The sequence below is a fragment of the Podarcis raffonei genome, chromosome 12 (genome assembly GCF_027172205.1).
Source record: "Podarcis raffonei isolate rPodRaf1 chromosome 12, rPodRaf1.pri, whole genome shotgun sequence".
Taxonomy (NCBI): Eukaryota; Metazoa; Chordata; class Lepidosauria; order Squamata; family Lacertidae; genus Podarcis; species Podarcis raffonei.
This window is the reverse complement of record NC_070613.1, coordinates 59,028,536-60,164,475: the sequence shown is the minus strand read 5'-3', so window position 1 is coordinate 60,164,475 and position 1,135,940 is coordinate 59,028,536. Positions and strand designations below refer to the sequence as shown.

General features: G+C 43.2%; 4 protein-coding genes across 18 annotated transcripts; 2 read left to right on the top strand and 2 right to left on the bottom strand.

Annotated features, from left to right (window-relative positions):
• The first annotated feature begins 46,753 nt into the window (after positions 1-46,753).
• Positions 46,754-109,502, top strand: EZH2 (enhancer of zeste 2 polycomb repressive complex 2 subunit). 13 transcript variants are annotated; one of them, XM_053359798.1, is made up of 20 exons: positions 46,754-46,816; positions 60,106-60,260; positions 63,061-63,189; positions 63,456-63,572; positions 66,234-66,354; positions 72,937-73,098; positions 86,072-86,174; positions 87,101-87,264; positions 89,676-89,767; positions 92,467-92,707; positions 93,659-93,828; positions 94,457-94,551; positions 97,302-97,342; positions 100,800-100,925; positions 101,585-101,763; positions 106,550-106,645; positions 107,782-107,863; positions 108,507-108,587; positions 108,695-108,779; positions 109,180-109,502. In XM_053359798.1, exons 2-20 carry the CDS (start codon positions 60,114-60,116, stop codon positions 109,238-109,240), a joined length of 2,292 nt encoding a protein of 763 aa, XP_053215773.1. In that variant the 5' UTR covers positions 46,754-46,816; positions 60,106-60,113; the 3' UTR covers positions 109,241-109,502. The 13 variants fall into 13 exon arrangements, with proteins under 13 accessions (XP_053215773.1, XP_053215782.1, XP_053215774.1 ...); XM_053359807.1 differs by lacking the exon at positions 46,754-46,816 and adding an exon at positions 46,872-46,957; XM_053359799.1 differs by lacking the exon at positions 46,754-46,816 and adding an exon at positions 47,435-47,460.
• Positions 109,503-111,997: 2,495 nt separating this feature from the next.
• CUL1 (cullin 1) lies at positions 111,998-158,825 on the bottom strand. 3 transcript variants are annotated; one of them, XM_053359809.1, is made up of 23 exons: positions 158,716-158,818; positions 148,092-148,172; positions 145,588-145,881; positions 140,586-140,760; positions 138,655-138,822; positions 134,812-134,862; positions 133,276-133,366; positions 131,125-131,288; positions 129,804-129,966; positions 127,076-127,206; positions 126,066-126,173; positions 125,872-125,978; positions 124,538-124,586; positions 124,041-124,172; positions 122,831-122,948; positions 121,962-122,038; positions 120,573-120,704; positions 119,455-119,547; positions 118,793-118,840; positions 118,625-118,707; positions 116,478-116,583; positions 114,689-114,802; positions 111,998-112,516 (listed from the first exon to the last, which is right to left on the bottom strand). In XM_053359809.1, exons 3-23 carry the CDS (start codon positions 145,725-145,727, stop codon positions 112,436-112,438), a joined length of 2,331 nt encoding a protein of 776 aa, XP_053215784.1. In that variant the 5' UTR covers positions 145,728-145,881; positions 148,092-148,172; positions 158,716-158,818; the 3' UTR covers positions 111,998-112,435. The 3 variants fall into 3 exon arrangements, with proteins under 3 accessions (XP_053215784.1, XP_053215783.1, XP_053215785.1); XM_053359808.1 differs by lacking the exon at positions 148,092-148,172 and having other exon boundaries at positions 158,716-158,825; XM_053359810.1 differs by lacking the exons at positions 148,092-148,172; positions 158,716-158,818 and adding an exon at positions 157,751-158,074.
• A 4,239-nt stretch (positions 158,826-163,064) lies between these two features.
• Positions 163,065-1,134,988, bottom strand: CNTNAP2 (contactin associated protein 2). Its single transcript, XM_053359792.1, has 24 exons — positions 1,133,747-1,134,988; positions 763,629-763,748; positions 730,455-730,648; positions 645,608-645,755; positions 620,263-620,472; positions 617,848-618,032; positions 616,165-616,308; positions 612,453-612,717; positions 550,147-550,296; positions 496,976-497,114; positions 448,858-448,964; positions 429,526-429,645; positions 409,984-410,184; positions 307,454-307,610; positions 278,857-278,984; positions 228,190-228,360; positions 219,228-219,446; positions 217,181-217,417; positions 211,325-211,570; positions 210,262-210,395; positions 201,895-201,988; positions 176,984-177,214; positions 165,870-165,938; positions 163,065-164,911 (listed from the first exon to the last, which is right to left on the bottom strand). Exons 1-24 carry the CDS (start codon positions 1,133,841-1,133,843, stop codon positions 164,712-164,714), a joined length of 3,966 nt encoding a protein of 1,321 aa, XP_053215767.1. The 5' UTR covers positions 1,133,844-1,134,988; the 3' UTR covers positions 163,065-164,711.
• On the top strand, positions 499,708-505,271 carry CFAP141 (cilia and flagella associated protein 141). Its single transcript, XM_053359814.1, has 4 exons — positions 499,708-499,866; positions 502,203-502,243; positions 503,571-503,700; positions 505,032-505,271. The coding sequence occupies exons 1-4, from the start codon at positions 499,792-499,794 to the stop codon at positions 505,131-505,133; spliced, it is 348 nt and encodes a 115-aa protein (XP_053215789.1). The 5' UTR covers positions 499,708-499,791; the 3' UTR covers positions 505,134-505,271.
• Positions 1,134,989-1,135,940: the final 952 nt, after the last annotated feature.

Here is a 1,135,940-nt window from a genome sequence, read left to right as displayed (position 1 = left end):
ATAAAAAATGACCAGAATAAAGGCATACTAGCCATTTGAAATGGTGCTCTTGTGCTCTAGTCATGTGCTTATGTTTATGTGGTTTCCACATATTGCCTCTTTGTCCCTTACAATTTTGTTGAAACTTTGGAAAGGTTTATCCAGTGTGGGAGACGGGAAGCTGCCTATAACAAGGAACAGGATGTTGTACCAGCAGAGAGGAGGACTCCGTGCTCAACCTTTGCACATCAGAGAAAAGGTGGACTCTCCAAACAGGCAGATCAGTCACTAACAGGCTTTATGCTTTTTATTGCAAGGCTGAAATAATGTGCAGACATGGCCTAATAAAGTAAGCTTGCACTATTTGTAAGGCACCATGTGAAGCACTGGCCACTACAAGAAATAGGATAAACCTTGCTTGCTTGGGATTCTTGATATTTGGTAGACCAGGATGCAAAACTGCTGGGCCATGTTCAGATTTCTGGATTTAATACTGGATTACTCTTGACGATTGGGTTTTGCTGTAAAAAAACACCATTGCAAAGTACAAAAAAATGGTCCACGAGGCCTCTGTTCTGGGGGTTTTCACCTTTCCAAGGCCATTTGCCTTTTTATCTGCTACTTTACCACCTGTCTCTCAAGCCACTTGTTTGCCTCCTTCTGGCAACTCCTGCAGCCTAGCTGGTGCCCTGAAGTGTAGGTGGGTTCCCACATGGCAAGACAGTGATAACAGCAAGAACCTTTATTGAACTACATAACTGGGAAACAGGCAAAGCAACTGCTTATATACATTTCTGAAAGCCTGGGCCACTCCCACCTCCAATGTGATTGGCTGTCTTAACTTCCAACCTGCGAATCACAACTCAAGAGTTCGAGGGCCAATGGCAGAGGCCCTGTTATGTACTGAGTTGAATAGGATCCAAACTGCAGCAGTCTGATTGGTCCTAGAACAATAGGATCCAAAAGGCAGCAGTCTGATTGGTCCTAGAACAATGCAGCAGTATGATTGGTTGGCAGGAACCACCCAATCATGCTCCAGATAGAAGTGAATCCACAACCTGATTGGCTTACAGTAGAATTCCGGAATTAGCCAATCATGTGCAGCCCATTGTGTAAATAATGTATATAAAGCAGATACTTTGAGGGGACTTTCATTCATTCCTCCTCACCACTATGAGCTGAATAAAGAGCATGAAATCACTTTGCGACTCTTGAGTATATTTCAGGCCCAAATCCTGAAAAGTTCTGTGATTGAACATCCTGTATGGAATCAGAACACAGCAGCTCCGAATCCTTAGTCCAGACTCAAGCTCAGGAAAACGGATCACCCAATACATAACATGCCCAATGTATTGATCTGCTTCCCTTTGGACCCGGTCAGAGGATCAAGAGAGATCTTGTCCTCTGGGCAGCCCAGGACCTGCAGGCACACAGCCCGGAGTCACCCCCGAAGGCGCACTCCATTGTCTCCTGAGACAGACGGATGCGAAGAGCTCCGGGAAGAGGGAGGCTCAGAATGGCTCTCCTTCCGTCCACCCGAGACGTGAAGGCTACTCCAGCTCAGCACAACGAGGACAGCATTGCCATCTCCCCTGCTCGCTTCCTCCTCGGCACGTGTGGAGGTTCAGCACCCGTGTTGTGTTGGTGGTCCTCCCTGCCAGGAGAGAGCCCTGCTCCGAGCCGGCTTGCCTGGGGGGCTCCGGGACCAGCCCTGCTTTCAAGCGGGGGCGCCTCCCCCAGGAGGGAGACGGGCCTCCGAGCTGCCCCCCCTTCCTCCAGCATCAATATTCAACACCCCCGCCCGCCCGCCCCCCGCGCAGCATCGCGCCTGTCTCCGCGTGGATGGAAGGCAGCTTGAGCCCAGAAGTGCCCGGCGCAGGGCGGGCCGGAACCCCTCTCCCTGTTTCGCAGCTCTGCGGCTCCCCCCGGCCCCGCCCACCATCGGGCGGAAGTCGGCTTCGCCAGGAGGCCGCGTTGCCCGCAGCGCCCCCTGCCGCCTCCGTCCCGCCCCTGCTGCCGGGGCAGCGCTCCAGATCTGCCCTGCACTCTAGCGGACCCCTGCCTTGCATCCAGGAGAAGGAAAAGCTCCGCTGCCTTGTGGCTCGATTCATTGGCGAGAAAGGTTCACCCCCGGAGGTGACCTCCAGAGTCCCGCAAAACCTCTTCACTTTGAACTCCCCCCCCCCCACGTTCATCAATAGACTAACTTTATATTGTTTCATTGGTAACATAAAAGGAAAAATGACTATCTTTCATACTTATTCTAAGCCAACCACAAAGGGTTTAGCTATGTAATGTTGAATGTTACCTGTTTCCCCTTTGTTTCTGTTTTTATTAAAACCAGTTTATGATTCAAAAACTTACACATTGAACCATATGTTGTAGATATTATGGTAAATTTATTGTGCTATTTTTGTGACAAACAAATGACATAAGACATGGTCTATTTATTTTTATCATTTATTCCTATGATCCTTGTTTATAAAACTGGTTATTTAAAAAACCAAAAAAGGGATGGGGGAAAAGACCAGTCAAAGTTAATAGTGGGATGGAACTTAGGTCAGTGAAACTGTAATAATGTCTGGTATTCCACTACTTTCGGACCAGCCAGAAAAGGAATTTGCTCAGCTTTTATATATAGCTCTCAAGAGGAGGTTTTCTAACATTAGGATGATTAATTTTTAACAAGTGAGCCCAAAGAATAAGTAGAAAGTGGGATTCATGCTGTGTGTCGCAAACTAGAATGATTGACTGTTTTAGTTTGCATTTGTTCACAAAATCAGGAAATTAAAAAAGATTTGTAATGCACAAGCTTGCATGATGGGAAATGTAAGCAAATTACTGAACAGCAGTTTCTGTCCTTTTATTTCTGCAGATGATACCACAGAGTGCTGCTTGCAAAATTAAAGAAACAGAAAGTTATGGCACAAGGCATTTTGAGTGGACTTATTATCTTTTATTTTCTAATTTTAGTGCATGTGTGTGTGTATACACACACACACACACACACACACACACACAAGGAAGGTGGGTTCTCAACTGCTGCTGGTCATGTCAAAATGCAGCAGATGGCAGTACTGTACAAGGAAAACTCAAGCTGTGTAGCATGTTACATGGCTTGATATTCGCAGGGGTTAAAGAGTGATGATGCCCCAAGCACCTGTGGTGTTACCCCGTGTGTTGATCTTGCAACAGTGTGTAGTATTCTACAAGTATAAATACCAATTTTAACGTACCACGTGACTTTCACCTATTTGAAATGTCCCTTTAGATCTGTTCTACACCTTAGTCGCTTTCAAAGGGCCTGTCAATATGTACCAAGGATGATCAGCTTCACCTCATTAGGGCTTCTGTGGTTCTGGACATTTCCTAGTGGAGGATTTTGACTGGTGCCGTGCGATGGCAGTATGGAGATTTGAAAACTACCTTTCTGTGAAGATGCACACAGGGGCACAAAAGTCCTCGTATTCAAAGTGGCATTCTAAAGGCCAGTGTGTGACATAGGAAGAAATTGGATTTTATTTCTTTAAAGCAGCGTTCTGGAGTTTGGTCCTTGGGCAAGCATATGAACATAGAAGAGGACTCCTGAACTATGATTCTAAACCATTGACAGCGTTTTGAAATAAGCCCATGTAAAGGCGCATTTGCAGATTTATAAACCTCTTTGCAACAAAAAGTCACTGAAGCAGTGTTCGATAAAATAGAATACGGGAGGTTACAATTCAGTAAATGAGAGGCAATGAAATCAGTCCTACAATTCAGTGTCACTTGGGTAGGTTCTCTTTCTATTCGTTTATATATTTCCTTGGTAGTGAGGGGGGTGCATGGCTGGTTGTCTTTAGTTGGCGGAAGTGAGATTTGTTTGTATGGGGAGGTGATTGTTGGCTCAAGTGAGCCATCTTGCTTCGCATGCTGTCGGTGGGTTTTTGTCATTGACTTGTTGGGCTGTGTATGCAATACCAGGGTGGTGGCATCTTCTTCTATTTTTCCCCGTGTCAATTTTAGTCTGTTGGTTAGCTTTTCTAGTAACCAGGCAGGGGATTTAAGCTTTTCCTTAATAACCTCTTTCTCTCTACAACTCTCCTTTCACAGGTTTCTGGAGATTTTTTTGCAAAAGAAAACACTCCCTGCCACCATTTCTGCACTACAACGCTGCACTCAAGGCTGTTTGGCAGAGAAGTGGTTGCTGGTGTTTGTTGCATATGTTGGCATGCATGGACGTAGGCAGGGGGGGGCAGCTGCTGCCCCTAAATAAATAAAATTCAATAAAAATACACAGCAAACTGAGGTTCTGCCCCGCTAACAAAAGTACTCCCCCAACTAAAAATCTGGCTAAGCCCATGTTGGCATGTGATAGTGTAGTTTTAGCTTACAATGCAAGTATGCAAGTATGAGCCTTCCTCAAGTGATCACTGAACTCTTCCATTTGTGTAAAGTTGGAATGACCGCATGGATTCTTGATCAGATGTCCTTGAATATCTTGTGAAGACTACCGTATTTTTCGCTCTATAGGACGCACCGGACCATAGGACGCACCGGACCATAGGAGGGGGAGAACAGGGGGGAAAAAATTTCTTTCTTGTTCTCCTCTAAAACAAGGAGCATTGCCCCCTCTCGGGGGCAAGGTGCGTTCAAGAGCAGGTCGGGGAACAGCGCAAAGGCTGCGTGCAGCCTTGCCGCTGGCCCCGAGCTTGTGGGAAGCGCTGCTTTCCCCCACCGCCAGCCTCAAAGATCCCTGAAGCCTTTGGAGTGCAGCGGGACCCCGCACTGCGCTCCAAAGGCTTCGGGTTCCTTTCGCTGACCTAAAGCCTTTGGAGCGCAGTGCGAGTTCCCACTGCACTCCAAAGGCTTGAGGCTTCGGGGACAGCCTTTGTAGCCTCCGCAGGGCAGCGGGGTGCCTTCACCCCGCTGCCCTGCTGAGGCTTTGCGCAGCTAACCCCGAAGCCTTTGGAGCGCAGCGCAAGGTCCCGCTGCACTCCAAAAGCTTCAGGCGGCTATCCCTGAAGCCTGGAGAGCGAGAGGGGTCAGTGCGCACTGACCCCTCTCGCTCTCCAGGCTTCAGCAAAAGCAACGCGTAGCTTCCGGAGCATGGAGGGAGCGCTCCCTCTGCGCTTTGGAGGCTTCACATTGCTTTCGCTGAAGCCAAGGAGCCTGCATTCGGTCCATAGGACACACAAACATTTCCCCTTCATTTTTGGAGGGGGAAAAGTGCGTCCTATAGAGTGAAAAATACGGTAAATGCCGCCACCACTTTGCTGAAGCTCAGCAGGTCTGGGTCTTGACAGTGCCTGGATAAGAGACCACCTTGGAACCACATGGAAGAAAGGAAGGATATAACTGTAAGAAGAGAAGTCTGACGTGTCTGACTTGTGGACCCAGGCTGGTCCACATTCCGTATATCTGATACTTTTCTTGAATTAGATAGAATGCTATCACATGGGATTTGACACAAATTTTAAACCTATATATTAATTTGAAATACAATAATCCTAGACAATCTCCTACCTAACAACCTTTGAACCTTGGTTACAAGTGCAGTAACCAACTCCTTGAGTGGGAACCATTGGGTGGAAATGACTTGCTAAATAACTAAGGAGATAGTACAAGAATACTTGGCTAGTCTAGATGTATTCAAGTCTCGGACTTCCGGAGGCGGCGCAAAACCGTGATGGCGGACCTCTTCGAGCTCTGAAGAGGGGCACCGCAGAAAAGGGTTGCTCGCGACGGCGCAGCGGCAACCCATCAAGATAAACCACGGGCAGAGTGAGTCCGTGGCCGTGGGACCCGGCGGGCACCTGGAGCGACCCCGAAATCACAAAAGGAACCCCGTAAGGGGCTCCGGAGTGAAGGAGGGGGAGCGGTGCTGTGGGTTCATCGCTCTTTCTGCGGAGGCGAAGCCGCGCGGCTGTCACGGATGAGCGCCGACCTTTCTTCCAAGAAACATCGGGCTGAAACATCAAACCCGTGAGTAAGGACCTAAGACTTTACAAATTAAATCGGAAAATTTGGCTAAAAACGGGAGACGAGAAAGAGGAAGTCCGTCTCCCGACACTGCTTTCAAGATCAAAGCAGACGGTCTAAAGAGCGGAAAGCGCTGTGAACAGGGAAGCTTTGAAGCTTTAAATCGGGACCTTCGTGCACATTTGAATTTCACTTTTAAAGAATAAATACAGCATAAAATTGACCTGGAGCGGACACCCCAAGGGCAAGGGAAGACTCTAACCCCAAATTCCCGGGTGGCCGGGTAAAGTTCTTTAAACTGCGGAACTGTTGCAAGCTTCCAGATACTTTTGTAACTTTTGAGCTCATCTAGCTGAAGTGGATACAATTGCAGGCACCTTGCTGGAACTTTGTTATATGTTGAAAAGGGCTCTGCAGGACTTTTTTTTTTTTTTTTTAGCGTGCTGGAACTAATTTGCTTTTAAAATTGTTTTTAAAGTTGGAACAAAGAGACTTTAATTCTGGAAAGTTACCTTCTTCTTACTAAAACTTTGGTGGCACTCCCCCTAGAGGACATTGGGAATACAGAGGCCTGGGAAAGTTTTTTTTGTTTATCTTCTCTCAATAGACTGTTTTTAATTCTGGACTTGCCTTTCCCATGGGATTACAACATTTGACCTTGAACGTTGACTGATGAGTGGCACAGGAAAGACAAGAGCAGCCAAAGCTAAGGAAGCTAAGGAGAAAGAGAAAGCAAAAAAGCAAGCACAGCTTTTGCAAACAACTTTAACTCAGGGACGTAGATTATCAGTTCCAGCTGTGCTTGCGACACAAAAAGTAGAAACCGAAAAGCCTGAAAAATCTGAAGAGGAAGATATGGCAGCAGGAGGAGCTGAGGCAGTACTGAAACAAGTTTTGGAACAACTGTCAGCAATAAATCAAAAAATTGATAACCAATCAACAAAAATTGACCAAGCAACATCCTCGATTCAGAAATTGACAGATCAGGTTTCCCAACATACTCAAGCAATTGAAAAATTGCAAGGAGCAACAGAAGAGAATCGTAAACGGGCAGGGGAAGCCGTTCAAATTGCAACATCAGCTAAAAAAGAAGTCGAGGAAGTTAAAGCGGAAGTCAAGCCTCTTCATAAACAGATAGGGGACCAACAAACCTATCTCTCGTTGGTGGAATTGAAAAATCGCGAGACCAACCTTAGACTAAGGGCAGTCCCAGAAATTGAACAAGAAGATTTGAAAGGACTTTTGACAACAGAGTTTGCAAAGTTCTGGGACTTAAAAGAAGAAATTGATTTTAAAATTGTATCGGCTTTTCGGTTGGGAAGATTAGTAAGAAAAGATAGATCCAGAGACTGCTTAATAGCTTTGAGATCAAGGGAGGAGAGAGACAAAATACTAGGCCTACACTTCAAAAACTCAATTGTGATACAAGAGAAAAGGGTGGAAATTTATCGAGATATTCCTAAACAGTTATTGGACTTGAGAGCCACCTACTCAGATTTGGCCAAGTTACTGAGACTCAACACAATTCCTTATAGGTGGGAGTTCCCACAAGGGCTATCATTTACTTACAAACAGAAGAAGGTTAAAATAAGATCACCAGAGGACTTACAAAAGTTCCAGCACGACCACGGAGAAGATCTCCAAAAAGAAGCAGCAGCTAATTGGCCTATACCCAACCCAGGTGGAGCAATACCTGCACCTTCGGAACCAGAGGAGAAAGAAGATACACCGCTCTAGGTGTAGCAGAATAGTTCAGGATGTCTCTGCGGCTACTCAGTTGGAATATAAATGGCGGAAATTCCCCGGAGAAAAGAAGGAGGTTATTTCACATATTGAAGAAAGAACAATTGGACATTATTTGCTTACAAGAAACCCATGTGACCAGGCTCCACAGGAAGGTTTTGGTAAATAAAAGATTAGGCCAAGAATTTATTTCGTCTGACAAAGTAAAGAAAAGAGGAGTGGTGATCTATGCTAAGGAGAGCCTGATACCCAAATTTCTATTTAAGGATGAACAAGGAAGAATTTTGGCAATTGAAATTCAAACCCAAGGAGAAAAAATATTGATATTAGGAATTTATGCCCCAAATGACGGGAAATCAGAATTTTTCAAGAAGCTGCATGAGACGTTGCTGGACTATCTGGACTATGCTAACATCATAATGATGGGAGATATGAATGGAGTGGTGTCTACACATATGGATAAGTCTTACAACCAAAACTTAACATCTGATGGCAGACTGCCCAAAACTTTTTTCGAACTGACTGACAATCTGGATTTGATCGACATATGGAGGACAAAGAACCCCCTAGGTAAAGAAGGAACTTTTTTCTCTGAGGCCCACCTGTCTTGGTCAAGGATCGACCAAATCTGGACCTCCAGGGGGCTGGCACCCAAGACTAAAAAGGTGGAAATCTGCCCAAAAACATGCTCCGACCACAACGCCTTGAAAATAGAACTTAGATTAACTCAACCCGGTTCCTTCAGATGGAGAATGAATGACACTTTACTAAGAGATCAAGAGATTGTGAAAAAGGCCCAAAAAACATTAAAGGACTATTTTGAGATAAATCTGAATACTACAGTTGAAAAAAGAACGATCTGGGACGCAAGTAAAGCTGTTATGAGAGGGTTTCTGATACAACAGAATTCAATCAAGAAAAAACTCTGGAACGGAAAGAAGGACAAAATATTGGAGAAAATACACCAAGGAGAAAAAAAACTGAGAACCAAACCAAAGTCCAAGGAGGTGCTGAGAGAAATTAAATTCCACCAAGCAGAATACTCAAAATTGATCAATCAGGAGATTGAATGGAAAATAAAACAGATGAAGCAAAGATCTTTTGAATCAGCAAATAAATGTGGAAAGCTGCTAGCTTGGCAGCTGAAAAAAAGACAAAAGCTAAACACGATAACAAGTCTAGAGATTGATGGAAGGACCGTACAGAAACCAGAAGAAATTAGGAGGTGCTTCCACAGATACTTCAAAGAACTGTATGCACAGGGGCCCCAGAAAGAATCAGAGATAGATCAATTTTTAAAGATAAATGGATTATCAAAAATAACTCAAGATAAAAGATCAATCTTGAACTCTATAATAACCACACAGGAAATTGAAGGTGCCATTCAGAATATGCAACTAGGCAAATCTCCAGGCCCGGATGGACTTACCTCCAAATATTACAAAGTTCTGAAGGACTATTTGATACAACCTTTGTTGGAGGTATGTAACCAGATTATGGATGGGAAGAGGGCACCAGAAACGTGGAAAGAAGCCTTCATCACATTGATACCTAAGTCAGAATCTGAAAAGACTCAGCTTAAAAACTACCGTCCCATCTCACTCCTAAATGTGGATTACAAAATATTTGCAGACATTTTGGCAAATAGACTTAAAAAAGTCTTAAATGAAGTAATTCATAAAGACCAAGCTGGCTTTCTCCCTGGTAGACATTTATATGAGAACACTAGAAACATCATTGACATTTTAGAACTTTTGCAGACTAACAGGAACACAAGGGCGGTGTTAATCTTTATTGATGCGGAGAAAGCATTTGACAATATATCTTGGATGTTTATGAAGAAGAACTTGGAGGGGATGGGAGTGGGACGGGGGTTTGAGAATGGATTACATGCAATCTATTCAGAACAAAAAGCTAAATTAATAGTGAACAATTTGGTGACGGAGGAATTTAAAATTGAAAAAGGGACACGACAAGGGTGCCCTCTATCCCCTCTGTTATTTATTTCAGTCCTGGAGGTGCTATTGAATATGATCAGAGAGGACCGGTTGGTACAAGGGATAGAGGTCGGAGTGAAACAATATAAACTGAAAGCTTTTGCAGATGACCTAGTTTTGACACTGCAGGAGCCAGAATCCAGTACAAAAAGAGTTCTCGAACTTATATCTGAATTTGGTCGGGTGGCGGGATTTAGGTTGAATAAACAAAAAACTAAGGTTCTGACCAAAAATTTAACAATTACAGAAACAGAGGGGTTTCAGAGAGAAACAGAACTGAATGTGGTTAAAAAAGTGAAATACCTTGGGATCTATTTGTCCTCCAAGAATTTGAATTTATTTAAGGATAATTATGAGAAATGTTGGTTGGAAGTTAAAAAGGATTTAGAAATTTGGTCAAGATTGAAACTTTCCTTGTTGGGAAGAATTGCAGCTATAAAAATGAATGTGTTGCCGAAAATGTTATTTTTGTTTCAAACCTTACAGATCGTGGACAGAGTGGATTGCTTTGGAAAATGGCAGAAGGATATATCTAGATTTATCTGGCAGGGCAAAAAGCCCCGAATAAAGTTTAAAATATTAACAGATTCGAAAGAAAGAGGGGGGTTTGCCCTGCCGGACTTGAGGTTGTATTATGAAGCTGCAGCCTTCTGCTGGCTGAAAGATTGGTTTTTGTTGGAAAACACCGATGTCCTAGATCTGGAAGGTTTTAATAATGCTTTTGGATGGCACGCATACCTATGGTACGACAAGGTTAAAGCACATAAATTGTTTAAAAGCCACATTGTCAGAAAAGCAATTTTTGCAGTCTGGATGAAATATAAAGACTTACTAGAGAGTAAAACTCCGAGGTGGCTATCACCAGTGGAGGCCAAGGCCCGAAAAAGACCCAATATGGAGGCCTATTGGCCGAAATATTGGGAATTGACTGAAAAAATTGGAGACAATTGGAAGTTGCAGAGCCAGGACAAACTAAAAAATAAGGTGCGAGACTGGCTACATTATGCTCAAATTCAAGAGGTTTTCAAAATGGACAAAAAAGTTGGTTTCCAGGTGGAAAAGTCGAAACTAGAGACAGAATTGTTAGAACCAAAGACAAAGCTGTTATCTAGAATGTATAACTTGCTGCTTATGTGGAATTTACAGGATGAGACAGTTAAATCTGCTATGATTAAATGGGCACAGGATGTTGGACACAACATTATGTTTGAAGACTGGGAAAGGTTATGGAACACCGGAATGAAATTTACGGCCAGTACGGCCTTGAAGGAAAACATTATGAAAATGATATACCGGTGGTACATGACCCCAGTCAAGTTAGCTAAGATACATCACCTGTCTGACAATAAATGTTGGAAGTGTAAGGAAGCAGAGGGGACTTTCTTTCACCTCTGGTGGACATGCCCAAAGGTTAAGGCTTTCTGGGAAATGATTTACAATGAGTTGAAAAAGGTATTTAGGTATACCTTTCCCAAGAAACCAGAGGCCTTCCTGTTGGGCATGGTAGACCAGAAGGTGTTAAAGAAGGACAGAACTTTGTTTATGTATGCTAGTACAGCAGCAAGAATACTCATCGCAAAGAACTGGAAGACACAAGATTTACCCACGCTGGAGGAATGGCAGACGCAGTTGATGGACTACATGGAGATAGCTGAACTGACCGGCAGAATCCGAGATTTGGATGTAGAAACAATTGAGGTGGACTGGAAAAAGTTTAAAGACTATTTGCAAAAGTATTACAAACTGTATGAATCTTAAGACGGTGCATGATTTGAAAATGATACGCTTTAGCAATTATGATTAAGTAAATAGTAAACTAAGTGATAAAAGAGAAAAGGAGATAATACGAAATTGAACATGTTACGTTTATTTTAAAGGTATAAAAATTTTGACATAATACACTGAATATAGATACATAACATGTAAAAGTTACAATAAGGTATGACATAAGGTAACAAATTGCTGACATTGTTAATATAAAGAACGCAGAATCGGAAGGGGTGGGGAAGTCCAATTTGGGATTTTTGTTAAAAAAAAAAAAAATGGTTTCTTGTAAACTCCTTGTTTGTAATGTATAAAATTTGGAAAGAAACGTAATAAAAAATATTATAAAAAAAAATAGATGTATTCAAGTCTCCAGGGCCAGATGAACTGCATCCAAGAGTATTAAAAGAACTGGCAGATGTGATCTCAGAACCACTGGCAGTCATCTTTGAGAATTCCTGGAGAACAGGCGAAGTCCCAGCAGACTGGAGGAGGGCAAATTTCAAAAATTATTTTAAAAAATGGGAAAAGAGAGGACCCAAATAATTACCGCCCAGTCAGTCTGACATCAATACCAGGGAAGATTCTGGAGCAGATCATTAAGCAAACAGTCTGTGAGCACCTAGAAAGGAATGCTGTGATCACCAATAGTCAGCATGGATTTCTGAAAAATAAGTCATGTCAGACTAACCTCATCTCGTTTTTTGACAGAATTACAAGCCTGGTAGATGAAGGGAACGCAGTGGATGTAGCCTACCTTGATTTCAGCAAGGCATTTGACAAGGTGCCCCATGATATTCTTGTAAAGAAGCTGGTAAAAAGCGGTCTTGACTTTGCTACCACTCAGTGGATTTGTAACTGGCTGACTGACCGAACCCAAAGGGTGCTCATCAATGGTTCCTCTTCATCCTGGAGAAGAATGACTAGTGGGGTGCCACAGGGTTCTGTCTTGGGCCCAGTCTTATTCAACATCTTTATCAACGACTTGGATGATGGACTCAAGGGCATCCTGATCAAATTTGCAGATGACACCAAACTGGGAGGGGTGGCTAACACCCCAGAGGACAGGATCACACTTCAAAATGACCTTGACAGATTAGAGAACTGGGCCAAAACAAACAAGATGAATTTTAACAGGGAGAAATGTAAAGTATTGCACTTGGGCAAAAAAAATGAGAGGCACAAATACAAGATGGGTGACACCTGGCTTGAGAGCACTACATGTGAAAAGGATCTAGGAGTCTTGGTTGACCACAAACTTGACATGAGCCAACAGTGTGACGCGGCAGCTAAAAAAGCCAATGCAATTCTGGGCTGCATCAATAGGAGTATAGCATCTAGATCAAGGGAAGTAATAGTGCCACTGTATTCTTCTCTGGTCAGACCTCACCTGGAGTACTGTGTCCAGTTCTGGGCACCACAGTTCAAGAAGGACACTGACAAACTGGAACGTGTCCAGAGGAGGGCAACCAAAATGGTCAAAGGCCTGGAAACGATGCCTTATGAGGAACGGCTAAGGGAGCTGGGCATGTTTAGCCTGGAGAAGAGGAGGTTAAGGGGTGATATGATAGCCATCTTCAAATATATAAAAGGATGTCACATAGAGGAGGGAGAAAGGTTGTTTTCTGCTGCTCCAGAGAAGCGGACACGGAGCAATGGATCCAAACTACAAGAAAGAAGATTCCACCTAAACATTAGGAAGAACTTCCTGACAGTAAGAGCTGTTTGACAGTGGAATTTGCTGCCAAGGAGTGTGGTGGAGTCTCCTTCTTTTGAGGTCTTTAAGCAGAGGCTTGACAACCATATGTCAGGAGTGCTCTGATGGTGTTTCCTGCTTGGCAGGGGGTTGGACTCGATGGCCCTTGTGGTCTCTTCCAACTCTATGATTCTATGATTCTATTCTATGATTCTATGACTTCAGAAAAGTTGATTTTGCTAACAGTTTCCAAATTATGTCATTTTCAGGACATACTTATGGTATATAGATATTACTCATGTATTGTATTACTCACTTTCGTAGTTCAGATGTGTGGCATCTGTAAAAACTGGAAACTCCAGTTGCACCACAATGTGAAAGTAGTTATGTAGATGATACTCCCTTTCATCTACATTTAAATATGACTCCATGATGTGACTCAAGAGAAGCAATACAAAATAGCAGAACTGAAAGTGAAGGCCGTTGTGTATAAGACTGATTGAGGAAAACTGCTGCTACCTCCAAACATATCCCTTATCCTAGGTCTCTTAACAGTGTGCACAGATCCTTGATATAATCAGCATGCGTGCTTCAGGAAACGTGAGAATTGTACAATCAGGTCTCTGTGATAATCCAAGGATTAGTCAATGCACTTTGAATGATCTTCCTTTACATAGATCCATTTAGTTCCCAAAGCACTGAGGATGATTTTCAAAAGTAGAAGCTATTGGCAGATATTTTCCCCCACCCCTTGCAATTTGAAAATAAAACCAGCTCAGATAACAGGGGAGCTGCAAGGATTACTTAATGTGTGGAGTGCTTAAAATATTCTGAAGATGCATGTCTTTGCATGCTAAGTAGTGTTATTAATATAACTTCCAGCTCGTAGATTCTATGAGCAAATCGTACTTGCTTTACAGCTAGATTGCTGTTCTGTCTCTAGAAATTGGGCCATTACTATATAAGACAGCAACAGCTGTCAGGTGGCAATATTTCTGCCTTATCATCATTGACCTCATTTGTAGTTATATCACTGATTTGCTGATCAGTATGCCATTAAGAACTGAGCTCATAAAATGGTATAGCAGTAAATGTCCTTCAGTCCTCTGCATATGGCAAAATCTCATGAATGTATTTAGAACTTTTTCTTCTCAAAAGCTTTTTAGGATGTGGCCTGGTGCTGCTCAGTACTGTTCTACTGCGGCTGAAGAAGTGTTTACTGATGCTTTGTATTTTTACTAGGTTATGAGTTTTGCAGTCTTAAAATGTTATACGTTACCTTTTTAGGAAAGATGATGGAAATAAATGTATAGGCATAAAATAATATACAATGGTTCCTCGGTTAAAGAACTTAATTCGTTCTGGAGGTCTGTTCTTAACCTGAAACTGTTCTTAACCTGAAGCAACACTTTAGCTAATGGGTCCTCCTGCTGCCGCTGTGCGATTCATCCTGAAGCAAAGTTCTTAACCCGAGGTACTATTTCTGGGTTAGCGGAGTCTGTAACCTGAAGCGTATGTAACCCAAGGTACCACTGTACAGTCATATCTCTAGCTACATTCGGTTCAGGTTATGTCTTTTCAGGTTGTGTCCTGCGGCGACCTGGAAGTACCGGAAAGCGTTACTTCCGGGTTTCGCCGCTTGCGCAGACGCGCAAAATGACGTCATGCGCATGCATGGAAGTGGCAAATTGCGACCCGCGCAATTTCTTTCAGGTTGCAAACGGGGCTCTGGAACAGATCCCGTTCACAACCAGAGGTACCACTGTATATTATAGATTTGGGGGGAACACCCTAAACCTTAGAAATTAATAAATGGTAGGATTTTGATTAATTGGGATATAGATGAAAGTAGAAGTTACAGAACTGTGCCAAACAAGGAATTCCTGGGCTGGCTTACACACACCAGCCTGGCTGGCCTAGCAAAGAGCAAATCTGCTAACACAACAAAAGGGATTAATGGGCCATCTGAGATAAATCCTTTGGCCTAAGGAGACAGATGTTGCCAAGCTGATGGGTTGTTTGCTTGAAGTGACAGGAAAAGAGAGTTCTTTTTAGCAAGGTGCTCTGCAAAGGAGAAAGGGGGATGGGGAAATATCCATCTTGGGCAGGCTGGCTGACATTGATACCAGGAAAGATCCTTGAACGGATAATTAAATGGTTTGTCCATGTGCACTTAGAAAAGGGTGGTGTGGTTACTGTGACTACTAAGACTCAGCACGGGTTTCTCAAAAACCAGCCCTGCCAGAGGAATCTCATTGCTTGGTGAATCGGGGGGATGCTGTGGCTTTAGTGTATCTTGATTTCAATAAGGCTTTTGACAAAATCCCCCGTGATATTCTTGTATTCCAGAAGCTCCAATGAACAGCTCCACTTGGTGATGATGAGTCCTACCCTTTGGAGCAGGAGAAAACAAGCTGGTGCCATCTTCCATGGGACAGCCCTTGAGATATTTGAAGATGGCTATCTTATCTCCTCTCACTGTCCTCTTTTCCAGGCTAAACATACCCAGCTCCTTCAACTGTTCCTCATATGGGTTGGTTTCCAGACCCTTGATCATCTTCTTGCCCTCTTCTGTAGATGTTCCAGCTTGTCAATACCCTCCTCAGTTTTCTGTACATGGAAAGTTCCTGTACAATGAAGTTTTATCTCCAGTACCAGGTGTTCTTCTGTCATCTGTTGTGTTGTCTTCCTCCCCTTCATGATCTAGTTTAAAGCTCTCCTGATCAGGTTCATGAGACTCTTGGCAAACACTTTTCATTACATTTACCACAGAGCCTAGGGTTTGCTGATCAGAAGGCCGGTGGTTCGAATCCCTGTGACAGGTTGAGTTCCCAATGCTCAGTCCCTGCTCCTGCCAACCTAGCAGTTCGAAAGCACATCAAAGTACAAGTAGATAAATAGGTACCGCTCCAGCGGGAAGGTAAACGTGTGCTGCTCTGGTTTGCCAGAAGTGGCTTAGTCATGCTGGCCACATGACCCGGAAGCTGTACACCAGCTCCCTTGGCCAGTAAAGCAAGATGAGTGCTGCAACCCCAGAGTCGTCCGCAACTGGACCTAACAGTCAGGGGTCCCTTTACATTTACCTATATGCTATATTGTAATTTATGAACTAATCTGTAGCCATATGCACATAACAAAATATGTATTTTATCAAAGTAATTGTTGAACTGAAATACAATTAATTGGGGGGGGCACTCGGGCCCTAAGCTATAGTTTGTGTAGCTCATACGTAAATTCGGCACTGAGTCTATCCCTTTGTTTTGTATAACCTGCCACCCTAATGGTAGACAAAAGGAACCTAGTGGAAATCTCACTCATCACAGTCTAAGGGAGGAAGATGGAGACAGCTTGAGGCAAGTTTGATAGGAGCAGAGAACCCATCACTTAGCACTGATCCAAACTCCCGCTTGTCCCATGCCTAGAAAGCAATGTTTGGAGCAATTTTGCCTTTGCCTTGCCACTTCCCCCCAGAAAACCCCCTCTTCAGTTCTAAATTGGAAGAAACAGCAGCCCGTGGAAACCCTGATTGCTGTTTGCTCTCATTTAGTTTTTCCCAGGGTAAAGCAGCAGGGTAAACAGAAATGTGGATGTGACATTTGGAGAGCTAAGAGCTTTTAGCTGGAGTTAGCTGAGCCAGAAGCAGCCTTCAGTCTGGGGATTTTATAATGAACGGCAGCCTACTTTAGGAGCCAGTTTGTAAGCAAATAGATCTCAAAAAGCCACAAGTTTCCAGCGCTCTCTCATTACAAGTAAACAGACCCATAAAGAGGTCACCTCTGGAAGTTCCTATCATCACCCATTATGTAACAATATGTTTTGGAGAAGCAATTGTAGACTGCTTAAGGACACCGTGCCACACATTGCAGCAAAAGTTCCAGTCCCCTGTGGCAACTGAACTGCCCTGAAAGGAAAGGCTGATGGCACAGGGAAGGTGCAGCAGCTATGTGTATGACGTGGGATAAGTTGCAAGTCAGGAAGGTTACTAGCCATGAACTTCCAGCTCTGCCAGCAGCTGTGCCATCTTTGGAGCTCACCCAGATGTTTTGTTGGGGTAAAGGGTGCCCAGATGTTTTGTTGGGATAAAGGGTGCCCAGATGTTTTGTTGGGGTAAAGGGAGCTGTTTCCCCTGTACAGCATATCCCTAATAATGATTACCTATTCAGGTAGGTAGCCGTGTTGGTCTGACACAATCAAAATAAAATAATTTTTTTAAAAAAATTGTCCAGTAGCAACTTATAGACCAAGTTTGTTCTGGTATAAGCTTCCGTGTGCATGGACACTTCTTCAGATTCACTGAAACAGAAGTCACCAGACCCTTATATATAGTGGGAGGTAGTAGGAGATGGGTATGGTAAACCTCTTGATGACTGTTAACGACTGCAGGACTAATTGTAGGACTAACTGCAGACTCAACCTCTGCTTAAAAACCTGCAAGGAAGGAGTCCTCAACCTCCCAAAGGAGTCTTTTCCACTGCTGAACAGCTCTTACTGTCAGAAAGTTCTTCCTGAAGTTTAGTTGGAATCTCCTTTCTTGTAACTTGAAGCCACTGGTTTGAGTCCTACCCTTTGGAGCAGGAGCAAACAAGCTGGTGCCATCTTCCATGGGACAGCCCTTGAGATATTTGAAGATGGCTATCTTATCTCCTCTCACTGTCCTCTTTTCCAGGCTAAACATACCCAGCTCCTTCAACTGTTCCTCATATGGGTTGGTTTCCAGACCCTTGATCATTTCTTGCCCTCTTCTGTAGATGTTCCAGCTTGTCAATACCCTCCTCAGTTTTCTGTACATGGAAAGTTCCTGTACAATGAAGTTTTATCCCCAGTACCAGGTGTTCTTCTGTCATCTGTTGTGTTGTCTTCCTCCCCTTCATGATCTAGTTTAAAGCTCTCCTGATCAGGTTCATGAGACTCTTGGCAAACACATTTCATTACACTTATTCCACGGTTTCACTAGATATTCTTCTGGCAAGAGCCCTGGTACAATTTCTCCAATTGTACATTATAATCTGGCCTTGAGATGCCCACTGTCTCCCTTCTTATTTATCCTGGCTCTGGAACCCCTAGCAATCCGCATCCGAGCAGCCACAGACATCAAGGGAGTGGAAATAAAAGGCAGAACCTATAAATTAGGGCTCTTTGCAGATGACCTAATGGTCACAACACCAGACCCCATAAGCACAGCAACCTCCCTAATCAGAGAACTCAACACATTTGCAATGGTGTCGGGCCTACAGGTAAATTTTACAAAGTCAGAAGCTATGTGCTTCAATACCCCTCCTCACACCCAAAAAGAACTCATGAAGGTCACCAAAATAAAACTTTGCCACACCAAGTTCAGATACTTAGGGGTACAAATAACCAGAAACCTCAATAAATTGTACCTCCACAACTACAAGCCCCTGTGGCGACAAATTAACAAAGACCTAAAGAGATGGAATAACATGAATTTCACTCTCTCAGACAAAATAGCCATGATCAGTGGCATGCATATTTGTGGTACGACAAGGTGAAAGCACACAAAGCTTTTAAAAATCATATTGTCAGGAGAGCACTGTTTAATGTTTGGACTAGATATAAAGATTTACTGGAAAATAAAACTCCAAGGTGGTTGTCACCAATGGAGGCTAAGGCTCCGAGAAAACTTAACATGGAGGCTAAATGGCCAAAATATTGGGAAATCTTGGAACTAGAAGGGGACAGATTGAAATTGCAGAGTTTTGAGAAATTGAAAGATAAAGTGCGAGATTGGCTTCATTATTACCAAATAATGGAGGTTTATAATTTGGACAAGAAAGTTGGTTTCCAGGTGGAAAAATCTAAATTGGAAACAGAATTGCTAGAATCCAAAACTATGACCTTGTCAAAAATGTATAACTTGCTGCTGAAATGGAATACTCAGGATGAGACGGTTAAATCTGTAATGATTAAATGGGCACAAGACATTGGACATAATATTATGTTTGCTGACTGGGAACAGTTGTGGACCACCGGGATTAAATTCACGGCATGCAATGCCTTAAGAGAGAATATTATGAAAATGATATACAGGTGGTACATGACCCCAGTCAAGCTTGCAAAAATCTATCATTTACCCGATAATAAATGCTGGAAATGTAAAGAGACTGAAGGTACATTCTTTCACCTTTGGTGGACGTGCCCAAAGATTAAGGCTTTCTGGGAAATGATATATAATGAATTGAAAAAGGTATTTAAATATACCTTCTTGAAGAAACCAGAGGCCTTTCTCTTGGGCATGGTCGGCCAAGTGGTGCCAAAGAAGGACAGAACTTTTTTTATGTATGCTACAACAGCAGCAAGGATACTCATCGCAAAGTATTGGAAGATGCAAGATCTACCCACTCTGGAAGAATGGCAGATGAAAATGATCGACTGTATGGGACTGGCAGAATTGACGAGCAGAATCCGTGACCAGGGAGAAGAGTCGGCTGAAGAAGATTGGAAAAAATTTAAGGACTATTTACAGAAACATTGTAAAATTTAAGAAAGTTAGATGGTGTTGGATTGAAATTGAGAGGTTTCTAGCTGCAATAATATATAAGAACATAGATGGGGAAAAGAAAGGGTTTGAAAAATAAGGTAATGTTATAAGCTGTAATGCTTTAAATGAAGGATTTGCTGAACAAATAATCTTAACTGGGATACAAGAAGGAGAAGTATGAGGAGGTCTGAGAAATTTGTTATTTAAAAGTATGGTTTATGAATTTTATGCCTGTGTTTAATGTTTCTGTTTGTTTTGTTTGTTTGTTTGTTTAAAAAATTGGAAAATTTAATAAATATTCCTTAAAAAACAACAACAAAATAGCCATGATCAAAATGATCACACTCCCAAAACTAGCCTACCTATTCCAAACCCTCCCAACCTGGATCCCCCAACCGCAGTTGGCAGAGAAAACTACACTCTTTCATCTTCTCACATAAAAAACCAAGAATAAGCCCCAAATACCTGCACCTCCCCACCTCAGAAGGAGGATGGGGAATCCCCAACATAGAAGCATATTACAATGCCAACCAAATACGCCATATAATCCCATATATACTAGAAGATGAGACAAAACAATGGGTACACCTAGAGAGGGACACAATTGAAAACACCTGCACCACAACATACCCACTCCTCCCAAACAAACTAAAGAAAATTCCCACAACACTTAACAGGTACACACAGACCATGCTCAAAGCATGGAAAACACAAATAGGCAAACTATCCCCAACCCCATCCCCACTAATCCCCCTGGCGTACCACCCATTATTCCACCATGCAGCACAAAACCTCCAGATAAAAACCTGGCGAACCAAAGGCTTATATCGCCTAATAGACTTTTATAAAAATAACAAACCCTTGTCAACACAAGAAATACAAGACAAACTAGAAGACACCCAAATGACCTGGTTAACACAACACCAACTACATGCCCTCTTAAACAACCCAACAGTAAAATCAGCAGCAACTAGGCCCCTGACAACCTTCGAAAACCTCCTCCTAACAACAAAGGGAAACGGTAAAGGGACGGTATCTGCAATATACAAAATACTACTCCAAAACCCCGCAAATCCCCTAGACGCAATCAAAAAACAATGGGAGAATGACATAGGCTATGAGATTAACCCCACTCAATGGACCAGAATGTGGTCTAAACCCCCCTTTAAATCCATATCAACGAAAAGAAAAGAATTCACACTGAAACTCACCTACAGGTGGTACCTAACACCAAGGAAACTAGCGCTAATACACCCAGGAACCTCACCAAAATGCTGGAGAGGGTGCACCTCCACAGGCACATACCTCCATATGTGGTGGGAGTGTCCCAAAATTCAACCATTCTGGACAACAGCCATACAAGTAATATGTAAAATAACTAAGCAAGTAATAGACATCACCCCAGAATTGGCCCTACTAAACATCTTCCAAGACAACAAAGCCCATTTACACCACAAAGAACTCATAACCCACCTGCTCTCAGCAGCCAGAAACACCATAACCAGACACTGGAGAGACCTGTCAAGAGTAAGCATGGACCAATGGTACCAAATAGTATGGGAAACAGCCCTACTAGAAAAATTAACTAATAAACTGAAACTGACACGGGGACAAACAGAAGAAGACGCCCTCACCCCGGTATGGCTCCCCTTTATCACATACACAGCCCAACAGGACAATGACAATAATCCACCAACAGCATACAAATCAATATGGCTAACCTGATCCAAAACACACACCTACCTCACTCACACATGAAAACAAAGATCACCACAGCCAATCACAAGCAAACAATCACACCCTAGGCCAACCCCAACCTCTCTCACCACCAAAGGAACACAAGTGAACAACACAAGCAACGCTGACACCAAACTCTACATACATTAAACATAATAGAAACACCGCCAGCCGACCCCACCCCCATCCATCTTCCTTCTCTCCACCCCCTTTCTTTTTTCTTTCTTTTTTCTTCTCCCCCTAATGCCTCAACAAATGAAACGGATTTGTAAAAATGTTACATGGAAGAAGAAAAAAAATACGAGGCACTACACTTCTGTAAAACAAGAAAATCCTTAATAAAAAATATTAAAAAAAAAAAAATCTGGCCTTGTCAGGCACCCAGCAAAACCAGAAGATGTGAGTCACTAAACATTGCTGGTGGTATGTGTTCTATAGTTCATGTTGTCTAGGTCTTCATTTGTCAAGCATGATAACTAGAGGATTTCCACTTTTTATTTGTGTGTGTGTGTATGACCACATTTGTAATGAAGTAACTCCTAAAGGAGTTTTTAACATGGCTGCCACAAGAATGCTTCCAATTTGACAAAATTCCAAAAACACTAGCAAGTAGGAAATTGAATGCCTAGTTTGCCTTTTTTTTATTCTCACATCTCTATATTTTGTTGTATATGTGTACTATGAAGCCCAGTTGTGCCTTGTAGGAATTTTACCACGTGAAGTAGTTCACACAGTAATCCCACCAACTAAACTGTGCCATGACAAGGAAGCTCCTGCTTGACTAATCATAGCGCTGGCATTGTGGAACAGCCTGTTGAAAATATTTCTAAGTGGACTATAGTATAAGCTGTGGTGTTGTCACTGAACCAGTAACTGAATGTTAAAGTCACATTCTTTTACATGAATGATTATTTATTAATATCCAGCCAACCTTTGTTTGCTCATCTTTGGATGAAGTAGGTTCTGGCCTCAAAAGCTTTGTGCTACAAATACATTTATTAGAGCTCCTCCAGATGAACTATTCATTCTGATTTTCTTGCACAAAGCTTAAGTAGTGGTTAGACTATATCCACTCTTTTTTTAAGCATTCATTATGATTTGTTTATGGGACAGTTACATGACAATGACCGTTCATCCTGATTTGCGTGTGGAGTGTTTACTGGTCTTCCCATTAATAACTGATTCATCCCACATTTTCTATTGAATATCCCTATCACGATTATGCGGAATCGGCAAAGTTAACAGTCAAAATAAGAGGATCTATGATGATTGTTTTGTGGAAGAATGGAAGCCTTTTGTGGATTACTTAAAGAAATACTATAGTATGATGAACTCGTGAGCAGGATTTGAACTATGAGCAACAGAAGGAATTAGAGATTCTTGTATTGTTGTTATGGTATAAAGGGCAGAAGATAGGGTGCAGCAACAAAGGGGGAGAAATAAGAAACACCATAGAAGAAGGGGTGGGAAGTCAACAAAAACAAAAGAAAAATTCATGCTATATTGGAGTGCACATGTTGACTTTTTGAAAATTTTTATAAAATATAATAAAAACAAAAAATGAATTTCCCTATCAATTCCCAAATCTTTTTTTTAATCAGTTTTTTTAAAAGTGGTTTTGTTGTTCAGGAATGGGGAACCTGTGGCCCTCCAGATGTCAGTGGACTCCTATCAGCCTTGACCACTGGCCATGCTGGCTGGGGCTGATGGGAGCTGGGGTCCAACACCACCTGAAGAGCCACAGGTTCCTCATCCCTGTGCTAGGGCAACATAGTAGTACTTTAATTCATGTTAAAGGCACAAACAGAAAGATCCTATAAGTGCTTGAATCCCTCCCTCAAAATACTGACATTCTGGAGGCACCCATAGTCTTTAGGTACCACAGGACTTCTTGCAGCTTTTGGCAATAATAATAAAATAATAATAATAATAATAATAATAATAATAATAATAATAATAATAATAATAATGTAATAATATGGGAGGCTTTCAACAGAAAATTAAAAACAGAATAAAACTTCAAACATTAAAAACTTCCCCAAACAGGGCTGCCTTCAGATGTCTTCTAAACATGAGATAGTTGTTTATTTCCTTGACATCTGATGGGAGGGCATTCCACAGGATGGGCGCCACCACCAAGAAGGCCCTCTGCCTGGTTCCCTGTAACTTGGCTTCTCGCAGTGAGGAAACCGCCAGAAGGCCCTCGGAGCTGGACCTCAGTGTCCGGGCAGAACAATGGTGGTGGAGATGCTCCTTCAGGTATACTGAGCTGAGGCTCTTTAGGGCTTTAAACACTTGAGAATAACTGTGTGTGTTGTTCATTCTGCTTGTTTAAGATTGCCTAAAGTTTAAAAACCTTTTTCTAGGATTTACAGCAAAGTTGGCTAATCTTTGGCCCTCCAGATGTTGCTGGACCAATGCTCCCATTGCCCCTGACTACTGGACATGCTGTCTGGGGCTGATCATAGTTGGAGTACCATAACATCTTTGATATATCAAACTAGATATGATAGGAGCACAACCCAATGCAGCTTGTGATGAAGTTCTGTGAAGTGGAAGTTCCAGGAGAGCACAGCATCGACAAGGGGTGGGGTGGGGGGGCAAAGAATCCTGTCTCACCGTGTACCTCCCAAAAAACTATTGTTTCCCACCTGTTTTTCAAAGCTGTGGGGATTACCTGGTTTCTTTTTGCAGTTTGAGCTATCTGCTATGACTGTTAGTAGACTCTCTCTTTTGTAGTTTCAAAATTGTACTGTATAGATAAATGAATGAAGCAGGACCCCAAGTATTATAGTCAATTGTGTTCACTGTTGTCCTAAAGTAGGGCCAGTTCTGCATCTCTATTTGACATACTTTTACTGAGAATTGTCACTTTGATTTGAATGAGACTGAAGCATAAGTAAATAGGCTTAGAATTGTAAATTTGGTGATAATTTTACATATTTCAGGAGTACTGTAAATACTTTGTCACTGGTGGAGTGGCTCAGGTGTTGTGCTTGTACCATGGAGGTCAGAATTAAAATATCTGTTCAGTCATACAATGTACCTTGTTGAGTTAGTGTGATAACAACATGGAATAATAACAATGTATGTTGTTCTGAGTTTTAGAGAAAGGGCTGGATACAAATATGAGGGGTAATAATTTCTTCCGCATTCTCTGAAAAGGACGGGAGGACCACACAAGTGTATGGTATGTTGAATAAGCCACACAGTCATTCACTGATGCATAAAAATGATCACAGAAACACACAATAGCACAGTAGCTTATTTACATAATTAGCCCCTGATTAATTCACTCCATTGAATTCATCTGTACTTGCTGGGTTTGATTCTGAACTCTCAAGAGAAACTGGGAGTAATGCCAGACAAATCAACAGAGTTACAAATGTGCAAAGAGTCAGGAGTAAGCCCTTGTTTCCAAACACTGCGCTATGAAAAATAAATAACTGAAATATCATGGAGTTATTTTTTTCTAAATTAAGTGGGTTTTAAGTGGTGCTTAGGCACTGTCTGACACACACAGCACATGGTGAATTTTGCTTGTAGCATGAGATCTGTTTTGAGAGATCAGCAACTGCCTCTCCCAGTCTTCTGAGTGCACACCAGTGTGACTCAGAGTATAATTTGGTTGCATAATTAGTCGAGTAGGTTTGAACTATTCCTTTTCATTGTGGAACACATATCTGCTCCAGCAATACTTAAATTGTAATCTGATGCATGCTTACTTGGGACTGAATTCTACTGAGTGGGACTTAATTCAGAATAAACTTTCAAAAGGTTGTGTTACGCTATGTACAAAAACTGCATGACTTGAGCAGGAGAGCCACTTGGGGAGTGCACTCACCACTGCCTGTGCAAATGAACAAATCTTCCTCCAGGGTCAAGTTCAGGAAAATCTCGTTCTGCTAGGGCTGCTACTCTAGTGTGCACTACAGTATATATAGCTTTCACTATGGGAGGTTTTTGCTTCTTGTCTGTTGACACAACAGTCAAAGACAGGAGCGGCAGTTAGGAACAAGACTTGATTTTATGCTATGGACAGGCCTGGACTTTCTATTCTTCTCTATATTAATTCCCACTGGCTATGCTGAGTTGGAAAACTCAGCAGTGGCCAGAAGATTGGAGAAGATCAGTCTACATCCCAATCCCAAAGAAGGGCAGTGCCAAAGAATGCTCCAACTACCGCACAATTGCACTCATTTCACACGCTAGCAAGGTTATGCTTACAATTCTACAAGGAAGACTCAAACAGTATGTGGATCGAGAACTCCCAGAAGTGCAAGCTGGATTTAGAAGAGGCAGAGGAACCAGAGACCAAATTGCAAACATGCGCTGGATTATGGAGAAAGCTAGAGAGTTCCAGAAAGACATCTACTTCTGCTTCATTGACTATGCAAAAGCCTTTGACTGTGTCGACCACAGCAAACTATGGCAAGTTCTTAAAGAAATGGGAGTGCCTGATCACCTCATCTGTCTCCTGAGAAATCTCTATGTGGGACAAGAAGCTACAGTTAGAACTGGATATGGAACAACTGATTGGTTCAAAATTGGGAAAGGAGTACGACAAGGCTGTATTTTATCTCCCTGCTTATTTAATTTATATGCAGAATACATCATGCGAAAGGCTGGGCTGGATGAATCCCAAACTGGAATTAAGATTGCCGGAAGAAATATCCACAACCTCAGATATGCAGATGACACAACCTTGATGGCAGAAAGTGAGGAGGAATTAAAGAGCCTTTTAATGAGGGTGAAAGAGGAGAGCGCAAAATATGGTCTGAGGCTCAACATCAAAAAAACGAAGATCATGGCCACTGGTCCCATCACCTCCTGGCAAATAGAAGGGGAAGAAATGGAGGCAGTGAGAGATTTTACTTTCTTGGGCTCCATGATCACTGCAGATGGTGACAGCAGCCACGAAATTAAAAGACGCCTGCTTCTTGGGAGAAGGGCAATGACAGGCCTAGACAGCATCTTGAGAAGTAGAGACGTCACCTTGCCAACAAAGGTCCGTATAGTTAAAGCCATGGGTTTCCCAGTAGTGATGTATGGAAGTGAGAGCTGGACCATAAAGAAGGCTGATCGCCGAAGAATTGATGCTTTTGAATTATGGTGCTGGAGAAGACTCTTGAGAGTCCCATGGACTGCAAGAAGATCAAATGCATCCATTCTTAAGGAAATCAGCCCTGAGTGCTCACTGGAAGGACAGATCGTGAAGCTGAGGCTCCAGTACTTTGGCCACCTCATGAGAAGAGAAGACTCCCTGGAGAAGACACTGATGCTGGGAAAGATGGAGGGCACAAGGAGAAGGGGGCGACAGAGGACGAGATGGTTGGACAGTGTTCTCGAAGCTACAAACATGAGTCTGTCCAAACTGCGGGAGGCAGTGAAAGACAGAGGTGCCTGGCGTGCTCTGGTCCATGGGGTCACGAAGAGTCGGACACGACTAAACGACTAAACAACAACAACAATGCTGTTTTATGGCATCTGTGCCGAATTGGATGGAGGGGACATCTGTGATCTAGAAATAACTGGCATTGTTCTCGTGGTATTTGTTCATTATGAACAGATGTTGTTCAAAAAGTTGAAATCCTACAAGAATGATACAGATGACACTTCTTGGCTCTATTGTTTCCAAACTGGATTACTGGCATCCCCCCACTTCCATGCGATCAACTCCTGCTCAACCATGGATAAAATTCATAACCAGAAATGGCAGGAGCAGCTGGAGAGTCCTCATGGCTCGCAAGGAAACCCTCCGCAGAGCACGAAGAGGACGTCAGTGAGGGCGGAGGAAGCCCTGAAGGGACAACAGGGCTTTGTTTATGCTGCTCAGCCTCCCTGCCTAACAGCTGATCTGCGGGGCAGCACAGCAGCCGCTTTCCCATGTATCCTCCAGCTTCCTGCCAGCCCCAGCTTCAATTATAGTTGTGGATATTTTTTGATACAGTATTAGATTGAAGAGAGAGCAGCAGAGAGGGTGTTTAGATGGCGCCCCCCACTTTATGTGATTTCACTTATGTGTGTGGGGCCCCCAGAATATAACCCCTGCATAAGTTGTAGGGATGCCTGTACTGCAATGCAATGCAATGCACTGAATGTGGAGGATATAGATGGCCTGCAAATGTCAATTAGTGCAAAATGCAGCCCCCTGAATCCAAATAGGGACCAGAAGGTCTAAACATTTCACCTCACTTCTGTGCCAATTGCCCTAGCTACCAGTGTCTTTCTGAGCTAAATTCAAATTGGTTGTATTAACATTTAAGACTGTGTTTGGGGATTGGTTCCTTAAAGGACTGTCTGCACCTGCTCATAATCTAAGAACCATGTTGGAGGTCCTTCTGCTTGCGTGCCTACTTGTGAAATTGGTTTGGCTGGCAATCGCATGAGACAGGGCTTTCTTGGTGGTGATTCCGCAGTTGTGGACATCTGCTGAGTCTCTTTAGTTATGGCATTCAAGAAAGCCTTAAATACTTTTTAAAAAAACTATGTCCTTGCTTTAGGAGAGTTATATGTTCTAATTCAGTTTATCTCATGCATCTATTTGTCTGTATCTACTCAGTTCTTCATATTCTACTACAGTGGTTCCCAATTAGCTGCAGACCCCGTTTTTCATTTTTTTTTAATAGATATTTATTGAAGTTTTCAAAAAATAGAAAAACACACACACAAAAAACAGGAAAAAAACCAATTAAAAACACATAAAATTTATATTCCTTACTTTCAATACCATATTTCCCTGACTTCCCTACACCTCCCCTTCTTGTATTCCAGTTCCAATTTTTAGCTCAGCAAGTTCTTGTCCCCAAATTTTACCTTATTATATTTAATTCATTTTAGTTAACCAATTTTAACTTATAAACCTCAGTCTTTATACATCAGTACTTATTCTTAAAAATCTTTTTCTAAGGTCGACCCCAATTCCCTTCCACGAATTTCCCATTTTTATATTAGTAGCAAAACAGAATAAAAAGAAACAAAATATAATTGTACACCCTTTGGATTCCCAAAGCCCTACCCCCCCTTTCCCGGTTTCGAACCCCAACAAATGTCCATCAGTCTATCTGCTGTCAGCCTGGTGACCTCACGTCCGAGGCTCTTAATTCTCTCTCAATTCCTCTCTGCCGGTTTTTTTGATAGTCCTTTGTATTGGACACCAAATCTCGAAGAAGCTCTGTCCCAAAAAGGTCCATGTTTCTTCCAGCCAGACCTCCATATTTAAAAGTGGAGCCAAAATCTTGTTTCTTGCTTCTCTTTAGTCCAAATGTCCCAAAGGCTCCAGTTTCCACTTTAACCAAGTTTGTAATCCATAGGTCTTCAGATCTCCACATGAGGAGATCTCTCCATTCTCCATTCTTCAAATCAAACCAAATTTTCATCATCCTATTCTTATTTTCCTTTGTGTCCATCTTAACAGGCCTCTGGCTCTCCCTAATCATCTGTGACATTATAGCTCCTCCTTCCTTTTCCTTCAAATCATCATATATCTCTTTCCTCACATTCTCAAATTTCTCAGATTTCTTTTCTTGTTCAGCTGCAGAGATTTTTAGTTCAGCTGCAAAAACTTTTTGTTCAGCTGCAAAGACTTGAGTCAAGTCCCTTCCAGGCTCAGTAGTTTTATTGACTGTTTCATTCAATGTTATAACATTTGTGGCCAAAACATCACTTTGTTCTTGTAACTTTCCCAAGAGAAAAAAAGTCCTCTCCAGTTCAGCCAGTATTTTTCCACTTACAGCCATTCTTATAATGTCCCTGAACCCCCTCTAGAGGGGTTCTGGTTTCTTAGTATCTTCCAGTTCCAACCCAAAAGTCAAATTAGCCTTTTCTTCTTTATTTTTAACAGCTTATTACCAAATTGTAACAAATATAACCAGCAAAGACAACAGAAACAAAGTTCTCCTTTTTTCCCAACCTTGACAGCTAGTTCGACAGCTGTCAAAGTCTTCTATATCTCTTCAGCAGGCTCTCTCACCGATCGCTCCCGGGTCCTGGGGGAGGGGTGACAATTCCGCTCTCAATATTAGCTCTTATCCTCCAGCACAATCACTTATATTGCCAAAACGTGGAGTTAATTGCTTTTATCCACAAAAGAGAAAGGTGTTCTCTCAACCTGTTATCAAATCCTTGCTTTAAGATGTTTACAAGGCGGGTAGGCGGACTTCCTCTTTGCGCCTTACCCAGTCGTGTCTAATTCCCAAGAAAATTTTTCCTTTTTTAAGTCCAATTTCCGTATTACTCACGGGTTGTTACTTTTAGTCCAAATGTTCAGAGAAAGAAGTCAGCGCTCTCCGTCCATGGCATGCGGCTTCACTCAGCAGGGGAAGCAGTCGACTCTCAGCACCGCACCGCTCTCCGTCCCCCGTTCCGGAGCCTTTAAAAAGGCTCCTTCGCGGGTCGGGGGGGCGCAAATGGTGCCCGCCGAGTCACCAGGTCCACAGGCTTCAGCACCTGTGGTTTCTGAGGGTCCCCGCGTCGCCGCCGTGGCAGGACCCGACCCCTACTAAGCCGATTCCCTCCGGAGCTTGGAGGGAATCCGCCATTAGGCGATGGCGCTAACCCGGAAGTCCTGCAGACCCCGTTTTTCAAAAGCCAAGTCATGGACCCCTTACTTAACATTTTTGATATATCTATGGTAGTTTTTGTTATGTGACTGGTGCCACAGTCCCTCTGAGTGGGTTACGTGGACCCCCTGGGGTTCATGGACCACCAACTGGGAACCACTGATCTACCATATACAGTGGTACCTCGGGTTAAGTACTTAATTCGTTCCGGAGGTCCGTACTTAACCTGAAACTGTTCTTAACCTGAAGCACCGCTTTAGCTAATGGGGCCTCCTGCTGCTGCCGTGCCGCCAGAGTACGATTTCTGTACTCATCCTGAAGCACTATTTCTGGGTTAGCGGAGTCTGTAACCTGAAGCGTATGTAACCTGAAGCATATGTAACCCGAGGTACCACTGTAGTCTATTGTTTTTCTTTCTGTACATTGCTTTGTGAGAGTTCTGCTGTAAAAAGGGACAGAAAGATAACTAATGAGTTAATTTGTTAAATTGATGTGACTAGTAATACTGCTGCTGCCACCACAGCAGCCACAGCCTTTAAAAATATAAAGAATGGACAATAAATAATTGAAATGAATGTTATAGCACCATCTTTCCATATATTTATGATTGATTTTAGAAGCCATTAATCAGGAGTTTTGAAACAAGTGTTTCCCAAATGGTAGATTGGGCCTAAAAGTGCGTCATAGATATTTTGTGACTATTTCATCAATCCAATGGCAGTTGAAGTCAATCTAAAAGCCATGTGTCAGAGGGTGGTAGATCAAGCTATGTTAATCCTTAAAGAGCTGGACCAACGCAAACTCCACTGAATTAAAACCACTTTGTACAGGAAACATACAACTCAGTATCACATATTAGCAATTGTGTAGCAAGCAACTCCATGCAAGTAGGCAAGTTCATGCACAGAATAGTTTTCAAAAGTTATAACTACGTACTACATAGAGCCATGTAGAAGCGGTGCTGTATTCACATGATGGCCATAGAATCATAGAGTTCAAAGGCCATTGTGATGGGATGATGAGCTGCTTGTGCGTGAAATTCCTAGTCCCTCAGAGTTTGGCTAAGTCCACAAACCTCTGTCTGTGACGGAGCTCCTTAAGCATGGCTCCGTCAGTCGCTTGTAGAATCAGACAGTGGGCGTTTACGGAACTTCTTCCAGCATAAAAGTTCCTTAACGGAAACGCATCTTCTGGATCCTTGGCGTGACAGTTTCCTGCGAGGAGTGGGTGTCCCTATGGGAGGTCCTGAAACCTCCCCACTGTTTTCGCTGGAAGTGTCTCTGAGCCATCCCTCCGACTCACTTTCCCTTGGAGCTCCTCCTCTCCCCCTGCTGGTTCCCTCCTCAGCTGATAAGTCTCTCTCAGCCTCTGTGAGCCCTTTCACCTCCTGTTTCTCCGATGGCAGTTCCCTGACAGCCATGTTCAAACTGGCCTTAACAAAGATGGAGACATTGTATGTGACTTGAATGAACAGTCTCACTGCAAAACTACATGGTGTATGTATATTCTATTTTTCTTTTTTTTCAGATTCCCCACCATTGTGCAGCATGGCTACTGAGGCAGCAAGTCCAATGGAAAGACCAATGGGACTTTTTAACCCTTTCCCCTCATTCCATTTTTCCTCTTTTATTCTGTAAGGAAACAGACATGGGTACCAGAAGATGGAGAGATTGGCTTCTTAACTCTGTCCCAAACCCCTATCTTCTGCTCTAGGCTGCAGCGTTCATGGCTACACTGTAGAAAACAAAAAGAAATTTGAGGCTGCAACCAGTGCAGGTCATTGTACTGATCTCAGTGGGACTTACTTCTGAACAGACTTTCACAGGATTGTGGAAAAACATAATGGAGTACACATAATATCCTAAGCTCTGTCCTAAGTCTGCAATCCTATGTACAACTAACTAGAAAGTAAACCTCACTGAACTCAAAGGCACATATTTCTGAGTAAACATGGATGAGAATGTTAAGAGATATTACAAAAAGTAAATATTTAATTTTTAATGTCATCAATGGAGTAGTTTATTTATTACACTTTCAGGCCTGGTACACATGCAGATGCACCACAGATTTGCACTACATGGAGCTTATTTCCAAGTGAGAATGGGCAGCATTGACATTATAGCAGACATGATCTGTTCCGGGGTGCCGTTCGCACCCTGAAAAGTCTACAACTAGAGCAGCGCTTCTGCGCAAGCACAGAGAGCAACAGAGTGTTCTGCGCATGCACAAAGTGTGTAGAATGCTTCTGTGCGTGCAGGGCAAAACCCGGAAGTATACACTTCCGGGTTTGCCGTATTCGCAATCCGAAAAGCTACAATGTGAAGCAAACGCAACAAGAGGTATGACTGTATTCAATAAACTAGCATTTAAAGAGCATGTAAACTAGCATACAGAGTATTGTTTAAGATCAATGGTTCAGATAGCTTAATACTGTCAACACTTGCTTGAATTAGCTTTGCTGCCTTTAGCTGGAAATACTAGACACCAACCCCCCCTCTTGCTTTGCTCTTCAAGGGGGGGGTCTCTGTCAAAAGGAAGAGCCAGAATCAGGCTCAGATAGTTGATTTGTAGAGAAGTGGTGACTGTCTTTGCTTTGAATGAAAAACAACCACCACAACGAAATATACACTGAAAACAAGAAACTGTAAGCTTGTGCCAGTTATCGCATTTTTCGCTCCACAGGGTGCACTGGACCATAGGGCGCACCTAGTTTTTAGAGGGGGAAATCAAGAAAAAAAATCTTATTCCCCCCCAGCCCCAAAGAGCATGTTGATTGCCCTCTTAAAAGACAAAGTCCAGCAACTGGAGGAACGTGTAGCTACGCTCCAAAGAATTAGAGAGCTGGAGCTCTTCTTGGAAGCAACAGAGCACACCGTCTCCACCAAGGAGGAGACAGGGGACTCCCCTGAGAAGGAGGCTAGTTCACCAACACAGGAGCCAGATATATGGAGAAACGTGACTCAAAGAAGTAGGAGGCCCAGGGTTCGCTCTGATTGTTTAGAAATACACAATCGCTTTGAGGTCCTCTCCCCTAGAATGGAAGACGAAGAGCAGACTCCATTTGAGGATCTCTCCCTCATTACAGTCGATCAGGTATATGAAGACGAGCAGCAAAGTCAGTCCTCAGGGAATGTGCAGGCGACCTTGGAACGGACAACCCTGACCAAACCTAAGAGGAGGCGTGTAGCGGTGATAGGAGATTCCCTACTGAGGGGAACAGAAGCAGTGATCTGTGGGCCTGACAAGATGTCTCGGGAAGTGTGCTGTCTCCCCGGGGCTAAGATCCAAGATGTAACTGAATGACTACAAGGAATCAGAAAACCCACTGACAAATACCCCTTCCTCTTGGTTCATGTGGGAACCAATGACACTGCAAGCAATAGCTTCCAGAAGATCAAAAGAGACTACGAGGCTCTGGGCAGGAAATTGAAGCAATTAAATGCACAAATTGTCATCTCATCTGTCCTCCCAGTTGAACGACGTGGCCCGGGGAGAGAGCGAAAAATAGTGGAAGTGAACAGCTGGCTTCACAAATGGTGTAAACAGGAACGGTTTGGATTCTTAGATCACGGACTGCAGTTTCTTGAAGATGGACTTCTGGCAAGCGATGGGCTGCACCTCACAACGGTTGGGAGGAATGTTTTTGCCAAAAATCTCAGAAACCTCATCAGGAGGGCTTTAAACTGACTAATGTGGGGGAGGGAGACAGTGCTCCTGAAGGTAGGAGTCTATCAATTGATGAAGATGATCATCTAAATGTCATAGACCAAATGGAGCAAACAGCACGCAGACCTAGTGGTGGGAGGAAAAAATCCTTAAATAAGAGACACGGGGGAATGATTAATGGACTTCAATGTCTGTACACTAATGCACAAAGCATGGGAAATAAACAAGATGACCTTGAGCTCTTGGTACAGCAAACTAAATATGACATAATAGGCATCACTGAAACCTGGTGGGATAAGTCCCACGATTGGAATGTAATAATGGAGGGATACAATCTATTTCAGAGAAACAGACCAGACAAGAAAGGAGGAGGAGTGGCGTTATATGTCAGGGATGTGTATACCTGTGAAGAGATCCAAGATTTAGAACCTCAAAGCCAAAGTGAGAGCATTTGGGTCAAAATTAAGGGAGAGAAGAATAACAGTGACCTCATTGTGGGAGTTTACTATAGATCCCCAAGCCAAACGGAGGACATAGATGATGCCTTCCTGGAACAGATGGCCAAGCATGCAAAAGGAAGGGAGATAGTAGTAATGGGGGACTTCAATTACCCGGATATTTGTTGGATGTCAAACTCAGCCAAGAGCATAAGGTCAAACAGATTCCTCACTGGCCTTGCAGACAACTTCATTGTCCAGAAAGTGGGAGAAGCAACAAGAGGAACAGCCATTTTAGATCTGGTCCTAACCAATGTTGATGACCTGGTTAGTGGGGTAGAAGTGGAAGGATCATTAGGCGCGAGTGATCATGCTCTTCTGAAGTTTACTATACAGCGGAAAGGAGCAGCCAAGCATACTAGGACTCAATTTCTTGACTTTAAGAAAGCCGACTTCATAAAACTTAGGGAAGTGCTGGGTGAGATCCCATGGACAGTAATACTAAAAGGAAAGGGAGTTCACGATGGCTGGGAGTTTGTTAAGAGGGAGATAGTAAAAGCACAACTTCAGGCAATACCAATGAGGCGGAAACATGGAAGGTGCCTAAAGAAGCCAAGGTGGTTATCTAAAGAACTTTTAACTGAGTTAAGATTAAAAAAGGATGTGTACAAAAAATGCAAAAGGGGGGAACCACCAAAGAGGAATTCAAACAAATAGCCAGCACGTGTAGACACAAAGTCAGAAAAGCTAAAGCACAGAATGAACTCAGGCTTGCTAGAGAGGTTAAAAGCAACAAAAAAGGCCTTTATGGGTATGTCTTGGGCCCGGTCTTATTCAACATCTTTATCAACGACTTGGATGATGGACTCAAGGGCATCCTGATCAAATTTGCAGATGACACCAAACTGGGAGGGGTGGCTAACACCCCAGAGGACAGGATCACACTTCAAAACAACCTTGACAGATTGGAGAACTGGGCCAAAACAAACAAGATGAATTTTAACAGGGAGAAATGTAAAGTATTGCACTTGGGCAAAAAAAATGAGAGGCACAAATACAAGATGGGTGACACCTGGCTTGAGAGCAGTACATGTGAAAAGGATCTAGGAGTCTTGGTTGACCACAAACTTGACATGAGCCAACAGTGTGACGCGGCAGCTAAAAAAGCCAATGCAATTCTGGGCTGCATCAATAGGAGTATAGCATCTAGATCAAGGGAAGTAATAGTGCCACTGTATTCTGCTCTGGTCAGACCTCACCTGGAGTACTGTGTCCAGTTCTGGGCGCCACAGTTCAAGAAGGACACTGACAAACTGGAACGTGTCCAGAGGAGGGCAATCAAAATGGTCAAAGGCCTGGAAATGATGCCTTATGAGGAACGGCTAAGGGAGCTGGGCATGTTTAGCCTGGAGAAGAGGAGGTTAAGGGGTGATATGATAGCCATGTTCAAATATATAAAAGGATATCACATAGAGGAGGGAGAAAGGTTGTTTTCTGCTGCTCCAGAGAAGCGCACACGGAGCAATGGATCCAAACTGCAGGAAAGAAGATTCCACCTAAACATTAGGAAGAACTTCCTGACAGTAAGAGCTGTTCGACAGTGGAATTTGCTGCCAAGGAGTGTGGTGGAGTCTCCTTCTTTGGAGGTCTTTAAGCAGAGGCTTGACAACCATATGTCAGGAGTGCTCTGATGGTGTTTCCTGCTTGGCAGGGGGTTGGACTCGATGGCCCTTGTGGTCTCTTCCAACTCTATGATTCTATGATTCTACTTTTCCTCCTTTTTAAACGCAGGACAATGGAAACAATATATTTCTCTTATTTAGCCATCTGTCAACATACTTTCTGTTCACAGTCAATGAACTCTCCCAAGACGTCAATCTTACTGGCAGCCCGTTTCCAGGTTCAGAGCAGTGGTAATTTGATTTTTCACTCTCTCCTGCAGGCTCGCTAGGTCCAAAATTTCCCCCCTCTTCTCCTGCTTCCACGGGGGGTTTAGTAGTTTTAACCGATGGAGATTTAATCCTTTGCAAAAGACTTTCCAAGGCTTTAACTTGCAACGTCTTTGCTTCAATCTATTTACAAAAGAGGAAGGCGGACTTCCTGTTTTAAACCTTCCCGTTTCAATGCCAAATTAATAAATTTAAAGACCCAATTTTCCGTTCTACTCACGGGTAGTTGTTTAAAGTCAAATTGTCCACAGAAAAAGTCAGCGCTCTCCGGCAACAGCGATGCGGCTTCACTCCGTGAAAGAAGCAGTGAATTCGAAGCACCGCGCCGCTCACCCCACTTCACTCTGGATCCCCAAATCAGGGTTTCCCCGCGAGTAGGCGAGGCACAGAAGGTGCCAGCCGAATCCCAGGTTCACAAGCTTCTCCCGCCTGTGATTTCAGTGGGTCTCCGCCTTCGCCGTGGTGGCCAGACCCTGATTTCCACGGAGCAAATTCCTCCCGGAGGAACTCCGCCATTGCCTGGAGGCGCCAACCCAGAAGTCCTATCAAATCTCCTCTCAGTCCATGGGCATAGCGAGGATTTATTTTGGGGGGACAGGCTTTATGCTGGGGGGGGGAGTTATCTGTGATGCAATTGGTCAGTTAGTTAAATATTTTTATTTATTTATTTACTTGCTGGGGCGGGGCAGCTTCCATGTCTCAATCTCCTCTTTTCCAGGCTAAACATACCGAAGTCCCTCTACCGTTTCTCATAACTTTCCATTTCCAAGCCCTTTCCCCCCAAAAGTGACACCGAAGGTGGATCTTCCCCTGACTAATGGTAAGACTGGCTCTAAAGTCGATCACAAAACATTTATTTACATTACTAATCTATCCATAAGAACCCACCCTGGGAGGTCATATTAAAATCCTCTTACAAGATCAGCATATGATATCTATATCTATCTATGCTGTTAAAATAATCAGCTGCTTATCCTACCATTAAATGCTTGCTCATACAAACCTTGCATTCCTTCTAGAAGATCCTTGGACTTTGAGGGTGCTTCAACACTAACATTTAGTGTGGCATTGCCACTGTTTGATCATTCATTTTTATGGGGTAACCGTGTGAAATGAATGTATCAAATCCTCATCAAGTCATCTTTTCTCTTCTGAGACTGTTTTTAAAGAATGGAACAGTAGCAGTAGGCAGTGCTTTTTTTCTTTAAAAATGTTTAGGGGTACTCTCATTTCCCTACTCATATTGAAATACTGCCTCTCAATGAGGCCAAACTTAGATTCACAAAATGCATACCCCTGCGTCCCCCCCAGAAAAAAACACTGCCCATAGGTGTAGATATTTATTCACACATATACATTATTTACATACCTTCTTTATTACAGCCCAAAGACCCGCAAAATCAATTTTAAAAGCAAAGTACAGCAGAAATACAGAAAATACATTACTAGGCAGTCACTGTGATTTCTCCAAGACATGTTGATTTCTAATTCTTACTACCTTCGAGAGAAATTTTGCCACACCCAGGGTTATATCATTTTGCTTATCTTCAAATAAGTACTTGGCCACCCCAACACCAACCCAGACAACATCAAATCACACTCCCCATTCCCCACCTACCCCAACAACCCACACTCTCAGCACCCCCCCCTGCTCCAAGGACTCCACCCATAACAAAAAAGGGCCACACATACAAAAATAGACACATACACCAACCTCTCCATCTCCTTCATCACACAAAGGCAACAAGCAAAATAAGCAGGTAAAAGAAAAGGAAAACAAAGAAAGAAACCCATACCAAGTAAAATAATAACCCCAACCTCAATAAAACAATCCACAAACAGGCTAAAATCTGACATACAAGCAGCACAATGGTGGCTCCAGAGCGTGCCAACACCCATATTCCTACCCCAACATACCAATGATGTTGTTAATAACACTGACCACATTGCTTTTAAACTTATACCCAACACAGGAGTCACAAAGACGCTTAACACCATCTCACAGGGAAGACGGTCTGTTTTTAAACAGGGCCCTCCATGCCAGCTGAGACCCAGGATGAACCGGCTAGATGCCAGATGGTCCAAGATACCCCAAATAAACACCTATATGACTACATATAGGCTACTTCTGTAATCTACCCCATACTCTTTAACCCAAATCTAATCCTAATCCCCCTCCTCCCCCACCCACTACCTTAATAGGTTTGATAGACAGTGCAAGGTGAGAGACACAGGACAACCCAGGTGGGTTGGCAGGGAATCATCCTACAAAGTAGATAAGCAAGATGGCTAGCTGAAAAGCAATTATATTAAATGTGAGGGCATTGGGAAATCCTATCAAAAGAAAACATATCACCTTGGATGTAAACACCATGAAACCACACATTGCCTTCCTACAAAGAAGTACACAATCCACCCAAAGGAAGCAAACTCCTGAGCGATACCCACTTCAGTCAACAGTGGGTTCCACCTGGCTCAAGAAAGGCCGACAGAGTAGCCATAATACTCAGTAGAGAACTGAACTTTCAAGCCACGACAGTCCTAAAAGAAAAAAAGAGGCAGATTCATTTTTGCCATAGGCACACTAGTGGCAAAACTAAACTGACAATTGGCTCTGTATATGCCCCAAACTCAAAACAACTAGAGTTCATCCAGAAAACACTAAACAAGTTCCTCTCCTTCTCTGAAGGGAAAGCAATCCTGGGAGGTGAACTCAACCTAAATATGAGAGGCATCTCCCTGAAAGACACCCACCTTACAACCCCATGGGCAACCTTCCTCTGAAGGAAACCCCAAACAATTAGGGACTCTTACAAGTTGCTAAAAAACAGAGCTCTCTATGACATTTGGGGTGAAGAAAACCCAGGAGACACCAGCCACACATTCCAGTCCAGGCGGCATGGCACAGTATCCAGACTAGACAGCATTCTGCTAACATAAGGTCTGATCACCTTGGTGGAATCAACGAACATAGGTAACATTAAAATCACAGATCACGCCCCAGTAGAAGTTACCCTTAAAATAGGAGAAGGAACACAAACCACCCTATCATGGTCCTTCAGTACCATCCTAACCACAAATAAACAAATTAGAGAAAGTCTCACAAAAACTCTCCAAAACTACTTCAATGAAAATGATGTAGACAATATAACAACCCCCCTCCTTTGGGACACAATGAAAACAGTCACCAGAGGAGCTTGCATAAAAACTAACCTCCTCAAAAATTAGCAAAATAGAACAAGACATCATGGCCCTCTCATCACGCTACAAACGAACAGGAGCTAAAAAAACTCCTTAAACTTATAGAACAAAAAAGGAGGGAACTAGACTCCCTAGAAATCAACAAAACAATGATCAACATTCTATCCTCTAAACAATGCTTTTACTAGTATGGAGGGAAAAACTCCAGACAATTAGCAAACGGGTGTAGGGAAAAAATCACTCAAAACAATAATACATTGCATCACCAAAAAAGACAGCAACATAACATTCTCCCTCAAAGAAATAACCTCAGAATTTGCTGAATTTTACTTGAACCTATATACCGTATTTTTCGCTCTATAACACGCACCTGACCATAACACGCACATAGTTTTTAGAGGAGGAAAACAAGAAAAAAATATTCTAAATGAAACAGTGGGTGTATGATTTTTCTGGTTCATGCTGTGGCCACAGACATGTGATCTGACGGTGAGTTTGGGGTAGCCCAATGCAAAAATCCTGAGGATCCATGTGGATCCATGCTTTATAACCACGTTTTTGCGCCATTGCGGCCCCATGAAACAGTGGGTGTGTGTGTTTTTTGGTGCAGGCTGTAGCCATGGATATGCTATGTGATCTGATGGTGAATTTGGGGTGACCTAGTGCAAAAATTCTGAGGATCCATGTGGATCCATGCTTTGTAAGCACGTTTTAAGTGGGGAGGGAAGGAAAAGCACTCAAGGGACAAGGAGCACGCGTGGGGGGTGTGGAGAAGGATGCTGCTAATAATGCAGGAGAGGCTCCTCTCCGGCTTTGCTCCTTTAGAACAAGCAGGCTCTGCGTCTCTCCCTCCTCCCCGGCAAGGAAACCATGATAGTAACCACTCTGAGACAAATCAAGAAAAATTGCGACCAACACTCTCCCCCAACAAGCGCAGTGAGGTCAAAACACACACAAACGCAGAGAGAGAACTGGCCCTAAAGTCGCAGGGCGCTGGAAGTCGCAGGGCGCTGGAAGTCGCAGGGGCGCTGGGGGAGTGAACGGGAAGCAAGAGAAGGAGAAGGAGCCCTCTCACACACACAGACACACAGAGTGTCAATTCTAAAGTCGCAGGGGCGCAGGGAGAGTGAACGGGAAGCAAAAGAAGGAGAAGGAGCCCTCTCACACACACAGACACACAGAGTGTCAATTCTAAAGTCGCAGGGGCGCAGGGAGAGTGAACGGAAGCAAGAGAAGGAGCCCTCTCACACACACACACAGACACACAGAGTGTCAATTCTAAAGTCGGAGGGAGAGCGCAGGGAGAGTGAACGGGAAGCAGGAGGAGGAGAACGATTGCTCAAGCACACACACACACACAGCCCCTACAGTGGCTAATCCAAAATTGGACAGCAAAAAACTGCAGGCAGGGACAGAGAGCAGGGGTTGTTTTAAAGCAGCCAACTCCCGCTCTGCTTCTCTCCCTCCTCCCCGGCTCCGCTAGCTGACAGGAGCCGCTTACACCCGCTTTGCTGTTTCAAAGCGAGCCACGGACTGCTCACAACTGCAGCAGATTCCCCCGCCATCTGTAGGCATTCGCTCCATAACACGCACAAACATTTCCCCTTACTTTCTAGGAGGAAAAATCTGCGTGTTATGGAGTGAAATTTACGGTACCTCCCACAACCCGCCCAAGGAGAAAATAAGAAAATTCCTAGCAGGACTGACCATGCCAACCTTAACTGATGAGGAAGAGAAATTCCCTCAAAGCTTTTGATTGCTTAGAGTGGAAATACCTACTAGCAGTACTAACTAATATAAAATTTGGTCCCAACTTCTTACAAACCCTCAAACAAATATACCATAGCAATCCAAAGAGGCACAAAACAAGGATGCCCACTATCTTCCTTCCTTTTCACCCTGACTCTGGAACCCTTAGCAATCTGAATATGAGCAGCCACAGACACCAAGGGAGTGGAAATAAAAGGCAGAACCTATAAATTAGGGCTCTTGGGAGACGACCTAATGGTCACAACATCAGACCCCATAAACACAGCAACCTCCCTAATCAGAGAACTCAACACATTTGCAGTGGTGTCAGGCCTACAGGTAAATTTTGCAAAGTCTGAGGCTATGTGCTTCAACACCCACCCTCATACCCAAAAAGAATTCTCCAACATCACCAAGATAAAACTTTGCCGCACCAAGTTCAGATATCTAGGGGTACAAAAAACCAGAAACCTCAACAAATTATACCTCCACAACTACAACCCCTTGTGGTGACAAATCAACAAAGACCTGAGGAGATGGAACAACACCAACTTCACTCTCTCAGACAAGATATCCATGATCAAAATGATCATCCTCCCAAAATTAACCTACCTATTCCAACCCCCCCCCCCTAATCTGGATTATCCCAGCCCAACTTTGCAAATGGCAGAAAAAATTACATGTATTTATCTTCTCACACAAAAAACCAAGAATAAGCCCCAAATACCTGGACCGCCCCTCCTCAGAAGGAGGATGGGGAATCCCAAACATGGAAGCATATTACATCACATACACAGCCCAACAAAACAAGAACCTGCCAACAGCATGTGAATCAATCTGGCTAACTTGATCCAAAAAAAATATCCAAAAACACCCCCCCATTCACACATGAAAACAAATTTCTCTACAGCCAATCAAAGACAACTAACCACACCTTAAGCCACCCCCGAACCTCTCTCACCACCAAATAAATACAAGCGGATAATAAAGAGAACCCACACAAGTGACGCTGACACAAAACCCCACACATACACTACATAGAATAGAAGCATTGCCACCCACTCACCATTCCCCCTCCACCTCTTTCCCCCTTTGCTTCCTAATGTAACACTAATGTCTCAACAAATGAACCTGATCTGCAGAAAACGTAGCTTGAAAAAAGAAACGTTGCACACACTTTTGTAAACCAAGAAATCTTTAATAAAAATATATTATAAAAAAGGAGATAATTGGGATAAAAGATATAATAATAATATTATTTATACCCCGCCCATCTGGCTGGGCCTCCCCAGCCACTCTGGGCGGCTTCCATAGAAACCAAAAATACACTAAAATATCACACGTTAAAACTTCCCTGAACAGAGCTGCCTTAAGATGTTTTTTGAATGTCAGGTAGTTGTTTATCGCTTTGACATCTGCTGGAAGGGCGTTCCACAGGGCGGGCGCCACTACCGAGAAGGCCCTCTGCCTGATTCCCTGTAGCTTTGCTTCTCGCAATGAGGGAACCACCAGAAGGCCCTCGGCGCTGGACCTCAGCGTCCGGGCAGAACGATGGGGGTGGAGACGCTCCTTCAGGTATACTGGACCGAGGCCGTTTAGGGCTTTAAAGGTCAGCACCAACACTTTGAATTGTGCTCGGAAACGTACTGGGAGCCAATGTAGGTCTTTCAAGACCATTGTTATATGGTCTTGGCGGCCGCCCCCAGTCACCAGTCTAGCTGCCGCATTCTGGATTAGTTGTAGTTTCCGAGTCACCTTCAAAGGTAGCCCCACGTAGAGCGCATTGCAGTAGTCCAAGCGGGAGATAACCAGAGCATGCACCACTCTGGCGAGACAGTCCGCAGGCAGATAGGGTCTCAGCCTACGTACCAGATGGAGCTGGTAAACAGCTGCCCTGGACACAGATTTGACCTGTGCCTCCATGGACAGCTGTGAGTCCAAAATGACTCCCAGGCTGCACACCTGGTCCTTTAGGGGCAGTTACCCCATTCAGGACCAGGGAATCCTCCACACCTGCCCGCCTCCTGTCCCCCCAAAACAGTACTTCTGTCTTGTCAGGATTCAACCTCAATCTGTTAGCCGCCATCCATCCTCCAACCGCCTCCAGACACTCACACAGGACCTTCACCGCCTTCACTGGTTCTGATTTAAAAGAGAGGTAGAGCTGGGTATCATCCGCTTACTGATGAACACCCAGCCCGAACCCCCATGATCTCTCCCAGCGGCTGCATGTAGATGTTGAAAAGCATGGGGCAAGAGGATGGAACCCTGAGGCACCCACAAGTGAGATCCCAGGGGTCTGAACACTCATCCCCCACCACCACTTTCTGAACACGGCCCAGGAGGAAGGAGCAGAACCACTGTATGACAGTGCCCCCAGCTCCTCAAGATATCAGAGTTTCCAGGTAAATTTACCAATGAGGGCTTAATTAATTGGTTCCTAGCTTGTTTATAGGGATACGGGTGGCTCTGTGGTCAATCAGAAGGTCAGCGGTTCGAATCCCCGCAACGGGGTGAGCTCCTGTTGCTCGGTCCCAGCTCTGGCCAACCTAGCAGTTCGAAAGCACCTCAAAGTGCAAGTAGATAAATAGGTACCGCTCTGGCGGGAAGGTAAATGGTGTTTCTGTGATCTGCTCCGGTTTCGCCAGAGGTGGCTTAGTCATGCTGGCCACATGACCCAGAAAAACTGTCTGCGGACAAACGTTGGCTCCCTCAGCCAGTAAAGCAAGATCAGCGCCACAACCCCAAAGTCGTTCGCGACTGGACTTAACTGTCAGGGGTCCTTTACCTTTTTAGCTTGTTTATACAGTCCACAGTGTGGTAAAAAATGTTTCATGCAATCAACAGCCTGAGAACATAAACAGAGTCTATTCTGGTAAGGTATACCAGTCAGTCTGCCATTTACAACTTCAGATGGGAATACATTTAATCTAGCTTTGGTACTAACAAATTCGTAAGATATGAGGGTAAACAGAAAACACGCCGATAGTGAATTCTGGATGCAAATGGTCCTCAGGTTACATATGATCAAGAATGAAGATCGCTGTATGCAATATCTGCCATAGCCTCTGCCTCAAGGATTTAAGGGCTATCTATATCATAACCCAAATGCGATAAAAAAGACGGTGAGAGCACAGTTGAGGAGGCTTTCTGGGCCATACTTTTCGACCAAGGGCTGATAAACCCCTCATTGGATAAATGTCCCAGTAATCCCTTATCCAGGCCGAAACTGACATCTTTAATCAGTTCAGCTGTACCTTGGTTCTTGAATGTAATCCATTCTGGAAGTCTGTTTGACTTCCAAAACAATCGAAAACCAAGGTGCAGCTTCCAATTGGCTGCAGGAGCTTCCTGCACTCAAGTGGAAGCCGCATCGGATGTTTGGCTTCCGAAAAACATTCAAAAACTTACTTCTGGTTTTTCAGCGTTTGGGAGCTAAAATGTACGAGCACCAAGGCGTTCAAGAACCAAGGTATGACTGTACAGTGGTACCTTGGTTTTCGAACAGCTTAGTTCATAAACAACTTGGAACTCAAACACCGCAAACCCGGAAGTAGGCGTTCCAGTTTGCAAACTTTGCCTCAGAAGCTGAATGTCTGGTGCGGCTTCCGATTGGCTGCCGGACGCTCCTGCAGCCAATTGGAAGCCAAGCCTTGGTTTCTGAATATTTCGGAAGTTGAATGGACTTCTGGAACGTATTCTGTTTGAAAACCAAAGTACGACTGTATTTCAAAACAGCCCGCCACACTTGGATGGAAAGAAGTCATTCATCAGTTTCCAGAAACAGAACTGAATCAGGAACACAATTTGGGACCTGAAATAGGGACCGAAATAACTTTGCCTGGAACCTGTCTAGCTTTGGAAATGAACCACAGTACCAGACATTTGCAGCATTTAGGAGTTGGGAAACAGATTTTGCATTAAAAACTCTTATAGCTGATGGAACATACTGACCTCTATTGGGGGGGGGGGCAGAGCATATTCCAAGTTTGCTCATCTCCACCTTCTGACAGCTAATCTGCCAGTGGAAGCTCCAAGGCTTTGTGCGGTGAAGCAACACCCTAAGTACCGGAAACATTTAGTCTGCTCTAAATTATGGCTAATACCTATTTAGAAGGGGAATAACTTTCCATGAAGACAGGTGCTAGGAGCACCCTTAGAGGTGACTTCAGGGAGGCTTTGCATGTCATTTGCCTGAGTTCTGTGAAAAAAACCCACTTTCCACAACTGGAAGCAAGTGAGAAAACTAGGCATGTCGCCTGGTAATATGTTACTTCTGTCACTATGTATAAAATCATGCATATTGAAATATACTCAGAGTTGCAAAGTGATTTCATGCGCTTTATTCAGCTCATAGTGGTGAGGAGGAATGAATGAAAGTCCCCTCAAAGTATCTGCTTTATATACATTATTTACACAATGGGCTGCACATGATAGGCTAATTCCGGAATTCTACTGTAAGCCAATCAGGTTGTGGATTCACTTCTATCTGGAGCATGATTGGGTAGTTCTTGCCAACCAATCATACTGCTGCATTGCTCTAGGACCAATCAGACTGCTGCATTCTGAATCCTATTGTTCTAGGACCAATCAGACTGCTGCCTTTTGGATCCTATTGTTCTAGGACCAATCAGACTGCTGCAGTTTGGATCCTATTCAACTCAGTACATAACGCATACGTACAAATCTGTTGTCAAAGCAAATGTCAAAAGCATCCATATGTACCCCAAACACTTTCTCATAGCTGCTGTCTTGAATAATTCTAGGCACATCTCCTTGGCACCCTTACGCCAGAACCCTCTCCCTGGAGCCCCCCCAGCCCTTATCTCTGGCTTATCTCAGGAAGCTTCAACTATAGGCAGCTACTTCCACCGCCCTCGTTATGACACTCGCTTCTCCCCATGTTCCTGATGGCTACCCTCGAATCTTCCTTTCTTATTACTTTTATGATTACCAGTGCCCGTGGCCCATGACGGGGTCACTCAAAGCAGAGGGATTCCTGGGATCTGCTCGGTTCCCCCCCCCCCTGCCATAACTTCGCCGGCATCACCTGCTTGCTGAGGAAAGACTTCGCTGGCGGCGTTCCTTCGCCTTTGCCCCAATGTTGCGGCGCAACTTCGACAGGGTTTTTTGTGTCTACACATGGTTTGAATGGATGCAGGAATGGTAAAATGCACAAGCTCAAAAACTTGGGCTTACTTGTGAGGAAGAGAGAGCTGGTTGCCCCAAGTGCTGCCGTCCTATGCCCGCTTCTTTCCACGGGAGTAATGCCACTGAACTGGGGGGGGGGGGCAAGCTCCTCGGGGCAGAGACCCCGGCGGAAGCCCCCCTCAAGGCTCTCGGCCGCTGCCCGGCGCCGCCAGAGCGAGCCGACGGACCCCTCCCCCCCGCCTACTCTCTGGCGGAGCCGCCGGAGGAGCCGTTGACGGCTGCGCGCCTCCCGACGGAGGAGAGGGAGGGGGCGAGAGAGGGGCTCCCGAAAGACACGCGGGCGCGCAGCATGGCGGAGGGGGAGGGGCGGGGAACTCTCCCCTCCCCCCCCCGCCGCGCGCGAGAACAAAGAGCTTCTCCCGCCGCCCTTTCCCGCCCGCACGTGGGGGGCCGAGCAGGCCCTGGCCCCGCCTCCCGCGGCCGCCGGTTGGTGGGTTGTGCGGCGCGCGCGCGGGCGGGCCCGTCCAATCGGGGCGCCGGCAGGCCCTCGCCAAGGAGCGCGCTGCCCATTGGGCCGCCGCCGCCGCCGAGTTTGCCGCCCGCGCTCTTGTCCTGAGCGGGAGGAGGCGGAGGCGGAGGGAGAAGGCGCGCGGAGACGCGGGCGGAGAGAGAGGGCGCCCGAGGGAGAGAGCGAGGCCGGCGGCGGCGGCGGCAGAGGGCGCGAGGGTGAGCGGCGGGCGGGCGGGCGGCCGCCTGAGGGGGCGCGGGGGGGCGGGGCCTGCCCTCCGGGAGAGAGCGCCCCTCCCCCGGCAACTGCCACGGGCGGGGGGGGGGTCGGGGCGCCGCCTCTTCTTCGGGGAGCAGCAGGTAGGGAGGGGGCGCCGGGCGGGGGGGGGGGGTCCGGAGCCTCCTTCCCTCCCGGGGCGGGGGGGGGCCGGGGCGCTTCCTCCCAGCCCGGGACGCGGCGGCGCGGGGCTCGGGCGCCGAACTGTCCTTTGTTTGAATGGGCGCCGCCTCCGCGCGCCCGAGGAAGCTGCCGAGCGGGAAGCCCGGCTCCGGGCGAGGCGTCCCTGCCGCCGCCGCCGCCGCCGCCGCGCCCTTGCCTGCTTCATTGGGCGTCGGGGGGTGGGGTGAGGGAGGGGACCCTCCTCGCACCTGGCGGACCCCGGAACAAGGGGGGCTTCCATGCATTCGCCGTGCGCTGGCTGCTCCTCAGACATGCTGCTTTTCAGTCTCAAAATGCTAATCGCTATAACCGGGATTTACCTTTTCTGGGGGGAATCCAGTAAGTGCAAACCCCGCCTCTGATTCCCCTCAGTAGTGCCCCCGCACCAGAGCACCCCAGGACGCCTCAGCCTTTTGAATCGAAGGTGCTTTCCCACTTTACCAGAAGCATGATGGGTGATGCCGGTGGAAGAATTTTGAATAAGTTGTTGCCGCTACTGTTTCCAAAATTGAAAAGCCTTGCGTACCAAAGCAGAATTCCTGAACATGTGTACTTCAAAATAGACATGCATAGGATTGTGCTGCAAGTCTTTTGTGTGACTGGTATTGGTAGAAAAGATTAATATAATGCTTGCTTTAAAGTAATCCACAATTTTGTTAACCCGGAGGATGGATTTAAGCAGATCCAGTCCTGCGGATGGCAGTGATAGTTCTTAATTTTTGTGGCTGGTGTGAAGCCTGAAAATACAGTGTAGCCCATTGTGGGCTTTCACTAGAATTTCCATCAGTGGAAGTCCTGACATTCATCTGATGGCTGCAACTGTGTTTGAAGGTGTCACTTGATTAAAGTAACAATGGATGGATTTTATGTCTGCAAATGAATGAGCAACATGGAAAGGAAAACATTTGCTTTTTAGATAATGCCTGTATATGTTGCAGTAGGTACCATCTCAGAAGTATTTTAAATAATGAATAACCATGTGTAGAGGGGGGAGTGATTGTTTTTGTTTGTTACGATGTTAGTATTCTTGTGTTTTTATATTGTAAACCAACCTGTGATCCTCAGATGAAGGGTGATACAGAAAATTAATAAATAAAGCAAAAATTTCTTGCTGTAGGGTAAGGAAGAATTCCTATTCTAAGAAGCTAGCTGCCATCAGCGGTTTTTGTAAGCTTTATATGAAATAGAAATCAGACTGGAGTCCTAGGCATACATTATTTCAGAGCTTTCCAAACTGTGTGTCATGACACACTAGGCTGCAGTGTGTAGGTGTGTTGCGCGAATGCCCCACCCCCTGCTCCTCTCAGGGCTGGAAAGGTGTTAGTTTAACCTGTGGTTTGCTAGTAAAACTGAATTACTGTGTCAAGAAATGATGCATGTCCTAAAAGTGTGTCACCAACCTGAAAAGTTTGGAAAGCTCTGCATTACTTGCTAAGGAGTAGGCCTAATTGAACTCGGTTACTTCAGAGTTGACAGGTGTATTGTTGTATTATCAGTTTCTTTTAAAAAATGTGCTGCCAAGTTGATCAGGAATAATCAGAAGATTTTTGTTTGGTCAATCAATTAACAAACATTGCAAGCTTTATTAAACTGGTATCACTTGCTAGCCCACTTTAATATGTTCCCACAAAGGTTATTCTTGCGCAATATAAAAATAATTTTCTCTCTCTCCCCCGGTATGTTTAGTAGGTATAACAATTTGATGCTTTTAAAATGGGTAGGCTAATGAATTGAACAAAATGAGCATGATACTTAAAAGGAAATAGCATGTCCAACTGTCTTTCTTTGTGGTTTTTAAAGATACCACATTGTGAAGATAGACATTACTTTTCTTAGGCAGCAACACTAATTTTGAGAGAAGCCAGCTTAACTGTGTCCTAGTGCCACTGTTACTCATTGTGGAAAAGTCACAAGGAGGATGTTTAGTTTGATGCACGTTTATAGAGTATGCCTAATTGGCTGTGACTTTCTGTCATCTGATATATTTCCAGTATATACTGTTTACTGGCAACATACACGCATTTCACTTGTGCAAATTCAGCTTGACCAAATATGTAAAAAATCTGCCATTGCCCTCATCTTGGGAGAGCATTCAGAGGTGCAGGTAGAGTACATTTTTTGACAATATGCAATTTTGTTCAGGAAGCTATCCGCCAGCCTTGGGAGCCCGGCGCAACTTCCCGCCGGGCTCCCAAGGCTTGCGGACAGCAGCCTGCAGCCCGAAACCCAGGGAGCGCAGCGGAGCTACTTCCGGTGCTCCTCCAACCCGGAAGTGGGCAGCCACGCAGCACAGCACCGGTAAGAGTGAGCGGTGGCAGCGGGCGGTGGGGGTCACCATGGGCCGGATAAACGAGTCCCGCGGGCCTTAGTTTGGGGGCCCCTTGTAGGCTGCCATCTGTGGCTGATAGACTGCATTTGAATTTGGCAGTCACAAGTTCTGTGAATACATCAAAAGCCTAAGAGGCAACTGCATTCATTTCACATCACAGTTTCTCATTTAGGGGAAGTTTTTGACAATTATATATTGCTGAGTATTGCGGGGCATGGTAGCACATTCCTAATGTGCGCTTGACTAACATCTGTGTTCATAATCCATTAAATATTTTTAAACTTGCTGATGTAATAACAGAGCTTCCTTTTTCTAAATAATCAGCAAGCTATTATTGTAATAAACTGAAAACGTGTACATTGCAGTGCATTTTGGTATGCAAGGGGAGCGAGATCCATAGCACCCAGAAATTGCGTCCTGTTTTCTCTTCCATATTTTCAAATTCTTCTTGGTAGTAACTTCAAGATTAGGATCAGAATCCAGGTAGCAGTACCTGGCCCTCTTGAAGCAGAGCAATAGTTTAGTTAGTTGATGTGACAAAGTGGCAGAGTTCAAAGTTTGACTTGGTTGCTTTTGGATAAAGTGTTTCCGTTTGGAATTGGGGGAGAGGAAGGAATACGGACTTAATGGCCAGTGGGGTGTGGAGAGAACAAGACCCAGAAGCTATTAATTTATCACACAGTTTTTGTAAAAATAATATGATCCTGCTTATTCCAAGAGTATGTGTGTAGGTAGTTTTAAAAGTAGTTTTAAGAACTGTTAGTCATATTTTAAAATCCTACAAACCTTGTTTAAAATGAGCCTTTTAAGCGAGTTCCTTTAAAAAAAGAAGTCCCTAGTCTTCTAAATTTCCTTTTCTTTCTCTTTTAACCTCTCTTCTATTTCTTTTTTAGAAATCTCTTTATTCCTTTCTTTTCCCCACCCCAATGTTTTTATTGTATTTAGATCAAAGTCATAGTTTGGACAAAAAATGGGAAAATATATTTGATATTAAGTTCTGTATTTTTCTCTATAAAGCCTAATAAAAGTTATTTATTTTTTTAAAAAGGGGGTTTCTCTTGGAGCATACCTGTGTAGTATTTCAAAACAATTGAGTTCCATTATCAGGATCTAACTTGTGCCTAATAGGAGCAAAATAGAGCTTAAAAGGAAAGGGAGAGAAGTTGTTGGCTTGGCCCTGTTACTAGTTGTTAAGTCTGGCATTTAGATATTGCTGCTGTTAATCAATAGTCTGGACTGCATGGTGTTGCAGTGCGAGCCACATACAGCCTCTGGTGGTCCCATTTGTCAGTTGACTCAACATAGCATACATGTGGTGGCCATTAGGCAGGGTTTTTTATTTGTTCTTTTTTCTTAAGAAAAGCAATACAAATGGTTGAATATTTAAGGTGAGCCAGAATGGTTATCAAAATTAAGACAGCATGGCATGTTAGACAATAGTTGTTCTTGCAGTCATGAGATATGCAGATTTCAACCCAATAAGTATGCAAAGAAACAGTACTCCCAAGCACTGTTATTGAAAGGATAATCTCAAGGGCCAAGAGTCTAAGAGGGCATTGTGTTTCTTTGCATATTTATTGGGTTGAAATCTGCACATCTCATGACTGGAAGGCCAGCAAGTGAAATTGTACTAGAAAATGAATAGGAACTTAGCAGAAGGCAATAAAATAAGGTACCTAAGGATCTTGATTTGAGTTCTTCAGTTAACCTACACTGTTGGTTGTCATTTCCAAAAAGACCTATAATTGTAATTTTAATGAAACAGCATTTCATTTTATCTTTGTGTCTGTTTTGGACATTCCTCAATCTGTTCAAAGAAATGAATATGGAAAGTCAATTTTTATCATATTGTGAGGGGACTGTTTATCATATTGTGAGGCAACTCCCCATTTGCATGCTACCGAACACCCATGCGGTGCCAGGAACCCAGAAGTGTAAACCAGAAATGGGGAGCATCCTGGAGAGTCCTCCTGGCTCACAAGGAGACCCTTCCCAGAACCCAAAGAGGACATCCTCTTTGGGCTCTGGAGAGGGTCTGCTCATGAGCCGGAGGGACAGTGGATCTTGTTGAGCAGCTCAGCTGATGGACGGGGAAGAAGATTCCCCATGCATCCGTGGTGCAAGCCCCGCTGCCCCTCCAGGGTGCTCCCAATATACGTGATTTTGGTTACACGCGGGGAGGCCTGGAACGTAATCCTCACATATATTGGTACTTTCCTGTATGTTTCCTTCTCCTTATGAACAATGTTACTAGCTGCTTCCACCACTGTATGCCAATTCCATATATTAAAATAGCTACAGAAACTTGCTTATTTCAGATGCAACTATAATGTCTTCATTATTACAACCCAGGGCATAAACATGTCAGAGACCAGGCTGAGGAGTACTGCTCTGATGAGGAATGGTGAGAGCCTCTTCCTCCCCCTGCTCTTGACCAGGATCCTGAAGCTGCCCAGGAGCAGTGGAACAATATAGATTTAGAACAGTGGTTTTGCAGAGCCGCATAGTTCTGAAGACAAAAGTTGGGGCGAACGGGGGGGGGGGGTGGTGAACAGCAAGTTGAAGAAGAATTGGAAGAGAGAGCTAACATACTCTCGCTGGAAAATGTCCAGTCTATCAGTCCAAGGTCACGTAGAGCAGATAAGGTAGCTACAGAAAAAGCACAGAGGTTGCGAGATCAGGTTGCAAGGCACGGAAGTAACTAGGGGGGAAGTTGGTGGAAACCTTAATTGGGAACATCTTCATTCTGAGAATGGCTGCTTTGTTCTTTTGCTGTGATCATTAAATAATCTTTAAATTGTAAGTGACTCTTTTCACTTTGTCCTGCTTATCTACGGCCAAAGGTGGGGGAAGGAAGCTGTGTCCCTGAAGCCTGACAGGACATGAAGCAGATCTACTAATTACAGTCATTAATGTGTGTGGTTTATTTTAATTTGGAATCTAATTAGGAAAGAAGCTACATTCTATGTAACCCCATGCTATGAAAAGCCTTCACTTTTATCATCCCTTTCCAAAAAGAAGTAGCAGCTGCCTGCTGTATGTTTTCAGCTACTCACCTTCATAGAATCATGGAATTGCACAAATTGGAAGGGACCACCAGGGTCAGCTAGTCGAAGCCCCTGCAAGGCAGGAATCTTTTGCCCACGTGGGGCTCGAACCCACAACCCTGAGATTAAGAATCTCATGCTCTCCTGACTGAGCTATCCCAGTTCTCAATTGTAGGTAAAGAATTATCTTAATATTCTTATAAAAGCCTATTACGTTTAAAATAAATAATTGAGGGGTATCAATTGCTAACATGCAGATCATTTATTTTAAGAATGTTAAGGAAAGGCTCATGTACTATCAACTATTTATTTATTTATTACATTTATGTACCGCTGTTTTCTTCCAAAGACCTCAATGTGGTCCACATGATTCTCCTCCCCTTTTCATCCTCACAACAACTTGGTGAAGTAGGTTAGACTAGGAGATGGTGACTGGGCCAATGTCGCCCAGTGAGCTGAAGGGCTGAGTGGGGATTTGAACCCTAGTCTCCCATGTCCTAGTCCAACACACTAACCATTATGCCACACTGGCTCTTACGGTGTTATTCTTACTTAGTTGTAATGAATTTAGTTTTGAAAAGAAGGCAAAGGCTATGATCTCTTTGGAGATAGATGGGGTACATGTAAAATACAATGATAATGTGATCTCCAGTTCTATTTATTATTGCATCTCAGGCCATATATATCTTCCAGCATTCCATTGTTTGCTTATTGTATAGGATTTAACTTTACACAGACCTTTCTGTATGTGTACAAAAATAATTTTACAAATGTTAAAGGTAGCCCTGTTTTCCCATAAGAAAAAAAATCCAAAATTCATATTAGCACAGTAACTGTTTATTTGCTCAAAGCATGGGCAAGATAGAGACCTAAAGGAATATCGTGACAGTTCATCTCCTTCCCTGTTAGTTTTGAACATGCATATTGTCAAGAAAAAGCAGTTGCCTTTAAGATCCTTTTGAAAAGAACAAACATATTATATGCAGAACTTTCAAACACCTATCATACCAACTCCTTACATTAGAAAAAAATTCAAATTACTTCTGGTACCTTTTGTAGTCTACATCTAAAACTGAAAACTTTTACTCTGATGAGGTTTTATTGCTAAAGTTGGTATGTCTCTAAAAAGGCACCAACCTTCTCATTGCCGTTGCAGTTGTCACATAGATATATCATTTGCATCTCCTGCCTTGGCCACTGTCTCATCCTTCTTAATCTTTTATCTTTACTTAAACTTTTTTTTAAATGAGGTTGTATGTAAATGAGGTCACCAGGTTCAGATAACATTTTTAGCTGGGTTTTCTTCTTAAATCTTGCACACACCTATAATTATTATAGAAGTTGTTATACAATGATTCCTCTCCACTCATAAATTGGGGCTTGCAGTGTCTGGGCCGAGAAAGGGGTCTTTTTTGGGGGGGAATGGGGGCAGCTCAATGAAAATGTGAAAAGGGCAGATGCTAAGCATGAGGAGGGATCATTAGGAAGGCGGATGAATATAAATCTGCCAGCAGCACAGTGCCAAATCACAACATCACAATTGTTGGAACAGCTGAGAAGTGGGAAGGAGGCACATAGCATTTTTACTGCAGCCCGTACCTCCTGTATCTGCCACCAGTGCCGGGGCTGTGAGAGACGTATGTAGCAGCCACCCAGGGAGGACATCCTCTTCAACAGCAGGAAATTCAGCTCCAGAAGGAGATTTGGCATCCCATGTGCTGTAATGCTAAGAAAAGAAGAGGAATGGGGACTTCAATGCATTGTTGCTCTACTGTAGTAACTATTATACCGCCGTTATATAATTGTTATTTGAATATATACAGGCATTGCCCCCCACTTACACGGGGGTAATGGGCTGTGCCCCCGCATGCATCAGTGAAATTGCTTAAAGTGAGGAGCATCCTGCTTTAATAGGGTGTGAATGGAGGACCCCCTGGAAATCTCTGCTTGGTGTACGTAGTGTTGGGCCAGAGAATGAGAAACTTCCATTGGATTGTCTGCTGCAAATGTTGCAAGTAAGTGCTCTAACTTAGATAGGACAAGTGAAAAATAGGCAAAGCTCTTGGCTTCCTAGAACAGGGGTTTCCAAAGCGTGGTCCACAGACCACCAAAGGTGGCATGTGGCCCCAGCTCTGTGGAGCAGGATAGCTGTGCAGGTGAGCAATGGTGTGCTCCATTGTTCTTAGAACGAGCAGAATGTGACCAAGGTGGCGAGGTGCCTTTTGTCTTCCCAGAGGGACAAAGCTGCAATTGGTAGCAACATGGGGGATAGTCCCAACCGGGGAAAGAGGCTGACAAGGCACTTAAGGAGCAGAGTGTCAGTGCATGGGCAGAATGAATGCTGACTCCGACTGAAGACTCAAGCTGACATAGATTACACCAAACATTGAAGAATGTTTAACATCTCCATTGCTTTTAAATTGCCTTTAATTGTATTTGTACTTCTTTTTCTTACCATGCTGAATTCCATATCCTTTTTTTTTAAAAAAAGTTGAGCATTTAGTTCAGCAGATTACAAATGCTAAACAACAGGCAGAAAAACCATTAAGTGGTCTGCCAAGACACCAATTTTCAAGTGGTCTGGTTGAAAGAAAGGAGAACCACTGTACTAGAATGAAATGCTCCTGGTAGTAGTAATTAAAGGGACATGGAGTTGAGGACAGTGACATTTACATTGTGTACCTCGCTGCGTCAGTTTACTTACATTATTGATGCTTGCGTGGCTTCTGGCTAATATGTTCACCATGTTCTATATGCAATTCTAATGAAGTTTAAATTCTGCAGAAACGCCCTAAACAACTAGAGCTGCCGTTTAGTTCATTTTCTTCAAACCCCACCCCTCAACATAACCATGAGCTTTATGGTCCTCTTAATAATACTTCGCAAGTTGAGTGTGCTCTCATTTTGCCTGTTGAGATTTTATTTTTATTTTTACAATAATTTCACTCTATTAGACGCACCGGAGGATAGGATGCACCCAGTTTTTAGAGGGGGGATGCAAGAAAAAAAAGTATTCTTTAAAGGGAGCACTGAGCAGAGCCTGTATGCATCCCAAGCTCTGCTCAGCGCTCCCTTTCACTAGCCGTGTGGAGTGTGTGTGTGGCGCTTGCAGGCTTTCCCCCGGCTCTTGGGGGCTTTTCTGGGAGGTGGGAGAAGGGATAGAGCCATGCGCTCTCTCCCTTCCCCCACCTCCTGCAAAAGCCAGGGATAGCTGCACGAAGCCTCCGCAGGGGAGCGGGATGAAGGCTCTCCGTGCCCTGCGGCGGCTTCTCGCGAAGCTAGAACAGCTAGAGGGAGCGCTGCGCAGTGCTCCCTCTAGCTGTTCTGGCTTCTGGGGTAGCCCGCAAAGCCTCCGCAGGGGAGCGGGATGAAGGCTCCCCAACCCCCTGCAGTGGCTTCACGCAGCTAAGCTAGAAGCTAGAACAGCCAGAGGGATCGCAGCACAGCGATCCCGCTTGCTGTCCTGGCTTCTGGCTTAGCTGTGCGCAGCCTCTCCGGGCAAGGGGAGCCTTCATCCCCTGCTCGGGAGAGGCTGCGCGCGGCTAAGGCTCCCCCAGGAGCCGCGCTCCCTTTAAAGAGCCATGGAGTGTGTGTGTGGCTCTTGGGGGCTTTTCCCCGAGGAGGGAGAAGGGAGCAGAGCCTCCTGTCTGCAGTCACTCCATAAGATGCACACACATTTCCCCTTACTTTTTAGGAGGGAAAAAGTGTGTCTTATGGAGAGAAAAATACGGTATATACCACATTTAAGGTAGACCTCACAAGGCAGTTTACATAAGATTATTTCAATAATAAGCATCATTTTTTTAAAAACTTGCAATGGAATGGAAAAGGCAACTTGTTTGTTTTGAAAAAATATGTAACCGCCCCTTCTTATTTGGCTCAGGGTAAGATGGTTCTGCCCTATCCATTCTGAAGGAAATCAGCCCTGAGTGCTCACTGGAAGGACAGATCTTGAAGCTGAGGCTCCAAGACTTTGGCCACCTCATGAGAAGAGAAGACTCCCTGGAAAAGACCCTGATGTTGGGAAAGATGGAGGGTACAAGGAGAAGGGGACGACAGAGGACGAGATGGTTGGAAATTGTCCTCGGAGCTACCAGCATGAGTTTGACCAAACTGCGGGAAGCAGTGAAAGACAGGAGTGCCTGGCGTGCTCTGGTCCAGGGGTCACGAAGAGTCGGACACGACTAAACAACAAAAAGATGTTTATGCAGACTTCCCTGGGGTAACAGATGATGGGGCACTATGGGACCTGCATGGCGACAGTTCCTTAGACTTCTTTCTTTCTTTGAGCCAGCGAACTGGAAGGAGACACTGAAGGAAATCAGTGGTCCCTTAGACATTTGAGAACATAGCTGGTCCTTGTGCGTATCCTTGGTTTTCAGATACCCTGTTTATAAAATGATACCAATGCCATGGGATGACTTTTTAGGCTTAACATCTGGGTCTGGGAAAACTAAACAAATCACAGTTTGTATATAACAGCCCTGTCTGTCGTCTTGCTATTTTTTGTATGAGAAACAACAGTTTTGTGGAGGAGCAGAACAAAGAAAAGGAAACTTTTTTCCCCTTTGATGCAAGTGATGGGAATACCGTCTCCATTTCAAATCTTATCTGCTCTGCAGATTAGCTCTGCCTGTTTTTCAGTAGAGTATGTTTATATTTACTTTGAGAAGTTGTGAATGTTGTTGCAGCTTTGCAGTCTGTTCTGCAGTGTTAACTAATGTTCCGTAAAGGAACTTGTCCTTTTGTTTTTTACAGTGAAGTTATTTATTCTATAGAAGTAATACAGTACTAGAATTTCTGTGCTCTGAAAATTCATGCAGATGGTGTTTTCTTTCTTGAGCATGCAGTGAAGCTCCCTATGGCACAAAAATGTCTTTACTTGATGAAGAAGCTGCAGGACATGAAATGTATAGGAATTAAATTAGTCAAAAGGGACTGATACAGATAAGAGGATTGGAATCTGTGCTGGTAACAGCCCAGGCCAGGACTTGTAGCCTTTTGATTTGGTTTGCATGATGTCTGGGATAGTCATGGGCTGTGTTTTGTCTTGGTTCAGTGTGAGAATGTTCAAGCCATTTGTTGCTTTTTTAGAGAAGGTCTTTGTAACTGACTTAAGTATTGACTGCTGTATACCAAATACATGCAGATAACAGCTTTGTAATTGTCTAGTTCCTTTTTAAGTTATTGGGGCAGTCAAGAGTTTCTGAATGTAGCATAATTGACTTCCTTCATTTTGGTTTGATACACTTTCTCTTTCTTAAACTTACTCATTTGTATATTTCTGCTCTTTGGGTTTATGCGATAATCAGATTCAGAATTAATTGCTGTTTTGCAGAACAATGCCAATTATTGTGCCATCCAAACCCGAGATCCATTGGAGGGGGCTAGGATACAGCAGAACTGGTTCTGTCCCAGATACCAGGAAGGGGCCTTTGGGCCTCCGTGCCTCTCCAGAGGACGGGAGAAACTGGCATCCTCAGGAATAGGCCTTTTTTGTACCAGATTGTGGTGGCTAAACCCGAGGTGGTCCTGTGCATTCGTGATGGGGGCCTGGATAAGGAGTGCAGCAGGAAATGGTACACAAATGCTGTTGAGAAGAATAGCACCCTGGGCACCCCCCATTGGGGATTGCATGTTCGAGTGATGTAATAACACTGTGTGCTTGGGAGATCAAGTTTGTTCAGGCATGCCATTCCAGGAGGCACTGAACAAGAAGGCACTCACACCTATCATGTCTTATGAGCCAGTGCACGGCAGTGGTGTTGGCACCCTTACAGAAGGGACACACTAATGGAGTGGGGAACACAGGTGGTGGATACTGGGGTTACTTCAAGCATAGTGGTCATGTCTCTTCTCCTTCAGTCTTTTTGTCCAGTTCCTGTTAATCCCATGCTGACCCAGAATGACTATGACAGTCAGCAGAATGCTGGTGACCCATCTGCACCTGTGAGCATGGTGGTCCGGCAGAGGAAGTGGTGGAGGGTGTGGAAGCTGCCTGCCTGGTCTGCCCATCCATCCCTTTCCTCTTTTTCTTTAGAGCCCCAACAGTGAAAGTGAGTTTCGTGCATGTCTTCCTGTGTTCCAGGGGTAGCCCCTATGGGCTTCTTTGTTGGGCACAGGGATGGTTCCCTGGACCCGGATTAGTAATGCCCCTTCCTTTGGTCCCCTTGCAGGCATTCTTCCCATCGGCCCAGCAGCCTTTGTGAACATAGTGGCTGGGCTCCCTCCGGCTGCCTGCCTGCCTTCTCTGGCCACCCTCCCATAGCACACACCAATGCTGGTTCTCATACTGACACTGCTCTGGGTAACCACAGATGCCTCCAAAGCAGCTATGAGGCAGAACCTGAGTGGCCAGTGGTGACTGTGGTAGAGTTGCACAGAGACATTGCGGTGGGGCTCTCCTCGCTGCGGGGGGGGGGAGGGTTCTGTGGTAGGGGAAGGTGGTGGTGCCATGTCTGATGCTGCATAGCAACAAGGGTGCCAGAATGCCCCTCTGAACAGGCTGTGGAGCCAGGCAATAGTCCACATTTGCATAAGGCATTTTGTTTGCAGTAAAGGCTTGTTTTTGCATTGGCCCCTGTGAAGTGCCAGGTTTCCTTGGTCTGATGTGGGGATCATTGAGTGCTTGCGCTGCTGGCAGAGCCATGTGCATGAGTTCTGTGTGTGCTGATGGTTGGCCACGTGTGTTTTGAGTGAGGCAAGTGTTCCTTTTAGGTGGTGTGTTTGGATTGGCTGGCAATGGCAGCATTGCTGTGAATGTCATGGGCCTGTGTTTGGGGCTTCTGCTGAGCTCTTAAGTTTTTAGCTGGCTTCAGATTCTTTTTTCTCTGGCAGAGTGCATGATTTTTTTTTTTAGCAAAGTGGCCTGCTCAACTACAAGCTAAATACTAAATACTAAAGGCCCTTGTATGTGTAATTGATATATCGGAATATTTTAAATTTCCTATAATTTAAACTTAAAAAGCATTAAGGCTTATTCAGCTCTGCAACCTTGTAAATTTCTGTTGTGCCTTTCTTTCTAACACAAGCTTCCATGGCAGCTATCAACATTTCTTCATCATAGTAAAAGAATTATCTACACAACTTAAAAATGATTTCTAATTGGGAGGCCCAGGCTAAGTTATCTTAGCACTGAGATCATCTCATGTTTAAGAGTGAGGATTGATGTTCATTATAACTCTGCTAATAACAGGTTCCTTTTCTCCACTCCTTGTGAGAACTCTGCATTTGTGACTAATGAATTGCTGCAGTTATTTGTCATGACCAGAAACTGCAATCTCTTATCAACACGCAACCCACATTTGTAAGATTTGCAGTGGTGAATCTAAGGAACGGAGCAGAAAACAGCTGCCGCACACACTGAACCTCAACCTAAATGTCAAGGATTATATCTTGATACTTCTGTGGTTTGTGGAACCCATACTATTAGAATGGAGTGGCAGCAAAGCCTAGACTTATTTACTACTAAGTTAGGGTTAAGGATAGGACTCTGGAGTATACTATCATTTGAATTTTCCAGCTGAAAAAGTAGCACTGTAATGTTGGAAATGAGTGCTGCAGACAGGCTATAGCCCGTTTCAGATATAGGCTCCGTTGCATGCATAAACAGACCCTTGGTGTTAGAATAGATTTCAGCCACTTAGTAGGCCTGACTGTGTTTGATCATATATCTAGGTTCTGTTCCTTGCAGGGATAATCATGGGTCAGACCGGAAAGAAATCTGAGAAAGGACCAATTTGCTGGAGGAAGCGTGTAAAATCAGAATATATGCGACTTAGGCAACTCAAGAGATTCAGACGGGCAGATGAAGTAAAGGTAACTAAGACACCTAATCTCAATAATAAGGTATTAAGATGACTCTTTTTCAGTATGAATTTGTTTTTATACTGTAGTTTTGTAGTAAAATATTTTGCTTTTGACTTTCACCCTGTATTGGTTCTCATAAAAGGGCAACCATGAGAGCATTCAGCATTAAAATGAGGCTGTCCCTCGTTGAGTTTTAACAATTGCTCATGTTGTGATCTATTTAGTTCTGATGATACCCTGACTCTGGAATACCCTTCTAGGGAGCCTTAACCAGTGCTGACATTACAATTTTTTTAGAACACCAGGTTTAAAAAGTTATTCCCTTGGGCATTTTAAATTGTTGTTATGGCCTCTGTTCTGCCTTTGTATCTCTGTTTCGTTTTGTATTTTTATTGTCTCAATCAGGAATTACTGTGAAAATAATAAAGGGGGGGCACACACCAAATGTTATTCTTGCTCAGGGCACAATATTACCAACAATGTACAACAATAAAAATACATTATAATTCTAACGCAACAGAATATCCCTCAAACATTGATAACATTGACAATTTTATTATTATTATTATTATTATTATTATTATTATTATTATTATTATTATTGCATCCCCTTGGCTCCGTGCCCTGTGCAGGGGAGCTGCCTGCACAGCCCTAAATCCAGCACTGCCTGGAATCCATTTGAGCAAAGGGCAGTCTAGATATTTTTAAAATAAGTAAATAAATAGCTGTTTTCCATTCAGTATTGTTGTCCCTTTTAGAAAGATTCATATACTGCATTGGCATTAGAAAAAGTTATACTTATATATGCAAAGTGCATAATATCTTACCACCCTCAGTACAGAAATTGTATTTTTCCAACAGAGCAACTATACTCTAAAGAGCCCAATGGGATTTCTGACTTTGAACAGTGGACACCCATGTCATATTGCAAACTACTTTTGAAAGTGTTGTCAATTTCTGAAGGGATCTGCTAAGTGGCACACAGGGCTGCTGTTTGAAAAACACAACCCCCAAGGAAATCTTGGGCTCATTGGCCAGCCCCGAATTATAATTGCCATATAATGCAAGTGGAGTAAGCAGAATGAATGGTGTCCTGCAAAATTTAATTTAAAATATTGTATTTGTTGAACACAAATTTAAGTACCTTCTAAAGGTGATGCTTTATTAAAACAGCTTTCATCTTTTTGAACTGTTTATTCACTTTAATATTGTTTGGAAAGAACTGTACTCTGTAACTTTTCAGGACCTCTTTCCCATAGCATCAGTCAGCCCTCCTGTTGCCAGTTGCTCCTAGAAGTCTGGGAACATCGAGTGGCATCTGGTACAGTGTGAGGGCCTGCGGTCAGAAATCAAAGTTGTAGACAGTCCAATGCTCTAGGTGTGAACATGTGGTTCTTTAATCAATATCTTAAAACAATAACCCTGGTGGTAAGCTAATATTACCCATATATTGCAAGGGGTGTGGGCTGTGAGACATGGTTGCCCAAAGCTGTCTGGAGAGATTCCTAGTTCATAAGTCATGTTCTTAAGCTCTACATTACACTAGTTCGCACCTGGTTTTGCTGTCTATAGCATTTACATAATGAAGTATGGTATTGTATGTGCATAGCTCTTGATCCATCTTTATATGCTGCTTAGCAAGTCTTGTGATTGTCCATAGTAGAATGCCTAAATTAGTTTACCTCTTATTTTGTCAGATGCAATGAAAATATTCTAGTGGACTATTTTTGAGAAAAGGTGTGTCTGAAAATCAGTACGGGTCAAGAGTTCTTAAGCATCATTGTTTTGAGGACCTTGGGAACTTGCCCAGTGCAAATAGTGCAAACCTCATGGTTCTGCGCATCTTGTTTTAAGCTCCTGGAGTCCAGCATTTTCTCATTATTTGCTTTTGAAGAATATATTAGTTGTTTTCTTTCATTTTTTATATTGTCAGAGACCATATGAAAATATACTGTGGACCACAGTTTAAGCACTCTTAAGGTAGATGATATTTTCAAATGGTCTCTGACAATATAAAAAATGAAATAATGTTTTCTGAATTGCTCCTTCCTATAATAGTAAAAGGGACGCGGGTGGCGCTGTGGGTAAAACTTCAGCTCCTAGGACTTGCCGATCGCATGGTCGGCGGTTCAAATCCCTGCGGCAGGGTGCGCTCCCGTTGCTCGGTCCCAGCGCCTGCCAACCTAGCAGTTCGAAAGCACCCCCGGGTGCAAGTAGATAAATAGGGACCGCTTACTAGCGGGAAGGTAAACCGCGTTTCTGTGTGCGGCTCTGCCTCGCCAGGGTAGCTTCGTCACGCTGGCCACATGACCCAGAAGTGTCTGCGGACAGCGCTGGCTCCCGGCCTATAAAGTGAGATGAGTGCACAACCCTAGAGTCTGTCAAGACTGGCCCGTACGGGCAGGGGTACCTTTACCTTTACCTTGAAGGTAGATGATAAAATACCCTTGCCTCCTGAAATATCTGGACAATAATGAAACCTCTAGCAGTTTTGGTCAGATGCATATGGCATAGTCATCAGAAGCTGCTTTATTCTGAGTCTGATCATTGGCCGGGGTGTCAGGGCTGAACCGGGGGTCTTCTGTGTGCAAAGCATGTGCTCTGCCACTGAACTACAGTGAAGTCAAACTCCAGTGTTTCAGATGGGAGACTTTCCCAGTCCTGCTTGACAATGCAGGGGCTTGAATTTGAGACCTTCTGCACGCAAAGCAGATGTTCTGCTATGGAGCTATATCCCTTCCCTGTCTTTCACAGTCAGACAAGCATTGTTTTTAGATACCCAAATAACTTTACAAATGCTTGTGGGTTCTCGGTTCTTAAAACATTATTTTATTTCCAGAGCATGTTTAATTCTAATCGTCAGAAGATCCAGGAAAGAACAGAAATATTAAACCAAGAATGGAAACAACGCCGGATACAACCTGTGCACATCATGACTTCTGTGAGCTCATTGCGTGGGACCAGGGAGGTTGGTTAACATGATGTGTTTGCTTGAAATGTTGTTAGAAAGTACACATTACCTTTACTATGTATGGTGTGCACCATACCTAAGGAACAACCCTATCTGAGTAAAAGCAAACATTTATAAGCACTTTTCAATGTTAGCATTTCTTTTTGAATTAAAACTGTTCACTTTATCCCTTCGAAATGCACACCTTTGTTTGTCAAGTCAGGTTTTTGCTGCTGTTTAAAAACAACGTACTACTAGTAGTGTAATTGTATCTCTTCTTCCAGTGTTCAGTAACCAGTGACTTAGATTTTCCAAAGCAAGTAATTCCCCTCAAGACTCTGAATGCTGTTGCTTCAGTACCCATAATGTACTCTTGGTCTCCCCTTCAGCAAAACTTTATGGTAAGTGAAATACGGGACTAAACCAACTGAAATGGAAACCAGCAAAAGAGTCTGCTGAATAATAGTTGATGGCGTCTTTCTAGTATAGTGTGACTCTGCAGTGCTACTATGCCCAATAATAGTTTTAATGGTTCAGCAAACCTCATTGTGTGTCAAATTGATTCCTGATAAAATTAATTTTATTATTTGCAAATGCTGGATTTTGCAGAAAGCATCTGAATGCATCTTTTGAGTAAAGTCACAGTGTCATAATTCTTCTTCATGGATGAATAAATCTGGGCATTTTTGTATGAGGAAATTTTTACAGAACTTGCACCAAACATTTAAGAAATGTAGGAAGTGTTGGCTACTCACTGGTGCTTTATGGTCTTCAGAAGCTGATTCACAAAAGGACTCAATTTTGGACAGATAATTTGGCATCCAATAGACAACTCAGAGTAGCCAGAATAAAGAATTAAAATAGAAGAGTTGCATTGAACTGTGCTTCTCGGCTGATGGTATGGTTCGTAAGGTAAGTGGGAAGGGAAGCAATTTTCAGTGTCTTTCTCGCGGACTCTCCTTCGTTAGAGGTTTTAAAGCAAAGGTTGGATGGCCATCTGTCATGGATACTTTAGTTGAGATTCCTCCATTGCAGGGGGTTGAACTAGAAGACCCCCAGGGTCCCTTCCAGCTCTATAATAGCAGGTCACCTGAAGTTATTGTGATGTCAGGGGATTGGCAGATGACTCTTCCCACCAGTTAAAATTAGCCTGCAGAGGGTGAGAGAGGTAAGGATCTGGCCCACCAGCCTGATCCAATTCCATTTCCCCACACCTTAAGAGGCATTTAAAAAGAATCATTAAGCCTATTTTTATTTGCTTTCATTTTCTGTTCGAAAAATAACACCTCCAACAATAAATAAATAAATCATCCATTAAAATCAGTATTAAACTAAACAGAAAATTTGAAGGGCAGTATGAAATGTGTAAATAAATTGCTGGCATTACTATGTCAGTTGAGCAGCTTGCAATAGATAAAACTGATTTATAGAATTGCATTGACTGTAGCAGGTATATATTTTTGGTTTAGAAGAAATAGGTAGGCCAAATGCACCCTTTTCTCTACATATACATTGGTACCTCAGTTTAAGAACAGGCCTGTTTACGAACGATTCAGTTTACAAACTTTGCAAAACCGGAAGTAGTGTCCCAGTTTGCGAACTTTACCTCGGTCTAAGAACAGAATCCGAATGGTGGAAGGGCAGCGGTGGCAGGACGCCTCATCAGGGAAAGTGTTCCTCGGTTTAAGAACGCTTTCGGTTTAAGAATGAACTTCTGGAACGAATTAAGTTCGTAATCCGAGGTACCACTGTATAGAGAAAATTTATTTGAAAAAAGGTAGTAGCACAAAAAATAGTATAGCCACAAAATAAATATTTTATGCAACATTTTCAGCAAGGGCATTCCTTAATAGACTTCCGCCTTGTGGGATCTACTTTATTTCTTTTTGCCAGAACCTATATAGAGAAAAAAGAAATACATTTAGAATTAAATATTTCTGTGTCCAGGTATTTGTTTTGTGTACAGGAACTAAGCTGAGCTCCGTCATCTCAAGCAAAAATTCACTTCTGGTTACCCCTAGCTAGCAGCAGTATAATTTAGAGCAGGGAGACTTCAGTTGGGAGCCCTTGCTAATCTTTGCAGATTACCTACAGATCTATCAATAAATTCCAATCTACCTTCTGCCCACCCCTCTCTAAATAAATAGGTTTTTAAAAGTATTGTTTAACTATGATTTTATGTATTCATACACGCGTGCGCACACACACATGCACACACATTCAATTATAAAATACAATATGCCTTTTATGTCTTAATATGAGTACAGAGCTGTTTAATCTATGCAAATGATTAACTACAGAAGGTCACTCTTCCCTCATAAATGCGCAGGAACATACACAGAAATGCTGTTACATGAGCTTCTGCCTCACATGGTGACTGTATACTGCATATGACTACTGTAATGCGCATGACTATGGCATTTGGGAAAAATTTCCACTGAAATGTCTGCTAAAGAAATTGCTATGGCCCTTTGTGTATATTCTACAAGATCACTCCTGACTACACCCCTTGCAATGATCTGGATGTCCCTCCTGCACTTTTGTAGGGTCACAAAGTATGAACTGTGCAATAGTTTAGCTTACAAAACAGTTCATTACAGTGAATGCTCATTGCACAGCAATTTCTACCACAAGCCTAAAGGAAAACGAGTAAAGACCATTTAGACCATTGCCCAATCCAGAATCTAGCATTTGTGCTGGCCTCTTCGTTTCAATGGAAAAATCACATGCATGTGTACAAAGGAATGTGTAGTTGGCTTTGCTGATTCTGTTTTTAATGAAAGGGACATCGCTTTCAGATGAGAGGAGGAAGTAGAGATGAGGTACCATTCTTAGGAGGTACCTAATATATTAGTGGACCATATATAGAGGTACCATATGTTAGTGGACGGCTATGGAATTTTGATTAAGTATCCATGGAATTGTTGCTTTTGATGCGAGTTGTTGGTTGCTTTGCTTTTTGGCTTTTCCGTGCCAGGGATTGATGAGTGATCAAAATTTGTGCTTGCGGTGAGAGATTTCTCTCCCCCCCCCCTTTGTTATATTTTTTACCTTACGTCTAGGTAGAGGATGAGACAGTTTTACATAACATTCCTTATATGGGAGATGAAGTGCTTGACCAGGATGGAACTTTTATTGAAGAATTAATCAAAAACTATGACGGAAAGGTGCACGGAGACAGAGGTGAGTTCGGATGTGTATGTTTGTAAGTTGACTGCTACTGATCGCCAGTCTGGGTGGCCTGTGCTGTTCTGAGCTTAACTACCTAAAAAGCCAACCACGATGTAAAAAGCACAATTATTTTGCTTCACACAGAATGAGAAACGCATGATTTAGTACAATAATTATGCCTTTGGAAATAAACATCAATTCTCATATTTAAAAACAAGAATGAGCAGTAGTACGTATTTCCAAAAATGTAATTATTATTCTAAATCACATGTTTTCCATGAAGCAAAATAATTGTACTCACTGGCTTTCCAGATAGTTGGCTCCACCTGCAGAATACAGGAATATACCCTTTTTTTCTTCTCACATAAGGGTTTTGTGACTCTGCAGAGCTTATTCAAGGAGCTTGTAAAACCAGGCTAGAGTTTTGACCTGTGTCCTACCTTTTTATCCCTTCAAAGTATGTGGCTCCTCACTTTTTACCACAGCAGTCGCTTGTTCAGAAAGCCCTCTGGGCCTGGAACGTTCTGAGAAGAGACCTGTGTGGACCACCTGGGCTGTTCTGCACCCAGTTGACTGAGGGTGCTTTCCCATGGCCAGAGTTGATAATGTCACAGAGTCCACAGTCAACTTCTGCAGCATTTTATCCTTTGCCTCAGGAGGCAAAATGTAATAGAATCATAGAATCATAGAGTTGGAAGAGACCACAAGGGCCATCGAGTCCAACCCCCTGCCAAGCAGGAAACACCATCAGAGCACTCCTGACATATGGTTGTCAAGCCTTTGCTTAAAGACCTCCAAAGAAGGAGACTCCACCACACTCCTTGGCAGCAAATTCCACTGTCGAACAGCTCTTACTGTCAGGAAGTTCTTCCTAATGTTTACGTGGAATCTTCTTTCTTGTAGTTTGGATCCATTGCTCCGTGTGCGCTTCTCTGGAGCAGCAGAAAACAACCTTTCTCCCTCCTCTATGTGACATCCTTTTATATATTTGAAGATGGCTATCATATCACCCCTTAACCTCCTCTTCTCCAGGCTAAACATGCCCAGCTCCCTTAGCCGTTCCTCATAAGGCATCGTTTCCAGGCCTTTGACCATTTTGGTTGCCCTCCTCTGGACACGTTCCAGTTTGTCAGTGTCCTTCTTGAACTGTGGTGCCCAGAACTGGACACAGTACTCCAGGTGAGGTCTGACCAGAGCAGAATACAGTGGCACTATTACTTCCCTTGATCTAGATGCTATACTCCTATTGATGCAGCCCAGAATTGCATTGGCTTTTTTAGCTGCCGCGTCACATTGTTGGCTCATGTCTAGTTTGTGGTCAACCAAGACTCCTAGATCCTTTTCACATGTAGTGCGCTCAAGCCAGGTGTCACCCCTCTTGTATTTGTGCCTCTCATTTTTTTTGCCCAAGTGCAATACTTTACATTTCTCCCTGTTAAAATTCATCTTGTTTGTTTTGGCCCAGTTCTCTAATCTGTCAAGGTCGTTTTGAAGTGTGATCCTGTCCTCTGGGGTGTTAGCCACCCCTCCCAGTTTGGTGTCATCTGCAAATTTGATCAGGATGCCCTTGAGTCCATCATCCAAGTCGTTGATAAAGATGTTGAATAAGACCGGGCCCAAGACAGAACCCTGTGGCACCCCACTAGTCACTCTTCTCCAGGATGAAGAGGAACCATTGATGGGCACCCTTTGGGTTCGGTCAGTCAGCCAGTTACAAATCCACTGAGTGGTAGCATAGTCAAGACCGCATTTTACCAGCTTCTTTACAAGAATATCATGGGGCACCTTGTCAAATGCCTTGCTGAAATCAAGGTAGGCTACATCCACTGCGTTCCCTTCATCTACCAGGCTTGTAATTCTGTCAAAAAACGAGATCAGGTTAGTCTGACATGACTTATTTTTCAGAAATCCATGCTGACTATTGGTGATCACAGCATTCCTTTCTAGGTGCTCACAGACTGTTTGCTTAATGATCTGCTCCAGAATCTTCCCTGGTATTGATGTCAGACTGACTGGGCGGTAATTATTTGGGTCCCCTCTTTTCCCCTTTTTGAAAATAGGGACAACATTTGCCCTCCTCCAGTCTGCCGGGACTTCGCCTGTTCTCCAGGAATTCTCAAAGATGACTGCCAGTGGTTCTGAAATCACATCTGCCAGTTCTCTTAATACTCTTGGATGCAGTTCATCTGGCCCTGGAGACTTGAATACATCTAGACTAGCCAAGTATTCTTGTACTATCTCCTTAGTTATTCTGGGCTGTGTTTCCTCTGCTGAATCCTTTGCTCCAAATTCTTCAGGTCGGGCATTGTTTTCTTTATCGGAGAAGACTGAGGCAAAGAAGGCATTGAGGAGTTCAGCCCTTTCTGTGTCCCCTGTTTGCATTTCACCATCTTCTCCTCTGAGTGACCCCACTGTTTCTTTGTTCTTCCTTTTGCTACGAACATACCCATAAAAGCCTTTTTTTGTTGCTTTTAACCTCTCTAGCAAGCCTGAGTTCATTCTGTGCTTTAGCTTTTCTGACTTTGTGTCTACACGTGCTGGCTATTTGTTTGAATTCCTCTTTGGTGGTTTCCCCCCTTTTCCATTTTTTGTACACATCCTTTTTTAATCTTAACTCAGTTAAAAGTTCTTTAGATAGCCACCCTGGCTTCTTGAGGCACCTTCCATGTTTCCGTCTCATTGGTATTGCCTGAAGTTGTGCTTTTACTATCTCCCTCTTAACAAACTCCCAGCCATCATGAACTCCCTTTCCTTTTAGTATTACTGTCCATGGGATCTCACCCAGCACTTCCCTAAGTTTTATGAAGTCGGCTTTCTTAAAGTCGAGAAATTGAGTCCTAGTATGCTTGGCTGCTCCTTTCCGCTGTATAGTAAACTTCAGAAGAGCATGATCACTCGCGCCTAATGATCCTTCCACTTCTACCCCACTAACCAGGTCATCAACATTGGTTAGGACCAGATCTAAAGTGGCTGTTCCTCTTGTTGCTTCTCCCACTTTCTGGACAATGAAGTTGTCTGCAAGGCCAGTGAGGAATCTGTTTGACCTTATGCTCTTGGCTGAGTTTGACATCCAACAAATATCCGGGTAATTGAAGTCCCCCATTACTACTGTCTCCCTTCCTTTTGCATGCTTGGCCATCTGTTCCAGGAAGGCATCATCTATGTCCTCCGTTTGGCTTGGGGATCTATAGTAAACTCCCACAATGAGGTCACTGTTATTCTTCTCTCCCTTAATTTTGACCCAAATGCTCTCACTTTGGCTTTGAGGTTCTAAATCTTGGATCTCTTCACAGGTATACACATCCCTGACATATAACGCCACTCCTCCTCCTTTCTTGTCTGGTCTGTTTCTCTGAAATAGATTGTATCCCTCCATTATTACATTCCAATCGTGGGACTTATCCCACCAGGTTTCAGTGATTCCTATTATGTCATATTTAGTTTGCTGTACCAAGAGCTCAAGCTCATCTTGTTTATTTCCCATGCTTTGTGCATTAGTGTACAGACATTGAAGTCCATTAATCATTCCCCCGTGTCTCTTATTTAAGGATTTTTTCCTCCCACCACTAGGTCTGCGTGCTGTTTGCTCCATTTGGTCTATGACATTTGGATGATCATCTTCATCAGTTGATAGACTCCTACCTTCAGGAGCACTGTCTCCCTCCCCCACATTAGTCAGTTTAAAGCCCTCCTGATGAGGTTTCTGAGATTTTTTGCAAAAACATTCCTCCTAACCGTTGTGAGGTGCAGCCCATCGCTTGCCAGAAGTCCATCTTCAAGAAACTGCAGTCCGTGATCTAAGAATCCAAACCGTTCCTGTTTACACCATTTGCGAAGCCAGTTGTTCACTTCCACTATTTTCCCCTCTCTCCCTGGGCCACGTCGTTCAACTGGGAGGACAGATGAGATGACAATTTGTGCATTTAATTGCTTCAATTTCCTGCCCAGAGCCTCATAGTCTCTTTTGATCTTCTGGAGGCTATTGCTTGCAGTGTCATTGGTTCCCACATGAACCAAGAGGAAGGGGTATTTGTCAGTGGGTTTTCTGATTCCTTGTAGTCATTCAGTTACATCTTGGATCTTAGCCCCGGGGAGACAGCACACTTCCCGAGACATCTTGTCAGGCCCACAGATCACTGCTTCTGTTCCCCTCAGTAGGGAATCCCCTATCACCACTACACGCCTCCTCTTAGGTCTGGTCGGGGTTCTTCCGTGAGCTGTGTGTTCCAAGGTCACCTGGACATTCCCTGAGGACTGCCTTTGCTGCTCGTCTTCATATACCTGATCGACTGTAATGCGGGAGAGATCCTCAAATGGAGTCTGCTCTTCGTCTTCCATGCTAGGGAAGAGGACCTCAAAGCGATTGTGTATTTCTAAACAATCAGAGCGAACCCTGGGCCTCCTACTTCTTTGAGTCACGTTTCTCCATATATCTGGCTCCTGTGTTGGTGAACTAGCCTCCTTCTCAGGGGAGTCCCCTATCTCCTCCTTGGTGGAGACGGTGTGCTCTGTTGCTTCCAAGAAGAGCTCCAGCTCCCTAATTCTTTGGAGCGTAGCTACACGTTCCTCCAGTTGCTGGACTTTGTCTTTTAAGAGGGCAATCAACATGCAATTGCTGCAGGTAAAGCTGCCTGCAACCTTTGGCAAGATTGCAAACATTGCGCAGGAACCACAGGCGACTGCAGCTGTTCCCTCACCCTCCATCTTGAGAACGTGTCGTTGGGGGTTACTACAGCGGTCCTCCATTATAAAAAGCGTGAAGACAGGACAAATAAATCCCCCCCAAAAAACCTAGGTCTCCCCCAACAAACGTTTGAGACTAGCTCCCCTAAATCTAAAAGATGGATCAAACTGCAAGCTCTGATAAGCTCCTCCCACAGCTAATCACCTGCCTCAACAGAAACCCTGCCCCCTCTGACCTTTGCACAGAGAGAGCAGCTAATCAGCCACAAGAAACTCACACAAGAAAACCCTTTTTGTTCCTTCTTCAGCTGCTGCCCTACAAGCTCTTGTCTTTGGCCAACCTTGTCATTTGTCCATTTGCAGGGACAATGAGCAACTTTCTTGGTGTGAGTTTATTTTGCAGCTGTTTCTGTTCACAAGCAACATTTTAATTGTAATAGCATGTGCTCTGAGAGCAAGTGAGGTCTGACCGCTGTAACTTGGCTCTGTATTGGGGTGGAGTGCTTGTTGAGACCTGATGCTTTCCTCCTTCTAAAACTTGTCATTGTTCCTCCTCCCTTGTCCTACCCGTATTTCTTCCAAGCCTGGCATTGGACATAAAGAGGGCTTTAGATACCTTGGATCTGAGCCCTCCTTTTACTTGATGTGTTAGGGGGAGTTCGTGGCAGTTCATCTGCTATAAGATGGCAAGAAGAATGAACCTCTCTCTACACAACATTTTGCTTCTGGATTTAATTGAAGGTTCACCTCCACAATGAGCTTGGCAAAGTTCTCTGTTCTGGAGTAAGTCCAATCTTACTCCACTAGGGTGTCTTCCCCAAGAGTCCTGCTGATGGACTTCTGCTGTGCTAACTCTAGGTTTCAACCTTTATTCATCTGCCATTTCTGACTTTATCTGAAAACCTGGGCAGGTGACTTCTGTGAAAGGACCATGCTCATCTCTTTCATTTCATAACACGTGCCTTGCATCTGGTAAGTGAGCTTACTACTGCACCTGTATATGGGGATAGACAAAGACCACAAGAAGAATACATTGCTCCCTTGTCTATATAGTTGCACAACCCACCTGCCTCTCCCGCTGCATATGCTGCTGTGCCTGTTGCCCTTCTCTCCCTCTCCTGCAGGGCTGCTATGTCAGTCCAAAAATGGAGCTGAGTGGGAAATTGGGAAAAATACTTCTTAATGCATGCACATGAAAGAGTCAGGTGGAGTTCCTGTGAAAACTCTAGCCCAGTTTTGGAAGCTTCCTGTTTGAGTTCTGCACAAGCACAGAATCCATATACATGGCTAAACAGATGACTGCTTTAATATCTAGCGTTAGATGTGCAACCTGTTCTTTATAGCACAATCCTATTCATGTCTGCTCAAAAGTAAGTCCCATTGAGTTTGACTGGACTTATTCCCAGGTAAATGGACTAGGATTGCAAAAATAATGCTGCTCTGAATTATCTGTGATTAGGGATAGGAATGATAATGAAATATTAAATATATTTCTGACTTTGGCTTGGCTACTCTCTCATTTTCTGCAAGAGAATTATCCCAGGACTCAGCTATAAAGTTGCAAATATAACGTTTTAAGTGCATGATACAAATGTGACACTAGATGGCGATGGTGAGCTAATGGGAAATTCAATACATATATTACAATTTTTTAAAAAAAGGCATGTTCACGGTGTTTTTTATATATGTCTAGATTCAGCGCAAATAAAGTTCTGTGTTGTGTCCTGAAAGACTAAAAAAGCATAGTTGAAGAGAAATAGCTACAAGATCTTATTCATGTCCATTTTCCTGTGTTTCCAAAGTTAATTTACTTTTAATGTTTTTCTGCGTAGTGAGCTATGCTAGCTGAGGATATGCACAGCCTGTTTGCAAATGCATATCTCTTCCATTTATGTCTATACCTGATTTCAGAATGTGGGTTTATCAATGACGAGATATTTGTGGAGCTGGTCAATGCTCTTGGGCAGTATAGTGATGACGAAGACGATGAAGATGACGACGACGATGGTGGCGAAGACGACAATCTTGATGGGAGAAATGAAAAGCAAAAGAACCGAGAGGCCAGCAGAATAGGTAGGTTAATATGGTGCAAAGACATTTATTTAAATGCCTTTCCCCTTCTGCAGAGGTGGGACTGTATTAGAATGGTCCGCTCTCAGATGGTGATGGCTCCAAATAGTTTTCAGATGGCTCTGGGGGATTTTCCAGCTGATATATATGACTGGCTCTCCTGTTGAACCCCTGGGTAATTTGTGGAATACAGAGGACCCAGACCATGGACATAATTGCTTCTGAAGGCCTTCCTCCTGTTGGGCTTCCCTCAGGCTCTAGCCTGAGGGGGGGCCTGAGCTGAGGGCAACAAAGCAAGCCGTGAGAAGGGTTGAATGCGGGTGGAGGAAAACACCAGGTGTGACGACTAATTATTGAGCCTACTTGGTGGCAGTGAAGGCAATGAAGAAGAACCACTTAGTTGTTTTTATTGCTTTGTTCATATGATGCCTAGAGCGGCTTTTCTTGGTAGTACAGGGCCTCTTACAGTCTCACCTGAAGGGGAAAGGAACTGACGGTGGCCTGCTGTGACTTCTTTGTGAAGCATTTGGAGGACAGAAGCCACATCTGCTGGCATCTTGACTCCACTGTTCCATCAGATGAATTTCCAGAGGCATCTGGAACACTTTCTAGGCTTCTTGTGTTGGATAAGTTTCAGTTAGTATGGCTTGAAGACACAGACAAGGTTCGGTTGACTGCTTCTGATCTTGCCCCTCATGGCTGATTAAATCTAGCAAGGAGGGGACAGCTTGTTACAATCAAAGCCTCCATGGGGGAGTGGGTTGTCCGTGCCTGCCTATATAAAGCAGTGGTAAGAAACTTTAAACCACAGAGCCTAGGACTTGCCGATCAGAAGGTTGGCGGTTTGAATCCCCGCGACGGGGTGAGCTCCCGTTGCTCGGTCCCTGCTCCTGCCAACCTAGTAATTCGAAAGCACATCAAAGTGCAAGTAGCTAAATAGGTACCGCTCCGGCGGGAAGGGAAACGGCATTTCAGTGCTCTGCTCTGGTTTGCCAGAAGCGGCTTAGTCATGCTGGCCACATGACCCGGAAGCTGTACGCTGGCTCCCTCGGCCAATAAAGCGAGATGAGCGCCGCGACTCCAGAGTCGGCCACGACTGGACCTAATGGTCAGGGGTCCCTTTACCTTTAAGAAACTTTAAGAAAACTTCTATGGACCAGAAAATCTAAGCAATCAGTTGCTAGTGTCCCCTTCTTGGACAAGGTTCTTCAGTGTGTGGTCACAGGTCACATCCAGGCTCTCTTAGATGAGACTTTATGTTCTAGATCAATTTCAATTGGAGTTTCGACCCCGTTTTGGCACAGAAACTGCCTTGGTCACCCTGTATTATTATTTTTGTTGGGAGAAAGACAATGGGAGTGTATCCCTGTTAATTCTCCTTTATGTCTCAGCGGTTTTCAACACCATCAACCCTTGTATTCTTCTGCAGTGATATTCATTGTATTCTGGAATGGGCTGTACTTCTTTGCAGTGGTTCCAGAGGTTCCAATCCTACTTGGATGACTGTCTCCAGGGATGGTGCTTGGGAGGATGTTGCTTTCAGTGTGAAGTGCCACATTTTATTATCATAAAATATATGATAATATATTTTAGTATGTCAGTCTCTGGTAAATAGCACCTTGTACCATTGAATGGCACTGCAAAAACCAGTTACTGGCACTAAATATATAGAAAACTCAACTGTTTAAATCAAGGCCACCTCACATGCTGTTACACATAATTGTATAGACCTAGTTACTTTTAAGTGTATAAAGCATTAAAGCTACTTTCTGTAAAAAAAAAATCACACCGTAAGGCCAAGGGTATAGAATTGCTAAGAATAAGGTCATATCAAAATGGGGGGCGGGGAGGCTATTACATATGGTTGAAATACATACAAATTCAAATGTTCATCAAATTAAATGAATAACATTTTAAAAACTTTTTAAAAAATGTTTTCCGTAGCTCATATTTCAGAACTGCCTATGGTGAATGACACAATTCGTAGTAATGTAACTGGATAAAATATAAATTATTCATTACTTACACTGGCAATAGCACAGCTTGACTTATTATTTACTAGATTTTTAAAATGTGGGTTGTAAAAATGGTTCTTACATTAGAATTTACAGTTTGTGGAGAATATTCTCCGGATAATTTTCTAGCAGAGAATATTCTCATTCTTGAGAATATTCTCACCTCACATCACTAGGCCGGCCATATTGGGCCAATGACATGCTGGGACAGCTCCATGGTCATCATGGAAGTCATGAAGTCTTGAGCCACCCCAGAGCCAGTCGCTTTGGCATGGAACCTCAGAACCAGCAGTCTGGGGCTTCCGGTTCTGGCTGCCTTAATGGAGCCAGGTCCCACGACAACAGGAGATTGTTGGCATAGATGAATCAAGGATGATTGTGGTTAATTATCCTTGCAAACTCCCCCCACAGGGATGGGGAAAACAGGCTGCACCTGCATATCATCTCGGTACCTGGCTTTTGCTCTGGCATGGAATGCAGGAGGCAGGGAGGCAAAAGCACTTCGCCTGTTGGTAACCCACCTACGCCACCATTAAGAAGGTTCTGTTCATTAGAGATTATTTGAGACTAATGTACAGACGTACGCTGGAAAACATGGGATAAGATCACAAACTGCCAAATTGAAACAGCTACAAGGTCGTTAAGATTTGAATTGGAAATAAGACTTCATTTGATGCAAAAGACAGTATGTAGTATGGAAAATCCAAAGTTCATAGAGGATTTCTAAACCATATTGTTAGAAAATCAATTTATGCTGTTTGGGGAAAATATAAGAACTTATTAGAGAATAAAACCCCATGATAGATATCACCATTGGAAGCATCAGTTTAAAAAAATGGAAAAAGAATGGGCAATGTATAATGAGTTGACCATGGAGGGAAGTCAATTGAAAGTAAAAAAGTTTGAAGACATAAGGCATCTGTTAACTGATTGGCTCCAATATCACCAATTAAATTACATCTTTAGGTTGGATAAAGGGGTTGGTTTTGGTAAAGAATTTTCGAGATTACAGAAATAACTGTTGGGAAATAATGAAAAAGTTCTGTCGAAAATGTTTAAATTGTTGCTGGAATGGGAAAGAAAAGATGAGGAATTAAAATCTGTAATACACTGGGCAAAAGATGTGGGATATAATATACAACTTGCTTCATGGGAGAAGTTATGGAATGAGGATTTAAAATTTACAGCCTGCTGTACGTTAAAAGAGAATTATATGAAAATGATGTACAGATGGTAATTTGACTCCTACAAGATTATCGAAAATGTATAAGAATTCGACCAACAAATGTTGGAAGTGTAAAGCTAAAGATACATTCCATCATATGTGGTGGACTTGGAAAATAGCAAAGGCCTTCTGGGAAATGATTTATAATGAACTGAAAAAAATGTTTAAAATAATTTTTGTTCAAAAACCAGAGGCCTTTTTATTAGGTATAATAGGAGAAGAATTACCGAAGGATAAGGAAGTACTCTATGTATGCGACGACAGTGGTAAGAATGTTATTTGCCCAGGGATGGAAAGAAGAAAGAGCCCCATTGAAAGAAGAATGGATAATGAAGTTGATGGACTATGTGGAAATGGCAAGGCTGACCGGGAAGATCAGGCACCAATAGGACAGTAAATTCAACAAAGAATGGCATAAGTTGGCCCCTCTATTAGTCAACTTATTTACTTTAATTGACAAATTCAGGATATTACCAGATGTTTGGCTAAACATCATCACTCCTATATTTAAAAAAATGACCCGAAGCAGCCTAAGAATTACCGTCCAATAAATCCTTGGCAAAAAGTATGATTTTTCCTCAAAGTCATCAAATTGTCAAATGGAGACTAGATAATCACCCCACTGACCAGGTAAAATCTTTCAAATACCTAGGGATACCTACCAGTCAAATTCAAACTGAACAACACACAGACGCTGAATGATCATCCAAGCAAAATGCACCACATCTGCGATTCTTCATTTTTTCTTCCTCAGATGCAAGCAGATGGTCCCGCTACAATAAATATTTTTAATGCCAAGGTCCTTTCTCAGTTATTGTACAGCATTCCAATTTGGATACAAGCATTTAATAGAGAAGTTGAACAAATTCAAGCAACTTTTCTTTGTAAGATCCTTGGTGCCCCTAAATGTATAAGTTACTTAGCCTTATGTGTTGAAACCGGTCAACATCTGATGGAAACCAAAGCCTGGCTGAAAGTCCACTGTAGAACAACAGCTAACTCCTTCTTAACCTCTATGCTTGAGGACCGCATTTCATCTAGATGGTATAGAGCAATTCAAGATAAAATTCGTAGTTTGGGCATTGCTCTCGAGAGCCTTGAAGCATGTGATGCAAGTTACATATTCCAAATAATCGAGCAGCAACTCTATGACTACCAAAGACAGTGCTTGTTACTTCATACTCCGAGATGCTGTCCTCCGGAGGCCTTAGGTATTACAACATCCTATGGAACCTGTGCCAAATATCTACTACTCCCCTCCCATTGAAGAGCCTTTATGTTCACGAGATTAAATGCTTTCCCTTCTGCAGTGACCAAAGGCAGATTCTCACATACTCCATATCAAGCTCCATATCAAGTACCAAGGAGTACCTGATTCAATACACCACATCCTCTTAGTTTGCTCTCTACACAGCAGACCTCGCCAACTGATGCTGAGGAAAATGTTGGACTTCCAGCCTATAACTCCGAGAAGAAGTCAAATGAGGTTTCTCCTGGCAGATCGGGACAAAGATATCACTGCTTTAGTAGCCTCCTTTTTAGACACAATCTTAACCAAAAGGTTTCCCAGTGATCCATCCTTTTGGGGAACAGACAGGGTGAAGCAGAATATCTACGTGCACACGATCACAGTGTGACCTTATGACCCTTGACAACTTTTAATTATCCCAGTGACTTGAAATGTTTTATACTTTAATGCCAGTAAAGGTATTTGATTTGATTTGAATGGCATAACTTTATAGAATATATTAAAGAACACTGTAAACATTTAAAAACGTTAGCAGGATTGACATAGCACTTGTAATTTAAAGTGACAAAGGATAAAATTGAAATGTAATAATTTAGATAAATGTAATTAGATAGAGTTGGAAAAGGAAGATAAATTTTGGAAGCCAAGGGAGGGGTGGGGGAAGTCTGGGGGTTCAGGGAACCCCATAAAGATACTGATATGAATTATCGTTTAATGCATGGGTCAGCAAACTAAGGCCCACGGGCCGGATTAGGCCCATTTGCCCTCTGGATCTGGCCCGCAGACAGTCCTGGAATCGCTGCTTAGATTGGTGTGATCATTCTGGCTGTGCCATTTATTATTTTTTGCAATTTTTTTCGGGCACCATTTCCCCCCTCTCCTCACACACACCGCGGGGGCGCCTCCTCCTTCCTCCCTTCCTCCTCCTAGCTTCTCCCTGCCCTGTGGAGAAAGAGTGCTGGGCTTTGGTGCCAGCCAATCCGAAGCCTTGCCACCTGCCCACCAGCCTCTCCGTCCATGGCTGCGCTGTGGGCATCATGACGGGCACATCACGGAGTTTTGGCTGGAGCTTGGCGCATCTGCTGGCCCCACAACTGCTGCCCAGGAAAGCTGACCCGGAAAGGAGAGGCACCACCACCACCCATAGCTGTCAACTTACAGATTTGAAAATAAGGGACCAGCAGCCTTGAAAATAAGGGATCAGCAGCCAAAATAAGGGACCTGCAGCCTCACCTGTTCCAGGCACTCCAGTCTTCCTGTCCTCCTGCAGTCTGGTCAAACTCATGCTGGTAGCTTCGAGAACACTGTCCAACCAACTTTGTAACCAGAGGTTCAACTGAATAGAATCTGAATCACATGCACCACAAGGCCTACGCAGCCTCAACTTAAGATGGCTCCCCGGCCTGGCTTTGCACTGCAAAGTTTGCAGCAGCACATGCAACAAAATGGCGTCCAGCATTCAAAAACCCCCTCAGCTTGCATTAACTAGCCACACACACACAGCCTCCCCCCCCTCGCCATGAGATCGGCAGTCAATCGAAGGAGCCTCCAGAACAAATTCAAAAGGCCCCCCCCCACGAGATCTCCTTTCCTTTCCCCCCACCATGTGCCCCCACTCCAGACAGACCTTTTCGCTGGCAAAGGTGAGTGGGCCGTCGATGACGTATCCATCCGATTCCGATCTGAGCACTCAGCACAGGTATGTTCAACTTCTGAGCCCCTCTGAGCCAAAGGCAGAAAGCCCAGCCAGCAGCCAAACGAAGCCTCAAGGAAAACCACTGTCACCTCTCCGCTGGGAAGCGCTGAGCAAAGGTGAGTCCCCAGGCAACGCAGCCGATTTGATCAGCACAAGGCATGCAAGCTCCCAGTCGTTCTTAGACTTCTTATTGGGTGAGCAACACAGCCAAGCAACACAGTTGGAGCCTCCCTCCTCCCTGGCCGGCAGGGAGGGAGGGAGAGGAGCTGCTTCCTTTGAAATTTAAGGAACATCATTTAAGGGACATCCATCAATAAGGGACAGCAGCGGGACATGGCGCTGGAATAAGGGACTGTCCCTCCAAATGAGGAACACTTGGCAGCTATGCCACCACCGCAGGCAGAGCGGAGGAGAAGGTAGGAGAGCAGGGGGAGGGGCAGGGCCGGGGGAGAGAGAGAGCCCCCCCCCCGCTGCGTGTGTGCGCGCGCATGCACAGTCTGGCCCGCCACAAGCTCTGAGGGGTGGTAAACCAGCCCCCTCCTAAAAAAGTTTGCTGACCCCTGGTTTAATGTAAACAAGTGTGTCTGTGTTTAACAAATTATTGTTTTTTGAAACTTTGAAAATAAAAATTTTAAAAAAGAAAACAAACAACAGCAACAAATCCCCCCCCCCAAATTAAAAAGGTAAGACAGGGGAGGCAATTAAAAACAGTTAAAACAACGCATCATGTATTGGACCTTCGACACTTCTCAGCTTGACCTTTGGGCAAAACACCCTCTCCCATTTACAAGGTGGCTCTGAGACTAAAGGACCCCTGACAGTTAAGTCCAGTCGTGAACGACTCTGGGGTTGCGGCACTCATCTCACTTTACTGGCCGAGGGAGCCGGCGTTTGTCCGCAGACAGTTTTTCCGGGTCATGTGGCCAGCATAACTAAGCCTCTTCTGGCAAAACCAGGGCAGTTCACGGAAACGCCGTTTACCTTCCAGAGTGGTACCTATTTATCTACTTGCACTTTGACGTGCTTTCGAACTGCTAGGTGGGCAGGAGCATGGACTGAGCAACAGGAGCTCACACCGTCACGGGGATTCAAACCGCCGACCTTCCGATCGGCAAGCCCAAGAGGCTCAGTGGTTTAGACCACCTTCAATATTTACTGCGTTTTGAGATTCCTGCATTGCAGGGGGGTGGACTAGAGGCCCACCGGGGTCCCTTCCAACTACGTTTCCAAGCTTGGAGAGTTTTTCATAGAACACTACTATAGAATCCAGCTGCATAGTCCTCACTGTTGGTATCATTTCAACTACCTCATTAGGCAGTCACATGATGGCTGCAAACTTGACTCGCACACTTCTGCAGCAACTGCCTTTGCTACAGAAGGTCCTTTCTCTTCTACACACAGCTACTTAACCTGTCCATCCAAAGTTAAGTAGTGGAGATCCCATTGGGTACATAACTGAATTTTGCTTCTGATTTCAGTTCCTTGGAAGTGTTGAAGGCCCTCCTTGGTAGGTGCCTCCAGCTGATCACAGGGACCACTTTTCTGGATCAGGGTCTTGAGCCCTCAGTTTTCTCTCTCTTTTCCCCTTTCCTTTTCCACGGCTCCAGTGCCTCCTGCTTGGCTTTCATCCAAAATATTGCTGTAAGTCCAGCCCAGGGAGAGGCCACAAGCAACAATAACAATGCTGACCTCCTTTCCTGTTTTCTGAGGCTGCTCTCAAGACCCTTCTCAGGAATCAACCTTCACATTAGGATTCAAATAATCCTGTCTGGGTCAAGGGCAGCTCCCAGTGGCCCTGGTCTCATGCTGATGGTTGAGTGCACCTGATCTAGGTATAAAACTTGAACTTGCTGTAACCCCAGAGCATAGAGTGGGACACAAATTCTAATAAGTGTGCTCATCTGTGTCATGAGATGAGAGTTAATTAAGCAATCAGCTGTTATAGAAGAATAAAAACAGATTGCTTCTGATAGCTCAAATTCTCATTTTCTCTCTCTCCATCAATGCCATGGCAAAACAGTAGAATAGCTTGGAACTTTGCCTGAGTGTTGGCGTAGGGGAGTAAGTTGCCCATACTGCATGGCAACTGTGTCAAAGCAGTCATAAGTCAAGGAAATAAGAACAGGTAGGGCATTCTTTGACAATCAGAAAAACCAGATTGCTTGGCTGTGTGTATCTGGTCTTGCCCTGGTTCTGGAAGGCACACATTAAAGGCAAGCGGAGTGCAGATTACTATAGAAGGGGGAAAAATAATCATAGTGGGCATTTATGCTCCGAATAATAATAAATAATAATAATAAATAATCAGTTTTTCAAGGAGCTGGAAAAGAAGTTATGGAATTATATTGGGGAGAATATTGTTCTTATGGGAGATTGGAATGGAGTGGTCTCGGTCGAATGGGATAGAACTTTTAGAGGGAAACTTACCAATGAAGGTAAATTACCGCTCTCCTTTTTCCAGACGGTGGACAACTTTGACCTCTGTGACTCATGGAGAATTAAACACCCTAATGGGAAAGAGATTACACACTTCTCGGAAGCTAAAAAATCAGGGGGGAGGTTAGATGCTATTTGGATCTCTAAAGGGCTGACCCTCTTCTTAGAAAAAGCAGAAATTGTGGGAAGGACTATATCAGACCATAATCCAGTAACAATACATATGGAAATTAAAAAGCAAACAAAGGGAAGGTGGAGGATGAACGATGAGATATGGAGAGACGACCAGTGCGTGATGCAAGCAAAAATCAAGTTAGCTGAATTTTTCGAGATAAATGGGAAACAAAATACAGATATAAATGTAGTTTGGGATGCAAGTAAAGCGTACATGAGGGGTCTTGGAATACAACAAATGGCTAGACTGAAGAAGATAAAAGACAATAATATCCAAGAGCTAACTAAACAGATAAGAATTAATGAAAAAGAGCTGATCAAAAATCCAAAAAGTCATGAAATATTACAAAAAATAAAGATATTGCAATCCCATATCTCTAGTATATTAAATAAGGAAGTAGAAAATAAAATTAAATGGGCAAAACAAAGGTATTTTGAGTTCGCCAATAAGCCCGGTAAGTTGTTAGCATGGATGATAAAGGAAAAGCAAACAAAAAAAGTTATAAATAAAATTTTGGACCAAGGGGAGGAAATAACAGACCCAGTAAAAATAAAAATAAAATTCTTAAACTTTTATAAAGATTTGTATAAACAAGAACATTTAGAGGTTAATAAAATGGAAGAGTATTTACAACAAAATAAATTACCAAGAATTGAAAAAGAAGTTGAGGCCCTAAACTTCAATATAGAAATAGATGAAATAGCACAAGTAATAAAAAAATGAAGAGTGGCAAATCGCCAGGTCTTGACGGAATCACATTAATGTACTATAAGAATCTGGAAGAAGTATTCCTCCCTATATTACAAAGAATAATGAATAATATACTGGGAGGGAAAGATATACCACAATCATGGAAAGAAGCACTGATCACTCAAATCCCAAAACAGGGAGTGGAGTTGACAGACATGAAAAATTATAGACCAATCTCCCTGTTGAATACAGACTATAAAATCTATTCTGGGGTGATGGCTAATATATTAAAAAAGACCCTAAACAAAATAATCAGCAGAGACCAGACGGGCTTCTTACCGGATAGACATATAAAAGACAATACAAGAATAATAATTGATCTGTTGGAATATGTCGAAATGAAACCAAGTAAAAAGATGGCCATGTTATTGGTTGATGCAGAAAAAGCTTTTGATAGAGTATCATGGAATTTCCTATTGGAAACTTTCAAAGGCCTGGACATAGGGGAGAAAATAATTAATGGAATTAGGGCGATACATGATAACCAAAAAGCAAAATTGCTAATAAATAACGAGATCACTGAAGAGTTCAGCATCGAAAGGGGGACAAGACAGGGGTGCCCTCACTCCCCACTTCTTTTTATTGCCACCTTGGAACCACTTTTAATAGCAATAAGAAAGGATAAAAATATAAGAGGAATTAACCTAGGAACTCGATACTACAAAATTAAAGCCTTTGCCAATGATGTAATTGTAACCACTGAAAATCCAGTGGAAAGTATCCAAAAAACGCTTGGACAACTGGAAGAATTTGGGAAGGTCTCTGGGTTCAAACTGAATAAAGGAAAATCCAAATTATTAACGAAAAATTTACGTAAGTTGGAACAAGAGGAACTGGAAAATACAACGGGTTTAAAGGTAGCCAATAAGGTAAATTATTTGGGGGTTTGGATCACCAATAAGAATATAAACTTATATAAGGACAATTATGAGAAGAAGTGGAAGGAAATAAAAAAAGAATTACTTGGGGAAAATTGAATCTGTCCCTGTGGGGGAGAATATCCACAGTTAAAATGATGGTATTGCCAAAGATGATTTTTATGTTCCAAACAATACCTATAATTAGAGGCGTAAAGTGTTTTAAGGATTGGCAGAAATACCTTGCCAAGTTTATTTGGCAAGGGAAAAAACCACGCATAAAATTAAGCTACTAACAGAGTTGAAGGAAAAAGGAGGCTTCGCGGTCCCTGACCTTAAACTGTACTTTGAGGCAGCGTGCTGGACATGGATTAAGGACTGGATATTAATTAAAAACACGGAAGTCCTAGATCTGGAGGGATGGGATATTGTGTACGGATGGCATGGCTACATAGGCTATGACAAGGTTAAATCCCCACAAAGGATTTTTAAATCATATTGTGAGAAGGGCATTATATGAAGTATGGCAGAGGAGTAAAAAATCAGTAGTAACCAAAACACCATGGTGGCTGTCACCAATGGAATCTGTCGGTTCACAGGATGAATATGAACAGCGATTGGCTAACGTATAAGAATTTAGTAGAGGAAACAAGTAGTGATCCGAAAATAAAGGACCTAAGCGAATTGAAACAGAAGGGAATAACCTGGCTGGAGTATTACCAATTAAAAGCCGCCCTTGAAAAGGATAAAAGAACCAAAGGATTTGACAAAAAAATATCCTATCTGGAGAAGGATATTTTATATAATAATCAAAAGACACTTTCTAAAATGTACAAACTACTTTTGAATTGGCAAAGAAAGAAGATATCAAAGAAATTACAGTAAAATGGGAGAGGGATCTGGCACATACGATCAAACCCAATATTTGGAATGAATTATGGACTAAAAATATAAAATTCACGGCTTGTTTCCTTATAAGGGAAAATCTTATGAAAATGTACTATAGGTGGTACCTGACCCCTGTAAAACTTGCAAAAATAAATAAATCAAATAATAACAAGTGCTGGCGATGTAAGGAACAGATAGGAACATACTACCATATATGGTGGTCCTGTCTAGAGATACAAAGATTTTGGAATATGATTTATGAAGAGATAAAGAGATTGATAAAAACTACATTTAGCAAGAAACCGGAAGAATTTTTGCTAGGAATGGTTTCAGATAATATTCCCAAAAACAAGAATAGGCTGTCAGGGAACTGCCATCGGAAAAACAGGAGGTGAAAGGGCTCACAGAGGCTGAGAGAGACTTATCAGCTGAGGAGGGAACCAGCAGGGGGAGAGGAGGAGGAGTTCCAAGGGAAAGTGAGTCGGAGGGATGGCTCAGAGACACTTCCAGCGAAAACAGTGGGGAGGTTTCAGGACCTCCTATAGGGACACCCACTCCTCGCCGGAAACTGTCGCGCCGAGAGTCCAGAAGACGCGTTTCCGTTAAGGAACTTTTATGCTGGAAGAAGTTCCGTAAACGCCCACTGTTGGATTCTACCAGCGACTGACGGAGCCATGCTTAAGGAGCTCCGTCACAGACAGAGGTTTGTGGACTTAGCCAAACTCTGAGGGACTAGGAATTTCACGCACAAGCAGCTCATCATCCCATCACATAGGCTATTTATGTATGCAACGTCAGCAGCAAGGGTTATAGTGGCAAAACACTGGAAAGATAAAAATACACCCACTAAGGAGGAATGGGTAGTCAAATTGTGCGAGTACTTGGAGCTTGCAAAGCTGACAGATGCAATAAGAGATAAACCTTAAAAATTGGTAAGAAGAAAAAAAAATACGAGGCACTACACTTCTGTAAAACAAGAAAATCCTTAATAAAAAATATTTTAAAAAAGAAGAAAGAAGAATGGGAATGTTTAAATAATTATTTAGGGGACAAGGGCTCAGCAAGAAAGATCTGGCTATGTTTAGAATGATACCGCATAGAGAAATGCTCCCTGATACCAAGATGAGGGATTCCTTTGGAATGCGGATAGAGTTAATTGATAAGAATAATGATCTGTTGTGAGCTTGACGGAAGTGTACAATAGATGAGCTTTCCTGCTTTGGCTCATCTTCCTTTTTCCTTTTCTTTTTTTCTTTTTCTTTATTCTTTTATTTTATCTTTCCCATAATTGCTTATGTTCTGTGTCATGTACTTCAATTTTTTTGTAGTTTTTTTAGTTTTTTTTCATTACTATTGAGGAATTTTTCTTTGTAATTTTGGTTGTCTATATTTATATGTACCTGTTTACATGTACCTGTTGAAAGCAAAATAAAAGTATAAAAATAAAAATGAAGGCAAGCGGAATGAGGAAGCCAAGCACTCTGTCAGCCCCTGCCTTCAGTTTCTAAAGGAGGGGGGAAGCTAATGCCTTGAGCACCCCCAGCACTTCCATTTTCGTTGCCCTGGGGTGAATGAGATGTCAGTGTGGAATTCTGACGCAATTCAGTTTGCCTGCCCCTTTGAGAATCAATGTGGGAAGATTCTAAGCTTTAGAGAACATTGCTTGTGTTTTTGTTTCTATGTAGATAAAGAGAGTCATCCTCCTCGTAAATTTCCTTCTGACAAGATATTTGAAGCCATTTCCTCAATGTTTCCAGATAAGGGTACAGCTGAGGAACTGAAAGAAAAGTAAGATGTATTTTATTTATTTCATAAAATCCATACACCGTTTGAACATGGACATAGCCAAGGGGGACAGGGAGAGGCAGCTGCCCCCCCATGTTTAAATAGGAATTGTTGACCAAGTTTTGTACAAAGGTTTACTTTGGTATGGGATATGGAATCTAAGTACCGTATTTTTCGCTCTATAAGACGCACCAGACCATAAGACGCACCTAGTTTTTGGAGGAGGAAAACAAGAAAAAAATATTCTGAACCCCAGAAGCCAGAACAGCAAGAGGGATCGCTGCGCAGCGAAAGCAGCGATCCCTCTTGCTGTTCTGGCTCCTGGGATAGCTGCGCAGCCTGCATTCGCTCCATAAGACACACACACATTTCCCCTTACTTTTTAGGAGGGAAAAAATGAGTCTTATAGAGCAAAAAATACGGTAATTTTGAGATGACTGGGCAGGGAGTCACTTTAATGGAACCCTGTTTAGTTTTATTCTTTTTTAATTAAAACATCTCATGGGTGCAGCTGTAACCTCACAGAGGGTATTTCTCTAGATTTATTAAATTACCAGAATGAATTATTGCAAGCAGGTGTGATCCAGCAAAGTTAAGGAATTCAAAGGTCCATTGATATTGATAGGCTTTCTGAGCACCTTTATAATTCCCTTTCCCTGAAACAAATAGAATTTGGCTAGGGCAATGCCATCCTCCTAGCACTTAAAGAATGTCAGCGTTGGCTATTTGATTAGGCAACTTCTTCCCTTTTCTTTACAGCATCACAGATCAATGAAATAAGCAATGAAGTAAATGGTTTTAGCCAGACAAATGTCATTTATGTCAATGCCCATTATTTAGATTAACTGCATAAGCTGTACTTTTCCTGCAAGGACAATAAAGCTGGGCTTTTGGCATATAAAATAGGAACGTTTTTACTACTTCTGTAGATACAAAGAACTTACAGAGCAGCAGCTTCCAGGAGCTCTTCCTCCCGAGTGCACACCAAACATAGATGGACCAAATGCTAAATCTGTTCAGAGGGAGCAGAGTCTACACTCCTTTCATACTCTCTTCTGTAGACGATGTTTCAAATATGATTGCTTCTTACATCGTAAGTACTAAAATATTTCTGTCTGTCCCTTGTATTCAAGAACGTTGAGATATTTTGCTTTATCTGCCCCAAGCCTTGGACTGCCTATGTCCTTTTAAACATGTTTGTGGGAGGGGGTGTTGGTTTGTTTTTGTTTTTATTATGTATTTTTAATTCTCATCTTATTTTTTATGTTGTGAACTAGCCTGTGATCTTTGGATGAAGGGCAGTATACAAATTTAATAAATAAATTTTATGTAAGTAAGTCATGGCTACCCCAGCTGTTAAAATCAATAGAAAAGGCTGTATATTAATTGGAACCTTTAAGTGTGCATGATTTATGTCAGCTGCCTAATTGATCCACTTTTGTGAGATGATTAAAGTTTGATTTTATGCCCTTTCTCAGCCAGAAGTACACCCCTGCAACAGTATATAACAGGTTAAAGTACAATACAGTGGTACCTTGGGTTAAGAACTTAATTTGTTCTGGAGGTCTGTTCTTAACCTGAAACTGTTCTTAACCTGAAGCCCCACTTTAGCTAATGGGGCCTCCTGCTGCCGTCGCACCAAGAGCATGATTTCTGTTCTCATCCTGAAGCAAAGTTCTTAACCTGAAGCACTATTTCTGGGGTAGCGGAGTCTGTAACCTGAAGCGTATGTAACCCGAGGTACCACTTTATGTTAAATAAAAGAAACAAAAATCCCACAATCAGTTATGCCGCACAGTGTGATGTACAACCAGAGAAGAGAGAATGCACAAAATCTGGGAGCAAAATAAAAGACTGAAGTATTATAAAAAGCCTGATTGAAGAGGATGGTTTTCACTTTTTGTCAGAATGAGGAAAGAAAGGAGGCTGAGGGAAGGCATTCCTGAGGCCCGCAACTGGGTCTGGGATAAAAACCTCACCAATTTCATGCAGGATTGGATTCTTTCTTCACAACCAGGGAACCACACATCCCTCCAGACCACATCCAGCCTTTCACCCTAGAAAATGGTCTAGAGAAAAAATTAACACACTCCCCCCCCCCGCCCACTCAGAGAAGCAGACAAACAACTCCACAAATAAAAGCATGGCCAATTTTTAAAAAAATGTGTTAAAAGCTCTTAAGAGAGCACATCGTTTTTTTCTTGGCTATTGAATCAGTTTACTTAAATGTTCCTCTCAAATTTTATTTTATTTTGGTTTTCTTTATGTGACCATATTTTGTTCACTTGTTTGCCTATTTGTTTAAAACGTTTGTAAACTCTAAGGTTTAAAAAAATCTCCAAGCAGCATACAATATAAAAACAATAAACAATATAATTAAAATAAAAATACAACATAAAACCAGTAAAATAGTATAAAGGCATATACAGTCAATCCTAATTTTCCATTCCAGACCCCTGTGCATGTCAGCAGGGTGCACAGAATCCCTCTCTGCCACTTTTCATGAGATTTTATGACGTATGGGAGCTGCTTCCGGGTTTGGTGCTGTGCACGTGGCACATGTTTGCAGTCGCACATCATTTGGACATGGCTAAACTGGGAGTTGCCTGTAAAACAGGAATTATGGTGATTCTTTCAAATGAAAACAATGTTGGAACAAAAGCTGGAACAAAAAGCTACATCTTTATCAGATGCCTCAAGTGTCTCGTGTGGCAGAAGGAAGGACATTCTATGTTGCAGGGAGAGGAGTGGGAGACTCCCATTTTGGGGTCACCAACCTAGGACATTTTATGGAGCACAGAACCACAAGTAGAATTTGGATCTTCCATCAGGGGTATCCAATGGAAGGGGATACCTGCAGGGGCTGTTGGACTACCACTTCCATCATGCCTGATCTTTCCCTCTGGCTGAGCTGATGGGAGTTGCAGTCCAGTGGCATCTGGGGGAAACCACCTTGTCTTTGCTCAGTCCAAGTGTTACTACCATTCTGTACCATTCTGCTAGGTGGTCTTCCAGGTAATTTCACTTTTAATATAATTTCTCCTTACAAATATTAAGTTTGTTCTTCCTTGCATCTTTCAGCAAGCAAGTGCTCATGGCCAACACCAAGAATTAATTAAACAAACGTCACGCCACCCCCAGTTCAGCTGGAGGCCTCTCCGTCAATGATGTGGGGCGTAGCTTTTCACAGAGCAATGTGCTATGCAACACTTTCTAAAGCACCTAGGCTTCTGTATACCATGGTGCCAGTGATGCTCTGGATTGTAGCTTATTATGCAAAGGGTTTTCTTAAAATTCTAGTGTAGCCATTATTATCCCTGCAATGCAAAGTAGCCTGTAAAATCCTGGGTACCTATAATGTATTACATTGTTTTTATATTGTTTCATGCTGGTTGGAGACTCTTTGTTTAAATGAAGATTCATTATCAACTTTTTCAGTATTATGGTATTTGAAGGTATTTCTAAGAAAACGGCTTATTCTTCTTTTTAAACAATTTTCTGTAGCATTCCATGCAACTCCTAATACTTACAAACGGAAAAATACGGAAACAGCAATAGATAATAAACCTTGTGGGCCACACTGTTATCAACATCTGGTAAGACAAATGTTCCTTTGGCTTAAGAGTTAATTAGCTCTCTTTTTCACTCTTGGAATAGAAAGAAAGGTACAGCTGATGATAAAGTTTATTTTATTTAGCTGTTCCCAGGAAAAAAGTGCTGGAATCAAATAGGATTTATGATTTGCTGAATGCTAACATCTTTATGTGAAAATTCCTGAGGAACCTCCTACTGGCTTTGAACAGCATCTTTGACTTATCCTTGTGTCGATTGAGCTGTCATTTGGCTAGAGATGGGGCTGAATAAACTGGCACCGTTCTGATCATTACGTGTTGCTGTTGCTGCCAACTAATTTGTGAATTCTTCAACAAAAGCTCAAAACTCTGTATTTTTCAGATTCTATGGTTGGGATGCATAATTTTAAAAAAGGTTGACCTAATTTGGCTTACACCTCCCACTTTCACACTTTGGGGTTTTCTTGACCACAGGCTGTCTGCACATGGTCAGAGAGACCTTGGTCCTGCAAGACTAGTGAGCAAGTATGTGCTGATTCTGGGATATTTCTTCAGAGCTAGGGCGCACTTAGAGTTTTGTGCTGGCAGTGTTGGAATACCAAATTTTGTGATGAAGCTAATATTTATCGTTGCTTCTTTCCTGGTAGCAGTGTGTGTTTTTCTGAGCTAAACCATTTCTCACTCATAACTGATTCATATTACACTGAGGGTATTTGTAGGACTATAAAGGCAGTTTATAATTAAAAGAGAGAGTTTATACATAGGAGCTTGATTGGACGCATTAGATGCCTCTTACACCTACCTTAATATGCAGAACAAAAGCACTGGAGAAGTGGAGTGGCTTATGGGGATACAAATGGAGAAAGTCTTGGCCTCCATACTGCTTGGCTTTTTTATCTCTACTAGCAGCAGTCTTTAGTAATTTTGTGAAAACTGTCAAATGTTACCTACTTTCTACACTCAAACTCACAGAGCCCTTGGGAATAAGCACATTGCAGTGCTTCGTATGCAAGGCTAGGTGGCTTTTCAGTTCCTCTTTAATTCCAGCCATTTATTTGACCAGCAGTAATCATCTTCCTGCTTTGTTTAACTCTGAAGGCCATGATCCATTAATTCTTCTCACACCCAATAAAAATTGTCACAAATTGAGCTCTCTGGGTTATCCCTCCTACTTATTACCTTTCTATAGGTTGATCTATGTCTCATGACCCTACTTTGCTTAAAGCTTTTCACTTCCAGATTTTGTATGTGCCCAAAGCAACCAGTTGCACCCTCACTTTGTTCTTTAGAGAGAAGAGAAGAACGAATCAGCTGTCTTCCCTTTGTCCTTGTGCAGGCAGCATGTCAAGTGGCATAGTCCTGTGAAGAAATAGCTATGTCTGAAAAAGCAGCTTTCATGCTTTTCTTTCTAAAAAAAATCTGTCGTGATGAGATGAGTACAGTGGTACCTTGGGTTAAGAACTTAATTCGTTCTGGAGGTCCATTCTTAACCTGAAACTGTTCTTAACCTGAAGCACCACTTTAGCTAATGGGGCCTCCTGCTGCCACCATGCAATTTCTGTTCTCATCCTGAGGTAAAGTTCTTAACGCGAGGTACGATTTCTGGGTTAGCGGAGTCTGTAACCTGAAGCGTCTGTAACCCGAGGTACCACTGTATCTTCACTTTCAGTAACAAAGATATGACGCCAGATAATATCAGTTCTTTGGAAGGATTGTTCTCTCGTCAGAGTTTCACCACATTCATATCTTCCTTTCTATATGAAGGACTTTGCTTTTCATTATTCGATCAGATGGTGTACACTAGATGAAAAGAAATTACCTACAAGTGAAAGTGCCTGGAAAGTATCCCCATCTTTCCATGCTACATTGATAACAGGAATGTCCTCCCGTTGTCGCTTCAGCTGCTCAGTAGTTCAGACACTGAAAGCCTCCTAACACTGAGGCTTCTAAGACTTGAGAAGCGTGGACTCTACTGTATGACAAGAGTGGACTGCTTTTCAATAACTTCATCAGCTTAGGGAGTTAATGAGAATCACCCCATGTGTTGAATGAACAAATCATGCTAAGGGTTCCTGCAGCCACTTATATGAGTAGCATTTATACTGAACTGTTATTTATTTGTTTTGAACAAAAATATTGCTCAGAACATAACTAAAGAGAGAATGTAGGTGGACCACTAAAATGAAAGCTACATAAAACAAATATTTCTTAATAGTGCATCCCTCTTGTGTAGCACATATACCTTGTGAGCATGAGGTTGAGTGGCATCTGTCATGGGTGCTTTAGTTGATATTCCTGCATTGCAGGGGGTTGGACTAGAGGACCCTCGGGGTTCTTTCCATGTCTACAGTTCTAGGATTCTCTGAAAATTATCCTGAGTTGAAATTCAGCTAAGCAGTTGCATTTACAAGCACTCAACATTTGCTGTCTAAACAATAGAATAATAACGGAATATAACTTCAGCCAAGGAGCTGACTACCACTGTGCATCCAAGGAAGGTTGAACTTGGATTTTTCAAGAGCAATGTTACATTTTAAGGTCTGGCACAAAAGTAGGCATCTGTTTTCCAAAGGTGCAAAAGGCAGCAAGCAGGAAATCACCCTGAGCCCCCATTGCAGCTCTTTAGCTCTGGTCAGCCTATTTTCAGCTAGGATACATCAGCCATACTTTTTTCTCCTTTCCTTAAAAATCCATCTCGTGCCTGTGTTTCTATTCCTACGTAGGAAGGAGCCAAAGAATTTGCAGCTGCTTTGACTGCTGAGCGAATAAAAACACCGCCAAAACGCCCAGGAGGTCGTCGAAGGGGAAGGCTCCCAAATAACACCAGCAGGCCTAGCACTCCCACTATAAATGTGCTGGAATCTAAGGATACAGACAGTGACAGAGAAGCTGGGACTGAAACAGGAGGTGAAAATAATGACAAGGAAGAGGAAGAGAAGAAAGATGAGACTTCAAGCTCCTCTGGTGAGACAAATGTGGAGGGTTGCTGATTTTACTAAAAATAGTCATATTTTAAAATGCTTGTTTCTTCCAGTAATAACAACAACTACAATTTTATTATTTGTGCCCCCCCATCTGACTAGGTTGCCCCAGTCACTCCATATTCGGGGGGGGGGTGTGTTTGATGGACAGGAGGTTCCTTACAGATTTTTGTATTCAAGTATCTGCTTGTGAAACTTTAAAATTGATTTGCAGCACTTTTAATTCCTTGCATTATGTTGCTATAGATTCTGTGGAGAATGAGAGTTTGAAGGGCTGAGTTGAACTCCAGACAGTTCAAGTTTGTGTTTCAGGTTTCAGTGCTCCAGAGGATATGGTCTCCTTGTGTACAGGGCCCTGAGTGAACAGGGCACTCTTCCTGGGATGCTGAGGTTTAAAACCAAGAGGTCAAGTGTGGCAATAAGTCCATGCATGTCTCCTGCAGGGACTGTTGAAAAAGCTAGATTAGTCATTCCCCAACTGTGTATTGAGGCATGCAAGTGTGACTTGAGAGAACCTCTGGGGTACCATGAGAAATCAATTTAATTATACACTTAAAGGTTCCCCATAGGCTCCAGCCATGCCTCCTTCCAGTCTTGACTCTCTGAGAGCATGTTATCCTGCTTTCTCGCTGAATCAGGTGTGAATGAACAATATGAGGATTGTCTCCCCCACAAGGAAATTGCTGTGTTGCTGCTCTGGAGGTGCTGCTAGTTTAAAGTAAAAATATTGTGTCCCTCAGCTGACAGATGTTTTGGGAACCCTGAGCTAGGCTACCTTTTAGGAGCTCAGCTGGGGCCAAAGTCAAGTCAAATCATGTGCTTTTATATATGAAGCAGCAGCCTATTCCATATATGGTCTCTGTTTTTTTGTACATAGGTGTTATTTCAGGAGTCTTTTAAGAACTGCTTTAGTGTTTTGCTTTTGATATTGCAGAAGCAAATTCCAGGTGTCAAACGCCAATCAAGATGAAGCCAAATATTGAGCCTCCTGAGAATGTGGAGTGGAGTGGAGCTGAAGCTTCCATGTTTAGAGTTCTCATTGGTACCTACTATGACAATTTCTGTGCAATTGCGAGGTTAATTGGGACCAAAACTTGTAGGCAGGTAAGAGTGGAATGGTATCTAAAAGAGAATGTTTTCCAACTGAGTAGTGCCTTGATATTTAGCCTTTTTTGTAGAGTGCAAGCAAATGACACACTGTTTTAATAAAAACCTAGTTGTGCATCATTAAACACCTTCCAGGTTCTAAAGCCACTGTTCCCTCCCTGCCCACCTCTGCTCCCTAGGGCTGTGCAGTTGCTCCACTCAGTAGGTCTGCCCCTTTCTTTGCTGCCTCTGGGGTTGTGGTGAATTTCCTCCTGAGACCACTGCTCACTGCTGCTCTGCTTACCTCTCTCCCATCTGTCACCTTCTGTGGAGGCAGAGGCTGAGTTAGCGAATTCATTCAGTTCCTACAGCCACACCAAGCCCCTTCTGGTTTACACTGTTTACATCCAGTCATGCCAGATGTAGCACAGTGCGGTGATCAAGGTTACCCTGGTTACCTCCCAAAAGTAGAGAAATAACTTTTAACAACAGGATTAATTAACAGAATTAATTAATTCATTATGTTAATATGTTGCCTATGTAAATATGCAGTCTCGCCCAAGGTGGAAGAAGCACATATATGCTAATAGGAATTGGCTGACTTCTGCCATTGAGGATCTAGTCCACAGTATGTTTGTCTTTACAGGTTTATGAGTTCAGAGTAAAGGAATCTAGTATTATTGCTCCTGCCCCAGCTGAAGATGTTGATACTCCTCCAAGAAAGAAGAAGAGGAAACACAGGTAAACCAATGGACTGCCGGCTTCCTGGCAAACTGAGGGCTAAAAGGCTTTTTAAGGGGAAAGAACAGCACTGAAAAAGTAATGCCACAATCAAACAGGTGGGGGACTAAACAAATATTAACTTTCCAATGTAGAAAACACATTTTTAATTGTATTTGCATGTTTTATGGCCTGATCACAAAATTTTCTGTACGTGAATATAAGTGCTTTTGGTAGATCAGCCACAAACCTGCCCATAAAATGACCAATGCAGTGTTTGTTCAGGCATTGCAAGCAAATCCTGGTGGAATTTTTGTTCTGGAAATCCCACCTTGTGTTTGTGGTCTTGTACTAATAATGTTTTCTCTTTACCTTGGAGTAATAAGAGAGTAAGCCACCAGCTTTTTCTCAGCTCTCTGAATGACTCGGTCACTATCTTTCTCATTAACACTCCCTATCATCCACTTTGGAGAAGCAGAGAATTCAAATTAGTACTGTGATTGTGATGTTTAGGCAATCACTGCCAATATCAATTTGAATCTGACCAGGAAGTGGTCTGACTATGATAGTGAGGTCATCACAACCCGCCTCATTCCAGAGCACCCCTCCCCCCATCCTGTGGCAAACACCAGATCAAAGGCACTGCCTGTGCTACATGTTGGAGCCATGATTTACGAAAACAGCTCTCTGCCAGCCATAGAGTCCTGAAATAGCCCACTGAAGGCATCCTTGGTGTGGATGCTGCAGTCCCTCAGAGCAGGCTTGTAGCCACCCAGGCACATTATGGAGGGGCAGAGCAAGGACCTGACTGGCCAGGAAACTGATATTAGATGAAACATTCAGCTGAGGCTCTCCAATGCCACACCACAGCTATAAGAGTTCTGATAGATCCTCTTAGTAAATAGGAAGCAAGTGCCTACGCCACCAGCATCAGAGCGCACCAGAAATATTCTTAAAATGCAAAGCTCAATAAAAACTATAATTTGCAGTAAGCTATCAAACAGGCAGTAATGTAAAACTAATATGATTGCTGGGCATCAGGGATGGTGACCAAAATGCTAAACCAACCAGCATACATAGATATACACGTACACAGCTATGCCACTCACTCCAGCAACATCCAATTCACCCTTTCTTTCAAGGAGTTCCCCTACCCCATTAAGCCCCTCACACTTACTTAGGAGATAACGAATCCCAATCACTGGTTGTGCTATAAGACTTTCACCCTAGTAGGCCACCCTCAATAGGATAGGCCTCTCGTGCCTCCGCTTCAGATATCCTGTCTGATTTTGAGCATAAGCCAAATCAGAGAAAGGCTTGCGTGGGTGGAGAGAACTTTAGACACTATTGGTCCAGTAGATACTGTGTTGATATGACTTCTTTTCTTTATAACGAGTAGAAAAGAGTGCAAAACTCAGCAATGTACCAGAAAGCAGTTTGATATGTATCTTTCCATTTCAGTATTTAATTCATTGTCCAACCAAGTAAAGTGCCAAGTATGATGTAAATAAATTAAATCTGGCTTCATAGTTTAGGAAATATCATATATAAGATGCAATGTACCCCAGGCAATCCATCCATAAAGTTCCATGTCTGTGTTGATAAACTTAGGTTTTTGTCTCAATTTCCCAGCTGTAGAGTTAACAATGATTTATGATAGCATTGACTTTCAAAGACAAAGACTCATATACAGTGGTACCTCTGGTTGCACACGGGATCCGTTCCAGAGCTCTGGTCAGATCCCGAGGTGTGCGTATCCGGAGATGCCGCTTCTGCACATGCGTGCAGTTTAACGCTTCTACACACACACACAGCGAAACCCGGAAAAATACTCCCAGGTTTGCCGCGCATGTATCCCAAAGGATATGTAACCGGAGGTGAACATAAGTAGAGGTACCACTGTACTGAGCAACTATCCAAAGTGAAACGTACACTTAAATGTGTTTAAGCCCACTGAAATTGATGGACAAGCATACCTAACTGAATTGGATTGTGCTTGAAATGACTATGATTCAAATTGTAAGAATATTAAGACATGCACTGAAGTGAACATGAAATATTACACACACAGCATGCAGAATCATAGGACTTACTGCTTCCATTTTCAGTGATCATTCTATTCAAACATTTATTGTTATCTTAGTACATTTGTGTAGCCAAGGAGAGACTGTTTGCATAGAGAAAATATTGTGTGATCTAGCCCTGTATTGAATAGAAAGTTGACAGAATTCTGCACTCCCCAAAAGGTGTCCCTGTTCATTTGAAATATTCACTGATGGTTCTTAGGTAACAGTGTTTGTTTATTGAAGTTTTTTATTTACTAAGAAAAATACATATACAGTATTCAGATAGATTTCTTTAAAAATGGAACATATTGAAATCTCTTGTTATCTTTACTTTATTTAGGCTAGCAAAAATAAACTAGATGTGTAAATAGAAATACAAAGGGTCAAAAGCCTTCTCATGGTTGAGCTTTGAAATCTTAGCCTCTAACTTAACTGTAGTATGATTAAATACTGTAGAATAGTTTGACTAGTGAAAATATCTGTTCAGCCCAACTTCAGAGCAAATTTAGATTTCTGATAACATTTTAATAAATTTTATCTTTACAGGATATTTTATTACCAACATGTAGAAAATGATAATTTTTCTCTGTGTTTAGCTTGTTGTTTTACTTGTACAAGACAGGCTCTCAGAGACACTTTCTGAGATTCAACTGGACAGTTGCATTTTCCAGCTCAGTACCTCATGCTCCGTTTGTGTTTTTACAGATTGTGGGCTGCTCATTGCAGAAAGATACAGCTGAAAAAGGGTAAGCATCTTTACATTCTACTTTATGTCCAGAAATTCTCAGATGGTGTTTCTTTTAAATAACAATAATACTGAACAACCTGGGAAACCAGAGCATACAAATCCCTCTTCCAGGGAATCCTTGTAAACAAGCGTTCTCCCTTTCACACGTGGCAGTTTCCTGTCTCTCAGGGCTTCCCAGTTGATTTCAGGGAAGCAAACTGTATCCCTCCCAGTAAGGAATGTGTGCATAGGAACATGAGTCCTGGTGAGCAGGAAGATTTATAAGTCTATTGCAGGTGGGGTGCTGAATTGCAAAGAAGAGGTAGGCTTTAAAGATAGTTTGAGAGAGATGAAAAAGTATAAGATGCCGTCTTGTTAATTGTGACTTCTCTATATGTACATGTGTTCTATCTCTTTCTTTTTTTAAAAAATAATATTTATTACTTTTAAAGATTACAGAAAAGGAAAAGGAAAAGACAAAAGACAAAAGAGAAAAAACAAAGAAAGAAAAAAAAACAATACAATACAATATATAAACAATACAAAACACAACCTAAACATATTAAACTAAACTAAACAAAACCCTAACCCACCTTAACCCTAAACAAAACAAAACAATAACCATTTAAAAACATACATCACACCTTTTCCATACTCTATCTTTCATTCCCTTGTTTCCTCGACTTCCTCTCACCTCCCTTTTTGTATTCCACTTCTATTAATTGGGTCAGCAAATCCTTTCCATCTTTCTCTATTTTCTGTCATATTATAAATATCTTAACATATTTTTTTATCATTAGAACTAAAATACTTATATATGCTTAACTCCTTATAACATTTCTGCAAAGGCCATAAAATTTCTTTCCACCATTTTTCTATCATTCATTAATTTTACAGTATTTCTATATATAAACTTTAAATTCTCTAATCTTCTTCCACCATCTCCTCTCCCTGGTTTCGGATTCTGCCAGTCCTTTCCGTCAATTCCATATAGTCCATCAACCTGGAGATCTTATGTCCGAGGCTCTTAACTCTTTTCCAGGTCCCTTCTGCAGGTCTTCTTCATATTCTTTAATGCCAAAGAGCAGATCTCGGGAAGACTCCAACCTAACAATGCTTTTATTCCTTCCAGACAGGTCAGCCAAATTTCCATAGTTGAAACTGAGGTCTATAAGATGTTTCATGACATGTTTCAAAATTCCTCCAAATCCAAAGGCCCCCAGAACTCCAATCTCCTCCAGACCCAAGTCCATGTCCCAAAAGTCAGTTAATCCCTGCATAGAGGGATCTTTCCATCTTTCATTCTTCCGTCCAAGCCGGGATCCAATCCTCAAAATCTGGTTTTTTCTAGATTCAATCATAGAAGGCCTCAACTTATAATCCTCAATTTGCTTCTGTAAGACTAAGGATCCCGCTTGTATTACTTTAGGCTCAACAACCACAGCTTTCTCTTTCTCCTCCACAATTTGTCCTGCCAAAGTAGATTCTTGTACCAAGTCCTGAATTATTTCTGTGTTGGTGCTCACTTTTTGACTCCAATTACCGTATTTATCGCCCCATAGGACGCACCGGCCCATGGGACGCACCAAGTTTTTTTGGGGGGAAATGAAGAAAAAAATTTATTTCCCCCCCGGCGCTTGTGGGGCCGGCAGCAGGGAGACGCACTGTACCTCCCAGCTGTCCCCGGAGCTTGTGGGGCAGGCAGCGGGGAGAAGCGCTCTTCTCCCCACCGCCCGCCTGCAGACCAGGTCCAGGGACAGCGGGAAGACGCGCTGCGCCTCCCAGCTGTCCCCGGAGCTTGCAGGGCAGGCAGCGGGGAGAAGCACGCATCTCCCCGCTGTCAGCCTCCAAACCACATCGGGAGACAGCGGGATGGCGGCATTCCGCCTCCCCGCTGTCCCCACGACCTTGTGGGGCTGGCGCTGCGGCTCTCCTGAAGCCTGGAGAGCGAGAGGGGTCGGTGCACACCAAACCCTCTTGCTCTCCAGGCTTCAGCGAAAGCCTGCATTCGCCCCATAGGACGCACACACATTTCCCCTTCATTTTTGGAGGGGAAAAAGTGCATCCTATAGGGCGAAAAATACGGTAGTCACTTTTTGATCAAAATTGTCAATTTTAAAAGACATGTCATCCGTCTTCTTATGAAGCTGTTCCAGCGAGTAGCTTATCTTGCATAATACCGTCACAATGGCTTCTCCTGTCAACATTTTGAGTGGTCCAAGGTCAATCTCTGGTTCTCACAATTACTTACCTTGCAGCTGGTGATTCCCCAGTTGCACTCCTGTAACAGTTTCAAAAACTCCCTCTAGAGGGAAACAGTCTCCACTTGTATCAATCCTTTCAGACACAATTCAAGCCATAAAAATAGTTTCAATTTCCAGTTACTTTTCCTCCTTTTTAAACGCAGAAGAGGACAATGGAAACAGTATCTTTCTCTTATTTAACTAGCGGTCAAAAATGTTTTGTTCGCAGTCAATGAACTCTCCCAAAACTTCACTCTTTCTGGCAGCCCTTTCCAGGTTCGGAGCAGTGGTAATTTGGTTTTTCACTCTCTCCTGCAGGCTCGCTAAGTCCAAAATTTCCCCCCTCTTCTCCTGCTTCCAAGGGGGGTTTTGTAGTTTTAACCGATGAAAATTTAAACCTTTGCCAAAAACTTTCAAAGACTTTAGCTTATAACGTCTTTGCTTCAATCTATTTACAAAAGGGGAAGGCGGACTTCCTGTTTAAGACCTTCCCCGTTTCGGTGCCAAATTAAGGTATTTAAAGATCCAAATTTCCGTTCTACTCACGGGTAGTTGTTTAAAATCCAATTGTCCACAGGAAAAAGTCAGCGCTCTCCGGCAACAGCAATGCGGCTTCACTCCGTGAAAGAAGCAGTCAATTCGAAGCACCGCGCCACTCACCCCACGTCACTCCGGATCCCCGAAACCGGGTTTCCCCGCGAGTAGGGGAGGCGCAAAAGGTGCCAGCCGAATCCCAGGTTCACAAGCGTCTCCTGCTTGTGATTTCAATGGGTCTCAGCCTTCGCCGTGGCGGTCAGACCCTGCTTTTCACGGAGCAAGTTCCTCCCGATCAGAGGAGCTCCGCCATTGCCGGAGGCGCCAACCCGGAAGTCTCCATGTGTTCTATCTCTGTAGGCTTTTGATTCTAAAAATAAAATTATGGCTTTATCATCTAGATTTGCATTATCTGTTATGCTGCAAATACGCTGTGAAATAGACATGTTTGCAGTATTATGTTAATTTACAAGCATGGAAATGCTTTCTCTGTAATACATTCATAACGGTGTAACCTTAATACATTGTAAAGTAATGAGGCCAAGACAAGTAAACTCGGTTAAAGTCCTAGGTTCATTTTACAGTATGTTCATCTGTTCCAACTTGAAACTTTAAGTATTATAGCTACGGTTTTCAGAGGATCTTTTCTATCAAATGCCATTTTCTTAAATTTTTCTTAATGTTATTTTTTTTATTCAGATGGGTCATCCAATCATGTTTACAACTACCAGCCATGTGATCACCCACGTCAGCCTTGTGACAGCTCGTGTCCCTGTGTAATTGCTCAAAATTTCTGTGAGAAGTTCTGTCAGTGCAGTTCAGAATGTAAGTCATTTTGGAAATGGGTATATTGTATGAGAGTCAATGCTTCAATGAGTTGGTGGAATTTAAAAGCTCTGGAAAGTTTCATGTCTTGTAGGGATGGAAGTGTTCAGACCAAACTAGATGCAAACCAAATACGTTAGGGGTTTGCAGATGGTGAAAAGTTTAAAGGGCTCTGTCCCAGGAAGTTCTGAGACAGCCATTTTGCTATGACTATTTTCAAATTTGACTTTTGTCTACATCTTTTTTTTTTGGCATGTTAAAGAAAGTTATTGTTGCTATATGAGAAATGAAGACAGCTCCAGCTACGTACAGGCAACTCCCCATTTGCATGTGTTCAAGGCACGCACAACCACTGACATGTGCACTCTTTTCGGATCCGGAAGGGGCGGAAGGGGGCGGGCTGACACACACGGTGCCTCAGAACACAACCCCCTCGCCAATGGGGAGTTGCCTGTAGATGATTGCCTATTTGAAAATACAGTCTGCCACTTCAGAGATTTATCAGGTCTCATGTTGCATGAAATAAATTTACTAGTGTGAAAATAAATTTATTTTAATGTACTAAGCATATCAAATTGAAGCTTAAATGACATTTGTAACTTTTCAGATGAACAATGTTGGCCAAGCTGCTCATTCTTCCTGCTTTGTTCTTCTTAAAGGCCAAAACAGGTTTCCCGGATGCCGCTGCAAAGCTCAGTGCAACACGAAGCAGTGTCCTTGCTACTTGGCTGTGCGTGAGTGTGATCCAGACCTTTGCTTGACATGCGGAGCAGCAGATCACTGGGACAGCAAAAATGTGTCTTGCAAGAACTGCAGCATTCAGCGAGGATCCAAAAAGGTGCTTCCACTTTTTATGCTAATCCCCAACAGCTCAGGAAAACGCCTCCCACTATAAAAGCAAGTGCTTTCTTGGCCAACAGTTTGGAATATGGTTTCTACTTAAACCAAATTGTATAGCACCACGTAGATTCCTTTAGAACTTTCACATTGGCCGTTTCTAATTTTTGACCCCAAGGATGATTAACGCTTGTAATTTGTTTCATGGGATGCTGGAAACGGTGGATTGGGTATTTCCTCTCACATGACCTACGGCAGGAGCAGAGACTTGTGGGAGGCAGGCACTTCCTCCTCAGTTTTTTCTCCTGCCTGACTCAGTAGTATGGTTCGCCTGGCTCTCCTGCTTCTTCAGATAAGTTTTTCAATTTGGATCTCATTTTATTGTTGCTTTATTTTATCTAATCTTCCTTAGTTTTAGCAACTTAACACCTGTCTTTGAGTCTTGCACGCATACACACACACGCACGCACAAAATATTTTTTAGAATATATATCTTCCAAAAAATATTTTGTCCCTCCCTGCCACCATTTTTTCCCTTTAGCAACCTTAGTTCTTCTCGTTTTTATTTTATTTAGTTTACTTTCTTGCAGAGCATCCCTGTATACTGCTCTCCTACAGGGTCGCTGAATATGCTTGTTTTTTGCACACTGTGGCTGCGTTTTGCCGTGTGCCATTTTACAGATCAGATTTAAAGATAAGTTGGGGGGGGCGGAATCCTACCTGAGGTTTTTTGCAATTGCATCTCACTTTCAGTGGCCGCTGGCTCCATATCACCACCTCATTTCTTTGGTGATTTCTACAGCCTTTAGCCATTATTTTCTGTATCATTTAAGGCTTCATATTGACTGCTCTCCTAGTCCCTGGTACAGCAGAAGGAGTAGGGCTTATTGTTCCTCAGCAGTATATTCTCCTCCCGGTTCGCAGTTGTGGTGATGGAGTAAGCAGGCACTGATAGATTGCTTCTGAACCTCCTAGTTAAGGAGTCATTCATTCATTCATTCATTCATTATTATTCTTTACGCTTATTATTCTGTGACTTGCGGTCTATTTCCTCCTAGTCCACTTGTGACAGCATTGGAGAGATGTATATTTTTCCTTTTCTCATAGTCCACTTTTGTGGCATTGGAAGTGAACACTACTCAGTCTGCCCTGTGTGGCTGCGTGCAGAACAACTTCATTTGTTTCCATTTATTGATTTATTATGGAGCCTATACAAGGAGCCTCTGAACCTCTTCCCAAAAAGGCTAAACAAAAGCTTAAACACGTCCTACCCTCTAAGGGAAATAGGTGCAATGAAGCTTCTACTACTTCTGTTGCCCCAAGAAAAAATATTTCGACTGCAGTTTTATTGCAAGCTAATGAGCCTGGCCCTCCACAGACTCCAGTTCATAGGAATCAGTCTGTGTGTGTTGCTATTGATTCTGCTCTTCCACCCTATGTTACTGGAAGGGACATTATAGAAGATATATCTGATTCTGAACCAGAAATGTTAGGATTCATGGGTGACCAGGGTGCAAAAGGGTCTTTAACATCACTCTCAGACCAGGCCAACTTCCTCAACTCCCATCTTTCCATTCACTCCAATTGAGCAGTTGAAACGGGCACCGATTGCTTCATTATCAGAGGATTTACAGTTTAACATACAACCTAAAAAATCTACCTCTGTGGTTAAAAAGGTGACCTCCTCTCAACGTGTGGCTAAATCGGGGGGGGGGGGGCCTCTGTGCCCAATCCATTTCCCTCTATGGGGAAGGATTTATCTGATGCTGAGGATGTAGCACTTTCTTCCCAAATATCTTTTCTAGAGTCAGAAATTGAGGCAGAGTGGATTGATAGTTCTGTCTTTCCACTAGATTCTTCCAGGAAGCTAATGCTCCTATTTTAAAATGCAAAATGCATAATGCATGCACTGGAAATGGCCCCCAAGCTTACCACAATTCCCAGTCCTGCCTCTGAGAGTCCAGTTACTTTGCTCATTGATAACCGCACGAAATCTAACTATATGCTAGTTCCTTCAGTGCTAAAAACAGTAGTCAAATCAGAGTTGGATTCCCCTATGCAGTCCAAAAAGAATTTATCTCTAGCCTGTAAACTATATGATCTGGATCCTGACTTCATATCAGGATGATATGTCCTGTTTTACTTTTGTCTTCTTGGAATCTTGTTCCTAAAGAAAGAGACGCCCAATTGAAGGGTGTAACTGATAGGAAGTTGGAGTTTGCATGTTGCGCAGCATCTTCCTCTGCACACGCCGGCATTGTGTGGCTCAAGGACCTTTTGCACTCCCTTCCCCCAGGTGCCACTCATCAGTGCCAAGCCATTTCTAAACCTTTACAAGCACAAGCCTTTATGGCAGACGCAACTATGGACACACAATTTGCAACTAGAGCTATGGCCTCTCAAATAGTGGCACACTGCATGCTTTGGCTTAAGAACAGGCATGCTGATTCCGCGTCCAAAGTAAAGCTCTCTGCTGTGTCCTTTGCTTAGGAGCAAAGGTCACTTCAGTTTCCTTAGCTAGAGGGATTAGGGTGTGCATTTTCTTAGCTTATGATACTATGAAATTGCCCCACCCATCTCATATTTTGCGCAGTCCTCTGGGTCAGCCTCGACTTCTGCTGCCTTTATGGCTGATGCCACTTCAATAGAGAGTTGTAGGGCAGCCACTTGGTCTCCTCCTTCCACTTTCACTAGGCATTGTGAGTTAAACTAAATGTCTTCAGCTCAGGCAGCTTTTGGCCGTACAGTGTATACCAAGTTTGGTAATCAATGTGTCAGCCGTGTGGACCCACCCAGTTATTGGGAAGTGCTGTGGTATGTCCCAATCCACTGTTCCCAGCGTCCCATGAAATAAATAGAACAATTGGCTTACCTGAAGTGTAGATTTGTTAAATCGGGACGCTGGGGACAGTGGAACCATCCCTGTGATGGTCTGCAGTCACACTGGTTTTTTTTCCTATAAGAGGGGTACTCAGTTGCTGCTCTATTTATTGGTTTATGAGCCGGGAAGGGAGGGAGGCTGCTATTCTTTCAGGTGCTTTGGTGAACATTGCTGCTTGGCAAATCCAAAAAACTGAGGAAGTGCCTGCCTCCCACAAGTCTTTGCTCCTGCCTGAGGTCATGTGAGAGGAAATACCCAATCCACTGTCCTCAGTGTCCCCATTTCACAAATCTACACTTCAGGTAAACCAATCTTTCCTTTTAACTGCTTAATGATGGCAACAGCAAGTGGGGATTTGTACAGACACCACTACTTGTGATTGTAGGTTCATGCATGTGTGAACTGCTTCCATGCAAAAACCACCTGCACTCTAATAAGGATTGGTCCATAATACCGCCAAATATGGGTTAACTACCCCCCCCCCAATCCTAGGCCACCTTTGAAGAATTTGTTCATGATAGCTTAAGTAGCTTAGTTTGCATGTAATGCTAAGCCCCAAACCATGATGTTGCACACAGAGGCAAGGATGCGGGTTCCTTATCCAGCGATCTCCCAGACCTGCTGCTCCCTGGCTTCTTGGGGCTAAGCTATGGTTTAGTGTTGTTTGAACTTGGGCTCATGGTTTGTCTTGCTCTAGACATACCATGAGAAGCCAGCAAGGTTTGTTCTTACAACTTGAGGTTTCTGGGGAAGACAAATCGCAAGATTGGGTTCAGGTGTAATGCTAAGACAAGCCATAGTTTAGCCCCAGGTAGAATGGCCTGGGAGTGGGCTGCTGCTGCTGCTGCTGCAATCCTTGCTCCAGGAACCCACAAATGTGTTTGTTCACACTAAGCTGTGGTTTGTCTTATTGTTATGTGTGAACTGGGCCATCCTTGTAGCAGGCAGGAAACTGGGGGGAGGGGAGCATTCAAGAACTGGCTTTGTACTTGCTGTTGAATTCCTGCTCCCATCAGCCCCAGGGGTCAGGGCTGGTGGGAGCTGCAGCCCCACGTCAGGAGAGTCACAGATTCCCTGCTCTAGGGATTGCTACATTAATTTCAACAGAAATTAGCAGATTCAGAATTCTTGTGAACAGGTAGTTCACAAGAAGAAGAAGATTGCTACCTAATCTTTCATTTGTCACTTGCAAAGCCCTTCCTATATCCCAATACTGAACTTCCCTCTTGCTTGCTTTCCCACTTGTGGCAGTGCTAAAGAGATCTCTACAGCAGAGATGCACAGCTCAAAAAACTTCTAAGTTCCGTTCATTATTTAATGTCTGAAAAGTGGCCACACGCTTTTTAAATAATAATTTTATGTATTTAAATAAAACCAGGATTAGAGGTTATGGCAATATAATTCACATATTATTAATCTCCAGATACTGATTTTGGTGGGAAAATAAAATACATGACAGTAGAGCTGTGAACACACACAGCAGCAGAGGTGAACTAGTTATATAAAATAAATGCTATACACTGCTAGAAGAATGGTCTACGGCCTGCCTTACATGGGAGCATGCTCTGCAGGGATTAGCTCTTGGGATCGTTCTGTACCACCTGAGACAGTCATTGTGTGCACACCCAGGTTCCATTCCTGGCGGCGTGGCTTGCAGAGAAGACTCATTCTGGCAAGGAAGCTTTGGGGAGGAGATGCTCCTCTGGAACATGCCAGCCCTTCTGTGAGTCTCAGCCAGAGCGTGGCACTATTCACCCAAGTAGACTGCTGACAGGAACATTTGTCTGAGCAAAGCAAGTGTTACTTTACTCCAGCTGGTTTCCTTTTCTGTAACAGCTGCATAGGTATTTGGATAGAGTTACATCTTTTCTGCATGTTTAAGGGGCTTCCTTTTTCATTCTGCTAGCATTTGCTGCTAGCACCTTCTGATGTGGCAGGCTGGGGCATTTTCATTAAGGATCCAGTGCAGAAAAATGAATTCATCTCTGAATATTGTGGTGAGGTAAGAAACAAAATTTGAATAAAGTTAGCCTTTTCATCTACTACTTCATAATCCAGTCTTCAGGAAAGTCCTCTGTATTGCATGCCTCTTAGTTAATACAGTGGAGCTTCCGGATACGAACTTAATTTGTCGCGGGGATCCGTACTTAACCCCAAAAAATCCTTATCAGGAGGCGCCACTTCTGCACATGCGTGCACAGCAAAACCCAGAAGTATACATTTTCTGGGTTTGCTGCATTCATAACTCAAAACTATGTTACGAGAAGGTAACGTAACCCAAGGTACCACTGTAATTCTGCTGTATGTCAAGCTGCAGTTCCTCAGCCCTTTTTCAAATAAATCATGACTTTGAGAGACAGCAGGGACAGATGTGAAAAAGAGAGTAACTTGATTTTTATGCTGTTGGTGCAGATAGCCTAAAGCAGTAGCAGACTTGCAAATGCTGACGTAATGTGGTGGTGGAGGATGATAAATTACTATTTTTTAAAAAATCCCACCTTCCTATTTACATGATAAGAGGCCTTTCAGGGTGTACCAATAAGCAATAGAAATCTTCAATAAAAATGTATCAACTTCATTGTTTTAACATATCAGCATGAAGTACTGCATGCCAAGGTTTAAACTGAGTATTAGGATAGTCTTTCCCTATAATCTTATTAAAAGTCAGTTTTGGCATGCAACTGCTGGAAATATCTAAATATAGTGTTACCTTGTTTCCCGAACTCAATCCATTCTGGAAGTCCGTTCGATTTGTAAAACGTTCATAAACCAAGACGCAGCTTCCAATTGGTTGATTAGCCCTGGAAATAATGCTGACAGCTGAAATTGACATTTGGGTTCCAAAAAACGTTCGCAAACTTACTTCCGGGTTTGCGCCATTCGGGAGCCGATTTGTTTGGGAGCCAAGCCGTTTAGGAACCAAGGTACCACTGTATCTGAATTCACCTGCCTAGAAGGCACACAGGTTTGATCTGGCTTTGAGTCCTGTGAGACTTTCTGCAAAAGTTGCCAAAAGGCAGTTTCTCTACTCAACTGCTGAATCAGCAACCGTGTAAAGATAGCTGGTAATTTGGGGGATGAGAGACAGTTCTGTTTGTGCATGTTACCAAAACAATGTCAAATAAATCTTCCTTTCAGATAATTTCTCAGGATGAAGCAGACAGACGAGGCAAAGTATATGACAAATATATGTGCAGTTTTCTCTTCAATCTGAATAACGGTATGTGTGCTACTCTTAATCCCTCCAATATTTAGCCTCTCTTGGGATCTTGCATAGATCGTCACAACAAACCTTTTTAGGTGGTGTGATAAACAAGGCTGGTATATAAGGCAAGCAGAGCCGTGCTGTAGCCTGTGGGGGTGGGGGGCACAGGAGTGGTTGCTGCTGAAAACAGCTTCTCCATGTGAACCAGGAAGTGACCTCTCCAGACAATGGAACATCTTTTCTTACTTCTGCGGCTGCAATCTCCTGAGTGATGTGGATGCCGTTAGGCAGTTGAATGTGCAGGCGCACTCCGTCCGTTTCCCTCCCACCCTCTGAGTGGCCCTGGGCCCTGGCAACCCAGGCTACACCACTGAAGCAGAGAAAGCGTTTCATTAAAAAACATCCATTGTTTGAAATTAAAAACTTTTAAAAACGTGTGTAAGATAAGCTTCTTGTATAGCATTAGACACGTATGTAAGATTACAAGTAAACATTTTCATAGATAAACTGGCTGTGTTCAATGTTATTACAAGTTAAGCCAGAGACAATAGCATTTTAACTGTAGTGACAGTCTTCCAGATAGCAATTTCAGTGAATATTCCATAGTATCCACTTTTCAGTCTGTTGCAGACATTTTAACAACAGTCTTTTTATTTAGATTTTGTGGTTGATGCAACAAGGAAGGGTAACAAAATAAGATTTGCAAACCATTCAGTCAATCCCAACTGCTATGCAAAAGGTGAGTGTTTATACATTTTACGGGAGTATAGCTAAATGAGCAAGGAATCCGATTAGCACTCAATATATTTAAAAAGCCTTGCACCAACTTCACTTTTTGTTTTACAGTTATGATGGTTAATGGAGATCACCGAATAGGCATATTTGCTAAGAGAGCCATTCAGACTGGTGAAGAACTGTTTTTTGATTATAGGTATGTATAGCGTGTTCAATACCAACCACATTTCTCATTCAACAGCCCAAATTTATCAAGTGTTTCAGCGTTTAGGTCTTGGGAATGCAACCTGCTGATCATTTTACCAAGAAGGAAATGCTGAAAGTGTGGTAGCCAAAGAACTAGCAGATGACAGAAATGATTGACTACAGGAGTCATTTCTGTGCCACCCAGAAAATGTTTCTGCCCTGACACCCAACAGCACTTGCTCCAGCCTGGGATCTTCCACAACTGCCCTGCTAATCTGACTTGACTTGTGTAGAGGTTTTGAGTGGTAAACTCAATTTGCAGACAAATTGCTTTTCATCTTTATTTTTCCTTTTGTTTTGACACTTTAGAAACTCCTAAATTTAACAAATCATTTTGTACTTTGTTTCAGATACAGCCAGGCGGATGCCCTCAAGTATGTAGGCATTGAAAGAGAAATGGAGATCCCTTGATACCAACTACCTCTTCTGTAAAACAGCTGCCTTATCTTCAGGAGTTTCTAGTACTGTGGGCAATTTTTTTGAAGATTGAATTGATGCAATTTCAAATGCAGAATTTGCAAAGTACTGTACCTGTAATTTATAGTGACAAATTTTAAATCAACTTTTTATTGCCTTCTCACCAGCTGCAACCCTGTTTTGTACCATTGAATTTTTGCAATAATGCAGTATGGTACATTTTTAAACCTTGAATAAAGGATACTTGAACTTTGAATTTAAGTGGTCTACTTCCATCATTAATCCAGGTCCAAGGCTGGATGAAAGTGTGTTTGAGCTTTTGGCTGAGAAAAAGCTCATGTTAGGTACTCGCCATGACAGATCAAACTGAATGCAATGGATTCTCCTGTAGTAAAGCCTGTAACTATCGTTTGCAGCTACTGCTAGCAAACTGTCCCGCCTCCTAAAAAGGAAGAATGTTGAATCAAAAACATACTTGAGCTTACAGCCGGGGTGGATTCAACCTAAGATGACAACAAGAATCAGTATGCTTGGCAGAACTTGGAGGCATAGGTTCAAATCCATGAACCCCCATGAAACTTTCACCAGTAACCACCCTTCATTTGATTTTTTTAAGCAGAGGTTGGAAGGCCACCTGTCCTGGATGCTTTAGTTGAAGATTCCTGAATTGCAGTGGGTTGGACTAGATGACCCTCGGGGTCCCTTCCAACTTTGATTCTATCATCACTCTTACAGGTTTGCAATTTTCACCCCTTTTCCCATCTTCAGTCAACAGCACAATGAGCAGTGAGGGCCTCAAGTATAGATGTCCTTTTCTTGATCACACAGCTGACTTTGTCTCCCTAAACATCTGCTTGATTGTAGAGGGTCTAAAGTAAGAATAAATGTTTTCATAATTTTGTGACATTTGACATTTATCCACTGAACTTAAACTATCAAATGCATCTTTGTGAAGTCATCTCTGTAAAGCACCCAACAAATAAGAACTAATTTTAAATCTTCCCAGAATACCCAAAGATTTGTGTATTATCACAGAATCATCCAACCTCTCCTTAAAAACCTCCAATGAAGGCACTGGCTGTTGACATTCAAGAGCAGGCTGGTTAGACTTGGGCGACCTGAGCAGGCATCAGGATACATAATAGGAGCTTGAAGGGATAGCTGCAGAATCTGGGTAGACTCGCACAATTTGGCTGAGCTTGCCCCAAGAAATGCCTCCACCTTTGTAGCACTTCTGTAGTAGTAAACAAAACAGGAGGAAGGGAGGCATCAGGTTCATGACAGGCTCCCTGTTGTTACTGGAAGGATCAATGAAGTGCTGAAGCAGCTGCTGCTTTAGAAAAGGCAAATTTGCAGTGTGCTTTGGTGGCAGCAGGGACACGGGTGGTGCTGTGGGTTAAACCACAGAGCCTAGGACTTGCCAATCAGAAGGTTGGCGGTTCGAATGCCCATGACGGGGTGAGCTCCCGTTGCTCGGTCCCTGCTCCTGCCAACCTAGCAGTTTGAAAGCCTGTCAAAGTGCAAGTAGATAAATAGGTACCGCTCCGGCGGGAAGGTAAACGGTGTTTCCGTGCGCTGCTCTGGTTCGCCAGAAGCAGCTTAGTCATGCTGGCCACATGACCAGGAAGCTGTATGCCGGCTCCCTTGGCCAATAAAGCGAGATGAGCGCCGCAACCCCCGAGTCGGCCATGACTGGACCTAATGGTCAGGGGGTTCCCTTTACCTTTGGTGGCAGCAAGCCTTATTCCAAGCAGTGAGATTGGGTGTATCACAGCAACCGTGTTTGAGACAGCCACCATAGCAGGCCTCACAGATGATCAGGGTTGTTCTAGAGAATGAGGCAGCTGCCATTAAGCTGTTAAAAACAAGTGTGCCAAATGATGAAATGAAATCAGCTGCCCGTATAAAAAGCAGGAAATGGACGGGATATTCAGTGGCCCTACTTCCTTGAATTTGTGTGCATTTCCTGCCTTGTACGCTAGGTAGCCACAATAGCCCCTTTGATGGACCATCATCCACTAAGAATGTTCCAACCATTAAGTTCAATAACCTGAACAATCTTAATTGGCATAGATTTATTATTAAAAACTGAAATCATTTTAACTTAGGTCCAAATTTCTACCTGATTTCTATGCAGTGTTTATATGCAACTGACAAACTTTAAAATTTCTAAAAATTAGAATTGCTCAAAGCTGTCTCTGTATTTTAATGACCATGAACTGTGTTCATAGCATCTTGTCATGAGTCACTATGCTTGACGTTTGAATCAACTGCAATGCCATGTCACATGTCCCTGTATCTGTAAATAATCATGGCAAGTTTCCATATACAGTACCATCCTGGGGCTTTAAAGTCAGTGTGTGTAATATGGCCAGGCAGCTGTTTGTGTGCCCCACATATGCTAAATATCACATGCCCCCATACCTGATGATTATGATGATGTATTCATCCACCTGGGTATAACTGGTGATTCTATGAAAGTGCATGATTATTGGGAAAAGGTGGATTTGTAATACCAATATTAATTTCAGATGGAAGATGGATTTTCTGGCCAAGGAAATATTCCTTTAAACTCCCTCTCACTTTTCACATTGCAATAAAAGTTTTGGGCAAACTTGCAACCAGACTTTGACATCACTAGAAGCAATACAAAAAGCAAAACAGGACTACTTTATCTGGCTTTCATAATTATACCTTTTATTTACATTTAAGAAAGAACTCATGGAACTTAACAATAAAACCAAATGCAACTTGTACAGAAAGTTTTAAGTTTTTATTTATCACACATTAAAAAATGAAACACACTATACAAATGATTTTATAGCAGATTACACATGGGCCAAATTAGACTCTCTCAAACTGCTGCCAACATGTATGTATAAATGCTGCCTGGCAACAACTGTTGCTGTATAGCCAATGTATTGATTTAAATGCAAGTAGCATGCAACCTCCAAGGGAGGTTTCAGATTCCTTTCTGTTCTTAAATTAGGTTAAATGGCATTGGTGTCCATATTTACATACTTGAAATGTATCAATCCTGAGCAGGTCTGATGTAATTCCAAGACTGGCAGATGGAAGTCCTAGTCTTGGTTATAAAAATGGAGGTCCAGACGGCAGCAGGCCAACAAGTTCTGTTCTCATTTCTTCAATCACTTAACTACTTGCCACCCAGAAAGCTGCTGAGAACCGTTAAGCCAAGTAACTGTAGGTGTCCTTCTCGCCATCCACTCGCTCCAAGTATTCCTTCTCTATTAGAATGTCAATGCACTTCTGAAAACAGAAAGATGTGACATTGTTCATAGCCATTTTAGGAAAAAGGAAAAAGTACCGTATTTTTCTGTCTGTAAGATGCCACCTATTTTTGGGGAGTCCAATTTAAGAAAGTGGGGGGAGATCTATCCGTGTATTAGACGCCCCCAAATTTGGGACATTATTTTTTAGGGGAAAAGCCTAGTCTTATATACAGAAAATTACAGTATGTAAACTACAGCACTATGCTATAGTACAACTTCAGTATTGTAGTATTTTTTTAATGGGACTTAGGTAGCAATAGAGGGGGAACAGGCTAGAGGCAGTAGCACCAGCATCCCAAGTCTGAACCAAGTTAAATGTCCTCAGAGACGACATAAGCGCAGCAGGCACTGCATGGAGCCAGATTGTTCTGCTGGGTCTCATCTCAGCAGCACAGGAGTACAGTCAGCCCACAACTTAGACACATTTAGCTTGTGCGCAATCATTTTCACATGCTTGGCAAAATAGGTAAAGGTAAAGGTACCCCTGCCCGTTCGGGCCAGTCTTGCCAGACTCTAGGGTTGTGCGCTCATCTCACTCTATAGGCCGGGAGCCAGCGCTGTCTGCAGACACTTCCGGGTCACGTGGCCAGCGTGACAAGCTGCATCTGGCGAGCCAGCGCAGCACACGGAACACCGTTTACCTTCCCGCTGGTAAGCGGTCCCTATTTATCTACTTGCACCCGGAGGTGCTTTCGAACTGCTAGGTTGGCAGGCGCTGGGACCGAACGACGGGAGCGCACCCCGCCGCGGGGATTCGAACCGCCAACCATGCAATCGGCAAGTCCTAGGCGCTGAGGTTTAACCCACAGCGCCACCCGCGTCCCCTGCTTGGCAAAATAATAATAAATAAAAAAGAGGGTGGGCATCTGGGGGAAAAAGACTTTGGGCAATCCCACCTGCCATTGCTCCCAATGTATTTTGACTATACGCAATTCTGGCTTTAGGCGCAATCCCCTGTGTAAGTTGATGGCTTACTATATCCAAAAAAGAATTTACAGTCATGGGAAATAGAAAGCACACCCTTGAATTCTGTGGTTTTACATGTGAGGGTATAAGAACAACCATCTGCTCCTTAGCAGGTCTTAAATCTAGGTAAATACAACCTGGGATGAACAACACATGGCATATTACACTGTGCCATGGTTTATTTCCCCAATACTAGCAGTCATCTGCATTTGATAACAGTAATCTTCGTTACAGCTGATAAAAAGTGTTTGTAAGAATGCACAGAGCAACTTTAAAAAAACCACACACAACAACCATGGCTTTCTACAAGAACAATCTATGCAATTATAGTAGCTATGTAATTATATAATGATTGTGCACACACACACAAACGGGGGGAAGGGAGAGCGAGATTTTTTAGGGCAGGAAACCTTTCCCACTTGATTCCCTGCAAGGCATCAGAATGTGAATAGTGAAAGGAGTGAAGTCCTTTTTGAAATCCTGCAAAAGGCAGGCAACTTTTGCAAGAGCAAAGGAACAGCTGGTGCTGTTGTAACAAAAAATAGTCAAAGACAATATATTGGGAGGTAAGGAACGGTAGAGAGATCTCTACGTGGTGCTCCAGGAGTCACCTGATCCTAGGTCAGTTTGCCAAAATTGCAGTTTTTCCTTGCCACTGCCCCACGACCCCGAGCGCTGAAATGCAAGACAAAGCTGCCTTCTAGCAATCGTGGATCTACCTCCGTATTGTCTACACTGACTGGGCAGCTTGTGTCCAGAGAAGGAGCAAACTGGTAGTGTGGAGAGAGAGAGGTCACCCAGAACTTGTAGCCACACGTGACCAACCCACCAAAAATGCACTAACCAGCTTCTAGACAAGCACAGACTACAGATGCTGATTTTATTTCTTGGATTTGCTGCAGAAAATCTATATTTAAATGGGGTAGTATGAGCCGTGATTTGGATGAAGGTGATGTGAGATTAGACACTATGGAAACCTGTCGTGTGGAAGCACCCTTTAAAGTGTTGCTGAAAGTTTTACATTGAAATATAATGAAACAGGATCAGACAGTGTCATAATTCTACTTGAAGCTTGGTATATTTTATGCTAATCCCTATTTTTCTGTATGTGGAAAGGGCTGCAGATGCATACTTCAGGAGAAAGATTTGTTTTTCCAACTACAAGATGGCGCTTTAGACAAACCTTTATTACTGGAACTCGTGGCTTGAACCTTGATGACAGTTGTGTGAGAACTTCTCCCAGCAACTGCTGGTGTTTCAGGACTTTTCTCATCTTCATAATCCTTACAATGGCAGCCTAGCATGCAAGAGGGGGGAATCGTTTTAGTCATCCAAGATCAGCCACTGGTTACCAAAGACTTTTGACCAATCACAATTATTATGATGGAGACCGTGTTTTATAGCAAAACAAATCTATTTGGCTGTAGGAACATTTCAGCAGAAATAGCCAATCTTACAGATTTTCCCCCTTCTTACTTTATTTCATAAAATTTATATACTGCAGTTTAAATGTTGCTCACTTATGTGTTTGGAACACACAATTTTAAATTCCTAGATGGCAGAATATTTCCTTTATAGTATCAGATGTCGCAGCCAAATCGCCCTCACATCCTTGTCCTTTGTCCTTTGATGCTATGGCCTGTCAGCTACGCAAATAAAGTCTATTCATTCATATTCGTATCACCTGAATTAAGTACCGTATATACTCGAGTATAAGCCAACCCGAATATAAGCTGAGGCACCTAATTTTAGCACAAAAAACTGGGAAAACTTATTGACTCGAGTATAAGCCGGTTCACCACACCACAAACCTGGTGGTGGTGGCAAAGGCAGAGGAGGAAGGAACAGCCCAAAAGGGCTCCTTTCAGGCCACTCGTCCCTCTGCCGCTCGCAAGAGCAGGCATAGGAGCCGCGGTTGGGAGAGGCGCAGCGCAGCATAGTGCCTCTCCCAATCGTGGCTCCTATGCCTGCCCTTGCAAGAGGCGGGCGGCGGGACCAGCGGTGAGAAAGGGCTCCTTTCGGGCCGCTCGTCCCTCCGCCGCCACCAGCCGCCTCACTCGAATATAAGCCAAGGGCGGCTTTTTCATCATAAAAAATGTGCTGAAAAAGTCGACTTATACTTGAGTATATACGGTAAATTTAAAAGCCAGCTCTGAATTAGATATCCCACAAGATCAATGAGCAATTCCCTCAATCTAGTCAAGAGACTGACCTCCCCCCTGGCTGTTGCATGGAGGAACCTGCCCTTTGGGACGGAGAGCTGGAAGTTAATGTGGGAGTCACTAAAATACCTGGGCAAGTGCCGCCGCCATTCTACTGCCTCAAAAAACCTTTTTGTTTGTTTGTTTAGATAAGCTGAAGCAGACATGTACTTTTATATGTACATTTGCTTTAAAAACTGTTGGTATTCATTTTATTATGTCTACTGTTTCTAAAATGTTTTCATTGCCATTTTAACGAGCATTGTATACCATTTTATAAAAGGTATTTAAATCCTGCAGGACTGCATTCTGCCCCATGGACATCTGAACAGCAGCAGGCATGTTCTGCGTGCAAAAGGGCCCTGCTCAATCCGGGGCCTCAGGCAGCTGGCCTGGGAAAGATGGGAGGTTTTCAAGAGCCTGTCTGAACAGACCAGGGCGAGATGGAGCAATGGGTCCAACTCTGGCGTTTTCCTTTCTGCTTATAGCCATGAATCTGTACACTTCTGACACAAACCTCTGGCCAATGTGTTACAATCCTGGGAATGAAGCCCCTTTAGCTCTTGTGGGGCTCCTCCAAAAAGAGTCTTCTGTAATTTCACTTTGCTAATCACCAATATTAACCATTGCAGAGGTAAGTTCTGTTAAAAGCAAAATTATTTCATAATTCTGCCAGCCATGAGAACAAAGAGAATCCCACTAGATAAAGATCAGCAATATTCAGAACTTCTGCACATGGTCCAAGTTCCTGAGCTACCTATTCCAAGTCACCTGGATTAGTAGTTTTCGGTCTTCCTCTATATTCTTATGTGTAGCTTCCTGTTCTTGTTTCTGCTCAGTCTTCATTGGCACATTAATGTTCACTCGCAATTTTTTGCTGCCAGGAGAAAGGCAGATAAATAACTTTACAACGCACAGATAAAGAAAAACAACAACTATAGAACTGCCTGGAAATTTTACTAGATAAAAAATGTATGAGCCCTATTCCACTTACTGGCTTTGCCTTTTTACTTTTCACTTTGGTGCATTGAGGAATGTTCTCCTTTGGCCGAGGCCTGCAGGCATCCTGGGGGTGGCCACAGCCTCTCCTTTCCCCCCTCCCTCCCTCAGCCACTCATTCTCCCTCTCCACCTCCCAGGCCACTGCCTGCCTAGGTGCTCCTGGGTAAGAGAATGCCAGAAGGTCTTCTCGCAGGTGCTAAGGCAGCCCCATGCCAAAGCAGAAGGCAGACTCTCCCTCCAGCGTGTTCTGTGTCAGCCCTCTGCCCAGGGCAGCTGGAGCATCTTGTGGAAGGTACTCAAAGACATGGACTTTGGTAGACTGAGAAACTGGATGGATGGACACCATGGATGGGCCCCTAGGACGGACACAGCAGGACTTCTCCTGCATTCTCATGACGTAGAAGGCTGCAATAAGACTTTAAATGGCAGGGGAAATGTGCTGGGAATTGGGGACAGGAAGGGGCTGCAGGGGAGACAATGCAATTGACACTGCTCTTTCCTGAGCATTTCCCTTCCCCCTTCTGAGTCCTCAAGACGGCTTGTTTATTTTGCCCCCATTTTCATTTTAAAAAACTGATATAAAGACATTTCCAAGGAGATGCAATGGTTCCAATTGTATTCTTTAAATATTCCTATATATGCACTTTCTTACATTTATGCTTACTTGCAAGCCAACTTCTGTTGTTTAAACAACGCCAACTCAACCATTTAGAATCACAATATTAACATCCAAGTTATTTTCTAATATGACTAAACGAGGGCATTCCCAGTGAAGTTGTGGAACTCTCTCCCCAGAGATGTGTCTAGCACATTCGCTAAGCAATTTCCTGCAACTATACCTGAGGTGTATATGTTTAGGACCTCTTCTACTTTTGTCACTGAAATTTCTTTTAAACTGTTTTTCATGCTGTGCTTTGAATTGTTGTGGCCTGGCACATGTACCCAGGGCACCTTAGAGTGTATGGCAGGTAACAAATCAAATTATTAATGTATAATAATAATAATAATCAGGGACACGGGTGGCGCTGTGGGTTAAACCTCAGCGCCTAGGACTTTCCGGTCGTCAGGTCGGAGTTCGAATCCCCGCGGCGGGGTCCGCTCCCGTTCCTCAGTCCCAGCGCCTGCCAACCTAGCAGTTCGAAAGCACCCCCGGGTGCAAGTAGATAAATAGGGACCGCTTACTAGCGGAAAGGTAAACGGCGTTTCCGTGTGCTGCGCTGGCTTGCCAGATGCAGCTTGTCACGCTGACCCGGAAGTGTCTTCGGACAGCACTGGCCCCCGGCCTCTTAAGTGAGATGGGCGCACAACCCCAGAGTCGGACACGACTGGCCCATACGGGCAGGGGTACCTTTACCTAATAATAATAGCAGCAGCAGCAGCAGCAGCAATCACTATTCTTCCAACAAGTAGCATTTGCCAGAAGCACTAATCCACTTTATGGCAGATTCAAAAGGCTTTTTACCCCAATCATTAATTTTATTATTATTATTTATTAAATTTGTAAAAGTAAAGGACCCCTGACACTTAAGCCCAATCGTGGACTCTGGGGTTGCGACGCTGATCTTGCTTTACTGGCCAAGGGAGTAAACACTTGTCCGCAGACAGTTTTTCCGGGTCATGTGGCCAACATGACTAAGCCACTTCTGGTGAACCAGAGCAATGCACAGAAACGTCGTTTACCTTCCCACCAGAGTGGTACTTTACTTATTTATCTACTTGCACTTTGACGTGCTTTCCAACTGCTAGGTTGGCAGGAGCTGGGACAGAACAACGGGAGCTCACAAGGTCTTTCAAAATTCAGTCATTGTGAAACAGCATTTCAAATTCTAAAAATATACTGCAACAAATTACACAGTTCTAAGAAAGAAATCTTCTATGGTTATGCATAAATGGTTTATATTAGTTGATCTGCCTTACTTTTTGTAACCAAGATAAAGTTTTATTAAGGTATCTGGCTTCAACTCCACCTCGTCGACATTTGCATTTTCATCTTCCAACACCTACAAACAAAAGAAACAATGCAGGAAAAAGTTGTCGACAAATCATTTCTCTCACATCCTACCCCAGCAAATCAAGAAGACTTACCAGCAACTTTGACTTTAGCAAAATCTGTAGAACTTGTCCCAAAATATCCTAAAAGACAAAGGGAAGGGGAAAATATTAGTCCTTCATTCCATTTATAGTTAGGAGCACACATACTTATTTTGCAGCTGATGGGGAAGAAAGCAGAGTGCTTCTCTGCAAGCGCATAGGTGCATTAGTGTGTTAGGTTTCCCCTCTCTCAAATATTATACCCTAAAGAAAGACAAAATTAAGAAAAGCAAAATGCCATCCTGGGCTCTGCACTGTGAAGAAGGGCCAGATATGAAATGAACAATATAAAATTCCACAAAAGTGGAATGGTGCAGATTAAGTATTTTACTTCACTTCTGCTATATATGGGAAAGGTCAAAGAGTTTATTATCCAGAGCGTTCCAGCTCTACCTCCCTCAACCAAATCCAACAAGAACCCTTTTATGGCTTTGAAGGTTTCACCATACTAATGTCTTTCTAGCCTGCCATTAGTCATCAGAGCTAGGAAGCCTGCTTTCTTTTTAAAATGAAAGACGAAATTGTCAAGATCTAAATTTTGGAATAAAAAAAAGCCTCCAAGAGTGCAATAAAAGCGAGGATATTGTTGGGTTTCCAGAGGCCTACAGCAAAAACAAATGCTTGGGAAACCTACTGTGAACATAACCAACGCTTACCATTTTTATCTGAGTGCTGTCTGTCAGTTGTTGAACAGTGTAGGCATCTTCTGTGTTATATTGCAGCAAGATTGCCATTTGGAATGTAGATGCCTTCAAGGAAAAAATGGGACAAATGTTCTTTTTGAAATAAAATCCAAATTTAAGCAACTCAGAAATGATTTTACTGCTTCATACAAAAAGCAAAGCAAACTCTAGAACAAACCTGTTCTCCTAGACTCAGCTGTTCTGCTTTTTGTACAAATTCTTATTTTTAAAAACCCCTTCCTCCTAGGTACTGATCATTTTTAAAAATCTGGATTATGAATAAAAGCCTATTCATGAAATGTTCCAAAAGACTTTCTCCCCACCAAGAGCCTCAGGACACAAAGCAGACAAATGAACAGAAGAGCTCGTCTGCGTTTCAGTCCCTTTCTAAGGGCATCCAAACTTTTTTCAAAGAGGGACAGATTTGATGAAGTGAACATGCCAAAGTTGTTGAGCTTTTTTTTTAGGGTTTTGCCACAGGAAATAAACTGCCACAGGGGCTAGATTGGCTTTACAGAGCACCCTTCGCCAAGAACTCCTCTAAAATCGGTGCACGGGTGCGTGTGTATGCTCAGGACTTTGTTATCGAGAGCCGGCCAAGAGCCTTATAGGAGTGAGAACGATGCAGGGGAGGGAGAAGAAAGTAGAAAGTGGCTCTTTAAACCATTAACGGGCAGCATAAAAATGAATCTGGGGAGAGCTGCAGCTCCTGGGTCTCACTCCTTTGCACCAAACCAAACCTCACTCCAGCCTGAATACTTCCTTATTCTGGGAGATAAAGCAGCTTCCGCAAGCTGCTCTCCATACGCAAACGTAACTCTAAGAGCAGCAGTCAAGTACGGATTTCTAAATTTGTGGAATTGACTCTCACAAGAGCTAGTGGACTCTCCTCCTCCCTTGGAGGTTTTTAAGCAGAGTTTGCGTGGCCATCTGTCCTGGATGCTTTGGCTGAGATTCCTGCATTGCAGGGGGCTGGACTAGATGACCCTCGGGTCCCTTCCAACTCTACAATCCTATGATCCTACGAACTCTATACTCAGTTACTGATACTTGTAGAACCTTCGTATCAACAGCACAAGGGTGCACCTTACCTGTAAAGTGTATCTGTTTTTGAAGCAATTGGTAACCAGTTCCCCTTTGGAGAGCTGATACAACCAGGTCAGTTTTCTTCCACTATGGCGACTAGCATAAAAAGCAGTAAATCTCTGGTAACTGCGCTCCAGCTACATATTGCAAAGCAAAGCAAAAACACAGCCATGTAAATGTCACGTTTTCAGCCTTATTTTACCAACCTAGTTTTAAAATCAGATTAGACCTTTTATCAGCGTGTCTTCATTGAAAAACTAAAGGGCATTTGCAATATGCATGTAATAGAATTGAAACAATTTGCAGGAAGCTCCTGCACTATAACAGAAAAAGCCCTTATGATGTTCCCTGGGTTCCCAACAAGGGCTTATCGCCCGGAGGTCAGTAACTCAACTGCCCCGCTGAGTTCAGACTTCCCTCAAAATACCTGCTGCCATTAGCCACTGACTTAAGAGAGCAAGAGAATTCTCCCTTTATATTTTTACTCCATTACAGCTAACCCAGACAGTTGGAAAGAGAGTCCCCTTAGAATCCACCCAGACCAGAAGACAGACAGTTCCAAATAAATACACTAGTTTAATTAAGGGACCTAATTACATTCAGAATATGCCTTCTTTACACAGGGTTACTATAGTTCCAGATTCCTGATCTAACATAACTGCCCAGCTTATGTCACTGACCGTAATAAAAAGGGTATCTTAGGTTTCAGAATAGCATCCTATTTAAAATATAGTTTCATCCACCTCCCTTACAGCTACACTCTCCAGCCAGTTGCTCACTTTGACTCCTCCCGACATCCTCTGCCACTCCCCTCTACTGTGAATACTGTGGTGCAAGAACTGCCTGGCTCTTATTGAGGAAGGCAGTCCAAAAGCAAGAATACAGACAGAAGGCAAGAGTTCCCTTTCTTTTGACTGCAGAGATTCAAGTGCTGCCTAGTACAGAAAGCATGCTGAAACTGGACTGTTCTCGAAATGAAGTGGAGAGGTTGGAACAGCAATTCATTGTAAAATCTGACCATACGCCATCAGGGTTAAATGTGTTTCACCAGACCTCTCTGGGGTGTTGTGATTCCTGCACTGCAGGCAGTTGGACTAGATGACTCTGGAAGTCCCTTCTGACTCTATGATTCTTGGTCTGCTTTACATCTGTGACAGCCACCCACTAATACCCCACCATTTCAAGTGTTTAAGGAGCGATTTACAGATGGCTCTCATCCAGACTGAACACATTATAGTAAGTGCTCACTGAACTGTACACCTCATAGATGTGGGAGGCGGGGAAGCCACCTTTATAAATTGCAGAAAGCACCTTGGCTTCATTCATTCATTCGTCCCGCAGATTACAACTCTCATGTAAATGGAAATGCAAGCTTAAAACACTAATGCACCCACCTCTGAGGGGAGAGCAAATGCACAAGACATTTGGAAGGGCCACGATCCAGAGCTCAGAACCTGTATGCTAAAGTCCACTGGAAGAGAAAAAAGGAAAACACATATACACTCTTTCTTTCAGTATTTATATACTGAATATATAAAAACAGAGCTTTCTGTTCTTTCAAATAAAATGTATTGGGGAAGATTAAATAGGCTTATATTTAAAACTTAGGGTCTAAAAGATCACATTTTGAATTACAGTGGCTCTTGCCAAATTAGACCAAATATGAGCCAGTTGCACAAATTGTGGAGTTTGGAGTTTACAGGGTTAAAACTCCTTGGTGTCCTGTATCTGGGGAGTGGCCTGACACAGGGCCGTAAGTCACAGGCTTTGTCTGTGAGAGTTGCTTTCACTTTAGACTGAAAGAAGCAGCAGAGAGACTGTGTGTGCTTTTAGCACGGGAAAGATGCCGGAAAGCTCTGATGGAATGAGACTGATTTATGGCTTGTAAATATACACTTTTAGAGATAGCAACGAACTGTCTCTGGACTTGATTTATCCCTCTATCTCACACGGACGGCAGGACCGCTGCAACTCTGTTTTCCTGCCCAGGTCAGCCCCAAGCAGAGCTGCGCAGGGGAAGCGCTGACTGGACGACAGGATTTATTGCCAATGCACTTTTGAGTTAACCAAACCTACAAGACGACCGACACCACTAGCACGAGACACTTTGCTCGACTCAAACACATTTTACCAACACTTGCTTATTCTTGAGAGCAAGAATTGTCATTTCTTCATCAATTGTTCACTTTCATCACATAAAAAAAAAAAAGAAATTGGCTACTCAACCATTCAGGTTTTAAAACAAATAGTTAGATTAACTTACAATCCAATGGCTCCGAATTGGACAGGTGCTTTTTAAACTGTTCATTCAAGTCTTTGCTTACACCAATATCTTGGAACATCCTCTGAAGCTTTGAGGTGTACTCAAAGCCACAAGCTTGCTGTAATTAACCACAGAACAGTTTATGAGAGAGGAGAAAAGACCCACACATCTTACAGCAGGACCCAGTTTCCAAAATTATCCAATAGTAGAAACTACCAACAACAAAACACACCTATTTAAAAAGGCAGAAATTCCAGACATAAGGCAGCCCTAGCTGAGCAGAACTAGGACACAGCAAAGCCAACAGAAAGAGCAACCACACAGCAATAAATTTGTAACTTGTCATGGTTGAGGTCTACCTCAAGTTGCAGAAGACAGACACACAAGTGTTATGATCCCCCCTCTTGTTAATTTGACCCTACCAGTCACTGGGCTAGAATGGGTTCCTCGAAGGCAAACCTAATGGGAAAGTTGGATTGTTGCTTCACCTCACTCGCTATTGCTTTTCACAGGCATGTAGACAATTGAGAAAAGCCCAGACTGTCACTTTTGTGAGCTTACTTGGGATGTCGTAGCTCAGTGGCAGAGAACGGGCTTCACATGTAGAAGGTCTTAAAAAAACAACAACCCAAATGGCAGGGCTGGAAAATATCTCTGACTTGAGACTGCAGACACCAGTCAGCACTGACATATTGAATTTGATATTATACCTAAGAGCTTCATGGTTCTTATGCTGTTTAATTATCCTGAATAACCCCCAAACTAAGACCCCGGGCTGGCAGCCACTGAGCAGGCTCTTCCCAGCCACTGACAGCCAGCTTGTGTGCCACAGCCACACAAACGAATCACCAGGAGTCGCTGTGTGACAGGATTTGTAGAGGCTCTTTTGGCCTATAGATGCTTCAGCAACATTCACTAAGAAAGTTTGGTGAGCCGTTTGGAGGCTGATTACTATTCTACAGCCATCTATCTCTAGTAAAGGAAGTATGTAAGAATCCCAGTACATAGAAAAGAGAAAACCCAACCAGCATGCTTATGTATTTTTCTCGGGATTCTTTTACTGTGGGGGTGGGGAGCCTTATTTGTCTTCCACCAGCACAGCTGACAGTCAGGGTGATGGAGACTGTATTCTAGCACCTTCTGGAGGGGCTGCTTTGCGGTGTGATCCTGGAAAGGAAGGTGGTGAGGGAGAGGCCCAAAGACAACTCACCTTCAATTTGGAGATCATGCTTGCCTCAGCATCATCACTAGCACTGTTCTGGTGCACAAGCCGTTTTGCCAACATTTTGGCATAGAATTTTTGAAATACGTCTTTGTCTTCAATATACTTAAAGACAACCATCTGGAAAAAGCATGTATTCTTAGTATTATTTTCTAAATGCAAACAATTCAAAAGTATTCAAAGACCAAATCTGAACTTTCAGCTCACTAAAATATTATAACACTTTTAAAAACATTTAAGATTTCAAACATTTCAAATCTTTCAGAACATGTAGCACAATATAAATTTACATAAATGTAAGCATACACAAACCAATGTTCACTTTAATTATTTTTAAGGGTTGTAACAAATAGTTTAAAACATATGCACAGATGTTGGTAAGTTTTCTTCCACAATTCTCTCAATCTTCATTCAATTTTCATTCTAAAGCAGTCTGCAAAAAGAATTACTGGAATGCCGAATACAGCTCAGAGTAAGAACCTTACCACTTGATTGAGTGTGTCTTCAAGCTCGGCTTCCTCTGGATTCTTTGAGCTGTGGTAAAAAGGGCATCATTTTTGTTACGGTTCAACATGCTTACCATTTGCCATTCATAAAATCTCCTTTACTGTCCAGTACAACAAGCTCAGGATACGCACAGCTTAGTTGCAGCAGTAAAGCTCTCCAAAAGGCAGCAGTTTACAACAATTAAGCAGCATCTAACCCATGGGTAGGGATGCAGGTGGCGCTGTGGGTTAAACCACAGAGCCTAGGACTTGCCAATAAGAAAGTTGGTGGTTCGAATCCCCGCGACAGGTGAGCTCCTGTTGCTCGGTCCCTGCTCCTGCCAACCTAGCAGTTCGAAAGCACACCAAAGTGCAAGTAGATAAATAGGTACTGCTCTGGCGGGAAGGTAAACGGTGTTTCTGAGTGCTGCTCTGGTTCGCCAGAAGCGGCTTAGTCATGCTGGCCACATGACCATGCTGAGCTGTACGCCAGCTCCCTCAGCCAATAAAGCAAGATGAGCGCTGCAACCCCAGAGACGGCCACAACTGGACCTAATGGTCAGGGGTCCCTTTACCTTTACCTTAACCCATGGGTAAACTAAGGCCCGGGGCCCAGATCCGACCCAATCGCCTTCTAAATCTGGCCCACGGACAGGCTGGGAATCAGCATGTTTTTACATGAGTAGAATGTGTGCTTTTATTTAAAATGTATCTCTGGGTTATTTGTGGGGCATAGGAATTCATTCATCCCCCCCCCTATAGTCCGGCCCCCCACAAGGTCTGAGGGACAGTGGACTGGCCCCCTGCTGAAAAAGTTTGCTGACCCCTGATCTAACCGTTCCCAAGCATTGTACCAACAGGAATGTTAGTCTCCCCCAGACAGACTGGACACTGATCTCTCACTGAACTGCTGCTCCCTTACCTACCCTCTTTTACTGCTGTGAGTCATGAATGAATGAACCAGGAAATCCTGCAGATATTTTAGCGCAAGATTTTTCTTAATCCTGGAAGACTGCATCCTCATTAAAGAGTACACAGTTTCAGTCTCTCCCTGTGGAAAATCCTGAGTCAAAGAGGGGCCCCAGAAAGGTAATGTAGCTGAGCATTTCTGACAGAATTTTTCTGTGTGTAAGGGATTAAAGGAGGTTAACATGTAGGAATAACCAGACTGAAACCTACAAATAAGTTTTCCCAGCTACAGGTAAAGATTAGAAGTGTGCACAAGACTTCTTGATCAACAGTTAGAATGGAATTTCATTTCATGAATGGTGTGTGAACAACTCTAGTCTACTACTAACTTGCAGAAGTCACAGAGTTCCCCATGGAACACATACCTTTTCTTGAGCAGAGAGTCACAATACCGTGCCAACAGCTCTGGGGATTTACTGGATGACTGGGCCATTTTTGTTACTGCATTGTTATTTATAAATCGACCACAAGCCTGTGATACACACAAAGAAGTTAAACTTGCAGACATCCTCAAAATGAGTAATTATCAAGGACAACTACAAAGTTTAAGTCCATTTACCTTGTCTAGAGCAGCCACAAAGCCAGCATCATTGTTGAAAGCAGACATGACCAGTGCATTGTATTTCTTATGGACATCCAACACGGTCTGTACATACATTTTGGGATCCTAGAAATTAGAGAGGGAGATGACAAAATTGCCCTATTTCAGAATTCTCTCACAGCTACAGATTTTAAGGCAACATTTTCAGCACTTAAACAACCGATAAACAATAAAGACATTTCAAAAGCAGAACTTGACTGAGTGTTAAGTTTCAGAAAAACATATTACACTGAACACCTCATCATTTCTTCCGACAGAAAATCCTTTACTTCACCACAATGCAAGCTCACCTTGGAGAAAGCTTAACACCCCTGGACCCTATAATATCAAATATGATTGTAAAATGTGAATCAAATAATGAGTAGTCCTCCTGACTGCCAAAAACCTCACAAGAGAGTTGAGGCAGAATTCAGGAAGCTCCACGTCCGCAACTAAAGCAGTAATTGAAAATAAGATGCTTATAGCCACGAGAGACCAGGATATCTTCAACAAGTCACTTGTCTACTTAGGGCAAGTTCAATGGCCAAGCGGCTCAGGATCTCACATACAATGACCCCCTTTCTTATCAAGAAAAAATACCCAAGGTTAGATGAGGTGAGAGCACCAGTCTATTATCCGGCAGAGATGCATTCAAGCTTTTTAAAGCCATATTTTGAAGCCATCATTTCTCTTTAGCTCAGTTTGTATCACAGCATGAGGCTACAGCTTGAGAGGTCACGGGGCACCCACCACCCCCAGCCGTAACTCCCTGCTTGCGTATACTGTCACCGCCTATTACAGACCCAGTCCTGAATCAGCAATGTTTGAAGTCCCTGTAGATATTCCTGACCCTGCAGGAAAAGTCTAGCAATTCTTACACTGCAGTTGGTCTATCTCTTGCTCTTTCAACTCCTTATCAAACCTATGGTGAATCTGGGACAATGTGCCCAGATTCAAGATATCAAAGTTCCTTTGGAAGAAATACTTGCATTAAGAGCAGCTTCTCCACACTTTTCAATGGCAGAGAGACCCTGGCTGTGGATGTGTGTTTCCAAAAGTCTTTTGAGCTCCCCAAGGCCATCTTGGATTCGGGACACAAGGCTGTACATGCGCCCCAAGTCTGGAAAAGAGGAAACAGATCCTTTCAGTTGTACGAACGTCAGTTCTGCATCTGAGAACTGCTCAGGAAACAAGAAATACATTTGCAAACATATCAGAACCATCTGAACCATCGTAATTCCAGAGCAGGAAAACTTTAAAACCTTAACGCTTAAATTTAACTATTGTCAAGGTTATCCAAAATCATGAATAAGCAGGACAAAATATGCCATTGAGTTTTAACTTGATGATGAATGACACGAGTGGTGCTCCACAGAACAGCTTCACTGAGGTTAAGGGTTCCCCTCTCAATAGCGGAATCCTGATAAATTTAAGGCACCTATAACTGGGCAGGTAAGTGAAACAAATGTCTGCCAACCAAAAATCCTTCAGGAGATCTAGCGCTAGCAATCAAAAAACATTTTTAGGAAAAAGTTGATTTTGAGGGATATAAACTTTGTAGTTTTTAAAAATCAAACCACCACTGTTGCAAGGCAAATGACTAAATTCTATAAGCCCACATTAAATTTATTCATCCTTTTATGGGTAACTATTACATGTTTACACTTGCTTGATGTTCTACAAAAATAGGACAATACTTGGTTACTGAATAAGGCTCAGTACTGCTCCGCACAAACACAATGGACTCAGTTTTAAATTGCTCAAAACCAGTGAAGTTGTGGGGAAAGCTTTTAGAGGTAATACGCATTGGTTTCATAAAATTTATTTGCAGTATAATGAATGGATATAACACAAGTCAAACTAGGCGACTACAAAATATACAATACCATTCAAATCTAAAATCAAACATAACAAACTTTTCAGGTGACTATCCCTCAGAAACAAACTTTTTTGTGTGTTAGTTTTTAGTATGAAAAACATGTTAATGGTTTACAGTGCCTTAATTTTCATCTTGAAAATTTAAATTATTCTGTCATGTCTAAAAATGTTCAGAAATAGTCAAATAAAAATAAGCTTTTTTATTCTTTGCATGAAAATCTACACTACACTAAGTGAATCATAGAATCATAGAATCATAGAGTTGGAAGAGACCACACAAGGGCCATCGAGTCCAACCCCCTGCCAAGCAGGAAACACCATCAGAGCACTCCTGGCATATGGTTGTCAAGCCTCTGCTTAAAGACCTCCAAAGAAGGAGACTCCACCACACTCCTTGGCAGCAAATTCCACTGTCAAACAGCTCTTACTGTCAGGAAGTTCTTCCTAATGTTTAGGTGGAATCTTCTTTCCTGCAGTTTGGATCCATTGCTCCGTGTCCGCTTCTCTGGAGCAGCAGAAAACAACCTTTCTCCCTCCTCTATGTGACATCCTTTTATATATTTGAAGATGGCTATCATATCACCCCTTAACCTCCTCTTCTCCAGGCTAAACATGCCCAGCTCCCTTAGCCGTTCCTCATAAGGCATCGTTTCCAGGCCTTTGACCATTTTGGTTGCCCTCCTCTGGACACGTTCCAGTTTGTCAGTGTCCTTCTTGAACTGTGGTGCCCAGAACTGGACACAGTACTCCAGGTGAGGTCTGACCAGAGCAGAATACAGTGGCACTATTACTTCCCTTGATCTAGATGCTATACTCCTATTGATGCAGCCCAGAATTGCATTGGCTTTTTTAGCTGCCGCGTCACACTGTTGGCTCATGTCTAGTTTGTGGTCAACCAAGACTCGAATTTACTGAATTTTATCCTAAACACATATTTCAGTTCAACTAATTTTGGCTATGGGAAAAACCTGAAATATAAATAAATTAATGTAAAATGAACATGGCATCTGTTTTAAATTTGTTACTCTAAACTATATCCACTCACTGATTAATTTTATGGGAAAATGTGGTTTTGAACAACTGCAAAAAATTCTGCTGAAGAATTCTGCATCAGAAACTTTTCCACCCCACCATCACTGACATCTGGTGACATAGCAGGAGACCTAAAACCCATCCTATAGAAAGTGTCTTGACAATTCTTTCAGGCCAAGCTATAAATAACACTTTTAGGTAAACATTTTTATTACAATGGCTTTTAAACAGCCTGGAAAGTCCATTATGTCTAACGAATACTGAAGTTTTCAATCAGACCCATGAAACTAATGTCCTATACCACACACACAAAAATTCCCCTATTTGCATATTTTTATATGCCTGTTGTTTTTGTCCATGGAGTTTTCTTGGCAGGGATACTGGAGTGGCTTGCCGGTTCCTGCTCCGGGAAGTCGTGTCACGAAGAGTCGGACACGACTAAATAACAACAACAAAATTTGCATATTTTAACCCATTTTCCTATGCTTAGCATCTGGCAGTATTTATAACTAGGCCAAACTGAATTTGTCTACTAATGCAAGTGATGGTCACCTTAAAATCCTTGTCATTTAATTTTAAAAGCTATTAATCACAGAAATTGAAAGTAGATTTTTCATATGGCAAAAATACACTCCTATGTATTGTAATTCTTTGAAAAATTACAAATCAAGTATTTTTAAATTTGTTCTTCTCCCCCACACCCAATTTTATGTAAATTTTAAGTAGAGGAAGCCGCCCTGGGCAAAGGTCTATCACATTCTTCACATTACTCATAAATGTCTAGAAATCAAGCTTGAGAATGCTAACCTTCATTTTTGTCAGCATCCAACAGGTTCTGAAATTCTGTATGAAATATCTCCAAGTGTTTTTCAATCAGTACTTGTTCACATTTCCGAGCCAGCTCATCTTGCGTGCTCTCGTGGAGATACACCTGAACCCTCCTCTGCTCCTCCAGGAGGCGGGCTTCGGCCTGCAAATAAGCAAAGTCTGAAATGGTCCTAACGTCCAAGTCGCAAGAAGTTGCAAGTGGTTTTGCTGCTATTTCTATGATGAAATGTTATGAATTCATATTTGAAGAAGCATAGTAAGAACAAGTTTTCAAACCCTTTCCCAGTGGCACGTATATGGACCTACCTTAGACTCAGATCACTGATCTATCTAGCTCAATACTGTTGAAATGGAATCAGTTTTCACCAAATCTCAGGAATTATTATTGCTGTTATTGATTATATTTCTAAGCTGCCCTTCATCCCAAAAGAACCCCAAGGTGGCATATAAAAAGGAATAAATACAAACAGGTGGGTGTGGGTATGAAATAATGGCTGGGGAACCCGATAACCTAAGAATCCACAAAGCACAAACTGTGCCGTTGAGTTATGTGTCACCTCCATACACTTATTTGGATCATCAGGGGTTATGCAAGTACTGGCTTGGCTGACAGTCAGCCTCTACCGCAAACCACTTTCCTTTTCCTGAAGCCCTCTGACATGTGCAAAATGGGCAGCGCGAAGAGGCAGAGATTTATTGCATTTGCAGTGGGATATGGATAAGGTAAGAACAGCAGCGGTGGTTCCTGTTATTTCTTATCTTCTCCAAACTGTGGTTGAAGTGAGAACTCAAGAGAGGAGCCTGTGAGCTGCTCTTGTCAGAGTGCCAGAAAAACAGCAGAAGGATGCTCTTTTTTAAAGAAAGGTTTTAGTAGAAAGATGGCTAACAGAGCAATCCAACCCTCCTTTGTATCGACTTTTTTTGGGGGGGGGGCATAGGTTGGATCAGGCAGGCCTTCTGGCATCCACTGGCATCTTGCCACCTGCAGAGTGCTTGCCATTCCGCCTGACAACAGACAGGCAGAAAGCTCCCCATGGCTGAGCTGGACTCCAGACTGGAAAGCACCCCCAACTTAGAATATAAACATTCTATATTAACGTTAGACCAGCTGACAAATGAAGAGGAGGAATTTTATACAAACAAAACCTAAACTACAGGAATTATGAAAAGAAGATGAGGGATTCAGCTTGACTAGAACTAAGTAACCCCTCGAACCTCTACCATGCAAAAACAATCCTATTACTTCTAATTCCATAAGCAGTTTCAAGATCTTGGCAGCAAGTACTGCAAGTGCACTTACTTTTTTCATGTATTCTGTAACTGGATTCTGTTGCAAAAATTCAGTGCTCTCTCTTGTGTAGAACCTCTCTGTGTCAGCAAGAAACTGAGACTCAAAAGACTCCTTATACACTGTCAGTGTAGGGCCCTTAGCAAAAGTATCATCTTCATTCAGACCTAGCTCCACTAGAAACATAGGGACAAAGCAAATAAATAAATCATACAGTTATTCTGCTGAATAGGAAAGGTTCTATGTTTGTACCTATGCCTAATGAACTGCAAAATTATCAATCCATTCAGAAAGATTCCATCAACTTTATCTAAGAATGCTGAAAGTGGGATGAAGAACCTGCACATAAAATTACAAGATTGCACGCTTCTGCAGTTCAAGCCAGTCTCACAGCATAGCATATCGCCATGGCTATAAATTCTAATAATTTTGTTTTGTTTGCAGAGGTGTTTTTTAAAAGTTCAAAATGGTAAATATTTTCTCTTTTAAATTCAAGCTGTTAGAACTGCAGACAAAACTATTATTTCAGTAACTGCAGCCCAAGAACATGGATTGTGAACCTTTTCTGGCCACGAAGCCACATCTTCATCTTGCCAGCTCCTGACACAGTGATGTCAGGGGATGCTTCTCTTTCTAGCCCCCAACACTGGGACTTCAAAGCAAACCACAGGGCTTTCAAATGCCCCCTTGTGCTTCTGTTTAAACCCCCACAAGGGTTTGAAGAAGAAATGCACAGGGAGTGTCTGAAAACTCAGAGTAAGGTGAGCTCCTACCAAACCCCCCCCCCATACTTCTCCTTCAAACTGCAGAAGGCTGGAGTGCTACATTTGATCCACAGACTGAAGTTCCCTATCTGTGACTTGGAGCAAAATCCCAACCAAGATTAAAAAGATTTACTCATAGATAGGAGCGCCCTAGGACAGCAGCCTTAAAGGAAACATTTAGACAAAGTAGTTTTCATTTGTGGCAGCTGCATCACAACATGTTTTTCCCCAAAACAACATTGTTTATTAGGCAAAAGTGGCTTCGTGAAAAGGCTTTTCACTGCCACATACCTTCATAGTGCTCAAGTCTCTTGCTTCTACATCTGAAGCCAGCTCTGTCTTCCACATCATAGTTGAAGGTGTCCACAAGCCTTAGCGCAGAAGTGCATAACTTTTGCTCCAATTCCTTCTTTCAGCACAATCCTAGCCACATCTACTCAGATGTACTACTGAATTCAGTGCTTACTCCCCAGTTGGTGGGGTTAGGATTGCAGACTTTTTCTTCCTTCAGTCTTCAATTCTCTATTGCTCTATTCCTACCTCTCTTCCCTGCTGTTTTATACTCTTCGATCGATCGTTGTGTGATTTACAGTGGTACCTTGGTTTACAAATTTAACTCAATTTACAAATGGAACACACTCAACAGGAAGCAAAACATGTTCTGCTTCCAAGGCAAAGTTCATAAACCAAAACACCTACTTCCGGGTTTGCAGCGTTCTTAATCCAAGTTGTTCTTAAACTAAGGTGTTCTTAAACCAAGGTACCACTGTACTGTGTTTAGCAAGCAGCCATTACACACATAAAAATAAGAAGAATACAGCTAACAATAGTGGTTTACATTTCTACTCCCTGACTTTTACACAAAAAATCATTTCCCATCCCCCCTTTAAGTTTTATTACACGAATCTGTAAAGTCTTGGCAAGAAATCTGAATGTTCTAAAGGATATATACCTCTCTATATCAGACAACAAAAAACAGGTCTTTGTAAGAGATGTTCTTCCCTTCTGCCATCTTAACAATGGGTGGATGTAATTGTTTCTAAGGGCATTATAAAAAGGGCATTCAATATAAGCAACATATAAAGCTTTCACTCTCCCAACTATTTACACACAGAGAGTAGGCAGGTATATTGAACTTCATGACGAAGCAGGCATTAGACCCAGATTGTGTCATACAGTTTGTTGTTGCAACGAAGTCTTAAAACACGAGGCTATGCAACTTAACTGATTAGCTGAAGCAGCTGAAGCAGCTGATATTCTGCTAACTCTACAACACACCAGGCATGGGGTGGGAAAAGGACTGCAAATAAGGGAGATTTCAAATTCGTCCACAGGGTTGCAAATAGTTGGGAGTTGTACAGGTCTGGCATGGAGAAGTTAGCAATAAAAAATATTTTACCATAAGACTGCACAACTCCACTGATCAGTCTTGTATTGATTGTTTCACCATTTCTTTCCTTTTCAATCAGCTTCAGCACAGCATTTGTTACCTTAAAAAAGGAAATAAAGTGAAGACAAACTAGTTATTTAAACCAATTACACAAAGCACCAATGCAAACATTTGAAAGCTTAGGGTCACCCAAAAAATCCTTATAGTTCAAAATCAAAGGTGAATATTAATTATTTTCATCTTAATTGTTTTCCTCTGGAGCATTTTTAGCTCTCTTGAATCATGTGTAACTATCCAGTCTTCAGAAGCATTCTGCCTCCAGGTAGATGGCACGTGACTCAAGTGGCTGCTGGGGAAGGACATCACCAAACACTGGCCTCCCATCAGCCATGCTTACGGGGCTTACTGGGAGATGGGGAAGGTCCAGTGTGGTGCAAGCACAGCAGTGGGGTCAATCTGGTCTCCCACCTCTACACCAACCTCTACTCCCCTGAGAACAGTGGTGGGGCTTCGGGGAGACCAGTTCCATGGCAATGCCCCCTTCCCAGGTTGACCCATTTCAGCCCTTTCATTCTTACAGCTTCCTATAGGGATATAAGGACTGAAAAGTAAAATGATTAAAAATGCATTTCCAAAGTATGCTGTTATCAGGAGCTATCAAGATGCCTCTGATATAAAACATATTTGTTTTGTTTTTGAAACATTATAGTTAGAACTATGAACTTATATAACATTACAGTGGTACCTCTAGTTAAGTACTTAATTCATTCCAGAGGTCCGTACTTAACATGAAACTGTTCTTAACCTGAAGCACCACTTTAGCTAATGGGGCCTCCTGCTGCTGCCACGCCGCCGGAGCACGATTTCTGTTCTCATCCTGAAGCAAAGTTCTTAACCTGAAGCACTATTTCTGGGTTAGCGGAGTCTTTAACTTGAAGCGTACGTAACCCGAGGTACCACTGTACTGTATGCTATTAATAACACAGAATACTTATGTACAATCAAATGTGATTAACTACTGTTTAAGGCAGCTATTAACTATATGCATAATGATAAACTACTTTTCAGCAGACCAATTTTTTTTTTAATTAAAGATTTAAATGAGAGCTGCGCAGCGCTCCCTCTTGTTGTTCTGGCTTCTGGGATAGCCCGCGAAGCCTCCACAGGGGAGCGGGATGAAGGCTCCCCGCTGCCCTGCGGAGGCTTTGCGTCGCTAAGGCAGAAGCTAGAACAGCGAGAGGGAGTGCTGCACAGCACTCCCTTTCACTGTTCTGGCTTCTGGGATAGCCTCGCAGGCTGCATTCGCTCCATAAAACGCACATGTATTTCCCCTTACTTTTTAGGAGGGGAAAAGTGCATCTTACAGAGCGAAAAATACAGTATGTCTTTTATGGGCAGGATACTGACTTATTTGACAGGTTGCAACTTTTACTTAAAGAATATGGATACATATTTATACTATTAGTCCTATAAATAATTCATTAGTCCTATAAATAATTAAGGCAAACCTTATAAGAAAATACAGGAATCACTGCAAATACATACCTGCTTATTTAATGGCCTGAACAAACAGTCCCTCCAGGTGACAAGGGCAAGCTAGGATTTAACAGAAGAAAATAGAAGTTTGTGGTCTACAGCACAAACACACTGTGCTTTTCAGAACTTTCTTCTTTCAACAAACATTTTCTAATGAACATTGTCTTTCAAGGGATTCCCAAGCCCTGTAAAACTGCATGGAGGCTGCCTGCTAAGTTGACTTACTGAGCAACACCTCTGAATCATAGAATCATAGAGTTGGAAGAGACCACAAGGGCCATCGAGTCCAACCCCCTGCCAAGCAGGAAACACCATCAGAGCACTCCTGACATATGGTTGTCAAGCCTTTGCTTAAAGACCTCCAAAGAAGGAGACTCCACCACACTCCTTGGCAGCAAATTCCACTGTAGAACAGCTCTTACTGTCAGGAAGTTCTTCCTAATGTTTAGGTGGAATCTTGTTTCTTGTAGTTTGGATCCATTGCTCCGTGTCCGCTTCTCTGGAGCAGCAGAAAACAACCTTTCTCCCTCCTCTATGTGACATCCTTTTATATATTTGAACATGGCAATCATATCACCCCTTAACCTCCTCTTCTCCAGGCTAAACATGCCCAGCTCCCTTAGCCGTTCCTCATAAGGCATCGTTTCCAGGCCTTTGACCATTTTGGTTGCCCTCCTCTGGACACGTTCCAGTTTGTCAGTGTCCTTCTTGAACTGTGGTGCCCAGAACTGGACACAGTACTCCAGGTGAGGTCTGACCAGAGCAGAATACAGTGGCACTATTACTTCCCTTGATCTAGATGCTATACTCCTATTGATGCAGCCCAGAATTGCATTGGCTTTTTTAGCTGCCGCGTCACACTGTTGGCTCATGTCTAGTTTGTGGTCAACCAAGACTCCTAGATCCTTTTCACATGTAGTGCTCTCAAGCCAGGTGTCACCCATCTTGTATTTGTGCCTCTCATTTTTTTTTGCCCAAGTGCAATACTTTACATTTCTCCCTGTTAAAATTCATCCTGTTTGTTTTGGCCCAGTTCTCTAATCTGTCAAGTTTGTTTTGAAGTGTGATCCTGTCCTCTGGGGTGTTAGCCACCCCTCCCAGTTTGGTGTCATCTGCAAATTTGATCAGGATGCCCTTGAGTCCATCATCCAAGTCGTTGATAAAGATGTTGAATAAGACCAGGCCCAAGACAGAACCCTGTGGCACCCCACTAGTCACTCTTCTCCAGGATGAAGAGGAACCATTGATGAGCACCCTTTGGGTTCGGTCAGTCAGCCAGTTACAAATCCACTGAATGGTAGCATAGTCAAGACTGCATTTTACCAGCTTCTTTACAAGAATATCATGGGGCACCTTGTCAAATGCCTTGCTGAAATCAAGGTAGGCTACATCCACTGCGTTCCCTTCATCTACCAGGCTTGTAATTCTGTCAAAAAACGAGATCAGGTTAGTCTGACATGACTTATTTTTCAGAAATCCATGCTGACTATTGGTGATCACAGCATTCCTTTCTAGGTGCTCACAGACTGTTTGCTTAATGATCTGCTCCAGAATCTTCCCTGGTATTGATGTCAGACTGACTGGGCGGTAATTATTTGGGTCCTCTCTTTTCCCCTTTTTGAAAATAGGGACAACATTTGCCCTCCTCCAGTCTGCCGGGACTTCGCCTGTTCTCCAGGAATTCTCAAAGATGACTGCCAGTGGTTCTGAAATCACATCTGCCAGTTCTCTTAATACTCTTGGATGCAGTTCATCTGGCCCTGGAGACTTGAATACATCTAGACTAGCCAAGTATTCTTGTACTATCTCCTTAGTTATTCTGGGCTGTGTTCCCTCTGCTGAATCCTTTGCTCCAAATTCTTCAGGTCGGGCATTGTTTTCTTTATCGGAGAAGACTGAGGCAAAGAAGGCATTGAGGAGTTCAGCCCTTTCTGTGTCCCCTGTTTGCATTTCACCATCTTCTCCTCTGAGTGACCCCACTGTTTCTTTGTTCTTCCTTTTGCTACGAACATACCCATAAAAGCCTTTTTTGTTGCTTTTAACCTCTCTAGCAAGCCTGAGTTCATTCTGTGCTTTAGCTTTTCTGACTTTGTGTCTACACGTGCTGGCTATTTGTTTGAATTCCTCTTTGGTGGTTTCCCCCCTTTTCCATTTTTTGTACACATCCTTTTTTAATCTTAACTCAGTTAAAAGTTCTTTAGATAGCCACCCTGGCTTCTTGAGGCACCTTCCATGTTTCCGTCTCATTGGTATCGCCTGAAGTTGTGCTTTTACTATCTCCCTCTTAACAAACTCCCAGCCATCATGAACTCCCTTTCCTTTTAGTATTACTGTCCATGGGAGCTCACCCAGCACTTCCCTAAGTTTTATGAAGTCGGCTTTCTTAAAGTCAAGAAATTGAGTCCTAGTATGCTTGGCTGCTCCTTTCCGCTGTATAGTAAACTTCAGAAGAGCATGATCACTCGCGCCTAATGATCCTTCCACTTCTACCCCTCTAATCAGGTCATCAACATTGGTTAGGACCAGATCTAAAATGGCTGTTCCTCTTGTTGCTTCTCCCACTTTCTGGACAATGAAGTTGTCTGCAAGGCCAGTGAGGAATCTGTTTGACCTTATGCTCTTGGCTGAGTTTGACATCCAACAAATATCCGGGTAATTGAAGTCCCCCATTACTACTATCTCCCTTCCTTTTGCATGCTTGGCCATCTGTTCCAGGAAGGCATCATCTATGTCCTCCGTTTGGCTTGGGGATCTATAGTAAACTCCCACAATGAGGTCACTGTTATTCTTCTCTCCCTTAATTTTGACCCAAATGCTCTCACTTTGGCTTTGAGGTTCTAAATCTTGGATCTCTTCACAGGTATACACATCCCTGACATATAACGCCACTCCTCCTCCTTTCTTGTCTTGTCTGTTTCTCTGAAATAGATTGTATCCCTCCATTATTACATTCCAATCGTGGGACTTATCCCACCAGGTTTCAGTGATTCCTATTATGTCATATTTAGTTTGCTGTACCAAGAGCTCAAGCTCATCTTGTTTATTTCCCATGCTTTGCGCATTAGTGCCTTAGGGCAAGACTGGACAGACTGCAGGCTTGCTGGAATGTGGGGTTTCTTTGTTTTTAATTAGAACCCGATGTTCTATCACCTACAATCAGGTGCAAAATAGTGAACTGCAGGAGAAGGAAAAGGGAATGAGCATAAGTTTGTAGTACAATTCTATGTATGCTTACTAAAATGTCCAGGAAATTGTTTTCAGTGAATTACACTTTCACAGAAAAAACCAATTGTGGTCTTTCCCTTAAGCTTTCTGTTTCTCCAGCCTAATTTCGGAGGCACTTCATGCACAAAACTTATGCCATAATGCATTTATTATTCTCTGAGAGAGTACAAGACTCTTTTACTGTCACATATCAGTGAATGGCCAAGATTCAGAAAGTCTGCAAATTACCCAGAGATTCAACAGCAGGTCCCGATGATGTTCAAATGCAGCCACTGAGAGATCCAGAAGACAAGGAACATAACTGCCCCTCTCACGCCAGTAGTGCATGTTCTATTTTATAGCAGAAGTATGACCCTCCAGGAGTTGCTGAACTCCAGCCCTATCAGTCCAAGCCAGAATGGCCAATGATCAGGGATGAGTCCAAAAACTTGTGGATTGCCACAGGCTAATGGCTCATGTTTCATAGCGGTAGAGCATTCATAATAAAAAAAACTTGCTATGAACATTTTGTGATGCCGCAGTAGAAACAAAGCTACACAAAGCTCTTGTGTCTACCCATTTAAAAACAAACAAGACATCCCACAAATACTTTTCCACTGAAAGTTACCACCTTCTAGGAATACTTACTGAATAGATTTCATATATTCCCTTGCGGCCTTCATCGCACTCACGGCGAACCCAGTGTCGATTGAGGTAGGCACAAATCCCATTCAGCACTTTGCTTGAAAACCTATAATCCTCCCACTGTTGAGTGTAGAATTTCAACACACTTTCATCCATCAAGTCTTCACCATCCTGAAAGAGAAATTGGGGGGGGGGGGGTGTAATGCCAGACACAAGCAGGACGTCTGTGATATGCCCGAGGTCAAAGTACAGCGGGAGCCTTAGCAATCCTTGATTGCTTCTCACAGTGATTTGGATCCCAAGGAGACACGTTTTCTAAGGCATGAGACCATGTCCATCTTTGCTTCCTGCAAAGTCATAGGCTTATAGAATTTCTTCAGTTTTCATCATTTTGGAAAACTGGTTACAGCTCTCCATCATCTCAGAAAGCCAGAGATGTTTCTGCAACTGTTGCCATATTATTTATGTACTTAAGCCCCACTCCCTGCGTTAAGCATTTCTTTTAACCCCAGAGGCCTTACTCCAAATTGACACTGGGAATGCAACCACTGGGCAAAAAGGTAGCACCAATTTTATGAGAAACAACAGACATCTTAATACTTCTGTACCTGAGCAGGACAACCATAGTTCAATTTAAATCATCTTTAGGAAAGTGCCTCTTTAATTCTATTCCAACTGGAATGACAAAAGCTTGCTGGGAACAGGTCTGTGAAGAACAGACAAGCATTTGAAAAAATGTTTGGTGGGATCAACCTATTTAATCCTTTTGCTGAATACTATGTTTCAGAGCAGTCTATGAACTAATGAGAGGCGCCAAGCACTGTAATTCAGAATCTGAGATTCCAGAGACTGGCAGGCCCAGAGCAGGTGTTATGCCAAACCATGATTGTTATGGGCCCAAGCAGCAGCAGAACAAGGCACCTGCTTTTAAAACCAATTGAGAGTTTCTCATTACATCCAAATTGGGGGAACTCTGAATAAGCTAAGGAAGCAAAAGCCTTCTTCTGGTATGCCGCACAGAGGACCTTACGGTCTGCTAACAACACCACCTTGAAGATCCCGGGCCCCAGGGAAATTAGACTGGCCTCGACTAGAGCCAGGGCCTTTTCAGCCGTGGCCCCAGCCTGGTGGAACGCTCTCCCACAAGAGACCAGGGCCCTGTGGGATTTGACATCTTTCTGCAGGGCCTGCAAGACAGAGCTAGGATGCAGTTTGACTTACTTTCCTTTGTATAAAACAAGCCCAAAGGAGGCCCCCAACCTGTTCACAGGTCCTTTTATGATCAGTGGAAACAGTTGGTCCTAGCAAGTATTAACCACTCTCAATTCCAACCTGATAATTGCCACCTGCCCAGATTTTAACTTGTCTGAATTACTTTTAAGATGTATTTTAATTAATTGATGTCTGTTTTTATGCATATTGTGTTGTTTTTATGTTAGCTGTTCTGAGCCCAGCCTCGGCTGGGGAGGGCAGGATACAAATAACATATTATTATTATTATTATTATTATTATTATTAATAATAATAATAATAATATTGCAGTTTATCTTCCTCATGGTCACATCTAAGAGTGAAGTGTACAAGGTCTACACTTCCAGTTGCCAGTGTTTGAAGTGCTAAAGTATGGCTCAATATTACATCCAAAAGGGCCACGGTATGAGGCAGAAACCCAAAGAAAATGGTGTACCAGAACTGGTTACTTCCAGGTTTCGGCGCTTTGCGCATGTGCAGAAGCGCCGAATTGCGACCCACGCATGCGCACACGCGGCGCTGCAGGTTGCGAACGTGCTTCCCGCACGGATCACGTTCGCAAACCGAGTGTCCACTGTACATGTATTTTAAAAGTGACAGCAAAATGCTCCACAGAAGTTTAAAGGCAACTTGTGCACTACCTTAAATCCTTAGCTTTTGAGCTGATACAATTACTGTCTTACCTTAAGAAGATTTGTCAAGTAATTCTTCAGAAATTCTTTAAGCCGCTTGTACAGCTCCAAGCCAACAAACTGAGCTCCTCCAGGTGTTTGGCCTTTTTTAGACTTAGAAGTCGGCACACCAGCCCCTCGTGCTTGATTAGACTGATGGACACTAGTACAGTAGTTATAAACATGACTGGTAGAATAGTTAAGGAATATGCAGTGTAGACTACATGCTATAATCAATTAACAAATGAGTGTGAAATTAATACTTTTAAATATTCAAAATGGTTCACCTACGTTATCTTTTAAATCTTGAAAATAGTCATATATAAAGGTAAGTCAGGACTATCCCTATATTCCAGAAGAGCTGAAGTAGGTTCAGGGCAGAGGTGGATGTCCCGATTCATACAACGGCGTACTTTTAGAAGGTTTCAGTATGGCAGACTTAGATTGGTTGGGGCATGTTTTCTAACAGCAAGAGAGCTATGGAAATAGGATGTATGGAAAACCTGCCTTACCTTCTTTTTTGGAGAAGGAAATAAAATGAACATCCGTTGAGGATAATTACTTTTGCTTTTAACTACAGCAATGATAAGTTACCTTCCAGTTCCGAATCACAAAGACAGTTCTCTACATACTATGGATTTGAACACAGTCTCAGCTTTGTTGACCAACTTTAATTTATCTTAGAAGAAACAATAAATTTACATGTACTGAGAAGAGTCAGTGAATACGTTTACCTAAATAGAAGCCAACAGAACTAACAGAAAACCCAAGGAAAGTAAAACATGGGACAGCAAAACAACACTGCTGAAGGTGGGGGAAAGAACTAGCTGTAACAGCCAATGCCATTTTTACTCTCAATTAAGAGAACATTATGTGTCCTCTTTGGATATAGGGTCCTAGTCATACAATACATTTACAACATATTTAAAGCACATGGCTTTCCCCAAAGAATCTTGGAAACTGCAGTTTACATCTGCCAGAACTACAGCTCCCATCACCCTTAACAAACCACAGCTCCCAGGATTCTACTGAGGCAGGTTACATTTTGTGTGTGTGTGAAGAAAGTAAAATACAAACTCTCTATCAAGGTTATATCTTTACTCTTAATCCACATAAAGGTAGGTAAAGCCCTCCCAGCTCCCCCCGGGCGCTTCCCCCTCTTCCCACAGCCTCCCACCATGGGAGATCCTCTATACCCTGCCTCTCATGTAGGGCTTTTCATCATCCATCCTTCACGGAACATATAGAGTTAATGAAAAAGAAAAATAATTACAGTGGTGCCCCGCAAGACGAATGCCTCGCAAGACGGAAAACCCGCTAGACGAAAGGGTTTTCCGTTTTGGAGGTGCTTCGCAAAACGAATTTCCTATGGGCTTGCTTCGCAAGACGAAAATGTCTTGCGAGTTCCTGCGGGTTTTTTCCCCTCCCCCCCTTTTCCCAAGCCGCTAAGCCGCTTATCAGCTGATCCGCTAAGCCGCTTAACAGCTGATCCGCTAAGCCGCTTAACAGCTGATCGCTAAGCCGCTTATCAGCTGATCCGCTAAGCCGCTAATAGCGCTAATCCACTAAGCCGCTAATGGGCTTGCTTCGCAAGACGAAAAAACCGCAAGACGAAGAGACTCGCGGAACGGATTATTTTCGTCTTGCGAGGCACCACTGTATAAAGAAATCAGAAGCACTTCCGATTCTCCATCTGTCAGTTTTGAGTTTGAAGATGATTCAAAATTTTCAAAACGCGCACTCCAAAATAACATCTAGCTGTGTTTCCAGATAATATCCAGCTGTTTCTCACTCTGCTAGTCAGTGTTCTCCTAATTTCAGCCCCAGACACCTCAAGATCATTCATTCCTTTTTCCACCCAAAAAGTCCAGAGAGGCTCTTCTTGTTATTATTAAATATCAAAGATAATTCTTTTCTGATCCAATAGGAGGAATTTCCTTCCACAGGTTCCAACAAATCTAAACAATATAATAGTCCGTAATTATTTACTTCTTGAGTCATCATTAAATTGTACCCAATTCCATGTATTCCAGCCCCATTTCCTGTTGGCCATTCTTCTCCATCTTAGATAATAAAAGTCACACACACCCCATTTTTTTCATTCAAAGAGTTTGGAGGCTTTTTCTTCTTCACTTCAGCTTGTACACAAGGCCCCCCCCCCTCAGCTCTGTCTCTACAATCTCATTCTTTCTTAGTGTCTCCGATTCCATTCATCTCTTCCAGCATCCCAACAGCATTCTGTGTCTGCTTCACTCCTGGAGAGTTTCAACGCCTGCTGTTACCCACCTTGCATTTGTCTTCTCAAGTTCAGGCAGACCTAGGTCAAGATCTTTTCCCACAGGTCCTGTGCGTTCTTTAACCCGCTGTTTCTCTGATGGAAGTGCATTTACCATTCTGCACATCTCTCGAGTTCTATCAGCTGTTCATCTAACATATGAAACCAACAATTGATGAAGCATTCATCAGTATCTTTGCCATACTGGGTGCTGTTCATCTCCCCCTTGGCAGTCTCTGCTTCTAGAAATTTGGGCCTGTCTCTTCAAGCCAGCATCCCATTCCCCAGCTTCACTTTTGCAATCAATACCACCCCAACCAGAGAATCACAGGTAATATAAAGATTTTATATCAATTTCTCATCTGTTATCATCTTTTGTAGTCACCAGTAACTAAAATAAGCCTTTGAGCCTGCTCCTTAGCCTGCTGATTAGTACTTTTTCACCCTCCAGCAGTCTGTTTGCTTTCTGCGTACCAATCAAGTGGCAGATAGAAAATCCAAGTTGTGCTTAATTCCAGTCTTGAAATAATCAAAAGAATGTGGTTTTGCTGACCTGGTGCCCTGAATTATGCCATGTGTGGGCCCAATGAAAGTTCCTCACTCAAGATGGTCTTCCATCCCTGAAAACCTCTTGTCTCTGGTGTGATGAAGTTGATCCCTGACCTCCCTTATTTCAAAATGGAGTTTAGTAACCAAGATTTATACCATGATTACTTTTAAATCACTGCATTAACTATTTGTACCAATGGGAGCACCAGCAGTCGTCATAGTCCGCCATCATTCCTCCACGTAAGCCCAGAGCCAATGAATGTTCAAGAGATGTGACCTAATTCAGGGGAAGGTGTCGCTGGAACTCAAAAATAGACTTTGTTTCTTCCAAACCCTACCCACACCACTATGGCAAAGGGCTTAAATATAAATGGAAACAGATGATCAGAGAAAGTTTCAATATACTTTCCCCCAAATATTTAATTCGCTCTTATGGAAAGACGCTGTAATTCTGACAACAGACTGTAGTCATTTGGCATGGAGGACAGGTGAACAAGTCTAAAAGACCCTTTGATCACACTGAACTAGTTCTGTACTTCAAAATCATCGCTATACAACAATCCCACTCTACTCAACAATCATTCCTACTGTAACCAACATTAAGCTAATTTTTGCCATGCCTGCCATGTGAACAAAACCACGGATTGGAGAATTAATATGTAAATAACCTGATAAGTGGTTTTCAGTTAGCCAGCTACCCAGTAAGGAAAATACAAAAAGATTAAGCATGTAGGAAATCACCTAGAAGCTGCATAAAAAGTAGCAAGCAAATCAGCCAATCCATTATAACTTTACATGCACCATTCACACAAAAGCTGCTCAAGGCATTTTCTATCTAAATGCTAACATGCTTAAGATAGAAACTGGAAAATGATAGCTGGGAAGTTGCTCCAAGACTGTCAGCTTCTCCCTATCTTCTAGTGTAACCATGTAAATAGAATGTACAAAATTTACTTCCAAGTAATCTATCAGAATACTGCTCTTATAAAACTTTCTATATTAAATATCCAAATCAATTACTTGTGCAACTGATGTTTACAGTCTTCTGCCATCTGTTCTGCCTCAGCTAATGTCACAAGGACTGATTTAAAAACAAAACAATCCTAGTATCACAAGGATAGATTCAAAACAACAGAACATGTAATCTATCTGCAGTGTAGCAACGAAGTACACTGCAGCTAAGTCAGAGATTCCAAGGAGTGCTATAAATGTTGATTTGTGCCAAAAAGCAGCACATATTGGAACTCCAACTCTGGTAAAAGATACCAATTATCCTAAATTTAACACTGTCCAATTACAAGCTAGATAGAACATTAGTAATATGTACCTGATAATCCTCTAAGGACAAAGTCCTATGCACATTATTTAGTCAGTGGAACTTGCATCTGAGTAAATATGCATAAAATCAGGCTGTCAAATACGAATTAAGTTTCAACAGATTTTGCCTGCTTATAATAAAAATCCTCAATATCTGCACAAAGAAGTTCGGATTTCAAATATGAATATCCTTTAAGTATTTGACAACTTCTTTTTATCTTTAATCAGCTTTGTTACTATTTGGAATTCTAGTAATAATATTGCAACACAAATAGGGAATTTCAATTCAATATTAAATTTTATTTTAAGGGGTTTTTTTATATTTAGATTGTAAAACTCCGTGAAGCATGGAGCTTTTGCTCTCTGGTAAACACCATTCCTTCTTACATAAAAGTAAAAATGGAGGCGGCTGGTGTAAAATATTTGGATTGCTTACTCACAAAGTTGTCATCAGAGCATTGTCATCTCGCAACAACCATTCCTACCTACATGAACTCAGCATAACAAAGACAGAATAATTTAGGATGACATTTGTACCAAAGAGGATAACCCTGCTACTTTTGTCATTTAACAACTTTTTTTTACAGAATATCAAAAGTGAGCCGAAGACTCTGGTTTTGCCAAACAGCCTCCGAGTCTCTCATTTAAGTTCCTAGGGCAAAAAGTGAACCTAAACACAAACCAGAGGTTCAAGTGAAGTCAAACATGCTTTCTCTCTCTCCACCCAAATACTGAGATCCTGGGCATTCAAGGCCTGATTGGAAAAAACTAATTAAATTGTATCATCGTAAGTGAACAACTAAAGTTGCCCATGTAGAATTCTACATCAACAGTAAGATTAGTAGTTGATTGTTCAGAAATGTGTTAGGATACGTGTAGAGTTCCATATATCTGGACTTTGCCATACTTTGCCTTGTATAAACTTGCTGAATTCCAGCTCTAAGGTCATCCCATATCTGGTCAAGACCAATTTGTTTAAGTCCATGTGGGTTCTGACTCCGATTTGATGACATTTTGTATCTCCTGTGAAGTCTTTCAGTGCAGGAATGAGAAATCTGGTTATTCCTCCATCAGAGGCAGAAACAAACCAACATTCCAAGTTCTGCCACAGTCGCTCAGAAGAGATGCTCTTTGCATATGCAGGCTGATACTGACTCACAAGAAACCCTGCAGAGGAAGAGAAAAGATGTTTATTCAATTGTCCACTTAATTTCACCAGTAACTAATATAAAGCTGTAACATATTTGCTATAATACCAAATGGAAAGATGTCCTGGAACATTTGCAAGTATGTCTGGCTATTTTAAAATCGTGTCTCCCCAGTGGTGGTCAGATATTCTTTCCTCAATGTACTAATCACCATATTATCAGTTGAACACAAACCAGTGAAATCAGAATAGCTGGATTTAAACCGCATTAGCTCATCTGATTTGAAACAGTTTGTGAATTACAGCCTACAATTTGTACAACGATACACAGTTCCAAGGCATTTTAGTAGCAAGTCAGATGGACCACACCACGGGCATACTCTCAATTCACTCAATAATCAAACTGAAAGTAAATATGAATTTGGATAGCAGGGTAAGTGATAAGATTATGGTCTACACAAATATCCCAAGGTATAATCTATCTGTTCATGACTACTTTATAAAGACAAAACAAAAAGGAGAGAGACTCTCAAACTAGCATTACACACACCAATATTTATTCATGCAACTTAAGAGTACTCAAATGGGCAGCATTAAATAACAGTTACTGAGCAGCATGAAGCAAACCAGCATTCTGCTTACTAAATTTCTTTGCTTGGCTACCTAGGGATAATTTTTATTAGATGCAAGCAGCTAAGCAACTGACCATTTTAAAAGCCTGGTTTTATCTATTTCTTTAAAAAAAAAAAGCTGAAAGCAACTCCTGAATGAGAATCATTTAATACTTGGTTATCCTGACCCTCCTCTATTCAGTAGTTTATTACAACTCCAATAAAAAGCACTTAAAATACTAACTTGCCACCTACTCATTTATGATGGATCCAATTCTAGGGATAGAAGAGGGGCAGGGAGGAGAGGCCGGCAGCTTTGCTATCTTTAGCCTTCTGCACTGACTCCCACACTATTCTAGCGTCCCCCCAACCCTCCTCAGGGGCTACCAAACCCCGAGTGTCCTATTCCACAAGGAGAACTCCGGTTAAGAAACTCTGGATTCAACCCATTATGTAGATTCAGATGGTAATGCAGTAGCACCAAATTATGGAGGCGGCTGGACCCTTGGATGACAGACAGGGCTTCCATACACCCTGCCCTGGCTTGTGTCCCAGAGATGTCACTGTGCTGCTGCTAACACAGCAAACACAACATGGGAGGCAGCAGTTACGAGTTCACAGTCTCTGTGTGAGTGCTCCTGCACCATTTACTGGGAAGTGCTTTCCTTTACAGAAATAGCAGCATTAGAACTGAAAAGAATCACATGATGTGGGCATGAATGGACAGAATGAGACAATGCCCCTCACTGGCAGCTCCACCTATCACAGAAGTTGTGACTTTGCAAACTGAAAGAAAAAGGTTCTTCCCAGTAATTGGTTAGTGTCTACAGGACTAGGATCTGTGAGACCAGGGTTCAAATCCCCACTCAGCCATGAAGTTCACTGGATGCTACTGTCCTATTCATGCCTAAACTTAAGCCCCACTGTGCTCTGTGCACAACCTGGTTTGCTCTGGCTGGTTGCAACCCTCCAAATAACACAAATTGCAAAAAGAACTGATTAAATTATCTATGCAAAGCTGTTCGCAAATTTATAAAAACAGGTTTTGGCAAACTACCCACTCTAATTAAGAGAGGATTGGTTTTTAGTTTTCCTAGAATGAAACTGCAGTCACATTTCTCCTAGCCTACTTTTTCACTTGATTTTTTATTTTAAAAGAACTTGTCTTTTGTGCACAGCATTTATTCCATCTTCAGCTAAATCCCCCATCTTGTCTTCAATTGTGTTGTAATAGTGCTTCGGGCAGATGTCCGCAAGCCTTGCGAATAGCAGCCTGTTCTGGGGGCTGGGGAAGCTCGGCGGCTGGGGGGGGGGGATATATTTTTTTTATTTATTTCCCCCCCAAAAAACGAGGTGCGCTCTATGGGCCAGTGTGCCCTATAGGGCGAAAAATATGGTACTGTCGTGGCGACTGAAAGCTAGGTTTCATATGCCATTTGGCTCCTAGCTTTTATATCTCTGTTTCTAACACTTGCAACAATATAACACTAGAACTCCTGGGCATCCACAGACATTAGAACAATTGGCTAAATCCTATGAGACTAAAAAGCCAGTGGCTATCTTTTATAGATACTTGTTATCAGTGCTATTTTTATGAAAAAAGAGGTGCAGGAACTCACCATGAACAGCTCCCTCTTTCTCTTAGAATGGCACTTGCACCCACCATAGAAGTGCCAGAACTGAGTTCCGGCAAGTTCTCCCTGAAAAAAAGCCCTGCTTGGTATCAACAATTCAATTTGATATGCAGACTCGGAGAAACAAATGAAATAAAGAATTGGAGGCTTCTATATGGGTGAATGTTATAGTTTCAGTAGCAAAGTTGTCAATTGATTTTAAATTGTATCTTATACAACAGAAAAGATTTAGAATTTATTGGACTTCATAACATTTGTACAGAAAGGAACTAAGACAAGATGCTGTTAAGAGATGAAATAAGGATAATGCTTCTTTGAAACATGTGCAACATCTAATCCAGGCTTCCTGAAACTCAGCCCTCCAGATGTTTTGAAACTACAATTCCCATCATCCCTGACCACTGGTCCTCCTACCTAGGGATCATGGGAGTTGTAGGCCAAAAACATCTGAAGGGCCGAGTTTGAGGAAGCCTGATCTAATCCTTATGAAGTTTGCGGAGAAAGTACTATATTGTATAAATATAGTATACTATCACAGGATAATAATATTCCAAAGTATTTACCTACTATATGGAATTTGACAACTTGTCAATGTAAATGGATTCTCTGCACCCTCACTATGGCTAAAAGACTGATATTGATCCAAATCTATGGCCCTCATTAATCAATGGAGAGAAGATATATGACAACTCTTGAAACATACAAAGGAAGGGGAGAATACACTTGTGCTCGAATCCTATTTGCAAGTTTCCCTGCAAGCATCTATCTGGCTGGCTACTGTGAGACCAAGCAGCTGACCCATTCCTGCAGGCTCTTCTTATGGACTTAGTGCCTTTCCCACTCTACAGCGAAACACAACACCACCTGGCCAATGTAACTGGATTGGAGTATCATTATCCTGGACGCTAATTCCAGTCGAATTTTCTGACTACCACCACTTATATAGCCATGCACAAGATGGCAGCATCAGCAGACATAAAGGGATCCTATGGTTTGCATGAATACTAACTTTAAAAATTAAAAAAGCAACAACAGCCCAATGAGGACGGAGAACACTTAGTAGCCACAGAATGCTGCCTGTTGGGAGGGGAAGAAGAGCTGGGTGGAATAGAATGGCTGTGTCAGATTGATAACCCATAATCAACAGCATTGGTACACCTATAAGCAACAGCTTAAACTATGCTCATGATCAATGGTTTTCATTAGGGCTGCACAATATCTGTTTTTCAACATCGCTATATATTCCCAGCTAAACACAGTGATGTACTGATATATAACGATGTCCGAAATAAGGATAGAGCTATGCAGAGGCTAACAGTAGGGCTGGGAGATGTCTGGTTTTCAACTTCGTGATAGAAGCCAGCTAACAACGTGATATACTGATATATCATGTCTGAAATAAGGATGGAGCCAGGTAGAGGCATTGGCTGGCTTCAAATTTTTCCCCACACCATGAATACTGCATTCTCTCTCTCTCCTTCTCTCTCTCACACACTGATTCAGAATATATTTCCAGGTCAAAAATTATGAAACCAATATCATAATATACCAGTGTGAAAGCAATGATTCTTCAACATTAACTTCGTTTGACTGGTCATGTTGTTCAGAATCCTATGTCCCCACTGTGGAAGGATGTGTGAAGGTCCAGTGTGACTGTCTGGAGGCAGTTGGAGGATGGATGGCGGCTAACAGATTGAGGTTGAATTCTGACAAGACATGAGTACTCTTTGTGGGGGGACAGGGGGGACTCCCTGATCCTAAATGGGGTAACTGTGCCCCTGAAGGACCAGGTGCGCAGCCTGGGAGTCATTTTGGACTCACAGCTGTCCATGGAGGTGCAGGTCAATTCTCTGTCCAGGGCAGCTGTCTACCAGCTCCTTCTGGTATGCAGGCTGAGAATCTAGCTGCCCGTGGACTGTCTCGCCAGAGTGGTGCATGCTCTGTTAATCTCCCGCTTGGACTATTGCAATGCACTCTACATGGGGCTACCTTTGAAGGTGACCCGGAAACTACAACTAATCCAGAATGCGGCAGCTAGACTGGTGACTGGGAGTGGCTGCCGAGACCACATAACAATGGTCCTGAAAGACCTACATTTGGCTCCCAATAAGTTTCTGTTCACAATTGGAAGTGGTGGTGTTGACCTTTAAAGCCCTAAAAGGCCTCGGCCCAGTATACCTGAAGGAGCGTCTCCACCCCCATCATTCTGCCCAGATACTGAGGTCCAGCTCCGAGGGCCTTCCTTGGCGGTTCCCTCACTGTAAGATGTGAGCTTACAGGGAACCGCGCAGAGGGCCTTCTCGGCAGTGGTGCCTGCCCTGTGGATCGCCCTCCCATCAGATGTCAAGAAAATAAACAACGATCTGACTTTCAGAAAATATCTGAAGGCAGCCCTGTTTAGGGAAGTTTTTAATGTTTGATGTTTTACTGTATTTTTAATATTTTGTTGGAAGCTGCCCAGAGTGGCTGGGAAAACCCAACCAGATGGGCGGGGTATAAACAAAGAAACAAATTATTATTATTGACTCACTGTTAAACCCGTGTTTATGGAAGACAATCTTACTTGGCTACGAGTGATTGCCAAAGAAGAAAATGATAGACTTCAAACCGGTTTTGAACAATATGACACCCAGCCCTAGTTTTCATTTCTGGTAAGTTGCAACCTCCATATTGATCATTTAGCACTGGTTCCATCTGCTTTGCAACATTAGAGCGGTTTGAGCTTCTGCGCATGCGCGAGCAGCAAACCCGGAAGTAACCCGTTCCAGTACTTCTGGGTTTGCCACGGACGTTCGCTGGAATGGACGCTAGACAGGGGGGATGTTCGCAGAGGTATTACAGTATTTAGTAGCACCAGGAAGGTAACTGTGTTCAGTGCTCTAGGCCTAAGCCTGTGGACCTCCCTCCCAACAGAGGGAGGCACACTCCTTGTTTAACATCCGGTGGATGACAAAGACCTCCTTATTCCAGTAGGCATTTTAGGGTAGCAGTCAGGTTTCTGCTTGATTTTTGGTGTTTTCTTTGTCTTATCCTCCATATGTTTTATTTTAATGTACTCTACTTAGAAATGCTATCTTTTAAGCAGTATATAGATGCTTTAAATAAATAAGATGAGACCTATTGGGTTTCTCTGTAGTTAGAATCATAGAATCATAGAATTGTGGTGTTCGAAGGGATCCTGAGGGTCATCTAGTCCAATCCCTTGCAATACAAGAATAAGAGCATTTGTAGCCAGCCATCAGAACAAGGTGGAAATGTCTTATTTCTGCAAAATACAAAATCTTGTTGCCTTTGCTAGATATTTAAAAAACAAGAAACACAATGACATTAAGCATAACATAGGTAGAGACACCTTTCTGAGACAAAAGTAAGCCTCTTGGATCTTGTAAAAGCTGGTTTCCCTTAAAAGGCCTTGTAACTTTGGGGAGTTAGCCTAAACCAAAACAAATGTCACACACAGCTCAGGGTCCTTCTTGGTGGTCCTGGAGGTATCCATGCATGCTAGTTAATATCTTTTGTTACACAGCTTCTATTTTATGTAACAGAGAGCTTGCTATTCTAATTAAAGTGTTACAAAAATTTGTCTTCTTGACTGGGTAACCAGTCACTCTCTCTTACAACGTTAAAATTTCAGCCTGATGTGGAAATTCAGTGGTGTGGAAAAAGAACTGTTGATTTGAATTTTATAATTAATTCAGCCCATTAGGCATACTGTCACAAAGTGAAGTTCAAAATTCAAATTAGCAAGCCAACCAAGAGTAACAGAAGAGTGATTATCAGATTTTCAGTTAACAAATCAGTAAACCACCACCACCCTCTATTTTGTTTTTTAAAAGCTATAAATACAGAGTTAGAAACCCCCCATAGGTCACGTGTAGATAGATAGATAATTTTTGCTGTATTTCTTAGTATTTGTTTATAAGTTTTAGCAAAATATAAAGCAGAATTAATATTTCTACTATTAGTTCAACAGAACACAGAGCTCATATAGTTAGAATGGAAGCTGGAAGAACAGGCAAAAATTTTCTCAATATGAAAAATGATGTAAAAACAGTGCCCCAAATTGTTCACAGATCAGAATAACCAATAGGTTTCTGATTCTGAATACCACAAGTGTGCAATGACACTTCACCAAAGGCTAGATGAGAGATAAGACATTACCAATTAAATGCCACAGTTAAACACTTACTGGATACAGATATAGGAAGGAAGAGCTCTCCTGAATAAACCCTCTACTAAATTCCATGAACGTATACTAAACCTATCACAGAAACACATGTAAACTGCATTTCAGAGGAGTGATTATATAATACTATCATAACCAAGTTATACCTACATTCAATGCTGTTGTTTTAAAAATGTTAAGCTACATAGATATTACTCCTATTTAATTTATTTGTATTTCTTTCTACTTCTTTCGTCTTCTGGGATGCTTGAGACCAGCATTAAACATTAGAAAATTAACAAGGGAGATGAAATACAGTACACTCAAAACTGAAACACCTTTAACTTGTGCACATTCAGCTTTATGTGCTTGAAGGAATTAAAACAAAAATTAAAGAGGGGGCATCCAAGAAATAAAACCTTGGCATTCCACCCGCCATTGTACCTAATGTGTTTTGACTATATGCGATTTTGGCTTTAGGCACTATCCCTCGCACATGTACATTAGGAAGAATGAACATACACTTCAACCCTGGTTTAGAAAATACAGAATAAAATATCCTATGTGCTTGATGCCTATGTAAGGCGACTGTGGCTTAGACTGGAATGCAAGACTCCAGAACCAAACTCAATATACAGAAGACAATCAGAATTCAATTTTAGGGTACCCTTCTCTAGGCTTGACTGATATTTCTTTTAAGGGGCACCTGTTATGTGATCTCAGACTCTTGGTTATGGATTCAGAAAGTCATTTAAGACAACTGAGTGCTGTGTGTTTTTCTTTTTCCTGCCCCCAAAGCAGGTAGGGAACAACACTAGAAGCAGAGCAATACTTCTCTGATTTCAGAACTGCATGTGCAAGCTCACATGATACTGTGTAGAACTGTATGAATACCAAGGCCATGTATATTAAGCCTAACATGCAATCTAATGCCTTTTGAACACAGCAGGCTATGCAGTTAAGTTAGAGAAGTGGTCATATCTATATTGCTTCCTACTTTCTACAGAAAGGATCTCTCTATTATTTGTAAGATTTGATGCTTACTACATTTTTTCTCAGCGCAGCCTGCTTTTTTTTTTAAAGAGAACATATAATTTCACATTTTAAATGCACCAGAAAATTACAGAACATTATTAACTAACAGTGTTCATCCTGGAATAATATAAAGAGGACATTCTTAATTACATTAATGGGGGAGGGGGAGCTAATAGTGTCCTGATAATTGGGAGATTTGCTGCTCAATTGACACCCCACCAATACAGTGGTACCTCAGGTTAATAACTTAATTTGTTCTGGAGGTCCATTCTTAACCTGAAACTGTTCTTAACTTGAGGTACTTTAGCTAATGGGGCCTCCCGCTGCCGCTGCGCCGCCACCACACGATTTCTGTTCTCACCCTGAAGCAAAGTTCTTAACCCAGGGTACTATTTCTTGGTTAGCGGAGTCTGTAACCTGAAGCGTATGTAACCCGAGGTACCACTGTACACTGTTCTGTTCACCAACCAGATTAGATTCCAGTCTCACCTTTTCCCACATTTTCACACTTCATAAGGGTATATGGGCTACCCAGAACAAAGAGTATTTGCAAAGGAAGACAGAACACATTTTATGCAAAGGGGGTTCAATGAAGAGTCAGAATCTAAGTGTCTCTGACAATATGCACACTGGTTTGAATCATAGAATTGTAGTTGGGAGGGATCCCAAGGACCATCCAGTCAAACCTCCTGCAATGCAATAATCTCCACACATACTCCCTGTCCAATCTGAAGCTGAACACAGATTGCCCATTCTCAGTTTGCCTCCGTTATATGCATACAAGTCTACAATCCTGCACACACTTACTAGACAGTAAGTCCTCTGAGACATACTTCTCAGGAAACATGCATAATTTTGTGCTGTTAATTTTTGAATCAATTTTAGCATTGGGCTCACACTTGGGGTTCATCAGCTTGTACAAGAGGAGCAGCCTAAGATCACTTTACCATTCAAGTTGTTTGACATAAAGAGGGGGTTTTGAACAATGACATCGATGGGCGTGCATGTGACTTTTAACTTCAATGAACAGAATTACAAAACTTCCACTAGTATTAATAGAATGACTGATTTAGAAGGCAAATCCCCATTTGTGCATACTCTATTTGCACACAACCACACATATGTGCAGTGCTGGGATCCCAGAAACGGGGGGGGGGGGGCATGCATGCTGGAAAGTCCTCCTGGTTTGCAAGGAGACCCTCCCCAGAGCTTGAAGAGCTCTCTCCTCGTGAGCCACCAGGACTCTCCAGGGTGCTCCCCATTATACATGATTTCACGTACGCATGCAGGGGCCCGGAACAGAAGCCCCACGTAAATGCAGTCTCACTCCTTAGTAAACATGGTTAAGAATGCGCTTAGTCAGGTACCAGCCTATGTAAAAAATCACTTGACTGAAAAAATCCTACAGCAGTTTATCTGCAAACATTATGTGAAACCACAAGATATGTTATAGGTACATAATTTCAGGACTGATTTGGTATTTACAGGGGTTTATGATAGGTAACATTGCTATCTAAATTTGAGGGGCCCCCCCTTTGCACATGAGAGTTGGCCCAAATGGCCCTGCTACATCACCTCCATTTGCCCTGCAGCCAATTACTATAGAGCAGGGGCCGGCAAATTTTTTTAGCAGCAGCTGGTCCACTGTCCCTCAGACCTTGTGTTGGGCCAGAGAATAAGCACCGGGAGCTGGAAGAAGAGGCAAGGGGGGCAAGTAGTCCTCCTCCCCACCCCCCAGCCCCAGTGCTTACCTTCCCAGGGGCTGACGCTGCCGCCGCCGCCACCACCGCTGCTTCTGCTTCTCGTGGGTAGGCAGAGCGAGCTCATCCGCTCCACTCTCTGGCCCACAGGAGCACCAGGGCAGTGACAGCGGCAGCAGCGGAGGGAAGATGAGTGGCACGAAAGGGCTGGCTCCAGAAAGGGGGTTCTTAAAATGGCACTCAGCCCAGCTCCCTTCCTCCTCTAGGCAGGGTGGGGAGAATCCAGGAGGGAGGGAGGAGGTGCCACCGCAGTGGGGGGGGAATGCCACAGCGGGGGAAATGGCACAGCCCAAACGAACAGAATCCCCACGCCGATCCACGGACAGTCCGTGGGCCAGATCCTGAAGGCAATTGGGCCTGATCCGGCCCGCAGCCCTTAGTTTGCCGGCCCCTGGTATAGAGCAACCCCTTTTATTTAAGAAAAGCTCATTTTTTAAAAAGTACAGTCAAACCTTGGCTCCCAAACACTTCCGTTTTGGAACATTTCAGCTCCCAAATGCTGAAAACCCAGAAGTAAATGTTCTGGTTTTCGAACGTTTTTTGGAAGCCGAACGCAGCTTCTGCTTAAGGGCAGGAAGCTCCTGCAACCAATCGGAAGCCATGCCTCAGTTGTCGAACATTTCATAAGCCAAACTGGCTTCCAGAACGAATTACATTCAAGAACCGAGGTTTGTCTGTATTTACAATAACTGCAGGTGCTGTCTCAGAAGATGGAATATATTTTCTATTGACCATTTATACTGCACTACAGTCAAAGCTTGTGTCTTCTTCAGTGCAATTACTCTATTAAACACACATCCACGTAAATTTGATCAATCTATTACAGCTCATATAATTTATTAAGCAATATTTATTTAAATAGGTAATCAACCCAATTCAGATCCAAGAGAGGTTGAAGAGTTTGGATTTGATATCCCACTTTATCACTACCCGAAGGAGTCTCAAAGCAGCTAACATTCTCCTTTCCCTTCCTCCCCCACAACAAACACTCTGTGGGGTGAGTGGGGCTGAGAGACTTCAGAGAAGTGTGACTGGCCCAAGGTCACCCAGCAGCTGCAGGTGGAGGAGCGGGGAAGCGAACCCGGTTCCCCAGATTACGAGTCCACCGCTCTTAACCACTACACCACACTGGCTCTTGTAAACCAGTAACATATAGTTTTAAAGCTGAAACAGATGGAATATCCACCATGCTTCAGAAACAAAAATGGAAACTTTAAAAAAGTAAAATGAAATAAAGAAACCAAGAGGAGAAGATGCACAAGAACTGGTAAGATCAAAAGGTGTCATGGTAATAGAGCCAGTAGCCTATGCTGCACTGTTATACACAAGAAAGCATTAAAGTACTTCAATATTGGTGTCTTATTTCTTATTTGCACATAGTTTTGTAAAAGAGGAACTCATCTGAATACAGAAAACATGTGTAGCAGAGCAATGAAAAAAAAACCTTTCCAGCTACTGTTTTGTGTTCAACTGTTTTGTGTTTTTAAGTCTCCTTCTGAACACATATACCATGACTCAGCCCCACAGGCCCTAACCTATTTGACAGTGTATTCAGAGAGTATTATTACATCTCACATAAGGGTTCTCCCAATTATTACAATGTGAGCATTTGCAAAATTATGCTAACACTTGATCCACTGTAGAAAAAGGAGCAATTATTTAATTCACAAATAAAAAAGAATAGCTTATAAACAAGTCATCTAACATGCCTCAGAGCAAGTTTTGAGCAAAGCAATATAGGAATTGATTATAAAGTACCCCAAGAACAAGTGTCTGTAATAAAGAGGTATTTATGAAGAAAAATAGCACACATTTCATTATATATACATGTTTCCCCTGGTGGTTCTACTGAGATACTCTTCCATGAGAATATAATTTATTTACAGTCCACCAACCACAAAGCTACACTTCTACACCCAACTTAAGATGCTGATGAGTCATTTTATGTTGTACTTTTTTTAGGTAAATCACGTCTCTATCACAATACCATTTTGCCAATAAATTTCAAATGCAGTGAACAAGAAGAACATTTTGGAGGTGGCAGTTAATACTACCCCAGTTCATGCTTTTATGCAAGTGACATCCCTAATCAAGCTTGCAATTAGATTTCACTCAATTTGTCTGATCAGGAAATAGTTCCACAATCCCACTAACCTACTTAGCAGTATGCACTTCCTTGTTTTCTCCTGCTGAAGAACAGAATGTCAGGTCTTAGGTTTTTCCAAAATGCACTAGCATTCCCCCCCCCCGCCCCACTTAATACAGAAGTGCAAACTAGAGACTGAATGATACTCTTATCATCGCAAGTTACATGCAAATGTTTTACCACAGTAACAAACCATACTAAGTTTGGCTGTTTACAATTTAATTTAATCAGTGTCATTTACATAATTCCCTCACTTATCCATTTTGTCTTTGCACAACCCTGTGGTGTAGGTTAGGCTAGGTAAAAAAAACAAAACCCTCCCAAAGCCTCATACTTTTGTTTTCCCATACTACAGAAATCAATGTGCATATAACATGTATACTGGCTAATTTTGTTTCACTATTGAAATATGGCAAATTTCAGGGGTTTGTATGAAAGACTTTAAACGGGAACTCCACTAGGAGCTACGAAAGTGCGGTTTTATTTTTTTAAAAAACATACATAATCCAAAATCAGTACAGTATAGGTTTCTCCTCACCAGTCTCTCAGCCCGCACTCTTGATTAAGGTGTTTGGCAGATGAGCTTTCAAACATCAATATTCTCTCTCAAAATACAGCTACGTATTAGGACAGTTAGAGCAGGGATTCAATGGAATGAATTATTAGCAAATTTAAGAGGAATTGCGCGTCTGGCAGAGATGCGCTTGCTTCCTTAGGGAAACGAAATCTAAGCAGTCGTGTTTCCTTCCTGTCCACCACAAAGCGACTGCGAAGCGGAGGGAGCGCGCCTAAGGAACGTGCGGGCAGAAGGAGCGACGCGGCGGATTTCGAGGGGGAAAGGGATCTCTGGGCGAGGGAGCGAGGCGGAGCAGCCGCCCTAAACAGGGCGAAGGGGATCCCCAGGCGGGCGCAGGTGAGCCTCGGAGTCCCTGCGGAGAGCCATGGGGACCAACGGGGGGGGGGGTCCCCGAGGGGATCCCCAGGGAGGGCTTTCCGAGGGAGCCACGGCGAGGCGAGGGAGAGGCCAGGCCCGACGGCGCCCGAGGGAGGCCAAGGCAGCGCCGACCGAAGCCCTTCCGTTCTCCGCGAGGACACGGGACCAACGAGCGAGGGAAGCTCCGGGGGCGCCGCCGGGGGGCAGCAACGGAGCCCCGGGGAACTCGGGGCGGGCGGGCGGGAGGCTCCCGCGAGGCCTCCCTCGGAGGCGCTGCGAGGAGATGCCGGTTGGTGGCCGCCCTCGCGGCCCCCCTGCGCCGCCGGACTCCCGAGGAGGAGGAGGAGGAGCGCCCCGGCCAACCCCCGCCCTCCCCTCCGCGAAGCCCGCGCGCGCCGCGGCCTCCCTCGCCCTCCCTCCCTCTCGGGCTGCGCCACAGCCCCGGCCAGGCCCGCGCCCCCGCCGCCGCCTCCGGGCCTCTCCTCCCGGCCAGGCCCCGCGCCGCCTCCCGCGCCCGGCCGGACTCCCGCCTGGCCTGGGCCCCCCAGGCGACGGACCCGCCGACTCACCGGCCCCATGGCGCGCGCCTCGCAGAGTCCGTCAGGCAGGCAGGGCCCGGCGGCCTCGTCTCCACACAGGCCAAGGCAGCCCGCCTCTTCCGCTTCCGGGTCGGGCGCTGCCGAGGAGTCGCGTCACCGGAGCGTCATCTCTGCGTCATGGCCCCGCCGGGCGGCCTGCCGGCTCTGCTCCGCCTGCGCGCCCGAGGCCCGGAGGGAGGCCGGGAGGGGCCAAGGCGGGGCGGGCACCGGAGACCCCAGGCCTGGCCGGGCGCCCCTCCAGCAGGCGGCGCCGGGGGATGCTGGGAGTTGGAGTCCTCAGGGCGTTCCACAGGGCAGGCAACGCTACCGACATCAGCTGACTTACTTCCAGCCGGGAAGCCATTCCCATTGAGTTCAGCCTGACATGGTTAGCACTGTGTAGCTGGTCGCTTAGCAGTGGGGCAGCTGAAGGCGCCTGATGAAACAATGTCTTGCTGTAAAGAGCTTGTGCCACAATAAACTGGGTAGTTTTCACTGCACCAGAGCAGACTCTTTAAATAGTGACAGGCAGAAATATGAGCCTCTTTCTACTCAGAACATTACATCAGCTCCTCTGGGGTCCGGGAGCTTCCTTCGCGTGGCACATTCAGGATGCCTCCCCTCAGCCCCGCTTGATGTTTAAAGGCAGCATCAGGCCATCTGCTCCATGCCTGGGCCAGTCATCATGAGAGGCGCTCATCACAATCAACTCCTATGTTAGGCATTGATTTTCAGGCTAGAAAATGTTGCCTTCACACCACTTTCACTAAACCAACACTGCAATCCTATAGATACTTGTCTGAACTCAATGGGACTTACTTGTGAGTAGACTTGCAATTGCTGTTAGAATGTATGGATGACTTTGCCCATGAGCATTAATTTCAAAGGGATTTAACTGTTATTACTCCACTCCCTAGAGTGGCTGGGAAGGCCCAGCCAGATGGGCGGGGTATAATAAAATTAATTATTAATTATAATTATAATAATTATTATTATTATTATTATTTCTGAAGGATATGGAAAAAGTAACATTTAATATTGGAAGTGAAGTGAAAAGAGATCTGGCTGACAGCCCAGTTCTAGGTTATATTCAACTCATAAATGGGTCCCTCCGATTTTTTACCTCCATTTAAATGTGCATAGAATTCTGGCATACAAATCTAATCATTTCTAATTCTTCTTGCCCAGAAACAGCCACGTCCACCTTTAACATGCCTGATGAAGCTTCGTTAAATCTTTCGAGTCTATTAAAGGAGTATTTTATTGAGATTAATAATGACACGGCCTACACTATGTTATATCACTAATCAATATTTTCCCGAGGTTTCAAGTGACCTAATTTGGTGAATGCCACTGTTGCATGCAAGGTAATAGTGCTAAATGTCAGTGTTATATGTGGTTATACTGATAAATTATAGAAACTGTATATAATTATGAGTGACCAGGATATATATGCTGTTTTTCTTTTTTTTGCAGCTCATGAATGTTAATTTGTTATTCCTCCTCAGTTTAAGATAAAAAACAATGCAGAGTAGTGTGTGCAATTTAGCATTCAAAAGAAAGGTTGATTCTAATTGTGGCAGAGGAAATAATTAAAATAAAGAACCAAAAAAATTAAAAAAAACCTGTTGCATGCAAGCTAAGATTCCCCTTCTTCCCAGGTGCACACTCCAGGTGCCCAGCAGGGAAAGAGACAAATCTCTCCCCACCAACCACTGTCTTCCTTCCTTACTGCAACTATTTTTTTACACACACCTAAAAATTCAAGAACTGTGGCATCACAATTGTACCGTAGTCCTATCAGTGGTTACCAGGTTTCAGAAATCTATAAATGTAGAAGAAGAGGAGTTTGGATTTGATATCCCGCTTTATCACTACCCGAAGGAGTCTCAAAGCGGCTAACAATCTCCTTTCCCTTCCTCCCCCACAACAAACACTCTGTGAGGTGAGTGGGGCTGAGAGACTTCAGGGAAGGGTGACTGGCCCAAGGTCACCCAGCAGCTGCATGTGGAGGAGCGGAGACGCGAACCCGGTTCCCCAGATTACGAGTCCACCGCTGTTAACCACTACACCACTACACTCTCAGGTAACCACCCCTCCACCACTCCTCTAAGCTAGGTGTTGAGGATGTTTATAAGAGGATTGTCCCATTTTGTCTCACAGAAAACCTGCAATGTAGACTAGGGTGAGACACAGAAAGTAGCCCAAGTTTGCCCATTGAGCCCCACAGCCCAGAAGATATTTGCCTGTCAGTTTTTCTGGTCCCAAGTGTGACACTGTATTCACCAGACCACACAGAAGCCCCAAAGCCTCGGAGCAAGTTAACGCTCGGACCAGCTGGTAACACACAAGCTGCCAGTTGTGGACACTTTTGGCCCAGCCATGGAATCTGTGTGCAGGGGTTCTTTTTGTGTTTGCATGGGGGAGGCAGGGTGGAGGGAATGACAATGCAAGCAGCAAGCTTCTATGCACCTAGCTGATGCAGAGGGGTTGTGCAGAGGCTCCATCTGAACGTTCCCCATTGAAACCTGCAGCTCTGTAACTGGACATGTGGAGGTCTGCTACCCAACTCCTGAGTGCAAAATGAAGTAGAAAAAATCGTCGCCTGCATAGGCATCAGTTTGTTGCAATCTTTGGTTCTCAAATGCTGCCTCTACTCACACTGATGCCCATAAGGCATGTCCACCATGCTACTGTTGCCTAAAAGACTCAAGGCAAATAAAAAAAGAAACTGATATGGGCATCAATGTGAATCTGCCTTATCTAATTCACTCTTATCTAATTCATCCTCCATTCCGTCTGCCTTACAAAAAAAGAAACATTAAAATGTGGTTTTCACAAGGATCACAACTTCAAAAATTAATAAAACAGCAGCTTTTTGGATTAGAAAGGTATCTTTGTTGATTGAGAAAGCTGCCATAAAACAAGTTTACATCACTTACTTTCCTTCTTGCTGAAGAACTCTTTATAAAAATCCAAAGCCACAAAAAAGAGGAAAGTAATAAATCGGTTATAATAATTAAAAGCTCCCATCAGGATATGAAAATGGGAAAAGGAAACCAGGTGTATCTTTTCAGGTGAGTCATTAATCCACCAAATGATCGGCATGTTGTGGATTTGCTGTTGCTCATTTCTCTCTGTTTACAACCATTGACAACTCCTGGCCCCCAAACTGGTTAAATATGGCGGACTGTGCCATTTTCCTTAGTGGGAGGCAGACTGGTGGCAGGAGATGCAAATAGGTACAAAAGGACAGAAGGGGCTCAGCGTTAGTTACTGCTGTCACAAATGCACTAGTGGCTTCGTAAAACTGGGGGGCACAGTGATATTCCTCAGTGGGATCTCTGGGTAAATGGAAATGTGTGGGCCTTGTTCCTAGAAGAAATGTTGCAGAGCCCTCAAGCATCTTCTGGCTGCCCTCAGCTTTCCAATCCAGACCAGCAAAGTGATTCAGAAGACAGACAGATAGATGCAAAGACATGTATGGTACGATAAAAGATTTCTAAATGAAATTCTCTCCCATTTGCAAAGCTTTTGTAATAAATACAAACAATTTCACTCCCTTCTGTACACAAGAAAAATAAAGTGAGGATTCAGCTAAAAGAGAATAGTAGTCTTTAGTATGTTGAGCTACAGTTATTTTTGATTTCCCCATCATTCTTTCTCAGACGTAGTTGATATAGAAATGTTTCAAAGCTGTGCATACCAAAATTGTGAGCAGATGAATTACATGGAACCACAGCCGTCATAAGCAAAAAACTTTTCACAAGAAATAATTCATTTTTTAAAAATACATAATAAGCAAGAGGCCATACAATCATATATCTTCGTTAGGTTGTACTATACAACTTTCCGTAAGGCTTTGTCAGTGTAGAATCTCCTCAATCAGCATTGGGAATTCTTTTTAAAAAATCACCTGTCACTCAAGAGAATCATTGACTAATCCTGTCTACTGCAAAGGAGGGGCCCTTTCCCAAGGTCAGTCAAAGGTGGTTGTTATTGAAGGATGTGGTGATTGCACATTAAAGAAACTTAAACCAGATTCTTGCCTGTTTAACAGCCAAAGGAATCCAAGGATGCTTTTAAGCATATAAAGAGCTATAGTTACGCTGCAAAGAACTCCTCCACATAGAACTGCCATTTCCAATGTTCTTGGGGAAAGTTCTGTTGGTTAAACCAGTTTATAATTCACTAAGCAGAACTCCACTGGTGGAAACTGCATTGTAAGAAACCTCAAGCCACATGCCAGAGCTGAGACAGCACTTTCACTCAACCATAGCTTTCCATCACTTAAAGGTGTATGACTTGGCCCCAGCTAGAGGTGTAAATTTCAGCTGATCTATATGACCCATGTCCCTGAAGAACTGACTTTTGCCTTAGCTGCCTTCCAATTGGCTGAACAGAGATAATAAGAAAGACCTTTAAAGAAAAGGCATGCTCTAGGACTGTGCAATTCTGCAGCTCTTTCTGCACACAGGACTATTTGATCTCTTAATTTCTGCCTCTCATCTTGGGAGAAAACTGCTTCACAGATATCCTTCAGAACAGTGTTCCATTGGGAAATTGTAAAGGAGAAGAGAAGAATTCAGCAGTATGTTGTGTTTTACATGAAATCTCCAAGATCAGTACTTCTGCAGCAGCCTATATATAAGAAACAGAAGCAAAAAAGTCTAAAATCTGGTTCTAATTCCCTACTGCAATGCTTATGTCTACATACGTATAGCATCAATATGTCACAGGTGGAACAGATGTGGCACGAGGACTTCAGGTCAGCAGAGTCAAATGGAAAGGTCTTTCTTCAGATCTCAGCAAGAAATTAACTAAGGATTCCTGTGCCTTATGATACTCCTCTCTGACAACTACAAGGATGATAATATGAGGAGTTTTTAAACATTATTGTTACGTACTTTTACACAATCATCATTATGTGCCCTTAGCAGACAGAGATTTGAAGGTGCTGGCACAGATGGCAGGCAACTGAAACAGGCAAATGTGGTTTTCTCTCAGGTGCTTCCTATGCTCCAGGTTTCTTGCTCTCTGCAGGCAGATCTACACTACAAATGTGTACCAGCTTTAATCTTTTTCAACAATCATGTTCTCTCTACCCTCCCCCGAAGAATCCAGAAAACTGTACTTTAGTGAGGAAGCTAAAATTATCTGCTAGGGCTAAACTTAAACTTGTGGGAGCCATTGCAGCACGGTCCTGTCCTGCATCAGGCAGTAATACTGGAACCCACCCCTTAAGATGCCAGAATCAGCCCTCCCAGGAACTGGAGCCATTGGGGGAGGGAAGGAACTGCGATATTGATTCCTCAAGCATTTGATATGACTGAGCCATGGTGCAGCAGCTCCCATACAAGGTAGCATCAGATGGGACACTGAGAAATTCCTAGCCTTCCCCACAGTTCCCTGAATTCTCTGGGAGAGGAGGTGACTGTTAAACCATTTTAAATCTATAGTGTAGATTCACCAAAGTGGAAACGTTAAACCATGCATTAAAATAACAATCATTGACACTGTATGTGAGTACAACATCCTTTCTAGGAAATTATCTATGCAAGAATGCTAGAGAAGAACGGTCTCAGGCTTTAGGATTGCTTTGCTGTTCTCAGGAGAGAAGTATTTACATTCTAAAGGGCTTCTAAAAAAAAATATAGAAAAGTGGTCCCTGTTTCCACAGGTATTTCTGAACACCTCCAGCCACAGACAAAGAAGACAGGTGGTGACTGAAAAGTGTGAACCTCTTAAATTATACTCTTAGTTTAGATGGATACAAGAAGGGCAAATTCACAGTAAACCAATATTAAAAAGGCCTTTTCTGAAATGCTGTGGCAGTTCCAGTCCTAACGGTTGCTCCTCCGGTTGTGCTGATCTTTTTTAAAAACTAGATTTGTTCAAGAGTCTGCAAGAGAGCTCTTTTCTTCTTGCTGTAAAAGTCTTCCCTCCCCCTTTCCCCAAGCCATCGGCTTTTCTTTCTGCTTCCAGTTTCAGATCAGCCACTCCTTTTTGCTCTCGTCAATGGTCTCAGTAAAATTGGGGTCGTTGCTCATAATGGCTGCGTCAGCGCTCTCTGCAGATTCTGCCCCCTTGGCTTCGTTGGTGTGGTAAGTTCCCTTGTGGCGGAACATGTAGCGAATGAGGAAGACCAGGGTGCAGAGGATGGTGAAGATCACAACGGCAATGACACCTAACAGAGAGAGAAAGGCGGAAGGTTTCAGATTCAAAAACAAATGAGCAAACAGTTTAGTTTTCATATACTGTCTGATATGACACGGGTACAATATTGTCTCTGCAACCTCTCTCATGGTAACAGAGAAGGCCTCCCGTCTTATTGCTCCATTCTTCACGCATGTCCATTAACTGGCAAATAGTTCAGCGGGGCTTGTGTGGCTGACACTACAGAGCGCTGCACTTCACGCCACAGGGCCTAATTGGAAGAGCCGCTTCATGACACCCTTAATTCTAACTATAGTGTGGCATAGGCATCGGGGATGTATCCTGAATCAACCAGCTCAATTGCTGGCTGATTACTCCATCACAGTTGATCCTGGGTTAAGGATCCTAAAAGGATAGCTCACTTTTGCCATCTAGTGTCACATCTGTATGTTGCGCTTTTCAACACATTTAAAACATTTTATTTGCAGCTGTATAGCTGAGTCCCAATGCCTGTTTCTGCCAAACGTTTTGACAGTTGCTATGAGGAAGGCAAAACCCCCAGACAGGCCCAACTTGTCTGCGGGCAAATTCCTCCCTGGCCCCAAACGCAGCGGCAGATTGGTTCCGCAGCAAGGCCCACGTCCCTTCGGACAGAGCAACAACCTACAGGGCTGGTGGGTGGGATGCCCAGCACAGCCAGTTTACATGCTGAATGTAGCAGGATATGTCATCAGAATTCAAACTACCTATCATGTACTGCTTCATAATTAAATGTCTTTATTTCCACTTCTTATTATGCACTCTGTCCTAACAGTTCTGGGAAACTAAGCACAAATATAGTTGAAAATCCTTTTCTCTTTGCTAGCTTAGCCTTGGAAATTATATGTGTGTTTTAAATTAGGTATTTAAAAAGATACTTGCAAACATCGTATCTTATCAGCATATAAATCAGCATTCCCTTCGGAAAGGCAGGACATGGACTTGCTCACCTCCAATAATAGCTGAATTCCTGTTAACCCCACCTCCAATCACTTGACCATTGTAAGGAAGATCAGCACCTGGTGCACAAGAAAAAGCACGAGTTATTATTTACACCATGTCCTTTAGATATTTTGCCCCTCACTTTAAAATACCCGTGCTTTTCCTCTTCTTTTTAAGCCAATTTACAGGTGAAACTTGGAAAATTATAATATTGTGGAAAAGTTCATTTATTTCAGTAATTCAACTTAAAAGGTGAAACTAATATATGAGATAGACTCATGACATTCAAAGCAAGATATCACAATTATAACAAATAAAGGCTTGACATGTTTATGGTGTACAGCTGATGAAAACACCAAATTAACTATCTCAGAAAATTAGAATATGAAATGAAATCAGCAAAACAAGGACTGCAAATAGAGAAATATTGGACCTCTGAGAAGTAGAAGCATGCACATGTAGTCAGTACTTGGTTTGGGATCCTTTTGCATCAATTACTGCCTCAATGCGGCGTGGCATGGATGCTATCAGCCTGTGGCACTGCTGAGGTGTTATGGAAGACCAGGATGCTTCAATAGCAGCCTTCAGCTCTTCTGCATTGCTCGATCTCATGTCTCTCATCTTTCTCTTGGCAGTGCCCCATAGATTCTCTATGGGGTTCAGGTCAGGCGGGTTTGCTGGCCAATCAAGCACAGTAATCTCATGTCCATTGAACCAGGTTTTGGTACTTTTGGCAGTGTGGGCAGGTGACAAAGTCCTGCTGGAAAATGAAATCAGCATCCCCATAAAGCTTGTCTGCGGAAGGAAGCATGAAGTGCTCCAAAATCTCTTGGTAGATGGCTGCGTTGACCCTGGACTTAATGAAGCACAGTGGACCAACACCAGCTGATGACATGGCTCCCCAAATCAACACAGACTGTGGAAACTTCACACTGGACTTCAAGCATCTGGCATTGTGTGCCTCCCCATTCTTCCTCCAGACTCTGGGTCCTTGGTTTCCAAATGAGATACAAAAGCTCTCATCAGAAAAGAGATTTGGGGAGCCATGTCATGGCTGGAAGTTGGGGGAGATTGCTCATAGTTGTTGAGCTTTTTGGGGGGGCAGAGTTTGTGCCACGCTTAATTACGATTGATGCCTGCTGCTGCAGCGGAGGGACCTAGCGACGGGGGCGGTGGGTGGTGACATTCCTTGACCAATTGATTTAATGCCGCAATCGACAAGGATCATCTGCGATTGACCGCGATCACCCTGGGGATCTCACTGTCCATCGTGGTCGATCGGTGGAACATGTCTGATCTACATGATCTGGAGGTTTGGAGTATGTTGTCAGCAGTATGCTGATGACACTCAGCTCTATTTCTCCTTTGCATCTGCAGGTGAGGTAGTGGAAGTGCTGGACCGTTGTCTTGCCTCGATAATGGACTGGATGAGAGCCAACAAAGTGAAGCTCAATCCATATCAGACTGAGGCACTGTTAGTGGGTGGTTCCCTAGATCAGATGGGTGGGAGGTCGCCTGCTTGATGGGGTTACACTTCCTCTGAAGGAAAGTGGTTCGTAGCTTGGGGGTCCTCCTGGATCCTTTGCTGTCGCTTGAGGCTCAGGTGGCCTCAGTGGCCCAGAGTGCCTTCTATCAGCTTTAGCTGGTGGCCCAGCTATGTCCCTATCTGGACACAGATAGCCTAAGTACTGCTGTCTGTGCTCTGGTAACTTCAAGGCTAGATTACTGCAATGCATTATATGTAGGGCTGCCTCTGAAGATGGTTCAGAAACTTCAGCTGGTGGAGAATTCAGCAGCCAGGTTGCTCACCGGAGCGAGACGGTTTGAGCATCTTACACTGATCCTGGTCCAACTGCAGTGGCTACCAAACAGTTTCCGGGCCCAATTCAAAATGCTGGTTTTGACCTATAAAGCCTTAAATGGTTCAGGACCACAATACCTGATGGACTGTCTCTATCCATATGAACCTAACTGGACCTTGAAATCATCTACTGAGGCCCTTCTTCGTGTGCCTCCTCCTCGAGAGCTCCGGAGGGTGGCAACACGGGAACAGGCCTTCTCTGCAGTGGCTCCTCATCTGTGGAATGCTCTCCCCAGGGAAGTTCACCTGGCACCTTCATTATACACCTTTAGGCGCCAGGCAAAAATGTTCCCTTTTAACCAGGCCTTTGGTTGAACTTATTGACATCCAACACCCTTTTAGAATGTGGTTCTTTTTTTTGGGGGGGGGGTTATTGGGTTATTGCTTTTGGTTTGATTTCATATGTTGTGGTCATGTTGTGAACCGCCCTGAGACCTCTGGGTATAGGGCAGTGTATAAGTTGAATAAAAATATAAAATTAAAAAGGCTGAAAATTAAAGGTTTTATTGAGGAACACTGAGGAACTAACTAATGCTTGGTTAAGAGCCTTGTCTATGAACTAAGAAATCCCTGATTAAAATCTCAGCTCAACAAATAGCTCCCTGGGTGGGGTCTTAGGTCAGCCATTATATTAACGCCACCACTTCCCTAAATAATAAAATAATACCTAAATAATACTCCCAGGACTACTCAGGACAGAGTTCATTTATTCATTCATTCATTTACAAATGTATAATCTGCACTTCCATAAAAAAATACAGCAAGGCAGAATGCAACATATAAAAATAAATCAACAAAGATATCAATAAAAGCACAAATAAATTCTTATTGTGCTAAGGAAACAATGTTTTAAAGGCCTGTTTAAACAGGCATTTGTTACAAATGAGACTCTGGGCAAATGTTTCCCTATTATTGGATTAAAATGCAGCAGAGCTATCGGGAACCAGAAAAAAGTGACCTCAAGTACTATATCTGGCTTGGAGGCCTGACCTGGACGACATTCCATAGAAACATGTCTCACTGCACATTTTACAGTGGCACAAACAGGATTCACCTTATGGAAATAACAGCAGGATAAAAATGACCATGAGAGTCTGATCTAGTGTTCTGGAAATTAGAATCCTAACCAAAGGAATAGAGCAAAATCACAAAAATTGGAGATAAACTATAGCCGTTTCTTCAGAGCCATCTGTTCAAAGTGAAACTTTAAAACAGAGCACACCTTTTTGAGTCAACCTCCATCTTTCTGTCAGCACTTCCTCCTTGTTTCTTTTCTCTGACATTCCACAGATGTCAAAACTCTGCTTGACCAATCCCTAGCTTGATGCAGCTCACAAAACATGGCAATCTGCTAAGCTCCTCATCAAAACTTGTTCTGTTGCAGAAAACGTCAGTGTTTCTGGGATTATATTTGCAGCCTTGCTCCAGACAGGGGGTTGGGGGAAGAGGGAAACAAATGCTCCCTATTCTGCCTGTTCTTTGCTTGGTTATCAGACTTGCCTTCTAGACATGCATATTGCACACTGGCAGCCACCTTCTCAACTGTCAACAGCTTCCTGGCTAATTGCTTGGCTGTCCCTGCTCAGCCCAGCTCCTGGATCTCCCGAGCTCAGGATACTTGCAACAGGCAGGAAAAATATGAACCCAGTTCTCCTACTATGCCAAACTGGGTCTCCTTTTTATCTATGGCATGCCAATTTCCACAATTATTTTCCATACATGCTTCAACTCCTGTTCAGATTGCATTTTACCATGTCTTTATAGAGGAATCCTAGAAGGAGCTTTGCGGGGAGGATGGAGTGCTGGGTCCTCTGTCACATCTGAGGTCCTGCTGCCTCTGGAGGATATGCCCCTTTTCCATAGGCAGAGAGGGGCCTGTGTGCCATCCTAATCTCACTCCCCCGGCACCAACACCAGGTGTTATGATTGAACCCTCAGTTTCAGTAATTTTTGAAATTTGCAGGTCATGTAAGTCCCCATCTGGACACACACATCACTATGTAAACTCAAAATCCATACACACCAGCTGTGTTTTGCTCTCATGCACCCCACATGTCAGCAACTCCCAATGGTGGTGGCCTGACACCGTCTCCTCGGAGCCTGGCTCTCGCGACCACCAGAAGCACCAACCAGCCAAGAAGGTAGCGGACTCAGGGCAAACTGTTGGCCATGAACAAACCGTCACCCTCAGACAAAGCAAAGTGCAAACCGATTTAAGTCAGGATCTTGTAGTTCTGAAGTGAGTGCTCCAGGCAGTCTTGGGTCTTAAAGTCAGTATGACATCAAGTAACATATTTTTTAAAGTTTAGGTTCTGAACTGAGGTTATTTTATTTTTATTTTTGAGAGCTAAGTGCTTGTCAGTCCTCCCAGTGGCTGAACATTAACTGGCCAACCCTCTGGAAGACAGGAACAGATTTACTTCTTGCAGAGCAACTGGGTGGAATATTGGCTGTCTGTTTCCCTTTTCATCTCTGGAAGTGAATGGACCACAACTTTACTTTCCTGAAACGTGACAAATGAATGGGGGCAGGGGATATCAGTAAGGGGCCCTGGTCAGCCACAGCTTCTGCCCTGGAAGTCACAATGCAGTAGATGTTCGTGCATATTCAACAATGTCGTACATCAAAATTTCAAAGTGATATAGAGCACATTGTTCATATAGCACACCCCCTTTCCCCTTCTGATATTGTATTTCACAACCTTGCTGCTTGCCTAGCTTGACCACAGAGAAGGATGGCTGATATACTGGTTATGCTTGCTTAAGTTATTGCCTCCAATAGAGTTTTATGAGAGGAGCTTACAATTCACCTGTTAAGGAGAGAAGAGCAAGCCCTCTTCACAATTAATGCAGAATATGAAATATGGCAGTGCTCTCCAAGGAACTGTAAAGCTGAATACTCACCAAACTCGAACACAAAGATACACAGTCACCAGTAATGGGCCCAAAGGATTGCTTGCTTTGGTGGCAGGAAAATGCTTTTATGGGAAAGTTGTGCACATGAATCAGTTTCCAATGACAGGCCTTCTAGATGAGTGCTTCATGTAAGATATATGAAAGTGGGCATCAGCTTCCTTCTCTCACTGATCACAGCTGCAGTTTACACACATGGTCTCTTCATGAAGGAGTGAGCTGTGCAGAAAGGCAGTCCATGGAGGGCCATTGCACACACAGTGCAGGGCAAATCCAGGTTGCCCATCAAGTGTATGTCAGCAGGGACTAAGTTGCACCCAATGCTGTATACCTGATAGCTGTACTTCTAGGGTGCACATTTGGTGTGGGGAGCTGGATCACCTTCCATGGGCCATTTTTACAAATGGACAGGGAAGTCATATAATATAGGGTGATCACAGTCCCCTTGTTTCTTTCTAACTCCAGCTTTAATAATAAAAACAAACTTGGACTGCAAAGGAAGATTCTTTTGCAAGGCATGGTTGCAAAAGATAAATTTGTGCTGCTTTCAGCAGGGATTAGCTGCATTCAGAAGTTTCTCTTGCAATCTCTCCCAAGTGCAGTCAATCCCAGCAGGGCTTGCAGTCAAGGCTGAAAGCAAGTCCCGCTTGTGGTTCAGCTGCACTGCAGATTCTCAAATGGAACAAATCCTAGTGGGACTTGTACTTGGTGCCAGATTTAAAGCTGCCAAATACAAGCCTTTAGAATTTAATGTAGGTGGGACTGGGGAAAAGTGTGTCTACTCCCCCCCCTCCAAAAGCACAAATGGTAGCAAAGAGAAGAGGTCCTGCTGCTTATGTAGTATGTAGTACAGTGGTACCTAGTGTTACATACGCTTCAGGTTACATACGCTTCAGGTTACAGACTCCGCTAACCTAGCAATAGTACCTCGGGTTAAGAACTTTGCTTCAGGATGAGAACAGAAATCATGCTCCGGCGGCACAGCAGTAGCAGGAGGCCCCATTAGCTAAAGTGGTGCTTCAGGTTAAGAACAGTTTCAGGTTAAGAACGAACCTCCAGAACGAATTAAGTTCTTAACCCGAGGTACCACTGTACAGGCACCCCCAACCTGCGGCCCTCCAGATGTTTTGGCCTACAACTCCCATGATCCCTAGCTAACAGGACCAGTGGTCAGAGATGATGGGAATTGTAGTCCAAAACATCTGGAGGGCCACAGGTTGGGGATGCCTGATGTAGTATGAAACATTTCAAAAATATAACCATGCCAATGCCAATTCCAAGGCAAAAGCATCTCATTGTCCCCCAATTGTGAGCTATTTCTAGAAGAGAGTGACTTATGCCAACCCTGCAGTATATAGGATTTATTGATTGATTACGTTTATATCCTGCCCTTCCTGGTTCTAAGTGATTTACAACCCCATAACTATAAAACCCCTATTGCAGAAACTGAGAAAGTAGTTCACAACAATCCTGCAGTGTTATTCCTTGCTTTTACACCCACACTGCAGGTTGGGCTGACAGAGTCGCATGCAGCCACCATGCGGCATAGTTCAGCGCTGAACCCTTATTGCGAGTAGGAAGGCTATAGTGAGAGAGAAAGGGTAGTTTGCGGCAGCCCTGCAATGTAGTCTGTTGCTACTATCACAAGCCTCCTGTTGCCCACTCAGGCCTCCTTCCAGGCCAAATCAAGCATTTGATGCTGGAGGAAGTTTTATGCTCCACTGCCTTACGGTGCAGACAGGTTTAAGTAAATTAAATTTTGCACCAGGAGTAAAACCCAAAATAGGGCAGGGTCTTCTGTCTTTAATGCTTTGTTGCAAGGTCCCACTTATTAAGAATATTTAATTAAAATAACACAAACAGAAATGGAAATAAAGTATACAGCTGGATGCGGCCATTAACATTTGTATTCCAATGAGGAATCCACTTTCCCACAAGAATGAGTTCTGTTTCGTGTGTTTTTTGAGCAAGTGATGGGCACAGTAAGACTTGAACTGTAACAAAGCCATTTTGGGGGGCAAATAAAATCCCTGCCAGCAGACCCTCCAAGTGTCCCTATTTTCCAGGGATGTCCCTGATTTAGAGAAGCCATCCCGGTTTCTGATTTGATCTCAGAATGTCCTTCTTTTCCTTAGGATGTCCCTATTTTCATTGGAGAAACATTGGAGGGGACGGAGCTGAAGGCAGCTCTGTATAGCAGGGCTGTCTAGGCTGCGGATAGCAGCCTGCTACCCGGAGCGTCGGGCGCTCTGCTTTCAGGGCGCCTGGTGCTCCGGGAACACATCCGCAGCGTGGGGATAGCAGCCTGCCACCCGGCGGGCGGGGCGCCCTGAAGCAGAGCGCTCCGTGCGCCGGACAGACATCTGCAGCGTGGGGAGCCCTGCAGGAGTTCCCCGCAGGGCTCCCCACGCTGCGGATAGCAGCCTGCCGCCCGGCGGGCGGGGCACCCTGAAGCAGAGCGCCCCTCACGCCCGGCAGACATCGGCCAGCCCCATAAGCTCGGGGGGACAGCAGGGAGGCGCCGCGCCGCCATCCCGCTGTTCCTCGACCTGGTTCGGTTTCCCCGACCTGCTTTTGGGGGGGAAATAAAGGAAAATTTTTTTCCCTCTATTTCCCCCCCAAAAAACTAGGTGCGTCCTATGGGACGGAGCGTCCTATGGGACGAAAAATACGGTATGTGCCAGTGAATTTAGTGGCAGAATACTAACTCTCTCTACTAATCTCTCTTCAGGCACATATATTTATATATTGCTTGTATTTATTTTAAATATACCCAGATTTCCAGAGGCCAAATTAGCTCAATTTCAGAAGGCTTGAAACAGCGGTTAGAGAAAGTGGCTGTTCGCCCCCCCCCCCCAGTTATAGCGTGTGTGAGAGAGGGCAAGGGAGACTCAGAGAAGCACCAAGGAAACAGCTATTACCCTGCCTTCTCCACACAGGCAGAATTTCTAGGAACGATCCTTTCCATGGGAGAGCAGCGCCTGCCTTTGCTTCTCCTCATCTTCCTGCAGCTCCATGGCATTAAAATTCTACTCAGGGCTGCGCAGAGCAGCTTGAAATGCCCGGGTCTCTCAGGGAGAGCTGCTAGAATTTATGGCTTTGGCCGGCAGCTGAGCCTCAACTGTCTGCAGCTTCTGATGAAGTGTCTGGGTGGAGTATATATTGCCATTAAGTTGGTCAGGAGGAGAAAGGGTGTGTTGCGTCCAAGAACCAGGCAAGATTGAAGCTCTCTTTCCCTCTCCTTTCCATTAGGGAAGATTTATGGGAAATTCAAGCGCCATCATTAAGTCATTTGGGATCCAAAGAACAGAGCTGCTAAAGCTGAGCCAGATGAAAAGAAATTGGGGCCAACCACTCATTAAATAATTTTAAGTTGATTCAACTCTTGCTTTTAAAGCAATTAATTAAATGGAGCTATTGCAAACTTTTCAGCACACATGCGCTTTTGCTATACTGGATGGCATATGAAGGAGGAATGTAGAAAACTGCCTTATCCCAAAGGAGACCCCTGGGTCCATCCATGTGCTCTGCTGGCTGGCAGCAACACCCAGGAACGATTTCGGGAATTGGCCTGAAGGTTTTCTGTGTGCACAGCATGCACTATTGTGCATTATGCTCATTTTAGTAGGGCTTTAACTTTTATTGAAATTTTATTTTGAGTTTTATAAATTACATAAACTATCCAGAGAGCAAATAAAATACTAGTGAAATAAATAAATAAATAAATAAATAGGACCCATGGATGTGTTCCACCTTAATTCTCTGGTATCTAATTATTTCTACCCAGGGCAGCCAACATTCAGGACAGTTTAGCACAGAACATGGTTGTGGCTGGCATCTGTCTGTCTCTGGAGACAATGGAGGAAAGTGCCGTTGGGCCTATGAAATAACTGGGCCCAAACTGGATGTGCTGCTTGGTTTCTTGCAGCAGAAGACTCATGTGGAGGAAGGGGCAGGGCTGTCATCCATGAGGAAAACCACGAGGAGGAAAAGCTAAGAAGCCTCTTCGACCACATGTGTCTTTTGCAGCACATTATTATGGCTGCATTTTTTTTAAAAAACAACCCTAAGATGATGATCATGACAACGATGATCTATTCCCCCCCCAGCAAGTGCCTTTACCTTGTTTTGCGTCAGAACCGCCCCCCCCCTCACACACATGCAGTTCATAAGGAAATATATGCTCCCTCAGGTATGTACTAAATTAACTGTAATGCCAAGTATTGTGGGAAAGGACCACAGTTCAGTGGCCTACAGAATGTCACTGATTCAACTGCCAACATCTCCAGCGAAAATGATCAGGTGGAGGATGTCTGCCTGAGACGCCTGAGGCATACTGCCAGTCAGATTAGGCAATGCTAGGCTAGAAGCGGAGCTATTTATTTTTTATATTTATTTATTTCACTTATATGCTGCTTTATCAAAAGATCCTAGAATGGTGTGTAACATTAAAAACACATTATAGATAATCAATGGTAAAAACATAATAAAAAGCACACAGGCAGACAGCCTAATAATAAAATAAGTCTTCTCTTCCACTTCACCTGAACATGGTTGGATTTTTGCACTTGAGAAAACAACAAATGCAGCTACTCCTTTGGAAACTGAAACCTCTAATAGTCCGTATGTGCTGGTTGCTTAAACCAGGGCTGAAGAGGCTGCAGTGAGGTTGCTATCTATGTGGAAAGCAGAAGCAGTTAATTTTGCTCTCTACATATTTAGCAGTCTTTCTTTTTTTATTTCTTGGTGCAGTGTGTCTTTCACTCAAGTTTGTATACTGTATTCCTACACGAAAAAAGGCAGACAAATAAGTTAAGGATAGGATAAATTTGTTTTTTAAAAAAAGTATAGTTATTTTAAGAACAGCTATGGGAAATTTTGCATTGGTGTCTTTGAAATCTCTGTGTTTTCTACTCCATAAACAACAAAAACAATTGTGTGCTTGTATGCGATTCCCTGATGGTTTTGAATTTGATGACAATTAAAATCTACATGTAAAACCAATTATTATTTTAACTCATGATTCCTTTGCCTCCTCTACCTAAACACAGGACGCAGCTGGGGTTCTGAAGGGAAGACAGAGGCTGCTTGGCCCTTCCTACATCTTCGGAAAGGAAGAGGGACTGGCTGAGTCCTGCCGCTCCATTGCCGGCATGAATAGTCACCAGAGGCACGGGGAAAGGGGGGAAATTACAAAACAATATCATGCTTTGAGATAACCATTTGGCACTGCAGCAGAATATGAACACGGTCACAGAAGCCGTATTTATAAGGTCAAAATAGATGTTATCTCTGGAAATGTGAGGCTTCAGCCCTGAGATAACAGGGAATTTGGGGTGGGGATCCAGGGACGCCTTACCCATAGAGGCTAGTGGCTCAGGGCACCAGGGTGCCAAGTTCTGGAGGGTGCCAGGGAAGAGCCAGAGGCCGGATGCGGGGTCTCCTGGCACCAGCTCACCGCTCTCGCCTGCCGCACCGCGTCAAAGCAGTGTCGCACCTGGAGCCTCCGTCTGCCGTAGCCACTGTGGCACAAAGCGGCGAGCTGAGCTGGGAGGCACCGTGTCCAGCCGCTGCCCACTTCCTCCAGCCCCACCAGCAGCGCTCCCTAAAAATCTCTGGGAAATGGGGGGGGGGGCGGAGGGAGCTTTGCACCACAGCGCCGGATATGCTTAAGACGGCCCTGTGGGCATCTGAGCTTGCCTGGGGGCAACAACCTCCTCAAAGGGCTTCCTTAGCTGACCTTAAGAAGCCTCCAGGTTTATTCTGTGCCAATGGTGCTTCTCTGCCCTTGCAGCAGCTCTCTAAAGGAATGCTGGGGGGGGGGGGAGTCCCTCGTAATATTCAGATTGGCCCTAACTCTAGCAGTCGATCTGGCTGAACAGTTTCTGCCACTTTTCATCATTTCCAAGGATTGTTCTGGTAAAAAGTACTATGATTATCAGCACCAAGAAAGAAAAATCTATGCCAATTTTCTGAACTTGCATTCATCGCATTTACCAAAATTAGAAGCACCAGTAAAACAACAATGACATGCAAGACAATCCACAGGCTTCACACTGGAGGTTAGTGTCTTTAAGATAAATGCAGTAGTCATAAACTTATAGCAGCAATGAAAGAATAAACTATAATGGATACTCAATCCATCAGGTTAGAAGCAAGTGTGTGTGTGTGTGTGTGTGTGTGTGTGAGAGAGAGAGAGAGAGAGAGAGAGAGAGAGAGAGAGAGAGAGAGTGTTCACTATTATTCTAATCTCACCATCATAACAGATGGTGAGTTATATTCTAACCATACATTCTGGAAGCAGCTTCAGGGGTCGATTTCAGGATTTTCTCATCCGGTCTCGACTTACCTGAATCAGAATGCCACGGATCCGTTGCAGAAGACATTGGTTGGATGGTTTGTGGGTTCGCACCACAGTTGGATTCCACAAGTTCTCCTTCTGTGTGGATGCGAGAGGAGATGTTTGTGGCTCTCAAGGCAGCCTTGAGTGGGGCAATCTGGTTGAACTGGACTCTGGACAGGCAGCCAGAGAATCCCGGGGTATTGTATTTTCGGATCTCTTGGTCAATTTTTCCAAGTTCTGGAGGACAGAGGAAAGGAAAGGCTTTTCAACAGAGTTCACTGAAGAAGGAACCAGCAGCACGATCCTGCTCCGTGCTTCTAATCCCCACTTTCAGGAAGTTAGGCACATGGCAGACTTTGTAAGTAGTCTATCATACCCTCCAAATGCCCTGATTTCCCAGGGACAGTCTCACAATAACGAAAGCCATCGGGCTTCTATTTTCCACACCACTGCTGCCACCACTGAGCTCAGAGAGAAGGATGAGCCGGTGCTTGTCCTGAGCAACAGTGGCAGCAGCGAGGGAGCGTCCCATTGCCTCTCCATGGCTGCTGCCGGCCTCCTCCCTTGGGCAGCTCCTAGCAGCTGCTGGCCATCAGGTGAGAAGGACAGGCTGCCGAGGGGCAGGAGGAGGGCAGGGCTGCCCTGGTGGGGAGAAAGGCAGAGCAGAGCACAAAGAGTCTTTGTGCACTTGCCTCTAGTCTTACCCTTTTCTAACATTTATTTATTGATGTGTGCTTTTCTGTTTGTAAATCCACCAAAGAATAAAATAACATCAAGATAAAGGGGTTTTCTCAGGATGGTGAAGTGGGTGAGTGCTGTGGTGGAAGGACAAAAAGGGGGATCAGTTGGGGGGGGAGTGAGAAATGTCCCTATTTTCATCTGAGGAATGTTGGAGGGTATGCTATATACACCATATGAGCTGCTGCTTCTACCCATCACTTGCCTTGGGCTGAAGTTCTTAAACTGAACTTATGACGCCAGCATAGGTTCATGGGCTGAAAACCAATCTGTCCCTAAAAGCTCTTGTACCTGGCCCCCTCAGTCCTGGGGACTTTCGTTTTCTTGGAGTGCTGAAATAATCACAGGAATAGTCACCCATGCGGTGAACTCCCTTTTGCAACCTGCCTTTACACACGTGTTGAAACAGCTCTCATTCCTGCCAACCCTCCCACTTCAGCCAGGCGCTCTGCTTTTTTTAAAAGCAGCACTTACATTTATCCTGCACTAGACAAATCAACCTGTGTCCCAACCCAAACAGCAATTTACAGGGTTTTAAATTTTTTTTTTTAAAGAACTGCGAAGAAACACTGGGGATTGAGTGGGGAGGAAATGTGGTGTTATGGGCACAAGTCAACAGACTGGCCTTTCCCTGCTCTGCTGGAAACGTAATAGAACTGTAGTCCCCTCAACTCTCTCGAGCTGCAATAGGAATATAAACCTAGGTCAAGACAGACACCTTCAAACCACTTCCAGCACTTCTTCACCTATGTTTGTAGCAAAGGCATTCTCCGGGAATATGTGTGAGTGTGTGTGTGTGTGTGTATCTCTTCTTCTATTGAAAATTGAGAAACTATAAAGAAAGAATCATGGGCATAGCCAGGCTTTATTTGGGGGGGTGGGCAGAACCAAGTTATATGCGACGCAGTCATGTTGGTCTGCCATAGTCGAAACAAAATAAAAAAATTCCTTCCAGTAGCACCTTAGAGACCAACTAAGTCTGTTATTGGTATGAGCTCTCGTGTGCATTCAGGTATCTGAAGAAGTGTGCCTGCACACGAAAGCTCATACCAATAACAGACTTAGTTGGTCTCTAAGGTGCTACTGGAAGGAATTTTTTTATTTTGTTTCACAATTGGGCAGTTAGTTAAGTATTTTTATTTATTTACTTGGTTTAGGGGGAGAATTGCCCCCTCCTGGTTACGCCCATGGTAAGAATGGGGACTCTAATCTTTAAAGTAGGCTGTTGCTGTGTCTGCCTTTATTACAATGCTTTATCATCCATAGAACACTTAAAACCTGCAAATGACTTCCTAATCATTTACCGTATTTTTCGCTCTATAACACGCACCCGACCATAACACGCACGTAGTTTTTAGAGGAGGAAAATCTGTAGGCATGCTACCCGTAGGCATTTCCTCCATAACACGCACAGACATTTCCCCTTACTTTCTAGGAGGAAAAAAGTGAGTGTTATGGTGCAAAAAATACGTTACATGTTCCAAGCCTCAGAAGACTCAGTAAACAGCTATAATTTACAAGATGCAAAAGCAAAGGCTGATAGATTGTGCTGGTGACAGTTACAGAATTGGACAAACCAACTAGAATTCCACTTTTCCTCATTTTCCTCTTAAGACAAATGTGCTAATGGGATTTCTCATTAAAAATGGAATTGGGAAGGCAGGCATTCAAATAAAAACAATTTTGCACCTACCCCCCCCCCCCCATTTGCAATTAAAACTAGACAGATGCTCATTTAGAACTGAGCAATATATATACATTCAGCTTTCAGGAAGAAATCCTCCCATAAAGTTCAGGACTAAGAGAGCAAAAAGGGACATGAAGCCTGGATAGCAACTTGGTGCTGCTAACACCAAGGTTGCAGGTTGAATCCTCACAGCTGCCTATTCCTCTACTGCAGGGGGTTGGACGGGATGATTCGCAGGGTATTTTCCAACTCTACAATTCTATGTTTCTATGTCAGCTGCATCCACAAGGTTGAAATCCAATAGTTCATCCAACAGACTCCATTGGATATTTCTGCCAATTCATTCTGCCCCATTTGCAGCTGGAGCCATTTATGCCTTTGGGAAGCAGAAGAGGCCCAGCGACCTCACCCAAATCTTGCACCAATGGAGGTACCTAGTAGGTTTGGAGCTGAACCAAGACAAATGTTTAAAGCATGTCAAGGCAAAACGTTACCAGTTCAGACTGACACTAATGGCAAGAGTTTCTTCTGATAGACTAGAAGAAGAAAAATTATTGGGTTCAGAGCTGGATATGGAAAACCTATACAGTACAGAAAAGTGAAGGCTTTTAAAAGGAGAAATGCAGGAATTAAGGCTGCTGGCAGCATGTGAAGATTACTGAAATGATGCACAGAATGTGCTTCAGACACTCTAAACATAAATGCCAACTATTATTAGTAATACAACATAATGACAAGAGAGCTGGCAAAACCCAGCTGAAAGTGTCCATGAATGGCTGATTCACACTCAGCACTGAAATTGGGATGGCCAAGGCTAGGGAAAAAGTAAGGAAAAAGAACTCAGCACACACATTTAGCTTACTAAAGAATTCTATACAAATATATTGTTCCTGAAAATTAACAGCCCATATTTCTGCATATAGCTCTTGAGCATCACGCGTTTCAAAGACGTTTCTGTTCTTTTCCAGCACCAAGTTGTCTCTGTTAACACAGTTGGTAGTCTGGACCTGCACTCTAGCAGAACATGGATTAACATTTCAACATCAACATCAAATGTGACATTTTGGCTGTAACAGGGAATCCAGCTTCATGTTCTCCTTGACTGTGCAAAATAAATAAAATGGAACCTCACCATGGTCATTTTTGTGCTGAATTGGACAAGTTTAAATTGGAGGCACTGAAAAGTAACAATGCAGCATCCATGTTTGAGCTTCAGCTCCTCAGAACAAAAGTGGTTCATTCACTGGGACAGCAGAAACACCGGGTGCATCTAAACGATAAACTGGCTTCTACCACCTGAAACACCTTGCTTAGGAAGCGCTCATTTGTGTCCAGGAAATAATTGCCATGTATCTCTGGGACCAGTGATGTTGTTCCATAAGGAGCAGTTGTGCTACCACCTGTTCATGCAATTATGTGCTCACCAAACCCTGGACCCTGCTGGTCAGTCCCATCCCTAGCTAGCTCAATTTTTTTACAACATGCAAGGATTAAGAGGGCATGTGGCCTCCTAAACTGCTGCAAGCACCTTATCCACATCCTGAGGACTCAGAGGCTGAAACTGATCTTACGAAACCAGACTAGACGGGACACTAGGGTTGCCATATTAAAAAAAAATATCCGGACACCTGCAAAATTCCCCCCGATGCCATTTTTACACCCCAAAACAAGGACATGTCAGAAATTTTCCTGAGGTATGCAAGTCTACGGCACACTGCACACTTCCTCAGGACCTGTCACAACAATAGCATCAAAGTTGTTGCGGAGGTGCATGATTTTATCCTCTGTCACAGTAGACTTCTGGGAGCTGCAACATCCCATTCAGCAGGTAACATGTTAGGAAGCATCATACCATTTAGAATAGGTCTGCTGCCCAACTACTTGAAGATACAATGAAGGCAGCAAAGTAGACCTTCTTTGCTGTCTTCAGTGCATGATTATGTGCTCTAACATCTTTGCCACAAAAGCAATGCAATTTGTTTTGCAGACATTAATATTGTACAGCTTGATGAATAAGCAACTGGAATAAAAATTGTCCATACCCATAAATATGATTCAAAAGCTTTACTAACAGAACTTGCTCCAAAAACAAATACAAAAACAAATAATGATACATCCAAATAGTTCTACAGTCATACCTTGGTTATCTAACGCTTTGCGTCTCAAACATTTTGGCTCCCGAATGCCACAAACCTGGAAGTGAGTGTTCCGGTTTGTGAACATTTTTTGGAAGCCGAACGTCCAACGCGGCTTCTGATTGAGTGCAGGAAGCTCATGCAGCCAATTGGAAGCTGCACCTTGGTTTTCGAAAGCTGAATGGACTTCCAGAACAGATTCGTTCGAGAACCAAGGTATGACTATATAGTGTCATGTGCATGTTCAGCAAGGCTTATCTTCTTGCAAATTTGAAATTACTCTCTCTCCACACAGACTCTGTTTGCCTGGAGCTGTTCTCCTGTATCTTTATGAGACACCCTGTACAATTACACTATTAATGGTTTGTTGGTCTTTAGAAAAGTGGAAGATACTTGGCTAAATGCCTGCAAACATATTTTTCAGCTGATCTTAGTGATATTTGGCGTCAGCTTATGGTGAGAGAAATGATATAGCAGGGAATAATGCAGGTGAAATGCCCCCTGTTTGAGACTTAGAAGATTCTTGACATTTCAAATCAGTTTGAGTACTCCAACTGGAACTGCATTATGTGTGTTACCACATGAAAAATTACAAGAGCAGGAATCCTAAATATACAGCCTGCTTCATGGGTAAATAAAGCTCTGGAAATAATGATGGGGCAGGTTGGGGGGGGGGATTGTGGGGCTAAAATTTACCTGTTGCAGAAATGGTGCAGAATGATTTCAAAGCAATCCATTACAATGGCACATGGGGTTTACAGTGGCTTATTAAATGAAAAAAACGACAAAAACTCTATGATTTACAACTATAAGAAAATATTGCATTTACCACGTACAGTTTGCATTCCACCAGGACCATGCAAACCCCGTCTCTCCCTCTCTGAGTCTGACCCAACCTGGCCCCTTTCCCTCAAACTCCTCCCCCTGCCCAACCCCCCCCCCCCGCCCGTGCATAACAACTGTCACTCTGACTCACGGCTCTCCTCCACATGGACCCAGCCTCTGCCAGCACAACCTCCTGCTCAGGATCTTGCTCTCCGCGTCCAACCAGACCCACCTTCTGCCTATGCAGTTTGGACGAGGAGGAAGAGGAGCACAAATAGGTGAAGTCAAAACAGGACAGGATACACCTTTCTCCCCAAAAAGGGTGATCCCAGTTTTCTAGGGATGGGGGGCAACCCTTCATCCAGCACATATCATTGCAGTGCTGAGAGATCTGCACTGGGTGCCTGTTAAGCACAGAGCCAGTTATAAAGTTCAGCCACTGACAGACAAAGCTCTAAATGACTCCGGAGTCATGAAAAACCCTATTCACCTCCCTTGCCCAGGCAGGGCATTAAGATCAGCAAAGGAACCTGGTTTGTTTTGTGATGGCCTGATGTTTACCAGCATGTAGCAACACGGAGGCTGGATTTCAAACTGAAGGCAATATGTGATGCCTTTGAAGTAGGTGGTGCTTCGTCTGCATTGGGGTTCTCTTCTGCCAGCAATGCAAACATTCCCCCTCTTGGCCTCGTTGTTTAAATCACTTTAAAAAGTGCTGCTATTTTTCTAGAAAAAGATGTGCTGGAGCTCTCCAGGAACTCTGCCCTCATTCTCTCAGAATGGCAATGGCGCCCAATGGAGAGATGCTGGAGTTCCAGCTGAAAAAAGCCCTGGCTTTAAACTGTTTTAATTGCTATGGTTTTTAACTAGCTTCTTTTATTGCATATTTTAATTAGGATGTTTTAAATGCAACTGTTTTGCTGCATATTTCCACAATGTGTGGATTTCACAGTTACAAAATGCTTAGAAGCCATTTTGGCATGGAAGCGAAGTGTAAATTAAATAATAATAGTGATACAGAACAAAGATTTCCAATGAGAGGCAAGCACAACCATTTTAATTGAGTAATTTCATTTGGTTCCTTGAAAGAGTGAGAATGGAAATGGAACCCGCAAGATCCCAAACCATTAAGACTGCCAAATTGTTTGATGCCTGCCAAATTAAAATGAGGGAAAAACAAGATGCAGCAAAATGACTCAGCAGATAATAGGGACAGATAATAGCCCTATAACGTGATCGCTTGTTAAAGCAAAACCACACACACATTGCCTGTGTTGGCTCCAACGAGTCCCGTCTTCTGTCTTCAAAGATGGTCAACCAGCTGTCGCTAGAAAGCTTGCAAGCACACCAATGATGCCATCCGCACGCCTTGCTTGCCTGAGCACTCACAATCAGAGGTAAAGTGCCTCTGATGAGGGAGGCTCAGATTTGGCCTGTCATTGCTCACATCTATTGCCAGAGTTCTCTTCCATGGATTTGCTTAATCATTTTTGTACCATCCGAGCTACACTACATCTTGCAGCAATCATTCCATAACAGAATTAAACATTTTGCTTTCCATTTATAATACAAACCAATTGAAACGTCAAGTAAAAATGTCCTCAACTACTCAAAACAGACTTTGAGTCACTTTCAAAAGGCTTCTGACTTAGAATACTGTTTTCATCCCTTTGTACCTGGGTCTATTTTTGTTCTGCGTTTTTTCATAAACTGAGTTTGCAATGTTTTCTAAGCAAATGAACAACATCAAAAGCTAGGCTGTAATTTGTTAAACCTGGATCTAAAAACGCCCAGACTTTATCTCAGCTAGATATTCTCTTGGCAGCTCTGACTCCTTTCTTTCACATTTCTTAGTTGAGGAGCTTTTCCTATTTTCTCTTTATCTTTCATTGTATGTGCCATTAAATCCTCTTTAAGTCCTAACGGAATATCCAATAAAAATAGGATCACCTACCATTTTGCAATCCCAAAACTAGCAAGTGTTTGTCAAGTTCTTACGGACCCTTCACCGCCCCGTTTATCACACACACACACAATAACTAGGGGAAGGGGACAGGCTTGCAGGCGAGGAGCAGCACCCACGGGCTCCTTTTGTTTCTTGCCAACATGAGGGATCACCGACTGTGCTCCGAAAAAATTAAAAACTCAACGGGAGGTAATGCACCTTAAGGAAAGATCAGATACGCCGCCGATACAGCTGTTGCTTGTATGAATCAGCGTCATTTATTGACATAAAACAGAATTATTTGGCAGCTCGTGCAATAACAAATTTATCAGTCTAATGTCCCAGTCGGCTTCTTCTTCTTCTTTTTTTTTTTTTTTTTTGCTGACTGACTGAGGCAGCCTTTGGGAATGGAGATTCACTGGGAGAAGCTGTGAAAAAGGCAACTCCCGCCACAGCCCAAGGCCCGACCTTTCCGCCTGGCAAAACGAGCACCTGAGAAGCCAGAGGCCGGCAAGGCGGCCGGTCAGGCAGCAACGGCCCCCGCCCCCCCCCCGGCAGTTACCTGTTCCGGCCTCGCCTCGCCTCTCCGCCGCCGCCGCCTCCTCGGGCTCCTCCGCGTCTCCTTTTGTTGGCGGCGGGATGCCGGCTGCCTGTCGGGCTGCAGCCAATCGCCTCCCCCCGCCCCGGAGAAACGCAGGTGAGGAGCGCGTGCAAAACCCGGAGTCGAGTCCGCAACCAGTGGGGATACTATTTCTAACAGGCAAACAGAAAGACGTGGAGCGGATCTCTCTCTCTCTCGCCCAGCTCCCCGTCGGGGTCCCTTTTGGACAGGCACCCCCAAACTCGGCTCGCCAGATGTTTTGGGACTACAACTCCCATCATCCCTAGCTAACTGTGGTCAGGGATGATGGGAACTGCAGACAGTCCCCAAACATCTGGAGGGCTGCCTTTGGGGATGCCTACTTTTGGGCTCCATGATCACTGCAGATGGTGACAGCAGCCACGAAATTAAAAGACGCCTGCTTCTTGGGAGAAAAGCAATGACAAACCTAGACAGCATCTTAAAAAGCAGAGACATCACCTTGCCAACAAAGGTCCATATAGTTAAAGCCATGGTTTTCCCAGTAGTGATGTATGGAAGTGAGAGCTGGACCATAAAGAAGGCTGATCACCGAAGAATTGATGCTTTTGAATTATGGTGCTGGAGGAGACTCTTGAGAGTCCCATGGACTGCAAGAAGATCAAACCTCTCCATTCTGAAGGAAATCAGCCCTGTGTGCTCACTGGAAGGACAGATCGTGAAGCTGAGGTTCCAAGACTTTGGCCGCCTCGTGAGAAGAGAAGACTCCCTGGAAAATACCCTGATGTTGGGAAAGATGGAGGGCACAAGGAGAAGGGGATGACAGACGACGAGATGGTTGGACAGTGTTCTCGAAGAGACCAGCATGAGTCTGACCAAACTGTGGGAGGGAGTGGAAGACAGGAGTGCCTGGCGTGCTCTGGTCCATGGGGTCACGAAGAGGCCCGCCTAAACGACCAAACAACAACAACTTTTGGGTCTTTGATCCGGACCAGGAAGCCAAAGTGTGCTGCCTTCGCAGGAGGCGGCTGTGCAGCAACTCCAAGCGGCACACCTGAGTCTCCACCTCCCCCCAAAGAACATCAGGGATGGCTTTGTATACTTGGCAACACGGAGTCTCATGGCCCCAGCATAACAGCAGCCTGTGGGTCCAGCACTTGATATTGCTAAAAGCTCTTCTGTTTGCAGTTGTCATTTCTCCTAGAACAGTGTCCCCCAGTGTTTTGTGAAAAACACAAAAAAGGCCTGTGCCTCCTGTTGGCTAAGGATATACCAGCACAACATTGTTCTCGGGTGCCTTTCCAGCCTTTCCAAAGAAGCCTCGGCTGCGCTGCGCATCATGCGCTTCCTTAGGTGTTTGCAGTTTCATACTTGCGCCCGCGGGACAGGATTCACCCCCTCTCTCCGAGCCATAACATGGGGCGGAGGAGAGGGGACAAACCCAAGGAATGGCAGCTGTAGCCACTCTCATGACTTCTTCTTTTTACACTTTTGAAAAAAGTTAAAGCCAGGGCTATAACTTATGCAATATGTTTATTAGTTAGTTTTGTTAGCAAAACAAAATCACAGGTAACCCTGATCAATAAAACAAAGCAGCCAAAAGGCCATGCTGCATAAAAGAGAGTTATGCTGGAATTTGTTGATAGCCAACCTTCAGAGTATAGTAGACGCTCAGAGGATAGATAGTCCAGCTAAATGGGAGGTGAAATGGCCATCGCATTTCTCACATATGTCTCTTATTTACTGAAGTGGCAGCTGTGGTGGGCTCAGAACCATGGTTAATAAGGAAGGGGGGTTAACACTTCCCCATTTGCTTTGGCCTGACAACAGTTGCTCCCCAGAGGGATGCTGCTGCAGCAGGAGAAAAGCCCCATAAGCCCCGTGGGGCTGGAGGGGATTTTCATTAGGCCTGCAGCATAAAACATTCCTACATACAATGGTCCCAATCCTTACTGCTTTCCTATGGCTGCTGTTTAAAAAGGGAACAATGAAACACAATCATATTTCACATGTTGGCTATTACTTTGGCTCTTGTTAACATGAAGCAACAAAAATGAGGTGTTTCTCAACATGGAAATGTGGTTCACATGCTTGAAGGTTAGCTTTCATTGGTGTTTAATACAGTTCATTGGATAATAGTAAGAACATAATTATTTTTTTTCTGATAATGTGACTGATATTCTCAGTGTCTGAAAGTTGAAGAAGGAATCTGTTCTATACATGATATATATTACTGTATTATTTCAGATAATGTGGAATGTCTTCAGCTATCTCCTCTGCACAAATTCAAATTTTTGAATTTTTAAGTAAAATACATTTTGAAGTACTGAGGGCATATTGTTAAAATATGAAGAAGGCTAAATTTGGCCTCAGATCCAAAAGATTATTTTCCGCAGCCCATAGGATGCACACCAGAGTGCTGAGTTAATAGTGGCCAAAGAGAACTCTTCTTTTAACATAAAATTATCCCTGACACCTTGTTAGCAGTTTGCAGATGCTTTAAAAGCAACCAACCAACCACCATGAATTGAGCATTTTTGTTTACTAAGTATTTCATCTAGTAAAAATTAATTGAGAATGTTTGTGCATACTGAACCTTGGAAGATAATCCAGCATACAACTGAGTTTAAACCAGAAACTAAATGTACCAACATCCCTCTCAACCAGAAACATTTAGTATGACAGAGATCTTCTGCTTTTTTTAAAATGAAAAAAACCCAACACTTTGTGGTCCCATAAAACCTTGTATTTTAGCACTGCACACAATTGGAGCACACACAACTTAGTCTCTACAATTTTTTAACAGGAACGATTTGTCACTATTTTTAAAAACCATCTTCCAAATCTCCTCAAAGGCTAGTATAGGGGTTTATGAAGGAGAGGTTGCAAAAAATAGGGATGGAACTTTGAAGATAGGGACAATTGGATCCTATTTAATTGCAGTATGCAATGGAAACACATTTTCAATAGCTTGCTGACAATAATACAGACCTTTCAATATCACTAACTAATGCAAACCAGCAGGCAAATTTAGTGAAAATGTAACCTTAGGCTGTAAACTGGAGACTCTTTAAATTAACGAATTCTGCTCCATTAGTTTCTTATCTTCCTATTTAAGACCACACTCCTAAGCAACTTTACTCACAATAAAGTCCTGTTGAATGGGACCTGCTGTTAAACAATATTTATTTATTTCATAAAAATTATATGCTGTTTGATTCAAGAATTCTTGACGGATAACTCTTTAAAGGTGTTGACAACCTTTATATTTGTTCTGGTATACTTTTTATTAGTGCATTATTTTAATTATCTGTTTCTTTCTGATTTGTTAAAGGGGTTATTTACCTTCAGTCACACTGGGGCCTTGCATGTAAAAGTTTGCACAAAAATTGAAGTCGCTAATTCAAAATGTGAGCAATCATGATATAATCTTGAGATGCAGAAGCAAAACAATGACCTTGAATGAGTCCTGAAGGCATAGGATGCTATAGGCACCTGCCAGAGCAAAGCAGCATTGCTCAGGCCTGGCTCTTACTGGGAGATCCCCCTTGAATGAAAGTCAGGATACAGATATAATAAATTACCGTGTATAGACTCACGCAAACTAAATGAAATTTCAACAACCGAAAGGTAAGAGTATGACAATAACTGCTGCTCTCTCCCACACGCTGGGCCACCTGCTGAACCTGCTGCGCTGCAAATTACTAGATGTCAGTCACACATAATCAATCAATATCCTTATTTACCACCCCTAATGATCCATTAACTGGTCCCCACTTCTATTTCCTCAGCTACCTAATTACAAACAGATCTCAAAACAGAATTATTATTCCTTGATGTCATAAGATTTAGAATATGAACAAAAACAACAGCCCTTTTATCTAATACAAACTGCCAATTTTTGATATTTAGTTAAGGCTGCTATTAACAACAAAGCAACCAGCAACTTTTTGACTTTTAGAAGACACCTGAAGGCAGCCCTGTTCAGGGAAGTTTTTAATCGCTGATGTTTTACTGTGTTTTTAATATTTTGTTGGGAGCTGCCCAGAATGGCTGGGGCAACCCAGTCAGATGGGCGGTATACAAATAATAAAATCATGACCATCATCCTCATCTTCTAATAGATACATGGGGATACCTTATCGCAGAGTATAAATGTATCTTTGAGAATAAGCATTTTGCTTCGTTGTACTGTTAGTTTTATTTTGAAATGCCAACAGGGTTCCAAGAAGCACTCGAGGACCAAACTTCCAAAAATAATCATGGTCTACATACAAACTATTTGAAAATACTAAGCTGGTTGCTTGCAACTGCACACGCACTCTTTTTTCACTTGTCCAAAATATTTCTGTTGTAGCTCTTTATCAAGTTTATGTATTTCCTGAAATAAGAGTTTGCTGAATTACAAAATTAATTTAAAGGTAGAATTAACGGCTGCAGGAGACCTATAACCATTTCAGGGGCGGGGGAGAAAACACTTCGGTAGAGAAAGAATTGAAATTGCCCTGAGAAAGTCCACGATTTTCCTTCAGGAAATCAAAGTTTCACACATTGCTAAAAGTCAATTACACAGAGTAGATTCAGACAGGGTCGGCCTGCTGTTTTTAATGAGGGTTGCAGATGCAGCGGCATCATAGGATGCAACAAGTGTGGGGTTGTGTTCTAACTGACCTAGATACACACAAGCAGCACACAAGGAGAAGGACACACAGCTTCCTCTGAGCTCTAGGAGCTTGTGTAAGACACATGGAGAGCCCTGCTGGGTCAGGTCAAAGGCACATCTGAGGCAGCCTCCGCTTTCCACATTGGCCACCCAGAAGCCTCTGGCAAGTCAGACAGCAGGACCTGAGGACAAGAGCCTTCTCCTCCCTTGGGCTTCCCAGGAAGCAACTGGAATACGGAGATAGGATCCTCTGGCAGTAGATGTGGAACACAGCATCCTGCACAGAGGTGCATTCACTGGAACAAGGATCCTGGCAGTAAAATAGAAATATGGACAAGCCTTTTTCGGAGAAGTTTGCAAAAGTCTTTAAATGCAGATCTCCAAGTATCTGTGTGAATGGAAGAAAAGGCTGGAAAATAGCCCCCCCGATTTCTATACCACTTGGAGGGCTGCCTCAATGCTTTTATCAATGTTTTATCGGTAGCATAATTGGCATGCAGTGAACATAAAATGTGAATTTAATTTAGCAATAATTGGCTACTTCTGTTGATTTGGAGTTTCTGAGAGTCTCTTGGTAAGAAGAGAAATGCTACGTCTTGGCATGATAGATTTGCTTCCTGCCGCTCTGAGCCCTTTATTTCGCTTTGGTTGGATGCTTTACTGCTTTCTGAAGAAATGCATTAAGTGCGGAAGAGAACAAAGGAGTAATCAGAATGGAAATCCAGAGACGAAGCCATGTTCCTCTGCTGCAGCAAAAACAACATAATGGTTCAGATTTCTCAGGACACAATTTATTGTAGCATGAACTTTCATGGAACCTTCAAGGTAGTCGAAGCTGAAATGCTCACCACCCCAGTCCTTAAAAAAAACACCTCCCTTGACAACAAATACTTCCATGTTTATGAATATTTATTATCAAGTTTTTAGTTACTAATGTATGTAAACATGTAATGTATTGATTCCCAAATTGTGGAGAGGTGCTGGTGGAGAAGGAAATACAGTGGTACCTCAGGTACCTCAGACGCTTCAGGTTACAGACTCCGCTAACCCAGAAATAGTACCTCGGGTTAAGAACTTTGCTTCAGGATGAGAACAGAAATTGCATGGTGGAAGCAGGAGGCCCCATTAGCTAAAGTGGTGCTTCAGGTTAAGAACAGTTTCCGGTTAAGAACGGACCTCTGGAACGAATTAAGTTCTGAACCCGAGTGCCACTGTATTGGGTACCATCTGAGCTTTGTGTTTGCCAGAGCCATAATCTCATGGGTAGCCAGGGCCATCTTTAGCATATGCGCCACCAGGGTACAAAGAGCCACCCAATGCCCCATCTGAATAATACATCGGTTCTGAGCATGCCCTGAGTTGTTTCCTTGAAGGCCAGATCTTCTAAAAGCTTGTAGCATGTTCTGGTAACCAAAGAAGCAACAGGATGTGTCTTCTAGGTTGAGGATCTTTTGATATTTGAGCTAGTACTGTATTAGTTTTTTGACCTTGCTAGAGAGAAATAGCACGGATGCAGTGGGAGTTTCTTTCCATAATAAATATCTAGTTTTTACTTAATCTTTCTGCATTTATGACTTGATTTGGGAGGGGAAACGATGGGTGGCTTGTGTAGGTGTTGCAACAAAGTCTGTATTAACCATTTCCCTGCATTCATTCATTAAAAGACAGATGACCTTGGGGTCCCTTCCAACTCTGCAATTCTATGAAAAGCTGCTGCTGCTGCTGCTGGATGGAGCAAAGCAGGCTGATCCGAGCCACATGCAATTCCAAAGTATTTTGCAGGGCATTTCCAGAAAAGGCATGTGGGTCTGCTTCCAACAAGCTCCCCTCCTAGCTTAAAGTTCAGAATATTTTGCAGGATTTATTCCTTGCAAGCACAGAACAGCCATTGTGTGGCCCCTTTAAAAGTGCCAGTTCTGCAGACTGAAGCAATTGACTAGGTATATGTGGGGCAAGACAATTCCCAAGGTAGACTGGTCCCAATCTGTTAAGGGCTTTATACACTAACGGGAGCACTCTAAATCTGGCCAGGTGACAACTTGGCAGCCAGTGCAAATCTCTGAGCAGAGGTGTAATACGCCGACATGGTCTCACTTCTGCCAGCAACCATGCTGCAGGAATCTTCACTAACTGCAAAGAAAGCCCCATACAGAGGGCACAGCAGTGCCTGGACTACCTTGGTCAAGCTACCCTGGTCCAGGAATGGCCGCAGCTGTCCTACCAGCCGAAAGTGGCAAAAGATGCTTGAAGCCATCCTTGGGCCTCCTTGGGCCTCCAGGGACAATGCTGGATCCAGAAGCACCGCAGACTGTGAATCTGCTCCTTCGGCAGGAAAGCGGCCCCATCCAGGGCAACAATGGGCCATTTCTTCAACGTGGTGGGAACCAGGCACCCACAGCACCTTTGTCTGGCTGGGATCCAGGCTCGGCTTGTTTCCCCTCATCCAGCCTATCCCTGCATCCAGGCCCCGGTCCAGGCCTCCCCTGATTCAGCTGCTGTGGAAAATACACCTGTGTCATCAAGGCTCAAGATGGCACCTCACCCAAAGCTCTTGCTCTCAGCAGCTTCATATAGATATTAAATAGTACTGGGGATAAAATGGGGCCTTGTGGCAGCCTCCCCCTAGGTACTCCCTGGACATGGTCACATAAGGTAGGTTCCAAAGCCCTGTAGCCTCCTACTACCTTTGGTGAAAGGTTGCCAAGGCTGGTTTAGTCCCATGGGTCTAGAGAATCTGTGTCATTCCAGAATGCCTGCATTGGTCCCACCACAACCCTCTCTGGTATTTACAACCACCTGGTAGTTAGTTCAACTCTCATACTCCCTCCCCTATAGACAGATTTATCAAAGTAGTTTCTCCAGAGAGCTTCCTTTTTGAATAATGGGGAGAAAATCTGTTTGTTGATGGATGGCAATAAATACAATACAGCGGTACCTCAGGTTACATATGCTTCAGGTTACATACGCTTCAGGTTACAGACTCCGCTAACCCAGAAATATTACCTCGGGTTAAGAAATTTGCTTCAGGATGAGAACAGAAATCGCGCAGCGGCAGCAGGAGGCCCCATTAGCTAAAGTGGTGCTTCAGGTTAAGAACAGTTTCAGGTTAAGAACAGACCTCCAGAACGAATTAAGTTCTTAACCCGAGGTACCACTGTACAGATAAGGCCTATGCATTCACCTTAGCAGCTCAAAGGATCAGGGAGAATTTCATTGTACAACATGGGGTCTTTGTGGGCTGGGACCACCTGTGCTAAAGTATACTTCTATACTGTTTGTATTGTTGTGATGACCAACGGTTTCTAACAAATAAATCTGACTGACTGACCTAACCAAAGGGTCCAGGGCCAGTTTCTTTAGGAGTGGCTGTCCCACTGTCTCTTTCAAGGTGAGAGGGGCCAGTCCCTCGTGCAATGAATCATTAACAGTGGTGTGGACCCAAACAACAACCCCCTCTGCTAGATTTCGTGAACCAAGTGATGTGGCTCAAGAGGACATGCAGTTGGGCAAATAGCCACAAGTACCTTGTCCACATCAGGCTGCGTAAATTGACAATGATCCCATGACACACCCCAGATTTTGGCACTGGGTACTTCAGTTAGAACTGCAAAAACAGCAGAATCAAAGTCACTCTGAAGTACGAGACTTTATCCTCAAAATGTGCAGATGTTGATCACAGCGGGTCCTTGAAAGCTCCAAAGATCCCTCTCCCTGATGGGAATTGCTGTCTCTTTGACCGAGCATCAGAGGACGCACAGGTAAGTGGCTTGCACTTAGGGGCCATGTTGTGTGAAGGAACACAAATTGCACCCAGCGAGGGATTCACACTCACTCCTGGGTCTCTGGCTGAGTGAAATAGTAAGTGGGGTTGTTGGGGTTTTTTGCTGGTCACCCACCCTTTTTTTTTTTTACTGAGTGCATATAGTTGAATCCGTGTAAGTTAATTTGCATATTCTGTGGCTCCACCATACAAAAAAGCTTGAACCTGGTGCAGTAATCAATTGTTGGCAAGTTCAGATCCCACAGACGGTAGTATCCTGGCAGCAGTTTCCCCTACAAGCAGCCTAGCTACTCCATTCTGCATTAGCTGTAGCCTCTCCACCAAGCCCAAGGGTAGCTCTCCATATAGTGCATTGCAGTAGTACAACCCTGAGGTTGCTCCTACAGAGACAACTGTGGTCAAGCTACCCTGATCCACGAATGACTATAGTTGCCTTACCAGCCAAAGTGGGTAAATGGCACTCCGAGCGACTGAGAACCCCTGTGCCCCCCTCCAGCGACAGAGCTAGATCCAGGAGTACTCCCTGACTACACCTCTGCTCCTTCAGTGCAACTCCCTGCAGAGAACTGACTGGTCTTCCAGTCCAGAATCTGCTCACACCCAGAGCTTTTGTCTTTCCATGATTCACTTGGTTTATCAGACTGGTCCAGGACCTGTACAACCACTTTGAATAAAATGTTACAGAGATCAGCATATTGATGGCACCTCACTCCAGATATCCTAATGATCACTCTCTGTGGCTTCATACAGATGTTCAGTAGCACTGGAGACAATCTAGTGCCCTGCACTAGGGGGCTGAGAAACATTTGCCAAATGATATCCTCTGGAATCGTCCAGGGAGATACTATTGGAAGTCCTGCAGAACAGTGCCCCTGATCCCCATCTCCCACAGATGGTCCAGGGGATTGTTGGTATCCAAAGATGATGAGAGATCGAGTGGGAGCATCATGGTCACACTCCAGCGTCACTCTCCCAATGAAGGTCCTCCATCAGGGTGACCTAGGCTGTTTCAGTCCTGAATCCAGCTACAAATGCACACGGAGATACAGTTAAGTTAAACTGCTCACCTGCATAAGTGCATTGTTCCTTTAAAAATCAGGATATTCTTGCTGCATACTCTATGTAAATGAACACTTTTTCAAGTTTTGATCTTTACCCTTTAATTAGTTTGCACCGAACATGCATGTAAATTGTGGGAAGGTAAAATCTCTTCATTCCATATTGATCGTTCTGCTGCTGTGATCAGTGCCCTTGAATTTATTTTCAGGGAATTACAGGGTGAGTCCTTTAAAAGAGGCCCCGTGGATACAGATACACTCACCCTGTACAAGAGGAGGCCTTTCAGTGGGGAAGCAGAATGGAGCTAAAGAAAACCTTGAGCTTCTATTTATAATGCATCATGGAAACGTTGAAAAGCAGGACTGATCGTGACTGGCACCATACATGATAGTTCACGTGGAAAATCACAAACTAAACAACTCAGTGTGTAGGTTTACAAAAACTCATTTACAACAACGTACAGCGTTTCAACAACTTCTAATTCATTTAATCTTAAATAATGTATACAATGCCAAGATAATAATGACTTGAGCAACTCAGTATCTCAAAGTCAAGCAATCCAAATATTTCTGAAAAAGTCCATGAGGTAAACTATGTGTAGACTTGCGCTGCTGCAGTCTCAACAGAACTCCGACAATGAGATCTTTGGATTTCAGTCTCTGTTTCATGAATTAAATATTAATTCCTTGAATAAGTCCAGGGTCTGGCACGTGATGAGATATACATTGGGGGGGGGGAGGGGCAGGAAGAGAAAAACGACCTGGTTACAAGACCACAATTCTCTCACAATTCTCTCTCTCTTTTTTTATTAAGCGCTAATATTGAAATGGGGCAGAATCGTAAACCTACACACAGAGTTGTTTAGTTTGTGATTTCTCTCTCTGAATTCCTTGGGTGTGTCGTGGTTCAAGTGGAAAGGCAGTATACTGGAGGCATGCAAGGAAGCGGCAGTTTTGCACAGCCCATGCAATTTTTGTCTCAGGCCCTTATCAGCCACAGACTCTTTTGTCTTGCATCCTCCCACCATAATCTGTTCAGCAGAAGCAAAAAAAAACAAAACAAAACGGTGATGCCTACAAAGGCTTTTTCAAAAGAAGTAAGAACTCTTTGACCGTGAGCAGGAACTGAATGGGGAGGGAAGGCTCTTAGCTGAACCACGTCAGTAGTGACGTGATTTAGATAATGGTTTGAAAAATACTAAAAGTCTACCTTCAAAGAACTGGCTGAGGAGTTCAAATCAATATGCTCCTTCTAGTCTTTAGTCTCCTACGTAGAGTTTTCTGCCTACTTGGGTTCCACTTTCTTTAGCTGCCCTGTTTTGGGGGCAGAATCCTTAGACACTCTCTTCCTCCCTGTGCCCTCCCCACAAACAAAACATGCAGGGCCCCCTTGCCTCGAGTACAGCAAGGTTTTTTTTAGCCCCCTCTTTCATTTGTGCCTTCTTACTACAGCCCCATGTTTCTGTGGCTCTTTGCAACAGAAAAAGTGTTTACAAACTAATGAAGAAGAAAAAGCAAGGGTTGGGGTAAACCACATAAAGACAGCTCGGGAAGGCAGTGATTCTGAGAGCTTCTTAATGGACAAAAAGGAGAAAGACAAACATTCCCAGGACAATTGCAGACCCAGGCGAAAGAAAGGACATTTGTTGCACTTTGGCAAAGCAGCACAGGTAGAAAGGCATCACAAATTATGAGCTGTAGTTGAAGTGTCTGATTGTGTCATGTCCACCTGCCTGTTTTTCACTGCATGGCTCAGCTTCCTTCTCAAGGAAGGGCTTTGTTAAAGTTTCCTGCAACAATGCCTCCTCTGCCACTTCAAACAGTCCTCTTTTCTCTGCCACTGGAAAGGAAAATGAGACCTCTTTAACATGTTAAATGGTGCTCCCACAAGCAACTCTGCAGAAATGACAACAAAATGATAGTTTGGCCAACAAAACTGTCTGTGTTTAGTGCAGAGAGGAGGATTTCTAATATTCCAACAGACACTGGGAATACAGAAGATATCCTGCACAGCTTTCTATGCCTCTCAACAAAATGCCAGCCCTGTATTTCCCTTGGCAAAAAATGGCAGCATCATCAGAATTCATCAGAATTTAGAAGCAGAAAATCAGATCTGGCTTACAACATAATCAATATACAAATTTAAAATAGCTAGGACCAATTCTTTCCAGTGGCGATGGGCACACAAACAATACCATGGTAATACAACAATACAAGAAATACGCAGAGCAATCCACACTGTGCTGGACAAACCTCTGCCTAAATCTTAGCACAGCAGGAGTGAAAGGAGCTTCCCTGTAAGTGTGGATCCCATTCCTATGCATGTCTCCTGGGGCTCAGAGGGACTTACTCCAAAGTAGGTGCGCCTAGGATGCCAACCTGTATATTATTACAAAGTGATCAGTTCAGTTGTAGTCGGTTGTTACATTAATATTCTACCTTTCCTCCAAGAAACACAGAACCTGCCTTTCAACTTTTATTTTCACAATAACCCTCTGGGGTAGGTTAGTTCAAAGGATGGTGGGGTAGTCCAAGGTCGGGGGGGGGGGGCTTCATGGCCGAGTGGGGATTTCCCATGACCTAGGCTGATATTCTCACCACTATACTGTACTGCCCCACATATACTTATTTAGTTAAGAAAACGTCTCACAGAGGAGGCAGGCTGCTGTATCCACAGCACTGATGCATTCTGTGACCAATCACATCCTTTGCTGGGGGCCAATAATTCTGCTGCTATCTTGCATGCAGCCATGGTTTATGGCTTACTGCTCACGGGATGTCAGGAGCAGGGTAAGCCATGAGCATAATGCTATGACAAACCATAGCTTAGCTCACAGCAGTGTAGAAGCAGCAGGATCAGAGGATTGTCTCTCCTGGAACAAGCACATGTGCTCATTTGTGCCAAGCTGTGGTTTGGCTTAGAATTGCATGCAAACGAGGACGTTGTGTTTACAACAGTCCATTTCCAATGAAATGATTTAAAAGGTGTGTGTGTGTGTGTGTGTGTGTGTGTGTAGGAAAGAGTGAGTGAGAGAAATTAAATTTGCACATCCGAAGGAATAAGTGTCAATCACACAGATGTATTAAGGAATGTGGTAGCTTGATCTCTTGATCACAAAATCCTCAAACAATCCTTCTAGTTTCGTGGAACTTGATGGAACAGCTTGCTAATATAATCCTGGGACTGTGGAACTGGGGGAAAGGTCAACATACTGATCTGGGGGAAGTATATCTGAATTACTTCCTCTATGTCTCTCCATATAGATTGTTTTATGCTTCCTAGTTCCCCAAACAATAGGAGGCTTTAGAAGCAGACATTTACTGTTGGGGGACTATATTGCAAGCAGATTGTTTAGATCCAAATTTTCTGTGTATGTATTTGACAGGTCAGCATTCACACAGCTTTAGTTTTGTCAGTGACTGATATTCATTCCTCCACTTTTCGCCTCCCTCAGTGAGTGAGACTTGAAGGAATACAGCCACAAGTCTTTTGTGGTTTTTGTTGTCTCCCCCATTCAGTCATTCAAAGCCCCCACTGCCCTTTTCCTGTTCTGTGAATGCATTCAGGCATCTCTGCATCTTTAAAAAAACAAAATTTTGCCCAGGAAGTGGGCAAGAGAAATGCTACCAGTCTTAGTTATAACATTTCACAATGGACAAAATGAAGACTGCTGCTTTTGGGGGATAGGCTGGGTGGGCTATCCATTTCAATGTGGGTTTAAAAAACATTTAGAGTGATAGATAGATATGATAGAGAGATCTATCTGTATTTCAAACACTCTTAGGACACGGGGTCAGGTTCAGATGTGTGCCAAATGCAGGTGTCCTTGACCTGCTCTGGAAGAGGGTAGGACTCGAACCTGTGCAAGCTCGAAGCTGCAAGAAAGGAGATTCCAACTAAACATTTGGAAAAACTATCTGACAGTAAGAGCTGCTTGGCAGTGGAACAGACTCCCACGAGAGGAGGCGGACTCTCTTTCCTTGGAGGTTTTTAAGCAGAGGTTGGATGGCCATCTGTCAGGGATGCTTTAGCTGAGATTCCTGCATTGCAGGGGGTTGGACTAGATGACCCTTGGGGTCCCCTCCAACTCGACAATTCTATGATGCTTGCCATGCTTCTTTCCTTTCCTTTTCCTTTAAAAAAAAACAACAGTCATGGGTTGGGGCATAAATTGGTCCATACAGTTTTCCTTAATGAAAATCCTCTCAAAGCTATTTGCCTATCACTTTTTTTTTAAGAATAATTTTTTATTAACCGACCAATCACATCAAATCAAACCAAATTACATAAATTCCAAATTACACAGCCGAATTTTAAATTTTTGTTGGGGGTACCCATATTTCAAGTTCCGAAGGGGATCCAGTCAACTTCTTGCTTCTTACTGCTGTTTTAATGTCCACAAATCTAACCTTATGATGTTCACAGTACTATCCAGTCCTTTCTTATTGTTTTTCCACATCTCTTGTTGTTATTTTCATATATTTTTCCTTTCTCTTTGTGACCTCTGATAGTCTCCGCAAGCTGGTTAGAACATTTTGTAATCCTGCGTGGATATTATTTTTTTTTATCCAGTAGCCATATCCAGACGTTTTCCATGTAACATCACTTCCATACATCAAAACAGTCTTAGCGTCATTAATCTTCACCAATCTGCCTCCTTTCTCAAAACCTCTGAGGAGATTCACCAGGAATGCAGTCTGAAAGCAAGTCCGTTCTTCCTCCCGGCTATAAATCCTTTGGCAAGATGGTGACTCCGAATTAATTGCTGCGCCATTCCAAAAGCTCTTATTGCTTCTCGGTCTCCATAAAGCATACTTTTGGTTAAAGTTTATCTCCACACAGACCTTAATCATCCTGCTTGGGTCAGTTAAACCGACGATTCTAATGAGGAGGGGTTCTTGTAAATCACATAGAACGAAAGTAAAAAAGGTCCCCCCCCCATTCAGCCCCGTTGTCAACATACCCAGCCTTTGGTGTATCTTCATCGTAAAATATTCCTGTTTCTCCAACCCGTCGTCTTCTTTCGCAGAGGTCACTTAAATTAGCAGACTTCACTCCCCTTCTTCACTTGAAATATGTGCATTTGCTTCTTTTGTAATTAATTATTCCAAATTGCTGCAGCTAGTGCGCGATCAGAGACAGCGTCCAGGAGAGCCGAGGACCACACGGGGGCATTCTGCCTAGTGCCCTCACCCCCTTCTTTCGAATTAAGGGGTGATTTATGGGCACAGCAGGCAAGGGCAGTGTTCCCCATTTCCTTGGGGCAACAAGGGAGGCTGCCTACTCCCATAACAGCCTCTTAATTACCCCATGTGGGTTGGAGAGATGGTATTGTCGGCCATCTTCCAATGCGCCCCCTAGTGGCCCCCCGCTATTTGCCTATCACTGAACCTTCCTCCCCAAGCACCACAGCTGAAAATACCTCCAAGAGCCCCTTTCAGCTGCTCAAAAAAAAGATAATGTGGAAAAAAACAAGAGATACAGTCAACAACTTCCAACATCTCATCCACTTGGGTTTTCTCAGTGCTATTTTTCTAGAAAAAGAGGTGCTGGAACTCACCATGGACGCCTCCCTTCTTCCCTTAGAATGGCAATGGCGCCCACCTGAGAGGTGCCGGAACTGAGTTCCTGTGAGTTCAGGCTTTAGAAAGCCCTGGGATCTCTGTAAATATATTAAATTTGCTGGTGGCAGGGAAGGCCTATGGCAAGGATTGCTGTCTCCCTCTCCAGTTTCTCCAAAGGTTTCATTAAACCTCTGGAAGTGTCTTTCAAAATGGCAGCTTATGGAGACAGCTCAGTATCTTTGCAGCCACATAATCTTTCATGCACAATATAAAGCTAAGTCATAAATAAACTGAGTTGCTTTGTGTTTGTGTGCGTGGCTGGGTAGAGTGATTCATACAAACCTACTTAGAATACTGGATGAATGTAGCAAAAGTCTATGAACTATGAGGAATACTCTTGTCACAGCTGAGGGAGAACGGAAACAGGAGACAGGAGGTGGCAAGAAATGGTGCGGAGTGTTCCTTGCCAGCTGCATGCTAGAATGGCATTTCCCCCAGACTCCCACAGGCATGAAGACTGAGCACTGCTAAGCAACCAGAGATGCCCTTCAAGCCCAAAGAAAGGAAAGCCAGTCTTGTGGGTGCTATAAGGGATGACGGATTGGACTTGGGGAAATGCCCTTCTCTCTCTCTCTCTCTCTCTCTCTCTCTCTCTCTCTTACCAGGGGCATAGGACCCCCCCCAGTCCCCGCCATGCTACACCACTCTATATTACTGCTGGGTTCCCGTACAGTAGGGCCTGGGAGTGCATCCTTGGTTCTTGCACAGCTCCCACAAGGTGTAGAACAGGGTGGGGGGAACTGGATCTTATCTCTCCCACTCTGCACAGGCAAACCCACCTGCCATCCACCTGGCAGCATGATGAAGCTTGTGAACTGCCCTGAGATCTTGTGGGGGAGGGGGTTATGTAAATCAAACAAACAAACAAAAACAAGCAAGCCAACAAGCTGCCTGGCAGTGAGCAAGACACTTTGAAGATATGCTTTGAGGCACACCTTTAAAGAGACTTGCTGTAGCCCCCAATCAGTCTTGGGAGTCTCTGCAGAAAAGGAGACCCCCCTAAACAGAAAGGGGTTTGGATTCCAAGCACTTCCTCCAGCACTTTGCATCCAAGTTGCTTGGCTGTGCTGGTGCAACTAAGGCCAGCTGATTGTTGGCCACAGAGCCATCGCTGGCCATCAGCTGGTCAGCAGTGCTTGCAAGTCCACACTTCAAAGCACCTCTAGCAAATGCACACAGGCACCCGTAAAGTGTATCTTACAAGGCCCAGGACTATATTGTGAAGCGAGGGAGTTCCATTCATGGCAATTGCAGACTCTCAGCCTCCAGGTCTTGGCATGGTGTGATGACTTCATTGCACCGGTGACCCAACCACAATACATTTCCTATCTAAGTCAGAGGCTGTATGGTGCCATGTCTAGTTAGATACAGAACTGCAAAGGGCTCTTCCCTGCCAGTGTCCAAACCCTGATATTTACTGTGGATACAAGTCTGCTGTTACAGCTACTTGCTTGCAACTCTTTGACTGTGCCACTCCTGATCTCCGCCCATTAACTTTGTGCTGCGAACTGCCCTGTGATCTTTGGATGAAGGGCCGTATACAAATTTATTAAATTATAGTAATTAATAAATAAGCACATGAACAGCAGAATCCCTAAAACTCAGATGCTCCAATGCCAGCCTCCAGCCCTGGGCACCTGGATGTTTCACTCACCTGCCTTTTAGTTGTTTGACTGCATAACACTATAATCCCAACAGAGCAGTCGCTTCAAGTTAATGAAGGGTCTGCAATAAATTGATAGAACAAAGCAGCCACAATTTTTTTAAAATGCCATTTAATCATAATCTGGGCCTTATAACTTTATAGGCTTAACCCTCTGATTAAACCCTACAGCCATAAGCAAACCAAGAAACAAAAGCTCTTAAAAACAGATCCTTACCTATTACTTTTCCTAGGAAAAGTGACTTCAGTGAGTGGAACTGGAGGCTTGATGCTGCTGGCAGGGTGTAGGTGACGGCAGGGTAGAGGTCCAGCTGGAGAAAGACAAAAGCAAAGAAGCCAGGCTTTGAGAAGGCTGCCACCTAGCCGGGTCTTCCTGGAGGAGGTTACCCTCACTAAGCCGACACTTCTGCTTGGGGCTGCTGGCTTCACCCTGATAAGCAGGACATTCCAGCAGCAGCAGCAGTAGCCACCGTGAGAGCCAGGGTCAAGCCTCAGTGGGGAAGAGAAATAGCCAAAACATGGTGCTGCTATCAGTCTCCCATCCACTCCCGTTCACAGGCTCACGTCTTTTGGTTTGCTGAACTGTCTGCTTTAGAAATGAAGGACATTTATCCTTTTATGTTTATCTATCAGATTTCTGTTCAGGGTTGAACACTTTGTAAAGTGAGACAATTCATATTTCATGTAATAAAATCAAATAGCAAAGCACCAAACTCTGTTATTGTTGAAAAACCAGATTTAGATTTGGAGTTTCAATTCAAATTACACACCCAATTCTGACTTTTGTCTACAAACAAAACCAGAGCTCCAAACACATTTTGAGATCATTTGCTCATGTCAGAATCTGACATACTTGAATACATGAAATCTGCTGAATTCTGAATTATGATTGCTTTCATCATTAATTTCTTAATTAATTAACAGTACAACAATTAAGAATAATAGAGCAGAAGGAATACATCTATTAATAGCCAAGGTCTGGCACAGTGTTGTAACTCAAACCTAGTGCTATGAGTTTGGGGGCAGGAATGTTGGACCCCTCTAACCCCTGGGATCCAGCAAGGGTTAAAAGATGGGAGGGGTATAAATAATAAAGTTGTTGTTGTTGTTGTTGTTGTTGTTATAGCTTCCAGGTGAGGTGATGGGGGATTAAAGGGCTCAGTGACATTCGTCAAATGGGTGGTGCCCCCTCCCTCCACAGAAAAGCCAGCTGAGAGCAGCGATGGGGCAGTGAGGTGACTTAGAAGTAAAGAAGCAAGTTGGAGAGAGCCAGAGCAATGTTTGAGAGCAACGTTTAATTTCTGTTTGAATCCAAGGCTGCGGCTATGGAAGAAAAAAGACCCTGTGGGGGGTTAATGCTGTGAACCCCTCCATCAGTTTCAGGTGTAAATAAGGCATATATTACCTGGGCCTCATTTCCAAAAGGACACAAACTCTGAGCACGCCTGGGACCTCTGGAACCTAATGCCATGTGGATCTCGGCGTGGCAACCATCTCCTTCTTTTGGGAGAAAGCTACATATGGGCATTCAGAGAAAGAGTAAATTTCAACGCCCCCCTGTGTTGATGTGTGTTAGGAGGGCTTCCGCAATTCCTTACTAATTTTCCTGAGTGATGCTGACAGAAAAGGAGCTGCATTTTCACCCTCCCTTTCAAAGCTGACATAGAAAGCTACACCATCTTTTCTGCTCAGCATTGCAATGTTCAGGACAACCCTGGGCTAGACACTTGCCAGGTGAGGAGAAAAGACTGGTGCCCCCGTCTAAACAGAAAAGCCAGATGGATACAAACAGGGAAGTGGAAAGGGAATAAGCAAGCAGGCAAAGAGAGCAAGGGAGAAAGGAGTGGAGGAGAACTGAGCCCAGATTTCCTAAGAGGAACTAGAATATTAATGTCTCTGAGGCTGGTTTAAAGTGGCCAACCATCTGAGGTCATAACCAAAAGAAAAAGGTTGTGCTTCCTTTTCTTTCTTTAGAAAACATGAGGCTTAGGGAGCAAATGCGGACATCAGCCTGGTCACATGAAAGCAGGTAGCAACCCCCGTTCTCCCAGTTCAAGGGTGAAAAACCGGCAGCTGTGCCAGAGTGAAACCCGTGGTGTCCGATACCAAAACAAAAGAGGGAAACTGATGAGCACTGGGCATCTTGTGCGTCAGTCTTGTCAGAATTCCTGCAGCTGAGCAATATTATTGGGGGAAATAGCAATAGGTGTGAATATTTTCAGGCTGAATAAAAAGCAGGAGGAAATCAGAAGAATGACAACTTCAAAGTTGTTGAGTTTTATTACTATTCGTATACCATGGTGTAGGCAGCTGATAGTAAGAGATGCTGCTGGTCAGGGACGTGTTCTTATAAATGGGAAAATATCTACTAGATTTAAAAGAATTCGTACTTCATAGCACCAGCCAGCGGGAGATATAGATATATACAGTCACAGGAAGAAGAAAGTGCCCCGTCTTTGAATTATGTGGTTTTACATATGAAGACATAAGAACAATCATTTGTTCCTTAGCAGGTCTTAAAATTAGGTAACACGACCTCAGATGAACAACAACACACGACATATTACACTGTCTCATGATTTATTTAGCAGAAATAAAGCCAAAATGGAGAAATTGTGTGTGAAAAACTAAGTACACCCTTACTGCTTCCATAGGAATTAAGAGGCTAAGTAGCAGGCAGGGGCTGCTAATCAAATGCCCTTGCTTAATTGATCATCAGCAAGTGTGCCCACCTCTATAAGAGCCAAAGCTTTGGCAGTTTGCTGGTCTGGAGCATTCAGGTGTGTTTGAACACAATGCCAAAGAAGAAAGACAACACAAGGCTCTTAGAGAAGCAAGTGCTGCTGCCCATGAAACTGGGAAGGGTTCTAAGGCCATCTCCAACCAATTTTATGTCCATCATTCAGTGAGAAAGATTCACTGGGGAACATTTTTTTACTTTTTGAATGCTGTCTAGATTTCTACAACTGATTTAGGGTATTTTTGCACTGCTGAATCAGGAAATGGCATCCGTTTCTCTCCATCAGGTCAGGTTTACTGTAAACTGAATGGTGGGCATTGATAAAGGTAAGTACACGTAAATTGCATGTTGCTTCACCATTTTTCAAACTTCAGGGCTTGAACTTCCGTTTCTTGGAACTCCTGGAATGCTCAGCGGCAGGGAGGTCTCTTTTCAGAGTCTAACAGTAGTCAGCCATCATGACTGCGTCCCAGCGACCCTGATACCTGGTCTCCATCTCTTTCATGTCCTGATGGAATCTCTCCCCCTGCTCGTCACTCATTGAACCCAGGTTCTCCGGAAACCGGTCCATATGTGAAAATAGGTAGCACATCTTGACGCTCATGTTGCAGCCCAGGTTTCTGAAAGCAGTCAGCATGTTGTTGACAAGTTCTGTGTAGTTTCTGGCCTTATTGTTGCCAAAAAAGTTATTCACTACCAGAACAAATGCCTTCCACGCTTCCAGTTCCACTTCGTTCATCAAGTTTCCGAACTCTGGATCTCTGATGAGCTGACGGATCTGAGGACTGTCAAAGATGCCAGCTTTCAACTTCTCCATGGTCAATCCTGGAAAAGCCTGGCACAAGTAAGTGAAGCAGTCACCATCCTTGTCCAGAGCCTTGGTGAACTGCTTGATTAAGCCGAGCTTGATGTGCAGCGGTGGGAAGAGTATTCTGTCTCTGTCCACCAGAGGGTCGTTGATGACGTTCCTTTTTTTTGCAAGACACCAATTCCTCCCGCACAGTCGTTCTTCGTGTAATGCTGAGCACGGTCCCTACTATCCCACATGCACAGAAAACATGGGTACTTGGTGAAGCCAGACTGTTGTCCCAACAAAAAGTTCACCATCTTCAGGTCAACACAAATAAACCACTTATGCTGATCATAACCAATTTTCTCCAGCACATACTTCACCGCTTCATAGTTCTCCTTCAGTGTACTCAAGGGAGCCAGGGGTATAGAGGCAAACTGGTTGCCGTTGTGTAGCAGAACACATTTCAGTGATCGCTTGCTGCTGTCAATGAACAGTCTCCAATCTTTGGGTTCGTACTGTGGCACTCCAAGCTTGAGCAGAAGCTGTGCAATATCTGCACAGTACACCAAGTCCTTCTCTTCCGAGAAAAAACGGAGGTACTCTTGATGCCTGTTGCGGAAGAAGCTGATGTGAGCACTGTCAGAGAGGAGGTTTTTTTCCTTCACTCTGGATGCCAACAGTTCGGCAGAGTCCTTTGACAAGCTGAGGTCGCGAACTAGATCATTCAACTCCTTTTGGGAAAATGGATGTGGAGCATCATCTTCAAGAACCACTTCTTCTTCTTCATGTCCTTCAACACTGGAGGCATCTTCGTCACTAATGTCAGGAAGTTCTCCGAAGATAGGCACTGGAATTTCATCACAATGAGCTACAGGACGACGTGCTGATTGAAGATCAGGATACTTGAGGCTGCTCCGGTTCTTTCTGTTGATCCCAGCTGCACCAATTTATGGAAGATTTCAAGGTTTTATGACTTCAAACTGATCCCTTTTCAACATAATCACCCAGAACTATCAGACCCGAATACTTCTTGTCATGAAAATAATCATTTCCAATCAAAACAATTATTCAACATGGCATTTTACCCCCACCAATTTCTTCTAAAATGCTCCACACAAGCGTATATGTGAACAAAAACGTAAAAAAATACAGCCTGGAGAAGAGGAGGTTAAGGGGTGATATGATAGCCATGTTCAAATATATAAAAGGATGTCACATAGAAGAGGGAGAAAGGTTGTTTTCTGCTGCTCCAGAGAAGCAGACACGGAGCAATGGTTCCAAACTACAAGAAAGAAGATTCCACCTAAACATTAGGAAGAACTTCCTGACAGTAAGAGCTGTTCGACAGTGGAATTTGCTGCCAAGGAGTGTGGTGGAGTCTCCTTCTTTGGAGGTCTTTAAGCAGAGGCTTGACAACCATATGTCAGGAGTGCTCTGATGGTGTTTCCTGCTTGGCAGGGGGTTGGACTCGATGGCCCTTGTGGTCTCTTCCAACTCTATGATTCTATGATTCTATGACATGTGCCATAGCTCAAAAACTTGACCTGATTGAGCAAAACCAATGTGATTTTTGGATTCAGCGCATCAGATTCGTCCTAAATCAACTGAAAAAACGCAGACAACAAATTTGTTGTTGACCAGTGTTATTTAAAAGTGGAAAACATTTAAGACAGTTGTCAATCTTCTCAGGAGTGGACGTCTCAGCAAATTCACCCCGAGGTCAGACTGTGCAACATTCAGATAAATTGCAGGAAACCCAAGAGTTACATCTCAGGCTCCTCAGGCCTCAGTTAGCATATTAAATGTTAAGTTTCATGACAGTACAATTAGAAAAAGACAAAACAAGTATGGTTTGTTTGGAAGGGTTTCCAGGAGAAAGCCTCATCTCTCTGAAAAAGAACATGGCAGCACGGCTTTGGTTTGCAAAGTTGCATCTGAACAAAACACAAGACTTCTGGAGCAATGTTCTTTGGACAGATGAGACCAAAGTGGAGATGTTTGGCCATAATGCACAGCACCACATTTGGCAAAAACCAAACCTATGTCAACTGTCAAGCATGGTGGTGATGATTTGGGCTTGTTTTGCAGCCACAGGGCACCTGGGAACCTTGCAGTCATTGAGTCGACAAGAACTCCTCTGTACACCAAAGTATTCTAATGTGAGGCCATCTGCCCGAAAGCTGAGGCTTGGCCGAACCTGGGTCATGCCACAGGGCAAGGATCCCAAGCACATCAGCAAATTTACAACAGAAAAGAAGCAAGGGGTTGCAATGGCCCCGTCAAAGTCCAGACCTCAACCCAACGGAAATGCTGTACGGGACCTTAAGAGAGCTGTGCATAATGAACTGAAGCAATGCTGTAAAGAAGAATGGGCCAAAATTCCTCCACAATGATGTGAGAGATGCATAAAGTCCTACACAAAACTATTACTTCATGTTATTACTGCTAAAGGTGGTTCTACAAGCTATTGAATCATAAGGTGTACTTAGTTTTTCACACATGGCTTTTCCATGATGTTCAGTGATTGAATAGTTACAGAAAGTGTTACAGTTGTGTTCTAGTGGAGCTCTATATAAGCAGGCTGACTGAACCCTTCAGCTCAGTTCTGTTCTGGCCCGTGAATAAACAAGAGCTGTTTGAAGAATCGCTGTGTTGTCTGGTATGTTCACCCACAACTTAACACACATGGTGATTCTTTATCCTCAAATAGGTATTGCGGGTGTCCAGAAATCAATAATGGCTGACTAATTTCTGATAGCTAGCTACCAATAATAATTTAATATGTGGGAATAAGGAAAACAGGAGAAGAGCCTTTCAAAAAGTTATGATGTGCTGCCATCTAGTGGTTATCAGGGAGTGAGACATTAAGAGTTGAAATATCTTGTGGTAAAAAGACGCTCCAACATTTCTCCGATGAAAATAGGGACTACTACTACTACTTCTTCTTCTTCTTCTTCTTCTTCTTCTTCTTCTTCTTCTTCTTCTTCCCACCCCAATCACCTGACTGGCTTGCCCAGTCAGCTTCCAACATATATAAAAGCATAATAAAATATCCAGGGCTGCCTTCTAAAGGTTGTAAAGGTCAATGCCAAGGTACCCCTGACCATTAGGTCGAGTCGCAGATGACTCTGGGGTTGCGGCGCTCATCTCGCTTTATTGGCTGAGGATGCTGGCGTTTGTCCGCAGACAACTTCCGGGTCATGTGGCCAGCATGACTAAGCCGCTTCTGGTGAACCAGAGCAGAGCACGGAATCGCCGTTTACCTTCCCGCCGGAGCTGTACCTATTTATCTACTTGTACTTTGACGTGCTTTCGGACTGCTAGGTGGGCAGGATTGAAAGGTTGTAGAGTCACTTATCTCCTTGGCTCGGGGGTCGCATAACTGCAGCCCCTCCAAAATTTCACTGATGGAAATAGGGGCGACCTAAGGAAAAGCGGGATATTCTGGGATCAAATCAGAAACTGGGACAGCTTCTGTAAATCCTGGACTGTCCCTGGAAAACACTTGGAGTTTCTGCATTAATAACAATACTTGTATTGTACTTAAAACTTTCTAAGTGCTATACAGATATTAAAAGATAAGGCAAACCTTGTCCACAGGCTCACAATGTACCATCCTTCATCAAAAGGTGAAGGACAAAAGGAATATATTTTGAAGATGTGTAAGTTGCAAAAGAATATTTTGTTTTAGTAAAATCACAATTATTAGTAAGAAAAACAATCAGCCAATGAATATATATTCAAGTACAGTCTTTTTTTAAAAAAGAAAGAAAGCAGGATTGCTCCTTCTTCGCATCAGCCCCTATGAAGGCAGAGTGATCCTGCTGAGTTTGAGCGCCAGCTCAGTACTAAGCAGAATGGTTCCCTCTGATCAGGAAAGGGGGTGAGACTTCTTTGCACCAGGTTCAGGAGAAAAACTGGATGCACCAGGGATCTCTGCGGCACGCCTGGAACTCAGTGCTGAAAAGGGAGGAGGGAGAAGCCCCTTCTCTCAGAGTCCGATCTTGCTGGAAGGGGAGAGAAAAGGAGGGCTCCCAGGTGTTCAGAACTCAGAGGGGACCTCAGCAGCCCAGGGAGGCCAGACAAGCACAACCAACGGCCAGGTCTCTCTCCCTGCGCAGATCCTCTCCCTTCATGCCAAATACTGAAGACTAACATTCATGAGGCAGTTCTGGTCCTTGCTTGACAACAGAAAAGCTCAGGGACAATTAAAAATTAAATAAAACCAAGCAAATAAAACAGAACACTATACAGGAAGTGCAAAACAACAACTAAAGTCTTTTTTAAAAAAGGTTACAGTTATAGTCCCTTGTCCTAAACAAAAGTTCTGTTTCTAAGCAAAGTGTGTGCATGTGCACTCCTAGGTTTTTGCAAGGCTTTTCTGTCTTTAATATTCATTCATCATGATGTAATTATAAATGTAGTTCAACTCCTACAAAAGCCTTTGCCAACTATTTGATTGGAGTCAAATACTGCCTACTGCCCCCTTTTCAAGAAAAAAACCTACTCAGTGCCCCCCGTGGAAATCTCCCTTCTTTAAGCAAACAAACAGTCCGATCCGCCCTAAGGGAGGGGCCGGTGCCACAGCCCACCTGGCCTTTGCCAAAGAGGCAGGCAAGCTGCAAAAAGGGTTTCCTCAAGCCTGGGAAAACCCCTCACCTCCAGGGGAGGCGCTGTCACTGTCCCACAATGGCGCCCAACCGGATGGTAAGCATCAGATGAAACATGTACAGTTTTCAATAATGTTCTTCTCTTCTTTCTTTATGCTTCCCCCACCCCTTTATTTTTATTCAATGCCGCCCCCCAATTGCACCCTAGCCTAGACTGCTACCGCCCCCCAGGATCATTCCAACGCCCCAGGGGGCAGCATCGCCCACTTTGGGGAACACTGTTCTCTCCCTTTCTCTCTCTGACCAAAGGAGGCATGAGCATTCCCATCTGTGTTTGATGCCTGGCTGGCTTAGATTCCTCCGCCTTCTGCCTGCATTCCATTTGCAAATTCCACATTCTTACCATTAATGTTATCAATGACCCCATAACAGCACATTTACCTGGAGACTGATAAACCTTCCTTGCCGTGTTATGTTAACGCTGTGTGGTTGTCCATTTGACACGTTCCTGTGATCTACATTAATATTATACGGCTCTTTAGTGCTTCCAAGGTTGTATCGAATCTGCAAGTTTCCTACAGAAAATAACATTCAACTATTCAGTTATTGTTATCTGTTTTCTAGAACTTTTTCTATAAAAATTGCAACTTTTTAGTTTTTACATCCTGTCATTGTGATGTGGGGGTTATGTTCTGAGGCACAACACATGTCGGTGAAATCACGTATAATTGAAACCCACTGAAAAACCCTGCAAATACCTCGTTCCACCCTACCCCACCCCCATTCTGCCCTTTTAGTGACATTTCAGTGACCTCTTTATGATGTTTCTGGGTCCAGGGCAATGTGCGATTGTAATGATTTGAGGTCCGAAGGCCATTTCACACATTCCACAGAAGCAAGCTCAGGTTTGCCACAGCACTGTCCTCAGCCATGGTTTCCCGAGGGTTTGTTCCCGTGTGACATGCTTCAAAGCAGAACTTGCACACGGTACAAGGGGAGTTGTAGGTAAGACGATGGGGTCAACATCTCAACAACAAAGCAGCTACAACTCTCTGCTATCCCCAAACTGGCAAGGATTATGACTGCAATAGTACAGAACTCACAATCTGAGTCTTTAAAGCAAAGTGTGTTCTGGGAAGAAGAAAGGGGAGAAGAAAGACTGGGATCCATATTGGGCAGGCTGGCTGAAGGCTGGCTGGGTGAGATGCCTTGGACTCCATGGTTGCACAGCTGTGCAGGTCAAGCCCCTCTTGAGATGAACATGCTGCAAGGTCTGGACTCCCCCCATGCAGACTGACACACCCTGTTTCTTAAAGCTACGACAGTCTCCGTTTTGTCTCAATTCTCCAAAGGGACACTGTCACCCTGGGTGAGTGCCTGGAACTCCATGGGTTTTTGCTGCCGCTCAGCAGAGAGAGGAGCAAGCACCCAACTTTTGCAACAGTATAATAAACACATAAGGTGAGGAATTTTCACATAAGGAGAGCAAAGACAAAGCACTTACCGGAGGGATTCACCAGCACAGCCATGTAGTCCTGGGAGTAAGAACTGACATACAGGAGGATACAGGGGGCTTTGTTAGTGCTGAAGCTAAAGCTCAGCTCTTCTTTCTTCAGGCTCTGGTCTGACACAACGTTCTCTGTTTCCTTTGAGCTCAAGAGAGTTCTGCTACCTAAGTCCTTCACGTTATTCCCCACAGATGAAAAATTATACCGGAGCCACATTCCCTCTTCAAAAAAAGCGCCCACGTCTGGAGAAGGGGAAAGAGAAAAAGGAAGTTACAGTACTATGACATATTTGGATGGACACACACTATAATTATCGTAATCTTATCATCAGCTCACCTCTCAATTTACTAGAACAATGGGCCAGTCTGGACAGATGTGATGGATGGGCAGGCAAATGCCCAGTAAAGAAACTGCTGAGAATGGGGCAACACCTGGAAACGATTTTAATGAAGCAATTTCACAAGACTTTGTTAAATCTAACACTAGCAAGTATTGCACTTTGTTGCTTTCCCAAAAAATGAACTAATGTGTTTAGAAGTGTCCCTGGTGCAATCACATAAAGCAACAGTCCATCCTTTCTTTTCAGAGCTCTCTGTGATAGATTTATAGCTGTCATTCCACCATAAATCTCCTCCAAAATACTAACATGAAAAGCAATTCCATTTTACACCTTCCTTTTTTGTTAGATCCAATTTCATCCCTTTTGCTTGATAATGAAAATCTCAAACTTACATGCGGACACTACCAACTGTGAGCCACACTACTTTGGGTTTGACCCACTTTATGGTTCAACAGCATTTTGCCCACAAAATGGCGCTTCTAGGGACATGACTGGCATGCAGATGACTGCTTCCATCCACAAACATTTCAAGTGCTTTTTCAGAGGCCATGATAGAAGACTCCAGGGTTGTGTGATGAGGTCTTAGGCAACTGCTTGAAATGAGTAAGGGCATCAATAAAAAAGTTTGGGTTCATGTGTTGGAGTGAGGTATTCCCTGGGGCTATCAATCTGTGGTGGGTATTTCTGTAATCAAATGTCTACCTTTTAACCAGTTAATCAATTAATCATCAAAACCTTTAAAAGTGTGGGGGACTTGTAGGTTTCAAAAATCTCGGCCTGCAGCTGTCGCCCCTAAAGCTGCACAGCCCCCCAGGGTCATTCCGAATGTGTAGATTGGCTCTGAGTGTCATGATGACCCCGAAGTCCAGCCGCGATCCCGACACACACGCAGCGCACCCTCCTGACTTACCTGCGGGCTCTGCTTTACCAGGGCAGACCTCGTGGGCTGCCCTCAAGAGAGGGCATTCCTATCACTTGATGCACTTCCAAGTCTTTTCCTGGCTAATTTTAAAATACCCTTTGTCTCCTATTCAATTTAGTTCTTTATCCCATCTCATTATAAACCTCCAGTTCTTGTTGTTGGGCAGTGAAAGGAGATGCTGCTGATGCACTTCTTCCTGTTATATCCATGTGAATTAAGACACTTTTTTCAATGGTTTTGGGAGTTTTATAAATAGTGATGATGGTTTTGGATAGCAATGCTGGACATTAATTAAGCAGCCTATATCTTAGCACACGGTGCAAATATTCTTTCTTCCAGGACCATTACAAAATGTAGACTTTTCCAGCATTTGTAAGCAACTCTTAGGTTTCCATATATTTTCATTGCAATTTCGGGACGTACAAAAATGGCAAAATTATACTCCTATTCATCTAGAAGCGAGGCAAAGGAGTCTTGCAACAGGGTCCTATTTGGATTAGGATGAATTTTGATGATAGACACCTGGTCTTTTCTTTATCTGCTCCTAAGAGCCCCGCTGGATGTGACCGAAGGCCTATCTAGTCACAGTGGCCATGCAGGTTCCCGTGGGAAACCTGCAAGCGGGACCAGGAGCAGCAGCAGCAGCAACGACAACACTTTTCTGCTCAGGAGTTGCTAAGGATGGCTGCAGTCCTAACCCCACAAGACTTGCTTCTGAGTAAGACACAGCTAGGATTGTGCTGAAACACAATTTATAGCTCCCCTTTCTATCAATTCTTCAAGGCAGTTTACACTGCCAAGGCCATCATAACTGAGATGCCCAGAGCACAGTGGAGCCCAAAGAGTCAGCAAGAGCATGAAAGCTGTGAGGAGGGGAGCTCTGCAAAAGCTGCTGCAGTCAAACGCTTTCCCCTGCTCTTTTGCCCAGTGGCCAAATCCTCTCTCGTCTCTTATGTGAAGATGGAGAGGGATATCTTCCTCACCTCAGTTCCTATATAAAAACAAGCCCATTAATTTCAGGATATGTCCCCCAGCCCCTCTGCTTAGGCAGCAAGCTAATAAGAATGCCAAAATGAATACAAACTGGTTCAGCCCTCAGAAATGCCATTAAGTGCTGCTGGGCGGCTTCCACAAAGAAGGGAAACATACGTAAACTAAGGGCAAAATGAGGTCAGCAAAGCAATCTCTGGGACTGCAGACTCATTTCAGCCGCTCCTCATAACAATTTCTCAGATCAGTGAAAGAACAATTGCAGCTGATTACACCCCCCCACCCGAAAAAGCTCCTAATAGAAAGAAAAAGAAATGTCAAACTCCATTTTGACAGCTATGTCCTTGGCCAGCTGCTGCAAATCTCCGGCACCTGAAGTGTCACTCATAGGCGAGATCGGGGCCTCCAAAGACGGGAAGCGGTGCAATTTCACAGCAGCCATCAATCAGGAATTCCAAGCATGAATTTCATCAATAAAAATATTCCCATAGTGTGTGGCCCACGCTCACCCTGAGAAGTGCTTGCTAGTTATAAACCAATCTAGGCTGGTCCTCAGTGCCAGCAGCATTTATTTGCTTAGATTCTTTTGTATCATTCCTATTTACCGGTCCTGTAAATGCATTGAAATCGAAAGTCACTGTTGTGTAAGATAAAGAAGGATCTATTTTCACTACTGGAATATGTGCAGTTTCTTGTCTCCCAGCCAGACTGAACGAGGCTCTGTGCATGTAAAGCAATGTTCTTGCCTATGGCACCCACAAGGCACACGTCTTCCTCCTTGGAGCCTGCCAGAGGGCTGCATTTCAGACATCAGAGTTAGCGAACGCCTGTGACGTCCATAGGCCCAAACCATGGAGTAATCTCCTGGGTTTTCAGTGAGTTAATGAATGTGCCATTGGGCCAATACATGCTGGACTTCAGGTATTGACCCCTATGCAAATATGACACACAATGTGCTGGTGTCTGGATGGTCTGGAGGTGGGAAAGACTGGCTGGGCAGCCATATTCCTGCTCCTCCCCCGAGGATGACCACTTATGCACCCCTCAAAAATAGGAATGCTTTGCCAAAGGAGAGGACAACGACATGCACAACATTTGCACACCCTAATTAATATGTATAGATTCAAATTCAGAAACAATTGCTATCGTTTAAAGAAATCTCATGTAGCTCGCCATAGTGGCGAAGACTCTGACCAGGTGACCCGTGTCTGCTGCCCAAGTGGGGACTATTGCTGGACAATTTCAAGAGCCCTGCTCCCCCTTCTTGGACTTCCTTATTTTTAAACTGAACTGGACTGGACAGTGCTTAAAACAGAGGATGGTCTTCTCTAAATTTAGGACACATGACTGCCCTGTCTCAAGTCTGGTCTGAACGGGCCCCTAGTCTGCTTTGCAAATCAGATCTCAGCACTTTTGCTTTATATGTTCTAGTCCACTCAGAGTCATCTCTAAGATGTGCCACAGGGTCCCTTAGGAAGCAGGTGCTCCAACATTTCCCTGTGAGTGAGAAGAACTTTTGGGGGGTCTGCTCCTCTCTGTTTTCTTAAATTATCCACAAATTATTGCTCTCCCTTCTCTAGGGTTCTCACTTTCCCATAATCTCTGAAAGTGCCTCTCTACAGTTTGACCTCGCTAAAAGGCCCCACTTAGAATCATAGAATCATAGAATCATAGAGTTGGAAGAGACCACAAGTCCAACCCCCTGCCAAGCAGGAAACACCATCAGAGCACTCCTGACATATGGTTGTCAAGCCTCTGCTTAAAGACCTCCAAAGAAGGAGACTCCACCACACTCCTTGGCAGCAAATTCCACTGTCAAACAGCTCTTACTGTCAGGAAGTTCTTCCTAATGTTTAGGTGGAATCTTCTTTCTTGTAGTTTGGATCCATTGCTCCGTGTCCGCTTCTCTGGAGCAGCAGAAAACAACCTTTCTCCCTCCTCTATGTGACATCCTTTTATATATTTGAACATGGCTATCATATCACCCCTTAACCTCCTTTTCTCCAGGCTAAACATGCCCAGCTCCCTTAGCCGTTCCTCATAAGGCATCGTTTCCAGGCCTTTGACCATTTTGGTTGCCCTCCTCTGGACACGTTCCAGTTTGTCAGTGTCCTTCTTGAACTGTGGTGCCCAGAACTGGACACAGTACTCCAGGTGAGGTCTGACCAGAGCAGAATACAGTGGCACTATTACTTCCCTTGAGCTAGATGCTATACTCAATAGGATGCAGCCCAGAATTGCACTGGCTTTTTTAGCTGCCACGTCACACTGTTGGCTCAAACTAATTTTTAGATTGCAGCAATCAGTTTTGACAAATTGAATCTGACAAAGTCATTTTTGTCCAGCCTGCTGTACTTATTTTGGGCATCAAACCCTGCAATAAATTCAGATCTTTGGAAACACAATATCAGCATATTTCTCACTTTTACACAGAGTAGAAAAACTACACTATAAGGGAGTGTAGCAGCTGCTATTTTATCCCCCGTAGGGCTGGGAGAGGAAGAGAGAGGGCGGGAATTGCTCTGTACTATTTTGCGTCTAGTCATGGTTACCAATCTCTCAGTTTTATAAATAAACATATGTAATGTGGCAGAAAGACATAAATGGGGACATGCTAATAATGAGAAGTCACATTGCAGCCCAATGAGCGACTGCAATTGTTTAGACCTACAATATTATTCCTCATGCACATGCAGAAATAGTATTGGAGAGACTATGGAGGAGCACATGAAGACACAGCATTAGAAGATAAGGACCGAATTAGTATAATACACTTTACCCTTTATTAGGCTAATAATGCATGTGATCCTTCCTCCTCTGTTTCTTTCTTTTTTCTCTCATTTTCTTTTCTTTTTATTTGTCAGCTAGACTTCTGCTATGAGTTTCTGACTAGACTAGGCAGGGAGATGAGTAGGAAGTGGAGGGGAGCTTCCCTGCATTATTTTACTGAGAAAAAAGAAAATGTCGTAACAACTTGGTTGTTACTGCAATTATTTACCATCCCTTAGAGCAAGACACATCAATAGTCCAACAACTGAAGGTGCATTCTCACAGCGCCCTGAGAGCAGCATCCTGCCCGCCTCTGCCTCCCACCCCCCCCTCCGCCCTCTCTCCCGCCTCCTCTGCTGCTCACTTGATGCCCCCCACATCTCTCCGCAAGTTCTTGATTCTCCCTAGCACTGCTGGAAGGTATAGATGAATCCAGGGGCACCACTGGAGGGGGGGCTGAGCTCTCTGGGGGCCCTGCATCATTAATTGGCTCAATATTCAGGGGGCCAAGCGCAGACTCACAGCTTTCATGGCCGGCTGCTGGGTGCAAGATCGACAGGAGCTGCAGAAGGGAGAAGCCAGCTCTCGGGATGCTTAGCATGTGCGTGTGACATCGCACACACGCGGGACCCCCCCCATCTGCCCTGTAAGTTGGCGCATATGTATGAATCCAGACATCTGGAGAAACCTGCTCTACGCCCCTTCTGGCTTGTACACATTCAGCTGGCTCCAGTCTGTGATGGGAAGGTATTTTTTGTCTAACAAACTATGATCCACAATGTCCATGTGCTACACTCGGAAATGGTGCCATGATCCTATGTAAAATGTTACCTTTTTTGCAGTATGGGCCGTCGTATGCTGTCCCAGAGCAATCACACGAGTAGCCATGGTATTTTTCAACACATTTGCCACCATTCTTGCAGTACATCCCAAAGCTGGTGCAATGGCCTGAGCACCCAGGTTTCACACCAGGGGTGACTTTGGCTCTCTCTTCTAAATCCAGAGTCAAACCGTTCATTCTTAAAGAGCGAATGCAGCCCAGAAACCCCTTCTGTCCTCCTGCGGCACCTGGGCAAGAATGGAAAATGCTCAGTCGAAAGATGCTCCTTCTAGATGGCGAATAACCGCTTTCACATATTGCACAGGAGGGTCAAAAAGAGAAGAGCCAGGGATTGTTTCCACAGGTCCGTCCCCCCCCCCCGCTGGGCAGACCTCTGAGGAGAGAGGTGTGTGGAGGGACTGGCGACTCTACCAGAAGGCCTTGCCTGGAAACTGGGTTGGGGGAGTGGGGTTGGGGGTAAGGGAAACTAGGTCTGGCCCCCTTACATTCATTCCCAAGGAGCCCTTCTGTGAAACTGGTTGTAAGCATGGGAAGGCACACTGACTCCCAGCACTGACAGCTTCCTAAGCAAGTGGAAGCCCAGAATGAGTCACAACTATCTCCTGAACCAGTCAAGATTACCACCAATTGCTCTTTACTGCTAATCATTCTGAAGGTAGGAGACATGCAATTAAGATAAGCGCCATTCTTGTGCAAATGAATTTAGAGTCCAGCCCTAACAGAGACTTAGCCAAACCAATTTCAAGCTTCCTGTGATAGGAGTGGCACTGTTTTTTTACCCCCAGTTATATGGCTACTAGTAATCCAAATACAGTGGTACCTCAGGTTAAGTACTTAATTCGTTCCGGAGGTCCGTACTTAACCTGAAACTGTTCTTAACCTGAAGCACCACTTTAGCTAACGGGGCCTCCCACTGCTGCCACACCGCCGGAGCACGATTTCTGTTCTCATCCTGAAGCAAAGTTCTTAACCTGAAGCACTATTTCTGGGTTAGCGGAGTCTGTAACCTGAAGCGTATGGAACCTGAAGCTTATGTAACCTGAGGTACCATTGTAGTCCTGAGCTCAAGCTGCTACTGTCAATGGTTATTAAAGTGTTTTGGTAATATTAAACCTTCAAACCTTTATTGAACAAAATGGATAAAATGTAAAAAAAGAAACAATTTTCAGACAATAAAAGAAGATGCAAATACAAGATACAACTCTAATATGAGGAAACAGGGAGTTCGGTTTCCCCATTGACTTTCAAAATGTTCCAGCTTCACAGTTTTGCAGGCCAAGATAGACCTAGAGGCCCTAAGAGCCTTTCTTTTGTTAAGTGGGAACAAAGCATGCATCATCTTTGAACAGCTGGAAATTAGGCCAAGTAAATCAATTTGGCTCAATAAATCAATTAAAGATAAATTTAAAACACTCATTTACCAACATTACCAACTAATACCTTAACCAGCCCTTCCTTATTTTCCTGCTTCCTATAAGCAACTGCCACTGCACCCCCCCAGCCTCTTCGCCCATTCAGGGCACCCATTTACCAGGCGACCCCCTTCATTCTTGGCACCCCAGAGTTCTGGATGCAGCACCAGCGCAGACCGGAGGGTGTGTGTGTGTGTGTGTGTGCGCGCGCGTTGCCATTGCCCATAAAAATGCAATCTCTCTCATCAGGACTACAGTCCAATCTGGGACTGGATTTGAAGGTTCATTTCCAGAGTTGAAGCTGAGAGACAGAACTAAATGCTGCTGATGTTCAGCCCATCCCACCACTCCGTGAGCTGATGGAGGTGGTCTTGGAGATGATGATGCTGGAGAGCCCCTTCCCAGCATTCAGGCCAAGGCGTCTGACCTCTGTGGCAACCACTGGGCTGTCTCACAACATCAAGGCCCCAATGCATGTGGTGGAAAACACTGACATTCTGGTCTTTGGCTTTTTTTAAAAAAACAACGTAAGATGTTATTAAGACTTTTCATAGTAGATTACCAAAAAAAGCAAATTAATCTAAACAGTCCTTTGGTAGCTCAGCCGCCCAGAGCACCCACTTACCAATATAGAGCTGGCTGTAGAGCTCCAGGCGGGTGTGTCCTTCCGTGGGGGCCTTCCGGGTCTCTTTGGGGAGCTGGTCCACCTGCAGGCTGGCCTCCTTGACATTCCGCTCCGCAGTGACCCAATGCCACTGGTCATCATTGAGTGGACTAGGTGACCTCACATGGATCTCCACAGGGCCATTTCCAACATCAAACGAAAAGGAGACATCTGTTGCAGCTGATGAGAAAACGATAATGGTGTTTGGTTTGGGGTTGGGGGGGGGGCGGGGGGAAGAAAGAAATTCTGCTTTACATGAATGCTATTGAAACCAACATGGAAACTATACTTTACAATTAACTGTTATATTTAAGTTGCAATAGAGATTTAATTCTAAATTAGAATAAAGAAAACACTTTTTAAAGACCATGGAGTGGTCTTATAAATCAGAAGGGGGACCTTTGGTCCCTTCAGAGGGGGCTGAACTGCCTCAAGAATCCGCCCTAGCAAGCATGGCCAATGGCTAGCGATGATGGGAGAGCCAAAGGGTCATTCAAAGACAGAGAGAACAAAGTAATGAAGGAGGAAGATGTAACCTTGTGCGAGGAAGCAATGTGCAATGAAGATCTGTAAAACCAAAATAGGTTTAAAGGTGAAGATAGGGGTGGAAAAAACGCTATAAATAAATCAGAGATTAAAAAAACACTATAAACAAATCAGAGATTAAACAAAAGGGGGGGAAAGCTATGGAAAATCACTTAGAATTTATTTGCTCTCTGGTGCCATCTGGTGTTACGTGTTTATAACGCATACAAAACACTATTTCTTGACTAATGTAGCAGAGTCCTAGGTGTTTGCATAAATTAGCATCCAGCTAGGTATTGTTATCATTGCATATTTATTTTTTACCCTGGCTTTCCGTTTACAGATAAAATTGGAAGAGCTAAGAACACAGAGGTGGAATCATTAAAACCAATTAAACATTTATAGAATTAAAATTATATATAAATATAAAAGATTTAACAGTCATGCCAGATGAACCTCATTTCTTTTTTTGATGGACTTCCAAGTTTGGTGGATTGGGGGATGCTGTGGACATAGTGCATCTTGATTTCAATAAGGCTTTTGACAGAGTCCCCCGTTATATTCTTGCGAAGAAGCTGGTAAAATGTGGGGTGAACGAGGTAACTGCTAGGTGGATTTGTAGCTGCTTGACTGACCGAACCCAAAGAGTACTTGTTAATGGTTCCTCATGGAAAACGTGATAAGTGAGGTGCCACAGAGTTCTGTCCTGGGCCTGTTGCTGTTCAGCATGAAGGAATTGAGGGGATGCTGATCCAATTTGCAGATGACACCATACTGAGAGGGGTAGCTAATGCCACAGAATATGGATCCAGGATTGAAGATGACCTTAATGGATTGGAGAACTGGGCCCAAACCAACAAAATGAATTTCAGCAGGGAAAAATGTCAGGTTCTGCACTTAAGCAGGGAAACCAGATGCACAAATATAAGATGAGGGACACCTGTGAAAAGGATCTAGGGGGTCTTGGTGGACCACAAGCTTAACATGAGCCAACAATGTGATGCAGCAGCAAAAAAGGCTAATGCTCTTCTAGGCTGCATCAATCGAAGCATAGTGCCCAGATCCAGATCAAGGGAAGTCATAGTCCCACTCTATTCTGTCTTAGTCAGACCACACTTGGAATACTGTGTCCAGTTCTGGGCACCAGTTTTAGAAGGATGTTGACAAGCTGGAACGTATGCTGAGAAGGGCAACCAAGATTATCAAAAGTCACCTACCATCAATACATAGGAATTGTTCTGTGCATTGTACCTTCCACAGCCACCTTAGTGTATTCTGAGGTCTGCAACTGCTGTCCTGGCTCCTTGGCGTCCAAAGTGAGAGCATGGAATCAATTTTGCAGCTCCAGTGACACAGCATGTCTCCTGACAGTCCTGCTTGTGTGTGTGACATTCCTCCAGGGGGTGGTCTCCTGCAATGGGTGATATTCCTTCTCTCTAGAAGCTCCTCCCACATCTCTGTCCCAGGATAGACCACTCTGCTCTAGCAAAAACCCCCTCATTTCCCCCAGTGGCTTGAAACATGGATAGGCAGGCCTCATGCTGCTGTGCCTTCTCCTCCAGCAAGGCAACCAGCCCTGTTTCCAAGTTCCCAGAGGCTGCAATCAGCCACGCAAAGCTTGTTCTAACAAAAGAGTCACCTGCTCCCTATAACTAGCCCCGTCAGCAATCTGGCTGAAGCTCTTGGAGCCTGGGGGTGCCATACACCTGGGATTTCCCGGGCACAGGCAAGCTTTTAAAAAAGCTCAAGTTGAAGTTTCTGAGCACTTTTGAAAGGCAGCCCCAAGTAGAGTGGATCACAGTAATCCAAACTTTGGCAATAAATCCTGTCGTCCAGTCAGCGCTTCCCCTGCGCAGCTCTGCTTGGGGCTGACCTGGGCAGGAAAACAGAGTTGCAGCGGTCCTGCCGTCCGTGTGAGATAGAGGGATAAATCAAGTCCAGAGACAGTACGTTGCTATCTCTAAAAGTGTTTATTTACAAGCCATAAATCCATCAGAACTTTCCGGCATCTCTCCGTGCTAAAAGCACACGCAGTCTCTCTGCTGCTTCTTTCAGTCTAAAGTGAAACCAACTCTCACAGACAACTCAGACAAAGCCTGTGATGTACGGCCCTGCGTCAGGCCCCTCCCCAGATACAGGACACCAAGGAGTTTTAACCCTGTAAACTCCAAACTCCACACAAACCATGCATCTTTAATTAGTTATTCAGCAATTAAAGGTATGGGGAAGTGCACATCTAACTGGCAGGGTAGGCAGCAGACAGGAAGGGGGCTGATTTCTTCACTCTCTCACCTCAATTGCAAGGCTAGGAGCCTCAGAAAAGAGGCCCCCATTGGCACAGATGAGAACTTTTTTCTAAGGCTCCTCTAGCTATGCAATCTCTCTCTGAGTGAGCTGTGGAGGGGGGTGGTTGGTGAGTGAGTGAGCAGGGAGAGATGCCCCCTCTGTCCCCCCTGCATGAAATATTGTAAAAAGAAAAGAAAGGTTGGGAGCTTCCGATTTCTCCTTTTAGACTCAGCTTATATAGGCATGTTGTGGGAGAAAAGGCACCCCGATGGGCTGCTGCTGATGCCAAAAATGGGCAGTAGAGAAAATAACTGAAAACAGGAGAGCAGTGGGGATTTGGAAATCAAAAGAGACAAAAACCAACAACTAAAAATTAACGCCTTATTCTAAGTACTGATTTCAAGTTCATGTCGGATGCCCTTTCCTTCCCATGTTATTAACTGCTTCATTCCCTGTGAAGAGCTCCATAGCAGAGCAGCTGCAGCAGCCACATTGTGCGCACTGCAAAAGCCAGCTTGTCAAAATATGGCCTAAGAAGCCATGAGTACTGAGCATTCAATACTTTCGCAATGCAATCCCGTCCATGTCTCTTCAGAATAGAGCTTTCTCCCATTTATAGGTCTGCAGCCTCAGCAACCAGGTTGTGTTGGATTCCCACTGTTCAGTGGCCGCAAAGATCAAATAAAACTTGCTTTTCTATTTCACATAAAATATCCTGTCCAGTTCCACAGGTGGGGCTCACATTTAGTCAGGCCCTGTTCTACTCTCCTGTTGGCTCCAGAGAGTGAGCAATCATATTTTCTTCATATCTTTAATATCTAATGTATATGTTGGATTCTTACAAACAGGATATGAATATGCAGCAAGGGACTCAAGAATGATGCTCAAGAGAAAAGGCTGTCCACAGAAAAACATGTGTGCATTATTACAATATTCTAGAGGCTTTATCAAATGCTTTCCAGAGGCCTATCAAATCTGATCATATAAAACGTGAATCTCCATTGTGTGGGATATATTGCTTCTCGTGTTATTATTCTCCAAGGCAGAGAACTGTAAACTTATTTTTATAAATACCAGTGGTGTTATCAACTCTTTACTATTGATTTTTCTCTTAGACCAAACTCTTTATTGCCTCTGGAAAGTTTTATGAATGTTATTTGCTCTGAACTAACACAACCTCTGTTTAACCTTTCCATGAAACTATAAAAAGTAGATTTTTTTTGTGTGTGTGTGTATTCATACTGATATTCAAGAAAGTGTGTTTACACAAAGAAATATTTATTGCATCTACCAACTAAATGATCAGCTGCTGGATTAGGCAATAAAAAAATTGGAAAGTCAGTTGGGAAAGCTACGCAACTTAGATCTTACCTCGAAAGAGGCATTCCATTCACATTCATCTCTATAGGGAATGTTAGCCAGGGATGTATTCTCTGAGCTCTCATGAACCACAGTCTTCTCCAAGCAGGGAATGAGGGTGGTGTGGACTGGGGAGCACGTGGCCCTTGAGAACTCCAACTCCCATCAGCCCCAGCAAGCATGGTCACTGGTCAGGGATGAGAAGAGTTGCAGTCCAAGCACACCTAGAGGGCCACAGGTTTAGGTTCTCGAAATTGTACTTTGCCACTCAAGCAGATGCCTGGAAGGGCTACAAAATAAAACCAACACCATCTTAGCTGAAAGGGCTTCCCAGTTAAGGAGCATTGTTGGGGCATTACATAGATCTTTATTAAGATTTCCTGCCAGGGATCAGTTCGGGAGGCGGGCCCACAACTTGGTTCCTACTACCCAAGCAACTTATTTTCATAGATATATTTTCACAGAGGGCATCATCTGTAAAATAAATCCCCAAAACTGAAATTCCACCAAATTTTGCTCTACTATATTAACGTGTTCTGCCTGTCCACATACATGAACCTTATAATATATACACAAAATGAAAGAGCCTCATCAGGAAGGAAACTCTTTGTCTGAAACTGCAAGTTTATCCCTTTGACTTCTGCCAAGAAAACTTTTCTTAATCTCGGAGATGCCGCTCTAGAGCTCATCAGTGGGCACAACTTCTTCATCTTCAATGAGCAATCACACTTCCAAGCAGAAGTAATCCACTCACCATGTGAAGCAACATACTCATGACTCCTGGAGCTGGTTTGTATATGCATGCAGGTCACTTGATCTCTCTGTCAACAGAAGTCTTGGGCACCTTCCAATAGGACACCTCATTCTCAGACGCCTTCCCTATCAAAAATGGTGTGAAACAGGGCTGTGTTCTTGACCCAACCCTCTTTGGCACATTCTTCTCCCTGTTGCTCTCATATGCCTCCAGCTCGACTGAAGATGGTATGTACATCCATACAAGGAGCAACAGGGGTCTGTTCAACCTGACACGTCTCCATGCCAAGACTTCTCTGACAGATGTCATTTGCAGATGACACAGCCGTGACTGCACACTCCAAGGAAGCTCTACAGAGACTCATCAACCGTTTTAGCCAAGCCTGCAGGAGGTTTGTTTTTTTTTAAAAAAATATATATTTATTAAGATTTTCAAATTTAATACAATAAAAAAGAATCAAAAAGGAAAAAGCAAAAAAGATTAAAAACACATAAAGTTCACAATACCTATTTTTCAATAACATATTTCCCTGACCTCCTCATACCTCCCTTTCTTGTATTCCAGTTCAAATTGTTAATTCAGCAAATCCTTATCCATAATTTTTAACCTATTTCTATACTTAATTTAACATATTATTATTTTACTTTTTCTCTTTCATCCATTTCCTCAATTTATTTTTGCTAACCTTATTTTCATTTAATTTAGTTCATTTTAAAAAACCAATTTTACCTTATCCAAACTTAAACATCAATACTTATACATCAATAAACATTCTTAAAACATTCTTTCTAAAGTCGACCCAAATTCCCTTCCATGAATTTTCCAATTTTCATACACATTACAAAAACAAAATAAAAACAATACACATTATAATTATGTACCCTTTGGATTCCCAACCCCCCCCTTTCCCGGTTTCAGTCCCCAACAAATGTCCATCAGTCTTAATCTAGTATTAGCCTGGAGATCTCACATCCGAGGCTCTTAATTCTCTCTCAATTCCTCTCTGCTGGTTTTTTTGATAGTCCTTAAAATTAAACACCAAATCTCGGAGAAGCTCTGGCCCTTCAGGATCCATGTTTCTTCCAACCAGTCCTCCATACTTAAAAGTGGAGCCCAAATCTTGTTTCTTACTCCTTTCAAGTCCAAATGTCCCCGAGGCTCCAACCTCCACCTTAAGCAAATTTGTAATCCTTAGGTCTTCAGATCTCCACATAAGGAGATCTCTCCTTTTTTCAGTCTCCAATTCAGGCCAGATTTTCCACATCAAGTTCTTATTTTCCTTCATTACCATCATGTCAGACCTCAAGTCCTCCTTCATCATCTGCAGAATTACAGCTCCTCCTTCCTTTTCTTCAGGGACAACATATGTCTCCTTCTCCAAATTCTCAAAGTTGTCAAGTTTCTCTTTCTGTTTAGTTGAATAAACTTCCTGATTCAAATCCTTATCAGATTCAATGATATTGTTTACAGTTGAGTCCAGAGTTGTAACATTTATAGCCAAAACATAAATTTGGCCTTGTAACTTTCCCAAGAGAACAAAGACTCTGTCCAATTCAGCCTGAATTCTCCCTCCTCCAGCCATTCTTGTAATGTCCCAAAACCCCCTCTAGAGGGATTTTGGTTTCTTAATATTCATTCCAGTTCAAATCCAAAAATCCAGTTAGTTTGTATCAGTTCTTCCTTGTTTTCAACAAATTGTAACAAAATTGTAACAGATATAACCAGCAGAAGCAACAGAAATAAACTTCTCTTTTTCCGTCTTGATAGCTAATTTGACAGCTGTCAAACTCTTTAGTACCTCATCAACAGGCTCTCTTGCGGAACACTCCCGGGTCCGGGAGGGTGGCACTTCAGCTCCCAAAATTAGCTCTTTATCCTCCAGCAAGATTTCTTATACTGCCAAACCGTGAAATTAAAGTCTTTTACCAAAGAAGGAAAAAAGAGGTTCTCTCAACCTTAGTTAGCAGGTCCTTGCTTTAACTTGTTTACAAGACGGGGAGGCAGACTTCCTTTTTACACCTTCCCCGATCGTGCCTAATTCTTAAAAAAAATTTTCTTTACAGTTCCAATTTCCGTAGTACTCACGGGTTGTTACTTTTAGAATCCAATTGTTCACAAGAAGAAGTCAGCGCTCTCCGACCATGGCAATGCGGCTTCACTCCGCAGGAGAAGCAGTCGACTCTCAGCACTGCGCCGCTCACCCCGTCCCCCGTTCCGAAGCCTTTAAAAAGGCTCCTTCGCAGGTCGGGGGGGCACAAATGGTGCCCGCCGAGTCACCAGGTTCACAGGCTTCACCGCCTGTGATTTTTGAGGGTCCCCACGTCGCCGCAGCGGCAAGACCCAATCCTGCGGAGCCGATTCCCTCCGGAGCTCAGAGGGAATCCGCCATTAATTGATGGCGCTAACCCGGAAGTCCCAAGCCTGCAAGAGGTTTGGCCCCACCACAAGCCTGATGATGACCAACGTCTTGAGTCAGAACGTTGTGAGCCCTCCATGCATCAGCAACGGTGACCACACACTTGTGGTGGTTTGTCTCCCTGGGATCCACCATAACCAGCAACCTCTCTATCAGTGCTGAGCTGGACAAGCATTTTGACCAGGCAGCTACGGCAATGGCTTGCTTCTCCAAAAGGATCTGGAGAATGTGATGTCCAATACCAAGATGAAGGTCTACCAGCCTTGCATGTTGAGCATGCTGCTTTATGGAAGTGAGTCATGGGCAACTTCCTGCAGTCGGGAGCGTTGCCTCAATGCCTTCCACATCGTGATCTACTGGTAGATCCCTGGTAGGTGTTGGTAGATTGTGGTCGATCACTGTGTCCCTTTCCTTAGCGTTGGTAAAATAGAATGCGGCCCCTCGCCCCGCCCCCCATTGTTGCACAATCTGCAGAGCGGAAGACGGAGTTTACTCAGTGAGGCCGTTTGTTTCCCCAGCGATCTGTAGCGGCTAGATCACTGCCAATTATTACTTTTGTGAGTCGATCACAGTCTCTTGGGAGTTGGCTACCCCTGCCCTACACCATATTCAGAAAGCAAACGCTCCCCATTGCAGGTTTAGCAACATAGTGCTCTCCTAGAAATATGGGCAAAAGTAATGAAGGAAAGCTGCATTGAGGATTGAGTGCAATGGAGTTGTGTTGTGTTGTTATGTGACTATGTTCCCAGTTACTACAAGACCCTGAGATTGGTTGCTTGGACTAGCAGGGATTAATATGAGGATTATCATAGTCTCCAGATAGTTTACAGATATCACCCCCACCCCACTTTAGCAGGAGTTTGAGAGAAATACCAGTGGTGTTCTAGCCACTGACATTATGTTATGACAACAGTTACAGAGGCATGTAGGGGCAAGCAGGAAACTGACTAAAAATGGGGGGGGGGGCCCTAACTTAGGCTGCAACCCACCCAAACAAAGGAGGCCTCCCCAACCCACATCAGGCTTGCTTGCTAATTCTGAAATGTAGTTTGCCCTAAAACACTGGGGTGTCAAGCAGGAACTGAGATGTTGGACCCAGGTTCAACCTTCCACTGAGTCATACAGTTATTGGCCCAAGGGCACCTCTCATGGGTTGAACCTACCTCATAGGTTGTTGTGTGGATTAAAGAAGGAAAGGGAAACATATATCTCAAGCCCCTTGATGGGATATAAAAGTAATTTAAAAAGTGAAGGAATCCGTTAAGATTCATTAGCTGCACTCAAGTTTAGGCACATAACATTCCATGTTGGACTGTAGCCATTAAATTTAAGACAAAACTCATTTCGGAGCAGATGAGGGACACTCAGTCACTTTCTCTTCTGCAACATTGGGTTGAGTTCATTGCTAGCCCTGTTCAGAGGACCTTCACTGAAGTTTATGGAAGTGACTAACATCGGACCATTAATTTCAATGCATCTACTATGAAAAGAAGTAGGATTGACAGGCTAGTTTTACAGAAGATGCTAGATGCCCAATGCCTTACCTTTGCCTAACATCCCATTAATGCTGTGAAAATACTCACATTTCAGCTCAAGTTTGATGAAGTCTGTATTCCCCAGATTCTCAAGAAACACTCCATCAGCTGCTGATGTTTTGAAGTAGAAAGAAATGTCAGCACTAGTTTCCCCTTGGAAGGTGGAGAAGTGGAGATATGAAGATGGAGTAATGAATGAGGCTGCATTCCAATAATTCTCTGTAGAGACATAAGAAACAAGGAAACATGCATTGGTGTCCCAGCGCTCTTTTTGAGCTATGAGTTACTTCTAATCAGAAGAAATAAAAAATGGAGCTGAGAAGGGATGGGTTTTAAATTCCAGATAGACTACAGTACTCTTCATGTGCCTATGTTTTTTTTAGAAACCTACTTTTTAAAAAAAAAAATGGTTTTATTGATTTTCAAGATATAACAATTACAAAAAAATATAAAAATATACAAAAACAAAATCCCAGCTTACTCCCTTCTCCCGTCCAGGATTTATCGATCTAGTTGTTTGCCAAAGTCCAATCTGTGGTTTCAGTAGTTGCCATTCTTCAGGGTTATCAGTAAAGTATTTTATAAAAGGATGCCATATTTCAATAAAACCATCTACATCATTTGTTCCAGTCAATGTATGTAATCTCTTTGTTAATTTTTCTGATACAGCAACAGACCATACATTCTGCTTCCAACGAGAGACACACAGATGTTCCAGTCCTTTCCAATTATTTCTTTATAACAAAGATCAGATTGCCCTTCTTTAAAAATAGTTAACAATCCCAGGGGCTTTATGCAATTTAAGATTTTAAGTTTAAGCTACAAATCCACTGGATGGGTGGTTTTTTTTAACATATTGCTGAGAATGGGCACAAAACACAACTGAGGCCAAGGTCTTAATACAATTCAGAAAAAGTGATCAGTTATATCACACAGGATAGATGAACCATTCAAGAAGTGCCAAAAACTGCCATTTGATCTCAGACCGTGAGCCAAATGAGCTATCATATAACGTGGCACACTTTCCCCAAACTGGCTCTGATTTGAATTATGGTACGCAGAACAATCTAGGATGGATTTTCATATGGAAGATAAGGGGCTATTTTATCTTTCTGCCAAGCAACAAATGTCTACTGATTGCAAGCCCAGTTATAAACTTCCATGATTATGTATTTAGAGTAACTGAAACCCAAAAGTCAGGGAGTTGTTGGCTGTGCGAACAATGAAAGCAATTGAGATTCCGAGACAGATAAGAATACACATAATCTCATTTATGAAACGAGCTTCCTGCAGCAGCTTTGCAAAATCTGACACCTGCTAGTTGCTGTTGGAAATCAATTCAGCTTTTATTCCTGTAAGGGAATGGGATCTGATGGAAGCACTCAGACTTTAGGGTCTCTGATGTTTCTCATCCAATAAATACCATTCTCAACTCTTCCCAATGCTTGTTAGGCATATCTAAGGTGGTATTCTAAGTTTCACTCAGAGGAGACCCAATGGAATTAATGACCAGATCCATTAATAGCAACAGGTCTACTCTGAGTAAAACGACCACCAAAAAGTAACAGTGAAGGAAAAAAGACAATGGATTGCCTTGTTGAAGAAAATGATTGAGGGGCAGAAGACAATGGCTCACATGCACACCTGTTTTTGTGTATGAAAGCACGTATTTGAGATGTACAAAAATATTAGCATGCATTCCTGGTAATTAATTTATAATGCTTTTGTGAAAGATCCAAGGACAAAATACTCATCTGCGTGTCGTACCCATCCCCTCCAAGTGTCCCTATGTCCCAGGGAGAGTCCCAGAATTAAAAAAGCCATCCTGGTTTCTGATTTAATCCCGGGATGTTCCTCTTTCTGCCACCAGGGTCACTCCTGCCAAACTCCGGGAGGAGGAGGACTTGCCACTTGTCCTGGGCAGCGCCGGCTGCCGGGGAGCCTCTCTGTGGCCTCTCCATGGCTGCCACCACTGGCCTCCTCCCTTGGAGAAGAGCAGGCAAGGAGGAGGAGAGGCTGCCGCCGCTGCCCACCTTCGCATGAGGGGCAGGTGGAGGGCAGGGCCACCCTGGGCGGGAAGAAAGGGGGAGTGGAGCAGAGAGCAAGGAGTCTTGATTTCTTAAGAAAAATACTGTGCATCCACATCTAATCTCGCACATCTAATTTATTTATTGTGTGTGTGTGTGTGTGTGTAAATCTAAAAAAGAATAAAATAAAACTGAGATTAAGGGCTTTTCTCAGGACAGAGGAAGGCGTGTGTGCTGTGTCCCATTGGTATAGGGGTGGTGAAAATGTGGGTTCAAGGAGGGTCAGTTGGGGACGAGTGGAAAATGTCCCTATTTCCACCTGAGGAATTTTGGAGGGTATGACGTACCACCTGAAAATGGTAACAACAACAACAACAACAACAACAACAACAACAACAACAATTTATTTATACCCTGCCCATCTGGCTGGGTTTCACCAGCCACTCTGGGCAGCTTCCAATAAAATATTAAAAATACAATAAAACATCAAACATTAAAAAACTTCCCTAAACAGGGCTGCCTTCAGATGTCTTCTAAAAGTCAGATAGTTGTTTATTTCCTTGACATCTGATGGGAGGGTGTTCCACAGGGCAGGCACCACCACTGAGAAGGCCCTCTGCCTGGTTCCCTGTAACCTCACTTCTCATAGTGAGGGAACCGCCAAGGAAGGCCCTCGGAGCTGGACCTCAGTATCTGGGCAGAACGATGGGGGTGGAGACGCTGCTTCAGGTATACTGGACCAAGGCCTTTTAGGGCTTTCAAGGTCAGCACCAATACTTCCAATTGTGAACAGAAACGTACTGGGAGCCAATGTACAGGTGAAACTCAGAAAATTAGAATATTGTGGAAAAGTTCATTTATTTCAGTAATGCAACTTAAAAGGTGAAACTAATATATGAGATAGACTCATGATATGCAAAGCGAGATATGTCAAGTCTTTATTTGTTATAATTGTGATGTTTATGGCGTAGAGCTGATGAAAACCCCAAATTAACAATCTCAGAAAATTAGAATATTAAATAAAATCAGCAAAACAAGGACTGCAAATAGAGCAATATTGGACCTCTGAGAAGTAGAAGCATGCACATGTACTTGGTTTGGGCCCCTTTTGCATCAATTCCTGCCTCAATGCGGTGTGGCATGGATGCTATCAGCCTGTGGCACTGCTGAGGTGTTATGGAAGACCAGGAAGCTTCAATAGCAGCCTTCAGCTCTTCTACATTGCTCAGCCTCATGTCTCTCATCTTTCTCTTGGCAACGCCCCATAGATTCTCTATGGGGTTCAGGTCAGGCAAGTTTGCTGGCCAATCAAGCACAGTAATCCCATGGGCATTGAACCAGGTTTTGGTACTTTTGGCAGTGTGGGCAGGTGACAAAGTCCTGCTGGAAAATGAAATCAGCATCCCCATAAAGCTTGTCTGCGGAAGGAAGCATGAAGTGCTCCAAAATCTCTTGGTAGACGGCTGTGTTGACCCTGGACTTAATGAAGCACAGTGGACCAACACCAGCTGATGACATGGCTCCCCAAATCTCTTTTCTGATGAGAGCAGCTTTTGCATCTCACTTGGAAACCAAGGACCCAGAGTCTGGAGGAAGAATGGGGAAGCACACAATGCCAGATGCTTGAAGTCCAGTGTGAAGTTTCCACAGTCTGTGTTAATTTGGGGAGCCATGTCATCAGCTGGTGTTGGTCCACTGTGCTCTGAGGGACGAACATCCGTCAGGAAGCGGATCTGTTCGCTCTGAAATCTTCTGTGACCCAAAGAGTCAGCAGCAAAGCAGCAGGTGGAACACCTGAAGATTTAGGGGGAGCTTGCACACGCATTTGATCCTCTTTTGCAGGGCTTTTTTTCAGCCAGAACTCACTGGAACTCAGTTCCAGCACCTCTCACGTGGGTGCCATTATACAAAGGAGGCTTTCTTGGTGAGTTCCGGCACCTCTTTTTCTAGAAAAATAGCACTGCTCTTTAGTAACTCTTGCGTATTTATTTTCAGCATAGTGTAAACCACCTCAAGAACTTCAGTAACAGGAGGGTATAAGCACTGCAGATAAGAATAGTGCAACATAGCTGCTACCACTCTGAGGACAGTAGGACTGCTCAGATGGAGAGAAGATGTAGAAAAAGACCCCAGAGCCATCATTTGAATATTCAAAACAGGCAGCATCTCTCCTCCTGACCTCTAAACTTTTCCAGACTTAAATGTCCTTTCAACATTACAGCTTTCCTTGGCTCCCTTTCATATACAAAAGGCACCATATTGCTTGCTATTGCAATGCACTTTGCATGGATGGCTCTTCCTCTCTTGCTTTAAATGCTATCATTTTTTAAATGTACAAGTTGAAAGTGCAAGTGACAAATTAAAAAGAAAACATGGCTAGAACGGTTATGAATGAAAAGGACACTCCCCCTTGAGGAACAGTGTGCTAGACTGTTACAGAGCAACAGGATATTATTTTGTGAGTGAACTGGGCATCTCATTTTTTATCCTGAGACACTGCAGTCTTTTTCAAATAGGGGCATCATTTCCAAAACTACTAACACAACTTCACACAGTGAAATATACTCGGAGTCCTGTAGTGATTTCATGCTCTTTATTGCACAAAAGCAAAAGTAATTACAGCAATGACTCTCCCCATCCCCATCACTTACAAAGGAATCCCTTACAAAGGGCATAATTTATTCGTATTTATTAATTAAATTTATATACCACCCTTCATGTTATGTACTGAGTTGAATAGGATCCAAACTGCAGCAGTCTGATTGGTCCTAGAACAATAGGATTACAGTAGAATTCCGGAATTAGCCAATCATGTGCAGCCCATTGTGTAAATAATGTATATAAAGCAGATACTTTGAGGGGACTTTGAGGGGACTTTCATTCATTCCTCCTCACCACTATGAGCTGAATAAAGAGCATGAAATCACTTTGCGGCTCTGAGTAAATTTCACCATCCGGGTACTACGCAGGCTGTTTGCAACCCACGGGCTCCCTGACACTCTCGTCTCAGACAACGGGATTGCATTTACGTCAGGAGAATTCCAAACCTTCACAGCGCAGAACGCCACCCACCACATCCATTCGGTGCCATTCCATCCTGCCACCAATGGCCAAGCAGAACGCATGCTGCGGACCACCAAGGACACCCTTCGCCGCATGACGCAAGGGGATTGGGAGTACCGCCTTGCCACATTCCTTCTAGCACAGCACAGCACCCCCAGCTCAACGACTGGCCGGAGCCCCGCTGAACTACTAATGGGTCGGTGCCTTGCAATCAGATTGGACCAGCTTCACCCCGATAGAGCTCAGGATGAGGTAGTGGTGGGGGAAGGCAGGAACCCCCTGACCTTCGTGGCCCAGGACCCAGTGTACGCAAAGAATTTTGGGGCAGGCCCAGTATGGGTACCCGCCACAGTCACCAGGGTCACTGGCCCCGTGTCGTACGAGGTGCTAACAGATGGGGGGCAATGCTGGCGCCGCCACTGCGTCCAGATACGGCGACGATTCCAGGGAGAAAACCAGGAGGAGGAAAGGGCAGAGGAGTCCCAAGGGAACAGAGGGGCAGTGAGGCCCATAGAGCACGAGGGGCCAGCAGGAGAGGCAGAATCAGTAAATATAGAGAGGACCTGCGAGGCTGAAAGGACACCGGAACCAGAACCACGACTGAGCGAGCCGGTTGCGCCAGACCAAACAGCCCCATCACAGCCAGCATCCTTGGAACACGAGCCAGAACCTGAACCCCGGAGCAGGGAACACCCCAGGCTGCAACGCACACGTAGGCCGCCGGCGTACCTCAAGGACTATGAATGCGACCTCCCGGGCAGGACTGGAACTTAGAGGGGAGGGGTGTTATGTACTGAGTTGAATAGGATCCAAACTGCAGCAGTCTGATTGGTCCTAGAACAATAGGACCCAAAAGGCAGCAGTCTGATTGGTCCTAGAACAATAGGATTCAGAATGCAGCAGTCTGATTGGTCCTAGAACAATGCAGCAGAATGATTGGTTGGCAGGAACTACCTAATCATGCTCCAGATAGAAGTGAATCCACAACCTGATTGGCTTACAGTAGAATTCCGGAATTAGCCAATCATGTGCAGCCCATTGTGTAAATAATGTATATAAAGCAGATACTTTGAGGGGACTTTCATTCATTCCTCCTCACCACTATGAGCTGAATAAAGAGAATGAAATCACTTCGCGACTGAGTATATTTCACTTCATCCATGGGCGTAGCTAGTATTTATGTTGGGGGGGGGGATACAGGCTTCATGTTAGGGGAGGCAGAACCTCAGTTAGTTATTTTTATTGATTTACTTGATGGGAGGGGGCAACTGCCCCCCCCGCGCCTTTGCCCAAGCCTTCATCATAAGATCTCAGGGAGTTCACAGAATAAAATACAAGATAAAAACACCAGTAAATGATGGACCCCTGTTTTCCTTCACTCTCCAGCTGGCGCTTGCACAGTGCAATGCCCCTGGTCCAAGGAATGATGCATGCTTCCCCTCGGTCAACAGACATGACCCCCCACCCCGGTGGCCCTCTAGCTGGGGATCTTGATCCCAGGGTTGTGGGTTTCTCAGGGGTTCCTGCATGGCTTGGAGCGCATGCCCCCCGTGGTCCCTTCCAGCTCCACGATTCTATGATTCCAAGATGCTGAGCACCAGAATCCACTGGATTTATTTGCCTGTGTGGAACTGAAGAATTGGCAAAGCACTGCCATTCGCTCCTCTGATTTTCTAGGGAGATTAGTGCTTCTTCTTCTATCCCTTTCCTTTCCCGAAAGCCATCACAGTCTTTTGATGCCAACTATTTTCATACTATGTATTCTGCATTTTCTCCACAAGATGGGAACACATTCAACTGGAAGAAATATATTGAGTAGATGATTCTGCTTTTTGTAATTACTGAAGGGAATGGGCTTAAAAATTGCATTCTCACTGTTTTTCAAAAGAAACTAGAAACTATTAGCTGCCACATGCAACTGTTTCTGACGCCCCCCTCCCCCCCCAGCTGCAATTCCCTATTTGGCTCTCCATGAGTGTTTGTCATAAATAATCCATTCTTATTTAGCATAGGAATATATTAACTCTTATTAAATTTAAACTGAATGCATCTTTGGGAACCTTAATTTACAATATTGCCGAGTATAAATAGCGAGGGTTGCCACCAGTTCCACACCCATTACTCAGAGTTTTATAGCTGCACTGAAATGGACCAACTAAATGACTGTCTTGGGCAGCACATGATGCCATAAAGCTTAATGCTGATTTATTATTTAATAAAAGGTGTTGAAGATAATCAGGTTGTTTAATGTCAGGACTGGCTCAGTTCGCAAGATGGGATGCTCTGAATGGAACCCAGCCAATCAAGAAGCATTGTCTTCTAAACATTTTGCTTATTCCCCATTTCTGCCTTCAATAGGAAGTGTTGGGAAAGCCTTTTTTTTTGGGGGGGGGGGAGCCTATTTCAGAACAGGAAGGATTTTAAGGTGAGAGTATATGAGACTTATGGTGGAAGTATTTGTTACGAGTGGCACTGGGATACCTCAGAAAAGAGCATCCTTTGCCAATTTCTCCTTGTTTCCCTCCAGCGTTCAAAAGCACTTGCACACGCCTGAGGCCACTGCACTGTTGGCACTCCTGCTGGATGAGATGCACAGTATGAAGACCTCATGAGGCAGGCAGGGGTCCTGGTGCCTGGGCACTGCCATGTCACCATGCAAATGGGGACAAAGGGCTTTCTAGGCTGCATCGTGCCACAAATGGCATAATTGTGGTGGGGCCCAAATTTTGGAATTAGTTTAAGTTTAAAATGTTTTTTTTAAACAACAACAACATTTGAAAATAAATTGTTGCCCAAGCCCATTCTGAATCAGGCTGGGGGGAACTTACCCAATTCTAGTTGCAGGGAATGGGGAGGGACATCACCAGGGAGATGCAATTTTGGGTGGCATTCCTACACCATCCATAGCATGTGGTCTCACAATGAGGGTGAGAATAGGAAGTCATTCCCCTTTTCGTCTGGTCTGATACCATTTTCACTGGTGAACCAAGACAATCCTCATTTCCTTTTAAGCTGTCTACCTTGCATTCCGTATTAATATATTGCATGAATGGGATTAATACCTTTAAAAGCTTCAACAAGGCAGTGGTGTAGTGGGGGGTGCCCCGGGTGCAAAAATTTTAGGGGGCACACATTTTCAACACCTGGTGCTGCTTCAATACAGCTGAGCGTTTCTGTCACTGAGGTCCATTGAAAATGGCTTCTCCATGTGAACCAGGAAGTGACCTCTCTAGACAACAGAACAACTCTTCTTTTCTTATCTCTGTGACTGGGATCTCCTGGGTGATGCAGACACCGGTCACCTTTAGGCAGTTGAATGCGCATGCATACTCTGTCCATTTCCCACCCTCCCCTACACATTGCCCCAGGCACTGGCAACCCATGCTACACCACTGCAACCAGGTTATGCACTGGACATGATTTTATGTTCTGCTTTCAAAAAGCACAAGGCAGCCTTTAAATTCTGCAGACATTTTCAGACTGTGAGAGCTTGGGGGTAACACTTGGTGTGTTGCTGCTTTAGGATTACGGTGCTTTGATGCATTGTTTTGGACTCCTAAAAGATACAGTGGCTAATCTTCAGGATTTATAAATTCTCTTCTCCTGTTTAGATGAATGCGGGGGGCCTCCAGGAACAATTTCACTCCTCCCCCATGTGCTCATTTCCATGCATTGCATGAAACAAGCTACTACCAGCTGCCCTAGAAGCGCTTTGAGGACTTCCCATGCTTTATTTCTAAACAGTTAAGAAAAAGTGGAAACTACAGCAATTGCCAACTGGGGAAGCAGTTCATTGCTCAACAATGGTGAGATTATTAAGAGGGGAAACAAGAACAGAAGGAAGGGAGAAGAGAGATTTAAGTGAATTGCTTTCTAAAAATCACTTCCCCTCAGCAGACATAATTTTTAGAAATTAGGAATCTTCAAAAGTCTACCTATTTTCAGTTTCAAAATACTTCCAACAGAGGGCAGCAAGATATAAGATTTACACCAAACAAGCCTAGCCCTTTAACAGATATTTCCCAAATTTTGATCATGTTTTCGAATAAATGCATTTAGACAACTAGTTACATTTGACTGCCCACCAACACACACACACACACACACACACACACACACACACACACACGTTTTGTTTTTGTTTAAATTGGATTTCTGATGTGAAGGGACACACCCCTCCACAATTTCTCTCTCTCCCCACCCCAATTTCAATAATTTTCAATAATTCAATAATTTTCTCCAAGGTTTTTATTCTGAGATAGCAAAAAATAATGCCTTGATTTTGGTGGGCATTCATGAAAAAACAATTTAGGAATTAAGGGGAAAGAGAATCTAAATTTCCTAGGTTTTCCTCATTACTGGTCAGGGGTCCCTTTACCTTTACCTTTATTTGTGGGTAAATCCCAGGGGACCCAGAGATCCGCCCAGCTTCCCTCCCCCTTCTACATTTGATTTGCAAGCCTGCAGGCAGTTTCCCCTTTATGCCACATCTGGATCATGGAGGCACTTAGTAAATATGACAAGTGTAGAAGCCCAGTGAAATTCATGGTAGATTGTGAGCCAAATCCCTGCCCCCCACCCCACCCGGAGCTTCCCCTCCAAAGTAACAGGGAAGATGAAGAGTTGGTCCCTGAGTCAACAGCTTCTCCTCCACCGTCATTTGGGACGGCTCAGTCTCTCTTCTCCCACCTGCCTGGGGATGCTGAGGGGAATTTGCAGTTCCCAGGGCCCTTCCTTGGCTAAGGTCAGTAAGTGCACAACTCCCTGGGCTGCCAGGGATACTAGACTGATGAGAGACTCCTGCTCTTGCAGGAAAACCACCTTCCCGTATTGCCCCTCAACCCCAGCTTCTGCCACGGGTGGAAAATGCACAGAGAATGAGAAGAAACCCTTTACTGCTTTGCTCTCCCCCAGCACATCCACATATTGGGGACACTATTTACTACAGCTGTACATCATTTTTGTTGTTTTCGTCTGGAGAACAATTAATATGCAGGCATTTCCGCCTTAGGGAGACGCGCAGTAAAATACTCTCGCTTTTTTTGCAGACAAAAAAACTGACCATTTGTTTCTAAAAAGAAGAACACATAACTAGGATGTGTGTGTATATGTACAGAAGAGCTATGTTCAAACAAATGATACTAAGCTTTTATCTGAATGAAGATTTCCTCTGACAATATAAACAGCATGATCAGAGCTCAAGGGCTTTGTGCAGGTTATCAGAAGAAGCCTAAGATAAAAGGGGGCCCTCTTATCATCTGAACTCAGCCGGAGCTCTAACATTAGACACCAAGAGAAAACATAAAACAGCCAGTGCTTAATAACTAGTAATCGAAATGACATGTCTATATTGTATTTTCTAGCTGTTTTTTCAAACTTCTCTTTTTGCCTTTGAAACGGGAGTGTGTACATGCCATCAGAATTCACAGTGCTGCTCTCCAGATACTCAGGAACAGACACCTTGATCCTAAACACATTTATTTGGATGCAAGGGTCAGTTCCAAGATGAAGTTCCACCTGTCTTCAACATCCATGTGTGAAACAGCCATGAGAGATCTTGCACCACTGACACACCTTCAGAGGACTTGATGTTACATGAATCACAATGTTTTTCAGTGTAGGAAGTTCACACCTTGTGGGGCACTGTGTGAAGTGTATGCAGATAGGAAGCAGTTTGTGCAGAAAATGTTCTGAATGCCATTTCTCAATAAACACACATCCATTGCCATATCAGAAGGTGTTAGAGCAGGGGCACTGGTGGAGGAAGAGGAGTGGGGGGGGGAGCGCCCCACCCCCGGCAGCGCAACCCCCAGGGTGCCATCGCAGCTGCCCCCTTGCCTGCACAGGCGGCGCACCCCGCGCCCAGGATGCGCACCAGCCCCACTCCCGCCTGCTCTCCGCCCCCCCCCGTACCGGAGCATGAAGCTCCGCCACTGAGCAGGGGTCAGCAAACTTTTTCAGCAGGGGGGCGGTCCACCGTCCCTCAGACCTTGTGGGAGGCTGGACTATATTGGGGGGGGGGAATGAACGAATTCCTATGCCCCACAAATAACCCAGAGATGCATTTTAAATAAAAAGACACATTCCACTCATGTAAAAACACGCTGATTCCTGGACTGTCTGTGGGCTGGATTTAGAAGGCGATTGGGCCGCATCCGGCCCTCAGGCCTTAATCTGCCTACCCATGTGTTAGAGGCTTCCTTATCACCAGGGCTATTTTTCTAGAAAAATAGAACTCACCATGAACGCCTCCCTCGTTCTCTTAGATTGGCAATGGCACCCACCTGAGAGATGCTGGAATGGACTTCCGGTGAGTTCCGGCTGAAAGAAAGCCCTGCTTATCACACATACATGTGACAAAACTAGACATGGGTGCATTTGGACCATGGGCCAGATTTTCTATAAAGACATGATTATCTTCTGTGAAACTGTCCTAAAAGTTCTGGCATATTTCAACAGAACCTGTTTCCAAGTATGGGTCACATATGTCTTCATATTTGTGTGCACTGAGCTGTGGGCACCCAAGTAAAAATACAAGAGTCTCATGGGTAAACAGGCATGAAATTGCACTGTGAGGGCCCTGCTCCTTTTGTAAACAGGCCCTCTCTCCACCCGTCCCCGGCACAGAAAGCAAGCCTGGCAATGGAAGAGCTAAGGAGCTGCCCGCTGCCAAGCCTGGCACCAAGTGCTCCAAGCGCAGTGCGATGCCATCCTATTTCTTTTAAAGCTTTCCTTAAAAATGGATATAATTGAGGCTGGTCTGATTTGACATGAAATCACCCCACTTCCTCCCCCACCCAGCCCCACTGCTAGCAGTTTTCTAGGTGAAATGTGGTTCAGAGGGCATGGGGCAGGGAAGTGGCAGAACTCAGGTGCTCGAGAAGGAAGATAGACAGTCAACTGACAAACATTGTTAAGAATTATGAGGCAACCAGGTCATAAAAAGAATAGAGGCCGGCTGCAAACACGATGCATTAATCACATTATTCACAATAAACTGAAGAAGTATGGGTAAACCTTGAAAATATGTGGGTTATTTAGGGTCAGTCCCTCCCTTCCTAAAAGCATCTATAATATCTGACCCAATATTAAAATATCAAAACTGTTCCAGCTTCAAGATTTTACAGTTAGAAAGCAGTGATTTTTTTACATTTTGTTTCGCTCTGTTGTTAGCTGTACTTAAAGACCAAGTACTAAATAAGGTTGCTAATAAATAACTCCCAGAATTTGAGTGTGCTTTATTTCCAAAGCAAGTTATCTTTAAGACTGTAGTCCCAGAATGTCAGCTCTGTGAATATTAACAAAATCGCCATTTAAGCCCAAATGTGCTCAGGAGATGAGGGGATCAGCAGCCGTTGTGGGAAATTGTTTTAAAGAGCGAGAAGCAAGGCAGTTAACAGTATTTAAATACTGTACTGTTAGAATATAGTGTATGATGGTTACTGCCTTTTGGGGGAGAGCTGATGGTTTGTTGTGAGGTTTATCTCAGGGTATATTTGCCAACTAAAAATTTAATGATTTGCAGTAGAGAAAAGCAGTTATTTCTACAGCAGGTGCATAAGTTGACCTGACTGCATTCTTGTTGTGTCCCCAATAAGGCCAGTTTACATTTAGTCAGTTGTATCCTTTTGTTGTCTCATAAGACAAACTGTTTGGGAAGCAAGTGTAATTCTCTCACAGTGAAAGAAAATAAAAATATAGGTCAAATGTACATGACAAGAGCTTACCTAGAAATAAAACTCTTGTCTGTAGGGTGGAGTATCACTGGGTGTGGGAAATAAAGATCTATTGCCTTTGTGTTAGGCCAGTCGGTTTCTCTGCACCTCCTCCTGCTCTAGGGCACATGCAGACCTGCTCCTCAGGAGAATGCTGAAGTCTCAGGTGGTGATTTGCAGGTATGAAGGAAGACCTCACGTCATCTCGAACACAATGCTCTTCACCCTAGCCAGTTCCCTCAGCTGCAGGGGAAATGAGGTGTGTGGATGCACCTGTGAGGAAGCCCCCTGCCGCTGGGGCAGTCACCTGGCTGGAGAGATCTGGAGCCAACTGACTTTCATCTCTGGAGTCAGGGGAGGTGGGCTATGGGGAAAGTTGACTCATTTGCTGTATAATGATGGAGGCAGACTGAACAAGAAATTGTGGGGTGTTACTCATTTATTTTAGTCACCCATGTTTTGTTGTATTATTATTTATATTTTAAGCATTATTGTGTCCCTTTTTTATGCCCCATCCCTGTTTTATTATGTCCTATGGTCAAACTTTAAACAAATTAACCAATAAATTAACCCAGTTAAGATGGTACTTCAATTTCTGTTTTAGATGGCAAATTTTGGCCACAGTCCACAAGGCTGTTGTCTAGTGTTGTCCCACAGAAATTCATGGCATTCGTGTGGAATAAATTCCTGCAGAAGATGCCCTTGATTTGCCCTTGACTTGAACTCTATCCAAATAAATGTAAGATGGGGGCATATCACTTGTTATATCTTGCATCAATAATATAGTGGTGTTATCATAGTATTGCAGGCAAACTTTAAGATAAAAATAAAGCTTAATTTCAGGAGGTGTTCACGAAAAGGAATGGAAATCTTACATCATCAGACAAGCTGGGCTCAAATTAAGCCTCTTCGCTTTCCTCCTCCTCCTCCTCCCAGCTGGGCTGCCCTCATGTTTTTGCCATCTCACCCTTTTTATACAAATCAATACCAATAGAGGAGGAAGAATAAGACAGACTGTTCCAGATGTTACATATTGATTATTGAGGTGGAGAAGTAATATTAAGGAAAAAAGAAACACAGATGGGATAACGTTAAGAGAGGATGCTAAGCATACTGTTCCTACAGACTGAAGAACATTTGCAGCCCTCCTGTGGAGTCGCTTGCTTTTGGTCTCTGGTCAGACTGGCGTCACTGAAGAGAGGGCCACATCAGCCACGCAGAGCCCTTTGGGGGCGCAGGGGAAAGGCAGGCTGACAGACAGCCACGTGGCCATGGAGAGGCCACCATGGAGAGGCCATGCGATTCTCCCTTGCAGCTGATTTTGCTCAGGACGTGAGCCAGCTCCTCCTCCCTGAGCGCAGCAGCAATGGCCCTGGCTGGGGATAGAAGGTCATTGTGGGCTCAAATCAGAAGCTGGGACGGCTTTTGTAATTCCGGGGCTGTCCCTGGAAAATTGAAACACTTGGAGGGTATGCAGATATGGTGTTGTTATAAAGAAAATTATATATAAGCTTCTGTTATTTTTCCAACATGATAACTAACTTGAGGCCCATTTGTTTCTCATAACAAATTACAGATGTTCCAGTTGCCTTCATGTTTGTGGTAAATAGCAAACTTGGCTTTTGGAAGAGAGAGATATGATGAAAAAGATCTCGGCATCTGATCCTCGGCTTTACGCTGTTATGCTGAGCTGTGTTCCAGTATCTCTGAGTGACAGAATATACTGCCAAGCAAGCTTCCAGAAAGTAAAGCAACACACACAGATCCACATTGTTTGCTCTCTCTTTTTGGAACAGCAAACTAGACATGACACAATTCACAAAATTAGCATTGCACTGATTGTTTTAGGGGGGAAAGCAGGTGCCAGGTCCCCATTGGGCCTGGTGGAGGGATGCATGCAGACTTTAACCTTTTGCTCTCTACTGGGACCCAGTGTGGAATAGTGGCTAGAGTGCAGGATGAGGACCTGGGAGACCAGGGTTCAAATTTCGACTCAGCCATGAAATCCGTTGGGTGGATACCTGGAATACTGTGTCTAATTCTGGGCGCCACAATTTAAGAAAGATGTTGACAAGCTGGAAGGTATACAGAGGAGGGTAACTAAGGACTTAGCTATATAGGTTTTAAGTGTGTTTTAAGTGCATTAAAGTGCATTGTGACACTAGATGGCGATAATGAGCTTATGGCAAATTTATTTTTCAAAATGCTTTTAAAAAGCATTTTCACAGTGTTTATTATATGTGTTGAGATTCCACGTATGATGCCAAGGGTCTAGAAATCAAGCCTTTGGAGAATATTTGGAGGCTAAAAATGAAAAGAAAGCGGGAATGATGTTTATAGATGCTGAAAAAGCCTTTGATAATATTTCTTGGAAGTTCATGATAAAGCTGTTAGAACAAATCAGAAGCGGTTCTAAGTTTTTAAAATGAATAGCAGCAATCTATTCAGAACAAAAGGCCAAACTAATTATAAATCAGGTGATAACAGATGATTGTAAGATCCAAAAAGAACGAGACAAGGATCCCCATTATCACCATTATTGTTTATCCTGGTCTTGGAAGTACTTGCCAAAACCATAAGAGCAGATAAAGAGATTACAGGTGTAAAAACTGGGAAAAGTGAATTCAAGTTAAAAGCATATGCAGATGACCTAGTGATAACAGTGGAAGAACCTAAAACTTCACTCCCTAAAGTAATAGAAAAAATTCAGAAATTTGGGGAAGTGGCAGGATTTAAGCTAAATAGGAATAATACTAAATTATTAGTTAAAAACATGAAGGAAGAAGAAAGAACCGAGTTAGAACAAAACATTGAGATTGAAGTCCATAAAAAGGTTAAATATTTAGGAATTTGGTTAACATCAAGAAATATAAACCTATTTAAAAATAACTATGAAAAAATTTGGCTTGAGGTAAAAAGAAATTTAGAAATATGGAGTAGAATGAATCTCTCATTGTTAGGAAAAATATCGGCAATTAAAATGAATGTGTTGCCAAATATGCTATTTCTTTTTCAATCAATACCAGTCATCCTGAAAGATGAATGTTTTAAAAAATGGCAGAAAGAGATTTCAAAATTTATCGGGGGGGGGGGGCAAAAGGCCAAGGATAAAACATAAAATACTTACAGACGTAAAAGACAGAGGCAGGTTTGCCCTCCTAGACTTTAAACTGTATTATGAATCTGCTTGTTTGGTATGGATCAGGGACTGGATGAGATTGGATAAGCAAGAGGCACTAGAACTAGAAGGCCATGACAACAGATTCGGCTGGCACACATACTTATGGTACGGGAAAGGAAAGGTTCATAGAAGTTTTTACAACCATATAATCAGGAAATCACTAATGAGAGTATGGGAGAGATACAAAGACTTATTGGAACAGAAGCCCGTGGTGGCTTTCACCACATGAAGCATTACTGCTCAAACCACTTGGAAAGAAAGGAAAATGGCTCACATATGCTGATTTATTAAAGGAACATGATGGAAAATGGAAATTAAGAGATTATGATGAGATCAAAGACCACTTTCAGAGTTGGTTGCATTGTTGACAACTATATGAAACACATAAAGAAGACAGTAAGAAAGGATTTAGTTATACTAGATCTAGGTTTCAAACGGAAGTGATTGAAGGGAAAGTGAAACTACTGAAGGCCGCATACAGCATACTATTAGAATGGGAGATGAAAGATGAAGAGGTAAAATCAGTTATGATTAAATGGGCACAAGATGTAGGTCACAACATTATGATGGAAGATTGGGAAAAATTATGGAAAATTGATTTAAAATTTACAGATTGTTCCCTATTGAAGGAGAATTACATGAAGATGATGTACAGATGGTACACGACACCAGTGCAGTTAGGGGAAATGTACAAAACTAGTTCAAATATATGTTGGAAGTGTAAGGAAAAGGAGGGGACATTTTATCATATGTGGTGGGATTGTAAGGTAATTAAAATTTTTTGGGAAATGATATACAATGAATTGAAGAAAATGTTCTATTTAACATTTGTTAAAAAACCTGAAGCATTTTTGTTAGGGATTGTAGGGAAAGATCTGCCAAAAAAAGCTGAAAAACATCTTCATGTATGCGACAACGGCCGCGAGAGTTCTAATAGCACAAGGATGGAAGACTGAAGAAACCCCAACTAAAGAATCATGGCAAGAAAAATTGATGGACTATGCAGAACTGGCAAAACTGACCTATAAGCCATGGGACAAGGATAACTGTGACTTTAAGGATGAGTGGGAACCCTTTACAAAGCATTTGAAGATGCAACAAAGAGACTGGACTCCTTGGCTGGTTTTGAATAAACATTCACAATCTTTTTATTGATAATCAGCTAAATAGTTTGAGGATCTATACAACTGTGTAACATGCAGAAAACAGCAGTCTCAGAGAAATCAAAGACTGGAACTGAGGGAAGCCGGGGGGGTGGGGGTGGGGGGGTTTTGTGTGGGAGGGTGGGAGGAAAAATGGGGGGGGGGAAATAAGGATATGTTTCTGGATAATATGTTTTGTTTTAATTTTGAATTAATAATAATAATAATAATAATAGAAACCAAGCCTTATGAGGAACTGTTGAGGGAGTTGGGGATGTTTTGCCTGGAGAAGAGGAGACTGAGAGGAGATATGAGAGCCATCTTCAAATGTCTGAAGGGCTGTCACATGGAAGGTGGAGCAGGCTTATTTTCTGCTGATCTGAAAGGCAGGACTTGAACCAATGGCTTCAAGCTATGAGAAAGGAAAGTCCAACTAAACTTTCTGACAGTAAGAGCTGTTCGACATGGAATGGTCTCCCTCGAGAGGTTGTGGACTCTTCTTCCTTGGAGGTTTTTAAGCAGAGGCTGGATGGCAACAGTCATATATTATCTAGTTGAGATCTGTGCATTGCAGGTGGTTGGGCCAGATGACCCTTGAGGTCCCTTCCAACCCCACAATTCTATGATTCTAAGTTGGACTTTTTATGCCCTTTAAGAACAAAAGTGTTGAGATGTGCATGTGTATGTAAACACATGTGTGGTGGGTTGCCAAACTGAGTCTCTGACCCGGGTGAAAGAAAACCTGGTTTTGTCCCTGAAGGTGCGAGAAGGATTCTGTAAAGTTATATATTTGCAGCTGTATAAAATTGTAGGGGGGTTGCCAAACTGCAGATTTAAGGGACATGTCTCCAGTGTTATTCCATAGGAAATCCACCATACATTTACAAGGAGCAAATATGCAGATGAACCATCTGCCCTTCCCCAAAGTATTGGAAACTTTGAATCCCACTGAAATCTGCTTGCATATATCTGATGGCAAGACCAAGACCAAGGATAGTGTTTAAAATTATAGCCTTGAGCACTGTTTGTGGATCATGCCTAAGTGAGGAAAATAACATGTTTTATTACACCAGCATTTCTGCAGCTGAAAAACTCTGCTGGATGCAGTTAATACACCACATCTATTGACTTATACAGAATATCCATTAACACCTTAACATTCCCCCTCAAATCCTATTACAGAGGAGTAATGGTGGATCTAATGCTCAAAGCCCCTGCTTAAAGTAATAACTTCTAGGCCCTTTACCGCTTAGGTTCCCATGTTCACCTTGCAAAAGATTATAACATTATTATAAAAACAGTGTTTGGGAGGGAAAATGCAACTCCTTACGGCTGTTCACATCTACCAAACTCTTTCAAAATTGACACTGGGGCTGCATTCAGAGATACTAGTAAATGTTAGATCTGCACCATATTCTCATAGACAATTATTTGTCCACTCTGGGCTTCTGTTCACAATGCAAATTATAATGGTAAGAAAAGTGTTTAAGCTTTCCTTTTCAGCACTCTCAATACATTTGTGTTGAAATGAACATTTATTTTAAATTGTGAAAAAGCATAGCACTACTTCATGGCAATTTCTCAGAAACCTTCCAGCTGTTGTAGTTGGTAGAGTGCTGGTCTTGAACTGTGGTGACCAGTACAGTCTCCTTGGATGAGGAGAAAACATGGCTGGCTGGCTGTTCCCATAGGTCTGTGGGCACAGCCCTCTTCTTCGCTGTGCAATTACCCAGGAAGGGGCGCCATGTACTAATACTTCCAGGCGCCTTTTACTTAAAAGTGTTCAACAAGCATGGCAAGTGCTGCACTTTGTAGCTTCTGGAAACTGATAAGCATCGGAAGGACCAGGAACCACCTTTGACAACCTTATAAAGTAGTAGCTCTAAAATATTACTACTGTAGTTCCAAAATATTCCAGTGTATATCTGTAGAAAACACATGGCTTTTAAATAGATTTTTTTCTTTTAAAGATATGCACAGACTTGCTGGTCTTTTTCCTGCAAGGGTCACAGACCAGATCAAAACTCTCGTGTCCTTTCCTGCCAGAAAAGCCCAGGGATACAAGTTCTGAAGCTACAAGCAGAATCACCACCCCAGACAGAAGTTTGCTATCCTTGGCTTAAGTTAACACTTGCCCTCTTGAAACCCCCTGCCATGCTCTCAGTCATGGGAGCTAAAGAGACGTTTTTTATTTAAAAACAAAAAAACAAGTAGCTTTTCTATTCTAGAAGGAAGCTTCCATTCTTTAAATGAAAGCTGTGAAAACATAACTTTAAGTGACTGGTGCAGCTTTATTGCTTATACAAATATTTCACACAACAGGAAAGTCCCTAAGGTATGCTCTAATATATGGATTTGTTTAATGTTTGTTTTCTCTTTTTATTGAATTACATAGAGCATCTCTGCATTTATTAGGACATTTTCTGTGCCATCTGCACATAGAAGCCTCTTGGTATTTTTGTTTCTGATTCTGTTCATTTGGTTATGGCTTAGATTTTATAGTGTTATTTTCTCTTTTGTTAAAGTTTTGACTGATTATGCTTGCTATGCAATTTAAGAAATTTTAAGTTGTTTATTGGAGCCAATTGCTCTCATTGGTTTCCCCCCTAGCTCCAGCCTTGAATAAAATAGACCAGGGGTAGCCAACCTAGGGCCCAGGGGCTGGATGCGGCCCAATCGCCTTCTCAATCCGGCCCGCAGACTGTCTGGGAATCAGTGTGTTTTTACATGAGTAGAATGTGTCCTTTCATTTAAAATGCATCTCTGGGTTATTTATGGGGCCTGCCTGGTGTTGTTACATGAGTAGAATGTGTGCTTTTATTTAAAATGCACCTCTGGGTTATTTGTGGGGCACAGGAATTCATTCATCCCCACCCAATATAGTCCAGCCCCCCACATGGTCTGAGGGACGGTGGACCGGTCCACGGCTGAAAAAGGTTGCTGACCCTTGGAATAGACCCAATCATATGCTACAAAGCTTCTGCTAAATATATTTAGATTGATAGATTTGACTGTTTGCTCTTATGCATCTGCTTAGTTACTGCCCTGCATATTAAATTGTTATAGTAAACAATTCAAACGCCTGACGCCCAAAGTGTGACTACCCTGTCTAGCTTCAGTTCTATCCTGACTTAACCACATTCAGTAATGAGAGGAACCAGAAGCATCCATTTTATCAAGGAATTATGGATTGTAAACATGTTCAGAAACTGTGGCAAGATGCTTGAGTGGGTTTATGAGAATCGAATATAGTGGAGAGTCAGGATAATCTTTTCCTGTATGACAAAGCAGCTCCACAAAAGTTTATCTGTTGTGGTGCTTCCTAGTACCTTCTGCTGAGTCTGTGTAAACACGGAAAGAACAGCAAAGAAGCATCAATAGTTTAATCACAGGACTATGTGGGCATTTCTACTTGATTAAGTAAATGTGGGAATATTGGGCTCCCCCAGCCCCAAGCCCGTCCAGTATCACTGACTCCTGACAATCCACTTCTTTTAAAAAAGAAGACGAAAAGGTTCCAAGACTTTGGGAATACAGCCTAGAATTCAAACAAAGTTCTACTAAACTCATTGGGATTTATTTCCCAATAATTGTGCACAGGATTGCACCCATGAGTGAAAAAACAGAGTCAGTGTGCATTGGTGGGTGAAGCCGGGAGAGAGAGCCTTTGGCTCCCCAGATGTTGCCTCCTCTCGGCTTCACGCACCAAGGTCAGTCGCCAGAAATGCTGGGAGTTGTAGTGTCCAGACATTTTGAGGGCCGCATACTCCCGGGATAGAGTTTAGGACTTGAGCTGCAATCCTATAGCCATATACTTGGGAGTAGGCCCCATTTGAGCTCAACAGGGCTTCCTTCTGAGTAAACATGTATAGGAGTGTACATATACAGTGGTACCTCGGGTTAAGAACTTAATTTGTTCTGGAGGTCTGCTCTTAACCTGAAACTGTTCTTAACCTGAAGCATCACTTTAGCTAATGGGGCCTCCCTCTGCCGCTGCGCAATTTCTGTTCTCATCATGAAGCAAAGTTCTTAACCCGAGGTACTACTTCCGGGTTAGCGAAGTCTGTAACCTGAAGAGTCTGTAACCCGAGGTACCACTGTATAGGATTGCACCTGGGGATATCCAACTTCTAATTCCTCCTTGGCCATGAAGCTCAGCAAGTGTTCTGGAGTTAGTCACCATCTCTCAGGGCAGCTATATGCAGCCTGAAAGAAAAGGGAAACTGGTTTGTAGCACGTAGACTTTTGCATGCTGTAAGTCACTGACTGTGACAGGGGTTGCCAAAATGGTGTCTGTGGGCATCAGCCTGTCCATGAGTACATTTATGGTGTCCCTGAAAGGTCTCAGTAAATATCCCACAGGCCCCCCTTCCTTGTCCTAGAGGCAATGCATGTGCTCACAAGAAACCACCTGATTACACAGAGTTGTTTGTGTTCCTCTTCATAAAGTGGCACTACCTGAACGGAAAGTCGTCCTCGAAAGTCACTCAGAGCTGTTTCCCCCTTAGTTACTTTTCCTGACTCATTCATCGTACTGTATATTCTAACATACCAAGAAAGACACAACTAACTTTGCCATCCTTTTCACTTTTACCATCTTTGGTACATAATTAACACAACAACATGTTGTGAATCCTGCTGTGCACATGACTGTACTGTGCATATGCAAGGAAATGGGACGCTCCAGTGTCATTTTATTCAGAATTATGTCTTACCATCACAGTAGACAACCTTATGCTTCATATGATGGACAGCGTCTTAATTTGCTAAAGAGGACTTTGCCTCCTCTGTAAATTTTCATATGTGCATTGCAGAAAGAATTAAACATTCTTTCAGGCAGCAGATTTATTCCTTTAGGAAGAGTTAATTTGGTGAATTTCTACAGCCTTTGTAAATTTACCTCCTCAATGACTCTTTAAATGGTTGTGGTGAGCTCAGCAATGTAATTGTGTGGGCCCTTTCCAAATTCTAGCCGTGTTCATTAATGGCAGTTATAAATTTCCCTTAAGGAGACAGAGGAGATGCTTTAATAAAGAATTTCTAATTAGTCTTGAAGACATATACTCTGTGAAATGTGGCAGGCTTAGAGTTCTTTTTCCTTTTGTGTTGTTTTTGCACTGTTGGCTAAGTGCGCCAGTTCTAGTACCAATCTGTCTTGTTACAGACACAAACGGATTTAGAATCCTGCTGGGATATAGGCAAGCTTTAAAGCAAGTTACATTAAAAACCTAAATGCCTAATCTAGGCAAGCTTTAAAGCAAGTTACATTAAAAACCTAAATGCCTAATCTAGTGTAGTTTGATGCTTAAGTCTGGTGCAGTTAGTGCTGGCACATTTAATAGTTATGCTGTATTCAAGGCTGCATGCCTGTTGCAGTTCTGCAAGAGTGCAAAATATTATATTGGGCACAAAATTTGGCTCTAAGTAGGGATGACTTGCCTGAAAATCTCAATGTCAAGCTTATCTGTGTAGATTTTCTTTCTAATTCCCATCTAATTCCTTTTTTAACCAGTTCTGCTAAAACTACACACAATCCTCACATGTTGTGCGCATTATTATATATAAATAATATTGTCTGCATATACAATCCAGGTTTCTTTTATGTAACCAGAACACAAACATACACATATAACAATGGATAAAATGGTATAAAAATACTTATGGATCTACCAGTGTTTCTCAAACTTGGGTCCCCAGCTGTTGTTGGACTGCAACTCCCATCATTCCTAGCTAGCAGGTCTAGTCGTCAGAGGTGATGGGCACTGCAGTCCAACAGCAGCTGGGGACTCAAGTTTGAGAAACACTGACTAGGCACTCCATAATGCAACTTGAGAATCCAGTGACAAGACTGGATTCAGAAGTACCCCAAATCTCTGCATCTGCTTCCTCTGGGGGAACTGCAATCCCAAGCCTGAGAACCACTATCCAATGGCACTTCCATCTTACTGAGATTCAGATTTAGTAATGGGCCCACATCCAATCTCCAAGCAATGACCCCACACTTGTGTGATTTCAGCTGATCCAGATGACAGGGGGAAATAGAGCTGGGTGTCACCCGCGTATCGCAAGACTGTGCCGTAAAGGCCCTGGTAGTAGCTCTCAACAGCTTCATAAGAGTGTTAATCAGCATGAGCTACATTGTTTGCATCTGGTCAGGCAACCCTGTGGTGATGAAAGCTCTCACCATTAGGTAATGCCAACCCATGAGGGAAGGGGAGGCGACTGCCTCAGGTGGCAGGATCTATAGGGGCAGCAGTTCTTGATATAGATATTTCTCTCCCCTCCTTGTTCCTGATGTAGTTCTTCTCTCACCCCATCTTCCTGGAGGGCAGTGGGGCACCATTTTGGGGTCCATCTCAGGTACCAAAGTACCCTGAAGTGCCAGATCTGGTAATTCCACAGGATTAGAATCCAGTCACACATTTCATGTTTAGGCAGTGGCTGGGATGAACCAGGCATTAGCTGTGGAGCACAACATTTGATAATCTCATGTAATTTTGGTTCTACCATCATCTAAGGATACAGTGAGAGAAATGAGGGCATGAATTTGGGTTGCAGTAGCCTGCCTCCAGGGACGCGGGTGGCGCTGTGGGTAAAAGCCTCAGCGCCTAGGGCTTGCTGATCGAAAGGTTGGCAGTTCGAATCCCTGCGGCGGGGTGCGCTCCCGTTGCTCGGTCCCAGCGCCTGCCAACCTAGCAGTTCGAAAGCACCCCCGGGTGCAAGTAGATAAATAGGGACCGCTTACTGGCGGGAAGGTAAACGGCGTTTCCGTGTGCTGCGCTGGCTCGCCAGATGCAGCTTTGTCACGCTGGCCACGTGACCCGGAAGTGTCTCTGGACAGCGCTGGCCCCCGGCCTCTTGAGTGAGATGGGTGCACAACCCCAGAGTCTGGCAAGACTGGCCCGTACGGGCAGGGGTACCTTTACCTTTTAGCCTGCCTCCAGGTGAATGGAAGAAGCAAGACAGAAGATGAGCCCTCCCAGTGTGTGTTTGCGCAACGGTGGGTAGATATATCTGGAACATTTTTGAGTGGGAAAATGGCAGGAAGAGAAAAGACTGAGCAGCTCTTCCTCCTATACTAAATCTCCATGCCTGACTTCAAGCCCCTGCGTGCTCGCTTTTCGTTGATAAAAACAAGAGCTAGGTGGAAGAATTCCTGAGCTGCCCATCACATCTCATGGGGCCTTCACCCTAGAGCAAAGGTCACCATGGGCTTGCATCTCCTTTTCTAATTCTATTTCCCCCTGCTGATCACACCTGTGGACTGAGACAGCAGCCAAGAAAGGAGGCCCTCTGTGGAATGCATTTTTCACCTGGCAACATCTGTTCAGAAAGGATAAATGTTGTTAGCCCTGCATTTGCAGTGCTGCGCTCTGCATTGTGATGCGACATATTTTAGCTTGCATTGCTTGACCTCACTTTGTAAAAACACTTCCCCTCCCTTTTCTCTGCATGACCCACTAAGGTTATCACTTCTTGCATCTGTCAAAAGCTTAAAACTTTCACACACAATCAATGACAACTTGACATTTATTTTAGGATCAACGTACATTATAGTCTCCAATTCAGATTTTACATCTTGAATGCCATGGCCCACTCATATTTCTCACTTTCTGCCGACTGAAAGGTTACCGTGGTCTTCAGTGGAAGCATGATGAGACACATCTATGCTTCCCTTGGAGCCACACTGTTCTACTCAATTCAGAATAAATGGAATTCTAAGCTCTTGTCACTTTGTGTCTCCAGCAGAAAAAAAAAACCTTCACTACATTCCAGTCTCTTGTACAACAAGTAGCTTCAGATGCAAGTTTGCCCTCAAAACTGCTTAGCTAAAGTGGCCCATTAGGCAGGCATGTGCTTCCTAATAATTCCACTTTTGTCAGGCTGAGAGGGCAGGTGCCCAGGAGGCAGGGTGAGGGGTGGCAAACGGCATCCTGCCCTGAAGATGACACAGTGTGGGAGAGAGGCATGCTCTGGCCCAAGGGAAGGCTTGATCCAGCAGGGAAGTTTGCAGGACAAAAAGCCAAAAATGCTTGGACGTGGAACTTTAAAACGTGAAACTGTTGCTAACAATACACAAATGATAACAATGCTAAAATACACCATTCTTCCTCTGCCCAGTCCCTGACAGCAGCAACAGATGTTGGAGTTACAGTCTAATGTCAACGATGAACGAAAGATTTCCTCCAAAGCACTAAACAAAATGCAGGAATATTATTACTAGGGGGTACACAAAATATTCTCTAATATCAGTAGTCACCGCCTCCCCCAAGAAACCCTAACCTCATTAAAAATTTGCATTATTCTGAAGCTGTTCAATACTTTTTTATTTGCTTGCCATATTAAATGTGTGTCCCATCCCCTCTGGGCACCATTTCCCTCCCTCTTTAACCTCTCCTGGCACCATGCATTCACACTGCTGGTTAAACTTATTAGCTGCTGAGGCCTCCTGGTTTTTGATTCTGAGTGTCCACAAGCTCATCACCATCAGCCATAGCCGTGTGGCATCACAGACAATATGACATAGGTTGCCATGGCCAAGTGAGCCCAAGGACAGCCAGGGCACAAAAAAGGAGAATGGTGCCAAGATGAAGAGCATCAAAATACCTTGAGAGTGTTTGCAATGAATGCTGAAACACGAAAAAAGGGAAAGTGCTTCAAGACAGTTGCGATGCTTTGAGGAATGTGGTAAACCGTTTCAACTGAGCCAGTTAGTAGAAACTCCAAGAGTGAAAGAAAATAATGGCTTGGGTAAATATTTGACTTCATTAAATTTAATAGTGAAGGTCTCATGAATTTTGAATGTGTCAGTATTTCGTCTGAAGTGGATATGCTCTTTATAAAATACAGTAACTCATTGTGACTTTCACTGCTGCTTTGCCACTGCCCATACTTCAACAATGCTGACAAGTTTGCTCCTATTCCAAGTGCTCAGGTATGAGACTCATGTGATTTATCTCCACCGATGGAATTTCAGAGCACAGCCTGAGGAGTGGAGATGCAGTGGTCTCCTGTTTCCTGGATGACAAGGCAAATTTCACTTTCGTGGCAGCAGAGATGTACGCGAAGGCCAGAGAGAGAGAGAGATGGGCAGAGAGAATGAACCGCAAAAGCCCGTTAGTGTGTCTTTGGGAAGGTGCACCTAAATAAATAAACCATGAAATAATCATTTGGGTTGTTTGCCGGACTAAGCAGCGATAATATCTTGCAGGAAATGTACACACCTCCTTAAATTCACGTTGTGCTGGAACGGTTTCATCTTGAAACACTTGGGGGGGGTCACTACAGCAAAGTGCAGAGCAAGGCAGGCCCTTTCACAACTTCCGCTGGAGATCCAGGAAGCAAATGTGGACCTGGAGGCTCTGTCCCTACGGTAGACCTTCCAAGTATTAATGGGGCCTGTCGCTACTTGACCATGAGCGCTGCCCTGAGGACTTGATGCATGGTGACTGATGTTCCCACGCACCAGGGCCCACAGGCTTCTAGACATGGCTTTCACCAGAGTGGGCATTCTTACTATGAGCAGCCAGCATGGATTTAAGCTGTGCTAAGCCAGCCCAGTTCCTTCTTTACAGCCTGTTCTTCTGAGCTGAGCAGTTTGCGGGAATGAGAAGGAAGCCTTCGTGTGGGAAGAGGGTGCGACTCGTGTTCTTGTACACAGGCCGTGTACCATTACCTGCGCTGCTCTGAACCTGCGAGAGACAGAATAGGCAGAAGGAAGCAGGAAGGGAAATGGACAAGACAGGAGCCTAGGGAAGGAGGCAGGGAATTGCAGCCAATAGGCCCAGGGAAGCCATGAGGCATGGCAATGTTTAACTATTGATAAAGAATAGAAGGCATGGAAGAGATGAGAATGGGCCTGCTGAAGGCACAAGCGTTGGCAGGGCTGCAATGGCCCAGTCCCTTTGCTTGCTGTGACACACCAAGGCGTGGGCACTGAAATCTTGGCATGCTTCCTCCTGCTGGTGCTCCCTCTCTTGACTTTTCTCGCTTCCTTTTCTCAGATGATGCTGTAGAAAAAGTTATTTCTCTCCATTCTCTCCCTCCCCACATTCTACTGGAGTCAGCTGCCTAGAGTAGTCTGATGGTAAGAAATAAATACTAAAGAAAAAGTAAATCTTGTTCACCAGTTTACACAAAGCAAAGGTCTTGATGATGAACAATATGAAAACAATGTGCTTTGGCAGGGAAAATATTTATTATTCATTAAATTTGTATACCGCCATACACCCGTAGGTCTCAGAGCAGTTCACAACACAAAAAAAGGTAAAGGTAAAGGACCTCTGACAGTTAAGTCCAGTCATGAATGACTCTGGGGTTGCAGCGCTCATCTCACTTTACTGGCTGAGGGAGCCGATATTTGTCCACAGACAGTTTTCCTGGGTTATGTGGCCAGCATGACTAAGCCGCTTCTGGCAAAACCAGAGCAGCGCACGGAAACGCTGTTTACCTTCCTACCTATTTATCTACTTGCACTTTGACATGCTTTCACACTGCTAGGTTGGCAGGAGCAGGGACCGAACAATGGGAACTTACCCGTCGCGGGGATTTGAACCGCCGACCTTCTGATCAGCAAGCCCAGGAGGCTCAGTGGTTTAGACCACAGCGCCACCCGTGTCCCTCACAGCGCCACCCATGTACACACACACACAATAATAATAATAATAATATTTTTTTTTAAAAAAATCAAGAATCCCCCCCTCCTTAGCCATTTGGATGCTCCAGAGGTCAGCGAGGGTTTTGACAGAAGTGCCAGTCCTATCAGCTGGAAAATCCCCCAGAGCCATTTGGAAAACCGTTGTATCCATCAGCCTCCAAGGGCAGACCATCCTCAGAGGTCCCCCACCTCTGCGCAGGGGGAAAGGTTCTGAAAGCCTAAATCTCAGCAGGAAGTAATCTGAGCATGCCAAGAGGGTGAGATCAACACCCCCCACTTTCAGATCATCCTTTTCCTGCCAGTTGAGAAAACAAGGTCCAGAGTGTGGCCTGCCACATTTGTTGGCATGATAAAATATTACCATCATGTTTGCCTGCTACCCTTTCTCAGGTATGTTATGTGGCCTTATCTCATAACAACCTTGCCAGGCTGAGAGACAAGAACCAAAATTAATCAGTGAACTTCATGGCTGAGCAACTATTTGAACCGAGGTCTCCTGAGTCCAAGTCTAATACTCTCTCTGCTACCCACCACCCTAGCTCTGAAGATTTAATCAACATTCATTGTAAGCAAATTTGTTTCCATAAATGTTACAAATTTCTATTATGAGAGCAATTAAATGCTGTTATGAATTACTGGATTATATTTATAAATGTGGGATGGCTTCTTGTAGGTGTTTTAGTATGATAAAGTGCTTTAAAATAATCTTGTTAGTTATGAAGAATGTGGCTTTCTGTCATTCAGCTCCAAATTAACAAAGAAAAAATAGCTTTCACAGCAGGAAAATCAAGCCAGAAAGATTTTGTTGTTTTGTTTGGACCACACATTCCATGTTGGCTCATTAATTTAATTGATTAATCTCAAGGACAATAAGAGACTAAACATTCTATTTTATTCATATTAGCATTTGTTGTATTAAATAGAGTATGTTGATACACCCTCTATCTATCTATCATCTATCTATCATCTATCTATCTATCTATCTATCTATCTATCATCTATCTATCTATCTATCATCTATCTATCTATCATCTATCTATCTATCTATCATCTATCTATCTATCTATCTATCTATCTATCTATCTATCTATCTATCATCTATCTATCTATCTATCTATCTATCTATCATCTATCATCTATCTATCTATCATCTATCTATCTCTATCTATCTATATCTATCATCTATCTATCTATCTATCTATCTATCTATCTATCTATCTATCATCTATCTATCATCTATCTAATCTAATCTATCTATATCATCACGGAATCATAGAGTTGGAAGGGGCCCAAGAATCACCTAGTCCAACCTGCTGCAATGCAGCAATCTCAAGGCACGGTCCCCATCCCGCTTGAAACCACAGCAAACCCTCCTTAGCTTTGCAAATGTGCTAGCAGTTTTATCGCTGGAAAAAGTGCTGGGAGCCACTCTAGGCGTGCCACCCCCACTTGTCCATCTCCCTCACAGCTGGCACAGCCACTCACCACAGCAGCCCGAGGGCGCCCCTCAGATGCCTACCCACTTGCCCAGCCAGCACCTGCCCGGCCGCCACGCCTCTCCGCTGGCCCTTTCCCTGAGAAATTTGCCAGGTCATTCCCATTTGCCCCTTGGGGCCAGAGGTGGCTTGTTGTGGTTTCATTTCACAGTAAAGGGCTGTGGAGGGAACTCGCTCTGCTGCTGCTGCTGCTGCTGCTGCCTGGTGCCTTCCTCCTCCTGCGCCCGAGTGGGAGCACTGGAAAGGCCCGTTGCTGCTCCGCTTTGCTACCTGCCCCTGCCTCTTTCCTCCTCTCAGTCCCTAACTATGATAGAAATGGTACAAAACAACAACAACAACAACAAAACCTGGACATCTTGCCAAATTGTAAAAATCCGCCTAGACAGAAATTCAAACCCTAAGAAAGAGAACATGTCTGGGGAAAACCAGACATATGCCAACCCTACGTACATATAAAAACAAGAACAACTCAAAACATAGGGGGAAAAATCATTTAAAAAACCCATGAAACAATGATATAATTAAGATTACACACACACATCTATTTGTTGTTGTTGTTTAGTTGTTTAGTCGTGTCCGACTCTTCGTGACCCCCTGGACCAGAGCACGCCAGGCCCTCCTGTCTTCCACTGCCTCCCGCAGTTCGGTCAGACTCATGTTTGTAGCTTCGAGAACACTGTCCAGCCATCTCGTCCTCTGTCGTCCCCTTCTCCTTGCGAACATCATCGGCGCGGCTCCCTCACCGCCTCCTCCGCCGCAGGGTTGGAGGGGCCCGGCCAAGAATTACGAGGGAGGAGGAAGCGGCTCACTCTGGATCCACCAAGCGAGTCTGGGGGAAGCCCACCATCCTGAGGATCTCGGGGGGAACTGACCTTGAGAGAGACCTGCAGGCACAGAGTCTTCGTGAGCTGCCAGCGTCTTGGAGGAGGAATGGAAGCACCCGCCTGCAATGGGCCCACCACAAGGAGAAACAAAGAGTGCTTTCTTTGGCATTTGTCAGAAAAAGGGGGGAATTTCCCTAGGCCATAGAAGTTTTATATTGATTTACAATGAACGCTTCAGGTTTTGTGGAAGCGGCTATCATTTGTTATTATTTTTATCCTAAGCTCAGCCAAATATAATATACTTCAGTTGAAGAATGACAATGGGAGAGTGTGGTCCATCACTGCCAGTTTTTGACACTGGACTTGAAGTTGGACATGCCTGTATCTATTGGGAACCTTCCTTGTAAGAAAAGGCAATATGCTTATGTCACACCAAGTGCAGTAGAGAGAGACCAGCAGAACATATTTCAAGATGGGACACTTGCAGAGTCTATTCTACCACCTCTGAAAATGCATCAGAATTCAAGTGGAATGTGTGGCATCCATCTTTGTATAAGGAACCAACAAAACTGATCCTGCATTTCATTCAGTTCAAAAAAGTTTCAAATGAGATTGTTATGTACTGAGTTGAATAGGATCCAAACTGCAGCAGTCTGATTGGTCCTAGAACAATAGGATCCAAAAGGCAGCAGTCTGATTGGTCCTAGAACAATAGGATTCAGAATGCAGCAGTCTGATTGGTCCTAGAACAATGCAGCAGTATGATTAGTTGGCAGGAACTACCCAATCATGCTCCAGATAGAAGTGAATCCACAACCTGATTGGCTTACAGTAGAATTCCGGAATTAGCCAATCATGTGCAGCCCATTGTGTAAATAATGTATATAAAGCAGATACTTTGAGGGGACTTTCATTCATTCCTCCTCACCACTATGAGCTGAATAAAGAGCATGAAATCACTTTGCGACTCTGAGTATATTTCACTGGCGACGAAGGTGGGATCCTGCTGAGCTGACTGCCACACACAGCACCGCAGCACCGCCACCTGCCGCACCGCTGCCTCGCACCGTGTATCCAGGCTTCAGCTCCGGAACACAAGGAACTCAGAATGGCAACCGACAACAGCTTCTCGCCATTCAACCCAGCATCTGGAGACTGGGAAGCGTACGCCTCCCGTTTCACCTTCCTCCTAGAAGCCAAAGGGGTCACCGACGAAGAAGATGCCAAGAAGAGGGCGATATTCTTCAGCGTCTGCGGAGAGGAGACGTTTGAAATCGCCCGGGCTCTCCTTGCGCCTGAAGACGTCGCTACTGTTCCATACAAAACAATAATGGAACAGCTGAAGGGGCACTTTTCGCCGCAGCCCTCAGTGGTGGCTCGTCGAAATGCCTTCTACGCAAAGCGGCAAGCCCCTGGGGAAACCATAACTGGGTTTGTGACCTCTCTCCGCCAAGCCGCCCGGTTCTGCAACTTCTCAGAGCTGGAGAACATGCTTCGTGACCGCCTCGTCGGTGGCCTGAAGGATGAGAAGCTGCAACGACGCCTCTACGCTAAGAAGGACCTAACGTTCCAGGTCGCTCTGGAGGAGGCCCTGGCAACGGAAGCTGCCGAGAGGTCGATGCAAGAGGCACGGCCGAGCCAGCTGTCCCAACCGAGGGTCCACCACGAAGACCTCACCAACGACTCAGGATCCGACAGGAAGGAGGTGCACCGAGTACAGCAGCGCACTCAAGCAGCCCACATACCACAGCTGCCTCGACGAGAAGGAGGGAACTGCGCAAGCTGTGGAGAAAGTCACAAGAGGAGGACCTGCCGTTTCCGCAACGCAGAGTGCAGGCAGTGCAGAAAATCGGGACACATTGCCCGGGTGTGTCGGGCTCGGCCCACCCGACGCCAGGCATCAGATGACCAATCCAAGAGCCCCAGGTCCCGGGGCCCAACGCACCAGGCATACTCCAGAATCTAATGGACTCGCTACTTAAAGGGATTCCTGGTGTCACCCCCTTCTTCGATGATGCGTTGATTGCCGGGCCCACACCAGAGGAGTTTGAGGACCGCCTCCGCACCGTTCTGCACCGTTTCCAGACGGTGGGTCTCAAGGTGAAGCGGGAAAAATGTCTACTAGGAGTTCCTCAGGTGGACTTTCTGGGATTTATGGTCGACGCAGAAGGGGTCCACCCGACTGGGGACAAGGTACGGGCCATTTGTGATGCCCCAGCACCCAAGAACAAGACTGAACTTCAGGCCTTCTTGGGACTATTGAACTTTTACCATTCCTTCCTTCCCCACAAGGCAGCGATAGCGGAGCCCCTACACAGACTCCTGGACAAGCGGGCCCCTTGGGTGTGGGGCCAGCGCCAGGAGGCCGCATTCCAGGCAGTCAAGGACTTGCTTGTCTCTTTTTTTTTTTTAAATAATATTTATTAGCATTTTCAAAAAACAAACAAGAACAAAAAATAAACAGAACAAAAGAAAAATACAAAAATACATAACAAAATTAAACAACAAAAGAAAAATAGAAAAAACACATAAAGTTATCGTTCTTAACCTTATTTCTCAGACTTCCTCACACCTCCCCTTCTTGTATTCCAATTTAAGTTGTCAGTTCAGCAAGTCCTTAACTTATTTCTTTACCTTAACTTATACATTTATTCTAACATACCATTTTTTACTTTACTTCCTTTTTTCCATTTCCTCCATTTATTTTTAACAATCTTATTTTCAATTAATTTAAAAAAGAAGAAACCAATTTTACCTTATTTAAAACACACATCAATACTTATACCTCATTAACTATTCTTAGACCTTTTTCCTAAAGTCGACCAAAATTTCCCTTCCACGATTTACCCAATTTCCTTACCACTAATTAAAAGTAAAAAAAGAAAACAAATTATCCTTATGTGCCCTTTGGATTCCCAACCTCCACCCACCCTTTTCCCGGTTCCAATCCCCGACCAATGTCCATCAGTCTTTGTGTTATTTATTTAACCTGGAGACCTCACATCTGAGGCCCTTTTATCTCTCTCAGTTCCTTTCTGCCGGTCTCTTTGATGGTCCTTAATGTTAAACCCCAAGTCTCGAAGGGGCTCCGGACCAGCAGAGTCCTTGTTGCTTCCAGCCAGTCTTCCATACTTAAAAGCAAAGCCTATGGGGGGCTCCAACTTTTGTTTCAAATTTCTTACAGATCCAGATGTCCCCAAGGCTCCAGCTTTCACCTTCCGCAGATTTATAATCCTCAGGTCTTCAGATCTCCTCCAAGGGAGATCTCTCCATTTTCCAGGCTCCCATTCAGACCAGGCTTTCCACATCCAATTTTTATTATCTTTTTTTATCATCATGTCAGGCCTCATATTGTAACTCTCCTTTAGCTCCTGCACGTCTCCTGCTTCTCCTTCATTTTCTTCATAAACAACACCTTGCTCCATCATTTCTGCACTTTCAGTTTCATTTATTTGTTCAGTTGAGTAGACTTCCTGTTTCAAATCTTTATCCAGCTCAAAACTGTTGTTTACTGACCGGTGTAGTAGTGATATCTTTGTAGACATAACATTGTATTCATCTTTCAAATTTCCCAAGAGAACGAGCGCTCTGTCCAGTTCTGCTTGGAATTTACATACTCCAGTCATTTTTGTAGTGTAGTATCCCTATTACCCCTCTAGGGGGATTTTAGTTCCTTAATGTTCCTTTCAGCTCGAAACCAAAAGTCCAGTTATTTTGTATCAGCCCTCGTTGTTTTCAACAAAGTTATACCAGATGAACCAACAAAAACAGCAGAAACAATGTTCTCTTTTTCCAGCTGGCAACTAGCTGACTAGCAGCTCTCTTGACAGCTGTCAAAATCTTCCATGCAACAGACTTTCTCTTGGGGCGTTCCCGGGTCTCGGGGGGGGGGGTGAAATTCCAGTCCCCAAATTCTTTTTATCCTCCAGTAGATCCTTATAGTGTCAAAACCGTGAAATCAAGATCTTTTCACTAGAAAACAGGTTCTCTCGACCTTGGTTGCCCAGTCCTTTGCTTTAACTTGTTTACAAAGAGGGGGGGGTGACTTCCTTTTTAGCCCCTTCCCGCTCGTTCCAAATTCAAAATTAAATTTTTTTTTTAAAGTCCCAATCTCCGTATTACTCACGGGTTAGTATTTTAGAGTCCAGTCGATCTTGGAAGAAGTTGGCGCTCTCTGTCAATGGCTTGCGGCTTCACTCCGTAGGCGAGGGAGTACTCTCAGCACCACGCCTCACCCTGCCTCCGTTCCGAAGCCTTTAAAAAGGCTCCGTCGCGGATTGGGGGGGCGCAAATGGTGCCCGCCGAGTCTCTGTGTTCACAGGCATCCGCGCCTGTGATTTTAAGGGTCCCCGCTTCGCCGCAGCGGCCAGACCCAGACGCTACGGAGCCGATTCCCTCCGGAGCTCGGAGGGAATCCGCCATTAAACAATGGCGCCAACCCGGAAGTCCCAAGGATTTGCTTGTCTCAAACTCGGTCTTGGCACACTTCGACGAGAGGCTGCCGGTGGTGCTAGCATGCGACGCCTCGCCCTATGGAATTGGCGCTGTCCTGGGACACCAACTTCCGGATGGAAGAGAGGTACCAGTGGCATACTTTTCCCAGACACTCAACGCAACCGAGCAGAACTACTCGCAAATCGACAAGGAGGGTCTGGCAATCGTGAAGGGAGTAAAAAAATTCCATGATTTCTTGTACGGGCGGCCCTTCACCGTGGTGACTGACCACAAGCTGTTGCTTGGCTTGTTTGCCCCTGGAAAGCAGGCTCCCAAGTGCTGTCTCCTCGCGTCCTCAGGTGGTCAATTTTCCTTACCAGCTACCAGTATGCACTGATTCACCGTCCGGGGAAGGCGATGGGCCATGCGGACGCCCTCAGCAGGCTACCACTACTGGAAACAGGCCCCGACCCAGCACCTGCACAAGAGGTTATGAGCCTGGAACTGCTTCCCGACTGCCCCATTCAGGCACAAGAAGTTGCACACCATTCCAAGAAAGATAGGGTCATCTGCCGGGTCCTGGACTGGGTGTGGAGGGGATGGCCCAGCAGCAGCCCCGGGCCAGAATTCGCCGGCTACATAACCCGCAAACATGAACTGTCGGCCACAAGGGGTGCCTGTTATGGGGAAGCAGGGTCGTTGTTCCCCAGCCCCTCCGCAAGAGGGTCCTCACAGCCCTACACGAGACACACCCAGGGGTAGTAAGAATGAAGGCCCTTGCCAGGAGTTATGTGTGGTGGCCGGGGATCGACGGAGAGATAGAGGCCTGGGTCAAACACTGCCAGGCCTGCCAAGAATCCCGCCCCGATCCCCCAAGGGCCCCAGTCCAGTCCTGGGAGTCTGCCCGAGCACCATGGTCATGCCTGCATGTGGACTTCGCTGGCCCCTTTCAGGGGAAAACATTTTTTATAGTGGTGGACTCCTACACCAAATGGCTGGAAGTCGCACTGGTACCGTCCACTTCTACATCCACAGCCATCCGGGTACTACGCAGGCTGTTTGCAACCCACGGGCTCCCTGACACTCTCGTCTCAGACAACGGGACTGCATTTACGTCAGGAGAATTCCAAACCTTCACAGCACAGAACGCCATCTGCCACATCCGTTCGGCGCCATTCCACCCTGCCACCAATGGCCAAGCAGAATGCATGGTGCGGACCACCAAGGACACCCTTCGCCGCATGACGCAAGGGGATTGGGAGTACCGCCTTGCCACATTCCTTCTAGCACAGCACAGCACCCCCAGTTCAACGACTAGCCGGAGCCCCGCTGAACTACTAATGGGTTGCAAGCCTTGCAATCAGACTGGACCGCCTTCACCCTGATAGAGCTCAGGATGAGGTAGTGGTGGGGGAAGGCAGGAACCCCCGGACCTTCGTGGCCCAGGACCCAGTGTACGCAAAGAATTTTGGGGCAGGCCCAGTATGGGTACCCGCCACAGTCACCAGGGTCACTGGCCCCATGTCGTATGAGGTGCTAACGGATGGGGGGCAATGCTGGCGCCGCCACTGCGACCAGATACGGTGACGATTCCCGGGAGAAAACCTGGAGGAGGAAAGGGCAGAGGAGTCCCAAGGGAACAGAGGGGCAGTGAGGCCCATAGAGCACGAGGGGCCAGCAGGAGAGGCAGAATCAGTAAATACAGAGAGGACCTGCGAGGCCGAAAGGACACCGGAACCAGAACCACGACTGAGCGAGCCGGTTGCGCCAGACCAAACAGCCCCATCACAGCCAGCATCCTTGGAACACGAGCCAGAACCTGAACCCCGGACCAGGGAACACCCCAGGCCGCAACGCACACGTAGGCCGCCGGCGTACCTCGAGGACTATGAATGCGACCTCCCGGGCAGGACTGGAACTTAGAGGGGAGGGGTGTTATGTACTGAGTTGAATAGGATCCAAACTGCAGCAGTCTGATTGGTCCTAGAACAATAGGATTCAGAATGCAGCAGTCTGATTGGTCCTAGAACAATGCAGCAGTATGATTGGTTGGCAGGAACTACCCAATCATGCTCCAGATACAAGTGAATCCACAACCTGATTGGCTTACAGTAGAATTCCGGAATTAGCCAATCATGTGCAGCCCATTGTGTAAATAATGTATATAAAGCAGATACTTTGAGAGGACTTTCATTCATTCCTCCTCACCACTATGAGCTGAATAAGGAGCATGAAATCACTTTGCGACTCTGAGTATATTTCAGAGATCATGAGCAACTTTAAAAAAAACAGCTGAAGATAAAACACACTTGGGGAAATTTATACTGAAATACAACATTAAAAAATCAATACAGAAAAAAGTTGGAACTGTTATCAGCTGTGGTGCACCTAGATTTATTTCACAACTTTTCATGGACAGAGAAATGCAAAAGGTATTTGTAGTAGGATGGAATCTGTGAAAAAGAGCAGAGAAACTACAATCTATGTGCCAAGGGGTCTCAAGTTTCAATGAGGAATTCGTTGCTGAAGGCTGAGGCCAGAGCCCTTTTCTGGCCCAGAGGGGAGTGTGGATAGGCAAGCCTTGGTGTAGCCAGTTTTCATGCTATGTATTTTGAGTTTATATACTGTAAACCATCCTGTGATCTTTGGATGAACAGCGGTATATGAGTTTAAACAATAATAAGAATAATAGTAATAATAAATGGGATTTAACAGCCTAACTGCATGTGAGATTACAGCTTTTGCACATTTCCGTAGATTTTTGCTGTATTTCACAGAAGACTGGCAGTTGCAAGAATTCTGCATCCTTTGACAGACAGCATATGGGTGTGGGGGGGTCATGTCTGAGTGCTTTATCTAGAGAATAACATTACGAGAATAACATATTACATTAAGAGCTTTCTTATGCTGCTTCTAAAATAAATTACTTCCACAACTGAAAACAGACTATTCAGCTGCTCAGAAGGGTTACTACCAGCAAAGTAATTCTGGCAATGTACCTGACAATCTTAAGCAACTGGATACCAACTTTGACATTACTTGATTGAATTTCATGTAATGCAGCCACATTTAAATTATGGTAGCTAAACAAAGGCAAGAGTTCAAAGCACCTCTCTTGCTATGCCCTCCTTTTGTTTTCTGGAAGAATTTAGAAGGTTTGAGCAGAAAAGCTTTTGTGCAAAATACTTTCCAAAAAGCATTGGGGGGGATTAGACTTTGCAATAGACAAGGAGCTGCTGCCAGTTCTTGCCAATGTTGTGGCGCTGCAAGTAAGTTCTAATGCTAAGTAACTGAGTTGCGGCTACAATTAAAGAATTAGCTTTGTCCATACAGCTGACATAATAAGTTTATTCCATATTAGGGAAAGAAGTAACTTTTGTTTTGAGGGAGGAATATGCATAAGGCAGAACCTTGTTCTTGGAGAATTTAAATACATGAATCCAAGAATGGTGAGTGGTATGCAGAGCCAGTGCAAGACATTTTTGCACCTGAGATGAACTACAACGCAGTGCCTCCCCCCACCAGAGAAGAAGGGCTGAGTGAAGATCTACATCAGGAACAAGGGAAGGAATCAAATCACCCTTCTCTGGTGGTGTGAATCAAAGGCCATCTTGGGGGCGGGGAGAAAGGGGTCTGCTCTGACTCACGCTCCTGCAGCCAGCTGGAAGTCAATATATAGATAGATGACCGGGAGATAGAGATATCCCTCTGTTATATCTTAATTTTCAATCCACACACAGAGAAGCGATTCCTCCCAGCTCTCACCTGGGAGAGCTTGCCTCTTCCTCAGAGAAGGAGGGAGCCCACCTGAAGCTCTAGTTTAAGATCAATTAAGCAGTGTTTGAGCAGGTATTTTCACCTTCCTGGAAATTTATCTTTTCCCTGACACAATGACAAATGTCTTCTTCAGAGCATCTGAGGTTTTGCCCTTTGACTCCCCTCGTCCAAAGGGGAGTTAGGTAGTCAGATTTCTATCCTGACCATCTCTCATCACTGCCAGCAGACAACATCTTAGTTCGCCATTCCTCCAGCCAGAAGTCCTCACCAGTAGATGTTTCTCAGCAGGTAGACCGCGGCACTCTGCACATGTTCATGATACCCTTTCCTTCATAAACGTTATATAAGTCACAGTGTAGGAAAGGGAGTGGTTTTGTTTTTTATTGCAGACACCAGCTCAAAAAGTCACCAGCTGCCTCTCAGTGCTCAGTAAGATACAATCTTATCTGCATTGATGTGGAGAATTCTTTGCAGGGCTTGGAATCCACAGAGTACATTTGTTCTGCTGGGCCATAAAACACATGAAGGACATCAAAAGATACCATTGCAATATACAGTGTGTTCAGAAGGGTTCACAGCTGGCAGCAGAAACCAAATAACATTACTCCTGGAAAAACTGAGATATTCCTTCCGGTTCTCTGACAGGTGTTGCCAAGTGCTTCAGGGGACCTCAAAATTCAATCCTGCACCCCAGAGAGTGTGAGCTAATGCTGCACTAGATTCAAGGGATTTCAGTTCTGTTATTCAGCAAATTATAAAACAGCTGCAAGGAATGAAATTATGTTTGTTCACATGTGGTATGGAAATATCAAACTTTCTGCTTCCACATGCTTGTGCCTAAACACATTTAGGGACAAATGCTACCAAGATGATCACTCACTATCTAAATTACTACAAGGCAGAAAAGCGATGTCTGATGGAAATTGGGAACTTTGACATATTTCACACATTTCAGTTACATTTTTATTTTGGTGAGTAATCTTCTGTACACAGTTTCCAGAAGGATGTCTCTGTTAGTCTGTTTCTGCAGAAACAAGAATGTCATGATGCACCTTAAAGCTTCCCATCTCCCTCCGATTCAAAAGGCAGATTCAAAAGTCCCTTCATCAGGCCTGTATGGAGCAGTTGGACCCCTGCACTTTTACCTGCATGCTTTATGTGGGGCTCCCTCTGAGTATGGATGGTTCAGAAAGTGCAAGTGGCTGGATGCTGGAAGCACAGGCAGGAAGACGGAAAGCATAGCTCCAGTTTTGTGCCAGCTCCATTAGGTGTCTGTGAGCTTCTGGGCCCAACCTTTAAAGCACTAAATGGCTTAAGATCTGGATATTTGCAGGACCATCTTCACCCACATAACTCTGCTTGTACACCAAGACCTGCTTCAGGGCTCCTTCTGCCATGTCCACCAGTAATATGGGTTAGGTTGGTCTACACGAGAGAATGGCCTTCTCAGCAGTGGCCCCAAACTGTGGAAATCCCTGTGGATTTGGGCCTTGTCCCAACTGTACATATATTTAGGCAAGCACTGAAGATTTTTGTCTTCAATAGTGCCTTTAACTGGGGTTGTCAGAAGCTTGGGTGAAGCCAAGTAGCTTCTTGAAATATTCTATATGTTTCTTAAACGCCACTATATCTTGCTCTTGCTCTTGCTCTTGCTTGTAGGTTCTTTTGTGAGCGCACAGCCCTAAAAAGGAACTAAATACTCTAAATAAAATGCATCACATAGAGGGTACACTTTTAGCCAATCATGGCTGAATGTAAAACCAAAAAGTTGTTTGCTGAATTTTTATGTATCAACTTCCACACTGGATTCCACAACATCTTGGCTCTACAGAATTCAGTAGCCACTCACAGAAGCAAAGGGGCCACTTCCCCTGATTGTCTTCCAAAGCAACTACTCTATTACAAACTTAAAAATAGAAAGCAAAAAATAGGTGGTCAACAAAAGACTCTCTCAAGGCAAATCTTAAAAAATGCAGTATAAACACCAACAATTGGGAAACACTGGCCTGCGAGTGCTCCAGTTGGAGAACAGTCTTTACCAAAGGTGTCGTGAACTTTGAAGACACTTGAACTCAGGACGAAAGGGAGAAACGAGGTAAGAGGAAGGCACATTTGGCAAACCCTCACCATGATGAACTCCCACTCGGAAACCTCTGTCCTCACTGTGGAAGGACGTGTGGATCCAGAATTGGCCTCCACAGTCACTTACAGACTCACTGTTAAAACTGTATTCATGAAAAACAATCTTAACATAGGCAATGACTTAACATAGGTAACATGTCCCATAAACTTATGTGTGAGTGAGGGAGAAAGAGAGTCACAGCATGGGTTGGTAGTAGAGGAATAGCTGGTGTACTGGCAGTCACAGTAAGAAATATTGTTTTCATTTAAGCTATCCTTTTTAACTGATAAAAAGGATAGTTCAATCCTAGCCATGCATATCTGGAAAGAGGATGAACTCTTGGGGAGTTTGACATTATATAAACTGATAGTTTGCCACTCTGTTCAACTCTTATGCAACCTTTGGAGGAATTTATGTTTACTGTCTTGTACCCATGGTCACTTAATCCCCAAGCAATAACTCCAGGAACAGATGCTTGTTGTTTAGTTGTTTAGTCGTGTCCGACTCTTTGTGACCCCATGGACCAGAGCACGCCAGGCACTCCTGTCTTCCACTGCCTCCCACAGTTTGGTCAAATTCATGTTTGTAGCTTCGAGAACACTGTCCCACCATCTTGTTCTCTGTCGTCCCCTTCTCCTTGTGCCCTCCATCTTTCACAACATCAGGGTCTTTTCCAGGGAGTCTTCTCTTCTCATGAGGTGGCCAAAGCATTGGAGCCTCAGCTTCACAATCTGTCCTTCCAGTGAGCACTCAGGGCTGATTTCCTTCAGAATGGATAGGTTTGATCTTCTTGCAGTTCATGGGACTCTCAAGAGTCTCCTTCAGCACCATAATTCAAAAGCATCAATTCTTCGGCGATCAGCCTTCTTTATGGTCCAGCTCTCACTTCCATACATCACTACTGGGAAAACCATGGCTTTAACTATATGGACCTTTGTTGGCAAGGTGATGTCTCTGTTTTTTAAGATGCTGTCTAGGTTTGTCATTGCTTTTCTCCCAAGAAGCAGGCGTCTTTTAATTTCATGACTGCTGTCACCATCTGCAGTGATCATGGAGCCCAAGAAAGTAAAATCTCTCACTGCCTCCATTTCTTCCCCTTCTATTTGCCAGGAGGTGATAGGCCCAGTGGCCATGAACAGATGCTAGAGAGCTAGATTGTTCAAGCCACTAGGAAATATACAGATTTTCATTATTAGGTTGCCAGTTCAGTCTTATTCATCAATACCTAATCCATAATGCGGTAGAAATCTCTGTGCACCACAGCTGTTACGTACCCTGCATTGGCTGAGATCCAATGTATGCCAGTTGCTCTAATAAATTTGGGAAGCTTTTGCCTACCTCATAACAAATCAGAAAGAGCACTACGAGCATGAATAATTTCCTCTTTAAATGGACTGAAATTATTCTTAAAGTAATTAGTGGGTTTGACTTAAACACCTGCTAGAAATCTGTTTGATTCCTTTCATTCAACCAAGTTGGTTATGAAAACTGGAATTGAAAGTATTCTTCCTATTTCTGCCTGTAGTTTTCCCCATGATCTGCAGTTTGTTTTGTTTTGAGAAAGCAACAACAACAACTGGGGTGCTTTAGGGCAGGTTCAAGAGAGACCCAAAGACTATTCAGAGGATTCCCCTCCGTGCGTATTTCCAACGTATGGAGCAGAAGCAGCCCACAGATCAGAGAAGAAAGTTGCTGCAGGACACACTTTTTGAGTATCTGTGAGGACACTATCCCTTTTAATTTTGAACTGAATTGTGAATTCCTACTATTTGGTAGGAAAAGGTGAGTGATAGATTATTGGAATGTGTCTTTGGTGTTTCTTGCCTGCCCACTGAATGAAGGGCACAGGGGTGTGGTTGCACTTTAGCCTGCTGTGCCCACTTTGCCCTAGGCACACCACTAGATTTTGTTCCCAGGAGGTTCCCTGCAAGTAACTCTGGATTCTGTGGAAATGAGAAAACATAGACAGACACAATTAGCATGGATGATGCTGAATCAATCTTGGGCAGAAAAGAAGGGAGCAAGAAAATCTTCCCATAAGACAGTATGCTACTCCCATTTCATCGCTCAGTTCCTCCCAGCGGTTTCTACCTCCACTGGTACTAAAACGAATTTTACTGTATAGTAAAGAGTAGGAGGTGAATGGTAAGAAGATTGGCTTATGCACGGAAAATAAAGCCATTTTAATTAGACATTAGAGAACTGTGATAGAATTGGATTTATTTCGAAAGTTCTAGTAGGATGACCTGGTAGGTCACTCTTTTTCTCCTGAGACTCTAAGAAAAGCAGCTTGATACCGAAATGAACTGAGAGGTATTGTCCTTGCGGTGGAGGACAGGTCGAGACCACTGCACATGTCTTGTTCTGCTGTCCCCTTGTTTTTCTGTTCTGCAACAGATATTTGAGCCTGATGCTGAAGCAGAGGTTAAAGTGTTCAGACTCCTACAGGGTTTCCTTTTTAGCTGCAGGTAGGATAGTATGGAGAAAGTAGCAGAAGATCTGAGCAGCACCATGAAACTATGTCGTCATTAGACTTGAGTGGTACTTTTTAACCTCATTAGGCCTATATAGTTTTATCTCAAATGATCTCCTCCTGTGAATAGATGCCAATTTTATGTTTCGATTCATATAGTCCTGTCTTCTGGAAACCAAGCCTTATGAGGAATGGTTGAAGGAGCTGGATATGTTTAGCCTGGAAAAGAGCAGACTGAGAGGAGATATGAGAGCCATCTTCAAATATCTTAAGGTCTGTCACATGGAAGAGGGAACAAGCTTGTTTTCTCCTGCTTTGGAGGGTAAGACAATTTCATTTCCCAGAAGGTGGAAGCAGTAGCAAGGGAGTCATCTGTCTTGTACCTGGTCCTCACCAACAGGGAAAAACTGATTGATGAAATGGGAGGAAGTGAACATGTCCTTTTGGGTTTTATTACACAGGCAAGGGAAAGCTGAGTGTAGTTGGGTGTCCAAGATGAGTGGGAGTTTCTTAAAGGTGAAATATTGAAGACACAAAGGCAGACAATTCCAACAAGAAAGAAAACGTGGGAGGCATCTGGTTTGGCTGCATAAGGAGCTTATAGATGAGATGAGATATAAGAAAGGTGTGTATAGTGGTACCTCCGGTTACGAACTTAATTTGTTCTGGAGGTCCATTCTTAACCCGAAACCGTTCTTAACCTGAGGCGCGCTTTCGCTAATGGGGCCTCCTGCTTCCACCATGTGACTTCCGCTCGCATCCCGGGGCAAAGTTTGCTGCCAGGAGCATCTACTTCTGGGTTAGCGGAGCTCGTTACCCGAAGTGTTCATAAGGAGGATGGTAACCCGAGGTTCCACTGTATAAGAAATGGAAGAAAGGGGAAATAACAAAGGAGGAATATACATGAGTAGCAAAACAGTTGTGAGGAGAAGATGAGCTGGACCAAGCTCAGAATGAATTCAGTCTTGCAAGAGAGGTTCAAAATAATTTCAAAATGTTTCTTTGTCTATGCTTGAAGTAAGAGGAAGAACAGGCAACTAGCAGGTTCACTGAATGGAGAAGATGGAGAAATGCTGTTGGGTGACAGAGAGAAGGCAGAACTGCTTGACACCTACTCTGCCTCTGTCTTCATCAAAAGGAAAGTGATGCCCAGCCTAGTGATAACAGCATAAAGGATGCAAGGAGGGAGCTGCAGCCCAAGATAGGAAGAGAAGTAGTAAGGGAACATTTTGAAAAGGATACTTTTATTACTAAGACCCAGCATGGCTTTCTCAAAAACTAGTCATGTCAGGGACGCAGGTGGCGCTGTGGGTAAAACCTCAGCGCCTAGGACTTGCCGATCGCATGGTCAGCGGTTCGAATCCCCGCGGCGGGGTGCGCTCCCGTCGTTCGGTCCCAGCGCCTGCCAACCTAGCAGTTCGAAAGCACCTCCGGGTGCAAGTAGATAAATAGGGACCGCTTACCAGCGGGAAGGTAAACGGCGTTCCGTGTGCTGCGCTGGCTCGCCAGATGCAGCTTTGTCACACTGGCCACGTGACCCGGAAGTGTCTGCGGACAGCGCTGGCTCCCGGCCTATAGAGTGAGATGAGCGCACAACCCTAGAGTCTGGCAAGACTGGCCCGTACGGGCAGGGGTACCTTTACCTTTACCTTTTAGTCATGTCAGAGGGATCTTATATCTTTTTTTGGTGGATCGGGGGGATGCTGTGGATGTAGTGTATCTAGATTTAGTAAGGCTTTTGACAAAGTCCCCTATTATATTATTTTGGAGAAACTGGTGAAATGTGGGCTGGATGAGGTTACTGTATGCAAAGCATAATCCCTGGTTTGTATTGAGTTGTTTAAAGTGTGGTGGCTGTGTGATACAAAACTCAGAGAAAAGGAGACCAGTCTATATAATCACAGAACCTGTTTACATCAATGTGGAACGGGATGGGTTTTTTTACTCTAGTAAAGCAATAGAGGTAAATGCTAGGTTGGGGTATCAACCACACAGCATCTTGTGGTTGTACACTTGTACTTAGAAACATAAATAGTCTTGCTGCTATTCATTGTGCTTCAGATTTAAAATGAGGGAATTTTGCTTACTTCTGACACCAGTTACAGGAAATTACAGTTGCCAATTCATAGCCCTGTATTAACTTATTACTCCTCTAAAATCCTTTAATAGCCTCAAACAATGAAATAGAAAAGTATATAGAAGGAAAATTCAGAAAGACAAGAAATAAAATCTGAAATGACACAAGAGTCAAGCATAAAATACAATAAAAATCAATGAATAGCAGCTCATGGTATATTTCTCTAGAGAACATGAGATCAATGCAAGGACAGGGTTTTTATTAATTCCTGAATTCCCAACATTTCAAGACCATTTCCCCTCCTTTGATGGTTCTATATTTAATCCAGAATAGTGCTGGACTTTGTGAACCCCTGAGTGGTCACACTATTACAGTAAGCGCAACAGCTCTTTCCTATCTCAGCAATGAAACTTAATGGAAGTTTAAAAAACAGCAACACAGTGCAGTGAGCCAAGGCTGAGAGAGGAAAGAGATTCACTGGATGACTAAAACTCACAGAAACTAGGTGAAATGAAGAACATAAATTTGAGATGTGAAAAACCACCCGCTTCTTCAGTTCTTACTCTTCTAACACAAACAGGACTCAGGAAGGAGAAATCAAGTCTTAAAATAATGTTCCTTTTCTGTGCTCAAATGTTCAGACACCATCCTGTCCATCATCAAAACCAATGCCTTTTTCAGCCATAGCATGCAGGAACGCACTTCCATTCCCTCTCAGTTGAGCGCCATTGCAAGCCAGCACTCTCCCACCTGCATCTTGCCCAGTGCTTTTCTTTAAAAATGTTTAGAGGTACTCTCATTTTCCTACTCATATTGAAATACTGCCCTGCAATGAGGCCAAACTTAGATTCACAAAATGTTTAGGGGTATGCGTTCCCCCCAGAAAAAAGCACTGGTCTTGCCTTGACATACTTCTGAGATGCCCCAAATGAACATTTCAAGTGAAAACGGAAACTGGCCAGTGTTTGCAAGTCCACACTTTTTATAAGACCAATGAATTCACTTGGCTCCTAGTTGCTCCCAGTCATGACTGGTCAATCTACAGGGCAGGCCAATTCATGTTTCCTTTTCTTCAATCCCTCTCCCACGTAGCGGTGGTGGGCTTTAGGCTTTCCAGCCAGGCCTCTCCCATTGCACACATGCGCGTTTGCCCTTTCGAACTGCCCTAGTCATCTGCCAGAATCAGAGAGAACGAGGGGGGTGGGTGCACCTTGAGCTGACCTGCACCAGAACCAGGGGTGACCCCCAAACCAGCTAGGGAGACAGCTTGCCGTAGTTTTCAGCAGCTCTGCAACTGTTCAGGGCTGCCCCGAGTCGCCCAGCAGTAACAACTGTAACAACTTCATGGTGAGTTCCGGCACCTGTTTTTCTTTAAATAAATAAATAAAAAGCACTGATCAAAACCTTTCCCATCTGTCTTATTGTATGCGACTACAGAAAAAAGAAAAGTTTCACAAAAGAATTGCAGTGGGAACTGCAACAGGGATGGTGTTCTGTCTGACATGAAATTTGCAATAGTTATGTTCATGGCTTCCAGCATCTCCACAGACGATCACCCTAACACAGCCGTTTTCATGGTTTTGTTAACAAAGTAAATTCAAGAGAATGGTCACATTTTTATGTTGCAGCCTGGGTACATGGATTTGCAGTGGAAAGAGTCTCAAGGGGAAAGGCATGTTCTAAGCCCTCAGGAATGTGAGTTGGGGACTTAGGCTGGAGGATCATTCCTTCAAAAATAGAAGCAAGATCTTTGAAAGAAAAGGAAATAATCTAAAAAGAAAGTCAAAAGGAGTTGTATCGGTAATATTGATACATGCTTCTGAACCACTCTAGCAGCAATTTGAGGATAGTAAATCATGGCAGCATAGCCATGCCCAGCACATTTCATTAGAGAGGGCACCCAGAGTGGTGTTTTTTTTTAAGGTGAACATTTATTGAATACGTACACATACTCAGTCACAAATAAAATTCTTATTTTTTATTTTAAAAGATATTTTCTTAATAAACAAAGTAAACCAAAAATAAGGACATGAAAGAAATACTATTAAATCAGGTTGAAAGCAGCATAAGGTTGAACATTTTCATTGAACTTAATATCCCAAAACATTACAAAAAATACCAGTTTTTCCACAAACCTGTTTGGCTGGATTATATGTATTCTTTTCTAATAAATTAGCTTAATCATAGCTAATATGAACCAAATTTTCTCAATCCATTCAGCTATAGTAGGAGTTATGCTGCTCCCCAATTTTTAGCTATTATAATCTGAGCAGCAGTTATAAGGTTAAACACTATTTCTTATTATTTTCCAGAATAACTTTTTAGATAACCAAGTAGAAATATTTAGGGTTCCAATGGTATGTGATATCCTAACATATCTGAAATTTGTATTGGAAGAGTGGGTTCTTCCATGGCACTTATGAACTCCTCAGTTGTCAGAATAATTTGATTCTGCAATATCATATTTATGTTTTCTAGATCAGTATCTTGCTATTGTCTGAAATCTTTAACTACACTGCATATTGAATACATATTGCCTGCAGCAATAAATGGTCAACAACAGTTCCTGAAAAGCTTGAGCAGTTTTACTACAATCAGGTGGTATACAAATTTTGTTAAACAAAAAAATAAACTGAATGCCCTATTGCAATAAGTGAAAAATATTCCTGGAAAGCTAGTTGAGAAAGTAGCTGTAGAATGCTTGATAACATTTCTAAAAAACGAAATAAACCTCAGGCAAAAAGCCAGAGGATCTTTGCCACATAAAATTAATAAACATCAAACAAATTAACATTGTCCTGTTTTGAGAAACGAACAGTACAAACCTGTAAAGGTCTACTCAGAAGTAAACCTCACTTAAATCAAGGGGACTTACTCCCAGGTAGATGGGTTTAGGAATGCAGTCTTAAAAAAATCCTCAGCAATAAGGGGTTTCTGTTAACTGAAAGCATACTGCAGATGATTTCAAAGTCAAAGTGGAAGATAATTATTTGTAAATCCAAAGATGAAGAACCAAACCATCTGAATTCTATTTTAGAATAAACATTGTTAATTGTCAATTCTAGATAGCATTTCTTCTCTGCAAAATCCCTTTTGACAAATAATATTTGCGTACCAAACACACTATGAAGAAGAGTAATAACAGATATCAAGGCTGCAGCTTTTATAGGAAAGGAACAGATGGATAAGGTGGAACTATAATTTTCCAAGGCACACATTTCAGGTTTGGCTCTGGACACTGACTGGAGGGGGAAATATACAGTTACACTCAATGTCATGGCATTCCCAAGCAAAACTACGGTACTTTAGACTTGTTTTACCACATCCAGAAGTTAGTGGGACTGACATGTAATGATTACTATTACCCGAATTATAAAGGTTATTATAAGAAACACAAGCCTTGAAATGCTCATTGGGCGCTTCAAAGACAGCATGGACAAGCTCTGCAGCTTAGCAAGCACACACTTCTTGGGATCAGCATTGCTCTGTGGGTCTCAGCTGGAGGACCCAAACAACAGCTCAGGGATTGTACTCCTTCCTCTGCACAGCTAAGAGGTAACCTCAGTTCTGAATCTTTGTATTACAAGAAGCCTGGTTTATGGGATACCACCAAGCACTTGATGCAAAGATGAGGAACTCCAGACCTGGAAGCCAAATGCAGCCCTCGAGACCTCTCAGTCTGGCACTCAGAATTCCCCCCAGGTCACACCCCTCTTCCCACCCACATCTCTAACTGGCCCTGTTCCACACTCCACCCCAGGTTCTTCTGTATGGATGCAAAGCATCCTTGAACAACTGCAATCATGCCTCTTGCTTGCAAGACAAATGTTGATGAAGCATGCATTGTGTTTTAATGCTGTTCCACATCTAGGGACCTTAGGGTGAAGGGTGTGTAAACAATAACAACAGCAGCAGCAGCAGCATGCAGAAATCTCTGGCTTTTGTGTGAATAGACTGCAACGGACTGTCCTAGATCTAGGGTACCAGAGACTGTTGGTGAATATTAGAAACTAATAAATGGTAGTAGTTAGATAACATTTGGGATATAATGGAAAATACAAGCTGCGGAACTGTGCCAGGCAAGGAATTCATGGGTTAGCGTATGCAAACCAGCCTGGCCAGACTAGCTAAGTGCAGCTAAGTTAAGGAGCACTGGGGAGCCAGGTACTGAGCATCAAGGACCATTGGCAAAGAAAAATAAATGCCCTTGCTCCACCTGCCTCCCCACCCAGCTCTGAGGAGTGGACAGAGACAGGAGAGTGGGCAGGTTGCCATGGTGACCGGGGGGGAGCAAGATGTCACAGGAACAATTATCCGAAATGTAAAAGTTTGCTGGGAAGGAGTGGGGCAGAATTCCATGGGCTGCTGCAGAGGAAGAGAGGGCAGGCAGGATGGCTCTGAATGCAGTGCTGGGGGTGGGGCAGGGGCGGCAGCTCCTGAGATGAGAAAGCTGTAAACTCTGCACTCAGGTTGTACATAGGTGTTAATAAACCACATTTCAAAGATGCTGCAGACTCCGTCATTCCTCCCTGAAGAGTCACAGACTGTGGTTGAGGGCCATGACCCCAGGAATCTTGTGCACCACTCAGCAGACATTGGGGTATAGCGCTGTACAGAGATTGCTATACCCACCTTGACAAATGGACCTCATAAGGTTGTCCATTTCAGTCCTTGGGCTGAAATCAGGTTATCCACCCCGACTTAATGGCTTCTTAGGGTAGGGATTTCATTTTTCATGAATTAAGAGATCATGGATTGAAATGAATCTTTAACGGTGAATTCTCCAAATCTGAACTGGAAAATCTGAACTGAAAAAGCTGGTGCTGAAATGTCTGCAGCTCCTTCTTCAACCTTCAAGCTCAAACATACAGCAAAAAAGCAGTTTTGGGTTGCAGCCCAGCATCCACCTTTGTTAACATGGATGATCCTCACCAGCAATAATGTCAAACTTTATACATCCATAAGCCAAGCTCCCAGTGATGCATTTAGCCATAATGCTGCTATTTATACCTCTATAAAGTTAGTTTATTGCAATATAAATAGTAATGCTAATGGCATTAACGGCAGAGTTCTGTGCTATCACAGATGTTGAGCGCTGCTTTGCTGCTGTTTGTATTGCAGTTTATATCGTCATAAACTTAGCAGGGTAGCCCAAGTTGCCTCATTTACCCTGCAAGGAAGATGAACGTCTGCACTTAGGATGCAAAACCAAGCCTGGTTATAGAGTCATTTTTCTGTATGCGTTTTTGCAGTATTCCATAGATAGCTTTGAATGAGCACCATGCAAAAGCATGTATCTAAGGAGCCCCGAGGCCAGGCAAGGAGTGTGGGGAGAGGCCTTATATAGGCTCCAAGGCTCATTGGCCCAAATCTTGCAATAGCTAGGAAACTGTGGCCATTACAGAATTCTCTTCCCAAAGCGCTTGCAATGTCTTTGAACTTCTAGACACCACAAGACCTGAAACTCTTCTTTGCAACCCACTCTTGCCTCTAAGGGAGGAGGTGGGTGGTGCTACCTCTCTACTGCACTGCCCTCATTCCCTGTGTGACAGACTTTGTTAAAGGCAAATAGAGGAATTACTTCTCAAAATATATTTATGGGTGTTCTGAGATGCAAGTTTAAACAGAGAGAGATTTGCCCAAACTGTCTTGGTAGGGCAATTTACCTTCGCGTAATTGTACTAAGCAAGGAAACCTTTTAGATAATGCATGTAATAGAAAACTTACGGTCTCCGTGACATCTCAGGGGCCCCACAGTCAACTTGGCTTCTGAGCCAGGCCGGTCGATATCTCCAACCATTACTTGACTGACAGGCAGGTGGTCTTTGTAAGATAGGAGGCCAGCATCTTTTCTCCTGAGTGACCACAAAAGAAGAGAACATCACAAGCTATCCATTGAAGAGTGATTTTTTTGTCCCAGAGAGCACTGTATGGTGAAATTATCATTCTAAGAAAATAGTTGTTCCAAAATAACAATGAAACCAATGCAATGATCTTATTAGCCTTTTCCTACGTTGCTACAAGACACAAGCTCCACATGCAATAGGGGAGAGTGGGGAAGGGTGCCCCAACTCCATCATGTCACCAGGCACATCCCTTCTGCCCTCTGCGTGTTAGAGGGCTCCTGTTTGTGGTAGGGACCCTTCTCTATGCATGTCAGCTGCCTGCACACTGCAGGGTCCTAATTATACAGGGTTCTCAATCAGTGTTTCGCAAGATGTGGGTTGCTAATTGCAAGTGGGTCTGAAGGAAACACAAAATAATTGTGGTTTTTAATCATTAACTGGTATGATGAATGCCTCTTGCAACCTTTTGGCCTATCGTAATGCTGTGGGGACACTTATAACCAAATGTCAAAGGGCTCAATTCTGCCATCCCTCTGAGACTTGCCAAAATTGACTTTATTGTGAATCGAACTATTAAAAATAGCCCAAGTTTGTTATATCCGCTTGTGTAACTGTGTTATTAGAATATATCTTTATAGCCTATGAAGCAGTGCCCTGCAATCAGATGGTTAATGTTCTTCCATTCCCATTAAAAATATGAGAAACTTTATAAGTACTATAAATGTTTCATCAAATTCCTCATTAATTACTTAACCCCTGTGTTAAGTAAATTTTTGCTTGGCTACATCAAGTCATGGTTATAAGATACCTGAACACAACCAATGGCTATTGAAAGCCTACAGTCCAAAATTCATGTGACAATGAAACAATGGGTCACTTTACAAGTAAATTTGGATTGGTGGACCAGCATACCAAACCGGCTGGGAAGAACTGTTCTGAATCATGTGGGGAGCCTACCGGGGTAGCAAGTCTTTGAGCCAGTCATGCAACCCTCAGGCACATGGAAGGCAGCAGGACAAGTGACAGAGCATCTCCATCTTCACATGGAGGATTTCAACACCCAAACAGGGCTTGCATTAACCCTGAGCTACTAAGCTATATTTGCAATCAGATAGCGGTCTGTGTATTCTCCTCTTCTCTGCTTTTTGTCTTGTGATTTCTTTAACAAACAGCAAAACTACATTTTCAGGAATTCTTCACCTTCATCTTGAGCCCATGAGGGGGCCAGGGAACCAGAATGACAGCAGATTGACCAAATGCAAAAGCAGAGCTGAAGCTAAACTTACACTGTACTTCAAACTAATATAGGAATTACTGCTTCCTTTGGAGGAGTTATCCATTTGCTTCTCAGTTTTTGTTCATACAAATTAATATCAATTCCTACCTGTATCTCATAAATACTATTTATAAATGTCGGTACCACAATTCCACCTCAAAACAGGTTTCATGGAAATGCAAGATCAACAATGATAGTAGAACATTGTATTAAATCTCAAATCTCAGGAAACTAATTAAAAGCATGATTAGACCAAAGACATCCCTTGTGGCTGGTTGATGCCCTTTTCCAGTGCCAGGGAATCTCTCTCCTTGGTGGCTGGTGCAGGTCTGCCTCCTTTCCCCGTCCTCTAAACATCCTGTAAAAAATGTTAAGCCTGGTGTGCATAAAATTGTGTGCATTGTGTATGAGACTTAGTGGAAGTTTGCATTTGCAGAATGTATTTTTTTGCAGAGAATGCAGCAAGTGCAAGAATGTTCTTTTGCCACTAAAGCTGCAACTGGAGGGTAGGGTCTCCCCCCATGTCCCCCCCTCATTCCTGGGATGTGGGTCTCTCTCAGAAGCTGCTGATGCAATGAGGAAGCAACTTGCTTCTCGGAATCTGTCTCTGAGACTAGAGAGAGATGATATCAACAAGTAAGAACGTAAAGAAAACTAAACTACATTGCTAGTTGTTTATGAGCAATGTGTTGATTTGTATTTACAACAAGTTTTCAAAACAAGTTTAAAGACACTTTGCAATAATACTTTGTAACTCCTTTCTTGGTGCCGAAAGCTTGTTGATTCATACTCTGCACAAGGTCCAGATCAGGGAATTCTGCTCACGTAACTCGAACATGTCCTTCCTCTTGGGCAGCTCCCCATTGGCAGGCAGCTCTGTGCCCTCCTCCTCCCCACCCTTCACCTGACAGTACCTGCCCGCCCAGCCCCATCCAGCCAGGATCACAGGGCTCATGAGAGCAATCTTGCACAGCAGAGCTGGGGAACCTCCTCTTTCGGCTGCAAGGCTGTCTCAGCCAAGCCATGCCCACCTGCCCTGTCTGATGTCAAATGTGCAGCAGCAGGTAAAGCTAGGCATGGATGAAAGGGGCTTTGCAGGCACTGCCAATCACCTGATCAGTTGCAACGGTTCTGCCCCTGGGAGCTCTACCATGGGGACCTTACCTAAGGACTAGAATGGTGTCTTTCAAGAGATGGCACCCTCACCCTTTGGCACAGGTATGGTTGCAACTTGCTAGCCAGCAAATTGGTCCTGTTACGTTGTTTCAGGTAACCAGCCCTGGGGGTTGAAAAGCTAGTGAAATGCTGCCTCTATTGGCGACCTGTCGGATTCGGCCTTGGCTCCATCCATTACCTACCAAGGTCCATCCTGACTCTGCTCTGCGTGTTCCAGCCTCAACAGGGGCCTTGGATAGCAGTGCTATATTGGGATGGGTTTGCTCAGAGGGGAACTTTCTACGGTTCTGCTGGGCCCGTTCCACTGAGAAACTAATGGAGAAAGAAAAAAGAAAGAGCACCAAAACAAACTCTCTGTCTCTTTTCCAAAGAGCAGGGAAAGCTCTTCAGCTCAAACGCAGCACAGATTCAAAACCCTGTGAACATATCCAGAAGGACCCATTTCTGGGCCCTGAAAACCTGGAAAACTAGCTGCAGCCAAGTGTCATTAGAAGACAGCAAGGAAGGCTCCACATCAGGAGTTGGTGTTTCATGGTTGCTGCAGGGAATTTCATGACGTTAAACGTTCACTTGGTCGCCACTGTTTACTTAGTCCTTTTCAAGTGATGAAGAGAACATGCATTTCTTTTAAAAAGGAAATGCAATTAAAGCAATTAGGAAAATAAGTATCACGTTTTAGGATGGTATCTTATTAGAATGACTGCCTAACATCAGTGATTAAGAGGGTAATTAGAAACTTAATTACTGTGCTTTTAAAACAGTTAAAGTGTTGTTTGAAAACAGTGGATATCTATAGTGGACTGTTGTTTTTATTTTTGGTTGCTGGAAAATTGCTGTTCTCACTCACTCGCAAACAAGCACGATAAATCTACTTAAAAATACACAAATTATTACTATCCACTTACTATATTTTTCTGCTGTGCTACTGTAGTGGCATAAATTTAGGAGGGGTCACTGCACTGAAAGGGTCCCTCTGCACGCCACATCTTTTTCACAGGGTAAATTCATTAAATCCCCACTGCTTTTTAAGTTGTTATATCTAGGATTTAAGTTATATCCATTCCATCAGTTGCTTTTTAACATGTGAGCCATTGACTTACAGAAGAGTCAATTTCCATTATTTAAGCAAAGGGATTTTTCACTTAGACATGCTTCATGCTGAGACCTAGTTTGTTGTTTATAACAATGGTCACTCATTGTGAGTTGTGGAAATATTTATGCTGCTGAGGAATAACTTGTGACCTGAAGCACAAGGCAGGAAGGGGGACTCATTTGCCAGCCTTTAAGTGGCATCCATTTATATGATGCATTAAGATGTAGGGAATCACATACCCTCCAAGTGTCCCTATTTTCCAGGAACAGTCCCAGAATTACAAAAGCCACTCCAGCTTCTGATTTGACCCCAGAATGTCCCTATTTCTCCCTCCAGCGCCGCCATTGCCAAGCTCAGGAGGCGGATTAGCTGGGGCCTGTTCTGAGCAACGGCCGTGGCAGTGGCAAGGGGGCACCCCATGGCCTCTCCATGGCCTCTGCTGCAGCTCATAGAGAGCAAGGGAGGAGGAGGAGGAGGAGGAGGAGGAGGGGAGGCTGCCACCACTGAAGCCCAGTCCCGGAGGGGCAGGCAGAGGGCCAGGCCACCCTCAGTGGGAGGAAAGGTGGTTTTTTTACAACATGCTTTGTGAGTCCACATCTAATCTTGCCCCTTTCTAAAATTTATTTTTTGGGGTGTGCTTTTCTTTTTGTAAATCTACCAAAGAATAAAATAAAATCAGGATTAAGGGGTTTTCTCAGTGTGTGCTCTGTCCCAGTGGTGCGGGGGGGGGGGGGCGGCACTTGCCTTTCTTTGGACAGGAAGGGCCTGGAGGGGGACAGTAAAAAAAGGGGGGTCAAGGAGGGTCAGCTTGAGAGGAGTGAGAAATGTCCCTATTTTCATCTGAGGAACGTTGTAGGGTATGGGATTTTGTGTTAGTTTTCTTGGTCATAATGCTGACACTTCTGCTGCTCTTTCTAATGTTCCTTTTACACTACATTCCCTGTTGTGTTATGGAACTGTGGCTTTTTGAGTGATATTCACACCAGTGTGGGTGGTGCGACACAAAAGCAATGCCACCCAACACATGTGCACTTCCGTTCCCCCAAGATTCACCCATGAATTTGGCAGGAAATATCAGTGTGCTGGGATACCACGATTTTCTGGGTCAACAGGATTACAAACAGATGTTTTCTGGAAGCAGTTAACACAGAAGTGAGTGCTAAATTTACGCTAGAGTCTGCTAGATTTCCAGGGGGCTTTTATGTCATACGAAAGGCCACATAAAATGCAGAAGGTATCAGGTAAGGGAATGTTGGGGAAATGGAATAGTGTGCTGTCTGAATATAGCATTAGTAAGAGGGCCCCACGGTCTGCTTCTGGAGTATAAATTAGCTGGCCTTCTCCCCACCAAGCGTATCAAGCTGGAGGGGGAGACTCTGAGAAGCAGCCTGCTTGCTGATGGAGGTCTTGCGGCACCTGGAGACCAACAGACGATGGCCAAGCTATTTTGGTGGAGAAACCTCTGGTCACCCAAGTGATGGAGGGAGCTTTCGGTCACCACAGAGCTCATCAGAATTCTGTGTTGGTTACAAGCATTAAAGCCCCACAAAGGAAAGCGAGTTAATTACAGAACAAGTCCAGCATGCTGACTTCATTGTGGATATTTAGAAATAATCACTGCTGGAATATTCAGTACTTAGATAATAATGCATCTGCTATTTAAATATTTTGTAAATTTTGATTGCAAATATGGCCTCTATCATCCTTCTCTCCCAAAGGAAATCACCCCAAAAGAACAGGGATTACATTCTCAGTGTGCTGTATTCCAGTTAATAACCAAATGGGAGATGAATAATCCTGTAATTGTAATGAGATAGATAACATCTCAGAATAATTTTCAGATTTCTACTTTCTTTGCACTACATAAATAAAGTGTCAAGATAGTATTTTTTTAAGTGTTTGTTAGCTTTCTATGCAGAATGCATGCATAAGCCCCTGACAAACTAAAACATACCTCTAATCCAGGCATGCCGAGTTCTGCCCCACATGGGAGGGGGGCGCTGCTGTGTGTATGTGACATCACACGGTGGGAGGAGACCTGGTGGGGCCCACCGCAGTTGTGGGAGGGCCCGACGGAGCCTGACAGGGCCCGCCCAGGTACAGAATATGGAGCGGGCCCAGACCCCGCAGTGAAAATGGGGGGGGGGGGCTCGGCTCCATGGCCCCACATAGATGGTGACCTGCTCTAATCAGTGCTTTTTTCCTGCTGGAGCTTTCGGGAACCAAGTTCCATCACCTCTCAGGTGGGCGCCATTGCAGGCCAGCACTCTCCCACCTGATTCTTGCCTTTACATACTTCTGGGATGCCCAAAATGAACATTTCAAGCAAAAACGGAAGCTGGACAGCATGTGCAAGTCTACACTTTTTACAAGATTGATGGCTCCACCTAGCTCCTAGCCACATTTGGTCAATCTCCAGCGCGGGGCTGATTCGTATTTCCTTTTCTTCCTTTTCCCCAATCCCTCTCCTGTGTAGCGGTGGTGGGCTTTAAGCTTTCCAGGCAGGCCTCTCCCATTGCACACATGTGCGTTTGCGCAAGGGCCCTTTTGAGCTGTCATAGCCATCTGCCAGAATCAGAGAGAATAAGGGGGGTGGGGGCGCATTTACCTGACCAGCACCAGAACCAGGGGTGGCCCCCAAACCAGCTAGGGAGACAGCTTGCTGTAGCTTTTAGCACCTTCCGGGGTGGTGAATGTGGCCGTTGTCAAACCAGCATCTGCTCAGGGCTGTCCCAAGTCGCCCAGCTGTAACAACTTCTGGCAGCTTCTTTTCTTTAATAAATGCACTGCCTCTAATTATTTTGTTTTATTGCTATAGCTAACTATTTCAAGTGACATGTTTTCTCATTTGCCTTCTCTTTTAATAATAATAATAATAATAATAATAATAATAATAATAATAATAATAATTTATTTATATCACGCCCTCCCCAGCCGAAGCCGGGCTCAGAGCGGTTAACAACAGTAAGTAAAAAGTAAAAATAAAAAGTAAAGGACCCCTGACAGTTAAGTCCAGTCGCGAATGACTCTGGGGTTGCTGCGCTCATCTTGCTTTACTGGCCAAGGGAGCCAGCGTTTGTCCGCAGACAGTTTTTCTGGGTCATGACTAAGCCACTTCTGGCAAACCAGAGCAGCACACGGAAACACCGTTTACCTTCCCACCAGAGTGGTACCTACTTGCACTTTGACATGCTTTCGAACTTCTAGGTTGGCAGGAGCAGGGACCGAGCAACGGGAGCTCACCCCGTCACGAGGATTCAAACCGCCGACCTTCTGATCAGCAAGCCCAAGAGGCTCAGTGGTTTAGACCACAGCTCCACCTGCGTCCCTCTCTTTTGATAGTTGTACACAATTCCTTCACTTTATTCTCTTCTAGGATGCCTAGATGAGTGGTTTTCCTCTCATGCCAAGTCTACTCCAGGGGATATGGGGATCCTGGTAGTGTCTAGATAGCTTGGTAGACCAGACCAGGGAGGAGTCAGTGGCTGTCATGCATGTTGCAACCAGTGGCATGGAGAAATGCAGTTGCGTTGTCATTGAAACAAAACTGAGCTTGCCAGGTAGGGGGTTGAAAGGCAGCACTTTCCAGGCAGCCTTCTTTGAAATGCTGACCGTTCATGAAAAGGGCAAAGCTAAAGCTAGAGTAATTGTTGTTTTTTTCCCAACTGTGTGTGTGCAAGTTTTAGCTGTTTTTATATATGCAGTTCTATATATGTTTTTACTGTGTTTTACATTGCTCCGGGATGCCTCATGGGAAGTGATTAATAAGTTAAATACTACTACTTCTAATAATGTTAATTTAGTACTGGGGATGTACTATTGGCCCCTTGACCAAAATGCTGAAGATGAGATGGAGATACATAATGAAATTATGGAAACTAAAGAGGCTCCCAAAGTAGGAAATATTGCAGTAATGAGAAACTTCAAGTACACTCATGTAGACAGGGCAAACACACTTCCAGTCACAGCAAAGAGGTAAAATTTCTAGATACCATAAATTACAGTGTCCGAGAACAGGGACTGATGGAACTGAACAGAGGGAAGGTGATGTTGGTCTTAAACTTAAGAGGTGCAAGTGTTGTTGAACCAAATGGGAACAGTGATCACAGTGCTATCAGAAAATCCGACATGTGAATTTCAAAATAGAAGACCTCTAAAAAAGGAAGGGATTGGAAAACAAACAAAAAAGCTGAAATGGCAAATCAAGTGAGTCAACTCTTGATTGCTTGGGGATTTTTTGAAGCCATAATAACAAAAGCTAAGCTAGAATGTACACCACAGATCAGGAAGGCCAAGAGAATGCCAGCATGGTTAACTAGCAGAGGCAAAGAAGTGATCAGAAGCGAGGAGGCTTCCTTCAGAAAACGAAAGTCTTGCCCAAATGTCGATACTAAAAGAGGACACAAACTTTGGCAAAACAAATGCAAACAATCAGATGCAAAAAAACTCAGGAAGCCCATTAACATAAGACTTAAGACCAACAATTTTAAATTCTTTAAATAGGTTAGAAGCAGGAAACTGGCAAAGGAGGCAGACCCTTCAATGACAAGGGAGTCAAAAGTGTGTGAAAGGAGGATAAGGAGATGGCAGAGAAGCTGGATGAATTCTTAGTATCTGCCTTCACAGCAGAAGAGGTAGGAAAGATCCCTGTGCCTGAACTCACTTTCTTAGGAAAGGAGCCTGAGGAATGGAGGCCACAAGTTACGGGACACAACGTTCTAGATCAAGGGTCAGCAACCTTTTTCAGCTGTGGGCCTGTCCAACGTCCCTCAGATCATGTGGTGGGCCAGACTATATTTTGAAAAACAATATATGAACGAATTCCTATGCCCCACAAATACGGTAACCCAGAGATGCATTTTAAATAAAAGGACACATTCTACCCATGTAAAAACACGCTTATTCCCAGACCGTCTGCAGGCCGGACTGAGAAGGCAATTGGGCCTCATCCGGCCCCCGGGCCTTAGGTTGCCTACCCCTGTTCTAGACCTTAGTGACAAATAAAAAACAAATCAATCCAGATGTCATCCAGCCAAGAGTTGTAGTCCACAAGTGATGCCCCTGAGAGAGTCTTCCGCAATTACCGCCCCCGTGATGTCCCCTCAACTACCCTCTTTAAAGGAAAATGTGAATGTTACACTTCGGGACCCGTCGTCGGAAACGATTGAAGACCCGATGGGACGCATCAATAAAATCATCCTAATGCCAGATGATAAATCTGCTAGAGGGTTTCCTCCGACGGACTTAATTTCTCCCTCTCTGGGTATTTCTCTGTCAAGTTGTACAAAGAATTTCGAAATGAAGAAACCTCCTGTTCAGGGATCTACTTCTAGTAGATCATCCTCGGTGTTCCAACAGTCGAATCAAATTGTTAAAAATTTTAATTTGGAGGGCTCCTCACAGTTACCATCTTCCCAATGTAAAATAACTGATTTTTTTGTTACATCTTCTGTCTCTTCCAGAGAGCCTGCCCCTCCTTCGCTTTGACTGTTAAAAGAACAACACAGAAGTCCCCAGCTAGCAGTCCTAAGTTGGAATATTGCTGGCTGGAAAAGGAAAAGATTAGATCCCGAATTTTTGTCCTATATAAACTCTTTTCAGATAATCCTTTTGCAAGAAACATGGGAAGAAGAGAAAATAGACATAAATGGCTTTGAACTGATATCACTTCCAGCTAGTCCCTCCCAAAAAGGTGGCCGGTCCAGAGGTGGTCTTGCAATCGCCATATCGCTTAAAATGAGCGCTAAACTCTCGCTAGTTCAGACTTTTCCTCCTTTTGCCTTTACAGGTCTGATTTCAAGCGAAAAATTCTCCCTATTAATCACCAATGTCTATCTTCCTCCAGGTGGTCTTATATCGGACCTCCATTATAGATGGGATTCTCTGGAAGATCATTTATTGGCATGCTATGTTATGTACCCTAATATTCCATCGATAATGGGTGGTGACTTTAATGCACGTACAGCCGCCAATTGGGATGGGATAATCAAGGCCAAGTGGTGGGTTCCTCCCCCCTACCCAAAATCTGATTTAATCTCTTTTACATCAAGAAGATCTAAGGACATCAGAGTGAATGAGGCGGGAGTCCTTCTTTATCAATTGGCCATTCGTATGAATTTGAACATTTTGAATGGCAATTGCCCTCCGGACGTGCCAGGTGAATTCACTCATTTGGGCACAACATCAAATAGTGTCCTAGACTACCTTCTAGTTTCAGAAGACCTATTCTCAAACTTCTTTTATTTTAAAGTAGACAATGTACAATCAAGTGACCACCTACCTCTAGCGGCCAAGCTAACGCTTGACTGGCACCCGGTTAGCGGTTCACACCCAATTCATGTAGGTTTAAATGCCGCAGCTCAAGTAAGAAGCATTAAATGGTCTATGAAACAGGCCCAAAAATACGCAGAATTCTTCCAGAGGAATATCTCCGAACCCCCTATTGTTTCAGTGGCGGAGTTGTCTGAACCAAATAGGATATTGGAGTGGTTCTCCCACCTCTCTGTAGATCTAACTAGCTTCTTTACGATGCCGACTCACCTGGTTAACCGAGATCAACCCAGGTTCGGTACACCTTGGTTTGATTCCAAATGTAAGCAAGCTAGACTCTCTCTCTGTTGTATCTACAACAGATATAAATCTTCTGGAGCTGAAACTCTTCCCCCAGAGTACTTCCAGGCCAAAATTGCTTACAAACAGGCACAGAAGTCAGCCAAGCATGAATGGTGAGTTGAAGAATTTAAATACCGTAGTTCATTCTAATAACTTACAAAAAGCTGGAATTTGACTGTTTTATTATTGTAATGGCTTCTCAGTTCATCCCAATAATGTAAGTCCTTCCTTGATATATTCAAGACCCCAATTCAAAGGGCAATTGTGAATAATGATTCAGACCTCACTGCCACCTGAATATATTCAAGCTGCACAAAAGATACTTGTTAGTTTTCTTGTTAGATCTTCACCCAGACTACGTCCTTTCCAACATTATGTATGTAACCCAGGGCTACACTTTTGCCAACACAGGTAACCTTTTAGTGGTGACTAATTCTGTCATCTCTATACCACATGGAGCCATGCTAATGAACCTTCTCTGAAATCATGCATTCCCTTCTTGCTTCAAACAAACTCCTAGAGCCCATTATATTTCTGAGTGCTAACTGCAACAGCTTTTCTTTGTGGGGGTGGGTGGGGAATTCATCCAAGAATCTGTGAAGCAACCCCTCCCCCCCATGTACATTCAAGCTGATCTACCCCTGACTGGCTGTAGCAGCAATAGGTTTAGCCAGTCAATACAGCCGCCTGGAGAGTCCCTGCCCCTTGTCTTCCTCAGCAGTAAAGGTAAAGGTACCCCTGACCGTTAGGTCCAGTCGCAAACAACTCTGGGGTTGCGGTGCTCATCTCACTCTATAGGCCGAGGGAGCTGTCGTTTGTCCGCAGACAGCTTCCGGGTCATGTGGCCAGCATGACTAAGCCACTTCTGGCAAACCAGAGCAGTGCACGGAAACGCCATTTACCTTCCCACTGGAGTGGTACCTATTTATCTACTTGCACTTTGACATGCTTTTGAACTGCTAGGTGGGACCAAGCAACAGGAGCTCACCCCGTTGCAGGGATTCGAACCACCGACCTTCTGATCGGTAAGCCCTAGGCTCAGTAGTAGCTGGCTTCTTTAGGCAACAGGGAAGAGGAATAAAGGAAGTTAAACTATAGCAGTTTTGAGCATCCATAGTTGTTGCAACCAGAGAGTGACTTCAATATACACAGGACCTTGTTCACAGATTCCTTTACAAACTACCTTTACCTGCAGCAATTGCATGTTGATTGCCCTCTTAAAAGACAAAGTCCAGCAACTGGAGGAACGTGTAGCTACGCTCCAAAGAATTAGAGAGCTGGAGCTCTTCTTGGAAGCAACAGAGCACACTGTCTCCACCAAGGAGGAGACAGGGGACTCCCCTGAGAAGGAAGCTAGTTCACCAACACAGGAGCCAGATATATGGAGAAACGTGACGCAAAGAAGTAGGAGGCCCAGGGTTCGCTCTGATTGTTTAGAAATACACAATCGCTTTGAGGTCCTTTCCCCTAGCATGGAAGACGAAGAGCAGACTCCATTTGAGGATCTCTCCCTCATTACAGTCGATCAGGTATATGAAGGCGAGCAGCAAAGTCAGTCCTCAGGGAATGTCCAGGCGACCTTGGAACGGACAACCCTGACCAGACCTAAGAGGAGGCGTGTAGTGGTGATAGGAGATTCCCTACTGAGGGGAACAGAAGCAGTGATCTGTGGGCCTGACAAGATGTCTCGGGAAGTGTGCTGTCTCCCCGGGGCTAAGATCCAAGATGTAACTGAACGACTCCAAGGAATCATAAAACCCACTGACAAATACCCCTTCCTCTTGGTTCATGTGGGAACCAATGACACTGCAAGCAATAGCTTCCAGAAGATCAAAAGAGACTATGAGGCTCTGGGCAGGAAATTGAAGCAATTAAATGCACAAATTGTCATCTCATCTGTCCTCCCAGTTGAACGACGTGGCCCAGGGAGAAAGGGGGATATAGTGGAAGTGAACAACTGGCTTCACAAATGGTTTGGATTCTTAGATCACGGAATGCAGTTTCTTGAAGATGGACTTCTGGCAAGCGATGGGCTGCACCTCACAACGGTTGGGAGGAATGTTTTTGCAAAAAATCTCAGAAACCTCATCAGGAGGGCTTTAAACTGACTAATGTGGGGGAGGGAGACAGTGCTCCTGAAGGTAGGAGTCTATCAATTGATGAAGATGATCATCCAAATGTCATAGACCGAATGGAGCAAACAGCACACAGACCTAGTGGTGGGAGGAAAAAATCCTTAAATAAGAGACACGGGGGAATGATTAATGGACTTCAATGTCTGTACACTAATGCGCAAAGCATGGGAAATAAACAAGATGAGCTTGAGCTCTTGGTACAGCAAACTAAATATGACATAATAGGAATCACTGAAACCTGGTGGGATAAGTCCCACGATTGGAATGTAATAATGGAGGGATACAATCTATTTCAGAGAAACAGACCAGACAAGAAAGGAGGAGGAGTGGCGTTATATGTCAGGGATGTGTATACCTGTGAAGAGATCTAAGATTTAGAACCTCAAAGCCAAAGTGAGAGCATTTGGGTCAAAATTAAGGGAGAGAAGAATAACAGTGACCTCATTGTGGAAGTTTACTATAGATCCCCAAGCCAAACGGAGGACATAGATGATGCCTTCCTGGAACAGATGGCCAAGCATGCAAAAGGAAGGGAGATAGTAGTAATGGGGGACTTCAATTACCCGGATATTTGTTGGATGTCAAACTCAGCCAAGAGCATAAGGTCAAACAGATTCCTCACTGGCCTTGCAGACAGCTTCATTGTCCAGAAAGTGGGAGAAGCAACAAGAGGAACAGCCATTTTAGATCTGGTCCTAACCAATGTTGATGACCTGGTTAGTGGGGTAGAAGTGGAAGGATCATTAGGCGCGAGTGATCATGCTCTTCTGAAGTTTACTATACAGCGGAAAGGAGCGGCCAAGCATACTAGGACTCAATTTCTTGACTTTAAGAAAGCCGACTTCATAAAACTTAGGGAAGTGCTGGGTGAGATCCCATGGACAGTAATACTAAAAGGAAAGGGAGTTCATGATGGCTGGGAGTTTGTTAAGAGGGAGATAGTAAAAGCACAACTTCAGGCAATACCAATGAGACGGAAACATGGAAGGTGCCTCAAGAAGCCAGGGTGGCTATCTAAAGAACTTTTAACTGAGTTAAGATTAAAAAAGGATGTGTACAAAAAATGGAAAAGGGGGGAAACCACCAAAGAGGAATTCAAACAAATAGCCAGCACGTGTAGACACAAAGTCAGAAAAGCTAAAACACAGAATGAACTCAGGCTTGCTAGAGAGGTTAAAAGCAACAAAAAAGGCTTTTATGGGTATGTTCGTAGCAAAAGGAAGAACAAAGAAACAGTGGGGTCACTCAGAGGAGAAGATGGTGAAATGCAAACAGGGGACACAGAAAGGGCTGAACTCCTCAATGCCTTCTTTGCCTCAGTCTTCTCCGATAAAGAAAACAATGCCCAACCTGAAGAATTTGGAGCAAAGGATTCAGCAGAGGAAACACAGCCCAGAATAACTAAGGAGATAATACAAGAATACTTGGCTAATCTAGATGTATTCAAGTCTCCAGGGCCAGATGAACTGCATCCAAGAGTATTAAGAGAACTGGCAGATGTGATTTCAGAACCACTGGCAGTCATCTTTGAGAATTCCTGGAGAACAGGCGAAGTCCCGGCAGACTGGAGGAGGGCAAATGTTGTCCCTATTTTCAAAAAGGGGGAAAGAGAGGACCCAAATAATTACCGCCCAGTCAGTCTGACATCAATACCAGGGAAGATTCTGGAGCAGATCGTTAAGCAAACAGTCTGTGAGCACCTAGAAAGGAATGCTGTGATCACCAATAGTCAGCATGGATTTCTGAAAAATAAGTCATGTCAGACTAACCTGATCTCGTTTTTTGACAGAATTACAAGCCTGGTAGATGAAGGGAACGCAGTGGATGTAGCCTACCTTGATTTCAGCAAGGCATTTGACAAGGTGCCCCATGATATTCTTGTAAAGAAGCTGGTAAAATGCGGTCTTGACTATGCTACCACTCAGTGGATTTGTAACTGGCTGACTGACTGAACCCAAAGGGTGCTCATCAATGGTTCCTCTTCATCCTGGAGAAGAGTGACTAGTGGGGTGCCACAGGGTTCTGTCTTGGGCCCGGTCTTATTCAACATCTTTATCAGCGACTTGGATGATGGACTCAAGTGCATCCTGATCAAATTTGCAGATGACACCAAACTGGGAGGGGTGGCTAACACCCCAGAGGACAGGATCACACTTCAAAACGACCTTGACAGATTAGAGAACTGGGCCAAAACAAACAAGATGAATTTTAACAGGGAGAAATGTAAAGTATGGCACTTGGGCAAAAAAAATGAGAGGCACAAATACAAGATGGGTGACACCTGGCTTGAGAGCAGTACATGTGAAAAGGATCTAGGAGTCTTGGTTGACCACAAACTAGACATGAGCCAACAGTGTGACGCGGCAGCTAAAAAAAGCCAATGCAATTCTGGGCTGCATCAATAGGAGTATAGCATCTAGATCAAGGGAAGTAATAGTGCCACTGTATTCTGCTCTGGTCAGACCTCACCTGGAGTACTGTGTCCAGTTCTGGGCACCACAGTTCAAGAAGGACACTGACAAACTGGAACGTGTCCAGAGGAGGGCAACCAAAATGGTCAAAGGCCTGGAAACGATGCCTTATGAGGAACGGCTAAGGGAGCTGGGCATGTTAAGCCTGGAGAAGAGGAGGTTAAGGGGTGATATGATAGCCATGTTCAAATATATAAAAGGATGTCACATAGAGGAGGGAGAAAGGTTGTTTTCTGCTGCTCCAGAGAAGCGGACACGGAGCAATGGATCCAAACTACAAGAAAGAAGATTCCACCTAAACATTAGGAAGAACTTCCTGACAGTAAGAGCTGTTTGACAGTGGAATTTGCTGCCAAGGAGTGTGGTGGAGTCTCCTTCTTTGGAGGTCTTTAAGCAGAGGCTTGACAACCATATGTCAGGAGTGCTCTGATGGTGTTTCCAGCTTGGCAGGGGGTTGGACTCGATGGCCCTTGTGGTCTCTTCCAACTCTATGATTCTATGATTCTACCACAAGATGATGTTTGGCTGCTACAACTTAGTTAAATCTTAAGGGGAAACCTTCCATCGGAGTTGTGGAGAATGTTCTTTTAAGAGCATCACACGGGGCAGTTGGGTAATTGTTCTGCAGCAGGAGGCCCAGCTGAGTTGGACCCAACTCCATGGGAAATGGAGGCGCACCCAGGATTTCTTCTGGCCCCAGTGACGTCTGGGATAACTAACTCCATGTTGTGATGTCACCTTTCCATACTCACGAAGAATGGCGTTTAGGAAGCACCCAACTTGATTTCAATGCACAGGGTAAGTGCTGCAGGAAATGAGGGAAGGGGGGATTCAACTGGCAGCAGCCAGGCTTCCCACCTAGGACAGGGCACTCAGTCCAGATAGGCTGAAGGTCCTCATTATTTTGTAATTGGCAAGAAGAAAGGACCATTTCAGGCCCCAAGCTATGTAAAGGTTTCAAAAGATGCTGTTTATAATAGTGGCTTTTAAAAAGAGTGATTTGAAGAGTGGGCTACAAATTGAGCTATAAACATGATGTTGATGCATCCGCCGGGGGCGGAAGGAGGCCTCTGTGATTGGCGTGAACGGAAATGTTCCAGTAAGACAAAAAAAAAAGGAGAACTAAATAACTATCTTTAAAACATTTTTATCCTTCATTTGTGACAAATAATTATTGGCAATTGGATGTGCCAAGATTCGTAAACACATTAAACGCAATAGCACACAAGAAAGGTAATTAACAGATTGGGGCTGGGGAGCCCCCCCTTCATTATGTAGATCACTCTGCTATAAAGGAACAGGGAGAAACAGATACTTCACTTTTGGACTGCTTGTAAACACTGGCATATGTCTCATAGAATTATTTTCATTTCAATTAGGCTGCTGTTTTAGTATCTTTTCCAGGAGGCAAGATGACCTTGTTAGAAAATGAAATGCTGCCTCGTTCATTTGTCGAAGACTTTATGGTCTGTTTATGAGGGTTTATGATTTAAGAACTGTTTTATGTTAGCAGCGTTAATATCCTTGGAAATCGGAAAATTGCCACAGGATTTTCTCACTGGGGATTTGAAATCTTGCATGCTTACTTAATGTTTGAGAGTGGTGAATGAAAGCAGATGGGTTTTGCCTTGACATGATGGAAGATTTCTTCTTAAATAGCCCAAAAACAGGGTGTAAATGAGCCACTAAACAGGTGACAGATTGAATTATCAATTCAAAGGCAGCTGAATCCTACAGGATATTTGTGACTTTATATGCCATTCCTACTGTAATAGCATTTGGTCACTTAATACACATGACACAACCCATAAAACAGTGTAAAATGTGAGGCTAATTTAAATCCATATTGCAGAATTCGAACAGTGCAATTCTTGAGATGTCTACTTAGAAGTAATCCCCATTGATGTCACCTGGACATGTACAGGATTGTGCTGTTAGAGTTGTTAAGAATATTTCCAATTAAAGTTAGAATTTTGGAAGGTGTTTGTTCAATCAAGCTATAGACCTAGTCAAGTTAGACTGCAAGAGAGTTGTGTGGGAAATGAATGGTTGTGAAAGGCAATGCTGTGAGAAAGCAGCTGAAGAGCATGGTGTGCCAGAAAGATGAGCTGTGCAAACAAAGCCACAATTGTTGCTTGTACTTGTAAATAGTTTTGAAGTTTTAAAACACCTGTTAAGGTCTAAAAAAAAACCTTATTTATTTGCTATTCAGCCTTTGGTTAAAACAAAGAAAAGAAAGAAGGAATTTTATGGAAACGTATAATTGTTGGGGTAAATGTGCAATTTCCATTTAAATAACAAGCCAACCTGGTGATTTTTTACTCCTTATTTATCTCTCTCCCTGCTCTTTCCACACATACCCTGCAAGAAAACCATTTGAGATGTTAGAAATCATCTAGCTTGTCCAAAAAACCTGAGTGACAGCAGAGCAGACTTCAAATGCAATGCATTCAAGAAACCTCACAAATATGCAATAAATATAGAATAAGTTATGGTTTCTGGCTGAATGGATATGGAAGGATAATCCCTAGTTAAACACTGTATTTCATTTCAGACCTTCAGATATGATTTCATGGTTTATGAAGGTTGCAGCACCTTAATATCAAATTATAGCTTTGAAGTTGTATTGACAGTAGAAAGGGAGGGGGGAAACTCCTGTGCATAAATGACAAAGGGAAGGGCTTTTTGAGAGAGAGAGAGAGAGAGACAGAGAGAGAGAGACAGACAGACAGACAGAGAGAGAGAGAGACAGAGAGAGAGAGAGACAGAGAGAGAGAGACAGAGAGAGAGCTCAGACTAATCGAATCACACTGTGTGACTGTAAAACTATATGCAACACATATTACAATAGAGCACACACACACACACATTTCTGATATATACCAAATGTATAATCACACTTTTGCTGCAATTCTAAACATGCTTACTAGGAAGCAAGCTCTCTGAGCCCCGTGGGACTTTCTTGAAAGTAAAGATTCAACCCAGATCCCAGAAATGGATCCATCCTCTTCCTAGCATGGCCACCCACCCTCCCTCTCCACACAATGACACACAGGTCTCAATGTGTGCAGCCGAGCAGCTGATGGGAGGGGGAGCAAATGAGATGAACCAAGAGGGAGGAACTGCAGAAGAACCACACCTGTTGTCTCTTGGACCTTCGCTTGTGGTTTAAAGACCATGTTGATTGTCCTGGCTGCAAGGTGGGACGCTTGGTCACATTATATCCCACGCCCTTACAGCAAGTCATATAAACCACAGAAAACACAACAAGCTGCAGTTAATAAAAAAAGCACATGAGCTCATTTCTATCAAGATTAGCCATGGTTTATCATGTCTGAATTCAGGGTTTATTATCACTATATAGTACATCAAGTCTGATCTACAAACTAAAGAACTGGTTTTATCCCAGCTCAGACATTGCTGTAATAAACTGTATTGTCATAACACAAGCGTTTGTAGCTGGGTCAAACAAAAGATAAATGAATCAAACTCTTCATTTACTCTACTGAAATTAAGTAGAAGGAGCCTGGGATTTTTAATAAACATTTTTCATGATAAGCATGATTAAGCATGCTGTTGCTGAATGCCAAATTGGCTAGGAGTAAGACCTCCCTCATCCATGATATGATCAGATCTGATCATGGATGAGGAGGCTGGTGTGGTCTGCATCACTGAGACCTGGGTGGGTGAGCAGGGTGGAGTTGGTCTCACCTGGCTGTGCCCACCTGGGTACTCAGTGCAGCCTCAGGCCAGACTTGGGGGGCAGGGAGGGGGAGTTGCTGTGGTCTGAAGAGATTCTCTATCTCCAGGCTCTCTGTCCAGTTGGTGGAGAGAACTAGAGTCTGTGTTCTGACAGAGCTGATCTCAGAGGCAGTGCTCACGACTCCCAGACCCCTCGTTCTGGAGCAGTTCAAAATCCATGCCAAGGTGACTGGCTCTGGGGTGGCTCAGAACTTCACTGGCTGTCCCAACATGTCACCAGCACATGGCAGGCCACACTCTGGACCTTGGTGTCCTGTTAATGGGGGACATTGATATCACTCCCTTGTCATGGTCAGATCACGTCCTGTTGAGATTTAGGCTTTCAGCACCTTTCCCCCTCCGCAGAGGTGGGGGACCTGTGAGGATGGTCTGCCCTTGGAGGCTGATGGATCCAATGGCTTCCCAAATGGTTCTGCAGGATTTTTTGGCTGATGTGACTGGTGCTGCTCTTGATGCCCTGGCTGACCTCTGGAACATTTGAATGGCTCAGGCCATTGAAATGATTGTCCCTGAGTGCCCTCTCCCACTTTGTGGAGCCCATTTGGCTCCCTAGTATACTCCCTAGTTTAAAGACAGTCTCAAGGCAAATCTAAAAAAATGTAGTATAACACTGACAACTGGGAAACACTGGCCTGCGAGCGCTCCAGTTGGAGAACAGCCTTTACCAAAGGTGTCATGGGCTTTGAAGACACTTGAACTCAGGACGCAAGGGAGAAACGTGCGAAGAGGAAGGCAAGCTTGGCAAATCCACACCGTGATCAACTCCCGCCCAGAAACCAATGTCCCCACTGTGGAAGAATGTGTGGATTGAGAATTGGCCTCCACAGTCACTTACGGACTCATTGTTAAAACCGTATTTATGGAAGACAATCTTACTCAGCTACGAGGGATCGCCAAAGAAGAAGAAGATACTCCCTAGTATACCAGAGCTTAGGGCAAGGGAACAAGCTGGGAGATGTCTTGAACACAAGTGGAGGAAAGATCCAACTGAGACTTCCGGGTTAGCGCCATCGCCTAATGGCGGATTCCCTCCGAGCTCCGGAGGGAATCGGCTCAGCAGGGGTCGGGTTCTGCCGCGGCGGCGACGCGGGGACCCTCAGAAACCACAGGCGCTGAAGCCTGTGGACCTGGTGACTCGGCGGGCACCATTTGCGCCCCCCCGACCCGCAAAGGAGCCTTTTTAAAGGCTCTGGAACGGGGGACGGAGAGCGGTGCGGTGCTGTGAGTCGACTGCTTCCCCTGCTGAGTGAAGCCGCATGCCATGGACGGAGAGCGCTGACTTCTTTCTCTGAACATTTGGATTAAAAGCAACAACCCGTGAGTAACACGGAAATTGGACTTAAAAGGGAAATTTTCTTTGGGAATTAGGCACGACCGGGTAAGGTGTAAAGAGGAAGTCCGCCTACCCGCCTTGTAAACATCGTAAAGCAAGGATTTTATTACTAAGGTTGTGAGAATACCTTTCTTCTTTGTGGAGAAAAGCAATTAACTCTACGTTGGGGCAATTTAAGTGATTGTGCTGGAGGATAAGAGCTAACATTGAGAACGGAATTCACCCCTCCCCCAAGACCCGGGAGCGATCGGTGAGAGAGCCTGCGGAAGAGACATAAAGACTTTCACAGCTGTCAAACTAGCTGTCGAAGTTGGGAAAAAAGGAGAACTTTGTTTCTGCTGTCTTTGCTGGTTATATTCGTTACAATTTGGTAACAAATTGTTAAAAATAAAGAAGAAAAGGCTAATTTGACTTTTGGGTTGGAACTGGAAGATATTAAGAAACTAGAATCCCTCTAGAGGGGGTTTAGGACATTACAAAAATGGCTGTAAGTGGAAAAATACTGGCTGAACTGGAGAAGACTTTTTTTCTCTTGGGAAAGTTGCAGGAACAGAGTGACGTTTTGGCAACAAATGTCACAATACTGAATGGAACAGTAAATAAAGTTGCTGAGCCTGGGAGGGACTTGACTCAAGTTTTTGCAGTTGAACAGGAAAGTTTTGCAGTTGACTTAAAAATTTTTGCAGCTGAATGTGAAAAGAAATTTGAGAAATCCGAGAATGTGATGAAAGAGGAACATGATGATTCGAAGGAAAAAGAAGGAGGAGCTACAATGCCACAGATGATTGAGGGGAGCCAGAGGCCGGTTAAGATGGATATAAAGGAAAATAAGATCAGGATGATGAAAATTTGGTTTGAATTGAAGAATGGAGAATGGAGAGATCTCCCTATGTGGAGATCTGAAGACCTATGGAATACAAACTTGGCAAAAGTGGAAACTGGAGCTTTTGGGACATTTGGACTTAAGAGAAGTAGGAAACAAGATTTTGGCTCCATTTTTAAATACGGAGGCCTGGCTGGAAGAGACATGGACCTTATTGGGACAGAGCTCCTTCGAGATTCGGAGTTTAATATAAAGGACTATCAAAAAAACTGGCAGAGAGGAATTGAGAGAGAATTGAGAGCCTCGGACGTGAGGTCGCCAGGCTGACTGCAGATGGACTGATGGACTTTTTGTTGGGGTTCGAAACCGGGAAAGGGGGTGGTGGGGCTTTGGGAATCCAAAGGGTGTATAACTATATGCTGTTTTAATTAATTTGGTTTTGCCACTAACATAAAAATGGGGATTTCGGGGAAGGGAATTGGGGCCGACCTTAGAAAAAGACTTTTAAGAATAAGTATTGACGTATAAAGATTGAGGTTTATAAGTTAAAATTGGTTAATTAAATTGAGGGGGTGAATCTAGAAAAAGATTTTGAAGAATAAGTATTGATGTATAAAGATTGAGGTTTATAAGTTAAAATTGGTTAATTAAAATGAATTAGAGAAAATAAGGTAAAGTTTGGGGACAAGAACTTGCTGAGCTAAAAATTGGAACTGGAATACAAGAAGGGGAGGTGCGGGGAAGGCATGGAAATTGGTCATTGACAGTAAGAAATGTAAGTTGTATGTGTGTTTAATTGTTTTTTTCTTTATGTTTTGTTTTTATTTTTTTGAAAATTTCAATAAATATCTTTTTTTAAAAAAAGGAAAGATCCAACTGAATGCAACTGAACAGGGCCAAGGGCCCTGATAACCGGAACACGGGAAGTCATCCAAAAACATTGAATTTGGAACTCATTAATTGGCTTTTTTGATTGTATTATTATGTGGTATCATTTGGTATTGTATTAATGAAAAAGTTATAAAAATTATATTTTTTTAAAAAGAAAATCCTAATAAGACTGAGGCACTGTGAGCAGGTGGTTCCCTCGTCCAGATGGCTGGGAGGTTGCCTGCTCTGATAGGGTTAGACGCCCTCTGAAGGAGTGGGTCCGCAGCTTGGGGGTCCTCCTGGATCCTTTGCTGTCACTCAAGGCTCAGGTGGCCTCAGTGGCCTGGAGTGTCTTCCATCAGCTTTGGCCCGGCTGCAACCTGATCTGGACAGGGAGAGCCTAACTTCTGTTTTCTATGCTCTGGTAACCTCTAGGTTTGGTTACTACAGTGTGTTATATGTATGGCTGCCTCTGAAGATGGTTCTGAAACTTCAGTTGGTGCAGAATTTGGTGGCCAGTTTGTTCACCAGGGGAAAATGGTTTGAGCATCTTACACCGATCCTGGTCCGACTTCACTGGCTACCAATTAGTTTCCGGGCCCAGTTCAAAGTGTTGGTTTTGACCTACAGGCAGCTCCCCACTTGCACAGGGGTTGTGCTTGGGGTCATTGTGTGTGTGCTGACAAGGCACGCGAAAGCCCACTCTGCCCCATTCCTCCCCCGCCCTTTTCCACCCCCTTCTGGGGCTAAAAATGGCATGCGCACCAGCGGTCACATGTGCCCTGAATGCGTGCAGGATGGGAGTTGCCTGTAGGAAGCCTTAAGCAGCTCAGGCCCACAATACCTCAAGGACCACCTCTCCCCATATAAACCAACCCACACTGTTGCATTCATATTCTGGGGCCCTTCTTTGTGTGTCTCCTCCAAGAGAGGTCCGGAGGGTGGCAACACGGGAACAGGCTTTTTCTGCAGTGGCTCCCTGTTTGTGGAATGCTCTCCCCAGGGAGGCTTGTTTGGCACCTTCGTTACATATCCATAGGTGCCAGGCAAAAACATTCCTTTTTAACCAGGCCTTTGGCTGATTAATATTCTATGGCCTTTAAAATGCATTTGTGGGAGGTGGGATTTTTGTTTTGTTCTGTTTTTCTTTTGAATATTTCTTTTGTGTTTCTTTCCTGTATTTTTATCTTGTAAACTGTCCCAAGATCATTGTATAAAGGTTGGTATATAAATTTAATAAATAATAACAATAATAAATAATAATTCACTTATTTGCAGGAAGAAAACAGCATTCCAAATACAATGCCTAGCATAGCAGCAATGTAACTGTGATAAGGTGTTATTTTTACAGTATCAATTCCAAAATTAACTTAATTAAGGGGCAAAATAAATGGGAGCGGCAACATTTGTTTAAGCATATGTTTGCCCCATTCACATATAAAGCAGAGTGAGCGAATCTGGCAAAAGAGTGGAGACAATTACGCCTGTTGGCATATCCCCACATGCAAAAGGGTCTCCATGGAGCACTTGCTCTCATCGCAGGTTAAGGGCCAAAAAGACCAAAAACCATGCAGAAGTTTGACAACATCCTTCTGAGAAGCAAAATTGAGGAATGATGACGTTCCAGCAATGCAAGCCTACAAGGTGCATGCAGCGACTGGTTGGGACAAGGTAGAAGTGAACTCTGCTCACCATAGCGTGGTCTATGCCCACTGAACTGAATTGAAAGTGGCCAAAAAGTGACAGCACCTATCTGGAAAGCCTTGCTACTTTTTCCTTTGAAAACTGTGGGAGCAGATGAACTGCAGGCCCATTCCACAATCATTCACAGCTACCACCACCACCACCAATTGGTTTTACAAAACATTTTTGTCATGAGCGTTATATGGTGAAACTTAAGGCGAGAAATGCAAGCAAGGAAAAATGATAGGGAAGAGGCAAAGTTGTCCTATACCAGGCATGAGAGAGAAATCCAAACCAAGGAAAGAATGGGAAGAGAAAGTCAAAGGGGGACAGAGAGAGAGAAGCTTTCTAAAGGAAGAAAAAGAGGAAGACAGATAAACGTCCAAAGGAACAGACTTCATCTTTGGGCGCAACAGCAAACAAAGGACAAAAGTGAGAAATGGCACTAGAAACAGGTTTAGCAAGTCACTGTTTGATGCAAGCTGAAGTCCTCTGACAGTTGTTCTTTTGGGTGTTCACCTGGGCAGTTTGCTGAATAACTGCCTCACACCACCAAGAGCTCCTTGCCAGGCTTGCTGCCTTGCAGTCCGGTGAATACATTGTCAGCTAAGCAGTGCAATATTGAAATGGAATAGAACCAAGTGTCTGTGACTAAAAGGGATTCCTGAAATTAGCAGGATGGGAAGAATAGTTCTTACCAAATGATACATTTCAAACTAAATATGAAAGGGCATAATTTTATGTTCATTTCAAAGGTTTGTGCTGTGTAATGATGCATTGAATTGTTTCATAACAAAAATAACTTTTAAATTTTAATGTTCGATATGCCATACAGCCATTTTTGCAACAAAATGTTCAAGAAGGCAGAACTACATGCGCTAGGCAGCAAATGAAGTAGGGCTTCATTTCCAAAGCCTGTAAAAACACTACTGTAGATTCAGCAGAGCATTGAGGGTCACTTTACATCTGAATGCAAACTGCTCTAGTGTCATATATGCAGAGTGAAAATGACTCAAAGGGGAAATAAGTGAGAGAGACAAAATGAAAATACTAGGGACAAAATCTGTCCCATGTTCACAAGTGAAGGCAAAAACAGGGCAGCCAGATCAATGCACATACCTTGCTGCCCTGCCAAGCATATAACCTGGAATGAGAACCAGTGCCCTCACGTAAGTCCTCATTACATTTTTCAATATAGACCCTGGTTCTCATTATATAAATGACTTGATGAGGTGAGGGATGTATGATTGAAATTAGAACCAGTACTTTGCTACATGCACAATCTATTGCAGTTGTGTAAATGAGCCCAGAAAAGTTCCTAGTCTGTCACCTCCTCTGCAGCCAACAAGGAAACTCAAGAGACTCCCTCTTAGCAAGCCAGTAAAAAAAGTTTGCCTTTTACCAAATGGGCTGGTAGGGGATGACTGGGTATTTGCCATCCGTCCTTGAACACACCCCATTTCCATGCTAGTTGGGAAAGGATTTCTCTCTCTTCTACAACTAACATGGAAACCAAGAGGATGAAGGATGGAGTGACCAACCCCTCTTCTCCCCCTGCACCCCCTCCCCCGCATGGAAGTCCAGGTTGCTTATGGCTACTAGAGCAGTTGCCCAATACAAAGCTGGTCTATGCATTTGAGCTCTGTCAACTAAACCTCCACCTCCAGCTTTCATGCCAATAGAGAAAACCTTGAAAGTATGGATGCCTTGTGTGCAGCAAGAGTCCTCACACACATAGTACACTTGACAGACCCAATCCCTCTTTGAAAAATCACTCCCACTCCCAACGAAACCATTCTGAATGTCTCCTAGGTAAAGAGAAACAATCACTTATTTGCATATTGATTACACAGTCATGGAAATGAAAGGAGCTCTCATGCTCAAGATAAAACATTTCCTTCAATATTATCTCAAATGAAAAATGCACACTAGTTTCAATGATTTTAAGCACACACAAAGAGGACTTGCTTACATGGGCAGCTACTTTATCTCAAACAGGTTGAAATAATTAGGAAAACTTAAATGCCAGGTTGTATTAGTATTTCTTGCTTCGAGAAATTTTTGCTTAGAGAAATAAACTTGATGAAATCACTGTAAGCCACCCATTGAAGCTCAATCCAGATGCACTGTTTGGAAGCAAAATACCTGCAGATGGCAGGTAATGAGGTTGATTTAAGACAAGGTGGTCAGCCTCCTCTGGATGGTGGGGGGTTCACAGATTCACAGTCTGGGGCTACTTTCTGACCGCTTTTGTTACTTGGTAGGCAGGTAGCAATTATGGCCAGGACCGCCTTCTCTCCTGCTATGCTGGACGTATAGCTTAACACAGCGACTGAAAATGTGTGAGCAATGTAAGTGCCGGGACTCAATTTGTACTTGGGATCAAAGCAGAAAATTCCCGGATAGTTTCGAGAGCTCAATACATTAACAAAATTTGAGAAGAACACACTGCAAGACTGAACACACTGCAAGAATTGAAGTTAGACACTTAATAGCTGGACTCAGTTTCCCATGTCCAGGTAAGCCTGATAATGGCCAAATTGTTAAGCAAACAAAGGGGGCAGGGAGATGGATGATTAACAAAGCAGAGATTCTGTGCCAATTGGAAAATGGGTGAAACCCCTCCCTGAGCTCAGAGTTAGCTAGAAGAACAAAGGCCAGCAGTGGAGTGCAATGTTAGAAGTTCAGTGAGTGGGAGAGCAGGGCCACAGGCAGGATGGTGTGTAACAGTCTTATCTACTGGTCCAAAATACTGTGGGTGCTGGTCAGAAGGAATTGCCCCATCATCCCCTCTAATATTAAACTTGGGTGGGCAAGCAGCTCTCTGTTTGGAAGCAAGGTTGCCAAACAAGAAAGGGTTTCTGCTTAGTGGCAGGGGGCTTTTCAAGTATGCAGCCTGTAAGTTAAAAGGAAAAATATTTTAAATTTAAAACAAACAGAATCCCAACAGCCAACAAGTGGCTTGCAGGACCTGGTATGTGATGTTGAGAGGATTTGAGCCACGTAATACTGAGGATGTCCATGGTGGAAGTTGTAGGGAGGAAACCCAGGAAGGGATTGATCCCTTGAGTCGCCTACAGCTGACCTTGGACCTTCCCACCTGGCGCTTTACCCCTCTCCAAGAACTTCCAAATAGGAACAAAGTTCTCAGGTTGGGGTTGGCAGCCAGACCCAAACCTGACCCAGACCCATCATCATCATCATCATCATCATCATCATTTATTTTTTATACCCCGCCCATCTGGCTGAGTTTCCCCAGCCACTCTGGGCGGCTCCCAGTCAAGTGTTAAAAACAGTACAGCGTTAAATATTAAAAACTGCCCTGAACAGGGCTGCCCTCAGATGTCTTTTAAAGATAGGATAGCTGCTTATTTCCTTCACATCTGAAGGGAGGGTGTTCCGCAGGGTGGGCGCCACTACCGAGAAGGCCCTCTGTCTGGTTCCCTGTAACCTCACTTCTCGCAATGAGGGAACCGCCAGAAGGCCCTCGGTGCTGGATCTCAGTGTCTGGGCTGAACGATGGGGGCGGTGACGCTCCTTCAGGTATACAGGACCGAGGCCGTATACCACGCACACTGGGGGAAGCACACTGGGGGAAGATTTTAGGGTGGTGGGAAAGATAATGTCCCTTTTCTCCTCCACAACCACCCCTTGAGCCCCAAGCTCCTGTTCTAGGCTGGCAGAAGACCTGAACAGAAATTCTTCTGTTAGCAATACATTTGTTTTGCTGCTGTTATCAGTTTCTTTCCAGACCAAAGTGCTAGGTTTCTCCCTTTAAAGCACACCATGCCCTGGCTCTAGGTTTTCTGAAGGGGTGCTTTCCACTTGATGCTCCTCTGGGTGTCCAAACACCTGCTTAGGATTTTTGATAAAAATAAACATTTTCAGAAAGGTCTTTGGAATGCTAGAATAATTTTCTAGATAGAACGGCAATGTTTAAAACATTTCTTGCCATCCAACAACCCTTTGAAATATAAATGTGATGTTCAAATTTAAATTAATAATAGTAATAGTAGTAGTAGTAATAATAATAATAATAATAATAATAATAATAATAATAATGAACATGACAATTGAGTCAACATTTAGTCCAGAAAACAGTGGATATTACTGTAGTGCTGGAAAAAACCAGACGTGTACCTACTTGGTGGCTGGATTGGAGACCATTAGGAGCTCTGCAAAGACAACTCAGTGGCATAATAAATATCTCCTACATAATTTGTTCCTTTGTCTCATTTTGGGTGTTTTAGCTCCTGCGGCTGCATCATGTCAAGTTGACCTTCCCAAGCATTGACTTTTTCAGTATCTCACCTAAGTTCTGTTAGCCAGGATTGCATCTTTCAACCTCATAAACCAAGCACTTTCTAAGCTTGCTACACCTTAGTATCCTTTTGATTCTTCTCCTATAATCCAAAAGCCATTTGAAAGAAAGCTTCTCTTGTTCAGCCTCTCTGTTAATCCATATAATTAATTACCTATTTTATCCTAAATGAATCAAGCACTTTTCTGTAGTTCAGCAACCACTAATAATATGAAGAATTAATGTTTTAATTCTAACAGTCTGCATACTGCTATTGATCCAAATATCAACAGGTTGATTACAACAAAGAAAAATGCTAAAAAAGAGAAAGAAGTATATCGTATTATCAAACCTTTTTGAGTTATAATCACACATTTATTTAATCACTGAGATCAAAGCAGTAAATGCAAAGCTAATAATGGATCCAATTCTGTCATGTACCAGAAATGTGTTCCTTTGAGAGCAATATTCAGTGTATAAAAAGAACCTGTTACATAAAAAAGTAGAGTCAGGAAGAGGAGATTTAGGTGTTTAAAGGTATATACAAAGATTACTGTAAATGTACTCTGTCACCCAGGCCCATAAATATATAAAAAGACTAAAAGGCTGGAAAGTTTCTGCTTGTTCCTAGCACCCAGTACTCTCAGGTAGAATGCCTTTGAGCATAGATGTTCCATGGTTAATAGTAGCTGCTAAATGTTTAGATGCAGAACAGTGCTTAACAGCTATCAAAGCTGATGGCCATAATCACATTCTCTGCAACTGAATTCCTCCATTTAATTATGTACCACGTCTGTCTGGAACCTTCCGCCTGTCCTGACCAATTCATGTAATTGTGTGACCTTGAGATTTAGTATTGTGAGAGATTTAGGTGTGTAGGATTGTGTAAGATTGTGCTGCAAATTGTTAACGTATTGTTACTGTGCACTTAACAACATACTTACTCTTTTTTTGAATCAGCATCACAGTTGCAGTGGTATTTGGAATCAGTGCAGTTCCGTTCAATGCCACACGCACACTTCTGAATGCCTGGTCCAGAGCCTCCCCAATAGTAGTGTTTTTCATTGGCACGTCCAAACCACCAGGTATACGGACTGCCCTCTGTAAGGATAAAGAAAGAAGAAGTGGTCATGCTAAATACAGCAGAGCTCCATGATGCTACAGCTCCTGTGCCAGCCACATTGTATCTCAGAGCCCCTGGGCACATCTGGAAAAGAAATACATTGCTCAAATGAGATTTGAAATCCTGATGCACCCAAAACATCACGTGCATGCTCATTTATCTTTAGGAATGATTTGATCCTTTATTTATCAGTGGTGGCGATGGGGGGAGGGGAGTTAAAATTCTTAAGCAACTGATGTTTTAGGAGGCCGCCCTGGACTCAGATCGGAACAGACAAGCAGCAATCCAAGATTCTTGGGCAGCACCAAACACCTGATTCCATCACACTGAAGTCAAATCCCTCCTCTTCAGTGCATGAGGTTGAGATCCGATGTCAGAGGGAAATTGCAGAGGCACTTAGCCACAGACACAGATCCACAAGACAAACGTGCGGAGATGGGGCGTCTCTGGCCCAAGGATATTGCATTACTATCCTCTCAGTTAGAGGACTTCATCACAGATGCACAGCCAAAGTCTTCCCAGCTCCATCAGAATAGAAGACTGCCAGAGTGGACCGGGTCCCTTTAGCAACAGGGCTGGATCTAGACACATCAAAACAGCGTTTCAGGAAAACACATCGTAAACTTTATTATGAGAAATCACATTGGCGAAAGACGGGACTCCACGACTCCATCTGTTGTCACAGTGTTATAATGCATATAAAACTGTTTTTCTTTCCTAATGTAGCTGAGTCCCTGGTGCACCAATTATGTGTTCTCTTCATATGTGTTAGGATCATTACAGTGTTTATGAAGTCAGCCTGTCCACATGGACTGTGAAAGACTAATATTTAAGCAGGTGGTTTTAACTGATGTGTGCATATACTAGGGGAGTGTGCACCAGCCACAAGACTTGACTTGTAGCTGTAACTGTAGCTGTAGAAATACTTCCAGAGTGCCTCACAATATTGTTTCCTATTAAAACCCTGAATAATTTTATGCCATCTATGACTGTGGTAGCTGCACTTTGATAAACGACCAGGCGCTGGTGATCTTTATTAGGAACACAAAGTGACATGGTGAGGGGAAAGAAGGTTAAAATTCCTTCCATCTCCACACCTGTAATCTGCTGTGAAAGAAATTCGGAACAAAATTGCTGAATAAGCTGTTTTTAATGTTGTTTTAATGCTGGAACCCACCTTAGGGTCGAGGGTGGGTAATACTAATAGAAAAACCCATGTGGTGGGCATTACGACATCTTGTGGCAGTGAGTTCCATAAAATAATAGGCTGGCCCAACGTATGTCTAGGTGAGTTTGGTGGGCTTACTTCTGGTGACTGTACACAGGAATGCAAACTTAATGAAGCACTCTTGGAAGAAATAGTACTCTATTCTAGCACCCAAGGTGGCCTTTCATCCTTTGTTTAGAACAGAGAAGGCACTGGCACTCGACTCATGCCTCTGTGAGTATATGCAGGAAACGTCCCTGGCCACTAAGAGCAGGCTGGAGAGCACACCTTACCCCTGTGTACCAAAATAATTTAGGAAGGGGCTGGGAGGGATCAGATGGTTGCAAGAAAAGCCTCACAGCATTTGGTGCTTCCAACAGAATCACAGTCGGGCATGGAAGGGAGTGGCTCCCTCCGGCTCAACACTGCAGATGACCCAAACACAGGCAGGCGAAATCGGAAGAGGGTAAGCCCCAGTTCTCAGGGAGTTAAGGGGAGAGTTACTGGGATTAGGAAAGAAGCAGGAGTCCTGGCTGTGTTGGTTGTGCACAGGAGCCAGCCTAAGAAAAGGGAGGGTCATGTGATGAACTGGGCTCCTGAGTTTGGAGAACAAAGGGCTCACCAGGTCTACTCTGAAGCAAGAGTGGACCTTCAAGGGGACCTTAGAGGGGAGAGGGCCCCAGCTGTGAAGCATCACATTCTCTACCTGTGGGCAGGTTTCCAGGGACTTACTGTATTGGCCTAAAGTGTGACAGGAAGGGAAGGCGGGGCAAGGATAAGAGAGCATGAAAACTGGCATTGGGGGATGAAAATTGACCCTGGATAACGGGGGGGGGGGGGTTGAGGAGGGATTTGAATGAAGAGAGAAGCAGCACCATTTAAGTGTGTTTAGAATGCTGCATCATTATTTCTGCCCCACTTGCTGAAATAAGTAGAACTGGAATGATGATCATACTTTTGTCATCTAATTTGAGTGCAGCCTGCCATGTACCATATTGTATGGTTTTATTTCTAGCCGTTCTGCGAAGGCACCAAGGCTCAACCTCCTCCTCCTGCAGAGTCTAATTCTCCTCATTGTCGATGCCTCCCTTGCAAACCCAACTAATTACAGCACCAGAAGGGAAGAAAATTGCTGACATTTATCAAAAGAGGGATTATAAGTAGAAATGATTAATGAAAGTAAATGATTAAGTATATGAAAGTAAAATTAGCAGTTGGATATAATGATGATGGGCTGCATGAGAATCTGTAACTGCAAACATTCTGAATGACAAGCTCTCATAGAAATGGAACCAATCTAAGGATTTAAATGTAGGAGATAATGCTGTGCTTTTTAAAGCTGCATGCTTTGGTAGAACAAAGTTTGCTTCCCTCAAGAATCATGATCTCTGTCATTCCTTGAGCTGTTTTAAGCCATCTTCCTAAGTAGCCCTTGAATAGAAAGCATTTTGTTTCATCTGCTACTGCAAAAACAACTCTGCACCTGAGTTAGGGTATATTTTGATTCTGAAGTACTACAGGGCATGATTTAGCCTAGACATCTCCCCCCCCATGTGGTCCTAGGGAATTATCTGAATACAGCCCCTTTGCTGAAACTAAGCAGGTCTGGGTCTGATCCCTGCCTGGAAAGGAGAGCACTGAGGCATCCTATTCCCACCTTGAGTTCCACGAGGGATGAGAAATAGAAAATAAAAAGTACTAAATAAAATAAAACTTGTGATCCACAGGAAGCAAAAATAGGAGTTTACCAAGTCTGTTTTGTGCTGCAAAGATGCCTGGTGAACTGCATTCAAATTTCTGGTGTTACAAACTGCATAGACATGATCTATCTGAACTCATAGCCAACGCACACAGAAGGACAGATTGTGAAGGTCTCTGTGTATTTAAGTGACCCTGGAGAGTTGGGTATATGGTGCTGTGGACACTGAAATCCACATTTCCCCAATATCTCACTCAAATTCCACAATAAGATCTGCACGTATCTGGGCTCCACCCCTCCAAAACAACAGCAACAACAAAACTCTACGAATTTGGAAGTTTCCAACAAATGCACATATGTGGTGTTTGCACTGAAATCTTCAGGATGGTATATATTTATGACATTCCTGTCCTTCACTAACTGTAGATTTAAAGCCGTTGTCTGTACATTTTTTGAATTAAGGGCATTGTTTTTGCTATGCCAAGAACAACACACAAAGAAAATGGACAAAGGCTGTTAGTATTCCCATAGATCACCAGTGTCATAAAAACAAAATCTTGCTTGTTTGATAAAATATGTCTCCTTGAGAACCATTTCATTTAATATGAAAACATTCCTATCAGAGTTAATGTAGTATGAACTAAACTCAGAACAGTCAATAACATATTTATTTCTGACATAATAGAAGAATGCATGGCTTTCAGGGGAGCATTTTGCATTCTAGTGAGCATTTAATAAAACCTATTATTTCAAAATACTATTGCTTGAGAAGAAAGAAGATTAATTTTATCACTTTGTGGAAATGTTTTGGAAAGATTTTCAGTGTGCCTGACTGGGATTCCATTGAAGAAAAAAAAGTTCATTTAGACACTTGAAATGGCAGTATTTTCAAAAGACTGCAATGACCTTTAGGACTTCTGAGGACTTAACTCGTGTTCAGTTCTAACTGGCTTCAGTCTTGCTCAGAGTTAGTTTGTCTAAATTCACTGAAGTCAAATGGATTTTAAGTAGTCTAACTCTGGTCAGGATTTCAGTTATGGACTGTGGTATTTCAGAATCTGATTCTTATGACATTCAGCACCAAAGTAGCCATGACATTAATTGTGTGGGTGCAATTAACTGCTTGCTTTTTTCTCTTTCTTTTAACCAGTGGCTGGGTAACCTGAGGGGACAAGAAGTTTAACTCTTTCTCTCCCTGTCACCTCATGACACCTCATGACTGAAGCTGCTATGAGCATTTCAAGGGAAGCCGCCTCTAGTATCAATGCAATTGTCCTTTGATATGCAAATAAACAGCTTCAGAGGGGCAATTTTTGCTAGGACTGTGGCAAGAAGCAAAAAGGCCAAGCTTCCCACTGGCTGCTGTTTACATAGCAATGTGGTTTAGTTGTTCTTGAGCCCCTGGACCAGAGCACGCCAGGCACTCCTGTCTTCCACTGCCTCCCGCAGTTTGGTCAAACTCATGCTGGTAGCTTCAAGAACACTGTCTATAGCAATAAACAGGCACAATTAATTGCATTCGCATAATTAATGTCACACCTAGGACAGTTTCAGGTGACTTGTTCATTCAGCATTCATCCTGATTGATTTGTAGGGAGATCAGACTGCACTGGCTATTCAAGGAGCATTCATTCAGATTTACTTGTGGGGAGTTTAGGTAATCTTGCATCAGAGCAAGTGTTATTCCACACTTCCCAATGGATTCTCTCATATTTGAGGGAAGCAGGCTTGTTGCTATCCCCCAATCAGATAGCATTGCATATTTTTTTTGTTGGTAGTATGTGACTGTCAGTCGAGAAGCGCCCCCAGTTCAGCACTTACTTATATTTTTGATCACTTGCTGGCCACAAATGAATACCAAAGCAAAGCATGCATGCGTGGGCGGTTGGGCTAGTAAAAAAAATGGCAAGTGACTGACCTACTTGCAACTCTCTGGAGTGAACATGCCCAAATCATGTTTGCCTTCTCTGTTTTTTGTCCCTGGCATAGTTCTCTTTTTACCAATAAACAGCAACAGTAAGTAGTGCGGAGACCAGGCTTCTGAACCTCGCTGAGCGGCATGTGTGAGGCAGCCCATTGCTTGGGCCCGGCTGGCTCATCTGCAGCACAACTGACTGTCTGACATTAGCAAGACGGGCCGGAAAGTGATGTTGGGGTGGTGAATCCTGGGGGTATGCCAGAACACATCCCTGAGCCAGGATTAAAGCAAGGAAGGGAGCAGGGAAGAGTGGGGGTCCGTCTTTGTTATCTTTTTGCCTTTCACTAGCTATGGCTTGTGTGCTAGCTATGGCCATTCTGGTAGGGATACCTGGGCCACAGTTCCCCCTGCATTTGTAACCTCAAGACTTGATCATCGCAACGTGTTATATGTTCCCCTCCCCAGTCATGATCACATAGCAAATCTCCCCCTGGAGCAGCAATTAGCCTTAGAAAAAACCTCCCATTTTTACTGGGACTGGCAAGGATTAAAACCTTCCCTTTGTAATTAAAGGGGTTGTTTCATTTCCCCTTCAGAGTTTTTAATTGGAGTTGTTTCTCCACTCTTTGGCCTGCTGCTAGTTTCTTTACTGTTTTTTATTTATTGATAAGGACATTATTACTGTTATAATGTAATTTTATTCTGGTTTTGCAAATTGCCCCAATTTCTTTTGAGGAAGGGTGGGGTGTATAAAATGTGGATTTTGTTCCATTTTTTTTAAAAAATACAATAATTTCTAGCTTACATAGGATCCTATAGTATGTAAGAATGTACATATAGCAGTTACCACTTTATGAAAAACTACGTGAGAAGTCAGCAACATAACAGGTAGCTTGGATTAATCATTCTGGTCACCTACTGTTTTCTTCCTATTATCACTCTGAAACCTTTCCCCTCTGATATTACAGATAACCTATAGTTTATTTCAGCTGTCAAAGAGACCAAGTCCTGCTGGCAGTTAATTTGGTAATGATGTGATTTATGGAGCCTGGCTAAATGTTGTGGTTAAGAGATGTTCTTTAAAAAAGCAAAGCCGGGGCAATCCTAAGTAGGAATTTTTAAAGCAGCAGAAGCAGCGAGAGCAGTGGGTCAGCAAACTTTTTGAGCAGGGGCCAGTCCACTGTCCCTCAGACCTTGTGGGGGGCCGGACTATATTGGGGGGGGGGAATGAACGAATTCCTATGCCCCACAAATAACCCAGAGATGCATTCTAAATAAAAGCACACATTCTACTCATGTAAAAACACGCTGATTCCCAGACTGTCCGCGGGCCGGATTTAGAAGGCGATTGGGCTGGATCTGGCCCCTGGGCCTTAGTTTGCTTACCCATGAGCTAGAGTCTTCATCCAAACACTGCAGCCTTTTTAGTGGTGCTGCTCTGTACATACAGCAGTCTGACATGGAAATTGATATGAGAATGGCATGGAAAAACATGAAGAGAAATCTTTCTGCTAAATTTCTGTTTCATGCTCCTGTTTTATAGGAGCAAGGCCTGATAAAGGAGGCAGCAAAGCTACTTCATGCAAAAGTGAAGTCCAGAAGATGCAGGAATTAAAGCAGAAGTATCCTACAGGTCCAGGTTTTCTGCTCCATTGCTAGAACTAATGGAATGGCTTCTTGAATATGACAGTGATGTGGGATTGAGGATTGGAGTGATCATTCTGTGATATTATGGCAGTGAACAAAGCTGTATTGTAACTTTCGAATAAATGTGTTTAAAAAACAGAACAGAACAAACTGAAGAAGGAGAAGAAGAAGAGGCGTTTGGATTTGATATCCCGCTTTATCACTACCTTAAGGAGTCTCAAAGCGGCTCACATTCTCCTTTCCCTTCCTTCCCCACAACAAACACTCTGTGAGGTGTGTGGAGCTGAGAGACTTCAGAGAAGTGTGACTGGCCCAAGGTCACCCAGCAGCTGCATGTGGAGGAGCGGAGACGCGAACCCGGTTCCCCAGATTACGAGTCCACCGCTCTGAACCACTACACCACACTGCTCCCTAAAAGTGTTTAGGAATTATGCAAACTGGGAAACAAACAAGAGCCAGGCATTTGTTGCCTTCTTTTCATGTGAAGAAGGTGGTTTGCATAGATTATCTGGATCCAGGGGGCAATCTGGAAGCAAACAGGTATTGACCGCAGCTCAGACAAAGAGTGCAGGGCAGAGTTGGAAACTTTAAAGCACCCTTCTCCAATCTGGTACCTTTTCCAGATGTTTGGACTCCAACTTCCATCCGCCTCGACCAGCATGGCCAATGGTCAGGGATAATCAGAGCTGAAGTCAAAAACACCTGGAGATCTGCTCTGCACTTTAAAGGTCCCAGTGAGAGCCTCTTCATCCCTTGGGCCGTCTGATGCCTGCAGAATTGTCAAGAAGCTGCTCAGGCACAAAGCAGCAGGGGACTGAGGGCACAGGATCCACACCATACCTTTAAAGCACAGGACTCGCCCCAAAGAATCCTGGGAACTGAAATCCCCACCCCAGCTGTACTTTGAATGCCTGGTGCAGATCTGCTCTCAGTTCCAGACCTATGCTTATATTTGCCTGTGGGTAGATTGTAGTTAGCCGTTGTAATTTGAATTAATGATGCATTGAGCTTATTTCCATGCACCAGAGCACAATTTAGCTCTGAAGCCTATTTTTGATGTGCCGAGGTGCGCAGAGAAGTGTGAAGCTGATATCACTTTACATTTGCTAGTTTTCACTTTCAAAGAGTGTGTTTAAGGTAAAAAATTATCATATCTGCAATGTATGGCTTCAAAAATGAAACTTCAGACAGATCTATAGGAAATAAAACAGGAGATGCAAAATATCCTGGCTATCAGACACTTGATTAAAATGTCCTTTTCATGGAAGTAAACACCATTTCTCTGAGCTCGCAGAACAAGCTTGTTGCATGGATGGATTGCTTCATTTTCATTACAGGGACCTTGTCTACCTACGTTCAGTATTCCACAGCTATTCTCAGACAAGTAGTGCAATGAAAGAGCCCCATCTTCTTCCAGGATTAGCAAGCTGTAAGAAAGCAGCAGGAATGGTATCTGTCACCTCAGGGAAAGAAAGGATTCTTGACAGCTTCATTAGGCTGTCGGGAAGATTCACTTTTGGACCCTGAATCTGAAAATCTGCCGCCATGTGGATGATTCCTTCCTCAGTGAGACACATATTCCCTTTGCAACACCACTAACTGAGGCTGGCTTGTTATATTTTTCTTGGCTATCATAGCCCCAGCAGTGAGATTAGATGCCCTTGCATGCTGTGGTCTAGTGATTGTGACATTGGACTTGGGAGAAGGACGACCAAGCTCAACCAAGCTCAATCAAGCATACCACCGTCTCTTAGCGCCACAGCTAGAAGGAGTAAGTAGGTGAAAGTGTTTGCTTTAGGAACACTGGAAGTGGCCTTCTGTGTAGTCAAGGCTATTGAACCCCCTTGCTCACTCACTCATTCCCAACCTGATGCCCCCAGCCAGGGATGATGGGAGTTGCAGCCCAAGGACTCTGGGTGGCACCAGGTCACAAAAGGCGGATTTATTCCTTGCAGAATAAATGCAGAATTGGCTAAGCTAACAGATAAACTACGAGAGAAGAACAAAAAGGACTTCAAAAGAGTCTGGGAACCATTTATACTTTATTTGCAAAAAGAAGAAGAAGAGTTTGGATTTGATATCCCGCTTTATCCCTACCCGAAGGAGTCTCAAAGCAGCTAACAATCTCCTTTTCCTTCCTCCCCCACAACAAACACTCTGTGAGGTGAGTGGGGCTGAGAGACTTCAGGGAAGTGTGACTGGCCCAAGGTCACCCAGCAGCTGCATGTGGAGGAGCAGGGAAGCGAACCCGGTTCCCCAGATTACGAGTCTATTGCTCTTAACCACTACACCACACTGGCTCAGAAACAACAGAATGGACCGGATTCACTGGCAGGATTTGAAGAAATGTTCACAATTTCATTTGAGTAACAGATATTTCAGAGAAATGATAAGGGATTTTATTTTTGTGTAGGAAAAGCAGGATACAATAAATAAAACTAAATAACTCAGCAGAGGGGGAGTTGAGGAAAGTCCAGAGGAGGGGAGGGAGAATAATTGTAAATAACATGATGAATGAGATTTGTATCATTATTTGTTATAAAATTCAATAAATATTCAAGTACAAAAAAAGTTTGTTGTTTTTTTTAAAAAAGGCAGATTTAGCCCAATATTGGTCTCCAGGCTTTCAGCCCTCTACGGAGTTGCTGGGGATGGAACATGGGATATTTTACATCAAAAGCACATGCTGTATCCACTGAGTTATGCCCTTTCCCTCTCGGTTGCATATATCAGTCAGAAATAAGTTAATTCAGTGGAATTTTCTTCCCCATATTGGGCACAATTCAAGGAAGGTTGCAGGGGAAGGTGGCACTGGTGCAGCCTGAGCACAATAGTATTACACACTAAATACAGTGGCTCACAGAAGCTTGTTCTCAGTGAGGTCAGAATGCTCTCCTGCTTTGGTATTTGTTGTTGAGGCAACATGACTGCAAGAGCAGTTGGAGGGACATTTGGGGGAGAGGAGAATGAGCAGAGCCTGTTTCTTCTCTTAGAGCCTGGCCTGGGGGAGGAAGAGTGGATTAAAAATGGGTGGGGCATTTGCAAGGGAGAATCAGCAAAGGATTAAGCACCTAGCTCCTCCTCACCATTTCTGGGCTGCAGGCAAATTTCTGCCATTGGTCCCTTCCAACTCCGCAATTCTATGATTCTATAATTCAATGATGATCTTTGTGGGTTTATTTTGAGGTGCTGTTTTAGCTTACTTAGAACTGCAGGCCAGGCACGTTCAGCCTAGCTGTTGGTCTTCTTTTACAATGCACAGGGGTTACTGGGTTGTGGCTTGATATATGAAGATTCAGGACAAATGAAAGTCCCTTTTCACACAGCGCGTAATTAAACTATGGAAATTGCTCCCCCAAGAGGTTGTGGTGGCCACCAACTTGGATGTCTTTAAAGGATTATTAGACAAATCCACAGAGGATAAGGCTATATTCTGCTCCCCCACTGGAGGCAGGACACCTCTGAATGCCAGATTTTGGGAATCCCAGGTGGAGAGGGTGCTGCTGCCCTCCGTTGGTCCTTGCAGGGTTCCCATAGGCATCTGGTTGGCCACTGTGAGAACAGAGGGCAAGCCTAGATGGGCATTTGACCTGATCCATATTCATCTTATATTCTTATGAAGTGCTTCTCAAAGGTAAGAAATCAGGGCGCATGACACCTTGGGGCTTATCTTGGGTTTCTTCTGTAGCACCAGAATGTATGGAAAATGTGTTGGCAGTGACAAACCTTTTCTTTCTATTTCTGCATAGCTACAGCTGAGGGTAATGCATATTCCTTCGTTCCATTTCCCATATGTGCAAATCAAAGCTGCAGGTTAGAATCCCCGTGTCACCCATAAGGCATACATTTGGTTCCCCTCCCTTTTATTTCATGTTCTTCAGTGTTTACGATGGAGATGTGTGCCTGTGCAGTCAGGAGGAGGAGGGGGCAGAACCTGAGTAGTCTGCCTTAGGCGACAAAATGTCTTGGGCGAAGCCCTGAACATCCCACTGCGCTTTGAATTGCAACCCTGTAGGGCACTGCCTGGTGTGCTGCTTAGTGAGCATTTCCAAGAACAAGAAATGTAAAAACCAGCCCTGAGGCAAGATTTCCAGCTAGACTGATAAGGCCTATTGAAACTAAAATCAAACACCCGTGTATCGGGCCTTCGAAGGCCTAGGGGGTGGGCGGGCTGTGTCCTTTGCAGCACAGATCAAGTCCTCCCATTGCTTTTTCTATCACTGGAATGTCACCATGTGATAGTAGCAACAGGCAGACCTTGATCCACACTGAAGAGCCTCCACAAAGCCTGCAGAAATGAAGCAATTACATCTTGATCCACAGCAGCACCTCAAGCACTGAGCATTTGGTTATGTCTGGGTGCTCTTTCCCCCTCCCTTCCCAGCACACCATATTCACTTCCAGTGCCGCCTGGGATCTTGGCTTCTTCCAATGCGGGCAGAGCAGGCTGCCTGCCAAGGACAACTGGGCCAGTGCCCCCCCCCAGCCCACAGTGCTTACCCAAAGCTCCCCCCCCACTCCTATGCTATAACCATTCACTCTGTGCTCTTCCTCCTCCTCCTTGGTGGTTGCATCACTATGGTAGGCTGGCCATACAACTAGAATACTGCAGTCGGCAGCCGTGTCCGGGCGGAAATTGGCAAAAATGTCCTGGATAATCCAGTTGTATGGCAGCCCTTGTCAACATTGCTGTTTCCCCATAAAAATAGCTCAAAAACAGCTTTTTTAGCTCAACGACTTTGCCCCCCCCAGCTCAAGAACTTTGCCAAAAAAAAAAAGCCCAACAGCTTTTCTGACTGGATTTTCACTGTTTGAAATATGGCAGCCCTACCCTATGGCATGCCCTCTATAGCTCTGGAGGAAAAAGAACCCACCAACTCCTGTTGAAAAAGAGGGCAGCAAAGCCCTTCCGGACTCTGTTTCTCCTCCTTGCCTTGTGATCAGTAACATCAAGCAAATCAATACAAGCTATTTGCATAAAGAAGGACATTTGTGACTAGTGCCCACAGCCAATCCGCTTCAAGCGCTGTGAATGCTGACTTCATAAGCAGCAGCAGTGACCATATCCTTGCAGAATGCTCTCAGAACCAGGCAACCAGGGTAAGCTCGCTGCATTTTAAGATTGCACCATCCATCCCCCTGCCAAAAAAAGCACTGTGATTGGAGTGTTGGGGAAAATTCTAGCCCCAGATTGGAAGCTACAGCTCTCAGTCAGCAAAGTCTATTCCACCATCTTCCCTTTGCATTCTGCTTATATGGTACTGTAATTAATAATGGCAACACTTTGGAGAAAGCCCATCTGGCTTCAGAGAGGCTGCTTTTTAGTTCTGGGTTGGATAAATCACTACAACCTGATTTGGGTCCACCCAACCTGTGTTGCAACATTTTGTAGTTGTCTTGACCCAATCCAAATTCAGCACAGATTGTTGAAAAATGGCCCAATTTGATTTGGGATTTGGACAAATCAGTCCCACAGCCCTGTCAGCCATCACCAAATCCTGGTAATCACAGTTTCTTGTTTGAGTTGGATATAAAGGAAACCATTTCATTAATCCACATTGCATTTAATTGCAGTGTGTTGAGACAGAAGCATAGTAGGGCAGCATTAAGCCAAGATATGTACATTCAAACTGGGCTGCCTGTCTGAGCAGGCAGGTCACATGGCTTGCTGGCTACAGACCCCCTCATAAAATTCCTCCAGAGTGCTTTAGCTCATCTTGGTAGATAGTTGGGTGATATGGAAGAACAAAGAAGCTTCAGCAACTTCTGTGGCACTCACACAAAGAGATCAGTTTTTTCCAAAGTATTTTCAAAGCTATGGCAAAGGAATACAGGAGACCTAAGAGACCTAGTATAGCATTGTGGATGATTGATAAAATAAACACAACAACACAGCCATGTGCAAAGTTAACCTTGCAAACTGGAGCAGGGAATAGAAACGGTTGCAGAAACCTTTCTCTGCCATCTGTTTCCCCATGAAACTTCCATTGAAAAGCTGTTTCACCCCGTCCCTAAGCAGGCCTCAAAACTCTGCTGTTTGTGTTAGTAATCACACCTAAGTCATACCTCATCAGTATAATTAATCTTTGCATATGGTGACGGTGCAGCACTCCTACAGAGAAGCCAGGAAATATTACCTTCAGGAACAGAGTCATTTTACCACATCAGACTCATCTCTATGTGGGAGTAAGTCCGGTATACAGTCATTCCTATAAAACTTTTGCAACTTTCTCCGTTTGTTTTCATGCTTTCATATCTCATTTTTAACTCCAAAGATTGCCACACTGGCAACATCTTGGTAGAAAAACCTAAACTGGGAGGCAAAGCAAGCACCCCGCTGCCCTGCTCCAAATTTCTCCCTCACAAAGCTGCTCTTCCGAAGGAAAAGCAGCCTTTGTCACTTGCAAATTCTGCCCTGGGTACTTAACACTGACAGTAGGGGAGAATGCTAGCCATGAGGGTGAGGGGAGAGAAATTGACTTCATCCATTTGCTTTAACAATGGATTGTCAAAGATTTTATATTTGACAAAGGAAAATAGATTTTGGCCGAAGTTATTGCAAGCAGGAGAAAGAGGGAAGGATAAACATTGTTCTGTGCAATCTACATGATTTCACATTGAAATGAAGGGCAGTAAACTAAATAGATTTCAGAAGGGGAAAGAGAGAACTTGAGCTGAAAGCCTGAGCACGGAACCAATTGAGTAGGAAGTAATGGAATCCATTGCACATACAAAAGGCAACATCGAAACCAATAAAGCTTAAAGTCAGAGAGCCGAGACCAAGCCATCTGTCAAGCAGCAACTCTTTGATTTGCTAATACAACATTTGGAAGAATTACAGTCACAAGCATATTCTCTTACCAGAATGTACTTTAACCCTTAAAAAGGAGTTACGTCCTGACAGTTACGTCCAGTTGCAGACGACTCTGGGGTTGCGGCGCTCATCTCGCTTTACAGGCTGAGGGAGCCGGTGTTTGTCCGCAGACAGTTTTTCTTGGTCATGTGGCCAGCATGACTAAGCTGCTTCTGGCCAACCAGAGGAGCGCACGGAAATGTCGTTTACCTTCCCACTGGAGCAGTACCTATTCATCTACTCACACTTTTTGGCGTGCTAGGTGGGCAGGAGCTGGGACCGAGTAACGGGAGCTCACCCCGTCGCAGGGAAGGAGCCTTCAAGAGGCTCCGTGGTTTAGAACACAGCGCCACCCACGTCCCGTACTTTAACCCTTAAGTTTCTGTAATTTATTTACTGTATTGGCCCAAATATAAGCCATACTTTCTCCCCCAAAATTGGGCCATGAAAAGTTAAAGTGTGGCTTATATTTGTGACTCTATGCCCCCCCTGGAAGCAGCCTGGGAGTGCAGGGTGATGGCGTGCAGCCCACCCACCACTTCCAAGCCTCCCCCAGTGCTGGCTTGGTGGGGGGGGGGTGCTGGGAGGCAGTAGTGCCAGGAGGCAGGTGCGCAGTGCGCTCAAAACTGAGTGCCGGCGCTGGCTTGGGGCGCAGGGCACTGAGCACAGGGCTGTAGTACCAGGAGGCGGGCCGTACTCGCAAATAAGCCTTGAATTTTAAAGGTGCGTCTTATTTGTGGGTGCGGCTTATATTTGGGCCAATACGGTAGTCATTTTCCGCCCGGAAGTTTACTTGGACAATTACGAAAACTCTTATGTAATATGCAATACAGGTAACTAATAAATAGCTAAAACACACAGAGTAGAGCTCACACAGAAATTGCAAGATTCCTTTAAGGCAACTGGAACAAACCAAAATGTAGATAAAATATCTCTGACTGTATAAACACTCAACTGGGCCTCTCAGCTCAGCAGACAAGATCAATGCATGTTAAAAAGATTTATAACCTTTCTACCTAACATAGTTTCATTGTTCACAATTAAATGAATAGAAGGCACAGACTCTTTTCACATCAGCATGTGTTAAACCATTACCCTATCCTAGACAAAGGGGGGGGCAGGAGCTGCCCCCTTAATAAACGAAAGACAGAAAGGGCCAGATTTCAGCAGCAATGTACAGCAGATCTTAGCTTCAATCCCTAGCAGCTCTGCCTTAGAGAAAAGGTTCCTGGGCATCAGGGTAAGGAAAGAGCTCTGCTAGGGCAGAGATGACCAACATGTGGTCCTCCAGATGTTCTGGCCTACAACGCCCCACCCCCCATCCCAGACAGTGTGGCCAGTGATCAGGAATGATGGGAGAGCACATGGCATCTCCACATCGGTTCCCTCTGGCATGAGGCGCTGGAGGGATGATGATGTCAGTTAAGCAATGATTTGATATGACACAGCTGTAGATGAGAGACTGTTCGTTTCTTTCTCATTGGTTTTATACTGTAATAGATCTATGATGCTAAATGTTTAGGTTTAGTAAATATTAGGATTTCATTAGAACTTGTATAAGACAGTCTGTATGTATATTAGAAGGGGGTTATGTAACAGGTTTGAGGTGTTTAATTAGCGTTTATGTGTAAAGACTGTGTATCAGACCTTGAGAATGGAATCAAGAGTCATGTGGACCTACTTCTGAGCATCAGCAATTAGCATGTGAAGAGTTAATTAGCCAAGGTAAATGTCCTAAGTGTGTACCAGCTTTTAATCCTAGTCAGGAGGTGAAGAAGGAACCACACTTGTCTGTGTCCTGGAGATGAAGAAGATAGGTTGCAGAGCAAAAAGGATCATAGAATCATAGAATCATACACATGACACAACCCTTAAAACAGTGTAAAATGTGAGGCTAATTTAAATCCATATTGCAGAAATCGAACAGTGCAATTCTTGAGATGTCTACTTAGAAGTAATCCCCATTGACGTCACCTGGACATGTACAGGATTGTGCTGTTAGAGTTGTTAAGAATATTTCCAATTAAAGTTAGAATTTTGGAAGGTGTTTGTTCAATCAAGCTATAGACCTAGTCAAGTTAGACTGCAAGAGAGTTGAGTGGGAAATGAATGGTTGTGAAAGGCAATGCTGTGAGAAAGCAGCTGAAGAGCATGGTGTGCCAGAAAGATCATAGAATCATAGAGTTGGAAGAGACCACAAGGGCCATCGAGTCCAACCCCCTGCCAAGCAGGAAACACCATCAGAGCACTCCTGACATATGGTTGTCAAGCCTCTGCTTAAAGACCTCCAAAGAAGGAGACTCCACCACACAATGCTGGTGATGCTGCCACGGATAAGCTTTGGGTGGCTGCTGCTGCTGCTGCTGTGTGCCCTTACATTGAAGGCTTAAGGTTGTTTACATGTGTAAAATAAACCAAATATCATTAAGACACTAGCGCCCATTGTGACTAATTTCCCCAAAGGAACACAGACCCCCCTGAAACCCCCCTGGAATCTTGCTACCATTCGGCAGACAGTCGGGGTGATGTTCAACTTTTGTAACAACATAAACAACTCCACCTTTACTCACAGGGACAAGATGGGTAACATTATAAAATAAAAACTTAATTTTAAAAACAGTTTGATAACAATAAATACAACAAAGAAGATGTCAGGGACCGGCTGGACCCCAGAGGAGGAAGCCTCAGAGCCATAGCTGTCAACTTTCCCCTTTTTCTAAGGGACATTCCCTTATTCTGAATAGGATCCCTCGCAAGAAAAGGGAAAAGTTGACAGCTATGCTCAGAGCCCGGGGATTGGTGGTGGGACACTGAGGAGGTCAAAGCTTGGGAAGAGGGACTGGGTGCCGAAGGAGCAACAGGGTTTTGTGAGCCGGGAGAGCCTGTGACAGGGAGCAGTTCAGACTCTGAGGTTGAAGCAGAGGAGGGGTTAAGAGGCTGCTGAAGAAGCCAGGGAGACTCCCCCCCCTGCTGCGACAAGCTCCCTCCCCCCCCCCGTTCTCTGAGAATGTGCAGAGTAATGAGAAGAGCAGGCCAGAGGTGCACAGATGCAGTCTGAGACTGTGTGGGAAACTTCCAGGAGAGGAGGAACCCTGGAAAGGGTGGAGGGCAGGGACCTTCAGCCCTGGAAACTACTCCATAGGGGCAAGACCTGCTGGGAAGTGTTGGTGAGTTGCATGCTGCTTCCTTGAATAAAGAGTTACGGTAACTTTTTTCGTGCTGACCTGCGTCTGACTCCATCCCTGACAGAAGACATAAACACAGAGGGTTGTATTCAAAGTAGCACTGAGTCAGTGCAAAGATTTCCGCTTGCACATCAGACTCCCCCCTTCTCTAGCTTTGTCCCCCTAAATCTGTACTAGGGATTCCCTCAAACCTTTGGAACAGATGTGGGGAAGGCACTGGGGGGTGCAGGGGGGAAGAAACTGGGGAAAGTCCTCTTGCACAAGTGGAAATCCTTGCACTGGGTACCACCCTAAAAGAGCGATGGAAACAAATAAGCCTACTTTAATTGCAGCATTGAAAATGGCTTTTAAAAATGAGCAACCACCTCTGGCCCCCAAGCTCTTCTAAAAGGGAAGGTTTTGATGTCTAGAGAAGCCAACAGAGAGGAGGAGGGCTGAGCCTCCCTTCATGTGTGTGAGGGGAGCATTCTGGAGTCTGAGAATAGTCACTCCAAACGTGGTCTTCCTAGTCCCAACTATGGGCATTACAGGATGGCCTCTGACAATATCAACAGGCAGGCAGGTTCCTGCAGAAGATGCTGGTCCTTCAGATATCCTGGACCCATTGAACAACTTTAAAGATTATCTCCAGCACTTTGCATTCTGTCCAGAAACAAATGGAAAGCAAGTGTACCTGCTTCAATTAGGAAACAACATGATTCTTATATGTAAACTGTCTTGACGACTAGCTTGCAGCATTCTGGACCAATTTTAGTTTCTGAGCACTCTTCAGAGGCAACTCTATCCAGAGCAGTAATCCAGAGATGATGTAATGAATCGAGTCTAAAACCTCTAATAATCGTTGGCACAGCAGCTGAAGAAGGCATTCCCTTGCCCAGATGGGGGATATGCCAGATTGAGCTCTTTGGAGAAAAGGTGGGATATAAATGTAACAATATTTTATTATTATTTATTATTGTGTTTTAGAAGACGGGGGGGGGGCATTTCCCATGTGTGGTCAAAAAGTACCAAACAAGTACTCTTTCCCCCCACCTGGTACTCCTCTCCCTATGGTATGGTTGACACACATGGCAGAAAACCATGGCTTGAGAACACATCGTCGCTCCTCCCTCCTGTCTTCACTGTTGCCTGAAAGGTGAGGAGACGGAAAGCTTCCACTTTTCCCTTTTTAATAAACTGCAGTTTCTTGTTACATCCAAATTCAGGAAATTGTGGTTCATTTTGCTGTGGTTAGTTAACAAATTAGAATTTGAAGCCATTGTTTCTTTGAACTAACCACAGCTACAAACCAACCACAATTAGACTAAACTAGATAACAGACAGGCCTTTTTTTCTGATTGTTGCTCTGCCAACTACCCAATTATTTATTTTTTAAAAATGAAAGGCTTCTGATCTTGGCAAGTTTTCACCAAGCTTACTGTTTCTCTGTTTATGTGTTTGATGTGCCTCCAAATTGCCTTTATGGTGAAAAGTGTGTGTGTGTGTGTGTGTGTGTGTGTGTGTGTGTGTGTTTTAATTGCACAATTCTTCATGAACACGAACCTAAAATGATTTTACTGAATACTTATTTCCTCTCTCAAAGGATCAGCTGAAGCACATGGATGACAAAAGAGAAATACAACTATAGTGCAAGATTGTATTTATCCACTGTTTCAAAAAGTCTCAGGAAATCAATGCTTCACATCACCACAAGAACTATTATACTCCGAGATTCTAATTACTCTTAGCAATTTAAACAATAAAAACTCCTAAAAAGGATGAAAGTCCATTCATTTTCAATTGTATCTAGGCTTTTCTACTTGAATGATTTTCCAAATGGAAAATCATCCTTACCTCCTTACCTCCCCAAAACAAAAAATTCTGATTCACAGGTTTTTTAAGCTCTAATGGTTTTTGAGTGTCTTGTTAAAAAATGCACTGGATGGATTAGTCACAGGCATTCTGCTCTCTACGCTGCGGCTAAAAGCCCCTCCAAATGTATCCTTTCTAAGCCTGCTCTTAGGTGAGACCTTTGTGCTGGAGCAGCCCCTGGGAGTGCAGAGTTCGAATCCCCACTCAGCCATGAAGCTCCCTGGGTGACCTTGGACCAAGTCGCCATCTCTTAGCTCATCCTACCTCACAGGGTTGTTGTCAGGATGAAATGGGGAGGAGGAGAACCACGCACTCCACCTTGAGTTCCTTGGAAGATAAACATGGTATGGAAATGTACCATGTGTGCCCAGATGCACACAGAGACACCCCAAAACACTGGAAGTCAAATGCAGGTCCAATGGAAGCCCTAATGGGGTTGGGACAGGGGGATGAAAGGAAGTGCTTAAAACAGCTAATAAACAACACAGAACAGACACAAATAGAAAGATTAGAGGATTTAAAAGGGTGTGAGGGATTTGCTTTTCTAAAGGAATCGTTTTTTTAGAAAATGGTTGGTCTCTTCTACATGATTAATGGATTTGGACTTAGAGGAATGTGGCATCTAGACTGGTCTTCACAGAATTACTCTTTTATAAAAGACGGTATTAGTAAAAGGCAAAATATTCATTCTCAGCAATGATGAAACTCACAGGTGGAGAAAGCTTTCATTTCTGCCCATGTTTGTTATTGCAAAGGGGATCTTTGCATGAGTCTGGGCTCCACTGTCGCTCGGGGGCTGCTCTCTCCCTTGGTCCCTTTGTTCTTCGAGGCAGAGACACTTTACGGTTCACACAGCTGGTTCTTTCTTGTCTTTCTTTTTTGTTACATTTGCGCTTTTTAACAAAATCAATAAAATATTTTAAATGGTAAAACACAATGCTATAAGATCTTTCAGATTTGTTTTCTAGGTCACAATCCCTGCTGCTGATGTCCTACATCACAGGCTGATTTTTTTACCTACATATTCAGCAGAAAATTATTATTTGAAAAACTGATAAAACCATGGAACATCTATTAGCAGCTGGTCCTAAGGCAACTGCATTATGCCATTGAAAAGAAACAAGTAGAAACTGATTTTGAAGTACTAACTGCAGCCAGGATCTGCATTGTGACTGGGAAATATTGCTATTATGTGCAAGTTTACTTACTATACTGAGGGGATTTGTTTGCTGAATTTTTGATTGATAAATTTCAAAAGGCATACAATCATTCGTATTTTTTTCTTTATTGTGATCTGTTGTATTTCCTAAGAAGCTTAAGGATTCGGGTTTAAATTGTGTTATATATACATATACATATACATATACATATACATATACATATGCTTATTTTGGGGACCAGTTCACCTATGAGACTGTGTTACCCAACATGTGCCTGCTTGACAAATGGTCATTTAGTCTACTGTAACTTTAAAGTTCCAAAGCTAGTCATACAGAGACATACAAAACTCCTGAGCTCATAATTATCTTGTTCAGAATATTGCATTTTTACCCCATCTTTCCTCTTATGAGCTCAAGGTGGGATTTTAAACTAGGTCTCTGCAGAGTCAATCTACCATTCCATCTGTTACACTCCCCTGGAATTAGGAACGGATGGATCAGCTTACTTCATTGTCACACAGGTAAAAAGCATTTAAAAATGTTCCCAGGAAACAGCTGCACAACATAATGTGTAGACAGTTCCTGGGGCATTGCTCAGAAAAAAGATGGCTGATGATAAAGTTACCAGCTGCTCTAAGCAACTTTAAAATGTTTTCAAAAAAAGAAAGAAAAGCCAGCCTTCCAACCACCTTGTAAGTACAAGCAGACCACTGTTCACGCATCTTCAATGTGTGTGTGTCTGTGAATCCCACAACCGTGCCTAGTGCTGAACCTGGAAGCACAAACAACCCACAAGTTGTTTTCTCTTGCACAACGGCTCAGAGTGATGGAATGCATCACTAGACTAGCCTCTGAGTCAGCCTTATACTAGGAGCTGAGCACCTAGGCAGATCAAAAGCTGACCCAATAATGAGCACAAACTTGACATTTATGTAAGTGTAACACTATAATATTTATGATATTTTTGAATGATCTTTGATGCCATTTTGTACACACAATGTAATAAGAGCATGGCATGTATCATTTAGCAATATATCTCAACTGTCCTGAAGAAGACATCTCGTCGACGGGAGTCCTTCATTTTCACAATCTTAGCTAGAGGATTTACTCCATAGTTGAACTATTGAACTCTTAATCTCAGTTATATTGAACAACAATTTACAAGACTGCATACAGTGGTGCCTTGGTTTACGAACTTAATCTGTTCCGGAAGTCCGTTCTTAAACCAAGGCATGCTTTCCCATAGCAGCGGGGGACTCAATTTACAAATGAAACACACTCAACAGGAAGCGAAACATGTTCTGCTTCCAAGGCAAAGTTCACAAACCAAAACATCTACTTCCGGGTTTGCAGCATTCTTAATCCAAGTTGTTCATAAACTAAGCTGTTCTTAAACTAAGGTACCACTGTATATATTTTTTTCAAGTTCTTTCTGACTGTACATATATACCTTGTGTGGACATTATTTTTAGTCATAATACCAATTGCATTGGGACATTCAGTGCATATTATACAGAATTGTGTTTGTTTTGATTGTACTATTGTCAGGCGAATGCCAGTATCAGTTTGTAGATTGTGTAGACAAATCTGCATGCCTACATTCTAACCTGCAATTGGGGTCCATGGAACTGAAATGAGTATATTTGCTCCAAATTATGAAGCAAACCAAAATCCTCTGACATCCCCAGCTAGTGCAAGGGCTTTATAGCACCTGGTGTGTTCACTTAGAACAGTGTTTTTCAGCCTGTGTGCTGTGGCACCCTGGGGTGCCTTGAAGGATGGTCAGGGGCGACACAAGCAACACTGGCCTCTGCCCCTCTTTCCTTCCCTCCCTCCTGTGATGCCCTCTTGCGTCTCTGTCTCCCAAAGGCTTGCACTGCTGTTTACTGCAGCAGTCCTGGCTCTAAGCTCTGCAGGTGAATGGTGCCTCTGGGAGGCATCTCTCTTTGAGGCAAGGGGGGCGGGCGGCTCAGAGACCAGGGGCAGCAGCAGTGGCTGCCCAGAGGACTCCCAAGGAGAGGGGAGAAGAGAGGAGGCTGAAGGAATACTCCACAAGGGAGGGTGTTTGAAAAAGGGTGAGAGGATGCCAGCTCTGCAGGCAAGGGGGGACATAACTGGGCTCCTGAGCCCCACAAGGGTGCCACAGAAAGAACGTAGTTTGTCAAGGGAGCCGTGGACCCAAAAAGGTTGAAAACCTCTGACTTAGAGTGTCAGCTGATTGTCTACAGATAGCAGGGCCGGCCCACCATGAGGATGCATGGCGATCCTTGGGTGGCAGGATCCATGGGGCAGAAGATCTGGTCTCCAAGAAATGCATCGCTCACTGATGGGATGTCAGTAGTTGTGGTGTGCTCCTTGGAGGCTGCACCTGCCTCCTTCTCTGCAGCCCCCCCCCCCCAGTCACCTCTATAGCAGCCTCTTGGTGAATGGGAAGCACTGCCAAGAAGGAAATGGTGGGGGCTGCCCAGTGGGGTTTCCTGGGCTCTGCACCTGCCTAGCGTGATTAAGAGCCCCCCCCCTCGAGTAATGACCTTTGATTCCCACCTCAACCATCAGGGAAGGCTGATTGGATTTCCCACCTTGTTCCCAATGTAGGTATTTCTTCCCCCTTGTTCTTGATAAAGATCTTCACTCACCCCTTTTTCTCTGGTGGGAAGCTGCCATTTTGTGGTTTGCCTCAGGTGCCAAAATGTCTTGGCCTGGCCCTGGCAGGATAGGAGCTGTGGTTTAGAGGATTCCCTTTTCTGCCTGGCCTCCTGAGGATCCAGAGACCCCTGGAGACCCTAAATCAAGACGCACATTCCCTCTGTGTCTTACACACCATCACAGCAGTACAAAAACAGGACAGGACTATTGGCAAACACACAAACTTTTTCTGAACACTTGCAAAGAAACCTTGCAAACACCAAGCCAGTTCTAGATTAAATTGTGGGGAGTTGTTGACTTGTCCTTCTCAAGTATAGGGGAGGTTGTATATGTGTGTTGGAAAACATCTCTGACTTGGTGCAAAGCATATATTTGGTCTGTGATTAACAATGTGACAGCTTCAGAATTGTGACAGGAACTTAATTATAAGGTAATAGAGAATATGTGACAAGAAAATTGTAGCATTTAAAAATAGAAATGCTCTTAAAACATGTAAATTCTTATAGACTCAAGGGAACTTTCATAGCTTCCCTAAGAGATATATAATTTATTTGATGCCACACCAGTTCTCTTACGAGAATATGACTGAGTGCTGTCCAACAAAGTTTCCTAAACACCTTTGACTCTCAGTTGTCAGAAGGAACTCAGTTAGTAGAAATGTTCTCCAGACTCGATATCTGTATTATGCAAATGTCATATGTGTACATCCATGTGGGTGCATAATACACTTTTAAAATAAAGTAAAAAAAGTAGTCATCAATGTACAGCAAACAGTGCGTGCAAAAAAAAAAATAGGGAGAAGAAATGGAAGAGAAAATATTGATGTGTATAAACAAGAACAAATTGCTAAAGAAACTGAGTAGCTTCTCCATCCTGGCAGTCCGTCCTCCATTCAATTAACAGATACAGAACAACCAAGCACATAACATTCTAATAAACAAAACCATCTAGCATTTCAAAAATGTTATTTCTTTACATTTCACAGGAGCCCCATTAACTCAAAAGGTTGCATATTTTATTAAGCTTTGGTATTCCAGTACGTAACAAAACTACTCTACTTCTCTGTGAATAAACTGTTCTGCCTTCTGCTTTCTCATATATACCTCCTCCTCCTTCTTGCGAAATCACTCATAGCCAAGGAAGATTGTCTTCCATGTACATGATCCTAACAGTGAGTCTGTAAGTGACTGTGGAGGCCTATTTTGGATTCACACGTCCTTCCGCAGTGGGGACACAGGTTTCTGGATGGAAGTTGACCATGGTGAGGATTTGCCAAACTGTCTTTCTCTTAGCTCATTTCTCCCTTTCTTCCTGAGTTCAAGCACCTTCAAAGTCCATGACACCTTTGGTAAAGGCTGTTCTCCAATTGGAGTGCTTGCAGGTCAGTGTTTCTAAGTTATCGCTGATTATACTACGTTTTTAAAGATTTGCCTTGGGAGAGTCTTTAAACCTCTTTTCTTGTCCACCGGTATTTCACTTTCTATTCTTAAGTTGGGGATAGAATAGTTGCTTTGGAAGACGATCATCAGGCATCCGAACAGCATGACCAGTCCAATGAAGTTGAGGTTGAAGAATCATTGCTTCAACACTAGTGATCTTTGCTTCTTCTAGTACACTGACATTACTGTATTTTTCCATGTATAAGATGCCCCCTACTTTTCGGGATCCCAAATTTAGGAAATGGGCATATGCACTATCCATGTATAAGACGCCCCCAGATTTTTAACCTTATTTTAAAGTAAAAAAGCCTAGTCTTATACACAGAAAAGTACGGTAGTTCACCTGTCTTCCCAAGTGATGTGTAAAATTTTTTGGAGACGCTGTTAAAGGAATCTTTTAAGGAGTTGGAGATGATGTTTATGTTTAACAAGCATACAGTAAGGCTGGTAAACAAGCATTTTGGTTTTACCTTCATTTATACCATACTTGAAAGCGTCACATTCCATTCCTCAATAGTCAGAGTTCTTGAAATCAACATCCTAGCAGCTGTCAAAAGATGCACAACCATTTCTATACCAACTGCGAACACTAAATCTTTTACAAAGCCGAAAAGTAACTCATCCATGTATTTACATTTATTTGGGAAGCCAATTGGCGTTAATGATTCACAACTCCTATTTTATAGTTCACTTTATAGTTTACCATGCTAACATGTTCATGTAAATTAGTACCCACACATGCCTACAGATGAAAAAATGACACTCATATTTTGCTCAATCAAAGTAGGCTTCTGCATACAATTATTATGACAGTGGCTTGCAACATGCTTCACTTTCCAGAGTGTACACACACAGCTCTTTTGTCCCATTGCAGCCTGGGGTTCTTGAAACCCTGCAACATTTCTCCAATGAAAAGACGGATGTCCCATTCCATAATAATAACTTTACTATTTATACCTCACTGATCAGATGGTTGCCCCAGCCACTCTGGGCAGCTTCCAACATATGTAAAAACATAATAAAACATGAAACATTAAAAAGTGGCTTCTCTAAATCAGGGACGTCCCTGGAAAATAGCGGCACTTGGAGGGTCTGTTTTATATACCTGCTCACATGAGGCAAAAGTAAGATTATTGTGCGCACAATGAGTGAAAAGATTCCTCTTTCAAACCACCTTTGGCAATCTGAGAGGGAATGTTTTGTCATCTGTCTTGACTTGAGTCCATGTTGTGCATCTTCAATTGACACTCATGGAGATGGTGAATTTCTACTAAATGGTCTTGAGGTACTAAATACAAACATTGCCAAGAAGAATAAGTAGGCAATGAGCAGAGGGATTTAGTGTTTCATGTAGATAAGGATACCTGCAATGCAACAGCATTTCTGTATGTTTGGGGTGCTCTTTTGTTACTGAAGGAAGAAAAACTCACAAAGAGAAACAGTCTCACAAGGGAGAGTGAGCATTGCAAGACTTATCTATTTTCTTCTGGTTTTTGTCTATTATATCTGTTGTGGCCTCACACTTTCATATTTGAGCAGTAAAATGTTTTAGAACTGCAGTTTGAAGGACAGTACATTCTCTGAAAAAGCTAGAAAATGTCTTCTCCAATCATATTTGCCAATCTTTATGAGCACATTTCGAGCCAACATTAAAAAAACTCTGAATCCACTGATTTAAGAGGGAGACCATTAAGCACCTGCCCTGGCCATGGGATGAGCAGAGCATCCTGGGAGTTGCCTTGAGGTATTCTGACACAGCCATCCAAGCCCAGCATCCCATTTCCAACCAAAACCCCAGCCAGATGGTTCTGGAAACACACAAGCGTGGCTTGAGGATGAAGGCCATTTCCTGTTGCTTGTTCCCAGTACCAGATGCTCAGCGAGAGGCTGCTTCTGTCTATATAGCTCCCCCCCATCACATCCTTGTGTATAAGGGAAAAAGAAAAAGAAGAAGCCGTAGTTTTAAGAAATGGTCCTCAGGAGAAGCTGAGAACAACCTTAATCCACTAAATCAGCACATCCAACCAGATCTGTAATTAACAATATTGACTCTAATAACCCTTGGCAGGAAGGCAGTTCACTGAATGCCCCCAGGGTTGATCATTCACACAGAAGGCAAGGCTGACAGTTTGTGCAGATGGGCAAAGCAAGAGAGGTTTGTGGGGGAAGAAAGTTTACGGACTAAAAAGGGACAACTTCAAATCTATTGGCTCTCAAGCATGCAGTTGTTTAAAAGGGGTGGTGGCAGAATGCAGGACTTTTGAAATTAATAACTATTTTAGAGCTAAAGGAAATGTCAGCTTGAAAAGAGAATCCTTAAATCTAAAAAAAGGAATGAGAGCATCTACAACCACTTCTGGAGTGTTCAAGCGCAATTAACCCAAATGACTCTGTTGTGTAGCAAGAGCAATAATCCTTCTGGCAGCTGATAAGGGGGGAATGCATATGGATGAGCTTGTGGGTGGAGAGCCTTGTGCGAGACAAAGTCCCCATTCCTCCCCTAAGGGAAAAACTCTGCAAATTTGATGGCTGGTGACACAAGATCCTGGAAATGAATTTTAAAAAGGGAGAGTTCTGTATTTTTAGTAGTCAGGGTCTTTATCAAGCTTCTTTGCATAATTGTTTGGCAAATAAAGAGCTGATTTCATACGGCAGAGGCTCCATTCATTCCCAAGAATGCACTCAAGAAAAGACATACAAAATATTTGCACTTATTTTTGGAAAACAATAAAAACATCCAAACTCAAAAGAAAAGAATGGCTTTGAACACTGTTAGGAACTTTGGGCATAATCCAGAACATATCAGGTGTGACAAAAACTGTAACCCAAGGCACACTTACCTGGGTGAAAACAGTGGGACTTACATCTGTTTAACTGTGCATTGGATTGTACTGTGTCCCATTCAAATCAATGGGATGAGTTACTTGCAAATATTATTATTATTATTATTATTATTATTATTATTATTATTATTATTAGTTGTTGTTGTTGTTGTTGTTGTTGTTGTTGTTGTTGTTGTTGTTTAGTCATTTAGTCGTGTCCGACTCTTCGTGACCCCATGGACCAGAGCACGCCAGGCACTTCTGTCTTCCACTGTCTCCCGCAGTTTGGTCAGACTCATGTTTGTAGCTTCGAGAACACTGTCCAACCATCTCGTCCTCTGTCGTCCCCTTCTCCTTGTGCCCTCCATCTTTCCCAACATCAGGGTCTTTTCCAAGGAGTCTTCTCTTCTCATGAGGTGGCCAAAGTACTGGAGCCTCAGCTTCACGATCTGTCCTTCCAGTGAGCACTCAGGGCTAATTTCCTTAAGAATGGATGCGTTTGATCTTCTTGCAGTCTCAAGAGTCTCCTCCAGCACCATAATTCAAAAGCATCAATTCTTCGGCGATCAGCCTTCTTTATGGTTCAGCTCTCACTTCCATACATCACTACTGGGAAAACCATGGCTTTAACTATAAGGACCTTTGTTGGCAAGGTGATGTCTCTGCTTTTAAAGATGCTGTCTAGGTTTGCCATCGCCTTTCTCCCAAGGAGCAGGCGTCTTTTAATTTCGTGACTGCTGTCACCATCTGCAGTGATCATGGAGCCCAAGAAAGTAAAATTATTATTATTATTATTATTATTATTATTATTATTATTATTATTATTCCCCTCTGGGCATCTCCCAACAAAATATTAAAAACACAATAAAACATCAACCATTAAAAACCATGAAGTACTGTTCTGTTGATTTCAGTGGGCCAGTAGCAACAAACTTTGGCTGCCTTGTGCCTGTCATAGCTGTTGTATTCAAGATGGAGTTTCTGGTGGCTGATAGTTTTACCATTGTCTATGGCTAACTAGCCAGACTCCTTTCCACTTCAGCATGACATCTATACCACAAAGACACTTATGTTTCCCACAGGGCTCCTGGTAAGAACATGGAAGCCACAAGTGAGCCCACTCCTGAGTTTCTGCGTAATCCACTGTTTTGGGTGCACCTCTTCTTATGGCAGATCTTTTTGTTGCATCTCTGTGTCAATCCTGTGCAGCAGAACTAATGGGTTGATTGGACTGCAAGAAGTCATAGCAGAGCAGGGGCCCATGCAGAGGTGTGTTGCACAGTTCTTCCATGGGTGAGTTAATTTAGCCTCACAAGAGCCTTGAATTAAAACAATATGTTGACTTCACCTCAGCAACTCTTGAAAGTCACATTAGTTACCTGAGCACACAGTTTGGAAATGATTGCTTTCATACAAATAAGCTCCTCATTTGTTGCGTGCAAAAAGCTGAACTGGATATTAAGTTAGCTGTGAACTGAACAGGTCTGCAGAAAGTGATGTGTCCCAGCATCAAATCTGAGTTGATGTTCTCATCCATTATGAATATGGATGCAGAATGGCATCCTGGATGACACATTGCAAACCAAAGCAAGACAAATGATGCTTTTCAGAACAAATTCTCTGCCCCTGTTCCCCCTGCCCCAAGATATGGAAAATGTGATTATGATGAGGTGGATCCTTGGAGAATAATAAGACTTGCTTCCATTTAGACTTTAAGTCATTTTGTTAATTGCCCTTCCTTCTACAGTTTCTTTGCAAAATGAAACTTAATAAAGAGAAAGCATTATAATTAAGCATTCTTAAAAAATGAGCCCAGGTTTTGAATTAGCATTTTTGTGTTGCTGAGAGCACAGATATTTAGAGGTGGCATTCACATTAATCCACACTTGTGAAATAGAAGAAGCATCTGACAAAGACAAGCAATTGCCAATTAGCACAACCTCTCCCCTGCCTTCCTCTTCTCCATCACAACACTATACTTCATATGGCAGGTTTCCAAATAGGTTGAAATTACTCTTTGGGGACAAAAGGAACCAAATTTCAGGATGTTTCAAGATGTGTAGCACACCTGCCTGTGCCCTCCCCGCTCTGCTTAGATTCCACAAAACAAGACAAAGGTCATCTTCACACAATGTATAAGACACACCCACCCTTGGAAACACTGTGGGAGTGGGAGGTAAATGGCTCCTCTTGTATCTGGGACAATGGTAGGTTTTGCCCCTCCTCACTGGTGTACCAGAGCACCACTTGCTTATTTTGTCTCATGGAACCAAGTAGGAATAATTGAAACTGAGCAAAAACCCAGCAAGTTCAATTTAGCTGTCCCTGTATGAAAGCCTGAGCCCTTCAATGTTGATGGTGAGGCTGTGCCTGAGCTCCACCCACTTGGGCAAAACTGAGGAAGGTAGAGCCCTTGCCAGCTAGGATTGCCATATGTCCGGAAAATCTCAGATATGTCCTCTTTTTTGGGGGGGTCTACATGCCCATCTGGGGGGGGGGTTACAATTGTAAGCCAATGTCCAGGTCGGGGTGTGTGTTAAAAACTGTACGCATGGGCGGCTTGGGTTCAGGCTCTGGCGGCTCAGGCTCTGTTTCGGGGTCAGCAGAAGTTGGCGGCCGGGGTGGGGGTGGGGTGGGGTGCCGAGCGGATGATTGCACAACAAAAGCTGAACAACTCTGTCCAGATTTTTACGTCTGGAAATATGGCAACCCTATATGCCAGCAGAGGGGTCTGACTAGACCACATGGACTGTGCTGGAACAGCAACACCACAACAGAGGAGGAAGATCACTCACTGCAGGAGATGAACCCTCTGGAGGAACATGAAGTTGGACTGTCAGGAGCCATGCAGTGTCACTGGAGCTGCAAAATGGATTTCATGCTCTCACCTTAGACATTGATTCTGGGCCAGAGGAGCCAGGACAGCAGTTGCCACTCCTGAGAGGAGGAAGAGAGGCGTCTTGGTGGGAGGTGATTCCCTACGGAGGGGGAAAGAGGCAGGAGAGCAGAGCTTTCCAAACTGTGTGTCAGCTGCAGTGTGTAGGTGTGTCACACAAACACTCCCTGCGCTCCTCCTGGGGCCGGAAAGGGGTTAGTTCAACTTCCAGTTTGCTAGTAAAACTGAATTAGTGTTGCAAAATGATGCATGTCTAAAAAGTGTGCCACCAACATGAAAAGTTTGGAAAGCTTTGCAGTCATGTGTGGAGGAAACAGGATGTCCCAGAAGATGTGCAAAGATTCATGATGTTACAGAGAAGCTGCCAAGTCTTATGAAGCGCACTGACTACTACCCCTTCCTTCTGATTCATGTGGGTACAAATAATACTGCCACACACAGCATTTAACGCATAGCAAAGGACCATGAGACAGGAAGCTGAAGAACCTTGAGCACAGACAATCTTTTCATCACTCTTTCCTGTGGAAGGTAAAGGCAAAGAGAGGAAAATACTTGAGGTAAACCACTGGCTGCACAGGTGGTTTCGTCAGGAAGGGTTTGGCTTCTTGGACCAGGGTCTCCACTTCCTTGAAGAAGGACTTCTGGCAAGAGATGGGCTGCACCTCACAGTGGTTGGCAAGAATGTGTTTGCTAAAGCAGGGGTCAGCAAACTTTTTCAGCAGGGAGCCGGTCCACAGTCTCTCAGACCTTGTGGTGGGCCAGACTATATTTTGGGGGGGGAAATGAACGAATTCCTATGCCCCACAAATAACCCAGAGATGCATTTTAAATAGAAGGACACATTCTACTCATGTAAAAACACGCTGATTCCTGGACCGTCCGCGGGCTGGATTTAGAAGGCGATTGGGCCGGATCTGGCCCCCAGGCCTTAGTTTGCCTACCCATGGCTAAGAGTCTCATGAACCTGATCAGGACCACTTTAAACTAGATCCTGAGTGGGCGGAACACTTGGTCCTGGGAACAATATATTCATTGATGCATAGCGAGTTGAGGTATGGACTCAAAGGAAAGTGTGGCTGGGCCCCTAGTTTTGCAGCCTGAACAAGGGGTGGCTGAATATTGCCTTGGCAGGCCACCATACACGGCTGAATACACATGTTCTGCTGGTGGGTAACAGGTGGCATCCTGATTTCTACCAAACAAATGTGGCAAGTAGAAGAAAAAATCCCCCTTCCCTCTGCTCCACAAACATCAGACTCATTTTCTTCAAAATATTTACCTGCCTAAAACAACTAAAGGCCCAAGTGCCACTGAGAACCATTCAAGAGAGAGAATTAATTTCTCTTTCAGAAAACTTGTTAAGATGTAGATTCAAATTAGTTCTCAGACATCATGTCTGAAGAATCTAGGGAAATTAAGTTGTTGTTTGAATCCATCACAGATCTAGGTACTTGGAAGAAAACTGTTAATACCCGCTAATAATACGCACATGTCTTTACATCTGGGCCCCACACTCTGAAATATATCCCACCTCCACCTGGTAGCATGTTAAAAGATAACACTGAAGTGCAGTTCAGTTTGACATTGCTAATATTTAATGGAAAGTCAATCAGAACATTCCTCAGAGGTTTTTTTAGAAGCTGGCAGCATATATTCCATAACTGTTTGGCTACTTTAAGCTGGTCAGTTCACAAGCTGGCCTGTTGGATTAGACCAGAGACCCCCATTGCCCAGCATCCAAGCAGATGCCTATGGAAACCCACAAGCAAGACACTGGTCCCTCTCCTGTTCCCAAGTGATTGGTCTCTGTTGACAACCCTGTTCTCTCACTCAGGGGGGAAGTAGCACATAGCCATCAGGACTATGAGCCTGTGGCAGTCTTCACCTCCACGCAATGTATCAAATCCCCTTTTAAAGCCACCCAGATTGGTAGTAGTCGCTTCACCTTGTGGCAGAAAATTCTTCTGTTTAATTATGAACCAAATGAAAAAATTGTGCTGCCCTGATTTAGATGAAAGCAAGTATGGAACACTTTCCTTCAGATGCAGAAGACAAGCTGCAGAGGACGGCCACCCCTTTCAGGCTGGGGTGGTGGTGGGCTGGCTGCTGCTAGATGTAGAGGAACCTTGTTCTGAACCACAAAAGCAGTTTTAGGCTTGTAGGTTAGCACCAGGGCCAGTCCGAGATGTTTTGCCGGATCTGTTGCCCCCCGCAGATCTGGCTCCCACCCTGCCCCCTCCCTTCCGCCTGCGGCTGTGCCTCTGTTGCTGCCATGATGCAGCAGCAAGGGCAATGAGGCTGTGTGGCCAGTGTGGGTGAAGCCCCAGTGGGGCTGGCATCCGCACGTGATGTGGGCAGGGATGGGGCAGGTGGGGGTCAGATCTACTGCCTGAAGCAAATGGCTCCATTCTGCCCGATACTTGGGTCACCCCTGGTTAGCACATTCTTGAGCATTTCCTGGCAGAGAGGCCTTTAATTCACTTTCATGAATCACAGAATCACAGAACTGTAGAGTTGGAAGGGACCCTAAGGATCATCTAGTCCAACCCCCTGCAATGCAGGAATATGCAGCTGGTCCATACAGGGATCGAACCTGCAACCTTGGTGTTATCAGCACCATGGTCTAACCAACTGAGCTATCCAGGCTCACATTTGCTGGAGCACAACTGAATCACTCCCACAAAATAGTAACAACCTGGAAGTGACCCTGGATGTTCAGCCTGCTGCCTGCCAATCTGCTGCTGGTGGTGGTCCAAGCAGCCTCTTCACACAAAGGCAGGCTGCTCCTTCCTTCCTTCCATGTGGCAGGAACTGCGCAAGGCTGCCTGCCACATGGGGAGAGCCCTTTCACACTCATGCCTCTGGCCCTGTAGGGAGAGGGGGACAGGCGACTCCGCAGCTTTTGCACTCACAACCACAACCCTCACCAGGGGCCCAGGCAGATCTTCCTTCCTGCTCATAGGCATCTTGCTATGAGAGGAGACGCATGGAGGGTTTTTGCACAGGGATTAAAACATAGTTTGACTTTATTTTAGCTGAGCATGGCAAAAATCTCTGCTAAAGTGATACACTGCCTTAGCAAAATGGATCAGGGCTGTGTTTTATGCTACACAGGAAATTGAGTCCCCCAGCAATACAAACTGGAATAATTGTAGCAACTTGGGAGTAAAAATAGTATCCCATTTCCTCCATGGCAGCCAGGCTCAGTAATTGCCTTTGATCTGCAGGACACAACTTTGGTTGTGCATAAGGACCTTGGGGACATCTACCTATTCCTCCAATTCTTTGCATCAAATATTATTGCAAAGTAAGTCCAGTTTAATTTCACTGATAAAATTGTGACCAGTCGTCTCTATTAATACCTGGACAATGATTTATTACAGAAAAAGGGGGGGAGCCCACTTACTATTGCTCAAGTGTTAATTGTCGCCAATGACCCCAGGTGTAGCTACCTTAATTTGAAAAAAGAAATATGTGCTTATTCTTATTCTGTAATGTCCACCTTGTGCAATTTTCAAATTTGTCACCCTTTCACAAAACAATGACAATCTGTTCTTATTTTCATTCCACAGACAGTACCAAAACTCTTAGAAAATACATCCTAGGATGGACAGGATAGGCTTGGGGCCATTTCAGATAACACACAACATCAGTAACACAATTAATGTAATGTTAATTGGTCATTGAACTGCCTTGTTAGTTGGCCACTGTAACTTTTTTGCTTTCAGGTAATTATCACCTTCTGCTCTTTTTGCATTCAATTTTCCTCTGAACCCCCTCCTTCACACCCACACCTTCCCCATGTGCATAGGTAAAGGTAAAGGTACCCCTGCCCGTACGGGCCAGTCGTGTCCGACTCTAGGGTTGTGCGCCCATCTCACTTAAGAGGCCGGGGGCCAGCGCTGTCTGGAGACACTTCCGGGTCACGTGGCCAGCGTGACGAAGCTGCTCTGGCGACCCAGCACCAGCGCAGCACACGGAAATGCCATTTACCTTCCCACTATAAAGCGGTACCTATTTATCTACTTGCACTTAGGGGTGCTTTTGAACTGCTAGGTGGGCAGGAGCTGCGACCGAAAGACGGGAGCTCACCCTGCCGCGGGGATTCGAACTGCCGACCATACGATCGGCAAGTCCTAGGCACTGAGGTTTTACCCACAGCGCCACCCGTGTCTGCTTGCTAATCCAGGATTACGCTTCATGCATTCGATAAAGCGGACTGAGGATGTCTCCAGAAAGCAACAGCCTGGTTCTGTAAAACCTACACATGAGAAGGGAGAGGATGCCATAATTCTGAAGAAGAGAAACTTATTCCCTTGGGGAGGCTCCCTTCAGCATTTAGAACTCCATTTATGCAGGGTTCATTTATTATTTATTTATTATTATTTTATTTTCATTTATTTTTTAAATTTGTATGCCGCCTTATACCTATAGATCTCAGGGCAGTTCATAACATAAAATAATAAAAAACCACAAAATACGTAATAAAAACAAAAAACAAAGACACCAATAACCCCCACTTCCACAACACATTTTAAAAGGGCACTGGATGTCAATGAGCCAAAGGCCTGGCTGAAGAGGAATAATTTCACCTGGCACCTAAAGGTGCATAATGAAGGCGCCAGCCGAACCTCCCTGGGGAGGGAATCCCACAAATAGGGAGCTACTTCAGAAAAGGCCTGCTCTCGTGTTGCGGCCCTCCAGACCTCTTGTGGACAAGGCACACAGAGAAGGGCCTCAGATGAGGATCCTGGGGTCTGGGTGGGTTCATATGGAGAGAGGCGGTCCTTTAGGTATTCCTGAGCCGTTCTAAAAAAGTGTTCTAAATTGTCCAGGGCAATCTGGGAGTAGTGGAGGCGCTCTTCAGCCCATCTCCATCCACAAATTGGTGGGGGTGGAGATTTGTGGGGGCATAAACTAGCACAACAACCTTCATTTTTCCAACTCAGATCTGCACACCAGCAGAACCTTTCCAACACCCCCAATAATTTGCTTTAACGCTAAATATTACAATCAAATGCAGGTCCTGTCTTGGTGGCTAAGATATTTCAAATGCATTAGTGTCGACTGAAAGTCTCCAAGGAGTGTTATTTTAAAGCCATCCAGAACTGCGCTTCATTTTAGCTAACACAATAACTAGAACTTAGTAAATGTAATTACTGTGTTAAAAGAAAACAGAAATGAAAGTTAGATTATATTTTACTGTTGCCTTACAGTTGCCTGCCACAAGGTTGGAATGCAAAACCGTGTAGCCATTAAGGAAAAGGAGAGAGGGAGAGAAAGACTCATGACACCTGACATCCCTCCTGGCCAACTGGCATTGCGAACACTCGGACACATGCCATGAAACCATGACATTTGATTTTGTTCAGTGGTGCCACAACTTGGCTCTGCCAAGCCAGGGACACAGAATCAATTGCTGCCAGGGGCTCTTGCTTGAGCTCCCACCCTCTGCTAATTCTCCCTATGGAGTATCTAGGAAACTACTGCTTAGTTTCTCTGTATCCCCCCCTCTCCTGTTTGGCCTCATTTGGCCACATCCTCCTAGTGAAACAAACTGCTGCTTCTAGGATCTCAGGGGCCCAGGGGCCACTATTCTTCCATCAATCTGCAGCCTGCCAGCTGTTACAATTTCTGCATGATTATATTCACTGTTGGGTTGGTCATGGTGGTCCCCCATTTCCGATCTTTGAGTCCATATCCCACCTCCAGCTACTGAAATTCCTGTTTCTACCCAGAGCCCTCCTGGATGAGAGGAAGATTGAGGTTGTGCACCCCTGGAACCCATGCAACCTTCCTCACTTGCGTCCCCAGGATATGTTGTTAGCCTGCAACTTCCATCATCCCACACCAGCAGGGCCAGAGTCAGGGATGATGGGAGTTGTAATCCAGCAACATCCGGGGACCCAAGGGGAGGAAGGCTGTTCCAGGGTGTTAAGCACCTGCTGCATCTCAGACAGAAATGACCATTGGCCTGGCACAGAGATGCAGCGATGGCAGTCTGCTTTGCCAGCTGTTTACTGCGGTTATGCAGCTGTTTAAAGGCACAGAGCCTCTTCTCATGTGAAATAAGCAGTTTACAGTTTGATCCAATACATGCTGTGTATGATGCCTAGAGAGTTTTTTTTAATTAGGCAACTCATAAATTGCATAAAATAAATAAAACAGGTTTCAGCCATGGTTTAAGTGTAATTTACTAAGTGTGCATAAAAAATGCAGCTTTAGATTCCTAAAATGAGCCTACTTTTGAAATGGAGTTAATACCACTCTTTCCTAAAAGTCCTTTTAAAAGCATCCACAAACACTGAAAGTAAACATATGACTTCTGAAGATATTCAGTTCTAATTTACATTTAGTAGTAACTGTGTGTTGTGGACCAGCTGGTGTCAATTTCCTTAGCACAATTAGTTGCTGATCCCTTTCATCAGTTTTGGATAGCGATTGTGGACATCAAGCAGACATGAGCAATTTTCCAGAAACGACATTTTGCTACTTGGCAAACTTGACGTTGCTGGAGGGTCTGTCATGCTGTCCTCTTCTTGATGGGCTGTCCATGTTGCTATACCTTTTGGAACCTTGACTGAAACATCTTTGATTATAAATAATTATTCATTTCTAGCCATCTGTGAATAAAGTTTTTTGCAACTGTATGTTTTGGAAAGTGAGATTTAACTTAATCCAATTCACTCTGTGAGGCGATGTCTTGAGTGATGTCCCCTCATCAAAATGGGATTCAAGCACCAAGAGCCTTTTTTTCGTCATCAAACCCAATTGGTTTCTTTACTGAAAACTGACAGTCAGTTTGAAGCTGCAATATCCAAGGACTCCAGGTTAACGCAGCTTAAAGGCCATGTAATTCACAGGTGTGGTGTCACTTGCCACCTGAAATGCATCAAAATTGTGTCACACACCTGTGGATTATAAGTGCATGCTAATTAGCACAATGCTTATTTGATAGACAGCTGTCACCCACTGCTACATTTCTTGCTCTGCTGTTGAGGACTTGCAATGTGCCGATACAATTTTCAGTGTAGCAGGCAAAAATACCGGTATACGGATTATGAACGATAAAATCTGTAAATTGCCATCCACCGACCAACGCACATGGACTTATGTCAAAAGCTTATACAGTGGTACCTCAGGTTACATACGCTTCAGGTTACAGACTCCGCTAACCCAGAAATAGTGCTTCAGGTTAAGAACTTTGCTTCAGGATGAGAACAGAAATTGTGCTCTGGTGGCGCGGCGGCAGCAGGAGGCCCCATTAGCTAAAGTGGTGCTTCAGGTTAAGAACAGTTTCAGGTTAAGAACAGACCTCCGGAACGAATTAAGTACTTAACCTGAGGTACCACTGTTCATTAACCTTACCTTTACGGACGAACATGGTCATGGGGCCTATTTTCTTATGGTACAACCCCATGCTGTTAGTGAACACATGCGCAAGAGCAGGGCTCATCACATGAGTCATTCCCACCTGCCAACGTCCCCGTAGGATAGTCCTGTCCCTACCCCCCCGACACAGAAAATGCTACCACTTCTTCCCTCAATGAAACCCCTGGAATTCCTCTGCTCACCCTTTCAGCATTTCCATTTTATCTCTGTACGCTGAGAGCCTGATCCTGGCTAGCGCTGGAGAAGCTGCCTGCAAATACAGAAATGTGAGCTGAGCACCTGCTCACCCCCATTTAACTGGCACCTGATGTTACACCAGAGTGCTGACAGGTGTGGTCTTCCTTGTAAGCAAAGAACCCCTGTGCTCAGAGGTCTGCACTGGCTGCTGATCTGCTGCCAGGCCAACTTCAAGGTGTTACTATGAATATAGGTAAAGGTAAAGGGACCCCTGACCATTAGGTCCAGTTGTGGCCAACTCTGGGGTTGCGGCGCTCATCTCGCTTTATTGGCCAAGGGAGCCGGCATACAGCTTCCGGGTCATGTGGCCAGCAGGACTAAGCCGCTTCTGGCGAAACCAGAGCAGCGCACAGAAATGCGATACCTATTTATCTACTTGCACTTGCTTTTGAACTGCTAGCATGGCAGGAGCAGGGACCGAGCAACAGGAGCTCACCCTGTTGCGGGGATTTGAACCGCCAACCTTCTGATTGGCGAGTCCTAGGCTCTGGTTTAACCCACAGCGCCACCTGCGTCCTTACGCCACATACGTCCACTCAAGTGCTTTGATCCACAGAGCTAGCACAGTTCACGGGGGTCACATAAGACTCGTTCTGCATTTGTAAGAACTCGGTTTTTTAGCGTGGCAGCACCTGGAACTCCCTGCCTCTTGACATCACCATACTCTTTTCAGCATCTGCTAAATACAGTTTTGCTTAGATGAGCCTATACCCAGATATTTAGAAGGTTGCTGCAAGTTCTAATCTGTTTTCAGTTAATTGTTATTTTAATTTTTCAAAAGTCTTAAATTATTGTTATAAATTCTTATTTAATTTTTTATGGCTTTATCCTTTTTGTAAACTGTTTTGAGGTTTGTTTGTTTACAATTAAGCAGGGTATAAATCTTTTGAAATAAATAAAGTCACAGTTCTGTTCTCAGTTTCTATAAAACAGGGCACCATTGAAAACAACAAGCAAGCAAGCATAGAAAAGGTGACAGCCAAGAATCCTGGACTGGAATCAAGCCTCTGTTTGCTGTTCCGGCATTCCCACAGAGCACTCCTGCCCTTGGCTTTGCTAGCAATCTCCTGATGCTGCGAGGACAGACTTATTTTGGAGACATCTCTACAGTTCATCCCCCTGTGAACTAGCTTCTCCCTCAATGAAATGAATATTTGAAACACAAATGTTTTCTATTTGCCAACTTTCTCACATCCTTGCTTAGAAAAATGGTAGTTTATAAACAAGCTTGTGACAAGTGAACTAACAGAACTTGAGAAGCACACTAATGGAAAACATTCCGAAAGCAAGATTTTGCTCAGGAGCTATAAGCTGCTAACAGTTCCTGCGCCTCCCCTCACTACTTTGCAATGTCCCAAACTGATTGTATTTGGGGAGAATCTTACATGAAATGGATTTAGGGGAGCACAACCAGTTTGTCCGCAGCGGGCGCCAAGCCAAGAGGGGGCCACAGGGGCTGCAACAATGACTTAGAATGGGAGGCGAAGGGGTGCATCAGATTTTGACATTGCGCAAGGTGCCACTGACATTTGAAAGCCCAAAGTCTGCCACTGCTACATGGGCAGAGGCATGAGCTTTCCTCACATTAAAATCACATTTCAGACATTATATAAGGAAGCAGGGAAACAAGTAAAAGACATACACACCTCCTGTTATTCTTAAACTGCCATGATAACTATGGATGTGGACCTCAAGGAGTAGGATACAGGGTTGGGCTTCTTTTGAGTAAAGATGCAAAACATTAGATTGCAAATTTAAACCAATCTGCAAATTCCACTGATTAAATTTTACTGTTAAGTTATGATCCTGGAGAAGAGTGACTAGTGGGGTGCCACAGGGTTCTGTCTTGGGCCCGGTCTTATTCAACATCTTTATCAACGACTTGGATGATGGACTCAAGGGCATCCTGATCAAATTTGCAGATGGCACCAAACTGGGAGGGGTGGCTAACACCCCAGAGGACAGGATCACAGGAGAACTGGGCCAAAACAAACATGAGGAATTTTAACAGGGAGAAATGTAAAGTATTGCACTTGGGCAAAAAAAATGAGAGGCACAAATACCAGATGGGTGACACCTGGCTTGAGAGCACTACATGTGAAAAGGATCTAGGAGTCTTGGGTGACCACAAACTTTCTATGATTCTATGATGGCCACCATGTCAGATAACTATATACATATAATATGTTGATATGGTATAGGTTAACACGTTCAAAACTAAAACACCATATAAATTAGGGCACTGGCCATTTCAGATAATATAGAATCATAGAATCATAGAGTTGGAAGAGACCACAAGGGCCATCGAGTCCAACCCCCTGCCAAGCTGGAAACACCATCAGAGCACTCCTGACATATGGTTGTCAAGCCTCTGCTTAAAGACCTCCAAAGAAGGAGACTCCACCACACTCCTTGGCAGCAAATTCCACTGTCGAACAGCTCTTACTGTCAGGAAGTTCTTCCTAATGTTTACATGGAATCTTCTTTCCTGTAGTTCGGATCCATTGCTCCATGTCCGCTTCTCTGGAGCAGCAGAAAACAACCTTTCTCCCTCCTCTATGTGACATCCTTTTATATATTTGAACATGGCTATCATATCACCCCTTAACCTCCTCTTCTCCAGGCTAAACATGCCCAGCTCCCTTAGCCGTTCCTCATAAGGCATCGTTTCCAGGCCTTTGACCATTTTGGTTGCCCTCCTCTGGACACGTTCCAGTTTGTCAGTGTCCTTCTTGAACTGTGGTGCCCAGAACTGGACACAGTACTCCAGGTGAGGTCTGACCAGAGCAGAATACAGTGGCACTATTACTTCCCTTGATCTAGATGCTATACTCCTATTGATGCAGCCCAGAATTGCATTGGCTTTTTTAGCTGCCGCGTCACACTGTTGGCTCATGTCAAGTTTGTGGTCAACCAAGGCTCTCAAGCCAGGTGTCACCCATCTTGTATTTGTGCCTCTCATTTTTTTTTTGCCCAAGTGCAATACTTTACATTTCTCCCTGTTGAAATTCATCTTATTTGTTTTGGCCCAGTTCTCTAATCTGTCAAGGTCGTTTTGAAGTGTGATCCTGTCCTCTGGGGTGTTAGCCACCCCTCCCAGTTTGGTGTCATCTGCAAATTTGATCAGGATGCCCTTGAGTCCATCATCCAAGTCGTTGATAAAGATGTTGAATAAGACCGGGCCCAAGACAGAACCCTGTGGCACCCCACTAGTCACTCTTCTATATATACAATCACACGCTCAAACAGGCATTTGATTTCATTAATAGCTGTGGAATTGATGATTAACTAATTCTGCAGTTTTCAAATCACATACTTATGCTACTGAAATAATTGGTTCTAAACTTCTGGATTACTACAGTCCAGTTCCTCTGAATTTAAAACAGTAGCATATACCTCCCAACCAAAATAAGGCTGAGTGTTGTTAAAGATCCTGGAGTCTCATCCAACCATTTCCTGCTTCATCAAACACAGAAGTTTGGGTACATGTGACTCATCCAAATTAGAGATGGTAAAGGCATATTAAGATAATTTACTTGACTGCAGGACAGCATGAGCTTGCTAAATACATTACATTCTACACTGATTTGTCCAGTCTAATTTTAAATGTATTAAGTGATTCCTTGAAAGGATATTCTAGTCTTATAAATCTAATTTATTTCAGATTCATTAGATTTACAGGAGAACAGCTAGCTGTCTGAAGCTCAAACCAAATAAGACTGATGGTAAGTTAGATGACGTGCCTGGAAGATGCAGTGAGAATGAGCGCTTCCCCTTTACTCAAGTCTGCGAACCTTCCGTTAGAGATTGTCGTCTGGAATATCGCTGGGCCTTCACTGCTCCGATCTGCATTTCTAGCATTTTTATTTTTTAAAGAAAGCATCCTACATTTTCATATCAAGAATTTGGTTATCGTTGGTTAATTTCTCTTTTTAAATGGGCTATATGAGTGAGTGCGTACGTAGTCATGCTAGCGTCCCTTTGCCTACCAAACAAAAACTAACAGAACTTTTAAGAACAGTTACAACCCCCGGCCTGGAACTTCTCATGGGCTCTAGACCTAGAATTTCACTAATCAAAGAACAGCCTATTTTATATGCATCCTTTTCGATAAATATATTATTTTGAGGAACTTATCTATTGTATCTTCTTGGAGGAGGTTTTGCAAACATATCTAGCAATAAGCAAACATTTTAGATCCTGTTTCATCACTGGAATATCGTATCTGCAGTACAAAGGAGACATGAACCCTGTTTAGGTGGCCACACAGCCAGTTTCACACGGTAATGGTGGATGATGAGTCAAAGACACAGCACCAGTGCTTTTTTCTAAAAAATGTTTAGGGGTACTCTCATTTTGACTAAGAAAACCACCATTTTATAGTTGAAATTGGGCAAAATAAATACAGTAAATGGACAAAAGTACAAAGATTCATAAAATGTTTAGGGGTATGTGTACCCCTGCATCCCCCCAGAGAAAAGCACTGCACAGCATTATGGCTAGAGGGTTGGGCCAGAACCCAGGAGACAAGAGCTTGAATCCTCATTCAGCCATGAAGCTCACAGGGTGATGCTAGGCCAGTAAATGGCGTTTCCGTGCACTCTGGCACTCATCATGGTCCTCCGTGCGCCTGTAGCGGTTTAGTCCTGCTGGCCACATGACCTGGAAAGCTGTATGTGGACAAACACAGACTCCCTTGGCCCGAAAAGCGAGATGAGTGCCGCAACCCTATAGTTGCCTTTGACTGGACTTAATCTTCCAGGGGTCCTTTACCTTTTACCTTTTACAAGGCCAGTTGGGGTGGGAGCGGCCAAGGAAGGATTGTGAAGGACATCTCCCATGAATTTTCATAGGTCACCACTCATTTCTCTCTTTTTCCCTCTCTTGCATAATTCATTCCGCTTTTTTTGTTTTTTTTTACTATTTTGCAAAATTTCTTCAGTTTTTGCTAGACATGGGGGAGGGTAAGGAGCTCTGCAAGACACGGAAGCTCCAACCCCAGAAACTGGGTACCTCTGCCTTTTCCATTCCTTGGCTTTTGAAATTTCAGAAAACATTGTCAACAAACTTTGAAGCATATTTACACAGCCTTAAGGCCTAGGAACAGCCCCCCCTCTCTCTTATACACCCAGGGATTCTCTGAAGGTGATTTTTTATCTCAGCTACCATATTCTGTGCTTTCAATGTGCTCCTAAAGATTCCTGCGGAAGCCTCCCATTATCCCCAGGGTGATACATGTGCTCCACACAGGCAACAATCTAATAGTCTTATCCAAAGCATTTTGGCTATATGATGATTTTACTGACGTTAAGCAGATAGCTGCAGCTTTTCATAGGGGCAGAAATAATTCAACCTTAAACATCCACATGCATTTACTCATTCTACATTGTGCTGTTGTTTTTTTCATGTTCCGAGTAAGCTACTTTTTTGTAGTTTTTGGCTAAACAGTTAACATTTGGATTTGTAAGCACTTACAAAGTAAATATGCACTATTTATGGACGGTTTAAAAATAATCCTGATAATGGTACTGAGCTTGCAGAGCAGCAGCTGAAGAAGGAGCAAAAAGGGTTTTCTTGTGTGTGTGTTTCTTTGTGGCTGATTAGCTGCTCTCCCTGTGCAAAGGTCAGAGGGGGCAGGGTTTCTGTTGAGGCAGGTGATTAGCTGTGGGAGGAGCTTATCAGAGCTTGCAGTTTGATCCATCTTTTAGATTTAGGGGAGCTAGTCTCAAACGTTTGTGGGGGGAGACCTAGGTATTTTTGGGAGGGAGTTATTTGTCCTGTCTTCACGCTTTTTATGATGGAGGACTGCTGTAGTCACCCCCAAAGACACGTTCTCAAGATGGAGGGTGAGGGAACAGCTGCAGTTGCCTGCGGTTCCTGCGCAGTGTTTGCCATCTTGCCAAAGGTTGCAGGCAGGTTTACCTGCAGCAATTGCATGCTGATTGCCCTCTTAGAAGACAAAGTCCAGCAACTGGAGGAACGTGTAGCTACGCTCCAAAGAATTAGAGAGCTGGAGCTCTTCTTGGAAGCAACAGAGCACACCGTCTCCACCAAGGAGGAGACAGGGGACTCCCCTGAGAAGGAGGCTAGTACACCAACACAGGAGCCAGATATATGGAGAAACGTGACTCAAAGAAGTAGGGGGCCCAGGGTTCGCTCTGATTGTTTAGAAATACACAATCGCTTTGAGGTCCTCTCCCCTAGCATGGAAGACGAAGAGCAGACTCCATTTGAGGATCTCTCCCTCATTACAGTCGATCAGGTATATGAAGACGAGCAGCAAAGTCAGTCCTCAGGGAATGTGCAGGTGACCTTGGAACGGACAGCTCATGGAAGAACCCCGGCCAGAACTAAGAGGAGGTGTGTAGTGGTGATAGGGGATTCCCTACTGAGGGGAACAGAAGCAGTGATCTGTGGGCCTGACAAGATGTCTCGGGAAGTGTGCTGTTTCCCCGGGGCTAAGATCCAAGATGTAACTGAATGACTGCAAGGAATCATAAAACCCACTGACAAATACCCCTTCCTCTTGGTTCATGTGGGAACCAATGACACTGCAAGCAATAGCCTCCAGAAGATCAAAAGAGACTACGAGGCTCTGGGCAGGAAATTGAAGCAATTAAATGCACAAATTGTCATCTCATCTGTCCTCCCAGTTGAACGACGTGGCCCAGGGAGAGAGGGAAAAATAGTGGAAGTGAACAGCTGGCTTCGCAAATGTTGTAAACAGGAACGGTTTGGATTCTTAGATCATGGACTGCAGTTTCTTGAAGATGGACTTCTGGCAAGCGATGGGCTGCACCTCACAACGGTTGGGAGGAATGTTTTTGCAAAAAATCTCAGAAACCTCATCAGGAGGGCTTTAAACTGACTAATGTGGGGGAGGGAGACAGTGCTCCTGAAGGTAGGAGTCTATCAATTGATGAAGATGATCATCCAAATGTCATAGACCGAATGGAGCAAACAGCACGCAGACCTAGTGGTGGGAGGAAAAAATCCTTAAATAAGAGACACGGGGGAATGATTAATGGACTTCAATGTCTGTATACTAATGCGCAAAGCATGGGAAATAAACAAGATGAGCTTGAGCTCTTGGTACAGCAAACTAAATATGACATAATAGGCATCACTGAAACCTGGTGGGATAAGTCCCACGATTAGAATGTAATAATGGAGGGATACAATCTATTTCAGAGAAACAGACCAGACAAGAAAGGAGGAGGAGTGGCGTTATATGTCAGGGATGTGTATACCTGTGAAGAGATCCAAGATTTAGAACCTCAAAGCCAAAGTGAGAGCATTTGGGTCAAAATTAAGGGAGAGAAGAATAACAGTGACCTCATTGTGGGAGTTTACTATAGATCCCCAAGCCAAACGGAGGACATAGATGATGCCTTCCTGGAACAGATGGCCAAGCATGCAAAAGGAAGGGAGATAGTAGTAATGGGGGACTTCAATTACCCGGATATTTGTTGGATGTCAAACTCAGCCAAGAGCATAAGGTCAAACAGATTCCTCACTGGCCTTGCAGACAACTTCATTGTCCAGAAAGTGGGAGAAGCAACAAGAGGAACAACCATTTTAGATCTGGTCCTAACCAATGTTGAGGACCTGGTTAGTGGGGTAGAAGTGGAAGGGTCATTAGGCGCGAGTGATCATGCTCTTCTGAAGTTTACTATACAGCGGAAAGGAGCAGCCAAGCATACTAGGACTCAATTTCTTGACTTTAAGAAAGCCGACTTCATAAAACTTAGGGAAGTGCTGGGTGAGATCCCATGGACAGTAATACTAAAAGGAAAGGGAGTTCATGATGGCTGGGAGTTTGTTAAGAGGGAGATAGTAAAAGCACAACTTCAGGCAATACCAATGAGACGGAAACATGGAAGGTGCCTAAAGAAGCCAGGGTGGCTATCTAAAGAACTTTTAACTGAGTTAAGATTAAAAAGGGATGTGTACAAAAAATGGAAAAGGGGGGAACCACCAAAGAGGAATTCAAACAAATAGCCAGCATGTGTAGACACAAAGTCAGAAAAGCTAAAGCACAGAATGAACTCAGGCTTGCTAGAGAGGTTAAAAGCAACAAAAAAGGCTTTTATGGGTATGTTCGTAGCAAAAGGAAGAACAAAGAAACAGTGGGGTCACTCAGAGGAGAAGATGGTGAAATGCAAACAGGGGACACAGAAAGGGCTGAACTCCTCAATGCCTTCTTTGCCTCAGTCTTCTCCGATAAAGAAAACAATGCCCGACCTGAAGAATTTGGAGCAAAGGATTCAGCAGAGGAAACACAGCCCAGAATAACTAAGGAGATAGTACAAGAATACTTGGCTAGTCTAGATGTATTCAAGTCTCCAGCGCCAGATGAACTGCATCCAAGAGTATTAAAAGAACTGGCAGATATGATCTCAGAATCACTGGCGCTCATCTTTGAGAATTCCTGGAGAACAGGCGAAGTCCCGGCAGACTGGAGGAGGGCAAATGTTGTCCCTATTTTCAAAAAGGGGAAAAGAGAGGACCCAAATAATTAACGCCCAGTCAGTCTGACATCAATACCAGGGAAGATTCTGGAGCAGATCATTAAGCAAACAGTCTGTGAGCACCTAGAAAGGAATGCTGTGATCACCAATAGTCAGCATGGATTTCTGAAAAATAAGGCATGTCAGACTAATCTGATCTTGTTTTTTGACAGAATTACAAGCCTGGTAGATGAAGGGAATGCAGTGGATGTAGCCTACCTTGATTTCAGCAAGGCATTTGACAAGGTGCCCCATGATATTCTTGTAAAGAAGCTGGTAAAATGCGGTCTTGACTATGCTACCACTCAGTGGATTTGTAACTGGCTGACTGACCGAACCCAAAGGGTGCTCATCAATGGTTCCTCTTCATCCTGGAGAAGAGTGACTAGTGGGGTGCCACAGGGTTCTGTCTTGGGCCCGGTCTTATTCAACATCTTTATCAACAACTTGGATGATGGACTCAGTTGAGCCAGTTTGGTGTAGTGGTTAAGAGCGGTAGTCTTGTAATCTGGGGAACTGGGTTCGAGTCTCCGCACCTCCACATGCAGCTGCTGGGTGACCTTGGGCTAGTCACACTTCTTTGAAGTCTCTCAGCCCCACTCACCTCACAGAGTGTTTGTTGTGGGGGAGGAAGGGAAAGGAGAATGTTAGCCGCTTTGAGACTCCTTAAAGGGAGTGAAAGGCGGGATATCAAATCCAAACTCTTCTTCTTCTTCTTCTTCAAGGGCATCCTGATCAAATTTGCAGATGACACCAAACTGGGAGGGGTGGCTAACACCCCAGAGGACAGGATCACACTTCAAAACGACCTTGACAGATTAGAGAACTGGGCCAAAACAAACAAGATGAATTTTAACAGGGAGAAATGTAAAGTATGGCACTTGGGCAAAAAAAATGAGAGGCACAAATACAAGATGGGTGACACCTGGCTTGAGAGCCTTGGTTGACCACAAACTAGACATGGGCCAACAGTGTGACGCGGCAGCTAAAAAAGCCAATGCAATTCTGGGCTGCATCAATAGGAGTATAGCATCTAGATCAAGGGAAGTAATAGTGTCACTGTATTCTGCTCTGGTCAGACCTCACCTGGAGTACTGTGTCCAGTTCTGGGCACCACAGTTCAAGAAGGACACTGACAAACTGGAACGTGTCCAGAGGAGGGCAACCAAAATGGTCAAAGGCCTGGAAACGATGCCTTATGAGGAACGGCTAAGGGAGCTGGGCATGTTTAGCCTGGAGAAGAGGAGGTTAAGGGGTGATATGATAGCCATGTTCAAATATATAAAAGGATGTCACATAGAGGAGGGAGAAAGGTTGTTTTCTGCTGCTCCAGAGAAGCGGACACGGAGCAATGGATCCAAACTACAAGAAAGAAGATTCCATGTAAACATTAGGAAGAACTTCCTGACAGTAAGAGCTGTTCGACAGTGGAATTTGCTGCCAAGGAGTGTGGTGGAGTCTCCTTCTTTGTAGGTCTTTAAGCAGAGGCTTGACAACCATATGTCAGGAGTGCTCTGAAGGTGTTTCCTGCTTGGCAGGGTTTTGGACTCGATGGCCCTTGTGGTCTCTTCCTACTCTATGATTCTATGATTCTTCTACTGGGCTTAAAAACAGATTAAGAAGGAGAAAGAGTCAGATGTATTCTAGTCAATAGAAAGAGTAGAGCAATTTTCACAATGGTTGTGTTAATAAGAAAGATGCATCTACTGTAACAGAGCATGCCTGGTCTAGTGGCTAGAGGGAAATTGCTTGTTAATCACATACGAATTACTGAGTTTCTGAGTCAGCTGTACCATGTATTACTCTATGGAGAAAAGAAAAAAATCGGCTACAAATCACTGAATATGGTTTATGCCAGTAATAACCCCTTTAGACCTCTCATGTGGAGCAGTTAATGCCTGGGTTGCTGAAGTATTAGAGGCTTTCAACATTATAATGCTCCATTAGTTGTCAAATCAGCCATCAGCCATGGGCAATGGTCATGGGTATCATAATTATTGGTTAACATTTAATGCTTTTCCTAGAGGGATCATTGTTACCAGGAAGCATGACATCAAAAGTAACGGAATTATTTGGCTGAGTAACTGTTTGGGGGAGGGTGGAGACTGCATTCTTCCCTATGATCTTGCAGATCAAGTCAAAACCTAACACGCTCTTTCTTTCTATTATTTACTTGCATGGTAGGTCAACTGAATTAACAGCTGGCATTAGTTTTGCTACAAGTTTTAAATAGATTAACTATTCTTTGAAGCTATGCCTCAATGCTAGATTTGAAGATATACTTCAAAAATGAAAATAAATATTAATAGCACAATCCTCCTCCTGAGAGAGAGGGGAAGACACACACACAGAGATGTCTAATATTTTTTTTTTTACTTGAATTCACATCCAAATCCATGCAATGTTTCATACTGAGTGAACTGCATCTGTCTTTCCAAGCTCAAGTTCCTAAAAAAACACACTATTATTATTATTTTATTATTATTTATTAGATTTATATACTGCCCTTCCTTTATCAACAGAATCAGCCAAAGGCTTGGTTGAACATTTTCACCTGGCGAGCCTCCCTGGGGAGAGTCTCCCACAAGTGGGGAGCCACCGCATAAAAGGCCCCATTCTCATGTTGCTACCCTCCAGACCTCTCATGGGGGAGCACACAAAGAAGGGCCTCTGGTGATGAACGCAGAGTCTGGGTCCTAATGATTAAACCAAGCTTAATGATTAAACCATAGTTGGTTTCAAACTATGGGCTAATGTGATGTGCAAACTAGACTATCAGCATATACTTCTGCCATTTGATACAATCGAAACTAAATTGCAAAAGAAGCAAACTTTGAAAAAAACCAGAAACAGAAAAAAACAGCAAGTTCTTACTGATTTTTAAACAAATTCAGAACCAATAAGCATGAGACATTTATCCAGCAGTACATCTAATGGTGTTTGTTCTAGCCACTGACTTTAAGCAGATGCTCACACATTTCAACCTCTCTCCTGAGACGACTGAGTGGTCAGTGCAACAAGGCCTTCATCTTTCTCATTAAAATAGTTCTAAAAAGCGGTCCAAGCTTCATGGGAGGTATCTTTTTTTGGCATGCCTTTAATTGCCTTCCTATGACGGGTGAGGTGCGCTCGCGCTCTCTCTCTCTCTCTCTCTCTCTCTATATATATATATACATACACACACACACACACACACACACACACATACACGTTGCTGTATCCCAGATATTATTTTTCCATACGTTCAAAGGTATTTCAGACTGATTTTTCCACAGCTGAGTTATTTCTAATCAAGCTGCAATCAGTAAGAAGCCTACTAGTTCTGTGTGCTGCAAGGTGGAGCCCATGTCTATGTCTAGTAAGAAGGGTTCGGAGATAGAGGTTGGTCTGTAATTGCAGATATGGTGGAAGATGACACCAAACTAGGAGGGGTAGCTAATGCCGCAGAAGACAGAATCAGAATTCAAAATGACCTTAACAGGCTGGAGAACTGGGCCCAAACTAACGAAATGAATTTCAGTAGGGACAAATGTAAGGTTCTCCTGATGCACAAATATAAGATAGAGAAAACCAGATGCACAAATACAAGATGGGGGACACATGGCTTACTAGCAGTACATGTGAAAAGGATCTAGAGGTCTTAGTGGACCACAAGCTTAACATGAGTCAAGAGTGTGATGCAGCAGCAAAAAAAGCTAACACTATTCTAGGCTGCATCAACAGAAGCATAGTGTCCAGGTCAAGGGAAGTCATATTCCCACTCTATTTTGCCTTGGTCAGACCACACCTGGAGTACTGTGTCCTGTTCTGAGAGCCACAGTTTAAGAAGGATGTTGAAAAGGTGGAACATGTGCAGAGGAGGGCAACCAAGATGATCAAGGGTCTGGAAAGCAGGCCTTATGAGGAATGTTTGATGGAGCTGGGTATGTTTAGCCTGGAAAAGAGACTGAGAGGAGATATGAGAGCCATCTTCAAATGTCTCAAGGGCTGTCACATGGAAGAGGGAACTAGCTTGTTTTGTACTTCAGTGCAGGTTCTTCAAGTTTAAAGAAAGGAAGTTTTAAAGCAGAGGTTGGATGGATGCTTTAGCTGAGATTCATGTATTGCAGGGGGTTCGACCAGATGCCCCTGGGGTCCCTTCCAACTTGAGAATTCTATGATTCATATATATGTACATGCTGGGACACTCCCACCAAACATGAAGAAGTGAACCTAATTTTCCCACAACCCTTCTAACACAAGGAGGATAGGTAGGGATTAATTTTTGCCAGCCTGGCTAATGTCCAGTGCCAACACAGGATGCCCTTAAGTGAGGCTTCTTGTAAGCAAGCAGAAATTTCTCCTTTGGGTGTGGGGGGGAAGGGATTAAGAAGCAACCTATTTTAAAATAATTTGGCATGCTTACTTCTTACGTCTAATAGTAACAACTAAAGCAATATTCTCAGCGGAAGCCAAAGAAACACGTTTTGTGCCTTGACAATCCCTTAGTACACAGACCCATTTGCTTGCTTATAGCAATAGCTACAATTTGTTATGAACCAATGGACTGGCTAAGTGTCGGTGTTCCTTAGGAAGGAGAGAGCTGATTGCTTCTCTGCCCTTCCTGTGTCATGTCTGTGCAGTGTTGACAAAGCCAAAAAGCAGGTGCTCTTCTGCATTTCATGAGCCTTTGATGCTCACTTACACCGGGGACTTGTGCACAGGGCCTGCAGATCCTCAAGGATCCTTGATAGCTTATAGTGCTCCTTTTCTGTGCAAGATCCCTTTCATATGTCACAGTGGAAGAAGGACTCACTCAGCCGTCCACTTGCCAGCCACGTTCCTATTCTTTTATGAATACAGAACTTCACCCTGAGAGGCACACCAGCAGTATTCCTCTCAGCAGTTCTGCTGCAGATAAAGCTTGACAAGGAAAAGCTCATTTCTGTAGTTGCTTTAAGCACCCTCAGCACTTTCTCTACTCTCCTTCAAGTGGGTGATATAAATAAAACTCTGGAGACTTGTGGTTGCCATGAGATAGTAACACCCCACATGAGTTGGGGCAAGAGGTGAAAAATGTGTTCTTGAAATAAAAAATAAGGCATAGGGAGGTGATTATCATATTATGTCCACAACCTCAATTATTTAATTATTCTTATCACTTCACAAGCAGGACCTCAAGAAATCATTGCACACGATGCTAATTCCACAGTAATTATCTCAAAGTTGCCTCATTACTGTCAGTGGCACTGAATAATGTTGTTATGAACCGCCAAGTCAGGATTGTATTATCACATAGGAAGGGCAGTCACAATAACAATTTATTTTAGACATGGTGCCATTAAGTTTGGGACAAACATAACAAGAAAATAGTGATTAATGGAAAATGTGTTATTCCTGTCTATATTATGAGCTCTGTTGTAATGCTTTGCACTCAGGCTCACAAACATCTTTTTGCAGTCAATCATCAGTGAACTTTGCATTCTTTATAAAAAAACCTATATTGCTCCAGTTTGCAAATGGCAAATGAGCAGATTTACCACCTACCCACCTCTCTCCCCCAAAGATTGTTGAATAGTCTAATTATAAGACATGCTGTTCTAAGAAAGGCACACATGGGTTCAGGCATGCCAGCTGTTGCATTGACAAAATTTTACAAAATGTTGTACTGGGGAAAAAATCAAAAGGCCATGGTTGGAACAAGTCAAAAAGCTACAAAAATGTGGTCAGCCTTTGAGTTCCCCTGAACTCTTCATTAGGCACGATGTTACACTAGGCAGGGCTAGGGCTAGGATGAGAAAAAACAAAAACCACAAAGTAGAAATAATATACCATACATTGCAGCCATAAGGTCAGATCTGCTGCTGTGGCTCATTTCCCTGATGAAGACGGCGGGTTGCGCAAGTCCCTCCCGGGTTCAGTGCGCTGGCATTCATCATAGGGAAACAAACCAGATAATGCACATTGAGTGACGACATCCCTGTTCTCTCTCTCTGGTGTATATAGCAATGTAAGGAAGTGACTCGAAATGCAGAGAGGTGGAATGACCACACTGAGCTTGAAGCAGCTAAGGTGTGCCTAGCCTTCATCAGGACTGTGCCTCTTGAGAAGGAGTTCACACTTGAAGTGCTCTGGGCTTCTGTCTTTCAACAAGCCTTTTCCTGCCCAGCCCCCTTGGAAGTCTTCTTCTCCTCTTGCTCCATCGTGCACTTGGGGCTGCTGCTCTCTCTTTTTCCTTAACTCCATGGGCTTGAAGGCCTCGCGAATCAGCCAAATTTTCCGTTCACAGAGGGCATAAGTAGAGTTATCACTTGGAAGTTGACTAAAGAGAAAGTCAAAGCAAGTCTGAGAGTTCCTCTTCAGGCATAGCATCTAAAGGATTTTATGTGAAGCAAAAAAAAGTTTTGATCAGGCTAGCAAAATGTCTGCGGGAACTGGAGGGTGTTCTGCACATTTGTAATGGAAAGCACATTGACAAGCAACCGTGGAGAGCAATGTGAAGTACACATTTGAAAAGCATGGCCCTTTAAGTTTGCTGCTTAAATATGGATTTCAGAGCCGACCATTTGGCATCCGAGATGGAAGAATTTATCCAAGGCCTCCCGAGTGAACTTGTAGACAATGAAAGTTCCTGCCACTTCAGCTGTCTCTGAGATATCCTTTTGACACCTTTCACTCTCTGCATTCGCTCACTTGATTAACAAAGCATGGGCTGCACACTATCTTTCATCCGCAGCAGCGCATTCCTTGAGATCAAGAGAAGAGCCACTCAGGCCTAAAGGGAGGCTACGCGTGTTTTCTATCACCGCCTGGCCAGGGTATATTCTCTAACTGCCTGACATTTGCTTAGTGTTGAGCTGGCTGGTAAAGATTTATCACAACAGAGGCATGCTGTACAGACTTTTCCCAAGAGGTGGAAACAAATTCCCAAGGACTTTTTTTTTTAGTTTAGCAAATGTCAGAAAACAATGAACGGTCTACAGCAAGCAGATGAAGAAGTGGCCAGAAAGGTCAGCTTGGAACATTGCTGGACATACTGCTGACAACATCGACAAAAATAAAGTAAAGTTCACCTTCTCTGTCATGTGTGAATGAGACTATGGCGTGTTTTTGTTTTTTTACTTTAGCACCTGTCATGGCTTTTAATCCCCGCCCCCCCTTTTGCAAGGTGTTTGCCACATATATTCTAAAATCATTGGTGAAACTGGGCACAATCCAGAAAATTCAGCTGCCAGAAAGACACACTCAAAGCAAGGGAAGGGAGCCTAACGTACAGCTAATTTAAATCCATTGATTTGCTAACCCTGTAATCCCCAGTCTTCATGGAAATTAACTGACCATTGCCCTATCCATTTATTGCACTCCAGTTTCTAGTGACCCATCAGCTCTCCTCTCGCCATGACCCAACTCGTGACCGTTGCACGCAGCCACAGTGCCAACCCATTCCACCCATATTTTGCCCTTCATCTGAAGGGCTCTCCGAATCTTTGCATCTCAGCAAATAAAATAGACACCTCTACTATAATTGTCAATGAACATTAAGTGGGATATAGTATTGTAATATAGCTTCTTCCCCTTCAGGATACGATGAGGAAAGAAGTAATTATCCAGTTAACTTCACAAGTTCAATTAATGAAATGGCCACGGCAATAATTATATTAATTCATTAATAAAATTGCATACACTTATTTTATATAATAAATATAGCTGTGAAACTTTCCTATTATTATTTAATGGGTACTCAATTATTTAATTTCTATTATTAATGCACAATGGCATGCAACTAATTAGAGGTAACAAAATTATATTCATTACAAATTATAGATCTTTTCGTCCGGCAAGTCAAATACCATGAGATTAAATCATTTAACAATATTATATACGGGTGTCAACTACTGACTTTGCAGAGTTTTTAATGGTCTATTGAATTTAATAACTATTTTAGAAAACTAAACAGAAAAGTAAGTTCACTAGAAACAGATTATATACCTAACTGATGGGAATGGAATATCTAAAAGAAACAACAGCTTTGAACCAAATAGAAAATTGCTGAAGGGAATTGAGGTTGCTTTGCACTAAAGGAATCCATTACATAAATTTCATACCATGTTCAACAACATAATTTAATATTTCTATTTACATGTATAGCCTGACTTGCTACAATAATAGTTTTATAGTAAAGCTGCATACAAAGATGTTATGCAACTGTGGGATACGTGCTCCTTGGGGCTATGAGGCTTGCAGTCTGGTAAATAAATCTCTTCACGGGGATTCACATGAGCAGGTGGATCTTACAGGACAGGAGATCCCTTTGTAGAGGATTTGATGCTGATGATATTTATTAGTCGCTTATTTTCGAAGAATGAAACTCAAAGCAACTTACAAAAAAACACTTTGTCTTCAAGTGCCTAAAAGTCTTAGGAATAAAACTTCCAAACAACATATTAAAACATAACCAAAGATAGAAATGATTTTAACAAAAAGTGACACAATCCAAATCCTTTATTCTTTCTACATCTATAGTGAAGGTCATTTCTTCTTCTCTTTTTAACCATTTTTTAAGAATTACTTTGCTTATAGGGTGACTGGACGTGAGACCACAAACACCCGCCGACCTGATCTGCCCAGAGCCAAATTTGGCCCTGGCTCTATGCCCTTTTCAGCCGCTGGCGCTGCTCCTCTGCACCACACTTTCTCCAGAACTGGGAGTGCTAAGGGACTTGAAATTACTAGTGACTAATTGAATTGCATGACATTTCTATTCATATGAACACTGGAAGCCTTACCCCTCCCCCCATGTCACCACTACAGTTTACAGATGATTTGGCTGCCCGGTACAATTATCTGAATGACTTTCTTGTACATCTCACACATAAGAAAGGATCCCGATTGAATTTGGTTTCTAGGTGACTGACTGCCCGTTTCATTTCTGCTGAGGAAATGGGACTAGGACTGAACAAGTACCCTCACAATTATACAACTTCCTTGCCATAATAACTTCTACTGGGAATGTTTGATACCCAGTCATTCTAGATCATCAATATCCTGCAGAAAGCTGATAATCCCTCCCTCCATACCCTTTCTTTTGAAACTGGATGTTGAAATTGTCCATGTGTTTCTACATGCATTGACACAGACTGTATGGAATTACACTTCTTTGTTTTTTATATTATATTATTTTGTAGCATCTTGCTCCTTTGCATTGCTTCAATTCTGACTCTGATTTCAACAAATTATCCTGAAAGATATTTACTTCTTGTTAACATGCATCAATCCAAATCATAATCTAAGATCAGTTGGTCCCTTAGAGATCAAGAAAGGATGTGAGGAATCCAAAGGCCACCAGTAAGACTGCAACTCTACACACTCTTACTAGGGAGTAAATCAGGGGGGATCATAGCATATCCCCAGCACCAAATTAATTTTGCCATCCAGTATTGCTGCCCACAATGATACCGTGGAGGATTCCGCCCACTTTGGGATGCCTGGCTGGCTAGAGTCCACATTCTCATGGCCACACAGAGCAAGACCACCTCCACTGCACCCTCCCTTGTCCTTCCTAGAGAGCAGGGCTTCCCAAACTTGGGTTTCCAGCAGTTGTTGGATTACAACTTCCCATCACCCCTAGCAAGCCAGACCAGTGGTCAGGGATGATGGGAATTATAGTCCCCAAACAGCTGGAGACCCAACTTTGGGAAACCCTGCTATAGACTTTGCACCCAAAGATAACTGTGCCCCACTCACCCCCCCCCCAGACTTCCATTTGGCCTACTATGATTCTCAAACTATCTGAAATGGTTGACCAGCATTCCCCCCCCCCAATGTGTCAGGGACTGGCAATATATTTGCTCCTTACGCAACCTGAGCAATGCTGGAGTTGTCAGGGACTGGCAGCCAACATCGCTTAGACTGGCACAGGCCGTGAACCACCACTTGGCACTACTATGCCAGTTTTATCCTCTAAGACCAAGCATTACAGACTGCTCATCTTGACTTGGAGGCTTCTAGTTTCTCTCTCTTTCCAAATGTCTTTGGCACTTCTGTTTTGTTTTGGCCTCTTTGAATTGTTATCCTGTGCCCTTGCATTCTCAGTGCCTAGTTATACCCCTTTCTAATTTAAAGAATCATATTTTTTTAACCTTCATACCAGGGGATGAAGTCGTTCCAAACCGGACACTCCCTCAACTCCTTTTAGGACCTCCTTCCCTGGCAATCATTTTAGAAGCTGTTCTCCCAATTTATTTCAGATAGATAGATAGATAGATAGATAGATGATAGATAGATGATAGATAAATAAATACCAACAGTCTGGTTCCCTCTTGATTCAAGTGGAGCTCATCCCTTTTGTTGTATTCTTCTTCTTCTTCCACCCGAGGAATAATGACTCAAGACAACATGTTATGGGATTAAAATTTGGCCACAACTTTATTAAAGCTTCAGATGTAGGGAGACCTTGGCTTAGGCATTGGGCGTTTATCCCTCGCAGTCCCTGGCCGGGGATCTGGGGAATATCAGGGTTATCCAGATACCATGCCACAGGTGTTCATTCAAAAATCTGTTTTGCATTCACTTGCTTTAACAATGCTAGATTGTTTTTGTATTTTGTATTTAAGCATTCAGAGTATTTCCTAGTTACATGACAAGGCTAACTGGATTTCCATCCGATGCTTATTGAAAACAACTTTGGCAAAGCATGCAGTAGTCTGCACCACAACATTGTTACACTTGATGTACGGTTGATTTTATTTTCTCAAGAATGAGCTATGGCTCTGCTCACTTTCTGGACAGCACAGGATGTATTCACATCTTGGAAGGACTACTACCTGGGAGAATAAAGGATGTGGCTCCCATGACTACCTGGAGCTTTGTCATTCCGAAAGACTTACCCTTGGGAGGAGACAACAGTGTTAGTGTTTGAATTGAGATGCCATAAAGTGCCATGCTTCAAACTATCACTCAACATCCAGTCTTGCTTAAATAGTCAGTGCCACCCACTGGTTTGTATATGCTTCTGTGTGAGAATGTCCTGCATTAATGTTACAGACCTCTATAATTGCTCTTTCACATGCTCTAAGTTTTCATACACCTCTTTCACTCAGACTAGTATCTGAGTGAGCATGACTAGGACTGCATCGCAAGTCGTAAGTGCAACACTGTACACTTATTAATTCACCAAGTGAATCAATCCAAAAATAAAATAAAAAGCAGATCAACCAAACTATACAAGCAGAGGTAACATCACCATCAATATCTGACATGCAGTTTTTAATCAGTAGTGGATGTAGCGATATTATTGTTTTAATATATTGGCCCTTATTTGCAGATTTGTGGTGGTCTATGGCTACAAGTATTAAAGTTTGCAATGTGTAGGTCAGAATGATTTTTGCCTCATCTTTTCCCACTAACTGTGATGACAACTGAGGCAAAAATAATTCTTTGTTCAGAACCACCTTATCTCACCAGTAAAGGGTGCCTTATATCTGCAGCTGGCGGGGGGGGGGGCTGCAAAAGATACTTTTTTCTAGTACCCCAAAATAGGGCATTGCATTTGGCTGATACTAATCAGCACATGTTTTATGTGTATCATTTTGGAACAGTGCATTACACACTGATAAGGCAATCCATCACCTTGATAAGTTATCTGTTTGTAATGCGCTTCCTTTAGAAAACTTCTCAAAGTTAAACTGGGTGGACTTCTTTGACAGCAAATGTGCAGATCTGTGCTAATGTGCATGCACGAAGGAGCACTAGATTGTTGGCAACTGTCCTCCTGAGACTAAAGTAAGACAAATAAGCTCATTTGCTCAGTGACAGCAGCTCTGGACTTATGAACTAGTACTTCAATGAGGCAAAGTCAGCATATGTTAATAGCACAAAACATCTAGCTTTCCTTTTCTTTCCCAAGCAATTAATAAGTTTTGCTAGTGCTGCTTTCAGAGAGAGGAATAAAAGGCTATTGTTTGTAATGAGACACTGACAATTTAAGCAACACGTCCCTGGACGTTTCTTCTATCATCAACTATGGAGGGGAAAGGTGATCCTGGTTTTCCTGGTTTATTCATGAAACCTTATGGCGCAACATGGTAACAAGGAGTAGTTGTCACTCTTGAAGCAACTGCAGAAACAACTGCAACATGAAGCTCAATGAGAAACCTCAGAAAGGTTCTGAACCATCTACATTAAGGGTAGACAATGTGGTGTCCCCAAGATGTTGTTAGACTACAATTCAACTGGCCATGCAAATTGGGGCTGATTAGAGTTCATAGAATCACAGAACCATAGAGTTGGAAGGGACTCCAAGGGGTATCTAATCCAACCCCCTGCTATGCAGCTAAAGCATCCATGACAGATGGCTATCCAACCTCTGTTTAAAAACCTCCAAGGAAGGAGAGTCCACAACCTCCCAAGGGAGACATCTGTTCCACTGTTGAACAGCTCTTACTGTCAGAAAGTTCTTCCTGATGTTTAGTTGGAATCTCCTTTCTTGTAACTTGAAACCATTGGTTTGAGTCCTACACTCCAGAGCAGGAGAAAACAAGCTCGTTCCCTCTTCCATGGGACAGCCCTTAAGATAAGATTTGTTTTTTATAGACCAATTTTTAAAAACAAATGGATTACAAAAAATCTCCCAAGAAAATAAGATAATGCTGAACTACAAAATTACAGAACAGGAGGTAGAAGGTGCCATTCAGAATATGCAGTTGGGTAAATCTCCAGGGCCGGATGGCTTAACCTCAAAATACTATAGATCTTTGAAAGATTGGTTAATTCAGCCACTAAAGGAGGTTTGTAATGAAATTTTGGAGGGGAAAAAAGCGCCAGAGTCGTGGAAGGAAGCCTACAATACACTTATACCGAAAACTGAGTCTGAAAAGACACAGCTTAAGAACTACCGCCCCATATCCCTGCTCAATGTGGATTACAAAATTTTTGCTGATATTTTGGCTAATAGATTAAAAAAAGTATTAGTGGAAGAGATATATAAGGACCAAGCTGGCTTTCTCCCAGGTAGACACTTGTCTGACAACACGAGGAACATAATTAACATTTTGGAGAAGTTGCAAGTGAACATTAATACTAAAGCAGTTTTAATTTTTATAGATGCGGAGAAAGCCTTTGACAATATTTCTTGGAATTTTATGAAGAAAAATCTTCAGGGGATGGGGGTGGGTCAAGGGTTTGAAAATGGTATAAGTGCAATTTATTCAGAACAAAAGGCTAAGCTAATAGTCAATAATGTGATGACAGAGGAATTTAAGATAGAGAAAGGGACACGACAAGGCTGCCCAATTTCCCCATTGCTTTTTATTTCGGTCCTGGAGGTTTTGTTAAATATGATTAGAAGGGACTGTCTGATTAAAGGTATCCAGGTCGGAGCCAAACAATACAAATTGAAAGCTTTTGCAGATGACCTAGTTTTGACGTTACAGGAGCCAGAATCTAGTACGAAAAGAGTATTAGAACTAATTCAAGAATTTGCTCATGTGGCAGGATTTAAGCTGAACAAGTCTAAAACTAAAGTTCTTGAGAAAAATTTAACATTGATTGAGAAAGAGAGGTTTCAGAAGGAGACAGGTTTAACATTAGTTAAGAAAGTAAAATATCTGGGGGTTAATATGACGGCTAAGAACTTAAATTTATTTAAAGATAATTATGAGAAATGTTGGACAGAAGTGAAAAAAGACTTAGAAATATGGTCAAATTTGAAGCTTTCCTTGTTGGGTCGAATTGCAGCTATAAAGATGAATGTATTGCCAAAAATGTTATTTCTGTTTCAATCATTGCAAATTTTGGACAAGATGGACTGTTTCAAGAAGTGGCAGAGAGATATTTCTAGATTTGTCTGGCAGGGCAAGAAGCCCAGAATAAAATTTAAAATATTGACTGATGCAAAGGAAAGAGGCGGATTTGCCCTGCCAGACCTTAAACTTTACTATGAATCAGCAGCATTCTGCTGGTTGAAAGACTGGCTGCTTCTTGAGAACACGGACATTTTGGACCTAGAAGGTTTTAACTATGTTTTTGGGTGGCATGCATATTTGTGGTACGACAAGGTTAAAGCACATAAAGCATTTAAAAACCATATTGTCAGGAAAGCATTGTTCAATGTCTGGATAAGATACAAAGACTTACTGGAAAATAAAACCCCAAGGTGGTTGTCACCAATGGAAGCGAAGGTTCAGAAAAAGCTCAATATGGAGGCCAAATGGCCGAAATATTGGGAAATATTGGAACAAGAAGGAGATAAATTGAAATTGCAGAGTTTTGAGAAATTAAAAGATAAAGTGCGAGACTGGCTTCATTATTATCAAATAAGAGAGGCCTATAATTTGGACAAAAAAATTGGCTTCCAGGTGGAAAAATCAAAATTGGAAACAGAATTGTTAGATCCCAAAACTAAGATACTTTCAAGAATGTATAACTTGCTGTTAAAATGGAATACGCAGGATGAAATGGTTAAATCTGCTATGATTAAATGGGCACAAGATATTGGTCATAACATTATGTTTGCTGACTGGGAACAGTTGTGGACTACCGGTATGAAATTTACGGCATGTAATGCCTTAAGAGAGAATATTATGAAAATGATATACAGGTGGTACATGACACCAGTCAAGCTTGCAAAAATATATCATTTGCCCGATAACAAATGTTGGAAATGTTAAGAAAATGAAGGTACATTCTTTCACCTTTGGTGGACGTGCCCAAAGATTAAGGCTTTCTGGGAGATGATCTATAATGAAATGAAAAAGGTATTTAAATATACCTTCCTGAAGAAACCAGAAGCCTTTCTCCTGGGCATAGTCGGCCAATTGGTGCCAAAGAAGGATAGAACTTTCTTCATGTATGCAACAACAGCAGCAAGAATACTCATTGCAAAGTATTGGAAGACACAAGATTTACCCACCCTGGAAGAGTGGCAGATGAAGGTGATGGACTATATGGAATTAGCGGAAATGACTGGCAGAATCCGAGACCTGGGAGAAGAGTTGGTGGAAGAAGATTGGAAGAAATTTAAAGACTATTTGCAGAAACACTGTAAAATTAATGAATGTTAAAAATGATGTTGGATTGAAAATAAGTGGCATTAGCAACAAAGTTAATGAGAATATGCAAAAATGAATTGATAATGGATGAAAATATAGAGTTATAATATGTTAAGATATAGAGTTAAGATAAACGAAAGAGGGTAAGGATTTGCTGATTTGATTATTTAAATGGGAATACAAAAAGGGGAGGTGTGAGGAGGTCAAGGAAAAAAGCTAATGAGTTTAAAGTTACAAAAAATGGATTTGTTTTTAACTCTTTTTTATCTATCCGTTTTTTGTATTTTGTATTTTTATTTTTCTTTCTTCTTTTTTATGTATTTTTGTATGTTTTCTTTTTTATCTTTTTCTTTTCCTATTTTTTTGTATTCTGTAAACCTATGTTTTTGTAAAATTTCAATAAATATTTTATTAAAAAAAAAAAGGAAGATGGCTATCATATCTCTTTTCCAGGCTAAACATACCCAGCTCCTTCAACCGTTCCTCGTAAGGCTTGGTTTCCAGTCCCTTGATCATTCTGGTTGCCCTCCTCTGCACACGTTCCAGTTTGCCAATATCCTTCTTAAATTTTTCACTTGTAGCCCACCAATATCTGAAGTGGACCATGTTGGCTTCTCTGATAAATAAGCATGAATTCATTCAGCGGGCATGAATTCAACGGACATGAATTCATGCAGAAGGAAATGGAACGGTCACATGCATTTGAAATTGTAAAGACATCCTCACAATTAGAAAGGGAAAGGAACCCAGTAATCAAGATTGCATTTTTTTTGGTAAAAATGCATCTGAGTTCTTAGAAACTGAACAAATATGTAAGGCATTGGCTAGAATTAAGAGTACTTATGATGAATTTAGTAACAAAGGGTCTTGTCTACTAGTAAATGCTTTCAAAAATGTAGAAATAGAAATCTAATTACTGGGATTTGCAACCCTGAAGGGACAGGTGGGGAGGATTGACCATGGCACCCCCAAGCTCGGGTTGGGGGGTCTGCCTGGTTGGAATCCATACCCTGGTCACCCAGCGAGACCTTGCTTGCTTGACTTGCACCAGGGCCAGGTTCCACAGTGGCCGGCTCCCATAGAATGGGCTTGAGATTCTCCAAACGGGGTGGACCCATTCCATCAATGTAGGGTTTGTGGAACAATGAACTGATCCTGGGACCCAATGCCATGCCAGACCTTACCCTGCCTGCTGCTGTCAATAAAGATTTGGCCTGATTTTATCTCATCACAATTGTACAGTCCAGCTATTTTGCTGCTGTCATGGGCCACATAATGTGCCTGCCTGGGCAAAGCAGAATCATTATGTTTCCAGGACCCATTCAGTCACGCTGGGAATGCACCAATTGCACTCAAAGAGCAGGTGCTGAAGAATAGTTATGGACACACACGGTAACCGTCACAGCATTTGGGCAGCATCTTCTCAGCCACTACCTTCATAGAGAAGAAAAAGCTGAGGTAATTTTATCTGTCCATTATCCTTCCTTTCTGTCCTGAAATTGGCATAAATAGGGGGTGGTTGGCAAGACATTCATAACATTTCTCTATGCATTGATAGAATTTCCAACCTTTCTCTCCCCCCCCACTTGTCCCCAGGCACTTTTCTTCTCAATCACACACATGGTCTCTGAGCAAAGAACTGCCCCATAAAGGGCAGGCTCAGTGTATCCCCGGATGTTTAATATGCATATATTCCACACTCCTTATTTGTTTTAAAAGACAATTTGCATGTGGCATCTCTGCAAGAAAAGGAGTTGGAAAAGAGATAAAATGCAACTGGAGGGAAAAGAGTTATTTTAGATGCCATTCTAAAGGACAAGCAAATTTCTAGCTCCAAAACAGGCAATAAGAGCTGCCATCAGGCTGGAATCTGTGGGAAAGATGTGAAGCTGCAGAGAGTCAAGAAAACTCTTTTCCTTGTCCAAGATTCCATCTTGATATCCTCTTGTATTCAAACACTTAATGGATAACGGGTTCATGATTTCTCTCTCTCTCTTTCTCAACCATTGAGGAGATATATAAATATATTTGAAACAGAAAGCTAATCTATAGATGACGATAAATCCCAGAGGCCTTGGATCTCCTGGACTGTACCAGGGTAGAACGGAAGAAGGTCTTCCACAGAACACACTCAAACACTTCGCTGCACATAAAACGCCCCAGAGAGAAAGATCAGAATAGGTTTCCAAGCTGGTTTCCTGTGAACTTTTGATGGGAGACATATTCAAAATGCAATCTGAAATGGGAGTGACCAAGAACTCCTAAGAGCCACAGAATTCTTTAAGGTGAATGAGATTCCGGGTTGGAAGATATGCTGAACATAGAGCAGATTTCTAGTGCTGTTGATAGTATGAATCAGTTCCTGTGATCCTAAACCCATTGATTTATGTTGAAAAGTTTAAAGAAACCAAAGAGTGGGTTTTCCTGGCAATGGAAGGTTGGCTGCAGACACACAACAGACTTGAAATGCAGCCAAGTCGTCTCCGCCTCCCTCGCTGCCTTGCTGAGTGTTGTCCACCTCCCAGCCGTGTTTCCTGGTTGTGTGCTGTGTGTCCACACCAGTGGCTGCAGGGGGCGCCTTCCTATGGCTTAGGTTTCTAAACTAGACTCAAGCTGATTTGGGTATTGCGTTATTTTATTCTTTATTTATTGTAGTATTTATTAAGAAATAACAGGATAGATGTGGATTGTGGCTAAAAGCAGTGGTGGGAATATATTGGATGCAGAGTAAACAGGAGTTTGTACATAGCCTGATATATCAGCAACCTAGCATTAATCATGTGGTCTACTATAACAACTTTATTCATTTTTTTCAGATAGTTAAAATTATTAGCCCTTAGGATTTTGACAACCATACCAGATATTTTTGCATAAAGGTATTCTCTGTGACTGCTTATGGTGGCTGCTATTTTATTTATCTGTGATAGACTAAGTGTTCTGTCATTCTGGGGCCGTGTGGGGGATTTTTTTAGTCTATGCATAATATACTTTTAGCAACTTTTAAAATTCTAGACTATTTTTGTGTTCCTGCTTCTTGTTCAGCCATGTAGCAGTCATTTTTTTAAAGATAATTTTCTTTCAAAGTAAGGCAAGTACATGTTATAATTAGTTTCCTCTTACTTGAATATTAGATTCGTAATACTTTATTAACAAATTTCATACACATGTAAATTAGACCTAATTGGACTGGCTCATCAATCTGTTATTCCCCAATTACATAACAAAATACATTAACAGAGTGTGATTTATGGATAAGGTACCAAGTGAATGTTTGTGATGGAATTCAGAAAGTCCTCATTTGCATAGCCTAATTAGTAGTTTATTAATCTTAAGTGCATATGGAAATTAACAGCATTTTAATCTCCTAAAATTCAGCTTCTTATCCCTTCATTAACTTCTTCCACTCTGGGTAGTGAGAGAATTTTTAATAATGTAGGTTAGTAGATTAGGAATGTACTGTATATGCATTTGCATGGATGTACAGTGTGCCTCTAATTACCAGATGGTGGAAACTACAAATAGGTGATGGAAATTGCCAACATATTCCACAAATGAATTCTCTCTTGCACCTGGATAGCCATTAGAATCCTAGATAAAGATTTCTTTTTAATGTTTTAATGTTTCTGGTCAGGGCAATGATGTAATGCACTCTCTTGCCCTCCAGCCAGGGAGAGAGCAGGATGCAAAAACAGGACTTTAAAGAGAAGCGCAGATGAGAGAGCGCAATTGGGTGGATCAATGGAAAATTGGGGATAAACAATTAGGACACCTGCTGCAAAGGAGCAGAACAGGGTGAAAGGCAACAGCTGCAGTTTGTTCCTGGATGGAGGAGATTTTCTACTAGAGCTAGAGGATCTCACTAGGAAAAGACATGGGCACTGCATCATCACATGCCTTATGGAGCAGAGAAATTTTGTAACTGGTGTTTATGTTGTTATATATATATATATATATATATATATATATATATATATATATATATATAGGTAATAGTATAAACTGGATCAGATAAGCTTAGTGTTTTGATATAAATTTTCAGGGCTTTTTTCAGCCAGAACTCAGCTCCAGCACTTTTCAGGTGGGTGTCATGGTGAGTTCCAGCACTTCTTTTTCTAGAAAAATAGCACTGGTGTACTGACACTAATTAGAGGGACGCGGGTGGTGCTGTGGGTTAAACCACAGAGACTTGGGCTTGCCAATCAGAAGGTCGGTGGTTTGAATCCCCGTGATGGGGTGAGCTCTCATTGCTCGGTCCCTGCTCCTGCCAACCTAGCAGTTCGGAAGCATGTCAAAGTGCAAATGGATAAATAGGTACCGCTCTGACTGGAAGGTAAACGGCGTTTCCGTGTGCTGCTCTGGTTCGCCAGAAGCGGCTTAGTCATGCTGGCCACATGACCCGGAAGCTGTATGCCGGCTCCCTTGGCCAATAAAGCGAGATGAGCGCCACAACCCCAGAGTTGTCTGCGACTGGACCTAATGGTCAGGGGTCCCTTTACCTTTACCTTTACTGACACTAATTATTATTGTCTCTCTTTTCATCCTTAGTACTTGTGTGTGTTTTCATTGTCAGAATGTAAGTAACAAATGGCCATTACAATGTATAGCAATGGCATTGCACTACAATTACTACGAGAATTGTTAGCTGATGATTATAGTGGGACACAACTTTACAGAGCATTTGTGCTACATGACTCCTCTTTGACCCTGGAAGTTTTATTGTTCCAAAATGCACTTTTATGTTTCTTGCTGTTTGCCTTGATCATCTGTAACACCCATTTACAAGCCAAATATCCTGCACCAGGTGAGAAGTATTAAAAATTAAAGTAAATTTCATAAAAGATGCTTTACACAGATACCAATAATCCGAAATTACTTATTTTCTCTTTGTACTTGGTCTTTGCTTAGTCAGCCAATAACAGTTTGCTTGTCACCATTTTCTGAATGAGAACCATTTGAAGGAGACTTCATGAAATAGCTATAATGTAATCAGGTCTAGGTTTATATAATCCATTAGCCCTGAAGAACCATCAAACATTTATTAAATTGTTTTTGAAACTTAATGGTAATATAAAGTCAAGCTAGGTATCCATAAAACTGAAAATATACAGACACTTTCCTGTTTAGCAACTCTGGTTAATTAATGGGAAAGGCAAAGCATGGGAAATAAACAAGATGAGCTTGAGCTCTTGGTACAGCAAACTAAATATGACATAATAGGAATCACTGAAACCTGGTGGGATAAGTCCCACGATTGGAATGTAATAATGGAGGGATACAATCTATTTCAGAGAAACAGACCAGACAAGAAAGGAGGAGGAGTGGCGTTATATGTCAGGGATGTGTATACCTGTGAAGAGATCCAAGATTTAGAACCTCAAAGCCAAAGTGAGAGCATTTGGTTCAAAATTAAGGGAGAGAAGAATAACAGTGACCTCATTGTGGGAGTTTACTATAGATCCCCAAGCCAAACGGAGGACATAGATGATGCCTTCCTGGAACAGATGGCCAAGCATGCAAAAGGAAGGGAGATAGTAGTAAAGGGGGACTTCAATTACCCGGATATTTGTTGGATGTCAAACTCAGCCAAGAGCATAAGGTCAAACAGATTCCTCACTGGCCTTGCAGACAACTTCATTGTCCAGAAAGTGGGAGAAGCAACAAGAGGAACAGCCATTTTAGATCTGGTCCTAACCAATGTTGAGGACCTGGTTAGTGGGGTAGAAGTGGAAGGGTCATTAGGCGCGAGTGATCATGCTCTTCTGAAGTTTACTATACAGCGGAAAGGAGCAGCCAAGCATACTAGGACTCAATTTCTTGACTTTAAGAAAGCCGACTTCATAAAACTTAGGGAAGTGCTGGGTGAGATCCCATGGACAGTAATACTAAAAGGAAAGGGAGTTCATGATGGCTGGGAGTTTGTTAAGAGGGAGATAGTAAAAGCACAACTTCAGGCAATACCAATGAGACGGAAACATGGAAGGTGCCTAAATAAGCCAGGGTGGCTATCTAAAGAACTTTTAACTGAGTTAAGATTAAAAAGGGATGTGTACAAAAAATGGAAAAGGGGGGAAACCACCAAAGAGGAATTCAAACAAATAGCCAGCATGTGTAGACACAAAGTCAGAAAAGCTAAAGCACAGAATGAACTCAGGCTTGCTAGAGAGGTTAAAAGCAACAAAAAAGGCTTTTATGGGTATGTTCGTAGCAAAAGGAAGAACAAAGAAACAGTGGGGTCACTCAGAGGAGAAGATGGTGAAATGCAAACAGGGGACACAGAAAGGGCTGAACTCCTCAATGCCTTCTTTGCCTCAGTCTTCTCCGATAAAGAAAACAATGCCCGACCTGAAGAATTTGGAGCAAAGGATTCAGCAGAGGAAACACAGCCCAGAATAACTAAGGAGATAGTACAAGAATACTTGGCTAGTCTAGATGTATTCAAGTCTCCAGGGCCAGATGAACTGCATCCAAGAGTATTAAAAGAACTGGCAGATGTGATCTCAGAACCACTGGCAGTCATCTTTGAGAATTCCTGGAGAACAGGCAAAGTCCCGGCAGACTGGAGGAGGGCAAATGTTGTCCCTATTTTAAAAAAGGGGGAAAGAGAGGACCCAAATAATTAACGCCCAGTCAGTCTGACATCAATACCAGGGAAGATTCTGGAGCAGATCATTAAGCAAACAGTCTGTGAGCACCTAGAAAGGAATGCTGTGATCACCAATAGTCAGCATGGATTTCTGAAAAATAAGTCATGTCAGACTAACCTGATCTTGTTTTTTGACAGAATTACAACACTGGTAGATGAAGGGAACGCAGTGGATGTAGCCTACCTTGATTTCAGCAAGGCATTTGACAACGTGCCCCATGATATTCTTGTAAAGAAGCTGGTAAAATGCGGTCTTGACTATGCTACCACTCAGTGGATTTGTAACTGGCTGACTGACTGAACCCAAAGGGTGCTCATCAATGGTTTCTCTTCATCCTGGAGAAGAGTGACTAGTGGGGTGTCACAGGGTTCTGTCTTGGGCCCGGTCTTATTCAACATCTTTATCAATGACTTGGATGATGGACTCAAGGGCATCCTGATCAAATTTGCAGATGACACCAAACTGGGAGGGGTGGCTAACACCCCAGAGGACAGGATCACACACACAAAAAATGAGAGGCACAAATACAAGATGGGTGACACCTGGCTTGAGAGCACTACATGTGAAAAGGATCTAGAAGTCTTGGTTGACCACAAACTTGACATGAGCCAACAGTGTGACGCGGCAGCTAAAAAAGCCAATGCAATTCTGGGCTGCATCAATAGGAGTATAGCATCTAGATCAAGGGAAGTAATAGTGCCACTGTATTCTGCTCTGGTCAGACCTCACCTGGAGTACTGTGTCCAGTTCTGGGCACCACAGTTCAAGAAGGACACTGACAAACTGGAACGTGTCCAGAGGAGGGCAACCAAAATGGTCAAAGGCCTGGAAACGATGCCTTATGAGGAATGGCTAAGGGAGCTGGGCATGTTTAGCCTGGAGAAGAGGAGGTTAAGGGGTGATATGATAGCCATGTTCAAATATATAAAAGGATGTCACATAGAGGAGGGAGAAAGGTTGTTTTCTGCTGCTCCAGAGAAGCGGACACGGAGCAATGGTTCCAAACTACAAGAAAGAAGATTCCACCTAAACATTAGGAAGAACTTCCTGACAGTAAGAGCTGTTCGACAGTGGAATTTGCTGCCAAGGAGTGTGGTGGAGTCTCCTTCTTTGGAGGTCTTTAAGCAGAGGCTTGACAACCATATGTCTGGAGTGCTTTGATGGTGTTTCCTGCTTGGTAGGGGGTTGGACTCGATGGCCCTTGTGGTCTCTTCCAACTCTATGATTCTATGATTCTAATGGGGGCAATATCAAATCCTTCCTGCTGGGCCCAGACACAGTTAATATAAGGTTTGTTACTCTTGCAAACCTTTTCCCTTTATCATGCTTATAGTCTTACTATTTGACGGCTGAGAAGGAGTCTGGACAGAAGAGGGGTAAGGGAGCTCGGAAGACCCCTCCAGTCCCATGATGGTCAGTGGCCAGGCATGCTCATATCCACAACATATAAATGCCTTAGAATGGCTAGGAAATAGCAGAGGCCCCTTCTAGAGAAGGTGAAAGATGGCAGAGCTAGGGCTGCCAATGCTGGCTGAAATTTTGGGCAACCTCTAAATGCTGGTTAGAATTCACAGACCCAATGCCACACCTTTAATTCCCCTTTAAACAGTAAACCCCAGGAATAATGGTGGGTCTCACCAGACAACTACTCACACTCTGAGATCATTTCTGTAACCAAAGCTTCTTGCATCCTTTCTCCCTTCATACTGAAAGACTTGCTATTAAATGTGATGGTTTTACCTTAAAGCTGCATTGGCTTGCCCCCAGCTTCCTTCCTTTTAAATTTGTATTTAAGCTTGTCTCTTGCTGTTTTTAGCAGATCTGTGTTCTTCTTTAAGAAGTTGAGGAACTCTGCAGAGTCATGTCAATGTTTAGTTGCACCTGCAGCTTGGCCTTCACAACACCATTGCTCAGTCCAAAATTGGCCTCAGGCAGGCTGCCAACTTGAATAAAATATGGGGGGATAGGTAAGCCCCGCCCTGCACAATCAGTCACAAGACATGGGGCACACACACCATTCGATTGACAATGCCTATCAACTTGGTGGGGTGAAGGAATCAGGATGGTTCCTGGAGACTCCAAGCCAAACCTGGAGAGTTGAAAAATCAAGACAGGGCCCAAAGATGAAGAAGACCTCTTCCTCCTGACAGAAAAAAACCCCGAATTAGCTCAGGGTGTGTATAAAGAAGGGGTGACTAACCTCTAGCCCTCAAATATTGTTGAACTCCAACTCCCATCAGGCCCAGCCAGCAAAACCAATGGACAGGGATGAACAGAACTGGAGCCCAATATCATTTTTGAAGGCCACAGATTAGCTACCTCTGAGGGAATCGACGGATTGCAAGCAAAAACATTTAGGGAATGAAAGGGTGCCTCCCCCTGAAGATCTGGAAATAAGTGTGCTTTGCTTTTTACTTCCATTTGTGCTCTGCTTTTATATTTGTAAAGAAATTAAATATTGCAAGAGTGGGGAAACCCCTTAAGGATTACCTTTTTCGTTGGATTCCATCTGTGTTTAATTTTCACTGCTATGTCAGCTTTTGAGGTGGGGTTAAAACAGTAAGGTTGGATAGGAATGTTTCAGTACACAAAACAAAATTTAAGAATCTCTGATTTTTTAAAAAAAGAATGATTGTATTCAGTAGACTTCTAAAATGAAACTGTCTGGAATAAATGAGGAAAATGAGAGTAATAGCATGATTAACCAGAGAATTGCTCACATAAAACTTTTTATTTGGGGTGGTCAACTGGGGGAAATGAGGGCAATGAAATTATTGATATTATTAACTGAGTTAGAGAAAACCGTATTTGGAGAAGGCAGATGGAGATTCTGCCATGTTTGGTAATTCTTTTCATCTACGGAGATGTTTTGGGCTTCCTATGAGGTCAATATAATGTATCACCGCAAAGACACCCACTTAAAGGAGCACCAGAGCACAGTTGTGATATTTGTGACTTGCTGCATGCACAGGATAAGAAATTTTCATTTTATGCATCATTCAGTGCTTGCCAAAGCGATTCTCTGAAGCTTATGCTCTTTTACGATAAAGGCAGAACAAAATAAAGATAAAAAATATCTTTGTTCTCTTGAATGAGTTCATTTGTAACTGAATTACAAATGGTGCTGAAAATCAAAATTGCTTGGCTCTGAGTGCCCTTTTCTTTCTTTAAGATGCTTCTTTACCACATCCAAAAACCTGGTTACTTAGCTCAGCTGTAGCCTTATTAACTAAAGCATACAGGATTACTATAGCCAAGGAAGCCAGCACACTCTGTGTCTATGAGAAAAATACATTAAAAAAAAATTAACAGAAAAGCTACATGGAACACTCAGGAACACACAAATCCAACATTTTCAACATTGGCTACTATTTAGGACACTTCTCATGCTGAGACTAAACTTGGATAAAAAAATTTGGTAGAACAAGTTTTAATAAAGAAACAAGACTGTGAATTCAATTTTAAATAGTGAACCAATTTTTTAGAAAGCAGTGTTACTATAATATGTTGGATGAGATTTTTTTCTCTCAAATTGATTATATTGCAGTCATACAACATTTTCATTAGACTAGCACTGGCCCTGATTAATAAGACAGAAAAGCAGGATAGAGAGTTGACATGGAAATGAATAAAGAATAGTAGGGGTTCTGCTTCTAGAGCAATCTGGAAAGCATGGCAAAATGTTTCCGAAGTTAATATTTTTTGGAACAGTGACTCCCCCCCCAGGAAATAAATTGTCCTGAAAATAAGAACATGGTCCAGCTGTGCCCTACAAAACAAATGTTTACCGTAACTTAAAATCTTATAATAGCAGCAAGTGACACTACAGATGCTATAAATAGGTTTGCAGAAAGAAAGAAAGAAAGAAAGAAAGAAAGAAAGAAAGGAAGGAAGGAAGGAAGAAAGACCAATAAAATATAGATTTTGTTCTGTGTGTTTCTGATCTTTTATTGGAGTAATAGCTTGTGGGTGAACCATTCAATTGACAGTTAAGTCATTATCATTTGTTAATTGTATTTTAAAAGCTTCATTATGAACATTAGTTAGCAATGAGGATTCTGCTTCATTGATTAAAATAACTAGGGAATATCAGTATTTTTGTCAGGCACCAGTGATAGTTGTTTTCTTGAACCTCTGCAGTAAAGGTTAGAATATGTTATAAATTCATAATCTTTCCCATGTAGCCAGCACTCTTGTCTTTGTTAAGGTTAAGCTGGCCATTGCCAATAAAGCTGTGAAAGCATTACCTAAAAGCCTATGGCATATTCTATGTTCGTGATGATCCACAGATGCAATGGGGACCCATTTTTCTTTCTATCAGGGAATGTCATGCAATCTTTGATTCATTAGCAGACTGCATGTTCTGTTTGTCATACACTGGAACCAAGCTTCCCCATATAGTGATTTGCACCTATCATGGCTATAACATGGAGTCTGCAATTCTTGCCTTGGTCAGACTGCACCTGGAATACTCTGTCCAATTTAGGGCACCATAATTTAAGAAGGATATTGACAAGCTAGAACGTGTGCAGAGGAGGGCAACCGAGGGTCCGGAAACTAAGCCTTATGAGGAGCTGTTGAAGGAGCTGGTATGTTTAGCCTGGAAAAGAGGAGACTGAGAGGAGATACGATGGCCATCTTCAAATATCTCAAGGGTTGTCACATGGAAGAGGGAAGAAGATACTGGAGAGTAGGACTGGAACCAATGGCTTCAAGTTACAAGAAAGGAGAACACGGCTCAACACCAGGAAGAACTTTTTGATAGCAAGAGCTGTCGGACAGTGGAAGGGACTCCTGTGGGACACGCGGGACTCTCCTTCTTTGGAGGTTTGAAAGCAGAAGTTGGATGGCCATCCATCTAGTTGAGATTCCTGCATTGCAGGGGGTTGGACTGGATGACCCTGGGGTCCCTTTCAACTCTACAATTATATGATTCTGTTACTTGTTTTGCATTTTATGGCTGGGGTGATGAGGCAAGTCATCATCTGGAAGTAATATTGCCATGTGTAAAGCTGCTATTGTCTGTCTTGAGCAAAAATGGGAGAGTGCATCATCAGGGGTAAAGTCAAAACGCTGGAGAGTTATAGCACCTGCTGTGGCTGTAGAGACCAAAATGGAAAAGACATGTTTTATTGCAGGTGGTGCAGATGAAGGCATCCGTTTCCCTGGTGCAGATGCACCGTGGCATCACTTCTCTCTGTGCTCATTCTGGCTGTCATTTCTCCTCTGGTCATTGCTATGGATACACAATCTGACTGACTGTTTCAGTAATCTAGGCTCATGTATCTACATGAGCGAAAGGGCGAGAAAACATCAGGTATACTCCTTAGTTCCTTGTGCGAGCCAGAGGCCACCCATCTGGATTGTTTGAAATCAAGAGGGTGGCAGTCTTGTATGGATGCTCTCCACACTCTCTCCCAAGTAAAGATTTGACTTTCAACAGCTGTCTTAAATGTAAAAAAAATGAATGAGGGGTAAAAATCTCTTCAAGTTTAATAACATTTGCAGATTGGCACACATATACTATCCCAGTAATATAGCAACCCTGAGAACTGGTAAACTAATAATAATAATAATAATAATAATAATAATAATAATAATAATATCACCTTTCCCTGTTATCACCCCTGGAATGAGAGAGAGCAGCTGGCCAAAAGCCATGGAGTTCCTTGCTAGGCTGAGATTTGTGCTAGGGACTTGCAGCTCACTGTATTGACCAAGGTGATTATTAGGTTTCTGCTAAAGGTGTGGAGACCATGTTTACCATAACCTAGTGGTTTACATCGCTCTGCCCATTCCTCCTTGCCATGCTTCTCTGCCTGCACAAGTCTATAAAGAGACAATAGAAAAGGGTGGGCTTAAACTACCATTTCTAAAATCACATCTGAAAACCTCCACATGCCAAGGCAAGGGTGGGGGACCTGGGGCCCATTAGGTGATGTTAAACTCCTCCTCTAATCCTCCCCAACTAGCTTGGCTTATGATCAGGGGTGGTGAGAGTTGTCATCCAGCAGCATCTGGAAGGCCAGAGGTTAGGCAAAGCTTGGCTACAGCTCATGGTTAGCAAGGAGGGAACATATCCATGGTTCCCCATTTGGATGACATGCTAAGTTAGTGCAGCAAAAAAGACCAGGGAGGAGCAACGAGGTCACACAATTGTATGCTCCCAGTAAGCCATAGTTTGGCTTGCTGTGTTGTGCGTACCACACCACCCTAAACCTGCAGTCATGTTTTGTTTTTAAAATAGTTTTTATGGAAAGACTTTCATGGATAACAAAGGTACATATAACACCTCTGCTTTCAATTCACTGAGTCCTTTCAACAGGTCAGTTACATTTGGTGTAAGGCAATAGGTATTGTGAGGTTGGGCAAAGAGAGAAGGGTGGGGATAATGATCTTTGAACTGCCAACCTCTCCAACTTTTCACACTGCCAACATAAACAAATTAACACATAACCTATTCCCATGATGCTGACACAAAAACTCTGCATATACACTATGCAAAAGAATGAACCTTCTGTCATGTTCATGACAGAAGCAAGTATCAAGCAAGCCGTGTGCATCATCAGGGCCCATGACTGAGTTCCAGGATTGGCTTTAGATGAAGATGCAAATGATATTCAGAATGCCACAGATCATTACTTCTAGCATAATGCTGTACTTTGAAGAGGTTAAAATTTATGATACTAATAAACAAATAAACTGTTACTGGCAACTGTGTAGAAGATTTTTTTTTAAATGACCAATTAAAATAATGAGCCCTGATGTACTTCAGCCTAAGGCCAAACAAGGAAGGCAATTAGACAGCAAGCCCACAGGTGCTACCCAGATCACACAGAACAAACATGAAGCAAGTTTGGAGCTAAGTTATTTATGCCAGTTCCACAGCTTAACATCTTTAAAGGATCATTTGTCTCCTAGCTGCTAAAATCAAAAGGGTTGTTTTAAAACTTGTTTCAAAAGCATTTTAACATGCTTTATACTATGGGGAGGGCCCTTACAGCTTGGCAATATATTGGGTAGAAAAACCAAATGGTTGCTCAACTGTCATGTTCTGGTCCAATGCTGGATCCCACAGAGAAAGAGGTAAGACTGCATTGGTTACAACTTTCACACCCATGGACAGCTCCAAGTGAGCAACTTAACTCCACTGAAGGTTGGGAGCAGACGGAGGCCTTGTAAGCCTCTGTTTCCAGACTACCTCTTCCACTCCGTTGTGGAGAACTTCAGAGCTTTAAAGGGCCAACTTCCTCCCTGTACTGCTGACATAACGTGCCTTGGGTTCCTCAGGGGAAGGTGCCCATCAGGATAAAGCCTGTGGTGGTCCAGGAGGTTCTTCTGGGGGGTTCCTATCCAACAGTGTCACACACAGTGGTCTCCTGATCTCCAACAGCCACCACAGAGTCCTGCACTTGATCTGGCTCCTTAGCTGGTGCCTTTGAAGCCCAACTCTGTATCTGGATTCGGCATCATTAAAGGTAAAGGTACCCCTGACCAGTCATGTACGACTCTGGGGTTGTGGTGCTCATCTTGCTTTATTGGCCAAGGGAGCCGGCGTACAGCTTCCGGGTCATGTGGCCAGCATGACTAAGCCGCTTCTGGCGAACCAGAGCAGCGCACGGAAACGCAGTTTACCTTCCCGCCAGAGTTTACCTATTTATCTGCTTGCACTTTGACATGCTTTCAGCATCATTATATCAACATAAAATATAAATTACTTTAAAATGCTAAGTAATATCATGTGAGAAGAATGGGTTTGCCTCTGGTTCTTCCAACCCTTCTCATCAATGTCACACACTGCTTGGATGTACTAAGGGACAAGCAGAATGAGCAAGCAGCAGATGAAGCAAACTCATCTAGTGCTTCAAGAGGTATCAGGTGATAACTGCTTAGTATACTCGTCCAATTTGCAGATGACACCAGACTGGGAGGAGTATCCAATGCTACTGAAGATAGAACTTTAACAGAATAGAGAACTGTGTCCAAAATAACAAAATGAATTTCAGTAGGGACAAATGTCAGGTTCTACACTTGGGAAGGAATAGCTACCTGCACAAATATAAGGTGGGGGACACCTGGCTTGCTAGTAGTACATGTGAAAAGGATGTAGGGGTCTTAGTAGACCACAAGCTTAACATGAGTCAATAGAGTGATGCAGCCGCAAAAAACCCTAATGCCATTCTAGGCTGCATCAACAGAAGCATATTGTCCTGATCAAGGGAAGTTATAGTAAGGCTCTATTCTGCCTTGGTCAGAGGGAGTTGGGTATGTTTATCCTAGAAAAGAGGTGACTGAGAGGAGATATGAGAGCCATCTTCAAATATCCCAAGGGTTATCACATGGAAGAGAGAACAAGCTTCTTTTCTTCTGCTCTGCGGGGTAGGACTGGAACCAATGACTTCAAGTTAAGAAAGGAGTTTCCAACGAAACACCAGGAAGAGCTTTTTGATGGTAAGAGCTTTTCGACAGTGAAATAGACTCCTGTGGGAGATGTTGGACTTTCCTTCCTTGGAGGTTTTTAGGCAGAGCTTGGATAGTTTCCTGTCCTGGCTGCTCTAGCTGAAATACCTGCATTGCAGGGGGTTGGACGAGATGACCTTCCATTCCCTTACAACTCTACAATTCTATGATCCTGGTGGAGGCCCTCTTGAAGGGACAGTGGCAGAGAACACAGTTCTGGTCATCTCACCTCAAAAAGGATGTTGTAGAATTGGAAAAGGTTCAGAAAAAGGAAACGAAAAGGTCGAGGGGATGCAGTGGCTCCTCTATGAAGACAGGTTGCAGCATTTAGAGCAATTTAGAGAAAATGGAAGTAGGAGGCAACAGGAAGGAAGTTTATACAATTATGTGTGGCCTGCAGAAGGTTTTCCTATCTCTCTTCTGCAAACCACAGGAGAGTTCTCTTGTGCTCCTGTTCTGCTTGCTGTTTCCCACAGGCATCAGCTGGCCACGGTGGGAAGAGGCCATTGGCCTGATCCAGCAGGCCATTCTTAGGTCCTTAGGATGGGCTTCTGGATCCTGTGAGTGGCCTGAGGAACAAGACTGGTGCCGGGTCTTGATGAGATGCTGTGCATGGTTTGGGTTTCTCTTATCCCACCACCCTTAGGCATGCCTGCGTCACCTCTGCATATGCTGTACAACTGCTGCTCAAGCCCAACGGAGCATCCGTTGCCCAACCGTGGCATTGCTGGAAACCTGGCAAATCACCGAGTGCCGGGTGGTGATAGAAGAGAAACTTTGCAGTCTGTGTGGCAGAGATTTCTCTGCAGACTCATAAGCAGATGCTCTTCACCTATTAAAATGTCATAATTATCTCATGCTTTGATGATGAAATATGTACGCAGGAGTGGAATATGCCTCATCAGTAAACAGGGAGCTTGTTTGACAGTAATGTCATCTTTATTCAATATGTTTTTCAGCCAAGCCAAAGGGGGAGGGTGAAAGATAGTTGGAAGGAGGTTACAAGTGCCTCCAGGCAGTTAAGTAGAAATTATTTCCTCTTAATTTGCATGCAAGCATTACAATTTGCATTTTAATTTTAATATTTTAAAGCATGAGAGCCTGTTTAGGTAAATGTGCTAATTAGATCTTTGTAAACAACCACACACTGTCATTTTTAAATTAAATTTAAAGGGTGCTTAGAATAATATGGGCTCTAGCTTGCTTGGAAGAAAGGGAACAAACATCAATCTGCAAAAGTAATGTGCTATTTTTTGGCATTAAGTTAGGATTCTATTGGGTTTTCTGTCCAATTCAGTGTTTGGAGCATAGCTGTCAACTTTTCCCTTTTCTTGCAAGGAATCCTATTCGGAATAAGGGAATTTCCCTTAAAAAAAGGGAAACGTTGACAGCTATGGTTTGTAGTAAGATGACTAACCGAAGTGTGTATCTGAACATTTATAGGCACTTCGCATCCTTCATGCTGGAGAGATCCCCTCCCAACTATACTGGCCCCAGGGGGTGTAGCCCCATCCATTCCTGCTACATTCCAGTTCCTGAACCTGTGAAGCCCCCATCTCTAGGCATTGCATCTCATCAGAATTCAATCACAGTTTATTAGCCCTCACCAAGTTCATGAAATAGAGGAAGACAATAGAATGGGAAAAACCAGAGATCTGTTCAAGAAAATTGGAGATATGAAAGGAACATTTCGCACAAAGATTACCATAATAAAGGACAAAAGTGGTAAGGACCTTACAGAAGCAGAAGACATCAAGAAGAGGTGGCAAGAATGCACAGAGGAATTATACCAGAAAGATATGGATGGCTCGTACACCCCAGGTAGTGTGGTTGCTGACCTTGAGCCAGACATCCTGGAGAGTGAAGTCAAATGGGCCTTAGAAAGCACTGCTAATAACAAGGCCAGTGGAAGTGATGGTATTCCAGCTGAACTATTTAAAATTTTAAAAGATGATGCTGTTAAGGTGCTACACGCAATATGCCAGCAAGTTTGGAAAACTCAGCAGTGGCCAGAGGATTGGAGAAGATCAATCTACATCCCAATCCCAAAGAAGGGCAGTGCCAAAGAATGCTCCAACTACCGCACAATTTCACTCATTTCACATGCTAGCAAGGTTATGCTTAAAATTCTACAAGGCAGGCTTAAGCAGTATGTGGACTGAGAACTCCGAGAAGTGCAAGCTGGATTTCGAAGGGGCAGAGGAATCAGAGACCAAATTGCAAACATGCACTGGATTATGGAGAAAGCTAGAGAGTTCCAGAAAGACATCTACTTCTGCTTCATTGACTATGCAAAAGCCTTTGACTGTGTTGACCACAGCAAACTATGGCAAGTTCTTAAAGAAATGGGAGTGCCTGATCACCTCATCTATCTCCTGAGAAATCTCTATGTGGGACAAGAAGCTACAGTTAGAACGGGATATGGAACAACTGATTGGTTCAAAATTGGGAAAGGAATACGACAATGCCGTATATTGTCTCCCTTCTTATTTAACTTGTATGCAGAATTCATCATGTGAAAGGCTGAGCTGGATGAATCCCAAGCCAGAATTAAGATTGCCGGAAGAAATATCAACAACCTCAGATTTGAAGATGACACAACTTTGATGGCAGAAAGTGTGGAGGAATTAAAGAACCTTTTAATGAGGGTGAAAGAGGAGAGTGCAAAATATGGTCTGAAGCTCAACATCAAAAAAACGAAGATCACGGCCACTGGGCCCATCACCTCCTGGCAGATAGAAGGGGAAGAAATGGAGGCAGTGAGAGATTTTACTTTCTTGGGCTCCATGATCACTGCAGATGGTGACAGCAGTCACAAAATTAAAAGACGCCTGCTCCTTGGGAGAAAGGTGATGGCAAACCTAGACAGCATCTTAAAAAGCAGAGACATCACCTTGCCAACAAAGGCCCATATAGTTAAAGCTATGGTTTTCCCAGCAGTGATGTATGGAAGTGAGAGCTGGACCATAAAGAAGGCTGATCGCTGAAGAATTGATGCTTTTGAATTATGATGCTGGAGGAGACTCTTGAGAGTCCCATGGACAGCAAGAAGACCAAACCTATCCATTCTTAAGGAATTCAGCCCTGAGTGCTCACTGGAAGGACAGATCCTGAAGCTGAGGCTCCAGTACTTTGGCCGCCACGTGAGAAGAGAAGACTCCCTGGAAAAGACCCTGATGTTGGGAAAGATGGAGGTCACAAGGAGAAGGGGACGACAGAGGACGAGATGGTTGGACAGTGTTCTCAAAGCTATGAACATGAGTTTGACCAAACTGTGGGAGGCAGTGGAAGACAGGAGTGCCTGGCGTGCTCTGGTCCATGGGGTCACGAAGAGTCGGACACGACTAAACGACAACAACAACAAGTTCATGATTGCATCTAGGCCTCTCCCGAATCAGAAGTTATAGAGAAACAGAGTGAAATATCATTGGCATACTGATTACACCCTGCCCCAAATCTCCTGACTGCCTCCAGTGGCTTCATGTAGCTATTAAACAGCATTTAGAAAACTAAATAATGTCCTCTAGCGATGCACAGATCAACTGCTAGAGGGCAGGAACCGACCCTATAAGTGGGAGTGAAACCTCCCTAAAACAAGGCCCCCAACTCCCAAATCATGCAGAAGGCCTAAGAGATTACTGTGGTCAATGCTATTTCTTTATTTCTAGAGGTACTTTATTTATACACCAGCTCCTAAAAGAACAGGGTGGTATACAAAACATAAATATGACAAAACATATTTAAACCATGTAATAGCTGTGACCTCCCTAAAACAGACCTGGCAAACCACACTCACTACAAGGAGAGCCCCCATTGCCTTCAGGGAGGCTTGTGCAAGAGAACTTCCCACTGGACTATGGCATGAGGTAAATGACAACATTGTTTATACAGCATGCCGCAGGCTCCAAGACCTACCAATGTCCTCAGACCATTCTGGAACTTGAATGTTAGATCTCTCCCAGAAATCAATGTGCCCCAAAAGGTATTTGGGAACCGGACCCATAGTGTGGAAGCAATGTCCTCTCAGGGAGCATTGTATTGAGAATTGAAATTACTGACACAGAACATACCTTGCGTCTTTCTGTTAAGCCTGTTTCTGAGAGTAAGATTAATCCATGGGCCAGCTTGATCAGATGATGATGATGTCTTTGCATGGGATCAGGCAATTATCAAAAAGGCTCTTTGCAAACTGGCAAATAGGCATGTGATGGGGTATGCCAACAGCCATGCCAACACCACCAAAACGTAAATATGATATTATATTGCTGTTTCAGCTAGGACACGGCTGCACAGAAGATGTGTGTGGCAAATGTTTATGACTGATATGCCAATCTCACATCCTCATATATCTCAATTTTGTGTGCTATGCAGCCCAGTCCAACTTTGAAGTGTTTACTTAGAAGGAACTCCCACTGAGTTCAATAGGATGCTCTCCAGTGAGCACAAATAGGATCACAAATTTATGGTGCAATGCTATGAATGTTTACTCAAAAGTAAGGCTCACAGTGTTCAATGGGTCTTACTCCCAACGTAAGCAAATATGCACGTGATTGCACTGTTAGTTCATTTCACTAGAATGGCCATATCCGGATGACATCCCTCCAAAAGCAATACACTAAATAGAGCCCATTTCCCCTGAGAGAAGAAAACAGCTCTGGTACCTCTTGAACTCCCTCACCCAGCCACCAGTTAGGTATATTTGTCTTGATATTTCTCTTTATAGCAACAAACATAAGAAACCCATCTGCTTTGGGCCCACAACTTTCAACTTCCGTTTCAAGATCCGGATTCATTTTATGAAGAAATGTGCTGAAAGGGATATGTATTAGCAGTTTCATTCAACTGCCAATCCTTTACACTTCAGTTGCCCAGCTCTGCCCCTTAGAGAACAGAACAGATACTGACCTAGAAGCAGGCTAGTAGGATTGATGGCATCCTGGAATATTCCATACTTTGCCACCTTGTCATAAACAACTTTAGAATATATACTAATTACTAATATTTAAGTGGAGTATAATTTCATTTGGTATTTGCACAATAATGCCTCTTACTAATGTTTTCTGGAACAAGAATTATCACAAATTTAAATCTGTTAAATTGATTCTGAAATGACATGCTAAAGAAAATTAGTCATGTGTAATCATTCCTAACATGAATCTCCATAATTAAAATTGTCTAAACATGTTTCTTCTTGCCAAGCCATGCTGACCTGTGGCATAATCCCAACATCAAACTCAAAGTGCAAACAAGAGCATTATTACAAACAGGATGAGAAAGAAGCATTCAGTAGCTCAAACACTGGCGATGCTCAAGCCCATGCAGAATGTGGCTTAACTGCCCTTCAGTCAATAGAACACTGATCAAATCGAAGGAGACTGATTAAATATACAAATGGCAATGAGAGGATTAGGGAATGCAATGTAACTCTAAAAGGTACAATGGCACCTGCTTGTCAGAACAGAAAGGATCTAGTTATGTTTAAAACACAATAGGAGAGTCATTATCTGTCAGTCAAACCCACCTCAGTCTTGGGCTGTTATGGGTGTGAAAATGAGATAAATCCAATGAAACCTTCTTGGAACATGGTACATATATTTTAATGTACTTTATGTGGTGCATAAAATACACAAACCCTTCACTTTCCTCAAATTTTGTCCAGTTGTTTTCCAGGAGCCTCTACATTTGCTGTGAATTTTGCTTTAGGCAACTTTTGGTGGTAACTTAGGAATGCCGGGTGGAACATTGATCTCAGACGCTCAAACACTCCTACTATTGTTCTGTACCCTAAGAACTCTGCAAACCCTCCTGACCTGTAGGGATTGCGCCTCCCCAGTGTTGAATGGTTTCTTTAAATGTAAAGGTTCATCATTGTTCCACCCGATGTGTATGTCTTTAAGGGGCCAGAGCAAGGGCCAGAGCAAGATAACGAGACCCAGCTTTACAGCTGTGAAACATAGCAGGTGCTGCTGAGTTGTATTTGATTAAGGTGTGTCAGCATTTGGGTGTAGTATATAAGGAGCAGCACCTAGCTCTCCCATTACCCTGGGGGATGGGTTGGTGGTTGGGTCTGGTTTGGTTGTTAATGTATTTAGTGTAAAAGGAGTTTTTGTTTTTCTTATTAAAAGCTTGTTTAAGTTATTTTTGAGTCCCCTTTTTTAATGCATGGTCTCCCCAGCTACTAAACTGCAAATAGCCAACACCCAGATGTCAATTGCCATTTTGACTTGCTGATGTCGCTGATGCCTTTGGCTGCTCCAAGAAGGCAGCTGTTGCTCCTTGCTGCCTCCCAGGTGCCTGAGCCCCCTTTTAAGGGGACGTGCAGGGACAGCCCTAGACATTTTGGCACAGGAAATGAAATGTCCCACTGCCACTCCTGTGATTGGGAGGTGGGTGGGCATGAAATGCAAGAAAAAACCCTTGCAAAGCTTGGGGGGGCGCAAATTACTCAAGGGTATCTCCCTCCTGCCCAGTGGTGAGGCTTTGCAAGGGCTTCTTCTTAAGGTAAAAAAGCCCTTGCAAAGCTTTGGCAACTTGCTTGGCAGCAGAGGGGTGTAGCATCATAATGTTGCAGTCAGCATTTGAACTTCCCAAATCTCCCTTCCTTTTTGATGGCAAAACTGGGCAGTATAAGGCCCCCTCCTTGCTGCTGCCTCTGCCTCTTACCTGAGTTGCTTCTCCGGTAGCGGTAGAGCAGGGCACCCACAGGTGTGCCACCTCTTGTGTTTCCACCGTCTGAGGCAGCTGATCACTCTGTCTCATGGGTGAGCTTGCCCTGGGGACCTGTTTGGGCCATGACACAACAACAGCAACCCCTCCATATCTATTTGCAGAAATTTCAAGCTGAGAGAAAAAGTCCCCTCCGACCCTTGCAGGAGCAATCTCTCAAAGATCAGTTGACTTTCCGAAGAGGAGTTTCTGACACTATATGATACTATATGATCTCTCAAGGCAAATCTAAAAAAATGCAGAATAAACACTGACAATTGGGAAACACTGGCTTATGAGCGCTCCAGCTAGAGAACAGCCTTTATCAAAGGCGTCATGAGCTTTGAAGACCCTCAAACTCAGGATGAAAGGGAGAAATGTGTTAAGAGGAAGGCACACTTGGAAAACCATTACCATGATCAGCTCCCACCTGGAAACCTATGGCCCCAATGCAGAAGGACGTGTGGATCCAAAATTGGCCTCCACAGTCACTTACAGACTCACTGTTAAGACCACGTTCATGGAAGACAATTTTCCTCGGCTACGAATGATTGCCAAAGAAGAAGAAGATACCCTCTGATTTTGCAGGAGTAAAACATTTATGAAAGCTGAACTACAATTCTACTTCCATGCCACATGCAAACTCAGCCTTGGGATTTAATTTTGGGCTGAGTGAAAATCCTCACCAGTGAAGGTTTTGTGGTGTGTTTGCAGCAGGGATTATTTGCAGATTTGGGGACTAAGGGCTATTGGGGTAGCAGTATATATATTACCTATAAATCTATATATCCGAATCTCATCCCTTGTAGCTGCCTTCAGATGAGCCCAGGTTTGCCCCCACAAAAGGGGGAAAAGGCCACCAAGGAGCTCTACCACTTTAAAACTCAAAGTTGTTGTTGTTTTTAAAAAGGAAAAGCAGCCACTGCCAATCAAGAAGCCATCATTAATGGAACATGGGACTAATTTCAACCCTTGAAATTTGCAAGTTGGTTCTCCCACCAAAAAATGGAGAGAAAAGTCCTCATATGGAAACTTTCTGCTTAGCACTAAAAATGGTGCACCAGTGATAAACTTCTAAATTGGCAAACCTCAAAATTGACCCTTATTGCTGAAATGAGGAGAAAGACGCAACGAAGGTGGACTCATATGGACCTATTTCTCTTGCTAATGTTGATGCAAAGCTTTTCACAGCAGTAATGATCAAAAGGATTAATATTTTCATTGGTCAATATATTTCAACTGACCAAACCAGTTTCATTCCATCTAGGAATATTGTGGATTCCATGAGAAAACTCCTTTGGTGTTTTAATTCCGCTTGATGCCTTCAAGGTCTTGACAGAATTCAATGGCCCTTTAAAAATCTTTATTATCTAAATTACCATTTGGTAAGCAATTCCTGAATATGATTAATCTAATTTACTTACAGTCTAACACTATTTTTTACAGTAAATGGGCCTGACACCAGCTCCTCTGCCTCAATAGGGCACTTGCCCAGGCTGGCCCTGGGGCTGCTACTTTCTGCGATGGAGATAGAGGTGCTTGCCTTTCACTCATGGCTGGATGCAGATATTGGTGCAGAAATCAGAAATACTAAGCACAAAATTGATATGTTCACTGATGGTATACACCTTTGGGGAAATGTGTTTCACTTTATTACCAAAATCATGTAGCAACCCCTCCCATGCACTTGTGCTCTTGACTTGTTGTGATTAGACTCTAACAAAAACCTCAAATGCAGAAATTTAGTATTTTTTCTGTTATCAGCAGCCCAATTAACAATAGCTCAATATTGGATACAATCTATATTGGATACAATCTATCCATTGAAGTCTGGTTAGATAGTATTTGGAATGTGGCTCTATTGGAACACGGTAATTAAAGGCACTTCAAGGACAGACACTTTGGATAGATCTAGTTGCAGGTAGGTAGCCGTGTTGGTCTGCCGTAGTCGAAACAAAATAAAAAAAGTTGTTCCAGTAGCACCTTAGAGACCAATTAAGTTTGTTAATGGTATGAGCTTTCATGTGCATGCACATTTCTTCAGATACCTGAATGCACACGAGAGCTCATACCAATAACAAACTTAGTTGGTCTCTAAGGTGCCACTGTAAGGAATTTTTTTTATTTTGTTTCGACTTTGATAGAGTCTTGGCTCCCTTTCTTTTCCTTTATAAATGAGATGGGAGATATTTTTATTCCACCCTCAACACAAGAATCTTTGTGGAGAGGCTACTTGAAAGGATAATAAAGAAATAAACATATTGCTTGTGTACTACGTACTGCATATGAAACCTAATAAGAATGTACCACTGGGCAAATTCCTGTAATTATATGTTGCTCTTGTATTTGAATGAAAAACAATAAAAATTATTGGGGAAAATAAATAAATGAAGACATCCATATTTCCTGGGCTGATGTAGAAAGTGAATATTGAGCATCAAGGTCTGAAGCAGAAGAAATAAAATCCCAGCAGGTGACAGAGAAATGTTCTGGATCCTCCACTGTGCTGGAAACTCATTATTTATGTGTGATTTCCCCCCTCACATCCCACAGATTCTTAGAGCACACTGCCAGATGGTCTCATTTCCAGGTGGAGTATTGTTGAGAGGTAGCAAAGGACAATCTGCCTTGGGTGCTGTGAACTCTTGAGCCATCTAAGAGTATGGAAGCATCAAGGCATCACTGAGGGAGGGGCCTGGGCTCAGCTTTATGGTCAGCCATGTGGATGACCTTGGGACATCACACTGTTGTTGTGAGGATAAAAATGATGCCAAGAAAACCATGTAGCTACCACGGGCGCTTCAGAGCTGTAGTTCTCAAACTCCTCACCCCACCATGGACCCCTTGAAAACTGCTGAGCATTTTGGCAGACCACTTCATAATTTTTCTTCCTGCTGTAACACTTCTAATGTACTGTGCTAGCTGTTGTATGATTTTTACTTGACACATCACAGACACCTTAATGAAGCTTGCAGACAACTCGTAGTCCACAGACCACAGTTTGGGAACACTTGTCTTAGAGGAAAGGTGAGATATAAAAGTAACATACAAACCAACCCACCTGTAAGCCTTTATTGAGCCTATAATAACAAAAATGATAGGTCCCTCCCCCTTTAGACGTGATTGTCCTATCTCCCCACTGAGAATCACTGGTTGCCATTTTAACATTTGGGATTTAGTAGCTTCAGTTACCCCAATTAATGGACTAAATATAATGAAATGATCTCCTGTATGTAATGAACCCCTCTGGCATTCCGTCTATAGTTCTCCAAAAACAAGAACCAAATAGCAATATATATTGCCTTGTTTCAGAGGGATTGTATGCTTAAGAGCAAAGAGATTTTAAAGCCATTAAAGTAAGAATCTAATATAGCTATTATACACATAAGGATATGAAAAATATTCCAACAGAAGCTTAAAAACGAGCCATTAGCCCAAATCAATACCCTTATTGATAGAACTTTTAAATGCGTAATAGCTCGTCATAGGTGACTCTCCACACTAATGGTAACATCAATACAATTCAATAATGGAAAAGATTCTAATAGCAGATATTGAGGAAAATAAATGAAGCTGGTTGGTTCGTAATGCTTGCAGTCTAAGAAGAATCCATTTTAGGTACATTTATAACTGAAACCCAGGCAACACTGGACAATCTGTTCCTTCTCTCAGAATCTAAAGAAGTTCTTAACAGTATAAGATTGAAGAAATAGCACCACTGCTAATTACAGCACAGATTGTTCACTCATTCCTGCTGATATAAAAGACCTATATCTACAGGCCCATGAGGTTCTTTACTTTATGAGAACAGTCCACTCCTACATTTATCACCATTGCTCATAACAGCCATTTCCCCTCATTGCTACCATGTTGTTCTCCAAGCAACAGGAATGTCTATGGAAACATGCCACTGCCGTGTGGAGAAGCCATTGCAGAAGAGTAAAGTTCAGCCATCTCTTTTCATGGTTGTGCCAAACTTCTCAGTACTAGCACATCCTTACACTGACACCAGAGGTTCTCAAACTTTTTTCTCTTGGTCACACTTTTTAAAAATTGATAAGAAATACACTGAAAAGGCAGAACCTATAAATTAGGGCTCTTCTCAGATGACCTAATGGTCACAGCACCAGACCCCATAAGCACAGCAACATCCCTAATCAGAGAACTCAACACATTTGCAACAGTATCGGGCCTACAGGTAAATTTTGCCAAGTCGGAAGCCATGTGCTTCAACACCCCTCCTTACACCCAAAAAGAACTCACTAACGCCACCAAGATAAAACTTTGCCACACCAAGTTCAGATACCTAGGGGTACAAATAACCAGAAACCTCAATAAATTATACCTCCACAACTACAAGCCCCTGTGGCGACAGATTAACAAAGACCTAAAGAGAGGGAACAACATAAACTTCACTCTCTCAGACAAAATAGCCATGATCAAAATGATCATCCTCCCAAAACTAACCTACCTATTCCAAACCCTCCCAGTCTGGATTCCCCCAACCCAACTCTGCAAATGGCAGAGAAAACTACACTCTTTTATCTTCTCAAATAAAAAACCAAGAATAAGCCCCAAATACCTGCACCTCCCCTCCTCAGAAGGAGGATGGGGAATCCCCAACATAGAACAACCAAGTACGCCATATAATCCCATACATACTAGAAGATGAGACAAAACAATGGATACACCTAGAGAGGGACACAATTGAAAATACCTGCACCACAGCATACCCACTCCTCCCAAATAAATTAAGGAAAATACCCACAACACTTAACAGATACACACAGACCATGCTCAAGGCATGGAAAGCAGAAATAGGTAAGCAATCCCCAACCCTATCCCCACTAATTCCCCTAGCGCACCACCCATTATTTGTACCTTAAGGAGCCAGGAATACAACCTCAATGAGGTGTGAACTGGCTTTTGCCGGGTAATCTCATATTTTTCATATTTGTCAGAGCTGAAAAAACAACATATTGTTCACAACAATATGTTGTGGAGAAATGTAGCTAATAGCCTTGAAGAGAGATGTAGATACTGTTTTTATTTGTATAGCTAATCTATATCTATATTTATGGTTACTATACTATACCACATGGAAATGTTTAAATGTTTCTTTGATTGTCCTTGAATCTTCCTGCCTTCCTTGTCATGCTCTCCTGCCACACCACGGTGGCATGACACACCTTTTGAGAACCACTAAACTACACTGAGTGATTGCAATTTCCCCAAAGCTACCCAGGGAGTTCATTGATATGTTGGGATTTGGACTTCATCATCTCTATTCACTGTGCCCATTGTGTGATGACGACAGCATTGACTTTTCCATCGCAACTGGCTAAAAGGTTAGTTTTTTCCTCAAAGTTTTCTGGTACCAGCTGTAGTGCTTTCTTAGCACTTTAACTTTAAATAGAAAGAAATCACTGCTTGGGTTAAATTCTGTTCTTGGATGCATGTGTGCAACTCTCCCTCAAGGCAGTGAGAAAATGCACAAACACATCTAAGGACAGAGTTTAGTGCTCTGCAATTTATTATTGAGATGATTTCAGAGATTCCAAATTTGTGGCAGGAGCTGTTCCAAACATCTATCTTCCTTGCTGAGAAGCACCCAGTTCATCCATTCTGCTGCCTTTACTGCATGATTGCCCTTAATTTATTCTTTGGCTCAGCCTGGCATGAGTTGTGTGCGCTTGTTCTCATGAGGAATAATTTCAACTTTTGTTTCAGTTGTGCGTGCCTTCTTCTTGACCCCACAGCCTTCTTAGTTACCTGCCCAAATAGAGTTACTTAAATGCATTTTTTTCAGAATGTCCTTCACATAGAGGTGAGTGATGGGACGGCTCTTTGCATCTCACATCATCCAATGATATCCTGAGATTAAAGAAAGGCCAGATTGTTACTGCCAGGTCCAGATCTGTGTGGGAGATCATGCAAACCCATGACATCACTATACAGGAAAATTCATAAGGCACTGAGCTCACCATCTGCCTGTTTGCATTCCTTCTCAAATGACCTTTATTGTTATAATACTCTTGCCAAAATCAAAAGACTTCTCAGCTGCACTTTTTGATAATAATCCCCTTTAGACATGTTACTACATTCAGAATTTCTCACAAGGCCCTACAAAGTTGGATCATCGAGAGAGTGAAGGGCTGGCTTGCATCACTTGTGTGCACAGCAGACTTCCATCTGTCATCCTCACTCCACATGGATTGCACGGAGTTCCAGGAGCTTTTTCCAGCACTACTTATGGGAAAGATTTACAAAGGAGGGAACATAGAACCATAGAATTGTAGAGTCAGTAGGGACCCCAAGGGTCATCTAGTCCAACCCCCTGCAATGCAGAAATCTCAACTAAAGCAACTATGCAACCTAGGCCACAGTTGCTAACCATTTGCTCTGAATGCAGTTGTGCTGAAATAAGAGAAGTTTCATTTATATGGTGACTTTGAAGATGCTAATCCCCCTGGGGCTCATAAAATATGTGGAAGTGTATAATACAAGCTGTCCAGTTTCTGCATAAATTCCGTTAAAAGAAAGGAATGTTGAGGTGCCATGCATATTTCAGGAGGCTTTCAGAATCACAGAAGATGACTTTCATTTCTGCATTGTAAGTAGGATTCTATTAAAGCAGAAGTTACAGGGCAACCCCACATTGGCATTGAGGTGACACCGTTTTGCAGTGGGTCCCTGGGAGCAAGGACTGCTGCATTTCAGGACACAGTTATTTGAAAAGCACAATGCCACTATGGGCAACTCATGTTGAAATAATGTCAATAAAGCAAATCTAATGAGCAGCACTCCATCAATAGGTATTAGACCCTTGGCTTTTTGTGAAAATGGTTCCTCGCATTATATCCTGCAATATGCTCCTTTTAAGAACAAGTAACAGATGATATGGTCCTTTCTGTTTTAAAAGCTCCTATCTACTACTGGAAAAGACAATGAAAGAATTGAAAGAAAACATACAAGAGTAATAAGAATATTAGCTGGAAGAACATGCACAATGACCCACTGGAGGGGGAAGAAAAAGATTTTGCCTTTGCAGTGTCAACAGAAGCAGCAGCAGCAGCAGCAGCAGAAAGCTTCGCTACACTATATTGTTCTGAATTACTCCTCACTTATGAAAGACCACAGACCACTACCTGGCTTCAGGTAGTTGTGAAAATTTCTTGTTATGACACAAGCCATAACCTTTGGAAGTCAGATTGCTTTCTTTTGTAGTTTATTAAAACACACCATTCAGCAGCTCCACAAAGCAAAGCCATGCTGTTTTGGCTTAGGTCTTGGTCATACATGTTGCATTTGATCCAGGGGATTTAGATGTTCAAAGGCACTACTTCATCACTCTGACTTATGAATGGTGCAGCCTTGAACAAAAAGTGTGCTGGGAACAGCAACCGTAACAAGAAAGAGGAGGCTCCTGGAATCATTCTCTTTGATGCACACCTGAAAACAACAGCTGTCACCACCATCACCAATCATTTAGGTCAAGGTTATTTTGTCTCACTGTGAATTATTTTGTCTGCCAGATTGCCAGCTCCTGCTCCGGAGTGGACTCCCATGGGCGTATTAATTGTTGTTTTATGTGATTTTATTGTTTTTTTCAACAATACAATTAAAGTAGCATACAAGCTAAAAATAAGAAAGGGAAAGTCAAAATGGGAAGGCGGACAAGGATTCAGATGTTTTGTTGATATAAAATTGTATATATAAAGCAAACCAAAAATTGTTACGTTTCTCTTCTTTGTGCTCTTGTCGATAAATTGCCAGCTCAAATAAGCACACCAAGTGAAAATCATTGATCCATTGTTATAGGAAATTCTGTGAATTCTCTTTCCAGTGCTGAAGCACAATGCATTTCACTCACGCTCAGGCATATGCGAACCACAGTTCAAGGCCCAGAGATGAATTCCAAAAGGCAAGGATGTAATTCAGCAAAACATTTACATCTTCAAAATATACGGTAGTCAGGTTTCCAGGACTAAAATAAAAATTACCGAAACATCATCCCGAAAGGGAATTAAACTGTGTAGCTCTATATCATGTGGATAAAGAATGTGATTTCTGCCTTACATCACCAACTCTTGGGGGTTGGAGATGACAATTGGCAGTGGAGCCTACGTGACAGTCAATAAGGTCACAGCTCAGGTTGAGTGGGATGTTCCAACTCTCTCTTCCTCTCACCCCGCATAGAAGTAGGATAAATCTAGCCGATAACTCCTTTTTGTGCAAGCCTTGACAGACTAGGTAATCCAAGTAGCATAAACAGCAGAAAGTAGGGAGGCCTAGAAAGGTGGATACAAGTGCCGACTAGCCCTGTAATGGGGTAACGTAAAAGGTTTCTAATTCAGCCCAGGCAGGAGACAGAGGTGTTGAGTAGGTAGAGTTGCCACTGAAGAGAAGCAGCCAAGAGGAAAGCTCATTAATAAAATGATACTTCCTTCCATAATTAGTAGTTGCAATTTCCTTAAAGAGGAGCCACATTAAATTTCTCATGAGGTAAATAGTTCCAAGTGAAATAGCATCCAGCCATATGTTTGAAGGAAATTAACATGGCGTAACGTTGGCTCACACTTCAGGTGGAGATGGTCATGGTGTGGAAATCCTCAGCTGAGGCAGCATCATGGAAGGTCCTCATATGCCCCACCAGTTGAAGACAAAAGATTACTGGGTTTGAATATCCAATTCTATGTTTCCGTCTCTTGACACCTGGCATGCTCCTGAAAAGGCTTGCTGACTCTTAACAACCTCTTTTCATAATCAGGGACTATCATAATTTGTGAATTAGTATCTTGTGCCCACTCAAATACATCTTCTCTCTTGTATGTTTGAAATGTCCTCCTTTGTCAGGAACTGGAGAACTTTAAAACCAAATGTATGAGGGCAATAGGAATGACCTTCCCAGTAGGCAGTGTGAGGTAACCACTTCAGGCAGCAGATTTCAGGGACAGCAACAGCAGGTGCCCCTAGTCCTGTTCCCCCAAAACTCCCAGAGATTCTCCTCTGTTGCCACAGTCTCTCCTGGCCTTCTGAACTAGCCTGCTGTCTCAGGTACAATTAAGGATGCCCTCCCTTTACCAATGTTGATGTAAGATTCAATGGCCAATTCCTCTGGCTTCTGGCAGTGGAGTGTGTGTGTGTGTGTGTGTGTGTGTGTGTGTGTGTGTGTGTAAAACTTGTCCTTTGCCTCAGGCTGCAAAATATCTTATGGCTGGTCCAGAAGGGTGGCCTCCTTCCTGTGGTGATGGGACAGTAAATCTATAAGCCCTTCTGACATCTAATTCATAATCGGGAGATAAATCCAAAATAATATGCAATAAAGAGAGTCCATGAAAGCTGTGGGGCTTCCATGTTCTTGCCTCTTTGGCACCTCAGTAATTTTGATGTTGTTTCATGAGAACACCCATCCAGATACGAGAGTTTTCACTCAGAGCCCTATTAACAGCCTGCAGACTCCCTTACATTGGAATCACCTCTTTCTTCCTCCTGTGCCAGCTTCAACTTCTCTTGTTTCAACTTCTCCCAAATGGTTGTTTATCTTACCCACTGAACTCTGTAGCATGCCAACCAGGTTTTTAATCGTAACATGGGAACTCCTGCACATTGCAGCTAGGTGTAAATAGAGCCATTGGGTTTCACATCCAAAAGTTTTGGAAGCTCTTGAAGCAAGCTGATTTCAGTCCACCCCAAATCCAGAACAGACTGGCAGGTGTGGAATGTATTCTGTCATCCAATCCCAGCTTGAAGGCAGAGATACTGGAGCCAAGAATGGCCTCCAGGGATGGACCATGAGCAAAGCACGCTATAGGCCTTGGTCTAATCCAAAATTACTCTTCTTCAGCCAGAGCTCCGGATCTTATTTCACCTTGGTTTCTTTGGTTGAGATTGATTTTGACATTCTCTCTAATTAAAAATTATCCAAACAGAGTCAATAAGTTTTTCCCATTGTATTTTATGTCTGATCTGTTTTGCATATTATTTTATTAAATTTCTATACTGCCCTTCATCAGAGGATCACAGGGCAGTTTACAACACAATATTAACTTAATGCGATTGAAAAAATCCCCATATCAATATGGGAGGATTGTATTTAATTAATGAAACAGAATGTAATTTAAAAGGATAACGAGGATGAAGAGACCTGGAGTTAGGAGTAGTTGTGTGGGGAAGGGAAGAGAAAGAAAATCTTTGCAGAGTTAGGAAACGACAACTTAAATTTACCATTATTTCCTTTACCAAGAGAAAAAGCATTAGAGAACGATAATAAAAAGCATGTTCTGTACACCAATGAAGTGCCATTGACAATCAGACTGATTACAGGAGATGCAAGTCTCAACCTGCAGTGCCCTGAGCAAGCCCCAGGTTACCACCACCTGTGTCGAGCTGTCAGCAATTTAAGAGAAAGATTAGTTCCCTCAATAGAACAGAGAAGTTATTTTAAGCTGGGTTCCCCCCCTGATTGCATTCTGCACAATCAGATATCTGAAAGCACAAGCATTTGAGCCTCTGTATGTGACAAAACTGGCACCTCATCATGATCACAAGAGGAGACCAGGCTAGGTATCTGCAAATTCTTGTGAATAACTCCACACTAGGAACCAGGGAAAGTTGTCATCATCTTTTTTACCTGCCACCTAGTTACCATCTTCCCTCAAGTAACTGAGGACGAGACATGCCTATTACCTAATTTTAAATATAACAGAAGCATTGGAATAAAAGAAGTTCCGCTTCTTACAGATGTTTTTCATATATAAATTTGCGCCATGATATTCTAGGGATTAACTCCAGAAGCCATTTCAATAATCCCTGGCCAACATGTGGTTGTTACAGTAACCAGAGCGAGGGCTTGAAACACGGGCAGAATGTTTTTCTGTCATCAATAAGCATTTAAACCCATCAATGTTTGTATTCAATGATGAGGGAATACAATAGTCCAGATGATGCGAGTTGCAGTTCAGCCACACCTGAAGGACCACATGTTCCCCAGTCCTATTGTGCAATATGTTTGGTGTTGGGTTTTTTGTTTTAATTTTTTTTATTAACAATTTCAACATAACAAAATATCAAGTCATTTGCACATAACAAAATATGTATTTTATCAAAGTAATTGGAAATGTACACCCAGTTGCTTTTTTCCTTTAATTTTTTTTTGGGGGGGCCCAAAGAGTGGGGCCCTAAGCAGGACTGGATGGGCTGACTTCTAGATATTATAGATCCTTGAAAGAGTGGCTATTACAACCTTTGAAGGAAGTCTGCAATGAAATTTTGGAAGGGAAAAGGGCACCAGAGTCGTGGAAAGAGGTGTATATTACACTTATACCGAAAACAGAGACTGAAAAGACTCAGCTTAAGAACTACCGCCCTATATCGTTACTTAATGTGGATTACAAAATTTTTGCTGACATTCTGGCCAAGAGATTGAAAAAAGTATTGATGGAAGAGATTCATAAAGACCAAGCGGGTTTTCTCCCGGGAAGACATTTGTCTGATAATTTGAGGAATATAATTGATATATTGGAAAAGTTAGAAGTGAATATAAATACTAAAGCAGCTTTGATATTTGTGGATGCGGAGAAAGCTTTTGACAACATCTCTTGGAGCTTTATGAAGAAGAACTTACAGGGGATGGGGTAGGCCAAGGTTTTGAAAATGGTATAGGTGCAATATATTCTGAACAAAAGGCAAAATTAATTGTAAACAATGTGGTGACGGAAGAATTTAAGATAGAAAAAGGGACACGACAGGGGTGCCCAATCTCTCCATTGCTTTTTATATCGGTCCTGGAGGTTTTGCTGAACATGATTAGAAGGGACCGGTTGGTTAAAGGTATACAGGTCGGAGCCAAACAGTACAAATTGAGAGCATTTGCAGATGATTTAGTACTGACGTTACAGTAGCCAGAATCTAGTACTAAAAGGGTTTTAGAACTAATTCAAGAATTTGGTCAAGTGGCAGGATTTAAACTGAACAAGTCAAAAACTAAGGTTTTAGAGAAAAATTTAACACCGATTGAAAGAGACAGAATGAGACAGGTTTAACCTGCTATGTTTAACCGTGGTCAAGAAAGTGAAATATTTGGGGATTAATATGACAGCAAAAAATGGGAACTTATTTAAAGATAATTATGAAAAATGTTGGACGGAAGTGAAAAAAGATTTAGAAATTTGGTCAAATTTGAAGCTTTCCTTGTTGGGTCGAATTGCAGCTATAAAGATGAATGTTTTGCCTAGAATGTTGTTTTTGTTTCAAACATTGCAGATTATGGACAAAATGGACTGTTTCAAGAAGTGGCAGAAAGATATTTCTAGATTTGTCTGGCAGGGCAAGAAGCCCAGAATAAAATTTAAGATATTAACTGATGCAAAGGAAAGAGGCGGATTTGCCCTGCCAGACTTTAAACTTTACTATGAATCAGCAGCATTCTGCTGGCTAAAAGATTGGCTGCTTCTTGAGAACACAGACATTTTGGACTTAGAAGGTTTTAACAATGTTTTTGGGTGGCATGCATATTTGTGGTACGACAAGGTTAAAGCACATAAAGCATTTAAAAACCATATTGTCAGGAAAGCATTGTTTAATGTTTGGATAAGATACAAAGATTTATTGGAAAATAAAACCCCAAGGTGGTTGTTACCAATGGAAGCGAAGGCTCAGAAAAAGCTCAATATGGAGGCCAAATGGCCGAAATATTGGGAAATTTTGGAACAGGAGGGAGATAGACTAAAACTGCAGAGCTAAAAAACAAAGTGCGAGATTGGCTACACTATTACCAGATAATGGAGGCATATAATTTGGACAAGAAAATCGGCTTCCAGGTGGAAAAATCAAAATTAGAAACAGAACTGTTAGAACCCAAAACTAAGATTTTGTCAAAGATGTATAACTTGCTGTTGAAATGGAATACTCAGGATGAAACGGTGAAATCTGCTATGATTAAATGGGCACAAGATGTTGGACATAACATTATGTTTGCTGACTGGGAACAGTTGTGGACCACAGGTATGAAATTCACGGCATGTAATGCCTTAAGAGAGAATATTATGAAAATGATATACAGGTGGTACATGACCCCAGTCAAGCTTGCAAAAATATATCATTTGCCCGACAATAAATGTTGGAAATGTAAAGAAACTGAAGGTACATTCTTTCACCTTTGGTGGACGTGCCCAAGAATTAAGGCTTTCTGGGAAATGATCTACAATGAAATGAAAAAGGTATTTAAATATACCTTTCTGAAGAAACCAGAGGCCTTCCTTCTGGGCATTGTCGGCCAACTGGTGCCAAAGAAGGACAGAACGTTTTTTATGTATGCTACAACAGCAGCAAGAATACTTATTGCAAAGTATTGGAAGACACAAGATCTACCCACTTTGGAAGAATGGCAGATGAAGGTGATGGACTATATGGGATTGGCAGAATCCGAGACCAGGGGGAAGAGTCGCTGGAAGAAGATTGGAAGAAATTTAAAGATTATCTACAGAAGTATTGTAAAATTATTGAGTGTTAGAATGATGTTGGATTGAAATTAAGTGGTTTCCAGCTGTAATGCTTTAAGAGAATATGAAAAAAAGGATTATAAATAGGTAATAATATAATGGTAAGGATTTGCTGAACTAACAATTTGGGGTGGAATACAAAAAAGGGAGGTATGAGGAGGTCCAGGAAACAAGTTAAAAGAAAATAAGTAATTGAAAATGTATGTGTGTTTTTTCTTTCTTAAAAAGTTTCTTTATTCTGTATTTTTGTTATTCTGTTTTTCCTTTTTTATTTTATTGTAATATTATAAAAAATCTTAATAAATATCTTATAAAAAAAAACAAAGAGTGGGGCCCTAAGCTATAGCTTGTTTAGCTTATACGTAAATCCGGCCCTGGGTGGGGGTGTCACACCTCTAGTACCTTTTTCACAGCGGGAGTGATGATGTCCTTTGCTCAAGTGATATTTTACAAGCCCGGAGGTTTGGAAGGCAGGTCTGGCCTGGCCCCTGATCCCTTGGCACTGAGTATGCTAGGCTCAGGCAGTGACTGGCTCAAGGCACCCTGGGAAATTCATGACTGCTCAGGGATATGGCCCCACCTAAGCCAAAGCACTGCACCACCCTTTGCCAGCTGAAAGCACACGGGCACATTACACACCAACTGTTGGCAGCTCAGGTGGGTGGGCTGCAGGCATGGTAACACAACACATGCATGGGCTGCTAAAGGTGGTTAATGCATCTGAAAATGGCAGCGTGCCTGGGGAATGCTTATAGGGGCAAGTGCTTTTCTCATGTAACTCACCTATGAATAAGTCTGGGATTCTGCTCAAAATAGGAAATGCCAGATGATTCTCCAATGAGTCTGCATGTTCACCATGGTGGCAGAACAAGTGTAGCAGGGGCACTCCTAAGCAATATTTGTCCTGCCTCCTAAGTAACGATTTCTCACATTTGGAATTTAATCTTTTTAGAAGAAGGGAGCAACTTCACACAATGCCTTAAACATCCAGTTTCCAGCTAGAGCTTTCTCTCGTTCTTGCTGCAATTCTGCCTTTCTGGTGCTTGTAATGCTTTTCTGACTTCACCATCCCAGCAGTGACACTGCTCATCAAAGGGCAAGAGATTTCTAAGCAGCAGATGCAGCTAAAACGTTGTTTGCTCATGTCCAAATCAATTTTTGCAGCAAGCTTGTTTTATTGATTTTTCTGTCCCCCATGCCTATCAATACTGTTTCTGGTTTTTGTTTTTTTTTTAAATATAGCACAGGCAATCTTTATCTTTTGCTTTGATACAAATATTCTTTTAAAAATCTCTTGATGCCCTCTTGATGACCTTAAGAAAATAAGCAAGAAAGCCAAGCCTATTTCTCCTGCTCCGGAGGATGGGACCTGAACATTGGATCCAAGTTACATGAAAGGAGATTCTGACTAAACATCAGGAAGAACTTTTCAATAGTAGGAGCTGTTGGACAGTGGAACGGATTCCCTTGGGGGATGGGGGTGAACTCTCCATCCTTGGAGGTTTTTAAGCAGAGGTGGGATGGCCAGTTGTGTGCCAAGGCACCTGAGCCACAAAGTTGCCAGGAGAACAATAAAACACATGGATTCAAATAGGCCACAACTTTATTGGTTACAGATGTGAGTGGTTTGGCTTAGACATTGGGGTGAAGCCAGGCTGTATCTTGACTCCTGCCTGTCTGCAGGGAGTCCATTTAAGGGTAAACCACCAATAGGGGGCGCCCTATGACTTACATCAAATAAGGGCACCCCAAGGGGTCCCTGTAGGGGCTGTGACATGGCCCTAGCCCACGCCCAGGTTTCGGACAGTATTCACACCCCAGATCCCTTTAACAGGGTACCCTTACTGAGGAGGGGCAGGCGAAGGCAACCTCCCCTCCCTCCAAACAAAGGTTTACCCAATGCCTAACCTCACAAAAGTTGTGATGATTGCTAGCAGGTAGCGAAAACCAAATGGCCGGTGCCAGCTTGCCAAATGGTAAAATTCCTGGCCTGAACAATATGGCGAATGACAAGCAAGGTCATATCTGAGCAAAGCATAAAAAGAGGGTGGGGGTTTGGGTGATGTGGTGATGGGGCGAGAGAGAGGGAACCGCCCGCCCGTGCTACAGTTAAATCGCCCGCGGCCACACCCACCCTGAAAGCTGACTGGCTGGGGCTGTTCCACAGGGGGAAGAACCCCAGCAAAGATGACGCGGCCAGCAAGACGCAGGGGAGAGGCAGTGTCCTTCCGCCCCTTAGGCCAGTAAGCTGTTGTGTCCCAGCTGCCCAGCCGCAACACTGCCCACCAGGAAAAGGTGAGTGGACCTAACGTACATGATCTAGTTGAGATCTGTGCATTGCAGGGGGTTGGACTAGATGCCCCTCAGAGTCCCTTCCAACTCTATGATTCTCTGAAATATAATTCAGATGAAAACTAGCCAATGATAAATTGACATATTGAGGACAAAAATTAAGTCTTTGCCTTCACCAGTATGACTTTGCTTGCGTCTGAGCTGGCAGTGTTGGAAGCAGCAGGAATGCTGGTGCAGCTGGGCTTTCGCTTTGAACCAGCGAGACACTTCACCTACTCCATTATTTGGCACATTTAAGATATCCTATTGAACAACTCTGAGCCATAAACCACTAACCAAAACCATACGTGGACTTAAAGGAGCCCTCAAAAGGTTTAATTTTTTTTTTTTACGTTATGCAGCAATTTTTTTTACCAATTCCTTACACCCCACATGTTCATCTCTAGAACCCAAATAGTCCGCTTGCCACTTTATTGCTTCTGTTGTGAAGTAAAAAACCTCTTTGTGATTCCAGATGTAATTCAAAGAGAATGAGCCTGGAGTAATCAGGAGGAGGGAGAGGGTTTAAAACTTATTTTGGCTAATTTCTTCCAGTAGGTGGTATCATAACTCTGTCGGCTTACGAAGAGTATAGCTGAAACCCACTGATCTTTTAGTCAAGTCCAATCAAGCATTTTGATAATCAGTTCTAGATTCCTTGCCTAGAACTTGTCTGGATGTTCTTGTATTGGGCCTAATGATCAGTTCTCATTTGGTTTCAGCCTCCAAACACATTTTATAGGGCAACTGATGCTTCAGACACTATCGTCAGAGGATATGTGGGGTAGCAAAGATGTTTCCAGTAATGGAGGAGGATGAAAGCAACACCAACCTAGAACCAGAATACCAAAAAACAAAAAATCATAGGCAACAAAACTGTTAAAGGCCTTCAGGTCCCATTTAAAGTGGCATTGAGAGCCAGTGTAGTGTAGTGGTTAAGAGCAGTGGACTCGTAATCTGGTGAACTGGGTTTGCGTCTCCGCTCCTCCACATGCAGCTGCTGGGTGACCTTGGGCCAGTCACACTTCCCTGAAGTCTCTCAGCCCCACTCACCTCACAGAGTGTTTGTTGTGGGGGAGGAAGGGAAAGGAGAATGTTAGCTGCTTTGAGACTCCTTAGGGTAGTGATAAAGCGGGATATCAAATCCAAACTCCTCTTCTTCTTCAATGTGTCCTGCTTTATGAGTACAGTCCTTTGTTTGAAGAAGTCCTCTATTTGAAGGGCTGCCTGGTCCAAGTCCACTTTAAAGAACCATAAGAAGGAAGAGTTGCCTGTCAACTTAATGGCAGAGTAGAGGTGAAAACTGCATTATATGACTAAGGAATTAAGCATCTAGGAATTCCTCACTCCCAGTATTCATGGACAATATGCCAGTCTATATCATTTTATTCAGACACAAACATTCTTTCTCTCTTTCATACACCCACCCACACTGTCCCTTTGTCCTGACTCTGACTGACCTGGGCTCTGCTTCTCCTTGGGAGTCTGGCCTGCCTGCTTATTGTCAACCAGCTGACCTTGGATCTTCTTCCGCAGAGCCCTCTCCTGCTCTGAGCATCTGAGGCAGCCACAAATCTGCCTCCACCCTGACTTGCCATGGCTGCCTTGCCCTTGACCACCGCTGTTATGCTTGTCGGTGACCAGCATTAATCACTATTGCATCACCACCTGAGGGAGGCTGATCAGAAACTGCCACTTCCCAACTAGAGAATTTTCAGTGTATAAAATGAAAGTTGCCATAGCTTACTGGACTGGCTGGTGCCTCCTGCTCTGGCACCTCAGAAGGGACTGCCTTGTCTCTGACTGACACCAGCCTCCTCCTCCTCCTCATTACAACAGAAAGGAATGCTTCTAGGGTACAGAAGGACATCTGACACGAGTGTTTTTAAACCAGTTTCCCCTCCATACAAAAGTACAAGCACACAAGCAGTTGAATTGACTTAGCTGGATGCTCTGAGCATCTGAGCAGGAACTTCTCTTGCGATTAGGGCTGGGCGATATATCAATATATCGTCAAAAACCATTTTGAAGCCCATAGTGTGATATCGGTTTCATAATTTTTGACCTGGTAATATATTGCGAATCGTAATGTGTGTTTGGACTGAGCAATATATTGTCCAAAACCAGTTTGAAGTACCAAATCATGAAGTGTGTGTGTATGTGCTATTCAAAAATCACAGTGAGAAAAACCATGAAGCCAGTCAATGCTTCTCTTGATTCCGCATTCCTTGTTAATGTTACCTCTGCCAGCTCAGCTCTCCCCTCCCCAATGCAGGGGGCAGCAAATGACAAGAGCAGCGCCGAAAAAAATCACGATGCAGGAAAAGACGTGAAGCCAGCCAATGCCTTTACATAGCTCCATCTTTATTTCAGACATTGTGATATATTGGTATATCACAATGTTTAGCAGGTGATATATTGAAATGTTGAAAACCAAATATTGCCCAGACCTAGTTGTGATATGGCCTAAAATATCATCACCCTACAAAAGCAAAAACCATTTTTATGTTTTTTATCTAGTCCCCCTGCTCCACCTGCATGCACACTAGCCCAGTGTGATTTATTTGTAAAATTCTCCAGGAGAAGTAGCCACAGAATGTTATATTCTAAGATAAGCAGTGCATCATTATCTATTATAAGACAACACTCCCAAAGAGTAAACATAAGAGGAGGATAGTGACAAAAAGGAGCTGGCCACTTGCTGAACGACGCTGAGGAACAGGCTATTTACAGAAGAAATGGATCAGCTTCTGCTTTTCCGCTGTGTAAATCACCAATGTAGAATGTGCGCAGACTAGCCACTGGCGGGATGTAAACAATACTTAAAATGATCTGCATTGATTTGTTTTTCCTGGTCTCGCTCTTTGGAAGCAAAATGTGTTTATGTGCTTGTGTGTGGTATAATAATGCATCTAATTCTCTGAGAACATCCTGTGTGCCAGATCTAAAATATGTGTAGTTCAAAGAAGACATAACAAAATATAATAGGGATTCTCTCTGTAAACACCTCCCAATTCTTTGGAAACTGCCACCCCTCTAAAATTAGCAAGTTAGGAGAAGCATAGCTATGGAAGACTGTCAGCCATACAATAATAGAATCATAGGATTGTAGAGTTGGAAGGGACCCCAAGGGTCCTCTAGTCCACCCCCTGCAACACAGGAATCTCAGCTAAAACATCCATGACAGATGCCCATTCAACCTCTGCTTATAAACCTCCAGTTCTTTGATATTTAAGGTGCTTTTGATAATCTGTAAACTTTGACTACCTGAGCAAAGTGAGGCCTTTGGTTTACCTCACACATTTATCATTCCATGCTTGCAAGTTTATTAGCAACATGCTTTTATGTCTCCCTGAGGTATCAGGCTGAAATTGGTACATTTGTTCCAAGTGCAATTCTGTGCTTCAGATTCAAGCAACAGCTACTGTAGATCCCATGCCCATTTTCCAGCAAGGAAGGCAAGATGCAAAACACAAAATATATTGTAATACAATTTCTTCCTTGAAGATCATAATAAAAGTGGAGGTGAATGTTCAGGACATAACAACACACACCAAGCTTGTATTAATAGCCATCCAAGCTCCCACAAGTGCTCACACGGAGGGGGTCAAAAGTTTGAACTGGAAGATGAAGAGGAACAGGAAGTTTGAGACACTCCTGCTTCTGTTTTGTACCCAAAGAGACTCTAAATAAGACCAGGATCTTCTTTTCAGTAGAAGGACTCAACTCTGTTACATCTAAAATGCTAATAACAGGGCACTGCTGGGTATGGCCTTAGTGCATTTCCTTCCCCATTGAGTAGCTCTCTCCCACCTAAGACTCCCAGGTCAGAGGGTGTGGCTTCTAAGCAGATGCTTGGAAACATCTTCCTTTTTAGAAATCAGCTTTCTGTACAGAAACAAAGATGGCAATAGCAAAAATAAAAATTCTTACAAGAGTTGAATGTGGGGATGGAAGAGGCTACTTTTTGAATTCACTTTTTTGTATTCACTACATTAAAATTAGCATATGGAAATGGCAGCACAACTCATCCCAAACTGAATAAATATTTCATAAGCAGCACACAAAAATGACAATATCATTAATAAGGTAGTACAAACAAAGGACACACACCCCCATCCCAAGTGGGCTGGATTACTAGAGCCACACCAGGAAGCGCTTTGGATTAGATTTAGGCCAGATGCAAAACCAGGACACTTGTTTAGAAAATGGCCTGCTTACCTGGGGTGTTCAGCAGCCTTGACATTTTGCAGGTGTAGGAAATGAACTGCTCACAATACTCAGCGCTGCTTGTGATGGCGGAGATCTGATCCATGGTGGCACTGTAATTCAGCTGCAGCAAAGCGTGCTTCTCCGGCCTCTTGCTCACCACCGGGGAATGTTCCTGCAAATCATGATTCACAGTCGTCCACACTTTGTCCTCTGAAAGAAAAATAAAGAAAAACAATTCAGTGTGCCAGAATCATCACTTATCATAGAAAGGCCACCTGAGCAGGGTATGAGGCCACATGTCCTTTCAAAATAGGGCCACCTGGGTCTCCTTGACTCAGCACTTTAAGTGCCATGGAGAAGAGCCATCACCTCCCTTTGCAGCCCCACATTGGTTATAACCACTCCTTTGACCTTGCCAGACAGAAACATGGACAGGGTCACGGGAATGACACCCACAAAGCTGGTGATCAAATGTCACCAGCACTCCCATTAAGCCCACCCACAGCCTGTGGGAAGCCCAGGGCAGATCTTGCTGCTGACCAAGGCTGCCTCATGGCCTGTAAGGAGATCAATCCATTGCCTGCCCAGGAAGGGAAGGGATCCCCCAGCAACAGATGATGTCTGTTTCCTCTTGCTTTATTGTATATTTTTCTCACTCTGTAAATGAAACCCATCAAAGAGCAACTTTTGTGATCTTCCTTGCCAATCTGAATCCAAAACAACTACAGTACTGCCTTTGGCAACCAAAACCTTTGGCAGATCACACTCTAGGTTTCCTTATGTGAAGTGCTATTTTCTTTTCTGGTTCCTTTCTTTTCATTTCAGGAATGAGACTACCACACATATCTTAATAAAGCATGCCATGGTAAAGTGAGATTAATCTTGATTAAAGTTATATAAGGGCTGACGACCTAGTGTTTATATAGCCTGCTTCTTTGCTCTGCTGCCTTCATGCAGCAAAATGCTTTGTGGCCTGTCAACGTTTATTATATCATAAAGCACTTATCCAAGTTCAGGTTCTGATGGGATATTAATGCTGCTTATTAGATCCCCGAGGGAGATGGTAGGTTTTTCCTTATTGCTTGTGGGCTATGGGTAAAATGAGCCAAAAGTGAACTTGCCAATGGATCTGAGGGATGTTTCATATTTACCAGCGCCCCGATCCTTTTATTAGGAGGCTGGCAGCTAATGCACAAGTCATAAGGGTAGGACAGAAGACAGGGAAATGTGCAGTGTGGCAGCGATGGTAGAAACTTGGAATGGATAGATGCCCTCAATTTGCCCCCACTCTTGCATGTGGGGCCACTGGGGAGGGGGGATGAGCAGAGGAGGATGGGGGGAGAGGTAGACCCTTCGCTTCTTTTATTGATTTATTAAAGCCTGGCTTTTTGGCTAGCAGCTTAGCAGTGAAGCTCTGCCAGCCATTAATATTTACTATGGCCTTAGAGGGTCACACTAGCATCCTTCCCAGAGGTGGAGGACCAGGGAGGCGGAATGGCAACAGTGGGAACCAGAACTCTGCTGCTGCCGCCATGCCCCCTGCCATAGCCACAGGCAAAGCCATTGGGTGATAGCCTCTTTCCTTCTATTTTTGTTGGACGCCTGCCCCAAAGGCACTGTGCACACAGAAATGACAAGAGTCCAGCTCTACTAGAAACCACAGCTGGCAGACTTCTCTCTTTTATGCAAACATTACACTTCTATGCTCCTTGGGCAACAGTCCCAATTTGTCCAAAGCTGCCCTGTACATCCAGACATCCTCTTCCTTCTGCCCAATACAACACAGCCCTATTCCTTCCTTCCTTCCAAAAGTTTCAGAGCAACTTAGTTTTACTCTACCTTTCAATCAAATGATTCTCAAGACAGATTGCAACAAATTCTAATAATGAAAAGTACATCCTGAAACAGCCCTGTGTCCTGCTGCTCATGAACAAGGTCAGAATGTGCTTCCCTTCAATTCTCCTGTCTCAGAGAGTCTTACAGGGTTGCCATACACCTGGACATATCTGGAATACTGCTCTCTCTAGCCTTTTCCCGCTGGAAATTGGTCAAATGTCCAGGAAAATCTGGACGTATGGCAGCCTATGTCGGCAGTGTTGTTTTTGCCAATTTCCCATAAAAATAGCTCAAAAACAGCAATGTTTTTGCAATGAAAAGCTCAACAACTTTACGAAAAAAGGTTTTTTTCTGTCTGGATTTCCACTGTTTGAAATATGGCAGTCCTATCTTGCTAGGAAAACTATCTTCTAATGCCCTGGAATAACATTTATATTTTTTCAGTACCACTTGGGGAGGCTTTCCTTTCTGGCTGGCATGGAGAGCTTGACACTCACCTTGCTGGCCGGGAAATGGATCCAGGCCCACCTGCAAGATTGGCCAATCACAGGCAGGCTTGGAAGCAAGGCCTCCTTTGGGAGTGGGCCTGACGGAGCAAGGAGGCTTCCCTCAGGTCCACTCCCAGGATACTTAAGATGCTCTGCCCTTGTCATGCATAGCTGTCAACGTTTCCCTTTTTTAAAGGGAAGTTCCCTTATTCTGAATAGAATTCCTTGCAAGAAGAGGGAAAAGTTGACAGCTATGGTCATGGCATCTAGTTTCTTCCTCATCAGATCATTTAAGCATTGGATATATCTTAGTCTTGGGTGGAGGGGAGGGTGATAGTCTCTGCCTGCCCCTCCAAAGGTAGCGTATCCCATTAAAGGGATCCAGGAGAAGCTGCTTTCATCCAGGTGTCCAGCACCCCTCAAGGCAGCAATCTCTGCGGGGGTCCCCCTATTTGTTGTAAGTCATTGGAATCCCCACTGCCGAGTTGACCCCCATCGTTCTACCCGGACACTGAGGTCCAGCACCGAGGGCCCTCTGGTGCTTCCCTCACTGTGAGAAGCCAAGTTACAGGGAACCATGCAAAGGGCCTTCTCGGTAGTGGCGCCCTCCCTGTGGAACGCCCTCCCACCAGATGTCAAAGAGAACAACAACTACCAGACTTTTAGAAGACATCTGAAGGCAGCCCTGTTAAGGGAAGCTTATAATGTTTGATGTATTACAGTATTTTAATATTTTTGGAAGCCGCCCAGAGTGGCTGGGGAAGCCCAGCCATATGGGTGGGGTATAAATAATAAATTATTATTATTATTATTATTATTATTATTATTATTATTATTATTGGCATCACTTCGGGCAGTGAATGGTTGCCTATGCCAAACATCTTACATCTGTCATCAGTAAGGTTTTGGCCTTATTTGATCCAATCTAAGTTGTTGTGTCCATCATTCATAACCACTTCATAACCACTTGGGGAAGGTGCTACAGGGCTGGCTACAAAGCTACTCTTTCTGCACCTGTGTTCCTGTGCTCTACTTGGCAGATTGGGAAAGAAGCCTATAATTATCTCTCCCAATCTTCTTGTCCCTGTTTTCTGCACAGAATTAAAGGGGGAGCAGAAATCCCTTGGGGTTTTGGCCACATACGGAAATCTCACTGAAACTCTTAATTGGAATTTGCAACATAACTATATGTGACAAACTAGAAGTGGAAAAGGAAAATGGATGGGGGGCGGGGGGGGGGTGTTATGAAGCTTCCAAATCAAGGCATTCTCTGCAATCTGGGTTATCTGGTACAACTATTGTGAACTATATAGTCAAGAAGACAAGGCTTTAAAAAAGAAGAGTGCAAATAGTTAAAGGTCACAGTTTAAGTAGAGCTGACTGGCCAGCAATTCATCTTGTCCCACCATAAAAAAATAAATAAATCAGTGTGTCAGGAAGATGGGAGTGAAATTCATTTCAAAATGGGACTTGGGTGCTGTTTTGCAAGGGCTTCTAAAATGCAGTCCATTCTTCTCTTCCTCAGTGTACCTCCAACAGTTAATAATAGACGAAAGGCAAAGGTCTGTCTCCACCGGTGCTGCTGAGTCCCTTGTGAGGCCATATGGCATTTTGCATGAGCGCTAAATTCACTTAGCCAAGCAGATGTGCCATACAGTAGCTGAGCTTATTAAAAACACCGGAGCCGGTGTAAACACACTTTGGTCTATTCTCTGTTAATTGTCATCTCAATTAATGAGAAGCATATAGCTTCATCTAATATATGAAGCTAAAGATTTATGCGAAATTATTAAGAGATTATTTTGACATTGTGATTTCCACACACCCCGGAAGCCTTTGCTAAATAATGTGGATATGAAGAATGCTAAGGTCAAAGGTGAGAGACATTTCAGTACCATTGTTCGCTGTCCTTGAAGCTACAGATAATTGTATCAACAAACATCAAAGGCAAAGGGAGCCTTGCATTCTGCTTAAACTTAAGGAACTTGTTTAATGTTTAGAGAAGCCTCAGATTTTTTTCTTTTTGCAGCACAAGCAACTAAATACATAGGTTAAGGTTTATCAATTGCTGGTCCAGGATACTGCTGAAATATGCCACATATATCACTTGATATTTCATTCCTTATTACTAGATGCTTCATGATTTGCAGCTCCATGAGTAAAGTTGGCTTGCTTTTTATGTGGACACTTATTTCAGGATAGGCAGTGGGGCGGATTTGGGTCTTCCCACAACTCCCAGCCCCCACGGCTCTTTAGGGGATGCCATGGTTGCTTTTTCACTGTTATTGCAGTGCTTGAAATGAACATGTGAATCTGCCACGTGTCTACTCCGAAGTAAGCCCTACTGAATTCAGCAGAGTGTACTCCCAGGAAAGTGGGTTTAGGATTGCTGCCTAAGAGTAGTAGAGAAGCAAAAGTTTGAATGAGGGTCCTCCAGGTTTTTGTGTGTTGCAGAAGGAACAGATACAATTCACTTAAACAATGGGGTGGGTATTGCCCTTGGCAGACCTACAAGCTCATGCTGGGGATTTCCAGACCTGAACAGGTCCTGATTCTGCAGCTGAGTAAGTCTGTGCCCAGAGTGGAATTTTACTGCTACGCAGGAATGAAGGAAGCAGAGCGAGGGGCCAGCAGGGACCTGCCAACTTTCCTCTTCCTCTCAGATGGACAGGCTGATGCAAAAAATGAAAAAGTTGTGCAAACTTTTTTTTAACATCTCACATCTTCTCATTTTTCAGCTCCATTCCCCACTCCCCAATAATTGTTTGTTCAGACATAATATAAATGCACCCTGCAATATGTTAGATGCTCACTGAAGTCACATATGGAAAGGAACCAATATAGTATAATTGGCTCCAGTCGTACGTTTAAAAATAAGCAAAGGCAAGCAGATGGATCCTCCACAGGAGGCCCCAGGTATCTCCTGTAATGAGATGGAGTTCTGCAGGTATCTGGAGGCTGCTGATTAGCTTAATGCTCATAAGACCTATTTTAAGCACAAGGCAAATTTCACAGAATAAAAAGATCACATATTTAGCAATTTACCACTATACGGTCCTTGTTCTCAGGAAGGAGTGGGTCTCTCACAAAACATGTGGGGGGAAGCATTTTGCTTCCCTCTTTTGTGGCCCTTAAAAGACACTGCAGGGGCAGACAGTTTGCTTTCGCAACATGACAATTATGAATCTCAACCAATTAAGTATGATCCATGCACAGAGGTTGGAAGTGGCAGAAGGAACATTTCTGGGTGCTGAAACGCACAACAGGGAGTGCGCTATTCTATCTCTCACATCCACAAGCAGGAAAGGGGTCGAGTATGGACTAAAGATCCCAGCACATGCATGATGTGGTTCAGGTATACTGCTGCCGCGTGAACACAGCCAGACCCTTTCCAGTTAGAGCCACATGGGGCTTCATTGGAATCGGCTGGACACGGCCATCACGAGGAAGGGCTAGTTCATGCAATCTAAAAAACAAAGTAGTAAAGTTGTTTATGGGCTGCACCATTGCTGCAATGAGGTTTCATAATCATCATCATAATAGTAACAATAATAGTAATAATAACAACAGCAGTAATTTGATTTTTATCCTATCCTTTCTTCCAAGGAGCCTGGGGCAGCAAATGCATCCATAATAAAGCATTTTTAAAGCATTCTAAAAACAATTGCAACATTCTAAATACTGTTTAAAACATTCTCTCATTTGGAGGGGGCCGCTAGGGGCGCCTTGGAAGATGGCCAACAATACCATCTCTCCAGCTCACACGAGGTAATTAAGAGGCTGATATGGGAGTAAATCAGCCTCCCAAAATTCTTCCCGAGGAAGGGAAGATGCAGCCTCATCCGCGGTTGCCCATAAATCACCCCGAGTTTGAAAGAAGGAGGGGGGAGGGCACTGGACGGAAAGCCCTTGAGTGAGCTTTGGATCTCCCGGACGCTGCTTCTGAGAGCGATGCTAGTTGCATTACTTAAGATAAAATATTGGATATAAAAGTAATTGCACATGTTTCGAGCGAAGAAAAGGGTATATCAGATGCTTATTAAGCCTGTCACTGAGAAGTTAAGAGTGATGGAATGGACTATACAGAAGAAAACATCAAAGAATAACAGATATGTCGGTATGTTGAAACTGAATGAAAAGGGGGGGGGGGAGCTGCTTCTTCTTTTTATTACGATATTACCTAACAACCCCTCCCCTAGAAGAACCGTCACATGACTGATAGCAAGTGAGATTGGAAAATAAACTGTGTGGAAATAACTAAAGGCTTTGTTTTTTGGAAGATCTGGAAAGAAAATGAAAGGCTCTCCTGTGATGCAGTTCTTAATCGGGATTCGCCATTATGAGACAGACTATGTTGCAAGATTGATAGTCAGAGGGGGAGGGGAGCCATTGCTCTGTTATCATGTTTGGATTGTAAATTTGACTTGGAAAAATCTCCCCTGGAAAGACTGATTTATGGTGCAACTGATCTGGGAAAATTAATGAGCAGACGCTTAGATTTTATTTCATCGGAACTGACAAAAATGGTCCATGCCACCTGAGCAGGATTTTTGGATCAGCGTGTGATGATTTACTGCAAACAAAAGACTTACCAGTTTTTTTTAAAAAAGGGAGAGCCTTACAAAGTTCACACAGAAACATAATAATTGCCTTAACTCGCTTCCATTCTTGGGCAAGGTGATTGAGTGGGTGGTTGCTGAACAACTCCAGGCACGCCTGGAGGATGCGGACCATTTGGATTCCTTCCAGTCACGATTCAGGACTCATCATGGGACTGAAACTGCCTTGGTCGCACTGGTCGATAATCTCCGGTGAGCTAGGGACAAGGGTGAAAGCCGTTTCCTAGTTCTGCTGGATCTCTCAGCAACCTTTGACACCATCGACCATGACATCCTTCTGGACTGCCTAGAGGAGCTATAGGCAATGTTATACCATTATACAATGGTATAACATTATGCGCCATGTCCAGAAAGTGGTGTTGGGGGATGAGTGTTCAGACCCCTGGGCCCTCACTTGTGGGGTGCGCCTTAGGGTTCTGTCCTCTCCCCCATGCTTTTTAACATCTATATGAAGCTGCTGGGAGAGATCATCAGGGGGTTTGGGCTGGGTGTTCATCAGTAAGCGGATGATACCCAGCTCTACCTCTTTTAAATCAGAACCAGTGAAGGCGGTGAAGGTCCTGTGTGAGTGTCTGGAGGCAGTTGGAGGATGGGTGGCAGCTAGCAGATTGAGGTTGAATCCTGACAAGACAGAAGTACTGTTTTGGGGGGACAGGGGGTGGGCAAGTGTGGGAGACTCTGTGGTCCTGAATAAGGCAACTGTGCCCCTGAAGGACCAGGTGCGCAGCCTGGGAGTTATTTTGGACTCACAGCTGTCCCTGGAGGCGCAGGTCAATTTTGTGTACAGGACAGCTGTGTACGCAGGCTGAGACCCTACCTGCCCACAGACTGTCTCACCAGAGTGATGCATGCTCTAGTTATTTCCCACTTGGACTACTGCAACATGCTCTACGTGGGGCTACTTTTGAAGGTAACCAGGAAACTACAACTAATCCAGAATGTGGCAGCTAGACTGGAGACTGGGAGCAGCCGCCGAGACCACATAACACCGGTCTTGAAAGACCTACACTGGCTCCCAGTATGTTTCTGAGCACAATTCAAAGTGGTGGTGCTGACCTTTAAAGCCCTGAACAGATTCAGTATACCTGAAGGAGTGTCTCCACCCCCATTGTTTGGCCAGGACACTGAGGTGATTACTCAACAAGGCACAAGGAAAATGAAATCTTATAAAAGCAACTTATATTTATCAGTTAACATGCAGAAACCCACAATTTACTTAATACCTGTGTCAGATTTTCATGCCCTGTTGGATTAATTAACAATCTCTATCAAGCACCCAGTGGTTAAAGGGAAAATAGCAGAGAGTTACTCACTGCTCTGGTTCAACACTTTTTCTTCTTAATGTGGATTGTGCTAGAGAATTCCCCAGTGGGCTATGTCTTTAGATTCTGATCTGTAGTCAGTCTGTCAGGGCAAAAGTCAGACTCTGTCCAGCAAGCAAGAAGCAGAGTTTGTTAGAGAAGTTAACTCTTCCGGGTTAGCGCCATCGCCTAATGGCGGATTCCCTCCGAGCTCTGGAGGGAATCGGCTCAGCAGGGGTTGGGTCCTGCCGCGGCAGCGATGCGGGGACCCTCAGAAACCACAGGCGCTGAAGCCTGTGGACCTGGTGACTTGGCGGGCACCATTTGCGCCCCCCCGACCCGCAAAGGAGCCTTTTTAAAGACTCTGGAACGGGGGACGGAGAGCGGCGTGGTGCTGTGAGTCGACTGCTTCCCCTGCTGAGTGAAGCCGCATGCCATGGACGGAGAGCGCTGACTTCTTTCTCTGAACATTTGGATTAAAAGCAACAACCCGTGAGTAACACGGAAATTGGACTTAAAAGAGAAATTTTCTTTGGGAATTAGGCACGACCGGGTAAGGTGTAAAGAGGAAGTCCGCCTACCCGCCTTGTAAACATCTTAAAGCAAGGATTTTATTACTAAGGTTGTGAGAATACCTTTCTTCTTTGTGGAGAAAAGCAATTAACTCTACGTTGGGGCAATTTAAGTGATTGTGCTGGAGGATAAGAGCTAACATTGAGAGCGGAATTCACCCCTCCCCCAAGACCCGGGAGCGATCGGTGAGAGAGCCTGCGGAAGAGACTTAAAGACTTTGACAGCTGTCAAACTAGCTGTCAAAGTTGGAAAAAAAAGGAGAACCTTGTTTTTGCTGTCTTTACTGGTTATATTCGTTCAATTTGGTAACAAATTGTTAAAAATAAAGAAGGAAAGGCTAACTTGACTTTTGGGTTGGAACTGGAAGACATTAAGAAATCAGAATCCCTCTAGAGGGGGTTTAAGACATTACAAAAATGGCTGTAAGTGGAAAAATACTGGCTGAACTGGAGAAGACTTTTTCTCTCTTGGGAAAATTGCAGGAACAGACTGATGTTTTGACTATAAACGTCACAATACTGAAGGGAACAGTAAATAAAGTTGCTGAGCCTGGGAGGGACTTGACTCAAGTTCTTGCAGATGAACAGGAAAGTTTTGCAGTTGACCTAAAAATCTCTGCAGCCGAAGAAGAAAAGAAATTTGAGAAATCTGAGAATGTGATGAAAGAGGAACATGATGATTTGAAGGAAAAAGAAGGAGGAGCTATAATGCCACAGATGGTTGAGGAGAGCCAGAGGCCGGTTAAGATGGATATAAAGGAAAATAAGATCAGGATGATGAAAATTTGGTTTGAATTGAAGAATGGAGAATGGAGAGATCTCCCTATGTGGAGATCTGAAGACATATGGAATACAAACCTGGCTAAAGTGGAAAGTGGAGCTTTTGGGACATTTGGACTTAAGAGAAGTAAGAAACAAGATCTTGGCTCCATTTTTAAATATGGAGGCCTAGCTGGAAGAAATATGGACCTTATTGGGACAGAGCTCCTTCGAGATTCGGAGTTTAAAATAAAGGACTATCAAAAAAACCGGCAGAGAGGAATTGAGAGAGAGTTGAGAGCCTCGGACGTGAGGTCGCCAGGCTGACTGCAGATGGACTCATGGACCTTATGTTGGGGTTCGAAACTGGGAAAGGGGGTGGTGGGGCTTTGGGAATCCAAAGGGTGTATAGCTATATTCTGTTTTAATTAATTTGGTTTTGCCACTAACATAAAAATGGGGATTTCGGGGAAGGGAATTGGGGCCGACCTTAGAAAAAGATTTTTAAGAATAAGTATTGACGTATAAAGATTGAGGTTTTTAAGTTAAAATTGGTTAATTAAATTGATGGGGCGAATCTAGAAAAAGATTTTTAAGAATAAGTATTGATGTATAAAGATTGAGGTTTATAAGTTAAAATTGGTTAATTAAAATGAATTAGAGAAAATAAGGTAAAGTTTGGGGACAAGAATTTGCTGAGCTAAAAATTGGTACTGGAATACAAGAAGGGGAGGTGTGGGGAAGTCAAGGAAATTGGTTATTGACAGCAAGAAATGTAAACTTTATGAGTTTTTAATTGTTCTTTTTTATTATTTTTTGTTTTTTTCTTTATTTTTTGAAAATTCCAATAAATATCTTTTTTTTTTTAAAAAAAGAGAAGTTAACTCTTTATTCCTCTTTTCCCTCTGCCCTCTCCTCAGTGTCCCACCACCGATCCCTCCTCTGGGGTTTCCCTTGGGGATTCCCCTGCTGCTGCCCCCCACCACTCCTCCTTCATCTAGCCAGTCCCTGGCAGTCTGGCAGGATTAATCCCGTTGTAATAAAATAATAGAAATTACAAATAAAACCCATTTGGGATGAGTTTTGTAATTGCAAAGTGAGAACAATACATGAAAATAAAATTTCACAAATATATTTATTTTACTGAATTTTGTATCAGAAACAAAAGCAGTCTGATGAAAGAACAAACAAACAGCCTTTCAAATATATTCAGAATGCTATCAAAAAAGGAAGCACCAGTATCTTCCACATTGGCGAATAAATTACTAGAGATGGATGAGGGGAAAATTTACAGTTGCACTCTATGTGCTGTAGCAACAATTCCCTTTTTCTCACAAGTTCTGTGGTAATACAATTTTCATTATTATTTTTTGTTTTGCTAAAGGTCAAGGTCATTTTGTAACACTTTGTAATAAAACACATTATACTTTGCCCATTTCTGCAAGAAGAGAAAAATGTAATAACATTTCACTTAAAAACAAGAATCATATTTAAGCCTTATGTTATTAACCTTTATTTCAAAAACTAAATTTCAATGCTGAGTTCTGAGAGATAGTGAAAAAAGGCACAGGCATCTATGATTTCTGTCTACATGCTTTAAGTGTACATAGTTTATTGGCACTCGCATGCCAAGAACGCAGAGCAGGGTGGAAGTCTCAATGTCTCAGACAAATCAGGAACTCTGAAGAGCTTATCATCTTCCCGCTCACCAAAGAAGCAGCATGCGGGCTTCAAAACCTGAACAGGCTTCTAGTAAAGCCTAGCCTCTGGTCAGCAACACAGTTCAACAGTATCTTCTGGTTATGCCAGTCCTAGACATTTGGTAAAGGTAAAGGGACCCCTGACCATTAGGTCCAGTCGTGGCCGACTCTGGGGTTGCGGTGCTCATCTCGCTTTCTTGGCCGAGGGAGCCGGAGTACAGGGTCATGTGGCCAGCAGGACTAAGCCGCTTCTGGTGAACCAGAGCAGCGCACGGAAATGCCGTTTACCTTCCTTATCTACTTGCACTTTGATGTGCTTTCGAACTGCTAGGTTGGCAGGAGCAGGGACTGAGCAACGGGAGCTCACCCCATCACGGGGATTCAAACCACCGACCTTCTGATCAGCAAGTCCTAGGCTCTGTGGTTTAACCCACAGCGCCACCCGCGTCCCAGACATTTGGTACATACAGATTTACAAGGAAAAGCTGCTGACCATCCTGTGTATGTGAATACTTGGTGTGCTGGATTTTGTGGGTTCCTCCCAAGCAGTGAAGAGAATTTTACTACAGCACTGCTTCCGTGGATTTCAGATTGAGTGTGGCCACATTCCTTTCTGCTTGGCGGCATGTGACAGATTAAGGGGCCACCCGAATTCATTCCTTGTGGTTGCCCACTTGGGGGCCACCAGCTCCTTGCTCACCCTATTTCCAGATCTTTTCTGTCCTCCCATGGGAAATGCTTCCACATATCCATGCCCCTCACCCCCAAACTCCACCTCAGCCATGCCTTTTGGGAATACCCGATTCGGATGGGAAAGCTGCTTTGATGTCTGGGTTTTATGCATTTCTCCTCAGACAGGATTTCTGTAATGTTTGAAATCCACCTATCAGCAATGGAGCCACACACAGGCCTTTTAAATATTCCACACTGACAGAACAATCCTGACCATAAGTGTAACTTAGGTTGCCATAAGTTACTCTCAACTCTGTTCAAGAGCCTCTAGGAGGAGCTTCTCCTGGCAGAGTCAGCAGGAAAGTTTGGGACTGGGTTTTGAGGTCCCATGGCTGAGCTGAGCAGAGTTTGGAAAAGGTCTTGGCATGACCCCGCCAATCCCCAGAGATTACTGGCTCTTACTGCTCCAGTGTAATCTTTCACCAAGAGTTAAAGAAAGCTATGTAGGTTTTAAGTATATGGTTAATCATAGAATCATAGAATTATAGAGTTGGAAGGGACCCAAGGGTCATTTAGTCCAACCCCCTGCAATGAGGGAATCTCAACTAAAGCATCCAGGATAGATGGCCATCCAACCATGGCTGAATAAGTCTAATCCTATGACCAGTTCACAGAGTAAATTTTGATACTCCTAGTATCTACGCAGAGACTGGCCTTGTTCAAACATAAGGCTCATCCACACTTCTGTTTGCCCTGTGATTTCTAGGCATGGGTTCAAGAGGGGTGTTTCTTTTGTCCCACCACTTTCCTCAGGAAAACCTGCAGTTTACTGTTTAATTGAAATGAACGTCAACCAGGCTTTCTACTGAATGGTGCTTGCTCCAATTCAGCAGTAAATTGCAGGTTTCCCCATGGAACGCAGTGGATGAAAGAAAAGCCTCTCAGACCCCCGCCTAGGAATCATGGGGCAAATGGAAGAAATCACAAGACAAAGGGCCATGTGGATGAGCATGAGTTTGGGCAGGTTGTTCCTGCTGAAAAATTCATGCCAAGTCTCCAGACAGGGAGAACACTATGCTGAGGAAGGTCCCCTCCACTCTGGCCACACTTGGCCTTGTCAAAGCAAGTTCTCAACAAAGCTGTGGTATAACAACAAAACCCATATTGTATTTCATGTCTCAAGCCTTTTTTCCACATACTATACAATGGGCTGAGTGCTTCTATGCCCCTTTGGGGAAAATGGGACCCAGGGGCTTCCAGGAATACAGAACACATCTCTTGATCACAGGTGTCAAAAAAACATGATCACGGACATCAATGTCAAAGGCACACAAAAGCTCCCCATACTCTGTCATGAGCTGTGTCTGTCTGTGAAACAGAAAACAGGCTTGGCAAGAAAGGTACTTTCAACTGTGCCTTAAGATCCACATTAGCAGTGTGTGTGAGAGAGAGGGGGGGGGAGGGGGAGAGAGAGGGAGAAAAGATAAGATTGCTCCTCCAGCTCATTCATTGCTGACTCATTCCTTTGCAAAACCGCATTTGGCAGAGCAAACAGGCAAGAAGTCCTGATTTTTTCATGTGAACAGTAGCAGCACTGCGAACTTGCCCTTCTCTCTCTAGGTAAATTAATTTAAAGAATTAAACATCAGAGCAGAACCATCCCCCAAAGACTGATTGGGGATTCAAGGAAGAATGCATCGTTCCCTCTTTTGTCTCTTTTTAAACACACTTGCCTCTCTTTATGGCTCTCATTATAGATCTCGCTAATAAATGAGCATAATGTGCCATTTCAACATGATTTTAAATGTTTCATTTCTTTTAACATTAATCTACTTTGAACTTTTATAGCTCTACAGATAGTAGGAAGAGAAAACACAAGCCAGCAAAAACAATCACCCCCCCCATCAGAGAGCAGAGCTTTTTGAAAAATGTCTCTCCTCCTCATGTGGAATGGTTTGATTCTCAGCTCTGCTGTCTGTCAACTTGACAAACAGCATAACTAGCAAAAGCAGCTGAGTCTTGATGTGACATGCCCAGGAGTCATTGCATGAAGCATTTGTTTCCTAAGGGCAACAGGGCCTTGAGGAAGGAGAGGGAAGGAAGAGGCTGCTTGTACAACAAGGGGACAATGCAGAGGTAACAGCCCAACATAACCACATGGAGACAGGCACATCTTTTCACGCAAAGATGATTTGCACTATTAATATCCACAAACCCCTAAAGTGCAGCCTTTTATAAAAAGGCAGAGGTGGGGAGGGGATCTTTAGAACCTTGACAACAAAATGGAAAAGTAAACCGCTAAAACAACCTCCACATGTATTCATTAAACACTCCCAGGGCTAAATAATTGTAAAGTCTATAAAAGCGCACATTTCGCTTTAGCAAAGTGACCATAAAATGGAAGGGAGAGCATTATGGTGAACAGTCTTAATGCAGGCACTCCATTTGACCCCTGACTAACGGATAGCAGTTCAGATGAAGGTAGAAGGGACAAATAGCAATAGCAAACATAATTGAAAAATTCAAGCTAATGTCTGTTTGGTTTCTTTGCTGCACATGGGCCCATATGCCTAAACCAAACTGTTGCCATTTATCAGATAATACAAGCACACAGGATTTGTTTTTTGTTTTTTTAAGGTGATTTTCTTATCCATCATCTTAAGTTCTTCTTAGGGATTTGTGCTCTTGGGGATATATTGAACCAGTTTTGCTTTCTAGTTTAAGCTCTGTGGCAGCAAGGGACCTTGAACCAGCATCCTCCAAGGAGCAAAGAAACTGCCAAGTCATCACAGTTCTCAAGTTTTGTTCAGAACTCTTATATGGGCAGCAGGAGAGGGGAGAAACTCCAAACTTCTGCTCCTCACTACATCGTCTTAAGCCGTACCATCTCAAGAAAGTGTCTGAGAACAGTATGGTTGCGCTACTCTCCTCAGTGATTTCTCTTCTCACCTGAGGCAGCAATGAACCTAGCAGGGAAACCAATTGTGCCTCACACACAGACTTACTTCTAAAAAGTGTAGCACCCCCTCCCTGCAAATTTGCTTTCTTCTCTCTCCAGCCTGTCTGTTCTCTCCCAACAAAACCCCGTCTTTCCTATTTGGCTGTTTCCTGTTCTCCTGTTCCCCAGTGGCAGTTCCAAAGGAAAAGAAACAAGCCAAAATCTACCTAGATATGCCTACATATACCACAAAATGACATTTTTGTAATGGGTGTCATATGTTTTTAGACCTTCCACACATATCCCAATTTTAAAATGCAATGGCCAACTCTTCACGATAAGTGAATACAAAATTATGGGTTACCATAGTCATGGCTCTTTGAGTACCAGCTGTTCTCAGGGCTGTGGCATTTCACATCACTCTTGTGAAATGTTATATTCCTCCTCTCACCATTCTAAAACAGGCTGAATGAGGGAAGATGAGGATACCATATGAGGTCTAAAATAACAGAGGTCTTCATGGCCCAGACTAGGTTTAAATATATGTATTTGTGAATTATAGAATCATAGAATCATAGAGTTGGAAGAGACCACAAGGGCCATCGAGTCCAACCCCCTGCCAAGCAGGAAACACCATCAGAGCACTCCTGACATATGGTTGTCAAGCCTCTGCTTAAAGACCTCCAAAGAAGGAGACTCCAAAGCAGGGTTCCTGTGGGGCATTTCACACAAATATAGCCAAGAGCTGATTCTGATACAGTCAAACCCCGGAACTTGAATGTAATCAATTACGGAAGACCGTTCAACTTCAGAAAGGTTCGAGTTCCGAGGCGCAGCTCCCGAATGGTTGCACTCAAGTAGAATGTGTGTCAGATGTTTGAGTTCTGAGGAACGTTCAAAAACCAGATCACTTACTTCCGGGTTTTTGGCGTTTGGCAACTGAAATGTTCGGCAATGGAGCCGTTTGAGTTCTGAGGTTTGACTGTATCACAACATCAATAAGTGATATAAAGATGGTCCTAGACAAAGGGGTTAGACAAAGGGACGTGGGTGGCGCTGTGGGTAAAAGCCTCAGCGCCTAGGGCTTGCCGATCGAAAGGTCGGCGGTTTGAATCCCTGCGGCGGGGTGCGCTCCTGTTGTTCGGTCCCAGCGCCTGCCAACCTAGCAGTTCGAAAGCACTCACGGGTGCAAGTAGATAAATAGGGACCGCTTACTAGCGGGAAGGTAAACGGCGTTTCCGTGTGCGGCTCTGGCTCGCCAGATGCAGCTTGTCACGCTGGCCACGTGACCCGGAAGTGTCTCCAGACAGCGCTGGCCCCCGGCCTCTTAAGTGAGATTGGCGCACAACCCTAGAGTCTGTCAAGACTGGCCCGTACGGGCAGGGGTACCTTTACCTTTAGACAAAGGGGGGGCATAATACCATCTAGAACGGAAAATAAATCACACATACGACTTCTGCTTTACTGTATATGTGTGAAACCTCCCATGATGCTTTGGGTTCAGCAAGGAGTTGGGATGAAGCGGGTCAAAATTGAAGTTGGGTCAAAATTAAGGGAGAGAAGAATAACAGTGACCTCATTGTGGGAGTTTACTATAGATCCCCAAGCCAAACGGAGGACATAGATGATGCCTTCCTGGAACAGATGGCCAAGCATGCAAAAGGAAGGGAGGTAGTAGTAATGGGGGACTTCAATTACCCGGATATTTGTTGGATGTCAAACTCAGCCAAGAGCATAAGGTCAAACAGATTCCTCACTGGCCTTGCAGGCAACTTCATTGTCCAGAAAGTGGGAGAAGCAACAAGAGGAACAGCCATTTTAGATCTGGTCCTAACCAATGTTGATGACCCGGTTAGTGGGGTAGAAGTGGAAGGGTCATTAGGCGCGAGTGATCATGCTCTTCTGAAGTTTACTATACAGCGGAAAGGAGCAGCCAAGCATACTAGGACTCAATTTCTTGACTTTAAGAAAGTCTTAAAACTTAGGGAAGTGCTGGGTGAGATCCCATGGACAGTAATACTAAAAGAAAAGGGAGTTCATGATGGCTGGGAGTTTGTTAAGAGGGAGATAGTAAAAGCACAACTTCAGGCAATACCAATGAGACGGAAACATGGAAGGTGCCTAAAGAAGCCAGGGTGGCTATCTAAAGAACTTTTAACTGAGTTAAGATTAAAAAAGGATGTGTACAAAAAATGGAAAAGGGGGGAAACCACCAAAGAGGAATTCAAACAAATAGCCAGCATGTGTAGACACAAAGTCAGAAAAGGTAAAGCACAGAATGAACTCAGGCTTGCTAGAGAGGTTAAAAGCAACAAAAATGGCTTTTATGGGTATGTTCGTAGCAAAAGGAAGAACAAAGAAACAGTGGGGTCACTCAGAGGAGAAGATGGTGAAATGCAAACAGGGGACACAGAAAGGGCTGAACTCCTCAATGCCTTCTTTGCCTCAGTCTTCTCCGATAAAGAAAACAATGCCCGACCTGAAGAATTTGGAGCAAAGGATTCAGCAGAGGAAACACAGCCCAGAATAACTAAGGAGATAGTACAAGAATACTTGGCTAGTCTAGATGTATTCAAGTCTCCAGGGCCAGATGAACGGCATCCAAGAGTATTAAGAGAACTGGCAGATGTGATCTCAGAACCACTGGCAGTCATCTTTGAGAATTCCTGGAGAACAGGCGAAGTCCCGGCAGACTGGAGGAGGGCAAATGTTGTCCCTATTTTCAAAAAGGGGAAAAGAGAGGACCCAAATAATTACCGCCCAGGCAGTCTGACATCAATACCAGGGAAGATTCTGGAGCAGATCATTAAGCAAACAGTCTGTGAGCACCTAGAAAGGAATGCTGTGATCACCAATAGTCAGCATGGATTTCTGAAAAATAAGTCATGTCAGACTAACCTGATCTCATTTTTTGACAGAATTACAACCCTGGTAGATGAAGGGAACGCAGTGGATGTAGCCTACCTTGATTTCAGCAAGGCATTTGACAAGGTGCCCCATGATATTCTTGTAAAGAAGCTGGTAAAATGCGGTCTTGACTATGCTACCACTCAGTGGATTTGTAACTGGCTGACTGACCGAACCCAAAGGGTGCTCATCAATGGTTCCTCTTCATCCTGGAGAAGAGTGACTAGTGGGGTGTCACAGGGTTCTGTCTTGGGCCCGGTCTTATTCAACATCTTTATCAACGACTTGGATGATGGACTCAAGGGCATCCTGATCAAATTTGCAGATGACACCAAACTGGGAGGGGTGGCTAACACCCCAGAGGACAGGATCACACTTCAAAACGACCTTGACAGATTAGAGAACTGGGCCAAAACAAACAAGATGAATTTTAACAGGGAGAAATGTAAAGTATTGCACTTGGGCAAAAAAAATGAGAGGCACAAATACAAGATGGGTGACACCTGGCTTGAGAGCAGTACATGTGAAAAGGATCTAGGAGTCTTGGTTGACCACAAACTTGATATGAGCCAACAGTGTGACGCGACAGCTAAAAAAGCCAATGCAATTCTGGGCTGCATCAATAGGAGTATAGCATCTAGATCAAGGGAAGTAATAGTGCCACTGTATTCTGCTCTGGTCAGACCTCACCTGGAGTACTGTGTCCAGTTCTGGGCACCACAGTTCAAGAAGGACACTGACAAACTGGAACGTGTCCAGAGGAGGGCAACCAAAATGGTCAAAGGCCTGGAAACGATGCCTTATGAGGAACGGCTAAGGGAGCTGGGCATGTTTAGCCTGGAGAAGAGGAGGTTAAGGGGTGATATGATAGCCATGTTCAAATATATAAAAGGATGTCACATAGAGGAGGGAGAAAGGTTGTTTTCTGCTGCTCCAGAGAAGCGGACACGGAGCAATGGTTCCAAACTACAAGAAAGAAGATTCCACCTAAACATTAGGAAGAACTTCCTGACAGTAAGAGCTTTTCGACAGTAGAATTTGCTGCCAAGGAGTGTGGTGGAGTCTCCTTCTTTGGAGGTCTTTAAGCAGAGGCTTGACAACCATATGTCAGGAGTGCTCTGATGGTGTTTCCTGCTTGGCAGGGGGTTGGACTCAATGGCCCTTGTGGTCTCTTCCAACTCTATGATTCTATGATTCTATTCTATGATTCTATGAAGAAAGGAAGACATTTAGATTTGTCCCTATACTGACTGCTCTGTTTCTGTGTGACCGTAGATATGCCATCATCAGTAAATAGATCCTCATCAGAAAAATGGGTATTTTAAACAGTGAGTTCATGTGGTTGTCTTGAGGTTCAATATGAGAGAGAGGGAGAATGAGAACAGAGTATTGAGGTACTAGAAAGCTTTGCTCTGACTCCCCCCCCCCCAGCTACCAACTTGTGGTCCACAGTTGAGATTCTGCTATGGGAGAAGTGGAAGGAAGCAGCAGTTGGTTCTAGCAGGCCAACATGGAAGGCTTGCTGTTTCCCTCTCAGCAGGTACTTTTGTTGGCTTATTACAAATTCTCTTCTTCGAGGAATTCCTTGGCAACGTAAGTGGGGTCATTCCATTTTAGCTTCAGAACAACCATGAGAAGTTAGGCTGAGAGAGGCAGGGAATGACTGCTATGTTGTGATTCAAATCTAGTAGTCCAATACAACATGGTTTCTCTATAAATAAAGGGAAGGATCAAGGCTATGCACACACACTGTAGTTACCTGTCATATTGCAGTGCACTTTCAAGGGTCCCAATGCGCCGCTGCCATCTGGATCTATCCAGTAGAAGCCTGTTGGTTTGCCCAAGTGTTTATATGCTTCACAAGAGAGTTCATAATTAGCTGAAACAAACAAAAAATAATGCTAAGGAAATCAATTGCCCTGAGATCCAGAAACATTGCATTCTTGGGGAAAGTCATAATACTGTAGTAATTGCAAAAGAATTGTAAAACCATTTATATACTGTAAAGAATTTAGTAAGTTAGTGGAAGTATTTGTCATATGCTATTTATCATATGCCAGAGGAAACAAAATTTCTAAAAGATTTAACTCTATAAAATTGGCAAAATTTCAAGATTGCAGTATGTAAAGGTAAAGGGACCCCTGACCATTAGGTCCAGTCGTGGCCGACTCTGGGGTTGTGGCGCTCATCTCGCTTTATTCGGCCGGGGGAGATGGCGTACAGCTTCCAGGTCATGTGGCCAGCATGACTAAGCCGCTTCTGGAGAACCAGAGCAGCGCACAGAAACTCTGTTTCCCTTCCCGCCGGAGCGGTACCTATTTATCTACTTGCACTTTGACATGCTTTTGAACTGCTAGGCTGGTAGGAGCCAGGACCAAGCAATGGGAGCTCACCCCGTCGCGGGGATTCGAACAGCCGACCTTCCGATCGACAAGTCCTAGGCTCTGTGGTTTAGACCACAGCGCCACCCGTGTCCCATTGCAATACATAGATCATTGCTATTTAAGAAAAATAAAAACTGATAAAAGGGAAACTTAAAACAGTATTAAAATGGAGTAAGATAAACCGCCAAACTGTGATTTGACATTTTTTATTGTTGTTTTTGTTTTGACTATCAGGGTCATATCAACCACAGAAAGTAATAATAATGCTAATAATATACGCTATAATAATGCTAATAATATACACTAGGGACGCGGGTGGCGCTGTGGGTAAAACCTCAGCGCCTAGGACTTGCCGATCGTCAGGTCGGCGGTTCAAATCCCCGCGGCGGGGTGCACTCCCGTTGCTCGGTCCCGGCGCCTGCCAACCTAGCAGTTCGAAAGCACCCCCGGGTGCAAGTAGATAAATAGGGACCGCTTACTAGTGGGAAGGCAAACGGCGTTTCCGTGTGCTGCGCTGGCTCGCCAGATGCAGCTTGTCACACTGGCCACGTGACCCGGAAGTGTCTTCGGACAGCGCTGGCCCCCGGCCTCTTAAGCGAGATGGGCGCGCAACCCCAGAGTCGGACACGACTGGCCCGTCCGGGCAGGGGTACCTTTACCTTTACTTAATAATATACACTGGTACAATATGGAAGAACAGAGTTGATCAAAATATGTATTTACATTAAAATATACCAAAATACTACTACTTATATGCTATATACAGAAGGTTAAAACCTCAATATATATATATTACAAATGGTTAAGGGAATTAATTCATTTAAAAAAATAGTAGTAATATTAATTTTATTTTTGTAGCCCATCCATCTGACTGGGTTGCACAGCACCTCTGTGATTTGGCAAACTTAGAGGCTCGTCCGTGAGAAGATCAGCTGGCCACCACAACTTCCTTAGTGCTGCACAGTCACAAGGGTCAGTTTTAGGAGAATGCCCTCTTGCACAATCCACATATGGCAGAACGCCACAGGCCTGGCCTGCATCCTATCGAACGGTATGTCCTTAGCAGACAAGTAAAGCAGTGGGATTTCTTTAAAATTTGCGGTATACAAATCTTTTAATAAAAGAAATGTTAGGGTAGAAAGTGTTTGTTGAAGGAAGCAGAGTCGAAAACCTCTGCTCTATATTTCATTTGTTCAAAATGCTTGCAAACTACCACTTTGCTTTATCTCAGACCTCTCACAAAGGTCATCAGTGCTTGAGTTAGTTCTATGTGGCAAAGCTTGCCAGATCACAACCTATAAAATCCAGCTGCCTTATGTGCCAGCCACGGCTTTGGCCACTCCACTCCTTTCCCTGCTCTTGTCCCTGCCCAAATACTGCTAACCTGTTATGGCAATAGCTGTCTGAATACGGGGAAATTTTCATTGTCACACCGGCCACATGAACATCCAGTTGTGAAACATCAGGTGTCTAGCAAAATTTGGCAGACCTTACATTTCCCCACAGGGTTGGCAGGTTAGTGAAAAACAGAAAAGGGGCTCCCTCTTTCTTGGAATCCAAATGTCCTGCAAGAAGTCATTGTGCTGCTATTCTCCAGGATCTTCTGTGAATAGAGCCCATGCACAACAGGAGGAGACAAAAAGGCTCAACAAGATATCCTAGATCTGTAGGACAACCTTCTTTGCACAGTAATATACTGGAAGACCAGCCGAAGAAGACCAGAAAGCTTGCTTGTATACAAAACACCCTGAACTCCCTTCACAGTCTGCAGGGCGCACCTAAGGGCCTTCCAGATGGGCTGCTTAATTGAGTAGCCGTCAGGATTTGTTTGACGGGAGGCTAGATGACATTGCTTCAAAGCAAGTGCTCTCCCACAGTTTCCGGTACATTTCCCCATTACTTTCCTTGCTGCAAAAGGCAGCAACAGACTTGAAGTGCATTAAACTGTAATTCTCAGGATTCTTGGAGGAAAATCAATTTTGCATGAAAATGATGTAAGTATATTATAGTGTAGTTATACCCACATAGATGAAGTGATAAAAAATTAACTTTTAATCTACCAGTCCACAGTAAAATGTTTATAACAAAATTGGATTGGATATAATTCTTATTTCAAATAAGAAATAAAAATACAAAAATTAATTTATTTTCAAATAAAAAACAGTAATATATACTGAACAAGAGGCTTGCTGATATACAGACCATAACTTTATGTTGGGAGCTAATACCTGCCAGTAATTCAGTTTTTCATAGACACACAAAGAATGCTTTGGCTGCAAGCATGAGAAAAAATTAAGGGTATAAGTGTCTATCAAAATGGCAAACTTCAGACCTTTTAACCCAACCTCTGTGATCTTCCCTTTTGATCTCAGTAAACTGTAGTCTAAAAGGTCATAATTTTTTCGCTTCCAAAATTAGTTAATTTAAAAGAGTACACAATATCAAACAGTAACATCCTAACAACAACAGAAACAGATGTACAAATGTAGGATGGGGGACACTTGGCTGACCAGTAGGATATGTAAAAAGGATCTAGGGGTCTTGGTGAACCACAAGCTTAACATGAGTCAACAGTGTGATGCAGAAGCAAAAAAAAGCTAATGCTATTCTACGTTGCATCAGCAGAAGTATAGTGTCCAAGAGAAGTAACAGTACCAATCTACTGTGTCTTGGTCAGGCCACACCTGGAATACTGTGTCCAGTTCTGGGCACCACAATTTAAGCAGGATATTGACCAGCTGGAAAGTGTGCAGACGAGGGCAACAAAGATGATCAAGGGTCTGGAAACCAGGCCTTATGAGGAAAGGTTGAAGGAGCTGGGTTTGTTTAGCCTGGATAAGAGAATACTGAGAAGAGGTATGACTGCCCTCTTCAATTGTCTGAAGGGGTGTCACATGAAAGATGGAACAAGCTTGCTTTCTCTTGCTCTGGAGGGTAGGACTCGAACCAATGGCTTCAAGTTACAAGAAAATAGATTTCGAATAAACGTCAGGAAGAACTTTCTGACAGTAAGAGCTGTTCAACGGTGGAATGGTTTGACTCGAAAGTCGGTGGACTCTTCTTCTTTGGAGGAATTTAAGCAGAGATTGGATGGTCATCTTTCATGGATGCTTTAGCTGGATTCCTGCATTGCAGGGGGTGGACCAGATGCCCCTTGGGGTCCCTTCCAACACTACAGTTCTATGAAGTGCCAATATAATTTACAGCTGGCAATTGCCAGCATTAAAAACAAGATACCCAGAGATTTACCAACTGCCTGCTGCAAAATTATTTTAAACCAGAATAATGCAAGTCTTAAAAAATTCCTGCATTTTTATTAGCACCTGAATATTAACCTCATTTGTTCATTGTCACATAATACATTACTTAAAAGCTGTGATTTCGGACCTCATTAAATTGCATGAGTCCCTTGGATCACCCACTTTTTTTCTAACAAAAGTACAAAACTTTTTCCAACATAGTATCATGTGCTCAGGAATTATGATGTACCAGGAACGCTCTCTGATTAAAAAAGCATACCAACAGCCGGTGTACAATGCAGCTAATTGTAAGCCTTTATTTCGTTAATGGCGTCTAATCTTGCAGGAGGAGTTGCTCCTCTGCAAACAACTGTGACAGCTGCCTCCTATGATCTTTATGAGCTCATCTGGCTCTGTTCCATGCCCCATTTACCTTTGGACAGAATGCTGTTTAAAATGATGAAACCCACTCTCTGATGCCCACGCCATATTTCAACCAAACCTTGCCCTTGAGGCCCCCCACCTCACCACCTCATCTTGATGCTCTTGTTTCTCTCTAAACTTCCACTTAAACTCTCTGTCTTCAATTAATTTGCTTGTCAAACCACCTGACTTCCTCACTTCCGTAACCCATGGTTCCTTCTAATGGCATTAACTCTCCAATAAACTTTCCAATGGATGAACTTTTCCCGTAGGTCCTCATCCCTACTTGTCAGTATCTGCAATGCAGGAGGTTGCCCTAGAAGAACCCAGGGTCCCTTCCAACTCTACTGTTGTATGATTCTATCTTTGTGTGCCTGCCTCTCTTATCCTTGAATTTTGGGAGGTTGGGTTGGAAGTCATTACCCCTAAGAAAGCTAGTCCCCCCCTCTCCATACTTCCTCCGTCTATGGTTCCAATAAGCCCCCAAATTCCATGCCTGAAGATCCTTCCTAATCTGGCTGAACCAGAGCTGAGTCATCCTCCTTTAAATACCCCAACCAACCCCAATTTTGTGCATTTCAGAGGTTTGGCACTCCAACTCCTATCAGCCCCAACCAGCATAGTCAATGGTCAGGGATGATGGGAGATTGAGTCCAAAACTCTTGGAGGATACCAAGCTGAAGAAGGTTTATATATCTTCACCATGGGCTCCTTTGGGAGGAAGGGTTGCATATAAATTAACAACAACAACTACCATGTCTAGTCACTCCAGCCATGGGATTGTGATTGGGAACAGTGGCTAAACAGGGGTGGAGCTGCTGCTGACGCCATACTATTATGTACCTCAATAGGAGTACATTGGAGGTCAAAAGACATCAACAAAAAGGAGGACATCTATTTTCTAGCCTGTGTTTAGCTTGCTTCTAAGCTAGTTTCTTGTTTTGAAATTTTTGAATCGTGTCAAAAGGCTCCAGCGTTCTCTCCTTTCTACTTTGCACTAGGAAGAACTCATAAAACATCCCCATTACCAGTGCAATATTCGGCATGTCCTGTGATAAAACACATCAAATTAAAAGGCAAGCATGATAGAAAGAAAGAAAGAAAGAAAGAAAGAAAGATGGGCATATGCCAAAGCGCCATTGAAATGACTTTGGGCTGAATCATATTGTTGAGAAACAAGACAATTACTATTGTGTTGATAAAGACAAGGAAAGAGGAGCCTGTCATTAGAATGATAAAGATGAATGTGTCTTTGACATGGCAGATGGTAAAGAGGATGATTGACACGTGGAGGTGAAATTATAATTGAGTTACTACAAACTATTTCAACTGGCAGCTCAGCTCAGCCTGAATTCAAAAGCAAAGGAGCGCAAACACAGAGCGCTGATAGGCTTTGATTTCACGTCAATTTCAGGAGTGGAGTTGCTTTGTAACTTGTGCTACAAGAAAAATATGATGATGATAAAGAATAGTTCTAAGATGTCCCCCCAATCATTAGAGTCCTAAGTTAGAAAACACATTGTAAGAATGGACATTTATATGTCTAGGGATACATAAAGAAGTCTCTACTCAGGTCTGTTCTAGTCATCGAAAAAGTCCAAACAACTTGTTCAAGCATTTATCTGCAGTTGAACTAGGACCTAAAGTAGGAAGACTCTAGGATTAAATCGTTTGTTCACATCTGCTGCTCTTTGGAGATGGAAATATAAGGATCTCTGTGAGTTACATTTGTGGAAGGGTATTCTTGCAGTTATCAGAGAGAACACCCCCCCCCTGACCACATGGCTTCTTCACCCCAGCCTCTGTGCACTGAGCAAAGATCCCTGCAGAGGGGAAGCCTATGTGCCCAGGCATCCCTGGGAGCTAAAGCTCAGGCATGTGGTTCCAGTCATGGGAAAGTAGATGGGCAGAGGCCTTTCTCCGTAAGGTGTTCACACCCCGTGCAGGAACGTCAGGTGGAGGTGCATGGCAAGGAAGTAGCCCTGTTCCCCGGTAGATCTCTGAAGGGGATGTGACACTAGACTGGTCTTAAATGAGTCTGGCTTCAGGGTTTGCCGAAGGCAGTGAAACACGGCTGGAGTTCACTGCAGAAGAGCCTGAGACTTAGAAGTCAACACAGTCAGCCTTCTGGAACAGCAGTCCACACAAGGACATCCAAAGTAAGAAGAGAAGACTTGCCTCTCCCAAGCGACACACACATAGCCTTTCCTGAAGCAATCCTAGACAGGGTTGTCCGAAGGAGGTGCCCATGGCAAATCTCACTGTCTGGGGCTCCTCCCCTGCCTCTGCCACCCCCCCACCTCATGACGATGGTGGCAGCAGCAGCAGCAGCCCCTCTCCCTCGGCTTCTTGGGGTTTGTGTGGGTGCTCTGCTTTTTGCTGCTACTGCTTTAGTGATGGCAGACTGTATCGTCTTGGCTTTACATTTCCCTTTTGCTGCCAGGTCCTTCAGCTCCCTCATGCCTGCCTTGCTCCAGGAAAGAAGGGAGGGCAGGAAATGGCAAGGTTGCCCAGGAAGCTGAGCTGCTGGCTCTGGCTCCTTGGGCCCTTTGCCTGGGGCTTTGCAAGCAAGATCCTATTTTCACATGTGAAATGTTGGATGCTATGGGAATCGAAATAAACAGCTTCATTTTTAGGTGTATTTTAGAAGTGCTGGAGGTTCCCACTGAGTTCATAAGAAGTAAGAAGCAGCTCCAGTGGTTGTTGTTTTTTCCTGGAGGGGGGCGCAGACAGTGTTTCAAGTGCATTTTACTATGAAGTATAAAGCCAGCACTCTGGGGGCTCTTTAATAGCCCTCATGCATGGTTTCCATTACATTTTCTCACTTTACAAATAAAAGAAGGATTTTTGTTTTCAAAATAGCAGCCCTGCAAGCTCCGTGCATGTCCTAAAGGCAAAAATAAGCAGTTAAACATTATACTAACGTCAATAATGACTCCTCTGTTGTCACTTAAGCAAACCTAACAGAGGGTGAAAGAAACACAAAGAAACAGCTGGATTTTGTTACAACAAAAGAAAAGTATTTTTTTAAAAATCCAATGTTCAGGCAGTATAGAATGAGAATTAAAAACGTTTTTGTTGGTAAACTGAAGAGAGAGAATCCTAACAATAAACTGGAAAGCTGCATTCGGTCCTTTACAAAGAGCAGGAGAAAGGGAGCGTGAACACCGGCTTGCTTTTTGATCTCTCTGCTGCTTTTGACCCGATCGACTCTGGTCTTCCTCCTAGGCAAGGTCTGTGTAATGGAAAACAGGGGTGCTTGTGTTACCACGGATCCAGCCCTACCCATGGGACCAAGTCCAGAGATGTATTGGGAGAGTGCTTTTTGGCCTCCTGGGCAGAGTACTGCAGAGCACTATTTTATCCTCAATGCTATTTAATATTTGTATGAAGCCCAGGGCCGGCTAAACCATTATGGAAAGGGGAGGTGACCACCTCAGGCGCCAGGATGCAGAGCTCCATTGCCCCCAGGCTCCTGATGTAGGGAGGTGGGGTCACCATTTGGTGGTTCACCTCAGGTGCCACAAGGTCTTGGGCCAGCCCAGATGAAGCCACGGGCAGCAGTCATTAGGAATAACTGGAAAGCGAACTGGTGGGGAAGCTAGTCGTATTTGTTTTGCAGTATGTTAATTAATTCAAATATTGCCACAGTGGAATGGACTCTCTAGGGAAAGTGGTGGGCTCTCCTTGCTTGGAGGTTTTTAAGCAGAGGCCAAATGGCAGCTGCCATGGATGGTCTAGTTGAGATTCCTGCGTCGCGGGGGGTGGACTAGATGACCCACAGGGTCCCTTTCATCCCTGCAATGATATGATTCTATGTTCCTGAAAAGGGAGGGATTTAAACAGACACTTATCTAGTTACCCATGTCATATTAGAATTACTCCAAGGCAGGAAAACTTTGCCAAAGTGTGGGCTTTTTTGGGGGGGGGGACAAAATATACAAAATAGCATTAAAAAAATACAAAATAATCATACAATTGAGTAGGTCTAGCTCACAATAAAAGGTTCTTCAAGGGACTGAGAATAAGAAGTGAGGAGAAGAAACTTATTGGTGGCAGGCAGTGCAGTTTGAAAAGATTCCAGACTTATTTCCCAAGGTAGTAAAGAGGCACCACCTTTCCTGTGCACCCTCAAACCTGGTGTTTCCCTCCCTAAATTTAGGGATTAAAAGACTGGTTAACAGGCCAACAATGCTATCATTCAATTAACTTACAAATGAGAGTAACGGGGTTTTGCAAAACACTGGATAATATATTTTCCTACGGAATGTTGAAATGGGATTATTCTATGTACCATGGGAGATCCTCCATCAAAGGTTTAAGGCAAAAATGCTCATTATGTAGCCCCTTATTTGTGCCTACCTATTTGCATTACTTCTCATGCTGAACACACAGAATTACAAATCTTCTTGAAAATATGCTATTTCTTAGAGTTGCAACTGAATTTTAATATAAGTGTCCAAATACTATTTTTTGCAGCTAAGCAGTTATTTTAAAACAGTGAAGTAAGCAATAAACTTAGACCGAGTGTTTTTTAATGGAAAAGATTAAAAGAGAGCTAATTAATTTTCAGATTTTACATGCAAAGTCAGTCTCAGGCAGTGATTAATCCCCAATAAGGATTTTGCTCCCTATATAAAGAATCTCAAAAGTCTCTCCTACTAATTATATGTTCTTTTTAATGTTGTGCCCTGGAAATACTTGTAGGTTTTTAAAATATATATATATAAAGAAGTACTACACTGGCAATATTAAAATTCCACCAATATTTTCAAATATATACCTTTTAACAGACCCTCTGGTATCCATTTATCCAGAATACTAGCTTTAAAAGCCTGTGAAAGACCATATGCTGCAAGGAAGGACTTCAGCACTTGCTTCTCCAATTCCTCTTTTTTTGCCCCCAATTCAGTGTCCCCCCTCCCCAATCCTCCGCTCTAGTCATACCCTCACATTCCCAATGAAGACCAATAACCCTGGCAGAGCTATTAGTGACTCACAGCAAATGGGATGCTTGACCTGTGCAGACCATGATGCAGGATGCTTACCTTACTCTATATTGGCTGCATGACAAAGCTAATGCTTAAGACACAGCCTACTATAATCAGTGCTTTTTTCTGGGGGTCCACACACCTCTAAACGTTTTGTGAATCTTTGTACTTTTGTCCACTTTACTGTATTTATTTTCTCTGATTTGAACTATAAAATGGTGATTTCCTTGCGTCAAAATGAGAGTACCCCTAAACATTTTTTTAGAAAAAAGCACTGACTATAATAATAGACTCAGAGAAGTGCAACTCCTGTTTCCTACAATTAAACACACACACACTGGCATGAGTAGTTTTAAAAATCTGATTTTAGGGGACAGCTGAAATTTGGAGGAGCATCCACCTGAGGATTCACCCCATTAACTGTTCCACCAAATAGTGTTGTTATAACGATCTCTGGCAGGCAAGCAGCCTGATAAGCAGCAATGACTCTCTGTTAGTTCTTAAGCAAGTTTATTTACAAAAAACCCACACATCCAGAGCACGTCTTCCCTCCTGCTCGCATTGACAGTAGTTGATCAGTCTGAATCATCGTTCCTCCCCCAACAGGGAGAACACCAAAATCCCGCTTTTCTTCTCCTTCCCTTCCATTGTACTCTGAGCTTCTCCAGTCTCCTAGTACGGGGACTGAATGGCTTGCCTGCCTCCTCCCCACTCCCAGAAGACCCAGTCTCAAACTCTGGCTTATCTTCTGGCTGCCTGGCAACGCTCTGGCCACCTTCCAACTCTTCCTCTCCTTGGGAGCTAACAGCGTCTTCCCTGGGAAGGAGGGGGGCCGGGCTGCCCTTTCTAGACTCTGACAGCCAGCTCTCATCTGCAGAGTCGGCCCCTTGCTCGCTTAGCTCAATTTCTGAGGCCAACTCTTCTGCTGCGCTCTGGAAACCACATTCCTGACAGTTGTTACTAACTAAATTCTTTTAACTCCACAAAGCGGTCCATTATAAGGTTGTCCAGATGCAGAGGTCTGTCAGCTGTGGTGGAGGTTGTGCAGGAGGATTGTCTTTAAACATTGGTTATATTTTGGTAAAGGTTGCGGACAAGTTACAATATCACCAGTTACATGATATGTTTAAGACAGATTTTTTAAAAATGGGGTTTTGGACCAAAGCTCACAATTTGAAAGAGAACTATTACAAAACAAGGATAAACTTCTGTCTAGAATGTGCAACCTTCTATTAGAATGGGAAACAAAAGACGAGCTAGTTAAAGCTTCAATGACACACTGGGCAATAGATACAGGGCACAATATAGATTTAAATCTCTGGAAGAAACTCTGGAAAAATGATTTTATATTTACTGCATGTTATTCACTGAAATAGAATCATTTGAAAATGATTCATAGATGGTATCTAACTCCAAGTAGGTTGGCTAAGATGTCTAAAGTAGAATCAGACACATGTTGGAAATGTAAAGAAATCGAGGGAACCTTTTTTTGTATGTGGTGGACATGTAGAAAGGTAAAAGAATATTGGGATATGATTTACAATGAGTTAAAAAAAAGTTTCAAATCACCTTCCCAAAAAGACCAGAGTCCTTCTTATTGGGAATAACCCAGAGAGAAATTTCCAGGTGTCAGAAAAGCCTGTTTATGTATGCAACAACAGCAGCCCTTGTTTCGTTAGCCCCAAAATGGAAAGTGAGTGAGGTCCCAGATAAAGAGGACTGGCAACTTAAGAAGTGAGAATATGCAGAACTTGCAGGTTTAACACATAGAACAAGAGAGCAAGAAGAACATATATGTAAAGAAGAGTGGAAATTATTGAATATATGGAAAATAATTGTACAAAGCTGAAAATGCTGGCAGCATTAAGATAAATTCAACAATGTAAATAATGTCTGAATGGAGTAAAAATGGAAAACTGACATGAATGGTTACGGTAAAATATGCAAGAATGGAAGATATGCCAAATGAACCATGGAAGGAGAAGAAGGGAAGATAGTTAAATGTTGGTAAAATGTTTACCTTGATTGTAAAATAGAAAATTTAATACAAATTATTACATTAAAAATTTTTTGGGTAAAGGTTGTCTGTTGCTGATCACTTCTGCAGCTCCCCCCTCTGACCTTTCTCACAGAATGCTCATGGAAAGTATTATAGGATGGCCACACACACATTCACACCCTCTGGGTCTCCTACAGCGCTAGTCCAATATCAAATTATGGCCATGCTACAAATGATTCATTATGGATGAATCTGACAGAGTGTTGGGTTATCTTTAAATACTCATTGAAAAACTGCCTTGTGTGTTATCATTACATTGTTCCCAAAGTCCTCTTGTAATAAAATGAAAATCCACAGCTAGGTCAGAACAGAATTTCACGCTTACTAACTCTGCCCTAATAGCACTGATTAGAGAAGCTTCCCTTTTTGTCAACTTAATTATTGCAACTGTGCATTTACACTTCATTTTGCTCTTTAAAATTTTCATTAAAATAATCTTAAAGGAACCATAACTATTAGTATTCACCCCCAAAGTAAGGTATCATTTGAACTGAAAAACTCTTTTCGTTCCCCTGTAGCCTCCTCCTGACTTGACTGCTGCCTGCAATTTAGCAACATCCTGAGACCAAAAATGTGCTTAGAAAACACTAGTATTAATGTGAGCCATATTTGTGGTCACCAGTGTTGGTGTAAGCTTTTCATTGGCTGGTTTTTGGAGTACATAAAGGTGATACACCAATAGCACCACTTGGTGAAATGCTGTCTATTTATGCATTTATACAATAAATAGCAAAAATAACTAATAACCACAACAATACTATTTTCCTGTTCAGTGGTTGTTTATAAATGAGAGCTAACTAAAGTGGATTGACATTTCTGCAGAAGCAGCAAGTAGCACATTAAAGAAAGATAATTGAAAAAGCCCATTAATTTTCAAGTAAGACAAACTCTTCTCGCAATGTGAGTATGACCAATTCATGCATTTCAAGCCTTGGTCCCCTCCCAGCGCCAAGTAAAAATGGTTGTGACCAGGCTGCAAAACTTGATTTTCCAAGAGAAGGCATCAGATTCATATTGTGGACACAACAGCCTTATGGGAAGCATGTAGAATTGTTTCAAATAAGTGTTGTGGTCAAAATAATCAGAGAGATAATATCAGAGGCTTCCAAACACAGTTGCTAGGTAGAGATCTTTTATCTTTAAGTCTAGCCATGGAGGGAGGGAGTCAGAAAGCAAACTGCAATCAGGGGCATAGGAAGGGGGGTGCAGGGGATGCGGTCCGCCCCGGGTGTCATCCCTGAGGGGGGGACAAAATAGCACACCGCGGGGGGCGGCACTTACCGCTGGGCCTGGCCTGCAGTGCGCCTGAGCCACGCATGTCTCCTGGGAGCAACACGGTGGCTCAGGACCCCCACTGCCCAAAATGGCAGCGTGGGGCTTGTGTCCACCAGGTGGACTCCATGGGCAGATCGCTGTGGCACCCCTGTGAGGAGCTACTAGAGATGGGGGAGAAGAATCAATTCAGTTCACATTTAAAGGGTAACTTTAAACAATCTGCAAACAAAGACACTGCCATCCTTCAGAATTCTCAGCACTCCAAGTTTTGTGATGCAGTTCTCCAACCAAGCAATGTGCAGAAAAGTGCATATATTGTGGTAAAGTGTGCAAAGATTAGTGAAAATAACATGCAAGAAATTATGATGTTGCAAGAGTGTGCATGTCAGACAGAATTACACACAAAAATGTGTAATTTAGAATTAATCTGTGCGAAAATGCTTATGAATATTCATTAAGGCTTGCCATAAGATAATTTGCAAATTGATGTGGAAATGTGGAGAACTGAACACTGGAAAAATGAAAAACTAAAAGAAACCAAAACTGAGGTGACTGCCCATCCTTAGGAGCAGCCTGGTCATCTTTGTGTAGCTGGGTTCTTCTTTCCTGCTGTCCATAATATCAGAGGCCACACATTGTCCGAGGTATTATATCAGGCTGGAAATCCAAGAACCCACATTTTGTTTTCATGGCTACAAAACAGATGACTTTGCTCTCCTTAGGACAGGAAGATAGACAGCAATTCATTTGCATCATTCACCATTTACTGTCATTTATATGTGGAATATATCAAACCTAAAGTGTAACAGAGTAGGTAAAATTCCAAAACACAAGATAATACAAATTAAAACTCAGAGAGCACTGTTTAGTGCCAGGTGCTAGACATTTTGCAGACTTTACTGTCTCCAGATTGTCTTTGTCCACAAAGTCTTTCATGTATTATCCTTATATATTATGCCTTTTAGTTTTTTCTTGCATATAGAGCACAGCAGCCTCATTGCTATTAAATGAATTGCAGCCTTTTCAGTTTCAAAGGTATCTACTTGGACTGTAGTGCATGTGTGTTTTGAGTGCCATGACAGCACTTTGCATATGAAAAAAATGTTAAGTTGTGTAGTTTTATTTATAAAAAGTTTAAAATTGATAAAGGCATTTTTGTAGTTTCCTACGTAATTGTTTCACTGTGTACGGAGTGGAATCACAAATGGTGCAAACTAATCGATAGGAAACCTGCAGGAGTCTAAATAGCTCCAGCATGCAAATTATAGTCTATGTTGTTTATACATTGTTGTTTTCCTGATGATCAAATCTGGCTATGATTTTAAAGTAGTATCACAATTGGCCCATTGTCCATTCTAATTATAATGTGCAGTGAATAGAGGATGTGATCCAATTTTCCCCCTTAAAATCACTCTAGAGGCAATTAAGTCATTATTCACAATATTCAGAGTATTCTTTCCTAATAGGGTAAAGATTTACATTTTAGGAGAAAAATCATCAAAGCTCATTAGGCACCTAGGGCACTAAATGGAGTTGACATTTGGAGACTGGATCGGTGTATTTTCTCTATTAGCATTTTAATCACATTGAAACAAGGGCAGAATGTTTGTGCAAGCCATATCTTAAATGAGCAAAATCAAGCAACACATCATCTGTTTGCATTTCATCCTGTTAACTGACTCCTGGTGGTGCAGGATTCTCTGAAGTTGCAAAAAACTAACTAGTTAACTTCAAGGCTTGCAGTGCAAATCTACTTTCAGAAATCTCTCTCTCTATATATATATACAGTACACATGTTCCCACTCCCAGCCATTTTATGACCCGTGACTTACTGCTTTTAATCCTTGAGGAGTTTGCAGAGCTATGATTGTGGGACACCACTGGGATACAAAGCTCTCCCCCTCCTGCTGAGACCAGCTCCCCTCCCCTCTGGTCTCCCCCTAGAACACACAGCCTAAGACTGCATGGGAAACAGCCCTGAGAGGAGGAGTCCTGGTGGGTACTGGGAAGACAGGCACCCCCAGTGCAACCACTCCATCAGGGCAAGACCTCCTGGAAAGTGTTGCTGGTACCACAAGGCCTGAGCTGTGCTTTGTTTCCTTGACTAAAGAGTTAACTTCATTGGCCTCAGGTGATTCATCGTTTTGTTGGTGACCTATGCCTGACTCCAGCCCTGAAAATAGATTTTCTCCAGTCTGGTTTGACAATTTTATCTCCAATAAATTCCAACATCCATTATTAGAATAACAATCCATAGTTATTTACTTGTTGTATATTCATTAATTTGTACCCAGCTCCGTATCTTCCAAACCCATTTCCTGTTGGCCAAGATTTCCCGTCCTAATTTAGAAAAAAAGTTCCTTCCATTTTGGCTTCTTCCATTCTTTTTCTAGGCTTGGTGGTTCCCCCCTCTAAATTAGCTGAGGATCCTTTCTCTCTCAGCTCTGTCTTTGCCATCTCAAGATGTTCCTTAATGTCTCTGTCAGTGGTTTCATTCCACTCCTCCAGCCCCTCAACTCCAACATTTGTCCGTTTCCCTCTTCCAGGCACCTGTGTGAAGGTCCTTCCCATTTCATCACCTGCCGCCTCCTGCTTTTCCTTTCCACTCTCTTGCTCAGGCAGAGCTTGATCAGTATCCACCCCCCCCCGAGGTCCTGCTTATTCTTTGCTCTGATCTTTCTCTGATCCATTTTTGTTCACCATCATGTTATGCATCTCCGCTCTGAGCTTTTTCAGTTGTTCATCCAATAATTTTCTGGTGTGTGTTCAATGGTATCTTTGCCATTTTGGGTTCTGTTAGGCTCCACCTTGACAGTCTCTGTCTTGAAAACTTGTATTTGTCTCTGGATAGACAGCTAGAGCATCCTTATCCATTTATAATCTTTCTTAATCACAAATAATTAAGAGAGACTTTTGTATTATTTTTCAGCCTGTTCATTAATGTCTCTTCTTATGCCAACAGTCAATTCATGTTCTAGGTGAAAATTAATTGGCAGATAGATTCACCTCAGTTGCAATACATCCTAATCTCGGAATTAAATAAAATTAGGGAGGTTTAGCTGACCCGATGTCCTGAGGGCTGGGCATAGTAGTGGTTCCTCGCTCCAGGATGTTCCCCACATCTGAAAACTTCTCATCTCTGGTGAGAAGAAAGCAGGCTCTCAAATTCACATCCCAAGACTGATGAGGAAAAGTCTGTATGAGATTCATGCCTGAATGCAGCTGCTGGGGCTATTTGCAAGCAACCCAGACTGATGATCATGAGGGGGAGCAGAGGATATATTTAGTGCCCCCACTCTCTTCTCCCCCAAACAGCTGGATCAGAGATATTGCTGATAATATTAGTGGGGCTGCACATGTGTCAACCCAACTGCTGTGCACACATCCTACCAGGTCAGGGCTTTGGACTGGATCATACTTTTTGAAACTTCCCTTTTTAAAGTACCATGCACAGTGGGTCATTGCATCAGACAGTTGACCAGAAGGTTGGTGGTTTGAGCCCCCATGGAGAGTTGGACTAGATGACCCTCAGGACCACTTCCAACTCTACAGTTCTACGAAAACAGAGTTACCTAGCTTAGAGGTTAAAAATTGTAGAACACTGCCACATTCAGGCCCAGACACCAATTTCTCTGGAGGGAGCATGATCTGTTTTAGAAAACTGCTCCTGGATCTTAAGCTTGTAAGATAACATGGCCTGGAAAGCTTCTTCTGGCTTAAAGGCTCAGAGAAAAAAGAAAAGTGTCATAAGATTTCTTTTACCAAAGTGCTGTTATGAAGCTGAAACATTTCAGGTAAGTCTGACTTTGGAAAGGGATTTTGTTTCCCAAACAGCAGGAAACTGTTTTTAGACTCATTGTAAAAATGAAATAAAATCCTCTATATGACTGACTGACTGACTGACTGACTGACATTAGTCTGAAATTCTGGAAGAATTAGTGAGGCATCTGATCAAGGCCTATATTTAAAATGAGCTTAAAGATATATTTGCAAATGTTTTTATGCCAGACAGAAGACCAGCTGGCTAAGGACTTTGGCAGATGTTTATCCTCCTGGACAAGGGCCCCCCTGATTTATAGCAGGAGCCAAAATTCTCAAAGTTGTAAAAGGGAATTATAGGCTGGGAGCAAAAAGGTTACACTGACCCCACATATTACAGAATACAATCAAGCTGCAAAAGCACTAATTAAGAGTTGGTAAATAGTAGGATTTATTGTTTAACAAAATATAATACCATGTGCCTCCCATTAGAGACTTTAGCCACATTTTCCTAAGGTTAAAGGGCAAGAGCTAATGGGAAAAGCAGCTGGCCAGGAAAGGGGGGTGTAAATTGAAGAGGTTTTACTTTAAAAAGCTATCTATGTTAATGTATGAGATTTGTTGGCTTAAATGTAATGATGCAAAGGATTTAGAAAGTAAGAAATGTTAGATTCTTATGTTAGATTCTTATTTCATTGATGGTGTGTGAGAATGTGAAGCCAAGATATCTGTTTAAGACAAAATGTAAGACAGAATGAGCATCTATTTTAGCCATCTATTTTGGAATGGAGGGGCAAGAAGGGCAAAAGGTGATCTGGTAATTAAGGTGCCTGGTTGAGGCAAATGTAAGATATATGGCTACTTGTTTGCCATTTATAGATAGAAGGAAATATAGCTCTTTGTCTCCCATAAAAGGTAATAGGAAATGGGTGTATCTTTTATGATTGGTTCTAGCAAACAGCCAATAGGAATTTCAACCAGGCTGATTGGACAGAGGCAGCCAAAGGAGGAGCAAGGGGGCTGGGCTGAGGACATATAAGTGCTGACCATCAGGGCTGGAGCATAGGCAGAGCTTTGGTAACCATATACCACTGTGCCTATCATTTATTTGTCTGACAAATAAATTATTATTTTAATTTCTCTATTGCTGCGTTGAATATTTCATTCCAGCTAAGCGTTAACCACAAGCAGGGTGCTACATTAGGAGAATAAACATTGCAGTGGCTACTTATCCCTTGATGAGCCAGACTTTTGCCATTCCAGAGGCTTTATTGCAGCAGCAGGAGGTGAGAAAGCAGGACACTGGCCTCTAAATTCCTTTTCTAACACTGCAAGCAGAACAACCATTTCAATTTTCTTATATTTTATCCATTGAAGATAGGTGAAAATGTCTTAAGTGAAATATGCAGAGCTACTGGGAGTGCCTTCCCCTTGGGTAATAAAGCAATTTCAGAGGCCATGATGCTCTTCCTGTGGTCTTTCCTCACCAGCATTTAAACAGTGTCGTTATTGGAATGCTTCTGGAATGGATTTCTGGAATGCTAAATCACACTTAGTTCATACCAGGCAATGAGCCCAGCAGTTATCGTAGATGGGTACAAAATATACCATTTGAAAGGTTTTGCTCTTAGGGAGAAGGATTTGTAAAATTTGAAATGTGCTGAAATTCTATTTCTGCACTTGCCCCTGCCTGCTCCCCTCCCCCTCGGACCTCCTCCTCCTCCGCTGCCAGCGCCTCAGGTGTACTTCCAGAAACCAGCTTCCGGAAGTGCTGCGACCAGAGGAGAAGGAAGAGTGCTGATGCATGGGGGCAGGGACAAGGTAGGTTTTGCTTCTGTTTTCTGCCCCCCCCCCCAGGTATGAGCCAGCTGGGAGGGACAGCAGAACGCCAGTCTTTTGGTCCTGTGTTGGGGCACGGCCGGAGCATGGGAGCCACAATGGGACACGCGGGACTGGGATCAGAGGCCAGGCGTCCCACTTAGAATGGGGCGGCTGTGCAGGATGCACTTAAGGAGAGAGGCCTGCAGGGCAACCCTTTGCCTGCCAACCTAAAACCAACCCCCACTGAGCTCAATGTGACTTACCCACTGATTTGGTGGTAAGGTCAACTGAATTTAATATAATTATTTCTGATTGGTCACATTTAGGACTGTGTCAACTCTTACTTTCTTACAAATTTTTTTAAAAAATCAGTTTAAATTGACAAAGACCCACTAAACTAAATAGACTTAAGAATGTTTAGTTTTGCTCTGGATTGTGGCCAAAAGTGTGGATCATTCTTTCCTTTTTCTTTTGAGAAAACTGTAAGATCACTTAAGATGCAATAACACTGGAAACATTTTTGCAAATGTGAAGCAGTTTTAAGTTTCACTGATTTCAGAGGGAGATATTTTTAGTGCTTTTAACTTAATAGTGGTTTCAACAATGACTAGACCGTGCCAGTAATTCCATGAAAATGTCAACCTACACACTCATTTTTCATTTTTATATGGTTATCATATTCTATATCATTTTAAAGGAATTTTTTGGAAGTTTCATTATCTGGCAACAGTTTCCCAAAAAGACATTTGATATATAAGTAAAACAATCAGAAGTGTGACATGCAAGATGACTCAGAATTTCTCTATACCCTCTCACTAAAGTTTCATTAAAAACCTTTCCAAGAAAATAGAGAATACGTTAATAACCCTTTATTGTATAGATAGTTTTGCATTCTCATTTGGTGAAGTGACAAGAAATTTTGCATTAGGAACAAAATCAGACGAGCTTAGTATAATAAAAGTTATGCTAGTTGAGCACATTTCAAATACACATACTCCCCTCAGGAATGCAAGAAAAATATGCATGTTTTAACTTTCTTCTCTGAGATGCTTAGCATTAAGAAAATGAAGTAAGATATTAACTGAAACATTATGCACATTTTACCCCTTGAAGTCAGCTGAGACTCCAGGCATCACTTACAGTTATGGCACGTGGCTCCACTGTATCGGGTTGCATCACAGTTGCAAGAGAAGCTGTCCCATGTCTGGGTGCACTTGCCTCCGTGCTCACAGTGATTGGGCACACACCTGGGGGGCGAGAGAGAGGCAAAGAAGCACATCAGGATGGAGGAGGGGCTCCATTTCGGGACAGCCCAGCAGCACAGCATGGCAATTCAGCCTCGTTATATTTAGGTGGATTAATATAATACATGATGAAAGACTGCAGGTGCACAAGGCATTCGGAAACAGGGAGGGGAAAATCAGTAATGATTAGGGGCCCTTTCTCACATTATAGTGGTACCTTGGGTTAAGAACTTAATTCGTTCCGGAGGTTCGTTCTTAACCTGAAACTGTTCTTAACCTGAAGCACCACTTTAGCTAATGGGGCCTCCTGCTGCCGCCGCACCGCTGGAGCACAATTTCTGTTCTCATCCTGAAGCAAAGTTCTTAATCCAAGGTACTATTTCTGGGTTAGCAGAGTCTCTAACTGAAGTGTATGTAACCTGAGGTACCACTGTACTAGAGCCCAAGAACAGTCTCCACTTTTGTAGCTCAGTAACTTTTGTAACTGGAGTCAGTCTGGGCCCCGCCCTCCCAGACCTGGTAGAAAAGGGCCTGGAATGCAGGGAGCAGGTCTTCCAGGACTCACAGCCAAGATGGCCATAAATTTACACCCTGCCCTTCATCACGTGGTCAACAGTACTGAAAGCTGCTGAGAGGACAAAGAGATTTAACACCCCAATCTATCTCTTTGCATGCCTCATCTATAGGCCCAGCTCCAAGTTTTGAGTAGCCCTGGGCAACCTGCCTTCAGTAGTCTCCTTCCATTTTGCATGCCAACCCCTCACCAGCCACCAGCTGTTAGACAGGCTGCCAGGCCATGCAGAACAGTGCTCTGGGTCTGTGTAATGAATACAAGAAGAGTCCTGTTGGATCAGAACCAAAGGCCTACCTGATCTGGCATTCAATTCTCATGGTGGCCAAATGGATGTCTCTGGGCATGACAGGAGCTCAATGTCCCACTTGTGATACCTGGGTTTTCAGAGCCCCTGGTCTTCAGAGCCATACTGATACTGGAGGTCAAAAATGTTAGGGTGTGAAACCTAAGACGCTGGCAAGTTAGCAATGTCATGTGACTTTAAGTAGTCAAGCTTGTTAAGTTGTTAAGTTGCTCAGTATATAAAGAGTGTTTGTTTTCTCTGCCTGTGGGGCGTGAAGCAAAAATGTCTGAAAGCTCCGGAGGTGTTTCTGTTATCTTTCTGCAATAAACCTTCTTTGGAAAGACAGGCTTCCCTGTGTCGTTATTTCTTTGCTGCTGAGACTTTGAAGCTTGTACTGCAACAAGAATCTCTGCACTGGACTTAATTAAAGCTCTGCAAAGAGAACTGTTGCTGGTGGCGCAGCGGAAGCGTTTACTGGACCAGTACACAGACTCTCTTAAAAAAGTGGGGACCTGTGGTCCTCCAGATGTTGTTGGACTTCCCTGGGAGTGGATTCTCTCCTCTCCTTTTCCTTCTCAAGCTGGTGGCAGCAAAGGGAGGTTTGGGACGTTATTTCAGTCTACTCCCCAGCTTTCATCTGCACTGCTTCTGTGCTGCACTCCCACAGGTGATGGTGCGGAGGACCAAAGTCTCTGGACTGGACTTCTACATCTAGTATTAAGAACAAGTGCCTCGGGATTTCCAGAAGAATAAAGCACACTCCCCAGGGATATTATTAAAGTTTGCAATTATCTATTCAATAACTTTTGTGCATGAGCCCACATGCACCTGCCCATTCAATGTGGATGTGAAGAATCTTGTTTTATATTCTGAGCCAGAAGCTGTGCGTTATAAACTGGGAAAATGTGTATTCTTTAATGTTAGCCCCTTACTTTGCTTTATGACACGTTTTATGATTAATGTGATATTATTCAAACCAAAAGCCATCTGCACCAGTATTCATGAATATTCCCCCCTTACTCCTAATGAAACACTTATTGACTGTTCTGAAGCCCATAAGCAGATCAGTTCACCAGACAGCCATTTACTGGGTGAATATCTGCATTCTCTTGGGACAACTTTCTCATTGTTTCTTGCAACTGTTGCTGCTGACACATCATAAGGCTTTCTTGCTTCCAGTCGCTTCTGTTTTTGGTGTGGAAGGGCTTTCCCACACTTGTGCTTGCCAGTGCCTAGACCGCAGGAGTCTGAGTGGTTTTCCGCTTGACCTGCACTTTCTAGGCACAGGTTCTGAATGCTTTGCCCCTTGCTCCACTCCTTTCCCAGAGAAAACCCACTCTTTAGTGCTAAATCGGAGCAAACATCAATCTGGAGAAACCCCGAATTCCTGTCTGAACACTATAGACTATAGAACACTATAGTCTGAACACTATAGAGCAGTTTTCCCCAGGAGAAAGCAATGGTATAAGAGAAGGGTGGATAAACCCTAAGGTATCTCTAGCAGAGCTCAGCCATGTCTGGTTCTGGGAACTACAATTCCCAGGAGGCAATACAGTAAGGTGCATATACATTGCAATATTGCTCATGCCCCAGCATTAGGAGTTGGGGTTGAAGCCTCAGAAATAGTCAAGCTTTTTTCTTGAATGCTCACTGAGAAAGCTAAAAAATACAGAACTGTGCCTGAATTGAGTTTGCCCATCACTAAAAACAGGGCTTTTTCAGCTGGAACTCACTGGAACTCAGTTCCAGCATGTCTCAGATGGGCTCTATTGCCATTAGAAGAGAGGCGTTCATGGCGAGTTCTGGCACCTCATTTTCTAGAGAAATAGCACTGACTAAAAATATCATAAAAAACTTACAGCAACTTCTAACCATCATAACTTTCTATACTCCCCTCCTGTACATTCTAGCAAATACCTCTTGTCAGCATGTTGAGGTAATGCACAAGAAAAGGAAGAACAGACATGAATACAAAATGGAAAAATTACAGGAGGACATATATTTATTTCTTGAGATCAACAAAATGAGATTTCAAACATTCAAGTTTGACTGGTCGCCTTTCTATCAAAGATTCTTTTTAAAACAGGAATTACCATAACACTTTTTTGCTTTGGAAACTATTACTTTTCTCTTGTTGCAGTGTGCTTTGAAACCTCATTTCAAAGAACCAATTTGTTGCCCCTTTATTAAATTTCACTGTATCCTGGCTCCGTACAGTTGCTATATTTCCTGATCCATTTTCCTTTCATGTTGAGTTTCTTTTTCACCCAACACAATTTGGGAACCACACTCGTGAGGTATTATATTGAGAAAAGATTAGGAGACCTCCCACCAATCAAGGAAATGATGAGATGGAAGGCAATAAAAATTAAACCTATACTTATCTGAATGCTTCTGGTGTCCCCACAATAGCCTACAAGAGATTGCTGAATCAGAGCCAAATAAATGCTAGCTTTTCCCTTCAACATATGGCTTGTATATATTTGACTAACAGCTAATGAAATGCCTTGGAGGAAACAGAGGGCTCTCTAGAAGGCTGCCATTTTGCACTCATTTCTCAGTAACTATTTGCCATGGAAGAGTTGCTTGAATATCCTCCAATAAAACCGTTAATTAAAATATTATTCCAGAAATTAGTTGGCAACTCCCATTTTTCTTTGAGATGCATAATACAGTGGTACCTCGGGTTACAGAGGCTTCAGGTTACATACGCTTCAGGTTACAGATTCTGGTAACTCATAAATAGTACCTCGGGTTAAGAACTTTGCTTCAGGATGAGAACAGAAATCGTGCTCTGACGGCGCAGCGGCAGCAGGAGGCCCCATTAGCTAAAGTGGTGCTTCAGGTTAAGAACAGTTTCAGGTTAAGAACAGACCTCCAGAACAAATTAAGTTCCTAACCCGAGGTACCACTGTACTATGGAGTAGAAAACGGATGCATTGCCAGATAACAAATAAAGCTCTTTGCCCCTATTGTCAGAAAATATATTTCCACAAAGTAGATATTGCCACTAAAAGCTCTCTTATCTGGACAATCTGTGACCCCCCAGGCCACTTGAAGGTTGCCAGCTGTGTATGGCAGCCAACAAAGGAGGTTGTCAAGCACCCATCAGGCTGCAATCGTCTTTTTGCGCACAACAACACTAAGCCAAACCATAGTCAAGTGTGAAGAAGGAAAGGGGCAGGCTCCCAGAAAGGTGGCAGGAGATCACATCCGGTTTGATCCTCCCTGGTTGTTTTGCTGTTGCCCTGTGCAGCTCAGCATATTGCCAAGCCAGGCGTGGGGGTAAGATCTCTCTAGGCAGATCATGAGCTGTAACCAAGAGTTGTCTTGTTCCACAGTCCCTTCAGGAACTGTTCCTTTGTGCTCAGCTACAACTTGGTACAGCGTATTGAGAATGATGGCCGTCGGGCGAGTGGGCTTGTTCAACTTCTGGGTGTCAGGAGCCTCCAGGGTTCTAGAAGCAGGAACCTCCTGCTCCTTCAGTCCTCTCTGACAGTTGCCAACATCTCAGGCCTGATGGGGGCTCTCAAGTTGCTCAGACCCACTGTAAGTGCTGCAGTAGCTCAGTGATGCAAACTGAGTGCTGCAATACCTTCTATAAAGGCCAAATGCATTTTCCTGTGGTTTTCCATTATTGAGACTTGACCCAAATCTGTTTCTGAATTTGATTCACATACTAACATTGTGTGTTTGTGTTTCAACAAAGCTCAGGAGTTCATTGGCACACATGTCCTCCTCCTAGTGGAGCTTGGCGGGAGGAGGGGAGGAGGGGAAAAGGAGCAGAAGATGAGAAGCCCACACATCCCGACATTATATCAGAGCAGGCTGCATCTTCAAGTGTCCTCAAAGCAATGCCACCAGGTGGGGCTCCAGACCCCACTGCCCCTCTTTTTGACCTCACTGGGGATGGCAGAAGCAGTGTTACCTGGGGGGGGGCACAATCTGCAAGAGGCAACTGTGAGGCAGCTGCCATGCAAAGTTTTCTTCAAGGCTTCCGCAGAGTTTTTCTGCATTGGGCACATGCTGGGAATTACTGGACATTTTAAAAGGCAGGTAGGTGGCTTGCAGTCATCCATCGCAAGGTGAAGTTGGGACAAGGAGATATGGGTTGGTGGTGGGTCCATCACCATCAGGTGTCAGTACGAGGGTTGATGGTGATATTCCCTATTTTCAAACTTTATACTGAAATATTGCACAGTAAAGTCCCTATCACACCTTACTGAAGCAGTCATTTCTTTAGTGAATGATCTGATCTTTTCTCCTCCCCCGCTTTTCTCCCCCCCCCCCAATTCTGTTAGTGTTTGATGACTGCATGCTTTGCCTTGAAATGTAGTATTTTTTATGTTAAATCTGATCTGAAGAGCTGCTGAAATCTCTCCACCTTTCCTTTGAACTTCTCCATGGGGTGCTGATTAGCCAATCCATTTTGTCTTCCTTGTCTGCCTTTGCCTTGTGTGTCTCCTATTTTATTGCTGTAGTGCATGCTGGAGGGGCAGAGGGGGAGTTGCTCTAGAGTTGCTCAAAGCTCTTCATCAAGCTGGGTGCTAAAGATGCAAAGGTGGGTTGGGGAAAAGGGAAGCTGCTGATGCTAACCAAACCATCTTTGTCTTTGCTGATGCATCCATTCAGCAACCTCTCTCTCTGGGACTGCCTGGGGCAGACAGAAAGAGCAGAGATAGAGCTTTCAGATTCCTAGTCTTCCCCCACCTTCCCTTCACTAGTTTTCTGGTTCCCCGTCTCCTTCTGCCTTCCTTCAACTGGCACAAGCCTCCCCCTTCCTCTCTTCAATGCCTTCCCCTCTCCCTACCTTTCTCGCAAAGGGAGGCTGCACTCCTGTCCTCACCCTGCCCACCTGAACTCAGTCAGACTTCGGAGCTGCCCTGGTTAGGACTGAAGAGTGAGCTGGCACACACAACTCTTTCTTTCCCTTCAGTTCCTGTGCTTCCCCCTCAGACTGACAGGGCTGGAAGTAAGTCCTATTGAACTGAATGGGACTTACTTGAGAACAGACATGGTCAGGATTGCAGACGTGCAGGTGAGTCTGATAGGGATGGGATATGGGGATGGGAGGAAATTTATTTATTACTAAAGCTGTTCATTGCTGTTCAAGCACAATAAAGTTTGGACAGGTTTGATTCTTGTGTGAGAGTAAGTTTAAATATGAGGAGAACAAAACGTATCTGCTTGAAAATTACAAACACACACACACAGAGGTACCTGAAGAAGGTGAGTTAAGTACCATAAACAACGAACACATTGGGGGGGGGGAATTGCACCCACTACAAGATGATATGAAAGTAACTATGGGATATAAAACCAGTCACAAAATTCGCAGGAATGAAATGGCCATGAAGTTATGAAAACAGCTACAGAATTGACAGATCAAATGACCAGTGAATTAACAGAAACACAGCAGCATCTCACAGCCTCCCTCCTCTACTTCATCACAAACAGCTATGAGGCATCCACCTCTTTTCCTGCCCTTCCTCCTTCCCTCCCCTTTGCCCTGAAAATTGAGTGTTTCTTGCACTGGTGAACGATAACTTACTGAACCATTTGAGCATACTCTGTGACTGCTCCCTGATAAACCAGGCCAATAATCCTTTACCCTGAGGACACTGGACATTGAGGTCCAGCTCCGAGGGCCTTCTGGCGGTTCCCTCACTGCAAGAAGCGAGGTTACAGGGAACCAGACAGAGGGCTTTCTTGGTAGTGGCACCTGCCCTGTGGAGTGTCCTCATATCAGATGTCAAGGAAATATCTGACTTTTAGATGGCAGCCCTATTTAGGGAAGTTTTTAATGTTTGATGTTTTACTGTGTTTTAAATAACCTGTTGGAAGCCGCCTAGAGTGGCTGGGGAGGCCCAGCCAGATGGGGTATAAGTAATAATTTATTATTTATACCCTGCCCATCTGGCTGAGTTTCCCCAGCCACTCTGGGCAGCTCCCAATCAAGTGTTAAAAACAGTATAGCATTAAATATTAAAAACTTCCCTTCAGGTAGGGTCTTAGCCTGCGTACCAGGTGGAGCTGGTAGACAGCCGCTCTGGACACAGAATTAACCTGCACCTCCATGGACAGCTGTGAGTCCAAAATGACTCCCAGGCTGTGCACCTGGTCCTTCAGGGGCACAGTTACCCCATTCAGGACCAGGGAGTCCCCCACCACCACCTGCCCCGTCCCCTAAAAACAGTACTTCTGTCTTGTCAGGATTCAACCTCAATCTGTTAGCCGCCATCCATCCTCCAACCGCCTCCAGGCACTCACACAGGACCTTCACCGCCTTCACTGGTTCTGATTTAAAGGAGAGGTAGAGCTGGGTGTCATCTGCATACTGATCAACACCCAGCTCAAACCCCCTGATGATCTCTCCCAGCGGCTTCATATAGATATTAAAAAGCATGGGGGAGAGGACGGAACCCTGAGTCACCCTACAAGTGAGATCCCAGGGGTCTGAACACTCATCCCCCAACACCTCTTTCTGGACACAGCCCAGGAGAAAGGAGCGGAACCACCGTATAACAGTGCCCCCAGCTCCCAGCCCATTTAGACAGTCCAGAAGGATGTCATGATCAATCGGATCAAAGGCCGCTGAGAGATCCAGCAGAACTAGGAAACAGCTCTCACCTTTGTCCCTAGCCCACCGGAGATCATCAACCAGCGCAACCAAGGCAGTTTCAGTCCCATGGCGAGGCCTGAATCCCGGTTGGAAGGGATCCAAATGGTCCGCTTTTTCCAGGCGTGCTTGGAGTTGTTCAGCAACCACTCGCTCAGTCACCTTGCCTAAGAATGGTAGATTTGAGACTGGACGATAATAATAATAATAATAATAATAATAATAATAATAATAATAATAATAATAATAACTGAACTGGTAAGCTAGTTTAACCATGACAGACACTAAGGGTGCAATGGAAGATTTGGGGAGGGGGAATAAAAGGTTGTAACCATGGGGAGAAGATGGAATGACAATGATGAGGAGGTGCTGTTCAAGAATTGGCAGCCAAAACAACAGTCGTAAGGGACAAGATTCAAGAACTTAAGAAGAGCCTGGCTCCATCAGACCAAAGATTCCTTTAGTCTAGCACTGGTCACCTTTGGGGAAGCCACCATCAACCCATGAGGGCAATTGCCCTTTCCCACTGTTGCCCCCACAGAATGGTGCCTCATGGCTTGTAGCCATCAACAACCTCCTCCTGCATGAAGATGCCAAATTCCCTTTTAAAGCCATCACAGTTGGTGACTATCACCACATCTTGTGGTGTAATTTATATCTGAGGTGCAGACTTCTGCAGTACTCTGTGACAAGAAGCCACTAGTTGCTTGACTGGGGCCAGCATAGAATTCTATAAGATCCACCCATTGCTGCAATATGTAATGTATGCAAGTTTAATTATGAAGTAAACACAATTGTTTGACTTGTGAAAAATAGTCTACACCTGAGCAGCAAGTCTTATTACAGTGGTGCCTCGCAAGACGAAATTAATTCGTTCCGCGAGTCTTTTCGTCTTGCGATGTTTTTCGTCTTGCGAAGCACGGTCCGTCGCAACTGCGCCTCTTTCAAGCGGCTTTAAGAAAAAAGCGAACAAACTCGCAAGACGTTTTCGTCTTGCGAAGCAAGCCCATAGGGAAAATCGTCTTGCGAAGCAACGCAAAAACCGAAAAACCCTTTCGTCTTGCGCGTTTTTCGTCTTGCGAGGCATTCGTCTTGCGAGGCACCACTGTAAAGAGGTTTGCTTGCGGCAAAGCCCCAGGCAGGAATGGCGGAGAGATCTGATTAAGTTTGCCTGAAGGTGAACTGGCTCCATTTGTGCTTCCCACATGGCAATCCCACAAAATTCACAGATATACAAAAATTCATTTACTTGGTGGTAGTGTATGCATATAATATAATGTATAATATATGCATATGATACATTCAATAAAATATAAATATATGCTTTTATAAAATATAATATATACATGTTATATAAGTTGAATGGTTTCTTTAAATGTAAAGGTTCATCATTGTTCCACCCGATGTGTATGTCTTTAAGGGGCCAGAGCAAGGGCCAAAGCAAAATAACAAGACCCAGCTTTACAGCTGTGAAACATAGCAGGTGCTGCTGAGTTGTATTTGATTAAGGTGTGTCAGCATTTGGGTGTAGTATATGAGGAGCAGCACCTAGCTCTCCCATTACCCTGGGGGATAGGTTGGTGGTTGGGTCATGGTTGTTGATGTATTTAGTGTAAATGGAGTTTTTGTTTTTGTTATTAAAACCTTGTTTAAGTTATTTTTGAGTCCCTTTTTAATGCGTGGTCTCCCCAGCAAGCTCTCTGCAGCGCTACTAAACTGCAAATAGCCAACAATATATTCATACATATGCACATGTTCATTGAAATATGCACATGTTCATTGATCCCATGGAGAGTAATACGATCCCATGGAGAGTAATACTAAAAGGAAAGGGAGTTCACGATGGCTGGGAGTTTGTTAAGAGGGAGATAGTAAAAGCACAACTTCAGGCAATACCAATGAGGCGGAAACATGGAAGGTGCCTAAAAAAGCCAAGGTGGTTATCTAAAGAACTTTTAACTGAGTTAAGATTAAAAAAGGATGTGTACAAAAAATGGAAAAGGGGGGAAACCACCAAAGAGGAATTCAAACAAATAGCCAGCACGTGTAGACACAAAGTCAGAAAAGCTAAAGCACAGAATGAACTCAGGCTTGCTAGAGAGGTTAAAAGCAACAAAAAAGGCTTTTATGGGTATGTTCGTAGCAAAAGGAAGAACAAAGAAACAGTGGGGTCACTCAGAGGAGAAGATGGTGAAATGCAAACAGGGGACACAGAAAGGGCTGAACTCCTCAATGCCTTCTTTGCCTCAGTCTTCTCCGATAAAGAAAACAATGCCCGACCTGAAGAATTTGGAGCAAATGATTCAGCAGAGGAAACACAGCCCAGAATAACTAAGGAGATAGTACAAGAATACTTGGCTAGTCTAGATGTATTCAAGTCTCCAGGGCCAGATGAACTGCATCCAAGAGTATTAAAAGAACTGGCAGATGTGATCTCAGAACCACTGGCAGTCATCTTTGAGAATTCCTGGAGAACAGGCGAAGTCCCGGCAGACTGGAGGAGGGCAAATGTTGTCCCTATTTTCAAAAAGGGGGAAAGAGAGGACCCAAATAATTACCGCCCAGTCAGTCTGACATCAATACCAGGGAAGATTCTGGAGCAGATCATTAAGCAAACAGTCTGTGAGCACCTAGAAAGGAATGCTGTGGTCACCAATAGTCAGCATGGATTTCAGAAAAATAAGTCATGTCAGACTAACCTGATCTCATTTTATGACAGAATTACAAGCCTGGTAGATGAAGGGAATGCAGTGGATGTAGCCTACCTTGATTTCAGCAAGGCATTTGACAAGGTGCCCCATGATATTTTTGTAAAGAAGCTGGTAAAATGCGGTCTTGACTATGCTACCACTCAGTGGATTTGTAACTGGCTGACTGACCGAACCCAAAGGGTGCTCATCAATGGTTCCTCTTCATCCTGGAGAAGAGTGACTAGTGGGGTGCCACAGGGTTCTGTCTTGGGCCTGGTCTTATTCAACATCTTTATCAACGACTTGGATGATGGACTCAAGGGCATCCTGATCAAATTTGCAGATGACACCAAACTGGGAGGGGTGGCTAACACCCCAGAGGACAGGATCACACTTCAAAACGACCTTGACAGATTGGAGAACTGGGCCAAAACAAACAAGATGAATTTTAACAGGAAAAAATGTAAAGTATTGCACTTGGGCAAAAAAAATGAGAGGCACAAATACAAGATGGGTGACACCTGGCTTGAGAGCAGTACATGTGAAAAGGATCTAGGAGTCTTGGTTGACCACAAACTTGACATGAGCCAACAGTGTGATGCGGCAGCTAAAAAAGCCAATGCAATTCTGGGCTGCATCAATAGGAGTATAGCATCTAGATCAAGGGAAGTAATAGTGCCACTGTATTCTGCTCTGGTCAGACCTCACCTGGAGTACTGTGTCCAGTTCTAGGCGCCACAGTTCAAGAAGGACACTGACAAACTGGAACGTGTCCAGAGGAGGGCAACCAAAATGGTCAAAGGCCTGGAAACGATGCCTTATGAGGAACGGCTAAGGGAGCTGGGCATGTTTAGCCTGGAGAAGAGGAGGTTAAGGGGTGATATGATAGCCATGTTCAAATATATAAAAGGATGTCACATAGAGGAGGGAGAAAGGTTGTTTTCTGCTGCTCCAGAGAAGCGGACACGGAGCAATGGATCCAAACTGCAGGAAAGAAGATTCCACCTAAACATTAGGAAGAACTTCCTGACAGTAAGAGCTGTTCGACAGTGGAATTTGCTGCCAAGGAGTGTGGTGGAGTCTCCTTCTTTGGAGGTCTTTAAGCAGAGGCTTGACAACCATATGTCTGGAGTGCTCTGATGGTGTTTCCTGCTTGGCAGGGGGTTGGACTCGATGGCCCTTGTGGTCTCTTCCAACTCTATGATTCTATGATTTTTTCCCCCCTATGATTTCCCCCCCCCCCTATGAAATAAGATATAATAATGTGTTATATTAAATTGCTTGCAAAAATGTGTGTTCATCAAAACTACGGTACATAGAAAAATGGGTCTATTATGAGGAAAAATAGGTCCCAGGTGGCTATACAATCTAGTAGTGTCATTCATTTAAATACTTAGGACTTGGTTTTTGTGAAAATACTCTATGGTAACTCATTTTGATGCAATTAAAATTTTACCTGCCCATTCGCTTGGGGCTATAGACACTTTATAGGCTCACCCCACTTCTGCTGGTCCCGTGCCTAGCAAGCAGAGGTCCAGGCAGTTTCCTGCTTGCCCCAACCTTTCTAGGCATGAGTCCAAGTGGTTTCCCCCTTGCTCTGCGCCTTTCCCAGGAAACTCCACTCTTTAGCTCTAAATTGGAACAAACGTCAAACTGTAGAAAACCTGATTGCTGTTTGCTCTGACTGAGCACTAAAGAACAGTTTTCCTGGGGGGAAGGAATGGGAGAAAAGAAGGGTGGAGAAGCCCTAAGGCAGCTCTAGCAGAGATTCATTGGATATACAGTGGTACCTCAGGTTAAATACTTAATTCGTTCCGGAGGTCAGTTCTTAACCTGAAACTGTTCTTAACCTGAAGCACCACTTTAGCTAACGGGGCCTCCCACTGCTGCCGCACCGCCGGAGCACAATTTCTGTTCTCATCCTGAAGCAAAGTTCTTAACCTGAAGCACTATTTCTGGGTTAGCGGGGTCTGTAACCTGAAGTGTATGTAACCCGAGGTACCACTGTAATACAAAATAAGTTCCGTTACATCTTCCCTGGAGTCGCAATATACCTGGTGAATTACTTAAAACTGAAGCAGGAAGTTGATTTTTAACTCCACCCTCTGCATTTTGAGTGATTTGTTAAATGTGAGGTCACAGGGGAGATGCCAGGTGAACATCTTTTTATGTTGTTTGATGAGATTATTATCTACAGATTTCTTATTTACACAATTTCTTCTCTCACCAAGTTTATTCCATCAGCTTTATCAAATATTACCTTTTCATTTTACGGAACATTTTAGTATCATATTTTCTCAGGACATGCCCACGGAGCCACACTTGCAGATGATGTCTCCATGTTCAGGGAATAAGGCCTTCTGGAACAAAAACAACTCCAGGGAACTGAGCTCAAATGTGCTGGGGGCTGTTTTGTACTGCAGCTGCAGCTCCATTCTGTTGAAGGACAGGCTACTATTTGTCTGGTACAGCTGTCCCAAAAACTAGCACATTCACCAAAAGACACATATGGGCATTTCTATGCCAATGTGAGATATCTAGAGGAACAAAAGGGACCAGAGCTTTCCAGAAACAGAGTATTTTTGAGAAAGTATAACAAAATGACAAGTGAATGGTTAACTATGAATCTTGTCCCAGAGACAGAGGAGTGAAGAGATGCTTCTGAGCAGACTGTGTTGTGACTATTTCAACTTTTTTTTGGGGGGGGGAGAGAACTGCAGGGGAAATAGAAAGGCTGTTCAGAGCTAGGTGGAGTTTAAAGTACTACCTGCAAAGGACAGTTGAAATCTCAAGGTTCTTCACAACCATTCAACAGGTGATTAGATCAGGAACCAGAAGATGGAGCAGTAATGATTTCAGAGGGTTCCACAGCAACCTGCCAAAAGCGCAGACACTGCCCTGTCCATCTCTGTAGCAGCTGGTGTGTTGTGGAGCTGAGGCACACCCTTGCGGCACCAGCACTGTGGCAGCTTACCTGCATGTGGCAGGAGCAGAGCGGGGGGCGGCAAGGCCAGGGCTGTGGGGATGCTCTGCTGGAGCCAATCCAGTGCTCCTCCAGTGCTTCCTCACAGTCCTGACCTTGCTACCACTCTGCCCTGTTCAGGTCACTGGCAGCAGTGCCAAGAAAGCAGCTCCGCCCCTCTGCCCCAGCCCCTGTTGGCCCAACCTTTTTCAAGAGCATCTGCTATGGTTTGCCAGTGTCACACACTGCAGTAAGGCAGATATTATTTTACAAAATACTGATACTGGTTTTTACATTAGGTGCCATGAATTCTGTCAGAGATTTCTAGGCCCTCCCACAGAACTACATTTCTCAGTATTTCCAGGGAATATAGCATGATTTGACAATGAAACCTTTTTACACAGTGTACATTAGATTTGTCAGATAGATGATACAGGGCAAATAAGGAGCAGATTGGTGGATCAGACAAATAGATAAGATACTTGCTACTGTTAGGGAAATAAAATGTACAAATATTCCAAACCACCTCAAAATTACTAGATGATGGCACTTTTCTTTACAAATTATAAGTATTTCATTATTCCTTCCATCTCAAACAGTTTATAACATCACCTCACCAGAAAACATTCTTAATAATGTCTTGACATCCTTCCCTGTTTAGGCACATGCCCAAAAAAGCAAACTGCTTAACAAAATATCACTGCATAGTTTAATATTGATTGTTTGCACTAAATCATGGTCTTTAAAGCTGCTAAGCATCTTGAAGAGTTAATCTGAATGAGAAAGAAACCCATAGGAACATAAACGCTGCCTTACACTGAGTTGGCCCAATGGTCCATCGGTCACAGTTTGGTCTACACTGGCTGGCAGGCGCTCTCCAGGTTTCAGACAGGATTTTTTCCTGCCCCACCTGCAGACCAAGGGATCGAACCCGGGACCTTCCACATGCAAAACGGATGCTCTGCCATGGAGTTACATGGTCTGCAAATTTTGTTGTGAACTCATGATGGCAACCCTCGCCATAATGTACCTGATGGGGGAGAGCGATGATTATCATACAATTGCATTCAATATACAGGCAACGCCCCATTCACGTGGGGGTTAAGTGTTTTGGGAACACCTTTGAATCACTCCCTCCAAACCTCCTTGCTCAAACTCAAACTCTCCACAGGCTTCAAAGGTTAGTGCAAGGGATTGAACTTGCAAAGCCTCATAGGATTGCTAGACACTGTTCATGTGCCCTATTTGCCATTTTCACACGATTTTAGGGCTGTTTTTGCCCTTTTTCACACCACTTCCGGGTTTGTAGCCATGTGCATGCGGCCAATCATGCATGCCTTGCACATGCATAAACAGGGAGTTCCCTGTATATAAAACTCTGGCTTCCTAGCCAAACAGGGCCTGAGCCAGAGGCAGATTTAGGGAAGCGAGACTGGTTCGGGTGTGCTGGGTGCGGAGCCTTGGTGGGGATGCCGCAGCTATGATTTAAGATGCAACACAAGAGGTGGAGGGGCATCGAATTTCGGCCTTGCACAGGGTGCCACTGAAATGTGAGACCTCAAGATCCGCCACTGCCCAAGCTATGTCTTTACCCTGATAGGATGCTTGGAGGACTGGACTGCCTGTGGCCACTCTGCTTTCCTCAGAATCTGAGACAGACAGACAGACAGAGAGATAGCATATCTCTCTAGAAAGGCCAGTTCCCAACACTGTCCTATTCCAGGATGACCATGAAATGGATCAAGGCTAGAATAATGCCAAAAAAGAAGTGATGGGGGCAGGAGGTGTGCCACCCCACCTAGAAGACCAATTTGCCACCTCTTAATAATTTTTTAAGCCCTGTCACAGCTACTGTCTATGATGGAGACAGAAACACAATGCCCCCCCTTGCTGCCAATCACTTTCAAGAGAGAGATGCCTTGCACCCCAAACCAAGCTGAGACTCTCTCAAATTTCCTCCTCTGCCATCCTCTCCCTTGCATGTTTAGCCTCTCCTCTGGCAGGCCAGCCCCACCATCTACCAAGGCTTTTCAGGAAATGGGATGGCAACCTTCTAACTCCTGCCGGCTGCTCTTGCATCTCTGTGCCACCTCCTGCCTCCACTGAATGGGGGCCACTGAAGAATTAGCAGTCACCACTTGAGGATGAGAAAGCCACAAAGACAGTCAACCCGAGAAAGGTGATGTTCAAGTAAGATTTCTGCAGAGAAGACCCACTGAAATTAATAAACATGACTAACATTTCAGTGGGTCTATTCTGCGTAAAACCTAGTTGAATAGCAATGGAAAACTGAAACTTAATTAAGAAGGAAAACTAATTCTCAAGCAGCACAAAACAACAACAGAACTAAAAATCAAGTTCTGTCCTCCTGTAAAGCCAACTTTTTTTGTATTGCTGGGGTTTACAGAGATTCACAAAAGGTTGTCTGGGACTGTCAGCATTTATTTGTGTCTCACGTGCAACACCTTTTTTGTGACTATGGCTGGAACAAGGTCAGTGGCTTTATGGTTGCCAAGACCCAGATAAGGGCTAAGAAATGCCACTGCAGAAGCATCACGTCCTGTATTCAACCTTAATAGTATTGATCACAAGCCCTAATATTTTTCACATTTTATTGTCTTTCCATCTTGTAACAGAACCCCATATAAATTGCAGCACAATGAGGACCCAGCTCCACCAATAAGGTTTAAAATCAACAATTCTCCAACAAACTGGTTGTAGGGCTGCATTTCAGTTACAGTTCTCCATTTATACATGAAATGCTTTTCTCACCACCAGTTATTTTCAGTTGCTGAAACTAGATGTGTAGAGTAAGCTATAAACAACTCATTTTCTGCTGAACATTTTCTAACTAATTGCCTTGAAGCATCACACTGCTGAAGTGTGTGTGTGTGTGTGTGTGTGTGTGTGTGTGAGAGAGAGAGAGAGAGAGAGAGAGATAGAGAGAGAGAGAGAGAGAGAGAGGGAGAGAGAAATGTACGTCCCCCCGCACTTCTGAGTCTTGAGACTGGAGTAATTAATCCCCAAACACTAAAAAATGAAGAACTTATCAATAAATTAATACAGTGCTAATTAAATCAGAGAAACCAGACACTTGATAAGACCAGGTGACATTGTAAGACCCATTCAGAAGTGGACAGGGGTCTACATGATATTGCATATATTTCAGGTGTGGAAATAAAATGTGAAATTTGGTAAACCCATGACCACCTGTTAATTATGTGCCTCCACAGTTGGAGGCAGCAAGGCTTCTGAATACCAGCTGCTGAAAACCGGAAGACTGCGGTAGTTTTTAGGGTTTCTGTGCAGATAACAATGAATACAGCTTGCTAATTTATTTTATGTTTGGTAAGCAAGGGGCATTCTTTCACTTTACATTTATTCCATCCACAATTTCAGCATCACAGTAAAATCTGTAAGAAATTGTACCATTGAAAATTGCAACTATATCTATATTTATACCTACATACAGACACACACACACATACTAATAGCTTTATCAGCACAATTTTGCTTCTCCCATCACTGAGTTTCTACAGCACGACAGTGCAATCATAGAAAATTAATTTGTTTTCTTTATTTATGTACACAAGCATATGTTAAAAGTATGCTATGCATAACAAAGAGCACCTGTGAGAACTTTTTTTTTTGAACCACAGGCACTTTCCAAACAAAACACAAGGAAACTATGAGATATATTTTATCTATTGAGTCTGTATCCAAAGGTGAATCTATAGTAATTTATAATCATAATTTATGTCTTATATCTGACTGGGTTCTGTGGTCACAGGCTATTTCTCATTTATTTTATTTTATTAGATTTATACACTGCCCTTCATCAAAAGATCTCAGTTCAGTTCACAAGATAAAAATACAAGATAAAAGGACAGATAAATAGCTAAGACAGAAACAACAAAACAATACCCTCTCCCACAAATACATTTAAAAGGCTCTAGAATATTATACTTGCCAATGAGGTTAATCCAAGGCACTATTATTGCTAATTGAAACTTTCCCCATCAGTACCAAATAATAAGTCCTAAAATTCCTTCCTAAAATTTACAAGATAACAAAATTCTATTTGTTAAAAGCAGCTTTACATTTAATAAACTTCTAAAAATGTTTATGTTGAACCTCCAGCCTCATGAAGATGGGTCACATTTAAATGTGATGCTAATCCATTATTTGTAGTGTCAAGGATGTAACTTAGAAATTCTAGCTCCGAACCAAAATTATGTCTAAGCAAGAACTGTGAAATTGTATTGCAATTTTCCCAGTTACAGAGGCAAATTATTTTCAGCAATATATATATATATATATAATATGTAATGATGCTAAATAGGTTTTCCCTGAATGATGAGGGACTGGGACAAAAATACTACAAATTTCAATGAAAAAGCAAGGGTGGGTTACAAAATAATGACAGTTCTTGCAAACATGAGAATGCATTATTCTCAGATGAATGCAAACTACAGTTTAAGTCAGGATGCTCTGCTGATAAAATGGATTACTGAAATTCCAAGCTAAAGAAGAGGAGAAAAGCCATAAAATCATGAAAGAAAAAATTGAGCTATTGCTAGTTTTGAATTGAAAGTCTGTGGTATATGAAAAAATATGAGATTTAAGCATGCACGAGATGTGCAGAAAATGTTACAGCATGTATGACGATATAAAAGAAAAGGTAAGTTACCATAATGTAAAACCGAGAACTTCGTGGAAGCAAAATGCTCTTATTTAGGACTGGGATTATATTAAGGACTTGATTCAACTGTAGTCCGTGCAACAGTGACTGTTAGTGGGTTTGCAAATCCATCATTATGCTCATCAGAGAAATCAACCAATACTGTGTTTCTCGTTCATGATCCCTGTTGTGAAAGGTCGCATCGGGGCTGCCTGACCTTTCAGGAGAGCAGCAGTAAATACGGAATTTGCTCCCCTAAGAAGAAAATGTATCAATTTATTCAGTTCTGATTTGATAAGCCTAGCCATAACATATCTGGCAGCTAGATATAATTGCAAGCTATTTTTACCTCCTCCTCCTCCTCTATACCAAGACTCTTCTTTATTTTTGTATGCTAACTCATCTTTTTTACTGAGACACTGCCCTTACAGGGATCTCTGACACATTAAAATGACATTAACAATCACTTCTGTTAATGGAGGTTAAGTAGCCGTTCCCTAGAACAAAATACCAAGATGTCACAACTTATTGATCTTACAACTTCTTTTTGTACTAACAGACTATGGCCTAGTATGCATACACCGTAAATGAGGCACATACCCTCCAACATTTTGTGATTGTTTTTTTTTTAAAGATATTTATTAAGATTTTCAATTTTTTATACAAACAAAAAGCAAACAAAAAAATTAAAAAAGACATATAGTTCATAATACAATCTTTTCAGTAACATATTTCTCTGACCTCCTCATACCTCCCCTTCTTGTATTCCCTTTCAAATTATTTGTTCAGCAAATCCTTAACTTAAAGCATTACAGCTTATAATATCACCTTATTTTCTATCCAAACCCTTTTTTTCATCCATGTTCCTTTATATCATTACAGCTAGAAACCACTCAATTTCAATCCAACATCATTCAACATTCCTTAATTTTACAATATTTCTGTAAATAGTCCTTAAATTTTTCCAGTCTTCTTCTGCCGACTCTTCTCCCTGGTCACGGATTCTGCTCGTCATTTCTGCCAATCCCATACAGTCAATCAGTTTCATCTGCCATTCTTCCAGAGTGGGTAGATCTTGCGTCTTCCAATACTTTGCAATGAGTATCCTTGCTGCTGTTGTAGCATACATGAAAAAAGTTCTGTCCTTCTTTGGCACCACTTGGCCGGCCATGCCCAAGAGAAAGGCCTCTGGTTTCTTCAAGAAGGTATATTTAAATACCTTTTTCAATTCATTATATATCATTTCCCAGAAAGCCTTAATCCTAGGGCACGTCCACCAAAGGTGAAAGAATGTACCTTCATTTTCCTTACACTTCCAACATTTGTTATCGGGCAAATGATAGATTTTTGCAAGCTTGACTGGGGTCATGTACCACCTATATATCATTTTCATAATATTCTCTCTTAAGGCATTACATACCGTAAATTTAATCCCGGTGGTCCACAACTGTTCCCAGTCAGCAAACATAATATTGTGTCCAACGTCTTGTGCCCACTTAAACATTACAGATTTAACCATCTCATCCTGGGTATTCCATTTCAGCAGCAAGTTATACATTTTTGACAAAGTCTTAGTTTTGGATTCTAACAATTCTGTTTCCAATTTAGATTTTTCCACCTGGAAACCAACTTTCTTGTCCGAATTGTAAACCTCCATTATCTGGTAATAATAAAGCCAATCTCGCACTTTATCTTTCAATTTCTCAAAACTCTGCAATTTCAGTCTGTCCCCTTCTTGTTCCAAAATTTCCCAGTATTTTGGCCATTTGGACTCCATGTTAAGTTTTTTCTGAGCCTTAGCCTCCATTGGTGACAACCACCTTGGAGTTTTATTTTCCAATAGATCCTTATATCTAATCCAAACATTAAACAGTGCTCTCCTGACAATATTGTTTTTGAAAGCTTTGTGTGCTTTAACCTTGTCGTACCACAAATATGCATGCCACCCAAATACATTGTTAAAACCTTCAAGATCCAAAATGTCTGTATTCTCAAGAAGCAGCCAGTCTTTCAACCAGCAGAATGCTGCTGACTCATAATAAAGTTTAAAGTCTGGCAGGGCAAATCCACCCCTTTCCTTTACATCAGTTAATATCTTAAATTTTATTCTAGGCTTCTTGCCCTGCCAGACAAATTTAGAAATGTCTTTCTGCCACTTCTTGAAACAGTCCATTTTGTCCAAAATTTGCAATGTTTGAAACAAAAACAACATTCTAGGCAATACATTCATCTTTATAGCTGCAATTCGACCCAACAAGGAAAGCTTCAAATTTGACCAAATTTCTAAATCTTTTTTCACTTCAGCCCAACATTTTTCATAATTATCTTTAAACAAATTCCCATTTTTAGCTGTCATATTAATCCCCAGGTATTTCACTTTCTTAACCACAGTCAGTCCTGTTTCATTCTGAAACTTCTCTCTTTCAATCGGTGTTAAGTTTTTCTCAAGAACCTTAGTTTTTAACTTGTTCAATTTAAACCCTGCAACCTGACCAAATTCTTGAATTAATTCTAAAACTCTTTTGGTACTAGATTCTGGCTCCTGTAGTGTCAAAACTAGATCATCTGCAAATGCTCTCAATTTAAACTGTTTAGCTCCGACCTGTATGCCTTTAACCATCCGGTCCTTTCTAATCATATTCAGCAAAACCTCCAGGACCGATATAAAGAGCAGAGGGGAAATTGGGCATCCCTGTCGTGTCCCTTTTTCTATCTTGAATTGTTCTGTAACCACATTATTTACAATTAATTTGGCCGTTTGTTCTGAATATATTGCACCTATACCATTCTCAAAACCATGGCCTACCCCCATACCGTGCAGGTTCTTTTTCATAAAACTCCAAGAAATATTGTCAAAGGCTTTCTCCGCGTCCACAAATATCAAAACTGCCTTAGTATTTATGTTCACTTCTAGCTTTTCCAAAATGTCAATTATATTCCTCAAGTTATCAGAAAGATGTCTTCCCGGAAGAAAGCCCGCTTGGTCCTTATGAATCTCCTCAATCAGTACTTTTTTCAGTCTCTTAGCCAAAATGTCAGCAAAGATTTTGTAATCCACATTTAATAAGGATATGGGACGGTAGTTCCTAAGTTGAGTCTTTTCAGTCTCTGTTTTTGGTATTAGTGTAATATAGGCCTCTTTCCACGATTCTGGTGCCCTTTTCCCTTCCAAGATTTCATTGCAGACTTCCTTCAATGGTTGTAATAGCCACTCTTTCAAGGATCTGTAATAGCTGGAAGTCAACCCATCCGGTCCTGGAGACTTGCCTACTTGCATATTTTGAATGGCACCTTCTATCTCCTGGTCAGATATTTTACAGTTCAACATAAGTTTGCTTTCTTGTGAAATTTTTTGTAATCCATTTATCTTCAAAAATCGGTCTATGTCCATTTCGTTCTGTGGCCCTTGTGCATATAATTGTTTAAAATATTTCTGGAAGCAGTTTCTAATCTCAATTGGGTTATGTATATCTTTTCCTTCTACTTCCAAATTTGTAATAGTATTTAATTTTTGTCTTTTTTTCAGTTGCCAAGCTAGTAGTTTCCCACATTTGTTCGCTGATTCAAATGTCTTCTGTCTCATTTGTTTAATTTTCCATTCTATTTCCTGATTCATCAATTCCATGTATTGTACCTGAAATAACTTTATTTCTTTCAAGATCTCCTGTGACTTTGGCTTTACTCTCAGTTTTTTCTCTCCTTCTTTTATTTTCTCCAGAATTTTATCCTTTTTCTCATTTCGGCTTCTCTTCTTTATTGCATTCTGTTGAATCAGGAACCCTCTCATCACAGCTTTACTGGCATCCCAGATTACTCTTTTTTCAACATTAGTAGTCATATTTATTTCAAAATAATCTCTCAAAGTTTTTTGGGCCTTTTTATATACTTCTTCATCTCTAAATAGAGTGTCATTGATCCTCCATCTAAAGGAGCCAGGTGTCATTTGCTTCATCTCCATCTTTACTGCATTATGGTCTGAGCAAGTTTTAGGGCAGATTTCCACTTTTTTTTATCTTTGGTGCCATTCCTCTAGTATTCCAAATTTGGTCAATTCTAGTCCAGGTCATTTTAGCTTCAGAGAAGAAAGTTCCCTCTCTCCCTAGGGGGTTCTTAGTTCTCCAAATGTCAATCAGGTCCATATTGTCAGTCAATTCAAAAAAAGTCTTTGGTAATCTACCATCTTTGGTGATTACCTGTCTTTGTGCCTTGTCCATATTTGTGGAAACAACTCCATTCATATCCCCATTAAGATTATATTATAGTCCATATAGTCCAGAAGAACTTCATGCAACTTCTTAAAAAAATCAGATTTCCCCTCGTTCGGTGCATACACCCCTACAATCAGAAGTTTCTCTCCTTGAAGTTGAATTTCAATAGCTAAATATCTTCCTTGTTCATCCTTAAAGATTTGTTTCGGTGAAAGTCTCTCCTTTGCATATATCACAACTCCTCTTTTTTTGACCTTATCAGATGAAATAAATTCTTGTCCCAATCTCTTATTAATAAGTATCTTCCCGTGTAGCCTCATTACATGTGTTTCCTGTAGACAGATCAAATCCAATTGTTCTTTTCTTAATATGTGAAAAACACTTTTTCTCTTTCGAGGGGAATTAAGTCCATTACAATTCCAACTTAGAAGTTGCAGAGCCATAGTGAATTACTTGCTCTTCCCACCAACTGCACCAAGTTGTTGTTCTTCTTCTGTCGGTGGTGTATCTTTCCCTGGTTCAGGAAGTCCAAATGATAAGTTTGCTATGTCCCCAATTCCTTTTTCTGATGCAGTTGGCTCCTCTCCAGCTTCCACCCCCTTCTGTAGATCCTCCTTGTGGTCGTTCAAAAATTTGTCTTTATCATTCACTGTCCTTATTCTTATTTTCCTTCCTTTGAATTTGAAAGATAGGCCTTGGGGGAATTCCCATCTAAAGAGAATTCTATTTCTTTTCAATAGGCCCGCAAGATCTCTGTAGTGGGCCCTAACATCCAATATAAGTTTGGGTATGTCCTTGAAAATCTCCACAAAAGAATCTTCAATTTCCAGGGTTCTTTGATACTGTAGATTCAAAATTTTGTCTCTTTCTTCTTTTGTTCTTAAGGTAATCAGACAGTCCCTTGCTCTGTTCTTTCTTTGTCTTCTGCCAATCCTAAATGCACTCACTATCTTGAATTCTTCCTTCCCCAGGTCTTTTTGCCAGAAGTCTGTAAATTCCTTTGTAAGGTAGTCCTCCAAATTGTCCTTCTCCTTTTCCGGTACTGCCCTGAGTCTTAAATTCCTCTCTTTCCCTTGCAATTCGATCATAGACAATGTCAAATCATGGTCCTCAAGTTTCTTGTATACCGGTGGTATCTTTTCCTGGGCAGCAGTTGCAATCTCCTTCGCTTCCTCAGCTAACTTCCGAGTCGAGGCCGATTCCTCCAATAATTTTTCAATAGGCTGTGTATTAGAATTCACCTTCTTTCCCAGTTCATTTATACTTGTAGTGTTCAAATCAATTTTTGCTGAGGCCTCAGCTACTTGTTTGTTTGTCTCCGCCACCTGTTTATTTGTCTCTGCAACCTGTTTAGCTAGATTTTCCAGAGATGCATTAATTTTACTAAGTGCCTGGGCCAATAGATCTTGTGATGACATAGCCTTTGGCTTTAGTTGTGAAGCCGCAGCTCCTACTGAACTTACTGCTCCGGATGTTGAGGCCCTTCTCTGCTGAGCGATATCTGTTTTGTATTGTCTACCAGACCTGAGAGTCTTTTCCTGCGTCTGTTCTATCTTGCCCTTCTCATCTGCCATAGCACTTCCATAAACAGTCCAAGGTCAGTCTCATGCCTAGTCACTTTGTTTTAGAAAGGAATTTTCCAGGCTCAGTTGTTTAGTAGCTTGGTACTTGCTACAACATAATCTCCTCTAGGGGGACACACTTCCAATTTCAATTGCAACAAATAAAGTCCTAGTAGATCCCCTTTGTTCTCTAGATATACACAGTTTCAATCAAAAGTTACTTTTTAGTCCAAATCCGTTCTGATAGCAATTGTATCCTTTCACAGAGTATCAATATTCTTTATCCTTAACACTTTGACAGCTGTCAAACGCAGTCCGTTCCCAGGTTTTAGAGGCAGCAGATAAAACTTTACTTCTCACCATCCTTGCAGGTAATTAATGCTCAAAATTCTCCCCTCCACCCCTGCTAAGAGGAGGGGGATACTTCTTTTTTGGTGGTGGATTTAAGATCTTTAAAAAACGTCTTTCAAAGTTACAGCTTTACAATCTCTTTGCTTTGTTCTATCTACAAGCCGGGAGAAGCAGACTTCCTGTTTATACTTCGCCCGTTTCGGTACCAAATTTAAATCGGGTTTTTTTTTGTAATTTTAGCTTCTTGCTCCTACTCACGGGTAGTTGCTTTCAGTCCCAATTGTCCAGAAAGGAATCGGCGCTCTCCGACCATGGCTTGCGGCTTCACCCCGCAAAGAGGGTAGACGACTCTCAGCTCCGCGCCGCTCACCCCCGCTCCGTTCAGAAGCCTTTAAAAAGGCTCCTTTGCAGTCGGGGGGGGGGCACAAATGGAGCCCGCCGAGTCTCCAAGCTCACAGGCTTCACCGCCTGTGATTTCTTCGGGTCTCCGCTTCGCCGCAGCGGCCAGACCCAAGCTTCGCGGAGCCGGTTCCCTCCGGAGCTCAGAGGGAACCTGCCATTAGTCGCTGGCGCCGACCGGAAGTCTCCAACATTTTGTGATTGAAAATTGGGACATGTGTCTTTTGGTGCTGCACTGCCGCACGAGTCAGCTGGTCACCTGTGGCTGGGCTCTGTCTGCTCCATGTGCCCCCACTGCCTCCTTCTCACCCTCTTCCTCCTCTTCTCCTCTTGTGCTCAGTTTAGCCAGGCACCCAACAGCTGAAAGGGAGCTCATGGCGCCAACACCCGCTGGGAAACTGCCAGGCCTTACTCTTTCCCCTCAGCTGGGACAGCGGCAGCTGGCAGCACCCAGGCCGGCTCTTATGGTAGAACCACCAACTGCAACCTGCAAGGTAGTTTCTTGCACTGCATGCGCAGATGCACTGTGCCTGCCTGTTGCCCACCATGAGGAGGTGGGAGGGAACTGGAATGAAAAGCCATGGCCATTCCTAAGGGAGTTGGTGGCGGCTGAGGCAGTGGAGGCATTGTGCTGCGTTCTGAGGCAGAGGGGGCAGTGTGGTCGCTGTTCTTGGGCAGGAACCAAGCGGTTAAGGAGGGAAAAGACAACTGTGCTTGAGAACCAACTCAAATGTATATCTATATTGCTTTAGTGCAATACTGGAATCATCTGCAGCCCAGCCCAGCAGCTCAACCGCCTCCTGTCTGATGGGCAGGTGGCCAGGGTTGAATCTCATTATGACCCATCCAGTCAGTAGGGCAAAATAAAAGGTCAACCAGAGACCGGCTGCGATTGTGTAATATTTATGTCTGACAATTAAAATAGCATGACTAAACATGCATAAATGAGTATTTAACCACATGTCTTTAATTATCTTAATAATTAGGCACTAAGATGGAAACATCTGCAATGCGGCACTCGTATAAGCAGACATCATTCAGAAAACGTGTCAAATAATGTTAGCTGTGGTTAACCATTCATGTGAATTTTTCTCTTTTCTATTAGAACTGCATTTCTAAATAAACCACTGCTGAGTAGTCCCATTAGTATTTATGGTGCAACTCTGGTGCAAGTAATTGAGCATTGTGGCTATAAATAATTGTATCCCTTTACTCAGGGCTGGATTAACCATTATACAAATAAGCGTGTGCTTAGAGCATCAAGGAAAAGGGGCACCAAATGAATTTTCCATTCTTGGATTTACCATGGACCATAAGCTACAGCTGAACCAGGTTCCACAAAAAAGGCTCCCACAACACACACACACACACACACTGCTGTTTTTCTGGAGGCGACACAGGGATACACATACCCCTAAACATTTTGTGAATCTGTGTACTTTTGTCCATTTAGTGTATTTATTTCCCCCGATTTGAACTATAAAATGGTGATTTTCTTGAATCAAATGGGGGTACCCCTAAACATTTTTTTAAATAAAAAAGCACTGTGTGTATACACACACACACACACACACACACACACACTAATAATAGAGACTAATGAAATGCATTAATCTTGGGAACACCATAAAATTAGAATCTGGTAACTGGTGAACCAGGCATATAAAAGTTATGACGCTGGAAGATGAGCCCCTCAGGTCGGAAGGCGTCCAACATGCTACTGAGGAAGAGCGGAGGACAAGTACAAGTAGATTCAGAGCTGATGAAGTGGCTGGGCCAAAGCCGAAAGGACGCTCAGTTGCGGATATGCCTGGAAGCGAAAGGAAAGTCCAATGCTGTAAAGAAAAATATTGCATAGGAACCTGGAATGTAAGAACCATGAACCTGGGTAAGTTGGATGTGGTAAAAAATGAGATGGCAAGAATAAATATTGACATCCTGGGCATCAGTGAACTAAAATGGACGGGAATGGGCGAATTCAGTTCGGATGACCATCATATCTACTACTGTGGGCAAGAAACCCGCAAAAGAAATGGAGTGGCCCTCATAGTCAACAAAAGAGTGGCAAAAGCTGTACTGGGATGCAATCTCAAAAATGATAGAATGATCTCGATACGAATCCAAGGCAGACCTTTTAACATAACAGTGATCCAAGTTTATGCACCAACTACTGGTGCTGAAGAAACTGAAATTGACCAGTTCTATGAAGACTTACAAACACCTTATTGAAGTGACACCAAAGAAGGATGTTCTTCTCATTATAGGGAATTGGAATGCTAAAGTAGGGAATCAAGAGACAAAGGGAACAACTGGCAAGTTTGGCCTTGGAGAGCAAAACGAAGCAGGGCAAAGGCTAATAGAGTTCTGTCAAGAGAACAAGCTGGTCATCACAAACACGCTTTTCCAACAACACAAGAGAAGACTCTACACATGGACATCACCAGATGGGCAGCATCGAAATCAGATTGATTATATTCTCTGCAGCCAAAGATGGAGAAGCTCTATACAGTCAGCAAAAACAAGACCTGGAGCTGACTGTGGCTCAGATCATCAGCTTCTTATAGCAAAATTCAAGCTTAAACTGAAGAAAGTAGGAAAAACCACTGGGCCAGTAAGATATAATCTAAATCAAATCCCTTATGAATACACAGTGGAAGTGAGGAACAGGTTTAAGGATTTAGATTTGGTGGACAGAGTGCCTGAAGAACTATGGATGGAGGCTCGCAACATTATACAGGAGGCAGCAACGAAAACCATCCCAATGAAAAGGAAATGCAAGAAAGCAAAGTGGCTGTCCAATGAGGCCTTACAAATAGCGGGGGAAAGAAGGCAAGCAAAATGCGAGGGAGACAGAGAAAGATACAGGAAATTGAATGCAGATTTCCAAAAAATAGCAAGGAGAGACAAGAAGGCCTTCTTAAACGAGCAATGCAAAGAAATAGAGGAAAACAACAGAATGGGAAGAACCAGAGATCTGTTCAAGAAAATTGGAGATATGAAAGGAACATTTCGTTCAAAGATTACCATAATAAAGGACAAAAGTGGTAAGGAGCTAACAGAAGCAGAAGACATCAAGAAGAGGTGGCAAGAATACACAGAGGAATTATACCAGAAAGATATGGATGTCTCGTACACCCCAGGTAGTGGGGTTGCTGACCTTGAGCCAGACATCCTGGAGAGTGAAGTCAAATGGGCCTTAGAAAGCACTGCAAATAACAAGGCCAGTGGAAGCGATGATATTCCAGCTGAACAAACTGGTGAACAGCCACTGGGACCACCAAGGCTCAGTGATCGTTCATATCTTGGTCATGTTGGTTGTCCCATTTGGTTGTTCACTGAGTGAGTGCAGCAGCACTCAGTACAGTGTTGCCAGATGTGTGTGTGTGGGGGGGTGTCCTCCAAATCTGGAGGTTTTTAAAGGCCTTGAGAATTTTGGAGAAAACTTTTCTTTGGGTGGTTTTGGGGGAGCAAAATATTAAGCACATAGATTTTGGAGGCAAATCCAAGAGAACAACTATGCAACAAGGCAGGCTGGATGCCTTATCTCTACTAAGTATAGAAGCTGATGTGTTACATAAGATCTGATCAAAGGATCTGATCAAACACTTTGCAACTAGAAAAGGTAGGTGAAAACTTTTCAAATATAAACTGGAAGTATGCAAGAATAAACATTATTTCGCATATTACTGTAGGTTGTGTTTCATTTCGAAAAATAATTATTATGTTATGGTTTATTATTGTTTATATTTTGAATTAGATATAGGGACACCAAAATATTTCAAGTGCTTAGTAAAGAGGAGGCGACATGCATAATGCGTGAGATTGCAGAGGTTGCTAGAGCACATCTGAATTTTAAATAGCAGTGGACAAAGCCCTTTTTTCCAGGAGGGAAATGATTAAATTCAGATACTTCATCAGCTACATTACAAATGTCATCCACAGGTTATCAACATACATTTAAACACAAGGCAAAGTATATTGCTGGCACCTAACAGAATTAAACAGCACTGAGTTCATTACAAAGACAGATGTTGGGCTAAGGACACATTTAATTAGGTTAGCAAGCTGCATTACTGAGCAAGTTATTATTTCTCTTCCTTTTAACAAATGGCCCCAGAGGGTTGTTAACCATCCATTCTTTTGTGTTCTGTTATTAACAGGGGCTACATTCATTTGCAATGCCTTGATTCATAGAAACCAGCATCTAAGGTGGTAGAATTGGGGCTTCTGAAATAAGAACTGTGATGTCTGTTATCAAAAATCTGCCTTGTTGCACACAGTCATTTCAGACATTTAGAGCCATTTGAAGCAGGGTGGGTGGTGGGTGGGAAGAGGACACTCTCCTGTGATATGTTTTCAAAGAAACATGCAAATGAGGAGTTATCACAAGTTGTCTAAAGGGGCTTGCAAGTGGGACGCTTCATTTTGAGTGCCAGTATTCTGTTCACATGATTTGAGTAAAGTTGATCTCAATATTAGTCAAAAACATAGGAGCCCCATTGGATCAGACTAAAGGCCTATCTAGTCCAACAGCGGCTAACCAGGGAGGGGCCCACAAGCTGGAAGTAAGCCCAGTCGTCTTCTCCGACTTATTCTCTTTGAAGGGAACGTTGCTGTGAAAGGCCGGTCAAGGAAGCCAATTATTTCATCAAGTTGTGCAGTTCTTTTTGCTATTCACAGTGGGATCTGAGGATAGGGGCCTGCAAAACTGGTAGACTGGTACACTCCCATGTAGCTTTCGTTTGTTCATGATGGTGATGATGAGAATGATGACTGCTACCCACTGCTTTTGTTTCTTCAATTCTAAGTCACACTGTTTCTATGTCTGCCGCACTTCAGGTTCTGCAGTGCCTCACTGAGGATGGCAGTGACAACTTTCAAGGTGTTCAATGCATTCAATGAGTTAAGATTAAAAAAGGATGTGTACAAAAATGGAAAAGGGGGGAAACCACCAAAGAGGAATTCAAACTAATAGCCAGCACATGTAGACACAAAGTCAGAAAAGCTAAAGCACAGAATGAACTCAGGCTTGCTAGAGAGGTTAAAAGCAACAAAAAAGGCTTTTATGGGTATGTTCGTAGCAAAAGGAAGAACAAAGAAACAGTGGGGTCACTCAGAGGAGAAGATGGTGAAATGCAAACAGGGGACACAGAAAGGGCTGAACTCCTCAATGCCTTCTTTGCCTCAGTCTTCTCCGATAAAGAAAACAATGCCCGACCTGAAGAATTTGGAGCAAATGATTCAGCAGAGGAAACACAGCCCAGAATAACTAAGGAGATAGTACAAGAATACTTGGCTAGTTTAGATGTATTCAAGTCTCCAGGGCCAGATGAACTGCATCCAAGAGTATTAAAAGAACTGGCAGATGTGATCTCAGAACCACTGGCAGTCATCTTTGAGAATTCCTGGAGAACAGGCGAAGTCCCGGCAGACTGGAGGAGGGCAAATGTTGTCCCTATTTTCAAAAAGGGGAAAAGAGAGGACCCAAATAATTACCGCCCAGTCAGTCTGACATCAATACCAGGGAAGATTCTGGAGCAGATCATTAAGCAAACAGTCTGTGAGCACCTAGAAAGGAATGCTGTGATCACCAATAGTCAGCATGGATTTCTGAAAAATAAGTCATGTCAGACTAACCTCATCTCGTTTTTTGACAGAATTACAAGCCTGGTAGATGAAGGGAACGCAGTGGATGTAGCCTACCTTGATTTCAGCGGTCTTGACTATGCTACCACTCAGTGGATTTGTAACTGGCTGACTGACCGAACCCAAAGGGTGCTCATCAATGGTTCCTCTTCATCCTGGAGAAGAGTGACTAGTGGGGTGCCACAGGGTTCTGTCTTGGGCCCGGTCTTATTCAACATCTTTATCAACGACTTGGATGATGGACTCAAGGGCATCCTGATCAAATTTGCAGATGACACCAAACTGGGAGGGGTGGCTAACACCCCAGAGGACAGGATCACACTTCAAAACGACCTTGACAGATTGGAGAACTGGGCCAAAACAAACAAGATGAATTTTAACAGGGAAAAATGTAAAGTATTGCACTTGGGCAAAAAAAAATGAGAGGCACAAATACAAGATGGGTGACACCTGGCTTGAGAGCAGTACATGTGAAAAGGATCTAGGAGTCTTGGTTGACCACAAACTTGACATGAGCCAACAGTGTGATGCGGCAGCTAAAAAAGCCAATGCAATTCTGGGCTGCATCAATAGGAGTATAGCATCTAGATCAAGGGAAGTAATAGTGCCACTGTATTCTGCTCTGGTCAGACCTCACCTGGAGTACTGTGTCCAGTTCTGGGCGCCACAGTTCAAGAAGGACACTGACAAACTGGAACGTGTCCCGAGGAGGGCAACCAAAATGGTCAAAGGCCTGGAAACGATGCCTTATGAGGAACGGCTAAGGGAGCTGGGCATGTTTAGCCTGGAGAAGAGGAGGTTAAGGGGTGATATGATAGCCATGTTCAAATATATAAAAGGATGTCACATAGAGGAGGGAGAAAGGTTGTTTTCTGCTGCTCCAGAGAAGCGGACACGGAGCAATGGTTCCAAACTACAAGAAAGATTCCACCTAAACATTAGGAAGAACTTCCTGACAGTAAGAGCTGTCTGACAGTGGAATTTGATGCCAAGGAGTGTGGTGGAGTCTCCTTCTTTGGAGGTCTTTAAGCAGAGGCTTGACAACCATATGTCAGGAGTGCTCTGATGGTGTTTCCTGCTTGGCAGGGGGTTGGACTCGATGGTATTGTGGTCTCTTCCAACTCTATGATTCTATGATTCTATGAATGCACCAGGAAGTCTAAGAGAGGGCCATCCAGTGTGGTTGGCTGCAAAAGATTGGGAAAAATGGTGCCAACTTCACTGCATGCCCCTGAATCCTGGGAGGGAAGAAGCAACACCAAATCTGCCACTAACACTCTCCTACCCCCCAATTCCACTGTTATTGGGCCTGTTCTTGTTGGATAACCAGCATGATTAAGTCTAGTCAATGCATGGAGGGGTTAATGCCATAGACTAAGCTGTCCTGCTAGGCTTAGCCAGGTCACTTCCCCTCACTTTGGGAGGAAAGTAATGAAGTCCATTTGTTCTCCTCCAGTCTACCTGAGAAGCTCCCTGTCTGAAGAGGTTTTGAGTTTTACTGCCTGTGCAACCTATTCTGAAGCACGTGAATCTGACCTTTGGAAACTTTGCAAGAAAACACTTTTTTAACTTGCTGAACAAGTGTGCTTTTTCTGTGCTAGGGGAAGAGGAGAACTTTGCAAGGAAATTAGAAGTGCATATTTTAAAGATCTAACCGCCTAAATTTCCACACTTTACTTTGCTGCATAATTTGTGATTTTAAACCTCTGCTTGGGTTCTCTCACCAAAGAGTACTTGGTCCAAACCTGGATCTTGGCTTCCAGGGGATTCTCCTTTTTAAACCTATTTATTCCTTGCCACCTACAGTACAATTCTGACAAAGAATGGGCTACACATAGTGAGCTCTTAAAATTCTCCTGAGGGAGCCATAAATAGTGAGGCAAGGAGTCTCAGATGTAGGCTGTGCATGCGTGGCCTATGCAATGCATCACCACACAGGTGTGACAACAGGGAGAGGGGGCTTCTGATTCAGATTGGACACAAGTGGTATGGCAGCCATGGAAAATCTTCTCCAGGGTTTGGGGCTCCATTTATCACATTTGTAAACAGTGAAGTATGTGATTCACAATTACTTCATGGGGTATGTTGTACCTTCCAGGGTGCAAATGTGACAATTGTCCCACGTGGGTGTTGGTTTTGGCAGCTACCGTGCCAGTAATGTCATATTTAGAGCTCCCCTAGATGTATATATGCTGCTGCCTTTTAGAGGAAGTGTGAGGTAGGTTTTGTGGGAAAGATTGATTACTGTTATTTAAGCAACAGTAATAATAATGATGGAAAGCACATAGCCAGAAATTGCATTTCACTGCCTTTTGTGTTCCAGAAATGTGCTTTTGTGCTGTCACCGCTTTGCTGGTGCTGTTGTTTCTCCCCCTCTTCTCTTTCGTTGGGAAGGCAGATAAGGTTAATGCTTGATGTATTTTCCTAAAGCGTGTTTCTCAATCTGGCAATACTGCCCTTTAAAATATGGAACAACTTCACAATAGTCACATAAATAATAGTTTACCAGAGACCTTCACAAAGGTTGCTGTTGCCCTTGCCTCTGGGCAGGTTTTCTTCAAAGTGTTGGATGGGAGTGAACAAACAAAAACCTCAATTTTTACAATCCCTTATATCTCCCCTCCTGTGGATGTGATTTGGACAGGTGGGTGAGGTAATAAAGGACCTAAGAAATGGTGATGCACACAGTAATGTAAAACAATATAAATTAATAATACAGCCCAGCATTGTTTGTGACAGCATTTTCCTCTCTAAAATATGTCTTTTAATAGTTTATTTAATAACTGAGTAAGTGAGAGGTAATAATAATACTTTTACAGATGACCAAGGAAAGGTGAATCAGGGCAGAAAAGGTCTCTCTACTTGCTAGCATAAATAACAGTCGTTCTTATGAATTGTATTATTGCACAATTTGGACTGTGGAAAGTCTGGCATTTCCACCCCCTGTGTGGTCGCTGTGGGGAGCCCAAATCCCTTGCACTCTGCTGCCAACGAATTATTTCCACTGCCAAATATTGCACATGTAGAGAATCATCCCTTTGTGCCTCCAACCCAAAGATCATGGTCTTTCTGGCTCACCAAATAGCGGTTCAAAGGGCTGGGGTGATTCTGCGTGACTGTGATGCGGACGAAGGCACATGGCGAGAATCACCTTCCCCTGTAGACAGTCTTGGAAGTGCTGGGATTCACCTCAGCTTGGACTGGCAGTGGGTGTGTCTGCAGGGGAAAGAGCAGATAGAGGGACCTCCAAGTTTCCTAGATTGTCCTGTCTTGCCAAACCTGTGGTGACTTCCCCCCTGGTGCTAGGCTGATACACTTAGGGTTGCTGGCCTCTTCTTCTTCCTCCTTCTTGGGAAAGGACACATCTTTTGGGTCTCCCCTGCTGAGATGCAAGAGCAAGCATGGCTCAAGGCACGTTCCTCTTAATTAGACAGAACCAGGAGCTTTTCTATCAAGCATGCACATCCTTACTTTCCTAAATTCAGAGTCTCAGTGTGATTATATCTAGCATGAAGGATGCTCCTCCAGTAGGGTCCAGTAAGTTTCACATTGGGAAGGTTTTTTCCAGTTACTCCCCACACCTTGCCCTGAGAAGCCTTCTAAGGGACCCTGAGCAACATCAAGGGAGAGGGGAAACTGCTATTAGATGCTGCATGTTGTCTACATAATCTTGTTGTATTTATAGTATTGGAAGGTTGGGTTTTTTTGCATTTTATTATATTTGCTATTGTTTTGCTCTGTTATTGTAAATTTGCTTTTGTAGTGTTTGTTTGAAATGTGCCCTTGTTTCTTTGCCGTCAGCTGCTTTGCGCTTGACTTGGGTGTGTGCGCGCAAAAAAGCAGCATACAAATAAATGAAAAATGAGTGAATGAACAAAGGATTTTTACTGCAAATGCCATCAGACAGTCCTTCCCCCACCCTCCCCAAGTTGCCTGCTCCTTTCTCCTCTTTCCTCCCTGCCATCACACATGACGCTGCATTCGGATCTCTTGAGAATGTTGGTTAGGGAGGAAGAGTGTTATCCTTAGAAGACTTATATGAGCATCAAGGGTATGGAAATGATCTATTGTAGGAATGTGTTGATACCATTGTGCCAACACCTGGGGGTCAAGCAGAGAGCGAACTTCCTCCCCAAGATAGTTCTAATTTTAAATCTTGCAAAACTTGGGAGCTTATTGCTTGCAGCCACCTTTTCCAAGATAGTGATTCTTTTAATAAATTCCCCATAGATGTTTCTATCTGCAGTATATGCCTGGTGTATTACTATTATTATTATTATTATTATTATTATTATTATTTGATTGAAGTTATGTCAAGAAAGGATTGCATTAAACATTTCCCATCTCTTAAATAAAGAACAAAGAGGATTAGTTGTCTGTATGTCCCTTTTTTCCTTCGTAAGAAACATGGTTCAGGTGTATTTCATGTGCAGACATAAAATGCCAATCCCCCCTTTTTTATTTAAAAGTTGACACTGCAGCTTGGACCAGATTAAAACACTAGCACCCAAATCATAACCTTGTGCTCAAGCTGTCTTTATTTCTGTTAACATGTTTCTTTTCTCCATATTTGTTAAATGTCATGGCAAAAAGGCTGACAAATGTGTATCAAATAAAGGCCCTGAAATATCACCAATCAGTTATTTTCATTGCTGCCAATCATCTCGTGGCAAGAACATGATAACCTTTAAAAAAGTTTGTTCATGCACACTGATTCTGGCTGTTCTATCTGAAATCTTTTGAAATAGTTTTTCCTTCTAACACCTGACCTATTAATTGCCAGCTCTCTAAATCCACTCTGTACCATAAGCAGAATACAAAATTCACAGATTTAAGTTGCCTCAGAAGTATCAGTTTCTATCCTTTAAGTACGTCAGAACACAAACATTATGGTTAACGTGTACCTTATGTAATGGAAATGGATAGGCTGCGAAGCATCATTTACGAATCATTTCAGCATTCCCAGATCACCCCCTGCATTGCCCCTCAGAGAGTGAGAGTGCTGCTGCTGCTGTTTTGACTTGGTCTACAAGCAGCAGATGCTGAAGTGTTTCTGGACCTGTGGCTGCAGACTGGATCAGGGCCAGGATGGGAGCTTGCTAGAAGGCGCATACAAACTGTTCTGGGTTTTGCAAGAAACAAAAAGATGTAACACACAAAAACATTATATGAGAGAGAGCATTCCTGGAAAGATCTTCTGCCTCATTCTCAGAGCAGTCTAGAACACATTTAATATTTCTGTGGGAGCTGAGTTTTGAGCTTACCTCACCATTGCCAAGTTGGTGAGGCTTGTAGGGTGTAAACAGTGAAGGTTTCTCCATCACTCTGCAAGTGATCCTGGATGTAGCTGCCCATGCTTCCTGATCTGAAAAAGCCCCATTGAAGAAGTCGACTCATTATTTAACCCCCTGGACTTGAAACATGGACATCCAGAAAGTGTCCAGAGATGATTTGGGGCATGAAAGGAAGAGTCCTCAAAACACCACCACAAAAGTAAGATAAACATGAAGAAATAAAACCCAACACCCACTCATGAGAATTTCAGCAAAGTTTTGAATTCAATTTCTTTTGTCGTTAGTCAATGGGGAATGCAGAATAAATTTTTGGCACAGCCCTTGTGGCAAGAAATTAGCTTGCAAACCACACGAACTAGGGCTAACCAGGTTTCTTTTTTAAATCAGGCCAGTGTGGGGACAGTTATTTGCACATGGAGGAGAGTAGTGCCCCTTTATCACTTACAGAGGCATTGGAAATCTATTCATCATTGAGGCTTAAGTAAAAAAACAAGAAGCTACAGCTTTGAAAAAAGGCTCCTTGTAACTATTCTCTGAGGTCTTGACCAAACAATGAAAGGGTAATGAAAGATCAGACTGAGCAATTGGTATTTTCTTCAGCAGCGCTTCACATGAACAAATGCAATATATAAGGCACAGCACAGAATCAAGAATTGTTATAGTAAAATTGGTACAAATACATATAGCACACACAAGAGATGGGGGCAGGGGATGCTGGCGAGTGGACTCTCTAGCCCAACAGAGTCCACAAAGCACGCCAATAAATTCAAGAGCAAATTTGTTCTGGTGAGGAGTCTAAAGTAAGTAGGAATCTTATTTACTGATGTAATGATTTTGAGAAGGTCAGCTGGTGTAATGACACTGAATTGATCAACTGTTGGCATTTTAGTGGAACAACTAAGAAGACATCATCAAGCTGGACTAATGCTTGCTTACGCAGACTTTAACTTAAATCACGGGCCAGTGGCTTTAGGCCCAGAAGTACAGAAGTAGAAAATCAAGTGCCCTTGCTCTGGAAGATAGATGGAAGGAGTTAATGGGGTTTCTTGTTTGCTAGAAACCTCCTGAAGAATAATATGGATGCTTCTTTTCTGATATAAAATAACAAAGGCATGGGGCGGGGGGAGACACCTCAGTGCCTTTACAAAAACTGACAGACAATTTCCGAGTTGGATTTCCAAAATGGGTACCAGAGATGGAGCCTGTCAGAAGCTGTCATGAAGCATGCAGCCTGGCTGCCACAGTTGCCAAGAAAATGCCTGGACAATGCTTGCAAGCGTATTTTAAACTTGCAAGTGCTGCCACATTGATATATGAAATATACTCAGCAGTTTACAACTAAGCCTGGGCAGTGAGATAGGTATATTTCTGTGTATTGAGGCAAAGGATTTAAAATAGATTATAGAGAGTACTCATAGAAAAAAAAAGAAACTAGCAGCAGCAGCTGAGCAAGAGGGCTACTGACCACAGTATAAGGAGGAAAAGCCAGTTTTGCTTCTAATTGTATAATCAACAGGGAACTAGTCACAGTTCCCGAGGAGTGTGGCTGTATGGCATGTGTGTTGGCAGATATATATATATTTGCCCCACTCACAATTTAATTATTAGGTGTGGATGTGAGCAGACCTGAGCTGCCCTTGGAGCTGCTGTACTTGCAGTGAATGTGGAAGCAGATGCCGTTCTGGACATGCATCTCCACCCAGCTGAACAGGTTGAATATCTAGTCTGGTGCACTTGGGGATGTGGATCCTCAGCAGTTGTTCGCTTCACGGGAAAACTGCTCTGGATGTCAAGGGTATGGATTTAGGAGGATATGGCCCTCAAGACAGTGACTTCAGAATGAACTCATAGCATAAGTTGTTCCGCTAGCAGAAGCCACTGCAAGGATTCCTGCTGGTGCAACAGGACTCCCCCCACTCCCTGCTTCCCTGCATTGTCCCCAAATTTACTCTGGAGGGTTGGGAGAGGAGAAAGGAAAAATCCTTGTACTAAAAGAACATTAGCAGCAGCACTAGGCTGAAGAACATGGTAAGAATCAGGAGGGAAATTCTCTAACAAGCTGTTTCCTGTCTTTCAGAACTGAAATTTGTTGTGGGAACATCATGAAGGCTTACTTTCCCCCAAAAAACTTTCTATTTAAACAATGTAGAATATACTCTATATAGAATTTCCAAAACAAGCAAACTAAAGAAAAAGAAAAACCAAACACCAGAAAGAAGGCATAGGAATATGTTTTCTGTTCATTATACATTCCTTTTCGAATTTCTCTTACTTTTGTCTTCCTGTGTAAAAGTGCCCTCAACACTAGTTTCCTTTTCAGGCCCATGTGTTAACAATATAAAAGATACTTTCCAACCTATTTGAAATACGATATAGAAAAATCTATGAAGAGCTGTTCATTTTAACCTCCAGCACTATATCAACTAATTCATTTAAGCTGCCCTTCAAGGAAGACATCAAGGATTAAACTGAAAACATCTGACATTCATTTCTCTGAGGGATTCTCCTCTATTATTTCCCAGAATAAACCTGTTTAAGGCTTAATGCAATTTCTTACCTAAGAATTACCTTCATTTTCTATTGCAGACAGATGTCTGCATGTACACACAGACTTCCAAAGTACACTCTTTCTCGTGTTTATTTATAAAATGAACATAAATCTAAAATGGTGAAACCAGTCTTTGAATTTATAGAACAACATGATATCGTATTTACTCGAGTCTAATGTGCCATCCAATCTAATGCACACCTCAATTTTCATAACCTTGAAACCAAAAAAAGTATTCGCTGGTGAATATAAATGTGCCATCGAATCTAATGCACATCTTCATTTTTGCAATGTAATTTGGCAAAAAAAAGGTGAGCTTTAGATTCAAGTAAATACAGTAATTTCTCAAAAACTTGGGAAATGGCAGAGATAGAACTAGCTAAGCAAGGAAAAGACCTATCAAAACCTGAATCATTCAGACTTTTTGCTCTTCTTAATCAAGACTTCAAAATTTGAACGACCATATTAACAACTAGAAGATCAAACTCAATAATTAGAAGATTGAGAGAGAGCCCCTGTTTACTAATGGGACATATTTCTGCCGGCTTTCACCAGCACAACTGTTTAGTTGAACCCACCCTTAAAAAAGAATTTGATTGTGTTGAATAGAAGTATATCAATCAGGTTTTAGGGATACCGGATTTGGTGGTCACTTCTTCAACTGGATACACACCCTTTAGCTTCTTGTTCGCGTCAATGGGACAAACTCAGATGCTTTCCACACGGATAGAGGCACCTGACATGAACACCCACAGGAATGCCGTATCAATTGAGTCACACACAGAATTTATTAGGACTTCCTCTGAGGTAAGAGAATTCACTTGGGGGGGCCGGAATAGACAGTAAAATAAATCTGCACACAAATTACATCAAATTAACTTCCTTTAATCCAGCAAATTAATACAGTCAGCAAAAACAAGACCTGGAGCTGACTGTGGCTCAGATCATCAGCTTCTTATAGCAAAATTCAAGCTTAAACTGAAGAAAGTAGGAAAAACCACTGGGCCAGTAAGATATAATCTAAATCAAATCCCTTATGAATACACAGTGGAAGTGAGGAACAGGTTTAAGGATTTAGATTTGGTGGACAGAGTGCCTGAAGAACTATGGATGGAGGCTCGCAACATTATACAGGAGGCAGCAACGAAAACCATCCCAATGAAAAGGAAATGCAAGAAAGCAAAGTGGCTGTCCAATGAGGCCTTACAAATAGCGGGGGAGAGAAGGCAAGCAAAATGCGAGGGAGATAGTGAAAGATACAGGAAATTGAATGCAGATTTCCAAAAAATAGCAAGGAGAGACAAGAAGGCCTTCTTAAACGAGCAATGCAAAGAAATAGAGGAAAACAACTAGAATGGGAAGAACCAGAGATCTGTTCAAGAAAATTGGAGATATGAAAGGAACATATCGTACAAAGATTACCATAATAAAAGACAAAAGTGGAAAGGAGCTAACAGAAGCAGAAGACATCAAGAAGAGGTGGCAAGAATACACAGAGGAATTATACCAGAAAGAAATGGATGTCTCGTATACCCCAGGTAGTGTGGTTGCTGACCTTGAGCCAGACATCCTGGAGAGTGAAGTCAAATGGGCCTTTGAAAGCACTGCTAATAACAAGGCCAGTGGAAGCGATGATATTCCAGCTGAACTATTTAAAATTTTAAAAGATGATGCTGTTAAGGTGCTACACTCAATATGCCAGCAAATTTGGAAAACTCAGCAGTGGCCAGAGGATTGGAGAAGATCAGTCTACATCCCAATCCCCAAGAAGGGCAGTGCCAAAATATGCTCCAACTACCGCACAATTTCACTCATTTCACATGCTAGCAAGGTTATGCTTAAAATTCTACAAGGCAGGCTTAAGCAGTATGTGGACCGAGAACTCCGAGAAGTGCAAGCTGGATTTCGAAGGGGCAGAGGAACCAGAGACCAAATTGCGAACACACGCTGGATTATGGAGAAAGCTAGATAGTTCCAGAAAGACATCTACTTCTGCTTCATTGACTATGCAAAAGCCTTTGACTGTGTCGATCACAGCAAACTATGGCAAGTTCTTAAAGAAATGGGAGTGCCTGATCACCTCATCTGTCTCCTGAGAAATCTCTATGTGGGACAAGAAGCTACAGTTAGAACGGGATATGGAACAGCTGATTGGTTCAAAATTGGGAAAGGAGTACGACAAGGCTGTATATTGTCTCCCTGCTTATTTAACTTATATGCAGAATTCATCATGCGAAAGGCTGGGCTGGATGAATCCCAAGCCGGAATTAAGATCGCCGGAAGAAATATCAACAACCTCAGATATGCAGATGACACAACCTTGATGGCAGAAAGTGAAGAGGAAAGTGAAGAGGAAGTGAAGAGCAACCTTTTAATGAGGGTGAAAGAGGAGAGTGCAAAATATGGTCTGAAGCTCAACATCAAAAAAACGAAGATCATGGCCACTGGGCCCATCACCTTCTGGCAAATAGAAGGGGAAGAAATGGAGGCAGTGAGAGATTTTACTTTCTTGGGCTGCATGATCGCTGCAGATGGTGACAGCAGTCACAAAATTAAAAGATGCCTGCTCCTTGGGAGAAAGGCGATGGCAAACGTAGACAGCATCTTAAAAAGCAGAGACATCACCTTGCCAACAAAGGTCTGTATAGTTAAAGCTATGGTTTTCCCAGTAGTGATGTATGGAAGTGAGCGCTGGACCATAAAGAAGACCATAAAGAAGAATTGATGCTTTTGAATTATGGTGCTTGGAGGAGACTTTTGAGAGTCCCATGGACTGCAAGAAGATCAAACGCATCCATTCTTAAGGAAAGCAGCCCTGAGTGGTCACTGGAAGGACAGATCGTGAAGCTGAGGCTCCAGTACTTTGGCCACCTCATGAGAAGAGAAGACTCCCTGGAAAAGACCCTGATGTTGGGAAAGATGGAGGTCACAAGGAGAAGGGGATGACAGAGGATGAGATGGTTGGACAGTGTTCTCGAAGCCACAAACATGAGTCTGACCAAACTGCGGGAGGCAGTGGAAGACAGGAGTGCTTGGCGTGCTCTGGTCCATGGGGTCACGAAGAGTCGGACACGACTAAACGACTAAACAACAACAATCCAGCAAAAAAAACTTGTGCTCCCTCGGGCAGCACATATACTAAAATCCAGCAAAAAACCCCCACCCTTTGGTATCATTATCAAAATACTTGTTTTTTTTGGTTTCATTTCTGGATACAAGGTCAATCTATAAAAATCCAAAAGGATGAGTTTCACTTGGGGGTGGAGGAGAGAAAAGGATATAATAAGCAAAACCACGTGAATTTCTTGACAAGATAAGCCAATATTCTGTTCAGGAATTTAGATGACTTCAAAATTAGAAAATGTTGTAAATTTTAATCATGACAAACTATGGAAAGAAGTTTCAAAAGATCTTGATAGGTGGTGGCAATTTGAATGCTCCTGGATGGGAAGATTTCAGGGTATGTTTTATCTTGAGTCCACTTTTAATTTTTAAACATCTCTTCATAATTAAATTCTTCAATATTGGCAAAATGGCAAAAATTTACCCAAGATTTCTTACGGTCTGAAGAAAAAGTAGGAATCAAAGCTAAACCTTTATTTCAACTAATAGAGAATGGGGACATAGTTTCCCCTAGCTTTATAAAATATAAGAAAGCAGTAATGTTGAACCCTCTAACTTGATGTTCTACTCAAAATAAAGCCATTACATTGGAGGAACAGTAACTATCTATTCAAATATATATTCTGGTGCTGTACCAGAGAGAACATGTCTCATATTCAACCCAACCTTTAATTCAATGATTTATTCAAAATTTCATGTATGTATATCTCCCTGCGCAGCAGTTAATTATAATAAGCGGCTGGTTGATAAGCACTTATTAGGAAATATACAAATTTGGGAAGATCCTAATTTAACTGAGATCAGGAATCTGCATATAATGGAATAATAAAACATTATAGATAGATTATTAGTGAGACCGGTAACGTTCACATCTCTGTATTATAGTATTTTCAAATTAAATATTTTGTAAACTCTATTACTGTAAGCTGTATCTCACATAGAGTCTGTGCAAGATTTGAAATACGATTAACTAAGCAGCCAGCTAAATCTGAGCCCAATTATCTTAGACTTAGATAACATTAGACACCTCCATAGAAATGGGGGTGGGGTGGGAATTACATGAACAACACAGACAACATAGAAATGGATGTAGAAGTATATTCCATAGTTTGCGGCTTATATTAATCTTAATCTTTTTTTTAACTGCTCTTAGATGACACCTAAAACCAAGAAGATTAAGTCAAATATTTATGAACGTGGTATATATTCGTTGGGGATGTGGAATGAAGTAGCATATATTTTGGACAGGTCCTAAAATCAGGAATTACTGAGTACAAATAGTAACTGAAATCGGAATAATAACTCATTATGAACTAACTATTGGCACTTTATTATTTATTGTTGGTTCTGTAAAAGAGGGAAATGACCACTCATTTCCTGGCAGTATCCTGCATACCAATCAGTTATTAACAGAAACAAATAACCCACTCTCTATTGGGGACTGCTGATTAAGAATCTGATATTTGGCCTATATGGTCAAACTCAAAAATAAAGGAGGTCAACAATATGATTTGTTCATGCAGAAAAGGGGGTTATTCATGATTGGAATGATAAAACAGAATATGCAGTCCTGCTGTATGTTGTTTCAGAAGCAAGTGGGGGTGGGGGACTTATCAACCTCTAATTTCTTTCTTCACTTTTTTATTATTCAGTTCATTTACTGGTGAATTTAGTCACATGAACAGAACACTGTTGTATTTTTGAAATTTCTATCCTTATGTATATCATCCTGGTTTACCTTGTTACTGAACTTGTTGGGTTAAGAAATCTTGTAAGGTGTACTATATATTTATGCTAACTGTCCTTTTTACATACCATTAGGTCCAGTCGTGGCCGACTCTGGGGTTGCGGCGCTCATCTCACTTTATTGGCCGAGGGAGCCAGCGTACAGCATGTGGCCAGCATGACTAAGCCGCTTCTGGTGAACCAGAGCCGTTTACCTTCCCACTGGTGTGCTTTTGAACTGCTAGGTTGGCAGGAGCAGGGACCGAGCAATGGGAGCTCACCCCATTGTGGGGATTCGAACTGTGGACCTTCCGATCGGCAAGCCCAAGAGGCTCTGTGGTTTAAACCACAGCGCCACTCGTGTCCCCACACTTTTTACATACAGCTATAATAAAACTTACAGGGAGAAATTCTGGATTGCATAATGGGCACCTTAACAACCCATGGCCTCATCTCAGGGGATGCCAACCAACATCACTGAGTGTCAGCAAATGAATCCCCTCTGAACATCCCCAAAGCTGGCAGGAGCATCATTCCATTTATATTTAGAGCAGCTGAGGAATGTGGAAGCCAAAATGTTTTGCTATTTAAACTACATATGACAGTAAACATCTGCAATAAAGCAAAATAGATAATAATAGAGAGAGATTTAATTAAAAGAAAAACCCTCACATCACCCCCCAGTTCAGCCAGACACATATTGAGATTTTAAGGAAATACTAAAGGACACTTTGGCCAAGGAAGGAAAATGGAAGCTGTTAAGTTGTGGGTGAACATATCAGGCGGCACAGCGATTCTTCAAACAGCTCTTGTTTATTCACAGGCCAGAACTGAACTGAACTGAAGGGTTCAGCCAGGCTGCTTATATAGAGCTCCACTACAACGCAACAGGAACAACTTTCTGTAACTATCCAATCCCTGAACGTCACTTTCAATTCCTTATTTGCATATGTGGACCTGAGTGAAAACTATCTACAGTATCCCCCTGCTGGCCCAGGGTGAGAACTTCAGTACATAACAGAAGCCTCTTTTGTGGCAGAAGAAAACCAATGAGAAACTGGAGGACAGGACTAGTTGGTTATCTGTGTTTGCTACTATTTCGCTTCTGACTCCAGCCCTGATGAATCCTTAGAAAATAATACTATCATTAGCTTGAAAAAGCTGCTGAAGGGAGTCCAACAGCTAGACATGCACTGTCCCCGACTCCTCGGGGATCCCAGCTCCTCTGCATGCTGAGCAGCTTGTAATGCATTGAGCAGCATGGTTTTCTTATAACACATAGCTTAAGAATAACATTTTTTAATTTCCAAAGCAATGCACATTTATTACCTCAAATATAATGAACAACTATTCTGTATGGAAGGTCAGTGTTATTCTATTCTATGTGCATCACTTTAGAGACTCCGGCTGAGAAAGGCCAGCTTGCCAAAGGCAAATGATCTTATAGACGATACTTCCTGGCCCAGAGCTCAGTCTCATGGGCACTATATTTCCATAGCTTCTTTACTGGATTCATTTTCTGACTAGCAATGAGGCAGCCCTGGAAATGCAAGGCTTGCGTAGTTGTGTCAGTCAAATGCTTGACTCCGGTGCCCAGCGGTATACAGTGCAGTATCCACAGGTAATATCCCAGGAAAAAACAGAGCCGGGCTTACCTTGCCTGCTGCATTCATGAAACAGAGAAAGTGCGGGACACGCTAATATCTCCTTGTGATAAGGAAAAAATCAAAAGCTTCTGCCCACCACTGGCAAACAGTTTCAGGAACAGTTATAACTCAGGGCAGCTTCATTCTATTTGCACATCTCTGGTACTTAGCATGTCTTTAAACCACACTGTCAGATTTTCATTAAAATTGACATATGTTAAACATAATCTATAATAACATATTGGATGGGAGGTTTCAAAATCCTTTCTAGCATCATGTCATGCTATCCCAGTGATGAAAATCCATGCACACGCTGCTTTGAGGAAGCCAAGTGCAGCCAACCAGTTTCTGCAGGCTTCTGGGATAAATTAGTTGTGAATAATAATTCCTGTGCAATGTGCTGTGTGACAATCCTAATGTACAACTGCGCCATCTGGACTACAACAACAAACCCAGTTTGTCAACGATAAGGAAAGATGTACAGGGATCTGTACTGTCACTTGCCAGGCAGCACACCAATTGCTCTGGCAACTCCGAGGCTTCTAGGTGAGTCGACTCATAGATGTTGCAGACGTGAAAGGAAAACAGGATTTCTCTCTGCATAATCAGAAACACCTGTGACTTCGGAAGTTATTTTTCCTCCCACAGCATATCTGTCTCCTCAGTTCTTCACAGTGACCTCTCTAACTGCAGCCATGAATTGGGACGCTGCCTTACAATGCCTTCCCACCGCCACAAGATAACCCAGGAGGGCACGTGAAGACTCCTACTGAAAAAATGCATTCATCAGAGCACTTTTTCTTCCCTCAGAATTCCTCAGATATTTTGCCTAAGCAAAAACTTTCACCAGGGAATGTTGCTTAACATAAAACACAGAGACAACCTTCTAGCCTAGAACAGCTTGGCTGTGGCTTGTTTTGCTCCCAGGCCTCCCCAAGTGCCGGCAGTTTGAAGTCCATGGCTCCCTTCACAGGACTTCCGCCCCACCCACTCCCCAAACTCCTGGTGTCCTCCTAATAATCTGTTTTTAAAAGTGCAGATTGCACTGCAATTATTAAGGTGAAAACAAAAATGACAAAGTGCTGGTCTGAAAACAACCAATTTCTGCTATTCATATATATCTGCATCCACATTGGTAGGTGGGTGAGACTCCCCATCCCAGGCACTTGGAAAAAACAAGCCTTTCATAAATGACCAGATCACATCAACTGCACAGCAGAACACAAGCATCATTTTATTCCTTAATGTATTGAAACCTGTAGAAACTGCCATCTCCTAAGGAACAAATCACATGACCTCCTTTCCCCCCTCAGAGCTAAAAAGTTCAGTGATAAAAACAGGTCAGCTAACTCATTCACAACACCAGAACAATCTTTGGAGAGGAATTATGCTTGACACAGATTTGTAGCTGAAAAAGGATTTGCCATGTTGCCGTCTACCCCCTCCCTCCCTATGTAGTTATAGAAGGGATGGTGCTAAACTTTGTAAGTGATTCCTAAAGCAATGGGTCATTACCAATTAATTTTTTTCAAGCCATATTACATCACCACAGCCTGTGTTTTCTCTCACCCACTAGTGACAGCCAACGGTGCAGATGGGGCAGCAGACCCACGTGATAAAATGCATAAGTGTGCCTGATTGTGACCGGGGAGAGAATGGCAAAAGGGGGCAGCAATATTTGGGGGAGGCAGCCCATGTCAAGGAAAATGTGTTTTTCTGTCTTCAGTTGTGCCTGCAGTAACATACACAATGTTATGCAACTTCTGTTTATGGCAAAGAAGTCAGATTTGCAGAGAGCTGCTCCTGGCTGAGGAAAGTGAAGCCACATCACTAACCCCAACATATTCATAGCCCAAAGAAAGGGCACAGCTATTTGTGCTGCAGAGCCATGCAATGTTACACACACAGAGAGACCTTTATTGTAATAAAATGTCTAAGCAAATTATAAAAAATATTAAAATTATCAGTAGAAAGAATTAAAACAATTAGAAACATAAAAATATTAAAATATGTAAACTTATACTATTTATCAATATCTACTACAGTCATACCTCATGTTACATCCGCTTCAGGTTGCGTTTTCGTCTTGTGTCCTCCGGCAACCCAGAAGCACCAGAATGGGTTACTTCTGAGTTTCGCCATTCGTGCATGTGCAGAAGCGCATAATGGCACTGTGCGCATGTGCAGACACGGCGCTTCTGGATGCAAATGCTTCAAGTTGCAGACGTGCCTCCAGGACGGATTACGTCCGCAACTTGAGGTTCCACTGTATTTATTAATGGTGGCACCTTCTTCCTCAGGTGGCTGTGGTCTCTCCTTCCTTAGAGGTTTGCAAGCAGAGGTTGGATGGCCACCTGCCAGGGATGCTTTAGCTGAGATTCCTGTCTTGCAGGGGTTGGACTAGATGGCCCTTGGGTGCATTCCAGCTCTGCCATTCCAGGATTCTATTATTAACACTGATGTCTATTCTGCCTTGGCACTTTCTCAGTATTTATAATAAGCAAGAAGGAGAGATGTTTTAAACAGGGGTAATGACGATAGTATACAATTTTAAAATGTATTCCCTACTCTTATGTTAACAATGAAAATGTTAGTGAATGAATGAATGCTTTTATGAGGGGAAAACAGCACCTATTATAGCTCACACAGGAACCTGGCTCTCTCAGGGATGATCATATAATAGCTCCATTTCAACGGACTGCTCTTTCACAGCCGACTAGACCTCAAGTTGCAGAAAATCCACCGGGGGGGGGGGGACAAAATTGCTTCTTGTGCTAAAGATGTATACTGAACAAGGAAAGCCGATTCTAATCTTTTTCAAAAGCAGATACAGTGGTACCTCAGGTTACAGACGCTTCGGGTTACAGACTCCGCTAACCCAGAAATAGTACCTCGGGTTAAGAACAGAAATTGCGTGGCGGCAGCGGGAGGCCCCATTAGCTAAAGTGGTACCTCAGGTTAAGAACAGTTTCGGGTTAAGAACGGACCTCCAGAACGAATTAAGTTCTTAACCCGAGGTACCACTGTACTCTGTATTTTAATCTTGTATGCCCATACTAGCCAGTTCATCTGTTCATTTGGAGAAAAAGAGTAAGCCTTAAAGAATTGCTCATCTCTGTTGTTTGAGAGACTTGAGTTCAGCTGCAAAGGTGGAATTATTTATTCAATAAATCCACGTGTGCAAGTATAGAACAGCCAGCAAAGGTTCAAATGAGTGTCTGATGGAGTGAAAGAGACAGCTCTTGTCACAACAATGTCAGGCCTCACAATGAAGTCTTGGTCTGTGCTGGGTGAAATAGGAGGAGCCGCCCAAGTCCCCCCCCCCCCCGCGCTTGAGGCGCAGCCAGAACAGAAGTGGGAATGCATGACTTCCTGAGCCCAAGAGAAAGCTCCTGTCATAACAATGTCAGGTCCCACTAATGAATACACACACAAATGAGAGAGAGATCCCTGAAGGGATGGGTGCAGACTTGATGACCTTTGGGGTCCCTTCCAACTGTATGATTCACAGGAATCCCATCTCACCATCACACCCACCCCTTAGGAGTCACTGCTGAAGAGGAGAGGTCTTATGATGGTTGTTGAAACACAGCAGAATTTAAATGCAGAAAAATGGCCTGGGAAAAAGCAACTTGCTCCTGTCTCCTGCCACATCCATCTCACGCTGCGCCACCCACCACGTCACTCCATGCTCTAAACTCACCGATCAATAATGGCGCACATATCAATGCTGACGTTGGCGAAACTTCCCAGCTTTCCTTGTTCCACTGCATGCAAATCCACCAGCTGATCATCAACATGAATAAGCTGCATGCAGCCTTGGAATGAGAGCTGGAGAAAACCTGTATATAAGTAAACAGACAAAATAAGGGTTGCTGTTATATTCAACAGAAAGTTCAGGGAAATCATTTGCATGTACAGCTCATAGGATACATTGTCATTCCTTTGCCAAAGCACATCTCAGTAAAAATCAAATGCTGGTGGGGGGGGGGAGTAATAAGGGGCTTTTCAAAAAAGAAATATGATAAAGTGTGGGCATTGTCTTTGTGGTGTAATTGCCTGTAACCGCAAGCATGGCTTGTAACTTGAATTGCAAACAAGCCAGAAACTCAGTGATACCTATTAAAAATCTATTCTGGCAAATCACAATTTATTGTGTGAAACTCCACAGTGTTGCACCTTGCTGTAAACGCAGGACCCACAGATGAAGAGACGTTTATTTATGTAATGGAACCCCTTGTGGTTTTATTACATAAAACAGAAAGTGCTGCAAAAGAACAGCATGTTCCATGGCCTCATATTTTTATTAGCCTCTTGTCCACTAATCAATGTTTACAAACAACTAAAACGCTGGTTCGGTGCCCTCCAGGAAAAAGAGGTGAAGAACCAGCTTCACTGGAGACAGTGCTGGCGGATCTGAAGATGGGCTCTGGCTCACTCCACCCTCCACCTTCCCTGCAGGTGCCCCACTGAAATGGGCCTGCAAAGGAGCACTCCCTAGTAGGAGGTTGTCACCAAACCCTAGAAAAATGGGACTGGCCTGTTTCTGGACAAAAGTGCCCAATGTCCCTTTTGGACTACTAACAGGATGCCATGTCCCTTGTATTTGAGCTCAACGGGCCCCAAATGGTGGCTGCATCACTGTTAGTGTGGCTGAGGAGAAGCCCAGCCCAGCCCAAGTGACAACGGAGAGAAAGGGGAAGGAGCAACCATCTCTCCCTCGCCCCCTCCTTCCTTCCCTCTCACTGGTGCTCCTTCTCAGCCGCCGCCTGCCAGTCAAGCATGGCACACAGTTGACGCAACTTGGCCCCCTCCGCCATCCCAACCTGACCCCTCCTCCACCCTGCTCATCTCTTCTGACGCCAGCATGGGGAGCCAGCCGTCTACCCCTGGCCCTGCCCTTCCAAGAGGGGGGAGGATTTGGTGTCACGAGAGTGTGTGTGCCCCCCAGTCCCAACCCCCAACCTGTCCTTGCCCCACCTATCCTGTATTTTGTCCTGCTTGACCAAAGGTGGCACCCCTACCTAGCAGAGACCCCCCCGTCACTATTTGTTCTTGGGCATTCTTTGAGCATTGGGTCTGGCCGGCTTAAGCGTTGGGTCTGGCCCCTTGTACAGTCTGGCTTCCCCAGGAGAAATGCTTCCCCATTCCAGAGCCCCTCCTTGCAGTGGCGTAGCGTGGGGGGTGCAGGGGGGGGGCCGTCCGCACCGGGCGCAACATCTGGGAGGGCGCGCTCGCAGCTCTCTGCCCCCTGCTAAAATCCACGGGTTAGGGGGCGCAAATTACTTGTCTTGCCCCGGGTGCTGACAACCCACGCTACGCCACTGCCTCCTTGCACATGCCAGGCTCCTAGGAAAGGATTCCAAATTACCCTTTGCTCTTCAATAGACATTTCCAACTCTAAATAATAAAAAGCTATACTAGATTTCCTCTGTATCAAAAAAAAATATGAAATAAAACCCTCAAGGATATATAATGTTCCCTGGATTGCTATCCTTGAAAAAATATTTGGGGAAAGACAAATGACTTGCATGCAAAACATAAAATACAGCCTAATAAATATATCATAATAGGAACAACTTTCATCTTAATCTAAAATGGCACTATAACTTGAGCACTCTGTGGTCCACATAACAGTTTTTATGAAGAGACAGGAAGCGCTTGATAATTGTTCATTTACATCTCAAACACTCTTTGGGCTGAAGGTACTTCCTGTGGTTTGAGACTGCTCCTACTTGCCATTTTTATGTAATTTCTCATTTGAAAATTGCTTTCTAATTTTATTTCATTTGTTCTCTCAGTAAGTTGGATGCATACTTTACCATGCTTAGAGTAGGCCTATTGAAATCAGTGGCACAAATCAGGCAGGACTGTAACTGCTTTTCTAGTTTGATGTGTATTTCCATATGATGAAAGCAGGGCAAGCAATTTGTCGGGGGGGCACACAGTTGCCCACCCTTTCCCCCCACCCTCCCCACATCATCCATTGCAAGGTCCTTTAATGCCACGTGAAACTCAACACAGAAGGACAGAGGAGGAGGAGGGGTAACTTTATGGGAGCGACAGGGGTGGCAGCTGGGAAAATGCAGGGAAGGAAAAAATGATCAAAGGTTTCTTTTCTTTTTTTAAGACTACATTTCTGGTGTTTGTCTCTCCAGGGAGAATTTATTTGCTTTGGAGTATGTGAACGTGCACTTGGAGAATAGTTGAGAGAGGAGAGAAACAAAGGGACTCCCTCTCCCCCAAAGGAACTGCGGAAATCGCCTTTACGGTTAGCTCAGATCTGGGCACATGAAGGCGAGAGGCAGGGCCTGCTTCTCCCTTTCCTCTCCTAGGCAACTGGCAGCTGCCATTCGGGACCTTTGTGTTGGCCTGACAGTTCTGGAAGCATGGTCTGCTCCCATGGCAACCAGGGAAGCAAACAGCATCAGGCTAGGAGAGAGAGAGAGAGAGAGAGAGAGAGAGCGAGAGAGAGCAGAGAGCGGTGCTCCCCACTTGCCCCCCTGGTCCCATAGCAGCATGGCATCCGCCAAGGAGAAGACCGGCACAGACAGCAATGTCATCACACGCGAGCAGCTGCTGAAAGAGGAAGAGGTAGGACCTTGGGCCCTGGCCAGAAACACAAGGCAAGGCAGCCTGGGTGGCTTCTAGAATATGCACAGGAGAGCACTCCTCAACTTTCAGGCTGATATTGCAAATATGGAGGAGCCCAGAACATTGCTGCTGGTTAATGCGAGCGTGACACACGGACCTGTGGCAGTGAGTTCCACAGATTAATAAGTTCCATCTAAGTCCAAGGCTGAATGCTTCATGGGAAAACTGTAAAAACTTTCCTCTTTGGCCTTTTAATTCAGCTGTCAAGATTAAGCAGATTTTAATATAATTGTATATTTTGTCTCTATTGCACATATTTTTAAAATAGTTATTAACTGCCCTGAGTTATTGGGAAATGCCAGGTTAGAAACTGAGCAAAGTTTGATGGTTCATGGATATTAGACGAGTCTAAAACATGACTGGAATTTTTTTAATTACAAATAAAATGCCGCCCTTTTAACAAACAATATTCAAACAACTTCATTTGAAATCCCCACAAATATGTGCAATCCTATGCATGTCAGCTCAAAAGTAACTTGTCCCAGTGAATTAAATGAAATTTATACCCATGCCGGTGTGTACTGGAATGTGGCCTTTCACTCTCAAAATGGATCCTGGATTTCGCTTCATCTAAAATTCAATAGCAACTCTGGGATGTCTGAAAGTTTCTCCTGAGAACATTCCTTTAACATTCTTCAAAATCGTTATAGAATTTTTGCCTGATCAGAACCTGATTTTCCTCACATTTGCCTTTGCCAACTTTTTTGTCAGCTGTGAGTGGCTACGGACCATGTGTGGCCTACACTTTATTTTCTTACATTTATATTTCACCTCCCCCCCATCATTGTTCCCAAGCTGGCATAAATGTCTTTGCAGGATCTCTCCCATCCAGGCACCGATAAGAGCTGTTTATCCTTTTAGCACCAATATGATGATGGTCTCCTGTCAACGTCTAATGATGTGATAAGAGTAGCTAGTTAGCCAGTTGACTGACCCTGTGGAGAGACATATTGGACTACATTCCCACAAGCAATAGTGAATACAGGATAGTGAAGATCTAGGAAAATATTTCTCATCACATGAGGAGATTCTCCAGAGCACTGGCTCCCCCTGTGGTTGCATATCTCCTGCATTACGTTTGCAAATGCCGACAAACAGCCGGCTGCCAGCATCCCTGGGGTGGCATGAGAAAGGGCTTCTGTTTCTCCCATTAGGAACAGGGTACAAGCTCGAATTTTTGCCAGGGGGCTGGCTGGGGTCTCAGCCCCAGGCGAAGTCTCTAGAGGGGAGCCACTGAAGCTCCCAGCTTGTGGGGGGCTTCCTCCGACCGCAGCCGGCTCCAGAGTCTAAAAGGGTCCTTGGGTGTCGTAGTCCTGTGCTGCTCAGCCTCAGCAAAGCTCAATGGCGGGAGAGGCCAGCCAACCAGCCAAGTCTCAGGGGGGGTCCTTGCCTGGAGGCAGAGTCCATATACAAGGTTCAGTCCAGTCCTAAGGGCAGGGGCATCTCAGCTCACGTAGTCAGACTATCTGGGGGTCAAGAAAGCTGAGAATCCAAGGTAACGAGAAGCAAGAAGCAGCAAGGTCTGGCCAGGCAAACATTGTTCGCAGCAACAGACTGAGGTTGCAAACCCTGCTTAAGAAAGCTGGAGCCGACTGGCTCACATCAGGAGCAAGAAGGCTGATCAGAGGGGAGTCACTCTGCCTTTGGCTCCTTCAGGCCGCTGCTCAGCAGGTGAAGCTGACTCCTGCCCCATGACATTCGGCACCACAGAGTCTTTCTTAGTGTGGGTCTTGAGCTGCTGAGCATCGGAGGGACGCTAATTTGCAAAGGGAGCAGGAAAACCTGGAAACGATCCTCCTTCCCCTTTCCTCCTGTCTGTTTTTGGAACTGTGTGCAAAAGAGAAATCCTGGAGAAGTTGATCTCCAAGCAAAGTTGAAAAATGGAAGTTTTGTTGCTTTCTTCTTTTGTTTCCCTTACTGTCTCAGAGATCAATTAAAAGTGGTGAAGAGATCAGAACACCACCTCCTGTCCTTTTTTGGGGAACAGAAGCTTTTCTGCAGCCCATTGTGTAAACAATTTAAATGTCAAGTTCACAAGATAAGCACTTTGGAGTATTGCTTGCTTATGTGTGTTCTCTCTCTCTCTCTCTCTCTCTCTCTCTCTCTCTCTCTCTCTCTCTCTCTGTGTGTGTGTGTGTGTGTGTGTGTGTGTGTGTGAGAGAGAGAGAGAGAGAGAGAGAGAGAGAGAGAAAGACTAGGTCTTTGCCCTGAGTGACAGAAAGCCTAGTTTCAGCCCTGCTTTTGCTTTGCACTAACTATCTTTCATTGCATTTCAGATGTTAGCAAAAGCTCAAGCATATGCTAAATTGCTCCGAAGGTAAATGGATTTTGAAATCCTGTTTTCTAACTGTGGACTTTAGTGGCTAAAAGCCTTTTTTTCAGTAAAGAAACAATGACACAGGCTGCCTCCAGGGTGGCAAAGCTTTTGACACCCAGCTGAAAATGCAGCTAGGCAAAAACTCACAAATTGATGATAAACACCAAAACCTTCCAGACCCAACAGCCTGATTAAAGCCAGTCTCTGTGCTGGGTCTGAAAGCCAAATCAGATGTTGGCTGTGGCTGGCAGATAAGAGCCATTCCTTTGCTCTGGATGGCAAAGCATAACCAGCATCTGTGTGATTCCTATGGATGCTCACTACATTGCATTTAGCTATGAACTAAAGGACAACCCCCCCCACATAATTATGTGTTTATGTGAAACATTTCTATACCACCCTTCATAATACAGAAGCTCACAATAATACCAATACATTTCTCCAAAAAACAACAGGTTAAAATATAACAAAACATAAACATCACATTGAAGCCAAACCATTCTATTAAAATCTTTGTTCATTTCATGCTCCACTTTCTGCATTTTGTCATATGGTTCATTCCTACAGTGGTTCCTGGTTTGAGGATTGCAGGAATAGGGCTCACACATTTATGCATGTTTATTTGCACATATGCTGGAGGGATGTATGTGGGGTTAGTCCCACCCCCTTTAAAAACCTCTGGCTGCATTAACACACAGCACTAAGCCATGCACAAGGAGGCTGCACAAAGCCACAGGCTTGCAAACTTCTCCCTCTCACACCCCATCCTCCCTTTCAGCCAAGAGGAAGACTTCACCAAAGGTTCGTTTTTCATGATTCTTGCCATGTTGTTACAGTAGAACCAGGAATCATAGTTTCAAAGAAAAAAATCTGGTCAGCTCCAAAACATGCTTGCATGTTTCACTAACCATAGTTTGTTTTATACCACAAACCAGGATCTGCACTTAGGGACAAGTCAGGAGTCAGGTGAAGAGGCCTTGCCTGCCCGTTTTTGGAAAGGAAGCAGCAGGGCTCCAGGATCGTGCCAGAGCATCACACCTCCTTCCCTAAGATGGGCAAATGCTTCTCGGGCTGTGGGAGGAAGGCAGGATGCTCTGACGGGGTCCAAGAGTCCTCTCACCTCCTCCCCCCTCCCCCAAGGGTGGTGGTACGTACTGTTGCATACCGCCAGAAGAAAAGCCCTGCTTAAAATGCAGTACTGCATTTAATGTAACATGTAGCCTGGCCCTCAAAAAGAAGTTTGGAAATGTCTTCATTCTGCAATTAATACAACAGCAATGACTGGTTTGTGCTGCTAACACAACTTGCCCTGCCTCTGCTTCTGCAGCTGGGAGCGCGGCAAGGCGATGGCCCTGGAGCTGGCAAAACAAGAAGACAGGTGTCTGGAAAGGGCCAGAAAGAGGGAGCAGGCAGAAGTGAAAGAGGAGCTGTACCATGCTAATAAACAACTGAAGATGGTAAAGTTTGAAGACAACTCCCCCCCCTTCCAGTTTTTAGGCACGTACAGCAAGGAGGAAATCCTCTCAGTCCAAACAAGAGGACCGCTTGTTTTCTGAGGCTTGATTCCTACTTTTCATGGGGAGAAAACAACCTCCAGACATGTACAATTGCATTTGAGAAATAATGTCAGCAATATAGTGAAGGCCTTGCTCATACCATAAGGGCATCAGGTGAAAGCCTGGAAGAGAGGAATGGTTTGCATTTCACTGGTAACTTGCTTTCAGAACACGGACATGATGTAGTAATTAAATCTCTAGTCCCCGCACAATCCAAGTTACAAGGCAAAATGTGCAGGTGCTATCCTGCTCATTAGTTTTGTGAACACTCCTTTCAGTGTTTGTTTCTTCGTAACAATGCCAGCAGAAGCTCCTCACTTGCATGCTAGATCCGACCTTATACTGTACACAACACTATTGTCTCATATAAAATGGAACTGATTTGTAGAAAAGACTTTATGACCTGAAAAAAGAGACAATGTCCTTACTTTTGTAAACTAATATATTTTTTAATAAAAATTATTTATTAAAAAACCCCACAAATAAATAAAGGTGACTGAGAGGCATTCAGAGGGGAAGGAAGATCTCCCTCCTCTGAAGGGAAATGGAATATTAGAAAGTGAGGTAAAAGGTCAATATTTATTATTATCTCAATGAATGAATAAATAAACTGGGAAGGGAAAGGAAGGAGTTAAGGGAAGAAAGTTGTTGCAAGAGGAAGAATGAATGTAAAAGGGCCGTGGAAGTCTCGTCTACACCAGGTCACCCAGATTGTAACTGATGCAAATGGAGCCAACCTCAGCTCCTTGGATGGAGCTCATAATTGGTATCCATAATAAAGGTAGAGGTACCCCTGACCATTCAGTCGCGGACGACTCTGGGGTTGTGGCGCTCATCTCGCTTTATTGGCCGAGGGATCCGGCGTACAGCTTCCAGGTCATGTGGCCAGCATGACTAAGCCGCTTCTGGCGAACCAGAGCAGCGCACAAAAACGCCGTTTACCTTCCCGCCGGAGCGGTACCTGTTTATCTACTTGCACTTTGACGTGCTTTCAAACTGCTAGGTGGGCAGGAGCAGGGACCGAGCAACAGGAGCTCACCCCATCAAGGGGATTCGAACTGCCAACCTTCCGATCAGCAAGTCCTAGGTTCTGTGGTTTAGACCACAGCGCCACCCGCACCCCAGCATCCCAGCATCCATAGTAGCAAGCAGTAATACTGAGCGCAGCCCTTGTTGAAATAGAAAAGAAACAGCAAAGGAGTTGTTGTTAATAGTTTTTCCATGTCCTGCAGGTTCGGCGAGCAGCTTTACGTCATCGCCTAAGTTTTGAGCATCTGCAGTACCAACTGGAATTGAACCACTTGGGCAAGTCATTCTTCACAGAGCGGCTGTGAGCACTTATCTCAGACAATCCAGACCATTATATGCTGATGCTTTTTCATATTGTAGAGAGATTCTTCTTTCAATGTTTAAGAATCAAATGCAAGCAGTGAAAGGAAAGATTAAACAGTTTTTGTTTGAATGGTTTGGTATACACTGGAAGTTGCACATTTTGTTTCTGATAGAGGGCAACTCAACTATACATCAGAGTGGACTCTGGTCTAAGCACAAACCATGCAATGTGTGAATTTGCTTGCCCGTTCTGAGTGTTTGAAAATGAGCAGCACTTTTAGGTTCACTTATAAATCCTCACCACAACTTCTAATTGACAATAAAGAATAGAATCTATGTTACAATCTAAGTTTTCCCCCTTTGTATGACACAGGAAAAGGAAAAGGCAAGATGCAAAATAATTTGACAATTTGCAGCAATTTATTAAAAAACAAACACTAATTGTTGTTTCATTGAAAATTGGTAATGATTAATTGCAGGATGTTTTTAAACCATCCAGAAAATGCAAATTCTACGTATTGTGATTATTGCAGGTATTATGGTGCCAATAAATTAGAATTAGTGCTTTGCAGGCAGTCTTGAAGGGTCAGATTCTGTTCCTTCATCCAGTACCAGACTGTATGGGAAAATATTAGAAACAGCATAGCATGTTTTATGCTGTTCTATATGGTGTGGTTGTAAAGCTCAGATAAGACTACTTTTCACCCTGCAGCAAGGTGAATTCTTTATACCTTGGCATTTTCTATTTCAACCTTAAATGTACAGTGGTACCTTGGGTTACAGATGCTTCAGGTTACAGACTCCGCTAACCAGAAATAGTACCTCAGGTTAAGAACTTTGCTTCAGGATGAGAAGAGAAATTGCACGGCGCCAGCGGGAGGCCCCATTAGCTAAAGTGGTGCTTCAGGTTAAGGACAGTTTCGGGTTAAGAACAGACCTCCAGAACAAATTAAGTTCTTAACCCTCATTTACATGGCTTCACTCCATTTCTGGGCAGTGTCAATACTTGTAAAGATGCCCCACCTTTCCTCCAAGGAACTTGGTAGCTCCTTTTTATCTTCATAACAACCCTGTGAAGTAGGTTAGGCTGAGAGATAGTGACTGGCCCAAGATCACCCAGTTGGCCTCATGGCTGAGTGGGGACTTTGAACCCTGGTCTCTCCCAGGTCCTACTAATACTCTAACCACAAGAGGGACCTGTGGTCTAAAGCTATACCAGGCCAAGCCATAATTGTCTAGCCGCCTGCATAACCCGGTCATGACGAAGTTTGCCAGGCTTGTGTATGTGCTCCTGGCTCTGTTCCTTCAACCCCTTCCATCTAGTGTTTTCCACACAGAGAAAGAGGACAGATTATCCACACACACACACACACACACACACACACGATCTGCCCTGTTTATCAGAGTTCTTCGCCTGGGTGGAAAAAGCAAATAAGAATGAAAATTATTTAATTGGCTCCAATAATTGCTTGCAATTCCTTTGCCATTTTCAGCAGATGTAATAGAAGATAACACAGCAGAAAGCCAGATAATGATTAAATTGCAGCGTATGTTTACAGTCTGCATTCTGCGTAATAGATTCTACAGAAGGCTTTCTCTTTCATAACAAAGGATCCAAGATAATGCTTGTCATATTTTCAAAATAGCAGGGCCTCCCTCCACAGCCTCACGTCCCCCATATGGGACTATAAAAGGCAATTTTGCTCAGAAGAGCTCTGAAAGTGGAGCATGAACTAGCACAAGTCAGAGGTGCCATAGGCAGGAAAACATTATTGTCCACTGCGGACAGTGATTACTCTTGCCCAACAGCTGAGCTTCTCTGCTGTGTGTCTGCATAGCAAATCTAAACTTCAGGAAAGGTCATCCATCCAAACCAGCCTTGTGGGCCAGCCAGAACCCGTGGCCAACATCATACACTTAGATTTCAGACAGAGATGACAAGGAGTTTTGGAAACGAAGGGGACAAACATCTCTGAGCCATTGTGAGCTGAACCATTTCACCGCAATTCATAATGGCTCCGCAACATTCTGCTCATCTACCCGTTTCGCCTTCCTTTCCCAGACTTACAAATATGAGCCAGGGGCTGACAAATGGAGTTGGTGGATATAAGAGGGAGACCCAAGTAAAATTGTCAGGCATGCTGACCACCAGTAACGTGTGGCTTTCACCCAAGAAACCCCATTTAGGGTGAGGAAATGACAAGAGAATATGGTGAGAAAATCACAAGAGAATACATAAAATTTGGCTTATGGCAAGCTGAAAAAGGCACCCGCACTGCTCCACAGTCCCAAGGCTGCTTCCCCCAGCTGCTGTTTACAGCACCAAATATGTGCATGTTAATTGAATTCACACAATTTCAAAGAGTGCTTAGGCACTCGAATATCTGCAGGCATCAAGAAATACTTAGAACATTTTGAATGATATGGGAGCGGTTCTTGATTGCTATGCCCAGATAATTATAGCATTTCAACCTTTTCTTCTTCTTTGAAGCCTGCCTGGAGAACCAGGAGCCAAGAAAGGTTAGCATCCATAGGAATTGTGTGGGGCAATTGTTGTCAAAACACCACCCACATTTTAAAAACCACTCATCCCTCTTTACTTCCTCATCGAAACCATTCAGGACACAAATACTGTGCAATCTATCAAAGGGAGGGGGGATATTATGTTGTCTCCAATTCCTAAATGCCAGATAACATTTCAAGTATCTGAACAAGCAGCAATTCTTAAAAGTGTACATGCCTTGTCTGCTTCCCTGATTTGTTAACAGAATTCATTGGCTTTACTGGGAAATCAAAAGGAGTTTTCACTTCACTTTGAATTTTGCTTGATGTGTTTCCCACCGTTGCTTTATTTAAATATAACCAGTTGAACAGCTATTTTAGGAAAGGAAGCATTATTTGCATTATATGGCAAATTATTTTAGCCTTTGGAACTGCTGTGATCATTGATGTTCTAGCTCTTAAAATTTCATCTGGCTTCTGCATTTGTTAAAAAGTACACACAGAATGACAGTTAAACTGATGGGTGAGGGCCAGGTAAAGTTGCCAGACAGCAATTCAGGGGAGGAATCTCTATTTTTAAAGGACTCTACAGTCTGCTTTGGAAGTGCATGCTCCATACCCTCCAAAATAGGGACATTTCTCACTCCCTACCCTGACTTTCCTTGACCCCGATGTCATTCAAAATATATGAACAAGCCACTTCAAAATGATGTATATATCATACAACACATCTCACAAAATATACAAGTAACTACAAGTTGTTATATGTATCTGAGTCAAACAGAGAATCAAACAAATCAATGAATAGTGAGGAAGGCCAAGCCGTCTCTCAAAGGAAGACGTCTCTCCGAAGTCTCAAAAGGACAGTATATCTGGAATAGTTCAACTGTTTCGGAATAAAGTCTTCATCGGCTAGAAATGGAATATAAGGTACTCCAAGCAATGAATGACAAGAAAACTGAGCAACCTGCATATAAGTTATACAGTAGAACAAAATATATAAAGAGGCACATACCGAATAATTATCAATGAAATATTCATACTAGTGGATCAGGGCTCACTGGATAGTGTAGCTGCTGATGCTTACAACACAAATGCATAGGACATATAAAGTTGACCACAGGTGTCTCAAATAACAATTATTGCAGACAATGTAAAGAAACTTAAAGGAACAGTACGTCAATGCTACCCATAAAGTGACAGACTTAAAATAGAACAGATTTGGATCACACATCAGCATTTGGATACAGATTTATTATTTACAGTACTATGGGTGAACCAGAAGAAGCGTGGGGTTGGGCAAGATTTTGAACGGTTATTGCGTCAACAAGAAACCCATTTAATTTTTTTGTTTAAATCCACATATCTGGAGGGATTGAATTCAGAATTCGACTTCAATGGTTTTATTTAAAATCTGTTTTATGTAAAATCTGTTGTATTCTAATACTATTTCAAAACCATCCAAATCTGTTCTATTTTAAGTCTGTCACTTTAAGTGTCATCTTTGCATTGTGATGCCAGAATTGCTGTAATGTTCCTTTAAGTTTGGTGCTGGCTTCTGAAGCCAGAGGCAGGGCACCAGCTTGGCGGCTTCCCTCCACCGCATGGATGAGCCAGGCCTGCTGAGCACCAATCCAGGAGAAGTAGAATGGGGCAAAGGACAACCCCCGTTTCCCCTGCTCAGATCAGCTCCATGCACTGAGGAATTCAGTGTCCTGCACTGACACAAATTTGTTTGGCCCAGCGGTACATGATGTCACTAGATTGTCTTCGCTCAGATCAGCAGGCACAATCCAATGATGGACATGCACACCATCTAGATGTGATTATCTCAGTGCCTTCAGAAGTGATGGGCTCTCTTTGCTGGAGAGATTTCAGCTGAGGCTGGACAAGCACCTGTCAGGGATGCTGTAGTTGGATCTTGCCTTGAGCACTGAGGTGAACCAGATAATTTCCAATGCCCCTTCCAGTTAGGAAAGTAGCACAACACAATACAACAAAATTATGTGCTGGGTAGACAGAACCTATGAAAGAGCACAGAATGTCTGTGTATCAGAGTTTCCAGATTTACCACGTTATAGATTAAATGTGGCCAACGGAGACTAGAGATAGGCTTTTAAGTACTGTAATAATTTCCAAAAGTAATTCAATGATGTATGTATAAGGGGCAGTGTGAGCTGAATGGCTAATGTGCATAAGAACCAGCCATTCTGCACATTCCCCACATAACCTGTCCATGAAGAGGGAACTGCTCTTTTTCTGGCTGACATACATCCTCTCGAAGAGGCCTTGAGGAATGTGCGTCTCTCAACAGGATTTTGTACATTCTCTGGGCAGTATGCATAATCTCAGACAGGCTCTGGGGAATGTATATATCTCAGTTGCACTTCATAAATTCTTAGCCAATATGCATACTATCCGACTGACTCCATAGGACTGAAGCCTATGGATTGCAGGACTGAAATACATGATTGCAGCTACTCTCTGAAGGGCCAAACTGCATCTCAAAATCTGCATTAAGCCCACAACTTCTTCCAGAATGCAAAGCATCCTTTAGCTTTAATTAAAACCTTTCTTTATAATGAGCTTAGCTCAGCCAAATGGCTAGGTAAATTCCTTATTAAATTTAAGCAACAATTAAGCATATCTGCCATACTTTCTATTCTATAATTATATGAAACGCAAGTGCATATTTCTTTCCTTTTCATTGTTTTATTTTCCTTGAATAAGCATGCTATTGGGATGGGCTGCAGGCTAGGTTCTTTGTTTTAATTGTACCTTGTTACACTTGAATACAATCATTTTTATTGCTTGCTGCAGATGTTTCTCAAATTAGCACAGGACATTGAACCCACTATCTTTTGCAGAAGGAAATTGTTCACTTCTGCTTATTAACCCAAATTAGTCTTGAATGTCACTATATGGTAATACTCAGTCTGATAGTCACATGCATATATATAAGTTGTCCTTTCTTTGGGGTAGCTTCTCTGCTTAATTCACCCAGGAAGATTCTCCTCATGTGCGGATGATATTGCTAATTCCATCTCCCCACACCTTCCAAATTGTGACTCCGCTGGACATCAGTCTCAGCTGTTTGTGTTTACTCTTAAGTTGATTCTTCCTCCTACTCCTTTCGACTCCTAGGTTAACTATCTATGAAGAAAAGAGTCAAACGGATCTAAATGAACAGGGGAGAAAAATGTCCAACATTTCTGGCTTCCATGTATGCTTGCCTTAGCATCCCCTCCAGCTTTCTCATACCCTCCAACATTTCTCAGATGAAAACAGGTACATTTTAATCTGAAGAATGTTGGAGGTTATGTGTATCCAGTGTCAACTCTACATGGAGTAATTCCATTAAAATTAATGGACATGACTAATTTATGCCCAATGGAACTACTGTGAGTATAATTAGTTGGACACAATCACTTGTCTTTAAGGAATCACAATATTATTTGTTCTCTTTTCCTCCAGACGAGTTATGTTGCTCTGAGATTTCCCCCTACAATAATTAGAAGATGGTTCTGAAACAGAGAAATGTAGGCTGCTCCCAGACTTTCCATTTTGCTGGTGGGATTCAATCACATACTGACAAATTCAAGTTGCACAGTTAAAGTTTGCATAACAAACAAAAAGTTGGGGGCATCCCTTCTATTCTTTCATCCATCATTTATAAAGATGTTGTAGAACAGAGGGTCCACAGCATTCCCCTGAACCATTGAGCTTGTAACATTGTCAGCGAAGCTCAGATGCTGACAAGAGGAGAAGAAGGAGGCACAGAGAGAGGACAGTTAACAGCAGAAAGCAGAGAGGAGGGGGAGAGCAGCTGTAATCTGAGCTCTGACCAAGGGGACAGACAGATGTGTGAAAACTATGATATTGGGCAAGACGTTGGAATGCAGGAAATACGCTCTGCCAAATGCCATAGGATTTCAAAAGTGGCAGAGACGCGCGAAAGATGCCGGAAGAGAAGGTGGGGGCTTCTGCGCTGGGGAAGGGGGAGGAGCTCAGTCCGGGCAACTCCATCTTCTGGGGAGGACGATGAGTAGAGAAGCTCCACCTTAGTTTGTTGTTTTAGCAATAAATCTGAAATAATTAACAGCCAGAGTCGTCTTGCGTTTGTGGGAGAGACCAAGCAGTAAAAAACACTTTTTAAAAAAAGAAAGAAATTAGATTTGTCTGCATGACGCTTTTTGTTGTTGTTGAGAAATAAGAGTCTTGCTGGCTCTTATTAATCACAGCATCCTTTTCTAAGTGCTCACAGACCAACCTCTTAATTATCTGTTCTAGGCCCTTTCCTAAGATCAATGTCAAGCTGACCCATTGTTAGTTATCTGGGTCCCCCCCTCTGTCTCTCTCCCTTTTGAAGATGGGGACACCTGCCCGCCTCCGTCTGTAGGGACCTCACCTGTTCTCCAAGAATCTGAGGTTATAGACAGAGGCTCTGAGATGACATCCGTGAGCTCTGTTAGGAGCCTTGGATGGAGCTCATCAGGACCTGGAGTGTCTCTAGGGTGGTAATTCCCCAGAGTGTTGCAGAATAGTCCTATATTTGGCAACACAGATTCAATTTGTTACTTGCTGTCTTTAAAACAAAACTCAAAGTTACAAGGAATATGCACAAAAGTTCAGCCAGGTGTTCCTTTCAAAGTTTCAAGTTTGATAGAAAAGTTTTCCAAGTTTAGTGGTTAATAAGCCTATTTCTGGGGAAGCTGATGACTTTGAAGGTCATTTCATTAACTGAAATGTCTGCAGGTCCAAACCTAAGAATGGACATATCTTTCAGAGGGAAAGGCATGGCTTGGTGGCCTCACAGCACTGCAAATTCCAAAGAGTAAAGCTCAGAACTGCTCTTCTTGACCTTGAAATATAGGCATATTCTTTTAATGAATTTAGATAGAATTTCAGCAAGAAGACAAAGCATATGAATCAGCCTAACTGCCACGGCTGACCTCAGAAGCAACTGAAGTAGGTGGAAGAGAAAGGGAACCTCTAAAATATGTCCCATAGACACTGTCCTTAATGAGACGTAGAGGGCATCACTCTGACTAATTCCTTATACAGCAGTCCTTGAACCAGCACCTTATCTTCCACAAACATATGCTTCCCAGCCATTATTTCTGAGTATAATAAAAGACTGGGAGTTGGAAGGTTTTTGAATACCATTTAATTGAATCTCTAATGTTTTCTTCACAAGTTTCATGCCTTTGAAAAAATCTACAGGGCAAAAAAAGAAAGAAAAATTCAGCAACAGGGAGAAAATTGCAGTTGCAATAACTGTTCCTAGTCATACAGTCAAGAGGAGTCTTTCATTCTTACCTCAATTCACACCATAAATCTAGTGGTGCAGCTTTAAAATACAGGTGGTGACCATTCTAGGCGCATCCAACTGACATACGATTGCCAATGTGCCCATGATTTGGACCCCAAAGAAGGCAGAACAGGGCAGAACGAGGCAGAACAGGGCAGGGGGCACTAGAGAGGCTGGAAACAGGGCCCTGTGCGAAATGGTTGCTGCCTCTATGCAGTTTTAAAGCAGGGTCCCCCAAAGTTTCATTAGTAAAGCATTTATTTGTAAAAGGTGACATTCTACCAACTAACCCAATGGGTCCTTGGAGAGGCCTAAAAGGACAATAAAAGTACAAAAGCATTAATAAAAGGTTAATATCCACCAATAATGTAGTATATACGATACGATATGATACTCTTTACTGTCATTGTCCCATACAGAACAACGAAATTGAAAAATCTATATAAAACATTCAAAACCCAACAAGCCTGCTATCCCAGCTATCCCAACCTGGTTAGCCCCCTAAAAACTCTTGATACCCCATTTTTTAATAAAATATACTCCCATAGAGCATCCTTACACTGCGTTTAAAACCAAAATCACATTTGGTTAGAAACTGTTTCTCAGTCCTAGTCTTTATAACCCTGTACCTTCTTCCAGAAGGCAGAAACTGAAAGAGATCATTTCCGGGGTGCGCACTATCCTGCCCTATCTCTGTAGCTTTCTTATGGCACCTGGAAGCATAGATTTGATCCAAGGTGGGAAGAGTGCACCCAATTATTCTCTCCACAGTCTTTACAACCCTGGACAGCATTGTTTTTTCCCTGACCATGCAGCTCCCAAACCACACACACAGGCCATAAGTTAGAATCATAGAATCATAGAATCATAGAGTTGGAAGAGACCACAAGGGCCATTGAGTCCAGTTAATACACTCTCCACAGTACAATGGTAAAATGCCATCAACAGGTCCTTTGAGAGATTGTTTTTCCGGAGAATTCTCAGAAAATATAACCTCTGCTGTGCTCTCTTCATCAGGTCTTTGCAGTTTTCTCCCCAGGTTAGGTCATCTCTCAACTCCATTCCCGGAAATCAAAATACCGAGACCTGTTCCACGCACTTCCCCTCAATAATAAGTGGCTGAATATTCAATTTACATTTCCTAAAGTCCACAATAATTTCTTTTGTTTTCTTTAAGTTAAGGAGTAAGTTGTTTATCCTGTAATGTTTATCCCATCCTGACCCATTGGGAATGGTTTGATGCACAAACATGGTGGAAGTCCCAGGTCTAATAGTTTGGGCATCAATCTATGCTGAAGAATAGTATTAAATGCAGAACTAAAGTCTACAAATAAGAGTCTCGCATAGTTCCCTTGCTCCTCCAAATGAGTCAGGACAGCATGTAAAGCCATTGCCACAGCATCCTCCGTGGATCTCTTTGCCTTGTACTCAAACTGGTAAGGGTCAAGTCCCACTGGCAGACAAGATATGATGTGGTTTCTCACCATAGTTTTCTATCCATAGCACCAAAAGGCAACACCAGCAGCCAAAAGCCCTTCAGAGGGGGACAAATTTCCTGAAAGACGGGACGGTCTTGGCTGCACGGCCTCCATCAAGCAAGATGCTACCTCTGTGAAGGCCCCAGTCTGATCAGCTCCCTGCCTTAGCAGGGTCAAAACCACACTAAGGTGATTGGGACACAAATGCATTGCATTTCACACTGTATCTGACAGTGAAATCCATCTGTGGCACTCTTGTGGGAAAGGTGGTGATCTTTGGCTTATGCCAATATTTGTGACCCACAGGATGCCTTAGTAGAGTTGAATCTGTGCAGCTGGCATCCCATGTGCCCAGGCTGTTGGATGTGGGTCTCCTGTCATGCCTCTCCCCCCTCCCCATGCCATGGCACCAGATCCTCATTCTTCTCTGCCCAATAAAAGGGCCCCACTGGGTATACATAGGGGGTTGTGGTTCCTTTGGAAAGATCAAGGAGAGAGAAGAGAAAGATATGGCCAGGGCAATGACAGAAGCAGCAGCCACAGCGCCACTGACAGAGCTGGAGGTGCAGAGGCAAGGAGGCCGCGATGGGCGTCTGGCAGCCAGGCCTGGGTGTGTGACAAAGCATTAGAATAAGACAGAGGTTTACTTGCTTACTCTCTGCAATCCCCCTATTGCCATTTTGCCTCATTTATTAATGAATGACTTCTACTTGTCTATCAAAATAATACAATGTTCAAATCTTGCAAAAACAAAGTACTGTATGTGATAATAGTCTCACTTCCACAGTAAAGGCACTAATTTTCCCAAAATGCTAGCACTGTTGCCTTTTTAAATGAACCTGCACATGAATTATAACCTGGAAAACAAACATTAAATCAGGCTGTTAAATGTCTTATTCTCTGGCACATCAGTCTTCTCTTTCCTCTACAGCATTAGAGGCATCCCTCACGTGGGGGGTTATATTCCATGCCCCCACATTCCTAAGTGAAATCCTGTAAAGCGGGGAACATCCCACTTTAATAGGGAGGGGGGAAGACACCCTGGAAATCGCTGGGGGCCACTGCCTGCCCTGTCCTGAGTGCCTGCCTGGGGAGCCCATGTGTGTGCCAGGATTAAGGCAAAGACATGCGGCGGAGCAGCAGAGGGGAGGAAAAGGTGCCTCCCGCCTTGTCCTGCTGGTTGATGGAAGGCCACCTTCCCTCGCTTGGGCAGCTGTCCAGAGTGAAGGAAGACCAGTCTTTTCTTTCTCAGTTCACATGGACCCTTTTAAACATGGTTGCACACAAGTGGCAGGCGTGTAAGTCTGGGTTGCCTGTACATAATTAACAGGGGTAGAGATCATTGTCCCAGCCGCTTGCCAAGGTACCTTCCTCATCACGGTGCAGAAGACTCCTCTGGAAGACCAAGCGGTTGGTGGCTTAGGACAGTGATTGCTCATTGTCCCCTGTATGGGGTTGGGGTTAGGATGGGTCATGCAAATCAGTCCTTTGTAGAACAGGGAGATTGCTGGTTTCCCTTTGTTCTGACAGTGGGAGTGAAGCAAAACATTAAGAGGAGGGGCTGGGTTCCAGCTACAATTCTAGGTTTCTAGGAATAGGTAGGGTGCTTGCATTCACCTATCGGGTTACCACTCAGTCAAAAATGTACATTTGATAGCACTGCTGACAGTGTATTGCTATTGCAAGCTTCTTTCATTATAGATACAGGTATAGCTAGATATCACAGAACTCTTAGTATGCTTTGTTCACAAAACTAATTGGAAGAGTAATAACTTCAATTAGACTCCCTTGCTCCAAATAATAAATCTTAGGCGCAGTTGGCATTTGGCACTATGAACTGAAAGATGGTTTGAGCTGGTTTGGATTAAAGGACTCTCTCTCCTCTCCCATTTTATAGAAAGGAAAGGAATAAAAACCAGCTGCAGTAAACACAGGGAAAAATTGTAAGCAATCTTTAAACGTTAGCTAGATCAAGTCTAACTTCATCCAGGATAAGAGCCAATACAAATTTGTCTACCAATCATACTTGAAAAGTTGAAGGATTTGTAAAAGTTGAAGGAAAATTTGTAGCATATGTGTTTTCATTATAAGGATCCATTAAGCATTTTGTGAAGGAGTTGAGTAAACAAACTGTTGGTTTTTCATAGTAAAATTTAGAACTGAAATCCTAATTCTTATGGCAAACATAAGAGAGCGGAACTCAGTGTGCATAAAACACAGGTTTCCCCAGTTCACCTATAAAGTAGTGGTGGGTGACAAGTATACAGATGAATATATACTTTTCATGAAAGGAAGCATGTGGGGGATGCAAGCGAAACCAACCCATCTCCTGCCTCACCTTCTTAGGCTTTAAAGCAGTTTCTCCCCAGCTCAGCTGTGAAAGTCAGAAAATGGCACATGCGTAATAACAAGCAAAGGCAGGCAGGGCAGAGGCTGGGTGGGGGACCTTGTTTCCTGCCCACTCCATTGTGAAGGTTAGTCTTCCTCCTCTCTAGTCCATGATCTGGGGGAGCCCCAGCTGGTGATGAAGCATCAAGGCCAGTTATGCAGGCGGGTGAGGAGAGGGGAAGGTACATTGTTAATTAAGCAGCTCAGAATGACAGGTCCCTGCCTGCTGCTACGCCCCAAATACTGTAAGAACGAATAACTCAGGAGCTGAATTCGAGAGGCAGCAAGACTATAGAGAAGTTTGTATTCAATGCTACCTTAGCAGGGGAGCTTGAAGGGCTTTAGTAAACTACAAAACTTTAATAAACTAAAAAATCCAGTGCTGGGTAAAAAGGAAATTCCACTGTATCTACAGTTCCACATGCCACAGATCTAGTTAGTGGGAGAGGCAGGTTAGCTTTAAAAAGGGCATCTTTAAAAGCATCCCCTCCCCCCAAGCTCTGCTTTCCTAAGTTAAAGGCTGTGGTAGTGGGGGAAAACTTAGCTGAAAGTTATTCTTAGAATAAAGACATATAACAAAAGCACCAGGCAAGCCACCCTGGGGAGAACCACAGAAAAGGCCTGCTCTTGTGTTGCCATCCTCCTGACCTCACATGGAGGAGGCACATGAAGAAGGGGCTGAAAGGATGATCACAGGGTCTGGGGCGGCTCCATCTGTTTTTGGTTGGGGTTTTTTGGGCTCTGTTGGGGGTGGGATAAATGTTTAGTTGGGGCTGGATTAGTTTAATATAATTTTTTTCCAGTTTCTATTGTTTTAGTGGCTTGTTGTATAGTTTGTATTCTGTTTTTAAGGGGAGAGGGTCAGGGCTGCCTGGGAGTGGGCCCCAGCCAACGGAATGGCTGGGGCAGGTTCCACGGGGGGTGGGGGGTGGGTGCTGGGACACCCAGTCTCAGTGATGACGAGTAGTAGGAGGAGTTACGCTAAGACCAGACCATGTCATTACTGAGGAAGCAGGTTTAGTCGCCGTTTGAAGACTATCCCTGCCTCCAGGTCTGGTCTTGACCAGATGGATACTGGAATCAACAAGGGAGACCCGCATGACCTGAAGGTGCTGCTGTGCAATGCCAGGTCAATGATTCACAAGACCACTGCCATCCATGCCTTGATCGTGGATGGGGGACTTGACCTGGCATGTGTGACTGAGACCTGGTTGGATGAAGCAGATGTGTCCTTGCTGCTGCTTGCCCACCAGGTTTCTCTTACACACAGCAACCCAGGTCATGTGGGCGGGGAGGGGGGGTTGCAGTGATTCTTAGAAAGTCATTAGTTTGCACCAGGTGTTCTATTGGGAAGACCCAGTTCTCTGAGTACATGTTCTGGAAGTTGGGCAATAGGGATAGTACAGGATTCCTTTGGGTGTACCGACCTCCCCATTGCACCAAGGATTCCCTGCCCGAGCTGCTTCAGGTCGTGGCAGATGTTCTCCTGGAGACACCTAGTTTGGTTGTCCTAGGGGATTTTAACATCCATGCCGACACGACCTGACAAGGGGCCGCTCGGGACTTTGTAGAAAGCATGGCCTCCATGGGGCTGTCCCTGAATAAGTTTGGCCCAACTCATAGGCACGAAAAAGCAACCATTTAAATCATTAAAATAATAATCAAAATAAGTGAAAAGTGAAAACCAGATTGAAATGCATGTAAACATTTTATAGCTCTATGTAGGCTTGTCTAAACAAAAATGTTTTTAGCAGGCACCAAAAAGGTACAGTGAAGGTGCCTGCCTGATATCACGAGGCAGTGGATGCTGCCACACTAAAAGATTGATTTCTTACAAATGAGGAATGAGCATCATGCGGCACTCGTAACAAGTGCCAGTGCCATATACTTATGAGGTGAGGCAATCTTGGAGGTAAACTGGTCCCAAGATATTAAGGTATACCAACACCTTGAACTTGGCCTGGTAGAAAATCAGACACCAGTGTAGTTCTCTGAGCACAGAGCCTATGAGTTGGCTGAGTCTCACTCCGGTCAGCAATCGCACGGCAGCATTCTGCACTAACTTCAGCTTCCAGATCAAATGCAAGTGTCCTTTAAAATTGAACTTCCATTGACTGAAGTCACTGCAGAACTGGGTGATTGAATAAAAGCCAAACAACTGATATAAAGCTTGGGGGGAAATGTAAGGACCTCAAGAACCAGGAGGTCTACAGCTTTATCAGATAGTTGGCTGTATTGTGCATGTAAGAAACAGATAAAAGAAAGCAGCTTGTAATCATTTCGCTCTGTTAAGGCAGATCTGGAATCTGTACTATCCATGCACTTACTTCCAATTCTAGTAATTTGGACCTGAGTCATTGTATAACGATCCCTAAGCAGCCACCTACAGAATCCAATTGATTGAAAAGAGATAGGACAAAGTAAATTAGTTCCTTCACTAAAGCCAAATTAACCTCTAAATCGAAGCATTTTATTCCCCGCCCCCCATGATCTCATGCATTGAAGCGGTGAGAAGCTCAGGTGGTTTTGTGCCACTTCATCAGACTCTGTTGGAGGTTAGCCTGCTACCACTGAAAGGCAAATGCATCGTACGTTTCGTTATTTCTACAACAGACGAAGCAGAAAGAGCATGCACAAAATCTGCCATTGTCTCGATACACTGCCCTCATGACTAGCAGGAAGAGCCACAGCTCTCCGGGTCTCCAGCCAGGGCCTTTCTCCCACTGCTACCTGGAGATGGAACCCAGGACCTTCTGCATGCAAGGCCAAGGCTCCACCACTGAGCGACGGCCCTTCCCCTGACACCACACCCTCCAACATTCCTCAAATGAAAATAGGGACATTTCTCACTCACCCCCCAACTGACCCCCCAACCCCCTATTTTGTCCCCCTACCGCAGAGCCTTTCCTTTGACAAGAAGGGTGAGTGTAGCTGCCTCCTCCTCTGCGCCCGCTTTCCAGCAGACGCTACCAGCTGCCCAAGGGAGGAGCCTGGCCGTGGGGAGGCCACAGAGAGGCAACGGGGGGCTCCCTCGCAGCCACAGCTGCCACTCCTCCCCCTCCCCCCCAAGCTCACCAGAAGTGGCGCTGGTGGGGGAAATAGGGAAATTCCAGGATCAAATCAGAGGCGGGGGGAGGGGGGGCTTTTTGTAATTCTGGGAGTGTCCCTGGAAAGTCAGGACCCTTGGGAGAGTTTGTGATACTGACACATATCCATGACACAATGTGCGCCACTCACAGGTCAGCACAATCTTATGCATGTTTTAAGCTCCAATGATTTGAATACAACTTAGTCTCTAATAAGCATAGGATTGCAATCTTAATACAGCAACACAGGTGTTTCCACAAAATGATGTCTGTCATCCCAAACACACTAACTCAAGAATAAGGGCCCGGCCACTGAACTCTTTAGGACTTGTTTTCCAGTAAACAGACACAGAACTAAGATTCCGTGTATGTTTTAGCAGTTTCAGGTAAGGTGCTTAACCCTAAGCAGCTTGTCTTCTCAAAGCATATTTTGTATTTGTATAGTATTTCACAATCTGAACTACAGCCCATGGGCCAGATGCGGCCTGCCAGGCTCATAAATCTGGCCCGCCAGCACGCCGGGTTTACCCTGCCCTGCAGGGAAGCCCCCAAGCAGTGGGATCCAAGCCTCTCCCGTGCTTCTTCTCCTCAAAGCACTCAATAGGCAGGCCTCCACTCCCCCCCACACCTCTCACCTGTCCTGCCTGCCCATAAGTAGCTGGCAGTGGGTGGCACCGCGGATTGGCAGCCGCCCCTGCAGATTGGCAGGTGGCAAGGGAGGCGTGGCATGACCAGAACTGTGCAGTAAACAGTATTGCAGATGGAGCCATACTATAGAGGGCATTGATCTGCACAGTTTTATTTGCAATATTTTCCTAATGATCCCTAGCATGGAATTTGCCTTTTTCACAGCTGCCATACACTGGGATGATATCTTCATCCAGCCCGCCATTTGCCTTCAGAACTTTTCACTCTGGGTGGAGAGCTGGGGCTGGTCCTCTGTGTGCATCCATTCTGGAGGGTCCATTCTGGGGGTGCCTGAATAGGGCTATTTTAAAGCAACAGAAATAGCAGAAACTTCAGCTGTTCCATTAATATTAAAAAATCTTGCCCATATACCAGGGTAGAAAAACTGACTTAAATGAGGCAGAAATTGCCTGAAAAACTGCAGACATGCTGAAGCTTATCAGCTTGGATCAACAGTTGCATATGCCTAAGCAAGTCATCTATGGAAGGAAAGCAAAATGAGGCTTGGCTAGACTTGCCCTGTGTTAGAAGACAGGACAAAGCAGAACCATCAAATAGAGGTGAGTGAAAACATGCTTTTTTAAAGAACAGCTTTTAGAAGTGCTGAGAAACACCTCCTCTGTCCAAGGACTTTTGGCATTCTCTTCAAACATTTCATTATCCTACATAATGCCATTGCCTGCTCAAAGCTCCCAGGCTGCATAGCACTGTGGCTGTGAGGTCATCAGATTCACTGTAGCTAATGTGAATAATCCAAGAAACAGGGAAAAAGGAGCAGCAAAAGAAAAAGAAAAGTTCTGTGACAGCAGTACCCAGAAGAAACAGTGGAACTAAAGCAATTTAGGAAAAACGGCCATGTGGTATTGGGGAAAAACCCATACATTATAAGTATTTTTCAGGATTTGTCTTCCAGAAAATCAAAACTGCAAAATATCTTGCACAACTCAGCAGCCAAATTACTTCTGTTTCAAGATTTGTGCAGCCTTCTGATAATTTTATTGCTGCCAACTTATTTGTCTGATTAAATTCAGCATATAATTGTTATATATTAATTCATATCCTGGGTGTTCAAAATTCTCACAGGGCTTTTTTTTTTTTTAAGCCAAGTTGAACAGAGGCTGAGTGGCTCCAATATCATGGAAGCCCTACAGTGTTCTGTTAAGTTGCTGCCTGGAAACAGATGTGATGGTCCTCAAAGCACTTAGAAAGCCCCATTGAGTTCAGTGTGGCTCTGGCATCGCAACTGCATTTGCAATCACAGTCAGAATCCCAATTTTATGTCCTGACTTTGCCAACCCAAGATGAAAACTTGGCTGGGGTTCTTTTATTTGTGGTGTGTGTGTTTGATGATGCATATCACATTTTATGCATGCTAATGGGGATTATTTGCCAAGGTCATTATTTTGCATTCCAGGAGATAGCAAGACCACGCAGGGTAAACTCTCAGGCAGCATGATCAGTGACCCCAGTTATTTAGTGAGAGCTAAACAGACTTTTGTTCTGAAAAGCTTTTCTACAATGTCTGTCAAGAGACAAGCTCACATGAATTAACACTTGTTTCCATTTGATGCTCTAAATATGTTTAAAAACAATATTCTATCATGTACAATCTCAGGAGGGAACCCCCTAGACAATAATCTTTTGCATATATGTGGATTTGAGCCTCATTTGCTGTCAACCCAGATGGTTCTTTTTGGTTCACCTTGCCAGAAAGTGAGATCTGATTCATTAATTAGGGGACAGCAAAACTGATAAACTGTGGACTCATCATATTAGAACTCAGGATCAGCCACTAAAACCAGCTGGCAGTAGACTCAGGACTGACAAATGACATATTCTACATAATGCATAATCTTGACTATGAAGTATTTTGACTCAAAACGCAGCAGGCGCTGTGTAGAGCTGAACAGGTTTTACTTTCAGTTTTGCTAGGTGTACTCCCTCTTTTGCCAGGTATATTATTGCTGCATGCCATTTGCTGCGTTTTACTTATAGAATATGTTTACAAAAGAAGAAACATAAAAACTTGTGTTAGTATTCAAGTCAATAAAAGGCTTGTTCAAAAAGGAACAGTGTATTCTTAGATTGCTGAATCAATAGGATAGGAATTATGTGAACATTCATGTTTTTCCATTCTCATTGTGACTACAGCACACTCTGTTGTGGATACATGGGCTGAACCGGCAGCAGTTCTTAGAACATCACCACTAGGTCTACATAAAAACACCTGATGGCTGGGATGATATTGTGAGCAACAATTCAAATGCACATTTTCCTGCTTAGAAAGATATCAGTGTAGAAATACCAAAGGAGCAGAAAATATTATTTATGTTCGTGACGACAGCAGTGTGGGTACTACTGGCTCAGAGATGGAAAGAAGACAAAGTCCAGACCAGAGACGAATGGCTGATAAAGATGATGGACTACGACAAAATGGTGAAAATGATCAGGAAAATCAGAAACAAAAAGATAGAAATTTTAACAAGGAATTGGAAAAATTTCTAAGTTATTTAAAAGAACACTGTAAACAACTAAAAACTTTGGCAGGATTATAACAACACTTCTAATGTAACAAGACCTCAGGTAAAAATGGATTTTTAAGAAAAAAATGAGAAATTATATGATGCAGTAGAAAAAGATAGACAATGGAACCCACGGAGGAGTGGAGGGCAGTCTGAGGATTCAGGGAATCCTATTTGTTTATGATTATGATTATTGTTTGAATTAAAATGTAAACTATAAAGCTGAATAAAAAATAATTTAAAAATAGAAAGATATCAGTGTTTGAGTTTTTAAAGGGGGCTATGCCACACAAGGAAACCAAAAGTGATGGCAATGTTCATGCGAGATGCAGACATGATTGGGATCAGCATTGCAGAAGCTAAGACACAAAAGGGTTCTCTAAGTTTGCCTAAATGTCTACGGCAACTGGCAGCTGGGCATTTCTCACTGCATTTGAGTGTCGCTGGTGGCACACAGGAGCAGCCAACAGCACTTCCTTTACAGAGTGCCAGTTGGCATGGATAACTTGGAGTCAGTTGCAATGCCAGGCAGACCATTTGGCAGCCCCAGGCAGGGCAGCTGAGCTCTACAAGAGGAGGCAGATTGGTAAATTAGATCTGTGGCAAAGACAAGGCAGCTTTTAAAGCAATGTTGTGATTGTGGCCCATGGGGCCCAGTTATATGTTAAGGCCTCTAAGTGTATATCAACCAACATTGGGGAACATTTTATTATAGAGAGACCCAGAGTCTGTATGATTTAAATACATCTTATATTGGCACTGATGTACTAGCTATATCTTAAAAAAACAAAAACAAAACCTCAACATTTACAAAAAGGTAAGACTATAAAATCAAGGGGGGGGGGGAAATGCAACCCTACTCTAAAACACACACAAGTTAAAATACTAAGACAAGGTTAAAACTATGTCAACTTTCTAAATACTTGGGTTGGCTTGTCTAAACAAGAATGCTTTTAGAAGGTGCCAAAAAGAGTACAGTGAAGGCACCTGCGTCACATTCAGATTATTATAATTTTATTTATATCGAATAGGTATAACCTGCTTCATAGAACCTCTAGGCTCTCAAAGCAGTTTACAATTTATTCTGACAATAAAAACCACCAGTTCAGCTAGTGTCATGATTTAAAAGGATTAAGAATGTATTTGATAGAAATACCCAAATTCCATTTGTATTGTAATATCAGTTTGCCAATACAATCATCAATCTTGGATTCACGTTGATGTGTTCACAGTTGTCCATGAAAGGCCAAGACATTTCTTATCAAGAAATCATTTTCCTGCAATTTCTGTGGTCCACACTTCTCTTGTTTTCTTGGTTTGCAGTTTACCATGTCCATTATCTCACTGCTTGACATACCTAGTTCATTCTTACAGCACATCATTTTGATGAGATACCTTTCAAAAGATATTTGAAGTCGGCATATTCTATCATGCAGAGCTTTCCAGATGAACAAAATTATAAGAGGAAAAGGGAGGGGTCTCATGTCTGAAGTATGCTGAAGATTCACAAAAGAGTTGCACTATTGAATAAATAATTCCTATCCCGCCCCACCCTGCCCTCTGATTGCTACTTTCTCTCAGTAAGAAACCTTATTAAATAAGCTAGCTTTACCATTTTTTGCATGACCAAAATGTTTAAAAATACACTGAAAAGCAGGGTTAATCAATCCCTTTTCCATTTAGCTGCTAATTCTTTTGAAGCCACAGCTAAAGCATTTAGGGCAGTTCTGCCTGTATTTTCAGCCGTAAGAGGTCACCTGAAGAGACTGCAGAGTGCTGGTGTCCAAGTGCCAGAGCACTTGGCTCTGTGCCCATGCTGCTCAGAGTGTTCCCTTTAGGATGTGTGCCATGCAACAGATGGAAATAGAGGGTCTTTTAATGCCGATGTTTTGTTGCATCTACCCTGTGCAAATACAAAATTGTCACCAGATCTTGTTGGTTTAAGCCTTTCCAAGTCTAATGTGCTCACTAAAGTGTACAAATTTATTTTTTCTTCACTTAAAAGGCTTCTTTAGACAGTTTTAGGAAACTTAAAAAAAAAATTCTAGTTTTCATTATTCCATTCTCTGAACGATTAATTTGGATAGAACACTGTTTCACTGAGTCACTCCAGTCCCAGCCCCTCAGGAAACAGGAACTGATCTGTGGAATTGCAAAAAACAGACGTATTATGTCAGTTCTCTCAGCCTTGTCAATTTCCCTATTATTTATTAATTCTTCAAATCACATCAAAAAGGAGCTGAGGAGGTACAACAGTAGCATGCGCACAGATGAAATACATTCCTCTTTAATCCAGTCTGACATTGACTTGATCCATAGCTTTAACAAACAAGATCTGTAACTGGAGATTGGAATGAATGCTCAAAACCTGTAGGGCGTGAAACTTATACCTCTGGAATCAGCAAGAATCTCAAGGCAAGGCAGGCAGACAATGCAAACAACACAATTCCCCGCAGTGGGAGCAGAAGGAAATTGGTTTAAGTTGCCCAGTTTTTCCTGCTATGAACTGAAATGAATTAATTTCATAAATGGGGTGCAAATTCACTGAAAAATCTGATGTACTTATTTACTGTCTGGGTGCCTTATACCTTATTGTTTTGTTTGTAATTATATCTCTTCTGGTATCTGTGCTGCTATTTAATTCATATGCTTCGTTGCATACATCTTTATTACTGTTCATATTTCTGTTATACTCTCCATTATACCCCAAACCATTAATAAACAATGTAATTACTGTATTGGCCCAAATATAAGCCGCTCCCTTAAAATTGGGTTACAGGCTGAAAATTGCTGCGGTTGGTAGAATTGTAACTCTGAGCCAATTTAAGCCTTTGTTCTTGCAAGTCCGCAAAAGTTACTGTACAATCGCTAAAATCGCAAATTGCTATTCAGTTGCTACAATTCTGCAGGCACTCACACCCGTAAGTGGCAAATGAACAGTCTCAAGCTCGCAAATTGGCAAGAAAACTTTTTTTTTTGTTCTGTTTTACCGTATGTCTGTTTTAGCAGTGATATTGTAAAAGCCAATTTTTGTAAGGTCGTGAATTTAAGCGGCATTTTAACTTTTCACGGTCGGAATTTGGAAAAAAAATGTGGCTTATATTCAGGCCAATATGGTAAATCTAGAGTTTGGATGAGTCAGTCAGCCATTTCCCTGGACATACACTTTATAGTTCTCATGGTATGCCATGTTTCCCCAGCCAAAGTTGGGAAAGTTAGTGACTGAGGTTTGCTGTTAAGCCATAAGATTGCCATAGCACCCTGTGGCAAGGCGACTTCCACCGAAAACACATTACGTGGTTAAGTTTTATTCAGAGTAGATCTACTGAAATTAACGGACCAAAGTTAGGCAGGCTTGCTTGTCCTCCCCCACCCTGTGCAGGGGAGGAGAGGGGGAAAGCCCCACGGCGTGGTTGGGACTTGTGTGTTGGCTCTCGCTAGTGCAATTATTTAGTTGAATTCGGACCTTAATAATTAAGTATCAACGGACCTGAGTACAGTGGTACCTCGGGTTAAGTACTTAATTCGTTCCGGAGGTCCGTTCTTAACCTGAAACTGTTCTTAACCTGAAGCACCACTTTAGCTAATGGAGCCTCCCGATGCCACTGTGCCGCCGCTGCCCGATTTCTGTTCTTATCTTGAAGCAAAGTTCTTAACCCAAGGTACTATTTCTGGGTTAGCGGAGTCTGTAACCTGAAGTGTCTGTAACCCGAGGCACCACTGTACATGTATTTCATGTAACACTGGATACAGTGGCCAAGCTGCATGCTCTGGCACTGGGGGTGGAGAGCAGGCGGGGGCGTGGCTGGCGTGTGTCCCGGGGCGTGGTGCATGTCCCAGGGGCATGGCATGCTGCCAGCAGGGGCATGGCGTGTGTCCTGGGGGGGTGCCGCACTGCCTGCAGGGGTGTGGCGCCCAGTGTGGTGGGGGGGGGTGCGCAGCGCGTTTCCGGGGGCAGCAGCCGTGATGGTACCCCCCTCCTTAATGGTGCTGGGGACGGTGCAGTCCCCCTGCCCCCCATTCCTCCGCCAGTGACTGGATGGCCAGTTCAAGGGACCCCTTTCAGTGAATGACTCTGAGCTTGTGGAGATGAGTTTATAGAATCGTTTGGTTTGTGTGCTTCTTATACGTCATTTCTGTAAAGATGACTGAATTGGAATTACATTTCCAGGTAGCACTTCCAGATGGTATCTGGCCTACCTTTCGACAGTTTCAAATAGATTATTAACAGAGATTGTGACTAGATTTCTCATTCAGGCTGCAAAAACATGTATCATGTATAGTTTATTTTAGACACGTTTTAGATATTCCTGACATCTTACATCCTGTATGTATTAAAACCCATTTTAATATACTTATGTTACATGTATGGTTCTTGGTTTTATTTTGTTTGGGTCTATGACCACATAATAAGATTTGGATTTGTGTTGTTGTGCAAATGCCCTTTCAGGATTCCCTGTAGTTCTCTAACCAGCAAGCAGAAGGAAACGGTTTGAGCCCCATCGGGTGACAAATTACAGGAACACATATACATCCCACTTTCAAATGGGAAGATCCAGGTCCATGGATAAATTTTGCAACCAGACAGCTGATGGTGTTTATTGCTTGTTTGGAGGATTGCTCTGGGTCTTCCCAGGAAAGCCTTAAAGTCAATATATTGTTTCTGGTTAATCACAGACAGAGGCAGAGCTAGCTGCTCTGGCGCCCGGAGTGGCGCACATGCTGTGCGTGTGGGGGCGGGGCTAGCCGCATGCGGGGGGGCGAGCGTTCCAGGGGGCGAGGGGTGATGTCACCCCCCTCAGGGATGACACCCAGGTCAGACTGGCCCCACCGCACCCCCTTCCTCTGCCACTGACCACAGAATGTTTAAAAAGAGCTCCTTTTGGATTTGACAAAACTCCAGTGCACCAGCAAAAATAAGAAAATAAGAAAACATATTTTCCTGAGGTATGACACTTTAAAAATTTGAACTGAATTTTAGAGTTTGTGTATTGTCTGTGTCTAAGAGATGCCAGCTTTATAGACCCCATGAGTAGCCTTTCTTAGCAAATGAAACATGCCTGGCCAGACAAACTGAGCCTTAGCTACTACACCAATACTCAGCAACTAATGCAAAATCTGACGTGAGCATCAGCCTTTGCTAAAACATGCTAGGGCTGCAGCAGAATGAAAATCTCAGAAAAATCTGCACAAGAAGCATATGCCATGATTGATATTGTAGGGTGCTGAGCCTTTTTAAAGAAATCTAAAGATGTGCACATCTTTCCCCCAAGTGGCATTAAACATCATTTAACACCCAACAGTATTAGTCTAAATGCTATGCTTCTTGTGAATTCAGCTGCAATAAAGGTGGAAGAGTGAAGTGACGTTCAGAACATGTGAACTAAAAGTGTTTAGGTAGCAATCTGGTACATGCAAGTACTAAAGAAATAATACATGAAGTGTTAAAAGTAGAATTTTCCTTGTTGGAGCACTGCATTATGAAACCACTGGTTACAGAGAAAAATCTCAGACCACTCAAAATAAATAGCCACTCACAGCAGATCACATGTTCCTGGACCACTTTAATGGTAGTGAGGTTAATGGTAGTGAGAGAGATTCAGGATTGAACATATCTGGCGCAGTATTGCAACCAAGAGTCTGAGTTGTGAGTTGAGAATGTCCCAGTTGAAATCTCACCTCATGTGTGAGCTCACAAGTCACTACCCCTAAGCTCTGCTCTGTTCCACTGAAAGACTGGAAGAATAACAATACTGCCCAGGATTGTTGTAAAGATAACATATGTGTTGCTGATGTATATGCAGTGCTTTCAGCATTACAAAAATGTTGTATTATTTCCTCTTATTAAGCCTGCATCATTTTTATAATGCAGATAGCAAACCTTTAGAAAAGAGAAGGAACGTTTCATATCATCACGTAGCACAGACTTGATCCTGACAGATAAATTTTAATAATCTGCTGTAAAAGTTTCATTGGAAGAGGCTGAACTCATTTGATTATGTGACAGAACATCTCCAAATCTTTGCCTTAGAAAGACTCCCATTCCTTTTTTTTAAAAAAGGGAGGGGGAATAATGACAGTTCTGTGAAGACCTAAATTTCATATAGACACCAGTAACATACTATCAATATGTACCCATCCAGCACTCAGGAACTTTGTTTTCATTTAGCTCTCCAAAAGATGAGAATGCATGATAAAGCTATTAGTGCTTCCATCCTTCAACTTCTCCTGGCAGCCTGGAAGATAAGAGTCTGCTCCACAATCAGAAAGAAAACAAAGTGAGCCCTGCTCTGCTAGGGCTTCGGGCTCTTTCCTTGCAATAACACCTCTCTACCTCCAACTTTTGACTGTGAGTTTCCATATAGCAACAAATGAAAGGTAAGCAGGGAAGAGACATGACCCAAGGCTATAGAAAAGAGAGGGAAATGTGGCCTTCAGAAGACTGGAAGAAGAGGGTTTATAGCAGCACCAACAGTCTAGTACTGTGCTAAAGTATTATTATGGGTGCATTGCTTGATTTACAGGAAACAACTGAAGATGATATCCTGCTGCAAATAATGCATGTCTAACTACACAATCCAATGCATATTCACTTGGAAGTCAGTCTTACCCTTCCTTAGCGTTTTTCAGCCCAAGGCCTGGCTCAACACCTAGTAATTGTTGTCCCACGGATGCCACCCCAAATGGTCTCTTTGTAGTCAGCGGTCCTGGTTCTCAGCCATAAACATGAGTAGAGGGGCTCACCGTATGGAACGTACCAGGCTGGCCCCACCAGTAGACCAGGTGAGATGGGCCACCTCTGGCAGCTGATGTTGGGATGCCATTAAAAGAAAGCACTTTGCTTTTCTGCCTGGGACCAGTTCTGAGTGGGGTCAACACACTGTGAGTCCCCATGGCTTCCTGTTCATTCAATGCCTCCCTTTCTATCTTGGGGGAGACAGAAAGACTCACACAGTCTATAAGTGAGCCCTGCTAATTTTGTGGCATCCAAATGGCAACCATAATACGTGCTCTCAGTCCAGTCGATTCCAACAGTACTTTACACCTGCACAGAGTGGTGGCTTTAACCTACACTTTCTTGACCTAATAAATCACATGGCAGTGATAAAACAGTAAAAATAAAATCACACTGTGAGATGCAACATTTTATGGAAAATGTAGCCATTGCTATGCAGAACATGCAACATTTTGTGGAAGATAATGGTTTTTTGTTGTTGTTTTTTTGAAGATGTAGATATTGCTAAATAGAAAGTTGCAACAATTCTCCTATGATCCCATGGCCATGGTGATCCACAGTTTGACTAAACCAAAGCACTTATTAAAGAAAAATTCAAATCAGTAATGATTAGGGGCCCTTTCTCACATTATAGTGGTACCTTGGGTTAAGAACTTAATTCGTTCCGGAGGTCCGTTCTTAACCTGAAACTGTTCTTAACCTGAAGCACCACTTTAGCTAATGGGGCCTCCTGCTGCTGCCACGCCGCCGGAGCATGATTTCTGTTCTCATCCTGAAGCAAAGTTCTTAACCCGATGTAATATTTCTGGGTTAGCGGAGTCTGTAACCTGAAGCGTATGTAGCCCGAGGTACCACTGTATGCTCATTGTGTGCAAGTTCCTGGTGTTTCTTAAAAGTCAAAATACAGTGCTGGCATAGGGAAGAGAGGCACCCAGGCAAGACATCTTGTGTGAGAATCCGCTGGATTCCAATGGTTCCAGAGCCTCACCTACAACGTGAGAAGATGGGAATGGGAATTTGCATTTTTCTGCAATCCCATGGATTGCTCATGTGAAATGGTTACAAAGAGAAATTACAAGTTCATACAGCTGGAGGAAAATACTGGAAATTATGTTTCTTGTGATCTGCAAACCACACAAGCTTTGATATGTTTTGAATTCAAAGATGGAACACTATGAAGAAATGTTTGCAGGTACTGAAACCGGATTGCTACCTGATGCCCACCAAACAGCATATTTGTAAATCCTTTATGCCAGGCAGAACCATCTGTCAGTAAGCCAGCAAATCAGTCTGAATTGTGCAAATAGAGCACTCCAAATCTGCCTAGAATAAAAGAGGAAAGCACCTCACATAAAAGGAGTAATATTGGGGGGGGGTTCTTTTGGAGGGGTCCAAGAAATTCTTCTGGATGACATAGCTATTAGGGATGTATGAACATGCCTTAATCCATTTTGATATTCACCCACGCTTTCATCATGTATTTTTCATTCTGCTGTGTACTGTTTCATCTTACTCCCAGGTAAATGGGATTATTTAGGATCACAGCCACTCTTGCTATCTTGGCTGCACAATTCAGTATAAACTCGTCATCCATTTTGTACCCAAACACAATTTTGGCACTACAGATAATTAAATATTTTTTATATCTGAACCCAAGCTGGAAATAATTGATTCTTGCTAATTCCCCTCCCCCTATTAATTAACATAAAATATTGTGCAATTTCTCCCATGGTGTGCAGTGACTCTGGATTAAAGATCTCAACGTAAAGATCCCTTCTTGGTGGTTCCACTTGTAGCCAGGTGAACTAGTGCAATGTGTGAACAGAGACATGTGCTGGTTTGGCAACAATACCCAGCCCTTAAATCAAGACAAATATACTTAACATAAATCTTTAGGTTAAAAGATTGTATGCCACTATGTACCTGCCAAACCCTTCAACTATTAAAAAAACATGTTTTTATCTATATTTATTTATACCTTTCTCAATAACCTCTGATACGATAAGCCCCACTGAAATGATAGATGGCTTTGATTATCTGAGCCTTATTGTCAATTAACACAACAAAGATCAGTGCACTCTGCGTATTTGCAGAGCCCATTTTACCCATTAATATCCTCTTTATTAATACAAATCTTCCAAGAATCCCTTCAAAATTAACTTCTGGTACATGATATATTAACATGTAGAGGTATTACTTCACAGTCATTTTTTCACACACTTTCATTATCACTGCATCTGAAAAGGCACTCGTGTAAATACATCACCTTTTCCTTGGTGGCAGAAGATGATCAAATAATAATGAAACTCTGAACTTATTTAACGTCGCCTTTTTCATGAATCCTAAATGCATTGCAGATGTTCATTAAACCAGGTCTTTGAGGCTCGTATATATTATTAAAGTGGGGAGAATACATTTTTAAAAACTTATTCTTTAGCACGTTCAGATCTCTTCCTTTAGATTATTGACAAAACATCCTGTGTACACTTCTGTCTTGGCTTTATCCTCCAGATACTCATCCCTGTAACAAAGTCCTCAAAATGTTAAAGCTTCTGTAAAATCCTTCCAATTAAAAAGTATGGATTTTTATGAGCCTCTTACACATTCAACAACTAATTTTATTGGTTAACAAGTATGTACTAAAATTAACAAAATGCACATTAAAAACCCCATCTTGGTTTAATGTTAGCCTGAAAGTTCATCATCACATATATTAAAATAATAGTGATTACTACTTGCAATCTAAGAAATCAAATTTCCAAGACTGCCATCATATACTCTCTTTCCTGGGAGTCCCATGGAGCAGCTCCCGAGCACAGCTGCTTGCGTAGGGTTGCACTGCATCTAATTGCAATTCTCCATCCTTGCTGCACAGCTTGCGTTTCTCTTTCTCTTCACCATGTGGCTCTCTCAAAAATCGCCAGTTCCCAGAGTTCTCCTCCTTTGGTCATACTTTGCCATCCTGCTTTTGTATAGTGAAGGACCAGTGGGCACAATCAGAAGCAAAGCATTTTCTACAGTGCACTGCTTCGCAATGTGGGTAGAGATTGTGTGCTTGAATGCTCCCACATGGGAGCCCTCCCCTCAGCACATGCAGGGAGAGCATAAAAGAAAAGCTGGGGCCAGACACTTCTCCAGAGTATGACAGGGACTCTATGTTTTAGCTTGCCTTTTTGCTGTTGCTGTTCTGGTCAACCCGGGTTCAACTGTTCCAGGACTCAGGACTAATGAGAAGGGAGGGTCTTTCAATCTGTGCTTTGCTGCCCCTTGTGGCAAACTTTGCAGCTGGTCCTCCCAGGTTCCAGCATAGCTCCCTCCCTCCCTACTAGCAGCCTACTGGTTTCCCCTGGCCGGGCAATAAATGCTTCCAGATGAGGCCTGGGACTTGGTCTGAGCAAATTCCAATCTTGCCTGCAAGTTCTCCAGGTACCTCCCAAGCCTCCAGGCCTCCGTTTTAGTGCCTGTTCTCTAGCCTGTGTTTACCTGCCTTCTTAGCCCTAGATTAGGGATGTGCAAAATGTGTCTACTTCATGCCTGTGTTACTTTCCTTTATATTACTCATCATTCAGTTCCATTTTGGTTCCACATTATTCTGTTAAAAAAACACCTCTTACCGATTAAACTAGTATTCTAATACATATTTAAATGTAAATTTTCTCTCATTTTGATAAGTTTAAAGTGCTGAGAACTATGCAGGAACATCTGGGAAGCGTGAAATTGGACAGATAGAGGAGTTTTGATTCACACGTTGGTCCAAGAGCTGCAAGATCAGGTCATTTCATGCAAAAACCATCCCTATGCTAGACCTGCTCACCAGCTTCCTCTAAGATCTGGTCCTTTTCTGGTGTGATTTTTAGTCTCTGCAGCCTGAATTGCTGGCACAATTTATCCTCGGCTTTAAGAAAAATACAAAGGCTTGGTTCATTTCTCTGTTCTAGTTCAGGCAGGTTTTGTTCAATTCCCTGGTCAAAACCTGAGTTTCAGTACACACACGCAAACAAGAGCGAACACTGGGAAGCTGGAGAAAACACAACAATAGATTGAGACTGACAGAATGGCAATCAGTGGGAAAAATGGATGTAAGCAAACTGGCAGCTGCACTATGGAGTCCAGGCATTTGTAATATTAATGTTTGCTTCAGTTTTAGGAAGCAGCTGGAATTATTCATGAAGGGACTGGTGCTAACAAACGAATAAATTTATCTTCCTTTAAATACAAGTCTAGATTTGAGAGCTCAAGTTGTACTACTGTGCACTGCCTGCCTCGGCTGGGTCATGGGGGGGCGGCTGGGGTGACAGACTGAATGGGCAGCGCCAGTGGAAGGGCCCCATTCCTTCCTTGGAGGTTTTCATGCAGAGGTTGGAGCTGCCAGGGCTTCTTTAGCTGTGGTTCCTGCATTGCAGGGGGGTTGGACTGGATGACCCTCAGGGTCCCTTCTACAATCCTATGATTCTGTGCAAAGTAGGAGCAAGGGGCATTGCAAAGGAAAAGTGGAAAGTGGGAAGGAGAGCTCAATCATCCCATATGTGCATCTGCTGCTTTTCTTCTCCAAGCCCTGCTTTCCACTCCGGCTCTGGAAATGCGTGTCCCAGTCAAGCAGAGGAAAGGAGGAAGAGGAAACTGGGAAATTGGGAAAGGGTTGAGCCTGGTTCTCCCACATGACCCTTCTCTCCTCCAATGTGCTTTCGCAGGTTGAAGTCAAGCACAGGGTTGTGAATTTCCTGTTCGCCAAAAGATCTCCTAGATCTCCTTCCGGCCATAACTGCCTCTTTTAGCAGAGACAGCGCTGAACATTCCCAATAATCCTAGCTTAGCCCCACCCAAACCAGATAATTGGCATTAAATATTTAGCAACACAGTCACAAAGTATTTTCCATCTCAAGTGAAACCCTCCCACTGACATGGTAATTTGAGGGATGTTTTATGCCTCATAATTGACAGTATATGCTCTAACAATGGTCGTAAACCAATTTGCCATTAGCAGCCCATTTGAGGGAAAATATTTAATGACAATTTGCATTTCCAAACACGCAGCAGAAGCCAGGAAAGCTAAATACTTCACAGATAATAATAGAAATACAGGATTTTAAATATTCAATTTTTTGCCAAGTAGTTCAATTCCAGCTGGCAGATCAGCTTTAATCCACTGACTAGAAAACTAGATAATGTCCTCTTTAAAGGGAAACTGCACTAAAAGTGACATCATGATTTATTGAAGAAATTTTAATCAATGTTTCTGTAGCAGCCCTAGATTACTGCTTACACATAATGGGATTTACTGTGTGCCTTGCCAGGGGCTAGGAGCGAACTGGGACTTTAAGCACACTAGGATTTAATTGGCTTTCAGTCCCAGACACAAACAAGTACCTATAGGTTGTTTATAGGGTAGCTGCAGGAAACACCAATTACAAATTTAATTGGGGCACTACTCTGGTTTCTTAGGAAAAAAAATCAGTGATGAAAACTGCTCCTTAAGTAACAATTAGGCAGGATAGACAAAATGACTCCTTGTTAACAAAAAAACAGGGTGACAAATTGCCATCAAAATAACATAATTAATCTCTTTTGGTAGCACTGGAAGACATTTTTTGATGCTTTTTTAAAAAAAGTATTTCTCTTCCCCCTGCAGTTTAATGGACCTCAACGAGAGCAAGGGGGTACATCTTGCTTCCGTGAAGCCATTATCATCCCTAAAGTTTCTACAAGATTTCTCCAAACTCAGGCAGTCTTTATTGGTTTAAATAACTGGCTCACCTACTAGTGTCTTGGGGAGGAAGAAAAATATTTTCAGTGAAAAGTCAATGATTAGTGGAATGTAAATTCTACTGGTTTCAGCAGGGAAACTGAGCGTGTACCTCTCTCATTCAGAGTGTGTACCTCTCTCATTCTCCTTAAAGCACTGTGGGCCACTTCACACATCATGGTGGCCCCCAAGCAACCATCAAGAGAACCTGGCCAGCTAGGTGTTCCAACCTTGTGCCAGAGGTTGGCGGGGCTCCATAGGTTTTATTTTGCCATTCAGACTCAGGGCTACCTACCTTTTGAGGGTACTTTCCTTCAACATATAAACTGTAAATTGATCTTCTGAAGCTTTGAGAAAACCCTTCAGCATCCCCTGTGATAAGAGCTGGTTGGATTATGGGATGGAGGTGGGAAGGGGCAAGAGCTGTGAGACCAACTCTGGGCTGTGCTCCCTATAACCTGCTCAACCTGTACAGCTATAAGTAGAGAGTTACAAATATGCCACAAGTCTTCATATTTGCAAACGAAGTCCATTGTTGCCTCTTTGAAGAAAGCAGAGCCTGCAAAGCTGACCTATGCTTCCCGCTGCTCAGAGGACAAGGAACATGAAACAAGGCTATTCCCAGCAGCCTTTTTGCCAACCTTTGTTAGCTCCAGCTTCAATTTAGTTTACATTATCACAAAAGAAATCATAGACAATCCCACGAGAGCTTAAATTTCACTCACTATCCATTTGCTGGAGCAAGAATTGTTAGCTGCGAGGAAGTTTGAAATGAGATAAGGCCCAAACACGACTTTTTAAAAAGGAGGAGGAGCCGATACCACTTCAAAGAACTGATTGCAGGAATACTTATGAAGTGAAAAAGTAACATTAAATAAATACATGTTCTGTTTTGCAGCTGCCTGTGTTCCAAGGAGCCAGCATATGACTTACATTGGTCCCTCCCCAGGGACCAGGCAGCCTGCGTGTGTCTCTGGCTGCAGAGGGAGGTGCAGAGCTCACTCTCACCTGGTGCAAATAGATGCTGTGCCCCTCAGACTCCTTTCCATGGAATCTCCAGCCCCACAGGGCCAGGGGGCTCTAGTAAGCCCTGTAGATATAGGCAGCACAGATAGATTGTGTCCTCATCTATTTGGGTGGTCTGTGCAGAATGCTTCAATGACTACTTTGTTAATCTCTTGTTGAATATTGAATGTTTCTGGCGTCTAACTTTTTATTGAATCCTTTCCCTCTCTATGAGTTCAACAATGCTATACCTCCTTGGGGCTTTTGTCAGAAATAAGTAGCATTTTGGGTCCGAATTTTTTGCCAGAAATTTTCAACAATTTACAAGGAGAAGTGTCTGAATGAAATAAATGTATCTGAATTTCTCATATATTTTGTCTCACTGGGGTTTTCATTCCCCTACTCCAGACCTCTGGTATTGATTAGCAGAGCCTTGCAAAATATCTGCTTCAAACACTTCTTTGCAGGAATGGCTGGCCAGGCATATCTCTCAAAGGGACCCATGCAACTGTTCACAAGAGGTGCGTCTAGGTGCATATTTCTCTACGGCTTGGTAACTCCCCCCCCATAACTGGCCTCAGGTAATATTCTTGACAAACTGTTGCCTGGGAGTGTGTTTGGGGAGGGGGAGTCTTAACCCTCTCCCCACTTTTTCTGAGTCCTGGAATGTTTGGAGCAGAGTCCTGGCTCAGGGGCAGAGACAGGCTTTCCATTCAGAAGCTCCCAGTTCAGTCCCCAACATCTCCTGGTAGATTTGGGAGGGGCTTCTGTCTGAAATCCTGGAGGGGCGCTGCCAGTCAGTGTAGACAATACTGAGCTACAAAGAACAATAGTCTGACCCACGAGACGGGCAGCTTCCTAGGTTGCTTTGGGGAAAGAGGCAGGAGAGCCTTTCTTCAATGACAAACATAAACCTCAACTCTTAAAGGAAATGGAAACACAGTCCTCCCTCTGCCACAAGCCCAGAGCAACTTTGCAGAACACACATGCACAACCACTCTTCCTTCCTTCCTTCCTTCCTTCCTTCCTTCCTTCCTTCCTTCCTTCCTTTCTTTGTCCCCTGTGTGTTCTGAAGATTTTCTCCTCACTCCTTTATACCTTGGAGATTCCCTGCAGAGGGTTGGACTGGATGACTCTCAGGATCCCTTCTACAATTCTATAATTCTATGACTCTCTTGTGAATGACTGCTGCCCTTTAGACTACAAGAGCACCCGCGATCTCCTTTGCAGTTACATATCCTAGGCAATAGGCCATTCCAGAGCTATCTTGAGGCCTCCCCAGTCGAGTCTTAACTGCCTTCACACTTTGTGGTCCCTTCCAACTCTATAATTCTGTGACTGTGACTCACAGCAAAGGCCTGTAGCTTTTACGGAGAGAAGCTGCCATACTATTAAACATTTTTTTCTGACCATCTGGAAATCCATTGTGAGATTGCCCCTCTGCTACAAGGTTTTTCATGAGGCAGCTGCACTTCATACATCCCAGAGCATAATAACATCATAAGAGCCATTCTGGATCAGATCAAAGCCCATCTAGTCCAGCTTTTGTTTGCAGAGTGGCCAACCAAACGTCTGTGGAAAGCCAAGCGGGATATGAGAGCAACTGCACTTACAGCAGGGAACGGGGAAATCCTAGACTTAGTGTAATGGTTATAGGGGTTGCTCGTGCGTAAGTTGCCGCCACTCCTGGCTAGGTTGCCTGGTTAAACCTTTTCTGTCTGGACAGCCCTTCACTTCGTGGCTGTTTCAGTCGCTGGCAGAATCCGTCAGTGGGCATTTCTTGAACTTCCTCCAGCAAAGAAGTTCTTTGACGCTAAGTCTACGCCTACTTTCCCTGCGTGGAAGTCTTCTGCGCAGGGTGGGTGTGGGCAGCGGAGGACCTGTGCTCTCCCCGCTGGTCTCCGGCGAGGAGTCCTGGAGCCCCCTCGCCGATTCCCCCATCTGCCCCCCTTCACCCCTGGTGTTACGCTGATTTCCTTCCCCAGCAGATGGGCTGCCTCTCTCCCTGCTGGGCCCCTCTCCAGCATCGCTCTGGAGCCTTGCCTCTGCCTCTGGCTCCGATGGCAGTTCCCTGACATCCACCTCCCCCCCAGGATCCCCTCCACCCCCGGCCCGACGTTCTGATCCAACTTCGTCCCTTTCCTCGGCCGACGATGCGGGGAATCCCCGGAAGGAGCTGTCGCCATCCTCTGAGGATTCAAAACCCGCTTCCCACCCGCTCCGATCTCTTCCCGCGGGGTGGGCCTCCCAGTCTGATTCTTCTCCCTCTGACGCCTCCCCTCCCTCCTCTTCGGAGGCAGGAAAACCCACAAAGTCCTCTTCGTCGTCTGTGGTTCCAAATTCTTCCTCCCAGAATCTCGCTAGTGGTTTTGGTTTATCTGGGAACAGGCTGTGGAACTCTTCCACTAGATACCCGTCATTGATTGCCTCCGCGGGAACCCACGTGTCTTTGGACCGGGGTTCACCCTCCCAAGCGACCAAGTACTCTACTTTGCGCCCCCGCCACCTGGAATTGAGTATTTCCGTGGTTTGGTTGTGGTGTTCCCTCTCCTCTACTTGCGGGTGTGTGGTGACTTCTCCCTCCCGTCCCGGGAATTCCCGCCCCTCCCTGTACAGAGAGAGTAGGGACCTATGGAACACCGGGTGTAACTTCATGCTGTCAGGCAGCTTGAGCCTAAATGCCACGGGGTTCACCTGCTGTGTTACCTCAAAAGGTCCCAGCCGCCTCGGCTGCAACTTCTTGCACCCTCCCTTAAAGGGTAACCCTTGGGTGGACAACCACACTCGGTCTCCCACCCGTATGGCCTCCCCCTCCCGACGGTGTTTGTCTGCCTGCCTCTTGTAAACTTCCTTGGCCCTCTCCAAATTCATCTGGAGTTGCTGGTGCAAGGCCTCCATTTCTTCCACAAACTGCTCTGCTGCAGGTACGCTCCCCCCTTCCTCCCCCCTCCCCGGGAAGGCCCTGGGGTGACACCCATAATTGGCCATGAACGGGCTCATTCCCGTGGACACATGTTCAGCGTTACTGTACGCAAATTCAGCCAGTGCTAGTTTCTCTACTCAATCGTTCTGTCTCTCGCTGACGTAGCAGCGTAGGTATTGCTGGAGTATACTGTTCGCTCTTTCTGCTTGCCCGTTGGTTTCCGGGTGTCTCGCTGTCGAGAAGCCCACCTCGACCTGCAGCAAGCTCATGAGCTTCCTCCAGAACTGGGAAGTAAATTGTTTCCCGCGATCTGAGATGACCCTCGAGGGATCCCCATGCAGCCTGAAGATGTGATCCACAAACAACCTGGCTGTTTCCTCTGCCATCACCGCATGTGAGCAAGCTATGAAATGGCACATTTTTGTCAGTAGATCGACTACTACCATGACTGCTGTCTTCCCCCTTGACTTGGGCAAATCTGTCATAAAATCGATGGACACCACCTCCCAGGGTCTTCCCGGTGTGGGTAAGGGTTCCAGTAACCCTGCAGGGGCAGCCCTCTCCCCCTTTGCCCTCTGGCAGCGGTCACACCCCCGTACGTACTCCCGTACATCTTCCCTTACCCTTGGCCACCAGAACTGCCTGGTGACAAGCAGCATGGTTTTGTGCTGTCCAAAGTGCCCCGCTGTTGGGTTGTCGTGGAGTTGTTTGAGTACCTTTCACCTCAAGGTCTCCCCCGGTACGTGCAGCGCCCCTTTATAGTACAGTAGCCCTTCCTTTTCCTCAAACCCTCCATGGTTTCCCCTTCCGTCCCGGAGTTCCCTGATTTTAGTTTGAGCGAACTCGTCGTTTCTAGTAAGCCTGGCTAGTTCTCGTTTCCCAACCAACGCTCCCCCCCACACCCATCGGTTCTCGGGGAACACGTGTCGGACCTCCGGCGGTCCCTCTCCTTCCATGTACTCCGGCTTCCGGGAGAGAGCATCTGCTCTTACGTTTTCCTCTCCCGGCACGTACCGGATCTTGAAGGAAAACTTGGAGAACTCCTGTGCCCATCGAATCTGTCTCTGGTTGAGTACTCGCACAGTCCTCCAGTATTCCAAGTTCTTGTGATCCGTACAAACCTGGATCTTGTGCTGTGCCCCTATTAACAGATGTCTCCATCGGCAAAACGCTACATAGATTGCAAGCAGTTCGCGGTCATACACTGTGTAGTTTTGCTCTGACTTGCTCAGCTTCCTCGAGAAAAAGGCACACGGCCTCCAGCCCTGCTGGGCCCCTGGCTGCAAAAGTACCGCTCCGATGGCTCGGTCTGACGTGTCGGTCTCCAGCCTCATGGGCTTCTCCAGATCCACGTGCAGGAGCTGCTCTTCCGAAGCGAACGCCTTCTTCAGTCTTTCAAAGGATTGCTGGGCACTTTCTGTCCAGGCAAACTTCTTTTTGCTACTGAGACAATCTGTGATGGGTGCTGTCAAGTGGGCGAAGTTCTTGATGAACTTCCTGTAGAAGTTGCTGAACCCTAGGAACCTCTGCACATCCTTCTGGGTTTTGGGGGCCTTCCATTCCAGCACCGCCTGCACCTTGCTTGGGTCCATAGCTAGGCCCTTGTCTGACAACTTGTACCCCAGAAACTCGACCTCTCTTGTGTGAAACTGGCATTTTTCCAGCTTGACCCACAACTGGTGCTTCTGCAGTCTCTTTAGCACTTCCCTGATGTCTCTGACATGTTGCTTCTCATTGTCAGAATAGATTAAGACGTCGTCCAAAAAGGCTACGCAGTTCTTGTACAGCAAGGACCCCAACACGTGGTGCATGAATGCTTGAAAGCAGGCGGAGCCCGACTGTAATCCAAATGGCATAACTAAGTACTCAAAGGCCCCCAGGGGGGTGAACATGGTGGTTTCCCATTCATCGCCCTCCCTCATCCTAATCAAATTGTATGCTCCCCTGAGGTCCAGCTTGGTAAAAAAATTTCCCTGCCTCACCCGTGTTAAAATGTCATCAATCCTGGGCATTGGGAAGGTCACGGGTTCTGATACAAGGTTCAAGGCCCTGTAATCTACTACTAATCTGGGCTGATTAGTATCCTTTTTGTCCACAAAGAACACCGGACTGCCCCCCACCGCCTTTGATTCTCTTATGAACCCTCTCTTCAGGTTCTTGTCAATAAATTGCCGCAACTCCTGCATCTCCCGGTCAGACATGGCATACAGCTTACCCACCGGCAGCTGAGCCCCTGGGAGTAAGTTGATTTGGCAGTCAAAGGGCCTATGGGGGGGTAGTCTATCTGCCTCCTTCTCGCTGAAGACCTCTTTCAGGTCAGCATATTGTGGTGGCACCTCCCCTTTTGGCTCCACAGCCATCCCAGCCACCCTGGCCACTGTCATCCTTGGGTTCTCCCCCCCAGACAGTGTTCCAAGCAGTAAGCTGACCCAAAGGTGACCGACCGCTGATGCCATGACACTACTGGATCATGCAATGCCAGCCAGCTCATTCCCAGTTTTATTGGGGGTCCTGCTAGTGTGGCTACGTAAAAGGCAATGGTCTCCGTGTGCCTGGAAACCCTTATTCTCATTGGTGGGGTCTGGTGTCTCACTTCACCTCCCAGAAGTTCCCTGCCATCGATGACGGTCACTTGCAAGGGAAAATCCAGGGGCAGCAGGTGGAGTTGGTGCTCTAGAGCGAAGTCCCTGCTGAAGAAATTGCAGGAGCTGCCTGAAAGTGTAGGAGATACTGCCAGAGAAGGAACAGGCTGACAGTGAACAAGGAAGATTCTCGAAATTTAGATCTTTCACTATTTTTTAATTTGAAAATCAAAATGGGAGAAGAATGAAACGCAGGCCTGGATGGAACCATTTCGCGGACTGTTCTCTCTGCATTTTATTCCCCTGAGCACTGGGCGTGGGGGGGGGGAGGCATAAGCTGACAATAAGGAGGCACATAAAAGCTCTCACATCTAAATGTTCAAACATTTTCTGTTGTGCTTAATGGTCTCATTTTTCCTCCAAAACTCTTTTGTTTTATGCACATAATTGCCAAAGCAACAAAAGGCAACACAGTTCTCAAGAGGCCTTGTAGGGGAGAAGCTTGCTTCTTTAAAACGCTCAATTCCTGGAAAAAGGAAAGGGAATTAAAGGTATGTATGTATTGGGGGGGGGGGAGAGATGTCCAAGGTAATGGACACTTAAACCAAGATATATTGCACGTGTCCTACCAAACTACGCAGATACACAATCTGTGCAGATGCACACATCTTTTCATAACTCAAAGAACTGAATGCACATTGTCTTTTCCCCTTTTCCTTGTTTAAAGTCCCTTAAGACTATCTCTGAATCTTCTGGGAAGAAAGCATCCTGAACACAACAAAAGACAAAGACAGTGAAAGCACTCAACATGATATACTCACAGGCATAGGAATACAGCATTCCCTTCTGGCTCAGTTCTGCGCACCGCAGCTGGAAAGGCCGTGACAATGCCTTCTGATATATAATTCCCCCATTTCCAAATATTAATTACTGGACATTTCACAGCCATCAGGTCTAGCATAGGCAAAAACTAGTTTAAAAGATTGAAAATGCAATCTCAATCCTGAAGAGAGTGAAGTCACAGAGGCACCTCAAGAGATAATGAGCACGGCATTCCAAGGGTTTAATTCAAACAAAGGCTGGGGCTAAAGACTGCTGTGATGCCCCACTCTTGCCCTGCAATGCTGTCCTTGAATCCAGTCTGACAGCAATGATGGTGGCATGGGAAGCAGGTCCAGGGGCTGCTGCTGCTGCTTCATTCGCTCCTTCATTCTAACTGCCTAGTCAACAAAACACCTGGGGATTTTCTAGTCTAGGAAGCAAAAGAAAAGCACTCTGCATGATTTCAGAGGCACTCTCTTGCAGCCACCATGTACAAAAGAATTTTTTTTAAAGGTACAGCTAATGTATTACAAAATTGAAGATTGAAGTCCAGTGGTGTAGCCTAAGTTGCTGCTGCCTGGGGTGGGGGAAGTGTTGCACCCCCCTGTGGACCTGGCAGCCTGGTGGTACTGGGCCATAACATGAGGAAGGTGTCTCCACAGCTCCCTCGCACCCCAGAGCCCAGCGGAGGAGAGGCATGGTGATGCTGCTGCCACCTCTCCCACCGCCAGGTCAGGCCTGACCCGGGAGTGGATCTGTGGTCTGGTGGCGCTAGGATGCACACCAGAGCCCAGCAGAGGAGGGCGCGATGGGGTGGCACCGCCACCCTCCCCATCCCTCTTGGCCAGCCGAGGGGTGGGGCACACATGGACATCCTTCACCAGCCATGAGGAGAAGGAGGTGCTGCCGCTACAAAGCTACAAAGTCCTGGCCCAGGCGCAGCTTCTCTCCCTTCTCTCCAGCCTCAATGAGGGAGCCTTTTGTTGGGGTGCCTTGGTGTGCCACCTGAAAAAATGTGCCCAGGATGATGCCCCCCTCCCCGCCCATGCCTGCACTATGTCACTGTCTAAGACTACCCGCTACTTCATATTCTACCCTCTTTGCTGTCTCTCCCACTATTAAAATTTAGCTATATACTGCTGGGGGTTTGCTTTCCTTGCTTGCCTGATTCCATCAAGTGCCATGCACACTACAGGGCCACATCTGGCCTGCACATCTCATGACCCAGCTAGTTGAAAACAGCCTGCACTCAAGCTGTGTGCTGTGGCTGGCCAGATATTTCACAACTGCCTTAGATAGATAGATAGATAGATAGATAGATAGATAGTTTATTACGGCCATAGGCCTATATTCAATACATCATACAGCAAAACAGGTATAACAAGATAAAATTAATAAATTAAATTACATTTAAATCAAGTACATCTCAAACCGTAAGTTTCTAAATTCCATTAAAATAAGAACAATATAGCGCTTAAAATATCAAATTATCAATATAAATCAATATTATTTAGGCAAAATCAATAATCATAGAGTAATCCATTTTTCTTTTTATAGGCTAATACTGTTATCAGAAATCTGGCAACAGAAAGGGACCTACTTGGATCAGAATCTTGCAATAAATGTATTAGCTGTGTTTCCAGGGAGCCACCTGAGATTTCCAATAAGAAAGGGGACAAAAATCTGATCCGAGAAACTGAATGTAGTGAACAACAGAATAGTATATGTTGTAAAGATTCTATAGATCTATTATCACATACACACACCGCTGAGATCCGACCATTGGAAAATCTATTATTCAAGACATTGGAAGGAAAGGCATTAAATCTTGCTTTAATAAAGGCATATCTGTGGGCCGCTACAGACAAAGAAGTCAAATAAGATGGTATCTGCTGTGAGGGCACTATGCCAAGATTTAATGGTGAGCAAGTGCCACTACCTAAAATGGTGTTTTGTTGTAGGTCAATCTCCTCAAGTTTTTGAGTGAGGGTTTTTTTTTGCTGTGGCTAGGTCCAATTCCAATAATTCTGATGGAGACAATCCATAGGTCACTACTTTAGAATGGATCTCTTTTGTCCCTAGGACAGGAAAATTATCTCTCCAGAGGCATTGGATCAAATACAGATTTGGGAGCCTATGCCTTAAGGACAACCAGTAACAAAGTCTGCGCCTCCAAAGAGTATTTTCTAAAGATGTAGTTTTTAATTCTAAGCGAATAGCTGCGTTACTAACGCACTGAGGAAGTTTTAGCAGTCGTCTTAGAAATTGATTTTGAATTACCTCCAAGGGCATCAAGTTTACTGCGGTCCCCCATAAAGGAACAGCATATGCCAATGTTGCAATTACTTTGGCTTTGAATACTTTCAAGGCAGATGGAACATGAAGAGCCCCGTCCAAAAAGAAAAAGCGCAAAAGCGCAAAGGATAGGGCCTTGGCCTTGTTTAAGATATGTGCAATATGCGCCTTCCAACCCAGATTATATTGGAGAAAAACTCCCAGGTATTGAAATTTATAGACCTGTTCAATAGGTTTTCCATCTAATTGCCACTTATAGGATTTCCGACTTTTTGAGAAAATTAGTACTTTTGATTTAGATTTATTTCTAGTGAGGGAATTTGTTTTACAATATGAAACAAAGAATTTTAATGCTCTCCTGAGGCCAATTCTTGAGAAGGATAAAATCACAGCATCATCAGCATAGAGTAATAATGGGCAACGATAGTTTGCGAGACGGGGGGCATGGATGATTTCCTGAGATTCAGCCAATGGTATCCTCATGTCACTAATGAATAAATTGAAAAGAAAAGGAGCTAGGATACATCCTTGCCGGACTCCTCTGTTGATGGGCACAGAGTTTGTGAGATGGCTGGCTGGGGTTATTCTCACCCTAGCAGCTGACCCCTCATGCAGCTGGATTATTAACCATAAAAGTCTTCTATCAATTCCCCATCGGGCCAACTTTTCCCAGAGTAACCTTCTGGGGATGCTGTCAAATGCAGCCTTAAGGTCGATAAAAGCCGCACAAAGTTGGCCTCGGTTTGAAGAGGAATATTTCCGGGCTAGATGGTGCAAGACTAAAACATGGTCCGTAGTTGACTGGTTCGGTCTGAATCCTGCTTGCTCGGGGCCTATCAGTTTCTTTTCTTCAGCCCATTGGGTAAGTCTATTCAGCAGAAAACGTGTGTATATCTTTCCAACTATTGACAGTAAACTAATATTCCTATAATTCTCCGGATCGTCTGGGGAGCCTTTTTTGTATATTGGAATTATAATAGCGTCCTTCCATATTTTTGGCACCCTTCCAGTTGCATTAATAGCATCGAAAGTAACAGCCAGGATTTTTGCCCACCAGTCGGAATGTAGTTTTATGGCTTCCGCTGGAACCAAATCTGACCCAGGGGCTTTGCCGATTTTAAGTTTAGAGATTAAATTCAAGATTTCATCGGGGTCAGTAGGAGGCCAGATGGGGAGATGATCAAATACATCATCAAGAGCGTTGGTATTGGAATCTGGTGACGCAAAATATTTCCTTAAAAAGGATTCCCAGACTGGGGCAGGAATTATTGTTAAGGGGTATCTCCTTGATCTTCTATTAACCAATTGCCAAAATTGCCGTGAGCTACATGAACTAGAGGCGACTATAAGCGCCTGCCAGCGATTTTGTTGCCACTCTTGCTTAGCCATTCTCTGGGCTTGCTTATATGCTGTTTTTGCTTGTTGGTAATTCCTAGGTAATACTAAAGCACCAGAAGATTTATATTCATTATAAATGGCACAGAGATGTCGTCTAGCTTGTTTGCATTTTAAGTTAAACCAAGGGGCACCGGTCTTAAAATGGGCCCGATTTACTTGGATGGCTGGTACTGTAAAAAAGGACATAAGATCTTCTGTCTTAGATTTGCTCTCTCAGACAAACAGCAAAAAAGTTTATTGAGCTTCCAGTGAACCTCCAGTCATAATTGGTCTGCGGCTATCAAGATGTTCAGGCTTGTGTTATATAGAGAGACAGACAGTGATACAGACTGAAATCCAGCTGAACTTAAGCAGTGAAGCAGATTCCCTCCTATTTATAGCTTTGGATGCACATCCGGATATGGCCCTGAAGTACTGAAGAAAAAGCATCCGGGACATGGACAAGCAGAGGCTGAGAGGGGGCTGCTTGAACAGAACAAAGCATCATATCTGCCTCAAACTTTGCATGTTCCACGGCTGAGTTCTAAAGCAGAAAACAGATTCCAAGGCTCAAGCCTTGGCTCGGAAAAAGCCCCACAAAAAAAGAGTTAAGTATTTTCTGTTGGTTTCGAACAGAATTCCATATGATCACTCTTAGACTCAATCAGCTCCCAAGCATTTAATGCAGGCAGAGAAACTCACAATTCACCACACACACACAAAATCTACAAGGAATATTCACAAACAGTGGTGTGAGAGCATTGCATTTTTGAAAAGGTAACTTTCCAAAAAGATGTTGCTTTATGTATGCTACATAGACACTGCAATACTGCACTCCAAACACAGAGGCTTGTTTCTGAAATCCTGCTGGGGGAAGCTTGTAGTATTTTAGATGTGACATTTATGCAACTTTCTTGGGAATAGGTTTCAAAGAGTAAAAATCATGGCATGTGTGACCAGACTTCTAAAAATACACACTGCAAATCCAAATGAGTTTATTCTTGATGAGTCAAATTACCTTTGGGAGACTAAATTAAAAGAAATGTAAACAATTCCCCCAGTTTTGCCCTGACTCTTCATCCAATGGGCCTTTGGAAGAGTTTCAAAAGGCTATCAATGTAGCTATTAGCCTCCTATGCTCTTTTTGTTTTGGGCCTCTCCTCTGCTTCTGACTTCATATGCTTCATAGAACATACATGAATTAAAGCACATTAAACAAATTATCCATAGCTTGCAGCACTTCCAACCATCCACTTTCACACATCGGTTTGTATAAATCATTTAAAGTTTCAGGTTGCTCAATACAAAATTACTGGCTTTACCTGTTTTCATTCATGTGCAAGTATCTACGCCCCAATCCAAGGGAAGCCACATGATGCCTCCAGGTGAGACTGAAGAACAGCTCCCCAAACCACAGGCCAGGCTACCACCCGGGCACCTTCCCATTAAGAGGGGCAGGCTATTCTCCAGTTAGTCCGGTATATTCCCTAAGTGCTTGACTTCCTATGGGAAGATTTGATTTCAACAATTTATAGCTGCCTGTCATTTGACAATATTTGTTAGAAAACATGAAACATTTCATAGCTGACAAACAATGCTATTTAATATTTGGTGGGATTTGATATATGACACGCAGTTATATTTGTATTTCACAGTAAACATCTCATGAAATGCCAAGGTCTAAAGCACTGAGTTTTGAAGTAAAACATTAAAGCCTTGGGTGGCAAATTTCAAATATCTGCAAATATTAATTTCAACTCAATAGAGAACATTTTATACCCAACATGTATGCCCTGTGAAATGGGAAAGGCTATACATTAATAAATATTCATTTCTTCAGTTTGTTTTCTTTTTGTCACGGGTTGTTCTTTCTGAGCAGATGGGCTCTTCATCAATAGCAATACACTTTACCTCCAGAAACCTCCACTGACTTCCAGAGAGAGGGGCAGAAGGGAAATGACAGATACTCAGAACTCTTTATTGAAGTCTACAGTGCTTTGGGAAAGGCTGCCTTCAGGAAGGAGACGGGGAACCTGGATGGCCAGGCGAATGGAGAACAAAGGCTCTGCTTGTCCATGGATCCTTCTTAATATGCCCATATTTATGTATGACAAGCGCCGGCCGTGGAGGAGCCTCTTCATTATCCTCATTGCCAGAAGAGGACATGTTTTTCAGAGCAGTGAGCCATGCCTATTGAGAGTATTTGAGCCTATCCTTAATGAAGTGTATATTAGCTTTTTGTAAGACTATTTAAACACTAATTTCCATATGTGTTTTTAATACTTCTATGGATGAAAGATAATGAAATGAAATGAAGCAAAATGTAATGAAATGAGAGTAACCTTGAAATGTGTTTTTTTTATTATTATTTTGTGATACAGGCAGAGGCATCTTTATATCAATGTCATCTGTCAGTCTACTGGGATGGAAACATTTCCCGTCCCTCCCTTTTTTCTTTTAAATCCAAACAGAAATATAGGCATTTAAAACAATCAATATGAACGATTGGGATCTGGTCACACTTCGCAGAGCATACAAGCTCTAGAGGAATAAAGGACCTAAAGCCAATCTCCCTCATCTACAGGACCTACTAGATACCTCCCTCCGTGGGGCTGTCCATGGCCTGGGGGTCCCAGCTTTCAGGGATGTTTCCTATATCATCTTTGTGGCGCAGCTGTAGATCCTTCCACTCATGTGCTTATGGAGCACACGCACACACACACACACACACCCCCTTTCAAGAGGCCATGGATTACCCAGGAAGTTCCTGACAGGACCTGCTTGGGGGTTTTGCACTCTCCACTGGTTGCATAAATCTTTCGGCTAAGTAGGGAAAGACAAATAAATATATTTCTGGTCTATGTCACTTTTTCATCCCTTTTTCACAACCAGTTTTTTAGATCTGTTTAGATCTGCATAACAACACATATTTAAAAATGCATTTTCTCGCAAAACACACATTTCTAAACATATTTGGACACTTTTTTTGAGCAGAGAACTGTAACAGAGGAAGTGTGAAATTGGATAGATGACTAAATTCTGATCTGCACATTAGTCTGGAAGGTGCAAATAGGTCAGTTCCTATTGGAATGTGCAAATGTTGAATTCCTTGAGCCAATGCTGCAGCACTGCTCTGAGAGGGCTCCTTTAGGACTTGCCTGGGCACTTCATTGCTCCAAGGCTGGGAAGCTGTTCACTTTTGAAAGGGCCTCAAAGACAGTGGATTTTCAAACAAGTTCAGTTTACATACAAAAGAGCTCAACCTTGTTCAATGTGAATTTCAAAACTGATGAATATTCAGCTCAGATGAGTCTACTCTGAAAAGGCAACTTAAGGTAGTGTATCTCTACTGGACAAAAGGATGTGCATGCATTGCTAACTCACACCTTAAGTGGGGCACTGTTTGACAGGAGTTTCCTAACAGTAAAATCAAAACCATTTTAAGAATAAAACCATTTATGGTGATGTGATTTGCATTGTGCACAAGGAAAGACCTTGAAAGCAAAATATTCCCCTTTCAAAAACACGCTTCTTAGAACATATAGTAAAAATCTTTACCTCCAAACAGATATTTCTCTCCTGTCAAAACTTTCAGAGGGCTGTTACTTCGAACGGAAGAGGCTTCATCACCGTCTATGGTGAGCACTGCAAAATTTTCCTTTGCTAAGAACCGAACCTCATGCCACTGCCCGTCATTGAGTCCGGCCCCTGCAAGTGGGAGAAAGAGACAGCTTGCTTCAGTTTGGTTATCTTTCCATTTCCTAATCTGTCTTGAATCCCCTGGGACAGTGGGATAGGGTTAGCTGTAGAATATTGTCAGACAAGTTGTATAAGAAGTAATTTATCAGCCAACATTTGAAAACATTCAACATGTGCAAAATTAGGTGACAGCTGAATGTCTTAAAGTAAAAGATATCCAAATGAATGGTGACAGCTGTCACCCAGTAAAATTTCCCACATTCCTTTGCATATGTCTGGAGAAGTGATGTATCTGTATTGGAGAATAATGGACGCTCACCCTTTCCAGGTGGGCGGGGGTTGCAGCCCCTCGCTCTCAGCCACCATCCCGGCAGACAGCTCTTACATGTTCGCCAGCCATTGGGGTATTCCCCAGCCGGTGCCAGAACCCTGCTTCAAATGGGCCAATCAAAGGCCCCACCAAATGGGCAGTGCCTTGCTAGCTGGCCAGGCAATGGCTGCTGCGATGCCCGGTCAAGGTTAGGGCAAAACATCACAGCTTTGGGTGGTTAAGGCACTGGGTGGAATCCTAGACTTTAAGCGTGGGGTGAAGTGGTGCATCACCCTGTGGCATATTCAGGGTACCCCATTAGAGGGTCTCAGTGGAAGTCTCTGTTTGGAAGCCAAGGGTGGGGCAGATGAGACTTAGAGCTTTCAGTGGTGGCCTTAGGACGGCCACCTCAGTAGATTGATGTCTTGGGAGGCCATAATCTCTGGCACATTTTTAATCCAGATCATTGTCTGTTTAAGTTTGTTCTGCTACACCTCACTTGGGTCTCTTGCCGGGAAGTGGGACACTGGGACTGGGACTACAATATATGAATGCTGACTTTCACCAAAGTTTGGATAGTCCCTGTAACATAAACCTTATTCACTCCATTCAAAATGAACTTTGATTTAGAAACATGACTGGTTCACACATTATTTATTGAAGAATATTAAGGCAAGGACATACAAAAAATTTTATTTGATCCAAGTAGTGTGATTTATTTCAGGTGGATAGTTTATTTTTAAAAACCATCACATTCCCAAAGACAATCACAAGCAAATCATTATATTGCTGCTGACAAAGCACAAGGCTTCTCTAGAGATAATTGTTGTAACCAGAATGAAGAGAAAATGTGGACCAAAGCTTGCTGCTCAATCCTATTTACTCAGAAGTAACTGTGTAGAGAACTGCAGCCCTAGTGCACATTGTTACGAGGCATGCGACTGAACCCATATGCATGTCCAGTGCACATTTGAACCCAACACACATGCCTGAAAGAATTGGAACATTTTGCCTGGAGTCGGGCAGGCATCCATTTAAAATGTGCATAAACCTTGAGCTCTTATACACAATAAAGCGCTTGTCACACCAGGAAGTAGAGAAAGATTGGTTTATGACACATAAAAGAAAGACAAGGAGTAAATGCATAGTGCTTTAGACTGCAAGTTACAGAGTATGCAGGCAGCAACTAATTAATTAGTAGGCTCACACCCCTTAATCATAAAGAGTAAGAGTCCCTAACTACCCAAAAGTCTAGAGGCTGAGTGACCACAGCAAATTGTCACAGACTCACACTGAAGTGAAAGAAAAAGGAGGCTGGTATACCTGGTCTTGGAGCAAGCGGAGTGCAAACAGTGGTAGAGCTTCATGCTCCAGCACCGGGGGGCGGACAGCAGTCTGGGGCGGGGCTGGCGCCTGCAGAGGCATGGTGCCCAGCGCAGGCAGCGGGGGGGATGGGACAGCCACGATGGCAACCCACCAGGATCATGATGCTGGGGGTGGCGCGCTCCCCCTGCACTCCTCTTCCTCTGCCAGTGAGTGCAAATTCAGTGATCAGAAATCTGTGCCTTCTGCAAGGATAGAGGTATTATCTAAGTCCCTTTTCCTTCCTTCCTTACTTCCTTTTTTGCAGCCAGTGCATAGATGTTTGCCTTCTGTGTTCTGAAGCTATTATTGTCACCCAAAAGAAACTGGACCATTTCTACCAGCGTGTACCTGCTCGCTTGTGTGAACAAAGGTTTCAGAAAGTGATCTCGTGGGTTTCTAGATAAGAGGCAGGCGAACAAATAATGAGTGATGTCTTCTACCTGAGACTGACCACAAAGAGAGTCTGTCTGCGTACAGGACCTTCTTGTAGCAGCCATCCCAGAGTGCAGTGGACATCACTTGGAAACGCAGCTCAATAAAGGCATTTCTTAAGGAAAATATTGACAGTTTGATCAGATAACTAGCTCTAAAGTGTTCTGTTCACAAGAGTAGATACCAAGAGGAAAATCTGGTGTTCTAAATTAGTTGCAAGTCCTAGACTCCATCAGAAGAGCCAATCCCTTGCCTGACACTTATTCAAGGTCAAAGCAGAGCTCAGTTCCAGAAAAGAGTAACAGTTTAATAGTCTAAAATATATTGAGCAGCTGCTTCCCAGAGTTGCTTATCAACCCAAATTCATGTAGCACAAAGCAGGAAAATGCCCAATTGGCATGGTAGCAATTTTTAAAAGTATACTTTAACTGAGCGTAGTCTGCTATTGCCTTGTTGGCCACCTGGATTCTGTATGAAGAAGAGCTGCTGATATTCCTGATGGCATAGCTTCTGAAAAAAGTTATTCTGCCCTGAATCCAAAACTTCAAACAGATTTGAATGGAGTGTGAATCAGAGCCCAGATTTCACCCCCATAGAGCATTTGAGCAAGCACTTAGGGTATGTTCAACCAGCTGCTCTCCCTTATTGGAACAGAACTTCATCAGTGCCCCCAGGGTTTTCTTTGCTTTGATGTTCATTAACTCCATATGGCACTTCCAAGAGAGCGTTTCACTAAATAGTACACCCAGGTATCTAAATGAGTGAGTTTGTTCTAGAGCCTGTGGATCCAAGCACTATCTACACCTAGGACTGTGTCCACGAAATATCACAATCTTGGTCTTGGTTCTTGCAGAGAAGCTGGTAATATGTCACACTGTAACTATTAGGTAAATTTGTAGCTGGTTAATTGACTGGACCCAAAGAATGCTCATTAATGGTGCCTCACCATCCTGGAAAAAATTGGTGGCCCAGAATACTCTGTGACAGCCCCCAAGTTGTGGCACTCCCTCCCCACAGATGTCCACCTGGCACCTTCACTATACAGTCTTCAACAAATGCTGAAGATGCAGCTCTTTACCCCAGCCTTTGACACCTGAGATGCATATTTCAGTTTAAAAAGGGGAGGAAAGGGGGTAGTCCCACCTGCCACTGAACCCAATGTGTTTTGACTATTTGCGATTTTGGCATTAGGCGCGATCCCCGGAACATAAGCCCCATGTAAGTTGCAGACTTACTGTCTATCAAATGACTTGGCTTATTTGCTAAAAGTCATAAGAACTGTGCTGCTAAATTGCTCCTGACAGCCATGCTCTTGTCTAGAACATGTGGCAGGCACGCTTACTTTGACTAAAGGGCTGCAGGGAGCTAATAAAAAGAAGGAAGCAGAACCAATCATGAGGCGCTTCTGCAAGATTCCACCAAATCTCTACAGAAGAGTCCTTCTGTTTCAATAATTCCTGGTTTTATTGTTTACAATACTTTTTTGTAAACTGCACTAGAAATAAAACTTTGAAATGTGGGGTATAAATATATCCAGCAAACTGATTCAGTTCCTGGACTGCTCTCTATTTTTAGCCATGGAGAAATTTTGGACTCCTGAGGTCCTTCTCTTTGTCACATTCTGGAACTGACATTGTGAAATTCTGTTTCAGATCCTTCTTTCCTCCTTATTCATCAAGGAACCCTGAAGCAACACAACTGAAAATCTGACCATTTCAAATTTAGGGAAACTCCTGATTATCTCTATGTAAGTCCACTGATTGGTGTCATGTGTGCAGAAAGAATTTTAAATTAAAATTGGTACAGCTCAAGAAGTAGAACATGCATCAGATATAAATATAGACTTAGAAGTCTCTACTTAATATTTTGTATAACTGCATTTTGCTGCCTTTATTCTTTCATGCATTATTTTAGAAAATTCTTAACTTGCTTAACTTGCTTATTTAAAGCATGCAACCACAACCCTCTTGCGAGTCACAGAAACTTCTTTTTCATGTGCAAATTAGATATGTTAATGAAGCATATTCTGTCTTGCTAGAATTTCTTTTAAATGGCATTACTTTTAAAATTGGGACTCTTGAGATTGTCACTTTGATTGAACAAGAAGGAACAGATGTTTCTGTTATAAGATACATGGAGAAAGAAATGGTTTAATGAGTACCATTTTATTTTTATTTTTTTGCAAATTCAAAAAATCTTGTAAGAAATAGCAAAAGACACCATATGCTAATTATTCTTCAAACAACATTACAGCAGTTAATTTCTCAAATGTCTTTATAGTTGATCTTGAGAGATCAAATCAGTATGGAATGATCTGTGCAACTGAAGTAAATGAGTGTTAGGCTATTTTTCATTAAATGGATTTTAGAGCCATTTATTGACTCTAAAGTACGAGCAAAAGAATACTCATTATCAGAATTATTAATCTGGAGGTAAGTCAGGAAGTCAAGCAGGTAAACCAGCAGCCTGAAAGATTGCTCAGAGAGAGACTTTTAGGCACAGGCTGTAACTCCTTTTATTATTTGTCACTTAGAATATCCATATTAAAACCTCTACATGCAACTAAAACATGTTCCAGATGGAGAGTGAAATTAAGAACAAACAATTAAAACAGGATAAAAATACACCCCCCATTGTAAATATAAGTTACCCCCAGGTCACATGATCCCAACTGAATGGGCCGTCTGCAGCACACCCTCCAACATTCCTCAGATGAAAATGGGGACATTTCTCACTCATTATTTTATTTTTATTTTTTTGTAGATTTACAAAAAGAAAAAAGAAAACACCCAAATAAATAAATTTTAGAAAGCTTTCAGGGTGGATCAAAAATCATAGCAAAAATATTAAGATGAACTGAAACCATAAAACTATAAGACCAGCAGAAACACTGAAATCAGCAAATCACTAAAAGACATGCAGGTGCAAAGAACCTATAAGTGAAATGCTACAGCTACAAATGGTGTTTCTCTAGTCACCACCCACCTGACTGGGATCTCCAGGAAAGGTCTGGCAGTGGGAGGGGGTCCTGAGCCAAAGCGCTAAGCATCTGCGGAGCACAAGCCCCCCCCCCCATTTTAAAGCCCCAACTCAAAAAGCACCCTCCTCATTTTCAGCAATGGAGGGAGGGCACCTTAAATTAACACAGTCATGGGGACATTTCTGAGATCTTTTAAAACATCTGAAAGTTAGGGTGGGGGGTAGTATTTTGTTTTATTTTTTGTTTCATTTTAAAACTTCTTTTGAAATGACAGTCCCTTGGCACCACGTTCCAACCTCATATTTCCATTCAAATTTGTTTATTAATTCTAGACTTCATTCCCAGCTCATAATTGAAAAATAAGGATGCAATCTGATAGTGGATGGCTGCTGTTTGGCGGGGAGAACAGAGGCTTAATCCTCCCTTCAGATTCTCTATAATACTAGTAGTGATGGAAATGCATCTTCATTAGTTTTTCTTTGAAAAATTTACAGCATTGATGCAAATGTTTCTGTGTATGTACACACCTCTGTACAACCTCTTGGTTTAAGCCAACATTTTCTTCTGATGATATATAAATGAAAATTTAGGAAGGTGAACCAGCAGTGAGTTTTCAGGATAGCTAAGCAGGAAGATTTAACAGTATTTGCCAGATGCTTAGGCACTCCCAATGGCACTGACACTTTAAAGACAACTTTTGTCTGGAAGCATATTTTAGCAGCACTTTTTAGCAACCCTCTGGAGGGCGGGATGAAGAAGACTGCATACACAATTAATGCTGTATAATTAGCAACTTGGTAGATCTGAAGAAAAGTAGCAGCTCTGATTCAGTGAATAAGACTAAAGATTTGCCTCACTGTTTATTCATATGTAATTTCTTTAGAAAGGATTCCATTTTAGCCATTAATCCACAGCAGGAGAGTTACTGGCCTGAAAGGCAAATAAAATTATACTCGTCTAGCTCACATTATCCATCAGCAAAAATGAAGCTTTTGTGGCCTGTGAAGGAGCGCATGAGGTATTGAAATAGCAGGGATGGCCAAGTATTGTACCCTTTTTGTGGGCTCTATTCACACCATACGTGGGTTAAGAAAACTTACCCTTAGACATGTTTGCTTAGATATGAATAGGAGTAACTTCTCTAAAGACTCTTTGTAGAAGCACAGCAAAGCAGATTCACTTCTGTTTGCTTGTGACACACTAAAGGGAGAGTCACATAAAATTGGCTTGTGCTGCCCACCTGCTGCATGCATTGGCCAGTTGGGCACTGTCATGAACTGGCAGGACACCGAGGAAAGGGAAGAGGGTCTTGACAAGGAGGATAGCCATGACTGGGACATACTGGGACAAGCTGGAGATGGGGAAGGGGGGTGGGGGACTTAGGAGGTACTGAAGGGACATCAGGGGATGTTGCAGGGGCAGCTGACAGTTCAGAGGAGCCAGGGGAGGGGGGACATCACCAGAACCAGCGATGCCCCCGTCTCTGTGGACACGGTGGGCTCTGAGGTGCTGGGAACAGTGGGACATGCACTCCAGGAGCTGAGGCAGGCAAGGGAACACAGCCCAGATCACTAGTGGACCCGGCGGGGATCATGGGGCTCTTGAGGTCTGGGAGGAGGTTGTGGCCACTCAGATGGATTTGGCTCAGGACAAGTGGAGAGACACAGCTGCTCAGCTAGAGCAAACTGAGATGAATCAATCAAGATTGGAAGGGATAAAAGGAAAGCAGGGCAGCGACTCTGTGCCTGCTCAACTTTCTCTGTTGATAGACCACAGCTTGGCTGCTTTGGGAACACCACTGGCCTGTGACTTTGTGACTCAGCCCAGGTTTTCCAACCTGGATCTTTTGTGAGGCAGGAACCTGGCCTTGCAGTTTGACTTGGGACCTTGCTTGTTGTATTGGACTTGGACCGGTATTGGACTGTTTTGACTTCTGACTTCTTTCTTGCATTGCCCATGGCACTGTGTGCCCTACCGGGCACAGAGGGTTCAGGACAGGAACAAAGTAGTGCAGCTTGGCTGGCTGCTCCCACCATTTCACCCTTCCCATAGGCTTTGTATGTGTTTGTGCGAGAAAGGGCAAGAGAGAGAGAACTCACACTCTGTCCTTTCGTCTCTCATTTTGCTATCCTTGGAGATTCAGCGCTGAACTTCATATACATTAAGTGCCCTGTCACATACACGGTGACTAATTATGAGAGCATCGTCAGTAAATCATGAAAACAAATTATCCTTGCCTCATCCTTTACTCTGGGTAACATCATCCTGATGCTTAATAGAGGCTGTCATGAGCTGTTTATGAAGATAAATCATTGAGCCACACAAATCATGAGATGAATTGTAATAAATCAGTCAGCTGATTGTCCCAAAGGATCTCGTGACACTGTCAGTTAAACATGGGTGAGCACAACTTAGTTCTCATTCCGACACAGACACTGTTGCCACTGACAACTGGACCCACATAGGTGGCCTGGAAATTGGCAGGGGACTGCCACAGGGAACAGGAGCATTAGAAATTCTGTTCTCATGTAGAACTTTAGCACTTCATTTCGCTCTTTGTCATGTGTCCAGTGCTCGCTCTCAGAAGAAAAAAGGATAAAGTGGAAACCTGTTTCTTTTAAGCTCGAGTGCTCACATAAAAATGCTTCAACTTACAGAAAAGTTAATATAGCTATTAGCTTTGCTGTCACTCCCAAGAGACCAGCAGAGCAAGAAAATGCCTGTGTTTGATGTAACAGCATAACTTTTGATCAAATGGCCTGCTGTTGCATTGTGAAGCACTGGTTGCACACTGGAAAAGCAAGATGCTAAATTAGAGAACAGAATGAGGTTACACGTACTACTTTTAACAGTCATACCACATACATTGATGCAGTGCAGTCTTGTAGCAGAATATTTTGCCTTGAGTTTATTCTTACTGGCAACAAATTGAAAAATCACCAAGCAATTGTTTTGGCAATCCCCAGGGAAAACATCATTTCCTCAAATCCTACATAAAATATATCCATAGGGTCCACATTGACTGTTTCCACCCGAGTATAAAGTCACCAAGGAATTTTCTCTGAAGCACAATTTTTGGGCAAATTTGGAGGTTCTTTCTAGGGAGAGACAATTGGGGGAATCAAATGAAGCAAAACAAGTTTTGGTAAGACCAATGAAGATGTTCAATGCCCTCAGCAAAACTGGTATTTCCTAAGAATACAGTTGGCAGTTTGGTAAATTTGCAGGCTCCTGCTTTTGTGAAACATCTGAGAAATTTTGAGCAAAGCCAAAAGTTCCATAAGGCTTGTTTTTTTGAGGGGGTTCTGCACATCCTGTATATTGTTATCAGCTATAGGTCTTGATGCTGGGACATGGAGACAAAAGCAGCTGCAGCAAGGTGAACTTGACCCACAACTAGCAAGAGCAGTCTCATAGTTGCTTAAACCAGTGAGCAAGTCTGACTTGGAATCTTTTATAGAAGGCTAGGAGAATCATCTGATCCATTCTAAGCTATTAGTGCAAACACACACACACACACACACACACACACAGTCAGTCAAAAGTCTGCTTCCTTTCATCATAGGATGGAGAATGGTTGGCACACATGCTGAATTCCTGTTAAATAGGTTGCCTATGTAAGTTCCATTGCGGATTCAAATCCCGACAATAATTTTGTGATGTGTTTGAGACTTTAGATAAAGGTGCATAGTCACTAACCCATTTGTAGCAGTTACAGAAAGGTAGCCGTGTTGGTCTGCCATAGTCAAAACAAAAAAATTTTTTTTCCTTCCAGTAGCACCTTAAAGACCAACTAAGTTAGTTCTTGGTATGAGCTTTCGTGTGCATGCACACTTCTTCAGATAAGTTTGCAACTCATTACCAAATTTAAAACCATGGAGAGACCTGGTCTGAACAAAGACATTGGATTCTTATCTCATTATACATGACAAAGCCATTTTTCACCTTCTCACCCCTTGCTTTTTCCTGTAAGACCTATTGCAGTCGTTAAGAGTCGTCAACAGGCTCATCACAGCTATCTGCCAATCACCCATTCCCACCACCCTTCTGAGTAATACCCCTCCCCACCTTCTCACTATATAGAAGGATCTGGCAACTTCTGTTTCAGTGTATCTGAAGAAGTGTGCATGCACACGAAAGCTCATACCGTTTGTAGCAGAAAACCATAGTTTTCCCCAATCTGGGGACTCTTCAGATGAAAGGCAGTATACAAATTTACAGGATAATCATCACCATCATTGTATACAGTGGTACCTTGGGTTACATACGCTTCAGGTTACATACGCTTCAGGTTACAGACTCCGCTAACCCAGAAATATTACTTCAGGTTAAGAACTTTGCTTCAGGATGAGAACAGAAATCGGGCTCTGATGGCACGGCAGGAGGCCCCATTAGCTAAAGTGGTACCTCAGGTTAAGAACAGTTTTAGGTTAAGAACGGACCTCCGGAACGAATTAAGTACTTAACCCGAGGTGCCGCTGTATATCCATCCACAATGTCATTGGGCAGAAACATACCCCTCATTGCTAGGAGCCCCTCCATCAGTTTTCATATGGACACATTGCGAAATCAATCTGCAATGAGCTTCTATTTTCAGAATGAAACTATTTTTTCAAGCACTTTTTAGCTGCAAAAAATATGCAGTAGCTCTAAATTGTCTGTGTACTACATAAGAAAAACAAGCACAGTGACTCCAGAATAAAATGGGTGCACATAGCCAGAGTTCCTATTCATTCTCTCTCCCCTGCGCCTCCACATACATTGCTTGCTTTTACCAAAACATAATAGTTTGTTTTTATTTTGTAGTTTGTGTTTCTTTAGGCTGTTCAGAATGAATACCTGCCACTGCAATGAATATTGCTCCAATCTACCATAAAACTAGGTGGCCAAGATATGGCCTATGTCATTTCATGCTGGACCTGCCATTTTATCAGGGATAATATTTTTCCCCGCCAGACCCTGAGATGAATTTTAACAAATGAAAATTCAGTGATCAAGGACAGCTTCTCCTGTAGCTGCAGAAACTTAACAAAGAGTTCTGAGTCCACCACCATCTCATGTAGAGGTCTGTATTTTTGTAAATCACCGAGAGGTTTTCTTACAATCAAACAGTATATACACGTAGGTACAATGCAAGGTGTATCTCAACAGAAACCAGTATTTCGTCCTACTATGTCCTTGGGGCATTAAGAAGATTAGGGTAGCCTTCTGGAAGGAAATGAACTGGGAACTGATGATGTGTGTAAAATAAAATAAAATAAAATAAAATAAATAAAATAAAATAAAATGCATGGGCTGTGTAAAGGTAAAGGGACCCCTGACCATTAGGTCCAGTCGTGGCCGACTCTGGGGTTACGGCGCTCATCTCACTTTATTGGCCGAGGGAGCCGGCATACAGCTTCCAGGTCATGTTGCCAGCATGACTAAGCCACTTTTGGCGAACCAGAGCAGTGCACAGAAGCACTGTTTACCTTCCTGCTGGAGCTGTACTGATTTATCTACTTGCACTTTGATGTGCTTTTGAACTGCTAGGTTGGCAAGAGCAGGGACTGAGCAACGGGAGCTCACCCTGTCGCGGGGATTCGAACCGCCGACCTTCTGATCGGCAAGTCCTAGGGTCCGTGGTTTAACCCACAGCACCACCTTAGGAACCTTAGGAGCACATGATGTAGGGAAATGTTGTCCTCCTAAAGCAATAGCAAAATGCAGTCTATTTCTCTGATATAATGTCTGATATTCACCTCTCCTTACATACAGACAATCTAGCAAGACCAACTGTAGGTGCCGGACCATCAGGGAGGCTGAAGGAGAGTCCTGGCCATTCCCTGGTATTTCCCCTTTGCTTCTGCTGCTGCTGCTGCTACCAATGGAGAGAACCATCCAGCCTGGTGAGAAAACACCCCCCCCAAAAAAACCCAACTCTATTTCAACAGGGCCTAAATCTTGCTAAATCTTTTCTCTCTGCCCATGAATATTGATCTCATTTTGGGGTTTTTTACTGCTATGTATTAGTTAAACGTGGATTGTAGTATTTAACTGTAACCTGTTAAGTATGCTGTTGCGAGCTTACTGTACCTATATTTCCAAAGCCCTGTATTTTAATGTTTTGAACGTTTGCTGTAAGCCACTTTGGGCACAGCTCACTGTGGAAAAGCAGCATATAAGTAAATCAACCAACCAACATCCAGCACATTCACTGCTGGGCAAAGGGCTTCCACTCATCCATCCTACACATGAATAGGATTTCCTTTCTCAGCGCTTGAGGCTGCCAATGCCAACGTTCCCCCCCCCCAGCGCCCCTTGGCTCCCCACCCGGGCACCTGCCATTCCAGCCGCTTCTCACTCCAAGAGAGCAGGACTCTGGCTTCTCAGCACAGTTTATACAAGACAAACAGCACAGTTGCTTCATATTCCCCCTATATTTTGCTGGTTTTCTAAAAGCTTTACAAAAATCAAATGACCTTTAAATATTGACGGAGTTTGTCATGCTGGTAATTAAATGTTGATGTATTCTAGAATATTAGTAATTAGGGTAATTTGTTTGTTGAGGGGCCTCGGTTTGTTCAGCACTACACAAAAAGGGGAAGCATTCATTACATATTTCAATGTTAATGATGTTTATAAAAAACAAACATAGGAGGAAGCATCTCTTCACAGACTTGTTTCTATTACAGCTTGGACCAAGTTCAGTCACCGTTAAATGGAGCTTGGGTTTTTATAGCTCAAATTTGTTCTGGCTGCTGTGCCCCAGGAATCATCAGAGTTCATCCAAATAATAAAAAATCGTGCAAATCAAAACGAGGATGTTTCACGGGGTTTCCATAGAAATGTCATGCTTTGGGGAAACAGATAGTCCTGCTGCATTAATAAGGTTGGTTATAATAAAGCTGTTTGAATTGCACATTAAGATATCTCAATGAAGCCTGCATTTCGATAGAAAAATCTGCAAGTTGAATCAGAAGCATTTTTTTTAAAAAAAAGCCCACTCAATTTAGTCTGTGTTCCAGTTTCAGTGTTGAGGCTTTTTCAGCAGTCCAGTGAAGTATTTGCAACCAGTTAACTCTGCAGATACCAAATAAAGCATCTGAAATTCTTGCGGTTCCTGGGACAGGAATGTTTGCTGTCCATTGCTCCAAGTGGCTAGGTTCACCAGTTATTTCTAGTAGCCTCAATCCTGTGCCAATAACAGCAGTCTGGTTTGCAAAAATAATAAAATAAACAGGTGAAGAGAGGAACTATTAATGAGTACCCTTTGGGTACATATTGCTGCTCACTTCCATGGTGCATGTATAAGAGCACAAAGGGAAAATAAAGTACGTATCTGTATCTTTATATCAGAGGTTGTGGAATAACATGGAATTGCATACGTATTGTGTCATATTTCTTAGGTGAAAGCCTCCTGCCACCTGATCTCTGTGAAAACCAGGAAACAGAAGCAGGGGGTGGGGCAAGAAGGTTGAAATGATGCAAATGCACCAGCAGCAGTGCTGGATGGGTTCAACCAGAGCATTTGCACCAGGCTGACATTCCTTCTGCCCCCCCCCCTTCCCACCTCCCAGTAGAATTCAACATAAGACTATGCATGGGGTGAAGAGATGAACAGAGAGGTATTATTACTTCCCTTGATCTGGACACTATACTTCGGCTGATGCAGCTTAGAATAGCATTAGCCTTTTTTGCTGATGTTTGTGGTCTAGTGCAGTTGAAAAGATTTATGTATGCATGGCTGCTTTATATCCTGCTTATAATCCAACTGGATTCTCAAAATGCATCATCATAAAGCCACAGGAAAAAGAACTTGGGTTCAAACTGTTGGTGAGTGGGATCTTGGGGTCATAATGGATTGCTTGATGAAGATGTCACCAGCTGTGAAAAAGGCAAAATCCATGCTAGGAATCGTTAGGAAAGGAACTGAAAATAAAATTGCCAATATCATAATGTCATTAAACAGATGAAAGAGGATGGAGCGACTGCCCTATGAAGAAAGGTGAACTGAGTAGAGCACTAAATAAATGCCTGTCATAAATATAAACCTCTATTTATTTATTTCTATCTATCTATAGCTATCTGTCTATCTATTCTACTTCATTGACTATGCAAAAGCCTTTGACTGTGTCGACCACAGCAAACTATGGCAAGTTCTTAAAGAACTGATCACCTCATCTGTCTCCTGAGAAATCTCTATGTGGGACAAGAAGCTACAGTTAGAACTGGATATGGAACAACTGATTGGTTCAAAATAGGGAAAGGAGTACGACAAGGCTGTATATTGTCTCCCTGCTTATTTAACTTATATGCAGAATTCATCATGCGAAAGGCTTGGCTGGATGAATCCCAAACCGGAATTAAGATTGCCGGAAGAAATATCAACAACCTCAGATATGAAGATGACACAACCTTGATGGCAGAAAGCGAGGAGGAATTAAAGAACCTTTTAATGAGGGTGAAAGAGTAGAGCGCAAAATATGGTCTGAAGCTCAACATCAAAAAAACGAAGAACATGGCCACTGGTCCCATCACCTCCTGGCAAATAGAAGGGGAAGAAATGGAGGCAGTGAGAGATTTTACTTTCTTGGGCTCCATGATCACTGCAGATGGTGACAGCAGTCACACAAAAAAGACGCCTGCTTCTTGGGAGAAAACCTAGACAGCATCTTAAAAAGCAGAGACATCACCTTGCCAACAAAGGTCCGTATAGTTAAAGCTATGGTTTCCCCAGTAGTGATGTATGGAAGTGAGAGCTGGACCATAAAGAAGGCTGATCGCCAAAGAATTGATGCTTTTGAATTATGGTGCTGGAGGAGACTCTTGAGAGTCCCATGGACTGCAAGAAGATCAAACCTCTCCATTCTTAAGGAAATCAGCCCTGAGTGCTCACTGGAAGGACAGATCCTGAAGCTGAGGCTCCAAGACTTTGGCCACCTCAGGAGAAGAGAAAACTCCCTGGAAAAGACCCTGATGTTGGGAAAGATGGAGGGCACAAGGAGAAGGGGACGACAGAGGACGAGATGGTTGGACAGTGTTCTCGAAGCCACAAACAGGAGTGCCTGGCGTGCTCTGTCTAGGGGGTCACGAAGAGTCGGACACGACTCAACAACAACATCTATCTCTATCTATCTATCTATCTATCATCTATCTATCTATCTATCATCTATCTATCTATCTAATCTATCTATCTATCGTGATGTCACAATGTTGTTGTTATTGCAGTTGGTATCAACATCATAACAGCAACATCAATTTAGTGCTTAAGATTATACTAATTACTAAAGTGAAGAAAGCTGATCCTGTAGGGAGTACATTATATCCCTCGGGAACCTGGGGAAATAGTAAATTTTGTTTCCCAGCACTTGATCATACACCCAAATAGATACCAAAAGCAAGCTGCCTCTATTATGCCTGTAGCTCTGCAAGAACTGCACTGCTGTGAGAAGGTGAAGACTGCATTTGTCTGTGGCTGCTTTGTTTAGTTTTTAACAACCAACAGGCAGATGTTAGCACTATAAACCGAGTGTCAGGAAAACCTGCTGGCCAAGCGCATGGCACTGGGGAACAATGCAACGCCTGGGGCTAAATTATTTAACTTGTGCGGAGCTGAGCAATGTCTTCACAGAGGATATAAAGGCAGCCTCATGAAGGAGCTCAAGCGCTGTGCAGGAAATCCAAGGCTTTCCCTCTCTTTGCACAATCCATCACACAAACAACGTGGCAAACAAAGCAGGAAGACAAGCCCTGGACCAAATGAGAAGAAAACCTTCGGAACATTTCACTAACCGAGTTCTATTAAAGCTTCTGGTGATCAACAGTTAAATATTTGGTAATAAAACCAAGCAACATAAATATGGAATATATATATTCCATGACAATAAAACCTGTCTGTTGCAAAGGGCTATGAATCTGTCATGCAACTGAGAGAAAAAAGTGTGAAAGAAAGAATTTTGGGACATTGCCAATCACAGTATTGTTACTAGGGGGGCTTATATATTGGTAACATCTAGGGAGGGATCAGTCTATTTCAGGTCCATGTCCATTGTGTCACATTGCCGCATCAAGTACTTATATTTTATATTTAAAAGCCTACACAAGAATTTGTATACTATATGTATTTTCTCACAAAATAGGCATGTCTAAGCTTATTTTCTCTCACATATGCATTTGTAAACATATTTTCTCATTAAGTATACATTTTAATTTGTTTTTTGAGTGGAGAACTGACTCACAAAATTTTGAAAAGTACAAGATCCAAAGGGCAGCTCTCTTAGTCCAGGAGTTACAGAATAGATGACTGCAGAGTGGGATTTGCACAGAACAAATTCCTCAGGCATCCCTAATAATACCTGCAGGAGGTGACAATTCATGGTTGCACCTGACTGTGCAGACAAAGGTTGTGATCCAGCAAGTTGATTAAAATTCATTTAGACTCCAGATTGTTTCTTTCTGCAGATTGCCAACACCAGTCCATCGTAAAGACTAAAAGCGGTGTATCTCTTCCCATCTCTGCCAGTCTCTGCAGTTGGGCCCCCGGAATAAAGTCTTCTAGGACCATGTTGGGGGAAGACCAAGTACCCACCACACACATCCAAAATGGCAAGGGAGTCTGCCCGCCTGGGGCTTGCATGTTTTTTTGATCTCCGATTCAGACAAAAACAAGTGTATTTTAAACAATACAGTTCTATATAATAATGATATATATGGTATGTCAAAATATGGGGAAAGGTTATGAGCCCAGCAGGTCTTTGGAGCTGGTGGTTTGGAGGACTGCTGTGTGAGACTCTCTACATTCTGCCCTTCATTGAGTGCTGCTGCCGATGAGAGGGAGAGCTTAGTCAGGTAGCAATTTTTTATATTGGGTCACTTGCACAAGCAAAATGTAAAAAAGCTTGTATCTTGCAAAATACTATTTTAAATCTATATTGACTTGCTTCTGAACTATATCTGGAAAAGAGCTGATGGGAACATTTATATTTCGCATGCAGGAGTTTATATTTGATTAATCCATTTTCCTCCTGGGCATTCTGTGGTAGACTCCAAAGTAGCCTTAGAACATATCAGCAACTTCAGACAATCTTTGCAAACTAAGGGAGGTCATTCGATTAAGGTTGCCAAGGTTGTTTTGGTCTTTCCTGAAGATGCAGCGTTGTTTTTGAGTACCTGTGATCAATATATTTGACACGTTTAACATTTCAAAAGTGCACCTAAAAAATTGTGTATTTTGAGTTCATTTTGGTTTATAAGCATTTTTCTCTTCACTTGCCCTTCTGGATAGCTACCATATCCAGTATCCTTAAAAATGCATCATTCTCCCCAAATGTTAAGAATTTTATGTTGTAAACCATCCTGTGATCTTTGGACGAAGGGCGGTATATAAAATAAATAAATAAGGTTTTTGTTAGGTCCCGTTAAACACACCCATTGTAACATTTGCTTGCATCCATCTCATAAGGATTGATACTTTTAATTTCAGTTTCAGTACTTGACTTTGCTATAATTCTGGCCCAACTACACTGGCTGTCAATTAGCAGCCCAATCTGGAGTGCTGGTTTTGATCTATTAAGCCTTACGCTGTTCCTGACCACAATACATCAAGGACCGCCTCAGACCCTGTGCTCATCATCTGAGGCCCTTCGTCATGTGCCTCCTCCATAAGAGGTCTGGAGAGTGGCAAGGGGAGGACGGGCCTTTTCTGCGGTGGCTTCCCATTTGCTTTCCTCGGGGAGGTTTGGCTGGTGCCTTCATTACATGTCTTTAGGCGCCAGGCAACAGCATTCCACTTTACCCAGACCATTGGCCATTAAATAATCTATGGTCTGTTAGAGCTGGCAGAGGACAATGACTGTTAGGATTATTTTTTTATTATGCTGTCTATTATTATGCTTTTATTGTTGTGCTCTGTAAAATGTGTTCTGATTGTTATACACCACCCTGAGATCTTTTGGTAAAGGGAAGCATATAAATCAAATAAATAAGAATAGATAAAGAAAGAAGTCTGCTGTGACTGCATTGCGTGCTACAATTCTTATCTCATAGAATCATAGAACTGCAGCTGGAAGGGACCCTGAGAGTCATCTGCTCCAACCGAGCGAGGGAGGAGTCCCATGATTCAGAGGCTGGCGCAAACGGCGGTAGAGGCACAAGTGAAGCCATGATTCTGATGCCGGCGAGAAGGGCGATGGATGGAACACCGTGCTCTAGCCAGAACAGTCAGGTCTGAATTAGTTCTGTTCAGTGACGCATCTCTAATGCAGAGACTGAGGGTCTGGTCAAAGACTTTGCCGAGGTTTTTGACGGCACTTTGGGGCAATATACAGGTACGCCCATCTCCTTTAGCCTTGATCCACAAGTCGCCCCCATCAAGCTAAAGCCACGCCAGGTTCCCTTTGCTCTCAAGGCTAAGGTGGACGAACAACTGGACAAGCTGATCGCCCAAGGAGTTTTGGAGCCGGTTGACCACGCCAAGTGGGAAACCACGCCTGTCAAGCCAGATGGGTCGGTGAGAATCTGCGCTGCCTACAAGTGCACGATCAAAAGGCAACTTGACTCTCACTGCGTACACCTGAGAGACTACCAGGGAAGCGACATTACCGTGGTAGGCGTTGGCCGGTTCTGGGTCGCCTTCAAGGATTTTTCGGGCCTGCTCTGACTGGTGGTGGTCGAAGGTCAGCGGCCAAGCCTCCTAGGGCTAGACTGACCACAAGCCGCTCCTGGGCCTCCTCGCCGGTGATCTTCCACCTCCACCGCATCTGCCCAGGATCGCACCATCAGCCGTGTGCTCAACTGGGTGTGGAGGGGGTGGCCACAAGGGCCTTTTGCATCGGAGTTCCAGCCCTTCGCAACCAGACAACATGAACTCTCGGCTCATCAGGCAACCCATTTTGCAGGCCACCCACCCAGCTACATTCTAATATAGATCAGGAGTTTCTCAAAGTGGGAGAGGGAACTCCTGTTCTCTCTGCTCACTCTTCCTCTCTCACTCCCACAAAACCACCTACTGATTCTCATTGCAGAGGTAGGAAGCCAGCTGTCAATGAGAATAAAAACATTTGTGATTAGAACTCAGATACAGTGGTACCTTGGTTTACAACCATAATCCATTCCGGAGGTCCGTTTCTAAACCAAAACAGGTTGTAACCCAAGGCGCACCCTTGCTAATGGGGCCTCCCAAAATTTTTTGTTCGTAATCCCCCCCAAAACAGGTTGTAATCCAAAAAAAGTTTGCATACCAGGACATGCACTTCCAGGTTTGACGTGTTTGAAATCCAAAACGTATGCAAACCAAGATGTATGCAAACCAAGGTACCACTGAATATGGTTTAAAAATAACCTGCTCACTTCAAATTTCTCTTCTGAAAATTTTCAGTTCAGTTAATACTGAACTGTTTGCTTATCTGACAAATGAAGAAAGCAAAAGCCTAAAAGACAAGGACTGGGAGGAGGAGGAGCTAAGCCCATGTGCCACCTTTTTGAGGGTGGAGAGACAAAGGACATTCCACGGAATATTCTCCCGAAGGGATTCCTATGTCATACACATATCCATCAGCACTCCTGTTCGTCCAGTTGCCTAGCAGACCAAATATGTCATATATTTGCAGGTCCTTTGAGTTTTTCAATCTGCAGTAGCTGAGGCAGCTAATGGATACAGCTGTTCTTGCATAAGAATACAGAGCATGGCGAGTAGAAATGCTGAACACAAAGCTGCCTTTCTTTCTTTCTTTTTTACTATTCCGCAGTTGTTTCACGGGAGCCTGATGGGAACTGAAACCTAAATGTCTTAGTAGCCACTGAAGTAATTTGCCAACCTTAGCACTTATCCTTTTCAGGACTTGCAAGGCAGGCAGCTACACATCAATCTCTTGCCTAGTGGGGCAGCCTTGGTGGGATTTTTATTTCCGCTGCCTCCCGCGCAGGCCCTTGAATGACTTAGAATCCTAGAATCCTAGAGTTGGAAGAGACCACAAGGGCCATCGAGTCCACCCCCCTGCCAAGCAGGAAACGCCATCAGAGCAGGCTTGCATTTAGAATTTGCTTCCTAAGAATGGTGGGGCTCTTTATTCCTAGGTATTCAGTTGCATGCTTTTAAAACATAAACATTTGTACTGGAGCTATTTTTCCAGGCATTATTTTTAGGATTTCAGAATTGTCTACTCTCTCACTTGTACATCTTCATCACAGCTAAAAACGTTTGCTGGCAACTGCCATACCTTTATCACAAAACTACTTCTGAATGTATTCTAAATAAAATGCAAAGAAAAAGAAATATATATTTGTCCAAATGTGTTCCCAAACGTATTTGGGCTGCTGTGGGCAAGAGAAGCACCGTCTGAAAGAGGAGACCAAGGGAAAGGTGATACACTGTGTTGGGAGAATCTGAAACATTTCACTTGAAATAGAGCCCCCAAAGTACTATCTAACCTCAAAGCTACACTGGCTGTTTTATGTTGTGACCTGTTTTATGGTGTTCGGATAAAGGGTGGTATGCAAATTTAATTAATTAATTAAATAATAATAATACTGGTCCCCACTGCCTTAGGTGAAGGAACCATGTGTTTGTGATAGCAGCCATCACATCAAACTCCACCCTCAACTCAGTTGGCGCAGAGAGACGTGAATTAGGGATTAGTTGCATGGTTGCTGAGGTCACAAACACACAGCTTTCCCCCATGCAGTTGGGATGCCTTGGAACTTACAGATATCTAGCTGACAGTGCCATGAGAATGATCCAAGTTGAATGTGAGAACTAAAGAGAAGAGGAGAAAGAGGCAGAAGTCTCAGGTAAGAGCATGGATGAGGCAATAGGTGGGGGTGGGGGTGGGGAAGAGATATATGGCTGGTGGCTTAGTAACAATACACAGAACTTATCTATTGTCACGTCAAGAAGAAATAGCAAGGTGGTTCACAGACAAATAAAAACCAACAACAAAACAAGAAGAATATAACCAATTATAAAACACACCCAGTCGTAATTAAAATACACAGCAAAACAGCTCCATTAAAATATCCATAATTAAAATGTATCATAAAAAGTCCATTCAAGCAGCATAACAGAGAAAACATTTAAAACAACAATCAGAGCAGGAGATTCAATTCAGGGAAATGCTTGCCTAAACAGGGGGGTCTCCAAGTGTCGGCAGGAACCCGATGCCAAGAGGGCCTCCTGTTTTTCAGCAGGGAGAGCATTCCGCAACTCTGCTGCCACCCGTGTTCCCTGCCTCTGTGTTCCCACAAGCCAATAATCACATGGCCATAGGAAAATGATCTGGACATCATTTGTTGATCTTAATACCCATACTAGGCAGGGGAGGTGAAGACAGACAGGGCAAATCCCTTACTGTGATGTAGTTAAGGTGCACCATTCACAAGGCTGTGGCATTCTGCAACAGCTGCAGCCTCTGGACCAGCCCCAAAGAAAGCCCCACACAGAGCCACCACAGACAAAATCATGCCTTGCAGCACCCCACACCTAAGCTTCCAGTGAGGTCAATCTGAGATGCTGAGATCTGAGAAAAACGGTAAAACTCCAACTCCCAAACGTTGGATAGCTCAGGAGAATCAATGATAACAGCTGCTGAGAGAGCCTCACTTCCCCATCTCTCCTTCAAAAGACCCATTCTCTGCCAAAACCATAACTAGAATGTTTCCAGAGAATACATTTCCTCCAGAAGTGCTTGGACTGTTAGCACACTCTCAAGCTACAAAAGGGGATACATTGATTATTGCCTTCATTTTATTGATCCATAATCTCGTTAGACAGTAAAATCCCTGTTAAATTGCTGTTTCATCAATTCACTTTTCCATTACTTTCTATGGGAAAGTGCATCTCTACTTATGTACGTTTCTAGTTATGACTGGACCTCCGGACCAGATTATGGTTGTAAGTAGAGATTCCACTGTATACAGCTGCTGTTCTCTTCTCCTGCTTACATGTTGTTTGCTGATTCTTAGTCTATATTCCTTAGAGGTAGAAGGGATGCTTAATCACATCTATTTTGTACTATGCTCCTCTCTTGCCCTGCCTCAGTAAACAAGAAGAAATGTGAGCAACAGATGGAAATACTAATGCAGAACTGCTCAGCTGCTTCTGTGTGCAGGGAGACACATGGGGATAATTGTATTTAGAACTCATCCATCAAGTTAAAGTGATATATACAATTTATTGAATACTGAAATAAGGTCACTTGCCTTGCCTTTCTGTACAAGCAGTGCACTAAATATGTTTGCATTCAGATCCAAAGAATCTACGTGGCCTTAATTATAATATGAATGACTGGAAAGGAGTATTTGTGGGCCTTGTTCCCCATCCAGCCACCCAGCCAGCTGCCCAGGAAGCCTTATAAGCTGCTGCTGCCGCCAGAGAGGGACTGTGAGCAACCTCATGGGAGGGGTGTTTCTAGGATCAAGGTGCAGCAGCGAAGCTCCCTTGTTATTCTTGCTCTTGTATGTTGCTAATGTAATCTTGTTCTAGATATCTTGCTGAAGTCAGAGGATCATAGAATTCTAGAGTTGGAAGGCACCCCCAGGCTCACCTAGTCCAACCCCTGCAATGGAGGAATCTCAACTAAAGCATCCAGGACAGAAGGCCACAAATGTTGCTGCTGCTTTATTATGCTATTATGAAATTGTTTATGAAATTGTTTCATATGTTATTATGAAATTTTTTGGAATGCAGGTGGCACTGTGGGTTAAACCACAGAGCCTAGGACTTGCCGATCAGAAGGTCGGCGGTTCGAATCCCTGCGACGGGGTGAGCTCCCGTTGCTCGGTCCCTGCTCCAGCCAACCTATCAGTTCGAAAGCACCCCTAAGTGCAAGTAGATAAATACTTCCCGCTCCGGCGGGAAGGTAAATGGCGTTTCCGTGCGCTGCTCTGGTTCGCCAGAAGCGGCTTAGTTATGCTGGCCACATGACCCGGAAGCTGTATGCCGGCTCCCTCGGCCAATAAAGCGAGATGAGCGCCGCAACCCCAGAGTCGGCCATGACTGGACCTAATGGTCAGAGGTCCCTTTACCTTTACCTTATGAAATTGTTTTACAGTGCGTGAATTTGAAAAGCATTTCTGTTTCCTTTGCTGTAAGCCGCTTTGAGCATTTTTTGGGGGTGGGGGTGGAAAAACGCCATACAAAGAAAATTATGGTTGAGATATGGATACAGAAGGCCCCAGGTTGAGTTCCTAGGATCTCCAGGGAACTCAGTGTAAAAAAAGAAACCCCATCTGTTTTTCCCCAATGCACTGATATGCCTCAAATTTCTTTGTTGGGAATCTGCCAGTTGGGAAATATTTCCAGCCTCTACAGTTTCAAAACATGTCCCCTACTGTGGACATCTATTCTGCATGCCTTAGGCTCAGTAGATGTGAACACCAGAGACGGAGGGGCTGGCCGGTGGGTTGCTAAGCAACTTGAGCAGTATGGAATGCACAATGCCTGCTTGTCCAGGAAAGCCAGAGTCTTGGTCTGTTGATATCAGAAAAGCCACAGAGCCTGTGCAATCCGGCAGCCTGACTTGGGTTCTTCCATTTTGCTTCTAAAGGAGAAGGGCTATTGGAGGAGGAAGAGGGAAGGTTAAAAATTCTCCAGACATAGCCTGCCTTCCTCTTTCCTCAGCTTCCTGATGGCAGTTTTGCTGCCATGGCTGGTGGACCAGGCAGAAAGAACAAGGGGACAGATGCACATGGATGCAGAAAAAAATGCAACCGATGGCACTACATGGGAAAATGACTCAAACTTATCCTTTTTGTTTCTGAGGAAATATGTTTAAACAACTAAAATTAAAATAGGAGCATATCAAACCCTCCTGAACCCTGAAAGTTTTTTGAAGCACAGATAATATGATGTATTGCTAACTCATCTGAAGAATATAATGGAATTGTTTTTGTTATGGACCTCATCACTGTAAATATGATTATTAAGTAGAATCTCGAAGTGACTTACTGAACAGGCAGCTCCCTTGATAAGATAATTGTGAGTCTTTAAGGATAACGTCTAACTAAGGCACTGATGTGGAAGGCAGCACTGCTTTACGTTTGAGTTATTACAATGCACCCTGAGACTGAGATGCCTCTTGCCCCTGGTCTAATATTGCTCTTGGCCAATGGCTGCAGGCTATCCTGTTAAAGAGATCCACAGGGAGGTGCTTCTGCCCATATGCTCGGGGGGGGGGGGCTGAGGGCCACATCACTCCTCAACCCAGCAAGCCTGTGAGGGTTGCACTTATTTGTATGCCAAATGAGGTTTGACCCAGGTATTTTTCCAGCAGGTGGGCTGGAGGAGATGGTGGCTACCCAACGCCAAGGCAAAAGTCACTTACTTCTGTAATCAATAAAGTTATGGCCTGATTTGAACCAGCAAATATTGTCTGTAGTGCTTTCAGCTTTTACCAATATGGCTTGATGGGGGCAGGTTCACTGTGCAAAGGCCAAGGCAGATGTTATCTCAAATGTCAACAGCACACCCACTATAGCCAAGTCACAAGCATTGCTATGAAAATACTTTAACCTTTCAACGTAGCTGATATGGAGGCTCTGGCAGCTTCCAGGCCTGTGGTGAAACCTCTTGTACATAGCAGAAGCCAGGCACCCAGGCACCTGCTTGCATGGCAAGCTGAGGTGAGCCTTCATGGTGCTCACAGTTTTCTGGCGATGAAGCACTGCTGGGTCATTATGTTGCAGGTGGCCATAGTTCACTGGCTTCCCATTAACGCGCTGATAGGAAACTTGGCTGCTTCTAGAGCCAATATGCTTATTAACCATTGTCAAAATCCATCTGTGGCACAGTTTACTTTTCCTGGCAGGTGCAGGGGGAAGTTGTTAAGGTAAATTGTGGGGAAGAACTGCCTCACCCATACACACAATTAAAAAGTCATCTGTTCAAAAGTATTCCAGGAAATGTTTAAATGGAGAATGGTTACATGCCAGGGGGGGAAATGGAAGATAAACAGTATATATATCTAGGGGATGCTGTAGGTAGAGGAAGCTTAAAGCTCCAAGAAAACTCTCAGTGAAGTTTTCAAAACCCTGGGAATTTGCTTATATGTTTTATTTCAATATCTATGGCAGTTGCTGATTTAATTATTTTTATAGGAACAGAAATGATGGGACACCGAAAGTTAGGTTCTGTGTTTGGAGACTGGGCCGAGGCTTTAGGAGAAGGCAAGCAAAGAGGGTGACAAAGTCAGTTACCTGCTGACTGGAAAGCTCTCTGTGACCATCTTGTATTCTTCAGGAATCTGCCTGGTGCCCTAGGAAGGCAGGAATTTGCCAAACAGCGGGATGAAAGCCTCCACCCTCACAGGACTGCCAGAGAAACAGCTGCTGCCAGCCACAGAAAAGCAGGCTCCTCGCCTCTTAGCAGGCTCATAAAAAAAGAGGTCAGACTAATAACTTTTGTAAGCTTGTTTACAAGGCTGCTCTATTATTTCTAAGCCTCTTGGAAACAGAGCTTGGATTCTAGGCTTTTCAGGCCTAGAAGCTTTACTAACATGGACTGCTGCTGACACCCAGATCTGAAAACTGATTATTGGCATTTGATATCTTCCACTAGATATCATACGTGACGCGGGTGGCGCTGTGGGTAAAACCTCAGTGCCTAGGACTTGCCGATCGTGTGGTCGGCGGTTCGAATCCCCGTGGCGGGGTGAGCTCCCGTCTTTCAGTCCCAGCTCCTGCCCACCTAGCAGTTCGAAAGCACCCCCAAGTGCAAGTAGATAAATAGGGAAGGTAAACGGCGTTTCCGTGTGCTGTGCTGGTGCCGGCTCGCCAGAGCAGCTTCGTCACGCTGGCCACGTGACCCAGAAGTGTCTCCGGACAGCGCTGGCCCCCGGCCTCTTAAATGAGATGGGCGCACAACCCTAGAGTCGGACACGACTGGCCCGTACGGGCAGGGGTACCTTTACCTTTACCTTTACTAGATATCATGCTTGACAGCAGAAAACAGCTGTGATGTTTTCTGTTGAAAAATTAATTACTGTGTTAAAGAAACGCCAGTTTAGTTTGAAACAGGTATTATTGGAACAACCTGTTGTTGCGGAGATATACACAACTGCCTTGCACAGAGTTCTGAGAGATTCAGTTGCTGAAGTGCTCCTGTGCCAAGCGATGTGCACCAACAAAAGATGCATCTTAATTCCAACCTCTGGTCTTAGCCAATCAGAGAGCTAAAGCTGATACTAGAATGCTAATCTGAGCATAGAAAGCTACTTCATGCTAAGCCATGTGATCCATCCAGCCTAACATTCTTTACTCTGACTGGCAGCTGTTCTTCAGAATCTCAGCCGAGGTCTTGAGCTCCTCCACTGGCTGAGCTTATTTAAGGGGCAAGGCGAGTGGCCATCTGGGGCACCTGCTGACCATGCCCCCTTTCACTGAGCTAGGGACCCAGCAGCCCCCACACCTTTGCCTCCGGGAACATGCAGGGCTAGGTTCAAACTCAGGAGACACAGTCAAGAGGATGCTTTCCAAAACTGTTTCTCTGCCTGGTGGTGGTCCATGCAACTGCCAGGATTTGAGCCACGGTCTATATATTTCAAACCTGTCAGCAATGTATAGAAATGCAGAGCTCCTTGGACTAGCTAGGCTCACTGAGGCCATTGTGCAATTGCAGAGGTGATGTGTAGAAAGAGAAAACAACGTCTCGATTTCCAGTCTTTATTGACAGCACAACACTTTTATCTTTTCTTTTTTGCTGTGAAATACCTTCCTTTTGATATGTGTAATCTGAATGGATAATTTGACAATGAAGTGTTCCACTGGCAATACACGAGGAGACTTTTGTTCAAAGCGGTGATCAATACGGTGAAGAGAGCAAAGCAGAGCATGCATCATTACAAACCTAATGATGTATTTACTGCTATACAATCATTAGAAGTCTGAGCACTTCAGAAATAATGCATCCATTACAGAAAATTCTGTATTTGCTCTACATGCCTCTGATGACAATTTGCATTATGATTAACCTAAGAAGGGGTAATGGGACATGGTTGCTGCAGCCCCCACAAGCTTGTTCCTCAGGTAGGTCCAATGGGGAGAGGAGAGGATCAATAAGCAGACTGGTAGGTTATTAAACTACTTGGTGGCAAAAGGAGAAATGCATTGATCACACAAGAGACTCGCTATGGACCTGGCGCCTAGAAACTAAATAGCAGAAGGAAGACGAAGAGCCTCCTCTGCTCCCCAGTCCCAATGGGGACTTGCTAACCCTGATTGTGGAGGATACCATGGAGCAAGGTCTGGAAAGCCACAGAGAGATCAAGCAGGACCAGGAGGCATTTGCACTCACTTAAGGCTAAACAAGTGTGACTTCAACAAAACAGCTTTATATTGGGCTGCTAATAAAAGTTAGTACACAAGAGATAGCGAGCGCAGCATCAAGGCTGTCTAAGGAGAGGAATGCTAAAGAGTTAACTGTGGAAGTTTAATGATCTCTTTACAACAACTGGAGCTTAAAATCTTTGTTTGCTAGGATCACTCCCCCAACTTGTTTTCTTCCTTCAGCACCAGGGTGTAGTATTGTTGTCCTGCACAATCAGAGGACATATGAGGCGTGAATGGAGCCTGCAGGTGATGATATGGATTCTCTTTCCCTACCAAATGAGCTGCAGCCAAACTAATAGAAGAAATCTCCCTTCTCTCTTTGAATCTGAACTCTCAAAGTAGCATACTGGAACTCCCAAGTTTTTGCTCAAAGAAGCAGGGTTGTGTTTTTTTTGTGGGGGGCCCCTTACACACAAAAACAGGATCTGTGCAACCTGAATTTGCAGGTGTGTGTTTGAATCCCACCCCCAAATAGTGAGCATTCAGAAGTACCCTGAGATGCACTTTCACGGCGGTTTTGTTTTTGTTTTCTGCAAGAGGATTCTCAGCTCCCTTTGACGTTTGAAGTGGTGGGATATTCAGCATAGTCAGGGTAACTCTATGTTCATTTCTTCTGCTGGCACCTCTTATTATTTCTCCCTCGTGGCTCATTCACTCAGCTAACTCTGCTGAGAGTGGGACATCTTGTTAAAGCAGAGTTGCTACTATATTGCCACCTAACCTCACCAAACACAAAATACAAGGCCATTTTATGTGGGGAGCTCATTTCATGCAAAGTTTAAAATCATAGGATCCTAGAGTTGGAAGGGACCCCAAAGCTCATCTAATCATCATCATCATCATCATCATCATCTATACCAAAACCGGGCTCAGAGCAGCTAACATAAAATTCATAACACAGTTGTAATGCAGAAATCTTGGCTGCCGTTTTAAATTTCTCATGGTGCTCCAATGTACCAACTGAAGAAAATGCTGTAGGCAAAGCTGCAAGACAGGGCTGCCATCTGAGTGGAGATGGTTAGGAGGACACTGTCAGCTCGTACTTACATAAGACAGGAGAGCAGAAAGCAGGGCTGGCCCAAGACGGTTTGGCACCTGAGGCACCCACAAAATGGTGGGAAGAAGAGGGAATGAAGACCCACATCAGGAACAAGGAGGGGAAGAACCATTGACACAGGGAACCAGGGGTGGGAGGAGACCAGCCGTGAGAGGCTGCTGTGGAGGCAGCACGAGGAAAGGGCACTAGCAAGAAAACAGCAGTCTCAGCCTCCAAGGCATGTGCTGCCCCTGGGGATCCTGCACCCTGAGACGGTTGCCTCATCTTGCCTCACAGAAAGGCCAGGCCTGGCAGAAAGGGGAAATCTGAATTAACCTTTTCAAAACACTGTGTTACTTCTGACACTTCAAGCTGAATGCTGCCCACCCACCAGATACAGTGACCACCCAACTCTCCCTGCTCCCCACCCCCACATCTCAGGCGGATGGAACAACTAGGAGATTTATCAAGCTCATGGCAGGCACCAAATCTTGTAGTTGGGCTGAGTTGGTTTGGTGAGGCTAACATTCTGCACAGCTGAGGAAGAGGATATATAATTTGAAGAGCTGGGTTCTCAGGTGGAGCTAGAGATGGGATTTTTTTATAACTAGGACTGAACAGTATGCTCCAAGTACTGAACAAAGTAGTCTTGGAAAGGAGGAACTGAGTAACTTGCAGAGCTAAAGCAGCATCATGAAGGAAATAAATCATTAGAAATAACAGGACAAGAGAAGCACTCAGCAGAAGGGAACCAAGTTACAAAGAGGCTACTGAAGTCAAGTACTAAAGAAAGGGGGAGAACAAAGCGTGATCTTCTTCAAAAAGTCAATAAATACTACAGAGTTTCAGGAGTCCAGTGAAACAGTTCAGTAAACCATTTCTGAGAATGCAAAAGACTCAGAAGTCGGAGGAAAACTACAGAAACTATAGAATATTTAAGTATGGAGGATTTAGCTGATATGAATGGCACATTTATTCAATAGTTCAGTGCTGAAGCCCAAGTCTTGTTAGTACAGTCTTCGTTGCAAGGGCAGTGTTCCTAGCACAGACTCACTGAGCCAAACACAGGTCACCCATTACGCATGGTGGTGAAGTTCACTAAGCCCTGTGCACTGGCAACCCAAAAAATAAAGGGGGGAGGACAGCTGTGTTGTTGTTTCAAATTTGTGTCCTGTCTTCCTCCCAAATCAACCTAGGGTGGCACATTATGTGTACAAAGTAATCTAAACAAAGCCTGGAAATAAAAAGCAGCAGAATGGAGGATCGCTAAGACAGCAGTGCAAAACTAACAGCAATCTGGAACTCTTGAATCTGGACATAAATTGGGAGAGCTGGGGTAGACCATTGCCCGGTAGTGCTGCTGAGAAGAGGTTAGTGGTGGCTCACCAACTAGTATAGTCCTGGTGGATCATCTGGTTGAGGCAGAGGTAAAGGACAGTGGGGCAGGGATGGAGGAGGCTCAGGAGGGAGGTGAGGAGGAGGTGCACATGGCCCATACCCAGTGCAATTGGTGCCGGAGACTCTGGCAGCTTTGTGGGGCCAGATGGAGCATGGGAAGCTGGGTGTCCGTGGCAGGATGCAGCATCTTCTCATATAGGCACCACCATGGCACATGGTCTAAACAGTGCCATCCTTGGGGGTTTCTCCTCCTCCTTGGATCATAGTGAGCAGATCCTGCATGCAGTAGGTAATGTGCCCCATGAGCTGGCTTTTCTGAGGGAGATTTCTGAGTTCACACTGGCAAGGATGCTGGGTGTGGTGACCCACTGGCATTGCTGCCTCTTTGCTGCCCATAATGGTGGCACTGCATGTGCCACCACAGCTGTGGCCACCCCTGCACATTGCAATGGAACGAAGTGCTTCTGAAGCACCTGAGCGAACGCTTCGGGCACCTGTGTCCAATCAGGTCTGGCCTGGCCTGCCCTTTCCCTCCTGGCCGTGCTGTTGCTTGTTGGTGGCTCATGCCATGTGGTCCCAACTCCCTCCCACTTGTCCAGCCTTTGGAATGTCCAGGCGTGAGCTGCTGTGACCTCTTTCTCTGCCTGTTTCAGCTGTGCACTCACTGATGACACTGCAAGAAAGGGCTTTCCAGCGTTGTTCCCCTGGTCCCATGTGGTCGCTGTGTGCTGAATGGGGCTGGAGGGTTAATGGTGGAGAAATGGTGGAGGGGTGGGATCTGCATGTAGTAGAGAGTGCCACCACATGTGCATGTTTGTGCAGAGGTGTGTGTCTGACTGGCTGTGCCCAAACTGGCAACTCCGGGGGGAACTGCTCCAGACCCTCTGGCTATGCTTGGCCTCCTTCAGGTGGAGTTGACTTGTTTTTTCCTGCACTGACTCCCCTAGCCATTGCCTTGGATTTGGTGGCACTTGTGTGGGAGGGCTACCACTGCACCCCCCCCCGGGCAGATTTCCTTACTTTATATTGCTCTGCCCTAATATCTTTCCCCCTTTATGGCTCAAAATAATGAAACAAAAATATTTAAAAGACAAATAGAATGAGAGGATAAGGTGACATTTTGCAAGCATGCTTTGCAGTAAGAGAGACTAGCCAAAAAACTCCTGCTAATCAAGCAGTTATTTGTGAAAGCTGTGTTTACTAACAAAAACTATATGAGCCAGATCATTAAAATATCTATAAACTATAAAAATATTCAGTACTGTTACATATATATTAACAAAATTATTATACTATTCATGTACGATACCAGTTTGTTCCAAAGATTTCTAAAATACTTTGTACTTCAAAGACAGCAATTTCAAATGTTCATTTCCATTTTCTTGATTAGCAAGTCAGCAAAATCAATCCAGTTTTTTTCAAAGCAAGGCAAAACCACACTGGATCTGCTTTCCTATTCCTGCTTCACCCTTTTAAGTCATTTCAATGTTACACATCTTTCCTGCTGTGTAAGTAAGTGATAAAATGTAGATAATTATAATTTACAAGAATGGCATTAAAAGGTTGATTTAAATAGGCATGTGACTGACTATCAAAAGTTCCACCCAGGAAAAAGATGCCTTCAAAACATTTTTAACAACTGTTGGAAGAACTGAAAAGTGAGGGTTCTTGATATCCTGATAAAATGAAAGTTTTAAAGTTGATTAGCTGCCTTTAAAAAAAATACAAACTCCTCCCTAGAATAAGGCAAGTACAACTTAGTAAAATTACCAAGAGGTCCTGATGGCTGCCATTTCTTGGAAATTCAGTCCTATATGTTTATATCACACCCTCATGTCACGAACCACAAACCATAAAGTCACGCAGCACATTATTATTTGTATTGGAAGGGGAAATGGGCACAAGGGATCCCCATAGGTTTCTACTGAGATTCCTTGTCTCTCTGCCCGCCCTCAGCTGGTCCTACTGTCACGCTGCTAGATGCACAGCAAGGCATTCCTGAGAGCAGAGCAGTCCCCATTATGTATGGATCATGTGAAGGGGATTCCGCTTGCACCAAGGAAGCCTGCGCATCCGACCTGCTCATGCATAGCCTTCCAAACAACAGGGATTCCTGATGATGCAGGGATCCCAGCTGGGATCATCTGTATGGATGGTTATGCGTGAGCAGCTACTCAGGCTTTGGTGCAGACACCATGTCCACATGCCACTGTCACGAAGCAGAGGCAGCAGCGCATGAAGGGAGCTCATATGCCTTGCACTGCACCTGCACTGGAGTCACAAGGAATGAGGTCCTTCCAAATTTCACAGGCAACCATCTAGCAGTTCACATGCCCTTCCAGTCCCTGGCCCACAGCACGATTCTGACATGGACCGACATGGAGAAAGTATGATAAAGTGTGAGGGGGTTGAAGAAATGAAGACTTGCCTGCCTTTGGGATATCCAAAGGAACCCACCACCCTCTCAGGCAATAAGGGATTCACATACCAAACCTACAAGGGTCAGGGGCTGTTCTGATCTCTGGACAGCCGCAGCGTGTGGTGAGCCTCTAACTTGCAGGCAGCAAATTCCCAGGCTCTGAACTGACTCTGCCCACCTAGGCTGGTCTTTGGATCCTCCTGGCTTCCGGCTTGCTTCTTGACCTTGCACTTTTGTTTGTTCTTCAGTCCTGACTTAATATTTGGTCCTGACTACTGGTTTCACCCCATGGCTCCTGCCTCAACTCAGACCACTGCCCATGGCCCAGCCCTCACATCAAGGGACTCAGACCTACTGGGGAAGTACTGGGAAGATCCCTCCCCAGTTCCCACAACATTGCAAATCTCGGTCTTCTGTTGATTGGAAAATGACCCTAAGGAAGGAAGAAAATAACTCTGAGTTCTTAAGCTCCTTAGGGGAATCAATGAGCTCCACTGTTGATTGGGAAAGAACCTTGTAAACAGATTCTGGTTGTCCATGCAGCCACGGAATTCACTGTGGTGTGTCTGAATGGAGAAAAAGTCCAGATTTCTCACATTAAAGGGAGGTATTTTTCAGACTCCTTTCTCTGTTTCTAGGGGACTGGTGAGCCCCAGCTGGTACAAGCTACTTCTGTTGCTAGCACTGCAAGAAAACGGCCCTAGCCTTATCTGCACTAAATGTTAAAGGAAGCTGAAATATTTGTTAATCCCTCATTATGATGTTATAGTAACTCCTAAAATATCACTGATCAGCAACCAGACCTTCCAACATGACACAAAACAGCCTGGGTCAGACAAGGAACAAGAATGTGATTTAGATACTTCAGTAAGTTTTAATTTACAAAATAAATAAATAATCTATAGCAACATCTCACTAGGATGGAAACACCAGTGGAAGGACTGGTTAAAGCATCCCAAAAATAATAGCCAGGAAAATCATTAGCAGATATCACTGGGGAAGGAGCACAGCAAGAGCAAGCATGCTGCTCATTCATATCAGGGCAGCCTTTTCAAAACTAGTTTAATGCAGTAGTCGCCAACCTTTTGGGGTCTGCGGGCACATATATTCCATATTTGTGAGAATGTGCTGTGGGTACTAGTCACAAAATGGCTGCCATGAGGGGATGATATAGCACAAAAAGTGCCACACCCAAAAGAATAGAAAAAGAGACTGGAACACAACATTATGCAAAACTGAAAATGTTAATTAACAAAAATGTCTGAAGCATAAAAAGTCAAACACAGTCTAGGGATCTCCTTTTCCAAACATTGCTTAGCCTTTTCTGTTGTGCTGCCTCAGCTAGCAAAAGAAAGTTCATTTTTTAAGTCGAAGGCCCTCAGAAGCTTACCTGGGAGTACAGTGCCCCTGAGCTTCCAGGCAAACATGGACAGAACTAAGATGTTAAATTTGAAGATGGCTGCCTGATATGACTAGCTATGCTGGCAGAAGAGGCATTTTCGCTGCAACACTCCTTCTCCACAGGCTGCCATCAGCTCTTCTTCCATCTTATCTGGTCACACAAACTACACATTCATTGGGTTGCCAGCAAAGACTATCATGCCTGCCATAAGATTTTAAATTGTGTCTTGCTGTTTGGGAGCATAATGAGTTCATAACCTTTTTCATTTTAATACTGAAACATTCCTGTCTATTTAACTCTCCAGTCCCCCAGGAAATAAACAGTTCAGGGCCCAAGACACATGCTTGTTTGCAGGAAAAGAAATTATCGAGTTTGCTGCTTAAAACACAGCAGCTATTAACTTGGCTTCTGCTCTAGCAGTATCTACAGCAATAAGCCAGCAGGATGACAGGCACAGGTGCCCCCACCCCAGTTTTTAAAAACAAACAAACAGAGAAGCCCTGCCCTTCCCCAGGTGCTGGCAGAATCCATGATGCAGTGAGCAGGGATGCTGGGCCAACTCTTGCTTATTACCTGCTATAATGAGCCCCAGCTGCAGGGACCCACTCCAGGGCTGTCAGTGTTGGCACTTTTCTCAGCACAAGAGTGAGTTGTCTTTCTTCCTTGTTGAAAGGTCTTAACTCCTCCACTGTCAGAGTTCTGCCCATGATATTTAATATAAAAACCACAGATAGTCATGGCAACTCACAGGTTAACAGATTTCTTTATGACACCACAATATTGTTTCTTATTCTCACTGCAACAGAGCAACATGGTGACCTCTCCAAAAGTTTTGATTGCACATGCAAAAAGAATTCAGAAGTGTTTGGAAAATAACCTGCTTGCTCCTTTGAAACAGTCTTCCTTTTAAATTAGCCACTACAGTAGTTCACTCCTAAGAAATAGTGTTGCCACTTGTCTATTTGAATAATGGTTAGATAGATTAAAAATACCCTGATAAACTTTCAAATTCACACATACTGCCATGGAATTCTGAGGCTCCTGTACAGTCAAAACAGCTGTAGAAATTTCAAAGGAAGCTTTAAACACAATTGGTGCAGCCCTTTGCATTTGTGGCATCTCTTTTGTTTTTGTCACCTTACAGCAGAGCGATCCAAACTGTGTGTCATGACATGTTAGTGTGTCAGCTGCAGTGTGTAGATGTGTTGCACAAACACTCCCCGGGCTTCTCCTGGATCTGGAAAAGGGTTAGTTCAACCTCCGGTTTGCTAGTAAAACTGAGTTACTGTGTCATGAAATGATGCATGTCTAAAAAGTCTGCCACCAACATGAAAAGTCTGGAAAGCTCTGCCTTACAGATTGAGATGTTAAAAGCACACAACCTGATCTACCACCTGATTTGCAGAACAAGCTAAGCCAAAGCTTGGCTCCTGGAGTGTTTGCAGCTGCTTTGCTCCTTTCTGGTCCTTCTTGTTGCTGCGCTGCGCCAAGATAAGGTCCCATTGGGGGAGCCTGGTTAGTGAAGGGAGAGCTTAATCCTGAGCCTCAGATCTGATGACACACTCAGTGCAGTGCAGCAGCAAAACAAGACAGCAGAGGCATGAACCTGCTTTGGCTTAGTGTGCCATGCAAACCAAGCCCTTGGGTGAACGCCACTTCCACAAATACAACTTTTTTTAAAAAAATAAATGAACAGGGAAATTAAATATTTGAATTTGAACATTTCAGTTTGAACAAAGGCTAGACTAAAAAATGCCCTTATTTTCACTTATTCACTTATACTGTAGTTATACAGCAATGAGTCCTCATATCACGGCATTAATACAGAAAGAAAGATGCCACTACTTCTTAGCATACACATCACTGACATCCAGCAAAGTTGGAGGGCATTTACAGTATCTCTATAAATCATCAACTCGGTGCTTAAATGTGATACAGTGCCAGCTCTGAACTACCCAAAACGGGGAAGGACTTCTGCTCATGTGGCTATCTAAGTATCCTCCAGAACTGCCAAATAATGGCTCCCAGATATTTGACAGATGTCTGCTGCTCTGTTTGATCCCACCATATCAGTGCTAAAATGGCAGTCAACTTCTGTTGAAGGCTGCTTGGTAGTAATATCCAGAGACTGAGTTTTGTCTGAATTATTAGATCAATGCATTCTACTCTTTGGCTGACCAAACTGAAGAGCACCTGCAGCATCAGGAGTCCGGCCAGGAGGATAATACTGCTGGCATATGAAAAGGGTTCAGAACATGTCAATCCAGTTGACTGCTACCTTCCTTGTTTATTCATCAGCAAATCAACAGAGCTATTGACAATGACAGAAGAACATGGCAATGCTGAACATTGTCCCATCTGATGGCTCCCTATTTTGGCAGCAGGGAAGCGAGTTGTGCTCACTTCCTTTCAGCCAACAGAATTTACCCACTTCCCCTTGGAACAGTGCCTACGGCAAGTAGGAAGCATTGATGTGCAACCCACATTAGGGCTGGTTTGGGAAGGAAAGGAGATTGCTCTGATGCTCCTGTATTTATGTATTTTACAAAGATAGGGGACACAAACCTGCAGAGCCTCCTGCTTTTCACCCAGACTGAGAGGGTGAGGATATCAGAGAATAAATGTAGTCTCTTCTGTTCTGTTACATTTCTCAATATATATTTTGCATCAAATACACATGAATTTCTTATACCTGAGGAAAAGCAATGTGCAACATTTTAATTCATGGAATTCTGGATATATTATCTTCTTCAGAGAGATATTTGTTTTTGCTGCCCAAATTGCTTACATACAAGATCACCACAAAGTGTCCTGCCTTACAGATGAATTATTATTGTACCTTGTAGACAGTGGACATTCTGAAAATTTGAGGGCAGACATTACTGAGTCTTCTTACACAGAGAGTTTGTTTTAGAATGATATCTTTCAAAATTGTGCTTTTTGCTCATTTTTAAAGAAATCTTTTGGAAATCATAATCCTCAGGGTTAGTCATAGTCCAGGGGCCATAATGAGACATTCAGAAATCACATTATTTGTGATTCAGAGCACACCGTAAAAGCATTATGAGAGAAATCTGCCTCCAGCTATTTCAGATGGGAGAGTTTCCTCTCCTCCTGCCAAAGACCAAGTTCCCTGAGTTTGCTTTTCTGCCACTTGAAGACCTCATGGCTATGCTATCAGCCATGAAGGGAAAGACTTGCTCTCCTTTACCTCCAGATTCATCTCGTTATACTAAATGCCTGCTTAGGCTGTAAGAGTTGTCCTCCTCAGTTGTCCTTCACCTCTGTTCTCACAACTTAATACAGTTTCCTTTTTCCCTGGTCTTTCACTCCAACCTTTATATAGCGCTAGTAGCACCACACCAGCAAGGCACATCCAGAGTTGTGTGGGTGAATCTTCCAATAATGCTCAGCCTTAAAAATATATGGATGCTGATGGGGAAAAGCCCCTGCAATTGTGTCATCTCCCTCTATATGTATACACAGACACTACATTACTGAAGGGCTTGTCTTAAGTAAGAGACAATGGCTGTGTTTGGACATCACAGCAAACCATGCTTCATTATGATGAGAACCACCATAGCAAACCTAAGGCTTCCTGTTACCTCTCCTTGCTCAGCACCCCCTTGCAGACTCTGGAAACTTTCGTGTCCATTTTTTATTAACTGTCATCCCAACCTGACAACTGTGGTTAATCTCAACTTTGGCTCATTTGAAATAAGTCAACCTGCATCAACAAACTATAGTTAAGATAAACTATAGTTTGGGATCCGAATATAACACTAAACTGATGTTACTAAAAAAAAATAGAAATGAAAGCTTGTGAACCCCTCCTCAGAGCTCTGCCAGAAGAAGAGAGGGAGAGCCCTCATGCCCAGGGCTTGCTGCAGCTCATTTCCATAATGATAAGCCGTGGCTTTTCATTACATCATAATCATCTTCATTGTTGTTGTTATGCTTATTATTTTGATTTCTTACCTGCCCTTCACTACATGGTCTCAGTTACAGCAATTCAAAAATACATTAAAAACAGTCTAAAACAGATTTCAGTCTCAAGAATAGGATAGGTCCTAAAACTGTCTGTCTCAGGTATGAAAGGTCAGGGTAAAAAGGCACATCTTCAGCATAAGACAGAAACTAATGAAGGTGCCAGACACACTTCTGTGGGAAGGGAATTCCTGCTACCCTTCACAGATATGAGACAGCCCCACTCCCCATGTCCCTGTCTCCAACCTATAATTCCCTTAACCCACCTCTAATCATAGTAAAAGAATGCAGGGGGGGGGGTGCTCTTGTGCCAACCCAAAAGGGACCATTGCTCTTGGTGTTGGACCACTGCTTGACAACAACACAGGCTTATCTCGCTCCCAGGAGCCAGCTGTTCCAAGTTCGTGTCTGGTGCTGCTTCTGACCTGTGGACCAGAATTTGTTACAGAGGGAAGATCAATTTCTCAGCCAGTGGGGGCTGCCAATGAAAATTCCCCAACTTCTTTCTCACTCACCGGCTGAGAGCAACCTGATCGATCAGTGTTTCTCCTCTGAACAGTGTCAGATGGTTTGATCTTATTCTTGAAATTGATCCCACTGTGTTCAGTGGAAGTTAATCCCCAAAGCGAGCATGCATGGGACTTGAAGCTCCGGCGTGTTTGTCACAGTGTACTTAAGGGCATAAAACTGAATAAGACACGGAAATCTAGGGAATCACCAAGATGTTGGCAAATGTTGGGACACTGATCCCAGAACTTTCTCAGTCCACTTTGTATAGGTTTGACTTGATATCTCCTTGGTGTGAATAGCTGTTTTCTCCACTCCTTTTCTTGCCTGTATCTCTGGAAATCATGTGAGCTCGTTCAGTTTCACTCAACATTTCCATAGCTGTTTTGTCCAAATATGGATCTCAGACTTTAGATGAAATTTAGTGGGAACTGTGATTTGTTGCTTAATAAGCCAAAATATTAAAATCACACTAATAGTAATAGGCAAATGGCATTTGATCATAGCTGTCAACTTACAGACCTGAAAATAAGGGACCAGCAGCCTCGAAAATAAGGGATCAGCAGCCAAAATAAGGGATTTTAGTCAACCAGCTGAAATACAAAGTTAAAAGGGACCAGATAATTTTGAAGAGCAGCAACGGTTTTTAGCCCTTTGTTTCCAGAGCTTGCTGCTCAAGACACCAGCTGATGAAACACTGCAATTAAATAACTACAAGTAGCACCTACTTTTCACGCAAAACGAAGTCCAAGTTATAAAGATGCTGCCGCAGTTCTGTATCTTTTCTCTCGTGCTCCATCTGCAGCTCTCAGTTCCATCAGGCAGGGTGGGAGGAAGGGGGGGATAGCGCCCAAAGTAAATCCGCAGATCAGACCATCTGTGCTAGTCTACCACTACAAATCTATGGAAGATGCGCTTGCAGTCCTTCCTCCGCTTTCCCCCTCTATGGTTAGCCCTTGGAACACCTGCCTCTCCTCCTCTCTCTGAACTGCTTTCTCTATGGTTGCCCTCGCTCTCCTCTCAAGGCTCCTCAGCAATTCATAGGCTGCGCCAGGCTGCCCATCTCATCTGGGTCCTTCGGCGGCACAGCTGCAGTACGGCCTAGCGGGAGCGGCGGGCAGGCCCCAGGCAGAGACGCTCAGTTCGGCAGCCGCGAGGAGGATGGCGGCGGAAGGGCCTGAGGTGGGGAGGGGTCCCGGGGGCGGAGGCTGGTGAGAGGAGGCCGGAGGGGGGGCAGGCCAGGCAGCCAAGCAACCCAGTTGGAGCCTCCCTCCTCCCTGGCCGGCAGGGAGGGAGGGAGAGGAGCTGCTTCCTTTGAAACCCGGGGAATTTAAGGGACATCCATCAATAAGGGACAGCAGCGGGACACGGTGCTGGGATAAGGGAGTTTCCCACCAAATAAGGGATGGTTGACAGCTATGCATTTGATTGTTTTAATCAAAACTGAGGAATTGAATCTTAAGGGCAAAATCCTTCCATTAATTATGAGCAGGGCTGCTTTGGGATAATAATATCCAGATGTTCATTTTCTTCTTATTGTTTATACTTTTTCTTGTTTTCTGAAAATCACTAAATATATTACATTTAAAAATCATGAACAGGGTCCTCCTGTTATAAGAAGGCTCCCATTTATTTCAACTGATAAATGCAAGAGTTACTATATGCTGGAATGCAACCTAAATGGTTTGATCTTTCTGACTAAATGGGGACAACAGGTTTATGTTAGATATATATATATGTGTGTGATATATATGTTTAAAATAAGGAAAGAAACTCATTTAAGATGTGCTACACAAAACAAACAAGTTAACTGATCTCCCTGGGAAACAAACTCCTCATTGGCAGTCAAAACCTCATCTCAGGCAAACGAGTACCAGGGTTTTTTTTAAAAAAAAAGAAAAAAATTTAAAATCTCTTTTGTGAACACTTTTAAATGAGAGCTGAATTGTAGGAGGCCAAACAGAAATTGTGCTATGTGCAATATAATGCAATTCCATGGTTGCATTGATAAAACAAAAAGGAAGACAACAACTGTTTTTAACATTATCTTGCTAGGCATTCAGACAAAAACCCAAACAAACAGCAACTCCTGTATTTCTCAAGTGAATGTTATGGCTCTTGAAAGACACACCACCTGCCATGTGACAGAGAAAAAATTATCTATCCAGCTGACACTCATGCTAAGGGAACTCAACATCAAAATGTTAAGGGAATTCAAAGAGAGAGCTGTGAAACAGCTGTGCTTCCCCCTTTCCCAGCAGGGGAACACATACATGCAGTCACACTGAGCAGGATTGAACCCTTTACTCCTCAGCCCCAAGGGGGCAATCCTGCTGGCTGCAGAGATCTGTTTCACCAGCATGTTACCTGCAGGGAACAGGAGACCCCAGCAGTCCTGCAAAGGGCTAGCCAAGAATGCAGATACCCCAAGAGATGGAGACCTAACCCTAAGATCGGAGGGTGGCGAGGAGAGAAAAATAGGCTGTGGCCCCCATGTTTAGCCAGCATTGGGGGTTGTATAAAGTTTTAAACCCCAAATTATACACAAGCCCCATCCCCTGACTTGACTTGGCACTGGATCCTGGTTGGGTGTCCCCTGGGACAGCCCAGGTTGGATCAGGACACTTGTAAACAGCTCTGCATTATCAATTATCAAATCTGCATTATCTGCATTATCAAATCTCAGTATTATTATTATTATTATTAAGTTTCTAAGGTACTTTCGTATAGTCTGTTATGCATTTTGGAAGGATGTTTGTTTGTGATGCATTTGGACACCTCTTACGACATCATAACCAAATTTTGCATGATGGTTCCTGAGACCAAAGAGGTTGTTTATGCTTGGATACAATTGGACACCATTCTGAATCAGCATAGTGGGCTGAACCTTTAAAAACTGCACTGACTTTAACCACTGATTCCAAACTACACTGATACTTTGATTTCTTAGAATTCCTGAGCAATGCTGGGTACATGCCCCGTGGACAGTGTTCAAGACTCACTAACAATAATGTATTAATTATAGAGATAAAAGCAACTTTTGTTGTGGCTCTCTGACAAATCCCATTTCCCTGGATGTATAGAAGATAAGGCATTTACTGATAGGGCACAGAGAATTTGAACAATTAGGTTTGATCCACATGGGTGGATATAAATGATTAGTAATAATAATAATAATTTTGGGTATAGTAAACTAACCTACATTAAGACTTCAACAAATGCAGATGGTTCATTTCAAGAGCAAAAATTGCCTATGCCGTTATGAATACAAGTCCTGAATAAAGCTACAAGTTTTCATAGAATTAATGCATATCCTTGAAAGAATGGGGAAAGTTGGTGACATGTTGCAGAATTAAGCCACCTGAATAGAATAGGGAAATAAATGGAACAAAAAAGTAGAAAGCACTTTGACATGCAATAAGGATAAGTATTTGGGAAGCAATTAGATGGAGAACAATGATAAGCACTAGGAATTTTGATGAGAATAACTGTGAGTGACAGCAAGACAGGCAGCACTTTCCATAGAGAAACAGGCTCACCTGTCAGGGGGCCCCACAAAGAAGCCTCTTCAGTCAAAGAATCTAACTCCATGAACATTGCATACCTACTTTTGTAGCTAAATGTCAGGTTTCTTCAAGTCGAAAAAAAATCATAGAAATAATAGGAAATATTTCACACATTCCTAATCTACACAACAGAAATGTTTAAACTTCTTTCTCAGTTACGTTGATAAGAATAAGAATAATTTATTTATACTCTGCCCATCTGGTTGGGAAATCCACCGACTCCAAAAGTGAGTCAAAACAGACACTTCAGGCTTCTGGTTATAGAAACTATATGAACTAGTCTAGTGTCACACAGAGTGAGGAATGGTTGTTTTTTTAAAAACTCAAGGAAGCTGCACCCCAAAGAGCAAAAGTCGGGAAAGTAAGTGATTCTGTGAGAACAGCCAGAGGTTATGGCAATTCATTTTGCCCCATCGTGAGTTTTTACAAGTCAGATTTCTCTGGTGAGCAGGTGGAAATTTAAGATAATCTGCCAGTGGATGGTAAATAGCAATATGGCCACCTGCTTCCCCTTAGGGTGAATAAGTCCGTGCTGGGTATCAAGGAAATAAATTGATGCAGGGAGATGAGCAGATAATTATACTGCAAGATAATAAAAGATGGGCTCATTTACTGGAAAAACGTGCAGAGTATATCTACAGCAAACTGCCTCTCAAGGCTTATAAACTTTTACCATTTCTAGAAGTTTGGGGGACTTTCAGAACTTAATCTGAGGTAGCATTAGGTTGCCAAATTTCCTGCTTCCTGGGTGGCAGCTTTGAATTTCAAATTTAATGGTATAACTTGAAACAAGTCAGACTGAGTGAAGTTCCTTTGCTTAGGTTGAACAAAACATTTTCTGGCTCCGAGGCAAAGACTTTTCCTGCCAAGTTTTAACCTGGAGGGGATTGCTACTGCCAACTTATTAGTTTCCAAAGCTCAGCATTCATAATGGAATGCTGACATTCTTAACTTTCCTGGCACTGAAAGAAATCTAGGATAAAGTGGCAGTAAGATGCGCTAACTAATTTAACGATGGCACGGGGATTTCCCCCCAACATGAGGCTCATTGAATGACTGGCACGTTGACTTCTTTGCTTACTAGTGATATACAGCAGAAGCCAACTATGCACATTTCAGCAAATGCTGGTGAGTCAGCTTACTGTGCACTCAGAGGCAAAACACAAAAGAGAACCCGCACCAAACCTGTGCACCAACAAAATGGCTTACACCGATGCACAGAGCCCCCAGTCATTAGTCCCCTTTGGACTTATGTCATTATCATTTCATGGCCACAATCCTTTTCTGTCTATAGACAAAAGAAGCTGCCTTATACCATTGGTCTATCTTGACCAGCATTGTCTACTGCAGCTTTCCAGGGTCTTCCCCATCTATGACCTATTTCTGACTTGTGGGCCCTGTGTTATGGCTCAAGGGAGACAGAGTCACCAGCAGGCTCCATCCCGCAGGCTCAACACCTGCTGCAAATGTTTCAAACACACATTTAAGACATTTTCATATGCCACATTATCAAAAATAAATAAATAAATCTAAGCAGTATATGCAACACAGTAAATATTTGTCCATAATGCACAGATAAAATCATCAGGATTTTAAACCAAGTATGTATAAATGAATGGCGTGTCCAGATAGGCTGGCTATCCTCCCAATCAGGGTTTCCTCTTCTTCTTTTTTGATATGCCACTTTTCTGCAGGTGCACAAGGTGCATCACCACATACAACTGAAGGTACCTGGTCAATAGTTCCAATGATGACATGCTGAAAAATCAACTCCTCCTGGATGGGCACTGAGCATTACGTGGCACATGTAGAACTGTAACTTCCACAGGCCAAAGCTGTTGCACTGGCAAATTTTATGTAAGCCAAGGTGAAACTGGCCTTGATCTGGATTGTTGTTTTATGATGGTCCCTGGTTTTATGGTTTCATGAACTGTATTGTATTTTAACAAAAGAATAAGAATCATGGATAGCATGTATACAAGGTCTAAGTGCTGGTGCCTCACAAGTGCAACTGATGCTGAATGTGCAATAAAAACGACATCCGCTTGACCCTCTGGGAAAACTCAAGGCTTAGCACGGAATCGGAACAAGTGGCAACCGGGTTTTCCACTATTGCTGTTGGTTCCAATTTATCACTAAAGAGCAAGTGTTCTAGGGGGAAACTCCTTGGACCCTTTCTTTCAGGGCACGGGGCAAGGGCCTGAGGATGAAGACGAGACCACAGCCTTTGGCTTTATTGGAGTATCTCAGATAAGTGGCCAGGGAAAACTGATGTTAAATGCTGGGTTTATTTAGAATAAACGTGAGTGGACCAACATGCAAGGGTTTCATGGTGACAAAATGCAGTCACGGCCCCTACTTTGAAAAGGATTTAAAAAGCTAGGAGAACTAAATGGAGAACTAAAAACCATCTTTAGATGCGGCCAATATGGCCAACTATTGCCCACTCTCAAATCTTCCATTCTTGGGCAAGGTGATTGAGCGGGTGGTTGCTGAACAACTCCAGGCATGCCTGAAGGAAGTGGACCATTTGGATCCCTTCCAGTCAGGATTCAGGCCTCACCATGGGACTGAAACTGTCTTGGTCACTCTGGTCGATGATCTCAGGCGGGCTAGGGACAAAGGTGAGAGCTGTTTCCTAGTTCTGCTGGATCTCTCAGCGGCTTTTGATACCATCGACCATGACATCCTTCTGGACCGTCTTGAGGGGCTGGGAGCTGGGGGCACTGTTATACAGTGGTTCCGCTCCTTCCTCCTGGGCCGTGTTCAGAAAGTGGTGGGCTCTCACTTGTGGGGTGCCTCAGGGTTCCGTCCTCTCCCCCATGCTTTTTAATATCTATATGAAGCCTCTGGGAGAGATCATCAGGGGGTTTGGGCTGGATGTTCATCAGTATGTGGATGATACCCATCTCTACATCTCTTTCAAATCAGAACCAGTGAAGGCGGTGAAGGTCCTGTGTGAGTGTCTGGAGGCGGTTGGAGGATGGATGGCAGCTAACAGATTGGGGTTGAATCCTGACAAGACAGAAGTACTGTTTTTAGGGGACAGGAGGTGGGCGGGTATGGAGGACTCCCTGGTCCTGAATGGGGTAACAGTGCCCCTGAAGGATCAGGTGCACAGCCTGGGAGTCATTCTGGACTCACAGCTGTCCATGGAGGCGCAGGTCAATTCTGTGTCCAGGGCAGCTGTTTATCAGCTCCATCTGGTATGCAGGCTAAGACCCTACCTGCCCACAGAGTGTCTCGCCAGAATCGTGATGCTCTAGTTATCTTCCGCTTGGACTACTGCAATGCGCTGTATGTGGGGCTACCTTTGAAGGTGACCCGGAAACTACAACTAATCCAGAATGCGGCAGCTAGACTGGTGACTGGGAGCGGCTGCCGAGACCATATAATGCCGGTCTTGAAAAACCTACAATGGCTCCCAGTACATTTCGAGCACAATTCAAAGTGTTGGTGCTGACCTTTAAAGCCCTAAACGGCCTTGGTCCAGTATACCTGAAGGAGCGTCTCCACCTCCATCATTCTGCCTGGACACTGAGGTCCAGTGCTGAGGGCCTTCTGGCGGTTCCCTCGCTGTGAGAAGCCAAGTTACAGGGAACCAGGCAGAGGGCCTTCTCAGTGGTGGCACCTGCCCTGTGGAACACCCTCCCACCAGGTGTCAAAGAGAAAAACAACTACAAGACTTTTAGAAGACATCTGAAGGCAGCCCTGTTAAGGAAAGCTTTTAATTAATGTTTAATAGGTTATTGTATTTTGGTGTTCTGTTGGAAGCCGCCCAGAGTGGCTGGGGAAATCCAGCCAGATGGGCGGAGTATAAATAAATAAATAAATAAATAAATAAATAAATAAAATTATTATTATTATTATTATTATTATTATTATTATTATTGAATTTCCAAGTTGAGAAGCAAACTGCTACTGATTATTTCTTATTATGTGTAATATTATTTGATTTAAAATATCTGTACATCGTCTTTTGGCCTATACCCCAGAAGGCAGCTATCAAGATCAACATTAAAAGCAATATATAAAATGGACACAACATTTAATAAAGAAAATAAAAGCAATTCAGGGGGGGGGAAATAAGCAAAAGCCCACAAGTGAACAGCAAACTGCTTCCACAAAGTAGCTCTGCGATGCTCAGCAGAACAGTCCGTCCACTGCTCAGACTCGGAGAGTGAACACCAGATGGTGGGGACAAACCACAGGGCAGGTCACCTCCATCACTTTTGCTTGTGAGCTCCTGAGCGGCTGCCTGGACAGATCTTCTGGTCTGATCCACCAGGACAATGCTTGTTCTTCATACCAAAACAAATTGGCCATTCCTTTTTTTCCTTGTGAAAGAAAGTGGGTATGGAGCAAAGCTAGGCAGGTGTTTCAGAGAGAGAGGGAGAAAGAAAGAGAAAAATTCTAACTGGGCACTGAGTCAGAAAGAATAAAAACCAATATCTAGCAAGATATAAATATATATTCTATGGCCAACCAACCACAGAGCCCAGGAAATACACAGTATATGACAGGAGATCAATGGCTGCTCATATTTCAGGAGACTACTAACTGCATCAGGTCGAGCTGATAACAAAATGAATATAAGGTTTGGAATATCTGGCCCGAAAGATAGCCGGCGCAGCCTGGCACCACTCAATGCTAGTAAAAATGTGTGTGATAAATTCACACACATTCACACTGCTGTATTGCTTGTAGATCTGGCAGCAGCTTCATCATGGGGAAAGAGGTTTATATAATAAAACCTGCACTCTCTTTTACCACTACTCCACTAGGCACATACGAATAAAGGGCCCAGACTAGGGGCTGAAATTAAGAATTTAATACAAGGAAACAAGGTAAATCCATTCAAAAACAATGCACAAATAGGGATGGAAGGATTTCTCAGTTTTGGTTTTCTCAGTGTCTTGTTTTTCCAATCTTAAAGCCAGTTGTCTACATTTTTGCAGCAATTTGCTATATATAGGAGAGAGAGAGAGAGAGAGAGAGAGAGAGAGAGAGAGAGAGAGAGAGATCCTCCTAAAAATTATTCAGCTGGAGCCCCAGCTGGCAAAGAATCCAGTCTACAACTCTAGCACACTCTTCCCCAGTCTGTGGTTGTACTCCACTTCCCACTGGACCAAGCCATCATGGATGATCATCAGAGCTGATGAGAGTCATAGTCCATCAAGAAGTGAAGGGCACCATACTGGGGAGCCCTGCCCAAGAGTCAGAGAAGACAGTACTCAAGGAGATGAGCCAATGGTCTGAACTGCTACAAGGTAACTTCCCTTGTTCTTCTGTTTGTTAGGGAAAAAAGCTCGCTTCTGCAGCAATGGAAACCACTGTGGCAAAAACAGTAAGAAGAGATCTGGTGGATTTCTCAGTGCTTTCCTTTTTTGTGTATCCTTACCTTTGTTTGAATTTTGGCTAGAATAAATATATTTTATAATCATGTATTTTTCTACTTCTAAAGGGAATACGGTAGAACTGGTAGAGTGGGTCAGAGTGTCATCAATGACTACGGAAGCAGAAAAGCTTCTCCACCCCTTGGGTGTCAGGACAATATTGACCTATTTTAGGGTGAAGATCACCATAGTGTCTCTGTGTTGTAGAAGTGGCTTAAACATGTTACTTTGACTCCAAAACAAATGCACACATGCCAAAAGCAGTTCCGACATGCCTTACGATAGGTAGGTTAGTCTTCACCTTTACAGAGCGGTTGTAAGGGTTACTAGCATCAAATACAGTATTTGAAAGAACAAACAATGCTAATAAGACTTGGAATAATAAAATCAAGAGAGGCTTATCTGAATCTACTTTGATTTTTACTAGCCGCCTGAGATCCTTGTGAAATTTGTTCTGTAGCGGGTCACCAATGTTTTTTGAATTTGTAAGAACATTTGCAAACTGAAGAAACTGTTCTGGCGCACACACACACACACACACACACACACACACACACTGCAATCGAGCACAGCCCACAGCCTATTCTACTGTCTTCAACAGAATACTCTGATGCCTGATTTCAGGGAGGGGACCTGAGGGGACCCTGCGCGCACCAGGGAAGGCTTTTGCAGGCACATGTGCACACAAATTCTGCAGCATTGGCGACCCTGCAGCAGCAGCAGCAGCAGCAGCACTGAACTGAGGCTACAGTTATCCCACACACGAATGACTCCTAGTCATCTTCCTCTGATCTTTCTTCCTTTCAATAGCCCTTTTATTCACCCAGGGATCAACCAGCAGATCCTGACCTACCTTCTGCCCACCTGAAATAAAATCTTCCAGCATTTGCCCTTCAATTGCATTTAGGAAGCAAGCTTCTTAAATTGACAGCAAGAGGTGGGATATTTGCAGAGGTGACATGAAATCACAAATATAGCTACATTTGAAAACAGGCAGTAAAGATAAAATAAAATAATGTCATTATATTACATGTTTCTGATGCTGATTTTGCAAGTGCTCATCTTGTAGCAAATGAATGATTACTCCCCTTCCCCCCAAAAAGCAGATTAATTTTAATAAGTAACAATTCTGCATAACAAGGCTCGGAATTAACATAACTGCATGGAAAACAGCACTTTACACAGCAACACAAACAAAATGCTATTTGCTGCTGCGCATACAAAGTATGGCACACAGCTATAGCTAACTAAAGGGTGATTAACATAAAAAGCAACATTACCACTGAACTTCACTAAATGCAGTTCTGTTTATCATTTAAAACAGATTTCCAAAACTATTAAAGAGCCTTTCAAGCTTGTTGGAATCTTCTTCCAGTAAAAGTTGATGTGCTTATTGAATGTTTCCATGCAGCTGTTTTTAAAAGGTCTGTAAAATCGGGATTTAGCATTCAAAAACCACAAACAGAAGTGGGTGATTACATTTTAAAAACCATTGGCTTAATTTGAACGAGGGCAGGCATGCTTGAGAAAATTCCCATAATCCTGAGATGCTCACATAAAAACTGCTGGGCTTGGGCCAGGTGGTCTGCATACTGCCATTTACCACAAGCACAGAACAGAGTATTTTGGGGGGTGCCATATTTGGCATCCCGGAAATCCCTGCCTTCATCTCCCCCCTTTTTTTTATTAAAGATTTTCTTGATTTACAGAAGTATGTATAATGTCTCTTGTATTTTTTCCATGTAACATTTTTACAAATCAGTTTCATTTGTTGAGACATTAGGAAGAAAAGGGGTGGAGAGGGGGATCCCTGCCTTCTTCTAAAAAAAAGTTGGGGTAGGAGAGAACTGCAGGCTTCTAGCATGTATACTTGAATGAATTATTAGCTGGTGAGATCTTTGAAGCCAGAGAGAATTCTCTGGAGGATCCCACACCCTTAGGATCACTGGAAAACCATGTCTAGGTGGTGCAGTGGAAGCAAGAAGAACGAGGATATGGCTGTAACACTGGAATTTGGACAAAGGCTGCAAACTTGGCAGTGCAACTTTTGTTAAGGAAAGAGCTCTTGATAGCTAGATCTTTTGAAAGTCTCCTGAATGGGTCAGAAGCAGACCTTCTCCTTCAACTTCAGAGTTAGCCAAGACTGCCACATGGCCAATATGTGACTGGCTAGACTGGCTTTTAATTTCTTTCTAAAGCAGGGAGGGAGGGAGAGAAAGAAAGAAAGAGTGAGCACGCCAGGATAACTGGAGCACAGGCCTCAGCTTCTTCCTTCTTCAGAGCCTGGCTTCTTCAGGAAGCTTCCTTTGATAACACAAATGACGAACAAGCTCACTGACCGACTTGGAATCAAATATGGAAAACTGTCAGAGGAGAACTTATTGTTTGGGCACTCTGCTGTAAATGCCATTTGGTTGCAAATGCAGTGGATTTGGGAGAAAATAATGCCCATAGAATGATGAACTCCAGCATTCAAGAAAATGAATGTGGGGAAATCAGAGCAAAGGGTTTGTCCTTGGCTTCTCTCCTAGAGCCTAAATAACTGGCTTTTGTGAAGAGGAGCTGTGGCAAAGAATCGGGGGGTGGGGGGGTCGCATAACAGCCTATATCATTTCAGGCAGCAGGTGGGGACACCATTTTTGGATGTCCATGGTGCGGGGCACCTCCCTGCAAGCATGTAACTATCATCTCAGGAGAAATGTTTCTAGCCTAGCCTACTAGGAGTACTTTCTACTTACAGAGTTTTCATCATAGGGAAATATTCTGAAATTCAAGCCATCACCTGTATTCTCTAATCTACCTTATATCATTTCAGAAATCCTCTCCCACTTCTTTGCCACTTTGCTCCTAGGGCTTATAGTTGGCTGGAACCAGCTTTGAAGCTTCTTTCCCCAAAGCGTCTCTTCATGTCATTCAAAAATACCTTTAGATATTCATACACTGACAGGCTCTGTGTCCATTTATGCTGGCACAGTAAAATTCAGGACTAACCTCATAATGAGGTGATCTTCAGTCTAGCTTGCATATACTGTTTAAATTAGAAAAGGAAAGTTAACAGAAATTTCCTTTTATGGAGGAAAGTTTATAAATTCTGTGCAATAAATTCTATTGCATCTGCAGAAAACAGCAGCAGGAGACTTTTTCAGGTGGTTCACAATTTAGCGGAACCACCTGCTACATCGGGGCCCAGTACGGGCCACATGATCTCCTGCAATGATTTTGCAAAGTTTTTTGCAGATAAAATTGCTCAGATTCGGGAAGAAGTAGACTCCACCGTGGGAGCAGGGCCGGGGCGGGAGAGTGCTAGAGTTCTGTCTAGTCAAGTTGTGTGGGATCAATTCCAATCTGTTACCTCCGAGGATGTGGACAGGCTGCTTGGACGAGTGAAGCCAACCACCTGTCTCCTGGATCCTTGCCCATCCTGGCTTATAAAAGCTAGCCGGGAAGGACTGGGCGATGGGCTTCGTGGGGTGGTGAATGCTTCTCTCTGTGAGGGAGCCTTCCCAGACCCGCTGAAAGAGGCGGTTATTAAACCGCTTCTTAAAAAACCATCTTTAGATGCGGCCACGATGGCCAATTATTGCCCAGTCTCAAATCTTCCATTCTTGGGCAAGGTGATTGAGCGGGTGGTTGCTGAACAACTCCAGGCACGCCTGGAAGAAGCGGACCATTTCGATCCCTTCCAGTCGGGATTCAGGCCTCATCATGGGACTGAAACTGCCTTGGTCGCACTGGTTGATGATCTCCGGCGGGCTAGGGACAAAGGTGAGAGCTGTTTCCTAGTTCTGCTGGATCTCTCAGCAGCGTTTGATACCATCGACCATAACATCCTTCTGGACCGTCTTGAGGGGCTGGGAGCTGGGGGCACTGTCATACAGTGGTTCCGCTCCTTCCTCCTGGACCGTGTTCAGAAAGTGGTGGTGGGGGATGAGTGTTCAGACCCCTGGGCTCTCACTTGTGGGGTACCTCAGGGTTCTGTCCTCTCCCCCATGCTTTTCAACATTTACATGCAGCCGCTGGGAGAGATCATCAGGAGGTTTGGGGTGGGTGTTCATCAGTATGCGGATGATACCCAGCTCTACCTCTCTTTTAAATCAGAACCAGTGAGGGCGGTGAAGGTCCTGTGTGAGTGTCTGGAGGCGGTTGGAGGATGGATGGCGGCTAACAGATTGAGGTTGAATCCTGACAAGACAGAAGTACTGTTTTTGGGGGACAGGAGGCGGGCAGGTGTGGAGGATTCCCTGGTCCTGAATGGGGTAACTGTGCCCCTGAAGGACCAGGTGTGCAGCCTGGGAGTCATTTTGGACTCACAGCTGTCCATGGAGGCACAGGTCAAATCTGTGTCCAGGGCAGCTGTTTACCAACTCCATCTGGTACGTAGGCTGAGACCCTATCTGCCTGCAGACTGTCTCGCCAGAGTGGTACATGCTCTGGTTATCTCCCGCTTCGACTACTGCAATGCGCTCTACGTGGGGCTACCTTTGAAGGTGACCCGGAAACTACAACTAATCCAGAATGCGGCAGCTAGATTGGTGACTGGGAGCGGCCGCCGAGACCATATAACACCGGTCTTGAAAGACCTACATTGGCTCCCAGTACGTTTCTGAGCACAATTCAAAGTGTTGGTGCTGACCTTTAAAGCCCTAAACGGCCTCGGTCCAGTATATCTGAAGGAGCGTCTCCTCCTCCATCGTTCTGCCCGGACGCTGAGGTCCAGCTCCGAGGGCCTTCTGGCGGTTCCCTCACTGCGAGAGGCCAAGTTACAAGGAACCAGGCAGAGGGCCTTCTCGGTAGTGGTGCCCGCCCTGTGGAACGCCCTCCCATCAGATGTCAAAGCGATAAACATCTACCTGACATTCAGAAGACATCTGAAGGCAGCCCTGTTCAGGGAAGTTTTAAATATGTGATATTTTAGTGTATCTTTCATCTTTGTTGGAAGCCGCTCAGAGTGGCTGGGGAAACCCAGCCAGATGGGCGGGGTACAAATAATAAATAATTATTATTATTATTATTATTATTATTATTATTATTATTATTATTTAAGGGGGCTATGGATTGGCTCTTGATGTAGAACAGATTAAAGGCTCAAACTGGAAGTCTGTTTTAATGCATAAGTTGACTACATTATGGGCAGCAAACAGAGGTTAAGGTAGTATTAAGAGGTTAATGTAAAAAAACAAGCTTGGAACTGTTGTAAGTCATAACACATCACAGTAAGAATTTGATGAGCATTTTCAGTATTCTGAGTAGAGGGCAGGGCACACATTCTGCAACATTTAAAAGAATGGGGGCTGCAGAAGTTGCACATCTAAAACCAGCACAGAAACTTCGGCTGGCTTTCTTTTGTCTTGGGCAAGTAAATATTCTCACAGCAGAATATGCCAGATCTGTACCTACTGCAGTTCTTGTTTATCAACAACTTTCTGATATTAAAAGAAAGTGCATTTTTATAGAGGCCGTTTCCAGAGTAAGGCAATTTAGCTGCTTACCAAATACATAGTTAGTGAGCAAACTTCCTCAAGACAGTATCAATTGTGCAGATCTGCTTTTGAAACCCAGAGAAGCTCCGGCTCTCTGTTTTACCTCAGTTAATCTACGCTGCTGTTTCAGTAGCATCTCAAAATGAAATGGTGAGATTTGCAAGGAGGTCTGGAAGAAGAAGGAGAAAGAATCACTATCCTTTTGAAGACCAACATAACAGGCTAGAGTCTTTGTTTTCTCCTCAGGCCTATTTTGGCTCCTCGTTCTGTCAACTGCACAGAAAGCAAACACAATGCAGCAGAAAGGTGATGCTCTTTCAAGGAGGAATCAGGATAAAAGTTTACTTTTAACTCTATTAATGTCATTCGAAAATGCCAAGCTGCCAAAGGCCACACTGTAATTCTGAGTAGCTACACAGAGTGACAGGAGGGGGGGGGATAGCCATGCCCAAATTGTTCCACCTACACAACAGCTGCATTGCATTCATACAGCAATGGATTCTATTTTCAGCCCGCAAACTGCAAATGGTTCACTGTGGGGTAACTAACCATGGGATGCTTCAGATGCTCCCCAAAGATGACCAGTGCTTCCTCTCTACACACTTCCTAGGATTGCTGGAGGGGGGTAGCTCACTCTTCCACTGCAGGGAGATGAGCATTCTCCCTAGGGCAGGATGAGACCCAGAGGATGGGCAGAAGAAGCTCATGTAGCTTTCTGCGGCAGTGCTTGTAAAGTTGGAGTAAGCAAAGCGAGAGTCGTATCAAATATATGACAATTGTCTTCTATAGGAGGGGCATGAAAGCATAGGGAAGAACCACAGCTTAATGGCAAAGAACATTGTATGCATGCAAAAGGTCCCTGCTTAAATCCCCAACATCTCCAGTTTTCAAAATAGGATCTGGCAACAGAGATCTGTGCCTAAGATTCTGGAGAGATACTGCAACCCTGGGCTAGATGAACAAATAGCCTGATCTGGAGAAGCCATGTTTTTATGCACACCATTTCACACCAAACATGAACAAGTTGTGATCCCCAGGTTGAACGCAGACACAGTGTGAAGAAGACAGAGAAGTGCTATTGGGTGACAGGGAGAAAGTAGAACTGCTCAACACCTACTTTGCCTCTGTCTTCACCCCAAAGCGATGCCCAGCCTGGTGATAAGAGAATAAATGATGCAAGGAGGGAGCTGCAGCCCAAGAGAGGAAAAGAGGTGGTAAGGAAACACCTCGCTACTTAAAATGAATTCGAATCTCCAGGGCCAGATGAGCTGCATCCAAGGGTACTAAAGGAACTTGTGGATGTAATCTCAGAGCCTCTGTCTATAATCTTATGAATTCTTGGAGAACAGGTGAGGCCCCTGCAGACTGGAGGTGGACAAATGTTGTCCCCATCTTAAAAAGGGAGGAAAAGGAAGACTCGGGTAACTACAAACCGGTGAGCTTGACTTCGATACCAGAGAAGGTCCTTGGACAGATAATTCAGAAAAGGATGTTCTGATTACTAAGACCCAGAATGGGTTTCTCAAAAATAAGTAGTGCTAGATGAATCTGATTTCTCTTTTTAATGGAATTACATGCTTGGTGGATCAGGGGGATGCTGTGGACATAGTGTATCGTGATTTCAGTAAGGCTTTTGAAAAAGTTCCCCATGATATTCTTGTGAGGAAGCTGATAAAATGTGGGTTGAATGAGGTAACTGTTAAGTGGATTTGTAGCTGGTTGACTGACTGAACACAAAGAGTACTCATTAAGAGTTCCTTGTCATCCTGAAAAAAGGGGACAAGTGGGGTGCTCCAGGGTTCTGGAATGGGGCCCATTGTTGTTCAACGTCTTTATAAAAAAATCCAATGCTATTCTAGGCTGCATCGACAGAAGTCTAGTGTCCAGATCAAGGGAAGCAATAGTACCACTCTATTGTGTCTTAGCCAGACCACACTTGGAATACTGTGTCCAATTCTGGGCACCACAATTTAAGATAGATATTGATAAGCTGGAATGTGTGCAGAGGAGGGAAACCAAGATGATCCAGGGTCTGGAATCTAAGCCTTACAAGGAGCTCCTGAAGGAGTTGGGTATGTTTAGCCTGGAAAAGAGGAGACTGAAAGGAGATATGATAGCCATTTTCAAATATCTTAAGGGCTTGTTTTCTCCTGCTCTGGGGGAGTGAATCTAATGGCTTCGGGTTACAAGAAAGGAGATTACAACAAAACATAAGGAAAAACCTCCTGACAGTAAAAGCAGTTCGACAGTTGAAGGGTTTCCCTCGGGAGGTTGTGGACTCTCCTTTCTTAGGGGTTTTTAAGCAGAGGTTGGATGGCCACTGGATGGATGCTTTAGCTGCAAGCAGGGGGTTGTATTAGATACCCCTTGGGTTCCCTTCCAACTCTATGGTTCTGTGATTCCATTAATAAAAGTGCATTAGAAGTAAATTTTCAGCATTATGTAGCCACAATTTTACAAATATAGGACTGATTTAAGAAGTCTCTTTTGGAGCTGTTCATCAGTTCCATCAATATTCCATTATTATGGGAATTGATGGAATTTAAAGAGCAAAGTTAACAGCAGTCTACACAAATGCAAACAACCTTCAAAGAGCTTTTTTTTTTAAAAAAAATCAACAACACAATTATCATTTCAATGTGCTACACTTTTGTTCCTGTAATAGAAGCTGGTTCACAAATAATCCCAATTTCACCATTTAATTCAGGCTATGCAGCTTCTTTATTTTTAACAAAGCCATTGCTTTTGAAAGTTACTTAACTACTTGTGACACCTATGGTTCTAACTCACCTTTCTAAGAATATAGTCACAGATACAATATTGTCCTGGTAACAACTATACCCAAACAACCCCTATTCACCATTACTGTAGGAGCTTAACATATACCCAACAAAATTCAGGATTTTTTATGGATTTGCAGTGCATTGAAAGTCACAACTAAAGGAAGCTACAAAGGAAGTGGGGATGGAGATGTGGACTGCTTGAGAAGTTCACCTCATTTGCACATCACATAAAACTATAGTTTAAAATGAACTATGGTTTAATATGAACGAACATTGTGTTGGTTGACTCTTCTCTTGCTCCTGTTACACATTAAATAAGCAGAGTTTAGCTTGCTATGTTGTCTGAACCCAGGCTCATAGTTTCTCTCCAAACAAATCAGGGAGGATACCTTCCTAGCATATTGCCAAGCACTCAAAAAGGACAGATATAGCAGTCATGGGAGACTTCAGCTACCCAGATATGTGTGGGAACTCAAGCTTTGCCAAGAATGTAAGGTCCAACAAATTCCTTAACTGCCTTGCTGACAATTTCATTTCCCAGAAAGTGGAAGAAGCAGCAAGAGGGTCATCTCTCTTGGATCTCACCAACAGGTTGTTGTTGTTTAGTTTAGTCGTGTCCGACTCTTTGTGACCCCATGGACCAGAGCACGCCAGGCACTCCTGTCTTCCACTGCCTTTTTTATTAGGATAATTCTGGGAAAATTCTAAAAAAAAAATCAGTGCATTGAAACAGTCACAAAATACCTCACACAAATCAATACAGATGAAGGGACCCACAGGCTTGGTCTCCCTTTTTTCTTACTTTAACACTGCAAAGGAGCTTGGAGAAGCTTCCAAACCTGGTACCTCTGTGACACTAGGCAAAGGTAGTTTTAAGAATAGCAGGAACCGACCGCATGTAATTCCCCATATAATCATATGTACAAAGGGGCGTTGTATTTACAACCCCCCCCCCAAAAAAAACAAACCATGTCCATGTTGGAACTCTGGGAATTGTCGCTTTATTCGGAGAATGGGGGCTCATAACAACTCAACAACGAGTCTGTGTCCCCCCCTCTTTTTTTAATAATAAAAAAGAACAAGTATATAAACAATTGCCACAGCAGTAAATAACAAACAGCTTGTCCCATCGAAATCACAGACACCTGTCCTGCTAGACAACAAAATCTCATCTGGTTACTCTAAAAGGTTGCACCACATTTTCCTGTGCCTGTTAAGTGGGTTTCTACCACCACCTGAACAATTTATACATTCAGTAAATCATTACCATGTGTTATATAAAGAACACAGAGATAGCCAGAAGCTGGAAAACTGGCATTGGGCTGAGCATTGATTCTTGGTGTAACAGAGTGTGGTCTGAGAATTGGCTGAGAAACTAACATGTCAGGTCAGCGCAGCAAAGGCAAAGGCTGCCCTCTCTCAAAGGCTCTGGCAAGTTAAGAATATGTCAGCTACTTCACATCTTCCATGGACACCATAGACAGGATAGATTGATGAGAAACATTTTGCCCGTCTTCTGGAAGATGCATGGGCTTGGTCTCTAATAAAAAATTCAAAATTGCGTAGCCTCTCCCAATTAGAAAACATTCCAGTTATTAATCAGAATTAAATATGATTAAATTAAGGGCTTGCTCATGCCCTTATTTTACCAATTTATTTTAATTTTTACGCACCCCTGTCACAAGAAAAGTATGTATTGTTTCAACAGGAAGAAATGTAATTACTGAATGTATTTTTAAAATAATCACCAACACAGGAGCCAGATATATGGAGAAACGTGACTCAAAGAAGTAGGAGGCCCAGGGTTCGCTCTGATTGTTTAGAAATACGCAATCGCTTTGAGGTCCTTTCCCCTAGCATGGAAGACGAAGAGCAGACTCCATTTGAGGATCTCTCCCTCATTACAGTCGATCAGGTATATGAAGACGAGCAGCAAAGGCAGTCTTCAGGGAATGTGCAGGCGACCTTGGAACGGACAGCTCACGGAAGAACCCCGACCAGACCTAAGAGGAGGCGTGTAGTGGTGATAGGGGATTCCCTACTGAGGGGAACAGAAGCAGTGATCTGTGGGCCTGACAAGATGTCTCGGGAAGTGTGCTGTCTCCCCGGGGCTAAGATCCAAGATGTAACTGAACGACTGCAAGGAATCATAAAACCCACTGACAAATACCCCTTCCTCTTGGTTCATGTGGGAACCAATGACACTGCAAGCAATAGCCTCCAGAAGATCAAAAGAGATTACGAGGCTCTGGGCAGGAAATTGAAGCAATTAAATGCACAAATTGTCATCTCATCTGTCCTCCCAGTTGAACGACGTGGCCCAGGGAGAGAGGGAAAAATAGTGGAAGTGAACAACTGGCTTCGCAAATGGTGTAAACAGGAACGGTTTGGATTCTTAGATCACGGAATGCAGTTTCTTGAAGATGGACTTCTGGCAAGCGATGGGCTGCACCTCACAACGGTTGGTAGGAATGTTTTTGCAAAAAATCTCAGAAACCTCATCAGGAGGGCTTTAAACTGACTAATGTGGGGGAGGGAGATAGTGCTCCTGAAGGTAGGAGTCTATCAATTGATGAAGATGATCATCCAAATGTCATAGACCGAATGGAGCAAACAGCACGCAGACCTAGTGGTGGGAGGAAAAAATCCTTAAATAAGAGACACGGGGGAATGATTAATGGACTTCAATGTCTGTACACTAATGCGCAAAGTATGGGAAATAAACAAGATGAGCTTGAGCTCTTGGTACAGCAAACTAAATATGACATAATAGGCATCACTGAAACCTGGTGGGATAAGTCCCACGATTGGAATGTAATAATGGAGGGATACAATCTATTTCAGAGAAACAGACCAGACAAGAAAGGAGGAGGAGTGGCGTTATATGTCAGGGATGTGTATACCTGTGAAGAGATCCAAGATTTAGAACCTCAAAGCCAAAGTGAGAGCATTTGGGTCAAAATTAAGGGAGAGAAGAATAACAGTGACCTCATTGTGGGAGTTTACTATAGATCCCCAAGCCAAACGGAGGACATAGATGATGCCTTCCTGGAACAGATGGCCAAGCATGCAAAAGGAAGGGAGATAGTAGTAATGGGGGACTTCAATTACCCGGATATTTGTTGGATGTCAAACTCAGCCAAGAGCATAAGGTCAAACAGATTCCTCACTGGCCTTGCAGACAACTTCATTGTCCAGAAAGTGGGAGAAGCTACAAGAGGAACAGCCATTTTAGATCTGGTCCTAACCAATGTTGATGACCTGGTTAGTGGGGTAGAAGTGGAAGGATCATTAGGTGCGAGTGATCATGCTCTTCTGAAGTTTACTATACAGCGGAAAGGAGCAGCCAAGCATACTAGGACTCAATTTCTCGACTTTAAGAAAGCCGACTTCATAAAACTTAGGGAAGTGCTGGGTGAGATCCCATGGACAGTAATACTAAAAGGAAAGGGAGTTCATGATGGCTGGGAGTTTGTTAAGAGGGAGATAGTAAAAGCACAACTTCAGGCAATACCAATGAGACGGAAACATGGAAGGTGCCTAAAGAAGCCAGGCTGGCTATCTAAAGAACTTTTAACTGAGTTAAGATTAAAAAAGGATGTGTACAAAAAATGGAAAAGGGGGGAAACCACCAAAGAGGAATTCAAACAAATAGCCAGCACGTGTAGACACAAAGTCAGAAAAGCTAAAGCACAGAATGAACTCAGGCTTGCTAGAGAGGTTAAAAGCAACAAAAAAGGCTTTTATGGGTATGTTCGTAGCAAAAGGAAGAACAAAGAAACAGTGGGGTCACTCAGAGGAGAAGATGGTGAAATGCAAACAGGGGACACAGAAAGGGCTGAACTCCTCAATGCCTTCTTTGCCTCAGTCTTCTCCGATAAAGAAAACAATGCCCGACCTGAAGAATTTGGAGCAAATGATTCAGCAGAGGAAACACAGCCCAGAATAACTAAGGAGATAGTACAAGAATACTTGGCTAGTCTAGATGTATTCAAGTCTCCAGGGCCAGATGAACTGCATCCAAGAGTATTAAAAGAACTGGCAGATGTGATTTCAGAACCACTGGCAGTCATCTTTGAGAATTCCTGGAGAACAGGCGAAGTCCCGGCAGACTGGAGGAGGGCAAATGTTGTCCCTATTTTCAAAAAGGGGAAAAGAGAGGACCCAAATAATTACCGCCCAGTCAGTCTGACATCAATACCAGGGAAGATTCTGGAGCAGATCATTAAGCAAACAGTCTGTGAGCACCTGGAAAGGAATGCTGTGATCACCAATAGTCAGCATGGATTTCTGAAAAATAAGTCATGTCAGACTAACCTGATCTCGTTTTTTGACAGAATTACAAGCCTGGTAGATGAAGGGAACGCAGTGGATGTAGCCTACCTTGATTTCAGCAAGGCATTTGACAAGGTGCCCCATGATATTCTTGTAAAGAAGCTGGTAAAATGCGGTCTTGACTATGCTACCACTCAGTGGATTTGTAACTGGCTGACTGACCGAACCCAAAGGGTGCTCATCAATGGTTCCTCTTCATCCTGGAGAAGAGTGACTAGTGGGGTGCCACAGGGTTCTGTCTTGGGCCTGGTCTTATTCAACATCTTTATCAACGACTTGGATGATGGACTCAAGGGCATCCTGATCAAATTTGCAGATGACACCAAACTGGGAGGGGTGGCTAACACCCCAGAGGACAGGATCACACTTCAAAACGACCTTGACAGATTAGAGAACTGGGCCAAAACAAACAAGATGAATTTTAACAGGGAGAAATGTAAAGTATTGCACTTGGGCAAAAAAAATGAGAGGCACAAATACAAGATGGGTGACACCTGGCTTGAGAGCACTACATGTGAAAAGGATCTAGGAGTCTTGGTTGACCACAAACTTGACATGAGCCAACAGTGTGACGCGGCAGCTAAAAAAGCCAATGCAATTCTGGGCTGCATCAATAGGAGTATAGCATCTAGATCAAGGGAAGTAATAGTGCCACTGTATTCTGCTCTGGTCAGACCTCACCTGGAGTACTGTGTCCAGTTCTGGGCACCACAGTTCAAGAAGGACATTGACAAACTGGAACGTGTCCAGAGGAGGGCAACCAAAATGGTCAAAGGCCTGGAAACGATGCCTTATGAGGAACGGCTAAGGGAGCTGGGCATGTTTAGCCTGGAGAAGAGGAGGTTAAGGGGTGATATGATAGCCATGTTCAAATATATAAAAGGATGTCACATAGAGGAGGGAGAAAGGTTGTTTTCTGCTGCTCCAGAGAAGCGGACACGGAGCAATGGATCCAAACTACAAGAAAGAAGATTCCACCTAAACATTAGGAAGAACTTCCTGACAGTAAGAGCTGTTCGACAGTGGAATTTGCTGCCAAGGAGTGTGGTGGAGTCTCCTTCTTTGGAGGTCTTTAAGCAGAGGCTTGACAACCATATGTCAGGAGTGCTCTGATGGTGTTTCCTGCTTGGCAGGGGGTTGGACTCGATGGCCCTTGTGGTCTCTTCCAACTCTATGATTCTATGATTCTACTTCATGTTTAAGATCTTGGGCATAAAACATTAAATTGCTAAAACATCTTTGGCAGAGTTCAGCATCTCCTTTCCATATGAGAAAGCACCTATTCTCACATGGGGAAGGAACAATGGGTGGTATTCAGTGAGGTTTTACGCAGAATGGACCTGGGGATATTAATAGACCTAAATTAGTTGTGCTCATAAATTTCAGTGGGCCTACTCTGAGTAGAAGTTACCACCCAATTTTCTTTCTGGTAACAGGCTCCTCGTGTGTCAGAAGGTGCTGCTATCAAGGGACCCATGATGAGGTAGAGCAGCTGCCATTCCAAATAAAAGCTTTAAAACTGCCCCTGTGTTTGAGCAGCACACTAGTTTGTGCTGACGCCACTTCTTAGTTCACAACTGTTCTGGTTTATTTGAGGTTTAAAAATCACGGGACTCCTGTCTGCTTTGCATGTGTCCATTCAAACAATCCTCCAGTAAGTGAAAATATAAGACATATTATTAATGTAAAGGAATCGCATGCACCACTGTCTTCCTGATGAAAATGTTATTAGCATTAGCCTCTTGCCATTCTGCAAACAACAATGATGGGCAAAGGAGTGGGAAATTCTTTATCTGAGAATGGGATTCTTAACCTGAAGCACCACTTTAGCTAATGGGGCCTCCCACTGCTGTCATGCGGCCGCTGCAGGATTTCTGTTCTCATCCTGAAGCAAAGTTCTTAACCCAAGGTATTATTTCTCGGTTAGCAGAGTCTGTAACCTGAAGCATCTGTAACCCGAGGTACCACTGTATTGTCCTTCCCCCAAGTGGCTTTGAAGTGAATAAGCTGTGTACAACAATATTATCTCTACACTCAAAATACATCTAGAACTGGAAGGGTGATGGTGATGAATGAGACGAGAGAGAGAGAGAGAGAGAGAGAGAGATGTCATTTTCACTTTAAACACTCCCATCAGGGAAAAGGGTGGGGCAAATAAACAAATAAATAATACCAAGCCGTTAGTAAAATGAGCACCCTGCTGCCCAAGTCACCCGCTTCCCTGCACAGAGGACCTTCACCCTCACAGCCAGCAGTGATCCCATTGAAGTGGGACTAAAAAGTGCTTCCCTATGGATGGTCACATTGGCCAAGACAAGTCATGATTCCGTCTCTCAAGCTCCTGGCAAATAACAGCTACCAAGATGAGAAATGTATAAAGCAGGCATAGGCAAACTCAGCACTCCAGATGTTTTGGAACTACAACTCCCATCATCCCTAGCTAACAGGACCAGTGGTCAGGGATGATGGGAATTGTCTCAAAACATCTGGAGGGCCGAGTTTGCCTATGCCTGGTATAAAGCATATCAAAAGATCTGATACTCCCAGCACCAAACTTAAACTGATCTTGCGCTGATCTACAGGTGAAACTGCTATCCCATTTTGCTGAACTAACAGAGGAAAGAAATGCTATTTTTTCTTTTTAAGCAGTTTCATAGTCCTTGGGGAGCTGGGGAGTGATCTCTACTCCTCCTCTGCTCCATTATATTGTTGTTTATTGTATTTAGAAAATGTTAAATAAAATGTCTCCCATCGTTCCTTCTCTCACACTGTGGTCTTCCCCAATGTCAAAATTTACAATGTAAGCTCCATGGAGCAGCTGTCTGCTTAGCATTTGGTTCTGTTACTCTATAAGGCGCTATGTACATCAATATTGCATTATAAATGCATTAATAATGGCAACAATTGCTGTTGCCCTGAAGCTTCTCACTTCAGAATAACATATAAAGCACACAAACTCACACACCCCTCTAGGGCCAGGGAGGAATCAATTTCTATCTTTCCTCTTCTGTGCTGCACTGCAGTGTTTCTGATACAGGATACTAAATTCAGGTAACATATGAATTCCAATTTTAGTAAATAATGCATCCACTTCAGAATTCTCCTGGCAGTTTTCTTCCAACTGCGGTAGCACTGAGGCCTTTGCGACCAGCTACCGTATTTTTCCGTGTATAAGACACGGTTTTTTCCCTTTTTAAAAAAGTCAAAAATTAGGGGGTGTCTTATACATGGGGCCATCTCCCCCTATTTTCTTAAATCAGAGTCCCCCAAAATAGGGGGTGTCTTATACATGGGGGAGTCTTATAGACAAAAAACCCCCGTTAATTCAAATGCAAAATTGTAGTTTGTCCACCACAACCAAAGCAGTGTCTCCTTACAGCACAAATCCACATGGAGAAATAGCTCCAAATTGCAAAAGCAAAATGACTGGAATTTAAGAAAACCAGTATCTTGAGTTTATGGAGCTCACCTGAAGATATGTCTATTTGACTTTTCTTGACTCCAGTGACGTTGATATGGACACTGACTTTGCCTTCTATTAGGTCAATCTCTATGGTGCCCAGTCCTTCAGCAAAATTGCTGAACAGCAGAAGTCCATTGGGATTCCAAGTCCGAAATTGAAAGCTGACTGAAAACATGTCCTGATTTGGACGACCAGGCACTTCCAGGAAACTGGTAGCATTGAAAAAGACGGGCACTGTATGGGGCTCCACGCATGAGAAGCTTAAATTCCCCTATTAAAAACAAAAACAGAAGCAAAAACAGTAACACACACACACCAAAAACAAAAACAACATGAGAAAAGTGACATATTTCTAAAAAAACCCAGTTTTTAGAGACCTTAAAATTTCCTCCTGAATCCAGTAAAACAATGTTCAAAAGAGAGCATGTTGATCTACTGAGGGATGTATGAAAGTTACTGAACATCCTTGAGAAATGTATAAACTCTGCTCACTTCCCACAGGATTCCTTGTGCGCAAGAAATCTAAACTTGCTCCTAATTTCAAAATTTAGTAACAACCTTGGAATGCAAAGTAAAATAACATATACTGCATGTGTGTGTGTGCTTGGCAATTTCAAGAGTTCAGAGTGCTACACATGCAGTATTTATTTGCAATCTTTGCAACAGTCCTGTACGTAAGGGTGGGGAACTTCTGACCTGTGGCTAATTTGGCCCACCAGGACCTTCCCATTTGGCCCACAAGGACGTTCTCCCAAAACCACACCCACTGGCCCAATCCCTGATGCCACATGTGATGTCAGGTGTGGAACAAGTAGCGGTGCGCATAGATCCTGCAACTGGAAAGCAAGATTGAACTCCCTGCGCATCAAATGGTGCACAGGGAGGTCAATCTTGCTTGATTCAGGGGTGCAAGCTAGTTCCCAAAGGGCAGCTGGCAGGCACGCTCAACCGCTCCACAACGCAGGAGTGAACTCTGCGCATCAGCTGTTGTGTGGGGAGTCCAGTCCTGCGTGGTCACTCTCACCCCCATGGGCCAGCTTTGAGGGGCAGATGGGATCAACCGTCAGTCACCTGACACAGTGGCAGAGTTAGCTGCATGGAAGCCCGGAGCGGCAGCCACACTGTGCACCCGGGGGGGGGAGCTGTGCGGGGGCGGGGCAAGCCCCCCCATGATGTGCCTTTTTGTCACCCCCCTCAGGGATGACACCTGGGGCCGACTGCCCCCACCGCCTCCCCTTCTACACCCCTGACCTGAAACCATTATGATGTCAGAAGATTGGCAGGTAGGTAGTCCCACAAGGCCATAATGTTCCCTACCCCTGTTCCCCCCCATGCGCATGGACGAGGACTAATGTAGGCTGAAAGCAGTAGGAGTCAGTAGGAGCCCACATCTAGTTAGCATTTCTACGATGATCCAGAAAATTCCACCAATACACCCAACATTAATAAGCATAGCCCCCTGAATCATCTCCTTTTATTTTCTCATTCCCAGCCCATTCCTTGCCCTCTGTAGCATAGCTGCCTCTTGCCTTAATTTTGCTTCTTTCCTCTGCTCTGTCCATCATGGTCCTCCTTCCTCTTACAGAAAATTGGAAAAATTAATATGAGCAGAAAATCTGTCTACACTATTGGATCTACACATGCCTCTTTCAAAGTTATAAGCCAGGTACCCATGATAAGGTACAGAGAAACGTGGAAAGGAAATGAAATTTATTCCCATTTTACAAACAATGAAATAATGGAAGGGTTTTTTTATTTTTTATTTTAAAAAGAAGATCCCTCAGGGCTGACCTGCCCGCTTCATTCTTTATGCAAGAAGGTGTCAGGACATTTTTGAAGGAGTGTGCTCTTGCTCAGTTAAAAAAAAACCTGTGGTGAAAGTGGAGAGGAATAGTCATGGATGGAGTACAGGCAAGCATTACGAAGTTCTAGGAAAACTGTTCACACATATTCATCCCTGAGTTTAGTGTTGCAGCTAATGCTGTGGACGTTGTGGCCAAAGATGCAATGCCATGAGCAGGTCATGCCATTCTTTTTAAGACATGGTGATGGGTTAGAGGAAGCATCTCCGTTGCGCTCTCTTCTGGACATAGCATGCATTTGGACAGGGTGCCCATGGGTCTTCCTTCATAGGAGGCAGTCCTCTATTTGAAGGCATCCTATATCTGGAGGGCTGTCTTGGCCAAATCCAGTTTAAAGATAAAGCATCATTTGAGTGGTGGGGAGGAACCTTGATGTTGCCCATCTGAACATCAAGACTGAATGGGAGCACAGGTTGCATGGTCACAGTCTTCCAGGCTATGGTGAGCCTTATGGCAGTTGTTTCTAAATTTGTATCTCTATATATTTACCAGCATATGCAAATTGTATGTGGAGCTGTGGTGAGGCCTACATGGCCATCCTAGATTTGGAGCCACAAAAATGCAACATTTCTTTTCAGGTTCTTCAAAGAATGCATATCATCGTATTCTTTTTTTTAATGCTAAACTAATCCCATGGGGCAATAACAGCAACAAAGAGAGCGAGAGGGGAGAAATGAAAATCTATGCTGATTTAATTAGAAGAAAATTGATCTTGTTTTCCTAGAGGTAAGGCAATGGAAGTAACTCAGCTTGAAACAAAGGAGATGGCAATTTTTATAGCCTCTCTTTGCACTGGATATCAAGTGAGCCCTCAAATTATACCAGCTCACAATAGTTTCTTGCTGAAGCACTCATGCATTACTAACACTGCTTATATAGGTCTTGCTGTGGAGTTAAATAAGAAGAAAATGAAATACCATCAGTAACAGGGAGAAATTGTATTCTACATCCATTTCCATGGACTTAGCACCTAATGGAGAATGGAGTCACTTGCTCTAGGTTATTAACCTTTTAAGAGCAGATCTGCAGCGAATGGCATTATGTCATAACGCCTATACCGAAGTTGCCTAGCAGCTCTGGACATAGCGGTCAACCACCTCCAGGGGAGTTTAGAGGAAGATACAAACATTGCCAGAGGTGGATTTAGGGCAGTGTGACTGGTTCTGCCCTACTGGGCACCAAGCCCAGGGGGTGCTGTGGGGCGATACAACTATGACGTAGTGAATTGAGCAGAACGGAGGGCAAGAGGCATCGGGAACAAATTTTGGGCTTGCACAAGGTGCCACGGAAATTTGAAAGACCAAAGTCAGCCCCTGACATTGCCCAGTGTGGCATGAGAGCAACCATGCAGCTGGTAAAAGGTAGCATGTAAAATTGGTGCCCATAATAGGCAACTATGAGAAGAATGCTGGTTAAGGGTCATTATGTAAATAGCTTAAAAGTGCCCCTCAAAAAAGATGTTAGTTCCTAAACTCAGATACCAGACTGAAATTTGGAATAACATCTCAAAATATTGGTCAATGGGGGGGCGAATTATGTGTTGCTTGTTTCCTTTTGCCTAAGCTTCTTAAAAGCACAAACATGTTATTAGAAATGGCTTTTTCCACTGTGAGGCTTAACAGCATTCATTCAGGCCACTAGAAAATTCCCTGGATGATAGGAAGACATTTCAAGGGTCTAGTTTGTATTTAAAGGAATGAATGGAATTTTCTTTTAAAGCAGCTCATAATCCTTCACATGTGCACTGAGTTATTTCAAGAAATCTGGCAGTAATACAAAGGGAGCTGTAAATTCATACAAAAATATAAATAAACTGCTGTGTTTCAATTTAGATGATCACAAAATGATGTACTCACCACATTAGAAGGCTCCAATTTCTTCCTCCTGGCCATATCTGTGATATTATTGGTATTATATATTATGCTCTCCATGCAACCTTTGAAATTCTTTCTACTGTTTGAACTTGGTTTCCCAGAAAATGGCATGCCGCCAAATGTGATCTTTGAAAAGAAGCATGAAACATTTCAAAATAGAGTGACAATCCATTAACTCTTGCATTTTATTAACAAGTTTAGTTTTAAACACAGAACCACAGGTAATGTTAAGTGACACAAACCTGTGCAGAATTGATTTTATTATTATCTGCTGCCCATATTTGTGAAGACTTAACTAGATGAATCAACAACAAGCCTATGAACATATTATTTGATCTAGTGATGGTCCATGAGCTGTGGAGTTCTCTTGCCTACAGCAAGCAACTGCAGCAGCTCCACCAATTTCTTGATCAGCAGGGTGATACAACTGGGAGCCACCAGGGAGGGTTCTTGTGCAAAGCTTTACACATCCTACCAATTACTATAATTTCCATTGGAAATAGACTGGAGCCAAGCTCAGATATTATCTAAATATTCTAGGTAAAGTTGACTAGAGAATCTAAACGTCTAAAAGGTTGGGCACATTCAACACACTATTTAGAATGTGGAGGCACCTCCCCCCCTTTTATGCTTGAGGGTCACATTCATTCTGGGAAGCAACCCAATAGAGGGTGTAGCCAAACTCCTGCACGTGTGTGTGTGTGTGTGTGTGTGTGTGCGTGCGCGCGCGCGCGCACACACACACACACACACACACACACACACAGAAACACACCACCCCTCCCTACTCATCCAAAGATCAACTTGATGACTGGGGAGGGTGCATTTGTAAGCTCTCCCATTCACCTCAGTACTATATCTTCTGCAGCAAAAGCCTCTTGGGTGTCTTGGGTGGGGCAGTGAATATATCTGGTGGTATATTAGACCCCTAGGCCAGGAAGTAGCCATTCCTGATTTAGAAGGATGAACAAACTCAATACAATGCATGACATTCTAATTATATTCTAATTCCAAAATAAAAAATATAAGTGGATTGTCAAACTTAAGGCGTGGAGCCTTATTGGGCTTTCTGGGGCCAGAAGCTATTCCTTTACAATGGTGTGGTAGGCAGACAGGGTTTCAAAGGGTACCCAAATAATCTTTGCCCAAGAAGGGGTATGCCGCTTAGATTGAACTGAATATTCTTTTTTCTTCTTCTTAAAGATTTCCTTGTTTTACAGAAGTAAATGTAATGTCTCTCGTATTTTTTCCATGTAACATTTTTACAAATCAGTTTCATTTGTTGAGACATTAGGAAGAAAAGGGGTGGAGGGGGGAAAGATGGGTGGGGTCGGATGGCGATATTTCTATATTGCTTAATGTATGTAGGGTTTGGTGTCAGCGTTGCTCGTGCAGGTTCTCTGCTGTTCACTTGTGTTCCTCTTATGTTGCAATGGGCTTCGACAGACAGAAATGCCCCAAGCCATTTTTGCCATCTTTGTGGTAATAGCAGAACAGGGCTAAGTAATAAGGGAGAATTGAGAGATAACCAACGCTAGATTAAATGATGGGCTTTTGAACAGCACAAGAGGCACAAATCAGTTGACCATTTTTAAAGCATTTTAATGAATACTGATGGGCGTCATTTGTTTATTTGTACGGAGAGTAAGGGGTGTAATTGTTTACCTCATAGTCCAAATCCAGGTAATCAAATTCCCCATTGATCCGGAAATGCTGCAGATGCCTATCAAGCGTGAGGTTGATGTTCCTCCCATGGCGCTCTATCACTACAGAATGCCAGTGGTGGTCATCCAAGAGGCTACCTGTTGTCACAGATGTATGGCCATAAATTGACCCATATTGGTTGCTACCTGAGAGGAAGAAGAGGGCAGGAAATATTGAATACCTCAAATGTAAGGCCACATAGTGAGTTGTCATGCCACTGTTGCTGCTATGCTACTATAATAAAATGCCCTGTCATTCACAAATACTATATTCTTTGTAAGGTAGCATTTTTTTCTAGTTACAGGTAGGTAGCCGTGTTGGTCTGCCGTAGTTGAAACAAATTTTTTTAAAAAATCCTTCCAGTAGCACCTTAGATCACGTATAACGAACCACTTGGGATGTGACTAAGGGAACACAAAAAGTCTGAATAAACGAACAGTCTGAATAAGCTCTAAAAGAGTAATAGCCCAAATGGTGCCCTCTAGGTGTTGAATTTCAACGCCCGTGGGCAACACTGGCTAGGGCTGGTGGGAGTCCAACAACATCTTGAGGACATCATGTTGGCCAGTCCAGCTCTAAAGAAGTGTGGCTAAAAAGCAGTAACAGTAGTGCTTATGACAAAGTAACAGATAAGATCACAGCAAATACTGAGGTACTTTTCATGCAGAGTTGTGGTGAAACACTAGATTCAATAAATGGAAGGTCTGTAGGTCAGTGGTAGAGTGTATGTTTTGCATGCAAGATCATAAAAGCATGAGAACATCTGCTTGGTATTTTGGAACGTGGTGTCTGTTTGTCCACCTTCTGAGATACCACAGAATTCTCCCACAGCCTGTAAGAGCTTGAGAACTGTCTGGATGGATCCAGCGTTCTGCTTCTCTCAGTAGCCAAGCAAACACTCCTGGAAGTTCCCAATAAGAGCATGCCACTAAGCGCTATGGCTCCCCCCAGGGCCTGCGAAGGTGTCCTGCCTCTGGACATGGAGATTCTTCCACCTGGCTGTCATGGCTAAGAGCCACAGAGAGCTCTGTCCCCAATAGGAATCCTTGAGTTTTTCAAGTTATGCTGTTATCAGGCAAGAGCTAGCCACTGAAGTCAAGCAATGAAAGATTTTCAACTGCAGTAAAGAACAACATAGCAGTAAATCAAGCCTGAGACATGTGGCACAGTCACCTTCTGAATTTTTTCATGTTTTGACTGCAATTTGATCCAAGTGTTGTGTTAAAGGATGATTGGTTTCTAATTTCTCTTCCCAGTAGAACCTTCTTAACCCCATTTCTGACCTGAGAGTATATATTCTCACCTCAGCTAAGCACATATGTAAGAGATGTAATTTATAATCCTGACTGAACTCAGAAAATATATGGGAAAGGAAATGGAAACGAGGAGAATTTCAGAGTCATTCATCAGAAACTGTGCAGGTAAAGCTATGCTATTCTCATTTGCATGAAGCAAAAATGGCTGATCTTTATGCCAAGAAAAGGGGGAAAAAAAGGTGTAGTGGACAATGAGAGACAAGAACAGGGAAGACTCAAGTTTAAACCCCCCCCCGGCATGCGGTGCCAGATTGTTTCAGACCGTAATGTATAAACCTGGCTACGTAGTTGGTTCCAGAGTGTTCAGTCCCAGCTCAGCTCTGTGGATTCACACAGAATGGCCCTGGGCAAGACATTCTCTTGAAGCTTTGGTTCCCCACTTGCGTATGGAAATAATGTTACTTGCCTGGAAGGCAGGCTTATGAGTGTAAATGAGACAAAGAGGGAGAGAAACTCCATTCACAGGACAAAAACAATTACAATCTGAAGATTGTTGTGCCAGAATTATGCAAGAGCTCATTTAAGGCATCTCATTCACATCATGTCTTTAATAATTTTATCATTCATACCCTTCCCATCTGGTGTTAGCCACTAGGCCACATATTCTCCCTCAGAACCCTTCCTTGCATAACAAGGGCATTGTTTCTGTTGATCCCAGTTCATAGGACAGTTCAGAGAGTCAGGACTCAAGGCTTGTGATATGAAGGAGAATCCATGACAAAAACATGGCCAGGGACAGAGAGCCAGAGTCTGAGATGAAGTCTATTGATAGTCCACAGGATGCACTTTTTTTCTGGTGTCAGAGTTTTGATGGTCTTGGGAGGAGAAGGGTTAGCACAAAATACTAAAGCTTTGGAAACCAATCCATATTCACTCCAAATGTATAAGAGGCTGCACTGCTACCAGCAACTGATTTCAACTCTTCTTTCAGAGAAGCATGGGAAACAGAAAACAAAGATGAAGAAAAGGATAAAGCCCAGTGCTGTATATATCAATCAAATTAATGCAAAGCTAATTAATGTGCATTTTTAAAACAAAAAACCAAGACCCTGAATCCTACCTAAATTTAAATTAAGCACCAGTTTGGCTTTTTTGAGTTCCAAGGTGATATAGTCTCCTTGCTGGCCTTCCCCATGGAAGATTACACCTTCACTTTCAGAGGTTTTAAATTTCAAAGCGATCACATCTTTCAACGTTTTCAGTGTTTTCTTCTTGTGACCAAATCTGTACGGTAATACAACGTGGCCATCAAAATTGATAACATCAGCCCCTAAAGGGAAAAGATAAATAAAATGGTTTCTGCATTACTGAGGCCATCTAAAACAAAGGCACATATATTTGGAGCATGCAATAAATGTAACACGTATCCTGAAACCATTTTTGCCCAGCTATAAGTTACTAAAATAATGTGAAAAGAAACATTATCTCAATATATTATTTAATGTTAGGTTTTCTTCTTTCTTACTAACAGGTGAGCATGGTTGTTGTTGTTTTTTTAACAGTCCATTCTCAAACAATAATATGGTTTCCTTAGCTTCAACATAACATTCCACCTGTGGCCCTCAGTTGCTGGTTCCAGCCCTAGACTGCTTGCAGAAAAATACAGAGAGACTAACCACTGGCCATCACATCCCTAAAACCCCCCAGGAAGGTTACAGAGCAATCAGACTGTGTTCTGCACACCATCAGCAGACCGGATGACCTTTGGATAAATGTTCCTCCAACCTATAGGTCTAGTTTAAGTAACGACCACTGTGAGAAGACCTCCAAAAAGCAACTACCTGTGTGAATGCTCCATGCCATAAATTTTAAAAGATTATTCACCTTTGCAACACCTGGTCTATGTTTGCATGTCATGGGTACACAGCAGATGATGATGATGATAAATTGGGTATAGTGGAAGGTATGGGTGATTAACCCTTTTTGGGCTGAGTGCCAGAATTAGAGTTTGTAAATCCTAGATTATACTTATATATAATAAATAATGACGGAGGTTTTCTTATGTCAAATGATTCTTAAAATCTGTGTATTACTTATTTATCAAATTATAATCCCCCCTAAAAAAAGAGCTGAGGGCAGAGAAGAATTTCTCTAAAATGTAGCATTTATGGTTCTTATGTCATTGGCTTATCTGCACTCAAGTTGCTATCATTTTAAATATTCCAAGTCTTTAAAATGTCCTTTCTCAAAACCTCCCAAACATTTACATGCCACATTTCAAGTCTTTGGAGTGTAGTAATTCTCAGTAATTCTTAAATCATTTCTTTAAGGGATGTCAGCTATCGTGATTATTATTATTGCCATATTGCAAATGGGGACCATGGAGTGACATTTTCTGAATTATTAGCTGAGGTTAAACTTGAACCCAGAACATAACGACTCATTGGTCACTTTTAGCTACTACACCATAACAATTTGCAGGGTCTGAATATCTCTGGGATGGCGATGACTGCCCTGCCTTTATTTCCTAAATGAGTTCGGAGTTTGAGCCTTTATGTAGTCACATAAATAAAACATGAATCCAGCAATAAAATATATCCACCCATAGTTTCAGGGCCATACAGCAAAGTCCAAGGATATGTTGAAGTCCACTACATGCAGCCTGCTTCACAGCAAGCAAAAAGAAAGGAGAAAAACTTGCAGTGATAAACCCCTTGTAAGAAACAGTCCTTGTCTGGAAAGAGCAGCCAACACTATCAATCCACACATCATCTTATGAATTATACATTCGAGTGTAGGAATTAGTTCATAAATAAATGCAAAACTCAAATTAGCCACTTGTAACATACGGCATGTAGTCGAATCAAAACAGGGCACAGGGGACTTTTTCAATTTGTCTCACAAAATAACCAACATCCCAGTGTTCATTAAAAACCTTGGAAAAGACAATAAACCCAGCAGAAAAGGTCACCATGCTGGAGACGCAACAAAGCCTCCTTGTAAACCCATATTTCTTGTTTCTAAACTCATAACCACCAGGAGACATACCAGATCCCCTTTTAAATCTAATGATACCCACATTTCCTCTGAGAACAACCCCATTTTCTAATTGTTTGGGGAAGCCACTGCAGAATCTGGCTGCAGCAATCACTCCAAGGGGAAGTAACATTTGGTACTTTCAGTGTTTTCAAAAGGCGAAACTCTGGTCTGCTTTACACTTGCTCATGCATCCATATACACAAAGGGCAATTGCACAGCACTGGGCACTGTATGTGAGTAGTCTAACAACCTGATCACGTGAGGCTTTCTTGCCTGATCAGCGTGTTGCTTGGTGTGGAAATCCCATGCGACCAGTTCCATCTATTCAGTTCCTTCACGTTCCTCAGAATAGCAGGGTTTTACCATATGGAAGCAGTTCTTGTTGTTATGCACTCAATAAATGGGGTATTTAGATTTTTGCATATTGTTTTGATTAAAACATTTTTTCGGTAGTGTTGCTGCACAAATTTTGGCTAAAGAAAGTGTACAATAAATTTGGGGGTCTCGCCCTAAGCAAAATTTATTGAAGATTTCAATGGATATGTAGTGTTTCTATGAGGCTAGTGAAAATTCTCAATTGGTTCTGTGCATCCCAGATTTCACCAATAGTGAAATTAAAAGTGAACCCAGAAGGTCCTCTTGGAGCAAAACATGCAAGACACTTTGGACGAAGACCAAATGATCTTGATAAGGTTAATGAAGATGCTCTAGGTTCCTCCCCCTAACAGTTCAAAACTGCATTTTCTGGGTATCAGAGCACAGTCTTTCTTCAAGAATGGATATGTTATGCACTTGTAATAATAGCAATATAAACAAAAGTGCTTTTCCTACTCCCCAGAGATTGTCTCGCATGTTTGTGGAGGCCATAATCTTGAGCATGTAATAAAATGTGCTCTTCCAACTGAACTCCCTTGCCTGCATCCTCTCGCAGCCGGCTTCCTCATTATGGCACCCCCACAGCCACTGAATTACCATTCCCTTTGAGTCATGCAGCAGTCGTATTTTAGCATCTGGGGGCTGATCTAAAGTCAATTGAAGTCAATAGGAATCCATCCACAGGCTTCAGCACACTTTGAATTAAGCCCTAAAGGGAGATCTTCCAAAGGCATGTTGAAAGGCAATGTTTAACCTCATAAGCAAACGCATTTGGTGCACTGGCCCTTGTAGCATTTAGTTGAAAAGATAACTATAGGCGTCCTGCAGTTACATCTTAACAATTTCCCATTCCTCTGCTAACCACAAGCTATGCAACTGCTGGTCCCTTTCACCTTTAAAACTACAAACCACTTGAATAGCCATCAAAAAGAGGGACGGCAAGGAAAAACATCTCTCTCAAAAGTCTTCCTGACCACATACAGCGTCCATTTTGAGACTGTTATATGGTGAGCAGATGGCAATCTTCCTTCCTTAGATCTCATTCTCATGTTTCAAGGCCAGTTCACTTGGGAGGCCTGGCTGAGCACCTTGAGGTTTGCTCAATCAGAGCAACCCTGTTCAAGTTGCTAGGTTTTTACAAACTGAAGCAGTATGTAGATATATGTAGAAGAGTAATCTGGAGCAGGGAGTCTAAGGATCATCTCAATGAACAGCTAGGTATCTATGTGAGAACACACTCTTTAAGATATTATGTGTGCAGACTAAGCCATTAGAAGCATTTCCTGCTGTGCTCTGTTGTGGCCTTTTTATCTATTGTGGCTGCAGTCTATTTGGACTTTATACAGTTTGCGCATTACAGACTATAGTATCTAAATTCTATTTTTTTTAAAACCCAGATCTCTGTTTTCTCATATAACACTATTCTGGCATGTCAGAGACAACCCCTCTGTATTTGGAAGAGGACTTTTGCTGCTGGGAGGGTGCCTTTAGACCCAAGCCATGCTTAACTGGTTAGTAAGTCTAGAATAACTCCCCAGTTTAAAAGGGGAAAAGCCTCCTGTTATAAAAATAGAATATATTTTTGCATCCCTGGGGAACTCTTATATGGATTCCTTGATAATGTGTAACTAATGGCCGCTTACCTTGTCTGCTGTAGCAGACTCTTCAAACAATTAAGTGAATTAGAAAGAGATGGAAACTATTGTCCAATAAAAACAAAATTGATCCATTTTCACATGCAAAACTGATTTTGTAGGCAAATCCTATCTTAGAAATTGGAAAAAAAGATGGTAATGTGGAAAAATTAGGCGGAAGAAGGTGTATTGACTTTGGAACAACTGATAGGTGAGGAATATGAATTCTATACAGTGGTACCTCGGGTTAAGAACTTAATTCGTTCCGGAGGTCCGTACTTAACCTGAAACTGTTCTTAACCTGAAGCACCACTTTAGCTAATGGGGCCTCCCGCTGCTGCCGTGCCGCCGGAGCACGATTTCTGTTCTCATCCTGAAGCCAAGTTCTTAACCCGAGGTACTATTGCTGGGTTAGCGGAGTCTGTAACCTGAAGCGTCTGTAACCCGAGGTACCATTGTACTTATACTGTTCTAAAAGATCAATATCATGTATCAGATGCAGCCCAATGGCAATATCTGCAGTCACAGAATCTGGTAACAGCCCTGTTTGGACCGGCAGCTTTTTCAGCTTCTGAGACACCTGAGATACTGTATCTCCCATTAATCAATGGGTCAATCACATGACAGCACTTGCAACGTATGAACAGATTGCTTATAGACACAGATTTTGTTTGGATAAATATACTGACATTTGGAATGAGTTTATACAGAATATAGTAGGTTATTAATAATCATACACATATTAGGGCAATAATATTACATATATATCTATATAATAATGTATGGAAATGCAACTGACTATACTTAGTGTATTAATTTATATCCTTTTTATTGTAATTGTATTTTTTTTTTGCACTCCCCCCCTTCATTCATTTTCTCTTTTTTCACATTATTTCTTATAACTGAAACTATCTTAATAAAATATTAATTGAAAATAATAATAATAAATAGGGTGGTCTGTATCCTTGGTTGACCCAGTAAAATAATCAGCCTACACATGTGTTGGTTGATTAAGGATTCATACCCAATGCCTATGCCAAAGCCTGTTGACATCTGTCGTCCTGTGTTTATAGCAATTTTACCATTTTTGGGCCCTGCCGCCCACGGCTTCCCTGTCCCAGGGGACTGCAATTTAATTTAAGTTTACTGTTTTCAAGCCCAAGAACTGAAATGGAGTAGACATAAAAATGTGGAATAAAGAAAGTATATTTTTTATATGAGCTGCTAGGGTGGACTTCTAAACTTGCCATTATCCCAAAGTCTTAACAGCGTGTTTAGATAGTCCGCAGATGGTTAAAGGGTAAAATAGTTCTATCTGCAGAAAGACTGAAGCATGATCTCTATCAGGAGAGGTTCAGCTTTTCAGACAACACTGTTTTATACTGCAGACGTATTCAAAATCACTGGTACACACACACACACACACACACACACACACACATATATATAATGAAACAGTAAAGCAAGTGTAATAATAGCCCCTGGTAAACTGTGGACATGATTTCCTTAACCACAACCTCACATGAAATCTACATAGTGCCACCCTGAAGATCCCAGGCACCATGGAGACTAGACTGGCCTCGACCAGAGCCAGGGCCTTTTCAGCTGTGGCCCCGGCCTGGTGGATCACTCTCTCACAAGAGACCAGGACATCCTTCTGCAGGGCTTGTAAGACGGAGCTGTTCTGCCAGGCCTTTGGCCAGGGTTCAGTCTGACTCATTTTCTCTTTGTATAAGAACAAGCACGAAGGAGGTTTCCCAGCCCGCTCACAGGTCCTTATAGGATCAGTTGAAACAGTTGGTTCTGGCGAGTATTAACTGTTTTCCATTTTAACCTGAGGATTGTCATTTGTTCAGTTTTAACTTTAACTTTAACTTATTTGAATTAATTTTAGGGTGCATTTTAATCGACTGATTACTTGTTTTTATGCATATGGTATTATTTATATGCTGTTTGCCACTCTGAGCCCAGCTCCGGCCGGGGAGGGAAGGGTACAAATAAATTATTATTATTATTATTATTATTATTATTATTATTATTATTATTATTATTACTACTACTACTACTACTACTACTACTATTATTATCTCTCTGTCTTCCTTCAAATCTCTCAAAAACCAGGAGCCTGCAAGTGGCTTTTAAGGCAGGGAGTGTGGATTCCAGGCAGCAGATCTGCACCAATATCTTGTATTCAATAGTCCACCTCTGGCTGCTCCATGTTCTCTGAAGGATCTTTGTAATGGAAAGGACCTTCAGAAAGTACACCTTTATTTAAGAAAACACATGCTAGTAAAATAACATTTCCATGAATAACCTTGACTGATGGGAGTATCCGTTGCCTGTTTTCCCCCAACACACACATTTGAGGCACATTTAAGTTACAAAATCAACCCAAATGAGGAGTTTTTAAAGGGGATCTGAAAGTATACATTGATTCCCACCTCCATCACAAAAGTTTTATTTTAATATATCCCTTCAAAACTTGTAAATGTATCAAATCTCTCAGACCAGTTTCAAAGATTTGAGTGCAGCCTGCTAATTTTTCTCTTGAAAAAGTCCAAAACAGGAAACACTGCCTTTTCTTCCTGATCACGCTCCATTCTTCCTCGTGGGTGTTTCATGTAGAAACACTGAAAAACATTTTCCCACAGTTATCCTCAATATGTCTACTGTGAAGAGGCTTTAGGAATTAACAGAGATATGTTCACAACTTTTGGAGATTTAAACCTGGAAGGTAAATGTCTTAAATCTCAGAGGCAATTTAAACATTAGTGTGCTGGGTTTTCTCCCTCTTCCTAAAATAAGCTGAAAAGCCAGGCATAATCCTGTATTGGATGGATTTTCTATTCTCCCCTCCAAAAAAGACTCCCCTCTCTCCAAATAAGAGAATTGTGTTTTATTTTTTTGAAAAAGGGAGGAAGCTGTGCCCTGCAAAATAATTACACTCCCAGTGAGGCAGGAGAGTCAGTGGAGTTCGGATGGGATCTGGAAGTCAGAGTCACATACTAAATTGTGCCAATGAGCAGTGACCTCGGGCGATGTGTGCATTTATCAGATAAGCCGTGGATGTCTAAGTACACACAGCAGTCACGGTCAAATTCTAAATCAATTGCAAATGCCCTAGAAAGCAACAGACAAATCACTATACCCAGGACTTTTCCCAAGAAAAATGGGTGCCAGAACTCACCATGAAGTTGTTACAGCTGGGCGACTCAGGGCAGATGCTGGTTTGACAACGGCCACATTCATCGCCCCGAGAGGTGCTAAAAGCTATGGCAAGCTGTCTCCTTGGCTGGTTTGGGGGTCACCCCTGGTTCTGGTGCAGGTCATGTAAATGTGCCCCCACCCCCCTCGTTCTCTCTGACTCGTTCTCTCTATGACAGCTCGAAAGGGCCCCTGCGCAAACGCACATGTGTGCAATGGGAGAGGCCTGCCTGGAAAGCATAAAGAAGAGGAGGAGGAAGAGGAGGAGGAGTTTGGACTTGATAACCTGCCTTTCACTCCCCTTAGGGAGTCTCAAAGTGGCTAACAATCTCCTTTCAGAGCCAGTGTGGTGTAGTGGTTAAGAGCGGTGGACTCGTAATCTGGGGAACCGGGTTCGCGTCTCCGCTCCTCCACCTGCAGCTGCTGGGTGACCTTGGGCCAGTCACACTTCTCTGAAGTCTCTCAGCCCCACTCACCTCACAGAGTGTTTGTTGTGGGGGAGGAAGGGAAAGGAGAATGTTAGCCGCTTTGAGACACCTTAGGGTAGTGATAAAGCGGGATATCAAATCCGAACTCTTCTTTTTCTTCTTCTTTCCCATTTCCCACAGTCCATTTTAAAACATAGTGTGAACAGTTCAGAAGTAAGGCATTGCCTCGCAAATAACTTCTAGATATCTAACACTGTTTGCAACTGGTGGCCAAACGCCACCAACTTATTTGGCAACTAAATTCTAAACTGGTTTTGAAATGACCTCTTGAGTGCAACTCAGGAACAGAGTTTGCTATAAATTATTACTCTTAAATAAATTGAATTAATTTGGACTCATCTGTGTCACAGGCTGTATCTTTCTCAAGGCTGTTTTCAGGCGGGAGTGGGGGGGGGCTACATTCTTGTCTCTAGGATAAAAATAGGACTTGGCAACTGATGTCAAGGAGTGACAGCACACTCAAAAAGAATGCTTATTAAAACTCTGGCTCCTTCTCCTACTCTGCTACAGATAGATCAGAGTTCTTTAGAGTGAGCTGTGAGGTGGCTACTTTGCCCTCACCTAGCCGCTCAGAAATCAGTCTCAAGTGTGTCTTCGAATGCAGAGGCGGACATCTTCGGACTATTGAAGATATCATTAACTCCTTTCTGCACCTAAGTCATAATGCAAATATCCAAAATAAATTCAGCACCTCTGTCAGATATGAACAACATCCCATTGGCTTGCTATGTCTTAGACAGAAGTACAAACAGAACAACAACAAAAATACTCCTGCAAACTGCAAAATAAAATACTAAAAGTATTAAAACATCATTGGGCACCCTCACTGTCTGTGGGGGAGAAACACTATCTTACATGCAAAACAGGAGGTGCAGGGGGTTGGACTAGATGACCCTCGGGTCCCTTCCATCTACAATTCTATGATTCTATAAAAACAAAATGGCAAATCTGGGGAAAGTTGAAGCTGGAACCCTTCTGCCTGACAGACTAGCTTCCTCTACACAGAGGGATCCCCTGCCCCCAGGATGATTTGAAGATAAGAATCACTAATCTACAGAAGTAATACAGTCCAAGAAGAATTGTACAACATGGTGGTTCTGGACATCTAATTTTATTTTCTATCTTCTACAAAATAAACAAAGGCTTGGCACACACATTTTTATAAGTTATGTATGCCTACACTAATTCAAACAAAACAAGATTGTAGTGCATTGCTGAGAAATGTTTTATTGGGGATTTCTGCTTATTGAGCGATGGATTATGCGGCCATCTTACAGATCCACAAAGCAATGTAAATTCTGAAAGACTTTGCCCTCCAGGGATACTATATAAGCAAGTAACAAGACTTACATTGCCATTTTATTTGGAAGGCTATGGCGCATATTTGAAAGCCTCAGTAATTTACTTTTTTTGTTATTACCATGAAAAAGGGAGAATGCAAACGATATCGACGGTGACGTCTTTGTATCATGCCAAACTACTGCCCGAGCCTCAGTCTCCATGTGTGGAAGTCACCCCATCTGCCCGAAGCTGCAGTTGTCACAAGCGCCAAGGGTCACGTTAATTGCAAATGGAAAGAAATCTTTAAATGCCTCTGAATCGAAGAACCCAAACTATAAGGGGACTGCCTAGATAGCACACAGCCATTTTACCGTACAGTTAGTGCTTGAATGGCTGTATCAGTCTGAAACTTCCTGGGCACTGCACCCACCCTACTTTCTTATTCCAATGTAGTCAGAGTGGCATGGATCCTGCCACGAGAAATCAGGAAGCACAGCATGAATCACCAGGTAGGTAGCAATACAAACCTAGGCTGGAGTGGGGGGGGGGCTCCCATAAGAAGAGCAAATACAACATTTTGTGTGCAGGACAGAAGGGACGGCTGTCACCTACAGGCTATGCTGCTTGTGAACTTCTGGTGGTATCTGCCGGGCTGCGGTTGACTAGACCTCGCCCATCTAGCATGGCAATGCAGAAAAGCCTATGGGTTTCCTTGCTGGATAGCCCAGGAAGAGCTACCAGCCATGGAAGAATCTTCTAGTTAGTGCTGTGCCAGAATTGGTCCTCCATTTCCTTAAAAGTGTTTGTCCCTTGTGAAAGAGGCTTCCACTTTTCTGCTTCATTCTTGGGACACTTTCTAAGAACTGTGGTGCTTGGCAGGGCTTTGAGCTTACCTTATCACTGTGAGGTGACCAATGACTCTGTGTGTAAACATTTCTCCAGTGTTCTGGAGCTTCCCTGGCTGCCTGCACTCTGAAAAGTCACATGGGAAGAGTTCCCCTGGGCTTTACTTGAAAGATTGCCACTCAGGAGGGCTGCAGACTGAGGACCTCTGGTGAGATGATTTGTGCAGTGGAAGGAATGACACCTGCAAATACCCCTTGATCACCTCAAAAGACGCACCAAAAAAACCCCACCCCTCTGTAACTCATGAGAATTTCACTGGAATTTTCTCTCCCTTTTCATAACTTTTAAACTTAATTTCTTTTCTCATAGATGGGTGGTGAAGGGGGGTGGGGTAGAAAGGGTTTTTTTTAAACACATTGAGTATTAACGTTGTTCCCTAACCAGAGGCAACTGCAAGTCCTCATTATATTTGTCAATTAATTTGTTTTTTTTTAATAAAAAAATTATTGAAATTTTACAGACAAAAGAGAATTACAGAATAAGAAAAGAAAAAGAAAAAGAAAAAAATACAAAAATGCAAAGAAAAATACAAAATACATGAAGAAATAAAAAACAATTAAAAAACAAATCAATCTTTTCGTATCTTATATTTTAATTACTTGTTTCCTGACCTCCTCACACCTCCCTTTTTGTATTCCAATTCACATAGTTAATTCAGCAAATCCTTTCCCTCTTTGTTTTTATCTTAATTCTATATCTTAACATATTATAACTTTATATTTTCATCTAATTATCAGTCCATTTTTACATATTCTTTTTAACCTTATTGCTAAAGCCACTTCATTTCAATCCAACATCATTTTAGCATTCATTAATTTTACAATGTTTCTGCAAATAGTCTTTAAACTTCTTCCAGTCTTCTTCCACCAACTCTTCTCCCTGGTCTCGGATTCTGCCAGTCATTTCCGCCAATTCCATATAGTCTATCACTTTCATCTGCCATTCTTCCAAGGTGGGTAGATCTTGTGTCTTCCAATACTTTGCGATGAGAATTCTTGCTGCTGTTGTTGCATACATAAAGAAAGTTCTGTCCTTCTTTGGCACCAATTGGCCGACCGTGCCCAGGAGAAAGGCCTCTGGTTTCTTCAGGAAGGTATATTTAAATACCTTTTTCATTTCATTATAGATCATCTCCCAGAAAGCCTTAATCCTTGGGCACGTCCACCAAAGGTGAAAGAATGTACCTTCATTTTCTTTACATTTCCAACATTTATTATCAGGCAAATGATATATTTTTGCAAGCTTGACTGGTGTCATGTACCACCTATATATCATTTTCATAATATTCTCTCTTAAGGCATTACATGCCGTAAATTTCATACTGGTGGTCCACAACTGTTCCCAGTCAGCAAACATAATATTATGACCAATATCTTGTGCCCATTTAATCATTGCAGATTTAACCGTTTCATCCTGCGTGTTCCATTTTAACAGCAATTTATACATTCTTGAAAGTATATATTTGTCGATTAATTTGTAACCATCCCATGTATCAGGCACATTTTTGCAAGAATTGTTTCAATCATGTCTTTGATTTTAACCATTCATGAAAAAATTAATGTGTGAAAAAATCTTAACTCTCCTGACAATACATCCTCACCCATCAATAAAGACAATATTTCAATCTTTGAGGAACTCAGCCTTCCATCCACCTCAGACAGAAGAAAATCTATGTGTTCTCTCAAACACCAGAACACAAACCTCCAACCAGGATGATGAGGTAAGATTAAACCATATAATTTATGTATTATTTCTCAAGATATATTGATCTTTCCAAAATGCTTATTGATCTCTCTGAAATGCTTATTAAGTGAATCTATTGCTTATAAATTATGTCTTATTGCTGAAAATCTTATTATTTTCTTACTCTCAAGACACTAGAGGTAATGCTGATATTTATTTGGACTCTTATAAATGATAATTGGTGCCTGCAAAAATAAATTATCAGCATAGCAGGCAGGCTGGTGACACTTTGGGGCATTGTAACTATGGGCTAGAGGAGGAACAAACATCCTTTTCCCGTATTTCTAGAATAACATCTGAAACGGGAACTCATACAGGCTCTCCATGCATTTGCTCTTGGATTTCAAAACATCATTCAAAACAGCCCCAAAGCATCATTTTTCTGGCCCTGCTCTGCCTTGCTGTAATCCCAGGAATGCCCTTTACTGCCTTGTCTCCCAGAAGCCTCACTCCACAGGTGACTTTACCAAACAGGCACTTAAGCAACTTGCAAGCACATGCCCTTCTCTGTACCTGAGTCCCTTTGCTCACAGTCATCTCCAGCACGGCTCTTCCATTAGACCATTCATAATCTCCACCAAGGACAAAAGGAACTTTCCAACAAGCACCGTCCCTACTGGTAAATTAATCAACAGTTATTTGCATTCCTTAAACTTAGGGCCTTCCACCCCATGTTGGCACACAACACTCCTCTTGTACTCAGAATTTTGCCACTGAGGACTCACGGCCAACATCAATCTTACCTTAGGCTCCCAATTCAGTTAAGCACATGAAACATGTTTTACAGTGATGAGAAATTTAATTCATTCCCCTTCCCTTCTTTAGAATCCTCACCTTTACTCCAGGTAACTCCTCCCCTTAGGAAATAGAAACTTTACAGACTTTACAGACTTCTGGGGAGGTGGCAGACCTGCTCAGCTGCAACTGTTGAAAGCTCCAACAGATGTAATTAAGTGGTGTATTTATGATAGAGATATTACTATTATCTCTGAGGACAGAAATGACCTTGGAATGAACTTCCAGAAGTTCTAAAAAGGATTGTTATCTACCATGGGATCAAGAAATATTCACAGAGAAGATTCAGAGAATCTAGTGAGGGGTCTGGAAATAAAAAAGTGCATGTAGGATTGGGAATGTGTGTTAACATGGGATCTGGTACAAAGAAAACCATGTTAACATTGGCTCCTTTCTATTCCCTTTCTCCCCAAGTAAAGCGTTGAATGAAAATCTCGAGGACTGACTTGTCCTGACATGATCCTTTAGATCACGACTAACCCTCATTTGTATTTACAGAGAATAAATCAGTGCTGTCTGAGTCAGGTTGAGGCCTGCTGTTAAGATAGGTCAAGGATGAACTAACGGAGGTGGCCTTGTAGCTCAGGATGTCTCTTCCATGCTTGAGTTCCACTGAACATGAGATCAGAGGAAGAGAATCCCTCACAGCGAAGGGTGGCAAATGGGGATGCCTTTGGACATTGCAGCCATGCTGGAGAGGTGGGAAGGTTCTCCACATGCTACAGAGGAAGTTACACCTCCTCTGATACCTGTTGTTTTAAAACATAAAACTTTTCTGAAGCATAGTATGTTAAGTGTTCTCTTGAAGTCAACCACACAAAGTTAATTAACTGCCTTCATTCTTGTAAGTTGTCCAGCATCTCTGTGCCTGAAGACAAGAGCCAGGAGTAACGCAGCTTGTCATCTTTGGTTTGAATATGTGTGTGAATGGCTTTTCTTCTCAGGTAAGCTTGGAGTAAAAGTCTATTAACTATAACAAGAACCCAAGCTACTCTTAATACTTCTTAAGGCCATTATAAATATATAAGAATTGACAAAAGTTAAAAATATGGAAGCAATTTGCAATAACACCCAAACAAATCACTTTTCCACTTTTATTTCTATACCCAGCAGCTTTTTGAACAAACTTCTTGCTATAAAGATAATTCTGCACTAGTATTATTTCCACTCTGAAGGGCTTTCACATACCCAGCTTAACTGAAAAATTTCCCATCAAAAAATTCTATCCGCCTTTGTTTGGATCCAAATAATTGTTGCCGATCATGTGTTGAAAGAGCTGCCTCGCAGAGTATATTTCGAATATGTGAACAGTCCGTCTATTCTTGGATGCACACAGACACAAGAGGTAGGGTGCGCATGAGTCACTGGCCAGGAGGTGAAGGAGGCACCATCTCTGCACCAGCCCCAAAGGCCAGGCCCCAGCATGGCTTCCCTCCTTGTGGCTCCGGCCTCCAAAGGGAGCCTGTCATGGGGACACCTGGTTGCACCTCCTCAAAAAAATGCCTCAGGGCGATGGCGCCCCAGCCTGCCCACACTGCGACTCTGATTGAGTGCCATTTCCTCTCTCTGCCCTTCCACTTCTCTATGTGCATTTCTACATGCAGTGAGCCACAGGTGTCAGGCCTTCGTTGCCTGCATGATGGGTTGTGTAAGTGGGGCTCTATATGTGTTTACGTAGCCCCACCTGGAGATCTTTTCCCCCAATCCAAATAATTGTTGCCTCTATCATGAATTCACATCATATTTAATTGGCTTTTGATATTATGCTAATACACCAAACAATTCTGCCATCTCTTCCTCCCTCCCATGTAGGTCTACTGTCTGTTGACAATACAGTATTTGCAAAGCTGTTTGGGACACAAATCCTTATGGATTGTAATAAACAAAAAACTGCCCTTATTCCCTTATGGGGAACACAAGAGCCCTTATAGAGTCCTTTGTAGGTTCTCCATCGGTCAGAGAAAATAACAGAGGCCAGCCAGAGAATACTGAGTAGCAAAGCAGCCAGTAAGCCTGATCTTTATTGAACTGTTGCAACAGGGTGCTCCCCTCACACGCAGGAAAGGAGGAGGACCCTGAACAAAGGTGTGCCCACCCTTATATAGACATTTTAAACTGCCCACCCTGGAGTCCAAGACCACCCCCAGAAACATCATACATACATCACAGAAAGGGCAGTCTACAACAGAAATCTGAGTGTGTTGTTTATCTCCTGTCTGGCAGGTTACCTGTTAATGGTTACTTGACTGGATACCCTGGGGAGCCTGGTCAGTCTTTTGTAATGATAAATACTTAGTTTCTAAGCCAGGTCACAGGCTCACCCTATTCATACACAGACATACCCTTAAGACAGGATTTGTGAAGGAAAAGACAATGGGGAGGCTTTTCCATTTTCCTTCAGCCCTACAGAGAAAACATTTGGTCAGTTTGGGAGTCAAAATGGCCTCAGGGCTGTTCTCCTGTGCTGCTTCTGACATGTGGCTCATATATTCATGTATGTGTTTGCTTGGTACATTTATGAACATTTATTATTATATATAAGACCTTAAATTTTTTTATTTCAGGATGTTCCTGGCATTTCTATCTAAAAGAAGGATTTTGAGATAAATTCTGAAATGGTTTTAGCAATTAGTGTAACAAAAATAGTAGCCTGCTTATACACTAACATAAAAAAAAAATCAATATACATGAAAAAGCAGTTAGGCTTTCTCTAGGGTAAGATAACCTGGAATATGTGCTGACTGAGGCTGATAAACTTCAGCAGCAAAATGTGATAAAACCATGAGTTAGGTTTATTCACAGACCATATTTAATGCCTGCATTATGACAGAAGATCAATCACGTAAATTCACTTAGAATATCTACAGCATATTCAGTGTCAAAGAGACTTATTTCACTGATGAAAATAAGAAGTGACCTTATTTCTATGCTGTTAAAAGCAGACAGGTATTAAAAACAATAAAATCAAGGTTCTATTTAGAATTCCAAAACAGCTATCAATGTGCCTAGTTATACTGTATATTGAACAGGGCTGCAATCCCCTTGAAAGAGCAGGTATGCGGCAGGCGGACTCTCAGAGTCAGCTGAAACCCACGCAGCCTGAGGGGCACCAGTTTCAGATGCTTCAGAGGTGCCGCCATTTCTGGGCAGAGCTAGGTTGGCCAATCCATGCCTGGGAGGCTCCCACTCAGATCACCACAAGGAGTTCTGCATGGTCCTGCCCTCAAAGGGGCCACAGGGGATTCAGTCGCTATGGAATACGGCTACCAGAATTTTGACGTGCATGACTAGGTATATTATCCCAATCTTTTATAAAAGAAAAAACTCCCTTGGCAGCCTGTCTGATTTGGATCCAATTCAAGACCCTGGTTCTTACATGACTTGGGACCTAAACGCCAGGGCCTCCTCCATACCAAGTTGCATGTGCTCTCAGATCTTGAGGTTGAGGCCTCTCTCCTGTCCCTCTGTCTTTGTAGAGTGGGAGGTGGGAGTTCTGGTCTTCTTTCTTCTTCTTTGCTTAGTTGACTTTGCAGAACTTGCAGGGAGAAAGAATTTCGCTAAACGTTAGAGAAACCTCTTAATGGTCAAGATGTTTGACCTCTCAGGAGGTGGTGAGCTCACATTTGCTGGAAGCATTTAAGCAGAAGCTGGGCAGCCAATCACTGGGATCCTGCATTACAGTTGGGGGGGGTGAACTAGATGGCTTCTGGGGTCCCTTCCAGCTCTCTTAAGCTATGATTAGGTGGGATAATTCCACCATCGTTGTGTGTTTTGACTGGGGAAGGCTGATAAATGCAAATTTCCAATAAATATAAACCAAGGCAATGAATAACAAGTTTAGGACAATGCTGTAAAAATCTCCATCAAGATAATGTTTTAAAATTACAATTAAGTGCCAGACTTCTAATATCTGAAAAATGGAAGCTAGATAACCACAAAACATCTGAATGTTTTTGAAAGCATTATCCTTTTCAAAATCTTCCTTTTCATAATGAGCATCTTCCTGCAATTGAGAAACTCTAATTGAAGGCATTTAAGACTGCTGCTCAGAGGCATAAGGAATACATATGAAACTGTTCTCTTGCATTAGCTAGTTCATATCTGGTGTTATGATATGAACCCCCCACCCCACAAAACAATCTGAAACAAAAACACATAGCTGTACAATAGCATCTTAGTTCTGATTAAGATCTGATTCACCCAACCAACGAATTATATGCGCCAGTTTAAAGGCTGTGATAACATTTCACTGAAGTAATACACTGGGCCTTACTTTCAAAAGGCACTAAATTGTGTGGAATGTTTTCAGATCAAAGCCAGACAGTGCAGGTGCCTCACATCAAAAGCCTTCTGTCACCACAAGGAATTGAGCCCGTGGTGTCAAAGAAAGGCCTTGGCTCTCTCCCCAAAGGCTTTGCATTAATTTCCCTATTGTGCAAAGGGGACGTTGAGTCCCTTCAGCTCAGCTGACAATCTGCAACGCAGGATGCTACTTGACACTGCAGTAATTAGAAAGCTGAAAGAGGAAGCAATGGAATCGAAGAACTGCTCACTTGGGGCAGAAAATGAGAGGTCATGGGAGAGGCTTTAATGGAAGAGAGCTCACAGCACAGAACAAAGAATGACGAGGTCAGCAAGAGAAACATTGCAGTAATAAACCAGTGGGAGACATACAACTCCCCAAGTTCCGCTTGGCTCTTTTAACTCAGCAGTCAATAAAAGGGTAGCACTGAGTCAGTTTACTTAGAAGTGGTTGTCTTCCCTGAACAATTAACTATGGTGGGATGGTAAGGAATTTAAAATCATGTCTCATCAACAATTTGGAATAAGCTATACGTGTCCAGCAGAAGCTGATTTCGAATGTCACCATGTTCAATAAATCCTTTGCAATTGGTTCACTTTCCCACAGCTGGAAGACAAATAAGCAAACCTCTTCTTCTGCATATGCACACTAGTCTTAGCAATTCAGTGCAGCTTCGCTCACGGTCTCTCTGCCTTCTACTGCCAGGAAGGCACACGGGAGATGACCTGCAGAGAGGCTCCTCAAGGTGCCTTTGAAGATGGCCCTATTCCAGGCACCTTCACAACCCTCTCTGCAGGTGGTCTCCCATGAGCCTTCCTGGCAGTAGAAGCCAGAGAGACCGTGAGCAAAGCTGCCAGCAGCACCGAGTTGCTAAGACTAGTTGCGTTTTAATCTCCCACAATCCCCAGGAGTGTTGCCCAGTTGTCCAACTCTCTTCAGAGCCTGGAGGGAGAACAATTGCATGGTGCTAAAGTCTTTGTAGACCTGTGGCCTCAAAAGAAGATTGGGGGGGGGAGAGAACAATGCTAACCCCCTACCCCATTCTTCCAGCCATGTAGCATTTAAAACCACAGGAGGGTCACCAATTAAGAGAAAGACCACGCCAAAGTAGACAGCCACATTTGGCCATGTGTGGCTGGGGGCTTACAATCATTTTATCGGATACCCCTAGAAACAGCTGCCCTGTGTTCTAAGGTAAATGCTTCTCTTGCATTGCTTTTCTCTCTGTTTCTTTTTTATTGCAGAATGAAGGGGATAGTATAGGTACAGGGAGTGGGCTGTATGCTGAGACCCTTGTAATGCCCGGCACCCCCTTCTAATTCCTGGAATAGCCTGGCTAGCTTCCTGGTGAGCTGATGGGCTATTAAGAGGAACAAAGGAAGTGGCCCTGTGCAAGATAGCAAATGAGTGGGGTCCCCTCCCCCAACTCAAGGGATCCTTCCTGCAAGTTTTGGCAATGGTTTTAAAATGCTACTGATTTGTGCTTTTTGCATGTTTGTGGCGATGGGAACTGTTTAATGATGTTTCGGAAATACTCTGAAAGTCTTGTGTGTGCTTGAAAGCTGCTCTGTGCTGCAGTGGCACAAAGGAAAGTGGGATCAAGGCATTTGGGTAATGCAGCACTGGTACTGAGGCTTATAATCCTGGTTTAAATAAGACGGAACTCATCACTTCAGGCATGCGGGGGGAGGGGGCTGGGTAAACTGTTGGATACAGAACAGACTGGGAGCGTGCGCCAAGGAGAAAGAAGAAGGCCTGAAGTGATCTGATGCACTTGCTTGATAGGAATAGGCTGTTACTGGATTGGGTTAAAAGTCTAATTGTGTTTTATTATCAGTTTTTGATTATATGTGTTCTAATGCCTCCGCTAGTCTGTCTGTGATTTTTCTAAATGTAAGCTGAATTTTGCTGCTTACACATCTGGGGATAGGTGTTCAGTTCTGTGGGGAAGGGGTAGTGTTATGAGTTTGTGGGTGCCAGACCTCTCTCACCCCTGGATTCAGGAGGTCTTAGAATGTAAGCAAGGTATCAAGATGGGTTCCAGACTTCTAGTCCCTGGATCCAGCAAGAAGTGTTATCATCTAATCAAGCTGGCCTAACCTCCTGCTGGGGGGTAGGGAGACCAAAGGAGACGCAAATGGGTGCTCCCCTCCCCTCCCTCCCCTCATACATGGTGAGAAGGAAGAATGCCAGAGCTGAGAGTTGGGAGCTGTGTGACTGAGAAGCAAGGCAGCAAGCTGGAAAGCCAGAGAAGCACAGAAAGGGTTGGTATTTTCTTGAATCCTAGGCTGTGACTATGGGAGAAACAAGACCCTCCTTCGCAGGCTCAGGTTGTATAAATGCATAAATAAACAATATACCCTAAGGACATCACAGTCTCTGCTGTGTCTCTTTCCAAAAGGGAACACAAACCCTGGGTAAGTGCCAGGAACCCCTGGACTCTCACATCGCTCAGAGATTGGGCTGGTGTGCAGCAGAGTGTGGCTCCCCAGGACCCAGCAGAAGGCTTAGCCTAGGAAAGTGAACAAGAGGCTGACTTTCCTGAGGAGGCAGAAGGGTTAAACTTGAGAGCTAGCAGTTCATAGGCTGACGATTCTGATAAGGGAGAAGGGCTGGTTTCCAAAACTGAAACCCCGCAGCCCATCCTTCACAGGGAGGGCTGGAAGATGACCAAGGAGAGTCCAGGCTGCCAATGGAGAAGAGAGAGACTATCCACTGTCAGTGGAGAAGAGCTGATTCAGACTCTCAGTCCTTGGAGGAGGCGTTGGGAATGCCTCAAAGAGGAGCGGAAGGGGAGGGGCAGACATACGAGGTTCTGGGGTAGATCCTGTTGGAAGCAGAACTCGGATTCAGATTAGAGCATCTATTGAGATTAAATTAGAGCAGATTAGAGCATCTATAGAGGAGTGCGAAGCCCCGCTCAGGATGTTTGTTTCTGTAATAAAAAGTATCTTGAGCTGACGGGAGTCTGCTTACTGCCAGAAAGCTGGCTAGTCACCAGGGATTGTTATACTGCCCCTCTAGTCAAAGAAGAAACAATCAAACTATCTTTGAGCTCATCTGATAACTGTGCAGAAATGTAATCATATTTTAAACCTACTGAGGTACATATATTGTTTCTGGAATAGAGAATTACTAAATAAAAGCAATTTTGTAGGTGTTCTAAACATTGTCACTGCAGAAAATACATCTTACCAGGGTCATTGACATCGATCCAGCAACATGTCCCTGCATGTCCAAGGAAAGTGACAGATGCTCCGCTGTTAGCAGTGACAAGGGATCAGAACTCCTTGTTTTAGAACTGGGAACGACTATGGGAAACAATGGTTGGTTCACCAAAGACTTTTGCTTTTCACTTAGATAATCATGAAGGGAGGAGGGAAGGGGCCAGAAATCTAATTCATATCTCAGCCTCCAGAGTCAATAGATCATCCAAATACAGCCAATGTGCCATTGCTAAAATCTGTGCAAGCCCTTTGGGGGGGGGGGGCTGACCATTATTGCAAAATCATGGCAGTCCCTTGAGCAGCATCTATGAAAAGATCTCCATGCGGAGGCTGCCACTGTTAGGCTGCAAGCCTAGTGGAAGCCCTGAACCACTCCTGAGCCACTCCTAGGGAAGCCTCTGCTTACTGGGTCATAGTATCTTACGTCACCTCAAAACAAAAGCAGCAGTGAGTCCACAGGCATTCAAGAATTGTGATAAGAAATAGAAAAGGTTCATGCAAGCTGGCACTAGTTCCACATGAACATGATTCTTTTAGTGCATTAGTTGTATTAATTATTTCTGTTGTGGTTCTACAGTAGCTTATAATATTTAAGACGCTGATACACAAAAACTATTTACTAATGAGCTGGCATTCTGCCATGAGAATGAGTAAACAGCATCTAAAAAATTAGTTTTCTTTTGAAAAATATAATAGGACAGAGTTTACAAAGTATGTAAGTGCTTGGGAAGCTGAATATGGCCTGTTACACTTGAGCAACTTCACAAATTACACAGATCTTATTTAATGTGTGTATTCTCTCCAGGTAGCAGATTTGCATAAATGTTTAGGATCTGGTGCAAGAAATCTGAAACAAATGCTGAAGATACACACCCAGGTATCTCTGCTTATCATTAGCAAAATGATTTTCTGGGTATCAGCTTCTTAAGCATGGGGACCCATTTGAGGATCCCAGTATCAGTAATTAAGGAAGAGACAGAAATGCAACTCTCCATAAAGTATACTTCTCATTCTCACCTCAGTTTCTTCTTCTTTTCTACATTCGGGTGCATCCTGCCAATTTAGGCCAATACTTCACACATCAGATCACCTGGTCTTTAGTCCATAGACCTGGTCTTTCCCATAGTCAATTCCGTTTGTTATTTCTGCCACAACAGACTAACATAGCTGCCTCTTTGGATCATTTGGTGGGAAGGCAGGATACAAAAGGGCACATCTATGATACCACTTTAGCTGTCATGGCTTCCCCCAAAGAATCCTAGGAAGTATAAAGATGTTGAGAGTTCTTTGGAGACTTCTATCTATAGATGTCTCCTAACATCTCTCAGCACCCGTAACAAAATAAAGCTCGCAGGATTCTTTTTTTTGGGGGGGGGGGGAGATGACTGTTTAAAGTGGTATGATATGGCTGAAAACATATAGTGCAGATGGGACCTAAGCAAAAGAAAAGAAAGCTAACTGATGACGGGGGCCTGAAGGGAAACCTCTGGCCACACAGAGGAATCGTGCAAGATTCCTTCCACTGCCATCCTGTCACTCCCTGCTGACGTGGTCATGAAATAGCAAAGAATGACATGAATGACGGCTGAAGCATAATTGCCATGGTTGGCAATTCATATCTTACTCTAGACATCAGTGAAACAGAGGCGGCCCCTTAGGCTTAAAACCGATGACACAGAAACAAAACTCCAGACCTTGAATCTGGTGAACTTTTCCTTTCAGAAAGATCAATCCCTGATTTCCCAGGCGACCAAGTCACTGTGGACAAACTGATCGGTCACTGCTGAAGAAATGAGAAGGTGGCAGAATGCCAACCAAAGCCTTTATGGACATTCACTCAAGCAAAGAGCTTGAAAAGGCTATGCAGAATGAATTAGGCTACGATTCTCCACATCTACTTGCCACAGCTGAATGAAAGGACACCAGGGAGACTTCATTTTCCAAAGTCTTGCTTTAAAGGCCACACTTTCAGAAACCTCTTCTCCTTTTCCATGGTGACTAACTAGGAGTATTATTTACAGTGGTTGAAATGGTAGAAAGAAGCCAGGAAAGAGAATGTCATGACACAAAGCTGGGTTTTGCTGTGATTTATATGAATCCCTGCTTTGAAAAATAGCCTGCTACAGCATGAAGGGAAACCTATGATTTATATTAACTAAAGAAAGAGAGTCCTTTTTTGCAGCAACTTTATGTGTGACTTCAGAAAACGATGGAAGAGAAATCTGTTTGGTCCACATTTTTAAGTGAATGTATACCTACTTCATACCTTCCGGACTAATATATAGAGCAGGGCTGTAATTCCTTCAGATTTTGCACTCTTCCAGATGTTGTGATATGGTCCTTGGCTCCAAGAATGGACCCAAATGCATGAAAAATGTGTTCCTATCAATGTTGAAATACACATTTCCACCTACACACACACACACACACACACACACACACACACACACACACACATATATAAATCTCTAGGTGGCTCTAATTAATCATGGGGTAGAGTTGACTAACTCCTCCTTTCTTCCATTTTCCTGTATGGAGTCTCTGGATCTTTACCAGATCTGTCTGTAAGACTGAACTGCTATGACTTCCCCTCCACCTTCTAGGCTTGAACACCTTGCAACTGCAGCCTCAGTACTTATAGGCAGAATTGACTTTACCAGAATGGGTTTATGCTTTCTGCTTATGTGCCAACATAATAAAACCGTTTGACATCGCTGGATGAGGGAGTCACAGTTTCTGTAATCTCTATTTAGCCCATTTTCAGGATTCATTATGCAACTGGTTTAACAGCAAACAAATTAGGGGGGCTAGTCAGAAGACTAAAGGTAAAGGTAAAGGACCCCTGACAGTTAAGTCCAGTAGTGAACGACTCTCGGGTTGCGGTATGCATCTCGCTTTACTGGCCAAGGGAACAGACATTTGTCCACAGACAGTTTTCTGGGTCATGTGGCCAGCATGACTAAGCCACTTCTGGCGCACGGAAATGCTGTTTACCTTCCTGCCGGAGTGGCACCTATTTATCTACTTGCACTTTGACGTGCTTTCGAGCTGCTAGGTTGGCAGGAGCAGGGACCGAGCAACGGGAGCTCACCCCGTCGCGGGGATTCGAACCGCTGACCTTCTGATCAGCAAACCCAAGAGGCTCAGTGGTTTAGACCACAGCGCCACCCGCATCCCAGTCAGGAGACTAGGTGGTGATATATTATTTAAAAGTGTTCACTTTTAAAAGTGATAACCTTAAATAGTCAACAACACTATGCTTGCAAAATAGGCAACACATTAGAGAACATTAACTTTCCATTAATTTAAAAGGGTTTCAGTTGGATTGTGTCTTTTGAGTGAAGAAAAGCTGTCCCAGTATATCCCCTCCAGATGGTCTATGTCTCTTCAGTAATTCTCATCAACCTCCTGCCCCACGGCAGGTTTCCTCTCCAACCCACAATACTATATGCTGCCATAATCCAGGCTTTGGGGAGGGGGCGTCTAGGACTCTTTGAATAGGGTTGCCATATTTCAAAAAGTAAAATTCCTGAAACCTGCAAAGTTGTTGAGGTATTTTTTAGAAACTTACCCTCTCAGAAAACTGGTGATTTTAAGCTTTTGGAGATGTGTTGCCATGTCGGGAATTATACTGATGTATGGCAAGCCTATCTTTGCAGTTATTAGGAAAAGTGAATAACATTTGACATAATATTGCTGGAGCACTGCATTGGTGTACATTCTTCCTGGCAGCAGCATGAGACCTATCACTCCATAACATCATGTCACAATGTTCTAGTAAGATGAGCATGAAAGAACCATGTGGGGGGTAGGGCAGGCCCAGTGGTATGGTTCCCTGTCATGCAAATATCATCCTTCCTTCTGTTCGAGCAATGTTTCCATTCATGAGATGGGAGCACTTCATTAGCCCTGCCCACTTGCAGATATTACAGATTCTGGGTGGGAAGCATATGTGAGTTATTCCCACACTATTGTTACCCCAGATTAAGATGTAGCAGCTGGCATTATATGTACACATCTCAGGTTCACATCATTGGGTGAGCCTCCCTCTCAGCATAACCTACTTCACTTGCACTGTTGTGAGACATCTCTGCACATTCCTTGGAAGAAGCGCATGATGCAAATGTGGCCCACTCTTACCACCACTGCTAGCTGGCATGTGAGAATAGGCTGTTAGTTCCACAAATGCAGCCAGTGGGGTGGTGGGACTTCTAGGATCAGTACAGCATAGGTGTCACAACCCCTATGGGGACCTGTGGATGGGGATGCAACAGGAGGAATGGCCACACATTCAGTGATCAGTGGAGGATAAGATCAGCGGTTTCCACTCCTATCCTCTTCACATTCTGCTCAATGTGTGAAAAAGGAAGGTCCAACAACAACAACACTGCCATTTCCTCCCCCCCCCAAAAAAACCTACTTCTGGTTTATAGTTAATTAGAACAAGCCAGCTTCATAAACTATAGCCTGAAGTAGGGATGTAGCATTCTGCTTTGTCATTGATCTGTTGCAGCCTGTTTCCACATAAAGCAGCAATATTATTTTTAAACATACAAAAATTGCATTGAAATACATCTTCGGGCCTTATTTTAAGTAATAATTCATGCATTTTACCTGTTTTTGTGCAAATAAAATGCATTGCAAAATTCAGAGAAGTGTGATCTCTGACTGCTGTGTTATGTTCTATAGAGTATGAGTCAGTTTGCTCCACAGGTGGACGGAACAAAACTATCAGGCACCTTAATTTCAAGATCACTTGCTTCAACTAACCACAGTTAAAAGCAGTTTGTCCAGGTTTCCACAATATGACAAGGTGTGTTGTATCTAAAGTCCCTCTGTTGGTGGACGAAGGAGACCTCCTACGTATTGACCAGCTAAACTCTGTTACGCAGTTCAGCGGAATTTCCCCCACAATGCAAAAGGAGGGTTGAGGCTGAGATATCATATACAGTGGTACCTCGCAAGACGAAATTAATTCGTTCCGCGAGTCTTTTCATCTTGCGAAGCACGGTCAAGTCGCAACTGCACCTCTTCAAGCGGTTTTAAGAAAAAGGAAACAAACCCGCAAGACGTTTTCGTCTTGCGAAGCAAGCCCATAGGGAAATTCGTCTTGCGAAGCAACTCAAAAAACGAAAAACTCTTTCGTCTTGCGAGTTTTTCGTCTTCCGAGGCATTCGTCTTGCGAGGTACCACTGTATTGCCTTGGCCCCAAGGCCACTGTTATATCGGAGAAGAAGTCAGCACTTGATTCAGGAACTTCTTAGCTCATAGCTGAGGCACTATGCTACCTCAGGTCTTTTATTACATATGTTATAGTTTGCATATATTACATATGCAATGTAACTACACTCAACCCAAATCCTGCATCCAGATCACACTTGCTTGGATTATACTAGGCTAAATACCATTACACAAGAAAGCTTCAGGAAAGCAGAAATAAAATGACATAGCAGAAGTTAAAAGAACTTACAGTAAGGACAACCATAGACTTCAATCCTCAGGCCAATTTGACCCTCTCCACTCCAGTCCAATGGAAGTATCCGTACATAGCGGGCGATAACTGGATGCTGTAAATCATGCCGGACCACACTGTCAGAATTTAAATTTCCAGGAAATGCCTAGGAGGAAAAACAACACAAAATCCTTTTAGTACTAGGGCTATTTAGAATCTATAGACCACTTTCACAAGAGTAATCCAGTGGGAAACTTGATCCCCACAGAAAGCAACCTGCTTGGTTCACTGCCACGCTGTGCTGCTGCTGCCACACTATCCCACCTGGAAGAACGATCCTAGAAGTTGCATTGCATCAATCCTAGAAGTTGCAACAATCCTAGAAGTTGCATTGCACTCTGCACATCCCAGAATGATAAGAAGTTCTAGGACAGCCATTTTCCTAGCATGGAAATCTTGGCCCACCAGGCTTCCTTATTTGGCCCACCAGGCGGCTTCTGGGGCAAGCCACCACACAACACCCCCCTACACTTGATGTCATGCAGGGGCTTGGCTAAAAGGGGGGAGGGGTTGGCCAAAGCCCACGGGAGCTGTTTCCAAAGGGCCCGACAAGCAGCTTGTTATGGGGAGCATTGCACAAAGCAGGAACTGAACAGGACTACACAGGTCCACACACACACACACACACACACACACACACTGCGTCAGCTGATGCAAAGGGAGGCCAATCCTGCTTGGTGGGAGGGGATCCCCTTTGTTTCCCCATTCATTGCTGTGAAACAGCTGCTGAAACGAAGTGGGGGAGGGGCTTGCTTTTATCAGCACTTTGCTAAAGTGATGTCAAATCCCCTGACATCATCTATGACAACAGATGACTGACAGGTGGGCACTCCCACCCCTTTTCTGAATTTGGATTATGAAGCAGGTTCTGATTGAGACAAATATAATGCATTGTTGAATGGTGGGATTTTTTTTTTTTGTAATATTGTATCTGGAGTCCAAATTATATACTTTTGTATACATTGCTCAGCTGGAGAACAACATTGCAAAATTCAGAGAACTGTGAATTTTAAAAATATGTCTGTGCTCCAGTTCTCACATTGTTTTGGAAAATTTTAATAATAATAATAATAATAATAATAATAATAATAATAATAATAATAATTTTTATTTATACCCCGCCCTCCCCAGCCAAGGCCGGGCTCAGAGTGGCTTACAAGCAATAATAAAAACAAGTTGAATGATTACAACTTAAAAACAAAATTAAAATACATTAAAATATTGAAACATTAAAATATTAAAATGTAGACTTCCGGGTTAGTGCCATCAGCTAATGGCGGATTCCCTCCGAGCTCCGGAGGGAATCGGCTCCGTAGGAGTTGGGTCTTGCCACGGCGGCGACGCGGGGACCCTCAGAAATCACAGGCGGTGAAGCCTGTGAACCTGGGGACTCGGCGGGCACCATTAGTGCCCCCCGACCCGCGAAGGAGCCTTTTTAAAGGCTACGGAACAGGGGACGGGTGAGCGGCACGGTGCTGAGAGTCGACTGCTTCTCCTGCGGAGTGAAGCCGCGCTGCCATGGCCGGAGAGCGCTGACTTCTTCTTGTGAATTGGACCCCTAAACAACAACCCGTGAGTAGTACGGAATTTGGATTTGCAAAGAAAATCTTCTTTGAATTAGGCACGATCGGGGAAGGCGTAAACAGGAAGTCCGCCTCCCCATCCTGTAAACAACTTAAAACAAGGACCTGCTAACTAAGGTCGTGAGAATCCTTTCTCTTTATTGGGCAAAAGACACTAATTTCACGATTTGGCACTATAAGTAATTGTACTGGAGGATAAGAGCTAATTTTGGGAGCTGAGGTACCACCCCCCCTCAGACCCGGGAGTGATCCGCGAGAGAGCCTGTTGGAAAGGTATTGAAGAATTTGACAGCTGTCAAACTAGCTGTCAAGACGGAAAAAGGGAACTTTGTTTCTACTGTTTCTGCTGGCTATATCTATGACAATTTGATGATACTTTGTCGAAAATAAGGAAGAACTGATACAAATTAATTTGATTTTTGGATTTGAACTGGAAGGAACACTAAGTAACCAAAATCCCTCTAGAGGGGTTTTTGGGACATTACAAGAATGGCTGAAGGAAGGGAAATTCAAGCTAAGTTGGACAGAGTTTTTGTTCTCTTGGGAAAGCTACAAGGCCAAGTCGATGTTTTGGCTACAAATGTTGCAACTCTGGACTTAACAGTAAACAAATTCATTGAATTTGATAAGGATTCGACTCAGGAAGCCTATGCAGCTGGCCAAGAAGAGAAACTTGAGAGATTTGAGAGTGAGGGGAAAGAGGTATATGTTGTTCCTGAGGAAAAGGAAGGAGGAGCTACAATGTTGTCAAAGATAAAGGAAGGCCAGAGGCCTGAAATGATGGCTACAAAGGAGAATAAGAACTTGATGATGAAAATCTGGTTTGAACTGGAAACTGAAAGATGGAGGGATCTCCTTATGTGGAGATCTGAAGACCTAAGGATTACAAATTTGACTAAGGTGGAAGGTGGAGCTTTGGGGACATTTGGACTTGAAAGGATTAAGAAACAAGATTTAGGCTCCACTTTTAAAAATGGAGGTCTGGCTGGAAGAAACATGGACCTTATTGGGCTAAAGCTTCTCTGAGATTTGGTGTTTAATACTAAGGACTACCAAAAAAACCGGCAGAGAGGAATTGAGAGAGAATTAAGAGCCTCGGACGTGAGGTCTCCAGGCTGATAGTAGATGGACTGATGGACGTTTGTTGGGGATTGAAACCGGGAAAGGGGGGGTGGAGTCTGGGAATCCAAAGGGTGTATAATTTAACCTGTTCTGTTTTTATTTTGTTTGGATATTTGTATGAAAATTGGGGAAATCGTGGAAGGGAATTTAGGTCGACTTTAGAAAAAGGTTTAAAGAATAAGCAATGATGTATAAATATGAAGTCTATAAGGCAAAATTGACTTTTTTGAAAGATCTAAATATAAAAAGGTTTAAAAATAGGGATAAGAACTTGTTGAACCAACAATCTGAACTGGAATACAAGAGGGAGCGGTGTGGGGAAGTCAGGGAAATATGGTATAGAAAATAAGGATTCTGAACTTTATGTGTTTTTAACCTTTTTTGTTTTTTCTCTTTTTTGATTTTTTATTGTATTATGGGAAAATCTCAATAAATATCTTTTAAAAAAATATATATTAAAATGTAGCCTCATCGCAGGAGGAGAAGGAAAGGAAGAAAGAAAGAAAGAGAGGGAGGGAATCAAATTGGCTCCAAGCCAAAGGCCAGGCGGAACAACTCTGTCTTACAGGCCCTGCAGAAAGAAATCAGATCCTGCAGGGCCCTGGTCTCATGAGGCAGAGCGTTCCACCAGCCCGGAGCCAGAGTTGAAAAGGCCCTAGCTCTGGTTGAAGCTAATCTAACTTCCTTAGGGCCCGGGACCATTAGGGTGTTGCTATTTATGGACCTTGAGGCTCTCCGTGGGGCATACCAGGAGAGGCAGTCCCGTAGGTACGAGGGTCCTAGGCCGTGAAGGGCTTGAAAGGTCAAAACCAGCACCTTAAATCTGACCCTGTACTCCACCGGGAGCCAGTGCAGCTGGAAAAACACTGGGTGAATATGCTCCCATGGCAGAGACCCCATGAGGAGCCTTGCTGCAGCATTCTGCACCCGCTGGAGTTTCTGGGACAGCTTCAAGGGCAGCCCCGCGTAGAGCGAATTACAGTAGTCAAGCCTGGAGGTGACCATCGCATGGATCACTGTGGCCAGGTAGGGGCGGGAAAGGTAAGGGACCAACTGCTTGATGCGGCGAAGGTGGAAAAATGTCGCCTTGGCTGTTGCTGTAACCTGCGCCTCCATGGAAAGGGAGGCATCAAGGATTACACCCAAACTCTTAACGGAAAGCAATGGCACTAATTGGGCCCCCGCAAGAGAAGGGAGTTGGTCCCTCATCCCCATGCCATCCGGGTATGTTCACCATTAAATGTAAACTGAACTGAATGCCTCCTGCTCCGAATGCATTTTCATACTAGTTTGCAACACAGATTGATTCAACTAACAGTTTGTCACAATTCTGGAAGTTTCAAAAGTTCATAATTATCCATTGAGATGTTTAAGCCAGGATACTTAAGTTATATGTTGGTAGAATCACATAGTGCAACCCTCTTTCAAAATGGGGGTGGAAGAAGTGCAGACTCCCTTCATCTAAGAAAAAGAAACCTCCATACACTCAGAAAAATAGCCAAATGAAAGTCTAGTCTTGTCTAGCTTTCTTCAAAAAAAGAAGAAATTTTAAATGCATAATGTGCATTTTAAAAAGAAATAAAAATTAGGGAATTTCTGAGGCAGGGCAGCATTCATTATGCCTTATGGTCACCCACCTGCAGTCTTCATAAAATCATAAAATGATGGAGACCCCAAGGGCCACCTAGTCCATCCCCCTGCAAGGCAGGAATCTCAACTAAAGCAACCAGGACAGGTGGCCACCCAACCTCGGCTTAAAAACCTTCAAGAAAACAGAGTCTGGAACTGAGGGAGTCAGTTCCACTGCCAAACAGCTCTGTCTGAAAGTTCTTCTTGATGTTAAGTCAGAATCTCCTTTCTTGTAACTTGAAGCCATTGGTTCAAGTGCTACCCTGCAGAGAAGGAGAAAACAAATTGGCTAGGTGTTCCCTTACCACCTTTTCCTGTCTTGGGCTGCAGCTCCCTCCTTACATCATTTATTCTGTTATCACCAGGTGGGGAATCGCTTCCCTTTTGGGGGAAGACAGAGGCAAAGTAGGTGTTCAGCAGTTCCACCTTCTCCCTGTCATCCAATAACATTTCTCCATTTCCATTCAGTGAACCTGCTAGTTGATTGATCTTCCTCTTGCTTCAAGCATAGCCAAAGAAAGCTTTTAAAAATTATTTTTAACCTCTCTTGCAAGCTTGAGTTCATTCTTAGCTGGACCCAGCTAACATCCCCCCTGCAACTGCTGGCTAGGTAAAGGTAAATGGACCCCTGACCATTAGGTCCAGTTGTGGCCGACTCTGGGGTTGCGGCACTCATCTTGCTCTTCTGGGTCATGTGGCCAGCATGACTAAGCCACTTCTGGCAAACCAGAGCAGCGCACGGAAATGCCGTTTACCTTCCTGCCGGAGTGGTACCTATTTATCTACTTGCACTATTTATATATCTACTATTTATCTACTTGCATGCTTTCGAACTGCTAGGTTGGCAGGCTACCCCTTTGGTATTTCCCCTTTCTTCCATTTCTTATACACGCCCTTCTTGCATCTCAGCTCATCTGTAAACTCCTTATGCAGCCACACCCGTTTCCTTAGATGCCTCCCACTTTTCTTTCTTGTTGGAATTGTCTGCATTGGGGCCTTCAATATCCCACTTTCAAAAAACTCCCATCCATCTTCAGCAGCTATGTTACATACTCGTTCTGAATATGCAGATCAGCTCATAAACTCAGCAAAGGAAACATTTCTTCCATCTCATTCATCCTCCTGACAGTGCTATTATGATTCTGTTAGTTGACTGCATTGTGCTGGACCACACTGGCACTCAGGGAAGCATGTAGAGGCTCTCCAATGCATTTATGCTCCCAGAAGTAAAATTAAGAATGTTGCGGCCTTTTATTTTATGCACCTTTTGGCACAATGATACATTTCACTGAGCTCCAAGCAAACAATACCTTCTTGTTAATTCTGCTTTGCTATTTATTTATTTTTTAATCCACAGGATGGCATCTTTCTTCATAGCCAGCAGTAAATGGCTATAAAACAATTGTACTGTTGTACGATTCCATAAGCTATTCTTCTTCAACACTCTAGTACACTTTTTAGTGGATATTTCAATTTATTTTCCTTACTATAATGAAAATCAGATAAATAATGGATTTGGGGGAAACAGCTGGCAGTCAGAAACACACTGTTTTTGCAATGTTTTCTACAGGACAACATGTAGCTGTAGCCTGAATGAAGGACTGCTTCAGTATATAGGTGGAATTTTAATTGTAATATTAACATGAACTTTTAAAATACTTTAGATAGTCTCTCCTCTCAACGTTGGGTCTGGATTGCTGTATATTTTTCTGAAGCATAACCATCCATTGCCACCTAATCAACACTGTGTTCTTTGTTTATTAAATTACACACTAATATTTGGGCCAGGACAAAACAGTAACTTACCAGCCTAAGATGTTACTGAAGTAGCTAAACGCAAAAAGCACCTTCTCACCTAAAGTGGTATTTTCACGTGAGCAGTGTAACAACAGAAGATTTGCAGCTGTCGGAAAGGAAAACGCAATCTCCCATAGCTTTGCTCTTTCAGCATTATCCTGGTTGACCTACACAGCTCAGAAATCCGTATCTTCATGCTAAAAGTGTCAGCAACAGTGGCGTAGCGTGGGGGGTGCAGGGGGGGCCAGCCGCACCGGGCGCAACATCTGGGGGCTAGGGTTAGGGGGCGCAAATCCACGGGTTAGGGGGCGCAAATTACTTGGCTTGCCCCGGGTGCTGACAACCCACGCTACGCCACTGGTCAGCAAGCCTGTTTTGGCTCACACAAAAGTCTTTGTAAATTTAATTTCAAACGCAGCACCTTCTTTCACCTAGAGGATTTTCTAATAATTTAAACAAGTGTGTACCTACTCAGCACCTACAATGACAGCCATCATATAACAATTCTCTCCATCACATGCTGTAAAGGAAGCCTATTGTGGGAGAATTGTGTATTTTGAGGAGACAGTGAATTGGTTTGTACAATTCTTCCTCCTTGCTTTTCGACACTTCCTAAAGGGTTGCTGTCAAGTGCTTTTGGTTTGCTTTATTGTCTTGATACAGGTAGGTAGTTGTGTTGGTCTGCTGTAGTCGAAACAAAATAAAAAAAATCCTTCCAGTAGCACCTTAGAGACCAACTAAGTCTGTTATTGGAATGAGCTTTCGTGTGCAGGCACACTTCTTCACATACACACATGCACATGAAAGCTCATACCAATAACAAACTTAGTTGGTCTCTAAGGTGCTACTGGAAGGAATATTTTAATTGTCTTGATTTATACTTCCGGGTTCCCGCAAGTTGGCAATTGGATGGAGAATCTGACAGCTCTGTCAGATTTGGCTTTGTAGAGCGGATGGGGAAGAGCGCGAGGGCCACACACCTCGCCCAAAAACCCAAGAGGAGCATTAGGGTGTCTCGGGGTCCTGCAAACTCATGGACGGCGCCGTGGATCTACCAAAAGGAACAGAGAGAGGGGCAGGCGAGCCGTAGGCACCGGTGCAGCTCTACAGAAGCAAAGCCTGTGATCCAGCCATGAGCAGTTACCTTTCCGGACATTGTGCCCATTGGAAGGTGAGGAAAAATTAAAGAATTGATTAAATCAATTAATTTGGCAAGAAATTGGGAGTGGAAAAAGGAAGTCCGCTCCCATTACTGATGCAACAGGCATGAAATACCTGCAAGTGAATTGTGGGTGAAACGTACTTTGGAAGACAGGTTAACTAATGAACAAATAGGTTTAAAAAGACTGCACTCAGCTGTTTAAGGCAGCCTCAATATTTTTAAAAATAATGAACTTGACCGGAACTCTATTTGAACTTGAACATAAAATACGGTGAGATTGAACTTGACTTAAAATGGAGGATAAACCTGAGAAGGATTATAATGTTACTTGATGGAAGACTGTTTTAAAATTTCTTTTCTCTGGGAAAAAATATTGGAACCTATCTCACTTCTGGAAAAGTGTTCTAGAATTTTTCTGATGGTTGAAGACCCCCAATTTAATGGAATTCCAAAAATGTTTCTACTTTATGAAAAGGCATTAGCATTAGACTAAAAGAAGAGGACTACCTACTGCTAATATTGGACTAAAACAAACTCAAAATTAAAGGTTCAATATAGATTTATTATATTTACAATTTTAAAAGTTATTTTGATGTTCATTAATGTAAAGATCCGAATATGTGATTGTTAAAATTTTGTAATTGTGAGTAACTTGGAAGGGGGGTAGGTTGAAAGCACTGGCTCTCTCTACTGAACTTGATGATGTCCTTGGTAAAGTACTGATAAGGTTAAAAATAACACTTTGTGTGGTGGGAAAGGACATTTTGTTTTGAAAAGAGGAAGCTAGGAAACAGGGAGAGTATTGACCTCTCAGTTTAAATCAGAAATGGCAGAAATAAAAATATCACAGTGTCAAAACAAATCAGCCAGGCTCTAATGCAATTGCTTTTAGATTTTAAAAGAGAACTGTTTGATCAATTTAAGGAAGATGTCAAGAAGGCAGCTGTCAAAATTTGGGAAAATACCAATTTAATTTCAGAGACAGTGTGACAATTAAAAGAGGCAAATGCATGATTAAGACAGGAATGGTAGAGGGACACGGTTTGAGAAAAATACATGGGAAAGTAAGAGTGGTTCAAAATAAAAATAGTACCTCATGTGAGATGTTCTGGGAGTCTTTTACAGATAAAAAGGATACTCTGTCTGGAATGATATGGGAGGCTTTGACTGTGATAGAGAAGAAACAGAAGGGGAGGGCAATAAAAGGTTGCTATATGTGGTGGCAATGTAAAATCATTAAAAAGGCCTGGGAAAAGACATATAAGGATTGGAAAGGAATGTGGGAAATGACGGTTATTTTAAAAAATTGAAGATGTGATATTGAGACGTGCAGGTTTGGATGGACTTACTGCATGAAATATATTGTTCCTGTACTCAGGAGTGGATTCCAGGCCAAGAGCTGCCAGCAGCTCCTCCAGAAGGAAGAAGTCTCCGCCAGAGAAGAAGGAGAGCGGCAAAACAAACTTTTGAACTAGGCAGGATAAGTTAGATAACTTAAAACCTAAGAAAGAAAGAACTCTGAATTTAAAAAGGTGGTAAATGTTCAATGCATATTTTTTGAGTTTTGTGTATTGATTTTTACATTAGTATAACTTTTACATGTCACTTGTATTAAGATGAAGGTTTAAATTGGATTATGAAATATATAAGGTTTTATGGACGTGCATGAACAAGTATTAAACAATGAAACCAAGAGGGGGAGGGGAGGGAAGTCAAGTAAAATTTACTTATGCTGTTATTTTTTCTGTTTTATTTTTTTCTCATTTCTTTTTAAAAAATGTTGCTGTTATCTTCTATTCTTTTATGCTATTTTTTGGAAAATTAATAAATGTCTTGATTTACTGTTTGTGCCTCAGGGGCAGGCATCAGCCGGGTGTGGGGCTACCTGGCAGGCAATGCAACGTTCCTCACACCATCCCAGTAATGACTTATGGGATCAGTGGCAGGAATTCAGGTATCAGGCCACCCAGTCCTGAGGGTCTGAAGTATATAAATCTCCCAGATGGGGTGTGGCCCTGGAGCTTTGATGTGGGCCCAGACTGGTAGGGTACTGACTGCTGGGTGCCTGGTGCTGCTCCCCTCTGTTTCCTGGGGCTCCCAGCAACTGAATGGGGATGCATCTTATCTTGCTTATCACAGAATCCTAGAATTGTAGAGTTTGAAGGGACCCCCAGAGGTGCTCTAGTCCAACCCCCTGCAACGCAAGAATCTCAGCTAAAGCCTTCATGACACATGGTCATCCCACCTCTGCTTAAAAACCTCCAAGGAGGGAGAGTCCACAACCTCCCGAGGGAGACATCTGTTCCACTGCCAAACAGCTCTTACTGTCAGAAAGTTCTTCCTGATGTTTAGTCAGAAGCTCCTTTCATGTAACTTGAAGCCATGAGTTCGAGTCCTACCCCCCAGAGCAGTCTGCTTAAAGACTGTTTCACTGCTTTGTATTTTGTATTAAGCCTGCTACTGAATAAAAGCACCAAACTTCTCTTCATTGGTGCTGTTATTACTGCTGAATACAAAAGAACACTTGCATTTGGCAAAACACATGCTGGACAACAGCTTTGTGCTTCATGTGAAGCTGTAGCCTCCAATGGTCCCTTATGCTTTGACAGACTCAAATGTTGCCACCTGGACTGGACACTTGGGCCCAGTGGGCAGCTGTTTATGCCACAGCTGCAGTCTTCCATCACACCGTAAAGCAGTCCTCCCGGCAAGTTTAGGAGTCTGTCCCTCTTTGTCTGCCCTTGGAGAAGGAAGAGGTTTTAAATAATTTTTGTGCCTATCATAGCCTCTTATGGCACTGCAAAATATCACCACAGCTACAACTGAAAAGGAAATACCATATTTGATCTGCTATGTGTTTCCCCTCATTGCTCAGTGGTTAGCACAAGTGGCAGATCTTGGCATCCAATAACTGGGAGCAGCACTTGCTTGGAAACATATTCTGAATACTTTGGACTGAGCCTGTGCATATACATGACAGCACATCTCTGAGATTTAATGCGGTTCCAAACTTAATTACCATGGCTCATAACCAAGGAGCTCTGGAAGTGTAGCTTACTGAGGCTAGGAGCCACCATCAAACAATCTTGGTCCTCCAGATATTCTTGGACTCCAACAACTTGCGTCAGTCCCAGCCAGAATGGTCAGGGTTCAGGGATGATGGGAGTGGTAGTCCTGCAACAGCAGGAGAGCCAAAGGTTCCCCATCCCTGACACAGCCTTTTTCTGATCTGTGCCCCTTTCACTTTTGTTCACTCATGACCCCATTCCATCACGTTTTTGCATTAGTCTCTGGTTTATTTTTCAAAATGCACATGGAAATTCACATTTAAATATATTTTTGAAATATTTTCTGTCAAAATATGTATTATTAAATGCAATTTGAGGTGGGAGGGGTATCCAGTGGGGAACATTTAGGAAGTGCAGAGGCTGATGGGTAACTTGAGTTGTGATTCACACATCAGTCAACCAAGTGTGTCTCAGGCAAGTCAAATCACTATTCACAAATTCTGAATTCCTTTAACCAAACTGTAATTCCAGAAGACACATTGAAAAAAGTCGCAACTAGCTGACATATGGTTTAAAATTTGTAGGACAGATGTGCCCAAAACAGAAACAGTTTACATCAAAGTGTGAATTTCACAAAAGCATGAAAAGACAACAGTTGCTCAGTTCATCCAGTTGCTTCTATCTCCCACCAGGTCAAAGACTCAAAAAACATGTATCCCTTTATCAACAATTGTCAAGGAATCAAAACTAGGCAAATCTGATCTTTCAAAACCTTTATGTTGCAGATGGAACTTTGGTTCAGTTCCTGCTGTGTGGACATTCCCATCTGCACAAGTTTTGCAGTCTAAATCTGATATAGATTAGATATACTGGTAGATATCACAGGCATTTATGTCATATTTAGTAATTTGGGGATCAAATACTGATTTAATTATTATTTTATTTTTAGAAACTACATTTAAAGTCTACACATTTATTTCCAGAACACAAAAACAATAGGGTAAGAATAAAAAGAGAGACCATTACGTCTTGTAAAGACGTCCACAAACGGAGTCCTTTGCTGAGGGTTTCTCAACCCATGAAACACAAACCAAACCAAAACTGAACATCAAAAGTAGTTTAGTGAACCGTCAGGTTATCAAAGCCTACAATGTGGAAGCCACAAAGATTGAAATAAGGGATTTCTTCAACTATTCAGTATTTTACTGACCTGACCAGTAAACTTGTTTCTGGGAGGCTTCCAATACTGGTCCATAAAGCTTTGCTCATGACCTGCCAGCAGAAGGGGCAACACATAGGTTTGCCGGGGTCTATGTGTGAATTTTATTTTACTCGTGATACCTATCCTTACCTTCTACCACAGAACTCTGGGGTTCTCTTTCCCCTTCCCGTTTTATGATCACAATAAGCTTGTACATTAGGTTGGTCTGGGAGATGGTGACAGGCTCAAGTGAGCTTCATGGCAGAGTAGCAACGTGAATGTGGAGACCAGTCCCAAACTCAAGCCACAGGGCCACAGCCACAGCAGTTCTTAGGGTGTAGCTAAATTTGGTGGGCCTAAGGGGGTGACATTTATAGATTTTATTTATAGACTTCATTATAGACTTCTCCCCACACCCTTAATTTAAAAACTAGGATTAGCTTAATTTTTTTTAATCAAAAGATGGTCCCCCCAACTGTTGCTTCCCCCTCCACAACTGCATTGCCCAAATGATTTGTTCCAAAATGTACTGATATTCTTACCCAGGAGTACTATATGAATACACATAGCTATTAACTATTAACGAAGGCCAGTGCTTTTTTTCTAAAAAAAATAGGTTTTGGCACTCACCATGAAATTGTTACAGTAAGTGTAAGTGCCACACTTTTTAACAACAACAAAAAGAGCTGCCAGTACTGCGTACCCTTGAGTACCCCCTGAAGAAGAAAAACAATACTTCAGCATCTGCAGCCTATCAGACTAGTATTTAATAAGCACAATGCACCACCTCACTATCATGCTCCATTTTTAAAATATGTATGAGCATCCAGGTCATAGTATGACTTTTGCAACCTGATCCCATCTACCTTACCCCAAAATGTTGCTGAGTTCCATGGAACTGACTTCCAAGTCTCAGGCAGGAGCAGCCAAGATGGTGCCATGCGGCTTTGGTTGCCCCACAAGTCCCATCAGCCCTGGCTGCTGAGAAAGGGAGTCTTACAGCTTCTGCAGGAAACTGTGTTTGCCACCCTTGCCTGGCCTACAACTATAATCCTATGCACAATCTAACCTAGGAGTAAGTACCTTAAAACCCAGCGGGACTTACTTCTGAGTAAACACGCACAGGAACAGGATGTGCATCTAGCATCCTGTATTTCCCAGGAATTAAGGAAGCCCTTTCAAAATCAATAGAACTTCCTTCCAAGCAAGGTAGTGAACAGAGGAATGGGCACTGCTTCTTTTCTGGGGAGACGCAGGGGGACGCAGACCCCTAAACATTTTGTGAATCTTTGTACTTTTGTCCATTTACTGTATTTATTTTCCCCAATTTGAACTATAAAATGGTGATTTCCTTGCGTCGAAATAAGAGTACTCCTAAATATCTTTTAGAAAAAAAGCACTGGGAATGGGCTCCAATTAACCACAGCTGAATTTTCTAAAATATGTACATAAATGTGGTATGTGTGCACACAAAAAAAGAGAGTAGAGGTGTCATAAATTTCCTTGATAATTAAAACACATTTCATTTTACTCTTCAGTACAACAATATACTTTGAACTCCAGCCTTCATTTAGATAAATGACTTACAGTAATACACATTCAGTGTATAAAGCAAACATCAGGCCCAAAATCCATCATTGCAAGCCTCGAAAAGAATCAATTTGCAGGGCCTGTGAATTATGTGCTGGTGTCATTAAATCTCCTCTACTGACAGTGTTGCATTTGTATACTTAGAAAATCAGATTTAAAAAATTGAACTTTATGCAAATCATCAAACCTCTTGTTTGCCAAAGTTAACAAACACTTCATTAAAATATGTAAAGAGTGTAACTCAAATCAGTATCATAGTTTTAAAAGGGTTAGATGTAACATAAATGTGCAATGAATTTACTGTTGCATTTTTTTCCAGATGCAAATATCCAAGAAAAAGGTAAGCTATTTCCTCAGAGCAGCTGTAGCAGCATTTAGCATCTGCATGCATATCTATCTTGTGACGCCACTTTGACTTCTCCTGAAATAACTTTTTCCTGTGACTCAGTGGCTGGTGAATGAAGTGCTCCTTCTGTCCTGAAGACGCTCTCCAAAGGGTGACCTGTTCACAGTGTGAAAAAGCTCTTGTGTCAATGTCTAGTGTTATCCAGGACTATCTGGGCATTGGGGCTTTCTTCCAGGGATCATATCCCTTTCTGCTGAACCAAACCCTATGTTTTGCTGTGTAGCTCATACCCAAGGTATGATTTGAAGGCAAAACAAGCCTCCGCCTTGTTGCTGCTAAACAGGTGTGTCTGGTCTTTGCCAGGATGGGAGGATTTTGGACCGTAGGACTCCAGACTGCAGAAGGGGGGGGGTTACATTTTGGAATATTCCACATAAATAGTCTTTTGCATGTCAAAACAGGGGCACAGAATCATAGAATTGTAGAGTTGGAAGGGACTCCAAGGATCATCTAGTCCAACCTGCTGCAATGCAGGAATCTCAACTAAAGGAGAGATGGCCATCCAACCTCTGCTTAAAAACCTCCAAGGAAGAAGAGTCCACAACCTCCCGAGGGAAACCATTCAACTGTCAAACAGTTCTTGCTGTCAGAAAGTTCTTCCTGATGTTGAGTTGGAATCTCCTTTCTTGCAAGTAGGGTCTTCTATCATGGAGGGCACGTGTTGCGGTGAGATCACCAGAAACTGCCTCCCTGTTGTGGGGTGGGACCGTTTGGATGGCCACAATACTCCACTGGTTGCCCCTCTGTTGCTGGGGCAGAAATTTGGTCAGTTGGGTTGGCTATTGGCTGCTGAGGGGCTACTTAAACTGCTTCATGTCGCTGGAGAGTTTCACTTTCTTGCGATGTGCAGCAGATCACCCGCCCTCCTCTCCCTATATTTACGGTTGTTCTTATGGCTTTGCTATGCCTGTCTAGGGGTCGTCTGCTTTTGGAGCAGGGGCCTGGTAGGAATTCTGCCATTTGGCTGATTGGCTGGTGCCACTTGGTTTTTGCCTGCCGTGTAGCAAATTGTCACAACTTTTTAAGGTTGGCGGTTAGGCATTGGTTCAATGTTTTGTGGAGGGGATGTGGTTGGCTGTGCCTGCCCCTCCATTTCTGCTGCTAAGGAATTCCATTAAAGGAATCCAGGGGCTCGCCTTGCTTTTGTCCAAACCCTGTTAAGGGGCTAGGGCCACGCCAGAGCCCCTGGGAGCATCTGAGGCGTGCTGTGAGATCGAAAGAGTTCTTGCTCCTGCAGGATGCTTTCCCTTACTGACATATGGTGGTGCCCAGTGTCAGTCCTGTTCCTGCCACCGTGCAGGTTCAAGTAGCCTGGAACCAATGCCTAAGCAACCACTCACATGCTGTAATCAATAAAGTTGTGGCCAAAATTCAATGCCCAAAACCTTAAACTAAAATCTGTGTCTATTGTGTCTTCATTTGGGGGTAGTTTTGGGGGTCTTCACATGCAACTTGAAGCCATTGGTTCAAGTCCTACCCTCTGGCACAGGAGAAAACATGCCTGCTCCATCTTCCATGAGGACAATAATACTACAAGATCATTCTTCCTGATAACACCAACATTCTACTTGCAGTGAACATTTTATGTGAAGGAGCCTTTTAAAATGCCATGTGCCCAGATGTTCTGCTAAAACTGGGGAGCCCCTGGACCAGGGACTTTCCAGGAGGGCCCCACCCTTTCTATTTGTGATTTACTTTTGAAGAAACATCAAAAGATCAGGCTATTTAGGTATGATGTTCCTCCAGACAGACATTAGGCAGGGAGGAGAAACTCACTTTGCACTCAAAGACAAACATATCCAATCTGTACTTTCAAAAAAAGATGTAAACAAATAGGCATCTATTACTATAAAGTGTGCATATAAATACCAAATTAGTAAAAATAACCTACAGAAATCCTTATATTAGGGAAGACTGCTAGCAAAAATGTGTGTTTTAGTCAAAACTGCATACCACATGTGTTTGTTGGGGAAAATTGCACTGATAAACTGGTGAGCTTTCATGAGGATTTTTTTTAATGCAAATTGCAGCAGAAACAGAGAACTGGATTTAAGATTAGAAAAGGGAGAAATGTAGAGAACCACAACTGACAGATTCGTTTGGCAGGGATAGTTTATTTGGTAGAGCATGAGACTCTTAATCTCAAGGTCAAGGGTTCAAGCCCCACATTGGGCAAAAGAACCTGCAAAGCAGGGGCTGGACTAGATGACCCCCATGGTCCCTTCCAACTCTGCAATACTTCGATTCTATGATTCTATCCTTCCTGAATATACCTTTCTCATAAGCAATGTGATTCTTTTCATATAGAAGTACACACATCAGCATATTCCAAGAACTTTGGGTATTTTTAACCCCATACCGGTAAGAAAAGGCTCAGGGTAAAATGCCTTGGTGAAAAACATCTGAAACTAAGCAATGAAGTTCGGCCTCCATTGGAGGTCCACGTCCCAATGTGGTGCCACCACTGAGAAAGCCCTGTCCTGAACTTCACTATATTTTACTTCTTTGGAAACGGTATACAGAGCAAGATCTTAAAAAACACAGAGACTTGTATTGCATTGTGCAAATGTCTTCCCAACCTTCTAATTTAAAATCATCTTTTATACACAGTCTTCTAGAATATTTGGAACTGGTTCCAAATTTGTGCCATTCTTTCTTCCAAGAATATTTAAAGGCAGAGAAGAATGCAGCAAGGTCAGATATTGCCAATTCAGAGCTTGATGCAAGAATTGAGTGCAATTTCATGGTCTGTATCATACTTGTCAAGTGCCCCTCATTGTGAGTGACAATTGCATTTGACGCAGTCCTAGCAGCTCTCCAAGTGGCTGAACGGCAGCACATTGCAAAACCTATCTCTACATCTCATGCTTCTAAATCTTATGCATCAGCACTTGACAGCCACATAAAGCTTTGCTAAGGAAGTTGGTTAAAACTTTTACTTCACGAGAAGTAAGCTAGCTTCTTTCCATTGACACCCAATATCCAAGGAATGTTGTAAGTGGGCCAGTAATATTGGTTTAAACTTTGGAACGACAACCTTTATTTGATGCATGGTAGGCAAAATTAAATTCATAAACATTAAAAAAACCATTTTGAGTTAGGTCCCAGGAGCACAGAGCTTGCCCCAAACTGCAAAATATTTAGAAAAAAAGGCACCTGAGTAGAATGCAAAGGAAGGCAGAATCTTCTGGGATATAGAACAGGGGTGCAAAAATTAAAAGGAGAGGAAACCCTCAAAACCACATTTTGAGAGAGTGGGCCTGTCATAGAAATGAAAGCGCTGGATCAGGCCAAAGGCTGTCGAGCCCAGGATCCCGTTTTCACACCCAGGATGGACCCTGCCTCCCACTGTGGAGATGCAATAGAAATCCTCCATGAATTTCTCCAGCTCCCTTTCAGAGCCATCCGGTGACCTTCACGGCATCTTGTGGGAATCCACAGTTCAGCTGTGTGCTGCTGTGTGAAATGCTTCCTTTCAGCTTCTTTAGGTGGCTCAGGTTCTAGTCTTCTGAGATTGGGAGCTTGAAAATGGGCATTGCAAGTGGCTGCAACAAGCAAAACACTGCTGTCTGAGATGCTCCTGTTCATGCTTCTGCTTTAGTTGAGATCCCTGCATTGCACGGGGTGGACTAGATGTCCCTTGGGATCCCTTCCAACTCTACAGTTCTATGATCCTATGATTCTTACAGGTAGGTGTGCCCCCTTCCAAAATACTCCCCCCGTTTTTTAGCTTCCCTTCCAACGGTTAGTCCCCTGTGTCCACGGAGCAGGCTCAGTCCTCAGGGAGGTATCTCTGGGTCCCCCACAGGCACTCTGTGTTCTGTTTACAACACTGACCTGCCTCCAGGCCGGAGGATCCTTCCCTCTTTTGTGCAGATGGTGCTGTTTGGGCTACACTCTACATACAGAGAAATTGTCTGCAGCTAGTTTATAGGATAGCGATAGTGAGGGATAAATATTTGTGTGCCCAGGCAGAGACCCCCCGACCCCCAAGAGATCACCCAGAAGAAATGAATAATAATGACAACGTGTTATTGAATTAAATTGGCCACAACTTTATTAAACTTTCAGGTGTAGGAAGACCTTGGCTTAGGCATTGGGCATGTATCCCTCCCAGCCCCCCAAGCCAGGGGACTGAGGCACATCAGATCCGGGGAGGGGACACTGCAAGACGTCTGTTTACGCAACCAGACAGGCAGCCCCCTTTTCCGTACAACACTGGGGAGTTCACTGACAGCCTTTCAGTGTCTGGCCAGTGACTCCCCTCAAATAAAACCCCTTTAGCAGGGAACCCTGGAATCACCACTGTGGGGAGGGGGTGAGTCACTGCTACACACACACACACACACACACACACACTTAGGGAAGACAGACTAAAGGATTCCTCCCAAGGCCTAAAACCGCCAAAGTTGTGACAATTGCTACGGGAAAGGCAAAACCTGCGCAGCAGGGAAAATTACTTCCCGGATCTTTAGCAGCAAACCATCATAAGACAGTAGCAATGCCCGCTGAGCTGGAAAGGAAAGGCTCAAACAAAGGGAGGTTTGGGTGGGTGGATGGAGCTCCGGAGCTGACTGCGCACTCACAGGTTGGCTGCACCCCTCTACTATACCCCTAAATGGCGCCCACCGGATGAGTGAGCGATCATTCCAGAACCCTTTATATTTATTGAAGGCCAGATGAAGCCTCTTTGACCGAGACAGAACAATGTAAGGCAAGGGAAATGAATGAGCCAGCATTTTCCCCAGGGGTGCTAGCAAACTTTTGAAAAGGGAAGGGATTTTGGACCCTGCTGTGACTGAGGGCAAATCCACACTTAGCTCTCCTCTGTTCTTCCCAGGCATGGCGCTCAGTTTGAAGCACCGTGTCCAAGCATCCCCCACCCCCTTTTTGGTCCTCAGCTTTCTTCACACACACAAAAAACACCTCTTTAAAGCTCAATTGGAGCAAAGATTGCTTGTTCATTTCCAGACAGCAGTTGCGGCCCCGCGTGGAGGGGTGTGTGTGTGTGAAAAGTCCTGCATATGCAGCCAGCTGACATCACAGTCAGCCTTGGCTCGCTGCGGGGCTGGTGGGGTTGCCTGCAGAAATTTAAGTTCAAAATGGGCCAATCATGGCCCTGGCAAGGTTTACCGGCCATGGGCTGGATCACTCCCACGGATATTTACTTGTATTCCTAGCCCCTAACTGTTCCTGACTCAGCTTATTGCACTACACTGACTCAACCTCCCCACAGACTCTATCCCAATTCATTCCCACTCCAACCAACCACCCAACTCCCAACAAACTCCCCCTTTGTTCCTCCCAGAGCTGGTTTTATAGTCCCTCTGACTCCACCCCCTGGGTTCTGACTGGGTAACTTGTTAAACTATTTCACCTCCAGCACTCTCATATGTTAACGTCGCACTCGTGGACTGGTAAAACAGTCTTCGTGGGCCGCATCCGGCCAATGGGCTGCACTTTCCCAACCCCTGCCCTAGTGGGTGGGTGGGGGTGCTTCAGTGATGGGCCTGACGGAGCTAGTTTTCAGTGTGCATCAGGAGGAGAAGCACTGGGTTGGATCCTTAGTCAAAAATGTTGTTGAGGTGTCCCACCCCTGGAGCAAGGATCAAAATTCAGGAGACCCCAGTAATGGGGTCCAGCGGCAGGGTTCCGTCCGAAAGCCTGACAGGGGCTAACAGGCCATAGATCACCCAAAATGGCGACCTGGCAGGATTGCCCCATTTGATTTGCGTTCTGGGGGGATCCTTCACCAGGATCATCCCTGATGGAGTTATTAGCCAGCAAATGGGTTACCTGATTCATGATACATACCTAATGCCTATGTCAAAACCAACTTACATCTGTAATCAATAAAGTTGTGGCTATTTTGATCCCAAGCTGGAGTCCTGTCATATTTGCTGCTTCTACACTTCTTGACCCCTCCCACCAGTGACCTCTGACCTGCTGCGCTTGGGTCCACAAATATCAACCCATGGAAAACTCGAATTGACATTTGCTCCCATTCGGCTTTAAAGAGCAGCTTTTTGCAGGGCAAGCTCATCCCACCACACTTGAAGCTTGGGCCTTTGCCTGGCAAGTGTGGATAAGCTCCAAGGCTTATCCTTTTTTTAAAAAAAAAGATATTTATTGAGTTTTTCCACCTTTATACATTAAAAAATCCAAAAGGAAAAAACAAAAAAGTTAAAAACACATAAAGTTTACAATCCTTATTTTCAATGACATATTTCCCTGACTTCCCCACACCTCCCCTTCTTATATTCCAATTCAAATTGTTAATTCAACAAGTTCTTGTCCCCAATTTTTGACCTTTTTATATTTAATTCATTTTTTAAAAAAAACAATTTTAACTTATAAACATCAGTATTTAAACATCAGTGCTCATTCTTAAAACTTTTTTCTAAAGTCGACCCAAATTCCCTTCCACGAATTCCCCAATTTTCATACTAATAACAAAAAAAAATAAAAAAAAATAGATTATTATTCTGCACCCTTTGGATTCCCAAACCCCACCCCACCCTTCCCGGTTTCAATCCCCAACAAATGTCCATCAGTCTTAGTCTACTATCAGCCTGGAGACCTCACATCCGAGGCTCTTAATTCTCTCTCAATTCCTCTCTGCCGGTTTTTTGGGTAGTCCTTAATATTAAACACCAGATCTCGGAGAAGCTCTGTCGCGATAGGGTCCATATTTCTTCCAGCCAGACCTCCATACTTAAAAGTGGAGCCCGAATCTTGTTTCTTACTCCTTTTAAGTCCAAATGTCCCAAAAGCTCCAACTTTCACCTTAATCAAATTTGTAATCCATAGGTCTTCAGATCTCCACATAAGGAGATCTCTCCATTCTTCAATCTTCAATTCAAAACAGATTTTCATCATCCAGTACTTATTTTCCTTTGTAGCCATCATGTCAGGCCTCTGGCTCTCCTTCGTCATCTGCAACATTACATCTCCTCCTTCCTTTTCCTCAGAAACAACATATATCTCTTTCTCCACACTCTCAAATCTTTCAAGTTTCTCTGCTTGTCCAGCTGCATGGACTTCATGAGTCAAGTCCTTATCAAATTCAATGGATTTGTTTACTGTTAAGTCCAGAATTGCAACATTTGTAGCCAAAACATCAATTTGGCCTTGTAGCTTTCCCAAGAGAAGAAACACTCTGTCCAATTTAGCTTGAATTTTTCCTCCTTCAGCCATTCTTGTAATGTCCCAAAATCCCCTCTAGAGGGATTTTGGTTACTTTATCTTCCTTCCAGTTCAAATCCAAAAATCAAGTTAGTTTGTATCAGTTCTTCCTTGTTTTCAACAAAGTATAACCAAATTGTAGCAAATATATCCAGCAGAGATAGCAGAAACAAAGTTCTCTTTTTCCTTCTTGACAGCTAATTTGACAGCTGTCAAACTCTTCTATATCTCCTCAACAGGCTCTCTCGCGGATCACTCCCGGGTCCGGGGGGGTGGCACTTCAGCTCTCAAAATTAGCTCTTATCCTCCAGTGAAATTACTTATACTGCCAAATCGTGAAATTAATGTCTTTTACCCAATAAAGAAGAAGAAATTCTCTCGACCTTAGTTAGCTAGTCCTTGCTTTAGATTATTTATAAGACGGAGAGACGGACTTCCTGTTTGCGCCTTCCCCGATCGTGCCTAATTCAAAAAAAAAATTTTTTCTTTACAAATCCAATTTCCGTATTACTCACGGGTTGTTACTTTAGAGTCCAATTGTTCACAAGAAGAAGTCAGCACTCTCCGACCATGGCATGCGGCTTCACTCCGCAGGAGAAGCAGTCGACTCTCAGCACCGCGCCGCTCACCCCGTCCCCCGTTCCGAAGCCTTTAAAAAGGCTCCTTCGCAGGTCAGGGGGGCACAAATGGTGCCCGCCGAGTCACCAAGTTCACAGGCTTCAGCGCCTGTGATTTCTGAGGGTCCCCGCGTCGCCGCAGCAGCAAGACCCGGATCCTGCGGAGCCGATTCCCTCCGGAGCTCGGAGGGAATCCGCCATTAGCCGATGGCGCTAACCTGGAAGTCTTTTCAGCTCCAAGGCTTATCCAGGCTTCCTCAAACTTGGCCCTCCAGATGTTTTTGGCCGACAACTCCCATGATCCCTAGCTAGCAGGACCAGTGGTCAGGGATAATGGGAATTGTAGTCTCAAAACATCTGGAGGGCCGCATTTGAGGAAGCCTGGTCTTATCCATGGCTCAGCCCTCGTCCACACCAGTGGCTTCCAGCCAGATTCCCTAGCTGTTTTCCTGAGCAGGAACTTCCAAACTCAGATTTTGCTTTGAGCAAGATTAGACGGCCATTCTAACTGTGAGCCTTTTCTGCCTTCTTCAAAGACGCCACAGGTTTTAACAGTAGCTGGAAGGATCTAAATTGTTCTCCTTCCTACCTTTTTGTGCTCACACAGTAGTTCATCAACATGTTTTAATTTACACAGTGTAATGAAGCATAATATCTATAACCAAACAGCAAAGGATTCCCAGATTGAATTGCTTTTGTTATTCCCCTGTATTCTAATTACTCACGCCTATGTAAATAGAACATCACTGAACCATATGCAAATTGCTAACGTGAGCTGCAGGAAAGAATTCCATGAAGGGTATCTGTTCATCCCTTCACAGTACCTTAACGCTGAGAGATGGAGACTCGGATTCAAAGATGCCTGGGTCCAAAGTGCTTTCCACGCATGCATAGAAAACACTTTCATGTGTGCACAGAGGGGATAATATCCCCTTCCCATCTGCGCCTCCTCCATATTAGTATGCTATACAGTCACCCTGAAACTAGTGACTATAAAGGGCAGAAACAGAAATCTTTTGCAAATGGCACATTCAGCTCCAGGCTTGCTGCTGTGTGTGTGCTTGTTTTTTGTTTTTTGTTTTTTGTTTTTTGTTTTCTTAAGTAGCAGTGCCTGTGAAAAGTGAGGAGGGGATCAGGGCAGCCGGGAGGGGGGGCGTGTTTAACCTTTCCCTGTGCTGCAATCCCAATGAAAAATCATCCTGCCAAAGCTGCAGTGTGCCTTAGGAAGGAGAACAGTATATAAATTCTAATAATAATAATTATAAGTGCCCCCATAGCAAAAATGCCACTTTGCTTGAGGCCCAGTCTCACCCCACAGTGTTTGTGGGAAGAAAAATTAAATTCCCAGTAGAGACGCAGGAATAACCCCAATTAAGTGTGCATAGATCTGAAGTCAAGATCTATCCTGTGACCCCTCCACCAGAGCTACACAGGGCAGCAACATGAGAAAGGGCCTTTTCTGCAGTGGCTCCCCGTTTGTGGAATGCTCTCCCCAGAGAGGCTCACCTGGTGCCTTTGTTACATATTGTCTGGGCCTTTGGCTGATTAAACCATCTATGGCCTTTTAAACTGGGGGGGGGGCATTGTTTTGGTTTGTTATTATTTTATGTATCCTCGGATGGAGGGTGGTATATAAATTTAATTAATTGAAATAAAATAAACAAAATCTGCCAGTTTCTGCCAGACTTTGGTGGGGAAGGAATCTAACAAAGGATTGCTGAGAGAGAGAGAGTGAGTGACAAAGTCTCTTTGTTGTTGGCTTCCTTGCCATAGGAATCACCAGTCTGGCTCTCCATAGCAGATTCCCAGCAAATCTGTTATTAGGTGCATAAGGGAAAATAATAGGGAAGAAATAAATGAGCCACAAGCAGTGCAGGCCTTGAATTTACAATGTGTGTGTCGCTCTAAGCTTTGTGACAAGTGCTCTGCCATTTTTAATCTTTTTTAGTCATCTGTTCAATTTATACCATCAAGGCATCCATTCAGGTATAGCCAGCAAAATAATGATTTTACGTACTGCTAAAAGACTTCAAAAGTTGTGTTTTGACTCCCAATGTACCTTACACTTTCATGAAACTAGGAAACAGCACGTGGGGAGAGAATAATCCCCCATCACTTAAAATACGCAGGCTGGCACAGAGTCCAGTGGTTGAAATGATGCTTAATTTAAAAACTGACAAGCAGCTTCAAAAAGGCATATTCATTTAGAGATGTTAAACTTGTGTACTGGGTGACTCTTCACCATCAGATTCTTTTCCAGTGTATTGAACCAAGGTTCTTCCAGCAGGTAAAGTTGCCTTAGACTTACTCAGAACATGAGGGCTTATTCACAATTGCCTTCCCTCCATGCTCTAATTTGGCTTTAAAGAGCAGGTTTTAGCAGGGAAAGCTCTGGAGCAAAAAAAAAAAAAAAAAGGGAGGGGAGATGCACGGACATGGAGCTTTGCAGACCTGCAAAAGGTAAGTGTGGATAAGCCCTTAGTCTAAGCAGCCGTGCACCAGCTCTCTCTGGTTCCTGTTCCCTGACATTCATTAACCGCAAGGGCTGTGGCTGCATGTAGAGCTTCCACACCATCATTGAGCTGTGTCCTCCAGCTGAATGACAGCAGTTGCTTGAAGGGAGGGGCACTTAATAAATACTGAGGAGTCGGCTTATTAATTACAGATGAATTTCACAATTTCCTAGGGTAAGCTTACTCTCAATGGCATGCAACGGACAGGGCTATGAATGTTTTTAGCTGGGTGACCTCCAATCGCCATGGATGATTATATTGGGGAAGGCTAGAAGCTACCCACCCTGAAGGTTCATCCCAGCATTAGAGTTTCTGTCTTCTTCCAAGAAGCAGGACCTGGATACGCCAGTTCTGGTGACAACTTTGGTGAGCAGCTTTCCAGCAGGATTGATGAGAGTTCCCTTTGTGGCTGCTCTCTCTCTCTCTCTCTCACTCACACACACACACACACACACACACACACACCAGGTAAAAAATTAGACAGTGCTTTAAGCCACTTACTGTTCTTATAACTCATAGCTCTTCATTCCTCTCTGTTACCCAAAGCAAACTTAGCTATCACCATGGAGAGAGATCTCTGGAATTGATCTCTAACTGGCCATTTTGTTGATGAATTAACTCAGGTTGCTGCTAAATCGAACTTCTCTTTATAGAGCCACTTCACACGGTCCAAGGGTCACAAAAAAATATTTCTCCAAAGGGGTCTTCTCTGACACCTTCCAACTCCAGTTTCATGTCAAGTGTTTATAAGGAACAAATTCCATATAGCTGCCAGTTTTTGATTGAAAAATAGCTGCCAAATCTAAATCATACTTTTCCAGATACAAAAATTATTAAACTAAAATATCCTATTCAAAAAAAGTAATATACAATCTTCTCGTCTTATGGTAGAGAAAAATGACTTCCAAGCAAGAAGTAATCAATTGACTCAAAGTGCTTATACTTCCCAGATTTATAACACAAGTTGAAATTATATTTAGAAAGTTTCTGTTGTGTGCAAATTAGGCCATTAAATCACTTTGCAACTCATTTTATAGAGTTCCCTACAATCAATCAGTACAAAACAGGTAGGGAATTATGCATCACTTGGAGTTAGTTTAGTGCACAATCACACATCAAATGCATGCAAAGGAGCACGATAGTAACATTCGCGAAAAAGAAAGTCAAAATGACTCAAGGAACCTACAAGCAATCCAAAAACTATTATCAGCAACAGCATTGTGCAACTTCCATATACAGTGGTACCTCAGGTTAAGTACTTAATTCGTTCTGGAGGTCCGTACTTAACCTGAAACTATTCTTAACCTGAAGCACCACTTTAGCTAATGGGGCCTCCAGCTGCTGCCGCACCGCTGGAGCACGATTTCTGTTCTCATCCTGAAGCAAAGTTTTTAACTTGAAGCACTATTTCTGGGTTAGCGGAGTCTGTAACCTGAAGCGTATGTAACCTGAGGTACCACTGTATTACATGGAAGGGGAAGGCAAAATCCTGCTGTGTACTGCAGAAACCTAGAAAGGTGAGCTGGGCACAGTGAATATGACCCACCTTTGCCTGCTGAGATACTTGAGACAGAACCAGCACCTCTCTCTATCTATCTATCTCTCTCTCTCTCTCTCTCTCGTGTGTGTGTGTGTTCTTGTTTAGTCGTTTACTCGTGTCCGACTCTTCGTGACCCCCTGGACCAGAGCACGCCAGGCACTCCTGTGTGTGTGTAGCCATGATCAATTAAGGTCCTGTATTGTTTACTAAAAAACCCTCCACTCTGTGTGAAGATCTCACCAGGTTTTTTTTACCATTTAGCACAGTATCCTCCTGTAGTGTGCCCATGAATTGGGTTTGCTGTTTTATGGTGGTTCTGCTCTTATTGGGTCGGGTACCAGAGAATAATAATAATAATAATAATAAATTTTATTTATATCCCGCCCTCCCCAGCCGAAGCCGGGCTCAGGGCGGCTAACAACAATCAAATAAACAAACAATCAAATAAAACCAACATTCTAAAAATATTTCATTATAAAAATTAATTAAAATCACGTTGATGGCAACCATTAAGCAAAACTCTGTGCAGGTTGCCAGAGGAGGGAGTCAGGCTGCGCCCTGACCAAAGGCCTGGTGGAACAACTCTGTCTTGCAGGCCCTGCGGAAAGATGTCAGGTCCCGCAGGGCCCTAGTCTCTTGTGACAGAGCGTTCCACCAGATTGGAGCCGCAGCCGAGAAGGCCCTGGCTCTAGTTGAGGCCAGCCTAACCTCTCTGAGGCCTGGGACCTTCAGGATGTTTTTATTTGCAGACCGTAGGTTTCTTTGTGGGGCATACCAGGAGAGGCGGTCCCGTAGGTACGAGGGTCCTAGGCCGTATAGGGCTTTAAAGGTTAAAACCAGCACCTTAAACCTGATCCTGTACTCCACCGGGAGCCAGTGCAGCTGATATAGCACCGGATGAATGTGGTCTCGCAGCGAAGACCCCATAAGGAGTCTCGCTGCGGCATTCTGCACCCGCTGGAGTTTCTGGGTCAGTCTCAAGGGCAGCCCCACGTAGAGCGAGTTACAATAATCCAGTCTGGAGGTGACCGTCGCATGGATCACAGTGGCTAGGTCAGGGCGAGAGAGATAAGGGGCCAACTGCTTAGCTTGGCGGAGATGAAAAAATGCCGCCTTTGTTATAGCTGTAATCTGCGCCTCCATAGAGAGACAGTCTCAACATCCTGGCAGTTCAATTGTGGGATGCTGCAAGGATCTGTTTGTCCCCAGTGCTACTTAACACCAATATGAAACCACTGGGAGCAGTCATTAGGAGGTTTGAGCTATAGTGCCATCAGTATCCCAGTGATTCTCTGCTCTATTTCTCTGTGCCATGTGAATCAGGAGGAGCCGTAGGCTTTCTGAACCAATGCCAGGATGCAGTTATAGGTTGGATGAGGCTAATAAACTGTGGTCTAAACCACTGAGCCTCTTGGGCTTGCTGATCGGAAGGTTGGTGGTTCGAATCCCCATGATGGGGTGAGCTCCCGTTGCTCTGTCCCAGCTCCTGCCAACCTAGCATTTTGAAAGCACGCCAGGACAAGTAGATAAATAGGTACTGCTGTAGTGGGAAGGTAAATGGCATTTCCATGCACTCTGGTTTCCGTCACAGTGTCCTGTTACACCAGAAGCAGTTCGATCATGCTGGCCACATGACCTGGAAAGCTGTCTGTGGACAAACTCTGGCTCCCTCGGCCTGAAAGCGAGATGAGCGCTGAAACCTCATAGTCACCTTTGATTGGACTTAACTGTCCAGGGGTCCTTTACCTTTAATAAACCAAGGCAAATCTTAAGAAGACAGAAAGCGTGTGTGTGTGTGTGTGTGTGTAACAATTGGGTTATTAGCTCTGGATGGAGTGAAACACCATCTGAGGGAGCAAGTACATTGTTTGGGGAGCTCCTGGCGTTGTCAAGGTGGCACGGGCTGCCCTTCTCCAACTTCAGCTGGTGTGTCAAGTACATCCATTTCCAAATAGGCAGAACCTGCCTTCCCTGGTGATCTCATGGATGATCTAGCTGAGATTCCTGCATTGCAGGGGGTTGGACTAGAAGACCCTTGGGGTCCCTTCCAACTCTACAGTTCTATGATTCTGTGATTTTGTAATGCGCTGCATATGCGGCTTCCCTTGTGTTTGGTCAGAAGCTTCAGCTGGTGTCAAATACATCAGCCAGGGTCCTTAGTGGAGTCCATAGCTACACACACATTAAAGTAAAGGTAAAGAGACCCCTGACCATTAGGTCCAGTCGCGGACGACTCTGGGGTTGCGGCACTCATCTTGCTTTATTGGTCGAGGGAGCTGGCGTACAGCTTCCGGGTCATGTGGCCAGCACGACTAAGCCGCTTCTGGCGAACCAGAGCAGCGCACGGAAACACCGTTTACCTTCCCGCTGGAGCAGCACCTATTTATCTACTTGCACTTTGACGTGCTTTCGAACTGATAGGTTGGCAGGAGCTGGGGCCGAGCAACGGGAGCTCACCCAGTCACAGGGATTCGAACCACCAACCTTCTGATCGGCAGGCCCTAGGCTCTGTGATTTAACCCACAGCACCACCCTTGTCCCATTACACCCATACTAATGTAATAGAACTACTCTGGCTGCCTTTTTGCTACTGAGCTGTGTTTGAGGTATTGTTCTTGACATATACAGCTCTAAACAACCTGAAACCAGGATACCTAGCAAACTACCACCACCCTAGCCAATCACTAAGATCTTCAGAAGATATTTACGGGCTAAGTGGGATGCTAAGTTATGGCATCTAGAAAATGGGTCTTCTCGGTGGTGGCACCCACCAACCCTCTGGAGAGCAGCACCCTCCTGCCACAAACATTTAAATGCCTGTTTCTATACATTTCAAGTAATGACTCCATCCTCTCAAAGTTGCTATTTTTCACTCTTCAGTACTGTAAGGTTGAGTTATATTCTTATTTAGATTGCTGTACTGTAAACCAAAAAGGAGGACTTTAAACAATCTTCAGTGTGCTTCAAATCAATTCAGCTGCAGCTTAACTCAAAGTGACAATTAGCTTTCAAATAACTCTTGCAAATATTAAATATGTCATATTAGCAAACTAGCAAACATCAAGTTAACAGGAAAGCCTGAAAGAGAACTCAACCCATCATTGACTGGAGAGAAAATTTTACAACTTCGCGCACACACATAACCAACAAGAGTGTTTAGCCTTGCCTAGCGCAGGCTAACTTTGGGGTGGAGCAGGCACAGGCAAATCGGCCCTCCAGATGTTTTGGGACTACAACTCCCATCATCTTTAGCTAACAAGACCAGTGGTCAGGGATGATGGGAATTGTAGTCTCAAAACATCTGGAGGGCCAAGTTTGCCTATGCCTGGGGTGGAGGATGGGAAGACATTTAGAGGCAGCAAATAAGGAGGGGAAACAATGTACAAAGGAAACAGCAGTAAAGAGAATGGTTTCCACAGGTCGCCATAGATTACTCTGTGGAATCAACTGAATTGCTTTGAAGGGAACAAATCTTTGTTTCTCCGTGTGCAGCACATGAGTTAGAAAGTCTTTATCTAAACACTACCAGTTCAAAGGCACATTATGAAGGAGAGGGGAACTAAAAATGGCAATGAGCCCCCAGAGTAAGTTGGAAGAGATCTGTATAAGACATTTCAGCAAACAGCAATGAGGACCTGGAAACTGTCCACCATAAAAAACTCCAACTCTACTACCTACACACAAGTCTAGTGTAGAAAGGCATATTATGAACATCAAGAGATCACCCACATAACCTTACATGACTACTTGTGATGGTGGGAGATCCTTTGGAGCCCCTCCCCTGTCCCACCTCACCAGGGAATCCCCTTAAGGGATCTTGAAGGGCTGCACTTTCTGTCCCAAAGCCCAGCTTGGGGACTGACAGCCCACAGCTCCCCCACTAGTGGCCTGGTTGAGTCCGCCAGAAGTGGTTCACACCATGGAGGACTCCACCCTAAGCCAATCCCATCTGTTGACTGGCAGCATGTCGCTGTCATGGACTGGCTGGGTGAGGAGGAGTGGTGGGAGGCACCAGCAGGGAAACCCCCTAGGAAAGTCCCCGAGGAGGAAGACTCAGAGCCAGGGGCGTGGTGGTGAGGACAGGTCAGAGGGTGCATTGGGGAGGAATGGTTGCCTGCTGAAGAGACAGCCAGCCTCAGTGAGCAAGAAGAGTCAGGGCAGATGAAGCCAGTTCTGTTCGGAAGCCTTCCTGTCTTCTGTGCTGTTTCCCTGAGCCTTGAGTGCCGACCTGCATCTGCACCAGCCCTGACGGTTGCCTAGCACATGGGCTGCTTGATCATTGGATCCATGCCTCAGGCCGGTGCCAGACCTACTATTCTGTAATCGATACTGACCTATTTTAATCCAACACTTGGCTCTGTGTTGTTTTTTTGGTGCTTGCTCGCCACCCTACAGCTTCACTGTGACATAGACCCACCAATTGCTGTGGAAATGCGGAGAACAAATTTTAGGTTGGAGAAAGGAGATACTGAGAGAAACCCAGCACTGGCAGATCCATCCAAGGGAGGCTCCCCTCACCCCTGCACTGCCGACTTGCAGGCAAACAACAGAGATCACTTCATTCCAGGGAGCTCTTCTAAAATCTCATCTTGTTGTGGAACGATGGCCTTTTAACCTTTTAGAAGGTTTCTTGTTGTCTCCATTAATCTTTTGGTTTTTATAACTGTGAATTTTTACTTGGCTGCAAGACACCTCAAATATTTAATATAAATGTGGAGTGTGAGTGCTGAAAATTGATCTTGTTGATATTGATCATGTTGATATTTTTCAATGTAATTGCTATAATTTCCTATTGTATCTGCTGCATTCTCTTGCCTTTCCTTCTACCAGCTCTACAGCTGATGAGTATCATGCACTGACCACCTGGGACCATGCTAACCTGGTGTTCTATTTTTGGCAGCCAAAACAGTATTTGGGGCAGCAGCAGTGGGAGGGGTAACAACATGAAACCAAAGCATCAATCTGTTCTTATGTCATGAATTTGTAACAAATTAGAAATGGTCCAGACTTAATCCATTCTCATTAGGTTGCAATCTTGTGGTTATCCTTTGAAACCACAAATGGTTTTCCTTTCCGCATCAAGAATTCAAGCAAGTGGATTATAGTATGTGAGGAGTGGCTCACCAATGCAAATGTTTTAAATAGTATTAAAACGAAGCATGAATCAAGTGGCGCTGTTTTCACGCCAGTGGCACTTGCACAGCCTTTAACTCAAGTGCGCAAGGGATACTAGAGAAAACAGATTAAAAGGTCAGAGGTTTAATGTGCCGTCAGTTTAATCCTGGCAATGAGTTGTTTAGACCATTCTGTAAACTGGTGACCTTTCTACAAGCACAGCATCTGCTGCATTTATTATCCAGTGTTTCATTTCTATCTCTTTTGGGTGGCTCACAGATTGACTGATGGCATAAATATTTACAAGTGGAAAGGGTGGGTGGACTGGTATTTTCTCACAGATTGCTTCAAGATGGTCTTTTTTCATTATTTCAGGAGCCAGGAGATAGTTTTAGTGCTCATGGCCGGAGAAAGACAGTCAGGTTGTGTATGCACAGCAGGTACCAGAGGAGGAATGACTGCTTTGGGGGGCGCAGAGAGAAGAAACGCCACGGGGCATCTGCAGAAGCACAACCAGGCAGCTTCCTCTGCCCCAGCTGCAACAGTGCATGTCTCTCCCTTATCAGTTTCTACAGCCACAGCAGGCACTGCAACCCTCCAATGATTTTACTTGACATGCAAATACACACTCCTCCATTGTTACTCCTGAGACAGACAGATGTCAACATGTCCCAAACTGGAAGGAGTTGGGCAGACTGCATGAGAGAAACAAGTGCTGTTACAGATACTTGATGATAAGAACCTAACAGCTTCATTGCAGGTGGGGGATAAATCCAGTCTTATACAACCAACATGCTTAGCTCTAATTAATGCATGGAGGGGTTAAGACCATAGAGTAAGCTATCCTGAAAGGCTTTGTTCCACCTCACATTGGGTGGAAGAGTTGCAAAATTCTACCACGTGAACACTCCCAGTAAAGAGGTCTAAACTGGATGATCCAAGCTTAGATTATGTGGCCACCTTTTTGTTTCTATACAAATAATTTAGAAATATTTACCATTTCAAAACTAAGTATTTTCTTGCTGCTGTATGGAAAAGCACATGAATCTGATCTTTGAAGAATTTGTTGTTGTTGTTGTTGTTTAGTCGTTTAGTCGTGTCCGACTCTTCGTGACCCCATGGACCAGAGCACGCCAGACACTTCTGTCCTCCACTGCCTCCCGCAGTTTGATCCAACTCATGCTGGTAGCTTCAAGAACACCATCCAACCATCTCATCCTCTGTCGTCCCCTTCTCCTTGTGCCCTCCACCTTTCCCAACATCAGGGTCTTTTCCAGGGAGTCTTCTCTTCTCATGAGGTGGCCAAAGTATTGGAGCCTCAGCTTCACGATCTGTCCTTCCAGTGAGCACTCAGGGCTGATTTCCTTAAGAATGGATACGTTTGATCTTCTTGCAGTCCATGGGACTCTCAAGAGTCTCCTCCAGCACCGTAAACCATATTTAAATTACCAAACATGTGGTCTCTTTCTATGCTAAGGGAAATGGGGGGGGGGGTGTTGGAAGCAACTTAGAATGGGATGTTTTAAAGGTCTAACAGCCTATATTTCCACTCTTTACTTTGCTGCATTTTATATAATTTTAAATCTCTGCTGGGTCTCTCTCACCAAAGAGTATTTGCCTCAAAACCTGGATCTAAGCATACAGGGAATTCTCCTCTTATTTTATGATATCTAGTATTTGGTCCATGGGGTCGCAAAGAGTCAGATACGACTAAATGACTAAACAACAATAGGGTATTTCCATTTAACCAAAATACCAAAACAGCTAAAACTGACCCATGATCCAGCTAGCTCAGGGTTGTTCCCAATCTTAACATAATAAGTACTTATGTGGGGCACGAGGGACTTTGACATGATGTATGAAAGTGCAGTAAGACCTGCACCAGCAGCTGGCACTTCCAGGAGGCTGGGACTTGCCACCCTTGCCTGCCCTGACTTCTGCCTTTCGCTGCTGTCAGCCTCCTCTGGAGGAGAGGTGGGGGAAGCAGCTGCAGGCCACCTACCTCTCCCCTCTGAGCTGGTTTAAGCTGGGCTCCTTGGAGTGCAGCAAGAACAGGGCCAGAAACTTTATTGTCAGCTTACTCTTGTTTTGCTTTATAATTATGTACTTAAGCGTAGTCTTGTGGGGTTCGTTTTGGTAATATTGAATTTATTCTGTGTTCACCAAATTGTTGATTTTTGTCATATTTTTTTTAGTCTACCCAAAGATCTTGGGGCAGTTCACAGAGGAAAGATGTAGACTGAAACCACAAAGTGCATAATAAAAACAAGAACAAAAACAAAACAATAACCCACCTCCCACAAATATAAGCAAATTGATCAATCGATCATTCATGAATGAATGGTGAATTCTCCTTTTGGAGTGAAGGAAGACTGTATCACAGTAGATCTGCAGCTGCTGGCTGAATCCCAGGAACACAGGGCACAAACTACAAGTAAAACTAGTATTGACATACATAATATAAATGTCATTGTTGCTGCTGCTACAGGCAGTGGGGATTAGATCCCAGCAGCAGCAGCAGCAGCAGCAGCAGCAGCCCCCTCTTGCTGTTACTGCCATTTTCCAGGGTTCTCAAATGCCTGGGGAGCCTCCCTGGGCACAGGAGGCCCCCGCTCCCATGAACTGAAGGGTGCCCGGAGCACACACACCCCCACTGTCCCTGTCACATGAAGAGCACTAGAGTAGAGCAGGAGACTTCATCTTGGGGTCATGGGTTCAAGCCCCAGATTTCTGTGTTGCAAGGAGTTGGACTAGATGACCCTTGTGGTCCCTTCCGACTCGATGATTCTATGAATCATTGAGATCATCTGATCAATTTAGAACAGTTTACTTTTGTAGGGCTGCTGAAAAACCCAGGAAAGTAGTCAAAAGCTTCCATTACATGTTCAATTACTCCTACCAATATTAGCTATAGCAAAGACTGAAACATTATGAAAGAAGCCAAACAAAACGGACTATTTTGACAAGCTGAGTAATAAAACAAAGTGTGATCATAAACGGAGGAGAACTGACACTGGAATTAGGTAAGACCAACTATGAATCCAAAGAGCAACAGATGAATGGACTGACCTTCAAATATGTTCAAGTAAGTTCAGTATAACTAGCTAAGTCAATAATTCTCTGTATGGAGCCAGTTAATTCAAGTGTAACCAATTAATTCAAAGCACTCTGGGAATTTGTTTAAACCCACATTCACAAAAGCCATTTTCTGGTGGAAATTGGATTCCAGTAGTTAATGTGTTATTAAGCAGCTGTCCAGAGCTGTGCTGGATTAGCCACTCGAAAGTCACCCTGACCTCAGCTTGTGTAAATGCAACAGTGCATAGAGGGGCTTGCATGGATGTAACAGCAGAAACATTCTCTCTCGGGCAAAGGGGGATCCACACCCATCAGTGTTTTTCACCCTTTCTACCTTCAGGAAATCTATCAAGCAACTGTTGCATTTATCCCACAGGAACCCTGCACATTGCAGAGGATTCTGGGGCACATTTTGGGGTACACACTCATGTGGGAAAGGGGCAAAGCCCACAGGGTCTCAGTGGTGACACATATGAACTGAGAGAGCAACATCAAACCACCTGACCCAACCATCTCTCTGCTTATTAAAGGCACAGTCAGGGCAAGCTGTCCTTCAGGGAAGTCTGACTTGGCCTTCTTACTGAAGAACCTGATAAGCCTTTGAGGAACGGTGTATGGAAACAACAGCCCTATTTTTCCCTATATTCTCAGTAGCTGACTAGAGATCACTAGGCATTTGGGTTTGCACCAAAGTTCTTGGAAGTCCTTTAATTCACTGCAGAGCCGAGTCCTTCTGTCCCAGTCTGTTCACATGACTCCCCATATCTGAATTATGTGGCATTATACAATCCCATCTTGCTACTTCTTATGGCTGTGGTTACCCTGGCTGCACTTCAGAACAACCAGTTAGGAGGATGCTAATGCTGCCACAACTTCACTAGTCAACCTAGCATGGCCAGTCTGTTGTTAAGCAAGTTCCCCCCCCCCCACTTATGTCTGACTGCTGGGTTTAGATACCCACTGTGGAAATATAGGATGCATGAACTGAACTATGAGAGAGAGATTCCCTTTCTGACAGCTGCTGGGGATAAAGCGGCAATATCTGCTGAACCGGGGGGAGGGGCAATAAGCATCTGTACCTGTTTCCTTGAGCATCTACCTGTACATTATTGTTTCTCTGGCTTTTATTTCCTTCCTGCTTCTTCTCCATGTCTGTTAGTATTAGACCTTCCTTATGTTAACATTTCGAAACAGTTCGGAACAGTTAACAGTTCGAAAGCACCCCCGGGTGCAAGTAGATAAATAGGGGCCGCTTACCAGCGGGAAGGTAAACGGCATTCCGTGTGCTGCGCTGGCTCGCCAGATGCAGCTTGTCACGCTGCCACGTGACCCGGAAGTGTCTGCGGACAGCGCTGGCTCCCGGCCTATAGAGTGAGATGAGCGCACAACCCTAGAGTCTGGCAAGACTGGCCCGTACGGGCAGGGGTACCTTTACCTTTACCTTATGTTAACATTGTGATTCCATGATAAGCAAATGCAATGGCTTCGTTTGCCATGATTAGTAAACTTTAAGCTTATTTATTCTTTCAACCAGTTTTATCTGATTACTTATTTCTGCACTCTGCTGCAATATATACATACCAAGCTCCAACATCAGTCTCCACCGGAGGCCTCAGCAGAGAAGAGTTGGCTCAGTACAACTGGTACCAATGATAACAGTACAAAACCCCAGATGGGTGGGGTATTAACAACAACAACAACAACAACAACAACAACAACAACAGAACTAACTTAGGAGAGAACACATGTGAAAGGGGCATGGACTGTAAATACACAAATTAATCCTTCCCTCTAGAACGCACTTAAGTATGTGTCATTTTTTTTTTAAAAAAAGGTCTTGTGTGAATCAGCCCTTAGATGTTAGAACCCAAATCCTGAAAGACTAACATAAATAGTCTCTCCTGAATATATGGCTCTAATTCTCTCTCCTTCATAATGATTCTAATTAGGAGTGACTCAACACTGCTTACAAGGTTGAATTTTCTTAAGCACACTATTTCTCTTCAGTCTTCATAAAATAATTTAAATCTTTTAAAAAAACATTCTCAAAAGGTACATTTTCCACCTGACGACTTGAAAAACACTATCAATGCTACCCACATTACCCAAATCTTTTTCAAAAAAGCTGGACAAATAGCTTGTTATAATTCTAATTAACATTTCATGCTGAACTAAATTAAGCATCATATAAGTGTTTTTGCTTCTAACTTCAGAAGGGAATTGGTCAGGCAGCCATACACCTTCTAGAAGCAACAAAAGAACCAATAAAAGTGCCACAATATTATTCACCAAAATCTAAACATAAGTTAAATTCCAACCTAATTTGGAGGTGTTCCTCCTCAGGAAAAACTTTTCTGTGTGTGCTCTTTCCACACCACTCCAGATCTAGCAGTGCTGGATGAAGCCCAGCAAGAAGCTGGTCTGGTAAGACTAGGAAGCTGAACTGGCTGCCAAGTAATTCCCATGTTCAATTTGGAGTGCTGGCTTTGACCTATTAAGCCTTAAACAGCTTGTGACCACAACACATCAAGGACCACCAAAACATATAAACCAGCACAGACCCTGCAATCATCACCTGAGGCCCTTCTTTGTGTGCCTCCTCCACGAGAGGGCCAAAAGGTGGCAAGGCGAGAACGGGCCTTTTCTGTGGTGGCTCCCCATTTGTGGGATGTTCTCCCCAGGGAGACTCGCCTGGTGCCTTCATTACATATCTTTAGGTGAAAACACTCCTCTTCTCTAAGGACGTTTACTGATTAAACAATCCATGGCATTTTAAACAGTGAGGCGATATTGTTTTTGTATTTATGTTATGTATTTTTGTGTTTTTATATGGCAAACTGCTATCTGATCCTCAAATGAAGGGCAGTACAGTGGTACCTCGGGTTAAGTACTTAATTTGTTCCGGAGGTCTGTTCTTAACCTGAAACTGTTCTTCACCTGAAGCACCACTTTAGCTAATGGGGCCTCCTGCTGCTGCCGCGCTGCCAGAGCATGATTTCTGTTCTCATCCTGAAGCAAAGTTCTTAACCTGAAGCACTATTTCTGGGTTAGCAGAGTCTGTAACCTGAAGCGTATGTAACCTGAAGCGTATGTAACTTGAGGTACCACTGTATAGAAATATAAACAGGCTAGCCTAGTACTATCAACTCTGAGTGGCTGCGACTCTCCAGCCTTTCAGACAGAGGAACTTCACAGCATTGGCTGCCTGATCCTTTTAAGTGAAGATACCAGGGCTACTTTATGAATGCCAAGCATGCACTCTGCCATTGAGCAGAGTGGATGCCTCCCGTATGGCACAAATCTTCCGCTTTTATGGAGCACTGCAGGAGGCATGTTGCAGGAGGTAACATAAGAAGGAAGTCCTGAGAGGTTTGGGAGAACCCAAAATACCTTTGATAGAGCTAGTGAAATTGTTCAGGGTGGGGGTCCAGCTATCCTTAATCACATAGCAAATGCTAAAAAAACAACACTTTCCATCAAGTAAATGGGGCGTTTTAAATGTGGAAATGTTCATTTAACTATCATTATTCTGCTATATTACTACTACACCACTTTGTATGCGTCACTTTCAAAAGTTCAAAGAGCTTCATGCACATTATCTTCTAATGCACACAACAAGAAGTCAGGTCAGTATTATTTTAGGCAAGGAATTCACCCTCCTCCACCTCAGAAAAGTGCTCCCGTTAAGCAGCCCAGTTTGGTCAGTCGAGTCCTCCCTGCTGTGAGTCAGACCGCCTAACTGGAGAAAGAAGGCGAGTGCATGAGCTCCTCTCGAGTAATCCATGTGAGCCACAGTGCTGGGTCAGCACTTCCTGAGATGAAGCTCAAATGAAGTGAGACAAACCCTTCAGAGTCCCTTCCTGTCTATTCATTGCATCTCTTCCCTGCCTTCCTATTTAGGGCTGCAAGGGAAAGGGGACAAGGAAAAGCCCAGCAGAAATAAAATGGGAGAATGGAGGGGTGAGGGAGGCTTGCAGAACGCGATCAATTGTCTTCATGGCAGAAACAGGAACTTTCCACTTCGTAGCTCAGTCTTGTAGCCACGGTGTGACAGCCACTTTTCCTTTCTTTGAAGAAAAGGTTTTGTGGAATAATGTGCTTTCCCTATTCTGTGCCATCAGCAGAGATAAAAGCTTAATATTTCTGTGCACCAACCCCCCACCAGAATACTGCTATTCTTAAAGAAGGAAATAAGAAGATAAAGATAAAAGACAAAGATAAAAAGTGCAAAGTATAAACACCTCCAATCTGGTGGGGGGGGGGACTAGAACAGGAAAGCACAGCTTTGGAAAAAGTCAAACTGTAAACTCCAAAGGAGAGGACACTGGCATAATTTTCGCTGCAGGTGGAAGAAATTCATAACCAAATTCCCAGCTGAGTGACACGCACAAAATATGCTGAAAATGCCGTCAACATAGAAAACTGACATTTTGACGCTGCATCCCTAGCATATTTATATTTTAGTGATGTAGCCTTGAACCTGATAACACGTACTCACAAGCATCTATCCCCTTTCCCCAAACTATAATTGTTAAGGACAGTAATCATGGCTGCCTGATATTTGAGACTTTCAGATATTTCCCCAGATGCTGGTCTTATATTATGAGAAGAACTGCATTGAGGAAAAGCCTGTTTCCCTGTTAATGCCTCTCCCACATTAAATTCTATGGTTCTGTGATTTATTTAATTCTCAAATGTTTATCCCACATACAGTATATGGTTTCAGTGTTGATACCAACTTTTTTTTTTAACCTAAAGAGAAATCTATTTAAAGAATATTTGTGGTGTCCTACTCAAGCAAAAGGTTTATAGCAATTTTGAAGTCAAAATTATGGCGAACCAAACTTAAGACTCAAACATTGAGAAACTTGAGAGCAACCCTGTTACGTACTAAGCTTGGATCCTAGAGTGCAACAACCTGATTGGCCTGCAGGAGCAACCCAATCAGACCCCAGGAGGAAGGTAATCAGCCTATTAGGCTGGAAGGATCCTAGAATGCAACAACTGATTAGCCTGCAGGAGCCGCCGAAGCAGAATCAGCCGGCCAGATGGGACTCATTGTGTAAATAATGTATATAAAGCCTGAGGTTTAGGGGGAAATTCATTCACTGTTTTATGAGCTGCAATAAAGAGCATGAAATCACTATGCGACTCTGAGTATATTTCACTGGCGACTCCAAGTACAGTGGTACCTCGGGTTACAGACGCTTCAGGTTACAGACTCCGCTAACCCAGAAATATTACCTCAGGTTAAGAACTTTGCTTCAGGATGAGAACAGAAATCGCACGGTGGCAGCAGAAAGCCCCATTAGCTAAAGTGGTACCTCAGGTTAATAACAGTTTCAGGTTAAGAATGGACCTCCAGAACGAATTAAGTTATTAACCCAAGGCACCACTGTATATTTCAAACCCCAATGGACAACTTCACCCCCTCCGAAGGTGTGGTCTGCTGGCGCACAGGCCTGAAACCATGGCTCCTGTGCAACCCCTGCCACAGTGCTGCAAGAAACCGAGCCATGGTTCGGCTGGGATTTACAGCTTGTGATTTGCCTCCAAATAAATCATGAGCTGCAAGGAAGCTTTACTCTTGACTTACTTCTTGTGGCTTTTGGGGGAGACACAAAGCACACGCCCAGGTTCAGCTGCAGGGCTAAGCCAAACGGTTACGCCTGCAGCCTTTGCAGGCCAGATACAAGGGCCAGTGCTGTGATTCACTACTTACAGCATAAGGTGACCTATCACAGACGGAGGCGGGAGGGGGGTGCTGCCTGCCTGGGATAGCTTCAGGTGTCTATATTTTGGGCCGTGGGCCTCTGCCTGTCAGTCTTGTTCCTGGTGTTTATATAAAACCCTTTGAGCTGAATCTTGGACTTGGGTCATACTTGAGCCTACCTACACAAACCACGGCTTAGCTCCAGCCAGCACAGCAGCGGGGGAGGGATGATGCAAGCCCTGCGCATAAGCCTAATTCTAAACCACAGGGACATGTGAACCACCCAGTGGTACCAGACTGGATGGATCTGACTCAGCGTAAGTCAGCTCTCTTCAAATCCTCATCCTCTGAAAGTTAATAAAATTGATAGTAAAAGGTAAAGGGACCCCTGACCATTAGGTCCAGTCGTGGCCGAATCTGGGGTTGTGGCGCTCATCTCGCTTTATTGGCCGAGGAAGCCGGCGTACAGCTTCCGGGTCATGTGGCCAGCATGACTAAGCTGCTTCTGGCGAACCAGAGCAGTGCATGGAAACGCCGTTTACCTTTCCACCAGAGCGGTACCTATTCATCTACTTGCACTTAGGGGTGCTTTTGAACTGCTAGGTTGGCAGGAGCAGGGACTGGGCAACAGGAGCTCACCCTGTTGCGGGGATTCAAACCGTCTACCTTCTGATCGGCAAGCCCTAGGCTCTGTGGTTTAACCCACATCGCCACCACTTAAAACCTGAATAATTTCCAGTGACACCAATATCACTTGTCAAATCAAATAGGACATACAAAGTTTAGAAGCATGGAAATGCTGCTTTCTTCAGTAAGCTGAAGGAGATACTGTAGCCCCTTCAGACCTATATCTGAATTATGCATGCATAATTTCATTTGTATGCCGCCTTTCCACAGTTGAAACCATGCTCAAGGTGGCTCACAGCACAAAAAAAATGACTACAACACAGCAAAAGTAGTCATAAACAATAAATAAAACTTTTAAAAATATACATCCCAACTAAACAATTTCCACATAAATGACAAGATGATCTAAAATAAAGGTACAAAACAGCAGCAGCAGCAGCAGCAGCAGCACCTCCAACGGGCATATCAGGGTGAGCACTTCCTAGTAAGCCATTAGTTACAATAAAAGACTTGTGGGAGATGTTCTGTCTGGAGTGAAGTGTTTGAGAGAATCAGCTTGTGTTGAAGAGGAACGTAGGATCAAACTGAATGCGGTGACATATTTATTTAACTTGCTTACATTTCCAATTACGCTAAAATGTGCAAAAGCAAAAAACAACAACCCAAACAAACAGCTGATCTGTTTTCTGTCAAAGTGCTGCCTTGTATTTATAGATGGCAATTATGCAAGTGGAACCTTGCCAGAGATGGCTGCAGAGTTCAGCAATTAGAAAGCATAATGTGACCTTTAATATTAAAATCTGCTCCATAAATGCAAATGCTAAAAGCATAGTAAAAGGCCATTTCCCCTCCCAGATGGCAAATGGGGGAAAGCAACCCTAAAATAAAGCTGGTACAGAACCACATCCATCCTCACTGACAAATGAGGATGGAGAATGTGCGCGCACACCCACAACCACACCCACCCACACCCTCTTTCCCCCATGTGACTTTTAATGTTTGCAGGAGTGTGTTTTGCTTTCCACAGTCATCTTAGACACTGGAAATGAAATGCTATGTCTGATCACATGCTTCAAGCAGTAAGCCAGGCAGAAGGTACACAAATGCACAGTGATTGAGCGGATGGAATCCAAGATGGATGGGGCAAGGTCTTACCCACAATAATTCTCCCTCCCTCTCTCATGCACAAGAAATGTGTCAAGCATCACAAGCAATTTCTATCATGTGTAGCTTCTGGTGGAACAATAGCTGATAAGTTTTGCTTTACTGTATATTTTTTAGTCACAAGCTGTATTGACACTTAAGTGCAAGCCACACAAAACAGCAGGAGAGATTTCTTTTGGGGCCTGTTCTAAAGCCAAGTGAAAAGCTTCCGCTGAGTCAAGTGGCGTTTGGACAGAAATATTCTCAAGTCATATGGCTCTCTCTCCTGGGCACCCCTGCATTCATGTCAGGCATCACTGCGGAGGATCAGCCTCCCTAGAACTGAATGAGGCCCAAATCAGAAGCAAAGCCAGAAGAAGTCTGAATGACAGGAGACGCAGGAACACAAGGACAGAGATAGGAGGCAGGAAAACAACAAAACTGGGAACAGGAATTTGGAATTTGCTTCAGAAGATGGTGTCTCCGATTATAGTGCTGGCAGAGTGGGCAAAGATTGCCCAGTGGCATGTAAAATGCCTGGCTGCTCCTTCCTAGGTTTCCTTGGTTTCTTAGCATCAGGCTGCACTTCTTCACTTTGAAGGCTACCTGTGCATGTGGACGAGTTAAGCCAGTTAAGGAGGTTCAAAATGTGAAGCTGCACATACTCAGAGTATTTTATTTTTCAGTGTCAATAAAATGTTTGTTATGTGTTTTACTGAGAGTTGTGAATCTCTGCATACTCCAAGTATATATAAATTTATATATGTGCATGAAAGCTTATGCCACAATAAATTTACTGCCTGAGTTTATTTGGGGCAGGAAGGGGAATATTTGCAGTATTTCACCAGGGCCCCCCAATCCCAAATCTGGCCTTGGCAGTGGAATAAATGACTTCCGTAATCAGAGCAAGCAGTCCAGCAGACAGGGTTGTGTTGCCCCAACCTGCTTGAAAGGAGTCAATCGGCTGTTCTGAGAGACACGAACCAAATTTCAGTTGGGCTAACAAATTTCTAAAATGGTTCTGCGTAACCTTAGTCTGAATTAATCTTTAACAAAAATTAAAGGTTAAAATACCATCAAGTTGGTTTATAGTAAATACCCAATGACAAAAAAGAGCAACTGCATATTTTAAAGCAAACTGCCAATTTTCTGATACAAAGAAGTCAGAAAGCTTTATGATGTGCATTTGTAGCTGGAGGAAAGTAAAAAGATCTCCTTCAAGGCAATTAGAATGCTAAATTTGTCAGGTCAGTGTCTTACTTTGGTAGGGTACTTTGGACATTATTTCTGCCTCATTTTAAGCTGTGGAAATATAGCAATAAGCCACAGCAGGATATGCGCTAGTTAGCTCTTGCTGCCTTTTGAAATAACACTTCCAACATCCAGTAATGGTCCTTATAGCATGCTAATGTGGCTTATTCCATGGTGTGACTTGGTTAAACAAACATGGCTCCTGAAAATTACATTTTTGAAGGCTTTGGTAAATCTATATCTTAAGAGGTAAATGGTCCCCTCTGTACAGCTGAATCTGTCCCTTGCGATCTGTTAAAGAGGGTAAACATCTCTGTCTGCTGCTGCTGCTGCTGCATACTGTGTTGCTGGGGTGGGAGGAGAAATGAGCAAGATTCCAAAGAGAAAATGTACAGGGCTCCCATCTGCAAATGCAAACTCACATATTAACACCATCATTCATCTTCTCCACAGTGCAGTCATCTGGGATACACAAAAAACTTACAGACACAGCTTCTTTTTCATTTAAAAAAAAAAAACCTCAGAGATCATTTAAGATTAAACCTGTGCAACAGCAGACCCTCCAAGTGTCCCTATTTTCCAGGGATGTCCCCGATTTAGAGAAGCCATCCCGCTTTCTGATTTGATCATGGAATGCCCCACTTTTCCTTAGGATGTCCTGATTTTCATTGGATAAATGTTGGAGGGTATGGAGTTATCTAGGGTAAAAGCCTCAGCGCCTAGGACTTGCCGATCGTCAGGTCAGCGGTTCGAATCCCCGTGGCGGGGTGAGCTCCCGCTGCTCGGTCCCAGCGCCTGCCAACCTAGCAGTTCGAAAGCACTCCCGGGTGCAAGTAGATAAATAGGGACCGCTTTCTAGTGGGAAGGTAAACGGCGTTTCCGTGTGCGGCTCTGGCTCGCCAGAGCAGCGATGTCACGCTGGCCACGTGACCCGGAAGTGTCTGCGGACAGCGCTGGCCCCCGGCCTCTTAAGCGAGATGGGCGCGCAACCCTAGAGTCTGTCAAGACTGGCCCGTACGGGCAGGGGTACCTTTACCTTTTATGGAGTTATCTGACCCCCAAGTCATCTGAAGGCAATCCTGTATAGGGAAGTTTTTTTAAATGTTTAATGTTTTATTATGTTTTTCTATATGCTGGAAGCCACCCAGAGTGGCTGCCACAGGTCAGTAAAGATGTGTGGAGTATAAATAGTAAAATTATCATTATGGAATGGGATGTCCCTATTTTTTTCATTGGAGAAATGTTGGAGGGTATGCCACAGTCGATCAAGGAAGGTGCTCCTGTTCCAAACTGCTTTTACACACATAATTTGATCAGTTGCGAAGAAGCTTGTATCACAAGCTAGAAACTTTCAAAAGCAGTTTTTTATTTAAAAAAATGTTAATGAGTACTTTACTAGTTTTATTTTCATCCTAATTTTGCCCTGAATATTTTTAACAACGAAAAATGTACTATTAGTGGACTTTCTTGCATTTTTAGCTTTTTTCTCTTCCTTTTTCAAATCAGCTATTTCCTTTTGTTGCCACTGCACAGGACAGATCTGCACTGATTTCTTACATTCAAATCTGCTTCCCGGCAAATCATAGCATTTGAAACAGCTACTGCAACCCTAACAAGAGTGTTTGAGGAGTCTGTGGGGCTACTAGTGGCCATTAGATCACAATCACACGGTGATGCCATTTGAGAGCCATGTTTTATTTTGCCATAATCATACATTAAAGCATTCCAACGCAGAGGCACAGCATTGGTTCATCCCTAGGAGCACTGCCTCGTGCTGCTGTTGCAAACTGCTTTTATTCATTTTTTCTTTATTTCATAAAATTTATACACCACTTGATTGTAAAAAACAAACAAAGCCTCAAAGTGTTTTACAAATGTAACTGAATCAGTTGCAAGGTTTGTGTCCCAAACTACAGTGGTACCTCAGGTTACAGGCGCTTCAGGTTACATACACTTCAGGTTACACACTCCGCTAACCCAGAAATAGTACCTCAGGTTAAGAACTTTGCTTCAGGATGAGAACAGAAATTGTGCTCTGGTGGTGCGGCAGCAGCAGGAGGCCCCATTAGCTAAAGTGGTGCTTCAGGTTAAGAACAGTTTCAGGTTAAGAACGGACCTCCGGAACGAATTAAGTACATAACCAGAACCAGAGGTACCACTGTATACAAATCAATAATCAATAACCTTCCTATACAGCATCCAAAGAGCAGAGCCTGAGCCAGGCGTGGGGTCTTCTGAACATATCCATATTTGGAAGGGGGGTGTTCCACAACCCACCCCCAAATCTGTGGAAAGGGCTCTAGCAGGCCAAAAATCCTCAGAAACCACAAAACAGTACAGATTACAATGCAATGCACCCAAGCACCATTGATGCTTAAATTGTTTCGGGATTCATTACGTCATATATAAGGTCCTCTAAAAAAATAAAATCAAAGTTAGAAATAAGATTTCTTAGCGCTTCAGTATATTAGAAATGCTATGAAGAACTGAGCAACCACTGTTGTTGCCATTCTTAAGAACTCACACAAAAATAACGTCACTATGCTGCCTGATATACATGCAGGCTTGGGGTTTTCATGAGATTATTACAGGTTTTATCCCAACTATTGTGGCTTCCTTGGCTTGCTGTAGATCAGGCTGCCAGCTGCACACCAGCTCTGCTCATGCCGATCAAGAGAGAAGCCCAGGGATCTCATTTGCTCTCCTACCTGCAGGCATATCCCTCAGTTTGGGCTTGGTGTTCTTCATTATGCTGACCTATTTCTGGAAAACACTGGCCAGATACAGAGCCCACGTTCGTGGCTTCATGCCGCTCAGGTAGACTAGCAGCCTGAGGCTACACAGCACTGAACCAAATCACAGAAATGTTAAAAAGATGAGCATTCAGAAAAGAGAACAGAGCCAATTTCTAGCTTGCAAAGAAAACAGAGGATTATCTAAATATTAAAAGTTGAGTAATAAAATTGGAAGTATGCAGGAGAAAGCCATCCCTGAAGGTCATTCCCCCACTCCCTAGAAATGAATATATCACCAATGAGTGAGTTATTTATGGACTAGAAGGGAATGGTCACTTGTGAATTTGGAAAATGAAGACCTAGGTCATTTCTAGACAAATTGTTTATTGAGCATTCACCCCGATTTGTTTTATGGGGCAATTAGGTGATGTTACCTATTTATTGAGCATTAACTTTCATTTCCCCACACTTTCCAGTGCATTTTCTCAGCACTTTCCTTATTGCAAAAACAACAACAAAACTGATTTGAGGTGCGAAAGTGGATTTGTTGCCTAAGAACTCCAAATCGACTTTAATTGTACAACCTGAATTTGTACAGGGAAGTTTTTAATGTTTTATGTCTTACTGTGTTTTAATTTGTTGGAAGCCGCCCAGAGTAGCTGGGGCGACCCAGTGGCATATAAATAATTATTATTATTATTATTATTATTATTATTATTATTATTATTACTATTATTATTTTCCAATATGTGAAATATACATGCTAATTTACTATTTCATAAGGGGAAATATTCAATTATTGACACCCTCCCACTTCATTCTGAAGTTACCACATCATCTACTATTCATGAGAAGAGGCATGAAGTAAACTTCTCAGATGGTCCTGCTCAGCTGAATTTTCCATTTTAAAATATTTTAAAAGAAAGTTAAAAGAATTTCAGCAAACAGCAACTTTTTTAGTGGGAAGGGTACAGATTACACATCTATATTCCCTTGCAGAATTTAGCCTGCAGCAAAAGGCAACATTTCTGCTGAGAGGAGAACCATCTATGGAGGGCAGAGATATAAGTCTCCTGCTGCCCTGCTAAACATTTCTTAGGAGTAACTAAATTTGTAATTTAAAAGATATAAAAAGTAAACATAACAATACATGCTTTAAAAATACACTCCTTTTTTGTAAGGCACACTATAAAGGGAACTCCAAACCAAGCAGGGCTTGAAGTTACCACCCATCAAGTGTCAGGGGGTGAGTTGAATCCCTGGTTTCTGCAGAGACCTGCTGCCCTGCTGATCTCATGAGCACGTTGCTAGCACAGTGGGCATCAAGGCACTGCCTGTCAGCTGACCTTAGACCCATAGGGACCCTTAGAGTCATCTCAGACCCCCTGCAACGCAGGAGTCTTTTGCCTAAGGTGGGGCTCAAATCCATAACCCTGAGATTAAGAGTCTCATGTTCTACCAACACAACACTGATGGCAAGCTTTCCTTGCCAATGAAGAATTGAGGGCACACTTTAAGATTCCCAATTGCGCATTGACGAGTCTCTACCTGTCTCATCTGATGTCACACATGACATCATTGTTTTGAAGAATGAGCTTCACAGGCCTCTCTAGGACCAATGCTAGGCCTAACCAGACCCACAAGCATGAAGAGCCCCGCCCCTGTTGTCAAGAAATACCCGTTGGTTAGGGCTAGAAATGCTTGACCATTGGTGCGCAACCTGAAACATCCTTTGCAGGAACTAAGACGGAACCCCTGCCCGCCCCTTGAGGTATGATCTCCTTGACCTGCCTACTTGCCAGTCTGAGGCAGGTAGAGTGTCACTGCCCACCTTGACTCCACATCTGGGCAGCTCCAAGCCTCTGCGCAGCCTCCCCTGGCACTCAGGACTGCTTTCAGGCCTGTGCTTTAAGTTCTCACAGGCAGCATGGACAAGTCATCCCTCCTAAGCTTATAAGCTTTTTCATACAACATTTTAGTATGTTCACCATCATGTGTATTTTTATTATTTATTTTATTTATTGAATTTACATACCGCCCTATACCTGGAGGTCTCAGGGCACTTCACAGAACAACAAATCTAGTCTAGTCCATGACATAGTGGGAAGTGCTGTGGCACCAAGAAGCTCCACCTCACTCTGTGTTTATGCATTTCTGCAATGTGCATATACATGGTATGTGTTAGCCTTGTATGCGAAGGCGTGGACCGTGCTTCCCTGCCATGCATGCTGCTCACATGGGTGGTGTGGCTTGATGCCACAATCCCACTCTGCCAGGCACAGGTCCACAGTGTAGCTGGTTGTCTGAAAAGAGTGTTAGTGTCACAACGTGGGAAGTCAAATTTGCATAAATTCTCAAAATGTGAACAATTCACTTGGACATAGCTAAAACAACTGAACATTTCATGTGCAGGAGCAAAGATGTGAAAATGAAGTCACAATGTACAAAAACCTGAGCAATACCAAGCAGGTCACTGGAACTCTATTGCAATAGATGAAGGAGACGAGTTTGGAGAAATGTTGAAAGATACCTTCTTACCATGATGCATATAAGGTAAAGGTAAAGGTACCCCTGCCCGTACGGGCCAGTCTTGACAGACTCTAGGATTGTGCGCCCATCTCACTCAAGAGGCCGGGGGCCAGCGCTGTCCGGAGACACTTCCGGGTCACGTGGCCAGCGTGACAAAGCTGCATCTGGCGAGCCAGAGCCGCACACAGAAACGCCGTTTACCTTCCCGCTAGTAAGCGGTCCCTATTTATCTACTTGCACCCGGGAGTGCTTTCGAACTGCTAGGTTGGCAGGTGCTGGGACCGAACAACGGGAGCGCACCCCGCCATGGGGATTCGAACCGCCGACCTTTCGATCGGCAAGCCCTAGGCACTGAGGCTTTTACCCACAGCGCCACCCGTGTCCCTTATGATGCATCACATAGCCACCCTATTTTCTTGACTGTAATTTGTTTTAACTGATTTAATATTGTATTTTTAAATTACTGTAACCTGCCCTGGGACCTAATGATGAAGGACAGGTAAGAAATAAAATCAGTCAATCAATCATGAGATGAACATAAACCCTGTCTGCTATTTTTCATAATTACAATTATCTTTTTCTGCTTTTCACAAACATATTATAAAATCTTGTAGCTGAAGAGCCAGCCATAGAGCACCAGAATAACATATAGCCGGGCATGTCAGACTAGGACTAGAGAGATCCTTGTAGGAAACCAGGAGATAAATGTATTGTATTGTATTGTATTGTATTGTATTGTATTGTATTGTATTGTATTGCATTGCATTGTTTGTATTTGCTGGCTTATGTAAAAAGAAGCCAAAATGCAAATTTTCGCTCTTGGCATCATACTTCTTTAAGTGGTTGCCTACGCCTCTTTGTTGTTTAGCTTTTGTTCTGGTAGCATAGGTATTTCTAAGATCCATTCTCTAATATGGAAATAATAGTTTCAGATTCTTCAATTTTCTAGATAAAAACAAAGTAAGAGAGATTTGGGGAAACATAAAATAGCCTCCTTGAAAAATTCCTCAAGATAAGTCATGATCAAAGTAACTGGATTCCATCTTCCCTCGACATTAATAATCACAGCATGTGAAGAATTAATTAATCAAACCACACTGGAGGCACTCTCTATACTATCTTGTATTTTAATTATAGGTTAGCTAAAACTTTTGACTTCTATAAATAAGCTATAGCGTCTATAGTTCATTTATAGAAGTAAAAGATCTAGGCAACCTATAATTAAAGGAAAAGATAGTAATTAGACAACTGAAGACCTTTGCTAACTAACCTTAGCTATTTTATATGTATTTTATTCATTTGTTGCAGGTATGTTCAACCTGAGTAATTCTGAATGAAAATGCAATTTCTCCCGAAAATGTTCATTTTGTCCACAGCTGGTGGCTTGTGAGCATGATGCAGATTGTATGGTTGTGCCTTCAACACGGCTTTTCTTTCTCTTTGACAGTTGTGAAAAGTTACTGGAATACCAACTGGAGAACACAACTAATGCTATCAAAAGGTACATACTTTTTGTCCTTTCCCGCATGCCACTAACTGTCAGTGATGTGAATTGTGGTTAAATCTTATCTCTTAGAATGGCTTGATGGGTGATGCCATGAGGCTGAAATTAATAAGATCTTGCACAAGAAAGCAAATGGACAATTGTTTTATGTGCCCATCATTATCATGGCGGGCTCACCCATGAGGCAGATGGAAGCAGCCACCTTGGCAGCAGAATCCAGAGGGTATATAAATTCAATCAATCAATCACAACGATCCAACCAATCCTGGGCTGGTTCAACCTCACCCCGGGAAAGCCCATTTCAGGGTTTTATTCTGGCTGCTACCAGTGGGGATCCTGCCAGCAGCAGTTCTACTCTCAACCTGTTCAGTCGGCAGGAAGGGGAATTCTGAGCTTGTAATGCATTAATCTGCAGGTGGTTGGCAGGCCAGCCAGGCTGATGGCAGAACTCCCCAGGCTGGCCAGGAGGGTTTCAGGTGCTCAGCCGAGAGGAATTCGTAATGATGCACCACCCAGAATGTTATATTCAATCATTTATTTACCTCAAACTGCAAAGGGCCTTATGTTCTTTGTGACATTCACCCTTATATCAGGCACCTCAGTTAGTCATGCTACAATGTTCAATTTAAAATATTGAAACCGAAATTAAGTTTTGTATGATGAGATAAAGCCTATCTATTATTAATTACTGTGAAAATTTGGTAAGGGAATGCTTGAATTAAATGATATATTTCCAAATCTCTTAAACGTCTGGTGGTAACTGTGATACTCTCAATACCATTCTACTATAAAAGTGGAAATTTCTTCCCAATCTTGAATAAAACCACAAGTCAATACCCTTAAATAAGGCATTCCCCCTTTGCTCTTCGGAATTGATTACGGTGTTGCAGAAAAACTATCCTCAGTTATTCTTTATAGTATTTATGCTTAAGGTTGCAACCTCAGACACGTCTACAGAAAAGTGCTGGCAAGTTCAGAGAGCCCTGGTGACTCTCTAGGAAAAAGCAAAGCAGAACATCATGCCAAACATAGGCAAAGATGTTGTGAAAATGCACAGTGCATAATATAAAATATTTTAAAGTATATAGTTAGCAAGTAAGAAATTCAGGGGATTCATAGACACAAATCAGGGTCCCATCTTAGGGGCCAGGGAAAGCTTGGGCAAAAAGGTAAGTATTTGCAAGACATTTGAAGCAACTGATGGTTGCTGCTTTGCATGCAGCAAGGGAAGGGCATTCCCCAGGAGAGGGGCCACAGGAGAAAATGCCTCCGTTCAGATCAGCGCCCTAGAATATTCTGTAGGGTATGGTGCCACAAGAAGAATTTCCTCAGGTGATCCAAGTGATTGTACATGTCTATACAGTGCCAGGGCAGAGTATGTTAACAAGACCTTGGAAAGTGATTGGCAGCCCCTGGAGTTTCCTTCACACAAGTATAAAAGGCACCTGCCCAACAACAACTCAACCACCTGACTGCAGAAGTCTGTACCAGGTGAACCACTTGGCATGAGGGTGGCTTCTCTCAGTGGACACAGCATTTTGGCGGCACACACACATGACCAAAATCACACCTAAAGTAGCTGCATGACACAAAGTAGGAAGGAAAGCAAAACCACATAAACAACATTACAACAATTGTGGTTGATGCGAAGCACAATTCAGCCAGACATAGGCAGTTTTTGGTCTCATGTATTTCCATGGAAAAGCTTTAAACATACACTTATATGACCCCCATTGAAATCCATGGAGCCTGAAAGTTCTCGGCTTTGAGTGGATTGTGTCCATGGTGGTTTTGAGATGTGGAATTATTTTCTTTAAGTGATAGTGGCTGATTTTTTTATTTTTTATTTTAAAAATCACTGCAGCTGGTCACACGTTTTGTTTCTGTCTGAAGTGTAGTTTTTAAAAAAGGATTTGCATTTCAGCAGCAGATGTCTACGGGAGAGAAGAAAGCAAGACTAGAGACCCTCATGCAAACCGGTTGATGACAAGTGCGCACTTTGGAGGGTTTGCTCATCTTTGGAGCTGTGCGCAGGCACTTCTGGAGTCTATGCCCTGGGGCTCACCCTGACTACTGCCATATGTCTGACAAAGCGGGGCAGTAGTTCAGTTGCCTGAGGTAGCTGTCTCCATTATGTCACTTTCTTTTTAAGAAATATGGGCTTCTCAGCACGGCATTACAGGAAAAAAACAGACTGTCGAATCTTGATAGATATTCCCCAAGCCATTGGCATCAAACATTTTGTTACACTGGTCTCTTTCATTGCCTTGGTCTCTTTTGGATAGAACTTTACACTTGCTTTTTGTGAAATGAAAGATCTTCATGGACAACTTCTAAATTGCCCTGTATTGTAGCTGATAGGAACTAAACAAATGTTATATTTGACAGGGAATTACATGAGGGAACACTGGTTCACATTCTGGCTTTGTATATTGAAAAGGTGCCCTTTAGACCACTTCTAAAAAGAAACGGTTTGATCTTGCAGTACCTTTGTAAGTTATGGGATAGAGTTAACATATAATACTGGCTCCATGTTAGCAATGAATTACTATTGCTATATACACCTAAACACTTTTCAGATTTTCTCAGTTATTTTAAATGTAAGCTGATTCCATCTTTCAACAAATCTAGATGTCTCTGGATAAGTGCTAGATAACAAAGTGACTAAAACTTTGCTGGGGTTAAAAACGTCCACTTGGTTAATTTCAGGAAGTAAAAGCTGTTTCTCAAAACACATAAACAGGCACACAGATCCCACAAGCAGAGCATAATGTGTGGTGCCAAAACATATGTCCATCGTATGGGCTCCATCCAATCCATCCCCACTGAAAAAAAGAAAGGATAGACTGCTGGTCTGGCAATGCCATGCTGGCCGTCACTTTAGGTTAGGGACAAGGGGTGGTGTGCTGGTCCCGGGGGGAGGTTATCGTGAGGCGTGGTCAGAGTCCGGTCCTGGGTCGAGGGTCTGGAGACTGTCCACCAAGGGCGAAGCGGGGTCCAAAGCGAGGAGCCGGGCAAGGTCGGGAACTCTGGAAGAACAGGTCTGGGTGCTGGTAGAAACAGGTATTCAACGACGTTGCTCCTGCAACCTAGGACCGGGCTGACTGGCCTTTATCTTCTCTGAGGCCAGGAGCGGTCCCGGCCCACAGGTGACCCGCCTCTCCTGGCCTTAAGGCAAGAACTCCTCCTGAGAGAACCCAGTTCCCTCCGCCTCTCTTCCCTGAGCCTCTGCAGCTCAGGAGAGGCTGGAGGGTTACTGGACCCAGAGGCAACCTCACCCCTGACAGGGCTGGGAGAGGCGCACCTGTAGGCAATGTGTCCTCAACCACCTCCGGAGCCAGAGTGGATTCATCTGGTGTCTGCTCCTGAGGATCTGGCACAGGTGCAGGCGCTTCAGATTCAAGGCCCTGCCCCGGCTCAGCCTGCCCTGGAGGTGGGGACTCCTGTGCAGGCTGGGATTCCTCCGGTTCAGCCTCTGAATCAGATTCCCAGGCCATCACAGGTGGTAGCAACTGAGTTTTACTCAGAGTAGACCCACTGAAATCAATGGACCTGACTTAATCATGTTCATCGGTTTCACTGGGGAAAGGTGATAAGGATTAAAGCAAGTTTTGTTTCCTAGGGCTTGGGAGGAAAGGCTGCGGTGGCAATAGACAAAATTAGTGAGCTGAAAAGGGGTTAAAGTGCAAACTTTGGCCTTTGTTATGCATTAGCACCCTAAACCAAGGTATCAGCACTGAGAGACATGTAGCTGTCTCACGGTTGCAAAGATGCTAAGTTGGCTGTGAGCAAGGGTGTTTTATAAATGTTGATAAGGGCATCCAAAAACTCAAGCACCCTCCATGGGTGAGTGTGAGGCAAGCAATGATTCCTTTCAGCTGAAGGCCACAGAAATCATACATTAACTGCATGCATACATAACTTTGAAAGGGAATGAGCAACTGGTCTGGGGAAACAAAAATTCAGCTAAGCAGAGAAATGGAGACATAGCCATGGAGGAAGACATGCACAAATGCATCAGGGATTCTCATGGCCAATGGGACCCCCTCCCCCCGGCTGCCATTGAGAGGGGAAGAAAAAATTCATCAAAACAGCAGGAGAACTCAAAGCTAAATTTATTTTGCTCTCTTGTATTCACAGCTGTAGACATCGCCGCTAGCAGAAGGGGGGTGGTAATGAGGACTAGATAGGAGAAATGCTGATCATTTTAGAAGACAATAATACATTTCTGAAACATTCTGGAAAACACACATAATATTTTAATTCACATCACGTCTTGGGTCATTCTTTCTTCCAAATGCAAATGTTTGAGCCAAAAATGCTTCCATTTTTCTTTTTTTAAAGAGACAGTGAAGGTAACAAATTGTGAGCATCACAATTTAAGAAGGATGTTGAGAAGCTGGAACATGTGCAGAGGAGGGTGACTAAGATGAACAAGGGTCTGGGAATTCTAAAAGAATGCCTGGTCATTAGCCAGGAGACATGCATAAGCCTCTTTGCAAGGTTTTCACATTTGCCTCTTGTGGGCAGGGGGAATTCTGTAACCCCCACCTATTGTGTGGTAGCCTCTGCAGAAAACAACTTGCAAGGACTACCTGATCTCAGGAGAACCCACCGCAGGAAATATTTATCCAAGTTGCTAGGGGGAAAGAAGGGGCGATCTATGATGATTTTGAGAACTGGAAAACAAGACAGAGGCAGGAAAAGTGCACTAAAGGGGAGGGGAATCAGTAGCTCTTTATGACCCCAGGGATTCCTATTGCCTGGTGTCCAAACAACTTCGCTCAGGGGCTGAAAATCTGAGGCCATGTTCAGGGAGAAAGAAGCCCAGGAGCACAGCTCTTTGTTAAGTGGGTCATAGACATTAATATGTGTTCCATTTCCCTAAAGTATCTAGGGGTATAGATACCTAGAAATTTATAAAAAATATTTCATTAAAATAACCCTCCAGTTACCAAAAGGATAAAAGCTGATTTTCATATTTAGAAGGACAGAATCTAAGTCCTTCTCTTCTGGGATGAATAGCATCCATAAAATGATGGCCCTTCCTCATCTCCTTTTTCGTTTTCAAGTCCTTCCCATTTATATTCCACCAACAGTAATTAGGACCTGACAAGCAAAGTTTAATAAGTTCATTTTTGTATCTAGAAGGCCTCCCTTGGCTGCGTCTAATTTTTATTTACAGACTAAATTTGGAGCATGGGGAATTCCTCCCCAGGTCCAAATTTATTTTGACTGTTTTAAATTGTGTCAATTATTCCCCATAGTACAATATGATGACTCTGTCCTCTGGGTGAAAATGGAAGATTCCTTAAATCTTGAGCTTCCACTTTAGGGTTTCTCTCTTCTTTGTTCTCTTTCCAGGAAATGCACCCAAGTATTTTTTTTCTCCAATAAATTTTTAGGACCAGTCTGTTCCTCTCTTACATACATAATCAACATTCTACATGGTTAATAGATGCCAAACTCAACTGGTTATGGACAGCAAATACTTTATTTCATTTCATCCCCTGGTGTATGTATTTTGCTACCTAGAGCTGTGTCTGTATTTAAACATATAATAATGCTCCCAACTTCATGTATTAGGGGACGAGTTTTGCAAATATCCACAGCTCTCCTTTCTCAATTTTATCCCTTGTTGACTGGGAAGAGGCAGTGGCGTAGCGTGGGTTGTCAGCACCCGGGGCAAGGCAAGTAATTTGCGCCCCCTAACCCGTGGATTTTAGCACTCGAGTGCGAGCGCCCCCCCAGATGTTGTGGCCGGTGCGGCCGGCCCCCCTGCACCCCCCCACGCTATGCCACTGGGGCTGGGGGCGAGCGAAGGAGCCAAGGACCCCCCCCAAAGGCTCAGCAGGAATTTATTAAATTTATTATTTGCGGAGCCCCTGGGCCGAGGCAGCCGAAGCCCCCTCCCCTCGGGCGCCTCCCCGCCCCCTCCTCTCCTTGGGCTGTAGGTGGAGCCCGCGCTCCGAGGCGCTCCAGATCCGGGCTTGGCGAGCGCCTCTCCTCCTCCCGGCCGGGTCCGGGGGCTTCCAGCCGAGCTCCGTCCTCGCCCCCCCGCCCCGCGGCTGAGACTTGCGCTGAGAGCCGGAGCCAGCGGCGCCCCCTTCCGCCGGGAGACCCTCGCCCGCCCGCCGGCTTCCTCTTGGAGGGTTTTGGGGAGCGCAGGGCGCGTCGAGGCCCCTCGGAGCTCTCCTCCCTCCCAGTCGGCAGAAGCAGCCGCCGCCTGTGGCTGGGCTGAGGGGATGGCGTCGGCGTCGGCATCGGGGTGCGGAGGCTGCCCGCGCCCGGCCAGGCGTCGGTGGCGGCGTCGGCGCTGCTGCAGCGGCTGCTCCTCCTGCGAGCAGTGAGTGGAGCACAGCCGCAGCGGCGGCGGGGGGCGGCGCGCGCGCTAGGGCGCAAGGCTGGCGGTGGCGACGGGGAGCCCGGCGGAGGAAGGAACTTGTCCCTTCCCTCTGGACTCGCGCCCCCCCCAGATGTTGCGCCCGGTGCGGCCGGCACCCCTGGCACCCCCCACGCTACGCCACTGGGAAGAGGACTTGGGGGAAGAAATTGATATGATGAAATTGAATAAATTTTGGTTCACAAAACCATTCTATTCAGTTCCAGCCTCTGTTAGAGAAAACACCATGAAATTGTTCTAGATAGTTCCTCAAACTTATGCAAATGGCGCATATTCAAAGGGAATAAGTCTGGCTGATGGCACTGTGCAGCCCTGGTACAAACGGACACCAGTGGTGGATCTGCCCATTGGGCCATACTCTGAGGACTGCAGTTTGCAACATTATGGCAACCTGGCTCAGCCAGCTCCCGCTCCATGCCTCCTTGCTCTATTTAAAGGCAGCGACTCCTCAGTAACAATAAAACCACCTGTGCTTTATCTTGTAGGGGCAGCCTGCCCAGGGATGGAAAGAGTGCAATTTCCTAATTGCTAACTGGCTCTAAAAGGTTGTACATATTGCAGACATGGAAAAATCTATCATCTGAGTGAGCTGTGCAGAACTACAGAACCTAAGGATTATGTGCGTATTTTATGACGTATCTTAATAATGACCCCATCTCAATATAGTCCCCACAAAGAATGCATTCATCTGGAAGTGGCTTTAACTAGTATTTACCCTACCTTACAATGACTTGCCTATTTCCCCCCTCTTTTCTTTATAATTAGATGTTAATGCTCATTTACTTACTTATTTAAAATGTATATTTTATATATACATTCAGTATCGTAAACCCCAACTTTATGCTATTTTCTTCTTTTGTATACCTGCCATGTCCATGATCTATATTTTTGTTTTGTTTTGTTGCTTTCTAAAAATATTTTATGCGGGGGGGGGGGGCGAAGGGACCTTGGCCCCTAGGAGTTGTAAACGTGGGGTATCTGAGAAGCCAGGCATGAACACGTGGCTTGCAATTGTCAGAAGGATGCTAAATGTTTGGTCTGATGTGCAGTTTGTTTGCCTCCTTCCCCTCAATACCTTCTGTGATTAAATACCTGCTCAAAAGATAACCATTAAAAGCACAATGAATAATTTAGGCCTTCTTAAGGTTTAATGAGAAAATTACAGTAGGGGTTCTTTCAAGCTACACTGTTTGGGAAAACACGTGTTTAATTGCTCCCCCAGCCATCCATTTCTTTTTTAGATTACCTACCTTCTGACCACAGCTCTTAGTGATGATTAGCTCCAACAAGAGCTCCCACCATAACCATCTTAGTTGCTCTACAAAAGGTCCCAGGAATGGGAAAAATCATTACTGAAGAAACAGCACATCCTCACCAATTAGCTTCCTAGTGCTTGCTCTTTATAACCCCATCTCCTTAAATAAAATAGCATGCTACCAAGGTTATGAAAACACCTCCATGGGGTATCGATTCTATGCCCTGGACTTATGAAAGATCTGTTTTAACAAATGCTGCTATTTTTACCCAAACTTTCTTTCTTTTGTATTACTGTACATACCTGTGTTTTAAAAATGCCTTAGGCATACGTTGCGTGTCAAGGTTCCCAAGCCACCCTCAAATTAAACACAATTCACACAGAATTTTTGTTTAAGGTTTTTGGCGTAATTTTTTGGCCACAACTTTATTGATTACAGAATGTGAGTGGTTGCTTAGGCATTAGTTAGTGACTATCTGCTCCCACTTAGAGGTAGGAACATAACTGACATCTGCAAGCCTGCAAAAGTCAATAAGGGAAAACATTTTGGGGAGAGAATAGAGCTGGGTGCCAGGCCCTCACCTCTCCCAAATGCTCCCAGGGGTTCTTGCATGGCCCTAGCCCCTTGACAGGGGTTCGGACAAGAGCATGGCGAGCCCCTGGATTCCTTTAATGGAATAACCTTGCAGCAGCAGCATTGGAGGGGCAGGGACAGCCAACCACATCCCCTCTACCAACCAAATTTAACCAATGCCCAACCGCAACCTTACAAGTTGTGATGATTTTGCTACATGGTAGGCAAAAAACCAAATGGCACCGGCCAATCAACCAAATGGAAAAAATTCCTACCAGGCCCCGGCCCCCAAGCAGACGACCCCATGACAGGTATAGCCAGGTCAAAGCAAACAGCCCTAAATATAGGGAGGGTGGGAGGGTGATCTGATGTGTGCAGCGAAAAGAGGCAGCTCAACACTGTGCGCAGGGAATAAATAGTCCCATGGCCGTCAATCATAAATTGCAGCATCAAATTCTCCCCAACTACCAAGAGCTGCCAAATAGGATTCGTGGCCATCCAAACTAACCCACCCAGCAACATGTCTTGTTTCCCCCCCCCCCCCGCAACACGTGCTCTCCATGAAGGAGAACACACTTTGTTGAAATCATTTAATGTAACAGTTCTTAATCTGAAGCTGTCTGATGCATTTCCAGCAAAAATATGAACCATTTCTCCAAAAGCTTTTTGTTCTTCCATCTATAGTCAATTCCCAACATTCTGTTTTGCTCTCCTCCTGTTCTGTCACTCTCCAGTGTGACCAAGAATTAGGCCACAGGTAAGGCAATGCAGGGGGACGCGGGTGGCGCTGTGGGTAAAAGCCTCAGTGCCTAGGGCTTGCCGATCGAAAGGTCAGCGGTTCGAATCCCCGTGGCGGGGTGCGCTCCCATTGTTCGGTCCCAGCGCCTGCCAACCTAGCAGTTCAAAAGCACCCCCGGGTTCAAGTAGATAAATAGGGACCGCTTACTGGCGGGAAGGTAAACGGCGTTTCCGTGTGCGGCTCTGGCTCGCCAGAGCAGCGATGTCACGCTGGCCATGTGACCCGGAAGTGTCTCCGGACAGCGCTGGCTCCCGGCCTCGAGTGAGATGGGCGCACAACTCTAGAGTCTGTCAAGACTGGCCCGTATGGGCAGGGGTACCTTTACCTTTACCTTTTAAGGCAATGCAGACAGGGCCTTTTTTGATCCTCAGTTACTCCATCTGTCTCCCTCCTCTCACGCCACTCCTCAGTTCAGCTTCAGAGTGGGACACAGAAGCCTTCTTCCCCTCCTTCTCCAGATCTGGAAACTGTGCTTTGTTTGGGGGAGGTGGGGAAACAGGCCTGCCTCCACCCTTCCTGCGTCTGAAGCAATGGCCTCAATGATGGGGTTGGATGAGGTTTGCACCCCTCTCTTCCCCATCCACACTAAACTTCATGGGCCTTTAGCAATTTGATAAAGAGTAGCCATCCTTACTACAGGAGCTCCTGCAGAGCAGGAAAAATGAAAGTCAAATGAACAGGAAATGAAAGTGATCCACACTTTGGAGGTGGTCCAGGGGCTGCAGTGCTTCCTCCGATGGGGTGGAGGATATCCCAGTTTTTTCTGGCCTTTTGAAAAACTCCCAGACAGGGTCACCTCACGATTCACAGCCTGCAGCACAGGCCTGGAATAGAATCCCGCAAATCTCCCTGGTGTTTCATCTCTCCCAGTGGGAACGGGGTGGGGACACAACTGTCCTTGTGTAAAAACCAGGTAAAAGTATTCTGGACTCCGAATGTTGGAAAGAGAATTATAGACTCAATGAACCTTGATCTTCTCCCCTGAATAGCTCCGTCAGTAGAGCATGTGACACTTAATCCCAGGGTTGTGGGTTCAAGACCCATGTTGGGTGAAATATTCCTGCATTGCAGGGGGTTGGACTAGATGACCCTTGTGGTCCCTTGTGGTCCCTTCCAGCTCTACAATTCTCTGATCCTCTGATTCTCCAGAAAGGCAATTCTTATGTACTATGTCAGAACCTGAGCTCAGCTAAATGTCACATTTAGCCTGTGTATGTCACTCATCACCCGCCACCTCTAACCAGAGCTCAGAACTGCGGGGAGACTAGTTACTCCAGGCAGCCTCCTTAAGCCAAGAGACACATTGCCCCGCAGCCTCAAAACCACAGTTCCAACATTAACCTGTGCACTCATGACAATAAAGAATAGTTCTTCATTTGCGTAAGAAACAAATGAGCATCTCTTGCACATTACATTTAATCAAGAGCACCATAATATATTACTAGTCTGTAATTAACTGAAGTAGGGAATAGTAATTGCCAAGACTGAAAATATAAGCAGTTCTTTTAAGCAGACAGTATCGGACATGAAAAACAAGAGAAGATAAAAGAAATGAGAAGAACCCAAAGTAAAATGCAATGTTCAAGTTATTGCCATTTCTTTATTTTATGCTCCATTATTGTATTGCATGGAATCTCTGATGTGAAAAATTGTCAAAAGATGAGATTAATAGAAACATTAGCAAAAATACAATTTCCACTAGCTTTTAAAGAAACTAATGAGACAGATCAGATAATGAGCATCAAAATTTGAAAGAACGGTTTAAGTTCTTTAAATAAACTGATGAGGCAAAACTGTTAATGTGCATCAGCAAATGCTGCCAATATTGATGAGAAAGGAGAAACTGCTGATGTGATTTAGTTGCTTCTAAAGATTTATGAAATGGAAGCAGGGGATGGGGAAAACCAAAAGCATATTATAATGTTAAAATGGATGCCGGCCACAGGTTTTGCAGTGCCTCCTTAGTAACTGTTAGCAGCATTAACCTTTCGGGCAACACAACACTTTCTCCTATCCTCCCTTTGGATTCTTATTTGATTCAAAATAATTTTAACATTGCCATCATAGGAGGGGGGAGTAAGATGTGAAGATGGCAAATGGAAAAGCTGGCTGAATGAAAACCCCAAAATGCAGAAAAATAGAGCAAGAAATACTGTCGGTGACATGTCCTGTTTGGGAAATTGTGAAACAACTTTTCTTACCAACTGGAATCTCAAAGTCATCGTTTGCCCTTCCGTTGCCATTCGAAAACACTGGAAGTGACTAATTCAAGCAGAATGCCAGAAGTTTCCCTAAAGAGAAACTGGAAGTAGATATGGGGGGGTGGAGTTATAAACGAAGCTGAAAGAGTTTCTCAAAGGTAAACCACATATTCATCACTTGACACTGGATTTTGCATAAAACAAAATCTGAGGTGAATTGGGAAGTTCTTATTTTGGCCCAACAGCTGAATCGTTTTGAGAAAAAGCAAAGTAATTTTGAGACAGCCAAAGTTACTGGGGATGGGAATTTTGGACTTCCCTGAGCTGTACTAGTCACATCCTTATGGAATCTGTTCCACCAACACCCAAAGCTCCATGTTGTGAAAGTAAATCACATCAAAGAGCCGGCTTTTCCTGTAATCATTATCTCTTCAGCATTATAGCCCCCTGTGCTTTTTCATCATTATTTTTTTGATTTATAAGAGCACCTTAAAATTATTTTTGGCCCTGCACATGAATAAATTCACAGATTTATTTAGTATACTAGGGTGATATCAAGATGTGAAGTTAAATTAGGAGATGAAATGTGGAAGTTTATTATAAATGAAGTGTAGGTTAATTGAGGAACATGGTAGGAAAACTGAAGGTGACTGAGGAATAGCAACCTTTGTTCCGCAAGATTTCAATGAAGAAGTGCATGGAAGCAAAATACACATGACTTCATTCTTTTCATGGTCAGGGCATTTATGAATGGCATGTCTGTTGCAATTTTTTGCCAGTAAGCCTGAGACAGGGCAGAGTTCTGCCACCACTTGAATGCATTTTCTGGAGTGACCAAGATCTTGGGCTTTGATTTCCAGGAAGTTCCAGAACTACAGCTCTGTGGGAAAAGGAAGGTCTCTGGTGCAGGAAGGCAAGGTCAGCCTCCTGTTCCGTGCCTCTTGGCAAAGTGGGGTTGAGCCGGAATTCCCCGTTTTCCAGCACAAATCTATTGAAGTGGATTTGTCCTGCATCACTACCACCATAACACAAGTGCTTAAGAATGACTCAGCTGAAGGCAGGAGATATACAAAGGTCTATGTTTAGTATAAAAAAACGGTGCCTGGTAGCTAAACTTACACTTTCATGGTAGGGTTCCTGCCTTAAGAAATCTCTTCACCCTTCCAAGAGTTAATTAAAATTTAATTATTCTCACTCCTGCAGTAGCACTTTTAAACTACCTTGATAAGAAAGTCAATGACTGACAGGAATGTTTTAGCCCCTCATTTCCTTAACAATTGTAATTAACTCAAACAGGGAACACAGCCTTTCCTTACCCCTCATTAGCAAAGAAACACAAACAAAAAACAAAGAAGCTGACTAATTGTGCAGACTAGGGTCTATTAAATCAAATGGACAAATGCAAAATGTCAAAAGTTTAATAATAATAATAATAATAATAATAATAATAATAATAATAATAATAATAATAATTCAGCTTCTTCCTCCCCAATTCAGCAGGTGTGCTATGTTAAATGTGCTCTTATTCTAAAAGGTGCTCAGAACTGCACCTCCCAGATGAAGCTGGCCATTGGATTTCTCAAGCTGTGCAGGTTAACATGTTTCTTCCCACAATTTTCAGCATAAGAAGATTATAGCAGCACATAATTAACATCTCAAGGTCTGTTATGAGCTCTTGCCTCTGTGTTCAGCATAATGTGCCCTGGACAGTTTCTGCCCCTTCTGGCTGGCAGAGTAAGCACATCCAAGGCTAGAGAAGGCTTGGTGCCCTGGATGTCCATCTGTTGTGGGCATATTTTCTTCCTTATTCTGCAAGGAAAATATTCTACTGCTGATCAAGGTTCAGTCTGAGCCAAGTCTCAGCCATGGAACCCATTATCAGTTCACTAAGGTGCAACTCTGGAAATTATAAGAAAAGTGCCTACAGTTCACTCAAGCACCAGGAACACAGGAATCTGTCTTTGATCTGACCAAACTATGTTCTCAGCATCCCTATATTGTCTACTCTGTCTAGCAGTGGCTCGCCAGGATATTATTGTTATTAATTAATTAATTAATTAATTAAATGTAAGATGGAACTGCTAAACACCTACTTTGACTCTGTTTTCACCCAAAAGGAAAGCAATGCCCAACCTGGTGATACCCAGCCAAAGATATAAGGAGGGAGCCATAGCCCAAGATAGGAAAAGAGGTGGTAAAGGAACACCTGGCTACTTTAAATGAATTCAAATGTCCAGGGTCTGGTGAGCTGCATCCAAGGGTACTACAGGAGTTTGCAGATGTAACCTCAGAACCTCTGTCTCTGATCTTTGCGAATTCTTGGAGAACAGATGAGGTCCCTGCAGACAGGAGGTGGGCAAATGTTCCCATCTTCAAAAAGGGGAGGGGGGAGAAGACCCACGTAACTACCAACTGCTGAGCTTGACACTGATACCAGGAAAGGTCCTAGAAGAGATAATTAAATGGCTGGTCTGTGAGCACTTAGAAAAGAATGCTGCAGAGACCAACAACTCGTAACAGCTGCCTCCACACTGTTTTTGCTGTGTTAGCAGCACCAAAGTGACCTCCCTGGGGCACAAGCCCAGGTAGTGTGTCTGGAGTCTTGGGCTACCCACATGACATGACACACACACCCTTGGCCTCACTGATGTGATCCAAAGGAAAGCAGAGCAAGAAGTTGGGTGCCAGCTTGGCTGCAGGAGTTGCCAAAAGGAGGCATACAGGATGCCATCCAACCGCCTTAGGGATTCCACTCTGGATTTGTGTAGAGTTTATTCCTGAGCCTTTTCTATGGGCGGATGATGCCATTGTCTTATATGAGTACACCAGCCCTTGGCAGTGCCATTGAAGAAGCATGTTTCCAGACTTTTCTGGCCTATTTTTCAGTTTAGTTTCATTTATCCACCATCACATAACCATGGTGGGCTCCATTGTAGGACAAGCACCAAGTCTTGGCAGCTGGTCCCATTCCCCTTCTGCAAAGGGGAACTGAAGCTATGAGAAGCTCAGGGGGAGCCTGTGCTTTGGAAGCGGTTATAAGCAGATCATCCCTGTGTGAGACGATGGACACAAATCTAGTGCATAATGTTGTATACACTCACAACTTAATATCTTTGTATTCATTCCAGCAAGAATATCATTTTGCCATATTTTTATCTAAAGATCTTTCTACACCTTTGAATAATTGCACAGGTGAAACAAGTTCAAGGCAAGTGCCACAAATACCTGTGCCTGCAAAGCTTGGTGAGTATTTCCTACCTTCCGGTGCTTCCATCTGGGTGGGAAAGCAACATGCTACAGAACACTTAACGTAATCTGTTTTTAAATAACATAACATTAAATAACAACAAAAACAACAAACACCATCAATTTGAAACATTCTCACAGTTATCAGCACAGGCTAGAATGTTCACAGTAGCATTTACTGTAATAATTCATCTGAAGGATGGGCTTTTTCTTTAAAAAATAAACTTGATTTCGTTCATGCACATGAAGTGATTCTGTAAATGCTAGTTGTGGTTTAATTTAACAAGCACATCTTGTTGCCGTGAAAAGACAACTGAGTATGAGAAAAACATACATACACAGCTCTAAAACTTGGAGCAGTTTTTTCTGGGGTGGAGTGACTGCATTAGGTGAGGTATAGATGTGGTGGCATCTCCACAGCTTCTTGCATAGCCTATGATAATAATAGACCAAGAGTATGTCTTTTAAGAAGACATCAAGCGCTCACAACCCCATTCCAAATCACACCCCCTCCTGTTTTGCCATTATAAACATCCCACGTCATCCACTGTTAGTGCTGAAAAGAACATTTTCTAAATGGTTTCAATCCATCAAAAAACTTCAGTGTCCGAGGATCCATGTGCTCTCTGGAGAAATACTTGCAAGAGTTTTGCCCTGCCTCTTAGGAGGAAAAAACCATTAACTTGCCTGAATCACTCCAAATTACTTGTGAAACCTCTTTTGATGCAAGACATTGTCCACTGGGGAAACTTCAAAGCCCATTTGAATTACATGCTGAGCTGGCTGCAGCGCGTCTGTCCATTTTTCTGAGGAGACCAAGGCCCCTTAAGCCCAAACAAGCAATTCAGAGCCCAATCTTTTATTTGACTTTAACTGTAAGATCTTTTGTTTGATACTGAACACTTAACAGAGTCACATGTTTAACATAAAACAGTTTAGAAGAATTTCATATCTAAATAGTAAAAGATACATATGTACAGGATCAAAACCAGACAAATGCCGTTTTAGGGCAATAGCAGCCACTACCCTGAGGCAAGAAGGTCACATGTTGCTTACTCTGCTTTTTGTAATCATTGAGGAACAGCAAACAGAATATTCCCCTGTTACAAGGGCAAATATAAGGAAGTAATACACCACAGAAAGGAAGAACAAGGAGAAAAAGCTGAGTAGTGTCCAAATATCTTGATTCAGTGGCAAGATGTACAACACTTTGTAACCAATCAGCAGGTAGCATGATATACTCTCGGGATGACTTTATGAAAGCAACGTGTATAAAAATATTTCCTGGACACCCATGAGGTGGACAGGCCTTGGAGTCCATTCGCCTGTACCTTCTGACTGCAGTCTGAATAAAATAAATTCTTCTCCACCCGGGTGTGATTATTGGCTTGGGTCACCCCAGCATCAGAGTCCTATCCATAACACATACATAAAAACAATTGCAGATATAATGCCATTTCAAATAAGTTCAGATACTGGCTGGGATAAAACATCTCCCCTTAGAAGAACTGTTGAAAGGGGAACATCTTCATCAGGGGCCAAAAGGAGAATAAAGACAGCTTCTGACCATTGTATAAGGGGAGTTCAAAAGGGTAGATGTCCACAAGGACCTGTTCAGACATCAAGCCGGATAGACATTCTGATATTATAGTATCTGCATGTTCTTCTCTCCTGCAAAATGCAGTGATCAGCTGGGTATATAAGGGATGGCACCGTCTTTTAGATATCCTGATCATTTCATATCTAAAAGGCCTCAAGGTCGCGCTGGAGTGAAACAATGGAAACGAGAGGAAAGTACAGATATAAAACAAGCTATTTTTTAAAAGGCTAGCTACACTCTTGTGCTTTTCAGAAAAGGCTTGTTTTCTTAATTATAGCAGGACCAGAGTTTTAGCTAGTGAGAATCAAACCAGCAACAACAGCATCTCTTGTTCCAAGTTCATTCAAACACAAGATGAAAAGAATCAAACTGAAACCAGCCCACCATCTGAGAGCTCATTCACAACAAGTAGCAAAGAGATCAGCTATCAGCTACAATATTAAGCTGAAAATAAAAAGGCAGTTTCATTATTTCTATGAGGGCATGTGTGTCAGTGAGCCCCACACAGGTGATCATTTTGCCACACATCTAGCTGATGTACATATGGTATAGCCCACCTTATCGCTTGGCAGCATTTTAGTTTGCTAATTAAAATTCACCAACCTTTCACTGGGATAAATTTCAGGCAAGAAAGCTCACCATTTTGTAGTTTGGTGATCAGCATGGGCTCAGTGTATGCTGACAGTCTCACAAAAATTAAACAGATAAATTGTGTTGTCATTGGAAATTACAGAGTTAAATGCTGTCTCCAGATATTATGCCCAGACATTGCAAGAGACAAGAGGCAAAAAGTGCTGAACATAATGGGATATATTTCTGAGTAAATGTCCATGGGCTCGTGTTGGCAAGACTTGGAGGTGGTGCTGGGCCTTCCTTCCTTCCTAAACCCTTTCACACCACCAGTCCTACGGTCTAATCCTAGCAACAGCTTGGCTTGGCTCCATTTTCTCCTTCCTCAGCTGGTTCTTCTGCCTCCAGCTCCCCTCCCCTCTACTGCCTGCACACAACAGCTCTACTTTAAAGTATCTCCCCACCTCAAGATTGCTGCCTCCTACTCTGTCGAGGAAGGAAAGCTCATTGAAAGGGCTAATGCCAGAAAGCATTACTACCTCCTTCTCCTGCCTTCCACAAACACAATCCTGTCATGCAACAGAGAGGAGACAAATAAGAAACATAATGATGAATATTAATGGCTACTATTAGCACCTCATGAAAACAGAGTTCAAGGGCATACACATTTCAGCAGCCCAGCAGTTTTGACAAAGAACTGAGTTGTGTGATTATGATGGACATTGGAAAAGTTGGCATTTGGTTCATTATTGTTTGTTTGCTACAAAACTGTACCACTAAATATCACTAATAGTCACTTGAAGCCTGGCTGGCTCACAAATATTCACAAACATTCATGAATGTGCGAATAGGGTAGAGTTCGGTATTAAGTGCCATTTCTGAAAAAGTCATCACCATCCCTGCTGGTCACTGAGAGCTTATCTACTCCTGTACCTCTGGGGCTAGATCCTGGTAACTGCAGTAGGACATCTGGTTGGCAAGACAAGCTCTGGAAGTCAAACCAACCAATCAGATTAATTTCATGGTAGCCCTGTCACTGAATGGCAAATGTGATGTGCTGATCTCTTATCACCACGTAAAGTTGGGAGGGTTCATACGGCAAAAGACTCAGCTGAGTCACATTCTCACCCAGTGGCTTCACACCCACTTCCCACTAGTACAGAAGGATGTTTAAAAACAGGCCTCCAGTTCTGCTCCTGCTCCTGACAGAGGGCAGCCCAACAGTCTCAGGTGTGAAGGCTCAGTCCTGTTGCTTTCGCCTTCCCAACAGTCCAGGGCAGACTTTTTAAAATAAGTGCCCCATTTAGAAGAAAAGCCAGGGCTCATGCAAGACTTCCTTTTGGGCCCCATTTCAAGACAGGGGCGGAGCAAGGTGGGTGCAGTGGATGTGGCCAGCCCCAGGTGTCACCTCTGAGGTGGGTGAGAAACCGCTGTGCTGCACTCACCGGCTGTGAGAGATGGTGTGGTTTTGGCCTCCCCCTCAGCTGTGGGGCAGCAGGCAGACTCCTTGGAGGCCACGCTCGCAAGGCATGCGGGCTTCTCTCTCTCACACACACACAAAATCTTAACAACAACTTTGGCTCCCCCCAAAAGCTCAACAACCGTGGCTCCTCAGAATTTGAAATAAAGTCAAACAATTTTTGCAGACAAACCAACAACAACACAGTCATACCTCATGTTATGGATGCTTCAGGTTACGTGTTTTTGGGTTGTGGACCACAGGAAACCCGGAAAGTACCGGAATGGGTTACTTCCGGGATTCACCGCTCATGCGCAGAAGCGCCAAATCGCGCCTGCTCAGATGCAGCGCTTCAGGATGCATACGCTGTGGGTTGCGGACGTGCCTCCATCCGCAGCCTGAGGTTCCACTGTAATGTGTGTGTGGGGGGGTGACAAGAAATTTTCTGCACCTGGTGCCACCTTGCCCTTACCACTCCACTTCTTCTAAACACAGGTCTGAGCTTTAAAGCACCAAGTCTGAGCACTTTTTTTTGCCCTGGTTCTTTCCCCATTAAAACCCAGTCTGCAATATGGAACTGGAGCAAACAGCAATCTGCAGAAAAACCTGGATGTTAAACCTGAGTGTTAAAGAGCTGGTTTTGCGGTGAAAGTGCTGGAGCAAAAAAATGAAACCGCAGAAAAACCCACATTGCTTGGGCACAGCTCTTTAAGGCGTGGCACAAAAAGAAATGTGGATGAGCCCTAGGTTGCATGAGTTGCAAAAAATGATCTTTAAAAAGTAAGGGTGCACTTGCTTGGTTTTTGTAATATCAGAAATACAAACAGGCTTGAATTTCTGTACAGTTCTGTTTTCTGTTTTCCACTGCTCTATACTGATGTATCCCTTCAAGAGGGTATATGTTTCTCCTGGGGTGATACAGTTCCTATATTTCCTTCATTAGGTGGCATTCGATGCAGTTGAGGATTATGAGTGAAAGCTGCCTGCAAGCCGAATGTCGTTATCCTGATGCCCGCTGGGAGCCACTTACATTGCTGGCGGTGATCAAACTTCGTAAGCTAGGAAGTTCCCCACCTGTGCACCCTTCCCAGCGCTGACCGGTGCTCATTTGGAAAGGCAGCGTTAATCCACTCGCACTGTGTCAGGAGGAAAGCTATGAAGCTTAATTACTGGGCCTGCAGCTTCCCAAACAGATGGCCTTACCTACAGCTGGGAGACACAGAGCCTAAGTTGATTAAAAACAACAACAGCAACCTTGTTGGAAGAAACAGGACTTTTAAAAGGTTTTTTTAAAAAACACAACAGAATAATAAAAATCAATAGCTGATGGGAAGTTTGGAAATTGTGTAAAACTATGCTTTCCCGCAGACTGTTTTAACAGACTTTTATATGAAAGCTTTTACCTGATCAGCATATTTCAATTTAAAAACAGTCAAGGGGCTTTTCAAATAATACTACTGTGTTGGAGGAAACATTTAAGCAGAAATCTGTAGCATTTTTACTTTTATACAGCATTTGCCTAACCATTCTTTGTGAGGTGCCCCCAAAGGTTCCATCCCGGCGAACAGAGCAAGCTGGGTTGTCCTACTTTGAATTTGATCCAGGGCAGAGCCAAATGCCCCAATGTCAGTGACTGGCTGGATGATGAGGAGTGGAGGGAGACAGCAGCCAGGGAACCCCCCAGGGAAGCAGTATGGGAGAAACAATCAAAGCATGTGCCCCCCCTTCCACTCCTACATACTGCCACGATGCACATTCATAAGTACATCAACATGTCGCTGCAAAGCACTACACACAGTGCACCCCGTCATAGGAGCCAACTCCTAGGCATTGACCCCCACAATAAAATATTTGAGGGGGCCAGGCCCCCCCAAAGTTGATGGGCATTCCCATTCAAATGGTGTTTGTGCACTGCGTCTATGATAGATTATGCAGGGCGGGGCTTACCTGGGCCTCCACAATATTTTATTCAAGTTGGCACCCCGGCACCCCATTCTCCACATGATCTGCCTGCAAACTTCTTGGTACTTAAGGCTCATGCCCTAAGATCTCAAACTCCCTGCTTTGCAGCCATTTAAATGTTTGAATCCCCAGCTGCCAAAACGTTGCCCCACAGGGCCTCCAGTGGCCAATTCAGAAAGCAATGGCAGCCATCTCTTTTCAATGGAACTGGACTGGAAGCAGCCATGTTACAAATGGCCCAGCGGGATCCTCTCGGTTTCAACTGAAAGTGGAAACAAATTATTTACCCTGTTTTACTGTGGAAAACTCTTGCTTAGGAATGTCTTTGTATAAAATCCTTTGTAAATATGTTATTCTTGCAAATGGAACTTGAAAGCTACATATGCCCTTTTACATTGTGAGAAATCCAGTGTCTGCTATAATCCCCCAATCATGCAGCCATATAGACTGCTACATGTCCGGGAGAGCTTTGGAAGACGACAATCAGCCATCCAAACAACATGACCAGCCCAACAAAGTTGATATTAAATAATTTTATTTCGACATTGGTGACCTTTGCTTCTTCCAGAACACTGGTTTGCCTGTATTCCCCAATGATAGGAATTTTTTTTCAGAGGCACCATTGATGGACTCTTTTGAGGAGCTGGAGCTGGTGTTTATAAGCAGTCCATGTTTCACAAGTGTACAGTAAAGATGGTAGTACAATAGCTTTGTAAACAAGCATTTTGGTTTCCCTGCGAATGTCCCGGTCCTCAAACACTCTATGCTTCAATCGGGAGAAAGCTGCATTTACAGAGCTCAAGCAATGCTGGATTTTTGCATCAATGTCGGCCGCTGTGGAAAGATAACTGCCTAAGTCAGAAAAATGATTGACATTTTCCAGTGTTACACCATTAAGTTGGATTTGTGGCACTGTGGAGGGGTTGTTTTGTGCTTGTTGGTGCAGCTCTTTGGTTCTTTGGATGTTAAGCGATAGGCCAAGCTTTCCGTAAGTTTCTGCGAAGATATTTAGGATGGTTTAGAGGTCATCTTCCAAGTGTGCACACACTACATTGTCATCAGCATACTGAAGTTCCATGACGGACGTTACGGTATCCTTACTCTTTGCTTTCAGCCTATTCTAATTGAAGAGCTTTCCATATGTTTGATATGTTTTCTACCCTGGTGGGCAGTTTCCCTTCGACTGTGTGTAGGATCATGGCAATGAAGGTAATAGAGTTGGGGCAATAACACATCCCTTTTTAATGCCTGATCCCACTGTGAATGGTTCATTTTGAGAGCCATTGCTATCTGCGATTGTTGCCATCATATTATCATTGAGGAGCCGAAGAATGTGTATAAATTTATCCAGGCAGACGATTTTTAGGCTAGTTCACAAGCCAGTTTCGAAGGCATTAGTCAGGTCAATAAACTTAGCCATAATCTAGCCCCTCCCCTTTTTTCTGGTAATAGAAGCTTCAGAGGAGGAAGACAGAGCCCGGGGAGTGGTGGTGGGGCACCGAGGACAGGCCAGAGAGGGAAAGAGAGGAGGAATGGTTGGATGCTGAAGAGTCAACAGGGTTTAGCGCGTAATAAGAGTCATGTGCAGAAAGCAGTTGATTCAGCTGAAGAAGCAGAGGAGGAGGGGACAGATGCTGCAGAAGCATACCAGGAGCTTGCCGTTCTTACTGTACTGTACTGTACTGGACATGGAGACCTATGTGTGTAGCAGAACAGAGAGCACAGATCCCCTTGTCCTCACTGTGAAATGGCTTCATGATGTTACAGGATGATATCTGAAGCCAAATAAGAGTGAGGGTAATGCTTCCTGCCTTCACTCAGGAGTGAAAACATGATACCCATTAGCTGGGAGTACAGCTGTGCCTTCTGACAGGACCACAAATCACACAGCAGTGAAAAGGTAAAAGGAGATGTTGGATGGGAGTGGGTGGAAACACCCTCCCAAAAAATATTGCAAGCTGTGTGTGTGTGCTTCAAATTCTTCAAATATTTTCCTGAGCAAACATTTCCAAATGCACCATAAAATATTAATTTAAGCAAAATGATGTTTGGTGGCAACTTTATGGTGCAATATTCTTCAGGAGTGTTGAAAGCTGGGTATCACGAAGGAGCTCCTATCTCACACCACAGGCTCCTTTGGCCCGATATTAGATAATGATATGGATCTAAATCTCTCTGCCAGAGGCAGAAACTTAAAGGGAGTAAGCCACTTATTGACCAAATGCCATGCATAGCACTTTGAAAACATTAGTGCTGGTCTCTTTTTAATTAAGTACCATAAGTCAGAGTCTAACATTTTAGAGTTCATTCTTTTCACCAATGACTTATGGCAAACCACGAAAACACTGCCCTTTACAGAGTTCAAATGAATTCATTTTACCCTACTAGATTACAGGTTTTACAAGAGGCATTGTAAAACCAGCTGTTTTGTGAGGTTTTTTGACGGGGAAATAAGAACTGGAACAAGCACATAAAATGCTAATCAAGGCTGTGCAGACAGAAGTGGCAGGACGTGCATTGTGTGAAGGTGTCACCAATTGTTAAGAAAGCTGAAGTTAGATTCAATTTCACTTTTATTCTGAAGTTCTGTTAGAACACCCCTATAGCTAAATAATCCCTCAGTTGCAGTGTCCTGTTTGTGCTCAGTGGGGAGCAGTGAAGATAATCAGCGACCACAGGACAGAACTCTGTGAAAAAATCAGGGCACACAATTTTATACCTAGAGCAGGCAGAAGAAGAGCAGTCTCCCCTCCTGCCCTCCTGCCCTACCCCTGTAACAATGTCAGTGGGGCATTTGTAAGGGATGAGAAACAGCTCCCTTTGCTGTTGCTCAGCCACTATGAATTGGGCCTGGGATTATACCACTTCAAATGCAGGTGGAACAACTCCTTCAAATTGTTCCTCATGCAGAAACATGAAACATGTCAGGGAAAAGACTAGGCTAGAAATATGGCTCACCCACACCTCAGTTTGTCTCACCGCGCTCTCCTGGGGAAACCAGCGGTTTAGCATTGAATCAGAACATCCACCAGGTTGTCCATGGATTGCTGTTTGTTTCGAAAGCACTGGGGCAAAGGAAAACCACCCAGAGCCAGGCCTTCTAGGCACAGGACAAGCAGAGGTGCAGAAAAGCTCTTAGTCTGAAATGGTAAAGTTCTGGGAAGGCTGTACAAAGTGATTTTTCTGTATGTGAAAATTCTATATTAGAAGACCAGAAAATTGCACTGGACAGGGTAACAAATAGAAGGTTTTTTGTTTTTAACAGTAATAGAATGTAGCTGAAATATCTGGAAAGTGTGAGGGCATCATACTGTATTTAAAACAGAGTTGGATGTCTGGTTCAAATGTAACAGGAAACAGTGGTTTCACATAACATAAGTAAGCTGCAGCAGACCCCAAGCTTTTCTCCTCTGCCTTCCCTCCTTCTCCCAATGAAACCAAAGCCATAACCATTAAGGGAAGTGCCCCCCGCAAATTCAGTATATTTGATTCATTTCTAAGTTACTTACTTACATTGTTTGACACCAAATATTCATTCAGGATTCCAATTAGCTCTGGGCTGTCAAAGAACCCTCATTAATGTTAGACTTATAATCAAATACCTTGATACAATTACCATAGAGACACTGTTAATTAAGTTTCTGATTTTGAGCCCAAGTGTGACTCTTCTCCCATTAGCACTTGCAGATCAAATTTTTTTGTGCAAACCACAAGACCCTCCAGAATATATGTGTCACCTTTACGGAGCCAAATCTACAGCCAACTTTGGAGAGCCTTCAGGCAATTGTGGTGCTATAACTGCCCAGGTGCATCTCAAATGATGACACATGAAAGTTTAAGGTACAGACTTTTAAAAGGTAAAGAGAGGGAGAGGGAAGTTGCATCTTTTGCAAAAAGAAAAAGGGGGGGTGCCAACACTCATATTCACACTGGAATTTCTTCTTAAAACTTGATGCAAGTGATCACCAGCCAGTCTTGACAGACAGTTTGATATTATTAGAACTGGTGGCAGTGATAGTGTTCAAATGAGTTCAGAGTTGACTTCCAGAAGATTTATTTTAAAAAGAAGTTAAAGGGAAGGTAACCCCATTTTGATCGGTTTATAGCATTTCTCAAGATATTTGCACATAGCACATCACGCTGAGGCTCCAAGACTTTGGCCACCTCATGAGAAGAGAAGACTCCCTGGAAAAGACCCTGATGTTGGGAAAGATGGACTGCACAAGGAGAAGGGGATGACGGAGGACGAGATGGTTGGACAGTGTTCTCGAAGCTACTAACATGAGTCTGACCAAACTGAGGGAGGCAGTGGAAGACAGGAGTGCCTAGCGTGCTCTGGTCCAGGGGGTCACGAAGAGTCGGACACGACTAAACGACTAAACAACAACACATCACTCAAACTATTTCTATACCATCATCAAAGCTCTGTTGCAAAAAGCAAATGACAGCTAGGAGGCCTGAACAGAAGTTTACAAGCCCCCATTTGGTGGTGAAGAAGAAGAGGAAGAGGAGGAGGAGGAGGAAGTTCTATACCACCCTTCTTCTGAAGATCACAGAACCACTAACAATATAAAAACACACAAATGCATACCATAATAACAATAACACACACACACACACACACACACACACACACACCCCACAGTTTAAAAGGCCATATATTGCTTAATGAGCCAACGGCCTGGGAGAATCGGAATGTTTTTGTTTGGGCTCTAAAGATATGTAAGGAAGGTGCCAGACGAGCCTCCCTGGGCAGAGCATCCCACAAATGGGGAGCCACTGCTGAAAAGGCCTCTTCTTGCGTTGCCTCTCTCCTGGAGAGGGCACACGAAGAACAGCCTCTGATGACAATTGCAGGGTCTGAGTCAGCAATTCACTTGTGTTAAGGAACTTCCCATGTAATTGTGATGAATTGGGACCCTGCCCACAAAAGGTGTGGCAGAAATAGCTGTGACCTCAGGGAGAGAGACTTCACACCATGGCTTGCCCTGTAATGCTGTGCTTGCATGGCTGCCTTTGAAGGGGCCACTCTTCTTTGATGTAAACATCAAGCCTCATTTTCTTGCAGATCTGTTAGATTTTGCCATCATGAAGAAGGGGTGCCTTGGTGGTCCAGATGCAACTGGTAGCTCGTCCACCAGGGGTTAGAATCCTATGGCCTCAGGATGTTGCGGGACTACAACTCCCATCACCACCAGACCATTGGCCATGTAAGCTAGATTCCCACAACAGATTCCCCATCCCCATCTTATGCAAATAATATATAATATTACCATTCTCACTAAGAATTATATATAATTCTCACCAGCCCCAAATGCCTGTTTGAACAGGAAGGTCTTCTTCACCTGACAGTGGAAGGACAACAAGGAGGGAGGCCATCTAACTTCTCCAGCAAAGGAGTTCCAGAGTTTGGAAGCAGCTACCAAGAAAGCCCTTCCCTTGCAACCCACCTCCACCAATGGAACTTTTTCAGTAGCATGCAATGCTTTCCCCTAGGGATGGGGAAATCAGTCTATTGCTGCTGTGTGACACTTTCACATGTGTTCACTCATAAACCTGTTCTGGCCTGGTTCCACTTTAATCTATAATTTTTAAAAAGACCTGCACAAAGATCATATTTCAACACATATTTCTAAATATTGGTCTCAAAATTAATGTGTTTAAATGCATTTTATTGCAAAAATTACATTTCTGAACGTATTTTATTTCACAATGCACATTCTAAACATATTTGTGGAACAAAGAGGAAGTGAAAAAAGGAGGTGGCCCACTAAATCCCAAGCCACACATTAGTTTGGGAGACATGGATCAGTTGAGTTTGCATCTTAATTTGCAAAGATAAATTCCTCAAGCATCACTATTTCCCACTGTGAAACCATGACTTTCTGCTATACGATTATAAACAGCTTCTCCGTCTTATAAAGCCACTTCAGACATTACATTTCTAAGTGTACACTTACTGATAACTGATTTATTATGGCTCGGCAGATTAAAGGCAATTCTGCCACATGATGCATGAGGTTTGGAATGTATGAAGGTAGTCTCTTCTCCCACGGCCTGTTTAAAAGTTCAACAATGAAGGCAGCAACTTCTTTGGTGCAGGGCTCTTGGCTTGCTAGCTGCTCCAAAGACCCAGCAAAATGCTAAAACAGGCAACGCTCGCAAACAAGCCCCATGAGCTACAATTTGTCTCAAATTAAGAAGGGCAGCAGAGAGTTTTTGCCAAAAGCTAGTCTGAGGAACAAAAGGACACAAGAGGTTTCTCTATACTTCCCAGAAAGTCCCAATAAGATGAACCCAGAAGTCTTGAGCTAGAGAAACCCCCCGGGAATGAAGTCACCTCACACAATTTTTGCTTATTAGTTCTACCTTCTCTAATTTGGTTGGGGAGAAAGAGTGAACCTAAGGCAGAAAAAGGTCTGAAATATATCTACTGTAGTGCTTCTGTCACCCATCTCCAGGATAACAAATAAAATGAAACTTTATTGTTCAGATCTCAGTCTCAAAAAGCTATTCTGTAAAACTAGGTAATGACTTCACTACGGCCTACAGAAAAATTAAAGGAACGACACAATGTGCCTACACATCATACGAATGCTAGAGTCCTTTTAAGATTAGCTGTTTCCTCTGCATGGAGATATATAATGATATATAGTGGTGCTGATAATGCCAAGGTTGTGAGCTCAATCCTTGTTTGGTTCAGCTGTATATTTCTGTATTGTAGGGGGTTGGAAGATGATCCCTTCCAACTCTACGATTCTATTATTCTAAACTCCACTGAATTAAGGTGGACAATGACTGGAATACAGTGGTACCTTAGTTTAAGAAAGCCACTTCCGCCCTGCAGAGGAGGTGGAATTGCGGGTGTCACGCCCCCCCCACGCGATTGGGGGAATCCCCGGCCGCATCACCCCCTGGCCAGCCAATCAGCTGGCTTTGGGGGCATGGCCTACCCGATTTGAACGCAGGTGCAGCCGGGGATCTCCCTCTTTTCCTGCCCACCAGCGATTCCTGTTTCCCACCCTCCTGCCCTTTAAGGTTTTCATTCCTTGACCTTACAATGGACCTTGGTTGGTCGCCGTTGAGGGGCCTGGTAGGAAATAGAAAACCAAAGTATGCTGAATGATAGCAGCCTGATAGGCCAACATTAGAAAAGGAACCAGAGTGAATTATTATATTCTGCCATAAAAATGCTTGCAGCCCTTTCCTTTAAGGCAGCTTTTGAAGAACATGTCAGTGTTGACTATGCTCATCCTTCTAAAAACAAGCACACAGGGAGAGAGGACTGAGCTTTGTTTGCTCCTCTAGCTTTCTATATATATAGGGTGGTTTTGCCCACGTGGGGGACCCCTTCAAAGCTGTAGTTGAAAGCCCCTTCTCGGAGAAGTTATACCATGTGTACTTTGACTTGGTTGAGATGATCAAATGGCTGAGTGGTCTGTGTGTGTGTGTGTGTGTGTGTGTGTGTGTGTATTTGCCTTATAGCAAGGAACCATTTGAGTAGGCCAAAAAAAGCTACTGCCTTGAGCAGTGACCAGTCTGATGTGCTAGAATTCTTGCTCCTCTGGCATAATCCTACTGATACGACATTATTGCTTGACAAGGCTATATTATTTCCCTTCACTAACAGCTACTTTTTTCGGCACCTGGTATGCTGGACATTGTAAAGGACTTAGCCCTATTAAAGAGCCACTTGATATCAGCAAAATTCTTTTGGTTCTCCTGTCAGCAGGCACAAGAAATTGCTGATGTGGCCCGAGCCAAAGTGATTTTTTTCCTTCTTGAAATGGAGAGACTTAGCCTTTGACTTTTCCACTCCTTTAAAGCTCCTGCTCGTTCATTGTTAACTAAATTTCACCCAGGTCCTCAACCCCTGCTGTTCACTCCCCATTTAAAAATGCTGAGGTTGTAATATAATCACATCATCTAAAATAGATCTTTAAAAAAGTTTAAACTATTTGATGTGATCTGGCCCAATCTCATATAAACTCATTTTTTTCTCTTGTTGTGGCAAGGAAGCTCCTATGTGGAGTTTTTTGGTTTTTTTTAAAGCAGCCTCAGCACTTTGGCAGCTCTTGGAAAGGCAAACATTACTTGCTTGATGCATAAGGAATTCTGTACTGCTTTAAATATGCAGCTTAAAACCCTTAGTTATTGAATCCATGGCTTTTCTGATCTGGTGCCCCCTTCTTAGGAACAGGACTACTCAGCCTCCCCAATATCACCTATTACCTCTTTTTCTAGCTTTACCCAGTGCCAGTTGGGAAGAGAAGGGGAGGTGTACTAAAGCAGGGGCTGCCAACCTTTTTAAACCAGTGGAGACATCTTGAATGTGAATGCTGAGGATGCCAGTCACAAAAGGGTTGCCATGGAGAGAGTGTGTGGCAAAACGCAAAGAAAGACAACTACCCCGATAGATTACTTCCTATGGTAAGCGTCAGGTCATGCCCTGATTGTGTAGATCACATTGTAGTGCTTACACACAATGATGCTGATGTTGACTACATAACATGAAGCATTCCTCAGTACCGGGGAAAATCTACAAGATGGCTATTATCACTCACTCTTATTTCGCAGAACTCGCTTTGAAAGGACCTGCACATTTTGCTCCAAAATGTTCTTTCTAGGCGGGACACAGACTTACTTCTTTCTTTAACTGAAAGCTCAGAGTCTGAGGAACCTTCCCAGGGGACCTATTAAAGCCTTCATGAGTGCCATGGTGCCCATGGGCACTTGGTTGGTGACCTCATAATACAGTATCTCAGAGGAGATCATGGCTGGAACCAAGGAGCACACCGATTAGGAGGAGATGATACACAGCATCATTTTGTTGCACATTCCACTTGTAACAGTTTAATACTGTTTTGTGTGAAAGTCCCCATTTCCCTGAGTGGCAGAACATTATTGTGGCAGCCTCTAGTCTGTTTCCTTGTGAGAGGCAGCACTGGAGGTTTGTGGCATTTTTATGGCATCTATTTATTCCATAGGGATATTCTGTCAGACAGATGGTGCTAAGTCTTAAAAAGCATCATCGTAGCCTGAAAAGCAAACATCTGTTTGGAGCCACCAAGGCTCTGTGTTAGGCTGAAAAATTTGGACTTCTACCCTTTGCTGGCTACATTCGAACTTCCCAACCATTTCTTCCATGTCCACATCTAAGCACACGAGGATTTCCTAAGTCCTACCCATCAGCTCTCTATGGTCCTTGAAGGAGCGCCTTCCAGCCATCTGAAGCCATTGAACCAGCATCTTCAGCCAACTCTTAGAAATATCAGCTGACCATCATTGCTGATTAGGAAGCCAGTTATACCAAATGTGGTCATCTCACCTGACACCAGCACAACTGCATTTCTGTTGAAACAAATTCCTTAAGTTCTTACAATAAAACCACTGTTACCAATCTGCTAACGGGATTGCAGCACAACCCCATGCCCATTTGCTCAGAGGTTAGTGCCACTGTGCTTGGTGCAGTCTGCTCTTAGATGCTTGCCTTTAATGAGATTTAATGCCTATAATGTATTTAATACCTGAGTATGTTTACATAGGATTTATTTAACTACTGAAAACATTTATCATCTGGTCTTCAGATTGATTTGGAAAGCAAAACATAAAAATACAACACAACCTGGCAACAATACATTATAGCAAGCAGTGTTTGAAATAAGTAGTTTTTTAAATAAGCACAAAATTAAAAGGCCTAGGAAAACATAAAAGCTTTCCATCTGCTACTGGAATGAAGACAGGGAGGGGAGGTAGGCTAGGAAGGTTCATGTCAGAACAGGAGGTCCTCAAGGATGACAACTGCACAGTAGCACAATTAGAAGCCATTCCTCTAATTTCCTGAATTTCGGGGGGGCTGGATAGTATTTTTAATACAGGGCTTAACCATGTTGTTGGGGGCTGAAAAGGTTCACCTTTCCATACAATTCAGGTGTGGTTCAGCAGCTTTAAACAGGCTCCTGTGTTGCTCCAATTCATCTTTCTATCCCCTTGGAGTCCTTGAAGTGGAACAAGCTTTCCATCTAAATAAAAGCAGATCATTCCGCAGGAAGGCTTAGCACTCAAAGCTTTCAGGGTAGGACTGAAGCTGGTATCTCTGCCTCAGAACAGTGTAAACACAGGGCATGTTGTAATTTCCTTGCCGCAATGGAAACAGCTTGCTATAAGCAGTTTGTATAAAAGCTGAGGAATATCTTGTAAATCACTCATGATAATATGTATAGAGATTTAATATGAAATAATGGCATTTCATAACAGGAGGCTGTCATTGTGTTCAGAAAACATACTCAGAGCCTCCCTGCCCCACCGTTGGATAATCAAATAATTCCAAAGTAGGATGGGTTTTCAAGAATGCCTTGCATGCATAGTCTCAAGTGCACATAACAGATCAATTCATCTATATCAGAAAGATGTCTCCACAAATAAGGCACAGAAAGAAATTCCACTGTTAGCTGAATGTTGACACAACATCTACATGGTTTAATTTAACAAAAGCTCAATTCCTAAGGTTACCTGTCCTGTTAGTCACTAGCAAAGTAAGCTTGGGTGTAAGTTGTTAAAATAATTCTTTGGTGCTCATTTCAGCAGCACATATACTAAAATTGGAATGACATAGAGAAGATTAGCATGAAAATAATTCTTTGCAAACTATAGGATTAGATTCAGGTATAGGATTAAAATTAATGTGAAAGGTTAGCAGTGTCTAACCATCCCACTGATTTCAATGGAAGCCAAGCACAACTTTACTGGGTCTAACCCATCTCCTTTGCATTGGCACAAATGGTTTGAAGGTTGGTATATAGTGTTAAAATACAGGAAAGCAAATGGATGTGACTGGCAGACGGGAAATACCAAAGAAAATCATACCCAGAAGTAGACACTACACACCAACTGTTTAGTATAAAGAAACTGCCATAAATTTTCAGGCTATTCAGATGTATTAATGTAAATTATGATAATGATATGAATTACACAGCTAACAGAGGTTTAATTGAGAAGGTTTGGTTCAAAATTTAATTGCAACTAAAAACTCTGATTGCATTCTTTCTGTTTTTATCATCTGTAAGCAGACACACAGTATGTTTAGAGTATTTTTATTTTTAGTTCCACCATTTTATTCCTTAATTGAGAGGTTTACAGTGGCCTCTAAGCAGCACACAACAGGGGTTAGAAAGTTTGGTTATTCCTGTTTAATTTCCTAAATTAACAGTAGGGGGGAAGGGTTAGTAGAGGCACCAAATTAATCAGCTATCAAATCTCCACCTATTAAGTTCTTTCATTCATGGCAGTCCTTTAAAAGATCAAAAATACTTATTTTTGATGGTATTATTCTTCAGCTGGCTTCCTCATTACATCAATATCTCCTGACATTAAAAGATGAAGCATGGCAGTTTAGAGAATTCCGATCATACATTGACCTTTTGCTATAATGAAAGTCATGTGTAAATCTAATCACTCTACTATCTGTATACACTGCAATCTGGGAGAAGATTTGGCATTTAAGTTTCTCATTCTAGGGACCGAAAAGAGAAGAAAATGTGCTGGAGAAGCATACAAACTATTTTTGTGAAGTTTATTAACACTTATTTTCACATATCTAAAACATAATGTAGTGTTAGCATTGCTGGGGTCTCTCAGTGGGTCCATATTGCCCAATTACAAATTATTCACAAATTACTCATAAAGCATTTCCATAACAACCATAGCCTTTCCCATTGGACAGACATGCACATGTTGCCTGGGTTGATTTTAAGCTGGTATGTTCTGCCTCACCACAACAGATTTGGCATCTACTTTGGGTGAGCATAAAATACCCCATGGCTGAGTGGAGGGGTGAGCTACTTGCCATTCATTGGACCCACTGGGAAACTCAACAAACCTGCTCCACCGGGACCTGGGTGAGGAGAGTGCAGGTGACGGCTGAATAGGGCCCTGTCGTAGGCAGCCTGAGGAAGCTCCATGCACCTTGGTGGCTGCCCATATAAAAAGAAACAGAGAGAGAGAGAGAGAGAGAGAGAGAGAGAGAGAGAGAGAGAGAGAGACTCTAGACTGAGCGACACCAGTTGTTTCCAGGAATCCTCCTTTGTGAGATTTTGTGGGTCAGCTGTGTTTGTTTGGGCCCTGCTAAGAGCCAGGGTGGATGGGTGCAGTGCTTTGTAGGAGCCAGGAACCTGAGAACAAAGGTGAGTCAGAAGGGAAAGGAACTGATATTGGTCTGTATTTATTAGTACCGTATTTTTCGCTCTATAACACGCACCCGACCATAACACGCACGTAGTTTTTAGAGGAGGAAAATACGTAGGCATGCCACCCGTAGGCATTCCCTCCATAACACGCACAGACATTTCCCCTTACTTTTTAGGAGGAAAAAAGTGAGTGTTATGGTGCAAAAAATACGGTAATTTTGTATTAATGTACCATTTGTACATGTAACAGGCTATTTTTGGAAACATTTGCTGTTGTTTAAGTTGCCTGCTTTGCTTAGAAATATTATTTACATATTAGGCAGTATAGAAATGGTCTAAATAGAATAAAAACATACCACCAGTGAACTTTCATAAGGGGAGGAACTGGCTGGAGTGTGTCCCCATCTAAACATCTCCCTTAAAATGAAGGACTTCCAATCTGCCAGAAGTGTTCTGGAGGTGGTACAGTTTGGGATTGTACCAAGTGCTGCTCTGAATGTGCAAACTGGCCACCTCAGTGAGCCTGCAACTGAGACAGGTAACTGCGTTATTTCTCTCCTATTTCTGGTATTTTTAAACCATATTTGTTTGGTTAAGTACCCCTGTTGTCCCCAAGAATCTTTCTCCTTGTTATGTCACTAACATTCCTAAACAAAACCATGTGGAACATGATAGTCAATCAGGTTAAATATCAGGGAGGACAAATAAAGCTGAGGATAATGAAGGCAAAGAAAGAGAAGTTAAATTGTGCCAAGAGTTATTATAATCAAACCAATGGAAAGGTTTGAGTAAGTACCTTTTCAGTAATTTGTTCAGCTTTGTTGACTATGTTAATATGTTACTTTTGAAGCAAATACCAAAATTAGAGCACTAAACTCTTCTGATGTGCAAGTATTTTGTTCTTTTAGCAAATCCCTTTCATTATCTGCCAAATTAAAAATGATTTAATTTCACTTTTCAGAATTGTGTGCATCTGTTTGAAGCATTTTGCATATGTTCATGCAATTTGTCCATTTTTTATTGGGTTGTCTAATAAACATTTATCAATCACGACAATATCATGGATGGTTTTTAAATTATGTAAGACTATGAATGCTTCAACTCTGCATGTCCTGTCAACATGGTCATTTTTGTAAGATGCAATGGCAGTGTGAGAAATACCAACCCAGCCTTCCACCCAGATGAGCAGGTTTACCTGAGGCCAGGCTCTGCAGCCACTGCTTATTGATAATGGAACTTGCAGATGTGCTTTCACACTTCATTCATTAAATATTTAGCATGGGATAATTATTATATAAAAAGGCGGGAGACTTGCTTCCTTGAAAGACAACATGTTTTCTTCATATATTTATTTTCCTATACCAGAACGGGGACAGGGGACACATCAGAAAGAGAAAATAACTTACGCAAAGGCAAGCACTACAAAATAAGGACAGTTCCTGATAAGTCAGCATAAATGGAAAGTGTATGTATGCATTTACATCAGTCCTATGTACATGCTTACATTGGAGTACAGGCATGTACGATACTATAGGTGGACTTCATATCCTTTCCCAAAATGTCCAAAGTTTGCTGATGAAAAATCTGAATTTCGTCATACTGTACATGAAGTTGCAAGAAGAAACCAATTCCATACAAAGAAGAGCCTCACGAATGTTATTAGCAATCAAAGAAAACGGAACATATCCCAAAGCACAAGAGGGTAAAGGCAGAAAGCTTCCTTTGCAGAAACAGAAAGCTTTCTCTAAATTCACCTTGAAAGTACTCCATCTCACTGTGTGATGTTCGATTTCTTTCTTACCTAGCAGGTAATTATAGAACTTCTTTCCCTAATGCATACAGAAAAGGGTCATTTCAACATTTTATGGAGATTGTCACAGTTTGTTCTCCTTGATATCTTTTTTAAAAATTACTTGCTCAGAATATCCATGCTCCCTCCCACTGCATGCTCCCAAACTGCTGCTCATTCGTTATTATTCATTCCTTCATTTCCCAGATTTTGTCCCCTGGCTGTTTCATTTGATATTAAACTGCTTTTGCACGAATATTGCTGAACTCTGCACTTTGAGTTTCTTGTTCCTCTACTTTCTCATTTAAGTCAAGATATGTACGCCATTACCAAGGAATCACTGTGCTTTAGGTTTGTGAAGAGTGTGCAGCAAGCCTAGCAAGGTACTCTGTGAGACTAAATATATACTCTATACTTTAAAAACAGTAATTCCAAAATGCTGCACCAAGAAATGCTGAATGTCACAGTTTCTATAAATTATGTGAAATAAGCACATTTGTGAATATTAGCTCAATTGGTTTAATTTCTTCTGCTACTGCTTGTCATGGGAAGAATCCAGGAGTTGTGCAAGGCGCCGCTCACCACTGGGAAATCACATTGACCCCAGAGTTGGCATCATGGATCATACCAAAAATTAGTCACATGCTTTTAAGCTTATCCCCAGGGTTATATAAGGTGTAGAAGCTTCCTTTTCATTCAAAGTGAGATGAGCTTCTCAAACTGCTGGATTTTTCATGTAGTACCAAATTCTGAACATAAAAATAACCCTGCTGGATCAGACCCTAACCCTAACCCCAAAGTCCACCTTGTTCAACACTATTTTCTGCAGTAGTGCATCAATCACATGTTTTTGGGAAGTGCAGAGGTACAGCGTGAAGATAGCTCTCTCCCTCTCTTCTTCCCCAGCAACCAGTAAGTACTGACTCTGAAACTGGAGGCTGGACAGAGTCGGCCACTGACGCCTTTTCCCTCCATGAATTTGCCGAATCCCATTTTGAAGCCATCTACTTTAGTGGCCCTCACCACATCCTGCGGTAGTAAATTCTGTAAATGGCTTTCTTTTGCTTGCCTTGCTTCTCCTGCCACCACTTACATTGGATGTCTCTGTGTTCCAGTATAATGGGAGAGGAGAAACTTCTCTCTCTCTACTTTCCCCACACCATGCATAATTTTATAAAGGAGTCTCTCAATTGGTCTTTTTTCTAAAATAAAAACCTGTTGTCTCTCTAAATCACTGTAATCACTGTTGTCTCTCTAAAGTGCTCTGTCCCTTTGAAAATTTCCTGCAGATGGTTTTCATTGGATGAACTGGAGTTCTAGCCATATGAAAGAAAGGAAAATTCTCTTTCCACTTTCTCCCCACCATTTTATAAACCTCTGCTACGCTTCCCATTTGTTGCACTTCTTTCTAGATTAAAATATTTTTCTACATTTGCATGAATTTCATATTTATATCCACTCATCCCTGAAAACATGACCCTTTACCCCATAAGAGACAAAATACTATCAGACAAGAATCCCATCACAACGTATTCAGAAAACAAATGTAACTCCATCCACAGGGCAGGAAGGCAGTCTGCTATGTTGTGTGGAAGGAAACATACCTGATTTCAGAGTCAACCCTCAACACAGCCCACTAGATTCCCGGTGAAATAAGGTATATTTCAAGAACATAAACAGAGAGCAACGTCGTGCCATTGGGCAAATCACTTACCCAGACATTTCCGTCTTGGTGATATGGCTTCCAATTTCTCCCGGTATCACTATAAAGCATCCGGTACTGCGTCACCCAGTCAGAGCTGCTGTATCTGCCTTGAGTAGCAATAGAGCTGATCTGCTTCCTATTGCCAAAATCCACTTGCAGCCACTGGTAATGATCACTGTCTGATGGACACCAGCCTCCAGCCCCTGAGAAGTTAGATGGAAAGACAGGTATTTACACTGTTTAATACCTAACAGAGCTTTCTTGGCAATTACCCCAGCTGAAAGATTGTGGGTGGCATTCCACTTAGATTTACTCAGAGTAGACATTAGTAAAATTTTGCCATGTTACCTAATTTCAGTGGAACAGTCTCCCTCCGGAGGTGGTAGACTCTCCTTCCTTGGAGGTTTCTAAGCAGAGGTTGGATGGCCACCTGTCATGGATGATCAACTGAGATTCCTGCATTGCAGGCGGTTGGACCAGATGACTCCTGGGAATCTCTTCCAACTCTACAATTCTATCGTTCTATTATTCAATAAGTCTACTCTGAATAAAACATAGTGGAACACCACCTATTGAAACCACTGAACATGATTGAGTTAAGTTGGTTTCAGTGCATCTATTCTGAGTAAAACTTAACTACCACACTTTAATTCTGATTATACACCTGCTAGAGATGGAAGAGGAGTGTGTGTAAATTGATTTTCCCATTTTGAGGAGAAGAGCAGAAAGTGTGTGTTTTTTTAAAAAAAGTTTCCTTTTTAAAAAACTTTTCAAATCTGCCATGGCAAGGAGGGAAGTTCTCGCTGCCTCCTATGCCACTGAAGCTTTTGCCAGAGACAGGTGCTTTTAAAAGAATAAAGCGGGGGGGGGGGGGTGCAAGAAGCTCTGCTCCACTGTACAGAAAACTTCCTCCCTTCCCTGACAACATTTGAATTTTGGGCACAGGAATGGCCAAAATGGCCAAACCCACCCCACCCCCACAATTTACCAGCTGCTGAATTGTGATAAATTGAGAGTGACTGTTTTGGTCCACCCAAGTCATTTTCACAAATTTTGAAATTATTCACACTCCACACAGACTCCACATGACTGGGTGCCTTACACAACATGGCTCCATTCTCACAATGATGGCGTAAGATGTTTCCTGCAGGATGAATGAATGAATTTATTAATACGGTCACAGACCAGCGTCAACACACACAGTATCACAGATCATAAAAAATATATATCAGAAATACAAAAGACAATATGAATATAACAAGGATTTAAATATAAAAATTAAAATTAATTATTAGCGTGCCCCCTGTAATTAACATTTAGGGGATTAGTCACTATGGAATACCACTTGCTTCCTGCGATTGATTGCAGACGCACAGAATTTAGCTATATTTAATGTAGTCTTGGGGTTCTTGTCCTCTAGCAGTAGTTTTAAACTATGGTGTTCCGATTCTTTCCTGGACTTTTGCAAAACAGGTGTAATAAAAGTCAAACGTATATCCTCATAAAAACGACAACGTAATAGTACATGTGAAGCAGTTTCAACTTCCAACGAGCCACAAGGGCAGACCCGTGCTGTGTATGGTTTACCCTCAAATCTGCCCTGAAGTAAGGCAGAAGGGAGAACGTTGAATCTGGCGAGGGTAAAAGACCGTCTGTATTTGGGTACCTGAAGACCTGACATATAGTTAGCTGGAGAGAAACCTCTCCCATGGTCCCTTATTGCTGGATGTTTAATCATTTCGCTCATGTGGCATTGTAATTCTACGTCCCAGATACGCTGGCGAATTGTAGTCCTAGCTTTCTCGAAGCCTGTCGCTATCAGGGTCTGCTGTGGGATCCCCAAGCCTTTAAGCTTTTCCAGCAGTGTAGCTTTCCATTTGGATTGGTAGGTATCTAGTAAGGTTAAAGGTGCCAGCCCAACCGGGAAGAAAATAAGCTTTAGCCAATAATGGATCTTCAATATCCATATCCGAGTACTGATAGGAATTTGCCCAACCTCCAAATGGACCGCTATGTTGGATACGCAAGAGGGGAACACCTGCAGGCAGCGGAAAAACTTAGTTTGGAATGCCTCTAAGAGAGTAAGGTTTTTAAAGCTGCAGATCTGGGATCCATATAACAATTGTGATAGTATTTTGGCAGCAAAGACCTGGGAGGCTGCCGGTATATGTTGGCCCCCTTTCCCATAGAAGAATCTTATTAACGCTTTGGTAGATCTTTCTGCATTTGCAATAGTATTATTAATCTGAAAGCGCCAGGAGCCCCTTTCCTGGAAGGTTACACCCAGGTATTTAAAGGTTGCTACCTGTTCTATTGAGCGATTGTCTATTCTCCATTTATGCCTCCTCCTTTTTTTAGAGAACACCATGACTTTGGATTTGTTGTAGTTAATTGTTAGTTGTTCGATGCTGCAATATTTGGTAAGAGATCTCAAAAGTTTTCTTAATCCAATACAAGAAAAAGACATTAAGACTGTGTCATCCGCATATAAAAGGACCGGGAGGGGCGTACCAGCCAATTTGGGGGGATGGGCATTTTCTTTCTCCATATTTCCTACTAGCGAGTTGATATAGAAGTTAAATAGAGTAGGCGCAAGGACACACCCTTGCCTGACCCCCTGGTGGATTTGGATTTCCTTGGATAGGTGGCCCTGTCGGTCACACCTTACCCGGATCCGTGTATTTTCATATAGACTGTGGATGAGATACAGTAGGCATTTATTTATATTTGCGGCGCTTAGCTTTCCCCAAAGCCTGTCCCTCGGTATTAAATCAAAAGCAGATTTGAAATCTATAAAGGCCACGTATAGGGAACCTCCTTTTCTTGATGTATATTTCTCCACAAGATGTTGGAGAACAAGGCCCTGGTCTAAAGTTGACCGATTTGCCCTAAAACCAGCCTGCGCTTCTGAAAGAATGTGGTCTTGTTCCAACCAGTTCACTAATTTGTCGCATAGGTGGGCAGCGTACAATTTGCTACGCTGATTGGCCTGTAATTAGCCGGATCTGATCGGCTCCCTTTCTTGAATAAAGGGATGATGATTGCTAGTCCCCAGTCCTGAGGGAAAGTGGCCGATTGATCTATGCTGGTAAATAGGGCAGCTAGCACAGGGGCCCACCATTCAACATTAGCCTTGAGGAGTTCCGGTGTAATATTGTCTACGCCGGGTGCTTTTCCAGGTTTAAGGGATTGGATGAGCCTATAGATCTCTTCTGTTGCTACTGGGGGCCATTCGGTGCCAATATCACTCGGAGCTGGGGGCATGACCTGCAGATGTTGATTTGATGTATATAAGGATAGAAAGTAAGCCTCCCAAATCCCAACTGGTATAGTATAATCAATTTCAATCGGGGAGTCTTGCCAACTTTTCGCGACTATTTTCCAAAAAGTGGCTGAGTCTTTCCTTCGAGAGGCCTCTAATAAACGTTGCCACTCCCCCCTTTGGGCCTGAAGCTTTTTCTTTTTAATCAGATCTTTATATTTACGTTTGGCTTCGAACCATTCCGCAGGAAGCAAGGGTAGGTTCGCTGCTTTGTAACTCCTGTACTTATCCAGCAAAGAACACTTCGTAGCAATACATTCCTGATCAAACCAGGGTTTGGATTTGTTGGGGAATAAAGGTTGGCGCGATGTCTTTTTTTGGGTCAGGTGGGGTTGCAAAAGTGAAATCAGATCCTGGAACAAGATTATTCTGGAATCAGAACATGGTGAGTTTAAGAGATTATCTCTTCTCATGAGGAATATGTCCGAGTATAGCCTTTCAGATGTTTCGGCATTCAGCTTTTTGGACCATCTAATACGTGAGTATCTCAACTCCATGTTGGAGGACCTGGGGGCTTCAAGTTTATCGTTGCAAAATAAGTCTTTTCTTGCATCCAGGAGGAGGCAGAGCGGTAAGTGATCACTATCAACCCTCTCCTCCACTTTGCACTCAAGGGCTCTATTTAAGAGATTAAATGATACCATAACATAGTCGATAGTGGAAGCTCCTGCATTTGATATAAAAGTAAATTCCCCACAAGTCTCCCCATTCTTGCGCCCATTTAGTATGAACAGGTCCAGCTTGTTAGAAAGACGCAATAGGCACAGACCTGCATAATTACATCCCTTATCTTTTGAGAGTCTGGTAGGTATAAGATGGTTTTCTTCCACGATGGGTGGCGAGTCGTGGAAGTGTGCATATAGTGCTTCGTCAGACTGGCCAATTCTGGCATTAAGATCACCAGCCACTAGCACTGAAGATGCAGGGGTTTGAGTCATCAAACCATCAATGTATGTTTCCAGCCCATGCCAGGTGTTTTTAATCAACTACTTGCCTCTTGGGGGGGGAAGATATACATTAATCAATAGCAGGGTGAAGAATCTGCTTTTCACTAGTACGGCCATAGCCAGATGTTTCAGTGTCTCTAACTTTACTAAGGATGCCCTCAACCTTGTAGATATTAAAATGCCTAGGCCACCCTTGACTCTCCCCCCTTTAGTGCTTGGAGATCCTGTGAGGGACATTGAGGAAAAGCCGTTAACTTCTAGGTCCCCTGTGAGCCATGTCTCCTGTAAAAATACTATGTCGTAGCCTTGGATAAATTTAACAAAGGATGGATCAGCTGCCTTTTTTTGCCATCCTGCGATATTCCATGATAAAAAGCTAAGGTTGGCTTTACCAAGATCCATTCCTTGTCAATTATCTTCCAAGGTACTGTTGGAGTTTACCATTCCACATGGCAGCCGACTATCATCCTTACATGGAGAGCTGCCCAGGTATTCTATGGTGTCAGATGGTAAATATAGAGTGCTCACATTGGTAGAGACTGGGCCTTTGCTATACAAGGCCTCCTCCTGCAGGATTGTTGCCAAAAGTACTAATTCACACTAGCTTTTCTTTAGATGGCCACTTGCTAGCAGTGTAAACAGACCCTTTGGGAAGATAATAGGGTGTAGGGGTTTATAAAGCTCCCTCTGAGACATTTTTTAATGCTCTACTTTGTCCACTCTGTGGGAAATTTCTTCACTGAGAGGCGGACGACAGAACCACAACACAAGCTGCACTGCTGTTTTCTGTGAGTGTCCAGTAGGAATGTGTGTAGCCTCTCTCTGAAGGTTTGCTCATCTTATCAAACCCATTTTGCTTCCCTTGAAGTGTCTCAGAAATTTCTTTCACCCAGGTTACAAGGAACCTCAAAATTATTCACTTTGGGCAAAGCTCAGCAGTAGCTCTGTTATGGTGAATATATATCAGTCGAGTATTATATCCTTATACCTTCATAATAACTGTCAAAGTGTAATAACTTCAAAGCTTCAACAAATTTGCCACAACATCTCACGTCAGGCTTGACTAGTGCAATTCAGTGACAGGTGATTTATTCTCTGTGTCCTTCATAAGTTCCCACATTAAAGGACCATTTCAAATTAAGTGAGAGGGGAAAGAGCATCTACGTCTAAACTCTCGGCAGCACCGTAGCATTCATTGAAATGTATAAGCCTGAAAGATTTTCATCAGTGAAACATAAAGGGGAGAATGGATGACTTTCATTTTGGTTGGCTGAGCATATTGGGGTATCATGAAGTACATTGAGCTTTGCTTGACAAATGTTTTATAGCTGTTGGTGGGGCAATGAACTGATTTCCAATGCAATGGAGTTAGCAGTTGTTATCATCATACATTAAACTCTCTTGAACCATCTCCCTCTTTAAAGCAATTTTTGGGGATCTGTCTCTTGAAGTTGCTGTGGACATTTTATTCCCACATTTATTTATTTGAATCTTTATAAACTGCACTTTCACAGAAAATAAAAAAGGGTGGCATACAATATAAAAACACAATGCTATAATAATAAAGCATCAAAAGCATGCCAATAAACTTACTGGGGTTGCCACCAAACCCAAAATTCAAATTTGACCTATCCGCAGCAGCTTGGGGGGGGTGGGGCAAGAGGAGGGGACCGCATTGGATCAGGCTTCACTCTGGTCTGCTCCAAAAGTAGGAAAGGGGGCCGGAGCTGATGGCAGCAGCACACTTGAACCCCAGAGCATCACCCACCCAGCTTTCCCTCGTAACTTTATCCTTCTTTACAGGCTAACCTTTCTCCTTCAGGTCCATGGGCGTTGCTATGGTCGGAAGATGGTTGCTGTTTTTCTCAAAGTCGGGAAGGAATTTCCCCTGCTCTGCAGGTTTTGCCTTCCCCATAGCAATTGTCACAACTTTGGCGGTTTTAGGCCTTGGGTGGAATCCTTTAGTCTAACAATCGAAGGAGGGGTGGTGTGGTGACTCACCCCTTTTGTGGCGGCGATATCAGGGTTCCCTGTTAGAGGGTTTCTTGAAGCAAGTCGCTGACCACAAGCACACAGCAGCGGGCCATAGAGCTCCCCTCAGCAATGCAGGAGGCAGTGAGCTGTGTAAACACATTTTGCAGTGTCCCAAATTCCTGAATTGACCCTGTCTTGCCTCAGACCCCCCAGCAGGGGGTTGAGAGGGATACACACCCAATGCCAAAGCCAAGGTTTCCTAAATCTGAAATTTGATAAAGTTGTGGTCATTTTAATCTCAAATATGTTGCCATGCCTATTCCTTGATCCTGAGGTCTGGCTCCCAGGAGGGAGGTGGGGCTGCGCCTGGGCATGCAAACCCTAGAGCCAATTCACGCATCCTGCTAAACTGTTGATTATCATGACATCTACAAACCGCAGTGAGACTCACGCATCAGCCCTCTCCATAGCTGTCAACTTTCAGATTTGAAAATAAGGGATCAGCAGCCTCGAAAATAAGGGATCAGCAGCCTCGAAAACCTGGTGGGATAAGTCCCACGAATGGAATGTAATAATGGAGGGATACAATCTATTTCAGAGAAACAGACCAGACAAGAAAGGAGGAGGAGTGGCGTTATATGTCAGGGATGTGTATACCTGTGAAGAGATCCAATATTTAGAACCTCAAAGCCAAAGTGAGAGCATTTGGGTCAAAATTAAGGGAGAGAAGAATAACAGTGACCTCATTGTGGGAGTTTACTATAGATCCCCAAGCCAAACGGAGGACATAGATGATGCCTTCCTGGAACAGATGGCCAAGCATGCAAAAGGAAGGGAGATAGTAGTAATGGGGGACTTCAATTACCCGGATATTTGTTGGATGTCAAACTCAGCCAAGAGCATAAGGTCAAACAGATTCCTCACTGGCCTTGCAGACAACTTCATTGTCCAGAAAGTGGGAGAAGCAACAAGAGGAACAGCCATTTTAGATCTGGTCCTAACCAATGTTGAGGACCTGGTTAGTGGGGTAGAAGTGGAAGGATCATTAGGCGCGAGTGATCATGCTCTTCTGAAGTTTACTATACAGCGGAAAGGAGCAGCCAAGCATACTAGGACACAATTTCTTGACTTTAAGAAAGCCGACTTCATAAAACTTAGGGAAGTGCTGGGTGAGATCCCATGGACAGTAATACTAAAAGGAAAGGGAGTTCATGATGGCTGGGAGTTTGTTAAGAGGGAGATAGTAAAAGCACAACTTCAGGCAATACCAATGAGACGGAAACATGGAAGGTGCCTCAAGAAGCCAGGGTGGCTATCTAAAGAACTTTTAACTGAGTTAAGATTAAAAAAGGATGTGTACAAAAAATGGAAAAGGGGTGAAACCACCAAAGAGGAATTCAAACAAATAGCCAGCACGTGTAGACACAAAGTCAGAAAAGCTAAAGCACAGAATGAACTCAGGCTTGCTAGAGAGGTTAAAAGCAACAAAAAAGGCTTTTATGGGTATGTTCGTAGCAAAAGGAAGAACAAAGAAACAGTGGGGTCACTCAGAGGAGAAGATGGTGAAATGCAAACAGGGGACACAGAAAGGGCTGAACTCCTCAATGCCTTCTTTGCCTCAGTCTTCTCCGATAAAGAAAACAATGCCTGACCTGAAGAATTTGGAGCAAATGATTCAGCAGAGGAAACACAGCCCAGAATAACTAAGGAGATAGTACAAGAATACTTGGCTAGTTTAGATGTATTCAAGTCTCCAGGTCCAGATGAACTGCATCCAAGAGTATTAAAAGAACTGGCAGATGTGATCTCAGAACCACTGGCAGTCATCTTTGAGAATTCCTGGAGAACAGGCGAAGTCCCGGCAGACTGGAGGAGGGCAAATGTTGTCCCTATTTTCAAAAAGGGGAAAAGAGAGGACCCAAATAATTACCGCCCAGTCAGTCTGACATCAATACCAGGGAAGATTCTGGAGCAGATCATTAAGCAAACAGTCTGTGAGCACCTAGAAAGGAATGCTGTGATCACCAATAGTCAGCATGGATTTCTGAAAAATAAGTCATGTCAGACTAACCTGATCTCGTTTTTTGACAGAATTACAAGCCTGGTAGATGAAGGGAACGCAGTGGATGTAGCCTACCTTGATTTCAGCAAGGCATTTGACAAGGTGCCCCATGATATTCTTGTAAAGAAGCTGGTAAAATGCGGTCTTGACTATGCTACCACTCAGTGGATTTGTAACTGGCTGACTGACCGAACCCAAAGGGTGCTCATCAATGGTTCCTCTTCATCCTGGAGAAGAGTGACTAGTGGGGTGCCACAGGGTTCTGTCTTGGGCCTGGTCTTATTCAACATCTTTATCAACGACTTGGATGATGGACTCAAGGGCATCCTGATCAAATTTGCAGATGACACCAAACTGGGAGGGGTGGCTAACACCCCAGAGGACAGGATCACACTTCAAAACGACCTTGACAGATTAAAGAACTGGGCCAAACAAACAAGATGAATTTTAACAGGGAGAAATGTAAAGTATTGCACTTGGGCAAAAAAAAAAAAAATGAGAGGCACAAATACAAGATGGGTGACACCTGGCTTGAGAGCACTACATGTGAAAAGGATCTAGGAGTCTTGGTTGGCCACAAACTTGACATGAGCCAACAGTGTGACGCGGCAGCTAAAAAAGCCAATGCAATTCTGGGCTGCATCAATAGGAGTATAGCATCTAGATCAAGGGAAGTAATAGTGCCACTGTATTCTGCTCTGGTCAGACCTCACCTGGAGTACTGTGTCCAGTTCTGGGCGCCACAGTTCAAGAAGGACACTGACAAACTGGAACGTGTCCAGAGGAGGGCAACCAAAATGGTCAAAGGCCTGGAAACGATGCCTTATGAGGAACGGCTAAGGGAGCTGGGCATGTTTAGCCTGGAGAAGAGGAGGTTAAGGGGTGATATGATAGCCATGTTCAAATATATAAAAGGATGTCACATAGAGGAGGGAGAAAGGTTGTTTTCTGCTGCTCCAGAGAAGCGGACACGGAGCAATGGATCCAAACTGCAGGAAAGAAGATTCCACCTAAACATTAGGAAGAACTTCCTGACAGTAAGAGCTGTTCGACAGTGGAATTTGCTGCCAAGGAGTGTTGTGGAGTCTCCTTCTTTGGAGGTCTTTAAGCAGAGGCTTGACAACCATATGTCAGGAGTGCTCTGATGGTGTTTCCTGCTTGGCAGGGGGTTGGACTCGATGGCCCTTGTGGTCTCTTCCAATTCTATGATTCTATGAAAATAAGGGATCAGCAGCCTCACCTATCCTGGGGACAGTCTATGGGATATCTAACAATCCGGGATAGCAGCGGGAAACAGCGCTGGAATAAGGGAATTTCCCGCAAAAAAGGGAAGGTTGACAGCTATGGCCCTCTCCCTTCTCCTTTGGCACAACTTTGTCCTCCCCTTTCTGGTTAACAATAATTTAGCCTTGCATTCAAATGCTGAACATAACAAACAAGCCCATTATTTGAAGCTGGATTATTTCACACACATCATAAATAAACTAAATTGGTTCAGGACAAAATGACAGTACAGTTTATAATAAAAGAAGCAAAAAAATTAAACCTCTTTCTTTTGGCCATGCCAAAGAAGCAGAGGGGTTGGGGCAGTTTGTGATCCCAAGACTCACTGCAGCTCATTCCCATCACAGTAAACTGTGGCTTATTGTGATGCCTGGACTGACCCATGTTAGAGTTGAGCAGTCCATTATTTATTCCTAAATAAATGCCACTGAGTTCAGTGGGGTCTCTCTCTCTCAAGCATTCATAGGATTGCTGCCTAAGAAAGCTTGTATTATGGGTAGCAATGTATAAAGAGAACAGGACACACACATTCCTAACAGAATGTATAGAATTTGTATCCCAAACAGGAATAGCAATACCATTTTAACAAGCATTATGTACAGATTCAAACATCCTTCCTCAGAAGTAAATCCCACTGAGTTTGGTGAGACTTACTCCCTTGTGAAGCTGCTTGGGAAAATTTGAGCCTTAGTTCAAAGGATTTGCATTCCCTTCCTGATAGGCTGTACTTGAAATTCATGATGCCACACGAAGCATGAGCACTATGAGGCAGTCTAGGATGTAACATCACTTTTGTCCGGCATATTCTGAACACTTAAAAAAGCAAACAAACAATTAAACCAAACTACTAGAACACTAGAATCATATATGTTGGTGGCAAAAGACCTTTCTACTAGGCAGAACTGTCTGAGATTCAAGCAGGCTCTGCTGACTCATGGAGAAAGCTGTTTTGCTCCCTAGGAAACCTCACCAGCAGCAATCACTCACTAAATTGATGACAGAAGGTCTGCTTCTTCAGTTTAACCTTTGGGTATCACAGTCTATAGATGCCTCTAGCCTCTTTTTCCAGAACAAAACCTGTCACAGAGGAGGTCTTAGCAGTGCAGAATATAAAGAGCTAAACAGTCTGTCACTAACATGAACCAATCCCTGCTGTGTGTACACACAAATATGCTAGCATTTTTTACAAATGATTAAAGAGAGTGAATCAAATACATACTGCTTAAAAACAATTTTCCTTTGAAGTTACAAAAAGAAAAGGCAAAGTCAGGAGATTCACCCAACTACTACAGCATACCCTCCAACATTGCTCTGATGAAAAGAGGGACATTCTATGCTACATCAGAAAGTTTCTCCTGTGTTTGACCTCACCGCACATATAGGCAGCATCTGCACATCAACATCGGTCATCTTGAGCCAAGTGCAACCTCTCAACTTTACCTACCTCACAGGATTGTTGTAAAGGAAAAAAATGTGTGCTGGAAGGGATCGTGTACAACACCTTCGACAGATAAATGGAATGAAACAAAATTTTAGCTGTACCCTGCCTTGAGTGCATGTCAGGGGAAAGGGGGTGGGTTATACATTTATATAATGTATATATAAAATGTATATATAAATAACTGTGAGGATAAGGAACATTTCAAAGAGTAAATCCTATTGAACTCAGTGGGACTTAGTTCTGAGTAAAAATGCATAGAATAGCAGTGTACCTGGGAGTAAGCTCCATTCAGTACAGTGGGACTTACTTCTCAGTAGATAGTGTAAGGCTCCATTTACAATAAATGAATAAACACTCCACATATTTCCTAAAAAAAAATGGCTGGCTGCTGAAGCACTGAGATTACAGAATTTAAAATGGATTAGTGACATGTTCCTTCAAAATTATGGGAAGGGCTTCTTGTGACAGCTTCACTATTTCCTTCATTTGGTGCAGAAAAATTATTTTCCGTATAAGCAGGACTCTGTTTTTGAACCTACACACACACACACACACACACACACCACTTTTAATTGTTCTCTGAGATATGGAGGGGAGGAAAAAGGAAAAATAGGACATTCTGGATCAAAACAGAATCCGGGATGCCTTCTGTAATTCCAGGGCTGTCCCTGGCAACTCAGGACACTTGGAGAGTATCCTACTGCTGCTACTTCAACTGGCACTTGTTTATAAAGCACCTCAAAAGTTAGGCGCTCTGCTGTGCTTGAGTTAAAGAAGTGACAAGCCCTGCCCATGGGCGGTTTTGCTTTTCAACCTTCAGCAGCCCAGGACACTCTAGCTGAGTACTACAGTTCCCATCAGCACCAGGCTGGTGGGGGTGGGGACATCTGGGGCTGGTGGAAGTTGAAGACCAAAACCTCTGGAAGGCATCAGGTTATCAGGTTGGCATTTGTTGTTTAGTCGTTTAGTCGTGTCCGACTCTTCGTGACCCCATGGACCAGAGCACGCCAGGCACTCCTGTCTTTCACTGCCTCCCACAGTTTGGTCAAACTCATGTTCGTAGCTTTGAGAACACTGTCCAACCATCTCGTCCTCCGTCATCCCCTTCTCCTTGTGCCCTCCATCTTTCCCAACATCAGGGTCTTTTCCAGGGAGTCTTCTCATGAGGTGCCCAAAGTCTTGGAGCCTCAGCTTCAGGATCTGTCCTTCCAGTGAGCACTCAGGGCTGATTTCCTTAAGAATGGATAGGTTTGATCTTCTTGCAGTCCATGGGACCCTCAAGAGTCTCCTCCAGCACCATAATTCAAAAGCATCAATTCTTTGGTGATCGGCCTTCTTTATGGTCCAGCTCTCACTTCCATACATCACTACTGGGAAAACCATAGCTAACTATACGGACCTTTGTCACTGGATTATGGAGAAAGCTAGAGAGTTCCAGAACGACATCTACTTCTGCTTCATTGATTATACAAAAGCCTTTGACTGTGTCGACCACAGCAAACTATGGCAAGTTCTTAAAGAAATGGGAGTGCCTGATCACCTCATCTGTCCCCTGAGAAATCTCTATGTGGGACAAGAAGGTACAATTAGAAGATATGGAACAACTGATTGGTTCAAAATTGGGAAAGGAGTACGGCAAGGCTGTATATTGTCTCCTTGCTTATTTAACTTATATGCAGAATTCATCATGCGAAAGGCTGGGCTGGATGAATCCCAAGCCGGAATTAAGATTGCCGGAAGAAATATCAACAACCTCAGATATGCAGATGACACAACCTTGATGGCAGAAAGTGAGGAGGAATTAAAGAACCTTTTAATGAGGGTGAAAGAGGAGAGCGCAAAATATGGTCTGAAGCTCAACATCAAAAAAACGAAGATCATGGCCACTGGTCCCATCACCTCCTGGCAAATAGAAGGGGAAGAAATGGAGGCAGTGAGAGACTTTACTTTCTTGGGCTCCATGATCACTGCAGATGGTGACAGCAGCCACGAAATTAAAAGACGCCTGCTTCTTGGGAGAAAAGCAATGACAAACGTAGACAGCATCTTAAAAAGCAGAGACATCACCTTGCCGACAAAGGTCAGTATAGTTAAAGCTATGGTTTTCCCAGGTTGGCCTAGGCTGGGCAAAACTATCACAAATGGGGAGCAGACATGAAGGAAAGAGGAATTATGGTGATTAAGCAATCTGTGGTCCTAGTAGTTTGGAGAGCACCAGTGTAGCTAGAGCTCAAGACTGGGGAGGTCTGGGTTCAACTTGCTTTTCAACTGAGGTAACTTTGGGCAGATAACTTTCTCCAGGCCACAGGCTTGTGTGGATCAAATGGGTTACCACCCTTCTATAACTCTGGGTTTCGTGAAATGTTACGTGTTAAATAAAAATAGAGAGCATACACCAACACAAGTTCAATATTCTCAGCCAGACGATTGTCTCACACACACTGCTGGCACATCCTCCTGGCAGTGGCGGCCCTGGAGATGTGAACTAATGTGAGGCAACGATCCAAAGGAGGGTCTCCTACTTATTTCCTACTTCTTCAGCAACAAAACTGTCCAAGACAGTTAACCAAGTCAAAGCCATGCGTGGATTTCATGGGTTTCTGCTCCCTTAAGAAGTCAGAGTGCTGCAGTGGATGTTCTGCAGGATCTTAACTAAGGCTATGTCTGCTCAACTCTCAGCTCAACCCTAAGTGACCTTTGGCCGGTTGCTTTCTCTCAGCATACGCTTCCTCAGGTGTTTGCGGTGTGTCTGTGTGTGTATGTTAATGTCAAGCACAGCACGGGGGGGGGGGGGGGAGGGTTTTGAGACTACAATTCCCATCATCCCTGACCACTGGTCCTGCTAGCTAGGGATCATGGGAGTTGTAGGCCAAAAGCATATGGAGGGCTGAGGTTGAGGAAGCCTGGCCTAGCAAATATATTAAATACACCTTTAATCCATACTTTTCATAGGTATCCCAAGATATTATCCTTCTCCAAAGTGTCAGTTCACAGTAAACTCAGAGTAAACTCTTGCAGTCAGAAAAGGAAGCAAAATGAAGGAAAGCAATATTGGGGGTTGCTCAGTCTGCTTACGTGAAGGCAGTGGTGACCAGCCCAAAAGGAGGCCATGTACCGTATCTTTGCTAGACACACTGAGGAGATCGATGGGAAGTTTCCTCGTACTGTTTGATCTATCACATGGCGTAATTTAGGCAAGTTGATTACTTTATTCATTTAGTCTGTGAAATGTGTAGCATCTATTGATTTGAGGATTAAGGGCAGTTCTTCTTTAATCAGGTACATACTCTTAGCATAAGTTGGAAGAAAGTTGGATTAGTCAGAGAGTTTTCTTTGTGGAATTCTCACAAGAACCCACATCATCGTTGTTTGCTTGTTTAATATTACATCCTTCATTTAAGCACACTGTCGCAGACCAATGTATACTTTGTTAAACTATTAATGAACATTCTTGTCCATTATATAACCAGAATGTTGGAGGAAAGCTGCAGGCACTTTCTCTGAAATGCTACATTTCTTTGTGCAGGGATTTTATTTTCCATGAGGGAACATTCAAATTTGAGATCATCAGCAATTAAAATTGGGCAGTACATGTAATATGGGGGGAGGCACGTGCATCTGGTGGGTCCCCTTCTGGCCCATGGTCCCTCCTCCCCAGCCCAGCCTACCCCAGCACCTGAGCAAGTTGTAAGGAAACAGCGTATATGTGTTTTTCCATGTACGCTGCACAGAAGAAAAGTGAATTGCTTGTGGAATGCTATAGGAGAACTCAGTCAGTAGAGCAGGAGACTGTTAATCTCAGGGTTGTGGGTTTGAGCCCCATGTTGCATTGCAGGGGGTTGGACTAGATGACCCTTGTTGGTCCCTTCCAACTCTACAATTCTATGATACTATGATGTCATAATGCCAGATGAAATAGCTAATCAGATCTGTCTATGTAAACAATGTCATAAAACTAATTCACTGCTTCCTGTTCTGAGTCTGAATGGGCAAACAGTTTTATTCCTATTTTTAGCCTCCTTCCCATGACAAATCACTGTAAAGGTGTGAGGTTTTCATAACTGACAAGTTTTGACAAAAATCCCCTCTGCTTTTCAGCTCAGTCTCACTATTTGCATTTCCCTGCTGCTAGTGTGTGTCTTTTGTTCTCAGTTTTAGCATCCCCAAATCTATTAAATCCAGTCAGTCCCATCTTCTTGTATGATTTTTCACTGCTTAAGTTCAAATCTTTGCTGAACTTTAAAAATGAGAAAGCACAAAATGTAATGACGGCATTTTATGATTTTTCAATATGTAAGCTACATGTTTAAAGATGAATTATTATGAATTGCTATTGTATTAAATATTCTATCTTGCCCTGGAACTGTATGCTATATATATATATATATATATATATATATATATATATATATGATATTAAACTCAAACACAGTATTATCATCAAAAACGGCAGCATTCCCATTAAATCTGCCTAACAGCGAGATCAATTAGAATAAATCCCCATGGTAGGGGACACATTTCTCAGTGCTCATTGCCCTGCCAGCCTTCTTAATGGAGCTCAGCGCCAAATCAATGATCTGTCTGCCCTAATGAACAAAAGCAGAGAATGGCAAGAGCTGATAGCAACGCGAGATAAACAGGCTCTGGGAGCCGATCAGCTGCCGTTGGAGGTCTCCCTAGAAAGAGTTGCCACCAGCAAACAAGCATTTAGTAGCTTCAGTTATTTTAACTGACACATCACAGTGAGCTATGCCTGAACCATCTGCTCTGCTTCCCAGTTACAAATGAAAACATGCAACAACAAAAACCCCACAGACAACAAACCACAACCCTCATTCACAACTGTATCAGAAGGGAATTTCAGCTGTGTTCTGAAAGGGGTTTAAAAAGGCCTTATGCAACGTCTCTATCAAAAACTTGCTGGCGGGCAGGAAACCATCTGGGCTTTTTAGATGGAGGGCTGAGGTGAGACGGCCACAGGAAAGGCTGGACTTTGGCAGCCAACAGCGACTGCAGAGACTGATGGAAGCATTATATTAGGCAAATTATCTTCTGGTTGTCTTAGCAGAGGCCAGGGAAGAAGGAAACCAGTTCTCCTTGGTGATGGGTAGATTCATACCTATGCAGTTTAACTACCTCCCAGGTCACACTATGCAGCAGAGACCCTGGTTTGTCCTGTTCTTTTACCTGTTAGCATCCTCTTTATTCTAGAACCTTCAATGATGGACTACAAAAAGTTTTGTAGAAGTCAAAGTCTACAGTATCTACCCATATGCCAGAATGATGCTGCATCATTGCCCCATAGCATCTACGTGGGGAACCGGGGGCGGGGGGATTTTTGACCTGTCACAATCTCCTCCTACCCCTATGGGCCAATTTTGACAGGGGGGCAGGACAACTCACCTGTCAATCCCTTGGCATCATTACACCAGGTGAGGCAGCCCCACCCACCTATCAAAGTTGACTCACAAGGGTTGGGGGAGACAGTGGCCAAGCAAGATCAAACTTTTGGCACATCATTAATAATCCACCTCACTTCATACAGTCTCTATGGACCGTTGCTTTCTTTTGTCCAAAGACAATAGCTTATAATCTTCAGGATGTTAAAAAGTAGCTTCCCAAGGATAACTGAAGGACCAGAAATTTGGACTTTGTGCCTGATCCACAACCACTTGAGCAGTGTGCTCTGAAAATGGCCTCTTATCTAATTTCAGTGTGAGCAGCTGTTGCACTGTCCACTGCAGCGCTTCCGCCACGCCCCACAGTGCCACACCATCTTCGTGGGGTCATTGCTGCTTCTTCTGGCCACTGCGGAGGCTCATGTTCAAATCCAGCCAATCTGTGGGGGCCTGGGGGGCGGGGCCTGGGAAGTGGAGCTGAGGGATGCAGTCTTCACTCAGGCCTGCTCCCCAGGCATATATTCCAGCCAGCGCTGAACTTGGCAGCTCAGTTGTCCGGGAGCACCACCCACCTGGCCCTCCCTTTGTTATTTTGCTTGTTTATTTAACTTTTTCCTTTTCAGATTTTGGGTTTGCTATGGCTTTTAAATGGTGGCCATATTCGGAGCCGGGAAGGAATTTTCCCTGCGCTGCAGGTTTGACCTTCTCCATAGCATTGGTCACAACTTTGGCAGTTTAGGGCTTGGGTGGAATCCTAATCAGGGGAGGGTGAAGTGGTGACACCCCCCCCAACTTTGCAGCTGAGCATGCAATAAACTTAGCCAATGATATAATTCTGCTCACATGACATGCAGAGAACAAGGTGCAGAGCAGTTCTCTTAGGACGTCTTGCCTAGCTCTCCCCACAGCCTTGGTTCCTAGCTGTGGTTTTTGGGTTCACCAGCATGTATTTCTGTTCTAACAGAGATATACAGAACAACAATCAGCATTTAAGTTGTCATCATCATAATCTTATGCATTACACCAAATTCCCTTCTTTCGTTAATGATTGCTCAGAAGTGAATGATTGCTCAGAAGCAACACAAGGATGATTAAACCAAGGGTTTTAAAAATCAGTTAATCACAGAGACCTCTCAATTTTAAAGTTAATCTACCTTGGAAATAATAAGCTAGCTCTATCAAATTGCACACCATTGTTAAGAAGATAGGCCTGAATGATTCTTCTCCCTACAATAACAGTGAGGAAATAAGAGAGGCAATATTTCCTATTTAAAAATAAATACCACTAATATAATAAATGGAGATTGACTAGTTTAATTTTCTTCCCTTTTTGTCCTCTTCCCATTTCCTTAGATAGACCGTTGAACAAAATTGCCCCCCGCTGCCTTGAAAATGTTTCTGGGGATCCAGCTGTGCCTAGGGAGGACCTGATCCGCAGCAGCGCTGTGGCAGTTGAAGGTTCTACGGGGGGAGCCCTTCCAAACAATGAGCTCTCAGGAAGTGCATTCCGTACGTGGCCTGTGGTGACGTATTCATGGTGTTTTCAAATTGAACTGAAACATAACTGAAGTGTTATTGATTTGGGGAGGTGGGCAAAGTCAATAAGCTGCCTTTGGACGCTACACACACACACACACACACACACACACACACACCTGGGAATAGAAACTGCATTTCCTGTCTTTTCCTAGCACAGCACACATCTCTGGAGCCCTCGCTTTGTTACCACTTGGCACACAGCAGCAAGAATGAAAAGGCAATGAGGAGGAAGACCAGCAGACAGCAGAGAAAAAGAAACAGTAACTCAAAGGCAGTAGTAAATCAGACGCAGAAGGTCATACCTAGCTGATATGTGACAGTAGGCCAAGCTAAAATTAGAACTTGGCTTAAACTTACCTCTTGCCATGGTATTGTTTATGCTATATGAATGTTTTTATTAACAGATGTGCTGATCACACCTCAAGTAGCCAATGTATATTCAGCATAGGTTGTTTTTCCTTGAGTCTTTGTAGATCAATCATATAAATATGAACTTCATGCCTTTTTATGGTGTGCAGATCCTTGGTGCTTAAACACATTTGTGCCACACTTCAGCGTGAACAACTTTTTACTATCTTTCCATCTCTGGCAGCAGTGCCGACTTGGGCCCCAGCTTGTGGGTGCCCAGGGCACATGCCCCAGACCCTGCGATATCATAACGTGATGTCATGACGGTGAGGCGCATGTGCACTCTGGTGCCATGGTAGTGACTGGGCCAGGGCTTGCGAGCTCCACCAGAGCGCCAGAGGTAAAGCGGTGGCTGGTGGTGGCATTGGGTGGCGCATGACAGCAGAAAGGAGTGGAGCCCAGGTACCCACAGTGAGAATTTTGTGGGTGCCAGGGCCCCCAGGGCCCCCTAGAGTTGGCACCCCCAGACCTCTGGCAGTGATTTATTGCCCTTGGGGTCACCCCGGGAACAGGGGTCACACTTTGGGGTCACCTCCGGAACCTTGTGCTGTTGTGATGGCATCGCAATATTGTTTAGATCTTTGTGGTGACAGAACACTACAGATGGCCACTTCATGGACAAGTGATGATTTCACTATTGCGAAATCACTCTCCCTGGCACCTGGTGCAGCTGCTGTGTATGGTGCCCAGAGCACCCATGACCAGAATGGGATGGAGGGGGTTATTTGAGGAGAGTCACATGCTAATGGGCATTTTGAACCTCACAAACCTGTTTCTTACCACATGACATACCTACAGTTCTGATGCTTGATGGCAGAACTGGGCATTTGACTGCTGGAAAGAAACCAGTGGCCTAATAGTCAAGGATTGTTTCTCAGTCATTTCATCCAGCACTTAATTATTGTCTTGTCTTGGTTATACTTCTGGGAAGAGAAGAAATCTAGGATCACCTTCTGGATTCTACCTTACTGGTAGAAATGGAACTACAGTACTCCAAAGCAAGACCCTTCACCTCCAGTCTTGTCAGGGGGTGCAAGATACCATGGCCACTGAAAACAGAGATTTGTGAAAATGTTGAGAGAAAATTCACTGGTGCAATCTTTAGGAGCAACTCTAAAATACAGATCAAAATAGATATAATGACCTGATTCCTCCTTGCAAGGGTATGTATGAGCATGTCTTATGTTTGCAAACACTGAGACTTTTAAATTATATTTCATTATGAAATAACAGAAAAGTTACATTTAGGGACAGTACATTAACTTAATAAAAGTCAACAGACACATTTATGAATCAAGAGTCTGTTATAAATTACAAATGGAATGGAAGTTTATTTAATCATAATCTTCCTTTTCTCAACATTTATAGAGAGCAATACAGTGGTACCTTGGGTTAAGTACTTAATTCGTTCTGGAGGTCTGTTCTTAACCTGAAACTGTTCTTAACCTGAAGCACCACTTTAGCTAATGGGGCCTCCTGCTGCTGCTGCACCGCTGGAGCACAATTTCTGTTCTCATCCTGAAACAAAGTACTTAACCTGAAGCACTATTTCTGGGTTAGCGGAGTCTGTAATCTGAAGCGCATTTAACCAGAGGTACCACTGTACCTAGAAAGCTATATGCAGGGTATTCTACTAATTTTTGTCTGCTGGGAAACTTGGCTTGAGAATATTAATATCTAGCTTGTTCCTAATTGTCTAGATCAGGAGTCAGCAAACTTTTTCAGCAGGGGGCCAGTCCACTGTCCCTCAGACCTTGGGGGGGAGGGCGGACTATATATTTTTTTGGGGGGTGAGGACGAATTCCTATGCCCCACAAATAACCCAGAGATGCATTTTAAATAAAAGCACACATCCTACTCATGTAAAAACACCCTGATTCCCAGACCATCTGCGGGCCCAATTTAGAAGGCGATTGGGCTGGATCCGGTTCCCAGGCCTTAGTTTGGTCTAGATTGCTAGTTCCCCCCGGGCCACCTTGAAGCTGTGTTTATACACTCATCACAGGCCTTTCTGTGCTCTCCCATCTTCAGAAATCTGTTTTGGTGGGGGCCCCTGACAATAGTAGGCTGAATGGCCTTCCTCACTAGCCGGCCATTGGTGCTGCCCTTTCAAGGCCTGTATTTTCTCTTTATACTATGTTTGTGCTAGTCCATTGTCCTACCAGCCCAAGTCTGCCCATGCTCCATGGTGAGGCAAGCCTTGGAGGCTGGCAGGCTGGCAGCAGGGCAAGCAAGCAAGAGGCCAGTGGGCAAGCGAGCTGCGTTTGTGGAGATGGGGGCCTTGAGGAAGAAGGGGGGTGTCCGTGTGTGCAAGTGAGAGAGGGCAAATGAGCTGGGTTTGCCACAGCAGGGGCTGAGCAAGTGGGATGGGCCAGTGGGGCACAGGTGGGCGCGCGAGAGGGGCTTGTGGCAGCCGGGGGAGTCCAGTGAGCGGGGAGTGGCCTGGTGGGGGAGGCAAGCTGCAACTCGATGGGGAGAGGAGAGGGGCTTAGAGGAGGGGCTTAATAAAGGGAGAGGGGCTTTGCAGGGGGAGGTTGGTGAGCGAAGTGAGCGGGGGCATCAGCCCCTAGTGAGCACACCTAGAGGCTCCAATCTTTTAACTTTCTCCTGCTTTTGATATTGCTTCTTGTTTATCATGGTCTTCTGCAACTTTGTCTCCTTTTTAGTTGTGAGATATATTGCCTGTTCACATTTTGCTTTCTGCCTGTCTTGTCGGTTTTCAATAATATTTTTGAAGGCAATTCCTTTCATTCTTTTTTTAAAAATGGAGGCCACTAAGCTTCTGTTCTTATCTTGTAACTCTTTTGATTTTAGACTTTGTCTGCAGATGATCCCATCAAGCTTGTGTGACTTTAACTCCCATGTTGACACTCTTTCTCGACTTCTATTTCTCTGACACTTCATCTAGCAAATTTCATAGCAGATGCCGACTCTGTCTTTGATGCAAGGTTTTTGTTTTGTGATCAATCATGGGCTTGCCTTTATATTAGCTCTCTTTTTGTACCACTTATTTAGGCTATTTCCAAATCATGTTTATCTGCTTAAAATCTCCAAATTCATCCCTGTGTTCTGAATTCATCCCTGCTTCTGAAGACAAGTTCAATTACCGAATGAATGTTCCTTCTTCCCTCCTCTCCCCCCGTCCCCTCCTGCGTGCCCTTTGGAGGGTTGGGGGCCCCACCTGAACCACACGGATGGTGTCCAAGTGTCCGGACTCCCTCGGCACCATCAGGCTTGGCCCAAGGATGGCAGACTCCAAAGGAAGATAGGGAAGAATGGGAGCCGGGGAGAGGCTGGAAGACCTGGAGACACCCCCCCCCCCATACATACTAGCTTTCAGGGACTGTACTGAGGAAGAATGGTGGGAGCCACCCCCTCCCCCTGATCCTGATCCCAATCCTGAATATTATTTAAGGTCAGCAATGTCTCAGGAATATCCAGTGGATTTGTCAGGCTAAGTATTGAATCAAACATTGCCTGAACAATTAATTTTCATGCTGTGATTCAAAAACTTTCACAAAAAGGCCAGAAAATCTCCTTTTTAAAGTAAGTAGTAAGTTTATATGCCTTTCTTTACTAATACTAATGTTCCAATGAGCTGATCTGCATTGCAATATAAAAGGATGTTTCAATGTAAATTCTTTCTCCTTATCTGTATTGTAGCACAAACAAAGATGTTCAAAACATATGTGCTTTCTTATCTCCAATCCTCTTTTCTTTTATTCATATTTATCACAAGGCCTTAAATGCAGAAGATTAACAGAACCCTCCACTCCCCCCCCCCATCTTCCATACCCCCTTTTGACCTTTCAGGCTACAGCTCATGGCATAAAACAGTAGTGGATAAAAACAGAATGATTCCTGTTTACCACAGACAAGCTGATAGAAAAGTGTTGTTTCTACATCTGCAGTCACTTATGATATAGAAGCTTGTTAGCCCATTTTAATTTTTTTGGGTGGGCGGTTTATCACAGGCAGGTGGCTTCTGTTGCCACAGCTGATCACAACCTTGGATCTTTCTTTCTTTCTTTCTTTCTAGTTAGTGGGGGATGTAGATGACTGATTTGAGGGGTCAGAACCACAGAAACCAGATACCACCTGTCAACTTCTGTCAAGTTCTGTCCACTGTGGGGAGGAGGGCAAACAGCAGAAAAAAATGTCTGACCACTGTCTCTCAGTCTAACTTACCTCATAAGGTTGTTGTGAAGATAACATGGGGAGGGAGAGAACCATGCATACACCCTTGAACTGCATGGAGCAAAGTTGGGAAATAGATTTAATACTAAATAAAGAATAAATTAATGAAAGGAGAGAGACAATGCCACAGTGTACCCTCCTTTAAGGTTGCTTCAGTTCCAGGGAAATCTCAGAGACTAGATTAGTTCCAATGGGAATGACATAACAGAAGCCACTCTCTGCTGTTTCTCTCTTTCGCCACTTTATAATTCTTGAATAATGACTCTTTGCATGATCACTCTGGCTGTGGTTGCCATTCTTTCTTGCCCTGAGAGAGTTATTCAGCTCCACCGCAGAATCATCAATATAAATGTACTTAGTGAACTAGTAAGGTAATTATGATTATTCAAATTTGAAAGTACCAGTTTTTTGGGGTTTTTTGTTTGTTTAGATGTAGTTGTCCAGGTTTATGTGGGGAATTTGCAAGGCAAGGGAACTGAACTCACAAATTACTGGTGCTGAGGATACTGTCTTCCTTAGGCTGCATTCTGCACTCATTTCTTAGGCGCCACATCTACTGACACTTCTCAGCAAACATACAAATGCATCATGCTTCCCTTTTCTCTATCCCCTATTTTATATTGTGAGCTGGTTTAGGTAAGAAGAGATTTCCCTTTTGTAGCAAGGACTGACTAATTTATTAGATTTCTTTAAAGCATTTCACAAAGATATATCTATAAACGGAGCAACATCCATCACCAAACTAGGCGTCTCAGTTCCAAATCTGAGAAACTGGAATTGTAGAAAGGCATGGCTGCTGGAACAGTGCAAGCAGGTGAGGCAATTCTTACATTTAACAGTATGACAAAAATAATAAGCATTATGATAGGTGGTGGGAAGTATATATTTAAGGTAAATTCCTTCCATTTTATTCCAAGGTTCTTTTAACAATACTTGGTATTTTTGCAAACCTCAGGATTCTCTCTGTAGCATGCAGATCCCTTCTCTAGTTCTCAGTGGTCCCTTTTTGGTTCTAGTCCTGTTAGGACTTACCATCTGTCTGAAGGAGTTGTTTTCTGTCTGAAGGAGTTGTAGAAGTACAGATGGGAGCACATGAACCTTGTTGAAGCCAGGTGGCCATTTTGTCCCCAAAATGTGTCACACAGTTTCACATTAGTGAAGCCACAACTTCCACACTGGATTTCACTTTGGACAGAATTCTGCTGCAAAACTATGCAGAAGAGCACTGAAGAGAAAGCACAATAACTCTACGTTCTATGTAGTATCTAATAGGAAACAATCTGTAGGACTCTAAAAGGGAGAGGCAGGCTCTTCTCTATTAGTCTGGATTAAATGCTTAAAAGGGGCTTGGGCTGGCATTGTGATGAGTGCCAACAATTCTATGATAATCTGGAAGCCCTCAAAGTTGCTCTCTCTTGCTCATCTTCCAATCATTACAATGCAAATGGTGCATCCACTACAATGTCTGCAACTCTCTACCATTTGCTGCAGAGTTAAAATATTTTACGTTACTAAAATAGCAGCCCCAATCACCACTGAATGCAAAGGTAATGTATGTGCTATTAGACAAAGTACCTGATCCAGCAAATAGTTAAAACACTTCTAAAGGATGACCTAAAAGCACTCCAGGAAAATTGCCCTTAAATTTTAATTGAAATCGCTTAAAATAATAGAGGCAATTCGTATTTATTACATATAATAAAAGGCATAATTGCATTACTTTCTGGAGCACTTTGCAGCAACAATCGTTATATGACAGTGCAAGGAAAAGACACTGACAATTATTTCCTCAAGCTGAGCTCCCCCCACCCCTTTTAAAACAAACCCCACAGGATAAAAGCTCTGTGTAGCTGAAGGAAGATGGGCTATAACACGGCTTCCTAATTTTGCCAGATATCTGTTTCAATTATTTTTAAGTGTATTACTTATAATACTATTCAGGGATCTAGGTAAATAAAGTGAAGTGGTAGAAGCAGAGGACCATCTTGTTAAAGCTCGGATGGCAGTCATCTTTGAGAATTCCTGGAGAACAGGCGAAGTCCCGGCAGACTGGAGGAGGGCAAATGTTGTCCCTATTTTCAAAAAGGGGAAAAGAGAGGACCCAAATAATTACCGCCCAGTCAGTCTGACATCAATACCAGGGAAGATTCTGGAGCAGATCATTAAGCAAACAGTCTGTGAGCACCTGGAAAGGAATGCTGTGATCACCAATAGTCAGCATGGATTTCTGAAAAATAAGTCATGTCAGACTAACCTGATCTCGTTTTTTGACAGAATTACAAGCCTGGTAGATGAAGGGAACGCAGTGGATGTAGCCTACCTTGATTTCAGCAAGGCATTTGACAAGGTGCCCCATGATATTCTTGTAAAGAAGCTGGTAAAATGCGGTCTTGACTATGCTACCACTCAGTGGATTTGTAACTGGCTGACTGACCGAACCCAAAGGGTGCTCATCAATGGTTCCTCTTCATCCTGGAGAAGAGTGACTAGTGGGGTGCCACAGGGTTCTGTCTTGGGCCCGGTCTTATTCAACATCTTTATCAACGACTTGGATGATGGACTCAAGGGCATCCTGATCAAATTTGCAGATGACACCAAACTGGGAGGGGTGGCTAACACCCCAGAGGACAGGAACACACTTCAAAACGACCTTGACAGATTAGAGAACTGGGCCAAAACAAACAAGATGAATTTTAACAGGGAGAAATGTAAAGTATTGCACTTGGGCAAAAAAAATGAGAGGCACAAATACAAGATGAGTGACACCTGGCTTGAGAGCACTACATGTGAAAAGGATCTAGGAGTCTTGGTTGACCACAAACTTGACATGAGCCAACAGTGTGACGCGGCAGCTAAAAAAGCCAATGCAATTCTGGGCTGCATCAATAGGAGTATAGCATCTAGATCAAGGGAAGTAATAGTGCCACTGTATTCTGCTCTGGTCAGACCTCACCTGGAGTACTGTGTCCAGTTCTGGGCACCACAGTTCAAGAAGGACATTGACAAACTGGAACGTGTCCAGAGGAGGGCAACCAAAATGGTCAAAGGCCTGGAAACGATGCCTTATGAGGAACGGCTAAGGGAGCTGGGCATGTTTAGCCTGGAGAAGAGGAGGTTAAGGGGTGATATGATAGCCATGTTCAAATATATAAAAGGATGTCACATAGAGGAGGGAGAAAGGTTGTTTTCTGCTGCTCCAGAGAAGCGGACACGGAGCAATGGATCCAAACTACAAGAAAGAAGATTCCACCTAAACATTAGGAAGAACTTCCTGACAGTAAGAGCTGTTCGACAGTGGAATTTGCTGCCAAGGAGTGTGGTGGAGTCTCCTTCTTTGGAGGTCTTTAAGCAGAGGCTTGACAACCATATGTCAGGAGTGCTCTGATGGTGTTTCCTGCTTGGCAGGGGGTTGGACTCGATGGCCCTTGTGGTCTCTTCCAACTCTATGATTCTATGATTCTATGATTCTATGATTCTATGAGACTGTGAGAAGAGCCTTCTGGATCTGGCCAGGGGCCCACCTAGTCCAGCCTCCTCTTCTCCCAGGGGCCGACCAGATGCCTGGGGGGGGGGGGAACCCTCCATGAATCTATCTAATCCTCTCTCAAAGCTGTCCAAGCTGGGGGCCACTGCTGCCTCCTGCCGGAGGGAGCTCCACAATTCAATTGTGTGATGTGCGAAGAAGCACTTTTTAAAAATCTGTCCTGAATCTATCAACATTCAGCTTCACTGAATTGCCATGAGTTGGGGGGAGGGCTTTTCTCTAACCACTTTCTACATGCCATGTCCAATTTTATAAACTTCTACCATGCCCCACTTCTTGCCCTTTCTCTGAACCCCAGAGCCCCAGATGTTGCTCTACCCCCTTGTTCATTTGGGCTGCCCTTTCCCTTTCCAATATCATTTTTGTGGGGAGGCAACCAGAACTGTGCACCTTATTCCACATGCAGGTCGCAGCAAAGATTGGTACAACCGCACCATGATATCAGCAGTTCTATTTCCATTCCTTTCCTTATGATTCCTCGTGTGGAATTTGCCTTTCCCGCTGCTGCCCCACCCTGGTTACCCCTTTCATCAAGCTATCTACTACGACCAATCCTGGTCCCTCAGCAGCACCTCTTCAGACCCCAAGAGTGTAGAAGTGAAATTAAGATTTTTTTGCCACAACATGCATCCATTTGCATTTGTTTACCTTGAAATGCATTTGCCATTTTACCTTCCATTCACTCAGTTTAGAGAGGTCCTTTTTCTTTAAAAAATCTCTTTTTCTTTTAACAACCTCGAACCATTTAATATCATCAGCAAACTTGGCCACCTCACTGCTCACCCCAAGCTTGTTTGTGAACAAGTTGAAAAGTACAGGGCCCAGTTGTGATCCCTGGGGGACTCCACTTTCGACTTCTCTCCATTCAGAGGACTGACAATTTATTCCTACCCTTTGCATCCTGCAACTTAAACTGGGGGGGGGGGGAGTTAGCTTTGAAGATACATCTTCTGCATCAAATGACATTGAAAGCCTTCCCTGCATATGACTAACAGTGGAGGTAAATTTATATGGTAGGTGCTACTTGGACAAATTATGAAAGGGATTTCAAGAGGAAGCACAATGGGGATTAGCAAAGGGAGGCACAAATTTGTAAACTGCCACAATAGTTTTTCCTAGCGCAAATTTGGTGGTTCCTGTTTGTGGGGGGACCGTCCAAGGAATTTGGAGGAAAGTAAGACTGGCTATGCCAAAACCCAATGAGAATCACCTTGAGATCTGAAGGTAAGGCATTCCACAGGGAGCGTGTCACTACCAAGAAGGCCTTACCATAGAGGCAGAGAAAATGATGCATAAAGTATTTATCTGTTACATTTATACACCACCTTTCTAATTATTTAAGTTATGCAAACTAGGTAGATTTACGTAAGTCAAAGAATTAAGATTTGTGCTGTGAAGCTGTGTGCCAGCATCAAGAGGCACATTGTCTTTAAGTTTCATAAGGTTGATGCATACACTCCATGGTGGTTGAGTTTATGTGGAATGCAAAACTGAAGCAAAACAATGTGTAGAGGGAAGGAAATGTTTCCTCTTATTTTCCCTGCAATTAGTGTTTTTTTGTCAGTCCTTTCCTGTTAACACAGATGTGCTTTGCGGCATACTGGATTTCTCACAAAAGAAAAGATTATCATTAATAATATGCTTCATCATACTGAGTAACTCACAATTGCTTGCAAATAATAAAAGTCTAATTGTGAAGACTGAAATGGGGCTAATAGCTGCACTCTTCTGTTTGGAAGGGGGGGAAAGGGGGGGAGCTTAATTTTAATCCCATTATCCCCCCCCCACTCCACCACCATCCAGCATTTCAGTGAAATGCTAGATGGTTATAATGCTACGCTAATAGCTTTACTGTTCCCTGCCAACGTTGTCAGGGAGAAAGGACTTCTGTGTCAGGTAGCTTACCTTGGTCATCTTTGCTCAATACAAACATGGATAAGAAATTAGTTTGCAACTATGGATAGATACTCACCCCCCCAAAACAATCTAACATAAATTGCAACAAAGCGTGTTCTTTTTCATAGAGAGCACGTGTCGCGGTGGGGTCTGACAGGCCACCCCTCTGTTGCTGGGCGGGTTAGTATGGATGACCATCTGCAGTGATTGGGTGGTTGGGTTACTGGGCAAATTTTGGTGTTGCCATTTAGGGGGATGGACCAAAGGTTATGAAATCAAGTCACGCAGCACTGACTGGGCTCTTTTGCTGCATGCATCAGTTCACCCGCCCACCCTCCCTAATCTAGGGCTATCGCGTTGACCTTGCTATGCCTGCCATGGGGTCGTCTGCTTTTGGGGCAGAGGCCTGGTAGGAATTGTGTCCATTTGGCTGATTGGCTGGTGCCATTTGGTTTTTGCCTACTGCGTAGCAAATTGTCACAACTTGTAAGGTTGTGGTTAGGCATTGGTTAAAAAATTGGTTGGTGGAGGGGTGAGGATTGGCAGTGCCTGCTCCTCCAATGTTGCTGCAGAAAGGGAATTCCGTTAAAAGAATCCAGGGGCTTGCCATTCTTTCGTCCGTACCCCTGAAGGGGGCTTAGGGCCGCACAAGCCCCTGGGAGCATGCGGGGGGGGGGAGAGGGTCTGGTGCCCAGCTCCATGCTCTCCCCAATATTGTTTTCCCTTACTGGCTTTCGCTGGAATCCAGAAGTCAGTTCTGTCCCTGGGCGTGCGGACAGATAGTCATAACCAATGCCTTAGCAACCACTCACATTTATGTATTTTAATAAAGTTGTGGCCAAAATTATGCCAAAAACCTTAAACAAAAATTATGTGTGAATTGTGAATTATTTAGGGGTGGCTTGGGGTACCTCAACATGCAAACTCCCTTTGCAGCCAATGGAAAAAGTTAGTTGCAACTAACAAGTTCTAAGGAAAGCCACAAGTCACTTCATCTAGGCTTAGACCATAATATGTGCCAGACAAGGGTGAGGGCAGCAAAAAGAGGGAAAGCTCAGGCAAACGGGGGCAAATGAGGGAGCCCCCCTCATTTTTGCATATGTTTAAGCAACTGCTTAAATACAGTGGTACCTCAGGTTAAGAACTTAATTTGTTCTGGAGGTCCGTTCTTAACCTGAAACTGTTCTTAACCTGAAGCACCACTTTAGCTAACGGGGCCTCCCACTGCTGCCGCACCGCCGGAGCACGATTTCTGTTCTCATCCTGAAGCAAAGTTCTTAACCTGAAGCACTATTTCTGGGTTAGCGGAGTCTGTAACCTGAAGTGCCTGTAACCCGAGGTACCATTGTATAGGAGCTTTACCACAAAAAGTTGGCAATCCTAACTGAGGAAGAGAAAATATCTGTTTTACAGAGTAGTCAAAGTATGTACATTCTAATGCATATTCACGATTTTGAGATTATGCTATGTCCAATAAAGACACACTAAAAGAGAGAGAAATATTTAAGATTATGAATTATATCCATTTTAATGTGTAAATGAAGCTGCATTTACAGCACACTGACCAATTTCTGCTAAATTCCTAAGCCCATGTTGGAACATATTTATGAGGCTATTAGTGTCAAGTGCTCTTCACAGCATTCCCTCTGAAATCCAGAGAGAAGGTCAAAGTTAGCAGGTTGGGTGGCTTGGGCATAAGCCCCTATCACCTTTTGGATATTCAAGTTCATGCTTATTACTGTCCAGTACCTACAAGTATACTAAATATATAGAATTTTTACAGATGAAAGCTTATAGTGGTTGGTAGGTGCTTCAGAAACATATGCTTAACAAAACTCTTAATTGCTACAATTTAATGAAGATTTAAAAGAAGAGGATAAAAGATTCAAATTATCTGGCAGATCAAAGAGAAAACAAAAACAATATTGCAATGTTTATTAACTATGTTCCCATCAATGAATGTGGTTCAAAGGGAAGGGAAACATGCCTGTGCTTTCTGTGTCTATAAATAAGGTTCTTTGAAAGGTTATGTTGATCCAAGGTTATGTGGGATCAAAACACAGATGCCAAACATGCATTGTTTTCCTCCTTCTTTCAACAGATTTCCTTAAATCTAATGCTATTATTCACATTGATTCCAACTGGGGCAATGAGGAGCTGGGCGAATGTGAGAATTCTTCCAAGGTTCAACTGCAGAAGAATCTGGAGACTCATAATTCTTGCCTCTTGTATTCGGCCCCATGACACTTGCTTCTGGGCAAACTTCTTCGGCACTCCTATGCGATGCCATAATGCTGCACCCTTGCATATTCCCACGCCTTTGGTCTGGGTGGTCCTTGTGGGTGTGGGGGAGTTTGAGGCTGCTAATGATATGCAGGGCGTCACCACATATTTTGCCTTCCTGGGGACACAAGGAGACAGGAGGCTGCTACTTGTGCTGGGAGCTGAGACTCAGCTGCATGTAGAATTAAGAAGCACTGGACACAGAGCACCAAGTTTCATTTCAAGAGTTGAAATCCTTTACACTACTGGGGGGGGGGGAATCTGGCCACCGCCACCAGTGAAGTCTGACCAGTGAGGCCACCCACCTGTCAACACAGTGGTGTCACATGATCCTTTTACGCATCAGGGGCTTTGCAGGAACCAACAATCTGCTGATCATCAGGTCTTGCTGAGCCTCTCACAGAAAAATTCTGCCTTGAGACCACTTTGCAACCACCAGCCGATTACAGGTAAATTACAGGCAGATATGCCAAGGGTTTTGTGCTATGCGCCTTTAAATTTTGATTATTATTTAAATAAGCATCTATAACTTCTTTATTTTTTGGCAAGATTTGATTAATTTTTCAGGCACAGCAAACTCTTCTGAGGCAAAATTATGCTAAATTTCAGAAGGAAGCTGCAGTCCTACAGGAGCAGCATTTGTAGTTTCGGGATAGATAAAAAAAGAAATCGGTTTATCTCTCCATGTGCTTTCTGTGCAATTGGTCTGAAAGGAGCAGGCCTGAATGGAGTGTCCTTAGGTCAGAAACCTGCCAAATTGTAGACAAATAGGTCCAGGTGTTGTTTTGTGCCAGGTGCTTTTAAAGGTTTATTGAGAGGAGAACTAAAAGGGATTCACTTTTCTGCCAGTGGTTTTGTTTGTGGGCTCTGATTTTATGGCATCACTTAGATTCCTTTAATGGTACTGCACAAACAGCAGGAAGGGCAGTGGTTTGATTTGAAGAGGAGGCTGCTGTTGAGACCTTGACTTCCCTTCCTCCCGCAAACCCTCCATGGTCACTTGCAGAAGCGTTTTTCTGCTTCTGCTGCTTCTCCACTGGTGTGCTTCTTGCCCTGACCCCCCCCCCCTTTGGCTGCCTGCCTTGGTAGCCAATCAGAAAGAGACTCCAGCCCTCTGGTGGAAGTCTGAGGCACTGCACCACCAGACTGCTCTGGCTCAGCTGTCCATCACAGTCGCCAACTCATCACGGGCTTCCCTCTGCCACCTATTTCATTTATGCATCTTATAAAAAATATTGATAGACCTCCCTTCATACAAAAAAAATCAGGGCAGTGTACAAAATATACAAAGGGAGAAAATACAATTTCAAACATTACAGAATAACCATATAAAGAACTGGCTCATCTTTAAACTACTGAATAGGCCTGTTTGTCTAAGCAAACAACCCCCAAGAGTCACCTGAAGGTTAGAAGCGAGGATGCTGGCCAAGCCTCTGCTAGCACAGCAGTGCTTTTGTTCTGGGGGGACGCATACCCCTAAGCAGTATGTGAATATAAGTTTGGCCTCATTGAGGGGCAGTATTTCAATATGAGTAGAAAAATGAGAGTACCTCTAAATATATATATTTTGGGGGGGGAGCACAACAGCACAGTATTCCATTGCATGGGTCCTAGTTCAGGGTTGGGGAACCTTTGGACTGCAAGCCAACCTTGTCTCACTAGGGAGTCTGATTTGACGCAGGAGGTCATCTCCCTCAAACAACACCCACATCTCCATCAGCTGGCGTCACCAGTGATGCCAGCGGTTGTGCAGGAGGGCAGAGTTCCATTCTCTGCAGGATTTAACCCCTGTGCAGCAGCCAGCAAGCAGGAGTTAGATACTCCTCAGTTTGACTGTGCATGCCAGGTTCCTCCTGGGAAAAGGCACAAACAGCCAAAGGAAGCATCTGGGTTGGGAAGTGGCCCCTGCTCCCAGGGAAGAGGCACGTGAAGCGAAAGCAAAGCAGAGCCTGGGGGTGGGGGGTTTCTGACATAGCTGCTCAAGGTAGAAGTCCCTTGCAGAACAGGTGTCTGCACAAAAGCAAGTAAGGTGGTTACACACCCCTGTTGGAGCCAGCTGAAATTCTGTAATGGGGGGGGGGGACTAACCATGCTCCTCCAGGTGACCTCAGTGATCAAGCTGGGATATAAGGGCTCACCCAGGCCTTAAGAATATGCTGGCCCCAGTTGTCCAAGGGTTTGTATATCAACACAAGATCCTTGAACCTGGTCCAGTAGCAGAGGAACAGCAAGTGCCTAGAAAGGGGAACCACCTGGAAGACTTGGGTGTTTGCTCTCTATGCCCTCATATGGGCCACTGAAGCAATGGGAAGGCCTAGGCTAAGCGGCTGCTTTGGGTATCAGGAAGGTATGCAAGTTTGCCATCTCCTTGCTGCTGTGGCAAACTGTGCAAAAGGTTTGCTACAAACGAGGCTATTTTCTCTCTTGAGAGACCAAATAACTTTAGGGAGAACAGAACATTAGTAATTCCTCCCAAATATTTTTGTTTTGTTCAAAAACATGGGCCTGAAAGAGAGGGGTGTTGATGACGCATAATGTGCTACAACAGGGTCATCTGACAGGCGCTCCCACTTATTGCATATGCTGCACATGAGCAACAGTCATGCTCCAGCTTTTTGGATGGTGAACATGCCACTAAGATTATATATTACTTACTGGATTTGCATATCACCTTTTTATCTTTTTAGGTAGCTTACATAGCACATTATATTTCTGCTGAAATTTCGTAAGTATTGCAAGTAATTTATTCCAATCTGTGGTGTCAGTCCTAAGCTTCCTAAAAGCACCTTTTTATTTTTGAAAGTTTCATTACCAACCTATTATGCTGTTAGTAGTGGATACTTCTTGCAAATACTTCTTGCAAATGACGTGTGCACAAATCTCTTACCTCCTCGTTTGTTTAGCTTTGCGAAACCTGGTGCATAACTGTTGGATGCAGACGGCATCGATGACGAGCTGCTGAAGAAGGAGGGGGCCAGGCCTGAGACCAAGGGCTCCTCACATTTTTCTGAAAGACAAAGAAGAAGAGTGTTGTTTCAGGGATGCGTCACCCCAGTGCTCTGCAGAGCAGTCTGTTAAAAGTTATGCAAGCAGAATTTCCTGATCTGGAACTCATGCAGAGTGGGAATCCATAAGCTCCCCACACCAGGAAAGGATTTCCAAAGTTTCACTGCAAACTGTCTTTAAACTTGTTACAAAAACACTGTAAATAAAAACCAGAAGATTGCTCATCAACAACTAGGAATGCAATCCAGTTTTCTTTAGGTTCTTCCTTGTTAATATAGTCTAAGAACTATTCTCTGTCTGGTCCCAGAAAGAGATTCAAATAAGCAAGTTGCTTCCTCAATATGCTAACAGCTTCTGAGAGAATCCGAGACTCTCAGGGATGAGCCATCGATTCACATAACATTGGAACAAAGACTCCACCACAAGCACCTTCTGCACCTCCACGTAACATTTTATCATACCCTCCAACATTTCTCTAATGCAAATAGGGATGCCCTATTATATGCTGGGCGGCTTCCAACATATATAAAAGCATAATAAAATTTTTAAAACTTCCCTATACTGGACTGCCCTCAGATGGCTCGGGAACCAGATAACTCCATGCCCTCCAACATTTCTCCGATGAAAATAAGAATGGCCTACCATACCTGCCAATATTTCTCCAATGCAAATAGGGAAATCCTAAGGAAAAGCGGGACATTCTGGGATCAAATCAGAAACCAGGATGGCCTCTGTAAATCTGGGACTTTCCCTGGGAAATAGGGACACTTGGAGGATTTGTTTTATGCATATTGCATGTACAGCTTTCACACATTCTAGGCCATGTTTTAGGGCGCATTCACCACCTTGCCCCTGCGACTGAAGGCCTGTGACATGCGTGCATGACATCAGCACGCCCCACAGTGTGCACACAGGATGCAAGCACACCTCATGGCATGTGTGCATGGCTACCCCGGAGCTTGGGGGGGCGGCCTTTCCTCTGAAATTGGGGTGTGTACCCCCCCGGCCCTCCCTACTTAGTGCCCCTGTTTCAGGGTATACAGAGCACTAGCCAGGCCTTTATGGCCTTTTTGTTGCCACTCTTGAACAGGATGTGACCTAGAAAACTCGCAGTGCTGTCCTGCAGGTGCCTATTGCAGTAGATAACTTCCAGGGCATCTTGTTTGCTTTTCATTGTGGGAGCCCACTCAGGCCCCCAAGAATACAGTCAAAAACACCACTCTGTAATTATGCCATACCATACAAAGTCTTTCTATTGGTCAAGTCATCCAGACACACTTCACCAGCATGGTGGGAAAGGTGCCTTTCTGACACCAGCGGCCCTCACAACAATCTCCCCTGCAGGCTGCTTTGTATGACCAGCATCCCAAATGCCTGCAGTAAAACTGCAATAATCCCCTCTCACACCTGGCCAAGTGGCCAAGAATGTATAGAGTCATTCTGATTCACCTCATCATATAGGTGCGGCCCATCCTGGTGGCTGCACTTTTACCCACATTGTGAGGAGCAAACCCACACCCTCCAACATTCCTCTGGATGAAAATAGAGACATTTTTGTCCAAGGACTGTTGGAGGGTCTGCTTCCCCTTTGGCCCCTGTGCTTCTGCCACCCGCCCCCCAAATTCTCACTCAACCTGCAACTGACCCTCATTGACCCCCCTCTTTCGGTCCCCCCTCAGCCCCTCCCACAGAGTATACACCAGCAGGACACAGCACGTTCACTGCCTCAACAAGTACTTCTGGCAGCGGGACCCTGTCCGCCAAGACACACACCTGCCCACTCCCAGGATGGGATCATGTGACAAGCGGGTGGCTATCTCTGTCTGTCTGTCCATCTCTCTCCTGCCCTGCAGCTGCCCTTTCAGCACCTGTGTTTCTGCTGCCCCCTGCCAGGAGTTCTCACTCCCCCCCCCGACCCTCTGTGCTCCCCCCCTCCCTGAGCATTTCCTATCTAAAGAAAGGCAAGAGCACATACACACCCTCCACCGCCCTGAGAAAACCCCTTAATCACAATTTTATTTTATTCTTTGGTGGCTTTACAAAAAGAAAAACACACAGCAATATATACATTTTAGAAAGGAGAAATATTTTTTAAAATAGAGATATATATTTTAAATCAGGACTCCTTGTGCTCTGCTCCGCTCCCCCTTTCTTCCCGCTCAGCACAACATGCAAGCCTGGACCCCGGGGGTGGCAGCCTCTCCCCTTCCTTGCCTGCTCTCCAGCAGCCACTATGAGGAGGAGGCTGGAAGTGGCGGCCATGGAGAGGCAACGGGGGCTCCCTCTCAGCCACAGCCACTCGGGACAAGCGCCGGATCATCCTCCTCCTTCTAGGAACAATCAGAAGCCAGGATGGCTTTTGTAATTCCAGGACTTTCCCTGGAAAATCAGGACACTTGGAGGGTATTCCAGCCTCTAGGGTAATATTTAATAAGCAATGCATAGAAGCCACTGACACAATTTCCTGGCAATTTCCATACATGTCAATGGGTATTGTGCACACAAATTGTACATGGTTATTGGGGTAATCAAAATAGCAGCAACTTGTCCATGCTTAAGCCATGATTTATCAGGGAAATAACTCATTTGCACTCTGTTAATCATTAGAGATGCAGCAAGAAGTGAAATTTAAGAGGTCTAATCTGTTTTTGCAGTAATCTCAATAATCCTTTTAAGCACTTTACTTCCATTCGACTCAGTACAGAAGAGAATAGGAGCCAACTGCTAGGGGACAAGGTCCCTTTGCCTCCTCCCATAAAATATTTGAGGGGGCAGGGCCTCCCCAAAGCTGATGGGCATTGCCATTCAAATAGTGTGTGTGCACTGCATCATGTGATCGATTACGCATACAGGCACTCTGTGCAATGCTATCTTGCAAAGGGGGGGGGGGGGAATAACACTGATGCAGCGTTGCTTTTCTATATGGTATCAACTTTTGCAACCAGTGAAGAAGTTTGCAAGTGTATCCATTCTGAGCTGGTATTTAGGAAGCCAGTGGCTACGTGACGCAGTCATTACTAGTACCAAGGTGTAATAGAGACACATATAAAAAAAAATGAAGATGCTTTTTAAAAAAAGTGTTTTGAAAAATATATTGAATTTGCCATAAGCTCACCTTGGCCATCTAGTATCGCATTTGTATAGATGCACTTTATATTTGCAGCTGTATAGCTGAGTCCCAAATGTAGTGTTACCATATATGACTGGAGCCTCATATGCTACCAAGGTGATTCCAACATTGCAAGAGGTTGGACTAGATGACCCTCGGGGTCCCTGCCACCTCTGCAATGTTCTGTGTGGTTATTCTTTTCCCAGCAGTTACAATGTGACCTCAGGTGAAAGTAGCCCTAGGACAGTAGTGGTAACTGGGAGCCCTGGGTTATGAAGCGACCATTTCCTTATTGTGTTGATTTGGAAGTTCTACCAGAGGAGACCTCCAGTGTTATTAGACGCTCCTTGCCAATATATGTTACAGCCTGGAATTTGTTTCTAATTCTATTTTTGAAGACGTGGCTCAAGAAAGAGAAACAAGCCTCCCTTCCATGCTAATAAATGTGGCACCATCTATTTAGTCTCTCACAAGCTCTCTCTACGTAAATTCAACTCTAAATCAATTTGCGAGGTGAGAGAGAGGGAGATTCTCAAAATGAGCAAGCTGCTAAGATAAATTGCATTAAATCTGAGCACATAGCTTGCAATAGTGTGTACCATACATGAGCTAGCTAAAAAATAGAAATCAAAAGTGGCTTTTGCAGGGTTGAGGCAACATTTGTAATGTTGTCGGAGCTCCTCTATGCTTTTTCACTTAACCCTCGGCTGAAAGCCAGAGATGTTATAGATGCCACAAGGGAAAGATTCCAAGAAACACAGAATCTTTTGACAGGTTTTGCTGTTTTTTTCAGAAGGGGAAATATCCAATCTTTCACTTACTAAAAGTGCAATCCTCTAAGCCTTTCTGTTGCAGAGATACAGCAGCCTTCCTTATATAAGTCAATGTACTGTATCCTGTTAATCAATTATGGAACACTCGCGCCAGCCAGCGTGACAGCGGCAGCAAAGGAATAAACGCTACTCTATACCATTTATCTCAGTAAGGTGTTAACTTCAAAGACAACCTGGGACCATTTAAATGTTAACATTATGAAGCAACAGCAATCTTCCAGTTTACTCCACTTTGTCCTAATAAGATCTGGCAACAGTGTCTTTAGTTTCTCACATGCTCAGTGCAAGAAGAAAACAGGATCTGTTTTCTGTAGCCCCAAGGCAACAAATCCACTTTTTTGCAGTTCGGAACTGAGGGTGAAATGGACTGAAAACTATGGGGTGAATACGTCTGAGCACCCTGTAAGCAAATCAGGAACTAATGCTCAGTAGAGAAATTTATTATTATTAAAGGTAAAGGTGAAGGACCCCTGACAGTTAAGTCCATTCGCAGACGATTCTGGGGTTGCGACATCTTGCTTTACAGGCCAAGGGAGCCAGCGTTTGTCTGCAGACAGTTTTTCTGGGTCATGTGGCCAGCATGGCTAAGCCACTTCTGGTGCAACGGAACACCCAAACCAGAGATGTGCGCCGAAACACCATTTACCTTCTTGCCGGAGCGGTACCTATTTATCTACTTGCACTGCGTGCTTTCGAGCTGCTAGATTGGCAGGAGCTGGGACAGAGCAATGGAAGCTCACCCCGTCGCGGGGATTCAAACTGCTGACCTTCTGATTGGCAAGCCCAAGAGGCTCAGTGGTTTAGACCACAGCGCCATTATTATTATTATTAATTAATTAATTAAATTTGTATACTGCCCTTCATCCAAAGATCCCAGGGCAGTACACAACAGAAAAATACAAAATCATGATAAGGTTGTGCTTCATCTGGTCCAGAGCTGCTAGCCAAACTAACTTTGTATTGGGTGAGCCTCCTGCATGATTAGAATCCATCAGTCCAAAACATTCCCGTGGAAACTTTGCTGAGCTCTACCTCCACACATCCCACCATCTTTTCACTTGAAACTTCAGCCTCTAATGCCCCTTGATGGATATTCAAGTTTTAGGGAACCCTGAAAATGTGGGTATCAGAACTGGAGGAGTGGAAAGCAGCACAGGTGAGCAAAATTCAGGGAAATGTGACATTAGGTGGCTTTGCAAACCTGGCAAATAACCAACTATCTTTGTGAGACCCAGCGAAAGGAAGACATGGACAGTGTCTCTTCGCTTTTTATCTGCTGTTTCTAGGCAAGCTCTCACACATACATTGTCCTTTTATGTTTTCCATTTTCATTCTTGCTTGAAGATGCGAATGAGATTGCTATTGAGGCAGGTTTGCATTTAGCTTCATGAGCAAATGAGCCCAGCCACAGCTGAATCATTTCTGTGAATCGGTCTGGGGCTCAGCTGTAATCTCAAGATTAGAGCCTCACTTATTGATCCTAAGGAATGCCTCATATTCCACCCCAAATTGCACAGTGTCAATAGAGATAAAACATTATTGCTCCAAAGACTTCTGGCTCCTGCCACTGCCATGGCAGCTGAAAGAAGATAAAAGAAAACAGCTGCTTTCCTACACCCCAAACTGAAGCCAAACAGAAGGAACACATTAAAAGATAGGACCAAGCAATTGGAATAGAGTTGCTCAGAAAATATAATTTCTGAAAGCCTGTAAAAAAAGAAAATGCACACACACTATAGTTAACCCTCTTTATTTATGTTTAAAATAACAAGAAAGGCCTCAAGAGATGCTTTCAAAATGCTCCACGTCCTAATTTCACCCCCAAAATGTACAGCTCCAAATTGCTTATTTTTTTCTTAAGTCTCCAAAGTTCCACTTATTATTCCTCTATTTTGTACAGAACATGCAGTTTGCCACAGCCTTCAACTTTTCTGCATATATGTGCACTTTGCTACAGCAGTGCAAAAAGGCAATATTGAGAGTACACATAACAAATGCATCAATGTTATTTTTGTGTGGTGTTTCACTGATGCACAGGAGTTCATGTATGCATTGGTAAAACACCACACAAAAATAATATCGATGCAATCTTATTTATTATCATATCAATATTGGTATTAACATATCAAGAGTGCTTCTTTGCACTGTTGTGTATCAGTGCACATTGGTAAAATAAGCAGCAGGGGAGAAGCGCAACTAAACTGAAGGAATTTAAAGCAGCAGAAAACTTTTCAGTCTCCAAATCTGGAATTAAATTTAGAAATTATTTTGGTTAAACTGAAAATCCCAGATGAGTGAGGCTGCACCCCTATATTCACACACCTGGGAGTAAGCCCCATTGAACACAATGAGTCTTATCCTCAGTAGAAATGTACAGGATTGTACTGCAGCACAGTGGGAGAGCAAACCCATGGAACAATAAAGGAACAGAACGGGGGAAATCTGTTCATTCCAGGGCTATTCAGATACATTCAGGTCATCAAATTCCTAGCTCTTATACAGACTTCTGTGGAGGAATCATGGCTGTTAAGATGTCTCCTGTCGAGACTCTTAACAACAGAGATAATTAGGTGGTGATTAACGATAGCTGCTGCCTATTGTATTATCTTTGAGGAACAGAGATAACAGGGATTAACTTCCAATGCTCTGGAAGGGCTGCTCTCCTGCTGTGGGACCGAGAAATCTTCAAAGAGCCCAGACAGCTGAGTGACAGGGGAGCAGAAGAACCACCCAAACACCACTTAATAGCCCTAGGGATCAGTCCTAGGGCAAAGATCAGTGAAGCCTCCCTCACTTCAATTTTTTATGAAATTCCTATAAATTACTACTGAGAATGACTCTCTGCTGGTTCATAGAATCATAGAATGGTTAGAATGTTCATCTGAAATACGACCCAATGACTGGCTTAAGACAAAGGGGCTCAAAACAAAACAAAAACATGTTCTAATGATACATACTAAATAAAGTTTTTAAACAGCTAAGAGATTCTCCAACTCTGAGAAATTTTCATCTTATTTTGTTCTAAATCCTGCTTCACTAGTGAATGTGCTGCTTGTTATGTGAAACTACATGGCTGCTCACTGTGAGGGTGGAATGTTAGGAATGTAATTTATTGATAAGCAAGGACTGTGTGGATTTCAGAGAAAGCACTCAGTATGGTAAAAGTACTTATAAAACATCCCACTGATGCTTGGTGTCATGCAACAATTATTTAATGAGCAATTAAAAGAACTAAGAGAGAAGGTGCCTAAAATGGTAAATGGAAATGGATAGGACAAAGCTGAGGCTGGAAAAGATATGTCGCCTTTGGGAAAAAATACTGATGGAGGTTTGCCAGAGCAGGAGATTGGAAGGGTAAAGCTAGAGGCAATGGATGATGAAACTGGGAGAACCTCCACACAGGTGACTGAAGGAGTGAAACAGCTGTGATAAGAAATATCCTGAGCTGGCAGGTATAGAGATGAGAAAGAAATGACTCTGTGTAAAATTTGCATGCAGATGAAGGTGATAGCTAGCTTATGATGAACCCTGGGAAGCAGGAATGGGAAGATTTCCCAGGGTAGGGGCCTGAGGGAAGCTCCCAGGTGAGAGCTGGGAGGGTTCACCTCTTTCTGTGTGTGTCAAGTCTTCCTATAGGGGAGGACTCTGCATTCTTGTTTTCCCCCCCCCTTTTTCCTTTTTGTTTAGATTTGTTAATTTTTTTATTGTAATGTACTTTATTGTAATTATGAAAGGTTGAGATCTTGGGGGGAGGGAGAGAAATTCATTGCTCAAATACATAACATGTATTTATTCTCATATGTGTGTGTGTGTGTCTGCATTTATATACAGCCCATTAAACAAAGTTCTCTTGTTTAGGTAAAATATATAAAAGTGCAAGAGCAAATGATGCTATATTCTAGAATAAACAGCCCATGATGAAGATGGCTTTTATCAGCTGACAGGACTCACTTGAGACTGGAAGGTGACCCATTGCATTACTGCACAGCTTGTTGTAATAGCTAGCAACATTTTTGCAGAGGATGTGAAGAAAAAGTCATGCTGCAACCACACAATGCTCAGAAACGCCTTTATTAATGCAAGCAGAATTGTGGATCAATGCATTAATTTGCTCTGTATTCTCTTCTGATGACAAGAACCATGGTCCTTTGAATTTAAGAGGTTACAACTTTATTGTCTGATAAGTGGCACCTGTCATTGAAAATTGGCAGTAATCTTCAGAGATGTTACCTAAGGCCACTAAGAATGCATGTTTGTTTCATCACAATCTCCATTCCGTGGAAAGTCTGAGGACTGTTTACAGACATGCACTTGGAGAGTCATTACCCTTTATGTAAGGTGGTTGGACAAAAGATGTCTCCCATTTGATCCTGTACAGAATCTTCAAAGATAGAGATAGAGATATGAGAGAATATTTTATCACAGGTGAAAGAAAAGCAAAGAGTTGTGATTTAATTTTAAAAGGCAACATTGGGAGGAAGTGCAGCTGTGAGTATGCTTCTCAGAATTAGTAGTATGGTTGACTTAATGAAGAAGGTCCCAGATTTAATCCCTGAATTGCCACTTTAAAGGATGAGGACAAGTCATAAGCTCTGTCTATTGCCTGTTTTAGAAACTCTTCATACCGGGGGGGGGGGGGGTGGCAATTCATGTAGTCACTAGGAAACTGACCATGATGAGTCTTCAAGCCATTTCCACGGCACTTCATCTTAACTTAAACCATAAGACTGATTATTTCCAAAGCCTCTCCTAACTTGCCAACTATTAAAAATGCTGGTGGATGAGAGACCTTTTCACACTTTTTTTGGGGGGGGGGATTCACATCTAGGTTTTTCCCCCTTCTTTAATGTATTTTTATTAAAGATTTTCTTGATTTACAAAAGTATGTGCAATGTGTCTCTCTCATATTTTTTTCCGTGTAACATTTTTACAAATCAGTTTCATTTGTTGAGACATTAGGAAGAAGAGGGGGGAGGGGGAAAAGATGGGTGGGGGGTGGGGTCGTGTGACAATTTTTCTATTTTACTTAATGTATGTAGGGTTTGGTGTCAGCATTGCTTGTGCAGGTTCTCTGCTGTTCTCTGCTTTGGTGGTGAGAGAGGTTGGGGTTGGCCTAGGGTGTGGTTGTTCGTTTGTGATTGGCTGTGGTGATCTTTGTTTTCGTGTGTGAGTGGGGTGGGTGTTTTGGATCAGGTTAGCCATATTGATTTGTATGCTGTTGGTGGATTATTGTCATTGTCCTGTTGGGCTGTGTATGTGATAAAGGGGAGCCATACCGGGGTGAAGGCGTCTTCTTCTATTTGTCCCTGTGTCAGTTTCAGTTTATTGGTTAATTTTTCTAATAAGGCTGTTTCCCATAGTATTTGGTACCATTGGTCCATCCTTACTCCTGACAGGTCTCTCCAGTGTCTGGTTATGATGTTTCTGCCTGCTGAAAGTAGGTGGGTTATGAGTTCTTTGTGGTGTAAGTGAGCATTATTGTCTTGGAGATGTTTAGTAAGGCCAATTCTGGGGTGATTTCTAATAGTTGCTTGGTTATTTTACATATTTCTCGTATGGTTGTTATCCAGAATAGTTGGATTTTGGGACACTCCCACCATATATGGAGGTGCACCCTCTCCAGCATTTTGGTGAGGTTCCTGGGCGTATTATCGCTAGTTTTCTTGGTGTTAGGTACCACCTGTAGATGAGTTTCAGAGTGAGTTCTTTTCGTTGATATGGATTTAAAGGGGGGTTTAGACCACATTCTGGTCCATTGAGTGGAGTTAATCTCATAGCCTATGTCATCCTCCCATTGTTTTTTGATTGCATCTAGGGAGTTCGTGGGATTTTTGAGTGGTATTTTGTATATTGCGGATACCATCCCTCTACTGTGTCCCTTTGTTGTTAGGAGGAGGTTTTTGAAGGTTGTCAGGGGCCTAGTTGCTGCTGATTTTACTACTGGATTGTTTAAGAGGGCATGTAATTGGTGGTGTGTTAACCAAGGCATTTGGGTGTCTTCTAGTTTGTCTTGTATTTCTTGTGTTGACAAAGGTTTGTTATTTTTATAGGAATCTATAGGCGATATAAGCCTTTGGTTTGCCAGGTTTTAATCTGGAGGTTTTGAGCTGCGTGGTGGAATAATGGGTGGTACGCCAGGGGAATTAGTGGGGTTGGGGATAGTTTGCCTATTACTGTTTTCTATGCTTTGAGCGTTGTCTGTGTGTACAGTGGTACCTTGGGTTAAGAACTTAAGTCGTTCTGGAGGACCGTTTTTAACCTGATACTGTTCTTATCCTGAAGCACCACTTTAGCTAACAGGGCCTCCTGCTGCCGCCGTGCCACTGCTACATGATTTCTGTTCTCATTCTGAAGCAAAGTTCTTAACCCGAGGTAATATTTCTGGCTTAGGGAACTCTGTAACCTGAAGCATCTGTAACATGAAGCGTCTGTAACCCGAGGTACCACTGTACCTGTTAAGTGTTGTGGGAATTTTCCTTAGTTCTTTTCACTCTTCAGAGGACAGGAGAGCCCCTATTCATGAGATAGAAGGAGTGTGTGAATTCAGTCAAGAATTTATATGCATATTACTAGCCAGGTAATCTTGGCTAGTAAGAGACGCGGGTGGCGCTGTGGGTTAAACCACAGAGCCTTGGGCTTGCCGATAAGAAGGTCGGTGGTTCGAATCCCCGCAACAGGGTGAGCTCCCGTCACTCGGTCCCTGCTCCTGCCAACCTAGCAGTTTGAAAGCACATCAAAGTGCAAGTAGATAAATAGGTACCGCTCTGGCGGGAAGGTAAACGGTGTTTCCGTGCGCTGCTCTGGTTCGCCAGAAGCGGCTTAGTCATGCTGGCCACATGACCAGGAAGCTGTACGCCGGCTCCCTCGGCCAATAAAGCGAGATGAGCGCCGCAACCCCAGAGTCGGTCATGACTGGACCTAATGGTTAGGGGTCCCTTTACCTTTACCTAATCTTGGAAAACAACCATTTCCTGGACTGACAACAACTGGTTTCTGCTATTTTGGATTGTGGTTTAATTTCACTGCTTGCTACTTTCCTGGAGACTGCCTAGGGGTAACATGAATTGCCCAATTTTGGTGCACATAATTTCTTAAATAGATTATAATAAAGCTAAAAAAGAAAGTAGTTATATTCCATGAAGACACTACCAACTTTTAGATAAATGTAAGCAAGAATCTGAAGAAAAGTATGATAGCCCCAACCTATTTGTGTTTCCAGTCCATTCCCACATAACTTTAAGATGGTGCAGTTCCTCCAATTTCACCCTGCCACATCCAATCCATATATGCTCTATGCATTGCAGAAGCTGCCTGCCTGGCTACTTATCAGTTGCCTGCTGTTGCCAGCAGAGATAAAAGCAAAAACCGATAGGTGCATAACTGATAAATCATGCTGTGTTTCCTTGACAGCTTTTCTCTTGGAGGAAAAGACAAATCATGTCCTAACAACTTTCCCCTTAAGCTTTTACCCAGGCTTTATTCAACTATAAATACTAAATGCTCTAAGATTTCAGCCATTTCAACCAGACATCTACCCACACCACCTTTTTCTTCTGTGCAAAGGAGAGGGGTGTCCCAGACTACGTATTTTCTTATTGCCCCTCTGATGTGTTAATTTCTTGCAATCTGCAAGCTCTGGTGTTTAATGCACCAAACACTTTATGTCCCAATGATGTACTGATTTCTGTGGAGTATTATTAAAATGTGTCAGCTGAAAGGTTTCTGCAGCAAGCCATCCAGAAATGAATTTGACTTGTTTCCTTCACTTACTGCCATCAACTGGAAGGCACACACAGCTCTAATCACAGAGACAGTTTTTGTAAATGCTTCCTGGAACAGCCTCTGGTAAGAAGAGAATTCATATCTTTAAAGAAAAGAATCTGCTTCCTTGTGTTATTAATCTGTATATTCAGTGTTTATATATCAGGTTTGGCATTCCGACTTCTGTTTAAGAATATTTGCCCCATTGGGTAACTGTGGGCAGAACTAAGGTCAAGGACAAAGCCTAATGGGTAAGAGGCAAATCTTCCATGAATTGATTGCATGGGATATTTCTTGGAGTGAGGGGCATATGAGGATTGTTTCTCATAAGTATTTTTAGAAACTTAAAAATTAAGTTTTTTAAAACAACAACAACAACAAAAGAATAGAGGAAGGATGGAATCTGATGAGTTGGGGATTTAGATCTAACAGCCTGTCAAAATCTAGAGGCTGATGGTCACCTGACAGAGGACACCTTTGGAGATCAGCTCAATAAAACAATGGTTGCTTGGCATCCTTTCATCTGGTAAGAGCAGGAGAGACCCTTTTCTGAATGCTTACAGATCTCATTTACATATTAATATGAGATTATTATTTTTTAAAAAATTAAAATGTGAAGTATTTTCAACATATTTTCTCTCATATTTTTCTAAACATATTATATATATTTTCTCATATTTTTTCTAAACACACACACACAGGCTAAGGACTGGGGAACATCTGAGATGTGGGAAATCTAATAGATAACTTTTGAATCCACGCCTTAGTCTAGAAGGTGCAGATCAGGTGAGTTTAGTTTATAGGATTTTGCAAAGACTGAATTCCTCACACATCCCCAGCAGAGCTCTATTCCTACTGGTTTGGCCACATTGCAAGATGTGATTGAATGTAGCACCTGTCCTACTTAAGTTGGAAGAGGTCCTTCAAGTCTGGCTCCAGAATATTATTATTTTCAGGGATGAAAAGATTGGCTGGCTCTCTGAGCCAGCCATTGCCTAAGGGCCTCTAAGCCAACCAAGGTGGGGGGTTCTGCCTCCCGATAGCAGCACCCGCTCCCCTTCCTCTCTTTTCTGTCGGCCCAGTGACTGCTTCTGCCCAAAAGTTTGAGTCCTCCTCTCCTAGTACTGTATTCATAATCAAAACCAGCCATGTATTCTGGTGCTAACTGATCATCTCAATCAAAACAGTTCTCTCTGCTGAACTCATCGAGGCAAGGCAAGTTGTTTTCCTTTAACTATTGATTATTGATTGTGATTGACTTTCTTAATTTTCCTAGGTCAGCTGACCAAGGTGGTGGCAGAGCTTCTGAAGTCCACATGAATGGTGCAAAAGGCAGCAGTAGAAGCAAGAGGACTGTTTCCTTTCTCTAGCCTAGCAGAAGGAGGAGGCTGACATGGTAGACAACATATACTGACTAGGACATAACTGGGGGTCCTTTGGGTGGATACATTAATGGACCTTCCTGGCAGTGCCCTCAAATCTAATTGCACTCGCACAGAGATTCTGTAGCCTTGTGCAATTTCTACACTATAAACATCAGTGAAATACTGTATACCTTCCTTCCTGAGCATTCATTCCAGCCTTTGTCCAGGGAGCCTTGGTGGCTGAAAGAAATATGTTTATTAAACTTCTGCCAGTAAAGGACAAATAGGGCCACTTCAAATGTTAGCATTTCTTACACAGAAAACAGGCAGTAGAAACTCATAGAATAGTTGCACCAAGACACAGCTATGTTAAGATGGCACATTACAAATCCTGAAGTCATATCATGGAGCTATCAAAGCACCACTGGCAGATATACTGCAGAAAAATAACAAGAAGAAGGACGTTAGCCAAACAGCCAAGCAGCTGGAATTACATAAAATGGAGGTAGCTTTATCAAAGAGTACTGTGTACATTTCTGAACATAAAGAAATGTGTTCATAAAACACTGAAATTTTAGCAAGCAAATCTAATTTAGGAATGAATCATAATGAGTTTACAAGAGGTGGGCAATTTTCCATCACTGTGCCCATGCGTGTTAGAAGAAAACTCTTATTTCTGATTTCTCTTCCAGTTATATCTGTTATACCCTTTTGGTGTCATATTTTGGCTTGTTTTTAAGGTGGCATCATAGAATTTCCTGCTGTCAGTGCTATTGCAGACATTCCCCTTCATGATGTTTTGAAGACTTCTAGAGTAAATTATTACTTGTATGTGTAAATGAACCAGGGCAGATCTGTCCACTCGTTCAGCTGTCAAGTGCTGAATGAACAGGTGATGTAGATGTGACTGATGTGGATGTGAATCAGTATTCTTTGGGATCATGGCACTTTTACCACCACAACATGTGAAATAAAAATAATACAAGACAGAAATTGTATAGAAAATTAACACACATCCTGTGCACTCAGAATTCACCACAATGTCGCACCAAAGGAGCATTGACACCTCTCTCCTCAGCATCTGTAGTTGCAGCACAGAAAGTCCTCCAGAATGGCTCTGAATTCTAGTCATGAGAAGCAGAAGCAAAGCGGGTTCTTGCTTATCTGTTACTGCTGAAACTTATGATCTGGTAGTTGGGGGCATTTTCCCCACTTCTTTTTCTTTTCCTTTTAAAATTTATTTACGTTAGCAACCTCCAGTGCATTTTGTGGCAATAAATTCCACAGATTAATTATAAAATGTATATGAAAAAGTGCTTAGGTCTGTTCGAAATTAACAAAGATTTCTATGTCATGGGTGATATTGTGCCTGTACATGCTGCTGAATGTCACTCATCTGAATGCTGAGCTGCCTCATTTCATTTGATACTTTATAATAAAGAAGCCAAGGCAGATTGAAAGCTGGTGACAAACAGAGTTTCTCCGTTAAATAAATCACAGCACTGTATTTCCTGAACTGTGCAAAATCCATGTGGCTGAGTCTTTCTCCTTCAGGGTATTAAAATGTCCAAATACGAGCTTCAAGCTTTGTAACCAAAGCTGTTTATGGTGCATGAGCAATCTTATACAAGTGATCAGCAGGCTGACCACCTTAGCACTATTCAAGCATGCTGGCTGCAAATATGTGCTGGCTGTTAAAGAGGCCTAGCAGATTCTTTATGCTGAAAGGTCAAACAATGAATTGAATTCTGAACCTAATGGTGGGTAAATCCCCTAAATTAATTTTTAGAAGGTTTTGCAAAATCAGACACCGGCTCATTCAGCTCTTATTGGGCCATTTCATTTCTAGATTTGCTATGCTAAATTTGTGTGTGTGTGTGTGTGTGTGTGTGTGTGTGTGTGTGTACTAACATAAATTTCAGTGGTAGATATAAAACTAAGTCTGATTTTTATTTTATTTTCGCTGAAAATACTGATGGCCCCCATCCTCATATCTTGGTTGTTATTGGCAGGAAATGTCATCCTGGAATGAATCCAAACTGAATAGCTAAGTGAAACGCCTACCTTGCTGGGGTCGGAGGAAAGGTTGTCTGATTTCTTTCAGGATTTGAACTTTACAATGAAATTTAAATAGGAAATGCTTTTTGTGAGAGTTTTGTTAAAGCTCTACTTGAGTAGTGAAAGTAAATGTTACTTTACTTTTTGCAGCATATACATACACTCAACATTGGCACAGATTCAGTAGAAACTTATATTGTTCTTATGCCAGTTTAACTGTCATGGCTTTTCTCAAAGACTCCTGGGAACTATGGTTTGGTGGGTTTGCTAAGAATTTCTGATTAGAGATCCCTAGTCCCCAACATAAAACTATAATTCCCAGGAAACCCTGGGGAGATGGAATGAGTATGCAATAAGAAGGAAAGGGGCAGATGGGACCCATGAACCCTGGAAGGTAGCAAATCCAAAAGGAAAACTCTGGTCCTAAACCCTACCCTAATCCAGAGTGGAGTCCCTAAGGTGGTTGGATGGCATCTTGTCTGCCTCCTTCTGGCAACTCCTGCAGCCAAGCTGGGGCCAAACAACTTGCTCTGCTTTCCTTTGGGCCCCATCAGGGAGGCTGAGAGGGGAGTCTTGTCATCTGGTGGTGTTGCCATATTGCAAAAAGTGAAAATCCGGACAGAAAAGTTGTTTTAGGCAAATTTATATTTTATGCAAAATTCAGTGGTAATTGTATTGAAATTATTACACTACAAATACAATGCTTTTTATGGAAACCATTTGCAAATTCAACAACTAATTGCTCTCTGTACAATAATGCACTCTATAAATATCAAGTGATAGCACATACAAAGCATGGAAGTGTTAACATAGAGTATATTGCAAAGCATACTATCCACCATTTCTCCTGCCAATCCCCTTATTCACAAGAATAAATACAAAATAATTAGGCAAAAAATTTTCCCCCTTGGTAGGTAATGCCTTGGTTTGCCCTAATGGCCCCACGTCCACATGCGTGACAGTGTGACAGACAATCAAACAGCATTGTTTTTCCTGCTCCAGAATGCTCATCATTTAACAATATATATTAGTTATTGCTCTTAAAGAATTTTCCCCTTTTCCAACACATAATCTATGAAGTGCAGACCCTGTCAATACAAGCACTGCCTATTATTGTACCATCATTGATATTAATTAATTAGTCCAAAGGCATTGTAATGCCAACATTTTGTTAATTTGTTGTTTTAATGGTGATCGTATTGTCGGAATTCAAGCAAGCAGAGCCTCCAGCTCTTAGGAATTTTGCCACCCTCCAGGTGCCCGGCTTGAATCCTTGTGACCTCCTGCCTGCGTCTCCCGGCAAGATCAAAGGAGGTCTCCAATCGGCGATTCTCCTCAACGTGAAGGAGAACACACCACTCCTCCCACTCCTCTCCCAGGGAGGGGGAAAGAGACAGACAGAAATATATTTACATGTCTTTATTTCTGTCTTTCAGCAGTACAGAGAAACATGTCTGCACACTCTGATTCCCACTACAGAGAGAGAATAAACTCCACCCATGTACTTCCAGTACAGGGTCATGTGCTGCTCTGAGGTAACATCCGGCTCTCAGAGCACTGAATAGACTGTTCCTGGTTCCCACGGTACAATCCAATAGCATCCACATCCTGTTTACCATTCCAGCCACCTGGTGCTTGCTTCTGCATTGCTCCTTTTTCGTAACATCCTCCCCCAAAAGAATCAATGCGTGTTGCAGCAAGCAAAGCATGATCCAGAGAAGAAAACAAACAGTTGTTATACACATAACACTCCCCTGTTGTTTCAGTTCCTCCCTTGGAACTCCCCGCCACTGGTTTCCCCAGTGTACCTCTCTGGTTGTTTGGTTTCCAAGGAATGAGTGCATCTGCATTACCTTGGCTAGCAACTCTCTGTTGTGTCTTTGTCTCTGACTTAGACACAGCTCCAACCTGTCCTCGGTTGTTTACAACAGCAACACATGCAACAGCTAAGTTAGCAAACTCTTTTGAGTACCTCTTGGGTGGTTGACCCTTTGTAACTCTCTCAGACCTACGTATGAGGTGCTGATCCTCTCTGCTCACTGGTCCAGTCTCAGGACTCTTTGGAGAACTAGTTCCAATGGTAAACAGTGGTTCATCCTTCAGTTGTGAAGGCCTATCTATTGTGTGAGACTTCCTCTCAATGACTGTGACAACTGAGCTCTCCGAGCTATCTGAGTCATCACTTTCAGTACAGCTGAAATCAGTGAAATCATCATCATCTGAATCGTCCTCAGTGGGAAATGTGTGTACTATCACTCTCTCCTGTTCAGGAGCACTCTCTAGAAATTTTGTGAGAATCACCTGACCAGATTCAGACAAAATTACTCTGTAGAGACCCTTTTCATAACCCACAAAAATGCCTCTGGCATTCTTTACTCCACCTGGAGCTTCTGTTCTCACATGAGACCCAAAAACCTTGAAATGGGCAACAGAAGGTTTTCTTTGGAACAGTTTCTCAAAAGGAGAACTTCCCAAGTCTCTTGAAACCTTTCTCACTTTCGTATAACAGAACGACATTAGAGACTCGGCCCAGTACTCATGTGGCAGATGTGAACTTAGCAATTGCGCTTCCATCCCCTTTTGCAATTCTCTGTTCACCCGTACACAGACACCCCTGTTCCACGCTTCCGCTGAAACAGAAACCTTGTGTCTTATTCCCTTCTTCTGCAGGAACCTTTGGAAATCCTGTAAAAGAAAAATCTGCTTCTCATCTGTGAATAGACAATCAATGTTAGCATCATGCATACTCTTAACTTTGTCACAAAACTCCTGAAACCTCTCCAAGGCTTCCTTTGGCTTTCTCAACACATAAACCCAGACATAGTTAGAGAAATGATCCACACACACAAGATAATATCTTGCACTGCCTCTAGATGGTTCTAGAGGACCAATCACATCAGCATACACCCGCTGAAATGCTCTGTTGACCCCGGTCTTCTTCTTGCTCACACCTGCAAGAGAAACTTGGTTAGACACAGATGAATTACATTCCATGTAATCACTTTGGTCAAAAGTCAACAAATAAAGTCCATCTTTCTGTTTGGCAGAAAGATATAACTCTCCATCTTTGTAGATCTCGCAGCTCTCAGCATCGTAGGACAGTTTCAGTCCTCTCTTCGCAATCTGCGAAACACTCAGCAGATTGAACTTCAATTCAGGAACCAAGTAAACATTGTTTATTGTCAAGTCCAGACTCTTAAGATAGACAGTCCCCACGCCGGCCGCTTCCAGCTCCTGACCGTTGGCCTGTTTCACAGCGAAGCTTTGCTTCTTAAACGATGAAAAGAGTTCTTTGTGTGGAGACATATGAACTGTCGCGCCCGTGTCAATAACAAACGAGTTCCCAACGTCTGGCGTGGTTCCTGTCGCCATCAATGCCTTTCCAGGTCTCACCGAAGTCTTGGTGTGACCTTTGCCTGATGCCTCAGGCTTTGCTGAGCGGCCCTTAGCTCCTTTTGGCTGACGTGGCTTCTTACAGTTCCGCTGAAGATGCCCAGCCTGTCCACAATTGTAGCATCGGACAGCGTTCAAAGCTAGAGCTTTTTCTCCAGTAGCTTCATCTGCGGGGGAATTAGAACTCCGTTCCTCCCTCCCCCTGTCCTTTACTTCCAGTGCAGCAAGTCTGTCCTGTTCATTCAGAACTACGGCACACACCCTCTCCGCGGTCAAATCTTGAGCCGGGAGGGAACCAAGCTGACTGGCAACCGTTTTGTAAGTCCGATTTAAGCTGTTGATCATCATGAAGCAAAACACTTCCTCCTGCAGACGGAAATTGCGTTCCACCATCTGCTGGCGCAGATATTTCATCTCCGTCAGGTGCGCTTGAACATCTCCATCAGGCGCAAGCCTCAGATTGGTCAGCTTCTCAAAATACAGCAACGCTGAAGAACCAGCATCCCTCTGATGTGTTCTTCGTAGCATCTCCCAAATTTCCCGTGCATATTCCAAACCCTGAATATGCACCAATTGGTCATCTGACACACACAGAATTATAGCCGTCCTGGCTTTCAGATTCTGTGACTCCCAACCTCGGGTTGGTGCTGCTGGGATGGGGTTCTCAATCACGTCAAAGACCCTCTGATTCTGCAGCAGGGCCTTCATCTTTATAGACCAAGATGAATAATTGTCATTAGTGAGGGGAGGGGGATAGGGCAAACCTCCCGCCTTCTTGGAATCCATGCTGAATCCAAGGGTCAGCTTTACAGTCAATCTCAAGCCAGCTTTCACTTTTCAAGCCAGTAAACTCCAAAAGTCTTTGTTTACTGCTTCACTGGCAGGCAAACCTTCGGGCTGTTTTTTTCAAAACCCTTGCACAGCTGCGCAGATACACTTTCGATTTCCCAGGCTCTTTTTAGGCCACTCAGTAACTGGCAGACGTTGCCTAGCAACCTGCTCAGGACGGAACTCCTTATCTCACCACAGGAATTCCTGGTATGCAAGCTTGCCTTCAGAGCTTGTTTTTCAAACGCAGCTCTTGTGAACCAGAAATTAATCTTTCTGCGTTCATTCTCTCTCCCCCAAAATGCAGCATACATTTTTTTGGGGCTCCGTTGCCTTGAAACACACTCCTCTCGGTGTCCAGCTGTCTGTTCTGTTTAGCCTCTGGCTGCAGGCAGACGCATTTCTTTATCTCCTTAGGTGCAGAGGATGGCAACGATTCATCGACCTCTCACCTCTCATGCAGATTCTCATAGATCAGATAACCATCGGTCTGCTACCAGTTGTCGGGATTCAAGCCATTCAGAGCCTCCAGCTCTTAGGAATTTTGCCACCCTCCAGGTGCCCGGCTTGAATCCTTGTGACCTCCTGCCTGCGTCTCCCGGCAAGATCAAAGGAGGTCTCCAATCGGCGATTCTCCTCAACGTGAAGGAGAACACACCACTCCTCCCACTCCTCTCCCAGGGAGGGGGAAAGAGACAGACAGAAATATATTTACATGTCTTTATTTCTGTCTTTCAGCAGTACAGAGAAACATGTCTGCACACTCTGATTCCCACTACAGAGAGAGAATAAACTCCACCCATGTACTTCCAGTACAGGGTCATGTGCTGCTCTGAGGTAACATCCGGCTCTCAGAGCACTGAATAGACTGTTCCTGGTTCCCACGGTACAATCCAATAGCATCCACATCCTGTTTACCATTCCAGCCACCTGGTGCTTGCTTCTGCATTGCTCCTTTTTCGTAACACGTATTACTCATGAGGGGGTTCATTTGTTGGAAATTAGTCAATGATCACTTTTAGTTGTTTATGACATTTTATTGTATTTTTTTATATATTTTCCTTCTTCAAAATTGCTGTAAGTTGCCTTGAGACCTTTGTGGTATATGTCAATGGATGTGTAAATGAATAAAGAAATAAATTATGATGATTTTGCATAGAAACTTATAATTAGCACCTGTTGAACATGTCAACCATGGAAAACAGCATGCCAAAAATAGCAAATCTTACAAGCAAAAAGGATCTTGGCTGATAGAAGCAGAACTAAATGGCTATGCACCATTCCAAGAAAGACAGAACTTAATGAAATGGACTACCAATGTAAGGAAATAGGAATGTATATTTGAGGTGGTGCCTTCAAAGGCTGCACTAAGAGGCCTATGGTAATAACCAAAGTGGGGCAATTGGAAGAAGTCCATCCTGGGGTTGCTTGTCATTTTCTAGCCCATCATATCAGGAAGCTACAAAGAATCAACTGGTCTTGGCTGCCGCCCAAAGCTAAACAAAAAAGGGCATTTACATGCAAGTATAAAAGTAAACATTTACTATTGCAGTCTAACATATGGACTTGGCAGATAGGAAAGAGCAGCTTTCAGAATGGGGCTCTTACAAGAAAGATAAGCAGCAACAATGGCTCTAGTCTGAGAGCAAAGAGAGCTGCAACATTGCTTCAGCCAAGATTCTCAACTGCTCTTGAGAAACCCTATTCCTGTGACCATTCCTTTTGCAACCTGAAATTAAGAGGCAAAAAAATAATGGAAGTAGAGAGATAGAAATGGAAAATACCCATTCATTTCTTCTCCATATTAATTTCATTAAAATGCCCTTAATTTCTTTTACAAAGTTAACTTTTATGACCAAGCATTTTTTTCAGGAGTGCAGCCTGACTGTGTGAAGAATTAATCTTGTCTTATAGATGAATGAACATGATCTGAGGAAGATAAAACGAATCACTAAGTGATTGCAGTTAACCAAAAAGTTCCACTTTGCTCCCTTATGGAGAATGATGGAATATCATTTTATTGAACTCCATTATCCTAATGAGGAGATATTCTGCACTTGATCTTAGCCAAAAGGCTGGAGAAGATGTTTTAATGACTTGCTGCTGCTGCTTAATGAGAAGATTTCATAATTACTGAAACTACATCTGTTTGATTAATGAGCTTCTTGCAGTATTCATGCTTTCCCCCACAACTCTAAGGAGGACATACATTGCACAAGACATTCACATGCATATAGGATGTGCATATAGGTCATACTGTTCTCCAGTCACATTAATAAGCCATGATTGTGAAATAGATCACAAATATTACAATGGAACTGATTTACAAAAGCAGAAGTCACGCAAGGCTGCATAACTCAAATTAGGGTTCTGGATGAAGCTGGGATGGCAACCTCAGTGAGAAGATGTTTTTGACTAGGGTGCCAGGAACAACCCCTTTGAGAAATTTTATTGATCAAGCAAAACTAATTCTGCTTCCTTCAAAACCTGTCAAATGATTCTCTCAATTTAACACTGAAATCCTATATTAGCTTAAATATGGTGGCAGCTGTAATTCCAAGTCCAAGTCTTAACTGATTTTGATTACTGTGATTTGTGTAATGGACAAAATGCAGGAAAATTTAGGGCTATGTTTTATTTTTCAAAATCTGCATTTCTAAATGATATTTGAGCAAAGACGAGAAAACCAAGGAAATGTAAAACAGATTGAGTGAATCAGTTCTGATGCACACATTGGGCCAGGGGCTCCAGATCAGGTCAATTTGTACAAAAATTTGCAAAAATAGCATTCTGAAAACATCCCTAGGAGAACTGTAATCTGAATTAGAAGGGTTTTTGTTTTTGTTTTTAAGTGGCCCACTATTGGTAATAAAGTGACAGGAGCTGACCTTTAGTACAACTGAAATTAATGGTAATAATATACCACTAAAATAGAACTAAATTGGACTGCACTCAAGTACAGCAGCTTAGTTGGCTTATCAGGCTGAAAGCCTCTTAAATATTCAGCTGGTGTGGAAATGCAGAAGGCTGGTGACACCACCAATGAATGTTGGGGAGGGGAAGAGCCTATTAAGAACATCCATAAAATGTTACAGAGTTTTAAAACCCCATAAAGTCCCATCCATCCTTGCTATAATTTGTCTCTTCTTAACAAACGTCTCATAATATATGACAGCTGCCAATCATTTTAATGTCAGCAACCTACCATCATTTGTTAAAGCCACAGGGATGGATACACAGACACAGACACAGACACACACACACACACACACACACACACACACATTATTGACAAACACACAGGTAATGGAAAATGAGAAACAAGAAAGACTTGCTACATTTTTTAAAGGATCCTTTCTAAAATACTTTATGTTAACCGCAGTATAACTATAGAGGTGGTGTGTGTATAGCGAGGTTTTCACGGGGGTGTGTGTGTGTGATGTAGGGAAGCAAAGTGGCACCAACAATGGGGACAGCAGAGAGCTTAGATGGAGTAGAACAGTAGGATGAAATCCCAGGAGAGGCTGTCCTTCCAGAGACAGCCTCAGGGGTGCCAACTTGAATAAAATAGTGGAGCAGGTAAGCCCCACCTCACATAATCGCACCCCCACACCATTTGAATGGCAGTGCCCATCAACTTTTGGGGGTACCCAGGCCCCTCAAATATTTTAGTGGGGGAGCTGCAGGGACCTCAGCCCCAAGGAGTTGGCTCCTATGGACAGCTGACTCACTTCCAGCTTTCTGAGCACTGAACATCTCCCTGCTTCCAGTGATAAAGTCTCTTGGAATATTGGCCAACAGAAATCTGAGAGTTAATACCAAATTCTAAAACAATTCAAGTACTATGGAAGCACCAAAAGTGTAGCACTAAAAGATTGTATTGTAATATTTTTGAAAATGAGAATAGAAGGGTGTAAAGTTCCAAAGTGCCGGACTATGGGTGATGGCCAGCGGTGACTGCAATCTATTCCTCCTGCTCTGGATGGACCCCCAACCCTGTGGGGGGGTGCGAGGGACTGCCAGCAAGGGGCTTACTTTCCTTACTGTTCCCAAAGTCAATTTACCTTGTGAGAGTGGATGTGTTATGAGCAACAAGAGGTTTGCAAACAGTTTACTGTGCAACTTGTTGAGTGTCAAGTAATTATGCAACAAGTTGTACTGAAAGAAAAATTATGAACAAGGTCTATTTTTAAATAGGAATGATGTACAATTAAACAATTCATCTATGTAATATGCAGCAAGGATGTGAAATGATACTGATTATCCTGCCATTTGGAAATTTTGAATCTGCTCTAACAATGGATGAATTGATAAGTGGAATGTCATCGTTTGGCCAAGTGAAAATACATATCTGTGAATCTAGATGAGAACATCCCAGCATGCTTACTCCACAACTGATTAAATGTGCATTGTATCTTGTGCATGAACATGTAATCCTGAGGAACTCTGTCTGTGTGAAAAGCAGTCCACAGATGGCTCATTTGCGGCACACATTCTCAAGTGATATAAATAATGTTCTTCAATCTGATGTTTGTTTTATTCAATGAGAAAATCAAGGATGAGTCTCGCAGCATCCAGTCCAGTGATTCCCCTCTCCCTGTCCAGTTTATTTTAGGAAATATATTTGCACCACCCCAGGCTCATTTACTGAACTCTGTTTGGCTTCAGTGGAAGGGTGTAAAAATCCAGCAGCAACCAAACAAAGGGGGAAAGAGCTAGCTGCAAAAACTTTATAATTAGCCAGGCAAAGGAGAGGCAGATGGATGATACATTCCACTAAGTGTTATCGTGGAGAAATGCCAATAGCAGCTGATTACAGGGGGGGCGGGGGAGAGATCTGGTGGTTGGGAGGAGGAAAGGAAGAGGGAGGGAAAGCAATAAATTGTCCTTTGTTGTTATTGCTCTCGTGATCAAAATGATTCAAAAATACAGTGTATTTGACTCTTTGGAGAGGGAAGGTAAAACATTTATAGCTCATTAGCTTCCATAAATTAAAACCCATTTTAAAGGGAAGTTTGTCATCACAATATGCAGATGCTGTGAATGCATGAATCATTATAGGCAACTGTAGACACTCCCACCTCCCTTCTGATCCAGCCCTAGGGATACAGGACCCGCCCCCCCCCTTTCTCCTTCTCAGCCAGATGCAAAGACATGGCTACAAGCGCCCTCTGCTGGACCCGGCTATGAATGCTGAGCGAAGGTGGGAATGGTCACAGCCAGTAGTTTCAAACTTGCTTTAAAAGTTAAGGGGACGTCTTTATGACACTGCTCCTGCCGGGATGCAGGCCCATCAAATCCACCCATATCCCTATGCTATCAGGACTAACACAAAGCTTTATTCCCATTTCAAAAATACGTAGTGAGCAAAAACATTATTGCTATTTTTTACCTTCTCTCTGTACAGATCTTAGCACTGTTCTCCTCAGGCTGCTTCCCCCAGTGTCAATGAATTCACTTGGGAAATTCTCAACAGGAAAACCCCCCACAGTATTTTAACACTTCCCCCCCTCCATTTCTCCTCTCTTCCCCCGAGTCATAGATTTCCTCTCTCTCTAGATAATTATATCCCACTTTTCTCTGCCTAAGCCATGGGTTAAACCACTGAGCCTAGGACTTGCCGATCAGAAGGTCAGTGGTTCGAATCCCCGTGATGGGGTGAGCTCCCATTGCTCAGTCCCTGCTCCTGCCCACCTAGCAGTTCAAAAGCACGTCAAAGTGCAAGTAGATAAATAGGTACTGCTCTGGCGGGAAGGTAAACGGCGTTTCCGTGCGCTCCTTTGGTTCGCCAGAAGCGGCTTAGTCATGCTGGCCACATGACCCAGAAGCTGTACGCCGGCTCCCTTGGCCAATAAAGCGAGATGAGCGCCGCAACCCCAGAGTCGGCCACGACTGGGCCTAATGGTCAGGGGTCCCTTTACCTTTAAGCCTTCACAAAGTGGCTGACAACACTTAATATAAATACTAGTTACCAATCAAATACAATCCATAAACAAATACATGACAAAGTTAAAAGCAGCTGAAAAGGGGAGGGACCAATTTTTTTAAGTCTTTAAGGGATAGATAAAAATCCAGACATTTATATTCTAGTCAGACAATGTAGGCGTAAGAAATAAGACTCACAAACACCCCTTGGTTGACCCAAAATAAGGAAAGTCCTGCACCCCACCAATAAAAAAGTCATCATCATTTCCCTCCCCTTTGATAATTTTCAAATACAGTTTATTTTCTCACTAACTGATGGAGAATGGTCAGTAAAAAATGTGGGGAAACTTCAGCACACACGGCTTGAGACGGGGAAAACCAGACACCACCATCTCTACCATCAGAAGAGGAAGACAGACTTGTTAGAGTGCTTGCAAGCGGAATCCCTGATCTGGACCTTACGCACAGTAGAAATGAATGCTCTCCCTCACAAGAATGAGTTTCAAAGTTTTACTGTAGAACAGTCTTAAAATAGTTACTTTCTATTTTGTAATGTTTATTTGTAGCACATTGAACTTAAGCAAGGAAGCAATTCTGTCCCGTCTTCTTTTCTGTCCTTAATATGGTTCAAGAACTTTCCTCTCTTTGCTCAGAGAGAGAATTCCCAAGCAAGCATCTTGTTTGTTCAAGATCTTGAGCTGAGCACCTACTGCGGCTGAACCCGATGACTGACTGAAACCCTGCGTTCTCAGGTGTCATTTTCTGCTGTGAGAGATCTCTGCTTCGGTTTCAGGGATGAGTCATCAACCAGCCTTCTCCAGCCTCTCTTTGATGCCTTTGCTAGAGGTAAACCTATTGTACCTAATGCAAACCTATCTGCATGGCATTTTTAAATACCATGAACTCAGACATAGAACTTTGTGCATATTAAACTTACACCTTTAACTAGACTGACTTTGAAGCCTTGACAGCAAGGGATAAAGAAGTTGTGGCCCTCCAGATATTGTTGGACTCCCAATTCCCATGGTCAGTGGCCAGGCCAACCACACCCAGAGAACCACGGCTTCTCCACTTTTGCTTTACAAGGACATCTTCTAGCTTAGTAGTGTAAAGAGATTTCATTTCTACTGTGACAAGTTTCCCTGGAGTTTCCTCCATTGACTCAAGCTTGGTGCTGCTGTGCAGGCTGAGCACCCAATTCCTCTCAGCTTGGTATTTCAGGATCAAATGCTGACACAAGTTTGACTGCTTAGCAATAATACAGGGGAGGGTGCAGGCTATATCCCACCACCTCAGCAGTGATGAATCTGGGCTCTTAAAAGTATAGGGCTTTCTAGTTTGCAGTCTAACCCTGCACACATGCCATTCAAGAAATTTCTCTTAACCATTTCTTGAATAGAGAAACCTGCCACTGATATTTTTCTATATGCCCCCAGTACGACCACTGAAGGACAGCTTTACCTTTAGACAGAAAATTGCCAGTGCTGTTGACACAAACTATTTCCTTCCAGCTCTTATCAAACCTAATGGCCGACAGCAGGAGACAAATGGAAAGTGCCAGTTTAATTGGGGAGGTAAATGCCATCACTACTCTGAACTGTTAAATCAGTGTGAAAAAGGGTGAGAGTTGATGAAGGAGTTCCATTTAATAAAAGGTTCCACAAGAACAAATAAGGTGTTTTTGCAAAGAAGAGTTCTTCAATGCAAATGGCTCAAAATGCTGGAGTGGAATGGTCTTCTGTCCTGCTATAGCCTCCAGGGCAGGGCATACACTGGACTGTGTCAGTGTACATGGGTTGCAGAGGCCAAGTTTTTCTATGTGTGCTTTTGTGCACATTTGCCTACATAGGAGTGCTTTCTTTTCTCTTCTCTTCTTTATTCCCCCCTCCAAAATATAACAAAAAAGAAAATGATGAAAATAATTAAGAAAATACCCCGTGTTTGACACTGAAAATTAGAATGTGCATGCAATGTAATGCAGACAACAACCATTTCACACGGGGGTTCTGTTTCTGGCCCCCACAGGTGTCAGCGGAGGGCATATAAGTGTACTCCTCCCCATTGTGCTCTGCCCTCATTCCACCCATTCTGTCTTCTTCTGGGTCCAATTGATTGCACGGCAATTGGATGCGCCTAAAATAGTTGCCACCTGTATAGACATTTGATAACATATTGCATTTTGTTTTGTGCAAGTCTCTGTTAAGGATTGGAGAATATGGTACCATGTGATTTTAGGAAAAGCCATTCTTATAGATCAGCGGCTCTCAACCTGTGGGTCCCCAGATATTGTTGGACTACAACTCCCATCATCCCTGAGCTCTGGCCTTGCTAGCTAGGGGTGATGGGGGTTATAGTTCAACAACATCTGGGGACCCACAGGTTGAGAAAGGTTGTTATAGATCATAACGTAGCCTAAATTATTGTGTATGCTTTCTTTTCTTGTGGATGGTGTTCAAGGGAGGTTTCCCCACTAGGTGTTGCTGTCCGGTGCAGTTTTAGTACTTCCCTACCCTTTTTGAGATCTGGGAACTTGAGGTGAGCAGGAGTGAAGGTATTTGCTTACCTGTATGTGGTGCCATTTTGTAATGATTGAAATACAAGTTTTCCAACAGAACACAATTTTTTTGTTAAGTGTCCTGCCTGGCCCACCCTTTCTGAGGGTGAAGCAGGATGAATTATATTTGGCAATATAATAATCCTGTGCTACCAGCGTACCTAAACATTGCACTTGTAAAATGTGTCTGAATACATCTGAAAGTACCCATTAACACCCACACACCTCTCCTGTATACATTAGAGAATGAGCGGGGCTTCATTTATCATGTGAGCTCCAGAACTGCACAGCCCCAACATCTGGTGAGGACTTTTAAAACAGCCTTATAAATGGCCTTTAGACTGCTTGGTGAACTGATGAGAGTTTTACGAACTAGCAAAAAGGGGAAGGAAGGAAGGATGGCTGAAGGAAGGAAGGAAAGAAAAGGGAAAAGATATGGCACATCACTATTTCCTGATCATTGGTCACGATGGCTGGGATTGGTACAAACTATAGACCAAAACATGTGGAAGACACCACACAGTGCATGAGCTGCTTGCTGTCCCCATGAACAAAGCACTATAACAACAACAACAACAACAACAACAATTTATTACTTATACCCCGTCCATCTGGCCAGGCTTCCCCAGCCACTCTGGATGGCTTCCAACAGAATATCAAATGTGCTCTGAATGCAAATGAATACACTGAGGTGATTTGATCTTCCCAAGCTATAGTCTGAATCAATAATATAGTGCTACTGAAGAGAGAAGTCCTTTCACTAGAGAAAGTTTACTTCAATGAAGCTGTTATCTCAATGGCGACTATTGAGTGAATGACCGTGATTATCTGTCTGTGCTCTGCAATATCAGTCATACCTCATTTTCTCAAAAGTGACTATTAATACACTGGTTTGTGCCACTGACTTATACACAATAAAACTGTGCTGAACCCACACCTATCACCATAATGCATGTTTGGGGACTGGACTTGCAACCACAGCTATAGGTTAATTTCTGATCAGCTGACTTGGGCAGCTATTATACATCACCATCCCATTAAAAGTTAACTGTAAATACTGAAGGGGAAAATTCAATCTCCTTTTAAAAGTCCATTTTTCTGAGGGTTATTGATGGTTTGATAACTACAGTGGACAGGATTTCATGGGCAGAATTTATCACAAAACTGCATCATAATGGAAATTGGTTTTATTAATTCTTTAAATCATGCTGTCTTATATGGTCTGAGACACTGCTTCTGAGAATTCTCTTTCCAAGAAACAAAATCAAATTGCTACCACAAAGAGCTGGTCTACATCAAAGCAAAACATGTGTGACAGTACTTGGGGGTTTGCTATGCTTTGGTATACCAGATATGGGAATGTGCTTGAATGAATGGATGGCTTCTGTCATGGATGATCTAGTTGAGATTCCTGGATTGGAGGGGGCTGGACTAGATGACTCTTGGGGTCCCTTCTATGATTCCTTGGATAAAAGCACCTTGCTTGTGGAAGGCTGGAAGGACAGGGAGGGGAGCTCTAGCTTAGCCTTCTGCTTAATGTGTTAGACTTCCATGTATAAATGTTTTTTTTAAAAATCCCTTAGAACATATGGTTACTATAATACTTTTATAAAAAAATGTATGGACACACTTAAAAGAGTTTCCTTCATGGCTGAGGTATTGTTGCACATAATTCAACTGTTTTGAATGATGATGGACAAAAGAATTCAGAGACCTTTTCAGAATATTCTAAGTTTGACCTTGTGCCATCTTCTGCAGTCTTAGCTCTGGTTTTATGATATTCTTTCAATGTTTTATGTTAATTGGTGCTTTTAAGCACATCATATAAATTTAAATATTGTGATGATGATTATTAGTAATGTACGTAACAATCAGTTTAGAACTATTTTTAAATTTAAAAATGACATTTGATTTGGATTTCACCAAGTGCTTATACTGTCATGACAGCATTACTACTCTTTCTACTGCCACGAAAATGTCTAGCTGCTTTAAACTCAGGGGAGGCTGTGCCTCAGATATTCACACAGTTAACGCTGGGGAACCTGGTGTTCATGCACTGATTCCACGGTCACCAAGGGTTTTTCAATGCCCCCTTTAGAGGCCGTCTCCTCAGAGATGTAAGGAAATGAACTGGGATGCCAGCTGGACTGTACCAGCCTCTTTGCTCCTAAGGGTTAAGGAGCAGTGCCAGGACAAGGCAACGAAATCTAAACTGGAGCTGTAAAGCTGTGAGTCTACCACCTTTTACCTGAGCTAAATTCATTTTAAGATTTTTTTCCAAAGGAAAAGGGCATTTGGAAAGGCTTAACTTTCCCCCCAGAGTCTCTGTAGTTCTACTACAACAAGTTTGAGGAAACTGCCAAACTTATTCCAAAGAAATATCCCAAACATTGGGAGAGACGAGAAATTCAGTTTCAAGTGAAGATACAAATGTTCTCAGAAACATGTGTTTTGAGAAATTTTGAGCTCAGCAATACTCAATATCAAGGGTTGTCTAAATGACTCTAACATACTGAAACAAAGTATTATTCAGCTTTAAAAATAAATACCTCCAAGACTTCTGACTAGAACATAAAAGAACATGAGTCAGATATTTGGGTGTGATGAGAACATATTGGAGGGAACATCATTGCATACCCAGACACCACTGCATAATGGTTTCAATAGTACAGACGATGATGTTTCATGATAATTGTCTTTTATTGTCATGATAGTTTTCATTTTATCATCAAATACAACTTCTTTAAACAAACGAATCTGACCATTTGGATCTATATGATGTGAACTTTGGATTCGTAAAGTTGTTTTTACAAACATAGGAGAGTAAAACTGGTTTCAGACAAACAAGTATTAGCTGAACTTTGCAAGAATCCTGACAAGCAAAGGACACAGACCGAGAATGTGCGTCGCATCCCTTTGCATTCCCTCCCCCCTCCTCTGCCTCTTTGCCTCCTTTCCTTGCACAACAACATAAAGTATGACTTGCTAAACTTGCATTTTCTCTGATCAGGCACCAGAAGCTGCAGGAAAACCTCCAGCTCAGCTTTTCCCCTTTATGTTAAATTGTCAGGGAAAAGCCAATGACAGGGCTACGTTTCTTCCCTGCTCAGCACTTTGGACACGGTTTGGGTTAAAAGATACAAAATGAGACAGATGCTAAAGAAGCAGCACAAAGGGGAAAGATGCCTGAGTTGGAGAGGGAGTACTTCAAGGCAGAGGGGCTCAGCCATGAGGAGGGAGCGGGTTTGGGGTACCTTTAAGGGCTCAGAATGGGACAGTCCATTTCCCTACCAGATAATTTCCACATTTTATGTTATCTTTGACATGACATAAAAGCCGCTTCTGAATATTGAGTGGAATCTAGCAGAATTTTAGTGTTTGTTTCAAATTAATCGATTCCACACACATCAGTTTGCAACCCTGTTAAATGGGGAAATCGCAGAAGTTTTGCAATGTGATTTTCTCATCATTTTCATGGATCACACCATGTGATGAAATTTGGAGCAGTATTCCAGCATACAATTCTTTCCTGCCATTTTTGTATGTATTTTGTAAAAATGAACCTTGTATTCCACCAGCCAGTTTGATTCTGATGTGCTGCCCTTATTGCCAGATGTCTGGGACTCTAAGCTTGGAATGCCAAGGGCCCCCAGGAAGCCAGACTGGAGGGGTGCAAATGGTAGATTTGGCTCCTAAGGAGCAGGTTGCTTACAAATGAGGGCAAGCTTTTGCAAACCTTTGGGGGTGGGGACTAGAATCCATTGTTGGAATACTCATACTAAAAACTCGACTGCTGGTGCCTTTGCTCAGCCATTGGGACTCTTCTACTCTTTCAGATTACTCCTTTCCTTTGCTTGTGTCTGTATCATCTCCCTTTTAGCGTCTTCTTTTAAAATACAAACATCAGGTCACTCCAGTTGCACTGGTGTGGGAAGAGGAGAGCTAAGCAAGTGCGCTGGATATATGAACACAGTTATATTTGCTAAAAATAGGGTGGTTGTTTTTGGAATGGGCAGGATTAGGTTGCTATTGAAATATTATCTTTCATGTTTATTCTGGTGCATCTTGGATAGTCTCTTTAGATTAAAACTCAAAAAGTAATTCATAGGGGAAAAGAAAGGACCCGTTATCTTACTGGAGGTGAGACAGGGCTGCATGCAATTCCCCATCCTGAAACAAGAGGCCTGTGATGGGAATTCATCTGGAAAGTGCCTCTCTAGTAAAGGTAAAGGTACCCCTGCCCGTACGGGCCAGTCTTGCCAGACTCTGGGGTTGTGCGCCCATCTCACTTAAGAGGCCAGGGGCCAGCGCTGTCCGCAGACACTTCCGGGTCACGTGGCCAGCGTGACAAGCTGCATCTGGCGAGCCAGCGCAGCACACGGAAACGCCGTTTACCTTCCCGCTGGTAAGCGGTCCCTATTTATCTACTTGTACCCGGGGGTGCTTTTGAACTGCTAGGTTGGCAGGTGCTGGGACCGAGCAACGGGAGCGCACCCCGCCGCGGGGATTCGAACCACCGACCATGCGATCGGCAAGTCCTAGGCGCTGAGGTTTTACCCACAGCGCCACCCGCGTCCTTGCCTCTCTAGTAGTATCTGCCTAACCTGATATAGTGGTACCTCGGGATGCGAACGGGATCCGTTCCGGAGCCCTGTTCGCATCCTGAACAGAAAGTAAGATGCGTCTGCACATGCCATGTTTTGCTGCTTCCACGCATGCGCATGACGTCATTTTTACCGTCTGCGCATGTGCAAGCGGCGAAACCTGGAAGTAACACACTCTGTTACTTCCGGGTTGCCGCAGAGCGCAATCCGAAAGCGCTCAACCTGAAGCGTATTTATCCCGAGGTAGGACTGTAGTATTCAGCTGTGAGCCACTAAGTCCCTGCACTGCAGTGTGCAATGAAGGGATGATGAATGGGAGGCATGTAAATACCCCACAAGAAAATCAGAATGAATACTGGATGTATGCTCATTATCATATATCTGCCCCATAACCAAATCTGAATGAATGCTCAATGATATTGGATATAATCTAACCACTATGTAAGCTCTGAGCAAGCAAATCTATTCTGACTGGACAGGTCATCTGCAGGAGCCTTGCTCGGTGAGAGTCTAATAATACATTATGTGGGAAGCCTCGTTGCCGCTGCCCTGTGTGTCCCCCCCCCCACAGGACACTGCATGATATAATTTCATCAGAGTCAGTATTTCCCCCCCCCCTGAAAGTGACAGCTAGTCTTGTTTTGAAAGTAGAGTCCAAATAGGAATAGATGTGAGTGATCTTAACTGCAAAATGTTGTGCTAAGTGTTCGCAGTGGGCCACAGACAGTTCTTCATGTCACAAAACCCTCTATAGGCTGTAGAGATGATATTGGAGGTGGGGACACCAGCAGTGGCTGAGTTCAGGATGTTCAGGTGCACACTGTGTGCAGTTTCCTGGCTCCCAGCCACAAAGCATATTCATAGTTGCATTTCTGGGAAAGACTTCTGAGCAAATCGCTGCAGAGTATACAATGAGGACACACAAGGACATCCTCAAAAGTAAATGACACAAGAATGAATAAACCTCGGTGCAGGTGGGTATACAATAAGTCAGGTTCTTTTGATGAGTATTGCTCATGGAGTGAAAGAGGCACAGATTCTTCTCTTACAATTAGGTAAAACAAGTGAAATACACTTAAATTGGAAAGTGAGCGAATGAAACAGCCTGTGTCATACAGCAAGCTCTCCCTTTTTCAAAAGGAGGATAAGACAAAAGCACAAATAGATTCCAGACAAAGCAGTTCACTTTTATTTAGTTTTTGTGCTCCCTTTTGAAGACACAATGCAGTGTAATTAACTATAAATTAAACGATGAGGAGAAAGAAATGTGAGGACATTCTTTGTCAGCAAAGCTAATGACAATTAGCTGGCTGAATGAAACTGAGGACCTGATCTACCACTGGGCTTCAGAACCTGATGCCAATATGGACATGAATTAATGTTATTGCAGTATGTGTTACAGAAAGCTTAGTGGGAAGGTCACAATATACTGTAAAATATGTTCAACACTAGCTTGTTTTCTCCTGCTTTGGAGGGTAGGACTCAAACCAATGACTTCAAATTCTCTTCAATACTTCAAATTGACTTCAAACCAATGACTTCAAATTCTCCTGCTTTGGAGGGTAGGACTCAAACCACTGACTACCACTCAGTGGATTTGTAACTGGCTGACTGACCGAACCCAAAGGGTGCTCATCAATGGTTCCTCTTCATCCTGGAGAAGAGTGACTAGTGGGGTGCCACAGGGTTCTGTCTTGGGCCCGGTCTTATTCAACATCTTTATCAACGACTTGGATGATGGACTCAAGGGCATCCTGATCAAATTTGCAGATGACACCAAACTGGGAGGGGTGGCTAACACCCCAGAGGACAGGATCACACTTCAAAACGACCTTGACAGATTAGAGAACTGGGCCAAAACAAACAAGATGAATTTTAACAGGGAGAAATGTAAAGTATTGCACTTGGGCAAAAAAAATGAGAGGCACAAATACAAGATGGGTGACACCTGGCTTGAGAGCACTACATGTGAAAAGGATCTAGGAGTCTTGGTTGACCACAACCTTGACATGAGCCAACAGTGTGACACGGCAGCTAAAAAAGCCAATGCAATTCTGGGCTGCATCAATAGGAGTATAGCATCTAGATCAAGGGAAGTAATAGTGCCACTGTATTCTGCTCTGGTCAGACCTCACCTGGAGTACTGTGTCCAGTTCTGGGCACCACAGTTCAAGAAGGACACTGACAAACTGGAACGTGTCCAGAGGAGGGCAACCAAAATGGTCAAAGGCCTGGAAACGATGCCTTATGAGGAACGGCTAAGGGAGCTGGGCATGTTTAGCCTGGAGAAGAGGAGGTTAAGGGGTGATATGATAGCCATGTTCAAATATATAAAAGGATGTCACATAGAGGAGGGAGAAAGGTTGTTTTCTGCTGCTCCAGAGAAGAGGACACGGAGCAATGGATCCAAACTACAAGAAAGAAGATTCCACCTAAACATTAGGAAGAACTTCCTGACAGTAAGAGCTGTTCGACAGTGGAATTTGCTGCCAAGGAGTGTGGTGGAGTCTCCTTCTTTGGAGGTCTTTAAGCAGAGGCTTGACAACCATATGTCTGGAGTGCTCTGATGGTGTTTCCTGCTTGGCAGGGGGTTGGACTCGATGGCCCTTGTGGTCTCTTCCAACTCTATGATTCTATGATTCTATGATTCTAAATTACAAAAAAGGAGATTCCAACTAAACATCAGGAGGAACTCTCTGGTCGTAAGAGCTGTTTGACATTGGAATGGTCTCCTTCAGGAGGTTGTGGACTCTCCTCCCCTGGAGGTTTTTAAGCAGAGGTTGGGTAGCATCTGCCATGGATGCTTTAGATGAAATTCCTGTATTGCAGGGGGTTGGACTAGAGGACCCTCAGGGTCCCTGATTCTATGAATCTTCACATGAATAGTTCTACAATAGTTGAACAGCAATCAAGAGCAACTCTCTCTGTGTTCCCAGTGCTGTTGAGATTATCTTTGGTTGAATGTAAGCATCTCCATGGGTCCAGAAAATATAGTGTCTAAAATTAATGCCGGTATTAAGGGACGATGGGGCTGTTGGCACCCAAATTAACACTGCTAGACAATGCTGCCCGTCCTTGTCCCATGCAATGCTCACTTAGGCACTGTTGCCCTCACCCCATTCCACAGAATACTGGGTGCCATCTTTGCCAACACCCCCATGGTGCAAGTAATCTGTAGTTCTACCCTGGGCAAAGTGCTGTATATTGCCAATGTAATGAAATGAATTAATGGAAATGTGAAGCTTTAATCAAAGTCAAAATGGAACAGGAAAAAATCCAATTGTCAAGATAGCTTTCCATGCAAAGTGGGTATCTCAGATCGCCTTACAATACATAGGAGAGCTGTGAAAGGGACAACCAGAACGGATAATTGTGGCAACACCTGGCTTCCCATTTTGGGGAAGTGATGGGGACTGCAGGGCAGAATTGCCACCAAACATCAAAATTTGAACGGGCCAATCGGGGGCTGCTAATGGGTGGAGCTTTGCTGGCGGACTGTAAGCTAGAAGTTTCCACTCCAGTCCGCCAGTGACACAAAAATTCGGCTGGGCTGGACACTTCCAGCAAACCTCCCTTCGTGCTCCTATAATAGTTTAGTTTAACCTTTTACTGCATTTTAGATTGCTTGCTTCTTAGGAAATTTAACCATACGTATTTTCTTCCAGGGTTGCGTGTTTAACCATGTTTTGTTTTGTTTCCTAGGTAGCATCTTAACAATGTTTTGCTTCCTTTGTACTATCTGACCTTGCTGTGGTTGATCTGTGGTTGCCAGTGGTTGCCGTATTTGGAGCCGGGAAAGAATTTATCTGCAGACAAATTGGCCAGTCTGAAGGTTTAGCCTTTGTCACTGCAAAAGTCACAATTTTTGGCGGTTAAGGCATTGGGTGGAATCCTAGTCATCAAGCTTTGGGGTGAATTGCTGCATCACAGGTGCGTACACAGGACACCTGGTTAGATGGGTCTCGGTGGAATTCTCTGTCCAGAAGCCAAGTGTGGGGCAGACAGCCATGGAGTTTCCAGCTGTGGCCTGAGGACGGCCACTTCAGTAGATTGGCATCTTGGGGAGACTATAATCCTTGGCACAATTCAAAGTGTTGGTGCTGACCTTTAAAGCCCTAAACAGCCTTGGCTCAGTATACCTGAAGGAGCGTCTCCACCCCCATTGTTTGGCCCGGACACTGAGGTTCAGCACCGAGGGCCTTCTGGCAGTTCCCTCCTTGTGAGAAGCGAAGTTACAGGGACCCAGGCAGAGGGCCTTCTGTGGAACGCCCTCCTATCAGATGTCAAGGAGATAAACAACTCTCTGACTTTTAGAAGACATCAGCGAAGTTTTTAATGTCTGATGTTTCATTGTATTTTTAATATTTTGTTGGAAGCTGCCCAGAGTGACTGGGGAAACCCAGCCAAATGGGCAGGGTATATATAAAATAAATAAATAAATAAATAAATAAATAAATAAATAAATAAATAATACTTGTTGTTGTTGCTGCTGTTAAGCCCTCCACCAGGAGGCTGAAATTGGATATACACCCAACACCTGAGCCAAAACTCACCTACATCTGGAATCAATAAAGTTGTGGCCAATTTGTGCACTGATTGTTGTCTGCTTGAGTTTATTCATTACACCTTAGCTACAGACACTGCACAGGCCTGGGTGTGCTACAACTGGAACCACAATGCTAATATCATAAAGTCAGCTATATGGCTAGTGACCTTAGCTCTTATTTCTTTATTGTACTTTTTAATTCCTCATAATCTAACAATTGACAACAATTTAAAAGAAAATTGATTTGTTTTTGTTTTATTATGTATTTTGTGTTCTCATTTTGTTTTTTAATGTTGTGAACCGCCCTGTGATCTTTGAATGAAGTGTGGTATGCAAATTTTTAAGAACAACAACAGAAGTTACAGCACAACATGACAATCTATAAAATAAGATGGGGGGAAAACAGAATGAAGATTGAACATAATACGGAAAATGCTCATATGGGTTATTCACATTGAGATTCTCTGGAAAAGCAAGCTCAGCTCTTGGAAAACTGGCTCTTCTCATATGTTGTCTCAATAAGTAGATTTGCCATTCTAATTTGCACCACCTTATCTCTGGATGAAAGACAGAAAAATGATTCCATTGGGGGGGGGGAGGAATGCTGCTTCATTAGCTGTGCGTGTAAGTGGAAGCACTGCTGCCCTTGGTGTCATTGGTATGGAGGAGATAAATATGAGGAATTGAAACATAAAGTACACTAGGAGAGAGGGTCTTTCCTAGCTCCTGCTTTCTATTTTAAGAAACAATGGTAAGAAAAGAAAAAACTTTAAAATTAAGTTGCTAGCAATAATAAGAGTATTTCCCCAGAATTCTCAGGAAGCGCAGGGGCATTTCCTCTGCCCTTCATATCTGTTAGGTCCTACATTCTACATTTTACTGGGTGGGGGGAATCTTTTTTCTTATTCAGTTCCCAGGAAAGGGTGCTCTGAATCAAGATAAGATGTCTTTTTGAAAAAGCTTGTGTGACATTTTTATAGCTAGATTTCATGAAAGAATTAGTAACTGACATTCAATGATCTGGTGATTGAGATGGCCTTTAGATGTCAGTACTTAAACATCGGCAAACCCTAATGTTACATTGCACACGGTGTTCTTTCACAAGCAGGGCTAGATTCAGGATTGTGGGCACTCAACAGTAGCCTCTTTAACTAGCAGGTGGCAGGACTGAGAGCACGCTGCAGGCGAGAATCCACTGCCAGGCAGCGCAAGGAAGCAAGCTTTGTGGTATGAAGAGGGGCTTAGGCTGTGGGCCACTTCATTGCCATGCCAGAGAAGGAGGTAGCAGCAGCAGCAGTCATCAGGCAAGCGAGCAAACACACAGAGAGGAGCAGACATGATTTGTCAGCATCTGATTCACAGGAATTACCATGGCCAGATACTAATAATATGCTATAAAAGCAAGGCTTGCAGATCATTCACAATGCACTGGGATCCCAAGTTTGTACATTACAAGTGACTTCAGCCCAAGCTACAGTCACAAGGTAGGATTGCAAATTAACACAAGGTAAGATTGTTCTGCTGAGCTCACATTTGCTATGCCTAATACTTACTTTGAAGTGCTGTAGATAGCTTTAATTAAACACTGTAATAGAGAAATGTATTAATACCATGATGCATCAATATTAATTAAGGAATTAACTCTGCCTGGGCAGCCTTTGGTACTATCTGTGTGTGCTGCTCAGCATTTAAAATTCTCTGCATTGGTTGCTACTCTTTATGCCATATGAATTAAAGAAAGTTACAACAAGTTCTTTTTGTCAGCTCTCACCGTCTGAGCAGTGAACACAGACGCTTTTCACCTCAAAGCTCAAACGTCACAGGCAGAGCAATCCATGGAAGACATTGCATGCCAGGCTCAATCACATCACATTAATAAGCAGGCGACAAGTAAATGAAATGTCAAAGCACTACAACTATTGATTGACCGTATAGTACAACATGGTGGAATCTTAATTAATATCCGTGGCTGCCTGAGAAGAGGCAGCAGCTTGCCTTCCTTATAGATTTCCTCTTGTTGCTTCAAATACACTCATTTTCTGGTGCCATATTTGATGTCCATTCAATTTATTCATTTGACTGCCCCCATTCACCATCCTCTTTATCTAGATCTGCTATGTAATTAATGCATGGGGAAATAAAAACTGGACCAGTGAGCCTCACAAATTCAGGTTTTAGTCTAGGGCACAATGGGCCAGGAAATTTTTCTGCATGCACTCCACTGAATAGATGACAGCTGCTTAGGAGCATTCAGAGGATAGACGAAGGATCCGCAAGGTACTTGTGACTCAGATGCTACCCTGAACTTTATTATCAGCAGAGCCTAGGGGAGTTAAATAGATTGAGCAGAAGTTCCAAGAAAAGCAGCCATCTCCACATCAGTCGAGTTGTGCCAATAGATTGTTGGGGAGAACTATTGTAGAGATTACACAGAGTTCATATTTGAAAGAGGAGGGTCCATCTGCCTCCAGGGCTTATGCTTGTGCCTTCGCACTTGGACACTGATTCCTACAAACTTGCTCCCTCTCGCTCCTGATTCTGTTCATAACCTGCAAACTGTCTTCAGTCAATAAAAAATTATTTGCTACTAGTTTGCTCTGTCAATCTGAGAATGGCAGTGGTGCTGCCTTGGGCCGAAGATTGGGGGGCAGTGGCGCATTGCACATGTGACTTCATGCACGCAACGAGCCTGGCACATCACATGCATGACACATGTATCATTGGGATGAGGCCTTACCCAGCACCACACAGCTTCAGTGGCCATGGCTTCTCCTGTCTCGCACTCAGGAAGAGCCTGCCTTTGACGTCGCACTGAGCTCGGCTCAGCACTTTGGCCTCCTTTGCCGCCTCATTAATGGGAGGGGGGCTGAGTCCACTACTAAGGAATATTGAGGGGGTGGACATCACCTCCGCCCCCAGAGTCACCTGGAGAACAGCATGGCATTGACATCTTAGGCATGCATTGAAGCTGCCACCTTGCAGCAGTGAAGAGCTCCAGCAACCTGCCTGCCGCAACCGAGAAGAGTTCAGTGGTCCAAAAGACCTTCACGTTGTGCAGAGGTTTAATAATCATCAACAAAAACATTGTAGGCTGACCTACAACAACTTTTAGAAAGAAATTCAAAGCTGCAGAGTTTGAGATATTAACATATTCAACCGACATTTAAATTCAATTTAGGACTACATGAGGCAGATAATAGAATATCCAGTAACACTTAGAGCTATATGTGATAATCGTGTGACATTTTAATCTAACACTAGCCTTCTTTTGGTGGTGGCTTGATATGCTTTTGAAACTGCTGATTGAGAAAGACAGGAGCTTTGAATCTATTGCTTCTTTCCCTCAAGTCCAATTGGAAATTTCCAATAACCAATTCTGTCTAGCATCAGTGTGCTTGAACTGCTCAAGTGTGCATCTCATAAACCTCCACAGTCTTATCTACTCGATAACACTCTGAGAAAACCAGCTTTATATCAGGAGTAACCTCAATGACTGAAGAAAAGCACATGCTGTCAAGAGCTTAGAAGAATACTGTGATTTATCTGTCTAACTCCCCCTTCCCCCCAAAAAACATGTTAGTAGCTATAATATGAATCACAACTAAAGCATTGAAGCGTTAATATTTACATCAGTTTATTTCTACAGCATTTTTTATTCATGCTCATTCCAGAATTCTGAGAGCCTACAATAAAATAAATTTATTAAGGTGAACAAATAAATAAATTCTCTCTTAAATTTGCATTTCATGTACAAACTGGACTGTTCTATTTCTTTCTACTTTCTTTTATTTTCAAGGGAAATGGTTGCTTCCACAGAAAGGAAGAAATGATCAGCTTGGGGAAAAACAGAAGCTTTAATAGGAATGAAATTGATTAAACAGAGTGTAATATAGCTAAGTAATATTGGTGTGACACTTGATCATGAGATTTCTCTGCATCAAACCCTCTCTTCCTTACATGAAAGCTGTTCTGCAAAGGGCCTCAGAAGCCCATTTAGCATGCTGGAATCACTCCCTTCCTGGGGACAAATTTGTTTTTCGTGAATTCTTCCTTTCATATTGTATTACATATACGATGTTATATGATGTTAGCCACTCTGAGACTGGCTCCGGCTGGGGAGTGCGGGGTACAATTTATTATTATTATTATTATTAACCTTTACATGGTCCTACCCTGAGCACAATGAAGCCCACCAAACCGGTATTATTTTAATTTATTCCTTCAGAGTTTAGATTCCCAACCAGCCAGTATTTACCATTTATACCTTTCTTGGTAGAAAAGAAAGTGCTCTATCAAGTAACTGGTGCACGGGGCACTGGTTCTAGATTTTGCCAGCCTCCATCCATGACCTGCCAGATTTTCCCAAGCCCTGTCTCAGACGAGGAAGACTATGCCTGGCCGGGATCTGCCCATTTGGCCCTGCCAAATTTATTTATGTCAAGCAAAACTGCTCTTAGCAGGTATTTGGGTCTACTTTGTTTTTTAGTGTTGTTTTCTTCTACAAACCTATTCACTAGGTATAGCAATGTAGATAGTTCTCAGGTGTGAAAATTTGCACATTTATTTTTAGCTCCCAGGCCCATCAGCCAGTGATCCGATGCAAACAGGTGCCATAAATCATGTCTGCTGATGCATGCATAATCCAACGTGCCACTTTGGATTACTTCTTCTTGGCACAAACAAAGGGGAAACCACTGTTCCTGAACTTCACATCTCCTTCAAGGATGACTGGGTGGAGATAGTGAGCCTGCACAGACACAAATCCCCCTCTTGCCACACTGACCCAGAATGGCTGACAAAGAAGGAAAGGGAAACTTTCCCCTTTCAGTTGAATCTTATATCTGAGCATTCAGAGAATATGTGAAGAACATTAGAATTCATTTCAGCTATAAAGAGTTGTGTACCGCGATTGCTGTCTCCCGTTTAGTATAAATATGAATTGAACATATCATGGCATTTTGTAACACAAACTCTAAGGTCTTCAATAGAAATTAAATTGAAAGAGAAGTTCTGGATTATCCCAATTTGCTCTATTTACCCAGGCTTCATAACTTAGTAAGACTGGTCTGAAAGGGGCGCATCTTTCAGGAACTGCCCTGAAAGGAGGCCCAAAGTGTTGACCCATTCTGAGCCAGGGCAATCCGCCATTTGATTGCCCAGATGCCCTCGGTCTCAATCACCTTTGTTTATCCTGACTAACTTGGTTGCATAGGCAAATCTGCTTGGATGTATTTCATCACCACTTAATCTCTGACTGGATTTTTCACCATTTAAGGCATGAGTAGGCAAACTAAGGCCTGGGGTGGGTTCTGGCCCAATCGCCTTCTCAATCTGGCCCGCGGACGGTCCAGGAATCAGTGTGTTTTTACATGAGTAGAATGTGTCCTTTTATTTAAAATGCATCTGTGGTTTACTTGTGGGATATAGGAATTTGTTCATTTTCAAACCCTTCAAACTATAGTCCAGCCCCCCACAAGGTCTGAGGGACAGTGGACTGGCCCCCTGCTGAAAAAGTTTGCTGACCCCTGAACTTTAAGGAAACAAAGAGACCTGAGAAAAGGCAGTGCTGAAGCTGCCAAAGAGGGGGAATGAAACAGCATCTGCACTTTGTTAGATCTGAAAAGTGAGATGGACAAATAGCTGCCACAGTGCTGATAGTTAGTCACCAACTTTCTACAAAAGACACAACCTTCTTACTTCTTTGTTAATTTTCATTTAAGTCCCAGATAATATTTGTCCTTGAACAGGAAAATGTTGGATTCTCTTCCCATCTTTGCCTTTTGTTACCCGCACACCCACCAATTATCAGTCGAAAACAGATGAGCCGGCTTTGTGAGGCTATGTGAGCCGATGTCTCCCTATCTCCACTTCCTTACTCTCTGCCTGCTGTGACATAACACGGGGAGCTGAAAGGGCACTGGAACATGCAAAACTGCTGATCCCTGAAGAGCGCCTCTCCAAAGAGGATTCTCTTACTTTCCACCCCGTGCCAATTTAGAAGAATGTACCAGTCAGCAGTCAGGTCATGCATTGTGCAAGGCATGGCGCCTGAGGATGCAAAACAAAGGCCCTTCCTTGGGCTTGCAGACCAGCAAGCCGCTGATTCATCCCGCAAAGCCATTTCTCTATCTTTACTTGAACTGCCAAATTTCTGAAGTCCTGAAATAATTTTAGAAAGCATTTCAAACTGTTTATCTTCAGAGAAAGCTTTCACATATATTTCCTTGCTGCAGAACCCTTGGGCACTGCAGACAGTTCTGGAGCCCCACTTGCTTTGCCCTTTTCCTTGAGGTGTTTATGCGGATCAGGCCCAAAGGGAGATAACAAATCCATGGGCAGCAATGGTGAGGAAGAGGTGTGCCAGATCAAGGAAGCACTTGACGGCACACATGCACACAGTCAGGATTAGGGTCCTGACGCCCCCAGGACTTTCCTGGTATACATGCCTGGTGTTTCAGACCTCAGGGCATGTAAAAAGTTTAGCAGAGTAACTCAGCAGAGTATCAGCAGTAAATGAATCACACGAACAGCTCACTTCATCAGCAAATACGCTTTCCTGAAGCCTTTCAATAAGCATAGTGGTTGCAAGTTCTCAGCCCTGGCTGGGTGCATAGCTTCAAAAAACTGTTACAAAGAGATGCCAGTGAATTGCATAGCTTGAAAACAAGACTGACTGACTCTCACACCCGCATGCAGCCTGGAACCTTTCGTTAAACAATGAATACTAATGAGAAAGGACTGCTGAGTCACTACAGTACATTTTTCATCTAGGAAACACTCTGGGCCATTTTTAGGCCATGACACACACATGCACACACATCCCATGTGTGAAGCCTGGAGAAAGGATTAAGTGCACAATATGCACTTGGAAGACACCCAGCCCTTTCCTAAGGCTTGCAGACGAAGTTCAATATTGGTGGGCAAACTGCTTTCAGGCAAACCTGTCTACCATCACAGATCTCCACAATGTGGGACCTGTAGTGAGGTTCCAGGAAAACCTCAGGCCTTCCTGGTTCATAAGTTGCAACCATTGCTCAAATGCAATTATTGCTTGAGTGATGTCAAACACAGAGCAAAAAAGAAAACACTACTTCTGCAGTCCTAAGCTAAGGTTACCAGATTTTTTCAATGAATCCGGGGACACTTTTCAACTTCCCCATTCCAGAAATGGATTTTGTCAGGGGACTGATTTATAAATCCGGGGACTGTCCCCAGGAAACGGGGACGCCTGGTAACCTTATCCTAAGCATGCTTAGTCTCCTGCAAGCTGGGGCCCAGCTAGCACTTTGGTTTACTGCCTTTCATCAAGTTCATTACCAGTTACTGGCAGCCGGCCCCTCTCACTTGAGCCAGATGTAGAAGAGAAGTTCTGCCTGGTGTCATCAGCTTCCTGAGAACACCTTACTCCAAATCCCCCCACTCAGCAATTTCACAGTGATGTTAAAAACATTGCTTGGTTTCAGAGGTGACACAAATTGCTGCCCAAAATATGATATAAAATCAAAACCACCAGAATGCCTGTATTATGCAAATCCAATTGAGAATACACGTAAACATAATAGGCTGTATGATAACAATTGCAAAGTTATTTACTAGAAACTACTTCTCAAAAATTAGATACAGCTTCTCATAGTGTCAAAATCAACATCGTGACATAATATATTAAAATGTAGCTTATTCAGTTGACCACCAAGTTCAGTATGTACAAAATACAAATCCTATTTTGTCAGTGCTGTAATACATTCATTTCTAATTTCTTCATCTTCTCTTGTATTTTTCTGTCCAACGTATTCCTTAGAAGAGTGACATGAAATAATCTTCTAAGTGTCTAATGAAGATGATAAAGTTGGTAGACAAAAGAAACTGGCACTGGCAGATGCTGGCACAGACAGACAAGGAGTCCTGGATATTTCCCCGTTTTGCCCAAGGGGCTTCATCAGCTGTGCGTAGTTCTAAATCATATAAACATAGACACTTTGTAATATAATAGCTACATAAATTCCAAAGAAAGATACAAGGATATAATAAATGCACATACCGCTATTGTATATAACAGCTACGTATAACTTATTCGTAATAGGTTCTCAGTCGAGATAAACCAGTAATTCTGAGTACAATATAAGAGCAGGGGGAACACTAACTAAGGCAACAGGTGCAGATAATTCATGTTCATTCACTCTTAAAGGAACATTGCTCAATGGCATGCTATAAACCAGGCTTCCTCAACCTCGGCCCTCCAGATGTTTTGAGACTACAATTCCCATCATCCCTGACCACTGGTCCTGCTAGCTAGGGATCATGGAAGTTATCATACAGCCTATTACGTTTACGTGTTTTTTCAAAATATGATATAGCCTAAATAGAAAAAGGTTTCTGAACTGGAGCCGGGGGTGGCATAGGAAATCTAGTAAATGTAGGAAGTGAGTCTTCATAAAGTTGGGGAATAGCTGCCTATTCCAATCAATTCATGCTATCTTTATGATTCTTGATATTTTCTTCTCTTCACTCTTTCTTTCTATATTTCTCTTTCTGGGGCTGCTCATAGAAAGGATGAACTAATAGAAATATCTGTAGCTATACTGAAAGTGCCGATTTTTCAAACTTCTCTATGTAATTTCACTAATACATCTCATTTCATGACCCATATCATTGTCTGACTTTCCTCAGAAGCCACACAGGCTGTCCATTTCTGGTAATTTGTTTGATGGGAATGAAGGACTGGGATGTGATTACTAAACTTATTTTCGCTTCAGCTTTCCAGAGGCAAAGGCCACTGAGCACCTGAAACAGCTGCAGTCCCCTGGTCCCCTTGAGTTACTGCCAATTGCAAGTTGCATCAATTCATTTTAAGATTGGCCTATCTGCCATTTGCTACCCAGAGTCTGGCACACCAGTTTCAGAGTCAAAATTAGCCAGTTCCATTCAATGAAAATAACTGGAAATCATGTAAAGATTTCATAGGCTTTAATGTACAACTACCACAAAAAAAAACAAAAAACAAAAAACCAGGGGCAGGGGAGAAAGCAGAGTGCAACCTAGGCTTTATTCAATTATACTCTATGGGTCATATTTGGCTACCTTAGTTGTGCCTATTAATTTAAATGGGACTACTCTGAGTAAAAATTAGTTGATTACAACCCTATGACTTCCAATCCTGACATAGGAGCTAATTCCTAGGATCCCCATTAAAGTATCTGAGGGGATCAGGCTCCCCCAAAGTTGATGGGCATTGTCATTCAAATGGTGTGCATGTGCTGCATCTTGTGATCAGTTACTCAGGGTGGGGCTCACCTGCCCCTGCCCCCAGATTATTCAAGTTGGCACCCCTGCTTCCTGCTTTCGTATTTCCACTTTATGCTATGGTTATCAGGACCTACAGATTCATCTTTTGACTAACAAAATGTTGACTAAACAAAAAAATTTTTTTCTTCCAGTAGCACCTTAAAGACCAACTAAGTTAGTTCTTGGTATGAGCTTTCGTGTGCATGCACACTTCTTTATAAGGATGATTTATCCAGCATTTTGACATAGAATTCACACACCCCATGGGACGCAAGAGAAGCTTCCCATGCTTAAAATGTACCGTGTGACATGGCACATCTGTACATGTATGTTTGCATGTATCTGCTAGAAACATGCATGAGTCATCAAACACAAAAAGTGTAGATGTGTGAAGACCTGCAGTGCTGTTGTTTCTTTCCTACTTCAAAACTGGAAGCACATAAATATGGTTACACCCACCCACCCCTATAGTGGTGGTGATAATAATAATAATAATAATAATAATAATAATAATAATAATAATAATATTATTATTATTATTATTTATTACTTATACCCCACCCATCTGGCTCGGCCTCCCCAGCCACTCTGGGTGGCTTCCAACAGGATATTAAAAACACAATAAAACATTAAACATTAAAAACTTCCCTTTCTGGGATTCTCACACAGGCTGCATCAAAGAATTTCAGTTCCTCCTTACTTTCTCCCCCAGGAATGATGCCATTTCCCTTATACTGACTGAAAGAGAGATCAATTCCACAGGGCCTAAGGCTAATCATGAAGTACTTTACAACTTCCTCTGCTTCACCTTGAGGCTGTGAAGGTAGCAAAGCACTATCTACACACTCAAGGGTGGGCTGGACTGACTTTCCTTCCTCCCATAACTGCACTGGGGACATGTTTACCCCATACAGATGGAGAAGGATCTCTACCACCTCAAAAATACATATTTAAAACAGGAAGAGGGTGGGCTAAAAAGGAGAAGCCTCTGACTATATATTAAAAATTAAAAAGTAAGCCCCATCCCCTGCAAAAGTGGCCCTGGAAATGTCAGAACTTTCTCTGTCCCCCTTTTCCCACCTTCTTCATCCTCCCCAATCCCCACAAATTCACACAGTCCTCTCAGAGCCTCTCTATTCTGAAGGGAGGGATGAAGGATGATTCCAAGATGGCAGCATTATTTTTCAAGGCACACTTCCATCCTCCTGTGGTACATGAATGTGTCCAGGTTGGCACACAGTTTGGAAATCCATGAGCATGAGAAGAGATCTGCTGGGTCATAAAAAGCAGCATCCTGTTCTCAGTGTCCAGCCAGATTCCTCTGGAATGCCCCCCTCCCCCCCCCCCCGCTTGGGCTCCACAGCAGCTGGTCTTCAGAGACAAACTGCCTTTGACTGTGGAGCTAGTATACATCCCTCACCATAGCCATGGAGAGTTTCAAGCTCCATTCATATATTTATATGCACATGGGAAGATAGGATCTTTTCCACCCCAATCTGAATCCCTTTACACTTCCTTACATTTGAATAACATTTGCCATTTTAATGCCCATTCTCCCAGTTCCAAGATATCCTTTTGGAGCTTCTCACAATCCCTTTTAGTTCTTACCGCCCTGAACAATTTGGCACCATCAGGACTCATTTCTCACCCCTGACTCCTGGTAATTTATAAACAAGTTACAAAGCGTAGCTCCCAATGCTTTGAGGATCCCAGATTTTTCATCCTTCCTTTGGAGAGGTGAGCATCCATTCCTCTCCTCTGCTTCCTGTGCTTTAGCCAGATACAGATCTCTAAGAGGATCTGTTCTCATAGCCCATGACGACTAAGCTTAGGAGTCTTTGGTGAGGGACTTTATCAACTGCTTTTTGAAAGTCCAAGTACACAGTTTCTACTGGGTCACTCCTATACATATGGTTATTGACACTCTCAACAAGCTCTTAAAGGTTAGCTAGATGTATACTCTTTTGGAAACCATGCTAGCTCTTCCTTGGCAAGCCTTGTTCTTCTATATGCTTTGTGCTTCTACCTTGAGAAATACCACCCACCAGTTTTCCTTGTGCCACAGTGCACTATGGGTGGAATCACAACCCTCGATGGTAGTTTTTCTAGCATGGACAAATGGCTGGTTTCAAAACTTCTTGAACTATCTAAAGTATGTGCCCCAAGTAAGAAAGGGGAGCGAATGTATCTGGGGCTGAAATGAGAGATGCAAGCTTCAACTTTTTAATTAGAACAACTTGCCATATGTCAGAAGTTTCACTGAAAGCTACAGATAATGGATTTCCCTTTTCCAGCACATGAGAGTCAGGTGCACTCTTTGTAGTTAACAGCCAGCTCATTTTACTTGCAGTTTGCCTATATACCAGCTGTAGAGCCATACATATAAACTTCTTCACTCTGGCAATCTTTTCAACTTGCAAAGGAACTGATGGGTCCCTTACTGATGCAATTTCTTTCAGCCTCAGCTAAACTTACACTGGTTGTGTGTCATTCCTCTAACGTTTCCTTTTTTCTGAAGATAGCGCTTCCTCCTTGTTTTATGCAAGCATGTAATTTGTTTAGCCTTCTGGATTATGGCTTCCAGCCTATCTCCCAAGCACTTTTAATGACTGGGAATATGCAAAATGCAGATGCTGTGCGTTTTTTTGGCAGGATGCCTCTGCCTTTCCCCAGGTGTTCAGGTTTGTGACAATCAACTCACACTCACTTCAAGAGGTATTACAACTTAACACCAGGTGGGCATGTTTCCTAGATAAGTAGACTCATTACCATTTATCCCTGTGAACTGAAATTGTTCAAGGTTAAATAGGAACTGAAGGATGTTAGTAGAATTCCACCCCCACCCCCCAAAAACCCCTCTTTAATCATCTTCTTTCTGTAATCATTTCCTGTTTAGCACTCTGAAGTACTGAAAGGTGTTTAATTTTAATTAGCTGAACATTTCCTTATTTCTCAGGTTCTGCATGCCACTTTACACAACTTCACTCCTCAGCAGAACAGCAAGAGTCCTTACTAGAGACTCATTTGTAGGGCACAGAGACAATGTTACCAGGCCTCCTGCCAAACCCCCACCCCCACGCCAACTGCCCCGTTTCTAATAGGGCTGTCCACCAGATCTGGCCAAAGCCTGCATCTGGAACCAAACAGAGCAGATCCAGGCTTTGACAAATTGAGCCTTTATGTAGACTAGACAGAGGTGCTCTTTGTCAGATGGAAGCTGGAACAGGGAATGAGGATCCTGCCTGTGCTGGATGGGGGAACACTTCTCCGTTGGGCATGCTCCTAGACTCACTCAGACCTCTGTGGTGGCCAGGAGTGCATTGGCACAGTTAAAGCTAGCGTGCCAGCTGTGCCCATTCCTTGAGATGCCTGATTTGGCCACAGGGACACACGCCTTAGTGACCTATAACGCTCTACCATATTGTCTCAAATGAACCTTCCTGAGTTTTGACATTTGGGGTGGGAGGTCTATGGGAAGCCTTAATCTTGGTTCTGCCACCCACCCAGGCACACTTGTGGGGGGTACGGGAGAGGGCCTTCTCGGTGGCTGCTCCCAGACTCCAGAACTCCCTCCTTAGAGAAGTCAGACTGGTTGTCTCCTTGTCCTTCCACTGGCAGGTGAAGATTTTGGGGAATTGACTGCTTTAATTAAAGGGCTGGTGCCGTGCTGTTTTTGTTGTAATTATTGTTATGTTTTAAACAATTTTTATTTATGTGTATAAATAAATGTCCTTCCACAGTGGGGACATAGGTTTTCGGGCAGGAGTTGATCACAGTGAGGGTTTACCAAATGTGCCTTCCTCTTAGCTCATTTCTCCCTTTCCTCCTGAGTTTGTGCTTCTTCAAAGTCCATGACTCCTTTGGTAGAAGCTATTATCCAATTGGGGTGCTCGCAGGCCAGCGTTTCCCAATTTTCTGTGCTTATATTGCATTTTTAAAAAGATTTGCCTTGAGAGCATCTTTAAATCTCATTTGTTGTCCATCGGTATTTCACCTTCCATTCTTAAGTTGGGTATAGTTGCTTTGGAAGATGATAATCAGGCATCTGAGCAACATGACCAGTTCAACAAAGTTGATGTTGAAGAATCATTGCTTTGACACTGGTGATCTTTGCTTCTTCCAGCAGTCACACAGCAAGGTGGTTGGGGAAGAAGAGGGGGGGCAGGTAGGCAGCCTCTTCAAAGAGCAGCACAGGGCTATTTGCAAAAGAGCCTTGGCTGTGTGCACAGTTTGTGCACAGCCAAACTGGCCAGGATTGACTCTCTGGTGAGCAGAAGTGTGTATTTCTGCTGCAACTGGTTTTGACAACAGGCATGTGGCATGAAAGATTCCAGAAGAAGGATGGGGAGGTTCCTGTTAAACCTCTGCTGGTAGGAAGCTCCACTGGGAAGGGTCTGTCACACTAAAGGGTCCATCTGCCATGGAGGCCAACCCAGCCTCCTGGATGGGGGACCCAGCAGAAGTGGCCCATCAGAGGATTTCAGTGATCGAGGTGGGGCATAAGGAATCCTTAAGGGGTTCCTGCTCAGGAGAACTATCTGAATGTTTCTAAGCAAGCCAAAGTGATGCTGGCGGTTAGGCCATCTGGTGCGCTGGTCACCCCACTTGTGTCAAAGCCTGTATTGCTGAGCAGCCTGCTTGCTCCAGGAAACTAACAAGATGAAGACATCCCATTAGAAGTTAGCTTTTGCAAACATGAAGTTCTCACAGATGGATCTATTTTCCAGAGTGCCATACTGTACATCATATATTCCCAAAGCATCTGTTCCACAAAACAAATTGGCAGAAGCTTGTCTCCTTGATGACAATGCATTCTGTGGAGCAGATGATATATGAAATAATCTTGACTTTTTTTAATACACTGCATGTGAAGGGTTTTTTATTGCTATAATAAGGACAAATCTGTCAAGAGTTAGCACAATTTTTGCACAACATGTATCATTTCCTGTGCAAATTATTCCCATAAAGCATCCCACTAATTGCTCCTATATTAACCTCTCACTATAGTTGAATGAAGAAACAGGATGCTTCATGTACTCAGACAACATTATCTTTGTGAAGAAAAAGTTAAATATGGCTTAGGATTTTGTTCTATACCGTACAGAGTAAATATGAACTGTGAACATAATTCAGCAGAAATTCCTCCTGCTCCTCAAGTCATATTCATTTCACACAGACTTGCACAGGAAATTTTCCTCACTGGCTTGCACCCTTTCTTTCTCCCTCTAGCCTCTTTATTTGGTTTAAATGCAGAACTTGTGACCTTCCCACCAGCCCAGCATCCTGTTTCTGAAAGTGGCCAACAAGACGCCTCTGGCAAGCCCACAAGCAGGACCTCATGCAAATAGCCCTCTCCTGCTCTTGCTTCTAGCAGTTGTTTTTTGAAGGCCCAGTGCTTCTGAACCTGGAGGTAGTGCATAGCCATTATTACTAGTAGCCATTTATAGACTTATGCTCTGCAAAGTTATCTAATCATCTTTTGGAGCCGCCTAGGGGACGCACCACAGAGCCTAGGACTTGCCGATCAGAAGGTTGGCGGTTCGAATCCCCACGATGGGGTGAGCTGCCGTTGCTCGGTCCCAGCTCCTGCCAACCTAGCAGTTCAAAAGCACTTCAAAGTGCAAGTAGATAAATAGGCACCACTCCAGCGGGAAGGTAAATGGCGTTTCCATGCGCTGCTCTGGTTCGCCAGAAGTGGCTTAGTCATGCTGGGCACATGACCCGGAAGCTGTACGCCGGCTCCCTTGGCCAATAAAGCGAGATGAGCGCCGCAACCCCAGAGTCGGCCACAATTGGACCTAATGGTCAGGGGTCCCTTTACCTTTACTTTAAGCACCACCACACCTTGTGGCAGAGAATTCCATAAATAAATTTTATGTTGTCTGAAGAAGAAGCCTCATAATAAGTATTGCTCTTGGTTCTTGGGAACTCACAGCTTTGTTTTCTGAGACAAGGTGAATAGATGTTTACAATGCATAGGTTTAGATAGTACGAATGGGTCACCTTGCCTAACAACTCATCCCTAAGACATCTTGAACCAGAAGTCCCACCATTCTACAAAAAGCTCCAGGGAAGAGTATTTTATCAAAAGATGACACTACAAGAGGCCAGTGAGCGGCCAAATCCTCCACTTTCTCTCTCTTCCACACACACACACACACACACACACACACCTGAAAAGATTTTACAGTTCCATCAACCTACTATAGATTAGACCAGGCACTGCAAGAACAAATCACTGAACTATGAACATGTGTGGGATAAGAAACTCCCCACCCGCCATTTCTTGCCTTATCGTGGCTTTGGAGATATCCCAGTACAGCGGTACGCCAAATTGGATAGCAGTACCATACTTTGAAAAAAGTGCAGGTGGCTTCACATCTCTTTCCATTAACAAGTTTTATCCATGCTTGAATGGGATTATACTTTGAATTATATTATTCTGCATATTTCAAAGTGAAGTTTGAAGCTGATAAACAACGGAAAAGAGCCCAGTTAATCTGATAGGAATCTGTTTCTGGCACTATTTTGTAAGTCTCAAATTCAAGAAAGAAAAAGATGGATATGAAACAATTTAATCTTACTGTTTTAAAATGCATTTTACATTTGGAGAAATAGTTAATGCTTATTCTTTTTACATTTCTATCCTGTATCCATTGGGATTAAGGATGCATTCATGGAGCTATTATTAAGACTGAAGTCTAACTGGTTGATTAATTAATGAAAGTTTTACTGAGGGGAGTATTTATGAACACTTTTAAGAGTTATGTTGATTCTAGCATTATTATAATGAGTGGGAAAATATTTAGAATGGCCTCTCCTAAGTATTGGTCACAACTTTTTTTTTCTTCTTACACTTCCTTCATTATATCAAAAAGTCATCTACTTTTTTGAAATAGACATTGTCAGTTAGCTAATTTATTGGCTAAAAGGCAAGTGAATAATCTATTGCTATTTAGTTTTATCCTCGCAATGTACCTGCAATACAGCTCAGACTAAGCTTCACTTGTGTGCCCTTTATTGCTAATTAACCCCATTGAACCCAGTGAAACCTACACCTTAGTTAACATGTACCACGATAACTCAAGAAACCTGATGCTACCTAAGTAATGTAAACAAATAGAATAATGCAATTGATTTGGACCTAGAGATACTGTACACATTTGTGCTTTTTCTCTCTCAGTAAGAAAACAACGTATTCAAAGACAAGCATTGTGACTCTGTAGCAGATTTCTTGACAATATTACCATTGAGTCCATGGGGTACAACAGTGACTTAGTGTGCAGGGTGAGTTGCATGCAATATGCTACAAGGATCTTTTGTTGTTGTTGTTTAGTCATGTCTGCCTCGCATATGCATAATTAAAGCTACAGAATTCCTCTTCCACTCCTGAGGAGGAAAGCAAGAGATCTGGGACTCACCCAGACTCCCTTTTGGGCCACACATTCCAGGCACAGAAAAGCTCTTTGCCTGAGTGACTTTTTTGTTTGTTTGTTCCAGAGCATTCCCCAATAAACCCATGTTTTACTGCTGAATCAGTGCAAACATCTTTGGGAAAAGAAAAGGGCTCAGCAATAAACCCTATGCAAATGCGAAGTGGAGTCCCTAGGATGGCTGGATGGCGCCTTGTACGCCTCCTTCCGGCAACTCCTGCAGCCAAGCTGGTGCCAAACATCTTGCTCTGCTTTCCTTTGGACCACATCAGGCAAGGTCTTGTCGTCTGGGCAGCCCAGGACCTCCAGACATACTCCCCAGGCGTATGTCCTGGAGACGTCACTGCAGTGCTCCTAATGCAGCAAAAACAATGTGGGAGGCAGCAGCCATGACTTACTGATCTTTGCAGCCACAGCAAGAGCTGTGATTCTCCAGGGGTTGGACCTCACCCTCAGAGGTGCACTCCATTGTCTCTGAAGACAGATGGATGCCAACAGTGCAAATAGCAATCCACTGAAAACCCAATTACGGTTTGCTTGTTTCAGCCATAAAATGAGGGTTTTTCCAGTGAAAGTGCCACTGCAAAAACAGAGAAAAAAGCATGCTTGGAAATGGAGATTTAAAGCCCAGCCCTGTACATATTAAAGCAGCACCAAAGGAAGCCTGGATGAAAGCGTTGCAAGGGTCTTGGGCAGACTGGCCCATAGGAGGGATGCTGCATATACTTTAAGCATCTGCTGAGGCACCCCACCCTCTTTTTGTGGCAGCAATAGATGAAGATGATAGATGCCACTGGAGCCACATTGACCTGTTGGGAACATGGGAGTAGCCCCCGCCCTTTTTGCCTTCTCTGTATTGCCAAAGTTGAGGATTTCTTTATTTTGGATAGGTCAAAGTATTGGGCTTCTTGAAGCCTGAACTAGCTGTCACAAGTGGACTCATATGCATAACTCCAAGCATCCTTTATGCTTCAGGAATCCACTAATGGCAAGAGCCCAATTAAAGCTGGAGCTCAAAAAATGTGAAGGTGCTGCAGGACTGAAATTGTACATCAGAAAGCCAGACCTTTTATGTTCTGATATTTCCCCTGTGCAATTTTTGAGCTCCAGCATATTGGTGAACAAGTAGTTTAAATACCTGGAAATACAGGTAGTCAAGAACTTAAACAAGCATCTCTCTGCAAAGTGTAAACTATTAGATTCTTTGGAAGAAAATACTATTAGACATGAAATGGTGGGATGACCTAAATGTACCTATTTCCAGCTACATTGCAACAATCAAAATGATGGTTCTTCCCAAATTTTCTTGATTTCATTTATATGCTCCCTGCTGCATTCCATTATAATTGCTTATGAAAACAGCAATCTAATTAAATTATTTCATTTTTCCTAGTCGAAGGCCTAAGAGTGCTAAAGTTGTGTGGTATACAGCAAGCCTCAGAAGGTGGCCGTGGCCATGGAGGGGTTTTCATTCCTTGTGTTTTATTCCGAGTCTTTCCAAATACTGTACGTCATCAAAGTGATGAATGGAGACTTGCCCAAACCAACCTGTCAAGGTCCATCAGCTGGAAAGGAGAAGGGGTTCTTTGGACTCTTGCTGCTTCGTGATGACCCACAAGACCTGCCACTTGCTGGTTGATGTGGACAACCCCTCCTTGGCAAACCTTAAAGTGTGCAAGCATGATATAATACTGCCCTTAGGCTTTGAGCGAGGGTGAGTCATTCTAAGCAAGGAGACAGCAATGTGAACAGGTGTATGTGAATCTGAACTTAAGATATGGTTTATCTCTGTAGATCATGGCATGGTATCAGATTGACATAACTTAAATGTGGCATGAGATTCTCCATCTTGAACTTTGCTAGACCTTGGTACAAGCCTGATACTGGCCTCATCTCAGGAAACACATGCAAATCAAGTTGCTAGCATAGTCTGTTCAAACTACTAAATGGATGGTGGTACAGGAGGCAGACAAAGATACGACTGGACTTTGAAGGTCAGCACCAACACTTTGAATTGTGCTCAGATATGCACTGGGAGTCAATGTAGATTCTTTAGAACTGGTGTTATATGGTCTCGGAGGTCACTCCCAGTCACCAGTCTGGCAGCTGCATTCTGGATTCGTTGTTTCTGGGTCACCTTCAAAGGTAGCCCCATGTAGAGCACGTTGCAGTAGTCCAAGCGGGAAATAACCAAAGCATGCACCACCAGGGCCATCTTTACCCAGGGGTGCAAGGGGTGCGGGGCACCCGGGCGCCAAATTCTGGGGGGGGGCCAGGTGCCCACCACTGAAGCCGCCTAAGCTCTTAACTATCTACCTGTTATGAAATAATAAATAATTCTGATCAAGCTAGAAAAACAAAATACATGTATACCTAGGTATTACCGAAATGTATACAGTGGTACCTCGGGTTAAGTACTTAATTCGTTCCGGAGGTCCGTTCTTAACCTGAAACTGTTCTTAACCTGAAGCACCACTTTAGCTAATGGGGCCTCCTGCTGCCACCACACCGCCAAAGCACGATTTCTGTTCTCATCCTGAAGCAAAGTTCTTAACCCGAGCTACTATTTCTGGGTTAGCGGAGTCTGTAACCTGAAGTGACTGTAACCTGAAGCGTATGTAACCCGAGGTACCACTGTACCTACTGTTTCACTAAAGGACTTTCAACTTGGTGCGTTCATTTACCAAAGACACACCGTGCAAGCAGCGGCACTTGTCATTCACAATGGCGGCGCTTGTCAGACTCAACGACGGTGCTCACAACTAAATTTGGGGGCGCTGGGCAGATCTTTGCACCCTGGTGGTACATATGTTAAAGACTTGCCTGTGCACCACTCTGGTGAGACAGTCTGCAGGTAGGTAGGGTCTCAGCCAGTGTACCAGATGGAGTTGGTAGACAGCTAACCTGGACACAGAATTTACCTGCACCTCCACAGACAGCTGTGAGTCCAAAATGACTCCCAGGCTGTGCACCTGGTCCTTCAGGGGCACAGCTACCCCATTCAGGACCAGGGAGTCCTCTACACCTGCCTGCTCCCTGTCCCCCCAAAACAGCACCTTTGTCTTGTCAGGATTACATCTGAATCTGTTAGCCACAATCCTTCCTCCAACCGCCTCTAGGCACTCACACAGGACCTTCACTGCCTTCACTGGTTCTGATTTATTTCTAGTGTTGGCCCTATTGCAAAATTTTCTGTAGGCTTTGGAAATAGTTAAGGGACTCTGTCATTCTTTATATCCTTTACAGTGGTACCTCGCGATGTGAACGGGATCCGTTCTGAAGCCCCGTTCACATCCCTAACAGAACGTAAGACGCGACAGTGCATCTGTGCGTGCGCAGGTCGCATTTCGCCGCTTCTGCACATGCACGTGACGTCATTTTGAGCGTCTGCATGCGTGAGCGGCGAAACCCAGAAGTAACACGCTCCGTTACTTCCGGGCCGCCGCGGAGTGCTCAACCTCAAGCGTATTTATCCCGAGGTATGACTGTATATCAAACTTTATATCAAGGTGTGTATGTATTGTAGAATTTACTGTCTGCTTAAATTGTAATTATGCTGTTGGAAGCAGCATTTATATATTCTGTTACTTTTATTTCATGTAATAAGCCAAGCGTTCTTTATTCCTCTGTGAAAGAGCTTCTTGTGGACATAAGGCTAAGGGAAAACACATTCTCATAGACAAGCACGTTATACCTCCAGCAAAAGATCCTAAACCTCTCAGCAGTGTGCATATGAGCATCAATGAGTGCTGGCAGTGCACATGTGAGTCCAGGTACACACCTGTAACAGCAAGATACATTTGATTCTAAAGTCTCACCTAAGAGACTTACAATGATTTTGGGAAATAACTAATTAGGTGCAAATTATTATCAGTGTCTCACGTCTTTATTCTGGGGTTTGGTATCAATTGCAGAATAATATCATGTGGAGCATGACAGTGATTTAGATCTAGGTAAAATAGCATGTGTGCAGATAAATGTCAGCCAACATGTGACACTACCAGGTGGGAAGTCACAAATAGCCATGTAAATAAGAGGACAGGCTTAACACATATTTATCTGAATCAATGTTCCAAGAACTATTGCACTGGAACAAAGCAATGGTGCCAGGAAGGAAAAAAGACTTATGAATAATTTTTCTTGCGGAGTATCACCATGAGAAACCATGTCCCGGGGCCTCACAGTGCCTTTGTGTCGATCTATTCCATCCATGCATTCTCATAAGTTATGAAGATTTGTTTCTAAATATTCAACAAATTCATCATACAGTGTTGTACTGCCCTTGGCGGCATTGAACTACTGAACTGAAAAGTAATGCATTTATCTGCAGAATGAATCAGGAAGAGGTTTTACTCTATCATCGCTGCACTGCCTTAGTGGTACACAAGTGAAAAGAATAGAAAGCATTAAAAATTACACAGTGAAGCAAGCTATTATCATGATGAAGGCTTTCACAGCCGAATGCTATTGCCTAGGGAAAGGTTCGCTGTTATGCAGGGACTGGCAAAGCATTTATTTAAACTTTGGAACTCTGGTAAATGTTTGGTGGGTATGGCTTACTTTGCGTACAGGCCCTCTGAAAGAACAAAACCTTGCCAAGCAAGTCAAGAAACCTCAGGTAGAGGCAGGGTTGGTTAGCGCTGGGCATTCTTGGGCAGCTGCTGGATCCAAAAATCCTGGCAGCACCCACTGCTGACACCTGCCCTGCCCCTTCGACCCTTTTTCATCCCCCTTCTTCCAGAGCTCCAAGTGGCTAAGTCTAGCCATCACTTTAATCTCCCACAACGTAGCTTCACACTCTGAGACACTACCGGAAAGGAACAGGGCATCTCCCAGGCACCCAGGGCTGTTTGGAGTGCTAATTATGTGCCACATAAGCCTGCCAAGGACCCATCGACTGTGGAGCTTGCTCACCAGAGGACACTTTGCCCATTGCCCCATCCAACTCCCTGCTCAGAGGAAAGTGCTGCCCCTGCCATAAAAAGATAAAGGGTGGTACCCAATCAAGAGTTACTCAAAGTAGACCCACTGAAATGAACAAGAACTGGGTCCATTAATTTCAATAGGTCCATTCCGAGTTATGTTTAGCTGAATACCTCCCCCCAAATACGTACATTTTTGTGTATACACGAGATCTCCCTTAGCCTATTTGCTTGCATTCTTCCACAACAACAAAGATGGAGTCAAAACAACACTGGGCCTAACTAGATGTGATACAAAACATATCACTGGAAGACCCCAGCCCTCTCTCTTTACTCTAAGTGGTCACTGCAAGGAGGCTTGCTCTTTGGCTTCCCGCCTCTTCTCATGGGCTGCAGCTCCAGTCCAACCCATTCTCCATCCCCCGACTTCAAGTGAAAAGAGAGGCAACTTCCAGTGACTAGTTGATGAGTTTTGTTGTTTTCCAAGAATTGGTGGCAATGAGGGACAGGCAGAATCTCCCCGGGACCCAATTTGATCCAAGAGCTTTCTGTTGCTGGCCCTCTGTTACCGAGAGATTAACCGCTCACAATGGGTTGGCAAAATGCTTGCAGCCTTAAGCCATTGTGAAATGGGGAAGCCACTGAGAGCACAGATTGCCATCTCTCCTGCAAATCAAGTGATAACATGGTTCTCTTTATAACAAAAATTGTGTGTTTTTTAAAATATCACAGGAGCAAGATGTGTTTTGAAAGAAGTTATCAAGGACTATAAAGCTTGAAACAATGTTCAGAAACAGAAAAATGACTTTTACTTAAATCAGAGGGAGCCAGAGGAAAAAAAATAATCCCAGTGAAAATGCTTACAAGGATTAAAGGAAGAAAAGCTTACGTTAAGACTCAATAGGGTATGAAAGATTTTTTTTAAATTATTCACATCTGATGCACTTGACTCCTTTAGTCCATTTCTTTCTAAAGTGACCTATCCAGAGAAGGGGGACAGCTGCTGACGAAAGTGTGGCTGAACCTTTCAGATTCTTTCTTCAAGGCTCTCTACTGTAGAAAGAGGCATCGAAGAATAAAACACTAAATATGACTGCTTCAAAATGCTCTCTAGAATTGATTGCGCTTCAGAAGAGGAAGCAGTCAAGTGCTCTTTGAGCATATGTATTTTTCCTGTCAGTCCAAAAAGCAAAGCAAAGCAATCTGTCTTTGAAGGGATTATATTTGGAATTAGATGTTAACACAGATTTGATTTGATTTTTTTTTTAAAACCCCACCTAAATCTTTGTTGCATAAGCTTCTGGAGTGGGCATAGGAAGCCTATGGCAACTGCAGATTTAAGAAAGCAGTGGAACGAAAGGGAGCCTGAGCGGGGCAATCTTTTCCATTGGGTCCAAGGTGGTGAAAAGGCTTAACGCCCTTACCCATGCACTGAAGTCCTGATGCTTCTCCCCCACCAATGATGTCTATTTAATTTTTTAAAAACCTATGCACATTAATTACTTATATGCAAAAATACCATATATAGTTCAGTTCTTTGTGGAAATGTTCGTAACATCTTTCTTCAGAGAGGGGAAATGGTGTATCAGAAGAGGTCCTAGAACCTGAAGAAGAGACTTTATTTGCATAGCCAACAGGCCATTGCATCGAAGGACAGACAGAAACAAAAATACATTACGGAAATAGTTATCATAAAATAATCTCAGTACTTAAAACTTGGCAGAGGTGATGATAATAATAATAAGACCCTAGGCGACGGCACTGATGTCATTCAGACAGCAGCTCTCAGTCTCATTGCTCTCTCGAGAAACCTGGCAACCTTCTCTGTTGTCGAGCTGCTCTGGTCGGCTAGGAGTGAGAACAACTTGGCTTCACAAGAGCGGCCCGGGATGGCAGATAGGAGTGGCGTGATGGTCTCGTCCCTGAGATCTTTATACAGGGAGCAGGACAAGAGAACGTGTGACACAGTCTCCACGTAACCAGCTCCACAGGGGCAGAGCCGGTTCTCGAATGAAATTTTTTGATATCTACCTTCAAGAACAGCTGATGGTAACATATTTAGTCTGGCCAGTGTAAAGGCCCGTCTGAGTTTTGGAATGGTTAAGGTAGATAAATAAGGTGTGTGGAAATAAGGAGGAGTGGAAATAAGGAGGAGTGGAAACAATGTTTGCAAACAAGATCAAGTAACTAGAGACCTGGTGAAACAGATTGTTGCTCCATCTACTCTAACATCGTGTTTCCAACAGTGATCAGCCATACACCACAATGTTGGTTTTAGTCCTTTTTCTAATTCAAAATTTTCAGTTTGGCTTTTTGACTGCTTTTGCCTTCTGTGTTGATTTATCAGTGAGATGGCCACCACAACTCCATAAATCTCTTTCTATGAAGGCTTCTGCTCTTAATTCAGGCACTGCACACAAACACGGCTCTTAGAGTCAGGTGTAGCCGCCTAGGACACCTAATGGACCCCATTAAAACCTTCAAAGGAGTCAGGCAAGGGTGCCTATTGGCCCCTCTACTATTTAATTTCTATCTAAATAACTTAGTATCTGCACTCAATGACTCAGAATTCCACCCGCCGAAGCTTGCAAATCGGCATATTTCGGTCCTGCTATATGCCGATGATGTGGTAATTCTATCTAGAACCCCATTAGACTCAAAAGAGCACTAAGAAAGCTCGCAGCATACTGTGAAACTGAATGTCTCAAAATCAACTATCAAAAGACCAAGATACTCGCTTTTGGGGAAAAAACCAAAGCTTAGAATCTGAGAACTCCAAGCCCATAAATTAGAACAAGTCACAAAGTATAAGTATCTAGGAATGGTGGTACAGGCCTCAGGAACCAACAAACTTCACAAAAACTCCATCGGGAGCTCAGCGGAAAAAACCGCAAACTGTATCCTTACATTTTTCAGAGGACAAGGGGGCTTTTTCGTCCCCGCGGCTCTAAAATTATAGAAGGCCAAAATGTTGGCACAGCTCCTTTATGGATCCTTTCTGGGCCCGCCTTCCTCTGCTTTCTCCTCTCTTGAGAGAGTCCAATCCAAACTCCTTAGAGCTCTCCTCCAAGTCCCCAGAAGTGTTTCAAAGGCATGGGTTAGACTAGAAACGGGGGTGATGAGATTGGAGGCTTATATCTGCCTAACATCAATCTACAAATGGCTTACTTGAATCTGCTCCCCTGAGGAATAGCCCCACTGATCCTCTGTGACCAATTCCAGTCAGGCTGGCAGACTGCAGACCTGAACACCCTTCAGAAACTGGGTTTTGCCCCTCAAGCCCTTCTGAGCCTGGGGTTGGGCCAGGCAAAAGCCACGGTCAGGCAAAGAATCATAGACACCGAGAGACAATGGGACTGCTCAAGGTGCCCCGACTATAAAATTGGAGATATTGAGAGATATATAGCTGCACCGACAGCATATCTCTTCTTTCTTGTATCTAAAAATGCAAGAAGGGCTTTTACACTTGCCAGAAGCTCAGCTCTGCCCTCGCCGGTCCTGGAAGGAGCCTTTAAAAAAGTCCCATATGCTCAGAGACTTTGCGCCTGTTCATTGGGAGAGATAGGAAACCCTGTACCCCCAAGCATGTTTTATAAGCTGGTCTCTGACTGCAATAAATTATCTATCTATCTTTTTCTATGAGACTCATTTTGGGCACAATCCATGCTGGCTGACTTTGCCTAGTGGCACATGGCCCAAAGAATGGTTAGGAGGGGGAATTTCCACCTTCCCAGCAGGACTGGGAAGATTTGTGAGAAAAGGCTGGCTCTGCTTCAACAAGACTTGTTCTTCTATCTCAGGGTCAGCAACTTTTTTCAGCCGTGGGCTGGTCCACCGTCCCTTAGACCATGTGGTGGGCCGGATTATATTTTTTTTTTTTGGGGGGGGGATGAACGAATTCCTATGCCCCACAAATAACCCAGAGATGCATTTTAAATAAAAGGACACATTCTACTCATGTAAAAACATGCTGATTCCTGGACCATCTGTGGGCCAGATTGAGAAGGCGATTGGGCCGCATCCGGCTCACAGGCCTTAGGTTGCCTACCCCTGTTCTATCTTGCTACAAAAGTTTGGAACTTCCCTCTCTCTCCGCGAGCAGTGGCCAGAGTCCATGGGGTTCCAGGTACTCACCCAGGGAGTGTGTTCCTTTGGAGGCTTGAGACACAGTGGAGACTGTTGTAGCTTTAAGAAATCTAGTTTATTCACCTACTTACACCTTCATTCTGTATGGGGGGATCCAGATCTTCTGCATGGTCATTTTGAGAGGGGTTGTCCCCTACAGCAGTACAGCCCTGGAGTCCAAGGCATCTCCCCCAGCCAGCTCTGCAGCCAGCCTGCCCCCAAATGGATCCCAGTCTCTCTTTCTCCTTCTCCTTCCCAGAACCCCTTGCTACCAGACTTTTTTTTCCTGTCACCTCAAACACACAACACCTGGGCAGCATCTGTCCCCCCAGACCAAAGGATTCCTCTCAGATGGCACACCAGGCTGGTGTGCATCAGCCACACAGGAATTCCTTGTCTGGCACAGTTCTGCAGCTTGTCCTTTTAATCCATACCCCAATTAATCAAAAGCCTATCATTTATTAATTTCTGTAGGGGGTCCCCCCAAATCTATTACAAAATGCTTGTTAAGTATTTTTAACAATACTTTCTACCAGTTTTCCTGGGATGGATGGTAAACTAATTGGCCTGTAATTTCCAAGACCCCGCCCCCCCCCGGCCACTGATCCCTTTCAGAAATTAGTGTCCCACTAACTACTTTCCAGCCCTCAGCTCTGGAGGCTGATCTGAGGGACAAGTTAGAAGATAAGCAATTCCACATTTGAGTTCCTTGAAAACTCTTGTGTGGATGCCAGCTAGACGCAGCAATTTGTTTTTATTTTGTTTATTAGGCCTAGAACCTCATCCCTCATCACCACTATCTGCCCCAGTTCCTTAGACTTGCCTCCTGCAAAAGTTAGTTATGGCACTGGGACCTGCCCTGTATCTTCTGTTGTGAAAATAGATGCGAATAATTCTTTCAGCTTCTACTCCATCTCCTTATGCTTATTTGACACACTTTGGCTCCCTCATCATCCAAGCGCCCAACCACCTCCTTCCCATTGCTAGTTTTAATGTATTTGAGCCATTTTGGCACATGTCCTAAGCAAGTGTGTTTGCTAAGGCTTTGTTCTCTATGTGTTTAATAATTAAATGTTTTCATGGATATTTTATCATATATTGTATTTTCTGTATCTGTAAATTCTCTGAGACCTCTGTTGGTTGTGAGATGTGATAAATAAATTTTAAACAAAACAAACCAAAACTGCTAACTTTATGCTTTCCACCATTAGGAGTGCGATAGGAATAAGGTTGATAGTCCTTGGCTCAACCTCTTATTTTAAAATACTGGTATTACGTTGGTGATCCTCCAGTCCATAATGACTTTGTTGTTAATAGTCAGAAATGTCATATGCATGTTCTTTAAGAGCACTCTGGTATATGCCACCCAAACTTCACAGCTTGTGAATTTAAAACTTTCCAATTAGCTTTTAAAATGTAATGCTTTTTTCACCCCCACTTAACAAAACTACTCAGATCCTCTGCCTGAAAGCAACAAAGATGTTGGTATCTATCCAATCTTTTCCATGGCGAAGGCTGATGCAGAGATTTCAGTTCACAACAGACTGTAAGCAATAAAGTCTTGGAATTTGTAAAAGTTATGAGAAGTCCAGTGGCATCCCCAGAAGCCTCAGCAAGATTTCTACAGCACTGGAGGCACTAAAAATAGATGTGATGATATTGGAAGGATGTGCAAAACAATGTGAAAGAATTTGTGACTTGCTTTCATGAATAGTTTTAGTAGGGTATTTGAAAAAAAAATGTTAAGCATGAATTTGGAAAGTGAAAGGCAATTTATAGAGAGCAGCAAGGATTACACACACAAAAAAACCTGGATTAATAAATGTTTACATCTGAAAGTAATGTGGAGTGTATTGTTTAGCATCATGCTATTAGCACAGCTGTTTGTTATTGATCAGATTTCAGATTTCATTCATTTTTTAAAAAAGATTAATTAAATGAACTTTGCCTTAAAAGCTATTATGAGAAAGAAACACAGTCAGTGGACTGAATCAATTGATTAGAGCTCACCCAATACATGTTGCTGCCTGAGGCAGAACAGCAAATAGTATCCCCTCTCCGGGTCAAAGCCTAGAAGCCACGTCTAGCCAAGCTATTTTGGCACCTGGGGCAGAAATCCCAAGACAGCTTCTCCTCTCTGTCCCCTCCCCAGAAGTAAAAGCCAATAATAAATGCAGTGACTAACAATCTGCTGCCCTTGCATGATGCTTCCCTCTGCCTGAGGGTAGGGCCAGCTGTGTCAATGCTGCCTTTTCACCCAGAGAAGGGGCTTGGATCCAGCAGACACATTTGTGAAGACAAGAGAGGAGAGGGGGCACTCGCTGATTCTCTCTTTCCTTGGCAGCCCCCTGAAAACCTGCTCTGGTGGCAGGGAGGCTGTTAGGGGGGAAGATGAAAGAGGGGCAAAAATGGCCTCTCTCCACTTTTCCATTGAGGGTCCAAACACCTAACCTGAATGAAAAAATCCCACTGAATCCTACCACTAGGTACAAAGCTGTGAGTATGAGGCTGGACCAGTGGCGTAGCGTGGGTTGTCAGCACTCGGGGCAAGGCAAGTAATTTGCGCCCCCTAACCCATGGATTTGCGCCCCCTAACCCGTGGATTTGCCCTAACCCCAGATGTTGCGCCCGGTGCGGCCGGCCCCCCCTGCACCCCCCACGCTACGCCACTGGGCTGGACTTCATGCAATCCACTCTGCACAGGGCATGAAGGGCTGGAAGGCAAAGCATCATGCAGCAGCTCCCACACGGGAGGTGCTTGTGAGAATCTTTTCCACAGATGAATTTTCTTCTCCTTGGCTGTCAAATCTAAGTAGGGTCTTTTATTATAAATGTCATGGGAGCCACTGAAGGCTCAAAGAGTTCTTTGACAGGGTACCACAAAGCTGAATATGCGACACTTTTTAGTTGTAGGTCTCTCTTCCTCTGAGAAAACCATCTTTTCACTGGGTACCCTGCTTAGTCAGGCAGGTGGTTTGCTAAATATAGTTCCCATTGACTGCTAACTGGTGTTTTAATTTTGCTACTGTCAAGATAAAGCAGGGAAGTATATTTTTTCAATATTAAAAAGGCTAAATGGCTTCTTATGCTGCCACTCTGCTTTCTCTAGTACCTCACCTGCGAATTGCAGAGTTCTTTTGCAAACCTGCAGATATTTGCTTCTTGTTCACTGAGAGAAGCAAATGCCATGTTCAGAAATTATTTTGCACATTTGTTCCATGAATCTGTATAGCTCCCTGGCATTCTTACAACTTACCTGGATTCCGTGTGTAAGCCATCCTGAGGAATGTTGCTACTCTTATCAAACTTGTTTGGACTTCTTTTGAATTTCCTCAGATGTTTTATCTAACACAAAATTCACTTCTGGTGGAATCTGATGTAATGCTAAGTATGTCAAGCTCCCATAAGCCTGCCTCCTGACAAGAAGTCTAAGTGACAAAGAGAATTGGAGTAAAAACAAGGCCATTAAGACACAAAAGGGAAGACTCAGCCCAAGGTTTGCACAAAAGCTCTTTTCAAAACAACAAGAGGCTGGTGAGAACTTAGATGGCTCGGTAGCCATGGAATAGAGAGTGATTGACAACGGGAAAAGAAAAGTTAGCATGGGAGGAAGGGAAGAGCAGAATGTACCGCTTGGAGAGAAAGGCTGGCTGGAACCATGAAGAGCAGCACTCCTGCAGTCCTGGCTCTTCGTCAGACGTGGAACTAGAATCATCATGATCTTGGAAGTCTTACGGATTTGATTTAAGAAGTCAGTTCAGCATCCCAACATGGGTCTGCAGGTTACAGACTGATAAGGCATGGAACAGATCTATGATACACGGCTAAGCAGTAAGCAAAGCTGCTGATCCAACACTTGACATTGCCTCTGCGCTCTCCTATTGAGCAGGCATGGCTCTTTGTGCAGCTGAAATCCCAAGCCTTCAGCCTGGGCAAGCCAGTGGGTACTCTTTCCACAGAAGCTGGGCATTCAAGGTTTGTTCATGCTGGCACTGAGCCCTCTGCATCCTCGGAGATGGGGCAGAGTCTGCAGGGCTGTCAAATTGATTCCCAAATTGACTTTTCCCAAAGTAGAACTTGATTAGGTTGGGAACTGACCACTCCCCCCATTTTTCTTTCTGCAATGCTTGTTTCAGGGGCAAAGGAATGCTTGTTGCTGTTTAGTCGTGTCCAACTCTTCGTGACCCCCTGGACCAGAGCACGCCAGGCACTGCTGTCTTCCACTGCCTCCCGCAGTTTGGTTGGTAGCTTCGAGAACACTGTCCAACCATCTCGTCCTCTGTCGTCCCCTTCTCCTTGTGCCCTCAATCTTTCCCAACATCAGGGTCTTTTCCGGGGAGTCTTTATGGTCCAGCTCTCACTTCCATACATCACTACTGGGAAAACCATGGCTTTAACTATACGGACCTTTGTTGGCAAGGTGATGTCTCTGCTTTTTAATATGCTGTCTAGGTTTGTCATTGCTTTTCTCACAAGAAGCAGGCGTCTTTGAATTTCGTGACTGCTGTCACCATTTGCAGTGATCATGGAGCCCAAGAAAGTAAAATCTCTCACTGCCTCCATTCCTTCCCCTTCTATTTGCCAGGAGGTGATGGGCCCAGTGGCCATGATCTTCGTTTTTTTGATGTTGAGCTTCAGACCACATTTTGCGCTCTCCTCTTTCACCCTCATTAAAAGGTTCTTTAATTCCTCCTCACTTTCTGCCATCAAGGTTGTGTCATCTGCATATCTGAGGTTGTTGATATTTCTTCCGGCAATCTTAATTCCGGTTTGGAATCCATCCAGCCCACCTTTCGCATGATGAATTCTGCATATAAGTTAAATAAGCAGGGAGACAATATACAGCCTTGCCATACTCCTTTCCCAATTTTGAACCAATCAGCTGTTCCATATCCAGTTCTAACTGTAGCTTCTTATCCCACATAGAAATTTCTCAGGAGACAGATGAGGTGATCAGGCACTCCCATTTCTTTAAGAACTTGCCATAGTTTGCTGTGGTCGACACAGTCAAAGGCTTTTGCATAGTCAATGAAGCAGAAGTAGATGTCTTTCTGGAACTCTCTAGCTTTCTCCATAATCCAGCGCATGTTTGCAATTTGGTCTCTGGTTCCTCTGCCCCTTCGAAATCCAGCTTGCACTTCTGGGAGTTCTCGGTCCACATACTGCTTAAGCCTGCCTTGTAGAATTTTAAGCATAACCTTGCTAGTGTGTGAAATGAGTGCAATTGTGCGGTAGATGGAACATTCTTTGACACTGCCCTTCTTTGGGATTGGGATGTAGACTGATCTTCTCCAATCTTCTGGCCACTGCTGAGTTTTCCAAATTTGCTGGCATATTGAGTGTAGCACCTTAACAGCATCATCTTTTAAAATTTTAAATAGTTCAGCTGGAATATCATCACTTCCACTGGCCTTGTTATTTGCAGTGCTTTCTAAGGCCCATTTGACTTCACTCTCCAGGATGTCTGGCTCAAGGTCAGCAACCACACTACCTGGGGTGTACGAGACATCCATATCTTTCTGGTATAATTCCTCTGTGTATTATTGCCACCTCTTCTTGATGTCTTCTGCTTCTGTTAGGTACTTTCCACTTTTGTTCTTTATTATGGTAATCTTTGTACGAAATGTTCCTTTCATATCTCCAATTTTCTTGAACAGATCTCTGGTTTTTCCCATTCTGTTGTTTTCCTCTATTTCTTTGCATTGCTCGTTTAAGAAGGCCTTCTTGTCTCTCCTTGCTATGTTTTGGAAATCTGCATTCAATTTCCTGTATCTTTGACTATCTCCCTCCCATTTTGCTTGCCTTCTCTCCCCTGCTATTTGTAAGGCCTCATTGGACAGCCACTTTGCTTTCTTGCATTTCCTTTTTATTGGGTTGGTTTTCGTTGCTGCCTCCTGTATAATGTTGTGATCCTCCACCCATAGTTCTTCAGGCACTCTGTCCACCAAATCTAAATCCTTAAACTTGTTCCTCACTTCCACTGTGTATTCATAAGGGATTTGACTTAGATTGTATCTTACCGGCCCAGTGGTTTTTCCTACTTTCTTCAGTTTAAGCTTGAATTTTGCTATAAGAAGCTGATGATCTGAGCCACAGTCAGCTCCAGGTCTTGTTTTTGCTGACTGTATAGAGCTTCTCCATCTTTGACTGCAGAGAATATAATCAATCTTATTTTGATGCTGCCCATCTGGTGATGTCCATGTGTAGAGTCATCTCTTGTGTTGTTGGAAAAGCGTGTTTGTGATGACCAGCTTGTTCTCTTGGCAGAACTCTATTAGCCTTTTCCCTGCTTCATTTTGAACTCCAAGGCCAAACTTGCCAGTTGTTCCTTTTATCTCTTGACTCCCTACTTTAGCATTCCAATCCCCTATAATGAGAAGAACATCCTTCTTTGGTGTCATTTCTAGAAGGTGTTGTAAGTCTTCATAGAATTGGTCAATTTCAGTTTCTTCAGCACCAGTAGTTGGTGCATAAACTTGGATTACTGTGATGTTAAAAGGACTGCCTTGGATTCGTATCGAGATCATTCTATCATTTTTGAGATTGCATCCAGTATAGCTTTCGCCACTCTTTTGTTGACTATGAGGGCTACTCCATTTCTTTTACAGGATTCTTGCCCACAGTAGTAGATATGATGGTCATCTGAACTGAATTCGCCCATTCCTGTCCATTTTAGTTCACTGATGCCCGGGATGTCAATATTTATTCTTGCCATCTCATTTTTGACCACATCCAACTTACCAAGGTTCATGGTTCTTACATTCCAGGTTCCTATGCAATATTTTTCTTTACAGCATTGGACTTTCCTTTCGCTTCCAGGCATGTCTGCAACTGAGCGTCCTTTCGGCTTTGGCCCAGCCGCTTCATCAGCTCTGAATCTACTTTTATTTGTCCTCCCCTCTTCCTCAGCAGCATGTTGGACGCCTTCCGACCTGAGGGGCTCATCTTCCAGCGTCACAACTTTTATATGCCTGTTGTCTTTGTCCATGGAGTTTTCTTGGCAGGGATACTGGAGTGGCTTGCCGGTTCCTCCTCCAGGTGGATCATGTTTGGTCAAAAGTCTCCACTATGACCTGTCCATCTTGGGTGCCCTGCTCGGCATAGTTCATAGCTTCTCTGAGTTATTCAAGCCCCTTCGCCACGGCAAGGCAGTGATCCATGAAGGGGGAAAGGAAGGAATGCTTAGCCTATGTGAATTCTCACAGGATTCCAACTTGTGCTAATTACATTTTGTATCAACATTCTTTTGGCTTTGAAATTTTCATTACTTTTCTGAATTCATTACATGAGAAGAAACGCCTAAATTTGTGTGACAAATTTCTGTGACAAACCTACTTATTGGTTCATATGTAGCAGCTTGTTTGCGTGTGAAGACCCCCAAACCACCCCCAAAATAAATCACAATAGACACAGAATATTTGTTTAGATTTTTGGCATTAATTTGGCCACAACTTTATTGACTACAGCATGTGAGTGGTTGCTTAGGCATTGGTTCGGACTACCTGAACCTGCGCTCAAGCAGGAACAGGACTAACAACTAGACACCACCAGAGGTCAGTAAGGGAAAACACACCGGGGGAGCACAGAGGCGGATTTCCGTCTCTTACTTCACCCCGGATGCTCCCAGGGACTCTGGCATGGCCCTAGCCCTGAGAGGGGATTGGACAGAGCAAACTGAGCCCCTGGATTTCTTTAACAGAATTCCTTAGCAGCAGCAGCAAGATGTGGGGTAGGCACAACCAACCATATCCCCTCCACAAAACAATGAACCAATGCCTAACTGCCAACCTTACAAAGTTGTGATGATTTGCTACATGGTAGGCAAAAACCAAATAGCACCAGCCAATCAGCCAAGTGGCAAAATTCCTACCGGGCCCCTGCTCCAAAAGCAGACAACTCCTAGACAGGCATAGCAAGGTCAAAAACACAACCTAAAATTATAGGGAGGGAGGGAGGGAGGGGGATCTGCTGCACGATGCAAAAGAGAAAGCTCCACGCATCATGCAGCACCTTCAATAGCCCCTCATACTCCAATCAAAGCCCAAACAGCCCAATTTTCTACCCCAGCAACAGAGGTGCAGCCAATGGGGTGCAGTGGTCATCCAATCAGGCCCACCCCAGCAACAAGGAGGCAGTTTAGGTGATCTCGCTGCAACATGTGGCTCTCCATGTTGGAGGACATGATTTACCACTGCCCATTGAGGGCAGGAGCACTGTCGGACCATGGTCAAGGAGGAGGAGGATATTCAGAATGAGATAAGGGAACCTTATTTAACTGGAGGGAAAAGGGCAGCTCAAGTCTCCCCCCCCCCGAAACGCTGCCCCCCGCTCAATTTGCTGCTATTTCCCATCCTACTTACACATTACAGTAATTAGATTTAAAATAAAAATAAAAATGGGTGGTACTATGTATCAAATTCTTCTCCTTCATCCATTAATAGCAGCCTGTGTGGAGGAAAGGGGCAATAAGATAATGGAAACAGGCACGCTGTATGCTAGTTTTTTTAACACAAACATACTGTTCTTCTAACATCTCTTAAAATTTATTATCTGAAACCATCACCCAAGAAATGCTGCTTCACATCTCTTTTTTAACAACAATCTAATGACATACATTTCAGGTAATAAAAATCAATATGACAAAAACAATAATAGGCAGGAGAAACCATGAAATGCTTCTACTGCTGGACTCCTGACAATAAACAATTCAGCTCTATAAAGAGATGCTGCAAGCAGGCCGGGGAAATGACCCAAAAGAACAACAGGGGCACCTGCTGGGTCAAGACATTTGGGCTGTTCTTTTCTTGATAAAATAAGAAAGGGTTGTTGCTGTTGTTTTGGCAAGCCTATCAGGGGCTGTAAAGGCAGACATGTCAACAGAATGATGGAGACCAGCAGGACCACGGACATTCATTCGAGTGAGCAGAGGTGACCTAAACATGTTTGTTCATTTGGTCACTACATGCTGCCAACTTGGAGTGGTTAAGACAGCAATCTGACAGCAAATCTTTGTTCCCTTTCTTATTGCTAGCATTGAAAAGCTATTTCCTTCTGAGAAAATCAATATACTTGTGTTTGGCCCAGATGCTATGTCCCTTTCTTAGGAATTACAGCCCACCTTGAACTCATGGACAGATCTACACTACAGAACATTGCAGAATGCATCCCTCTTTGCAGAGAAGTCTGAGAACCACTGTCCCAAGATCTGCTGTTCCCCTCATATTCTTTACAGGAAAGCCATGGCACATAAAACAAGTAGTGCAAGGTGATTCACACACAAAAGCAGGCACATCTTTAATAACTTGGCACAAAATGGAATGGCAGGCTTAAACAAACTAATGAAGGATTAGACAAACTTGGAAATGCAAGAGCTGTTAGTTGTGATAGCTAAACCTAAGAAAAAAAAGGCTCTCCACATTTGGAGGAAGTACAACTTTGAATCCTTGTTGTTGGCATCCGTCTGTCTTGAGAGACAATGGAGTGTGCCTCCAGGGGTGAAGTCAAACTGCTGCGTTAGCAGCACCAAAGTGACATCTCTGGGGCGCAAGCCTGGGCCATGTGTATGGAGGTCCTGGGTTGCCCAGATATCAAGACTCCCTCCCGGCTGCACTGACGTGGTCCAAAGGAAAGCAGAGCAAGACATTTGGCACCAGCTTGGCTGCAGGAGTTTCCAGAAGGAGGTGTACAAGGTGCTATCCAACTGCCTTAGGATTTCCACTCCGGATTTGTGTAGGGTTTACTCCTGAGCCTTTTCTTCTCCTGAAGATATCCCGCAAGCAATGGTGGTTTAGGGCCAGAGTATTCCTTCTCCTAGATGGGCTCCCTTCCTACGTTGATGAGCCCTCACTTCCCTCTATAGCACATGCAGAAACTGCCTTCTTGACCATTGGATCCACTCTTGGTCTCATCCTTTCAATCCATCAGAGCCTGTCTTTGCATGCTGGTGAAATCCCTAACTCACAGGGTTTGAGACCCATCAGCTACCCTCACCTGGTGCTAAACCAGCCAGCTGAACCTTTTCCCCAGGGTGTGGCAGCTGCCATATAGTGACAGCATCAAGAAGCCGCAGGTGAGAGCTGAGTGCAGGGTGGGGACCACAGGTGGACAAGCGTCCCCAGAAGGAGCACTGAAAGCTGCCTTATACAGAGCCAAGCCATTGGCCCATCTAGTTCAGTGTTCTCTACCCAGACTGGTAGCAGCTTTCTAGGAATCTTCCCTCCTCCTACCTGGAGATGTAATGCATTGAACCCAGGACCATTTGCAGGGATTTGCGCTTTGCCACTGAGCTAGGGACCTTCCCTAATGCTAGATCATCATCAGTTACTTTATATATCCTGATCATAGAGTTGGGGGCTTTCATTCTCAGAACTGCTGCATTTTTGTGACCTAAGAACTGATTATTATTGGTCCCATTTCCCTTCTGTAACCTATTGTTATGCTGATCAGCAGAAGGCATCACAATATTCATGACACGCTTCTCCCCCAGTTAAGTTGGTTTATATTTGTGGAATCAGTCATCATTCAAAATATTTTATCACACAGAAAAATAGAGGCAGCCGTTTCTTTTGCTCTACCAAAGCCTAACATAGACACACATTCAACATGCTTCATATTTTTATCCACTTCTATGAAAACACAGTAATTCTATTGCCCTTTCCATGGCTAATCCTCTGAGACCATTGCCAAAGATTAATTTAATTTGCAAAGAGATTCATAGGTAGGCAATGTATACACAGTAGATCTAGGCGTTTAAGTACATAATGAAATGCCTGCAGCTCTTGGACTTTCACTAAAATTACAAAATGACCTGGAGGGAGACAAAGTAGCATGTTTGGAGTGAGAGAAAACTCCAAGCACAATGATAGTAATAGCAGATTCTTTAATTATCAGCAGCTGCAATGTGTTACTCCTCTCATATGGTGGGATTTCATGCTGCTTGGAAAAAACTCCCAATTTTTCATTCATGGTTCCCTTAATTTTAGTTGTATTTCACAGCTGTTTTGTTTTAATAGCAGGGGGCTACCAAATATAAACAAGGACCTGAACCATCAATCTCTAACTAGTCTGAATTGAAAAGAGTTTCTTGCTCTGATCTAGAGATTTGTTCCAGCTATAGTTGCCACAGGCCACAATGGAAATCTACAGCCCACAAAGTCTTCCCCATTCATTTCCATGGAGGGAGCAAACCCCCTGCATCATTTCCTTCATTTGGATTTCTCTTCTGGCTCCATTGAAATGAATGGGTCAGTCTCCCTATGCCAAAGTTCTGCAAACATTATCACACATACACACAATCTGTGAGGCTCAGAACTAGGGTCCCCAATTTCTTCACACCCTTCGCATTACTAATTGGAAGCATTTTATAACTGCTGCAAAAGTGCTGCAAAAGTGTTTATAACTGCTGCAAAAGGTGCACACAACACTTCCTTGAGTACCCCACAAAAAAAAGCACTGGCCTTGATAATGCTGATTGTTTTTGAATGTCAAAAATTGAAGGGAGAAATCCAACTAAATGCTACTCACAGGAGGTCTACGGATTTCAAGGGAACACTCTGAGTATGACCAATGTGTTTCTCATGGCTCTGATTCATGTGTGTGTGCACTCAGCCTATGGCAGGAGCTAAGGAAATACTGAGCTACCTTTGCTGGGATTGCTGGAGGTTTTTCTGTGTTTTGATCACCGGGATGAATTCTTTTAGCCTTGGTCTCTCCTGATAACTGACTTGCTCTAGCCTGCCTGTGGTGTTTCTCAGTGTTGTGATGGGGTTATGGGGGTACTTCATAAACTCAGCAGTTCCACCCAAATGCTGCATCCTTCTGATAGGATAGCATTGGTCCAAGGGGCTTATTTGCCCGGTCTCCCTTGCTTTGCAGCCACTTCCACTTGAAAGCACTCCACTAGTCACTAATGCATAATCAATGTTACTTAAATAATTAACTTTAAATGCATACTTGCAATTCCTTCGGTTGTGGGCACTCAGTGCTAATGATTGAAATTCTTAAAGTGAGTCTGACATTGAATTTGAACTCAATAGTTATGTTTCCATCTGTTTCTCCTCCATAACTTACTCCTCTGTTACAAAGTGATACATTTTCCGTTATCTCTGTACTAACAATTAGGATTAATGTAATTAAAATGGGAATTATCCTGTGAACTATAGCAATCAACCTCTTTTTATTGCCCTCTGTTGATTTGTTTCGTTCATTTGCTTCTATTTCCATTTTTAAAATTATTTGATCATTCTTCATTAATTTGCTTCCAATAAATTAAATTAAATGCAGCAAGGGAACACAAAGCAAATTAGGTCTTAGATGTATCATGCCTTAAAGAACACAAGCTTGATTTTGTTTTTCCATTATGAAACATAAAGGGACACAGCAAAGACCTGTATTTACGCCTCCATCGTTTCTAAGAGAATAGAAAACACTGGTTCAAAGACCAGTAATTTCAGTGCTAGACAGATGTTGAAATATACAAAATCCTATGGTTGGTCACACAAGTCTCAGTACATAAAGAGCAGAGGAGTGGCCTGGTTTTGAGAGTCATGAAAGGGCAGTAAATTGTTATTAAATTTAGTACTGCCGGGAGAGGCACTTGTGGGATTTTCTGCCCCAGTTGCCAAAATAGCTTCACCAGCTTTGGGTATTATACCCCATTGACCAGGTAAAATCTTTCAAATACCTAGGGATACCTACCAGTCAAATTTAAACTGAACAACACACAGACGCTGAATGATCATCCAAGCAAAATGCACCACATCTGCGATTCTTCATTTTTTCTTCCTCAGATGCAAGCAGATGGTCCCGCTACAATAAATATTTTTAATGCCAAGGTCCTTTCTCAGTTATTGTACAGCATTCCAATTTGGATACAAGCATTTAATAGAGAAGTTGAACAAATTCAAGCAACTTTTCTTTGTAAGATCCTTGGTGCCCCTAAATGTATAAGTCACTTAGCCTTATGTGTTGAAACCGGTCAACATCTGATGGAAACCAAAGCCTGGCTGAAAGTCCACTGTAGAACAACAGCTAACTCCTTCTTAACCTCTATGCTTGAAGACCGCATTTCATCTAGATGGTATAGAGCAATTCAAGATAAAATTCGTAGTTTGGGCATTGCTCTCGAGAGCCTTGAAGCATGTGATGCAAGTTACATATTCCAAATAATCGAGCAGCAACTCTATGACTACCAAAGACAGCGCTTGTTACTTCATACTCCGAGATCCTGTTCTCCGGAGGCCTTAGGTATTACAACATCCTATGGAACCTGTGCCAAATATCTACTACTCCCCTCCCATTGAAGAGCCTTTATGTTCACGAGATTAAATGCTTTCCCTTCTGCAGTGACCAAAGGCAGATTCTCACATACTCCATATCAAGCCTGTTTGTGTGCCTGCAACGAAGGAGTACCTGATTCAATACACCACATTCTCTTAGTTTGCTCTCTACACAGTAGACCTCACCAACTGATGCTGAGGAAAATGTTGGACTTCCAGACTATAACTCCGAGAAGAAGTCAAATGAGGTTTCTCCTGGCAGATCAGGACAAAGATATCACTGTTTTAGTAGCCTCCTTTTTAGCCACAATCTTAACCAAAAGGTTTCCCAGTGATCCATCCTTCTGGGGAACAGACAGGGCGACAGCTTTACCCTTGTTCTTTTAATTATTCCAGTGACTTGAAATGTTTTATACTGTGATCCCAATAAAGGTATTCGATTTGTTGTTGTTTTTACCTTGACTTCAGGGCATTCATTTCTATCCTTCCTCAGGTAAATAATGTATTGGACCAGTCCTCCTCAAACAATGCAGGTGTAGATCTGACCAACATCTGAATGCATAAGTACATCCTGCCCTGTTCTGCCCTGTTCTGGGCACCACGATTTAAGAAGGACATTGACAAGCTGGAACGTGTGCAGAGGAGGCTGACCAAGATGATCAAGGGTCTGGAAGCCAAACCTTATGAGGTATGGTTGAAGGAGCTGGGTATGTTTAGCCTGGAAAAGAGGAGACTTAGAAAGGAGATATGACAGCCATCTTCCAATATCTCAAGGGTTGTCCCATAGAAAGAAGATGGAGCAAGCTTGTTTTCTCTTGCTCCGAAGCATAGGGTCCATAGCAACGGATTCAAGTTACAAAAAGGGAGATTCCAGCTAAACATCAGGAAGAACTTTCTGATAGCAAGAGCTGTTTGACAGTGGAACAGAATGTGGTGGCTTCTCCTTCCTTGGAGGTTCTTAAGCATAGGATGGATGGCCATCTGTTCTGGATTCTTTAGTTGAGATTCCTGCATTGCAGGCAGTTGGACTAGATGACCCTTGAGATCTCTTCCAACTCTACAATTCTATAATTCTAATTCTACTATTTGCTGAATTGCCTGATATGTGCTAGGCTCTGTACTAAAATATTGTGAATACTGCAACCACATGAATGGGGCCATCTAAGGATTGCCCTACATGGAGGGAAAGTGACAACTGAATGGGGTGAACTTAACCATGCCCATGTGGCTGTGGTATTTTACACGCATATCATGGAAGAGCACCATGGGGGAGGGAGCTTGTGTGAAGTGCTGGGAGAGAGATGGCTTTAAAAAGAGCAGGTGACAAGACTCTTTTGTAAAGTAAGTACTAAACAGAGCAAGCTCTATGAAATTGATTACACTTTTGAGTAATAGACTCCTAGAAGCACCAAGGGTACTAATTGAGTAATTATTTGAGCAACGCAGCAGTTGTGTGATTGGTTGACCATGTAACATGTTGTACTATATAGAAAAGGGAAAATGAGTTGCAGGCAGAGACATTACACCTTTTCTTCCTGTGAAGAAAGTAGAAGGAACCCCTGTAATTTATCTACTAAAACAAAGAACTGGATTTCATGCTAATCACTATTTGGTCATTGTATTTGGTGCCTGCATTATCTTGTTCACTTCTGGAAATGAAAGGGAATGAACCGTAGGGCAAGGTTGAAACCAGGGCTGCCAGCAGGATTTTTGAGGCCTGTATCAGGGGCCTCTGACCCACTTGCAAATGACAACGCAGATTTACATCAACTCCTTTAGCCAAGCTGGTGCCAAACACCTTGCTCTGCTTTGGACCACACCAGTGAGGTTGAAGGGGGAGACCTGTTCTCTGGGCAGCCCAGGACCTCCAGACACACCGCCCAGGCTTGCGCCATGGAGGTCACTCGGCTGCTGCTAACATAGCAAAACCATGCAGGAGGCAGCAGTTAGGAGTTCCCAGTATCTGCAGCCACAAAGGGCAAAGTGATTCTCCAGCAGTTTGAGTTCATCCCCATTGTCTCTTGAGACAGATGGATGCCAATGACAACAGAGAAATGTAACCAGCCAAGGACCCAGCACTACTATTGCTGACAGATCTGGCAGTGGCATAAAAAAGGGGGTACCAGAAGTATTACAAGCTTCTTTATTAGCCCTCTGAATACTTCCCCGACTCCCGTTTTGGATGCCTGAATAATTGAGCCCTGCTTGAAATACTGGCACTTGTAATATCTAAGGTTTCGGTAAGGTTGCCTGACCACAGTATTTGCAGAATGGACATACATTATAACTGTGCTGGTAATAACCCTGTGACAAATAGAAGTCATGTGATAAATTTATCTATTATGTGCTTTTTACCCACTTCACCTGCTCTGTCTCTCATCAAGCGGATGCTAAAAGGGCTACTTCTCACATTCCAGCTATGTGAATAGCTTCATTGCAGAGACTTTTTATTGTGTTTTTTCCCATTTCCTTCGGCTCCCCAAAATCACACATCTAAGGATGTGATTGCTCTAGAGTCTTCATGCGCCCACTGCTCATTTTTGTTTGCTTTCTGCCTTGTCTGGATGCACTGAATTCATCTCCAAATGGCCTTGCTCACTTCTCCCTGAAGTGGAGCTGATTGTACTGAGCATACATTTTGCTGAAACTTACAGTTCCGTTATATATGGACCCACCCTTCTGGGCCACACACTATATAACCAAGGCTGGATCTAAACACATCAAAGAAGCATTTCAGTTTAAAGCATTGTAAATTTAATCAGAGAAAACTGGTAGAGAAAAATGGGGCTCCAGGTCGCCATCTGGTGGCACATACAACTCATATAAAACACTTTTTTTCTTTACCAGTCTAGCTGAGTCCTAAGTTACACATGTGTACTGGAAAATTCATAGAGATGTCACAAAGATTTGAGCCAGTCTGGGGAAAGCAGGGAGGTCTCCTCAGCCTTCCGTGAGGAAGAGGAGAACCCTGGTCCTGTCTAATGCCCAAGGCCCCTTTGCACACCTTGTGGCAGGGCAAGGAGACAGTAGTGCTATGGTGGCCCCCAAACTGCTGGTTTCTATATCAAGGATAATCCCTGGTATGAAACTGATGCTATTTGTGGCATTTCTCCTGGGAAACAAAAGCTCAATCTATTTTCAGATGAGCAATGGGATTCTTGTACCCTTAAATTTTAAAAAAGCAGTTGATATGAGTGCATGTATGTCTGCAACAAATGTCTTCTTGCATGGAGTTTTACCAGTGTGTATGTGTACAGTGGTGCCCCGCAAGACGAACGCCTCGCAAGACGGAAAACCCGCTAGACGAAAGGGTTTTCCGTTTTGGAGGCGCTTCGCAAAACGAATTTCCCTATGGGCTTCCTTCGCAAGACGAAAGCCCATAGGGAAATCTCCGGGACAGCGGGGAAGTGCAGCGCGTCTTCCCCACTGTCCTCGGACCTCCTCCGAAGGCTGGCGGTGGGGCGGAGAGACCTCCTCCCAGCGGGAGGAGGTCTCTCCACCCCACCGGCAGCCTTCGGATGTCTGTCCTGAAGACTTGCGGTGGGAGGAGGGTTTTCCTTCCCACCGCCAACATTCAGAACGCTGTTCTGAATGTTGGCGGTGGGGAGGAAAAACCCTCCTCCCACCGCAAGCCCCGGGAACAGAGGAGAAGCGCTGCGCGCCTTCCCCTCTGTTCCCGTACCTGTCCTGAAGGCTTGCGGTGGGGAGAAAAGCCCTTCTCCGCACCGCCAGCCTGGCAAGCGGTCTCCATAGGAACACATTAATTGATTTTCAATGCATTCCTATGGGAAACCGTGCTTCGCAAGACGAAAAACTCGCAAGAAGAAAAAACTTGCGGAACGAATTAATTTCGTCTTGCGAGGCACCACTGTACTCAGGTACTTTGATAAACCACTGGGGGGGGGGTTTGAGGAAGATAGTTGATATCATTGTACATGATATTTTATCAATACTTTTTTTGTACTGTTTTATCGGTGGACAGAAATGCCAGTGCGTATTTGTGAAACAATGCAAAATTGTTGTTGTTATTATTTTTTTTATACCCCACTCCTTTGGCTATGTTTCTCCAGCCACTCTGGGTGGCTAAAGAAAAAAACATGGTGGGATCAAACATGCAGCACCCCCCAGACTGTGTTTAGTACAGTTTCCTTGCAACCCCCCCCCCATGTTAATAAGCAACATAGAGAGGGGAGATGCAACTGAACTGAAGGAAGCCTCTTTGTCTCTGGAGGCTGTTGCAGTGCTGGCGCATGATTGTATTAGGAAATGGAAACTATTAAAGATGGCATTTCCTTACCAGAGTGGATGTCTCTATTCATTAAACTCTAAATTTAATAAACTTTCTTCCCATATCCCAAGAAGGCATTTAAGTGGAGGTTTAGGAGATATGGAAATTTATTTAAATTTAATTTGATTTTTTGTCAGTGTAAAACAGGGATTGGTTCTACATTTTGAGGAAAGGTGGTGGTGGGGAGATTTTCAGCAAAGTTTGAAAGCCTGATCATTCATACTTGGCACAAGAGGCCACATGTCCTAAATGCATTTGTCATGGTTACTTTAATCACAATGCAATCCTATGCATGTTTAACTCTTCTGCTGTGTTCAGTAGAGCTCATGGAATGATCTCAAGCAGGCAAGCAAGTCCTGTTAAGAAGCAATGACTCTTCAGCAGATTTACAAAAAAACACATCCAGAGCATGGCTTATTGCCTGCTTGCATTGACGATAGTTGGTCAGTCTGAAGCTTCGCCCTTCCCACAGCAAGAAGGATGCTGAATTCCCACCCTTCTCCTCTTGCCCTTCCGTTGTCCTCTGACCTTATCCAGTCTCCTAGAATGAGGACTGAGAGGCTGGCCTTCGCCCTCCCCACTTTCACTTGACTGTCTCATTCCTCTGCTTATCTGCTGATTGCCTAGCAACGCTCTGGCTGCCTCCTAACTCTCCCACTTCTTGAGGGCTAACAGTGTCTTCTTCAGGAAGAGGGGGTCAAACTGCCCCTTCTTGGCTCTGAGATGGTCTCCTGCTGTTTCCCTGAGATTGATTCCCACAAGACTTTCATGAGAGGTGGTGGTCTCTCCTTCCTTGGAGGTTTCCAAGCAGAGGTTGGATGGCCATCTGTCATGGATGCTTCATTTGAGATTCCTGCATTGTGGGGGTTGGACTAGATGACCCTTGGGTGCATTCCAACTCTATGATTCTATGAGGCACAAATAACATTGTGTAGTTTATCTTGGGAGCACAGTATGCCTGGAGGCAGAAGCAGCGCCACCTGCCCGTCATGGCGGTGCCACTGCTGGGCCTTGGTCTTTCCTGAATAAGCAGCCCTGTCACGGCTCAGGAGAATCTTTCACCCTTTCCAAGGAGCCCTTCTCTTCTGTGCACATAGCACAGAAATGCTGCCATCTGATGATGGGCAAGGGGAGAAAGGTCTTGCTTCAGGAGGGACAAAGTATGTACAGTTGCAGCCAGATTCCCCCCCCCCACCACTTTACTTGCTCCACCTAAGTGAGGGCTCATCCACATTTCCTTTTGTGCTGCTGTTTCTAGCCACAGGTATGGAATTTCCACATTTTACATTAAATTGGAGCAAATGGCAATCTGGGGAAAATCCTATGCCTAGAAACGGGGCATAAGAGGAAGTGCAGATGAGCCAGAAGCCATAACTGCTACTCTCTGGGAATTCCACTTCAGCTCATGACACCTTTCTACAGTTATATGCAAAAAAAGAAAAAAGGAAAAAAATGTGTCCATAGGGAATCAACAGCAGCACAGTCTGCCCACTCTTCTCTACAGACAGGCAGGATTGCTTTGTAGGGGTCAGCAAACTTTTTCAGCAGGGGACTGGTCCACTTTCCCCCAGACCTTATGGGGGGCCGGACTATATTTTTTTGGGGGGGGGATGAACGAATTCCTATGTCCCACAAATAACCCAGAGATGCATTTTAAATAAAAGGACACATTCCACTCATGTAAAAACACGCTGATTCCCGGACCATCCGCGGGCTGGATTAAGAAGGCGATTGGGCAGGATCCGGCCCCCGGGCCTTAGGTTGCCTACTCATGGCTTTGCTCCTTACATTGGTTTGAGAGCTGGCTATAGGGTGATTGCTAATTCTTGACTTTTCACCAGGTAATTCCAAAGCTGTAATGGATTTGTTACACTGGAGTTGTGTTATCAGATAAGGCATTGTTTGTTTGCTTCCTTGCTGCTACCTGGAAAGAGGCCTTAAGCGGCAAGCTTTGAAAATGGTGGCTTGGGAAAAATTTTTTCCAAAGGAAATGAGAAATGGTGTGACCATTTAATATATGGCCTGTGAGACAGTACTGCATAGCAGCTAATAAGATAAGATTCTTTTGGAGTTTTTAGCCTTTAATAGTGTATCAAGGTTCCCCACCCCTAAAGAAGGCTGAGAATAAATTATATGTTGGCAGGATGAATTCAGTAACCAAGATCTGATAATGCAGTCCTGAATTACTTATGGGATTCATCTTAAATCAGCTTTTGATACAAATGTGTTTGTTTCAGTCCCCAAGCTTTTTTGGCTCATTGACAACTAGATAATTACACTTTTCCTCCCTTCATTAGTTACTTTGGCTTCCTTTTACGAACAATTGCAATTTGGAAATGAGGCTGGCCTGTATTTATGTTTCGAGACCAAATCCATCTTTTTCTTGGTTTAGCAGTCCAAATTGTTGTGCTAGGATATGGCTGTACATTGTAACACCTGAAACCCTCTGTGGAATTTGATGTCACCCAGATTTAGTGACAGCATACTTGATTGGGCTCCTGGAAGCAAGTGAGGTGAGTCTCTGGTGAGAAGCATCCACTGCCCCTTCAGCATCCTGAAGTGGGAGGGCAAAGACTATCCCCTCCCCACCAGGAGCTGGCAGTGGAGGGAGGAACATCTCAAGCACCACACAAGGCAGAGGCGCAGCCTGGTGCCCAGTATTGAGGGGGCCCAGCATCCCCCACATATGCAGCATGCATGAGGCCAAGTGTGGAGCCCAGCATGGCGCAGCTTCAGTGGCCGGTGGCGCCTCTTCCCTCATGCTCAGGAGGAGGCAGCCACTGATGCGGCTCTGTGCTCAGCCTCCGCCCCCTCGTCATGGGGGTGGGGCTCAGACCCCTGCCAACAAATATTGAGGGGGCTGAAGACACTTCCACCCCAGGAGTTGGTGCCTATGATACAAGCACATTCTTCCTAACCAGCTACCAGTCTCCTGCTTGGGTGCAGACTGAAGATATCTGAGGGACAACTAACCAGCACCTCGTCCAGTAGCTACCAGTATGGGAGAGCTTTTCCTTTCCCCTGGGTTGCTCAACAGCAGTGCCTGGTAGCAGGGGTACCAACCTGAATAAAAGATGTGGCATGGACACACCATAGATAGATAGGTAGATAGATAGATAATTTTTTACAGTCAGAGACCAGCTTATAAAACACACTTGTGGGTACAGTCACAGAAGCAAAATGAACAATTAAAACAATGTACAACAATAAATTTAAAAACAATGTACAACAATGTACAACAATAAACTACCACAGGGAGCTGACCCAGGGTCACCCATAGAACCGAGTTTGGGGATTTTCATAATGAACTAGTTTGAGTTGGGAGATGGTCTGCGCCTACAGATCTGTTCACAGAATCTGGCGACCATCCAGGTCGTCTTCTGATATTTGCCTAACAGGAAAAGGTTGAGTTTTTGCTTTTCCGGGAGGTCGGCGAGCCTCACCAGTAGGGGATCAATGGTCTTACTACGAGCCTCTTCATAAAAGGGACATCTAAAGAACAAGTGCTCTGGGCTTCCTATCTCTCCCAATGAACAGGCGCAAAGTCTTTGAGTGTATGGGACTTTTTAAAAGGCTCCTTCCAGGACCGGCGAGGGCAGAGCCGAGCTTCTGGTGAGTGTAAAGGCCCTTCTTGCATTTTTAGATACAAGAAAGAAGAGATATGCTGTCGGTGCAGCTATATATCTCTCAATTTCTCCAATTTTATAGTCGGGGCACCTTGAGCAGTCCCATTGTCTCTCGGTGTCTATGATTCTTTGCCTGACCGTGGCTTTTGCCTGGCCCAACCCCAGGCTCAGAAGGGCTTGAGGGGCAAAACCCAGTTTCTGAAGGGTGTTCAGGTCTGCAGTCTGCCAGCCTGACTGGAACTGGTCGCAGAGGATCAGTGGGGCTATTCCTCAAGGGAGCAGATTCAATGTCAGCCATTTGTAGATTGATGTTAGGCAGATATAAGCCTCCACTCTCATCATCCCTGTTTCTAGTCTGACACACCATTTGAATGGCAATGCCCATCAACTTGGGGGTCAGCCCCCTCAAATGTTATATTGGAAATGTCAAAGGGACATTGGCTCCCAGGAGTTGGCTCCTATGCCTGCTAGTGTACATCAATGGCTACCTTCACAGGCCACTGTTGTGGGTACCAGAAGAACACCTTTTTGTAAATGTGTGGTTACTTCAGATTGCACCATCTCCTTCCCTGTACTTCTGGAGACATTCCTGTAGACTGACACTAACAGCAACATCATGGCTGCAGGGGTTTATGCCAGTAACAGAAAGGTTGGTTGGGGTAGAATTATGGGAAGTTGATCAATACTTCCCTGTATTGAATATGAATTGGAATTTCTATCTGTCAGTTAAATGGCACCCAAGAAAGAAGCAAGAACATTAAATAACAGGCTAGAAGATACAGTAAAAGCTTAACTGGATTAATTACCTTAACGATTAAAACAAATAATAGCTTTGAAGTTGCTTATAACTTTACTTTACATTGTTTGCAATTCTCCGTCTGTGTGCTGAGCTGACTGAAAATGAAAGCTAAATTTTTCATATGAGCTGGAAAGCAGAGATAGCCAGCAAATCATGGCAATACAGAATGCTTCATTGATTCTTGAACTTTTACGGCCAGTGTTCAAAAAACAGATTGGACTACAGATAAAGCACGTGAAAGAATGTATGGAACCTGTGGAAGAAGACTTGGAATTACTTTTTCCCCAAACACGAAGAATCAACAGATGTTGAATGGGAAAGAGATTTACAGTGGTCTGAAGGTTGAAACAAGCAAAGGAAACTGTTGTAATGTCAGACGAGATTAATGAAATTATGATCAAAGATGATAAGAGATGACTGCAGATGGTAGAGACTGAAATGAATACACAAGCAGAAAAAAAACCTCTCATCTCCTGGAGATCAGTCTGATAAAAGACTGGGAAAGAAGCAGAGAAAAGAACTTTTCCTTTTTTTCTTTAAACAGGAATGAAGCATGGCCAACTGGAAACGAGGATGGAATATGATTTAATGAAGATGTAACAGGCAAATAAGTAAGGATTATTACATTATTAAGATATGTTGGAACTCTAGAGAGCCAGTGTGGTGTAGTGGATAAGAGTGGTAGTCTCGTAATCTGGGGAACTGGGTTCGCTTCCCCGCTCCTCCACCTGCAGCTGCTGGGTGACCTTGGGCCAGTCACACTTCTCTGAAGTCTCTCAGCCCCACTCACCTCACAGAGTGTTTGTTGTGGGGGAGGAAGGGAAAGGAGATTGTTAGCCGCTTTGAGACTTCTTAGGGTAGTGATAAAGCGGGATATCAAATCCAAACTCTTCTTCTCTTCTAGAGGAGAAACTCATCAAAATGAAATGGAAAAGACCATTTTGACACTTGAAGATAATAATAACTGGAGAGCTCTTTTTGACTTTTTGAGTGGAAAAGAGGTGAATTCAAGACAGGAGTGCAGCATGCATGGCCTTGGCGCTGAAATTTGTGAGTGCCCAGCCCCTTAATGGGGAATTTTGTGGGTGCTCGGGCACCCAGGGCCCCAGGGAGCTGGAACCTATGATTCAAGATTCCTGAAAGGGAACATTGCAAAAATACCAACTAGCAGAATGAGAAAAAGCTGGATCTTAATACAGCTTAAAATTATCCTAGAGTACATACTCTAAATACTTACAAACATAATTGGCAGACAGAGAATCATAAGACTCAGAGAATCAGAATTGTAGAGTTGGAAGGGACCCCAAGGGCCACGTAGTTTAACCCCTGCAATGCAGGAATCTCAACTTAAGCATCCTTGACAGATGGACATCCAACCTCTGCTTAAAAGCCTCCAAGGAAAGAGAATCTACCCCCTTCTGAGAGAGACCATTCCACTGTTGAACAGCTCTTACTATCAGAAAGTTATTTCTGATGTTTAGTAGGAATCTCCTTTCTTGTAACTTGAAGTCATTGGTTTGTCAAAAGCCTTACTGAAATCAAGCTGCACTACGTCTGCAGCATTCCTCTGGTCCACCAAGGTTATAACTCTATCAAAAAAAGAAATGAGATTCGTCTGGCATGACTTGTTTTTGAGAAACCCATGCTGGGTCTTAGTAACCATAGCATTCTTTTCTAAGTGCTCACGGACTCTTGATTGATCTGGTCTAGGACCTTCCCAGGTATTGATGTCAAGTTCATCAGTCACTAGTTACCTGGGTCTTCCTCCCCCCCCCCTTTTGAAGATGGGGACCTCCTCCAGTCTGCAGAGACCTCACCTATACTCCCAAAATTCTCGAAGATCATAGACAAAGGCTCTGAGATTACATCCACAAGTACCCTTGAAAGCAGCTCATCAGGCCCTGGAGATTTGAATTCAATTAAAGTAGCGAGCTGTTCCCTTACTACCACTTTTCCTGTCTTGGGCTGCAGCTCCCTCCTTACACCATCTATTCTGTTATCACCAGGTTGGGCATCACTTTCCTTTTGGGTGAAGACAGAGGCAAAGCAGGTGTTGAGCAATTAATCAGCATTTCTCTGCCTTCACCACACAAAGGACCTACCACTTGCTTGTTCTTCCTCTTGCTTCGAACATAGCTGAAGAAACCTTTTTTATTATTTTTAATCTCTTTTGCAAGAGATATGTTTCTTTTCTTTTTTCTTTTTTTCTTTCTTCTTATCTTGCTTTTTCTATGTTTTTTAACTCTTGATAGCTCTGTTAATTCTATTTAGATGTCTGTTTTGCTCTTTGAAGTTTGATATTTGGTTTAAATGAAGCTGCATACAGAGAGGTGGTGGATAGAAGAGGAAGGGACCTGCCTGAGAGGTGGGCCAGAGAGGTTTCCTCGGGGTGCGAGGCTGAGGAAAGAGAGGGATGCGCCCAGGTGAGAGCTGGGAGGGTTCACTCTTAGGTATGTGGAATAAGGATCAACATAAAATTGTGATAGAGGGCTTTGTATTATTTATATTATATTTTATATATATATATATATATTATATGCCTTTTCGTTTGGTTTTTATTGTATCATTTGTTGAAAATTGTCAATAAAATTTAATACAAAAAACCACAAACCCATCCCTGGGGCTGTATCTTGCAGGGGACGATCAGAAGCATTGGACAAGCTGTCTTTGAGGCAGCTTGTTGTCATTTAAAAATCCCCTGACAAGGCATCAAGGAGGATTCCATTTTACACTGATTCCTACACCAAATTTGGCAATTCCAAAATTGAACCCTTTGTGTCTGTTTATATCCATGCTGCTTGTACATTATGTTTGTTTTGTTTTTTTAAAAAGACTAATTATATAGAAATTTATGTGCAACCTCCCCCCATAATATGCATATTATTATAAACAATATTGTATGCATAATAATGTGTATAATTGTATAGCAATGTACAATATTTCAAGAAATTCAGTGGAAGCATTGAGATTAAGTAGCAAAATGGGAATTAGGAAAAAAATTGTGTTGAGAGGTTTGAGCTGGATATTGAGGTTTTCAGAAAATCCCATCCCTGACAAGCTTCTGAGAAATCCCAGGTGTTGAAAAAGCTAATGTGGAAGTTCCTAAATACTAAGGCAATTCCTACACCTCTCTGTTCTGCTAATGTGTCTTGCTGCAGCCTCCCCTTCTGCCTCTGCCACTGGCAGAGAAGCAGCATCAGTGCCAATTTCCGGCAAGATCTTGCATGCTTCATGAGACCTCGTGAGGCCGCGCTGGAAACTGGCGCTGATGCCGGTGCCACTTCTCTGCCAGGCAGCTAATTACACTACAGTGGTACCTCTGGTTACAAACTTAATTCATTCTGGAGATCCGTTCTTAAGCTGAAACTGTTCTTATCCTGAGGTACCACTTTAGCTAATGGCTGCGCCTGAGGCAAAGTTTGCAACCAGGAGCAGCTATTTCTGGTTTAGCGGAGTTTGTAACACAAGGTGTTTGTAACCCAAAGTGTTCGTAACCAGAGGTACCACTGTACTTAGTGAAAGCTGAACTGTTTGTAACCTATGTACCCTCTTGGACCTCTTATTTGCTGAGGAGCAAAGTCTGAAAGAGTCGGCTATCCAGGAAGGACTGTCCTGCTACTGCCTCTGGAGCACCAACTTCTTTCAGGGTGTTCACTGCTAAATATATGAACAAGTTGTGAAGATAACCAGGCGCAGCTGTGCTGGGGTCGGGACTTGATACTTATTTTGGAAGGCATGTTGCCTCAATCATTCTCTGTTTGATACACCATTGAAAAAATCCCCCATTTTGGGAAATTCTCTGAAGTCACATTAGTGGGTGTTACCTTGCATATATTGCATGCCACTTGACTCTTAATGAAGATACAATTTAGTAGTTATATAAAGTGTTGTAATTAAATTATTAGCCTGTTGTGTTGCTTTTAGGTTGCCAGACTTCTCTGCCAGTGGCCAAGGCGGCAGGACAGGCTTCACCCCCCCCCCCCGGGCTAAGCTGGGCCTGTCTACCAAACAAGGAGATACTAGCACTTCGGATGAAGCCAGAGTCTGGCTTTCTTGCAGCTGGGCTGAAGGCTCAAAGGTATGCTGTTTGCTTTTCAGGAAGCTGTGTTTGTTTACGAATGAACACTGTTTGCTCCCCAGTGCTCAACATACATATTTTTCTTTTAAATAAACAGATGCCACAGAAATGACAGCAGAGATCTCCAAGGCTCTCCCCATACAAGGATCCTTGTAAAAGGTTGCCCTCTGCTTAAGGGAATGGAGAATATGAAAAACATTACTGCTTCCAGCAGGAAGAGAACAATATTTTCCTCCTGAATTATTTTACTTTTAAGAAGAACATGTAGCTTTACTTAACCATTTCCTAGCAAGAGCATTAAAACTTTTATTTGAAAGTCTGCACAACACTTTTCAACCAGTTTTGAATCTTGCCTTTCCCTTCCAAAGAGGGCCAGGCATTGCCAAAATTAGTATATAAAAACACCACAGTGGCTCAAGCTTTAGGGAAGCTACATCATTAAACAAGCGACACAAGTTTCAGAGAATGCATTTTAATGCAAAGGCACTGTGGGATATCTGATTGCTGCATATTATACAAACAGATGAACAGAAATGTTACTAAATCTAGCCTGAGCTCTGCAGAACAACAGTTTTTACAACCAAAATAACTTGAGATATGTTGGCACACAATCAAAAGCAAAAAATAAATGCAAATTAGAGATGATCTCATGGGCCTCATTCCCCAAACACAATGAAATAGTATTGCCTGAAATTCTAAAGACGTTGCACTTTACAGTTTATTTATGGCACTTTTTCCACCCAGCTGCCTTTCAAATCAATGCAGAGATTGGAAGGGGAATGAAATGCGTGTTCCAAGTAAAGCCAGGACCCATTTTTCCAAGCTATTCATAATCAAATCACATCTTGCAATTTTGCAAATGCCTAACACCTTCAGGCAAGCCAAACTAGGATGCCGTTTAAGATTTCAATACATGGGGTTGGGTTGGTGGCAGGGATTCTCATAGCTTTGCAGGTTCATACCTGAATATATTCAAGACCAAACTGCAAAAGCATTGTGGATTATTCAGAGCTTTCTGCTGTTACTTTTTAGGACCTCATAATCACTATGAAAATGTTAGCAACCTCCTTTTTCCAGGTGGTTTGTGACCTCTGACATCAAGTCCCCCAGAAGCAGTGCCCTTTGGTGCCTCAGAGACCGAGAGCCATCTGGTTGAGCAATTTATTGTTTCTGGTCTTTCTCAAGTCAAGCACAAACATGGTGTTTCCATCTCCTGCTGTTTACCTCTGAGACTGATGCCTGATATTCGAAAGTACATGTCTACTGTACATAAAGCTGGAGTATGAGGCCTCCCAAGCAACTTCTTCTGCTCCTACAAGACTTCACTGATTTTGTTCACACTGGCAAAATGATAAAAATTCCTGGCATGTGCTGTAGCTTCCCACTTTAGTCTCTCTTTCGAAAACACTTTCTAAATGCATATACATATCTACATATAATTGTTTAAAATGTTTTTATATACAGTATGTAACTGTTTTATATACGTTTTTATTATATCCTGAACTGCTTCAGGAGCCTCATGGGAGGCAATCCCTAAATGAAAATTAATTAATTAAATATGCACAAGAATAATAATGGTTTTGGTTCTCAGGAGGCTGTATCTGCTCAAGACTGAGAGGACTCTTGAGGATTTGGGCTCCAGCTTTCAGGGAGTAGGTCTTTTGTGCTTGAGAGGGTAGCATCCCATTCTCCTTAGTTGTGTCTGACCACCAGATTCCCCTCCAAGCCTCCATCTGTTTTGCTACTATCCAGAACTTGACAACATTGACAAACACAAGTACCACATCCAGAATTAGTTTGGCAACATGATTTGAATAGCATAGTGTGGTTTTCCATGGTGCAAAACTGGAGGCTTGTTGGTGTTTTTGTGGCCATTTTATTATTAATTTATTTATTCCCTGCCTTTCTCCCTGAAAGGCAGTTTGCAGATGCAAATAAGAACTGTTATAAACAAAAAAATCATTAAAAACTATTAAACATTGATAAGAATTTAAACTACATACATATATAAAATCTATTTTAAACCATACCAATAATTAAAGTAAAAACAGCTGGGCACCTTTCTTGGAATAGTGTATGATCAGGCACACCTGGTGTATCACCAGCTGGTGGTGATGAAGAGACTGCAGCTGAGGCTACTCTTTTCAGGGCCAATTAATTTCAAGAAAATAACTACATGCGGAATTCTTTTATTGCATTGTCCTTCATTTGCTCTGAAAAGTTTCAGGCAGAAGTGGGGGGAGCCTCAGAAGATGGAATAGTGGACATTAACAAACATTCAACGTGATAAGTTACAACTTGATAAGTTGCCTTTATTTTAGATTCTGAGCTCTTCAGAGGAGTCAACATAGGCTGAAAATCCCCCACTCCTGTGGACCAGCGAAATGGTTCTCAGCCCCCTAAAGAAGATCTCTGCAAGATAGTGTTTCATTCTGTTGGATGTATTTAATTCATCCCCAGATGAGAAGTACAAGTGAATGATGTTAAAAGACAATGCTCTTTGTTTATTTCAAACAGCTGTAGCCAGGATTATTGAAAGTCATTGACATAAACTGCAGCTGCTAAGCCTGTATCCTTGCTTAAATGATAGATGACATATAAAGAGACATCCGCCTGACATCACATACTTGGCTTGCTTACCACCTGGCTCTGAGTTATATACGCTTAAACTGTAAGAGGGGCATAACTGTATTGACAGAAACAGTCATTTTGGTGTCATATCATTATCAGAGGCAGATTTAGGGCAGCAACTGCTTCCCCCCACTGGGCACAGAGACTATGATGTAGTGCACACACAGAACAGGAGGTGAGAGGCGGGGGGGGGCTCTAAATTGTGGCCTCACACAGGGTGCTGCTGAAATTTTACAGATCAAAGTTGGCCTTGTCATTGTGTGAAGGACAGAGCCCATTGTTGGGATCTTTGTGAACTTTTAAAGATTAGGGTACTCATCTCTGGTCTTTTTGAGCTGCAGCCAGTTGCTGATATTGCACATCTCCTGATAATGCACAGGCTTCTAATTGTTTTCAGCTGAACATGATTAGAAGCTCCCTTCCAACCTTTGCACCAAACACAGGAGGTTGTGGGAGGAGAGGTGCATCTGAGATGGTGGGTGGTTGAGATAACCACTTGCCTGAACAGGCCTGTAGTTACAACTTGATTTGCAGAATTTTGCCAAAAAGGTTGGCTTCCACTAGATACCCAAGTGGCTTTAAAAAAATCTCACTAAAATAAGGCCTTGATGGGGAAATATTGGGGTTCAATGCACAATCCCCTGTGGGCTCAGCCACATATTGGCCACATAGGGCCAATAAAATCCAGGCTCCAGTTGTCAGTCAAACAGGACATCTATTTAGGAGTTGCAAGGCCAGTGTGACACAAGCTCAACAGCAAGTAGCTGAGGGGTCTGCACCTTATACGGCACCTAGCAGAATATTCCTCTCCAAAAGTTGTCAAACCACTTGCAATCTACTTTCATAGAATCATAGAATCATAGAGTTGGAAGAGACCACAAGGGCCATCGAGTCCAACCCGCTGCCAAGCAGGAAACACCATCAGAGCACTCCTGACATATGGTTGTCAAGCCTCTGCTTAAAGACCTCCAAAGAAGGAGACTCCACCACACTCCTTGGCAGCAAATTCCACTGTCGAACAGCTCTTACTGTCAGGAAGTTCTTCCTAATGTTTAGGTGGAATCTTCTTTCTTGTATTGAATTTCTTTCTTTCGGATTGAAACATCTCAGATTCAAATGGGATGTAATCTCTTTTGGATTTTTTCATATCCTATAACCTTTAGGATTTCAAATAAGAGTTATTTTGCGCAAATTTGGCAAAATCCCACTGTGTGAGAAATACAGTGGGACTCTGCCAAATTTAGCAGAGAGGTTTGTTATACTGTGGGAAATGGTTGTGAAGTGTGGGCAGAAGATAAGTGCTTTGTGCATGGGCTTTACTTGGTTTCATCAGTTTGCCAGGGATGGAGCAAGAACATCTCCTTCAACAGCAATTCCTCCTGTGTCAGGAATTGGTGCAGAGGCACATCTCCAACTTGGAGTTAAAATCTTTGGACAAGATAACTAACCACTCAGACTATCATCTTGCATCTGCTAATAAAACAGAAAAGAATCCTAAAATGCACCTTCCAACAGGCATATAGCTGACATACTGCTGAGCTTGTAGAGGGGGAAGTACCTTAATAGCTTTGGCTTTTGGTCTGATGGGTATGGGGTGTACTTTCATTCCTGTAAACATACAGGAATCCCTGGCTGTGCACAGAGAACTACCCCCCCCCCCATGGGAGCACCCACAACTTTTAGGGAGCAATACAGACATTTCCCCTCTAAGTTGACTGTATACCAATTATGGTGGACCCCACCTTATGTACACACACCATAATAGCCACTACAGGTTATCTTTTGGGATTTTTTGTGAATCCTTCTGCCCTCAGCAGCAGTGGAGGGTGCTGTCCCATGGCAAAGGTTGAAGTAAGCTTCAGCTGTAAATCCAGTGGTACCTCAGGTTACATACACTTCAGGTTACAGACTCCGCTAACCCAGAAATAGTGCTTCAGGTTAAGAACTTTGCTTCAGGATAAGAACAGAAATAGGGCTCCGGCGGCACGGCAGCAGCAGGAGGCCCCATTAGCTAAAGTGGTGCTTCAGGTTAAGAACAGTTTCAGGTTAAGAACAGACCTCCAGAACGAATTAAGTACTTAACCCGAGGTACCACTGTATCTGCCAATGGACTGGGCAGGAGGCACCATCTTGTCCTTTGATCCAGGTGCCAAGAAGTACCAGGCCAGCCTTCATATTGACTTGTTCCAGCAGATCAAGTCTTGTGTTCTCTGTGGTATCTAGACTATCATATGGCCTATATGGTTGCCGTGTTCATTCACTGCATTTTTCGTTGAAGTAGCTCAGTGGAATATCATATGTTTAGTGTACAGAAGATTCCAGGTTCAATCCTTGGCATCTTCAGTTGGGTAGAACTGGGGAGCTGGTGCAGTCAGTGCAGATGATACTGAACTAGGTGGATCAATGACATGACTCAGGAAGACAAGAAGTGGCTTTATGCTATGCAGTTACTTCAAAAGTGTGAAACTGCCATTACAGCTCAATTTCCTGTATGTCCATCAGTTCCCAAACAGTATAACTAGGGTTATAGTTAACAGTATAACTAGGCCATAACTAGTTGGCTTTGGTAGCACTTCAATCAATTGTATGAATTCCCTCTTAGCAAAATAATTTCCCACTCTCTCACTTATATATAGGAGCATTAAAGAGTGTAAGCCTGCAGTCCTACAACCTGAGAGAAAGTCCATTTGAATTCAGTGGCGCTTACATCTATATGGTTGTTCTGTAAATGCTTTTGACAATCCACCAGTAATCTACTTTTCAGGTTATTTGACGGGGATCACAGCAAGAAACTAAGGCCTTGATTTGAGTACACAGGACTTTTCCATCCCCAAAGCATACTTTGCTCCAGCACATAAGATGCTCTTGGATTCTGAAATTCCCTTGATATCTTATCTATAAGTGCACTCTTATCATTAATAATAATAATAATAAAACATCCAGCAGCTCTTTCACTGGGAAATATGAATTCTGCTGATTACCCACATAAACAGTTTCTTGTTCATTATGGATATCTATCAGCTTTGGCTGCATGCTTGATTAAGAGAAATTAGTACAATTTTGTAATTATAAAAAACCCCAAAACATTCTAATGCTACTAATGAGGATTTAAGGTCAGGGCCTGGCTATCGCCCATGGGGTGATCATGTGATGAACTGTAACATTTTGGAAGTTATTTGCTGCTGGACAGAATATCTTAATCAGTCAGCTGGTCCAAATGGGGCACTGCCCCACCAGCCTCTGCCAGTCTCACCCAGCCCCTGCTGTCTGCCTTCCTTCTTCTCTCCAGTCCAGGGGGTGGCGGAGTAAGACATTTTAGCATTTTGGAATTACTGCTGTTCACAACAAAACTAGGCATTCTTAGATTTTTGAAAGGAACTCTTGTGCCAATGGATATGCAGCATAACAGAAAGTGTTATGAGTGACAGGATCTCATATCAACCTGAATTTGCAAAAGGAAAAGGAAAAGAGAAATTTTGTGTGAGCATAAGCCCTATTTCAAAATGTTGCAGAGAAACCGCTAAACCATGGTTTGGTGTTACATCTGAACAGCCTCTTAGATATTACGTACCACTGTTAACCACGCAAATCAGTTCAGAACTTACAGAAAGTTAAATGTAACTTATGAATGACTTATTCTCCAATCTGAATATATGTGTACAAATTCAAAGAAGAAACAGTATGGAGTAAAATGTGTGAGAAGCTTGGTAGCCTATGAGAAGGTGGGGGAGGCAGACAATGAAGGTGGATACTGGATATCCAGTACACACACAAAAAAAGTTTGCAAAAGCCTTTGTCTGGCAGACGGCAGAAACAAAATCACTACATGTCACAGAGGGCTGCTGAACTTGAAACTGGCTTCCAGCCCTTTTGAGATTTGAATGGAAGAGCTTTCATAACATCAATACCACTTTAAAAATGTTATAAAGGTTATTGAAGAGTAAAAGGTACGTGAGGGGCAAATGATACTATAGGAATTTTGCTAGGCTGAAGTCCCACTGGGAAACAAGTTACATCATTTCAATTTTGTCTCCTGGAGTGGTTGTATCTGTTTCCTGTGAAGGTATAAAATGAGATATCTGGTGGAGCAAGTGAACCAAGCGAACAATGATCCCCACAACTTTTTCTTTTTCTCAAAGAAGCATTTATCCAGAGAGCAATAGCTCATCTTTCAGAAGAAATTTAGCAATTACAGTTCAGAGAATTTAAGTTGGTGTAGGCCCATCAGGCTGCATGTGAGTAAATTGATTTACATCTAGCGATTTCATCTCAGCTAGAGTATGGATCAGGCTGAAATTAGGTAAAGTCTTATGCCAAAAGAAATAATAAACAAATAACTTTTGCAGCGAGAGCAAGAAAGACAAGGTGATCATTTATATTGGATCGTTTGAGTTGGAATTACATCTCTTGGCAATATCTGACCTAATTTCAGGTTGATACAGCTGAAATGCTGAATGCAAATCAATTTAGATTTAGTCAAGGCAATGTATCTACCCCATTTTTAATCCAAGTATTTCAGTTTAAATGGTCTGTGCTATAAGCTTCTTGCCTCATCATCCGCGATCCCTTCAAGAGACACCCACATCCTTTGCCACTCTTTAAAATAAAAATGACAGCAAGTAACAAAATGAAAATAACAAATTGCTACTGAATTATGTAGTAGACCAAACAGGAACCCACAAATTAGTTAAAACAAGTTAAACACAATAAAATCGCAATCAATCCCCTTTTATAAAAATGTAGAAATTCTTAGTAATAAAATATTCAAATATGCAAAACTAATTGCATATGCAGATATCCTAGATATGGCTAACTCTAAGAGATCCATGTGTCTATCCCCACAAAATCAAAATGCTGGCATGAAACATTTTGTTTTGAAAAAGACTTTAAAGAATGACAGTTTTTCAGGTAACAGGATCCCCATACAAAGACCATGGTCCACAAAGTTTATAACTGATCAAGAGCAGGGCTGCCATATGGCTAAAATGTCTGGGGAAACTTTTGTGTCCAGATTTACACTTTTAAAAATATGGCAACCCTAATCTAAGACACTGCAAGTCCCAGTGATAGTGTGTTTCTTTGATGTAAGGTAATGGTAAAGGTACCCCTGCCCGTACGGGCCAGTCTTGACAGACTCTAGGGTTGTGCGCCCATCTCACTCAAGAGGCCGGGGGCCAGCGCTGTCCGGAGACACTTCCGGGTCATGTGGCCAGCGTGACATCACTGCTCTGGCGAGTCAGAGCCGCACACGGAAACGCCGTTTACCTTCCCGCTGGTAAGCGGTCCCTATTTATCTACTTGCACCCGGGAGTGCTTTCGAACTGCTAGGTTGGCAGGCGCTGGGACTGAACAACGGGAGCACACCCCGCCGCGGGGATTCGAACCGCCGACCTTTCGATCAGCAAGCCCTAGGGGCTGAGGCTTTTACCAACAGCGCCACCCGCGTCCCGTTTCTTTGATGTAGGGAACCACTATATCATTCTGTGACAGTTTTCTACACCTCAGTCCTCCTTCTAGAGATGGTGGAGTCGTTGAGTCAGCATGGAAATGAACGAGGGGTGGTACTTAAAGTCCTGAAATTCTTCTTTAGCTTGGATTAACATCTGAGTGGGATAACTAGGATGTGCTGTAGCCACACATCTCTTCTACCTCCTGTCCCCAAAGCACTCCCTGCCCTTCAACCCCAAACGCACAGCCCTTACCCTTCCTTATGTTGAACTGGGAGTGGCAGTGGAAGCAGCAGTGGAGACCAAGAGGAAAGGAAGGGTGTTTTTCTTTGTTTTGCTTCCCTTCCTCAACTTGACATGCTGGAGAACAGGGCATGGGACCGTATGAGAGATGCACCTCTTCCAGGAGCAACGGCACAGGCCTTTCGGAGAAAGTCCCCTGGCTTCCACTGTGCTACTTCCACAGCATCTCAAGGCAATGCAGAGGATGGAGGGAAGCAAAAACCAGAAGAGCCAAGCCTTCTTCTTATCTCACCACTCACCGCACCTCAGCTCCTCCGCCTCCCACTGCTGATTAAATGTAAGAAAGCATGTAAGAAAGCAAGCAAGCGTGCATAGGCAGATGGACCAGGATGGCTCTTGGTCACAGGAAACAGAAGAGATGAGTGGGGTGGAGGCCATAGAACAGGGAATTTTTTATCCCATTATCCTTTTAACCTTGATTTGCTGCCTTATAGCATGTGAGTTGATCTTTAAAAGGTGTTGCCCAATGTGTAAGGTAGGTGGCAGGAGTCAAAACTGAATGCCATGCTACATGACATCCCGTTTGAGGCTAATGGGCAGAAGCAGTTAATGTATGCCTGGTTTGGTTGCTTCTGTGGTATATGCAAAAGGGCTGGTGGAGGCGCTTATGGGAAGCATGTAATCCTCTTCATTGACTATGCCGATATTACCACTTGCATATAAGTGCTGGCACTAAGTTCTTCCTTGGGTTGGCATTCAACACACCAGACAAGTGGGTTGGTGAGCAGAGTGTCAGAGCTTCTCAGAGTGGGATGGGTGGGCACTGTGTTCTTCACCCTCAGCATTGAAACTGGGAGACCTTGGATTGAGCCATGAAGCTTAATCACCAGCTCTTAGCCTAACCCTACTTCACAGGGTAGCCCCCAGTGAAGATAGCCCCCATGCATAAAATCTTGAATTCATTGGCAGATTGGACACAGATTTAAGAACTAGACCACAGAATTCTCCCTCTCTACGCATTGCCCAAACCTATAGAGCCTCATGCTGTGGAAACACAGCGGCAAGCATAGGCAGGGAAACATCAAATGTTACTGCATCTCCATGGAGCACCACCAGGTGAAGGAGAACTTTTCACTGGCATTCACATGAGATGGCCATTAATACAACCCTATTTTAACAAACACAACTGTGGAACTAAACTCATCACTATTCATTTTCTAAAGAGCTCTTATCAACCACACTCTTTTATTATCAGCTCCAAATGAATACATTACAATCAACTTTCATTTAGAAGTTTGCCTCTGGAAACTTACTGCAAGTGAAAGAAATCCATACAAGTATCACACATGCAGGTCAGATGGGCACTGTTAATGGGCCTTCAAATGAGCTCTGTAACTTTGCTTTTGCCAAGAATGCCTTCGGCCTCATATATTAAAATCTGAGGTGGATGCAGATATATTCTGAAGTGTGTTCTGAATTGACAAGTTGATCTACCAAGCTGCTCTTTGCAGGCATTGGTCTTCACACAGGATATTCTGCTCAGAATATTCTATATATCTCAAATATTTTTCAGAAGTACCTAGCAGCATGGATGCTTGAATGCAAATTCAGTTTGCATTATTAAATATAAAGTGAATTTCCTAGAGTTTACCTGATGCTACTACTTCCCAGGGCTTATTTTCAGCTGGTGCTCAGGGCTGCATTGCAGAGGCGGCAGGGCGATTGTGGTGGCACAGGTCAGGGGTGAAAGTTTTTTATTTTTTTCTCGGTGGTGGTGGGGCAAGCGGGTGAAGTCCTCCCCCTAAAGAAAGCTCCAGAACTTTGGGTGGGTGCTTCCTCTAAAAAAAAGGAATCCACCACGGAATCCACAAATGCAATTGCCATCTTCTTAGCAGCAACCAGAAATCTTTCTGGTGATGGGCTGCCTGTGGATGCCCAGCAAAACTGGACACCCCCCCCCCGACACTTTTCTTCAGGCCCAAGTCTTAGGCTGGGATGGATAGTCAGGTTCAGGGCTCGGCTGGAGTTTGGCTGGAACAAGTGATCAGCTCACAGAGGCTTGGTGCTGAAGGCTGTGACTGCTCTTGCTTAGGGACCAGAGCCCGTGTCTCTGGATTTTGTACACTGGGATCTGGATCACAAATTAGACTCTTGTATCAGGGGGTCCATTCTGTGCAATGCCAGAATTGGGCCCTGAATCTAGTGGCACCTGCTTGGAAGTTGTGGTTGCTTCCCTCACACTTGCTTGTTTGAAGGAGGCAGCTGACTGATGTTGCTGCCTTTAATATGGCTCAGTGGGAAAGGGCTCAGAGGAAGGCAGAGACTCTCAGGCTTGGTCAGCATCTCAATCTCTTTATGTGTTGCTTTGGAGACTGTAACTTTTAAACTTAATTAAACAAGCAAGCAAGCAATTCTCAGAAAAATCCTTACATGCTTGCCTCTTATTATTTAATGGGCATTTAGTTCAACCCTCACAAGGTTGCAATAAAGCAAAAATTATAAGATTATAATTCCAAAATATAAAATAGCATTAAAATAATAAATAACCATATTATAATAGCAACAGCAGATAAATGTTCTTAAATACAGGCAACAGCCCATTTATGGAGAGTTTTGTTTTGAGGTACCATGCACATATGTGAAATCACATAAAACTGAAGTGCCCACTGGAAAAGCCTGAAAACACCCTGTAAAACTCTGGGAATCCTTGAAAAACCCATTTGAAAGCCAGCAGCACTTACCAGACACCAAACTCCACCACAACTGCTCCCCCCCATCTCCTTCCTCAAACGCCGTCTCTCCACAGGTCCCAGTGGTGGATGCCTGGGCTCTTGGAACTGCAAGTGCAAAAAGGCCTGTGGGATTGATGATAGGTGCTGATTTCTAGCCTTTTGTGGCTGCTTCAAGCCTCTTTTAGCGATTTTAAAATTCAGTTCTGGGTTCGGTGCAATACACATCTATGTAGTTGCACATATTGAACGGACATAAATGGGGTGTGTGCCTGTACAATCAATTAATCAAAGGAAGACTGGAACAAAACAGGCCTTAGGGCTTTCCTAAAGGCCAGTGGGGGTGGGGGGAACATACAAATTTCCCTGGGAAGGGTATCCCTGAATACAAGACCACCACTTTATGTGCCCAGTCTGCAATGACACTCTCCCTGCTTCCCATAGGCCTGTGGGAACTGGAAGGAGGCTGGATGTGAGTGGGCTGCTGGCAGGTCCAGCACGGCTCCTCTTATGTTCTGACACCATTAAAGGTGTCAGTTGCATTATCTCTGCTGAAGTGTTAGGATGAACACATGAATAAGGACTGCTGCCTTAATTGCCACTGTTTTATAGAAAATCCATGTTTAGGGATCTTGCAGGTGGTGCTGTGGTCTAAACCACAGAGCCTAGGACTTGCCGATCAGAAGGTCGGCAGTTCGAATCCCTGTGATGGGGTGAGCTCCTGATGCTCATTCCCTGCTCCTGCCAACCTAGCAGTTTGAAAGCACATCAAAGTGCAAGTAGATAAATTAGGTACTGCTCTGCTGGCCGCATGACCCAGAAAAACTGTCTGCGGACAAATGTCGGCTTCCTCGGCCAGTAAAGCAAGATGAGCGCTGCAACCCCAGAGTCGTTTGCGACTGGACTTAACGGTCAGGGGTTCCTTTCCCTTTCCATTTTTTTATGTTTGTGCTTAAAGCTGTGCTTAATTTCTTTCTTTTATAATCACTTTTTTAGGTAATGTTCCAGGCATTTTGCTTTGGGAATTCAAGAGACAGCAAAAACACTACAAAATAAAGCTCAGATTGCAAACTTCAGAGAGAGCAGCAGGTGAGAACTACACAATATAAAGGGAAATAAATCTTTTAAGCTTTCATCAGCAGGAAGCCATGCTTCTATTAGCAGTAGACTTGTTTAAAACAACAGGCTGCTTGAATTATGTTGAACTACCCAGTGGTGATATATGGGTACATATGAAGATAGAAGAGCACAAATATGGAAGGAGAGCATGGCTTCTGAGTAATCTCTTCAGAAGTAGGGGACAATACTCTAGATACACACACTCTGTTTTATTTCATTTAAACAGCATATCAATTTAAAAACAAAACAAAACCCTGAATATTCCAATTGACATGCAGCAGGGATGGGGAACCCTTCAGATGTCTTTGGACTCCATCTCCCATCAGCCCCAGCTAGCAGAGTCAATATTTTGGGATGAGGTAGGAGCAGGGCAAAGGCGCAGCATGGGGAGCTCAGGCAGAAGTGTCATGGCTTGGCCCATGGCCCGTCTTGCTCCTGTTAAGGAATGTCACAAACTAGAATTCCTCTTAGTGAAACCACTGGCTTTTGCCTCCCCTCTCATTCATCCAGTAAGAAAGATGGTCACTTCTGGTATGCTGAGGGGTTGGAGAAGTCTGATACTATTGCTGTGCCAAAAACTTCTATGATTTTCCCCCAAGCATTCTTCATCAGTTTATGAAAAAAAAGAAAAGAAATATCATTGCAAATTATGGAAAAGGAGCAAAAACATTTGCAAAATTCTCATGGGTGGGATGCAAGGCTTGTTTTTCATTTAAAAATAAGATTTTATTAAGAATTTTCATAATACATTGCGATAAAAAAATAAACTAATCTAAACACAAATCAAAATGAAACAAGGGGGGGGGAATGCAAAGTCCTCTATCTCAGGTAGATCTTTACTCTTGTCCCACCTGGGAGCTCCCCTTTCGTCTCGCAGCTTCCCCACCCTGGGATAACTTCCCTTCAGGGTCCTTCTCCAGCCAACCACCACCTCCATCGGCATGCAGTCGCTTCATTAACCCAGAGCAGAGGACAACAAAAAACAACAAAGCAAAGCAAAGAAGAAGCAAGAGCAAAGCAAAAAAGAAAATGTAACAGAAAGATAAAAGTAAGAAAGGAATGAGAAAGAAATAAAGGAATAAAAAAGAAAGGAAGATAAGGATAAACAAACAACCAAACAAACAAATAAGACTTCCGAAACTCTGTCAGTTGACTATACAAGAGTTATTCAAAGTATTCAAACTGTTCACTCTAGGGTGGGATCCAGCTGCTCCTCCTTCTGTTAGGTGATGTTTTTTCAGTCTTCAAGTCTGGGCACCTCAAGTTCATTCAACAACAACAACACAAACTAAAGCAAAAGCAAAGCAAATAAAAGGAGGAAAAAGGTAACAAATTTAGAAAAGAAAGAAAGAAAAGGATAAAAAGTATGTCCAATTCTTTGCCTCTCAGTTGCATATATAAGAGTTTTTCAAAATGTTCACTCCAGGCTGGGATCCAGCTGTTCCTCCCTTTACTAGGTGACTTCCCCCGTCTTCAAGTCCAGGCAGCTGGAATTCATTGATTTTTCCTTCCACACAAAATGTCCGAAGGAGGCTATCCAATTACATAGATAAAAGTCCACAATAGTCTTCCTCCAATCTAATGTAACAACTTTACCTCCAATATTGAGAAACGGTAAGTCTTTGATCTTTATTCTCTTAAGAGTCTTTTCTCTGTGGTCATATATTGAGAGAATGATCCATAGTTCATTACTTATTGTATAATCACTATTTCACACCTAGTTTCATATTTTCCAATCTCATTTCCTGTTGGCCATGGTTTTCCACCCTTTGGTTTCCATTTTTTCTTCTTTCCATTCTTTTTCCATGACTGTTGTGAGAGGTTCAATAGCTTTTCCCTCTAGTTTCAATTCAAATTGTACGCAGAGTCCTTTCTTTCTCAGCTCTATCCCGGCCGGCTCAGGGTGTTTCTTTGTCTCCCCTTCGTAATACGCTTCATAATAGGGACCTGAATTCCAGCTGTTGTCCCCACCCTCCCTGGACAGGGTGGATTTAACTTTTAAAAAAGTAAATGAATAAACTACCAATACATATTTCAAATGAAGGGGGAAAGTATCAGTTCCTGGAAGTGTCTCACATGTCTTCAGAAAGGAGGTTCCAGAACCTACTATCATTTGGATAAACCTAAGCACTTTTCATTTGGGTGTTTCTGTAACTCTGAAATATAATTGTGTTACCTAGTCAAACTGCTGCCATGGAAAGAAAGTTTGCCACCACCTTAGGAGCAAGCACATATCCACCCTGTGAAATCTGAATAAAATGTCTGCTGATCTAATTTCCTGTCAAAGCTGGGCTGCTGAATGAGCTGCTGAATGATTACAAAATATGAATGCAAGTGGCAAACAGTGGCCTTCCCAGTCCTAAAGTGATATGAGAAAATCCAAACATTTCAAGTGGAATAATTTCAAGGAAGGAATGAAATTTGGGGGGGGGGAATCTTATTAGATTTTTATACCATAACAAGTGGCCTTAGAAATATGTTGAAAGGCACAATCATTTTCAGCAGAATTTCCTTTGTTTCTTCTAGTCATAACTGCACTTGAGTTAGATAAGTCACAAGGCAAACCTGACAGGAATACAATGCCTCTGGACCCTTGTGGGTTAGAAATATGAGAAAGAAATATTATATTTTTGGTATAGAGGTATCTGCAGGGATATTGTGGCAACAGTGGGGCGTATCCAGTTTGAGAGGGAAAATAAAGATTAATGTGGTATTGAATCATAGAGCTGGAGGGTTATTTAGTGCAACTTCAGCAGCGCTGATCCTACTCAATGTGAAAAGGCCACGCTCCATGTTCTGTAAGCTGTGGGTGCACAGAGTAGCCTCTTCCATAAAAAAATAGTACAATAGTAGCTTGGATCTAATCTACCCAGCATCTTCTTTTTACAGGTTTAGGGGTTACGCAGGGATGTTGAAAACCTAAGTGACACCAAACCTTGCTAGTAGTCATGGATGGATATGTCAATTTTGGTTTCTCATTTTTCAGACCTTAAATTGTGTTTTCCACAATTCCATATCAGTTTCATTTTTTAAAAAAACCTCACAAAAATTAATCAGCATTTTAGTGAGCATTTCTCCCAATATAAACATCTTTGCAAGCAATTTACACTAAAACAATGCATTTTTAAATGCTTTCCCCCCACTAATACAAGTTTTTAAAATCCACACTTTTCCCAGGATATACATTTTTGTAAACATTGTTTGGAGAACTGCATTGCAAAATTCCCAAAACTGTGAATTTTAAAGGATAGCTGTGTTTTGATTCACATATTGTTTCACAAAGCGCAAATTTGGTTTATCTTCAAATGCTAAATGAACAACAATGAAAAGTTTATCACAGGAATAGCATGTCATATTATTGCAGGACCAACTTTTACAAACTACGGTTTTTACAGTCTTTTTTCTATATCTGCTTCTATTTATTTATTTCTCTCTCTCTCTCTCTCTCTCTCCTCTCTCTCTCTCTCTCTCTCTCTCTCATACCTAACATGAGATAGTGTAAGAAATTCTGCGCTGGCCAAGAGAGACACAGAAGTGTGCCTCCCTAACTCAAACTACTTTCGAAACTATAAGTTCCAGAGTTCCCAATTTCCTTCTGGAATTTGCTGCCTGCAGAAGAACCTAACTGGCGTCTGACCCATTTCCTTTATTATTCATTTCCCATATGTGTATTCATTTAGAGGTCTCAGGGCAGAGATGCATAAAAAAGAAAATAAAAAATTAAACAAATATTCCATACAAATTAAAACAGCTGCAGCAATAAAATCCAGGCTTTAAGAGAATTGATATAATAACCAAGGGATTCTTATTATTCATAATAATTGGGGACATGGAAATTCCAGGAACATCAGGAGTCAGCACTTTTTTTCTTACACATCTCAGAATGTCTGGGAGTAAATGGGTTAGGCCTCTGGTATGCATGGAAGTGCAAAGAATATAGCCCCACTGAAATTCATGGAACTAATTAGCTGCATCCATTAATTTCAGAGGGTCTACTCTGAGTTTGACTGACATCGGATACCACCCTTTGTTCTTGAGCAGTCTACATAAATGCAGTTAAAACGGAGATGCATACAGAGAAAAACACATCCCAGGGATGAAGAATGGGGACTATAAGGACCTTGCAGTACTGATATGAGTTCTTGTCTTTCTCTGCCACTGTGGATCCTACCCAAAGCTCTGTAGGCCAGCATTCATTCAGCACTCGTCGTGCCTGAGCAGACGCCTGGTGGGAGCCTACAAGCAAGAGCAATCTCCTGCCCATGAACCCCCAACAGCTGATATTAAAGGCTATTTCATATTATATGCTGGAGATTATACAACCATCATGAATAGTAGTCATTGCTCATTTGTCCTCCATAAATTTATTTTATCTATCCTGAATTTCCCAAGATTCATTTTCATTTAATTAACCAGAGTTCTAATATTTTGAGGGAGAAAAACTTCTGTCGGCCACTTTCCACAAGCTATGCACATTTTTATACAGTTATATCATGTCCATGCTGACCTTAAAAAAGAAACCTAAACAGCCTCAAATGTTGTACCCTTCCCTCATACAAGAGGTATCCCTGTCCCTTGATCATTTTGGCAGCCCTTTTCTCTTTTTTATCACAATTTTTATTGAAAACTTGACAACAAGTAATGAAAGCAAGCAATCTTAAACTGTAAAATAGTGACTAAACAAATGAAGTAAACAAATAAAATAAACAGTGTGATATGAGTACTGTAACTGCAGCTCATATAAACAATTCATAGGCAGACAGAAGAAGGTTCTTACAGCATGTTTTCTCCTTTTTCTTCCAGGAAGAGTTCAGCTACCTAGTTTCCATGTCCAGGGCTCTAATGATTCTGTTCAAAAACTATCAATATTGCATCACGCCTTACCCTCTCCCTAAATAGAAATAAAAGCAAAAAGGCAACGATGCCCTTTCTATCAGGACATCCCAAGATTTATATACTCTAACGGTGGTGGTTGTCCACATTCCCTATGATTTATGTGCACAATAAAATTGTGCCAAGCCACCACATATTTGTCAAGTTTGCTTTGTTGCCCTTATCTGCATCTTTTGCAGATCTAGAATATTCTTTTTCAGGTGCAGCAGTGCTCAGGACTTATGTGTAATGAATGTCTGCCCATGTCTTACTGCTAAGAATACTTATCAGGCAGAAGAGTTACACAAAGGGATGCAGAGAAGCTGTGGCCCCATCCAGCCACCCATTTTTCAGAACAAATTAAGCCTTTAAAGGGGGCAGTGCTTAAAGTTGGTATTAGGCCCATAAGAAGAATTGTAATGATGGAAGCTGATCTTAGATATCCTTTTAGTATTAAATTGGTAGTTTGAGGACTTTCCCCAAAATCACATGATCCAGGTATTGCAGATATGAATATGCAACTGGATGCATAAAACCCCCTCCTTTTGGAATAAAACCTTGTCCATAAGTTTGTTCAAAACCTTACTTGCAGAGCTTTCTTTAAAAACCGAACAAAAACATCAAAAATATGACCAAATAATTCAATAGAATACATTGTGCATGTCCAGCACAGGCTCAGCATCTTACAGGAAATAAAAGATAATTTCAAACAGGCCTAGAAGCAAAAGTCTCTCTCTCCTTACTGCCTCCATTTTGCCTGCAGCTGTAAACATCTTACTCCCACAGAGCCTGGGAATAAGGACCACGGCCGCCACCCTTCCAAGATGGAGATTTGCAACCCAATATCTTCCTGACATGTTCAAAGTATTACAGCAGAGAACATTCACCGCTAATTATCAACCAGCTGAAGCTCAGAATGCTGCCATGCAAAACCCCCAAATGTTAGCAATACGCATTGAACCATTCTCCATTCAGTGTCAATTAAACAATTCAACTTAACACCAGGCAGTTCCAAAGGCTTAGAAGTTGCTGCATAAATTTGTATTAGAGGCCCTGAAGAATAAACTTGCTTCAAGCTGCTTCTCATTCCTCTGTGGACTCAGAACATTACAGAAACGATGCAGTCACAGTCCTCATGTAAAAACAAAGCTCCTTTCTGAAGGGAGGGTAGGAGGTGAATTTCTTTCATTTTTTAAAGTAAACTAATCTTAGCCACAGTACTTGGACTAATATTTTGACTGGAAAGCAGTTAGCATGTGGATTGTGCACTTCTGTAAATTGTGTGATTTAGTTTCAGCTTAAAAAAATGAATGCGAATCTGCCCATTTCATTGGTAAAATGCATGGATTAGCTGGGAAGGCATAGAAAAGGGTACAGAAATGGATGTTTCTGTGTGGAAGATTAATTCAAAGTGTGCATTTTAGTAGGAAAGTGCATAGAAAAATAATATTAATTAAATTTGTATACCAACCTTCATCCGAAGATCACAGGGCAGTTCACACATAAAAAATACAAAATGAGAGAACACATCATAAAAATGCATACAGTATAAATGTGTGAGAATCATAGAATCTCAGAGTTGGAATGGACTGTGGGGTCGTCTAGTCTAACCCCCTGTGATGCGGAGGCTGCGTGTAGCCTTTAAACAAAACTCTACATACAATGGACTTGTGACTGAATGCATGTGAACTGACATGCAACAGAAGTAAGCCAATTTATCCATCCTTATCTGAAGGTACAGCCATTGTTTTTTAGGTGTACACTGTGTAGTACGTTTTTAGGATATATCTAAAAATGCCAAGTGTGAACATAGCACTCATGCTTGCAAACATAGGTGTCACATAGCTACACTTATCAAGGAGACTCTTTGTAGCAATCCCAAGTCTGCCTCTGCCTAATATGTAAAACGGTCTTTCTTGGAGGGCAGGAAGACTTTTCTGATTCACAGACGCCTCCAAGATTTCCACAGTAGAGACACCCTCGCCCATCGCCATCCTTGCAAAACTTCACTTGATTCTGCCAAAGCATGAATTGGGCCTCTGTGGACAGCACAGAGCTGCAAGCTGTAGGTGTTCTTTGTCCTTCAAAGGCTCTGTGCTGATATTCAGGACTGTTTCAGTGCCTCTTTTTATTGTTGTCATTTCTAATGTGCTATACACAACATCCTCTGGGTGGGACCTTGTCTTTTTATGGGTGTTTTGTAAAGCTCCATATACATTTATGAGAATACATAAATGACACAATACAATGAGATATGTTCAGGATTCCCTGGCATGACACAATCCACCACTACTGGGGCTGGGAAACGTGGAGCTGGGATAAAATACAGATATCATCATTCCACCCTCTTCCATTCTTAACCTAGAGCTTTAAAACCTAGAAGCCTGCAGCTTCCAACTGGTTTTTACAAAGCCTTGGTGATCCACTTTGTCCCCATATGTGTTTTACAGTTATTAAACAGCATTTGTAACTATTGGCCTGAACCTGCTAAAGTGAACTATGAACTTTAAGGCTTGTGACCTTGGAGTAATGCCCATTGAATTCAAAAGTATGTGCATAATGGCTACACATAGGCTTGTGATGCTAAATTTAAGTATGTGCATAACTGTGCTATTACAAAGCATGGGACTTGATTTGGATGCGTTGCATTCATAGTTCTATTCTATTTGCTGATATTTGAGAGTTAGTTTTATTGTGTACTATTATTGTCTAATGGATTATTGAATATTACTTTATTTTACATAAGTTGCTTGATTTAAAGTCATATTTTTAATTATGACTTTTTTGTATTGGATTGGACTGTTATAAGATGTGTGATCTTTGTCCATATCTTGCTGTTTCTTCAGCTTGTAAACTGCCTTGTTATTGCAATATAGAAAAGCAGGATACAAAGTAAAAGTTAAATGTAATGAAAATGAGTCTTTCCCTTATTGGTTCCTGGGTGGGGAGGGGAATGATGTGTTTAGCGTTATCTCCCAGGAGAAAGATCAGGCAGCCTTTATAGACCCTCCCAGTGTCCCTATTTTCCAGGGACAGTCCCAAATTTACAGAAGCTGTCGTAGTTTCAGATTTAATCCCAGAATGTCCTGCTTTTCCTTAGTAAATCCCTATTTTCATTGGAGAAATGTTGGAGGGTATGGAATTATGTGACCGACCCACCCACCCAGCCAAGGAGATACAGTAACTATACAGCCTTTAGAAGACACATGAAGGGAAGTTGTTTAATGTTTAATGTCTTATTATGTTTTTTATATATGTTGGAAACTGCCTAGAGTGGCTGGGGCAACCCAGTCAGATGGATGTGGTATAAAGAAGGCTGATCACCGAAGAATTGATGTTTTTGAATTCTGGTGCTGGAGGAGACTCTTGAGAGTCCCATGGACCTATCCATTCTGAAGGAAATCAGCCCTGAGTGCTCACTGGAAGGACAGATCCTGAAGCTGAGGCTCCAATACTTTGGCCACCTCATGAGAAGAGAAGACTCCCTGGAAAAGACCCTGATGCTGGGAAAGATGGAGGGCACAAGGAGAAGGGACAACAGAGGATGAGATGGTGGGACAGTGTTCTCGAAGCTACTAACATGAGTCTGACCAAACTGCGGGAGGCAGTGGAAGACAGGAGTGCCTGGCGTGCTCTGGTCCAGGGGGTCACGAAGAGGCGGACACAACTAAACGATGACAACAACATAAATAAATAATATATTATTATTATTATTATTATTATTATTATTATTATTATTATTGACATCCATATTTTCATAGGAGAAAAGTTGGAGGGTATGCCTTTACCTTCTTTTTCGCAGGTTTCTTCCAGCACCAATCCGTGTTGGTGAATAAGAACACAGGAAGAGCCTGCAGGATCAGGCCAGTGACCCATCTAGTCCAGCCTCCTGTTCTCACGGTGGCCAGCCAGATCCCTGTAGGAAACTCACAAGCAGGATTTGAGCACAAGAGCAGCCTCTCCCTGCCTGCTGTTTCCAGCAACCGGCATTCAGAAGCACAGCTGCTTCCAGCTGTGGAGGCAGAGCAGAGCCAGCCTGGCAGCCACCGACAGCCCTCTCCGCCTCCTCCTCCTCCTCCTCCTCCTCCTCCATGAATTTGTCTCATTCAAGCTGGTGGCCACCTCGGCCTCCTTGGGGAGCCAGCTCCATAGTTTAACTGCCCTGAGCGAAGAAACACTTAAAAAAAAAAAATCTGCCCTGAATCCTCCAACCTTTAGCTTCCTTGGGTGCCCACGAATTCTAGCATTACAAGGGAAGAAGAAAAACTTTTCTATATTCACTTTCTCCATGCTCTGCATAATTTTATAAACTTTTATCTTGTCACATCTTACTTGCCTTTTCTCTAAATTAATAATAACAACAATGTTGACACAGATTTGTTTGCACACTGGCAGACATCTGGAATATTATTATAAACGAGTGTTTAATTATTCTTTATATAACACCTTTCATGTGAAAAGTATTTTATAGTCATTATTTTATTTATATTCTTGGCAATCCATGCCGTGGGTTGTTTAATAGTTTAATAGAGGGACTAGCAACTGAAATGGGGGGGGGGGGGACTTGGCCACGTCCCCCTATGAAGTCTAATGGGAGGGGTGGGCTGTTCATTTCTGTGTGGCTTTGGGAGACGATTCAAGAAAACCGCCCCTTTCTCGGTGGGCCTGCTTTGGAATTGTGCAAGCTTTCAGATTTGATGGCCTCCAAGAAAAGTATCATTTAATTGGCTTTGTCTATGAAAAGTGACTGGCAATTTATACAAGTAGGCACTTCTTAAAATGGATGCAGATCTAATAAAACTGTCGGACGTTCATGAAATGACACCTCATGCCCTTTATTTTGATTAATCCGGAGAGTTGTTTTGCTGGCAGCAAGCTGGAATCACTGGCAGCAGCAGGAAAATGCAAGGCCAAGTCAGATCCATTGAGGAGTATTTTTGAGTGTTTGGTCTGCTTTCTAAGGAAAAGGAAGAGATATTGCTGTAATCTCGAGCTTGTTTAAGAGCTCCCTTTCACGACTTGCTGATGAGTTACATAACACTGAACCGCAGTGATCTCCCATGTAGGCACATTAGCATAACTCATGCACAACCCTGTCTGCCATTCCTAAAGTTGCCTTGTGTGGCGTTCGTATGGAGCCCCTGGTCGTCTCACGATCTATTGACCCGTACACCACTAATCCGCTGCCATCAACCAGGTTCTTCCCGGTAAAATCACTTCAGCCTCAGTCGGGTTCTCAAGTTAACAATGAAGATTGTAGTTTATTGCAAACACAAATAAACTTTAAATGCATTTGAAACGCTGTTACCCTTTACCCTCTTAGTCTTATTTTATCCTGTCTCTAACTCTTCTCCCTCCCCTCACACAAGAACCAACTGCACTAACTGTCTCTCTATTTCCATCTGTCTTCCAACTTTTTCCACAACTGTCTAAACCTCTGGCTAAGCCTTTTAAAAACAGGCAGGCTCCACATCTGGCTTTTCTACTGGTCTACCTATTAACCTTTTCTCTCCCCCTGTACAGACGCCACATCTTGTATCTGTGAAGGGGAACAGAATGCCCATGGCTCAAATGGTGGTGAGACACAACAGTGGAGGTCACTGCCCTCCTTTAGGCACATGTGTGCTTCTCTTCCCCCATGATTTACCCGTGAAAATGTTGGAAAAAACTGGATGTTGGACTACTACCCCAAATCTAGTCACATGACATGAACCATGGAAACAGCAGGAAAACTGCAGCACAAAACTCCCATGATTTTCTTGGTTAACAGGATTGCAAATGGATTTTTTTTTGGGGGGGGGGGGGAGTAAATAACACATAAAGGTTAAAACTTCCACTAGATTCTGCTTGATCTCCAGAAGTGCAATTTATGTGGTGTGAAGGATCATAATAAGATGTAGAAATTAGCAATTAAGGAAACATTGGGAAACGGAATAAAACTTAATCAAGTTAATAAACTGCAAAATAATATAATAGTGAACGCTCCTTCCCGTTTCTTTTTGAACCTAACTTGGAATTGCCTTCATTTTGGGTGGAAATTCCGAAATAAAGTGAGGATATTGTGTTTCATTTCATAACCAAATTCAGCAGTGCCAGGCTCCCTTGCGCCTTGTCTTACCTTTGCTTTCACATGGAGTTAACTGTTCTGGAAACTAATCCTTTGAAATGGAATATTCTGATTTAGAAATTTGCACTGCTTGCCAAAGGTCAGCTCTCTCTATTCTAATACTAGCCTCTTTGCTCTGCAAATGTTATGCTTCATCCCCTGAATAAAGCTTTGCGGTCTCTGTTTATTGGCGGCTGTTTGTTTCAAGCAAACATTATTTTGAGAGGTGCAATTAGAATTTTTCAAGAGCTTTAATTTCCTCTTGAAAAGAGTTTGAACTAGATTTAGCAATGCATATTGGGAGCAAATTATGAGTTATCCCCTACACTGTACACAAGACCTACTTCCCCCTTTCCTCTGGTTTCTACTACTTGGAATTAGTAAAGACAGGATTCCCCATAGAGGCAGGTAGCAGTGGGAACAGCTGCTGTCCCAGCTAGGGACACATCAGCTGCTTGCACAACTCTGTAAAGCCTGCCTCCCCTGGCAATCATCAAAGGGGGTCATCTCTTTGGGGGCTGGCACTTTGGAGGCGGCATGAGGGTGTGGGTCAGCCCCCCTGTGCTAAAGTTACTGTTCTAATAGGGACGAAGTTTTAACTTGGGGAGGGGTGTTTTAAAATGTTTTAACATGGGAATTGCTGTTTTAACTTGCATTTGAATTTTTAGTTTACTTTTTTACCTTAGTTAAGTTATTTTGTTTTAAGTGGGGAGGGACATGGCTGCCTGGGAGTGGGCCCCAGCCAACAGAATGGCTAGAGTCAGATGCACTGGGACACCCAATCTCAGTGATCCCAGGTAGATGGAAGAGTTACACTAGGACCAGTCCATGTCATTACCGAGGAGGTAAGTTTAGTTGTTGCCTGAAGACTATCCCTGCTTCCAGGTCTGGTCCTGACCAGAAGGTAAAGTGAAAGGCAAAGGACCCCTGGACGGTTAAGTCCAGTCAAAGGCGACTATGGGGTGCGGCGCTCATCTCCCTTTTTAAAAAAATTGAAATTCATTAATATCATTACAGATTTAACTTCACACATACACATACATACAAAGAAAAAAATATATTCTTAAATTAATTTACCATTAGGTGTTAATTTAAACTTCTAGTTCCACTTAGATATCAACCAAGCTAAGATCAAATAATATTACATAAAATAAAGTAACATATAACAAAATAAAGTAAAATAAAATCAATGTAGACTTCCCATCATTTCCCGATATTGTTGACATTTATGATTTTTAAATGTACTTATAATTATTACCTTGCATTTAATATACTTTCTAATACTTTCTTACAACATATTGTAACAATTTTTCCATAGATAGTATGTCACCATAGATAGTATGTCGCTATTATTTTTTTGTAAATATCTCTTAAACATTTCCCATTTTTGAGAAAATGATAGTTTTGTGTTGCCTCTTAAGCTATTTGGTAATTGAGCCATTTCCACATAGTCTAATAATTTATTTTGCTATTCCGTTAGCGTTGGTATCTTTTCCCCCTTCCAATTAGATGCTATTAATAGACGGGTTCTTGAAGCTACCAGCATGAGTTTGATCAAACTGCGGGAGGCAGTGGAGGACAGAAGTGCCTGGCGTGCTCTGGTCCAGGGGGTCACGAAGAGTCGGACACGACTAAACGACTAAACAACAACAACAATAGACGGGTAGCCGCTGTTGCATATAAAAGGATTTCTCTTATATTTTTTTGGGATATCTCTGCCTAAAATTCCCAAAAGAAAAGCTTCTGGTTTCTTTAAGAATGTTAATTTAAACATTTTTTTTCATCTCATCATAAACAATATTTGAAAAGTCCTTGACCTTTCTGCATGTCCACCACATATGGTAAAAACCTCCTACTTTTTCTCCGCACTTCCAACACTTATTCAAAATATTTTTATACATCTTGTAGAGTTTTGATGCTATAAGGTACCACCGAAACTGCATTTTCACCATATTTTCTTTAATGGTGTAACATACAGTAAAGTTCATGTTAGGTTTCCAGAGTGATTCCCATTCTCTCATCATAACAGGACATCTGATATTCTGCGCCCACTTGATCGTTACCACCTTCACTTCCTCCTCCTTGACTTCCCAGTCATGAAGGAGTCGGTACATCCTAGAGATAATCTTGGTGTCATTATTTAACAGCTCTATTTCAAATTTAGAGGACTCATTGGCAAATCCATTTTTTTTTCCTGTCTGAATGTCTCAAAGAGTTGATGATACTCTAGCCATCCCAATAATTGATCTTTTATTTCTTCATATTTCTTGAGATTTAATTGGTTGCTTTCCTCAGTTAGTAATACATCAGCCAATTTCCTTTCAAATTTTTCTTTTGAGAAGAAAGCAGAGATCCAATGCAGAGTTTTTGGTTCCAACAAAGCTTTATATTTTGCCCAAACCTTGAACAACGCATTTCTTACAATATGGCTGGCAAAACTTTTATGCACTTTAGATTTGTCATAATTTAGATAAGCATGGCAACCAAAGCGACTGTCATGGCCCTCCAAATCCAGTACGTCTGTATTCCTCAGTTGGCACCAATCTCTTATCCAAAAAAACCCAGGCCAAATCCCCCCTCTCCTTGATATAGGGTGTGCTTAATCCTTGGTCTGCATCCCTGCCAAATAAATTTAGAGAATTCCTTTTGGCAATCTATAATGCAGCTAGCCTTTCCAATAATTGGGATAGTTTTCAACAAGAAGAGGAATTTTGGCAAGATGTTCATTTTTATCACCGATATGCTTCCTTCTCAGCATGAGGGAGCTGGCGTTTGTCCACAGGCAGCTTTCCGGGTCATGTGGCCAGCATGACTAAACTACTTCTGGTGCAACAGGATACCGTAATAGAAACCAGTGCGCACGGAAACACCGCTTACTTTCCCACCACAGCGGTACCTGTTTATCTAATTGCACTGGTGTGCTTCCAAACTGCTAGGTTGGCAGAAGCTGGGACTGAGCAATGGGAGCTCACCCCGTCATGCAGATTCAAACTGCTGACCTTCTGATTGGCAAGCCCAAGAGGCTCAGTGCTTTAGACCACAGCACCACTCGTGTCCCCTTGACCAGAAGAATACTGGAATCAACAAGGATAACCCACATGACCTGAAGGTGCTGCTGTGCAATGCCAGGTCAATGATTCATATGACCGCGGCCATCCATGACTTGATCACAGATGGAGGAACTGACCTGGCATATGTAACAGAGACTTGGTTGGATGAGGCGAGCCTCTTCTTGCCGCTGCTTGTCCACCAGATTTCTCTTATGCACAGAAACCCAGGTCATGTGGGCAGGGAGGGGGGTTGCAATGTTTTTTAGGAAGTTATTAGCTTGCACCAGGCATCCTATTGAGGAGCCCCAGTTTTCTGAGTGCATGTTCTGGAAGTTGAGCAATGGGGTAGTACAATATTCCTATTGGTGTAGCGACCTCCCCACTTCCCCAAAGATTCCCTATTTCAGGTTGTGACAGATGTTCCCCTAGAGACACGTAGCTTGGTGGTTAGGGGATTTTAACATCAATGCTGACACAACCTTACAAGGGGCTGCTCAGGACTTTGTGGAAAGCATGGCTTCCCTGGGGCTGTCCCTGAATATGTTCGGCCCAACCCATGTGGAACACCCACCCATCAGGTGTCAAGGAGATAAAGAACTACACAACTTTTAAAAGATGTCTGAAGGCAGCCCTGCATCGGGAAGTTTTAATGTTTGCTGTTTTATTATGTTTCTATTTGTGTTGGAAGCCACCCAGGCAGGGTTGGGGGTTGGTCTTTATACTGGATTGGTTAATCCAAAGTACTTTTGTCTCTGGCTCCACCCACTACTGGTATGTGGCCTCTGACAGATTTCCCAGAAGGTAACGTGACCCTTTACAGAAAAAAGATGGCCCATGTTTGTGTGATGTGAGGTAAAGGTAAAGGTAAAGGTACCCCTGCCCGTACGGGCCAGTCGTGACCGACTCTGGGGATGCGCGCCCATCTCGCTTAAGAGGCCGGGGGCCAGCACTGTCCGAGGACACCTCCGGGTCATGTGGCCAGCATGACGAAGCTGCTCTGGCGAGCCAGCACCAGCACAGCACACGGAAACGCCGTTTACCTTCCCGCTATAAAGCGGTACCTATTTATCTACTTGCACTTAAGGGTGCTTTCGAACTGCTAGGTGGGCAGGAGCTGGGACCGAACGACGGGAGCTCACCCCACTGCGGGGATTCGAACCGCCGACCATGCGATCGGCAAGTCCTAGGCGCTGAGGTTTTACCCACAGCGCCACCGCGTCCCTGTGTGATGTGAACAATGGGTTAAATGACTCAGTGCTTGGTCCATGCCTTGAGTTAGAACATCCCCACCCTACCCCGGTCTGGATGCTCTGAGATAAGGTGCCAGGTGCACTGGGTTACTATAGCAACCCCAGTGGTCAATGGTATGACTTGCTGAGTCATTTGCCCTCTCATTGTTTCAGGAATATAGAGACAGGGATAACAGTCTCTAGGGCATTGCTTCTGTCTTCTCCATGCCCTGTCCTGTCAGAAGTAGGGACAGGGAGCATCTGGGGGGGGGGAGGCCAAGGGCTATGACAAACCCCATAGGGCCTCCTCCTGCCACATTCATGTGTGACATCATGCACACACACTGCCCTCCTCCAAGGTTGGGGGGAGAGGCTGTGGGTTTTACACAGCAATGCCTCTTAGGTGTACAACACAGATGGGAGATTCACATAAATTTAAATGCACCTCAGGGCAAAAATCCCTTTGGATTTATTTCATTTGTCTAGATTGCCATTACCTTCTCTGCCTGAACGCTCATACAGACATTTATTTAAATTTCATCTTGTATGAATGTAGGCTAATGGCAATGATTTTATTTTCTGTTTCTCCACTAGCACACTCATAAACCTCCTGGGATAATAACAAACAGGGAATGGAAAGGAATCAAAGAGAGTTCAGTCATAAACATGATATTGATAGAGATTGGCTCACAAGAGGGTTTTTTTTTAAAAGTGTATTTAAAATGAAACAGTCAAACAGGTTGAGGGGAGAATAAAGATACATTTCGGAAAAGAATTACAGTAGTCAGCTCATGGCATTGAAAAGAAAGAAGTGAGGATTATGCTTGCCGCAGCTTTAACAACTGCAAGACAGGCAGAAATTCAACAGGTTTCATATCACATCACCTTCAAAACTGCATCACTTTAGATTTATGCCTGTTCTAACACTGTGAAAAGCAAAAGTTATTTGCAAGAAAGTAAAGTATACGTCATACGTCATATGTCATACGTTCTTGCAGGCACTCGGTGCAGCCAGTGGGTCATGTGCCATGCTGACCCAAGAGGTGTCCTCAGTCCCAACACCAGAGTCAGTGGCTCCTCGGGGAAGCTGAGGTCTCATGACCCAAGCCCCAAAGACCCCCAGTAGTCACTGGTGCCCTCCTTGGGCAGTCTTGGTGCCCCCTCACTCCATGACACCTGGTCATGCCCTGTCTTGTCTTTGGTATCAGAAGTGTTTAGCAGGTTCAGCAGCTATGGCTACTTGCCACAGTGATCCATGTGTTGGTAACCCACATCTGAACTACTTTAATGCACTCCTTTGAAGATGGTCCACAGGCTGCAGCTCAGGCCGATGGCGGATGCTTGGTTACTGACTGTTGGTGTGATATTACACCTTTTCTTCATCATAGGCATGGACTGTCTTTGCCACACAAACACACCCAAAGCGGTGATGTTAGCTCCAATGCCCTAAATGGCTTGGGGCCCCAAGGGGTGTGTGTGCATGGACCAAATGGACTCTGGAGGTCAGTGTGGGGGCTTTGTGTGATCCTACATTGGCTCAGGATAGGTTATGGAGTGGTACTCCATTTGCAGAACTTCGTGCCTCTGAAAATACATCAGATTTTATCAGAAAGTCAGTTTTGTCATCAACTTTGGATGCAGCTACATCCACCCAGGCCTTGGGGACTTCACAGCACCTTCTATTGTGTTCTATTTGCTGCTGTATAGTGATTGTGAAATATGCTTGCTGCATTGTACTATTTGGGTTTTAATGTGCTTTGCTTTGTATTGTTGCATTTTATTGTTTTATTGTGTATTTTATTGTTTTGTTGAGCAAATTGCTCTGTAATATATTAAGGAAGTGTGGTGTAAATGAAATTATGACTACCGTTGCTAGTACTATTCATAATAAATACAGGGAGAATGATCAACACTGGTAGTTGTGGTTCTTTTCAATACCCAAGCAGACTAACTGCTATTAGTGGTTGGCTGGATTTTATGACTGACTTTGAGTGAAATGTGAAGGACAAATAATGAAATTAAAGCAAGAATCAAAGACAAAGTAACACAAAAGGTTGTGCCCACTTCCTTTTAGAGCTGAAACTCATATTGAATTACTGTGCTTGAATAGCTTTGTGCTCTCTACTTTTTTCCTCGTTGATCTGCAACAATATTCATTTTAACAAGATTTTAGACTGAGAAAATAGACTCATGTGCTATTATTATTTTATAGACCTGACCTTGTTTATATTCACTGCCTTTTCTTTTTTGCTTTTAACCTTCTTGTTGCAGATTGCTTTGAAATGAATGCAAACACTCTAGCAGCTTCAAGATAAATGGCAACACCATGCACATCTCCAGCCTTAAAGGGCCAGTGCTGAAGGATTAGACAGAGGAAGCAAAATCACTAGAGCTGTCAGCCAGGTTCTCATTCGGAGAAGAAGGATCTTCAAATGCTACAAGGACGTGAGAGAGAAGGGACACAGCAACCGCTCCTTCATGGGTGCCCTCATCCAATAACTCTTGTAACTCTTGCTGTGTGCAACAGGGATTAAAGATGGTACCACAACATGTGAGGAAGGAGAGTGGTCAAGGCAACCAGTGGAAGAATCGGGTGGGAGGTGTAGCTACTCAACTATTCCATTCAGATATCCCAAGATTACCCCATGTGCAGGGCTGGTCTACCCAGGAGGCAAGGTGTGGTGAGAGCCTTGGGTGGCAGAATCCACAGGGGTAGCAAAGAATCCCTGCCTCCATTGTGGCCCCTTGGAGAATAGAAGGCACTGCTGGTCTCCCAAGGGAGAAATGGGGGGGGATGCCCTCTCCTGGGCTCTGCATTCCCCCTCCCCATAATCACCTTTGATTCCAACTTCAACCATCTGGTAAGGTTGGTTTGATTCCTTCACTTGTTCCTGATGCAGATCTTCACTCACCTCTTCTTCCCTGGCAGAAGGGGGAGACCATTTTGTGGTTCACCTCAGGTGCCAAAATATATTGGGCTGGTCTTGCCGACATGTATGTGGTGGTGGGGACGCAACTAGGACGTCATGTATACAGTACAATAGTGTCGACAAGCGTCATCTCTCAACCAGTGGTGGAGCATTTTTGTGTGTGTGCATGTATGCTGGGGGGCAGGGGGCACCAGACCAGCCCTCACAGCTGACATGAGCCCCAATCTGCTTTGTGAGGCTGCGATGAGCCCAGCCTCACAGAGAAGCTTAGGGAAAGTGATGTGAGATGGAAACAAGCCATATACCCTTCAGTCCCAGCCTTGCCTTCGCTTTGTGAGACTGGGATCGAAGGGCACATGGCTCTTGGATCCTCCTCATGCTGCCCTGCCAGCGTGGGTTGGAAACGTGATGTGAGGAGGAGGCAGCATGGCAGGCATGCACCTTTTCATTCATCCCAACTGGACTGATCAAGGGAAGTAATAGTTTGACTCTATTTTGCCTTGGTCAGACCACACCTGGAATACCATGTCCAGTTCTGGGCACCACAATTTAAGAAGGATGTTGACAAGCTGGAATGTTTGCAAATGAGGGTGACCAAGACGATCTAGGGTCTGGAAATCAAGCCTTATGAGGAACAATTGAAGGAACTGGGTATGTTTAGCCTGGAAAAGAGGAGACTGAGAGGAGATATGAGAGCCATCTTCAAATATCTCAAGGGCTGTCACATGGAAGATGAAGCAAACTTGTTTTCTCCTCCTCTGGAGGGTAGGACATGAACCAATGGTTTCAAGTTCCAAGAAAGGAGATTCCACCTAAACACCAGGAATAACTTTCTGTTTGACAGCTGAATGGACTCCCATGAGAGGTGGTCTCTGCTTCCTTGGGGGGTTTTAAGCAGACATTTGGTGGCCAGCTACCATGGATTTTCTAGCTGGGACTCCTGCAGTTCAGAGGGTTGGACAAGATGACCCCTGGGTTCCCTTCCAACTCTAAAGTTCTATGATTATGTGACTGGAAGGGTGCATGCCTGTTGCATCCTCATGGTGCCCTGCCAGCCCCACGCTGCTTTACGAAGGTGGGATGTGGGGTTGGACAAAGTAGCATGGGGCTGGCAGGGGTTGCATGGGGAGCAAAATGCACCCTTTAAAAAAAAGTGCCTGGGGCAACGGCCCCCCTTGCCCCACCCACACTATGCCTCTGATCCCAGCAGAAATCTGTAGGAGAGACGTTGCCAGAAATATCTACCGCAAATCACCACCAGGAAGAGATGCCTATTGATGTAGTTTTGCTGGCTTGTAATGTATCTTATTATTGGTGTTTGTTCCATTTATACTAACTGCCTGAGCACAACTAATATGGGGATGAGCACCGCACCCCATAGTCAAGGTTGACTGCACTTAACCGTCCAGGGGTCCTTTAGCTTTACCTATTAACTGTCATTTTTAGAAATGATCTGGTACTGATTTTATTATATTCTGCAGGGTTCCTTAAGCACAAATGAAACCTCTTCTCAAACAATATGATTATTAAAACAAAAAAATTGGATAATCTGGATTAATTGATTTTATTCCTATAGGTTTGGGGAAATAGGAAAAACAGAAAACCATTTTTAGAATTTAGACTGAGATCCTACACTAATTTACTTGAGAGTAAGTTCCATTAACCTCAATGGGAAAGGCTTGGCAAATCCTTATTACCAACAGCTAATCACACCCAAAGCACTCATTTGCCATAGCAGCAATTATTCCGATGTTGATCAAGTAATTGTAACTTTTACTGCTTATATTTTCAGTGCCAGCATTTATAATGAAATGACAGAAACATCGCGTGGGGCATTTTGAGAGGTGATTCACCTGCTCAGATCAGCTGGATTTCCCACACAACCAGTGGCATTAAATCCTCTGCACACCCTGCTCCCACAAAGCAACGCGGTGGAAGATGCTGTGAATCAGCCACGGCTCCTGCCTGCATCTGTCCCCCATGTCTGGTGGGCAGTGAGTAGGCCTGCTCTTCCGCCATGCAAGCCCAAGCCCTTGCCAGGTGAGTGTGTCATTTGGCACACACATGGAGGACATTATGGTTTGATTGGCTTCTGTGGTGAGGTATCACCTTTCACACTGCATTAAGGCAGGCATTCCAAAGAAAAGTGGAACAGTCCAAAATGCCAGATAAAATACCACCTGGCACCCCAGCAATACTTAAGTGGAGAATCCCGCTGGACTCCACAGTTTAAGCTCCCCACCCTTTCAGAAAATTAATCTGCAAATCTATAGTTTAAGATTAGGCAAGCATATTTTGCTTATAGAAAGGGATCTTGAAGCAAATAAGGTGCAATATTGTTTGAAGCAATGAATTCTATATTTAAAAAAGGGGAAAAAACCCCTTTATTATGGGTTTTCTGTATCATGAGACTATACCATGATATATATAATGTTTGGATTTCTGGTTTATAAGCTTAAATGGGCTTTCATTAGTGGCTATTTTTACCTATCTCTAAAATGAATTGCATTGCTTTAAATTTGCTTCATTTCTTTGGCTTCCCTGAAGGTGGACATATAAATTAGATTTCAGTTGCTGAAATTGTATAGGAAGACCAATTTCTCATTTAAAAAGCCTCTAATTACCAACTATTAAATCCTAATACTTAAGCACTTAATTATAAAACACATTTCTTAATTCTCTCAAGAACCCTAGTGAAGCAAATACATAGCCAAAGCTTAATTGGAAATGTAATTTGATTAATAGGGGGGAAATTAACCATGAGTGAAGTATGGAAAAGCCAAGTGAGTACTGCAGGTTTAGGGCAGGAATGGAAGGTGGTGTGGAACTTCAGTTTCTTTCTTGTTCAGAGAATAGTCTGGTGCCACATGGTGTAGGTATGACAGAATCCAGGAGAACACTTGGCAGTCCACATGCAAGACATGAAGGGGGGAGGGTAATAAATGAATGAATATCCAGTGACCACAGCAAGAGTTCTAGGATCAACCTGGGCTCTTGACTTTTCCATTGCAATATATGGTTTATGCAAAGCCAAATTAATAGCAGATTCACAGAACTACAGGAAATGTATTTCAGGCCAAGGGCCAGACTTGGTGAACTTACAGTGTCCACATTAGAATAGTAAGTGAGGCAAAACTAGCCCAACAAGGGTCAGTTGGGGAGGGGGAGTGAGAATATTTTTGGGGGGTGGCGGTGTCAGAATCACAGGTGCTGAAGGGGCAGCACCCCCTCCAGCATCCCTCAAATATCCCTATTTTCATCTGGGGAATGCTGTGGGGTCTGGGCCTGGGTCTCTATGCCTCTGTCTGAATGCCTCTTGGGAGACGGAGGAGAGCTGGTGGGAAGATCTAGCACTGCTGGCCCTTCAGTCCTTGCTCCGCTCCAATGTGGCCACTGCTAAAGAGCAGTTGCTGACCGGGTCCTGTGCACCTTGGTGTTTAGAGCTGTCCCTGAAGGAGCTCTTTTGTCAGCAGCAGCATCCAAATAATTTTACAGTTCTATGACAGAAAAATGCTTGATGAGCTTCCAACTGCCTATTCTAGCAGCAGATTAATTCTGCCGCACATTCTTCAGAAAGTCATGCACTATCAGCTCTTCTACACAGTGTATGAAGCACAACAGTGATGTGAACTGACTGCTTCACATTTATTCCATGCTTCTGGTTCCATTATTTGACATGCTACAAGCCAGGAGGAGTCATGTGCCTGTGATTAGTTACCAGTGAATTTGATATGTGTTTTCATGGTGTGCTGTTTCCCCCCGATAGCTCCACTTAAAGGATGTGTGGTAGCCAGACTGGGAAAAACCTCTTCTTGAGACCCTGCTAGTCAAAGTAGGCAATACTGGCCTCAGCACAGGGAGCCCGAGGTCATCAGGACTATCTGTGAGGCAAGGAGTAAAGACACAGGACAGCAAGCTTGGTTCAAATAGGCCACAACTTGATGAATTACTGATGTAAGTAGGTTTTGGCATAGGCAATGGGCATGTATCCCAAACCAATCAACCCAGCTGCTAATTGATTATTTTGGTTGGGTCCACCCTAGTTGATGAGTCACACTCGGATGTACAGTGGTACCTTGGGTTAAGAACTTAATTCATTCCAGAGGTCCGTTCTTAACCTGAAACTGTTCTTAACCCAAGGTACCACTTTAGCTAATGGGGCCTCCCGCTGCCGCCGCGCCACCACCGCATGATTTCTGTTCTCATCCTGAAGCAAAGTTCTTAACCCAAGGTAATATTTCTGGGTTAGCAGAGTCTGTAACCTGAAGTGTCTGTAACCTGAAGCGTCTGTAACCTGAAGCATCTGTAACCCGAGGTACCACTGTACATCAAATTGGGGTGACTGTCCAGGATCGCCAGTCTGGGGAGGCCCCCTTTGGGCATCCTGACAAGCACCCTTCCTTTTAATGGGGTACCCCTTTTTATTTGTGAATGGGCTCCTGACCCCAGCCTTGCTTTTAACTAGGGATCCATCCACCAACAGTGTTATCCACCAACAATGAATGTTGTGACAGTTGCCATGAGGCAGGCAAAACCTTCAGACCAGACCAGTTTTTCTGCTGGAAAATTCCTCCCTGGCCCTGAATTCAGTGATCAAGGACTCATCTACACTGCTGCAAATAAAATGTTTTAAATGTTTTGTGAAGTGCAATATACAAATGTGACACTAGATGGCAACAGTGAGCTATGCAAAATTCAATGTATTTTTCAAAAAGTTTTTTAAAAAAGCATTTTCACAACTTTTTTTTTAAAAAAAATATATGTGTGTAGATTCCACCCATGGAGTACTATCACTATCTGTCCCATTGGGCAAACGACTCAAATTTGATTGGCCATGAGCAAGCGGGCTTTAGGAACAATTATTCGACCTCTGACCATATGGTAATCATGTATCATCTTGCCAGAAAATATTCTGCCCCGAGTCGGGGGCGCCTATGTGTCGCTTTTATAGACCTAAAGGCTGCCTTCGACAGTATCCCAAGAAACTGCCTATGGAAGAAATTAGAGAGATGGGGCATAGATAGAAGGCTGTTATGGCTTATAACCCAATTACACCATGGGTCGTCGGCTAGAGTGAGACTCACACCGGCGGGAAACCTATCCAACGAGGTCCCAATAAATAGAGGTGTGCGCCAAGGCTGCATTTTGGCCCCACTCCTCTTCAACTTGTTTATTAGCGATATGAAGCTCTTTCTGAATGAGTCTCAAGCCAACATTCATGCCCCCCGCCTAGCTGATTTTCGCTGCCCTCTGCTCCTATATGCCGATGATGCAGCGATCCTCTCCTACTCTAGAGTTGGTTTATGCAGAGCTCTAAAGATTTTTGCGGCTTATTGCAAACTTAACCATCTGACAATTAATCATGGGAAATCTAAAGTCCTGGTCTTTTCCAGGTCTCGGAAAACTTACAGCTGGAAGTTAGATGGAGTCCAATTAGAACAGGTTTTCAAATTTAAATACCTGGGAGTCTTTTTTCATTACAATCTAAGCTGGAAGCCACAGATACAGTATTTACTAAACAAAGGGAAAACAATACTTTATACTCTACTCCAATTTTTTGCGGCCGACGGAGCCTCTCACATCCCTTCTGCATTGAAGGTATACCACGCAAAAGTGGTCTCCACCCTCTGTTATGCTGCCCCGCTCTGGGCCCCAGGGTCCAATTTAACATCGCTGGGGACATTGCAGAATCAGTTTCTCCGTCGCCTTCTGAAACTCCCCATGTGTGTGAGCAACGCAGCCATACGACTGGAGTTAAGGATTGCATCATTGGAGACTGTCATCTGGAAGCGAGTCTTTGGCTATTGGCTGTCCAGCTGGCATAGGCTTCCCGACCATTACCTTTTTCAGTGCCTCTGGCGGGACGTCTTTGTCAATCCGTGGGTAGGAAAAATCCATGCCAAACTTCTGAGCATCGGAATTTCCCCAGCGGACTCCTTAAAGATGAACTTACGCTCAGCCAAAAGCCTTATTGAGCAAAGATTAGCGGACATTGAAAATCAACACAACCTCGCCAGGGGTGGGGGTGTCTGCTCCCCCAGGTATCATGGAATAACCCCACCACTTGGCCTTCCATCATACATGTCATCTCTTTCATCAGTACCACACCGACTTGCATTTATTCGTGCAAGGTTCACTGTCCTTCCATCGAATCAGCTGAGCCACAGATTTTCCAAGGGTTTGGTGTCTCCGCTATGCGTGTGTGACGGGGAAACTGTTGAATCTCTTACACATATAATGTTCAACTGTCCCCTACATAGCATAGCCAGGACTAAATTCCTGGGTCCTGCTTTACTGTGCTTGGTTGGCAGGCCTGTTGAGTCACACGCCGCACTGCTTTTGCAGGATACAGATCCTTCTGTAACTCTGCAGGTGGCGAGATTCCTGAATGCGGTGATCTCACACTCAAAAACCACCAAAAAACAACAACAACAGCAAAACTAATCGGACTGTTATGATGAGAGTGCATGTCGGATTTCGTCTTCAGTTTTCCTTTTCCTGTGATCCGTCCCCTGGAGCTCTCCTGGCCCCAAGCTGTCATTTGGCTCTGCTCAATGACCCACCCTTGCATCGTGGTGTTCACCTTCTGTTGTCGGATATATCGGTTTTTATGTCTCTGTGTTTTTATGTTTGTACATATTTTATGGGCTAATAGCCGTAAATAAATAAATAAATAAATAAATAAATAAATAAAGTACTATCACTATGACTTGAGCAAGGTCTGCCCGTTGATCTATGGGCCAGACCAGAAATACTGAGAAGAAAGAGGGTGGGAGAGTGGGGAAATCCAGCTCCAGCTGAGCTGCCAGCAAAGCCGTGGCCCCTTTTTCTGGGTAGCTGGTAGACCTGAGTGAGGGCTAGCCAGCCCAGGTCCTACATCCAAGCTGCACCCCCTAGCCTGCCTTTGATTGGTTAGTTCAAATGGGCAGACATTCTCCAGTGGTCACACAGGGCTGCATGAGGGTCCAGAACGACCATGCCAAGGTGGACCACCACCGCCAGCTCACCAGGATTGCCGCCGAGTGTTCTTTTCTGTTTATCTTACCTACATAATGTTCATGTTAGAGAAAGTAGGCTCTGAGGTCTGAGCAACAAAGCCATTCTATTTCTTAATGAAACATTTAATGGAAAACTTTGATTGTGCCTTTTCATGGCCCCATAGCGAACCAAGAAGGTGTCTGAGCTCTCTTCAGTGAGAGAGGTGCTTAGAAGCATTTGTCTCCGCCACCTGAGTCACCTATGTCTTCCACAGTGTTACAAAGGTTTTGAGAGGCCCACTGGCCAACATTAAAACAGCATTTGAAGTGAATTTAGAGGATCCTTCTGAGGCAAAACATCTGAGGAATTTTGAAGCAACCAAAGGAGCTTCAGTAAGATCAATTTCTCTGAAGGTCTTGCCATAGTAGTAATTCCTGCCCACACACGATACGGTGATGAACTAAACCTTGACACATGTACAAGAAGCGCCACCAAAGCAGGTAAGAGCATTAGAGAAGAATTCACAGGCATGAAAACATCCTATTCAGGCTCCCTATGTCAGCCATAGGCAATCCTGAGATTGACTGGAGTCTCTAATTACTACAGGACATGAACCACAATCCAGATTTGCCCTCTTAATTTACAGAAAATGTCTTTGTACTACCTTTGTAAAGCAATGAGGTAATTTGTCACACAAAAATTCCAGATACCAAATTCTGCTCAGCATGTTTTATGTGGCTACCCTAGCGCTTTACTGGATATGACAAGAAACTATTGCCAGGTAATTATTATTTTTTTTAAAAAGCAATGCTACTAACGCTACTCTCCTCTGTACCTTTTAAATTGATCTATGAAGCCGTCGAATGATGGAGTCAGTTTTCCTACTCCAGTGAACAGACAGTGAGATTCACAGGCCTCATGTCCTTTCAAATGAAGTCTGAACTCACCATGCTCTCTGCCAGATTTTGAAACATATCCTTCTTTCCCTGATGCAGGCTATAAATGTGTGCCATGAGGTAAATGAATAAAAACGTCAACTTATTTATGACAGAAACTGGAGAAAGGGAGACTTGCCTAGTTCTGAATTTATATTACTCCAAATTAATCAAAACCCAGTCTCGGAAATGCTGCTTTTGCAAACTTAAATAATAATTGGCAACCTCATTGGGTAATCATAGTAATGGAAACCTCTCATGTCTCCACATTGTAGCTGAATATCTTTCACAAGATGCAACAGTTCAAGTCTTAAAAGCAGGACGGATTCCAGGCTTTTGTCTGAAATGGTTATTTTCTAAGAATAAAATGTCGACTAAATTATAGAGGCATCAGTCATGGAATACGTTGACATTCAGAAAATTCTGTCTTGGATGACAGTTTTGCCACAAGTTTTATTCATAAAACAATATACATAAGAGTAGTTCTGCTGGATCACACCAAAGAATTATTGGATTCAGCCTCTAGTTTCCAATAATGGCCAATCAGTTATTAAATGTATTTCCCCCCTCAAAATAAGCATCTTAAAATGTATTTTGATACATTTTTGTATCAAAAACTGCACCAGAGCATTTGGGAAGCACAAAAGTTGAAGGATAATTAAGTTCCAGTCCAAACGTTTATGTGTTTGTGTGACTGCAGATCAATTTGTACTGAAATTCATAAAGATCAAATTCCTCAAATGCCCTTACTAACAAACCTGTACTGAAACCTGGAAAGAGATAACAGAAGGTAGCAAGGGAGGTTACAAGCCATCCAGAGGTGCCAACTTGGGAGGGAGATTGGGGGCAAGGTCACATGTGACATTGCATGCATGCGACAACATGGCATTGCATCAGAACATCGGAGAAGCCAGGGGGCAGAGCTGAGTGCAATGGCAGCATGGCTGCTGTGGACGGTGGCAGTTCCTCCTCCTCCTGCTCCTGCTGCTGCTGCTGCTGCTGCTGTCGCCACTGGCTGAGGCTGCTTCCCCCCTTCCCCTCTGTATCAGCAGCAGCAGGAGGAGGAGGAGCTGGTCACTGAAGCCCGGTTCCACACTTGGCACGGAGTTTTTTGGACATTGGGGGCACGCCCCAAAAAATGCAAGGGGGGAGGGAAGGATTGGGCCCCCGGGAGTTGGCACCCCTTAACCCGTCAGACCACCTACTTCTTATATACCAAACTTAGAAGCCAACCGAGAAAAATTGCTGCTGAAAGGCGAGAACTTCATGAGCCACACGGTGAAGTTTTATGAGCAAGCTTCAGCATAAACCCTCATCTAGTTTCCATTAGCCAGACAAACCTGAAGCCTGAGTCTCGAGCTGACACCTCAATCCCTCCTAAATCATCCTAAGTCATGCACTGTTATCAGAGCTGGCAGAAGCCTGGTAGCCAGCCAACAGCAGGCTTCAGATTAGCATCTTCGCTTCAAAAGATTAAAATATAGTTTATGCTTCAGCAATCCTGTTTAGACTGCAAAGAAGGAGCGAAACTGTGAGCTGCCTAGCAGGTCAGTCACCTGCTAGATCTACACTAACAGGATTGTAGCATCTGGGCAATAAAGGAAAAAGAGACAGGGACAGCAAATTTCAGGTGCTCTTCAACAGCAGTAACAAAAAACACAGCAAAATCTCTATTCTCCTGCCTGATATTTTGCACCAATAATGCATTTCATTTGGGATGACTATAAAAAGATGCAGGGGAAAGGCTCAAAATGAGTGGGTTTTGTTTTCATACATTACAATCTAGTAGTGGCTAGTTCATGCGACAGAAACGGGGCCCTATTCTCATAAATGTTACCTGTAATAGACAATAGGATGCAAAATGGAACAACTGCGTGGCCATAACAGGATGTGTCAGACCCTAAATGAATAAACTCAGTGCTTTTTTTTCTGGGGGGAACGCAGGCGGATGCATACCCTTAGCATGTTGTGAATCTTTGTACTTTTGTCCATTTACTGTATTTATTTTTCCAGATTTGAAATATAAAATGGTGATTTTCTTGAGTAAAAATGAGAGTACCCCAAACTTTTTTTTTTTTTTTTTAGAAAAATAGCACTGAATAAACCCATATTCTCCATTGGAGATCACTAGACTAATTTAGTGGACTCAAAACACTGAAAGGTGATTCATACATCCCAATGTTTTCCTCCCCTACAGTCCCACACCATACAGAATGATCCTCCTGTCATTGCTGCTATAAGTGGCACCTTTGTGGCTTAAAGAAGGAAGAAGGGCTCATCTCCTCCACAGCAGCATTCTTAAAAGGTGAAAAGGGGGTGCGGAATGAAATCACCCCGTTTTGCAAGTAACTCCCACTTAAGCAGGTGCAGACCCTCCAAGTGTCCCAATTTTCCAGGGACAGCCCTGGAATGACAGAAGCCATCCTGGTTTCTGATTTGGTCCCCAAAGATCCTACCGTTTGAAGTTCCTCTTTTCACCAGAGAAATGTTGGAGAGGGAGCTGCTGTGTCCCTCGAGGTGCTCCTGAACTACACCTCCTACCATCTTGCCCACTGCAGCGTTTCTCAAACTTGGGTGTCCAGCTGCTTTTGGACTACAACTCCCAGCATCCCTAGCTAGCAGGACCAGTGGTCAGGGATGATGGGAGTTGTCTACTTGTTTTAATTTCAAATATGATAAAGTAGTTAACTGACTTCCGGTTTGGCTTGCCATGGCGGAGGCTGTTGATTACATCTGAGCTGTTTCGCATGGGATATTTTGAGGATGAGATGGGAGTAATCATCCTCCCAACCCCCCCAACCCCCCAGGGCTGTGGGGGGGGCAGCTTCATCTGCAGATCTCCCAACACCTGCCCCCAATCTGGTAGGAATGAGAGGGCAGGGGGCTCTGGGTGGATAACACCGTGCATCTCTTTGGCAACTCTCCAAAGTCCCCGCCATGAGCAAACATACTCCTGTTTTTTAAGATGATAATTCGGACTTAATTAACGGGCATGCTCTGAGGGAGGGGAGATATACTATTTTGTCAACTGATTCAGCCACTGAGGAGCTAAAGGATTCGAGTGGAAGAGAGACTATCTATATTTTGGAACTGGTATGTTGAAACAGAAAGGGGGGGAGCCTCCTTTGTTTCTTTTTGATATATCACGTATTTGCGATTTTACTTGGTAAATCCCCCTGGAAAGTCTGAATACCGATGGATTATGTACACAAGTGAGATTGAACTGTATTGTAATATTGATATAATTTTGCTCTGATTACTGTGTGGAAAAGATTTATGAATTTGCAACTAATTATGATGGACTGTTAAGAGCGGAAGATGAGAACTGAGGCTTCTAGTCAAAGTACAGGCTTATTTGTTTTGGTATGAGATGAGACGAAGAGTTGGACATATGCCTGGAACAATTGGCAGAAAGCCAGATTTCCTCCATTTTAGGACGTGTCGTTGGATAATTACAGGCATGAAGAAGTGAAAGCGAAAGAAACGGATGAAAATAAACACCCACACAGAGGCATTTTGTTTTGATATAACTCGCTTGCTGGACAAACTCAGAGGCTGTGAAAACGAACAAAGGCTAAACATCAGATTGATTGATGGGAATCACCTGGGCTAATTAAGAAAGCAGCACAAATGTGAGATAGTTGCAATCCTCTGACCTCAGAGCATGGAAAGTCAAAAAAAGATTTATGATTTGGCTTAATATTTGGTCTGTTTGATTATTTTATAATTTGGAATGTCTTTAATGTGGCCTTAATTGGATTGTTAAATTGGAAAACTTAATTGATTTTTTTTTAGATAAACTAATTTGTTGCAAAAGCAAAGTAGTATCATAAATTGTTTGTATTCTTAAAGATGTTAGAGCACGGGTAGGCAAACTAAGGCCTGGGGGCCGGATCCAGCCCAATCACCTTCTAAATCCGGCCCGCGGATGGTCCGGGAATCATCGTGTTTTTACATGAGTAGAATGTGTCCTTTTATTTAAAATGCATCTCTGGGTTATTTGTGGGGCATAGGAATTCGTTCATATATTTTTTCCCCCCAAAATATAGTCCGGCCCCCCACAAGGTCTGAGGGACAGTGGACCAGCCCCCTGCTGGAAAAAGTTTGCTGATCCCTGTGCTAGAGGACCAAAAATTCAGATAGTGTAAATCTGTGGAGGGGCGTGGGTGGCGCTGTGGGTAAAACCTCAGTGCCTAGGACTTGCCGATCACATGGTCGGCGGTTCGAATTCCCGCGGCGGGGTGAGCTCCCGTCGTTCGGTCCCAGCTCCTGCCCACCTAGCAGTTCGAAAGCACCCCCAAGTGCAAGCAGATAAATAGGTACCGCTTTATAGCGGGAAGGTAAACGGCGTTTCTGTGTGCTGCGCTGGTGCTGGCTCGCCAGAGCAGCTTCGTCATGCTGGCCACATGACCCAGAAGTGTCTGCGGACAGCGCTGGCTCCCGGCCTCTTAAGCGAGATGAGCGCGCAACCCCAGAGTCGGACACGACTGGCCTGTACCTTTAGGGGTACCTTTACCTTTACCTAAATCTGTGGAAGGCTGTAAATAGCTAGGCACTTAGGCTAATTTACACGGGGTGGGGATGATTTGTGGAGTCACTAGTGATTAAGATTCCTTTCAGTCTGTTACTTAGTCTGGCCTGCACTGTTTCAGCTGAAGAGCCAAAGTTTGTTATGACATATATTAAAACAAATGCATTTCAGTTTATGAAAATGGAATATATATTTATGGAATAAAGTTACTATAAGGGATTTTACTACTCATACATTTCACACCTGCTAATTTTGATGAATTAATTAAGCAACTATTTTTTGAAACAAGCCAATAGCTTTTCTGTCTGTAACCTATGCTCAACCAAATCAAAGTTGGAAGGGACCCTGAGGTACATCTAGACCAACCCTGTGATGGACTTGATGACATTCTTCTGGACCATGACCTCCTTCTGGACAGTCTAGAGGGGCTGGGAGCTGGGGGCAGTGTTATACAGTGCTTCCGCTCCTTCCTCCTGGGCTGTGTCCAGAAAGTGGTGTCGGGGGATGGGTGTTCAGACCCCTGGGCTCTCATTTGTGGGGCCCCTCAGGGTTCTGTCAGCTCCCCCATGCTTTTTAACATCTATATGAAGCCGCTGGGAGAGATCATCAGGGGGGTTGGACTGGGTGTTTATCAGTATGCAGATGACACCCAGCTCTACCTCTTCTTTAAATCAGAACCAGTGAAGGCAGTGAAGGTCCTGTGTGAGTGCCTGGAGGCAGTTGGAGGATGGATGGCGGCTAACAGATTGCAGTTGAATCCTGACAAGACAGAAGGACTGTTTTGGGGGGACAGCGGATGGGCGGGTGTGGAGGACTCCCTGGTCCTGAATGGGGTGAAAGATCAGGTGCGCAGCCTGGGAGTCATTTTGGACTCACAACTGTCCATAGAGGTGCAGGTCAATTCTGTGTCCAGGGCAGCTGTCTACCAGCTCCATGTGGTATAAAGGCTGAGACCCTATCTGCCCGCAGACTGTCTCGCCAGAGTGATGCATTCTCTAGTTATCTCCCACTTGGACTACTGCAATGTGCTCTATGTGGGGCTACCTTCGAAGGTGACCCAGAAACTGCAATTAATCCAGAATGTGGCAGCTAGACTTGCTTAGGGAAGTTTAGGGAACTAGACTTGTTTAGGGAAGTTTTTAATGTTTGATGTTTTATCATGTTTTTAATATTCTATTGTGAGCTGCCCAGAGTGGCTGGGGAAACCCAGTCAGATGGGCAGGGTATAAATAAATTATTATTATTATTATTATTATTATTATTATTATTATTATTAGCCTTGAGGTCCCTTCAAACTCTACAATTCTATGATTTTAAGTTTTTCCTCCTAATGCATTTAAAGCAAGACTGAAACCCTAACCAGTAGATGCTTGTGGTAAAGACCCATCTATCCAGCAGGGAAAGCCTGTCGAAACAAAAATGTCTTCAATTGTTTCTGGAGCATGCAGATATTGGGCGCCTGTCATATCTCAACAGGAACGCTATTCTGTAGAACAAGGGCAGCTACATGAGAAGCCCAGCTCTGGTTTATTGTGAAGCAGGCTTCCGGGGTCTTTGGAACTTGCAGGAGAAACTCTCCCGTAGACCACAGGGATTTCCTGGGTGTCAAGGATACTGCTGAGCTGTATGGAGCTCTTTCAGTGTTGCCCGAGCACTGTCTTCTAATCAGTTGTAAAACTTCATGACTTCTGTTATGATGAACCATAAATCATTTTTACCCTCTGATCATTAGGAAGAACTAACCTTGCTTAGCTGTTAGGCTAAAAGCCCTGTTCCAGATAGGTGACAAAGTATAAGATGTACTTTAACTCATAACTCTATGGGGAACAAGACAAAACAAAACAAATGGACTATCACTGTATGGCTAGTGGTGAAGAAAATAATATCCTGTGTGATCAGACTGTGAACTGTGGTATGACTTCAGATGAACCTGGAAAAGAGAGCATTTTAAAGTAAAGAGATGTGGAGCTCTTTATATTTCCACCTAGAATAGTTGTGCCATAGTCACATGGGCAGCTGACCTAGATGAGTCTCATGAGACTCAACCATATGGTTAACCAACCTACAAAAGCATTGTGTTGATAGGCTTTGAATGTGATAGTTAAAAGAAGAAGCTGGTAAGAGACAGGCTGGACAAGGTAACTGTTGGGTGGATAGTAGCTGGTTGACTGAACAAACCCAAAGAGTACTCATTAATGATTTCCAATCATCCTGGAAAAAAGTGACAAGTGGGGTGCTGTAGAGTTCTGTCCTGGGCCCATTGTTGCTCAACATCTTTATAAATGACATGGATGAATGAAATGAGGGGATGCTCATCCAATTTGCAGATGACATCAGATTCAAGATAACCTTGACAGATTGAAGAACTGGGACAAAACTAACTAAATGAATTTAAACAGAGACAAATGTAAGGTTCTGGAGTTAGGCAGGAAGAACCAGATGCACAAAAATAAGATGGGAGACACCTGGCTTGCCAGTAATACATGTGAAAAAGACTTGGTGGACCACAAGCTTAGTATGAGGCAACAGTGTGATGCAGCAGTAAAAAAAGCTAAGGCTGTTCTAGGCTGGATCAAAAGAAGTCTAGTGTCCGGATCAAGGGAAGTCATAGTCCCACTCTATTCTGCCTTGGTCAGACCACACCTGGAATACTATATGCAATTCTGGGCACCACAGTTTAAGAAGGATGTTGACAAGCATGAATGTGTGCACAAGAGGCCAACCAAGATGATCTAGGGTCTGGAAACCAGGCCTTATGAGGAATAGTTGAAGGAGCTGGGTATGTTTAGTCTGGATAAGAGAAGACTGAGAGAAGATATGTTAGCCATCTTCAGATTTCTTGAGGGCTGTCACATAGAAGATGGAGCATGCTTGTTTTCTCCTCCTCTTGAGGGAAGGACTCGAAATGATGGCTTCAAGTTACAAGAAAAGAGATCCCGACTAAACATCAGAAAGAACTTTCTGACAGTGAGAGCTGTTCAACAGTGGAGAGGAGGTAGTGGACTCTCCTTCCTTGGAGGTTTTGAAGCAGAGGTTGGATGGTCGGCTGTCATATATGATCTAGTTGAGTTCCTGCATTGCAGGGGGTTGGACTAGATGATCCTTGGGTCTCTTTTAACTCTACAATTCTTTGATTCCAAGCATTTGAGCCCTAAATACCTGATCTGAAGCAGGGAACTCTCTGAACTTGTGGTGGCTTCCCAGATGAAGTGGCTCTCTATCCCACAGGGGGGGGGGTCTACATTGCACAGGGTGGGAAGCCTCCAGAAGAGAAGGAGGTTCTTCAAACCTTGCCCACTTCACTCTTTGGGAGGTGTGAATTAGATCAAGGGGATGGGCCAGAGGGTGAGGCTTGGCAGTATGCCCCCATTTCTATTCACCTGTTGCTTCACATATCTATCAGCTCAACACCTGAACAGGGCTTTTGTCATTCATTGACGGCAAGTGACAGTGAGGGAAAATGAAGTCAATGTATAGAATGAATTTACATGAATTAGCAGAGTGTATTGAAAAATTGTTGGAAATGGAAGGTGTTCATTGCAATCTTTGTGAGACACCTAGCAGGCATGGTATATAACTGAAACTTCAACAACAAACACTGAAAAGCCTAAAAAATTTCATATGTGATTCTGAACACACTATTCATAGTCTTTTGCAAGTGCATTTTTGCCATATTCCTTCCTTACCAGCTGCCACCCACAGGTGCCCCCCTCCCCAGTCTTGTTTCACAGTTTGGCTCATCCTATTTTTATTCATGACTATAAAATATAGCAGTGTTCATTTCAACTCTGACAGAGTCGCGGGTTCAAGCCCCATGTTGGGCAAAAGATCCCTGCCTTTCAGGGGGTTGGACTAGATGATCCTCGTGGTCCCTTCCAACTCTACAAGTCTATGATTCCACAATTCTATGGAGTGAAATTTGTCTTTCCCAACTATAATGTATTATCGTTTGATTATTCATATTGCTGCTGCTTCCAGGAGTGCATGTACTTTTCATCCTATACTTATATGCTGTCCTGCCAGTGGCTAGATGCGCTTTTGACCCATTCCCACAGGCAGCATAAGGCCAAATATAATAATAATAATAATAATAGAGAAATTGCACCTCAAATGATCTTATCGCAACAGGATGAACTTTATATATCGCTTCATTGACTGCACTTTATTTGGTGGTGCTTTTCTTTTTCCTTAAAAATAAACATTATGCAATTTATTTTTTTTAACTCTCTGTGGGTAGATGTAATATTCATGGCAATATATATTCAAGAATAAGACCCAGTGGCCCTCTTTAAATCTCTCAATTCAATGTGGATTCCAGCCGGTATTATTAAATCTGAAAGGAGAAGGACTGCTGAGGGGAAGGGAAGGGCCTGCCTGGTGGGAAGTCACCATGCCAGCAGTCTCCCACAAATTATACAGCAGAATTGGACTTTAACTGACTTCATTTTTAATGGCTTTTCACTTATCCTAGAGGGCATTAAACCTCTTAGCACTTTTCCAGTGACTTGAATTTCAAAATATGCTAATAGAATCAGAGACAGAAAATACCCCCATGAGGGGAAAACAGGAGGAGAGGGTAAGGCAGAGAAAGTCATCACAATCCTCCTACTTCCTACTCTTAAGACGGCAGAAGCACTTTCACATCCCGCCATCAACTCCATTCAGAAGCCTGAGCAGCACCTGAGTCCGCTTTGGCTTGGCTCCTCCCAGGACAATGCAAGCGCTCCGTGGCCAGGCAGGAGCAGGGAGGGTGGCCATCCAGGCACCTGCCATGACTGCAGGACAACAATTGGTTGCCTAAATTATTGGGAATTTGGGGAAGGGATGAGGAAGAAGTCAAACTTGTCTTTTTAAAAGTCAAAAGCCATTTTGAGAACCTGCTTGTCAATAAGGGGGATAATCATCTAATAAATAAATAAATAAATACAAAGAGTTAATTCAGCCCAATTTTGCCCCTTGTTATTCTGATGGAACCCTTTAAAGGAAACGCTATAGTAAGTATGTGGCCCAATTCAGACAATTTCCCCCAGCTTCATAAGCCATAGTTTATCAGATCAAAATGAGCCTTGGAGCGGAGGGCTTCTCCTTTACCGCACCCTTCCTCCTTTCATGGCTAGCTTTGATCTTTCTCTGTATTAAGCCAGAGATCCCTGTTCTATCAGAACCAGTAACCTCTGGCTTAATGTCAGTGAACAAACTGAGATAAGATGGAGAAGAAAGGAAGACCGCAATACCTGCCCCCATTTAGAAGGAGTGAATGATGGGTCTGGACATTTTATTATGAGCCTTGAATTTACCGACTTTGGAAGCAGCTTAGGGTTTGCAGGGTGACAGGGGATCTATCCATTCAACCAGGAGAAGCTATGAAAGACCAGCTCAGTGAGCAACACACCAAGGATGCAAGCCCGCAGAGAAACATTTTCAGTCTTTCTATGGGAGAGTACTTCAGCCACTTTTAAAGCATATTTTCCCAGAAAGCATTCACAATGGCAATGACAAGTCTTGTTTCTCAGCCCATTGACAGGAGGTGAGTGACATTTGACACAGAAATCTGCAATTTTTTTGGTGGGGGCTGCCTTATGGAAAAAGAGTGAGATGCTGAGGTTAACATAATGGCTCATTTAAGGTCATTCAAGCAGATCATAGCTCAGCTAAGGGATGGCAGGACACGCAGATGTCTGACACAGAATTCAGTGTCCGCTCTGTTCCAGACCTCTTTTGTGTTTAATAACAATAACAATAACAATAACAATAATAACAATAATAACTATTTATTTATACCCCGCCCTTCCCGGTTCAAAAACTGGGCTCAGGGTGGCTAACAACAAATTTAAAACACTTAATTGTAAAAGCAGCATAAAATACAGTATAAAAACATGGATAACAATAAAATTGAAAATTCAGAAATCAATTTAGGGGAAATAAGCATTAGAATAATCCCCAGTGCTAGCTGGCTAAATTGGTCTTACTTGGGCCAGCGAGGAGGCCAGGGGAGAATTAGCTGTGGGGTCTCAGAGCGGGTAATCTTCATAAAAGGGAAGGGGGAGGGAATGAAGGGAAATAAAAGATCAGGCTGAATTCAAATTAAAGGCCAGGCGGAATAGCTCTGTCTTACAGGCCCGACGGAAGGAGGCTAAATCCTGCAGGGCCCTGGTCTCATGGGACAGAGCATTCCACCAGGTAACCCAGAAAAGTAGCCCCTGCCAAGTGTGACTTTGCATTGCAAGCAAGAGCCATGTGTCATCTGCTACTGAACCCCAACAGGGTCGTGCCCTTTTCAATGCTGTTTGTAGATCAAAATGATTTATAGCATGTGCCCATGGGGGTTACATGGACGTAAGACCCGAGAAAATTGTAATTAGGTCTGAAGCCCTGCTTGTCAATAACTGTACACCATGAATAATTGCTGCAATTTTGTTCCTGTAGCCTCAACAATATGTTGCTAATAGGAAACAGCTAGTACAGTTACATTTGATTTTTATGTTCATTAAACAATTCTCTATGTGGCCACATGCAAGAAAGATCTGGCAATTCAATAGGAGGATTGTATGAATTAAACATGGCATTCAGCCACCATCCTTTTTTGACCTTTCTGTTTTTATCCCACTATTTCTTGTTAGTCCCAGTCATTAGTGATTTATTATAGTTAGTTCAGTTCCACTCACAACTGAAATACATGGTGCAGTTTTTGCTGGGCCGTAGCACTCAAAACATCAAGTGGAAAATTGCGTGTTTAAGTTTCTCCCCCCCCCCCGCCTCCCAATTCTCTGAACATGCGCAACTAGAATGCCAGGGACAATGACTCTAGTCTGGTCATCTTGCTGCTGCTTTTCTATGTGCACAGAGTTGGTTGTATATGGAGGGACCATTCAAACACAGCTCCACCCCTGCAGTCTGAAATGGAGCAGATCATCAAGAGAGCCATCTCCTGTTGTTCTCCTCACCGTGGATTTCAGATGTCAATTAAATTTATTCCTTGTTCCAAAATCCTCTTTGCCTAAATTTCTCTCTCGTTTTTGCATGCTCTTATTTCCAGAACACTGTGAGAAAGCATTGAAAACAAACTTTCTTCAGCAACTGTTGTGCCGTTCTATGAAGCTGCTGTAGAAGCCTGCCAGGAGCCCCAAACACCAGGTTTCCTGTCCAGGTGTTCTCATGGATCAAGCAGTGAACCAAGACCATTAGGAACTAGGTGAAGATTGTTTCAGTAGGTGTTTTCTTGTGCCTTGTTTGACAAGCACTATCCAGATATACCTCAAACGGCTTTCATAAATTAGATTTTCTGGCATAAAGTACCACTGTGCAAAAGGTGAATAGAGCAAGCACAAAGACCAAAGACCTCATTTTGTGAGGAAAAATTATTGCTGAGAAAAAGGTTTTTGCGAGGACAGATATTCTAGCTTTACTTACTACCATACAAACCATAAAAATAAGATAACCCGTGTACATAAGATTTGAGTTAAAGATTACAAATATAGTCGATCAAAGACATCTGGGATTCATCCCAGAAAACACAGAACAATTTTCTTTGTATTGCTCAAATATGAAATGGATATAACTTGCTATTTGAAAATTTCTATTTACATTCATTTGAATGTGTTGGATAATTAAATGCACTGCAGCCTTGCTTATTCCAAGGTTTTGGACTGAATGGATGAAATCCTGTGGCTTTTATAATGAGTAAACTGCTGATGAAGTAAGGTATCTTTCATGCCTTGGGAATTTCAGTTCTCAGTTATATGATATGTGTGAATTTAAATGTGACAGCCTCTATGTTCAATCAGGTGCAAACACAACACTTCCATAACTGCTTCAAGTGCATCAGCCTCGGGCTCTGCATGCCTTAGCAACATTCTCCTGCACATTCCTCCATCCCTTATAGTCAAATAATGCTGCATTCTTGCTCTACATCTCCTCCTTTTCTGTTACTTGATCAGGACAGAGGTTTTGCAGTGGTAATGCCCAGTTTGTTGACCTTTCTTCCATTAAGCTCTGAACAGGCTCCATAAGCACACCAAGACTGTTTAACTCCCTCCGTTTGTGTGTGTGTGTGTGTGTGTGTGTGTGTGTGCCTTGTTTCTCTCTTTTGGCAGGCATTTCCTTTGCCAAACTGTTTTTAGCTCCATGTTTTTTGAGTTCTTAATTTGCTTTCTAATCAACAATTCAAAGTATACCTAAATAGCTCCACTGTATGAAAAGGCAGTCTGTGGTGCTTTGATATTCACAAACATATGCATTTATCTACAAGTGTGCATTTCTTTGCCTGTGTATGAGAGATAAATTGCATCCACCATTCACTCAGATTGAATGTGCAGAAATCGTGAGGTGGGTACTGAACTCGGATGACTGATAATGCTAGCAGCTCATACTCATAAAAAATCTCAGAGGCAAGAATTGGGGCAGTGATTTACCAGGAGGAGATACCAAAAAGGACCTGTCTCTGTAAATAAAGGCAGCGATGTCGATGAAGGAAAATAAGGGTCTTTTTTGGTGAGGGTAGGGGTTCAAGGACCCTCTCTTTTCCAGAAGGAGTGTCTGCCAGATCTCCAAAAATATGCTTCCTTCAGCTGTATCAAAAAGGGGTTGAATCCCCCTCGTTTGGATTTCTCCTCATCCCTTTCTATATATTTTATTCACAGCCCTTTTCCTCTTGCTTTCACCATGTTCCTCCTGTGCTTTCTGTAACTCTTCTTTCTCTGCAGCAAATTATGGAGCCCCATTTTCTGTCCTGAAAATGATAATGCCAATCAGTCATGTTTTCCAGCCTGCAGTTTTCAATAATGCTGCATCTTATTTTTGTTTGTCAAACTAATGCATACATTTTATTTGTTGACCCGATTATTATTATTATTATTATTATTATTATTGGGGTAACAAGGGACTTACAGAAGCAGTGGTGCATAGGCACATTATTTTATTCCTTCCCACCCCTTCAATGTAGTGCTTAGACCTAAGTTCTTGTCTCCATTTCATTTGCAGTCCTCTTTGCCGGTTTGTGTCAAGTCTCTGCTTTTTGCAATTTTGCAATTCCTCCTGTAATTTTTCATTTCCCCAGCACAACATTTAACAGATGGCCAGTGTGGATATTTTAATTTTGTTAGTGCCCCCCGAGACTGTAGTACAACCAGCACTTTTTCAGTATAAGATATTTATTAAGATTTTTTAAGATATTACAATAAAAGAAAAGAAAAAACAGATGTATAACAAAAATACAGAATAAAAAAAAATTAAAAAACACATAAATTTTCCATTGCTTATTTTCCTTTAACTTGTTTCCCGGACCTCCTCATACCTCCCTTTTTTGTATTCCACCACAAATTGTTAGTTCAGCAAATCCTTACCATTATATTATTACCTATTTATAATCCTTTTTTTCATATTCTCTTAAAGCATTACAGCTGGAAACCACTTAATTTCAATCCAACATCATTCTAGCATTCATTGATTTTACAATATTTCTGTAGATAGTCTTTAAATTTCTTCCAGTCTTCTTCCACCGACTCTTCTCCCTGGTCTCGGATTCTGCCGGTCATTTCTGCCAATCCCATATTTGTGGTACGACAAGGTTAAAGCACATAAAGCATTTAAGAACCATATTGTCAGGAAAGCTTTGTTCAATGTTTGGATAAGATATAAGGATTTATTGGAAAATAAAACCCCAAGGTGGCTGTCACCAATGGAAGCAAAAGCCCAGAAAAAGCTCAATATGGAGGCCAAATGGCCGAAATATTGGGAAATTTTGGAACAGGAGGGAGACAGACTAAAACTGCAGAGCTTTGAGAAACTAAAAAACAAAGTGCAAGATTGGCTTCATTATTATCAGATAATGGAGGCATATAATTTGGAAAAATCAAAATTAGAAACAGAACTGTTAGTACCCCAAACTAAGATTTTGTCAAAGATGTATAACTTGCTGTTGAAATGGAATACTCAGGATGAAACGGTGAAATCTGCTATGATTAAATGGGCACAAGATGTTGGACATAACATTATGTTTGCTGACTGGGAACAGTTGTGGACCACAGGTATGAAATTCACGGCATGCAATGCCTTAAGAGAGAATATTATGAAAATGATTTACAGGTGGTACATGACCCCAGTCAAGCTCGCAAAAATATATCATTTGCCCGATAATAAATGTTGGAAATGCAAAGAAACTGAAGGTACATTCTTTCACCTTTGGTGGACGTGCCCAAGAATTAAGGCTTTCTGGGAAATGATCTATAATGAAATGAGTAAGGTATTTAAGTATACCTTCCTGAAGAAACCAGAGGCCTTCCTTCTGGGCATTGTCGGCCAATTGGTGTCAAAGAAGGACAGAACTTTTTTTATGTACGCTACAACAGCAGCAAGAATACTTATTGCAAAGTATTGGAAGACACAAGATCTACCCACTTTGGAAGAATGGCAGATGAAGGTGATGGACTATATGGGATTGGCAGAAATGACCGGCAGAATCCGAGACCAGGGAGAAGAGTCGGTGGAAGAAGACTGGAAGAAATTTAAAGACTATCTACAGAAATATTGTAAAATCAATGAATGCTAGAATGATGTTGGATTGAAATTAAGTGGTTTCCAGCTGTAATGCTTTAAGAGAATATGAAAAAAAAAGGATTATAAATAGGTAATAATATAATGGTAAGGATTTGCTGAACTAACAATTTGTGGTGGAATACAAAAAAGGGAGGTATGAGGAGGTCCGGGAAACAAGTTAAAGGAAAATAAGCAATGGAAAATTTGTGTGTTTTTAATTATTTTTATTTTGTATTTTTGTTATCTTTTTTGTTTTGTTTTCATTTTATTGTAATACTTTAAAAAAATCTTAATAAATATCTTATTTTTAAAAAAAATCTCCACGAAGCAAAGGCTAAAGATGAGACGTGTGTTGTTGTTTTTAATCCACTGTGTTTTGAAAAAACACTGTCAAAAACCATTAGACACCCTACCCATTCCTTTGATAACACAGGCTTAATGTCGGGTATGATCTGAGGATGTCAAAACAATCTCTCATGGGGCTTTAGTAAGTTTCCAGTTTCCGATGAGATGAGTGGAGTTAGCTGTCCTTTAGCCACAGAAGGATGAACCGTTTAAACCCATCCTTTCCCAAATAAAGATGGCAGTATGGAATACTTCCTGCTTATGCTGAATGTGCTTAGCATCATCCTATTGTATACTAATCACAAACTTATGTAGTTTCCAGACTGCCACTCTTTTGGGGTGGGATTCATTCACTTCCTGGCAAATCCAGCCTAAGCAATTAAAGCTGATTTAGAGGTCTTGTTGAGAAACAAACCTGCTTCACCAAAAAACAAACAAAAAAACAAAAACAGACTTTTTGAAATGGGGGAAAGAAGTGGAAAATGTGGGATAACACTTGCTTGATACAAGGTCATCCAGTCTCCCCACAGACAAACCAGGATGAATGTTCATTTAACAGGTTATGCGGAACAGCTTAATTCTCAGAGCACAGATCTTGATGGATCCAAAATGGCATCACCTACAAGTCAGAGGGAGTTACCAGCAGGCTTAGTGAAAACCAAAAATCACAGATGTACAACCAACATTTCTTTGCAAAGGACATGGAAACAGCTCAGTGAGGACTGAGTATGCTCAGTTGACATGGGATTCTGACTGACTATTGAATTAACATGGAAAGTAGGTGGAGAAGGGAAATGGCGTATCCTGAAAAACAGCGTGGTTGGCTGCCTGGAAATCTGAATGGGACCCCTCCACACTGAAACATGTACTTATTTATTCAGGGACCACTTGCATATACTAAGAGTGAACTCAGATGCTGAGTATGGATGATGATGTAGCCAAAAGTGAGTCTACTGGGGGGGGGGGGAAGGACGGCCTCAGCTCACTTGTGGGGAATCTGGGATGTTGCAGAACGAGGGGGGATTTTTTTCAGGGGCAAGACTTAAGGGGGCAAAGAACATTCCAATAAGGACTATGCTTGCTCAGTGGCCGTGGGATATGTAGCAGGGATGGACTGAATGGAGTATTATGAAAGAAGGTCTGGTGGAAACTTGGGAGCTAGCCATGAATATCCAGAGGGAAGTTCTGGGTTCATATCTTACCACAGCCATGGACTCACTAGGCAGCCTTGAACAAAACCATGATGTTGAGCCCGTCCCCCTGCAAATGTTGGCTAGCAGCTTTCATAATCCCTGACAGATAAAGCTGCCTGTACTGCATCAGACCATTGGGCCATCTAGCTTAGTGTTGTCTACACGGACTGGCAGCACCTCTCTGAGATTTCAGGGAGGGTTCTCTCCCAGCAAAGCAGATGCTCTCCCACTGAGCCACAGTCCACCCACAATTGGCTGTGCTGGCTGGAGCTGGTGGGATTCCTGTCACTGAGCAGACCAAGACTTCTTAGCTTCACCAGCACCATGTGCCCTCAGACACAGGGATGAATCATAGGGATGAATCTTCACCATGTTGTCCCACATTCCATGGCAAACAGAGTAAAGCTTGGAGGACTTTCTATGGAAGAAAGAAAACTAAAAATAGGATTTAACAGAAGGAAATGCTTATAACCTCTGAAAGGATGTTGTAAGATCATGGAGCAGGCATTTCCTCCACATTGTAAGTGCCCTTAAACCTACACAATGCACATATTACCAAGCAAAGACAAGAACTATGGGAAAGCCTGCAACACAGAGGGGGTAGAATGAACTCCCACTGAAAGTTACAGAAAACTTCATCACACATCTAAGTCACCAGCAGGAATGGAAAAAGAATTTAATGCCAAGGAGCTCTGTATGGATTTTCAATCTACCTGCAGATAAATAATCTTAAATTCCATGCTGTTTAAGGTTTATAGGTATAATAAAAGGAGGTAAATAACTTTGTATCCCATGCTGTTATTTTAGATATATCCCCATGGAGTTACAACCCCAAGGTCAGGGGGCCCCTCTTATGTCTCCACGGGACCCATGTTTTGCTTTCTCCCAATATACCAATGAATTTTTGTCCCATCTCCCATTGTGGTTAAAATGAAGCACCACAGGGACTGAACAAATATTTACAATAGTCCTGACATGCTAATATTATTGGTTGCAAGTTATGTGTGAGTTAAGGTAGGGCTGAAAACCTGGCTTTGAAGCCATAGGTGTATCTGTCTGTGCTACAGACTTAAATTGGTTTAGCAGTCATTCCTTATCTCCCCCTTCACAGAAAACCTGGGAAATATGACCAGGAGTAGAAGGATCTGTCAATTTTGCTTCTTTCAGTTTTTCATTTTTCCAATCTAAAATTCAGTTCTCCACATTTTGAGGCAACGTGTGTGTGTGTGTATGTGTGTGTGTGTGTTTAATCATCATGACAATTCACTAGCCTTTTAGCATGAATTTCTCCTAATTAACATGTGCGGGTTGGTTTGTTTGTTGCTAATGTACACATTTTTGCAAACAATTTCCCCTGAAATAATGAAAATATGCATATACATATACATATAAACAATGGTTGGAGAAATGCATTACAAAATTCAGATAAATGTGAATTTTGAAGGATGCTGTGTTTTAGTTCATATATTGTTTCAGAAAATGTGAATTGGATAATTTTTTAACATGTAATGTATAAAATTTCTCTTCTCCTTACCTGTGAGGAAAGCTAGAAATCTCTAACAGAGAATTTTTCAGCACAAATTTCAATTCCTAGGATTCTTCAAGAGTTAAAGTGCTACAAAGCTTATATTTGTTGGTAGCATAGATAGGACCACAGAGTTTGGGCCTTTCAGAGGCCTTTCTACTCTTCAAAATCTCCCCAGTTAGGAAAAGGGACACATTTTAAAATGGTACATTTTTAAAGGATGCGGGGGAAAGTGTATTGATCAATATATGATGCATCTACATAGTCAGGTCACAGGAGTAGCAGGCTGCTGTATTTGGTTCTCAATATTAAAAAACCCAGGTATCTGGGGGTACTTTAATCTGTTCATGGAGGGCAGGAACTGAATTTAACACCTTCTGCAAACAGATAATCAGACCTATTGCCAATAATCTAAACATGGCTCAGTTAATGGATGGGAATATGGAGTTCTGGGAACTGTATGGCATCTGTTTGCATTTTTATACTTCTAGGCAGCTCAAGGAGAATTTGTTATGCACTAAAGTGACGCACCGACTCCCATTGACTTGCCTTTGAAATGTTTTCTCTCTCCCATCTTCCGTGAGAAAACTTGGGGGGGGGGGACAATGCAAAGTAGTTGTTATCACAATAAAAGAATGGGGGGGTGCATGCACACACACACACACACAAGAGAGAGAGAGAATGAGAACTGTGGACTTCCGGTTAGCGCCAGCGCTTAATGGCGGATTTCTCCCGGAGCTCCGGGAGAGATCTGCTTCGTGGGTTCGGGTCCTGCAGCCACGGCGGAGCGAGGACCCTCAAAAAATCACAGGCGCGTAGCCTGTGAACTGGAGACTCGGCGGGCACCTTTGCGCCCCCCCGACGTTGTGAAATAGCCTTTTTAAAGGCTACGGATCAGCGGAGGGGTGTATGGAGCGGTGCTGAGAGTCGCTTTCACCCAGCCTGCGAAGCGAAGCCGCGTCGCCATTAGCGGAGAGCGCTGACTTCTTCCGGTGAATTTGGATCAAAAAGAGCAACTTTCCGTGAGTAGGATTGAGCTTTAAAAATAATTGGACGTTAAAATTAAAGAAATTGGGCACCGAGACGGATAAGCATCAAAAAGGAAGTCTTTTCACCCAGCCTGCGAAGCGAAGCCGCGTCGCCATTAGCGGAGAGCGCTGACTTCTTCCGGTGAATTTGGATCAAAAAGAGCAACTTTCCGTGAGTAGGATTGAGCTTTAAAAATAATTGGACGTTAAAATTAAAGAAATTGGGCACCGAGACGGATAAGCATCAAAAAGGAAGTCTGCTTTCCGTTCTGTAGCAAGACCAAAGCGAAAGGCATTTAAGCTGTAACTTTTTGACAGGAGAGATTTGCGAACTAAGAAATCCACCACCAAGCAAAGAACTCCCTCCCCCGAAGGCAGGAGGAGGGGGGAAGAAGACTTTAAAGTGATTTCCTGCTTGTTTTAAAAGAAATTGAACTGTTTACTGCTGCTTCTTTACCTGGGGTCGGACTGCCGGAGAAAAGGAACCGGCTAAGGACTGTCGCTACAAGAAGGTTAAAAAGTAACTGTAATACTGACTTTGGTTTACTCTCAACTTGAAACATCTTATTTTGTTGTACAGTAAGTTATCAGCAGGATACTATTGATTTGGATCTTTTACAAAGAAACAAGAATAACTGAAAGGGACTAGGAGGGCTTTTGTTTTTTGGAAGGTGTGGGAACAAACTGAAGCTAAAGAACTGAACTTATGCCCTCTAGAGGACTTGGGAACCCCATCATGGCCTTGCAACTTCTAACCTGGAATTGTAACGGTTTGAATAATCCCAGAAAAAGAAAAAATATATTTCATGTTTTAAAGAAAGACCAATTGGACTTGATTTGTTTACAAGAGACTCATGTGACAAGAGCACATAGGAAACTATTAATAAATAAGAGATTGGGACAAGAATTTATATCTTCAGACAGAGTAAAAAAGAGAGGAGTGGTGATCTATGCAAAGGAAAATTTGCAACCGAAACAAATTTTTAAAGATGACCAAGGAAGATATTTGGCAATTGAAATTCAATTTCAAGGAGAAAAACTTTTGATAGTGGGAATATATGCACCAAATGAAGGGAAAGCAGAATTCTTTAAGAAGTTGCATGCGATTTTGATGGACTATATGGATTATAATTTAATCATGATGGGTGACATGAATGGAGTAGTTTCAACAAATATGGACAAAGCACAAAGACAGGTAATCACAAAAGACGGAAGACTACCAAAAACTTTTTTTGAAATGACTGACAATATGGACTTGATTGACATTTGGAGAACAAAACACCCATTAGAAAGAGAGGGAACCTTCTTTTCTGAAGCCAAAATGACATGGACACGGATTGACCAAATTTGGGTGACTAGCAGTATGGCGTCGAACATAAAGAAAGTGGAAATCTGCCCAAAAACCTTCTCCGACCATAACGCAGTAAAGATGGTGATGAAGCAAACAACAACTGGCTCCTTCAGATGGAGAATGAATGACACCTTATTTAGAGACGAGGAGATTTGCAAGAAGGCCCAAAAAACTTTGAAAGATTATTTTGAAATCAACTTAAGGACTAAAGTAGAAAAAAGAATAGTATGGGACGCAAGTAAAGCCGTGATGAGAGGGTTTTTGATACAACAAAATTCATTAAAGAAAAGAAAGCAAAATGAGAGGAAAGAGAAAATCTTGGAAAAGATAAAAGAAGGGGAAAGGAAATTAAGATTGAAGCCAAAATCGCAAGAGATTTTAAGAGAAATTAAATTGTATCAAACACAATATATGGAACTGATGAATCAAGAAATAGAATGGAAAATTAAACAAATGAGACAAAAGACTTTTGAATCTGCAGATAAATGTGGCAAGTTATTGGCTTGGCAAATAAAGAAGAGACAAAAACTCAACACGGTAACAAACTTAGAAGTGGAAGGAAAGAACATATGTAACCCAGTGGAAATTAGGAACTGTTTTCAGAGCTACTTTAGACAACTGTATACACAAGGGCCGCAGAAAGAAATGGACATACAACAATTCCTCGAGAAAAATGGGCTGAAAAAGATTTCGCAGGAAAGTAAGACAATTTTGAACCAGGAGATATCAGCACAGGAAATAGAAGATGCCATTCAAAGCATGACGTTGGGCAAATCACCTGGACCTGATGGACTGACTTCCAAATACTACAAAGTTTTGAAGGAAGGGTTGATACAACCTTTGAAGGAAGTCTGCAACGAGATCATGGAGGGGAGGAAGGCACCCGATACGTGGAGGGAGGCCTACATTACACTTATACCAAAGACAGAGACTGAAAAGACCCAACTTAAGAACTACCGACCCATCTCGCTACTAAATGTGGATTACAAAATCTTTGCTGATATTTTAGCAAAGAGACTGAAAAGAGTTTTGATGGCGGAGATTCATGGGGACCAAGCGGGCTTTCTCCCGAAAAGGCATTTGTCGGACAACGTAAGGAATATAATTGACATTTTGGAGAAGCTGGAAGTGAATATAAATACCAAGGCGGTTTTGATATTTGTGGACGCTGAGAAAGCCTTTGACAATATATCTTGGAGTTTCATGTTGAAGAACCTCCGGGGGATGGGGGTAGGCCAAGGGTTTGAAAATGGTATAGGTGCAATATACTCTGAACAGAAAGCAAAATTAATTGTAAATAATGTGGTTACAGAAGGGTTCAAGATTGAAAAAGGGACACGTCAGGGGTGTCCTATCTCCCCACTACTTTTTATATCGGTCCTGGAGGTTTTGCTTAATATGATCAGGAGGGACCAGTTGGTTAAAGGGATCCAGGTCGGAGCTAAACAATACAAATTGAGAGCATTTGCAGATGACCTAGTACTTACATTACAAGAGCCAGAAGCTAGTACGAAAAGAGTTTTGGAAATAATTCAAGAGTTTGGTCAAATGGCAGGATTTAAATTGAATAAGTTAAAGACTAAGGTATTGGAGAAAAATTTAACACAGGTTGAAAAAGAAAGGTTTCAGAATGAGACGGGGTTGACTGTGGTTAAAAAAGTGAAATACCTGGGTATAAATATGACAGCTAAGAATGTGAACCTATTTAAAGACAATTATGAAAAAACTTGGACAGAAGTGAAAAAAGATTTGGAGATTTGGTCAAACTTGAAGCTTTCCTTGTTAGGTCGAATTGCAGTCATAAAGATGAATGTATTGCCAAGAATGTTGTTCTTGTTCCAAGCATTACAAATAATGGATAAAATGGACTGTTTCAAGAAGTGGCAGAAAGACATATCTAAATTTGTCTGGCAGGGCAAGAAGCCCAGAATTAAATTTAAGATATTAACGGATTCAAAGGAAAGAGGGGGGTTTGCCCTGCCAGACTTTAAACTGTACTATGAAGCGGGAGCTTTCTGCTGGCTAAAAGATTGGCTGCTTCTTGAAAATACAGACATTTTGGATTTGGAAGGTTTTAACAATATCTTTGGGTGGCATGCATATTTGTGGTATGACAAGGTTAAAGCACATAAAAGTTTTAAAAACCATATTGTCAGAAGAGCACTATTAAATGTCTGGGTCAGATATAAAGATTTGCTGGAAAACAAAACTCCAAGGTGGTTGTCGCCAATGGAAGCTAAGGCAGTTAAAAAGTTAAATATGGAGTCGAAGTGGCCAAGATATTGGGAAATTCTGGAAAAGGAAGGGGGCAAACTGAGATTGCAGAGTTTTGACAAATTAAAAGGGAAGGTGAGAGATTGGTTGCACTATCACCAAATAAACGAAGTGTTTAAGTTGGACAGTAAAATTGGCTTCCAGGTGGAAAAATCAAAATTGGAGACTGAATTGCTAGAATCCAGTACTAAGAATTTGTCAAAAATGTACAATTTGCTGCTGAAATGGAATACACAAGATGAAACGGTTAAATCAACTATGATTAAATGGGCTCAGGACATTGGTCATAATATTTTGTTTGCTGATTGGGAAAAGTTGTGGACCACCGGGATGAAATTCACGGCATGTAATGCCTTAAGAGAAAATATTATGAAAATGATCTATAGGTGGTACATAACCCCAGTCAAGCTTGCAAAGATTTACCATTTGCCTGATAATAAATGTTGGAAATGTAAAGAAAAGGAAGGCACATTTTTTCACCTTTGGTGGACGTGCCCGAAGATTAAGGCATTCTGGGAAATGATCTATAATGAACTTAAAAAGGTATTTAAATATACCTTCCCTAAGAAACCAGAGGCCTTTCTCTTGGGTATTGTCGGCCAAGGGGTGTTAAAGACGGATATAACTTTCTTTATGTATGCTACAACAGCAGCTAGAATACTCATTGCGAAGTACTGGAAGACACAAGATCTACCCACACTGGAAGAATGGCAGATGAAGGTGATTGACTACATGGGCTTGGCAGAAATGACGAGCAGAATCCGAAACCAGGGAAGAGAAGCAGCGGAAGAAGAATGGAAAAAGTTTAAGGACTATCTAAAGAAATATTACAAAATTAATGAAAGTTAGAATGATGTTGGACTGGAAAGTAAATGGTTACTATTAGTAATGGTTAAGACAAGGAGAATAAGGAAGATTAGCTTAAATTTAAAGTAAAATAAGGGAAGATTTGCTGAGTAATTGATTAGAATTTGGAATACAGAAAAGGGAGGCATGAGGAAGTCGGGGAAGAAAGGTATAAGAAATTAAGATATGAAATGGTACTTGTTTTTTGTTTTGTTTTTGTTTTTGTTTGTTTATGTATTTGTTGTTTCTATGTTATGTTTGTGTGGTTATAAAAACTGTTTAATAAAAAATATTTTAAAAAAAAAAAGAGAATGAGAACTGTGTTCTGATCTCAGTTACTCGAGCGAAAAAGAAAAGTGACATTTGTGGAATTATTCTGGATTTATAGCTGCATGGTAGTGTAATTGACCCAATGGTTAGAGCTGTCATGTTCAGTGGCACCTAATTACATCTGAAAGGTATGCAGTTTGTTCTATTTCTCCCTAATTACTCAGTGAATTGCAATTAACACTCATTCTATTTTCAGAAGCATTTTGTAAAGTAAATTGAGAATGAATGTTTAATAAATACATAAAATCGTAAGCTTTGGCTGTACATCAATCTGTAATTAAGGTCATGCAGCATATATATATAACGGGTTAAAGCCTCAGCGCCTAGGACTTGCCGATCGAAAGGTCGGCGGTTCGAATCCCCGCGGCGGGGTGCGCTCCCGTCGCTCGGTCCCAGCGCCTGCCAACCTAGCAGTTCGAAAGCACCCTCGGGTGAAAGTAGATAAATAGGGACCGCTTACTAGTGGGAAGGTAAACGGCGTTCCGTGTGCTGCGCTGGCTCGCCAGATGCAGCTTGTCACGCTGGCCACGTGACCCGGAAGTGTCTTCGGACAGCGCTGGCTCCCGGCCTATAGAGTGAGATGAGCGCACAACCCTAGAGTCTGGCAAGACTGGCTCGTACGGGCAGGGGTACCTTTACCTTTAATACACCTTTTGGCATTCAGTAAAGATTTAACAGCATAACCCAGAGGGGGGAAACACTGCATACTTCGAGAACTAAGGAATGGCATTGCTTTTTTTGCTTTTTTGCACACATACACACAGACACACACACACACACACACACACACACACAGAGAGAGAGAGAGAGAGAGAGAGAGAGAGAGAGAGAGAGAGAGAGAGAGAGAATATTGTGAATAATTTGCCAGTTACTTTTTATTGAGTATTTGTGACCTGGCCACACTTGCCCAGTTTAGACAAAATTGTTTGACAACGTGCGCACACACACGCACACACACAGGAAACCTTGGAGCCCTATTTGGGAGTTCTGTTCGTATGTAAATCCTACCTATGAGGACAAGAGGGAATTGCCATGTTATGCTCAGCCCTTTCTATCCCACCAGTTTCCCCACTGCTCTCCACAAGCTGGAGAGTGAAGTGGCATCTGAAGCAGGGAGACATCATAAATTAGATCCCCAGTTTTGTAGGGTCCTGAACAGAGATCCTTCACAAGTTCAGGAGGCTCCCCGCTCTATACTTTGCTCTCTAACTCATGGAAGATGAGCAGGATAGTGATGTCAGGGTGGAAATTAGCATGCTTGCTTTTGTTCGCATGTAGGATTTCCACATGAGCAGCACACCCGAACATCACATCACATTGCACAGGTGACTTCCCATTGGTGCGGGGGTTCTGTTCTGGGTCCCTGCGCACATATGCAAAATTGTGTATAATGGGGAGCACCCTGGAGAGTCCTAGTGGCTCATGAAGAGACCCACCCCAGAGCCCAAAGAGACTTCTTTGGACTCTAGGGAGGGTCTTCTTGCAAGTTGGAGGAGAAGCGGAGCTTTGTGGAACTGCTCAGCCTCACAGCCTTACAGCTGACATGCTAGCAGTTGCTGCTTCCTAGTATGGCAGCTGAGCAAGCCCTGCTGCCCCTCCAGTTTGCATGTAGACCTTCCCTGGAGCCCAAACAGAACATCATTTCCAGGATCCCAGCACTGCACATATGTGCAGTCACACACAAATAGAGTGTGCCTGTGTATAAAATATTTCAAGGATTTCCTAATGTGTTGTCATGAAAGCCTACTATGTCATGCATTAAGAAATAATGTGGGCGAAGTGAGGCTGCCCCTCCTAGTGATTGGCTGAGTTGCCCTCCTGTCGCAGAGGAACAGGGCAGGCAGGAGGGTCTCTGTCTCCTATCGAATGGGCTTCTCTGATCTTTGAGAGAGGCAGGGTAGGCAGAACATCATGGAAAAGGGAAGTGGTATTCCAGATGTCATTGCAGGTAGGGAAACAGCTGAGGATGGCACCAAGTAAGGAACAGAAAACTAGTATTTGAAGCCTTTGCACAGGATTAACAACATTCCTTTGTGGTCCACTCTAGTCTCCAGTTTGTAGTGGGAATTATTATACCTGTGGTGTAAATCTGCTGTTCTGGATTTGGTAACGTTGATTCCTGTGACTGGGCCTATCGACATAGTTCTGCAAACTGCGGGTGATAAGGAACCTAACAAAGGAACCTCAATAGTTTTGTTCACATGAGATGTTTTCCACAATGTTCTGAAATGTATTTCTGGCTTCAGTTAGTAGAAGGTGAAGGAAAAGCAGCTTGCAGCTGATGGAAGTCAAGAGATTGAAGTTTTTAGCTCTTATGTCTTTTGGTGGATCAGAAAAGAAGCATAAAAGAATTACACTCCAGAGGTACCCTTCTGGGTAAGAGAGATATGGATATGCTTTACTGTTATTTTAGATTATTAAGATATGAATCTGTGATATATACAAGGATATGATATATATTTGGATGTGAATCAGTAAAGATAAGAGAACATCCATAAATCATTTGCAATATTTTTAAATTTCTTGCATTCAGAAGAATTACTTGTATTTATGTTCTTTGCCTTACAAAAGGAAAAGGTACATCTTCAGCAGAAGACACAACTTCAACTTAAGGAAGTTGTGAATCAGATAATACTTGCACAAAAACATTGTGAGCAAAGAGAAAATGATAAAAAAGCAAAGCTAATGACATAAGTGTATGTGTCAATGCACCATCTCAGACTGAATTTTAATATTACCTGATTTTATCTCATCAGACACAGTATTCAGTAATTGAACTAGCTCACACATTTAGCTGCCAGACATTGAATCCCAACCAATCAAGAGGTGAGAAACCAAGTGCTGAACATGCATGTTTGAACCAGACCCAGGAAATGGTTTCAGGCCCAGACTTCTTCCTGCATGGTTACCTTAATTAGTTAGTTTCATTGTGGTTACAGTGTGCTATGAGGGGCGTAGGGATAGTAAGATGTGTAATGATTATACCTCAGGTACATAACACCCGGGAGCTGGATGCATGCAACACCAGAATTGGTAGAAGACTTGGGGTGAGAACACACATGACAGTAATCAAAAATGGCTTCCAAGCAGCGAGTCATCCCTGCTAAGCTTAGACCTGGATAGCCTGCCATGTTGTTGGATTACAGTGTCCATTGGCCTGGAGTACTGGCCATGCTGATGGATGGTCAAAGGTTGCCATCTCTGGTTTTGAAGCACCAAATAAAGCTTGGCTGTGCTATTCTGCATCTCAGAACCTCACTCCTGGCGGCCACAGTGGTGGGGTAGGGGCATGGAGGGGCAGTGTGCTGTGAGTGCCTAGTCAGATATCAATCACCACTTGGAGGCCACTTTCAGCAGCACCTCTTGGACAATTACAAGATGAGCTCTAGCTTTAAATCTCTTATCTCTTGTTACCTAATAATCATCTATCCCAATGTTTCTGCTTCCATGGTTCTTACTTAACTTGGACAGCATTATCCAGGAGTTCAATATTATTTGTGAATGGACATAGCTCAGTTTGATTAAAGTGTAATTGGCAGCCACTTACCATAGAGTCAGCAATCATTTATCTGCCTTCCCCTTTAGATTCTACTTTGAACTGAAGCTGCAGTCACCCACAGCTTCTTGTGAAGCAATTTCTAGTCACCAGTGCAAAAATGATGGGTGTGCAGCAGGTGTTTGAACACTGACTGCTTTGAAAATATGAATAATAAAACACCTCTTCAAGGAAGCTTTTATATTCTGATTTGCATTAGTCCTTCCCATCTGGAAGAGCATAATTTGTAAGAGGGTGTGAATTAAAGTATTACTACAATGGTACATAATTATAACACACTACATAGCCGAGTCTGTGGCCTCTATTAAGATTCTGGAAGTCAGTCATTTTGTACGTGAGAGAAAGAAGGAACATCATTCCAGAGGCCTCCAGGGCTTTATGCTTTCGAAATCCAGGAGGGTGCATAATACAATATTCTGAAGGGTGTGTGTGTGTGTGTGTGCACGCGTGCACACACACACACACACACACACACACAGGTCCACTCAGTAAATGAGCAGGAGAGTCTTCAAATACACCAGGCTAACATACCACATTCCCAAATACAACATATTATTATTGCCATTAATACATTAATGGTAATATATACTACCTTCTAAATAGGACCCCCCACATAAGATCATTCTGTCCTAGAGAGGGTATAACTCCATCATGCCCAGAGTCTAAAATTATCTAAGTGCACTACTGTGCTTGGTGGTCACTCTCCACCACCACTAACTGGGACTTGAATTGCATGAGGGAGTTTGTCCCGTTTTTCAAATTACATCCTTGGCTAGCACTACTTGCCGACTGTTCCCATTCTGAGGCTCACTTAGAATTCCCACTCCTCATTATTCCAATCCGTCAGCCCCCTGTCTTGCTCTCTGTGGGATTGTTCGCTGTTTTAATAAGGTAAGCTTCCTGTCCCATTTTCCAGGAGAGAGAGGTAACAATATCGCTTTTCCTGACATAAAAATAATAATCTGGGTGTCTTAGACTATGTGTGTGAGAGATGTTTGCTTTCCATGTGTTGTAAAAGTCCCTTAATCATTTTGATGTCCTTGGCAGTGAGTCAGTGAGGCCCAAGTGTCCTCTTTATAAGTATGGAAGACACAGAAAACCAAATATGATTCTGAATTTACAGATCCGTATCACACTCAATCAGTTCAGTATTGTATCTGTAGAATAGCATTTGGACCCTCAATGTAGGTAACAAAGTTAATTTGTATTTAGACGTTCCCTAATATAAACCAAGTCTCTCCCCCATCAGTAAAATCCAACTTCTGTGTCAGGAAATCTTAAGATCTGTGAACAGATTAAACTTTAAAAATTAAGTGAAAAGAAATGCATTCAGAAAGAATAAAAGAGCATAATTTGCACTTCTTAGTAGTCTCAGAGAGAACGTACACACTTGTGCATACATTTTGCAGCTCTTTAAGCCACTATGTAGTTCTTGTTAAATTGCCCTAATTATCTCCCATGCAAGATATTCAGCAAACAGCTCAAATAGATAAATGGATATTTAACGAACGCTGTCTGGTGATCAATTGAAATGACAACCACATTTAATATTATCAGGAATTACCTGGAAAACCATTTGCTATCATCATCTTTTTGCATGTCTAATGGCGCTTTTAATGAAAGAGACAAGCATATCTTAACTAATTGCTTAGTGATACTGAAATCACTCATGTCAGCAACTCCTCTGTCAACTTTACCTGGACATTTGGTTTTCCTTTTTCTTCCAACTGCAGGAAATAAATAAATCAGCCATCTTTCCATGTCATGAAATAGGAGGTCTGTTTTGACAAATGATGCTGCTTCACCGTGAAGCTAATTCTAATTACAAATGCATCCCTTTTGGGACTGCTGCTCATCAGCTTGGCAGGGTCTGGAAATGTCTCTTGGTTTATTGAGTTGTAGTCAATGCATTACATGTCCCCCTTCACTCTGCTGATGTACTTGGAATAGAAACCCCACGGCTGATGTCCTCATGTCTTCAGAATGAAAATATGAAATCCTCCCCTTTCTCTGACAAGGAAGATCCCTGTAGCATTTCATAGCAGAGATGCGTAGAGGACTCGTGCACAGTTTGTGCCAGGTGCTGCTCAGCAGCCATGCAGTCGGCCTTGCTAGAGGCTGAGCCAACCTCCCATTTCTTGCTCATTTCATAAGTTTATTATTCTAGCCAAAGGTCATGACAAACCCATAGCAACAGTACCAATTAAACAATACTGATCATACATCCATAATATAAGCCAACATGTGAGAGGTTACCAGAGACACCAACAAACTCAAATCCAGCTTGATTTCAGATTAAACCTTTCAATCACCACCACAATTTACAGAGATATAATTTAACTCCCTTTTCCTTTCCTTTCCTTTCCTTCCTTCCTTCCCTCCCTCCCTCCCTCCCTTCCTTCCTTCCTTCCTTCCTTCCTTCCTTCCTTCCTTTTTGCAGCCAGTGCATAGATGTTTGCCTTCTGTGATCTGAAGCTATTATTGTCACCCAAAAGAAACTGGACCATTTCTACCAGGGTGTACCTGCTCGCTTGTGTGAACAAAGGTTTCAGAAAGTGATCTTGTGCATTTCTAGATAAGGGTCAGGCGAACAAATAATGAGTGATGTCGTCCACCTGAGACTGACCACAAAGAGAGTCTGTCTGCGTACAGGACCTTCTTGTAGCAGCCATCCCAGAGTGCAGTGGACATCACTTGGAAACGCAGCTCAATAAAGGCAACTCTCAAGAAAACAGGCAAGAGTCCATAAGACACAACAACAACAAAAACAACTCATTATTTATACCCAAGAGAGGCTGAACTTTGGAAGAACCTGGCAGCGCCCGACACCTCAGGCCCATAAACAGCCTAAAAAAGTAAGGCAGGCAGCTTATCCCTATACTGTATACATATGCATGAATGTTTACTTGTATTCATCATTAATGATGACCATGATAATAATGACCATTACGCCTGTTTCCTGCACAGATCCTGCAGCAGCAGTGGGCCATCTCAGAGAGAACTACTTCAGGGACTGCCGGAGCACAGCAACCTCCAATTGTGTTCCCCCCTCAAAGGAAGACCCACATTGTGACTGTCTAGTCTTATCACTGTAAAGAAATCTGGAAACTTTTTTGGGCTGAAGAGAGAGGTAAAATGCTTCCTTTTCCTGTCAGGTGCATGGCATGCAGAATAAAATCCCCATGCTGCCGGACAGTGGGGTTTCCCAAGGTTCTTGAAGCACTGAGCTGCGTTCACAGAAACCAGGCACAAAGGAGCAATCTTTTCTTTAAAAGAGGGTGGGGACCCCTTGGAATATAAGAGCAGCTGTGCTGGATCATGCCAAGGGCCCATCGAGTCCAGGATCCTGCTTCCCACAATGGCCTCCAGATGCAGAATGAAGCCCATAAGGGTTTGAGGCCAGTGACGCTTTGCTGTTGTCTGTCTCCTTCAGCATATTCAGAGAGAGGCTGCCTCTGAATGAGCTGCAGTTGTGGAGGCTATCAAAACGAAAGGACTTTGCCCAATCACCTCTAAAATGGTGTGTAAGCCACCTCCACAACATGATGTGCTGTGTGAAGAAATCCTTTTCTATATAACAACCACCCAGAACTGAACTAATTCCATTTGTCTTGATCTATAAATGATGCAATCCTATGCCTATACAGAAGTAAGTCCCATTGACCTCAATGGGACTTACTTCCACGTAAGTGGGCCTATGGCTGCAGTCTTAATTTCCTCTTTACAGCATGGAGCTCAGAACAGATTAGAAGGACATCCCGCCTCCCCCTTCTTGTTCCCATTTGGGTGGCATGACTATGACAGATGTGGAAATCGAGTAGCTCTCCTTATCTGGATGCCCCATCTGCTTGCCATTGGCTGCAATGTTTCAGCAGGAGACAGGTGAAACCAAACTACAGTGATTGCAAGTCTTTGTTTCCCCACTCCTTCCATTTGTTTACAACCAACTATCCTTTAAAAAGCAGAGTGTTAATAGGATATGTCTCACTAACATGGCAGACAGGGCTGTGACTCACTTGCCAAAAATACTTGGAACACAAGTGATATATGGTGAAGTTGGGGAGACGAAGAACAGTAAGTCTGCAGTAAACATCCTCCTTGTAAGACACATGTAAGATGAAAGACCGATGAAAGACTTGTTCAATTTAGGTGGATATCCCTCTCCCCACCCAAATACTGCCACCGGAGAGTCCTGATGTGGGGGAATTCACTCTGATTGAAAGCTGGGGATCTTTGTCAAAATGAGCAATCCCTTGCTTGGTTGTGGTTTGGTGGTTTGGTGCAGGTACCAAAGAAGGATGCTGAAAATGCCAGAATGATAAATTCTAGTGCTTTATTTGAAGAAAAGGCAAACTTACAACACTGCCTGCAGAGCCCTGCTGCCATTGTAGACTCTGGGCGGACCAAAGGAGCAAGTAGTCATCACAACTTGTCCGCACCAGGGAAAGCATTTAGGCATTGCTTATTCAAAAGCAAGCTACGTAAGCTGGCATCAGTAGCCCAATTAAATCGCCCCTGGCTTGGAGGTTCCTGCCCAACTCTCATCCAATACTTATATGAGGGAGTAGCTAACAGACAGGCAGCATGAGAAGCCTCTCTTCTCTCAACTAACTGAACCAAAGCTAACTCTTCAAAGCAGATAAACACATATGAGCTCACTCTGGCAGCACTAAATTAAATTCTGGGGTTATCTGGACACCAATATGGGATTTACAAGCCTTCTGGAACATTTTCACTATTTTACACACCTTCCCATTTCTCCCTGCCCCAATTGAGGAGGACATCTTCCTAGGCTTGTGCTTGGCTTGGCTTGCAAAAAAGAAATAAATCTTGGGGGCCGAGGCAACAACATGAGACTGCAGAGGAGGGTGACTAAGAGGATCAAGGGTCTGGAAACCAAGCCTTATGAGGAGCAGTTGAAGGAGCTGGGTATGTTTAGCCTGGAAAAGAGGAGACAGAGGAGATATAATAGCCATCTTCAAATATCTGAAGCACTGTCACATGGGAGATGGAGCAAGCTTGTTTTCTCCTGCTCTGCAGGGTAGCATTCAAACCAATGGATTCATGTTACAAGAAAGGAGATTCTCCCAGTATGTTTCTGAGCACAATTCAAAGTGTTGGTGCTGACCTTTAAAGGCCTATACAGCTTCGGCCCAGTATACCTGAAGGAGCGTCTCCACCCCCATCGTTCTGCCCAGACACTGAAGTCCAGCTCCGAGGGCCTTCTGGTGGTTCCCTCTCTGTGAGAAGCGAAGTTACAGGGAACCAGGCAGAGGGCCTTCTCGATTTTGGTGCCAACCCTGTGGAATGCCCTTCTGTCAGATGTCAAAGAAATAAACAACTACCAAATTTTTAGAAGGCATCTGAAGGCAGCCCTGTTTAGGGAAGCTTTTAATGTTTGATATATTACTGTATTTTTAAGCTTTTGTTGGAAGCTGCCCAGAGTGGCTGAGGAAACCCAGCCAGATGGGTGGGGTATAAATAATAAGTTGTTGTTGTTGTTGTTGTTGTTGTATGATTAAACATCAGGAAGAACTTTCTGACAGTAAGAGCTGTTCAGCAGTGGAATGGTCTCTATGATTCTATGACTGTGTCTTGGATCCGATTATTGACACTGTGCCCATGAGCATAGCCGGGGGGGGGGGGAGCAGTGGGCAGTTGCCCCCCCCCGATCAAGTAAAACAATAAAAATACTTAACTAATTGACCAATCATGACGGTTCTGCCCTCCCTAACAAAGCTTTGCCTCCCCCAACAAAATACTGGCTGCACCCATGACTGTGTCCTGATGTGCATGAGGGGGAAAGTGTCTCTCACTCTTCTGCTGCCCACCCCTCTCATTGGGTAAGGACCTCGCTGTTAACAGGCTGCCTCCACCTTCTTCCTTGCCTGTCAGCTCACCAGTTACCAGTTCACCAACCTGCTTCTTGCCATCTGGCTGCCAGAGTCACCTGCCTGCCTTGCTTTACCTCTTCTAGGGCACAAGCAAACCTGACACCTGCCTCCTCCAGGACAGAACAAGCAGCAAATGCTGGAAAGAAAGGTTTCAGTGGCAGAAGACTAACTTTGCCTATTGTAGCGGATTAACCCAAATTATAGTATTATTGTGATGTCAGACTAATATCTGCTGCTGCTATTATTTGGACTCTCATGATAAGCCACTAGAAAGATACAGTGGAGTGCTAAAGTCCCAAAGAACAACACAAAATAAATTATCTTTAATAGGCTTTTTTCAAAAAGCAAGATGCAGCAATTATATTAAACCAGCCTTCCCTAACCTGGTGTCTTCCAGATGTTTTAGGCTACAGCAGGCTGGGGCTGATGAGAGTTGGGTCCTACACATCTGGAAGGCACCAAGTTGGGGAAGCTTGATATTAAAATAACTGATTTTAGTTGCATCAAATATTAAACATGGGACACATTCATGTTTCCAGCATACGTCAGAAAAGCTAAAGCACAGAATGAACTCAGGCTTGCTAGAGAGGTTAAAAGCAACAAAAAAGGCATTTATGGGTATGCTCGTAGCAAAAGGAAGAACAAAGAAACAGTGGGGTCACTCAGAGGAGAAGATGGTGAAATGCAAACAGGGGACACAGAAAGGGCTGAACTCCTCAATGCCTTCTTTGCCTCAGTCTTCTCCGATAAAGAAAACAATGCCCGACCTGAAGAATTTGGAGCAAATGATTCAGCAGAGGAAACAGAGCCCAGAATAACTAAGGAGATAGTACAAGAATACTTGGCTAGTCTAGATGTATTCAAGTCTCCAGGGCCAGATGAACTGCACCCAAGAGTATTAAAAGAACTGGCAGATGTGATCTCAGAACCACTGGCAGTCATCTTTGAGAATTCCTGGAGAACAGGCGAAGTCCCGGCAGACTGGAGGATGGCAAATGTTGTCCCTATTTTCAAAAAGGGGAAAAGAGAGGACCCAAATAATTACCGCCCAGTCAGTCTGACATCAATACCAGGGAAGATTCTGGAGCAGATCATTAAGCAAACAGTCTGTGAGCACCTAGAAAGGAATGCTGTGATCACCAATAGTCAGCATGGATTTCTGAAAAATAAGTCATGTCAGACTAACCTGATCTCGTTTTTTGACAGAATTACAAGCCTGGTAGATGAAGGGAACGCAGTGGATGTAGCCTACCTTGATTTCAGCAAGGCATTTGACAAGGTGCCCCATGATATTCTTGTAAAGAAGCTGGTAAAATGCGGTCTTGATTATGCTACCACTCAGTGGATTTGTAACTGGCTGACTGACCGAACCCAAAGGGTGCTCATCAATGGTTCCTCTTCATCCTGGAGAAGAGTGACTAGTGGGGTGCCACAGGGTTCTGTCTTGGGCCCGGTCTTATTCAACATCTTTATCAACGACTTGGATGATGGACTCAAGGGCATCCTGATCAAATTTGCAGATGACACCAAACTGGGAGGGGTGGCTAACACCCCAGAGGACAGGATCACACTTCAAAACGACCTTGACAGACTAGAGAACTGGGCCAAAACAAACAAGATGAATTTTAACAGGGAGAAATGTAAAGTATTGCACTTGGGCCAAAAAAATGAGAGGCACAAATACAAGATGGGTGACACCTGGCTTGAGAGCAGTACATGTGAAAAGGATCTAGGAGTCTTGGTTGACCACAAACTTGACATGAGCCAACAGTGTGACGTGGCAGCTAAAAAAGCCAATGCAATTCTGGGCTGCATCAATAGGAGTATAGCATCTAGATCAAGGGAAGTAATAGTGCCACTGTATTCTGCTCTGGTCAGACCTCACCTGGAGTACTGTGTCCAGTTCTGGGCACCACAGTTCAAGAAGGATACTGACAAACTGGAACGTGTCCAGAGGAGGGCAACCAAAATGGTCAAAGGCCTGGAAACGATGCCTTATGAGGAACGGCTAAGGGAGCTGGGCATGTTTAGCCTGGAGAAGAGGAGGTTAAGGGGTGATATGATAGCCATGTTCAAATATATAAAAGGATGTCACATAGAGGAGGGAGAAAGGTTGTTTTCTGCTGCTCCAGAGAAGCGGACACGGAGCAATGGATCCAAACTACAAGAAAGAAGATTCCACCTAAACATTAGGATGAACTTCCTGACAGTAAGAGCTGTTTGACAGTGGAATTTGCTGCCAAGGAGTGTGGTGGAGTCTCCTTCTTTGGAGGTCTTTAAGCAAAGGCTTGACAACCATATGTCAGGAGTGCTCTGATGGTGTTTCCTGCTTGACAGGGGGTTGGACTCGATGGCCCTTGTGGTCTCTTCCAACTCTATGATTCTATGATTCTATGATTCTACGTGTGTGTGTGTGTGTGTTTTGTATGCACACATAGGAGGATCATAGGAGCAAACTGCAACCCCCCTATCAGGTCACACCCTTAAGCTAGCCATTGGCCATGATATGAACTGCGGCATCCGTGTTCTCCATAGGCCTGTACTCTGTTATCTTCTGCTGTTACATTTTGCTGATGTTGGATATCTGCCCAGAGCTTCCAATGCTACAGTTCCAGGTCACTCTGACACAAAACTATTAAAAAACCCTGCACACAGCATAATTGATCTAAGATTCAAGCCAAGCTGGAGACAGCTGAGGTGAACAGTTCAGTGAGGAAAAAGAAACTAGTTAAGATTTCTATGCAAAAAGGCTCTAAGCTGCATAAGGTAGAAGCCCAGCTGAGACAACTGAGCCACAGGGAACAGGGCAGTAAAATTGGGGGCCATTCAGCAATGTTGTTAAAGTTATATATAAATCAAAAAAATCTGTCACTTGAGGGGAATAGATTCTGGGGTTTGATTGTAATAGTAGTATGCCTTCTGTTTGTGCACTTAGATAATTTTCAGGGTTCCTCCTCCAGGTGACCCATCTGTGGGTGAAGGCCAGGAAGAGAACAGGGCCCCTTTCTTCTTTAAATTTTCTTTTCACATGGAAATGAATTGCAATAGAATGACACAAAACAAAAACAAAAGACAAATACATGTTGCCTATCCTAACTACAAAACTATGTGAATTAACTGCATGAAAAATTCATATGAGTGAAAGCAAAGTGTTGAACATAAACATTATCTCAAAATCTTGTGTTCCAATGATTTCTAAATAAAGTACAGCATCCAATAAATCTATTTGGTGCCCTTTCTTCCTTATTTCTCCCTCTCCCCCACACACATTCTATTTGTGAGACTACATATACAAAAAGTTCCAAAAGCAATATATCAAGTTAAGAACTTTAAAGACTACAACAGTAAAATATGTTGATATAAGCTTTGTAACCACTATGTCTTTAAAGCACAGTTGAAGCAGAGTCTTTCCTGCAAATAATTCTGGGCATTGTAGTTTGTTAAAGGTTGTTGGGAATTGTAGCTGTGTGAGAGGAAACTACAGAGACCATAATTCTTTTGAGGGAAAGAAGGTGCTTCTAATGTGCTTTAAAGGTTGTGTTTTAAAGGTGTACAGGTTGTACATTCTGACCTGCTATTTCACCTAAACATTTTTCATAATGTATTTAAAATATTTCTAATAAGCCCTTTCTTGGGCTCAAAGATTTTATTTTATTTTTTAAAAAACCCCACAAACAATACTTCATCCACTGTGGTGATATAGAATAGCTAATGAAGAATACCTAAGAATGTCAAGGAAAGCAAAAATATTCTTGATGAAAGATTTTTCATAATCCGTGGTTTGGGTTGCTTTATTGCTGCAAAATCCAGGACAAATTTGCAGAGGGAAATATCTGTATCCATTTCTCAGGAAGTGAACAGACTATCAATAGGTGGTGACCAGCTGGCCACACATTCTACTCTATACGTTTGTGGCTTATTACGGTAAATGTTAAAATCCATGTTCATGGTGCATAACTCTCTTACCCCTCTCATATCTCACTAAGGTGCTAAAACTGTGTCTGGGCTACACCACTTCAGAGTATGAGTGTTGGCTAACATGAATCTTGGCTCATATAAAAATAAAATTCCCCACACGGAAAGTTAGATGTTAGGGAGGAGGATTCCAGCTTAGCCCTCTGCCAGGATTTAAAGAATATGAAATAGCATTCAGTCGCATTGTGCTGACCAGGAGGGAGAAGGGAAAGGCAGTGGAAACACTGATGCAGGATGAGGGCCATGGTGGGAATGCCACATTGGCTCTGCAGCTACACTCACACTGCATCAAGTCCCCACTGCTTTGCCTCTCCCCAGTTAAGCATAGCAGTGCCACTGGCAGGAGGCCACACATGTGGCACTGCCTCCCCTCACTGGCCACCCAAGCAGTCAGTCCTATTAGCCACCACCTGCACTTGAAGGGGATACTGCCCACCCCAGTGAGAACGGGGGCATGCACACAATTTCCATGGTTGCTCTGTAGGCAACTATAAGCTTAGATATTGAAAAACTAAGAAATGTTAAAAGTTTATCACAACATTTCAAAAAGGTCTACTCTTAATGTTGGTGATGCTCCATCATGAAGGTATGTTAATATATATTATAGTGGAATGGACTTTCCTTCCTTGGAGGTTTCTAAGCAAAGGTTGGGTGGCCATCAGCCTTGGATGCTTTAGTTGCGATACCTGCATTGCAGGGAGATGGGCAAGATGGCCCTCAGGATCCCTTCCAGCTTGACAATTCGTGTGTGTGTGTGTGTGTGTGTGGGTGTGAAAGGAAGCTGAAGCAATGTACTTAGAGTAGCACATTGTTTTCTCTCAATCCTTTACTGAAAAGGATTCTCACTATGTTTTCCCCCTTATCAGAACAACTAAGGGCCATTCTCATTCTCATTCAGTTCTTTTCTTTTATCCAGGTGAAGATAAATTGAATCAGGATGCAAAAAGAGAGGACAGGTTTACTGATGAAGCCACATCCTCAAATAGAATTGCTTTTTCTGAATTCAGTTTAGTGGGTAAATGGATTTTTGTGCTCAGGCAAAAGCTTGGTTAGGGAAGCAGAATGGGTCTCTGTGTAGAAATCTCTGGAATAAAATGTTGATGTGTTAATAAGGTTGGAAATTAATCTCAAACATAAAATAAGATAAATGCTTAAAAACTGGTAAAATATTATGGTTGGATCTACAGCTGCTGTTCTGTGAATGGAAGGGTTCCTGCTTCTCCCTGAAGCCTAAAGCACCACCTCCTGCAGTTCTGGAAGAGGCCGCAAATCCTATGGAGCAGATTCCCAGGGGGGATGGTCAGTGGCGGAGCTTCATGCTCCAGCACCGGGGGGTGGGGGGTGGAGAGCAGGCGGGGGCGGGGCTGGCATGCGTCCTGGGGGCATGTCATACTGTCCGCAGGCACACGTCTTGGGGGCGGGGGCAGCTGTGATGGCACCATGCTGGGATTGTGCTGCCGGGGGCGGTGCGCTCCCCCCGCACTCCTCTTCCTCCGCCAGTGCGAAAGGTGGGCTGCCAGATGGAGAACTGGGGAGACGAGAGCTTACATTTAATAAGCCACATGTGTATGGTTAGGGTAGAAAGTGTGGCCAACTGATTTAGTGAGTTAAAAGAGTGAAACTGAACATGCTCCAGCCCTTTCTTTTTATCAATATTGGCAAAATATTTCTGTTTAGGTTTTAGGTGGTTTAGGCTGAGAGTTGTAAAACCCTACATACCCAAAATATTTTTAGGTCGATCTTTTTTGTAGCTGTTATGATGCCAGAATAAATCTGTTAGACTTATTTTGTTTCCCTTATTTCATGTGTTTCCTGTGGAGGGGAAGGGTGCCCTGCTTTGGTAACTGAACCAGGGCTTTCAGCCACCTTGATCTGGTCTTGGCCAGATCTCCAATTAAGAGGCCAGTGGAGCAGAGCTTCCGTCCCACTTGCCAAGTCAGATGCTACCCAGGTCACAGTAAGTCCCTCCCCCATGGGGAAAATAGCACTGGTGATAAGTGACTTAGATAAGGACATTTGTGTGAGAAAAGACAGGCATCCACTGAGATGGCTATGGACAAATCTCATTACAGCTGCCATTAATATCTTGTTTAAATGGATCATCCAGATCTGGAATCTGCCACGTTACATCTGGTTTGGCCCCAGAGAAGATGAGTGTGTAACTCACCAAATTTAAGAAGAATATTAACAATCTGGAATGTGTGCAGAGGAGGGCAACCAAGATGATAAAGGGTCTGGAAACCAAGCCTTATGAGGAACGGTTGAAGAGACTGAGAGGAGATAATATGAGAGCCACCTTCAAATATCTGAAGGGCTGTCACATGGAAGGGGGAACAAGCTTGTTTTCTCCTGCTCTGGAGGGTAGGACTCAAAGCAATGGCTTCAAGTTACAAGAAAGGAGATTCTGACTCAACATCAGTGGAATGAACTCTCTCGGGGAGGCTGTGGACTCTCCTTCATTGGAAGTTTTTAAGCAGAGGTTGGATGGTCAGCTGTTGTGGATGCTGTAGTAGAGATTCCTGCATTGTGGGGGTTGGACTAGATGACCCTTGGAGTCCCTTCCAACTCTATGATTCTATAAAACCCATTTGCTGCCATCATAAGCTGCCATGCAAGGCTAAGGGTTGCATTTTGTCCTGATCTACTCTAAAAGTGCAAGGCTTTCTTCAGTTCTGCACATTTTACAGGCAATCTCTTATGCACGATTTGAAACAGAATGAAATATTCCAACATACTATCTGACTGTATTTTGGGCAGGCATATTTTGTGATTCACCCAGATATTAATTCTGGCAAGTGAGACAAAACAAATCAAGGAAGATTTCACAGTGGCTCTGAATATGCATCACAAATCATGTGAATTCAAAAATGTGACTATTATTCATGACGGGGGGGAGGGGATCCAAATGAGCTGAACATTCAGATATTCACGTGCCGGAGGGAATTTTCAGGCACCTTTTCTAAGTAAAACATATTTCACTTCCTGAGATAAACAATGCAAAATGAGTTGTATGGGTGCATTCTTTTCTGAGTTCAAGAAGATATAAATCACTTATAACTTATTCCTGCACTGATGAGGGTTATAATGAGTTTGTGAACTGCTGTTTCTGCTAGCTGTAAATCTAAAAAGCAGCACTGAAAAATTGCATACGACAAAGAAGTGATGTGATGATGATGCTCTGACAAGGCAAGAGACAACCTAATAAAGGTGGCTGCAAAGAACTCCAAAGAGGACTGAGAAGCGCTTTCTGTTCCAGCTGCATTATGGAAGTCCTGGAATGCTGTAGAGGACAAGATCAAAGAATGCAAAGCAGAGGCTGCAGGTACATTAGATAGTTATGATTCTAAAATTCAGATTGATATCCCACATGGTTCATAAAGCTCATAGCCCAAATATAGCATATGTGACGGTTATTTATACTTTTGGATGTTGCATTTAGTCTGGTAATTGTGCTTTAATGGCAGATTATTGTCATTTTTATCTTTGTTTTTCATAAGCCACTTTGAGTGAGTTGTTTGTGGAGGAAAAGGACAGGGCTTATTTTCCTGCCCTCACAAATAAATAAATAAATTTTGCATAGCTTTAAAAATGCACTCCCTTAAATAGCACCAAGGGACCATTAGAATTTTGGCCTAATGGGGGCTGGAATTTACATCTTGGCTGTTCCTTCTGAGCCCTTTTTGCTTCCCTTATGCAGAAGAGCAAAGTCATATTGCCATATGCACCCCTAAAACTGTGTGCAAGTGCTGCAAGGACGGAAGAATGTAATACAAGTCTGCTGGATCAAGCCAGTGGCTCATCTGGTGCTGCATCCTCTTCCCCAGTGGCCAACCGGGGTAAACCTGCGAGCAGTGGCGTAGGAAGTGGGTGCGGTCTGACCTGGGTGTCACCACTGAGGGGGGTGGCAAAATGGCAAAAATATGTGTTTGGGGGGGAAAACAACTCCCGCACCCACTACATGCCCCTTCCTATGCCACTGCTGGAGCACTCTCCCCTCGCTTGATTTCCAGAAACCAGAAGCATTGCTGCCTCCAACTTTGCAGGCAGAGCACAGCCTTTCTGGCTAGTAGCCTCCTCTCCTCCATGAATCTGCCTATGCTGCGTCCTCCTCTCCGTCTCCCTCGCCTGCTCACTTTGACACAGTAAGTCTCTGCGGAGGAAAACCGCTTCCCTCCGCAGGAACCAGCAGAGAGCGAGGCTGCCCCTGGAGCCAGGAGGGGCAGCAGGGATCTTCCTGCCAGGTTTCAGCCGCCTGGAAAACCTTCCAAGGCTTGATCGGGTTGAAATGGGCTGAGGCTGCTTGGGACGGGTTTCCATGAGGGCTGCTGTTCTGGTATTGTCGGGGGCAGTGTGGGAGTGAGTTAATACATTTGGTGGGTCTGGGTTGCTCTGGGTTTTATGACTGCAAGGTGGAAGCCGCCTTTGGAGGCTCGTTGCCCTAAAAAGTGGCTTCTGAATCTCTGCAATAAGCCAGAAACCCACCATCCGGCCCCATTTTTTCCCCTCTCCATAAGCGGGCTGCATTCCTCTCCCTGGCTCCTATATGAGGGGAAAGAGTTTGGAGATCCACACTTAGGTGAGCATGAGGGCAGAGGCGTAGCTAGGTGAGGCGGGGGGGACTGGGTGCCACACCGTGGGGCCTGCAGCATGCCTGAGCCACGCGTCTCTCCTGAGGGGGAGGCGGCGGGTGGACTGCCTGCAAGCTCAGCACTGCTTTTTTGAGCAGCCTTGCGGGCCTTGCGTCTGCCCACTGCCTCAGTCGCCCTACAGTTGAGGGGGAGGCTGCAGAGAGGCTGCCTTGGCTTGTCCCGCCCCCATAGGCAGCTTGCCCTGCCCTGGCTACAGGGCGCGCCTGCCGTCCTGGACATCCGAGCGGCAAGCTACGCCGCTGCCTGCAAGCGGGATTTGAGCAGAAGAGCAACTTGAGGAGTAGCCATTGATAGCCTTACCCTCCATGACTTTGTCTAATCCTTTTTAAAAAGTCATCCAAGTTGGTGGCCATCACTGCTTCCTTGCTTTGTTTTCATTTTGCTCTTGGTTTCATTATGTATTGTTTCATTTTGTTGTTTCATTATGTACTTCGTTGTGTACTTTGTGGTTTAATTCTGTATTTTAAAGTATTTATATGCTGCAAATCGCCCTGAGATCTTTGGATGAAGGCTAGCATACAAATTTAATAAAGAATTAAAAAATAAAGTTTCTTGACACAATATTATTCATCTTAAAAAGACAAAACCAAACCAATTTAACCCAGAAGGCTTAATTGCCAAAAACCCACCTATGAATTACTCTTTTAAGGTACAGCACTGAAAAATACCCTTATATATGTACTAATGTTAACCCTGCTCTGTTACAAGCTTTCTCATTCTTATTCATGAATTTTATTCGTTTAAGCTCTCTTCTATAATTAGATTATACAGAAGCTTCTAAGGAATAATACCGGCTATCTTCTTTCATTAATACGTTCATTACTTCCATTCCATAGAACACCAAGGGCTGAACATATAAAATCTTTCTTGAGCAGCATTTAAAGATGTTCATGCTGACATAGTTGTTTTTAATGCATTATCTACAATAATGCCACATTATTACATCTATTATATGATAAATGGCAAATTGTAAATAACATGAAGTCAGGAAACACATTCAGGAATGATATCAGACTTCTAAAACTTCTAAAACAAATTAGAAACAGCTCTAAAACGTCTTGATAGTAAAATTTAAGACCAAGTTCTTACTACAGATTTTACTGAGTAATTTTAGCAAATTAGACCATTATTAGAAAAGCGCTTATTAAGATGACCTTCTGGCAATTATTTTCAGAAGCAAGAAAGGATGGACACATATCCTTTTCTAGTGCTAAATAACTTTTTGTGGACAACTCACAGTAGAGGCGATGAGGAATACACTAAACAACCTAACCTAATCTAAGCATAGGCATACAACAGAGCGGGCTAGATCTGGACTAAAGTAGTTGTGCTTTGTTAATGAGATTTGAAATTAATGAGACTAACTTGTCACACTGTTTTCAATGGGAACTATCGGTGTTTGCAGCTAAGTGAGGATCTGACCCAATACTTTTTCTAAAATCACAGCACAAACCAGACAAGTTAAGTACTTTCCTTAATTCAGTAGCAGAGAATTAAGTGGATGCCTTACCTTTGGAATGAGATCGATGGGACTAAGTTTTAGGTCTCAGCTAAAATTGTTCACCATATTTCGAATTTGTAGTCCTAACTGCTAAAAAAAATGGCTCCCATTTTAATTGATTTTTGGCACTCGCTATCAATTATTATTATTGTTATTTATTAAATTTGTATACTGCCCTGTACCTATAAACTGTAGTTTAATCCTAGTACCTGTGTCTTTCTGCTTTTCCGTGTCTAACATAGGATCGTATTTGCCCCACTTGTCAGTGGAAGGAAGCCATGGGACTTATGGCCCGGGGTTGGTGGGAGGTTGGATGAGATGTCTTGGCTGCAACGGGCTTCCCGTCACCCTATATGAGGAAAGCAGTGTCTCTCTTTGGCCTCTTTCTCGGCCATGCTGCAGATGCAGGGGCTCTGTTGTGTTGTACCTTCTGGATGCTGAAGCCCAGGCTCAGGATAAAGCCTGGCAGTGGCTCGGAGAGGCCACAAGAGCATGTGTGCAAGTGGGGGGGTCTCTGCTTTCCAGAGTTGCACGGGAGTGAATTGCTGAAGGCATCCCCAATGGAATAGGTTTTTCGAGTCACTGGGAGTAGTGGTGGCATGGTTTTCCACCCGTTCTTTCTGTTTAATCTTCAGGGCCTCATTTTCATGACTGTTGTTTTTTCAGACTCCACCACAGCAATATACAATATTGTTCCTTGGCTTATGACCGATATTGTTTGACGTTTTGGACCAGATATCACAGTGTTCCAAGTTCCCAGGACAGTGGCAGCCAATGAAATACGATGAGATCTTCCTCACGCTCACATCATGCTCCTTTCAGTACTGAATGTACTAGGAGAAAGGGGCTACTGTTGGATACAACGTTGAGTTCCAGCCTTACTGTCCTTTTAAATCCCCGCCTTAATGATGACAATTATTTAGCGCTCCTTCTCCCAAGGATTTCAAGGAATTGACTATAATGAATGACTCTTTCTGCCTCCAAAATTCACGAGTGTCATTATAGAATCATAGAATAGTAGAGCTGGAAGGGAGCCCACAAGGGTCGTCTAGTCCAACCCCCTTCAATGCAGGAATCTTGACACATGCCCACCCCCATCCATTTGAAAACTATACCGGACCCTGCTTAGCTCTGCAAGTGCGCTAGCAGTTTTATTGCTGCACAGCTAGGCAGACAGAAATAGTAGTAAGAGCTTTGGCAAGGGAGCAGATTTTAAGTTGTTTTTTGCCCTGATACACTACCAGGAGTAGAATGAGATGCTGTTGGAGCAGCAAATCAGGTTCTGCCTCACTAAGGAAGAAGCTAACAACATTTGGAATTTCTTTTTCAGGTATGTTCATTCAATAACTTCTTATTTCAGTGATTCAGTTTGGTGTGATTGGTAGTTTCGAAAATATGTTCTTTAATATTGAGTGCCCATTTGCCATTAAATTATTTTATGCAAGGATGACCCAAGAAGTTCCCCCCAGTCACTGCCTGAAAAATTCACACAGCAGCACTAACATTTTTTCTTCTCAGATTTTATTAATCTTCTTAGTAGCAACAGTCTGCAAAAATGAATACAATAATTCCAAGACTTACCCATGCTGGGTTATACCTTATTATAATGATTTGTGGACTTATTTGTCCCCATCCAACAAAATGCAATCCACATATGAGCACAGTTCTCTCTCTCCCTTCCTCCCACCTCCATCCATCACTTGCAGCATCAGCAGCCATATATATAAATCTGATGTGCATCCAAAAATGGCTGCCACGTAATCTGAACTGCATATGCACAGTGCTGTGAAATAATGCCAGTGGGAATGTGCATCACAAGGCACATCTCCATTAGCATTCTGCCACAACCAGCTGCATGTAATACCAACTGGGTGTAAAACCTTTTTATAAGAACAACTAACAGCGCATATCCAAACCCAAGACCTGTGGGGACGAACGAGTTTGGAAGAGATGGAGCCTGGGCTGACCCAACTGAGCTACTGCTCAGCCAGGGCTACGCTGCTGTAACTCCCTCATGCAAACTCAACCTGAATTCACTCTTCCTAAGAGGTGATGGGCACTGCCATTAGGAACAGATGGCTCTGGCCCCATCCCACCCCATTTCTGCATAACGACATGTTGAAATATGTTCCATCCTATTCCCAAACAGATTTTTAGGATAATTCTGGGGATATCCTTAAAAGAAAATCTCCAGAGTAAAGCAGCTGTATGTACATACAACATTTTATATACCAACGGACAAAAAGAGAGCTGCCCCCATCAGTAAAAGCAATTCTGCACTGTACGCTTTACACTCCCAGCAGCGGCTCTCAATTCACCTTGTGAGCACTATGATCACAGCAGCCCTCAGAAAGGTTTGTAGATCTGTGGACCAAAGGGAATATCTATGTTCTGAGGACTGGCTTGATGGGATGAAAGAGGGAACATTACACTAAACTGCAGAATGAATGGAAATCCCCTGCTGTCCCTAACAACCAGACATGACAGTGCTGATAATCTGTTTAAAACCACAGGAAGTTGTCTTGGTCCATCTAGATCAGCACTGGCTACAATGGTCAGCAGCAGCTGTTTCAGTCAGAGAATCTTTACCAGCCTTATTGGCTAGAGATGCTGTAGTTTGAACATGGGAGCTTTGCAAGGTGCAAGGAACCCGACCACATCTGCCATTGTGGGTGACAGAAGGACAACTCCACTACACTGGTACCTCGGGTTAAGAACTTAATTCGTTCTGGAGGTCCGTTCTTAACCTGAAACTGTTCTTAACCTGAGGTACCACTTTAGCTAATGGGGCCTCCTGCTGCCGCTGTGCCACCACTGCACAATTTCTGTTCTCATCCTGAAGTAAAGTTCTTAACCCGAGTTACTATTTCTGGGTTAGCGGAGTCTGTAACCTGAAGCGTCTGTAACCTGAGGTACCACAGTATTGGAAACCACATGTGAAATATCCTTTTCTGTCTGCTCTACCTGATCCAGAAAGGAATTTTGCTTCTACAGGGGGGTCACTGTTGCTGAGCACAGCTGTGTGAAATGCCTTTGAAGAACTTGGGCAGGCTTTTTTGCTTTCCTCAAAAGATTAGGATGATCCCCAGGGGCAGGGCATCCCATTTCACTGCCCCAGGAGAAAGGGGCAGATGCTGCCCTGTGCGTGAGCCACATGCTCCTGCTGACTTGCTGCACCTGCCAAAGCCTCACTTACTGAGGTCACACAGCTGTAGCTTATGAGTTCTGGCAATCTCACTGGGCTTTCGCTAAATCTTGCCAGAATCCAGAAGCCACTGCTGCTGCTAGTTCTCCTCATTTCTCTGGGGGCAGCGGTGTGCGGGTGTCTGTACCCTTGGAGGCACCCCTTGGATTCCACCACCTGAGGCGGCTGCCTTCATCTGCGCCATGGATGGTCCAGCCTTTATGATGTCCCAAATTTGCTTCTGATTTTGCTTAGAGGGAACACTTGTTGACAACTTTCAGAAATTAGGAGTGAGGAGAACCAGAAATTGTTTCATAGAACCATAGAATTAGGAGGGACCCCAAGGATCATCTAGTCCAACCCCCTGCAATGCAGGAATCTCAGCTAAAGCTTCCAGGACAAATGGCCACCCAACCTCTGTTTAAAAACCTCCAAGGAAGGAGAATCCACAGGGAGTCCCTTCCACTGCCAAACAGCTCTTACTGTGAGAAAGTTCTTCTGTATGTTTAGTCAGAATCTCCTTTCTTGTAACTTGAAGCCATTGGTTTGAGTCCCACCATCCAGAGCAGGAGAAAACAAGCTTGCTCCAGCTTCCATGTGGCAACTCTTTAGATAATTGAATATGGCTATGATATCTCCTCTCACTCTCCTTTTTACCAGGCTAAACATAGCCAGCTCCTTCAGCCGTTCCTCACTATTTTCCAAGTCCATCTGAGCAGAGTAGCTCCGAGAGTGCCAGAGACCATCTTGACTGAGTCCTCAAAGACCAGCTCCTGGCCTTGCAGGCCTTTTCCCCCCTGGCCTGGGAGGGCAAGACCCAAAAGCAGATGCTGCTCCCCAGACTCTTCGGCTGGGGTGTTTGGAGTGGGGGTGGAAGGGGGGTTGTTTGGAGGAGGGGTTGTTGCTGTGGGTGGTTATTTGTATCTTTATTTTACATCTTGTTGTGATTTACGTGGAAATGGTTCAGTTTGGTTGTTTGTTTTTTAATGTTTTATTTATTGCTTGCAACTACTTTTCCTATGTTGAAGTTACGTTTATATTTCATATTGGAATGAAATATATTGTTCATGTCTTGAACATGGCTTGAACTGTGGAAAAGTGACATACAAATAAATCTATGTATGTTTGTATGTGCACACTTCCACAAGGTATAGTTTTGCTGATTCAGTAAAGTTTTTCAATTACTGTTTTAAGTATTGTAAATAATGGACATGCAGTAAATAACCTTTGTAATAAATAGATGCTACATTTGGGGCGGGAAAGCTACATTGCAAAATATGGAGAATTGGAAATTTTGGAAGATGGCTGTGTTTTGGTTTGCATGTTGTTTCAGAATGAGGTAGACTTGCCTTTAAATGTGAACCAATTCTCCCCTACCCATCCTTCTCTGGGAGTGCCGAGCAAAATTTAATAACAGTACTCATGAACCACTATGATGTATTGATAAAACACTACAAAGTGAATCTGGCTGCTTTCCTTGCCTGGGGTGTGGTGAAATAGAACATAAAGGATTGTTAATATAAATTACCTAGAGCTGCTGCAATTGTTCCAGCCAGTCTCAGCAACATCGGTGCTTGTTGCAGGACTGCAAGGCCACACAATATCCCAGCTCCCAGGTGCTTCTCAGGACCTCGTTGTCTCTGTCAGAGGCTGGTATGAACTTCAGAACACTAGGATTGCACATCACACCCTGAATAGCTTTCAGCACCATGCAACAATAGCACATTGTACACCACAGAAGCTCAGCAAAAAATCATCATCACCACCAAGTGTACCTTCCAAATTGACTGATAAAAAAGAAAGGGAAAGCTGAACAATTGATGTTCCACAGCCAAAGTTAATATCATAAACTGTGAAAGCTGACAGTGATAAAGTAAATCCAATTTGCTGGATATTCCTTTTCCCTGCCCCAGGCTTTGAATACTAACCAGGAAAATGAATGATTTAAACATGGCTTGGGGTGGGGTGGGGTCTTCATTATTTTCCTCTTCAATAAGTTTGGGTTCATACAGGTTATGAAGCAAACAAATTAACATATTTTAAACATATATCTGGCTTCACATTGTAGTTGCACATCTACTTTAAGGCTGGGAGAGTTAATCTACATGCTAGAATCACAGAACTGTAGAGCTGGAAGGAATTCCAAAAGTTGTCTAGTTCAATCCCTGCAATGCAGGAATCTCAACTAAAGAATCTATGACAGATGGCCATCCAACTTCTGCTTTAAAACCTCCAAAAACTTTCAAGGGAGTCTTTCCCAATGTTGAACAACTCTTACTATCAGAAAGTTCTTCAGAATCTCCTTTCTTGTAACTTGAAGCCATTGGTCTGGGTCCTACCCTCCGGAGCAGGAGAAGACAAGCTTGTGCCATCTTCCATGTGACAGCCCTTGAGATATTTGAAGATGGCTGTCATATCTCCTCTCAGTCTCCTCTGTTCCAGGCTAAACATACCCAGCTCCATCAACCTTTCCTCATAAGGCTTGGTTTCCAGACCCTTGATCATTCTGGTTGCCCTGCTCTGCACACGTTCCACCTGGTCAATATCCTTCTTAAATTGTGGTGCTCAGAAACAGTTCCCCAAGTGTGCTCTGACCAAGACACAATAAAGCAGTACTATGACTTCCCGTGATTGGGAAATTATACTTCTGTTGATGCAGCCTAGAATAGCATTAGTTGTTTTTTTTATTGCTGTATCACACTGTTGATTCATGCTAAGCTTGTAGTCTACCAAGACCCTTTTCACATGTACTACTCGCAAGCCAATTATCCTCCATCTTACATTTATGCAGCTGGTGTTTCCTTACATTTGGACCCAGTTCTCCAATCTCCTATGGTTATCTTGAATCCCAGTTCTGCCTTCTGCAGCATTAGCTACCCCTCTTAGTTTCGTCTGCAAATTTGAGGAGCAATTCCTTCTTCCAAGTCATTTATAAAGATGTTGAACCACAACAGGCCTAGGACAGAACCCTGTGGCACTCCACTTGTGACTTTTCCCCAGAAGAACCATTAATGAGCATTCTTTGAGATCAGTCAGTCAACTAGCTACAAATCCACCTAACAGTTACCTCATCCAACCCACATTTCACCAGCCTCCTTGCAAGAATATCATAGGGGACTTTGTCAAAAGCCGTATTGAAATCAAGATACACAGCATCCCCCTGATCCACCAAGCTCGTAACTCTATCAAAAAAGGAAATGAGATTTGTCTGGCATGACTTGTTTTTGAGAAACCCATGCATAGTTTTTAGTAATCACAGAATCCTTTTTCTAAGTGCTCCCAGACTGGCTGTTTAATTATCTGTTCTAGGACCTTTCTTGAATAAATTAATTTTCGGTAAATTTTCGGTTAATTTGATATAGTATTGTGTGTTATTCACACTACAAGAAGACTAGTTCTAAGACTGCCTGCTGTCTCTAGAGTTTCTGTTTTCCCAGGACTTTTTGAAGAGCTTTGTAAAGGGTTCTTTTCAAATGACCCTCAAATGAACAGTAAAGCCAGCTCCATGTAAAAGCAGCTGAACACCAATGGTTGGGATCTATGGGGCCATACAGGGAAGTTCCATATGAACACTGAGGCTTCTGATCCCCTTTCTTAACCAGAGCCCCCAACTTTACCTAAACAACAGATTCAGAATATTGGGGGCCTTCAAGAACCTCTGGTGCAGGTTCTCTGTGACACTCAGCAGAAAACAGTGAGGAAGGCTATATCTTCATACAAGCAAGTGATCACACACACTCTTTAGATCCTGGCCCATGACTATGAAGTATGAGTGAGCAGCTTATTCAAGGTTCAGGACCCATCAAAAAACAAGCTCAGCAAAGTTACAGGTAAACAATCTCTGCTTTCTAATAAAAGGGTCCAGATCTATGAGCTCTATTTCCATGGAAGCCTGATTTATATTCTCTTGAAAAATCAACTGTTGTTTCCCCTCAGTCACTGGATGCCAACAGTAGAATAATATGTATTTCATCTTTCTTCAATAAGCTTTGAAGGTTTTTTTGTACAATCAAGTGGTTTATAAATTTTTTGAAATAAGTAGCGTCTTAGGTGCTGGTGGGTACTACTATATGCACAAGATATGATTCTTTTTTGTACACAAGAGTTACTTAAATCTAACTCCCAACCATTTTTTCCAACATCTGCCACATTGGTGTTGCAATCAGCCTTCTGTTTGGATCAGGAGGAGGCCCTATGCGGAAATATTGGACAGCCATCCAACATCTCCTCTTTTCTCCTCTACCAATTTGTAGTAATGAGGGACGCAGGTGGCGCTGTGGGTTAAACCACAGAGCCTAGGGCTTGCCAGTCAGAAGGTCGGCGGTTCGAATCCCCGCGACGGGGTGAGCTCCTGTTGCTTGGTCCCTGCTCCTGCCAACCTAGCAGTTCGAAAGCACATCAAAGTCAAGTAGATAGATAGGTACTGCTCCGGAGGGAAGGTAAACGGCATTTCCGTGCACTGCTCTGGTTCGCCAGAAGCGGCTTAGTCATTCTGGCCACATGACCAGAATGCCAGCTCCCTTGGCCAATAAAGCGAGATGAGCGCCGCAACCCCAGAGTTGGCCACGACTGGATCTAATGGTCAGGGGTCCCTTTACCTTTATCTGTGGTGGAAGGAAAATTCTTGACAATATTATATTACACATTTTGTATAAAACATTATGAGAGGAAAGAAAGAAAATACATGGAGCTGCTGGTTCCAGAAGTCCACTCACCCAGAAGTCCACTCACCAATGCGGCGGCATTGTGGGACGGCAGAGGCTTCTCCAAGGCCCTGACAAGGGAGGGGGCGTAACCCTTGCCACCTATCAGAAGCCGTATCCTGGCCTGCATCCTGGATTGGCAAATGGGGATGCAGGATAGGACGCAGACTGGGCTGGGGTGTGGAGCTGATGGAGCTGAAAGGCTTCCCTCGGTTCTGCGTCCTGGCCATTTAAATAGCCTTCCCCTGGGGCCCTACCTGCTGTTCCCTCGTCTGGTTCCCCCACCCTCCCTCCCTTGATTCAAGCTAATGGTTATGGACTTTGCTGTGGCTACAGTGGCTGCCATTTATGGGGCTGGGTAGGAATTTGTTCACTGGGCCAATTGGCTCTAACTTGGTGGTTTTGCCTACCTCACAGCACCCATCACAACTGGCTGGGCATTGGGGCAATCATTTGTTTTGCCCCTTCAAACGCTGGGTTATTCCGTTAAAGGGATCCGGGGGGCGTGCTCATGTCCGAGTGCCCAGGTGAGGCAGGGCCAAAGTCACTCCCAAAGGCAATGGTCCCTGTGGGGGAGTCACCCTATTTCAGGGGTCAGCAAGGTTTATCTTGCCTGGGCCGGATCGGTCCTGCAGGGATCCCTCCGTGGGCCGGACCACACGGCGCGCGCATGAGCACATCCGCCTGTGTTTTCTGGTGCCGCGGAAGCAAGTCCCTGTGCCGTGCTGCGACGGTTTAGCACAGTGTGTAAGTGGGCAGCTCGGTTCGGGGGTGGCTCGTGGGCCGGTCACACGACCCCCGCGCGCCGCTTCCGGCCTATGGGCCTTGCTGACCCCTGCACCTATTTGATATAGGTCTTAGGAACCCTTGCCTGGATTGACCCCTGCCTGGATCCTTTCGGTGGACGGGCCAGAAGTATTTTGATTGCCCCATGCCCAAGCCAAACCTCTTTCATCTGTATTCAATAAAGCTGTGGCCTGTTTCAATCCAAACCAGTCTATGTGGTCCTTTATGTGTCTTCGGGTTGGGGCCTGGGGAGTATGATGCCTGGATCCGCAAGACACCTTGTATCTCATGTAGCATCTAGTTCTAGCCTGAGTTTGGATGATTTTAAAACAGACTCTTTATATATTCCAGTGACTCACAATCTTGTCTTGTTAATATTGCAGAAGGATTTCAAAGACAGAAAGCCACTAACCTTTTATTTCAACCAATTTGTTATTTTATTTTACTTTTTGCAATTAATTGAATTCCTATATTTTCTAGTCATTTGAAAACTCTTTAATGCTCAAAGTGTATTTTTAATTTACATGTTTTATTTAACATAAAATTATAGTCATAGCAACTGAAAAGTAAGTGGGACATTTCAGAATGGTTTGAAGAAAAGAGAGGGGGGGGGAGAGGGAGAGAGAGAAATACTTATTGAATTAGGAATGCAGTTTTTGCCAGGAGCTTAATAACCCTCTGTCACCCACATTCCTTCAAAAATTTGAATTTATTTTTAGAGAACTGAAAATGAAATGAGTAACTATAGCTTCATTCTAGTGCCTTAATTGAAACACCGTTGATTTAGCATTAATTTCCATTAAGTACCTGGAGAGCTAGGGAGATATACTGTATAAAGCCTCCTAATAAACTTTGGTAACTATAGATACTATTTGTGTTTCCCATGAAATCTTTGTTCTACATCACACATGTTACTTACAACTGAACATTATGTTCTGTATTCAAAAATACAAAGAGCATGAACTAATTACTTAACTCTGCATTGTGTTCCTCGTTTGAAAATACAGACAACAATATACAATAATGCAGATCTGCATCATTGCTGTCCATTACATAAGCAGTTCATAGAATTGTAGATGGGCGGGGTATAAATCATCATCATCATCATCTGAAGCATAGGGTGCAATACACACTTATCTTGAAGTACTCATGTAAATATGCATAAGATGGTGCTGTTGCACATACACACAACTTGACAATATTACAAATCAGGACAGTTTCTCCATTAGTGAATAGGCAGTTTTCTCTTCAAGAACACACAATCTAGGAGAGTGCTTTACAGCATGTGTGAACCAGCGCATAGCAGATAACTACCCCCTGAGAATTGTATTTTAAATACACACACGTAGCATCAACCCTCATTAGGACTGTAGCAGATCCCACCACTACCACCAATTTGTAGTGGATCCCTCTGCTTTCCACAAAATTTAGCAGATCCCACTCTGCCACCAATTGAGGTGGATTCTCCCCCTGCCACCGGTTATCATTTTGGTTTCTGTGTGAGGGTGAACTTAGTTCCTTGGAGACTCAGGCAGAAGTTGAACAAATAAGAAAGATTGATTTTACAGAACAAAGTTGGTTTGTGTCATAAAGTTATTTCAAGAAACAGTTAACTAACTTATAATTATACTAAAACTAGTGGATGTTGCAGGCTTCTAACAAGATAGTAAATACACAGCTTGATTTAAAGTTCAGCTGCTTATTTTTAGTTATCACTCTTTAGTGAGATGTTACAGGTTTCTAGACTGGTTGGTAATGTGCAGCTTATTTCCAGTTATCTCACTTAAGGAACTGAATAAGGATCTTAGTCATTGTGTAGGCGTTACAGCTTAATACTTTGGTTCTTAAACAAGGCGGTACTTTCTCTGTCAGTTTCCCAACCTTTTCTCACTCAATCTGCTGAGATACGTCTGGCATTCTAACAGACCCAGGGGATCCCCATGCACCCCTCTTGCCTGGTTTGGGAGTCTTCTCTTTCTGGAAGATCTCTCCCCTCCTGACTGGAAGGAGACCCAAGGAGACTTCACCCTCACAGCTTCTACTTCTCCTGCTCCAACTCAGCCCTCCAGTTCACTCCTGTCTGAATACTCTCCCAAGACACTCAACCCGTCTTCTTAGCTAAGCTATGAGGCTCCTTCCTCTAGCTGTAGATATTCTCCTCAGAGCGGAAGCACTGATCCAGAGCATATTTTCTACAGTGTTTATATTTACTTACATGTAAGATTGGGTCTGGCTGATGACGCATTGAATGAAACAGATTGGTTATCCAGAAACTCTGTTCCGGTGATATTTGGTGACAGATTATGTATATATCAAACTTTTGAATTATTCTACCGCAACTGGTGAAGAAGACTTTGGCTGCAATTTGTGTTCATTTGTATTAGTCCATAAATAGTGTTTTGTGTCATTGTTACTAGCCATCGTGTTGTATTATTTTGTTCAGCTTGTCTATACAGTGGTACCTCGGGTTAGATACTTAATTCGTTCTGGAGGTCCGTTCTTAACCTGAAACTGTTCTTAACCTGAAGCACCACTTTAGCTAATGGGGCCTCCTGCTGCCGCCACGCCGCCGTAGCACAATTTCTGTTCTCATCCTGAAGCAAAGTTCTTAACCCGAGGTACTATTTCTGGGTTAGTGGTGTCTGTAACCTGAAGCGTCTGTAACCTGAAGCGTATGTAACCCGAGGTACCACTGTATTGCAACGCAGGGGTCTATCTCTATCCCAGGCATAGGCAAACTTGGCCCTCCAGATGTTTTGGGACTACAACTGCCATCATCCCTAGCTAACAGGACCAGTGGTCAGGGATGATGGGAGTTGTAGTCCCAAAACATCTGGAGGGCCAAGTTTGCCTATGCCTGCTCTATCCCTATCTCACTCCAGCTCTTTCCTTTCTCTATCCCTATGCAAAAACTCCATCAGAAACGGCTCCTTTTATTTTAAGCGCTGTATTTCAACAGAAATACACAGAGAGACCATGAAATATGCTCACTCAGTCCTGAGACAGAGTGCCCACTCCCCTTGTGGCTCCACCACCTCTTTTTCTAGAAAAAAATAGCACTGATTAAAACATATAAATATGAGCATCATCATTAACATTTGTATCAATGGCTTCAATCTTTTTTATCACTTAGGGTTTTTGTGACAAATAGACCTAAAAAAATGAAGCACCAAATTGGGTTTGGTCAGAGAGGCACAATTTCCTGTAGACAACACAGTACTTGCTACAACTTTTGGTAGCCTAATCTAATTTAGATTTTATATAGATCTCATCTGGCATTTGTGGTCATTTAGGGAGCAATCATTGACAGGAAGCAATTGGTATACAAACTGTTCTAAGTGGAGCAAGGGAAATACGTGATGCAAATGGCCTAGTGTATATAAAAGGGATGTCTGGCTTTTATAGCAGATAAAGCACATCAGTATATGATAATAAATAGTGACTGAAATGGCTGGTTCAGAAGGGGGGGGGGAAGCCTTGAGGGTTTATTCCCTTGATCACAAATGGATCATTGATGTACATATCCACATCATCTGCTAGAGTTGAAAAACTAAGTTTTCATCATAAACCGCCTTATGTCACGCGAAGGATTGCTGCCAAAAGAAGGTATTGATTGTGCGGTGGGAATAGCTAGCACGCTGCAATGCTGCCATTTGTTTCCTTTGTCCAGGTTTCCCCTCATGCTGCAAGACTTCCGAGGCAACGCTGCCAGATTATCATCCTGGGCCATACAATCAGCAGTGGGTTGCCCAGTTGGCGGTGACCGTGATGCCTTCTTGTTTGTGAAATGCCTTCCTTAGTGAGCGCCATCCGTCCTCCTTATTAACGTTTAGGAGGAATTTAAAAATAATTCTGCTTCGATGACTGAAAGGCCTGTTTCTGGCAATCCCAAAAGTATTCGTTTTGAGAGCAGATGGTTGTTTTAGGAGTTTCAAACAGTTTTTGTAGGTCCTGTAATTGTTTCTTGTAGTTTGAATTATGTTATTTTAGTATTGACACAGGGACGCGGGTGGCGCTGTGGGTAAAACCTCAGCGCCTAGGACTTGCCGATCGCATGGTTGGCGGTTCGAATCCCCGCAGCGGGGTGCGCTCTCGTCGTTCAGTCCCAGCGCCTGCCAACCTAGCAGTTCGAAAGCACCCCCGGGTGCAAGTAGATAAATAGGGACCGCTTACCAGCGGGAAGGTAAACGGCGTTCTGTGTGCTGCGCTGGCTCGCCAGATGCAGCTTGTCACGCTGGCCACTTGACCTGGAAGTGTCTGCGGACAGCGCTGGCTCCCGGCCTCTAGAGTGAGATGAGCGCACAACCCTAGAGTCTGTCAAGACTGGCCCGTACGGGCAGGGGTACCTTTACCTTTAGTATTGACACATGCGCCACCTTGGACTACTTTGGAAGAAGGGTGGGATATAAAATTGATGATGATGATGATGATGATGAATAAATGAATAAATAATTTGAGTTGTAAATTCTGAGCAGTGAAGACTTAATGAGGAAAATTTATGGGAAGTTGATAGGGTTACCCCAGAGCCGGCCCTTCCATGAGGCAGGTTGAAGCACCGACCTCCGGTGGTGGAAATGCAAGAGGCGGCACTCTGCCCGCACCACCACATCGACTTCTGATGGCGGCAACGACAGGGCAGTGTTCCGGCATGCAGCACTGCTGCCCATCTTCCCTGTGCCTAAACAGAGAAGCTGAGTGGCAACACTTTACAGAACCCCCCCCCCCCCCAGCTCCCAGCAAGTTCGTCAACAGGCAGTGGGTCCCTGTTCGCCACAAACTGCCCGGCTCCCCGTAGCAGGACAGAGAAGCTGAGTGACAGTGCTTTATGGAAGGAAAGCCCTAGTGGCAGAAGTGGGGTGTGTGTGTGGCTAAACTGGCATTGGGCACAGCAGTGGGAGGGTCAGGAGGCAGCAATTCCCAATTCACCTCAGGTGGTGAAATGGATGAGACCTCCCTGGGTTAGCCTCACAGTGAAACTCTGCACCACTTATGGCTGTATTTGACTCAGTGCCAGAGCGAAAGCTGCTACCACCTGGAGCACAAAGGGAGCCCATTGCGGCCTCATCAGCCTAGTCCTCACCCCACGCACTGGAGCCCTGCAGAGGAGGGGGTGGCGAAGCTGCTGGGCCTCTCTGCCGCTTCCGCCTTCAGGTCAGGTGTGACCCAGCAGTGGAGCTGCGGCCGGCTGGCAGCATTGGGCCATCATCTGAGGAAGCTGCCTCTGCAGCTCCCTTGTGCCCCAGAGCCAGGCCCCAAAGTCCTGGCCCAGACATGGCTCCTCTCCTCACGGGTCTAGCTTCAATGATGGAGCCTGTCATGGGCACCTGGTTGTGCTCCCTAAAAAAATGTGTCCGGGGTCATACCCCCCACTCCCTCTCTACACCACATATTTGACTCAATAAACCACACCTGGTTGGGGAATCAGCAACACAAAAGCAAAGCAGTCAGAAATAATTTTGGCAGCACAATAGCTGTTAGTAATGTGATGAATGAGTCTCATGTAGTAAGTTATTGTGGGGAAACTTTTAGCTCAAATGCCAGGGAGTGTAGCGGTGTGAAAGTAAAATATGCAATCACCGCATTTGTACAATGGTACATGGGGCACGCTGTGGGTTAAACCAGAGAGCCTAGGACTTGCCGATCAGAAGGTCGGTGTTTCGAATCCCCGCAACGGGGTGAGCTCCCATTGCTTGGTCCCTGCTCCTGCCAACCTAGCAGTTCAAAAGCACATCAAAGTGCAAGTAGATAAATAGGTACCGCTCTGGCGGGAAGGTAAACGGTGTTTCCGTGCACTGCTCTGGTTTTGCCAGAAGCGGCTTAGTCATGCTGGCCACATGACCAGGAAGCTGTACATCGGCTCCCTCGGCCAATAAAGTGAGTTGAGCATCGCAACACCAGGGTTGGTCATGACTGGACCTAATGGTCAGGGGTCCCTTTACCTTTACCTGTTGCTAGACCATGCCCCTTAAGACAACTACAGAAAGCAGATGGGGAATAGAACACTTCCAGGAGTAGAATTTGGTAATCTTTTGTAATATGGTGTCCTGTGCAAGCCCAACATTTGATGCACCTAAATCAATCTTCTCAATTTTGCAACCCCTAGGCTCACCACTCTGGGCACGGAAAACACCTACATAGACCTAAATCCAGGGCTGACACTTCATAGATCCCCGACATAAAACAAACACACATAGAGAAACAAACTTGCAGATCAGAGAGAAGGCTAAAGTAGAAGCAAGTATGTGCAGGGAACTTTCTATGTGGAGAAAACAGCAAGCATGTGGTCTCTCATCTGCTGTCCGAAACCATGCAGTCCAGTAACTGACACGGACGCATGAAGTGGGCTGCTTGCTGTACAGTCTGAAGTTGATGAGATGCAGATCTGAGGCATTCAACACACTGTGAAGGGGAGCCACATTACACAGTACAGAAAATGCGCAGGGCAGGTGCCAACAGGTGCAAGAAATGTTTTATTGCCAAGGTGATTTCTGATGATCTGTCTCAGCTCTCTCTCCCTCAAGGGAAAATCACATTTCAAAAATAGGAGCAACCTGATTTACTCTCTTCCGAATTCCTTCAAAGTGGAGTTGCTTTTTAGCAGCAGAACATTCTTTGCCAGGCAGGGAGGTAGCAGCTTCTCTGCGAACAGCAACCCAGAGCAGAATGCGACTCCACCACTTGCTCTTTCACTTATCAAGTTAATTGATTCAGCTTGTTTTTGCTTGATGGAATAGATGGGATTCTGGGGAACAACTAGCCACCGAATTGAAGGACAGCGTGGGTGAATTAGCGAGAGAAGCCTTGCACTGACTGTGAGAAAGATAAGGGCTAATGAGCAGAAATTTGTTGGTGGTAACAATATACTGGGTGGCAGCATCTAAAATGTGTCCCTTCATTTCTCTATCCTAGATTGAACTATGTTTGGGGCTGGATCAGCATGCTTTCAGGTCTGCCTGTTTTATTTTTAAAAGAATGTACAGTGGTACATTGGGTTGCATACGCTTCAGGTTACAGACGCTTCAGGTTACAGACTCCGCTAACCCAGAAATAGTACCTCGGGTAAAGAACTTTGCTTCAGGATGAGAACAGAAATCATGCTCCGGCGGTGCGGCAGCAGCAGGAGACCCCATTGGCTAAAGTGGTGCTTCAGGTTAAGAACAGTTTCAGGTTAAGAACAGACCTCCGGAATGAATTAGGTACTTAACCCAAGGTACCACTGTAATGCCTTAGCAAGAAACCAAAATAGGTTTCTCACAGCTGCATACAAGATAAACAATACAAATACATGTATTTAGTAATTCAATAATACTAAAAACAGTTACAATACCAGATATACAGTTAGCAGGAAAACAACCTACACAACCTAACCAGCAGATTCATAGCAAAACTTCAGAAGCCCAAAGCCCTTCTAAGTAAGAAAGGAAGTGTTCAAAAGACTTGCATGCCTGAAGAGGACAGAATAATTGTCCACTTGGGCCTCTGTCTGGAGAGACCAGTAAGGATCTAGTCCTGGTAACCTCTTATCGAACTTCAAAGAGCAAGGGCACCCACAAGATTGTCTTGCCATCAGAGGAAGGGAGAAGATAGCCCCACCAGTACTCTGCACCTAAATCATTTAGGGCCTTACAAGCAAACACCAGCATTTTCAAATGACCCCCCCCCTCCCGTCAAACTAGCTGATAACCAGCACGGTTCTTCAGTGGTTGGTGTTATATGTTCTCTAGACACCCCTGGGGGATCCTAGCTACTGCACTCTGAACCAGTTGCAGATTTTTAAGCATTTGGAAAAGGCATCTCTGCATAGGCGTATAGTAATCTAACTTGTTGATATTCAGAGGTGGCTGGGAAAAGCCTCCGTGTCTACAGAAACTGCCTGAGCACCAGACCTACAGAAGCCAGGTCCAGGAGACCCCCAAGCATGACCACCACACCCCCCATTGTAGGCCAATCTCCTGCCCACTCTGAACTAATCTGGACTTGGGCTTCAGATCATCCAGCCCAGGTTAGTCACTGCAGAATAAAAAATTCAACAAGGTTGGCAAGGTAGATGTTTAGGAAATCCAATTTCCGTCTGGCTACTCTATCCTCTCGTCCTAATATCCTTGATGTATAAGTTGCTCGATAAATGATGGCCCTGCATTAGATTTACTTATTATTATTATTATTATTGCAATGCTTCTCCTACAAGCTGCTGAAAACTACTTTTTTATCCTGCAATGAAACTGTCACAATTCCCGGCAGTGAAGTTGTCACTTTTTTCCACCTGCTATCAAGGAGAGAGAAATGTCAAGCTCCATCAAGCTTTGCAGCAGGTGCAAAATTTTCTAATGTTCACACAGGTCAGGGTGTTAGCAGAAAGGATTGTAACAAAGCTACCTAGGGACGTGTGGTGGTTGGTCTAGAAACTTTGCAGATAGGCACACTGCTAAGAGAATTGGTTGAACAAAAAGAACATCTTCCTGTCTCAGAATAATATTTCTCAAGCCATCTTGGAATCCCATTGATGTGTATCTACTATCATCTGTCTGTCTTTCTGTCTAAGCTTCCCAGGTGCTAAGAGGTGGGGAAATGTCACAATGGCTGGAATTCCCAGATGTGCCTGGGAAGAGAGCAGCTGGGGAGAGCAGGAGGGACCCCAGTCACAGTGGTTCTGGGCAAGGGGAAGTATGGTGTGAGGAATGAAGCTGGCCAGGTAAGGGGCACATTGCACAAGCAGTTAGTGACTGTGCAGTGTGCCAGTCCCTCCTCCAGCCTGGGGAATTGTGGTTGTCCTATCAGCCAACCCCCTGGTCTATGGAAGCTGTTGCTGAATGCCAGGTTCGCTTGGAGTAAGACCACCCTCATCCATGATCTGATCATGGATGAGGAGGCTGATCTGGTCTGCATCACTGAGACCTGGGTGGGTGAAAAGGGTGGATTTGGTCTCACCCAGCTGTGCCCACTTGTGTACTCAGTGCAGCATCAGGCCAGACTCAGGGGTCGGGGAAGGGGAATTGCTGTGGTCTGTAGAAATTCTCTCTCTATCTCCAGGCTTCCTGTCCAGTTGGTGAAGATAACTAGAGTGTGTATTCCTGGCACTGGACAATTGGACAGATTAGGCATTCTGCTGGTATACAGCAGCCTCCCTGCCTGAGCTGACAGAGCTGGTCTCAGAGGTGGTGTTGGGGTGCTGCTTTGACATCCATGTCAAAGCAGTTAGCTCTCAGGTGGCTCAGGACTTCATGGCTGCCACAATGACCATGGGGCTGTCCCAACACGTCATTGGCCCAATGCATGTGGCAGGTCACACTATGGACCTTGTTTTCTTGGCTGGGCAGGAAGATGGTAATGTGAAAGTGGGGGATACTGATATCCATCCCTTGTCAGATCACTTTATGTTGAGATTTAGGCTTTCAGCAACTTTTGACCCCTGAAGAGAGGGAACCTATGAAGATACTCCATCCACCAAGGCTAATGGATCCAGTTGGTTTCCAGGCAGCCCTGGGGGATTTCCTAGCATATATAACTGGTGCTGCTGTTGAAGCTCAGGCTGACTGTCTCCTTGATATACTCCAGAGATTAGGGTGAGGAAACAAGCTGGGAGACAGAAAGTAAGTGGAGGAAAAATCCAGCTGAATGTGACCCAAGACTGGTGAGGGTTCATCATCAAACCTACCTAGTGGCAATGAAGGCAGCAAAGAAGGCATACTTTACTGCCTCCATTGCATCCTCATTGTGCCTTCCACAATAATGGGTGGTGTGGGGGTACAGTCTGGCCTGAAGGAGGTTACAGAACCAAGGGTAGCTCACTGTGATTTGTTCTCAAAGCATTTTAAAGATAAAATTGCTTGCATCTGCTGGGATCCTGACTCCACTGTTACAGCAGACGAATCTCAAGAGGTGCCCAGAGCACTGTCTAGTCCTGTTGTATTGGATGAATTTCAGCTAGTAAGGCCTGAGGATGTGGAAAAGGTGCTTGGATCAGTCAGGACAACCAACTGCACTCTGGACTCTTGCCATTCTTAGCAAGGAGTCAAGGAAGAGGACAGCTGGCTGGGCCATGGAGGCGATTAATGCCGCCTTGTGATCAACCATGTTCCTAGAATGATCCTAGGAGTTCCATGCAAACAGGTTCCCAAAGACTGGTGCCCAAAATTGCACCAGTAGCCATGATGGGATTCCCCTTTCCTCTCTTCCCTCCTGTGGCCAGTTTCCCACTGCAAACCCTCTGCAGAATATTTCGGATATGCACAGAGGGCTAAATTGGAGAGGAAGGGGAGATCCCATTACACTAGTGGAAATCCATTGTGCAAGTGGGCCAACACTGTTGAATGTCACCCACAGTCTTCAAAAGCCCTGCAAATATGTGAACATTATTTTAACTTTGTAAAGATGTTTCACCTGGGTAGGGTCTCCCAAATCCACCCCCCCATGCATTGTTTCACAGATTTGTCCAGTGGAACAAGGAAAGGCACCATAGACACTTGAGAGAAACCTGTTGAAAATTGATCCATTTAAGACTGTGATTCACACTAAAGTTAATTTTAATTGCACATATAAAGAGCGGTATGAATTGAATAACGGATAGAGTAGTATTAAATTGTGTTTAAGCAGGTAATAATTACCTGTTAAAACTTTAAATGGAAGCCTCTCATAATTGCTTTGTCAACCAGAGGGCAGAAATGTGAGAGAAAATTACAAGATATGCTAAGAGAAATGGTATTTGCCTAAAATGTCTATTAAATTAAAATAGAGACCTTTATAGATTCCTGCAGTTTCAGGTAACATCTCCAACAAAGCTGAGCACCTTCCTTTCTCCTGTTTTCTTTAACACTGGGAGAAGTGACAACTTAAACTCTCTTACCTTTTCATTAGCCACAATTTTTCCACCTCCTCCTCTGCTTGAGCAGACCCCTCTTAATTTACATTTTGCTTTAGGTAATAATATGGTAGCTACTTAGAAAGGTGCAAAACTGAACAATGTTGCCAGTCTTCCCCATTTTGGTCCTGCTAAAATTCCTAGCAGTCCTTCATTCAAGACAAAACGTCCAAATTTTCCTCAGATTTCACTTTAAGCAAAATTTTGTGGCCATTTTAGCTGTGAGTACAAGGCCTTATTCACACTTCCTCTTGGTCCGTGTTTTATTCTGCTTGCCTCCAGTGGCGGAGGAAGGTGTGTGTGGTGGCTGCAGGCTGCTCCGGGTGTCACCACTGAGGGGGGTGACAAAATGCCTGCCGGCACTCACCGCAGAACCTGCAGCACACCTGAGTCGCGCGTCTCTCCTGGGAGTGACGCGTTGGCTTGGGTGCCAAACGGTCTGCCCACCGCCTCCCTCAGTTGTAGGATGGCTGAGTAGGAGGAGGCAGGCAGACTCCTCGGAGGCCCCACGGAACGTCCTGCCCCGGCTGGCCCCACCCCTGGGCACAGGGCACACGCACTGCCCCAGACGCCCGATCGGCTTGCTCTGCCGTTGCTTGCCTAGTGCTTTCCAGGCATGGGTCAGAGAGGTTTTTCACTTTCCCGCCACTTTCCACAGGAAAACCCAGTGGCTGTATACCATTGAATCAGAACAAATGCCAATTACAGACAACTCAATTGATGCTTGTTCCAATTTAGTGGTAAACCATGGGTTTTCCTGTGGAAAGCGGAAGAACAAAAGAAAAACCTCTTCGGCCTGTTTCTAGCATGCATGGGACAAATGGAAGAAATAGCGGAACAAAGGGAACTGTGGGTGAGCCCTCTGAGTTTCAGTGACAGCATCAGAAAAATAAAATACTGAGGGAGCACAGAAGGGGCAATGTGCTATTGTGGGGGGCAGGGGTGGGGGAGCAAGTTTTGTCCCACATATTTCAATTTCACTAATGCTTGTATTCAATCTATAGTTTATTGTGATAAATGATGTAAAGGTTGGAAAAACTTAGTGTGACTGGAAATTTCTCTTATGAACTTTCTTGACCCTGGGACCAGTCTTATCTCAAACATGTCCTGGAAGGCACCAAGGAGATGTCCTGAACACAGAATACTTTATGCAAAGATCAGCACATGTTATCTAATTATCAGAAAAATATAATCAACACTGCCTGTGAAATAATGGTTGCCACCAAGATAATTGTAAGAGAAATTTAAGATAGGAAACAAACAAGGATAACCAGTTTTGTCGTTGCTTACTAAGATTATATTAGTTCAACTTTTAATTAAGCAGAATAAACAAAATGGGAAATAGACATGAAACTCCAGGGAGAGACAATAGAATAGAAATATTAGAATTGTAGGAATTGCTCATATCAAAGTCCCTCCCTTCTTCACTAGAATATAAAACCCCTAGATTTTCAATTATTAACTCCACAAGCTTGACCAGGAATATTGCTCAACACTCTCAAGGAACCAACACACGTTTCACTTTAAGGACAGGTACACCCTTCCCCCTCCTTTTCTTGGCTTGCTGTTTGTGTGGGTTCTGTGGCAAAATTGTCCTGCTCACTTTCAGCAGGCTTTTGAGAAAAGTTAGGGCTTCTGTCACTTTAGATCTAGGTGTGCAGGCACTGCAGGATTTGCTGCCTGCTTGGATTGTAATTTTGCTGTCTGAAACAACATTTAGATACCCTGTCACTTTCATTTCATATAATAAACCAACCTTCTTTTATTACTGCACATAAGAACTTCTTGTGGACATAAGGTTAAGGGTAAACACATATTCATAAGCAATGTGCATCATAACTCTAGTAAAATATCCCAAACCTCTTGGTAGTGTGTGTATGAATACACAAGTGCTGGACATGCATGTGTGTTCAGACACATACACCCAAACATAATTCATCTGATACCAAATTCTATTGATTTGGTTAATTTTTAAGTAAGAACATTTAGGATAACAGCCTTATTTTAGTTTCCACTTTATGAGTCAGTTATGATTTGTATATCAAAAAACCCGCAGGGATCTGGAATGGGGTTAAGGTGGGATGGCCAAGGTCCTTCTCTGGGAGGGACGCCCCATTCTGTCCCCATCCTGTTCCCTCAATACCGCCTGTGATGGATTTTTGTCTGTGCTTCCTCCAGCTTTTAGTGAAGGAGGTCCTTGATTAAAGAGGGAAGATGAAACAAGAAGCTTAATTATGGATTCACAAATACCTGTACTTTATATTTCTATACTTGAAATGATTGCTGTATTATTGATTATTGAGAAGTTAATATGGGAACTGACTCTGCTGAAAAGCATTGAACTGGAGTAGATGTGAGGTGTAATGAAAGCTTATTTGTGATTTCATATACGTGATGGCACATTCACATATTCCAGTCATTACTAGCTTTGGCTACCAGGTATGATCCATCCCTCAGCATGCTGATCAGCACACTTTGATAGGAACAGCTCCTCAGTTGATGAAACCAGCTACAGAGTTGTTGAGATTCCTTCCCCCACCATGCCTTTTCGATATTTAGATATCTGAATGTCTCAAGAACGTTTTTGAAACACCCAAGGTTTAAATCCAGGTAAGACAGGGGGCAGGGAGGATGATCAGTGAGAAGATTCCTTGCAATGCTGCTTATTACAAATGGACAAAGGCAACACAGAGCAGCCAAAAGGAGGTTTTTTTTATGAAAAATGTCCATTCTGCTAAATGTCACATATGCAACAGCTTCGCAGGCATTATGTTATGGGCTCTCATTGCCTCTTTTGGATTTCAAATTGAATGTCAAATATAATTTGGACAAGAGAGAAATAAAAGAGCAAGAGCATGCATGGAAAGAACATAATAGCCCAGTTCCTATATTGCACATTAACATTTGCTGAGTCTAAAAACCTATCAATCATTATGCATTATCCCATATGAGGGGGAAATGTTATGAATACATGCTGTTCAAGCAGATGAACACTGTAAACAAGTACCTTCCCAGCACTTTAAGGGTTTTGAAATCACTGGCATTAAAGTGGCTTGGAATATACTGCAGAATACTAGAGGTACGAAAAAGGGCAAGTGTAGCTTTCATGGCCCTTGAGGGGAGACGGAGCAGGCGCCTTGTCAAAAGTCAGAGAGCTGCAGCCTCTATGATGCCCTTCTTATTTCATTTTAGTAGCTGAGGGGCTGCTACTACTGCTGCTGTTCCCCCCCAACTGGTTCTGGTACAGTGGGAGGAATTGCTCATGGGAGAAGGAGCTCTTTCCTAGACCAGTGGCATGATCAGCAGAATCATGTCGCACAGCTCCTACTGGTTGATTCTGTTTCCAAATCAAACAGTTGAATGCTTACCCCATATAAAAACTCCGCAAATGTAAAAGCCTAGCATGTAGAGTTTTGAATTATAGTGCTGGAGGAGACTCTTGAGAGTCCCATGGACTGCAAGAAGATCAAACCTCTCCATTCTGAAGGAAATCAGCCCTGAGTGCTCACTGGAAGGACAGATCCTGAAGCTGAGGCTCCAATACTTTGGCCACCTCATGAGAAGAGAAGACTCCCTGGAAAAGACCCTGATGTTGGGAAAGATGGAGGGCCCAAGGAGAAGGGGGCGACAGAGGACGAGATGGTGGGACAGTGTTCTCGAAGCTACCAGCATGAGTTTGACCAAACTGCAGGAGGCAGTGGAAGACAGGAGTGCCTGGCGTGCTCTGGTCCACGGGGGTCACAAAGAGGCAAACACGACTAAACAACTAAACAACAACAACAACAGAGAAGACGTCTGCCCCCACTGCCTGCCACCTTGACTTGCCACTTTTCTATATGCAAGAGCAAGCCAGCATGCAACCCCGACAGGGACTGAAGCAGCTCCATTTATTCCTTTATTACATTTATAGCCTATATTTTTCTCCAAGGAGCTCAAGGTGGCATACACGGCTCCCTGCCCCATCTCATTTAGTCCTCACAACAAACCTGAGAGGTAGGTTTGGCTCAAAGGCAGTGAGCTCTCAGCCCAGTGTCACCCAGTGAGCCTCGTGGACAAGTGGGGATTTGAACCCTGGTCTCCCAGGCCCTAGTCCAGCATTCTGACTGCTGGTCCAACACTCTAACACTGGCTCCACTACATCACGAGCCTCTGCTAATTGAGCAGCTCACTTGTAAACTTTTAGCAAGTGAACAGGGGCATCTATCTAGGTAGCTTCTTCCACTTTGCAAGCATAATCCACACCACAGCATCTGGAATCAGTGACCAAAAGGGGAAAACAATCGTCTGCAGCTTCCAAGGTGCAGAAGCAGGAAAGCACAAGACATGCAACTGGAAGCTTTTCCCCATTTCCTCCCCAGTTAATTTTCTGGTTGCGTAGTGTGCAGCCGAGTATTAATGTCACTGTTAATGAAGTCATTTGTTGCCACTGCCCTATAACTTGTAAGTCACAGCAGTGGCGTAGTGCGGGTTGTCAGCACCCGGGGCAAGGCAAGTAATTTGTGCCCCCTAACCCGTGGATTTGCGCCCCCTAACCCGGCCCCCCTGCACCCCCCACGCTACGCCACTGAGTCACAGTACGGCACACAGCAAAGAGCTCAGTCCCCCAGAGGAGGTATAAGCTGCCTTCTTTAGTGCCACTGTTTAATCTGCAGGCATTTAATGTACCATGGGGACCTTTCCAGAGGGGAAGCACTGCTTTTACATGGTATTTAAGCAAAGCCAGGGATGGATTTTTCTGACTGCCACTTGCCTCAAAGTCAAAGCCTGGAAGAGGAGGCAGCCAGCAGAGCCTGCTTCCTTTCAGGGTAGGAAATGCTATGCAGTGTTTGGAAGGAAGCACTGCAGCAACTCATCATCTCTGCAGAAATAGCAGGAGCGGCAGGAGCGCAGGCCATGATGTTTCAAAAGTGGAAGGAATGCACATTTTGGATGAGATGGAAGAAAAGGCACAAGTCAGAAGGAGCCACACTGGAACTAATACAGATAAAGCAGCATAAAAGCAAAAGAGAAGGCTTGGGTAGCCAGCAGAAACTCATTTAAATAAGCTAGACTGAAGCTGGGGAAAAATGTGTTATAGAATCAGACTGTCATTCTGTATTATGATCAGGTCTCTCTCATATTAAGCCAGCATAACTAAAGTTGCAGGCTGGCTTTTCCCAAGTGATGGCTTTTATCTGGGAGGGTGTAATAGCTGTAAATCAAATTGAAAAATGACATTGACAATAATTGTGTTTTAGTTGTTTGTTCATTTGGTTTTTTTGACAGATGTGTTCAGCGCCGACAACATTCAGAAGTGACACGTTCCAGACTAAAAGGCATTTGTAGGTATCATTTACAGAAATGAACTAATTCTTCATTTTCTCCATAGAATGCCTATCGGCTATATTCTTGTGTGACAGGGGAGAGGGGTCCGGCGTCCCTCAAGCCATTTCTGACTTCCAGGGAATGTGTGTGTGGGGAAAGCAGGATGGCAGGGGCAAATGGCAAGTGGCTGAAGTCCTCTTTCCCCCTGCAAAAAAGAAAACTTCCCCTTCCCTTTAAAATTTCTGACTGTGCTCTTACCCCTCAGGCAGGTGATCAGAAATCCCATTTGATGCATCTGTTACTGGGCTGCTCCACTTCAGGCCACAGGAGGGAATTCAAGTGGGCCTGCAATTTACGAGCACTTTCAGCTTTATGTATGTGGCCAAAAAAATCAAGAAATTAAAAAGGGACAGAATTTCGGGGGAAATGGCTTTGGCAATCCCACTCACCATTGAACCCAATGTGCTTTAACTATATGTGATGTTGGCTTTAAGCACAATCCCTGGAACGTGAGCTTACTGTTTCTGAAAGCTTTCCCACGTAAAACACTGTGTGTGTGTGTGTGTGTGTGTGTGTACAAAATCAGCATGTTAGGGAAAAGGCCAGGACCTTTTCATCTAGATGCTTCTCCCAACTAACCAATCATCCTGTCATGTCATTGAAATGGAAACTACTGGGGTGTGTGGGTAAGGATTGCAAAAGGAAGAGGCAAAGGCCATTTGCACATGTCAATTCATTTCCATCTATACTCAGATTCATTGACTGAGTGTAAAGCAAGAGCAGGATTAGAAATGAATATCCACAAACTTTCAAAACTTGTTGAAATTTCCCATATACTTTCAATCATAGAAGCCAACTCCTAGGGGCCAAGGGGTCTTTGGGGGCCCCAATAAGATATTTGAGAGGGTCGCCCCCCAAGTTAACGGTATGGGTGCACCGTGCCATGTGATTGACTATGCAGTTCATTCAAGTTGGCACCCCTGCTTTCAATATAAAAATTCACATTTGTATTATAAATGTTTTATTTTACTTCAGCACTTGAAATTCTCGTTCTTTAGACCTTTCAGTGTCTCCTGTTTGTTTGAACATCAGCTGTGAAATCCCACATGTTGGCAAATGCCATATGCAACTGTATCTTTGCATGCCAGCAGTCAAGCACTGTCCAATGGGAAATGCCATCTCATGTCATCAGTCAAATACTGTTAAGTATCAGCTATCAAACATTGCACTCATCTATGAGAGCATGGCAAACGCAGACAAGAAGTTTCTCTTATATAATTTATTTATTGAATTTATATCCTACCTTTCTTCAGTGAGTTCAAGGTGGTGTACATAGGTCTCCTCCTCTCTGTTTTAACCTCACAACAACTGTGTGAGGCAGGTTAGGCCCCAAGCAAGTGACTAGCCCCCAGTGAGGGAGTGTGGATTCAAACCCTGGTCTCTCAGATTGTTGCCCACACTCTCACCACCACACCATTGCCAAAATTCAAATGGATGGTTTTTTTATATCTAAGTTGTTTCAGCTCCATGGGGTGGTAGTGGTGGAGGAAAGGAGCTTGTTTTAAAGCCTGTGCACGTCCTGTTGGTACAGTACCACACCTTTATAACCAGCGATGTGTGTTTATTATTTATTTTATTCCCTCTCACTTAAAATTTATATCTCACACTACTCTTTAAAATGATCTCAGAGTAGGCAGCAACACACACTTGTGCACTGAATTTTTTGGGGAAAACCCCTGAAATAACATACACCATATTTCTTGATACTGTGGAATGTGTATTAACCATTGATTATTCAAGCTATGTTGGTTGAATCTGTATTTTGCTATATTGAAAACTAATAAAAATATTCGGGGGGAGAGGATAAGCATAGACTCACCGAGGAAGAATAGAGATCCAGGAGCATATTCTGATGTCTATTTGCATGCACATCCTCACCTGCATTCTGCCTCCCCCAACTAGTCAACTGACAGGTGATTGGGCTGGGATGAAGAAGAGCTGGTGCAGTATGGGTGCTAACAGGGATGCATCTCCCTTACGTTGCCCCCCCCCAAATTCCATAGTCTTTCACAAACAGGTTTTAAAAAGAGGGCTGTGTGTCTGTGTGCATGCACATGCGCACGCATGCTAAGGCAATATTATGCCGCCTCCATTTTGGCTAGGCCTTGTAAGAGACCCCAGAGGATAGCAGGCCAAGTCTTTGCAGCGCAGACTGAAAAGGTAAGCAAAGAACAATTCCCCTGCTTCTGCATTGCTCTGACCTCTTTTGAAGACACATACATGAAAGGATCACATAGGAAGTGAAGAATAAAGAAAGTAAAATCCACTGAGCAGTAAAGGATTATTTAAACACCCCGTGGGGCTCTAGCGAGTTTAGTGATAGCACTAGATCAAAGCGCCTGTCACAACTGGCACCGAACACACAAAGTCAGCAAAGCTAGGCAGGTCCCTTTTACTTAAAGGCGTTTTCTTTTGTTTCATTCCTTGATAGCCCCATGTGTCAAAAAATCAATAAATGTATATTCATGGGGAGGAGGGGGAGATCATGGGGAAGAAAGGGTCTTCAGCAGCAAGAGGTGTTTGTTGGAAAAGTTCCAGATTTTGTTAAAAGATGCTGAGCCTCCCATGAGATTAAGCTAATTGCAGGTGGATCTGACTGCATTATGCAGTATTTTTTGTTGCAGAATTTTTAGGTTTAATAATTTGGGACTGTTTTATTGATATGTTTTTAAAATGTTACTTGTTGCATTTTATTTGAGCTGCCTTGGGGAGTGTTTTATTTGTCAAAGACAATGTAGAAAATTTTTAAATAAATAAATGAAGCATGCAATCTCTCCATCCTATGTAGCACAGAGGGCTGAGAAGAATGGCAGAAAGCAGTGGGCAATTTTGACAGAAATGGAAGGGTTGCCATATGTCCGGAATTTCCTTATTGTTAAATATTATCCAAATAATAGGTCTTATTGTCAAAAGAATAGGTCTTATTTATGATGCTGGCAGCACTGAAAATAATCGCAAGTCAAAAGGAAAACAGCCCAAAATTTTATATTGGACACATAGTACCACTCACTCTAGTATATAGCTATAATGGAGAAAATTACACATAATTTGAGATTTTGACAACTAGAAACTCCAGACACTTTCTATATGATCTGGCATGCCTTTATGACACAAACAGTGGAAGCATCATTTTCAAGACATCCCTCATCACAAGCCTGGCAGATATGGAACTAGACTTGATGATCTGATAACACTGTAAGACTTTACACGGACTTGGTTATTTAGGCCATGTTGTCAGGGACTGGACTGAAGAGGAGGAGGAGGAGTGGTGGAGGTTGTGTCCCGTCCCCCCTTTTGTCTGTAGCTTCCAGGGAAGAGGAAGGCAGTCTCAAATTACAGCAGGGCTTGGAGGAAGATGACAGCTCAGAGACGGGAGAACAGCAGAGTTATGCGGTGTTAGGGGAAGGAGGAGGGGAGACAGAGCAGCCAGCTGACACATCACTGGACAGCATAACCGACCCCCCTTCTCCCAAAACGCACCGTTTGTTAAGGGTGCAAGAACAAAGGGCACAACGACAGTTGGCCACGGGCGGATGCCGTAGAAGCAGGGGTAGTTGTTGATAGAAGGGAAGGGGGGCAGCTCAGTGCGAGCATCTCTGTCATGGAGGAATGATTGGATTCCTTTGTCTTTCACTGTGATGATGGAATAAATCATAAGTAAGACCTTTCTTGTTTCCTCCCTGATTCTTGGTGCCATCAGGGGGAGGGAGAGGATTCCTTGAGCCTGACACGTGCAACTGGATTCATTCTACATGCCTATTATATAGTTTTGCTGTTTGTTTTTTTAATTTTCATCTGTTGTTATAACTGTTTTCTTTGTTTTATATACATTATAAAATGAAATAAAAAGGAACTTTTCAGAAAAGAAGATGACAGCTTTCAGTGGGCATATCATGCCCCCAGCCCTGTGCTCTTTGCCCCTGGGCCCGCTAGGCTCATGGGCATCTCCAGCTCATAGCAACTTCATGATTTCAGGAATTAAATGGTGTTTGCTTCCGTTGCCCTGATGTGAAATTCATTCACTTGAGAATAAGCACAATTTTCTCATTGAAAAGAAAAGTGTTTTTGTGTTTGTGTGTGTGTGTGTGTGTGTGTGTGTGTGTGTGTATGCACCCACACAACTCCCCATTTATGCAGGGGTTATGTTCTGAGGCACCATGCATTTGAGTGAAATTGTGTATATTTGGAACACCATTGAAAAAGCCTGCAAACGTTCTCTAAGCCTCTGGAAACCATTGAAGAACCCCTTAAAAAACCAAAACTCCACCAAGCTCCTCCACAATTGCTCCCCTCAAAGCTCCTTGCCCAAGCTGCAACCCCACAGGCCTCAAAGGTCAGTGCAACGGCTTGTGGGATTGTTGGATGCTTTTTTCATGCCATTTTTGTCATTTTCATGCTCTTGTAGGGCCCTTTTGGTGTCACTTCCCGGTTTGCAGTGGCTGTGTGTGCTTCAAAAGTGTGTAAATGGAGAGTTGCTTGTATTTAAAGAATACCGTATATATTTAAAGTAAAAAATAACAAGTGAGGGTGTGTAACCATGCTCATGTCCCACTGACCACCCCCAGGCTATAAAATGTTTTTAAAGTGAAATAAAGGAAGGAAGGAAGGACACTGTGGCCACCATTGTGAGCCCACGTGGTCCCTAGCGTGACTATGGAGGCCCAGGTCCCTGTTGGCCCTTCCTCCCCCCACTCGCCACTCTCTGGGCCGTCATGGGGGGGCTGCATTGTGGCCCCTGGACTTCAGTAGCATTGCTGGGTGTTGCAAGTATGTCCAAAAAACATTTTATTTACTTTCCTGGAATATGAGGGGGAGGCCGCCTGCTTTCCAGATGGAAGGACGGTGTTCGCCCAGCAGTGCATCCACACAAAGACCCTGAGAGGCTTTCAGTGTAAGATTTGATTTATCACACTCATTCCACTTCTGCCTAAAAGCCAGCAATGAAAATGAAAGCAATTACAACAGCAGCACTGCCCCTGATTACTAAACAGAAAGCATTTTTCTTAAGTTAGACAAAAAGGGGAATTGTCTCCAAAGTTTTCACTTCCAGACCAAACACAAAGCAATTTCCGTGGTTTACATGCATACAGAGACATAGAGTTTCTCTGAAATTCTCCAGGCTTTACTATCCACCTCCAGGAAATGCACTTCTAAGCATGTACAATCTGAAGGATGTTTCCTCAGAAGCAAGTCCTCTTACTGTGTTCAATGGGATTTATACCCTCGTAAATTTCTTAACATATCATCCTTAATCCCACAACATAACTTGTGGTATTTCTGCCAGAGATTTGTGTGGAGCATCTCAAGCTACTCCTCTTTGGCCCCTGTCAGCCCTGCTTCTTCAATATAGGGACAAGAACACATTATTATCTTACAAGGCTGCTGTAAGGACTTCTGAGGTAATGTATGCAAAGCAAGTTGAACAAAATAGCACTTATATTAAAGCTAGGAAGGTATTGTGTTTCGTCCTATTGTCATGATTACTCAAGTCCCCCTCACCCAATGTATTACAAAAACATCACTTTCGTTTAAGTGTAAAAAATGTATTTAAGTAATATGTACTTATTTTATTTAAAAAACAGTAAATGTATACTTTTAATAAAATGCAGCGAAGGCAAAAACATGCCTGGCTGTTCAGTAAACCGTGGGCACCAGTACCTGATCTTTAATAGTCTAGGAACATTTTAGTACAATGTGAACAGTTTAGATTCAGGTAGGTAGCCGTGTTGGTCTGATACAGTTGATATATATATATATATATATATATATATATATATATATATATATATAAAATAGTAAATAAGTAAATAAATAATGTGCTACTGGACATTTTTTAATTTTTTTTATATATTTCGTGAACAGTTTACTTCAATTGCTAAAGATATCAGATCTGGATATTAAGTAATACTGGATATATCAAATAACAGAGCTGCTATTCTAACCCAACTGGGAGTCAGGAATGTGACGGTTATTTTTGTGTTCCATATGATGCCCAGGACAGAATTGCTCCCAAACGTTGTTATGGGCTATAGGTATTGTTATTCCAAGGGTACATGCTGCTTTGGCATGGCTTGCCTTCTAACAAAGAACGTAAATGGAGGCAATCAAATCCAGCTAGGGATGTCACACCCATTTACCCATTTCAGAGCTGAGATTTTGAGAGATTTAAAAAGTGGCAGTTTGAAGGTGGCGAGAGAAAGATAAAGCTGGTTTGGAAGGGTCCTTTTGGGGGCTGATGCTGCTTTTGCAACACCCTGTGCAGTCAACTCACCTGTTGAAGAGAAGACATGATTTGGAAGAGGCAGCTGGCCTCCAGAACACTGGAGATCTGTTTGGTGCCGGAGTTTCAACAGAAAGAGGGTCAATGATCAAGGGTGTAGGGATTGGATCTGGTCAAATATTTCAAACCACATACAACCCGACCATTTGTGGAAGGGGAGAATAGAAATTATTTTGAAGTTTGGGTGGGTGAGGCACAAGGATGGCTGTGCCAATTTCTTCTTCTTATCTCACATCGGCGTTAAGAGGTGGCGTGGTACAGCATGTTCTAGCTTTTAATTTTTGTCTTCTCCAGCTTTCAGTCTCTTTGTAAGTTGCAGGAATGTGGCAAGGCTGTAGTTTATCAGTTTTGTTTTGTTTGCTGCAGTTACCCTGGAAACCAGATGTTTTTGTGTACTCTTCAAGAAGTGCTGGCAAAGTACAGACAGCTATGAGGGCCATTTCAAACACAACTTTCAAAGCAAACCACCCAGAATGAGGGATCAGGCGAGTGTTTGGAGCTGGGGTGCTTCACTTTGCAAACCCTTGTGTGACTGCGAATGGACAAATTTGTGGTGGTTTCCATTCTGTTTACACCCAGCCTGCATATCATTACCTAATATTCATAATGGTTTCCCCATACATTTAGCTTAATTGTGGGATCGGCAGCCTATTCTTTGAGATGATTTCAGAAAGCCACTGTGTAGGTAGTGAGAAATAAAATTCTATATGAATCCACAGAGAGAGAGCTTGACACACACACACGGTAATTAAACATAATAAGATAACAGATAAGATTCACAAAGAAGCCAAAAGGCCATTCTGACTTTATTATCTGCTTCCTGATTTGTATTGAGGCTAGAAAGGATTGAGCTCCCTTTCCAGCCTCTCAGTGAAAGTCCTCACTTCAAACCATTGGCGATCAGAATTTCAATTGTCTTCTGAGTAGAGTTCTTAATAAAGGAAGGAGCAGCCTCTGTGAAACCATGGTTAGCAATAGCACACTTAATTTACAGTACAGGATGTATTGCAGCTTTGCTTAAGAATAATCGCATGTCATTGATAAATTATTTCCGTGCCCTCTTATTAAAGAAGGTATCGCCTTCTTTCAAGATGCACCCTTGGGACCCTCAAATAAAAGCCAAGTAGGAGGAAATAATTTTAATTCATATCCCTCCCTCCTTCATATCCCATATTTTACTCGTCTCACAAAATTGTACTCTTTTATTGTATCCTGTCAATATGAGGTTCACCTGATTGTCCAGATAAATGGAAGGCCTTGAAGAAGACAACTAACTGTTGGATTATAATATGCTGTACTGTGTTCTACATTCAACACTTTATTGCAGGTGTAAGTGCAAGTCTATAACATTTACAATGCTGCTTGATACTGTTTTTTCATCTTCTCAATTTATAGAGGAAAAACACCATTCCATTTTAACATTTACTACATGGTTTTTCCCTAGCAGATAACCCAGCAAACATCTGTTTGGCATTCTGTCTCTACATGACACATAAACATTCCACAGGGTTTCTTGTCACAGGGACCAAATCTTTCCATCTATTTAAGTAAAACTGATTCGCCCATATGAAGACACACTGGGAGCCCAAAAAGGAAACAGGGTGGGGGAGTGTGTCTGTTAGAGCCTTAACTCTGGCAGGATTTTTTTTTCCGGGGGTCTTCAATTGAACTCTATGTCATGATCTCACTTCCATACATCACTACAGTCATACCTCGGGTTGAATGTGCTTCAGGTTGAGCACTTTCGGGGAGCGCGTTACTTCCGGGTTTCACCGCTCATGCATGTGCAGACGCTCAAAGTGACGTCACGCACAAGTGGCAAAACGCGACCTGCGCACGTGCAGACGCACCGTCACGTCTTACGTTCCATTCAGGATCCAGAACGGATCTCGTTCACATCCCGAGGTACTACTGTACTGGGAAAACCATAGCTTTAACTATACAAACCTTTGTTGGCAAGGTCATGTCTCTCCTTTTTAAGATGCTGCCTAGGTTTGTCATTGCTTTTCTCCCAAGAAGCAGGCGTATTTTAATTTCATGACTGCAGTGATCAAGGAGCCCAAGAAAGTAAAATCTCTCACTGCCTCCATTTCTTCCCCTTCTATTTGCCAGGAGGTGATGGGCCCAGCGGCCATGATCTTCGTTTTTTTGATGTTGAGCCTCTGGCCATATTTTGCACTCTCCTCTTTCACTCTCATTAAAAGGTTCTTCATTCCTCCTCACTTTCTGCCATCAAGGTTGTGTCATCTGCATATCTGAGGTTGTTGATATTTCTTCCGGCAATCTTAATTCCGGCTAGGGATTCATCCAGCCCAGCCTTTCGCATGATGAATTCTGCATATAAGTTAAATAAGCAGGGAGACAATATCCAGCCTTGTCGTACTCCTTTCCCAATTTTGAACCAATCAATTGTTCCATATCCAGTTCTAACTGTAGCTTCTTGTCCCACATAGAGATTTCTCAGGAGACAGAAGAGGTGATCAGGCACTCCCATTTCTTTAAGAACTTGCCATAGTTTGCTGTGGTCAATACAGTCAAAGGCTTTCACATAGTCAATGAAGCAGAAGTAGATGTCTTTCTGGAACTCTCTAGCTTTCTCCATAATCCAGCGCATGTTTGCAATTTGGTCTCTGGTTCCTCTGCCCCTTCGAAATCCAGCTTGCACTTCTGGGAGTTCTCGGTCCACATACTGCTTAAGCCTGCCTTGTAGAATTTTAAGCATAACCTTGCTAGCATGTGAAATGAGTGCAATTGTGCGGTAGTTGGAGCATTCTTTGGCACTGCCCTTCTTTGGGATTGGGATGTAGACTGATCTTCTACAATCCTCTGGCCACTGCTGAGTTTTCCAAATTTGCTGGCATATTGAGTGTAGCACCTTAACAGCATCATCTTTTAAAATTTTAAATAGTTCAGCTGGAATATCATCACTTCTACTGGCCTTGTTATTAACAGTGCTTTCTAAGGCCCATTTGACTTCACTCTCCAGGATGTCTGGCTCAAGGTCAGCAACCCCACTACCTGGGGTGTACGAGACATCCATTTCTTTCTGGTATAGTTCCTCTGTGTGTTCTTGCCACCTCTTCTTGAATTCTTCTGCTTCTGTTAGGTCCTTACCACTTTTGTCTTTTATTATGGTAATCTTTGTATGAAATGTTCCTTTCCTATCTCCAATTTTCTTGAACAGATCTCTGGTTCTTCCCATTCTGTTGTTTTCCTCTATTTCTTTGCATTGCTCTTTTAAGAAGGCCTTCTTGTCTCTCCTTGCTATGTTTTGGAAATCTGCATTCAATTTCCTGTATCTTTCACTATCTCCCTCACATTTTGCTTGCCTTCTCTCCCCTGATATTTGTAAGGCCTCGTTGGACAGCCACTTTGCTTTCTTGCATTTCCTTTTCATTGGGATGGTTTTTGTTGCTGCCTCCTGTATAATGTTGCGAGCCTCCATTCATAGTTCTTCAGGCACTCTGTCCACCAAATCTAAATCCTTAAACCTGTTCCTCACTTTCACTGTGTATTCATAAGGGATTTGAGTTAGATTATATCTTACTGGCCCAGTGGTTTTTCCTACTTTCTTCAATTTAAGCTTGAATTTTGCTATAAGAAGCTGATGATCTGAGCCACAGTCAGCTCCACGTGTTGTTTTTGCTGACTGTACAGAACTTCTCCATCTTTGGCTGCAGAGAATATACTCAATCTGATTTCGATGGTGCCCATCTGGTGATGTCCATGTGTAGAGTCATCTCTTGTGTTGGAAAAGAGTGTTTGTGATGACCAGCTTGTTCTCTTGGCAGAACTCTATTAGCCTTTGCCCTACTTCGTTTTGAAATCCAAGGCCAAACTTGACAGTTGTTCCTTTTATCTCTTGACTCCCTACTTCAGCATTCCAATCCCCTATAATGAGAAGAACATCCTTCTTTGATGTCATTTCTATAAGGTGTTGTAAGTCTTCATAAAAGGTAAAGGTACCCCTGCCCGTACGGGCCAGTCTTGCCAGACTCTAGGGTTGTGCGCCCATCTCACTCTATAGGCCGGGGGCCAGCGCTGTCCGCAGACACTTCCGGGTCACGTGGCCAGCGTGACAAGCTGCATCTGGCGAGCCAGCGCAGCACACGGAACACCGTTTACCTTCCCGCTAGTAAGCGGTCCCTATTTATCTACTTGCACCCGGGGGTGCTTTCGAACTGCTAGGTTGGCAGGCGCTGGGACCGAGCAACAGGAGCGCACCCCGCCGCGAGGATTCGAACTGCCGACCTTTCGATCGGCAAGTCCTAGGCGCTGAGGCTTTAACCCACAGCGCCGGCCACGTGACCCGGAAGTGTCTGCGGACAGCGCTGGCCCCCGGCCTATAGAGTGAGATGGGTGCACAACCCTAGAGTCTGGCAAGACTGGCCCGTACGGGCAGGGGTACCTTTACCTTTACCTTTTATGAAGTCTTCATAGAATTGGTCAATTTCAGTTTCTTCAGCACCAGTAGTTGGTGCATAAACTTGGATTACTGTGATGTTAAAAGGTCTGCCTTGGATTCATATCGAGATCATTCTGTCATTTTTGAGATTGCATCCCAGTACAGCTTTTGCCACTCTTTTGTTGACTATGAGGGCCACTCCATTTCTTTTATGGGATTCTTGCCCACAGTAGTAGATATGATGGTCATCCAAACTGAATTTGCCCATTTCCGTCCATTTTAGTTCACTGATGACCAGGATGTCAATATTTATTCTTGCCATCTCATTTTTGACCACATCCAACTTACCCAGGTTCATGGTTCTATGCAATATTTTTCTTTACAGCATTGGACTTTCCTTTCGCTTCCAGGCATATCCGCAACTGAGCGTCCTTTCGGCTTTAGCCCAGCCACTTCATCAACTCTGAATCTACTTGTACTATGACCTGTCCATCTTGGCTGGCCCTGCACGGCATAGCTCACAGCTTCTCTGAGTTATTCAAGCCCCTTCGCCACGACAAGGCAGTGATCCATGAAGGAGCAGTATCTGGTAGTGCTACTCTATTGGCACTGGCTAAGCATCAGCTGGGGTTTTATAGCCCATTCCTGGCTGTGAAAATGCTAGAAAGGGCTCAGAGAAGAGAGCAAAGGAGGTGATGTGCAAGGCCTCATTGAAATCAGTGGGAAGTTAGCAATTGACATCAGTAGAATCAAGACCACATTGTCCCAAAAGGGCTCAGGCTGTAAAATCTAGCAGCAGAATAGATTGCTGGAACTGGAACATCCCCTGAATTTTGTTTGCATAAGAGGACTAGAAAGAAGTGTCTCTGGGAAATATATGGATTCTGAGAAGGCAGGAAGGAATATAGAGCTATACTTCCTTTTGGCATCTGTCTGTCTCGAGAGACAACGGTGGGTGGGGGTCAAGGCAGCTGCCGCATGAGCAGTACCCAAGTGACCTCCCAGGGGCAAGTCTGGGCAGTGCACATGGAGGTCCTGGGCTACCCAGACAACAAGACTTGGCCCCACTGATGTGGTCCAAAGGAAAGCAGAGCAAGACATTTGGCACCAGCCTTTTCTTCTCCTGAAGATATCCTTGCAAGGCAGCACGGAGGTTTAGGATCACTTTTCCTTCTGCTAGATAGGCTCCCTCACTTCCCTCTAGAGCACATGCAGAAACCAGATCTACTCTATCATAGAATCATAATCATATGATTATTTATAAACTTTATGGTGTTTATAAAAAGGGAACTCTGAAAAGGAAATAGATAATTTAACAAGTTAAGGAATTTTGAAAAATCCACTAAGTACTTTTTTGTTTGTTTGTTATAGAGGAAGAGATTATAAAACTGAAAGCTGAAAGACACATAGTTATGAATGCCATAGGGGTGCCTTCCAGAGCCAGAATCACCATGAGTCACACTGTGGTAATGGATCAGAAAAGGTGGTGGTGCAGTGCTATTTTTCTAGAAAAAGAGGTGCCAGAACTCGCCATGAACTCACCCTTGTTCTCTCAGAATGGCAATGGTGCCCACCTGAGAGGTGCCGGAACTGAATTCTGGTGAGTTCTGGCTGAAAAAAGGGGGAGTTGAAACGAAGGAGGGAATAGGAGGCATGGCAATGGGGTTGAAGATGAAAGCAGGGGCAGGAATAGGGGGGAGTGGTGGCTTCATAATTGGGCAGCAGGTGAAAAGGGTCCTTGGCAGTTGCAATGTGCAGGAGGAGGAAGAAGGCTATCGTGGGGCTGGTTTGTGTGCAAGGAGGAAGGAAGGTGGCACATAGGAAGGAGAAGGCATCGGGGTGGGTGTGACGGGGGGAAATGGGCTGCGGAGAAGAAGAGAGAAGTGGGAAAGGGGAGCTCTAGAAGGGCTAATGTGGGGGAATGGTGGGGGGGTGAGTAGAGGGAGCAGGGGCTCAGACCCTAGAAAATGCATAAAATTAGAACTAGCAGAAAAAGTGGCAAGGAATGTGAGAAAAAACAGGAATTAGGATAAGGAGAAAGGCAGAGGACATTCAAGAAAGCTGAAATTTGGAATAGAAAGTTCATTTTGAATAAGAAAGCAATAAGGAAACCAGAGAGAAAAGCAAAGAGGACAGGAGAAATGTTTGGCATTGTTAGAGAACCTTCTGTCAACCTCCTTTCAGGAATGGTTTATAGAGGGAGTAAATAAAACATTTTGAAATCATGGTGGTTCAAAGCAAATAGAGCTACGGATTAGGATTACAAGCTGCAGAGCTGGCACCACAAATGGCAAAGTAACGGCGACTAGTGACACATCATGATACTAATTGCTGCTTTTTTCTCAGAGCAGAGGGTCACTCCAGTCAGCAATTAAAGTAAATGATCCATATTTGAGTGTACAGGAAGAGCTGTAAAATCATCTGTGTTTTTTACTTGGCTCTGTTTTAGCATTCAAATTTAAACATAAATGGAAGTATAAACATGCTGTCTTTGAGAGCTCCTCTTACCAGTAAGGCACTTAACATGCAAATCTGCGACATAAATTTAGCTTACAAATGGTACAGCGTTAAGATTACGGTAACATCTCATTCTGCAGCCAGAAGAGATGTGAAAAAGATAACATGTTAGAGAAATGACTATAATTCAAGGGAAGCCTGCCCAAAGCCCCCACAGCCTTAGCATGGATGCTTCCACTTGGATTGGGTTTAAGATGAACGAGTTGCTAGAGATGCACAAACCTTCCTAAATTATTATTGTTATTATTATATATTTATTAATGCCCTGTCTTTTCACCTGACAACTTAAGGACTGAAGACACATAAAAACAAGAATCACTAAAAACACAGAGAGAAAAACTATCATTAAATGTCTTGCTGAAACTCCCCATAACTCCCCAAAGTCTCCAAATTCCTTTTGTATGATGCCTTACATAAAATCTGGTAACAATTATGAAGTGTGTAGAACATCTCCTGATGATGTTATACCTCTGTACACTGGGAATCACAAATGGGGAGATTTGCTGTTCGCACGACTGCTGCTTGTGGGCTTCCCAATGGCATCTGGTTGGCTGCTGTGAGAACAGGATGCTGCACTAAATGGGCCTCTGAAGCACTAAATGGGCTTTTAAATAAGATTCAGATGATTCAAGCTAGGGGCGGAGCTACCTGCCCTGGCACCTGGAGCGGCGTGGGGGTGGGGCTAGCTGCCCACAAGGCAAGCATCCCTAGCTGCCTGCCACCTGTGCAGCGAGCATCGGGAGGGGCACCGCTAGCCGCCCGCAGCAGCAGCATCGTCCCTAGCGGGCCGCCACCCACACAGTGAGCATCCGGGGGCGCCACCTGCACAGCGAACATGGGGGTGTGTGGCACGGCAATGTCACCCACCCTCATGGCTGACACCCCGTGTGCACTGCACCCCCCGCACCCGCCTTCCTCTGCCAGTGATTCAAGCTATTTGGGCTATATTGCTTTAAATAAGATTCAGATGATTCAAGCTATTTGGGCTATATTTGAAAGTTCCACTTTCAACCCTTAGAAAATCATATGCACATATAAACACTGGAAGCATTTTTTTGTCCTGAGAGGGACCACTGACCCATCCAGGGCCAATACTGTCTACTCCAACTGGGAGTAGCTTTTCGTGATTTCATGCAGAGATCTTTGTGATCCACTGATGGGATTTGTCAGATATCATGAGCCTTAGCAGATTCCAAAGCAGAAAGGCACCCTCTCTCAAAAGTTAATTTTTTATCAATTGTGCTGATGTTCATCAGTGCAATGCTGGTGTTGTGCTGATGAAGATGTTTTCAATTAGCCTTGGTCAGAAGGATACTGTTTTCAAATGTTTTCATTCTAGAGGGGTTTTGTGTTTTGTTTTGCTTTTTCAAAATTACAGGTTAAACAAACATTATTCAAAGTGACCCTGCTCTGTTCAGTCTGTGAACTAAGATCCTACATAAGATGACTTAGTTGAATCTCTAAATATAGTCTAGCGATGAATAATAAATGAATTCTATAATGACACTTCACTGCAAATGACATCGCTGCAATTTAGAATGAAAGATTCAGGTTTCATATTCTAGTTGGGAATTCATTGGCAGCCAGTCGAGCAAACCTTCAGCCAGAGGAGCTATAAATTATTTCCAAAGCCATAGGGTGGCTGAAAATATCTCGCTTCTACACAGGGAAAAAAGTAGGGACATTCCTAAGAAGTTCCATCCTCATTGTTTGCACAGACATAAGAGCCAGTTGACATATGTCAGCTGGCTAGCTCTACATGAGTTTTATTTTAAAAGAACTGGTACCAGTGGCTCAGCCACACTTCCCCCTGTCCAGCGGCTCTCCCTCTGGGGAAACCACTATTTAGCGATCTGTTGGAACAAGCAGCAAGAAGGTTTTCCATGGATTCCTACTTGTTCCAATTTAAAGCTAAAGACCAGGTTTTCCCTGGGAAAAGAGCAGAGCAAGGGGGAAACTGCTTAAACCTGTGCCCCAAAAGCACAGGTCAAGTGAAAAGCCAATCAGCCCTGTGCTTTCTAGGCATGGGACAAGCGGGTGTGTGGATGAACCCTGAGAGATTAGTGCAGTTGCTGAATTCTTCTCTGGAATTAATTCAGCAGGTTTCCCGTCGAACTTTCTGCTACTCTTCCAGATTCCAGGATCCATCTGAGGCTCAGTTCTGGAGGATATAGGAATCCAGCAGTTTCAGTGTCATGCAATGGCAGTATCATGTATTTATGGGCTCAATGATACAGGAAAGCAGAACTAAAAGCCTTCAAATATGAGCTGGCCTTATTTATTTATTTATTTGTTTGTTTGTTTGTTTGTTTCATTAAACTTTATATACCACCTGGTATATAAAATTTATGTACCAAAGCAATTTACAAATTTGCTTTATATTTGCTTCATTTAACAGTGGCTTCTGGAAAGCAGGGACCAATAGGACCATAGCAGATGGATGAAAGAGCCAATGAACTTAAGAAAGAAAGCAAGAGAGCAAGACTGATGTGTGGTTCCCGATATGCACCTTTCAGTCACAAACAGTGACTATGGGAGAGCTTGTTCTATTATTGTCTGAAACTGGCGGCATGAGGAAGAGTGGCGGCTGCTGCTCCCCCAAGAATCCCCCAGAGAGGACACAGAAGAAGAAGACTTAGACTCCAGATTGTGGTGGTGGAACACTGGGGAGCAGTGTCATGGGCCAGGAGTCAGCTTCACCTGCTGAGCAGCAGCCTGAAGGAGCCAAAGGCAGAGTGACTCTACTCTGATCAGCCTTCTTGCTCCTGATGTGAGCCAGCTGGCTCCAGCTTTCTTAAGCAGGGTTTGCAACCTCAGTCAGTTGCTGCGAACAATGTTTGCCTGGCCAGACCTTGCTGCTTCTTGCTTCTCGTTACCTTGGATTCTCAGCTTTCTTGACCCCTGGATAGTCCGACTACGTGAGCTGAGATGCCCCTGCCCTTAGGACTGGACTGAACCTTGTATATGGACTCTGCCTCCAGGCAAGGACCCCCCCTGAGACTTGGCTGGTTGGCTGGCCTCTCCCGCCACTGAGCCCTGCTGAGGCTGAGCAGCACAGGACTACAGCAAGCAGTCTGGGTAAGGGACGAACTGGGAGGTGTTGGAAGGAGGAGGTTTGAGTGATCAAGGGGGGTCAGAAGAAGGAGAGCTTTCCAGGACAGGACTAGAGGCTGAGAGTCTCAGACAGATATGAGTCAGAGGTTGGCTCCACTGCACAGCAACATGGCAGTCCCAGTCCTGCTGGCTCTCCTCCCCACCTGACACCCAATTCAAGGAGTCCCACACCTTGCTGAGCAATGGGCCAGACAGGCTTGGAGGAGGAGCCCACCCCCTTGACCCAGTCTCTGTCTGCTTGGGAGGGATCCAGAGCGAGAGGCTACAGGGCAAAGATGGGTCCAGCCGTCAGTTTAAGCAACTAGCTGAATGAGTCGAGCCAGAGGAACTCTGCTGTCTTGTTATTTTCTGTGAATTAAAGCTAATTGCATTTTGTGCCTCAAGTTCTTTCCTGCCCTGTGGATGACCCATGCTCACCTGACAATTATACAATATATTCAGGTATCATCACCACACTTAGCACGAGGGTTCCCGACGTGAGAGTGGAGGACTTTGTTGCCACTGGTATTCCAGGCACTATTTTGAATCAAGATGGTGGACTAAAAAGTGACTTGAGCATGACTGCTTTTGGCATAGTTTTGTCTACCTCTCCAGCTATTGCTACCAAAATTGGCAAAAGAGTTCCTGAGGTGGAGATGGGAGGTCTACATTGATGTTTGGATGCCAAGTGCCATTTTGAATCTAGGTTGCAGACCAAAACATGACTTCACCCATGTTTTGACATAGGTTACACTTCCAGTTGAGCTATGATCACCATCCTTGACATGAGGGTTCACAAGGTGGAGGCAGAAGACTTCAGGACTGTTTCTATGCTGGGCACCATTTTGAATCAATATGACAGACCAAAACATCACTTTGGTGTGATGACATAGATTTGGCCTCCTCTTGAGATATCATCGCAGATATGGATGGCATGGGTGGTAAGCAGGAAATATTTGGGAATGCCTTGGTGGCTGAAATTAGGCAGAAATTACAGCCTCTGAGACCAAGAGGAGACTGTGAGGAAGGTGAGCAGGATTTTAAATCAGACTTAACTGATAGTCGCCTTCCAGTGAAATTTAAATATGCCAAAGTTAGGGGAAAGAATGGGAAACATTTATTGTATATGTGCAAAATAATGTAAATAAATTGATACATTGGCAGGCTCAGACTACACACTTGCAATCAGCAAAATGTGGATAAAATAAGAAGAACTGATGAAGTATATGTATGGAAATGTAGAAGAATTTTGTTAATATAAGGAACCAGAAGAGGGAATGGAGGGAAGTCATGAGGTCTAAAGAACCTCAAAGATAAGGTTTCGAAATGTTTTTTTTGTGTGTGTGTGTGAATGGGGATGGGGGGATTTGTTTTTTGTTGTTAATTGTGGAAATTAATTGTGAAAAAACCATAAAAAATGAGAGAGAGAGAGAGAGAGAGAGAGAGAGAGAGAGAGAGAGAGATGATCACCAAACTCGGATTCACCCAGAGTGGCTTGGGCAACCCAGTCAGATGGTTGGCATATAAATAATAAAACTATTATTATTATTATTATTACTACCATTATTATTATTATTATTATTACTATTATTATTATTATTAATAACAAGGGTTCCCAAGGTGGGGATGGCGGCCTTTGTTGCATGTTTGGATACCAAGCGCCATATTATGAATCAATATGGTAGGCTGAACTGTTACTTCGGTGTGACTTCGCCTGATTTTTGGTGTGAGGGGTTCAAACTCACAAATTACACTATCCAATTTAAAACACACACAATATTTTTTTGTTTCTAAAAATTTCTGGGCAGCACCCAGTGCTCTCCGCTAATTATGCTAGAATTATAGAAAACAACAAAAAACTTTTTCTCTGTTTACTCTCTCCATATTGTTCATAATATTATATACAGGCAGTGGTCATTTTACGCACATCTGATTAACCGGCGATCGCACATGTCACTGCTGACCCAGAAGCGACTGGAAAGCAGAGTGGAGCAAGGCAGGAGCGGCACAGGCTGATGTGGATTCTGCTCAGGGTTCTGGAATGGAATCCCCATGCAAAATGGTCTCCTCTTGAACCTCAGTCCTACACCCCAGGAGCTGCATTTTTTCTGTACAACATTTTTCTCCTACATGCATCATAAAATTACACTAGTTATAATCAGGATAAATGCAAAACATAAAAAATTAATAATCACATGACCAACAGGGACATGGGATTTATTGTTTCTCTAGGCTTGAGAGTAATAATAAGCTCGTTTAATATGAATAACTTTTCTTCTTCTCCATAGAACAAGGTATTTCAGTTTGCAAAGAAACTTGTGCCACTTGATATATTGTTTCCTATAATTAGAGTCTATGTGATGTCATAATTTACTAATAAAACAGATTTTAATTTCACATGCCTTACTCTTTTTAACACTAGCTGTAAAAGCAAGAAAATTATTTTTCTAAATATCAATCCCACTCCTCTGCCAAAGCAATTATATTATCAACAGCTGTTAATTTGCAAAACAAAACCAAACCAAAAACAAAACCCACCATAAAATGTTTTGGGGACAGGGTATTTGCTGGCATTGATAATACAAAAGATTTGTTAATTTTGGGCTACAAAATGGAAGCTAAACAATTTAAATTAGCTGCAGCCAGCAGAATTCTTGCAATGTGAGATTGCTCCCTTGCCCCGGGTAGTGGGGGGGGCAGTGGGGGGGGGGAGAGAATGGTTTTCTAGTCCATAGGCAAATCTTCAAAAAAGCATTCCTGCATGAACTGGTTTGAAATGAATAGTTTGCAAAAGTGCTAATCTGCTCTTTACTTGATTATTTCAGGAGGACTCAGATGTTAGATGTTCCCAGAAGATTATGGCCCTTATATCCAATAAAGAGCATATAGCTCTGCTGCATACCTTTAAATATTTTTCTGATTCATCCTCACAACAATCCTTCAGTAAGGTCGGAAAGTGAGACTAGAAATTAGTGACATGCTCAGAATCATGGCCATTCTGGACCAATTATTCACAGAAGACGTAGGAAAGGCAGAAATACAGTGCATGTGTCTAGAGATGACTTCACAGAAGCACCTTTGCTTGGGCCAACATAGTAGTTCTACTTAGTTACTGTATTACAAACTTACTATAATAATCCAAAGGAATGTGTAGAGAGGCATAAAATCTGGATATGCTGAACCTCACCTCCCCACCAATTAAAAATCCCACCAGCCTGCTATCGTGCAGAGCAACAAACCAGTGAACCCCTGAATCTAGCACCCAGTCACAACCCAAACAGCTTCACACATGGGGACAAACACACAGCATTCACCTGACAATGTAGTTTCCCATCCAGTGCTGGATATGTGCACAGCGACCTAAGCTAGACCAGGGAGACTATTATAAACAAACAAAGATTCTTTATACACTAGCTTGGCAAGTTGAAGACATGGATCACTTTGCTTCAAACAAAACAAACAAACAAACAAAAGCAGGTAGGTGTGTGTATATATATATTGTCCAGTAGCACCTTAGAGATCAACTAAGTTTGTTGTTGGTACAGTATAAGCTTTCGTGTGCATGCACACATCTTCAGATACACTGAAACATAAGTCACCAGACACTTATATATAGTGGGAGGGTGAGGTAGCAGCAGTGCCCTTCAGCTCTCTATATTGGACAAACAGGCCAAACCCTATGCCAAGGATAAATGGACATAAATCTGACATCAGGAATCACAAGACAGAGAAGCCAGTAGAACACTTCAGTCTCCTAGGGCATTCAATACAGGATATCAAAGCAGCTGTTTTACTACAAAAGAATTTCAGAAACAGACTTGAAAGAGAAGTTGCGGAATTACAACTTATCACTAAACTGAAAACTATGGAGAGACCTGGTCTTAATAGAGATATTGGATTCCTGTCTCATTACATCTGCATACTATCCTTTGCTTTTTCCTGTAGGACTAATTAACAATTGTCAACAGGTTTACCATACCCATTGAGTCAATCACCCATCTCCTACTACCCTCCTGAGAAAAAACCCACCCCACCCTCCCACTATATATAAGGGTCTGATGACTTCTGTTTCAGTGTATCTGAAGAAGTGTGCATGCACACAAAAGCTTATACCCAGAAGAAACTTAATTGGTCTCTAAGGTGCTACTGGACAATTTTTTTATTTTTATATATATTTCGACTGTGTCAGACCAACACGGCTACCTACCTGAATCCTACCTGAATCTAAAAGCAGGTTTAGTTTCACTTTTAACAGAATCCAGGTTTATTGTGTTCAAACTAGGGAATCCTGACTTAAAACAAACTATGTAACAGGCAAGATTCATAACTCATGGTTTGGAGTTGGCTTGTTGTGAAACTTACTAAAGTCTGCCAGTGTCTTCCTCTCAGCCAGATGGCAGGAGAGGAGGCTGTGGAAGGCCAGTGCTTTGCTGAGGCTGATTTGGGCTGGCTCATGAAGTACAAAGCCATGGTTTAGCTACAAGTGCAGATGCAGCCACACACGACTCCTGAAGATTTCTGGAGAGAAGCGGCATATGAAACACATTTGGTCTAACTGTTTTTGTGAGAGTACATCAACTTTCAGACTTCACAGAGCTGTTCCAAATATTATCTTCTTCTTTGGCGATTACTCGTAGCCAAGTAAGATTGTCTTCCATAAACACGGTTTTAACAATGAGTCCGTAAGTGACTGTGGAGGCCAATTCTGGATCCACACGTCCTTCCACAGTGGGGACATTGGTTTCTGGGCGGGAGTTGATCACGGTGTGAATTTGCCAAGCTTGCCTTCCTCTTAGTACGTTTCTCCCTTGCATCCTGAGTTTGAGTGTCTTCAAAGCCCATGACACCTTTGGTAAAGGTTGTTGGAGCGCTCGCAGGCCAGTGTTTCCCAGTTATCAGTGTTTATACTACATTTTTTAAGATTTGCCTTGAGACAGTCTTTAAACCTCTTTTGTTGGCCACCGGCATTACACTTTCCATTTTTAAGTTCGGAATAGAGTAGTTGTTTTGGAAGACGATCATCAGGCATCCACACAACATGACCAGTCCAACAAAGTTGATGTTGAAGAATCATTGCTTCAACACTGGTGATCTTTGCTTCTTCCAGTACACTGATATTAGTTCGCCTGTCTTCCCATGTGATGTGTAAAAATTTTCAGAGACACCATTGATGGAATTTTTTGAGGAGTTGGAGATGGCGTTTATAAGTGGTCCATGTTTCACAAGCATATAGTAAGGTTGGTAGTACAATAGCTTTGTAAACAAGCATTTTGGTTTCCCTGTGAAATATTATCAGGACAGAGTTAGAAGCCCAAAGAGAATGGATGAAAGAATTATGAGCTCTTCTCAACTTATAAAGTTAAAGTCTGACAAATAAAACTGCACAATAATGGAATAATAAAGTCTGCAAATTGTTCCTAAAACGCTTCAGCTGCCAAATGGGACTTAAAGTAACCATTAGGAAACATTTCAAATTTCAGGATCAATATTCCTCATCACAGGGCAAAAAGTGAAGCCTCTGTTGTTGGAGCCATTCAAAACCAAATGAGACATGTTGCTGGGCGCAGTCTTTCACTTCCAGAGAAATTTACCACATCAGCAACAAAATATTGAATGACCTTGATGACTTTTTTAAAGTTTCACGGTGCGGGAGGGGCTCTGGCAGCTTTGGATCTGGAGGATCCAAAGTCCCACAGATCCTGATCCTTGGGTCCAATAGCGAGGCCAACATGGAGGGGGCATAAGCAAGACGCCCCCCCCCCCGGGCATCTGCTCCTCCACAGCCCTTCCTGAGGGTTGCAAAAGCAAAAGTAACATGACAAAGGACTTTTAGAATTCTTTCAGTGAGCTTGTCCTCCCCCAGTAACCTCTTTTTAAAAAAACAACAAGTTTTTTAAATACCCATTAAAATCATTAGTTGAATTGAAATGTTTGAAAATTAAAAGGCATGGATATTCTCTACTACTAAGCTTTAATTAAAAACGAAGATGTCTTTTAGCTTATTGTACATAACTGACTTTGAGAAGAAACAAATTGGCTGATAATTTGCTTTTTATCTCCCATCTCTCCCTGCACCCACCCCCTCCCTACATCATAAAAATCAATAAGGAGTGTGAACATGCTGCTAAAATTTCCTTCCAAGTTCTAAGGGCAGATGAAGTTCATATGATAAATATCCAACTTTCCCATCGCATTCCTTTTATCACATTTGTTCCACAACCCAGTTTATCTGAGTGCATTATTCTCATGGAAAAAAACTCATTTATTTATAATTGCCTAATCATCTGGAACTTAATTGCATTATGCTGTAAGGACCTTTCATCAAGCTTTTAAAATCTGCATAAATATTAATAATTTGGAACCCTAATTAATATGATAAACAAAAGATTTTATTTCAGAAGGAAACAAGGAGTAACTTCTAGTCTGTGTGATATGTTATTTGAGCATCACAGCTCATGGTTCTTCTACATCTTCTCTTGCAAATGAAAAATGTATAATGGGAAAGCGTTTCACTTATTTTATTATGATTACACATTTCTTACGGACACAGGAGAAATCTCCTGTCATACCTGCTTGCTATTGGGGAGGAAATAGTTGGCAATCTTTTTCTTTTCTTTTTCGGGAATGATTGGTTACAGGGCCTTTTTATAACACACAGCAATTGTGCAGGCAAATTTCTAGGATGTTATCCATGCTAGGAAAAGTTTTTGCCTAATGCATTTGACCCTGTCAGTAATAATAACTGTATAATTTTAGAAATGGTTTTATAGGGTGGTATACAACCAGGTTTTACTCAAGAGTTGACCTGCTGAAATTGAAAACACAAGAAATACCAACAGTGGAGGAATGGCAGATGAAGATGATGGACTTTTCGGAATTAGCTGACCTGACCGGAAGAATCCGTGACCAGAAGGAGGAGGAGCATCAAGAAGAATAGAAGAAATTCAAAGACTATTTATCTAAATATGCTAAGATAAATTAAATAGAAATACTTGCAAAATAATAGCTAGGCTAAGGATCTGAATATGTGAAATTATAAAACAATATGTTTAAAGTTAAGATGAAAAGAGATAAAGATGTTAAGAGGATTATGAGATATTATTTTGGAAAACCGTTACAATGATACATAATGAAATTCAGTCAAGGGAATTTGAGGAAGTCATGTAACTATGATACTAATATTGGACCAAGTTCAGTTATGATTTGTGTTTGTTTGTTTGTCTAAAAATGTGGAAAACTAATAAAAAAATTTGGGGAAAAAAAAGAGTTGACCTGCTGAAATTAATGGACCTAACTTAGCCATGCTTATTAATTCCACTGAATCTACTCTGAGTAAGACTTGGTTGTATACCACCCTCTAAAGCCATTTCTAAAATTATACAGTTATTATTATTGACAGGGTCAAATGCACTAGGCAAAAAGTTTTCCTAGCATGGATAACATCCTAGAAATTACACCCAGCAGGCGGTGGGAGGGACGCGGGTGGCGCTGTGGGTAAAACCTCAGCGCCTAGGGCTTGCCGATCGCACGGTCGGCGGTTCGAATCCCCGCGGCGGGGTGAGCTCCCGTCTTTTGGTCCCAGCTCCTGCCCACCTAGCAGTTTGAAAGCACCCCTAAGTGCAAGTAGATAAATAGGGACCGCTTTATAGCGGGAAGGTAAACGGCGTTCCGTGTGCTGCGCTGGTGCTGGCTCGCCAGAGCAGCTTCGTCATGCTGGCCACGTGACCCGGAAGTGTCTCCGGACAGCGCTGGCCCCTGGCCTCTTAAGTGAGATGGGCACACAACCCTAGAGTCGGACACGACTGGCCCGTAAGGCAGGGGTACCTTTACCTTTTTACTATGGATCAATAAAGTGGGTTATGGAGCATGGCATAGTTTAACAGGTCATGACTGAAGCCTAGAATAATCTGGCGGTTCCCTCACTGCAAGAAGTGAGGTTACAGGCAACCAGCCAGAGGGCCTTCTTGGCAGTGGCGCCCGCCCTGTGGAACGCCCTCCCACCAGATGTCAAGGAAATAACAATTATCCCACTATCAGAAGACATCTGAACACAGCCCTGTAGCCCTAAGTTTTTAATGTGTGGTGTTTTGCTATGTCTTTTATATTCTGTTGGAAGCTGCCCAGAGTTGCTGGGATAACCCAGTAAAATGAATAGCATATGATTATGAGTATGAGTATAATGTTGATTCTGAAAGTTACTGGCTTTGAGGATCCCAATATTGGTTCCCTGACTGAACATGTTTTTTACTGTGGTTACCCATGTGGTTACCCCATCTTTTTTAAAGAGCAATAAAAATAATCCATGTAGCTTTTTATTTTCAAAATGAGAAGAAAAAAATCCAACATACTTGGAGGAAGTGGAAACATTAATCCTACCAGATTTAATCATCCCTATTAAACAAGTCAGTGTGCAATGAGAAAATGTACTATTGTTTCAAAAAATTTCAGGACTTGATGTGCAAACAGAAACCAAGGGAGCAATATGATCCAAAAGCAATTTGGTGAAAGGAAATAAGATCAACTGGCTTGATTTTCGAGGAGTTTCCCATCTGCCTTACATTCTTGGAATATAAATTTACGTTTAAGAATCAGAGTTACAAGAAAAGAAATTGAGGTATGAAGCAAATGGGGTCCAGCTTTTCAAAACAGGTATCTAAGAGGAAATACTATTAGATTTTATTATTTTTAAAGTACACAGGGAAAAAGAGGAAGGGTCAAGAATCCCCAATCCTTCGCAGAAAATCACTTAGCCCTCAAGTACAATGTTTTACACAGTCTGAATTGCAAAAATTAAGTTTAAAAATCCATATATGAATATCATAGAAAAAGGTTAGTTAGAAGCTGTATCCAAAAACAAATAAAATATTCAAACTATATTTTTAAATTAATGAATTGGAAGATAATGAGTCCAAAAATGGGCATTTTGAGGCTTACTATTTCAGTATGTTAACAAGGGCAAGCCGAGCAACTTCCAATGAGCCAGACTTGATTGTATGGCTACTAAGTTGCTTTGTTGGGTCAGTTTTTCCTGCAGAGCAAGAATCTAGACTTTGCTCCAACCTTTTTAACAACTGTTTTTTCTACGTTTTAGCAGTTCTCATTTTACATGTAAACTATCTTGAGTCCCATCAGGGGAAAAGCCGGGGTATGTATGTATGTATGTATGTATAAATAAATAAATTGCAAAATTGCAACCTGCATTTATTTTTGAGAACTGGTATGTGAAGCATTGGAGCTGATATTTATTTTAAAAGTTTGATTGAAAGGAGTAGAATATTCTGAGAAGTGATCCACAAGAGATACGCATCTGTGCAGGGTGGACTAAATGATATCTAGTTATTTAGGGGACCACTGTAAGCAGATGGAAACAAGAGCAGGATTTTGATTCACTTGTAGTGCAAAAATTACTATGGATAATAAGGTTTGTTATAATATTTGGAGTATGGATGAATATGCAGTTGTAGATGCTTAAACTGAGACTCCCTGCAGGAGGGGGGAGTTCCGAGATTTGGGGAATCTCTATATATGTAAATACTAGTTTGTTTATTTACACTTTGTATTTGTAAAATCAATAAAAATATTTCATTTTTTAAAAAAGAGTCATTCTGTTTCCTCAAGCCTCCTTTCTGCCAAAGCACCAGAAAGCAGGGATTTCACACACTTGGAATTTCCTAGAAAACAAATAATTTAACTTACAGCTTGGGTGGAAGATACTTCTTGACTAGCAGGAAAAAACTCAAGATGGGTTACTGTTGTATAAATATGTTGCTGGTATTATTTTACATTAATTTAGTGTTTAAAATCTATTTTTATCCAATCTAGCAAAGGATGGGCAAAAATGAGTCAATTTAAGCACTTTTTTAGTTTCACAGAAATCAAGGAAGAGATTGAAGCAGATGCTTGAAACAATGTAAATTAGAAATATGTAACTCACTGGAGTTCAGAGTGGCTTTTAATCCCAGAAGAGGTTCCACCTTCCCCATTTCCTGTATGGCAAATTTTAAAAGTTGCAGGCAAGCGCAATTGAGGTTTTAAAAGGTAAAGGTAAAGGTACCCCTGCCCGTACGGGCCAGTCTTGCCAGACTCTAGGGTTGTGCGCTCATCTCACTCTACAGGCTGGGAGCCAGCGCTGTCCGCAGACACTTCCGGGTCACGTGGCCAGCGTGACAAGCTGCATCTGGCGAGCCACCGCAGCACACAGAACGCCGTTTACCTTCCTGCTGGTAAGCGGTCCCTATTTATCTACTTGCACCCGGGGGTGCTTTCGAACTGCTAGGTTGGCAGGTGCGGGGACCGAGCAATGGGAGCGCACCCCGCCGCGGGGATTCGAACCGCCGACCATGCGATCAGCAAGTCCTAGGCGCTGAGGTTTTACCCACAGCGCCACCCACGTCCCATAATTGAGGTTTTACAAAGAAGCAAATTTTACTCATTTTATCAGCAGAAGTAATAGGTGCTCAGGACCAATTCACACCAATATGCTACTTCAACTTGCCAGCTGAAAAGTGAACCACTGCCAGTTCATTTAAAAATGAATAAATCTCTGCGTGGGTGGCATAATGTGTAAAATAATGGTGGATTAAAAATTAAAACATGAAATGCTTAGTATGTAAGCTTCCACTGTGCAACCCGAACACATCCACAGGCCCTGCAGGTAATGCTCGTTCCCACATGGGTGACTACAAGATGCACATTTCACCATCCCAGACGCAGGTTCTTCAGCCTCCAGCTGCATAGCAGATTTTTTTAAAAAAAATTCAAAGTTGGCAGAGTTATTTAAACACAAACATTTTACACTAAATAACAACTGAGCTAGAGAGAGAAGGTACATTTCTGTTTTATAATCTATCTATTCATTATATTTACATCCAGCGCAATCACAGAGATCATCTGCAGGAGCATCTCTGGTCGTTCCTTGACTTGGTGAGGCTGGTCTGACAACGATGATAAACTGAGCCTGAACGATTGGTGGTGGAGAAAGAGAGAACCCAGGTTTCAGTGGGGAAGAGAATGCAGGGGCTAGAACAGGGTGACAGAGAGAGGCGCTGCTCATCTTCCAGCGTGATGTGTGCCATCTTCTGCCAGCGATGCCCTTCTGGATTCTACATAGGACAAACAGGCCAGCCACTTCTCAAACATGTAAATGAGGACAGATCTGATCTTGCCAGAACTGAGATCCTCTGATTTTCAATGACGTTTTAGGGCTGCTGGCATCTTCTGCAACAGGATGCCATTTTATTTTTGTTCAATCATTTATCTACTTTAAATAATGAGTGGCTATCTTGGTAGATGGCTGCCCTCACGACCATCTTTCTGAGCAAGAAAATGGTGCTTGAGCCATTGGGAAGCCAAAGTGTTGCCACCAGTTCCAGCTGGGCAGATAAACATGTTTGTTTCTCTGTGCAGGATGGTATCTGTGCTTGGCTCTAACGAAATACACTGTTGAAGCAAATTATCTGGATGTCAGCTGTTGGCAAAGAAAGAGAAACGGCACAGCAGAAAACTTTAACTTGCCAGTAGTTCTCCAAATTTGACTGGCTGTTAACTGCTGAAAATTTAAGCTATGGTAGTTGGCAAGAGACTAGCCAGCACTGAATGAAACAGGGCAAACTAATTGTAAAAGAGCAATGTCCTTTTTTTGAGGGCTGCTAAATCAGTCCATCAAAGTTCTTCTCAGCAACATAAATTCACATTTAAAAAGTGTCAAGAGATTAAACAAATGGTCTCAAGTTTATTTTCAGCTTGTTGTTGTTGTTTGTTTTTTATTTTTGTTATTTTTGTGTGTGTGTATGTACACACACACACACACACAGAGAGAGAGAGAGAGAGAGAGAGAGAGAGAGAGAGAGAGAGAGAGATAGATTTCTTTTGGAATGAAACATTGCCTAGACCCATTAGATTGTTCAAAACTTTCCTTGCAGAACGTTCTTCAAAACAGAACAAAAACATCAAAAATACATCCAAATAATTATACTTAACAGGATGAACCCTTAAATTTGCTTGGAATGTTTTTTCAATGACAACTGTAGTTTCTAATTTCTGTTGTCCCATCCAGAATGCAGAAAAGCAGGGACACTTGGCAGAGAACCAGTCCCAAATAATGCATAACCTAATAAAAGTTTTCACAGCAAAAAATAAAGAAATAAAATAACTTTGTGCATGACTGACAAGACTTGAAAATCTGCAGACACTCGGGCGTATTAAATATGCTTATTCTATTCTCCTCCAAGTTTTCTCAATTGCTGGTACTAGATTATCTGTCATTCTTGCTCCAGAAAAGTCCTGTATAATATGCCACCGTAAGCTGTCTCCTGCGCTGTATGCTCCTCATTAGAATTTCAGAGCAAGTTAATATATTTTTGTGAAAAACACTGCACTTTCCAAACCTGATTTTCCTCTCTTAGATCTTGTTAGGCATTTTAAAACTTCTTGTGACCTTTCAGAAACCCCCCCGTGCATTCTTTATGCAATTTCTAAGCATAAAGAACCACCACTTTCTCTTTGTGGCTCAGTTTTAAAATGGCTTTTTACTCAGAATTCTGAGTACGGTGTTCTCTGAGGGAAAAGTCCTGTTAATTAGTTTCCTCTTGCCACCTGTGAGTGTCAAATGCAAGATGCTGTCAAGGTCACTATCACGGTGCAGAAGTTAACTGAGTGACTACATACTCTCTAGGGCTGGGAAGTGTGCCCTGAGAGCAGGGCTGAGGCGACTATCTCAGGTGATAGGATCCACAGGGGCAGCAGAACCACTATATATCTTCATTCCCCTCTTGTTCCTGGTGGTGTTCCTTCACTCGCCCCTTCTTCCCTGGCAGTGGGGCAGGGGCGTTTTGTGGTTTGCCTCCGGTGCCAAAATGCCTTGGGCCAGCCTTGCCTGGCTAGCTAAGCAACACCCAGGCCTTTTCGTATAAAAGGGGTCCCTGGCTTTTGCCTCCATTTTGCGACATCTATGTGTGCCTGGATGCAGCTTGCTGATTTAATAGGGTCCATGACTCTAGTGGCTAATATCAGGGTGAGTCAAGCCATCTTTGTTATTTTCCATTCTGTACTTGAATTCCCAAATGTATCTTTACACTGTTATCCTTTTTCCTAACTGTCATTTTATTGGTAATGGGCTCTTAGGCTGGTGTTTTGCAACTGAGTAATTTGTAGACTTGGAGCTCAAGAGACAGAAAGCGGACTGCTCATCTCTGGGTTTCCCTTGGCCCAGGTTGGGGGACTAACATGTGTGGTGGCAGAACTACTTAGCATCTCAGTTATTAAAGATCCCATTACAACTCAGGAGGCTGGTACTCAGGGTTTGGGTACAACACTCCCTAGTAGGTGCTCCACACTATTAAAAAGCTCCTCCAACTGCATATTCCCCCCCCCTTTCCCCCATATTCCTGCAGAATCACATTGTATTAAAATAAGGGCAGATACAATCATTCACAAAGAAATAACTGTAATAAATATCCAAGGCTAAACATGCAGATTCTGGGAATTGCTGGTGTTTGCACCACAACTTTCAAATAATGAAATAGTTAAGTCAATATGCCTGCAATTGCTATTTTTATCTCTCTAGCTGGAACAGAGAGGGCAGCATATTCATGGCATTTCTGAAATGGCAAACCAGTTTCTGCTCCATTAAGCAATCTGACATGTTTTCCACAGGCTCAATCACCACTTTGCTTTCAGAGAAACACTTACATATCTGATCATCTTTCAGCACCTTGAAGCATCAAGAGCTGAGAGTGGGAAGTGAGTAACATCAGTCGTGAGGCACCTAAATCTTTCTCCTCAGCCATTGGCATGATTGTAGGTGCTCCATACTATTAAAAAGCTCCTCCAACTGCATATTCCCCCCGTTCCCCCATATTCTTGCAGATTGCTTGTGGCATTTTATTTTTAGTCAGAATCTTATACAGTGGTACCTCTAGATACGAACGGGATCCGTTCTGGAGCACCGTTCACATCTAGAATTAAACGTAACTAGCGATGGCGTGTCTGTGCATGCACACGTCACTTTTCGCTGCTTCTGTGCATGCGCGTGACATCATTTTGAGCATCTGCGCATGCGCAAGCAGTAAAACCCAGAAGTAACGTGCCCCGTTACTTCCAGGTTGCCGAGGAGCGCAACTCAAATGCGCTCAACTCGAAGCGTATTCAACCTGAGGTATGACTGTACTGAAAAATGAATGCTTTGACAACAGAGACCATACAATGGGACCTAAATGTTTCAGTGTGGAATGTTCAGGGTTAATTCCTCTTCAGGGATACTTTCTCCCCTTCCCCCTTCCTTCTAGTTTCCTATTATTCCACCTCCCTTCGCCAGTGAGTTGGCACTTTGTGGAAACTGAACAGGCTTAATCCTCATTGGGCTATTTTAGGTAAGGTTACCAGACGTCCGTGTTTCCTGGGGACAGTCCCCGGATTTACTAATCAGTCCCGATACAAAATCCAAGTTGAAAAGTCTCCCCGATTCATTGAGAAAAATCTGGAACCTTAATTTTATGTCCACACTCCACCATCTGTAGAGTTTTATTTTCCAAAATGTTTCTGAACATTGCAAACCTTGGGTTCCCCAAGCCTGCTGCTACCTTGCCTCTCCTGCATGGATGATGCTGACTCACCTCTCAGAGAATGAGTTTATTATTGTTTCATAGGACACGTTGTACCTATTTTAGGTATCTGCTGAGCAGTATAAGGCTGTTGAGAGAAGTGGATTTATAAAGAAACCAACCAATCCAACATCTAGTCCAGGTGTGGGAAGCTTTTGGCTCTCCAGATGTTGCTGAACCCCAACTCCCATCACCCCTGACCCCCACCATGCAAGCCAATGCCCTCCAAATGCTTTAGACTTCAGCTCCCAGTCAGCATGACCAGTGGTCAAGAATTAAAGCTGCTGCACTCCAAAACAAATGGAGAGCCAAATTTTGGGAGGAACTTGATTTAGGCCAGCAGTACTTCAACTTACTAGAAGTTGTCTGATGCATCTGGTGCTAACAAAGAGTTCTGTAGGACCTTAAAGGGTTTAAAAAAATATAATGGTATGAATTGTCACAGGCCAGAGAAATCAGATTTTGCACTTTTCTGAATTATTGATAGAGTTATTGCCTCAAAAAATACATGCAGATGTGAATGAAAATGTACATTTAAAATAAAATACATTTAGAAATGAGTACTTAGAGAGAGAATACATTTAGATACCTGCATTTTCTAAGAAAATAGATTCAAAGGATGCATTTAGATACAATTCTTAATGCTGATTCCCCCACCCCAAAAAACAACAACAGATTAATGTGGAAACAGACTGGAACTGATTTATGTATCAACACATTCAGAACGGAAGTGGACTGAAACTCGATTAATCCATCGATCCCTGCATATGCCCAAACCTCCTGTTTCTTTTCTACTTCATAGGCCTAGAGAAATCAACTTATTACTACCAATAAATAGAGGGGGAGAAGATGGGGGACAATGCAGATGCTGCCTAAATGCTATCTTGATAAGTTATACTCGTAGTAAGATAAGGCTGATGAAAATATTTGACTTCAGAGACATTCTTCCTCCCCCTCCCCTAAAAATGTCGTTATCTAGTAGGCCAAAACAGTTACTAGTCTTTAGGGAACAGATTTAACCCACAAGATTTGCAACCTCTGCACCTACCTTGTCACTTCTGCATAGGTTCGGAAATCTTCAAGAAAGGAAAATAGCAAATTTGATTTAATACGTTGTGTAACCTAGGCGCATGAGATGATTAAAGACCAGATTGCATTGACTTTCATATTCAAGTTCCTCCAAGACAATCTAACATCCGACTGGGATAAATTACTGCTGTGCATTATACAGCGGCATATAAGTGTTTGGGAGGATTGCTTTTCCTTATATACAGACAGATTTACTTCCACTTTATTATGAAAATAATTTTTGTGTTTTTAGAAAGCTAATATTCATTTATTGAATAAAATGTTTAGCAACTGCAGAAATGATGTCCGGGAGTCTTAAGACTAAAATAATAAAAATGGGCATGAGTCTGCCAAAATGCAGCACATTTTAAGTCCCCCCAGTTTCAATGAGAGATAAGCCTATTTATGTTTGCATTCAAGTAAATCCCTTTACAGTTATGGTGGTTTACTCCCAAGAAGCCTGCAATCATCCGCATTCCCAACAATGTATAACACAAAGCAAACACTTGTGTGACACTTCCACTGAAATGAATTTTGCTCTAAAGTGTTTAACTTTCACTAGATTATTGTTGGCAGGCAGAAATCAGCACTAATAAAATTTTGTACCAGAGTAACTTTCGTTTTGCTTAAAAAAAAAATGTCTACAGCCTAACCTGCTCAATCCACAGAAGAAAATTTGATTATATCATCTGTACTTAAATTATTGCAGATAACAACTGTGCTCTTAAATGATTTTAAACACACAAACGCACCTCAGTCCTCCGCTCCCCTTGCTTCTTCCTCCCATAATCATTACTCTTCATGAAAAACACATAGTAAGAAAGACAAAAAGAAAACAGGCTTCTGCCACTCAATCTATTCGGCAGAGGAGGACAGAAAGTACAGAACACGGGCCTGGATTTGTTACAGAATCCAACAATAGCAAGTAGCAAAATCCATCAGCCTCTCAGAAACGGGATGGAAGCTTCTAGACATTAAAATTTTTCTCCCTGTTAACCCATCAGTTGAAGGTATGCTGGTTGGGCTGTGTTTTTTCCCTTCATTATATTTCAGGGATGCCTCCTCTCCCAGCCAAGCCAACTATTCCCTCGAGGAACCGGGCTTCTGTTCCTTCAGCAACTGTATGATAAATTGTATAGCAAGTGTATGTTAAAAATAAATTCAGCAGGTAAAGTATTGCTCATCGCTGCATCTCTATGATCAGAAAGACTGCATGTGTTGAATTTCCACCTGCCATACCACAGTTAAATGCGCATAAGTTCTATCAGAAAACAGCATGCTTCACGCTACATCCCCATAATCAGAAGTATAACTTTGAGACATAAACAGTTCCTTAACTCATCCTTCTGTCTCAGCATGTTGCGTTCAGGCCTCTACAATGTGCAATATTATGTTACACAGCTTGTTTTCTGTGCTTTAGGGCATAACAGAATAGAGAGATACATTTTTAACACAGTCCATGGTGGTTTAGCTTCTATGAGTATCAACAGTTTCAATAGGAAGCACATGAATCTCAATACAACCAGAGAATACTTATTTCAGAAAGTGAGAGCTCTGCCTCAGTCCATGCATTTATCTGCTCAGAGGCTCCATCTGAAAAGCTCAGAAAACAAACACAGTCTGAGTTGCTTATTGAACCTCTGAAGACTAGTCCATGCAAACAGCACATCACTTGATTTTAAAATTTGCCTGGACTGTACCACCTCAGATCAAGAGACTTCTTCAGTCTGAAAGTGAGATACCACAGAGAAGGCTAAGCATTGCTCTGATTGGAAGCGCGACTGCCTATTGCATCCTCCTCATGTGTGGAGGCACACGCCCTTCCAGTCAGCCCGGGGGGCACACTCACTTGCCAGAGCCCAGCAAAGGAGAGGGGCAGTGAACCCTCCCTCTCAGCCAGCCTAGGGTCAGCCTGAAGGAGGAGCTGCTGTGGCCACTGCTCCAGCCCTGAAGGCTGGGCTGGGCATGGCTTTCCTCGATGAGGGAGCTTGCCATGGGGCGCCTGGTTGCGTTCCCCAAAAAAATGTGCCCAGGGCTACGGCCCCCAATACTATGCCACTGTATGAGTGCCAGCAGAGTGCCTGGGATGCTGGGGCCCTGCTGAGAATCCCCTGTATAGAGCCATATCCTTGGTTTTAGATCTAACCCTTTCCCCATCTTCATTAATTCTCTCCCCCCACCCGAAGTGGTCAGGAGACATTCCAGCCCTCCTTAGCCAGACCTTGGGACTCTCTCCGGGACTCTTCACCAACCCTGCTCTATGCAGGAAGGGGCTTCCATGTGTCTCACAGTTCAGACAAAGACTTGTGTGCAACAACCGCCATGCATGCTCTGCTCCTGTGCCATTCTGCCCTGGAGCGGAAGTGCCTGAACCCAGTGTGCATCCCTCGCAAGGACCTTCCTGCCCCTGTCCTAGTGAGGTGGCAGCACTGTGCTAGCTGCACAAAGGATGATACAATAAAGTGCATATAGAGCAGGTAACTCCAGGTGACTAAAGCAGAGGAGTCAAGCTGCACACTGCAGGGCTTTTGAGCCCTTTGACCAACACTAAATAATTTTGGCAGCTGGCCAGGTCAAATTTCTTCTGACCACTCCTTTCCTATTAGTCTGCAATACATTTTCCTCTCCCCCTCCCCCTGAAAATTATGCTAAAATAGCAGAAATTCATAAAGTCCATTTACAGCCCATCTTTCTTGCATCCTGGAATGGAAGATGGCAGAGCTTCCTATCTAGTCACTGAGCAGACCAGCAATTGCTGAATCATGTGCAATAGCTAACTATATGCGCATGGTCAGTGTGGAAGAAATAAGGAGATAAACGGGACCAGCACCAGTTTTTACAGCGGCCTCAGAGATGGAGCCCTGGCACACAGAGACAGGTCACCCAGTGCAGCCACACAGTGTGTTTTCCATCTGTCATCACCAGAGCAGGAGCAGCAGCAGCAGCAGCAACAGCCCTCCTCTTTGCTCTCCCTGCCAGCCTGCAGCCCCTGGTGCAAAATGGATGCAAAATGCAATGCCTTGGCCTACAGATCTATGGTTTGAATTTGGGGTAAGCTAAGATGGAGGGCAGCCACTGTGGGCAGAAGCTGAACTTGCCTCCCATTCAAAAGCGGTGCCATCATTCGCCTGCCACAAAAGGACTGTCTGGGGGCCCAGAGGGAAAGGTGGGAAGTGGCAGCTCATCTCAGTCAGGCCAGTGAGGGGCTTCTGAGCTCCTGGGACCCTTGGCCAGTGCCCAGCCTGATCGACCTGGAGGTAAGGTAGGACTGGGATCAGCCCAGGTTACATAATCTGAGGTTGGGGAGCAAAAGGATTTTTAAAAAAGCAACCAAATGCCCTTGCAAGTACATACTATTCTCATGAGACAGATTTTGTTTCAATTAACCCACTGTTTCCCTGTTTTCCTTTATGACCAAATCAAATGCAAAATTCATTGGTATGAAAAGGTGAGTCACCTATCATTCAAAGCACATAAGTAGGGTTGCCATATTTCAAGAGGTAAAAATCCGGACAAAAAAGTTGTTGAGCTTTTTTGGGGAAATCACCTGTTCACCCCCAGCCACCAATGCCAGAGCCAGGTAATTTAAACAACAACAACAACAACAACAACAACAACAACAACAACAACAATAATAGAAACAACCCCCTGCCCCAAACCTGGACAATTGCTATAATTTGTAAAAATCCCCCCAGATGGGCATGTAGGCCCCCCAAAAGCGGATATGTCTGGGATTTCCCAGACATATGGCAACCTGACACATAAGGAAAGACCATACACAGTTATGTGAACCAATTTTAATTATTGGTTATACGTTTCTGAATGTTATTTAATCTTTTTAAAAAATACTAAAGAGCAAAAATTAGATTATGGATTCCTGATAATTCCTCCCTGCTTTCTGAGAGGCCACTACAGAACTTAAACTGCACTGATACATAAGCAGGTTTTATGATTAGCTAAAGAGGCGTGATAAGTTATTAATAATAATAGAATTTTCATAGTGCTTTCAAGTGTTTGCTACATATTATCCCCATAATGCCAATGGAAACAGTGTCTGAAAACCAGGGACTTCTTCCAGATTCGTAGGTCAGTATCTTATCCCCTTTTGCTACACCAATATTAAATTCCCTGTCTACTTTTGTTCATTTGCTGCTGTTTCTGGATGAAAGAAGCATTTGATGATGGAAAGAACAAATGCGGAAGTTGACGGATGATCAAGATCACTATTCCAATGCTTTTTTTTTAAAGAGTACTTAGCAGCATCTTAATAAAGAGTTACAATATTCTTCCTATATGTTCCATTTCATCTGGACCTATTTTATATTCTGACCATGCTGCTTACAATGAGGACTCTTTATTCCTGACTTACTGCAAGGCAAAATTCCCTAAGTAGCAGGCTGTTTGTCAAGTTTCATCAGAACTTGTGGAGGTTCCTGCTTGGGCAAAATGTCTGAGGAATTTCAGGAAAAGCAAAAATGTTGGTAACATTCCTCAGAGGATTAATACGCTCTACAGAAAAGCAAAATGCAAATCTAGAGGTCCTTGCTATGACAAAACATCTGAGAAAACATCAAAGGAAACCAAGAGTAACCATATTTCTCAGGGGTTTTTCAGACATCCTGACTTACAAATTATTCATCATTTTGTCCTGTATCTACCTGCCTTATGCTAGATCCAACTATTTGTCTGCCTATTTGTACTCCACTGTTATGTGCTCCACCTACTACCTGACCCTTTTGGCTGAAGATGCTGGCAACTGAACCTGGAACTTTTGCATGTGCTTTGCCACCGAACTATGAAATGACATGGAAAACAAAAGTCCTGGGGATTCTGGTGGAGATAATGTTGGCCCAACCATAATATCAAATGGTTTCTAGAGATGCAGATACTCTTTCCAGTGTGGTTGTTCACTTTTCTAAATTTGTGTTAGAAAATGGCAAAACTATGGAGCAAATGGGAGTCTAGAATAACAAAGGTGTGTTGTGGACACTTTGGGAAATGCAACAATAATAAGCTGAATGTAAAAGGTAAAGGGACCCCTGACCATTAGGTCCAGTTGTGACTAACTCTGGGGTTGCGGCACTCATCTTGCTTTATTGGCCGAGGGAGCCGGCATACAACTTCCGGGTCATGGGGCCAGCATAACTAAGCCGCTTCTGGCAAACCAGAGCAGCACACGGAAACGCCGTTTACCTTCCCGCCGGAGCGGTACCTATTTATCTACTTGCACTATGACGTGCTTTCGAACTGCTAGGTGGGCAGGAGCTGGGACCGAGCAACGGGAGCTCACCCCGTTGCGGGGATTCAAACCGCTGATCTTCTGATTGGCAAGTCCTAGGCTCTGTGGTTTGTCCCACAGCACCACCCGCATCCCATAGGTGGTTAATATAGGAGACAGATGTGCTACACTACAAAACCAAAGGCAGACCTGGTTAAAATGAGTGAAACTCTCACACCCTTCAGTGGCACAGATAAATTTGGCCCAGCAACATATATCAAAATGTGGCAGTTTACAGTACCTTGCTGCTTGCACTGCCATGTAAATCACCATTGACTTTGGCCTACAGGTCACATCTATAGAATCATACAAGCATTCCTACATTGACAGATGTTTCAGATTTTAAGGAAATAAGAAGTTAATCTGCATTGATTTAGAATAATAGAACCAGTGCTTTTTTTTCTAAAAAAAATGTTTAGGGATACTCTCCTTTTCCTACTCATGTTGAAATACTGCCTCTCAATGAGGCCAAACTTAGATTCACAAAATGTTTAGGGGTATGCGTACCCCTGAGTCCCCCCAGAAAACCCCCCGCATATAACCATAGCATTGTAGAGTCATCTTCTGCTGGCAAAGCATTAACTAAAGCAAACACCTTCAGTAATTTACAAAGATAGTAATCCTATACCTGTCCACTCAGAAGTAAGTCCACTGTGTTCAATGGGATTACTCTGAAGTAAGCTAGTATAGGATTGCAGCCTTAAAAAGTGCTTTTTACCACATTAAACACTCTTCCACCCCACAGCTTCTCACCCCACCTGAACATGGACTGCCACTGACCCAAGAGGAGTAATGGATGGGCAGAGGGTGACCCTGGAGGTTCTTGCTGCTGGTGCAGCAGGAAGAACATTAGACTAAGGAGGAGGGGGGAGGAAGGGGGGAGAAAGAGGACCGTGCAGAGGAGCAGCACATAAACTAGTGACAGCTCTTCCTCAGGCGGCATAATGTCTTGCGCCAGCCTTGAATCCAAGAACTGTTTGACAGCAGAACATGTCTTATCATCTTGCATCATTTTATAACTTGATATTTGATAAAGCTCTTTGGAATGTTTTGACTGTTTCCATTGAAATCTGCATAAACAGGTGGCAATAAAGAGAAGAGGCAAGTTGTATATATTTTAGGCTAGGAAAAAAGGTTCCCCTTCTATTATTTATTGATTTATTTTCCACTTTTTTCCTGACAGGACTCAAGGCTGCTTAAAAATTAAAAAATGGAACTTCTAAAATCATAGAAAAGTCCATCATTAAAATACAATTAAACGCTAATAGAATAAAAACTATATACATATGAAATGTTGATCATGCTCCTTTCTAGTTTGTATTACTCAACATAATCTTTCCACATTAGTTTTAAAGAGACATTCATCATGCTAAATTAGATTGAAACCTACTGGATTCCCAAGAGTAGGATGACAGAGAAATGTAATATAATATATGGACTACTGCCGCCATAGTAGGAGATGGCTTGTGTTCTTGTGTTGCTTTTTTGTTGCATGTGGAGCACCTGGCAAATCTTACCATTAAGCAACATAATTTCAATTGTATTGTATTATTCACACTGCCCCCTTCTGGTCTGCTAAATCTTGAAATCCAAAATGCATTTGATGTACTTAATAATATTTACACCAAACTTAATTGCGTTGAAAATTAGCCTCTTGTTTAGAGCTTAGCGAGAGCTTAACAAATTATATTCAAGAAGGCAAATAATTTACACTGTCACCATAGGAAAGGGAAAGCTAATATTCAGAAAAATCAATGGAAAAGGATAGGCTTGCCATACGTCTGGAAAATTCTGGACATGTATGGAAATTGGATACCTAAAATGGCAACCAGGGGAGATTATTGAATATTAAGAGGAATTTCCCACACTTACGGCAACCCAGGTTTTCTTGGGTTTTGTGTGTGTGTGTGTGTGTGTGTGCACCACTGAAGCTTTCTGTCCCGCTTCGGCTGCCTTCGGCTTCCATTTTGGCCCCATCCTCCACCTTCCGGCGCATCCGCTGGGCCCACCGCTCCGGTCCCGCCCACCATATTGCCACCGCCACCTTTGAAGGGAAGAGAGATTGAACGACGTATGCAGGCGTGGGCGAGGCGAAGGGCTTTCTGGGGAGGGCCTGCGCCAGGCATGGGGCACCTCCCTTCCTCGGGTGCCGCTCTCTGTCTCTGGGCTCCTGGGGTGGCCAGCGAGGGAGTTGTCTCCCCTCCTTGAGGGTCTCTTTAGTCCTTATCCCCCAGAGGTCTCCAGGTCTCCTCCCCATCTTCACACCCCCATTTGGCCCCAGGGGTCGCTGCTCCAGCATGGCCCTTGCACTCTGTCCCTTGAACGTGGGGCGAGGGCTGCTGCCTTGGGTTGGGTGTGGGGCTCTGCAGAGGCCAGGGCTGTATTCTGTTGCCCTTCTGGGCCACCTCACAACAGCAGCAGCAGCAGGAGGAGGGAGTTGCCATCATCTCCCCCCACAGTTGAGTTTCAGGCAGGATATAAGTGCCAGCCCTTCATGTCTGTATGTGAGGGGCAATGTATAAATAGCCAACAGGATGGCAGGCAGGTCATCAGGCAATTCTTCCTCCCTGCCCAGCAGTCTCAGTGCTGCTTCTCCTGCGCACATGCCCCTCTCCAGCATGGCTTTGGCCTCACTTCTAGCCCTTCCCTTGGGGCGGGTGGGTGAGGTGTTCCTAGTTCTCCTTCATACAACTTTGGCTCAACAACTTTGGGGATGTCAGGTATTTTACTTGTGTGTGTTCAAAGTAGCAGGAGAGTGGGGGGGATGGGAAAGATGCTTCCTCCGCACCCTGTAAAGACTATCACAATTTATCTCATTCCCTATCTTCACATTAAAGGTAAAGGTAAAGGTACCCCTGCCCGTCAGGGCCAGTCGTGTCCAACTCTAGGGTTGTGCGCCCATCTCACTTAGGAGGCCGGGAGCCAGCGCTGTCCGGAGACACTTCCGGGTCACGTGGCCAGCGTGACGAAGCTGCTCTGGCGAGCCAGCACCAGCGCAGCACACGGAAACGCCGTTTACCTTCCCGCTATAAAGCGGTACCTATTTATCTACTTGCACTTAGAGGTGCTTTTGAACTGCTAGGTGGGCAGGAGCTGGGACCGAAAGACGGGAGCTCACCCCGCCGCGGGGATTCAAACCGCTGACCATACAATCGGCAAGTCCTAGGCACTGAGGTTTTACCCACAGCGTCACCTGCATCCCTGTATCTTCACATTACACTGTGCATTTCTGCATGCCCACCAATGGCAGACTACTATGATGAGCAGGGACAGAGGAATACATAGTGCAGGCGTTCCCCCCACTTAGGTGCGTTCAACTTGCGTATATGCACAGCACTGGGAAATAATAAAATAATTCAATTCAAAGCTGGAAATGGTGGGAGAGAGCTGGAGAGTCCACGTGGCTCACAAGGAGACTCTCCCCAGAACCCAGAGAGGACAGAGGAAGCCCCAAACAGACCAAAGGTGCAATGAGGCTCAGCTTCCTGGCCAAACAGCTGAGACGCGGGGCAGGGCAGCAGAAGCAGAAGCTTTCCCATGCATCCTCCAGCTCCCTGCCAGCCCCTGAGCTTCCATTCTACTTGTGACTATTTTTGGATACTGTATATTTGGTATGGATTGAAGAGAGAGCAACAGAGGGGGCATTTAAAGGGTGTTTAGAGGGTGCTCCCCACTTTACATGATTTCACATATGTGCACAGAGGACACCTGTACAGTGGTACCTCGGGTTACAGGCGCTTCAGGTTACAGGCGCTTCAGGTTACAGACTCCGCTAACCCAGAAATAGTACCTTGGATTATGAACTTTGCTTCAGGATGAGAACAGAAATCGTGCTCCAGCAACATGGTGGTAGTGGGAGGCCCCATTAGCTAAAGTGGTGCCTCAGGTTAAGAACAGTTTCAGGTTAAGAACGGACCTCCAGAACAAATTAAGATCTTAACCCGAGGTACTACTGTATAAATATGTCAGGAGACAGAGTAAAGTAACTGCGCTAGTAAAGTTAGTGAAAGCACATGTAAACATTAAAATAATTGCAAAAGAAAGCAGTGTTTGAGAAAACAGGCTAGCATTAGAAAGATCATACTGAATGTTGCAATGCACAATGTTGTGGTTTTTTCCACATGACTAGTTACCACACTGACCTCACTGGGTGAATAAGAGTGACTACTCCAGGTCTATGGGGTCATCACAGGCCCCCAAAGTTGCTGAGGCCCCTTGCTAGGTTCAGAGAACAGGGTTGTCATGCTCTAACCAAACAGGAAACGATTTTTAATCAGAGGTTGGGTGGCCATTTGCCATGGATGGTTTAGCTGAGATAACCTGGACTAGTCGTGATGCTTGGGGTCCCTTCCAACTCAACAATTTTATGAATCCATGATTCTATGACTTATTGGCAACACAAGGCTCTGCCGATAATAACTGCATGTGGAAATGAATTAGAAATGGAGTGGGTGCACCACACAATAAGTCTCAGAGTATCTTAAATCTTACAGTTGGGCTGTGCAGTGACAGCCTTTCATTATTATGTATATAGGAAGATGTATATGTAAGTGTATCCTCTAATTAAGAAATGGCTAACCAAAAAAGCAATTGTGCATCAAAGGTTAAGAAACAAACAGTTTAGGTATCATTTCAAGAAACACATAGGTAAGCTAAAAGCAAAAAAAAACCAACAACCCAGAAACAAAAAGCAGTTCTACATCCTTCTGTCATTAGGCAGAGTTTATGCAGTATAAATAGCTGTTGGTTAATTGACCATAATTTACTGTTGAATCAAATCTGCAGTACCCCTGCTGTTCAGAACATCTTGCCAGATAATGTAGGTAAAATTGTACAAATCCCAGAAGCAGGTGTTTAATAAAAGATCTGATGATCTCTGTTCTGCCAGGATCCAGCATGTCAGGCTCTCCGACCTTCAGCCCCTGGGTTCCACTGCAGCAATTTTAATTACCAATAATTTACTGATGCTCAAGTCTTGGACAAAAGTTCAGCCTCGTGGACTGGCAATTCAGAGAATAAAAAACAACATAGCTGAGGAAGGCCGGAGAGTTGAATTATTCATCTTAATGAGTTGATTTCCTCCTGCTTTGTGCTGACCCCCACAGCTCACATCAATATATTTAAGACTGTGCACATCTTTCTTTGGCAACTTTTTCAAACAGCTCTTCTACAAATTGCTTTCTTCTTCTTCTTCTTCTCCCCGCCCCCCACAGCAGCTCTGTCCTTTCTGCAAAATTTCTATAGGAAATAGAAGAACAAAATCTATCCAACTGCAGTTAATTCAGAATTTAGTGAAGAACTTTAAAATTTATACTTAAAACATTTGTGTATTTAATTAAAACATTTATATCCCACCCTTGCGGTATGCAAAAGCAAAACTCCTAACAGTCAAAATTGCAATTTAATAAAAACAGCAATTTAAACAACGAAGTGGAGAAAGAAACAGCTGTTTAAACCAAGCACAAAAACATAACTGTCACCTGTAACAAAAGCTTGTTGGGGAAAAGAGACTCTCTTTAAAAAATGATTTAAAATATGATGGAAGGGGCCAAGATTGCCTTATGGGGAAAGGTGTTCCATAATCTAGGTGCAGTCACTGAGAAAGCCCTTTCTCTTGCTCCACTCACATGGGCTCCCACCATCGTTGGGACACAGCAAGGACCTTGGGCGGGGTGATGTGGAAAGAGGTGGTGCCCAAGGTAACAGCAGCCTAAGCCATTTTGGTCATTTAGAGCTAATCAGTAACAATTTGAATAGTGCTAAGAAGCCTGTGCAAGTAACAGCTACAACAACTTTGCTCAGGCAGGCTTAAAATGGTAATTGAGTTACGAAGACATGCTTCTGAGCTTGGAGCTGAGACTAGCAGATGCTCTCACAACTGCTGGCAGAGCAGGGAGAGAGAGAATGTGCCCAGCCAGGTAAAAACAATATATACAGCTACGCCTTTCCCCCTGTCAGGGCACAGTGGGTGTGTCTCTCAGAGAAGAGTCCTTTCTAGCAAACTTACAAGAAACTTCAGCTCCTTTCATGCACCTGTCTAGCAAAACATGAATTGCTGGTTTTGACTGCATTTGAAATATCCCACACAACTGACTGGAAGAGGCTCTCCAGGATTTCAGACCAGAGATGTCAGACACTTAACCTGAGACGTGGAAAGCAGCTCTAACCTTTAGTTATGACCTGTCCCCCTTCTTGATTAGGGACAATGAATATGCAAATGAACTTTACAGAAAGATTCTCCTGCTCACTCAAACTCTTGTTCAACATCAAAACATTGTTTGTTTATTTCATTTCTGCAGCACAGGGTGGCTTAGAAAAGCACAAAAATAACAACAACAAACAAACCCTCCACAGAAAAGGCCCCCTCTCCTGTTGCCCCCCTCCTGGCGTCTCATGGAGTAGGCACATGAAGAAGGGCCTCCGGCAAGGATTGCAGGGTTTGGGTTGGTTCGTAACAGTCTCAGTTCCTCTCTGTGTGGATTGCCACAGCATTGCAAAACATAAGGCATTAATGAGGACGATGCTTGTGCATATCTTTCATCCGTGTATCTGTTTAGTATTCTAGGCAGCTGCTTTTTGAAACAAACACAACCTTACCTGCCAGCTGCCCCAGTCAGAGCCCCTGAACTAAGAAATGTAAGAAGTCTTGTTCATGAATTCTGTTTTCCTCAAAGTCCTAATTACTCTCCAGAAAACCCAACTGATTTATTTTTTGCTACACACTAGGTTGCTTTGTGTTTGCTGTATGCCGTTATGCTACAGCAAAGAGTGAAAGGCCATTTCCTTATGATAGCTCAGCAGCTGCAGCAATATTCAAAGCAACCACTGCATTTTAACTAAAGCTGAACAGCTGTGCTTCAACTTTAGGATTCCAGACAGTGTTGCAGGACTGTTGAGGGCTCCATTGAAGAACTAAGAACACAGCTGAGGGAAGTTGCACACAGACATTGTCAAAAAGGAAGAAATGAATTAGCAAAAGAGGACAGAAGAGAAATAGTTGCATGAAATGTGCATGTGCTAATTTATAGCCAGAGATGCAAATTTAAAAATAATTACTCTAATTTGCATAGCTATACTCCTCCTATTCTCTGGTCCTTCCTGGAAGGCAGGGGATACTGTAGGATTGTCCCTCCAACTCCTTGGCTTTTGACTTGGGAGATACCACAGGGTCTCTCATGCATCCCATGCTGTTTAACATTCTGCTGGCCTATGGTTCCATCACTATGTAGATGACACCCAGTTCTGTTTCCTCTCATTTCAAATTTAACACCATGAAAGTGGTGAAAGTCTTGTTCAGAGTTTCCCTGCAGACCTTTGTGCTCAACTCACAAAGATTGGGAGGGGCGGAGCTGAACCTCTCAACCTACCCATCATAGAGATTTCATTTTTGTTGGCTAGTTTGCTGGCCTCGGCCACAGCTGAGGGAAGCACAGGATAAGAGGCAGAAAGGAGAAACATTGGGGGGGGGGACCAAGGGGAAAAGAGAAAACAAACTGCCCAGTGCTCACGTTCCTATACTCCCATACTTTAATTCACAAACTGTAATGGGTACTGGTCATTCCTTGGTTGCAAAAATGAAACAGCAGTGGACGTAATACTCCATGTAGTTGTAAATTAACAAGGTTTGTGGTCAGATTTGTGGGAAACTTGACTGAAAAATCAATTATTTAAATCATCCTTTTTTCTTGCTAACTTAGATGATGATTTATTTTTTTATTTTTTTATCCTGCTTTTGGCCTCAAAAGTGCCTTAAATCATCTTGATTTAAATCCTTCGATCCTGTAGACATGTTGATTTGGAGAACTGAAAGATGGGATAAAAATATTTTAATAATTGATTAAAATATCCCTTTCAGCTCAGCTCTCGCTCCACATATGCCCACCTAATTCTGCTGGAAGGACCTAATATTTTAATTTGACTGATTTCTTGATTCAACCTGAGAAGTATTAATTTGCTGGTGGTACACTCACATGCAGTTTTTATGTCCTGGCCAAGGAATCAGTTATTTACATGCATAAAAACATCATTTTGTAAGTGATTGCACAACCATATAAACTTGACCTTTAAAGCACACAGTTTATTTATAGTCTCTCCTTTTCTTGATTAAATAGGCCTGTCTGACTCATAAGGTAAATAAAGATACATTTGCAGAGGTTTTAGATTAATGAGGTGGGTGAGTTCAGGTTCTATTTTTTAAAACTATGAGAGTGACAGGTGTTTCCAGAAGTGACCCCCTACTAATGAAAGACAGTGTTTCCAGAGTATATTATTTTAATTACAAAAGCAAGGTGGTTTATTGGTGATATTTGCTCCAGGGCTGATGCAAAATTTCATTTCAGTTTTTAAATCAAAAGTTGCATTTTAAAAAACAAGAATTTTTATTGAATGAGAAAGCAAATTGAAGATGTTTAGACCTTGGAAATGAAGGAGATTCAATAAGAGTTTTGCAAAAGACCCAGATGTCTGATTTTCATTGCTCTGGGAAACCAAAGGAATAGTGTTAATTCATCAACAATCTGCTCTTGAGAAATATTTTCTAGAACTCTCTCTTTTGTTCTCTACTTGGTATCATCCTTGAGTACAGATCAGACCTAAAACGAGGGCAGGAGCTTTCCAGCACCAGCACCTTTCATGGTTAGGAGTAGGAAATGCAGAAATTCCAGGATTGTGCAGAATCTCCCTGAAGAGGTTTGTTACTCATTTGAAGGCTATTCAGACACTTCCTTTGCATGAAAATTCAGGAGAACACATGAAGGATTGCACTCACTGGCCCCATGCATGTGGGCCACCCCTGCTTGTGTGGAGAGCCCAGAGGTGTGCAGCTGTAGGGATGCAGGCACCTCTTCCTGATGAACAGGTGGAGTTCTGGGGTGAAGGGCCACACTGGTGTTGGAGGCAGGACCAGTGGGTGTAGCCCCACTTCCCCTTCCATGTGGTAGATATACGTGTTGGGCAATCCTGTTGAAACTTCCTTCCTTGAAAGGACTGCCTACTTGACAGAAGTCTTCTAAGCGACAGAAGACTTGACAGAAGACCTTTACAAACGACAACCTAAAATATTCATTCAAACATACCAATAGAAGCAAACAAGTTAATATAAATAATCTAATATATAAACAGAAACAACAATTTTAAAGGGAATATACATAATGAAATCGGCTGTTAGAATCGCATGCCGGGATATAGTGACACTAGAGATAACTAAAGCTTCTGTGGTCAGTGGCATGGGAGTGAAGCAATATCTGCTCTCCTTCCATAGAACCTATATTCCCTTGTTGCTCTGTAGGACTTGCAAGGCAGGGCCAAAGAGCTCACTTCAAAGTGCTGGTTTTGGCCTATAAAGCCTTTTGTGCCTCACGGCTACAATACCTCAAGGACCACTTTGCGTTCATCATCTGATGTTCTTTTCCCAAGGCAGGTGTGGAGGGTCTTTTCAGTGGTAGCACCATGCTTTATGGAATGCTCTTCCCCCAGGGAGGCATGTCTTGTGCCATCACTGGCTACTTTTAGGCACCAGGCAAAAGCATTTATTTTCAGCCAGGCTTTTGGTCTTTAACTTGGAGAGTTCACGATATTGCAGTCTTTCATTGGCGGGATGTGTTTGGCTGCCTTTTACGTGAATGAATGTCTTTAGTCTTTATTTTGTTTCAGGTTCATATTGGTTTAAATTTTTGTATTATATTGTAAGTTGCCTTGAGATTAAAGGTAAAGGTAAAGGTACCCCTGCCCGTACGGGCCAGTCTTGACAGACTCTGGGGTTGTGCGCCCATCTCACTTAAGAGGCCGGGGGCCAGCGCTGTCCGGAGACACTTCCGGGTCACGTGGCCAGCGTGACAAAGCTGCATCTGGCGAGCCAGTGCAGCACACGGAAATGCCGTTTACCTTCCCGCCAGTAAGCGGTCCCTATTTATCTACTTGCACCTGGGGGTGCTTTCGAACTGCTAGGTTGGCAGGCGCTGGGACCGAGCAACGGGAGCGCACCCCGCCGCGGGGATTCGAACCGCCGACCTTTCGATCGGCAAGCCCTAGGCGCTGAGGCTTTTACCCACAGCGCCACCCGCGTCCCTCCCACCGCCTGCTGGGTGTAATTTCTAGGATGTTATCCATGCTAGGAAAACTTTTTGCCTAATGCATTTGACCCTGTCAATAATACTAACTGTATAATTTTAGAAATGGCTTTAGAGGGTGGTATACAACCAAGTCTTACTCAGTAGATTACTTTTCATTAAAAAAATTGACCAATATGTTCAATATAAAAGCAGCAGCAGCAGCAAGCATTAAGTACCAGGAAACAATGTGACTCTTGTAATTTTGACTCCTGATCATGGGCCGGAGCAACTCCACATTTGTGACACGCTACATAGATTTGCAATGCTACCTCCAAATTCATAATGCTAAGCTGCATGATCAGTTGGATCATACCACTTTAGAATGTGGGAGGGGAATTGCATGCTTGAAATAAAACTTTATGTTCAAACACAAAGTATTCCAGCTGACAGGTTTGGAAATCTTCATTTTCTTGCCATCTCTGGGCTTTGGGCACTTTCCATCCAAGGTAGATAAACCAATAGGCATTGCACATTTTTCTGCCAAAAGGTCTGTCTAGACCCATTGGGACTAAAATGCCAGTATTCATCTTTCTTTGGATCTGGTTAACTTTCAGCTCTTGATGGCAGAAGTTTCACTTGCACATGCCTATGATGCCACACACTTTAACATGTAGCACCCTGTGGCTCTGGAGTGCCAGAGCCACATAAAACTATGTTGTAAATGCTTTTAATACATGCCGGATCTCTTCAATTGAAAATAAAATAGAAAGTACTGCAAGGCACACGGCAGTTCAGTGTGCTTATTTCTATGAGGATTGAGGGTTGGTGCAATTAATGCTGGGGCCACCTGCAAGCAGCAGATTCATCACAAGCCTGGCTTAGTGAAGGAAGAGGGACAAGGAAAAAATGAGATACATGCCCCTAGAACACATCTTTTAATGCATTAATATCAGCTGCACTCAAGGAAAGACTTCAAGGCTAGCAACAAATGCATTACCTGTTTATTGTTTTTCTTTTACTTTTTTCTGTTGTAGAATTGAAACCAGGCTAAGGGCACCGTACAGACTGCCTCTGTTTATCACAGAGCACACAAAGCACCCCACCTGACTTCTTTCAATTCTGGCAAACTAATTTTTATGTGAAGTTCAGGAGTCAGTGGGAAACACACTGATGTCGGCAGTTTCTAATTCCTACTGACTATATCTTAGACCATGAGTAACTTTGAATGTGCAAGTTTGGATTGCTCCACCCCCATGATGTAATGCATCAAAGGGAGGCTTTTGGCTTTGCTTGTCTAACACACTTTCTTTGCTATATTAGAGAAATAATGTCATTTAAAATAGCTAAACAGTATGCTGAGGCACAAAATGATGACCCTGATAGAAAGATGAGAGAAAACTATGAATACAGAGAAGATCTTACTTCTGGACAGGAGGATGCCTGGGAGCCCCATGAAAGCCCATTTCTATCATATACAGTGGTACCTCAGGTTACATACGCTTCAGGTTACATACGCTTCAGGTTACAGACTCCGCTAACCCAGAAATAGTGCTTCAGGTTAAGAACTTTGCTTCAGGATGAGAACAGAAATTGTGCTCTGGCGGTCCGGCGGCAGCAGGAGGCCCCATTAGCTAAAGTGGTGCTTCAGGTTAAGAAGAGTTTCAGGTTAAGAATGAACCTCCGGAACGAATTAAGTCCTTAACCCGAGGTACCACTGTACCATTATCTATCTGTGATTGCCTTTAGAACGTGGACACATTTGTAAAGTGCAACTGGGGTGTTCATTAGAGCTCCTTCTACACATAACAGCCAATATATGGAGAGGTATGTGGTACAATTTTGTGAACTGAGTGGAATCTCGCTGAAGGTGGGGTCACTGGGCACAGCCCTGCTGCCGTGTGCTTTAGTGAACACCCCTCAGGTAAATTTGCACTCATAAATAGAAGAAACAAAAAAACCACACATTTAGTTCTGCCGCTAAGTTCAGTCTTTAGTTCACTATTTTGGTGCCATCACCTACACACAAACTTCAGGTTTGGCCCTCTGAATTCGATACTTAGATATCTTCTTGAATGTTTGTAATTTTGTAGTGTTTTTGCTGTGCTGATCTCTTAGACTATTCTATTCCCATTTTCATGCACCTTCCTTTCCTTCCCCGGCCTCGTGACACAGAGCCTTTGCACCACCTCTTTGTTTCTATTCCCTTTAATTGTTGCCCAAAGCACCTAAGAAATAAGGAAATAAGTAGCACCCAAGCAAAATTACACAAGGATTGATCTCCCTGAATCCGTCGTCACGTCTTCATTTTGTTTCAGATGAAAATGCCTGTGAGCAGAAGTAGAAGTTTCCGCAGAAAGTGCTTGAAACTTCTGGTTTCAAAAGACGTCAACACACTTTTCTCCAACTCCAATTCAGATAATTAAACATGATGCTAGAACTTGATATTGGTATTGAGGTGTGTGTGTGTGTGTGTGTGTGTGAGAGAGAGAGAGAGAGAGAGAGAGAGAGAGAGAGAGAGAGAGAATCTTTGCAGGATCAGTAGGAAAAGTATCTTAGGTAGTTGTGGAGCTGAAATTCCAGAGTTTTCCAACAGCTAGGTGTTGGTAAGGGGGTTCTGGGTCCCTTTGGCCTCACCTGGAGGGAAGAGTGTTCTAGTCATCCGGATCCTTCTAGCAAGTTGCAGGGGCCCATGAACTCCCACAGCTTTTATTTTCTACATAAGTAAAAGGTATCTTAAGGCATGAGATGGGAGGTTACATTGAGGGGTTGAGGACACATTTTGTTGTGCAGGTGTGCTTCTCACATGGTTTTATATTTGGTTACTTGTAGCCCTTCCAGGGACTTTAGGACGAAGGGCAGGCAGTGAGTCTGATAAAGAACAAAATAATAATAAGTAGATCTTGGCCTTGCCATTCCCAGATGTGAGAATGATTAGAAACCTCATGCTGAGAGATAGAATGAATAAATGCCATCTAATGCTAGAGTATTGCCTCACTCAAACATTTATAGATACATTATTAAGGTTGGTTTATAGTGTAAAAATTCCATTTCAAGATGACTTGGAAATTACCCTTCTCCAAAACACCCCTCTGAGGGAGACTTAGAGGAAGATGATCGGGGAGCAGGCCTCTTCAGTTGTGGCTCCACATCTGTGGCATGCTCTCCCCAGTGAGGTCCACCAGGCACCTTCACTGACTTCTTCTCTGTGCCTGACATTTTTTTGATGGACTGAGGTGATGTTGTTTTGTTATTCACGTGCTACCAAAGCTTCCTGTGGATGTTCTGGGTAGGGTGGGATTTCTTTTGCCTATGTGTATTAATGAACTGTCTTGTATGAATTAGTTAATGGTGCAATGTATTTTATGTTTTTTAGTAAGTCACTTAAAGACCTTTGAGTAATAGGTGGCTAACAAGTCATACTAATTGTTATAATGGGGAAAACACCCATTAAGGGAGGAGGAAGAAGTTCAATAAGACGAGCAAAAATTATTACTTATCAGTAAAGGAAGAGAAAGAGAGTGGCATGATTTCCCCCTTTTACCTACCCAGTGTCCATCATCTTTATATTGAGGAGACGAATAGGAAAAAGATGTGGTTATGTGATATTTATGTAATGTAAAGGCCACCTTTACCCACATAGTCACTCCACCAAAAATCACACGGCTCTGCAGAAGGCAAAATTGGTCTAGAACTACATTTGACTGAACCAGAGTACTTGAAATACCTATGTACAGATTCCCTACAGATCCCAGTAATTCTGAACTGTTGTAAGGAGCCCCAAATGAACCTAATTTTATCAAAGCGTCAAACTTAGCTCAGTGCAGATCCTGGGAGCTCACAACCAGAGCTCGCAAACAGGGGCGTTTGCAAAGGTGTTTAGCGGGGGAGGCCCAGAGTTCTGTCTCTTGGTGACCATAGGACCAGAGGCATGGAGGGAGAGGGAGCTGCTGCAGTGACCTGTAACACCTGTGCCATATTTGGCATTCTGCCAGAGAACAAGCAACTGTTTACTTGTAGCAAATGCAAGCAGTTTGTCTTGTTGGAAGAGAAGGTGCAGCAACTTGAGACCTGCCTAGCCATGCCTCAAGCAACAGGACTACATGCAGAGTTATTTGATAGAGTTATTTGACTGAGATTGAGTACCAAGATAGATGGGGTGCCCCCAGGGTGGAGAAAGATTGCCCATTGCAAGAGTCTAACCTCTGGAGGACTGTGACACACAAAAGAAGGACAGTCACAAACCACACTCGGTCATTAGAGTTGCAAAGTTGCTTTCATGCTCTCACCTTGGACACTGATTCTGGGCCAGAGGAGGTAGGACAGCAGTTGCCAAACTCAGAAGACACAAAGTTGGCTGTGAAAGGTACAGTGCACAGAATGATTATTGTCGCCGCCCCCCCCCCGAGATAAAGACAGGATGTCATGGGAGATGTGTGATCTTCTGGGTGCAAAGATTCATGATGTGACAGAGAAGTTGCTAAGTCTTGAATGATGCCTTACTAGAGCAGATTACCATTTCTCTCCATTTTGAATGTTTGGCAATCATGGGGGACTTCAACTTCTGTTGGGACTCAAACTCTGCCAAGAGTGTAAGGTCTGACAAATTCCTCCATTGCCTCACTGACAATTTCATTTCCCAAAAGGTGGGAATAACCAACAAGGGGATCATCTATCTTGGACCAGGTCCTCACCAATAGGGAGGAACTGATTGATGAAGTGGACATGCTCAGAAACTTGGGAGGAAGTGATCATGTCCTCCTGCTCTGAAGGGTAGGACTTGAACCAGTGGCTTCAAGTTGCAAGAAAGGAGGTTTCGACTAAACATTCAGAAAAACTTTCTGACAGTAAGAGCTGTTCAGCAGTGGAACAGATGTCTCCCTCGGGAGGTTGTGGACTCTCCTTCCTTGGAGCTTTTTAAACAGAGGTTGGGTGGCCATCTGTCATGGATGCTTTAACTGAGATTTCGGCATTGCAAGGGATTGGACTGGATGACCTTTGGGGTCCCTTCCAACTCTAAGATTCTATGATTCTAACTATTTTTCAGATATGCAGAAAGCCATCAAAAATAATGGCAAATACCACGCAAGCTTGGGGGGAATACAGCTAGTTAATGCAGTTTAGCTGGACTTCAGAACTACTTGCTTGTGCAATAGGAGTTAAAAGAACATGTGAGAGTTTGTTTTTTAAAAAAATCAAATAAGCTTAATTTTATGATTTAATTCTATGATCTCTAATATTTGATTTGGTTATACTACAGCAAAACATAGAAGTGGACAGATCAGTCTAAGTCCAGCCTTTATCAGTTTCTTATTCCTAAATAATTTCTGTTCCATTTATTGATTAATTTATGATTTAAAAAAAACAAATCCAAATGAAATTTGCATTTAAATATGCATTTCCGAACATTTTGCCACAAAACATGCATTTATGAATGTTTTCTCTCTCCAGACACAATTTTTTAATATACCTTGAGCCAAAAACAGCATCACACAATTTAAGAAGTGTGAAATCCAAAGGATACTTAGTCTGGGAGGTATGGATAGGGTCAGTTTATATTGGAATTCACAAAAATTGGATTCCTCGAGCATCCCTAGTTATACAATACAATCATATTGTTTCTGTATTTCCATCACAGACAGACACAAATTCCATCTTCACAGCTCTCTGAATGTTCTTATCAAAGGAGGAATTGAAGGAAACTGAAAGATGAGTGAAGAGACGTTTTGACATATCTGCATTAGGAATAACTGTACCAGCAAATTAAACTCTTTTGAGCTCCTATACAAGAAGATACAGTAAAAGATTTTCTAAATGAAAAGAAAAAGATTCAAATCCGGTTAGAACCTGAGTGGAGAAGGGGAATCAACCCTGACTAATCAATAGCAGTTTCTGTGTAGCCAGGAACACTGATTGCCAATTTTGTCAGGAGAATGCTGAAAATAGATGGGAGCATGGGGGGGGGGGGAGCAAATACCTAAAGATTTGTTTCTTGTGCAATGGTTTCATGGGAGATTCTTGAACTTGCTGGTTAAATAGGCATATCCTAGGGACAAAGACTGTGATAGCGCTATCAGATTACGATATCTAACACACCAAAATGGCATAGCAGGTGCTGCTTTTATTACATAGGGGCAGAAAGATCCAAAGGGATCTATTGCCAGGGCTGTATGTTTGCCATGATTCCACAGAATTGTAATTTTCTTTTTTTTTACATATTAACACATGCTGCCTTTAATAGGATAATAAAAATCTTCCAAGGCATTGTATAATTAAAATCAATACAATCAACAATAAAATAAGCAAAAGCCAGTAAAAATAAACCAAAAACATCCAGCTCCCCCACCCCCAAATAACAAAAATAAGATACTGTATATAACTAGAAAAAAAATAACCAGCAGAACACAGCCAAGAAAAAAAGCAGGCAAAAACAATTGTGTCTCCAGGGTTTTCCTAATTACCTGAATTTTGGTGGCCAGTAGGAGCACAACTGGCAAAGTGTTCCAGAGACATGGGTCCACAACAGAAGAGATGGTTCTTCCATCATTTGGACCCAAACCATTTAAGGCAGTGCTGGGGAAACTTTGCCCCTTCAGATGTTGCTGAAATACAGCACTCAGCAGCCCCAGCAATCATGGCCAAGGGCCTGGGATGATGGGAGTTGAAGTTCAACAACACTTGGAGGACCAAGGGTTCTGGTTCAAGGCTGAAAAGGTGAAAACCAGTACTTAAAATTGAGATAAAAATGTATCAGAAACCATTGTAACTGGTACACTGTTGATGTCACCGAGTAGCCCATGAAAGGTGCAGAATGTTGTATGATTGCTTCTCAGTGTCCTTCAACTCTAACAGTTCTGGGTTGTCAATAAATGTGAAATGACAGAAGTCAGGGGGGCTGCTGAATAAGTGAATTAGTGGCCAGGGGTGAGACTTCAATATTATGGATTTTTAAAATATTATTTAAAAAAAAAATGTGTTCACATTTAAACCATCTGTATGCAGATCTCAGATTTCAAAAGACAAACAGTAATCTGAACAGTGCTGGTGACTTTCTCTTGAGAATATGCAAACATTTTCCCACAAAGCAAGGCTACAGGTGAAGAGTTGAAACTTACAGTCAACAAAATTAAGAAAATGCTTGTACTGTATTACATTAGTAAATTAATGACTAGAAGGTGAACTTGGATGATGATGGCCTATTATTGAGTACTAAACATTTATGAAGGTTAATTATCCAGTGACAGAGGGTATAATTAAAGTACATTTTTGAAAAATACCCTCTGGACCTATCGACTTAGAGGAAGAAAGGAGGAAGATACCCACCATATTTCTGGAAGATACCCACCAAATTTATTGCAGAACTCAGGATGGAGCTAGTTCTAGTACAGCAATACAGAAAGTGTTCTTTACACTGTGAATTATTTATTGCATCAGTGAAATACTTAAAATCCCAATTAAAGCATCATTAATTTCTTACGGGCCAAGGGAGAACTGTGTTAATTTCTGCTCTGCATGTGCCTCCTACTTATGCAAGATACGGCAAGATTTGTTTTTTCGCCAACTACATCAACGGTAGGTTGTTTTGTGAAATGTGCAATATTACTGATAGGTTTTCAGTGCACAGTTAAACTGTAGAAGAGAAAATCTCTCACTGAAATATCCTTGCTGAAAAAACCATCAACGAGAGACAAAAATATTTTGTACCCTTTGTGACAAGAGAGGATTATCGTGAACACACTGCAGCTAAGGATGAAGAAACGTGCCTGAGACATATTGCTAGCTGGCCTTGTTGAAACTCTTTTAGCTGCCATTGAAATTACTCAGATATTTTGCTGGTGAGAAAACCCCTGTTGGTTTCAAATTATGATTTATGTGAATTTTTTTGTGGCAGCTCCAGGTACCTCATAGGGGTGGTTGTTGTTGTTGAAATTTGTATGTCACCCTTCATCCAAAGATCACAGGGCAGTTCACAACATAAGAATATGAAATGTGAACTCAAAATACATAATAAAACAAAAAGAAACCAATAACCCTCCTCCCACAAATACCGTATTTACTCGAGTCTAATGTGCCACTGAATCTAATGCGCACCTCAATTTTCTGAACCTTGAAACAAAAAAGAGTATTTGCTGGCAAATGTAAATGTGCCATCAAATCTAATGCACACCTTAATTTTCACGACATAATTTGGCCAGAAAAGGTGAGCATTAGATTCAAGTAAATATGGTACATTTAAAAGGCCATAGAATGTTAATCAGCCAAAGGCCGGGGAATAAGAGGGATGTTTTGGCCTGGCACCAGGCGTGCCTCCCTGGGGAGAGCATTCCCCAAACAGGGAGCAGCTACAGAAAAGGCCCATTCTCATGTTGCCACCCTCCAGACCTCCCGCGGAGGAGGCACACGAGGAAGGGACTCAGATGATGAGCACAAGGTCTGGGTCACTTTATATAGGGAGAGGCAGTCCTTGAGGTATTATGGTTCTGAGCCAGTTAAGGCTTTACAGGCCCAAACCAGCACTTTGAATTGGGCCCAAAACTAATTGGCAGCCAGTGCAGTTGGGCCAGGATTGGTGCCATATATTCAAACCATATTGCCCCAGTGAGCAACCTGGTTGCCAAATTCTGCAGCAGCAGCAGCTTCTCACATGTAGAGGCAGCCCCTACTACATGTTGCAGAGGTTATCAGAGCATAGACGATGGGCGTTAGGCTATCACTGTCCAGATAGGGATGCAGCCACTGGCGGAGGAAGGCTGGTGCAGGGGGTGCGGTGCGCACCGGGTGTCAGCCGTGAGGGCGGGTAACATTGCCGCGCCACCCATCCCCCCCACTCACCATGTGGGCGGCGCCCCCGGATGCTCGCCACGCCGGTGGCGGGCCGCTAGGGACAATGCTGCCGTGGGCAGCTAGTGGCACCCCCCCACACTCGCTGCGCAGAAGCGCAGCAGAAGGCTAATGATGCTTGCTGTGCTGGCTCTCATCTAGTGCATTATGGAGGCAAGACAACGGTCCACACACCCACTGCCTCACCTAGATGTAAAGGAGAAACAGAGGTCAGCATATTGCTGACAACCTACCCCAAATCTCCAGATGACTCCACTCAGTAGTTTCATGTAGATTTTGAACAGCATTGGGGGTAAAACTGAACCCTGAAGAACTTCACATTGAAGGTTCCACAAGGCCAAAGTGCATCGCCCTCTGGAAACAACCATCCGAGTAGGACTGGAACCACCAAAGCAGGCTATTCTTACGTTCTTAATTGATTGGGTTCCACCTGATGCGATATGATACCTGGTGCTTTGATCTGGCCCTCCAGCCAAAAATGGTTCTTCAGCCCCTGATAAAATTATAACATGGGCTACAGTTCAGCATCCACAGACTATGTCCACCCCTAAAAATCAGTACCATGATAAACAGAATTGTCCATTTTATTTAGGGATGCCACCTTGGGCCTTAGCAAAACCACTAAGCTATCAGCCTGTCATACCTATGGTACTGTCCACATCACATCAATTTGCAATGTATTTTTATTAAAAAGGGAGTCCAAGCATATGAATGCATTTTCCAAAAATATACATTTTGAATGCAATTTTGCCTAATGCACATATTTTTGCACAAAATTTCCCCTAATATGCAATTATGTGTACAATTAATACACCGGTTTTTTTGTTCAGAGAACTGCATCATAAAACTTTGAGAAGTTTTGATAGATAGCTCTGTTTCAGTTTGTGTATTGCTTCGGGAAGTATGGTAGGTTTGCATGAAAATGCAAACTGAATTAACTTGTACCCCTTCACTACTTTGTGAGCATACACAGTGTTGTTGATTGTCATTTATACCCAACAAACAGTAACCAGTAAGACTCATTTATGATAAGTTAATGATGAAAACCTTTTCCCCCAATATTGAAACTAGAGGCTAGGCAACTGCTTAATATAATACTTTTATTCTTAGAGATTTTAATGAATTGCATTCTTAAAGTGTGCTGAGAGACTGTTTAGTTATTAATAACTTCATTTTACTTTCTAAAACAATAGCATGGAAAATTCGTTCTAATTAATGAAGACTGAAAAAATAAGCTGGTTGGAGCTTCACTGACACCTTGACCTAAAGGTAAAGGTAAAGGTACCTCTGCCCATACAGTCCAGTCGTGTCCGACTCTAGGGTTGCGTGCTCATCTCGCTCTAGAGGCCGTGAGCCGGCACCGTCCAAAGACACTTCCGGGTCACATGGCCAGCGTGACGAAGCTGCAGCTGGCGAGCCAGCACCAGCGCCGCACACGGAAACGCCGTTTACCTTCCCGCTAGAAAGCGGTCCCTATTTATCTACTTGCACTTAAGGGTGCTTTTGAACTGCTAGGTGGGCAGGAGCTGGGACCGAATGATGGGAGCTCACCCCGCCGCGGGGTTTCGAACCGCCGACCATACGATTGGCAAGTCCTAGGCACTGAGGTTTTACCCACAGCGCCACCTTGACACCTTGACCTACTTATAAATAAATAATTCTAGCTTAGTAAAAGAGTGAAATTCAGTACTAAAAGAATTACTTGCCTTTAACCATGTTATGCTTGGAAAAATTCACTTTACTAATCCAATACTACGATCAAATAGACCCCAGTTATAGTGCTGGTTTAAAAAAATAATAATCATGAAATTAAAACAGTATTCCAGTTCAATGTAGAAAAGTTTGATTGAAGGGGTTAGAACTGTAAGTATATCTAGGTTTGGTAATCATAGGCATCTTATATTTTTCACCCTTTCTCCCAGTTCACAGCCCATCCAATTTGTATAGCCCATTAGGTTGATTCTGAAGTGTCCCTGTCTTCCTCTCTTCACTGGCGGAGATTGCCAGAGTGCCTGGGGGGAAGGGGCCCTGGCGATCCTCAAAAGGACACAGCACTGGCAGGTCCTTTTGAGGATCGCCATGGAATTTTTTGCGGGGAGGGTCTTGAAAATGCTGGGGGGGGCCTTGGCCCCCTCCCCCATGGCCTGCCCCCCTTCTTTCCCCTTTCCTCTCCCACTCTCCCACTTCTCTGTGGTCAGTTATAATCCCCAAAGGACTAGGGCTAAAACCAAGCCCCCTATAATGCTTTCATTTTTAAAAAGAAGCATTGTTTCAGGTGTGGGCTGAAAAGTTTCCATTAGGCCTTTTAAACAGGACCATAATCAAGAAGTTCAGCAGGATGCAAGAGATCAGAGGAGGCAATTTGAATAAGATGGTGGGAAATGAGCCATTCGTTCTACAAATGTGCATGATTAAGAAGCCTGTATTTCAGATTGCAGATAAACATGAGGACAGTCCCACTTGTGCTAACATAGAGTTCAGAGCTCACTGAAGAAGAAGAAAGTGCTTGTTCCTCTACTGATTTCTTAATGGACTGTGCTGAACATTAAGCCTGGCATTAAAATGAAGAGAGTACCTAGACTCGTTGCATCCACAGCAATGGCAGCGTCTGAAATTAATGGGGAAACTTGCCTAAATTGAATTTATTATTGCTTTGCCATGTGTGGCTGTCACAGACGCTCCCAGTAATCATTGATGCTGGGCTGGCAACCTTTTACATTGCCCTAGTTTGATTGACAAAGTCAGCTGCAAATTTATCTGATTCTGGATTTGAGGCAGTCTTGCCAAGAAGTAACAAGATGATTAAGAAGTCTGGGATTAGATACCATGCCATGAGTTGGGTGGGGGAGGAAGTAGGGTTTATGTGAGATCCTTCTAAGCCCTGGACCCTGCACATGTTTAATTATCAGCCAGGCTAGCTTCCAGTCTTGAGGTGATCGCCTGGGCCATTAAAAGAACAAAGGAGCTCTGTGCGAGATGAGGAATGGGTCCCTCCCTCAACTCAAGAGATAATTAGAGAAACAAAGCCTGAGTTTAGAATTCAAAAGGGACTGATGTGACCGAGAAGCAAAGCAACAAGTTGGAGAGAGAGTAAGATCATAGCACAATGTTAATTTAAATTACCAGATTTAATTATTAAAAGTAACTGATCCATGAAGATCCAGGCATCTAAAATATAGCACCCAAGCCAGCCTCAATCCCTTTCAAGCAACTCCAAAGACTTCCTGCTTTATTTTTGTTTTTTTAAAATAATAATAATGACAAACCTAATAGAGCATAGATGTAGGGGCAGTCATGTATCATACTTTATAATGGAAAGTCATCCATCCCAAAGGCTTTCTCCAGACTGTCCCTTATTTGGAGGTTTCTGGTCCAAGTCTGATTCAGAGACAAAGAGCAATGAGAAGGGAGAGGCGGGTCTTGAAGTTGGCCATCCATCAACCATGTTAGCACTTGGATAAGTGTCTGAGCAGGCACACAGATGATCCACTCAGTCTTCTCTGCTGTGGTGAAAAGTATAGCATTTCTATTTAAATTAAATATTTATAAATTAGTATCTAGCCATATAAAATAGCATATCTAAATTTTATGTAAACTTCTGTCCTCCTTTTTGGGTGATTCACCTGAAACTACTCCACTAGAGTTCTTTCCTTCTTGTTTGTTGTTTCCTTTTTTTCCCTGTTGTTGAAAAGTGTCCCCTGCTTTAATTTTTGAACAATTGTGAGTGGTAGTATTTTGATAAAAATAAATTAAAGTTAATGATTGTATTTGCTTCCCTTGTGTTGTATGGCTTGGGGAAAATATATTTTTCCCCTCAGCTGCCTGAGAACAAATTGGCATGCTATGTGTTTGTACATATAGGACACTAAAATCAGTAAGGAATTGCTTTCATTTGCTTTCCAGAACAATGGCTGTATTGTTATTTGAGTGTTGCTCCATCAAAATCCAGTGGAGTAATCCTGCATAGGTTTAGGAGTTCTAATCTGAAGTCGCTGTGCTTTCCATCACAGGAAGCCTTTACTGAATACTGCAATCTATATTTTAAGTGTGTCTATTTTTTAAAGTCTGTGTTTTTTCATGAATATTTATACTACCTTATGCAAACCACATAGATATAGATAGATGATAGATTAGAGAGATGATAGATAGATAGACAGATGATAGATAGATAGATAGATAGATAGATAGATAGATAGATAGATGTTAGATGATAGAGACAGATAGATAGATAGATATAGATAGATGATAGATAGATAATTGACAAAGTGGTATATAAATCATCCTAAAATTAAATGCATATATTCCAGATTAGTTAATACTTCATAGATTAGCCCTGATAAAAGTTACCCCCTCGGGCATAAACAAAGGGAACAAGCTTTGTATGAAATGATCATTATATGCACGATACAAGCTTTGTATGTAAACCCAAAAAGGCAGCATGAGGAGTCCGTTCATCTCCAGAGGCGGCACATTGGATACTCACCTCGGCTATGACTGGCCCCTTCTGAGCAAAGCAATTAGTTTAGTTTAATTTCACTCTCCTTTCTGTTTTTCCTAATTGGTGGTTATGCAAAGACTGGCCTCAGAAAAATCTTAGCCTTGGCTCTTCTAAAGTTCAACTGCTTGGTTGTGGTATTGTTGCAAAGGCAGGATTTCTTCATGGAGACTGGGGAAGATGCAAAACACTTTTATAATTTAATATTTGCCTTGTGGTAGTGAATCTTTCAGCCTTTTAAAGTAGCAGCAGTGCTTTTTTAATTTTTTGATTAGTTTTCACATTTTTGTGTATCTTTACATTAACCATTTCACACATCCCAAAAAATAAAAGGTTTCTTAGAACCATCAGACTTCCCTCCCTCCCTCCATGGGTCCTTTGTATAATAGAAAGCTATCTGCATCCTTTTAAATTGTCCAATTACTATTTTTTCCATTAAAAACAACAACATATGATAAGAATGTCACATTGCAAGCATCTTCACATTCCTGCCAGCAGCAGCAGCAGCAGTGCTTTATGGCAGAAATGCTGGATGTCACCATCACTGACTCCAAGTAGTTTCACAGCAGTTCTGTACCACAAGGATTAAATAATATACACATTGCTTTTGAGCAGCTGTCAGTTCCGATTTCATAATATCAAGAACACAATTAGCTCCAATGACAAGCAGGAATAAAACGACTGTTTATTACACGATGAAGCTTGGGATCACAATAATACTCCCCAAATACATTTTACTGGGCAATTTTTCCTTTGAATTGGAGCAGCAATGCCACCTCAGCCCCTGTACCTGTTTGCCTGCAAGGTGCGAAGGGTGAAAAAATAAATAATGCAAAGTATTTCTCATTTAAATATTTTTATACCACCTAGTACCTAAGTTTCAAGCTGGTGTTCAACAGTGTGATACTCAAGAGTTTCATTCCTGCTGCACTCTAATTAGGGAAGGAGCAGGAATCCAGTGAAAGCCCACTGCCATGTGGAATCAACCAGTTATACCTTCTGTCCTCTGCTCTATATTTTTCACACTGCTCTATATTTTCATTGTTTTCGACATGCATAAAAGCAAGAGCTCCACATTTTTCTAGCCATTTGTAGGTGGCTGCAATCACCTTTAAAAAAGAAACAAGCAAAAGAAGACAGGCAGCTTTGGGGACAACAACCTAAAGTGGGTTGTTGTTGTTTTTTAAGGGCATATAAGGATTTGTGCAGATTTCAACAACAACAAAAGCTGCTTGGAACCAGGGCAGGGCAGACATTACTTTAGTGCTATGTGATACTGGGACCAGCCAGAATTTGGTCTTGGGTCCATTCCTAAGAGATATCCCTATCCCTGGTTTTCATATGCCCAACAAATACACCTATTCCTTTCCACACTTGTTTACAGAAGCCCTCCTGAAAAAATGTCTTGCCTAGTTTGCAATATTCTCCTGCTTCACCTTTCCTTTGTAATTGCAAGTGTCACTAAATTGATGGAAGATGAAACATTTGTTGACTAAGGGGATTTCAGATGGATCTGAATATCTGATCTATTTCTGCTCATTTTTTCCTTTCATTATGCAAAGAGAACAAAATAAAAAGCAGATATCAAAATACAGATCTTTTGTAATTAAAGTGCTCCACGTCACAATTTTTAAATCACAAAAGCCCTCCAGTTGTAATAGTGCTCTGCTGGGCAAGCAACTCAATTTAATTAGTTTTCACCCTTCCATGAATATTGAATTTAGCATAATGCCTACAGTGAATGAAATTCAGTTAAGAGAACAATTCTCTCTATAAAAAAAACTTTAGGTTTTTTTCAGTTCATGCTTCAGTAATTGGGAAGAAATAATGGTGGGAAAAGACAAGAAGAGACAATGAACTCTGGTTGGCAATAGTTAAGAATCGTTAACCTCTCTCACTCCCTTTGTTTTTCCACTCAAGGGCAAAAAATAACTTTTCAGAGTGTGCAACAATTGTGTGGTTGTTCTGCCAAAGGTGTTTTTCTTCCTTTTCTGTGATCAACTCCTACAGAACTTTACAAAGCTACAACATTCTAACTACCAGCGAGTGGCAAGCCCAGGCCTCCACCAGGTCAGCTTTTAGGGCAGCCAAAGGGGTTATTGCCAAGCATCACTCCTAACTCCTTGTAATACAGAGGTCTTAGGACATGAAATGGTGGTAACAAGTTTGATGCGGTGAGAAAGTGGGAGGAATGAAGAAATTATAAGGAATCCCTAACTCAGACATAAGTTATAAGACCCAAAAGAAATAAAAAAAAAAATCTGTTTTCAGTTCAGCTTTTGTGGTTATAGCAATGTGACTTTTTTTCTTTGAACAATAACATTCATTTTGAAATCACTGAACACAACAATTCCTTAATATGTTAATACTCTGTGGGTTTGGATAATTGTTTCAATCATAAAAATGGAAAAATTTATGCAAATGGTGAGATTTATCAACATTTGTATTTTGTGACTAGTGTTGCATTTGAAATGGTTTAATGTATTTAATGAGAGGGTACTCAAGATGAGGAACTATATAATTTTACACAATCTGCAACGTGGTCTCTGGGCAGCTAACAATAAAAATAAAATACACTAGTAAAAACAGTTTAGCTATAAAACAGCTTGAGTATCAAAAAGTTAAATGTTAAAGAGCAAAGCTACAAACAACCCGAGCCAACCGAGCCAACAGTGTGACGTGGCAGCTAAAAAAGCCAATGCAATTCTGGGCTGCATCAATAGGAGTATAGCATCTAGATCAAGGGAAGTAATAGTGCCACTGTATTCTGCTCTGGTCAGACCTCACCTGGAGTACTGTGTCCAGTTCTGGGCACCACAGTTCAAGAAGGACACTGACAAACTGGAACGTGTCCAGAGGAGGGCAACCAAAATGGTCAAAGGCCTGGAAACGATGCCTTATGAGGAACGGCTAAGGGAGCTGGGCATGTTTAGCCTGGAGAAGAGGAGGTTAAGGGGTGATATGATAGCCATGTTCAAATATATCAAAGGATGTCACATAGAGGAGGGAGAAAGGTTGTTTTCTGCTGCTCCAGAGAAGCGGACACGGAGCAATGGATCCAAACTACAAGAAAGAAGATTCCACCTAAACATTAGGAAGAACTTCCTGACAGTAAGAGCTGTTTGACAGTGGAATTTGCTGCCAAGGAGTGTGGTGGAGTCTCCTTCTTTGGAGGTCTTTAAGCAGAGGCTTAACAACCATATGTCAGGAGTGCTCTGATGGTGTTTCTGATAGGAGAGGCTCAGAACTTACAGGGTTAAGAGTTCTGAGTGATGACGCCTCACATTCTGAGGGCGGGCATAGAACACGGAAAGGGAGTGGTTTCTCTGTGTGCTTTCAGTGTGCGTGTTTAGCTCCATGGAGAAAGGAGCAACATGGGCGAACTCTCGCCAGGCAGGAGATTTATAGCTATTGTGTTTTGCTAAGGAATAAAGACTTTAAAGATAAGGAGCCTGCTAAGTGTCAGCCTGAGTTATTGCCACCACACGACAGAACGTTTCAAGCTTCTACTTCCGCTGTGTTTTACGCTCTGCTGAGTCAAAGGTTCCGGGGGGAAGAGCAGAGCTGCGCAAGAGAAGTGTGCCGGACCCCCTGGACGAAATTGACCCCGAACAGGTTATGGGGGTCAGCAATAAAGATAAGCAACGTTCATGCGTGTGAAGAGACTGCAGGCAGAATCGGCTGAGGAGCAGCCAAAGGCCAGCTAAGGAGTAGCTGGAGCCAGCCGGGAGGAGCTGAGATCTGCCGGACCGGGAGGTACTCGTGAGTAGGCTGGGCCCCCGGGGAGAGATGGCAGACAGCCATGAATCGCGTGCAGTCCCTTTTGAAGAGGCAGACGGGAAGGAGCCCTGGGTCGGTTGGCAGGCACTGAAGAGAGTGGGAGCCACACCAGAGGGGGCTAGACGCCAGCCTGAGGGACGCCCAGAGGGGGCCAAGAGCTGCACAGAAGCTGGGGAACGCCCAGAGAGTCAAGGAGGGGCTGTGGGACGCCCTGGAAGCCCAAAGTGGGCTGGAGCCGTGTCTAAAAGCTGCTGCGATGCTTTGACACGCCAGAGAGACAGGCAGCCGTGTGCTGGAAAGCTGCTGGAAGCTGGGAAGAGGAAAGCAGTGGCTAGCTGTTCCTCTGGAGGCTGTGCACCCAAGTTTGGGGGTGCAGGCCAGAGAGGCCATTCCAAAGGTCTGGAGAGTGCCAAGGCTGTTTGGCAGGAGCTGGAGGGGGTTTGCAGAGAAACCACAGCAGAAACCAAAAGCCATTTTCCCAACAGCAGAAAAGCCTCGAGGAGGGCTGCTGGAAAGGTTGGGGGGGCACTGACGTCCAAAGGCAAGTTTGAAAAGTTTTCCATTCGTTGCTGTTTTGTTTGCGGTTCTCCGGAGCACCTGCGCCGAAGCTGTCCACAGCGAGACAAAGGGCAGGAAAGTCCCAAGGACGTTTCCCATGGGAACCAGCCCGGGAGAAGAGGCCAGCGTGGAAAGTCCCAGGGTCGGCCGGAAGGGGAGGAGAACGTTTATCAACTGTCTGCTTCGATGGCAGTTTTGGACAACAACACCACCTGCAGCGATAGCTCCAAGGTCGGGGGCAGCAGGAAGTCAGTTGCAAAGGCAACAAAGAAGGACAACTCCGGAGGGGGGAGAGTGCTTCGTTGGGTTGTTGACTCAGCTGCGAATGCCCATTTGGTCATAGCGCCACCTGATGGACAAATGTGGAACTGCAAGGCTGTTTCAACTGAGAAAACAGTTAGATTTGCTACAGGTTCACAGGGACGTGTAACCCATGTTTCTAACATGTTTGTCTCTTTTTTGCAGGCTGAATTGAAGGTTTATGTTCTCCCTGAGATAAAACATTGCCTGCTATCTGTACCATGCCTTTTACAGGAGGGATATTCTGTGAGTTTTGAAAAAAATGTTTGCACAATTTCCAGAGGTGGAGAGCAACTGGTACGTGTTGAAAAAAATCAGAACAACCTCTTTGTTCTGGAATCACCTCTCGAGGGTGAGGGGAATGTTGGGAAAGCCACTGATCACACTCATGTGTCGTGTGCTTGCGTGTGGCACAAGAGGATGTCACATGGGTCCTGTGAGGACGTCCAGATGTTATCAGAGTGCACCAAAGGTTGCAAGGTAAAAGAATGTGGTAAACCTTTGAATTGCAAGGCTTGCAGAAAAGCCAGAAACAAGGGATTTAGCCATCCCAGGGTGGAGAGAGTGACCACAAGGCCTTTTGAGCTTGTGCATGCAGACCTTCAAGGTATGCCACAGCCAAGTCTGGGCAAGGCCAAGTGGCTGATGGTGCTGACAGATGATTATACGCAGAACGCATGGGCTTTCACGCTGAAAGCTAAGGAGGAAGCAGCGCAACTGATCAAAGATTGGGTTGCAGAGGTGGAACTGAGGTTCTCCACCAAGGTGCAAGGTTTCCAGTTTGACCGTGGTTCTGAGGTCACTGGGTCTGCTCTAAAGGGTTTCTTTCGCCAGAGGGGGATACGTCACAAGGTGACTTCTCCTCAGAAGAGTGGCGTGGCAGAGCTTAGGAGTAAAGCCCTGGTTCGAGCATCCGAGATTCTACTGGATGACTCTGGTTTGCCTCACAGTTTTTGGGGGGAGGCGGTAAAAACGGCCAGTTTCTCGATGAACAGGTGCTACAATTCAGTGGTAGGTGACACCCCATATTTCTTGCTCAACGGACAGAAGCCACAGGTGCATTTCTTCCGTTCGTTTGGTTGCAGGGCCATAGTGCCTGTACCAAAGTGGTTGCAGCAAGAGGGTGGTCCAAGATACCAGGAAATGATCTTCTGTGGATATGAGCCTGCGACAAAAGGGTGGAGATTCGCATATCCAGAAGGTGATCAGACCAAGCTTCTGGTCAGTAAACAGGCTGAGTTCTTTGAGCAGGATGGTTGGGCAAGGCGCAAAGTGCGCTCTGACGTTCACTCAGATTGTCTGTCTGACGCTGAGGAGGAAAGAGAGCCAGAGCCTGAACCTGCTGGTGGAGACCAGGTCCCTGAACAGAGTAGGGCGTCTCCACAGGTTGTGAAAGGAGTGTCCAAGAGTGAGCCCTCATCTCCTGTGCGCATAATGGAGAAAGCTCACAGACGTGTCAAGTCAGAGGGGGAGTCTTCTGATGAGGAAGACGCACACGCTGGCCCCAGTGGGTCAGGAGAAGAACCCCAGTTTGTGCCCAGGCGGTCATCGCGGGCTACAAAGGGAATTCCACCTGAGAGGTTTCAGGTCACAAATGCGTGGGTTGGTTTCGCACAGTGCGAACCTGAGGTTTGTGAGGTTCAACAGGTGCCTAACAACGATGCCAGGAAGGGGCGGAAGGCAATGGGGAAGGTGTTGAACACTCAGAGGTCCTCTCAGAACGTGATTCGAGAGGGGGTGATAGGAGAGGCTCAGAACTTACAGGGTTAAGAGTTCTGAGTGATGATGCCTCACATTCTGAGGGCGGGCATAGAACACGGAAAGGGAGTGGTTTCTCTGTGTGCTTTCAGTGTGCGTGTTTAGCTCCATGGAGAAAGGAGCAACATGGGCGAACTCTCGCCAGGCAGGAGATTTATAGCTATTGTGTTTTGCTAAGGAATAAAGACTTTAAAGATAAGGAGCCTGCTAAGTGTCAGCCTGAGTTATTGCCACCACACGACAGAACGTTTCAAGCTTCTACTTCCACTGTGTTTTACGCTCTGCTGAGTCAAAGGTTCCGGGGGGAAGAGCAGAGCTGCGCAAGAGAAGTGTGCCGGACCCCCTGGACGAAATTGACCCCGAACAGTTTCCTGCTTGGCAGGGGGTTGGACTTGATGGCCCTTGTGGTCTCTTCCAACTCTATGATTCTATGATTAACCCCCAGGCAACAAAAAAAGTTTTGTAAATCAAATGGTATTTACCAGATATCTAAAGAACCTCAAACAGCTAGCCAGATGAGCTGCTGAATGCAAGGAGTATCATAAAGAAAATTTCAAAGGGACCAAAAAGTCCTACTTCTTTTAGCCATCCAACATGTCTCAGGTGGTACTGATGAGTGTCTGGAGGAAGTTGGCAGATGGATGGCGGCTAACAGACTGAGGTTGAATCCTGTACTGTTTGGGGGAGATAGGGGGCAGGGGGGATTCCCTGGTCCTGAATTGGGTCACCGTGCCCCTGAAGGACCAGGTGCACAGCCTGGGAGTCATTTTGGACTCACAGCTGTCCATGGAGGCACTGGTCAATTCTGTGTCCAGGGCAGCTGTCTACCAGCTCCATCTGGTATACAGGGTGAGACCCTCCCTGCCCACAGACTGTCTTGCCAGAGTAGTGCATGCTCTGGTTATCTCTTGCTTGGACCACTGCAATGTGCTCTACGTGGGGCTACCTTTGAAGGTGACCTGGAAACTACAACTAATCCAGAATGCGGCAGCTAGGCTGGTGACTGGGAGCGGCTGCCGAGACCATATAACACCGGTCTTGAAAGACCTACACTGGCTCCCAGTACATTTCTGAGCACAATTCAAAGTGTTGGTGATGACCTTTAAAGCCCTAAATGGCCTTGGCGCAGTATACCTGAAGGAGCGTCTCCACCCTCATCATTCTGCCTGGACACTGAGGTCCAGCTCCAAGGGCCTTCTGGCAATTCCCTCACTGTGAGAAACAAAGTTACAGGGAACCAGGCATAGGGCTTTCTAGGCAGTAGCACCCACCCTGTGGAACGCCCTCCCAGTGGATGTCAAACAGATAAACAGCTATTTGAATTTTAACAGACATCTGAAGGCAGCCCTGCTCAGGAAAGTGTTTAATGGTTGATGTTTTATCATGTTTTTAATATTCTATTGGTAGCTGCCTAGAGTGCCTAAAGCAACCCAGTCAGAGGGGTGACATATAAATAATAAAATTGTTGTAGTAGTATTTGAAACAGGGCCCTGGAGAGATACATATGGGCATATGCATAGATATATATAATTGACCCATAGCTTTAGCATTCCCTTAGCATTATAGCTTTCTACAGGAGCTTGGGACAGCATGACATTTTGTAATGAAGGAGTGGGAAACCCCTTTCTTCCATCACCATGAACTGTGCTAGCTGAGGCTGATAGGAGTTGGAGTCTAACAACAGATGGAAGGCCACAGGTTCCCCACTCTTGTTCTAATGCATGGCAACTCAGAATCTCAATTTGTTTCACCAAAGTCCTATGGAATGTATTTGAAATCAAACCCAGGTGTCAAAAATACCACTTTTGCTCAGTGACTTGATGAATTTTTCTGCACTGAGTCAATTTGAGGAAAAGGGGAGCAATGCTGCTGCTCTGCCTTCAACTGCTGCAGAGCCCTCCAGTACTTGGGGCAACATGTTGGTTTACAAAAGTAGAGTATTATAAACAATATAATACATCTCCAGGGTTCTTTCTCTTCAAGGAATACATTACAATAAAGGCTGCTGCCCCAATACTTTCTCATGGTGAATAGCTCTAGAGCACATGCTTTATGTGAGAAAAGTCTCAGTCCAGCCCCAAACACCTCCAAGCAGGGTGGGGAAGACCCCTCTTGAAAACCCTTGAGAGCCGCTGCCAGTCAATGCAGATGATACAGAACCAGAGGCGGTTTTAAGGTCGCTGACCAGTGTGGTTGTATTGGGTGCTGCCCTGCTGTGCTAGGCTGTAGAATGGAGTGCAAGAGGCGGGGGCGCTGAATTTTGGTGCTGCACAGGGGGCTGCTGAAATTTGAGAGCCCAAAGTCCACTAAATGGGGGCTAGATGGGCACATGGTCTGACTCAGTATGATTAGAGAAGGAAAATCATAAATCCATGCACGAGAGAAGTCCAAAATACAGAAACATCTGAATATGCCTAAGAAAATCCAGAATGCTCTCTTCCAGTATGTGTGGTTGAATTTAATATCCCTAAATCAGTCTAGGTGGCTGATCAAATCCTCCACAGCACTGCCAGCAAACAAATTCTCATATTTACTTGTTCAGAATTTTGGCCACTTCTATATTTGTCTGGGTTGTCTAATATATGCGAAAGGTTAGGAATTTGACATCAGTGCCTCTGCACCTTGCAGTGTATGAGGATAAAAGAGAAAAACAACAACTGCAGGCTTACAATCAGCAAGGAGATAGTGTTGCCACTGAGCAGTGAATTCCAGAGAAAGGAGGTAGCGAGTGTGACTATGATGATCACACATCTCCATAAGAATAAGAAAGAAAAACAACAACTATGAACTTGACGTGAACTCCACATTTACAAAATAGCATTCAAAGTTTTGTTCAATCAGCTTCTGTCAAACTAAGTGCAGATCCTGGGAGCTCACCAGAGCTTGCAAACAGGGGCGTTTGCAAGGGCGTTCAGTGGGGGAGGCCCAGAGTTCTGACTCTTGGTGTCCATGGGACCAGAGACATGGAGTGCAAGGGAGCTGCTGCAGTGACCTGCAACAGCTGTGCCATGTTTGTCTTTCTGCTGGAAAACATGCAGCAGCACACTTGTAGCAAGTGCAAACTGGTTGTCTTGCTGGAAGAGAAGGTACAGAACTTGAGGCCCACCTAGCCATACTTCGAGCTATAGGACAACATGCAGTTTCTCAATAGAGCTGAGTGGACTGTGATGGAACAGCAACACAGATTGGGTGCCCCCAGGGAGCAGGAAGATCACCCAGTGCAAGAGATGAAACGCCTGGAGGAATGTGACACACAGAAGTGGGACAGTCACAAACCGCACTTTGTCTTTAGAGTTGCAAAATTGCTTCCATGCTCTCACCTTGGACACAGATTCTGGGCCAGAGGAGGTAGGACAGCAGTTGCCAACCTCAGAAGACAAGAAGAAGGTGGCTGTGAAAGGTACAGTGAACAGAGCAATTATTGCTGCCCCCCAGAGGAGAAAGAGACAGGAGGAGATGGATTTGGAGGAGTCTTTTTTCCATTCTTGATCTAACCCCATCAGATCCAAGGCTACTGACTGTGGATGAGCATGCTGATAACATACTTGCTACCTTCTGTGGAGACAACATTGACCTGGAACATGAAAAGCAGATTAAGAGTATATGGGTAAAAACTGTAGGAGAGAGAAACAACAGTGATCTTACTGTGGGTGTCTGCTATAGACCGCCAAACCAGAATGAAGACTTGGATGATGCCTTACTAGTGCAGATTCAAAAAGGAGAGATATAGTAGTCATGGGGGACTTCAACTTCCCTGATATAAGTTGGCCTCAAACTCTGCCAAGAGCGTACGATCTGACAAATTCCTCCATTGCCTCACTGATGATTTCATTTCCCAAAATGTGGGAATAGCCAACAAGGGGATCATCTATCTTGGACCAGGTCCTCAGGTCATCTATCTTGGACCAGGTCCTCACCAATCGGGAGGAACTGATTGATGAAGTGGACATGCTCAGAAACTTGGGAGGAAGCGCTCACATCCTCCTGGGTTTCAGGTTTAAGGGAAAACTGAATGGACATGCACTCTGGACTTTAAGAAGGCCAATTTTGAAAAGCTGAATGAACTACTGGGCATGATCCCATCATCAGAAATACTCAATGAGAAGGGAGTCCAAGAAGGATACGAGTTTGTAAAAGGAGAAATATTGAGGCCCAAATGCAGACAATACCAAAAGAAAGAAAAGTGGGAGACATCTAAGGAAACTGGTGTGGATGCATCAGGAGCTTACAGATGAGCTGAAAGTTAAAATGGACATGTATAAGAAATGGAAGAAATGGAAAATCACAAAGGAGGAGAATACACGAGTAGCCAACAGTTGCAGGGGGAAAGTCAGGCTGGCTAAAGCTCAGAATGAGCTCAGGCTTGCAAAAGAGGTTAAATATAATAATAAAGGTTTCTTTGGCTTTTTTCGAAGTAAGAGGAAGAACAAGCAAGTGGTAGGTCCTCTGCTTGGGGAACATGGAGAAATGCTATTGGGTAACAGAGAAAAGGTGGAACTACTCAACACATACTTTGCCTCTGTCTTCACCCAAAAGAAAAGTGATGCTCTACCTGTTGATAACAAAATAAATGATGTAAGGAGGGAGCTGGAGCCCAAGATAGGAAAAGCAGTAGTAAGGGAACACCTACTACTTTAAATGAACTCAAATCTCCAAGGCCTGATGAGCCTGGAAAAGAGGAGAATGAGAGGAGATGTGGTAGCCATCTTCAAATATCTTAAGGGGTGTCAGATGGAGGAGGGAGCATGCTTGTTTCCTCCTGCTCTGGAGGGTAGCACTCAAAGCAATGGCTTCCAATTGCAAGAAAGGAGATTCAGACTAAACATTAGAAAAACTTTCTGACAGTAAGAGCTGTTCAGTGGTGGAACAGACTACCACGAGAGGTGGTGGACTCTCCTTCCTTGGAGGTTTTTAAACAGACACTGAATGACCATCTGTCATGGATGCTTTAGGTGAGACTCCAGCATTGCAGGGAGTTGGACTAGATGACCCTCGGGGTCCTTTCCAACTCTAAGATTTTATGATTCTATGATTCTGGTGCCTTTAAAATGAAACAACACAGTAGAAAACTGTAAAAACACCTGCTCTCAAAACCATTTCCATGCCAAAGTCCCAGGCTTTTAAATGAAATGGTTACAACATAATTACATAGTCTAGCTATATATTTATGGAGGAAAATTTGTGGGAAGCATTTTAGTTTTGTGTATGTTTCCCACACATTCAATTTGCCTTCCTCCCAAGAGCAAGTGGCAACTCCTCAGCATGCCTCCCCCTGCTCTGTATCACTGGGTCTCGCTAATGGTGTGGAATCATGTAATAAGTAGACATTTTTGGATTCGGTGCATTAACTACACTAAGTGAGGAAATAAGCTAAAGTGGCTGTCCCTAAAGACCGATTAATACATTAAGCTTAACTTAATATTGCTTGTGCATGTAGGCATTGCTTTTATTCTGAAATGTTAGCAACAGTTTTCAAGCAGAATACATTCTAGAGCACTCTTCCACCTTTTTCATTAACACTGTGTGAACGGAAGGGACCTGAAAGCTGCCTAGAAAAGGGTGTGTGAAATTATTATAGTTCTCTGAGGTGAGTTATATTATACTCAGGTGTGTAGACCAATTAGTTCACCAGCTTTGTTAATCCTGGCACTTGAGAAGAATGTAAAAATGTAAGAAGACGCAGGAAAACTGTGGGTGTGTTTGGATGGAGAACCAAGTCATAGATGGATGAAAATGCTCAGAGCAATTTTACTCAACCTTTCAATACTCTTTCCCCCAGATTTCTAAAGCTACTTTGCCTTGGTGACACCCCACCCCAAATTCTCACTGAATTTTACTTTAAGGAATATTGAGTGAAAAAGCAGTAATGTGAGATTTGTTAGTTTTCCCTTGGGCATTAGGTATGCATGCCAATGAGACAAATCCTTTTGCTTAATAATTATTGTTATTGTTATTAATGATGAAAAAGGGCAGTAAACAATTATATGAAATATCCTTAAAATGCCGTTTTTCATTCATGAAGCCACCACGGTTGATCCCTGTCTGCAAAACCTCTCTCCTTCTCCTGAAACGGTTCCTCCTTCCTCCAAGGAGCTCAGAGCAGCTCACCTTTTCTGACTGTTCTCTCTGGAGCCTCTCAGTGAGTCCTTGATGTCTTCATATGTCAGGCTCTGCTTCCACAAGTGATCCCCCTCTTCCCCCACGCTTTAAACACTTGGGGCATAGAAAGCTATGGTTAATGTAAACTTACAAATGCTTGAGGAATTCTCTATCAAATTTGAAATATTTCACAAGAGATGTAGGTATACGGATGTCAAAAGATTCCCTAAGTTATATGATCAGAAAAGCCTAAGGGCAGGGCAGAAGAGGGGAGTCATCTGTCATGGAGCAAAGCCTGCTTTTCATCTTTCTATAACTGCTTTGTGGGTGAATGGCTGAAATACTTGACTAATATCACAAAATGTGCAAATCTCTCCCCTGTGGTAAGTCTGGCAGCAGCTATTACTGTGAGTATAATGCTGACATTCCAAAACAGAGTTAAAATCTCTCTCTCTCTCTCATTTTCTCTCCCACCAGTGTAAGTGGTGACTATCATGATGCGATAACTATGAAGAATAATCTTACAATTTGGCAGGCAGGGTGGGGGGAGCCATCTTAATATTGCAATTTGTCTAGGTACACAATCTGGATGTCCATATGGGAAGGAAATGATTTTTTTTTATTGACAAAAAGTGTTCTATGATGATTGGAATGATTAAAAATATTTCAGTTATTAACGTGTGGCTCTCTTCAAACACTGTGCTGTCTCATCCTGTTAATGAATTTTATAATGAAAAAGAGATAGGAATAATAATAGTCATAATTCACAATGAATTTAAACTGCTCTCTCAATACCAGATCTTTCTTTCTATATAATGAATCCATAGAGACAGAGGAGGGTCTAGCAAATTTATAGGAAGGGTCTTCTTTATGTGTGACTCAGTGAGCCCAGATATACTGTAGGTTCTTATTAGGGCTTCCAACCAATTTGAAAAAGAGAGATGGCACTCCTGTTCATAGTTACTTGGAGGAAGCCCTCTTCAAGCCGGTAGGGCTTCCTTCTGAGCAAACATGCATGGGACTAAGATGCATGTCTAATAATCTTCCTTTTATGTAACTGGGTTCAGAACAGATGCCTTTTGGGCTTAATTAAGGAAGTGTGACATACAAGCAATAGTTTCTGGAGGCAGCCTTGAGCCCTGAGCACCAGTGAGTTAAGTCTTCTCTCTTTCCAAACCAGTGCTAAGAAGCTTTCATGCTCTGTTTCCCTTGACCAGACTGTTGCCACTTCAGAAATGTTTATTATTTTAAAAAGCAAAATGGAGATTTCAGTGCCGGTCCCTGTCAATAGATGTAAATCATGTCTATATTGTTGTTGTTTTTAAAACTCACCTTTCAATATGAACTGACGCTATGTCTGTTTCTCCCTTTCCCCTGGTTTTAATATCCAGGGCATCACATCCCAGTAGGAGTTGGAGAAGCTAACCAGGCCCACTGTGTATATAATACTGTCAGTATCTTTATATGAATTGACATAAGTTATGGCAGCTCAGAGCAGTAAACATTAGAAACCTTGTATTCTCCATGGGGAGGGGGTGTATCTCTAAAAATCTGAAATAAAAGAAGCCAGTTATAAATATAGGGAGAAATCTTTAAACCACAGCATGTGGAAAATAAAAGTCAGCCTATGCAGAGATTGGCAAAGCCATCATGTACAGCCTTGAACATACTTTTGAAAGTAATTTTCCAATTTCCATTCATATAGCTCATAAATTAATGGCCTCCATGCAATACTGTGCAAGACAAAACTAGAATAGACTGATGTGACAGACAGCTGAGCCAGACCAGAGTCTGGGGATGCAGTCCCTCAGGATTCCACCAGAGGGCTGGAGCCTCTCTCTGATTGGCTGCCAAGACCGACAGATGGGGGGCGGAGCCAGCACTTTGGACACAAGAATAAAAGAAGCCATTTCTGAGGGAGGGCTCAGAGAGGGAGATGGCTTTAGTAGGGCTGCTATCCATCCAGACATTACTGAGATTTCAAAGGCAGAACTGACGACTGGGGGAATTTCCAAAATGTGGCACTTTGTCCTGGATCTTAGGCAAGTCAATTGAAAAAAATTGCAGTTTTTTGTAAAGAAAACACTCAACAACTTTGGGGGCTTCCTACAAAGTTTCGGAGGGGGGGTCCTGGTTTTTTGAAATATGGCAACTCTAGCTTAAGAGAGAGCAGGAGGGAGAATTAGGGAGGGTTAGTTCTGGCCTGTGTGTAACATCCGCTCTGAGGAGAATATCTACAGCTAGAGAAAGAAGCCTCATAGCTTAGCTAGGAAGACGGGTTGAGTGTCATGGGAGAGTATTCATACAGGAGTGAAGTGGAGGGCTGAGTTGGAGCAGGAGAAGTAGAAGCTGTGAGGATGAAGTCTCCTTGGGTCTCCTTCCAGTCAGGAGGGGAGAGATCTTCCAGAAAGAGAAGACTCCCAAACCAGGCAAGAGGGGTGCATGGGGATCCCCTGGGTCTGTTAGAATGCCAGACGTATCTCAGCAGATTGAGTGAGAAAAGGTTGGGAAACTGACAGAGAAAGTACCGCCTTGTTTAAGAACCAAAGTATTAAGCTGTAACGCCTACACAATGACTAAGATAAGGAACTGAAGTGAAATAACTGGAAATAAACTGATCATTTACTAACTAGTTTAGAACCTCCCTGAGACCTGCGGGTATAGGGTGGCATATAAATTCAATAAATAAATCAAAACCAAAAACCTGTAACATCTAAATGAGGAGTAATAATGAAATTAAGCAACTGACATTTAAAAGAAGCTGTGTTTACTACCTTGTTAGAAGTCTGAAACATCCACTAGATTTAGTATAATTATAAATTAGTTAACTGTTTCCTGAAAGAACTTTATCTCATGACACATAGATGCACAGTTGTTTACCTCACATATATTTTTTACCAAAATACTCTCAACCTGCCTTCAAGTCATGGATCTCCTCACAGGTGAACACATCCTTTATATGTATTGCTCCTCCTCCTCCCTTCCTGTTTCCCAGGCTCTGTCCTTCCCTCCAGTTCTTTCACTATCAGTTTTTCATATTGATTAGCCACAGGTTACATGGAATGATGTGGTGCTCAGTAGGTGTCCACATGAACAAACTTTGTACTCTAGAACTTTTCCCAGAATCTTCTGTGTATGAAAGAAATAAAGGAGTTCCTCAATGGACATTGGCATAATATTTGCCCTGAAAAACACAGATATGTTTTTATATATGTCCTCGGCAACACATTTATCAGCTTTATCTCCTATGCCATTATTTTTTCAGCTAAACGAAAATTGTCCCCATTCTTCTAAGACTGCATTGAAACATTTTGATACCATCATGAAAACACTTTTCACAAGCATCTTCTCTGTGTTGCCAATTGTTAGGTACCTATTTGCTTTGCTGATCAGACCAAAGTGCATCTAGTTCAAACATTATGTTCATTTTGAAAAGCAGATAGGATCATGTATGCAAACTGCTTACTGTTTTAAAATGGGTGGGGAACCTATGACCCATGAGCCAGATATGTTCCACCAGACCACATCTGGCCCATGAGGCAATTTCCCCCAAAAGCATGCCCACCTGTCATGTGGCATATCAGATGCAGAGCAGATAGAGCAGCTGGGTTGATTGCTTGTATAATTCTTCCTTGCAGAAAACTAGATTGAGCTCCTTGCGCATCAACTATCTTAACTTGATTCTATCTTAACTATGATTCTACTTTGAGGATGTCTTTCAGTGGTTCTGGGATGGAGACTATCTTGGAGTAGGTCCAGGTTTTCGGAATGGGGCCCCCTTTTATGATGCCATTGAATAGGCAGGTCATGTAGGGCATGAGGTGTTCTTAGAATTTCCTATAGAATTCTGCTGTGAAGCTGTCTGGGCCTGGGGCTTTGTGTGGCTTCAGGTTTTGGAGGACCATATCTATTTCCTCTGGGGTGATAGGACTGTCAATGAATTTCTCTTCCTCATCAGTTATGGTAGGTATGGTCAGTCCTGCTAGGAATTTTCTGCTTTCCTCAATGGGCAGTTATGGAAGGTGTAGAAGTTGGAGTAAAATTCTGCAAATTCTGAGGGTATTTCTTTGGGGGAGAATGCTTTGCTGCCATATTTTTGGGTGATGCAATGTATTCTTATTTTGAGTGAATTTTTCCTACACCTGTTTGCTAATAGCCTGGAGATTTTCCCTCCATACTTGTACAGTGGTACCTCGGGTTACATACGCTTCAGGTTACATACGCTTCAGGTTACACACTCCGCTAACCCAGAAATAGTGCTCCAGGTTAAGAACTTTGCTTCAGGATAAGAACAGAAATTGGGCTCTGGCGGTGTGGCAGCAACAGGAGGCCCCATTAGCTAAAGTCAGGTTAAGAACAGTTTCAGGTTAAGTACCAACCTCCGGAACGAATTAAGTACTTAACCCGAGGTACCACTGTAGAAGCGTTTTTTAGAGTATAGAATGTTGATCATTGTTTTATTGATTTCTAGGGAGTCTAGTTCCCTCCTTTTTTGTTCTATAAGTTTAAGGAGTTTTTTTAGATCCTGTTTGTTTGTAGCGTGATGAGAGGGCCGTGAACTGACAATGCTAAACACCTTCGAAGATGACAATGCCCACTCACATCATAAAGAGCTCATAACCCACCTATTCTCAGCAGCCAGAAACATCATAGCCAGACACTGGGGAGACCTGTCAGGAGTAAGGATGGACCAATGGTATCAAATATTATGGGAAACAGCCTTATTAGAAAAACCAGCCAATAAACTGAAACTGACATGGGGACAAATAGAAGACGATGCCTTCACCCCGGTATGGCTCCTCTTTATCACATACACACCCCAACAAGACAACGACAAGAATCCGCCAGCAGCATATGAAAAATCTGGAAAACCTGATTTAAAAACATGAAAACAAAGTTCACCACAGCCAATCACAAACAAGCAACCACACCCTAGGCCAACCCCAATTTCTCTCACCACCAAAGGAATAAAAGCGAATAATAAAGAGAACCTGCACAAGCGATGCTGACACAAAACCCCACACATACATTAAGCAGAATAGAAGCATTGCCACCCGACCCCACCCCACTCACCATTCCCCCTTTTCTTCCTAACACTAATGTCTCAACAAATGAAACTGATCTGTAGAAAATGTAACTTGAAAAAAGAGACATTGCACATACTTTTGTAAACCAAGAAGCCTTTAATAAAAATATGTTAAAATAATAATAAAAATAATAAAAACTATCTTAACTTGAATGGGTGGGTTGAATAATCCACCTGTCAATCACCTTATGCCATTATGATGTCAGAATAAATATTTGGTGCAGCTCCAAAATACAGGGAACAACCATGGGGAAGAACCATGCCCGACAGTCTATGCCTCTAAGTACAAAAGGCCTCACACACGACCTGTAGCAACCAATTTTAAAGATTTGAGCACTTCCTCTTCAGAACTTTTCAATCGTCTTAATGTTCTAAATTAATATTTTCCAATCTTTTATTTTCTGTGACTTTTTATAAAGAAAGGCGTAGAACTTCTGATAAAATAAACACAATCCGAAACCTTCCACGAGGTTCCTAATCTAATGAAAGGGCAAGGAAATAAACTGTCATGTTGCTTGTCATTTTCCGCCAAAGGCTTTGAAATAAACTTGTTCTGCAATGACAGGGCAATAATGAAAAATGTATAATGAAAGCATCAGAATTTGGACAGACTTCAAAGCATTTGCTTGGGAAACAAGGAACAATCATAAGGAGGATGGCACATTAGCAGTGTGTGAAAGAGAAGATGTACATAAAATCAACATATAGGTGCATTTTTTTTGAATCATCGGATTAAGTGTAAAGATTAAAGCCAGATTTGGTGATGCCACCAACATTCCTATTATTGTTGTTGCTGTTGCTGTTGCTGTTGTTGCTGTTGTTTTTGTTACAATTTATATACCGCCCTTCAACATAAGATCTCAGGGCGCTTCACAGAATTAAATACAAGATAAAAACACAAGTAAATAATTAAAACAAAACAACAAAACCAAACAATAACCCCCCTTCCCATAGACACATTTAAAAGGCTGTAGAATATTAATCAGCCAAAGGCCTGGTTGAAGAGGAGCATTATTGCCTGGTACCTTAAAATGTAATAAATATATATATAATAATCTTGTGCTGCCACCCTCCAGAGTTCTTGTGGAGGAGGTACATGAAAAAAGGCCTCAGATGATGAGCGCAGAATCCAGAGTGGCTTATATGAGGAGAGGCGGTCCTTGAGGTATTGTGGTCCTGAACTGTTTAAAGCTTTATTGGAAGCCAGTGCAGTTGGGTCAGGATTAGAATAATTTGCTCAAACCATCTTGCCCTGGTGAGCAACCTGGCCATGGAATTCTGCACCAGCTGAAGTTTCCAAACCATCTTCAGAGGCAGCCCTACATATAACACACTGCAGTACTCCAACCTAAAGGTTATCCAGAGCATAGACAACAGAAGTTAGGTTATCCCTGTCTGGGTAGGGACACAGGTGGGCCACCAGCGGATGATGGGGGTAGGCACTCTGTGCTACCAAGGCCACCTGAGCCTCAAGTGACAGCAGAGACCCCATGCTACTAACCCACTCCTTCAGAAGTAGTGTAACCCCATCAAGAGCAGGCAACCTTCCAGCCATCTGGTCTGAAGAATCACCCACTAGCAGAGCCTCAGTCTTATCTTGGTTGAGCTTCAGTTTGTTGGGTCTCATCCAATCCATTATTGAGGCAAGGTAAGGTAAAGGACCCCTGGACAGTTAAGTCCAGCCAAAGGTGACTATGGGATTGTGGTGCTCATCTCGCTTTCTGGCTGAGGGAGTCGGCATTTGTCTGCAGGCAGCTTTCTGGGTCAGTGGCTAGCATGACTAAACCGCTTCTGGCACAATGGAACATGGTGACAGAAACCACAGCACACGGAAATGCCATTTACCTTCTTGCCGCAGTGGTACCTATTTATGCTTTTGAACTGCTGGGTTGGCAGGAGCTGGTACAGAGCAACAGGAGCTCACCCTGTCGCAGGCAGGGCCGTCTTTACCCGGTGCTGCAAGGGGTGTGAGGCACCTGGGCGCCAAATTCTGGGGGGCGCCAGGCATCCGCCGCTGAAGCCACCTAAGCTCTTAACTATCTACCTATTATGAAATAATGAATAATTTTGATCAAGCTAGAAAAACAAAATACATATATACCTAGGTATTGGCAAAATGTATACCTACTGTTTCACTAAAGGACTTTCAACTTTGTGCAGTTATTTACCAAAGACACACTGCGCCAACTGTGGTGATTATCATTCACAAGGGTGGCACTTGGCAGACGAGTCAACGACGGCACTTGTCATTCTCAACGGTGCCATGCACACAAAATTAACTCTTACAAAATATTATGTTACGTATTGTATTGTGCTGCTATGCAGCAGCGGGGTCAGCGGCACCTTTGACACGACTGATTTTGCGCTGCCTGCCGGCCGGCTGCATACAACCCATGCGAGGCCAGTTGTGTCAAAGGTGCCGCTGACCCCGAGTGAAACATTGCAAATTGTGTTTTAATTTCATCACTTACATTTCAAATTCGTTTAGAGAAATCATTAAAAAAAGTGTGGTGTCTGACATAAGCATAATAATTTGGGGGCTAAACTAAATTTGGAGGTGCTGGGCGGATCTTTGCACCCCGGTGGCACATATGGTCGCAGGGATTTGAACTGCCGACCTTCTGATTGGCAAGTCCAAGAGGCTCAGTGGTTTAGACCACAGCATCAATGATCCAGCATATTCATTGGCTCACCTGTAGATGTAAAGGAGAAGTAGAGTTGTGTGTTGTCAGCATATTGCTGACAACGTACTCCAAAATTCTGGATGACCCCACTCAGCAGTTTTATGTAGCGGTTTCCTATTCTTGTGTTGGGTTCTCCCCACCCTTACAATGTAGGAAATCAAATAGCCTTCACTATATTGTCCCTTTGTAGCCTGCTTCCTCACTTCTGCAGGGGCAAGGATGACATGACGGTGTGGTGACTGTGCAGTTACAGGGGGGAAACGTAGAACTTGGCATGGGGATTGCGTTTTAATGGCAGTTCCATTTGGGACATTTCTATTCTCAGGATCCCTACACTGAGAAGCTGGGAACGAGGGTGGATGGCTCCTTCTCATGACTACATCATTATGATTCATTTATCCAGCACTATACACCCCCTGCCCACCCCATAGTTTCCTTGACTTAAAAATAAACTATTTTAACTCTAAGTGATGCCCAAATGAGGGGAATGAGGTGGGGGTCTGGAAGGCTGTAGCTCAGTGGCAGGGCATCTGTCTTGAATGCAGAAGGTCCCAAGTTCTGTCCCCAGCAACTCCAGGTAGGGCTGGAGTAGAACCCTTGTTTGAAACTCTGGAGAGCTGTTGTCAGTCAATGTAAACAATGCTGAGCAAGACAGACTGATGGTCTGACTCAGTATAATTCAGCTTCCTGTGTCCCTCATAACCAATAACGAAAAGAGCCCCCATGTAACCAGTAGCCACATAACCTGAACTTGACAGCAACCAGAAGGATTTCAATGGGGCTGGTTCTCAGTGGCTGTGCTCAGGTGCTCAGCCTTGAGCCCCTGCTCCCAGGCCTCAAGTTAACAGCTTGATCTGTCACCTGAGAGTTTCCCGTCTAGCCAGTCATATTATCTGTCTGTTTCAATCACGTCTGAAAACCTCCTCAATCTCTTTTATCATGTATCCTACACTAAATCACTGTCATTCCATGCTGTATACTTCCATTAGTCAATCAATGAAACTAGTCAGCAAAATGACTTACTTGCACCATTTTCCTGGCTTTTAAAGTTCGGCTCTCCCTCTGCCTTCATTTCTGACTCCATCTTTTCAGCCTGTGTCAGCTGGCCTCGAGCCATTCAGCATCACCTATCTTTCCCCAAATCTTTCTAGAAAGCATTTTAATGTTCAGTGTGAAGAAAGCAATTTTATGTACCTTCCCATGTGAATGTGTAGTAATTCTCTCAGGCCCTTTTTTCCTTGAACAATACTGGGAGCTCTATTGTCATGATGGAGCAGCAACTGGACTGTCCATGGCCTCCATCCCTGTGTGCAGCAGCCACTACCTCACCTACATTTCAGATGTTGGCAGCATCTGTGCACGGAAACTGTTGTTTGGCACTAAACCACTAGCAGCATCACGTTTTCGTTTTCTTTTTTTGAGACATTTGATGGCATGCTAGTATCAAATGCAGATTGCAGATGTCCCGAACTGTCTCTCACACAACCTTCTTTTAAGAGTAATGGTAGGTCAAAACCAATAGAACAGAACTGCACCAGACATTTCAATTCCCTCATTTACATTCTCATCCAAGTACAGCAATTCATTGAACAGGCAACTTAGTGAAATGCACTTGAATTTCAGAATTGCTCCAACAGAATCTGAACATCTCTGATCCTGCTGAGAAACTATCCCCATCCTGATAAATATTAATGGAAATATAAGGATTTCATGTTATTCCATCATTCTGGTTTAATATATTCTCAGTCCTGCCTTCATTGTCATTTTTCTTCATTAAATAAAGCACTCTTTGGGGTATTGACCAGTGTGTTATATTAACCTAAAATATGCAACTTGTGTTTGTGTGTGCTTTTATTATAGCAACTCAGAATGGGACTTTCAGAACTAAAGTCATTGTAGGTTTTCAGTTCCTAATATAGGAGCACCTCAGAAATCCGAAAATATTCTTTTAAAAAGTCTGTCTGTAACTCTCAGCTGCTGATTAAAACTGACCAGTAATGATGAAGTAATGAATACTTTTATTGATTAATCTACCCATTAGACCAATTAAAGCTTGCAGCCCCAACATAAATCCAATCCAATATGGTTCCCCATGAACACGGAGACTCCGTCTGGAGGTACTTAGCCATGCTTTCGCTATGGGTTTTTTTTACAAAGATTTTTTTCTGCTATGTATCAAGAGTAGCTCTTTTAATTAAATCACAAGTTATCTTAAAATTCAGATACTGAGGTTTTGATCCTTTATGTTTTAACAGATTATCAGTCTGGTGACAGTGCTGTCTGTATCCATAGGCCAGGGCAGCTCTGCCAACTGTGCCCTTGTTTGCACAGTGGTTTATATAAGCCATGCCTCTGTGAACTGGCACTAGTATTCTAAGCTGTGCTTACTGGCACAAACTGAAAACAGTCTCTTAAAACAATCCTTTAAGTTAGTTAAGCAAATAATATCCATTCTTTATCACTAACACTTATTTGCATAATGGCACAAAGATGGGATGGCAACTTTGCAGGAAAATGATTACTGAGGATTTAAATAGGATGATTTAAAACAACAGTTAGGATGGGTTGCCGCCATTTGGCATTTGATTATTTTGAAGTGAGCCCTCTGTGCATGCATAAAACATTAAACTGGGGGGGGGGCGTTTCTTCTTAAAATGAGCTTTAAATCTAGAATATAACACCATGCACACACAAACACTGTGTTTCTTGCTTAATAGGGTGGGGGAAGGGAGAGCATTTAATATACAGCATTCTGATAAAGTTTAGCATTCTGGTGAAATGCAGAGGGAGGTTGGGCTTTTTAATGTATTTTTGGAAAGGTTCTTTTGCACTTCCATAGTTAATTATTCTATTGTTGCGAAGTATGTATACATTCCCTTCTTGCAACTTCTCTAGAAAGAAATGTTGGAAGCATATGCATGAAGCTTTTCCACATATTTATGATAAAAGCCATATAGTACAATTCACACAGATTTGGGCATCAGACAAACGATATTTTTAAAGGGGGAGCGGAAAAGGCTTCAGCACTTGTCCCAGGGTTTTCTTTGGTCAAACAGGGCTTTAAAAATATTTTTAAAACATCAAAGCCTGAGCTTACCAGAGACATTTGGTGGGCTAAGGCCATTTTTTAAAGAGGCCACAGAAATAAATCGGCTTAGCTTTGAGCTGGTATTGTGGTGGTTGTCTTTGTGTTTGCCAGAAGTGGATTGGGCAGGCTCAGCATAGTAAAGGGGCCCATAAGGGGCCCGAGAGAAGCTTTGGCAAAGGCACACCATAAGCTCAGCTTAGAGCCTTCGTCTGGCTGAAATATCACCCCTGGACACCCAGTGGGGCACTAGGCTTCAATGCTGGCCGATTCCCATGGACAGGGCTTGGGTGCTTCTGAACCTCAAGGGAGTTCCATTCCAGCAGCAAGGACTGAGTGGAAAGAGGAAATGATCCACAGTAGTCGGTAAAGATCTTGCCTGATTTCACTCAACACTGGGCCAGTTATTTCCACCGCCATTGCAAGGCCACAGATTGCACCTGCGTGGGCAATAACTAGGTCAAGAGCACAAATAATTCTTACCCAAGAACCTCTCCTTCAGCCCATTTGTTTCTCTTTATGGGTTGTGCGGTCTGCTGAGAAACTCATAAAATGTTCTTTCCCATGCCCTCATATAATGTCAAGAAATTCACTGTTAAGCACAGCCACAAGGAAGCTATCGAGGAGATTTCTAAATGGAAGCATGCCCAAACTCAACTTCCAGATGTATAAAGAAGGAGGGGTGAGTGCACGGCAATGAACAATTTTAGCCATCTTTTTTTGACAGCTCCTGGGGCCTTTGGTACTTTATACTAATGAAACTAATATATTTGTGGTGAGCTAAGGCTTACGATGACACCCTTATCTGACAGGCAGTTGCAGTGATAAACATTCTTCCTGCTGAATCAATCAGGATATGTCATACAACACAAAATCAGAAGCGTCTGCCCTGTGGTTGGTAGGAACCGGCTCCTCGTTCCTTAAAATTAATGTCAGATGGCCAAGCTGCACAACAAGCAAACTGATTAGGCTGAACAAGATCAAGGAAGAGTTTAGAACATGCAACAAATTACTTGGCTCCTTGCTGACAAAAGCACCAGCTTTTCAGAGACATTTCAGATGTGATAATGTTGCAAAATTACTTCCTTTTCCACCCCAGTGTTGGGCCAAAACTCAAATGATAAGTTAAATGGCATTTAATGTGCCTTGGTTTCTCCACAAGCCCCTGAAAAGAAGCTGGCACTGTGATGTGGCACCAGTGGAAACCACTGCTCTTTTCCCCTGGAAGGAAGCAGCCATTGACGCAACATGAAATAGATCTTAGCATCTGCAAGCCCATGCAGCAGAGTAGGCAAGAGAGTAAGCTACCAGTCCGAAGTCATAGAATTGTAGAGTTGGAAGGGACCCCAAGGGTCATCTAGTCCAATCCCCTGCAATGAAGGAATCTCAGCTAAAGCATCCTTGACAGATGGCCATCCAACCTCTATTTAAAAACCTCCAAGGAAGAAGAGTCCACAACCTTCTGAGGGAGACTGTTCTACTTTTGAACAGCTCTTAAGTTTTTCTGTATGTTCAGTTGGAATCTCCTTTCCTTCATCTTGAAGTCATTGGTTCGAGTCTTGCCTTCCAGAGCAGGAGAAAACAAGCTTGCTCCATCCTCCATGTGAGATATTTGAAGATGGCTATCATATGTCCTCTCAGTCTCTCAGGTCAGGGTGTTGGCAGGAACAGGTTTCCAGCGATGTTGCTCCCGCAACCTGGGACTGGGCTGACTGGGCTTTATCTCCTCTGGGGCCTAGGGCGGTCCTGGCCCACAGGTGACTCTCCTCTCCTGGCCTTAAGGTGAGCACTCCTCCTGAGAGAACCTAGTTCCCTCCGCCTCTCTGCCCTGAGCCTCTGCAGCTCAGGAGAGGCTGGAGGGTTACTGGACCCAGAGGCAACCTCACCTTCCCCTGAGAGGAGCACCTGCAGGCAATAGGCCCTCAATCACCTCTGGAGCCAGAGTGGATTCAGCTGGTGTCTGCACCTGAGGATCCGTCACAGGTGAGGGCCCTTCAGGTTCAAGACCCTGCCCCAGCTCAGCCGGCCCTGGAGGCGGGGACTCCTGTGAAGGCTGGGGTTCCTCAGGTTCAGCCTCTGAATCAGATTCCCAGGCCATCACACCTTTTCACATGTACTGCTAGTAAGCCAGGTGTCTCCCATCCTATATTTGTGCATCTGGTTCTTCCTGCCTAAGTGCAGAACCTTACATTTCTCTCTATTGAAATTCATTTTGTTATTTTGGGCCCAATTCTCCAATCTGTTAAGGTGATTGTGAATTCTGATTCTTCCTTCTACACTACAGCATTAGCTACCCCTCCCAGTTTGGTGTCATCTGCAAATTTGATGAGCATCCCCTTAATTCCTTCATACAAGTATTTTAGATAGACGTTGAACAACAACGAGCCCAGGAAAGAACCATACGGCACCCCATTTGTCACATTTTCCCAGGATGATGAGGAACCATTAATGAATACTCTTTGGGTTTAGTACACCAACAAGATACAAATCCACCTAACATCTACCTGGTTCAACCCACATTTTACCAGCTTCCTCATGAGAATATCATGGGGGACTTTGTCAAAAGCCTTACTGAACTCAAGATACATTATGTCTACAGCATTCCCCTGATCCACCAAGCTTGTTACTCATAAAAAAGAAGCCCATGCTGGATATTAGTAATCACAGTATCCTATGCTAAGTGCTCACAGACTGCCTGTTGAATTATCTGTTCTAAGACCTTCCCTGGTGTTGATGTCAAGCTCACCAGTTGGTGATAACCTAGGTCTTCATTTTCCTCCTTTTTGAAGATGGGGACAACATTAGCCTGCCTAACCTGTTCTCCTTGAATTCTCAAAGATCATAGACAAAGGCTCTGAATTACATCTGCAAGCTCCTTTAGTACCCTTCGATGCAGCTCCTCAGGTGTTGAAGATTTGATTTCATTTAAAGTGGCCAGGTGTTCCGTTACCAACTCTTTCCCTATCTTGGGCTCCCTCCTTACATCATTTATTCTGTTATCACCAGGCTGGGCATTGTTTTCCTTTCGGGTGAAAACAGAGGCAAAGTAGGTGCTGAGGAGTTAAGCCTTCTCTTTGTCTCCCAGTAGCATTTATCCATATATATATTTTAAAATCTGCCATGACAGAGTCATAATTCATCAGTTTTAAGGCACATTAATTTAAACATAAGAAGCAAGCATATTCAAACCATGTTCAAAGCAGCTTACAACAATACAAATATAGCAAAAGTATTCATAAACAATAAATAAAACATCAAAAAGTTCACAAACTGAACAATTTCCACATAAAGATGCAAAAAAACTAAGATGCAAAAAGATAAAGATGCAAATAACTGCAGCAACCCTGCCAACAAAGCACACTGAACAATATCACTATTATAGAGCTATGTTTATTTCTACTGAACTTTTCTTGCTCTTTTTCATTTTTCTGTATTTTTTAAATTTTTTTATTCCCACATTGTTATTTCAAGTATATCATATTTTTAACTGAAAAAACAAAAATTAACAGTTTTTTGAAAAAGAAAACACAGCTGACAGGTGTTTTACCCTGATATTGTAGGACATCATAGGACAAATATGTTTTGTCTCTGTACATTCAGAGCAGTAATTCTTACCCTGATTTACTGAAGTTTACATGCAGGATACTGATTTTAATGAAAGAAAAATGTCTTTTAAATCTCTAGCAGATGTTCAGTGTCTATATCGTGATCATTACCCTCAAGCTATGCTGAATTATGTAAATCTCTTGGAATTTGAAAGCGACATGCTTGATTTTACAGCTGCAACTTGTCATTCTGTAATAGGTCAGCCCTTCAGTGTTTAGGAATCATGACAACTATAAAGATTAGTTGTTGTAATGATATTTAACATTTGGAAGCTGTGGTGAGTATCAAGGTTCAAAAGAAAGCGGGAGAGCCACTGCAGAGCAATTTGTATAGAATTAAGCAAGAAACTGGCCACAATAAGGAATATTGTCAACAAGTAGTGTCTGGCACTAAAAACCAAAATGTGTTCAAAATCAACAGGTATATAAACAGAAACTGCAACTGCACACACAGGGCATACTTAATTTGGCAAGTATTATTAATCAATCAAATTAATTAAGCCCTGATTAAAAAGGAATCCCCAGGAGAGCCTTCAATGAGTGGGGAGCCACCCCTGGAAAGGCCCGTTCTCGTGTTGCCAGCCTCCAGACTTCCTGGGAGGGGGCACAGAAAGAAGGGCTTCAGAGGACAATCACAGGGTCCAGGTTGGTTCATATAAGGAGAAGCCTTTGAGGTACTGGGGTCCTGAGCCACATAAGACTTTATAGGTTATAACCAGCATTTATTATTCATTAATTAAATTTATATACTGCCCTTCATCCATCAATCTCAGAGTGGTTCATAACATTAAAATACAATATTAAAAAAACCACACAAAATACACTTTGAATTGGGACAGGGAACTAATTGGTAGCCAATGCAGCCGGGCCAAGATTGGTGTTATGTTCTTGTCGCAGTGAGCGACCTGGCCGCTGAATTCTCTACCAGCTGAAGTTTCTGAACCATCAGAAACATACAGGCCCATGTATAGTGCTTGACTAGAGGTTAGCTATCCCTGCCTAGATAGGGGTGCTGCTGGGCCACCAACCAAAGTTGGTGGAGAGAACTCCAGGCCCATGAGGCCACCAGAGCCTCAAGTGACAGCAAAGGATCCAGGAGTAAGCCCAAGCTACAGAGCCACTCCTTCAGAGGGAGTGAAAGCTCATCAACAGCAGGGAACCGCTAATAGTGCCTCAGTCTTATCTGGATTGAGTTCAGTGTGTTGGCTTTTATCCAGTCCATTACTGAGGCAAGACAAAGGTCCAGCACATCCTCTGCCTCGCCTGCAGAGAAGCAGAGCTGTGTGTCTCCAGCATATTGCTGACAACAGACTCCACACCTCTGGATGACCCCACTCAGAGATTTCAGGAGGGTGTTCAACAACACAGGGGATAAAATCTAACCCTGTGGAACCCCACATTGAAGGCTCCATGGCTGACGTGAGATTTCTTTTTTAAAAAAAATGCAAAATTGTAATTATCTGATATTGTTAAGAATGGGTAGGGGAATTTAAGTTACCCATAAACAGTATCAAGAATATGGGGGAGGGGGAGAGTACTTAGAGACTGGGACTGTTCCAGTTGCTAGTGCTCTGGGAGCTATGGAGAAGATTGTTAAATGTAACTGTGTACATTACTTTAAACCATATTTAATGCTAAAATACTTTTGTCATAGAATTTATTATGTATTTTTATTATGCAATTTGATTTTTAATGAAAGTTTTAAAGTGCCCTTTTGAGTTCATTCTCCACCAGTAAAAATGTGTTTTAAAAAGCACTGGGAGAGATACTGTATTTTATTAGTTAAAATTATAAATAGATTGAAGAGTGCTGGTAGTTTACACAGAGAATCTACATTAATGACTGAGTTCTGCCCACAAATGGATTGGGCGGGGGTCTTGAGAAATCCTCTAAGAATATGTGAGCTAAGCATTTTTAAATTTTTCAGATTTGACTGCAGGAAAATATATGCATGATTACATTTGCTGCTGTCAGCAGCCCTCATTCTATGAACTGATAGGAGACACTTGTGGTTGATTCCCTTCGATTGAATGTCCTGAAATTAGCTCTTAGAATGTATCAGTTGCTCTCACTTCTGGCCTTTGTCCTGAATAGCAATGTTTGTTGTGTGATGCTCTGCAGTAAACATTAGCTGGACTCCCAGTTTGCACAAGGTTGGCATGTCCCTGTCATTAACAAACATCTTGCATTTAAACACATTACAGAGACAACTGAAAACATTTGGATAAGAGCCTTGATTAATATGATTATTCAATTATTATAACTATATTAGGTGATGCAGCATGACAGCTAGGAGTATAGGCTGCAACTGTGAGCCAGGAAGTCCCTGGTTTGACACTTACCTCTGCCATATTGGCCTTTGCCAAATTGTATTGCCTCAGTTTCCCTTTTTCCACAGCCTCCCGTAAGGGGGTAATAAAAAGGTAAAGGTAAAGGTACCCCTGCCCGTACGGGCCAGTCTTGCCAGACTCTGGGGTTGTGCGCCCATCTCACTCAAGAGGCCGGGGGCCAGCGCTGTCCGGAGACACTTCCGGGTCACGTGGCCAGCGTGACATCGCTGCTCTGGCGAGCCAGAGCCGCACACGGAAACGCCGTTTACCTTCCCGCTAGTAAGCGGTCCCTATTTATCTACTTGCACCCGGGAGTGCTTTCGAACTGCTAGGTTGGCAGGCGCTGGGACCGAACGATGGGAGCGCACCCCGCCGCGGGGATTCGAACCGCCAACCTTTCGATCGGCAAGCCCTAGGCGCTGAGGCTTTTACCCACAGCGCCACCCGCGTCCCATAAGGGGGTAATACTACTGGTCTAACCTAATAATGATATAACATAAATGGAATACTTTGAAGACTTGAACTGTGCTACATTGATGTCATTATCATCATTAACTGTAGGATCCATCTTACCATTTGTGTATGTGAAGCATAGAGCAACTTCCTTTGTGTAAACAAACAATCCACACTTGGGGCCAAGGAGTTTGTCTGGCTTGTTCAACAACAGAATATTCCATTACATTTTAACCCTTGCTGGATCCAGGATCCCAGGGATCGGAAGGAATTCAGGCATTATACAGACTAACTCACAACAGTATTTAAACTACATTGTACTCTTTTTCTTGGGGGTAGTGTCCGAAAAAGCAACCCCACCCCAGTCAGAGCTCAAAGTGGTGTACCTGGGAAGTTAGAATCATAGAATCATAGAATCATAGAGTTGGAAGAGACCACAAGGGCCATCGAGTCCAACCCCCTGCCAAGCAGGAAACACCATCAGAGCACTCCTGACATATGGTTGTCAAGCCTCTGCTTAAAGACCTCCAAAGAAGGAGACTCCACCACACTTACTGTAAGTTTTTTCAGTAAGTTTTATCACTTACTGTAATTCTACAGATTTATAAAGTGACTGGGGGTTCCTCTTTCTGTCTGCCTCTCTACGTTGCCCCCCCATCTATTATTAGTATTACAACAAGAGAGCTCTTGTTTTGTGGTTCACTGCTGTGCCAGACTTGACATTTGTGTGCTCAGGTGCAGTGCACCCGCTGCCTCACACCATGTATAAAGATGGCCAACTATTGCCCAGTCTCAAATCTTCCATTCTTGGGCAAGGCGATTGAGCAGGTGGTTGCTGAACAACTCCAGGCACATCTGGAAGATGCGGATTTTTTAGATCCCTTCCAATTCAGGCCTCATCATGGGACTGAAACTGCCTTGGTCATGCTGGGCAATGATATCTAGCGGGCTAGGGACAAAGGTGAAAGCTGTTTCCTAGTTCTGCTGGATCTTCCAGCAGTCTTTGATACCATTGACCACGACATCCTTCTGGACCGTCTAGAGGGGCTGGGAGCTGGAGGCACTGTTATACAGTGGTTCCGCTCCTTCCTGCTGGGCTGCGCCCAGAAAGTGGTGTAAGAGGTAAGAGGAAACCTTCCCATTCCAAGTGCTACTATCCAGCCCACAGTAGCAGTGTGGGATCTAGCCATGGTGTAACAGAAACTATGTCACTAGAGTAATGCCCAAGTTGGCATTTTCACTATTTATCTTGCTAAATGCTAAGTCCATTAGCAAGATGCTAAATGGAGATGACATTTCCTGTCACTCTGGCAGTCCGGCAGAAGTAGAACCTGCCAAAGTTTTCCATTCAACACAGCAGTAAAGGCATAAGAAGGCTTCCATGGTTAGGATCTGGCAGCCACAAGTTTATACAGTCCTTCTGACTATTAAGGAGCGCATTATATCAGATTTTGCAGCAGAGCTTTGTACATGATGTTGACAGGGTGTCTAGAAATCAGTCAAAGAAATGAGATTGGTTGGCAAATTGAGAAAGCCTGCAACTGCATATGGAATGTTTTAATTACTATGTTAAACATGGAAATGCATATCCAAACGGGGCAATATTAGAAAGTTGCACCTGTCAACATTTATTATATTTTGCATATACAAAGGGAAACAGACACAAATTGGGAAAGTCATGCTTGCCAAATAACATGTATGGGGAGAGTTGTTATGTCTTTTAGGGGAATTTGTTGACTAAATTGGCTTTTATAATATAACACATATTATTTGTGACATGCTTCCCCCCCCCCCGATGACAAAGTTTATGGAATGTTTAAAAAACCCTCCAAGTTCTGCTTTCAATTATATAATCAAATTAAATATAGTATAATATAGCCAGCGCTTTTTTTCTGGGGGGACGCAGGGGTATGCATACCCCTAAACATTTTGTGAATCTAAGTTTGGCCTCCTTGAGGGGCAGTATTACCATATGAGTAGGAAAAGGAGAGTACCCCTAAACACGTATTTTTTAAGGGAAAAAAGCACTGAATACAGCTAACCTCAACTGGAAAACTTATGAGCTATGCTTTACAGAGCAACTCTGTGAAGGTTTACTCAGAAGTAAGCCCTGCTGTGTTCAGTGGAGCTTACTCCCAGGTAAGGTGCATAGGATTGCTTGCAACCTTAATCAAAATGCAAATTAACTTCTCTTTCTCTGATTAGAATCAAAATCCAGGGAGCAATATAGAAACAAATTTCCATTTCAATTTGGTTTCTCAAATTTCTTGAAGGAAGATACAATTATTTCCATTGCAGGTATTTAGCATTCAGGTATAATGTCTTAAGTCAGTTGAGCCTAAAGGTTGCTTTTCAATGCGACCTGATACAAAAGGAAAATTGGGCCACAGAAACTTTCAAGACTAGAGATGGTTGTTCAGATGTAAGAACAACTGCAGCTGCTGAAATTGTCTCTTCTCCACAACTATTTAACAGACTATGGGTTGTTAGCTGACCACAATTAAGGACTGCTATCACATTCCACTAAGGTTTGCCATTATATCCTTCACCAGCAACAACCAGAAACATAATTCAGGGATAGGGATGATCCTCTCTGTGCAATCATAGAATCATAGAATTGGATGGGACCCTGTAATACAGGAATCTCAACTAGATCATGCATGACCAATGACCATCCAAACTCTGCTGAAAAACCTCCAATGGAGGAGAGTCCACCACCTCCCAAGCCATTCCACTGTCAAACAGCTCTTTACTGTCAAAGAAGAAGAAGAGTTTGGATTTGATATCCCGCCTTTCACTCTCCTTCAGGAGTCTCAAAGCGGCTCATAATCTCCTTTCCCTTCCTCCCCCACAACAAACACTCTGTGAGGTGAGTGGGGCTGAGAGACTTCAAAGAAGTGTGACTGGCCCAAGGTCACCCAGCAGCTGCATGTGGAGGAGCGGAGACGCGAACCCGGTTACCCAGATTACGAGTCCACCGCTCTTAACCACTACACCACACTGGTGGAAAAGCTCCTTTCTTGTTGTTGTTTAGTCGTTTAGTTGTGTCCGACTCTTTGTGACCCCATGGACCAGAGCACGCCAGGCACCTTTGTCCATGGAGTTTTCTTGGCAGGGATACTGGAGTGGCTTGCCGGTTCCTGCTCCATCCTTTCTTGTAACTTGAAGCTATTGGTTCAGGTCCTACCCTCCAGAGCAGAAGCAAAATTTGCTCCATTTTCCATGTGTATCATCTTAATGTAGTTATGCTCTCTGTGGATTTTGTTGCTTTTGGAGAACACACATCCATCTTCCTTTGCCCTCCTAGTGATACAATATGCTTCAATTTCTGTGCTTCCTATGTGCATATTTACTTATGAAAATATGTTGCCCTTCGTCTAATTGATCTACCAATCTGATATGTGACTTGTTGGCATCATCAAACTGAACAGCAAAATAGCAGAAAAGGCTGAGGGTGCAATCTGGAGAGGGTGCCTTCCCAGCTGATGGGGACGGGAGAAGGAATGACGAAGTGCTGTTTCTTCATAGGACAAGTCAACTTTTCTCTCTCTCTTTCTTCTGGCAAATTGAAGTGTGCCACCCTCTGAGCCTTCATTTCAACAGCAGCAGCAGCAGCAACAACAACAACAACATTTAAATGCCACTTATCTGACTAAGTTACTCCAGTCATTCTGGGCAGCTCCAGCCATTTAAAAAAATGCTTGGTACTTCTTTATTTTACCTTTACAAGCCTATCTATGCTTTGGGCTGTTGGCTCAGATCAGAAGACAATCTGTTTTGGCCCGTTGAATGAAAAATGTAGGCAGTAGCTCTCTATTAAAGACACTGACATCGCTAAAGCAGATTCCCACCCCAAGATTTGGGAATCGCAGCCAGCAACCTAGTTCGCCTCTGTGACTGGGCCACTCATGCCACACTTAGTGCCAGTTGCGGATACATCTGCCTCATGCATATGTTAAAAAGCACCGTGGAGTGGCTTTGTCCTTGTCAAAAAAGCTTTGCTCAAATAAGATTTGGGCTGAATTCAGCAAGTGGGGTTGACATTCATGGCTGACTCAACTGGTGGCAGTGCAGATGGAAATCTGGAAATCACATACTTAAAGAGACAAGAAGAAGACCCCAAAAATATCTTATTCATCTTTTTTTAGCTTGCTGTGGGGGCCAATGTGATTTTTAGCAACCTGCACATTAAATAGCAGTTTCTGTCCTGTTCCTGTTGCTTGTGCCCCAGGGAGGTCACTTTGGTGCTGCTAATGCAGTACTTTGACTTCAACCCTGGAGGCACACTCCATTGTATCTCGAGACAGATGGTTGCCAACCAAAACTGTACACCAGTCTTTGAATTTTATAAATAAAATAATTCAAAAGCCTTCAGTTCATAGCCTTCAGCTATGTATGTACCATACAAACTCAAAAACAGCCTTTCCATGGTTAAGGATCTCTGTCCAAAGTTTAAAGTACTCATCTCCATCAAGAGACTTGAGTATCTCCATTACATCTGGTGACTCAGGGACATGGAGACTCACAAAATAACCAGGGCTTGCTATTGGAGCTAAGATCATATTCTGATCTTAAACAGAGAAAATGAAATAGTAGTATTTTATGGAAGCCCAGAAGGGTATTAAAATATTTTTCTTGCTTAAATTCAAATTTTCTTTCCTTTTCCTTTTTAGAAACCAAAACTAAACCCAGCTGGGCATCAGTTGAGCTCAGCTTGCTCTGACATATTTGCAACTTAGTTTTTGCTCCATGTCATTTATTTGCTTCCTGACTTCTTAATCTGAATTCCTGAATTCTTAATCTTCCTGACATGTTGAAAACCAAGGGGGGAAATCTACTGCCCAATTAATCATAATCCACAACAGTAATAATCAATCTTGCTTCAGTTTTCTTGTAAAATAAAACTGTCTTTTCTCTATCCTCAAAGAAGCTGTGCAGCACACACAGGAAATCTCATTAATTCATCTATCACATTTCATAACTTTTTCTAAAGAAACAAATTACAAGAGGAACTTCTTCCTCAGATAAAGTATTGAAATGTTAAGTCAGTGTCTAGAACAGTGGCTCTCAGATAAGAAAGTAATTTAGCATCTAAAAATAAAGTTTTAAAGGAGCACATATTTACATATCCATCAAAATAATTTGAAAAATACAAACATTTGCCAGCATTACCTTGTTTTTCTTACAGATATCCTATATTTACTTGCAATATCAACATTAATATCCCTACAGTATTTAAATTACAGCCTGATACAAATGTACCCATTATGATTAAAGGATAAAGGTAAAGGGACCCCTGACCGTTAGGTCCAGTCATGGACGACTCTGGGGTTGCGGAGCTCATCTCGCTTTATTGGCCAAGAAAGCCAGCGTACAGCTTCTGGGTCATGTGGCCAACACAACTAAGCCACTTCTGGCGAACCAGAACAATGCACGGAAACGCCGTTTACCTTCCCGCCTGAGCGGTACCTATTTATCTACTTGCACTTTGATATGCTTTCGAACTGCTAGGTTGGCAGGAGCTGGGAAAAGCAACGGGAGCTCACCCCGTCACGGGGATTCAAACCGCCGTCCTTCTGATCGGCAAGCCCTAGGCTCTGTGGTTTAGACCAGAGCGCCACCCACATCCCATTAGGATTAGGTTTCTTAATAGCAGCAGTGGGGAACACTTCTGCCTTACAGGCCTAACTAGACCCACCAGATCTTCCCATCTGACCTGCCACGTGTTTGGCTCCAACCAGGACCACCCTTCCATCACCTGACATCAGACAAGTTGGACTGTGGCACCAAATTAAAAGGGAATAATTGGGACCACACTTGGTATAATCCCAATTCTTTCTTTCCAGCCATTGCTTGATTTCAGCACTTTTTTTACCTTGGTGCCTTTTTCTGTCACTTTACAAAACAACCGAAAAAGTTACTAAATTCTAAAAACACCAGATTCAAGCTGGAAAGGAAGAACTGGGAGCACATACCACATGCTTTTCCTTTACAGCTGCAGATTGAAGTCAGGTCTGCAAAGGAAGCGTGCCAGCTGTGACTATAAAGGTAAATTGTGCCAGAATGGTGGGCTAGTTCCAGATCTGACCCTCCCACTGGATCCAGTTCCCCAAACCCTGCTTAAATGGAAAGATTCAGCTACTTTGGAAGGGAAAGCAGTAGCTAGGAGAGATGGTTGTACAATCTTCCTGACTAATTCCCTCAGTGCAGTTTCTGGGTATGATGATGTGAGAAGCAAGAGGCTTCCTGGCCTGTATACTCCTACATTCGTAGCATCCCCAAATTAGTCTAGGTTTCTTCTAAAACTCTCAGTTTGACCTATGGAAACCTAGATTCAATTATAGAACCTCCATGTTAGGTTCTTACAAAAGATCCACCTTTTTTTCTTAGTGTCCTGGATAGATGAATGGAAGAATAAGCCCAGATGGGAAGTAAATCTTAACAACTGCCAGCAATGCTTTCTCCTTCTTCATTTGAATTTATGTTTCTGGGCTTTGTGCTGTCACTCCTTCAACAAATGGAATACAGACAGCACATACCCTTCCCATATACACACACATGCACCAGACTGGGAGCTTCTTCCTTGAGGTCTTGTTCGTAATGATGCTGGTTGTGAAAAAAACACTAAAACCATATGGACAGAGACCATTGTACAGATTTCCCCCAGATTCATGCAACTGATCTCTGCCCACAAGGCTGCAGCCTAGACAACACATAGACAGAGGCAGCATGGCTTAGATATTATAGGGAAGTGGTCCCTACTCATCTGATGGAGCATGTGAAGGGGTGCTGGGCTTGCAACACTCTTTGGCTACCATGGAAAAGTGGTGTGTAAATATTACTACTACTGTAAGATAGCTCGAGCTTAGCAAGTATTATGTCACCACCACAGTTATGGTATAACTGGAGGTTAGGGCAGCTTGTTTAGTAAGTAAGTGGAAGCCCAAATGGAACAATGTATAATTCACAATGAATAACAAAACCAAAACCTCAGTCCCATGTCTTATTCATTAGTCCAACATGTTTGATTAAACATATATGAGGCTCTAGTCAAAGAAAATTGCCAGCAGGTATATTGGAAATATACTGACCGGACTCCCATACAGCAACTACATGCAGCTAGGTGATGAAAATTAACACCAGGAACTTCTGAATAGAATAATATATAATTCAAATGTTATGCAGCTGAAAATTGCTGCATGTCCTGACGAGCCTCCCTGGCTCTGCCCAGCTCCAGACTGCTCCATCTCTATTTGTCAGGGCCATAAGTTCCTACCGAGCATCACTTTGCAATGGAGTTCAAAAGCTCTTGGAGCCCTATAAGTATGGGTCCTGTGGGATCTCGCTCCTAAGAACCACCCTCTGCATCCTGATGATGCCGTTTTTGTCAATGTGTTTTGGCAGCATGAAGAAATTGTCCCAGCAAGCACAGAAAAATGCAAGAGCAGCATTAGCTTGTTAACTGTAAAGGTCAACTGCTAAAGGGTCAGACCACAATAATATACCAAGAATATCAGAAGGCAAATTAAGGCATGCTCTTTATTTTTGCTTAGTTTTTGCATAAAATTATTTTCAGGCATATGATAAATTCTGTACCCCAGAAGTACTTTTGACATCTCTAGAAAGCTGTATTATTTGGCAGGATCAAAAAAGGGGAAAAAATGCTCCTTCATCCTGATTACTATTGAATAATAAGATAGTTCTTCTGTGTTGTTTTAAATGCTCCAATTTATAAGCTACATTAAATCATTACTTAATTAAACATTGTATCTCACAAAAAACATGTTTGTTTTCCTCAAGGAATGCATTTTTTATTCAAGATTATTTCTCTAAAGCTAATAACAAATTACAGTTTATTGGTAATTCACTCTGTGAAATTTCCTTCTTGGAGGAGAAAGCAGATTACCTTTTTCATTAATACATCTCAGTTCTGAGCACATAAATTAAAACAAACAGAAGTACATTCAAGCCACTTGTTTTATAACACATTTTCTACATTACTTAATAAGTACTCATACTCCTGATAGCTTTTAGTAAACTCCTCTAAAAAATGTGCATTCACACAATGAATTTCTGAAAGTTCACTGATGGCTGGCCCTTTGCAGGCAGTGTCAGCCTCAAAGATAATGAGTAGACCTACACGGTCAACAAAAATGACCACATTTGATTGCAGCTGGCACTTCCAACATGATGCAATTGTTTGCTAAGTTTACACATTAGCGCTATAAGGTGGCACAATCGGAACAGCTGTTGCTAAGTACTTAAAAGACTTGGGGAACAGGGCCATGACACAAGCTTGCATGAATTTTGCATTTGCTGCTTTATATGTGCAGATGCCTCTGGGAAATTAAGATGGTGGGTGGCATATACAGCCAGTTTAAAAATGTTTACATTTAGAAGGCGAGGAGAGATGTAGGAGATATGGAGCCCACTGCAAAAGACTCTGGGCTTGGTGTGCCTGAGCAACCCCCTACCTAAAAGTAAAGGTAAAAAGGTAAAGGACCCCTGGACAGTTAAGTCCAGTCAAAGGACTATGGGGTGCTGTGCTCATCTCGCTTTCAGGCCAAGGGAGCCAGCGTTTGTCCACAGACAGCTTTCCAGGTCATGTGGCCAGCAGGACTAAACCACTTCTGGCGCAATGGAATACAGTACATAAGCCAGAGCATATGGGAACACCGTTTACCTTCCTGCCGCAGCCATACTTATTTATCTACTTGCACTGGTATGCTTTGGAACTGATAGGTTGGCAGGAGCTGGGACAGAGCAATAGGAGCTCACCCTGTCGCAGGAATTTGAACCACCAACCTTCTGATTGGCAAGCCCAAGAGGCTCAGTGGTTTAGACCATAGTGCCACCTGTGTCCCTCAACCCCCTATCTACACCCCTGCTCACCAATAATCTTTTTTGCTGATCATGTAGGACTGCCCTGTCAGGCAATTCCATAATGCTGCCACTGTTGTGAATGCCACAGGCTGAGCACCAGAGTTTCATAATCTCTCTTTTTCAAAAAATCTCAAATGACCCCCCTAGATGCACAGTACAAGAGGCACAAAAAGTTGAAATTGTATACTTTTTTCCTTTTAGGAATACTGTCTTGCCCTGAAGAGCCTATTTCATCTTCAAACAGAGAGACGAAGAGACATAAATAAATAAATAAATAAATAAATAAATAAATAAATAAATGCCAAGCCTGATCCAGATAGTACAGAAGGACAACTGACTTCTGAACTCTTAGCAGGAAACAGATACTGCTCTTTTTTTCAAAACTGAAGAGTAGTAGATGGGAGATCCAGGTTGTCCTCTCAGAATGTAGCTTCCGCCATCATTTATAGGGATATACTTGTCTGTGAACAAAGTTGATCATTTTATTGTTAAAATGCTGTCTATTTCAAGGAACATTGCTCTTTTTTGTCACTGCAGTATTTTTGCTGACGCCTTCTACCTGAGGTCCCTTCAAAACACCTTGAGACATATTAGTAGAGTGGACGAAGATGATACAGCAGGCAGAAGCCATGCGTCTCCTCTCCATGGTGATACTGAAGGATATGCTACATGGGATGCAATCTCATTTTGCGGCACATTTCCCCACTTCCCTGCCTCATTGGCAGGGAAATTCAACCTGTGATGATCCCTGAAGTAGCAGTGGGGAAATCTCAGGCTTGGAGGCTAAATATGGCCCTTCAGACTTTTCTACCTGGCCCATTGGACTCTCTCAAATGCCACACTGCTCTCCAGCCCTGCTCTGAGTTCTCCTCCATTGCTTTTGCCTCACTGCTTTTGTCCTTGAACAAGGCCTCTTGTACGCCTGGATGAACAATGGAGAGAAGCATGGGTAGAAACCTCCAACCATCCTGTGGCTGAGGTGCAGTCTGCTGCAGAAAGGGAAGGTCATTGCCATTGCTTTTGCCTCTGGCCCTGCTCACCACAGAAATATGGCCTCTAAAATGTTCCTCGTGAGAATATGTGTCCCTTGGGCTGAAAAAGATTCCCCCCCCCCCGCCCTGGACATTGTAGTGAAAGGGGTTTGATAGAACATGGGGGTGTCAGGTTCAGCAGCAGTTTTTTGTTTTTTTGTTTTTTTGGTCATTTGTGATATCTTCTGCTCTCAGTCACCAAATTCTGCAGCTGTTCCTCAAGGAGGCTGCAATACATATTCAAAAGATCGGATTTATGGCCCCACAATCACAACATCTGGAGGTTGTTGTGGATATCAAGGCTCCCAGAACAATATTTCATTCTCAAGCAAGCGATGTAAAAGAAGAACGTATTGCAGTCCTGAACGACACGTTAATGAATTGTATCCTCCAGAGGGAATGCCGTTCATTATGCAAAAACTGATGGGTCTCCTTTTCAGCTGATTTCTCCCTGAACCACTTGACTCCAGTCTCTGTAATTAAACAATAATAAACCTGCTAGCATAGAAGATGGCACACTGTCAATGAATAGCACAAAAGGCAGGAAAAGGAAAGTTATTTCTGATTGCTAAGAAGGCAAATGCAAGCAGTTGATAAAATCTATCCAGAATAGTTGATTTAATTTGAAGCCTGCTGAAATAGGAGGGATGTTTTAGCTAGGTAATCCTACTTACTGAACCACCCCACGCAGCTGAAAAAGGTATCCGTGTGCCCACAGAAATTGGAGTGGCTTCCTCTATTGCTCTGCTTCTCCTTAGATGCCTAACAACTTTGAATCATAAAATGCACAAATCACATATAAGATTCATGTGCAGATTGCCACCTCCTCCAAATAATATTGTGGATACACTCCATTTTGTTCATTAACAGAAGTTGAACCCATGCCTCATCGTAGGTATGCAGGAAGCTCTAAACCATGAGACTGAATAATTCCATGGAATCATAGAATCATAGAGTTGGAGGGGTCCCTTAGGGTCATCTAGTCCAACCCCCGCAATGCAGGAATCTCAACTAGATCATCCATGACAGATGGCCATCCAACCTCTGCTTTACCATTTCCAAGGAAGGAGAGTCCACAACAACGCATGGAAGTCTGTTCCACAGCTGAACAGCCATTGCTATCAGAAAATTATTGTTGATGTTTAGTCAGAATCTCCTTTCCTGTAACTTGAAGTCATTGGTTTGAGTTTACCCTCCAGAGCAGAAGAAAACAAGCTTTCTACATATTCCATGTGACAACCCTTTAGATATTTGAAGATGGCTATCTTATCTCCTCTCAGTCTTCTCTTTACCAAGTAAAACGCACCCTCAACCATTCTTCATAAGGCTTCATTTCCAGAACCTTTATCATCTTGGTCACCCTCCTCTGCGCACATTCCAGCACATAGTAGAGCTTGTAACTCTATCAAAAAGGAAACAAGATTTATCTGACAATACTTATTTTTGAGAAACCCATGCTGGGTCTTTGGAATCACAGCATTCTTTTCTAAATGCTCATAGATTGACTGTTTAATTATCAGTTCTAGGTCCTTTCCTGGTATCAGTGTCAAGCTGACTGGCTGGTAGTTGCCCAGGTCTCCTTTTATGCTAGGAGTTTCCTGCAGGATTGCTGCCACAAAATTTACCCAAAAAGAAAATTTAAGCTGCATTTGGATGTTCCTGCTTGGACCAAACATCTTAGGTATTTTATGGGGAGATTAAGAATTTTGATAGGGCTTGATAAATAACAGTTATGCAGTTATGTCTTATTTTCTGTAAAAAAACAACAACAAATGTGTGGCAGTAGTCATATGATACCAATTAAAACAATGTACTTTGACTGCATCAATAGCAAATTCTTCACAAATTTTACGTTAAAGATGACCCAAGCACCATTTTGGGGGCTGCTGACAGATTGTTTATTTATTAAATTTGTACCCTGCATTTCAACTGGTATCTTCCAAACAGCTTACAAAATTCATAAAATATAATACATTCATTAATAGTCTTCCATTTGAAACGAAACAGAACAAAACGAAACCACTCTTATGTGTAGCACCCCACAAACACTCCATTGTCTTATATCTTTTATGACTTCTGTGTATGCATTTTAAAAATAAATCATTTAAATGGGTTTCCACAGAATGCTTCACAGAACTCTACTGTAAATTCCTAATATAGAGGACCCTGGGTATTGATCTGCAGTGCAATATTCTCTCCCCCCCCCTTCATCTTTTTTTCCAAACACTAGGGGTCAGCATGGACTCAGGAGAATCTTGGCCACCACAGGGTGGGAAGATGACAAGAGCAATATTTCTCCTTCATTATCACATTTGGCAGTTAGTTTTCATAAATGGATTTCATTTTGACAAATACATGAGTTGTGTTGCAATGTTCCTAATGCTATTATTTTATGAGTCTCCATTCTAACAAATCTCTGTGACTGACTGATAATGCAGGATTTGTGAGTTCCCTCTCTCCAAAGCAAAATCAAACCGAACAGTCCAGCAGCTACTGTAAATTTTAATCACTAATGAAAATGATGCAAAGAAGAATCGGTAAGGGCCACAGAATGTAGCGTTCAGATTATAAATATGTTGACAACAGCAAGGCAAACAGCCTTCGCTTAGGGGATTCATACTGTGCTAAGTGCAAAGGGTTGGTTGTTTATATGTTGATATGCATTAAAAATGGTCATATTATGTAGCCCAATTAGAGGCAGGGGGAAAGACACACAGGAAAACCCACTGATCACAATGGACTTTCTCCTAAATAATTGTACAGGATTGCAGCGTTAGAGTGGTTTTGCTTCTTAGACCTAGTAAATATTTTCAATATATCTTATCAAAACCTATTTTCTGTAATTGAATTTTATATTTTAGAATAACTTCTATTTATCAAACAAAATTAAATTTAAGGTACACACTCATTAACAGGAAGTTCTGCATTTTGCCCGGCTTGTTCTCTGCTTGGTCAGCCCGTGGGGGGGGGTCAATATGTGAACTGTTTATAGTACAGGCTTCAACACCATTTGGAGAATCTTCACATTGACTGGACAAGATGCAAAATGTCTTGTTGATGCTATTCATTTGTGCACATTCACTGTGATGCCCAGTGATTGGGCCCAACAGTTTATATGAATACTGTATGCACACATTCTCCAGTGAGCATATATTCACAAACACATACAGGGAACTTTTTAAATATAATATTTAATTCATTTTTAAATGAAACATAACCCAAAATATCATCACAACAGTTGCCTTGGTCTCCAGAAGCTAGAAATGATGAACACAGTACACTTATTTTCACAAGTTCGATTTGATTTAACTTCTCAAGTGCTGTAGGAGTAAGTCTTTTCTAAGATGCTAGCAGCTCACTAGCTTATCCCTCCTGGTTTCCAAGTGTTACAAAGAGCTACATTTCCTCAAAACTGCCCAGCCGCATTATTCCCCCATGTACCCTACTTTGCTGTGTGAATTTTTCAGGTAATGCAAGGTGCCATATTTCCTCCACATCCGATGTAAAGGGTGAGGAAGACCACCATTGACAGGCTGTTTTCAGTCTTGCAGCTGCCGCTGACTAAGGGACCTTTTGGGGACAGAAAGGGAGTCTGTAAATGTCAGTGAAGACTTCCTGATACTGCACAAAGAAATTACTTTTCTGGTAGGTATTTGGCTTGTCAACTCTTAATTAAATATGTTGTCAACATATTTATAATCTGAACGCTACATTCTGTGGCCCTTACCGATTCTTCTTTGCATCATTTTCATTAGTGATTAAAATTTACAGTAGCTGCTGGACTGTTCGGTTTGATTTTGCTAAATCAATGATGATTTAGTCAACTGAACATAAAAGATAAGTATTTAATCTGCCATCTTTTCTCTCTTTTACTGTTGAGCAATTTTCTACTTTTTTGTAGGTTTAAAAATGCTGATGAGGTTGCAAGCTGCCTTGAGCATCTCTTTCAATGCAAAAGTGGAATAAAATACTTGTAATCAACCAACCAACATGTCTTTTTAGATTCCTACAGGCAGTGCATTGCATCAAGCCACTATAATCCATTCCAACTTCATATTACAAACTCAGAAAGTTTTTATTCCATTTTTCAAAAATGTGAATAAAGCCTCTGTATACTCTGGAACACGACCAATGATGATGCATTCGACAGAAATTCATCTGAGAAATTTCACAGGTCATCCTCAGGTTCCCATGAACCCCCCTACAGACTTTTAAACAGACCAGGACACTTCAAATTCACCTCAAATACTGCAATGCCAAAAATGTGGTTGTATTTATATTACAGTGATAAGGGTGTTTTGCATATTTGTGTTCAGTGATGGTGAGAGGTTTTAAATTGGGGGAAGGAGGCTTGAAATGCAAACATCCCCTGCTCAAAAACAAACTGAAGTCCATTATGTGTGATCTGGTACTGATGTCTCATTTTAATTATTTTAAATGCTATAAAATCATAATTAGAGTCATTGAGTGAAACAGCATCATTTTAAAAAAAGATTCACGTTTGTTCATATTCATTCCTTCAGTTAATTGGGAAGATGCATTTGCAGAATTCGATGCACTTTGAAAACATCAAGGTGAAATTTCGCCTTTTGAGCTAAATAAACTTGAGAGTGGGCCATTATGTGACAAAAGAAGTACTTCAAACGACTGAAGAAACTTCAGAGCACAAATGGATAGGGATGAAAGAAAGTGGCTAGTCGAATGTGACAAGGATCAGTATTAAAGCTGATTAGGTTCAAGGCTCCTTTTTTCCAAGCAATTTTGTATAAAGAGAAAGCACAAGGCGGTGATGAAATTTGCTTAGAATACAAAAATCAGTGGAGGTGTAAAGGGGAACCATCATCTTAAATGTGCATGGAATTCTATTTAGAAGGGAGGGGTGATTAGGAGCCTGGGTCTGTGCTATACACAATGCACCTAAGCACTGCAGCCAATGCATAGAAGGCAAAGATGGATGAAAAATAGGCACTTTCCTGTTCTTGCCTCCCATTTCCTTGCCTTTCAGGGATCTCTCTTCCCTTTTCTCTGTGACAAAGAAAAAAAAGGTATGTATAATACTTCCATTTATTCAAAATTGTCAAAATTCAGCCCACAGGGGAACCTTCTCAGGAACACCTGGAGTTTTGCGGACACAACTAAACGACTAAACAACAACAACAACATGCTAGAAATGCCACTATACACGATAACATATTAACTGCTGCATACCAACCATCAAATACTGTAATATATGATATATCCTTGCTTTTCAAGTTACTTTTCTGGGCAAGAGGTGTACTTTCAAGTCTTATCAAGGGGTTTCTCAATGAGAAGAAGAGCTGGAAAGAAGTTTGACCACACTATTGATCTTCCCCCTTGACATACAGACATAGGGAAATTGGTGTGTGTGTGATATGTGTCGAGACCCATCTGCCCCCTACATTTATAGTGGTAACATACCATTTTAAACAAATGTAGCTTCCCCAACATAATCCTGGGGGCTGTAGTTTCTTAAGGGTGCTGAGAATTGTCAGGAGATCTCATTCCCTTTAGATAGCTACAGTTCTCAGTTTCCTGGGGGAAATGGTTGACAGTTAAGTCACTCTGGAAATTGTAGCTCTGTGAAGATAAGGGGGTCTTCTAAGGACTCTCAGCACCCTTAACAAACGGCACTTGCAAGAATTCTTTGGGGGAAGCCATGACTGTTCAAGCGGTAGGAAACTGCTCTAAATGTTCTGTGCGGATGGGGCCTCAGTTACCAATGGACAATGTGGGAGCAGTATGTGCCACCCTAACCATGTCTGCACAGAAGGAAGTCCTACTGAATTCAATGACTGGTTTTGTGCCCAAAGCAGCTTCTCGCAACAAACATCCACTTCACACCCTCCAACATTTCCCTGATGAAAATAGGGATGTCCTAAGGAAAAGTGGGACATTCGGGGATCAAATCAGAAACTGGGATGGCTTCTATAAATCTGGGGCTGTCCCTGGAAAATAGGGACACTTGGAGGGTCTGCCACTTACGATCAGTTACAAAACACGGGGAGAAAGAAGTTGTCGGGGAAGCAGTTTACAAAACATATCAGCACAATCAAAGAAGACAAAAAAGCAACCATTAAGCAAACACAAAATAAATTGAATATTGCAAAAGAAATAATCTGGACTTAAATACATTAAAACAATGTGAACAGAAAGTTCCATCTGCTAATGCTGGTCTCCCTGCACTCCAAAGAGCCTCAGCAGCTGCTTCATAGATAGTTCAGAAGGGTTTCGCCCGGCTACAGGGAGCTTCCTCCCAGGTATGCAGAGCTAGGATCTCGGCTTCCGGCTGCCCCTTACACCTATACCTGCTTACGTGTGAGAGCAAGGGTCACTGAACTAAGGGGGGGGCCTTACTTCTGAGAAGAATGAATAGGCCGGTGCTTGAAGTGCCGCATCTCAAGTATTTGCCCTGCCTGTGCAAGTCGCTGGGTTGTGTTCAGATGAAATTGCACTTTGATCCTATTAAAATAAATGAGATTAGCTTTTCATTTTGATTTCTGCATTGCCTAACCGTGACTAACTTAGCTTGAGATTCAACCCTTCGTCTTTGACTGAAAATATAATGACAGTAGGTCTTCGTGGGATGCTTTAGTACTATAGTTCATGTCCTCAAAATAAAGAGAGAGATATACTACAAGAGGATTATAAATCAAGCTGTACATTACATGTTTCTACCCCACGGAAACTTCTAGAATGATACAAAGTTAACCTCTGGCTGAAAATTAATATGATTTTTTTAATCTTACCTGAACCTGTCAGTTAGCTTCAACTTTTGGATAGGCTTAAAATAAAAATACATATTTTCTTCACCAAAGTAAATCAATAGTGCAAGCATGAAACACCATGTTAACATAATATGTAAATTGTTAAGTCTCACACCTCTGGAAACAAGAAATCATCCAAGCTGTAATTAAACCTTCAAGCCTTGAGTACATTTTAAAGGAGAATCATAAAACAAAAATCGAGTGGCATTTTTAAAGCTAGTGCTCCCAGTCTAGTGGAGAGAATTTAAATTGAAACAGCACTGTCAGATCTTAATTAAAAATATACAGCAATTACATACCTGATTTCCTAGGGTCAGTTTAACAATCTATCCATCTTTTGAAAGAAACTGGCTTCTTTGAATTTGCTTAATGAGAAACTATGAAAATTTTAAATGGATACAAAGAAAAAAAGTTTTAAAAATTTTGATTCTACCAAATATTTGCTCTTTGGTCCAAGTTAGATAGATATGCTGGCTAAATACAAAGTACATGAAAATTCATTGAATATTATCTATGTGGAAATACTTCAGGGCATACATATGTTGAAATGCCCAGGAAAGTGAAAGAAGAAGGCCAAAGGCCACGAAGTGGCTGCAAATCCAGACTGTGTGGTTCTTTCCCAGGCCCTCTACTACTCACTGTGGGAACGGGGGGCCGGGGCTGGGGCAGAGTAGACATTGGACGTGGAATAGGCAGGGGACACCTGCTTTGTTAACCAGGCAAAGGCCAGGATCCTAGTGAGAGATGATTGAAGATTTTGACCTTTGTGAGTGCTGATATGAAATGGCTTTTTGACTAATTTGTGGATTGGAACTTGCTATCAAGCAGATTTTGCAATTCTCCAGATGTTGTGATGCAGTTGTCAGCGGTTCAGAAGTGTCAAAATGCACATTTAGATGCATATTTTGAGAGAAAACACACATTTAAATACATTTTTAAATAAAGTTTTGAGAACTTTTAAAAATCAGATTAATAGATAATGGAACAGAAATATAGCTAAGAACATGCAAAAGTGGAACAGAAATAGACAGCTTGGCTAAACCCTACTCCTCATATGGATATTGATTTGGCTATCTCAAAGGCTTTCCAGCACCTTTCATAAAAGCCCACTGTTTCAAAGCACTCAGAAATATATGCCTGAGTTTGGTAAATAAAGAAGGAAACAAAAAACATATTTATTTCAATATATGGACATTCATCTGCTCACAGTTTTGTAATCTGATGTTTTTGTCTAAGAAAAGAAGTGTGTGCCTTGGGATGGTTTCCCAGGAAGCAAGCTTTTTTTAAAAAGTGCTGTGGAAAAATATTCCAGTGCAATTATGCTGATTCTCATAAAAGTGATAATGGGGAACTAAAGCACAAGAGACCCTGGTCCTTCATTAATAAGAGATCCGCTGAGTCACTATGGCTTTTGGCCTTATTCTTACAGAAGCCATTAGTAAGGTCTCCAAAGGGCGAGCATAGCTTAATACACCATTAGCATGAGGAGCGCTATGCAGAACATCGCGTCTGAAGAATAGTCTCTAATTTACACAGCAGTGCAAGGATTACCTGCTGCATCGGAAGCCACAAAGCTATAGGCCGCTGGAATTTCAGTTTGCATGGAGAAACCAGATATTCAGCAATACTGCTGAATGACTCTGAACTTTCCCTAAATGCTTTTGTGACATTTTTGACATTGTTACCCTTTCAATTGCACTAGAATTAAAACAGAGCCAAATATATTTGCGTTGTTAGATAACATTCAGCATCCATTTGCTGTTTCTTCCTGGCAGCATTTTTCTTCTTCTTTGCCTTCACTGCCATTTAATCTGATTGACTGACTGGTTATTTAATTTCTATACCGCTTAATATATTAAAAATATATTAAAAATATCTCTAAACAGTATACAAAAAACTGAAGCAACAACAGACAACTTAACATTACAAAATACACAAATATAATACAAACTTACTAATAGATATAAATCAACATGAACACAACGTTACTAATATATAAAAACCATATATAATATATAAAAGACTACACAAAAATCATATTAAACAAATTATCTTGTATTTTTTGTCTGTGAACCACCCTGAGATCTGCAGATTAATGACAACAACAGCAGCAACATGAATTCATTTTCCTTCTGACACAGCCTCCTTCTCGGCCTCTGCATTCATATGCAGGGTCCAAACAACCTCTCAGCTCACCTACACAATCAGAAGACCACCTAGTCTCTCAGTCCAGGCTCCGAGGTGGATGGTCCTTCCTCTGGCTGCCCACAGCTGTGCCCCATTCAGCCGCCCGCTCCATACTCATTGCCAGGTGCAGCCGGTTTGCTGAGTTTCCCAGAGGGGGTTCAGAGGGTGGGGAAAGGAGCCCCCTCCACTCAGGGTTCTTTCTTCACCCTCTGTCCTCACCTCCTCCAGCTGCTTGGCTGTGGTGACTAATGTGATTTTACCACTGAAAAGTTTGATATAATAATACTAAGAATCTTATATTTATACCTGCCCATCTGGCTGGATGGGATGATGTCATGGCCATGGAAGCCCATAAAAAAACCAGCACAGGCATAGCAGACCGAGGTGAGGAGGCGCCAAGGAGTAATGGAATGAGGCAAATGATCTGCAGCGTATTTTGATGTTTCTATATCAAATGTGCTAATTCCAAGCTGAAGAGAAGCAAGAGAGTCTTGGGCAGAGTTCTAGTCAAAATGATTTGTTTAAAAAAGCTGCCCTCCCTTCAGCAACCTCTAGCACCTCTCCCCCCCCCCCACTGTCACCACAGCAGAGCATAGGATGTCCCATCCGCATCAGTATTTGAACCCCGCACAGGAAGGCATGGGGCTATATCTCTCTGGCCCCACATTCTGCACTAGGGTGTTGGTGGGGATGGGGGTCTGGGAGAAGGGGCACTTGGTGCACAAATCAGACTGGCCGCACAACATGCATGGGAACTAGAGCACAGCCATGCCACAAAATATAATTGCTGCAGCTGTCTCCTGTGACCACATTCATGCTCATTGGAAAAGGCCAGGCACTTTGTTCCAGCCATTCCCACTGCTGGCCAAAGGCTCCCATCGTGTCCATGTGGCCATTGTTACAGGCTCAGTCCTTCATTTGGGAGCCTCTAGTTCCTACTGCATTAATTTAAGTTTTTCATTCAGGGGAAAACAAAGAAACCCAAATGACAGCCACATGTTCTTTTAAAAATATAATTTGAGTCAATGGCTTTGATAAGTAATTTGAGGTATCTCACAAAAAAAAAACCTGTAATCATTTATGTAATGAAATGCATTAAAATGCTTTGGGGTTTTTCTGAGATCTTAATCTGCAGAAAATTCAGATTATTTTTGTATTCCATTGCCTATAAGTCTCATAAATCCTATCCTGTAGCAATTTGCTTTTCAAAAGATCTTTAGTATGCTACTTCATGTAGCTCTCATTTTCAGAAATGTCATGCTTCCAGGATTCTTCCAGCTGGTAATTCGCTCAGGTTTGGCAGCAAGCTCTATAAAAATACGTAAGTGAATTACAAAAAAGGCTGCAACTTCAAGCAAGGTCAGGTTTCCAAGATTTCTACCTGACTCAGCGTCTTTCTCCAACTTTGAGGTCTGAATGGTTTTAATCTCAATAGTCTCATCCAGCGCCATCTGGAACTTGAGCTGAACCACCAGAGCTGATCATGCTTTGCACTAGTGTGTGAAGCTCTTTCCCATACATTATTGCAGTAATCTTTATGAGAGCCCTCTAAGGTAAACGACTGTGAGGCAAAGGAAACAGCAGCCTGCCTAAATCTAGTGAGCTCTTTGTTTGAGTAGGATTCAGGTTCTGGACTTGATGACTCAAAGGGACCTTATGTTAAGCATGTGATTGTCCCTTGCATCTCTCTCTCTCTCTCTCTCTCTCTCTCTCTCTCTCTCTCTCTCTCTCTCTCATTATACTAAATAGGGAGCTGCATGGAGCAGATCTAGATCAGGGCTGAGATGTGGAGGAAAGGAAATTTATTCCTTTGCCCCACACCACAGTCCTGATCATTATCCCCCTCAGCTATATGTTACCAAGTAGAAAGATCCCATTACCATCAAATCTTGTCAATAGCAATTACTGAGGGGCAGGGAATCTGGATTGGGACTGTAACCAAAGATTCAATGCACTCACTCCCATCAGTCAATCTGGAAAAATAACATAAAATGGGATAGTTTTAGATGTACTTTTCCTTCAGTCTTCCTGAAGATTTCTACTGAGCTCTGAGCATCCCATTGCCCATAACACACTGTTTATAAAGTGCTGAATTTTTGTTTATTTCATTTGTAATGTAATTTCCTCTCTTTTTTCACCCTTTCTTATAATGATCTTTAAATAAACCTTCAGAATTTTGGAAATTGTGACTTGAATCCCTGGGATCAGCTTTGAACTGTTTCACCTGGCAATTTGTCCATGCTTCAGATCAGGGAGAGGGAAAATCACAGCTTGACACTTCAGGCATTTGGGGTGAATATGTGTGGTATTAAAATTGGGAGGGGATGGAGTTGTGCATGCCTGTTCCAACCACTGAATCCCCACATGTGCCTTCTCCATTACAGGGCTTCCTACATTAAGTGTAAAAGTCTGAAGAGGTGTTCTAAGTGCCTTTTAAAGCATCCTTCCTCAGGCACGAGCCTCAGGTTCCCCATCCCTTCAGTTCATGCAGTCGAGCTGCTTGCTGCCTCCTCTTCTTCTAATGCTGCCCCCCAACCTGGTATTTCTTCCATAACCCCCCCTCACTCCTGCCCCCGCTTCTAACCCACTTCAGAAACTTTTATTTTAAAAAGTGGCATTAAATAAATAATGAACAGGAGTTTCCCTCAAATCAATACTGAATTATCTCCTCAACAACAAAATAATGTGAAAGGCTGTGTGGCAATTTTCTTCATAGAATATTATTGATGTTACAAATACGGCCTCCTCACATCCACCAAATTCTCCACCTTCATGTCGGCTTCTCCAGTATTTACTTCCACAACACTGGAAGTTCTCTTGCTATTTTTGCTGCCTCCCATTTCCTTCCTCAGCAATCAAGAAAACTCCAGGGTGCATGAGAGTCACAGCAAAACTTGTTTGTGTGAAAATGAACATGGCCTCAGGTTTCTGTCAGGTGAGTCCTCTTCATTTCATCTTGGCCTCTCCTGCTTCTTCTGTACCATCAACTCCCACACTTTCTGATCCTCCTTGCTTGCTTTCTTTCCTCTTTTTACACAATTTTGTCCTCTCTTCCCTGTCCTTGTGATGCTGAACCTGCAACTGCTGCTAATTTATTTCCATTTAGCTGCTACAGAATTAACTGGTTAGATTGTGACTCCTGCTTCCCCCAAGGAATTCTACAGACCAATTATATGAGCACTTACCAGGTTTCCGTGGCAATTTAACTGGTCTAAAACCAATAAAGGTTTGTAGTGCTGTGTCTCTGTACTGGGAATTCTTCGTACAGGGATAGCCAATATGATTGCCTCCAGATACTGGACTCCAACTTTTATTGGCTCCAGCCAACATGGCCAATGTTCATAGATGGTGTGAGGTATAGTCAACTCTATCTGGAAGGCACCATCTTGGCTACCCCTGTCCTAATACTTTATTCTCTTCTGAAATGGTAAATAAATTTTCATGAATCACAATTTTGATTTCACATAGCTAGATGGGGCTGGAATTAATATTGTTTTGGAAACTGAAGTTTCCTATCGGCCAGGGGGACTGAACATGCATAGACAACTTTTTTTTTTAAGATGCTAGTTTTACAGTTTCTGCCAGTTCAATTTAACCCTCATGAGTCCCTACTAAAAACTTGGACTCCTCTTTTGGGAGACACCACAAGAGTCTAAAAAATAAGCTCACCATGTCTACAGCTCGTTCACAGTGAAGTTATTTAAATGAGTCTCTCCTTTTGTAGCATAGTCCTCAATATAGGCAAGGTGCTTTGTGGAAATGAGTCTGCTACTAAATGGTATATAGGCCAAAACCAAAGCTACAGGTTAAAGAATGAAGAAAATTGCAGAAGGGCAATTAAAATTCTAGGATAAAGAGCCCTTTGCATGAAAAATAGTTGCTGCTGCTGAGCCCTTCATCAGTAGAGAGAAAGCTTTTCCCTTGTCTCACACAACAGCATCTGCAGCAGTCCTGTTTGGTTTGTCACTTGTGTGGGCTGAGCATGATGAATTACATGTTTGCAAAAACTCAAGACTACTGACAAGGAATTTGGCCTTGGGACATTGTTTATTCCCTATAAAGGCCTCTGTTTCTTGTTTGTCAATCAAATATGCACCAACAAATCACCAGACTGAATACTGATGAATAAACTAATATTTTACAGGCAATGTTGGAACAAGAAGTCAGCAGAATGCAGAGCAGCATCATGCATATTCATTGTGAGTACATGAGACTCACTCTGAAATCCTGAAATAAAAACTCTCTGATATACAGTGGGTGTGTGGTTTTAAAGAGGGATGGTTAGATTCATAGGAACTATTGAAGGGGGCTGTTGTCATTGTCAACTGTTATGTCCTCAAACAATAAATACATTTTGGAACCAATGTCACGCTGACAGTCTAATACATTCACAATGAGTATAAACAGAGTGAAAGCAAGTCCAACAGTCATTAAGCAGAGTGAAACAGCCTGTTTCAGGGGCAGATTTTGGGGTACCATAAGAGGACAGCAAAAACATCATGGTTGCTCCCAGCTCATTGCTCTTGTTGCTTAGCAATAAGATTAGTAAGATTTAGCAGATGATGTAGCATTCCAGCTTCATATAACTCTAGCATGTTTGAATCTAATCAGTGCATGAAGGGGCTAAACCAGGTTCCCTCAAACTCGGCCCTCCAGATGTTTTGAGACTACAATTCCCATCATCCTTGGCTACAAAAAATGCTTTGTTTCTCATTTCCTACCAAAGGGTGATAGGTGTGTCACCTCACCCATTAAAAAGCCTTTGAATGAATCTTCAGTCCCAGTGCTTTTTTTCTTTAAAAAATGTTCAGGGGTACTCTCATTTTGACTCAAGAAAATCACCATTTTATAGTTCAAATCGGGGGAAATAAATAAATGGACAAAAGTACAAAGATTCACAAAATGTTTAGGGGAATGCGTCCCCCTGCGTCCCCCCAGAAAAAAGCACTGTTCATTCCTATCCAGAATTCACCAGACTAAAGGCAGGCTGCATTGGTTCCCACTTCTGTCCTTGCTTCTGCATTGGCTTTAAAATTGCACCATCACAGTGAAGGCAGAAAGGGATGCAATAATAAACTGAACTCAAATGGTGCCCAAATGCAGTAGAATGTCACCAGAAGAAAGTTTGTGTGAGTGTTATCAAAATTCTCTTTTCCTCTGCCCTGCCACTTGACAGTCTGCAAATGACAAAACTGGATGCACCATTTTGCTCATATGTAATAGCAACACAGAGAGATTACTGGGGAGCATATAACGAGATATAGGTGTTATTTGAGAGATGGGGTGCATGGAAATCCAGGCCAAAACTGTAGTGAGTGCAGAGTTGGTACAGAGTTGACAATGGGTAATGCCAGCGTGGAAGACTGGGAGACTCCACTGGGTAAAGAGCAGGAACCCAGTAGTACCTGGAAGAGCAGGAATACTGGAGAAGCTGCTGAGCCTCCGCAGGAAAATAATATGAGATTCCATTTCCATAGGAAGCTTTGGGCAACAGTTTGGGGGGGATACTCTTACTGAATTATCCTCCAATAAAAGCTGTGAGGCTGCCACGTGGTACTTGTGTACTTGGTATTTTCAGAGGGCCTGCTTAGCATATTGCCAATAATTAGGCCTTTTTCTAGGAATGGATCCCCTAATAAGACATCTAGCAAAGACCACAACATCCTCCCAAGGATGTCTCAGAAACAATGTCACTTCTGAAGCTAAACCCTTTAGTGATAGGAACATGAGACTGGGATGATTGTAATTGTTATAGGAATTTTAAGGTCTTGTATATAAAATAAATGTTCATAAGCGTACAAGGTAAACACATACAGAAATATATAGACCACATGTCTGGAAATAGTACAGGAAAACAGTCCTAAAGACATTTGACTCTTTCAGTCACCTCAAATATTTCTCTGCAAGGAGGAATGAAATGGAAAAGCCTCCCCATTGTCTCTTTGTTCACAAATCCTGTCTTAAGGGGTATCTGTGTATGACTTGGGTGAGCCTGTGACCTGGATTCAGGAACTGAGTATTTACCATCACAGAAGAATCACTAGACTGCCCAAATAATGTAGTCAGTGATCATTCTCAGCTAACCTGGCAGACAGCTTTTCTGCTGTAGACCGCCTCTTCTGTGATGTATGTATGATGTATTGGGGGGTGGTCTTGGGCTTCAGGGTGGCAATTTATATAAGGCCGTGCGCACCGTTGTTCTGGGTCCCTCCTGCCTCCTGCAGGTGGCTGTGAGCACCCTGTTGCAACGGCTTTAATAAAGATCAGGCTTACTAGCTGCTTTGCTTCTCAATATTCTCTGGTTGGCCTCTGTTATGGGCTCTTGGGTACCCCATAAGGAAAAAGGAGCCGTTTTTTCTTACAACATAATGAAATGGCAACAGTATCCAGAGTTGATCATACGGGGCCTTTCAACAGTAATAAGATAAGAGCTTTGTTAGTAAAATTGTCTTTCAGTTCAATGCCAGCCTGGGTAGATTATTATGTTCCAGCAGCAACATAAAAAGAGGAGCCAGTGGCCAGTGTGAAGAAGTACCTTAGTGAGCATTGCTTGTTAATACTTTGGAAGCAAAGCCCATTGTTATGAATTCCCTTTCAAAGGAGCACTTACATTAATAGTGTGAAAATGTCAAATAGTTATCTGCCAGGTGTGAGCCATTATGTCTGTGTGAGATGGTGCACTTTGGTACTTCCATTTGATGCCGGGTACAAATCTAATGAACGTTGATTATGATCTACTTCTATGGGTATTTGGGGGAAAGGCAGATTTATTTTTAGGTTGCTGTAAAACTTTCATGCTGGAAACCACTTTCCAAATGGCATTGAAGGGCCTCTGAAAAACATTAATTTATGCTGGCGTTTATGTGTATATGTTTGTAGATGCACTATTGATCTGACCCAGTTTTGCTAGTTAGAAGCCTGCTTAGGAGTAAACTCCATGCCTAGTTTTACATTTCTCTGGTTATTGGAAACAAATGTCAGCATATCTTGTTGAAATATGTGAACTGTTTCCCAAATGCGCCAGTTTGCCAAGTATATCAGCCCATACTGCATATTACTTCTGCTCACTGTCTTCAAATATTACTTGTGGTGATGAACAATCAAACTGGTGAGGCAACACAAAATAGCAACATGGGAGAGGCATCACACAGAGTGGAGCTAGATGTACTCCTTGACATGGGGCTGCTGCCCCAAACAGAAGCCCTATATGCCCTCCTCAGACAATTCCCTGTAAGAATTGTTGTTGTTGCCCCACATTTTCTTGCCCTCAGCAATGAGGTGGAGTAGGGCTGGGAAATCAACATAGCTGAGTGTGATTAAGCATTAAAGGGAAGGAAATGCAGAACTCTGACACAGGGTGCTGGTGTCAAATATCTAATTCAACCTACAGATGCAATTTCAAGTGACCTCCCCGTGGCACCCATATCACAAGAAGCAGCTCTTAGTTCTGATGATAACCTCACAAGATAACTATGCTGGACTTTGATAGGGTTAGATAAAAGTCAACAGGACATAGATAAACCCCTTTTGCTAAACCATTTTGTGAATCCAAATTTCCTGTCAGCACTGAAGCCATGAACATTTTATCTCTGGCACTGTAACAAAGAAAAAATGTTGTTTGGCATGAGAAAGTCAAACACATCCTTCTACTGCAGAAAAAACAACAACAACAGGACAGATTACCTATTTCAGTGGCATACATTATTTTTCCTTTGTAAAATATTCAGTATTTATAATTTTATAACATCAACACAAGGCACGCTTGGGATGCATTCCACTCTACAAATTCTCACATCAGATAGTAGAAAACATATCATAAACTGAGCCACAAACCTCAAATGTATAGTTTTCCAAACTGCATTGATATGGTCTAAGTCAAAGACTTTCTATGAGAACCTATCAATAAAATCATTTGGGTCTCAGTGTTTGACACATCATAAATATGGAAATACACAATGCTTTGTGAGATAGGCAGCTGATTTGTGGTCCCTCTGTCTTTCAAAAGGTCAACCATAAGATGTCTGCTGTCTAGGGCTGATGGAACTACCAGGATCCACTAGAACAGATCTGGCCTCCATCAGCAAAGCAGGTCTCTGCATATGCATGCCAAGTCTACTACAGTCCTAAAACTGGGAGATATTCTGGAAAGTCCCCTTGTCCATTACAGTGCTGTCATAAGCAGAGCATTTCCAGATTGTTTTCCTGGCTTTAAGTTTGTACGTTACTTTGACCCTCCATCAGAGTACATTCATTCATTCATTTATTCATAAAATAATAAAATAAAATAAAATAAACCCACAAGGCTACTGCCAACAAGGATGGCCTTAAGAAAGTGAATACTGCTCCTGCACCTTTAAGAGTGGTGTAGAAGAGGGAGATTTTAATGGCATTTCCTCTTCTAGATTCTTCCTCGTGAGGCTGGAGCCTGGTCCACATTTTCATCTGGCCTCCCTCGAACTTGGGCTGCATTAGATCTTCAGGGAGCCCAGTCCAGATTTTCAACTCCAGGGTTCTGCTATAGATTTCTGTCGAGGTGAAAGAAGCCCAATGCCATGTCCTTTCAATTAATGTTATTTTCATAGCCTTCCATTTTTAACTACTGATATATTGATTAAATGTTTCTTGTCATGTGGTTTACTGCTGTAGTATTAGCTTGCTGTTTAATTCATTCCTCTACTGAGTCCACCTTCCTTTTCTTAACAAACTGCCTGCTGTTCTTTTTCAGATCTGTTCATCTATTGTGTTTGACTTAAACTAACCCCTGACATTGATCCAAATAGTGGAGGCTTTATGCCTACCTACGTGTGAGTCAGCCCTCACATTTAAGTAGCTGCTACAGACCTAAAAGTAGGTCCCTTGAATGCAGTGGCACTTATTTTTGAGTAAGCCTGCATAAGATCATGCTCTTTTCCTTTGACAATGTTTCCAGTTACTGTTTTGCTGTGCTTAAAAAATCTTTAAATAGTATAAAGTGCTGCCCTGTTAAACATTGAAAGCACAGGAAATTTTGATCACCAGTTCATCTTAGCTTCAGGTTTATCTCTTATCTTGGGGTTGCTACTCAAGTTTCACTGTTATTAAAGGACAAGGTTGCTACATTTAATTGTTAAATGTGTTTCAGCAGGTGTACCTTCCTTGACAAAAATTTCCTCTTCTACACAACTACTAAAGGTACTAGAGCCGCTCTCTTTATCACCTAGGCACCCTAATTTTCATTAAGCCTCTCAAACAATTGCAGGCATTTTAGTGGAGAAATCACCTACCCTTTAACTGCTTATGGGTAAAGTCCTAGCTCCACTCACCTGGGAGTAAGCTCCATTGAATTCAAAAGGATTTACTTCTGAGCAGCGGTGAAGCTAGCTGCCCCATCACCAAGGGCAGTGTACATCCGGGGGCATGGCTGGCGCACGTCCCAAGGGGCGTGGCATATGTCGGGGTGTGTGTGACAAGTGGTGCACGTCCTGGGGCGTGCACGGTGAACGGTGAGCGTCCCGGGGGCAGGGGCGGCCGTGATGGCACCCCCCATGGCACCTGGGGTAAGCCGCTCCCCCGCCCCCACCTTCCTCTGCCAGTGCTTCTGAGTTGACATGGTTAGAAGTCTGTTGTAAATGAATACATAGAAAAAAATCCACATACCTCCAAAATCATGAGACAGGTGGTCCATTGTTAGAAGGGATGGCCACTTTTAATGTTTTTTTCTTCTTTCATCTGTATTACAGTAACTCATCAGAACCAGAATATCCTTAAAAGCAATTGTTAACATTATTTAGTGAGGCTGTAATCCATCCAAAACTGGTTGGGAAGAAGCCACACTTAATACAAACAGGACTTCCTTCAGGGAGAAAACATGCATAGACTTAAAGCAAACAGATGATAAAGAGGACAAGTCTCTTGCAACTTTAATACCATATTGGCCCAAATATAAGCCGCACCTTTAAAATTCAAGGGGGCGGGGGAGAAACAATACTCAAATATAAGCTGCTCCCTTAAAATTCCGTAAGCACTCACACCCCTTCCATTTTTCTGTATCATAAAAGCCATTTTTTAAAAAAAACCAAACAAGCTGACATCTAAAACATATCACAGTTGACACCTCTTCCCTTGTGCAGGGGAGACTGCTCCAGATGGTACCTGTCACTACAGAAAAGGCCGATGCCCCCCCCCATGTTGTCACTACTATTAGATGGCCCTAGTTGTTCAGGGCTTTCTATACTGCTAGGAGAGCTCCGTCAGTAGACCGTGAGACTCTTAGTCCCAGGCTTGTGGGTTCAAGCCCCACGTTGGGGGAAATATTCCTGCATTGTAGGCAGGGGGTTGGACTAGAGGAGCCCCATTTCAACTCTACTGTTCTATGATTCTATATATTAATAACAAGGATGGTAGCTAATAGGCAGCCAGGGCAGCACATTTAGCAGAGGTGTGATATGTGTTAGCTAACGACACCACTCAGCTCCCTTGCTGCTGCATTCTGCACTAGCTGCAGCTTTCAAGCCAAGCCCAAGAGTAGCCATACATAAAACTAATTGCAGTAATGTGAAGTTACCAATGTACAGACCATGTTTGCCAGGCTATCCACAAAAGGGTACAGACTGAGACCCTACCTGCCCGCAGACTGTCTTCTCAGAGTGGTGCATGCGCTAGTTATCTCCCGATTGGACTACTCCAATGTGCTCTGTGTGGGGCTACCTTTGAAGGTGACCCGGAAACTACAACTAATCCAGAATTTGGCAGCTAGACTGGTGACTGGGAGTGGCTACCAGAACCATATAACACCAGTCCTGATCACAATTCAAAGTGTTGGTACTGACCTTTAAAGCCCTAAATGGCCTTGGACCAGTATACTATCTGAAGGAGCATCTCCACCCCCATCGTTCAGTCTGGACACTGATTTCCAGCTCCGAGGGTCTTCTGGTGGTTCTCTCTCTGCAAGAAGTGAGGTTACAGGGAACCAGGCAGAGGGCCTTCTCGGTGGTGGAGCCCTCCCTTTGGAACCTCCTCCCTTCAGATGTCAAGGAGATAAAGAATTGAACAACTTTTAGAAGATATCTAAAGGCAGCCCTGTATCAGGAAGGTTTTAATGTTTGATGTTTTATTATGTTTTTATATGTGCTGTAAGCCACCCAGAGTGGCTGGGGAAATACAACCAGATGGGAAGGGTATAAATATTACTACCACTTCTACTACTACTACTACTACTACTACTACTACTACTACTACTACTACTAAGTGCTGCCCCATTCAGGGGAATACCCTGTTTTCTGGACCTGGACCACTCACTCACAGGGTTTAAGGTCTATTAGGATTCAGTCTCAGTTCCTTAGTCCTCATCCAAGCTGGTCCTGCATTCAGGCACCAGTATAGATCATGAATGATCTCTCTTGATTCAGATGTTACAGTGAGAAGCAGAGTTCTGGCTATTGGAACCCAATACTAAGAACTTGTCAAGAATGTATAACCTGCTGTTGAAATGGAATACACAGGATGAGACGGTTAAATCAGCTATGATTAAATGGGCACAAGACATTGGTCATAACATTATGTTTGCTGACTGGGAACAGTTATGGACCACCGGTATAAAGTTTACGGCATGTAATGCCTTGAGAGAGAACATTATGAAAATGATTTATAGGTGGTACATGACCCCAGTCAAGCTTGCAAAAATTTATCATATGCCCGATAATAAATGTTGGAAATGTAAGGAAACTGAAGGTACTTTCTACCACCTTTGGTGGACGTGCCCAAGGATCAAGGTATTCTGGGAAATGATTTATAATGAAATGAAAAAGGTGCTTAAATGCACGTTCGTGAAGAAACCAGAAGCCTTCCTCCTGGGCATGGTAGGCCAATTGGTGTCAAGGAAAGATAGGACGTTTTTTATGTACGCTACAACAGCAGCAAGAGTACTATTAGCGAAGTATTGGAAGACACAAGAACTACCTACACTGGAAGAATGGCAGACTAAGGTAATAGACTATATGGGACTGGCTGAGATGACCGGCAGAATCCGTGACCAAGGGAAAGAGACGGTGGAAGAAGATTGGAAGAAGTTTAAAATTTATCTTAAGAACTGTTGTAAAATTAATGAATGCTAAAATGTTTTGGGTAATGCAAAATAGAATTGCAGCGATTAGCAATTGGATATGAGAAATAAGATCTAAAGAAAGTATTATATTGAAATTAGGGGATGCTGAAAAGATTGATAACAGGGATGCAGAAAGGGGAGGTATGAGGAAGTCGCTGAAAGAAGGCTTAAGAAATGAAAGGTTAAGAAATTATACGTGTTTACGTGTTTGTATGTCTTGTATTGTGTTGTATTGTCTTGTATTATGTGTGGAAAAAACCAATAAAATTTTTTTTTTAAAAAAAAAAGAGAAGCAGAGTTCTGACAACTATAGAAATTCGTGAGAGGGATGATGGTTAACAAGCCCACAAAAAGCAGGTTGTAGTTTCTTGTGTCTCTAGAAAGGGATCCTCCCAACTTTTTGAGGTACAGACTTGGGTCTTTATTATTTCTGGCTACACCTGTTATCTTGCAAAGAAGGAGAGATTTCTCTTCTTTGGAACTATATTTTTTTGCCAAGTACAACTAGTTTCTGTGGCCAATGAAATCTTGAGTATTCCTGTTTCTGACAAATTATTAACTGCAACACGGTGACACCAGTGAAAAAGCAGGAGAGGTGTTTTTGCTCTCACGCAACAGGCAGCAAAAAAAGAATGTTATTCAACACTGACTTCCTTTGCTGTCAGAACTTGCTAGTGCTTCATCAAGCACATGTCTTCATTTCAAGGTGGAAATTATTTTACCTGATTCTGAAGTTTTGAGGGTTTTTTGTTGTTGTTTTTAGCTCAGTGGGAAAAGACAATAAATCAGCATGTGTGTGAGTGACTAGGAAGATAAGTATTGATGGATGAACACATCTGCCCCTCAACTTGAAGGAAGCTCCACGTTTGGGAGGATTGCTTTTTAATAAAGAGACCCAAAGTTTACTCATTGCCATTCTCAGTGTTCAGAGGATGGGGTGCTGATGTAATCGCTTCAGATGGGAATCCTTCAGCAGAGCGTTACAAAAATGTTTGAGGGACTGCACAATGGGATTGCCTGTTGACCAGTAGAAGTCAGACCCTGTTCCCACTTCAAGAGCAGTTTAATGCTCTTTTATTGAAGGGCGAAGCATAAACCTTACTAATGAATAAATAAATGTGCTCAACTCTAGATGAAGAGAGAGATGCATTATCCCAAGAGAACAAGAACTGCTTGCCAACTGCTATTCCTGCTGCTGGCTAGGAGGACACCAGTGGTCCATGGGAGAGAGAGAGGCTAAAGACAGTCCTCCATTTGTCATCCTTGTTGCTGGCACAGGAAAACTAGTTACCAGAGCAGAGGAAGGGGCCAAGAATAATTTCTCATGCCATAATTTGCAGCAGCAAGGGAAGGAGCTAGTCCTCTGTTTTCTGTCAGTTCCTTCAAATAGCCTTTATTCTGTAAGATGCCTTGACCATACCAATGGAAAGGAAGGAAGGGTGCGTGGAAAATAAATACATGTTTACCAACAAAATTGCTGTTAAAAGCACAGGGGCTGATAAGAAATTGGTGACCCCTGAAAGCCTAGTCATTCTCACAGATCTCTAGAATGTCTACATGCAGAGGCCGCATTCCTGTGAGTTCCAGGTACAAAGAGCAAGGGATGGCAAGTTTACAAGGGCATCAGTCTGGGTTCTGTTAGAAGCACAATACTAAACTAGATGGACCACTGGCTGATCTGCCAAGGTGATCCTGGCTCTTACATTTTACATCCTTGGCTGCCCCATTTGTGTTGGCCTCTAACTGCAAAATTGCCTCCAATCTGAGATATGACAAATAAACCTATCGTAAGTGAAATCAAATTGATCAATAACATATTTCCATGTAATCTTTCCAAGTAATTCAAATAATGGCTATAAAAGAACACAACAGGAAAGAGTCAATGGAAACTAAATAATAATAGAAGTTTAAGTCAGTGATACATAGCACAAGTGGAAACTTCATCTGACTGGTCCCACACAATGCAAATGCAAAAACAGGAAATGCTGAAGTTCCAAGCCAATGCACACTTACCTGGATATTTCTGTGTCAACATGGATAAGGGTGGGGCACACAACCTGGCCCTAAATTGCCAAAGAGTGTGATGTCTCATGTCGCATACATACACAGGGCCAAAGCACCTTCTACTTCTTCCTACAGTGCTTCATAATTTGGTATAAAGGCTGGGATGGACTTGGCAATAATGGACATTCAAGAAGTGGGAATGAGAGCAATTTAATGAGACAATAGCAAGCAAAGCAGCCCCAACAGGTTTTGAACAAATACTCTTCATCATCGGGAGCTATAAACTGTGAGTGTGGTTTGATTCCTCAAAACTTGAAAAAAATATTTATGAAACAACATCAGAAATAATTCTAATGCATAAGATTCCAGGAGCTACCCTATTCCAGGAATAAAAGCTGCAAGATATCCAGTGAAAGAACCTGGCATGAATTATATATGTTTTCCATTATGGTAGCCCAACATCAAGAAGCACTCTGGAGAACCAGAGGGATACATTTTGCTAGGTTTGGACAGGGGAAGCAGCCTCTGGCACCACCTTGGAATGGAATCTCTCTCTACAAGTGTAAATCTCATTGTTTAAGATCTTAATGCTTATGATGTGAGATAAATGGAATCAATTGTATGGTGGCCTAAAGCAGAAGAGTTGGATATAGGACTGGCACTTCCATTGAGCAAATGTAGTATTTTCCTTGGGCCTCGTGCTCTGCTGTGGGTCAACGGACATTGGCAATTTGTACTTCTTAAAATTCCAAGGGTGTTCCAAGGATGGGCCATGGGAACTCTGAAGCCTGGGCAAGGATGAGCCAGAATGCTCTTGTGGAATATATTTTTTTGGGGGGAGGTGGATCCTTGAAGACTCTTATGTATAATGCTGGAACATAGCAGATCTGGCACTTACTGGCTTTGCAGATTCTAGTGTTGGCTATCTGTGAGCAGTGGTGTCACAAAGGGGGGGCAGGGGCCGGTTCGCCCCGGATGCTATGTCGGGGGGGGTGACAAGAAGGCACCCCGCGGGGTGCTCGTCCTTCTGCCCCGGGTGCAGTGGTGCCGCAGCCGCATGTGGAGGATCCTCCATTCGCAACTGCAACCGCGAGCAGAGGATCCTGCCACCGTCTGTACGGCGCTCAAGCAGCGCGGGCGGCAAACAGCTACGTACAACACATGCGCGGTGTCACACACATGCACTGTAAGTAGCAACGCTGCACATGCGCTGTATATAGCAGTTTGCCGTCAGTGCCGCTTGAGCGCTGTATGGACGGCGGTGGGTTCCCTCCACCACCGCTACAGCTGTGAGCATAGGATCCCGGCACCATCCGTAGGGTGCTTGAGCAGCAGCAAACCGCTATGTACGGCACATGTGCGGCATTGCTACGTACGGCACATGTGTCATACGTAACGACGCTGCACATGCGCCCTACGTAGCGGCGCCATGCATGCCCAGCCGGTGGTTTGCCCCACCCCGAGTGTCGGTCAGCCTTTGTTTGCCCCTGTCTGTGAGAAGACCAGTAAAACAGAAGCTCATTGACAATCTCAGAGCCAGCTGTTACTTTGCTGAGCCATTTGGAGTGAGGTGAGGAACTGAGTTTGGACGAGTGAACAGGATTCAGGATTAAGCCCGTACACACACACTTTTGGGATTCCACATAGCATCTAACTAGAGAACAAAAGTAGTTATTCTGTCTTTTCTGTATTTTCCCAGTCCAGAAATCAATCTGCTGTGTCGGCAACCTGGATGTGAATCTAACAAACAATCAAGCAATCTCATCACTTGCCCAAGGCTGCTGCTCTAATGACAGCAAGGTTGGATTTGGAAGGAAATCAGCTAGCAGTAATGCAGTGTAATCAAAGTGGAGAAAGTACTTTCAAATGTGCGGCTCTTTAAGTTGGCCGTGTTTTCTTAACCAGTTCAGTTTTTTGAAAAAGTAAAAAGCACAGGGACAGAGCAGCATGATGTAAGCCTTCTTGAAAATAATACTTTGAGTGGGCCTTTTGTGCTGCATCACTGACATTCTTAAAGATAATCAAGCCTGTTTGCCCCTCACCACAGCAATAAATATGAACATTTTTAGCAATAGCCCAACAGGCAAAAAGCCATCTGGCTCATTATGGCAACACTTCCACCATTAATCTGCTCTCTTAAGAATAACTCTTGTACCGCTCAGAATTCTTCCTTCCCTTGAACATGCATATGCAGAGAGAAAAGCTTTTTAGTTTTTGATTGCTTTCCAGAATTGTTTTCTCTCTCTCTCTCTCTCTCTCTCTCTCTCTCTCTCTCTCTCACACACACACACACACACACACACACTTTTTATTCACAATAGAGATACCTCTTCTTAAGGGTTTGTTTGTTTGTTTGTTTGTTTGTTTGTTTGTTTTGATTTATGGAACTGAAATAGCCCCATTGTTTACAAGCTGGCTTCTAGGTGCCTGTAAAGTTCCCTCAAGTCACTTCAGGGGCCCATTAAAGCCCACCTCAAAGGATACTTAAATTTTATAAGTCCTAGAATTCTTCCCCTTTGGATTGAAGTCTAATCTGCTGAAAATTTGCTAGCTTTCCTGGCCTGTCCATTTTCCTCTCCTGCATGTAATGAAGCCATATCACTGTTTGGCTCCCACTTCTGAATGGAAGACTCAGCAGAGACAAAACCTAAGGAGGGTATGTTTTCTCCTGTGGGTCCTTGGTATGCCATTTGGCTCCCGCCCTCCACTTTCAGATTCCCTCCCCCACATATGTGTGAAGCAAACTACTCCACTGGATTGCATAGGAATGCATTCGAAGAGGATCTGACTTCTGAGCTCTCAGACTGGTTCAGAAAAGTTATCCAAGTTCTTTTTGGAAGAACTCAGGTAGTTTCGGAGTTAATCTTAGGAGGGCATGGGAAAGCTCACCAATTTCTAGGTCCTTAAGAACCTAAAAGCCATGCACCTAGAACAATGTTTCCAGTTTTATCCCCCGCTGCCACCCCAAAATAATATTTTCACATGCAGCCTGGCTCCAGCTACATTTGCCTTCTGACATTAGCTTGACAGTCACAAAAGCTGCCTTTCAATGGCATTCCATTCCCAGAGAGGTTCATCTGGCCCTAAAGAGGATGGTGGCAGCAACCAGATCTCTCAGAGATAATATGGTAGTTTTAATGTGGATTCCTGTGGCTAATATGGGGCAGGGGGTGGGGGGTATATGTGGCGTTGTTACTAGTTTATTGTAGTGTGTGTTCTTGTTATTTTTATGGTGCTGATTTTATGGTTTAATCTTATAGGCTGCTTTGAGTGCCTCAGTAGGCAGAGTTTTCCTTGAGAGCAAAGCCACACAATTTGTGGCCCATCAATCTGAAATCACCCCTTCCTCCAACTACACAGTGCAATAAACCTCCCATTTTTGCTGCCTGCTTGGGACCACCAGAACAAGGAGAATATCAAGCCCTGAGCAGACCACAATGCACAGCAGGTATGGCTTCGTGGATCACCAACCATGCAGACTGAACACAGAATGGCATGATAGGCTTCCCATGCCTCACCTCAGTTTTTCTGATCTCCTGTATTGGTTCCCTACCTAATTAACAAATCCAACCAATCACTGTGAGATTTTCAGGCATGTTGGCAATGAAAGTGGCTATAAATAAATGGAATCACGAGGGATGCAGTCTGCCATTACTGATTTCCATTATTTATGAATCCCTGTAAGTCATTCTCTTTTGAAGCAGTGCCACCTGTCACTTCCATCACAGCAAGGGAAAGAAAAAAGGCAAAGTCAAGTTCAAATTCTATATAAGGTGAACAACACGGTGGCTTGAATGGACATTTCCTCAATGGATAGGACAAGAATGTAATTAAGCTTCCATCAATCATCCTCACACATCATTCATCAGCTGTATCTTGCTCCAAGCAACTGGCATGCTGTTTCTAAATTTAGTTTGGTTTTGTGCAATATCTACCTTTGAGGGCTTAGCACTGAGACAGCCTCTCTTTTCCAGTTAGGATCTGCTTTCTAATCACATTTGCCAGCCGGTTTCGCCCGAGTCATGGGAAGGTCAAGTGCTTCTGCTGATCCCACACTACAGGTCAGGACCCCAGTTCAGCTAAACCACGGATCTTTCTGACTACTGGTACAATCTGCCAGCTTGTGTATGTAAAGCATATGGGAAAACATTGGATTTGTATTTCTTTGGTACCTACTTTCTTTCAAATTCATTTGCATGTACATAGTTCTCAAAGAATGTACAAAGAATGTACAAAGCATGTACAAAGAATCCCTTGCATGAGTGGAAGGCACAGGTCTCTGCCCCAAAACAAAAGGACAAGCACTTATGTCCCCATCAGTTTCTAGAGGATTTAGTTTCTTTTCTACCCACAACAGCAAAACAGTTCAGATGCAGCAGGCAAGATAAACAGGACATTTCTGACATATATCAGATTCAAGGTCTGATCTCTTCCATCAGAATCATGGCCCCACAAAGGCTGCCCTATTCCAGAGTTCCCGAACTTTGACCTGTGGACCACCAGTGATTCAGGTGGTCCTTAGTATGTCACTGAAGAACACGCAATACGGATTCCATAGAATTCATATTGTAATACAATAAAATACAATAAAAGAAATAAACAATAAAAATACAATTAAGAATTATACAGCATCTAGCACGACACATTTCAATTGCTAAAACAGACTGTGAATGTATTTAATTTGTTTGTCAAAACCTTCAACAATTTTCAAGTAGTTGGGGAGAGATGTTTAGGAACCACTGCCCTGTTCAGTATTTTTGATACTTAGATATCTTGCTTGTTTATTCTAGGCAGGAGCACAGCACTGAAGCAGGGCTGTAGCTTCACATGGGAAAGGTCTCAGAGTCAGTCTTTGGCATTTCCAGGTAGGACTCCACAGCCAACTGGTATAGACTATATTGAACCAAATAGGCGAATGTTCTGACTCTGTGTTGATTCTAACAGCTTTCAAATCACATTCAGAAGTTTCTTATTGTAGGTTCAAATTTGTTGTGGCACAGCAACAAAATGTCAGCATTTATTTCTCATTAGCTGGCCTTCAAATCAGTTGGCCTTCAAATCCTTTAACTTTGGCTTTCACCCTTTATCCCCAGTACAGTCTGGAATTGGGCCTTTGATGCTTGCATTTTGCATCAGATAAAGCTCCCATTTGAGTGAATGGGAGCTTTTTCCCAATGCAGATTTGTTTGTCTCGGAGCCTTGACCGAGATCCAAAGTGCTATAAATCCCACCACCACCACCAGAGTTCAGATCCAGACTGAGCCCTCTCCACTGGCAATGTATGAAAGGAAAGCTTGCATTCAAGGGGAAAGTGCTTGATAAATGCCCTTTTAAAAGAACTACTTCAGAAGTGAAGAACGGTTTGTTGCATCTTTTTGTAAATAGTGTAAATTCACTCTATGTAGTTTTTCAGCAGTTAGCTTTGAGAGTGTGTTCCCCCAATTTAATGGAACAGAAATTACATTTGTGTGCATTTTTATCTAATCATATTAAAGTCACTGTATTAAACATTGCCCATATTCTTTAGTTTCGCACTCCTCTAGCTAGTATCACCCTCAGTCTTCTGCAGACTTTTCCCTATCAATCTGGATTTCACCAGTTTTGACAGACATGATGGCATTTCAACCTCTTGAATTCAGCATCCAGCTTTCCAAGCCTATTGAAATGGAAAGGGACCTTCCCATTGATTTTCGGTGGCTAATTCTGAGTCTCCACAGAAAATGTCACTCTAACCTTAAGTGCTTTAGGCAAAGAGTCACCCTATATTGATTTTGAAGCTCCCATGTAGCATTAAGATGCAGAGGCTTCTGGTGGAGTGGGGGGGGACTTAAAAAATAACTGACATAGGACAAGCAAATTTTTGTTTTGTTTTGAATTTCCTTTATTAATACATGGCTGCTTCAGGTCATGGCAGATGTTCTGGTGACATCTAGTTTGGTTGTCCTAGGGGATTTTAACATCCATGCCGACACGACCTTACAAGGGGCCGCTCGGGACTTCGTCGAAAGCGTGCCCTCCATGGTGCTGTCCCTGAATAAGTTTGGCCCAACTCATAGTCGTGGACATGCCTTAGACCTGGTGTTCACCTCTACGGATGTGGGTGATCAGACACTAAGTAAAAGTGAAACAAAAGAAGTGCCACGGTCGCATCACTTCCTGACCGATTCAAATGGTCTGCCCCTGCCACTTAATGGATCCAAATGGTTTCCAGAGAGTGGTAGGAGATGTGTTATCCCATGTTGATGGCCTTTCAGCTGATTCCTTGGTGGCCCGCTGGAATGAGGAGTTAACCAGGGCTATCAAATACCTGGCTCCAAAGGCCCGTCTCCGATTGCATGGAGCCCAGTCAGCCCTGTTGTTTTCTCCAGGGCTGAGGGTGATGAAACAATCGCTGAGACAGCTAGAGTGCCGGTGGTGGAAAACTCATTCTGAATCAGACTGGACACAGGTTAGAGCTCAACGTTGATACTACCTAGTGGCAATAGTGACGGCGAAGAGGACCATCTTCACTGCCTCTATTGCATCTGCAGAAAACAGCAGCAGGAGACTCTTTAGGTGGTTCATAATTTAACGGAACCACCTGTGCCATTGGGTAAGGACCCCAAGATCTCCTGCAATGATTTTGAAAAGTTTTTTTTGCAGATAGTCAGTTAGATTCGGAAGGAGGTAGACTCCACCATGGGAGCAGGGCCAGGGCAGGAGAGTGCTAGAGTCTTGTCTAGTCAAGTTGCATGGGATCGATTCCAATCTGTTACCTCCAAGAATGTGGACAGGCTGCTTGGACGAGTGAAACCAACCACCTGTTTCCTTGATCCTTGCCCATACTGGCTCATAAAAGTGTGCCAGGAAGGGCTGAGCGATGGGTTCCACGGGGTGGTGAATGCTTCCCTCTGTGAGGGAGCCTTCCCAGACCCACTGAAAGAGGCATTCATTAAACCATTTCTTTAAAATAAAAAAAAAACTTTAGACCCAACCAATGTGACCAACTATCGCCTAGTCTCAAATCTTCCATTCTTGGGCAAGGTGATTGCGCAGGTGGTTGCTCAACAACTCCAGGCACGTCTGGAGGATGCATACCATTTGGATCTCATCCAATTGGGATTCAGGCATCATCATGGGACTAAAACTGCCTTGGTCGCGCTGGTTGATGACCAATGGGCAAGGGACCAGGGTGAAAGCTGTTCCCTAGTTCTGCTGGATCTCTCAGTGGCCTTTGATACCATCAACCATGACATCCTTCTGGACCATCAAAAGGGGCTGGAAGCTGGGGGCACTGTCATACAGTGGTTCCGCTCCTTCCTCCTGGGCCGTGTCCAGAAAGTGGGGGGGGGATGAGTGTTCAGACCCCTGGGCTCTCACTTGTGGGGTGCCTCAGGGTTCTGTCCTCTCTCCTATGCTTTTTAACATCCATATGAAACCACTGGGAGCGATCATCAGGGGGTTTGGACTGGGTGTTCATCAGTATGCGGATGATACCCAACTCTACCTCTCTTTTAAATCAGAACCAGTGAAGGCGGTGAAGGTCCTGTGTGAGTGCCTGGAGGCGGTTGGAGGATGGATGGCGTCTAATGGATTGAGGTTGAATCCTGACAAGACAGAAGTACTGTTTCTGGGGGACAGGGAGCGGGCAGGTGTGGAGGACTCCCTGGTCCTGAATGGGGTAACTGTGCCTCTGAAGCACCAGGTGCGCAGCCTGGGAGTCATTCTGGACTCACAGCTGTCCATGGAGGCGCAGGTCAATTCTATGTCCAGAACAGCTGTCTACCAGCTCCATCTGGTATGCAGGCTGAGACCCTACTTGCCCGCGAACTGTCTTGCCAGAGTGGTGCATGCTCTGGTTATCTCCCACTTGGACTACTGCAGTGCACTCTATGTGGGGCTGCCTTTGAAGGTGATCTAGAAACTACAACTAATCCAGAATGCGGCAGCTAGACTGGTGACTGCGAGCGGCTGCCGAGACCATATAACACCAGTCCTGAAAACCTACATTGGCTCCCAATACGTTTCTGATCACAATTCAAAGTGTTGGTGCTGACCTTTAAAGACCTAAGTGGCCTTGGTCCAGTATACCTGAAGGAGCGTCTCCACCCCCATCTTTCTGCCTGGAGACTGAGGTCCAGCTCCGAGGGCCTTCTGGCGGTTCCCTCCCTGCGAGAAGTGAGATTACAGGGAACCAGGCAGAGGGTCTTCTCGGTAGTGGCGCCTGCCCTGTGGAACGCCCTCCCAGCAGATGTCAAGGAAATAAACAACTACCTGACTTTTAGAAAACATCTGAAGACAGCCCTGTTTAGGGAAGTCTTTAATGTTTGAGGTTTATTATGTTTTTAATATTCTGTTGGGAGCCACCCAGAGTGGCTGGGGAAACCCAGCCTGATGGACGGGGTATAAATAAAAAGTTGTTGTTGTTGTCTGTAAGAAAACCAAGGCCAAAGCCCTCTCACTTTTGAAAATCCCATCCCTGCCACGGTCTCTTTGATTCATAGAATTGTAGAGTTGGGAGGGACCCAAAGAATCATTAAGTCCAACACCCTACAATGCAATAACCTTAACTAAAGCACCCCTGAAATGTGGCCATCCAATCTCTGCTTAAAAACCTCCAACAAGTGAGCGTCCACTATCTTTTGGGGGAGACAGTTTCACTGTTGAACAGCTCTTATTGTCTGAAAGTTCTTCCTGATGTTTAGTCAGAATCTCTTTCCTAGTAACTTGAAGCCATTGCTTCAAGTCCTACCCTCCAGAGCAGGAGAAAATACGCTTCCTCCATCTTCCACATGACAGCCCTTGATATATTTAAGGATGGCTCTCATATCTCCTCCATATCTCCTCCAGGCAAAACATACCCAACTCCCTCAAAGGTTTGGATTTCACACCCCGTGTCATCTTAGTTGCCCTCCTCTGCAAACATTCCAGCTTGTCAACATCTTAAATTGTGATGTCCAGAACTGGGTACAGTACTCCAAGTCATTTATATATTTACACATAAACATACACTGAACTTTTTATTGATCATATCTTTTGTGGATCTTGTGGAATGTTAGCATTCAAAATGCCTATGTAAAGGTTTATGTTTGAATAGGCTGTAGAAGCCTGTGATGTCCTACACCTGAGGCCATCATTTTAGGTTGGTTCGGTTATTAACCGTCTTGTGAGTCTTAACTATTACAGCAGCATGTTATACAAGTTGTGTTGTGTTGCTGTCTGCCTCAGAGTATCAGTCAGTCTGTGAATGTTAGTCTGTAACAGTTTATTCTATGTAAGATGTTTTACCAACTAAAAGAAACATCCACCTGCATTTGTATACTGTATATATTTAATCCTCAACGGCAAGTACACTAAGTGAAATTTGTATGTTCTTTAAGCTTTAAACAGAGAGTGTCTTGTGTAGTTTTTATAGGAGGAAAAAGAGAATGGAAGGGTCAAACCACCCAGGGCTGTCTTCTGCATACTCTGCGATTGGAAACTGAAGTCTTAATTCCCACAGATCTCAGTGTAGGCAACTGACAGCATAAAAATGCAGGGAAATATACAAGAAAGTGGAAAAACATAAAAATATGAAGTGTAAGCCTACAAAAAAGCATGATCTAGCTGAAGAAAAACTCTTTGAAGTCTCATTGGTTTCTTTTTTTTTTAAAGATATTTATTGGAATTTTTAAAAAATAAAAACAAAACATAAAAAAACAATTAAAAACACATACAATTTACATTTCTTACTGTCAATGACCAATTTCCTTGACTTCCCCACACCTCCCCTTCTTGTATTCCAGTTCCAATTTTTAGCTCAGCAAGTTCTTGTCCCCAAACTTTACCTTATTTTCTCTAATTCATTTTAGTTAACCAATTTTAACTTATAAACCTCAATCTTTATACATCAATACTTATTCTTAAAAATCTTTTTCTAGGTTCGCCCCATCAATTTAATTAACCAATTTTAACTTATAAACCTCAATCTTTATACGTCAATACTTATTCTTAAAAGTCTTTTTCTAAGGTCGGCCCCAATTCCCTTCCCCGAAATCCCCATTTTTATGTTAGTGGCAAAACCAAATTAATTAAAACAGAATATAGTTATACACCCTTTGGATTCCCAAAGCCCAAAGTCTTAATTCCCACAGATCTCAGTGTAGGCAACTGACAGCATAAAAATGCAGGGAAATATACAAGAAAGTGGAAAAACATAAAAATATGAAGTGTAAGCCTACAAAAAAGCATGATCTAGCTGAAGAAAAACTCTTTGAAGTCTCATTGGTTTCAAAGAAAGCTGTGGTCATATGATTCCCCATCTCTTAAAAAAAATAATCAAGTGACATATTGGCTTGATTATTTGGCTCCACACATACATTTTTATAGAAAAAACATTCTACAATATGATGCATGACATGTAGAAATGCATAAATCAGTCTATTCCAGTCCGTGTTTAGGCAGATTCTGAGCTCTGGGAGTATTTACAGTTCAGATTTGCACACTTTAATTATTGTATGCTATTTGAATAGTAATTAGTCAGTGACCATTCCACTCAGCTCAGTAGGTCCATCTGATGATGGTGACTTGTAGTTATTAATTTACTATTAATTAATTAATTAATTATTTCTTGCTTCTTCATCTCAAAGATTTATCTCTACTTGCATTTCTCAAAATTATATTTTCACTTACACTGGGGTAGATAAATAAAATCAGGGTGACAAGTGTTGACAGTGAGGGAACATCATTATGAAGGTATTTTCATATTAATCTCCAAACACTTCACATTTATTAAACCTTTTCTCCCACATATTTATATGAGCTTTTTAGTATTTACTATTTTGACATCTATGGTGAATTGGTTAGCAATCATATTTAGAAAAGCACTTGAGCCCATTATTGTGTTCTGTGTGACTTGACCTCCAGCAATGGATGCTGATTAATGGGGAATCAAGGCCAGTTTAAAACGCAGGTCACACTTACTGAGATGCATACCAGGAAATGAAAAACTGGTGGTTTTATATGTAGCCAGAGAAAGAGAAGTAGAGGTTTTGTCACTAGTTACTACATTTGTAAATGGACTGCAGCAGTCTTCCTTTTTTTTCTTTTCACAGCAAAGCTAACCTGATAAAGCAGTGCTTCTGATTTGCAGATGACACCCAAACAGTCTAACTTTGTGGCTGTGGAGGAGAGCTTGCCCACACTTACCTTTCCTCCATTCTTTTCAGGCACAGTTAAAAGCTGTATGTCCCAGAGACATTTCTTCTGTTCCCAAGCTTTCCTCATGAAACCCGCTTTTTACAGCTCAGTTGGAGCAAACGGCAATGTGCAAGAAACCCAACTGACGTTTGCTCCGATTGAGCACTAAAGGGTGGGGTTTTGCAAGGAAAGCTCTGGGGAGGGGGGGAGGTAAATGTGGATAAGCCCAAACTTTGAACCTTGATCTCCCAGTCCTAGTACAACATTCCAGCTACTAGAGTCTGCTACCCATTGTGTCACACTGGCCCTTAGCAAAGTGCTCTGTGGTAGGGCCCCCTACACGGGTGGACCCCTGTCTTCAGGCTTACCTCATAGTGGCAGGGGCAAGCAACCATTTTGATTTTCCACAGTACCGAGGAACACTCAACATGGCTCTGCAGCTTTGTCAGAAGTTTAAATGTCAGCCTGCCACTGTTGCAGCTGGGTGTCAGGGCTGGCTGGATGCTGAAGAGTGGTGTCTGGATACTGGTGAAAGGGCAGCAGGAGAAGCAGGGTTGGACAGGCTTGGAAGAAGGCATTAGTGATTTGGGGGAACCTGTAACAGCTGGGAGATGGGAGTCAGAGGCAAGAGAAACTGTAGGTTTGGAGAGTGAAGAACAGGGGCAGAAGGAAGGAGAGAGACATGGGTCAGGCTGGTGTAGAGTCAAGGGCTTCCACTCCTCCTGCCCCCAGCTCGCCTGCTTTCCTGTCTCCCAGGACCAAAAGAGGATTGAAGAGGGAGCAGCAGAAAGAGGTTGCACACAGGTGTAGTCTTGTGTGCAGCTCAGGTGGGGGAGATACATCAGCTGAGGTTGGAGTGGGGCCTCTCTGTTGCTGCAACTGCCTCATCGGGTGCACACCTAGGAGTAGCTGAGAGATGTAGGACTGATGGACATGCTTTTCCCCAACTTGTAAGTGCACTTTTGACAATAATGAGTTATAGTAATTCCTCACTCTGGACATGTCTTGCATGTCAGCACTGTGAAACTAGGTAAGCCATCAGCAACTGCCCACAAATACTGACTGCTGATGCCACGCTAAGGACAGATGAAGAAAGATGTGCCAATGATCACAAAGCTTAGATGGTTTTAAGGCTGGGAGAGGTGAAAGTCTTCAAAGTTTTCACAGACAGGCCTATCTCTTGGCACACCAACCAAGAGACTTTTGCTTCTTGGTTGTCCATTCCAGGATTGCTTAGCCTGATGAGCTTTCATGGCCTCTGCAACTGCAGATGAAAGGGCAAAGATGCTTAGCTAGTTAACAAATGGAAATGCATTGCACAAAATAGAATCTTAACTGACATCTAAGGAGTCATCCTGTTTTATTTGGTGGCTCTGCAGTCTTAGAACTCTTTTTTAAAAAAATCAATCTTTATTAAAAGTTTTCAACATAAAATACAATAAAAGCCAAACTAATATTGAGAAAAGAAATAAGAAAAAAGCAAGAATAAGAATATGAAGAAGAAAGAGAAGGAAGAAAGAGAAAGTGAATACGAAGCCCTCTATCACAATTCAATCTTAACCCTTATTCCACACACAGAAGAATGAGCCCTCCCAACTCTGACCTGGGAGCTCCCCCTCTTCCCCCAGCCTCCAACCTGGGAGAGCCTCTCTTCCCTGCTCCTCATCTTCTGTCCATCACCTTCCTGTGTGTATCTTTATTAATCCAAAAGAGGGAACTTTAAAAAGCAAAGCATAAATATTGATAGAATGAACAGAAGGAAAACAAGAATTAGCGATCATAGAAAGATAAAAGAAAAGAAAAAGAAGAAATTCCAATTCTCTGTCTGCCAAATATGTATAAGAAAAATTATTCAAAATATTCAAAGTCTTCAAAGTCTTCACTCAGGATAACATCTAGCTGCATTGTCCAGCTGTTTCTCAATAAGTTTCATTTTCTCAGTCTTCCCTCGCAGGCATCTCAAATTCACCTTTTTCCACTCAAAAAGTTCAAAAACGAGTCTTCAATTATTTTTTTCATTAAATGTCCAAAATAGTCCTCCAGTTTAATATGATAAATTTCTCCCCAAGGGCTCTGACAAGTCTTAATAATGTAATAGTCCATACTTATTTGCTTGTTATTTCTTCAGTAATTTGTAGTCAGTTCCATATATTTCAGGCCCATTTGCTGTTGGCCATACTTCATCTTGGTTTAAAGAGAAAAAGAAAGATTCTTCTTCCATTCTTTTTCCAATCCAATCACCAAGAGTTGGGAGGCTTCTTCTTCTGTGTTCACTTCAAACTGTACACAAGGTCCATCTCTGCCATCTCCAGTTGTCACTTAATGTCTTTGTTCATAAATCCGTTCATCTCTTCCAGCATCACAACACAGTCCTTTGTCTGTTTCCATCCTCTAGACAGCTGTATGGATATCCACTCCAATTTATCGTCTGCTGTTATGCATTTTGCACCCACCTTTACTCTCATGTTCTAGCAGAAGAGAATCCACATCTTTTTTCCACAGGTCCTGTGTATTTTTTAGTCTGATCTATCTCTGATCTAATCTCTTTTAACTTTCTATGCTCTTAATTCTGTCAGCTGTTCATCTAGCAGCGATCACATGATACCAATGATCAATGAGACACTCAGTGTTGTCTTTGTCATATTAGCTTCTATTAATCTCCCCCTTGGCAGGCTCTGCTTCCAGGAACTTGTGCCTGTTTATTTAAGAACACATTCATTTCACACATATAAGATTCACTTTAGTTTTCATAGCTAACACAGGACATACAAGGCGGAGATTTACAAGCAGTATAAAGTGAAGATTTAAAACTGATTTAGAGCTATCTTATCAGTTGTATTCTTTCAGAGTTGCCAGAATTTAAGTTAAGCTTTTTGGTTTACTTCTTACCCTGTTAATTTGTGCTTTTTTGCCTCCAAACTAGTCCTTTAGATTTCTGGCTGCTAATTATTTGCTTCCAGCCTTAGAAATAGTTAAAAGAATGAGGTTTTGCTGTCCTGGGGTCCTTATTTAAGGACTATTATGCAGTGTGTGGGCCCGGTGAATGTTCCTCGCTCGAGACAATCCTCCACCCCCAAAAAACTTTTGTCTCCAGGATTATGAATGTCTTCTTTTGAGCATGTGAGGCTTATCCCTGAACTCCCTTATATCAAAAGACATCACCTTCAATTACTACATAATTATCTCTGTCGACAGGAATGCCAGCAGTTGATGACTAGTCCACCATTTTCCTTCCTGGAAGTCCCCTGCAGTCAGAGCTCTTGATGAAGCAGAGACCACACAGCAGTGGTGCCAGCTTGCCCCCATGAGCATGGGTGCCCAGGGCCATGCGCCATCCCCAGGATGTGTGGGCATGCTGGGGGTCTGTGTGCACTATGTCAGCATGCCCACTGGTGTGCTGACACCAGTCATGTGTGTAGCGGCAGTGTGATGACATAAGCACACCCATGCCCGTGCGGCGTGTACATGGCTGCCTCTGTGGGGGCACTCACAGCCCTGGGGGTTGGTGCACCTGGCACACAGTGTTTATGTACGCAGCTGTGGAGGCTCATTGAGCAAAACACTTGTATAACAGGTAATCAAGGTGGAGAGTCTCCTGAACATTCTTATTTTAGCACTGGCAGTGGACAAGGAAGTGGACAATGTATTTTGCTCACAGAATTCATGCTAAGTAGGGACAGAGAAATGCACATTGTACTAAATAAGAATGCACTTGGTAGAGTAAGAGTAGGATTTATAAAGTAAATATCTGTTTGGAATTATTAAAGTTGCTATTGTGGATGTTATGTTTGCCGAGCATGGGCTGATAAGTCCCATTGATTTCAATGGAAGAAAGATGACAATGCTTGTCATCCCACAAGCACATAGAAGGGGTTCACTTGGAGTTGATAGTGCCCCAGTTAGGTTTTTTATTTTAAAAAATACACTGTGTCATACTAATGGAAAGAAAACATGTGGTATTCAGGTACATCCACCAGAAGTTCATTCCACTTCTATATTAGCATGTGTTACGCAGACATCAACAATATGGCTTCTACAAATGTCATTAACTTCTCTACTAACAGGATCTTGGGTAAAGCAGATTACTTTTGCATGAGTGTATTAATACCACAATTGGATTATTGCTTTAATATGGTTGAGCTCGGGGCCTCTGAAGGGTTCATCTATAAGTGATTTACATTACTTGATATCTTATTTCCCTGACACTTTGTTAGTAATAGTATACATGTCAGTTCTGCACAGTTCTGCACAGAGGAATGCACAGATGCTGGAGCAACAACCAGTGGATGCAATCCCAACATACACATATCTCTTTGGTCGTCTGCACACAGCTTATTGTAGTATTATCTCTGATTGTCTTTTCATTAACACATATTGAACACACATTTTGGAAGCTGAGTGTGAGAAATGACTCCATTGATATGTATTGTATTTGTGGTGATGCTCCATCTGTGGTGTCATCATTTGATCTTTTATTATTAAATAATAAATATACAGACTGTGGGTGACATCAAAGTCATAATCAGAACAGACCCGCTGAAATTAATTGACTAAAATAACTCATGTCTGCTGACTTATTTTGTATCTACAATGTCACTATGACTAACACTGGGTTATCACCCTGTGCCTTTTTAACATTACAGCAAGTATATATGGATTTCAATGCAAGAAGCATTTCATGGAAAATAAATGATAGGTAACAAGAAATGGTTAACTAATCAAGAAATACTAGAGTGGAGCCAAGGGGACTGTGAAATTAAAACAAGGGAACAACTAGCAAGAGGTTACAGCCTCCGGTGGTTTACTCATTTACAACTAACAGAGATTTAAATTGGACAAAAAGATTTTTGGTATAGAACAAAAAAAGACAAATTTTGAAATACAGTTGTGTACAGATGATGAACATATTATTGCAAAAATGTATAAATTACTGTTGAAAAGTGAAATGCAACAGGAACTAGTTAAAGAATGCATAATTAAATGGGCAAGAAGCTTTGGGCATAATGTACAGATGGAACAATGGGAACATATGTGGACTAAAAGGTTAAAATATACACTGTGTAATGACTTAAAAGAATTTTTTAAATAAAATTATGTACTGTTGGTATTTAACTACTGAGAAATTATTTAGAATGTACAAAAAATATTCTGAATACTTGTTGGAAATGTAAATAACATGAAGGGACATTCTTGGTGGATATGTAAAAAAGGCCAAAAAAATACTGGATACAAATACATACACCGACATGGAGAATTTTGAAGATTAACCTTGAACTGAAACAATAACTCTTCCTGCTTGGGCATATGAATATACAAATAGAAAAGGACTATGAAAGTTTGTTTCAAGATATGATTACAGGGATGAGACTTTTATATGCACAAAGATGGGGAAATTCATCATTACCAACAAAGGAATAATGGTTCTTAATATTAACAGACTTAGCTGAGGTAGCTGACTTGCCTAATCAGAGAAAAGTCATTGTTAACATTTACTAAAGATTGGAAACTTCTCATAGACTTCTGTATATACACACCACCCTATATATACTGTATATTGAAAGATGAAGAATCAGAAGTTCTTTATTGTATTTGCATTCAATTTTCAATTTACTTTCTAGACTATTAGCAACTCTTGCAACTCTGTTTTTTACTGTTCTATTCTGAAACCCCCATACCAAGATATAACTGCCCAGCACTTGTGCAAGAATGATCAATTAGGAAGACAGTTTAACAATGACAAATAACAACAACCAAACAAAAGCAAAATGGTGCCTACAATTATAAATAAGAGAACAGTAGCTAATTAAAATGCATTTTTCTTGAAATTTACAAATGTATCAAAGAGACAGATGGCCAGGAACATCTCCTGCAAACAAACTGCTGTATTCCTGGAAATAGCCAGGGTATAATTGTTCTCATTTATTATCTATGAGACTTTCAAAAACTGTGAATTCCAGAGAAGCAGAATTGAATCTGGAGTCAGACACCTGATGCACACCAGCACGTTGCAAAGCATCTTTGTAAATAAGCTACAACTGAGCCAATATTTGTCAGAGAGACACTGTGCCCAGCCTTCAGAAACTGGAGAATTTCTCCTCTTTTGGAGAGATTCGTTGAAATGATCCCCTCATTTCCCCTGCAATTCTTTCTATTTACCACCAGAGTCACATGTGGCTGTGCATGTCCCAAATCAGTGCTTGGACACAGTGGTGGACTTGACAAGATGGAGGCCATATGGGCAGAGGGCTCTATTTTCAAGGAATTAGGAACACAACCGTTTTAGATGGGGTTGCTGTCCCATTGAAAGAGCAGGTGTGTTGTTTGGGGGTGCTACTAAATTTGCTGTTGTTGCTGGGGGTGCAAGGAGTCTTCTGGGGGTCTTCAGGAGCAAGGAGTATCTTTCACCAGTTTTGAAAGCATTGCTAGTTACAATAATTTCTGGGCAGTGATGGCCTGCTAAAGTGGTCCCATGTACTGATAACTTCTCATTTGGATTACTATAATGTGCACTATGTGGGCTACCTTTGAGATGGTTAGGAAACTGGAGAGTACGAAACTGAGTCAGACTCCTTGGTCCATCATTGGTCCAGCCTATTGCACCTTGTTCAAAATATGGCAACCAGATGGTTGGCAGGCTCAGCCTATTCAGATCATGTAACACCTGCCCTGAAGGAACCAACCAGCTGCTGATATGCTACCAAGCCGTAGAGGTCTGTAACCATGAGGGAACATTGGAGAGGGGGGAAATCCCTAGCAGGGAGCTGCTTGGCCCCAGAAAAGAACCCTAGGGTCTCCTCTTGACATGGAGATGGTTATGCTCCAGCATGGCTGCTGGACTCACTCCTAGAGGCACAAAGACCACCTCTTCAACCTCAGCATCTCAAGTGTGTGGGGCTCTTTCCGGCCAGACCAGTGGCCTCTGCGTCCTGTGTTCCCTTTCCCCCAGGGGCCTTTCACGTGCTTGCAGCAATGCAGCATCAGTTTACCCATCACATTTGCCCATGGGGATGGACACATCCAAGGGGCTTTGCAGCACTCTCCAGTTCAGCTGGCGGTGGCAGCAGCTCAACAGCCACATCTATCCTAAGAGGAAGGGGAGCCATGTTGTTTTCCTCCGTACCAGAGGACTTTGAGGCGCTTTCACTTTGTGCAGCAGAGAGCAACTTGCAGCAGCTCAGGAGCTGCCTTGCCTTTGACTGCTAAAGATTAAGGAGGAGTGGGGGGGAAGGAAGGAAGAGGAGGAAGAGGGATTATAGACCATCCCACAGCCAGCACAACCCCCAGGAGCACCCATGACATGTTAACATATGGAGGGTAGCAGGGGAGTAAGGAAGAGTTAGAGAAGGTGGGGAGGGAGGCTATGTGCATGTAAAACCTGTGGGTATGGGTAGGCTTTTGGAGTACAGTGGTACCTCAGGTTAAGAACTTAATTCGTTCTGGAGGTCCGTTCTTAACCTGAAACTGTTCTTAACCTGAAGCACCACTTTAGCTAATGGGGCCTCCTGCTGCCGCCGTGCCAGCGGAGAACGATTTCTGTTCTCTTCCTGAAGCAAAGTTCTTAACCCGAGGTACTATTTCTGGGTTAGTGGAGTCTGTAACCTGAAGCGTCTGTAACCCAAGGTACCACTGTATGTGGCGAGGGCTTTGGGGGATATTTTTGGGTGCTGATTTCTGACGAGATCTTGCCAGAACCTGCCACCACCACAAATTCTAAGTAAGAGATGCTTTGGCATCTCACCTCAAGAGGCAAAATGGGACCAACTCCCCTTGGTTGTGGAGCAGGTGATCCTGAAGGAGAGAGAGAACAAGGGCTCATCCACTGGTGCCTTAAAAGCATGGGTCTGAGCCATTTTGTCTCACTGCTTCCCCCTAAAAAATGCACTCTTTACCAATGAATTGGAGCAAACAGCAGTCCATGGAAAACCACGGGTTCTCCCTAGGGCAAATCAAGGCGTGGATGAGCCTTGCGTGGTTAGCTGCTTGGGATGTAGCCGTAGCCTGAATGTGGTATGTAGTCCTTGGCAGCTCACTGAAATCCATTTAGTCCAGCACTCTGTTTGGGGCTGTGTCCATCCAAATGCCTTTGAAAAGCTGAAAAAGCAGCTGGGCAGGGAGGCCATCACATTTCACTGTTTGTTACCAGTGTCTGACATTCAGAAAGAGACAGAGAGAGGTTGTTAATGGCTGAGAACTTGCCACAGTCAGGCAGGTATTGTGGAGGTGCCGACTGTCTTCTGCACAAGTATGAATCTTTAAAAGCAGTGTTCCTAAGCCTTATGCAGGCAGGGGGTGTACATGTAACAAGCGGAGGAGGTGGGTAAGACTGTTTGTAATACAAAACTGAGGTCTTTCTAGGAGCCTTATTCAGGCAGGAGCTGTGGAGATGTGTAATGCATTTAATGCAACTCTGGATTAGCTCTGGAATAACCACAATAGTCATAAGAGCATTGCCAGGATTGTTCTCTAGAAAGAAACCAATCCAGTGTCTCAGAGCCTTCTGAAAACAGGTGTTCTTGTCTTGGGAACAGGTGGGTGCCGTCTTAAATTATTGTGCCATTGTGCTGATAAAGAATGAGTGTGGAGCTATTGTAGTAGTGCACAATATGGATGTGAAATAAAAGACTTTCAGATCAGCGTGTCCCATTAGTACCATTAGTTCCTTTCAAGGCATTATACAATTTGGGAACTGTTATGTACTGAGTTGAATAGGATCCAAAATGCAGCAGTCTGATTGGTCCTAGAACAATAGGATTCAGAATGCAGCAGTCTGATTGGTCCTAGAACAATAGGATTCAGAATGCAGCAGTCTGATTGGTCCTAGAACAATGCAGCAGTATGATTGGTTGGCAGGAACCACCCAATCATGCTCCAGATAGAAGTGAATCCACAACCTGATTGGCTTACAGTAGAATTCCGGAATTAGCCAATCATGTGCAGCCCATTGTGTAAATAATGTATATAAAGCAGATACTTTGAGGGGACTTTCATTCATTCCTCCTCACCACTATGAGCTGAATAAAGAGCATGAAATCACTTTGCAACTCTGAGTATATTTCAGGAACTAAATCCAGTAGCAAGTGTTTCCTCCCATGCAGACCTGCCTGTGCACTAAGATAATCAAGGGAGGTCTATCCGGTTGTGCCACAGCCAATGGAGATCTGCAGGAATAAAGGAAATGACCTTTTCTGTAGCAACACCCTGCCTATGGCATACCCTCTCCTTAGAGAAACTTCCATCAGCAGCTAAACACCTTCACTGAGGCCTCTGCAGGACTTTAGTAGCGGTCAGGTTGGTTGTCATCCTGTTTTATGCTGTAGCAGTATTAGTCTGCTTTATTGTTGAATGTTTTAACTGCCCTATTTTATCACCGGTCTTCGTACCTCAGCAGGTCCAGGTAGGAACAAGCAGCCCTTGTATTCCCAGAGCTTGGGAAGCCGGGTCTCATGCTGCTTTCATGGTTGACCAAAGTGCCTGGAAATGGGCTGACATGATCTTTAGAGTTCATCATTTGACCTCACATGTTTGCAAATATTCAGCTTGACTGGCATTAAAAGCAAGGTGTTCCCACCAGCCACAGCAGATTGTACAAGGAATTCTTCGATGTGACTTCCTTGTGCAATGTGACGCTATTACAATTGCAAATGGCTGAAATATTTATTAGAGCTTGTAGAGCATTCCTCCTTATACATCATGTCATGTAGGCATGAATTATTAATACTTTATTTGATGATTTTTAGCCCGTTAACCTCACCAGGAAAATAAACTAGCAAGCAACATTATGCAAATGATCCCTAGCCAGTCATTAGCAGTAAAACATTTGAGTCATGCAACATTTTCAGCTCACACTGTTGTCGTTTCATTGCCTAAACCCAACAGAAATACTGACCCAGAATGGTATATTGCTGGGTTGATATTTGGTGGTTTATCATTTTGAGAGGGAAAGAAGCCCATCTGCATGATGATGAAGACTTTGGCTACATCACTGAACTACCCATTGTGGGATGCTAAAGGCGGGGGGGGGGTACTGTTCGCTGAGCATTATATATATTTCTATAGATATGCAGATTCCCAGAGATGAAAAACAATCAGATCCTAACATCTGTCAAGACCTTTGTTATTCCTTTTCTGGAACATGACTGCAATTCTTACTGTTTAAAAATAGAGTACTTGCAGTACAAGATGTCATGCATCTCACCAATGGGAAACAGGATGCTGGTTCTGAGAGGTCTTTTCCTGATGGGACAGCACTTTGTGTGTGTTCTTATGATGGTCCATGTGAGCTGGGCCTTCTCCTCGGCAGAGGTTTCAAGGAGATGAGAGCTCATCTATGCAGGACGATAGGACATGTTAAGGAGTCAAGGCAAGTCTGTATTTCAGACTGGATGTGATTATTTCTCAGAAACTCACTGGTTCAAAGCCCTGAATGACAACTGTTACAAGCATACACAAATTTGTTAAAAAGTGGGGGGAGGGACACAATTAAGTAACTCTGTGAATAAGGACTACGTGCAATTATAATGATGATGGCATCCATAAACCAATGTCAGTTAAAGGAAGAGAGATAAAAGTCCATTTCAGGGAAGCTGGTGTCAAGGGCTTATGGCTGAAAGGTGAGAAGCCTGCTTCAGAAGGCTTAGTATGAGACTTGACAAAAATACCACAACAAATGGCACAGAAGAACAATTAGCCTACCTAATCTCTGCCATAACAAAATAACAGAAATTTCAGCCCAGCCTGAAGTAGACTTCATACCTGGGCCCTTTCATGTGTCTCTTTCATCACAAGAACCCTTTACTGCATTTGACATGGCCATATAGTGCTGTGAAATGAGGCACCAGACCATGAAAAGAAATAGCTTTTGCTTTTGACTATACCTGACCCAGTGTAAAAATCACTTAACTTCTCCTTCCCTCCCCATTGCTTTTTTATTTACTCGTTTTAGACTATTTACTCCATGAATAGAAATGTTCATATAACAGGACTTCCCCATTGCATGGACAGGTGGAGTCCCCCAGACCCCGGGTGCCCCCCCATCATGTGGAATAAGGACTCAAGACAATGTGCTATGGGATTAAATTGGCCACAACTTTATTATATTTCAGATGTGGGTAGACCTTGGCTCAGGCATTGGGCGTTATCCCTCCCCAGTCCCCAGCCGGGGACCTAGGGAAACATCAGGGTTATCCAGTGTGGGGAGGGATGGTCCGGCTCTGGAGAACATATGTTCAAGCAGAGATAGCCGCCCCCGTTATGCCGCCGTCGCAGGGGAGAGCAATGACGACCTCTTGGCATACGGTCAAAGCCTCCCCTCAGAAACCCCTTTAACGAGGAACCCTGGTATCGCCACTGCAAAGATGAAGATAGACTAAAGGATCCTGCCCAAGGCCTGATACCACCAAAGTTGTGACGTTTTGCTACGGGAAAGGCAAAACCTGCCAATGCAGGGGAATTCCTTTCGGGCCCTTTAACAGCGACCTTGACGTAGCGCCCGCATACCTGTGAAGAAACGTTAACCTGCAAAATAAGACTTAACTGAGGGTGGGTAGGGTGGGAGAAGCTCTGGACCCAAGTGAGGATTCCCAGGTAAGATCCTCCCTCTATTGTGTGGGCAGGTAGTCCCTCCCCTACCTGGCCTGGTCTCCTTGGCAACGCTTCCCCCAGGCGGGATTGGACAACTGACTGAGGTAGGTGGAGACCTCCAGGTATCCCACCTGAGGGAAGGCGAAGCCAAGCCTGTGTTGATGGAGCCGCTCCAGATCCAGGGACTGCGCGCATCCACGCAAAGGGCGCCCCCCGTTTTATGCGGGGAGCGGTCATTGTCTGTGTTAACTACCTGTGGGCTCATTAATATGAAGACCTCAAGCAACACATGGGGACATAATAATGCTAAATGAACTTAGCTAAATGACCACTCAGAAGGTGGCAGACTCTCCTTCATTGGAGGCTTTTAAGCAGAGGTTGGACCTGTCATTGATGCTTCATTTGAGATTCCTGAATTGCAGGGGTTGGAAAGGATGACCCTCAGGGTCCCAACTCTGCGATTCTATGATTTATTCTATGATTCTTCTATAAAAAGGGGGTGGTTATGCAAATGTGGCAGACACACTTCCATATCTGCACCAGGAATCCCCTCATCACATGTAGTATCACATATTGCAGACCTCCGGATATAGGGTGGTATATAAATTCAATAAATAATAAAAAATAATATATGGTGGGTAGGAGAAACCTTTTTCTACTCCTCCAGCTCGCCCAAAGAATCATTGGCCTGATAAATGCTCTACTCTGTCCACTGCACAACTCACTAGACCTCCCTAAGTTCTCAATCTTATATTATGAACTTTCAAAAGTCAGAAATATAGACATGAGCTGAGGAAAGTACAGTATTATCAGCATTTATTGAGCACATAAAACAATTAAGATCTGGAAATCTCATACAGTAGCTTCCCAACAGCTTCACTGTCATTGCATTTGTTTCACTCCTGTCATGGTCCAATGACTGAATAACTAAGACATAAAAAATGAAAAAGATGATTAGAACTCATATAAGGAAAGCACCAACTAACAGGAACTGCTTCATTTAAACAAGATTTGCAATGCGTTCTTTGCAGATTAAGTGGACTTTTCACAAGCACCACAAATGGGAAATAGCACCAACCTATTTGAGAGCTCTGATAAAGTAGACTGAAACTGTTGTAATACTGGATTGCCTCTGAATTTTGAGGGCTACCTATCTGTAACTCTATCGTAGATGATCAAAAGGGAAATTAGATCCATTTGTATCCCAGAGTATTACAGAATGTCAAAGGGAAAATACAATTGAGAACATTTTGGTTTTATTAAAAAGACATAGGCTTAATCCGTATAGACATGTTTGTTTGTTTTTTAACCATGGTAAGAATAACCATAGTTTCTTGCTTTAATTCCTGCTAAGGTTGCAGAACTTAGGAGAAACCTTTCTGCTTGCAAGAGGGAAAGCTGATCTTGCTGGTATCTTCCCGCTATTACACAGGTCTTGTGTGGGCACAGGTTGGCATTTCAGGCTGCAAGGTGGTTCTGAAAGCTTTTTCCAGCCACTGATTGAATCTGAGTTTAATAAGCACAGTTACCATAATAGAATGTTTCTGTTTTATTTGGTGTAGGTTTTAAAAATAAAATGTTGATGTGTGTTAAAAATTTTTTTTTTACTTTTTTTGTTTTATTCTAAATCGAAAGGTGACTAATAATTGTACAGACAGATAAAAAAGATGAATTAAGTAAAACATTGGCACATATATGAATTTTATTTATTTCTTTTTAAGTTTAGCAGATCAGCTTTACATCAATCCATATAAACAAAGAGGTTTAGAGAAAAGTAGGCAAAAAATGTAACGAATAAACTAAATATATTGCTTTACCTCTATGTCAGGATGGGCACCTTGAAAACAACCTTTGCCATTACCTATTCAAATTAACTTCCAATATTATTTTTCTCAGCCTTTCATTTTATCTGGAATTTTGAGAACATAAAGTCCCAGGTATTAAAACACGTTACAATTTTGCAGAAGTTAGATTTTATTCCAGCTGAAGGGGTTCACTTGACACCGAGTTACTCATTGCATTTATCTGATTACTTCGAGATTGTTAGGAGGCAATGCTGCGTGAGGTGATCACCTGCAAACATCCCAGCATGCCCCTGTCAGCACTATAAGCCAACATTTTGACCTGCTTCTGACCATGAAATCAAGAGAAGTACAGTGATCTTGTAAAGCACATTATGCTTCCTCAGTGGTGGGTCAATAACATGTCAGAGTTCCTGCTAGGAATGCCTGAGATATGTGAGGAGGGAAGCATATGAATGCAGGACACAGCATTCTGGAGCCGGTTTGCAGCTTGCTTTATTGACTCTGGAGCAAAAGCGTCCAGGTCAAATGAACCACTGATTGAGGCAGTAGCTTTTTTACCCACCTGACAGTACAGCCTCTGCTGTCAGAATGTACTTGATGAGGCACAGGAATCCCAGAGCGGCCAGTGTGACCACTTTTGAGTGTAGTAGATAACCATGGCTAGCATGTTGGAATCACATCCACCGTTCAAACATTTGCTTTCTTTCTGATTAGCATCATCCATTCCAAAAGCTGCCAAGGGCTTATTTTGAAACTGAGCTTTGATGAAGCATGTTGCAGAAACCTGTTGGAGTTGCATAACAAGCCCAACAAGTTGTGCCTGAGAGACTGAGTGCCTGAGAGATGTGTGTGCTCAAGTCTCATTCTCCCTGTCTGTATTTGGAAGTAGCCCTAAGGGTGAGATTACATGGTGCATTATCCACATGAGAATTGCTGTTAATATGCTGAATGTTTGCACCTCCTGTCCTTTTTACGTTATCAGACAGCATGGATTATTGTCTCTTCTCATGGTATGTGATGACTCAACAATAGAAAAACAGCAGCAAGGAGATATTGCCTGCATTCAGACATTACAATATGCTGTTGATTATTGTTATGAGAAGAAGTGGCAGTGAGTCTCAGTATCCTAACCCCTCCCCCCATCTGAACATGAGGTCAGTTCCCATGGCTGATTGAGGGCAGCTTCACACTATGTCTGAGCATGGGCAAACTATGGTTAATCTTAACCACGGTTTACTGAAACAAGCCTTTTTAAAGCCATAGGTTATAAAGCTGTCTTGTTTCAAAAAACAATACTTAAGATTATGACCACATTTGAAGATTCAGATGTGATGCTAAACTGCCATTCATCAAAAACAGAAGCAAAAGTTTTTGATCTTCTACTTCTGGCCATGCTGGAAAGGGAATGAGGATTGCACAACCTGGCATAGCTCAGTTGGTAGAGCAGGAGACTCTTAATCTCAGGGTCATGGGTTCAAGCCCCACATGGAACAAAGATTCCTGCATTGCAGCGGTTGAACTAGATGGCTCTTGTGGTCCCTTCCAGCTCTATAACTCTCTGGCTCTCTAACCCACAGGCTCACTGCAGCTTGTTCCTATAAGAACAAACTTTATTTTATAGGTGGGAACCTGCCCCATTCCTGTCTTAATTCCCCCCCCCCAGACTTTAAAAAGTGTTCCCGCCATCTTTCTATATAGTCTTAGAATAAAAAAGGTTGTTCTCTCTTGCTAGAGTTTATTGTTTCATCTCAATTAGGTTTACCCCGTTTGGATTATCATTTCTCAAATGGCAGATATCACAGTTTTAAGGGGAAAAAAATTAAGTGATGTCCATGCATGTATGGACTGACCCTAAACTGATACAAGTGGATCTATTCTGGATACGTCTGATATGGAAGTTTTCAACAGTAAAGATATTACTGGTCTAGAATATGCTGCAATTACATCTATACTTTTCCTAATTCAGAATGAATCACCTAAGACAATTTCATATACACAGATGTTTAACCAGCACTTTTTAACAAGAGCAAGCAAAATATAATGAGGCAACTTCATTAACATGATTATCACCTTATTAATAATTCAGCAGTTGGCAAAAGTTACAATACTGATGGGATTTGAATGTATCATTTTAAACGAGAAAAGAATATTCTCACAATGATCATTAAGGTGACTGCAGTATAAGTACATATATTTCCATTTTCTTAATGGGTCTAAATAGACCAAATCTGCTAATTTGTCAATGAAGAATATAATGTTTTTTCTTTTACATTTCCCCATCAATTAGGCCTTCCAAGCAAATTCTGCTGAAAACAACTGTGGCTTCAACATGTCTCCATGTCATATCAACAGTATGGACCAGTTTACACCCTATTTAATTTCTCCACAGTTATGCTTCGGGTCACCAGATTTTGAAATAAAACACCTTAGGACATGGGGAGGGATGGGTAGATGGGAACCTCTGTGTCTGAGGTGGTGCCCAATGACTTTAGGTGAGTCTGGCAGACCAGGGAAAACTCCACTCATTTTAAATATATAGCTTTTACAAAATTGCTATGGGATTTGGGAAATCTTGTCTCTTCCTTTTCTAAGCAACTAGGCTCTAAAGCAAAAAAAGATTCAGCATTATTTGTCACCCTCTGGGTGGGCCCTTCCAAGAAATCTTGCTGCTTGTTAGGGACAAGATGGTGCCTCATTCTATTTCATGTAAAAAAAGCCAACCAGATAGAAAACTGAATCTCACCAAACTAAATCTGCCCTCCATTGCATGTACGGGCACCAGACTCACTTAGGGGGCATGAGACAGATCACATGACATACACAGCTCCATCTACTCCTAGGGTGTCCATCTATGCATCACGAAAGAAGAAAACAAAATAGGGCACATATTTGCATTAAAATTGCATTGTCTGATTTTTACATATAGACACAAATTTAGTAGCTGTTGTATAATTTAAATAGAAATGTATTAGGAGAAAAGACTGTGACCAAGGAGGGAGAAAGGTTGTTTTCTGCTGCTCCAGAGAAGCGGACACGGAGCAATGGATCCAAACTACAAGAAAGAAGATTCCACCTAAACATTAGGAAGAACTTCCTGACAGTAAGAGCTGTTTGACAGTGGAATTTGCTGCCAAGGAGTGTGGTGGAGTCTCCTTCTTTGGAGGTCTTTAAGCAGAGGCTTGACAACCATATGTCAGGAGTGCTCTGATGGTGTTTCCTGCTTGGCAGGGGGTTGGACTCGATGGCCCTTGTGGTCTCTTCCAACTCTAGGATTCTATGATTCTATGATTCTATGATTCTATGATTCTATGATTCTATGACTTGCCTGTCAGCTTTTGGAAAATGTGAATTTTGGTTCATAAAATAAATTTTGAGTTCTGAATTCCAGCCGACATCCACCCACCCCACAAAAATCCATTAGGTTCAGATCCACAGAATACTACACCAAAAACATAATGCCATACCAAAAACTGATCATGCACTGAGGTTTGAAAGAATGCACCGAAATAGTTAAGCAATGCAAACAACTCAAGATAGTGCTAACAACAAGCTACATAATGGTCTGATTTCTGAAAAGGCAAGCAAGATAGGGCATCAGTTTCCCTGGCAGGTATGGAAATTTGATGAAGGACGGTATGGAAAGCTAAAATAGAAATAAATAAATATATAATATTACATATATAAGCCTTGTGTTTTAATAATGATGATGATACCAATCAAAATCAGAACAAAAATAAACACTGGATTTAATTTGCAGATTTATAATGGTATTGCTAGCTACTGTGCAGCAGTTTATGCTAGAGATTTAAGAGTTCATTCTCCACACTCCTTCCAAATGGTTGTCAAACAAGCAAGACACATTGGTCACATTTAGGGTCAGGTTGCCAAGAAGATTGCTAATATGATCCAGAACCTTCCATATCTAGTTTACAGGGTCACAACTGTCCAAGGACATACTCCTAGGTAAGTGGTGATAGGACTGCACTCTAAATCGCAAAAAAAAAAAGGTTGGGTGAGAAAGGGTTAACATGGTTTATTCTTCCATCCTCTTAGAACTCAAGGCGGCAGACATGTAGTTCCTACCATGGAATGGGAATAAATATTTTCTATCAAGCCAACTCCTGTCATTTATCATATCATTCATATTGGCAGTAAATGCTTCAAGACTGCAAATGTTTGGCTGTCTTTTAAGGGGGGTTACCTTAAAGGCAAAAGTTTCCTTCTGTTCTCCTGCATCTACAAGCCTGCACAACTTGTCACACATAAAGCTATACATTTCTCCACAGTACATGTGGAGAATGTACAGCAAACCAACAGAAGCCGAATAAATGAATAAACTAAGCACATCTGAAACATTTCACTTTTGCTGAACGTTGCAGAGGAAGATCAATATTGGTGCACAAGCTGTCCTTGCAAAATCGTCCCAGGGATTCCCAGGTGCCTGAGAACACTGTGTGAAAATCATCAGTCTCAATTACACTCTTGGTCTGGTCATTCTTTGTGATCCAAATATTTCTCAAGGGATTGTAACTGTATGTGGAAATAAAGGTTTTGAGAATTTATGTATATTAAAACATGTTTTATTAAAGATTTCTTGGTTTACAAAAGTATGTGCAATGTCTCTTTTTTCAAGTTACATTTTCTACAGATCAGTTTCATTTGTTGAGACATTAGTGTTGCATTAGGAAGAAAAGGGGGAATGGTGAGTGGGGTGGGGTCGGGTTGCAATGCTTCTATTCTACTTGATGTTTGTGTGGGGTTTTGTGTCAGCGTCGCTTGTGTGGGTTCTCTTTACTATTCACTTGCATTCCCTTGGTGTTGAGAGAGGTTGGGGGTGGTCTAGGGGGTGGTTGTTTGTTTATGATTGGCTGTGGTGAATTTTGTTTTTATGTGTAAGTGGGGGTGGTATGAGATCTGAGCAATACATAGGGCTAGAAGCATGGGATCTTATTATAACTGGATATTTATTGTTGTCATTTATACTGTCATTTCCCTTTTATTCTCTTTCCAAGCCAATAAAACTCAGACTTTCTAATATCATCAGAACTGGATGTTTCCCCCCACTATATGAAATACAGTTGGGATGCTTCACAGGAAGAAGAAAACCTGACTCAGCTTTCAAAGATGCAGTGAGAAGCAGGTGAACAGTGGATGCAGGTGATGAAGGGCAAGGCAGGCTGAAATCACCTCCACCTGCAGTCTTTGCAGTAGCTTAAAGCCAGCACCTCTGGAATTTCTTGCAAGATGCCTTGTGTGCTTGAATATCTGCACAATGTGGAATAAGGTGGGGGGCTATTAAGTGGAGTAGGACCTGGGAGAACAAAGTTAAAATAAGCCATGAAGTGCACCATGTGACCTTGTTCCAATCACTGTCTCTCAGGCTAACCTGTTAGTTTTTATCAGTTTCATACCATTTTTAACTGTCATGGTATCCTGTGAGTTGTAGTTTGTATAATTATATATCAGAGATCACTAGCCCTCCTTGCAAAACTACAGTTCCATGAAGAGGATAAATGAATGAATGTCAAACCAGCTTTATAAGCCTGTAATGTGCAGATACTTCCCAAAAGATGTTCAGCCCCCAGCCAGCTGTTGTTCTTTAAATGAAAAATAGAAAAGCCTTTTAGGAAACTACACCTATAACAGCAGTGTGTTGGTAAAGGTGTTTAAATCAACACCCACAGGTCTCATCTATGACAATGCAGCCATGAAACTCAGTTATTATGGTAAAAATTCACAACACTGCTTATATAGGCAGCCTTTCAGAGAGTGTTTGAGGTTTTCATAACGAATTGCCAAGACTACAGAGAAATCACAGAGCCATGTATGCCATCTTGACCTCCTTGGAGAAGAATAAATGCAATAGCTCACAGCATAAATCTACAAAATTAAAACACCAAATACGTAACATAAGGAAGAGCAAAAACAAAATAAACCCACAACCCTCCCAGAGACATATTTGAAAGGACTACAAAGTGGTGGCAGCACAGGTGACAAGGAGGAGCAAGGAGGAGCCGGAGCAGGGCAGGTGTGGCAAGTGTTTAAGTGCAAATTATTTACCATCTCTCTCTCTGAAGTGACAGTTTACTGGCAAACCTACAGTAAGTAAGTGCATTAACCACAGCTAATATTTAAGGTCTTCAGCTCCGAATACTGGCAGTCATTTTCAAACATGGTCCAAGGAAAGATATATGCTGTATTCTCTTTCCCCAACACGAAGAAAGCCATTTGGGCTGAAAGCTATTGTTGCCTTCACCTGAAGGGAAATTAACAAGTCCTACAAGGTGCTGACAGTGTGTTTGAAGTTACTCCTGGAGTCTTTTCCACAGAATATCAAGCGACAGTTTCAGTTCTTCAGGGCACGCTGGATACAGCGTTACTGATTCTGGTACATGTCAGACACATTACAGTCGTCACCCGTTGCAAGAAATTGGCTGTGAAAGTGCCTTTGCATTTTGTCATCCAGCTTTCAAAAATCACACGCTCCCTCTTGTCTTAAGGCAGAAGGAAAACGCTGAGTGGAGGATATTCCTAGCACTGAGCTCATTTCAATTTGTTGTTAAAGGACTTCCCTTTTTATGGGCCACAGGACTGCAAAAAGTAAATAAAAAGTCATTTTTCATCATTCAAGTGCTGACAGGATTTTCAGGAGGTCCAGATAAAAGCATTGGTAGGGAAAGGCAAATATATGTCAAATTTTGTTTTCTCTTTTTCTCCCCCCTCCAATCTTTTGTTCCCCACATTGCCTCATCGGGTTTCATTTGTTTTTAAGGTCTCATGAAAATTCTTCAGCATCTTAGTGCAAATTTCTCCTAATATACACACTGGCATGTGTTTGTGATATTAACAGTGCTCTGGGAAGGGCACAACACAGTTAAGTCCCCCATCTTAAACCTTTTCCACCCCAAAATTCTGCAGAATGCCCTTTATGCAGTCCAGTGAGATGAATTATCCCACAGAATTTTATTGGCTAATTTCCCATTTCTCTGGTTAAGATGGCTTCCTGGCTGGCTGTGTTGTGCGGGGTTGATTTGCTGGTCAAGAAGATGGCTGCTTTTCTCCCACTCTTTCAGGAGGAGACCAGAGGGCAGCATCCTTAAGCACCACCTGAAAAGGCCTGCAGCTCATTGGGGAGAGAGCAGCTGCTTTGGGGGAGAGAGCATAATTCAGTAACATAGCTATATATATATACTGCCCTTCATCCGAGGATCACAGGGTGGTTTACAATGCTTTGAATGAAGAACATCTCACATTCAATTTTAGTAAAAATGATGTTGTCAAGTAGCATCCTGAAGAATGGCAACCACCAAAATCATAGATTGGCAAATTTAACTAGATTGATCCGTCCTAGAGCAGGGAGGGGGTAAGTTGGGATTTTGCTTTTGTATCTTTCTCTCTTTTTTGCACTTGTTGTTATATATTGGAAATCAATAAAACCATTCTTTTTTAAAATTAAAAAGGTAACATGGGTGAGAAAGACCTGAACCCATGGAAAGCCACAATGATTGATCAGGGGCCTTGTAATGCTATATTCACAAATGCAGGGCACCCACCACCTGTCAGTCTCTGTTCTCTACTAAGAATGCCCAGAACAGGGGTCCACTCCACCGCCAGGCCCTTTCAAGAGGTGGGCAGCCTCATCTACCTTTCAATCACCTGATGCCATAAAATGTCAGGTGGATCCAAGCCAACTGGACATAATCACCAGGGTTTACATTTAAGTGGCACTCAGGGCAAGCCCTGTTGCAGGTGTGGGAACTCTGGGCCCACCAGGTGTCGCTGAACGAAAACACCCATCATCCCTGGCCATAGGCTATGCTGCACAAGCAGAACCAGATCACATGCAGGGCAAGGATGGGGCTTGCTGTCTCCCTCCAAATAGGCATTAAATATGCATACTTGAATGTCTGAAAAGTGGCAAAGTTAATTCAGAATGAGTGAAAATCATATTATTATTATTTAAAAGAACAATAATATACTACTTGCCAAAGAGGAATGCTGCCATAACTGTTTAAGACAGCACTAGGTACTTTAAGTTTTGCCCTATTAATTTTAGTATATTTATTCCAAGCTTACACATTATAGCATAAATTTTGACATTATAATAAAAAATGCTGATCTCATCTATTTATGATGACACCTAGAACAGATTTGTTATAGAGACTGTGATGAAATGGCATGTGCTGCAATTCTAGGACTGAACACACTGTTTGTTGCAAACTTCGGAATTATTATTTTTGCAGCAAACATACTGCATTGTGTCAAAGAAACATAGCATAATGTCAGCTAAGTATTGTCAAGCCATCTGCCAAAGTACTTCAGAAGCACCATTATTTCAGCCGTTATTTGAAATGACAGTGCTCAGATCTGTTCATCTGCTATAACCTTGTCACTTTTACTGTTCCTTAAATTACATACATATAGATCAACCAATGGGATCCTTTGGCAATATACGGACTGTTGCACTACATGAAAGAACATTGCTTTAGTGTAACATAAATAGTTCCAAGAACTTTTACATCCTATCAACAACAATTAAAGCATTTTTGTTTTGTGAACTGGAGTCACACACATTTGGAAGGATATAAAAATACTGATAAATAGATAATTTGAACTAGCAATGAATGCCATTTGTCCATATGATAGGAATAAATATATTACTGACAGAAAATTCATGGAGGTGATTATCTTTTTTATGGGTATAAAATTAGGCCAAATAAAGTCATCAGCAGAATGTGTGTGTGTGTGTTGTTGTTGTTTTTTTAAAAAAAGGAGGAAAAGCAAAATCAAATAAACTTCCCACAGTAGTTCCAGAAAATGACATTGTAACTGGGATGTGAGGATGATGATTCAACAGCTTTGGGCCTCCCACAAAGCCACATTTGAAATTATGGAATAATAGATCTGATCAAACAAGATCTAGAGCCAATAATACCTATAAAAATTATTTATCATTTATAAAGTACATGCCAGATATTTGAAAAACCTCACAGATATAACCTCAACTATCCTGTAAAATGGGTCAGTATTTTTATTCCTGTAGTAGTACATAGGGGCTCAGAAAGATCATGGTTTGTCTAAGGCCTTCTAAGTGATTTCATGGCTGAATCAAAACCCAGGGCTCAGTCTTTTTAGCCAGTACACTAAACTACACTATCTCTCAAGTGATACACAACAATGCATATGACAAGCCTCAGAGACTTAGAGTGTTACTTCCAATCAAATTGCAACGTGGATGAAAATGCCCTCTCTCACCCACACCATCTAGCACCAGGGAGGGCCTCAACTCTAATTAGCATCATTATGCAAATGTGCATTGTTTGTGCATGTGGTTCACAACCCAGCAACCCAATGTTGTTGCTTTAATGCATATGGATGCATCTGCCTTCCTTTCCTGCTCTCTCACCCTGCCTCAAAATCAGTTCAATGTCTCGGCAGTACGGCAAGCTCTTCTTCACCTTTTGGGAGGCCCAAGACCTAGAGAGTTTTCTAGTGCTTCCTTCTGGAGGATTTTAATGGGAAAATGAAAGAGATTCTCAACCTGCAATAGCTCTGAGTAGAGGTGTGGAGGTGTAATCTTAGGAGAAGCTTTGTCTGAAGCTGGGTGGCTTTGTGCTGATCCTCAGAATGTGAAAATGTAAGAAGAGCCCAGAAGGTCCAGTCAAGAATCCATGCAGTCCAGCATCCTGTTTCCAACCAGCAAGATGCCTCCAGGAAACCCATAAGCAACGCATGAAGACAGTAAACCTCCAGTGATTTGCCACCAGCTGTCCGTATGCAGAGCTATGCTCCCTTTCAACATGGAGGTTCCATTTTTGCTGCCATAGCTAACAACTCTTAATGTGGAATTGTAGCATTTTGGAGTTGAGGGTAAACTGGGAAGTTATCTAGTCTGACTCCCTGCTCAGCATAGGAGGATTTGAATGCTTTTAGCCATGACCAAGGGACATTTGGTGGTAGGTACAGAGTCCCATTTCAAAACTACAAATAAGACACTTTCCTTTAACATATCTCTGCCGTGTGGCTGTTCAATGAACCAACTAGCATTGTATGTAAGTCAACTCTGCTCTTTAGTTAGGAATCAGACCCATCTCCCTTAGCAGAGCCAGCATCAAGGATCTGCGTGGTCAGGCAGCTGCTGAGGAACCACACCTCCCTGAGGGACCCACTGATATGAGCCCCCTGAGCCTACTCCTCTGCTTCACCATTGCAACCTGCTTGCTTGTTTTCTCACTTCTCACTTCTCTCACACACAGGAAACAGTAGTGGTGAGAAAGAGTTGCCACTGCCCACTTGTTCATTGGCCCTGAGCTTGATGCTATCAATGAAGGGGAAGGTGAGCAGCAGCAGCAGTGGCAGATGATAATGGCAGGGAGGAGAGTGACTCACTGAGGGAGGAGGACCCAGGCAGGCTGACTTGAAGGACTCTCCTTCCTTGGAGGTTTTTAAGCAGAGGCTGGATGGTCAACTGTCCTGGGTGCTTTAGTTGAGATTCCTGCATTGCAGGGGGACGGACCTGACACTCCCTTAAAACCCTGAAGTTGGAACAAGAAATTGTTCCTAACATTTTTATAACTTAGCAAAACACCAGACTTTTTTAAAAAAAAAAAAGCAGCAGAAACCTTTTGTGAGAATTAATCCCCTAAGCAAAAGAGCCAATGTAAAGCCATATTCTCATTAAAAACGACAGCAGAACAATTTCAGTTTGATGTCTCTCTATGCACTGGATTAATAGAGGCTTCCAGCTCTTTACATTTCCAAATTGCCATGAAATCTTTCATCACCCCCAAATTCATTTCTTCCTCTTTAATCAGCACTATTAAATAAAGAATAGAAACAAACTCCCAGAGAATATTGAGTTAGCTATATAAATAACAGCCTATATTTGTAAATAGTACTTTTCTTCTTTGGGAAGCAGCATCTATTTTATGCCACCCCTTGAACTCTAGCAGAATGTCAAACATGCCACCACACTTTGCCCAAGTCTGAAAACTACTGAGTACTGTGCTTGTCTTTGTGGGTTTGCTTAAATAAAGGATTAGCAAGGACATTCTTTTCACCTCCTACATGTTGACTTGAAACCATTGTTGCTGTTTCTTGATAAGCTTTAGTTTTTGGCTCAGCTGACTGTTCTGTTTATTTCTGGTTGTTGCAGTTTTGTGGCATCTGCAAGGTTTAAATTCACGGCCTAAGAGCTCTGGTGTCTCTTAAGGGGCTGAAGAAGTGCTGCAACTCAGTGGCAGAGAAACTGTCTTGCATGCAAATGCTCCCAGGTTCAAGCTCTGGCATCTCTGAGTAGTGTTGGGAAGGATTCACAGTCTCAGACCCTGGAGAGATGCTGCTAGTCAGCGGAGATGACATTGTGCTAAATGGGTTGTTGGTCTAGCTCAGTATAAAGCAGATCCTGGTGTTCCTTATGCCCATAGATGCTTAAATCAGAATTAGCCAAAATTTCAGCAGATTGAGGACTCTTTTGTGGAATAAGATGGAAAGTACACCATCTACCCTCAGAGGAGTCCAGAAATTGAACGTGGGCTGTGTGCATGTGTGAGAGAGAGAGGGCAGGGATGAAGGGAGGAGATATGTGCATGTACCACATACACCCACTGGAAATCCACACACTGGACACTGATGGGGACCTGGTGGTGGCGGTGTGGAAATGTGCATTTCAGCCCTTTAAGCGACCGCTGCTACTTGGTAAGAGTTGGATGCTATGGCAAACAGACAGTCTATACATGCTCAGAAACATTTAGGGAGGTGTGCAGTGTTCCCCTGGTGCAAATTGTGTAATCAGTATTCCTCAGGAGCATGTCCATGCTAGGAGGATAAATATCTGTAAATTGCATTCAAATCTACCAGGAGATGGTGTTCTGTGCATTCATACGTCCTATTAAGTTTCTGGGCTGAGCCCTGGCTCAAATTAAGCCTGAGTCTGTGATAGAACAGATTTCCTCATGAAATTGTTAGCCCAGCTCCCCAGGGGACTATTTCTAGACAAGTTTGATGCCTTTAGTTTTCTCGGATAATCCAAATACGAATTGCTAGCTAAAATAAGCCTACACTTTGTAGTAGAAATCACATTGTCAGATTCTTGCCAGATTCTATCCCCACAATCAAAAATGATTAATGCTGGTAGTGCTGTACAAAGATAACCAAGCTCTAAGTAGGTGGCATCATATCATGATGAAAGGTACATAGATTGAGCTTCACCATTCAAGACAATATAAAACTAAAAGCAATTTCCTTCTCCAGCCAGGATTAGTGGGGGGGGGATGAATTAAACCTCATGGCTGAACATCCTTCATAATGAAGATAATGCTTACCAGTGGTGTTCTGAACAAGGCAAACCTTTAAACAACTTGGGAGAAATGACTTTAGAATTCATGATAGAGAATATCCTGCTATGTAGCAAAACTCAAATATTCATTACATGGCTCAGTTTTTTAAACTTCAGTCATGAACTGAAGTTCTATTGCTGAGATTCTCAAACCAAAAGTTTCCTTAAATACTCTGACCCTCCAATTGCCAATAATTAGGTAGTCCTCCTGATGGCCTGGCAATGCCTATATATTGCCTTTGGCAGTAGTACATGTGAAAAGGATCTCAGGGATGTAGTCAGTCACAAGCTGAACTTGAGTCAGAAGCTGATATGGCCGGTGGGTGGGTGTGGGGAGGCAAATGTGACTTTAGGCTGCTTTAGAAGAATGTAGTTTTCAAGATACAAGAAACAAAAGCTCCGCGTCCTTTGCCAGTAGTCGGTCCAGTTCTGGGTGTTACAGTTTAAGAAAGAAGTAGTCAAATTGGAACATTTTCAGAGAAAGACAACAGAGATGGGCCATGGTGCAGAAAGCAACCCCTAGAGGGCAAAGGTTGAAGGAACTGAACATGCTGAGCCTGGAGAACAGAAGTCTTGTTCTTTTGAAAAGTTAGTTAATATAATGATAATGATGACATAAATGGAAAGCACAGCATTGCATATACCAGCATGAAATTGTTCTCAAAATCTGGCAGCTTTCATACCAGGCTTCAAGTTCTACATTCCTTGTCATCGCAAAAAGCCGGTGCTCATTATATTATGGGTGATACTTTTGCTCTTTGGCTATCTCCAGGGCCTGGGGGCTTCTACAAAAAAACCCCAAAACGGCTTATTGGGTTGCCTGAGCCTGTTGTTGTGTATTCTAATTGGTTGCACTCTACAGAATACACACTATTGCACAAAATACACACTGCTGATCTACAACCACCCTATCTTCACTCTGAGATATATTTTACCCACATGAGGTTTTTCTGCCACCACCAGGAATATTTGCAGTCAACCTGTGACAAGATCTGCATGGAGCTCTGGGCTGATTTATGAGTATCAGAGCAGGGACAGCCTTCAGGTGCTTGCAGGCTGGGTCCAGGATTCAAGGTGGCCTGATTATTATAAATATTATTAGCCAGGTATGGTCAAATGTCCCCATACAACTTCACTCATCAGCCATATATACACATTTCATGCTTTTGGGTGTGGCTTTTTGTGTCTCTATGCCAGAGTGCTTGTGCTCCATAACCGAGAAGTCCTTACGGCAAGATCATTCCAACTTCATTACACGTCCTGATCACTGAGGCCACTCTGAGAACACAATACAGAGAACAGCCAAGTGAAGGAGAAGCCTGGTGCCTCCTCGGCAACAAATTCTCAGGGCTGGAGGACTGCAGCAGACCACATCGCTTCATAGCAAGTAGCGGGACAGGACTGGCTCTGTGAGACCACTTGATCACCAATGTGGGTGATTAGCAGCCAAACCTAGCAAAAGGGTATTCCTACTAGTTAACCTGAGAAGGGGCTAAGTACCACAGAGCTGTATTGCTGATAAACAGATACTCAGACCATAGAAATACAATTGGAAGAGAGGGCTCTGTGTACTTCCTGTTCCTCTCTTTTTCTGTGACCATCCATGAGGGTGCAGCTGCAGCTCAAGGAACATGCCTGAAGCTGTTTATACTACAATCAGATGCCAAGGATGGGATTTTGAAACTGTTCAACCACACACATGGGCACCTGGAGAGATAAATTGCAATTAATATATATAACCCATCCCACAATCAGGACAAGGGAAAGTCAAGGCTGTACTGCATAGCAACAAGCTGCCTGCTGGTCCTTCCTCTCATCAACAACCTCAGAGGTACAGGAAGCGAAATCCCCTCCATAATCCACAGATATATTTGCCCTAGTTTCTCAGTGTCTGAGAAATCCCATGAAAACGATATGGCAATATAGCTGTTGTTCTCTCTTAACACCCTTACTATCATTCTGTATTACTAACACATAAAGCCTTGCTACCGCTAGTGACGCTATCATAGGACCCAATTTTGCATCAAAGTCCATGTATCTTGGTCATAGTTCAGTATACACACAGAGAGAACACACTTCTCAGCAAGTTGTTAAGTGGTTTGCTGAACAGAGTGGGGTGCTGAACTGGGCCTTAGGATGCAGCAACACTTAATAGCCTTTGAATGATTTTTTAAGTTACATTTCTCTCTGCATGTATTTCAATTATTAATGGGGGGGCCAGAAAATCAATGCCTGAACATGTTTACCAATAAAAGTATAATCTACCCAAGCAAAGCTATAATTCATATTACAGCTTCCTTGCACATAACCATATTGACTCCCATCACAACATCTCTTCAGAAATAACTGCAGATTCAACACACTATAGATCAGGGTCATGCATCATTTCCATATACTTGCGTAATATATGATAATGTTATTAGATAACTATTAGCAAGCTCATTATCAGACATACCTATGTTTTGCTGGAGAAATCCATTTTTAGAGCATGCACAGTCAAAAGGAAAATATTGTACTGTATTTCTTATCCACTCAGTTTTGTATCCGTGCTTCTTGCTTCTCAGTTTAGAAAGCCATAGACTTGGCTGAGTTTCATAATATGCATAGGCAGATTAGTATCACCCATAGTTCAGACCATAAATATTGTTACAAAAGTTGGGTGTCTGCCCCTCTCTGCCAGGCAGTGGCAAGAGCCCATGGGGTCCCAAGCACCAACACAGGGTCAGTTTCCCTTTGGAGAATTGAAATCATGGTAGAGACTGTTGTGGCTTTAAGAAATATGGTTTATTCACCTATTTACACCTTTAGTCTGCATTGAGGAAGTCCAAATCTTCCAAGAAGGACTGGTACCTAGGGTTGCCATATGTCTGGATTTTCCCAGACACATCTTCCTCCTTTTCAGGCTTAAAATTGCTGTCCAAGAGGATTTTTTAAATTTGGCAAAATGTCCATTTAAAAACAACAACCAAAACTTAAGGGCACAGAGCCCGCCCCCACCTCCTCTCCCCCCGCCTCTCTATGATGTTCTGCTGTAGAGAGAGAGGCACTTGCCTGTGGCACACTAGCACTCCCACCCTCTATGGTCTCTCTTATTTTTATCTCCCTCCCTATTCCCCCCCCTCCACCGCACACAATGCTCCGCCTCCTCCTCCTCCTCAGAATTGTTGTGTGAGGAGGAGAGTGAGCACGAGGCCAAGTGCCGCCACAGCCGCACTAAGGTTGAGCTTCACAGACCTCTGTCACTCCAGGAAGAAGGAGGCCATGCCGCAGCCCTTGCCAGCCACTGCCCGTCTGCCCGTCTGCCTGTCAGTGCGAAGCTGAGAGGCAGAGGCTCTTGCAGCTGCTGCCCACCTCCTCCCAGGGCTCTGTTCTCCACATTTCTGTACATTTTACCTCAGGTGATGGAGCAGTGGGCCCGCAGGTGGCGTGGCCTCTTTGCCCTCCTCCTCCACAGGCGCCCGCTCTGGTTGGCCACTGTCCTTTTCCTGCTGGGTCTGGCAGTGGCCAGAGCTGGAGTGGCTGCCAAGGCGAAGAAGTGTGACAAGTTGTGTGCCAACAGAGGGTGCTGCCAGGCCAGCACCAACCAGTGTGAGTGCCCGCCCAGATGGATTGGCAACCAGTGCCAGTGCTGCAGGGGCCACTTCCAGTGGGTGAAGGGGTGCAGAGGCAGCCCCAGAGGTAGCAGGGAGGACGGGCAAGGAGGTCATCGGGGGCTCATTGGCTGTACATGCCCCTGCCTTCTCAGTGCTGGTTAGGCCAGCCTTGGGGGTAATCTCAGACTGACCTACCTCTCATTTGGTAAAATGAGCCAAAAAGGCATTGATACTTTCTTGGCCTGGTAAATCAGCAGGTGTATGGCATCTAGTTAGCTTCCTTTCCCTAGGTGCAAGGAGACAGTGGGCAGCTGTGGGTTTCTTCTAATAGCGTCAGTGTGGTAAAGGGGCATTCTGGGCGCTTTTCTCAGAAGTGCTGTTTTTGTTTTGGGGTGGATACTGGAATGAAGTGCTGTTGGCATGGTTCATCTGGGGATACAGTCAGGCATTTTAAAAAAACATAGTGGGGAATCTCTAGTACAAAAAGGACAAAGTAAAAAATTATAGCTGAATGGGATGTGCCCAATTCTGCAGCTCTGCTCACAAAACATTAAAATGAGAGTCTCCATAGCGACCCATAGTTAAAAGCAGATGTCGACAAATGTGTCCTCTTTTTTGCTGTTTGGAATATGGCAACCCCACTGGTCCCCCACTGCAGTGCAGGGAGCCTTCAGCCAGCCTGCCCAAGATGGATTCCAGCTCTTCTTCCTCCTTATTCTTCCCAGCCAGCCTTCCAAATCACCAAACTCTATTCACACCTCAGGGCAAGGGGGGAGGAGTTCTCTTGTATTGTTAATGTCCGTCAATTGTTATTTTGATAGCCGTAGGTCAGCCAGGTTGTTTTACATAAGATAGTCCAGGAACTTGTCTTAACTTGCATTCACCCTTGATATCCCAAATAACCAAAATCCTAGCATTTATTAATTTATAGGGTTTATAAATTCTTAAATCTATAACATCATATATGTACGTACACATACACTCTAGAATATGACAATACTCATATCTGTTTTGCTTAGAAGAGCAACAAATCTGCAATATTTATATGGGCTAGAGAAAGGATAAAAACAGCTTCTCCATGGTCTGCCATATAAACTTACAGTATAGGGAACTCTGACCTCTGACTTGTCCAGTATCTTCATTTAGTCTTTATTGAAATTCACAAAGAACAGAATCCTGAAACATCCCTAGACAGTGCCATCATGGGATTATGAAGATAACTCATAGTGCGCACAATGATCTCCAAAGCCTTCTTTACTGCCATCATTTTCTCATCCTTTTGATGATTACACTGCGTCATAACGTATGCCCAGGATATATATTGCTACTAGGTTGTGCCAAACATTTGCCCATTTCAGTGTCAGAGGCCAGGGGATTAAATATTTCCCCAAATCCCCCAAACCCTTGTCAATTATTACCCTGCATATATTATATGCTTTCTATTTCAGTGCAACCAATAATAATAATAATAATAATAATAATAATAATAATAATAGAAAGTGGAAGAGCTATTCAGCACTGCCAAACACAGTCCTGAAATGTGCTTCCTTCCCCTTTGGCTCAGTTACATACTCACTCTGTTCTCAATACTGTGAAGGATGAAAATATTGTACTCTGAATTATGACTGCTAACATGTGGCACATTTAATCTTTGTAGTTGCACTGATGAAATTTATAGGCATGACTGTGTGGAATTTGTATTTTCTATCCTTGACATTTGATATACATGTTAATAAACTGTGGACAGTACTTTATTAGGCAAGCTTACTATTATTTGACTTAGGTAAGAACTTATGTTGTTGCAGTTGTTTTGATTGTTATGATACCTTTGGGAACAAACTGAAAACTAATACTAAGAGGAAGAGATTCTAATTCAGAGCTGAACACTGACACAATAAACTATGGTGTGAAACTAGCTGTATCTCTGGCACTTAAAGCCAATTTATATTACCAGAAAAATGTTGGTGGTGAAAGCAGGTAAAACATAGTCCCAAAAGGAGTGTTGGTACTTACTAACTACCTTCCACTGTAGAAAAATATAAGCTATGCGCAGTGTCTTTCCATACAGTATACAAACAATCGATATTTTTGGTGTTATTACTGTCAGGAGAGATTCTGAAGCCTTAAAGATTATATGATAAAAGTGTCTTAGTCAAGCCACAGCAATCAATTGTGTGCCGTTAAAAACATTACATTACACAATATATCAACAAGTTCATTTTAGAAAAGGTACAGTTGTGAGGTGGATAGAAACTTGGGAGCCAGAACAGTTATGAGAAGAGGCCTGCAGAGTTAGTATTCAGAAGGCTTCTTTGTGAGAAAAGCCAAAGCGTTTTTTAAAGTCCTTTTTAAGGTCCTCATGGGGAACCAAGTATTTGACTGTGGACATAAGTTCAGCAAACTTTGGCTAAAATCTGATCCATTGACTATGCACTGAGCAGAAGGAGAATATACACTACTAAATATGATTTTATTCATAAAGTCATGTAAAGTATAAGAAAGAATTCAAAAAATCTTACATCTGTGCCATGTAAGATCCTGTTTGTAGCGGGCAGTCCGTTAATATTTTCTTATCAAATTACAATGCCACTTTTCATAGCAGCATGCTCAAGGCACTTTATAATGAAAGCATGCATTGAACAATTGGAATTTTTTCCTCAAAAAGCAGCAAAGTCAAGCCAAAATTAGCAACTGTATACAAAATGTAGCGCGCACGCATATACTGTCCTTGGTTCTTTACAGCTAGTTCTGCAGGACACAGGCAGAGAGCGCCTGTATTCCACGTGTGCAGTAGCTTCTCTGTCTGATGGGCATCTGGCCCCCTGTGTGCACATGCATGCTGTGGCAGCTGGGCTGGCCCAAGACATTTCAGCACCTGAGGCAAACCACAAAAGGGTGCCCCCCGCCTGGCCAGGGATAAGGGGTGAGTGATGATTTACATCAGGAACAAGGGGGGGAATAAAGATCTACACTGGGAACAAGGGTTGGAGGAAACTAGTAGCACCTCCTATTGGCTAAGAGGTCAAGGTAGAGGTGGCATGGAGGGAGCAGATCTGGCCTCCAAGTGCCCCACAGCTGTTGCTGCCACCGTGACAGAAGCAGCAGGCAATGCATTCCCTGGAGACCAGATCTGCTGCCCCTGTGGATCCTGCCACCCAAAGTAGCTGTCTCACCTTGCCTCATGGGTGAGCCAGCCCTGTGTGGTGGCATGTGGAGGGCAGGGCTATTTAATCGTTCCCTGACTCCCTCAAAGCCTTCTGCATTTTGTTTGTATGTGGTTGAAATGGTTTGTCACCACCACTCTTCAGCCCCTAAAGAGCAGACTGGGGTCTTGGGAAAGGGACAAATGAAATGCCTCTCATCTTTGGAAGGGTTGCCTCCCCTACGTTGCTATCTGCAGTGAGTGTCCTGCACTACGATTCCCTTCTGCAAATCTGTTGTGCTAAATTAATAAATGTGGCCCCGTCTGCCCAGCTTGTGTGTCTTGCCTCCTTGTTTCCAGGGTGGTTGCAAATGTTTTGTAGTCATTGTAATCTCTGTGTGTGGTGTATTTCCCAACTAGCAGAAGAGAAGGCAGCAATTGCATGCATATACTGAAGCCCCTGCAAACAAATATATGGCAATTGCAAGGACACAATTATTTCGTCTCTTGTTCAAATATACAATTTATTTGCGACCCATGTTTCCTTTCTTGCACATCTCTTGTTCATGTCAGTTTCAGAGGTGCTGGATTATCTGTGTATTATTTTTATTAAATTTTCTGTTTTACAATTTAGAATATTCATTTAAACAACCTTAAAATGTCAATGACTTCCCTTCTTCTCTTTCCATGGTTCATTTTGCATATCATAAATCCCTGCGTATTTTACATAAACTAAACCATTCAGTAATCCATTATAACGTCCATCAAAACTTGTTTACACTGGAACTTTTTATAATAAATTGCTGTAAGTCCATCCGGCCCGAGTGCTTTCCCCATCTTCATTCTCTGTATTGTCATTTGTACTTCCAGTATCAATATGGGTGGTGGATTATCATGAAGAAATCACAAGTCTGAAGTGTATGCAGACAAGGATGTCAGTATTCTCAATGGTGCATTTAAAGAAATGATTTCACCGGGTTTTACTTTATATATATATATATATATATATATATATATATATATATATACGACCATTTATACTGTGTTTGGATCAAGTAGGATACCCAAAGCAGCAAACCAACATCATAACATAACATAACATAACAACAACAACAACAACATAACAGCAATCACAACATAAAAGTTTAAATCAGACCAGCAGCAAGTACCATCAAAACATCATCCAGCCTACAATATCAACTGAAATTAAACAATAAAGGTTAGTGCTATACGAGGAAAGAGAATAAAGAGTTTGTTCATATTGGTCACTCTAATATATAACCATCAGTTTTCTACCAACTCCTTTTCCAATTGTATTCCTTCCCAAATCTTGCATTATGATTATGGTTATGGTTATTATCAGCCAAGACAGGCCTTTTTCACAGCCTTACAACCTAATAGACATGATACAAAAAGAAAAAAGAATGGTGAGTGGATAAACAGCACAGAGAAGGTTCAAAGTTTAATCTTTGGATAAAAGAACCACAGCTAGCAAGATAAGAAAAACCTCTGGCCTGAGATCTTGCAGAATTGCTATTGGTCATTGTAAGCATTGGGCAGGTTTGCATGGCACACAATAATCAAAACTATGGCTTCACAGGACTGCAAATGTTCAGGATCCCCAAAAGGGGATCACAGCTGCTTTGCTCCTCCCCAACCCCTTTTTATGCCACACTACACTGAGCTAAGCTGAGGTTTGGCTCAGCAGGTCATCTGAACCAGAAGTCATGGTTAAGCTTTCTCCTTGCTAACCACAAGATATATTGAAGAACAGGCCTTGGCTAAGTTTGTGGTTAGTGAATGACTGCCCTGAGACCTGTGGGTACAGGGTGGTATAGAAATTCAACCAACCAACCAACCAACCAACCAACAGCTTAACCACCAGTCTAGCTGGGACAAGACACAATGCCAAACTTGGCTTAACTCAGCATAGCATGGCACTAAAAGGGATAGGGTGCAGTAAAGAGGCTCCAAGCTCCTCTGTCGGAGACCACACATTTGCACAGCCTCCCTAAGTCAATTACTGAGTTGGGTGGAATTAAAACTCATTATCAGGCAGTTTTGTATGTTCATGTGTGTTGGCAGTCTATAGAGATGTGTGACCAGTAATGAGATATGTTCAATGTATATGGAATCTAGATCTTCCCAAGAGAACATAGAATAGGCTCCTGCCCAGGCATTTAAGGCAGGAACATATACACAGTTTATCGCTCCAAGTCTTCAGGTAGTGCCATATCTGGAATATTTCTAAGCATTTTCAGAAACTGAACATGACGCATGATGCTTTACAAGGATTCTCCAAGGCCTGAGCTGAAATGGCTAAGGAACTCCTCAAGGAAAATTTGTTCTCCTGTGAACCAGAAGTCAGATGCAAACTTACCCAAGTGTAGCTGTAGCTTTTGGCTTTTGATTCAAACATTAAACATTGTTACATTAGTCCCTGTCACAGCAGCTGCTGCTGCTGAAATAGGGTTGTCTGGGCTTCACTGTATTAAGCATATAAGCATGAAGAAAACTTGAGAAAGCTCTGCAAGTCTTTTGGAAACCAAAACACAGGAGGCCAACACTTTGAAATATTGATGGTGATTGGTATTAACCAGATTGGCCATCAGTGCATTGCTTATGTTCTGCCAACCGCTTTGGGTAATGACTGTGTTTGCACACACAGGACAACATGAGCAGTCAGTGGAAGTCTCTGCCCAGTGTGTTGGGCAAAGAGGGCTCAGCAGGGCAATTTTCAACCATGCTTGATACCAACATAACATTAATGTTAGAAACTAAACAGTTAGCTAGCCTGGCAGTTTTGGGGGTTTTCCCAGTGATGGTGCCTTAGGCATATTGTCTTGGCTGCTGCACCCACATGCTAGTTTGTGTGAAGCACAAACAAAACATACAGACATAAATGAAATACAAATAGGCTGCAGATTGTCAACTGACCAACGGTTATTTTTCTTTTATTGAAGCACACTATTAAAAGATGCATAAATGTAAATGAACTTAAAACCAGTCTGCTTCTCCACGCTTGCAGCCGGATGCATTAAGAAATCCAGAAGAATCGGTACCTAATCTAGCAGCTAGCAAAGGGAAAAGATTTCTACTATAAGCAGGGCATGGCTAAATATTCTTTCCTTTTGAGTTGAGTTGCAAGTAAAAATGAATCTTTTAAGGACAGAAAGAAATGTGAACTGTGAGAATTTTCAGCATGTAAAAATTATCCCACTCCTTCCTAGAATTGCAGGGTTTTCTACAGTTGGTAAGACGTAAAAGATCCATTTCTGTATATCACTCACTAAAAAGTAATAATAATACAGTACACAGGAGTAAGGGTTTATTTATTAAAAATAAATTAAAAAGTAAGAATCAGATTACCATCCCACGATCTCTCTGAGGGCTATTTGACAATGGAGCGGACTCCCTTGGAAGGTGGCAGACTCTCCTTCCTTGGAGGTTTTTAAGCAGAGGCTGGTTTGCCATCTGTCTTGGATGCTTTAGCTGAGATTCCTGCCTTGCACGGGGTGGACTAGATGGCCCTTGGGATCCCTTCCAACTCTACACTTCTATGATTCTTTGATTCTAGAAGCTTTTATCACCTAACAGATTATTTTCAAAATGTCATTATGTAGGACTGTAATAATTACATTATCACCATTGGCCAATTCACACACACACACAAATCACAAAACAGTGGGCACTTTTCACATTGGGTAATATGTATGGCTGCTGCAGGAAAGTATGGATATTGGCTGGCCAATGTGCACACTACCCCATTGTCAATTTCTGCTATGCATTGCTAGGAAGCTATGCATGTTTATTTATACATTTGGACAATTTATGTACCGCTTACATTTAAGCAACATTGTAAGCATTTTACTGCCTAGGTAGAATATGTTGATCAGGCTGTGGGTTTAATTCCCTGCTCATACTGTCCGTTTCTGTGCATCTTCCATTCCTTCGTATGAATTAGCATCATTACTAATGATGTGTCTGTGTGTCAGTCAACTTATATTACACAGTGTGCATACATGTGCATAATAAAAAATTTCTCTGCATGTTGGGTTTTTACTCCTGATCAACACAGGGTGATACATTTCACTATCAGCTAAGCTATAGAAACTATCATATTGTTATAGCTTCAATTGCAGTTTCCCAAGTAAGGTGCCTGCTTGGAGCCAACTTCACTCACACATAAACAAGCAGAACTGAGCAGAACCCTGCTGTGAAAGGCAATGGTTCCATAATTAGGTTGCATTAAACTATCTATAGAAAGCTCAAAAAGTGCTCATTTGGTTACATTTATGTACTGAGTAGAAAAGATAATTTGCCAAGAAGAGCCCATAAGCAGACACACTGTCTAAGCCTGACTGCATTTGCTTCCTTCTCAGCCTATTCCAAAGTGAGAGTAAAGGAGGGGGAAAGTATTAAATTTTATTTTCCATGTTACTTTTTGTCTTGTGATGACCTCTCCTGGCTAAGCTGTTCATTATCCTTGATGCAAACAGTTAAGAGTCTTCAGATCATTGTTTTTAAACCTTGTCATAAGACCATCAGTAGGTACAGCTGCTTATGGTTGGGTCTGATCAATGTTTCCTTCCAATACGGTACAGTTCACAGGAGATAGAACATTTTATTTACATTGCATTATTATTACAGTATATCTGAAACTCATATTTATTTTAAACTATATAATGGTCATATTGAAATGTGAACATTTGCTCTTGATGGCCTTTCAACAAATAATTATTATTTTTAGTGAAACGATTTGGCCAAACCATATGGAAAAATATGTAAAAGTTTAAAAAGAAGTATTTTCAGCTCTCTCTACTAAAAATAATACAAATACTTGGTGCTCTAGTTCTAGCACAATAGAACCAACTATAGAGCAATATGTAGTTTCCTGTGTGAATGAGCAGCTTTCAAAACAGTAACTTGTAGAACGAGTGCAAGTAAACTTTTGGTACTGCTCTGTCATATTTCACACTCCTTTGTGCACACTTCCACATGAAAATGTGCAGTGACTTCAGCAATTTCCACACTCAACCAAAGATAGTCTTGCATTTCCTAGTAAATAGTCCTTTAGTTTAATCTTTCAGCTCCCATTTCAACAGCCATTCAGCAACCTAGCAGGTCATCCTTGCATTTTCAAGGTATTTGTGGGTGGCATCTTCCAGATGCATTAAAATCAACAGAGTTCTGCCACTGCCTTTGAGGGGCTGCAGATCACCCTCAGAACTCCATATGCAGTAAATAGTCCAGTTTAGTCTTCCAGTTCCCATTTCAACAGCAGGACATTAAGGCAGAAAACTTCAAAACTGCTCAGTAATGGGTAGCTCTGTAATTACCCTCTCAAAAAAAAACCAACTAATTTCTATGGCGCAATCAAGCTGGACATCAGTTTGCAGATTAATTTCATCTGCCAAAGTCTTACATATCACAGTGTTCAAGTAACATTACCAAATCTGAGAGCAAACTAAACCTCCTTTCTTGCTCCTTCACTGTCACTTGGAAGGATATACCTTTACGATTCTCTGCAGGAATGTTTTTCATGCACTTTTCATTTGCCAGGATGTAATTGGGTTTGTTATAATGGTTCAAGAAAGCAGATGTACTTATATTGCTTGATTTGCTTTATGCAACTATTCATCTGTTAGCAGCCAGTCCCTCTTCTGCCTTCTCCAATACTGGCAACAAGGGATCACAAGGTAATAATTAAAAAATAACTATTGAATCTAGGAAACCAGGAAAGTATAGCTATATGATATCCATATGTTGCATATACAGTAGAGAATGGGGTTTTGTTTTGTTTTCAAAAGAGACAACATGGAAATTTTACTTACAGAAGGTTCTTGTCCAATTTTTTAAAAACAAGCAAATAATGGTTGTATGATGCCTGCATCCAAGCTTGAGTAATATTAAAACAAGTACCACAAATCACTGCACATGGACAAACTTCTTATGATACAACACTAGGAGGTAACACAAACTAGCTACCCTGCAAGTTGATACAGCAACAGTGCTATACAGAGACAGTTTAAAAATATGATGCAGGGTACATTTATGTGAACATGAAAAAAAATGTAGAAGGGTTGAGTTTCAATACACCATCTAGAACGGACTGAGCTTGCAGCAGCCAGAGGAAAGGTACAACCAGGTCTTTCTTGACTTCCTGTGGTGTTACACACCACCTTTTACCATTAACTGGAAGACATTCACATTCAGAATCTATATGGGATAAACCATGCGCACCAAGCACAAAAAATCCTTATTGGATTGTTTCTGAAAGAGAGCGCGACATTGCTCAGACCAGTTTGCAGTGTGCAATTATTTGGTTCATATACTGAACCATGTTTTTCGTTGTGTCATACATGGTATCTTTCAAATGTATCACAGACATTGGAAAATAATCCCTTGCATTTGGGACTGAATAAATGCCAGTTATTTTCAGGGTTCAACCATGGTATGCCAAGTCTCAAGTGTGGCATATTTCACATAAACATAAATGAAATTTCACCAGATCAAGTGCAAAGTGCATTTACTTAATCACCAAGGAACTGCAAAGAATCTCCAAACTTCAAGGATCTGCTCTGGCATTTCTCCCCTTCTTCCTATAAATAAAGTAGTGCTTTTTATTTTCTAGAACTGAAGGTAACAGATGCAAAGGTGCTGAGTCAAATATCAAGAATGTACATTGGCTATTAAATTTTCAAGATGATTTATTACAAGAACACAGCATGCACTGCCCACACTCCAAAACAAACAGCAAAACTAGCACACTGAGCCACAGGCGTGCAGCGTCTGCTTTCCAGATCACTGTGAACTTAAAAAGGAAACTGCAGATCTTTGAAGTAAAAGTTGTATATTTGATAACGCTACAACAACCCTCTCTATAGAGTCTGGAGAGGTGGTTAAATACTTCAGTCTGGCATCCGCCAACCAACGCTAAAAGCTTACAGTCATTTTCGACTTTCAATGTTTCAACTTGCCCTTAGCTCAACAGATCTGGCAACAGAGTTAGGCCCCTCTCAAAGTGCCCTGGGATGCAACCCTCTCATCCACCAACTCTTTGCTCATCGTTTACGTAACAAACATCCCTTTCTCAAGAATGAAACACAGAGGCAACGGCTTAGTCCAAGTTCACCGATTTTGCTTTGAGAAGGAAAACTTTGTATTTCTTCCTAAATCAAGCCCTCTCCAACCAGATCAGCAGCAAAATCCCGAGTCATAGCGCCCAACGCCCCCTCTTCTGAGCGCGCACCAACGCCCCTGGCACTTGAAAGTCAAACCGCTGCCAATCCCACCGAAGAGTGGACAAAGAACTTCCGAGAGAGCCCACTAGCAAGCCTAGGTCTAGGTGAGGATCGACAACAACCTCTCTCCAACAGCACCCTCGCCACGGAAATAGTGGACCAGATCCACAAGCCTCCTGCTGTTGCGGTGATCGCCCAAAAGAGAGCCACCAGCACCAAACCAGCACCGAATTCGAGCTCCGACTAGGGAATCCGATTCTCCCTCCCGAACCGCCCTGGCCAGTTTAATACAGAAACGAGGTACTCACGGGAGGACGGCAGAGCTGTCCGGGCTCTGCAGCTGATGTTGCTGAAAATCCACAGGAAGAGAGCTGCCCGGCAGCCGGCTCGGAGAACCACCACCATCCTGTGCTTCCAGACTCCTCGTTAGTCCAAGGCGCCAGGTGCAGAAGAGCCGTCGGATCCTCCTCTCCGTCGGATCTGCCCTCTGCTCGCGGGGGGTAGATCTCTCTCTCTCTGTCTCTCTGTCTCTCTGTCTCTGTCTCTCCGAATTCAAGTCCCGGGGACTTCGTTTTTCCTTTCCCGGTGGTCCTGCGCCCCCTCTTCGAGGTACTAATGGGAACAGGGGTTTCGAGCGGGGTATCAGGAAGGGAGAGGCGAGGGAAAGCGCCTCTCGCTGCCGGTGCTGGCACCGCTGCAGCGAGCCCTTCCTTGCGCACAGCGGAGGGCTGGCTGCTTCCGGGAGCTTCCCTGCTCGCCTCTCTCTATATACGGCGACGCGGAGCGCTCACGCAGCGCCAACCGGCGAGCCAGCCACGCAGTGGGATCAAGGAGAGCGAAGGAGCGGGAGACCGGGACCCTCCCGGCGCCGCAGAGGAGCTGCCTTAGACGCTCTCGCCTCCTGCGTTCATCGCTCGCCAGCAAGAGGAAACGCCGCCGCCGCCGTGGCCACGACTAGCAGCAGAGGCAGCATAACCAGCAACCGAGAGGGAGGGAGGGAGGGAGGGAGAGCTCGGTGGGGGGTGGGGTTGGAAAGAGCTGGGATGGGAAAATCCTCCTCTCCCCTCCTTCGGCTTCTCTGCCTTCTCCGGCGGCTCCTCCTCTTCGCCAGGGAAAGAGCCCCCTCTCTGCAACTCTTCGGCACTTGCCTAGTTTCAAAGCAAAAGCAAAAGAAACACCCCCAGCTCACCCCCCCTCCGCTCCTGGCCGGGAGCCGGGGCTGCTCCGGAGGGGCTGCTGCCGGGGAAGCGGGAGGCGGCCTCGCTCAGCGATCGGCGGCGCTGGTGGCGCTGTCCGTGGTGCTGAACTTAGAAGCGGAGGCTCGTCAGCCTGGCGGGGCGTTTTCCTGCTCCTCGCCTCCTTTCCCCCTTTATCCGTTTCTAAAAGGAAGGGGGTGGGGGGAGGTGGCCCCCTGTTTTGCTGACTTCTCAGGTGTTCCCCCTTCGAAGCGAGATGGTACAGGCTCTCTGTGTTCCAACCTCCTGGGATGCACAAGCGAAGGCAGTCCAGCAAGCAAGTCTTCCGAGCGGTCCTAAGTACTAGAATCAGAATCTCAGCATCCCGGTTGTGAAGCGAGTAAAGAGGACTGCGGAAGGCTCCAATGCAGATGTCCCCCCCCCCTCTTCCCGTTGTGCAATTAGAAGCACACACGCACGCAGAGCGGGCAGGAGGGCGGCAGGGCTGCATTAAAGTAATAGACCGCTTGCCTTCAAGGAACCGGTAATGCAATCAGGCATTATTGTAGCTTTGGTTGGAAAAGGCTCCAAGAAACCCTTCTCCCTGCGGCTGCTACTCTCTCTCTCTCTCTCTCTCTCTCTCTCTCTCTCTCTCTCTCTCTCTCTTTCTCCCTCTCTCTCCCTCCCCCCCCCCCCACTCCTTGCAAGTCTTGAGATGAAAGTTGCTGCATTCTAGAGGAATATTGTCTGCTATTACCATTCATTTGATGTTGGCTGTTTTGGTACATTCATCTCTTATTTTCTAGCTGTTCTTTTGAGTACATGAGGTAAAAAAATAGTTTATTTAAAGGCTGTAGAATAATACTGATAAAGGAATAAAATATTTCTCAGAAATGTCACTGATTGTATGTTCGGATGGTGGTGGTGGGCAAACGGGGCTCAGATATTGTCTGCCAGGAAATATTTATTATTAGCAAATTGTAAATTAGTAAACTGATCTTAAAATAGCCACTTCTAACAATAACAGTGCGAACTTATACATTTCTACACATAAATAAGTTCTGTTGAGGTGAGTTGGCATTACAGTACGCCCTGTAAAGTGAGTATAAGATTGCAGACTAAGCTACATCTTCAATATGTGAGATAGTTAGCTGTTAATTTTCTTGTAAAGAAGCACTGAAAACTATGCATTAAGATGAATGCTGAAAAACAAATGACAACTGAAAGCAATGACATGCCTGGAATGACCACTGAATGTGATGGGAAGCTAATTTTAGTGTCTTCTTCATCTTAAGTATTTTTTTATATTGAAGGCGTTTCAACATCA

Coding starts and splice junctions, on each gene's coding strand:
- EZH2 (XM_053359798.1), top strand. CDS start 60,114: ATGGGTCAGACCGGAAAGAAATCTGAGAAAGGACCAATTTGCTGGAGG. Junction 66,355..72,936: donor AAAGGTGCACGGAGACAGAG/GTGAGTTCGGAT, acceptor ACCTGATTTCAG/AATGTGGGTTTATCAATGAC. Junction 97,343..100,799: donor AAAGATACAGCTGAAAAAGG/GTAAGCATCTTT, acceptor TTTTTTATTCAG/ATGGGTCATCCAATCATGTT.
- CUL1 (XM_053359808.1), bottom strand. CDS start 145,727: ATGTCATCAAATCGGAGTCAGAACCCACATGGACTTAAACAAATTGGT. Junction 138,823..140,585: donor ACTTGACAAATCTTCTTAAG/GTAAGACAGTAA, acceptor TTTCTCTTTCAG/GATGGTGAAGACTTGATGGA. Junction 133,367..134,811: donor TCAGGCCATTAAATAAGCAG/GTATGTATTTGC, acceptor TCCTTTTTTAAG/GTAACAAATGCTGTGCTGAA.
- CFAP141 (XM_053359814.1), top strand. CDS start 499,792: ATGGCATCCGCCAAGGAGAAGACCGGCACAGACAGCAATGTCATCACA. Junction 499,867..502,202: donor AGCTGCTGAAAGAGGAAGAG/GTAGGACCTTGG, acceptor ATTGCATTTCAG/ATGTTAGCAAAAGCTCAAGC. Junction 502,244..503,570: donor TATGCTAAATTGCTCCGAAG/GTAAATGGATTT, acceptor CTGCTTCTGCAG/CTGGGAGCGCGGCAAGGCGA.
- CNTNAP2 (XM_053359792.1), bottom strand. CDS start 1,133,843: ATGGTGGTGGTTCTCCGAGCCGGCTGCCGGGCAGCTCTCTTCCTGTGG. Junction 217,418..219,227: donor CTACAGCCAGCTCTATATTG/GTAAGTGGGTGC, acceptor ATTCTTGCCCAG/GTGCCGCAGGAGGACAGAAG. Junction 201,989..210,261: donor GAAGGTTTATCAGTCTCCAG/GTAAATGTGCTG, acceptor GTCTTTCTCCAG/CTGGACCTCTACCCTGCCGT.